Source organism: Thunnus maccoyii, chromosome 6, assembly GCF_910596095.1.
Source record: "Thunnus maccoyii chromosome 6, fThuMac1.1, whole genome shotgun sequence".
Taxonomy (NCBI): domain Eukaryota; kingdom Metazoa; phylum Chordata; class Actinopteri; order Scombriformes; family Scombridae; genus Thunnus; species Thunnus maccoyii.
Window position 1 is genome coordinate 17,042,091 of NC_056538.1, and position 857,780 is coordinate 17,899,870.

An 857,780-nucleotide genomic window follows, 5' to 3' on the forward strand; every position below is an offset into this window, starting at 1 on the left:
TTTATGACTTTTGGAATAAAAGGACGGTTCATTTATACACCAGCACCTGTGATTTTTACTATAGTAGCCGCATGGCACAGTGCCCGCCTGTTGGTGTGCTGGAGGAGAAAACGATGTCACCTTCATCATAAACGTTTCTATGGTTACGTTACACCCGTGTGAGAAGGCGAGATGGTCGCTTGAACTTTATTTTTTATATGAAAATTTAAAGTGATAAGTGTTACACGGACCCACAGTTGTAGTTTCCTCAGGCTGGTTAGCTGTTCCTCCATCTGCTGCTGCTGGGGCAAAGCCACTGACACAGTTAGCTTAGCCTGTTAGCACCTGCTACTGCCGATGTTAGTGAGGAAAATACGCAAAGCAGCTTGTAAACCAATTAAATCTGTATTTACGAAGCAGTGTGAAAGTTAATCAGGGATCCTCTCTAAGAAATTGAACAAAACTAGCTGATGCATCATCGCAGACTGGCTGGAAATAAAGCTGCTAACGTTGATTTGCCCGATTCACTCAACACTCATAAAACTGTCATAAAGACTGATTTTAATCCCACTGGTTTGGTTGTTAAATTGTCACATTCACACTGATATGCATTTGAATTATGGCCACTACTCAGACCAAATCAGAACACCAGTCATCCCGTTCATTTGGATGGGGGTAAAGTTAGTGCGTTTCGGCTGCGGGCGTTTTGGCCGCTGCGGCACTGCACCGGACTACGGCCGGAAAGTTGAGCCAGAGTCAACTTTTGGGGAAATGCAATCCAACGTCACTGCGACGTTCTCTTCATTTGATAAAAGTAAAATTAGACTTCACTGTCGACTTCCAGACTCATTTTAAAAAAGATGAGAGAGAGAACACCAGCAATAGAGAGAGAGAAGCAGTGGTCGAGCGAGAGAGTAAATGGAGAGAGGGAGCGCTGGTAGCGAAAAAGCCAGTGAATCAGATCAATAAAAAGTTATTTTCTTATTATTTCACAGCGGTTACGTTATAGAGCACAAATAACATGCCCACAACCACTCACATCTCCGCTCGACCCTGCGGCTGAAAGCAGCACCGCCTGATTTGGTCTGAATACGCTATTGGCAGTAGCAGGTGCTAACAGGCTAAGCTAACTTTGTCAGTGGCTTTGCACTAGCGGCAGTCCGGATGGAGGAGCTGCTAACCAGCCTGAGAAAACTACAACTGTGGGTCCCAAAAGGAAGTAAAACTACAACTGTGATGGTGTATAAATGAACCGTCCTTTTATTCCAAAAGTCATAAATAAAGCAAGGGAAGTACATTTTATAAAGCCCTGGTGGGCTGGAGTGGATGAGCCCAGTTAAAGAGTACCCGCCCGTATGGGACGCTCTAAGAATTAAAGCGAGCAAGCTCAACAAATTGATATACCACGCTCGTGAATAAAGATAAAGAGGGAAATAGCTCCATAAATGTTGTCTGCCGTCTTGTGCCCTAATAGAAATTTGTGTTTTTGAGGGCTTTCTTTTTTTTTTTGATTTCTTTTAATCAAACTGTTGTCATAGCAACAAATAGGGAATCGTTCCATTTCATACAGTTAACTTCCTCTGTGTTTGTGTGTGTTTGTGTGTGTGTGTGTGTGTGTTTATGTGTGTTTATGTATTTATGTGTTCAGTATCCAGATCAATGAGTGCCCTCGTTGCCCTCACTCTCCCCCTGTTGTTCACCAGACAGCAGTTTGATGTGCCACTCTAATACACATATGTAAAAAATCACACACACACATGCACACACTCATGAAAAGCAAACCAACAACACAAATACACTGCACACTCCTATATAGATGGGCTACATAACTGTCATAATTACACGGCAATCTTCATCCACCTTTTATTCATCACAACCGAGGCAGGTGGCAGAGACTCTGTGTCTAATTGCTTGTTTTGCTGCAGATGGGATTGTCCTCCTCCCACGAGTCCCTCAGTGCTCCCCACCTGCTCTCACTGCTGCTCAGGGACACTAATGAAGTTACGCCACCCCTCATTCAGGCTCTTAAAAGCTCCGGCAGCCAGCCTGATGGCAGGCCAAAGTGCTCCCCACTGCTTTCCCTTTGCCCTCTCTTGTCTCAGTAAACAGCTTGTCATTTCACATCAGCCAGCGGACCCAACTGTGTCCACTGTTCATGGACTAATCACTCTAGTCTCTCTATTCTTTTTCTCATAGATCTGTTATCAGTTCATCTCACTGCCCCTTCTCTTCCTTTAAATGTATTATATTCTATTGTACTCTGCTGGTTTACATGGTTTATCTGCTTAGAGTTGTGTATCTCTCTACCAGTATGGTTGCGACACTATAGCTTAGTTTTCACTGTAGGAGGGATGGGTTTTACCCCTGATGAACGTACTGTATCTTGTAGTATGGGAAAATTAATGTGTTTTCTTATTCATGGTCAGTCCAGGTATATTCATATTTGTCTTCTCTCTGCTGTATGTGTATCAGGTTTTCTTTGAAATCACATAACACACTACGACTGAGGGACTCAAATATATCCCTAAAGTTTAAAATTCTACGTCAACATTGTACATTTTAATGCAAGAGAGTACTTTCACACATGAAAGTCTGAACCCACATCCAACTGGCTTCCATACACACCACAGCCCTGGGATGTTGTTAATGCGCTGCAGGCACCTCAGACACTGTTAGATAATTATTTTACTCTCCCCATGTCCTGGTAGTCCTGAATATATTTAATATGGAAATGAGTTTCTAAAAAAGTGCTTGTCTGAATTATTACAAGGGACTAGATAAAACATTAATTTAAGCAGCAGTAGCTTGCAGCATTTTCTTTGCTGGATATCTATTCTTTGGGGAAAATGACAATATATATTTCTCACATACATGCATGATAGACATACATGATTAACAATTTCATGCAATCTATTTTTTTAACAGTGTTGCTACAGCATTTGGTATGGTGCACTTTTCACACTAACAACACCACCTCACGAAGATTAGTTTTCACAATGAGTCTTACAATAAGTAACTTGTCTCTTACATCTCTCAAAGTGTCCATCTGGTGTAGCAAAGTCTGCCAAATGAACACCTCCAGAAACCTGAGTATACATTTTCTTTTCTGTCAGGTAGACTTAACTGAATTTGCTATTTCAGTACTAATCAGAAATGCAGAATTCAGCCCAGGTGTAATATTAGCATGTTTTATCAGTGCAAAAAACTCCTGGAAAATTTAAAGCATGTTATTCTGGAGTATTAAGTTCTGCCATGCTTTCTTTAAGGTTTGTTTTACTATACATGATAATTATCATAACCAAGCAGAACAAACATCCTTTGCAATATGTGTCTGTTTTAGTAGCTTCCTGGTCATTCTCGGAAGCATGAATGAGAAAAAAGCAAAGTCATCAAGCCCCCTCAGCCTCCAGGCTGTTGGCAGAACCTGCATCAACAACAGGTGTCACAACTGTGATATAGTTTGAAACAGCACTTACAGGTTAAAGGTATCACTGTGTGCTTCCAGTTTGCTCTCTGATAGGTTATCTATCAGCTAATCAGGTACTATTGATGATGAAAACAACATACATAAAGTTATGTGAATATATACAGTATGGCATCAAACTTAATTGTTGGTTTGATAAGCCACCTAGAAAATACTAAATGTTTAAACAATGAGTATAAGGGAGGAGTGAGGGATTGTAATAACATGGTGAACTGTGTTTTAAGGTATACTATGCAGGATTTTCTTAAAAAAACAATGTATAGATTCATACAAAAATAATCCCTCTCAGTCATCACTTATGACCCACTAGAGGTATGTGGTGGTGTATTTTTCTGCAGAGACTCTGCCCTCTGCCTGTATTTTCTTATTCTCTTATTATTTTGCTGGGCGTCAACCTTTGGGCAGTGAGTATGTAGCCCCCAGCCAATAATAGCAACCAGGTTACATCGCTGTCTCCGTCTCTCTCCCCTGCTCTGCTCTGATCTGCTCTCTGTCTCTGTGTCATGGATGTATAAAGAGCTGCAGGTCAGTGTGTCTGTTTGACCAAGGGCATGTCTGAGCTACACACAGGCAGAGCGGAGAGGCCACAGTGGACAGGATGAAACTGCATTCCCACCAAATCCAGCAATGTGGCACCTTCCTGCAGGGTTGTCCGGAGGTGTGGGCGTGTTTATTTGTGCTTTAGAACATAACCGCTGTGAAACAATCAGAAAATAACGTTTTATTTATCTGATTCACTGCTTTGTTCTTGCCTGCGCTGCTCGCTCTCTTCATTCACTCTCTAGCTCGACCACAGCTGCTCTCTCTCTTTCTCTCTCTCTCTCTCTCCCTCTCCAAGCCAGCTTTGAATGCTGTGTGTTTACAAACAGCAACCGACAAATCCTGCATACTATGCCTTTAAATTATATTATTTTGCTGCTAATTTCTTTGGAGTTTGTTCAAGCTAGTACATAACATTGCTTTAAAATTGAATTCCAACCTTTCTCAATTTTGTTACAAAGATAACAAAGTTCATAATGCATCTGGCTCCTCACAATGGTTAGACATAATAACATTATAAGGAGGGAAGTAGGTTTTTCCTATACTGCACCACTGACAGCAGTTAATGGATGTCCATTTAGTGACTCCATTAGTTTTTACAATCTATGCTCCATGCTATACCTATCTATCTTCCTAATTATGGGGCCCTTATCATGCTGTTCAGAGGCGCTGCTGGAGAGAGGATGTCTGGGCCATTGCCCATGGCGAATAGAGCTCTTAGTGAACCATAGCCCCTTTCCAGTTCATTACCTTGACCTCTGTGGCACTAAGTAACCAGAGGTTTGATTGAGCATCAACCAAGACTGAAACAGAACTGCTAGCAGAACTGAGGAAATACCTTGTTTTGTCATATTTCAGTGAATGACACAGAGAATCAATATGATTTTTTTTTTTTTTAAATGTATACAGGAAATTATAAGCCTGTGTCATTCTGCTCTCCATAAATAGATGATGTATAGTCACTGTTAGTCTAATCTTTGCACAATGATTGTACTCATCTCATGTGGCAATTCATTCTCGATTAAATCTAGGTCTGCCCCACTGAACGGGTAACAGAGCATGGAATTGATAATGTTCTGCTATGTATACAGGCTTTCAAGATAACCCAATACAAAAACAATTTACTGAATCTTACAATTTGAGGCATTTTCTTTGCTGCTACAAACAGAAAAACATAGTAGATACAGATATAATACAGCAGAAATGCATTCTGTGTACTGTGCTTATTGTCTTTGTGTGTTTGCATCGATAGATATGTTTTTCTACATTGTGTTCTCATTCCATCAAGTGTGTGAAAGAAATATAATGTATAATTTTTACACATACAAAAGAAGAAGTTCTTTCGCTGAATGATTCGCTGAAAGATACTGGCAATAGCAGTGTGAGTGTGTGTGTCCTTGCGTGTGAATTATATCTAAAAGCTGCTTTCTGGCAGCCATCAGAAACACTTAGCTGTTCCGTCTTTTAGGAATGAAATGTGAGAGTCTCAAATATTTTGGCAAAGTAGTGATTCTTCCATGAAACCTCTTAGAGTGTGAGAGGATTTATGTATTTACAGTATACGTGTCCGTTATACAAACACATTCAGCGTTAAGATCACAAATTGTTGTTAGTTGTTTATACATGATAAACAGTTCAAGTTCAAGTATAGAAAAGGGGTAGGACTATATATGTGTTTACTTTCTCCTACTCCTTTTCAGACATGTATTATTAATTTATGTTGTTTATTGAGAATGCATTAGCAGAGCCTGTAATTTACAACCTGCATTTGTTGGGATCTCAGTTGAGAGTAGGCCAAAGTATATAAATGAACATCTGTCTTCTCTGCATTGCATCGAAGTGTTTTGGAACATAAGCCCATGAATATGAGTTGTTTTATCAGGTGTCATTGTGATGTTAATAGGTATGTTTCGGGTGAGCTGGTGAGGTTTCCAGGGTCCATGACTTTTAATTTGGGTGAGTGAATGTTCTCTCTGTCTCTCAGGGTTTCTCTTCTTCACTTTCTCCATCTCCCTCACACACACACACACACACACACACACACACACGCACACGCACTGCAGCTGACTTCATTTTCTATTTTGGGAAAGTTTATCTTGTCAGCCTGCTCTCACTGGCTCTAAGATATTAGACAGTGCATCAGTCTGATGTAGAGGTCCTTTAATATCCTGGTCCTTTAATTAAGCGAATATGTGTCATTTTAGAAAGAAGAAATAACACATTCTTCATCTTAAAAATGGAAAGCTGAATTCATACGCAATAAAACACTCTCTTGCTCAAATCATTACACCCAGTGGGTTTTCACATGATCTGGCATGACCATTAGAATATGCCGGCTAATGTTTCCTAATGTTAGAAAACTTTAGATTATTTCTGTCACTTACATTACTGAGCCAGTTTGTTGACTTCATGAATCCTCTCTAGTTGTGCTACTGTTACACTTCACAGCTACACTTTTTGCATTTACCATTACTCCGGAATTGCCACTTGTTGTTACAAAGGGTCACTTGTAAAATCAGGAATATTGCCAAAATTAAACCAATGCTCCCCAAAAACATAGATGAACAACTTATCCACACCCTCATTTCCTCTCACCTAGACTAGTGCAATTCATCATTTACTTGCTAAATGAAGCAGCAGCTGCCCGTCTATAGTTGGTGCAGAATACACCAACAAGACAAGTTTAGCGAATAACACAGAAACAGCAACCAGTATTTCTTCTTTTAAGTTAACATTTGCTTGTCTCCTTGCACTGTCTTTATAGAAACAGGGAGCTGTCTAGTCTTGTACTCGTTACTGTTTGTCTTGCTGTGACTACTCTTCCATACTGTACATTTCAAATAGTTCTTTGAGTAGAAACTTACTGTACAAGCTCACTCTGGATGTGGGTGGCAAAGTCTTTACTTTCCCAAAATGATAAGAAAATGACAACAAATACTGGGTTCCCAGTAACACAGACCAGGTGCTTCATTTTGACTGGCTTATCTTTGCCTCAAGCTGTTTTTGTTATAACGTTAAACACTGTGAAGAGTGACATTATTCTCCAAAAATATGGCATAAGGTCAACTAAAGCAAGAGTGTGACTGTGCCTGTTTTGGCTACACTCATGCATTTTGTATCAGATATGTTGAATACATGATTGCATTTGCCATGTTTTAAGGGGAATGTTTTGACAGGTGTTTATAGCCTTGTACACCTTCATTATTCATAACTTTCACTGGCTTCCCTGTATGTAAAAAAGATCAACTGCCATTTCCCTGAGTTGAACAGTGGGTGTTGCAGTTCAAATAAGGCTGCATTGTAATTCTCTTTCTCGCAGTTTCACTCATCAGATCACACCTTCCTCTTGACATCGTAAACGTGAGCAAAGGAATGACATACAGTATCTGACTCGATTTTTCCATGTCAGCATTTCACAAACTGCATCAGAATGGGCAGCAGGGTAAATCTGTGAACACGCACTATGCAGGGATGGTACTTGTTTATATAAGAAATGGAGGCAGAATCATACACACACAAACCTTTGTCTCATATCATGCTCATGTGGCAGAATTATCTTCTCAGTGTATTTAGGCACGACTGTGTTTGTGGTTCTGTTTAGATATGAGGACTGCCGTGCATGGCGCTCATACCGTATCTCTACTTCTGAGAAATCCTACAGTATTTATTGTATCCCTCTGGAGTAAAATAAACCATCTCATTATCACAACAAGCACTTAATTCCTGCTCTGGCTCACACTGTGTGATCTGTGTGCATTTCTGTGCAGCTTACAACAGGCTTAAGTTTTAATGGGTGCTAAAAGATATCAACAACGCATCCACAGACAGGATGTGAATGTGTGTGTTTGTTTGTGTGTGTGTGTGTGTGTAAGAGAAACAGAGGGAGAGACAGAATGTGCATTGTAGAGATCCCAGGAAAAATTGTTTACTAAGGCAAGATGCCATAAAGGGCGATGTCAACCCTCATGACTGTTGCACTGGAGTTAGTGTATGTTTGTACTTGTGTGTCTGTATTCACAAGTACACAATGACTTTTAGACCTTTAGTTGAATGTGAATCCATGTGAGAAAGGCAAATAGACCTTTATGACAGAATTAGCTGGCATGAATATAAAATGCAGCAAACAGAAGGCAAGCTGGTTCTCCTGTAACTGTATTATTTGTTAGAAGTGTTAAGTTGTGAATTGAGGCAAGTCCCTTTGGGAAGTTTGACGTTGGTGTGCTGTTACTTAAACTTATGCTATGCTATATAATGTTACAATGTTGGATGTTCATGTTAAAAGTGGCCAATGTGTCAGATAATGAGGTAAATATATGTAGAAGTAATCTCTGTGAGCAAAAAGCACTGGCTTCAGAGTGCTTTGAACGCTTAGTTTCCATTGTTTTTTTCGACTTTCAGCTTGAGCTGACATTGGCTCATAATGGATTTTCTTATATGGTCATCTGTTCACTGCTCTGCTCCGCTAATATTATGGCATTTTTCCATTGTTTTGGGGGTAGTCATGCCGAGCCATAACTCGAGTTGAGCTGGCATACTGTGAGTGTTTTTCCACTACACAGCAGGGCAAAGTAAAATAAGTTGTTTACCTGTTGGAGGTGTGCTGGTCGTCTGCAGCTCTTTATGAAACATCATCATCACTGGCTGTTTCTGCTTGTCCTGTTCCTCCCCGCATTATTTCTAACTGATCCACTGAACAAAGAGCTCTGTTGTTGTTTTGATTGGTTTTTAGTGCCACCAATGAAGCTCTGCTAATTCGGTGAGGAACATGCTTCATTTCCTGTAAATTCTTCACAATAAAAGTCTCCTGTTATTTAGTAATTTAAGAGCTATTAATTTAAAGCAGTATAGCAGGAAATGTTGGGTTTGCATTAGCGACAACTTAACACGACTCTAATATGGCTGCCCCTTGGCAGGCTTCCTGAAAGCTGGCCAATCAGAATCAGAGTGGGTCCACTGGGAGGAGGGACTTAAAGAGACAGGAGCTAAGACTGCCTGTTAAGAGACAGAGGCTGAACTGAGGGGCTGCATAAGGGGCCAGTATAAGATAAATAAGGAGTTTTTTGAACTGGGAATCATGCAAAGCTACTCTAGTGGAATCCAAAAATAAAAATATAGAGCTGAAAATGAGCATACAAGGTCCCCTTTAACCTTGTCAGTACCCTGGACCCTCTTAAGAGGTCCACTATTATGCAGACTGTTCAAATACAAAATTTGTTATTTTATATCAAAATTTATCTCCAAATTTGCAAATAAGTTGATACTACAGATGCCAAATATCGCATGTATGCACAGAACAAAGAATATAGAATATAGAATATGCAGCAGTGTTGAGCAAGTTACTGATTACACATTACTTAATGTAAAAGTATTTACATCACTTTACTCATTACTCATTACTTGACTTTCGTTACTCAGCCATCAGCTCTGACAAAGTTAACAGCTAGTGTTAGCGTATCCAACAGTATATAAAGTAGTTTAGCTAGCTTTGCCTCAACCAACTACAACTTCAGAATTCTGCTTACACATTAATGCACCAGTAATAATAATCATATGGTACAATAAGACACTCTGAAAAGGGAAATTCTGCTGCCTCATGAGCATATTAGATACTTTAAGTACATTTTTGTGATGATAGTTACTGTAGTTCCACTAAAATTGTGAATACAGGATTTCTAGCAGGGTGTTTGTACTTCCACTACTAAGAGTATGTGATGCAGTGGGAAAGTGTTTTATCTACTATGAAACTGCTGAGACCTTTATTTCCTCATGAAAATACAGTATGTCTGTTGCAAATTGAAGAAAATGACTTCCCATGCCAGTCCTAAAGTAATGGCTAAGGTGTTAGAGGTTTTATTTCATCTTTAAAAAAAATGATGGGGAATATCAGTGACCTCATAGTCAGCTGTTATTTCACTGTTCATATGTTCTCACACTAAAATAGTGCATACAGCATTTATCCATCAGGATTATTAGGTAACATCTCAAAGGATTGTTTTTGTTTGGTATTAATTCAGCACTGCTCCAGTGAGACCTGTCCCTAGAGATAAAGTGAGACCACCAAGTGAACACGAAAGCCCTTTTAGAAGTTTCCTACAACAGAGAAAAGCGATTTGTCCTCGTTTTTCCAAATCTCTGCTGTGAATCAGGTCAGCACTGAAGGTTTTTGTTTGTTCTTCCACTGGCTGCAAAGTAGCTGTGGGCTTTTATTGTTGTTTTTCTCCATCACATCATCATCGGGATGGGATGGGTTCGTGTGGCTCTATTGTTGTCTGAGACTCTGTTAAAGGCCATTTTCTATGCGCATTCATCCCTTCATGCTAGGACTTCCTTCCTGCAATTCACTGTTGATGTCATTGGTGCTATTTCAAGAGTACATCAGAAACTGTCATCATTGTGTAACTGACTGGAAGTCTGTAAATACTGTAAGACTGAAACAAATGTTTGATGTGGGCGGGGTTAAACCTCCAGGAGGGTCTTCAAGTCAGACTCAGTATGATCTGGTCTACCATAGATACAGTAGTCAAGACAATGTAAAATAAAAACATGGCACATCTTTCCAACAGCCTCTGGAACATTTTTAATCATGGATACCTTTCAGTTTGCTGTTTCAGAGCACAAATAACATATCTGACCCTCTTTGTTCACAGCTCGATACTCTGACTAATGGACAAATGTTAGATTAAGTAAAATCCCATGTCAGGTTGCTGGTAAACTACACATGCTCTTATCGTGCCCTTTATCACCTTCAGTTTCTGCCACCATGTTGTTATCTGGGCACTGTGTTTGCACAGGTACAGTAGCACAGTAGTAGTACAAATCTAAAAATAATAGCAAATCAAGTGCTCGGCTTTCATGACAGTCACAGGACACATAGTCCAGTAAAAGTTGGGGATTTTTAAGAGGGTCAGGGATTTCTATAGAAGGTCTCCAAGCCATTGACAAAAACAAGAAGCTGACAGTAAATTACTGTTAAATCTTGAAACTGGAAATACAAAAAGGTAATTCAAGCATGTTGTTGCATCAGCTCTGATTAAATTTCATGGTGGCAGGAACAGACTGAAATACATCTTTCAACAGGGGAGAAACCTAATTTTACACTTTTGGGAGAAAAAATAACGATGCCTGTAAAGCTTTGTCTCCCATGGTGTCATTACTCTTGCAGATTGCTTGAAAATATTCGAGCGGCTTAGAGAGTCATTGATTATTTGAGCATTGTGCAGAGACATATAGTATAATGGCCTAACCATGAGGGAACAGAAGTGCAAATAACCACAAGTGTGACATAATGAGAGATAATGTGAGATAATCTTTAAGCATGATTTCAGATCGCTGCTCTGGAAATGTAATTTCTCCACCATTATGAATAAATCTTAGAAGTTTAGCATGAACAAAACATAACTTATTTTTCCTTTTTTTAAAAACTAGTGGAATATACTAATATAGAAAAGAATAAAGTGGCTTGTTGGAAGATTCAGGAAGAAAATCTTGCAGTTCAAATCATTTCAACTAGTCATCATCTGTCTCTGCTCTGCCTGTTAAGTAAACGGTTCAGTGACTGCAGTCAATGATTATGTGCAATGACTTCCCCTTTACTAGAGTCAAAAGAAGATTCTCCGCCAACCCTGATGACTGACAGATACTTAAAGATCTCGCAGGTTCATACATCTCACTGCAGGAGTAGCTAGGTGAAGGTTTGTAATGATGTCATCTGTATCTCTTGCCTGGTTCCAGATCTTTGAATCCGCCCACCTAACCAAGTCAAGCTGACTGAGAAGTAACGAGCTGATCATTCTGTCTGATACCAGGCAACTGTATCTCATGCATCAACACATTCTCATCTTACGAACCATTTAGTTGAATAACGTCCTAAAACAGTAAACAGCAATGACAGAGGTCAGCTCCCAAATAATAAAACAGCATGGGGAAATCCTGACTTGTTCTAATAAAACATTTCTACTTAAGAAACTGTTGGCATGTTGATGTGTCAGCAACCAAAAAAAGTTCATCTTTAGTTTGTTTTTCTGAGCCAACAGACATGTGGATTGTTGGAATCAATCTCAGTCAAAATTATCAGATTAAGATTGTCAGATTGTTCATAATTCGAATACTCATCACTTTGCACTTTATTAATTAAGTCAAAAGTAATTAATGTGTTGCAGTGTTTTATGGTATTCAGGCGTTACTGATGCTGCTGATCTGTCCTGCTCTGATGCCAGTTATGGAATGACTGAAGATATTATTATTTTGATACTCGGCTCTACTCCCAGAATATTGTCTCCAAATCCTTCATTGCAATGATTTATAAATAAGAATATGTCAGCAGTTTCAGACCTTTAACCAAGTCATTGATCTTTCATGGCCTCAGGCTTCTTTAGCCAGCACACTCAGGCTGAGAGGTCATGTTGTGTTTACTGTACATTCAGTGTCAGCACAAAGGGCGTATATACACACACATGTATGCACAAATACAAACACGTGTAAACATCATGATGCACCCACAAAGGGAACCTTCTCAGCTATGCAGCTCAAAGTGAGACTGACCATCCGTGAAAAAGATCAACAAAGCAGCTTGGATTTACCACAAAGCCTCGGCACTAATTGGATGAGATCCAGCATAAACATATGGTATTGGCTTTCATCTTGTTAATTGCATGTGCTGCGATGACAAAAGCTACGGGACATTTATGCATTGTACTCCCCGTGTTTATTATTGTAAATGTCATCCATAGTCCACCCATAGGGTAAAGATCAGCTTTGATCTTGACCTTGACATTTTTTGAAGTTCTGAAATAAAAATTGACACCAGAGAGGTATACTGTGATGCAAGTGGGCTATGTTTAAGCTGACTTTCCAGTGTCAAGTAAGTGGATCCCTTTAAAGCAAGGCATATCATCATGGTAACTTGCTTGTTGAGTTCAGGAGGTCAGTTCCAAATGTCCCCTCACCAATCAGCTCCCTGGGAAAATGGCATTCCCATGGGCTCGATTAAAATAACTTTTGATGTAAAAACAGGGCAAAAATGTACTCAAAAGAATGTGGAAGAACTGCAGAGGGTAGCTAACAGATGTCTGTAAAAGACAGCACCTGTCAAACAGAAAGTAGGTTTCATTAACTGATGGGAGTTAATATTATATGATATACTTTTACATATCTTATAATCAAGAGAAAACTTTTACATATGCATTGCACTGTTTTCTGCCCTCTGAGGCAAATTTTTGATTTGCTATATTGAGCTATACAAATAAAAATTGACTTTTCAAAGGATTTCCATCAATGATCCTTGCAATAGATTACATCTGCAAACATGACGTGTATTCTGAGAATAAAATAATTTTATACAGTCAGTGACTATGACACTATGAATATCAATAAACAGCCACTCACTGTGCCTTATGTTTGGGCAATCATGACTTTCACTTACACATTATAGTGTTTCCTCCTGCGATCCTTTTTAACCTTAGTAGCAAACTGTCACTTTGACCTGTTACTACTAAGAATAAACTTAAATAATCAAACAGATGTGTCCACTCCATTTATTGTTTAGTTTAGCATTCACCACTTTCACACAAAACCCTTGAGTAATGCTACCAATAACATACAGTAACTGCAACTTTATGTCATGGTTCAACTAATTGATCCTCTATGGAAATGCAGTAGTGTTTATTTTGACTATGGGTGAATTACGCATCATCAGCTGATGAGGCTCTCATCACATAAAGGCTCCCTGATAGAGAAACTAACAGCTGATAGAATGTCTTGATCAAGGCAATTGAAACTCAGGGGAAACTATAAAGTCCAGCCAAACTGTTAATGTTCTCGCTCAAAAACAAGCAAAGGGAGCAGTGATTTTGTGGAGGTAATTCAGTACATAACATCTCAGGCAGATATAGTAATGAAAAGACTTGGAATCAAACACTGGAGAAACTTTACTTCCATTAATCAAGGCATATTTCATATTCAGTTCAAGCTATTTTTTTCCGTACTTAGTATTCTGTACTGATGGCACATGAGATCACTGTTGTGAAAACACAAAACCTGAACTGGCACTTTTCCAATTCTGAACAGAAAACCTACAGAAGTTTAATGCAGTGGGTGACCACATCCAGGGAAATGAGGGTATAGTTATTAAAATGTGATTTGTTATTTCCTAAATGTTACATGTGAGAATTGTAACAATGCAGATACTGAAGAAATTACATAAAGGAATGAGTTATGTTGCTTTTACAGTACATCTGAATAGGAGTTATACAGCTAAAGTTACTTTAACTATTGCCACATTTATTTTTTTCCAATATAAAATCAGTAACTTCCTCTAAGAGGGCAGTGGTGAGAGATGATACCTTACATCCTCATTAGCCTCCTCCCAGTCTTTATCCAAACACCCAATTCTGTTTCCAAGAACGCAAGATATTTTGACTTGTTCTCTTTTTATGAAAATATAGCTGAGCCAAGGACCCTGCATTAGCAGACATTTGATATGTTATGAGATCATGCTGTTCCCTGCAGTGTGTTCCTGCTGCGTTTCCCCATTTGTGTTTTGAACCATAATCTCAACCAGGCAATTAAGATAAAATCTAAAAGAGCTGGAGAGACCTTTTTAGAAAAGACATCAAAATGGATTTTGACTTGATGCTGGAACACAAGAATTTCAAATGTTTTATGGTTATTTGAATGTTTTTGTCCATTTTTCTTGGTTGGAATTTCAAATATCCACACAACCCTTTAAAGCCCCTGAAAACTCAGTTTCAAATCTTCAGAAATTCTCTTGTTATGTCTTGTATTATGTTGGTTTAGTTGGTAAGTGCCTACTCATTCTATTCAGGTTCATATGTAGTGGTTAATTTGTAAAAAATCTTGATTAATTAGATTCTGAACAATACTTTAATTGACAGAAAATTCATAGTTTTCAGTGTGGAATTTGTTTGTAAAACTGCAAAGTAGCATATTAAATTCATTCTGAAAAACTCCATAATGAGGGCATTTTTCATACCAAATTACATAACCCTTAAAAATGTCAGAAGAATTAACAGTTATTGATGTAATGATTTACTACCTCATGGCCCATAATAAGAAGATGATCAAGAAAGTATGTTTTTGGGGCCTTTAAGAAAAGTATGTAAAGCCAAAAAAGATAGTAGCATCAGTTTGTGCATGTACACGTGACACTTTATAACACTGGTATGTTTTGTCACCATCACATGTGGCCTGGCATGCCCTCCTGGTGGCTTACTTGAGAAGAAGAGACTACAGGAATAGCAGGAGAAAGACATCCAAGACTTGCTAATCTCCCTCTAATCTATTTTCCAAAAGGCAACTCACTCTTTTCTACAGAGAGGAAGGTCAAGAAGCAAAAGGGGAAAAAAAAGCAATCAGGTCACATCTGCATAATTCTGCATATTTCTCTGTCCCTTTCATTTGTGCCACCTCAACATCCTGGTAATATTTCTTATTATACATACAAATATCACTTTCTGATTCTCTCTCATCATCCCACGTCCCTGTATCTGTTTCATCCTCCTTTTTTATCTTATTTTCTACTTTGTTCACCCTCTATTCCCACTTGTATGTATTTCTTCTTGACTCTGCCAGAGTCAACACCTCACTCAGCAACCCCCTTTCTCCCATCTCTTCTTTCATTTGTTACGCCACTCTTTAAGAAGGAATATTGAACACTGCCAATATTTTAGATATAGATAGCAACTTATGATAAACATCTTGGCAAAACCTCAGTTGTGAGCAATCAAAAAATAAAGTTCAAGGTTCAAAATCCTTGCAGTTGTTTTTATAAAGGATGGCTTTCACAACATCTGATTAACTGTTTTATCTTTATGTTGCTAGCCACATCGTCTCACACACTGTTAGCCTATAAAAAGAAGTTTCACATGCACTGCAGGCTTTGCACCTCGGCTGAAATGCTAATTCACATGCTAAGCCCTCAAAGGAAGTTTAAATGGGGCAGGAAGGACGCTACTGAGGATGTGGTCATGTATTGACATGTGCAAGAGGGTGGTAATGCAGCATTGTGGCTTTACTGGCTGCTTTTGTCTTGACTTAACTTGACTTTGGTGGAGGATAGTGTTTATGTTCCAAATTCATGTGGAAGTTATAAATGTTATCAAAGCAAATGTATCAAAATCTGTGTGTTCACTATTCCTTGCAGATTGCAGCCCACCGAATATTCACCCAGAGGAGTGGACACATCTGTTTGATTGTGGATTTGACTCACTCAACACTAAACCTACGTCATAGTCAGGGTTCGGGGTAAGGACATGTAATGCAACACCACATAAATATATGTTGGTGTTTGAAAATGTTAATGCCAACTTAAACATGAGTCATGCATATGGTTGCAGTTAAAAAAAGTTGGGAGAGACGTGACTGTAACATTTCTCCTTTTGTAATTGCCTAGTTGGGATGTTGGAGTACTGTTTTAGAATAAATTCCCCCTTAAAGCAATCAAACATCAGTCTTGAGTGAGGCAAAACCACGTCTGAGTCAAGCTCCCCTGCCAGGCAGTTCCCCTGAATTGCAGTAATTTGTGTGAAGCCGTGACACAGTTACTGTTTGTTTTGATGTTGAAAGTTGAGGCTGTGCCATGGGGACAGGGCATGAGGGGTTGAGCCTGGAAAGGAAAGGGGGGGAGAGGCCAAGGACACAACAGAGACCAACAGAGCTGCAGAGCATTTTCCCCTCTCTTACTGACACATTATGGGATCAGACTTCAGGATCTCAATATTAAATCAACTGTCAATCCTCCCAAATGACCACAGCTGGTTTGCATCTCCATTAACGAGGCAACAAGATTTGATCTAAACATGAGTCATGAGGCTGCAGAATGTTCTCTGTCTTCTTTTTCTTGGATTAAATGTCATCCGCCTTTCACTGCTCCTTTTCCTGTTTGTTCCTGTGCACTTTTTAGTAACTTGCTTCATTGCTTTTGTCTCATTGTGTCGCTGTTACAGTCATTTTGAGGATGGACATGTTAAAATGTTATTTACTGATGTTATCCTGTTGAGCTCAGTGGGTTAGAGGTTACCAGGTAAGAGGTTGAATCCCTGCTGTTGCAACCCGTGCTACAAACAAATTGAGCTTCCACAGCTTGAGGGTGAACCCAATACAGAAGTTCCTTAAAGTGCAATGCCACTGGCTGCTTGATGTTGGCTCTAATTGACTCCCATTCAAAAAGCGTCAACTTCTCTCTAGAAATACTAAGTCTATCATTTTTTTCAACAAGTAATTATGGTCTCAATCACTAAATTTCACTCTAATAAGTGTGATGGTCATTTTGGAAATTATTGCTCTGGTAATAAGATTTTAAGATTTATAGTAGCTTTGATGTTTGCTGTGTGGGCGCTGATTGACAGCTGTGATTGACAGTTCGCTCACCTGCTGCTCTCCCCGGCTCCAGGACTCGCACTGAGTCAGAATATTGTCATAATATGTCAGTTTAATGATATCGGCCCTGTTAGCGTATTTTTGCAAAAGTAGCCAACATTAGCTCAAGTGTTACCACAGTAAGCTAGCAGTTGCTTCAGTATGAGGTAGCGGGGCTTGTATCCCCCCGTACTTATTTGGAAGGTCCTGGTTCCAAATGGAAAAGATCAGCAGCAACTCTGGGCTTCAAACGTGATCCAATGCAAACCAATGGGTGACGTCACACCTCGTTACATCCATCTTAATGTACAGTCTATGAAGCAAGTCCATTCATGGTGATTTGGGACATTGTTTTAAAAAGCATACACTTGAATTTGGTGGTTATTTTTATCATGGAAAATGATGCATGCTTAATTTTCAGTGGTTCAATATCAGTGGTTCATCTGTAACACATTTCTATTGTTCTATTTGTGTCTTCATATAGAAACTGTGCCATAGTGAAGATGTATAAATTTCAGCAGCCAGGAGACTTCAGTCATTAAACATCTGAGAAAGTGCAACCTCTAGGCTACGTCTTCATTTTGGCCCAGTACTTTTCCTATTTTGTCAGCACTCCTGGGGAGAGACTCCAGATTCTGCATGTCAGAGCACAATATTTGATTGTGGATTATATGTGTGCATTTGTCATCTGGTGTCAGTGACTGCAAAGTAACCGGGTTAAGTTCTTCCCATCTTTCATGCACCAGGGGAATAGATTTGCATGTGTGTTTGTGCCTCAGCTGTCAATGAACCTAAAGGTGAGAGCCAAGGCCTTCAAACACAAGACAGCAGTGGCTGTTTGTTTTTGAGAAAACCTCTGTGACATTTTCCAGGATCCTTTCATGTTGACGGGGGTCCAGAGATACGTAATGTCCAACCAACCTTTAGTCCACTGCTTATTTCATCAGGCCACTTCTGCAATCTCATCCCAAAGTTCAAGATGAATTGTTGGTCTTTTTTCCTCCATCTGCCCTCGTCAATGCAAAACGTATTATTCTATCCTCGTGTTTCTTTATCTCCTGTGACCTTTTTGGAATCATAGACTGTGTCTGACCAGAGTGCACCTGGATGAAGTATTCTGGCATACACACCTCTTTTACCACTGCTCCCAGATTTTTTTTTTTATTTTCAGGGGAAATGCTGAAATTTGCAAGGAAAAAAACTCTCACCTTGGCTTCAGTACAAATTTTTATACAAAATAGAAATCTTTATTCAAGTGCATGCCAAACAAGTGATGCGTTGACATCTCTTTTTTTTCTATCCATTACAAATTGCATCACTGGAAAAGGATATTGAACTGGGATCGATATTGGTGAGCCACACACTTCACAGTTTATTACAAAAAAAAAGTGCTTCAGAGAGATATACAGCAACCTTGCATCAACATTTACCTGTACAGCACATGATACAGAATGTGATATACAGGTGTCAAAGACAACATTTTGCTCTGAGACTAAGTGATATCCCATTGATGTGTTCATCAGACATTGTCAAAGACATACAATGCATTGTCCATCAGCTTCATTTAGTGCTTAGTCCAAGTCCAGAATCAGAGGAGTGGCCTCCAACAATCACAACATCATTCACATTGTACTTAAAGGTTAATGTGTTATCAGTTCTTTTATGTGATTTTCAGAGAAAAATGATTTGGTTTTCTATGAATCTTCTGTAGTCAGTTTTAAACCAACATATAAAAGTATTTGACCAAATACTTCAAAGACAGTTGCTCCTCTTTCATTCATTTATCTTTAGCCTTGGCTAAAATTTGATCACGTCAAAGCCTATATGACAATTACCAGATAAGAAAATCCAGCTCCACCCGGTTCTTAGAGAACATGTAGCTTCTTTAAACATTTGACTATTACACAAGAATAACAGGAATTATCATTTAACATCCTGAACCCGAGGCTGTTTTTGCTATCTTTCCCTCTCTTTGGGAGAGTTCGTACATGTCTGAGCCAGTCAGGTAATATTTTAAGAACATTTGGCAAGTGAGTGGTACTATACATCTTCTAGGAAATGAAAAAAAAGTATTTTGATGCCATTTTTCCACAGACTTGAAGGGTATTGAAATATTGTCCCTTAAATAACATTTTTAGGAATTAAGTGTACTGATGTCTTATTAAAGTTAATGATCAAACTGTTTTATAGACCACCGCAGAGCCTCTAAGATTACATATTGAGAGATTATCTCTCCCTAGGGCTGCAACAACTGAGATTGTTATTACACACAAATGGGAAGTGTCTCATGATCAGTTTTTGGAACTGCACACTGAGTAAATTAACATAAAACTACTTTCCCCACCTGTCTCTCCAGTGCACCAGCTGTAAGCTGCTCTGCTCTGGCATTTAAAGTGTCTCTGAGGTGAAACGGAGATCCTTCCAGCCTGTAGTTTGTCTTTATTCTCTGCTATTTGGCTTGGCATCTCCCATTTTGCCATTTGTTTTAATTTTCCACCGCCTAATCCACAGGAATGGTGTGGCATCAAATATACAATGATCTACAGTCATGTCACTTTCCGTTTGGGTTTGTTTTCTTTCACTTACGCACACAGCTTGTCCACACCGCCATCAATTTATGTTCAGCAGGCAGCAGCACTTTGTTATTCTGCCATCAGTTAAATGCCCACAACAACATATTCCTCAAAAACAGATGGCAAAGCTACAGCTTTCCATGAAATTAATCAACCTTGCATAAGTAGCAGCAGTAAAGTGTGTTTATGAGTGATAAAGATGTCAGTTGATTGTACCATGGCTCTGTGGAGAGCGGACAATAACAACTGTGAGTTCAGTTTGTAGCAAGTGAGAATGTGAAGCTTTCAGTAATGTGATTAAAAATGAGGGCAAATGTTATTTAATCCTGGTGCTCAAATGCTCTGTCCTCATACAGAATAGAAAAAACTCCTTTGTAGATAATCTATGTTTGTGCCACATCTTCCAACATATTTAATTCACAGTTATAAGTTTTCGCTTTCTTTTTCTTTGCCTTGGTAATTAAAGGGCTATTTTTTATCTATTTGAGTTTCACAGATAATGTAAAATGGAGAGGACCAGAGAGGAGGATATCTGTTATATAAATGTTATCAGCCTGACTAAAACTGTGTCTGCAGCACCCAGTCTGCATAAAAATCTGCATGTCCAAAGAATTTAAGGCTTAACAGCTTACATTAGTTTACCTACAGTCCCCACCAAAAACAACACCTTATTGCGTTTATCAAGATCTTATGTACTTTATTAATTTTTACTCTCTGTCTGTCTCTCTCTCTGAATTGCACATGTTGCTAAATTCATTCAGGATTAATTCACTCAGATCCTGGTGATGACCACGCGCACTAGGTCTCTCTCTCTCTCTCTCTCTCTCTCTCTCTCTCTCTCTCTCTCTCTCTCTCTCTCTCTCTCTCTCTCTCTCTCTCTCTCTCTCTCTCTCCGACGCACGTGTGTGTGTGTGTGGGAGAGAGAGAGAGAGAGAAAGATAGAGAGAGTCACACTGGAAAACAGAGAATCAAAACGCGCTCAAAAAACGTAACGCTTTGTTAGGTGTACTGGAAGGGTGGAAGGCTAACAACAGCTGAGATTATCACGTGCACAGGGTACCTGCTCACTCCGAGGGGGGGTGGGGGGGCTGGGCATGGTGGGAGGCGTCTCTAGCATCAGCGGCGCGTTGCACAGAGACATTTCTTGCGCTCCCAACTGTTGGCTGGAAGCACCGGTCGAGCGCAGTCCTGCACATGGTCGCTTTCTGTACCAGTTGGCACTGGATGCATGAAACACGGATGTAATTTCCCCGCTTATTAAAAGATGCCTACAGACATGGAAACATCCATGAGCTACAATGATAGAAACGCTGCGTAACTGACAGCACGCCTACAACGACAAGGGACTGGTGCGCTCTGGCACCGGAGGAAAGCAGTCACCAAACTTCACACGAACAAAGCACCAATTTAGGACAAAACACCGGGACACTGTGAGACTGAACATGTTTCCTTGGAATAATTGTAATCTGTATTTATAGCCTAATTATCAACTTCAGCACCAGAATAAGGTGTGGAAAGCGTCCGTGTTGTGCTCATTCTGCTCCCCCCGACCGCGCCAATGTTAGGATGGCTTGTGGCTCTGTGCACTGTGATCCTGGTGGTCTTAATTTGGCCAGGCTCTGCTATGCTTCAAGGACTGGGGATTTCACGGCAGGCAGCGAAGGACAAGACCGTGAGGTGTATTTCAGACCGAGAGGGGAGCGACGGTGCGCAGACGGCCTGTGTGACCGATGAGAAAACACGCACCGTGGCACTCATCTGCAAACCGTCCGCGTTGGCCAACTATCTCCTAAAACACTGCAGGACTTTCAGCAATTACTCGCCGTGTGTCGGGTGGACGTGGCGGGCCAGCGCCTTCCTCCTGAGTGTGTATGAGGCGTGCTGGCCGTACGACAGTCCGGTCCAATTTGTGCGGGACAACCTGCAGCTGAGCGACGATGGGCTGTTGGCCTTGGACTGGGCAGTTCCGTCCTACCAGAAACGACGCAGGACTTCCAGTCACTCCACCAGCCCGGTTCTTCTCATCATCCCAAACTCTTTTGGGAAGATCACAAGAAATGTGTTGAAGGTAAACTGTGAGTTCTTTGGTTCTCCCTCAGACTGCACTGTAGGCTATAAAATTCCCCTTATAGTATAGAAATGTCATATTCATGTAGAACAGCAAGTTTTACAAAAGATGAGGGTAATGGGAAAGTTCATGATTACAAGTCATAAAAATAAAATAAAACAGTCCACAAACCTGATACCTATAAAATGTTGGAAATAGTAGTTTCCATATTTTCTGCAGACATTACAATACAGTTTCTGAATCTCTAAATATTTACAGAAACCTATTAGTATTCATTTCACTGAAAACCATCAGGATGCTCTCACTAGATGCACCTTTTGGGAATTTGATAAACTTTGCAGCTTCTCTGTAATTCAGCATCTGTGTTTCAGCATATATCGACATGATGAAAATTACAGCAGCTTGCATCGAAACATACTGTGCATGGCATGTTTTTCAATGTCTACCAACAGTAATTCTGCACTTTAAAATAAAGTGGAAATTAGCACAGCTCAGATACAACATAATACCCTCAAATAATAACAAATAATAACCTCAAATTTAGTAAGAAGAAACCTAAAACCTTCAAGATACATATTGAATACATGCACTGACAGATACTGTTTGCACAAAGCATTTTGAAAGAGAAACTAGTCATACATTCAGTAATTTAAAAGAGATGTGGGAAGAAGCCAGAGCAGATCAATGGCCATTTGGCAAGGCAATCACTTGAGCTTAAGGCATTGCAAGCTCAGTCAGAAGAGAAAAGCCAAGTGATAAAAAAGAGCAGATGCGGAGGCAGCACCAGTCTTTCAACTGCTCTTTCAATACACTGACTGAGGTAATTGAGTGAGGGATTACAAAGCATCGCTTGACTTGAGGGGCCCGGGGAAGTGCTGCGCTGCTCCACATGAATGCCTGTTGGCTCTCGCACCACTCTGGGCACCTGGCACTGTGCTAGCTCATTTCATTTCATACTGTTAGCTCTGTGTGCAAATCCGTCACAGGCTTACTGTCATCTCCATGTCAGAAATAACAACTCTGCAAGAACTCAATACTAAAAACAAATGTGTTTGGCATCTAGTCTAATCTAGAATTAATAACTTCTTGTGTGTGTTGATCTAAAAAAACAAAGGATGGATAATGACAGAATAGAGGAAGAGAAGTGGAAAAAACAATGGTGAGACTAAAATGGAAGGAAAAAAAGGAGATACATGATGAATTTAAGCTTTAGGAAAAAGTAACATGATGGATAAAAAATAATTGTCAGATTTTGACAGATCTGTGTCTTTTTTGAGGAAGACATCACAGTAGAGAGTATTTATGATGCTGTCAGCCAGTTATGCTTGGGAGGCTTGGAAGCTGAGGCGCCACAAGGGATATACACCAATTAATATTGCTCCTGTCACTGGTGAGATTCTCTGTGCATAACCCAGTCAGTGTGTGTGTGTGTGTGTGTGTGTGTGTGTGTGTGTGTGTGTGTGTGTGTGTGTGTGTGTGTGTGTGTGTGTGTGTGTGTGAGAAAGAGATAAAAAGAGCTCATGTGTGCGTGGGCACACACACACAGTTCTATATCTGTGACAGAGAAGAAACAAAGAGAGAAATGTGGATTCTTTTTAGAGTGTGTGAGCTCACGGTCTCTGTCCCCTCCTCTTTTACACAGCATGTTTCAGGAACTCATGAATTTATGAATGAGCCTCATCTTAAATCATTCAGATTTTTACACTCAGTTTGTCTAAGGCTCCTTTGTTTCATCCAGTCTGGCGTGATTCAGGATGGAGAAATGTTGATATAGTATCTAACTGTACTCTTACACAGTATTTTCAAATGGATTTATGCTTGGTTGATAATATGTTAGTCATAAAACACACTAAACATACCACCTCAGTCAATAATTCACATTATTATCAGGATCGCAATGCAAATCATGTTGCTGGGTGCTCCCATGATGAAAATAATCTATTGAGTACTTATTACTGTATTAATATTGAGACTACTTCACTTTTTAGAAAAAAAGAAAAGTGTCACAATTCCCAAAAATACATCTCCTTGGATCTCTCTTTCTTGTTTTATCTCACTGTGTCCATCTCAGTCCCTCGATATTTATAAGTTATTTATATTAATAAGAAGTAGTTTGACATTTTGATATTTTGCACTTATTTGCTCACTTGCAGAGAGTTAGATGACAAGGAGAAGGTCGATACCACTCTCATATATGTATAGTAAATATGAAGCTACTGCCAGCAGCTGGTTAGTTGAGCTTAGCATAAAGACTGGAAACAATCCAGTATGTAACAAAATGTAACAAAATCTGCTTACCAGCACCTCTAAAGCTCATAAATAAACATGTTTTACCTTGTTTGTTTAATTCATACAAAAAATGTAATGAAAGTAAAAATGATTTCTATCTGACTATTTCTTTGGCAGGCGTAGTAACTTCCTGATGTCATGTCGTCACAGTGAGACTACAGGAACTTTCACCGCCTGGCCAATAAGAGAGTTCAGCATATACAGTAAACCAGTGTAAAACAATGTCGGTTTTGTGTTAAGCTAAGTGGCAGCAGACTGTATATTGCACGAACAGATATGAGAGTTGTATTGATCTTCTTATCTAACACTGAGCAAGAAAACAAATACATTTGTTTCCTAAAATGTCAAACTATTACTTTAAACCAGCCCTGCATTTATCTGAGTCTACATAGAAACCACAGAAAAACAAATTAAACCACATTATCTGTCTTAAGCTCCACCATCAACAGTTAACTTTTAACCTATTTTCACTCTAAGAGGTCAGCTTGATATGTTGAAGGTTTGTGGAGACATGTAGGATTGAGCCCCGTTTTTCAGCCTGTTATCAGTGTAAAGAGGCATGTTGAAAGGTGATAAATGCTCCTGGAGGCAGACATCCAGCTGTTTCAGCCGACTCCCCTCATTTGATTTACACGTGTCACACTTTCCTGACAGAGCAGATAGATTTGTGGGTAGTTTCACAATAATTTTGTGACCCAAGTTCAGAGTTTTGTTCAGTATGCTTACAGCACTCATTCATTAAATATATTTCATTCTTTATAGATAAGGAAATGTGATATAATCTGGCAATTATGTGTAATTTACCATTCAAAACTCAAATTGGTTTCCAGACTATTCCTTTTACCTTCAGATTGCTGAGAGAGCAACTTTGGAATTTTCCAAATTCCTTGTGGGATGGGATAATAGCTTCGCACTCATGCAGTGGAAGTGGGAAAGATTTACCATTAATAATCATGATTAGATCAGTGAAAAGAGTACTGTAATAGTAGCAGTAATACATCACCATTACCAGTTGTGGAAATTTCTAGCCAGCTTTCCAGCAGCGTAAGACCCAATGCAGACAGGACATAAATGAATTAATGTCCATATATTGTTGCTCCTAAGCATTCATCAAAAACATATTGTACTCATGTTACAGTTTTCACTGGGAACAAACAGCAGTGAATAGGCCAAAGAAACAAGCAGCACGTCTGTGTTTTCTGTCCCAACATCACTTTGTGAATTTTACAGCTTGGTGTCGACACATTGTGGCCAAACAGCCCACCTATAGGCAGTGTGTAAGTATTACTGTAACACAGTGACCTCTTTTTGGTTTGCTGCCTATGTGTGCTTCAGTAAAATGATGACAATGTGGGTAAATAGTTGACTTACAATTTTGATTTAAGGGTGTTTACATTAATATTTGGCAAAGAGTGTTGACCATAAATGTCCTGATGTGAAGTGGACACAGCATCTTACATCAGTGCCTTGTTTTACCTGCAGTGTGCAATCTGCACATCAAGATTTAGCAGCACCTCTGTGTATGACTCCTGGGAGATGTTGCTCCTTAATGCTAACACATTTCTGTTGTTAGATGGCAAATTTTACCAACCAGTACAGGAGTAGAATAGAAATATGCACATACCTCCAGTGTAATGTTTCAACTTTGCAGTAAGACCAGTAAAACAAACCATTTATTGTAAAAGCTATTTTTTAGAGGCTTGAAGAACACCATCTAGCTTGAAAAAATGGCTCGGTACTTCAGTTGTCAATATTTTTACTTTGTTGTTATCTTCAATAATTCATAGCTACTCTCCCGTTTGAATGTATGTCTGTGATGCCTAACGCTTTGAAATTCAGCCAAACAGATAAATTGTCTTGCACCTGCAAAACATATATTTTAAAGTCCATCATTTTGTCAGCCTGTTGTAGTTTAACGACACTCTTTATCTGAGGTTTCATTACTTTCCAACCCACCGCTGTTGCATCACACATTAGATGGAGGGGACACATTTTTCTATCTATGTCAACTGTAATTAGAAAAGAAAAACAGAAACAGCCTGTGGTTTGTTTATCTTGCTATTTTTAGGTCTCATACAATTAGTTGGTCAGCAAACTGCCAACCAACTAACTTTATAAAAATGGCAGTCATGTAATTAATTACATAACAAGTACAATTTGAATCTTTAAATCGAATTTTATCTTTTTTTTTTTTTGTTGTTGTCGTTTTTCGTTCTTCAGCAAAGCAATGAAATGAAAGCATCCACATGTAATGTCCTGTACAGCAGTATACAGCAGTATCATGTTTCAGGATCCATTTCAAGATCAAATTATTCACGTTAAAATAATAACTCTACCCCTGCATATATTTAACTCAGAGAAGCAAAACTGTTCCCGGGACATGTATCACAAGCTTGTTGAAGAGTATTTCAGCAAACTATTGACCTGAACAGAGGGCAGAGCTTTGCGGTGAGATGCTTTGTTGCCTCTAAAAGGCTTTTAATCGAATAACAGCCTTAATTTAACTTGATTTGTGGCGACATGTCCCGATGAAGCCACTGAAGGTTGTTAGACATTAGAGAACCCTCTTGTATTTATGTTGTTGCCATTGTTTCAGTAGAGTGAGGAGAATAAATGCCACCCTGTTGTGTGTGTTCATAGTTGTGTGTATGTATATGAGGTGTGAGAGCTGGCATGTTGTCTTGTGTCTGGAGTCCCTGCTAAAGGAATTTGTCACTGACCTGACAGTTAATCAGCTCTGGCAGAAAACGACTGGAGTAGCTGCCGATCTGTTTTTACTGTTTCTACAGTGTAGCTGAGATATCTAACAATAACAGCACCTGATGCAGAGTAAACATGACATTTTAGGAAAAGTATTGCCATAAACTCTGATCAAACTAGATTAAACTACATATTTTTTTCGCAATCCATATAAAACCTGATAACATCAAGAAAGCAGTCAGGACCCACGTTCCCTCTAAAATGCATGTACTGTGTGTGTCTTTGCAAAGTTCATGTAGTTTGTAGCATTAATTTGATAATTTATTAGATTATCCTGAAAATAAATACTTCATTTGTTATGTTAGTCGTTGCTCCACTTCTACCCAAAAAAGTAGGTTTTGAGGTTTTGGTGACAAATGATGTAACAGACAAATCGATGGATTTAGTGAATTCTTCCTCACACAGGTAACGCTGTTTACCCCGATAACAAAAAAAAAAAAAAAATCAATTTAATTTGCCTCAAAGTTGAGGAGTTTTCACTGTGTGTCCCTGTTACTGCATCACCCACAGTGCCTGATGATGGTGTACAGCGTGTGGCTGTATTATTACCTGGCCTGGCAGGCATAAGCAGGATGAAATCATTTCACTCTCAGTTCACCTAATTTAATCTCAGTCGCAACTTTCATCATTCAGAACCCAGCTCTTATATGAAAATTAAATTGTAAAACATTTAAAATCATTTATCTTAATGTCTTTGGGAATCAAACTGATCTCAATTGATTTATATTCATTTGAAATTGCCTTTTGAATCAGTTCAAATCGGTATCTATGGAATGAGTTTGAGAGCTGAGTAAGGAACAAATAAATGAATGTTCTTGTGTATTATCTGAGAGTTTTTTTCACTACCTAGTCATGTATCTGGCCTGTAATCCCTCTTTTTATATAGACAACCAGAAAGTGGCATAAATGCTACTGCAGTCCTTCTCTGCTTGTAAATATTTAATGCAGTGATGCTGCAGCTCTTCCTGCATTCAATGGGGATTTGTGCAGGTTTAAAGCAGAATGTAACTCATTTTAAAATCTGACAATTTATTTGCCACAGTCCCACCATTGTCTCTGATCGTACAGTAGGTCTAAGAAGTAGAGATGTGAACTGGGCTCCTCTTGTGTTGAGATGAAGCAGAGTGACACTGCAGATTTATTACTTGTGGTTCCAGACACTGTAGTGGATAATTTATTCTTAAGGTAATATTCAGAGCTTAGACTGGAAGGCTCACTCATCTTCATTCTTTCTCTGCATGGAGAGCTTTTCAATGTAATTTATATGATGTGATTCATTGTCAGTTCTGTCCTACTTAAAATCAAAATGTTCCAGTCTTTCCACAGTTAGGGGTGTTTTTCCTATCTTATGGCTCCCTTAGGTTTCATCATGTGTCCTGATTATTTTTGTTTGACTGGATATAATAGAAAAAAAGGTCCCATTTTTGCATGAGTAAGTATGAGAATATGTGTTGTTCTACTTGAACTATTACTATTATTGTCAACAACAATAGCAACAACAACAGAACCATTGTTTTTAATAGCAAGCTCCTTGAGAGCATTAAAAGCCAAAAATTAATGAAAGATGAAAGATTTTGGGGGAGCAGAAGACAATTTTAAAGATTTGAAAGACACATATTCAGTGATACCTGCTTCATGAAATTGGCTTGTTATTGTTATTGTTTATTTAATTTGGTATTCAAGGAGCCACACGCTAAATTTTGCTGTTTTACAGTGTGGTTAGTTTACTTTAGCATATTCTCCCATATTTGGCACAGAATTTAAACTGACCCACAACATTTGTACATACATTTGCATACATGATTTGCATTTTTTTTTAAAATGTTACACATTTGAATTCATGTTAAAGAAAAATGAAAAAGATTATATCTCACATTCAGTTGTGAAGCAGTTTCTTACATTCAGCAATGATTCCACTGCCCAAATATCCAATATTGTCACATTCATAACAAAATAAGCACAGTAATAGTAATTTATTCTGCAAGAAACAGTGGATTGAGATATTTTTGCAGATTGAAAGGGAAGACTTTCTGCCAGAGACATGAGATCACAGCTTTCCATATTCAAGTCTGTGTTGTTCTCCCCTTTCCAATTTTGCTTCCAGCCCAGTTCAAGGGGAGCTTCAGAGTGCAGGTTGAGGCTGTCTGGGCTGCAGATGGACATCATCTCAGCTAATGAGATTGTGCACAATGTTGGCCTCCACCAAGGCCTCCACAGTACCTGAGAACTGTTGCACATGCCTGAACATTCTCCAGGTGAAGGCCAAGTGGCAACCTGAAGCTGTGGATGGACTTCTCATATCACAGTAGTTTTCCCCGGTTATGGCCTCATCATTTGTTTTTTATGACCAAATATGGACTGTTGGATCAGCTGTTAGAGGTGGTAGAAATGACCTGGAGGAAAGATGAAAACTCATTAAAATTTATTCCAGGGGGAAAGCACTTTCAAATTTTGGTTTCCCACTGGAAATGAATTAGTTGTTTCTGTAAAAATATGAGTCGGTAGACATTTTGAAAACAACAAGATGATGTTAGCATGATGAAATCCAACATTTGAATGAATAGTTACGCAATGCTCTTAGAAGATACACATATCTATAATACATATATACATAATACATATATATAATAGTTTAATATTGTCTGTCTCCAGAACAGTTTGTTTCTTACCTTGTGATTCAGGCATGCTGTATTTTTCTGCAAATGTAAAACATTGTGTTGTACAGAAAACAGAAAACCACACACAGTTAAGTGATAACACTAGATTTTCACCACGGCCTTTCCCAATGTAGTGATGTTGCTTGTTCCTAAGAATAGTTAAACTGGACCTAGTTTTACTGTGTTTTCATTTCCCCTAATAACTGGTCATTTCTTTTTCCATACAATAAAAAGAGGAAGGCTACTGTGCATTTTCAGGTGTTACAACTGCAAAAAACATGTAGTGGAAACTGAGTTCTAAAAGGAGGCATTGTTTAATCCTGTGGTATTGCAACCAAGAGACCAACAGCACCAAAGCCACACTGATTCAACCACATGGCCTATTCAGAGGGTAGAGTTGTATATGAATCATCAACTGTTTCATGTACCTTTTCCGTAATGTTATATTAATGGACACATCCTTTTCTTTCTCTGTTCCTTCTCTCTCTGCAGTTGTGTGAAACAGCTCTTTCCCACGGCTACCTCCCAGTAGTCTTCAACCGCCGCAGCCATAACGGCACACCGCTCACCACCCTCAAACTGCAGCAGTTCGGTGACCCTGCTGACCTGCGAGAAGCTGTGCGCTACATTCGCTATCGGCAGCCTGCAGGAAGACTGTACGCAGTGAGTGAGAGCACCGGGTCAGGTCTTCTCCTGTCTTACCTTGGGGAGTGCGGATCATCGAGCTACGTGACAGCGGCCGTCTGCCTGTCACCCGTGTTCCGCTGCCAGAGCTGGTTCGAAAATGGACTCTGCTGGCCCCTGCAGTGGACTTTGGTGCTCTACCAGAAGATCTGCCTCAGCAGGTATGGAGGGAGAGGGAAGGTCTGAAGTTAGACAAATTAAAAGTGTAAACATAATATCACTGGTGAAAAAGGAAACTGAAAGATTAACTTTGCAGGTTTTTAAAGAATAATTCTAAATATTACTGCTTGGGTCATATTTTCATAGCTTTGCCCATCATTTCTACATTGCTACAATGAAGTCTAACCAAAACTACAAGCTGTCAGGTGATCAGGATGTAAACAAGGTGATAGTTTAGCCAGATTTAGCCATATTGAAGGCAAAACCGAAAGTGATCACACCTAAAATGTTGGTATAATTCCCTCATTGTACAAGAAAACTGCGTGTGCACAACTATGGCAAGTAGGTGAGCTCAATTTTGAACCAGAAAGTTGATCTGCAGACTGCGATTGATGTTTGACTAACTTGGGATATTGTTAAAAACCTTCTGATTGTGAGCACTCAAAGCCCAAAACACAACCACTATAGATGCAAACAAAAAAAAAACACTTGAAACATAAAAATACTACCAGACCTCAGCAATTACAGTAACCTCATGAGTACTTGCAGATTGGAATCATGACCAAAACTGCAAAAATAAGGTTGTATAAAACTGAAATTCTCCTTTAATGAAGGTTAGTAACCTGCAGATAGACGATATTGTGAACTTTATAGATTTCTGGATGCAGATATACAGTACAAAGTACAGCACATATCTCCTAGTTTTAGAAGATGGCACATTAGTTTAAATGAGATTTGCAGGATAGGAAGTAATAGACAGCTTCTCCTTTATTCCAGTTTTCTCTGAGGAGTATATCACACAGTGTCAAGAATATGATAAAACAGTTTCATAAAGCTGCTGCATGAAGGATGTCATATTTTTATATGATCATCTTAGATAAAAATGAAACAAAAAAAGGAAAATTGTGAATTTTCAGTCAGCCAAAAGCGAGATGCTGTTAAAAAAAAAGGATTGTAAGAAAAACAGATGCATGTACTCACTAGCCGTTCATTGCAAAGGCACAGGCAATTAAGAAACAATCAAGTTACTGTAGCAACAGATGGTCTGCTCAGTGTCAAGACATTGATTCTGAGAGACATCGTGACCCAGGTAAAGTTTCTCAAATCAATGCCAATGGGGAAATGAGACCCATGTAGCTCCTCAAAATTGATTTACTGGTTTTCTCTTGTTTTCTGTGGTTATTTGTGTGTGTGTGTGTGTGTGTGTGTGTGTGTGTATGCGTGTGTGTGTGTGTGTGTGTGTGTGTGTGTAGGTACAGGACAGTGCTGGGTGAGACCATACAGACAGACACCCTGTTTTCTAGCTGTTCCTTGCGTGGCATGGAGGAGACGCTGTTCTGTCAGGCTGGCAGCAGCAGTAATACTTCAGGTTCTTGGGATGCTTACTGGGAACGTAACGAACCCTTAAGAGACGTGGACGAAGTGGCTATTCCTGTTCTGAGCGTGTGCGCTCAAGATGACCCTGTCCGTGGTGACACCCAATCCACGGTGCCCCTGGAACTCTTTGAGACCAACCCACATTTTTTTCTCCTCCTAACAAGCTGTGGCGGTCACTGTGGTTTCTCCACCCAGTCCGAGGGGAGTGCCGCTGGTGGCTCTGTGGTTGCACCGAACACTGGGATGGAGAGCTGTGGGACCAATTGGAGCCACAAAGCTCTGCTGGAATTCTTTCGGGCGACCACAGACTTCTTTGCTGCAGAGGAGAGAGCAAAGCAACTCGCTGCAAGGAGGAGGGGGCTCGGGGGAGGCTCAGGGGGGAGGGTTTTCCGCCACCGCAGCGTTAGTACATGTAAACGAATGCCAGCGTGTTCCCATAATATCCATGCCATTTACAATTGGCAGAGGTCCTATACACGATGAGGGAGCTTGATGGAAGTTGATGGACTACACTTATGCTGTTTTAATTTGGGATATGAAGGACTGTCTGTATGTGACTCTCAGCCACAAAGTGCTGTCATAACCACAACTAGAAAAGTGCTCGGGTTTGTGAGGCACTGAGGTCATGGAGAACTTTTAAGCGAGAGAGAGTGAGTGTTGTTATCACATGCTTGATGTGAGCCGTAAAACACTAAGACACACAAAAAAAAAGCTCATGACAGGCCACAAGCTTGCGTGCAGCTGTGTTCAAACTGTTCAAACTGTTGACAGTAAACTCTCAAGATGGGTGGCTTATCTATTTTTCTACAGACTGATAACAAGTCTCTTCACTGCCAGCTGTTGAAACTTAAGGATTCTGTCACAGATTTATTAACACACACACGTATTGATCCATTAATTAATCACATTTTACACAGTTTGCAACATTTGAAACCACAACTGCATCAGCATTTGGGATATTTGAAACATTGACACTTACTGTAGTATTTTATTGAAGTTTGGTATAACTTAAGAATATGTATTGGGGAGAAAATATGTTGAAAGGTTGTATAAAAGAAAGTTTACTGTGTATATTATTGGATGTTCTCTTTTTTTATTAGGGAAATGTCCTGTGATGCGTACAGTGGAAGAACTTGTATGTGACTGCTACCCAGTCAGCCACAGGAAAGTCTGTGTTATGAGGTTATGATACTTTAATGAGCTGGTTGGCTGGAGGCACTTTATGAGTTTTCCTGTCTCATCATTCAAACTCTGTGATCAGATGTTTCCCCCAGCAAGTGGTGAAGCTGTCAGGAGGCTGGTTTACTGAGATGGAGCATTCGAAACTTAGCAGTATAATGTTGTTTGAAACATTTCCTGAGTTTCTGGTTATTTTGTTATCTGGGTTCATTCTCATGTGTAAGGCTAATAAAGTGTAGAATACATACTTTATTAGAAGGTAAGAAATATATTGTGTTCAAAGGGCAGCTCTACAGTTCAATAAGCAGGAAAAAAAGCCAAGATTCAGAACAGTAGAAAGCAGAACTTAGGATACAAACCTACCTACCAAGCATTATTCATCAACTTATTGTTGTATTCTGTTTCATAAAGATGCTATACACACCTCATATATGTATGATATTACATGATGGAACTATGGAAAATAAAAGTATAATAAAGGAACGATGATGACAAACTTGGGATATATGCTTTGTAGAGGCAATATGTTGTGAAAAATAACACTAAAAAGGTTGTTTTTCTGCCAGTATTTTGCATTTTACTGTAACTTGTTCTCAACTTCTAATTATTTTTGGTTATACACTTGTTGATTTTTTTCAAGTAAGTAGATAAAGTTTATTTAATATAGCATCTTTCACAGAGCAGATCACAAAGTGCTTCGCAAGAGTAAAATTGCTAAAGAAAAGCACATCAGATTAAAATTGTAATCTGTGGTCTTGTCAAACCCCTGCTGAGTCAATGCTCACAGACACTCCCTATTATAGCACAGTCCTCACAGCCATTTCATGTTGTGAGTGTGCGTGCGTGTGTGTGTGTGTGTGTGTGTGTGTGTGTGTGTGTGTGTGTGTGTGTGTGTGTGTGTGTGTGTGTCTGTGTATGTGTGTTTGTCACATTCACTGCAGTGTTTGTCTGCCCACTGAGCCTTATCCACTCAGACAGCTGGAACACAGCAGTGTACACACAGAATGTGTGCCGGCAGACACGTTATCAACATGCACCCTCACCATCTCACACACACACATACACACAAACACACACACACAGACACACACAAACACATGAATGAGCATGCAAACAAGATGTCATGCGTGCATACATGCAGGATACTCCTATACATGCTCATAATCTACAGGAAGATTCTCAGTCTCACACAAAATAAAAAGTGGCTGTGACACACACACACACACACACACACACAGAGAAACTATGCCATGACATTTGCACCAGTACAGATCATGTTTCCATGACAGTAATCTGAAATGATACCAAGCTTGGCTCATTATGAACTCAGCAAAAGTATTTGAAAATAACATTTTCCAAAAAAAATGTTGATAGAAACACATTTTTAAACATTGTTTTGTTTCCCATTTAGTACAAGCTGTCACTGTCAAACAGGTGCAACCTGACAAGACATGAGAAGCTGATCTACATTTCTTATAAGAATTAGAGCAGAGAGTGTCTCCAACCATGGTATGTTCTCCCATTTGTGTGATTTTCCAGGCATGGGCTTTTGTCATGGACATAATAAAAATAATTTGAAACAGGATAACAACATTTTAAGTGTTCATAATCATGCAAAAAAAGAGGGAATTTTGTACTTAAAAGGATGTATTTGGAGGATATCAACTTGATTTGATTATTTGGATGGCTTACATCTCTTATTAGTTTCAGATAAACTTTTGAATATCTGTTTACACAAAATAAAGACTGTGGATTTTGTCCCCCATCACTTACTTTGAAATCACTTTAGGAAAGGATCTGTTAACAACCAGTATGAAAAGGAGGATTTGTTAAAGCAAGTAAAAACTGGTTCAATGTATATATGGGCACCTAACTATTGTTTTAAGACAGTCTTGAAAAAATGCAAACCTATCCTTTAAACTCTGAATCAGAAGCCTTCACTTAACTCTATAAATGACGTGCTTTAATGGTGCTGCTACAGGACAAGTCAGGACTGACTGACATACCAATGGTTTAAATTGTAGCACTGATACCATGTATGACAGTAGACAAACACACTGTAAGTATAAACAGAGCTGCAGATGAGTCTTTGCAGAAGCAGTGCAGCACAATGCAAACAGTTTGATAAATAGCAAAAGATGCATAAATGGTCGAGGTACAAAAGATGTATTGATATCCGTCTTATTAGTACATGCACAAATTACTGTTGCATTAGTGTTTTACATCTATTGCATATTGCAGCTGTGTTTTAATGTGCTTTATAAATGATTTGTAAGCGAATGTCAATGCCTGACAAGCTTAAATATTGTCAGCAAATAAAGCCTGTGTATTCACTGCAGATAGGTCTTATCACTGGTACCATAATTTACATGCTTTCTCTTAATAATGGGAGTACAAACATGCATAAATGATGTGTAAAAGAAATGGCAATGGTCATTTATGCATGTCTAACACTAAAATGTTTAGCAGTGAATTCCTTTTTTGGCACTCCTATTTAGGAAATTAGTCTAAGACTTGATGTTGAAACTACCAGACCGAACAGTAAACCTCTGAAAGGCAGTTCTGTGGTCCCTTATTACTGGAATAAATCTGGGCAGCACATGCTGAAAAACAGCATATGTGACAGGAGAAAAAAGGGCTTTATGTAACCTGTCCTGCTTTGTTGTTGACATTAAGCCTCATAATTTATGACCAAAAGTAGATACTGTTTCCTCCCAATAAACGCTGGCTTTCATTGGCCTCTAGCAAATTAAGCCATTAAGATTGAATTGCCCTTTCCCTCTTGACTTCAATTCAGACCCAATACTCTGCCTCAGTGATCAGAGACTGATTTAATTAAAATGATTGATATTTAATTAACAAGGAACCTGACACTCCCTTCCCCTTGATTATATGAAATCATAGGTTCTCCAGCATTAAGCACATGCTGTGTTAAGTGTTTGTTAAGTGACGCAATAAGAAGCAAATCAGTTTTGTTAAAGAAATTAGTATCATTAAATCAGTAAATTTAAGATTGTTACTGCATTATACTCTTTATGGGAATAAAGAGATTAATGTAAAAAGTTTGAAATATACACACTAAAAATCCCTGTGTTTAAAATTTTATTCAATTTGGATAAATATAGCACCAACACAATACTGGGTTAATGTGACCCAGAAAGCCACCCAAGACATGGGGTTGTTTTGACCCAGTTTTAGTGTTATTTTTTATTATATTTTCGAGTTATTTCCTAAAACATAAGCTTTGTAATCTACCCTATTCATTTTAAACTTACACACACACGATTTGTTATTGATTGTTAATAACTTGTGTATCTTTTCAATGTCATATGCACATCATTTTGAACAAGAAACAATATATTTGTAAGAGTTTTTAGCTAAAGCTTCTTGTGTGTAAAGTACAAAATGATTCAATCTGCTTAAGTATGAATTAATTTAAAAAAACATAAAAACATGCACTGTTTTTTTCTAGTGTTGTTTCTTTAATATCCGAGGCAATACTAAATGAAATATTGTATGTATGTTTTACTGCATTTTTTTCTTTGTATTGTAGATAAACTCTGGCCTTTATGTGCATAATTACATGCAGCAGAACAGACTATCTCTGAATACAAATGTCACTCCTGAGTGTTTTTTTCAGTCTGTGATGAGAACGAGCTTCACTGAGGCTCTATCCTGCTTTTAGCACTGAACTACTCACCCCAAAATCAACATAAAGTCAGTTTAGAGTCAAGGAATAACAAAACTCTTAGATCTGGTCAGTGTAGTCAAATAATTGTAAGATACAAGAGCCATCTTCCCAAAATAGTCCCTGAATTCTTTTGAAAATGTGTTTCTTTCACTTCAAAAGAAAATCTAAAAGATGAAGCTGATATGTGGTCAAAGCTTTTACTGCTTTATTCTATATAGAATAGAAAAGATGCCTGAGAGTTTGTCACTTTAAAGACATCCTAGGTAGAAGAATTACGTTATCAGAGTCACCTCAGAGCCAAGACAACTAAATGCGATCAGAGAGAACCTAGCAACCAGCAGGGCCAACAAAATACAAAACAGATGTTAAGTGCTGGGTCACCAACACTCTAATTTCACTTGGTTTGGATGGCAATCAACATGGGAGGTATAAGAGTCTTTTGGTGTTTCTTTGTTGGCCCTGCTTCTCTGTAAGAATCCGGAAGACGTTATATACTGTACACAGACTATGTTTATAGTCGAGGACCTATTCCTGGTGTTTACAACTTAAATAAAACACCAGAGGTAGTGCTGTGGACAGACAAAAGAGAAAGATAAATATTAGTCCGTTCCCACGTTTTGTTATTTTAAGTTTTGCTGAGAGTTTGTTATATGACTGTCAGTCTTGTGTTTATTTTATCTCAGTTTCCGATGTCAGTGTGCCAAGAGGTGATAAAAAAGTTTAATCTACTGCGGTACATACAGTATGCTTGCTGTAAATTCAGTATGACATGCCGGCTCTTGGACTCAGAGTTTAGCACAAAAACGTCAAAGACCTTTGACATTTATGACGTAGTTGGAATGGCTTATTTATACTAAAATACATTTTACTGTTAAACCCTCACTGTATTTTATGATTCAGGGAATATTTACTCTTTGACTAAATAAAAACAGTTTTGCACCATTTTTTAAAATGATATGTATGGCTATAAACATTTTTCAATACACTTGCAGTATTTCAGATGCAGTATTCACCACTACACAGTTCACTGGGGTTATCAGGTGAGCAGGTCCCAACAACTGCTGGCCATTTCAACTCTGAAATGTTTAATTCAGCTATTCAGAACTGTATGAGAAAACACTCAGCTTTATTCATTTTAAAAATGTAACACGTATATCATTGCCATTTAAAGTAATATTCCTCTCTTTTGCGATTCATATTTTGGTTTTTAGTCAGGCAATAATGATGAATGTCCTTGGGATCTATTATCTCTTTGATATATTCCATTTTGTTCTCTTAAAGAAGTACTTTAAAGTGCTGCTATTAAAGAAAATAATGAAAACAATTTTATTATTTTTTTTTTTTTATAAAAAAAGCCATAACAACATAATTGAAGGATCCCACAGAAAATAACATTGATCAGGAGCGCCATCTTGTGGACTTTGAGGGGAAAACAATGGATCAGTCAGGTCCAAACTGCAACTATTTTAAGATTGCTTGAGTCTTCAAATCAATAAAATTGTACGGCTAATATTAAAAACAGATACTGCGAATCAGTTTCTGTAGTCATCCACGTTTATTTAATAGTTATTAATAGTTAATGCATTAGTTTAGTTGAGTGTATGTACAATATTACATTAAATTAAAGATTGTGATATGATAGGTAAACTATCACATTAATAGAACTACAATAAGATACAAAAAGGACATAAAAAAATAATTTGGTTAGTCAATCATACAAAAGCAAATGTTAATAAAAATATTTACTCAGGAAAAAGTTTGTGGAAGAAAAGACATTTTGATTGTAAAGTCATACACACAAAGTAGTTTTCGAGCAGTCTAATAAGCTAAAGCAAACTAAGGTCAGCAGCAGCCTGTTGGTAATGACAGGACAAAGAACCACTGCAGAGTCCTGATCACATCATTATTCAGTGCAGCTTTACATCCATAACCCTTCAAATAGGACTGTCTGCTTCCCTGTGACCTAGTTTTGCAATGATGCCTGTATCAAGATCACTCGACCTACTTGCCCATCCAAATTATCCAACCATGTCACCTGACGTCGCCATGGAGACCTCTTTCTCCTCCTCCTCCTCCTCCTCCTCTGCTGCTGTGGCGCCCAGCAGATGGCAGCATCAGCAAGGTTTCTTCCTGGAATGTTCCACAAGCCAAACTTCTCCAGGGGTTGACTCTGCTCTGACAGACACAATGACGCAGCTATCTCTGCTTTTGGCTTGGAAACTGTCTGTATATTTAGCACCTCGTTTAAAATTAGAGCTCAGCACATGGGGAATAAATTTAGCTGGCAGTTTCAATAGATATCCGCAGAGTCACACAAATTGGACTCAGCACACACATGTCCATAACTACTGTGCACATGTAAAGGAGAAGTGAATCTTTCCAATATAAATGCAATTGTGATCCAGTTTTTTTTAATTTATTGCACATTCAACACTGAGCCTCAGCTGCGCTTCCGAGGAAATGTCGGATCATCTTCAGTAGAATTTCTGCATTCATGAAATGTGTTACAAAGGTTACCTCGTATCACATGACTCCACAGTGAAGTGATGTGAACAAACTGAGCTTCTCATGGCGTTTTTGCTGCTTGCATTTATACAAGCCACAAGCAGTAATCAAATTAAGGGTTAGACAGATCATACATACATGACTCCATTTTAATTCTGTCCACAGTCTGTGAAGGAATGAAGAGCAAACTTACCACAGCCAAAAACAGAACATTTCATTTTTTTCTATGATTTTTATGTTCCTCAATTTTCATTTTCAGAACTGGAGTGCTGGTGAGGTGAATATAAGTCAGTACTGTCTCTGCATACTTATAGGACATGTGTTAGCCATGTGTTAGTTCAACATCAGCTCATGTGAAAAGTGTACCTTTGCTCATTTGCATGTTAGCACGCCATGTGGTTGGACTCTGTCCAAGTGCTCACCTTGGATTGTGGCCCGTTGGATAATGGCATAATATCCTACCTAATGTTTATTTAATAGACCAACTTATTTGCAACTGAATACAATGAAATTACCCTTAAATAGCACTATGCACGTAATGATGTTTGATAATATTCACAGCTATGATCCCCATCAAACCTGAAAGAACATTAAAACAATATGTGATAGACATTACTCTTCTTCTGTCTGCTTTTGGCCCACAAATCAATAGGTAATTGATGGCCTGAATTGACAAAGAGCCACGTGCGACATGTCACTGCATGCAGGAGTTACATTGTGCAGATTTTGAAAATGCAAAACCAAGATTGGATCAATAAACTCCATGATGCAAAAATGAAAAACACGTGTCTTACTGAGTTACCATTGTTATATTGTGCACAAATAAAGCACAATATAAAACAAGTATCAATACAGGGCATAAGAGGAAAGAATGCATGTGTGGTATGCGTTATTTTGTGACGTCAGGCTAACCTACTCTGAAACTGTGGTTAATCAAAGAACAACACTGCACTCTCACTGTGAAATTACTACCATTATTTTAACAAAGATATCAGGTTTTATAACAATAGAATCCATTGTCCATTGTTTTATAACAATAGAATCAATAGAATGTGTTACGTGTTATTTTGTACTGTATGTGTGCCTGTTAAGTTGCAATAGTGTCAGATAATCAATGTCAGGCTAACCTACTCTGAAACTGTAGTTAATCAGAGAACAGTGTTGCACTCTCACTGTGAAATTACTACCATTATTTTAACAAAGATAATGGGTTTTATAACAATTACCTTCAAAAACATCTATTATGTTCCTGTACCAGCTCTCCACAGCCGCAGGTTGGTAAGCTTTCAGCTTTAGTAGATTTAGTAGATTAAATGTTAGTGTAAATCTGAGCTGATCAACTGGTTAATTCCAAGGTCATCAGAAAGTATGAGGAAACATGTTCTGCACTCACACAAAGTAAATGCACCAATTATTTTGGTAACCTGAGGAATCTGAACAAAGTGAAAATGTAATATTCATTTTGTCTGCATTTTTGTTGCTGTTTTCTCTTGACTGGTAGTATAGTGTGTGTGGTTATATTATTACATTTGAGCCTAAAATCACCACGTATTGGAGACCACAAATATTTGTATTTTGTAATGTCCACAAGCTTTTCTGGTCATGTGACTCAGTAGGTGAGGTGTCATACTTTTCTCAAGTAGGCAACTAGTGAGAGTGTCTTCTAAATTACTTTTTTAATTTACATTTTATTCTGGAAAATTGTTTCAACCAGTTGTCAAGTAAACATTTGCTTCCATTTGATGTCCGCTAAAGTTGGCTGCAGAAACTCTGCACTAAAAAAAGCAACAGAAACTGAGCCATATTTCCTGTACATATACAAATGAAAGCATTTATGCTTCAGTAACTTTGGCTCTAAATTTATTCAGATGGAAACCAGTCCTTACCAAGAAATCACTATCAATTTTAAAAAAGCAAACCATGAAGTCTTTAGGAGAGAATCTTAAAGTGTAATTATGCAAATATGAGTAGGAGGGTTTAGCTTTCTAAATGCCAAAGTATTTAAAAAATGCCAAACATTTATTTAAGCACCTGCAAAGGTTTTTTAAAAAGCCAACATGCTGAAAACTGTTTTCAGCAAGCCTGACACCCGCTGCACAATTTTCCTGTCATTTACACCACAAGTGACGTGTAAGTATCTCAGACTCAAGCTGTAAGTATTTGTGGCTAGCCTGCAGCAAATTCCTCAACTGTCACATTACATGGGTTATGCTGGGTGTGGCCATTTTCTGCTGGCGAGGAGCAGTTTAGCTTAGTGTATCAACAAGCTAATGTGTGCTTGTTTCATTCTTGCTGGCCCTGAAAGGGACAAAAGACAAGACAAAAGAGGCACAAGAGAGGGAAGTGAGGGTGAGAAAGGGACGAAGATATTCATATTGGTGATTGATTCATATTGCTTGTCAGCATGTACTGCTATGACTGTGTGTGTGAGAGAGAGAGTGGGAGTACGTGTGTGTACTGTATCTGGATCTGCACATGTTGCATGTGTATGCATGTCTTTTCCGCTGTATGATTTGAGGTTGCTTGTAGGTAACCACCTCTCCTTCAGGCTAATTTGGAGTCAGCTAGGAAGATCTAATGCTTCATGACAGCTAGCCCGCTCTGCCCAACTATCTCTGCACAAACTCCAAATAGCCCTGGCATCTAAAACCAAAGCATATCTGTAGACAAGAGTCACCTGCAAGCTAGGTCAGCCAGGCTTTATTGTATCTCAGACTCAACAATTCAGGGAAATAAAACACAGGCTTTTGTGATCACTTGATCTCTGAAATGACTGTCATGTGCAGTCACTGATACTGTGGTAAATTCTTTCCACTTTTCCTCATACAGTGAGTATATTTACACATAAAAGTAAAAAGTGAGCTCAACTAAACTGCTATGGAAACATAGTTCAAGAACAAAACAGCTCAGTAGTGGAAGGAGGTATGGATGTAGTTGCAGAAAAGCAAAAAAAGACAGATACGAGCTCTCCAGGCAGCAGCTGCAGTTGGACCAGAGTTTAAACAGCTAAGCTCGGAGATCTACGTCAAACTTCTCCAGATTTTCTCTCATTTGTATTCTCACTCTGATTCTCTCTGCTTGTAATGCTATTTTCTTTCCCATCTTCCCCTGTCTCTTGCTCTCTCCTTGTGCAACCCGTGGAGTCTTGTGCAAGGAAGTGTGCTGTATGACAGAGCAGCAGTAGATGAGGGCCAGAGAGCAGCAGGTGGGCTGCCAGGATGCAGCAGGGCTCGTCTTTCCCCTCATCTTGCAGCACACCAGTCTTGTACAGTATGACCCTACAGTCCCTTAATCTCCTGAGGACTCTCTTTCTTTCTCTGTTTCTCTTTTCTCTCTCTCTCTCTTTCATTTTGTGTCTAATAGATGCAGGCAGACAGAAAAACACACGTCTGACAGTGCAGCAGTGAAGGGAGGGCCTTTGTCCCGCGCAGCCAGTTTGCTCTTGTTCTGTGTTTTACAGTACAGGCTTACATAAGCAAACAGGCCATGAGCAGCTGCCAGCTGCTTTCAAAATGGACTCCAAGGATGTATTTTCTTCCACATGTAGTCATACACAAACACATGTACAGTAGTAGATATTGCATCTGTCTTGTGTATGTCTGTATGTGTATCATCTTCAGACATTTTTTGCAGACTAACACTGTCATATCAGTATGTGATAGCAAGGCGTTACCGGAGGATGTTTCCTTGACCTTGGTTCCTGTCTGGACTAGACGGCTCTGACGAGGGCCCCAGCTGCAGACTGAGAGAGAGTTGGGGAAGAGAGACAGAGATGGCGAGGGAGAGAGGGAGAGGGGAATGTAGGAGACGACAAGGGAAATGAATGTGGAAAGATTGAGGAGGAAAAGCAAAGAGGAAAACATTGGAAAGCACAGACAGGAAAGAGAGTAGAGGGAATACGGGGATGGAAGGAGAAAGAGTGGGTAGGACCAAGAGGGAGAAGATGGAGACAGATGGGTTGAGATGAGAGGAGTGCGTGTTAGCAGCGTTAGAATGTGCACAGACATGCAGAGCAAGCCTCCCTGGGAAAATACCAGCCTTTTTTCTCACTTCCTTCACTCGTGTGTCTCATTACAGTACATTTGGCTGTCCTGCTGTACACCCACCCTGATGGTGATGGCACCCTGCCCTTCTCCTCTGTCCCCAGTCTTTCATTCCTCTCATTCCTTTTCTCCCTCCTGGTCTCCTCCTTTCTTTTTCAAGCTGCAGCTGTATGAGTGTAAGACAGAAGCACGGCCTCAAGATGTCACTGTTCTTAAGTTGCATTCATGTGCATCTTGGTTCAGAATGTGATTTAGTAGTGTATTTGAGAGTTGAGCAGTCTGTATCTGAGATTTACACTGAGTTAAATCTGATGACATTAAGCTTTTGAGAACTTTGAATCTATTCATTTTTATATCCAGAAAGAGAAAGCAGTGACACCTTGAACTTCACTGTTTAAACTTGTAAGACAAGGGATGAGAATTAAAAAAAAAAAAAAAAAAAAAAAAAAAACTCTAGGAACAAAGGAAAGAAGTTTGGCTCTAAAAAGACTTAAAAATGAAAACCTACACAGAGATAGTTTGTTTTAGACATAGTTTGTGAATATCTTTGATCAGGCATCAGGCTGCAGTAAATGTCTACATAACCTTTTCAAACTTTACATTCATCCGTAAATATTGGATCAGAGAAGCGCAACTCATCTTTTTCAGTTTGATTAAGGAGAAACCAGCAATACACTGATATTTAGGTTTATAGAAAACAAGAATAAAAGAGATGGCTCTGTAGTCTGATTGGTACCTCGTGTTCAAGCTAGTGAATAATTGGCTATTTATAGAAGCAGGAAGCAAGCTTTTGATGAGTCACTGCTACTTCCTAAAGAACTAACTGCAGGCCCAATGCAGTTCACAATCTTCTAATTACCCACATACCGTACCGAGGCCGGCAACTGAGAGACAAAATAAATATACACTTTCTCGAGAGAATTCGGTTTACAGTATGTCTTCCTACGTCAAGTTACGGAAACCAGTCAAGAACATTTTTCCATTAAGATGAGTCATGATTAGGCAGTGAGAAGCCTTGACTTGGTTGTTTAGTTACGCTCTCTGCTCAGTATGAACAAGCTTACAGGAAAGACATTTCTCAACACTTAGCTCCTGAGAGTAAACTGATTGTCAGAAATATTCACAAGATTCAGAGGCACTTGTGTGGAGGACGTTGTAGTGAAACAAACACTTAAATAGGACACCTGTGGCAACTTAATCAGCTTACTGTAATGCGAAGTCAGACAGGTTAATGTGGCAGGAAGCCAGGATGGGGTTCACCTCACTCAAACTCAATCTCATACTGTAATACTGTCTGATTTTTCGCATTAGGAACATCACAAAGCCTTGCACAGACAATGTTGTGTGCAATCTGCTGCATCTGTATATCTGTGTGTGTATGTGTGTGTGTGTGTGTGTGTGTTTCCCAAACACACACACACAGTATCATCTCCCTTCTCTCGTGAAGGCACAACAAGGTTATGTTGTGTATGGAAACACTATTAATCACCCAAGCACAAACACCTTGAACACAACCTCAGAAAACTGGACAAATACCTGCCTCGGAGAGTATCACATTAATTGATACATTAGCAGTGTTAGGAAAGTTACTTGAAAGATATTATCAGTTACTCATTACATATTACTTACTGAAAAATCATTGCAATAGTGTGCTAATTATCTACTTTAGCTACTCAACCAAGCTCCACACCTACATCACGTCTTCTGTATTTGACACATATAGAGAGGAAAACAAGATATTGTAGTTTAATGAGCAGCCAGCCTACTGTCAGGAGGTATTTACTGACGTTTACTGCCTGGTATCACCAAATGGGGTATGAATAACACATCAATTTCTTAAGTCATTTCTTGTGTTAGGACTACGCCATTTTTTGGTTTTCGCATGTCTTTTAACATCATTTAGTTCGCCAAAATCAATCAATCATCAATATAATGTGACTTTCTTCTCTTTTATAAGATGATGTTGGCTTTTTAGGAAGTGGCAGGTTTGGTGGATGGCTAGTTAGTTAAAAAGTTGCAAAAGCAGCAGGAAGGCGCAGTTCGAGACCACAACCAGACATTTTTACCGTCACATCGGAACATTTTAACCAGACATTTTTACAGTCATGTTGGACATTTTCATGCTGTTAAACCAGACATTTTTACTGTCACGTCGGGACATTTTAACTGCATTTTACGGACTATATTAACCCAAACCACGATCTTTCCCTAACCAAGTGTTTTTTGTGCCTAAACCTAACCAACGGTGTTAAATGACACACAAAAAGCTTAAAATGCATAGACATGAAACACAAAATGTCCTTAAAAGTGCTATTTATACAGCATCCTACGAGATCACGTTAGTTTAGCTCTGGTGACTTTCAGCATGTAGCGCTCCAGAGTCCCATCCTCAAGTGAAGGGTTACCAACCAAATGTAGGCAAAGCTACTGATGGCTAGCTGGCAGCTAAGAAAATGCAACATGTAAGCAAGATAACTTTTCAGTGACAGTTATAGTTATAGTTATAGTTAGAAGCTAACTGCCTCAAGCTAACATGTCCCATAACACTACGTCCACTGAACGCACAGACAAAAAACCTGAATTCCCTCTAATACAGCAAACAAGTCGACCACCAACTGTTAAAATAACGGCGCATTACTGAGATAAGTAACTATAATGTAATTCCTGTCATCATTGTAGCGCATTACAAATTGAGGTTGCTCAGCAATAATTATTTGTTAGCAGTTGGATGAGAAACACACAAAAATATGTCAGCAAAGCATCAAGCCAGAGCACCATATCTATCTGGAATACCATACAAAGTCAAACATTTTCTATGACTACCCCTGTATGCTTATGTCATTTGTCCAAAAGAAAGGTCCTGCTCAGCCACCAGCTATTCCCCATGTGTGTCTTTCGTTCTGTCTGGGTGCATGTCTGGGCACGTTGCAAGAAAGCCTGACCCACCCAAGTCTGAATCTGACTGCCTACAGTATATGACTGCTTTTCTGAAGGGTGTGAAGGGGTAGAGAGGGGTTTGGGCTTATAGAGGATGTGGTAGGAAGAGGAGACGGACGGCATGAGGGGGGGAGGGATAGGAAGGGAAAATGTGGGTCAACACAGTCAAAGCCCTGTCACATGTTCCAGTCAGCTGGAATCTCGCCTCCAGTCCAAACCAGAATGTTATGTAAGAGCTTATTGATCCGTGAGAGTGCATGTCGGAAAACGGAGTGCCAGTTGGGGCTGAGGCAGCATTGCTGGTCTGTCTGCCGCATACTGTCACATGGTGTCACAGCATGGAAAGCAGACATGTCAGAGTATTGCTGCAGGTGCTAACTGACTGGCACAAACTGATCCAATGAGTGTAAGATTTGGAATTAAGATGAAGCAAGAGATTTTGATGATATTAATATTTAAGCTAGTGGTGTGAAAAAGCAGGCCCTGGCACTTTGATACAGAGAAAAAGAAAGTGCCTTAGAGTGGCCTGTCAGCTCTAATATATACCGCTTGTCACCAACATGTCTTCTCTCAAAGTCTCCCTATCGGAGTGATGTCATCACTTTCAGTGGCCACTGTTCTGCCAGCCTGTCTCCATCAATTAGCTTCAACAGCCCTTTGCTTCGTTTTCTTTTTTTCCATCTTAGTAAGAGGGAGGTGCATCAGGCCTGTAGCTCCATTGAGGACACCGAGGTCATGTCCTCAGTATTTTTTGGGGGTCTTTTTACATTTTTTAATATATATATTTCTAAAAATGTTAAATTAAAGTGATGAATTGCTAAAACTACTTAGTTGTATGGTGTGTTGTGAACAAAGGTTGGCATTGCAGAGCTGGGCAGCTCGTTACGTCATGTGACATACATGTAACAAGTTGCGCATATACAGTATGCCAAATATTTTTTCCAGGATGGTGAAGTCATGACCTGCCCTACTCTGACTCTGAAGTGAGATTGGTTAGGATTAGGGTAAGAATATCAGGGTAAGCCAATCAGAGGCAGAGTAGGGTGGGTCATGACTTCACACTCCTGGGGGAAAAAAATATTGCGTACAGTACGGTCCTGTCATTCTATTCACTCAGCTTTTAAAACATAACATGTCCAAACATTTGCGCAAAGAATCAATTAGGAGTTTCTCCTCTAACATTTTCAGTGGCAAAAATATTCACCGTAGGAAATAAGTTAATACATTATAATAAAGTTACACTGAACGGCAGCAGCTTAAAATAAACAATTAGCCTAGCTTGCTGCAGTCATGCTGTCTGTTATTGCCTTAAGTGGCCCTTGCCGGGCCTCACATGAGGTTTGTGATGATGAAGAATCATATCAGGGCATATAGCCTATGTCCAAAATAAATATGTTCACATGTATGAGAGAGAAGTCAGTCTCTTCTGGGTAATTGTGCTGCTAAAGATTTTGGAATGACAAGATTTCCTGATTCCTTTTGCTCTCTAATGCTGCACCTTCGTGTATGCATGTGGACAGGAAATGAGGCACAGATAATTGTGAGTCCAGTGATTATTACCAAAATGTTTCAGTGATACCTCATTCATCACTATAATTCATTGATCAATATTGAGAAATCCCTCCTCTTTTTAATAGGAATTACATTTACAGTATTTTTTTTTTATTTTAAAGGGCATGTGTTATGTATATATTTATGTTAGGTATTAGGTATATATTTAATTTAAAGCCATATTAGGCCTATGTATCTTCTCAACAATTTTATACATCTTCCTTGAATCTGTGGAACATGTTAATATTTTTTTTTTCAAAGAAACAAGTTTGAATCAAATTGTAATTTTCCAAGTCGAAAATTTTCCAGTACATCTTTCTTCTCTTGTATTGAACGCATCATTTTTGGTGGTGTCTAAAATTTATTGTTTCATTACAGTGAAAAATGAGAAGAATCAGCACTTGGGCACATCTGGGACTGGGAGGAGGCCCTTTTAGGGAGGACACTTCCTTCACCTGCAGTCAGCTGCTGCCATAATTATTTTTTTCTTTCTCGTTTGGCAGATGAGTGTTTCCACCATGGATTTTCCCCATGACTTTTTACTGTTTTATTTTTTTTACCTTTTGTAAACACACTCAATCACACTAGCACACACACACACATACACATCCCCACATATGTACGCTGCACTTACACTCATTTTATTACTTAAATAAATTCTATTTTTTTAAGGTATCTTTTTTATTGTTCATTTTTATGTTGTGGTTGGGTTCAGAGGTCCTTCAGGGCTGTAAAAGTCATACACCTTTATTAAGCTAAAGCTTCTCCCTTTGTTCTATATTTCATGCACTCATTTTTCACTTTCATGCCATGTGTAACTTTTAGATTATGGTTCATTGTTTGGATGAACTTAAATAATGAGTGTTAGATTACTTGTCAGGTAATTTAGGGGAAAACCTGAAAGATACTGCAGTTGTGCTCCTCTGTTCAATTTGTTTGACATTGAAAGTGATGTCAATGCAATACGAAACTGAACGGAAAAAGAGTCATTTCAAAGTTGGCCATATTTGTGACTTATCTTGTGTTGAATTTTAGTCCAATTTTCATCAACTGTATGTGTTGGCACTGACATTATTTCCTAAGTGATTATTGTTACTCTCAAAATGGATTAAGATGCATAGATTTTTACTATAGCCTTAAATTTTTTCTCTGGGGGGCATGTCCCCAAACCCCCCTAGAGGGCTAGGACTCATGGCCTCAGTATTTCTAAAATCTTGGCTACGGCCCTGATCGCTGTTACTATTATCATTAGTCATTCCAAGCATCAGACAAATAAGGCTGTTTGGAAAGAATGGAGGTTGGATCAGACTGTCTGAGGATAATGTGTTCCTTTTTCCACCAGCAGCAAGGCTAATCATATCAGTAAGTAGGCCTTGGCCCTGCATGTGGCAACCAAGATAAACCTTGTGGAAATGCTGTTCTCCGGGAATTCGGGCACGACTGCACATTGCCGTGGCCTCCTCGTCTTCACATGCAAAGGGATCAGAGTTCCCTGTCTGCTGTGAGGAATGGTGGGTAATGAGTAGGAGAATGATGTAACAGTTACATCTATGACACACACACACACACACACACACACACAGTAACCATTTACACCTACAAGTATAAAAATCTGCTACACCTGCAGTTCAGATGTTCTAACTCTCTATGTAGTTAATTTTGGCAGCAGTTACATGAATTAGAGTTGCTGACATCACAGCCACAACAAGCTTATAAAACAGCTGGATGTGGATCACATGAATCAATGAGGAAACGGCTGATTCCCTTTACTGGTTTGACCTGCAAAGAAAGTAGGTGATTTCTTAAATGGTTCAGGGTTCAAGTGAGACCATTTCCTGGAACAAACAAACTCAACGTGCAGAGGTGATGCAGACCAAGGGCAGCGGTTATAGTTCACTGACTGCTGAAGAGTTCAACAAGCACCAAAAGGAGAGCACGAGGAGGACAGCACTTTGGACCAATGTCTAATCTACTGTGAGCAAAATTGTTTCTTTATCTGCAATTGTCGTGACTGTTATGCAAACAGACTGCACATTAACCCAGTGGCATGAATAGAAAAGAAATAGGGGCATGTAAATATTAATTTTAACATTCATAACCCTTCCAGCATTCCTTTAATTGCCCAACAAAGCAGCACACCTATAAAACTCAGCTGACGTTTTTCAGCAAAGTGCCAGCTTAAGCTCACCTTTGCCCCAATTGGCAAAAATTCGTGACTGTGCGTAGCTGACTATTATGAACAGAATGTACTCAAGCCATGTACATGTTCCACAAAGTTACAAATTATGTAAGCATATTTTTACAGCATGAGTAAAACAATAACATTACACAACGTCATTGGGTCTGTAACACTGGCATTTGCTTTATATCATTTTGTTTAGAGAAGGCCTATTATCAGGATGTTACAGGCACGCTGACAAATACTCTGGGAATGTGGCAAGATTAAACAAAACTTCAATTTGATAAGGATATCTCATTGCCATCACCCAATGGCATTTCTTTCTAGCATTTATATTTGCGTAATTGACGATTTTAGGAAATTTCAGATCAACATTTCTGAATTTTTTACCTTTTGACATGGCAGAAAGTTAAATAAGAAAGTTGATATCACTCTTAAATCTGTTCTTTTCAACATGACTGAAGGAGACAGTTAGCTTAGCTTAGCAATAAAATCGGAAGCAGGGGGAAACAGCTATCCTGGCTCTTTCCAAAAGGTAAAACCGGCACCTCGAAATCGCTTTGATCAGCACAATATAAACAAGTTTAAACCATAAAGAAACTAAGGAAGATTTCCTAACCTTTGGACAGCTGTTTACCTGTTTCCAGTCTTTAAAGACATGCTATGTGGGATTTGACGCTTGGTGTTTGTAAACATAGCATTCAAAATTGTCCCCCCCCCCCCCCCCGGCTCAAGGAATGAGTGAGAGAGAGAGAGAGAGCAGCAGTGGTCGAGCGAGCAAGAGAGTGAATAAAGAGAGTGAGCAGCGCTGGCAAGAACAAAGCCATGAATCAGATAAATAAAACGTTCTTTCCTGATTGTTTCATGGTGGTTTCGTTCTAGAGCACAAATAAACACGCACACACCTCCTCACAACCCTGTGGGAAGGTGCCGCATTGCCGGATTTTGTGTGAATGCAGTGCTTCATCCTGTCTGCTGTGGCCTCTCTGATCTGCGTGTGTGTTGCTCAGCCCCACCCTCAGTCAAGCAGACACACAGACCTGCAGCTCTTTATGACACCCATGACACAGAGACAGAGAGCACAGCGAAGCAGAGGAAGGAGACGGAGACAGCGATGTAACCCGGTTGCTACGCTACGAGTCCTGACCTCACATCCTGCACACTGTTATTGGCTGGGGGCTACACACCCACTGCCCAAAGGTTGACACCCAGAAATGTCCTGAACACAACAATAATTAGAAAATACAGGCAGAGGGCACGGGCTCTGCAGATAAATACACCACCACACATTTCTAGTGGGTCATAAGTGATGATTGTCGATACATTGTTTTTTAGGAAAATCCTGCATAGTATGCCTTTAAGATAGGATAAGCCAACCATCTACTTCATATTGAACAGACAGCAGCATCGAGCTTTATCAGCAAGACAGTAAATGAGCATATTTCCCAAAATGTTAAACTATTCCTTTAATAACATGAAGTTGTGAACTATGCCTTTAAGAGGCCCCTTCTTTTGTGGGATGCTGGAGATGGCTGCAGTGGCTGAATTACTGCTGGCCACAGTATATATATATAGCCCTGTCTTGTCACAGAGGTGTGCTGTGCTATGCTGACTGTTGCAGGCCTGACCAGAACAATACTCAGGAGTATACTTCTCCTGTGGCCTAATGGAAGTTTCCACTGCTGCTCACAGACTTGACTTCTTCACAATACAACTCAGTGTTTCAGGACAGAGAGGAAGAAGGAACAGTGACCAGTTCTTAATATGGGGCTATTCAACCTATAACAGGGGTGAAAGGGCCAGCTCATTATCCACTGCAAATCTGTGTACCAGTGTGAGGATGACTCGGCTGGATGTATTTGAGGAAACAGATTATGGGAAGTGGAGGAAGAGATTTATTGTGAAAAATGGAAACCATCTTTGGAGTCAGATTCTCAAGAGAGTGACTGAAAATACAAATCAGGTCAAAACTAAATTAACAAATTGCATGACATACAGTACATTCATAGTAATCATTACTGCAAGTATATCAAACTGAAGTTAGCTGAAGACCAAGCCCCTTATTCAATATTCCATAACATAAGAAACACTCAATAATTTACTCATTTGTGAGTAAATTGAGATCTGACAGTTGCACTGTTACATAGTTTTTGCCTATAGCAAATGTGAAGTATTGCATTGCAGGATTTTTAGCATTAATAAGTGGGATCGTCAAGGGTGTCTGCTAATGACGGACCAAAAACACTCAGTTTATGTTTATATTGATAGTTGCCTTATAGTGACCTTTGACTGGAGGTGCAGTTCATTGTTGCTGGTTAGTGGAGGTACAGTTGTTGACTAATGAAAGACAATTGAATATAAGTAACACATTCTCAGAGAACTTCAAGTTTTAGACAATACGGCTTGCTTCCAATCAGATATGAGGCTGTTGTAGATAATGAAAAGTAATGTGACCTCTCAGTCAACAACTCCCTGTTCACCCCAAAACTTGTATAATTGTCTTAATTGTCTTATTTTTATCTTCACTTTTTAGGCAAGATGTTAAGCTAACGCAACTTAAAGAGGTCACAGCAGGGCTCTCCTCAGATGTGTGCCCAAAAGTTATTTGTTGGTAAAATCAAATGTGACAATACCTTCTAAAAAAGCAATATAGTTTAATGCCATCTGATGCTACCCTAGTTTGCAATCTGTAATAATTATACAACAAACTATGTGTTCCAAACACCAATGCAAAGTCAGTGTCCTCTGAGTGAAAAGAGATGGGTGTAGCTCTCTAATGGACTTTGCACGGACTTAACCAGCAACCCTGCAGAACAACCTGGGCCACATACTTTTCGTGATCTGCACAAGAGGGAGGGAGTGAACACTTGGCCTGATTTTGAAAGTGCATTTTTCAGCTTCCTTTGGAAGGCTGCAAGCCAGCACGCTGGCCCTTTAAATCGCTGCAAAGTGTCATCTCACACGCACCCAACTTTGCTGAGTCATTGGGTTCAGGCTGCTTTTGTAACCTCCACCCAGCAGGGCTTCTCATTGGCTTCAGTCTCCACACAGCACTCCACGTGGTTGGCTGCCAGCACTACTAATCAGTTTCTTTTCACCGGAGGCATTCCTTAAAGTGACAGAGGTGCTCCCCTAACTCCCCAGTGACTGATGTCCAACTGACAGTCTGAGAGGAACAGACCCAAGAAGCCCACAGATTAATTGTGGGACTCTAGGAAGACACCAGAAAGAGAAAAGCTGGAGACAACTGTAAAGATCAAGAGAGAGGAATAGGTGGTGGTGGAGACTTAGGGTGGCAAAATCAGAGAAGAATAGGTGTGTGTTAGACCTCTGACGTTATAACAGACTAAGAAGGAGGTCATTGGATATCAGCAATTCACAGTTGTGTAACTGAGTCAGTATATAAACCTGAAAAAAGTACTTATCTTGCTCAAATGTGTATCTGAGAGTCCAATTCTCATTTTAAGCCTTTTATTCCAAGGTCTTTAAGAGTACTATGACCACATAGAAATATGTTACCTTAAACTAAGTATCCACCTAATCAGATGTGTCATTTTCACTAAGACTGTTTAAGTAGCTCTGAAAAGTGAAATATTTTTTTTATTTTAGTGAAATATTTTGAACAACTATTGGATTAATTTGATAAAGGCACTCATGTTCACCTCAGGATTTAATTGTAGTAACTTTGGTGAACCCTTAACTAGCACCATTAGGTCAAAATTTCAATTTGTCCAATAGTTTGGTTCATGACTAAATGCAAAACTAGTGAGATTACAATCATCCTCTGCTGTACTTGTGTTTAATATTAATTAACAAATGTTACATGCTGACATGCTAAACATATAGTGTAAAAATATAATGGACGTAGCTTCTGTGACATCACCTATTGGTTTGTGGACTCCCGTTTTGAAGCCTCGAGTTCAGCATTTTGACCGTCACCATCTTGGAATTTTGGATCCAGAAGTGACCATATTTGGACGAGAGAGTGGAGCTGACCCTAATGCTACATGCTAGCTTGGTTAGCACAGTGCATCCATGATTCACGTTAACTGTGATAATACTAATGCTAATTTTGGCTAGTGAGAAACAGGCTTAAAATGAAATGTACTTACCGGAAAAAACTGAACAGCCGACTACTCAGAGGGTCTTTTAGTGCAACCAAACGCTTTTAAGGCAACCAAAATGTTACAACAAACTTTCATGAACTGAAAACATACTGTAATAGTTTAAAATAGCAACAGCTACATCTGTACACCTATTCTAATCTGGGGTTACGATACCTAATGTACGTAACCAACTTTGTCACCATGGTAGCAACTCGTCAATCACAAGGTAGACACGCCCTAAAGCACACCCTACTTTATTGTCTATTTTACTTTAAATTGGACCATAATTTACTAAATGAACATCATGCTGTATTGAAGAAGACTTGCAACTAGCAGTTAAGACCATAAACACGTTAGGAAAATGTTTACTGATGTAATAAATCAAGTGAGAAATAGGGTCATTGTCTTAGTGACTTCTATACAATCGGATGTCTTTTTTGAGCCACACCCCTGCTGGTCATTAGACAGAATGCAGGTTTAAGGCGCATCCGCATTGGCTTGACTTTTCAGACCTGGAGCTACCTCCTCAGTCTTAAAGTACTGTGGTGAGCATAATAAGCATTATACCTGCTGAACATCAGCATGTTAGCATTGCCATTATGAGCATGTTAGCATGCTGATGTTAACATTTAGCCAAAAGCTCTGCTGGGACTAAGTACAGCCTCTCAGAGCTGCTAGTGTGGCTTCGACTCTTGGTCTTGTTTTAACATGCAGGCCTACTGACTTTTACCTGCACAAGGAATTTTAACATCATTTGCAATAGTTAGACTTGTAAATAATTACAACAGCTCACCAAAATCTATATTTTTTTTTATAAAAACATCACAATAAATCAGCAAAGTAGTGATACTACCATGTTACTTCACACAGCAAAAAGGTAATGGTAAGTCATGCTACCTTACGTCCTTATGTAAAACCTCTTTATGATTGAGCTGCACTTTCATAGACCATAATACCTTGATCCTGTATGGCCAGGATGGTTTAGGTAATATCCTCTGCAATCTGTCAGTGTCACGGCTTCAGACTCTATTTCAGCTGTGAGAGTCAGTCCTGCTCACTGGCAGTAGTCCCCCACCTGTTGTAGTGTGTGACTATGCAACGTGTTCCCTCTGTTCAGCTTTGGAGTGCCATTACCTGGCTTGAATAGTTTCCAGATTGCTCCTTGCCTGGCAGAGGTGCTGATTGATTCTTGGAATCTATTTAAGAGAGGGATTTATGTTCTCTGAGCACAAGATCACAAATGAGGGAGGGGAGGAAAGAAAGAAAGAGGGGGAAGAGACCAGACACAGTGAAGAGGCAGAAAAGAGGAGCACGTATTGAAGAGAGAAATGCGGATGGAAAATGTGCAGCTCAACCTGACTGGTTGTACTGCTGCACAAATCACAGCATTGTTCTTGAGTCTATGCTTTGTGGTTATGAGAGACACAGGAAGTAGCAGCATTATGTTTCCACTGATACACTTAAACACGTCTCTAAAGGCTCACTTACGCTCTGATGCAAGTCTTTTCTAAAGGACGGATGCAGACACATGCTGCTTTCTTCATTATTGCTAATAACGTTGAATCACTCAGGCTATAATTGTAAAATAACAATGGTGTTATGTCCACCTAAACCACCTGAATTATAATTACATTTTATTTTGTATGTATCAGAAGATGTTCATGACTAAGCAGTTCAAACTAACTGTCCTGTCATTCACCTACAGTAAAGTTTAACTGGTTATTTTCATGTAACAGTCATTATTGACTGTAACCCAGTTACTGTTGTAATGCTAATGATACAAACAAGGCAAAAATGTTTCCCCATGCTTGTTAGAGTTTTCCTAATTATTGAACATCTTATATAGTGTCCATAAAGTTTGGCACTTTATGTTTGGGTGACATGAGCTGTTGGGGAATTTGCACCACTATTAACTGGGAAACAATTAGAGAGTTTTGTAGATTTATGCTTTCCTGTTTTGCCACACCTGAAGATATTAAGATTGTATTTTAAATAGAAAATACAATAGTCACCGAAAAGAACAAATCAACTCAATTTGAAATCAAACGGGGAGAAGTATTACAAGCATTGAATAAATAAACAATGTGGCCTTTATACTTCAACCTAGTTTGAGGTTCTTTGGTTTTTGTTTGTTTATTGGTCTTTGTTTGTTTGTTTTTCTTGTGGTATTTATTTTTTAGAGTGTAGGACAGGTGGACAATAATGCCAGTTGAGTGGTCAGAATCCAGAGGGTCATATTGTTGTTGAAGTTTCAGTTGGTGAAGGATAAAATATCAGGGTACTTGATAGAGAGGAATGGTTTTTGAGTTATATATGATGTATGTGTGTGATTATTTATATTTAACATATTTCATTTAAGTTGATCAGATATGAAGATATGGAGGTTGAGCTTGTTTGTTTGATGTGTGGGGTAAATGTGTTTGTTTTTGTTTTGTTTTGTTTTGTTTTGTTTTGTTTTGTTTTGTTTTGTTTTGTTTTGTTTTGTTTTGTTTTGTTTTCCTGTCTCGTTTTGCTTTGTCATTAAGATTGTGGGTCTTGCTTTTGTTGATGTGGGAAGTGTATATTGTAAATATAAACAAATCTAAATAAAATCTTATAAAAAAGATTGCTATTTTAAAATTTGACATGTTTTCATTTTGCAAATAATTTAAAAGTATCTACAACTATGATACATTTCCATCATGATGTTAGTTTGGGCAAATGGACATAGCATAGTTTTGTCCAGTGCTCAGAGTTTAATACTTAAAGGATGAGGCTGGCATGTGCAGATCTAAGCCAACAATTATTGTGCCTAAATCCAAAGCCTGATATACCTTATTCCTCTGTATTGTAGACCACTGTTGTTGTCCAAAAACTATTAAACAGTGAGCCACACCATTGCACTGGGTGACTTGTTCTTTCCCCCCCTGAAGAGTTTGGTCATGTTAGTTTGTTTAGAAACGGCTCCAAAAACTAATAACAGCAATCACATTTTCAGTCTCAGGAGAGTAGTTCCTTGTATGGCAGACGCCATTGAGAATTTCCAGGAACGTGATTCCATTTACAGAGCTTTGCTAACTCATTGTGCTACATATTACAACCTCCTGACTTTACACTACATTGTGTATTGTAAATAACTTTAGTATAAGGTCAAGAGGTTGTGACTCTGAGTAAGAAGTAAAATACCCCAAATACAACTGCTCCTTCAATTTCAAGTGATGGAAGACAAAACAAAAACTATTAAGCCATGCTAAACTCAGATAAACACTCATCATATCATATTACTAGTGATAAGCCTAGTATGTGGACATGAGGGTCATCCACAGCAAACTAGACTAGCTCACAGTTCCCTCGATGTGTGTTTATTCAAGACTCCACGAGGAGTTTATTAGTTCTACAGTAAAGATGTGTTTGTGGGAATACAGCATTCCTGAGGTATGAATCGAATGGTGCGCCCGGCCCTGATGGGTTTAAGTCAACAGACACAAAGGGGAAAAAAAACAATCGTAGTCTGCTTCTGGAGGAAACAGCCATCTCACGGTGTGGGTTAGAACCATGCAATAACGCTGAGGGGAGGAAGGATTGGTTTCCAGAACGATGTGTGCCTGTGGCGCATTCCTGCCCAGCTTTGTGAATGCATCAACATAAATTGAGGCAAGGAATAAAAGCTGTGTCACTGTGCTGAGGCGGCATTGTGTTACTGCCTGCCTGAAATATGTTACAACAAAAAGGTTGACAGGTTGTTGCCTTTGATCTGTGTAACTTCACTGCTCTGTGCCTCAGCTAAGAGATGGGCTGATACGGCACCGTTGAAACTGCATGCTTTTGATCATCCCCTGACATTAACACGTTTACAGTTCACACATGGATGCACGCATGAGCACATATGTGCAGCTCATACACGTAAATATGCACGCAATAGCTGTGTACACATGCAAGTAGAATAATGATCCTCACTCTCAAAATCCATGCTAATATGCGAAAATATGCATTTGCAACATACACACACAGACCCACAATATTAAAAAATTATGAGAAAATTCACCCAAAATTTGCGTCTTCTCATGCATGCACTGCAGTGGCCTGAGAAGACTTCAGGTATCGTCAATTATGCAACACTGGGCACTGCTTGACTGTATCAAAGTCTCTATACGCTCTACTGTATTTCAGGAATAAACCCATGTTCATGTCTTCATGTCACTCTCACTCGTCAAATGCTGTTGCTACTGTATCTGCAGTAGCATGGATAATCTTCTTAAGAAAGATCTTATCATGTAAATTCCATCATTTCATCTAGAGTCCTCAAGAGAGAATTACCTCCACAGTTGGCATACAAATGTTTCATTTTTTTTTCCTCTGGTGGGAAGGGAAAATATAGCACACACTCCATTCTCTTTTCCAAATGTGGAATTGTAGTGACTTCAACAAGCAAGCCTCCAATTGAGGTTTCCGTCCACGAGAAGTGCAATCACTTATTTGGTAGTAGAACCCAATTCCTACTCCACTCCAAACCACAGGAATGCTTTGTTTGCCTAAAAAAGATGCATAACGGAGCGCTGAAAAACAATTTAAAATGCTAAAGAGTTTTGGTTGTTTGGGCATCAGTGTTAAACATTTTGTATTCAAGATGGAGACTTCTTAGGGAAGGCATGAATGAGAAATTTACAGTATATACAGTCATGGAGAAGAGGTGGGAGGTGAAGTGTTTGTCACAAGTGTGGCACAACTTCAAGCCTGCTTTGTGTCTCTGATGAACCAGAAAAGACATCTGACCATATATTTATGTCCAATAGCATTAATAAATGACCATATTGTCAAATAAAATCATAAATCTAATGGTACTCTTTACCGCATGGTATGCCAGATGATAAGCTTTCGCATTTGCTTGGCACAGAGAATCTGTATTTTGCCACTAAAATATGTTTGATTTATTGTAATGAAGACATAATAGTAGCCTACTTATGGAGCTTTTTTTTTTTTTTTAGCAGGAAACACAGTGTTTTCCAAAGACAATGACAGGACATACGCAACATTAAAATGGCTGCATGAGGTAAAAAGTTAGCTATATAACCACCACCAGCCCACAATAAGGACAGAAAATGTACTAATTGTTAACTAAGGTCATTCTTTAGAAGATGGTGAAGCAGAGACAGTGTTAGCCAACCTGATGCTATTTGGAAGGCTGATCCAGATCCAACTCAATCATCCTGGACCCGGGAACAGTTTAAAGACCCAAACTGGCAGGTCTGATGGGCCTCTTAGGATAATAAATAGTCAGAAGTTCAATTATATACTCCAGCACCAGACCATGCAAGGTATTGTGTGTGAATGTGATTCTCAGTTGTTAGAAAGAGCAGAACCAGGCCTTTTTAGAATGGAATGGAATAGAATGGAATGGAATAGAATAGAATAGAATGGCTTTTCTTTATCTGAATTAAGTGGCTAAAGATAGATAGTGATATATATTGTACAGATTTTAAAGCCATCTGAAGCAAATGTGATTTTGAGCTATATAAATGAAACTGATTTGACTTGACTGACTTGACCCAGAATAGAATAAAATAGGGAACATTTGACACTGACATTTGTTTTTTACACACATGCCAAAGTTGACTAGTTGACCATATGAAATGTCATTGCTTTAAGTCGCAATAAGCTCATTACTTCAACTATCTTTAATTTGAATTTCATCTGTAGCCTGGTGGTGTAGAAAAGTTCCCAACACTTCACACATAATACTTCCTAACACCTAATAGGTCAGAGGATGAAACGCCTCCTATGGGCGGGTGTAATCCCATTGGCCGCTATTTCTAGTGCCCGCCTTATTTCTCACAGAGATCTGCACCACCATTGGTCGAGGCACCTGATAGTCATCGTGCGTGTGAGGAGGGCGTCAGCAGTGACTTTTCCGGTTTGCGTCTGATTGGTCGGTTGTGGGCGTTGACGTCACGGCCCTGCCAGCTGATCGGAGTGAGAAGCCGGTTTGAAGAGAGGAGTTGGACCGGAGAGAGAGACCGGGGAGGGAGCCCCGAGGAGCAGCGAGCAGCACGGGGTGGGACCGGCCAACCGGATACTCAGCTTGGACCGTTTTTTACATTTGTCTTTTAATGGTTTAAACGTTAACACCGGGGGACACACAGTCTTGTCAGGGGGAACTTGCGGGCTTCGCGTCTCGTCGAAACCTCTGGAGGTGTCAGAAAAAAAAATTGATTGAGAGTTAAGGTGTGGCTGAGGGTTTCTGTGAGGCTTGTGCACTGAAAAATGTTACAAAACTGACTCTTTTTTACCGGAGAGTAGCCGCTCGGGCCTGAGACTCTTCTATCTTCCATTGGCTTTTAAGAATCTGCAGTCATTTTCATTACATAACAAATGTATTGCCATCTTGATGTGCGCACCTTTTGACTTAAAACGCTTGCAGTAGCCTGCATTAATTAGACTATTACGCAGTAAAGAAGTAAGTCGAGTAATTTTTTTTTTCTTACTGCTCGCTTTGGTTTCATAAGTCTGTGCAATGTAACGGACGTGGCAACTTTACAGTAGCCAGCCCTACTGAATGCCACAGGCAAACTGGGCGTGGGGGAAACAGCCCGAACAGAGCCTAATATTCCTCAAATCTTACCCAAGCACGGCTAAATTGCACATATTTGACATGATATAACCGTACCGGCAAGTGCCTCGGTGGAACCAGTGGATTTACCAGAACCAAAGTAAGTGCGACTGTCAAATACATTTTGCAAACTTTTTTAGCAGTGGTGACATTTAAAGGCCACGAGAGAGGGCGTGCCACGGTCTTATCTTATAAAGGCATTTTAGCATTTTTAACCATTCTGTTAAGACCCAGTATCAGTATAAATACAAGATAACGGGATGGTTTCTCGCTGTGAGCTGGTGTGTCGGTCGGCAGAGGCCTATATAAAGCTGTATTTTTCTATGTTATAGTGCGAGAATATTACTAGAATAGGATGGGACGGGTGTGTCTTTACCTTGGCAAAACGTTTTGGGGCTTTGAATGAATCTGAAGCCAGCAGTAGGGAGACATGAGAGTTGGTCTATATTACAGTAGTCTGCTCGACTTGTCAAAGAAGTGAAAATATCGAGGAGTCATTCTTCAGTCTTGCAATGGGTGTATGCCACAATAACTTAGTCATAATTGAGTGCACAGGCAGAGTGACCCTGTATAGTCTAATTAAGATAAGCTTTAAGTCGAGAGGAAAGCAGATAGAGTGAATTCCTCGAGGCCCCACCCTTTGCAGCGCACTATGGATGTGGAGAGTTGCCCCCACCTCCTCCTCCTCCTCCTCCTCTCTCTCTCTCTCTCTCTCTCTCTCTCTCTCCCTCCCTCTCTCTGTCTCTCTCTCTCTCTCCCTGTCTCTCTCTCTCTCCCTCCGCGTCATTCATTTCCCCTTTCAAGCTTGTCTTATGCTGTTTTTTCCTCCTCAGTATCTCCAGGTGCCTACAGTAGATTCAGAAAGACCGTCTGGTCTTATAACCAACTTTAGATCATGGGACCAGGACGTACTTCCAGGTATCTACGGACGTGTTAATTGATGGAGGTAAGGAGGGTTTATATTTGAGTCAACCTGTGGAATGTTTAGAGCTTTATTATAACAGTATAAAGGTATGTCTGGTTGTCTACTTAACTAATGACATTCAAGAAGTATGTCCATGAGAGAGTTTGGTGCACATTGTAGTTTTTATTCCTCATTAATGTGTTTTTAGCCTTTTTTGGTTACATTTTTGTTTGTCATTGCTTGCTTTTTTTTACTGGCACTCTACAACCAGAGTACACTCAGTTTTCTACCAAAGAATTTGAGCTTTGGAACCTGAGCTTTTGATAAGTTGTCATATTTTAACCCACTGCCTTCCTAAATGTTGAAATCTTTAAACGGAGATTGCATAAGCGAAGGTTCGAGGACCCTGAACACTGCCAATAAGATTACATAATTCCTGCCACTAGAACTCATAGAAAACCGGGGGGCAGAGTGCATAGACTGTCTAAACTTGCAGCAGGTTGATGGACAAAACACAGTAACTAATTCAGTAAGGTCTGGCTCCTGAGGAGCAATTCCCATTTCGTCTTTGCGTTCTGTTTAGCAACCGGTGGCTTTTTCCACCTGCATCCCATCTATATCAGCCAAAAGACAGCTCAGACTTTGTCGTCTCGTAGCTCTGCAAGGCATAAAAGCTCCTGATGGATATCTTGACCTTGTGCAAATCATGGCCATTTCTGTTGGCAGATGACTTGTCCCCCCCCCCCCCTCCCAGATTGTAGTTCTGAGGGGTTCATTAAAGGCTCCTTTTTGCTGCCTATTTTTCAAGGGCCTATGCTGTACTGACAAGCTTACTTGGTTAAATTGCAAAAGTAACCTCTCCTCCTCCTATCCTACATGATGTCAAAAAGTAAATGTGCATTTCTGGCCGGAGATTCTCTGGAAATGCTTGTTAGCCGTACAGGGGCTCACTTCAGCTTTTCCCAGTTGCCTGCCCTTTCCAGAAGAGTGCCTGGCCTGCTGTAATTATCCACTCTTTGGCTATGAATAGTGAATTATACATGATGCTGCAGGCCAGTCAGAGTCCAGGCCACTGGACACATCTGGATTATCAGGATGCCACCATTTGAACTCTCAGACCCGTGGCTTTTTTTAAAAGAATTAGCCTCGGTGTTAATTATATCAGAGTCTCAGCACGTGTCCCACCCACGCTCCATGTAGGAAGTGCTGTGTTAGAACTAGTTTCACATGTAAGAGTGTGATGACGCATTGGCTATACCTCATTAACTTAGGTTATAATGTTGCATTTTGAGTGTTAAAAGGACTGCAAAAACGATGTTAGAGTCTTGTAATTGTTTGAAGAGTCGTAGTGGTCTTTTGGTGGACTTCCACTGCTTGAAATATGATCCATGTTAGAATTGCGCATCAATGTCATGTTTTTTGTGTGAAATAGGAACTGAATCTGCAACCTCAGTAGCTGCATTCTTGTAATTCAAGGGTTATTACTGTCAGTTTGTGAGGAATTAAATTACTTCTGAAACCCTCAGTTGAGTTGCTGTTCAGATGGCGGCCTTATTTGTACAGTACACTGTACCAACCAGTGCTGTTAAGAAGTTGCCACCTTATGCGCTCTTTCTCTCCTTCTCCCCTTTGCCATCTTGTTTGAATGTTTGCTTTGTCTGAGCTTTGATTGTTCAGCCACATTGGATTGACCTATGTATGTGTGTGTTAGTGGTTAGCCGGCACAGTTGTTATCTCTGCATGGCTAGATGTGATTAATACAGCCGTCCAGCAGTGACGTCCATAGCGCCACTCCCCAGACAGACACACACAGAAAGGGCATGTAAGAGGGGAGCAAGATTGGAATCTGATGTTTGCGCCGGTAATTTTATGTCCTTGTGCTCTAGAGTGAAATGTTAAATTATCCCAGTAGTCAGGATTTTGTGTGTACATGTGAATACATTTATCCATGTGTGTGTGTGTGCATGTGTTAGTGTGTGTTTTGAGTGTTTGTCTCATTTTACGAAAATATATGTGTATTTGTGGCTCAGCAAATTGGGAAGGATTTAGCCTGCAAGACCAGCAGGCTTTCAACTTAACTTTCCAAAATACCCGCAGAAAGATCTGGAACCGTTTTGCCCCATTATTGTTGCTGACATTGATCAAAACCAAAGAATATAAAAAATATGTCATTTGATGAGTCACTCCTCCTCCGCAAAGTTGAGCTTGTGAATGACCGGCTCATCAAGTGACCTGGTGTAACTGAGCAGGACTGAACATTGACTGTTATTGATGGCCAATCAAAGAGGGGAGGATCTGCGGTGGAAATGCGGTAGCTGCAGTGAGGTTGCACATTTTTATGGCCACACCCAGGCAGCCCATCAGAGGCTCTGAGCTGCTAGCTTTGACTAGCTTAGGCTGATTTTTAACACGCTTCAAGATGAGTACTGCATTTTTTTTAGTTGAATATTTAAATGTAAGTTGTAAGAGGTTAACAAGTCTAAGAATTGTAAGTGGTTTGAAAGGGTGTGTGTCTGCACTTGGTTAAGACAAGCAAAGCTCCTTGGCATGTTTCATTATGCTGTACATAGGTGTGTGTGTGTGTGTGTGTCATCTGATGGAGAGACAGATGTACTCTCTGTCTGTGCTTGTATGTGCACACAGTCACAGAACAATGATGTGTGGGTGTGTGCAGCACGGCTAAGTCTGAGATATAGTAGTTGGTGATGCAGCGCTAACTGTACTCCAACTGTGTCCCAGACTATATTTTAACTGCCTCATATGGAGAGAGACTGTCACCACCTCTCAGCAGGGCTGTGTGTGGTTTACCAAACCAGCCCCATGCTCATATGTACAACACATGTTGCACTGTGTGTGCTTGCCCACTGGGAAAGTTCTCTCTCTAGCAACAAAAATGCTAAAGTAACAACAAATGAATTGTTTTACCTACCTTGTTTAACCTAGAATCGAGAGGTTGGTAGCCACTCTTATGGCAGGCTTAGGCTCAGAGACATGCAGGAAACCAGGAAGTTTCTACCCTGAGTTGCCGGCATTGACAGTAAAGGGTTGAGCCCTGTGATGATTACCGAGGATGTTCACCTCTGATATGTGTGTGTGTGCACATAGTGATCTCCTGAATAGATGGCATCCAGGTTTCGTTTTTCACACTTTTCTGTAGGTGACCCAGTTAAAGAACCGGGACTATTGTGCATTGTAGATTTTGTGCTCACGCTCATACATAGATATAGCTAGAGCTAGTAGCCAGAGGGAACAGATACTTCTTTCAAGAAAGTAACCACAGCAGGTGGTGTTCAAGGAAAGAGACCGAAATGAAACATCATGGTAGGCTCTGGGTCTTAATTTATGGTTCTTCATTTGTGAGGCGTAGTAAGGTCTAGTCTGACGCTGGCATCAGTTGAGCTTAGCTATGACTGTATTAAGATTATTTTAGGCAGAAGCAATGCTGCAGCACACTCAGCTCTGGGCTGGTCTCTGCAGGGCCAGCGGCGAGGAGCTGTGGGCCTCTCGGCAGACCGGCTGGAATGTGGACCATATGTAGCAGGCATCCCAGGAATGTAACTTGGCCTTGCTGAACTGACCAACCTAAAGACACAGAGAGACTGGAGCAGGATAAGGAGGAGAGGAAGGGATAAAATAAAGGTAGAGCAAGGAAGATGATATTAAAGGACAAAATAGATCACGTAAGGGAAAAAAGCTATGAAGAAGAAGAGAGCTAAACGGAGCGCATGAGAGATCAGTGTAGGAAAGATTGGAGAGTGGAGAGAAGCGAAAGAAAGGGGCAATGGACAGGCCAAAGAGACACAGTACTAAAGACAGGTATATGCATACTCCAAAAATTCTGGTACAAATGATTTAGTCAAATTTTTTTCGACCAGCGGTCTTCATCAGGGTACTGCAGACGGAAGGATTTGTGAGTGTGAGATGGCTTTGTTAGTGTGGACCACACTGGTGTTATCAATGTACCAATAATCAGAAATTGGTGACAATAAATGGACGTAAAAGTATTATTACTTGTTAATTAATACCACTTGTGTAATCCATTATATCTTTTTCTGTATGCAGCATCTTGATAAAGAATGAGCTCCAACTATGTCATCTGAAACAATTAATCAATTAGCCAATTGACTAACTGCTGGTTTCCAGCTTCTTAAATGTGTTGATTTGCAGCTTTCTCTGTTTCAAATAATTTTAAAATTTAATACCTTTTGAGTTTTGGACATTTTACTATCTTTTTCTCCATTTCATAGAGAATAATAAATTAATCTATTCATCAAAAATTAATTAATTAACAGATTAATCAATAATGAAAATAACTGTTGCAGTCCTACCTTATTTTTAAGTACTTGCGTGCTTCTCTGTCCCACACCTCATTAACTGAAAATGTAAGAAAAACAGTTTTTTTTAATAATTTAAAATGTCTTGTAAATGTCATATTCAATGTATTAAATAAACACATGTACAATGTAATAGAGGATATGTTATAGGCTGTGGATGAGTGTCGGGTCATAAGGAAAATGGCGCAGAGATGGGGTCGTTCTTCGTGGGGCATCAGACCACAGTGTCCTTCCAGCTCGCTAACTCAGGGTGAATGTCTCTTTCTCGTCTCTGTTAGCTTAGCACGCGCTGCTCTCTGGCCATCTGGGTACAGCTGGGGCAAGAACGGCAGGAAACACACTCGCACACAGATACACACACTTATACAAACATTCCTTTTTTTTTTTTTTTTCTAATGTAACATACCTCGGCCATGCCTCCTCCACACACATACACACCCTGTTCGACTGAATGGGATGAGTCTGTGGTTGAATGGCAGTTGCCCTCCACTTGCCAAGAAAACTGTCATCAGCTTATCATTTCATCTTCTGTCAGTGTGATAGATCTTAATCCTTTTCCATCTAATGAGAAATTTAGTTCATAAACCTGTGAACCACTTAACCAAATTATGATCTCTACATCGTGCGGGGACCCATCCATATTAACACTGTAACCTTCTATGGGTCCTTATCTGCAACTGGAGACGACAGACTAAAGACAACTTGGTTTGGACTAATGTTTGAATTAATCCAAATGTCCAGCCTTTGGACTTGTAGATGTACTGTGACATGCTCACCATTATCGTCATGTTTGTGAATCCATAACACCACAAGGCTACGTAAGCCACTGATGCAACGGGCCTTGCACTTCATAACTTTTAGCATTTTTTAATGCTTAGTCTAGTGACATCTGCACTCCAACTGGACTCTAGAACTCCTCTAAAAGGCATCATGGACCCCTTTTCAGACTTGTAGATTAGAACAGCCCTTTACTTACAGACTTCCCAGGAATGCACGTGAATGAAAGTCCGGCTACTACTTAAAGGTGCCCTGTGGTGTTTTCTTTTAAACAAACAAAATTTGATATTTACGCTCAGTGTTTCTCACCGTGTTTTGGTCATGTTTGTTTATCCTTAAGGACAATTTTAAAAATATATTTTAAATTGTTCATTGTATACATAAATGTTTGTTTGCTAGCAGTGTCTTTGTTGGTGCGTTGCTACCAACTGTGCATGAGAGGAATAGTGTGAAACTGGCGGCAGGATTGTGTATCTTGGCGGCCGCATACTCATGCGCATGCATGTACATGCTCAAAAAAACATTGCCTGACAGTGCTACTAGTGGTCTAAAATCCACTGGGTATTTTTAAACCAGGGTGAAAGTTTGGCTTGTTGCATGTCCCTTAGTTTGGAGTGGACCAGTGAGGTGTAGAAGCAGGACAGAAACCAAGGTTTCCCCCAGGTTTTTATAATGGAGGGTGGCCACCTAGCCTGAAACAAAGACCAGCTCCGTAAACATGCTTAAAAAATTAATGTCTTTGATGAAATAAAACACTGTCTCTGGGAAAAAATGCAGATGTGCTATTTCATACAGATTAGGCCGTCACACCTAGCTAAACTGATCCTTATACGAATGGGTCAGGATTTTGGTGACATTCAGCCACTAAATGTTGCCTGGAAATAAAGACAGATGGGGGTTCAGAGAGCCAAATTTGTTTTCCTTCTTTTTGTTCTTTGTGTTTAACAGTAGATCGCATCTTGTTGATTGCTGCATTACGTGCCTTTGACTGTTTTGTACCAGATAGCTTTTGATGCCAATTGCAGTAGTGAGACTTTTCCTTTTTTTACTCCAGAGAGTAAAGGGTGAAACAGTCACCTCAAAGAGCAAACTTGGCACTATTGGCAGGTAGACAACCCGTGGTTTGTATTTTATTTCATGAGGAAGTGGCATTGGGCAGTGGAGCGATGTTCATGGTCTAAAGCATGTTTCAATCCTCTGTATCTTTTTCTCTTTCTCTGGAGGGAGGATGGGCGGGGCAAAGGGATGACACTGAGGAGATTCTCGGGATTCGTACCACGCATGGGCAGCTGCCACTTCTTATTCATTTGCCCCGCAGGCATTTCCTGTCTTTCAGCAAGCTAACTAAACTGCTGGTTAGAGGGGGAGGGCGACAAAGGATATATATACAGAAAGAAAGGGAGAGAGAATGAATTCATGGGGACTATAGGGGCATTTAGCCAAAGCAAGGGATGGACACAAACAGATACATAGAGAGAAACAATGTACTCTTTGACACACTTCTTCCCAGTGGTAGGAAGGGAGATGACAGCCGGAGGAAGCACACAAATCTTTTCTTTATGTTGGGCCCCTTTAGCCAGCGTTCACACCCCTACCTCCACCCCTCTGTTTCTGTATCTCCCTATCTCAGGAGCTCTCTCATTCTCTCTCTCTCTGTTCAGTTATATTTTCCAGAGGAGGGGTTGATGCTCTGTGTGTGTGTGTGTATGTGTGTGTAGATAATCTGACACGCGGTGTCCTTCACAGGAGCTTGCATCAGACACACACACACACACGTACGCAGATACGCAGTCATGCTGCGTCATTGTCTCATCTCTGCGTGGTAGGTACCAGGTTGTCTGCTTCTCACTTCATGACATCACTGGGGCAGAAACCACCCAGCCTCTCTCTTCCTATATATACACACGCACACACACACACACACACACACACACACACGTATGCTCACTCCATACTGTTCCCATGCATTCCTGTTTCCAGATGCTCAGTATAAAATCCTGTTAGACGCTCTGTGAGACTTAACTGAAAGGGTCATTTCCTCTTCCTCTCTCCCACCTGCTGAATTCCTGCCAATTGACATCACCTCTTCCTTGAGCAAATGCCATCATGCAACAAGCTGTGCTCAGTGGATCAAAGGGAGTTGCAAAATTTCACACGTGTGGATAATGACTGTAGCATAAATGCTGTCAGGTTGTTGTGTTTGGATGTGTATTTTTGGAGCAAAAATGCCTTGTTGAGAGATGCAACAATGTGGCTGAATCACTTGTTTATGCCATGTTTCATGGGCCCCACCCTTAGTGATGTCTTTCTCTGCATATTCCCCCTTCTCTCACCCCCAACCCTCCAACTTCAGCCCCCAAATTAGAAGAAAACCTTTTATTACCGCACTTTAGGAGATGACTGGATGTTTCCTACCAGGGGAACAGCTGTACTAGACAAAACTCTTATGAGGAGCACATTAGCTTTTTACAGGGCTTCAGTCCACGCTTGAAGAACGTCTGACGCACGTTCCTGTTTTCTACTACTGAAACTTGTTGTTCCACATCCAGCTGTAACTGGTTTCATTCTGAATCATTAATTCATTTCCAGATAAACAGCAGCCATGGGCAAAATAGAGATTATACAGTATAAATGCATGGGTTTCATGCACATGCGCGCACTCTCCTCCCCTCCCCTGTCAAGTGGCATTTCATAATTCACATGGCGTGCTGTGAGAGAACGAGCTGGTCGTACAGGGCGTGGACTCCCCCCCCACCCCCCCAGTGCTCATTCATATACCTCATACACACGCATTATCCCTCTTTCATACACTCACAATGATCAAGAAGTCAGCAGTACGTATGATGAACATATTCTGACAGAGTGCTAGTGTTAGCATGCCTCTCCACCAGAATTACCCTTCAGCAATGTTTAATTTGTGTGTGTGTGTGTGTGTGTGTTTGTTTGTATGTTTGTATGTAAATGTGTCTTGAAATTCATTCCCTTTCTTCTCACTAATCCCATTCAAAACTGTAGGAGGAAAGCAAATATATTGATCTATTGTTGACTTGAAAGCAATTTGTTGTGGCCTTGGGAGAAAGATTATGGGGGTTGGGTGTGCACATATGATTGAGTGCAGACCTGTCCAAATTGGGACTATGGCACACTACGTTTTCAGTGTGTGCGCTTTATCCACCTGAACCATGTGCACATATACTGACATGCACACCAAGGATTGGATTTTAATAATCATCTTTGCTCCAAGTAGTTTTTACTAGTCGTCCGTAATTTAAACATTTAATGCAGCTGTAAATAGAGTTTATAAAATCTTAGAGCACCGCAATCACAGACATGGATCCTTGATTATATGTGGAGGAGTGCATGCAAATGGACAAGGTTAACAGTATCAAAATACCTACACTGATAGTCATGCCTTTGTGCAGCAGATGTGCCAAGGTTTTCCCTAAGGAAAACTGATTTCACAAGAACTCAAGACCGATGGAAGCATTTTTATTGGTCGAGCTGGATTTGTGCTTTCAGTGGCATGATTGAGCACTGGCTGTTTTTTACAGCATCTATTGTTAAAGATCCCCTCCAGACTTGTTTTAAGATGTATATGAAAGACTCTACTTTGAATAATAATTTGTGTCTGGTTTTTCCACAAAAAAGACAAATTACCTTGTTCAAATCCTTAAAAGTACATCTAGTCCTTCTCCCTCATTAAAAATTCCAGAAACTATAAATATATAAATATTGTTAATTTCAGAAGTTTAACTGTCGGGCACAAAATGTCTCCTACGTCACTATCAAGTCCATTCTCAGTGTTTGTGCACTGGAGGTTTCAAGTTTCAACATCACACTTGTGTAAGTTGAATATTGGACCATGACTGGCTTCCAATATTTGTGATGTCACAAATCACACTTGTAGGCCCACTCCTTTAAATCAGATTTTCAATGAGCAGAGAGAAACTTTCCACTTTCAGTAGATGAATGTGAAAACAGCCTCCCAGTGTCAAACTGTGCACACACATCATTCTACACAGTGAAGCTCAAACATCCAACTGTAGGAACAAGAAGAAAAACACATTTTTGAGTGGAGGAGGATTTTACATATTATAGATTATAGGCAGAGTTTAAAAGAAATGCTAGTTAAAATATGTTTTGGATTACTTTTGTGGCTTTGATTGACATTTATCATGTTTCCTAGGCCTTAAATAGCAACTTTATCTCTCCAAGCAAAAATTAAAGTGGTTTTGGACTCGTAATAATATGATCATTACTCCTATAAATATTTTGGATTGAGACCATAACTTTAAAGTACTGGATCACGCAAATTTAATGTTTATATTTTATGTGTTGACAGATTTTTTTTTTTATTATTATAGAGGTTAGTTCAAGATGGGGAAAACTGAACTTGGATATGTTTGATTGTTATGGTGGTATTGAACTAATTAATCTGGGGCGTGCCGTAAGCATGCTATTTTAAAGCTAACATTATGGCTGTTCTGCCAAGCTTGCGGCTTTCAAGGGAAAAATATTTTAGATATCAAAAGAGACGAAGGCTGGGTGATGTTGCTTGTGAATTGGATATTGTTGATGCCTTCGGAGGGCAGATAAGAGGCTTGTCAGAATCTGTTGCAAAGCTGCTCTCATCCTCATAACACAGAAAGCACAAACGTAAGATTATCCAGCCCTTATAGAAAACAATAATGGTATACTCAATTGAAGTATTAGCTGCACATTTGGCTTTCATCTTAGAGAGCTAGTCGCTAGTATCTCCATGTTAGCTTTTTGCTGTTTCATGTTGCAGGAGAGACATTCAGCTTATATTACTACTTATGATTATCACACTTAAACGGTGCAAATGTAACAATTCAGACTGGATGCATTTTTTTGCAATAGATTTTGGACTTGAAACGGCATTCTTGAAATGATTCATGGGGCTTCCCATTCTTTCATGTTGGCCAAGTCATTCCCTGCACAGCCCTTTGGGATATATTGTCGTTGGCAACTGTCCATTCTCCATCCTCTAAATATTTGTTTAGTCATACTTCAGCAATTAGATATCAGTCAAATTTACAGAGAAAGGCCATTACTGCTCAAAGCATGCCCACAGCCGCCTCCATACAAGTTCAGTTGCGCTGGAAACAAACAAGGGTGTTTTCCATCTTTTGGATGGAAAAAGTTAAAGTGTTACTTTTAGCCAAACTCACTTCAGTTTCAACTTTTGCCCGCAAACTAACCCTTGCGTCCACTAAACACCTTTTGGCTCAGTCTTTATCCAAGTGTGAAGTGTGTGCAAGAGCTTAACAGATATTTAGTCCATCTGTCTCCAAAGCCGTCACTGTTCTGACACGTTGCTGCTTGCCTGTGAGTTTTTCTTTTGTGTGGACTGGTTAGGCTGTAGAACTGAATTGCACCTCTGGGATAAATAAAGTCGTCTGAATCGGAGTCTGAATCTGTACTGCCTTCGGAAAAGCTTAAAACACCTGAAACACAAACATAGATGCGATGTTTCTCTTAGCACGTTAACCTACCAGTATGACTTAATTTGAGAACGGTCGGCCTTGTTCTCCATGGTTTAAGTTATCGGCTGCACACAGCCAACTGTGCTTGAATCACTCATACACACGCACCGTGTGCTCCTTGTGTGTTTGCGTGTTTGTGCGTACACACTCTGAAGAGCCATTTTCAGCCTGTTGCTTAGGCTGACTGTAATTGTCCTGGGAATCGTCAGCTCTGTGTAATAAATCACTCCTCTGGTACACTGTGTTCTCCTTTCTGGAATGGCCTCTGTGTGTGTGTAGAGAGCATGCTTTACATATCGTGAGCAGAGAAAAAACATAGCTAAGGAATAATAGGGGCTGAAATTACATTTACAAGAAAAAAAAAACTTTCTGTCACAACAGGTTTTTTTTATTTGCCAGAGGCATAACTTCATTTTTTTTGCTATGGGAAAAAACAACCAATACATGTAATTATTGTGTAATGAGGATGTAAATTAATTCCATGTAGTCCTTTTTTTGTTTTGTACCTTTTGATGCTCATTCTTTTATTGCTGTCAATTTTCCCTTTAGCCTTGCATGTCCAGACAGGTAACTAGTCCTATAGTCTGGATTTTTTATTCAAATGTCCACACAAATGCATTTTAAGTCAATGCTGTGTGAAAATGATTGCAGATTGCATCAAGGTAAAATAATTGTAGTATGATCATGTCCAAAGAAGGGATAGTTTATCTTAAATGAAAAAAGGTGTCATAATGTTCTTTTTTTTACCCTGCCTACTGCAGGTGAAAATGGTGTGTATGGGTGAGTCAAGTTCTCAGTCCTCTAGAGTGTCACATTTCCAGCCAATGCTACAACTTCACTCAAATTCTTCAGCGTACAGAAGATATTTGTGCTAGCTGGGGTTAGTGAGCAATTTGACTCTAAATATGAAGTGCTCCTTTCATTGTACAAGGCCAGAGGGAGGCTTGTTGTTTCACCTTGTGTCATATCAGGGATATTACATGGTCACCAGCCTGTTTTATGTAGCCGTGGCGATCTCTGACCTTGCTAGTGTTTGCTGCTCCCTTTTCATCATCCTTTTCTGTCTGTTCTTATTCCTTTTATCTGTTTACCACTCTCGCCAGCCTTTCGTGAAACTGTAATCTTCTTTCAGTGTAAATATAAAAAGAAACTTATCATCTCACTCATCCTCACTAGTAACAAAGGCCAATAGAGCTATCAGGTGCCTCTTTACAAATTTGCCCAATGAGTTCCAAGGAGGTGCCTTTTTCCCTGGATCCCATCTTCAATATTACATGCCCACAATGGATTCCTCCAGATTCAGTACAAGATCTAGGCCCACAGCCCATTCAGAAAATCTTACTAGTCTCAGTGGAAGAGGATCGTACGGTCACATTGAGAGGGTGTGTGTGTGTGTGTCTGCCGTCCAGAGCTTTCCGCTGTTGCTCAGAGCAGCGTGGGGTTCATTGAGTTTCCAGGGGTTGCTGGGTTCGCGGTGCTGCTGAGAGCTAGTTTGCCCAAAGTCCTGTCCTTGAACTGTGAAAGAATATGCTGCTAGGGAAAGGCTTTTCAGACTGACTGACTGCAATAGTTGAAGTCAGGCCAGCTGAATGGAATCCAGGCAAGACAAATCCAGGGCTACTCGTAAGTATTACACAGTGGCCAGCTGAAAGGGGATGTTAAAGTGGTACATCACGTAAAGGGTTTTCTTGTCACTTTCAATCTCTTACACTTGATCTAGCCATTGTTAAACTTTCAAAACTATTTTGTAGCAAAGACGATGATGGCTCAAATTGGCCCCTCTTAAGGGCTTCATCCTTCTACCAACATTTCTTAAACTGACATTTACTGGGATGGAAATTTAGGGGGTTTTCTCAAGGTGAAATAACAAAATACTTGACATGTTGGTGAAGCAGTCCCGCACACCCAAGGGAGTGGAAGTGTCTCAACTGCAAGGAAAATTCCTTCATTCAGCCCTGTATGGCTGCTGTAAACTGAACTGCCCCACAGGACAAGAGCTGTTTTCTATCAGGAGTTCTAGGCTGTAACCAGAGGCCGAGCTATCTAGCTAGCAAAAACTTCTGTATTCAATTATAGCGAAAGCAGAGAGAATGCTAAAACAGTAGGCTGGCATGTGTGATACTGGTACGCACGCGCGGCTTGTTTGTTTATGCGTGCACGCACTTTTTTTTTTTTAAAAACGCCGTAAACCGCAGTATTCACAAATAAGGACAAAAGAATGTTATAAAGTTTTTTCTCTCTGGTATCTTTTTCTCTGCCTTTCCCCAAAACCTCCTCACCTCTCTCCCACAACAAGTTCCCCTAAATGCCAGCACAGAAAGAATCAGAATCTGATTTAGAAAGAAGGAGTGTGTGTGTGTTATTGTGCCAAGCGGCAACCAGCATGGCCAAAAGCTGAAGCCAATGTGGAAGCACCTTAAGACAGAGCACCAGTCACGGTTGCTAGATGTTGGCTCCAAAAAAATCTCTAACTGCATAAAATTCCATTGAAAAGGTCCCAAATTTTCATCTGAAATGCAAAATTATTATTTTTTTGTCATCAGAAGTTAACGCCTTGCTAATGTGTGAGAATCATTGTTTTATTAAGGAGGTATTTAGATGTAAACAGCAATATGTTTCAGGGTGTGTTTGCTTGATTGACAGGTGTCTCATCTTATTAGCCTCACTGTAAATTTGGATCTTCTAGCTTCACTGACACAGATGGTAGCAAGCAACAAACTGAAATGAAAGCTTGAAATACATCCATCTTTTTCTTCAGGTTATGGAGTATATATGGTGCCTGTTGGCTGACCTACAGCAGTTCTTCACTGGCAAGCTTTATGTCCTCATGTACCAACTAAAGCTGCCAGCTGAAGAACTGTTGTGGTCGGCTCTTTCCTGCACTGAAGACCCGTCCGTCCCCAGGAGCGACATGAAGATAATGATGATAAAAATTAAATCATAGTCCATCCCTGCGTGAAAAATGGTTACTTATGCAGCATGTTCATGTGTTCAGATTTGTACCATGACACCTGCTGTATCATGTAACAAAAGCATTGCATCATGGAACTGCAGGCTCATTTCAGTCATTCTGCATTAGTTTTTATGATAGCTATGCAGTTTAGTGTTTGTTTTTAATGATGTAATTATAATGTTGTTGTACAGTGTTTGCACAATTTCAGGTTTCACCTTGCTTGCATCACCCCAAAAACACATTTTACTCAACCATCAGCAATCACATTTAAGATTTTTTATTTTTTTTTATTTCAGGTTGGAAATACGGCTCCTGGTTAAATTTTAAAAGGAAAAACAAACAAAAGTGAAATTTCACTTGAAAATAATCCTTTTGGTGTTGAAACGCAAACACCAAAAGTTGAAGCCTTGGCTGAAAATCAATTTAAAGAACAAATATGGCCAAGTAGTTCCACTTACTGTCTTTTTACATTTAAATCAGAAATAGTCAGAACATTTTTAATTGCTGGCTGACTGCTAGGGGTGTTTAGTGAACACTGAAACAAACCCAAAAGAAATATAACTTGGATAAGAAATAAATAAACAGGTGGACAGCTGAAGTCTGCTGTCATCAGCATACTTCTGCTTTTACTCCTCTGTGTCACGAGAGATGCATAACATTTCTCTTCTGTAACAACCCTGAGTGCCATGCAGAAGAGCACACACAGAAATACAGACATACATCTTGCCTGTGACCCTCAGCAGTCATAAATCGAACTTCAAGAGAGAGGGCAATGCCCAGAGCAGGATATGAGAGCGAATGTGTCCCTTTAAAAGCTGCCAGCCAGAGTCGAACAGAGGGAAGGAATGTTCTGGGGCCTTAACAAAACCAGATGCCCCAGCTTACGCTCCCTCGCACACATGCTCTCTGTTGCCTTCTCTCGCTCCTCTAGCTCTTTCTTTACACCACAGATGGAACCGCGAACTGGGTAGACTCCTTCCTCGGGCTGTCTGCAGTACATCATCCTCTTTGTGGACTACCTTTAGCGTGGTCTGGCTCCCAGGTCACTGTCTTTGTCCCAATCTCCTTATCGTCTTGTCTGGTCCTCTTTGCCTCTCTGTCTTCATGCTTGGAAGACCTTTTCCTCATCCCCCTCCACCCCCACAATCCTCCCTCGCTCCAGTGACACACACACACGCACAGGGAATGCCCAAAATGGGATTATTCCACTCTCTTTCCTGTACATCCTCTTCAGGTAGCACTGCCAGTACTCTGCATTAATGCGCCATAACAGCACATATAAAGGTCATGCCTTGACCTTGTGTGTTGTGTAGGTTTGTTTCAGGTCAGTGACTTGTCTGCCTGATCCGCTCCCAGGGAAGCAGCCTGTGCATGCATTAAGAGATTGCGGACAGAGAAATGCATGAGGCTCAGAGGAGAAGCACCTGCAGTAAGAGAGGTCCACCTGATGCAACAGGAAAGAAGCCTTTTTCTTTTTCTACTCATATGTTTGGATGCATGTATCTTCCAAATCCAGATGTGCCACACCCGTGCCACTCGATCCCCAGTGGCCCCTACCTGTGCCTGTGCCTGTGCCTGTGCCAGCTGCTCTGCCAGCTGTGGGTGAGCAAGGGGAGCAGCGTCACAGAAAGAGACGAACAGACAGCTGCTGCAAACAGAAAGACGGAGGAGCATCGTCAAAAGAGGAGGACTGAGTCAACCTACACGCCATCAGTCATGTTATATTTATTATTAGCGCACAGTCATTTTACAGCATAGAACCTATTATTAAATCTAAACCATTTGGAATTTGATTCAAGGCTGTATAATTATCCAGCCTTAAATCAAATTCCAAATGCTGCTGTACACTGCTGTAAGAAATGTCAGGCAATGAATAAAAAAAATGTTTTCTGTTTAACAATTTCACTGCAAAGTAAGCTGCAAATATTTTGTCTCTTGACATTCATCAGTCATTTTGCATCCAGCTGGGAGTTCAGCCTCACATGTTGGGAGCTGGACTACAGCACTTTAGTGTTCCAGGCTCCAGGCTTATGGACTTAGCTAACACACTTCCTGTTGGAGACATACATTATACTGCCAGGGGGAACATAAACAATAATCTTCTTACGGTGTGAGCTGCTCTGTCAGCTGTAAGCAAGCCCTTACTCCTTACTAGCAATATACAGTATCTGAAGATACATAGTGATTAGTAATATAATGTGGTAATGTGGTGCAGTCTTCTTCAGTCACCTGGCACTAGGCATTTAGTCAAACATTTAAATGTTGCTTTAGTTTGGACTTAAATGATTAGTATCATATAGTCCAGTATTTGTCTATGACGACTCGTGAAACTTAAGCTGAGTTTTTGTTGATTTTTCTTTAGATTAATAATTAATTTCTGGCTAAACCTGCACTGATATTGAGTATTTAAATTTACTTTTAATAGCAGAAAACACTTTTTTACACACATTTTGACTTGTTGAAGGAAAAGAAGAGGTGTAATCAATACCATTAAAGATAGCTTTTTTAGAAGTCCCAGCAAACCATGTCAGTGAGCAAGCATTCATAGTACCAGGGCCACTGAAAACTGAAAACACCTGAATGGTATGCAGTCATAATTAACACTATTAATTACACCTGTGCCTTTCCTGCTATGATATGTCAAAACATCTGCTGTGAAAAGGCAAACTTTTAAATCTTGCAGTCGTTTCATCAACATCAGGCAGGCATCTGCTGAGGGTTAGTTAGCTCACAAACAGCTCAGCAGGCTATAATCTCTCTGAGCTATTGAAGGGCTGCTTGAACTCAGTGAGAGATAAAGTCAGAACGAGGCAGAGGAGGAAGATTATTTTCTTCATATCTGTAAAGACGAACATAAATCATTAAAAAACATACAGTCAAGTGAAGTCCCATCAGTCTATAGTTAAGTAGTTTTATATTTAAAAGTCTTGTGGTTTCCGTGTCATGTCATCTTGACTTAGTTTTATAGTTTATCAGTTTGAATTATTGTGTCATTAAAAGCCAAAGGTTGGAGTAGCGCATGGACACAGAGGACTCACTGAGAGAGTTTTTCCTCCAAGGATAGGGTTGCCAGCGCCCTTTGGAGTATGTAATACCAGTCACATCTTTGCACAGCATGTATAGACATCAGGCTGTTGACTTTGACCCGAACCTGTTCTTAGACAAACTTCATCTGTTCAAATTAATCTGGCCCTCACAGAGAAGGTCAGAGAAACTTCCCCACAGTCTTTTCAAGTAGATAAATCTAACTCAGCTCTCTCTCTGCTGAGATTCCTCCGCAGCATATCTTTATAAGATCTGATCTATGTACTTTATCACTTGAGTCTCAGTGGTGATTTCAGTGTAATGCTAATGGAACGATGGGGAATGTGTTTTAGTATACTTTCAAATACAAAGTCAGAATAAAGGACTAATGGATAAGATGCATATATTGTATATTTTTGTAAAATTTGTGCATGTCAACATTTTCTGTAGGAATGAATAAACTGCAAATGAGCAGAATGTTTTTTCAACACTGAAGTATTCTCTGGTGTAGTGTCTGCTGCACAGTCCTTGTTCACCTCTTAAGTCAAAGCAGGAAGAAGCTCCAAGGCCAGGTCTGAAGAGGTTTACAAACGTCTCCTTAACTCTTCCCTGTGGGTGAAATCATGTGAAAGCTGCTTAGGCAGATGATCCCTGCCTCGACGGCAGCTGGCAGTGAGATCCTTGGGAGTGCACCTGACTCAATACTGGTGGTGACGAAACCGCAGCCTGTGGCGCAGCGTGCTCCCACAATCCTCCATGACCTTTAGCCCCGCAGGGAAAAGTGTATCTTATGGCTCAAATCAAGCAGGAACTAGATCTCACACACGTACTCACACTCGGTGCATTAATCACCATTAAAATTATCTAATTACACATAATGTATAAGCTTTTAATCTGTTATAAATGTAGCATTATAGTCAGTTAATTGGATTGTTCAAGAATGTGCTTTACACAGTTTTACACAGTGATAATGAGTGGTGTCTTACACATGTTTAACCTTCAATTCTATTAAACACAATGTTATGTTGAAAAAAAGAGTTAATTCTCTGAATTATTAAAGCCAATAATTAAACACAATTGGTCTGAATGACCAATTAAATTACAAGTGAATAAACACTTTCTGATTTTTCTTTTTTCAATTAAGTTTTCATCACTTTTACAGCAATATATATATACAGTATATATAAGTGCTGTCCATCAAAACAACAAAGCACTCAAGTCCAAGATCAAACACAAGAAGCAAATGCACACTTACATAAGAAAAAAAATCAACAATAAATAAAGATTTTAAAAAAAAAATAAAAAAAATAAAAATAAAGACAATTACATCATATAATCACTTTTTACATTTTATATAAATATAAATAAACACTAAATAAATAAAATAACATAAATCAAGAGTCAGCTATATGATATATAGTAAGTGATACATGAAGCCATGTAGATGTGTTAAATTAATCATGCATGGCTCTCCAGACAAGTCCAGACAGACCTTCAGCTGTTGACTGATTGGATAATTCATTGGAAAATGATTCCATATTTTTGGAAACTTAAAAGGTTTAAGTTGTACAAAAAGCTTCATTAGAGATCAGACATTACATTTTGAATCCATCCAGTCAAGTCAATTTTATTCATATAGCCCAGTATTACACACCACAAAGATACCTCAGGGACCTTTATAATCTGTACAGCAATAAAACATCCTCTATCCTTAGACACTCGATCCAAATAAGGAAAAACTCCCTTTAAAAATACCTTCAAATAGAAGGCCTTTTATCAGTTATCCACATTTGCAAAATACATTTTTCTTGATTCACTGTTTTCTAATCTGGGAGAAGATGGAAAACTATGTGCTCTCTGCTGAATGTCTGCATTGTTTGATCAGTAGCCCATTCGGTGATATCAACAGGTTTCCCCTGGTTTCACCAAAGCAATCTTATAGATTTGTGGTGTTGCAGGGTGATAAAGTTAATAGATGCCCACTGATACTATAAACACAATGTATTCTCTGCACTCACTTACGGCAACTCATCTTTTTATAGGTCAAACGAAATCAAATGCGAAGTGGAATGTAATAGTCTGCCGGCTGCTGTCACTTATATTATCATATGATGAGTTAACTGTATTTTGTCTTCTATTTGAAGAAATTAAAAGTCTTGATTCATCTGCGGCAGCTGCTTAAGGACATTCAAAATGTGGGGAAGGGAAGTTTGTCTGTGTAAGCTCAAATTTTTCAGGGACCGTGAATGTGTATGTGGATGGAAAGTGTCATTTTTCTAAATTAGGTATAGCCACTAGTAGAAAAATGGTCTCTTTTGCAAGTATATTTTATGTAATGAGGTCCCAGGTGCACTGTCACCTCATGAAAACACAGTACTCCAATAAAATCCATGTCCTATCACACTCAGGCAAGTTTTATTAAAAATGAAGGGACTTCCGTTTCAGTGCTTCAGACAGCAGCTTTTGCCAGGTGCAACCCGAGGAAGAAAAAAAAAATCAGTGGCAGAGCGATGGTTTGCTGAAGTGAGAAATACTTTTTCTTTTTCAGCTGATGCAGAGGTAAACTATGATGGTGCTCTTGGGATACATTTCATTTTTGAAAAACTACAATTTCAGGGGCCATTACACAACCCACAGAGCTAAATATACCACCATCTATATGACGGCTGGAGTCTTTGATTTGAAAACTAAGAAAATATTTTAAGTCAGAACGGAGAAATGCAAATCCACTGTCTTATTCCTGGGAAGCAAGTAAGCAGTAGATGAGATGTAACTGTGTGTTTACTGACCAAAACTGTTGGTGAAAACGGTCTGTGAAAATCATGCGAATTCCATAAACACTTTTGAATTATAAGCACGTGAATCAAATACGACACAGGGGCGAGTATTCAGTAAAATTTATGAAATGTACAAAAATGTCAGCTACTTGCTCCTGAGAATTGAAGAGTAATTGTAGAAATGTCAGCAGATGAAATGTGGTGAGATCTGGTTTTTGTCACACCGTCTTTCTTCGGGGTTGTGCAGTCTAATTTTAAATGTAGGAAATCTATCACCACAGTCATCTGTTTTGTCTCATGCAGCTGTACTATAAGGGGGCTGCTTTGATAAATGAACAATTTATTGGAACAGTCAAAAACTGTCCTCAGAGCTTTTTGTTATATATCACAGTGACCGTAAATCATATAATAGACATTGTTGGACCTTCAGTATAAGGAACACATCACTTACTGCAACTCATTACTCATTACGATATTGCGATATTGCTCACGTTTGGCATAACTCTAAGGCAAAGTAATATTTTCATAATTGTTTTGATTTTGGAAACACACACAGGTGTAAATCCAATCAGAAATTAGTTTAAAAAAAAGGAGTTATTGCTGAATCAAAAATAAAAACTTCATTAAATGAGACACAAAAAGGTTAAAATTCTGATACCAAAGTACAGTCAGGGATTGAGAGATTATACAAAAGTAGCCTACACCCACTTGCCACGGTACTTAAGCCAGAACGCATCCTGTCTCAAAGGGGCTCCTACTCGTGATGTGTTTTACACATTGCAGCCGATACTTGGCTGGCACTGAGCTCCCGAAATAGACGGCAGTTCCAGATAGGTGGGCTGTGAGGTGAAAGAGAGTGAGAGAAAGTGGGAAAGGAAGTGAGAGTGGGACGCAGGAGAGTGTAACAAAAGGAGAGAAGACCGGTATTGTGTGTCTGCAATGTGCTGCCTGCACCCTGCACACTTTAAATCACTATGTGTGTGTCTGTGTGTGTGTGTGTGTGTGTGTGTGTGTGTGGTGACACCAGGAGAAGTCCTCTTCGTCAGTCTTGGTGCTCTTCAGCAAAGGCTCATTATGTAATTTTTCGGAAAGTCTGACTAGTAGTGGCCAGACAATCTTGTTAAATGGCTGTGATTGGCGCGCGCGCACACACACACACACACACACACACACACTGAACCAGTTTTAGGATTTAGGTTGGATGGACACACACTAACAAACTCAACCACTGTGATGTATTCCCCTTGAGTCCACATAATAAAGCCGAACAGAGAAGCCCATACATGTCTATGGGCTGAAGTGGGCTGTAGAGAGAGGAGGCTTACCCAACAGAGTTATAAATAACTGGACCTGCACCTTAAGACGGTTTTGTCTGGGGTGGAGGGCGCTCAGAGTTCAATGTAACCTGACAACTTAATCCCTTGTAAGAGAGAGAGGCAGAGGGAGACTGGTGAACGCTGGGCCGTCTAGGATTTCCAAGCTACTGTTGCTTATTAGCACGTAGAGAGGAACAGCAAACATTGGCTCTTTTTTGGATACAGTTCAGCTCGTAATAAACGGATACATACCACGAGCACAGTCATTTATAAACAGACACACATTCTGCTGTACTTTTATACTCTCATGAGCTTTGAAAGGTTACTGTTTCTTGAGATTAATAACAAGAGAGTTTCCATATTGGTTTGACTGCAGAAGTTAATAAAGAGTCTAGCACACACTATATATGTAAGCTCTTCCTCATGAACTCATTCACTACTCACTTTTTACTATGTTTACTATGTGGTGAACAGCAAATCAAGATTTCCGACACTTATATCATCACCATTTTGCATCCAACACTGATTTGCATTGTGGGATTGTTAGCAGAAAGTAGTGTATGCACCATTGAGACTATTGATATAAACCTTAAAGGGAACGCACAGAATCGTGCACATTTCCAGGTCTATACTTATATTCTGGGGCTCTGTTGGAATATCTTCGCATGATTTACAATTTAAAAAAGTCTTTATTTATCTTTTACTGGCTCTTTAGGCAGCCCATCAGTTCAGCCTCTGTCTGAAACAGGCCATTTTAGCTCCTGTCTCTTTAAGCCCCACCCCTCCTGATGAGCCCACTTTGCTCTGATTGGTTAGTTCTCAGAAGTAGTAGGAAGTAGTAGTAGGATTTCACTTCTTTTTCTTGTTTTTTATTCGTATTTGAAACTTCTCAAATATATGCGCACATGTTCACCTCAACTTTTGGAACTCTGACCATGTTTAACATGGACATCCAACATCAAAATTCGGACACTCAGGTAAAATGGTGGAGGGTAAATACAGTATACTACAGTATATAGTAGTAGAAAAAATAGCGAGCCATTTTGCAAGAAATAACGCACAACAAGCCAGTATGTTTCTAATTTACAAACATTATTCTATCAGAATTAATATTCAAATCTTTTTATGTTTTTGCCTTCTTACTGTAAGGATTAGACCACCTTACAAGCTTCCTCTAATTTTATTCAAGTGAAAAAGTGGAAGCTGAATCCATCCTCTTGTGTCATCCTTTGGATGCATGCCCATGACCAGAGGCAGCTTTTGGGTGTTTTAAACAGAAAGATTCAGCAACCAAGACCACATCTACAAAATAGTATTTTTTCTTTTCTTACAAGATAGATAGATAGATAGATGAGTACCTGCTTTCCACATTCAGGACCTATGTGAGAGCAGGCTGACCATTGATTCTAGCTGCATGCAACAACCTCGTTGGGATGGAAAAAGTGTGTGTGTGTGTGTGTGTGTGTGTGTGTGTGTGTGTGTGTGTGTGTGTGTGTGTGTGTGTGTGTGTGTGTGTGTGTGTATGTGTGTGTGCATGCGTGTATGCGTGTGTGTGTGTGTTTGTGTGTGTGTGTATTTCTGTGAGTGTCCTCCTCTGTGTGCATCTCACGCATACTTGAGGAAATTGTCAATAGTCGCTCATGAGGAGCAGGACCAGCTCAGCTCCGTCCTGCCCTCTGACAGCACATGGTCTACATTAAGGCCCGTCAGACGCTGCAGTCTCCCACAAGGGCATGGTCGCCATCGGGTTCTACAGTCAAACGTCTGGCTATTTCAGCGGTCTTCCTTGGTCAGGAAATGACATTGCGTTTGAAATAGTAGATAATCTCTCCCGGGAGTGTTAGCAGAGACTTCCAAGTTCACTGGGTTTGTGTTCAGTCATGCAGAGTGTACCAGCAGACTGTGATACAGTAAGGCTGAGATCGATGCATTATTCACATAGCCTGGTTTGCTTCAGAGGTGCTAGCAGTATAGCTTTGTTTCCTTTTAAAGATATGTAGCAGTGTGCCTCAAGGTGGTTAAGTTAAATCAAACTAAAAAGTCAATCTACTGGATGCACATTTTGGAAAGTACAAGCTAATGATTTCGAATTTTCCTAACAGATGGTTTTATGATCCATGTAGTGTCTATGTGAGTAAAACAATGGATTAGAGATTAAAATGAGCCCAAAGAAACAATATTATGGAAACAATGACAGTATTAAGGATGAAGATATAAATATTAAGATAAAAATATTTTACTGAACCTCAAACTAGGCCTTTTGTAAGTTTAATACCACACGCTCACAGAGCTCCTGCACCTTTTTGTGGCTTCATCCACGTGCTTCTAAACAGGTAGACGATTTGTCTTAAAGACTGGGCCAGGTTAAGTGTATTGAGGTCAGACAGGATGGCCTCAGAACAACACCCATTTAATCCCTTGACCTGGTCCAACCAGCAGATTAGACCAGCTTGTTGGGGGGAAATACTCACGTCGATCCTGTCGCTCTCTGTTGGCTGCACTTCAATCACATTCAATACCGTCCCCGTCCCCCCCTCTCTCGCATATCCCCACTGGCCTTGCAGAAAAGGTCAATACGGCACCATCACATTGCGTGATCACAGCGCAGGACTGCTCTAAACAATGAGTCGTGACAGAAGCGTAGGCAGGATTTTGTAATAAGATGGCTTCATGGCATTTAGTACTGAAACAGAGAGATAAGACCATAAACTAGGTCTATTGTATTAAGACAATCTAAATGGCGAACAATAAAACTATGTATATATAATAATATAACTACTCCAGCACATAGTAACAATTTAAAATATATTAATTTCAGTAAATACTTTTCTCTCTTTCATTTAATAATTTGTACAGGGACATTAAGGAAGTGATGCTACAGCTAGTTAGAGTAGAGCACATAAGACAACCTTTTTTGTTTGTTTGTTTGTTTTTTTGTGCAAAATTAATTGTTTGGGGGTTTGTTTCTGCAATTATCTGATCAAAAATGGGCATCAAAATTTATGTTTTGTTCCAAATGTGAAAAAATAGCAACTTGGTGTCATGCATCTGGTATTTAGTGTGTGAGTTAAATAAATTTTATTGCCTTTTATGTTTCTGCCTTTGCATGCTACCACATGAAAAAACAGTCAAAGATGCACTACAAATACGTCATAAGACAAACGTTCAGTATTTACAGTAAAGTGTGCTCAGATTAACTTTAGTTTGCAGTAGTACAAACTACCTCATGAGAATCTTCTGTAGTTAATGACAGTTTGTTTGTTTGTTTGTTTTCTCTGGGTATAGAGAGAGATCTGGATGTCTTACAAGATGTTTAATAGTGGCATGAGCTCTTGTTGAAAGTAAACAGTAGGATTAGGTCTGGAAATGGCTGGTAGGTCTATTAGGTCAATTAGCTCCATTAGCTCACAGTGTGGGCACAGGAGGATTTGCCTTGTCTATGTCAGTGTCTCATCAAAACAATACTGTCAATTACTGAGGACACCGCAGACAGCTTTCAGCCACCTGGATATGAGAAGTTACACCTATAGATGTGTCTTCTCTAAATGAACCTCTTGAACTGGAACTGGGCTCATAAAATCAAAAGGTTAAGGAGGTTAAAAGTTGAGAGGGTAAAGAGGGTTGTTTTAGGTTTCAGAGATGGAAAGTTTTTGAGTTTTCTGTTTTCTCAAGTATATGTTCATTTTATAGCACTCAATCAACTCATTTCTACTTGACTCTTAGTTCTTAAAGGGGCACTCCAACAAATTGTGAAAACAGTTGTGGCTCTGGAAGTGACATGCTACCTGGAGATGAGTTGCATCATGGGAAGTGTAGGACTTGGTGTCTTTGAAGCTTGATCTGCGATAGGGGCCTTGAGTCTGGATATCTTCGCTGCCTTTGCACTGATTGTAAGAATTTATTATTAATCTGTCTCTCACAAGTCTCCCAATCTTGTGCAATATTAACTCGCTGGAGTATTTCTTTTAAGGTTTCACCTGAGAAATGTGTCATATTCATTAAGCATCACCTCTTTTGTGATCTGTGGAGGTTGGTGTGTCAAGTACACCAAACAATTTAAGAAGGAGATGATGAAATCCGATATATACTGTTACTCTTAAGGATAATTTTAGCAGGGTTTTTTTCTACTTTAACTTGATTTAAAGCAAGTATTTACAAAGGTGTATGATTGATGTAATTTCTTCATCTGCTCCCAGTTCTGTCCCTCAATATTCTCCTACAGTCAACTGGTCTCCCTGGGTAACCCAACTCATGTGATTGTGTGAAGCTGGCTGTGTCAGCAACTGTGTATATATGTGTATGTGTCTGTGTGATTTGTAAAAAAAATATATATATATGTATAATCACTGCACGTTATTCTATCTGCTGTAGGCTTTCCTTGTTGCACATCACATGCATAGATCCAGTCTTTCCTGTGTCATAAAGGACACCTTTACGTGTGTGTGTGCATAAGAAACAGATTCAGTACCTACTGTATGAGTGTGTTTATGTGTCGTGTGCATTTGCCCTTTGTCCTGGCTGCTATGTGTTCTGGTATGTAGCTAAAGGTCGGGGCCAGGCGGAGAGCAGGACGGCAGGGGCCCGGTCAGGGGGAGCTGGGGCTGGGAAGATCCGCAGAGCCAAAGGCCAGCCGCTCTGACGAGAGCGGGGATTAGGACAGAGCCATTAATATCAGAGCAAAACAATACACATCCTTGTGCACCGGTAAAAAGATTACTAGCTATGGACCGCATGAGGAAATAATCAGTTTGTGAGTTATGTATATTTAATTTTCTCTACAGACACTGCATTAACTGAAGCGTGTGTGTAATTTAAGAGCAGCAAGTGGGAATCTGAGCGAATTTGTCATTCCAGAAACCTCTTGCCTGTCGTTACCCACTGCATGACTTCACAAGACACTAGTGCAGGCTGTTCCTGAGAATTTTGCAAGTCAGGACAGCTACAGCTAACACACACGCAGATACACACACACACACACAGTATAGTGAGCAATACTGCAGCCCTCCTATTGGCCAGAATAGGTATTGCAGGGTCAAAAGTCTTTCTTCTCAGTGGCTTTGAGAGCAGTGACTCCGACCTCTGACCTTTTCTGCTTGGGCAAGAAGCCAGCACTCTGCTTTGCACATGTCAGGGCCGTCTTTTACTGTCTGATTAGACTGGATTTACACAAGGAAAAGATAATTAAGCAGTTATCACCACATGACACTGCAGGTTGGATCTTTTCCCTGCTGGTTAAATATGGAAACACAAATAGATCTGTGTTATGTAGGGTTAAATATCTGTTTTGTTGTTTTTTTTCTTTTATCAATTCAGCCACTTTGAAAAAAATCATCACTGTCTTGTTGACTCACAGCAGAATTTTGTAAGAAATGGTTAGGAGGCTGCCATTTATTATTGAATCTTGTCAGATCTGTGACCTTGTTCTACAAGGTTCACAAGCAAATTTGTGTTAGTAGGACACTTTAAGGGTTGGAAACAATATCATGAACACCTGTATGATCTAATAATAAATGCTATAGCTGTAACAACTCAGATAAATGGAAATATGGACCAGAAGACTCTCATTCAACCATAAGCAGATATGTTGTTAAGAGTTGAGGCGAGCTGGTGATTGTTCAAATTCCACAGACATCTGTGATCTATGAAGGCAAGTTGTGTGCACAGCTTTCCTCCATTTTGGTCACTTTGAAAAATAAGGCATACACACAGTTTGAAAAATTGAAGAGAACATCCAAATGTGAAATCCACCACGGTTGGAGGATTTGACTGGCTTGATTGAACTGCTGCAATCTCGCTTATCCTTTTCAAATCTTTGGGGGAAATATGAGGGATGGACTTCCTAATCTCAGGGACACGAACAGTAAAAAAAAAAAAAGAGGAGTAACATCAATTAATCCTATTTATCAGCTTTACTGTCAGTTGCCACTAGGAATGACATGTTGTGCAGATATATGCATATAGGCAGCACTTAACTGGTCAGATGGAAGCTCACACACTCCGAGTTCAACACATTTGAAAGTGTCTCTCAATTGTAGACTCATTGCCTCATATGATAAAATAATCAATAAGCTGAAGGTTTGAAATAAATTTGATTAAAATTGCCAAATTGCATAATACAGATCAATGATTTTTTGACAAAGTGATGTTTGCATGCCAGTGTATTTTTTTAAATCTTCAACTCAGAGATTGTTTGCAAAAATATGGTTTTATAGTTTTTTTGATTCAAAATGAATTTTGTGCTTCACTGTTTAAATAAAGAACCAGCAACATAAAACAATCTGTCATTAACTTAAAGACATAATACTAAATTGTATTAAAGGTTTCAACCATGACATTATATCAACATGACAATATTGCGGGATGGCTTCCAGTAACATACACATTTTTGAGCATATACACATGCACAAATTGTAAATTTGACCTTGGCTGTCAGTTTCTTTCAGTCAGTTTTTGTTGTACATCACAAACCTAAACAACCAGCACAGAACGGTAACAGGGCAGTGCCAACCGTTAATAATAACATTCGTTTGCTCATGAGGACAATAGCAGCTGGTGTGAAAGAATTCCTACGCCTGTTTGTTCCACACTTCAAGACTGCGCCCAGCATCTGCAGTCTCATGGGTGCAGCTGAAATTCATTTCCTGCTCACACAATCTTGTAAAAATACAGCCATTTTGTAGAATCACCATCATTTGACTTTTTTTTTTTTGTCACTTTTGTGGCATTAAAGGTGCAGTGTGCAGAATTTGGTGGCATCTAGTGGAACGGACTTGGCAGAAATGGAATATAATATTCATAAGTATGTTTTAATTAGTGTATAATCCCATGAAAATACGAATCGTTGTTTTTTTGTTACCTTAGAATGAGCCCTTTATACCAACAGGGGGAGTGGGTCCTCTTCCACAGAGCCCACCATGGTTCACCACCATGTTTCTACAATAGCCCATAACGGACAAACCAAACACTGGCTCTAGAGAGAGCCTTTTGTGTTTTTGCAAGTTTCGTGGTCACTATAGGTTCTCCTACACACTTGAAAAGAGAGGGGAAGTGAGGGGTATTCAGTTGGTTGCAATCTGCAACCTCACTGCTTAGATGCCACAAAATCCTGCAAACTGGTCCTTTAAAGGATGTACACATAGTATTCAGTTTTCAAAGTACTTTTACTAACACAACCTTGTAAAAATACATTCATTGTCAATGGTTATTAGCATCAGCCCTATTTACAACAGAAACCCTTGCTATTTCCTGTCAATGCTGTAGAATAATATGAATAGAATAATATGTGTTGACCTCAACAATATTCTTCAAAAATGTGAAATGTGTGTAAAATGTGTGTAGAGTGGAAAGGCAGAGTTGAATTGGAATAACTGGGCCTTGCAAATTTTCTATCTGCAAATTTTTGGAAGATAATGTGACTCACCACCTCTCCAAACTCCTCAATGTCATTAACTACATTATAAATAAACCTTGTAGATATAAAATGATTTTGCAACTTGTTCCTCTAAATGTATTCAGAAACTGATTTTGTTCTGAAGGGGTTTGACTTTTCCAGAGCAGCTACCATGTTTTTCCAGACTGAAAATTAGAGGCAAAAGCCCAGTGTGTTGTGTGTGTAGTGTGTCCATTCACTCAGGTTTAGGAAAGGTTCATGTTAATGTCTAACTGAAGAGAGCTGACAATCATCTATTGTACAGACTACCTGAAATTACATCCATCACAAACAAAATCATCCTTCCCAGACCACAGTGAGCAAAGCAATCAAATCCCAAACCAGTAAACAGAAGTGGGGGACTCGAGTCACATGAGTCAGACTGGAGTCACAAAATTGAGGACTTGAGACTTGCTTGACTACCATTGATGAAAGACTCAACTTGACTTTGACTTGTTATTCATGACTTGAGACTTGACTTAGACTTGAGACAGATGACTCGAAAGGACTTGACATTTTTTTAATAATATATTTGCATTTTTCTAGATATTGAGAAGTTACGTTTTGTTTTTCAAACACGATGGGGTGATTTCTAGCGCAACGTACGCAAACCCTGCAATCTACTAGCAGACCAGCAGAGGCCAACGCACGAGGCAGCTATCATGGAGCGGGCTAGTCCAGAAATAATAAAATTTGGATTCAAGGATTATGTTGTCAATGATGGTAGTAAGAAGAGAACAGCTGCATGCAAGGTCTGCAACTCAAAATTCAGTGACACGACCACCACAACATTAAACTTCATCTGTCACTACAAAACCCACAAAGAAAGGTACGTGAATGTGTCTTTCTAGCTAACTTATTGGCTGGTCAAATGTTAACTAGAAAGCTAACATTAAATTGAAACTATGTTAGACTTGGCTTCATAGCGATTATGCATTTTATTGACATATCGTTAAAGTCTGTGTAAAGCAATAATAAATATGTGTTCTGAGTTTGTCACACCACAGAAAAAATGTATAATTGACAGCCTGTGCTGAAGCCAAAGCTTGTGCCAGTGTTGGCTGCTGCCAGTTCCGCATCCCTTGAATATACCCATCTCCCCAGCCACACAGCTGGTCCTGAAGTCGAAGCTGCTGGCACCTCCACCCATCAACGGATCTCTCAGCTGGATGCTAACTCCTTGAGCACTAACATTGACCAAAAACGGCCTCATTCACCAGTAACATTGTATTATCCAAAGTGAATCCCAATTGCCTCTGATGAGAGTTTGTAAAACTACCTGGTGTAAAAAATAGTAACTATGAGTACGAGTACTCTAGTATTTATATAGTGTTGGGGAGAGGGGGGTCATGCTAGTCACCCCTCTACATCATGGATCCACCATTTCAGGCCCGCCCAAAAAATCCTGAACACAAAGATGGTGAAAAACAGTTGAACACTAACTCGTAAAACGGTAGAGTAAAAGACAATTGGGGGACTGATTGAGGGCCATATAACCAATTAAACTATGCAGGCACGTTACTAGCTAACTTGACTTGTGACCCTCTTGACCTGAGCAATGACTTGACTTGCTTGACTTACAGCAGGGACTCGACCTACCAACTTGATTGATTCTCACCACAGTAACTAGAGACTTGAATGTTAAGACTTGAGACTTGCTTGTGACTTGCACATGTGTGATTTACTCCAACTTCTGCCAGTAAATCATCGAAAAAGCCAAAACTGATTCAATGAAACAGAGAATGAAAGATTTTTCAGGCGGCACATGTCATCGTCAGTGTTGGGAGTGTTGGAAAGCATCTGTAGGTTGGAAGTCTCTGATGTTTTCCTTCCAAAGTCAGAACAGATGAAACTTCTGGCATAAAGTCTCCACTGAAGATGTTAGGTTAGGATTTCAGCTCCACCATTACTGATCTGTGTGTGTGTATATGCATGTGTGTGTGTGTGTGTGTGTGTGCGTGTGTGTGTGTGTGCAATCCATATTTCCAGCTGAGGGTACAGCCTCTGGGCAGAACACTGTGCACATGTCTCTGCTTCTCAGAGAGCAATCCTTCTCCGCCAATGTGTTGCTGGTGTGTGTGCAGGAACAGGGTGGGGCTGAGAGTGCACTAAATATCTTTGCATTTGTCTTTAGCACAAGATGGAGGTGAGTTAGCAGGTAGATTAGCCATGAATGTGTGTGAGTGTGTGTGAGTGTCTCCACGGAAGCGGCAAGGAAGGCTGTCACTGTGTAACCCTCCACCTTGTCACTTCTCCTCAACCTGAAGAGAGCACACACACAAAAAGAGATAGATACTTAGTGACACGGTGCTTTGGCCTTGATCTCTGCGTATGTGTGTGTGTGTGTGTGTGTCTGTGTGGTGGAGGAAGTATTCACATCTTTTACTTTAAGTATTAATCGATTATTTGGCCACTGTGGAGCAGCTGAGCCAAGCTGTAAACACAACATTGACATGTTATCTGTTCATAAAGTTGTTATAAGGTAGAAAGTTGCCTAATTACACATCAACAGACACTGAGCAACATTTATATTCATTTGGGGTTGTGTTTCTTGCCACCTGACAAATGTAAGTCCAATTAACTCTCCTTGTAACTCTGTTTTATTCTCCACCAGTTACTATTAAAAAACCTGGCCCTGTAGCTGCTAAATGGCCTACTATGTTCACCAGCTAGTCGCTAACTTTGTCTGTCTTCCTGCTGCTGGAAACTAGGTTAAAGAGAGCAATGAGAGTGAACCAAAACAGTAAAGTTGCAGGATGAAAATACAAAACAATGACCTGAAAGACGCTTCTTTCACACTACACATACTGTAGTAAATGGTATAAAAGGCTGTATTTACTTATCATTTTTATCCAAAGTGCTTTAAATCAGCCTCTCATTCATCCCATTCATACACACACACACACACACACACACACACACACCGATGGCAGCAAGCTACTTTACAAGGTGCTGGCCTAACCATCGAGAGCAATATGAGGCTTAGTGTCTCGCCCAAGAACACTTCAACATGTGGACAGGAGGAGCCGGGATCAACCCGCTCTACCCCCAGAGCCACAGCCAAATCCATTGTTAATAAAAAGATATTGAATAGTACATATTTAAAGGTTATATATGTAAGAATCAGATTGTTGATGTTAAGTGAGTTGCAGTCCGCATCCTGTTGCTTGCGCATGTGCTCGCACTCCGTCAATGTGAGCAAGCAGCTGCGCAAGACCATTGCAGGTGATTTCTTTTTCCTCACTTCTCATAATAACATAAAAGATCTCTAACGTTGGGTTTTGCACCATGGTTCAGCAAAGCATCTCTTAGTCTCACTCAAACTCCCAACTGTGTTTACCAACTGTGTTTGCTAAACACCAGTAGGCTCAACGGGTTTTGGCCGGGGAGCAAATCGCTGCAGTTTTGTTGAGAAATGCATGGTGGTCAACGGAGGCAGTGAGCCTTCTCAACCCCCCCAAAAAACAAAGGTATGCCATGGTTAGGTAGCTAGCCACCAGCTAACCTGGTGGGTAACAGAGCTGGAGAGATAATATCTGTACGGTGTTTCTGGTCAGATAAGTTAACATAGTGTCCGATGAGGTGGGTGCCGGTCATTTGTTGACGTTAGCAGGAGAGAGGCAAGGCACCCGGGAGTGCACCAAAACGTCACATCCTTTGGATTTTTGCAGAAAAACCAGCCCCAGTTTTTCACATAGAAATCAGTCCACAGGCTGTTACAGACAACTGAGAAAGTCAGTTGAAAGTTTCTAAGTTTCGTTACAACCTGATCACTCATTGGCAATAAAAAACAATTAATACAAGTAAATTGCTTCACAATTCTTACATATAGGACCTTTAAGTAAAAGTAGAAATATCACAAAGTTAAAATTACATTACAAGTAAAAGTCCTGCAAAAAATGCATTTTTAGCTAAACATACTATAAAGTCCCGCTGCACTCAAAAATGTGTTTTTCTTGTTTTTTCCAATTACTTCAGTTGAATGTTTGACAACTACTTTGGAACCAATCGTCTTCCAGTATTCAATTTACAGAAGAGTGATATGGAAACTTGAAGTCTCCTGTGCACATACACTAAGAATGGACTTTTAAGTGAAGTAGGAGACATCTCCTATGCAGCAGACTTTAAAGCAAACTTTAGAAATTAAAAATATTTGCATATTCATCGATTCTGAAATTTTTAATGAGAGAGAAGGAGTAATGTCATTTAAAGGATTATTACAAGACAATGTACATTTTTTTGTGGAAAATTGTACATTTTTTGAAAAGCAGAACCAAGCAGAATATTTTCATATGTCTTAAAACATGTTTGGAGGGGATCTTTAAATTAACAAAAGTAAAACTACTCTTTATGCAGCAGAATGGCCCCTGTCAGTGTTATATCATTATAAATTATATTATTGGATTATTATGATGCTTTAATATGTAAGCAGCATTTTAATGTTGAACCTAGTCAAGGAGGAGCTAATTCTAACTATTTTACACACTGTTGAGTAGTTTGATTTACTATATAACAACACATTATGTTTGATATGTTCATTATAGGTTTTTAAAATCAGTAACAAGTAGAGATGTCAGACAAATATAGTGGAATAAAAATGAAATGTAGTATTAAGTAGCATAAACTCGTATTACTCAAGTGCAAGGACTTCAGATTTTCTAAAGTAAATTTACTTATTCTTCACCAATGGTGTGTGTGTCTGTGTGTGTGATGTCTCCCAGCTGATACTGATACCCACACTGGTCTTATTAGCTGTTCCTTTTTCTTTACCATCTGCTAAGTCAGCTCTATATGTCAGTCTGACAGGAAGAGAAATAAAGATTCTCTCTTTCTTTCTCTGTCTGCTTCATTCCCACAGCAGGACCACAAAAGGTTTTACACATCCATAAACATTATGCTATGTGCGTGTATGTTGTGCGTCATGGAAGGAGCCTTCCCCTTGGGTGTTATGTATATGAATGAATGGCCTTTACACAGGGAATGGCTCCTCCCCGGGAAATCCATGACTATACTTTCCAGAAATAGAGTATGACTTGCTTAAAGTGGAACTAATGCATCAGTGACGGGTTTCAAGCAGGGCTAAATATGATGGAGACCGGGGTGTACCTCCTGCTCGCAGGACTGCTCGCAGCTTAACTTGTTCTCAAAGACGTGTGTGCATGCGCTTCAGCACACTGGCACATTTGATTTCCCACACTACAATGTACATGCAACAAATTCAGATGTGCATGCACGTATAAACACACACACACACGCACAAATGCACCTAGACAAACATAGGCAGAGCAGTAGAGAAAGGTGTAGGCGGTGTGACGCAAGCAATATGAGTCACTGACACAAAGCCCGAGTTACAGCACACACCATTGTCATAGCATCACCTCTCCGACAGGTTGGATGGATTGCTGCTCTCTCTCCTCTCACTGGCAGGAAGTAAATGATCAAAGGCGAGGACACAGACACAACTTGAAATCGCCAGATCATCTACAGTAAAAGTTTTCTTTTAAGGATGGAGCTGATGATTATTCACATAATCTGTGTCTATGAACAAAAAAGTGGTAAAATAATGTCTTCTCGCTTTTAAACTCAGAAATATGATTATGATGATGATGTAAAAGGCTGTAACTATAGCAACACGAACCTGTCATCCAAGAGAAGCACCACACCATATGCCCCTGTTGCATTTTCTGTTTCCAACACTACAGAGAAATTCTGCTCCAGTCCCTACGTGCAAAGGATGGAGGATGGAGGAGCAAAACCCACACAGAAGAGAAACAATTTATTTTAGTTTTTTAAGTATACCGTCATCATAAATGTGTGTTTGTGTAGTCCAGTATCACATATAAATGTCTCAAAGGGCTTTACAGGTCCACATCAGCTACACTTTGAAACCCAGGCCCAAATTGGCCAAGAACACCACTCCTACTGCGCTTCCACTTTTGTCCACAAGAGGGCATAAAAATCTGTTCATCGCCTGTGCTGGGAAAGCTGCCAAGTACATACCGAACTGTTGCCCAATCCTGTTTGTCACATCAGTGGAAAAAAGGCAAACTTGATAGTATGTTGCAGCACTATCCACGGGTATAGAGGTCTTATTTGAATAGAGATAAGGTAGCAACCTTGCCTGATAATTCATGGTGAAATACCTATACTGCCATCTTGCTCCACAGGGGGAAACACAAAGCTGTAAAGTTATACAACTGTGAGCACTGCCAGGGTACAGTTATGGGGTTTTCTATTTGTGCAATTAGTACGGAATAAGGCATTAACACTGGGTAATGTTTGAGAATAATTGCCTCCTCAAACTGCTTGCAGACTTTGTTAGCAAACACGACAGGAGCCTTGGATTACTCACACACTCACTCACACACACACACACACACACACACACACACACACACATACACACACACTGCCCAGATGGGAGACAGATGTTTAATAGACAAGGTCAAGGAGTCCATACTGTAATTGTCTGCCCCGCCATTTCTCAGTATTCACTGCATTGTTCAGATCACCACATCCACATAAATCCAGGAAATTTCCTCTGGAATGGAAACCATGTCCTACTCTCACAGACCTATTTGTGTTCTTTTACTTTTGCTCTTTCTCTTGCTTTCTCTCTCACTCACTCACGCACGCACACACACACACACACACACACATGGTCTTCTGATACATTCAACAGATCTGGATTCTTCACCCACACAAACATACTTGCACTCCTAAGAAAACAAAACACCTTCATGTGAGGCATTTGTTGCTGATAGTAGCCATCCAAAGGCTTGTTCCACTCCACATTTCTCTCACTCTGAGGCTCTGTTTCTCCTCCTTTCTGGATGTTTCTGGAGGCTGACAACATTCAAAGAAAGTGCTGATGAAGACGGGTACGTGAAGCAACACAAAGACGATGAAACATAAGGAGAGGTGGAGAAGTTTCTAATCTCATTATCCCTACCTAAGCTAATCCAATACCTCCAAGACATCCATACCCTTTACACATGTTGTGCGCCACACATCACATGCTCAGACTTACTCATGAGATATATATGCATGACAATATAAGGTGATCAATATCTGTAAACAGAAAAAAGTCAGATATGCAGGATACGCTGCTGCTGAACACAGAGGGCATCAAAAAAACCATCCTGCATGGAGGGACTGGAGAAATCCCAAAATTCATCACTGGTGCAAAGGTACTGTAGGCCTTTATTTACTCTTTCTAATAAATCTACAACATCACTTTTTTATCATCTATACAGACAAAGTTGTGTGGGCCCACAGCTATTTAACTGTACAGCCTGTTTTCTACACATAAAATCAATCTAACTGGACAATATCACAAATAAATTGTATTGTATTCTATTTTTGGTCCTGTTTTGGACAACTTATACATCACAAAGCTAGTGTCAATATTCTAAATCTAATTAAAGGCACTATTGCAACTAAGTGCAATTAACATATGAACTTAATTATCATATTGTGCACAGCGCACAGCACACAGAGACTAAACAGGGCAGTTTTACAAATTATATTATATAGACTTTTAAACATGGCAGATGTGCTCTTATTTAATACTAATACTAATAAAGAATCAATTCAGCTGCACATTAAACTTGGAGTCTGTGTGTTGTGTCTGCTTATGTGTAGTCTATGTGCTGGACTTAAAGGAGCAATAAGTAAGTAAAACTGTTATTGGCCTGTTGAACTGTATGACCGTAGTCTGTGAAAGGGTTGTTGTTCAATATGGACAACTTCATTAATTGAGATTCATGGTTTTTCATTTTCTGGGCTTGCAACAATTTCTGCTTAAACAGGAAGAGTGACGTGAGGCAAATTAATGTTGTTGCAATTCTCACTGGCAGCCAGTTGAGGTTGATAAAGGACACAAATCACTCAATCCCCCTTTTAATGGGCACGATATTTCAGAGGTAAATCAATACACTTTGAGTTACTGAATGCACAAGGCGTGACAAACTTAGTCTAACCTGAAGAACACTGTTTTAAAATGTGTGTTGATTTGTTTTTTATTATTTATGAGGGAAAGCCTCCACTTCTGTGAGAGATAAACCTGTTTGACAATGAAACTATTCTATAATTTGAACAATAGCATGTCTGTGATGTTTTAGGAATTTCTAGCTTTGCCATTTCCCTGTTTACACCAGCTGGGTGAGGCTCATGACTTACGTGGCTTATTGAGTCTGTGTTTTTTTTTCTGAATATGGAAATCTACTTGGCACTCTTAACTGCTCCTGAAGTTTTAGTGTTTACAACTGATGACTGATGAGTCACTAAAGGTATTTGACATCATCCTAGGTTCATACCATCTTGACTTGTAGGGGTACCCTATATGAGGGCATAAAATATGGGCGAAGTAGGGAAAAGAGCCATTTTTGCACCACAGTGAACACTTGATTTCACTTTCCTTGGACGTTATACAAGCATGCAGCTTGGCATGTCTATCTTTCCTCCTGTCTGTCTGCCCTCTTAAATAACTGAGCGAAGTTGGTGACATAACAGCTTTGTTGAGACTGATGTTCATTTGTGTTCTGCAGACCCCTGTTTCAACAAAACACGTTACCGTCGTTAGTCAGTGAGTTTGGACTTGCAGCAACTCTTCCTTTTGCCATTTGATTTCATGGTATTTGAGATCATACAAGCACCAGATATTTGACTTCTTAAATGATAATGTCACCTGGAAATCTCTCATTAAAAAACAGTCATTGTCCATTTTTTTAAAAGTTGACACACACTCATAAGTATCTGCATTACTGATGAAGACATTTCCCCCACTATTTTTGTCCATACTGTATAGTTTAACAAACAAGCTTTAATTTTCCTCTCAGCATGGTTCTTCTCTCTTGTGGTTGTTTTTACTCCAGGTGACGTTTCACTTCCGCACCCAGTTGTGTGATGACGATCGTACGGTGATAGATGACAGCAAGGTGGTCGGGACGCCCATGGAGATGGTGATCGGCAACATGTTTAAACTGGACATCTGGGAGACCCTGCTGTCCTCTATGAGGATCGGTGAGGTGGCCGAGTTCTGGTGTGACACCATTGTGAGTGTTAAATGTTAAAAAGTGCTTGCTGCCTTGTGTGTTTCCCTGCTTACTTGCATGTTTGAGTTTAAGCACAGTAGATTATAGTCTGAATAGGACAAATCTGCTCTAAGTAGTGTGATTGTGCACTTCAGACAGCATGATGTCATACTGCAGATGTGGAAGTTATAGACGCTGCCTTCAATAATAAACAACAGAACAACACAACAACATGTTGCATGTTCTCAAGTTAGGGTAAACTTGAGAACAAGCCTAAACATAAAGCACAAGCAGATACCGCACACTTAGTTATGAAATAGAAAATGAACACAAGTAGCCAAATAAGACTCACTTATCTGAATCGAACTAAATTTTCTGCAAATTTTTTTTTTGTGTCTAATGTTGTGTCTTTGCGTGTTGTTTCTGTGTGACCTCTTCCAGTTATGAAAGCTGTTGCCCTATGCAGACACCTAATATATTGACATATAAAGTATGTCGCTATACCCAAGAGAAGACACAAACATATCTCCTTTAAGTATTTTGATATATGTGTATGTTATATAATCTATCATTCATTATGTCTGGTCTGTGCATGATTCTGTGTGTGTGTGAAACACTGTCAGAGACAGATGGGTTGAGGCATACTGTCATTAATCTGCAGCAGCCTCACTTTTCCCTAATCGGCTCTGATTCCTGCTGAATCAGCACTACTGACTCCCCTCCACTCTGATTAGATTTGATGGGGCTTAGAGCATTTATTCACTCCTCTGAACAACATGGCAGCTCCACATACTACCACTACTGGATATTTTGTGCAGTATCAGTGCGTACTCCCATCCAGTGGAGGGAAAACTTGCCATGTTAAACTGAGGAAACAGACTGGAGACTCAAAAAGACACTTAAAATACAATTAATTTCTAATCAGTTCAATGTAAAATGTGTTAGACTTCCTGTGTGTGGTCTATACAACCATGCTACCCTTGACAAGTTGGTAACAACAAAATTAAGTCTGTGTATAAAAGAAATATAGGTTTTGTTTTTGTTTCTACTGATTAAAACTATTAAATTGTAAAGATGTATTATTGTCTGTTATGTTTGGAATGATAGTGCTGCAACAAAATGTAAAAAATATTTTATAAATACTTAAATGAAATTTATAAGATCAGTAAAGATGAGGTTAGAGGTCACTGTGTAACTGTGCATTCAGTTTAAAGAAATCTTAAGTCCAAAAACATCCAAAAGATGTGCAATTTTTCACATTTTCATTTGGCATTTTCAGTTTCACAGTTACTTACAGTAGCAAACTTCACATAAAATAAAGAGGCATGCTCAGATTACAAGGTAGAAATGTTGCTCTTTGAGGGGCACAGTGACACCTTCAGGGGACAGACTGTAACAAGGGTGCAAGGTCAGGCTTAAAAAGGAAATCCCACCATAAAGTAGAATTTACATATTATTACATAAATCCCAGAGCTGAGAGAAATCACAAAACTGTGGGCCTCCTAAGATTGTGCAACAATCCTTTGGTGTTGAGTCTGGACTTTAGGCCATTCACAGAGACAAAACATTATAATGAAGCGATTCTGTTTTAATTTTGACCCTGATGATCCTCCTTCCTCTCCAGCACACCGGTATTTATCCAATAGTGGCCAAGAGCATGAGACGCATTGCAGAGGGAAAAGACCCAGTCGACTGGCATATCCATACATGCGGTATGGCCAACATGTTTGCCTACCATAGCCTTGGCTACGACGACCTGGATGAGCTGATGAAAGAACCAAAGCCCCTCTACTTTGTCCTGGAGCTGATCAGGGTGAGAAAGAGCAGAGACGAACACACGAGAGGAAGACATTTTTGTCAAATAGAAACTGCACTGGCAAAGAAAAAGTTAAAAAACGAGGAATAAAATCTACTTTGTGTAACACATGGATGAGGTTTAATATATCAGGACAAAATAAAATACTGTAACTTATGGAAACAAACTCCCATGTATGCACGTGTTTGACAGGTGCACCAACCCAGTGAGTACAACAGGGAGTCGTGGGCTCTGAGTGATGAGGAGAGGCTGAAGGTCGTGCCCGTGCTGCACGGTCAGGGAAACAAGCTGTATAAGTCGGGACGCTATCAAGAGGCCACGCAAAAATACAAGGAGGCCATCATCTGCATCAAGAACGTTCAGACCAAGGTGACTCAGTCAAATAAGTTGTCCAAAACAGATTATTATTTGCTTCTACAGAGCAGCATGTGCGGCATTTTACAAGATATGGATGTGAACTATAATAAACCTGACAAGAGTGTTTCCCTTGCAGGAGAAAGCATGGGACGTCCCATGGCTGAAGCTGGAGAAGATGGCCAACACCTTAACACTCAACTACTGCCAGTGTCTCCTGTGCATGGAGGAGTACTACGAGGTCATCGAGCACACCAGTGATATAATCAATCAGCACCCAGGTTGGGCACTGATAAAGTCTATAGGATGATGACGATGAATAGAAACTTATCGAAGCAGAAAAAGTTGCTAAATATACCACAACATTCCAGTCAGTCGATATGAGAATGTGAAATACAGTTATGCAGTGTAAGCATTACACCTCACAGTTTATTCAGCATTTAACAAGCAGGGTGTGTTTTCACAGTGTGTGCAAGTCTTTATGGTGGCTTTAAATGTGCCGTATGTTTCATGTGTCTATAAAAGTCCAACCCTATAAAGATCTGGTGCCTCTATTTCAGCTAACATGTGCAGTCTGTACTTGTATGTATTCATAGATGCACATGTGCATGTAACCGAGCAAATACTTCACTATAATCATTCAAATGTGTACTTTTGAAATCCCCAGAAATGCAGAACAGACATACTTTGTACTGTAGAGCAGCAGATGTCCTTCACATTAATATGTCCTGACAAACGTGTTTATATTTGTCCTCCAGGGGTAGTAAAGGCCTTCTACCTGCGTGGGAAGGCCCACATGGAGGTTTGGAATGAGGCGGAGGCTCGGCAGGACTTCAGCAGGGTGCTGGACCTCAACCCGGGCATGAAAAAAGCCGTCAAGAAGGACCTGGCTGTGCTTAACATGCGTATGGAAGAGAAGAACCAGGAGGATAAGAACAAGTACAAGGGCATGTTTTGAAGAAGCTGCTGCAAGATCGATTGCAGCTAAGGCTGGAGAATCAGTGTGGTGATGGGCTAAAGAAGAATCAAGTCGTTAAATATCACCATGCTTAGTTTTACCTTTAACCACCACACCTGACTCCCTGCATAGACTTCCACAAGGGCTGTGAGACACTCAGGAGTGTGAAAGACGTATGAACTTGTCTTTCTTTTCCCTCCAAACCATGGCCGAGTGCTGAACAAAGACAGAACCAGTGGTTTAGTAGTTTAGTAAGGCCCAAAGAGGTACCTAAATGCTAGGATTATGGATGCATCATATGTGTTTGTTTATGTGTGTGTGCTTTGTTTATGTAATATTTCATTGTCATGTAAATCATGTATCCATCGCTGATTTATTGCCACTAATAAAGTGCTGGAACAGCTTTGTTGGATTTTTGTGCTTAAATCCTCATTCACCCACCATCATTGTAGCTTTTTCCTAATGTCAAAGAGCTTAAGTAGTGGCTATCTTGAAGTCGCACTCCACTACAACATGTGTTTTTCTTCTTGTTCCTTCAGTTGGATGTTTGAGCTTCACTGTGCAGAATGATGTATGTGCAGAGTTTGACACTAGAAGGCTGTTTTCACTGCTGAAAGTGGAAAGTGAAAGAGCTCATTAAAAATCTGATTTTAAGGGGCAGGCCTACGAGCATGATTTGTGACATCACAACTAGTGGGCCAGTATGTAATTTACACAAGTATAATGTGGAAACTTAAAACCTCCAGTGCATATACACTGAGAATGGATTTTACAGTGAGGTAGGAGACATCTTGTGTCCAGCACCTAAACTTTTGAAATGAAAATATTTGCATATTCATAGATTCTGTATTTTTAATGAGGTAGAAGGAGAAGATGCCATTTTAAGGATTTTTAACGAGATAACTGAACATTTTTGTGGAAAAACATGTCAGACATAATTTATCATTCCAAGCAGAGGATTTTTATATGTCCTAAAACATGTCTAAAGGGGATCTTTACAACAGGAAGTCAGTTGTTTTTGTCTTGTAAGCTAACCATCCTTCCACAAGATGGGGCTCTGTTCACAATTATTCTTCTGTTTCAGCCTGAGCTCAACATGGATCCTGTTAAAAACCCTGTCAGAGAAATTATCCTGAGCCTAAGCAGCATTCCCATCTTCATGAGGAGTCTAGGGGCTCGTAAAAATAAATGATCTGGGCTGTTGTAGCTACTGCGTGTCTCTTTCCCATCTTTCCTTTCTTTAAAGTGCTTACTGTAGACTGTTTGTTACGAAGTGGTAAGAGATGAGAGAGAGAGATGGAAGGAAATGGAGGGAGTTTAATGAGAAGGGTGATTTATGACTAATACCTCTGGTTTTCAGGACAAAGAAATGCACTGAAGAACAAATTTGAATGCGCTTAGGTTTGCGCATTGGGAACAAATATTAGATCAATAGTGTTACATCACACTAAGAGCTCAGTTTCATTCAGGGAATCCCCACTCATTACTATCTGCACTGTTCACTAGTGCAGGTCACAGAGCAGTGTAGCAGTCACTCTGGGAAATAAGGCTGACGCTAATGCAATGGTCTAATGATGGGGGAAATCAATAGGAGCAGATCAAAGGCACAGAGGATGGCGATGAAACATTCAAGCTACCATCCAGCCCATTACAACGACCTTTACTAATGCAGCTCTTGCTTGCTGCTGAGTCTTGCCTGATCGGAGGCAAGTAAACAACTAAAAATGTGGTTGAATACTAGAACACTAATTAGAAACCATATGCAATTTATCTCAATGGAATTATATTTTCAGATCCAGTAAAACATTTTGTAAATCTACACACTTGGATTTCTTAAGTGTTTTCTAGAAAATTGACTCAGAGAGCTGATTTATGATGAGAATCAAGGCTACAGTAAATTCTGCATAGCAGCACAATCCGCTGCTGGCTTTCCTCCATAAACCACTGGTGCTGATGTTGAGAAGAGGAGAAGAAAGGGAGGAGGAGGAGGAGGAGGAGGAGGAGGAGAAGGAGGAGGAGGGGGAGTGATGGGGAGAGGGCTCCGCGCCAGACTGCCCTGCTCCAACATGAGATGCGTCAAGTTAGCCAGAGAAGGCTAAATTAGTACCGGAAGTAAGAAAATCTCGCCTTCAGAATGAATAATGTTTGATTTTGGAAGGAAGGAAGTGAATAAAGGAGAAGAAAAGACTGTTTCTTGCTTTCTTCTTTTTTTTTTACCTTTTCCTGTTCAATTTATTATTTGAATTATCTCATACTGTATATGTTGTTGTTTTTTTTAAAGAAAAACAATAAAACTGATTCATTTATCTTTTCACTAACATTACATTCACACTGATGTCCAAAGCAGTTTACTTTTTTGTATACTCGGATACAAGGAGCTATTTGGGGACACTTTGGCATGTGGACAGGAGGAGCCGGAGATTGAACCACCAAACCCAATTAAAGCCAAAGTGCTCCACTACAGGTAGGTAAAAGTGATGCAGCCAAATACAGGCTACGATGTCATTTTGAACACAGCAAAGGCCTGTTTTGTCACAGATGTCCTGAAAATGAGCACAAATGTGTGCTGTCACAAAAATAACCAAATATACAGTATGTAGTTTTAAAAGACACCCGTTCTAAGTGTTTATTTATTCATCTATATTAGTTAATCAATGGAAAATATAATTTGCACCTATGTCCATATTCAATTAATTGTGATTTTTTTCAGTAAAAACGCTTTATTTGTCTTGTGTGACAGTAGAGTGAATATCTCTTGGTTTTGAACTGCAGATGAAATAAAACTATTCTGAGCAATGAAACAATTAGTTGCAGCCCTAATTATGCAACTACATCCGCACTACTGAGCACATAATGCATCCAATCAGATAGACATCAGTAGGAACACAAGATCGACACTTTGATTTAATAAAAAAAATGGGCAAATGAGGCTTATATTTTATGTTTCCCCGCCGGAAGTGTGCTGTGCTCCCTCGGGTAACTTTACACTGGTCCCAAGTTGAGAACAGTCACTGTGATGCTGCAGACAGTGGAGGAGAGGAGGAGAAAGTGGCTCATTTCAAGGCATGCTTTAAGAGAGACGCTTCACCTTCATCCGTCTTCACTCCCAAAAGGAGAGAGGGAAAAAACGTTTAGGTTACTTTTCAATATTCAAACAGACTTAAAGGAAAGTGGTCTGGATCGAGCCGGGCGACAGGAGGTCCTCTGACTAATTTGCTGGTCCTCCTTGGATGTATCAGAGAGGAGGGGAGCTTTTCTTTGGAAATGATTCAAACGGCGGATGTGAAGGAAGGTGAAGGAAAGTGATTCAAGAATGTTTAGAGGAATCACGCTGCTTTCTTTTTCTCTCTGATTTTTTCTTTTCTTTTAATGCTTTATACAGTCACCTGTTAAATAATCACATTTTTCTCCATCAGCTGGTGATTACACTCCTGGTTGTTCAGTCAAAGTTGACAGATTAGTTGTAAAAACTTGCATTCAGCTGATAATGGATTTATCAGTGTCTTCTGACCTGTAATCAGTTCTAAACCAGTTTTTAAAAGAGTATTCCTTTTCTGATATAATTTGATATAACTGAGAGCTGAACATGGCCATCAACACGGACGCCGACTTCCAGAAGTCCAACTTGGGTGAGGGTGGAGGAGGCGCGCCGCCTTTGGACTCCCAGGAGACGGAGAAGCTGCTGGCGGTGACCACCGAGCCTGGAGTGAATGGGATGAAGATGTCCACCTCCTTCACGGTCAACATGGGCGGCGACAAGGACCTGGAGGCCGACCAGAATGGCCACAGCGTCGCCGTGAGATCGGGCTCCGCTGGGCAGCTGGCCGCCGCCGCCCCCCTCTCCCCGTCTAAGGCCAGTCTGAGTCGCTCCTCCACCGGGAACGCCACCGTGCAGGAGACCCCGAAGCCCAGGGATTACCTCATCCTGGTCATCATGTCCTGCTTCTTCCCCGTGTGGCCCGTCAGCATCGTCGCACTGGTGTACTCCATCATGGTGAGTATCAGTTTACTAAACTGTGTCTGCAGCTCAACAAAACTACAAATTAATCGATTATATAGGCTATAAATCTGGATCAAAAAGAGGAGCAGCAGTAATGAATGGAGCAGAAAATATGTTTTACCAAAGTGATAAATTAAGACAGATCACATGTTCACCTTTGAATGGCACCATCTGAGTGCTGACACAATTCCTGAGGGAAGTAAAAGCCCCGTAAATCTCAATCTGACATTAAAAATGTGACTCAATTGATGCAGAAATCAAACAGAAATTGATCCCAAAATGTCATTTAAAACCTCCAGACTTTGTTGAGCATTGAGCAAGTGTCAGAATTTGAAATGATGTATGATATTACCCTATTCTGCTTCATAAATGTCAAGTTTTTATAACTCACATGGACAAATGAGCAAAATGTCTTCCAGGCACTAAGCACGTCTTTCTCCAAGTTATATTTGGTTAATGTTTAGTCTCTCAGCACGCCATTTGTTTACATATCAATTTGAGAGAAGAATATCAAACTGCTTGGTAGGGGAATATTCATCCTGAATATATTAATTTATTTTTTTAGATTGATCAGTTACTGTCAATAAACTGAACAAATGGCGACTGCACATTGCAAGTAACCAGAACCAAAAATGACATCTCAAAATTAGTTATTTTGTCTAACCAGCAGTCCAATAATTCAAAGTTATTTGATTTACAATAATAATGAAAAACAGATAAAAGAAGCAAATCTTCATATTTGAGAAGCTGAAACAGCAAATGTGTTGTTTCTGGATTAATCACTTAATGATTTATCCATTATCAAAATAGATGTTGAACTGTGCCATGATATTTTAATGTTCAATCCCACTGATGCCTGAAATTGCGTTCTTTGAAGGTTAGATTTATTTAACATTCAGAAAAAAAGGTTTTAAAAAAAGCATTTACACCAATACCATCAAAACAAGAAAAGGTCTCAGATGCAATCAACTTCAGCACGCTGCTTCATCTGAATATGAATACCCCTCCATTCTTTTCTAGCGTTCTGTAGCAAATCTCTGTAGCAAGTGTGGTGCATTTGCCACTGTGATCCCTGATAAACTCATGAATACAATCGTGAATTCACTGGTACACTCACGCACGCACACACATAGAGCCCAGTGCCTCATCAGCTTTCCCTGTGCTGAGGCTTTAAATGATCTCAGGTCTGCTGCTGCCCATCACCTGCTGGTTATCCTGGTTTAGAGGCGCTGACACTTGATTAATCCTCTCACAGAGAGTTCAGGGATGCTGGAAACATTGATACAAGATACAACTCAACACTCAAGCCACCACATATGCGACTGTTGTATGCCAGCGTCAATAAGTGTTTTCTGAGAGTACAATACTTCCAATATTTCATTCCACCCCAACTGTCCACATTCATACAGCGCATGTAATTGTGTGTATAATCCATGTTGAGGATTCTTTATGGATCTAAACTGAAATCTGAAGCTTTCATGTTGTCACCTAGTGAGAGGTCTGCAGCAAGTAGCTGTGTAAGGCTGTGAGAGATTGTACTTTATCCGAACCAGCCAGTGCACAATTTGTAGAAAGTCACAGATATCAAAGTGAGACACTGCTGGGCTTATGCTTGATTTTGATTTGTAAAAATATAAACACGATGTGAAGCTCATCACTGGTTAGGCTGTGACCTGTCAAGACAATCAACAAATCACTGTAGCAGAGAAATATGTTTTGTCTTTGACAATATTTCATTACATAGATTAATATAGTGATGATATATTAAAGTAGGCGGCATATCATTGATTGTGACCCTTGCATCGCTTTGATACAAGTATCCTATTATTAAAAACCTTTATTATTTTTTTCTTAAGACATACAGCATGCAGTATGCCACTGACACTGCAGCAAAACTGACAACATATTCATAAAGAGTGACTGCCAGCCTGTACATTTTTATCTTAACAGCTCCACATTTTGTCTTCACGTCATGCTGAACTCTTAAATTCTGCTCGAAGCTTCTACAGAAACTCCTAAAAAAAAAAAAAAAGCTGTAGGAGGAATGTGATTATTTCACTGTCACAGCCAATTAGCATTGTACATGTCAGTATGACCATCCACCCATCCTGCTGATTCTGACTCTCCTACATCAAGGTAGACTGATGTAGGAGCAAACGTGAACAGTTGAGCATCGAAATTCACGTCAATATCTGAAATTTAAAAAAAAAATTAAAAAAAAGAGCGAGGTTTGATGGATTATAAATTGCGAATGCAAGTGGCTCAATATTTATTTCGGTTTGGTAATTACAGACATAACTTTGGGCCCAGTGATCAATAACTGTATTTGTCAACTTGCTCCTCACACACAAACTTACAGTAATGTGGGACAGCAGGACTTTATTTCTTAAACCTCCGACTTTCAATTTGTAATTGTCTTAATCTTCAGTGCACAACAGGACCAGTGACATTAATCCGGGCGCTGTGGCATGCTTGTGGCCTAAGATATTGAAACTGTGCATCAAGGTCAAATCCCCTGCTGAAACATACTAAAGCATGCAATGATTTCATGTCAGTGAGTACACATGAACTACAAACTCCATCAAGGGGAGTGTGCTTCAGTCCAGGTCAGAGCTGTGTATAATGGACAGCATAAGAGTGTGGTAAACACTTCAGAAGCAGCAATAGCAATACAGAATTGAATTTTGATGCACCTTTTTAAGCACTTGTATTCAAGACATCTTCAGTCAGGAATTAACTGAGCCATTAACACAAAGGCTGAGCGCTGGTGGACAGCTAGAGTACATGAGTGATGAATAAAATATGACATCCCTGGAGCAATCACTCTTTTCTTCTTGGAAACAATGGTAGTATTTGAAAAACCTATAAGCTAGTCTTACCTTTTTTAAAAATGATTTAAAGTTGATTTATGTATCTGACAAAATATAAGAACAAAGCTAAGAAAAAGCTGCAGCTAAGAATGAGGCAGATAATAGGTGAGTATTCAAATTTTGGATGTTGTTGTCATGATATATGTAGTTACAGTCATAGCCGAAGAAACTCGCAAACAATGCTGGCAGAAGAGCTGGAAACCACGTGATATTATTTAGGTTTTAGAATTTACTTCAAATCCCAAAAGCATTCACTACACTATAATAACTGCAAACTGCAAAGTGAAGGCTGCAAGCTGCATATTATAGAGAAAAATCACTTTTTGCATCTGGCAAGATAAAACCAAGCTAAGTATCATGTTATGTGTGTGAGCCGGAAACAACAGCAGAGAAGGCGATCTACTGTAACTGAGCAGCACAGATAAATTTGTCTTTTGACAGTCCTTTAGTTTGTCTTTAACGCCACCAGTAGTAACTCTGTTGTATCAGGACTTTAACTCTTAAGGTAGTTGGCCGATGGCAGCTTTGTTGCTCTTGGCACGAGCATTTTCAGCGCACTTTACTTCTGACATTGTGCAGCAGCCAACACTCAAAAGAAACAAGGCAAAGGCAATGCAGTAAACCCATTAGTTCTGTAATATCACTCTTGTGGGCACTACACACCTAAGGGAATATCAGGCAGTATCCGCGAGACAGCCTGTACTTCCCTGAGCCATCATCATGAACCCACTGACATTCACAAGTCAGCCGCTTGCTAATGGCACGGAGAGCGTGTGTATGTGTGTATGCGGGTGTGTCTGTGTGTAGGAATGAGAGAGAGAGAGGCTTTGACAGAGGGCAGAAGAAAGGAAGGTGAAGGAGGGAGAAACTAGAGCTGGCCACTAACTCAATAGAAGGCAAGAGAAGTCAATTTAGTTTCTGTGCAGAGGGCAGATTGGAGCATTTAGCCAGCTCTGTGGCAGTGATCAACATCCTCTCTCTTTCCTAAGGGTATGGACCTTTCCCTACTGGATACGGGCCTGGCAGAGAAGATCAAAACATCATACACTACAAGGGCAGATGGGTGTGAGAGAGACAGCAAATGGCTATAAAGTAGTTCCTATCACTGGATTAAAAAGAAATTGAATCAGATACCACAGTGATGTTAGATAAGTGCAAGTGAGTCAGAGCAGGAAAAACAGAGGTTTACGACGCTCGCTGTGAACAAATGAATCAAAAGTAATGTGGTTGATACCACACAAAACCCCAGAGTTCAAACTCACTGCTGAGTGCTAATAGTCTCCCTGCTCATGTGAAATGGATACTTCTGGAAAGTTGGATTAGGAAAAAAAAAAGATAGTGGCTCAACTGCTGTTCAGATGTTATAATGAGAAGGAGTCAGAGGAAACAGCCCAGACACTTGAAACCTGAAAACAAGATAAAAGAAAAAGAAAGTAAAAGGAAACATAATCAGTAGTTTGATATATCACAGTAGGAGCAGGGTTCAGTTCCCAATACATACCAAGAGGTTTTCTACCACTTACGAATGTTGATCTGTGTCTGCTGGACAGACAACTGATGATTACACTTTTGTAATAACACAAAAAAGGTTATTGTGTGTCAACGTGGCCAAAAAAATCAATTAATGCAGCTTTTACTCTAAACAAACGTCTTTAAAATGCCTATGTCTACCTACAAAATGACCTGAACAGTTCATACGAACATATGATCCTTTTATGGTGGTGACATAATCTTCATGAAGTCATTTATGTCCACAGTTCACAAGCATCACAGTATGAAAAATACAGCAAGCAAAGACCAATGTAACAATACTGTCTCCTCATGTAACAGTGAGGAGACAGTATCCATGTTTCAATCTTGTAAACGATCAAAATGAACTATAATTAAGTACAATCTGTGGAGGCCTTATTTAGCCTTGTAAAAGAGTCAGCATCTTTCTGCACTAGCAGATGGTGCATTGCTAACAAAAGGACTGCCAAAAGTTACATCCATCATCATCCACCACCACTTCCAGCAGCAGGACCACCTAAAAGCCATCTTCCAGCTGGCTGCCGCCACAGATCTCTGACAGATGCTTTGGTGGTGAAGGCTTGCGGCTGGCAAACGCAGAAGATGTGCAGCCAATTATGGGGATTGGAGAGGCAGGGGTAATAGGTTTTTACTGCCCGGACCGGCCTAGCCCAGTAATGGGACGGCCCAAACTGCAGGAGCGTTATTGCACACTCTGCAGATTTGCCTGTGAAATATGGACTCGCAATGCTGCACTTGATGAATGTATGTGTGCGTGTGTGCGTGTGTGTGTGTGTGTGTGTGTGTGTGTGTGTGTGTGTGTAGGTAAATGACTTGTTATTAGCAATCTAGTACTGCAGACATGCATGGAGGGAGAGCACTTAATACTGTTGTTTCCAATTATATGAAGCCTATCAGAATCCTTCAGAGAAAACACCAGACTGCTCATATTAGAACAGAAAACAGACCTTATTTATCATTTGCAATGTTAAACCTGTGCAAGTAATGATATTATCATGCTACAGTGCAGGGGGGGGGGGCATTCGTCAGCCATTTTGATTTTTCTAATACTAGCACCGAGAACTAAAGAAGTCAGAAATCTTCAAATCCTACAAGTAGAGGCTTTAACATTAATGGTGAATGACTATTGAATAGTATCTGAACATGTTCAATAATGTTCAATATACAAATAACATTGTTACTCCAGTGATTTAACAGTGATTAAAGGATAGGTTGACAAATTTTTTAAGTCTGTCTTCAAACAACCGTCAGGGACCCAAATGAACATTGAAACAGGTTTTGCTCGCTGTAATCATTCCTCCTTTTCATACTGACTATTACAAGATCCTTTGCCAAGGCGCTTTCAATGTAAGTGATGGGGGACAAAATCCACTGTCCTCATTTTGAGCAAAAATGGATTAGTCTGAAAGTAATATGCGGCTTCAGCGGTCTGAGTTAGTCAGATAAAGTGGATATCTTCCACATTTACAGTCTTTAGCGAAAAAAAAATCCCTCTTTGTATCTCGACAAAATGTTTTCCTGGAAGGATCATAATAAAAAGAGGAAATTTGGCACCAAAATGACTTTGAAAGATATTGCCTTGATTTGACACAGTTGGATGGCTCATATTAGCTTCAAATAAACCTTTAAATACGTTTTTGCACAGAAGGAGAACTGTGGATTTTGTCCCCCATCACTTACATTGGAAGTGCATTAGGAAAGGATCTCTTCAGTATTAACAGGAATGATTACAGCAAGCAAAATGTGTGTCAGTGTTCGTTTGGGCACCTGAGTATTGTTTTAGGACAGACTTAAAAAATTGTGAAAGAAATATGAATCTCATTGTCTCTGCTGACTGTCTGAGTTTTCCTGTACTGCCACCATGAGGTTCACATTTGTGAATTTGAGTGAATGTCTTTACAACTATTAGATTAGATATTACTATAGATTGCCACATAACATTTGATACAGACATTCATGTCCCCATCAGGATGAAATGAAATAATTTTGGTTATCTGACATTTCATGTAGTGCCAAAAAAATGATTAATTTGTCCAACACTTTGGTTTATTACTAAATACCTGCAAAACATTGACATTCACATTAGCTGTACTTTGTGTTTAACGCTAGTTAGAAAATGATTCAGATGGTGAACATAGTAAACATTTTACCTGCTAGACGTAATGTTAGCATAATGACGTTTGCTTTTAGCAAGTACAGCCACACAGAGCTGCTAGTGTTCAAACTTTTAGTGTTAAAAGTTCACAAGTCTGACTCAGATTTATAATTTCATTGTTTGTATCATTACATTTATCCACACTTAGCTTCACATCACATTGAAGTAGTAAAGAGCTATACATTAATTTAATATTGTACCTAGACTTTTGTTGTCTGCTCAACTCCTCTGATGGATCTGACCAAACTTTCTCCTAATTGCTAATTAGTGCTTTGTTTTCATGTATCAGTCAGATACCTGTTTAGTTACAGATGTGTTTGCCACATTCTGGACAGGATAGCCAGCATGTTATAGAAGTACTGTGTAATGATAATCTAATTTTGTTTTGACATTACTATTAGCAGCATGTTCTGTTAAGCTTAATAACAGTGAAACTATGAAATGTATTTAAATAAGCCTGTCTGACAGTGGTTCACTTATTACTGATGTGCTAAATTGGAATAAGGTGTACACCATTATGGCGTCGTGTTTTTGTGGTGGCTTATTTCAACTGTGTTTCCAGTTCACAAGCTAACCAAGATATAAAGACAATTAAAATTCATGAGCTGTAGCAGCAGCTAGAATGCATTTTATAGCTCCGAGAATGAGAGCGGTGCCATCATAGGTCTGACAGATTTGATCATCTGACTGCGTTGAGTGGTTTGCAATTTTAATGGAGATTGTAGTGTAACAAGACAGAGTCTAAAAGCCCTGCTAGCGGCCCCTCGAGGCTGTGATACACCTTACATCCAACTAGACCAAAGTGTTTAGAACAAACCAACTGAGGGACTCTCTCTTTTGCTGCATAACAATGACTACAATTACTGAAGTATAAATTGTCCTTGAATTTTGAAAAATGTATTTAAAGGTATTCTCAGCTAAAAAGTAAAATCAGTAGAAAAAGGTTAACATACTTTAAAGAGGGCCGAAAAGCTTGAGCAAAAAATGAATGTTTTATAGGAAATAACGGGTGTAAATGTGAACAAAATGGCCAGTCTCACAGACATACAGTAACTACACACCACCTTCTTGTTGTGTCCCTCTCCACCAGGCTGCTGCCGGCTCTTCATTATTAATGACAAGAGAGAAAGGGAGCACTTACTAACATCCTAGCCTCCACCTTCCTCTGCTGAACAGCCACATGAACTGGAGAGTGAGAGAGTATGTGTGCATGTTTGTGTGTGTATGTGTGCCTGTGTGTGAGGCTGGTGTGTGTACACTCATAGCACAATGAACAGTGGACAAGACACTTTGAGGGTAGAATTTCCCATTCAGAAAACAAATATGACCAGGCTTACTCTCGCTGTGAATCAATATAGACATTCACCAGCCAAGTGAAGGGTGCCTCCCACTAACCAAACACACACACACACACACACACACACACAGTTAATCTCCTGCAGCCCCTGAGGCTACTGTCAAACAAGGTGGGTGTTTTTATTTATTTTTTTTTTTTTTCTTATGATGGATTTTTTTTTAATCTGCCCTATTTTCATTAATCTTTTTTTTCATTCTCTAAACAAGCACAAGCTAAATAGGCTGTGTTTTTTTCAAAGGGGCTTCCATTGATTTAAGGTGCTGATGTTGCTTTTCGCTGTGATGTGAGTCCAGATCAATAAAGGCTCCTCTGGGACTGTGTTTGTACCACAGCTTCACATTGCACTACTGGAAGTGAGTGTGTCGCCATGTGTGAGGTAGAGAAATCTCTTATTTTACTGTCAAGAGCCCAGATTGACACCTGCATTGATTTAACTTTTGTGAAAGTCACACTGAAATTGTACTAAAACCTATTTGATACCTTTTAACTGATTTTTTTTATTCTTCAAATTGGCCCTACAGTTAAAATTATTTCAATCAAATTTCTTATCTTTGTCTTTCAAAAACATTGTGATTTTAACAAGTATAAAGCCTAAGATCATATTTAAGATATGTGTCAAAAATAAATAGATAATAATAGAAGTTACAAAAACATAAAACCAGATTGCAAAAATGATCAGTATACTTATTGTTCATTTAAAAATTGTTGTCTGCTCAGCAGCACCTAGTTCAGTGTATCATCTTGGAGTTTTACTGTCACCACCCACATGCCCCAAGTGCATTGTGGGTCCTGACTATTCCAGAGACAGCCTGGAGACAGAGAGGCTCATGGGAATGAGAGGTTGAGGTAACTTGTGGGAGAGCAGAGAAGATAGAGGGAGGGCACTTTCTCTCTGCAGTGTAATCTTATCTTATACTAAGGCAACCCCAGCTCTGTGCTGTATCCTCAGCCAGGACTGACTGAGTGGGGCAAGAAGAAATATTTCCTAGTTATTATGGTAAATGTATGTGAAAGTAATATTTGAAGCATGAAAGGCATTGTTTTGGATTAGTTGTCAGTTATCAATACACATATGAATGAAATGTGTCAAAAGTTGGGTGAGAATACTGCTGGAAGCCCAGTACTGCTGTTAAATGTTAAACTCCTACAGTGGGTATCAGGCTGTGTTGTCATAAATCTACTGGGCCCTCTTGAAAGGTGACTTAATGTATCTTTAAATTGCCTTTGAATCCCACTCTAACTGAAACAGTGAACAGATACTCGTCAGCTTTACCTGGCCTTCTATGTACATCATATCTGCTTAAGCTGACCTACATTGGCTGCTCCCACTGGCTTGAAAGGCAGTTTCATCTGTTTGCCATGTCCTGCTCAGTAGTGCAGCCAGCATACCTGATTATCGAGTCTAGTCTCCCAAATAGTCACTAGTTATATTAGAATGTTTTCTACACAGTTCTCTGACCCGATACGTGTTTACACTGTCTTTCAATCAGCTGCTTAATTGAGTCTTATGTCTTCTATCTTCTTTGGCTAAGCTACAGTGGCTGACCCAACTAGCTCGATAGGCAATTTCATCTCAATGCCATATCGTCACTGTTTACTCAGCGACCCCTCTGGCACGAGAGACTTTTCATGACCTCAGCCACATTGTTTTGGAAATGAAAACAAAGTTTTTGCCCACTGATACCCAAATACTCATCTCTTCCTCTCTCTCCATCTTGCTCTGTTAGCTACTACGGCCCACAAACGGTGAAGTGTGGTTTTATATGACCGATGTGGCTAGCTACTCACCCAAAGTCACATTTGATTGGACGAACTTTTGTAAATGCCATTTGAAACTGTTTACAGAAAGAGAAAAGACAAATAAATGAACAATTAACACAGGGACACAGGATTAAAACTGGGAAAATGTATCTTTCATTTCATGGGGCCTTCTTTAAGGAGAAAAGTGACCTACAAAAACATAGCTGAATAATTCAATATAGGTGAGGGGAGGGAGAGGCCCATTTCCTGCTTTACTGCACATGCTGTGGCTTCTGATTTGAAAAGACATGTTCAGCACCGCGGACAGCTCCTGAACTTTTCATCAGGTTGAAAAAGTAAAGGGCAGTGCCAACACAGGCACACATTCATGACCTTATTGCATGTGTGGTTTGGAACTAGGTTCGTTAGCGCTGGTACATGTAACCCTTCACCTTTCTCTTTACTGTAACACTCTATTTTACAAAGTACAAGTGACATTTTTCTAATACTGCGTTCCCTCTGTGTTTGACCTCTGAACAGTATCAGTTCACTGGGGCACAGACGTAAAAAGTAGTTACAGTGAAAGCACCCCACAGGGATGCTGACCTACTCTGCTTAGTGTGTATTGACCCCCAAGCAGCTCTGGATTAGTGATTGGACACTGCATTGAGATGATCTCACTGCTGCATTTACGAAAACTTCCCTGTCGTTATGCATTACCCCGCTACACTACAGATACACTGCTGATGTGAAAGGGTGTTAAGCTATCATGTGGTGCTTAAATGTTCATCATCAGAGGCTCAATGAATGCCATGCTGATGTCATCAACACCATCCTGCAGTGCTTTCACGCTGCCTGATGGATGCATGGAGTCACACAACCAGAGTGAGACAGCTGTTGTTGTTCCTTCTCTCACTAAATCCTGTCATTCGTGTGAAGTACTGAAAGAAACACAACTCTGTTTTGGTAGAAGTTGTGGAGTCTTTTATCATTGTCTTTTAGCACCAATGATACACTCAGTTAACTAACTATAGACTTTCTGATGCTGTGCATGTTTCCTGTTGGCCAATTTTAAACTGTTTTGTTTAGAGATGAATTGATTAGTCAATTAAACCGAATAAAAACAAATCTACAGAAAAATCGTCAACTATTTTGATGATCTGTTTAAGTAATTCATCAAGTAAAAATGCCAAACATAAACATTCTCTGGTTCTAGCCTCTCAATTGTGAGGATTTGCTGCTTTCCGTGTTTTAAATCACTGTATATTGACTAAATAAGTTATATGAACACATAAGCTTGGACTCTGGGAATTTGTGACGTGATTTTTCACAATTTTCTGACATTTTATAGACTAAATTATTAATTGAGTAATCATAAAAATAACAGATAGATTAATCAATAATGAAAATAGACCAGGCATCCTTTGTATGTATGTATGTTTTCTATACTTTCATACAGTACACTCACTTATATACTATTTAATAAAGTACTTACATAAGGACAATACTGAAAAAGAAAACATGACAATTATGGATCAAACCTTTGTTTACGACAGAATATTGATATTTATATAAATGATATATTTATTTGATGATCTTTAACATAGTCAGATGTCAGTGTGTGTGTGTGTGTGTGTGTGTGTGTAAATGTATCAGCCAGCATGTAAGATGCCTTGTGCTTTCAAATAATGCCTAAATGTTCCCTTACTATTGATTCTTGTGCGGTTCTGTGAGTGTCAGTGCACACATGTACATCATGTGGCATCTTTATAGAAGCATCACAAATTAAAATCAGCCCAAATTAAAGGCAAACCAAAGCTGATGAGAGGATAGCGACATCAGCCGCATGTGATTTGTTGTTTGGGGACTCTCACACAAGAAAGCAATGCACGGGGATTGAGGATTCCCATCCGTCATGCCTCACACACATACACATAAATCATCCTGTCACCATATCTGCAGCATACACAAAGCAATATGCATACAACATTAAGTTGATCTACAACCCCTTCACAGTGCTGCCTGCACCCACTCCATCCAATTGGCTCTGCAAGTCACATCCTTTAACCAATCCCACCCTGCCAATCTGAAATAGACAATTTCACTGTTTACAGCTGGCAATCAAATATTGTTCAAATTTTACTTTATGGGACTCTACGGCACCCAGTTGACAAGTCAACATTCATGTACTGCATGTGAGTCACCACTTTAAAACAACTCGGCTGTCGATTAACAGAAAACCACCCGATAAATATTTTAGAGCAGAGTGCTGCTGGAGAGGGAACTTTCTCAGGGTTATATATATAGAGCCCACTGTATTCACTCTTACTGTAGTTTCTGTGCTGTATCTGCACAGCAGGTATCCTCAACATGAGTTTAAACTGTAAATCATCCCTGCAGTTTGTGCCATTACCCTTATCTTCAAAGGCAACCTCAACTCTTCAGCTGAAGTTGCCTTTTCTGAATGCTCTTCTCTTACATTTTTATTGTCTGTCTTGGAAATATAAAGGTTTTCTTTGTTGCTAGATGCTTGTATTGATGAATTGAAGCTCACTCTGGAGTTGCACTCTTTGAAAGTCACTGTGGAGAGGCACAGTGATGTAAAATGTAAATATGAATGTCGCAACAGACTCAACTGGATAAGATGGAGATGGTGAGCCAGACATGATGCAGGTTTACTTTTATTAACTGTCAAAAACTGGAGCTCATGTGGATGTAAAAATACAAAAATGAATGGCTTGAATAAAGATAATTATTGTATTAATAGTATTCATTTACCTTTTAGTCGAGTATCTCTTTAATGTTTTTTATTCAGTGATCTTTCTTTGTTGTTCTTATAGATGTGGTGCCATATTTTATGATCATATATAAAAGAAGGCTGATATTTAGCAGTTAATTCTAACATTTGCTAATTTCAGTAGCTCCACAGACTGTATACAGTCTATGCTTACTAGTAGTCTATTCAGTCATAAACAGCAGTATGAAGAAATTAAACTTTTGTTCTGTTGGTGGCACTAGAGTAAAAGTCAAAGGATCACCAAATTTATTAGAATTTATCCTTTAGGGAGCTTGAATATCTGTAGCTGATTTCACAACAATCTATCCAACAACTGAGATATTTTAAAAAATAAAGCTATTTCACTCAAAACCAAAAATGTCAGCCTCTTAGTGGGATCACAAAAGTCAGTAGGATTCATCCTTTGAGGAACATAAATATCTGTATGAGACTTTAAGGTAAATCCAGAGATATTTCATCTGGACCAAAGCGGTGGACCAACCAACCGATATTGCCAGTCACTTGCATGCACTTGTGTGGCTTGTAATGAAAGCATTTCTATATGTTAACAGTTAAAGTCATAAAGTCACAACATTAATTCAATAAAATCCAATGAATCTGAGAATGTTTGTGTTTTTCCTGTCTGTCTTTCCGACCGACACTGGAGAACAGCTGCTGAACTCTTAGAAACAGTCATCTCTCAATTCAGTCAGTTTAACTAATTTTAATTTTTGTTTTTAATGATCAACACTTTATTTGGTTTTTAAACAGACATAACAACCTTTAAACAGAAACAGAGAGAAGAACTTAAATATTATTTAAAAAAGGGTAAATCAATTGCAAATAAAAAGGCTGTTACCATATTGTGAAAGGTTTCAAGGGCTTTTTATGTGACTGAGGTATCGGTTCCATTTCAGACTAGATCTATCAACCTGATTATTAATCCTAAACAACATTTCTCATAAGCTGAGAGAACCATACATGTGCTGAAGGTAAATCAACAGATTCCCACTCTTTAACAATGATCTTCCTACCCAACATAATTGCTGTGTGAATCCAGAATCCATTGCGTAGAATCATTTTCCTTTCCGTATCAGTAAAAGTCTGATTTAGGTCGACCTCTCAGGTCTTTTTTAGACTTGAGGCCTGTAGAACATGAACATGAGGGTTAAGATGCCCGACCTAATGGTGTCGTTGTGGCTGGAGGATCGGAACAGGAATTTCATTTCTTCAGATCTTTTCTTTGACTATTCCTACAAATTCTACTGTAGTTGTATTTTTCATTTACATTTTTAATACATCTGTAATTCTCAAGCCCCAAACTCTCTGGGAAAATGTAACCACCGTCATTTAAGAGTAAATTCCAAGGAAAGATTTTGTGTTAGCAGGGAAATGAGGATGTTTACATCATACATTAACACCTCATCTGTGTCTTGTGCTATAGCTTGAAAAGATCATCAAAATGTTTTTCTTGGTAATACCATGTACTTTCATGTGTCTCCAGTCCAGAAACAGTCTCCAGGCGGGGGATATGGACGGGGCCAGGAGGCTGGGTCGACTGGCTCGTCTGCTCAGTATCGTCTCCATCGTCCTAGGTGTGGTCATCATCACAGTCTACATCTCATTTGCAGGTAAAGAAACAAGACAAGCAGGATCAAATACAACATACAGTTATGTAAATTTTGAAAAATTATACATGATGTTTGTGATCATTTCTTATATTTACTTTTTCTAGTACTATAGCTGTAAAATATCTTTCCTGTTTACAGTAAAGCTTATGAATATGGAGCCTAAATATGATGTACGATATATGTACACACACACACATAGTGCTTTAACAACAAGTGTTCAACAACAAAGAATGCCTACTGCATTACGATTACAGGGTGATAAATGACACCATCCACACAAGCACGAGATGTGTGTTTTTCTATGTCCAAACTCAGCACATTTCCAAGCCGTGTGTGTGTGCGTAGATTGATTTAACACTGCAGCGATTGTAGTGGGCTGACTGTGCAGCACGGGCGGTTGCCCTAGAGCTACACCAGTCAAAATAAAGAATTTGATGGTGAGTTTAACCTGTCTTTGTGCCTGATCTGTCTTTCTCTGACGATGCCACCCCTCTCTCCTCTTTATTCCTTTCTAGCATCAAAGTGACACAGAGGACCTGGGGGAGAAAAATGAACCGTGAAAGCCAAACCACGGATGCAACAAAAAAAAAAAAAGCCCGTTCCAAAACAAAAGATGAAATGCAATTCCTAACTTTATGCCATATTGTAATTACATCATGACCACCTTCCGAAAGCAAAAAATGGGCATCCAATGAGAGTGGGTGCTGCAGCAAATAAACTAATAAAAACTCAGAGAAAAAAATCATTCAGAGATGCATGCATTAGAATCCAGTAACATTTGCTTGACAAAAATAATGAAAAACCTGATGTAAAATTGTTCAGGTTAAAACAGAGGGAAAAGAAAATGCAGATTTGTATGTATTCAGGAGAACTCTTTTTGGAATAAAGGACTTCTTGAGATGAAGAGGATGATCCCTGCGTGAGGACAGAATGAGACTTTTTCTATGTCTGGGATGGGGCTTGTTTCAAAAACGGATTTTGGATTTGGACTTCAAACTTTGGACAGCTGCATATAATCCTCATATATTCCTTACCAAGCCTCCTGCATTCAAAGCATATACAGCTACAAATATATTTGAAATATGGATATATTAATATATATATATATATATACATATATATATATATATAGATGTACATTTTATAAAATGTTTGTATGCCAAGTGGTGCTGGGTTTGTTAAGGCTGTCACAACGGCTGTTTTGTCGGCACTTGGATTATCGGTGGATATTCAAGGGTTTGTGAAAGGGGGCAGGGAACACATTTTCAATTTTTGTTATTTATTATGATTTTTATGAACTAAAAAAAAAAAGAGACCACTGCATGCCTGAATGTAGAACCAAATTCCTGCCTTTGTTTCGACTGTTATTAGTTGTCTCTTTTCTTATCATGGAGTCAGAGAGGCAAACAGGTTTGCACATGGAAGAGCGATTTGTGTACATTACGTGTGAAGTCCAGCCACTGAAGAATGTGTGAGGACTGAGATTTAACCCTCTAACACCCCCAATGTCTCCAAGACCTCTTTTACCTTGTTTTGTGTTGGTAGAGACTGACACGCATGCAAAACCTGCCACCAATGACTTATTTTCCAATCAGTTCCTCTGATCCTTTTCCACCAAACCTTAGTGGCTGCCACTTCTCAGTTTTGTCTTTGATCCTTCATCTTGTACCCTTAAACTCCATTTTACATTTCACCTTTTACTACCTTTCTACACCTGTTTTCCATTACCATTCCTAAATTGTGATACATTGACTGTTAAATGCCATTGTTTCACTGAATGTTTTTTTCCGCTCCTTGTATCGGTATGAAATGTATTTATATGGGAAAATATATATGCAATATGTACGCATGCTATGGGCTTCAGGCTTATACACATTTATTTTTTTGTAAATGAACAGGCCTATGAGTTTGACTGAGTAGCAAACAGCATTTAAAGACTGTTTCTTGGAGATCTAAGCACAGCAGATTGTCTGTGTTCATCACTTTATCAGAGAAGTCACTGTATTATGTCCACTGTGGCTACACTGTTGTATTGACACATTACAGGCTTATGCTACAAGCACATGCAGAATCACTGTAAGACCATGTCACATTCGTTTAAATCCATAACTTTTCTTTCATCTTTAATGCTTACATTTTCAATTTTTGCAATTTAAATCAGGAATCATTTGGACCAAGTCCTTTTAAGATAAAAATAAAAAGTGATACCCACAGAATTTTCTTAAATTTTACTTATTTAAGGGCTGATATGTTAGTGAAACAAGGAAAACAATAGCTATGAAATATCTAAATAAAGATTAAATTAATCAGACTATGCAGCTAATTCCTGAGATTACCAGGCTTGACTGACTCTGCCAAGTCCTAAAATGAAAATGAAGTTTAAGGCTGACCAACTGTGATCTGTTTTATCAATTACATTCCATCGGTAAAGATCGGTAAAGATTTCCCGTTAACTACCATGAGGAGATGTTACATTATGCCTGAAATTAGAGTGTGTCATTTCTGATGGTCACAACAAAGCCCTGGTAATGTGTGCTACTGTTCTACTGTTATTCTCTAATATTCCATTTTTTCATCTCTGATATGATGGTCGGGAGCTAAATGTTTAGTCTAAGCACTGTTCTGTCAGTAAAACAGTTAAAAACCTTCATTTCATTCTTATATGCGACTGTGTTTCTTTTCCAGTATACTGTATGCGCCAGTTTTCATCTCTGTGGTGTACATTTTGCATGTCTGGAATAAACGTTACCATGCATGGTCTGAGTTTTGCCTTTGATGATGACAGCAGGTAACGATATGAAATTAGTTTAGAGGACAGAACAAGGCTAAGAGTCTACAGCCATGCTCGCAGATACTTGAAGCTAAATGCTAAAGTCAAATGACCACAATGACAATACTACATTAACATGCTGATGTTTAGCAAGTATGATTTTACCATGTTTTCTTATTGTGTTAGCATGCTAACATTAGCTAATTAGCACTAAACAGCTGAGGCTGATGGGAATATCTTATCAGTAATAAACCAACATACCAGACAAAGTACAAGTCTGAGTTTAAGGCGTGTACTTGTGAGCATGATTTGTGACATCACAACCGTTTTGGAGCCAAACGTGGTCCGGTATGCAACTTATACTTAGTGTGATATGGACACTTGAAGCCTCCAGTACACAAACACTGAGAATGGACTTTACAGTGAAGTAGGAGCCATCTTGCATTCAGCAGTTAAACTTCTGAAATGAATAATATTTGCATATTCATATATTCTGGATTTTTCAATGAAGGAGAAGAGAAGATGTCGTTTTTAAGGAACTAATTGAACATTTTAGTGGATAAACCACATCAGACACAAATTATTAGTCAAAGCAGAGCATTTTTATCTGTCTTGAAACCTGTCTGCAGTAGGTCTTCAAAAATCTGCTGAGATTGTTTCTGAGAGATGTTCATTCAACACTATGACCATAAAACATAGCTGCAGTATTATTATACCGGGCTATGCTACACTGTACAGCTGTTGCTTTTATTATATCTAAACTGTGTACATAAAGCAGGTTCTTATATATGATTGTGTCTCAGAGCACACAAACACCATTTATCATGGCCGTCACAACTACGGACTATAGATGGAAAGATTTTGCACTTTTAAAGCCAGCTCGCCACACCGACACACTGCAGACACCTAAATTCTGAACCACACAGCAAAGGCAACACAGAAAGACCTGCAGCATTTCTTCCATTGAAGGTAAGGGCTTTTCCTGGGTTTCAGATACAGTCTATTCTTTAATTTCCTTTATTTTCCCCATTCTCGAAAACTGCAAGAAAAAAATGGCAATTGTTTCGCTGAAACTTTTTAACTCAGACTCATCATTAGATATTTGAAGAGGGAAGTGATAGAGGCCATTATGTCAACAGACGAGTGAAGTATCCCTGCTGTTTATTTTCACAAAATGCTGCTTAAAATAGCCATTGGATTCCTGCACAGGCACAGAGCACACATTTCAGCTGCTTTGAATTAACAGAGTTTGTGCTTGTCAGAAGTCACTGTAAGTGCAACCCTCAAGAGTGAGAGGATCTGGTGATTAGTGCTGCTTGGCTGATGTTCAGTCAAAGTGGCTGAAATATCGACAGCATCTGCACCTCTGCCATCTACTGATAGTGTGTACACAATGGTACCAAATTTTGACCTCAGCACAGGATTTCCCTCCAAAAGAACGTAAGACAGGAAGGGACAGATGGCAGTGCTTCTCTGACTGCTGTGAAACAGACAAAAGGCTACAGTAAATATGTAAAACAGCTGTACCTAATTCTATTTAAAATAACAATCTGAAGCTTTCTGCATCTTCAAACTAAAGCACAGATGATGGTGCAGCTACAGTAGCTTTGGATTTGGGAAGTTGTTTGACCTCATTGTTGGTACGTGGTGAGAAAGGTCATCTACTAAACAAGCTAAATGAAAAAATAAATGAAATATTATTTACTTAAGTGATTAAATTAGGCAAGCAAGGACACTGTCGACCAGACAGGTGCTGAAATATAACCTGTCAATTGAGTATTTTACTTTTTCATCACACACCATAAACATGTAATGATATTTTATTTAAAAATAGATTTAAAAACAGATTTAAATCAAGAATGACCTAAATATGTAATGTCAGGGTGAGTTAGTTTATAGTGATAAAATATGAGGACGTACAGTATAGAAGGCCTGTGCTTAGCACTCCTCAATGATGGTAGTAGCAGTGATAAAATTAGGAAAACCGACATTTTACCAGGGCCTCCATTCAAAATGCCACTAACTGCAATTTTGTAAGTCCTTTGATGAATGTAAAGACATTTTACAAAAACCTAAAAAGTCTTCAAAGTTTTCTAGACTTTTACTTCATCTTTGTGAGCAAGGCTTCAAACAGAGCGAATGAGGACAAGAAACCAAATTTATCCTCTTCGGTCCACTGAAGTGATCCTATTTTATTTTGATTCCAGTCGTGTAACAGCATCAAGCTGTGAGACAAAAACACATTGATGTTTCTCACACAGCTGCCTTGCTTTGACATTCCTACACCCCCACCAACAAACTAAGACTTTAATCTAAAGAGTCCAACCCTGACTGAAATCATCCCCTTCTCCCGTGAAATGTTTTCAGTTCCCATCTTCAAATTCACACACCACCGTCCCCAGTATAGTAGTGAATGTGTAGCTCGGTCATTAAATAGCCCATCATAAAAGTGATGTCATGTTTACACGTTTCTTCTGAAGGGGGAACTACAGTACATGCAGCTCCTGATTTTCTATTGTGCATTCAACTTGCCTGGTTGCTCTGACAGATTAGAGAGAAAATAAGTTATTTCAAAATGAAGATATGAATGAAGTATAAATATATTTTATGAGATATGAAAATATGATAAAAGATTTTCAATAGCCTTAGCCTTCAATTCACCATTGAACACTACTGTCCTTGATTTGAATAGATCTGTGAGTGTCTCTATTGAGAATGATCAAATAAAGGCAAAAACCAGATAACAGACTATAAGTTCATCTTGGCGGTTATGATTGTGTCTGAAATGACAAAGCCAAATACACTTTTCGATAGAGTTCAAGTCATATACTGTATTTTGAAAAATAAAATGCTTTAAGTAATGATTATCTAGTTTGACACACTTCTTTTGCACATACTGATATGAATAATTTATTAATTCACATTTTACAGCCCACAATGAACTAGCCATCCCACTCCATCAATTAAAAAAGGACCATTCAACTAAAAATCCTTCCACCTGTGAAAAAGAATAATGCATCACGTGTTCTCTCAGTCTCGTCACACTTTCCTCGGCACAGTTTCTCTCCAAGTGAGTTATCAATATAATCTTTTTAAAATCTAGTCTCATATGTACTTTTGGTCTCCATTTCCTTGTTGGCAGCAGAGCATCCAACCACCAGGCTTCCATCTGTCCCATCGCTAAATACAAGTTAAGAGGCTCTTGTTGGCTGAGTTTGTCCCTGCTGTAGAATTGGACCAACTGAACGTCCCCTTCTGCTCACGAGCCTCCAGGGTCCTCCAATCACTGAGCTCGGTTTCCTGGGGTTCCCACGCTACACAGAGCAGAACGATCCTGCCCCTTTAAAGACTTCAACAGGCCTGGTTTTCAGTGAAAAGCGTAGAGCAGGAGGAGAATGGTACAGACGCCGATCACTGTTCCGAGGATGAGAGAGTCTCGTCTCTTCCGCAGGTTGATTCGCTGGATGAGATTGTTGATGGTTGGGAAACGGTCTTGGAGAGCAGGGAGTTAAAGAAGATCACAAAGTTTGGGATTTTCAACCAGATTAGAAATTAAATAAGAAATAAAAGCTACTTGTTTGTGTGCTGTGATGAGTTTTAACAAAGGTGGATATCTATTCAACACACAAGCATCCACACACGCAGTATAAAGGATACTGGCCAGCGTGTTGACCCTGCTCTGTATGGATTTCAGCATGCCCCTTTGGGAGGTCATGTTCTCCTTGGTCGCCATGGCAATGCTGAAAAGACAGAGAGAGAAATGAGTTGATAAGTGACAATACTCCATGTTGTTGTTCTCATTAGCACGGTAAAGTGCTTTTCACTGTTGGTGAGTCAACATATGTTTAGAAATTCAATTCCATCGGGGAATATTTTGGAGAAATGAGCATCTGCTGTAAAAGAACAAGTGGTGATGTCTTTTAAAGCTACAGCAGAACCTCTCACAGTATATCCTTGAAGAAATGTATTTTAAAGAATGATTTAAAAGTAGACATTTTTTGCTATGGTGGTCCTACATTTCTTTCTCCTTTACTGCACAAAGAATAAAGCTAGACTACAATCCAGACTGTTTCAGTCTAGATTTTGTTATGTTTATGAAAGACAGAATTTTGGTATGCCTCAACATATGAGTGACACAAGAAAAGGTAGTTTCTAAACATACGTATTAGACAAAAGATTAGACCAAAAAGAAAAAGTGCAAGGTATCTGCTGATATTTGCATTAGCAACTTAGTCATGTATTTAACCACAATAATAGTGACATCCCAAGCAAACGTCAAAAAGTCAACTTAAATACAGAAGATACTCCAACAGATATTTAGTAGAGCTGCAACAAGCAGTTAGTTGAGTAGTTAGTTACAGTAGATTAGTCAAAAGGAAATTTATTGCCAGCTATTTTGATAATCGATTAATCATTTTGAGTCATTTTTTAAGAAAAGTAATGTCCAAATTCTCTGATGCCAGCTTCTGAAATGTGAATATTTTCTGGTTTTCTTCTATGACAGTAAACTGAATATCTTTGGGTTGTGGACTGTTGGTCGGGACAAAACAAGACATTTGAGGACGTCATCTTGAGCTTTAGGGATCAGCAATCAAAATTTTTCACGACATTTTGTGAGACATTCATAGACAAAACAACTAATCGATTAATCAAGAAAATAATCAACAGTTTACTCAATAATGAAAGTAGTCGTCAGTTTCAGCCCAAATACTTAGCCTTTTAATATAAGAGGTAACAAGTTACATGTGCACCTGTCACCTGTTTGATAAGTATCTAATAAACTGCTGTTTTTTCCCCTTCGTGCACACTTCACATAATAAGATGCAGACTGCAAAACATATTTTCATATTTTTCGTGCAATGCTATCAGCAATAGGAATTAAAAAAGGTAGGATTAAAAGACTTTGTGTCAGTCAAGGAAGGTAATCATTCCAGGGTGAAACCATTAAGTCATCCTATCACGTTCTTCAGCTTTGTGTGGGTGCCTGCAGCACGTGTGCGAGCCGCCTGGGCTTGTAGAAGGAAGGTATAGAATTGCTGTAATATTGTACGTCTCTTGCTCTCAAACTTGGGTCTCAGCAATTTTCAGATGAGGAAAGTGCAGCTGCTGGGCAGTTCAGGGAAAGTTTCAGCCTCTACGTTTGCCTTCTGTGGCATCTGTTACACACAATAATCGATACTACTGAGCCCACTTTTGAGAGTCTCACTTCAACTGTGGGATCAGAGCGTTTGAGTGGTAGGAAATCAGCTCCCACAGCCTCTCTTGGAAACTGCTTATTATGCAGGACGGAACTTTAAGATTTCCACAAATATTTTCAGGTTGCTTTTTTTCCCCCATGTGCCTCATCACTATCTGTAGCAAGTACTGATCTGCTAATGCAAACAAAAAATGGGATCACCTCATTTCTTACTCTTCAGTATTTTGACATCATAATGAAATAATTTCCTATCACCAAGAACTAAACAAGAAGATGCATCAAGGCAACTGAAAAGATACAAATACAGACTTATGTATTTAAACTGAATACTCTCTACAAACAGTTGGCACGCAATGTTTTCTTCAGAGCAAGTATTGCATAAGTCTTGAACACTCAGGTGACAAGCAGTAAGCCCCGCCCACAGGGGACAAACTCCCATCCCAGTGTGGCGCAGCCTCATAGGAGGCTGATCAAAACAAAGTAGATGAAATCACCGCTGTTGTTTACTCTTTTGGTTGGAGATAATCATGAGCTGCAGGGCCAAGAACAGTAACAACAGCCAACTGGTTACAGAGTGTGTTTGTATGCAGCTTTTGGGTGAGTTAAGCTGCAAGACAGAATGTTGAGAGACATGCGGTTTTTAAATGTGAGGTGTGAGTGTTTGTGTGTGAGGTCATGGCATCTCCCTGTGGGGTGGAGGTTGCTGAGGGGACAGTCCGCAGTCTTGGCCTGGAGCAGTGTGTTGGGGATCGTGTTCTCCTCAGTCAGGAAGAAACACTTTGCTGACTCCAGCAACTTCGACCAGCCTTTCTCTTAATGTTTACCAGCTCATGAAAATCAGAGCTGGAGGATAAAGATTCCTTTCACACTTAATATGTGATCAGTCACAGATTGCTGTTTAAATTAAATTATCTGGGGGAGTAGTAATTTGTCAAAAAAAATTAAACATATGGTAATATGTGTGGAAGCACACCTCAGTATGTGTAGTAGTAATTTTATAAATATCACCGTAGAGAAATGTGACTTTGACAGTTATGACAGTATTTTGACAATTAATTAATTGTTTCAGTCATTTTTCAAGCAAAATTGACAAACATTCTTTGGTTTCGGTTTACTTAAATGTGAAGATTTGCTGTTTTTCTTTATCATATAAGATAGTAATACAAAAATTGTTGGATTTTGTCAGAACAATCAGAATTTGAAGGCATCACCTCGGACCCTGGTAAATTATAAACACTATTTCTTTATATTTTTGACATTTTATAGACTAAATGGTTAATTGAGAATATAATCTGCAGATTAATTGATAATGAAAATAATTGTTAATTTCAGCCCTAATAGGATAAAGAAATACATTGGTGAATTCTGGTTCAAAAAATGTGGGCAGAAATAACACAAGGGTAGGAAAAAATAAGCAATTCAAGAAAACAAAGGGTGGTGACAGAATCCACCAATCAGACCACTGTTGAAGCTAGTCCCAGAGGAACCATAGTTTACGAGACACAACGTACAGTACTTGTAATATGTGCAGGCCTGAGAGGAGAGAAAGGAGAAGGGACGGACTGGCGGGAAATGGATGATACATATGGATTAGTAAAGTAATGGGTTGTTTTGGGTATTCAGGGTTGCAGAAGTAAATGACAATGTTAGGTGACCTCCAAGCATGTATGTGGATGAAACTTTCCCAGTTGATTCTTAAGTATGAACAATGAGCAACTGTGCTGAAAATGTTCAGGGTCACTGATTAAAAAAAAAAAAGAAAAGGTACAATTTTTTGCAGTTCTAGTATATTGGGGCAGCAAAATCATTTTTTGGTGAGTTGTCATTTTTTGGACAAAGTAGGATTTTTTAAATTATCATTTTTCTTCAGCTCAGTCTGGGCACAATGGGACCCATCAGGCATGACATAGTCAGACCAGGATTGGGCCCATTTTCACACATACTGAGGGTTTGGACTGAGTTCAGGAGGTAAATCAAACAATGGAGAAAAAGGAGGGCTGTCACAAGCAAATCTATATCTCTTCATGAGTGCAAGACAATAACAAGGGGTCTTACCTTATTGTGTCATCCATCAGTCGGTCAGAACTATAGACAGTGAGAGGGAGAGGGGGAGGGAGTGAGAAAGAGAAAGACTGGTGAGTTATTGACATGAGGCAGTGTAGCAAAAACATGAAATGGTAATGAGTAAATTGCTCAGGGGAAGTTATCAGTTTCAGATTGACATTGATCAATACTATGCGAACTAGCTCATGATTTTGATCACATCACTTAGTGACACTGAGCTGAGCAAAGAACTGGATTTAATTTGATGCTGTTTGGTCCTAGATTTCCCTTCTCTCCATATCAATTTTATATCTTATCAAGAACTACATAGTGATTTACCAGCCAGTCCAGCAGAACATAATTTGAATCTTCCCACTAACAGTGTGCTCATGTCTGCTACCTGGTCCTATGGTGTTCATGTGTCAATTAACACAAAAAACAGTATTTTCTGTTTTTTAGATGTTGTCTAAAATGCCATTTTAGAAACATAATTTTAGTTTCACCAGCCTCCTTTTAGATTTTTTTTTTTTAATTAGTCATCTAAATCAATCAGAATTGATGCCATTTCTCACACAAAACACTCAAATACACATACAGTACTCCCCTAATCAGAAGTAAATTTAGTACTTGGACAAATGGTTTGGAAAGTTTCAATACTGATTCAAATTTCTAACAAATAATTGCAAGCTATTTTTAATTTCTGTTAAACTTCTGCATGGCAGAGCAGAAGAAGAAGTAATTTGTATAGTTTATCCTCTTGTTAAGGATGATTCCCACACGTACAGGGATTCTGGACTAAGTAGACCCAGAGGGAATTTCACCTCAGATATCCTGAAGCCCAAGCTTCTGCACAGAGACTTCAAAGAGGGAGTGTCAAATGGTTGCTTTTGTCCTACAGAGAATATGGTAAGGTACATATACACACACAAACACATGCACGCACACACAAATACAAACACAAACCTTTTATGTTGTAACGCCAGTTTCGTGTCTCGGGTTGCTCATAAATAACAATGCTCTCAGCGGTTTATTCCCTAATTGGAATCAATTTGGATAATGTTCCAGAGAACTAAAGTAAACCAAACAAATAAAACTGCACGGATTGTATTTCATAGTTCATCATACAACATCCATTCAAGAGCTACACATCTTCATTGTCATGCTTAATGTGTGGTTCTTTTGTATCCAACCAAAGTCACAGGCCTCTCCCAGATTTCTACCCTCACCTTATCCACACCAATACCCCAACCTTTACCTAAACCTTACCTCTAAACATTAACTTGATTGTCTCAAGGCTAATGCATAGATATTTTTAATATTTTTCCTAAACCTAACCTTGTGGTTTGGTGGTTAGTGAGAGTGCTTGCAGAGTGATCATAATCCATAATTTCATGTCAGCTTTTGATGTGTAAAATTCTGGAGTGGCATCTAATTTCAAAGTGGAGTTATTTTAGTACTACCCCTTGTAGCTCACTTCATGGACAACTTGGTGGCTGAATCAAACCAACGACAACTTTCAAACGATGGGTAATGTTAAGGGAGTGAATATGGACAAAGCCAAGCTCTTGGCATATGTACCACCTTAGCAGGTGCTCACACCAAAGACAGCATTGGTGTGGGTGTGTTGCTTTGGGTACCAGTAATCAGCCTTTATCTACCAAGAGTGTGTGCTTGCATGAATTTGACTGGCCAATACAGCACCTTGCCGGACAACATTGAGCTGCAGAATGGCAGAATGACAGTTCCAAACATTTAATGTTACCTGCTCCACATCTATGAGACGCTATCGTGATCCACTTGTTTTTCATTTTGGCCTGGAGAGTGTGCCATGCCTTTTATAATCACATCATTAAATGTGAAAGAAGTAAACACGAGTATTTTCATTTTCATTAATTTGATGATGTGGTAAACTTACACAGACAGATGAATGAGTAGGAAGGTCTCCTTATGTTTAATGGACTGGCCCCCCTGTGCCCTTGAAGTATGTTTTAAATGAGATGAAAACATACCGTGAGGCTCTGCTTATCTTCATGCATAGTTGGCAAGTATGTGTGCTGAGCTAACAGTTTTTTTTTCATCTAACAGATGCTGGGCAGCCCTCAAAGGAGTTTTAAAGATCCAAAAATGATGATAAACTGCAAAACTCAAAAAGCAGACAGCTGAAAAACAGCTAAAGCTTTGATTCAGGTAGACCAAAATGATGGTATAACAAATATACCACCAGATAATACAACCAAGAGGTTCTGACTAAATTTGATTGTGGACCAAACAACTGACCTTATCCAGGTCACTTATGTGGTCAAGTATTGACCAACTGATTTCTTACAGGACAATCCAGTTTCTGGGTTATATATTGATGTAATCGCGTTAACATTTGTCCTGCTGGTGACCTGTAATGTCAGGTTCCTTCTCACTGCTGGTGGACCACATGGGACTGATCTCAACCTGTGAACATAGATGAGTTTAATTGCTGTAATCCTAATCTTTACCTAATCTCAACCTTTTTTGTTTAGTTTAGATGGATTTACATTTATGATTGCCCCATACATATTTATTAGTTATGTGATTTCTTCTTGCAGTTGAATTTCATTTTGGTCTACATTTATCATACTAAATGAAGGGTTATGGGGAAAGGTAGGAACGATTACCATGGACAAGGAACGCTAACAGATATCAGTGGAATCATTAGAGTGTTGCCCATGAAGCTGGATGCTGCAAAAGGGACTTTCCACAGGAGGTCTGCTTGGGGAGGGATGACCCACAGGTCCCCAAAGACCTGTAGCAGACTTGGTAGTGTGGATTCTTATACACAGGCTGCGGATGGGCATGGCTAGCCAAATTGTAATGTACAGTCACAGTGCTCTGACGTCCTTCTGTTCTTGGTTCATAGCTCCCAACACAAGCACCAAACTGCAATTTGGGAGTAGATTGTAAATCATTTCTGTTGTCTATGTCACACTGAAATAAAATAATTTACAGGGATAAAATCATTCGATGAAATTGGATGGTAACTGGCACAAAATTCGGAATGAAGGCTGGTGGGCAAACTTGCACAAATGGATTATGGGAGCAGGTGGGTGAAGCAGAGAAAGTATCATTAGTTGTGATGCAAAAGGAGGGGTGAGGAGGACAATACAGCCAGAGAGAAACAATTATGCTTATTAGATTATTAGGCACATACAATCTAACAGTGCCCTAACAAAGGCTGCATGTCTGAAACAGACAAAAAGACACCTTAAGTGGTTGTGTTTAGGGCAAAGGTCAAACAGCCATGTGACAGTGGTCTTAAATGATGGAAGAAAAATCATCATGGAGGACAGACAAACGACTGACAGAAAACGTAAATCTTTAACTGTCTTTCTTCCAACAGTGCCTAACTTATAAGTCATGGACTGAAGAATAAATGACAGAATGGCTGCAAGCTGAGGTGAGGCTTGATTCATGGAGTTTCTATTTGCACAGATGAGATGGGGCAAAAGATTTATGAATTGTTCCCTCCATCATCAGAGCTTCAGCTGTAGTGGAGAGATTGATTGTGCCATCATGTTCATGTATATGTGGCCCTCTGTGTTTCATCTTTGAGTGGGTTCCTTCCATTTCCCCTGGTCAGTGGTGTTTTGCTGCAGTCATTAAATCGCTCATTAGCTCCAAGCTAATTGCCTTTCCCAGTGTGATGAATCAACCCTCCTTGCCCACATGCTTTCTTGTTCTCTTGCTATTCACACACACAAACATAGAAATGGACAAATGTGCCAACTCTTCACATGCATCATATGTCCATTTTCTGTTTGCATTCAGAAATACTACAACCTGTGGTAAAAGATGATGTCTGCAAAAGCAGTGTGATGCAGGTATTACACAAAGCCAAAATGTCTACAAAGATGAATAGTACTTATTTGTTTTTGATGACTCATCAGTTAGTTGACTAGTACTTTACCGCAACCTTCTGAAGGTAGCGCCCTGTCAGGTTGGCTTTTAGAGCAATATGAGGCAACATATACAGTCAATCAGGCAGCTAAACTGAAACATTCATTACTTTGTCTGCAAACATTGGCAGCAGTTGCAGTACACAAACTGCATCAGCAAAAATGAAAGGTGATCACAAATCTTAGATCAGATTCAAAGCAGATTCAGAATCATCTGCTACCTATTCATCACACTTTCCACACTGTAATATTCACAGAATAGATTTTTATGGCAACACTGCCATTCGCTCACTTTAATGTCGAATTAGGCTAATATACATAAAACCTAGCTTAACAAACAAGACCTCAACAAAACAGAAGCAAATGGTGGTATATTACAAAGAGGTCCTGGAACTGTGTTTAACACTGGGAATCAGTAATAAATAAATTGGGAAGACAATGTGAAAAAATGGGATTTTTTTCCCCCCAATTCAGGCATGTAACATTTTGAAAGAGGACAGACACCATTGTGCTAACAATCAAACTCTGCATTTTTGAAAGAAGGCCACATTAAAATGGTTTTATCACCTGTCACTTTAATCTCAATCACAAGCATCACAATTGTGTGCCGGTGTTAGCAAACAACAAATGGCAGCTATGAACGGGCAATCAAAAACCATGAAGCAACAGGGAAAGCAAATATAAAAACTTACATAAAATTGTTCTTGATGTCATGTTAAAATCTAGACAAGAATCTAGAAAGCTTTGTGACGTGAGTAACAAGGGCTTCTAACGACTATGTTGCCCCATTTTGTTGACAGTTTAGCTGGAAGGACTGGTCCCAACAACCCGGCAACTGGACAGCAGAGGTGTTGTGGTGGTGTAGAACATTTTGCTGCTCAGAGATCAACACTGTTCAATTGGGAGGTGCTTGGGCAAATAAAACCTAAAGCACCCTGAGCGTACTCAGCACATTACAGTAAGCAGAAAAACAACAACTCAAATCCACTGGAATCAATTAGAAAAAGGCATCTTCTCTCACAACAGCAGTAATAGCAATGAATGGACACAATCTTAATCTTGATAATGTATTGAAAGGAAGATGTGCTTTGATAGATCATAATGGCCTGTTAAGCATTAGCTAGTGAGTGAATAAGGGTAATGCACTCAACAAAAGCTGTGCCATGTAAGTGCTGCTGTTTTTGACAACAGACTGATCTTGACAACCAGCTAGGAGCAAATCACAGAAATAAAATTAGCCCAAATCTTCCAGACACTAGAACATGCTTATTGGGTAAAACCCTGACTGAACCTATAACACTTGTGAACTGACTGGGTCCCATATGCTTTGGTGAAAACTGAATAGAACAGTCTTTACCCTGAATCCTCAAAGCTCTCCTTTACTGATTACATTAGCATGTCAGGAAACTGGCAGCTCAGACCAAACATCTTAAGTTGGGCAGCAGGCCAGGCAGACTAAAAGCAGGGATCTCAAACTGGGGAAAGAGAAAAAGAAAAGTAAGAAAGTGAAAGACATAGGATGATGAAGCACCTACAGTGATGGGATCACAGTGATCACTTTATGAATGTGCAGCGCCAACAGGAAAAAGAAGAACATCTGGGGGAACAATACTAACATAACTGAACTTCCTGGACAGTTCTGATATAGGTATTCAACATCAACAGACAGCAAAATACTCATGCAAATATGAGTCAATGTAAGGTGTAAATTAACATTGTCTCACACTGACACCACTGATGTGCAAAAAAAAAGCAAGGCAAAGAGTCTACAGCCATGCTAGCAGTTCTATGAGACTGCACAGTACTTTGGCACAGCTGTGCTTTAGCTAAATGCTAATGTCAACATGCTAACATGCTCACAATGACAAGGTTAACATGGTGATGCTAAGCAGGTATCATGTTTACCATGATCACCATCTTAATTTAGTGTGTTACTGTAGCATATTAACATTTGTAATAAGTATTTGTTATAAACCAAAATATTGGACAAATTAAAATTTTGACTCGATGGTGCTAAATGAAAATTAAGGGATCAGCAAAGTTATTTCATTTTACAAATTTATCCTGAGGTTGACATGAATGTCTGTATCAAATCTGATAGCAATACATCCAGTAGTTATGGGAACATTTCTGTCAAAACATCATGGTGGTCTAATGCAAAAAGTCAGGGAAACATCAAAGTCAGTAGGATCCATCCTCTGGGGACTATGAATAACTGTACAGAATACCACGACTATCCATTTAACAGGGATATTTCAGATATTTCAGTCTGGACCAAAGTGGTGGACTGACAAACCAACTGACAACGCCATCCCTAGAGCCACACTGCTTGCATGGCTAAAAACCCTCTTTTTGACAGGAAGTCCTTATCAGTGTGACCACTACCATTAGAGCTGTTTTAACATGAACTTTTAATGGATCTGCCCCTCCTACCCTCTGGTATATTCATGAACACTGGCAAAGAGAGATGGAAAAACATATATACAAGGAAGGAGAGACAAGAGTTAGGGAGAACTAACGGATAGATCAACAGCACTTACTGTAAAGTACATCTAATAATTAAACAAACTTGCTAAAGTATTAAGTATTACTCTTATGGGAGTGCCCTGGTACCCAAACGCTTACTGGCAGATGCCACATCCCCTCAGAAAAATCTTTGGCTGCAGAGATTCTATGGAAATCTTTAGGCTAGGGGACATGAGTCAGCCTGTTTGTCAGACTGTATGTCAGGTTGGGAGGGGTGGTGAGCAAAAGGTGTTCATGAAGGCTGCTGTTTGGAGTGAAAGATGTATTCAATGACTCTGTATTGCTATCGTCGAAAGCACACATTACAGGCGGTGAAATTGAAAACAGACGGAGTAACTTCAGCCTTTAGTCTGTTGGTCTGGTGAACCACTAGTTTGCCCAACTCAAAGGTCTTCTCCTCTATGTAATCTTCCTCCAAAATATGTCAACTACAAACCCTGGAGTCAGTGTCCATCAGAAGGCTCTCTCTCTTTTGGGCTGCCAGCCAGCGCAGCAGTCATCTACTATTCTCAATTTCAGTGGCAGTTTATGAAAACGGACTGTTATGTCCTTTGCTTTAACCCAATAAAACTCATTTGTACATCCAGGAGCAATACAAATAGTGATGTCTTTTTTGTCGTCTTCTGTCCTGCGGCTTCCCAGTCTCTAAATTTCATGGTCTTTACCGTTGTATCTGTGGAACTCAGCCAGTCCAACCAACCCTGTGACATTAGAGGTTATAGCACCGCAAGACGGTGGCGCCATTCTCACGAAAGGTATAACGCAGTTTCTCTTTTCTTTTATTTATTTTATATATTTGTCATGTTTGTTATATAATTATTGATTAGAGTGGAAATCATTTTAGTAAACCACATTAACTTCATTGACTGTTTCATATCCATTTTAGGGAGCAGGCAGGTCTGACTGATGTAGAACCACATAAAGTTTATCTCTACCAGCAAAACTAGAGAGGGGGCTTTCTTAAAAAATGAATCTGTCTTGTTATCTTCTGTTGGGAATGACTACAGGCTGGCAGCCACTCCACCCATCGCAATCATTTGTAGATTAACTTGGGGAGATTTAGGTTTTTTTTTGTTTGGAAAGTGATTAATCTTGGCTGATCAGTTTGGCAATGCCGGTACTATCACTTGCCAATATATCTCAAACACAAAGTCACTATATAAAGTGTCATACACCATTTACGCAAATATGTACTGATCATACATTACATTATCTCCCCTAAAACTATTATAGGGACAGAACATTTTAATCCTCATGTAGGCTCACTTACCTGATATAAAAAGCCAAGGACACAAAAAGGGCACAAGCTGAGCTGCTAAACGACAACTCCACGACCAGCTCTCCATAACGTGGTGTGAATATCAAATTAAAAAACATCTCAAAAATCTCTGGGTCGAAGCTGATCAAGTAATTTCACATACGAGACACCTCATTATTCATAATACATGTGTTTAAAACTACCTTTTGCAAAGAGAGCATTACAGACTGTGTCAAGAATCATGAAAATGTAGAAGCATTTCAACTCGAATTTCTCATCTTTATAGAGTGCACATGCTCTGCCTTAAGTGAGACTTCAGACCATTGGTCTGGCTACTAACACATTTTAGCTCTTTTCTCTTGAAGCCCTCTTTCCTGTTTTATGGCTCTAATAGGATCAATCAAGCGTAACTCGATCCTCATCTTCAATCTCCTCTTTCCCCTCCCATGTTTGTCAATGGTCTGGGGAAACCCTATAATATGGGTTGTGGTTTAATAAGATTATTTCATTATCGGTCTTCTGATAAGTTGGGCTGGATTGGCATGAGAGTCTGACTGCTGGGAATGCAGGTGGCTGCAGCAAGCTAGAGGAGGTTCAGCACATTGTGTCTTCAGCTGCTCCTGTTTTCATCTCACATTTTTAAGAATATTTTCTCATCAGAATTCATTTAGGCTCTTTGGTGCCCAGTTTAAATCTCAAGAATTCACAAAAAACACATTATCTGGAAAACATTCTTCCTTTCCCCACTCAAGCCAAGTGTACACAAGTAACTGTGTGACAGATCTTAACAGGGCCGCACCCTTTCGGTGACAGAATAGGAGGAATGACTATCTCTGTGCTTCAGCACATGAATCCATTAAAGTGCTCACTTGGGTCTTTTGTGGTATTGTCACAGTGACTATTACAATGCAACCTGACTCTTATAACCTTTGTGGAGCAAGAGTGACAGAATGCTACTGCAAGAGAAATGTTGAGGTGGTAGCATTCTGCAGCTAAATCACTTTCTTTATACGCCTTCTTCCTTGGGAGTCATGTCTTATGTCCATGGTAAACCATCAAGGATACTTGAACTGAACTGTTGTCTGGTGAATCCAAGTTAAAACTGCACCAACACAATAATAGACTTATGGTGCTTGGCATTGTTAAATTGTTAAACCAACATTTAGGTGAAATGAATCCAGAAATTTAACATCTTTGAGATGAACTAAAACATACATAGTATCTACCCACCAGCCATGAACGACTTCATGAAGCACGGATATTTGCATGGTCAGATATAACATCAGACCCTACAGTTTCCTTGTTGTGAGACTGCCACAATGCATGACAAGAGTGGAATAGTCTGTAGTACTCTGTACATGGTACAGGGTTTTTCTGTTAAGCAGAGTTTAAGTCTCGCTGCATTCAGTTGAAAATGTTGATACAATGGGAATCATTTTAGAAAAAAAATATAAGCTGTCAATTTTACAAGCACATGACAAAAGCTTAGAACACTTTTACACACAGGTAAACCCCGAAACTCAAACTCTATAGAAGCCATTTCACATGTGTTTGCAGAGACACAGCTAGGGCTGGGCAATATCTCAAATTAATTATTTGAATTTTTATTTTTGCACAATGTGTAAAATGTCGAGAACTGAGTTATTACAATATGCACATGGTGGTAGCTGCTAAATTAGCTGTTTTGAGTCACAACAGTTCCGCAAACTGTGATGTGATTAGTTGCACTACATGCACACCTGTTGCAGTTAAGGGACTGTCATGACTCCAGGTGCCTTGCTGTCTCCGGCTATCTTGTAGTGAACTGAACTGAACACTGATCTGTGCTCTCAGTTTGTGTTAGTTTATGAGGTATCAGCTCTGGTTATAACAGTTGAAATGCTGGGAATTAATGGAATAGTTTCCAGGTTCTACTTTGTTCAGTTTGTCTCCACCTGCCAGGTAGCTAACACTAGCGAGCAACAATCTGCAGATATCAAGCTGATGTTGTGTAAAGAAACAGAAACAACAGTAGATTGATTTGTGAGTGGACTTTTCTGCTCTGCCTGTGTGCTAAAACTGATTATTAAACTGGATGTGCTCTACTTAGTTGAAGCATCTGGTACTGACAGTCAGTAGCTGCATGGATAAGCTATAATGTATGCATAATGATGACAGCCTTGCAGGTGGTGTAGGTCTTTACTACTCTTGCTCAACTGTCTTTAAAAAATATGATATTTCAAGCCTGCATCTTGCAGGCAAACAAAAATCGATGAATCAACCCCAAGCTTGAAAAAAAATTGAGATTAGATTTTTTTGGGCCATATTGCCCAGCCCTAGACACAACTAATGGCAAAAGCACATAATCTCCCATAAAAACACACCCATACATGCACAAACTGTAAATGCACATAGCCTATTAGGAAAGTGGTATTTACTGTACTAACAATCCACTCCTTGTCAAGCTACTTTATGTTACTCATCTTGTTTTTTGGTACAAATTTTGATGATTTGCTTGCTGGGCTACCCTGCTGTATCTGCTGAGCCCATCAAATTACCTGAAGAAGAATTCTGCACATGTTGACACTTAGATAGTCAGCTAAAGCCCACCCACTGTACAGTACATGATCTCCACCTTTTCATTTTATAAACTGAGACATTACAATGAGTTATTTCATGTTAGAGCAGGTGAAGCCACTTTTGAAGTGAATGGAGAGATCTTTTATGGGGAGTAATTGAGTCATTGTTCCTTTGAGAAGCTGAAACAGGAAGCAAACATTCAGCCACAGAGAGAATCAATCAGATCCTCAAGCCTGGGCAATGTTAAAAGCTGTTCGGTGGTTCATTTGTGTTTGGTTCGAGTGTCCTGCTGACATCTAATTTTACTTTCCACAAAGGTCGCCTCTCACACCTCTCTCACACAGGTACACACATGCAGATTTCACAAAGTTTACCACCTCACGCTGTTCTGTAGTGCTTTAGAGTCGGCCAAATGATAGTAGGACACTAATGAGGATGCTGGCAGTTCACAGTTTGACCTACTGTGTCAAAAAATATTGAGTATGACTAACTTTTTGCTGCTCTAAGGTGGAAAGTTCTGTACCAGAGTGGAAAATGTGATTTATAAAACGGCTTAATTAGTAGTCACAAACTAAATCTGTCCCCAATGATATTTTCTTCAAAAAGTATCAACTGGAGAACGAATTGTTTTTGCTTCAACTAGCCAGAAAAGCACTCAAATACAAAAAAACTCTAGATTAATGAATGCAACATAAGGAAAAAGTGGCTTTCCATCTGTTCAGAGAGTAAAAGCATGAAGAGATAAAGTGCCAAGAGGTGTCAGAGTTTAAGGGGGACCTATTATGCTCATTTCCAGTTCTATATTTTTATTCTGAAACTGCACTAGAGTAGCTTTGCATGATTTACAGTTGAAAAACTCCTTATTTATCTTATACTGGTCCTTTATACTTCCCTTGCAAAGCAGCTGGATTCGCAAGATCACAACATCATGAGATCACGCAAGAATCCATCCTGTCATGCTTCAAGTTATGCGCTTATGTCTGTCCCAACGGTAGTTCACACTAATCAGTGTCCTATGAAGATTCTCGCGTGATCTCGCAAATCCAGCCACCTCACAAGGTAAGAAGGTGATAAACAGATGGTTCATCCAATCACCTGTTAAGTATTTTTTGAAAGTGCCTGTCCTTTTCCAAACAGTTTCCAAGGACGAATTCACAGATGGTTCTGTTTAACAAACCATCTGGCATGTCAGGTTACCTTTATGCAGCTCAACCTCTGTCTGAAAAAGGCGGTTTTAGCTCCTGTCTCTTTAAGACCCCCCTCCCAATGAGCCCACTCTATTCTGATTGGCCAACTTCAGGAAGCCTAGCGAGGGGCAGTACATATCAGAGTTGTGTTAAGTTACTGCTGATGAAAACCCATCATTTCCTGCTTTTGCTGCTTCATATTAAATTACTAAATAATGAAAGACTTTTGTCATGAAGAATTTATAGGGAATGAAAAGTATTCACCACCAAATTAGTGGACCTTCACTAGCGGCGCTATTCTTCAATAAAACAGGTTGAGACAGCAAGAGAAATTATCTGGAGATATTTGGAGCTCTTTTTCAGCAGATCAGTTAGAAATAATGCAGGGAGGAGTAGTACAAGCACAAACAGCCACAGTGAGATGTTTGATGAAGAGCTGCAGAAGACTAGCACACCTCCAACAGATAAACAACTTATTTTACTTTGCCCTGCTGTGTAATGGAAAAACACAGTGTGGCAGCTGGGGGCCAATCTAGCGATTTATGCTGGTCTTAACAGTCAACAACAGAGCATTTCACATGTTTAGCTCTTAGTTTAGACATATTGTGTTTGCTACCAGTCCAGTTGCTTGTGAAAATAACAGTGGCTACCCTTGTCTGAAAATTGTGGTTGGAGAAACAAAGATGCGGGGGGTTGCAATTTCAATGAAGCCCCACCTGACATAAGAGGAGGCATCAAATCTGAAAGGCTTGTTAAATCACATAAGTTCAGAGCAAGCCAGCCCACACTAAACTGACTGGGTGGTCTTATTCCACAGTTTGTGTGTTAGCAGGCACATCAGAGACCCAAATATTTACGCACAAGCACTGAAAAAGTGAGTTTTTCATAATATGGCCCCTTTTACAAGCAAGCACCAGCAACATCAGTGATTTCCAGTGTTATTCCAAATGGCTGAGCAGTGCCATCACAATGAATTATCCCAGCTTTGATTTCTAGGAAGCAGTAGCTGCTACCTTGCCAGGAAAGGCTGTACAGCTCTGGGAAAAATGGCTGATAAATTCTACGTGGAACTGCTGGGGTTGACAAAACAACACCAATTGTTTGATATCCTTAAAGGCTTTCTTGATTACGTCAAATTCCTCAAATATGGCAAAGAAAGGTGCTGGGAACTTACTTTCTGAGGTGCTCATGTTCCTTCAGAAACAGCTCTGTTCTTCTGTTGTTGACCCCGGAGCCACTCTTGTATGTCCTAAGAAAGGCACACAGATACACTGATAAAAACATGACTGTCATTTTGAACAAAGACACAAATCAAGGAAAATTATGTAACAATATTTGCTGTTTGTGTAATGTGTCGCAACAATCGAAAACACTGAATGGAAATTTTCTGTGTTTAGGCAATGACAGTGTCCTTATATGTCCCCTAAGACTAGTGGTGTAAAAGATCGTAGTTGATCTGTGATCCGTATGTACAAGTATCTCAACTGCAGATTAAGTGTAAAATTTAATGTCTCATTTAAGACAAAGTAAACAAATTGCCGTAAGTACAAGTCATGGACAGACAGCGCGTCGCTAACAGGGATTTTGAAGAGCAACAACCAAACCAGCATTTAATGGGTCCTAAGTGACATCTACAGGTATGTTTACATGATGTTTAATGTGCTGCAGCTGAGCAGCTAATTAGCTATCTAGCTACTAACTGACGTTAGCGGTGAATGTTTGCTTGGTGGATCGTTCAACAAGCTGCAGGACAAGACGTGTGTTCATGTTTGTAAGTTATCATCAAGTTTTGATGATGTGGACACAAACTATTGTTTCATTCACTACCATGTTTAAAAGCGGAAGGTATCAGGCCTCATATTGCACTTTAATTTAACAATTTAGCATTGAATATTTTATATATTTTGCACCCCTAAACATAAAACTAATATTCTCTTGGCCTCATAACCATCCCAGCATGACAACCTGTCTTTGGACATACCAAGCTAACACTCTTGACCCACTCTTTACAATATTGGCTCTCGTCTGCCCTTATCAGCGGGTGTTGAAGGCAGTCATTGAGAAAAAGAGCAATCCAAATCACTGTTCAGCTGAGTGAATTATTTAGTGCAATTTATGGTGACCACCATCGCATTTTCTCTTTTACTCTTCCACAGTAAAAAGTGTTTAATACAACAAAACATTACAGACCTGGTAGCATTTTTCAAATTCACCTTGGTGTGAAAACAGTTTGCTAGTTTATTTTATGAAGTGAGGTCTTTTGAAATCACTTGTCTACCACACATTTGCATATACATCTGATGTAAAGATGTAAAACCCTTGCATGTCCATTCCACCGAGCATGTACTATTCCTTCACCTAATTGGAAAAGTTAGTTAGCTTAGAATGTTGCACACCCGTATGTGATAAAGGGCTAACAGAGTGCCTCTGTCTTGCTTTGTTGCTCATTTTTATTTGTCTGTATATAAATTAGAGCTATAAATCATCCTGGAAAATAAGAAATGACAGAGACAGCCAGACCAACTCAGGCAACAAAAGCCCCAATCTTTGACTGGCAGAGTTTATGAAATAACATTTTTCTTATGGATAGCATACCTGCACATACGATGCCTGCAGCATAACAGTACAATTGGTTTTTCCATCAGGACGACATGATAATAGGTGTTGCTGTTGAGGTTTGTTGGTTCACACAAACCAAAGAAAACACCTGTCACCTATAGCTCTATCTAACTACCTCACTGTGACTGCGTCTTCTTCTACTTGTAATATCCACTGATAACAAAAGCACTGGCATAACTGCTGTGTAGACCTGTTTCTATCAAATGGCAGTCGGCGCCAGTACCACGGCATTCCTTGTATTTCCTACAGTAAAAGCCTTCCTGTGGTTCACCGGTGGAAAGCTTTTAATGTGAAGCAGCAGCAAGAGGAAATATTCAGTTTTCATTAGCAGTAACCTAACACAGTGAATACAGAAGATCAGAAAACAGTGAGAAAGCTAGAACCAACACATAGGAGTGGATCAACATATTACACAAGAGCTTCTACAGGACTCAAAGTTGAATAGCAAGCCTTTTAAACATGGTGCTCTTTCTCTAGTCACCTGCATGATCACATATCTTGAGCCAATCAGTTTACTGCAACATGACTTGAAAGAGAAGAGATGGTCACGCTGCTCCCAAGCAGGGCTATAATATTTCAGCTTTGTACAGTTGTCCTCTGTTGTGAATGTGTAAACGCTAATGCTCACAGTTCAGAAATTCATAGCACAGCTTCACTTTGTTGTCAACAAGCTGGGAAATGGGCTTTACTTCCACCCTCTCACCCAATCTGTCTCTCATGCCTCTTTACTCCTCCAGCCCACCATCTACCTCCTACTGAAGAATTTAAAAAACCGTAAATAATAAATCTCAAGGACAGGGAAGCGGCGCCATTGAATCATGTAGAGGGTCATTGATTCATCCATATTTAAATGTGAAAATTGACAATTTCAAGTTTGCATCTCTATTTTACGACTGAATTTTTTGTGAATGGGCACCTCAAAAAGATGGCTTCAGAAAAGGTATGTTGGAGTTAATTAATGATCAATTTTGATCACTACCCCTTCTATCCAAATATTGATAGCACCATAAAGCATCAGAAATGAAGCTGTACCATCTGGTAGCAGTCAAAGTTAATGACTATCAGCATCCCTGAACAGCTGACTCCCCCAGTGCTCTCCTTGGTTTCTGGTCATTAAACACAGCCCCACCCTCCTGCTGGGCAAGAACAAGACAAAGAGCGGGGCAGTGAAACATAAGACTATGCACACACACATACTGTACACCATAAACATCCTACTCCACCCAGCTTACTGTAAGCAGTCCAAGAACAAATGTGCCTACTTCATCCTCAGTGCGCCATCCGGAGCCGTTGAATGGAAACATTATATTCAGTGCACACACAGCACACTCCACAGTGGCTGCCTTGAGCCCAAGCTAGCCGCCCCACCAGAAGGGCTGATGCCTTTGTTGGGCTAAGTATTGCCTGTACTGACAGCCAGCTTCATCACTCCAGCAAGGCTTTTTAAAAGGGCAACAATGTAAATCACAGACTAGCTGTCATTTGTGTTGCTGACATTTAGAGTCAAAGCAGGAGAAGAGAGAGCATTAGGTCTGAGCTCAGCTCTGCTCCATGCTGCTGTTATGAATGACACAGCTGAACACAAGAAGTGTGTGTGTGTGCGTGCATCCATGCATGAGAATATGTTTTGCTGACAGAATCTGCCAGCACACTGCAAGAGATATTGATACAGCATTTGATAAAATGTCATATTGCTCATTTAAGTGCAAGTGTGCACTATTTCTTTTGATCAATATGGATTTTCTGTGTGTGCAGTGTAAACAACCTTAATAGATCATAAAAATCTACAACGGACTCCTTCCTGACCAGGTTTCCTCCATGCCCATGATCTCTACTGCCCTCTACCTGACAAAAGGCTTAACTGCAACAGAAACGTCCCATGCCAGCATCAACGGCATCTTTTAAAACATGATGCAGGCCGACAACATTTTAGAACAACATGACCTTCACATATTTCACAAAATACAACTTAATCTGCAGTATATTATATTAAAGGTGTGATTATTGTTACTTATCATTATGCTGAAGCTAGGCTGCTATAGCCAAGAAAAAAGACTTGGATTCAGACTTTAGTTTAGAGATAGAAGCATTAAGATAAAAGCACAAAGTCGAAACATTGAGGCCCTGCTTCTGTGATTTGGGGAAAATAGTTCTGTACTCAATTTTTCTTACTCTTGAGGGCAACTCTGAGTAAACACAGATTAAAATGTAATCAATAATTTTCTCTGTATGTCCCTCTGACAAGATCAAATCGAAATATGATACTAAGTTAGTTAGTCAGCTTTGTTATTTCTCACAAGCCACATTACAGTAAAGGCAGCTCATCAGATCAAGTCTGCTTTCATATTTTCTCAGTACTTTGCCTTGCCCCGCTGGCAAAGGTCAATGAGGGAGGTTAGGAGGAAAGTTTCTTTACAAAAGAAACTGTCACATGTTAAGCATGACTCGACATCTCATTGCACTTGTGCCATAACAGCAGCAGCGGTAATTCCTCTACCTGTAAGCTCAAATGGTTCCCTCATTAGTGGCCCCCAGCACATTAGTCATCGTTAGCCTGAGCACTAGGTCAACAACACTGGCTCATTTCTATGCATTAGATTCATCAGCACTGAGCCTATTAGCAGAGTCAGTGGTACTACTTAGCAATGTGATTTAATGAGAAGATGGAGTGAGCTGCTGCATGTAGTGCTGACCTCATAAGATGTTACTAACTGAATAGATATACTGTTTAAAATCTCATTGCTTATGCGCAGTGACTGTCAATTCTGATTATATAATGGCATGGTGATGCATTGATATATAATCGATTTCTAATAAGTTTAATTATATGTGGTATTACCAATAATTCATTAACGACTAAAAGTTATTGTGCGTTTTTTTTCTTGTTTGTTTCTTATGTTAAGTGTTTCTTATAACTGCGGTGTCAATCATGCATGTTATAATAAAGAGCAGTTCATTCATGTTCACCTTGCATAAATGTATAAAGTTGCTGAGGTAAAAAGTGGTGAAAAAGTCCCCTGCAACTCAGTGTCCTAGAAATGAATACTGATACAATACATTGACAGGAGCCAAAGAAGGAGAAAGCGCAGCGCCTAGAGCCACTTCAGCCACTATGAGTGTGTGCATGTCCCTGTATGTGTATGTAGATTAATCAAGTCAGGAGAGCATTATTTCTAAATTTAGCAACACTGTTTCATAGACTGTTTCAATAAAATGGTGACATGAAAAGCTACAGTATGAGCTGTAATCATATATAGTCTGATATTTCAAACTGAAATCACACTGCTGTAAAGCTTTCAGTTTCTGTGTGATGAGCTCCAGCACATTTTCTAATAGGCAATCTCTTGAATTAACTAGCAAGCCATGCACTTGTACGTTTTCTATGGAAAACATGAACACAGTCTGTACAGCGGTTATATATATCTACCCAATGCAGTGCAGGGAAGTTGATTACAAATTTATATCATTAATAAGATTTTACCAGTAAAACAATTGAAGGAATCAATTGACTGAATCTAATAAAGTAGGTAAAATATTGGGAAAATTACTTTAAGATTCCCTCTCCAGAGGCTTTGCTCTACATTTCATGTTGAATTATGAGAAGTGAAGAAGAAAAGAGTTATTATTTAAAGTGACTGTGAGACCTATGGAAGGTATATTACTGTATGAAGCAGCCGCAGGATATCTGCATACTAGATGGCTGGAGAGGATCAATAGGAATCCTGCAGTGCTCACCGTACAGTCACTACTGCGTCTTACAGATCAATAAGCTATTACCAAAAAAAAAAAAAAAAAAAAAACGACAAGAGTCATGGTCTGAGGGAGCACCCACCATTTCATTTCAATACACTCACTCACAACTGAGCCAATCTGAGGAGAGGACACACTTTCTCAATACAAGGTCAAAGAGTCCATCAATCTTCTTTGGTTTTAATGGCCAACATTTTTCAAGAGCATGCCAAGTGGAAGTCAAAGTTCAACTATCCCTCTAAGGAATAACGTCTACAACATAAAAGCACCGTGAATAATGCTCTGCAGTTTTTATTCCTGCACAGCCACTATGATCAAACACAGGCAATGCATCACATGACAATGTTATTTGTGTTGTATTTGGTATCTTTTGTATAAGACACCACATACTCTTTTTTTCTGCTCTGCAAGGAATCACTGAGTCATCTGTCCGGGCCATCTGTGCTGGCCGGTAATGCCACCTATCAGCTATTTAGGTTACTAATCTGACACTTTCTGACTGTAAAAAAAAACAAAGATGTGTTTCTTTACTGTTTATAGCGAGTGAGAAACACACCTGTCAATACATTTAATGAGTTATCAATAGTTTTGTGCATTGGAATTGAATTCACATCATAAATATTCAAGTACAGAGACCATATTCCCACATTTCTGAGACATGCTGTTATATTACCTGTGTGAACGGTTACTTACTCTATGTCTTTTCTGACGGATCCTAGTAGGTCTTCTCTTTCCCGGATGGCCAAGAAGTTTCCTTTAGTTTTGTGGAATTCATGTGTGTAATCCTGGGTAAAAAAAAAAAAAAAAAAAAAAGGGGGAAAATGAAGAGCAAGTGGATAAAGAACAAAGAATAACATCAAGAGAACAAAATGGAAGCATTGAAGCATGTGTGCTTTTAGCAAATTCAGTGAAGAATATTATTATTTTTACCAAACTGGTCTGTTACAAAAAACAAAAACAGTTACAGAAACCAAAAATGTAAAGTAAAATAACCAGAGTATAGAAAAGAGATGAGCAAGAGAAATCGAGGAATAAAAGGGATGAATAAGACGGCAAACCTGTAGGATGTCTCTGTGTCTCTGGAGTGTGTGCATAAGTGCAGCATTGAGAGAAGCCGTACCCGGGGCGTTGGTGTACTCTGCCATCTTATCATTTATGGCAGTCAGCTGACAAAGAGGTAGAAAATGAATGGATGCACAGATAGATGAAAAAGACACCGGAGAAAACAGGACATTAGCAGATAAGGTAGACCGACACAGAAACTCAACACAACATGACACGCACACAAAAAACAACAACCAGCAACACACACAAAGCAGTCGACTCAGGGATGCACAGATTATATTGCAAATAGTCATTTCATAAGGTGCAATACTGTAGAGGGAAAAATGTATTTGCACCCACTGGTGTTCAGAACAACAAAGAACCACAGATGCAATGTAGCTGCTTTTTACTGACTTGTATTTATTGTATTTGTTTTTACATTTATGAGTGATATTTAACAGCTGTATTTACAGGTAGAGTGGTCTCTTCTTGTTTTTTTGAGTTATCTGCTTTCAACTGCTTCTGGCCAAATGTTTAGTTTTTGACATAAATTCAGTCATTAAGCTCATTAGCTCATTGTTTACTATGGCTCAACAGATTGGTTATTATGAGTCACTGAGTCCAGTGTAAACCATGAGAAGAGGAGACTGCAGTCTGTTCATTCCTTGATGGAAGACAAGAGCCTTGGCATAAATTCAATGCTGTTCTTATAACAGTCTTCTTGCTGGCCTTTCACGGGCCACTGGTCCATGTGAATTTACTTACTTTCCCCAGCAGCTGTTCAATCTCCACTGACATGGTGTCAAACATCCTGTCCTGGGTAGAGTTGTTTAGCAGCGGGGTAGTGTCTGACCTTGAGGAGGAAAAACAAAGAATGAGGAAGAACTAGAGGCTGGTGGCACGACTAAAAGCTGCCACAGAATGTCACATTATTTATTTTCATTTTTCAATTAAAAGTAATGTGTTGCACCCTAATGTGATGCATCAAGTCCACGTGTAAATAAATGTTAAATTAGAAAATTCTCACACTTTATTTGGTTTAATACAGCACTGTCCAGAATCTACAGACTGTGTGAAGAAACCAAAGCAGGCATCAAGCTGCTCCTTCTATACACAACTTGACTGACTAGCTGCATTCAATTATAAGTGCAACTGATGGGTTTAATTTTATATTGAAGAATCTAAAATTTAAGGATGTGCTTGATCGCCAAGTCTCGTCCATACAGCATGAAAGTGGCTTAATTACTATAACAATCAATGATGTACTAATAGTATTAATATTGTAGCATTCTCTCTTACAAGTGTTCTCCACAGATATCACAGCTAGTGAACAACACCCCTTAAGTTTCTATAGACTCACTGTATTGTTCATAGACATTTCCTTCCTGCTGCCTACACATTCCAGTCTCCCAGCAGACTAATACATTTCCTCCATGACTCCTGAAATTATTAGACAAATGTTGGGATAATTGACCACATGTGACTGTGATCAGTTTTGACAAGTGACCTTTTTTATGTTCTAGGTAGAGCAGCAATGAGTCAAATAATCGCGAATTCTTGTGATATACAATTAATCGGTTTGAGTAACTTTTTAGCTTCCAGCTTCTCAAATGTGAATATATTCTGGTTTCTCTAGTCCTCTATGACAGTAAGCTGAATATCTTCGGTTGTGGACTGTTGTTCAGAACAAAACAAGACGTTTGAGGTCATCACCTTGGGCTTTGGGAAACAGTGATCAGCATTTTTCACAATTTTCAGACATTTTATTGACCAAACAACTAATCGAGAAAATAACTTGTAGTGGAAAATAATCGTTAGTTGTAGCCCTAGCTCTAGGACAAGCTTTCTCTAAGGTTATTCATCTCATACTGGTTCAATGTTAGCTATACATCCCTAGAGGAACAAGATTGTCTAATTTACAATCTTACTTTACTACACAAATGAGAGGGACTTCCTCTCAAATGACAATTTTAGCCCTCACATCCAAGGGAACTAAACCTATTGATCTCTATCAGGTCAAATGGGTTTCACTACTATAGGATTAAATTTGTGTCAAGAAAAATCTCCCAAAAAACAAACAAAAAAATTAAATTGAAAGTGAAAAATAAACTGAAAGCAAAACTTCCAATAAAACCATTTAAGAGTGAAACATTTGTTACAATATTCTCCATTTTTCTTTCATTGATCAGGATTTCCCTTTTGTCACTTTTTTTTTGCCTAATTTTCAGTTTTGTTGTTGAACTTTTCAGTTTCAGTTCAGAATTGTTTCATTTCAATGGTCTGGAGGTGCAAAAAGTAGTACAACTTACCAGTGACCTGCCCCTCCAAAAGTAATTGGCTAATGGGGGATGCAGCCCTGTAACACCCGCCTACATGAGAGCTTTGTGTCAGAACTGAAAAATTCAGCAGCAAAACTGAAAAAAGTGACCACAAAAGTTTTATTGTAAATTTTGCCTTTTTTGTTTTCATGCATTTTTATTCACTTTCATTTTTTATTTTTTTGATGCTTGGGAGATTTTGCTCAATTACTGTGACAGAAATTTAATCCCACACACTACTAAAACCCATGACCTATATGAGTAGTTGATCAACTCCACCCCTCTCTATCCCTGTCAGATGCAGAGAAACTTGTTGATGCCTTTATCGCCTCAAGACTGGACTACTGCAATGTGTTCTTCACAGGGATCCCTGGCAGGAGCATCCAGAAGCGCCAGTACATTCAGAACAGCGCTGCCAGGATCCTGATGAGGATGTGAAAACACAAACCTATAACACCAATTCTGTTTTCATTGCACTGGATCCCTGTCTCTTTCAGGATTGACGACAAAGTCCTGCTACTCTCATACAAATCCATCAACGGACATGTGCCTCCCTACCTGCAGGAACTGATCATACCACAATCCTCCACCCGCACCCTGAGATCTGCCAGCAGCCCCTCAGTACTAAGCTCCACACCATGGGGGGTCGAGTCTTCTGCTCTGCTGCACTGCACTTGTAGAACAGCCTTCCTAACCATCTGAGGGCAGCACAGACCTTACACTCTTTAAAAAAAAAACTTTTATGTTGCAGCCTAAAACCTTTCTATTCAGGAAGGCTTTTTCATCTTATTACTATAATTTTCTTTGTGTGGTGTTCTCTATGTTATTAATACTGTAGCACTTTGAGTTTCACTATGAATGAAAAGTGCGGTACAAATTAAAAGTATTATTATTTGTTGTTATTGATTACTCTGCAGGTGTGACAAGTGGAAGAATTGATCTTACGTGTCTCCTCGACGTACATCCCTGGAGCTGCTGTAGCTGGTGCACAATTTACTGAACGAGACCAACTTCAGGTCAAGTTCATTCTCCAATTGTCTGGCCTGCTTTCGCAGATCTGAAACACAGACACACACACACAGACAGACAAAACATTTTAACACTTACCAAAGCCTCGTTTTAGCTTATTGTCAAAGACAGAATTATCTTAAATAAGTGGAGTAAAGAGTTCTAGCTATATTTCTCCGTTGCTAAATTAACCAAAATAAAATGTATTAGAAAAACGCCACTCGTTACCATGTAATTAGTGTAACCCAAACTAGTACAACAGGCTCTCGATGTGAATGTGATAAACGGGTTAGAGTGGCGACACAGATTTAAAAGCTTCATGTTCAACTTAAATGGCGATATGTTAGCTAGCTTGTTAGGAGCTAGTCGTGATAGAGACACGGACTGTGTTTAGACAAACATGCCGACGCTGACTCTGGCAAATGAACTGCTGACAATATTTTGTTACTGAACCGGATGAGGCTGTGAATAGTGTTGACGATACAGTTAAAAAAAAATTCTCCCGTACCTTCCCAATAGTTGCTGCTTCCTATCCCTGCCATCTTTGTTGTTCTGCGACGTCACCGAGTTCCGGGGGGTGTGACGTGTCAGTAGGAGAACGTCAACGTCCCGGTGCGTCACCAAAAAAAAAAGGTGCATGGAGTTTTTATCTCCCTCAGTTCAGCCTCTCAGGTAACACGCTTCCTAAGGTGCCGATTTTTTTTCCTAGGATGGTGAAGTCATGACCGACCCTACTCTGACTCTGATTGGCTAGTACTCATTGCCTTCGTTGGTTGGATTGGTTAGGTTTAGGCATGAGGAGTGAGATTGGTTAGAGTTAGGGTCAGACTATCAAGGTAAGCCAATCAGAGGCAGAGTAGGGCGGGTCATGACTTCGCTATCCTAGGAAAAATATATCGCCCCCGGGGTGGGTAGGTACCAGTACCAGCCAGCACCAAAACATATTTTTTCAGTTTTTTTCTGTTCTGTCTTTTCTGTCCTTAAAAAGGGGCTGTTTATTAGCTGTTATTCTATAAGCTGTTTATTGTCCTTATGGTTTATATGCCTTGATGTTTGTAAATGAATCGTTTTCCATAAAAAAAATAAAAATAAAGTAAAATTTAAAAAAAAAAAAACAACAGCCTGCACCAATAATATAAACAGCACCACCTAGATGCCATTTGCGGCTGCCACAACACGTTTCAACCATAGACTGTATACACAGTATAGGTTGACATCATAATACATCCATGGTTGACATACACTATGGTTTCAGCAGTTCATGTTTATTTCAAGTTAGCAGTAGAAACATGATCATACTGCTTCAGACAAGTATAGTCAATATGCACATACACAAAATTGTATATATTGTATACTGTAAGACATTGTGTTTTTTCTCTCTCTTTTTTATGTTTTTTGTATTTTGGAGATAATAAAATCCATTTTCAATATGGCAGTATTGTAGGATCAACGCTTATATAATTAAACTTTTTTATTTAAATATGAACAACTTTGTGTTTATTTATGTGTAAGTGTAATGTAGCTCAATGGGCACTATGCCCATCCTTTTAAATATTCAAAAGGATGTGCTTCTTTTTTGTGCAAAACATGATCCAATATAAATTCTCTACACTGTCCAAGCTCAGTTGTAATTTTAATTACTTTGGCATAAGGCTGGGCGATATGGACAAAATCAAATATAACAATATTTTTGACCAAATATCTCAATATTAATATTGTGATAGTATTGAAGGGATGACTATTGGTGGAGATTTTTGATGAATAACGATCTTTAATCTGGATATAATGACTAAGTGGGTAAAGGTAACCAGGAAAAGACAACACCTATGCCATATCACAATATTACAATATCCAAAATCTAAGACGATATCTAGTCTCATATTGTGATATCAATACAATATTAATATATTGCCCAGCCCTACTTTGGTAATACTTTACCTGAACTTTACTGCCAATGAAGCAGCAGCAATCAATACCAGTGTTCCCTTGGTGCAGAAACTTTCACTACACCCCTGAGAGTCCAGTTTTAGGTCACTATATATTTGGCTGTCGTCTAACTAGTATGTGCAGCAGCCTCGCAGTCTCAAACATAGCAAACAGCTCTTTTAATCACATTACACACACTGCCCGTGGACAAGAGACAGCAGAAAAAGGGGACACAAGCACCATTTTCTCCAGCTGTGTTATAAAGTCAGTTCTTTGATTATCATGTTACTGTTAATTTTGAATAAATTCTGCTTCAGTGATTAAAATTTGGTCTCTTCACACTCTCCTGCTTCACTGCTGGATGGTCTGTTTAAATGAAGTGTAACAAAGATAATAGCAGTTCCCTATAATGCATCACAAAAGCAAGAGTCATTGTGAGATGTTTTATTTCATTGTGTTTCATGAGTTTGTTGTGCATGTTAGCATGTCACACAGAGCGTCTTATGAAACATTTTGTTGTGTGTAAATTCATGGTGAACATAAATTGCACTTATTTTCTCCATTCACAATTGGCAAACATTATTTACAGTTGATTCCAGTATATATAAAATCTTCACACCAACACTGCGTGACCCTGACGCGCGCTTAACTTTCAAAATTCACTCACACACACACACGCATTCACAGACACAGTTTAAGAAAGACAAATAATATACAAAACTGTGTCTCTACACAGACATCAGGTTTAATGTTACTGGTGACAGCTGCATTCGTTAAAAGGGAGAAGAAAGGAATCTCTCCTCAAAGTAACTGGAAATCAAGGCAGTTTCTTAGTGACCATGTATTTAAGTGAACAGGTGCGTAATCTTTCAAACTACTGTGATGAAAAACATGCATAGCATTACCAATTTATGAGCCACCTGATGTTTTAAATGATCCAGTGTAATGATTACAATTCAGTTAGGAATACTTGAGATTTAAGGAAAAATCTTTTTTTTTTTTTTGGTTTTTGGCGGTTCACCTGATTTTGCTAGAAGTAAAATTCTGAACCAAAGTGGACGTTTCAGCCAAGGAATACCAACAGAGAGGTCTCAGTTTTTCCTTCTTCCCATCAGTTTCCAGTTTACTTTCATGTCTGTACACAAACCTGTCCCCCTGATGTGCCCGTTTACCCACTCAAATTGAGTTGTTTAAAGAAATTACCGCATTACACACCAACCATATGTTGCTCTTCAAAGCCATTAAGGCAATCTGTCAGTGTCCCCAACAACTGTCTGAAGCACTTATTAACAGTGCATACTAATGATAATGATGATTTGAAACTAACTAATTTTCAATTTAAATGCCCTTTGTGCGCCAAAATAGTCTAAGGTCCATTTATCATTAGTAAAATTACATATTATAAGTTGTGTGTGAATTCTATGCCCTTTGTCTTACACTGCATTTAGAAAATGTGAATTTCTTTGCACTGGACCTTTAAACGGTGTGGAATGGGTGGCTCTGACTTTCATTGTAGACACTGATGATTAATGGACGGACAAACTTAGTGTGACTTTTGCAGTCCAAAGTATTGTTTAGAGGGGACAATGCTCACACATTCAGATGAAAACAAAACAAAAAAATGATATTCCTTACAGTGACAGATTATAAAAATGGTGAGAGTGCACATTCTCGATCAAAAACGGGGCGAACACACTCGATGTGACATGCATGAAAGTCAGCAGTAACTTTCCATGTACAGACAGTTTGAAATTTTCCCACAAAATTATATTTAAAAACAAAAAAAAAAAGGAAAGAAAAAATAAACATACATTCTTCTTTTCATGATTACATATTTAGAGATTCATAGTTTTTCCTTGGCCAATGATATGGGACGATCCTTGCTTTCCATTTAGTGCAAGTGACCTCCATGCATACAGCAGCGCCCTCTGCACTAACTGATAAAGGTTGCATTTAAGCTTGGTGACGGATTCTCCCTGATGCTTTAAAGCTCTTGAGAAGCTCGCTCCCATTATGATTTTGGCCACAGCGTTAAACACACTGGAAAAATACAAAACTACTTAACCCAGGCAGGCCAGCACAGTGCAACATGGGAATTCAGCAGTCCTTTAAGCAATTTCTTACTTTTCCTACCACCTGAGTATAGGATGGATCAAATTCCAGCATGGACCAACTTATCTATTCACTATGTTGCTGCTTTCTGTCGCATACTACAGCCCAAATGGACTGTAACTTTACAGAAGCCAAGGCACAGTATTGGATTCAGTCTCCCAAAAGGCTCTGACACTTCGATGTTGCAATGCTGTCTTTGATAAAATAGACAGATTCCATTTCTCATTACCAAGCTGAAAGCAGTATTCAAAGAAATGCATGGTGATGACATCAGTGGGTGGGGGTGGGGGGGGGGGCAGGAATTGTGTGAGATTAAGCACTTCCATCCAGAGTTCATTACACATCCACTGAACAAGAGGTTTATTTGGACTTATTGGCTTGACCCCTTAGCCAGGCAGGACAGGTACTGAGTGGTCTACAAGAGGATTCTTGTGTGGCTCGGAAATGAAGCAGCTGTGGGACTCAAAACCTGCTATAAGGACGGATGAGTGGACTGAACCTTACTTTCTTTCTCCCTCTCTTTGTCCCCCGTCTCTCCCGCTCTCCTGATCCAGTCAGGCAGAGATGGAGCACAAAAAAGCCAGCCCTCCAGTCCAGACAGCAGCAGGATGTTTTCAAAACTATCAATTTAGTAGCACTAATATAACTTGAGTGAGTGCTCAGAATTTGTTTGTGTAGCAGAACAAAGTGTCTTCATCACTCTTATCATATAATCAGTCATAAAGACAGAAACGCTGTCAAGAGTTCAACCTGTTCCTCGTTGGCCGGGGGTTAAATTTAAGGGGGAAATCAAAATAAAATACTGAGCCAACAGCCAAATTGGTGCGATGGTTCTCAGATTTTGTTGGCGTAAAGTGTCTCCTCATCGCTTTCACTCTCGTCCTGAAACTCGTGAGCAAGCAGAGACTTCTTGGAGCCCATAGAAGTGAGCCGGATCTCGTCGTCATAATCATCTCGGTGCTGCCGCAAGCGATGGAAGCCATCTTTCTGATGATTAGACTTGGCTGCGCACACACACCAGATGATGCACGCCGTCACCACCAGTGCCGTCATGGAGGCTGCTGCAGAGCGGAAGAGAAATACAAATCTGAGCATGTCTGCATGTGTACACAGTATACACAGCTTCTAGCTGGCAAGAGTTCCAACTGTTTTTTTTTAATTGTTTGATCTCACACCTCATAAAGAAGTCATTTTATTTTTTATTTTGATGATTAAGATACAAAGAGACACATTTTGCCATTCTTTAAGTCAAATACTATTTTAAGGCTTCAAACCACTCTTAAAAGCCCTGAATAAGACCTCTATAGTGTACTTCAACCGTACAGCACTTTGTATAGGGGAGTGTGCCATGTGCCTGCTGTCTGTGTTAAAGATTACCAGCATACTAGATTTGGTCACAATTCAAGTGGAGAAGTGTTTGATTCTTTAACTTTTATCAGTAGCATGAGATGCATTGCAGGAGCAATTAATCATAGTCACTGTCAACAGGTTTTTCACAACATTAAAACACAGCATGACATCAACATAAAACTATATGTTGAAGTCTTAGCCCATTACAGTATCCAAAATACAAAATTATAGTGGTTTAGTTTTACATGGATGAGCCACATAATACACATATAGTCAATACTGGTAAGAAAAGGCCATTTCATAGGAGCACTAACCTGCACTGGCCACCACAAATTCCCTGGGCAGGCCAAAGATGTTGTTGTCCATGTCAAACTCAATGACGATGGAGCTAGCAGCTTCATAGGAAGATACCACCACCTGAAACACAGCAAAAATACTTCAGTCAACCTCAGAGTCTTCCTAAAACAGTGTCGGATTTGATTCATGTGGGGATGATGATTTACAATTTCTGCAAACAGTAGGAGGGCTCTCTCATCTGAATGAAACTCTTTTTTCTGTATTTAATTGAGGTGTGATAGCCTTTGAATATAAGCTGCAAACTGCTGCAGTCAACGTAAAGCTTGGCACGGCATGAGAAATCCAAATAATTGAGTTGTTTTGTAGTTTTACAAACTTTACTTCTTTACCAACTTAAAAAAATTATCAAAATGTCACAACAAAAAGAAAACATCAAACTCTACCGTTTCCTCTTATCCATCCTGACTGTCTTTCCAAGTGGAGCCAACAGGCATTTAGCTGTCTGCTGAAGCTCCCTACACAAGTGAGGTTGTTAATTACCTAATTAGCAAGCCTCATTTGCAGGTGTGATTGCATAGTATAACCTGCTGCAGGTTGTCTTGCATGTCTAAAATAGGATTTGAGCGCTGGCTTATAAAAATTTAAAATTACTCAGCTTTCTTTTGAGAGGTAAATTGCAAGGATCTCAGTTTTCAGTCTCTATTTACTTCTTGTAACTCGTTTGTTATTTCTCCATAGCAAGTGAAGTGGCTTGTGTCTCTTATTTATTCACTGTCATTATTTAAATGTGGTTTAAAAATAACTGGGAAAGCTGGACTCAATGGAGCTTGGGAAACCAGGATTTCAGACCATATGGTTTCAAACATAATTCAATGATGTAATGTTGTCTGAACACACACCCAAAGAGTTGTTGTCAAAGAGTAAGTGCACCTCTTGATCTTAAATTCATTATCAATATGGTTTGTTGGTTGTTTTCTTTACAGTAAACCCAATCCAAGTGATATTGCTTTAACTTCCAGAGCTACTGTATGAGATGCGTCCCTATGGCCTAAGGAGACATATTCGATGTCCTAAGAAATATGGGGAGACTACAAAGGTGAGGAAATACATGTTGGCTCCGAGTCATGATTTGGACTTCCAGTGTGAGCAGAGTGAAGCAGACTCCCAAAAGCCACTGGATGACAGATATATAAGGAATGCTGCTGTTCTTCCAGACCTCCATCTGTCCCACAGTGACAAAGTCCTTACATTTGAGGAAAACAGCTCTGGCAGTGTGCCAACTAGTCAGCCAGGACCTCTGATGATCCACGGTTTCACGGTACCAGAGTACCAACATACATATCATTTGGTGGTGGATCCGCTCTTTAGTCCTTGCGGGCAGCATGCAGTCTACAGTCTGGAGCTGGGACGTACCATTAAGGAACATCTGTTTAAAGAGCTGGCGTACCCAACGCTTCAATTTTCAGAGCAGCCAAACAGAAAGGTGGAGGTGATGGAGAGATTCTGTGTGCTCCGTCCCACACCCTTCATAGACATAGACAGTAACGGGGAGCCCAAATAATATTCTTCTACAGACTTTCTATGAAAAAAAATTTTCATTTGTCTCTTGATACTTTAGACATATTTTGTTTGCCTTGTAGTAGACAGATTTATATTGAAATGTTTAATGAACAAAGTAATGTCAAATGTTTGAAATTTTGCTGTCAGGCTCCTCAAGTTAAATTACGCAAGACCTACAGAAAGAAGTCAATATCAATGCATGCTGCATTTTTAATCATTGTTTGTATCTAAATTGAGTCCAAAGTGCTCAGTCTGTTTGTTTCTTTGTTTGCAAGCTTGTAAAGTACTGAAATAATGTATCCTACTGTGTGTGTGGATGTATGATCGCCACCTGTAGAGCATATCGCATGTGATAACAACCAGGCCAGGGCTGGTTTCTGCTTTCCAAAACATTGTCATAAAAAATACTTACTCAAAACCAGACAGCCTCTTGTTTTACTAAGCATAAACAAACATGCCTTTATATCACTTTTTGTGAGCAAATACTTTGTCATAAAATAAATTCAAAAGCCCCCCCTGTTTTAATATAAATCTGAGGTAGATATAGACATTTGAAAATTCTCCATTTGTATGTTTAACTTTTCATGAGGGAAAATCTGACTCAGAAATTCTAAATTAAATTAACTTGTCATCACCTGCAAATGCCAATTAATTAAAGTAATGGTTAAGTGTTACTGCACCATTAACCTCTTTATTACATTCCCAGCTTGCATAATACATGATATGTGCATAACTGTGTACCTCTTGCCGTTGCTGTTGGTAGCCATCAGCAACAGCTTCAATGTTGTGGTTGCCTGGTGCCAGCAGTGCACGGAAGTAGCCTTCCTCTCCAGAGAAGACTCTCACTCCCCCATTCAGTACAATGATGGCACCAATGATAGGCTTCCCGCTCTTGTCCCTCACCACGCCACGCACCCCTTTATGGACCTGGATGGGGTAGAAATGGAGAGAAAAGCAATGTTATACAAATCATAAAATTGTTTAAAATCTACATACAGCTAGATTAAGCCATGTGCTAAAAGCTCCCTGATAAAATATTGCAGCATACCTCCACCAACATGCTTAGAAGAGGCTTCTTGTTTTCTGCCCAGAGCGTGGGCAGCTGCTCGGCCGGGGGAAACAGACAGCAGCCACTGTACACTGTGATTTCTGGACAGTGACCAAAGTCCATACTGAAGTCCTGGGAGACACACAATGATTTTCACATTTGATTTGACAGACCTTTCAAACTGAAAATACAGGATCTCAAAATAGTTTAACAAGCTATCAAAACAGAAACATCCCTGAAAAAACACAAGTGCTGCCTTCCGTACTGTATGTATCATATGCCACAATTATGACAGGATGGAGACCCCCCTAACTGTGATAACTGTCACCACAGAAACTGGGGTGGAGAGACTTACCTTCATGCTCCCCATGTGACTTTGTCTCTCTGCGGCCCTCATAATTCCATCTGGGATGTTGCCCACTGAATGACAGAAAAGTTCCATAAGGTCTTAACCACTATCATCTTATCAATGACGACTGATATATTCAATACCAATATGACAACCAGAATTATTTGTAATATTTAAATTGCATACTCTGCCCATTATTTGAACATCCAGTGTCCCCGAGGTGCATCTTGGGGTGGTTTTTGGCATAAACACTCGCTAAGTACTTCAGAGTGCCCTCATTTTCAACTGGAAATGATGAATAAATAAATGTGAGTCAGTTAAATCCAAGTTAAGTGCTATTAAGTGATGTTAAGAGACAATCAGTGTTCAGATGGTTTGTTTTTCTTTCTCACTGTGACTTGCAGTTACTTGACTTTATTACGTTTATAGCCAAAAAAGGAAAGCTTGTCAAATCAGACTGTAGCCTGTGAGGACAAGCACATTAGTGTGTTGACTGCATTTTTAAAATTTTATATAACAAAAAAAAAAAAAAACAAAAGTCTACAGCCCCACTAGTTTGATCAAGACATTGTGTGAAATGTAGGACACAAGAACAAAAGTTACTATGTACTGTAACTAATGGAAATATGTCATCTATAGTGTCATTCAAATAAAAAGGAGGAATCACTTTTCAGCAATTTTAATCAAAATCAACCAATTACATTCTAGATACAATATGTATGCTGTGTGCCAAGTTGATATTCTGACTCGAAGGTGGAGCAACAGGAAGGTTTGTGGAGTGTTCAACTGGAGGAAGTTCATCTTAGTGGGAGCGTGAATGTGCTCAGTAAATACGGAAATCAGCCGATTAGATTTTGATGTTTCTTGAAAATATGTGGACCTTTTGGCCTGACAGTGGACTTTCTGAATATCTATTCCAGAGTTTACGGCAATTTGGCCGCAACTTGTCAAGATATTTTGCTCCAAGATTTAAATGTTAGGTGGACAAATGCAAATTCTTTAGCAATCTTGTGTGTGATTCCATCCCTCACACCCCAGATTAAAGGATTTTAAAATCTTATGTAAATATACTATAAATTAGATAACCTGATAAAACAAATTCCTTACAAACTTAAATATGAATAAGCAGTAAAATAATAGAAATTTTGTATGGTAGTGTTACCAGACTGGACAGGCTTGTCATAAGGGTAGGTAGCAACGAGGGAGCCTCCATCGAGGGCCACAGACAGTGTGTAGCCCTTATCTAGGATCAAGTCCATCATCGCCCTGGTCTCCGGTTGGGCCTCCACCACACGCTGTGATGCATTGCCTGAAAAAGAAAAAACATATAAAGACAGCAGACAGGAAAAGGATTTGTTACAAGTGGAAAATATATACAAGCAATCTTTGACAATAGTAGATTAAATGACAAGTTATCTTTTGTCTGTCTGTCGGTCTCCCTGCTTCTCAAATTAATTGCACAGAAACAAACCTATACAACTAACCAAAGAAGTCTGTGTCCAGATCCTTTCCATGAGAATTGGTCAAGCCCTGGGTGGAGGTGCACTGTTTCTCAATCGCTTGTTCCCTTCCATCTGGGTTGATGGATGGCACGATGACAATCCGTGTCTCATTGATCAGCTAGGGAAGGAAAATGGAGAATGAACATTTAAAGACAAGGCTGAACCATATATTTACTAGAGCAGATTTTATTGCTGTCAAAACAAAATTATAATTAATAGATTAACCCCAATCCCAGATATAAAAAGGGTATGGACTTCTCAGGTTGCATTGACAAAGAGTATTGTGTACTGCTTTAAAAAAATAAATATTTAAAAAAAAAAGTCACATTTTGTGTTTTTTTTTTGTTTTGTTTTTTTTAAAAGGTAGAAGCTAACACAGTAGATACATACATGTACAGTAGCAGTCGGGGCTATCAAATACTATATTTCCAGAAGGGCCCCAAAACTCACCCTAGTAATGACTGGGTTCTTTCCATAGTTCATACACAGAAAGGTAGCAAACTCCAGCAGCAGCTCTGTGCCCACTGGGGCATTACCATGGATCCCTGCTACAAAGCGGACTTTGGGTTCAGATGGTTCAGCCTCCCCTGGTTTGTTGGAGATTTCCAGAGCCCAAATGGTTCGAAACTCCACACTTTGGCCAAAGCTAGACAAAAGAGAGGAACCAGTTTATAGGTGAGTATTATAAAAATCTATTAATAAAAAGCATAAAAACCACAGAGCAGGGAGGTGGTGTTGGTTGGCAGATATGCACGGTTGGACAAGATAAAACCTGCTCACCTTCGTAATGATGTAATTTTGGGAAAGTTGAGGGTGAGGCCTCTCAGGGAGGCAGACAGCTCTTTATAGCGTTTGTAGCGGAAGTTGTTCTCTGTGGCTGTGCTCCTCACCAACTGCTCTAAACCCTGGCCTAGAGAGAGGTCCTTGATTAAGCTGTCGAACTCCCTCTCAGATGGGTCTGAGTGTATCCGTGTCAGTCTGAAGTCCACTACCTCCGCTCTATGCTTTGAAACTGTGGCGTACGTCGTCACAGGTGTATATCTGAAAAACAGAGGGAGTAACAGTAATATTAGTTTGTTTAGGAAATTCTCAGTTTGTTTTTTAGACCCCACTTCTTCCTCTTGATATTCTAATCTTACCCATGGGCAGAGGCAGTGACAGAATAGGTCCCAGGGACCAGAAGTCTCCAGTAGTCTCCAGTGTGGGCTGTAATGATGCTGTGATCTATGTCCTTCACACTAATGGTGGCATTGGGAATGCCTGTACCATCCCTTAAGTCAGACACTGTGCCTTTTATTCCGCTGTGGACCTACAAACACACACACACAACCACATACATGTAAGTAGATGCAAAACATGCAAAAAGTGAGGAGAAAGCTTAGGGTAATGTTAATGTTGTACCAGGGATTACCTGGTGTATAAACTGGAGTAAGGCCCGTCGATTTTGTTCCCAGTATTTTGGCAGTTCCTTGGCCATGGGGTACTTTACACAACCCAGCTCAATGGTGACCTCAAAACAGTTAGTGTTAAGGTAGTTCCAGTCCTGCATGCCACCTGGAGAAAAAGAACGTTTTTCCTTTTTAACTCCCTTCTCAAACTTTAAAGCTTTCATTACAGCGCCTATGTGTAGAAGTCTTTATGTGATTATAGCATCTATGATAGGTACAGGTTTCATGATTGACTACACACAGACATATAGAGACAAAATGTGTCAGATTTATTCCACCATGTAATTGCAATATTGTGTCCATTAGTGAAGAACCAGTAACACTGAACTTTATAACTACAGCTTTTCTTTTGTATTAATTTGACTGAATACAGCTTTTGCAAACAAACCAACTGTCTAAACTTGTATATAAAAACAGAAATATCCTCTGTGTGCTTTTTTTTTTATACACAGACACAACTCTTCCATATCATGTGAATTATCTTAAAATCTAAAATAAAGTCTAAATGGGTGTTTTGGATGATTTCTTGTGGAAAAACAAAGGAGACAAAATGTAGGCATACCAGGAACATTGTACCAGTTGGCACCATTGACGATGCCATCCTGAAAATACTCCTTAGGGTACAGGTCCTCACAAGGGTGTCCATTGTGCATCAGAGGATTCTCCTGCACGCACATGAGCACAAAAAACACACACAAGAGAGCTCAACAATGAGTACCGTTGTAATCAAGTTTTCAAACCTTGTCGCACCACAGATTTCACAAAAAGCCAGGGTCTTTTATCTGTCCTCCAACTCAACTCCACATTTTGTTTTTCCATTATAACATGAAACCATAAGTAGACGTTATCTCAGCATGAAACAGATCCAGTAGCAACCATGTCCAATTACCTGTGAGTAGGCTCTAGCCACCTGCTGAAAGACCTTGTCATCGGGACACTGGCTGTACTGTGTTACCCCTTCTTTGTCATCATCATAGGGATAGTTGACCACCAAGGAACCTAAATTCCACAAAGATAAGACAAAGCAAACAAGGAAAAACAAATTTGATATAAATAAACGAACTTAAATACACATATCGTGTATATAAATACACATATTTAATCTAAATTTAAACTGAGGATATACAACAAAATATCAAATCATAGCAGTAATCTTTAACAGTTACTGAAGTAACTTTAAAATTCTATTTTGTTTGTGGTTTTCAAAAAAAAAAACGCAAAATATATAAAACATTAAACTAATAAAGAACAGAAGATGGTCGTGACAATGAAAGACTACAATCTGTGCTACTAAAAGCTCAAAAAAGGACCCTGCCTCCATGGAGGTTGGCTGACAGGACGAAGGGGTGGCTCTTCAGCCAGTTCATCACAGCTATAGTCTCTGGCTGTCTGGGCGCTTTGATGATGGTAAACTGGTCTGGGAAGTTACGGTTCAGGTCAAAATTGTTGCTGTTGTTGCGTCCTTTGTATCCCGTTACATCACCTGTGAGGAAACAAGTACTAGTGTTGAGTGATCGACATGCATCTGAAACCACAACCTGTTCCTTCTTACGGATGTACAGTGTTCTCAGCTCCACCACCTCTATATTTCCTGTTTACCATTTGTTAAAACATATTTTCAGGCAGAGGAAATGCTTTGTGAAATTTTCCCATACTTTTAAAATATTCACAGAGGCAAAAAAGCTGCAGCTGTTGTGCAGGTATGACTCAGGCATCTGCACAACAACTGACGCCAGCATTTCAACCATTTTTCCTTATCTGAATAGAGGGTCTAACGACAGAGGCTGTTGTATGTTGAACAGACTGTAAAGCCCCTTCAGGAAAATTTGTTATTTGTGCTTTTACAGCTTATATGCACAGAAATAACACCAAATTGTGAAAAATACTGATGGTCTGTCTCCTAAACCTAAAAGACAATATGAATACTATATGATATTTTGTGATCACTAAAGATTTGCACTGTATATGAATGTGATCTGGTCACTTTGAAAGTCCTGTTTCATTTACATTTTCTGTACATTTCATGGCACCCAGCCACTTACACACAATGAATGATAGTCAAGTGATCAAATTGCAGTTCAGTTCCTGTAATGTTACACCTTTGTTCACATCTAAAGCAAAACATCCAACACCTGCATACTAAAATATTTAACATGTTACATGTCTTAAAAATGTATACTTGGTAGGTGTTGCAGAAAGTGTTTCTTGACTGTTGCCTGACATGTGTAGAGTTTGCCCACAATGTGTGTATGTGTGTCTCTTTCTCTTACCTTCAGTAGCTACCTCATAGCCATCCGGGTTCATAGAAGGCATGATGTGAATGCGAGTGTTGTTGACCAAATTAGTGACCTCTGTGTCAGTGCCATAGTTACGGCACAGGTACTCAATGAGGTTGAGCAATAACTCCCGGCCCACCACTTCATTACCATGCATGTTGCCCACATACTTAAACTCTGGCTCACCTGATGGAAACAGAGAGTGGGAGGCAAAGTGAAAATATCATACTGCCAAAGAATGCACAGAGCAGTTAAAGGCATAAACTTCATGACATATAAACACAATGAACCATCACTCAATGACTCTATTAAACAACCCTCTAGAACATACCATGCTCATGAACAGTGGGGTTGTCCGAGATGACCATCACATAGAGCTCCCGGCCTTCCACTGACTGGCCGATAGAGTCAAGATGGGTAATGGATGGGAACTTGCTGCTGTACATGCGTAAGAAAAGCTCCATGTCTGCGTAGTTGTGGTGGCGAAACACCTGCGGCTGAGTGGGCTGCTCTTCAGGTGGAAACACAGGAAGGCTGCTCTTGTTTCCCTCAGAAGGTACCACCCAGGTGGAGTTGATAGTAGTGGTGGAGATATTTGGATCACTGGTCAATGGTGTGGAAGTTGTGGGCACAGTGATGCTACCTGCAGTATCACTGACCACAGGTGCCAGGGTAAAGTTAAGTTCTGTGGGTTTGCCATCTACAACCTGGACATTGTGGACAGTCATTGATGCGTACCTGTGTAAAGATAACATGCTTGAGGACTTCAATTCCACCTTAAAAGCAACATGATGTACCAAAATTAAATGACACAGTTGCCACAACAAAGACAGTGCAGTTTCCACTAAGTGTCTCTACCAGGAAGTCCTTGAACAAAGAATGTGGTTTTCTTCACTTCACTAACAAAGAGCTACTACTTCGAGGAAGTAACTGATGTTATTCGCTTTTTTTGTGCAGCACATAAGGGAAAGTCTAGCCAAGACATGGAGACTAAGCCTCTTTGTTTGAAAAACTAGACTGCAAATTTTGCTTTTCTCATTGTGATTTGGCAAGAATCATGAGACAACAGGAAGTAATGAATGCACCATTTGCTGGGCTGTCTTTGGTCTTTGCAATGAATTCAAACAACACTTTGTCAAATCTTTCCTTTTCCCATATTGCATCTACATTACCTAGTTTTAATAGTGGATCAAACGGTTTCTTGCGAGTTGAAAAAACATGTTTACTGACAATTATTAACCACCATTTCTCATGTACTGTCCTTGAATGCCTTTCATAATGCTTTGCACACCCTGTATGTGAAAAGCTGCTATGAGAAGGAAGTTCATTAGTATTACTCACCCTTGGGCTACAGCTGTGATGTTGTATGTTCCTGGGAGCAGAAGGCGGTAGTAGTCTCCATACTGTCCTGTGGTCAGGTTGTGGCGGATGCCTGCCACCAAAATACTGACGTTGGTGAGAGCAGCACCACTGATGGCGTCTTTCACGTAGCCACGGACACCAATATGGACCTGGAAAACGACAACATTGTAAAAACTAAGGACATCTAGCTGAACTTTAGCATCATAAGATTAAAATGAATAAAAGCAGTATCTGTAAACCAAAGTTAAAAGATATGTTTCAATTGGGGAATCATTATCCTTTTAAATAAACAAAAAACAGAAAGTGCATTATAATAATGAATGCTGTTGTATCATAGCTCCTTTTGTGAGATATAAGCTCCACCTTCTCTATGTAGGCCAGTAATGACTCCCTGTTCAGATCCCATTCCTTGTGGAGCTCGGTAGAAAGAGGATATTTGCAGCAGCTCAGCTCCATGGTAATTTCCAAACAATTTCCATAGAGATAATTGTAGTCCTGCATCCCTCCTGGATAACAAAACAGAAATACAACAAATCAAGCATGTTAGAAATGGCACATTTTAATCAATGTTACATTCAAAAACATGAAAAATACATTAAAGAGAAGGATATATGTATATTTAACTGGTGTGTACACAACACATGTACTCATAAAGTAAATCCTTTAACATGCAGTTTCACTAAATTTAGGCCCCTACTGGTGCTAGGCCAGCAATTGAGTCAAGAAACTATCTGGAAAGGCTTTAGCCTGTCTATGTCTCCTCTATGCCACAATTTAAAGATAGTGTTTAATGTGGCAACAAGCCAGGACATCCGTAGTGCAGCAGCCAATCCAGCCTTCCAGTAAGGCAAACAGAAGAGACAGACAGGAGGGCAGGCCGTTCGGCCGGCCATCCTACTGGAACGACAGCAGGCAGCCAGAGCCTCCGTCACTACAGGGTTGCCATGACTGCCTGCTGGGTGGCCAGTGGGAACCCAATAAAAACAGCCACCATTTGCCATTTTGCAAGGGAAAGGGCTCACACACCAAACATGGACAAAAAACTTCAGCAAAGGAACCAGCCACCTAACAGACTAAATGAGGAAGACATCAACCAAACCACAACAGAAAACGTTGGTCTATTTCTTAACACACAAACTTAGATTAAAACACAGTCATCAACTTAAATGCTGAACAGGCTAAAATAACAACAAGACTTTAACATTCTCTAATACTGTATCACATTTCGATATGGGAAGTTTAAAACATTGCATACCACTTATTCTGAGCCTTTTGCAAACTATATCATTAACTTCGTTTCATTTTCATTTCATTTGCTTGTCTGGTGATGACATCCTCCTGAAAGCCACATTACTTACTGACTTTGGTAACTGCAGGAAATGCAGTAAAGAAAATTACAATGCATCGCTTACAACCTAAGGAGAAAAGCTGCAGGCTGCGATGTGGTACACGCCGTGGCTCTGAGAGCAGATGTACCAAAATATACACCACAATCGCAAGTTTTTCAGAGTCATCCTGGGTCAAGCAACAGCTGTTCAGCAGGCTGAAACTTGGGAAGGGTGACCGGCTGCCAGGTCATTTACTGGAAACTGGAACAGGCAACTTCAGAAGACGTGATAAACTCTTAACAACTCATCGGATATGTTTCACAGAACAGATATGCCTGTTGTATGCCCCTGGCTAATTTATCAGTAGTAGTTACAAACATTTACACAGGACAATAGGGACCATGCCCTCTGAGCTTATTGTGAATATGAGTTGTGTGTGGAGATGTGTCAGAGTGATTCACTTGAGGTTTTACCTCCTGTGGTGGCAGCAGAGACAGCAGGGTGCTATGTCAACCAAAACACACCAAGCACTTAACAAAATGTCTCCTGCTAATGACAGCAAATAACCCTCCACCAACATTCAGCTGCGACAGTGTGTGGAAACCAAACTGACAAACAACATTAACCTAAATTTAACCTTTTCACAAAGCACAAGATGTTTGGCTTCGTCTTGAGCTAAGTAATTTAAGTAGAATCAGGCTACCATTGTCTTTTACGCAAATCACTTAAAACAAACATCTCCTTTATGCTCATAGAGTTTGACAAACACACAGACAGACTATGGCAGCCCTAACCTTAAATATCCTGTCTATGTACCGGACCCTGTGACACACCCTCAACTTAGCAGGAAACCAGCCACCAGACAATGGAGCCAAAGTCAGTGCTAGCAGCTGAGCGCTCTGTGTAGGCACAGGGAGGCTGCTAATATGGGAGGACTTCAGGGGTTAAGCAGTACATTGCGATAAAGCATCTCTTTTGTTGGTTGAACGTTTGAACTGTTAATTCAAGAAGTAATGCTTTTTAAGGAAGTATTAATGTTATATGACTGTTAGCAGTTAAGCTGCTAAGAGTGTCTTTGTCAGGCACTTGCACGGCACTCAGATTATCGCAGCAATACAGCTGCATTTTCATACAGTAAAATTATGTTCCGGACCTTGTTCTTTTGCATTTCTAAAAGGCAGTGATGTGCATCTTTCAACACACGCTGTATTAAAATAGGCCTACCGCTTTGAACAAATGAACAATAAACATTACTGTTTCAATTCTAACTTGATGAAAAATAGGAAACAGTCTCAACAAAGCATACAGCATGCATGTAAACACACGCAGAAGAGGCTTAAGAAAAAAAACACCACATTTTCAACAACAGTGCCATTCGTTGAGGGTTAGTAATTAAAATAAAGGACATCCACCGAGACTAGACTGTGTCAAAAGATTTAGAGTCAAGATAACATGTTATTATTTCAAGCTCTGACTGCCACACAAAAAATCTCCTGCTCCTGACTCCGGGTCCTGGTCCTGGCGCTCTGCCTGGGCCACTCATGTCACACATTTTGTGACCGTTTCCATCATCTGACATTAACCCAGTTTTAGCTGTGACATTTCATCCATCGAGACAGATACAAGCATTGTCACTGAAGCAGACATTGATGCAACTGAGAGTTTAAATAACTAGTTTGTATTACAGCCTGAAACAGCAACAACAAACTAGCTCATCTTCATTCTCTATTCACGGTGCTTCTAGTTCCTGATGACAATTAAAGCCAAGATTTACAAAGATAAGTAATAGCAAACTCTGGCTGGTGTTTACAAGTGTGCTTTGTAATGTGTGTGTGGCTTTGGTAATGATTGACTGCTCCAGTTCATTCCTAGTGATAAACTGATCCTGTGACTTGTCATGACACAATCGAGCTTCAAGTGCTTAAAGTGACCTGCAACAAGAGCAAATACTTGTTTTTTTTAATCCTGAAATTGTCTATTTACTTCCTAATATTACAAAATCTGACAGGACAAGGCCAGTAAATTAAATTGGCAACCTTAAAGCTGATCTTAAGGAAACTATTTTTATTAACAGGCTTTAGATTTCTCACCAACAGCCTCTAACACCATCACACATACACTCTTCACTTTAGTGTCACTTAATAAACACCACAAACTCTGAATTGAGCTATTGTAAGCCTAAGAACCAGAAACTCATAAGCTGATGGAAATATTGTCCTGATGAATCAGTCGAGTTTGGAAGTGAATTGTAGTGACTTAATTGGGCAGCAAAAAACACTACATGCACCTGCAGTAGATGGCTTTGCTAATGGAAATCAGTAAGTATAGTATGCACACAAAATATCTGACACACTTCAAACAGAAGCAAGGAAAAGCAGTGCGGTAACATGAACTGGTGACACCTTACATCACCACCTCCCAACCCCCCCCGACAAACCAACAAAACAAAAAGTAGAGACTATGCCGATCAAGTTTCTGCCCGCGTGATGGAGAGAAGAGCCATTTCTCAACCTGAAGACACTTATTCAGAGAACAGAAACACATACAAAAATCAGTCAGAAGAGTCGATGTAATCCTGAATAAGGTGTACTAAGACTAGTAATTACAGGCTTCGGCAGATAAACATGATGAGTAGTGCACTCTGAGCTTCAGTGCTTTTCATTTTTCAGCATTTTGACACCTGGTAAAGCCAAAACCACGCCACACCTGGCTGCTGTGACAGAAAAGTGAGTCTGACATGATTTTTGGCTCAGTCGCATCTCTACTGTGTGGCTTTATTAAAAAAAACTTTTATACCATCTATAAGAGGTTATACAGTGCAGCGATATGAACTGTAACAGCTCTCATGATTACTTCTTTTTAACTGAGCTTATTAAATGAGGGAATCGGGCTACTAGAGTCCACCTCTAAGCAGCTTTGGTGAACAAAATAGTTCAAGTTGTTTTCCGGAATGTAGCTGAAGCTGTTCTGCTAAGAAAAGACAGGCAAATGATTGTTTTACTTGTGATCCGTAGCCAGAGAAAAGCTCGGCGTGACAATAGCTTAAGCTGCACAACACCAAGTTTAAAGGAAATCGTTTGTCCCTGCGTGTCTTCAAACAGGTCGTAGCTTGCACAAACCCACAAAAGATGTAAACAGTCTAACAATAAAAAGACACATTCTTGGCTTTGAGATGGGGAGACGTCACGCAGCAACACAGGTTAGACTTCCAATACAAATATTTTAACAGGATTTTTACTTTGCCTGCTGCCCACAACAAATATATAAAAGAACCATGAGTGGAGATACTACAATAGGCCTTCGTTCAAAGACCTCCAACTATTCCCATTGATCGTTTCTATGACGACACACAGCCTAGGTATCTCACATCAGACTTTTAGCTCAATAACAAAAAGTGAGAAGGTAGAATAAAGTTGTTAGGAGACAATGGTGTAACACAACACAAAAATATCATTGCAGTATGTGAAATAATGAGATTAATCTACATTGATTATTTCCAAAATAAATAAACAAGGTATTGAACTCAAGGAAAAAGGGGTTTTCTTACCAGGTACGTCATACCACTGCGCCCCATTGGTGATGCCATCTTCAAAAGTTTCATCTTGGGCATCGGGACAGTTGGGCTCGCCAGTCTTCATCTCAGGGTGGTTCTTGGAATACACCAGGGCCAAGTAACGAAACAGGCCATCGTCCTCCGATTGGCTGTAGTGGCCCTGCCGCTGATGGAAGGCCGAGTCATCAAAGGGGTAACTGGCAACCACAGTACCACCGTGCAGGTTCCCTGACAGCACGAACCTTGAGAGAAAAATACAAATTTTAGCAGCAGTCTTTAAAGATAGGTTCAAGTTCATCTTAAAACAATATGCACTGCATCACATCAAGATAAATTGAAAAAATGCAAACCTATCCATTGTTAGTTATGAGGAAACAACTTCGCTGTACCTCAAACAAACATTGTAATGTAGTGTGAAGCTGTTTAGAGGTAATTTCCCTTTTTGCTGAGCAGCCCTGGAGCTGGCAAGGCCACTTTAGCAGGAAAAATATTTGTCAACATGCAGGCCTCAAATCCAGTTTTCCGAGTGAGCCTCAGACCAACACACAATTATCATTACTGTGTCCCGGGGAATCAGTTCCTGCTGATTTTACTATGAGTCACATCTGTTTTCCCCTGAGGTCATAACAAAGAAGAAGACTGAGTTGCCCGTTGACAAAAATGTTTATCGCTCTCCAAATCAGGGCTGCAACTAGTGATTAATTTCATTATCAAAAATCTGTGGATAGGTTTTTAGATTAGTCATTTGGTCTAAAATACGTCAGCTAATAGTGGAAAAAGGCCATCATAGTATTGCAGAACCCAAGTCTTGAAATTTCTTGTTTTGTCCCGACCAGTCTAAAAACCAAAAATATTCAGTTTACATTGATTTAAAAGAAAAAACAACAACACATCAAACAAATCTCACATTTGAGAAGCTAAAACTTTGGATCAACCGATTGATGAACTACCAAAACGGCTAAGGCGAAGGGCTACCCCCAGATGAACTTCATGCCATTATGGTTTCCCCAGTTGTTGCTGAGATTATTACTATTAATCACATCTGCTACCCCCTCGGGGCTGAATAAATAAAAGGAGACTCAGAATTGAGTTACTCATTGATATGACATATTTGTCACACTCCAAATCCTCTACTGTGAGAGACACACTGACCAAAAAGGGTCAGTGAAGTTTACAGAAGCTACTCCAACTGTGTTCCAGACAACAAGACCTCAAACAACTGGAGACTGTGGATTATGTGGCAGTAAGGGTCAGACGAGTGTGTTTCAGAGTCTGCTTTTTAGCCAAGTATGCAAGCATACAAAGAATGTGTCTTGGTGTTTGCTCCCACAAGCAACATAGAGGAATAAAAACAGAATAAGAGTAGGGTAATAATAATAATGAAAAGTAGTACTAGAAGTACTAACATTAAATGAAAACTTAGACATTTAAAATGTTTCAAGTTTTCTATCCTATTTCAAAAATAGGATATAAAACTTGAAATGAAACATTGACTGTACAAAGTAAATATGGACAAAGAAATCAAGTGTATGAAGATGATAAGTGTTAAAATTTAATGTGACACGTGCAATAAATAATTAAATTATGCAACAGTGGAGGCTGAATGCAATGTACAATGTTAAATCCAGTTTGATGAAATAATATGAAAAAGTGACCAGTGCAGGGATTAAAGGAGGGATGTGAAATGTAAAATCCAGGTTAATAACAGTCCGGTTCAGGTGTTTAGTAGGACAACAGCTTCTGGAAAGAAGGTTTTTCTGGAGCAGAGAGACTCACTTTTTCTCCTGGATCCATCTGATCACAGCCATGACCTCGGGGATGTTATCTGGGTCGACAGTTATCCCATCAAACTGGTCAGGAAAGCTCCTGTTGAGGTCAACATCTTTGGCGTTATTTCGACCCCCCTTGTCGCCATTGCAGTCCCCCTCTTGGGACCTCTCAAAACCGTCGGGGTTCATGCTGGGCATGATGTAAATATCCGTGGTGTTCACCAGCTCAGTAATGCGCGGGTCTTCCCCATATTTCGTAAGCAGGTACTCTACAAGGTACATCAGCACCTGCCTGGACACGGTTTCATCGCCGTGCATGTTTCCTACGTATTTAAATCTTGGTTTCCCCGGTGTGTCTATGTTGGGCTCCTTGGTGATCCGCATCACCCAGAGCTCCCTGCCCTCCACAGACTGACCTATGCTCGACAGGTTAGCTATGTGAGGGTGTTTCTGAGCCAAGGACTGTAATCGCCCGGTTAGGTCGACATAATTGTAGTATTTGTCGTAAGTTTCTACCGTTTCCTCCGTCGGGGGGTTGGCGCTTCTTATCCGGTGCAATCTGGCGTCACCAGGGGAGACAACAAGAAAGAGAAGAAAGGCGAAAAGTGACACCCGTAGTTTCGGCGTCGCCAACAGCGGCTCCCAAACGTCTGCCATGATGATGCGTCTTCTTCTTCTACACCATTCGGACATTTACGACTAAAAAACACACCAGAAAATAAAATTTTACGAGTGTTTGGCTCCCTGGTGACAGACGTATTTTCCCTGTCAGAGGCAGTCTGGCCTGTTGTTTGACTCAACTTCCCTTTCACCTCACAGGGGCGGGACTTCACGCCGATGACGTGTTTTTAAAGGTACACCAGAGGGCCAAAACATTTTTTCCTAGGATGGCGACGATATCACCCTCCTTACTCTGCCTCTGATTGGCTAGTATTCGTCGCCTTCGTTGGTTGGGTTGGTTAGATTGAGGCATGAGGGCTGAGTGATTGGTTAGAGGTAGGGAAATAACATCACGGTAAGCCAATCAGAAGTAGAGTAGAGTAGGTCATGACTTCACCATCCTAGGAAAACAACGAGAGCGCTCGTTTCCGCCTTAAAACGTGTACTTTTTTGTATGTGGACCCTGTTGTACATGTTTACATGTAACATGTTTTTTTAATAATATAAAAAAAAGATTGTGTGTGTGTGTGTGTATGTGTGTGTGTGTGTGTATTTTTTATGTGTTTTTTTTCTTACCGTTTTTGTTTTTACCATATCTTTCCAAATAAACAAAATCCAGCCAACCTGAGTCTTATATCATAGATAGAAAATAAGATGGGTAATAAGTCCATAATGTACAGAGAGAGAGCAAGATTTTTATTTGTCACATATGCATACAAGTATGAATAGTGAAATGTTGCGCCAAACCCCCAGACGGTGCACAATACAAGTACAAGAAATTCTAAAAGCTGAGCTAATATTTACAAAATCTATGTCTATATCTATTAATGGAAGAGCCAACAATTAAAATAAAACGATTGATAAATAGTAAAAGTGTAAACATGGTTGTAAAGTGAACAGAAGATAAGCTGACAACGGTATTTGAATAGCAGTCGTGCAAAATATACAAAACATAGAACTATTGATAAGAGCAAAATGGTAGAGGAGTAAACATGGTTATAAAGTGAACAGTGTGAGGTGATAACTGTATTTAAATTGCAGTAGTGCAAAATATAAATGTGCATGTCAGTGCAGTTTCTGGTTTTACATGAGAGACCTTAGTGAATGTCTTTCGGTATATGGTCCTTCAAGAATTTGTTGATGGCTCTGATAGCCTGTAGGGAGAAACACGTCCTCAGTCTCTCAGTGTGTGATTTGTGGCTGTGCAGGCGTTTGCCTGATTGCAGCCACACACAAGAGACTGATAGACAAATAAACACACAATCAAACAAACAGAAAAACAAACAAAATCATCAAAGCACAACAACTATTCCCTACCCGACCCTAAGCCCAGACCATTGAGTTTAACTTGTGCATTTTTCTTCCTAAATGAGATAAATCAATTGATTACCTAATTAATCATATTAATAGTTATACTATGTCTGACATAATATTTTGTAATGTCTCGGTAATCTGTTTGCCAGCATATTAAGTAAGTAACTTTAAACTTTACCCCACTTTGCATTAAACACATCTGGCTCACCACTGATACTATGAGCAATTTTTTTTCAAATTTGGTTGTTAAAGCTGCTTCACTGAATGTATTTATTTCAGCTTGATTTGAATAATTTCTTGCATGTTAGGATGTAACATCTTAGTAGTGAAACTTTAAGCATAACAACTATTTGTTAACCTCTAAACATACGTGTAATTTCAGTAAGGTGGGGGTCCCAGTCAACCCTCTTCTGTGTCATCAAGAGACCTGAGAAGCATTTTTCCTTTCTTTGTAGTACATGAGGAAACTAATGGCTTTATGTCAAGAATTCAACATAAATGACCAATAAACTCGACAAATCTCACCCCTTTCTTTCATAATTTCCTCTTTTTATCTATTATCTTTCTTTACCTGCTAACTCTGTCTTCAGCTCTTTATTCCCAATAGATTATACGTGCCTTGTTTGAACTGTCTTATCTGAGCATGTACAATTGTTTGTGTTAATTAACATGTTATGGGGCTATTTATTACTTGGAAAATATGTTTTATATTTTTTTTATTTTCTGCTGTGGGTGTGAGAGTTGCTGTATGTATGTTTTATCTCTCTGTGCCTAAAAAATCCTGAAAATCTTCCCTGAATCTCTACTGTTTATATTATCCCTTCCCTAAAGCTGCAGGGCACACCTTTTCATGTCTTTTTCTGTTGCAGACTATGAAAAAAGTCAGAAAAGCAGACGCTCAGCAGTATCCATAAGTGTTTGAATCATATTGAACCCCTTTTCCTCAAGAGTAGACACTAATATCATCCGCACTTGCATTAGAAAAAGTGTTTAACCATGCTTTAGAGACTTGGCACCCATTATATTTACTTGGTAGTAATATGCCTCTAATTCTGTAAGTGAACTCCAGAGATGAACCGGATTGACATGCAGCATGCAAAAAAAAAAAAATCCATAAGCAAACAAAATTCTTTGTTTTATGAGGATCAAAGTTATGCTGACTGGCTGCTCTTTGTTTACTGAAGTTAAACAGAGAAAACAGCAGGGATCTAAGTGAAAATGAATTTCACTGTGTGGTTCTCTTATCAATGCTGTTATCAGTAACCTTTATATTGTATATCCGGGTGAAGCAACCAAAATACATCTAATTTGTTTGAATTTAAGCGTATATTCTCTCTGATATAATGTTATTGGTCTTCTCACAATCCTGGTTGTTGCCCATGATTTCCAATAATGAACCATTAGCATTGACTAAAAGCTGGTGATGCTTGTGTGGTGTTCATCAAAGGGTAGCTTCATACGGCCCAAGATCTGTTAGGTCCATTCTTCTAGGATGTCCTAACTCTTTGGGCAATAACCTCCATGGAGGGTCTTACATTATCTCTAAATGCATATTTTATGTGACACTTCAGTGCAAGAACAATTCTAGTTTACAATGCTCTGCTTTGAAGCCAGCTTAATGTGGAACATGTTTAAGGTATTAAGGAGGAGTAATGTCTACATGTTATAATAGCATTTCTTAACTGTAAATGGTTGTAGTTTAATGTAGAAGTCTTAGTGAAATGTATTGCAACATATAACCGGTGAATACAAATAAATCACAACCAAGCACAATGAAGGTTATCAGCAGACTCTTGTATTGTTTTTTATTTTAAGTTGCCCATTTATTCTTGCACCTGCTGGCACCATGTTTACCCAACAGGAAATGAGGGGCAATGAGTCTGAGTGACATCATCAGGCCCTTTAACTCCTTCCTCTTCTCTTCTCAGTGGGTTGTCAGTCAGCGGCCTTTCTTCAGAGGTTGTTTTTTTTTTCTTTTTTCTTTTTTCTTTTTTCTTTTTTCTTTCCTTAATTCTTTCAATCACTCTTTTTTTTATTTTCATTTGGCAACAGAACAAAACAAAAGTGCTGTAAACATTTTGATGGTGAAGCACCTGGGAGTGCTGGAATGACTGGGTGATGGGAGGAATAGGAGGAGGAGGAGGAGGAGGAGGAGGAGGAGCTGGAGGAGGTAAAGAGTGAGAGGTCGGGGAGAGGAGGCTGCAGGTCTTCATTGCTGGATTCGACGCAGCGACTGCACCTGGAAGGACTGAGCATGGGAGCCCCACTCTCTATAATGTTTGTACTCGCCGCCATGACGATCGCACTCCATGATGTACTGGTAACCACGGTAACCAGGGAACTGGTAGCACACCCAGCTGGAGGAGGAGTGAGGGAGGGGTAGAGGAGGAGAGGAAAGCGGTTATTAATGATAAATATGTGGTTACATGTTAAGTGAAATGTCGCCCACTAGCTAGCTTTGTTTGTGTTGATTTAAACCAGAAAATAGCTCTCTATGATTTCCTTAATGTAGCAAATAAGCTTTTAATAAAAGCAAAGGGTGACTTTTTTGTATTTCTTTTGTTTTAGTCAAGTGAATAAGACACTGTCAACCCTTAGCTTTCTTCTTTTCTTTTACTTATGCTGTGTTTTATTTATTTCCTTTTGATTTTTAAATAATATTGCACCATTTGGGTAAAATAGGCCACATATTTTATCCTGTTGGTTTATGCCAGCATTATCATGTCAGTGGCCTGCAAAGAGTGATTCATGCGAGTTCAAACAGAGGTTGAGACTTACGCGCCACTCTGAACTTGCATAGATCCAATCTCATTGTTGCCCCAGCCCATGGCCTGCAGAGAGGGGTAGTCATCGTTTATCTCCCACTGGCGTCCCATGAAGTTCTCCTTCTCAAACAGCACCATCTTGGACTCCTTGTGGTTCTGTGTGCATGCGATGCAAAAAAAGTGCGATGCAAAAGTTCAGTCTAAATCATTAAACACCAGTTATACTGTGATAGCAATGATGATGCTCATATACTGTAAACTGCAAAGTGATCTGTATGCTGAAACCAAACTTTTTTGTAGCAAAGTACTTTGTATTGTCCATTTCCAGAGGTATTCAGTAACAGACATGTAACTGTTTCACTTTCTGTCTATGTTGGACACTCATAGATACTGTTATATACCAGAGGAGGATCAAATGTTTGTTCAGTGGATGCTATAAACATTTCTCAAGCTATTCTCTACAAGTTAAACACTCTCTACTGGCTTTTCCTTTCAGTGTGCAATATTATTGAAAGAAAAACATTTCAACAGAGGGTTCAGAGAGAGCCTCCCATTCAGAAAAAAGCTGAATTTTGACCATAATGATCTAGTTTTTTGTACATGAGTCCAGATTGCACAACATTATATTTTTAGCTACAGCAGCTGGAATAAGTCAGTCTGTAGGCTTGTCACACAAGAAACTGGGGTGCAATCCAAAATGAGTCAATCTGATGAGTCAAACTTTGTGGTTTTTCGGATAGAGGGAAACAGAATCTGTTGGTTTGGAGGACAGACTCACAGCAGAGCAGATGGGGCGGAAGGACATCATCCTCTCAATGTGGTAGGCATTGCTGCCACTCCATGACTCCCAGTGAGGATACTCTCCTCTCTCCAACACAAACTGCTGTCCACAGAAGCTGGAGTGCTCATATCCTGTCCAGCTGTCCACACAAGCAGACAGACATAAACATGTAACATCCATCACTGGATCATTAGGACACTGGTAAAACAGACTGATCATCAGATTTCAGAGGGATGATTTCTGTAGTATGGTTTTGGAAACGAGAAAGACCTACAGTATCTGTAAAGACTTTATAGTCGTTTTAAGGTGCAACTTTTTGAATTTAACCATTAAAATATCCTTCACTGGATTCCATTTGGGCAAAAGTGGACCAATATCTTGTTAAATATGTCAATTTCTGCTGAATTTTAAGAAAATAAACATATAATATAGGTATATTTGTGCTGCAGGTACAGCAGTTTCTCTCGTGTTTTTCCTCTTTGCTTGACTTACGCTCCACACTCCACCTTCAGGGAGCGGATGTTGTCCATGCCGCACTCCATGATGTTCTGGCAGGCTGAGGTAAACTCCAGACGCTTCCCCTGGAAGTTCTCCTGGTCATAAACTGTGATCTGGAGAGGACACAAATGCATACATGTAGTATGCACATGCCACACGCACACACTGATGTGTGTACAGACACACACATTATTGACATCATCGGGCCAGGCATGAAATTAAAAAGAAATGTAATCTGCTTTTGTTGATCACGCGTGGCAGGACATCAAACTCACCTTCCATGGTCCCAGTGGGGTAGGATTATTCAGAGCCATGCTACTGTGTTTTTCAGTGCGGATTAACCTTCAGTGCAGAGAGCAGGGAGAACCATATTTATATTGATAGTCAAAGGCAAATTAAGGGAAACATCGACCATAACGCCTCCATGCCACACATGTGTACCTCTGTTGATGTTGACATGTTAGTTTCTTAGTTAGTAAGAAACTTAAACAAACTGCTGTCATTTCTATTGTCATGTTTGACAGATGTGATAGTCAAACCTATAAGATTATGTTGCAGATTGCCACTTTCATATATTTTGTGTTTGCTTGTTTTTGTTTGTGTTTGTGTGTGACTTAACTAACTTCACCGTTTACCACATCAGAATCACAGTAAAGTGTGTGATGACTGGCAGCTGCATTTGAAATAATTACCTGATATTACAGTAATAGTGTACAAATGTATGACGTTGAAATAAATTGTGACCTAGTATATGTCATGTGTGTGGATTCTTTGAACCTTCCCTGAAACTGCCCACTTGCTCACACTTAACCAGCAGCTGTTAACGTACACACAAAGTTGTTGCACACTCAGTATGTCTATGCATCTGCATGTCTGACCTCACTCTATACGTTTATGTGGCTCAGCAGAAACAGCGAAGACAAAAGAAACAAAAATGTAAAGTGACAATGGTCTGCACAAGGCTATAGGTTGAATGGATTGAGATGGAGGGCTTACCTGATCGGCCCCAAAGAATAGCAGTGCAGTGCTCACAGGGGGCTCCACAAAAACGATGTTCTGACCCCGGAGTAAACGGACCTATTTATACATGCTGGTGCTGAAAAGCAGCTGGGCCTGTCGGTCGGGGCAGGAGTCAGCACATTGCTGCTAGAGCCATTGTTCAGCACTGAGCTGCTGGGCTTTATTTCTCCACAGTGGAACTGGATAAAGGGCACCATGCCCAGTGCCGATAAGCACAAGTTCCAAATGATCCATGACCAGCGGGCCGGACCACAGTCCTGGCACAGCCGGGTCCAGGAAGCAGATCATCACAGATGTGGATACTTTTGTCAGTTATGTGTGCAAATGGGAAAACGACTGTAGTGCAAAAAACAAAAGAGTGGGGGTGCAAACAGAACATTTAGACTCTTCAATTTCATACTGGTTCCTAAAAACTAGATCCTAGAAGATATTCTGCTTTTTCAAAAGGAGTCTAATAAACAAGGTTGGTTTGCATTTTAATTATTTACTTACTGAGTTCTTTCCACACTCTGCTGTGCTCTGTCTCCAATCTCATGTCCACCTCTACTGACCCTCACATCTCTGGTCCTTTCACCTTTTCACTCACTCCTATGTACACACATGCTCAGTCATGCACACACGCAGTCATGGGCAGAGACAGACGGGCCATGCACACACGTATACATTCAGCGCACACAAAGAAACACGAACCTTTACACAACCATTTAGACAGGGACAACTGACATTCAGAGGTTCGCTCTATGCCTCTCTACTTAATGTAACCTAATATCATTCATTTAATGTTTTTCATTTCTCACATTTACATCAAAGCACTTCATCTTGCTATCCAAGCTTTAAAATTTTAAACAACCATTGTTCATTTTTAACAAAACATTCACACATAAATACATGTTGTTGTCTGTACACATATTACTAAGCTACATACACTCTCAGACATTTATTCTACATCTGAGTTGATGAAGAATAAATGTCTGAAACATTAAACTTGTTTGAGGTTCATTCTGAGGCAAATTTCATCTCCTTACATACAGATGGGTGACGAATTACAGGAAAAACCTGAATAAATGAGTCGAGAAACATAATGAATGCAGATGCTTCCACGCAGGTGCACTGCATAGTACAATTAAGTAATTAACATCCAATCATGCTCTATGATGTGTATAAAATGCTGAGCAGGACCAGTTGATTCTGGTTTTGTGTATCAAGACGGCAAGAGGAAAAGACCTAAGTGACTTTGAAGGAGGGTTCAGTCACAAAGACTGCTCAACTGGCTGGTGTTTCAATAGGAACAGTCACTAAAGTTACATCTGCATTTAGATCTATGGCAAACACATCAGTAAATAGGGTCAAAAATTGTGGTCGACATACATTTAATGTATGTGATGCTTGTGCATTAGTGTGATATGTAAGGAAAAACAGAAGAGCAACTCTTCCTCAGGTGACTGAGACGTCAGTGCAGGACGTGATCGGACTGTCAGCAAGAACAGTCAGTCGACAATTACATAGAGAGAGATATTATAGTAGGGTTGCAGTGCATAAACCCCTCATTACAAAGATGAATGCACATTTGAGAGTTCATTGGTGCAAAAGTCATAGGCACTGGTCTACAGAGATGTGGACAAAAGTGATATATCAGATGAGTCATCCTTCACCATATTTTCAATAAGTGGGCGAGTGCATGTGTGACATACACCGAGAGAACAGTACAGGTCTGAATGCTTGACCCCTACAGTGAGGGGATCTGGTGGCTCTGTTATGCTTTAGGGGGCATTTTGCTTGCATGATTTGGGTCCCCTTAGAGGGAAGGGTCATTAAAAATCAATACAAAGTTGTTCTGAGTGATCACCTTTATCCTATGATGAAACATTTCTATCCTGATGGGAGTGGTCTGTTCTAGGATGACAATACCCCAATTCACAGGGCACGTGGGGTCACTGAATGGTTTCATGAATATGAAATTGATGTGAATCATATGCTATGGCCTTCACATTCACCAGATCTCAACCTAATTGAACACCAAATGAGGGAATATCTTTTGGAAGAATGGTGTTCATCCCTCCAGAAGAGTTCAGAGACTTGTAGAATCAATGCCAAGGTGCACTGAAGCTGTTCTGGCAGCACGTGGTGGCCCAACACCTTACAGAGACACTTTATGTTGGTTTTTCCTTTAATTTGTCACCCGTCTGTATATAGATACAGTAAATGTAAAAACTTCTGTTATGTAGGTTTTACTATCCTTGTATGTTATCAATTTAAAATTCCCATTTTAGTATAATATTTTATGTAAAAGTATTATTTCCTGTGTGTGACATGAAGCTGATTTCTATGCTCAAGAACATACACATGTATGAGAACATCCGTATAGCTCTATTTTTATAGGTGTCTGAGCAAACTGATGATTCAGTCACACACAGAAAGATGAGTAGAGGTATGATGTTGACATTTTACATCAGGCTCCTTTGTATTTGCTTTAAGCTAGCTTATGTCAATATAAAGACTGATGTTGTTGTGACTGTAAAATGTTGTATGACTTGTAAAGGTGAAGCGCAAACCATAATACCAAGATACAAAAAGCTCAGAAGCATATCTAAATCCCAGGAAAATTTTAGCTTTCAACACAAATGCCTTAGGGTTTCACATCCTGCTGTGTACAAGCTGAAAAAGGGGACATTGTGGAAGTCACACGGGTAACCAAAGAATCAGTCCTGTGGAAGGCCTTTAAAAATGTTGTTTTGCTGTAAGATAAAACTGAGCAGTAAGACACTGCATTTTAGAAAATGTCCCACCTTTTCTCAGTAGGAAAATTATACAAATAACGATGAAATTGATCTAGTTGTCTCTCTGTTCTTCTTCTCTTGTCTACTCCATAAATGTCTAAAATAGCTCAGATGTCAGATGTGTCGTCTTCTTTGTATGGCATTTCCTGTGGGTTCTTTTTCTATGCTCTAATAATTCATTTTATAAGTTCATACTGTGACATACATACATAATATTTGCCCAAAGCAGTGATGGAAGAAGTATTCAGTATTCCTTTAATGAAGTAAAACTAGAAATACCACAGTCTAAAAATACTCAATAACAAGAAAAAGTGCCAGATTCAAAATGTTACTTAAGTAAAACTACAGAAGTATTATGCACTTAAGTGTCAAAAGTAAAAGTGCTCATCATGAAGACATGCTTCTTTTAGAGTGTTACATTATTATAGTAATATTATGTTATTTGTTTTTCTCACTGACAAATATATGTAAGAGCATTTTAACATTAACATTTAAGTAATGGTACTGCATCATATTATAAGTGTATAATTGGATATAACATGTTTATAAAAAGAAAAGAGCAGACAATTTAAACAAAAGTTAGAATATCGATATCGATAATCTGATAGACTAGTAATTATAAATAGAAAATAAATGTAGCTGAGTACAAATGTTCCCTCAGAAATGTAGCAGAGTAGTACAAAGTAGAATAAAATGGAAATACTCAAGTAAAGTACAAATACCACAGATTTACTTAAGTACAGTACTTGAGTAAATCTACTTAGTTACATTCCACCACTGGCCCACAGATCTTTCACCACTGTCAAGCAGCTGCATTACTACAAAATCATTAAAATCACATCAGTGGAAATCACAATACTCTAATAAGACTTGTCTGCTTGCATTGAGTTTACAGGCATTTAAAAGATCATAGAGCAACAGGTGTGAAAGATCCATCTTCACATCATATAGCCTCCATGTAAAATCAATTATTCTACTAATATTGTTTTGCTCATAGAAACCGAAAAGGCATTCAATATATTTGTGTCCTTTTGGTAAATGGAAACTTTTTTTAAAATCTATCTTTACATGTCACAAAAAGAAAATATTTGTTTAGTGTTCTGCATCCCACCTTGCATGAACAAAAGCATGTGTGCATATGACATGATTGTGTGTGTTTGGCTGTATGAGGTGTGTAAGTGTGCAGATAGCACAGCGTGTCCATAATACGCAAAACAGTGTCCAACACTCTGCCTGTCTAAACAATAGGGAGATGGATGCCGCTCATGCAGTCAGCACATTACACACACAGGGCTCAAAGGCTTAGACTGGCTGCACTGAGGGAGAGAAAAAAAAGAGAGAGAATTTGAAGATGAAAGACAAAATAAATCAGAAAGAAATTGGTGGAGGGGAAAGAGAGAAAAAATAGAAAATTAATCAAGAAAGAAAGTGAAGTATAGAATTTGAGAATTGTGATTGCAAAAATAACTCTGTGTGTGTGTTTGTGTGCGTGTGTGTGTGTGTGTGCAGAAAGGCAGGCAAACTTTCTGCTGATGGCAGTGACTGTCCCCCACAATGGCGCTGCACAACAAAACAGGCAGCCGAGTCAGCATGACTTGTCCGCAGATAAGCAGCGTGACCTCTGACCCCGCGGTATGCTCCAAACAGCTCACAGCCAATGAGAAGTCAGAATTGTGGCTCTATAGACTCGAGCTGGTTGTGAATGTATATATATATCCACACTCACAACACCGGTGTCCATCACTTCCTCCAAAGGTCGGTCTGTTTCAACCTGCAATTGTAACTGTAAGTTTTCACTCAAAGGTCTTCTTACTTACTGCAAAAATGTTTGGAATGATAAGGGGAAGATTGCGGTTTTCCTGTCTGCTCACAGCAAGATTAACTCCTCTCTTAAACCTTAACTTTAGACTGAGTAAAATGCAGCAGGGTGCGGTGTGATGTTCAGTGGTTCATTCTGAGGTAAAACAAATGAGAAAAATGGGTGTCTAATCCTTTAATTTCTCAACAATGGAATGTGGTAGGTTTGGACAGACTTGGGTTAGGACACACATTTAGGGGACATAGTAGGAACTTCACTGAGAATATAGTACTTTGAGGACAAAATGAGACAAAAAATATGCCATGAAAAAAAAGGCTGTTGGGGTCTTCTAAGACATTGGTGATTAGTTATACTCTACAAGAAAAGACAGTTTATGAGGTTCATGGTAAGCACAATATAGAAGAAAAGATGAAGGAAATGTGTACTGGAATGTTTTAAGCTTAAAGCCTTGCATCAGGATCTACATTCAAACTATCCTTGAGGGCACAAAGTAGGTTTACACTACAAAAATAAAACTACATCTGAAAATATATCTCCATATGTCACTCAGAAGCTAGACGTTTCCTTTTAACCCTCAGGCAAAAAAAGTGATATTTCTGTCTTCACCTGCACTCACTTTTAAATCATATTTTAATCTCAAGGTTGCTGATGTGATAGTAACAAGGTTATGAGTGTTGGACTGAATTGTTGTCCCTTCCTGGGCAGTTGAAGTATCCTTAGATTGGAGAGGAATCCTGCTAAAGTAACACATGCTAACTAACACACCTGCTAAGAAACAAGAAACAGGAATTACATTCTTCATAAGTGCACAGTGATGTCTGAAAATGGCTGACTGTCTTTGTGCTTCTTCCTGTCTCTCTCCAGATCTGATCATGTCTCACTCAGGTGCTCAAGGCAGCATTGGCAGCCACTCAGCCATTGGGCTGCGCAATCAGAAGGTGCTTTCACTGTTTTTTAATGGACTACTACTTAAGACTGCAAAAACTAAAGTAATCGTGCATTTCAAAAATTAATACATTCGTCTGCTTTTCTATTCAGATTTATCTCTATGAACACGAGAACTTCCAGGGCCGTAGGTTGGACCTGTTCGGAGAGAACCGTAACCTGGCTGAGAAGGGTTTCGAGAAAATTGGCTCCGTCAGGGTCGAGTCTGGACCGTAAGTCACCAAAACCTGCCATTAAAATATGTGTTACAATATTGTCTAACTTTTCCCAGTGTGATTAGCAAAATAATTAAAAACTATCTATCTTTCTTTGCAGCTGGGTGGGTTATGAGCAGCAGAACATGACTGGTGAGATGTTCATTCTGGAGAAGGGAGAGTACCCCCGCTGGGACACCTGGTCCAACAGCTACAGGTGTGACCGTATGATGTCAGTCAGGCCCGTCAAGATGGTGAGTTAGGATCAGCCTGCAGGGTTTTTTGTGTTGCCTTTCTTGTTTATTATGGCTACAAGTGCTGATTTTTATTTCTATTGATCAGTTCTATTTGCACCTCACATCTAACAAACCTTTCATCCATCTTTTAGTGCCACAGAGGGAAATGCTTTTTATTCCACTGCCAGCATTTTTGGATTAAAGCTTTTATTCGCTGACATGTTTAGTGTAAACAAATCCAAAACACTACCAGTATTCAATGTTTCCCCCCAGTGTTATTCTTGTTTTTTAAAGCAAAATTTTGACCACATGATCTTAACTTAATCTCACAATCTGTATTAAAAACTGTAACTGACAAAAATCTGGGAACAGAAGCTGCACCGACTACATCCATCTGTATCAAAACTGTTTAACATTAACTAACTTGAAAATGTTGTATGTATCTTATAGGACCCCCAAGACCACAAGATCTGCCTGTTTGAGTGTCCAAACTTCGAGGGTCGTAAAATGGAAGTGTGCGATGAGGATATTCCTAGCCTGTGGTCTTATGGCTTCCAGGATCGTGTTGCTAGTCTTCAGGTCACCGGTGGAACGTAAGTCATTTTTAGTCCTTTCTCTGGAGTTGTTTTTATATACTGAATTGTAGATTGGCAGCAGTAGTGTCCAATCCAAAAAAACAAAGTAAGAGTAACGCACTAATAACAAGAGTAGAAGTGTATATATGGGAGGTTTTAAGTCCACAATAAAGTGAGAAAAACTGGTAAGAACAGAATGAGATTGGTGGTTCACATGTGTTTCTCTTCTCCTCACAGCTGGGTGGGCTACCAGTACCCTGGCTACCGTGGTTTCCAGTATGTGTTTGAGATGGGCCCTTACAAACACTGGAACGACTGGGGCGCCCACCACCCCCAGATCCAGTCCATCCGCAGGGTGAGAGACATGCAGACACACCGCAGAGGCTGCTTCGAGATGACCGCATAAAGAGGAGTCCAGCAGACTGTGGGCTAACAGGAGGGAATAGCAAGGGGTCGGGCTTGCCGCAGTGCCAACCATCCCTTGGAAATTCTTCAACGGCCACTTAGCCACACAAGCTAATGGCTTTTGAATATTGTTATTGCTTTTGCTAGCAGGATTTGGAAGTATGTGTCATCATGAATGATCCTGTATGGGGTGAGAAGTTCTGATTGTCACAGACCTCCAGAGTAACTGTATTATTGGTAAAAATGGTAGCAATGCTCTCTGTCTACAGACCTCATACAAAGATAATATGATTTATAATATTTATTAAAGGAGGGTTATAATTGGATTGGTAGATTAAAGTTAATAGTTTGTGTTTATTAGTTTGTTTCACTGCCATTATAACCCTTTTATTTTATTTTATCTTATTTTATTTTTATCTACTCGCCTACGTGTTTCAGCTGAAATGATGCCAAAAAGCCTGTTCACCAAAGCGCGCTCCCTCTACTGGGATCCCTAGATTTTAGAGAGTAAAGAAATAGATAGATATCATATCACTCCTCACACAGCTACTACCATGGACAGCTCTCAGCTCTGCACATTGCCCTGCAGTAAGTTTGCCAAGCAGAAGGAGGCACTATCTCCTCATCGCAAAGCAAAAGGCTTCTGGTCAAGGCTCTGATCGGGTTCAGTGACTGGAGAAAGCTTGTGGCCAGCCTGTGATTAACAAGAGACAGGTGGCTGTGCAGGGTTGTGTTTTACAGATGTGACTATCTTTTCGGATGGCCCGTTTCAGCTCATTGATGGGGCTGTCCAGAAGATTTGCATTTTACACTTTCTCAGGGAAGCTGGCATCTGGAAAGCAACTTTCCAATGGAAACAAATGAAATAAAAAAAATATATTATGAACATGAAAGATACTCTCATCTACTTCTTTGTTTCCTTACTTTTTTCCTTGAGGGTCATGATGGTCTTTTTACTAGGCATTTAACAAAAAACAGAACATTGTTAGAGCTTAATTGTTGCCAGCTCAAACCTTGAGTATAAGACATTTCTGTCTTTTTCAGCTCAACTTTAGGTTTAAAGGATAGGTTCACAATTCGTAAAACAACAGTAAGGTGCTCATAGGAACACGGAAAGAGGTTTTCCTCGCTATAATCATTCCTCCTGTTCATACCGGCTATTAAAAGATCCCCTTCAAATGTGCTTTTAGTGTAAGTGATGGGGGCCAAAATCCAAGTGATTTTGATCCACTGTCATTTTGTGTAAAAATGCATTTAAAAGTTTATCTGAAGCTTATATGAGGCTTCAACAGTCTGAGTTAGTCATATCAAGTGGATATCTGTGTTTCCTCTGACAGTGTTTCCCTGTTGAGCTGCAGTGGAAGTATAGTAACAAAAAGAGCAACTTTGGCACTAAAATACTGTAACAATGAAAGCATAGACTGTTAAAAATAATGGATATATCCACCGTAAAGTCACTATTGGTTTGTGGACTCCAATTTTGAAGCCTTAGGTTTGCATTTTGACTGTCGCCATCTTGGATTTTTGGAGCCAGCGGTGACCATATTTGGACGAGAGGGTGGAGCTGACCCTATCGCTGGCTGCTAGCTTGGTTAGCAGTTGTGCAGTTACAGTCTATGATTAACTGCTTTAATGCTAATTTTCACTACCAAAAAATGGCTTAAACCATTTAAACAAAATGTACTTAACGGAAAAAAAGAACATCAAACTCCTCAGAGGGTCTTTCAGTACAACCAAATGCTGAACAAGACTTTTTTAGGCAACCAAAATGTTACAATTAACTTTCATGAACTGAAAACACACTGAAGAAGCAACGGGTACAGCTACACCTATACTCCGTGAATCTGGGGTTAGGCCATGGTTATGTTCCCCAACCAATGTTGGCGCCGTGGTAGTGACTTGCCTGTGACAGCACCCACCTGTCACTCAAAGCAGCCACACCCTTAATTATGTATAACTTTGAGCCTTAATAAAATTTAAATGTACAGTACAGTTGTCATGAACGAAAAAATTAGCTATAGAGACCAAAACCGTTTTTTATACCAGGCTGTAAACATGTTAATTTCTTCTGTAAAGTTGAACATTTTAACACGTGGGTCTATGAAGATTGATTCACTTTAAGAGCCAGCCTCAAGTGGCCATTTGAGAAACTGCATTTTTTGGCACTTCCTTGTTGGCTTCATTTTTCAGCCCTGGAGGTTGCCTCTTGGTTCAAATCATCCTTGATTCACTTGATTTGACTAATTTGGACAGCTGAAGCTTCATATTACCTTCAGATAAACTTTTAAATACATTTTTGCAAAGAAGGAGGCTTCTGGTTTTCGTCCCCATCACTTACATTGTTAGTGCATTAGGAAGGGATCTTGTAATGGTCAGTATGAACAGAAGGAACGATTACAGCAAGATAAACCTATTTCAATGTTCATTTGTGCACCTCACTGTTGTTTTAAGACAAACTTGAAAAACTGTGAACGTATCCTTTAAGGTAACTATAACTATAATAATAGCTTCCTATGTGCGGAATTAGTGCCAAACAGGGGTAAAACCATAACCTACACAAAATATACAGTATATTTTTAAGAGATTATTTCTGACACAAACTACCCTGGAGGCAGCAGCTCATCTCTGAATGGAGAAACGAGCATTGAGTAGCCTACTCAGATACTCTTCCTGAGTAAAGCCCGGCCATGCACGCACCGGTGTATGAGCAGATGACGAGGAGCGCAGACTGTCAGCCACGCACCAGTGGTCGGTTTAAAGCCACAGGATTTGGATTAAATAGCTTGTGAGAGAGCCGATGAGCCTTGAGCGAGGGAGGGAGGGAGGGAGCTAAGGGCTGATTTTTATCTTTTACCGGATCGAGAAGGGGAGGAGGCACGGAGAATGAGTTATTCTTGTAGCAGCACTGAGCCTGTTTGCTGTACGGTGTATTAGTCAGCGCGCAACTAAAGGCTCCGACGCAAGTCAATCGGCTCCTGTGGCGACGACAGCCGAGAGCATCAGAAAGCCTCAGTCCCTGCCAGGTTGCTCGCCACATAAGCCCTTCTCGTTGGACATGAAAGTGCAGCAAGGCTGCAACTCATCAGACATGGGGATCCCGGTTACAACCGAAGAAGAATTGCGCAGAAATACCGTAATATCGCCCGAGGATGTGCTTGGGTTACAGAAGATCACCAAGAGTAAGTAACCTGCTTTTGTAATTGGCATGATGGAGAAGAGTAGTTAAAGCCTTACAGTTAGAGGAGATTAGTGCAACCCATCTGCTGTTGCATTTGTGTATATACTGCACTTCAACATAGCCTATTCCGTGTGTTAATTTGTTGTTTTGGTCTGTGTCGAGCAATCACACATAGATACCATGGACAGCGACTGTCTGAGAGCACCTGAAAGACTCTCCATGGCTTTAACTACCACTTTTAGCCAATATGTGTTACAGCCAGTGAGCAGTTATACGTTTAATATGTTGCCCAAGAGCCCTTCAGAAGGACAGTGCTGCTTCTCTGTTCTCAATGAGTCAAACAGCATGTTGTGTATGAGTGTGCATCCCTCTGTATCCTTAGCGTGTAGGTAGAGAGTAAGCAGAGACTAAAACAGAGAGAGAGAGAGAGAGAGAGAGAGAGAGAGAGAGAGAGAGAGAGAGAGAGAAAGTGAGTGCCTCCCATATCCTGCTGATAAAAAAAAAAAGTCTGGCTCTTACTACATCCTCACCTCAAGACACCTGTGGCTCTGAGGTAACAGGTGGCCGGAGATGTGATCCACTGATTATAGCTCATCACAGACAGTAGACAGTTGGAAGGAATACAAATAAGTAATACTATCAGCCTGTTGTTTAACATATTCAGTTTATGTAATGAAAGCAGGAGAGTGTTGGATGTTTTAGTCAACCAGTGGTTTCTTTTGAGTTGCTATCGACAGAAGAGAGGCAGAGAGGAAGAATTTCAAACTTTGAACTTGGTGAATCAATCTCATCAGTACCACATAATGTCATACACTGTCAGACCTGACTTACTTATTTGATACAAATAAAAATCATGTCCTCACAAGCTGACCAAGATGCTCCAGCCTGATGGTTCAGCCCATTCAGTTACAGTACTGCTGCTGTGTTTGAGAGTGAGATTAGACTGAATGTGTGAAATGTGTGTGTGAAACAAGCATATGTCCAAGCACAGTCAAGATAGTATACTTTTTATGGAGGTGGCAGGTTACTGCTGAGCCACTACAAATACCTGAAGCCTTTAGTTAGTTAAATCTAATGATAAGCATGAAAATTTATGACCTTAGAAATTTTAAGTTTGACACATTTAAAAGAAATTTTAAATCATGGTCTACATACTAGTTTTTTTCTTTCGAGTTTTCATCGGTGAATGTGAACAAATTATCATTAGAGACCATTAGATGTGACTGAAAGCTCTGGAAAAAGATGGTAAGTGGACATTTTTTGTGTGCAGTATTTTTTTTTCTGTTTTTTTGTCAAAGACTAATATGATTCTGACACTTGACCTGACTCCTAATTTAAAACAAAATGAATTAGTACAAACGTGAAGGAAACCCACATTACATGCCAAGAAAATGTGAATATTTTTAAGCTACAATTAATAAACCAAATGTTAACAGTGAGGTTACGCCACCAAAAACCGTCAAAACACTGGATTGGAACCTGTTTTCACTCTCAAAATGATTAATGGGTCTTTTAATAAATTGGCTAATACAAGACAACAATCTAATGAAGTTGTCTATATTTTATGATACTGTAAAAAGGTTTATTTACACCAGAAACTGATGTGTGAAACTGAATTCCCCTAAAATACAAAACCTCCCAAATTTTAACACCAACTCTCTGCTCTGAGACCATCACATCTGCTTTCATTTGGTACTTCCTCAGCGGAAAAGCAATGCCAGGGCTGCGTCAGTGCGATAATACCTAAATCACTCATGATGGTGCAGTAATCTCCGCTCTCCACTGACATGTAATCTGGATTATGTCAGGAGGGCTGTAACGCAGCATTCTGCAATGGCGTGATACACCTCAGGTAATTAATGACCCTGGAGTCAAAGTGTAAGTGAGTGAGTTTACATTGAGGATATCAGATTAAAAATGTAGTTGCTGTGTTCCATCGTCATTCATTTACTGAGTTTACACAGCTGCAAATAGTTAAAAAAAGATAAAAATCTGTGTAATGTCCTCTAAAATTTGATATTTGATGGTTAAATATGTTTTTATAACCTGTCAGAAATGAAATTTCTTTTAATATGATGATATTGGGGTTTATCTGATGTTAAATCTGTCACCTCCTGTGTTACCTGTTTAATGATGGGAGCATAAAAACGCCTAAGATTTCTGCCCAAACCCAAATCCTTTTAAAACGACAGACCATACAAAAGATCTATACCACAGAGATAAGCATAGGCATTCAGGCGTTTTCTGCTGCAAGAAAAAGAAAATCACAGCTAGAAAAGAGGGAAGCAGAAAATGCCTCACCCTGTGGTGTAAATGACTTTTCCAGTTGTGCTTTTGGGAAGTAAATGCCACCATTTTGGGGCAGCCCAGCTCCAGTCTGTCACGGTGGTTCAGCGCCGATAAGCGAGACACGGCACCACATTGTCACACAGGCAGAGAGGAGGAGAAATATAATCCTGGCAGCAGAGAAGCACCGCTGTGATATGAAAAATGGCACACTATCAGTTTGCTGTTTACATGACGGATGATTTATGATACGCAGGCAGACAGAACATAAACAGGAATACTGCTGTTGCCAAATAAATAGATAATAACAAGAATTACAGCAATTACTGATGGACAAAAGTGTGAAATAGGATGATTCATGGTAACATTGAACACACAACTTTCCCTGTTTAATATATATAATTGGTTTATCAGTGTATTTCTGGCATCCTTTTGTAGTGAAAATGTTATTTTCTTCTCTCTTGTACAGACTTTCTTTCAATCCACCATGTCTAATTGTGCCTCTGTGTGCTGGAGAGAGTAGTCAAAGCAAGAGAGGGAGAATTTCCTGTTGGAAAAAAAAGTGAAAATTGTGCCTCTAAGTGAAAATGCTCTTTAGCAGAGGTAGGAGTAAGTCACACATGTGCAAGTCACAAGCAAGTCTCATGTCTTAAAGCTATAATATGTAACTATTCCACATTAAAATGTCTAAAAACAACTAGACCTATGTTATATTATTTTCAGTTGTGTACTAACATTATCCCAAATGTTTCCAACAATTTTCAAAACCCAGAGTAATCTGTAATTTTAATCAAGGTAACGGTCCGTTTCATTTGTTCGTCTGTCAATGGCATCATATCCCCTTTACCAAAGAGTATACGCATACAAGATAATACATCAGCGTAGTGGTTATCCGCCAGAAACTGTCATAAATTGACTTAAATTCAGTTTTAAGCCACATTTTTAAGATAAACCTTTTAGATCTTGGTTGTTTTTAACTAATCTTTTAATGGGATGAAGGATTTTAGTCATCGGACGTCTGGAGTTAGCAACAGCTCGGCTAGCAGCTCCTCCCAGACGTCCTGTGCCCACCGAACAGCGACAGAGAAACACTGATTTTTAACGTGAAACTACTTTATTCAGTGTTTTTACCGGTTTTAATTCCCTTGTACATTTGTTTTTGGAGAGGAGGAGACCTCTGCAGATAATTCGGCTCCCGGTAAAAACCTGCTGAATGTCTAGATCTTAAGTTATCAGAGAAACAAGCTGAACAAATGTTAGCAGCAGCTCGGCTCACAGCCCTTCCTTACGTCCTGTGTCTGCCGAACAGCATCGGAGAAACACTGATTTTTTACGTGAAACTGCTTTATTCAGTGTTTTTACCTGTTTTAATCACTGGGTCTGTTTGTTTTGGAGAGGAGGAGACCTCTGCGGATAATTTGGCTCCCGGTAAAAACATGCTGAATGATGAAAACTGAAGTAATCCTATCCCAGAGAAGCTGGTTGTTTAATAATGAAGACAATAACTCTCATGATCCCACGCTACTTCAGAACCTCATCAAACCTTGTCTTTTGTTATTGTTTTGATTGAGAGACCCCTAGCGGCAGAAATTACATACTGCGCATTTAACCTTCAAGTCTCAAGCAAGTTCCAAGTTACTGTGGTGAGAATCAAGCAAGTCAAGTCAAGTTCCTGCTATAATTTAAGCAAGTCACAAGTCAAGTTAGCTAGTTAGCTATGCATCCTGCAAACAGCTGTGTTTAAAAAAGAAAAATAGTAATAATAAGTAGCGTCTTTCTTTCACTCACTTCCAAAACAAATGCATGCTAACTGAGCTAGCGATCTTTACGACACGAGGTGGTGGTGCTCCTGGGAAATGCAGTCTTCATTCTGGGAAAACACTACCACTTTTGTCCACAGGGGCCGCTAAAATCCACAGAAAACGAAAGTTCCTTGCAGTAACTTTAACGCTAGTTTTCTAGCTAACATTTGACCAGCCAGTAGGTTAGCTAAAGAGACACATTCATGTACCTCTCTTTGTGGGTTTTGCAGTGATGGATGAAGTTGGATGTTGTGGTAGTCATGTCACTGATTTTTGAGTTGCAGACCTTGTAAACCGCTGTTCTCTTCTCACTGCCATCATCGACAACAGAATCCTTGAATCCAAATTTTATTATTTTTGGACTAGCCCCCTCCATGATAGCGGCCTTGTGCGTTGGCCTCTGTCCTAGTAGGTTGCATGCATTGCACTAGAAATCACCCAATCATGTTTAAAAGACAAAATGTAACTTCTCAGTATATAGAAAAATGCACCTGTTTAATTAAATAGCTCAGCTGGATCATAGAACCCCAAGAGCCCCATATTACCAGCCCAGCTCATCATAAATGTAGATGAAGGGAGAGAGAAGGGGATGAGATCGAGCTAACATGAACCTCATAAATTGATAACCAGTTCAACAGACATATTGGCTTACCTTCACCTCTGAAAAAGTTGTAGCCAAGGCTGTCTGGTCCTGTTATTCTGTTTTTGATATAGTCACTAGGGCTTACCGTACAAGGATGAATGGTGTGTTCAGCTTCTAAACAAGATAAGACAAGTGTCAAGGTCGGAGTTTGCTTGAAACAAACTAGTTCATACAATTTGTTGTCTGACCACGTCTAAAGGTAGAAGTGCTTATAGCTGTTCCAAATTCCCTCAAGGTATGGTATCAAGTCTGTCAAATTTGGATAACCGTGCACTTTGTTCATCAAAGGCATCCATGGTCAGCTCGGCACATGAAAAATGACCGAGGTGGTTGTGTGAAGAATATAAAAAAGACACCTCACAACCTGGTCGGCTGCAGCCCCCCTGTGTAGTGTTTGTGGGGGGAAGGGGTTTCAGATGCAGCTTGATGATCTGACAAGCTAACACTAAAGTAAATTTCCATCAATATCAAATGAACTGTGATGACAACAATTTATGTTTTGTTCTATACCTGACCTTAAGCTGCTATCTGATGTTAACAAATCTCGTAGTAAGAATCCTAAAATATTTTCTCTCTCAATCAATCAGAAATTCCAATAATTTTAACCTCTTGTGGTCTCACCAGATCTCCATTACATTTACTTACTAAATAAGTGAGCACATTTCAACAGCAGTACCAAGATAATTCACATGAATACATCATGTCCAGGTGAAAAACGCAGAAAGATACCTTCACAAAGTAAAAACAAAACTGGAATTATTATGTAATGAGATGTAGGAGCTCTACCGCACCAGATCCACTGTTGCACTGCAGGTATTTTTGACTCAAAGGATCTACATCTGTGTGTCATTTTACCTCGTCCAGATGATTTACTTGGAACAGTCCGGTTCCTTTTACACTAATGGGCGATCAATTATTTGGCATTAATGAGTCTGGGACACAGAGCAGTGCTTTATCTACGTCAGGCGGGATCTCCACTCTGTGATGTCTGCCAACACAATGGATACAGCTTTAATTAAAATTGATTGGTGCAGCCGGTTCTTAATCTCCCATGTGCAGCTGTCACAAGGTTACTCTTTCATAGTGATCTGACATGAAGAGAGGCGGCTCGTTGCGTCCACATCGGTAATCAACACAATCTGATGAACTTCACTCACTCTTTGAATTAGGAGGTTATTGTCAGACTCAGGATCACATTAACTCAATATTTTATTATGTTAAGGGGTTAGGGGTTAGGTAAGAGAGTACTGTCCTATAGTGTAAAATCAGCGTATCAGAATTTGATAGTGACTAGTGACGACTGGCTCATGCTGATATTTCTGGCTGGTTGAAGCTCAGTTTTGAGGTCCCACTCTTTAATCCTAACTCTCCATTTTTATTCAGCTGCCTCTATCAGGTCAGACCAGCATGCAAAGCAACCCTGAAGGCACTCTTACTAGCGGTAAGAGGTGAATAATCCTGAATACCTCAATTTGGAGATGCATGTCAGTGTTTAAATATAATAAAATAACTTTCTTAAATCTTAGCATTGCCTTTACTGACTTTGGGGCTCCTGGTTGTGACATGAGAGCAGCTGTAATGCTGTAGTTGCTTCTGGTAACTTGACAGCTTGAATCACACATTTGCTTCCATTGTAACTTTTGCATATAAATCCTATATGAGGTTTAATTCCCAAACATTATCACATGTAATGTATTTTACTGTAGATGCAGCATTTTTTTCTTCTTCGGCAATTTCATTCATAATTAATTCATAACTCAAATGCAAAAACAACAATCCTTTAAAAGAATCAGTGTTACATTTCCTGCTGCTCGATGCCTGAAAGCCTTTTAGCTTCTTTCTCAGAACGTCGGCTACAAACTGTCACTGTCCACAAGGCTTTTGGTCTTCTTAGTTCATGCCCTTAGAGAGGAAGAGGAGGGGGGAAAAGTGGAGGCAGGAAGACAGACAAATCATTAGCGTCCATCCAGGTTCCTCTCAAAGCCTGAGCCTAAATGTGACAGAGTGGTCAGGATGTGCGTTTGTATGTGTGTTCCTGGGGAGAGAGAGGTTAGATCACACTCAGTAATGAAGTGGTATCATGTGGTTTACCTGAAGAACAGACACTGCCTATTGAGCTACTGATTCATGCTGCACATTTCCAGCTTTTAACTGCAGTCTGACCATCACATAACCCATTGAGCTTGATTCTTTTTACATGTATTTGAGCACAAATGTGTCCTTTTATTTGTAATTTTGCAATCGTGACTTTCCAGTTTGGGAAATACAGTACATTTATTTGCAAAACTTTGCTTAGACTGGAGACAGGAGGAAACAGCTAGCTCACTAATTAACATGCATGTCGTTTGTTTAATAATTGGGAAAGTGGTGAAAGGTGCTGGTCAGCAGATTTTGTTACCTTCGGACAGTCAGGCTAGCCGTTTCCCTCTGTTTCAAGTCTTTAAGCTAAGCTAAGCTAACCAGCTGCTGGCTGTAGCCTTATATTTAACCAATAGACACAAGAGTGGTGTCAATCTCTCAGCAAGAAAGCAAATAAGTGTATTTTCCAAAATGTAGTTTGCTATAACTGTTTTGTTTTTGTTTTTTTAAATTTTTTATGTTGTTGTTTTTCCAGCTTCATGGTTCATTGTCATTCTCACCCAGAGAGCTTAGATCACAATATGTGTCCTGATAAAACCGTCTCACAGAAGATTTTTTTTTTTTTCACTCTGTGATTCGGGCAGGAGAAAGATAAGAGAAAAGAATCTCATCTGCATTCAGCTGCTCAGAATGCAACCTCTCCATGAACCTCACCGTTTGCAAGTTTGCCTACAGGTGCTGCTAACTGAGAGACATGAAACAGCCTGCTGCAGCCTGCCTGCCATACTCAGGTGCACTGTACATAATGATGTGAACATCAAGGTGCCGTGCTAATGTCACTAGTTGGCTGCGGGTACAGATTATCTTAACGTGAAGACAGGTAAACATGTCTCCATTGTTCTTCCTCGTGTTCTGGGATGAATTCAACACAGTGTCTCAGCACTGATCGGAAACCACAGAGTCAAATGGAATGAATAAGGCATGTGAAGTCAATCCCTGTGGCTGAAAGTCTGTAACTCCAGGCTAATCTTGGGGATTAAAGAGCTATAAGTGGCAGCTCGCTCACTCTTGTTTGAATGCCACTTCGGTGTCAGACGGGCCCTGTGTATCTGAACACAGGAACACAGCATGACTCAAGACTTGGTGCTAATTTTACTCTGTTTTGAGAGGCTGCTGCCAAATCTTTTCGGTCCAGAGTCCAAATTATTATGTTTAACAAGAATATGCTGTTGGTCCGTGACTAATGTTAGCATAGATGAGATTGATGAATAGAGACCACACAGAAAAATACTTTGCAAGGCTAAAAACAGAAAAAAAGGTGTATGAAAATTACCTTTGAAAAGTAAAACATTGTAAATTCCTCCTCCAAGCAAGTTTAGAAAGACTGGGGTGTAATTATGGCAGATCACCTGCGCTGAGAGTTAATGACATGTCTCCCCAAAGGGACAATAAATCATAACATATCGCACTTCATATTGTAATTGAAGTCAATGTTGACACACATCTTAATATTCTGCATTAAATTCAGTCTGTTTCAATTCCTGATTCTTGCTGTGCTTCAGGGTTATGAAATCAGGCAAGAGAAAGCCCTCCATAGGATGGGGTCTCAGGTAAACCTTCATCAGATCCCAGACGTGGAACATTTCATTTGCATACCACTGATGCCTAAACGGAGATACTCTCCTTTGATTTGCTGCTGCACCTTGTTGTTGCGGAGCAGCCAGGTGGATGAGGGGAAGGAAAAAGACAGGCTAATCGAGCTGGCACACTATCAGAAGGAGGGTTGCTAGGTGACAGTGTTGAAGGAAGTGAAGTGGAGCACTTCATATGTTTGTGTGTGTGTGTGTGTGTGTGTGTGTGTGTGTGTGTGTGTGTGTGTGTGTGTGTGTGTGTGTGAAAAATGAAGAAAAAGGAAAGAACTGAGGTATGAAACATGTATATCATGGTGCTTTTTGGAATATTGGACTGGAACAGTAGTTTTTCCGTCATAATTTCAATACAAGATGATTCATGCAGTAGGAAAATGTAATGTTTTAATATGAATCTACATTACAGCCAGCAGTCAGTTAGCTTAGCTTAGCCTGGAAACACTGGCAAACCGCTAGTCTGACTCCATCTGAAAGTAACAAAATCTAAAAAAAGTAAAAAAAGTAACTGCACCTCCAAAGCTCACAAGTGTACACATTATATCTCATTTGTCTAATATGTACAAAAACTTAAGTGTAAAAATTAGTAAAAAAAAATGTTGTGGTGTAAGGGAGGGTTATGTGCAGATTATTTTCAGTGGAAAAGCCAGCTCGAAAAGTCACTGGTTGTTGCTAGATGAAGTCATGTGCTAATTTACATATCTGTGTCGTAACAACACAACCATATATAGGCCTATACAAATGAAAGTAGAGAAAATGAAGTCAAACTGGGAAAAAACACACTGGAATAAACTCACTATTGTAAACTCTGTGTAAATTTTTTTTTAAAACAACTTAAATAGTCGAGACAAGTTGAATTGTTTAGAATAAAGACAAAGGAGAAGTGGTTCCCTGGTCAAACAGTGCAGATCAGTGATTGGTCAACTGAAGGTGTCGCCCACTGAGTGCAGTCAGTCCAGAGAGCTCCAGCAACATATTTACCGTACAGACATGACAGTGTTATTGATTTTCTCTAAGTCATGACAAGACAGCGAATACACATAATTCCCAAAATTATTAAAATTACTCCTTTAATATTCATATTTGCAGACATGTTTCCTTATGTTTTGGTCCTGCCTCTGTAGTGCTTTCTTTCTTCATTCCTTCACCCACTTTCCTCCAGCATGCAACTGTTTACGCTCATTGTGTACCAATTTTCCAGTGGGCTACATTCATTATAGATTGCCAAGTACTGAAAATTATCATTCATTTCGAATCATATTATTTAATTACTCTCACAAAAAGTTTGAGAGTAATTTTGAGAGAGCTGGATTGTTTTTGGGCCATTCATAAATAATCAACAATTATCAACCTGTTTGGTGGATTTTCTCTCAACTCTGTGTTTTCAGAAACCAATTTAACACCTACCCACTCTTTGATAAATGAGACTGTTTTGCCTAAATTAAGAAAAGTAACATTTTATTCTTCTAAATATCCTCAAGTGCACGCCTAGGCATCTGTTATTACTGTGAAACAGGGCCCTGCTTAGTCATAAAAAGGACTGTAACAAACTGCATTCATTCAGATATTCAAGACGTCTTTGCCATTTTTTCTCCTCAAAAGCACATTATCCTCAGTCTCTCTGTGTCCTCTGTCGGTATCATTTTCTCCTTGTTTCTCTCTGGCCCTCTCTATCTTATTGAAACTGAAAATGACTCTCATCATTCAGTTTGTGTATTATGTTCCTTTTCTCTCCCGGCAGCTCACATCTCATTTTATTGTCACTAAACAGTGAGCATCTGAAAAAAGAGGCTGATTTTTTTATTACTACTCCTCCAAATCTCTGAAAGGCAGCAGAGTCGGCCATCATCAGTCAAGCTGTTCTGTGTGTAGAGGCTGTGAAGTCTGAAATCAAAGTGTGTTGCGGACTTGGTGACGAGCTCTGAGTTTCACATGACATCGTCACGTGTGAATTCTCACACTCACAGGGTGGCTTCATTGATCAGATGAAATGCCGCATCTGTCTTATTCAGCAGGTTTGGCAGGCAGCCATCTCTGATTCACAAAATGCATTGATCGGTCATCTGCCCACGAAGAGAACAGCTTGATAACAGCTACAGTCAGAGATGCAGTCAGAGTATTCAGTCCCGTTTTTATCAGAAATGATCAGTTCAGTAGGAACACTCATTTTGGCAATCTTACTGAAATTAAGACTAGTAGACAAATATATATTTTACCAGTTATTGTTATAGTGATATAGTAGATGATTAGGGGGTGAAAAATTATGGTTTCAGAAGATATTTACACAATTTTTTGAGAAATAAAATAATTACTAACGTGGAGATGATGCATAATTAATTAATTTCATTCTATTAAAACATTTTGGAAAATTGTATCAAATACAGTGTATTGTGTTTTTTAATGTGAGGACAATATGTGAGGATGAATTTAATCTGTATAAGCATTTTACAATTAACAAAAATCTCACACAATATTATATTTCCCAGCTCTACTCTGAATATCATGCTGAGGCTGCATTTATAGCATTTATAGCTTGAACACACCTCATTATGTGATACTTTATTGAAGCTTTATTTCCATTTCGTGTCCAGTTTCTAACACAGTGACAAAGACCTCTGGCTAATTCTAAAAACAGCACTACTCTAAATGTCATTGACTCGGCCTAAGAGCCTCATGTACATTAATTTACTGGTTTTTAAAAAGGAGCCTTGAAAATATTATTGGGTATAAGTTATGTTGCAAACACTGTCATAGCATTGTGACTGCATATATTTTTAGCAGAGACAGATTAACACTCTTGGGGGCAAAAATAAACCACCTAGTGATTCCCTGTTTTCTCTGATTGTCTCTGATTGTTTACTGTGTATAAATTGTTTAATAATTAGTTTGTGGTAACTTCATTAAACACAAATTTACTCAGGATTATGTACCATGTAAGCACAATATTAACAACGTAGTAAAACTAGATTTTAACTCAGGGCCCCTCTACAAGACAGATTGTTAAGAAATACATAATAATCAGGTGTCACTTCTATTGTTTCTTATTATATTGTGCTTTCACAGTATTATCAAACAATCTGCAATGAATCAATTGACGGGTCCCTGGGACAGTTACCCAAACTGCCCAGTTGGTAATCCAGCCTTGATTTTAATAGTATGAGCAGAAGTGCTAAACATCAAAGCTGTATGCTGAAGAAGGTATTAGAGTAGAGATGGTATTACAGTATTTGATACACTTTATGATTAATGGTAGCTTATGTTCTAGTCAAGATGATTTGACTTATTTCTCAAACTCTCTATGATTACTTTCCATCAGGCCAGTGATGGAAGTTTTGCTTCACTGAAGTAACACAGTCCCAGACTAACAGTAGGCTTACAGTAATATTCTCAGAGCAGATAAGCCCCTCACATCAAATGAACTGGCACTAGAGGGCACTGCATCAAACAGCCTCTCGCTAACCCTCTTATAGTATTTTGGAAAGCAATATAAAGGGACTTTTTTGAGCAAGAGCAGCTTTACATGGAAATATCCAGATCAGTCTTCTAGTGAGCATGTGATGTTTGCCATGGCAACGCTCCACTCACATCTACAGTTTGTTGACATGAAGTCGTCACCAGAGATGAGCCGAGATCAGTCTGCCATGTGCACAAGAAGCCATTTAAATGCAAGATATACATACAGTATCATACTCTGCATACATGTACTGTACATGCACACATGTTGATTCATGAAAACATGTCTCCTCCTGGCATTTACACACTTGTATTTATGAATGGTCCATTAGTCCCTGACATGTTTCTAAACACATAATCAGTCAACACGTGGTTGTTTATTGTTAATAACCGGAGCTACTGAATTATTCATTATTATTTTGAGGGGGAGGATGCATGTCATTAAATGTGGTTTCATGTGAGTAATAGTGAGGCTGCATAATTGTGGAAAAAATGTGGAAATTAACAAAGTATTTCAGCATCAGTGACGATCAAAAGACATGAAAACAATGATTACACAAGTCAAAAAGTGGACATAACCAGATGAAAGAGTTGACTGTTTTACATAAGTTCCATTTTTAAACCATTTTTTTATACTCTGAAGGCCACTTAAAGTAGTTTGTTGAAGGCTGTAATGTAGAACTCATAAAGAAAGTATCTTTGAACTGAGTTGTATACCTGCAGACATGATTTATACATATACCAGCATGAACCAGCATGAATATTGTTGAGGATTTATTTCTTTGTTTTTCTTTGTCTTTGACAGTGACAATGCACATTAAACAACATCACCGTAAATGTGTCAGCGTTAGCCAAAAGGATAATTGATAATAATAATCGCGGGGATGAGGGTGATGATATGTACGACTGTTGATGTGAATAGTAGCATTATAGAGTTTTAATCTAGACTATTAGTCACAAGTTGCACATGAAGTTGGCTTAAAGGATGAGGCAGGCAATCTTCTATATTTTTCTTATTGTCAACAAATCTCATGTGCAGAGTCAAACCAATAATGAATTGATCCGAATTGAGCTGAAATCTGTATATTTCATAATTAACATGTCACAAGATCAACTAAAACAGTATATGCACAGCACACTCTCACATGCTCTGCTTTATTAGGTTTGTCATGTGATGCCTGTTGTTTGACAATGGTGCAGTCTGACTCACCACTTCTGTAAAAAAAAAAAAAACATTTTTGCATCGACTTTATCAAATTAGTCAATGACTTTCTCTGCATGGGATCAACCGATAACTGAGAGATGTCACAACAAGCTCTCTGTCTTCTTTTCTGTAGTTTCACTGTCAGCTTTTATTAAAGAGGACATCTGAATGGAGTCACATGAAGTGTTACTTATCGTCACATGAAATCTGTGATATTCACCTGGCTTAACATCAGCAAAATATGCAGTCTACTGTATTTCTGTGAATAGAAAGCTCTAAATAGTCCTGTTTCACAAGAAGAACATTTTTAGCCAAGGTGTCAGGTATACTGTGCTGTTCTTTATGAAAAGGTCTATAAATATCCGCAAGCAGGTGGCTAAAGCCTGTGTGGCCCATCTGCTCACTAACCCTCGGAAGTGCAACTGTGTGAGTTTGTGTGTGTGGATGCTTTCTGGTGTGTTTATCTTGGTAATAAATTGAGTGTAACTTATGACCTCTGCTGCTACCCCTTCGCTGTCTTTTCTGTATGAAATCATGAATGAGAAGGACTTGTCAACCTTATGCAATATAGACTGCCAGTAATAACTGCCTCTACCATAACCCTAATGAGATAGTAGGTGTGTGCATGTGTGTGTGTGTGTCTAAGTGTGTGTGTGTGTGTATTTCCCAACCGGTCAGTCCATGTGATGGTAAAACACAATAAGCCTCTTAGGTCTAATCCTGCCCTGTTGGGAGGAGAGTGTCTCTCTCACACACACACACACACACACACACACACACACACACACACACACACACACACACACACACACACACACACACACACACATAGTGCAAGCACGGCCAAATCTGTCACCCTGCTCAGGGTAGTTGGCTTGCTTTCTTCCAGCAGCCTCTGGACAAAACATGGAGGTAATTTAAAAGTTTGTGGTTATTGTTGCTGTCATATTTCAGGACAGAATAAGATGTATTAAAAAACATCTTCTTTGCCTTCTTGTTGCCACACTGATGAGCATCAGTAGAAAGACAGACATGCACCTGACAACAGATATTACTCTATCTTTGCAGAGAAAGACTGACATAAAAGGTTTACTTTATTCACAGTGATATCATGAAAAGTACAAAAAATACAGTGTTTTGCAGTATTTATGTTGATATTGTCTAAAAGGCTTTTTTTTTCTTTCACCGTTTTTAGATTACCTTTGTTCTCCAGAAGAAAATGTCCACATGATCGACTTCACTAGGTTTAAGATCCGTGACATGGAAACAGGGACAGTCCTGTTTGAGATCACCAAACCTCCAACACCAGGTCAGCTCATCACCTCAGAAACTAGATACCGGGTTATGACATACATGTACACATCCTGGAATATATTATTCAGATTGAGTCATGTTTCCTAACCCTCTTTCTATAGTGGTCTTTAAAGGGGTATTTGATGGTATTCTTAAATTTCATTTTTGATGTATGATATTTTCTTTCTCCCCATGACTCTGCGAGAATAGAAAATGTTGTAATTTGTATTTTCTGTAGTCTGGTACTTAACATTGTAGCATTTGTATCACTGTTGGAGAAGTTTGAATTCATCATCTTGGCAAATTTTTTCACTTCTTTTCTTTCGAATGTCATTGCTTTAGCGGGAGGCAAAAAGCAGTGCGACCCCAACGCCGGACGATTTGTCCGATACCAGTTCACCCCAGCCTTCCTGCAGTTGCGGCAGGTTGGAGCCACGTAAGTCACTGTTCAGTGTGTGTTTTATGTGTCTATTTGGAATGAAGAAATGGAGATTCGGGGGAAATAAAGAAAGACTGTGTGTGTGAGAGAGAGAGAGAAAGAGAGACAGACAGAGAGAGAGAGACATGTGTCCTGTCCTTGGAAAAGCCTAATGATGCAATAACGTCCGTTCCAACCCTGCTGCTCTGACAGAGGACTCACACCGGATGTAGGAGGTGTGTGGGCTTTAGTGTGGGCAACAGGCTGAGGATGATTAGTGTGAACATACAGAACAACCCACCTGCTGAGTCAGGCACCAAATAGCTGTCAATGCTCCTGAGTGGTGTCCATCAGACTCCTGCTCTGTGACTGACTGCAGATTTCAGTCCAATCCAACAGCTAATTCATCTAGATAATCTTGGTTTAATTAAAAACATCAATGTCTATTTAACATGTGTTTTGTGCACCATATAACGGTGGAGGGTTGATGTTTTATGGAAGAAAAGAGTGCTGATGTGTGTTGATATTAAAGGATAATTCCATTTTTTTTTCAACTTGGGTCCTATTATCGTCATTTTGACCATTATTTCTATCAGATACGATTACTTTGTGCTCATCAAGTTAATTTCTGAGATCTGATAATGTGGCAACATCGTTAAAAAGAGGGCTGACAGGGCAAGAAAGTCAAGTAGTCAGACAATCAGACAGGTTTTAAACAAAATCCCATATAAACCAAACTTATTTGGAGACAAAGCAGAGCAGTAAAAAATGGTCGTTGTAAACATTAATCAGAGTTTACAGACTGACCTCCAGGTTTATCTTTGACTTACAATACTTGATATAGTTGTGTGTGCACGCAGTTTTCTTGTACAATGAGGGATTTGTAGCAAAATTGCGGTGCACTAAGACTTTACCTGCAAATAAAGTGCAAGCAACTTTATGTATACAGCACTTTTTATAACAGAAGATGGAAGAAGAAAGAGTTATAGAAGAGACAGAGAAGACAATGTATAAAACACTGAGAAATAAGAACAGAAAGTAAGAGTTACACAATCAAGAGCCAAAGAAAAGAAATGGCTTTTAAGGTGCCAGAGTCTAGACCAAAGGTGGTTTTAGATAATCTGGCTAATCTGTCGGCTGGTTTAAAACCTGTATGATTGACTGAGTGCTTGTGTTTCTTGCCACATTGGACCCAAGTTGTAAGAAGCCAGAATCACAGAAATGTTTTGTATTTTCATTCGCTTCCAGGTTGGTACATTTATTTTCTGTCTGTGTCTCTGCAGAGTGGAGTTTACAGTCGGTGACACACCCATCAACAACTTTCGTATGATTGAGAGACACTACTTCCGCGACCAGCTGCTCAAGAGCTTTGATTTCGAGTTTGGCTTCTGCATGCCCAGCAGCAAGAACACATGCGAGCACATCTACGAGTTCCCCGCACTGTCCGAGGAAATCAGTAAGTGGATAAACACACGATACACAGACACGCACAAGCAATCAGAACAGACAAATACACCCACATCAGGAGACCCAAATCCTGAACTATGTGTCTTTTTTTCTCTCTAGTGCGTGAGATGATCCTGCACCCTTATGAGACGCAGTCTGACAGCTTCTACTTTGTGGACAACAAGCTGGTGATGCACAACAAGGCAGACTATTCCTACAGTGGGGGGCCATAAAAGACCAGCACCCTCCACCTTGTACTTCCCCCCGCTGTTCTAGACATTTTCCATGTTACCACTTCAGGAGAAACAGATGAACTGATGGACAAATCACTGGCAGTAAATACACACACACACACACACACACACACACACACACACACACACACACACACACACACACACACTTGTCTCATTTCTGTTAGCTCCATGTATTTCCATTCACTTATTCAGCTCTTTGCCTCACCGTCTTTGCAGGAACATCACATTCTGCCAGTGGTATCATCGGTTTGCATGTGAGTGAGTGTGTGGGCAGTGTCTGTACATACTGTTGATTTCAGTCTGTATATGTGGGTTCCACTTGTTTGTCAGGCGGGTGTTGATTCAGTTACATTTTGTGTGTTTTGATAGCCATTAATAGTCATAAGAGTAAAAAGGGACCAGTGAGTTTTGTTTGTCTTTACTGAATCTCTGAGGAAGCAGACGAGGCGGAAACCAGCCATGAGACAAAGAGAAAAATGACGTTATGCTAAAGAGTTAAATAATAAATAATCAATTCAGATATATATTTATATAGTTTGTATAGGAATATCATTACATTTCTTACTCCTGAAGTTTCTTATCGATTACATTTCAAGTAGCACACATCTGAATGATTCAGTCCTCCTTCTGTGGTCATCGTTGAGGTGAATGACAAACAGAGATGTGTACTTTGTCATTGTGAACGTGTCATTTGTTTAATGTTTTCATGTTCATAGAACTACTACGTCAGGAGTATTTTTTAAAGAAATAGCCATTTTGAGAAGTGTCAGAAAACATACATAGCCAGAAGTCACAAGTCAGATACCAATTTTGATATCCAGTACGTACTCCGTAGTACTGAACACTGTGTATACTTTAATTACGATAAATGTTGTAAGTATAAAATTTTAAAAAGTATGTAAAGTTTTGACAGCTGAAATTCCATCACTGCAATAAATATGGGATTGTTTTTCGAAATCTTGATGTACATTGTTTGTTTTTTCACAAAAGAATGAAAGAGTACACTGAAGAGAGAAAGTTAACAGTATGGTAAACAAATTTATATATGATGAGCAGACAAAAGATTTTTGAAACAGTGAAAATTATTCAAAAACAAAACCAGTACAAAGAGAATTTCATAGACAATATGAAATGAATATAAAACAAGTAAATATATTCTATAAATAAGGTATCCTGATGGCATTATGTTGCTTTTTTTATCTGTATATTATTATTTTACTGATCAAATGAAAATCATTTATTCTAAAATGGTGGTTTTACTTGATGTTGACTCAATAGTTAAGTTCAATACTTTAAATTAATACTGTGTCTTCTCAAATATTATTATTTCCCAGACACAATGTTTGGTAATTTACCACAGTCAAACAAAAGTACATTACAAACATTACAAAATTACGTACAAAAGTATTATATAAAAAGAATAAAGAATTTCTTTGAGATAAACAGCAGTTGTTGAAACTCAGCATGCTAAAATAATTCCTGCTATATAAAGTCTGCAGGTGGTTTATATGATCGTTCATCTCTTTTATCAGGATAATTAATGTAGAACAAGAAAACATAAAGACTGAAGAACAAACAAAAATTCAAACTTTTTACACCAGAAGATGATTCTTCATGTGGAGCAAGCTAGAGGACCACAGTGTCTCTGCTGCCATCTACTGTGGCGACCATCTTACTACACTGTTGCCATGGCACCACCGATCATCCTCATTATCATCATCCTCAGCCTAATTTTTAGTATTAGAAACCAGCGTGAACAATATGAGAACTTTTTTTATGCTGCATCCACATCACAGTAGAGCCAATAACTGAAGATACAGTGTATTTATTAAGCCAGATCAAATACACAATAATACACTCGCTCACAGATAAAAGCAAAGTTATCAAAACCATAGAAGGTTGAATTTAATCCGTTCACATACAATGACATGAAAAGCCAAAAGTAGGTTAGTCATAGTAAGGTACTTAAGCAGAAAATATCCTGTAATATTTTGGGTTTTTGTGTTTTTCTACACTCTAAAGCTCTTGGAAATAGTTACAAAGCTATCCTTTATATATTACTATTATATTACATATTTACTGTAATTGAAATGTTGTTCAGGCAGAATTTGCAATTATTTTGATGGTGATTCAGTAAAGGAAGCGACTAAATAAACCTGTTAACTGATTCATATTTAATTTGGTAGAGAGGAATACAGATTTGCTACTGAGTACATCAACCATTCAATTAATGCTGTAGATCAAATTTAAAAAATATGGTTCCTTAAAGGTTAAGTCGCCAACCATGACTTGCAACATCTGCAGTTAAAGTCTGGATGGGGACCTTTATTGCTGTCATCTCTGTACTGTCGCTTTCTATTAAAGGCATAAAAATGCCAAGAAATATTAAAATAAGGATTCACAAATAACAAAATAACTAGTAAAAAATTTAAAATTACTTAGAAATACATTCATTAATACCAAAATGATGAGAAATTTGTTAATCAATTTCACAATATAGTTTTTAAAAAGAAAACAAATTAATGTCGTAACAAAAGATACAACAAGCTCTATTCATTGGCTAACAGTGGTTGGTGCAACTTGTGAATTGCTTTATAAGCAGCTGCAAGGCTCTCTAGTTCCTCCAGTCTGTCACTCAATGGTAAACTCAAGTTTGGGGGTTAAATATCCACCAAGCTAATACTGTAGCATTAAGCTGCTTGCTACAGCATCACCCATTCAGGCGACAAAATTATTATTATTAAAGATCGGGGGAAGATGAAGGTGAAGCTCTTTATATTAAGGAGATAGATGTACAGGAGGTCACATACCCTGCCAGACTCTCCACCCCTGAATAAACCACAGGATGCAGCCCATTCAAACAGCCATGCTGCTCAAAGATGTGTCCCGTGTCCTCATACTCGTACTCAGCTTTACATCGACCAATAGTAGCCACCTCTGAGGTCAGACTGACAGGCGGCATGACCTGTAGACAGCTGGTATGGACGTTGGGGTCCTGCAGGGAAGAGGTCGTGGACGGGATTGTGGTGCTAACAACTTGTGAATCTGACACCAGGCTGTCTTGCTGTAATTCCTCCCACAAATTACCTGGGAAAAAAGAGGGAAAACATCAGATGTAATGTGGAGGGCATCTGCTTCCTTTTCTAAATTGATCCCCCTTTTACAGGAATTTAAATCTGAACTTGAAATGTTCCTGAATGAAATGATTGTACAGGTTTAATTGGGAGGGAATGAGAGTGAAAGTAAATGTTTGGCTTTCTCCAGCACTGTCCTACCTTGCAGCGGTAGGTCAGTCAGGCTGGGGTTGAGCATGTCGATGTCATAACGGGCGTCCCCCTCCAACAGCAAGTCCTGCATGCTCCTTGGGCCAATGCAGTACTCGCCCTGCAGGGCAGCATCGTATACTGGTGGCATCCTCCCAGCCATGGGTGAGTTCAGGCTTCCAGTGGCTGATGGGATGCCTGCTGCAGGCTGCTGTCCGCAGGGTGAGTACAGGGCAAATGAATTGCTGGGGTGGGCGGCGGCGGCAGGGGGAAGATAGCATGGCTGCTGTGAGGGAGGAGGAATATGGGAATACTGTGGACGCCGGATGGATCCAAGCTGTGTTGAGGTGCAAGATGATGAGGTGGTGCCGTAAATAGGTGCAGGTCTGGAGCACAGAGCTGGGTTGATGTAAGGTGGCAAAGACCTGAGCTTGTTCGGTCTTGCCCCCAATAGACGATCCAGGTCCTCTGCATAAAAAGTGAAACATTTTTCAAAAATAAATTACAATTATGTGCTTTCAAGGTCTGAATCAGTACAATGTTACACTCCAGGCTCCTTTGCTAATCTCCCTTTCTTTCAGTGGCAATGTCTTTCAAGATGGTTAGAGGACCCACCTGGTCTCGCCATGCTCCTGCGAACAGTGACTGGGTCCTTGCGGCGCCATTTGTGCAGCTCCTCCTGCATCTTCTCCACCTTGGCTGGATTGAGAGCCCACAGACAGCCTTTGCGGGACGAGTTTCCATTTTTGTTCTCCACCTTCTCAAAGCACTTGTTCAGGGAGAGGTTGTGCCGCACAGAGTTCTTCCATCCGTCAGGAGCTGTCTAAAAAAACAGAGATGCAGAAGATGAAGAAGAGATGGTTTAAAGCACATAAGGCCATGTCATGTTACGGTACAAGAGGAAAAGTAAGGAGCACACATGACTAGGGCTGCAACTAATCATTATGTTTGTTACAATTAATTTGCCGATTATTTCTCTATTAATGAATTTCTTTATTGCCTTTATTGGTAGAGAAAAAATCAGGAAACATGAAAGAGCAAAGGAGGGGTGATGCAGCAATGACAGCCGATTGGAATTTAACCAAGAATGATGCAAATAAAAATGTCAGAAAATAGTGAAAAATGTCAATCAAAATCTCCCAGTGACCCCCCTTAAAACAGTCTGTTTTGTCCAAACAAGAGTTCAAAACCCAAAGACATTCAACGATTTCAGTCAGGATAATCTCGTCAAGGCTCTAACTGTTTATTGCAACAATAGACAACTTAGTTTGGTGGTGTGTTGCTCCTCATGTACAGTAATGAACATAAACACGTATTAAAAGAAACAATCAGAAGTTATGTACAACAGAAAAGCAGCAAATTGTTATATTTGTGAAGCTGGAGCCAGTGAATGTCTGGCATTTTACCTGTCTTGAAAAATGATTACTTCATATTTATTATCAAAAGTTAGTCATTGCCAATTTATTTTCTGTCGATCGACTAATTGATTAATTATTTTGGCTCTACATGTGATGTTTAGCTCCTTTTGATAAGTGAAAAGTAGCCAAGAATAATTGAAAAGTTAACCATTATTATTTGTGACTCCCATCATAAAAGAATACTGAACTTCTTAGTTTTAACTAATTATGCTCCAATGTTTTATTCTGGCTTGGCATTGACTCACTCCAAGACATCCAGATTAACTGGAGCTCTCACCTACTACCTGACCATGTTTCAGTGTATATGTATATGTTTCAAATTGAACATTCTTGCCCAAATATTACATGAGCGTTGTTACAAATTCACTGCAATCTGTAGGGATCAAAGCAGGAGCCCATCCCTAAAGATCTTGTCAATATTGAGAAAGTATTTTGATTTATCAAAAAAAAAAAATCCCAGCTTTTTGCAAATACACCTGACTCTCTATTACTTCTGTCTCATGTATTTTCTGGCCCTGCAGCATGTGTTAAATGTGACAGGCAGCTGTTTGGAAAGCAGCCATCTATAAGGGGCCTTCTTGAAAATGAAAAGTCAAAAAGTCTTTGAGCTCTTTCCAAAGTCTGAACTTCTATGATTTGTGACAGTCCAGGGTTCAAACAGAGGTCCAAACCTGCAGCTGCTTCATTTAAGCAAGATTTAAGCACAGGGGCATGAATTTATAAATGTGAATTTCTCACCAAAATCAAAAATTTACATATTATCTTCCTTCTTAATTTCACTTATCAGATTTTATTCTCTGAGTGGTGAAACATTTGTACAATCGTCCTACCTACGCTCAAACACACTGCCTGTATTAAACAGATCCAAAACATCATCTCATTTTACTTCCATGCCAGCTTCATGCCTTAACAGATTACCACACAGCTGGTCCAGAGCCAACATGCTGCAGGTGGAACTCACTGCTCCTTGCAGTGTTTCATTAATCATTACAGGGATGCTGTAGTGAGTGATTCATGTCAGCTACAACACAGATGTGGTGGATGATCTTTTGCTTTCAACAAAACACATGCCAAACTTGATCAAACATCTGATCAACCTGATCAACATTAAAACAAAATGTTCAAATCTTACAATATGCAAAACATTTGCTATATATCTGCTTAAGTTGCCCCAGTGCCTCCACTGGTGCTCTGAGATAGCAGGTTAAGAAAAGGAGAAAGGAGACAAACTAAACATCTTCAAGGAGGCAATTCCCTGAATGAATCAGCCAAAACATTTCCTGCACTCTCCTCAGTGAGTGTAGGAAAGACTGTCAAAAATACTAAAGGTTCAAAACTAAATTAGAGCCAACACCTTAATCTCCATAAAAGAGTCAGTCAGCCAATTCTAATAAAAGTAACAGCTGAAATAATAATCAGTTTCATCACGATCGGTCTGCAAAAACATGGCTCCAAGCCTAATGCCATCAACCTGCAACCAAGAAGACTCAAAAAGATGAGCAGTAAAAGCAGCATCTACAGACTAACACACAGATTTTACAGTGACCAGTTATACTTGTTCAGGAGTTTTGGAAGAGGTGCAACTACAGGAGAAAAAGGTTTGCAAAAATCTCTGTAAAAACTATGCCAAGAAACACAAAATCTATGGACTAATTGTGGTACAACAAGTGTTAGGGTTCAGGTTTTTTCAGCTCTGCTTGTGCTACTGAGGAGCATAAGATTTGTCTCTTTGGTTAAATTCAGTATGTGAAGAAGAAAACGTGAACTGTTGTACCTTGAAATAGGGAAAATGTTCAGTCATGAAGCTGTAGATCTCGCTGACGGGCAGACTTCCTGATTTGCTGTTTTTCAGAGCCATGAAGATCAGAATGCTGCAGTCACAAAAGAGACATTAATATTATAATGTATAAAACAACTAATATTTAATGTTAGTTGTTTTATACATTATATGTGGCACAAACAAGATACATAAATTTGAGAAATTAGTTTTATCCAGAGATAACAAAGAACACAGAGTATAGTTCCCACATACATTTTGATTGTTTGCACTTCTTGTTATTGCCATGTCAGACTATTAGTATACTATTTTGAGTATTTCTCATTAAAATAATATTAGGATGGAACAAGGTTTTCAGTGAGGCAATAAAAAAGTGAATGAACGGCAGACAACAGATGTAATGTTACCTGTATGAGTAAATGGGCTTCGGGAAAAGGGAATTTGTGGGACTCTCCTTTTGTGTTTGAGTGGAAAGACTTTGCAGAGAATATTTTGAGCTGTTGGACTGGTTATTATTAGGGTACAATCTAGATGAGACCTGTACAGAACACACACACACAAAAATAATGACCTGAAAGGCGATGAAACAAAACCATACAATATTTTCCTTCATTTCCATAGCTTGTTTCAATTACCTTCATATCCATATACTGCATGACTCAACCAACACACTCACTCACCTGTTGGAGAGGGCTCGATGAGCTGTAGGATGGATAACTTTGAGACTGGAAGCAGGAAGGCTCCACAGGCACAGCTGGCAGGTCTGGGTACAAACACTGAAAAATAGTATGATAGTCAATCTTAAGGATTTGATAAACCAACCTACTGATATCCAGCTGTTGTATTTTTGACACACAAGCCTGGAATACTTAAATGAGGATTAAATGAGAGCACCATAAGTCTAGAGACCTGAATGTTGCCATTGTTTTGGTCCCAGGATGTTGGCACCTCACTGCTGGAGCTGTGTGTAAGAGTGTCAGGGCTGCAGACCTCCTGCAGGCAGCTGAAGGGAGACGAGCACTGTTGGAGGCAACCTGCAGTCATCACTGCGCTGTCACTGAAATGTCGCCGGTACAGATGGAAATGACTGTCAGAGTCAACAGGGCCTTGTCCTGATTCTGACCCTGAACTGACGGTCCCATCAATGCTGTGCCTCCTGTTCATAGCCGCAGTCCTCAAGATGAAGGCGTTGCTCTCTTGCTGGGTGAAGCAGACATCGTATCCATCCTTAATCTGTGGTGTGATCATCAACAGGGTAGATACAGATCATTAAAAACTGTGACAGTGAAATTAAATTACTGTTCACAAACCCAGTAGGGCTGAGTTCCATGTGTAAATCTCCACACTCAGTTTTTAGACAAGGAAGAAAAGATGGTGCCAACATGCTGCATGGGAATCCCCTTAGGTCATTAGTGGAAAACCTGCCCTCTCAGTAAATAAAGCACAGAGAATGTATCCACTTTTCAAATTGATTCTTATTCACAATGCATTCATTTATTTATGCATTTAATTTGACTGTGGTGTGCAGAACCTCTGATGGGTTAAAAAAAAAAAAAAAAAAAAAGTGCAGATTGAAGCACCCAGATTGATGCTTTTTCATTTTATTTGCTGAGCGTTAGATGGTACATAAAGACCGGACAAAGTGGGAAAAAGCTAGCCTGGCTCTGATCAAAGGTGCTGAAATCTGCCCACTAGTGCAAGTCACTGCACCTGGCCAAGAAATACTCATATAATGGGCACATAATCCCTGTAAAATCAAAAACTCATTTTTACACTTCGTATTTTGTGTGGATTAAACAAAAGAGGTATAATGTGCTGATTAGTGAGCTTTAGAGGTGCCATTAGGTGGATTTTGTTACCTTTGAATGGAGCCAGGCTAGCTGTTTCCCCGTTTTCAGTCTTTGTGCTATGCTAAGCTAACCAACTGCTGGCAGTAGCTTCATTTTTATCCTACAGACATGAGAGTGGGATCAATCTTCTCATTTAAGTGTCAGCAAAAAAGCGAATAAGCATATTTCTTAAAATACCCAACTATTCCTTTAAAAGTTTATTAAACACTGCATGTTCCCAATGTGTAATCAATTTGCCTTAAAAAGAAATACTGATCAATAGCAGGATAAAACATTTGTCTTTGGGACATACTGGCACTGTAAAAGTTTTCTGTCCTTGTTTTAATCCACAAACACTCAATAAGCAGTAAGAGAAGTCAGAACAGTTTTTTCTATTTCCAGTGTCACACAGAAGAGCAAGTATATCCAGCTGCAGCCGCAGCACAAACGTGCAGTATCTAAACAACACACTCACTTTACTACATGACACACCCACTTGGTTAGGTTTAGGCATGAGGAGGGAGATGGTTAGGGTTAGGGTTAGGGGTCGGGGGGACATGCCCTTAGGGTGAAAACATCTGGGGGGGTGTCTTATAGTAAAGTGTGTGTGTCATGTAGGGTTAAGGTGAGTCTGCGAGGCTGCAGCTAGACCCGTCTTCAGAAGAGGCTGTTTCAAGTGAAAACAGCCTGAGGCTGATCAGTACCTGTGATTCTGCCATCTGCTGGCAGGAGGGCCCACGGGGCTCACAGGTGTGTAGGTTGGCCTGAGGGGTTGATGTTTGAGACTTGCCACTGCGTGGGGAAAATCTCGTGGAGTCTGACATTCTGCACCAAGATCTGCTCCTGTGAAGAGATTTTTTAAAAAGCAGGCTAAATTTGAGATATCCTTTATCTTCTGGTCCAATTTGATCAAACAAACTGAGGTGTGTCGACATAATTTGCAGCAGATGACATGTTCTACTTATCTGAATCATGAGCAGCATAAATGTAAAGTGAATGTCGCATGAAGCTGGTAAGGTATAACATCAGATAAGGGAGGAAACTGGCAAAACATATTTTTCTATTCTACTTCAGATTTATACAGCTGTTTACATGACAGGAAGCAATTCTGATTTGTTTTGAGGAAGCACTTCTTGTCACTGATCCTTTGAGATCATATCTACTGAGTCATTATTCTACTGTGAATCTGTGAGATACAGTATACTGTGTCCTCTGACAGCATGAGCCAGCATATTAAAACACCAAAGTTTGACACCAGTGACAGGGGTTTATCTGGCCAAGTGTAAAGAAGGGTTATCTGATCCCAGCGGAGGTGAGAGACACGTGGCCCAGGTTCCAGTAAAGGTAACCTCAACCCCGACATAAACCAAGCTCATTAAAACTGCCAACAAACCATGGCTGTTAGGTCATGTAAAGCCAAATAATGCTGAGGCAGACAATCAGCCTCTCTTGACGTGTGTGTGTGTGTGTGTGTGTGTGTGTGTGTGTGTGTGTGTGTGTGTGTGTGTGTGTGTGTGTGTGTGTGTGAGTGAGAGACAGAGAGAAGTAGCAATCATAGCTCTTTCTGTTAAGATGAGAGGAGGCTTTAAGGTGAAAGCTGAGAGATTGCCTTTTCACCACTGTGGCAACAAATCCTCTCATCTGCTTGACAGACACACTGACACCAGCCAGAACGGATGCACTTAGAGTGAAGTGAAGTAGAAACTTCAGCAGCGGTGATAGTCCGTGTGAAGCTTTCTCATCATTAAGACCAAAAAGAAACTGTATTCACCAAAGGTTCAAATAAGCTTTGTGTTAGTATTTTGCATCCTTGTATTACTTTTCATTCGTTTTTTATTTGCAGCCTTATAAAAACGAGGATTTCTGAAAACGATTAGTGCCTTTGGTGCTGTATAAACAATGTACGATGTTCCATTTTACATTCCTTTACGCACAGTAAAATATACACTTGTGGCACCTTTGATACATCACTGTGTGAAAAAAAAGTTTCATAATGATCTTATTATCTCTGTTGGATCTTGGCTGGTTTCTGCTCTCAGCAGTTACACTGTTTGATTGATACGACTAATAGACAGTTATACACAATATACACTTTCATCAATCATGTAATTAGCAAGATTGTTTTCCGTATTTGTTCTTGTCTGCATCGGGACCTTTAAATTGGTCATATTAAAATAATCTCAAACAATCTCAGAGAATGTAATTACAAATTACACTTACAAATTACTTTTCTCATTTTGGCAAATATGCAATATTTCATTGAAAAGAGAATGACTCTGCTAATGTATTCTTGTCATTTCAAAATACTGATTATCAGCAACTTCAGTTCAATTTCAGAATTTGTCTCTGCCTTTAACATGCGTGTAGATTGAATCCATGCATAATCATTGTTTGCACATCAGAGAAGATAATTGTATTACCGTTTGATTTAATGGTTGCTAAGCAGCAGAAGAGCTATGGCATGATTGACACTCTATTATATAACTCTTTTCAGATGTGTCAACAGTATTCTCAGGTCCTCCTACAGCTACACAATAACATCCCATATGCAGATCTTAGTTTTCCGTTTGTTTTTCTGAGTCAGAGTTACTGCCAAAGGCTTGGATAAAAGTCAAAAAGTGAAACTCAACAGGTTGTAGACAAGACAGTGCAGCTGTTTAGTACTGAGAGAAGTGATCAATGTTAAACCGATTTTACAGTCAGCAGGTCTATGAAGGTGCAGCCTCAGTGAAACTACACTAAGCTTCACAATATCAGAGTAATTGATAGTTTGGGATGGCATTTTACAATCATTGCTGATGTTCAAACTGGAAGTAATCACAACACTGTGAAACTTCTATTAGTGAAACAGATGAGAAACTGTGTATATTAGACCAATGTGCCATTGTTCTAATCTTTTCTCCAATGTGCAGGTTAAATAAATACCCAGAACTCTGCATTGTAACATGTTGATTCTCAGTAGGCTTTTTATTTTTGACACTTTCACATTACTTATAGTAATTTGGTTCTGTTTTTATATCACAAATACGGTTAATGGAGCTCTAAATATTGGAGCGTTGACGTATAGAATAAGTATTGACTTAGTAGATTTACTCAAGGACTCTGTTTACTACTACTTTCCATTTTATACTATTTTACACTTTTACTTCACTACATTTCAGAAGGAAATATTCTACTTTTTATTCCACTATATTTATTTGACAGTAACTAGTTACTTTACAGATTAGTACGATGCATTTTTATACGTTCATACCCATATATAATACATATAAATATATAACGTAGTTAAAATTAATCAAATAATATAATATACTATAATATAACTCTGCTGCATAATGAGTACTTTTACTTTTACTTGAGTACATTTTAATGATAAAACTTATGTATTCTGTGGCTGTGGCTCAGGAGGTAGAGCGGGTCATCCACTAATCAAAAGATTGAACCCAGAATCGCTGCCGATGGTTGCGCCAGCACCCTGCGTGCCACCATCGGTGTGTGAGTGTGAATGGGTGAGTGAGCAGCAAGAAAAACATTGTAAAGTGCTTTGGATAAAAGTGCTATATAAATGCAGCCATTTACCCTTTTTTACCATTTAATTTGAGTCCAGGACCTTTAGTTGTGACATTTTATTATTATTAACATTGTGGTTAATTAAAGCATTCCCAGGGCATCTGTAATTAGCATGTTTCTAACATTAAACATTTTTTGACTCTATAATCTAGTCTTGTTTTTTATGTATTGTAAAAAACTCAAAGGTATCAGTTAGCGGCAGCTTCAGTAAAAGAATATCAGAGCTTGTCTCTGTCTTTTTGTCAACCCCTATGTAATTACTTTTTGCACATAAAGAAGATAATGTATTACCAGATGCTGTATTACAAACTCTGCCTGGGTGCTTCATTCTGTAAAATGCACCTAAAAGAGAACAGTGCCCCCCAAACCACCCCTTCAACTCCCAACGCCCTAACTGTAAAATGTCACATGTACCAACAATATTCCGTCTTGCTGCCCTCATTCAGGCAACGTGATGAATTCCTAATATGCAAATCATTTTGATATGCCAGCGGCGGTGCCAATTACCATTGGCGAAACAACACAAGAAAGCATGTTGTTTACAACTGCAAATCTTATCTTTTTGGTTTGGATCAAATCACAAAAGCATGTCGGTTTGACTTACAGGCAAAAGCTGGAAGTTGGAAAGACAACATTATCGATTTTCATTAAAAGCTGACAAATGATGTTTTGTGTTCTGCTTATTTTATGATCAAATCTGAGATATGATTGAAAATGACTAATTAAAAGATGACAAGTAAACATTGTTAATTTTAGTGGGAAAAACTTTTGCTGTGTGTTCAATAAATCCTCCTTTAAATCATATATTACTTATCCTGTGAACCAGGTACAACGCATCTCATAACATTATTTGGATCAGACTATCTATCAGGTTAAATTTGATGAAAATTTGAATTTATCACCCTGTTTTGGAGGTGATGTTGCAGCTCCATTGCTCCATTATTTAACCATCATGGATTCAAGACATGCGCAATTTTGACAAAAATTAAGCACATGTGTACACACTCAAAAGATCTTTACATATATATATGAATGAATGAATATATGAAATCCACAAAAGAAAAAGGAGTAAATGCTTCCAAAACAAAACATTATGTGATACTGACAATAAAATGCTACAGAAAAAGGGGTTATTGATATATTCTTGTTGGTTGTTTTTTTTTAAATTTTTAAATTTTTATTTGTTCAATTAACTTCCAAACTAATTCAAAAGTTTTCTTACTAAACCAACACTAGTGCACTTCCCCCAAGGAGCATGTCTCATCAGTGTCTGTCTGTCAGCTCTACAATGCAGTTCTCCCCATGGGCTAAGATTAACACTGCTGGGCTGATTATTTTTGATGCCAATGGTTGTCAGAAGACAAGCTTTAATATATTTGTTCATTTCAAGCCTAATTACCTAGATTATATATTGGCAGACATGTTTTGCCCATAGTGTTGACATAAGAAAGGTGTCGCTCAGAGATCAGAAAGATTCAACAGCACTCCACATCTACAGCACTGCCATAACTACAGCACTGCAACACTTCTCTCAATTACTGCTTAGTTACTATATACAGTAAACCTGGGGGAAAAGACTGTAAATCAAATACTGCTATACATGATTGCTGTATAAATTGGTGCAGCAGCCCATTTAAACACAAGCATTCAAACATTTGAAAACTGTCAAACAAACTCACCCAACCTTTGAACTCCGTTACAGTTCCCCCGTCTGTCTCCTCTTTGTGGGTTTAAAGTTTCAGTCAGATTTTACCTTTCAGACCTGTCCACATCTTAAGCCCATTTCCCACTTGTAGCTGTGCAGCTCGAACCCAATTCACCCCGTCAGAGTGGCACGTCGATTAGATTGACTGTCTAAATTTGTATTGAAGTGGTTGATGGGCTGGTTTCAGATTTTGGCAGCTCAGAATATCATCCTCATTCTGTGAATGCGTGTGTGTGTGTGTGTGTGTGTGTGTGTATGTGTGTGTGTGTGTGTGTGTGTTTGGCACTCGTCCAGGCTAACCCAGCAATAAGATACACAGTAATAAAAACCTGCTGCAACAGGTTCCAAAAGATCTATTGGTGCAGTCATTGGCAGCTGGCAGCACTCTCTTCCTCCTTCCATCAGTGTTTCTTTGCCTGACTGAATGGTTATTTGTCTGAATGGGACATGAGATACACTCCAGATCACAACCAGGGGCAAAAAGCAGGCACCGTGCCCTGGTTTCTGAGCTCCCTCACAGTAAAGGCTATCTTAATGTGATTTCATTCCATTTACCTGTGGGCGCGTTGAACAAACAAGCACAATTAAACACAGGCAGGATCAGAACACACACATCGTTACAAATGCACCAAAAATCCCCGACTACTCTGGTAAACAGAAGCAATCAATCTGGAAGTTTCAGTTTCTGATGCAACCAATAGGAGTTCAATGTCAGACATACCCATCAATCAGGCTGTTGTGGTCCACAGGGTGTGAAGTCAGATTCATCAGACTAGTCAGACTAATCTCAGAACCATCCTCTCTGAAACTTTTACAGTGACAGTGTGAGGCGCAAAGAGAGCAAGAGAAATCAAGGAGAAAGTGAGAGAGGGAGAGGGAGTAGAGGTATGTCAATACAGGTAGATTCCTATCCTATCCTCCCAATGAACCAGGAAAACAGCAGCGGCCTTAACTCATATACCTTGAACGAACCCTGTCCTCAGTGAGAGAATGACAGAGAGACAGAGGATTAATTACAGGTTGAATATACTCTTGTGTTACAGTGCAAGGCCTCTGCAGAGTGAAGCTACTGCCTAAGGCTCTTTCTGCCAAAGATGGAGTTCTTGAGGAGGGTATAATGTGGGAACAGATTCCAGGGGGCACATCAGTGAAAGTCTCATTGTCTTCCTAGAAATAATTGCTCCAGTGCTCAGGTGTTCTCAGTTGCAATATCATGTTTTGCAGAACATGTTATTGATTTTTTTAAATTTCAAAAGCAACAAAGCTGTGTCTCTCTACCACCTTGATCACCACCAGTTAGTCTTTTTAAGTCCTGAATTCGAGGAACCAGGACTCTAATGAACCAGACTGATATTTCTTGATGTCACTGTCCACTCACAGTGGATATGCCCGTTTTCAGTGTGATTCAAGAATGATAAATTGCCTAAAACCTTAGTCGAAAACAAAGAAATATATCACAACTTGCCTCTGTCAAGTCATAATACCACTTAATTTACTACTTTATAATTTCCTATATGCAAATCAGCATCTTGTTATTCAGGCCGAATCTAGACTTGCTCACTCAATATCAGTTTGGTTGTCTTGACACATTTATTGTCATCCTGGATCCTCTTCAAACCAGGTAAACTTCCAGAGAAACTGTTATTGTTGAAGATGAATCTATGCCAAGAAGTCATACACCTACAACTTCTCTGGTTACGCCCTTTTCAGTGATGTCAAAGCAGGGCTTTGACAGCTGTTGGAAAACACATGCTGGTTCTAGATCCAGGCTAAAACCTTGGTGATCCCCTGATTTCTCCTCTAGTACCATCATCAGGTCTCAATTTCAACTCATCCAATACTTTGGATTTGTTACCTTAAAAACCAATGTACTTTGTGTTAAGTGCTAATTAACAAATGTCGGGGCGCCCTGGTGGCCTAGAGTTGGGGCTCTGAACATCTTCGGTTCACGTCCCGAAGTGTCCTTGGGCAAGACACAAAAGAAACCCAAATTTCTCCCAATGGTCAGGCCAGCACCTTGAATGGTAGCTCAGTGCCATCAGTGTGTGAGTGTGTGAATAGGTAAAGGAGAGTCAAATTTTAAACAGCTTTGGATAAAAGCGCTTTATAAATGTAGTTATTTATGATGCTGATAAGCAGCTGAAAATGGATGGAAGAATTGTCACTGATGTGTTTTTTTGAGACACTAAAAGTGCATTTACAGTCGCCTATATCAATGAGAGTAGAAACAGTATAACGCAATACAATTCAACACCAACACAAACTACAACCTAAGCCTCAACGCCTGTTGAATCAGCACCTCTCTAAAACCGTCCACCAAAACTTAACATTATCACCTTCTTGGAGGTTAATTGTCGTAGCAGGTTGCTTTTGTTTTAGATAAGTATGACTAATGAACGGGTAACTAAGTGTATGCAAATGTAGTGATGGTCAAAAACAAAGACATAAATCAGAACTTGTTGACAGGTTTCTGTCAATTAAAAAGTGACTCAAGCTGGTGACTCATATGACCCGGTGGAATCTAGACACTTACTCAACAACAGTTCGGTTGTCTTGACACATTAATTGTCATCCTGGATCCTTTTCAAAGCCAGAAAACTTCAAGGGAAACTATTTTGGTTGAAGAGGAATCTATGCCAAGAACTCATATAACTACCACTTCTCTGGTCATGCCAATTCAACACCAACACAAACTGCAACCTAAGCCTCATCACCTGTTGAATCAACACCTCAGTCCACAAAGACTTAACCATTATCACCTTCTTGGAGGCACAGAATTGTTGTATCAGGTTGCATTTGTTTTAGATAAGTGTACCTAATGAACTGGCAACTAACTAACTGTATAAAATATTCAACATTACATGTCATGATGCGACAGAATGTGCCCTACCCGGGATCTGGCAGGCAGTTTTTTAGGAGTGTGATTGATTGTTTTGTTCTCTTACAAACCAGACATTTCCTTTGACATAACCCTCACACGAACTGACTTCAATAATTGTCTTCCCTGTAATTTAAAAGTATGAAGCAACATGTTGTGTGTGTTTCATAACAATTTTCATGATTTTCTCCAATAAAAATATTTGCAAATGAGAAGATGAATGTTAGATAATGTTACAATATGAATCCATTTTTAATGTCATCAGAAACAAGAATTTATGAGTGTCTTTTGAAAATATTCAAAGTCCCTGAGGCAGCCAGATTTATCACTGAATACTTCTACTTTTTGGCTCAGGATGAGGTTATATAAATTCAGGGATTACTTGCCTTTACCAGTTATATTTCTCAATAAAATGTGCAGCTGTCTCCCAAAATGACTGCTCTCGGTTTGTTGTATTAACAATTACCATTTCATTACCGATTCAGGTCCCTTATTAAGAACCTGTTCTAGAAATGGTAAATACAGTTAGGTGGTAAAGCTTTACAGGAAGCATGATAATTACAGAACATTATCTATAATTTACATCTCTCTGAGAGCAGGTCTTGCATATGGTGTGTACATGACATATGGTATGCTAATAAACCACCTGAGCAAACAGCAAGTCACAAAGCATAAACTGGGCCTGGACTTGTTATAAAACCTACTTACATTATGATTGGAAAAAGACCAAAAGTAATCAAAATAAGACAAGTAAGACAGAAGATATTATGACATAAACATGTTGTCTTACCTCTGATAACAGACATCCATCGCGCCTTCATTTACTTTTATCACTGTGCGAACCAATTCAACAGTAAAGAGGAATAGTTTTAACTTTGAATGTCGCTGTCTTTTAGTGTTTACTAGGGGAATGGATTCCAGATTAAACAAAAACATTTTCATAACTGCTTACTCTTTGACCTCATTGTAGTTTCACCATTTTAAAATCCCACCTGTTCCTCCTGCTGCAGATATACGGCCCCCTGCCAAGGAGTTCAATGAAATGTTTTCAAACAGTTTCCTATAATTTCCTCCAATCATTTCTCCCACATTGGCCCTTTTGAAGGGATTTGCCTTCTGTCCCTTTGGCTCTCTTTAAATCAATTGGGGACCCAGTGGTCCTAATCCTGTGGATGGCAATGGGGTTTGAGCTCATCCTTAAATTAATAGTCTGAGTGGAAGTGGGTATCAGAAACCACAGTGAACCCTTGATCTTAGAGCATTTCAACTACAAATATTTATTTTCTTGGAAACTGAATATTACAGACACACACAAAAAGTTACAAGTGACTTTGAATAACTGCCATATTTTTAAAATTGCATGCAGGACAGTGTGTATAATTGCACATGTACAATGTCAGTCCCCATTCACATGAAATATGTGAGAGATCTAACAATATAGTTTATAATATAGTTTTGCCACAGTGTACTTCTCACTGCAGTTCAGACTGGCATCTGCTAGAATAAACACTTGTTTTTAAATATCACGTCTTGTAGATGAAGGAAAACAGTTGATCATACCACTAAAATGATATCAGTGATCCTAACAGCATTCAGTTCTGACCTGTGTAGCTGACTGTCCAGAGGGCGATTTATCTAAATTAACTGAACCCAATTCAGTCAAAACATTAGCAAAATGTATTCCAGTGTTTCCAGTCAGCTTGTCCAGCTGGTTGCTGGAGAACATCACAATGTTAGGCAGGATATTAAGATTGAAAGCTGCATAGAAGGTATTGACTGGACTGTAAAGGTGAGCTTTGAATAAAAATACTACGACACCCACCAGTCCAGTCCTCCAGTGTAGGATACCTGATAAATGAGCAATTATTGTTCATATTCAAGGAGTTTTGGTGACATTAGCCCAACTGGGAAAGGTATTCAGCTGGAACATGGCAACTCCCCACGTGTTAATGGCAATGTTGATGGTTATGACTCCAACAAAGTTCAAAATGAATCCAGTCTTGGCCTGTAAACAAAGGAAAAATAATGCAATATAAACAAACTTATATCCGAAGCCTGGTACAAGGCAACACAGTGTTTCATCAACAGAATAGGTTTCATACCAATCTAATGATATTAATACCAATTTGTCGAGCTACTGAGGCATGTATACATTGCAGCTGCTTTTAGATTTCACAGTGTGCCTGAGCTCAGTTTCCATGGTAATATTCAGGATATTGTTTGTATGCAAATAGATAATATGATATGGATCAGGATTAATATAAGCTGCTTATCTCAAAATTGGATTCACAATCTTTATCCAAACCACTGTGTGCAGGTCAACACACTCACTTAGAGGGTCTTTTTCTTTCTGAAAGGTCTTACCATGTCCATGACTTTAAGGTTGCCATAGGAGAAGGCAATGGCATTGGGCGGAGTGGCCACAGGCAGCATGAAAGCCAGCGAGGCAGAGATGGTGCAGGGAAACATGATGTACAGTGGGTGTATCTTGATGGCGGTGGCCTGGAAAAATGGACATTCACACAGATGTAAACTGGGCTGTTATAAATATCAAAGGTCCCAGAAGGATTAAAGTGCTACTGATGTTTTTCAAACAACATAACTCTTTGACATCAAAGACAGCAGCAGATTTGTCAAACATGAGCCCCCAGGGTGATGCTCAACCAACCGCTACAGCAAGATAATAAAAAGTTCAGAATTCATCTTACTGTACAATTTTTACACAAACACATAAATGCTTTCCTAGCTAACATAAGATCAAATATTATTTGAGTTGTTTGAAAAGTTTTTGCTCACAAAGTTTATAGCTCCTTAAACAAATGATAGATTATTAGTTGTTGGCTAATGTTTTCATTCCTGTTTTTACAGAAATTTTTTCAAGTTTTGTTCAAGCATAAGGCAGGAGTTACTCTACATTTTTCTTATTGTCAACAAAAAAAATGAAGACAGCAAAACCAACAATATGTTGATCTGTCTCTCAGTTCTTTCTGGCTTTTCTACCCGGTCTATGGCTCACAGCCCCAAACCCATTAAACAGGATTTAACAGGATTAAATTGTGAATTTGTTAGGAACTATTTTCAGCTGCAGATTAATACACATTTCATGCTCTAGTGAGTATTTACAGCAGCAGTACAGTGTATGCAAGACTGCCTAAAAAAAAGTCTCTGTTTTTAATTGTTTTTGGGCAACAGAAGTCTGGCATGGGATTTGTCAACAATAAGAAAAACATCACCAACCTTATCCTTTAACATTGTTCAGCTTAATGCACTGGATGTACATGAGAGTGAGCATTATAGATTGAGAAAGTATCATATTCGGTCTCACCATGGAGGCCAATATTGGCAGAAAGAGAGTGGTGGTGGCGGTGTTGCTGGAACATTCGGTGAACATGGCCACCAGCAGACACAGCAGGATGGAGATGGCAAACGGAGGGATGCTCTGCAGTGGTATGAGAGTTTCTCCCAGCCACATAGAAAGTCCAGATTTCTTTATCCAGTTTAGAAAAAAAACACATCAGTATCCAAACATTGGAAGAATTATCTTCAGACAAATGTGGACATAATGATCAGCTGCATTACCTCACTTCCGTGGGCCAATGCAAAGCCTCCTCCCAGGAGCAAAAGGATGTTCCAAGGCATCTTTTCATGGACAATATCCCAACTAAGCAGGGGGGAAGGGGCTTCAGCAGGGGCCCCTATTAGAAGACAAAAGAAAAAAGCCGACAGTTTATTTTCAGTTATTGGTTAAGATGGTCATAAATAATGATATATCTACTCCTAAGTGTAGAAAAACACAGCTTATATTGTCTACAGATAAGATACTGTGACCATAAAGGCACCCCTTAAAGATAAAAGGAAATGTGGTAAACAGGTAAGCCATGAAAATCACTATTAAAAGTGGTGTTGTAACAGGATTCATATTTTTAAACTCTGCTTAACCCAACTTTTTTTTTTCTCTTTTCCAAGATGAGAAATGGACTTTGACGCCTCAAAGTCTGCCTTAAACCTTTTAAACTAAGAGTGTGTTTATCATTGTATCACCCTTCTGTGTACAAAACACAGAAGCTTTTCCTCTTTCTGAGGAGCAGCAAAGCAGCAGGACACGCTCAACTTAAGTTACCAAGGGGGAAAAAAAAATTTCATTGATACAGTAAGTAATTTGTCTAAAAAGCAGCACAGCATGTGCTGTTGTACAGGCTTGACCTTGGGGCTATCAGGCTACAAGTGAGGAAGGAGTGGGGATAATGTTTATTAGAAAGCACTGAATCAGCAAAATGAGTTGTCACAGGCAGTTAAAGTTATTGACGTGGTTATAAAACTGCACACTTATCTTCATGTGACAGACATGTGATGAGACAGTGAATGAACACTTCCAATCGCTCAAAAAAATACATCGAGTTAATGCCTTCTTGATTTAACATATATAATTTTATCCCTCTTAAAATGTGCTGATTTTTCTGTGATAACATAAGTATCAAAATAGAGATAAATACTTTAAACAGGCACCCCCATCTTGGGACATGAGGGAGGCATTTTATGTTTTTATGTTTTCAGACCCTCAACATGCGATCTTCTTCTTTCTTTTCACCTTTCCAAAGCACTTGTAGCACACATTAAATAACGATGAGCATGCCAGTTTTCTTACCATCCTCAGACTTCCTGCAGCATCTGGGAAAATTGGAAGGGATGCAGAAGAAGAGCGTTGACATTAATATGGCCACAGTGCCATCTGTGACGTACCTGATGAGAAAATACTTTTGAGATATCTGTTTACGTATAAACACTATAAAATAATGCAAATGATAATGTGAAAAACCTGATCTGACACTGGACCAGCACTCAAAGAAGCAACCCAATATACCCTTGATAAGGGACCCTCCCTTGTTTACTGCTCCTAGACATAGCCAAAGTGCCTAATTAACTGTAATTATCATACTCACGGTTTGTCTTTGTTGAAGAGCACAGTGGCCCAGCCGGGTATGAACCCAGGCTCCCTGGTAAACCACAGAAGAACCAGCAACGTGAAGATAACCAGCACACAGCTCTCAGCGAAGCTCATCCTGCCCAACTTTTTGTACTCATCTTTGATTACCTGGTATGCCTCCTTGTCATCAGCTTTGTTTGTGCCACATCCGAAGGACTTTCTCAAGCTGGAATAACACAATAAGTGGAAATAAATGACTCTTTCTTCATAACGTTGTAATGCTGTGCGGTCTTAATAACATATCAGAAGGAGGGTATCACTTACTTGAAGCCCAAAAACACAAACTGCAGCCACAACCAAGACAGAGCCAGCATTAGCACCATGTTGGGGAATGCAAAGCCAAAAAAGCTTGCAAAGTTGATTACGCCACCATTATCTGGAAAGAGTCTGTTGATTAAAACAAAAAGCATTGAGAACAGAAAATAATAAGAACAAAACTCCCAACAAAAACTTTTCACAAGGAATGATAATTCAGACAACTGATAATCTTGGTGATACTGCACAACCTGCATTTTATCATAAGCTGACTGTTCAGACCAAAAGAAAGAAGCCATAATTGTAATTATGTCAAGTTTACCAAAGTTTGCTCAGAATGAGGACTGAACAAATTTGTGTTCAAGGACAAAACTTTTACTTAATTTATTTTATTCATTATAATTTGAGATGTATATAGTGTTCAAATATTTAAAGGTTACAGGACAGAAGGCTCTCAAGGGTTGAAGTTTACAACATAAAGCACATTACATGAAAATTTTGTTGCTTTTTTTCCACCTGGGACTTAATTATGACCATCATTTTTATCAATAATAACATTTTTCTCACTCATTTCATTACTGTGGTAATTTTGGAAACACTCAAACTCTCATTCAAGTGAATGGGAATGACTCCAGGTAATCCAGCATGTGAACGTGAGAATGAATGCATTAATAATACCCAAGAGTATTTTAACCCACTGTATTTAGCGTAGTTGTGTGTAAATTAAGTTTTGCAAAGCAAAGAGTGTTCATATTGTTTTTTACTTAGAAATATTAAATGGTAAAGACTGGGGAATTTTAAACATTTAATAAAGATGTTTAAAATGTGTCTAATCATGCCCCTTTCCCTAATGGACTCTAATCCTAATGGAAGTTGTGGTTTCTGGTATCACCACAGCCAAACATCTCAGCACTGCAATCTGTGAGTAAAATGTTATAAAAATCGATGATGGCCAAAACAATGAAAGAAAGACCTCAGTTGTGAGGAAACTGAATTTTAGACGAAAATAGCTAATATAACTATTTGGATGCGCAGCTTTATAAGATGGGGAGCATCTAAGAAACTGTAGTGTGAGTGTGTGTGTGTGTGTGTGTGTGTGTGTGTGTGTGTGTGTGTGTGTGTGTGTGTGTGTGTGTGTGTATTTTGTGTATTTTGTGTGTTTTTATTTCCATGTGCGTAGGTCATACTCATCAATCTGGCCCTTCAGGATGACATTGGGTGTGGTTCCAGTAAGGGTGGCTGTTCCTCCGATACTGGCAGCGTAACAAACGCTCAGGCTCATGCCTTTCGACAGCTTCACATACTTCTGCTCCCTCTTAAGTCTGCGCTGCTCCACCTCCAGGCTCCTGTTGCAAACCTCTGGAGGGAAAGAGCTGAGACTCAAACTGACGTTTTTTCAGCATTGAAAACACATGAAATGCTTTACCAACTTTTGTAATTGTTTAATTCACAAAAAGTTCTGTGAAAGGATTTGACATAAACTAAAAAAAAGACAGCACGTTTTGTAAGATATGAAGATTTGTAATTTTTTGTAAGATCTCATAAGCCCCTTTCACACATGCTCTGCAACCCTGAAGTGATCCGGACATCACATGAAGGACCTGTATGTGAGCTCCCTGGTACAAAGTCTGTGTAATGTCCGATTACACGATACAGATCACAGCAAGAATACATTTTGTGGTACTTTTATTCTTTAATTTCTATGTTCTGTTGAAGAATGTATTATTAGTTATCTCCTTTTATTTCAGGCTTTCACTTAACCTTACTTAACCTACTTGAAATAACATCATTTTGCTTGACTTCCTTCATGTCTTTGCCGTCATCATCTTTATCTGCATCTGTAAAACACCAGCAGAAAAATAGCGACCAAAGTCAACAAATCTTCTCTTTAACAAGTGGAGTAGAAACAAGACTGTCACACACCCATGTTGATGCTGCTGTCCTTTGTTTTGAGCTCCATGTTTTCTTTGGTGTCACCCATCTCAAAGCCCTGGTTTTCCAGGCCATCCTTTGCAGCAGCCAGGTCGCGATCCCTCTCTTCAGCATTGGCCTCGTTGTCACACAGCTGCTGCAGCACAGCGTTGGCGATGGGCAGCATCATGGCTGTGGAGGCCGTGTTACTGATCCACATGGACAGAAAGGCTGTGGTGCTCATGAAACCTATCATCAGGCTGGAGGGGAAGTAAAAGAAATGATTAGATAGAAAGGTATAAATGGAAGAAAGCAAGTAAGGAAATTTGAGTGATAAACAATCACTACTGAGAGAACAAGGCGTCTTACAGAGATGGCTTCACACCGACAATAAGCAGAACTTGAAGGGCGATTCTCCTGTGCAGGTTCCACTGCTCCACAGCGATGGCCACCAGCAGCCCACCAATAAAAAGCATGTTGGAGTCTTTCAAGTACTGGATACAAACCTGGATAAGAAAAGAAGAACAGAGTGTAAAACATATTCAACTGGTTTCTAAATCTTTTGAAATAGTAAAAAAGATCCTTCAACTAATAAATCATATTCAGACACATCATATTTCCCACTCAATCTAAGTCAAAGAAATGACTAATGGTATATAATATACAGTCAGACATACCTCGCCTGATTCCATGATGCCCATCATGGGGAAAAGAATTACAGGCAGCAGGGCAGTCACAGCCAGAGGGATGCACTCTGTACACCAGTACAGCGCCATCAGGATTATCACAAAGCCACATTTTGCCTCCTGTAATGACAGACAAGGACTGTGATGCTTAACATGCTTCATACACAGCATACAGTATATGTGTCTATAATGGTATAAAAGTTACATTTTTACACATAGTTCTGCTTTTTCTTGTGTAGCTGCTAGGCACTTTTGAGCAGTTTAGGGCTAATTATTGTCTAATTTAGTACTAATCCTGTAAAATTGTCCACAACTGGCTTGTAAATAAGGGTGAACACCAAAATAACTGCTGCTTGATTTGCCTTCTTAATGTATTTTTCTCATTTTTTAATTTTTCACTTTCTTGTGTTTAATTGCTTTTTTGTTCTATTTATATCCATGTTAAGTGAGGTGCCATATAAAGAACCGTATTATTATTTATTATTGTTTTTTGTGTGCACATATACAGTATATTATTATTCTGTATAAAAGACAGCTAGACAAGAACAATCAAAGAACCATAAAGTACCACCTCTATTTAAATTTACATGTATCGTGACAAGCTGAAGAGGACAAACATTGTGGGTTTTGAATTGATGACACTGATTGAGCCCCTGAACATGAGCCCACTTTTCAATTTATCCTGTTCAAAGATTACATGGTACAAAGGGTCACTGACAGAATCCTTTCCAGGATATGTTGCTGCTGAGAGGACGACGTAAAAGCCATGAATTCACTTCCAGACTGATGTCCTTGATCCTTTTTGATTGTCAAAGTTTACTTCTTTCATTTTGTTGCCAACATTTGGCTGCAGATTTGGACACAAATGACCTACTGGAAAGCTATCTCTCCTTCTCAAATATACTTTGTGGATTTAAGCAATAAATTCAGAAAACACAAGTCAAGGCAGAAATAGATTCTTCATTTGAACCAAAACAACAAGTATAACCATTCTCCGAGTGTGCCTCTATTAATACAATACTCCCAGTGAATTGCATGTCAGTATGTATTAGAAAAAATGTATAATTTATAGTGCAACTTGTGTCTCCAACCTCCCCAAAATCTCCTATTTGGTGGCTGTCTAGGACTCGAACTTTAAAATGTTGCTGGGGCCTGTTTCGCAAGAATTTGCAATATGCAAGCTGTGATTTCTCAACATGATATAATTTCTTCTCCTGTCAATTTTGACATATGTTTTACTAAACAAAACAAATACAATATGTGCAACCCATGCATGAGCATTTGAGGGCCCTGGTGGACTAATTTGCAATTTGTGAGCGACAAACATTAGTGAAACGAGACGCTTTCACCATTTGCGATCTGCATCTGAGTAGCGCTTTAGTGAAACGGGCACCTGGAGTGTTACAAGGAAGCTGAACCGCCTGGCCATAGTCAAGTCACAAGTTTCTGAGTTTCTAGTCTTCTCTCTACTGGCTGTTTAGCAGTAGAATGACATCGGCTGAATCAGCTCATATTTGCCTCTTTGACCTCAAAATACATTTTTACAAAAAAACATTTCTACACATATGAAGTGTAATATGTCTCCCATTAACACCTTTTTTATTTTCATCCTCTACCATTGAGACAATCTATCACACCTCTTCCCTCGTGTATCTTGCATAATAATATTAGTGCATAGCAACAGTGTTTTATTACATCTACTCTTAAAGCACTGCTGCTCTGACCTTTGCACTGCTTACTCCTCATAATCACATTGGTCTTGGAATTTAAACTTAAAAACCTTTGTTGCAGCCTTGTATAAGATGCTTAAAAGCAGAGAGAACACAATATATGGCTTATATGATTATCAAAATACACATTAATATAACAAAGTTACTAATAAATAGGCTGAAATTCATTTAAGTCACATGTGAGGCTGCCTTGACTCACCGCCTACACGGGGGGGAAAAGTAACCCGTTGTGACGCTTACAGGCAGAGGCCATGGTGAACTGGACCTTATGATATTGAACGTTTACGTTTAGCAACACCTGCAAGACTGGAGGTTGACCATAATGAACCAGTTTCTTCACACAGGGCTCCTTGAGTTTACATAAGCGCTACATTGTCGGGCATCCATGTTATTCATGTGACAGCCTCAACGAGCGTCATGTTTAAGAAAAGTTAAAAGTGTATTAAGTATCAAAACACCCTTGAGAGAAGGTCAAAGGTCAGATAAACCTGGAAAAGACTTATAATCAAGTCTGTTCTTTTGATGTTTGACCTGTGATGGTGGTATGTTCTGGTGAAGAGTGGGACAGAGCTGTCATCTAATTTAACCCTTACACACGGTTCATATTTTGACCCTGCACAGTATTTCCCCAGCATTCGTCTCTACACCAAACTTCTGCACCACAAATCTATTTTTAATTCATAAATACTTAATTAGTCATTGGAGAACATCACAGACATAATGATTTCAATTAATCTTATTGAATGTGAAGACTGCAACAGTTTTGAATAAATACAGGTCAAATTTAACAGTATGTACAAAAAATGCATCAGCTTCACACAAAAAAGTTTGGGTCATAAAACTTTCAGGCCATAAGAAGAGTGTTTAGGGTGTTTTTACTCCTCTCAAATGTGAAAATGAAAAACTTTGATCTGAACAGTATGACAGGGTTAAGTAAGTCGGATAAAATGGAAGAGGAAGCTACCGGATAGAGCTGTTAAACCTCCCATAAATGTGTGAAAGACATTTTTAGCAGTTTGGCTGCAGCTTTTCATGCATCTAACTGAAGAGGTTATCAGGCCTTGAAAGAAATCTTTACTTCACTGTTTATAGTGGAAAAGGACGTGTCAAGTATCCCATTACAAGCTAATTCAACTCAAATAAGGACTGACACTAAAGCACAAGTGATCTTGTTCCTCTTAACATGTCTCCAACAAAGCTTCCAGTCACCAGCACTACACTAAACTAATGACTATGCTGCACCATGTGAGTAAAAAGCTGCATTCTGCCTTTAATTGCCACATATCTTACATTTTGTAGCTAAACTGAAGTTTTAGAAGAAATGTGGGTAATTTTCATGACTTCTTAAATAACAAATCCTTTGTTTAGCTGCTGCTGACATATATTCAAACCATCAAACACATGTATTTTCAGCAACATTTGAGTTTTTACCATAACACACAGCTTTTCCCCATCATATGTACGTCATGCAACAGCAGTAAAATCACACTGGGAACCCCAGTTTTCCCTCGTTAGACAAGTCATCAGTACACAGCAAGTATGAAGTCTAAAATCATGGCCAATGTTCTTACCGAGGTCGGGATGATCAGGGGCAGTGGCAGAAGTAAAAGAGGTGTCAGAACTATCACAATGTAATTCCTATACCTCCACAGCCATGTAAGAAATCCAGCCATGATCCACAAGATGTGAGGAACATTCAAAGTATTGAAGTCAGAAGAAAAGAAATGATTAGTGACACCACCGTTCTATCTAAAAGACAGTATGAAGCCACAGTTTATATACTGGTATATATGGTATGTCCCCCTGAAAAAAGATAAAAAATTAACTTTAGTGTGAGGGGCCTGTATGTAGAGGGTGTGTTTCCATGTGTTTAGAGGGGGGTAGATAAGGCAAGAAACCAGATGCAATAATCTAGGTGTAAGACTTGACTGTAAGATGTGTCCGCTGCTTTGTCTGTCAGGTGTGATTATCACAACGCCTATCAGACGTTTACAGTTTTTTACGATTGCTTACATGCATGGTTTCATACTGAGTACGCATCTTCAAAACTCATCACAGTCAACACAACAGCAACAATTATGGACCAAACTGTGATGACATTTGCATTGCACATAAAGCATTAAATGACTAGATCCTTCAAATATCCTCTCTGTGGATCCGCAGCCCATTTTGCAAATGCTCTCATATTCACTTCAAAACTTTTCAGTTTATGTTAAAAAACAAATATGCTGTCATATGGACAGCAATTTGCGAAATTATAACTACACTGAAATACATCTATATTCAACCAACATCCCACCACAAAACAAGAAGAATTCTCAAAAATAAACCTTTCCTGCTGCATTTCCATGACTCATTCCTGTAGAATAGACATTCTACAGGGAATCCAATTTAACATTTCATTAAAAAACAGCATATTACACGATAAAAAACAGAGATCACAAAGTGATTTACTACTTCAAAGACTGCCATAAAAAGATAATCATGTGTTGTCTGTTTTTTTTGGTGTTTTTAATTTTAGTGTGTTCTGATTGACAAATCAGTTGTTGTGTTTGTGTCTGCTGAAAGGATTTGCTTTGATGTGTAAAATGAATTACTGTTCCCAGCAGCGTCGTGGTACAGTCGACTGTGTGAAGAGTTTTGAAGATGTGGACTGAGTTTGAACCGTGCATGTGACCAATCATAGAAAAAACAGTAATAGAGTCACGGCATTTCTCACGTACGGGCAACTTAGTGTAGAGAGAAGAACAAGGCTTAGTTATTAGTTTATCAAATGTCACTGATATCTTAAGATGTTCAACTAAAACATAACCCCCCATAGTGAAGATGCTGTCGTACATGTCTTGTAGAAAGAGACGGAGAGGGCGATCTGTGAAAAAACAATGTTCCATTAGATAACAGGGTTAAATTCTCATCAATAACTGCCTGTGGGTGTAACCTGTGAGAAACAATGTTATGATTCCAGAGAAAATTCTACAGAAACAGAAATGTAGACAAACCAGATTGTGCGGCATTTGTGTGTGTGTGTGTGTGTGTGTGTGTGTGTGTGTCTCTGTGTGTGCGTATGTTTGAAGTGAAAAGGTGAAAACATATGAGAGTGATGATTGGTGTTTTATCACTTGAGGCAACCCTGAGTTTGCGTTTAACTACTCTCAAGCTCAAAGTCCCTCACGTTTACTGCACGGGGAAAAACACATTGTATACCAATAAATTTGGAATTTAAGTTTTGAGTTATGTTACATTTGTACTTAATCTTCATAAAAAATCAAGAGATAGATTCAATTTTAGAAAGAAACTGTAGCTTAATAGAGGGAATGTCTGACTAAATTTGTACTGGAATCTGGTATATTGAACTGGTAGATTCAGATGTAACTGGTATACTCTTTTCTTTTTCTTTTGTCTTTACTGAAGTGTTTGTTTTGTGTTGTCCACAGTTGTGTGTCATGTTGAAGATGTATCGAATGAGCAGCCTGGGTTAATTTAAGGGGAGAAATGTCTGTGTTTGTGGACTTAGTTCTGTGTTTTCAGTTTTTTTTTATGTTAAAAAGAGGGGGCAGTGAACATGTCTTTTGAATGTTATGAGATATTATAACAAGTGTTCTGTTCTGTTGTCCTGTTAAAAAAAAAATCAATAAAAAAAGAAAGAAACTGTACATGGTTTACCACAACAGTGTTACAAAATTAGTTCAAAGATAATGTCATGAGAATTTTTAAAAAAATAATGAATGTGACCAAAACCAAACCCTGTTCAGGTAAGCGCTGAAAAAAGATGTGGTACGGTGTGAACACTGCTTAGGGATGGGACAAAGTGAGTGTGAGTATAGTTCAGGGGATCAGAGAATTTTATATAAATAAAAATAAATAATAATATAATTGTGAATGAGAATATACACAGTAACACACTTACTGCCCTGTCATTCAAAATAATTATCTTCTTTTTCATCAGATAAACCTTTATTTGCATCCATCAAAACTGTTTTTGTCAATTTGAGACCTCAGAAATCAAATTATGGCTCAAGAAGGTTTACATCATAAAGTTACTGAATGTACAGCATCAAAATTGCACACAAGTTCTCAAATGACAGACATTAATTATAGAAATAAGGAGAAAGTGTCCCACAAAGGCCAGGGAGGTACCGTACCTCTGTGTTTTCCACTTCTGCCTGAAAGTGTCCCCGCATCAGCTGTCACATTAGATCTCAGCCACCAACACTCATGAATGAAAGCCAATCGCTCATCTTGTTAACTCTGTTAACTCTCACCTAGGGAGCAAGCATAAAAAACTTTAAAAGTAGTCTTAATTGCCATCAAAATTGCATGAAACTCTGCCAATATTCTACACAAATGTAAATATTCTTGACACTTTGAATAAACTACCACACTAAAAAAAAAAAAGTGGTTTGCTCTCTTTTTAAAAAAAATGTATCTAAATCATTTGAATGGGTTTTTAATTTTTATTTTAAAATGGTAAATTTCATATTACACTGCTCTGTCGCAAAGATACCTGGACGGACGTCTTAGCAGTTTGGGCTTATATCAGACATCAATATTACCTTTTTGCATTTGTATGAAGTTTGCTATATTAATTATTTAATTGCACTCCCATGCAAATGAAGGATATTCACCCACAGCCAAAGATCAGGAGAGAATTTTATGTTACTGCTTTTCTGACTAGGCGACTGGATTATAAAAAACAAATTAGGCAGCTAACTTTAGAGGGTTAGAACATCCAAAATAAAATTATCCATCTACATGCAGTGAGTAACTCCATCCAAAACAAAACTCCTGCCAAGCATCACAAACGCTGCTCTCATTTTCAGCACAATTAGTTCTGTCAAACCAACCTGAACAGTAGTAGAGTGTGAAAGTCATGTCATCTGGATTCCAACAAGCAGAGACAAGTTCTTTAAATTAATTTATATCAACTCCTTATTAAAACCAGTTAAGGGTTGCCAAAAGAGGACATACTAAGTGTGCATCACAACATTAAGGGTTATAACAGGTCCATTTTTGCGTTCAAATCAGTCCTGTTATTCATGTCCTTGCATGTTTGGTTCCTATTTGCATATTGTTCGTAGATAAGTACCTCATGTTATATTGTGGCATTATAGTGAATTACAACATTAAGGGTTATAACAGGTCCATTTTTGCTTTCAAATCAGTCCTGTTATCCATGTCCTTGCATGTTTGGTTCCTATTTGCATATTGTTCGTAGATAAGTACCTCATGTTATATTGTGGCATTATAGTGAAGGCTGCTGTACTGTCTTACATCATGTTTATTAAATTATATAAAATATGGTATCTTATTCTATTTTATGGTGCTTTTTAAATATCTGGCCACAGACTACAAGTGTAAAAGGCTAATTTTGGCTCATTTATTGTCACTACCAAATAAACCAACAAAAACAAACGTCATTAAATTGAGCACCACAAAGGCAATCAGTCAGCAATCATTCAATGGACAGTGCAGGAATTTAATATGGGTCTTTTCACCTTTATTCGTAAATCTTGTGTACCAAAGGCCTAAAACTCCCTTAAGACCCTCCCTTTTCTCCATAAATCAACTCATAAATAAAACCAGAAAAAAAATAATATTTTAGGCTGTGGAATTTTTAATGACAGTTTGTTTTGGGGGCAGATTCCAGTTTTTTAAAGTCTCTATATACTTAATTTAACCACTTTTAGGCATTTAAATTAATAAGTAACGAATTCATTAGGGGACAACATGAGTTGGTTGTCACATTCATTAGATGTTGCTCCCTAGAGGGCACTGTTAAAAAATGTTCCTACTGAAATTTTCAGAATTGGGGTCAGAGGTCACCTACAAGGTCTTTTGAGGGAATAAGACACTTGACATTGAGGTGAGAGGACTTTTAGTGTTTTTCATGTCAAAATGTAAATATCCAGCTCCTCAGTGTTTCTCCTCTAGGCTTTTACACTATGGGTTTATAATAAAATAATTATTGCTATTAAAAAGTATGAGAGGAGAGCTATAGTTTAGAGTTTCCTTCTTAGCTACACTAAAACATGGTTGTTAGTTTTGCCAGTAGCAAAAAATCCCAGTTGGGCATGCTTGTCACATTCTCTTCAGGGTTGGTTGTCACATTCATGAACATTCAGCATGAAATTAAACTTTTTAAATTCATTTTTAAGATTGCCTCCATTTTTTATTTTTCGCCATTAAAATAACAAGGATAACCAACCCCATAGTGTGTGACAACAAACCTCATGATGGGGATGGTTGTCACAAGTGCTCAAGACCTATTTGTCAATCCACATCTTTTGAACAGGAATAAGCTTAAGAAGAGTAAGATCACTCCATTCCTACCTGACACTTGAGGCTTCCACTACACATTGAAAGGGAATCTACAGTATTAAGGATACAATTTTTGAGGGATCCAAATGAAAGTAAAAAGTGTGACTACCAACCCTGTTCTCCCCTACCCCACCAGCCTTTTATACAAGAAAGCCTTGAAACAGCATTCAGAAATTTTTCAGCAATAACTGAATACATACAAATCTAAATAACTGAATAGACTAAATTATTAATATTGACTTAATATTGGAGTGTCGTTAAATATTTTGAGGTGGGTCAGTATTTATGAAAGACTGGCTGCGACTCTGCTTGTAGCGATTAGTGGTTTCCACAAACGTTACTGTATCTATGGTAACGGAAGTTAAATTAAACGGTCAAAATGGCCAGTTAATGTAAAAGCTGTTAAGGCAAAAAATATATACATTTAAATTAACTGTAGTTCACCTCTTCGTCCAGCTGGAGGTGCTGAAATCCTGCTTTAAACTGAAATAGTATCACTTCCTTTATTTAGTTGAGCTGTTGGATACGTTACCCCCAAGCTTTTTGTACTGAACCCAACAGAAACACCAACGGCTAAAATAAACTAACGTCAGCATTATCAGCTGACTACGCAGCTAAGGTATCACAGAAAAGGAGTAGCGTTAGCAAGGAAGTGATTGTTGTTTATATCCAGATACTCTGTAAGTACCGACACAGTTCATGTTTACAGTTACAGTTCGACATGGACGAGTCGGACACCGCAGCCATCCTTCCCGGCGATGTTCTCAACGCCGCCGCATCGACGGACGACGAAGTGTTGCCGAGTGAGGAGGTCCATGTACGGACCACCCGCTCCCTGCGACCGCCGTTTTCATGTCCGCTGCCACTTTCTGTGGAGCCGGTGTTGTTCCTGTCCATGTTTTCTCTTGCCCTACAGGCACCTCTGTCCACACAGTACCTGTGGGACCGCATCAGTGAAGACCTCGGCTACAACGGCTCCAAGAGGTCTGAGTGCAGCAACAGCTCCGTCCCCCCCGACCCTCTGCAGAAGGTAACTGTTAGGTGATGACCTCCAACAGGGACAGATGTTACACAGTCACCCCAAAAAACAATAACTGTTATATGATTAAAATTAAAGCAGTTGTTGAAATGTTTGCATGTAAACAATCATAAAAAGACAATATTATTGTTAGTATAGTTGTCATACATTATTTATCATTCATTTTTTTACATCCAGGTACACTGACGCACAATACACAACATGCAAAGTAACGGAATGGGGAATATTAATAGAAATAGTCACTAAACAAGACAACAGTTTTAGGTACTGAATGAAACATGCAACACAGAACCACACAGACATAAAAAAACAAACAACATATGTCATTATAACAGGAGAAACGTGCATGCAGGTTGATTTAGAAGTATAAGGCAGCCATGAAAGAAGCCTAACAATCAGCACTTTTGTATGTGAAAAATGAGACATTTAATGAGCATTTGAGGAACTGCAATTCCTTTTGAGAAATGAAGGGAACAGACTTTAAGATCATCAGTATTTTACACAAGATCAGCATTGACAAAATGAAACAAAAATAGTTGACAGACGGAACAGGAATATGATGGGTACGCATAATTTGTACAAGTGCACTGATACTTCTTAAATTTAGAATCATTATTAATAGTCATAAAAGAGACCAGCAGTTTTAATCCCTGTTTGTCAGAACCCAGAGCCATGACACTTTGTATTACATATGTAATTAGGGACTTATTTAAACAGAGGATGCAAGGTTAGTGGGATTAATATAGGGACAGATCAGTAACAACTTGTATCTCTTCATTATATGCACTCACAGTGTCCCTGAGCATGATGCTGAACTCTCCCCCTTGTTCATTCAGAAGTGCAGTTGACCAGGTTACACATATTATTTCTTTCCCAGGAGGTGGAAACGTTGACAGCTCACTGGAACCTGTACATCAGTTTGGGTGGCTTTTCTGTAGGCCTGTTAGTGGTTCCTCTCCTGGGCTCATGGAGTGACCTTGCAGGTCGTAGGCTAGTCCTCATCTTCCCCAACCTAGGCCTGGCCCTGCAGGCGGTGGTTTATCTAGTGGTGATGTATCTGAAGCTGCCTGTGGCCTACTTCCTGTTGGGCAGACTGCTTAGTGGCCTCTCGGGTGATTTCAACGCCATCCTGGCAGGCTGCTTTGCATACGTGGCTGATACCAGCGACAGGCAGTCCCGCACCTTCAGAGTGGCAATCCTGGAGGCTTGTTTGGGCCTTTCTGGGATGCTGGCTAGCATCATTGGAGGACAGTGGCGTCGGGCACAAGGGTAAGAAATATTTCATGTTGCACATTTCATTCAATTAGTGCACTTAACTCAAAATCAAAAACTTTTACATTAATATTTTACAATCATTACATTTATAACTGCATTTAGGTACATCAACCCATTCTGGCTGGTCCTGGCCACCAACCTGGCTTCAGCTCTGTACGCCTACCTGTTTGTTAGTGAGTCTGTCCTGCCAGACCCAAGCACCAAGCTCCTCACCACTCGCCACTACAAAGCCATCTGGCACCTCTTCTCAACAGGAGGCAGCACCAACGAGGCTGGTGGAGGATTCCACCGATGCAAGTTGTGGCTTTACACGCTGTGCTTCTTTCTGGTGGTGACCGTACACTCCGGCAGCCGGGAGCTGTACGTGTTGTATGAGCTGAGCTCACCGCTGTGCTGGGGACCGACCCTCATTGGCTATGGGTCAGCAGCTCAGCACCTGGCCTACCTGAGCAGTCTGCTGGGGCTGAAGATCATGCAGCGCTGCCTGGAGGACTCCTGGGTGGCTATTGTGGGTCTGGTCTCTAATATCACTGGGCTGGTGGTCTTCTCTGTAGCTGACACCACTCAGCTCATGTTCACAGGTGAGGGGCTCTGGACTGAGATGAGTTTTGTAAACAACTTATGCAGATGTCTTAATGGAATCATTTTGGCTATTGTTTTCGGTCGGTCAAGTGAGATGATTTCAAAGTCTGATTACTGCACTCTCAAGCACAGAATTCAGTTTTATCGAAGCACAATTAAGGGAGTTCACAAAGTATCCATTAACTGTCATTACTTCGGAATTTAATATCCTTCTCTCTCTAATTATCCTCCTTTATTCATGCTTTCATCACTCTATCAAAAGCTTTTGAGAACACACGCTTTTGTTTTGGCTGCATGTGAAAATAATCTCACGATATCAGGCAAACGCTGTCACAGACTGAACAGGCCTTTTGTATGTTGGCAACCTTGAGTACCAGGTTATAAAAAAACTAATTTCTCTCCTTTTGTAATGTGCTTTCTCAGCTTGCAGCCAGAGGTAATAATTAACATTATCCTCAGAAGTTTAACTGTGCAACGTTGTGTAAGAATCTGTAAACTGGTTGCACATTAATGCACATTAATTAGAACAAATACTTGATTTAAAACTTAGCAATGTGAGAGATTTACTGCAAAAATACTGAATATTAGTTAAATTAGACAGATTTTGTGACATTTACTATGACGGAATGATTAAAATTAAAAAAGTAAAATAATTCAGAGTACTTTAAATTGGTGTCATACAGGTTGGTTGACAAAACTGAAGATTATACTGTGTCTCTGAGTGCCCCGTTTACAAACTGTCTGTTTGTCTAACACCAGGTTATGGTATGTGTTTCCTCTTCATGGCTGCGACACCTGTGCTCAGATCAAAGCTGTCCAAGTTGGTGGGCCTGTCAGAACAAGGTCAGCCACTGATTGTGTAATAATATATAACACACGTTTAATACATTTGTTTTTAGCACAGAAAACTGGGTAAAAATGTAAGGATGATGTCTTCATTGAGAAAAAGTTTTTTATTTAATTGCACCAAATGATCAGGAGATGAAAGCTGTCTCTGTGTGTTGGCTGGACGAGTCTGTGAATTATAATTAGATTGGTATTATAATGCGTCAGTGCAGTTTCATTTGAAGCACATGTTCTTTATCTCATGAGGGACACCTCGTGTCCTGTGGGTTTGTGTACATATTGTAGTTGTGTGTTTGGGCTTTCTCCCAGGTGCCCTGTTTGCCTGTGTTGCCTGTGTGGAGAGCTTGTGTTTCCTGGTGGGTAGCAGCGTCTTCAACTCCCTTTACCCAGCCACACTGCACTTTATGAAGGGCTTCCCCTTCCTTTTTGCTGCCATCATCCTCTTCATCCCTGCCGGAATAATTGGGTGAGTTTTTGTTCATTCTACTTTTTTTCAACAAGTGCTAAATGAAATACCCATGAAAACAGAAAATTTATATCCACACCTTTTATAATGAACAGTTTAATATTCATAATTTTTCATGATGTCTTTTTAGGACCTTGCAATGTTTGGACCAGAGGAGAGAGCACAGAGACTCCACAGCTTCCTGACCTGAATGAAGGCAGAGAGTTAAGGTTCCTCCTGTTGTCAGTCTGTGAGGCGAGCAGCTCTGACACAGAGACATCAATAATGTCTGTCTGTGACACCGGGAGAGAAAATGACTGACATGACTAAACAAGACTAGGTCAAAACCTAGTCAGTTGCTGGACCATGCATGAAATGCTAGAGGGCTTTTAATTTGAAATGATGGATACAGGAAGTAGCGACACTTGGCCGAGAGGACTGATGACATCACTCAGTCAGTCACGGACTTTTGCGTTTATAGGGCTCGCCCCTGGAGTCCAGCCAAAAACCTCTTAATAATCAAATAGTGGAGGTTAGGGCTTTTGTCAAACCTTATGAACAAGACAACATCATAATGGTTTGTTGCATCAGTACAACATAATGAGTGCCAAAGAAAGTACATCACATTTCTATTTTTAGTTTTTTCTTTCAACAGCTTTAATAACTCATCGCTGTTTAAGCCGTCCAACAACATATCAAGCATGGGTGCAACATTTAAGCAATATTACTTCAGAGGATTATTTATTCATAGCAACATTTCAATCACCCGCTGCAGGTGTGATTCCTAATTAATTTGTCAACAACAGACACATGCTTGGCTCACTTACAGTTTCCCAGACCTCTTCCATCTTCAGTCAACATACAAAGGTGAGGTCAAAGGTTTTGTTACTTGTAATTCTTCTAATGTAATTTATTTAATTAAACTTGATTTATGAAGGGAAGACAGTAAAAAAAATAATAAAAACTCATGAGAGCTGTCAGGTGTATGAACTCACCTGTAGCCAACACTAACTGTACAGTTGCTATATTGAGATTTATGGCAACTCCTAGACGTAACTTGTGTCTTATTTTTTTAGTTTAATTTATTGAGAGCGCATAGAATAAATAAAGATTATGATTTCAGTTGCTGTTTTGAAACAATAGGGGACGTAGCCACCTTGCGTATTTGCTTCTGTCTTCACATTTTAAAGGAGGATTTCCATTGTTAAGGGTTATCCCAAACCAGCTGACCAGTGGAAACGGACTAAAATCCTCCAACAGTGAAGATAATACCGAAGATTTGTTCATATTATCATGTTATAAGAATATAGATCAGTCTGTGCCAGTTGTGTCCTTACACAGCCATCAGTAATCCACAGCAGAGATAGCGAAGCTGTAGCAGCAGCAAGGGATTACTGAGTTACACCTTGACCCTCTTCCCTCCCCTTTCCATAAAACAGATACGACAGTCCAAACTCCCTCAAGAGCCTCCCCCTCCCCACAAACAACACTGGATAGTCCCTGAGCACAAAGCCAGAGTCAGCATGCCCGCAGGTCAGGTCCTAGTTGCACAATGAGGGAACAAGAGCTGCCAAATCAGTTTTAAAAAGCACAAAGGGAAGTTTAGAGGTTAAGTGAAGTATTAACTCAGCTACTGTTAACACTGAGCTGCAGTTTGGTTGCTTCATGTGGTCAAAGCCATTCTTCACATGCATTGTCTAACAACACAAGGCATTGTCATAATTAGTTGTGTATTATTTATAAATTGTATTTGATTTCATTTCGTATAGGTTGTGATAACAGGACACACACAAGTGAATCAAACTCTCATCAAAGATTTCGTTGTTAAATTGTTGTTCAACATATGTTTCAAATAAAAGGGACCAAATATGGTTTGTCTCACACTTTCAGAAAACATCATGGTAACAAATGAAATCCTGTGTTACTATAAGAAAAAAAAGGTAATGTCAGTTAATAAATGGAGCACATTTGATGAATTCATTTCCATAAGGTGAACAGTATAGGAAACCAATATTAAGGCAAGATTAGACAACTTCTGTGAATGTGTTTTTGAGCCTTCCAGTGCTTTATAGATACAATATAATGCTGCGTAAAAACATGTCTTTCAGGCTACAGTAATTGTACTGAATAATAAAATATGACTTATACACCCAGATGACTGCTTTGGTTAATTTGCAAGAGTTAAATGTTTAATCTTATAAATATCAGCATCATCAAAGCAGGATTATACTGTAGATTTTCACAGGTGCACCACTGTGTTGTGTTTATGTGTACAGGTGATTTGCCACAGGCCCTTTTGTAGTTTCACAAGCCTCAGTGTATTATATTGCTGGATTTCTTGTCGTCTGTACTAGACTGTTTTCATTTAATACACTGAGGGAATAAGGATAAATTTTCAATTGCCAAGCAGACAAATATTTACTCACCAGCGCTGTGGGGAATAAAACCACAAGTCAGAAAATTAAACGGTAGTTTAATGTATTACACTATGTTGTAACGGCTGTCCACAAGACATTCTGTGAAATCATCATCCTCGTTTTCAAGTCAGCAGTAAATTACTACGTAGGTATTTCTCTGTACACTTCCTTAATCTGTACTTGTATTTGGGGGTTATATAGTTCATTAATTCTTGTACAATATATAAGCCTCCAGCTCAGATTATGTCCACTGTGGATACTTAAATCATGAACAGCTCGATGCATCTGCGAGGAAAGGTTTCCTTTCTATTTCAACCTACACAAAAACAAAACAGACATGTAATTAAGATCAGAGACCTGCTTTGGTCCTATGAATGTACAGTGTACACACTAGTTAAAAAAATTAATGAAAAGACAATTGCATAAAGCTGTTGTTAGTGGATGCTTCAGAAATTGCGATTGATGATTTTGCTGGCCGCCAGTGATGGCTGATAAATCACAGTTATTTTCCTGAGAAACAGAAGGCATATACTGCACCTGATTACACATATGAGGGTCCTAACATTAAAGGCTTGGAGTTTTTATATACAATCTGAAATCCCTTTTTTAAATTTCTCTTACTGTTCGCGCTATATTAGGTGTTTCTGTAAGCATGTCATCTAAACATAATCAAATCGCTTCACGTGCGTTTGGGCAGAGCAGGGAAAGCTGCCAGCCAGGTCACCAATAGGCTGTGTGGAATTTGGCATCGTTTGAGAGTTATTACAGCTGAGGTCAAACTCCATTTATGTCTGTTTATTTACTTTCTGCCCTTTGGAGCCGTCCGGGCCGTCGATTAGGTCTTGGTTTCCTTTCAGAAAGCGTAAGATCTTCTCGATCGTGGCCTCCTGATATTCATGGGACCATCTGTGTCAAGGGAAGAAAACACATTTGATGATGTGCATTATGAGCAAAACAGTTGTCTCTAATGGATATTTTACAGGTTTGCTGAACACCTATCACAAACAATAAAAAGTTAACCATGAAATATTAATGCGAGAAATATGAGGCTTTAAGAGATGAATGTTGGCGTGAAAAGGGACTGTGTAAGGGACTGTTGTGAAAAGGATTTCCGCTCTCATTAAAATGTACACCACATGCACCAAAATGTCCTGTCCCAGTTACGCAGAGATGTGTTGACCTATAACAACATCTGGCTTCTCACACAGAGCTTTTAGAGTTTATCAGTGACTCACTTGATACCGTTGAAATTGAGAATTGATCTCATGTCCTCCGGCAGAGACATGGGGTCAGGCCATGTGAAATTATCTGTGACAGGAACTATGTTCTTCTTACCAGCCAAGGCTGTGACGATCTCCTGCAAGACAAATGAAAATATGTTTGAGTCTATGATGTCTAGAAACATCTGCAAATGATGAATGTTATCTGATCTCTTGTTTTAGTTATTTTACTGTAAATTCAACTAATAGCTCATATAGGGAATGTTGTTATGTTGCAAGGAATTATGACATTAACATGTATTTTGCACATCTAAAAGTAGCTAATAGTTGACAGGATTACATGAAATTATGTAACAGAGTGATCCGATAGAGACATGTGACCAACATAACACCATGCATTATAATATTGCTACAGCATTTACTATAATGAATGTCTTTTAAGCTCAAGAACAAAATGTCACAGGATTATTCATCACACTGTGTAGAGAGGTTGTTCCACCAGCCAGTAAAAACATCTCCACACACCTGTTGAATTAATTTGTCATTTTAATTAACTGAGTAATACGAGTTTACGAGCTTTAATTCAGTTATCTGGAAGTGATACTTTGAAGCTAATATGTAAGTGGTGGTTACGTGGTGTGTGTACTGTTTACAGACAAATTAGGATCAATCAGGATGAATCAAGGTATTGGAATGTTTGAAATCAAATCACTATCAAATCACAAATCAATATATAGTATTAAAAGCTTAACGTATGCACACTTCAGGAATCAGCTGGTACTGTCAGTATTAATTTCCTTTATCAGCGTAAATGCGTAATACTGCATCTTGATACAGGATTATAGTGAAAGTTTAAGACAAAAAATGAAGATATAACGAAACCTCCTATTTCAACATGGAGTTCTGACCTTGTGCACCCAGTCTTTCATTGCAGTGTCACCCATGCACTTGTCGAGCGCATTCGCAGACAGGACCAGGATGAAGTTGCGTGCCCGCTGGACGCTCTGAATCAGTTTGTCCTCGAATTTGCCCGCTTCCAGCTTCTCCACATCGATGAAGACACTGAATCCCCGAACCTGTAGGTGCACCTTCAGAAGACTTCATGCGGGGGGAGAGATTGCAGATGAAAAATGTAAAAAAAAACACAGGACCAGAGTAAATTTACAGACTTGTTTTTTATCTTACACTTTAATATATACAACCTCAGCTATAATAATGACCTTCCCCACTAATCCTGCTTGAGTTCTGACCTGGCCAGCTGCGAGCCGGTAGTCCGACGGTAGCTGATGAACACGTCCGGCCCTGCAGGCCGTGCATCCGTGTGGCAGGGTCTTAGGGGCTTACGACTAGCATCCAGGATCTTGGCCCTGTGGACTCCGTTGCCTATGAGGCAATCCTGCCCGAGCTGCTGATCGGTCAGGTGCTGGACGTTGTTGCGATCCACTCCTGACTGGACCAGGCCATAGGTGTACTGGCGGAAACGAGGGTCCACCTCGACTAACCAGTCAGCCATATTGTTTGGGTCACATGTGGAGTAGTTAGCGTAAGTCTTCAACACACGTAGGTCTCTCAGGAACCTGGATGATCAAAGAAAACAAAGGTCATTGTAAGACTGGTTTTACTTTTGCACAGATCCTTGTGTGGAAAAGGTTTTTACCACTTGCCTCTTGCGGGTGAGACCAGCATGCATGCCCAGGTCAGTCTTCAGATCTTCATCTGTGATGTTCAGCAGGAGGTCTCCATCCACCTGCAGCTCCTGTATAATAAGAGTTAGAGTTAGAGTTAAATATGTCAGACACACCAATGAATTTCCTGACAGTAAGAAGAGAAAGGAGGCAGCGATAAGTCTGCATAAACTGTTTAACATACCTGGAAACGATCACAATAGGCACTGAAGCCAACCTGCTGCAGCCAGGTCTGCACTTCACAGGTTTTCCAGTTGGGCACACATGACAGGATGCGTCTCGGCACTTCCTCTCCCATTATTCTCAGTGCCCGCTTGGCGAGGGAGCAGGCTGTGCCATTACTGGAGTACATGACAATTCTTTTTAGGCTCTGCACTGCTCCAATCTCCTGAAAAATCTTGAAAGGAGGACAGATTAAAACTCAAGTCACAATAAAGCCACAGTTGTTACCCAAAGGTTTGAGTTATATGAGAAGTAGACAGTGATTGTACCTTGGTGTTACGCTGACGGGACTTGATGCTGGTCTCAACACAAAGGTAAAAGGCTGCAATGCATTTCCCCTCCAGTCTTGTGCCATCCAGCAAAGGCAAGAGATGCTGCAGATCAGATGCCGTCTTCCCCTGCATGCAGTCTGCACTGTCCAACAAACTGCGGGCAAAGTCGTCTGGGTCCAAAGATGCAATGAACGGCTCCACCAGCTCCAAGGTTCCAGATTTTACCACCTCTTTCTCGATCTCTTTGTTTGCAGCTAACACAGTCACAGCCAGGCATGCATGGAAGCGAATGAGTTCATCCTCTTTGGAGAAAGCCAGCGGAAAAAGCCATTCAGCTGCCTGTTTCTCGATCATCCATCGCTGGCAGCGGTGACCTCCGTACATGGCACAGTTAGCGAGGGCCACAGCACAGTGGCGCAGCACAGTGGGGTCTGTGCCCCGACACCAGAAGAGGAGGGCGTCCAGGGCACCGTTAGTAATGAGGTGGACGGACGTCTCCTCAGTGTGTTTGAACATGTGCTCCAGGATCCCTGAAACACTGCGAGCCAGCTGAGCGTCTTCCTGCTGTCGGGTCAGGTTGAGGACGACCCCCAACCCCAGACGTGCTACATAATCCCTGTCAAGAGAAGTTTGGCAATATGGGAACAAAACTCGACCCAAACTATCTGGTACAGTAGCTTGACTGACCACAATTCATAATTATCATCATTGAAGGCATAAACAGTGTGTTTGGTGACACAAAAGTTATACATCAATTACTGTAGTGCTGAAATAATTTGTCAATTAATTGATTAACCAATCAACAGGGAATTAATTGACAAATATTCTGATAATCATTTATCAAATGGATAATTTACTGGTTCCAGCTTCTAAATTGTGAGGCTGATTTTTGAATATCTTTTTATTTTAGACTGATTGCTGGAGAAACAACATGTTCTTTGATTGGCATTTTTTCACTATTTTTTGACATTTTATAGACCCATCAATTAATAGATTAATTGAAAAAAATGATACATAATGAAAATAAGTCCTAAAAACAAATAGGGGGTTACATTGATGTAACATGAACACTGCTTGCAATAACCTTTGTAAAGCTTGTTCAACTTTTGTCATGACTGTGTCATAGGTGTTGATTCAACTAGATCATGGTTATTTTGTCCTGGGTCAATCATACAGCAGAAACACTATTACTACTTACTATTTATTGTATTGCATTATATTGTAGGATGTGTGTGTGTCTTGTTTTATCTATCCCTGTACAAAAACCAGAAACCCCTTACAATGTAATGCAGTTAAGTACAGACAAAACACAATTTTAAGACAAATGAACCCTTCCGTGACAGCAAAAACTGATCATGAAAAGCTTTAAAGGGGTTACTTTTTATATGTGGACTGCTATGTTGTTCAAGCTGCACTTATTATATAAGTGTTGATGTTGTGTTTACCCCTGTACATACTGTACCTGTTCTCTGAGACCAGTATCTGCTCCAGCAGTTTTGCAGACTCATAGGTGATATCTACAGCAGGTGTCTGCTGGAGCTGTAGCAGCAGCTCCAGGCCTCCATCCAGCCGGATCCTGTTGCAGATCTCTTCGGCCACCTGACGCCCTACAGTGGGTAAAACCCAGGCCTCCTCCACCAGCTGGAAAATCTCCGCTATGGCTCTGCGGGTCTCATCTGAATCAGAGGTTTCCTTGCCTGTCTTCAGCCTCCTGATGGCGCAGCGGAGGGCGGGGAGTGCGGTATCCAAAACCGCCTGGACGTCGGCGTTGATCCCCGGAGAGACCGCTTTCGGGTCGGAAGCGGAGCCGCTCTTCCCTCTCTGGAGCCGGCTAACATAATCTGGCACCGTGAGTCTGTCTGAGCTGAACATGATGGAGAAATGTCGGAAGAGCCTCCACAGGAAGAGCGTCAGAGAGAAGAGCATCCACCAGCGCAAACAAGTGTTATCAGTGTCAGTGGATCCTTCAATGCTGAGATGTTTACAAAGGCCTCAAACCCCTTTTAAGTGTGTGTCCGTCTTGTAAACTACTCCTTGAGATGCGTCAAGCGAGGCCTGTTTAGTAAATCAAAAGAGACAGATTTCACCAAATTGCATCATCTTTCTCTCGATATCATCACTGACAGTAATCCCATAAAAACTCATAAGCAGATCCAGACCAGCTCCGTGTATGTTTAAGCATAGTCCTGCCTTTACAGCTGCTGCTTTTGTGTCTTTTATCCCAAGCGACGCCCGATGCAAGAATGAATCTGTTTGCAAAGTGTCCTCAGGCAAAATCTCAACACATTAAAAGGCTAAACATGCAAATTATTCCGGAGGAATAAACAGATTGTTGTTGTCTGTGTTTTCTCTTGTATTCAGTGAGCTTTTGCAAACAAAGAAGGCCTGTTGTTCTCATGCAGTTTTTCTCTCACCACCGCATCCGTGGGTCGTTTCTTGCAAAAAATATAAAATATGACACCGCTCCCCAAGAGGTGCAAATGACCTATCGCATCCTTCGGTCAGCATCCGCAAGCTGCATGTGTCTTCAAGGGTCTGCACCGCCCACACCAGCTGATGTAGCCCACAGGAAGATGAGCCCCCTTCATCCTCCCCCCTTTCCTCCCTGCATCACAGCTGGTCAGAGCATGCTCGTCATGCTGAGATATGCCTGTAAACGCTGCTGGCCCTCTGCTGGAGGAACCGGAGAAAAACCTCAGAGCCACAACATCTGTAGTTCCTTAATATGGATATTCTGAGAGCAGAAGTTAAATTCTGTGAATAATGATTCATTTGATAAAGCAGTTTAATTATGTGGTCACTAGAAAATCACTTTTTTAGTCTAAGTGTCGGAGAGAATGTGGAGAAATATATGCAGACTTCACACAGACAGTAGAAATGTTAAAATTATATTGAATTTAAAGAGTGTTGAAAGGGAAAATGAATGTTTTCTAAAAATTCCCATAGATCCAGATTACAGTGAATTGTTCTTATTAGGTGGAATCCATCCTGAAATAAGAAATATTTACTTAGAATATTATATAAAATAAGGTCATTTACAGGTTTTAGAAACTTTGAGGGATTTTCATTCTACCATTTTATAAAACTAACATGGCAGGTATTTTAAATGCTCATTTCAGTATGTTTAAACTCAATACATTTAAATGTGACTGTTTTTTGGCTAACAAACAAACAAATAAAGAATGAAATCATTATTTCCTCACTACAGTTTCATCCATGGCAGTCAAGAGAGGGCTTTGAAACACTGTTTAGACCTTCATGTGGGAAATAAAATTTGCTGAAAATATAATTAAAGGGTCAGCTGAATGAATAAAAGGAAAAATCCTGATAAATAAAACTTTTTAGATGCTTTGTTTTGTGGTCAAACTTGGTCACAGACTCGTGACCTCAGTACTTCATGGCTACAGTCACAAGGAAAGTATATGAATACAGTATCTCATTAAAAATTGTATTGATTTAAAATAAGACTACATGTTTTAAAAAGGATGCAAGTGTAATCCATGAAATATCTACTCTGTTACAAGAAGGTTAACTGTAATTAAGTCAATATCAAGAGAGAGATGGACACAGCAGGTTTTCCTTTCAAGACAATACAACTGTGTCTAAAATGACACAAAAACTTCAAAATATCTTCAAAAAAATAAGTACCCCAAGTGAAAAAAAATCCATCCATGGTTTTGTTACTGCTGATCTACCAGAGGTGGTATTCACCATCAAGTTTCAGTTTCTTTGTGGCATTGAAGGGGTTTTAAATGTCATTGTCAGTCAAGAATATTTGCTGCTTCTTTGCCCAAAGCTTGTTTCTTAATTTCTTTGTTTGTGAACATGAATCATTTAGCGAAGCAATGACATTAAATCTTCTCTAAACTGAAATCAAAATTGTCCACAAAGTCATCACATGATGGATCTGTGTACTTATGAAAAAACAACGGCAGCTTCAAATACCACACACACACACACACACACTCATAAAGACATATTTGCATCCCTGACATTTTGACATCTATAAAACACTAGTAGCTAATTACGCTGTTTGAAACCATTTTACCAGAAGGCACAACATGAAAGTACTTTGCTCTCCTGTCTTCACACACTGTGACACCAGTTTAAGAGCTTAATTCATGTCTCACCTTGTTCGGAAAGCGAGCAATAAAATAACACAAGGGGATGTTGCTGACTGAGTTGTATTATTGCCACAGCAGAGAGAAAAATCACTGCTCTGTGATCACAGAATGACCCATAAAAGTGCAAAAAAAAACACAGTGGCTTAAACTTTTTGTTTTGTATCGATCTCTTCTCTCTCTGTGTCTCTGTTTGTTTGCTCAAGTAGAAAAGATTCACAAATGAGGTTAAAGCAAACAAGGAAGTGGGGTGACTGACACATGTTTCCAATGATTGGGAGCGCATGGTCCACCATTACTGTCTCATTCTGTCCTCTCACACAGTAGAGGAAACATGAGGCTGTGGGCCGCCCTGCTGCTCGCTCTGATCGCTGAGACTTTGGCTGCAGATGGTAAGTACACAAATAAAAACATTTTTAAAGGTCAGAAAGGATTTGTAGCTGGAACATGTTGGATGGTTGCTGGTCGTTAAGGTTTCATGTGTAAGTATAGTATTATAATGTTACATTAAGGGATGATCATCACCAAAACAGCGTCAACAGTTGAAGTCAGAAGTTTACATACACTTAGGTCGAAATCATTAAAACTCATTTTTTAACCACTCCACAGATTTCATGTTAACAAACTATAGTTTTAGGACGTCGGTCAGGACATCTACTTTGTGCATGACACAAGTAATTTTTCCAACAATTGTTTACAGACAGATTATTTCACTTATAATTCACTATATCATAACACCGGTGGGTCAGAAGTTTACATACAGTAAGTTTACTGCCTTTAAACAGCTTGGAAAATTACAGAAAATTATGTCATGGCTTTAGAAGCTTCTGAAGCTAATTAACATCATGTGAGTCAATTGACGGTGTGCCTGTGGATGTATTTTAAGGCTTACCTTCAAACTCAGTGCCTCTTTGCTTGACATTATGGGAAAATCAAAAGTAAGCTGCCAAAATCTTCATAAAAAAGCCAGACTACAGTTTGCAACTGCACATGGGGACAAAGATCTTACTTTTTGGAGAAATATCCTCTGGTCTGTTTGACTATAATGACCATTGTTATGTTTGAAAGAAAAAGGAGACTTGCAAGTTGAAGAACACCATCCCAACTGTGAAGCACGGGGGTAGCAGCATCATGTTGTGGGGGTGCTTTGCTGCAGGAGGGACTGGTGCACTTCACAAAATAGAAGGCATCATGAGGAAGGACAATTATGTGGCTATATTGAAGCAACATCTCAAGACATCAGCCAGGAAGTTAAAGCTTGGTCACAAATGGGTCTTCCAAATGGACAATGATCCAAAGCTTACTTCCAAAGTTGTGGAAAAAATGGCTTAATAAGGACAACAAAGTCATGGCAGTGGAGTGTCCATCACAAAGCCCCGACCTCAATCCAATAGTGGGAAGAACTGAAAAAGTGTGAGTGAGCAAGGAGGCCTACGAACCTGACTCAGTTACACCCATTCCGTCAGGAGGAGAAGGCCAAAATCCAGCAATTTATTGTGAGAAGCTTGTGGAAAGCTACCTGAAGCACAGAGCACTTTTCTGTATGTGACCTCCACAAAGACCCAGCAGTGCTTCTACTCCATTGTCTTCACGTTCAGCATCTATGTTGTGTTTCCACTGATCATTTTCTCTTTAACGTTGTCATTTCTATCTAAAGAGTCCTGTATGGGTCGCTGTGAGAATGGCTTTGACTCCAAGAAGACGTGCCAGTGTGACTCAATGTGCAAGTATTACAAGAGCTGCTGCTCCGACTTTGACGTCACCTGTGGCATGATGAGTAAGAAACCTCTCTGCTAGTTTATTTAAATCTATTCAGTAATATTGTGGGCTAGTGAAAATCATAAATTGATATTACTTTTTTTTTTCTCCCTTCAGCTCGCGGAGATACATTTGTGTTTGCAGAGGATGACGATGACAGTAAGCAGTTGGACAGTATCACTGCAACCCCTGGACATTCGGCACATGACCAGTCTTTTCCTGTTACCAGTCGTCAGGTCAAGCCCTCTGTTCTGAGTCGTCTGGTCAAGCCCACACCGCCACCCATCTCAGTCTTTGCTCACAGAGCAACACAACATCCAGAGAGCACACTAGAAATGACCAAACCTCCGCAACTGTTAGATACAACAATTCAAAGAGTCCCCCACACAGTCCCACCCACACCGCAGGTGGTCCCCATCACAACCAAAGCCCCTGAGATTGACACGGCAGCTGAGACGACCACTGCTTCGCTCACAGAGGCCACCACTGAAGCCCCTGACCCGGACGCTGAGACTTGCAGTAACAGGCCTTTTGACTCCTTCATGCAGCTAAAAAATGGCTCCATCTATGCCTTTAGAGGTGGGAAATTTTTACATTTGACAAACTTTCTTGTTGTAGAGGAATTGCATTGATGGTAACGTGGGTGTTTTCTCTTTGGTGTTTTTTAGGGGACTACTTTTTTGAACTGGACCAGAAGACAGTGCTCCCTGGTTATCCGAAGCTCATAAAAGATGTGTGGGGCATCAGAGGGCCTATTGATGCCGCCTTCACACGTGTCAACTGCCAGGGGAAGACCTATATCTTCAAGGTGGGGACAGAAATTAAATCTCTGACTTCTGTTGTGATGATAATGTAAATGCTTAAATGAGTCAAAATCTTTCAACAGGGAAACAAGTACTGGAGGTTTGACAACGGCGTGCTGGATGATGACTATCCTCGAGATATCAGTGTGGGTTTTGACAAGATTCCTGATCATGTGGATGCAGCGTTTGCCCTCCCTGCTTCCAATCACCATGGAAAAGAGAAGGTGTATTTTTTCAAAGGTGCAACCAGATTTTAAGCTATTTATGTATACATTCAGTCATTACTTTCATCATACACCTTACATGAAGTTACTTCAGTGTTGAGATATTTTAATTTCTCCATTTTTACCAGGTGATCAGTATTATCTGTATGAGTTTTTGCACCAGCCATCCCATGAGGAGTGTATCAGACTGTCCGAGAGTTCTCCATCCATACTGTTCAGACGCTACACTGACCTATACTACAACAACTATGAGCGTTTTTTCAGTGAGCTCTTCTCTGACTGTGAGTTCTGCTGTTATGGATCATTTGTGCTTCTTTTGGGTAAGGGGCAGGTGTTAAAATGTTTGCATCTTAATTTGTTTTTAACCTTCTTTAGTGCCTCAGCATCACGACAAACACCACTTCATTAACAAGGACTGGAAGGGCCTCAAATCTCCAGTAGACGCTGCCATGGCCGGCAGAATCTACGTCTCACCCTGGAGCTCAGTGCCAGACCGCAACGACCAGCCTGACCAGCAGTGGGGTCAACAACAAGGCCAACAGTGGAACCAGCGGTACGGACAGCAGTGGAACCAGCAGTACGGACAACAGTGGAACCAGCAGTGGGGTCGCAGGAGACAAAGCCGTTCACCCTTCTGGGGCTCCATGGCTGGGCAGGGGATGAACATGGGCCGGGACTTTGCTGAAAGGGGGATGGAAATGGGTCTGAGAATGGCAGAGAGGAGGATGGAATTGGAGGAGAGGCTTGGACGAGACTGGAGCAGACGGTGGGATCAAGACTGGGATCAGGACAGACGGAGAGACGGTTACCGCCAGAACAACAGAGGCAACTATGACTCCAGAGACAACCGCAGAGATGACAGGTCATTCTTCGATCTGACCCCAAGGAATCTGCCCATGCAGAGTGTCTACTTCTTTAAAGGAGGTAACAGCAGAGAAAAACATTATATACAATATGAGCTGCTGCTAGCAATTATACCCTTTATCAATTTATCTATTGATTAGTTGTACAATCAATTAATTGCGTAGTCTATAAAATGTCCGAAATTAGTGGAAAATCCTCATTTCAAGATCTCCAAATTGCTTGTTTTATCTGATCAACACTCCAAATGCCACAGTTATTTATTTAACAGTGATATACAACTGAGAAGAGAAGCAAATCCTCACCTTTGTTAAAGTCAAACCACTGAATATTTGGTGGTTTAAATGACAAACAATTAACAAATTCTCAAACTTGTTGTTGTTATCTATTGATTGACTAACATATCCCAACAGTCTTACCCATTGGCACGCTGCCAGAGCTTCATGAGATTGATGAATGCCAACATACTAATCATTCATTTCACCAAAACATCAAGTGTATTTCCCTGGTCTTCATGGTCCTCCTCAGCATGGATGGAAACTACATTTGCTGAATGAAATGTGAAGAATGAAATCCAATCATCAAAATATTCTGTGTTATAATATAACAATATTCTATTGTTCAAATTAATATGGACAGAAAACAGCGACAGACAGGGTGATGAAAGAAAACCTCTGTGAGTTGAGTTACAGACGCAGAGAGGAGGAGGAGGCTTTTTTATAACTAGTTTCACATGCTGTGTGTTTGTCCACATGACAAAGAAACACAAAATCACTGCATTTCCCCTTCACACTCACTTCTTCTTCTTGTGTACCTTTTAAGTATTTCTGCTTGACACATTTTTAGTGATACACAGTACTGTTATCTGCTTTATGTGTTTTGATGAACCACAGTGATGAAATTTATAAACTATTATGTGTTATAAAGCAGCATTGAAGCACATTGAGTCTATGCCTGTCATATGAAATGTGCTATATAAATAAACTGTTTTATGTGTTTTCCAGCTAAGTACTACAGAGTGGACCTCAGCACCAAGAGAGTTGACCACGCCGTGCCACCATATCCCAGATCCATCGCCCAGTACTGGCTCGGCTGCTCCGACACCACTGGAGCAGAGAAGAAGTAGTTTCAAATATTTTAGGTATTTAAATATAATCATTTGGACAAAATTTGTACATAACAGATCATTCTTTTTGGCTCAAACAGGCTGCTGTTGGCTGTTTAAAGTGTGTCTCACTGGCTCAGTGTAAGACATAACCAGCTACTGGTCAACATTAGCAAATATTGAAGATCAATAAAAGTCCGCACACTGCTGCTCAGCAATGTGGTCGGCCTTATCGTGGCCAAAGTTCAGATGGTTGATATTCTGCAGAGTTTTCTCCTTTGTACTCAACATCAGCTGACCTACTTTAGTAAATGCAACTAGATCAAGATGTGCAAAAGCTTCAGGGAAAATAAAACTGTTTTAAATCACATTTTCTAAACTTGCAAGTAGCAGGTCAGTTTTAGGCTACATTATGTTAGAGACGTCATGTCTGTGTTGTGTCTTCACAGTTCTGTGGTGCCATATAATTGTATCTAGAGAGTTCTTTACTGGAATGAAGAGAAAATGTTTATTTTCTCACCATTGATCATGAACATCACATTATGTACAGTGTATAAGAAAAATAAAGACAAGGTTGTTATTGGTTTCTTGCCAGATGGTCATACACATTTTTAAATGAGTAAGGAAAGTAAATAAATTTCCTAAATTGCAGTAATGTGGATTTTACCTAATAGCAGCAATATGTAACTTTCACAGCAGAGGTCTTGTTTGACAGTAGGCTGAGGACACATTGTTTTGCTCTCTGATCGTCTACACAGACTTAGTCACTATTCGTTTTATATTCACAATCTGTCTGTTCTCACTTGTGTTTTCACCTGTGACAAATAAAAACATCAGTACAGCAGCAAATTTTATTCTCATGCTTAAATTAGACCTGTTTTTGCTTGAATCAAGAACACAGTTCATCATCATTCTTCATAGCTGTTGTGATATTTGTGCCACTTGCTCTTCTCTTCCTAGAATAAAACACCACTCTGCACTCTTCTGACACAGGAAGTAGACCGAGTGCAAAGACCAAGCCCTGATTTTACTGTTCTTGTTTGTATGCAGTTAATACAACACGCCACACCTGAGCAAATAAAAACAACTCTCATTTACTTGTCCAAATATTCAATGTTCAGCTGCCAACACTGAATGCTACAAGGGGAAATTACCCAAATATCACACCTGATATTCTGTAGTTTTTTGCCCCATTTACCATGTGTTTCTTGTACTTTCCTTAGAATTTAGGCTAAATGTGAAGGTCATTTTGTGATCACAAATACTGCATAAATGTCACATACATATATACTACAGTATATTACATTTTTTCCCTTTGTGGCTGTTATGGTGATGCCTACAGAATAATAAAAAGTACAGTACAGGTGTACTTGGATCAGACCTGCTGATGACGTGGTTTGTCCGAGGTTATGAGTGTTTGATCATGATGTTTTCTTTGTTCATCAAGGTCTTTTTATTTTTTGATCATGACATTTTCATAGCAGGGTTCATCATTCACACTGACCACTGCGCCTTCATTGGCGATAACTTCAGTGAGACTCACAGCGTCCCCTGCTGGTCCGACAGTCAGGTAACCACTTTCACTTATATTGGGGTCGTCACCCTGCCCTCTGTCTCCCTCAGTCCTCGGCTCTGACCCCGAGTCAGCTGAAGCCACCTCTGGCACGCTCTTCAAAATGGATGACAAAGGCCTTTTAGGAGGGCCACTCTCTGTTGATGCAGCGCCGTTAGCACCCGCTGTGTCAGGGGAGTTGAGAGAAGCATGTTTCCTCCTGATGGGTTTACATATGCCAACTTCTCCTCCAGAAGGCCCTTCCTGCTCCCACACACTCGCCCGAGCTCCAAGCTTCCTCCTGGGTGGTTTGGTGATCCCTTCAGCACCCTTGGGTTTGGGCCTGCCAGGATCCTGCTCCCTTTGTCTCTGGAGGCTTCCAAGTCGCCGTAGCATGGCCTGGACGGGGCCCTCTGAGCTCGACTCTACCTTCGATACGGGCCGACCCGCCTTACCCACCGTCACATACACTGTGGTGACCTTATTTGCATCAGAGGTAGTTGACACCTGGTTCCCTTTGTGAGCAGCAGTGTTGGACATAGTCCGTCTTCGTCCTGATGCCCCAGGGACCTGCAGGGTGGAGCGGGACGGGGTGTTTGAGTTTCTGTCTACTTCCTGTTCCCCTGCCTCACAGCCTGATTCCTGGTTGTCTGTCGCCTGCACATCCACCCCATCCTCCCTCTCCTCACCCTCAGCCCCATCTCCCTCCCCAGGTCTAGCTGCACCTCCCTGACTTTGTAGGGCAGAGAGCATCAAAACCCCCCAGGTAGACTTGGATTTGTTGCGAGGGTGTCCAGAAAGAGCGCTGGGGTCCTGAGTCGAGCCACGCCTCTCCTTGGGGCTGAAGCGGGTGCCCTCGGCAAAAGAGACAGACGGCCGTTTGGATTTGGCAATGCTGGAAGTGCGGGGGATGTTGAATGGTGAGGTTATGTCCTCACTGCTGAAGCCTGATGGGTCCAGGAACATGTTACACTTGGAGCTCATCTCCTGGAACTCGCCGCCCGCCACTGCCGGGATGTCTGTTAAACAGAGAGAAAAAGTAAAACATACGAAGACACAGATGAAAGTGCAAAACTGAATCAACAGAATATCAAAGGCAATGAACCATAGCAGTTCTGCTCATCACCAAAAGAGGGCAACGTAGAGTTACATGAATCTCTGTTGCTACCTTCTCTCGGAGGGACACAGTAGAGTGCCTCTTCCTCCTCCTCATCAGTGTCGAAGGACGACCCTTCAGTCACCCAGCCAGTGGAGGGAGGCTCAATGAAGCTGTGGTTGAAGGTCAGCTCCGGGTCATGGTGAGATACTGTGTGTGACATGAAAACACAGATCACATGACATAAATGATAAATGTCAGTCAAATCTGTGTAAGAGAGGGTTTACGGTTTTAAGGGGCATTTCTCAGAAGCTAAGAGCCCTTTCATTCATTTCTTTTCATTTGTAATTAGACATGATAAAGATTTCTTTGCAGTTTGATGGAATAATTATAAATTAAAGGTGCAGTGTGTAAGATTTAGTGGCATCTAGCAGAACTGACTTGACAGAAATGGAATATAATATTCATAAGTATGTTTTCATTAGTGTATAATCACCTGAAAATAAGAATTGTTGTGTTTTCATAACCCTAGACTGAGCTCTTTTTATCTACATAGGTAGCGGAGCCCGCCGTGTTGCACCACCATGTTTCTACAGTAGCCCAGAATGGACAAACCAAACAGTTCTTCTAGAGAGAGCCTTTTTTTCTGTTTTTTGCGAGTTTCACAGCCACCATACATTCTCCTAATCACATGTAAGGGGAGGGGTATTCAGTTGGTTGCAATCTGCAACCTCACCACTAGATGCCACTAAATCCTTCACACTGCACCTTTAAGTTGGTTGTCAAATATTGAAAGGTCAGTCCATGTAATCCAATATGTAGTGAAGAAGTTTGAAAACGGAAAAGAAAGTTCAGCAGTTTGTAGTTTTAGTTTCATTGTCTTGGAGATATCCCTCCTTCAAATAACAGTATTTTACCAATCCAAGCATAGAGGAGGGACCTTTCTGGATTAACAAAGGAGTCATTATGTGATCAATCATGTAGGCTTTTCAAAAACTTGAAATGTAAAAGAAATGAAGATTTAAAAGCAAAATATCACTGAGAAACAACTGATTAAGTGCACTATGTCCACCTGCGTTGGGTGAATAAAGAGTTTAAATAAACCTCATGAAATTCATGATGAAGTCTGTCCAGCCTTGTCCATTCATATATCCACAATGTCTGTAGTTGTGGTGTTTGTACACAATCCTTAAATTACAACACTGTTAATTATTGTGCTGTCAAACTGACCGGTCACACGAGGCAGGCCCGAGGACCAATCAGAGATACAGGGGAGGGCAGCACCGATGTTTGCCAGGACGCTGTAGACGTGATATTTCATCCGAACAGACCAACCTCCATCAGCCACAGCCGCCCTGGAAAAAAGGAGGTTGAGAATGGTTGATTTTGTGTGCAGTTGAATCTCACTAAATCATATTGTAGGAAACTGAATGTATTTCTGCCACCTGAAGTGTCCTAATAATTGAAATACATTGAAATTCACACCATTTAGCTTTTTTTAGAGATATTTGACATGAAGCCATAGAAAAGAATTAGACACAGGGACACAAGGTAACAACATTTCACGGGACCTTGTTTTGCTTTGTTTTCTCATTTAGAAAAGCTTATTGTGCCATGCAAAAATGATAAAAAGTAAAAAGTATAAAAAGGAAAAAACGTTCAACTATCAAACTACCAGAATAAGCAGAACAGCATGATGCATGGTGGAGGTTCGGCATTTTCTGATTTAATCTAACTTGTTCCAAAAATAAAATTAAAACCCATGTAATTTTAAAAACATATGTAAAAGAGGATGCTTGTGATGACATTCCCAGCTTGTTCAGGATTTTGACACTTATATAAATGTTGTGAACAACGTGCAGAAACATCTAAATAAATGGATTCACTTCCAAATTAAAGCAAGTATTTTCACTCTTCACACCTGGTTTTTCGCTGGCTTGGCAAACATCATGAAACTCCCCAGAATGAGACAAATCTCATAAAAACTAACTTAACACAGGAATAACATGAAGGAATTATGGTTTCACCTACAGACCGTCCTGTGATGTCTCCTCTAGACCATCAGCCCACATTCAACACAAACACGCCTCACGTCACAACCTATGATATATAAGAGTCTGTGCTTTTAGTCATGTTTAGTTAAAATATGACATTTGACTCAAGCAAAGAAGATGTACTTTCGATAGCGATGAGTAATCCAAGCAAAAACTAGAGAGTTAATTCTTCCAGATTCTGGGTTCTGTTTGCTACATCAATAAGTTTTTGCTCCGTTCTGGAGCTCAAGCAGAAATGTTATCAACATAACTAACAGTTTAATATGGAAGTGAGTAATGTAGCAAAGGCCAAACTATATCCAGTTCAGTTCGAGGCAGTCCAGTAGTGTTTGGACATATACACAATGCTAAAAGGAGATCATGTCCAGAGAGGGAAGTGAGGTACAGACCTGTCTTTCTCATCGATGGGGCGTCCTCCACAACACAGACAGCAGCAGAGTACAGCTACCAGCAGCAGGAGCAAGGGAACCAGTATACCTGCTAGCAGAGCGCCTCGGCCACCTGACACACACATACAGACACACACACACACACACACACACACATATATAGTATGTACTGTGTATGCACATCAAAAAACAGACATTTCAAGTGCATGTACCACAGGTATAAAGAGATGCGTTTGGATGGATGGTCAGACATACTGTTGGGGCAGGCACCAGTGACTGGTTGGCAGCTGACCCCCTCACCACAGTCGCAGGCAGAGGAACAGTTGAGGCCGAACTGCAGCGCAGGGCAGCTGTTGTTACAACTGGAGAAGGACAGAGAATCACGTAATTACATCTCTGCAGCAAAGAAAACAGCCTGCGTGTGAAGGCTGAATCATGATCTATTTTAGTACTCAGTGAAAATACAATCATGACACAGTAACAGAGAGAAGTTTAAAGGGAACATACTGGAGGTTTTGCACAGGTATTTTTGCTTTTATTTGACAGTTTAAAAGTGAAGAGCAACTAATATATGGGTTTTTTTCTCCATCTTTATTCAAGAGTGTGGTCTTTCATTTTGAGAGCAGGATTTATCAATTTCACGTTCAGATTTTTCCCCCAAAGCCCGGCTCTCGCAATCAAATAGTCCCTGATTGTCCTTAAAATTTGCTCTGCTTCTGCTCAAACTGTATGCTTGCACTCAGGTATATTGTTGAATCCTCCAGTCAATAGAAGGCCAGGTGTAGTGTTGACCCTGCGTCTTGGCCTTCTATTGGTTGGGGAATTTTTGACAGGGTTGTTGCACAAAAAATCTGCGAGCAGAGCAGAAATCTGAGAGCAGAAGTTTCACGAGTGCACAGAAGCAGCCTGAGTGTGAGGAGAAGGGCTGAAGCTGAAGCTGGAGCAGGAAATCTGTGCAAGCAACAATAAATCTGAGTGCAAGCATAGAGTTTGAGCAGAAGCAGAGCGAATCTAAGCAAAGCAGGCACTATTTAAGTACAAGGGCAGGGTTTCAAGGGAAAGAATTACAAAATCTGAACGTGAAATCAATAAATCATGCTCTCAAATTGAAAGACTACACTCTTGAATAAAGATAGGAAAAAAGAACCATACTAATACTAATTTCATATGCTCTACATTGCTGCAAGCAACTTTAAAAAGCAAACTGTGAGTTGCTGTTGTCGTATTTCAAAATAACCTCTTATTCAAGTTCAGAGAAGCTCCAGCATGTTATTTAAGAGTCAGCTGATGAGCAACAAGAAACCAAAAAACTGGGTTTGATTTTTTTTTTTTTTAAGTCGACTGTCAAATCTCAGGCGCAGAGCTACCATGAACGCATCATGAATAGCAACTGCACAACAATATGGCGGTAAAAAATAAATAAAGATGACAATGACCAGTTTCAAGCTATTCAAGTCTCTGTTAGGTGGTTTTTATATGAAGACTGATTTTGGTAAATGATCAACAGTAATGTAAAGTCCATTATAGTGGTTAAAATATGCAAAACTGTTAAAAACAAAAGTATATTGTATGCATCAGTAGGGGGTAAACAGTCTAGGATTCATGTGTATTACATTTTTAAAGCAGTATTTCACTTCAATCATGATACACATAATACACATTTATCATGCTTTTGCCATTTTCAGCACATGATAAAACAATATTGCTTTGATTTCTCTTGCTTGTGTAACTATCAAAAGAATAATTCTCTCAACAAAGTGTATAATGATGTGATAAATGTGACTACAGGTGGCCTGAGTGTGTGTGTGTTTTCAGTGAAACTATATCCCTGTCCAAAGAGAAACATTAAGTTTGTGGCTCACCTCTCTCCCTGAAAGCCTGGCTGACAGACACATCTTCCTGTCACATGATGACAGTCACCATGGAAACATGGGCCACACGGGAAGCGGCAGGCGTCTCCGTATGTCCTGTCAGAGCAGGCCTCCTCACACCTGGCAAGTGATGACCGGGAACACAAATGTGTTTTTGTTACTGATGAGGACATCTCATTGATCTACATTCATTTTCTAACCATCTGTCTTCATTGCATCTATATCAGTTATTCATTCTGTGCATATTGTCCCAAACACTGGATATCGCAGGCATAAACAAAGGATTGTCGGTCCTCAACGCCCTCATTTACACAGTCCATAATAAGCATGCTCGCTCTTGAGGCTGGCTATTTTAGGAATTGGACAAGCAAAGACGTCATCAAGGATAATTTTCATGCTCCTTTTCAACTTATGACCCTCACCAAAGGCTACAAGGACCGTACAATTGATTTCACATGTACCAGCACATTCACTGCAAATCACATAATCATGTCACTATGTTTTCCACTTTGTCTAAAGCATAGTGTAAGCTTTGTGGAGATGGAGATGTTATCATCACATGACAATGCAGTTGTGAGCAGCTACTGATTTGATAATTCTTCCTTGGTAGCAGGCTCAGCTTCTTGTAGGAAAACTCTGCCACATCATCCTTTCTTTTCTGGGTTTGATGTTTTGACTACAAGGCTGCTCAGTGAAAGTGACTTTGCCAGCTAATTCTCAGATGTTGGGACTTCCCATGAACAGCTGTATGCACTTAACCGTGTTAAAGTGCCACAGACTGTCCGCACTGAAATACGTTTCAAGTCTCTGCAAGTTCATTTTCATATCATGGTGAAATAAATAGAAACCAATAGCTGATTGAGAAGTATATAAGCATGCTAATATCTCATGGCAGAAGTTGTCAAACTTGGGGTTGGGGCCCCTTACAGGTTCACTTGGTATGCAGACACGTCACAAGACACTTTCAAGTTTTATAAAGGGTTGTGATATTTCTTTGATGTCTTTTAATAACTATATGGATAGAAAGAATGTGCTCATTTCCTCCACTCCCTTTTGTCCTTGTTATTTCTAGCTGGCTGCTAATAAAAGTATCAAAACTATGTTTTAATAAAACAAATTATGTAGGTTGTAATTATTTGAACATCATTTTTAAAATACTCGATTCAGAAATTCCTTCATGCTTTTCAAAAATAGAGACTAAAAGCAACTCTTACTCAGACTAAAATGATAGCTCACTGGAATTAAAATAGACAGAAAAGTTGAGAAACTGTTTTTTGTGTACTTCGAAAATGGTTAACAGTGATGTTAAGTAACTTAAAAGTGATTTATGTTATTATAAGTTTAGAGCTGTAACTAATGATTATTTTCATGATCGATTAATCATTTAGTCAATAGAATGCTACAAAATTGTCTCAGAGCCTGCCATGACATTTTCAATTTTGCTTGTTTCACCAGACTAACATCCCAAAACTAAGACATTGAGTTTACATTGTCATATATGTCAAAGAAAATCATCACAGTTGATAAGCTGGAATTATAAACATTTGGCATTTTTGCTTGAAAAATGACAGAAACAATTATCAGAATAGTTTCTGATTCATTTTCTTTTGATCAACTAATCGACTAATCGTTGCAGTTATATATAACAAACATGCTCATGTATACATCAGACACACCTGGGTCCCGTCCATCCAGGATCACACCTCCAACATTTCCCGGTTTTTGGGTCACAGGGCTCATTGTTCCTGCATCGTGGACACCTTTCCTTGCAGCCATCACCAAAGTAACCAGACGGACACGGGTGGTCGCATCGTGTACCGTTCCAGCCGGGCTCACAGGCAGCACACACACCATCAGTAGCGGAGCAGTGCTGGTTGTCTTTACAGTAACCACAACTAGGTTCAAGAGACAAGAGAGTTCATCATGGACAGAAACTCACAGGTGAGTCTACAAACAGATGTGTCAACGTTTACACCTGCGCACAGACACTCACCTCATTTTACATCCGCTGCCGTACTTCCCCGCTTCACAGGGCTGGTTGCAGAAGGCTCCTTTGTAGCCCAGGTGGCACAGACACTGGCCAGTGGCCGTGTCACAGCTGCTGTGTTTGAGGTCACAGTTACAACGCCGGTCACAGCTGGGCCCCCACCAGCCTGTCACACACTCACACACACCGGTCCGCTGGTTGCATGGCGACAGGTAGCAGTTGCAAGTGCCGGAGCATTTCAGCGCCCAGTGCCCCTTTTTGCACTGGCACCGGCCTGTCAGCTGGTCACAGTCGGAGCTCGAGGAGCCCCCGGTGACGCACTGGCACGGCTTGGAACAGGTTGGCGTCCACCAGCCCTTGTCGCAGGTGCAGTCTCCGCTGATGGGGTTGCATTGACCGTGGCGGGCACATTTGCAGGCGTTTTGGCACAGCTGACCCCAGCGATTGGAGTTGCAGGTGCACTCGCCAGTGACGGCGTGACAGCGACCATGTGGGTGGCACTGGCACACCTGGCGACAGTCTGATGCCCAAAACTCAGGAGGACAACCTGGTTAATAAAATAAAAAAACACACAGGGAGTACATATAATACATAAAACTGTACAAAAACAAGAAATCACCTTTAATGCAATTTGTTATTAGTGACTCAGGTCTTTGTGGTTAAGTATTCAAATTCTGTACATTTTGCTGCCTATCCTGACTATAAAACCATGCAGATCAAATCAACATTGCAAACTAGAATAACCTGAATGGTAACTTAAAGTCCCCCTCTATTTAAAAAAATGTATTTTGCTTGTTGTTAATTTACTTACATGTTATTGTTACTACAAATGTTTGAGCTTCACTGTGAGGGTGATGTATGTGCAGGGATTGTTTTCACATTCATCTGCTGGAGGGGGAAAGTTTCTCTGTGCTCACCTTTAGTTTAAGACTTGCACATGTGAGCAAGATTTGTGACATCACAACTAAACTTAGCACAAAAAGTAAGGAAATTTGTGTTTGGTAGATTATTTCTTTGTTGTAACAATGCTTCTTGGCAATAAATCTTATACTACTGGAAAGCCTGTTCATTTCCCTTTTAAATGGTGCCACATTTGTAAGGAACATGCATTTGTGGGATGAACAGCAGAGCTGAGTATGTGGATTGCACCCATGAAAAATTTGCCAAATTTTCTCTGCCAATGCCAAACAGCTTATTCTGCCATTGACTCTTGTTTGGTGTTTGGTGGATTGGATGATTGAAGTTTGAAGAAACAAGACATATTGGCAATTAAACAATTTATTCATTTAACAAACAGGAGCCTCAGTAGCGTGTGGAAGAACCATACACAGCCACAACAGCCTGGCACCTTCTCCTCATGCTGGTCACCAGCCTGGTCACACACTGCTGTGGGATGGCATCCCATTCTTCAACCAGCATTTGTCGCAAGTCAGCCAACGTGGTTTTGTTGATCACTCTGGCACGAACAGCACGCCCAAGCTGATCCCACAAGTGCTCAATGGGGTTGAGGTCAGGACTGCTGGCAGGCCATTCCATCCTCTCCACTCCCAAATTCTGGAGGTAGTCTCTGATAAACCCTGCTCTGTGGGGGCGAGCGTTGTCATTTTGGAGGATAGAGTTCGGTCCCAGACTGTGGAGATATGGGATTGCCACTGATTGCAGAATCTCATCTCGATATCTCTCTGCATTGAGATTGCCTCCAATGATGACAAACCTTGTTTTTTACAGTGAGGGAGATGCTGCCCTACACCATCACACTGCCTCCACCAAAAGATGTTACTCTATCGGTGCAATCAGCATAGCGTTCTCCACGTCCTCTCCACACTTTGACCCTAAGATCCAACTGCCGTAGGCAGAATCTGGACTCATCGCTGAACATAATGTTCCTCCAAATGTTCAGGTTCCAGTGCACGTGTTGCCGACACCAGCGCAAACGGGCCTGTTGGTGAAGGGCAGTCATGGCAGGCCTCCTGACAGCCCTATGAGACCGGAGATTGGCTGCGTGCAGTCTGTTCTGGATTGTCTGGGCAGAGAGCCATCGGCCAAATCGTCCCGCAAACCTTGACTGCAAATCTGTAGAAGACAGCCTACGGTGCTGACAGGGTGAGAAACTGTCTTCTTGGGGTGTCGTCTTCTTGGGATGCCCACTTTGCGGCCTGTCTCTGACATCTCCCATTATATGGAACTTGGCCTTCACTTTGGAGGGCCCTAGTACTTTTGGTACTAGGGCTCACTCCAAATAATGCCGCAACTTGGTTTTGCAGAACACCAGCTTGAAGTTGCCCTATCGCACGGGCCCGATTCTTGGAGAAGACACCTACTGACCACTGTAGCAGGGCCCATGCTCACGGGTGCTTCTGGCACCTGGGGGTACTAGAAGCTCAAAACAAGAGTCAATGGCAAAATAAGCTGTTTGGCATTGGCAGAGAAGATTTGGAAAATTTTTCAATCCACATACTCAGCTCTGCTGTTCATCCCACAAATGCATGTTCCTTACAAATGTGGCACCATTTAAAAGGGAAATAAACAGGCTTTCCAATGGTATAAGATTTATTGCCAAGAAGCATTGTTACAACAAAGAAATAATCTACCAGACACAAATTTCCTTACTTTTTGTGCTAAGTTTAGTTTGGAGCCAATATGCTGCTTACACAAGTGTGATGTGGAAACTTGAAGCCTCCAGTGCAAATACACTGAGAAGTTACTTAACAGTTAAACTTTTGAAATGAACAATATTTGCATATTCATAGATTCTGGATTTTTCAGTGAGGGAGAAAGAGCAGAAGTCATTTTAAGAATCTTTAACTTGATAATTGAACTTTTTTGTGGAAAAAACATCAGATACATATTAGCATTCAATGTCTTGAAACATATCTGGAGAGTATCTTTAAAAATGACCCAAGAGCTGTCTAAAATCATATATAATAAGAAATATCATTTGTAAGAAACACACAAGTTTACAGTGTAATTTTGCAAAAATCTACTGACTATACTATCAATGGTATAGTCAGTTTTACACAATACAACCTGTGCAGTGTTCATCAGACTAGCTAGAATACTTTTTTTTTTTAAAAGGTTACATGAATCCACAGATGACCAAACAGCTCAAGTTGTTTATTGTCACTTACGTGTTTTACACTGAGCTCCATAGTAGCCAGGTGGGCAGCGACACACTCCAGGATACACACAGAGCTCATCCTTCTGGCAGGCCTGCTCACCCTCACACACAGCTACACACACACACACACACACACACACACACACACACACAAAGTCACTTTTGGGGTATTTACATACACTTACATTCATTTCCTTACCCTAACCATATCCATAGGCACCTGGTTATGTATTAAAACGGGGGAGCAAACTTCGAAAGATACATAATTGGTAGGGGGGGTCTTGTAATTTAAAACACATTTCCTGCATTTCTACACAACCTAACCTCTTGGATTAAGTCAAGAAACAGCCACCTGCACTAGTCTAGACTAGTTAGATTGAGGGTGCTATGAAAACCAGGAATGGATCAAGAACAGTATATAATTGGATGGATCAGGACAGGAAATGATTATTAGAAGAATGAAATAGAACTATTTCATATTTGAAATTATATTCATAAAAACATTATGTAGCCTAAAATGTTAGTAGGTTGCAGGCTACTGGGCCATCTTTGAGGTCAAATGAGGACAAATAATTTATATAAATGAAATAGTCTTACAACACATCACTGTATGATTTGTATAATTAAACCTGGTTAAACAATGTTAAACCTGAGCTATTCTCAAAACTCACAAGGCCTTATTCAAAGTCTAACAACTGCAACAAAGTACAAACAATTTGGATGAATGAAATGGCCTCACTACAACTATCTAATGCCAATCCCTCACACAGGTTCTAGTGGTAGCTGTTGTAGTTGTAATGTCATACTGGAATGAATAATCATAACTTCACTTCAACCTACATTATCTCAAATCAAGGACTATTTTAATGCGTAACTCAGAAGGTGATTTTTGCTCCTCAAGACTTAAAAAGGCCATTTTAGTTGAGGACGAGACCTTACTGCCCCTTATAATAAACTTGTATGAGAAAATGAGAGAATAATCATGATGATGAAAGCACAGCGCAGAGTACGGAGTGATGTGTCATAATATTTCAAAATAATTATGTCCAAAATCTGACGAAAACTGCAACTTAAGCAGAGTATTTTGCAGAAGTCTGAACAAGTTACTTTCCACTCCAGAATATTTGATTGTTTGTTAATTCAGACACTTTGGCACTGTGAGGAACGCTGTCTGCCTGTCTCACAACTTGTTGGACTGAACCAACTCAAAGGGTGGTCTGAAAACGTAATAGAAAGATGATCATAGACATAGGCTGCTTAAATATAATCACCTGATTGTGGAGACTGTATGATGGTAAGTTTATTTTTAAAAAGACAAAAAGAGGGATAGAAAAACCATAACTTTGCTCCCCCTAATTGAATAATGGGGATGCATTTGCTCCACTTACTCCATTGCTCAGGCACCTTTGACCATAACTACTACTTGCCTAAACTTAACCCTTCCGCTAACCCCTACCACTGACTCAAAAATCAGCTTTTACCAATTGGGGACACGGCTTTTGTCCCCAATTGCACAAACCACCACCAATCAACTGGTCTTAAGTCTGGTGTGTGTCCCTGAAAGTGACTTAAGTCATATCACACATACACACACACATTCACACACACACACAGCATACCAGTGGATAAGAAACCAGGAAAAACATGGAGGCAGTAAAACCATAATTCCTACAGATTGCTGTTTATTTGAATAGTGAAACTCACGTATGGTGCACTCTTTTCCTTCTTGATGCCATCCAGTGCAACAGACCAGGGTGGAGGGATCCCTGGATGTATATTAAAAAGTAAATTAGCCTGACAAATCTGAAACTTATCGGGAGGAATGAGGACTTACTGAACATCTTTTATCTACCCAGAGAAATAAGCCAGGAAAAGATTTAAACATCCACAGAGCTGTCAAGCACACATTATACTTCTGTATGAAATGCAGAAGTATAATGTGAGAAACACATTGCTCAAAGGCACGACACTTTATCATAGGAATTGTTTTTATATCCTGATTTTCTTAATGGGTCCAGAGATGTAAAAATTTTTCTTTCACTAGCTTCTGTAACTGCTCTCATTACTTGACCAAACACTAAAAAGACAACAGGTGTGGGTGAAGGTTGAACATTGAAGTGTACCTGGGATTCTGGCAGACGTTCTTCCCAGCAGGGTCCAGTGTGTGTGAGGAGGACAGCGAGCAGCAGAGCAGAGCACTCAGAGCTCTGAGGAGAGGCTTCATCTCCACACCAGTGACCAAAGACCCAAAACCTGGGACCAAAGCTCTTCAATTCAATCAAGTTTATGTCCAACCAGTTCCTGACTCCTCTCGCTTCTTTCTTTCCTCTTAACTTCCACTCAGAGGGAGCACAATGAGAGCCAGTATCTCTCTTTCTGTCTACCCTCCACCCTTCCCTCCTTCCCCTTTTCTCTCTCTCTCTCTCTCTCTCTCTCTCACTCTCCTGTGAGTCGTCTTGTGGCTCCAGTGCAGTCAGAGAGGTCGAAGCCCCCGGGTTTCCTCTTCCCATTTCCTGGGGAAGTCAGAGCCACTTCCTTCTATTCAGCCAGACACAGAGCTTTTTAAAGATGGTCGAACACTAACACACAAAACTCGCCGCACACACACATGTACAAACACTCAACACATACCCCTGATGTTCGCCCTTTTCCCAGAATCTATTGTTGAAAGTCCTCCAGGAGATGATGAAGAAAACCTCCTTATAAGTCGAGAAAGTTAGAACAAAGATGATCACTTTGAGCTTCGGTTAAAAAAAAAAAAAGTTTTCATTCAACAGCAGCAACATATAGTGTTGCATCTTTTTTCTCAAATAAGAAAAAAAATCACAAAGATGATTTAATTTTTCGATACAAGTCTGTGTTTAATGGATTTTATTGAATCTCATTATTACAGAAAATCAGTGTTTTTATCACAGTTTCATTAAAATCCACTCACATGGCATCTCTGTTTTTGTCAGCAAAAATGTTCATAAAACTTTCCATCAAAAACATGCTTACAAAAATAAATTGCAAACACTGTATCGTAGGAAAACATGTTCTGATTGGAGGGTCCTACATTGTCTCTCTTAACAAATACAATACCACCAGTCTGAGTAGTGCTATCGTCAGACATTCAGAGGGAACAGAGCAGTCAGACAGAAAATGTGGAGACTTAATGATCTGTCAGATAAACGTGGTGGGGATTTAAAAAAAAAAAAAAAAACCACACACACACACACTTTCTCATTTCCACAAGGAAGCACATATCTTCCTTGTCACGTAACCAACAGAACATGTGTGCATACACACACACGCACACACGTATGGCACCACCATGACGTACACACCAGCTACCGATGACTGAAAATTAAGAAAATATATTTTTAACAATACAAGCAGCAAGTTAAGGCTTATGGGGTTAAAATACACTCACTGCTCAAATGGAAGAGACTGGCAATCATATGACTAAAAGTTTGTTTTTCCTTGAGTATAAAAGTGCTTTAAATCATGAACAATACATGAGCAAACACACAGCTTAGAAATACCCAGACTGAGGTAAAAGTTTCATGATAACTTTGTGGTAAAATGTTGATTGTTTTGTGGAACAAATATGTGCTTATTAAACACAGTTCCCACTTTACTAGAATATATACTGTATCTCAGTAATATCTTTGGTTTCTTATAACATTTGAGGATTTATATAAATACCTATAAGTAATAACATATTTTTCAAGAATTACATGGCCAACAATAAAACCTTCTCTATAATGGAGAGTAACATGATTGTTGTGTGAATACTTGAGTCTAGTATTACTAAGTATTACTAAGTATTACTCTTAATACTGCTGCATATGCTGTAGTTGGAGACTGTTCTTCTAAGGAGACTAAGCCAGGACAAGAGTAACATTTGGAGAAGGGGAAATGAAAGGATTTAAGACAGAAACAGGTCAGTTTGCTTATAAAAATATTCACACTTTCTCTTTCCTTATAGTGCTTATGTGTGGTAACGTTGGGGCATTCAATTGTCCATCTAACTTTTTCCTGAGCCGCAACAGATTTTCTGTTACAAGCTGAAGGAGAAGCTGTGACATAAGGAAGGAGAGTGTTTGTTTCAGATCACAACAGGCAGAAATCTCACAGCCGGTGCTCTCAGGTCGATCCCGGGCTCAGGAAGACGGCCGCTGATCCCGCTCCTCATTGGCCTCCGAGTCTCCGATGATCTCCCAGCTGGAGGCGGAGTTGCTCATGTGGGTGGGGCTCCGCCCGCTGCCCGACCGCGTCAAGAAGCCGAAGCTGCAGCACACAGAGTAGAAAAGATGAGGTCAGATCTGCTGTGAGGGATTACAGCTAAATATATCCCAGGATTGACGAGGATCTCAGGGCAGTGACGGTGTCAGCAGCGAGAGATGAAACCATGCTCTGGTTCACAGATCTGCTTTTTTAATAGCAGCGATGGTTCTGGCCATTTCATTTTCTATTTTTCTTGCTTTGCATTTAATGAGTGTTGAAATCTATGTTTCTCTTTGGAGATTCTGGGCAAAGAAAATTTTATTTCTTACTTTATTTCAGATAATCCGATGTCTGTCTGAATTACATCATTTGTAGAGAGATAAAAAAGACACAGGCAGCAGAAACACTAGTTTGCTACAGCATGTATTATGCAAACATGATATCCACAGTTTGTTTCCAACCTTTATCCCAACTTGCCACCCTCAAAGTCTAATATAGCACCCATAACACATCTTAACATGACTGCATTCTTGGTCCTAACCAGGCACAAGGTATGCAACCACAATATTACTTAATTAAATGCATGAATTCTCAATGACAAAGACTCCTTTGCCCAAAAGTTATTTGGTAAATTAGATGTTTGTCTCTGCAGATCTTATCTCCTGGGAATTTCCGTCCTCTATACCAAATTAAAAGTGGGTTAACCTCCTCTTCTCATTTCAAGGAGACAAACCCACTTTAAAGGTGTAAACAACATCAGGTGACCAGACAGTTAAAATTTGCACATAATGAGTCTAAGTGTATTTTACAAATGTAATAACAGATCACAGGCTTGCGCAGGACTCAAGTAACTTCACTTATTTCTCATTAATTCACTGCAAAGCAAGGAAAGCAAGCAGGGAAACATATACAGTATGTTCTTTAAGATTGTCTCAAATCAGGTCATGAGCAGGGACTGCTGAAGCTAAATTACAAAACCACCACCAGCAAAAACCTCAGATCAGATCGGAGAGAGCACATCACCTATGGCTTTTTGATGTTTCATCCTGCTGAAGTCTGAGCAGTGCAGTGTAGGTGGAAGTTGTACTCACAGGTTTCGAATGCGTGATTCTGCTGGTTTGTCAGAGCTGTCTACTTCCGTGCCGTCTACTTCTGTTTGCCCAAACAGAGGACTCTTGTCTTCCTCATCACTGGAGATAGAAAGTAAAACCATCAAAGGGTGAAACAAAATGGGTCTGTGTGTAACAACGACTGCCTTCTGAACATTTTTTTGGAAATGATCAATGTGTTGTGTGTGTGTGTGTGTGTGTGTGTGTGTGTGTGTAAGAGAGACCTGCTGCAGTCATTCACAGGAATTCCGAGCATCTTTGCCTTGATGAGCTTTCTCCTTTTTTTGATGGCTGAGCGCACGGCTTCTAAGAGGAAGCCTGGACACCTCTCCTCATTCAGGATCTCCCTGCAATAACAACACAAACAATTTAATTTCAAACAGATTGGCAAGGATGCCTTACTGGTATCAATGATGCAACAGCACCTTAAAGGCCACCTGTCAGCTCTTCTTTTTCTTAACCTAACTCCAAAGTAGCCCTGTGAGCATGTGGGGAGCGTTTACACCAATCTCAATTTACTAGAATTATTACTGAAAACTTGACACACCTCTGATAGTAGCTGAGCTCCTCCTGCACCAGGAAGAGGTTGGTTTTGAGCTCGTTCCTCTCAAAAATGATGTCGCGCACCTCCTTCTTGGTGAAGCACGGCTGATCGGGGTCCTTCTGGTCAACCGATGACTTTTTCTTTGACTCCCGAGCTGTTTGACTTAGACAGGACTGATGGGAGAACAGAGAGTCATCAGGTAACAAACAAACAGCAAGCTGTCATGTCATGAGCTCATTAGAGGAAGAAAAAGCTTCACATTTGCATTTTAGTTAGTGGAACTTGAGTTAAGATTCAGCTCTTGTCCAGAACATCTTAGAATGAGTGAAGCGGCAGAGTTCTCATGAAACCTAATTTCATGAGATGGTATAAAAAAAATCCCTCTGTAGACATGGCTTCTTACCTCCACTCATTTCATATACAGACACTAACTATGACTCAACAACCCATAAAGAAAGCAAACTTAACAAAAGTCCCAGATTTTTATTTTGACCTGCAGCTGAGTGAGATTTCTTTGCTAATGTAAATAAAAGTATTTAAAATTTCTTTGAATTCAAAAAACCTTATTTAGCAAACTTTTATACATGTGCAGACTGTGACGTACTTCTTTGTACATAATATAAAAGCAACCTAAATAGTAATAATAGTAAGTAGCAGTAATAATCTGTAAGAAGCATGCATACTGGGTTGTTGCTGTTGGTTCTGTCCAGCTGTGCTTGGAGGTTTTCTATCTCTTTGGTTTTCTCTTTCAGGTCAGCCTCCATGTCGGCCTTCCTCTCCACGGTGCTCTTCAGCTGGGCCTGCAGCACATTCTGCTTGTGTCGCAGCTCCGCGTTCATCTTCATGAAGCGGTCCAACTGCTCCTGGAGCTACACACACAAAGATGCCTAATTTTTAATCATGAATAGTGAGTAGACTTACTAAACAGGTTTGAAGTTTAAGTAGCAATACACAACATTCAGGCACTACATATTGCACTATAGCACCAACATCTTAGACCAAAACAAACGTGTTTGTCATTTACTCAATTAAGATGGAAAAAAAGAGAGAAAACCGACAGCTCACGAAACTCAGATCAAACTATCAAACTAGGCAGTGCTGATCAAATATGGATCAAGATTCTGTTACTACATTGCCTATTTCTCACCTCGAATGTTTTCAGAAACATATTTCAGTGTACTGTTTAGCTGTAATTTGAGAAAGTTTGTGACACAACCACCAAAACAAAGAACAAAGAAGAGGGAGTGTGACTTCATTCACTGCTCAGGTCACCATTACTCCACTATATCTTTACATAGCAAATAGTTGTTTGCTTACATCCAATGAGGCTAAATACCATTTATTGGACCTTTAAATAGACAGTTCCCATATTTCCCATCAGTGATAAATACAGTTAAACCCAAAAGTAACAAGCCAGGGCAGAACTAGTTCCTGTCAATAAAACAATATATCTGTATCTGTATTTGTTTTATGGCTGATAGTAACAGTGGTAGAGGAGAGGGGTGAAATCCATGAACTGCATGCATAGGATTCACACCAAAAATCTGTGGGAGGGAGACAATAATGAAACCACACAATGACAAAACAAGTGTAGCATTCATTTTAAGGATGAAAACAATTCCAGGCTTCCATTTGAGCAAACAGAGAAACTAGTTTAGTTGACCATGAGCTGTTTTTTTTCTGTCTTTCAGTCAAGTCGACTGACTGGGAGCAAAGAGCACAGCATTACCAAATACACACCCAGTTATGGCTGCTATTTAAATCATGTGGTATATGCACACACACACACACACACAGTCACGTGCGAACACACACAAACACAAAGTAGCTGCTCAGACTTGTCTCAAGTGCAGCTTAATCCTCAACCAGTAACTTGTGTGGATAATCTCTTCTCTCTTTCCCTGATAGCTAACACACTTCCTGTTTTCCAGTGTGTTTATCGGCATAGTTTACATGATGTAACTTCTCTTTTGATGCTGCATGTGATGCCTGTAATTATGTGTGTATGTTACAAGTCTCAATATGTTCAAATATTATAAAACTTGCAAACTGTAAAATAATAAACACCATTGTGAGGAAAGTCAGGAAACTGACCTTTGTAGCTACGGCCATAAATATTAGTGTGTGTGTGTCCACATGATGATAGGCGTCATGCACAACGGCAAAGATGACAGCATCTGCTCTTAAGTCCAGAAACCGTCACCCAGGTTCCCACCAGCTCAGTTCAATTGTAACACCCGACTATTTCACATAAATGCATGTGAGTGCTGCTGTGTGCCTTTTAAGGAATGTATTATTGTGCTTGAGCAGAAGCATTGTCATTCACGCTGTATGGCTGTGTGTCTCCTTACCGCCTCCACTTCTTTGGAAATGGTGGATATCTCCTGGACTTTGGCCCTCAGCTCGTCTCTCTGCTTGTCCACCACTTCCTTCAGCTTCAGCATCACTTCTCGCTCCTGCCGCTGCACTCGGTCTGCATGCACACACACACACACACACACAAAGGGAAAGATAAAGAAAACAGAAGTCCGGCTGGCTAAGATGATTTATGTTATGTTTTTAGAGTAAAGGTCTTTTATTTATGAATAAATTGAGGTATGGGATAAGCAGTATTGTATTACATTTATATCATTATTATTACGGCTGCAACTAACAATTATTTTCATTATCAATTAATCTGCTGATTATTTTCTCAATTAATCATTTGGTCTATAAAATGTGAAAAATGTCTTTTACAAAGGTGACGTCTTCAGCTGTCTTGTTTAGTTCGAACAACAGCTTTAAACCCAAAGATATTCAGTTTACTATCACGTATAACAAAGAAAAGCATCAAATCATCACATTTGAGAAGTTTAAAACAGCCAATTTTGGCATTTTTGCTTAAGAAATTTCCAAAACTATTATTATTATTATTGATTAATCGACAAATCCTTGCAGCTCTACTTATTATGTTACATTATATAGTTCAATGATGGCTGATAAAGGCACTTTACTGATCTGTAGCATTGCATAATCTATCATGCAGTAAAACAACCAAGACAAATGCAGAACAAATGCAGAAAACGGAATAATGACTGTAAACGATATAAATAATCAACAGAGCTAAATATTTTCATTCCTACTACGTACATGGCAAAAAATAAGACTGAAACTTCTGAGAAAATGAAACTATGTAGACAGACGTCAGAGTGTGATTACTTCAAACTTGATCAAGACCATGTCTCCTTCAAGAAACTGAGGAAATCTACACAGAACAGTAGACAGCACAGTAATGAAGGGTCAATTCACCCTCATCACAAAAACAAATATTATCTATGCATGCAGATAGTTTCAGTTTTATGTACCAAGATTTTTTTTTATTTTTTTGGATCTCATCTTTTATTTCAGCTTTTTGGCACAGATAATAGAAATAATGTCCCATAATCTTTGTATGCATAAGTACTGAGGTTTTGAGATATGAATCTCTTGAACATGCCACCATCCCAGCATGTGGAGGTAAGCAGAATTTTGTTTGTGGCGTTCACAGCATTGAATAGTTACATTTGCAGAATTCAACGCCAACATTTTATGCGACTTGCCTGTTAATTTGAACAATCCACAGACCTTAAATAGGAGGTAGAAAGTAGTAGCAGTTCACAGTGAGGTCTGTGGATTATTTAGAATATCTAGAATAGGACATTGTTAAGTTTGGACATTTTTCTTGAGTTTTTCACATGTATTTTTTAAAGTGCAAACATATCACAACTTCTATTGTACTGAGTTGGAGGCAAAAATCTCTGACGTGGATATCTCAGACCTTGAACAAATAAAACCAAAGCTATCACATCTATTGCATATTTAGATACGATTCATGGTCGCTGAGCATAAACTGACCCTTTAGACTTAAAATAAAAGTGTGTCTTCACACCTTTAGTTAAAACATGTGAACTATTTCTGATCATTACATTGTTGGATTGCTTTATACATTCTGAGATACCATATGCTTAAGTAAGACTGGAGTAAAGTATTGCTATACCCAAAGTGAAGAACTCGTCAGGAGACCGGTTCTGGGAGTCTTACGCAACATTTATTGAAGCTCAATCGAGGAGAACAGAAAACAGTGTGACTGTGAAACACGGTGCAATGCCACTCAATTCTACCGTCTACTTCCAGACAACAGTATTTAAACCCTTCACCAAATCCTTGCACTTATTACCTCCAAATAAGGTTATTCTTCACACATCTATGCCCCTATTTGTTATTGAACTATAAACAAGACACTATACTGACTGGCGTTAACTGAAGTCACGTAGTCTGTACACAGGTTACTTACTATCCATTCCAAAAGGAGACCGTCTGCACAAAGCACAACATATCTCAACCTGACCTTGGTTGCCACAGGAGACAGCCAGCCTTATCAAGACGAGTGTATATCCAAGCCAACCTCAGTGGACAGAGATGAACTGCTCTGAAATAGACGGGTCATGACCTTCTGCTCCCAGGATAGAAAATGACCAGAGAATGACCCGTGGAACACAAACATTTCCCCCACAGGCGATATGACCAAAATCTCATTTCCCAATAATGATACCCATCCTCACATAGCACATTTTAATTTAATTAATAAATAGTTGGTTTGACCCTAATGACCAAAAAGATTAGTTTAATCTGTCAATACATATATTACATTTTCACATTCATTTAACGTTTCCTGGTATTAGCAGACTGTTTAAGGTTATTCATAATCCTAGCATGTTACAGGCAGAACAGTGGGTGGTAAAAGGTTAAACCACATACTGTAGTCTCTTAAAACTTCACTGCAGCCAAAGGAAGCATGGGAGCCTGTTGTAGCAGTCATATCCATTACATAAAATGAATGGTTACATTCACCTGCCACATGACCTCTTGTCAGATAAATCACAAAATGATCAAGGCAGCATGTTTTCCTGTCAGTACAAGAAAACACGAGACAGCAAAGCGACTCCACCCTCTGGTGCACATTACTAGGGGATGATGTCTACATGTTGGGAATCATCAATAAATACATAAAATATTATCTACCAAGTGGAAATACAACCATTTTTGAGTCCTCTCCTAACAGTGAGAACTTGTACTGCTTAATCTCTCAAAATGATTGCACTGTAAACACTGAAACGACCAGTTTGACTGCTTTCTGCCTTATGTTTAAAAAAAAACCAAAACATTAACACGGCAGATACAACTGCAACCCAGCTGCTTTGAATCTATGCTGTAACTGGTGGAGATGCTTTTTCACAGTTAATGCGTTTTACATACATTTGCATTCATGGAGAGGAGTGGTACGGTGATGAAACTAAATCCAAGTCTGCTTGGGAGATCCCTGCTGTTTACAGTGCCTCTGAAAACCATTTATATTAAGCATGCTCAACTATTTTTGTGATCTTTGCACTTATTCATTTTACATTATCTAAAAACTATTACAACCAACGCTGGGGATTAAGAGCCATCTTAAAATCTTCTAAGGCCCGGACATTTTCAGGGTTTTGGCATTTTGCCTTTATTGGATAGAGGATAGTGAAATGGCCGACAGGAAACAAGGGGAGAGAGAGATGGGTACAACACACACCAAAGGCTGGAATCGAACCAGTGATGTTGCAGTTATGTGTCATGTGCAGTAACTATTCAGCTACCAGGTTGCGCAAATATTTTCAGTTTTGAATGTCTACTCAACTCTCACAGATGGAAAAGATTACCCAGGATTCCCTCAGGCTTTATGAAAGGTTCATGTGGTAACATCTCCACTAGAGGTGGGATTTACACTGTCATGTGAGGGCTATAAACAATATATAGTGTCAAACAGTGAACGCCTCCTTTTGGAACTGATTTGAGCAGCATTTTAGTGAACACAATCCAGATTTTAAAAACTGGCAACATGTTTAACATTTGTCTTGAACAGAAAATCCTGGAACATACCTTCCTGTGCATGACTGCCCTTCAGTCTGCTCTGCAGCTCCTCTCTGTCCACCTGGAGCTGCTGTACCTGGACCTGAAGCTCCTCACACCTCCTCTTCCACTGCTGCTCCTTCTGCTGCAGCTCCTGCTAGACAGGACAGAAGCCAGAACCTCAGAGACATGAGGGATACTAAAACTTTCAGAATAAACATGATGTGATGTAACTGTGCTGTTAAATTCTCTTCTAGGAATGTGCATTCAGCAGAACAGGTTGGGTCTGTCGTTCTGTTGTTAAGTCACCACAGATGTTTTGTTGAAAAGGTTCCAGTAGATCTCAACAGCAAATTCTGATCCCAGAACCACTCCTCTCAATATACTCTCTTAGCAATGATTATAACACTGGCTTGTCTACTGCAGTGATTCCCAAAGTGGGACGGGCGAGGAGTCCAGCGAGATTAATCATATTATTGTTCATCTATTGTGTGTTTTAATAACATTTCACCACATCACAAAAAAATCTGCAACATTTACATTAACTAGACTTTATGTTACATTTTCAAACATATTAAAACAGAATAAATAAGCACTACATATAAAAATCACTGTTTTAAAAACTATGTAGGTAGTCACAGCTGACATCACAAGTCACTGCTGCCAGTTGTCATAGTAACACAACAAGCTTTCCAGCTTTGAAGTTTTGCAGGAGCTCAGCAGTGAGCGTCAGAGCAATGATGGAAAAAATTTGACACAAAAAACCAGCTCAAATAAAAGCTGAAACATCTCAAAACAGACAACTGAATCTGAGCTGGACAATAAAACTCACATCAGACTGAACACGACTTGGCTAACATGGTTTACCAACAGATTTTGTCTGCTTGTGGATGATGAATATCAATCATTGTCTGTGTGCATTCATTGTGGTGTCACACATTCCCAAAGTCATACTTGTGTTATGTGGCTGTTAAATATGGAAACAAAACAAGAGACGTCCCATCAGTGGACACCTGCAGGTTGTTCTCTCTCTCAGTCAACAACAGCTCACATGTCCCATTGAAATTCCTGCAGCCTTTTGGGGTTTTGTTTGTTTGTTTTTCCTTGTAGGCTAGATATTAAATATAAGCTCATTTAAATTGAAGAAAATGAAAGACATACATTTAATATATTTAATTGTAGTCATTGTTTATTTTCAGCTAAATGTTTTATCAGTAAATCTGCCCAGCAGCTGTTGGTTTTTGCAGAGAATGACTGAGAATGAACCTATATTATTTAGCTTAATATTAATATAATATAGCATAATATTATATTATATTAATTTATAGAAATATTGTTAATAATCATAATGATAATATTTCAGACTTCATAACACTGAGCCATGAACTGTAAAATGCAATATTACCAGAGATGGAGAGTAAAAAAGCATACTTATTCAAATACAGCTGTTATGTGAAATTAACAGTTTTGGAGCACTGGCACTTTAACATGGCTTATGTTTATTTTATGACACTTTATACTTTACTCCATTTCATTTCAGAGAGAATATGAAACTTTCTCTCTGTTTATTTACTGTGTAGATTCAGCTTTTGCACATTAACTGCTAATAGGAGCATAAAATAACACCCTCAAACAGTTATAACACGCTTCTGACATTTTTCACCATTGTCTTTGATGAATCGAGAAAAATAATCGATAATGAAAATAACAGTTAGCTTAGTTGCAGCCCCACATAAGTTTAATAATAAGTGAACTTTCACTTGGTGATTCAGTACTTTTACATGATGGCATTCCTTATTTTACTTCAGTTGAATAATATTCCCACAAGTGCTTTAACTTGAGTACTTTTTCCACAACTATTTTATAACATCACGCTGCGCCAAAGCTAAAACATTTTTTTCCCCCACAGGCATTCGGCAAAGACCTGCCCTATTCTGCCTCTGACTGGCTCTGACCCTGATATTCTTACCCTAAACCTACATGACACACCCACTTTACTACATGACATGCCCACTTTGCTACATGACACACACCCCTGACCACTAAAGGCCCAAAAGCGTCTGACGGGCATGTTTGGAAGTACACCCATTGTCTTAGAAGGCCGAACACGTACCAAAAGCATTATGAGGCGCGTTAAACTGCCTTGACAACCCCGATCTTGTCTCGATTTTGGAGCGTCAAATGAGTACCCAGCGACCAAAGCTGTTCTCTCTGCAGCCAAAAAAGAGAGATAGCATTGGCCAGCTGAGCACCTAGCCAGACAGCGCAGCGGTGGTCGAGCGAGGAGAGTTAGCAGTAATGAGAACAAAGCCAGTAAATGAGAGAGATAAAACTTTATATTCTAATTAATTCACGACAGTTACGTTCTACAGCACAAATAATTAGTTATTTAGTTTATTTTTCCTCCTCTGAATTTCTCCTCTACATTCATTCATTGCGTCCAACTAAAGCAGCAGTTAATACAAAGAACAAAAGGACAAATCAGTGTTGGTGCTGTGATGCTGGCATTTCAAATCTGATGCCTGCAGTGCGCCATAGGAGCATCAAACGACGCGCGTAAATTGTCGCTTTTAGTGCGTTTGGGCGTGCCCAAGTGGGCGTGTTATGTAGTAAAGTGGGTGTGTCGCGTGGATGCTGCGAGTCTGCAGATAGACTTACTTCAAAGCTGTTCCTGTATCCAGTTCTCTTTATACATCCATGGCCTAAACCTAACCAGCCTAACCAACGAAGGCAACGAGTACCAGCCAATCAGAGGTGGCGGAGGGCGGATTTCGCGAAATCTGGAGAAAAAAAAGCTAAATTAACTGCGTCGCTTTAGACGCTGCTTTACTAAAACGTTGGTAACATAAACACTGTTACAAAATAGTAAACGTTAAATAATCTTACATATCCCCACTGACAGTCTATAAAATATATATTTTTTTAAAAATAAGAAAACAGCGTTTGCTAAATAACAGTAGCGGTTAAACAGACTGTGTCACGGTTGCCTTGACGACACTGAATGAGCGGCATGGCTGTTGTTTCGGGTTAGCCAGTATGGCTGTACAGTATGATAGCAGATAACGTCAACGTGTGACCTCGAAAGGTGAATCAGGTAATCAAATCCGAGAACAGTGAGTAATTTCACTTCCAGGTTGTCTGAATACATCCACACAGACGCCTGTTTCTTCAACGTTTTCGCCACATTTGGAAGGTCTGCCTATCAACATGCTACATGTCTGTCACGACGACACAGAGCAACTGTATTGTATCCGTTGTTACAACTGAAGCACTGTTACAACGTTATAACACAGTGTTTATACGGTGTTTACAACATGCTGGGGAGGATTAAAAGCTGCCATGTTTCTCACCTGTATTTCATTTTTATCTTTGCCTTCGTCGCTTTCCTTCCCCGCACGTTTCTTCTGCTGTTGCAGCTGAATCGTCTCGAAGGTCTTGAGCAGCTCTTCTTCCCGCAGTTTGTGTGCGTGGTTCCTCGACGCGAAACTCTCCAACAGCTCCAGCACTTTCACAATTTTCGGCACCAGACCCTCGACGCTGTCTTTGCCATAGCCGTCGATGAGTTTCTCCACCTCGGTACCGATCAGCTTGGCTATCTCGTACACATTGTCCACAGTTAAAGCCGAGAAGGTCCTGTCAAAACAGCTCTCTGCGGGTTTGGTTTCTGGGTGCGATGCAGGTCCCTCCATTTCTGAAACCGGTCACCAGCAGCTCACTTCACATGCTCTTTATCAGCTATATCGAAACCGACAGTGGCTCGTCAACGCGACACATCAGTCAACCGTAAAACAAGATGGTTATGAAAGTGAAAACAGCAATAAAAAAAACTGCTGTAAAGTTCAATTTGCGCCCACACTACCGACACGCCTGAACTTGCTGCTGTTGCTCCTCTTCCGACAACACCACGTCATATAAAAGTATCATTGGTCGCGTTAACCTAGCGAACAAATACAAATGCAAGTACATCGAGTACTCTGCAATGCACTGTATTACAAGGCTGGACAGTTCTCCTGCAGTCTCTACTCGCTGCAGGATCCTCCTACTTTTCTGACCAATGTAATTCGAGTACAAACACAGCAGCTACATGCAGAAACTCGCCTGCCAGGTCGAGCATACTGATGCATGCAGCAGAGCGTGAAAATTTAATTTCCACTGTGAATCTGCAGTCAGAAATGCTGAACTGTTACTGTCTAATAAATGTCAATCACATAAGTAAACTAATCTTCAAAACTACTTATGTTACTTGAGGCAGAAAGCTGTATAAACAGTTTAACTTCAGTATGTCAGAGTAAAAAAAGGCTGTGTGTGTGTCACTGAAACCTAACCAAGTCTCACTGGAGGTGGTGTTGACCCCTGGCTTATCTGAAAAGGGAAGCAAAAGAAAAAGAAAAAAATCCCCTCTGCAGTAAAAATTCACTTCAATACGTCACTTTTTTCTGGCTACTTTAAAAATGACAGCAGAAAACACCAATCACCTCACAAATGTTTATAAAAATTGTGATCTTTATTTAAACCCAGGCTACAATATCACAGCATGTAAAGTACAAGGTACAGTACATCAGGTTATTACTGGCATGGAAATACAACTTTCAATTTCATTTCTCAAAAGGGGAATTTAAGTCTTAACCCTTTTGAAACAATGTTACTTATCAAATATTACACCAAAGTATTGTGTACTGAAAACTACACACAAATGCACATATGCTTAGATGAACCAGAAGTCACAAAAGAAAAAAAAAAATGAAAGACTTCCTGTTCATACAGAAGCTTTACTGAAACAAAGGAGGAGATGACATTAATGGGGAACAAAACAACATTTGTAGAAAACATGAAAAAATTCCTAAAAACATCCTGTAGCCTTTACATAAAAATTTCCAAACAACAGTTCAATAGATGTGTTCAATAGAAATATTACACGGGCTGTTCTGGACTTGGCTCCACATGATTCTGACAGAGTTATCTACAAAACGTGTGAAGGTCCACCGCGCTCAGCCAAACATGTCCTCACGGTCGGCGTTGTAGATCTCACCCTCCTGCAGCGAGGCAAAGTTTAAGAAGTGCGAGGGCCGGTGGACTTCATGGTAGAACTCCTTGGGGTTGGCCAGCTGCAGGTCGTACTTCATGTTGGGGTCGTGGCGCACACCTGTTGCATGGAAAGTTAAATGGTGAGTTTAAAATGTTTATTCTGCCAAGCCTGCGTGAATGGTCTGAGCACTGTGACAACTTAAAGGATAGGTTCCAATTTTTCACAGGTCAGGTGCCCAAATGAACACTGAAAGAGGTTTTCCTCGCTGTAATCATTCCTCCTGTTCATACTGGCTGTTAAAAGATCCTCTTCAAAGGCGCTTTCAATGTAAGTGATAGGGGCCAAATCCAGTCATTTTGTGCAAAAATGCATTTAAAAGTAGATCTAAAGCTTATAGGAGGCTTCAGCAGTCTGAGTTAGTCACATCCCACCACATTTACAGTCTTTTTAGCATAAAATACCCTCTTTGTGTTTCCCTGTTGAGCTGCAGTGGAAGTATAGTAACAAAAAGAGGAACTCTGACACTAGAGACACTAACATTGAAAGATATCTACTTGATTGAATTTAAAGGTTTATCTGAAGCTTCATATTAGCTTCAGATAACCTTTTAAATACATTTTGCACAGGAGGAGGACTGTGGACATTGTAAGTGCATTATGAAGGGATCTTCTAATAGCCAGTATGCACAGGAGGAATTATTACGGCAAGAAATAGCGGTTTCCTTGTTCATTTGGGCACCTGACTGTTGTTTAAAACAGACTTGAGAAACTGTGAACCTGTCCTTGACATTTATGTTTTGCATGATAAACTACTGTGTATTTGCCTGTTGAGGAATGAAAAACAAAATCAATGTTGATTTTGAGCTGTGAAGCAGAACTGTACAGTAAAAAAAATCATTAACATTGACACAGGCACTGAGCAGAAATATCAATGTATGGTACCGATTTCTGTCACAAACGAACAGCATTACTGAATGTGTATCAGGGATGTGAAAGATGTGAACGTTATCTTTCACATCCCTGATACACATTCAGACTTTGAAGCTGAATCATTTTCACAAGTAAAATCATGGCTACTGACCCATGAAGTTGTAGTTCCAGGAGACTTGACCGGGAACCATGAAGAAGCCCAGGAAGCGGTCAGAGAGCAGCATCTGCACTCTCTCATAGTGGGATGGCAGGTAACCTTTAGGGTTGTTGCCCTTGTCTGTGTTCTGTCGACCCCACTCGTAGCCGCTGGGTGTCAGCTTGTAGGCTGTGAGCGTGCAAGAGCCTGGTGTGAAGCTGAAAATCAAAAGGTAAAATGCTTTTAACCATCAACCATCATTTACTCTGCCGTTATAACCGTGACACATATTTAAAAACAAACTTCAAAAAGGAAAACTAAGCCATAATTTTTTCCTGCAACAAAAAGACTTAACAGTGTTGATTTTTACTATAGTGTGCATGAATTATCAGCACACTATGGATAAACTATATCAATTTATCAAGTTAAATATATTTAACATGTAAAAGTGTTCTTTAAAAAAATGTTTACTGTATATTTTCCAGGATATTCTCATCCAGCCACTTTAAGATCATCACCTGCTCTCTTCAGACAGCCTGACAGTTAACATTGATAAACTGCTGCTATGCATGAACGTGCACTTCATGAAGTATCAGTGGCTTTTTAATGTGATAATACAAACCTGAAATAAAAGTCTATTCAAGCTTACCTGCAAGTGATGATGATGGTCTTCTCTCCATCCCAAGAGGGGTTGTCAGCCATAATCTTGGCATGGGTGGTGACATCCTGAGGGGACAGCTGCGGTGACTCATTAGGCTGGGTGTGGATCCAGCCGAGGGGCTCCATCTCCTGTTTGGGCGAAGTTGAGAAGTTAAACAATTGCTGGCATTTCCATCACAAACTGCTAAAAATGATATGGAAGTTACATTGTCTCGATCAGCATGTGTGTCTTACTTTGAGGTATTCATGTCCAGGCAGCTGGTTGGGCAGGTGGACGGTCTGGTGCGTCCCCCACTGTGGCACCATGACGATACATCGGATCTCCTTCACCTGGGGGTTGTCTGGTGGACTGGTGCCGTACAGGTATCCTGCAATCTGGAACGACGCAGATCATGTTTACTTTCTACAGAAGCAGTGAGTTTATTTACTTTGCGCAGATGTGATGAAGGAACATCAAGCACAAATTTAAAACGTTTAGAGACAGTCTGTCTATGAACTACAGTAACATGGATCCCCAAATGTACCTGTGCTCGCAGATCTGAGATGCAGATGAACTTCTTGAGGACGTTCTTGGGCAGGATGTAGGTGTAGCCTGTCTCCTTGATGTCATCAGATGACACGTAGATGTGGTTGGTACGGAGATGGAGGTTGGCAGCAGATATGGCCCTGACGGTGTTAAGTACAAGGACACATTTAAGCTAACAGATAGAAACCAAAAACACTTAAAAAATTATTATTTACTACAATAAACTAGGAAGGTCTCTTCTTATGGATCATAAACTCAATCTGCATACCTGACCCTCCACTCAGTCTTGGAGGAGAAGGTCTGAGTCTCGTAGTTTGAGGTGGTGGAGGTGATGATCTCGTCACCGTGCTTGTTCACAGTGCGGGTCTGTGTGGCGGTGAGCTGCGACTGCTCCTTGGTCTGCTTCTCAATTTCAGCAATTTGCTGGCGCTGCTGTGACGGAGCTGAGATCTCCATACCCAGGATGATGTCACGGATCTCCGACTGGGTCAGCGAGGCCACGTTCACACTGGAGGGAGAGGAGGGAAGAGCTGAGTGCTAGATTCAATGTCAATGTTATTTTGTTCTATAAGTTACAGGGGAAAAAAAAAAAGTCAGCCCAGGGATATTACTTACTTGTTCTTTTTGCCATAGTCAGCAAGGATGAGATCTTTGAGTTGCACTTCCACCTTGATCCACTCCTCGTCAGTGAGAGTGGGCCAAATGTGATGGGGCTCAGTGATAGTTGTCTTGTCAGGTTTCAGGATCACCTTGGCACGGTCATTGTTGACATGGAGCGCTCTGAGGATCAGGATGAGTCGGGAGAAGGCCTAGAGATGGAGCAGACAACCAAACACTCGCTATTTACACAGGGGAATGAGTTAAAATGTCTCTAAAAATAAATAAATGCATTCAGTTGCTAAAAGTTGGGCATACTGTTAAAATCTCCTTGTAACAACCTGCAGAAGAATTTCCATAGAGATTCAATATAGTGATATAAAAATAAGAGTCTTATGGGATGAAGTAGAACTCACTGTGTAAGACGAGATGGTCTTAAGCCAGTCATCATACAGGTTGAACAGCACCATCTGAGGCTCTGTAGCTTTCAGGATGAGGTCTCCAAACTTCTCCACCTTCAGACAGGCCTGGAAGGGCAGCTGCAACTCTGAGCCCTTGATCACAATGTTGGGGAAGTCGAGCAAGTGGACCTGCATAGAGAGAAGAATGGTATTAGAACTGGAAAGCATTGAAATGCCTATCAAACCAACACAAAATCACATAGATGATTCATCATTACTGCAGCAGTATTTAGCATGTCAGCCTCACCTCCAGAGGGTCCAGCATGCCCTTTCTGGTTACAATGATCTGTTTCGGTTGCTCTTCAACAGGCAGGGAGCGGATCAGGGCAGCTACTTCTTCAGCTGTTTTCCATTTGGCCAGCTACAAGAGGAAGAGTGAGGGGTGAAGTTAAGACACTAGGAAGAGACAACATTAGTGCGAGTGTCAGTCTTAAGACTATGGACTTATTGACTACAGAAAATAAATGGGCTGTTGAAATTTCAGCAACATCTGACACAGTCACTGACACAACCTTATGATGGTAATTAAAAGTTATTCTAAACTAATTTAGGTAACAGTATGACAGTCAACCAGCACTGATTAGTTGGCATACCATCCATTTTGACTATGATATTTCTGATTTAGGTGCATTTAAATGAGAGAAGGGGTGGAAAGGGCACAAAAATACACACCACGTACAAAAATATAGTAATGATAGCTTATTTCACATATACAACACATACTTCATTTCTCTAGAAAATAGCCATAGTAGGAGTAAGAATATGTACTAACGAAGGAATGAGGAATCAAATAAAACACAATAGGAATCAGAATAAATCAATATCAAAAACACAACTGGTAATTGTAAAGTGAGTAGTGGTGGAGCAGGGTTGTACCTGTCCCAGACGTTTCTGTCCAGCCCACACAGAGGTGTGAATGATCTTTAGGAAGAGCTGGCCGGTCCTGGGGTTGAAGATGAAAATGGCTCCATTGATGGGCTTCGTGGTCAAGTTACCCTCAAAGGTCTGATGAGAGAGATGAAGAATACATGTGATTAAAGTCATGGGATTACTGTTGTTATATCCTTGTGCAAAAAAATACAAAGACTACAAAACAAATGATTGGCTCTCACCTTGTGGATGGTGACTCTGTAGACGTTGGTGTCATCTACGAACCAGATGATCTGGTTGGAGAAGAGTTCACCATAGTTCTGTGAGGACAGGTACGGCTCAGTGGGCTCTGAAGAGTACAGCTGCAGACCCTTGCGGATGCGCTCCCTGAGCACATACAGGGCAGGGTTGGCCTTCATGATCTTGGCCATGGCCTGCTGGATCAGAGGTTTGCTTCCAGGGAACCAGTTACCATAAGCACTACAAGGAGAGGAAATGAGAGTTAAAGACTGTGTTGAGATTGTTCTCTTAGTTAACAAGGATGTCAGAGTACATTTACTAAACACAGCACCCTTTGAGATGATTTGAATAACTACTGCAGAATGTGATGTTCATGTAAAACAAGTTAGGAAGCTCGTGTGAGGACTTCAAAGGCTACTGCAAATCATACTTGTTGACACGACAAGTGGATGCCAACACCTGTCTGACAATTTTCTAGTTTATTTTTAGACACCTGTAATGCACTTACGCTCACTTTAAAACAAAATAAGAACACTGGTTTGCCTCCTTCAATAACCAAACATGCCAGTTTGAATATTATAAAATAACAAATTTATCTTCAGTAAGAAACTGAAATGAATTAATTATATAACTTGAAGGAGGGAAAAATTTAGTTAGCTTCACACTGACCCAAAAGGATTAATTATTCACATTATGCAAAATATGAGGTATCATCATTTCATTTATATGTTCTTGTCCTTTTCTTGAGCTTCCCCCTTTTGAACAGGTTACTACACAAGAATTGACCAATCAAGCAAAAGTTTATGTATAATAGCAGCTTTGATGTTTAAGCCAGTTAACTAAATATCTGCAATCATAGCTGATCATGTATTCATGCTTTTAACAATCCTAACCTGTGGAGGTTGTAAGCCAGGTCGATGGCAATGAGCACCCCTGTGGGGGAGGGGTAGATACTCATGTTGTCGGTGGTGTAGTCCAGGAACTTGGCCCTGGCGTAGCGCTCGATATCATGTGAGTCATAGTCACCCCAGCGCAGCTGAATGTCAATCCAGTACTTCTGTGTGGTGGTGCTGTCCATCACATCCCTGTAGGAGGAGGTGCAACACTTCAATTTATACAAGACTAGACAATAGACCTTTAGAAAACTTTCATGATGACAGAGTTTACAAAGCCCAAACAGCATTTTCATAGCACTTAACAGTTTTAATGTATTTAGAGACAAATTTGGTGGAATTGAGTCATGTAAATATAGTTTCAGAAGTCATACTTGGAGTCGGCGAGCAGAGATGGTCTAGAGACGTTCCACTTGTATGATGCAAAGAGGAGGATGTCAGCACAGGATGAGTTCATCTTGTATGACTTCCTGGGGTGGATGGTCTCCTTCTGCACAGTCTCAATCTCCAGAGCATCCAGCTCCTGGTCAAACACCTGAAAACAAAAACACAAAACTTATTCACACTGTGGGAAGAATGAGTTGGCAAAAAGCTGTTTATGAGTAAATTTTGTTAGCTACTGTGTTATCACTAAATACATTTGGCACTGAAATTCCCCTTCTTTCATTCCCCAGTATGCTGTGGGAAGAACCAGTCCAAACCAGGGTAAAACCTACCTGACAGAGATCCATGACAATGCTCTCATGAATCTTCTGCCACAAGTGAGCCCTGAAGATCTGAATGAGGGAGATCTTCAGTGTGGGGATCTTTCCGTGCATGAAGATTCCAGTCAGGTCAAGTTGCACCTGGAAACCCACGTACACCTAAAGACAGGAAGAGGAGAAACTCTATAAGCTAGTGCACACGTTTAAAACCCTAAAGACATTCATTACTTTTCCCACTTTCATCTGGGAAGATATTTTTCAACTGCTGTTTGGACTAACGTTGGCTCTGTTGATGGTGGGTGACCACCAAAGTGTGAAGCGACGGTTGGGGATTTGGTTGAGACCGGACCTCTGGGCATTGGTCAGCTTCTTCCACTTCATGGACTCCTCAAAGCCACTGGCCTTCTCCCTAAAGCACAGAAAGACAATTGATGCTATTTTAATGGAATGCTTTCGATATAAAACAAATCCACAACTTAAAAAAAGCAGTCCCAAAACTGGGAGAAACTGGGAGAGGGAAAAATAGACTTTTCGGTGTCTAGTGTGTTCTCACCAGAAGAGACCCTCCCAGGTAGGGAAATAAGTGCCTTTGAAGAGTGTGTGCTCCAGGATGCCCTCCACACCACCCAGAGCCTGGATCATGTCTGTGCGGTAGTTGTTCAGGTTCCACAGTTTGCCATCGTGCCTCTGGTGGGTCCACCAGAATGGATTCTGCTTCAGTACCTGCATTCACAATCAATAGAGAGACATTAATATATGGTGTCATGTTCATGTTGGTGTTTACTGCTGAATGTTAGATCATCAGGATGTTAACGACATATTTGTAAGCAGTTTGGTGTGCGGATGTTAACCTTAAGCTCAAATAACCAATTCCAAGTCCAGCTGACAAGAATAGTTCATTTGATTTAGTTATCTTGGCTTTTCCCAGTTAGAGGCGAGGATCAAAAATAGTGAAGGTTTCTCTAATATGTTAACTGATGTGTAATGAGCTTTACAGCCTCAAATAGTCATGTGTAACTTTAAATCTTGGGGTTATGCTGAAGTATATCTCAATTATTAAGAGAAAACCTAATTTATTTAAATGGTATATACAAGATCATTTTGGCCATCAACTCAGTCTTCGTCGTACCTGGTACTGTTTGAAATCTGTCCTGACTCTCCAGCCTTTGTCATAGGCCAGTGTGTGTCTGTCCTTCTGGAAAAGTGTGTTGATACGCGGGATTCCTCTGTCCCACGAGTCCTCCAAATCCTCCAAAGTCAGACGTCTGAAACGCAGAAAACATACTGTTGTTTGCCTCGTCTAGTTCCCGTTTCACACTTGTTGAAATAATTGGTAAGTAATTAGTAGATGTTAGTAGATGATCTGTAACAGGCCATACCTGTTCTGAGCAATGGCCTCCTGTCTCTTGAGGGCATACTCAGCCCAGACTCTCTGGGAGTCGATGAACTCACTCTCCCATGGCTGAATGTAACGATACAGGTTAGGAATCAGCTGGTCCTCTTCATGGCTCATTCCAGACCTGAAGTGGGTGATGCCCACATCTGTCTGCTTGGACCACCTGGTGGAGAGGGAGGAGAATTAAACTCCAATTTACAAGATAATGTTGATACTGACTATTAATTACTGACAAGAGATCACATTAATAACAATCTGCATGCTGACTTACCGCAGGTCTGACTGTGGAATCAGCACGTGGCCCATAGACAACATGCCAAGGCCGCCCAACTCTTTGGGAGTGTAGAAGACTACAGGAGGGAAGCGACTGGGCATTTTGGAGTTAAGGCCGATCTTGATACGTGTCTGGATCTTGTTCTCACACTTGACCAGCAGATCCAGGAGCTCTTGAGTGTTGACCACTGCTTCACGGAAGTACGTCATCAGGCCGATGAGAGCCGTGTTCCATTTGTTCACAATCTAGAGGTTAAGAGGGGAAATAATGAGTATTATAACTTGGTAATTAATCAAATGTTTTTTGCTTTTTTTATCCATTCCAGATATCTAGATTATATTAGATAAAACTGTCTGCCGACCTTGGTGAATGTGGTGGATCCGGAGGCCATCAGGATCTGACGCACTCGGTTGTGGAAGCGCTGCATTGATTCATCGTCCACACGCAGGAAACACTGCGCTGTCCTCTCTTTGGTTACCTACACATGCAAAAACAATGAGAGACTTCAGACGCAAGTATCAGTTATGTACATGGGTATTTATCACATTTTAGCTGTCTGAAACTGTCATGGCAAAGTTGACAGCACAACTGTTTCTTATTTTGGGTCTTCTTTCGGTTCCTCACCTCATTCTGCAGGTTCCAGACACCGTCCTTGTGAGTGAACTCCTCATAGCTGGTGCGACATTTGGGCAGGATGCGGCACTCAAAGCCACACATGTTGAAGAGTAGGTTGGGGTTGTCTTTGCTGTAGACCGACACAAAGCTGTTCTCCCACTGGACTGTGGTCACTGATCTCGGCAGGCGGTTCTTGATGTCCCAGAAGACTGCACGTCCACTGTGGAAGAACAAGATCAGAGAAGTTAAGGCTATTTGTCGCCAACCTGGTTAAACAAGTATTATGTTCGTCATGTTTAACATTAGTCATTTTAAGTCTTGAGATGGAACTCACAGGTTGACATCGTGCTTCATCAGTCTCATGCGGGCATCGCGAGGCCAGCACTTCTTGTTGTTGTAACCAACAATGTTCTCATTGTTGGGGTCTGGGTGCTCCGTTAGATACCTCTGAATGAGGTCCCTGGCCTCGTCAGCAGAGAACCTGGTGAACACATGAAAGAGTCATATAACTTACAATTTCAATAATTGAATAATTTAAAAAGGCAAGGCACTTTGTAAAACTTGTTGTGTTATATTTACAAAAGCTACATGTTTGGAAGCGCTTTCATTTATCATTTTGGTGATTCAATCCCACCTGAAGAAGATGTGGATGCGGTCGATGTAGCGGCAGTACAGCCGGATCGGGTGGGCACTCTCTGTGGCTGTGTCTTGGAAGCTGAGGAAGTCGTTTGGCATCTGGGGTGGCCCGGCCATCTCACTGGCACGGTGCAGGCCCAGCACCAGCAGGTCCATCACCAGGCCATAGTACTGTACAATGAACGAGGCAAACTGCAGCCCCCTGATGATGCCGTACGAGTTTGTGTGGTTCATGTCCTAAAAACAAAAGAGACAAAAAGGACACAATTTTAGAATAAATAGCAATAAAAATTCAAAGATGTATAAATACTGAACTAGAAATTAGATATTTTAGAGTTCTATAGGTTACAGAAATCAGTCTGAATGTAAAATAATTTAGTATTTACCTTGTAGTTGATGACAACGTTGTTCTTAGCCGTCATGTAATCAGCAATGTTGTGGTCGACAATAAGACGCAGCAGCCTGTTGAGCAACGTCAGATCAATCTTCTCATACATCTTCTCGTAGCGGGACTCCAGCATCACGTTACACTCTCCCTCCGCAGTCTCCCACACGTCCTGCAAGTTGTTGATACCTGCAGAGAATAAACAGACACGCATCAGATAAAGTTAAGCTTTTGGTCCTACAAACATGGTGGAGTTATTGTATTTGAAGACTATGTTATTATCAAAAGTTTTGTTCCACTTCAGAGCATACTGGGCTGTTACACAATATGATCAGACTTTCTCACACACACACACACCACAAATATTGCTATTATTGTCGGTTTCCATAATGAAAAGCCTAATCAGAGCCCTGACCTTGGCACCACTTGTAGACCAGCAGTGGTGGTGGTTCAGTGTCAGCTGGTTTGATCCAGGGCGGGAACAGTCGCCTCTTGTCTGCCTCATACCACAGGTACTGGTCAAGGTAGGCATCAGTGATCTTCTCCAGGGGCTCTACGTCGTACACCGGCACCAGATGGCTGTACAAGTCCATGAACTCAATACCCACCTGCAAAAGAAGGAAGAATTGATGAGACTGGCAGAGGTGGCATCGAACATAATGAGTGAGAAACAGTGCAGACATATAAAAGAAATTCAAGGCTACAACAGTCTGCTTGAAGCACACAATCAATACTCATTTGTAAAGCAATGTTGTGGAACTTTTACATCTGTACTGTTTAACTAAATCTGTTGAATGTCAAAAAAAGAGAAGGAGAAATGTATTTTCAACCAATGTTTTGTCATTAAAAATCTATCTGAAGTCTGTATGCCTCTTGAGAATAAAACAGTTATCTTGGTCAAATCTTGGTCCTGACCTCTTTGAAAGCTCTCTGAGTGAGCAGGTGACGTTTGATCCTGGACAGAGCCTCGTGAGGATTGTCGTAAGCCTGCTCTATCAGCCCAAGCTCTTCCCTCTGAGACTGGTTCAGACGGGATTTCACACTGGAATAAACAGACAAAAAGTCAGTGAAGCAGAAACATTTCGGGCAGATATTTTGCCCAGTTTGATTTAATGTTTACTGATGAAGTCGGATGAGGTTTAAAGTGTGTTTACCTGTACGCCTCCTTGAGTCTCTCCAGGGCCAGGATGAGCAGCTTGGTGTCATGTTTGTAGGACAGTGGAGGGAAGGGGATGGGGGAGAACCGCCGACTCTCCAGCCAGTGAACAGTGGTGGTGTAAATGGCTACTGCCTCTTCAGCTGTGATGTACGGGCCGTCCTGTAGGCAGAACATTAACACTTCAATGAAAACATGGCAAAATGTGAAGAAACTGGGCAACAGTAGTTTGGGTGTAGAGATGCAATGGTATTATTTTTCATAATTTAGAGAGTTTAACTTCGGGTATTAGTTTGTTATTAGTAAATACAGATGTGGGCAGTTATAACAGTTAAATGTAAAGAAAGACATTCCTTAGCCCAAATTAACTTGAAACTAATCACTATAAATTATTAGAAGTAATATCTGAATGGTGTACAGCGAACTGCAGCTGCAGCCAGTGATAAATGAAAAGCCACCACTCATTTTAATATTCCTCCAGTTCTTACGCACAGGCAAGCAGACCAATGCAAGTGCGCCTTTGTAAGAGGATTCAAAACTTCACTTGTGATTTGTGAATTTAGGATTACTGAAATGTAACTGTAATTAATGCAACAGTTCATGTTGTATGTCTATTTAGTCTTAGCATTTTTCTTATTTCCTGTATCTCCTTTCTTCTCTGTTTACCTTCAGGTAGTTGTGCTGTCTCTCCTGCTCAGCTTTCAGGTACAGACGGGTCAATCTTCCCAGGTTCTTCTTGCAGACAGTCTTGTCCACAGTGGCTCCACGACGGATTCGCTCACGGTTGTAGTGGGCCGTGTTGGTCCACCAGTCAGCTTTGGCCTTCACGTAACGCAGGATCATGTTCTCAATGGGAGTGGGCAGGCCTGGCACCTAAAAATAAAAATTAGGCACTTTAACATTTTACATCAAACATCCTAAATTCAAATCAAACATCAGTTTAATGATTCTGTGATTAATTCCTGTCTTTCAACAACAGACTATCTCTCTCCTACAGGTGGACGTGATCTCTGTGACACACTAACCTTCCAGGGGATGTTGGCCTTCCAGCACCTCCAGGACTCACTAAGGTGCTGCAGGATGGTTCTGGCTTTGTTCTGTTTGATGCCTTCAGGCATCATGTCCAAAATGTCATGCATCACAGCTGCACGCAGCTCCAGGTCAAAGTGAGACTCCACACGCTGTTTGGTCACCGTCTTGGCCACTCCCTTGGAGTGACGTCCTGTTGGTGTAATTGAAAAGTTTTGTTCAAAATTCCTGCCAACACAAACGTCTAACTGTGCCCCATTACACTACTTTGTTGCTCAAAAATAAACACATAGTGGCCAACAGAAAAACACAGGATGCACACCTTCAAACTGCCTGGCCAGCAGATTTCCCAGCCACCTCTCCAACAGTGGAGTGATGCCCCTCATGAAGAACAGCCACACTCTCCAGCCAGGTGCCCAGAAACCACATCCTGGACCCTTGCCCACAGGACCCTGATCAAACAAACGCATAAAACCCAAACATGAAGACAAACTTCAGGTGCAACAGCAGTGTGACATGCTAATACCTTTTCTGTAGTTTGTGGGAAAATAAATCCTTTCTGAGGACATCCAACTGTTGGCAGAGCAACTACACAATATTTGTAAAATGCACAGTAAAATAGTACTTACAGTGTTGAACCGGTAGTAGATGAGATGCTTCAGATCTTTGCACATCCGGATTTGTCTCATCAACTTGTACTTGTAGCGGTACATGCCTGTCAGCTGCCCCACATGAGCGAAGATGTACTGCAGCCCGTCAGCCAGCTACAATAGAAAGATAAAGTTCTGTGATTAGCCAAGTATGAAATCTGTGTGATAATCGCAAAACAGCACCACAATCACTGATGCCAACACACAGGACTAATCACACTTTGATTCTCAAGCAGAGAAATTTTACAGAGGAGAAACATTCTTTACAGCCATTCAATGCTTAAAAGTGCCTCTTTGTGTTTTACACTGCAAGTGTGACTTCTATGGATCTGCCAAGCTTGGTTAGGCATTTACAGTGCTGCCTGTCTTTATAGCACAGTCTGGTGGTAACACTGTAATCTTTTGAAGTTTTGAGTTATCCAAACAGAAGACAGTGAAAAGGCTCAATGAACAATGACAGAGATGCAATGATACTATTTTTCTTAATTTAGAGAGTTTAACTTCAAGTATTAGGTTGTTATTAGTAAATACAGATCTGGACAATTAAAACAGCTAAATGATGAGAAAGACATCTCATTCATTAGCCAAAATTAACTTGAAACTGATTACTATAAATTATTAGAAGCAATATCTGAATGGTGAACAGCAAACTGCAGCTGCAGCCAGTGATAAATGAAAAGCCACCACTCATTTTAATATTCCTCCAGTTCTTACGCACAGGCAAGCAGACCAATGCAAGTGCGCCTTTGTAAGAGGATTCAAAACTTCACTTGTAATTTGTGAATTTGGGATTGCTGAAATGTAACTGTAATTAATGCAACAGTCCATGTTGTATGCAGTCAAGGGGTCAAATAAAAAAAAAAGCCACCATTCAGTTATCCAATCAACAGAAGACAGTGTAAAGGCTCAATGAACAACGATCTTGTGGAGGGAGATGGTACAGTTATTTTTCAAATTAGCCAGTGGTGCCATATCCCAGAAATTCGTTTAATGGTATTCAAAAAAAACTATCTGCTAACCTCATGACTGTAACTTAGTTTTAAACTAAAACTAAATAAAAAAAGGCTTAAACTATTTTAGCTTCAAGTTTTCGAGATTAAAGGTGAGGTGACCTGGTGTAGCCTAGTGAAAGAAAAAGCTTCTTGTGAATAACGATGGAACAAACAAACACTCAGATGTTCTCTGTGCTTCTGTCTGTCCAGTCAATAAAGTTGCTGAAATCAAACACTCAGGACGAAAATGAATAATGCATGTCAGTGAAGTTGGGTTACAGATGGACTGTGCTGTGCAAAATTTGTTGAACTAACCTGGAAGGCATCAACATTTCCCAGTCTGTACTGCACGTGGCTGTCCACCACCAGCTTGCTGAGACGCAGCACCTCTCTGCACAAGTGGAAGGCATTGCCGAAACGGGACTTTTTACGCTCCTGGGGGGATGGAAACAAGAACAAAGTGGTAGGTCAACACTGGTTATGACACAACAGATGGCTCTTGGCATGAGAATAGAGTTAAAAATCATTTAACAATAACAAGAAAAGAGAGTGTAAACCACATTTTTAGCTTTTCAGAAATCACAGAATTACAAAATATTTTTCATGAATAAAACCCCCAAAGACAGAAAAATGTATTTAAATTCTTGTAGCTCCATATTAAAGCATTTGCTACATGTCAAATGAATTAACCAACAGGAGGATTTGGCCTGTACCTTGGTGGTCAGTGTCTTGACGGGCTTCAGGTTGAAGTTGTAGTCGAGATGCAGGTAGTTCAGGTTCTTACGGTGGATAAGCAGATTGAGCATGTTGTAGCCCTGTCTGCAAACCTGCAGGCCCACCTCCACCCAGTCCAGCTTGGTGGACTGAAAGAACTTGGTGGCCTTGAAGGAGCGGAACAGATACCTGGAAGTGAACACAGGAAAAATCTTTTCAGAAAAACCTAGTTGATGAGCAAAACACATTTAAAAAAAAAGCTTAAATTAGGAAGATGAGATGGGAAATCCAACTCTAGAGTCTAATGATGCTCACCTCTTCTTCTGGGCCTTGGGTGGTCTGTGTTTGAGAGCGTTGAGCACATAGTACTTGAGCAGTTTCTGGTACGACACACGCACCTTCACTGGCTGTCCGGCAGGGCAGTGCTCACGGTACCTGTAACATAATTTAACACATCCAACTTAGAAGAGCCTAAAAATAACAACTTTGACATGACGCTGAGAACCAAATTAAAAGTTATCCACACATATGTTTTCAAATTACAACAATATTTCTTCCAACATGTTCATAGTTTGCTCACCAGTTCTTGATCAGGGGGATATCAATGGCTCTCCTCGTGCGGCCGGAGCGGAGGTTGAAGGGTCTCGGCGCCCACAGCAGAGCAATGCCGTTGGCGGTGTTGTCTGAGTAGAGTGGCGTCTCCTTGAGGAAGGGTTCCACGTACTCAGGAAGCTCAAACTCTTCATCGTCATCAGGCAGGGGCTCTTGACTCTGAGTGGATGCAAGAAACAGCAATAACAATATAAGAGTGACGTATGAGTGCTGACTTGCAGCTCATTAATTTTGTTGCTTGGAGTTTTACCCAAAAATCAATTTGAACTGTTCTCAGTAAATTATAATATCTGAATGGTGAAGGGTTAACTGCAGCTGCAGCCAATGATAAATAAAAAGTCACCACTCATTTTAATATTCCTCCAGTTCTTACGCACAGGCAAGCAGACCAATGCAAGTGCGCCTTTGTAAGAGGACTTCATTTAAAACATCATTATGGATTTGTTTTGACGACATTACATTCGACTTTCCTCAGCTGCCAGAGGAAGATGGTGGAAAATCAACCACACTCACCTTGACAGAGTGTCTATGTGAAATGGGGTTGATCAGCGGGTCAAAGTAGAACGCTGGAAGATCTGGATCCTCTGTCTTGATGAACACCACATTTGGTGTGTGATACCTGCAGAGGCAAAGTCACAAGTGTCAATTACTTTCTTACAGCCAAAAAAAAATTAAAGCAAGTTTAGTAACTGAATAAACAAAACAGTTCAGCTGCATTTCACACAAATTGAATCTTAACTGTTTTGTTTCACTCTGATGTGAATTCTCCAACAGCGAATTTCACTTCATTTTGGTTACATTTAATTTCCTTTTAATACAATGAACTGCCACTTCAAGGAGTCAGTTATTCATCGCTTACCAGGTGAGGTGGACGTGGTGCGGCAAGTTGTTGTACAGGTAGGGGAATGCGATTTTGTACTCCGTCCTGATAGGCTGTCTGATGATGATCTTGTTGATATCATTGAACTCGTTCCAGTCTTCATCCCTAAAGGAGAATCAGAGGGATTAGCTCCGACACACAGCATCTAGCATCAGTTTGTGCTTATTGTTTTTATAAAAGGGGTAAAACAGGATCACTATTCTAACAAATACAAGACATAGAGTATCTATTTCCTAACATCTAAATGCTGGAAAAAGTCTCCACCACATTTTCACATTTATGAGCGTGCAAGTGGTGGTCGTGCCGAGTGACCTCCACAATCCAGGAGAGTTATAAGTTTATAATCTCCGAATTTATCATTTATTAAAAGGCAGGAGGTCCTTACTGGAGGTTAATGTCCCGGACCAGGGGCTCAAACTTTGGTCCTCCGGGGATGGCCATATTTAAGGCCTTGGAAGTGAAGAAAGCCTTGAGGTCAAACAGATAAAAGTAGTTGAAATCCACCAGGTCCGTCAACAGCTGGTTGGCCAGGCGGTACAGTGTGGACATCATGGGCAATGTGAACTGCCAGCGACGGTAGGTGGTGCCATTCACAAACCTGAAGGGGACAAAAAAAAGGTCATTAATTTTGCCAGATTCAGAGCAGCTACATATGTTTAAAAAAAGTAAATGTGTCTCATAAAGAGACTTGATGGTTTACTTGGCAGTGTCTTTGAGGGGCTGGTGTTCATAGAACCACTCTACAACTGAGCCGTCCTCCTCGGGGTCCAGCTCCATCTGAATGGCCTCCAGTGGTTCCACATCAAGGATGTTGTCAGCGTAGTCCAGTGGCGGCTCCTCATCATCAAACGGTGGAAAGCGCATCCTTTTGAAGTGTCGACGGTCACGTTTCTCACGACGCATCATGATCCACATGGTGCTAAGAGGAGAAGAAGGATACCAGTGATTACGTATGTTAGAAATACAAACGAGCAAAATACGCTTGCTGTGCATTTCACAGATGTACAAAGGTACTAAAAACACAACAGTGACATTCTTACCCCCACTGGGCGATGTAGACCGGCTCAATAACCCATGGGATTTCATTGACGAAGGAAATGGCTCCTGTGATGTGGTACAGGACGGGCACATCTCGGATCTGTTCCCAGGGCATAGGCATGTTCTCCAGCAGTTTCAACACTGCATGGGGCATGTATTTGAGGGCACTGGTCAAAAAAAAAAGAAAGACACAAGATGAGCTTGGGCAGTGGTGATGAATCTCTTCAAACACTGAGCAAACTTATGAAAATATGAGAGCCAAAGCAGTCAGTATTGAACTTACATGCACCTAAGTTTATAACCTGAATACATCAAAAAAAGTGTGTCCATACTTTAGACCAGTTCTGTATATTTTGAGTTTCCCATAGACATGTTTATTATTGTATTAATCTTTTTTTCTCTTTTATTTACCCGAGATAGACCCTCTTGTCATGACGAAACTTTCTATTGGTCATGTCTCCATGGTCCCTGATGATCTTGCGGACATGCTCAGGTGGCATGTCTTCCTTCTGAGCATCCACAAAGCCAAACTTCCTCTTTTCTGAGTAGCGCTTTGCCTGCAACTGCTGCCATTTCCTTGCTGTAGAGTTGAAAGACAATTTGATAGACAATGACAAAAATGACCACATCCATTTGTCATAACATTGCATTTTAACAAACACCATGAATATAAATGCACTGAGTGAAACCCAACATACCTTTCTCTTGCAGTTTTTCCTCAGACATGAAGTCTGGGACCGGTGCAGGAGGGGGTACACCTGGTGGGATCCCTGCAGGGACTCCTCTGTAGGGGAAGGTAGCCGCCATGGCGCCTCACAACTACAAACATCACCACCAAACAAAGAATTACAATAAATTACTGACCCCACTTGTGCCAAAACTTTGTTAGAATTTTCTTTTTTACATTTATACATATTAAATTTGTGTGACACTACAATAAATTGTCAATTCCAGAAATAGTCTGCATCCAGCACTCTTAAAAATTCAACATTATAGGAGGGGTTCATAATTTTTTAAGTCTGTCTTAGGGTCGGGTCAGTCGGGTGCCCACATGAACACTGAAAGAAGTTTTCCTTGCTGTATAGATCCCCTTCAAATGAGCTTTCTATAATGTTAGTGATGGGGTCCAAAATCCACAGAGTCGTTTTGTGCAAAAATACACTTGAAAGTTAATCGGAAGCTCATACGAGGCTTCAGCAGTCATATCGAGTGGATATATGCCACATTTACAGTCTTTTTAGCACCGAATTCCCTCTTTGTGTTTCTTCAGACTGTTTCCCTGATGAGCTGCGGTAGAAGTATAGTAACAAAAAGAGGGACTTTGGCACTAAAATACTGTAACGTTGAAGGATATCTACTTACTTTGACTAATTTGTAGCTTCATATCCAAATAAACTTTTAGATGCATTTTAGCACAGAAGGAGGCTTGCGGATTTTGGACCCGTTCACTTAACTTACATTTTAAATGCATTATAAAGGGATCTTCAAAAGGTCAGTACAACAAGAGGAATGATTAGTGCAAGAAAAACCCATTTAAATGTTAATTTGGGCGCCTGACTGTTGTTTTGAAACAGACTTTAAAAACGGTGAACCCGTCTTTCAACATTAAGTAACGTTAGCTAACGTTAGCTTGACAACATGGCTTCCAGTCTGAAACAAACTGCCCGCTAACATTAACAATCACCGGCTGAGCGGATTACTAGCTCGGCAAACATTTAACGCTGCATAAAAGTTGCTTTTTGCAAATTTTACCACAAGCCACACTGCACGTTTGCATAACCTTAGTAAATGTTGGCTCTGTAGTTGTTGATTAGGTCAAGCGTGGATGAAGCGGTAAGCTAGCCGAGAGCTATAAAAAAAAACTAGCATAGCAGCTAACGGCTGAAAGTTAAGTAAGCTAACAAAAACGAAAATGCTCGCAACAACTCATACCTTGCTACCTTCACTCCAGAGGCGATTTCTTTGCGTAGACTGCAGCCTTTTTTCAAACACGACCAGCTACCAAAACATTTCTCATTCAACGCTGTTTAGCCCCCTTTTTTAGGCTCTCCGTTGTGTTGATTTCTTCCTAAAACTGCATCACGCACGATGATCGACGGCGGCCACACGATGGACGCAGTTCAGTGGAAATCACAGACAGCAGGTACGACGCACGGAAGGGTTTCCTACCACGTAATGGACGGAGCCTTACGTAGAAACATGCGCTAACGTAGGACAAGCGCCATTTTGCGAATACCCGGATGATGCGGTTTCCGCCGTCCCACTGCCCCCTACAGTGTTGGAGTGTATCCTACCGGGCGTAAAGGACGAGTTCACAGTTTTTCATTCATTCTGCATCTTTAATGGAGAGTTTGGAGATTTCTACTCACCCCTGGTTGGAAAGGTAATCTCACAGTTGTGTATTTAAAAAAAACATACATGGAATAATGGTCAATTTTCTTTATTCTTGATTGACCTACAGATGAGACATCACTATTGTAATGACGTAAAATGTTGCATGAGGGTATTTCAAACATCAGTTCCTTGTGCTGCCACACTCTGGTGGGCTTGCTGCATGGCTTCAAGGAGAGGTGGGCAGCACCATTAATGTCTCAATATTTCACCATGTGTCTCACACAAATTGTGCAGAGTACAACAGGTAATAGTCATTCATGTCACAAAGTCTAATAGGCAGTCATTTCTTTTAATCAAACAATGCAAGCTCCCTTTCAACCTCCAAAAGGTGTTCTCTACCACACACCTTGCCTTGCTGACTTTGTGGTTGAAGGTTTGTTGCTCTGCTGTCAGATGTCCAGTGTCTGCAAATGGTTTGAGGAGCCATGGCTGTAAAGCATATGCACCATCTCCAAGTGGGTAGTATCCCATTTTTTGTCCACCAACGGTCCTTTCAGGATGTGATGTGAAGTGTCCATTAGTGCCACACAGGCTGGATCCAGCTGACATATTACAGTCCCTGGCCACCCACCACAGCTTGCAGGACACCGGAGTGCCAACCCTTGCGGTTAAAGTAGTCAGCAGGAAATTCTTGTGGTCCATAATTCTTATGTGTGACCCATTAATAGCGCCAGTGCAATGTGGTACCCCCCCACCTCTGCTGAAATACATGCACCACTGTCTCGCCTGTTCGGAAAGTGCACAAAATCGCACAGGTCCTGCCACATCAACACTCTGGCGAAGAAAGTCTACCACTTCAGACACCTGAGAGACTTTAAGTTTCCCCTCAGGGCGCTCAGGAACTTTTAAACCTGCACCATAGAGAGCATCCTGTCTGGGAGTCTCACCACCTGAAGTTCTCTCTGCTGCCCTCAGGGAGGCACTACTGCTGCCTGAGGGCTAACACAGAGAGGATGAGGAAGAGCTTCTTCCCTCAGGCCATCCTGCTGCAAAACAAGAACTGTGCCAAGCAAACTCCCCCCCCCCCCCCCCCCCCCCCCTCCAAGTTAGTTTGCACTATTCGCACAATCCTGTGTATAGCATATGTATATAGTCTATATTTTATTTTACTGTAACTCTACAACTTAGATTTAGTGTATGTACTGTTATCAAATTTTAATTTTTAATTCCTCCTTTAATTTTTGTTTTTACTCACTTTATTGTAATTTGAGCCAGAACAGGTAACTAAGGCATTTCACTACACACTGTAAAGTGTATAGTTGTGTATGCGACCAGTAAAATGTGAAATTTGAAAGAAGGTCTGGGTTTTACAGTATGGGTCATATTTTGACAAGTCTGTTGTGTTTTTTCTTAAACTGCTTTGGCCAACATTTTAGTGTGCTATTAAAGTAGTAGAAATGTTATGAAATGAGAAGCTTTTGTTGTATCAATAACAAAGTGAAATGGACAACGTCCAGTTTATTTGAAAAGTAATTGGTGTGATTTTTTTTTTTTTTTTTTTTGCTTGTTTGTTTTTGCTACATACCACCATAGGTAAACTGTATGCCAACTATATAGTTGCATTTTACAGTATTTTCATGATGTTTACAACATTAGTTGTATTGTACGTGTTTGTTTGTTTTGTTTTGTGGTCATTTAGAGTTGTATGAAATTACACTTTATTCTGAAAAAAACCGAACGGAAAATGGGAGGCAGGTCTCGGGTCGTGTCCAGATGGTAACCCTAGATTTGGTAAACTCTCGCGAGCCGCCTTAAAATATTCTCCTTGTCTCTCTGGTTTATAATATGTTAGCGCTGTGGTTAACATCTGGTTAGGCTTTGCTTAAAACGATAATTTGGTAATGTGGATGAAAGTTACTACTTTCCTTCCAAATCTCGCGAGAGTTTTGCAATTTTTTGCAAATCTACGGTTACCATATCTAAACATGACCCTTGTCTCGTCTGAGGTCCACCCTGGTGTGACCCAAAATACTTCTCATTGATAGTTTTTGCTTTTTAAACAGTTCGGATCCACTTTTTTGCAACTTTTTTGTAACTCCTTTGTTTTTGTAACTGTTTGTTGCGGAATGGATACTTGCGAAGACGTGCGGGAAAATGTTAAGGTACAGTTAACTGAGTTTGGATTAATGAGCAATGAGCTTGCTTTATTTTCATACATTTGTTTGGTTTTTAAGTTAATGTCACAAAAAAAACATGTTTAGGCTATTACAAGAAAATTTTCGACACTTTGCAGAGATTAACTGCAGAAAGAAAGATTTTCTCTTTCCCCCCCAAAAGCAGATCAGATATTACACAACAGTGGCTCAGTCTATTAATTAATAACCCACTGAATGAGTCCTGGAGTTTAAGATACTGACGATTCTTTAGGCAAACCAAATTATTATAGAGTGTGACTGTAAAACATTTATTTAAAAGCTTTAAGGAACTTAATTGCCAGTGATGTCCTGCAAAGAGATTTCATCCTTATTTGGTGATTAACAGTCAGTTTTAGTAAGTAGCTCATAGCCTACATACTGTGTTACTTAATAATATAGTGAGATAATGAAGTTTAAAAAATATTCTTCAAGATTTAAACACTTTTCTTAGTTTCAGCTAAAAGAAGCGTGTGGAAAGAGCAGCCTGTGTAGAAACTGTTGTTGACTCACATGTGTCATCATGTTTGCAGAAATACTACGGCAGTCGGCTGGAGTCCTCTTGTGATTTGCAAACAAGTGCTGCTTCCTGCAGTTTGTCTTGCCGCCCAGTGCCAAGAAGTGTCACTGATGCTCTGAGCCTGGTTCACCCCGAGGTGATCAAAAGGTACCGTTTACATTTTTCCTCATCTTTACCTCTGCGTCATATACATCTTGAGCAATAACTGGAAGGCACAGTGGAAATTATTCTTCCTGCACAACAGGCAGATTTCTGCGAAATCTGCAAAAGTCAATTTCCTGTCTCACTTTTGGGATCACAGGAATGAACTGTTTCATAGCAGCTGTCTTTGATTATTTAGACTAAAACAAGAGTAAGAGAATTCATACACTGCAACCATCCTTGTCAATACATCAGGCAAAAGTGATCCATTACAAACATGCAACAGTTTGATTGACAAATGACTGAACCAAGACACTGAAGCTCAGACATTTCTATCACAGCTTTCCTATCACAGAGTATCTTACATTTAGTGATTTCAATTTCCATCCAGTTTAACCAGCTTTCTTTCTCCTTGGTTATGCACTGTGGTCACTGACAGTACTTTTCTCCAGATTCTACGGCTGCGGCCTCCCATTTCCAGCGAAGCTTGAAGGCTGCAGAGTCCTGGACCTCGGCAGCGGCTCTGGCAGAGACTGTTATGCCTTCAGTAAACTCATTGGACCAAGTGGGCATGTCACCGGGATCGATATGACAGAGGAGCTGGTAATGACATATGCACGTATACACACGTTGGCACTTGATTCCTGTACTCTCTACTGACTTAACTTGTATTTCTTTAGATCACAGCATCTCGTCAGTACATTGAGTACCATCAAAAGAAATTTGGCTATGAGGAGCCCAACGTCACTTTCGTCCAGGGGTATATGGAGAAGCTCGGTGAAGCTGGCATACAGAGTGGCTCAATGGATGTTGTTCTGTAGGTTTTAAAAATGGTTATCATTCTACATCTGTGATTCCCAACCTGGGTTGTGAGATAAAGCTAAGGGGTCCTAAAATGATTACTTGGATAGGAAATAAGAAATTCTGCTACATAAAATGATGTTTTCTCTAATCTTCACTTTTTTCATTGTGAAATACTGTCTTTAGGCCTCAAAAAACATTCAAATCTAACAGTCTAATAAGAGAAAATCACACACATCAGTACAATTGACAAGTGGTTACAAGTAGACATATTTAGCATCATAACCAAAAAAAGGTTAGGAACCACTGTACATTATCTAACTCTGTGGTCTGTTACTATAGCAACATGGATAGATCAAAAAACAAAACTGATTTCTATTCTCTTTTCAGGTCCAACTGTGTAATCTGTTTGTGTCATGATAAAAGAACAGTGCTACAGCAAGCCTATAATGTCCTAAAGGTTAGTGTCTTCACACTAATTTCTACCAACAACATTAATGTAAAAATGTTCCTGGAAAGATGAACGAGAACAGACTCTGACTCTCATCACTCTCATTTTACACAGGAAGGAGGTGAACTGTACTACAGCGACATGTATGCCAGTAAAGTCGTGCCTGATCACATGAAGCAAGATGCAGTTCTGTGGGGTAAAACGCTGATGATAACATAATAGAATTGTTATCAAATTTCAATGTGAAAGGCAAGACACACAACGTACATATCCTTTGGCTGCGATCTCTTTCCTCTGGATTTAGGTGAAGGAATGGGAGGCTCTCTTTTTTGGAAAGACCTAATTTCTTTGGCCCACAGTGTGGGTTTCAGCACTCCACACCTTGTTTCAGCAAGCCAGATTGTTGTTTACAACTGTGAGCTCAAAGCAAAAGCAGGTAAAAAAAAGGTAACATTTATTTTTAATGACAGGTGAATCATTTCCATTCTACGATTGAGCGAGCTCTTTATTTTGCAGGTGACATCAGCTACGCGTCGGGCACTTACAGGCTCTTTAAACTGCCCAAACATCCAGTCATGACTAAAGCAACTGTGACCTATAAGGGAACTGTGGCAGATTGTCCAGATCAGTTGGACTTTGATTCATCACACTGTTTCAAGGTATAAAACAAGCTGCATCAGACAAGGCTAATATACAGAACTGTTGATGAATATTTTCACAAGTAATGAGTCTGTTTCTCATTTCAGACAAAAAAAACATTAAAAAATCACCTTTTATGTCTTTGGACAGACTAGGTTAATGTTTACTTTTGTGCTTTGCAGAAAGATGTTGCAGTGGAGGTAAATGGAGAGATGGCCGCAATCCTCCAGAGTTCCCGTTTTGCTCCGGATTTCAAAATCCAGACTTTGGATAAACCAGAGTCCAGCTCTGAGTCAACCCCACAGGTAGCTGGTCTTCTGAAATGATTTAATTCTGAATGGTTACCTACCGACTGTATCCAGAAAGGAAGTAAAGTCGACCCATTTTTTGCATGCAAGAATCAAATTAAACATTTTTTCAATCATTAAACTTACTCAATTTGAAATCTGCAGCTTCAGAAATACAAACATGTGTAATAATTTTACAGAAAAATAACTTTTTTGCAGTGTAAGCTTGTTGGCAACAGAAGTTTTGTTTGAGTCTCATCTAAAGGCTTAAGGTGCTACATAAAGAGTGTGATTTTGGATTTTCTTATTTTTTTCTCAGTACTGCCATCTCAACCCATTTCTGTTGGCTGACAAACTGGGATCCTCGGTGAAACAATGCTCCAAAACGAGCAAATAAAGAAGAAGCAGGAAATTGTCCTGAAGACAGAGGACAACTACGGAAATTAAACTGTCAGACATTAAGATTTGTTGATTTTATCAAGTCCATAAAGATTTGTAAGAAGCAAATCATTTTATAGTCATTGTGTACCTCCTGTGATGTAGTTAAAGACAGTTTAGTCAGGTGTCAAATAAACTTTGAATTTCATGATTTATGTCTGTGCTCGTAGCCAATGCTGTTATAACAAATAAACTTGTGCAGACACTAAATTTATTTTTGTAGTTAAATGACTAAATTCACAAAGTAATAAAATTGTTTGAACTTTGTCTGCAACATTATTGGCCTGACTTTGAAGTAATCAAAGTAGAAATGTCAATTGGATGTAAAATCTGAACAGGTAATGTTTTGATACATAAAATAAGCTGTAAAAGCAGCTTGCCAGTGTTTTTATAGTTCAAACCTGTTCTCTGCTGTGATTGTGTAATATAAAAGAGTAACTTGTACTGACAAATGATAATTATCTAAGTACTTCCAGTCAGTATGACTACAGAGTGAGCTGCTGCCCTGCTGATGATTAATAAACTCTCACAATAGCACACGAGGGTCTGTTTGATAGAAAATGGGACAAATAGATTCAGGATTCATGGATTCAGATTAGCAGTGAACAACAGTTTTAGAATGAAAGAAATATACATGTTTAATAAGAAATGTTTAAGTACACATACATATGATTACATTGTGTTTTGCCTGAGCAACTGTCAGACCACCAAAACTGAAACAAATGAAGCAGCAAAGGTGATCTAGAGATGAGCAATGATGTAGTCTGTAACAGAAACAAGAAGAAAAAACATCTTCCATACTGCACACATAACAGTAAAGTGGATGATATGTAAAGTCAGTTGTGAATAAACTCCCTAACAGGTTCATTTAATACCTGAACATTAGTTATGAGCCACCAAGCATCCAGGTTTTATTTTCAAGTAAATGAAACGTGGTTAAATTACCTCAAAGTGCCTCTCTTTATCTGGGTTTGAATTTAAAGAACATAAAATGAGCTCATTCATCACTAAATATATGAATCCAAGTTATCAATAAGCTAACTCACGATTCATTTAAATAGTAAACATGAAACAGACGTCTCAAAAACAACAAAATATTTTTTATTTTAATTAAGTGACTCAGATATACTGGCTAATAGACTGGTTGGTTGGACTGTGTGTTTTAAATAGATAAAATACAATGAACTCTATATGTCTTTAATATGAAGTCCACTTAGTCTCATCCAGTCTACGCCTTTAAGACTGAGATTAGATTATTCACTGGGTGCAGTAAAGCTTTGTGTTGCTGCCATGGTAACAGTGCTCTGAGTGAGAGCAGGGCAGAGGTCTGACGGTCTTTCAGAGGGCTTGAGGCAGTAAACTGAGTGATCCAGTTTGGCACCGGATGAGGGAGAGAGGAACAACAAAGAGAGAGGCGACGTCCTTGGTCACCGATGGGTGTTACTCCTGGATACAGCAGACATCTGGTTACACCTGCAGCCAGCTCAGGTCATCAGCCCTGAACAAACACAGATATTCAAATATTCAACACAGACAGTATGTTTACATGCACACTAGTAATCCATTTACAGGTTTTATCTGGTCTTTGATTATATTTAGGATTTGAGTTCTGTACGAGTGGATAACACAAACAGTCAGTGGAAAAACTGCAGCAACAAAACAATCTGACATCATCATGAGGAGGAAGTAGAGCATTCAGAGCAGGCTGAAGCCCTGACTTTAGACTTAAAGGTGATATTTTTACATATGTTCACCTCAAATTTTGGAATTTTGACCATGTTAAACATAGACATCCAACATCATAACAGTATATAAATGACAATCACAAAAAGCATGTTATGTCCCCTTTAAATTACATGTGAAAAGAACTAAACCTGAACCAGACCCAAGCCTGAAATTTAACACAACAAAATGACCCAAAATCAACCCAATACTTTATGGGGTAGCAGAGCTCTATTTCTCAATTGCCAGCCCTGCATTGTGTATACATGACTATTATGTCATCCAGGTTTCCAATTACTGTCTGCTGTTGATGCAGGTCTACCATTGACATCCCACAAGGTATTTAATTTGCATATAGTATATAAATGTGTAATCTAATGTGTGTGGATGCAGGACGACACTCACTGAGCCTGCGCTTTTGTTATGCGCTGTCCTGTAGCCATCAGTTCTGCCAGGTGAGTCACAGCAGGGTCAAACATCAGGCTAGCTGCAGCAACCACCACTTCATCTCTGTCGACAAAGGGAGGTGCAGGAAATTTAATAGCATGATGTAGCAATTCATGTTCAGCTGCATCAGGAGTTACTCAACAGCTGCTTACTTAATATAAAAAGCGAGGAATTTCCTCTCTTCCACTTTGCCTTTGAATATGATTTCTGTGTAGCCTTCCCCATAGCCTGTAAAAAGAAGAAATAAAAGAGGGAAATGAGATTCAGTGCAGTGTGGGCTTAAATATTCTAATATAAGAGTGACAGTTTCTCAGTAAAAACTCCCACCTGTGTATCTGATACTCTTCCCAAGCAGCACAGTCCAGAAGAAAGGAGCAGAGTCAATTTTGGTTCGTTTCTTTAGCATATTTAGAGCAGCTATTCTTCCTGAGGAAAGAAAGAGAAAATGAGCATGATACACATTAAATCTTTTTTCAGCCAGACAGAAATCCCCATAAAGCTGTGTCTCTTTGATCCCTCAGTCTCTTACCGTGGGCTTGTGACATTTGCCAGTGACCAATGTTGACCCTTTGGTCTCCACAAATGCTCAGAGGGAAGGAGGTAACGTCTCCAGCGCTAAAAACATCTGGTATGTTGGTCCTCATGAACTGAAAAAAGAGCAATGTGTTTACAGCAGAGCTTCAATATCAGGCCTAGAAGCAAAGTGCTTCACTGGACTTCATCGAATTTTAACGTGCACATTTCTCAGAAATGTGTCATGCACACATCAAGATATATCATATAAATACACATCCAGTCATCCCAGTCACCTGGACACAATTAGCTCAGAGATTAGCCATATCAACACCACAGTGATTACAGTTTGTTTACCTTGTCTACAATTACAGCTTTCTTAGAATCCACTTCCACCTCACTTCCTGCCAAGAAGTCTGAATTGGGGATCACACCTGGGCAGAGTAGTGTTTGCAATGTTAACAGAACGATAAAGGTCTGTATATTATAAGGTGTAAACGTTGCATGCGAGTTCATAATCTGCAAAAAATAAATGATTTATTTTCTGTCATATATATTAATCAAAATACACATCATAACACCTGGAAACAACACAGTTAGTTACCAATTCCTGCAATCACCACATCAGCTTCCAGGGCCACACCGTTCTTCAGCACCACCTCTTTTACCTGCAGAAAGACAACATTTATGGATCCACAACAGAATATCGAGGTTTGAAGCAGCAGAATCTCAGGTTCAGCGACAGCGAGGATTGAGTAGAAGTAGTGTTACCTTGCCATTCTCCCCTCTGATCTCAGTGACTTTGTCGTTCATGTAGAACTTAACATTATGTTCCTCCAACATCTTTAAAAGGTAAAAAAAACTTAATTAAAATTGTGTTATGTTTAGTAAAAACAGATAAAATGACATACAGCTGTGACAAAGACAGAATGTCATCATTGTTTCTTACTTGCATTGTCATCTTGCCGATCTGTGGGCCCAGAGAGCGCTCATACGGGTATGAGCCGGTGCCAACGACAGCCACACTTGAAGCTTTGTCTGATAAGTAGGACGCCACCTCCATACCTATTGTGTTAAAAGAAAAAACGCTAGTATCATTGTCTTGTGTTGTCAGTTATTTAATTAGTATATTTAATAATAAGACATTTTGTCAACATGTCAGAGTAGGAAAAGCACAGGTGTAAATAATAAATTAAAGACAGCTGAATTCCTTTTAGCAGCTTCAGTTTCAGCTTCCTGCTACTGTGCATGATGGCTCACTGTCACACTGTCACGGCGTACTGGGACACTTGAATAGAGCAGAGCCATTGTTAATGTTATGAGTAACACCTGTGCTTGTCTTGATGCGTCTAAATGTCTGCTGTGAAAAAGCTTATTGGAGCGTCTTGAGATAATAAAAAACACCAAAAAAACAAAAATGAGCTAAGATTTATACTGCAATGTAAAGAAAACTCAAATCTGATTACCTATGAAGGAGGCTCCAATGATGACGGCCTTACGACCAAGGCAGGAACTGTGAATCTCTTGGGAGTCTTCATAACTCTGCAGTAACTTCACTCCCATCAGGTCCTTACCAGGACAGTCTAGCTGCCTCGCTCTGTGAACAGAAGAGGGACTATTATATTGCTAATGCTTCATGGAAGTCTTACAACTCAACAATTACAGATGTTTTTCACAGTCTTCTATGTGTTTGTGATACTTAAGTGTAAGAAAACAATCTAAAAACTATTTGAGGAAGAGGAGAATGAGTCTAACCTGCAGCCCGTTGAGATGAGCAGCTGGTCGTAATGCTGCAGGGTGCCATCACTCATCTTCACTGTCTTCTCAGGTGGGTTTACAGACACCACCTGACACACAAAATATATTTCAGTTTTTGCAAGATGGTGAGACCACATCACAAATATCATTTTTTTTTGCTTATCACCTCTTTCTGTGTCCACACTTCTATCCCATATTGTTGCAAAAAGTCACTTGTTCGGAGGAGGATGCTGCTTCTGTCCACATTCATAGCCTGAAAAGAGAAAATGCCATTTATGTGTTTAACCATTTCTTAAAAATGTCTCTTGTTGAAGAGACATTTCTTCTAAACAAAGGTTAACCACACACTTCAAAAAGACAAGCAATGCAGGATGGTGTTTACTGTAATTCAGGAATATGAAGTGTTTATTTGATTGCATGAATACAGGTCACAGTTCTTACCTTACTCAGTTTGGGTTTGTCAAATGGAGGCAGGGTTTCTTTGGTTACTATGATGATTCGACCTTGGTAACAGTTCTGCCGCAGCGTCTCAGCACAAACCAGGGAAGCAGGGCCTGAACTCACAAAGATTACAGTCAGTCTGTTCTTACTTAGCCGGTATATTCAGAGACAGAGCTTAAGGACACACAGCAGCACTACACCACCAAGTGTAGTTGAGCACCATCTCTAACCCTTTTCTAATTATCTGGGACGATTTCACATTTTTGTGAGACTGATGGCCTGAAGCTTGAACTGTCATGTGAAATTTCCCATGATTATTACATCCAGTCCTTACCTCCTCCTATGAGCAACACTGTGTGTTTGATGTCTGGTTCCACGCTGCACATCTCCTTCACCCGTCTGGTCATCTTCAGAGTCTGAACATAAACAACGGATTGCTTAAAATGGAGCATTTTTACACAAAATGGAGGGAAACACTGTGATCATTTCATCTATTTAACTTGCAGTCACTCACTTTTTTGTTGATGGAAACGTACACGTTGCCATCCTGAACTTTGACCTGTGAAATGAATTTTTTAAAAAGAGAAGTTTAGCCACAAAATATGAATTTTTTCCCCCAAAACAGATCATAGCACAGTGGAGGTAAGTTGTGTGCACCGCCAAAATCATGTTTCCAGACTGCGAACGGCAGCAGCTGAAATGTTGACAATAGCATCCATTTTATAAGAAAGAAGAAGTACCCAGAACAATAATAATATCCTGAACTGGAACTACAAATGTTGTGAACGAGGGATACGTCATATGTGCAGTTCTTGCCTTAAGTTTGCACAAATTAAATTCAACACCATGTACTCAACATATACTGTTTAGAAAGCAATCCTAATGACAGCTAAATACTAACTATACTGACTAAATATTCCTTTGTTTGATCACCTTTCAAGCCAGTCTGCAATACATGGATGTGGGGCCACCTGCTGTTGTGACATCTAATCCCAATTTTGGTAAAAAGTCAAAATTCATGTCCACGAAAGATACTGTATATAAAAAAGTTGTATTTGGAAATAAAAGTTGTCTTTTTACACCACATGAAAAGAGTGAAATTGCAACTTTTCTGATAAACCAATGTATGCTTTTGTTAGAAAGGTATATAAGCTTAATCTTGCAACAATTAAAACGAAAGAACATGCATTTTTGTTTCCATTTAAAGGGCATAAAAATCATGACATCAACAGAATATCTACAGAACGGGCAAATTGTTGACCTAAGTGTTTGTGTAAGTAAATCATAACACATTTTAAGATTGAAAGAATATCTGGATTCCTTCCTGTTGAAAAAGCAGTAAATTGTTATTAAATGTTGACCTCTAATGACAAGTTTTACCTTATAGTTGGGCAGACAGTCCAGACCTGGATACTCTTCAATATCTCCAGTTCTGACATTGAAGCAAGCGCCATGAAAGGGACATCTCACTTTATCACCAATCAGTGCTCCTGGATTATCAGAGAACATGCAGTTAACACTACTCAATGCAAAAAGGTCGTTAATTCAGAGTAAGATGTGTAGAAAGTGAGAATCTGGATGTAGCTGAAGGCTTTACCTTTAACCAGAGGAGCGTTATAATGAGAGCACTGGCTTCCGACCGCACTGTACTGACCCTGCGTACGGACAAGCAACACCTTCTGATTCTCCACAGATACTTCTTTCATCCTTAATAAGCACATAGAGGAGAAATAGTGAAGGAAACGTAGCTATAGACAACTGAAACCACAGAGGGTGTAACATTTTTAATCTGTTATCTTTGATTGTTGTGACTTACTGTCCATCTTTCAGGTCAGCCTCCTGACAAACCAGTCCGGTCACCTCCTCCAGCTCCTCACCATGAACTGGTTCTTGGCATTGATTCATTCTTAAAAGACATTAAGAAAACCTGCCTGTTGTTAGGCTGACTGGGTTAATTGTGTTTTTGTTCTATTTTAATCATAAATTATATCTCATGGTTGATGATTACAGTATTTCCAATCTGTTTCACCTGTTTGCTGTATAATCTGTATATCTTTGTGCATTAAACAGATTATATGCCCAACACAAATAATATTACTGTTCATTTAAAACCAGCTGTATTGCAACTTTCTCGTAATTCTTATATAGTCAAAATAAAAAGCACGAGCACTGCATATTTACTATTATTAGCATTATGTTTGGCTCCAGTGAAGAGAAATTCAAACCTACACTGGAAATTGAGATTATTTTGAAACCAGAGGGTATAACGTAACTGTGAAGTTGACAGAATACAGTAACTAAAGCATCGCAGATCCGGTTCTGCAGCAACTATTCATCCTATACATCGTTTTCCCGATACGCTTCATACATTTAGCTCGTGGATGTATTATGATTCATAAAACATCATAAATAACTGCGCTATCCTCACCTTGGTCTTTTTTCTTCCTTGATGCTCGCACAACTGTGATCCTCGCCAGTGTTTTCAGCAGGGGAACAAACGTGATGCGTACGCGAGCGCAGGCGAACCGCGTGACAGCCAACCGGAGTCCCCGCGAGCTCCTCCCACAACCAACAGCGATTAGATAAAGACAGACTAATGTATGGATAGATAGATAGATGAATGTGAAGTCCCTAAAATTGATTTGGTTGTTAATGTGATCATTATAATGAGTTTATTCAAGGTACTTATAAGTTTTTTATTCACAAATATAGTTTTCTTAAAGAAATCAACATTATTTTCTCTGTTCCTTAATGATTTCACATTTTTTGAACTCTCTAAAATCTCTTCAAAACAAAAAGAGTGTATCGATTATTATAATTACATTTTGAAAACGTTTAGAATTGCCGTATTTAAAAAATATATTTTATACTGTACTATTATAATTACTATTTTATTTTATTGTCATTGTCTTTGTCCATCTAATTTATATTTCCTGTTACAAGACTTGATTATAATTTCAATTCACAATAGATTGTGAATTGAAATTCACATTTGGACTGTGATTAAATAGGGAGTGTTATAATAAATATATAGTTTCAATAAAAAAAGATGCATTAAACAAGCCAACGTTAGCCTATCTCAGTGATGTTCACACACTGAATTTTGAACCAAAAAAAGCAAAAAACAAAAAACTTAACCAAAGTTACGAAGGTTAGTTCATGTAACTGTAATGCAGCAAAGATGACATTTTATCATTATAACAAGAAAGTAAAAGTAAAAGGTAAAGAAAGTAAAAAGTATTATCAGAGAAAATAACAAGAAGGTATCTCATTATAACTGCAAAACCACATTTTAACAAGAAACTATACAAACTGTAATTGATATTTATTGTTATTTCATTAGTTTATTTAACAAGGACCATACAAATAAACATTATTACACATAAGCAATACAACAGTAATGTGTATATAGGACGTTTAGTTGATGCTAATTTGCACCAGATTCAAACAAATTACAAAAAATATGCAAACCAAAATGTATATAAATATGATTCCTGACATACTGGTTGTTTTATTCCTCTGTCTGACCTTTAGGTATCAATTGAAGGGATCAAAACGCTCATATATTTGTTACTACCTCCTCATCATAATAAGTTATTAGTATGTTACAATGTGAGCTGGTCTTTAACCAGTTGGTGGCGCTGTGTCATTAAATATTAAAGCTTCATGTCCTCGTCAGGCTGTGGGTTGAATGAACAGCGTTGTTTTGGTCTCTTACAGTGACTGAAAACAGTAAAAAAGTGAAAATATCAACTATGTTTCTGGTCAAAGTTAGAAAACAACAATACATAATTTAAAATAATACTATATAATGTACAATCAAATCAAAATAACAATGTAACCTCTATTGATATGTAAAATAAACTACGATTCCCATAAATCCACAGTGGTTTGTGACGTGAGGTGGGTTGGGAGCTATGTTGCCTTCATGAGCTCTTCGTAATTTACAACATCCATGGGTAGATATATTTATACCTTCAAAGACATTCAAAAGCTTCAGAGATAGACTCTCTACCAAAACCTGCGCTGTTGTTCTGAGAAATAACAATCATAGCACAGAAGAACTGGAAGTATTATAACAATAATAATAATCATAATTATAATCATCACCTGTAGGAAATGTGTCAATAGTCGGTGGCTTCAAAAACCCCTCAGGTCCACTGTGGAGTGTCTTGAGATGGTGGATCCATGAAGATGATCAGGTATATCTGGTGACATGGTTGCATGAGTCATGGTGGCTGCCACTTGTTCGCTCCACCTCAGCTCCACTCAGGATGGAAAGAAGTCAGCCAGTGTCAAACTCCGCCTGTTTGTATCGTGGATTTGCTCTGAAAGATATTTTTTTATCATGTGAGAACAAGATGATACTTTTGTGTGCGCAAGATAAAAAAATATAACATTTTAGGACTGTAAGGGCTCCATAGATTTCAGTTCTCTGAGAAATACTTGGTGAAAGCACCAAGAACCTTTATGGTATGATTTCAATGCACCAAATCTATCAAAACTATAGATTTGGTGGAGCTGAAACATACTGTGATTGAAAGAAGTGATTAAAAAAAAAAGATTATTCTATGATATCAGTTCCATATTAGTAAGTGTGGTGTTGATGCAGAGCACAAAAGACATGAAGAAGCTAATCAATCAATGGAAAAACATTTAGCTTTGAGTTTAATTGGCAGTGGCTTTTTCAGATTTATTTGGCTGATGTCTATCAGCATGTGTATTGTATAATTTCCTGTTAGTACATTAATTTCAGTGCATAGTGTGAATATACACTCACCTCTTTAGGCTTTTGATTAAAAATGATTTATTTACTTTATTTTATTCACTTATTTTATTGTATTCATCTTGTAAAATGTTATTTTATCTTTTATTTTATTATTATTATCATTATTATTATTATATATTTTTATCCCTCTTATTTATTTATTTTTTTATTTTGTTTTTGTTTTTTAATCAATTGTATCTATTTTCTTAAATCTAGTTTTTATTTCACTCAATTTTATTGTCATTAGAGCTTTTAAATCTTTTATTTTCTTACATTTTCATATTTTTTATTTCTCGTGCATTAGTCTCAAATTGTTTTTACTGTTTACTGTCTACACTTGTTCTGTCTTATTATCGGCTCATCAGTGATCTGTGAAGCACTTTGAATCGCACTAATCTAAAGTTTGTTTTTATTGATTTATTGATTGATTTGTCCTCCCCATTAATATACATGAGAGGCACATAACAGGCTATTAGGAGCACTTTACAATATAATGCACACCAGTACATCACCACCACCCACTATGACCTCGATAATAAACATAAAGTAGAATTATCATTTTTCTGATAACGTCAACAAAAGTTGAACATGTAGAACCTTCATAACAGTAGAATTTATGTTAAAGTTGTTGTGTTGGATTTCATTAGATTGCACAGGTGTTCCTAATAAAGTGCTCAGTGGGTGTAATTACACTGTATAGTACATATATGTATGTATGTGTATTTTTTCCCCTCCTTCAAGCACAATTAATGTAATTTGCATTACAAAATACTGCTGACACAGTTGTTGTTTTCAAACTACAAGGTTAACATCATGTTTTATTGTTTGTATGTTAAAACCTGTTCTTTTCCCTGTTTGTACAACTTGTACAATGTGCTTTGACAATGCTGCTCCTCAGTATGGTGATGCCATAAAGCCTCTTTTGTGAAGTGAATTGAATAGAATGTGTTATGGATGGAACAAGGACAGTTCATGTGTATGAAAAGTCTGTAATTTTGTGATTTTCTAACAGCACTTGAACGCGCCTCAACACATGGAGTGTGCTCGTAGCCGCGCCTCTTTATAGTAGGGCGGGGAGACGCTGTTGTTTGGTTTCTGTTGATGTCAAAAGTTACACAAGCAAGGGGATGAGGTTGTACAACAGGCGGGTTTCACAACTGCACACGAGGCTTCACGCGCACATTCATCACCCACCTGTACGGGTCACACCTGCGGCCACTGAGGTTTTCCCCGAGAGGGTAATTAAGGAAAAACCACAAATCCGTGTCAGTGAGAAATAATTTGTCCACGCCTTCTCTATCCCTGGACAATAACCGTGAAAGAAACACTCTTTAGTAATATTTACGCGCCTCTGTGAATGAACATCAGGAATATTTGGGAATACAGCGGTATGTTAACCTGATTGTCGTCGCAAACAAGTATCCACAGTCGGAGGCTCCGCTGCATCTACTGCTCACATCTGGGGGGGAGCCCGTGAAGTCTTCTCGTACTGGACAAAACATTTCCAGCTATGGAGTTGAGTTCAGTTATTTTGACGACTGGAGGCTCTTACGGATTCTTCAGGCTTGTCAACGCTGGAGTGAGTAAACTCCCGATGCCCGAAACTGCCTGCAGGAACGCGTGGAAATGGAGAAACATCTCTACATCCTTCGTTCACAGTCTCGTCACCGCGATATGGGCAGTCCTCTGGTAAGTTAACAAACACATTAAGACTGTTTCATTCACTTAAAATCAAATTCAGTGTCTGCTGGCATCACAGGAAGCTTCTGGATGTGTTTTTTTAGATACCTGAAGCAGCCACGAGTCTGCATGGTCTCATTAAGGATGCTGGATTTTGGCGCGCTTATACATAACATTTGCTTTGGATATATTTAGATCGTATATTAACGTTCACTGCCTTGTCTTTAATATTACTATAATTTGTCTGATTGTTTTGTGTTTTGTTTTGTTTTGTTTTGTTTTGTTTTGTTTGTTTGTCATGCTACTTGTCCAGATTTCCTACGAGGATGTATAAATCCCATTGGGAATACCCTTTAAAGATCCCCTCCATGCATGTTTTTAAGATCTGTATATAAAATACTCTCCTTTGAATAATAGGTTGGCTGATGTGATTTTAACACACAAAAAAGTTCACTTATCTTGTTAAAATCCTTAAAATTACACATCCTCCTTCTCCCTCATTAAAAATTCCAGAAACTATGAATATGCAAATGTACTTTATTTCAGAAGTTTAACAAGATGTCTCCTACTTTACTGTAAAGTCTATTCTCAGTGTTTATGCACTGGAGGCTTCAGGTTTCCACATATCACACTTGATATGTACACACTTGATGTAAGTTGAATATTGGACCAGAACTGACTCCAAACTAGTTGTGATGTCACAAATCATGCTTGTAAGCCTGCGCCTTAAAATCAGATTTTCAGTGAGCACAGAGAAAGTTTCCATTTTCAGCAGATTAATGTAAAAAACAAACTGCACAGTGAAGCTCAAACAACCAACTATAGAAACAAGAAGAAAAACACATTTTTGAGCAGAGTTTAAAGATGTGGATGGAAAAGTTTACTGTGTGAAATAATATGAGTGGTTCTGAGGACATTCAAATTAATTAATTGTAGAGAAATCTCTGTCAAATAAAGTTCCAAAAACTTCATCTGATTGTCTGTTTTTATCTTTCCAGCTTTTTCCTTCACCCGCGGATGGCCGAAGACTTGATAGAGACTCACTCTGTGTTTTCTCACGCGTTGGTGTCATTTTCGATCGGTGAGTAGATCGTGATAGCGTTCAGTGCTGAATTACAAACTGTGTCCTTATAGGAATGGGCTGGTGGTGTTTTTACTGGAGGTAGATAGAGGCTTGATAGAGGTGCTGTCATCATAAGGGAAAGTGAGGAAGTGACATTATCCAAATCAGTTAATCTCATTTTCCTACATGGTGTCATAACAATTGAGTGACCTGAAGAGTGTATGTAGTCCATATAAAGCATTTATCTTAACCAGCTAACATAAGTCTTATCTTGACAAGTATTATAAGGCATGGAGATGTTTTTTTTCCATAATTTCATGTCAAACACTTTTTGCTTTACCTGAAGCCGATATGGAAAGCATATTGTCTGCAACAGTGGGCGCAGACATAGTAAACAAGCCTTTTTACACACGTGCCACCGTTAATCTCCTGAATGCTCAGCAAATTAGGAGTTGACATGTTGATATTCTCCCATCATTGCTCAAACCCTGTGGCCTTTTAATTGTTTCTACAATTCACTAACACAGTTCATATTTACCATATTATAAAGGTAAATAAAAGGGTTTACGAGGGTCAAGCTGACTCAAATTTAAACAATCTCACTATCCTGCATAGCTCTGCATCGTTCTATTTATGAGAGATGTATTACCAGTCAACCCAGTCAAAAGTTTGGACACACTTTCTTATTCAAGTGAATGGGAAGGTGTGTCCAAACTTTTGACTGGTTCTGTATATTGCAGCTACTGGAGTGTGTGAACTGTCCTGCAGATGAGTTTTTGTCACTGTATTGCTTCCTGAAATCCACAATGTAGGCTACAATAAATATAACCATCTGCTCCCCGAAACTTACAGAAATTATTTTTTGTTTGGTTTCGTTGTAATCTCTCAAATCTGAGTGCGCATGCTATCCGACATTCTTAAAATAGCAGCTCGCCTTGTTTTTTACTTTTTCCTCATTAATCCTGTTAAGTATTCTAGAGGAACTAGCGGCACGTGTCTCCTCTTAAACCACAAATATATTGGATCTGCGCCGGAAAACAAGGGCTCCCCTAGGATTCCCGGGATGTTTGACATTCTTTCATGAAGCCCAGCGCTGGAAGATGGCAAAGGGAGGAACAGGGTTGGTATGTGAAGATCAATGGAGGGCATTATGATCGGTCCCAGGCACCGGGCGTAACCCCACACAGTCACGTGACATCACCAAGACAGCAACTGCGCAAAAAAGTCAGTAGATTTATGCGGCATCCACATTAAATCCCAGTGGTAACAGAAATGGGAGGCGTTAACGCAACAACAAGTCGGATCCTTCTCCCGAGTCCTCCTACAAGCAATGTGGTGTGATTCTGAGGCCTCATTGAGTTTTTTGCACCAGATGTGTGGATTCACCCCAGCTCGCTATGATACCATGCTGCAAACCTCGCAGTGACATGCCATCAATTATTCTCAACTTGTTGAATGAGGACCTCGTCCAAGTGCCTAGACTAGCCTCTCACAGAGGAACCCAATTATGGTTATTGTGTGTTAAGCTGCTTTCATGTGCCTTTGATACTCAGTAGTTTAGAGTTCATCGTTGCCATAAATAACTGCGTTAAATCATATTTCTCTCTACCTGTTTTACCCAAACATATGAACAACAAGATGAAGTCATAGTTACCTCTAACACAGAAAGTGATAGCCATAGTAAGTATTGCTCAATGGGCATGTTTTGTTGATATAAAGAAGTACCCATAATGCTGTGCAAGTTGAGTTTACTCAGGTTGCAAAAACAAAAAGCCACAAAGTAGGATGTTTACATGCCGCTATGCCAGGTGTCTTAATCAAGTTTCACATATTTTGAATATTATCTTACCAAGGTTATTCCCAAAGAGTCATTGTTTTGGCATGTGGCAGCCTGAAAACAGATTGACTAACTGGTTTAAGAAATGAATTAACTGTTCATGTAAACATGTCAATGAATTACTGATGATCATTCCCTCGAAACTTGAATGGAAAAAACCTAACATTACTTTCTCTAGAAACCTTTTTTTTCCTTCCACTGACTGTCCCATTCAGACTTCAGATGGAAGCCAATGGGAAGTCAAACAGTCCCCAGTATAGACGTTAGCTGGGCCTCACGTTGGCATTGTGCACTTGTTGCAGAATACAAGGAGTAAAAAACAAGAACGGTATTTCTTTCTGTTTGTCACTCAGTTCTTCAGTCCTCCTGTGTGTTTCGATACGGATATGACAGAAAACGCACTGGATGAATCACTATGAAAACACAGACGGCAAGATAAGATATCTCAGTTAAATGGCACTATAAAACAAGTCTCCATACTCCCAATTGGCTGTTCATGGCAAAACCAACCTGACCTAAACTCAACCTCATGTGGGGGAAAAAAAAGGTATTGTTGAAAAGACCACATTGGCTAGGAGTTTCCCCACGCACTGTCAATGCTCTCATGAAACAATATGAACTAATATGGAGACCAGATGATGTAATAATTGTTTGTCTTGTGGCTATTAACAAGTACATCGTTAATGGTGAGACAAACCCAAACATGCCACCACATCCGACAGGAGAGTCCTGGTGGTGTACTGGGGTTAAATCCAGCCTAAACCAAAGCCCCAAGCTCCCTCACCGCCCACCGTCCCCGTCCTCAACACTTCATTATTTTTCCAGCATTCTGAAAGGCTGTCACCATGGATACGGCTGATGGCAGGGGTGGGGGTGGTGGATATGAATAGCCCCTCTCCAAGACGCATCTTGGTTGCCATCGCAGTCGTCATGGAAGCAGGGTCTCCCCTGACGCACTTGATATGCTCAAGGCTGCCGTTGTCAGAAGAATCTGTTGTGTTTTGGTTGATTAATGAATTGCCATAAAGACGACATTAACCTTGGCTCATGCTGTCTGTTCCCACAGGTTACTTCATCTATGACTTCTTTGACATGGTGCTGAACCAGAAGTTGAGTCAGTCCTGGGAGCTTCTCTTTCATCACATTGTGGTAGGTCTTTCAAACATTTCCATAACAGCTAAAAAAAAAACCCAACAAAGTCTAGTCCAAGATTGATATTTTGGCTAAAGATGTTTCACCTTGACCATTAATGAAAGGTGATTATCTCACCTTTACCTCAGTATATCTATCAACTTTATGGATACAATATACAGTAGTTACTGCTTAGACGAATCACGTGCCAAAACCCCAACACACCCGTCGGAAACCCAGACATGGGAAAGACAAAATACCCGTCTTTCTAGTTACAAAAAACACACGAGAGAGGAACAAAGAGACAATCATTCCAGTGTGACAGCCGCCCCCCCGCCAAGCTTTCAACCTTCCTTTATGCCTTGAGAAAGTTGAACTCCACCCAACTCCTTTGCTCTCTTGCTATCACAACCGTTTCTAGCCTTCCCATCAGAGCAAGTCATCTTCATGACACGGTGACCCAATGGAAGGTGTTTTCCTGAGGGAAGATCAGGTCAGATCAGTTAACCCTTCCCCCACTCATGCTTTAAAACACCGTGGAAAATAAATGTTCTGAAGTGGCAATAAAGAAGTACATCCTGATTTAGAATATTTTCTCTCTCCACATAAGGCTGCCTGACCAAGATCCACAACCATGCTGATGTTGTGTATTCCTTTCTGTTGCCAGGTTCTCATCTTATTGTAGTTTATTACTAACTGTTTGTTTCTAAAATTTTATTGGAATTGACTCTGACAGTTTTGTAGTGGATTTATATTAAACAGCAGCCATGATTTATGTGTGTTGGGTTGTTAATTTAAGCACATTTGGTGAAAAAGTGTGCAGAAATATGGTTTGTGAAATCCAATCACGGAGGACATGGCTCCTGCTACATAAAGAATAAAGCATATTTCATGCTGGTGTTCCAGTTACAGATTTAAAAAAGAAAATCATGCTTGAAATCAACATACGTACATATGAACATGCTTTGCATAAACTAGCACATACAGTATATAAATATGAACATACAGTCACATGGACTCAGATCCTGGTTTACATTCTCCTGATAAATATCACTGTAAGAGTTTTTTATGTCGTAGTTTTTCAAGTGGGTGCTCTGATTTTTTTCATTCAGTTGCATACAAACCTACTCTTAAATGTTGATTGGAAGTCATTTTCAGTATCTCTCTCACACACAAACACATTTCACTTTTACACCAACGCAAAGGCTGACACTGTGCCAGGAAACTGGCAAAAGTTTTTATCAACCTGCCCACATTTCTACTGGTTTTGGTATTTCAATGGTTGTGTGATAAGAGAGGGGAATTCTCTTGCAACAAACGCATACAACCATGGGGAATCACATACAATGTTTGCTTTTAAGCAAACCATTCAAAGAGTATTGTCAACATTGGCATTGTTCCTTTGGTGATCACTGAGGACTCAACATTTCCATCAAGCACAGTCGTGCTGGCAGCAGATTTGCCTTTTGGTTTCCTTTCATTGAATGCACCAAGTAGAAATTTAGTACATCTTTTAGCCTATTTCTACTGATCAACTTTTTAGAGTGCCTTTTTGTAGTCTTTAAGTTTGTTATGATGGTTTTTCAACAAGTTCTCTCCTCCATTTTCCCAGAAAACCTGGTTTCGTCCATCTTTTTTCATTGTTGGGTATGTCATCAGTCCCTCTTTCCAGACTTTCCAGTTCATCATTCATTAACTTTTAGAACCTTATTGACAATAAAACAATAGTCTGCTTGTCGGATTGCCAATTATGGCATTGCTATAAATTTTGGTCAGTTTTGCTAAAGCAAACGTTGGCATTTCACTGAGTGAGATGATGATGATGAATCTGGTTGCTAGGGTTGTGTGGTGATGACAGCACCTGCCTGTGACATCATGAAGTCATTGTTCCTAAACCAATACAGTTAAGGGCACACCTTTTAGTTGATATTTTTTCCCAGGTAAAAACCAGTTCTTTAGTGGTGGAAACACTCAGTCACTCAGACTCAAACTTGTTGTGGGAACCAGTTTCAGCACCACCCCGTTTTGGTGGTAAAAGCCTAGCCCCTTTTTTCTGAAAGTCTTGTTTTTTTTTCTCCTTTCACTTCCTGGAAGCCCAGTGAATGGGTGCTTTTGCCGGGCCAGCTGGCTGCAGATTGTCACTGGAGTGTGGGACGGATGAAGACCTCTCTCATTCACATGGCTCTCTGTGCTTCTCAGCTAGCTAACTCTCTTTCTCATTACTGCCTTCATTTCCCTATTGTCCCATCATCAAGACTTTCATTCATTCTTTTCTATGACATTCACTCCTTGTATTCAATGTGCCTCTCTGAAAGGTCTTCCTTAAACTTTTTCGCCATTTTGTTCTCATCTGGCTTTTGCCTTTTTATATTTTGTTGGCTTTTTTTCCTTGTCACCTGCAGGGCTCACGTAATTATTATAAAGCAGGTAATTGTGTTAGATGTTCATATATGGTTTTAAAACAAGAGCACCAAGTCGACGTTTGACTACAAACATGAGCTGACTGGTCCAAGGAGATGTCTCAGTGGGCTAGCATTGAACCAGGCAGGACCAGCTGGCCATTCAGTCAAGACCAGGAGGTTAATCTTCTCCTCATTGGCAGCCCACTGATTCATCTTTCTCCTCTGCCCATCATCCCATTTTCTTACAGTAATAATGTACAAATGTATACCAAAAACTGTACATAAAGGGCAATGAGGTTGAAGGAACAAACTAATTTCAAGGCAGATGGAACACCAACACAAAATTAGTTAATTTAGTAGCAGTTTATCTAAGTACAGTTCATCTATATGCTAATATGCACTAACCCAGCAAACATCAAAATGTATATATACCAAGCTGCAAATAAAATTGCATATATGTGCGAGTGCCCATGACTGAGCAAACAAGGTGGTTAGAATAAAAATGAAAGGGGGTTTGTCTTGACAGGAAAATTACAGGTGCTGTGTCAACAATTGATGTGATTCATTATTTTATGTTGACTCATGTATGCTGACAGATGTGAGCCATAAAAAAGGCAAATCATGACTTTGTGGACCATTTGATCTGGTGCTGTTGTCATTGTGAGGGTGGAAGTTGGTTTGTCTCTAAAAACGTGCAAAAATACATTTTGAATATCACAGTTGTGGGCAAACTCACCTTGTAAATTTTCCAAATTTGATATGGATATTATTCAGATTTTAGGAGCATTCTTGAACATGTATACAGCGCATTTGGAATATGCGTCTCAACTGGGGTTTTTACCGCAGTTTGAGACACACGACCCACTTGCCTGTTGACCCCTGCTCAGGCAAAATGACATATGCTGCAGCAAGAAGGCAGACAGAGGAGAGGAATGAGAGGAGAGTGGAGAGCTGTTCAGGGCGGGCTGGAAAAACAGAGCGCGCTCTCTCCACGATGGGGACAGAGGGGATTGGTTATTATCCTGACATGCAGCCATGAACTGATGGTCACGACTCAGTGTGATGCAGCAGTGTTGTAAACATCATGGGACAACCTCGGTACTTGATGTGCCTGTAACTATAAATTTATGATATCAGTTATATCAATATCACTTGTAAATATCAGGCAGCAGCTCACTAATGTTTTCCTCCTCACTGGTTTACTTCACTGCTGGCGGAGATCTTGTGAGTCCCACTGGAGCAGAGGGAAACCCTGAAAACCTTCTGCATGTAAACAGGAATATTACTGGAATATTCATTTTCATTAGCCATGTAAACAGCTTAGTAGGAATATTGGGGGTTTTTTTGGAATAAGGACAAAAACTGGAATATTTTGTGCATGTAAATGTAGTCAGTGTGACCGTGCAAAACTACTTCAACAGGACCGGTTTCTAAGAGAGGATTCAAGTTGGGTTTTAATGAAACTTGTTAACCCTGTTAAGTGATATGTTTGGACTTTGTGTCTCACATCTGCCTTCTCCTGCCTTTATTTTCTGTTTTGACCCTCCCTCCTTTAATGTTCTCTAATGCACATATGATGTGTTTTTTTTAATACTGTCTTCATTTCCGTGATCTAGTGTAGAGGGTTCCTACTGTTATACAAGCATATAGCAAGACGCCATGTGGTGTAGCACGAGTTTTGTTGGTCCCCGTTGTCGCAGGCCAGGAGAAATAATAAGTCAAACATTCCATGGAAAGTTTTTTTTCCTCCTTATTGACTGAAGTGGAGATTACAGCTTCTTATTTCTGTCTGAGAAGTATGTGGGGCCCTGCCGTAGTCACTCACACCTGATGAGATCCTGTCAGCCACAACCTTGTGCTTCCTTTGGAAAACAGGAAGTCCTGGTAATTCTGCCAGAAATAGCGTGTCTTCTTCTGTGGAGATGTAGGCACCTACTATATATCTTAGAAACATAACACGCAGGATTTTTAATAAAGTAGCCATGAATCTGTAGCTTGTTAAGCTCTTAGTCTGTAAGGGAGAGTAGAGTGAAGTGAAATTTGTCATTTTTACCATTGTCTGAGCTGGACTAACTGCAGTAGGTATGGTAAATGTAAAACCAAGGATTTGTTTGCCTTTGCCCGTCCTCATAAAAAGCCCAAGTCCCCATGTTGAATCTACGTCAGTTACTCGTGACTCTTGGAAATAGTGAGCTTGCAATTACAAATAGGAGCCAGAAGAGGTAGATGCCAAGCAGAGGCAGAATTGTAGATTATTTTTTTTCCATGGAGACTGAAAGCATGTGAATATTAGTATGTCCAATGTTCTGTATTGATATGTTAACTGATAATACACGGTGGAAACAACAACAAGTGAGTCAGTTCTGCTCCTCTGCTCTCTCTCTTTGCACTCACGTGGGTTTGAAGTATTGCAGCATATTTGCTGTTTCCTTCCATAAATGTCTGCCATCCCTCTCTTATTAGGCAGATTTTTTTTTCATAGAGAGGGACCAAAGCTGAACCTCCTCTAAAGCAGATCAGGGCGTCACAGGTTTATTGGCTATTTGAGTATCCGTGCTGTTTCCAATCACATCTGCTCTGTGCTATCCGGCTTATCCTCTGCAAACGCAAAAGCAACATACAATAGGATCTTAAATATTCTCTGCAACAGGCTACTTATTATGCAAAAGTTTCCCTTATTTACCAATCATAGGGTTTTGCAGCACCCTGGGGAAGTAATTAATTTCTCAACCACTTTCTGCTATTTCCAAATTGTAGTAATCATCCCAAGTGGTGTGTCACAAATACAGTGAAATGGAGAATCATCAGTCACATTTCTTCATGTCTGAATGACGTGTAAAGTTGTTACATATTTCACAGCTTTTGCTGCATTAATTTGTCAAGGACTAATCATGTACATTAGATTGGGTTTTCAATTATTTTGAATAACTTGAAAAAAGAATTAAATAAATATTTATATTTTAATGAATTCCTACTGAAATCAACTAGTAGTAGACTCAGATGGCCCTAAAATGGTAGCTTACATAAGGTCACAGAGCACCTCAAGTTTTTAAGCATTAAAACTTATTGTAGTATAGAATAGTTGTGATTAGTCTGTAACAGCTTTAGGTGTCTGGATTTTGCATTTGGGAATTTTCTCTTTAATCATCCTTAAAATATTTGAGGTGCTTCTATGAACATTTTCCTGTCATTTAACAGATTTTCAGTCATATTCCAGTCCAGGTTTGGTTGGACATCTCCAAGAGCTTTCATATTTTTTCTCTTAAGCCGTTTAGCTGTATGATTAATGTCAATGTGTCAAGTTTTTTAGCACTTTAACAGGTTCTCAGCAAGGATATCTCCATATGTGATTGATGTAATTTCTCTTTCTCTCTGTACAAGTTTCTTTGTTCCAGCCGCTTAAAAGCTGAGCCACATCACGGAGCTGCCACAATGGAGATTATGTTAAATGAGCGATGAAGGGTGCCTGGTTACTATTAAACAAAGGACTTTGAATGATTGTTGAGTAGGGGGTTTCATCTTCACTCATCTCTCTCCGCTGGTGGATGGGATACTGTATATTCTCGAGCAGCGTATATAAGGCTCAAACTCATCTTTCCCGTGTGTCCAAATTTAACCTCTGACATATTTCCTCTGTAAAGTTCATCTTTAGCAACCTCAGATATGAATGGAACTTGTCTCAGTTTACCAGGCATGAAAATAGGTGTTTGTAAAAGGAGACTGTAGCCGTGTCACAGAGCCAACAGGGAATGTTTGTTTTGGAAGCATGTTGACGAGGTATTTTCAGCAATTGAAATGAGGAACATAAAGTGTTTAGTTGTTGACTATGTTGTGACACCGCATGCTGCTGGAATGCCATGTCTGCCATGGATCTCTACATCTTCAGCATTGTAAAACCTGATTATCCAGTACACCCATATTTGTCTTTCTCCCTACAGTATCACTTCCCCACTAGCTGCTTGTTGTCTTAGGAACCAATGACCAGAAGACCAATATGACACCAGTACAGGCAAACATAAAAAGTAGCCTGATATGTCATCTTTAAATTCTCATTTAGTTTGAAGTCTCTATCGTTGCTGAGGCGGTTCTGTTTATACAACCATATGCGAAGCTCAGCTGGTCTATTTCCTGATGGATGTACTTCCCCCAGTGTTCAATCCTGCATTGAACATTAACAAGCATCTTTTTGAGAGTTTCAACAGCAAATAGAGGTGTAAATCATAGTATGTAATTTTCCTTGTGTTGTCTTATTCATGCTTAAAAACAGCTCAGGCCTCTTGATATCTTATAGCAGCAGCTAATTTAGTATGTAAGGTATGTTTTTGTTTTTGCTAACCAGCCCACAGATGTATTTCCAGCCATCCACGAGCTGTGGACCACCACTTCTCCTTTTTGACCCACACTTAGGTGTGACAAACCACACAGAACCAGGCTTACTTTTTAAAATCTCTAGTGTCAGCATCATGTTTGCAAACTGTGAGCTGCTTTTCCAAGCCCCCCCCCCCTTTTTTTTTTAAATTAAAACTTGAGTAGGACATACAGTTTGCTGAGCGAATGCTACGACAACCACATCAGTCCACATACTGAGAAAAATGATGCAAAATATGGCAGGAGAAACATACTGCAAAATAGAGGAGAGGGAAAAGGGAGCAGGGGCGAAAGGGAATGTGCACATAAGTTTTTTTTGGCAAGTAAAGATTGTGATGCATGTCTGTGTGTCTCAGCAGTCTCATCTATTTGGCGAGGAACCCCATGGGTCCCCCATTCTGTGTGTATATCCAGACAGGAGGACAGACATCTGGTCTCCACATGAACCTCAGGCTCCAAAGGGAGACACACACACACACACACACACCAAACCTCCAGCTTCTTGAGAGGGGTTCTGCAAATGTGTGCACCCCCTCAAAACATTTCTGTGCTGCAGTCCTGTTCCATATATCACACACGCGGCCTTGTTCTCCGCCCCCATATCCTTGTATCGCCTCCAAACATCTTCCCCATCCCCCCTCGTCCACCCACTCTCCGCAGCTTGGGCCGCCCCCTCACATGGCTACAAACCAATGAGAGCCTCTGTGCTCTAGTAGTATTGTATCTTGTTTTCATGGATTTTTTTCCCCCTCATGGTCTCACTGTCATTGAGGAATTTCTTCGCCCATTGTGTTCATCAAATGCAAACAACAAAATCCACACGCTGATGGATGCAGCTTCTTGTCTTCTTCTTTGTTTATCAAACACATAAATGCTGCTTTGAGGCACTAAAAATAGTCACTTAGGATAGTAGATGGTTAAAAAAATGCCGTGAGGATGTGTGTGATCTGTGTTTATATTTGAGGTAAAATGTTTGTTGCGTCACATAATGTGGTTTCACAGCAGCAATGCAGAAAGGATAAATTGTCATCAAGAGTCGCTGCACTTGTGGAACAAGTCTGCATTGTCCATTATCATCTGAATTGAGTGAGTGCAAGCGTGCTTTAAAGCATGCCAACTCAAACTGAACACTATTGAGAAATATCTTGTAGAATAATGAACGCCTGTTGTGACCGTTTAAAAAAAAAAAAAAAAAAAAAAAAACTGTTGGCATTGGTTGGGAATTTGAAATTAAGGAATAGGAGGTTTATCATGTGAATAGTGGATAATTTAACAAAACATACTGATTTTTGGGGGGTAATAAAACATTCAAAAAAAAAGGTTGAGAGTATGTGTAGAAAAACAGTCTTACAGTAAATTTGCAGTTAATCCCAACACATTGCTTATCTGGGTTAAGGAATGTGAAATTCAAGTTATCAGTGTGAAGTAAGAAATAAGCCGTACAGATGCAGATCTAATCCATCCAGAGCAGGCAAGTGTATAAAAGCCTTTTATAATATATACTGTCTTGAGCCTACAGGTAGACAGAAGCAAAGAGCAGTTGTGCAACACACTCATACACACTCGTGCCATGCCTCCCAAACAGGCTGGAGGCATGAAAAGAGTGCCTTAAAGAAAAAAAAAAAAGAGGTTGCATTTATTGGCAGTTGGCATAACAATGCTGTTTGTAGAGGAGGCATCTATACATCAGCAGGTTTAGAAATCTTCTTGAAGCTACTTCTCAACACTGACGAGCAAGGTGGGGCCTTAAACCAAAGCATGAAAAGTAAATAGGGAATACTCTTGGCTCGGATCCAGCTCCTGTGGAAATACCAGAGTACGTGCGTATGATTCCAAAAGCAGTGTGGGTGGGTGAGCAAGTGAGTACAGCGTAGGAACAGCTCCACACTGAACATGTGTAGTAAATGGAGTTAACCATTACAGTGTCTTTTTTGTTGTGATTTATGTTTCAAAGCAAATCTGAGATATCTCCAGTAGTAGTTGTTTTTTTTTTCTCACCAGAATTTGCTGGTTGTTATGGTGCTATGACATTAAAAACAAGCTAACAAAGCCATATATTGTGTACAGTACGCTATAATTGCTTTAAAGAATAGTTTTTGGGAAATAGATTTTCCTGATTTTCTTGAGTGAGATGAAATGATTGATTTCCCAAAATGTCAAACTATTACTTAAAGAATACACATTTAACAGTCCATTTTGAAGGTGAAAGGTGAAATGATTAGTTGATAAGTTGTGTAGATCTATTCTTTGGGGAAAGTGGTCTTTGCAGGATCAGGTCATTATGCTGGAAGTGTTGCAGCTCATGAGCAACGGGGAATATCATCAGATCTCAAGAGCCTTTTGATGCTTCTTGGTCTTAATGAGCATCAAGATGCATTTGGAAAGCCATCGTTGGCTTTTATCTTTCCTAGTCCACTCTGAGAAGTGAAGTAATGGCAGATACACACATTCAAGTCAATGCTGCTCCTCCTCTCACACCCAGCATCTGAATACCTCCAGCGACCACGATTCATCATAGCACACCTATTAACAGTTGTTGAGCCTCACCCTGATGTTTCATGTGAAGACTCATTCTCTCAGTCTACAACTTTAAATACCACACAAAGAAGACTTACAAATGAATACACACGCAATGCTAATTGATCGTATTTACCCTAAATAATCCTGTTAGGACACATCCGGTGAATTTCTGACCACATGTCTGTGACAGCGAGGAGCTGAAGTGACCTGCTGTGCTGCTGTCAGCTGAAGGGAGTTAGTTAACTAAGGTCGCATGATCATAGTCATGACCACCATCCCCCAGTCCTCCAGATAAATGTGTATGTCTTTTTAAACTTTGAACTCTATGCTTGCTTATGTGTGTGTGTCTAATCATTACTGTCTCATGTTTCCAAGCTCCAATACCATCCCTCCATTTCCTCTCAGACGGTGCAAGGCCCTCCCACCTGTGCATCACACCACCGCTGGTCTGCCTATGACCAGATGGCTAACATCTCTCTGTGGAGCTTCCTATTAGTTTCCTCTCCGTCAGCTTCACAAGGTCATTTCCTATTCCTTTATGACTTGTGTTAAGGAAACACTGACTGTCTGATCATTTATTTTTATGAAACGTAGCAGTGTTGGGATGTGTTTATCAGTGTGGACATTCAAAACCATAAATAATCTCACATACAACTATGACTATTGTATGTAAACCGAAACATTAAGATTCAGCCACTGAGTGTTTATCTGAGTCACGGGTGCGTCACCGTTTTAGTTTCACCGATTGTTGGGATTTGTGTGTATTTTTCAGTCACTTGTTGAGTGCAAGAGAGCATCAAAACACTCAACATAACTCTAAGTACTCTAGGAAATAGCTTCCTTTGTTGAAGCCAATGCTTTAAGTGGGTTCACCAGTACTCACAGATAACAAGTACAAGCACTTGATATTGTCCACCTGTGCACCATTAAATATTTTGAGTGTGTACTGCCACTCCTCTTATGAATAAACCTATACTTAAGGTTCGCTGTAGTTGGTTATTAGACTAGATTGCCTCTTTTCCTGCCCAAACAAGCCCTTGTGAGCATGTGAGTGATTTAAACCAGATAAAGCTTCAGAGTTTTGGTTTCACCTCCAGTTTCTTCTGTTGGTAAATAATATGCTGTCTCACTACAGTCCTGATGTGCTGACATGTCTGGGCAGAGGGGATGTGGGTCCCCTCTGCCCGGATTACCCCATTCATTGATGGATTAAAAGGTGAAATCAGTTTACGTATCTTTTGAACTGATCCTATAAATCTTTGTGACATCAATTCATTGTGTGTCGAAGGGCATACTTTAGGACAGGGGAGTTTTTCTCCAACAGAACTATATTTCTGGTGTGATGGAAAAGGCTCTGAAGTAGTAACAACCCTCATCAAACCTCCCACAGGCATTAGAGTAGGTGTTAAAATAGCCTGTATGTACGGAAGAACGGCCGTGCTTGCAATTATTTTTTTAATGTTGTTATCTTGAGATCACGAGTTAATTTATCTCATTATCTCGAGGAAACAAAAGGCCGATTTCTGGAGATAACGAGATAATTTATCACAAGATTTACCACGGGTGGAGCTCATTCTCATTTGTTCATTCCTGTCTTCTCCTGTCTCTCCATGTCTCCCTCGCGTGGATAGTTCAACTATTTAGATCAAGCACAAGAAGCCTTCAGGTGGCTCTTATGTAAGGACATGGGTTCAAATCTGTCATATGTTGGCTCTTATTCCTCCACCTCTCCACCCCACTTTCCTTTCTCTCATTAAGTCTAATAAAATGAAAATGCTTGAAAGGTATTGTTTGGTACGTCTCCTTCATGAAACGTCCCATCAAATTATAACTAGGAGTTTATCAACCTGCCATTTGGCCGTAACACATTATTAATAATAATGTGCACTCCTTGATCTGACATTTTCAGCTTAGATCAGTTGCTGCAGTTGTCAAGACGCCTCATATTCATGCTGATATGACACTCCTGAGTAATAAGAGGAAACAACCTTTTGTTGTCTCATGATAACGGGTTGATTATCTTGTTATCTGGAGATAACAAAGCTCGTGTTGTTGAGATAACGGCATTAAAAAAAAAAATTGCAAGCACAGCCATTGTCCGCTTCTGTATGTATGAATACATTATTGAATTTAAATTTTGAAATATTGGACAAAACACTTATATTTGGGACAAGTAGAACAAATAACGTTCAATACAGCTCACTTTTGTAGTGTGCCTGTCCTCTTTGTTTAAATAATTGTATTTTAACAAAACTTCAAGGAAAAAAAATCCAAAAAACTCTCTCAGCCCTTTTTATTACTTAGAACAGTTCTCACAGAAAAAAATCACTACAGCGATTAATTAATAGTGATGAGTGTAACTTTCAATTAAATATATGCTTTTTTTCTTTTTACTGAAGTTTTGTTTCTGTGAGTTATCAGTGACTGGACATCATTTATCTAATCGAACCAGACAAAACACTTTCCCCATAAAGCAGCGGGCTGCAAGTTCGCCGTACTCACCCCTTTTTATTCCAGTTCAAGCACTGGTTAAATCTATACTAACTTTACTGGAATGTGATGACAGACCCTCCTTTCCATGTGTGAAAGTGCTGATTGTGACATATTTTGAGTGCCTGTGGTCTGCTTTTTATTTGATACTTAAATTTATTTTGAAAAGCGCACACATGCACATGATGAGGAGGGAGGTGGCATCTGTCGACATCCTCCTGTTTATGGAGTGACGGGTGTAGCCACCACACCTGTTGATACTGAACACAACTCACCTGCTTAGAGTTCCTCTGCCATCACCCACCACTACGGCTGGGTTTAAAAGAATCAGTTTTCTGATTCAAATTGATCTTAATTTGAATGGTACTGATTCATAAAATCCTGAGATTGATCTTTTGATATATGCCTTTTCCCAAGCTTCAACCCTGTTTGCGTGGTCTCGCATGGCCAGCCTTTGGTTCTTTGTTCTCTCTCTCTCTCTCTCTCTCTCTCTCTCTCTCTCTCTCTCTCTCTCTCTCTCTCTCTCTCTCTCTCTCTCTCTCTCTCTCTCTCTCTCTCGTACTATTTTTATCTGGTCACTCAATACTCATTGACTATAGAGTCGCACTATATTGTGTTGACTGCAGTAGCGTGTTGGTCATGTTAAATAAAAAGAGAAGAAAAAAATTAATGTAACTTTGGGGTCAATTCTTAATGTAAATGTAATGTTTTTAATAATGCACCATGTTAAAAGGTTCCTTGGTTCTCTAAGAATCTCTTTCATATCCAAGCAAAATTGGTATTGTTACTGAAATATCCCTAACTGAAACAATATTGGATCGGAAATTGGGTCGAATTTGAAACTTGTGAATCAGAATAAAATCAATTCGGGAAATCAGTGGCAATACCCGATGCAAACCCATCACTTATGACCTTTCACCTTTGCTGCTACGACCCCAGCGTAGCTGCATTTTAATATGTAAAAAGGGTTTGAATCTGTGTTGTCTGGAAACAAAATCACATGGTCTCCTAAACCCTGTTTTCTCCTCAAAAACACAACTGGGGGTCACTGTATGTGAGTTTTAACTTAAACCTGCTGCATGGTAGAGCTCAAGTTTAAGGTCATAGAGGTCAGTCTATGGGCAGATTTCTACAGCTCTAACAATTTTGTTCATTTTTAATAGCTAAAATCTTTCACCATGGTTGATATGAATGGTGTAGTTACGCTGAAAAGATGTCACATCTGCTTCAGTTCATTTTTTGCTTTGGATTACTGATTATCTGACAAACTGATAAGATCAATATCATCAAATGCACCAACGCATGTACCTGCAAGGAGAACATGTGCTAAATTTGTCAGTAACGTAGACCAGTGAGATACGTGAACTGTTCAGTCACTTGACACTATAAGTCACATAACTGCAGTTATGTACGTACATAAATGATGTATTTTACAGATTGCTGATACTGCAGTAGATTGTAAGGAGACATAGTGTGTTGTAGAGACAAAACGTTGTATGATTTATATTCATATTATACTGATAAGAATTTATTTTTGCGATAAAGTGCAAGCAGAGTAGAAACAATAAAAACATTTTCTGACTGAATGTACATCGCAAGTATGCAGTGTTCAGCTATGTGGGGCATACCTTAACAGGGTCATCATGAATCCGGTTTAGCAACGTACGTAGTTTTAAACCTCAGCAAGTTTTATTGTAGCTGAACCTGTTCTTAGCTAGGTGCTCGTTGCTGTACGTGAAGTGATACAGCCTTGTTCTAGAGAGGCAGCGTGTCTTTTAGAGCGGAGGTTGCTTTTGTGTGTGTGTGTGTGTGTGTGTGTGTGCGTGTATTCTGTGAACATTTCATCAACACACACGCACACACAGCGGTATAGACTCAGTGTCAAACTCCTCCATGGTTAATGACCTCTCTCGTCTTTTTGCACCACCCTTTTGTCTTTCTTTCAAATGGTCTCATAGTTCAACACTTAATCTGTCGTTTGTAACTAACGGGCTGCGCTGGTTCTGAACTTTGAATTCTCCTCAGAGCCAGCGAGCTAGTTATCGGATGAGGGCAGGGAAACTAGTTTGACATGGAAATGTTTTATAGCCTTTGCATCCTTTCTGATTATTGTCACAAACCAGCTCAGTGAGTGACAAGTGAGCCAAGTTTTATCTTAAACAAATGAGCCCATTTGTAAAAGAACGAGTATGAAATTTGAAGGTGAGATGCATCAGTAGTTTAAGACATATATGGAGTGAGGGTGAGGGTGATGAAGGCAGCATACTCACTCCACCCCTGTATTATTACAGAATATGACAGAACAAGCCGTGGCCAGTACTCGATCACATATTGTGGTTTGTGGATGCAGCATGTCAACCTACACGTTACTAAGAGGTCAACTGAAGAGAGAAATGTGCAGCAGACTGCATTTCTTTACTAAAGAGCCACGCTCTCTTAGGTTGCACTGTTTACTGATTAGATCTCAGGATCTCATGACCAATCACCATATGACTCTGACCGACTTCCCTCATGTTATACAAGTTTTTTATTTATATGTGCCGATGGAAACTTTCCTAAAATGTTTATAAAATACTTAAACAAGCAAATAACAGCAAACACCATAATTGGAAAGTTAAATACAAGGCCCCAAAGAGGCAAGCTTGTATGAACATTTGAAAGCAGAAAAAGATGCAGTTGTTTACCTTTGACTGTTAGCTAGCTATCTTTCTTTGAAATCATATTTGAGGCTAAACTTATCTTTTTTATCAGCTGTGTCCAGCCCTTGTTTACCTGACGGCTTTCCTTCTGAATACTGAAGCTGAGCCACTGTGGCAGTTAGTGACTCAGTTTAAAAGCACAAACCTTCACACAAACTTTGTGATAAATCTAAGCAGTAAAGTCATTTCAAAAGAATCTGATTTTACCATGTTCATACCACCATTTTCTATACAAATCTACCATCTTTGCATCCAGCCCCCCCCCCCCCCCCCCCCACCCTTTAAAGTAGGAAGAGGTGTAGAGAACGTCTAATTGAGCCCACAGGGAGAAAATGCAGGTAACAAACACCCACACAGTCTTGTTTTTCAACCCTTATCCTGGATTTTATACCGGCGGGCTCTAACAGTAGGTTAATGTATATGAGTGCAGTCCAAAGGTTAGATAACCTTTGTGTGACTTGGAAAAACAAAATAAATAAATAAATAAATAGGTCTCATTTAAATTTCTATCTGCCTCAGTCCCCGTACCAGAAATGTTTACTGTGTGTAATAATGTAAGTTGTTGATACATATTTCCAAATATAATTTAAGAGCTGTACATCACATTTCCAGACTTCAAAACTACTCCCACACTACAAAATTCACTCTTTCATTCATTTTCCCACTTCAGTGGTAAAAAAATAATCATAATATTGTAATTCTGTATTTTTAATTAATTGGGTATCAGAATAAATATATTTAAAATAACATCACCACTGCTGTATTTATAACCTGTCATTGTGGTCAAATCCAGTTGGCACCTATGTGCGATGTGACACCTGTCATACATGTGTGTCTGTATGTGTCCTCTAGAGTTTCTAGTTTGGCAGTAGTGGCCGGGCTGCTGTGTGTGAAAGCCGAGCCTCAGCAGAGCTTAGCGGGGCAAATCCAGCTAATGCTGAATCATTCTAATTGTCCGACAGATCCAGGGGCTGGTGGGGGGATTACTGTGATGCCCCCTCAGCTAGGGGTGCTGACAGCAGTACAGGGTGTGGGATTTGGTCCCTTTCCTTTATGGATGAGTATCAGAGGCTTCATCCAGGCTCACAGAGAAAGCCACCAGGATGAGTTTGGGCAGCCGCTGTTATCTGATTGGCTCATGATGACCTGATTTGACCTGAACTGGTGGTCACAGTCACCTCTGGGAGAATGAGGACATAGTGACTCTTTTCTCCATTTTGTCTTCCTAGCTTTTTATGGTTGACCACTTGTAAATTTACTGTTGGCAGCCTTGAAAAGGTAAAATATTACTGAGGTTTTAGGTGTTTGTAACATAAAGGCTCGAAGTTTATTGTGTTTTGTGGCCCTGACAGCTGCTCCGCTATCAGTGTTTGTTTTCAGATTGGTGAAGAAAAGCTGTGATTGGCTGTTGCAAACATGTACAAACACCATAAAGAAGAGATCACCACCATAAAACTATTTTTAAATATATATATGTGTGCAAGAGGAACAAAACAATATCATGTTTTTCATAAAGAAACGTGCAACAAAAGCTCAGGAAGTATCACTTTATAGTCCAGATGCAACTGTGTTTTGATACAGTTCCACTTCAACATGTTATCCCCATTCATAACCTGCACTATGTAACTTTAATCAGAGCTGTCTTATCTTGTGGTCGTACAGGGGATTGTTTTGACCATCTCAGCCCCCTGCTCTGTCATGTCTTATCTTCCCAGATCAGATTAGACTTCAGATGGCTAAAGACCACTAGGTTGACGCTGAGGGTGTGTTTGTGTGTCTATTTGTGTGTGTGGGTACAAGTCGATGGCTTTGTTTTCGGCTGCACAGGATGAGAGTTGTTGGTGTCTTTCCTTTTGCTTTGGGTTAGTACCAACATGGGCAGGTGTTTTTACCACATATACCACCTCTTCAAATGTTGTTTACTTCAGGTTTTGCCACTGTAAAGTGAAAAAACAGCAAATGCAGGAGACGGAGGAATGTTAGATCCATATTCAGTATCTAAAATAATGAGATTGTGTGTGTCTGTTTTTAGTGTGTCTGTGTGTGTACATATCTCTAGTCTATATAGTGTATTTCACATTCATGGTTACTTAGTTTTACTGGTGAGTTGGTAAATTAAACATGATGTATGATGTATCCCGTGTGACTAAATTACAGGAAATCTGTATCCCTCATCCTCGGTCTTCTGTTATGATTTGGCTGTCTTGATATCACATCTGTCATGAAGTGGAGGCTTTGAAAACTCACAACAGAACAAATTGTCCTTCAGCGTGACAGTGTTTTGTTTTTGTCCCAACCTGGGTCTTCTGAATCTCACCACCTTTCAGCCTTACTCAAAAACACAGATACGTATTGATTAATTTCTTTGTTTGTAGAGGTAAATTAAGGTGGTATTCAAGGTGGCTGTATAAATAAATCTCAGTTTTCTAGACATATCTAGAGTAGAATTCAGCATTTGGTGGATAATGCAAGGGGATTCAAGATGGTGGTGTAGCAGACGGTCCATATTGCTGAACTCTGCACCACAGCATTGATAGTTTCAATTAGTATCTGTCTGGTGTTTTTGCAATAGATATAATAATATGAGCATCGATGAGTACTTTTTGAGTCACTCTGACACCATGCTGTTGAAAAATGCCAAGAAACCAAGTAGGAGCTAATGCACCGTGAGCTTGTTTAGCCTCCCACCAGGTGCAGAAGAGCTAGCAGTCGCTAGCAAGACCAGTGCACTTGACCCTGCCCTTCATCAAGCCATTCAAGAAATTACAGATAATATTTCAAAAGCCGTTGACCAAAAGCTGAGCCCTCTATCCCAGACACTTCAGGCTCATGCATTGGAGCTGCAAAACTTTGGAAAGTTACAATTTTTTTTTTTTACAATTACAATTTTTTTCAATATTAGTTCTGTTAAGTGATGCAGCTTCAACTCATACGAAGAAAGAAACACAAGAACTTTTCTATGTTGAAAGAGAAGAAGTGCCTCTCCCTTTAATTTTATCTGTTTTTTAAATTGTTAAAGTAACAGAGAGGCAAACGACAGAGTATTTAGAGACACCACCAGTCCCCTGGTTGGTAAATGGGGAAGCCCCTTTGAGAAGCGCTGTTGTTGCTCTTATTATTTGTATTATAGTTCATTTGTTCTGTCGCTCAGCTACAATATCTTCAGGCTCACTATCAACAACAAGGCTGCATCTTTTGGGAGATTTCGTGACTATAGTAAGAGACTATGGTTGGTAACATACTGAGACTGTGTACATGGAATATTAAGGGAAATCACTCACCAATCAAGAGGAAAAAGGTTCTGTCAGTCTTGAAAAAGGAAAATGTTGATATAGCACTTTTACGCCTAAAATTTCAACTAGTATGGTTTTGAACGTATATTAGTCAGGAAGACCCTATCTTTTAAACTGATAGATTGTATTAAGGACAATTATGGGTGACTTCCGCTTATTAAAGCTGTCATTCATGGAGAGGAATTTGGTATCCTAAATGTATATCTCCCTCCAAGTCACCTCCTTCACTTGTCCAAATTGGCTGATTTGCCGACAGAGAATATTATTATGGGAGGTGATTTCAATTGCCCTATGAAGCCATTGATTGATAGATTTCCCAGTGATCCCTTGTCTGCCTCTCCACAGACAAAACATATTGCTGGTCTTTGCGAAGAACTGGGTTATATGGATGTGTGGAGAAAACCTCACCCTGCAGATAAAGAATACACTTTTTTCTCTAACCCACATAGGCGCTATTTGAGAATCGGCTACTTTTTCACCCCGAAACCATGCTGAAAATTGGAGATATTGTCATATCTGACCATGCATACTTAGATATTGAACCTGAAAATGCTGGAGGACAGTCTTGGCACTGGAGGTTGAACCTTTTCATTTTAAAAGATCACAAATGTGTATATTATTTTACATCTGATTCAAAGCCTTTCTTTCTCTCAACTCTCCTTCAGCCGGTAGCCCATCCTTGCTCTGGGAAACCTCTAAGGCCTATGTTAGGGGGGTAATAATTTCTTACATAGCCAGCAAGAGATGTAAATCTGCAGAGCAACAAAAGGTGTTAGAAGCAAGACTTACTATAGCAGTGAAGGAATATATTAGGAAACCCACAGGGTCCAGACTGAAGGAAATCACAGCCATTAACTGCACATTAAAGTCACTATACCACTCTGAGCAAAGCAAAGATGCGCAAACAATAATGGAAAAAATGTTTTCCAGGCTCTTCCTGATTTAGCCACTGATGAGAAGTCCCGCCTTAATGCTCCAATTTCTAAACATGAGGTACAAGAAGCCGTCAGGTTACTTCAGAGTGGAAAAGCGCCAGTCCCTGATGGGCTCACTAGTGATTTTTACAAGGAATTCAGAGACTTGTTAACATCCCTTTTTAGACATGCTAAACCATTCATTCGATACTGGCCTCCTACCCGCATCACTAAGAGAGACCAACATTTCTTTAATTCTCAAAAAAGGGAAGTGTCCAGAAAATTGCGCCTCCTCAAACCTCAAAGTCATATCCAAAGTCCTGGCAACTGGTCTGGAAAGCCTTCTGTCTCGCATAATTAAAGAAGATCAAACAGGCTTTAGTAAAGGCTGTAATTCTGGTAATGACATCAGAACATCAGCAGGACCTGGAGTGAATGAATCTGCCTCCTCATATCCTGGATGGACAGAGTTTAACTTCTAAAAATGATTGTTCTCCCTCGTTTGCTTCATCCAATGAGAATGATTCCCATTTTATTTACACATAAAATAATTCATAAGATAAATGGATGGTTTAGCTCTTTCATTTGGCATAACTAAAGATGTCCTGCTTACAGTTCCCAAGTGAGAATAGTAGTCTGGATCTTCCAGACCTCAAAAAATATCAATAAACGCCCTCTTACAATATGCAACAGACTGGGTTTATAATAATACTTTTACGTTGCGTTGTCTAAATGTCCTCTCCCAAATTTACTCTAAGAAATCTGAAATCTCTTTGAGGATGGAGTCCTTTAATCAGATATCAAATATGATGTACCCAGAAATGACCTCTTTCGTTTCTTTCAGATAAGAGATTATATTAAGAAAAAAAACTTCATTAACTGATTTTAATGTCTCTGATATTGAAAAACAGATGTTTTGTACTGCATGAGATACATCAATCAGTGTCTCATATAACATTCAGAGGAAGTAAAAAACAATCTGTAACCAAACCAGGGCATTAGAACTCAAAATATTACACAGATTGCATTTATCACCTGATCGCCTCTCCAAATTTAAGCCCACCGACTCACTGTTGTGCCTCAAATGCAGAACTAATATTGGCAGCCTTACACATTGTCTTTGGTCCTGCCCCAAATTACAAAAATACTGTATGAAACGTACAACATGTTAGGAACTGAGCTTCTCCTTGGTCTTCCTCGTATGCACATTACTAATGAACATCATAGAAAACTGTTCAACGTCTTGACATTTCATGAAAGGAAAAACATATTACTTCAGCATATTCCACTGGACCTCCTGACTTGTCTAATACACTCCAAGACAGCTAACTTCACCAAAATGTGGAAACTTTTTTTTTCTTGAATATGTAAATGTGTCTAGAGCTTTTATACGAAACATATGAGATGCTGAGGTCCAACTATGATGGTTGTTGTTGTGAAATTGTGATAGCTGACTCAAAATGATGAGCAATGTTTGACAGATGTGCCTTTTTGTTTTCTTTTTTTCTTTCTATCTCTCTCTCTTTTGTCAGTGCTGAGCTGTACAGTGTTACATTTTAAATTTTAAATTGTTGTTATCCTTTTCTATCTTTTGTTTGTTAAGTGGATAATGAAAAACTCCATAAAAGGCCATTAAGGGACAGAACAAACAGAGATGATTATTGCATTATTAAAGCATAATTCAGCTCTGGTTACCAACTGATTTATTTGTTTGTTTGTTGCCTGCTTCAATGTCCTCGGTCATAACAGGGTGTCAGTGATCACTTTGCTTATCCAGCCGTTTTGACACTCAGCATGTGTAGCACCTCCCATACAGTCACCTGCCCAGCCAGGGAGGAATGTCACAGCAGAGTGACCGACCTACACCACAGTGTGATCTCACAAATCTGTGTGTGTGTGTGTGTGTGTGTGTGTGTGTGTGTGTGTGTGTGTGTGTGTGTGTGTGTGTGTGTGTGTGTGTGGCTTTGTTTTGTACTGAAAAGCCTCGCGTCCTGTTGACATAACTGTTTTCCCTCCCGTCGTGCTGACTTTGATGAAGCAGGCTGTTTGCGTTGCTAAATACAGTGCATTGACTGTCATCAGTGAAATTACTCACCATCATTGTTGGCCATCGCTGTCATAATGACCTGACTACAGGTGAAGGGTTGATTTTTACTGTGATTACTCAGGGTGTGTATTTGAGTCACAGATAATCCTACAATCACTGCTTTTATTGCTCAGCTACAGATTTTAGAGGAATATCGTTTCCACCCTGATACCTACAAGGCCATAAAGATGTCTGTCCAACACTTTAATCCAAAGCAAAATATTTCAGTAACTACTGGCCATGTTACCATTAAATTTAGTCTGGAGACTTTTCAGCCAGCAACACAAACAGTTTGGGATGGTGTGTTGCTGACTTTCCTCACATGCCATGTTGCCTAACCTACTACAGCGTGTCGCATGACTGTTTGAGAGAAGACATCCTGTGACCTTACACAAAAACACACATCCACAAACACAAGATCCTTCTCCAACTGAGCCATGACTGATGGTAAAAGGTCTGATGGTAAAGGTTCATTTACACCACAGCATGTCCCATGACATGTAAAAACTTCACACTCAGAGTTAGACTTTTGACTGTTTTCTACTTGTAGTGCACTTCTTTCACTTTCTGTCCTACACTGCACCCATCTGCACTCAGTTTACAGCAGTTCAAAACTAAAGTACAATGTATCTGAACACAGTTTGTTGTCCAGCTTCACTGTGAGTGTGAGCTGAGTGTGAATGAGGCTGGTGAATGTGTCTCCCATGGAGAGTTGGCTGAACAGCCTGTTTTGGTGTGAAACACATCTGTCATCCAGATTTTTACACCTGTAACACAGCAGCTGTGTGTGTTAGACAACAGCTTTCACTTTTGTCAGATATTGTATGTAATCCTTTTATTCGTCTGTCTCTTCAGTGTAGCGTCAGGAGACAGATTTATTGAGTGGCCTGAGTTCGCCATTTACAGACGGGTTTCGAATGTTGTTGCTGCCACCTTGTGGAGTATTTCTGTTATGTTATCTAACAGACTTTCATAAGTACTGCTCAGCAGAAATGAGCCATGTGAGCGGTGACCTACCACATGGTCCTTCACTGAAATACTTTCAAAAATGAAAGAAGGTGTTCAAAACATAAACACTGAAAGGGAACATGGTGGGAAAACTAAAATGTACATATATGTTATTAACTCTCAAGAGTTTCTTTGGCCACTGGAGTCTCCTCAATTTAAAGAAATGAAATTGATGCATTGGTAAACGATTGTCAGCTAATATCAGCTTTAATAGCAAATAGATATGTTGGTAATATAAGTTTTCATCCAGTATTTGTCCATTTGTGGAATCTGCATTTTTATTATCTTTTTTTCTAGGTATGTGTCACATAATCCAGGTGTCAAATCAGCAAGTGCATTAAACTACTTAAAGATTGGCACATCTGAAAAACTTCACCTCTTTTGCATTTCAGCTGTTAACAAAAGCACATCTCTGTATTTATTACTGAAGAGGAGACTAAACTAAAACTAACAAAGATCAAATATTGTAGCCATTGTTACTTAATCATCAATAATTTATTATGTACTGGCACATCCATTGTAACGTTTATTTCCTGCTGTCTTCCCCTGCAGGTGATCACCTGTTTCGGCCTCTCCGTGCTGTCGTGCCGCTACGTGGGCTTTGCCGTGGTGGCTCTGTTGGTGGAGATTAACTCAGTGTTCCTCCACCTCAGGCAGATGCTGCGCATGGCCAGCCTCGCCACAGGCACTCTGTACCGGGTCAACAGCATGATCAACCTGGGCACGTACGTGGTGTTCCGCATCAACACGCTGGCCTGGATGACCCGCTGGCTGGTGCTAAACAGAGACAAGGTGCCCCTCCTGGCCTACACGCTGGGCAGCGTCGGTATGGCCATCATGACGGCCATGAATATTGTCCTGTTCTATCGGCTGCTCAGGAGCGACTTTCTGAAGAGCAGCACCCGGGAGGCCAAGAAAGAGAAAGAGATGTAGGGAGGAGAGGAGGAGGAGGAGGAGGGGACACACGAAGGATTAGATTCATCAACACACTCGTTACTGTATGTTAACACCCTGTGGCCTGGATTTGTTTTTGCTTTTTGTTTCTTTGTGTGTAATATACTCATAGCTGAGAGATGCAGGGATCGCTCTGTTTTTCTCATACTGTATAGGCGCACACACACTGACACACACAAGGTGTAATAAGTTGGACTCGCTCAGAGCACAGAATCACAAAGCCGTTACGCTGAAAGCTACATGGTCCCCATCAGTTGTAGTTTTAACTTTTGGCTTCTGTGTATGTGTGGTCCAGTTATCCTTGAGTGTCATTAGTGGCACATTAATGCTATGAGGAGGATTATTTATATGAACAGTGCAAGACCTTGTAAATAACACCAAACGCATCATAGTCCCACAGGGTGTGTCAGATAAACCTGTTTAAAATGTAGCTTATGGTAACTGAAGACTGTTCATAAAACACCATATATATATATAATATATATATATATTGCCATAGGAAACAGCAACAAATACAAAAGTATACAGTTATATCATAAAAAATATATTTTATTCATATATATTCTACACAGTTGTGGGTTATTTAAAATCTATTATGTAATAACAATATTATCAGCATCTATCCATTACCACTGAATAAAGGATCAGTGAAATCTAAACCCTCTAGTTTAAAACTAGCACTGCAGAGGTGAAGATGTCTTTATTTTTTCCCACCAAATCTCCTCAACTAGAAACCACCTGCTACCTCAGAAAGCTTCTTTGCCTCTTTCAAGCACGAGCTTTGCTGTCAGTGTTTGGCAGGTTCTTCTTTATTGTAGAAGAAAAATATAAGAAAAAAGCAATCGAGCAAAACAAAACTGTACTATAATGAATTAATAGCAATCTTCGCTTAATGAGAAAATATGTTAATGGGGTGATAAATAACTAAAATTAATTTCATAAGGATACATTTTTTGAAGTGGCATTTGAATAAAATCAGATTACATTTTACTTTTGAGTGTGTGGCCAATATAATGCAAAAAGAATTCTTCACCAAGTTGTATTAGGGCGCTCATCAAGTGATTTGATGTGATAAAGCATGAAAAAAATCAGTGATACATCAGTCACTGCAGGCCTTACATTCACCGTAACGACACAGTATAACCATGATCCTTAAAATAACTTGTGCACCTCAGATCTTACTGGCAAACGGTACTGTCAACCAAACCATTGCATCAGTAGATCTCGGAGGAACAAAACCAAATTGAGTAGATTCTGGCTCGATCGGCTCGTTGATCAATTACAACGGCAAAAGGGAGAAAGGGTCCCGCCCGACCTCCCAGCAGCCAATGACCACGGTGTCCAACAGCAGTCAGTGACAAAGGTCGTCTGACAGCTCGCAACACACTTGAAACCTGTGAAATGACAGGAAAACAGAACAAGCTATATTTCATGGTTTGTGTTCCTTTTAGTAAACCATGATGTGATACAATTTGCAGTAGGAGCTTTCAGACAGGCGGGAGTTGTTATTCTTCATTTGGCCTTTGGAGGACAGCACACTCCTTCACATCACCTCAATGACCTCAACACCGCCAAGAACACCAGAGATGTCTTTATTTTGTAACGTCTTTGTAGGTCTTTGCCATCCTGCCTTCAATTTTAAGTCGCCAAGCAGTATGGATAGATGCAGAGCATTTCTGAGGTTGGTGTCGGAATAAAAACGTCTGAGATCTGTGAATACAGCAAACTTTTATACACATGGCGGCTACGAGGCGGCCTGCTCTACCAACTGACATTAGAGTCCTTATATGGCGTTGATGCCATTTATGGTTTGTGTTGACTTTTTGTGTATATTCATTGTTTTTTGGGGGGGTTCAATTGTGTATATTTGTAATTTATTTGTACTAATATGTTGTGGATTAAAATGCAATTGTGAAAAACAGTTGATTACAGTGAAACTGATATGATTGTGTAAGTCATGTTGTTGTGGGGCATTGTGCCACTTTGGGTCTTTTTTTTTCCTTTGTTTCCCCAGCGAATATTTTCAGTACCCAATGTCTCTTAAGGCACACTCATAGTCATCTCAACTATATCACAAACACAGCAGCATGTTAAGTATGTAAATAGACACCAACATACTTGAGATTGCAGTTCAAAGGAAACATCAGACCCACATACTGAACTCACTAATCTGCTTTAAGCACTTCAGCGCAGCTGACGAAGTTGCACGAACACTCCACAAATTTTAACTCCTTGTCGACATTAAAATCGAGACACCACTGTACTAAAGACACAACGCTATTCAGGAGGAAGACAGTGGTGCTTGTTTATTGTCATCACGGCTGATTCTCAGTTGCCTTTTTGAGATTAAGAGAAACTCCCTTTTTGAAATTTTTTGTATTGTGAATATAGATTTGCATACATTTTTTTTCCCAATTCTTTCTGCAAATGTTTAGAGCAGCTTAAACTTTGTTGTTGTAGTGAAGACAACTGGTGACAATTGAAGTTATTTCTAGCAAGCAAGCTTATATTTGTGAATGTGGTGTATAAGGCTGTAATGTCATTGAAATTATACTTGTGTGATACCAGATTTGTTATTATGTCACTGTGTGCTTGTTGGAATTGTGATGAAGCTCGGCAGCCAAGTGGAAATGCCTCTTCATATCAATGTCGTAACCACACAGAAGGACTTATGGCCAAAAACAAGCCGGAGCACTGCTCTCTGCACTCCAGTTCCTGCTCTCTTTGTTTTTTTTCTATTATGTGCATTTATTTTCCGCCTACATGGCTTGGATTTAAAACCATGACTGTCCCAAGGCCACAGGATGATGACATGGTTTTATATTTGTGTGCATTGCACACAAGAAAAAATGATTTCAGGATGTAATTGCAGAAACAGTCACAGCGGCTACGGACTTATGTTGCTACACTGCCTCATATTCTTCACCCTACACAATAAATACGATGGTCAACTGTGATTTGGTCCTCATATTTTTTAAGAGTTTCTTTATTAGAGAATAGAAAAGACCATTTTTGGAGATAAACAACATACAGTTAAGACCTTTTCCCGTGTTTGCTCATTTATAGACTTAATTTTCAGTCTGGTGATTGGTGTAATATTGTCCATTGTTAACAATTTGAAAAATGAAATTGATCACAACAGAGAAGACTTTTGACACTGTGCAGCTTGTCCAGGACTTCATTAAGGGGACAGAAACCTGGTTTACTGAAGCAAATGAGACCAACTGAGGGTCTGAGAGTAAAATCATCTGCTTTCTCTGAGCCTCAAACTGTCACGTTTCACAGACGTTTCTCTTGCGTGTAAATAAACTTTATTTTTTCATGTTTTGTCAGAGATTGTTTTGTAATTAAAATTCCAATTTATATGTTTATAAAATAACATTATTGGTTTAACGTGAAAATAAAGATCACTGAACTAAATCTTGTTTTTCTTTTTTTTTTTTTACAACACACATTTGCCTGAGCTGCAGTAACTGGATTAGAAAAGGTCTTGCATTTTAATTTTGACTTATTTTAACATACAGAGGTGTTGTCAGCAAAATGTACTGAAGTGCCCGAGCACCGAACGGTGCGAAGGCCCTATCGGATCTGAAGGAATTATTTTTCTCCATTATTATTCCGAAACAAACTCATTATGGCTCGACAGCGCCCCCTAGGAAATTAAGAAAGTTAAGCCCCTCGATACAGATTGTCATAGAAGAGCGAAATTCGGTATACTTATGTATCATGACCAGACGCACCAAAAAGTGTCTTGGACATATACTCTAAGACCAACAGGAAGTCGGCCATTTTGGATCAAATTTGCGATTTTGACATTTCTAGGTTGCATACATTAACGAACTCCTCCTAGAGATTTGACTTTAGCGACTTCAAATTCAGTCAGTATCATCTACAGACCTTGGAGAGGTTGGTGACTTTTTGTTGAAAGGTGTTGCCATGACGACGCGGCGAATTTCGATGTCTCGCCATGAAATTTCAAAGCCCTATAACTTGACTCCACATGGTCTGATCTTTTCCAAGTTTCGTATGCTTGTTAAGAGTCCCGGTCTGAACACATGTAAAGGCCCATATTTAGTGACAGTCATAGCGCCACCTACTGGCAACAGGAAGTTTTAAGCGCCACTCTTTTGCAAACTACTCCTAGCAGGTTAGTTAGAAACACATAAAACTTGGTAAGCCAAGGTGTAAGACCTTGATGATGATAACTCCTGAAGCCTTTGAGTTTTCACCAAAAGCTGTTGCCATGGCAACACATTGTTCGCCACAAAATACGAAGCTGTTTAAAGGGCCAAGACATGCTTGAAAACTCACAAAACTTTGCACACACATGGCAGGTCTTACAGTCTATAATAACGTATCGGTGGCTTGCATAAGTGTGGCAGAATGGCTCTACAGCGCCCCCTACAATATTTCAACGAAGCAGCCCCCGCGCCACATTAAACCTACATGTATGAAAATCAGTACATACATGTATCATGGCAGGGCACACAAAAAAGTCTCTTGGACCTATAGCTGAAACCCAACACAAAGTCGGCCATTTTGAATTTAGTTGTCAATTTTGGCAATTCCGCATGTTAACGGACTCCTCCTACAGAATTCATCATAAGGACTTCAAAATCAGTGTGTGTCATCTAGACTAGTTTGTGATCAAAAGTTATTAAAAGATTTAGTTATCGTTGAAGCTTGTGGCTGTGGCGTGGCGTTGAGTTTTGATGTTTCGCCATTCCAGAGGAAATTGCTATAACTTTAGTGTAAATGCTCCAATCTGCCCCAAACTTTCCATGTTTGATAAGAGTCCCGGCCTGAACACGTGTACATGACAATATTTAATCAGTAATGTAAACTGGCTCCATAGCGCCCCCTATGAAATTTCAAGTAAGCAGCCCAAGCAGCAGGCAAAATAGTGGACAAAGGAAGTGATGTTTATCTCCTTCACAAACCTGCTTCATATGTCACTGTTAAACATCCATTACTTAAGGCTATCAAACCTACTTTTCATGTTGAATTACATCTTACTTCTACCAGATTTTTTTAAAGGAGGATTCTAACATTAATGTTAATTCCAGTTTTTATGCTATTGTTTGAATGGCTCATTTACCCCCCTTTATTAAAGTTTTTTTATGGTGGAATATAGTTTTATGTGTTTTGTTTTTATCTGTAGTTTTATGGTTATTTATGACTTATGTTCTGTAATCAGTGTTTGATAAAAACTGGAGCATTGTGACTGTTATGATTTTTATTGATGATACATAGAATTTACCACTACTTTAAATACATTTACTTCTTCACTTGAGTAGCCTACAATTTAAGTTTTCAGTGTGGTATCCTTAGTTTTACATCTGCAAAGGACTTTTTTCCATAATCTTTCTTGTGAATTAACAGCAGAAGTCCTAAAGAAGCCCCCCCTGAGGTCCGCGGCCCGCAGGTTAAGAACCACTACAGCAACCTGTCTCTGTCCATGGTGCTGAAATCACACCCGTCAAATCACGGTAGAGTAAAGAGTCCCCAAAATAGACAGCTGGACTTGTTTAAAGCCGTTGAAACTCATATCCTCACATCTGCATTTGAATTGAGTCATTACACTATTGTGTTTTCCTTTGTACTCCCACGAGCTGTGTATCGATCCTGTCAGAGAGGACGTATAGCCGATACGGGCTGCTCCCTCCAATCAGCTGTCCTGCTGACTCCGTCGTACGATGTTCTCGCGTGTTCTGATCACGAGGCCTTGTTTTCATCACTTCCAGCTCGGCCGTCTGCAGCCGCCTGATGCCTCAGACTGTGGGCGAGGAAGAAAGATGCGCACTGAGAAAATGGACTGCGCACTTTGGTCTAGGGCTTTATTCCTATCGACCGTAGTGAAAACATCCTCCTGATCATGCTCGACGCGGATGCTGCAGCAACGAGCGGTTTTGCCAGAGGAGCGCGGCGCCATGCATCGTGCTGGTTTCGCATTTTTACGCAGCTATCCAGCCTCTTCCTCCTCTAATCAAACGGCGTCACATGCAGCAGATGAGCTCTTCAGCGCTTCAGATAAAATGTCTTTGGGTGAACGCCGCAGCCTACAGCATTTGGACCAGCACCGGAGGCCAGCATGCTCGGAGGAGAGCACGTTTTTATAACGCTTGTGAATCATATTTCTTAAATTTCGGGAGTTAACATCAATTTAAAGGTAAGCAGAGGATTTTTTGTATCAGCTTAATCTCTAATTCAAAGGCTTCATTTTAATGGTATTGTCGCGTCCCACAGCAGCTGCATGATTTCACCCATTTCTGTTTATTTCTCTGGTCATCAATACCTTATTTATAGCTCCCACGTGACCTCAGTAGAGAACTTGGCTGACATAAGCAATGTTCACAATGTGAGAAAGTGACATTTAGCAGCTGATGTTCAAGCTGTACAAGTTATAAAAGGTTGTATGTTGAAGGCAGACCTCCTTTCTGACGCACATATGGATGATGCTGGCACAGTAAACTGAAAAAAAAAGTGGAAAGAAAGACATTATCTGTCCCATCCTTCTGATTTCCTCTCTCTGTCTCTCGTCTCTCCAGACGTGGCCATGGCTGATGAGAGCAGCTTGTCTCGGCAGGTGGAGAGTGTGGAGAGGAGCATGGTGTTCCTCAGGCAGGAGCACCTCACTTTGCTCCATGGCCTCCACCTGGAGATCCTCTCCCTGCAGAAACGATGCTCAGGTGAGGGAAATGCTGCTGCTGCTGCTGCTGCTGCTGCTGTTACTGTGTGTGTGTGTGTGTGTGTGTGTGTGTGTGTGTGTGTGTGTGTGTGTGAGTGTGTGTGTGAGGGAGCCAAGAAACTTTTATGTGACCCCAAAATGTTCAGTGATCCTCCAAAAGTCCTCGATTCTAGTTCTGTTGATGACTTATTTAAACCACCATGTTTCTTCATAATACTAAAGGTTTTATACTTTATATTATCACTAACATGAAAGACTTTAATAGTTTAATAATTTCTTAAAGCTGTATATGTAGATAAGCTGTAAGGTTACTAATTTGTTACCAATTAAGAGCTCTAAGGCTGCAACTAATGAATATGTCCTTGATTAATTGCTTATTGTTTAGTCTATGAAACATCAAAAAGCAGCCAACAGTCTAAAACGCATTAATATTTATTTAATTAATTATTATATATGACAAAGAAAAACTGCAAATCCTCACATTTGAGAAGCTGGAACCAGATTGCAACGATATTATCACAGTAGTTGGAGATAAATGTTCTGCTGATCAGCTAGATAAAGCTCAAGAGTGAAGGATCCTCTTCCTGTGCTGCTTTCTTTTTCTTTTAAGCTGCTCTAGTTTTTTATTAATCAGCATGAAGCCCCACACTGACCTCCTGCCTTTGAAGAGAAGATTTAGTGAGATTTTTAACCACAGTCTTACTGGGAGGAAGACATTTTCATGACCCTTTTCAAAGAGGTTTTTCTTTCACTCTGTAATAATTCCTCAAGCCTGCACCCAGCTGGTTTTATGACTCCATCCAGGTAAAGCTTTACATAATTTGACGCTAATCTTAAATGATTTAACTGCATTTTTTTCCGAGGGAGCACATGAGCAATATTTGATATGTTGGTGAACAGAAGCCGCTCTGTGTTTCGTCAAAATGTGTCTCTGCAGTCCAGTGCAGTTACTGTCATTTTCATTTCAAATTACTACGCTAAATCTCTTAGGACCCCCATGTTCATACAGGCCTCATTGTTCATGTGATGTGTGTCTGCACCATCAATCAATCCCGGACAATGACTACATGGTGATGTCATGCTACGGTTCCTGTAGATTGCATCATTTCCTGTTTGGAGCCTTAATGGACATGTGGTCCATTTTATCAAGCAATCAAGTGCACACATGTCGGTATTGAGGACGTTTTATTTAATTTCATTAATTCCCTGGAGGCTCTCCCATCTTTAACCCAATATTCACCCAAACCTCAACATGTTCATAACCCAAAACCCTAAAACCAAGTCTTAACCCTAAAATAAATAGTTAACCTTGAAGGGACCAGCTTTGTGTCTCCAGGATTGGAGGTGAATCCCGTTATGTGGGTACATGAACAGATTTTTGTCTCTCCTTAAGTTACACACATACACACACGCACACACATATAACCTCACATGCACACATATTGTCTCACACACAATACATCCTCAGAAAGATACATACAAACACATCCATCACGGATAATCCATAGATCGCATAGCTTTAGTAATCCATATGAAGGAGATTGTAGTCCACAAATACAGGAATACAGGGGGAGGACTGAGAGGGAAGGGGGGGGGGTGTTTGTGTGTGTGCGTGTGTGAGAGAGAGAGATGGCTGAGAGCCAATGTCACCAGTTGTTTAGAAAACGACCCCCTCCATCACTTTGTAGCTCCGCTGCACAATCACATCTGGTCAATAAAGCTGTTCGTGGTGGCTACAGTGTGTGTGTGTGTGTGTGTGTGGAGTATTTCCAGCTGCATACTTACCCTCTCCGTCTCTCCCTCTGTCTCCACGGGGTCTCCCACTGTGAACTCAACCAGCTCACAGGCTGCTGTTACTGATTGTTTATAATTTATATAATTTTAAGAGAGAAGAAGACATGTGGTCAAACCAGACAGACAACACAGGATCTTGTTTGCATTATAAAAATGATTTCATCAACAAATAATTGTCCAGCAGCGACAAACACAAACATAATACTTCATCAGAACTCAGCAACACAAATATAAATCCTCTTTTTAAAGCAGCAGGAATCATAAATCTGCTCTCCGGTTTTATATCCACCTAAATCGCAGCCTTTAACTTCCACATTCTTCTGAGATTTCTGTGGGGATATATGGTATTATGCCACACTCACTAAAACATGATCATCTCCTTTTTCTGCTCAGCATCCTTAAAGCCCCTTACAGCACTTTAATGCCAGACTGAGAATCCGTTTAAATGTTTTTCAGGCACAGCAATGGTTCATAAAATCAAAGTAAATAGCTGTTACACACCATTGTGGATCCCTGCTGCACACATGAACCTTATTACTGTATGTCTTGGAATAATGTTCCTGTCGAAAGAAAAACACAGCATCTGATTTCCTCAGCTTGAAAGTATTCACATTTTTTACTTGATGAAAGAGCCACAACAAAAAAATATTTTCAGTTATACAATTTAAGTTCATTATAAAATAAACTACAGTTGAGGGTATTCCTGTGATTATCACTGATGACTCTGTTATCTTGTTCTGCCATCATCAGTGTATTTTCAGTGTTTACACCTCAGACACCCCGAATCCTTCTTGTTAATTAACTCTTGGCTGATATGAGTTTAGTTTATTGACCTGTCAGCATTATTACAGGTTCAAAATATCTCATATCACAAATCTGAGATATAAAATCTAAAATCTGCTGTCATTTAGGAGTCTGCACATATAGGAGATTGGTGATCTTCTTTATCTCTCAGTTCAGCATCTTGGGATGGTCATTTTGTTTGAGTTCCTTGTCTGACGACCTGTGAGCTCATCCCCGAGGGGGGGGTAGCCAGTCACTGAGGTTGGACTTAAGTAGCTTTCTGGTAAATTCAAGACACAGTTGAGTGCGTCTCTCTGCTAGAGTGCACAATCTGAGAGTGCAGAGAGTCTCTGGGTACCCTGAGTACCTCTGGCAAAGTACGATTTTACAAGCTTGTTTCTGCGTACTCCCCAGCCTTTTAGCCTGGTCAGCAGTCAAAGAACTGTGCCAGACAGGGACTGCATACTCCAGTGCCAGACGTATGAAGCTTGTGTAGATGGAAACCAGTTCTGGGTCTCAGACACCAAATTTCTTCAGGCAATACAGAGCAAAAAGCTTCCTGATGACTGAGGTTAACATGTGGTCCACCTGACTGTCCCATCGTAAGTTATCCTGGATGGTGACCTCCAGGACTTTGTGTCACAGACATCCAGGACGTTCTGGTCAACAAAGAGGGTCGGCAGGGCTGGTGTATGTCTCATGCTGGTGGTGACATGTAAGACTTTACATTTCCTCGGGTTAAGTTTCATTTTGTGCTTCTCTACCTAGATGTCAAGACCATTCAGGTCTGTTGGAGAGTTCAGGGTAGTTGGGACATTCACATCTGGGCCAGAGTCATATCATCCACATATTTCTGGTGGTCTGGTCCATCCTCGAGGGCACTGTTAATCAATGCTAGCAAGACTACAGGCTCTAGTACGGTTCCCTGCACAACTCCACATGAGGGATAGTCCCAGTCAGAGAGATGTCTCTGTTAGAGCACTTTCTGATGACGGTTGGTCATGAAGCTGTGGATCCATGGAATCAGGCTCAGTCTCACTCCTAGATCGAGTAGACACTGTACTGCCACTGTGTGATCTACAGCGTCAAAGGCCTTGGCAAAATCAGTTGTAGTTTTGCCGCATATATTTCCTTTTGGACCTTATTTCTGTAAATCTTTGCTAGGATACATGATTTTCCAGTCTTGAAGGCTTTTGTCTCTGGTGGATTAGGTGCTTGATCTTGGGGGTGATCCATTGTTTGTCTGAAGGATAGATTTTCACTGTCTTCATAGGGAAATGTCTATCAATTTCAGGCAGAATAGTATTGTAGAAGGCGTTGGCTTTTTCATTAGTGCTGGTTGCTTCATTCACCTCCTGCTAGGGATGATCCACCTGCCAAACTCACTCAAGCCAGGCTCCCTTATAGGTTGTACTACCCATTTAGTACACTGGGGTGGTCTTGTTTTGCTTTAGGGCTCCAGAGGAGACAATTGTGGTCACTTGAGCTAATGGGAGGGAGAATCTCAAGTTTCAAGTGCATTGATTTCATGTTAGTGATAATCATGTCAATGATGGTTTCACCTCTGGTGTTGTTCTGAACCACCTGGCAGCGTTTATCTAGGCAGATGTTATGGACTCTGAGATGGTTGAAGGCTCCAAGAATTGTAAGTCCAATGTCTGGGTCTTTGTACGAAGCAGGTCAGTGGAGGCTATTAGATGTTCAGTGAGTTCACCCTGCTGTGGTGATTGAGGTGGTGAATGCACCACATATACAGCAATAGCAGATATGTGCTTTGGGAGTCTCAGGGGTCTCATTTTCCCCCCTCAGACATTCTAGATGGTCTGAACACTGATGCAGGTTTCAGGATATGATGGACACAGTCTCCGATGTACAGTGCAACACAGTGTACAATTAATGTCTTTGTTCTCCTCACAGTTTCCAGCATCATGACAGTATGTGATATGGAGTGATTCTGTCAGTTTTTGGATAGTTTTTAGAGAAGTGTAGAAACATAAACGGGACGATTAGGATTCTGGAGGCGAGCGCAGGTTTGCAGGTGTAATATGTGCTTGCTGCCAGCTTGCTAATGTAAAGCCTAGAAGGGTACTGCAAGGTTGAGCTGATGATGTTTTGCATAATAGCTCTGCCTCTGTAATGTTTTTGTTGCTTTTTTCATTGTTCTGGACTCATAATCAGTTTTCTCATCAGCATAAAGGTGCTTATGCTTCTGTCTCCTTGAACAACAAACAAAAATAGTTTTTGTCTTGAAATGGGGACTTTATTATGTGACATAGAATTCAATTAAGTTTGTGTGTGTGTGTGTGTCCTTCGAGATATCTTTGTGACATTCACAGTAGAGCCATGAAACAAAAGACCTTGAATTCTCAGCGAGGCTTTGAGAGATAAGTAAGCCTGACCTACAAAGTGTTACACACACTGGATGTTGCCATGTGCTGACTGCTTCTTTTTCATTGTTGTTTCAAGAAATAGTCCTTAGAGCTGAGTTCCTGCAGTTAAATTAACTCCGTAAATGCTTCTGGCAGTTATGAATGAGGATAAAAACTGAAAAACAGGAGTTCTCTCAATGAAAAGAGAGAAAATTCTCCCACATTTTGCGGTTATATTTTAATATATAATGGGCAATCAGCGAGTCTGTTTTTCTGGAGCTACCTGCCGGAGGTTCTCCAATACCCCTGGCTTTCCCGCTTTCCCCAATATCTTCTGACCTCCCTTTATCAACCCATTTGTCTTTCTCTTTCTTCATGCCAGCTGCAATGGTGGGCGTGTGGTGCTGACTGCAGAGGGAAGGAGAAAGGGTGTGACAGTGAGAGCAGGCAAGGCTAGAAATGACACGTCTGCTTTTCTAGATGGATCTAGATTTTCATTTTTTTTCATTACAAATTATAAACATACACTGCTCAAAATTTATGAAACATAAGTGGTTATATAGCATATAATGTTCACAGTTTTGTAACCAAAAGAACTTAAATAAATTCAAATGATGGTTTTCTCATTTTCAAGTAAAACTCTTTATTTAAAGGCTCCGTCATGAACAGGCCTGTGTTTCTGGCTCCGGGAAATTGAAATAGGTCACATTCATCATAAAATGACTGGAGCCAGACACACACACACACTGTGTTTGAGTGTGTGCTGAAAGCTGAATGTGGAGATTTCCCTGCTGTAGTCAGGCCTCTCTGAATGACCATCGAGATGACTGACAGGCCAGACACGACCAGCAGTCTGCTCCCACACTCCCCTCAGATGCTGTGCTGTCTTTATTAGGGACAATCCAACAGCACTAATGACTGAGTGCCATCCAGTCTGATCCTTTATCTTCTCAAAAGCACAGACCATTAGCTGCTGTGTTGCACGAATATGAGATATAATCCATCCAATATCCAAAAATGCTGGTGCGGCAGATATCATATCATGTAATATGTGGATAATCCCTATCATGTCGATGAAATGTCCCACAGTAACAGCATTTAACACTATTATTTCTTCCCTCACTGCTAAAAATGTTACAATCATGGCTTTGATATAAAGAGGTTCTGTGTCTGAGTGTTTCTGTTTTCTGTGGCATAACACAAATGTATGCTTTCATGTACGGCCATCCAATAAATTTACTAGACATAAAGGTCATCTACAGAGTCACATAGAATATCAGTAATCAGAAGACACATAAAATTATACAATTAAAAAACACAGTAGAAAATTTATCATCTTTCCAAGAATTTTATAAGCATAAACTTGAGAACAGGAGTATGGACCAGCTTCACATAAAAACAAAATCTCATATCATCTTTACATATAATGCATCCATCTGCAGAGTGTTTCAGTGTGAAACTGTAGCTTTGCGTTAAAATTATTCTCAAATGTTTAAGAACAGGGATAATGTTTGAAATCTGCCACAACACAAAGTGTGTAGGGTTTTTAAACAACAAAGAACTTCAATTAAATTAGCTCGTTTCAGTAAACGAGGCCACTTACATTGCTTAGTAGCAAGCACTGACTTCTTCAGGTGCTTAATTTGTTTTTGGTTTTTTTGTATTCCCCTTCGAATGAAATTGCATAGCCAGTAGTTTTTGTTTTAGGACATATTGATTTCAGTGAGGAGTGCTAACAATGCTACTATGTCTTATATTGCAGTTACAGCAAAGGAAGGTTTTTTCTCCAGTCATTGACAAGTAATGTAACAGTACATCATTGGCCAAGTCTCTGACACACATTCTTTGATGTAAAGTTTCAGATTTAGCTTCATTAATTATGTATGAGCTCACTGAAAATGAGCATCGAGCATCTGTTATGTTACCCACTAAGAGCAAATAGAGTTTAAAGCAGTTTGAAATGTCAGCATACCGCTCCAATAAGACATTTCAGCACAGTTGAGCGTCTATATTTAAGCTCTAACAAATGTGATTTTATGTGGTTTTTTTGTATTTCTTTCTCTTCAACTTCTCTTTCTTGTATTTTTCAGAGTTGACGAGTGAGCTGAAGGTGAAGCCTCCAGGCAGAAGCCAAATAGGTAAAAAGAAAACATCTCTCACTGTTCATATCCTCCTCCGTACATCTCTTTTTGTTCCACCCTGCATCCAATCTCCGTCTAGATTTGTGTTGTCTTCCTCGGCTTTTGAGACAGAAAGACACATGTTTACATCTCTCAGTGCTAGTTCGTCTTTGCCACATCCAATCTCAACCCCCAATCCTCCATCAGTGTCCGCCTGCATCCCTCTCTGTCCTTCCCACCCTCCCATCCCCCAGGAGACAGATCACTGTCAGCCACCCTCCTCCTCCTCCTCCTCCTCACCCATGCCTCTCTTTCCTCATCTCCTCACCCACAAGCAAAGAGGAAGTTTCTGTGAAAAACCACACACATATGTGCATTTTTTCCTATGTGCTCCTTGTAATCTGAAATGAATTGAATTGAATTGGTCGTGGCTAAATTGGGGCAGCACACGCTCGGCTGTGAAGATACAAACACAGCTGCAAAAGAGACAGCACGCCTCGACATATTTGGCTGATGGCTGACGTTTGCAGGACTGTTTGTGGTATCTACACGCAGGGATGCAGAGATAGGCACCATTTTGTCACGGCGAATTAGAGAAAGAGCAAAGTAAAGAGGAGTAAAAAAAAAAAAGGTGTGCGTGTGAGTAGAGGGAGTGTGGCTGCATTACTCAGCCATTAGACCCCCATCTCCTTTTCCAGGACAGGTTATCCCCTGATCCATCAATACAGCACGGCCCACTGTTCTCCTCCCACCCTGACAAATTGATCTATCCTCTTTTTTTCCTGCTCTCGTTTTTCCTCGAAGTCCCAGCGGGGGTGTTCGTTTACAGACTTTGCTGAGAACAAGAGAGATGTAGAGTCAGGAAAAGAGAGAGGAAGGAGAGAGGTAAATGAGAGGTAGCAAGAAGAGGAGGAGGAAAGGTAGAAAGGAGAGCTACTAAGGGAAAAGGATGCGGTCGCTTGCAGACGTGGAGGAGGGGAGAGGGGTTTGGAAGGATATGAAGATCATATTAGATTGTCTATAGTTAGCGTATGAGCTCAACTTGGGTGTGGCGAGGGGCGACGGAAAACCTGAGAGTGATCGGTTGTCCGGGATCCATTCCTGGAAAGCAAAAAGAGAAAGAGAGAGGACATAGAGGAAAGAAATGGGATGATAGAAAAGGAATATCACTGATAGAGAGAAGTTTGATGAAAGCAAAGTCATTAAATTTAGACAAACAATGTGAAAAATGCTGGTGAGAGAAAGTGAAAAGTGGAAAAAGGAGATTTGAAAGCCTCATACCCAAAGCTTTTGTAAATGTGTGAAGCTCCCTATTACATTTAAGCCTAATATGGATTTCAGGCTTTATAGTTTCACTCATGCTCACCAAACCTCCCACCACCTTTTAGATTCTCATACCCAGCAAACCTGACCTATTTCGGGTCCCTGAGGCATCAGCACCGGCCTGTGTGAATGTAATCTCCTTCTCCTCTTGCAAGCTTCAGCTCAGTCAGCCCGGGGGGGCCGCTGCACTTACTCAGGGCTTTACATCTGTGCATCCCTCCACTCTGGGAAGTTTTACAGGAATAAAAGAGCACAAATGTTGTCTACAGAAGCAAAAAACAAACAAAACAGAACAATAAGCAGTATACTGCGTTCAGACCGACCTTGGCTCAAACGTTGAAGTTCATGTGGAGTGGATGCTTCAAGTAATTGTCTGTTTTATCTTTTGAGAATGATGCCTAAATCAGCACTTGTTTATATAATATGACTATTTCAATGTGAGAATGTATAAAATTGCAAGGACTATCTTTGTGTACAGTACGTCATACAGATGGCTGTGGTGCAGCATAACTGTGCTGTCTGAATAGTAAAAGAGAGTTTAACTCATAGATTTTTAACTGACTAATTTAATATCCCTCGCTCCACTCCACTCACCCAACGTACTTAAATACTGGTGATTGATTTAACCATTGAAGTCATTCATCAAGGAAACATGCCAAAGACCTGCCGGTTTCAATTTCTCTAATATGAGGAGTTGCTGCTTTTTCTGTGTAACATAATTGTAAATTGAGTATCTTTGGATTTTGGACTTTTGCCCAGACGAATGCAGTGATTTTAAATCATCACATATGGTTTTGGGAAATTCTGATGGTCATTTTTCACTGTTTTTGTAGACAAAAAAAGACTAATTTATAGACTGATTAATTGATAAATCAAAAAATGACTGACATATTCATTTATATTAAAAATAATAGTTAGTTGTAGTTCTAAACTAGAGTTTAGTTGAATCGTTCTCCGAGACAGTGAACAGAATAATTAAATATTATGACCTTCACAGACAAAATGTTTTATGCTATTTTATTTCTATTGTTATCTATCAGATTATTTTACTTGAATGTCAAACAGTTACATACACATAACACTTCATTTTATAAAATTCTTATGTTTATGTTCAACACTTTTTTGGTATGTCTCTGTGTCAGAGTTACAGGAGGAAGAGGAGCTCCTGGAGGCCCGCTGTCAGGATGTGGAAGACCGTCTGGCTGAGCAGGAGTGCACCTTAGGAGAGCTTCGTAAGGAGCTGAGTCACAAGGGGGCCTTGGTGGGAGCCCTCAGAGGCAATCTCAAGGAAAAAGAGCGCCACTTCCTGGAGGAGCTCAAACGCCGCAGCCACTGCTCCACCATCCTGAACACGGAGCTGCAGAAACAAACAGAGGCAGCAGCATACCTCTCCTTCCAGCTGCATGCCGCCAGGCAGAAACTGCACCACCAGCGGATGCAGCAGAGGCAGGGACTCCTCGCCAGAGCCAACAGTCAGGGCACCCAGTACAGCGGCGAGCAGAACTCAGTCTCTCCACAGATGCCACCAGGAGCCTCCCCTTCCTCTCCGGTGGTCAAACCCAAGCGTAAGAGCGCTAGGGCATCCTCGAGAGTGGACCGTGCCCGGGAATGTGTGCCGATAGAGAAAGTGATGGGTCCTGCGGAGCCCACGGCCATGCCGGACCCCGCACTCTTCCTCCACCCCCGGAGGCACAGAGCCCGCTCCAGGCACACTCTGGCACAAAGACCGCCTCCAATGGGCCTGGAAAAGGAGGATGAGGAGGAAGGAGCTGAGGAAAGGCCAGTGGAGCCCCAGGAGGAAGCTGCCAGACTGGTGTCTTCAGCTGCAGCACCCCCTGCTGCCGAGACCAAGGCAGATTAGCAACTACTGTGACCTGTGCTTTAAACTACAGTTTGATCACTGTATAATTATCTTCTGTCAGACTGTTAATACTGTTAACTGTTGTTCTGCACCTTGACTGAATTGATACTGGGACTGGTTTTAGCTATTGAATTATATTACACTTAGCATAGACACTTTTTTAATATGGTATTTGATATAACCTTAAAGAAGCAAAACTCAGTAAGTGTCACTTTAAGTCAGTCTTAAATGAAATTAGAATTATCTGTTTACACTGGTGTCACATGCTCTATATACTGTGGGGCCTTATTTGAAAGCAATCCCTTTTTGATTTATGGTGATGGTGAGTTTGATGGTGGCCCCGCCAACTGTGACCTTTCAAGGTGACCCACAAACCACCGCATGTGGCTAAATGTTTGTGTGGCCACTGACTGCGTCACAGCTGAAAATATCTGAGGTGGGGGTGGCCACGACTGTGTCAGTGCTTCATGTTAAAAAAATATATTTGAAGGAAGCATGTTCACCTCATTTTGAAAAACTATATTTTACCTTTTTCTTTGACAGAATTTTACAATCCATGACCAAGCTGCATACTACTCTGTTAGATCCATTGTATTTGTTATACATTTTATACCTTAACCACAGAAAATACTAATATTTGATTGGCTTGGAGGTGTCCGTTAAATTCATTTATCAGGACACTTCAAACATAGTTCCAGTGTTGTGTTAAAGTCTGTTTCCATGTGTTTCCCTTTACTTTAACTAGAACCCAACCTTAGCAGTAACACCCTTTACCCTTAGCCCTTAATGCCAAACGGATGACAAAAAGTACTATTTATACTTACTATTGGAAACACTTTTCGAGGAGAAAAACTACTTCAATACCAATCTGGTCAGTGGTTGAAAATCAGTTAAGTTAGTGTACAAGGTATTAACTGTAGACAACGATAATTACACTTCATTTAACTTAAGCTAGGCTAAACTTCAACTGCTAACAAAAATGTATCACAAAACAAAGCCTGACTTTATTTCTTTGGTAATAAAATATATACGATATACTCCAAGGTCAAATTATTCTGCTGTCATTACCAACCAGTATATTCCTTATTTAAGACCACAGCTGTAAAAATACAAAATAATACATTTTAAACATCATCAACAAATGAGAACGCACATTATCATATATATATATCAGACGAAATACACACACACAGAACATGAAAAATATCAACGCATATCACCAGAGAACATTATTAAAACTTTTCAGGATCACTCTCAGAATGCACAATGTCACCACATCTCATTAGCGCTTACATAACATACAGTTTTGTAATTATCTTATAATTGTTTTGCAACTAAATACTGGATAAACATATCAGTCGTTAATAGAAATAACTTTTTCTTCAACTATGAAAACCGGTTTTTCATCTGTTTTTTCGCTCTATTTGCAATGTTTGTTCTCGTATCAAAGCCTGTGTCAGGTGAAAGACGGCAGCAGTGTTGGCCACATACACACGCTGCCTCTTTGGCTGAACTACAGTATATAAACTGTATGTTTAACTCATAGACACACACACACACACACACACGAGCGCTGCTATTCCTCTGTACTGACTGCTTTGTATAAACAAACCACATTCAGGTGATAATCAGTTCTGACTCGTTGGACCATGTGTTTCCTTTAGGTGTGGTTTGTGTGTTAAACACACACACACACACACACACACACACACACACACACACACACACACACACATACACAGACAGAAAACTACTACTTCAACTTATAGGTGCTTGAAGTTGTTGTGTCGGGGTTTCTTTTCACCTCAGGAAACAATGGGCGAACAAGAATATGACTGTAGGTTTAGTCAGGGCTTTTTTTAAGAGATGGTCTGTTTGTAATGTTTTCCTTTTCCATTTTACAAGAATTCCCCAAGTAGATGTGTCAAAATGTGCACAGTACAGAGACAATGACCGTGTATTGTGTGCTGTGTGTGTGTGTGTGTGTGTGTCCTCTGTCCCGTGTTATCAAAACAAATGCACATGGTGGCCCCTAGCGGAATAATGAGCAAATAGCATCCTTATTGGAATGATATCACATGCTCACAACACAAACTAGAAACATATTTGGCCCTAAACAGACAGTTCACTAACTACAGTAACTTATAAGAACCTGAGAAAATCATTGACGGTGTACAGACTGACTCTCTCTGGCTGCCCAGAGATGACGGGCTGTGCTGTCATTGTGATGGATGGAGGGAGCTGTAGAGACACAATCACACTTTCTAACAGAATGTCAAAACTACAGAAATATTACAGAGGAATTCTTTCCAAAATTTTGAAAAAAGCTGCCCCGAATTCCCCGAAGTCTGACAGAAAGGGAGAAATGAGCCCTCGTTCATTCTGGGGGAAAAGAAAGAATGTGCAGTGTTGCTGCTAAATATGTCACTTCCTGCCTCTACAAAAGAGACAACCAGTAGGACACAGACATATAAACAGACATTTATAATTATACTTGTATTTACCATATTCTACTTAACGCCACCATCTCCTTTTTTTAATGTTATTTATAGACAAATGGCTGTCTTGTATTAAACCTACTATTAACATTTCTTTATTTTAACATTTATTTTATTATCAGTAGATTAATTAATTGCATTGTTTTTGTTTGTCTCGCATTGTTAAAATCACATTGATATTGTACCAATACTAACTTGATCACTTATATTACCAATATATATATTATTACTTTATTTCATTTATTTATTTCATTATATAATCTATTAACTAATATTGTTTTTCAATTTATTTTTGTTGATTTCTTTCTGTAACATTGTCTTTCATATTTCGTAATTGTGCTTTGGCAACACGTCATGCCAGTAAAGCCTATTGAAATGATTTGAAGTGAAAAGAAAGATCAAATTAACACTTTAATCGACTATATTTGAATCTCTGTAATTGTTTTTTTTTTTATTTTATGGTTTACATGTATCAATGCAGACTATTAATTCATTGTTGTCCATTCAGTACAATACACTGTATTTACTGCCTTATAATAGAAGAATAAGAGAGGTGGATTTAAGAAATGCAACATCTACACAAAGAAGGACTCAGTATAAAGTGTGGAAACTTCCTCCTTTTGTTTCAGAGACACTTTTGTAAGAATACTTGGGATTTGCATATACAAGTTTACTGTAATGTAATGTGGCACCTCAGTAATTTTTGATTCAAAGTTGTGTCAGAGTCTGTCTACACTTGACTTATCTGAGCATCGTTAACTGCAGTCGTCGTCTTTGAAACGAGCCTTCCTGTAAAACTGAATTTAATTGTGATTAGTCGCTGTGAGGCTTCTCTCTCGCCTTCAACAGCTACTAGTTAGAAGTTTAGCGTTATGTTTTAGCAGTATATCTCCAATAAAGCAATATATTACTATATTTATATATTACTAGTAGGTCATGACAGCTGGTTTAAGGACACTTGAGGTGTTAAAAAATAGATTTTATGATTGTTTAACTTTGTATTTTGTAATTGTTGAGCTCTGTATGTTTTGCTTAATATTTTTATGATGGATTGTTTCATTTTCAAGGTTCTGTTGATTGTCACTGAATCTTTACACGATTAATTGTTGTGTTACAGTTTATAGGAGGCATATTCAAGCATGGAGGGATTGATGATATGCTGCATGTGTCGCTGTGTTAAGCGTATGGGCATATTGTTGTGCCACATGAGACGGTCCGGATGAAAACGATCCAAACCGGTAGTCTTTTTTTAGCGAAATGCAAAATGTGAGGAGGGTTTTCATTCACCTCTCAGCTGGTAAGCCATTATTAGCATGACTGTGTGCACTATTCTTCCTCAAGTTTTATAGGACAGTAGGGGATAAAAGTACAAAGCTGTCTTTGCTGAAAACAGTTTTACTCTCCAACAGGAATCCTGAATTTAGACTGTTAGACTTCATGACTTCATCCAACTGAAACGGCAGGTAGATTAAACTCTCCATCCACCTCTCATCGTCCATTTAACAAGATAAATGTTAGATTGGATCGTCTCTCCAACTGATCCAATCTAGCACCAACCATTTAACAACCTGCATACCACATTGTAACATTATGTCATATTTTAGATCTATACTTTGGTATAATCTTGTACAAACAATCAAAATACTGGTTGCTGTATGCATCTCTGCTACAGTATGAATGACTCAGAGACTGACGGCGTGTTTGTCTGCTTTGAGGGAATTAAGCGCTAATGAGCCAAAGAGGCCCACCACTAAAATTAACATGAAGAAGAACGGTGTGATGCCTTACTGACTGATGTCTTTTCATTCATATTTCAGCTAAAGGGAGTAAATCTTTTTATATACATTTCAGAGCATACCGCAGTATATCTCACATCACTCAAACATAGCAAGAAAGTAGATCATTTACCCACAGAGAACGTCTTCCATCTTTCTAAACGCCTATATAATAACCCAAAGTTAAAAATAATAACAAACGTCAACAGCAACATTATCTCTCTCATTTTTACTCGTCCAGATCTCGTCCTTGTGGTCAGTCCTGGTTGAGGTCACATAAGTTCATTTTCCATCTTCGAGAAACATTTCAGCGGACTGTATGTGGCACCATAAAGCATCTTGTTTGACATGTTATTTGGTCTCTAGCAATAATGCTGTATGGTACCCACCAGAGAGGTGTTGCTCGGGGTTCTTGTATGGTTTTGGCCCTTGGGTGAGCATAAACTGCTGACTGATTACCGCATATACTGTGTTAGCTTCCTATAGTGATCTACTGTACACATAATTGGAATAAAAATCAATGATTGTCTAGTCTGCTGCCTGCTCGTTATTGTTGTTTGAAAGTTTGCCAGAGAAAACTTGTTTTGTGAGGAAGAGAGACTCAAATCTGTATTAAAACAACTGCCAGGTGCCCAAATGAACGATGAAACAGGTTTCGCTTGCTGTAATAATTCCTCCTGTTCATACTGGCCATCAAAAATGTCTTTCTTCTTCTATTAATCATCTCATGACCCCTCTGATTTATCTGGTGACCCTTTGGAGGGGTCCGACCCCTAGGTTGGGAACCACTGGACAAGACTAACTGTATATAAAGTAGTTCAAACTATGATGACATATATAATAATGTATCAGTCAGAGAGATGAAATGAGTACTTTTACTTTAATACTTTAAGTACATTTTGCTACTAATACTTATGTACTTTTACTTAAGTGGGATTTTCATGTAGGACTTTTAGCAGCAATTAAGTATTTTTACATTGCTGTATTGGTACTTTTACTTAAGTAAAGGGTCTGAATACTTCTTCCACCATTTCCTCTGTTCATGTTAGTGACCTACAGGAGCTGATGACATCTGGGTGAAACTGTCAAAGGTCTGGGTCTGGGTCAAAGGTCAGTAGTGAATGAAATCTGTATTTGTGGTGTTGATAGCAGTAACATTATTGTGGTAGTTTGTCTTTCCACTCAGCCCATATTGTCTCTCATGCACTGCAGAAGAGACATAGAGTGCAGGTGCAGTCACACACGCGCGCACGCACACGCACACACGCACAAAACTTCACTCAAAAGTGCCCAATTTGATGCATGTGGCTTTCCGTAGCGCCACATTCAGTGGGTGGGGAAGTGCAACGCAAAGGCAAAGAGGTCAAGAGGAGGAGGAGGAGGAAACCACGTGTGTTCACCACCACGTACAGCACTGTCCTTCCTCGGCTGACTTGTTTTTGTAAGCCTGTACCCTTCGCATGTAGCCAGCCAGCTAGCGTTTTGTTGTTTTTTTGTAGTATTTCTCTCACAGACTCATACATTTAAACCACGCTGCTGCTGGTGGGATTTCTGCCGCCACACTGACTGCCGACCATGGTGAGCAAGACAGATGACATCCCGGCGTCAGTGCCGAGCTGTAATCCGGCTGATCTTGCAGATGAAGCCGGGGATGGAGCCCAGGACGGCAAGGATACCAGCAAGACACGTCTGAAGGATTCCTGCGGCTGTGGTGAGAGCCTGTCTGCTTCACACCTGCACTGAACACACCTTAAACACTATAACCTACATCTTCATATAGGCAGCATCACTGTGCATCCACTGTTTGAGCTGGCACAGAGTGGTTTATTGTATGTTTTCACGGCTTTGTCCCCACATAGCATTCACCAAAGCTGGTGACATTCACCCCCATGCTTTGTTATGCGACTTAAAAACTCCTCAGACCCCCAAAGGTGGTGGTCTTCTCTTCCTCCTTGGGAGTCTTTCTCTCCAAGTTGAAGTTAAAGGGTCCACCTTGCACTTAGCAGCATCTGCTAATCAGCTGTCTTGTGTCACAATGAGACGTCTTCTTCGCCCTGACTGTGCTTGTGTTTTGTTAGCAACCATGACATGATCAGATCCGTCCCTTCATGCATGTGTCACAGTCATTAGCTTGTGACACTGGAAGCAAACAAGGCAGCCAGCATGCCAACATTAGCCTCCTAATTCAGTATGCAGTTAGCTAGCTTGCTAACTAACTTAGCAAGCAGCGGCGGCAGCAGCAGTTGTCGCTGCCTGCGTGTTGTTTCGTGCCCTGGAAAAAAACACAGACGAGCATAGACACTGACAACTGTTTTTTCAGATAATACTTATACAAATTATATGGCACATTGTATGTTAATTTAGCACAATGCCGCAAATTGTGTTGTGTAAACTCGTCCTGACGCACATGTTCGGTAACAGCGTGTAAGAATGAACTGAAGGTCACCTTCAGTGGCGCTGCTCACTGCCTGCATGAACACTGGGGGGGTTACATGTTTTCATTTTATCTAAGTAGACGTGTCACGATAGTTTATAAGAAAAAGAGAAGATTACTTGTTTTGTTGTTATTTAAAATGCACGTTAAGTGATGTCAGGTCGATGAGGCGACCGCCAGTCGGTGGTAACGCACTTCTCGGCGCCCCCTTCCTCCCCCGCCGGGGAAGATCAGATCGAGTGTCCCTCCTCGACCGGGAAGCGGAAGCTGGTAGTTGTAGGGGAAAAAAATAAAAAAAGTCATGATGGTGCATGCACAGTGAGTGGGAAGGTTACGCGAATAATACTTGAACAGCCGTGCAAAGCAGGTGAGTGTCCTATGAGGTAAAAGTTGGCGGCGGCGGCGGCTCGCAGTGTGCGTCTGTCGGTGGATTCAGATTAAACTGTGAGGAGGGCTGTCAGCCGGTCAAGTTCACGTTACACAACTTATACAGCTACTAAAGTCACTGCAGCCGCTCTGTGTGTCTGTGTGTGACACATGTGGGACCTTGAATTGTCTCCTGTCTGTCGTTGCATTGGAAAACGCAGACAAGCGTGTGTTTGTGCTGCTTTGTGGATGAACATTTGTAATTATTGCATTTTCATTCATTCATGTTCTTTGGCTGGATGTTTACCTGCACATGTGCTGTCATATCTGTAGTCCTATGACAAGTCCACATGGAGCAGCGGATGCTCTGTTTTTGATCTGCAACAACTTGTTTATTTGATATTATCTTTGTCTTATGTTTATAATAAACTTAATATGATTTAGCCTTGAAATGTCGTCGGACACAACAAGCAGCTTTAGGGCATCATCTTGCACTTCAGGAACCTGCATGGGCAGCTTTCACTATTTCCTGACATTTTATGGCCTTTAAAGGATGGGTTTGCAATGTTTCAAGTCTGTTTTACAATAACCAGGTGCCCAAATGAACATTGAAATAGGTTTTTCTTGCCATAGTTATTCTTCCTGTTCATACTGGCCTTTAGAAGATCCCTTCATAATGCACTTACAATGTAAGTGATGGGGGCCAAAATCCACAAGCTCCCTTCTGTCTAACAAAACTAGGTCAAAACCAAGTATATGGTTGGACTGTGTGTGGTCAGTGTGTGAAACTGTGGCCAGTTTGTTACAGGGATAGTCAGTGGTAGTGTCTATTATGTGAATTCATGGATATTAAATGTTCATCTACAGTTTTCTGTAGTGGTCCCAGTAATATTTGCTGGTTGAGTGTACTGAAATAGCATCACATGACATGATTAAGCTACGTTTGATTTTAAAAAAAAAAAAAAAAAAGGTTATAATAACAATACTTTCCTCTCATATCGTAGGGATGTTTGATTTGAAAGAGAACTTATTTTGATTCTAATTATTCTAATTATCTGTGAACTCCCGCTGCTCTTTCATCTGTTTCACTCTGCAGATTTCTCTCATTTTTCACTCTGCATTGAGTGTTTTGTCAGAATGATTGTTATTTGATGTGCTTTAACTGTGCACTCTCCCTCTTGCCTCTATGCGCCTTTTTTCTGCCTCTTTCCCGGTCGATGATTATGGAAGCTGCTGTGGAAATTTATAAATTAAAGTTTTGACAGCATTTTGGGTGCAAATTCAGGAGGCTTATCACTGCCCGATTACCGCAGTTACAGTCAAATCAAGCACACCAGAGCAGCCACCCCACATTAAACCAACAGAACAGCCTACATGAGTCTCATGTGAGTCTCAAGCAGAGCGTCTCTCCTGCCGGCTGCTGACAGCGCTGTCAGCCGGAGAGTAGATCACACCGGACAGTGAAGAAGGAGACGCAGAGACGCTGGTACGCGCCTGTTAAAACAGGAGTTTAACAGGACTTCACTGCATTTAACTCTGGAGCTGAGAACGTCACAGCTCAGAGCAGGTAACAAAGTTGCTCTGCATCGTGCTGCTGTCCTCCGCTTCCATCATCTTGCGCCGATTCATTTTGAAAGAGCAATGGCCAATGAGGAAACTCCAACACTTGACTGGCCAACCAATGGTGTAACTTTATCACTCAGTCACGGACAACCACGGTTATATGGCTGGTCTGTGACTGGTCCACCCAAAAATATATTTAAAAGTTTATCTGAAGATATTATGTAGCTTCAGTCAATCAAGTAGATATCTTTCAATGTTACAGTCTTTTTAGTGCCAAAGTCCCTCTTTGGGTTTTTGAGCTTCAGTGGAAGTGTAATAACAAAAAGAGGGAATTTGACACTAAAAAGACTGTAAATGTGGCAGATATCCACTTGATATAACTAACTCAGACTGCTGAAGCTTCACATAAACTTTTAAATGTACTTTTTGCACAAGAGGAATGATTACAGCGACATTATTGACACCTGACTGTTGTTTTTACTAGACTTGAAAAATTGTGAACTTATCCTTTAATTAGTCAAGAAAACTGATTGATTGAGCAGACTCCATCTGTGACCATCTTAAAGCCAGAAAACTGTCTTTCACCAATGAGAGACTGACAGGATTGATGACCTAAACATGTCTGATACTTCCAGTGCGGAGTTGTGACAGAACGTCGCAGCACATGGCAGAGCAGACAAATCGAGTTTGAGGGTCAACGTTAGTGGTTTTAAGGGCCTTAATGCTCCTGCGGGGTGAAGAGCGACTTGGTTAATGGTTAACACACTGACACCCTGGTACTATTCCTCACCAGTCAGTGGTCCCGTATTCACTATGTGTAACAGTGGTTCCCAACCTTTTTTTTACTTGTGACACCTTAATACGAAATAACGTCTACTTGCAGCGTCAGTAGTTTAATCTTAAGAGTTCTTTTTCCTCATTAGACTGTTTCATTTGAATACTTTTATGAGTCCTGAGGAGAGATTTCTTGTGAAATATGCAGTACTCAGAGTATAAAAAGCAAAGGTTAGAGAAAATTCTGAAAAATAAACATGATTTTATTGGTAAGATTTTTCTTTTTTTCTTATTTTCTATCCCAGTATTCATCTCATGACCTCTTAGATTTATCTCATGACCCCTTGTGGGCATGACGACCCACAAGTTGGGAAAGCAATGATCTTATTAGTCATGTAAAACGTTCCTTTTAGCTGCTATGCAGGGATGCATCTATTTGTTGTCTTTGTTGATTAATTTGCCAATTATTTTTCGATTACTCAGTTAGTCCATGAAATGTCAAAAAATGGAGAAAAATTCCCATCACAAGCTCCTTGAGTTTAAGGCGATTGTTGTCTAATTGCTTATTTCCTTCGACCAAAGCTCAAGGAGTTTAAAATATTTTTAAATTTATGATACAAAACAGTAAAAAGCTGTAAATCCTCAAATTTGAGAAGCTAACACCAGCATGTTTGACATTTTTTCTTAAACGTCCCAAACAATTAACCAATTATCAAAAATTTCATTTATTTTCTGTCAGTTAATCAATTGAAGCTTAAAGTGTGTCAAATACAATGCAGCTGAATGTGATAAAGCTCTTGATTGCTCTGCGTATGTATTACATCTTATTTTATAGTTGAGGAATTGATTATTGGCAAGGATTTGGTAATAGATTTAAAAGTAAACCTCAGACCTTGTAGCCAGTTTTTTTTTTTTTTTGCTCACCCACTGCAGATGGATGACTCAGGGTCTGTCTGTCCACCAGGACGATGCCACCTTGTGGCGCAATGAACATGATTACAGAGAGACCTTGTGCGTTGTTTTCAGGGTTGTCTGGCTGCCTGGTTAATGTTGCCATGGCAGCAGCCACGGTCCCATGTCAAGGGCCACAGAGTGGATAGATAGCTGGCTGCTGGATTTATTCTGTTTTCAACAAGAGAAATGGTTTTGGGTGACGAGCAAAGACTCACTGAGGAGGTAACACCTCTTTAAATGCTTTAAATTATCACAGTATCTTACAGAAGATGTGAGAATTATCACTCTGAGCTGAAAGATTTAATCAGAGAGAAAATGGGTCACGTGTGACAGCGGAGCCTTCATTGTGTTTCATTGCGTCTGGTCTTTGCTGCTCCTGTGTCTTTATCTGATTGGTGTTTTTATTGATTTCTCACTTTGACCTCGTGCCCTTTAGGGCCTCTGTCTGGTAACTGTCCAATCCCAGGGGAGCCAAACCGCCAGTGTTTGGAGTCACCATATTTTTGTGTTCACTATAACTGTGCAGTTGAATCACGGATATTTTGTTGTGTTTTTAACTGCTGTTTGTTTCTATTTGCTCACATTTACAACCATCTGCAAACCAGTGACGCAGCTTTTAGTATGATTCTGGTCCCAGTACAAGCTGATCAATAATGCTGAGTATGTGGAAGCAAAATGAATGATACATAAATCTAAAGGATGAGGAAATGACATTGCAGTAGGAATGGGTGGTATAAAAAAAATGTCTTTTATATTGCAATATCAATAGATATGATTATATAGTGCATTTTTTAAAAAAAAGTCAATTGAGATAAAAGGGTTTGTCTGTTTTCAGCTCATGCAGTAAATACCTGAGATAAACGAGTGCTTTATCACATTGATTAAAAATATCCTGTAAACCCCAAATTTGGCATAAAAACAGTCAAACTTAGTGCTTTGCAACATTTGCAACATTGCATACCATACAACCAGAGATATTAGAGGCATAGCTGCCTCATTAGAAATTGTATCTAAACTCTCTGATGGTTGACAAATATCTCTTGTCTCAAGATATATTGTATATATCATCATGTTGCTCAGTCTTTTATGGCTATGATGTTGAATATAGACATGTATGTTTTCTTCCGTTGCCCTTAATTTATACTGTAGACTTCACATATTTACACAGGCGATTTAATCCATCACATTTGCTTTTATTCTACCTGAAGTGGATTTTCACGCTTCACTAATGTGCTTAAATAAACCTTTCAGCATCTACCCCTCCAGTCAAAATATATCTGTTTCTGCGTCCTTCCCCTTTTAAAACAATAGCATACATGAGATTTGTCCTGTTTATTTTGTGACCTTACTCCCCACTTCTTACTGAGCTTTTTTTCTGTTTCAGTCTGGAAATGGGTCGGTTTTGCAATGCTTAGGCTGCTGGATTGCCTCATCAATCACAGCGCTTCTGGCACTTTGGACTCTTGCTTTTTCAATGTGCTTAATGCTTTCAGCCACATAAAATGTATTTTTTTAATCATCAAACAGCACCTTCACACTTTGTTCTTAGTTTCTGAACCACAATTTGTTGGAATCATTTAGGAGTTTAACTACAAAGGCTGTCCCTAAAGAAAGCTGAAATATTTAATTTATTTATTTGACAAGGACAATGCTCGTTAATCAGAAGAAAATAGAACTGTAAATGAGCCAGAGTTTGCTTAAAAGGCAAAACTAATTATACAGACTGAAATTGACTTTAGTGAGAGGGATTTAGCTGAAATATGGCCGTTGTGTGTTTGCTTGTTCAGAAGAAATGACTTAAAGGAGCCGGAAATTTCATTATAGCTGCAACTATCAGTTATTTTCATGGGCAATTTAATCAATTTATTATGTGTAGTTCATATGATGTCAGAAAATAGTGAAAAATTCCCATCACAAGTTGTCAAAGGTCAAGCTGACATCTTCTAATTACTGGTTTCATCTGACCAAAAGTCAAAAATAAAAAAATATTCAATTTACAGCAATATGAAAAAGAGGAAAGCTGCCACTGTCGAGTCTTGTGTCTCCAGGAAATGTCGGCAGCTCTCGTGTCTAGCTTGCAAAATACCTTCTTAGTCAGTCACCTACATGAGCAGCTCACCTTTTGAAACAATGTCTTAGCCTCTCAGACAAAGAGCTCAGGTCTGATAAGAAATGGATCGTTTCTGTTCTGACACTGAAAACAACACAGTGTAACAGTGTGATGAGACAGCGAACCTTCATTGTCTCCTGGCTTGTAACATTATTAACTTGCACGTCTGCTCTGGAGGCGTTGTTGTGTTTGGTATTCAGAGCGTGGCTGCTCGCTCCTCTCTCTCTCTTCCTCCCCCTCCCCACACTCCACCTCCATTTTCAGTGCGTTCGTTCCCACCCGGGGTCGTGGTCCACTTATGAAGCCCCACCCCTCTCTCTCTCTGGCCTCCTCTCTTCAGTAACCCTGACGCTGTGTTAACCTTGACAGTGAGCAAGGGCACACAGAGTGGTTGGCAGAGTCCAAGTGAGAGAAAACAGTTGTCAGACATCTACATACTCCAACCTGCTCCTTTTGAATCAATGCACCAGCCTGGTTCCTCGTCATTTCCTACTCACCTTAACTTAACTGTTAACTACTCTAGAAGATATAATGCATAAACCGTTTGTGTAATGAGAGGACGTGTCTGGTATTTTTGGCTCAGATTTTCACATTGAGCAACTCTCATTTTTAGGGATTGAAATCCCAAATAGAAGAACAGCAGCAAGTGATTACTAGCTGAGTTGCTGTTATTGCATCGGCCACAATCAGGCAAGCAAGTGACCAGTAATGCCCTCTTGTGAATGCTGAAATCTCTCAAGGCCTCGTGGCTAAACTTGCTCTGGTGTTGCAACAGTGTCAGATTCAGCCGGTCGGTGTTGGAAATTATTCTTTCTAGATGAGCTGGAACACCTGGTTACTTATTGCCAAATGTTTTAGATACAGTTATTAATGATCTGTGTGTTGTAGTTTCATCTTTTTAGACAAGTTTGCACTTTGTACAGTCGTTGATTGATGAGATCGCTGCGTTTATACTGCCGTAAGTTGTAGATCTAATCAGCTTTTTTTTGTGTTTGAATTAACAGGAGCAACACTGTGGCTCCAGCATACTGTAGCTGAGCTTTGGCGGCTCTGTTCACCCATTCATAAATATTTCATAAGGTTACTGGTAAGGTCATCCAGCCTCTGGGTTAGTGTGCTTTGTTTATGACCCGGCAGCGTGTCTGTGTTTTCGTGTGGTAGAAAAAGTCTGGTGTGGTGTTTTTGTTCTTAGGATGACTGTCAGAAGGCGGTTTTGACTCTTGATGACATTATCTTGATGATATTTCTTCATGTAACGTCATTGTAACAGAGGATTTTAGCTTGCATTACTCTGCTTTGTATTATATTTTCAGACTTAAACAAGTGGTTTGAGTAGTTCACCTCCTGTAATCTGCGTTTACGGATCTGAACAGCCCTGAAGTTCGCTTATGTTCTTCTTTGTTTCTCCCGTTGCAGGGCACAGTGCAGATAAAGCCATGGTGAACGGTGACGGGGCACACGAGCACACAGAGGAGGCGGAATTGAAGCAGGATGGGACCGGCGAGGTGGACGGAGGCGAGGAGTCTAACGAACAGGAGGTGATAGTGATCCAGGACACAGGGTTCACCGTTAAGATCCAGGCACCTGGAACAGAGCCGTTTGACCTCCAGGTAGGGATTAGCTTTCCACAAGAGCTCATGAATTACACCGCAGTGGCAGTCAGCCAAATTAAAGCAGGAGATATGTCATACTACCATTTATTTCTCAACTCCTTCCCCTCCTTCAGGTGTCTCCCCAGGAAATGGTTCAGGAGATCCATCAGGTGTTGATGGACCGTGAGGACACCTGCCACCGCACCTGCTTCTCACTGCAGCTGGATGGAAACGTGCTGGACAACTTCGCCGAGCTCAAGTCCATCGAAGGCCTGCAGGAGGGCTCGCTGCTCAAAGTGGTGGAAGGTCAGAGTCAGACGCCTCTCAGCAGTTTTTGGTGGTGTTGTGGTGCAAAGAGAAAAGTGAAAATAATATGTTGGAGCTTACGTCATGGTTAACAGCTCAGGAAGGTCAAGCGGTTATCATGTTACTCACTTTAGCCAAATAGAAAGTGAAATGATTATTATACTAGTGACTAATATATAGCTGCTCATAAAGTACATGACGCTGCAAACACAGTTACCTTCTGCATGTTGAAGCTACACCAAAGATGACAGAACATCTAGTGTCACCTTTCACCTCGTCCTTGTTGGTATGCAGTGAAAATGTCAGTGACCAACCAGGACGTGTGACTCAAATATACCGAACAAACCTGAACAACGCTTTTCAACATCAGCTGCAGTAAATGTGGTTTAATTTGTAATTTCTCGAACTGTTCAGTGCTGACATTACCTGCTTTTTGGGTTTCCGTTGTTTCTCTTCCCTCCAGAGCCCTACACAGTCCGCGAAGCCCGCATCCATGTGCGTCACATCAGAGACCTGCTGAAAAGTCTGGACCCGTCAGACGCCTACAATGGAGTGGACTGCAACTCCCTCTCCTTCCTCAGCATCTTCACTGACGGAGACCTCGGAGGTATGTGCGTTCACAGTAGTCTCCCGTGTGGCTGCGAGTGACATAGCAGGGGTCAATGTGTCCCACGCAGCCATCTGGAGCATGCATTTTAATGTGCATGAATGCAGCGACATGCAGGCACTTTTTCACCTTGTACCTTGTTATTTGATTGCAGATAGCGGTAAGAGGAAGAAGAAGGGCAGCGAGCTGGAGCAGATTGACTGCACCCCCCCAGAGCACATCCTCCCTGGCAGCAAAGAGCGCCCCCTGGTGCCTCTCCAGCCACAGAACAAGGACTGGAAGGTGAGGAGAAACCTGCAGTAGTCTTGGCTCTTCATGTGGCTCTGTATGGGGAAAAACGACATTTTGAAAAATAAACATAATTTAGAATATACCAGAATTGTGATTGATGACGTATCACTTAAATTTCTCCCCTTTTTTTTAACTAATACTTTTAACACCTCAACAGCCCATGCAGTGCCTGAAGGTCCTGACCATGAGCGGCTGGAACCCTCCACCTGGGAACCGGAAGATGCACGGTGACCTAATGTACCTGTACATCGTGACTGTGGAGGAGCGCCACGTCAGCGTCACTGCCTCTACACGCGGCTTCTACCTCAACCAGTCAGTCAACATTTCAACTTTGTGTCTTCTCACAGCTCCATGTGGTCGCTTCCATTAAACTTCATAATCTCTTGATACATAATGTATACACATCACTTGGCAGTCACTGTTAAGCAGCACTCCTCAGTATTTATTATTTAAGATGCTTATTTAACAGCTCTAGTGAACGTATTTAACTGCAGCAGTCAGGTGTGACTATAAGTGCGAGATGCTACTGTGAGTAAACATGAACACACGTACATGTAGATGCGTTTTCTCTAAATAGAGGACAGTGTGTAGAGGTTCAAGCGCCGTGGTCTATTAGCAGTTTCAGAGTTCTAATTTTGGATTAGTTTTGGATGTCAGCAAGGACTTAGCAGTGCAATTAATGAGATCTAATTGGATTACATCGGGATGTACAATTGGGGAGATGCTGTGGTGTGAGGAGCAGGGTGACCTGTCTGTTTCTAACACTGTGATCACAGCCCTTATGAACTCTTGAGGGCGCTTTGTAGTCAAGTCTCTTTCCCATCCAGGCTAGTTTAGCTGTTGATGTTTTCCCCATATTAATGTTATTGATATAATGGTAATATGTGTGTGTATGTGTTGTCCAGATCTACTACCTACACCTTCAACCCTAAGCCAGCCAACCCCAGCTTTCTGAGCCATTCTCTGGTGGAGCTGCTGAGCCAGATCAGCCCTGCCTTCAAGAAGAACTTCACTGCCCTGCAGAAGAAAAGGTATAGACATCTCTGTGCCTTCACCTCCACTGAACCTGCTCCTCCTGCCAATCTCAATACTCCACTCTGTGCTGTACAAACGCTTCCCTTCTTTGCCTGTGTTACATTTCTTGTGCTTGTGCTTCTTTTCTATGATCATTTCAAAATTAATTAATTCATGAACTTTATTTAACCAAGTGAGCACACATTGTCTTCTACAGTCAAGACCTGGTCAGAAAGCAGGATGTCAAAGTCTTCAGGCACAAGAATGACAAAAAGAAAATAAACTAAACAAGACTAAATAATTACAAATATTGTTTAGACTCATGTGGTTTCACCTTTGCACATCTCATTATTTGTGGCTTGTAATTTCGGTGATCTAGAAACTGTTCATAACAAGTTCATAACTGCCTGAGACGTATGAAGAGAGATGAAATCGGCACGGAGCTAGTGATGTCTTTTTTTTGGGTGTTGCTGCAGGGTCCAGAGGCACCCGTTTGAGAGGATAGCCACGCCTTTCCAGGTGTATAGCTGGACCGCTCCGCAGGTAGACCATGCCATGGACTGCGTTAGAGCTGAGGATGCCTACACCTCCCGCCTGGGTTATGAGGAGCACATACCTGGACAGGTGCGTTAACACGGCAGTACATCAGGCGGACAGTTAAATAATGAAAAATGTGGGGAAAAAAAACCTTTTTTTCAATATGGTTAAGCTGTTTTTTTCTCTGTACAGACCAGAGATTGGAATGAGGAGCTTCAGACCACTAGAGAGCTTCCCCGGAAAAACCTGCCTGAGCGCCTGCTGAGGGAGCGAGCCATATTCAAGGTACTGCAGAGCCTCCCAGTTTTTGTGTCACAATGTGGGAATTTAGCTTATTAAAGCATCTTTTACTGAATCTTTCTTTACAATATCAGCAGTGGAGACCAGCAGATGCTGAATCACTCAAACTGCTGACTCACTCTGCTAATAAGCGATGTGATGCCAATGTCATGAGTAAATTGGCAACAGCCTCTCATTCCTCTAAATCTCTCTTCTTTTTTTTCCTTTTTTTCACCTCCTGCAGGTTCACAGTGACTTTGCAGCAGCTGCTACTCGTGGCGCCATGGCAGTCATTGATGGCAATGTAATGGCCATCAACCCCGGTGAGGAAACACGCATGCAGATGTTTATCTGGAACAACATCTTCTTCAGCCTGGGCTTTGATGTGCGGGACCACTATCGTGAGCTAGGTGGCGATGCCGCCGCCCACGCTGCACCCACCAATGACTTGAACGGAGTACGAGCTTACGGGGCAGTGGATGTGGAGGGTCTGTACACTCTGGGGACAGTGGTGGTGGACTACAGAGGCTACCGTGTCACCGCCCAGTCCATCATCCCAGGTATCCTGGAGCGTGAACAGGAGCAGAGCGTCATCTATGGCTCCATTGACTTTGGAAAGACTGTTGTGTCTCACAGCAAATACATGGAGCTGCTGGAGAAGACCAGCAGGCCACTCAAGGTCAGTAACACGGCTATTGTCTCTATTTTAGTAATCCAGTTTAACGTTGGTGTTAAGTCCTGTGTTTCTGATCATATTGAGACCGACCAACAGAGATAAAGTTTAATCAGACTCTTGTACTGGATGTAAATCTTAGGTCCAGAGACACAATGTGCTGAATGAGAAGAACGACACAGTGGAGCTGTGCTCCTCAGTCGAGTGTAAGGGCATCATCGGGAATGATGGCCGTCACTATATTCTGGACCTTCTTCGTACCTTCCCTCCTGACCTTAACTTCCTGCCTGTGGACGGAGAGGAGCTGCCTCCAGAGAGTCAGCGCCAAGGCTTCCCCCGCCAGCACCGCCACCGCCTGGCTTGTCTACGCCAGGAGCTCATCGAGGCCTTTGTCGAGCACAGGTGAACGTTTGTGTGCATCGTAATCAGCTTCACTGTGTTGTTCAATAAAACCATGACTTTATAGATGTGTTTAACCGTCGATTCTGTCCCAACCCAGATATCTTCTCTTCATGAAGATGGCAGCGTTACAGCTCATGCAACAGAAAGCAAACAAGGACACTAACAAGAGTGAAACACCTGCTATCACAGAGACCTCAGAAACAACCACAGAGAGCAACACTGATACAACCCAGACACAGACCACAGCTTCAGATTCTCCTAGTGCACCTACTGCAGAGGTCTCTACAGACAACAGCACCTCCGCTGCCCCACAGGCAGCGACTGACGGGGAAGAAAACTCCTTGAAACCCGCCACTAACGGGCCTCTAGACCCCGCAGCTACCCAGAACGGGGAATGCAAGAGCCCACTGGAGGGTAAGGAGCTTGAGGAAAGTATTCCAGGATTAGCTCAGGCCAAAGAGCTGGCGGAGACCTTAGTAGCCGAAGATGGATCTGGTATTGGTACGTCCAAAAATAAGCCAAAAAGTGAGGGCAGGACAACGCAGGGAGAGCTACTCTGGTGGATGAATAATTGCATAGAGAAAAGTAGCGTTTAAAGATAAAAGTAGTATTGATCCATGGATTAGCTGTCTTGACACAGCTAATTTTGAGAGTGAGTGTGTGTGTGTGTGTGTCCATAGCTTTAGAGTAGTAGAGCATTAGGTAGGACATTAGAGTATTATAGTGGCTTCCCTCCACCTGGCTAGCTGTCCCTGCTCAGTCCTCAGCCTGTGTTGAGTGTTGGCCCTCAAATCAACCCATCTCTCCCTTTTCCAGCCTGTGGTGCCTTTGCTGAATAATCAGTTGCTGTGACCATTAAAACAAATGTGCTTTGGAATGCAAAAATAATATATTGTCTATTGATTTATGTGCGAGTCAACTGATCATAAATCACAGTAATCTGCTTGTCAAACAGACTGACCTAATCTTCAGTGTTTGTTTTGTTGTTAATGATCAACAGCTTTGAAATGGTGGTGGGTACTCGAGTAAAACTATACTCGGGCAGATAACTGTTGTTTAAATGTGACAATGGCCTGGTGTCCACACTAGTGTTTACAGATGTATTTAATCCTGTCCACACTGAAATGTCAAAATAATAATGATTTGATTGGCATTAATGTTACACATCATCCATCCAAGATCAAACAGGCAAACCTCATTTTTGTTTTTCCTTTCCCACTCTCTAAACTAAAGCTCAGCGTTCTCAGATTGATCCTCTTTCGGGAGGGTTTTTGTAAAGCTAAGTGTGGACATGGCCAAAGCTGTCACTTTTCTTACATGTTGACAATGATGTATATGTAAACTGTTGTCTGCCACCATTCATTTTAATCTTTTTAAACCTTTTCCATGTATTTGATCCCATTCACATACAGATCCCAAGAGCCGTGAGGTAGTCCTCAATGCCTGCAAGGCAGTAGGCTCCATCAGCAACACATCTTTCGACATTCGCTTCAACCCTGACATCTTCTCCCCGGGTAAGCATGATAAAGATGGGTAATAATTATACTTGATTATTTATTTTAATATATTTATGCCGTGTATTTCTCAGGGACAGCGCATATCAATAAACATCACTGTGAATATGCCAGAATTAGCCAGAAGGCTGGTTTTCATCTGTAGTCACTGACTGGGTGTGATGTTGGCAGCCTTGTCAGTCTAAAATCAAGAAACAAGCCTAAAACAATAATCATGATGTAAGACATGTCAATTACAGTAAAAGCAGAACACAGACATGGCAGCAATAAACAGTTCAACAAAGCAAAAACGAACAATTACAGAACATCTTCATAAAAACAGCAATGAGCAAAGATAAATATGAGCAACAGGACAACAGTAGCACTAAAGTAAACAAAGACAAACATAAACAAAGACAGACATTGCTTACATAGCTTTGTGGTTAATAAACAAGTGCTTAGCCACAATATAGAAATTTCTAAATATGATTTATATAAATCTGAACTATGTAGCAATACGTAGGCAATAGATAATTCATGTTCTTAAATGATGATATGTGAGGAAGGTTTTAGTGCAGCATAAGAGAAACACTTGCCAGCAACTTTTGGTGGAAATATATTGTCATATTAAAAAAAAAAAAAAAAAATTGTCAAAAAATTTAACTGAGAAAGGTTTCAATGTAGCTTTGACAATTTAAGTTCAGGAGCAGCCAAGAGGATTGTGGGATGTATTTTGTCCATTTTTACCCTGCCAATTTCTTGCAAATTTTACCTCAAATCATTCTTGGAGTGTTAATAGAGAATAAATGACACAAGAAGATGAGCACAGAAGTGATGCTGTGTGTGTGTTTTTGTCGAACCAGGAGTGCGTTTCCCAGAAGACAGCGTAGATGATGTCCAGAAGCAGAAGCAGCTACTCAAAGATGCTGCTGCCTTCCTGGTTTCCTGCCAGATCCCGTCACTGGTCAGTAATGCAGCTACAGCCTCGTATTCAATTCCTGTAGGAGGTGAAATTGCAGGATGTGTGTCTGAGTTTATGTGTGTATGTTTATGTGTGTGTGTGTGTTTTATGTCCAGGTTAAAGACTGTTTGGACCACAGCGCTCTGCCCATGGATGGAGCCACACTGACAGAGGCTTTGCACCAGAGAGGCATCAATATTCGCTATTTGGGCACCGTTCTGGAGTTTGTGGACAAGACTCCCGCCAAATCCCAACTGGAGCACTTCTATGTGAGTCTGAACCCTCCAAATCAGACCATAACACACACAACATGCATGTCTGTATGTGTACAGTTTGGATTGCCCACAGCTTCGAACATATTAAAGTATTTTTTAGTTTGGGGTTTGTCTGCTGGGCGTTTTGTCTGGTGGCTGAAGTTTTAGCACTTTAGTACAATCCTCAGCTGTAAGCAAGTTTAAAGGTCTGGAAAAACTATTTACACACCAACATCTTCCTGAATTTAAGCCTCCATGCTTTGTCATTCTAACATTTCTTTGTTTTTCTGTAATTTAGAGAATAGGAATCAGTGAGCTGATTACCAGATGTGCAAAACATATCTTCAAGACATATCTCCAGGTTGGTAACATTCAACAGACACTGGGCAGCTTCTTCAAAAGACACACCTGCTTTTGCTCTAATAAAATTAATTTAAAATCTTTTCCTCGTCACGTAGGGCGTGGAGTTGTCTGCTCTCTCTGCCGCTGTAAGCCATTTCCTGAACTGCTTCTTGAGCTCCTTCCCCGACGCCGTCGCCCACCTGCCTCCTGATGAGCTGGTGTCTCGCCGCAAAAACCGCAAACGTCGCAACCGGGTTCCCGGCGGCGGAGACAACACGGCGTGGGCCAGCCTGACGCCCAGCGAGCTGTGGAAGAACATTGCCTCTGAGGCTCAGAGCTACTATCACTTCACCATACAGTGGTGAGGACTCGTCTGTTGATGTGAAGAAAATAATAATGCTAGAATGACGACCCAATGTTGGCAGGTTGATTTTTACATATTTACAACTTTTGTGTGATTGCTGCTGACTAATATGAAATTTCTACCTCCACAGTGACAGTGTGGATCAGGTGGTGGAGAAATACAGCCTTCAGAAAACCACTCTGCTCAGAGAAATTTCTATCAAAACGGGCATCCAGGTAACATAGTGGCTGCTGATGCTTTTTTACCAAATGTCCATTATTATCTCCTCTCTGATTTTTCCACAAATATCTGTTTGATACGCCCTCTAGATTCTGATAAAGGAGTACAACTTTGACAGCCGCCACAAACCCGCCTTCACAGAGGAGGACATCCTGAATATTTTCCCCGTTGTGAAGCACGTAAACCCCAAAGCCTCAGACGCCTTCCACTTCTTCCAGAGTGGCCAGGCCAAGGTGCAGCAAGGTGAGACTTGCACACCAGAATTTATAAATGTTTTGTAGTCATTTTATTAACTTGGTATTGATTGGGCTAAACGGAGACTCGTCTCACTACTCTTCTATTTCATTTCTAGGTTTCCTGAAGGAGGGCTGTGAGCTGATCAACGAGGCTCTAAATCTCTTCAACAACGTGTACGGAGCCATGCATGTAGAGATCTGTGCCTGCCTGCGCCTGCTGGCTCGCCTTAATTACATCATGGGTGACCACCCTGAGGTATACACCGGCAAATAAAAAGAAACTTACGTCAGGACTTTTACACAAGTGTCCTATTGATTTGGTGTCATGTATGATATTCGCATATTTACCTGCAGGCCCTCAGCAACCAGCAAAAGGCTGTTCTGATGAGCGAAAGAGTCCTCGGCATCGAACACCCCAACACAATTCAAGAATATGTAAGTTATCGCGCCCATTGTAGGAAATCTTTAGTTCATGCTAAAGATTTATAATATCCTTCTAACCTTTGTGTTTATTTCCATTTTGCTTTCTAGATGCACTTGGCTCTGTACTGCTTTGCCAACGGCCAGCTGTCCACCGCTCTGAAGCTGCTTTACCGTGCCCGTTACCTCATGCTGTTGGTTTGCGGGGAGGACCACCCAGAGATGGCACTGCTAGATGTGAGTTAATTTGTATGAACTGCTGCCTCGGTAATTAAACTGTCTAACCTACTGATTCAGTCTCGTTTTAAATCCAACCTGACATTTCACGACATTTTGGTGAACAGTGCTGTGCTCTCCTGAAATAATTAAGACTGATGACTGTTGTCCATGATTTTGTCTCTCACTCCACAGAGTAACATTGGGCTGGTGCTGCATGGAGTGATGGAATACGATTTATCTCTGAGATTCCTGGAGAACGCCTTGACCATCAACACAAAGTACCATGGACCCCGGTCCCTCAAAGTGGCCCTCAGGTGGGCAGAGATACATCATCCATATGCATGTTGTGGTTAAAATACTCAACTGTCATGATGATTTACATGACGTGTTTCTTCTTCCAGCCATCATTTGGTCGCAAGGGTTTACGAGAGCAAGGCTGAGTTCCGCTCGGCACTGCAGCATGAAAAGGAGGGCTACACCATCTACAAGAATCAGGTAGATGCTGCAGGACTCACACTTTGCCTTATCAGCTGCGATGAAGTTATATATTTAAATATATTTTTTTTTGCTCATTTCAGATGGGTGAGGCACACGAGAAAACCAAGGAGAGCTCCGAGTACCTGAAGTACCTCACCCAACAGGCTGTGGCTCTGCAGAGAACCATGAACGAGATCTACAAGAACGGCTCCAACGCCAGCATCATGCCCCTCAAGGTAGCTGCTCGTAGTCAGACATGTTCTTATGCTTCCATCTGATCCACCCCAAATATTTAGCACTAATGCTTATGTTTTTATATCCTCCTGTTTTTGTTTTTTTTCAGTTCACTGCTCCCAGCATGGCCAGTGTCCTTGAACAGCTCAACATCATCAATGGCATCATCTTCATCCCTCTCAGGTAAAGTGGGAAAAGGAGTATTTTGTTACACAGTATGCATATAAGATTAAATATTTGAGACAGCTTCAACTGGAATTTTATATTTTGTACAACGGGAAGTACTGCATCTATTGGATTTCATTAGATTATAAATCTTTTATAATTATAAATTATTAATCTATATATGTTACCCCTTGGTGATGTTATAAGAAGACACGGCATCTTTTTCCATAGTTATGCTGATGACACAGGACCAATTGATTCTCTTTTTAGATGTATTTTAGATATTGATGTCTGGATGTCACAAAACGTTTTACAGCTCAACCAGGATGAAACTGAATTTGTAGTCATAGGTTTTAAGGCTCAGAGAGAGAATCTGGTCACAAAATTAAATTCCTTTGGACTTACCCCGAGCCAACCAGCAAGAAACCTTAGTGTGGTCTTTGACTCAGAACTGAACTTAAAGGCTCATGTGGGGTTTGTCACCAAATCTGCTTTTTATCATCTCAAAAATATTGCCAAAGTGCAACCATTTCTCTCTCTGAGTGACAGAGAGATTAGTGCACGTTTTTATATCAAGCAGGCTGGACTGTTGTAATGCTCTCCTATCTGGTCTACTCAATAAAGTTTTATAAATCGGTTACAGCTGATTGAAAACTCTGCTGTCTGAGTGTTGATCAGGACCAGAAAGAGAAAACACTTTACGTCTGTTTTAAAGTCCTTACACTGATTGCCATAAAAATTGAACTTGAAACATAATGTCAGTGTTCTGTTGCCAAATAAATGCACTAAGAATCCAGATCTTTATCATTTATCATATTATCTTCTGCATTTATCTCACTGACATTGATCTGTTTAAGAACATACAGCATGCATACAACCATGACATAAACTTTTGTTTATGAATCATGCTGCACAAGCTGTTTGTAGCTGTCTGATAGGCATGTAAGCTTTAAGAGTGATTCGACATTTGGGGAAGTACACTTGATCGCTTTCATGCCGAGAAGTAGATGAGAAGATAGATACCACTCTAATGTCCGACAGTCTGTCCGGTAAATATGAAGCTGTAGTCAGCACCTGATTAGTTTAGCTTAGCTTAGTTTAGCATAAAGACTGAAAACAGGGGAATAAGCTAGCCTTGCTCTGTTCAAAGGGTAAAAAAAATCCTCTTTCCAGCACATCTTCTGGAGTCTTGTCATCACTATGATGCTGCCAGGTGACTAACCAAGACCAAAAACTCCCAACCAAGAAGTAGTTTGACATTTGACCATGTAAAAATCACAATGTGTTGTTTTTTACACTTTGGTTTTTAAAGGGATTAAACAAATTAAATATAATTGTTAATTTGTTAAGCTTTAGAGGTGCTGATAAATGGATTTTGTTACCTTTTGGATAGAGCAAGGTTAGCTGTTTCCCTAGTTTCTGTCTTTACGCTAAGCTAATGGCTTATGTAGCTTCTTATTAACAGACAGATATGACAGTGGTATCAATCTTATCATATATCTCTCAGCAAGAAAACAAATAATTATAAAAGTTGGCCCCATATGTGAGTGTGTGTTTGTTGATCCCATAAACCTTTATGGAATTTCAGCAGATAAAAACTGCATTTCCAACTCAACTCTTTCATTGAAACTGTTACTGTTGTCACGTCATACCCATTGAGTTTTATGAGGAGCTACGGTTTAATTAACTCAAAGTAGGGCTGCAGGACCCCTTTCTGGGAAGGGGGGAAAATAAGTTTTTATATAGTCAAGCCCTACTAGAAATTGATTTTATGGGACATGTACAAGAGTCCAGCACTGATCCCTTTTCTGTTTCTTTCTTTCAGCCAAAAGGATTTGGAGAACCTGAAGGCAGAGGTGCAGAGGCGGCAGCAGCTGCAGGAGCTAGGGAAGAGTGAGGATCCCATTGAGGACAGCCCACTGGAACTAGAGGACAAAATTCCCATTGATTAATGTCTAGACGCCCTCAAACACAGCTACTTTCTGCTATGGGGAGGGGGGAGGCCGTGACGCAACAGCCATGTCACTAAGCCTGTGGACCCGAGAACAGAGCAGTCTAAATCAGCATTGAAATAAACAGGGGGAGGGATGGGTCAGGGCAGTCCAGAGAACAAACTGTATGAACTGTAGGACAAGGAATACAGAGCAGAAATTTCCTACAAGGTAGGAAGGGAGGGAGGAGAAAGTACAAATAACATAGAATCAATGTGTAACGTGCAATCTGAAAAATCCCCGGCGCTAAGAACTCGGTGATGATGTCACTCGAGGTGTTGGCTGCTTACAAATATGGTTGCACATGAAAAGAGTGGTTGCAGCCGGGGGAGGGAGACCAAGGATGACCATGACATTGTATACCAGAGCCTTATCCACTGTATCATAATCCCCAATTACTGCTTCTATTGAGCTCAAACATCCCACAGCACAGGACCACATTTTGCCCCGCCACTCCCCAAAGAGCCTCGAAGACCCCAGGGCATAGCCACTCCCCCCTAATGGTGCTCTAAATTGTATAAAGCACCTACCCTGTCCTAGAACTCAGGGGTACTTTCTACTGTGCACTAAAACCAGATTGCAGTCACAAAATTTGAGATTTTTCAAGTGGGGCTTCAGAATGTAGATTTCCTTTCTTTGTGGTTTCTTTGAGCCGCTCCGCCACAGTCGCCCATCATTCTTACACGTCCCCCCCCGATTGCTAATTAATTTAACCCATCTATCATTTGTACTTAGGACATCCCAAGTGGGTGCCTGCTGTGTCCTATGGTTCTGGTTTCTCCAAGCAAACAACAGATTGACACATTAGTGAGCTTTCAACCGGTTGTTTAGTTTGATTTCTTTTGCTGGATTTTTTTTTTCTTTCTTTTTTTTTTTTTTTTATTAGTAAATAAAATGGATTTTGTAAAAGTGCACAGGAGAATTAAGAAGGTATTTTAGGCCTGTTAATCATCATTTAATTTAAGCCATGTCTGTTTTATAGAAAATGTATAGAAGTGGAAAAAGATGTATAAATCGCTATCAGATTTAGACAGGTACTTGATTGATGTTAATGGGAAACGCAGATTTGAAAACGTCCACCTTTAAGCAGTAGATTTATCTATCTATATACTAACTGTGTTCAATCTTCTATTTTTACACATTGAAATAATATGTGCATGTATGTTTGTATGTGTGGCGGTGTGTGTGTGTGTGTGTGTGTGTGTGTCTTTGTGTAGTCCAACAGAAAATCTACTGGCCAGGGCTGTTGCTGCTTTTGCTGCTGCATAGTTTGAATAGAGGCTAAAAGCGAACGTTGGCTTTCCGAATGTTTTATTTTTCTACACATGGTAAAGCTGTTGGATGGCTGACGCCTCTTTTCTTAAAACAGTCATGGCCACCAATGTTGTAAATCTGTGTTATGTATGAATTGAGACTGAAATGAACCTCTTCTCACCATTAGACAGGTGCTCAACATTGGTTGTAGTGACTGATTTATTGTTTCTGGGTGTTTTTGTTCTTTTTTTTCTTTTTCCATTATTGGATCCTGTCATCTTTTCATATGTAACAGAGACAAAACCAGCCAGGAGTGTCTGTTCATTGAGCAGTATTTAGTGCACTTTCTCATGCTGTTCGGATGTGTGAACATATTCACAGCACCACCAAAAGTGGACAAAAGAAGGGCTGCTTCAATGAGATGTACCAAAAAAAAAAGACTGATAAAGGTTTGTGTGCGCTTGTATACATGCAATGTATCCCTCCCATGGCAATTTGTTACTTAATTGTTGCCGTGTCTAAAAGTATGTGATTAAAGCAATAGAGAGATGGTGCTGGAAATGATTGTTTTTAGAAAAATGCAGTTTTTACTTGGCAAAAGACATGCAAGATGGACTACTTACTGTACCGGCTGAACTAACTGCAAATAAGCGAGCCTTATAAAAAAACAAAACAAAACAAAAGGTGAGCTTCTCAGACTGGGCAATGAAGTATCTCCAGTGATTTTTTTTTTTTTTTTTTTTTCCCCTGCTTGTGCTCCTAAAATAAGATGTCATAACATCTACAGCAGAGCGTGGTGTGTATTGTGCCTATTATTTATGCTTCAGAATGGAACCAGGGTGATAACAGGTAAAAACTTGACAGTTTATAAAGGTGAAATATGCTTCTTGATTGTGTTTTTCTGGGCTCCTTGTATCATAATTTTTCAGTTTCTTTATTGACTTTGTCCCTGCTCCCCATTTCTTTTGACAAAAAAAAAAATCAATCTTGTCCTATTATACCAACAATGTCCATAGGGTGGCACACTAACATTTTTCTTATTATGACAGATATATCTTGACCTAAATGACAGGCGATGATGCTGTGCAAGTGCACACAATTACACACATGCATCAGGTGTTCAGACAAATTAAAGGAGGGAGATTTAATATTTACTGTTGTTCACAGATAATTACAAAGACCGTTGAACATGTTCTGAACTTGTAGAAATCCCAACAGCAGTGACTCTGTTGTTTGGGGAATTTCATAGTTTATGTCATAGAATAAACTCGGTGAGATTGATGAAACTATTTGTCTGCAGAGAGACTCTATGTTGCTCTTTTATGGACCATTGCAGCACAGTGCTTCTGTTTAGTTGGATGCACTAATCTGACTCCGCTCTAGAGTTCAGTGTAACATTTCTGTTTTTAATAGTTTAGCTGTTAAAGTGCATGACGTCATTTACTGTTATTAGATGTATAAACTTCAAATGTGAAAAAAAAAACAAGAAGGCATTATGGTTTATTAATGCAAAAGATGAAAGTGTATTCTTTAACACATTTCATTTGCAGATATTGTTAACCAACTGCAGCTTATTTGCTAATCTAAATGACTCAAACCAAAAGTAAGTGTTAATCTTGACTGAAATTACATATAAATACAGACAATGAATACAAGTTATTCAAGCAATTTTCAGGTATGGATCTTGTGCAAAGTAGCAGGAGAAGAAATAACCATTGATGTGGAGGAAAAAAAGTATCTAATATCTGTCCCATTGTGCACTTTGCTGCCCACAATTCATCTTGCAGTTATTGTCTGTGTGATGATCAAAATGTCTGAAGGTTTTGTGTTTACCCACTTGATGAAATTTCTTCTGCAGAAGGGCCTCTTAGGCTGAGTGTTTGAGTTTGCTTCTCCTGATGATTGTGTGTTATTTGTGTGTTGCTATTTACAAATTCATAATCTAATTATTTTTTGGTCTGAGTATGCTTTTCTATTAAAATGAATAAAGTAAAACTAGTAAAAGTTTGTTTGGAGGTTTGGATAACTCCTACAAATGGTCAGTGATGGAAGAAGTATTGAGATCTTTCACTATGAACAAACTGAGTGAAATTCCTTCATTCAAAACTTCACTGAAGTCGAAGAAATTAGCAGCAAAGTGTACTTACAGTATCAAAAGTAAAATTACTTATTAGGGGGTAGAATGGTCCCTGACAATGTGTTTCAGAATATTATTATTATTATTACTGAACACTATAAGCATTTTCATGTTTTAGCTGGTTTAAGCAGAGCTAGTTTTAGTTAATGAACTATTGGATAGTTTAACCACATTTTATGAGGTTTTCACATTATATTTGACATGTTAATCTACTAGTAAGTATAGTTGTCAGATAAATGTATTATGGTAAAAACTACACCCTCTGAAATGAAGTGGAGTAAGAGTATGTAGTTGTTTAATACAGACAAAATACTCAATACCTCAGTACAGGAGCACAATACTTCAGTTAATGCGTCTAGTTATTTTCACCACTGCAAATTACATTCAGTTTAGTGTAGAGTTTCAGTGTAAACATCAACAAAACCTACCCAAACCCCTCTTCCAAATGCATGTCCAAACTCAGAAGTGATGAATCATTCATACAACATTTCAATTGATTTTATTTAAAGTAATAAGATAAAATAAGACTTTATTGATCCCCAGAGGGAAACAAAGAAAACATAAGAACTAGGAATAATAAATGCTAACAAAAAAAGAAGTCAAGTCATCAATCGATTTATATACATTATACAATACTCAGAGTATATACATGACCTGACCTGTGGATTGTAAAAATACAAAAGTTGTGCAAAATATGTGCAGAAATAAAGGTTCTGGTATATGCAGCTTAAGTTGTATGTTATATAGGTGAAGTAGGGAATACTAAATATTATATTAAAATGAATAAGGTGAAACCAGTAAAAGTTTGTTTGGAGGTTTGGATAACTCTTATAAATAGCCAGTGGTGGAAGAAGTATTGACATCTTTTATTATGAATATACTAAGTGAAACTCATGCATTCAAAACTTCATTAAGTAGTGGTAGTTAGCAGCAAATTGTAGCTATAGTTATATATGTATATGTTATAAAAGTGAAGTAATGAATACAAAATATAAATAAAACATACAGTAGTGTTATCTACACAGGGCAGCTACATTTCTATGCATTGTAGTCCCTGTGCAAAAGTATCTGCAAGTTCAAAGTTCATGGATACTGAGATTGAATAAATTAATAAATGAAAGAATTAACTTTACATATCACATTTCATGCACAAAATGCAGCTCAAACTGCTTTACAATTCAGCAGCAAAAACAAAAAAACCCCAATACACAAGAAGAAAACCATACACATACGCAAGGAGGAATGTAGAAAATATGAACAATGAGTGTTACTATTTATAAAATAGCATTTACACAGTTTATTTGGAAAGAAAGAGAAGACAGTGCATATAAAAAAATAAAAATGAGAGAAAATCATAAAAGATTAAAAGTGCTAGTTATAAGCTAGATTAAAAAGAAGAAGGCATGTAAGGGTTACTAGTCAAAAACAACCATAGTGTGTGTTTTTTTTTGCCTCTGCTGTCAAGGGCGTGCGCGCTCCTGTCAGTCCGTGAACGCGAGCTTCGTGCGCGCGCCCGGCTGAAGGCGAATGCGGTAGGCAACGAAAAAAAAAAACAAGCGAGCGGCGCCGGAGCGACAAGACTGCCACAGTTTACCTCCACAGCACAAGATCATAGTTTAGGAGCGGAGATTTCACGCCCTGCCGGGTCGTGTTACCGTCAGAGGCTGCTGAGGATACTCCCGGGCTGAAACAATAGAAGTGAGTTCAAATTGTTTTTCAATTATGAAGCCGGTGAGGGTCGAAGGAATCTGAAAAATGACGATGTGGCTGTAATTTGTGCACCTCCTTTTTATATGTCTCAAAATGGCGGATAGGCCGCTTGGACTGGACTGGAGCAGCAGGTACCTTGTCAGTTGAGTTTATCCAGATAAACAATAATGTGCACGTACAGATATCCAAGTCGGTTTAACGTTAGCTGAAGTTAATTGTCGCTGAGTGAAGTTGAAATGCACACAGTGGGCCTCTAGTTTGGATTAGAGTGACGAGTTAACGTACTAGCTAACTTTCTGACTGCTAACTTGGGCTAACGTTAACTTTAGCCAAATTAGCTGACGATAGCTGGGCATAAATAACGTTAAACTAACGTCAGGTCGAGAAAATAAAAATCTGTCTCGACCACAGACATGAAAACACTGTCACTGTGTTATCGCAAGGCCAACCTTAACGTTACATTACAGTTGCGTTTGGCGTCCATCCCAAATTAGCGTTGGTAATAACAAGTAATTAGCATAGTTTGGAGCAGCGTTAGTGCTGAAATTCTGCTTGTATAAAATCAAATGCACGTCGCAAGACGACACCGCTGTTATCTAACGTTATATCTGGATATTGTGGATGTTCAGCTGTAACGCTAAATCGACACAGCTTCACATCACTGCTGTGTCTAGCATTGCAAAAAGGGCGTGCGGGGATTTTCGTCATCTGGTTTGCGTTGTATGTTTTTGTTCACGCAGATTATGATAGCAAATTGAACTCGAAACAGCCGTGTTTGAGTCCTTTTTTTTAAAACATGACATGCTCCTGGGTGTGTTTTCTCCTGCGTTGTGTCCCTGCCATGCTCAGCTGAAGCTTCTCCCTCATCAATCATCTCTGCAACTTGCTCTGCTTCATGCGGTTTGTTGGCTCGGTGTGAGAAAATCAGGGTGGAGCACATCGGAGGCGACCAGTTTGTATGAATTGCGTCTTCTCCAGTATTCAAGTCCGTATGCCTTGTTGTCCGTTTACACGTTTCTCTCCCTCTCTCTCTCTGGTTTTGTATGGATCTATGATTGAGCGATAGGAATTTGTGGACCGAGGGCTTCACACCGGGATGAATGCTGTTCATCGTTGTGCATTGAATCCCTCAAATGATTCTCTCTTGTAGTTGCAGTTTTTGGGAAACAGTATCGTGATTTCGGATATATAGCCCTGATAAAAGCCAGGATCATTGACTGGTTTATGCTCTCCCAGCCACGCCTGTAAGGACTGTGCTGCAGCTGATCAACTGGAATTATGGGATATTGATTAAATGGTTTATTTTTGAAATCAGTGTTCAACAACAGGCTGTTGTTAGTGTCTGGCTGCCTGCTCTCTTATCAGGTAAGAGTGTGTATTTTAGACTACAACTGAAGATTAATGCAGTTAATATTTCAACATGTAGTTAGTTTGACAACTATAATCTCAACACTGTTTTATTTTTTGTGAATCTAGGAATTTAAATGAACACAGCTGTGCCTTATACAAATTACTAAATTGAGTGTACTCAAGTAGCACTAATGCCTTTTGATTGTTTAACTAGCAGATGATTAACATCTTGCCACCTGTGGTGGATCCAAGTGGAGTAACTCTGGTTTTCCTTTCAGTTTAGGATGGTTTACTAAACGGCTCACTCTGTTGTTTCAAGGTTAGCGTATGTATGTCAACCCACTAATCCAATATTATTTATTGAGTGACACTCCATCCTCACAGTTGTTCTTCAAAGTCAGCCTGATTAATTTTGTATTTATGAATTGTATGTATTTATGTAAATGTCTTGGTGTTTCTCAATTGAAAGACTACACAATGTGTAATGTAGTGAAGGCGTGTTGCACCATTTGAGAGCATTTCATATGTCAGAAAAGCCAGACTTACAGGCTGAGCATGATGTTGAAATGGCTCAAAGTTCAAGCTACAATGTAAATTACATGAAATCAACTGAGACTGTACATTGCTTTCTGTGTTGGACTACTTGGGAAACTAAGCTAATACAAGAAGAGCAGCTCTGTTTTTTGAAATACAGACATGTTTCTTTAACAGTGACTGCAGGAAACAGTGGCTGTGGTCAGCTGGTTATATTTGAAAGCTTTCTTAGTCAGTCCAGAGTTTTATCTGAGGTTGATTTGAATAAGTACGTTCCCGCAGCCAAGCTCTATTCAGTGGCGTCAGCAATAGAAACACAGCAACACTATTTGTACCGTCATCCTAGCAATAGAGAGCTTCGGCCATTGCAAGTGCTGCTGTGCTGTCACTTGTTGCCAGTTCAACAACAACAGGAGACCACAGTGATGTGTAGTGTGCTCTTCTATAATGTTGTTGGTATAAACTGGTAAAACATATGTTAAAGTATAGACTGACAGGATTGAGAGAGGTGTTGCTTAAAAGGAGCTGAATGTACAGTTTTGCCGAAGGGGCTTCTTCTTTATTTTGTGTCAACAGACGATGAAGAGAGTGAGAGGCTGTTTGTCTTTGTGATGGTGGCAGGCTGAAGGGCAGATGTCCATATTACTCCTCTTCCATGAGCTGACTGTGGCACAGAGGTTGACCTAACAGACAGCCTGCCCGTCAGCTAGCTGACTGGTCATTTATGACCTGTTGCCAACAGCGACTGCCTGTCAACCTAAAATTTGACTGTTTTAACACTGTGTTTGAATTAATACTTTATGTAAATTTTGAGGAAACATTCAACAAAGTTGGCATGAACCTACCACTTCCGATGAGCCCTAGAAGCTGTTGAATATGATTTTAGCAACCAGTTATAATGGTTGCCAAACAAAAGTGGAGAATTTAAAGACTTTATTTGAACATGCTTCATACTCGACACTATGTCAACAACAACTGGAAGAGTCAGCACACACATCAAGTCTAAATTTAGAGCTAATATTAATTTCAACCACTAACTTGCTGGCATGAAGTGAATGCCTCGGAGAAATTCAAATATGCCAGAGCTGAACAAGCAGCTTATGGCTGCCAAGTGGAACTGTGCTCGCACTGGACAGCTTATTTAAACATGTGTGAATGAAGGAGGCTAACTAGTCCTGATTGTGTTGTTTCTACCTGTCTGTGCGGGATGGTATTTCATCGATCTGTTGTTCCTGTGAGCTCCTGCCTGCTCTGTGTGTGTGTGTGTGTGTGTGTGTGTGTGTGTGTGTGTGTGTGTGTGGTTCCTCAGTGGATCTCCTATCAGACCCCTCCATCAGAGGCCTGAACTGGTAGGATAATGGCCTGGCAATTTGATTTGCAAAACACACTTTCCAGTGAGAGAGACGAGGATTTTTTCCATCAGGTGACTACAATATTTGATCATGTAGTGTTGGTGTTATACTGCTGCTTTGGTGTACTAATATACTCTCCTTTTATTATCCACTGAAGAAACATGTTACTTGCTTAGTAATTTAATGAAGTTAGCTGATTGTTACCACTGATTGGCACCTTGCGGGTCGTAACAGCTGCAGATTGAAAGCTGAGCCAGATGTACACTGAGTTTCATCATCAGTTATTGATAAAGCTCTTGAGGTCATCTCTGTCGGAGAGCTTTACCAAGAACAAAGATTTACAGAAGCTGCAGATGATTTACAGAATATTCAGCCTTTCAGTCCCGTTGGTCAGAGGCAGTCTCTGTTGTTCTCACAGTTCAGATTCCTTTTTAAATGATCTGTTTCTTAAGAATCTAGACAATTTGCGATGAATAGGTTTCTAAACAGATAAATGAGAGCTGCCTCATTTTACCCACTTCATAGCTTGACATAGTAAATTATTCATGTTTATCCATCTGATCCAGGACAATGATGCACTGTAGGTGTGTATGTTGCTGTATCCTTATGGGGAAAAATTGATGCTTGAAATGTGTCTCAATCATGATATGAGCGGGCTGCTGTGGCCCAGGCCGTCCACTAATCAGACGGTCAGTGGTTTGATCCCCGGCTCCTCCTAACGGCATGTTGGAAGTGTCCTTGGCAAGGCACAAAATTAGCACCAGCCACCAGTCAAGTGCTGGTAAAATGTGCAAGTGGCTGGTTGATTTGCTACACTCACCAGCCAAAAAAAACCAATTGTAATCTATTGAGTGGCTGTAAAAATTTGGACATTCACCAGCCATTTGGCTAGTGGACAAGACAGTTAATTTTGCACTCTGGTCCATGGGCAAGCTACTGAACCCTTAATTGCTCCCGATGGTTGTACCAGCTCCTTGCATGGTAGCTTGCCACCATCAGTGTGTGAATGTGTGTGTGTGAATGGGTGAGAGAGCAGCAGAAAAACATTGTAAAGCGCTTTGGATAAAAGTGCTATGTAAATGCAGTCATTTATATGAATAGGAGTGGTGGGTGAATAGTGTCACAGTTAAAGCCAAAGTTAAGCTACTGTTTACAAAAAATCTCAATTCTGAAGGGGTCCATGCACATTTCAGCACATTAAACAATGTTCACTCATCTCCTTGAATCAAGTTGGATAGAAAATATCTCAGCTACACAGTGTTTATCATTGTTGATCATGTGACAACTTGGCAAGTTTTTCTGACATATCAAACTGATAACCAAATAAAACCATCTAAAAAAGTGAACTTCACCAGTCAGTTTGGGGCTGAGGACCACCCCAGTGATGATTATGAAGCAGATATTCTTTTTATTCTGAACCAAAGTTTAAAATCTCTACTGCTGAAAACTCCTGAGAAGTGGAATAGTCTTACATCCTCTTTAATAATGTCAAGAAGATGCAGTCTTTTATTTCAAAAACCTACATTACAAACATAAAATATGAATCAGAAGAATAAATCTGAAACAACTTCTGCACAACAATAGTAATTTTCTTTCCATAATTCAAAACAGTGTGTCAATCACTGAACAGAAGACTTTTGTCTCCCCCGCTGTATTGACCTGGACTGTTTGTGTCCCTTTTGTGTTCAGATTAAGTTGAGTTTTGTCAACTTGAAAACAACACATTTATGTTACCAAACAGTGACTCTGCATGTCATAAACGGTGTCCTGAAATGCATATGCAGTCGCTCTTTACCATTATTTTTATGCATCTTTTAGCAAGTTTGGCATTTAATATGTTGGTTCAGATTGTCATTGTTTCTCAATGTTGTGTGTTAAAAGATGATTATAATGTAAGTTTCTGAGGCGTTCGGAGACTTTGAGGTGAAGTCAGTGACAGAAAATGAAGGCGCGCCAGATTCCAGCTGTCTGAGATGCTGATGACATCATGAGGCCAGCGGAAAAGTCTGAGCTGTCTTGATCTTGAATCAGAGGTGACAGTGAGGTGGTAACTGTCCGCATTGTCAACATGGCTGTGATTGAACGCATTTTGTTGAGCCTCTTGGACACAGTTTCACACTAGCAGTTGGATTTAACTTGACTCCAGTGTATTTATTTTCCTCCTCTAGCTCTTCATACCACTGGGACATGTTATGTTGTTTGCAGACAAGTGTTGATTATCAACAATGTTGTACACATACCTCGTCTGCCATATTTGGCTGAGGAGTTAAGTGTTGTGCATTTGTCTGATATGTTCTTTGGCTAGTTGCCATGATATATGAGATCCTCTAAATGTTACCAGCTTCAATGATGTTACATGTTTGTTGACTGCAAACTGAGTTTTTATCTCAAGCTGAGGTAGTAGTAAACAACTTGTAACATACTCTGTAGAAGATTTGCTGACACATTACTCAGATGTTTGCTAACACGGTTTTCTGGTTGTAGTTGCATGGTTTGATTGTAGTGTTTACACTCAAACCCCGTGTTTGGTTGTCCTACGTATTTTTTTTTTTTAAACATGTAGGACCAATTCACATGCTTGGCTACATAAAAACAGCAAATGTGTGCACAGTGGGTGATACAGTGGGTGTGGTTCAGTACAGTTTTGACTTGGCATCTGGTTGTTACTCTTTAAGCGACTGAGATAATTTCTATTACTCGTAAAAATGACATCTTAACAACAAATAACCTATTGGGACTCATCAGGAAATGAAATGACATCTCTCAAAGCAGCGGGCACCATTTCTGTAATGGGCCCTTTTATTGTACAGTTCCTGCTGCTACACAAAGACAAGAGAATCAATGGGAGGAAGAACCGTCAGCATGCAGATTTATGGACGCACCACGGCTGCAGCCTATTCCCCTTTCCATCAAGACACGACCACATTTTGTGCTGAGCCAATTAGCCTGATTATATGTATGTGCAAACATTTTGCTCAATACTGCTGCCACAAATGACATTTGCAGAGAGGGGAGACTTGCACATTAATGGATACGCACAGCAATGACCGTTGCCAACAGCACAGAGAGAAGTGTCAATATAGTTAGATGCCCTCATTTCACACATGATAGCGGTTGTTCAGGTTGATGTAGAGGGCGCATGCCTTTATTGGATCTATTGTTTGTGCCGTTAAAGAATGAGCCATTTTTAGCTCGTGTGTGCCATCGCCTTATTGTGCTGTTACACTGCTGTGACCCTGAACCATGGCAGTGTTGTTGGGCAACAGCCAGAAAACCCTGAGCATGCCGTAATCCACACACGGCCAGGGACATTTGGACTACTGTCAGGTGGTGACATCAGGGTCCAGTAGTTCGCCGTTGGATATGTCAGGTTGCTTTCTGTCGGTCAGTGTCAAAGTGTCAAGTATGCAAATAGGCAAACACCACAGTTAATTTTACTAGAATTCAGTAGTAGACAGCCTGCTAGGTTGAGATAATATCTATTATATCTGCCGCCTTCATGTTTTGAATATATGTACCAGGTCTCTAAACTGCATTATAAGCTACTTGTTTATAATGCAGGACTTGAACTTTCCACCATTGCAGCTTCCTGGAGTGTTTTTAGTCCTCCTGTTTACTCCAGTTATATCACTGTTTCCTTCACCACCCCTTTTCCTCACAGCAAATCTCAAGTCAGCACATTAAGGTGTGACCAAAACCACTCCCTATTTAGTATATAGTGCATTATATTTATCCTTTGCCATTTTTTTGAGTGTCCAAATTCAGAGAAGGTCATGCACAGCACTGTGGCCTTAAAGATTCCCACAATGGAACAACTAATGTAGTGTCCATGGCATTTATACTACTTTCTGATAACAATCCCACAGTGCATTATGTCATATTGTACAGATTACTGTTCAGTAAGTGATGATGCAAAATGCCAGTGACTCATAAGTGTTGAAATCTCAATTGAATGCTCACTACAGAGTAAACTACTGTCTGTTATCTAGTGATTAGTGAATGAGGGAGTGATTTTTGGACATACGTTTTGTTTCCCGTACTTGTATCTAGTAGTCTTGTCAGTTTGTTGCAGGTCTCTAGAACAAGGTAAATTGGCTTCGTTTGTATTTTTGTTTACTGGTCTGGCAGAGATTTAGTTGGCCTACTCCCAGTAGACTAAGAGGCTTACTGTGGCTCTCAGTTGGTATTCTAGTGTGTACCTGCTTTGGTAAAGACTACAATATGGTTTAAAAATAGGCTTTATCACATCATTGTTAGCTGCGTTGCATTTTGTTGACATTTATTGTTCCTCACATCAATACTCCTGATTATAAATTAATTTTCACACCAATACGACAACATTTTCTGCAGACACAAGCAGTCATTTCATTGTGCCAACACCAGGCCAGCCAGCTCCTGAAGTGTCATGATGAGATGATGGGGTGAGGGAGTTTTTTTTTTCTTTTTTCCCAATTTTAAAAATACTTTATTCATCCTTCAAGGGGCAATTGGAAGTTTACAAACAAGTACACATATACAGTTCACTCGTTCACGTTTTTTTTAAAAATCGAAAAAATACGACATTGTCAGAAAGAGTTTAAATTCGAGCAGAGCCGTTATTTGAGGCCCGCTCGGCTGTGTCCTGTTTTTCTTTTCTGTTGGCAACCTGGGAGGAGAAGTACGTTGCTCGGAGAATGTGGGTCAGCTCTTGTATGTACACGGAGAAAGGAATTTGCTGCAAGAGCAGACCAGAGCTTTCAGACCAGACTGGTGACATGACAGACAGATTATGAAGGTAGATAGTAGGAGTGGAGCTGAGAAGCAAATGAAGGACTGCTTTATGGAAAGGAGGTGGTTTTTTTAATGAAATGTCTGATGGATGGGCTTATGCTGTCTTCATTTGCTGGACATTGAGCTTTGCTATAGGAGTCGTTCTCTCTCTGGTAGGAAATACAGCTGTATTGTTTCTTGCTTCTGTTATTTTGTTCCATTGACAGATTCTTCAGCCATTTTATCTGCGTATAAACTGGTGCAGGCATTGATGCAGTACTCCTCTGGCCTATAAACATTTTCATCCCCACCCACTCTTAATGTTATCTGTCATGCATACCTAATGCTGACTTTTCCCTCTCTCTCCTCTCCAGATGCAGTGTGGACTTGGCTGGTGACTGGTCTGCAGGCTCTCCACTTCTCTTGTCCCTGGAGTCAGCCAGTTGGGGGGCAGATTCCTGCGTTCCCCTCTCAGTCGGAGTCTTTGTCTGTACAAAACCGCCCCGCCATTGGAGTACACAGTTCGTCCTCGCCCGTGTTGCTCGGATCAGCACAGCTCATCTCCTGACTGAGGAGAGCGCAGCAGCTGCACAAGATTCACCTTTTACCAACTGATCCCTCCCGGCCCCGCCCACACTGCCCCATCACCATGGTGCTGTCACAACGGCAACGAGATGAACTGTAAGTTGCCAATAAACCTTTCATAACATGTTAGTGGTAAAGATGTCAAAGATTCAACATGTATGGATTTATACACAGCGGTTGCACCTAGCCAGACATTCAAAACATCCTCTGCTGCTGCATCATGTGATTTATCGCTTTAAATTTCAGATTCACCTTCTTATACTCACATAGACTGTTTTCACAGCTGCCCAGCACAAGCACATTCTTCTGATGTTACTGTGCAGCCCTAAACGAATAAACTGAGTTCAGGTGCTTTTCTCCAAATCCCCTTGATGGTGTTTTTCCAGGAAGGAAAGATTCATTCAGATTTGTTGTATAGATATTCTAACCCGAATTTGAATTTATGCTAATATTCCACTTTTGAAGGACAAAATAAAAATGTGGGTTGTAGCAAGTAATGGTATACCAGTGGCAAGAGGCTGATGTTTGGTTAATGCACATAGTTGTGTCTTGTAGGTCAGTAATTTCCATTTCCTCTTAATTATAGAGGTAATAGCTCAGCTACTGTCAAGAATAACATTTTCTTATTGGTATATATTGGACATTTTTTGCCTTTTTATTAGAGAGTTGATTGTAGAAAGATGACAGGAAATGATAGGAGAGGGAGATAAGGAGCAATATGCAATAAAGGTCCACGTTTGATGGTCGGCACCTTAAACCAGGGCACCCCATCTTGTGTGAGCGCCATCTCAATATGTCGAAGCCATGAGATCTCAACTCTTGTTTTCAGCTTGTGTTTGCTGACTTCTTTTGCTGGCAAAGTTTGGCAGCCCATGTTGTTCTGACTCATCTAATCAAATACGAGGGCCAAAGGAGCTGAGCTGCTATCGCGCTGATCTGAATCAGATGTTTCTTAAAGCTGCCCAGTGACATGAGTGCCAATTACAGTATCAGAGAGCTTGACGGATGATCTTTATGTGGGCCTGGTGGCTCCAGTGAGCTGCATTTGTGTACTTGTGCCCAAGCGAAAAGAGACTACTCCCAAACCACTAATACTTTGTTTGGAAAGCCTAAAAAGCAGCACCACCTGGTTTCAATTGTTTTCAGTGACAGTAGACAATCTGTTTGCTTGCAGGCAAGGATGTGTATTGATTACTAGAATCAGTTTAAATTAGGAAATTTTGTTATTTTTCTCCTTGGTACCCCTCAGGAAGAATCAATGATTGGTTGAAGGTTTCTGAGGTCCCTTGAGGTCTGCAGCATAAATGTATTGATCCTCCACCTACACTGCCTACCCTGAAAATATTTATTATTCAACATTTGCCTTTTTGTGACCTTAAGAGAGGCTTAGAGTGCTACCATTGCCACAGCACAGAGGCAAGAGAACAAATGGCCGTCTCCTGTGTCCCTGAACCATGAGGATCCTAACTGCCTCTAGTCACAGTGCACACCGTCAGTACGCAAACCATGTGCCCAAGATGTCTGAAATCTGCCCACAGATCGTCTCTGAAGTGGCATACAGATAAAGAAATCTCTGCTCTGCAGCGTATACTGAACAAGTGGGAGAAGTGAGAGATAATTGGGGGAGTGTAATTTGGCCTTGCTGAGTCTGTGGGCTTGGTAATTAACCCCTGAGGTGGTGGATTAAAAAAAAAAAGTTAAGGCAGCTCGATTGTGAGATACAAGGTCATGAGAAGGAGATAAGATGATTTCGTTGAGCTTCAGTCTTTAAGAATTTCCCTCCACTCAGGAAGCACATTAACATCACATATTTTTTTAAGAAACCACTGTATTGTGATAAGACAACACTGTTGAGCTCACTTAGATTTTTGTGTCTGTCTTGCACTGTCACTGAGAAATGCATACTTTTCCCATGAAAAGGCTCTCAACATTCCCAACAATGTTTCTGTGTTTTTTAGATTAGCACCGTAGGCGGGGTCTGTTGGTATGGGGAGCTCTATTGGAATGCTAATCTTTCATTAGCTATTTGCTATTCAGAGGAAACTACCAGGACCCCCCCCCCCCCCCCACTCCCCCCCACTCCTCTTTTCTCCTCTGTTGCACAAGTCTGGCCCCGCAGCTCACAGGAAACTGCTGTGGCACCATCACACCACTTGAGCCGTGTTCAAGCATCTGTAGCATTCCAATCGTTGGAGATGTCGCTCAGCTCAGCTGGGTGTAAGGACTATAAGAGATCTTAGAGATTTCCTTACTGGCGGTCTTCTTTTCAGAAGGCCAGTTGGAAACTCAGCAGCAACCCATTTTGAGTCGGACAATATAGCCGAGGGGGTAATGGGAACAGTGACCGGTTGACTGTCTGCTATTCACGCTAATTTTTGATAGGGCCCCCTACTTTCTTTGTCAGAGGCTTGTTTACCATCAGGCAGCAAACAAATAGATTTTGTTCCCATTGCATTGAGGCTTCCTGTGCTCAAGTCTCACGTTTTAAAGCTGATACTGTCAAACACGATCAGTTGACTGCACAGAGTCCGTCAGAGCTGCAATAACTTTTTTTTCACTAGAATGTATAAACATAAAGCATCAAAATGGCAAAATAGACCAGCAAAGGCTGTTTATTTTCCATTTTTCTCTTGTTGTTTCTAGTAGATGTTGACCTGTACTTTGACATCGGCCAGATAGACAGCAAAACATTTGTATTAGCCCGGTGTGGAACAACATTTTCTAAAAAGAGAAATATTCTTTGTCCTTTAAACTGATGCTATTTTGTCAGCAACACAGTCAGATGCTATGATTGCGCAGCATCTTCACAACAACTCTATTTTTATGAGCATGGCCAATGAAAAGCGCGTTTGTGTTTCTTTGCAGGGTCAGGGGACTCATCCCTGCTGGCATGTAGTAAAAATAGATACAGAACACAAACTATCTGCTCCCCTGAAAGACCTGGAGGCACCCGTGTGCAGATGGGCCTTTTGCTTTTTTGAACTCTCTCTTTGCTTTACAAAGAAATTCCCCTCAGCTGTCTCCATGTCTTAGGCTACAAGACGATTCATGTGATTTTTTTTTTTTTTTTTTTTTTCCATCGTCCCCTGGCTGTGAATGTGATGACATAAGAGATTAAATGCCAAGACCTCTGCCAGTCAAAAGACATGGAGGTGACTCCAACAAGGTTCAATTGAAGACTGCAGTATAGACAAAGCACTCTCGTCTTCAGTTGGATATGCTGTTTACATTAACATTTACTAGTCCCCTAATTTTCCTTTGCAAATTAGTAGTATTCCCTTTGTCCCTTTGGCTTCTCTTCATCAACTTGTGCCCTTGAGCAAATATGTGGTACAGCAGCTGAGATCTAGTGTTTACATGTCCCAATGTCCTGGCTAATATCAGCAAATCAGCGATCCAAAGTGGGGCTCCATTGCAAATATTTTAATTGCCAAGTACTTTGTGACAAATAACTGAATGAGTGAATTATGTTGCAGTTAGCTGTTAGCCACATTAATTTGTGCTGTTAGCTGTGCTACAGTTAACTAGTGAAGTCTTAAGTCATCCTTCAAGAATACAGCAGGGTTAACAACTCCCCACGTGGTGAGCTGCTGCTGCTAACTTACTGTCAACACACACACACAGGTTAACATGCTAATGGGCTCAGAAAGCTGTCTGGAGTTGGAAATACTTTAAAGCACACTGCATTGTGTAAGGCTTGTGTAGAAATCTTATACTTTTGCGGTTACATGAAAAACAAGACCAACACAGGTCAAGGACAAACTGGTCTTCATCAGGATGAGGGTAATCCAGTTTTCTGTCCACATTTTAAATTAGCCAACAAAAAGGATATTCTCATAAGTGAAATATTGCTGTGCATACAAAAGCACACATTGATATTGATTTGGGCCTTTTTAAATCAGCTGACATTTGAATATACCTCTTTGAAGTTGCACTGTCAGTTTTAAGTATCAGTGACTAGATTTGTGGGTTAAAGGTATAATGTGTAAGATTTGATCAGGATTTTAGTTTAAAACATTCCCAAATTAACTAAAATTATCAACAGAATGTGAAGAAATAACAGTTTTGACATTATGTCAAAGACTAATGTACATATTATGCTGCAGAGATGTCCACTGAAGTTAGCATGCTAACCAGCTAGCTCCGGCCCCGTCTGGCCTGTACTGTCTCACGCTATCACTTTGTACCTCAGGGTGGTAGTGAGTCGAGAAGGTAACCATGTATACTCCTAATATGTGGTCAGTTTATCCAAATAACGCCTATTTAGAAAGTTGCACTGATGTTGTCGGAGCAGCCGGCTGCTGCTCAGATGCTGGCTAGGTGAGATATCAGCTAGTCATGTCAGCTGATCCGACAATCTGCACTGGGTTGCACCAGCTATGTGAAAGCTGGCATGAGCCATTTGGCATCATAGTAAGCTGGATTGATATTGAAATATCATATCAATAAATTAGGTCTCTACTGGATTACTGTGTTGTAAAATGAAGCTGTGTGGCAGAAAAAGTGCTGTCTTACCATTAGTGAGTTGTGTGACATTTTATGATTTACCCTAGGGGCATGTGTGTAAATATTTAGCTGTTACTTAGAGTCATGTTGTAACTTATTTCCGTGGTCCAACCGCTTTCTGATCTGTGCAGCTTGTTTGTAATTTGCCGCTGGCTCTAGTGTCTCCATAGCGTTTTGATATCTTTACAACGCCATAGCGCAGATTCACTGTAAACAGTAAGCTTTACACTATATTCAGTGAGTGATAATGGTGGTGTGGTGATGCCATTGGGGGTAAGGGTGAAGGGCGAGGTGTGATATGCTGCCCCCTATTTGTTTGGATCAGACGGCCAATTCTTATACGTTGAACCTTTTTAAAGACCGAGGCTTTGACTTTTGATATTAATCTCGCTGATTGCATTGATTCAGCCCTAGTTGGGTTGCAGTAGAGATGCAGTATGTCAAACGCTTGTCATGTGTCTGCGGTGTGTTTGGGTGGGACAGATGCCTCCTTAGGGGGGAGTGTTTAGACATTTGTTGCTGGCGCACAGAGACACTTTGTCTTGCATGTTGTGTTCCCGAGCCTCTCTTTTGGTGCTCAGTGTACCGAGCATGGCTGGCTGCGTCTGCAGGGGGTCTATCAGCAGCATGGATGAGATTTTTGCCTGGGGACTGATACACAGATGGATTGGCATGTTAACAGTCTCTGTGTGTTGGATCCATCATCTCATATCAATCATTCCCCGTCCCCGTAATAAAAGGACTTGGTTTTAGGCAGAGGATCAACGTAGAAAGCAAAAAACAACCAAAAATCCTCTGGTTCCAGCTTTTCAAATGTGAGGATTTTCAGCTTTTCTGTTTTCAATCATTATAAACTAAATATGTTTGGGTTTTCAAGACGTTATTGTTGGTTCTGGGAAATAAATGGACAGTTTTTACATGACTTTTTGACATTTTATAGACTAAACAATTAACCAATAATCTAAAAGATAATCCATACATCAATAATCTTTAGTTGCAGCCCTATTTGACTTTGAGCCTTGTTCACTTTTATCCTTATTTACTGTCATGATTCAGTAAGTTATTTCTTTGCATGATGGTTTCATGTTATTCACTACGTTCCTCCTGTTCATGTTAATGTTTCGCTACATTCATAAAAAGTCCTTCTCATTTGCAGCACTGCTCACAGTGGCAGAATACAACCAAAGAAGGGATAGTTGTAGAAATTATATAGTTAAGAAATCAACCTTGTTACTCCTTTTTTTTATAAACGCGTCATGTGAAGCCTAGTCTCACATCTGTGCCCGGTCTATCCTTGTTATCCTTTGTTTATCCAAGCTTGAATTATACACAGCCTCGTGAGATCTAAGAAAGTACTCTTAACTCGTTAAAGCTTTGGCCTCAGCTCGGTCAAAAAGTTATGTCATCACCGTGTGTCAGAAAATGTGTGCATGCTATACACCATTATTAAAAAAAAAAAAAAAAGGGTCTTCTTTGTGTGTTTTGGTGTGTACCAGACAGCTGGGCTTTCAGTCCAATTATGCTTTTTGATCTGAAAGTCTCCTGTGTGCACATGCACGCACATTTTTCATAATAAAGGATATGTCAATGTTTTATTAAGTCTGGATTTAGTAAAAAGACAGTCCTGGAATGGACCTTTCCTCGTCTGTGGATCCCACTTGGAGGGAGTTTCCCCTTTTGAAGTTATCTTCTGGTTTAAGGGTTAATCCCCACTGCAGTACTCTTAACTTATATGAAAGCAGGAAAGTTTTTTTTTCTCTCTCTACAACTTACCTGTTTCTCATAGAAATTAACTGTATTATGATAATCGCCTTTCTAAGAGGCTTTATGATGAATGAAGATGGGAATCAAGGACAGGAATGAAACTTTTATGGATGATTTTTTGCCTTAATTTTCTTTTCTCTTAAATGATGTGGTTGATGAATTGTCTGGTTAATCTGGGTAGTGATTGCGTTCAGGTGATATGCCTCATGTCTTCATTCAACGAGGCCTCGGGCTCCTCTTCATCAGTCAAGCGATAGAAATAGTAGATTGGTTACAGTTTGCATGGAGATCCAAGTGAAACTGGACAATTATGTAATCCTGTCATATGATTCTTGTGGAATGTATCTGGTAACAAGGTTTCTCTGAGAAGTTATCAGCTGTTCAGTACTCAGCTGTTAAGACGAAGGAATAAGCTTAACTTTCTTAGCTCTCTACCTGCCTGCAGCTTCTCTTGACACCCTCTGCTCTACTGAGTTTGTCTCTTGTTACTTTCTTTTATCAAACCTTTCAGCAGAAGTGCTGGTTTACTTTCTGTGAAATGTCAGTATTTGAATTTGTTTACCCATGACATGGCCGTCCTGCCCTTCATTTGATGGACTAGTAGCACTGGCATGTTGTGGTCCTTTTTAGTTGTCAAACTTGAAAAAGTCTCACCTCACCAGTTCTCCAAGCGAATGGTTGACCTGGGTAAATTGCAGAGCTTTTGTTCATACCAAAGCTACAAACAGGTCCCAGGAGTTTCATTAGGTCTTGAAAGGGGGAATTCGGAGATTGCCATATAATTGTGGCTCCTGTTCACGCATGACCTGACACCTGACATGGAGAGAGAAAAAAAAAAAAATCAGCAACATTTCTCAGTAAAGCTGCATGTGTAGCAGGATTTTAGCTGTGCTTTAGTCCAGACAGGAACTCAGTCCCACACTAACTACTAGTAAACACTGTCTTAAGCAAGAGATATCGGTTAGTAGTCATTAAAAGTCAGTTTTATTTTTTTTCTTCATATTACGTATAAGACATTATTTTTCTTTAGCAATATTGTCACTTATTGTCAGGTAGCCAGTGACCCTGCTGCTTGAATACATGTACTTAGCAGTGTTACATCACCACTCTGCTCTAGCCTGTCGTGTTACTGTGTTAATCATCTCACAGAACACTGGTGCAACCTTTGTCAGCTACTGAAGCACAATCAGAGCCACCAGAAAACCCTCAGCCTCACCAAGAGTTGGTCTTACAGTTCTTGTCCAATAGAAAAAACATAGACTGTGATATATGCCTCTATAATAATCCATATGAAGGTGAATTCTATATCTCCCGAGGGACCTTTCAGAGTGATTTCAGTTTCTTCCTATTAAACATTTATCAGCAGTTTTGAAAGATTGAACAGGTCCATACATTGTCTAGAGCTACTCTTTTTGCACGGTTTGTGCTTGTAGACAGATATGACTCAGACCAACGACCCGGCCAGGCAGACAAAATTAAATGTTATGACTATAACTTCTATTCCCTGAAGGAGAGGAACGAGGTACCTGACTGATGACATCTCAATTCACGCCCTTAAGGCAGATGATCTGTGGTGAAGTCTGTGAGGCCCCGCCTACACATGCCTATACATCCATCACCACAGTCATCCTTCAGTTCAGTAGCCGCTCTTCACTGAGCCCAGCTGTGCAGCGGGGCAACTTAGTGTTGTACCTCATTCCTCTCCTTTAGGGAGCAGGAGTTATAGTCATAACATTTCGTTCCCTTTCAGTTGATTGAGTGGGTACAACACATACAGTACGGGACATGTATTCACGCCCTGCATAGCAGCCACTGAACTTGAGTCAAACCTCCAGCACTCTAGTGCATCATAGACGCTCAAGAGCTCAAAAGCCATAGAGACACAGGCTGTAGGGATAAACTTAGGCAAATATGCCACATTCGGGCACAATGTAACCTTGGAGCCATCCAAAGTGAACCGGGTACAAGAGAGATGCACAGATAAAGCGTGGAGGTCACCCACCGGCTTTGCAGAGGTCAAAGAAAGAAGCAGTGCAGATTTGTATGAAAGACATTTCATATCCGCAGACTCAATGGGCTCAAATGGAGGCCCACAAAGAGCCTCAAGCACCAAAGCCAAATCCCATGAGGGGACGCTGGATTTAACCACAGGCCTCAGCCGGCGGACTCCCTTTAAGAAACGCATGGCAAGAGGATTAGCGCCTGTCGTCACTCCATCAAAGCCAACATGACAGGCAGATATACTGTAGCTGCCAAATAGACCTTAATTTTTGGAAAAGGGAGACCCTTATCTATCAGCTCCTGAAGGGACAAAACATGCACAATAGAGCACTGAAATGGGAGTACATTTCAGTCCTCACACCACTGCTTCAGGAATTTCATTATCACTGCTCTGGGTCGTACCGCTGACTGTGCTTCAGCTTCGTTAACTTTGCCAATTCTGTGCGCTCTCCATCAGCAGAGGCCCAGGAAAGTTATCTGCGCCAAGCTCATCAGGTAACCACTTCTCCAAAAATGAACACACATCAGTCCCTTCCTTCTTTTGTGGGAGGCCCACCGGACGAAGGTTAGAATGGCAGCTACGGTTTTCCAAGTTGTCCACTCTAAACACTGACTGCTCAATAGTTGCTTTCATGGCAGTATTTTGAACTAGCAGTGATATGATGTCATCTTGATTGGTGCTAATTCTGTCTTCAGCTTCTGTGATACGCACCGTGACTGCTTTTCAGTTCACCTTGTACTCCTTAAATTGTGTTTAGCAGCCCGTTGAATCTCAATACGAAATCTTCTTTCATTGCTTGGATAGCAGTCAGGATTTGGTCTGGGCTCGTCACAATACTAGCACCGCTTGCTTCTTCGTTAGCATTAGCATTGCTGTTAGCTTCCTGCATAGGGGACCAGCGTGGAGTCTATTTTCGCAGGTTTTTGCGCCTACTTTGCTGGTTTCGGTGCCATCTGGATCGTCACTTTACTTTCAAGAAAACTGTGGCTGTATGGATTGATAAATGTTGTTTAACTGTCAAACTATCAAAACTTCATGGAAGGGCTCCTACACACGTCTGCGCCATAACCAGAAGTCGTATTTTTCATTTTTACAAGAAATACTTTCTTAGTAGAGTTTGTTAATTTGTTGTTTCTACAGAGAAGTTATTCATTGAACTTGCAGAATTTATTTGGTTTGTCGTCCAAACTAAAGAAAAATCACAAAACACTGGTGAGAAATGTTGGATCATAATCCAGTGACCGTTGAAACAGAATGATCCAGCCAATACTAGGTAGAGCTTATCCTACTTGAGATGTGCCTGATGTATCGTACAGAACATCTCAGACGGCTTTGCAGTCAGTAAAACATTTTTATTATTTGGACAGAATGTACTGACGTCCGAGAAGAGGCGGAGGCTCTGCTAATAAAAATTGTTCAGCTCTACAGTGATGTGAAAGTGTGTATGATCATGGAGCAGAAATTAGGAGGAAGTGATGTCACTGGCAGACATGGTGGATGGCTGACTCACCTCTCTTCTCAGAAAGGATGAGGTCATGCATTGCTTCTCTATATCATCCCCGTCCCTCTGTTTGTGTCAAAGGCTGCTTTCCCTCTCACTCTATGAAGTGTTTACAGTACATGAGATGGCAGCACTGTGTACTGGAGGTCTGACCGACCGCAACGTTGATTTGCTTGGTTGAATTACATGATTGTGTTGTGGCTTTTGAACAGCCGGAAAGTGTTGAGGATGTTTTGTCTTCAGTTCTTTTTATTAAAGAAGCTTTTTGATGACATTGATGGATCACATGTACTGCTGCAGTACAGGCTTTCTATTGTGTTTTTTTTTTTTCCGCCTCTTCTGTCTGTCCTTTTCGTCCACTCACTCGCCCTGCCCTCTTTTCTCACTATCTCCCCATCACGTCATCTAGCTGTGGGCTGCTAGTAACCATGGAAACCTGCTGGTTTGCTCTCCTTCTGTCTACATTAGTACACATCTTTTCCTTCTCCTTCTTCGTAGTCTTTGGGGGCTCTACAGAGCTTTCCATAAGGGCCAGGTGCCAGCCAAATAGCCAACTTCTCATTTAAGTCCAGCCGGCTACTTGATTTATATTAATTTTTGATTCTAATAAAATAGTTGTGATTAACAAGTTGCAATTCACTATGTGTGTACATTTACGACCACTGGCCTCCACTTCAAAACAATGCAAGCATGATGATGGAGAAACATGTATATCTGTCTGCATCAGTCCCGCCCCCCACATGCTCTATATGAATGTTTGTGCACTCAGCCTAGAGGTTTTGTTCTGCTGAGTAGAGAGCGGAGAGTCATCTTAAGTGTTTGACAAATATTAGCAAAATAATTGATGATAAAACACATTAAGAATTGCATTGATTGCACAAACAGGGGACATCCACATTGGACGGGCTACTTCAGAAAACACCGGTGGCAGCAACTTGACGATTGCACAGTAATTAAAAAGTCCACTGAAAGTGCTGAATTTTCCATATATACCACACAGACATTTATGGGCTTAATGAATGAACAAATTAATTAATTATCTTTATTTACATGACGCTTTTTACAGCAGAGCCATCTCTAAGATGCATTGCAAACATACACAAAAACAGGCAGTGTTGGCAAAGTAACAGGCCTGTGTCATATGAGGATAATGTAGGCTGTGCCTCAGCCTCACATGGCTAGTTTTACAGTTCAAAATGTCCTAGAATGCTTTTGTATTTTTTTGCCATTGACCAATTATGCAAATTAATGTCAGATGCCCCAAATCATGTTTTAAAAATGAGGTTGAGGGAGAGGGTGTTGCAAGCACCAAGGAGCAGCTCAGCAGGGCACTTTTTGAACTGGGCATGGACTCAGATAATAGTGAAGATGAAAGACGAAGATGACTAGAAGCTGAGTTTATTCGGTAAAGTCACATGATTTGAGTCAAGTGATTTACATGTTTTGTTATTAGTTATTTCTGGCACAGATTGATTTTATAAATAATTTAAAACCAATACATGAACAGCAATACATGAACCATCGTTTTGGCATGTCTTGACAAACCTTACAGTGAAGGTGTCAATAAATAAATAAATAATAAGGTCTTATTATTGTTATTGTTGTTATTATTATTATTATTATTATTATTATTTACAAAGGTTCTGATCAGTCAGGAATAGGCTGGTTTTAAATATTAACAGCTATTTACAGACTGTGTGGGCTAAAACGCACAAGAAGCCTAATTTTCCTTTTCAATAATTCGCTACATGTTTACAATCAGGTAGGCAAACTCATTTAAATATGCAATAATTAAGATCAGTGTATATGATGGAGTAGTAGCATTAGATTGTGCCATAGGCCACCAAATTTGGGCTTTTACGGCCAAAATTTCTCTCCGTGGGGGCATTGCCCCCTGACCCCTCTAGCTGGCTACTTTTTCCCACTGGCTGGAATCTCTTTACATATTGCAAACTGCACATTGGTCTATGTTTTGTTTTCTCAGGCCACATCCTTGGTGAAGTAGGGTTCAGGGGAGTGGTGAGTCCTCTGTGTTGATGTTTGCTTCCAGCAGTGGACTTTGGACATTTGAAATCTTAACAAGCAAGAAGTGTTTTAACAAGATACTAGATTTTGTTTACTTGTTTTGCTCTGTGGCCATGCTGCTCTGTGCAACTTATGTGGTTGTGCATACATCACACAAAAACACTTAAAATATATTTAATAAGACTCACAATTATCATCTCATCCTCTGGAGCTACATAAAAATCAGCTCCACCATGCAGTTTGCCTGCAACACAATACGCCCAACATAGAAAGCTGTTTATAAACGTTACACCCAGATAACTTGTGTCTACTTCCTTGTGCTGTATGTTGCATCATTACTGTAAAATCACTGTGTCCAGTTACTGTAGTGCTGCTGTTGATGCACAGCAAGCTGAAGTGTGCTTTCTCTGTTGCTCTCTTTGTTTTCTCTCTCTCTCGCCTTTGTGGCTGCAGGCTGTTCACATGTTTACTGTAGTGTATGCATTTGACATTCTTAGAGGGCGTTCAGACCTACATCAGCGCTGTGTGAAAAAAGGCAGCCCTCCAATTCATTTGAATGGGGGTAGTGCAAGTGCAAAAGTTGAACCGACCTCAACATTTGCTGCAACGCAACCCAACGTCATCTGTCAAAGCGCCAATCACATACATGCAAGCGCACATTTCCGGTGAATTACTTTGTAACGTGAATGCCGTATTTGACTGTTTTGCCGTGACAAAAGTTAAAACAGTTGCTGATAACTTCTATCTCTATCCAGAGTTGTAAAATCCAGTCTGTGAGTATTAAAAACTGCTTTGCTGTGTTCTGGCTTCTGATAAGCCTTTAAATGCATCCATTTGTAGCTCCAACCCAACTTCCTGGATCGTACCTCATTGTCTCACTGGTACCTCAGACAACACTCCCCCACCACCGCAGCCTGTTTTTAACGCAGGTCAGTTATCGGTCTGAACGCAGCCTTAGCGTAGAGAATGCATCCTTTCTAAATGACAAATATATTTAGACCAACGGCTGTAAGTGAACTTGATTTAAAGTCTAATAAACCTTGTTGGTGAGGCTACATGTTTCTTACAGTTGAACAACAATTCCCCATTTTCTTGTGTTCTACACAGAGCTACATGTCAAATCCCTGATGAGTGATTAAATCCCCTGCATAGACAGATTTGACTAACGCAGAATGATTGATTGCATCTCCATATGCTCAGACAATCATTTTAGTGGTGTCAGCTCTGAGACTGGTCCACAGTTGACATTGGCAGCCAGGTGGTCTTCTTGATACTGCATCCTCAAAATTGGACTGTAAATAGTTTGTATGACATGTTGTCATCAGGTTTGGTGGCAGCACGGCAGCGTACGCACACAATATACTGACACGCCCACACCACATCAAAGCTTCCTCTATGCTTTAACTTGCCTCACCTGCTTTTACACTTTCACAGACATGCTAGCGCACCTCGACACTCCCCTAGTTTTCTAGACTTGCGGCAGGCAGGCTGTCAGAGGAGTAGATAACCTCCTGCTAACCTTGAGCTGTAATAAGGTCTGCTCCTGTTGTCATGGGGATTCAGGTGGGCAGAGGGTGAAGGGGGTTTCAGTGCTCGACGCTGACCAAGAGGGCGCAGGGGGCACAGACTGGGCTGACAGATTGTACCCCCCACCCCTTCCGTATTGGCACCTCAAAGCATTGCCCGCCTGACAGCTTGTCTGGCTTCTCCTGGCATTAGTGGTGGGCTTCGCTGTGCACAAACACAGGAGGGCTGGAATCAAGGAAATATTGTATTACTTAAAGAGGAAAGTAGCATTTTTATCAGACATTCATGAATTCAGTGTCTTTGTTTGTGCTCTTTAGGTCATTTTTCTGTCTCTTTATTTTCTGTTTTGTTCTTTTGTTTACCAAGTCTCTTGTGTAATAGAAAAACTGAATGCACGAGTAAAAAAAGAAAAACAAATCCAAAACTGTCCCTGAAGAGATAATCAGAATTCAAACGAATTGTTTGTCATGAAACTGTAGTGTTTTTGTCTCTTTTGTATAAAAAGGGAAGGAGGAATATCCCAGTGATTTGTCATTGTACATCTATAAAGCTGAGGGAGATTTTTAAACAGTCAAAATCAAAGCGGCAGAGACCAAAATATCCTGACTTTTAGTAATAATAATCAGGGTAGGATTGTGCATTATGGCTGTGATCAATATCTTTTTTAATACAATTATTTATTTGATATTGATATAGATCATTCATGACATGGCAAAGACATGCTAAATTACATCAATTATTTACTAGAATTCAAAGAACTGTGTTCCAGTGTTTTGCATCTGATAATAACTCTTGTTTTTGTTTGCTGTTTGCCAGGAATCATAATTTGATCAACAGAATTTTTCAAAATGATAATACAACATAATCATATTGTCTTGATCTACAATATTGAATTACTGCCAGCCCTAAATCAAAGTATCGCCTTACTTTACTTACAATAGTGCATGTAAAGCTGCAAGTCCATTAAGTCACTAAGTTGATTAGTTGATTAAAACCTATATAGGTAATCAATTTAATAGGTTTGAGTAATTTTTTTTAAAGAAAAAAAGGCAAAAACCTCTGTTTCTAGTTTCTTAAATGTGAACATTTCCTGGTGTCTTTAGTCCTCTGATAGTAACTTGAATATCTTTATCTTATGGACTGTTGGTCGGGACAGAACAAGACATTTTAGATTGAATCTCAGGCTTTGTGAAATAGTGATTGATATTTTTCACCATTTTCTGACATTTTATAGAACAAACAACTAATCGATTTAGTAGTCACAGCCCTAAGTGCACATGTACTCTACACGCTCTTTAGTATCTTTGTTAAAAATGTTAAATGAATAATTCATCATTCTGCACCCTCATGAGAATGTAATTAGAAGAAGAATAAAAGTCTGAACTATTGAGTCTAACTAACTTTAACTTCATTAATAAATCTTAAAAATGGATTTGCGGCTGAGTCATAAATCAGACCTGTGTGTGTGTGTGTGTGTGTGTGTGTGTGTGTGTGTGTGTGTTGGGGTGTTTTGTGTGTGGGTTTCCCTTACTGCAGCCCAGGAGACAAAAACAGGAAGCGTGTAGGGAGCCTCTTTTCTCGTCGCTTTCAGCTCTGCCTGTCTCGTCTTATTGTCCATCTTATCTGGACATCTCTCATGACATATTTGAAATAGCGGGACAGTTACACACCTTTTGTGACGGCTTTCTGAAAGGTCTGGTGTCACTGAATATCTTCTTGTGTGTGTCTGCAAACTTGTGATGAGGAAGAGATGAGCTTGAGTAAAAAAAAAAAAAAACCTCAGTAGCCAGAAGCTTATTCAGTTCACAGGGATGATCCTGCAGTTGTCTGTCTTTTTTCTTTGTGTGTGTGTGTGTGTGTGTGTGCGTGTGTGTGTGCGTGTATATAGGTGATGATGGGATGTACATTGGCTCTCATTTTCCCCATATCTACACCATGGGGAGTCTTCCCTTCCTATTATTTGCCCACAGCAACAAGAGCTCATTATAGAACCCAGACAGATGTGCTCTGGATTTGTGTCAAATGGGCGGAGAGGGGTGTGTGTGTCTGTGTGTGTGAGAGAGAGAGAGAGCAGGAGAGTCTGTATGTATTGTTATAGATGGTACTATGTGTAAGACTGACTTTATGCATGCAAAGCATTTTTGTTATATGTGCAAAAGTGAGATAACACAATCTGAATGTGTGAAAAACATGTAAAATTTACATCTCTGTCTGACACATTTCCCGAACATGCTCATTTCTGTCTTTGTTTTACAGTGATGAATACAACTCCATTATTGTCCTTTCTCGTGGCACTCTAACCACTATCTTGTCTGCTAATCAGGAGAACTAATTACGGGTCCTCTTTGTCTGTTTCAGAAATCGAGCGATAGCCGATTATCTACGTTCCAATGGATATGAAGAAGCATATTCCACTTTTAAGAAGGAGGCGGAATTAGACATGGTGAGTAGATTAAGGGTGGACACATACATCCGCACAGTCAATCAGACCAATTTATCCAAACAATATGTCTTGATTTCCACTTCATTTCTCATTTTAGTCAACATGTTCACGAGTGTGACTTGGAGCACCTGCACCCAATTATGGTGGTTTGTCTGATTAGAGCGTCTGTGCCACATATTACTACTAAATGATCTCAGGGAAACCTTTTTTCCACTTATATATTGCAATTACATTACAGTCTCTGGTACATACTCATTTTTCTACATTATTTTCCTTGCTTGCTTGTAAAATGAGAATTTGTTGAATTTGAATATGATTAACATGTTTCCTTTCTCTTTAAATTTTCTGCCTACAGCCCTAGTTCACGGTGCATCTCAGTCGTATTTATATTTATTCTCTGTGTTGCTCAGAATTTTTCACTGGGACTATTTTAAGAGTATACAATCCATAAAATAATGCAGTCTATAACAAGCGGACCAGGAACACATTTTTGTTGCTCTTGGATTTGAAATGAAACTATAACTCTGAGATTAAAGTGGCAACATTTGGGTTAAAGATGATTCTGTTTACATCCACATTAGTTTGACAGTGTAGAAATTGTAACCCTTTGCATACACGCATGCAAATTTGGTGTCAAATCCTTTGCTGTGTGAAGTTTATGATCCACTGATATAAACAGACACTTCTGATGCTGTTCTGCTCGGCCTGCACTGCAGCCATCTTCACTTGTTAGTTGTTTCTTGGGCTTCTTGCTTCTTCTTCCTTTGTCTTCAGCAAGTGATGGAAACAAACATCCTCAAACACTCATAAATCTAAACGTCATCACTTCAACTTCATGATCATTGTTTCAGTTCACTGCGCTGGAGCAGAAAGCCAAAACAATGTAAATCTTTCACATACAGACTGCACTTAGGTGCCCCAAGAAATTTAAAAAAGTAGAGGTTAAAGGCATACTATGCAGGAAAGATGTATAGCCCAAATAATCCCTCTCAATCATCACTTATGACCCACTAAAAGTGTGTAGTGGTGTATTTATCTGCAGAGACTCTGCCCTCTGCCTGTATTTTCTTATTTTCTTATTATTTTGCTTTGTTTGGGACATTTCTGGGCGTCAAACTTTGGGCAGTGGGTATTTGGCCCCCAGCCAATAACAGCGCGCAGTGTGTGAGGTCAGGACTCGTGGCGTAGTGACCAGGTTACATCACTGTCTCTGTCTCTATCCTCTGCTCCGCTCCGCTCTCTGTCTCTGTCATGGGTGTCATAAAGAGCTGCAGGTCTGTGTGTCTGCTTGACCGAGGGCGGGGCTGAGCTACACACACACACAGAGCAGAGAGGCCACAGCAGACAGGATGAAGCTCTGCATTCACACCAAATCTGGCAATGCGGCACCTTCCTGCAGGGTTTTGCGGAGGTGTGGTTGTGTTTATTTGTGCTTAAGAACGTAACCACTGTGAAAAAATCAGGAAATAGTGGTTTATCTCTCTGATTGACAGCTTTGTTCTGGCCAGTGCCGCTCGCGCTCTTCATTCACTCTCTAGCTTGATCGACCACTGCTGCTCTCTCTCTCTCCCTCTGGTTTAGCTGGGGAGGAAGTCTGTGTTTACAAACACCAACCGACAAATCCTGCATAGTATGCCTTAAACAAACCATCCTCCTCAAATTTGATTCTTGCGCTCCGAATGTTTTGTTGAGCTTCGGCGCTCATTGGTAAACTGTTAATTTATAACCCTGTTTATCATATTTCTGCTGATTCTTCTGAGCCCCTTTTTCATCTCAGCTGCCCCCCCGTCTTTCTGTTGCACCTCTTCTTTCACCTTGCCTTCACATGACACCCACCCCCTTCTCCTCTGTGTCTTTATTCGTTCTTCCCTCAGACATTTTCTCTGTGGCAGCCTTATGGAAGCAGGCTGAATAATGGATGAATGGCACAGGGTAGGGAAAGGGATAGGTGCACTCTGTAGGGTATTAGCGCTCAGCCAAGCACACGCCTTGGCAACGCCATGCTAACCAACCAAGTGACTTTTAGCATCATCTCTCTTAGCACACGTTGTTAGACTTTCATTACCAGTTTTTTTTGTCTGTTAAATGTGGTTAGGTGTAGTGTAGAGTGCATTAAATGTTCTTCACTTTGGTCCTTTGTGGCTGTTTGAGTAGCGGTTTAAGTTTAATGCTATGCGAGGCTCTGTGCACCAGCAGGTTTTCATAGCAGGAATAATTAATAGGGGTCATGCTCCAGTTTTTTCTTACCCTTGTGAAAGAAAATGTACATACCTGCATGCACACACATCCACAGAGATGCTTTCATGTTTACAACCCACTGCCAATAGACTGGCAGGCTGCAGTGAAGTCTGGCACTTCTTTGTGTGTGTGTGTGTGTGTGTGTGTGTGTGTGTGTGTGTGTGTGTGTGTGTGTGTGTGTGTGTGTGTGTGTGTGTGTGTGTGTGTGTGTGTGTTGGTGACATAGGCACAGTGTTCAGGCAGATGGCAGATTAGATGATGGCAGACTTGTCCAAACTAGGCTCCCTGCTCTCCCTCTATGTTTGCTTTCTCCTCCATTTCTCCGCAGTGCCTCAGTTCACATCTTTGTGTTTTTTATACACCTCATATTCATCTGTGGGAATCACCTCTCGTCATCGACAAGTGTTAGAAATAGGCCTCGGTGACGCCTGCAGCTCTCCACACCTCCAGGATGTCTGCTTTTGTTTCCAGACGAGGCTGAGGAGCTAGCTGTGAAATTGGAGCGCAGTGCTAATTTTCTCCCTCACTGACACCCGTGGCTGTCTGTCAATGTGGGTTTTTGATGCTTTGATAGTTAGTAACCCCCTCAAGGCACGACTATACACAGTGGTACCAGAACTGTTGTATTGGGTGTGTAGAATAAGGTTACACAAAGCAAGGCTTCACTTTCTTTTGTTATCTTTTGTGTTTATATTTCTGTTTAGAGCTGCGACAATAAGTCGACTAGTTGATCGTCAGAAAAGAAATCGGCAACTATTGTCAAAGGATTCATCATTTTAAGTAATTTATTATTTTATTAAAGTAGAATATGCCAAACATTTCCCAGTTCCAGCTTGTAATGTGTCATATTATTGATCATGTTTGATAGTAAATGTAATATGTTTGCATTTTTAGGGATTTGATTGAATAAAACAGCTTTGATTGAATAAAACAGCTCTCAGAAGCTTTCGTTTCTGAGAGCTGTTCAGCAGTCGGCGGTCAGAGCTAGCTTGTCTGCTCTGGTTAGCTTGACTTTCAGCTCATCGTTCTTCACCTGAAAGTATTTTCAAAGTGTTTAGTCAGAGTAGCTCTCGATGACATAACATACACGGGCTTGAGGTACCAAACTAGCTCTTTCAATCCCTCACCCTCTACCACACTGATAGGCAGCATATTGGTCTCAATCATTGAGCACACCAACTGGGTGATGGCCTAATAACAAAGTAACACCTACGTTATCATTATAGATAGACGGTAGGATAAGCATGCTAGGCTAACAGTCTGTCAGCTGTGTTACTTTAATTATTATGATTAACGGCTGTAATGGGAAATTGCTGATCACTCAATAAACACACAAAGAGAGCATTGTCAGGTTATGAAATAATGTAATCAAATAATACAATCAGAAGTATAATGCATCATAGTTCTGGAGACAAAGATACATACCACCTAGCTATCTTTTCTTTGTCTGAAAGGTTGGCACTTAACCAGTCCCTTAAATACTAGTCGTACAGAATTTAAAACATCTGTTTACTAACCTTACAGGTCAGCAAACAACCCTCAGATAGAAACATAAGTCAAAAGTTCAGCTAACCTAGGAACAGTCTTTCTTCACGACCATATATGACAGTACATAAGCATGCACCAGGTAGCATCACAAAATAACATTAGTTCCATATTAGATTAAGGACAAACCACACTATCCTCTAAAAGCTTATCAGTTTTACACATAAACATCTACATAACTACAGTTTATCTTATCACTGGCTCAGGTAAGGGTATAACAGAATAAACTAACTGTTAAACACACAACTGCCTCATCTTACACAGCAAAGAACTAAGTTTAGAACAGACACAGCACAGAGGAATTTAGAACATGTGTGAAACACAAACTAACACTAAACTGAAGTTAAACACTATCTGAAACATGTATGATATATTTAAGGAATACATCAAATGATAACCTATTAATCAGTTTTCTTTTACACAGCTAACTGTTGACATCCCTTTTTTTTGATTTATCAATTATAGAAATTAGTTGGTGATTAATTGACTAATCGTTGCAGCTCTAGTTATTTGCAGCCCTGTTTCCATTTAAGTAAAAGATGAATGTTCTTGTCAGCCTCATGAATGTTCTAGTTTAATCATTATAGTATTTATGAACATAAACAACGCAGTCAGACCTTGAGACCTTCATAAATACTAGCTAATTTCAGTTTTTGGTTTTATTTAGAGCTGAAACAAACACTAAACTGTGATGGTTTTGATAATAGTTTCATTGTTAAAATACATTTGCAGACACAATTTCCTTATTCCAGCTTTTCAAATGAGAAGATTTGCTGCTTTTTTGTCTTACATGGTAGCAAATTAAATATCATTGTATTTTAGATTGTTGGTTGGGTGAAGGAAGCAATTGGAAGACGTCACCAATTCCTGTCCTAGACCAAACAATTAATTGAGAAAAAGTTTGTTTGTATTTAGCTACAGAGAGAACATGCCATGTTTGTTTTGTTTTCTTTCCTCTACATGTAATCTGTTGGCAGTATGAAACAGAGACTGTATGTACCATGAGGTTCCTCAGCAGGTCATTATGTAAAAGGTAGCGGCCGCCTCCTGGTATTAGCCTGCAGGTGGAATCAGGCTTCTGTCTGCCGCAAGTTAACTTCCACCGCTGCCTCTAGTACCGGGTGTGTGGCTGTAAGCTGCCTAAGCCTTTCTTGTCTGCAGGAGATTAGCTTGTGTGAGAAGGATTAGGACTAGGGTGTGTGTTTATGTGTGTGTGGTATGTATGTATTTGTGCGTATGTGTCGTACAGTAGGTTGGCAGTGTCTGGCAGTCAGTGTTGGCCTGTGAGGGGTGTGTAAATAATTCCCTGTTCTTTCTTACTATAGCCAAAGACCTCAACATGCCACCCCAGCTGGTCCCCTCCCACAGGCCGCACCGATTATGCTGAGCCCACGTCTTTGATTGGCTTTCTTCATCTGTTTTCCTGATATCCTGTTTTGTTTTGTTTTTTTCTTTCTCTACAGAATGAAGAATTGGATAAGAAGTACGCCGGCCTTTTGGAAAAAAAATGGACCTCAGTCATCAGATTACAAAAGAAGGTTTGTGGGTTTTTTCCTCCTCAAAGAATGCTTGTGGGGATTGTAGTCTTGTGAACGGTTCGTGACATTACTGTTGGATCCGCTGTGAACACCAAATGAAAGTCTTCCAAGCAAAACATTAACCCCACTGTTGATGTATGATAATTTGTCTAAAACGCAGACTCGCACAAACCTAAAAGCCAATATCTTAAGAATCTTTATATTCCCTCCTTCTAGACATGTTTCTATATATTTCACCATCTGCCTCTACACTGCTAACCTGTACCTGTGTGCTCTCCGCAGGTGATGGAACTTGAATCCAAACTGAATGAAGCAAAGGAGGAGATCACCCTGGGTGGGCCCGTCACACAGAAGCGCGACCCCAAAGAGTGGATCCCACGCCCGCCAGAACGGTACGCGCTGAGTGGCCACCGCAGTCCGGTCACCCGCGTCATCTTCCACCCAGTCTTCAGTGTCATGGTGTCGGCTTCTGAGGACGCAACAATAAAGGTCAGTGCTGCCGGATGGTGGAAATTGTGGTTTCTTTAATCTTTTTTTATGGTTTTTCAACAGTTTTTCAGGGGTTTCAAAAGCTGCAGCAGGTGATTTCACTGATAAGTTTATAAGTTGATAAGTCTATCAGTGAAATCACTGCTGGCTTGTTCTCCTCCTTCACACATTATTTGATAACCCTGATCTGTTTTCTGCATCTATTGATGTTTCTTTACAGACAAGCATCTATCTCTCAGTACACCGCAAAGAGAATAAATACCCTTAGAAGTCTCACAATAAGCTTGAAAAATCGGTTTTCCTGGAATAAACAGTGACTGCTACGCTTTTCTAATATCTTTCATTTTAATATATTATTTACTGAAGACATGTGATTGAAACATGAATCAATGAAGCATCATAATAAATAGAAAAAATATGTTTGGCAGTGATTCAGTTACCTTGCGAAGCAGCTGAATTCATCGTGTCAGGCTTCAAGTTATGCGCTTGTGTCCAAACCACCAGTGGTTCTGACCAGTCAGCGCCACGAATCCAGCTGCCTCACAAGGTAAGACGGTGATAGACGGTGATGGACAGATGGTTCATCCAATCACCTGCCAAGTATTTCTTTGAAAGTACAGTTTCTATGGACGACTTTTCAGATGGTTCTGTGTAACAAACCATCTGGCGAGTCAGGTTAGAGATTCAGGAATAAGAGTAAAATTAGATTTATTTTTTGCCTCAGGCTCTGAATATAAATCAAATTGTTTGCAGGATTAATGTTGACACAATCTACCTTGAGGACCTTCTCTTAATGAGAATTCATTCAATTCAATTCAGTCGACCAGTTATTGAATGCATTTCTTTGCGGTTTCCCTCATCTGCCTGATAAACTGATACATTCTCCTTGGATCTGGATTAGAGATCCGGCAGACCACCCCTCTTTCCTCTTGTTCCACTCACTAAAGTCAAACATGAACTGTTCACCATTGTCCAGTATGTTCAGCATGTGCTGCCATTTCTGTCTGTCTGGAATGTAAACAAAACTCAGCTGTGCTGGACTTTTGGTTGTTATAGTAACATCTGAACTATAATTACAAAATGTCATGTGATAAAGCGTCAGCCCACACGCTGTCACACGACACTTTTCACTTAAGTATAAATTCAGCATTAGTGTAAAACATCAAGTCACACAAGTCAAGGTGTTTCTCGGTATATCATGAGTGTAAATAACCACAACTGATGTTCAGTTCAGGCTGTTTTCTGCAAATCCTGTTATTTAGTGCACGATGTCTCCAGCTACAGATCCTCAGGTTGACCAGGTAGCACAGCTGTGACTCTGCTTGGGTGATATTTGGGGAGGATAATGTTTCCATGAAGATGTGTAGATTACAGCAAATATTTCTACTCATGAGAAATGTTTGAAGATAATTTTGTATGTCGGTTTCAGAGACAAAAACACATTGTAAAGATTTATCAGTTGCCTGATTGTTGGAGCTTCCTCTGTTTGTCTTCAGAGATCAGGCCAACTTGAAATTTGGAAATGAACCCCATCACAGCATCTTGTTGGACAGCAGAGAGGCGGCTGCTTGTGAGACAGACTGCAGTCTTCTGTTGCTGTTTTGTCAGATTGTCACATGTCCTCCCCACATTAGAACAATAGGATTCAGGTTTAAAATCAACGCAGCGGTGTTTTAGTTTAGTATCAGCTTGGAGGCAGCTTTTGCTCCCTCTGTTGACTTCTCTCTAATGCCTCGCTCCTCAGCTTTTCCTCCACTGCTCTAACTCTCCTCTGTAGACACGCCCTGGATTACACATGTATTTCTCTCTCTCTGTCATCTATGTATCCCTAGATTCCATATATAAACTCCATGATCTGTCTCTAGGCTATTTCTGCAGCAGCGTCTCATCCTTGCCTCACTGCACAATACCAATATTCTGTTGAGCTGTTTGTTCTGTGTATTTTATTCATGAGACAATAAGAGACACATGTACATTTCCTCCTCGGCTACACCCACACAGCAGGGATTCCTCTCCTCGTTTTGGCATCTTCTTCCTTTTCCAACACCGCCTCTCCCTCCCTCTGCCACCCTCCATTTATCCTCCACTTTAAGCATCAGCTGCCCCACCATGACTACCCACCATCATAGCCCTCCATGCCTCAGGAGGAGCCAGACTTGGGCTGACATCTAAAATTCTGCTCCGCCTTCTTGCACCTCTGCCTTTTTCTCTCTCTGTGGCCTGACCTGCACTCCCTTTGTGTCCTACTTTCCTCCCTTTGAACAGATCTGTTGAATTTTTAATTGAGGAGTAGACCTTTTGAGCTCTTACACTCTGTCACTGACTGAGGAGCTCATCTGCTTTCCACCTCACGCCAGTAAAGGCCGCCCAGCCTGATAATCAGCCTGAACGCTACAGAGTTTCACATTATGCTTATGATGGCTGATTTTATTTCTGGGAGGAGAGCTGTTTTGTCTTGTTTTGCCCTCATCAATGAGTAGTGAGACGTCTATCAGCCAACTAATTTTTCAGACAACGCAGAAACTGCAGTTAATTGAGAAATCAACTATTTTAAAATATAAAATGTCAGAAAATAGGGAAAAGTGTGTGACGTCTTCAAATGTCTTGTTTTATCTGATCAACAGTGAAAAATCCAAAGAAATTCAGTTTACTCATGTACGACACAGAAAAGCCTCAAATTCTCAAATTTGAGAAGCTGCAACCAGGAAATGTTTGGCATTTCTGCTTGAAACAATTGTTCAATTATCAAAAAAAAAATCCCTATTTCCAGCTTCTCACTTTGCTTCCTGTCTTGGTGTTATGTGAAAGTAAATTGAATATTTTGAGGTTTTGTGCTGTTAGTTTGATTAAAACAAGCTATTTGAAGATGGCACTTTTGGTTTCAGGGAACTTTGGCAGGAATTTTAAATGTTAAATGTGTAGTAGATAAACTGGTACATTAATTAATCGGATCGATTTTCAGGACAGTCAATGAAATGTTGTGTTTTAGGAGTTGTTATTTCTGTACAGCTGCGTGAATCTAATCTACGCTTTGGAAATATTTGGTTATTTTATGTAGTTCATGCATGTGTTTAACTAGCTACTTGGTTAGCACGCTATGTAGGAAGGTGATGTCAACAGTCAGTTATTTCTCCAACCTATGGGCACAACTCCAGACCTATAACCTAGACCTATAAATCGCTGAGCAAGTCAGATGTGGGCAGCGAGTCAGGGGTCTGGAACCAGGATAGAGACCGTCTTCCTGCTATTTCTCTTCCCATCAGCGTGCACGGTGTTAAGTGTCACAGGGTTTTGCTTTCTAAGCCAAATTGTACCCTGTTTTTGCCCTTTCTCTTCTTACTCACTCCTGTGTTTGTATTGTCCCTCACTCTGTTAGTTTTGCATCATCCTCCCCTTCATTTTCCTCGTCCTCTCTCCTCCTCTGCTGCTAACGAGGCAGATCTTTGCATGGCGAGATGTTACCTCGAGTTCACGTCTAACCTTTCACAGTATGTAAATCAGCAGGTTTTGAGTGCAGAGCTGTGCTCGCTCAAACATGTCAACCAGAGGCAGGTCTAATTTAGACAAGGGCCAAAGAGCTTGTGTGTCAGTTTACCCGTCGTTTACTTCATGAATGGCACATACAAAGAAAGTCTTTGTGTTATTGTTGGCCTTTGAATGACTAAGATCCAAGGCATTTTCTCTGAAAGAATGTAAACTATTAATCATTGTGAAATAGGGCAAGTTGTTTGGCAGCCAGCTGCGTTAATGATGCTCTAAAGAAGTGCCAGTGAGAATGATCAGTTTCTTAGAGTTGAGTTACAGGCAGCCAATGGATTATGTGCCTAAGATGCTGCTGCTGAATACAGTTATGAGTAGACCTGGTGTACCTCCAAACACATTAACTACATTGATCTTCTCTAGGATAAACCCCCCCTGTGCACTTTGTACCTCGCAGCCATCTGCACTGTCTGTAGCTTCCTTTAGAGGGGGGAGGCAGAAGGGCTGGGGGAGTAGTGGAGGAGGAGGAGGAGAGGGTGGGGGTCTCCTGTAACCGTCTGCCCAAAATCCCCCACCCCAAGAGAGGAACCAAGGAGGGTTTATCCCTCTGACAAACCGTCTGTCTGCTTGAAAGCCAGAGAGGACATAACAGCTTTCTCAGGCTAGAAAATCAGGCTTTACTACTATTCACTCCATATTCTGTCTGTACTCCAACTGGCAGTGGCGTACTCGGCACAATAAACTCTCTCTTGGCTTTTATCAGTCCTAACTGTAACCCTAATCAGCATCCTGGCACATGTGTCTGGGCCATTAGCAACAGTAATGCGTCACAGATCCTGTAATTCAATATATAAAGGGGGTGTGGTGTGGCTTGTATGAGCTCTTGGGACAAAAGTCATGGCAGTACAGTCATTTTTAATAATTCTGCCATCAGCATGTCTTATTGTGGAGGCTGTAATGTGACTTCCCTGCTCAGCTTGGTTCTCTCTGTTTGTCCTCTCAGCATATTTTGGCTGCTGGACTGTTTAGCTGAGAAACAGAGTGACATGGGGCCACAGATGATGTGACATTTGGGGGCTTTGCTGGTGTTTGGAAAGGGATTCAGCTCAGAAATGAACAGAAGAGCGTTTCTCAGCGGTATACAGGCTGTGATGTTTATTTTTTATGTTCTGTAATATGTCGGTCTCTCTAAAGTTGATATATGTGCTCATCTTCAGGTGTGGGACTACGAGACAGGAGACTTTGAACGCACACTGAAGGGCCACACAGATTCGGTGCAGGACATCTCTTTTGACCAGACCGGAAAACTGCTAGCTTCCTGCTCTGCAGACATGACTATCAAGCTGTGGGACTTCCAAGGCTTCGAGTGCATCAGGACCATGCATGGTAAGAAGATAAAAACACAATTTCTTTAACAGGGTTTCTGCAGATCCTAAAAAGCATTTAATTGAGTTTCCTCAAAAAAAAAAGGTTCCTTAAATTGAATTTATAAAAGTCTTAATATTTTCTCTTGCAGGAAGTAATATTAGTTGAAATGTTTTTGTATCCGATCGCAGGCTGTCAGGAGATGTTATACATCTCTAACCTGAGAGTGTGATTGCTTTGACAGTGGACTGTACGTGCAGGAGGCTGTTGAATCCTTTGTTTTGGAGTTTCAGTCAGCGCCATCAGAACTGGAGCAAACCGTGTCGCTACTGTCTGCTACCGTAGATAGGCAGCTCATCAACGCATAATGGACAAGTGTTTGTTTTTGGTACAAACCTAAAAGAGTTTCACTCATTTTTCATTTTGGTTTCATTTTGGTTAATTCATCCATTTTCTGCTGCTTGTCTGAGTCCAGATTATGTTTATTTTAAGTTATCATATCATATCAAGAGTATTAATGGCTTTCTAAATACAAAAAAGATCTTTTAAAATGTCTTGAATTTAACTTGGTGAACCCTGCAGACACCCACTTTTTTTGACAAGATAAAGCAGAAAGACGAGCATTGTCCAAAATCAGCAGACAAGTATCACAGCTGCTACCATCCGTGTTACCCGTGTTGAACGCGCTTCGTTATGGTTTCCGCATCATTGCTGTATAAACGTCGCTTGTGAAAACCAGCTTGTGACTGTGCGCGGGGCTCAGGTGATGCAGATGCTGTTCGTTATCACATTTGATGCCGTGGATGAGGCTCAGTCTGCTCCAATTCACAGCCTCACCCTCTGCTGAGATTCACGAGCAGCTCTTGACAAATGGACAGTTTTAGTCGTCTCTCTTAGTAGCCTCTCCCCGCCACGGGATACTCCTACAGGCTCTTGACAACATTTAATAGTAAAGAATCGTTTCAGGTTTTTTAATAAGCCCATCTACATTCATTTTCCTATCAGTGAATCTACAACGCCATTGGTCATGTCATCACTGAAGCAGCCCTCAGGCGTACTCCCCCCCTGTTTAACACCCTAATTGCCAAGTAAATGATGGCAGCATAGCGTACATGTACCTTCAGGCTCTTCTGATTTTAGGGACCACCATAGGAATCACCCCGCCACCGCCCCCACTCCCACCAGCCAGCAGCAGTTTAAACAATACGAAGCCTCAGCATTTCACAATTTATTTAGCTCTCGTCTTCAAACCTCCACTAGAAGTGCCCATTAATGTCTGACTGTGAAGCTGCCATGAATGAATATCAATTAAATAAATAAACCTTCTTGGCAAACAGACAAGAAGCTCGCCGGAGTTGTAAATCCGGCATTTTGTGCAAGTGAGCAACAGATTTCACTGGCTGCCAATCTTTCTTTCTTTTTTTTCTTTTTTTTTTTTTCTTTAATGGTGGGTGTGAGCTGCTGGCACGCTTCTTCAAACAGATGAGCTGCGTTCACGCTGCGCAGAAAAAAAAACAACTTATAGTGCAGAGATCAAGGTCTCCTCCTTCTATTAAACCGATGCTTTGTTCTCCATCTTCATTCACTTTTAACTCGTCGTACTCAACCTTTCCTCCTCTTTTTTTTTTTTTTTTTTTTTCCCATCCACTCCACCTTTTTTCACATCTTAAAAAAAACATGAGGCCAACTGGTGAAGTAGATTAGAGCTGATTTGGACAGCAGCTTAATTATCCTCTTCAGCACTAGATAGCACTTTTCTGTGTGGCTGCCACCCATTATTATAGCCTGATGGCATGTGCGCGTGCACAGACGCACACTCACACGCACTCAGTTAAGCTGGCCTTTCAGAGTATACTTACTGTTGTCTTCGTCTGTTTAGCAGCTTAAATATGGCCCAGCACCTAGGTAATTAGGCATCTCTTATTCTCCGTGGAACAAAGTAAGCCCCAGCAAATTGGCCGCCTCGCTTGTCATTTAATTGGCTAAATGCGCCCAAACCCGGAGGTTTTTGGCGCTGTTGGTGGCTGAAGACGTAAAAAAATAAATAAATAGAATATTGTGGCTGATAAGTGAATTTTCTGTATGAGTCCTCTGTTTAAAGGAAATAAGTGAAGATTAAAGGGATCATATGTTGAGGTCTGAAATTATTAAATTATGTTTTAATTTATAATAGTCTGTGGCTCTTAACTGACTTCTTGCTCGCGTCTTTTGTTTTCCAGGACATGACCACAATGTTTCGTCTGTAGCCATCATGCCCAATGGAGACCACATCATTTCTGCCTCAAGGGACAAAACCATGAAAATGTGGGAGGTTGCAACTGGGTACGCTTTTTTTCTGAAGACATCCTTAAACCATCCTTAAAACCTCAGTTTTAGCATGATGTTCAGCTTCATTAGTCACATCCAGTCTGACAACGTGATAACTTTTTCTCTCTTTTTTTTTGCCCATTAGTTACTGTGTGAAGACCTTCACAGGCCACAGGGAGTGGGTCCGTATGGTGCGGCCCAACCAGGACGGCACTTTGGTTGCCAGCTGCTCCAACGACCAGACGGTGCGCGTGTGGGTCGTGGCCTCCAAAGAGTGCAAGGCTGAACTGAGGGAGCATGAGCACGTGGTGGAGTGCATCTCCTGGGCGCCAGAGAGCGCCTACCCCACCATCCTCGACGCCACAGGCTCTGAGGTAAGAGACTGCTCAGACCTCCTGTTTATCAGAAACATCTTCAGGTCTGGAGGGTATGAGTCTTTTTTTTTTTTTTTTTTAAGGTGTCTTTTTGTTGTGCAGTTTCTAAGTCAGTTATACAGTTGGAGCACACAGGTACACTATTAGTTAGAGTAGATTGACATAATGTAGATGTACAATTACTGAAATTAAGGCACAGAACTAAAATAACCCATTAAACTCATGATGTTCAATGTGATTGATCATGAAAGAACAGCAGAGAGGACAGTCAATCAGTAGCAGAGCAGTCAGAATGTGATAACTGGTGAGAAATTGTGGAACTGGAAACACATTTTCCACATTTTGGCCCAAATGAGACAATGAATGACAAGAAAAACCAGCAGCACAGTCACGCATTTGTTATATACACACAACCATTTGCTGCCAATCTCACACAAAGCATCGTGATGGAGCTTGTGTATTTCCTTGAGTGAAAGCAGATGTAACAGGTAAACTCATGGTTAAGTACTGAGGCAAACAAAGTTTTATTCGATCCGATCTCTCCGTGATAACATGGTCTTTCTCGCGCTATAAGATGACGGAGAGTATGTTCCCCTTCTACATCCGTAGCCATGTCAGCGAGTCTTATCCGTCACTGCTCAGACTGACAGCCATGTTAACAGACCAGCTTGAAATGAAGAGTGTGTGTGTGTATGTGTGTGTGTGCAGCATGACCGAGAGTCAGCCCACACTCCCTCCTCATGCCTTGTGATCAACTGTGTCCAATTCTGGCCTTGTCAGATTAAAACAATATTTTCCCTCGCAGCAGTTGTGAGAAGTGAAAAACAGGATTCACTTGCACAGAAGCAGATTTTTGGTGTTGTTTTTGTAACTTAACTAAACTCAAAGGGGAGTGTTTTTTCTTGCTGTTGTCGCCAAGTGCTCGCTCACAGGGGAGTTTTGGGTCTCTGTAAAATAAAGAGTACAGTCTAGACCTGATCTATGTGGAAAGAGCCCTGAGATAACTTCTGATGTCATTTGATGCTTTATAAATAAAACTGACTCGACTAAAATTAAACCTGTACAGAATTTGCATATTAATGCCTGTTAATTGGACTGATGGAGTTGTTGACTCTGGGCAGACCTGAAGCCAGAGAGACAGATGTTGTCACACAGATGTTTGCACATGTGCTCTCGTGCTAGTTACCAGCAACGTGAAACACTCACAATCGCCCGCAAGTGTTTTTTATTCGGGGATGTTCTGCTACTCTGTGTCTTCTGATGCAGTTTCCGCTGAGATGTTTTACACTAAAACACGACTCCTTTCCCAAATTTCTAGTTATTGTTTACATGTACCTGCAAGGCTGTTTGAACACAATCTCCGCTGATGCAGTCAAAGCCATCTGGCATGTAATGACTGTTAGTGCCTGACGCAGCTTTCAAACATCTTGTATTTTGTAGTAAATTAAGTGAACCTCTCTCTACTCTAATGGTGACTCATGACGAGGGGATTTAAATTACACTTCACTTCCTTTTTATTGTTGTTGTAGTGAAACGGGAATCAATGTAAGACCACAATGCAGTTCCTTTTAAAAAAAGAGACTGCCTTAAAAAATAATTTGTATTACTTTAGATTAGTCGTTAAGTCTATTGGGAGAACATTAATTGGCAACTATTTTGATAATATACTCATCATTTCAGTCACTTCTCAATCAAAAAAGCCAAAGATTTTTGGTTTTAGTGCTATAAATGTGAGGAGTTGCTGCAACATCAGATTTGAGGACGTCACCTTGGACTCTGGTAAATTATAAAGGGCATTTTTCTTTCTTTTCTGACATTTTAGAGACTGAACGATTAATCAAGACAGTAATCGGCAGATTGATCGGTAGTAAAGCTAATGAATAGTTGCAGCTCTGTATTATCAGACTTTGACTTTTACTTTACAATATTTGAAGGTGACTGTTTTGTGACAAAAATGCATCTATTTGAATCATAATGTTTAATATGATCTGTTTTCTTTGCATTAATTATGAAATGTTTTCTTCCGAGTTGCAATAATGAATTACAAACATGCTGTATTTGTTTTGCACCATTGTTGATATTTCACTTTGGGTTTTTTTTCTGTCCTTTTTTGTGCCTTACCAGTCCAAGAAGAGCGGTAAGCCAGGCCCCTTCCTGCTGTCTGGCTCCAGAGACAAAACCATCAAGATGTGGGATGTTAGCATTGGCATGTGCCTTATGACACTGGTGAGGAACCATCTTAGGCTACTAACCTAAACCATTAGATTTAATGTTTTTGGTCTAGAGCGCTTCACATTCACATTTGTGCTTCATCAGTGAGATGATTTGGTCGTCAGCAGCGTCTGTCTGTCTGTCTCGCAGGTTGGCCATGACAACTGGGTGCGTGGTATCCTCTTCCACCCAGGAGGCAAGTTTATTGTGACTTGTGCGGATGACAAGACCTTAAGGATCTGGGACTACAAGAACAAACGCTGCATGAAAACCCTGTGTGCCCACGAACACTTTGTTACCTCTCTGGGTAAGCAGCCACCTCCCCCACCCCCCCACTCCCCCCCAAAAAAAGCTTGTTGTTTTCTCAGTTGGTCTCTTGAGGTGAGTGAAGATCCTCCGTATTTCACGCTCAGTGTTTAGTGGTAGAGGAAGGTTGAGTATTTGTAAAGAAGCTCAGCTTCTCCACGGCCGGTGTGTGGAGCGTCCTGAGGGTTACTGGCAGCTGGGGTTTAAGAGGTAGACAAGCGCTCCAGGATTTTCCCGCCTCCCCCTCCTCGAATCTGCGGCTTTTCAGCAGATCAAGGCTCAGGAATTCTCTTGAGGAGCTCTTCAGCCAACTTTTCCTTGGCAAGCTGTTTGAAACCCAGGCCTCTTAAGTCCTGCTTCAACTAAAGAGGATATCGCTGTGAGCTATTGATGTGATGAATTCTGGAGCGGTGTGAAAAAGACAAAGCACCTTTGTTCATTGAAAAAAAAAAAAAAATTGTTATTCTCTAAAACCATTGTCCTGTCTGTACACACAATACAACACCAATTACTTTTCCTTAAATGTGTCGGCATTCAGCTTTTCTAATAACCTGATAATCCAAATATATTTGCATGTCGTTCCTGTGAGCGAATTCTGTTTGGGACGATCATTTTGTTTTTCACCGACCAATCAATCAGTAGCGAGTCACGTATCAATGTTGTTTGTCATTTTCAGTGGACACAAAAGCTGTGGTAGCGGTTGCTCGGAGCAGTTTACGTTTTTCATGATGATTGAAGAAATAAACAAATTCAGTAGTTGAGTAGTGGTAGTTGTTTTATTTTTTTGAAATGGCAGGAAAAGAGAAAAGGGATGATATGCAACAAAGAAGAACTAGTCGATTGACAAAATTAATTGCCAATTATTTTGATATTGCTTTGAATTGTTCTCTAAGAAAAAACAGAAAATTATCTCATTCCAGCTTTAATGAATATTTTTTGTTTTTTGTTTTTTTTTAGTCGTCTATGACAGTAAACTGAATATCTTTGGGTTGTGGACTGTTGGTCGGGACTAAACAAGACATCTGAGGTTGCATTTTGGGCTTTTGGAAACAGTGATCGATATTTACTGACATTTTATAGACCAAATTACTGATCAATTCATCGAGAAAATAATCTACAGATGAATTAATGATGAAAATAATCATTAGTAGCAGACCAACCAGGAACGTTGTGAGGACATGGTCGGTTTGTCACTAGGTCGACCTCTTCAAGTCGACCTGCAGTGACCTGTACAGCTGCGTCGATGATGTTATCAACACTTTCCACTGTTATTTTTCATGAATGTAATGTTTTTTCACTCTGGAAAAGGAAGATGGTGTCCTTTATTAATTCTACCTGCAAAGCTCTGATAGTCTCGTTGTTTTTCCAGCTGGGGGAACAAGCCGTCAAAAAGCTCCATTGTTCAACCTTGTTGAAAAAATCTCAATACGGGCGATGATCCAGAGGTCTGGAACCTGTTTCCAATGGCTTGATATCATCACTTGATGATGAATGACGTGTTTCCCACACTTAGGTGGCCCATTCATATTTAATGTTATCTGCTCAGCTTCATTTTGACCCATTTTAACAATATCTGGATTAAGTGAAATTAAATTCATGACCGTCAGTTTGCCCCTGGTCCCCAGACCGGTCACAAAGGAACAGCGCGTGTATACGTCCACATCTACTTTTGTTGAATCAAACAGAATGAAAGTGAGTGTTGATAGTCAAGTAAACAATACATCACGATGTGTTGTGGCAGCCCAAACAGCTCATAGTCGTGTAACTGGAAAGGTGTCGACAGGTTGAGACCGTCGGTGTTAAACTGGAGCTTGTCAGGGTGACTGTTAGTCACTTAGTTGACGTTAAATTCATCTTTATATTAGTATTATTGTGATAGAAAGAGGTTGAAGAGGGGATAATATGTGCAGTAGTCTCATTCTTTAGTATTTCTCATCATAATCAAGGTTGATTTCCTCTTTTTTTTTTTTTTGCTTTGTTCTGATGATCTTTGTTTCCTCCGCAGATTTCCACAAGGCTGCTCCCTACGTGGTCACTGGGAGCGTAGATCAAACAGTAAAAGTGTGGGAGTGCCGCTGATTTGGACCTCGGAGGATTGGACCAACACCCCAATTACCCAGGCGCTCCTCTGGATCCCCACCACCCACCTCCTCCTCCTCCTCCTCTCCCAGCCATTCCACCACCCCTTTCATTCCACCTCCCCCCTCCTCCTCCTCCTCCTCATCATCCTCCACCTAACCTAAACCTCGCCCGCACATCTTCATCTCCTTTGGCTGCACTTACCACCATGGTTATTTACCCATCGCGCTCTCTGGTCCAATAACTTTTGTCCTTCTATGTAAATTATTCCTGGATGTAGATCAAGCTATTAAATGTTACACAAAAAAGTATTCTTGCATGGTAATCCAAAATTGTATACTGTAAATTTACATAACGTTGTCTAGAAGTACCATAGGTTTAACACAGGGCTGGCCGTCTGTCACGCAGCCTTACCGACCAACCGAAGGCAGATGTTTTTGACTGGGTGTAAAATGTAGGGCACTAAAAAAAAAAAAAAAAACGATAATTTAAGAAATGACAGTGTCTTTATGTGTAAGATTTATTTTTGTCTATTTTTTTATTTAGGATTTTTTTTTTTCTTTGTTATTTCTCTCCTTCACTGTCGTAGTATGTCGGTGCCTAGCTTGGTGAAACTCTCGAGAGATAAGGCAGGAAAAAGCATATACGATGCGATAAGATTGTCTGTGGGGCTTTGTTATTGAAATAATCTGTAGCTTTATAACATCACTTCTCAAGTGTGCATACCATTTCTCTTCATGTGGAACTAGGTAATATTTTAATGGCTGTATATACGAATGTTTCAAACTGTTGTCCTTGGACCTCGGGGGCTTAAAAAAAAACACAGCTTTGTACTCTTGTCATGGTGGCACATGAACTACTGCTAGGCTTTAGATGAATTATCCCGTTTAATAAATTATCTGCAGTCAACAATTAAATGTTTTAAACTTAGCTTTGTGAATAGCAGCTCTGAGCTATTCACCAGAAGCCCGATTTAGCCTGTTTGGCTTTTTTTTTTTCTTTTTTTTTTTTGCTGACAGTGAGCGCCCTGGGTCATAGCAGCAACCTGAGCAGAGTTCAGGGATTAAAACCATTTCTAATCTCTAGCACTTGATAAAGACCCTGGGTGTGTCTCCCCCTCTGTAGGAGATCATTTCCCGTGACCTTGCATGTCAGACGTTTGTCGAACTGAATCCTCTGTCCCACCTCTAGGACCCTGACCGGTCGGTCCTGGCGGGGGTTTTGTGTAATATAGGAATTATATAGAAGATGCTCAGTTGTCCCATGGCGCCTCTGAAGGCTACAAACAAGAGCCTGAGGAGGAAGCAAAAAGGCATGACGAGGAGTCAAAGTGAGCCCCCCAGGTTTGATATCTGGGATGTGCAAAGATATCACATTTCTGAGGGGTGAAATATGTTCTGCATAATAAAAATGGTTTTGAGTAAAAAAAAGAAAAAAAAGGAAAAAAAAGAAAAAAAAAAAAGATCAGCTTTCTGTGAAAATATGAAATGTAAATTTAGCTTGTTATTAAGAGATTTGGCAGTTTTGTAATATCGCACTAAAGGATGAACTGGATGGGAATTTAGGATTAGTGAGGAAACGCTAGCAGCGGACATGCTAAGTGATCTGTGTATGCTGTTTTTGTCTGTAGAGCGGTCTGACGCTGACGTACTGAAGGATCTCTACAGGCGAACTTCCACAGACCGCCTCACACACACGTATGCACACGTCTCCTGAGTGGCTCTCCTCAAACGTTCGGCGTTTGATCTTTTGTGGAACAGTAACAGTTAAAACAGGACGGCTATTTTTTTTTTTCTTTTGGGAAAGACTGGAAAATAACTGTAATCCAGTCCACGCTGTAGAAAACAACCATTCCACTCCCCTTGGAGGAAAACAATGAAACATCTTGCCTCTAACTAAAGCTGGCAAGGTGATTCATTAATCTTGCACATCCCTGTTTTCACTAAATCTTTGGTCCTTTTAACGACGATCAAAGACAACATTAAGATTTAATGATGTTGATAAATGCATAAACCTATAATTTTTTTTTTTGATTAGCCTTTTCATTCCAATGCAGTTCTTGGCTAATAAAGACTTCCACTGCTTAACTGAACTTCTTATCTTAGCTTCTTTGCCAAGTTTTCCTCTTCCTGTGTGTACTGGATGTGGTGATCTGCTGCTCAAGCTCCTGCTAGTGGCTACTGTGAGCCTAATGTGACCTGTTGATGTAGCACTGCTGCATGTTAACCTGCGCCAGAGGCAAAGCTGTCAGAACAATATTCCTTTTTAAAAAAACAAAAAAAATACCAGAGCCGCCTTATCAGAGACTAATTGGTTTGAATGATGAGGAGAGAAACTTTTCGTCTCTGTGTGCTCAAAGGAAAAAGGCTGGCTCGGCAGGTTCAGACAGCTCTGTTTCTCGGTTGTGGAAGGGCTGGTTTTGATGTTTGTGATGCTATTTGAAAGAGGTTTACAGCCTCCTTCGTCTGTAAATGCAATGGGATTGTGGCAGACTAGGATTTTCCAAAGGAGAAACCCTCTCTCTTTCAGGGAATATTACTGATGTCTCCCTTTGGTGTGCGCCCTCAACTAAGGTTTTTTTTTTCTCCTTTCCTACAAGCTGTTCTCTGTCCAGGAGAGAATCAGCTAATCTTCTAGTGCAATTTGGCATGGTTGATAAAAATGCCAAGTTGTTAAATGTTCTAGCTGAAGCCAAAAATGGAGACATTTGTCAGTACAATCTGGTTTATCTCGAGAAATCAGCCTCCTTGTTGGTCCGATACAATGTGACCAACTTGTGAAAATGATCCTTGTTCCCTCAGGATCACGTTATGACACTCCAGACTGTAAAATAGAAATTAAAAACCACCTCCTTTCCTTGGTTTCAAGGCAAGGAAGGCGGTAAATCAAAGGTCAGGACGATGTGTGTTCTGTTTCTTTTGTAAGAATCGGAGGAACACAGCTGCTGGTGTCGTATGCAAGTGTGTGTCCTGTTGAAGAAAACCCCCCCTTTGACATTCGCAGGTCCCAAGCAATCCCTGTGCTCTCTGGTCTGGTCTGGTCTGGTGTGGTGTGGTGTGGTGTGTGTGAAGGGACCCACAGACAGGTTTTTCACTGTCTGTGGGTCGTTTCCTCCGGCCTCAAGTCCACCTGTCCTCTGTAACCTGCCTGTGAACCACATCTGAGGGCTTCAGACTGCACAACAAGCTCCTACAGGAGAGCTCATGATGTTTTCGCCACTATGGTCTCACTCTTCACTCAGCAAACTGTTAACAATATACCTGGATGTCATTATTGTTTGCGATATAATAAAAGAAGAAATCTGCATCTGTGTCGTCCTCGTAATTTGCTCTGGAGAAAGTGTATTTCACCAATCTTGAGCTACATTTTCATTTAGCACCGGTGACTCTGAATTAATCAGAAGTTGCTTGTAATAAATGATGATTAAGGGAAGATTAATTTGATTTTTTTTTTTTTTTTTTTTGATCAAAATGTATTTCCATTTTCTTTAGGGAAAGTGTTAAACATGGTAAAAGAAAAGCACAAAGTTTAGCAGCGGACATACAATTTTTTGAAAAGGAGAACATTATGGTGAAAAAAGCAAAGTAAACCAACAAAAAGTAGCAAATTTACTTTAAACCATTCCTGAAAATGCAATTATATAATTGCATTGTGTCAATACTGTTGTTTAAAAATTATAACTTAAAATAATAATATAGTCTATCTTAAAAAAAAAACAGCTTTTACAGTTTAAAATTATGCTTAAATATTGAAAAATTCAACTTTTGACCAAGTTTTGCAAACAAATTACAAAAGAAATTCAGTGCTTCATTTTTAAAAAGTATAATGCTTTTTTCTGTATTAAAATTGCACATTGTATGCATTGTAAAAATAAAAAAAAATGTTATTAAAAGCTCGTTTTAGAGATAGTCCAGTGAAATATATATTTTAATCTCGTTTTAAAATACAAGACTTATCTAAAGTCACCTTATGTTTGTATAATTTAGCTTACAAGTTGTTTTTGGTTGTCATATCTCTTTAATATGGCCAGCGCAGATTTAGCTTGACATGAAATGGTGACCATATTTCTAATTGTTTTAGCATTTTTTGAATTATTATTTTATAAAGAGCTTCATTGAAGCAAGTAAACAAGTTTACAGCACCTTGTGTCTACAACTTGTGTCTAGAAACATGACAGGGGGACTAAAGGTTGTAATAAATAAATAAAGTTAAATAAACATCGTGTAAAGCTTACAGTGGTTATACATCTTAACAGTTTTTTTGTTTGCATATTCAGATATTGAAGAAATGTTTGATGTGGACAGTCAGCTCTGCTTTTTTGAAGAATTTGGATTTGTGAATATAAAATTTGGTCAACATAGTAAAAGCAAATTAAATAATTGAACTTTCCTGTCATATTCAGTGAATCCGAACAATACATTTTTCCTAAGTACTGTAAAATGAGGGTAAATACGATCAGCAATAAATCCTGACAATTGCTACAACCAAGTTGATCACATGACAACCGACCTTTTTCTTTTTCGTGACATCATCACGCATTGACGCAGAGTCGTGACGTTTCAGGCACACAGGAAGATAGTTGCCCGAAAGTAAAAACGTTTGGACAACGTGAGTCGTGTGTGTAACTTTTTTTCTTACACAGTGGTTGAGTCCAATAAAGTCTTAACGCCACTCTGAAAACATAAACAATAAGCTTCACCACTGCAAGAAAAGCTTCAGAAAAGGTAGGAAGAGAAATACTGGCTGTACGTCAACGGTTAGCTAACTGCTCCAAAGCAGCTCCGAGAATCCGTTACTTTTTACTCCGGTTGACGAATGCAATATATTTGTTCCCCATATTAACGTAAAACTGACTGATTAAGAGGGCAGTCTAAAATGTGTAGTTACTGCAAAAGAGCAGCTGCCCATGTTTACGGACAGAGTTTTCTGCCGATATCATGTCCATATTTTCACCCCTTAGCTTCAAACAGTTTCATTAGTCTCGGCGTGGTGTGGCGATGTTTTCATTTGAATAAACTGGTGTTTTGTGTTGTTGTTTGTGTTTGTTGTTGCCAGGGAAGGCTCGGATCATGGCTCTGAACAAGTCCATGCACCCCCGGAACCGCTACAAAGACAAACCCCCAGACTTTGCTCACCTGGCGGCCAAATATCCAGACTTCCAGCAGCACGTACACACCAGCCTCACCGGGCGACCAGTGTGAGTACCTGACACTGTACAAAACACACACCAGTCTCACTGTGAGTACCTGACACTGTACAAAACACACACCAGGCTCACTGTGAGTACCCGACACTGTACAAAAACACATAAGCTTCACTGTGAGTACCTGACACTGTACAAAACACACACCAGTGTCGCTGTGAGTACCTGACACTGCAATCAGTGTGCCACTGTACAAAAACATTTTAATTATACTGCAGACTAAAATGCTGGATTTTGCAGCAGCTTTTCTCAAAAACTGCAATGTTTTATATGCTCTTTTGCAGTAAAATTGCAGGAATTGGGAAAAATTGCAAGCAAAGGAAAATAATGCAGTTTTTTTAAACTACTACCAATGAAGAGCCATATGTAATCACTTCACTCAATAAAAAGCATACTGCATATCATAGAAACAACTATATTTTCTGAACATGAGAACTATGGGCTCAAAGTTATTTAAAAAAGAAAAAACTGTACTTTAGTTCTATTTATAAGCTTTTATTAAATAAGCACCAAATAAAATAAGTCAGTAATTCCATTAAAATAAATCCATTAACATAAAAATATGATGTAGCACATTTCCAAAGTGCCTGTTCTTATGTTTGAGCTAGATTATGTGCATCTTTGCTGTTTGAACAGCACATCAACTTGTATTCTTCTGACTAACTGGATGCAAACCAAAGGTGTAGAGCAGGTTAAATGATAAACAAAGTGAAACAAAACCTTTGGGAATTGTTTTGCACAGTCTATGGCAGTGATTTTTGTTGGCAGGGGACATTTGTCCATCTTCCACCTGAATCTTTGCTGCAATGACGTAATGCGAAAATTGGTCCAAATCACAAGTGGTCTGTTGATTGGTCATTTCATGTGAAAAAGTTGCTGTACTTTGGCAAAGTAGAGGAATATTTTTCGTTTTGTTTGTTAACGTTAAAAGTAAAGTTAGGCGTGGTTTTAATTCCTCATGAGCCTGATTTGCTTGATCTACCTTGTTCTTCAGATGCGATGCAAACAGGACTGTACAACAGGGACTTAAAGTTCCAAGTTTAATTCCTGAGATCAATTCCTCTGGTTCCAAAGTACCAGGAACTTTTGGTTGAAACAGGGCTTTCATTTGTAGAGGCGTTTGTCAAAGGCCTCTGTGGCCTAGGCTCATTGAACAGCCTGACAGCAGTTCAGAGATATTCCCTTGTCAAGTTTTTAAGCGAGCCTCGCCTCTCTAACAGATCAGAGGAGTCAGGGGTGGAAGCTCATGGCTGTCAATCAATATGTGAACGCACTTCTGGCCTACTCCTCATCTCGTACCAAGGCTCCAAGCTAGCATTAGCTACTGGAAAATGTCACTATGACTGACTCACAGGCTAGCAAGCTCCTGATACCTGAATGGAAGAGCTTCATTACTTCCAGGCCTCAGACAGAAATCAATACATCATATGTGCATCATCACATCGTTGCAGGTGAAGAGTGGAGCGCAACGGAGCAGGGAGCTATCGAGTCTCACTCAAGCACCAGCTTGATTTCTAGAACTTGCATATTGTAGCTTTGTAGCTCTGTGTTAACATGATAAAGTGAGGTTCATAAAGAGCTTGTTTTCTGACTGTGATAAACCAAAACGCTGACTTCCAGCTCGGCCTTGCACTGCATTTATATTTTAGTAAAGTTACTGTAATTGTCAGTAAACATCGTTCACATTGACACCCTAGTCGTAATTACGACTCTAAATCTCTGATACTTGAGTGGCATTTAATAATATACAAGTGTCTGAAACATGTCAGCCAAACTCCATCATTCAAGGATAATTATACCCAAATTTAAAGGATAAAGTGCTACATATGAGCTCATACACCTGTCTCGAGTTGTTCGATGATGTAAGCACTCGAGTGCAGTAAACATGTGAGTCTTTCCTGTCTCTACCGTCCATCCAACGTGATGTGAACACTAAATTATCACTGAACATGAGCATCACTAAGGTTGAATGGGAGCAGCATGAGGTGTTAATCACATATGGCTGTAACACACTGGTCTCCTGTCCACGTACTTTTGTTCATACAGTCGATTTATTAAAGCAGTGTACACAAACATCTCACCGATATGTCAGCATAACTCACATTCAGCACTGCCGGTGTCCCAGCTGACTCCATCTTTACTGCTCATTCAGCTTCTGGCAACAGCAGGAGGAAGCAGCCTGGACAAATGATTAATGGATCAAACATCAAAAGATTTTTTTTTTTTTCTTTTCCGCTCCGTTTGCTGCCTTCTTTCTTTATTAGTGAGACGTGCAAAGTATGTAGCAGTGACTGTTTAAATCCAACTCCCAATTTTAAAAATGGGTTAGTGTGTCAATCAAAAACTGCCCAGTAAGCTTCCTGTGTTTCACTGCGCACTCAAAGTGGACATCAAATTTAATATGAGTGCAACACCGCTGATATGTGTGTGTGTGTGTGTGTGTGTGTGTGTGTGTGTGTGTGTGTCTGTGTGTGTCTGTGTGTGTACGCCCTTCCCAGTAAGATGCTGCTGAGAAGTCATGTTGTGAAAAAGTCCAGGCAGGGGAACAAAGGAAGAATAGGTCTGGTGGGATTAGCGGTGTTGACGTCAAACAGTGTGAGCTCATGGTTGCTGCTGTGGGAAAGAAACATGAACAGCACTCCATCTCTCAATTTACAGTCTTTTCTTTTGTCTCCGCACGGACAGATGTGGCACCGAGAGCTGTGGTTCGTTTGCAGGATTTAATAGAAGTCCTTCAATCCAGTTTGACACGTGCATCGGCACCAGAAAACATGATTTGTATTTTCATTCGATTTTCATTCATTAATATTATTCATCATTCAAATTTTATCACTTTGTCATCAGATATTTTGAATTTTAAATGATCAGAAGAGCTGTAATCATCATGAAAACAGGCCAAACAAATTCTCTACTTTCTGCAACATCTAATGAAATTTACTGCACAGTTTTCCTTTGTTTGAAGTACCATTTGTCTCAGTTTAGTTGGTTCCATAGTAGCCTGACAGGTCCATGTGTTATTTTTATTTTTTTAATTATTTTCACTTGTTGCAAATGTTCCACAAAACAAAGCAAACAATCCTACAGTGAATGTAGGAACTGACAGTCATTGTTTACGCTTTGCATCTGTCAGGACGGAGACGCTCTCCTCCTCCTCCTCTTCTGTTTGCGTTTTATGAAACAGGTAGCACGTCTGCTCAGTGAGGAAATCACTTGTTATTGTCTGTGTTATGCAGATGAATGCGGACGCGGTGTCACTGCAGCGAGTCTGAGCATCTGTGTGCGACTGCGAACATATTGGTGTGGGCTGATCTTTTGTGGTTGCGAGGTGGCCAGTCAATCATCTTTATGGTGGTCCGGGCGTGCGTGTGTGTGTGTAGGCACGCTGTGAAACACGACTTGATGTCCGTCTGTGACAGGTTTTAATTATCAGTCTGTAGCGTCTCTCTGTCTGTCTGTGGCTCCCCAGCAGACAGACAGACAGACAGATGATGAACAATGGGGTTGGCAGTGTGTTTGGGGCAGACGCCAGGCAGGGTCCAAAATTAACTTTTTGACTCACCTGCCAAGGAAGCTGGTAGAAGATTTAATGGACAGACAGATTTTTTTAACAGCCAAAAATAATAAAATGCTTTTTACTGTTGCAATTTGCTATTATTACTATTTAGCATCTTGGCCTCACATGCGATAGTAACACTACCTGTTGGTGGGATAACGGAACATAGTCGATCCATGATCCACACAAATCGCCTCCCACGGTTCAGCACACATGTGAACCGTGGATTATATTTTCTGCCGCCTTGTAACAATAACAGTCAGTAACTTGTAACATTCAGTAACAGTTCCACGTCATCGTCATCGGTCCAAGCAAAGAAATCTCTAGTCTTACTTTTTGCCATAAACTGTTCTTCCCCCGTAATATTTTCTGCAACTAAGCAACCAACCGCAGAGTTGACAATCAGCTTCCTGTCTACACCAGCACTTGCACGCCCAGTGTACGTAATCGATCATGTGATATGCGTTGTCAGGAGTGTTAGTATGGACGGAGATTATTTCTGAAATGGTGCTAAAACGCCTGTGTGGATGGAGATTATTTTGGTTTTAAAATGAAAACCGGAGGCGTGTACAGTTACATAATGACTTGGCTCTGTAGCCTGTGGAAAAGCAAACTGGTTCTTAGAAGGTTTGCTAGTTGAACCAACTGTGAACCAGCACCAGCAGCACCACGTTCCACTTGGTGGAAAGCAAGTATGTGTGCATCTACACTGTTGCTCGAGGCAAAATAATAAAAACTTTTTTTTTGTTACACTAATTGAAAAGCTAATATAACCAGAATGTTTTTTTACTTGATAAACACTGAATTGACCAAAATTTGAAATGTATTAATTTTCTGTTAACCAAATTAAATTGACAATAAAAAGTGGAGGATAAAAAAGTTCACAACAAGAGGCTCCTTCAACGTTAACGGATGTCCAGGATGTGTGTGTCACTTCGTGTGTGGCAGCTGCTCCGATTAACTGTCTGCAGAAATTTCTCTCTCGTCTTCTTCTTCAGTCTGTCGTTCCATCAGTGGAGGGATTAACGTGGTTTTGTATTTCCCAATGAATTCATCTGCTGGGTTTTTAAGTATTTAAGCAGCGAGTTAGGGGATGAGAGTAATCTCGGGGAGACACTCACTCAATCCTCAGGGGAGATACTACATCTCCCCTCATTTTTGGATTGTCAGTGGAGCGGACTGATAGCGATGGGCGAAGAGGGGAGCTCAGACCAGAAGCAGGAGGAGGAGAAATATGGTGGATGTGACTGGAATTGAAGTGCGGAGCAGATAAAGCCTTAAATAGTCTGAATGTTGGTTTGTTTCAGTCTCACTTTTTGGGGAAGGACGAGGGGGGCTCAGATCAGGCTGATAGAGGGGGGGGGGGGGATTAGGAGGCATGAATGGGTATTAAAAATGCAACAGCCTGGCTGACATTTAATTTGGTAGTCATATTTTTCATGCGCTGGGAGAAGATCATGTGTGGAAGGATTTTCTCTTCCGTAATTAATGAAATGTTCAATTTTCACACTCGTTTTGTTCAGAGATATATTATTAAACGTGTTCTCGGCAATAGAGCAGAAGGAAATGAATAGCTATGACCTCTGATACGACGATGCCACGTTTTAAATTGATGATCGTAATGATCAGCTGAAGCACTTTCCTCCCTGGAAAACCCAGCCGGCATATTGCCAAACTGATTTTTTTTTTTTTACTACCTGATGGGAGAAATAAGAAGGAAACTGACTACTAAACCAGTTATGACGTCATTTTGACATATTTCACTTAAAAAAAAATCTGCAAGAACCATCATCATACACCAAATCATTTATCAGTTAATTATGAATTATAATTTGTGTTTAGTCTGGCCACAGGGTTTCTGGTTAGCAGCTCCAATTAGCTTTCTTCAGCTGACATTGACAGATCTCATTATTTAAGGTGATGTGATTGGTTACTTACTTAATTGGTTGTTGTCTGATGAGTAAACTTCACCCCAAAATCCAAATGAAAATACTCATCTGTGTCGCAATATTCATTCATACAGAGATTGCACGATTAATACATCCAGTTGTGTTAGAGCTGAAACAGTTAATTGAAATGAATTTATTAGTCGGTTGACAGAAAATTAGCTTTTTTTTAATAATCAATTCATTGTTTAAAGTATTTTTTTAAAGCAAAAACACAAATCTTTGTGTTTGCAGATTTTTAAATATGAATATTTGATGGTTTGGTCGGATAAAATAAAACATTTGAAGACGTCACTGTATGTGTTCACAAATTTCTGTCATTTTATAGTACAAGTGATTAATCAGTTAATCAAGAACATAATAGGCAGATCAATCTTTACTGAAAACAGTCATTAGTTGCATCACAATTTCCAATCTAATGATTAACTTCCTTATTGATTCATCTGTTGATCATTTTCTCAATTGATTGTTGTGTCTGAAGATATTCAGTTCACTATCACAGATCTTCATAATTTAGAAGCTGGAACCAGACTTTTTTTGCATTTATGCTAAAATAATGACTTAAACAATTAATCAGTCAGTCAGTCAAAGTAGTTGCCATTAATTTTCTGTCAATCGATTAATCGATTCATCGTTTCAGCTTCATTAGTCTCCACAATTAATAATCAGATGCTGTTGGCACGTTTGCAGTATTGAAATATTGCATTCAGATCATCTGCTGCTGCTGTCTTGTATTCAAGTTGTTGACAAAAAGTGCAATAAAAATTTTATTAATTAAACAAAAAAAAATCCTGAAAATACCTTCTTTTTTTAATATTCGTACAGCTCTGCAGGTTTTTGTTATGAGGATCCTAATTGGTCGTCTTTACAGCGTCAGCATATTTGCTAAATTGCAAAACAGCTCAAAATTTGCAATTTGCATGAGCTCATTCAAAACCAGTTTAGCTTTAACGTCACGGTGAGTTTTAAGTGATTCACACATTGCTGCTGTTGTGAGGACTCAAAATGTGTTTAAAAAAAAAACCTGACATGAGAGAGGAAGTTGCTGCTAATCAGCACAAAATTTTTCCCTGCACACTCAGAGTGAAGTAGATGTACCTTGAAGGTCACCTCTCTGTGGACAGAGATTGAAAAAGCCTGAGCGAGAGAGAGAGCGAGAGAGAGAGAGAGTGTGTGTGTGCGTTCATGCTGTTCCTGTAGCGTGGAGGTGAGAGCGAGCTGTTGGTCTCAGCAGTAAACTCCCCTCCAGTTTAATAATGTCGCCCTCTTCATTCATCTGAACCTCGATCGGGGATTTTTCTGCTTCTCAGCACTTAGACGTCTTTTCCTCTTCACCTGCAGAGTCTCTCGTCTACATCACTCTGTGCTCCTGTTGGTATTTTCACATGAACACAAGTCGGAGTTTCGAGCTGAAACCGACTCCTGATTCCTCCCTTCATTCCTCTAGTCTTTCCAACGACTGTGCGCTTCATCTCGTCTCATCACAACTTTTTCACTCAGGTTTGTCCCACTTTGTGCCCCGTCTGCCTCGATGAGGGGCGTAAGCACGCAGCGGCAGAGAGACGTAAATCGCGGGCACGCTCACGCTGCTCCGTCTGGCATCAGCCATTGCTCCAGCGTGGCCGGATTTGCGTGCTCTCTCCTCATCTGTTCAGTAGGTGGGGTTGCCATGGAGACGTGGCATTCGCAGTGCTGCTGATGGGAGCGATTGGTCTGCATTGTACACACACACACACACACACACACACGCTCATCATGGGGCTAAAAATAGAGGGCTGGCCTGAGCAGCCTCTCTCTCTGAATATTGATCCTTATCTAATGATGCCTCAGAGGAGAAATGAACGAGGGCAGAACATCTGAGAGCCGGACAGATGAGAGAGGCCGGCTCTTGTTTTGAAAATTTCCGAGCATTATGCTGATATATCACTCCCTCCTCTGAGCTCAAGACATTTTTTAAAAGTGCAAATTCTTCAAGTGGATTCATCGTTTGAAAATGTGTGGTACCTCCCTGAAGGAGCCAGGTGTTAGTCTTTCTCCAGGAGGTCACTCTCCTCCAGCAGCTGATTTAACTGGACCATTAACCTAATCTGTTCATTAGGTGTAGAGACACTTGGTAAGATTAATGTCAGACTCTACAGGTAAATCGCTTCTCATTTGTATCCATCGCACACCTGGCTGCTTGGAGGGTCATTTGTCTTTGTTATCACTCCTGAATGAAGACGCACACTTAAGTGACCGGAATCACCTCAACAGTGAGACAGTGTTGTCCGTGTGCTGCACTCAGTCTTTCTTATGAATTTCAAATGAGATCAGTTGTGTTCAGTTGTGTTTTTGGGTTCGTTTCATACCTGTTGGACAAAAATAATATCTTGCCAAAATACACAAATGGGACACAAGCACAACACACGTCTATTTTATCTTCTTGATCAGGTAAAATTCTTGCATACATTTGTTATTGTGGTTAAAATCACACCTAAAGCCATGACTAAAATCACATATTTACAATCACAGAGGCTGTGGTTGGTCTGCTTTGTGTTCTCACCATAAATAAACCCCATTAGAGTCCCAGGACTGGATTAAGCTGCTAGGAGGCCCGGGGGCAAAGATGAGCTGTAGGCCTCTAAACCCCCCTCTAGAGTCCCAGAAACCAACCTGTATTTCTACGCTGCAATACCTCGTGTATGCTGAATGTCAGTTTGTGGTCATCTGCTTGAATTTGTGTAAGGATATACAACTAACAATTATTCTCATTATCAGTTAATCTGAGGATTATTTTCTTAATTAATTGTTAAGTCAAATCCTCATAATTCAGAGTCTAGAACCAGCAAAGTTTTGGCATTTTTTTTCTTGAAAAATGACTGAAACGGTGAATCGATTATCAAAATTGTTGCTGATTAATTTAATTTCAATCGACTAATCTTTGCAGCTCTAGAGATGCACCATGTAAGCAAAAAATTAACTGAAAGATTAAAGATAGTAAATCCAGATCCAATATTAATGGTATATCTATGAGTTTAAAGGCTCCATAACATTACACAGTGGTTTATAATACTCTGACACAGGATTTTATGTCTGGAAAGTTACTATTTTTTTAAAGTTGCACTACTTTCAAAAAAGTAGTGGCCACTCAGAGCCATGCATCCTGGTAGATTACATGAAAGATGTCTTTCTGCAGATGTCACGTCACAATAAGGCCGCATTCCTCAGTAAACAGCTGCATGACGTCGGGTTTCATTCCAGCAAAAGTTGATTCCAGCTCAACTTTCTGCCGGACAACTGCTGCATTTTTTTACTGGGCCCTATACGGTCTCCACTACCGCAGCGTAAACGCACTGCCCCCATTCAAATGAGGGCTGCTGTTTTTGACACATTGCTAGATTTGGTGTGAACGCGGACTAAAAGATAAAATGATTGTTGCTGTGAAAACTTTCCAGGAGTGCAGGAGTGTTTTTGGTCTGAACGCCCACTTAAACTTAATTGTCAGAGGTATTCTGGTCATCACACAAGCCTGGACGAAAGAAAAATAACTGGAAATTGGGCAACACTTTTATTTGTTTGGTTCCTGAAGAGAAGCCAAATCCTACAAGAGGAAAACTTCACTGATTTGTGAAAAGACACAAAAAAATCCACTAACAATAAAAATGAAAACCAAATCAGTTGTTTGATGGTTCCTGAATGTCTTGGATCTCCTGTATCTCCATCTTTATTCCACTTAAAATACGCTCGCATTAAACTTGTGAGGTGGCAGACGCTCCCATCACCAGGATGTGTCTAATTACATCTGCCGAGGTGCAAACGCACTCAGCAAAGCTTTAATTATACCTATCTCGCCCACTCGTTTTGTCTGCCGCGCTCGCTGCTGCTTGTGTGACAGCTGAAATCGTTAAACATGTCGAGAGGAAACGACGGGAGAGCCCAACGTTTGGGACCGAGTGTTGGGAATAAAAGTGGGAGGTCTCAGTAATGTTGAAAACGTGAATTTCATTGTCATTAGCAGGGGATTGTGAATTGATGGGCTGCTTATCTCCCTATTGTCCTCTGTGTGTGTGTGTATGTGTGTGTGTGTGTGTGTGTGTGTGGAGAAGTAATTGGGGGACAGTGCAGAGAGCTGCCGAGGGTTAATGAAGTGCTGCATTAAGAGCAGTCTGGTAAATTGCTGTCAGGTCGTCTCGCTGTTCAAAAACAAAAGGATCAGCAAGTCACTACATTGAAATCACTCTTAAAGGGATATTTCAGTTTTTCATGTTGATAGTTTTGCCCTTTTTTCCTAATAGTATTAATATCATATTAACCAGTTACTTGTTAAGATCTCTGGAAGGGGCGACATTGTAAAAAAACAAAGTCATACAAGGCAAGAAACAGGTTGTAAACTAACTAGAGTAGCGTGGGCAGATAATAAAGATATATATACCGTAAACATCTGTTGACTGTCATAGATTTAGCAGCACCGTTTATACAGTGCTAGCTTCAATATTACGAGCAACGTTGAACAATTTAAAGGATTCTTGTCTCAGTGTTATACTGATTTGTACTTTGATTTTTAGGTGATTAGCCAGAAACATATTCCTGTCTGCTTATTTTATCTATAACAGGACTGAGTGTCCAGAAAATATACTACATCATTATTTATATAGATACCGTGATATAACATTACATAACCCACGACTGTCACAGTATATGTACTTTAATTTTTATATACACACAAACTTTTATATTACAGCATCACACACGACTAATGAGAAAACAAAGATTAACAGACTGACTTTGTGGTTTAACTTTGACCTGCTGAACTTGCCCTATTTGTGCAATGAGGAATTATTTTAGGTGCTCTCACTTAATTTTACCCCCACCTGGTTTACTTCCTGTGTGATCATCTGATCACAATAATATCATAACCGATAGAAATGATGGTCCTAACTTTGAAATTAAGACTCATGTTATAATAAATCCTTTAACTATGAGATAAATATTAGGCTAGAAGTAATATATTTTCTATTTTCAGCACAATTATCCCTGCTTTTCTCATCCAAAATATTTTATAAATTATATATTAAAACGCTGACATGAACTCATCGAGTCATATTTGTTTCTCCTCAAGTGTGAACTTCAAAGAGCCGGAGGCGGTGCGAGCGCTGACCTGCACCCTGCTGAAGGAGGACTTTGGTTTGACCATCGAGATCCCTCTGGAGCGCCTCATACCCACCGTCCCTCTGCGCCTCAACTACATCCACTGGGTGGAAGACCTCATCGACGGCCAGAAACAACCACGCAGAGGCATCGACATCGGTACAGTCACATCATCCTCTGTTCTCTTCTCAGCGTGGGTCGAGGGTGCCACTAATGAATCAAGCTGAAATTACTATTCATGTAGCTGAAGGATTTCCTGAAGAGTTCAGACTTGGCCAATTTGTTGTTAAATCTGGTCTTCAAATTGATTTTTTTTTTTTTTTAATTGAATCCCATTTCAAACCTCTGTTCTTACTTATTCCTGATCAGATTTCATGTTTTGTCTCCAGAGAAAGACGCTACCAGCAGCACAGAGCTGTTACACATGAACCCAGTCATTCCCAGTGTTCCCAGCACTTATTAGCCAAATTCCCATCCACATGTCACAGCTTGTTTGCTGCCGTGTCCATCAGTCTGTCTTTGTGTGTGTGTGTGTGTGTGTGTGTGAGTCACTGATTGGTGACCCCTAAACCAATCTGTAAGCAGATTGAAGCTGTCTGATGAACGTCTGGTCTCCCTGATGGATCACCACAAGGCATTTCCTTCACCATCGGGTCCCACCTCTTCTGTTGGAAGTGACATTTATTGTCCGTTACGGCCACTAAGTTAAAGATAATGCATTTGAAACGCACCGTCTCACAATCATTCACTTAAAACAGCATCACAGCGTATTTCCATATTGTTCAGTGAAGGTAACAACCATTCATCATCATGAATGTTTGTGTGTTGTTGTTGTTGTTTACTTCAGGCACAGGGGCATCTTGTATCTACCCCCTGCTGGGCGCCACAATGAATGGCTGGTACTTTCTCGCCACAGAGGTGGATGACATCTGCTTTGACTATGCTACGAAAAACGTGGAGCAGAACAACCTGTCTGACCTCATTAAAGGTGAGTTTGGTCCAGTCATGAACCTCATGAAACTAGTAGCGCTACGTTGAAACTGCCGTCTGCGAGTCTTTTGTTTGTTTGTCATCTCACCTCCTGCGCATTAATGGCCCGACACACTGTGAGATAACAACAATCCTGCAGGTTTATTTCATGTCACACTGTGTGAGACTGCTCTCAATCTGTGTCTTTGTGACTTAACTAGATCTGAAACAATTAGTTGATTAATTGACAAGCTGACTGAAAAACAATAAGCAACTATTTAAACAATGGTTTAATTGTTTTTTAAGCAAAAATACACTGGTTCACAGCTTCTAAATAGTGAGAATTTGCTGCTTTTCTTGGTCTCATATGATAGTTAACTGAATATTTTGGTGTTTTAGACAAAACAGGCAATTCAATATCAAATTGTGACGGGCATTTTTTAGAGTTTTCTGATGTTTTTATAGACCAAACGATAAGCAATTTCTAGAGAAAATAATTTGCACGTTAATCAATAATGAAAATAACCTTTAGTTGCAGCTTGACTGAACACTGTCAGTTTTGAAGGATGTCCGACTGGTTTTAAATTGTGGTGCGAAAATGTAAATGTAAAAAAATACTCAACCAGTGAAATGTCACCCACTCCATCATCCATCTGTGCTGCTGTCATGTTTTAAAAGGCAGAAAAACAAAAAAACAAAACATGGTCGCTTACAGTGTCGCATTGGTTCAGTGCTCTCTGCATAATTTCATGCCATATTCTGATTGGTTAGTTTGTAGATGTAGGTCGTAGTTGTGGTCACATTGTGAGAATGTGGTCCTGGATATTTGGTTCAGTAAAGCGCTGAGTAGTCTGTATGTGGACGTGTCTCACTGTGTGATCCAGTACAATCGTTTTTGACTGACAACCAAAGATTTCCCCACATTTCTCTCACAATTGTCAACTTTCATCTGGGACAACCTAAAGTCGCCCAGTCTATAGAGGCGCTTTAGCTTTTGTTTTGTTTTTTCCCCCAAAAGCTGCCAATGTTTACCTAAAACACAAACTTAAAATCCTCGTCTCTTGTCTCATTCCAGTTGTCAAAGTTCCCCAGAAGACTTTACTGATGGACGCCTTGAAAGAAGAGACAGAGATCGTGTACGACTTCTGCATGTGCAACCCTCCTTTTTTTGCCAACCAGCTAGAGGCTAAGGTCAGTATTCTCCTGCCTTTTTAATATTTTAAACGTTTCACCGGTGTCCTAGTTGAATGTTGAACATTTAAAATCAAACGCACAGAATTCTGTGACTCATTGAGACTGAACACAACAATATGAAACAGTATTTGTTTACGCGATAGTAACAGGCCTCTAATAGGATTTTGTCTTAATCTCTGTCTGCCTTGTTGCTCTCTGCAGGGAGTAAACTCCAGGAACTCACGGAGACCTCCTCCCAGTTCAGTGAACACAGGCGGGGTGACGGAGATCATGGCGGAGGGTGGTGAACTGGAGTTTGTCAAGAGGATCATTCATGACAGCCTGCAGCTCAAGAAGCGCTTGCGGTGAGGAATAAAACTTGACCTGCACCTGCAAAATTAGGTTGTTTTTTTTTGAGTGTGTAAAACCAAACCCACCTAAAGCATTTGAGGAATTTATCAAATTACTTGGCTACATATTTATACGCAAGAGCGGGCGGTTTTGTTCTTTTTGAGAGGCTTGGATGAGAGCACCCTTGAAGCGGTGACACCAAGGGGTGAAACGGGCAGATGGGTTGCTGCACATTGATGGAGCTGTCACCCACAGTCGGTTTAATGATTTTGGCACACAATCACCCTGTGCTGTATGTGGAAGCACCACAGGGAGCAGCTGTGTTTGGGTGGGCGGGGGGTATCTCCAGCGGACGTCACTTCACCCTCCCCTGTTACCAGGGCTGTCACCGGGGCAGCAGAGTGAGACTCGGATAGAGGGAGCTGCAGAGTGGTGCTATTAAAACTAATTAGACATGCCACACCTGCTTGGCCTCCTACAGGGAGTTCAGTGTGTGTGTGTGTGTGTGTGTGTTTGCATAATGCTTCAGTGGAAAGACGAGCAGCCCTGAGAGGGTCTGATGTTAACACTGGCCTGCTCTCCTGTACAGAGGAGAGAAAGCAAGAACGAACCCGGTCTTCGTTTACAGGTTTGGCGTTCAGGCCGAGCCAACCGGAGCCGACTGTCACTCCCAAAAGCATGCTGGGACACCAGAGCCACCAGGTGTCCATGGAAACACTGCCAGCTTGGTCCTTTGAGACACGCCCCCGCCCACCCTGCTCCTCTTTCCCTTTTTTTTCCCCACTGAAGTGTAATTACTGTCGGATAAGGGCGAGCCACCTTGGCTCTGAATAAAGCGCACACCCAAATACCCAAAACCAGTTAGACTGAGGTAATGCTCCCTATTTATCACGCCATTGATATGAAAATTGCCACCTCTGGTAATAAGATTGTAATGATGTGAAAAAAGGAGCATGAATATGATCCTGATCTTAATGCAGCTGCACACTTTAATATGTTTGAAGAAGCTGCTGGTGGAGGAGGGAAGCCGAGCCATTTTGGGTTTTCCTCCCCACTGTGTCGAAAAGTGGGAAACATCTGTGAATATTAGAGCTGCTCAATATTTCATTGTGTCGACTGAAGCTGACATGTTGCCCCCCCACAACCCTTCACCCCTCTGGGCATTTTTCCAAGTCGCCATCTTCGTACCTCGCTAACTTGATTACATTTCAGTGCCCTTCCTTACCGTCTACAGTTTTGAAGATTGTATTTTGGGGTAGTCGGGTGTGACTGTAGCTTTATACCTGGCTACATTTATGGATATGGCTGCTGTATGTACAGAGATGTAGGTTTGGTTTCAGAAGTGGAGGAATGCTGTTTCCTGCATTTATATACATTTTAATCCATCTAGCAAAACTTGGTTATTGTGCTTTCTCTTAAAGTATAATAAAAAAACAGAAATGCTATGTTAATTGTTGTGTTATTGAAGTTTAAATCAAATCCCGTTTTTGTTACTACTGTATTTATGGTTGGCATATTTAATTTAATATATTTACATTCAGTAATTATCTATTTATTTAAAAGTTTTTAGTAGTGGCATAGTTAACCGTTCCTGCGCTGGAGATTCACAGGAAACGATCCAGCGTTTCTGTTTTTCTATTTTTATCTCATTGATATCAGCCTCACTGTTTACCGTTCACTCTCCTAGCATTATACCATTATATCAGAGCTGTATTAAGTTTCTGTGAATGCAAACCAAACATTTCCTATTGCTGCTCACATTAAAAGCATTCAACTACAGAGAGAAGACTCACTGGGAAAAAAAGAACAAAACATGCTCAATTTTTAGAATTTTTCATCAGTGGATCATTTTCATTTTTGAAAGGCAGTAATGAAACAAGCAGCCGCAGTGAGCTGTGAGATGAAGAGCTGCAGCAAAGTAACCAACCTTTCTGTGTCCTGCTGTTGTGTGGAAATCAAATTATTGACTGACTTCTTATTTAGAACAATGTGAGTTTGTTTTGAAAGCACCTTTTTCAGCCCTGAGTAAGATGCAGCCTCTATGTTGCCTGCTAGGCAAAACTTTGGGCAAAAAAGCTTGTTGCTGTGGTCACACAGCTGAAGGTGACTCAGATGAGCAAATTCACATTTTAACCAACTCAGAGCTTCTCTCATCTCAATTTTGGCAGCTGGACGGTCAGAAGACTGTTAAGAGAGATTTAAGTGAGTAAATCAAACTGACCTGTGATCAGAAAAAAGTACACCTGATGATTAATTTAACATATAATCTAATGAACTCTGAACAGACAACTTATATAAAAATGAGAGTTTTCCCTCCAGACTGAGTCCCTGATGTGTTTATCTTTCCTCCGTTTTCCCGACTGGACGCTTCCTGCTTATTGATCAGGGCCAACCTCATCTCTTTATTGCACAGCAGAGATTATTGATCAAGCCTCCACCACAGGACAACTTCAAACCAGCTTTTTCTCTGCTGTGGACTGTACACACCCAGATATTTTTTTGAATTTTTTTGGTTTTATTTAGTATTGGTGTTGCTCCCGCAAGCCCGCCTCAGGCTCATTTGATCTCCGCTTGCTAGTTCACGCCCGGGCCGCCAGCCACTCACACAGTCACACACAGCTGGTTAATGTGCATCCTTCTTTCTGCAGGTGGTACAGCTGCATGTTGGGGAAGAAATGCAGCCTGACACCTTTAAAAGAGGAGCTGAGGAAGCAAGGGGTGAGTAGACCATCAAGACTCTGAACAAAGGCGAACACACAAATACGTCCGCTGTGATCAAGAAGTATCACAAAGCAGCCCCCAGTTTTTGATCTCAGCTTGCTCATGCAGGAACACGCCCCTTTCTGCAGGGTTTGGTAATGGCTTGTTAAAACAATCTGAGCCTCCCATCTCAAACCAGCTCTTGATATTAGAAGAGGGCGTCGCTGTCAGCGGAGCCATAACGGATCAGCTCTTTCTAATATGCCAGCCAAGCAGTGTCACGAACGAGCCATGAATGAGCTGATTTCTGTCAGCGGTGCATGACTGAATCACACGGCACTGTGTAGCTAACATCCATTAGCGTCATTAGCTTAACTAATAGCCCAGCACATGACTCCTGACTGCTGCAGGCCTCTGGTCCTGTGCCTGTCACCTCCCTCACATGCTTAAAAAAATATAAATAAATAAATGAAGAGACTCTGCTCCCCTGATTCCCCCTCCTGCACCTGGTGCCCCTCAAAGCTCCTCCAGAGGTTTTAGGATGCTGTCGCTGCTCATCAGCATGAGTGCAGCCTTGGCTAACATCCAGGGAGAAAGTGTGTAAAAAGAAACCTGGCCTAGTTAATATGCTAATGCTTTTTTTTTTCTCCAGTGTCTCCTCATCTCTCTGTTTTTTTTTAATTTAGCAAATGTGAATGTTTGTTACTCCTAACAAGCCATTTGACCTCTGACCCTTTATCTTAGTTCCTATTTACTGAAGCAGTCCTGAGAGACCGTTAAAGTGCTCTGTTTGCACGAGGGGTTTTCACACCATACGTGTGTATTTTTCACATCGTAGATCCCTTCTCTTCTTTTCTCACCCACGATAAGAGATGCAGAGCTCACTGAGGGTCACAGAGGGAGTCATTTTTATATCAGATATGTCACCAAATCTGCAGACTGAGCACATCTAGTTTGCGTTGCATCACATAGTCAAACTGAGCGCTACCAGGATGAAGCTTCAGAGTAAATTCTTGGTCTGATGAAAACAATTTGGTTATGTAGAGCTGTTTTACATATTATCACACATGCTGTTCATATTATATCTTGAAACTCTGCCTCACTCACACCAGCTGTTTAGTTCAGTGGCTGCAGCTGCTAAACTTAACTCATGGAGAATAGTTCTATGTTGTTTTTATCAACATGTTGTTTTATTTTATGGGAATTTATTTCCTAGATTTTATAACCAGCATTGGCAGGTTAGGACAGGAGCACCGAAATTCGAATTTTTTTTAAAATAGATGAACAAATTGAACCTTGAGATGCAGTTAAGCCTGTTTCTTCCAGCAGATATTATTAAATTACAAGCTAAACTGAAGCAAATTTGCCTCAGGGAGCTTAACAATCTATACAGAAATACAACATCCTCTATCCTTAGACTCTCGATTTGAATAAGAAAGAAACTCCCTAAAACAAACTTTAATGGGGGGGAAATGGAAGAAACCTCAGGAGGAGCAACAGAGGAAGGGATTTGTCTTCCAGGACAGACAGACATGCTTCAGATGTACAGAGTAAACCAAGATATATACAACATGAATAAACAGGATGACATAATTATAGATAAATCGACTGTTTTTTTCTTCTCAGGTGCCCAAAGTGACCCACACAGAGTTCTACCAGGGACGCACCATGCGGTGGGCACTGGCCTGGAGTTTCTATGATGATGTTATCGTTCCGGTAAGTCCTTCAGTCCTATGACCACCTTTAGTCTCAGTGGATCGTTTTGTGGTCATCTGCCATCATCTGTTTCATCACCACCTGCTGGTGGATGTTTCCAAAACCCCAAATCCCCCCTCCTCAATAATGCACCGCCTCAGTCCTGCTCCACCCCCCCCCTCCCTACAGCCCCATTCCATTAGATGCACTTATTCCTCCCTCTGGGGAAACATCTATGTGATTTTTAACATGTTGTAGCCAGGCAACAGTTGCCAGGGCAGGAATGTGCACATACACAGCACCATTGTTTTGTCTGGACAGTGAGAGTGTTGGAGATATACAAAGCAGAGAGAGTGAAAAAGCCAAAACAATAGATAGATGGATGGATAGAGTAGTTCATTAATCCAGAAAGGGAAGTGAAAGGGTATTAAAGGGTAAATTAAAGGCATCACAGAGAGAACGAGGAGTGATGTTGCAGCGAAACAGAAAACAAACAAAGGAAGGTGGGAGGCGGTCAGCAGATGTAAGAGCGGCTCTGTGACGAAGACTGTGATGTTTGTGTTTTTGTTGAACGCTGTTTTGGCATTTTCAGCATAAAAGCAGTTGAGCAGAAAGATTGGCCTACATTTTTTCCTGCAACCCTCTTCCTCCTCCTACTCCACTATCACGCAGATCCACCATCATATACACTCGGGAGCTGCTCGGCATTACCAGGCAGACCCCTTGAAGACTTGTGTTTGCTGTGTGTGTGGTTACATGACAGAAGTATCTTTGCATGGTTGACTTGCTAATTCTGCCCGCGTGCGAGTGTTCCTATAGACGTCTGGTATGTATGTATGTGAATGGGGGAGCTCATTAATGTTACATATAGACTTTAACATATGTGGCATGCATGCATCTGTGACCTACTTCACCCCCTTATAACCAGGTCAGCCTCCATACTGCTGTGACTACAACCACATAGTCTTTCTCTTCTCTTTCTCCATCTGCTTCTGTTCTTCTTGCGGTTTGTTTAACCAGACAGGTGACAAATATTTCTCTTTGGAGACATTTTTGGGTGTTTTCAGACCTCCATTTTTAGTCTGGTTCAATCAGTTTCTGGTTTGTTTTCCACCTTGGTGTGATTTGTTTGGGCAGGTCTGAACACAGTAATTGTACTCAGGTGTGGACCAGAACAACTGTACCGAGAACCTTCAGAGGATGTGGTTTGAGAATGTGAGTCGGGTCCCATACAAACTCTGGAGCAGTTTGTTTGCAGTGGGACCTTTGACCCAGGTGTACTCTTGAGTTTGAGCAATACGGCTCCTGTAGCCAGGTGTGCTTTAAATACTGGGATGTGAAAGTTAGTAGCAACTATCCAGAGAGTTAGTTAATCCGAGGTCCGACCTGGACTAGCACAATGAAGAATGTTGTATTTTCCCAGAGGACCTTCTTCAGCATCTTCTTCCTGTGTTTATGTTCTTGCTTCCACCCATCTGACCAATAAGTGTAGTGAACCTTCTCACGTGGCTTGTTGTGATGCATTTTTTCACTTGAATTTCTTTCTGTGTGAAAAGAAACCAAACCAAGTGGAAAACTCATCTGCGGATTCAGACAAAAGCAAACGAACTATAGGTTTGAAAAGTGAAATGCTACTCAAGCTACAACAATTACATCAAAATGTCTGGAGTCATATGGTCGACTTAAATCTCACCCAGGAAGTAGAACAGACAAATAGTTGCCCCTGGGTGCTCAGACATGCCTATACGTTCAAATATACGCTATTCTTTATTTAAACAACTAAGGTACTTTTTGTGCATCCACCTTTCACTAAAAAGAGTTTAAGGAAAAATCAATAAATTTCCTGAAAACTTGTTTGGTACGGCATATCCGATTATGTATTTTACACTTGCAGTAAGAAGTCACACACAGACTTAAGTTCAGTGCAACTCTAGAAAGAAAACATGAGCGTGATTGGCCTCCACGTCCTCTCAGAGCCTCCAACGTGGTTGTTGAGTGGTTCGCTGTCTACTTTTGATCGGAGGTGTTAGTATGAGGAACATCAACAGTGTGTTTTACTTTTTGAAGGGGTAATATAAGCTTTTAGGGTCTTTTTTTTTTTTTACAATGGCTCAACCTTACCAGGAAAGAAGAATGCAGAGGATGTAGTGGAGTTGAGAAACACAAGATGCAGATAAAGAAAACTTACAAATACAGACAAAAGGATGAAGACTTTCCAGGCTTTATCCGAGCCTCGAGGTATGTTGCTGTGGATCATACAGGCCGCTGGCAGGAGGGGGTTCAGGAAGGTCAAGAGTTCAGGGTCCATGTAGAGGAGGTTTGGGACTTCGCAAAAAGGAAAATGGGGGCTGGGAGGAGGGAGATGATCAGAGTACGATTTACAATGTTTGCCTGAAGGTGAAATCAACATTTTGTTTCTCTATTTTGTGTGCGTGTGTGTATCTGTGTGTGCACTCAGGAGGTCAAGATGGATGATTGAATGACATTATATCTGGAGAGAACGGCTCTTGTTGGACTCAAAGGCTTTTACCATGCCTCGTTTTCAAAATTGGGCCAGGCTCTTATTGTGAGGTTGTCATTCACCCATGACTCGTGTGTGTGTGTGTGTGTGTGTGTGTGTGTGTGTGAGAGTGTGTGAGAGAGAGAGAGAGAGAGAGAGAGAGAGAGAGAGAGAGAGAGAGAGAGAGAGAGAGAGAGAGAGAGAGAGAGAGAGAGAGAGAGAGAGAGAGAGAGAGAGAGAGAGAGAGAGAGAGAGAGAGAGAGAGAGAGAGAGAGAGAGAGAGAGAGAAAGCGAGAGAGAGCATGAGGTGAGAGTGGGTAAGTGGGATTAATAATGGAGTGAAAGAGCAGCAGAGTCAGAAGAGGATGTGATTCAGTGAAGAGGTGTGTATGCAACTGTACACATGTAGGTTTCATGCCCTTTGTGAATCAATGTGTGTGTGTGTGTGTGTGTGTGTGTGTGTGTGTGTGTGTGTGTGTGAATGTGTCAGCGCAAGAATCTATGTCAAGGATGCTTCATGAACAGGTTCTGTTTGATGGATTTCTATTGATTTCCTTCCTCAGTACAATGAGCTGGGGGGCTTTCAGAGCGTGTAGACAGAGGGGGGAGAAACGTCTGTGAGAAACAATGAGAAATAAAAAAAGAAGCTCTAACAAGCAGCCAAACAAGGCAGCGTCCATCATCAACCCATTAATTAAATATGTCCATCTCTTGTAAACATGCATCTACAAGGACGATCATTTCAACTAAAAATCAATACATGATCAAAAAAGCTTTTAGTGAGAGTGAACATGACGAAGCAAACACAGGAAAGATGTGTTCATTTATTTATTAAACTTTTATTTCAGGTTGGTCTTTTACTTCTCTGGTGTATTAAAAAAGGAGATAGCAAATATATATATTAGAAATTGCTGAATTACAGGCTATAATAAAAGTCTTCATTTGCACTAAAGTTAAAGAGTAATCAAAACTTGAGTCTCAGATCAGTAGCGGAGTGTGAAGGTCACAGTCTGCTCCTTCGCTCTGCTGTTTGTAGGTCAGTCGGCCATGCTGTCTGCTCCTCACAGTACTGCTGCAGACCCCCGCTGTCCCCCCCCCCCCCACTCTCACTCAGCCTGCAGTGACTTGCGGAGTGCAGCTTGACATATTGGCTGCAGCGGACGCGTAGGGGACGATCACTGCACAGCGTCTGTCGTATGGAGACACGGTTGGGTAATGACCTCCACCGCCATTACAGCAAGGCATTAGAGGGGATTAGAAATAAGGAACGGTCGTTGTTGTAATTCACTGCAGGTTCAGGTGGAGCTTGTGTGGTTTGAGCTCCCTCTTGTGGTTTGTAACGACCCTTCATCCTCTGTTGGTTTGTCCTCTCTCTAACCAGGTACTGATCTGATGCCACTAATGCTTTTAATTTTTCTCTGAGCAACAGACAGTTAACTTTCATTATCACAGAAAAAGTAGTGACATTCATCACATTTTCACTTCAAGAAATTAAGAGAAAAAATTGTTTTCTTTTATTTGTGTCACACTGAAACCCTCTTGCTGTCACATGTAAGATTCAGGAATATTCCCTCATTCATCTGATCTATTTTATTACATGCTTAAGTTTGTTTTATTATTATTACAAAATATTAAGTGACAGGGGAATTATATATTGTTGACAGTAAATGTTAAAGGATTCAAAAGGAGAAAAAACACTTAAACACAGAATTTGAAAGAGGAAATAATTTTTAGCAGTAAAGTTATAAACAGCTGACAATTCACAGAAAGAGTTTTAGTTTACACATTATGACTGATTTATAAATAGTTGATGCATATGATACTGGCAGACATGATCTCAGTGTGGTTGACTAAATTTAAAAAGGAGGTATTCTGGCCTCCAGGCGTTTATATTCTGTAACGTGGTGTCTGGTGCCCTCTGCAGCAGTTTAATAGTACAGCCTTTTGGGACAACTTCCTTTGTAGACAGGAAGTAGTAAAAGAAAGCACATATAGTCTACAGGAAGTTGGATTTCAGCCCAAGCAGAGCACAGAGTCAATCTGCTGCCATCCTGTTGTTGGGCCATAGAAAGCTTTGCCTGTAAGTTGGAATCTATCAATAAGCAGCTCAACAACATGAATTAATGACACTTTTGTTGAAAGTTGTACTGTAAAAGTAACATTTGAAGGTATTGTTTCTATGCTAGCATTTAACTCAGCTATGTTGGTTCCTGCAGTGATTAGCTATTGATTTTTTTTTTAGCATTTAGCCTTCATCCTTGCTAGTGCTGTGCTGATGTAGCTGTTTCAATTAGCATTCATTCGGTTTTGAGCCTTTTATTGATTATCATTACATAAGATTTAGAGAGCTGACATGCTTGTGCACTTACTTACCTCTGTTTAGCAAACATTACAGTAATTTTACTGTATTCTGTCCTTTCAGTTTCGCTCCATTTTAACATCATCATGCACTTTGAGTCTGCATTAAATATTTGGAGCTTGAAGGCTACGTCCTGACTCTTATGTCTTTTGTGAATGGAGTTTGGGTAGCAGTCTAATTGTGGGTGCTGCACCTTGAGGAGGACAGTATAGTGAAAAGGCAATAGACCCGAGGGTGCTGCAACTGCTACAGCAACAGATCAAGTACTGAGACGGCATGATGGAAGGGTGCAAGGATGACAACGTATCAGTATCCAGCCTGAAGACTGGCTGTTCATCTGCATCATTGGCAGGTGCTGCGGCAAGAGCCCGGGCCCGGGCAGAAGCAGCACGGGCACGTGCATCATTTGCTGAGAAGGAGACAAGACTAAGAATTGAAAAAGCAGAGATTGAAGCAAAGTTGCTGTTGGAGAAGGCCAAATTGGATGCAGAGTTGGCTGCACTGAATCTGCAGAGAGAAGCAGTTGCTGCGGTCGTGCAGGCTGAGGCCTTAGAAGCAGCGTTAGACGTGGATAGTGGAGCGCCCAGTGCCAGTGTAAGCAAATTGCTGTTGGAAAAGGACATTACTGAGCATACCAGTAACTACATCGAAGCGCAGTCGAAACTGCACAACCACACAGTGGATACACCACATCAGACAGTATGTACACCCCCATCACTGTATGCTTTTACTACTATCAATATGAAACCCAAGTTTAGGTTCCGATACCAAAACAATAGGCATAGGTGATAATAATAAAAAAAACTTTATTTATATAGCACATTTCATACGGGGGTGTAGCTCAAAGTGCTTTACAATAAAGTGAAGAAACAAGAGAATAAATAAAAAGGCAAATTAAAACAAGTGCAAATACTGCGTTATAAAACCAAGCAATCAAATGAATAACAAACAGGCAGCAAATAGCAAGAACAGGTGTGCGAAGAAGAAAATAATGTGTGAAAGATAGAAATAAAACTATGGAAGGCATAAGAACAATAAAATGTGTAAAAGATAAGAATAGAACAGAATAGAGAATAACTAGGATGCAGCTTTTTGCTTTAACCATCGCTCTTCTCTGCCCCCTGCTGGCTCTGCCGTCTGGACTCAGTATTTTTGGACTCAAGTCATTTCCAGCCTCTGAGGCAGACGTCTAAAAATGTAGACCTCCAACAAAATACTGACTATGGTGTCTGAGTTTCTCAGCCTGCTGAGTTGACTCAAGTCACCGTGTCCCAACACGAAACATAAAAACACAGAGGACAGTAGACACAACACAGCAGACAGATAAAAGAAAGCTGTGGACTTAACGTTGTGGTGCCATATTTTACCTGAAGTACAAGATTAGTGAAGTGGGAAAAGTACACAAAATATAAACCTTCAGTCAGTTAAGAACAATGAAAAACGAGTGGAAATATTTTCAAGTTATGGGTGCAGGATTCCACTGATATCTAATCTTCAGAATGTAATACTGTGGGTGCTTTTTATCGACTGAAAGTCCCCTCTATTGTAATGTTTATACTATCTAACTTATCTGGAATGTAAATGTTAATGCATATTTCAAATTGTCATATTCTTATTGAAAAAAACATGTTGACTTGTGCACCACAGGTATCTGCGGCATTGATGATTTCACCCACACACCTGTTTAGTCCGTCTGGCCCTCTCCTACTCCGTTTCTCTTAAAATATCTTTTGAAATAGTTTAACTTTTTATCATTTTGTGTTTAGATTTACATGTTCAGACTAATCTGTTGCACAGATTTTAGTTAATTCTCTCCTTAATTTGGTTTCTCTCTCTTTTGTCTCAGTCTCCTCCCAGTAAGAAGCGTAAACTGGAGAAAGCACGGAAACCTCTGTCGTTCACACTTCCACAAGCTGGGCTGAAGGAGCTCCAGGCTAAGGCCTCTGCTATCGGCAGCTCTGCCCGAGCCCCTGTGGACAGCATCGCTGCTCTGCTGGAGAAGACTCTCACTGACCTGCGGGTAAGCTTTAGAGCTTCACAACTATAGTTAAAAAAAACCTATAACCTAAATGGGGTTAACACCAGTGTGTAAGATTTAGTGGCATCTAGCAGAACAGACTAAGCAGAAATTGAATATAATATTCATAAGTATGTTTTAATTGTGTATAATCACCTGAAAATAAGAATCATGTTTTCATTACGTTAGAATGAGCCCTTTATATCTACAAAGGGAGTGGGTCCTCTTCCATGGAGGCCGCCATGTTGCAGTACAGTAGCCCTGAACGGACAAACCACACACTGGCTCTAGAGAGGGCCTTTTGCATTTTTCGCAGCCACCATAGGTTCTCCTACAGGCTTAGAAGGGGAGGTGCATTCATTCTCACCGCTCGATGCCACTAAATCCTACACACTGGTCCTGTAATGCTGCTAAAGTGGTTGATTTGTGAATGTACTGATGCTTGAATATTCTCTCTGCAAGGCAGTCTAACTTTTGAAAGACTAAGTTAATTACTTCTCTTACGGATGAAAAGTTAAATTCATAAACATTAAAACAAACACATCCTTGCTTCATTCAGTACACTCGGGGGTTTTGCTGCTACACCCTTACTTGGTCTGGTATGACCAGTAGCTTATGGAGGCTAATGTTAGCAAACTTTGAATAGATATTGTTGTATAACAGATATCACTGAGTCAGTTTGCATACTTCATAACCCTTCTCAAACTTATGCTACTGTTATGCTACACTTCTGCATTTTTCATTACTCTGTATTTGCTACTTATAGTCAAAAGTTGCTGCTGTTCAGTGGAAGTTACATAAAGTAGATTTTAAGGAATAGTTTGGGAAATATGCTTGTTGGTTTTCTTCAACGCAGTTACATGAGAAGATTTTCTCTCATATATGTCCAGTAAATAGATGGTTGGCTTAGATTGGTACGAAAACAGTGGGAAACAGCTAGTATAACTTTGTCCAAAGATCCTCTAAACTCACTAATTAATGTTATATCTCGTTTGTTTAATCCATACAAGGAAACAGAGGAAAAACTACAAGATGTGGTATTAGGTGGTTGGCTGTGTGCCAGACTATTTCTTGGGCTGCAGTGACTTCCTCAAGGCTCTGCTGGTTGCCTGGCAACCTCCAAATGACAACAAGAATCCAATTAAGTCAGTTCCTGGAGTCTTGTCGTAACTTGGGTCACTTCAGTGTTCACATTTGGTGCTAAAATGCGTCCTGGATTAACCAGTCACCAGCAGACGACTCTAATCTGGGGTGCAAGTGAACCAAAAAAGCGATGAGGGTGCATTTTGTTTTCCACACATGGGGAAAACCTTTCTGTGTTTCATTTTGTATGAATGCCAATGAACCTCGGTCACACTTTAATTCAGTAAGAGTGAGCGATTGGTTTGGTGCGTCACACACCTCCAGTCACCCAAGTAACGAACTGTTTCTCTTTTGTGTGGCTCTGCAGGTGCTGCACAAACATGTCCCCTGCAGAAAGCAGGAGCAGAGCCTCTTTCTGACGGCTGTGGAGAACACATGGATCCATGGGCGGCAGAAACGACGCGAACAAAAGCGTCAATTACGAGAGCTGCCCAGAGCACCTCACTGTGCTGCGACCAGCTCTCAAACCACTGAGGCCACAGCTGTTCCCACTACAAACCCATCCTCTCAAAACCAGCCGTCCCCCACAGAAAACACCCAGGACGATAACACTCAGGACAAAACTGCAGAGGAGAGCAATGGGGCCTCTTCAAATGAGACAAGTGTAGAACTAATGCACAACGCAAGTGGAGAACAAAAAGAGGAAATTGTAACAGGTAAAGACACAGAGTCTTCTGCCTGCACAGAAGCACCAGCCGCAGCAAGTGAACCACCCTTAAAGCGACCCCTGAGCCCGAGTGCAGTTGAACACTTCCTGTTTAAGTGTCTGGTGAACGTGATGCTGGAGCAGAGTGATGTGGTGGTTGAGATGCACTGGGTAGAGGGTCAGAACAAAGACCTGATGAACCAACTGTGCACTTACCTGAAGAACACACTTTTAAAGTCTGTTGCAAAGTCCTAAATGGTTTAAAAAAAAAAAAAAAAAAAGACTCTTGGAAATAAAATTTTTAGAGATTATTTTCGAGTGCCTGTCTATTTGGAAGTTTCCTTTTGGGTAGTTTAAATGATTATACTTTACACAACTATAAACAACTTTTGAGAAGATAAACGGTTGAATCCACTGTGACTCCTGGCGGTTTATACCGTTAGGTAATCACAACTATGTGTTAACTGAGGTCATGTCTAATTTTCTTGTACTTGTCAGTGTACCTGTACATTTTTGTGCTCAAAAGTTGTCAACATTCGGAATAAATGTATGTTTTGTGTAACATGTTTATGCTTTATGGTGCATCTTTTATTCATAATCAAACATTTCATGTCTTAGAGGGTTTTTGAGGATGCAGTACCTTGAAATGGCCACAAGATGATGAAGATATGTGTTTTTATTAATGGGACTATTCCTGTCATGATCTGCTATAAATAAAATAATTTAATTTGTGCCTTATTAGATGTTGTGAATAGCTTTTACATGAGTTGATCCCAATGTGGTTTGAATTACACACCCTGTGTAATTCAGGATGTTCCTGGAGCCCCTCAGTCTTTCCTGTGCCTGGAGAACAGTCAGCATCGTGGCCGACTATTATTACTCTGTTGTAGCTGACATACTTCCTGACTTGAACTGAGTGAATAGCAGGAAGGGAGCCCTGAATATCCAGGGTCATGTGTATGCACATGCACGTCCATTGTGAGCGTGTGTTTGCACTCGTGCTACACGTCCCTTGGTTATGTGCGGACTTTGACTTCAGCCTCTGTGTGGGGGAAGTGGAGCAAAAGCAATGTTAAAACATGCCCTTTGTGTCCTATTATTAGGTCAGACTACTGATAATAATATGAACTTTATATCCTGTTTTATTTAAAAAAAAAAAAAAAAAAAAGCTTGTAACATATGATTACTAATTTCTGCTTTGAGACATTGCCTTGTTGCTACACATGAAGAGGAAGTTTCATCTGAGAGTAGACTCTGACCCTATAAATCAGTCTGGCTTTTCTCGGCCACTGCTGCAGTTGTGTGCTGATGTAATAAATCTAATTAACCCAACCAGAACTTAAGTAATGCAGCAATGAATCAATAAAATTGATTGCCAGAAAAGCTAATGAGCAACAATTCTGATGATTAATTGGTTAATCATTTGTCATTTTTGCTAGATAAATGACACAAATTTCTTGCCTTGTGAAGAATTGCTGCTTTTTCTGTTTTATATCATTGTAAATTAAACCATTTTTAAAACTAACATTCGCTCTGTGATGGCATTTGTTATAATCTTTTAACATTTTATAGAAGAAATGATAAATCCATTAATTTCTGGAGTTTTGCTGTCAGGTTACGTACTGCAGCATATGTCTACTTATCTATTCCCCCTTCAAATAAATCTGCTTGGTTGTGAACATCATATATTTCATAACAAATGAGTAGTAAAATAGCATTTACTGCCTTCATCTGCTGCCTTGTATGCTTGTAATTTTGGTTGTTCAGCCCTCTGGCACCATTTTTGGTCGTTGCCAGGGGTCATGAAAATGTAATGCAAACAGTGGAGAACACATTAGGTATGATATCCTCTTTTAGATTACATGCTTTCACACTACAGCCACTCCCACATCTCGTACTGCTTTAATTTGGTTTCTTTTTGAGCCTGTTTCCCTGTTTATGTATGCCATAAACTGTAGTCTGAGTGCTTGTCATTGCTGGTTTCCATGTGTGACAGCCGGCGCCATACCATGTTCTTGACGCTGATTGGTGGATGAACAATAACAGTTACATGAATGAGATGTAAATTTACCGCAGTCGCGACTACTTGAAAATTGCGGAAACAGAAGTCATGTGTCTCATAAAACGTCCCCACCTTCGTCAAGCATTGGGCAACGAGTGGGAGCATAATTTATAACACTTAATGCTTAATTTGTTTCACAGAAAACAGCCGTTAAAACACGAGATTTTAAAACAGGAGCGTGACATTTCATGAACAAGCCACAGTGACATAGCAGAAATTGAATAACTATCACACATTGTCAAATACTATGCTCGTTTCAAATATTTGTCGTACCAAATAAATAAATAAATTAAAAAACAATATAAAACCTATTCATTGTTGAAAGTTTTAACGTTGTTTCCTGGTTGAACTGGAGCGGTTGCTAAGCGACACGCGGTTAGCTACTAACGGTTGCTGGCAACATTACCCTAAAAAGTGAACCGCGGCGACGTAAATGTAGATGTTTTAACTCAGAGCTCCTGAGTGAAGGTTTATGACACAGTCGTTAACCCCATCCTGAGTATTTTTCCGTGTTTTGTAAACGTCTCCGTAATGGGAGGGAGTGTATCTGTCTGTGGGCGGTTACAAACGGTGCGTGATTCACAAACCGTATTTGTTCCTACTACTTTGAGCGCCATCTTGTTTGTAACTCTTCTACGTAAGTGGTAGAGTTTACTGAGGGGGTATCCGATTACCCTTTTTTCCCCCCCCAGCTTCCAGTCTGGGAACCTCTCCCTGTAACAGGCGCGTATCGCGTTTGCTTTTATCGCTTTTCTCTTAAAAAATAAGCCTCAGTCTTTCCAACTGGACAGAAATGAGCATCGAAACGCTCCTGGAAGCAGCCAAGTTTTTGGAATTGCAAGCCCAGCAACAACAGAAAGCACGTGGTAAGTTGGGCTTTTATTAGAAATATAGTTTGTTTTTTTTCCACTTGTAACTAGTTAATTATAATCGCATGGTAGTGTGCAGTTTTCACTAAATGTGTCTCTGGAAGATGTATTTTCTGAGTCACAGACAAACCCTGTTAGTCGTTGATTTATAAGCGCCATTCATGAACTAATTCCAGTATGCATACTGACGGTTTACTGCTTTTTGAATTACAATGATTACTAAACACTGAGAGGAATATGTTTCAATCGGTCAGTGACATTTTCTTGTTTTACTTTCATATTCGGTTTTGGTGTGTAGACGCGTTGCGCAATTGCGTCTTACGGTTGAATCGTAGCTATTAAACATAGATGGGAGGCTGCTGCAGTATCAGGAGTTTACTGCATTGAAAGCTGCTGCATAGACAAGAGCTGCTAATGTGCAGCCACAGCAGCACCACTGTACATTTATCAGATCCTTTCTGTTGCTCGCTATATTTATGTGTGACTGCACGCACTGATGCTTCACATTTAAAACAAAACCAAAACATGAGGGGGGGGGGGGGGGATAAAGGGCGGTGGCGCAGGGAATGCCAAGCTCGTTTTACATAATGACCTGACATCGTCCGCCGGGGATCAAGTGACTTCCCTCTGCACGCATCTGTGCTCCTCCATCATCCCTGCGGCCTAAAATATTTAGGCAGGTAGTAGTATTATAGTGTTTCACTAGTTGTTTGTCTACGCTGTTGTGAAAATAACAAACTCGCTGGCCTTTCAGACGCTCGTGGAGAGCTTTCAGTGTCTGTCGATGACGTGTAGCAGCCAGCCACGCCCCCCGTATGTTAGCAGGGGGAGAAGAGGGGGAGAGGAGGAGGATGAGGAGGAGGAGAGGAGGGTTCCGCCCCTTTCACCACGTGCGTGCTGGGCAACCCCTCCCCATAGATTGTTTATGAAGAAGATGAGTCACTACAGTGTGTAGTCTGCAGTAAACCGGCCCACACCTCACTTTGACAAACGTGATAGTTTAATTAATCAGAATGAGAATCATCTTTATATGTTTTTTTTATATGTTACAGTATACTTATACAAAAATAACATCAGAAATATACACAAGGAATGACTTAATACAGGCGAAACCATTCCTGTGGACTGTAAACAGGATACAAATAGTGCAAAGAGGTGAAGAGTGCTGAGATAAATATTAAATGGTAAAAAAGACGTTACTTTATATACATAAAGTAGGTGTTTATGTACTGTGTATACAGCCTGTTCAGATATATAGTAATGAGTGAAATGTATTGCATGTTTTATATTTTAAACTAATTATGTATTATAGTGTCACAGGGTTATTGCACAGTGCCTAAGTTAACTATTCATAAGTTCATAATTAAGACATGGTTTCTTTATTACTTTTCTGAAAACAACATTTGTAGTTCTTTGTATTAAGAAGACAAACAGATGCTGGAGCTTAGTGACTAAAAGGCAAAGCATTGTGTCCCAGTTCCTTACTATATACTTGTACACAGTATGTACTGCACTAATTGTCACGGTACAATGTTTTTGTAGTTAGCAAAACAAAAAAATCAACAGGAAGTAATATATGTGCCATTAGATGTCAATGAACCCTAACCCTGTGAACAAAAAAAAAGTTTTTCCAAAAACTTAAAAACATAACTAAGCATCTTTTTGTTTTCCCAGTTTTCTGCAGCTGTCTCACCACCATTCACAGTTAATGTTAATTTTTCACAGCTGAGAGTAGGTCCTATATGTTCCTATTTGAATAAAAGTCACCACGTGTCCAGTAAAGGAAAGCACAAGAGTACAATGTGCTTAAATATACCATGTTAACCAATTACAAGGGAGTGAAGCTGTAAATGCTGCATTTAGATCATTATATAGCTAAAAAAAAACCTAAACATTTTCAACCATCTTCAACATGTTTCAGTAAAGTATAATGTACAATCTCACCTTGTATATTATACTTAATTCTCTTTGTTGTGCTTTCCAAATAACAAATATATCATGAACACTGTGTCTCCACAGTTCTGTTTAAACAGTCAACTGGAAAATTTTCCATAATGTTTGTGTGAAAGCCAAAAAGCTGTTATTTTAGCAAACAGATGAACTCAGCACTGTTATATTGTAAATCTAAAAGGGGGATTTTCTTCCCCACCCGTCATCATGGTGGAGACGTTTACTGTATCGAGAACAGCCTCAGAGTGAGAGCTCCTACTCCTTCCTTCTCTCAGCTCCTCCCTCCTTGCTGCATAGGGAGAGCAGGGTCCTCCTCCCTCCTCCTTGCTACTGTAGAGCAGGTCACTGTGTGGAGGAAAGTAGGCCAGTGCTTTTTTATGTGCTGCTGCAGTTATATAATGTCTATAGAAAACCCTCTTGTTTTTTAAAAGTGTTTCATAGGTTTTTCTCTCAGCAAACACTCTCCTCAGTTAAATGTTTGTCGGCACCATAACACTAAATGATCAGTCTCATAACAGGCACTCACCCTCTTATGGAAGCTGGCTAGCAGAGTAACCAGGACTTCTTGTACTTTTTTTTTTTTTTTTTTTAACTTTGAACACAATATTGTTTTATGTAACATTACATATATACAGAGCAAACAGTGACATACTAGACTATTAAATCAGATACCATTAAAATGTTCTCTGGAGCTATTAAGAGCCGGAAATGTCTCATTCCTCTTTCACATGATTACTATACTGGTACAACATGTTCAGAAAGTTGCAACACTGTCCATACAAATATAAGAATATATTACTCTGCTTCACATAATACCTTATTTGAAGCTTTATATTGTTTTGCTTTAATAGTTGGAAAGAGCCTCAGTGAAAGGTTTGCTTGTGTGTCTGTTTGGAAAAACTAGGCTATAATGTTCTTGAACTTTGAACTCTTAAATGTTGCACAAATATCCCAAATACGCAGCCTACTTTCCATCTAAAATATTTAGTGGGTTATAGAAGCAGATGTGTGTCATAGTAGTGTTCCTCCCAGGCCACAATAATCAGACACTAACCAGACATTTATTTTTATTTTTTACTAACTCATAACATGCTTTAGGATACATTTGACAAAGGTAGTTTCCTGTACATGTCTTGGTGGTAAGAGTGTCCTCAGTGAGGTTTTGTTAGAAGAAGTGTTGAGCAGACTCGACTCCTACAACACAACGTGGTCAGTGGACTGTGACAGGGATTACATTACAGCAAAGATATACCTGAATTACAGCAACAACCCTCTTTTGTTGGAGCGTGCCTGAAGCTAGACAAGGCTTTTAAATGTAAAAATACACACACCTCCTCACCAGGAAATCAGGAAACCTGCTGTGTGATACCGATTTTATGTTACATGAGTTTTTGGCAGTGAAGTACGATGTTTTCTGTAGCTGCCATGTGTGGAGACACCTGTAGCTTTAAATCTCAAACACCTTGGCTTGTTACTGTGCTTTACTATAATAAGGACAATCAGGACTAATGTCACTGGGCAGGCAGTAGGAACTGGTTCGTGTGTGTGTTTTCTGAGACAGTTTGTCAACTATTTTTGTCAAGTGGTTGGTGTTTATGTTTTATGCTGGTGCAAAGTTTCATTGGGACAGTCACAACTGGAAATAGGCCTGTTTGTTTTCCTCTTGTGTACTCTCCTGAATATCTTAATAAAGATCACAGTTCTCTTATTGTTTCTATAGTTCCGTTATTTATACTAACTGAAGTGTGTATATGAGGAGACTTTTGCTGAGCTGCTGTTTTAATCTGCCTTGTTTCTTCCACAGAGGATGAACTAAAGGAAAAGCTGCGTCTGGAGCAGTTGGCAGAGCAAAGACGCTCTGATGTGAACTATAACTCCACAATCCACGTCAACAATGTTTCTAAAGCAGAGGAGCTCCGCACTGAGTGCCGCCCAGCCCCCATACCCCCCTCTCTGCCTCCCCCCTCCATGCCCATTACTGTCATTCCTATCCCTGTGGTCACCCCCAATCCTACAGGCTCCCCCGCTCTGCCTGTTGCTACGCTCTCTCCTCCAGCTGCTCCACCACTGGCCTCCCCAAGGAGGGACCCTCATTCTCCTCAGGAGCAAAGTGCGGCTGCTCTGCCACGTTCTCCACAACCCAAACCCGACCACCCAACCTCTGTACTGACCGTCAACCACAAGCAGCCGATACAGAACCACCACCATCATCCACAGTTCATCCCCCAAACTGGCAACACTAAACTACAGCCGCAGACACACCAGCAGCTCCTTCAGCGCTATCCTGGTTCCATCGTCTCGCCCCCCCAGCAACACGCCTTACTCCCCCAGTCAGGCCCTCTCCTCCAGCAGGCTCCCCTACAGAATGGCCCCATCAGCCGGGGGAGTCCTCCTGATGATGGACGCCAGCTAGACAAGAAACGACCAGGAGGGTAAGACTATCAACTGGTTTGGTTTATAGGTACATAATTGAAACAGGGCTGTGATTGAGTATAAATGTGATAATTGATTAATATGCTTTGTCAATCAATAAATAAGTCTATGAAAGGCTCATCAGAAGTCAAAAGCTGAAACATATTCTCAGAAGATTTTTCTAATATTGTTTAAAACGGGGAAGTAAGCAAATTTTAGCATTTTGAAGCTTTAACATTCGCCATTTCACCACTAAAACACTGATGATACACTCATTTTCAACTGTATATTGAGACCTACTTACTTTTAGGTAACTTTGCATGTTTGTTAATTAGTCGTTATGACTTGACAGCTGAGATAATCAATTCTACTTTGAATCAGGCATCAATGACAGAATAGTGTCAAAAGTTTATCTGCCAGCAGCAGAACAAGAGTACTCTTCTGTTTTTTGATGATTATTCTTGTCACACTGCCCTTTTGGACACCAAATTCTTAATGTGCTCTTGTCTGTGCTCCTACAGGGCAGGCACAAGAGAAGTGCATAACAAGCTTGAGAAAAACAGGTGGGTTCAACCTGTCTATCATAGGACCTTGAGCTTTTTGTCACTTGAGAATAATATTAGGTGTACCTTTCTTTTTTTGGAAATTGTTTTTGAAATTGGTTCTGTTTCATAAAGTAATGTTTAGTCTGACTGATGCCTTTGATTGTTTGTAGCAGTTGGTTAGTTTTAATGTTAAGCTTTATCTCTTTTCTTTTTTTTTTCTTTTTTTGGTCAGAAAGATCAATCAAAACCTGTGTTGTGTAATCATCTGTTCAGTCACAAATAGAAGTCAACATTTCCGAAAACAACTAAAGTGAAGCCAGGTCTGTCTGACCGTAGCGTTCCTGCTGCCTCAAGTCCCTTTTTTCTGTATCTTGTGTCTGTCAGACGAGCACACCTGAAGGAGTGCTTTGAAACGCTGAAAAAGAACATCCCTAACATTGACGAGAAGAAGACCTCCAATCTGAGCGTGCTGAGAAGTGCTCTGAGATACATTCAGGTAAGCTTTTGGTTTCTGCGGTTTGACCAGGTCTGACTGCTTTTAATGACCCTACAATATTCTACTTTAAGGCTTTTTTTTAGCTGGAGAACTGGTGGGTCAGTCCAGTATATCACTTTTTTTTACAGATCTTTTTAGCCATGATTTGGCTTAATGTCTGTATAAATTCAGACTCTATATGTTTCTAGTAATAAATTGTTTCCACGTGTGAACAACAGCAGTAATTACCAGCCTATAATCTGCAGCTTTTGTACTGCATTTGTCAGATATTTGTGAATATAAGGAGGCCTTTGTGTGTGTGTGTGTGTGTGTGTGTGTGTGTGTGTGTGTGTGTGTGTGTGTGTGTGTGTGTGTGTGTGTGTGTGTACCATATTTCCTCTAATAGTGGCCAGTAGTCATTTAAAAGCCGGGTCTCCGATGATATCTGGGGGTGTGGTCGACATAAACAAATTAAGGTGGACCCCAAAAACAGGCCGGGGAAAAATCAAGGGTGGATAAACTCCCGGTGCAAGTTATATAATGTGCATGCCAGTTAAATAGTAGTTTACCTGGATATAACTCCAGTTTTTTGAGTATGTGCGGAGCCCTCAAATGCAGTCTTCGTTTCCACCGCTTTAATTTAATAAATTCAACAATATACATGCTGTTTTCACTCAAAGCTCACGTCACAGAGAGGAGAGGAGGAGGAAGGAGATGCAATGTTGTTTAAATACGGGGATCTTGTCAATCTTCGAGAGTCCACTTGATTTTAGTCTTTTTCTTGCATTTGCTGCCCTCTTTATTTTTGTGTTTATATCCTTCTATACTGAGGAATCTCCAGCGCTTCTTCAGGTGTACAACATGTTTTGCGTTTAACGTGTGGAATGCGTGCCGTGCCCACAGATGACTCACCATGTGTTTGACCCCGGCACTGTGACGGCATCCTGGTTGTAAACAGCTGGTGCAAAGGTCCACAAGTGGCCTAGTTTAACTCTTTCAGACTATGACTGCGCTGTTGAATGTGTCATAATGTTTACTGTTAGTCTTTTTTTCCCCTTCTTTTCCTATACTGAGATCATTTAGGGTGGTGGTTTACATCTGAATTCACACTCGGACCCAAGTTGGCATCAAGTGTTAAAATTTAAGAAATAAGATTACTTAGATGTCCATATTCAAATGTTTCTGCTGTAATTATAGTCACATGATGCAGGAGCATATTATAAGTGTGCAAGTTAATAAAGCAGTTTTTATTTTATTTACATTTTACTAGCTGTGACTCAGATTTGATGTAAGCCACGTAATAATTAGATACTTGGTTAGTACACTATTTTTCAGAAAGAAGAAATGTCACTGATTGTATGCAATACTAAACAGTCTTGGTTTGCATGGTTATGAGCTTTTAAGGCCTTTATAAGAGAACCAACTCTGTAGCTGTTTGTATTCCTTTCTATTATATAAATGTGTTGCAAGTTTACTCATGTAAATTTTGAGGAGGACGGCGTGCTGCTGATTTGATGCTCTGAGTAGCAGCAGTCTGGTTATTCCTACTTGTGCGTGGATACTGAAGGAAACTAGGACAGCGTGGGTGCAGAGCTCGTCACCCAATCTCCCTCCCTCTGCTCCCTCCCTGTGTGATTAAGCAACATGGTATTCAGTGTGTTGTGTTCGACTGGCAGACTAACCTGCCTTTCTTTTCCTCCTATCAACAGCTGAGCTGCACTCAGGATATATTTAAAAGCAAATAGAGTGAAGGGAAAAAATTCACAACTGATACTGCTTTCTGCAAAAATGTCAACATCTTCACCATGTCTAGCTGGAAACAGTTAACTTATCTCATAAATTAAAACATATTTTAGTTAATTTGTGAGCTAAAAACATAACTTTCCATCAATTTCAGTGTAGTCTTTGCAGTAGCGGGTCATTTAGACTTCTGTATATGTATCAGGGAGCTATAATACAGTTCACCTATTGTAGGTCAGAATAGTTCAGCTGCTTTTTTTAAGCTTACTCGTGTGTCTCTTCGTCACAAGGTGGCTTCAGTGATTGGCCGGTCTGCTGTTGTTGTGTTTCAGAGGGGTGGGCTATAGGAAGTGAACTTTGGGTGATGGGAAGCCAAAAAGAAAAAAAAAAGATGGGGGGAAAAAAAGCACGTGTACACACTGTCATCTTGACATGGGTGGTACGGACGCGTGCTCTGCCTGCATACAGCTCTCTCCCTGAGCGCTGCCTCCTCCTCCTCCCTGCCCCTGTCCTTGTCTTCCTCTGGGCTGGCAGCAGAGAAGCACACAAAAACACTGAGCTCAAAAAAGGTTCGAATAAGAGGCTTTAGGCTCAGCATCACATTTCATCTGATTTATCTTTCCCGTTATCGCCATTGTTCCTTTAGAAATGAGTAAGAAATGAGTACAACAGTGCCTGGTTTTGATCTGTTTTCCATTGAAAGTCACTGACTTGGCAAGCAGCTGCATAGTTTTAAGTTCCACTTCCTCATTTCATCTCAAGTGCAAATGACTCAGCAACTATGAGCAATATCTTTCCATGCCTTATAAGCGAGGATATTCATTTGCTTTCCAGTTGCACCAGTGTTTTTACTTTGATACATGGGTTTATATTTTAAACTTATGACTGACAAATTTATGCCTTGCTCTTGTTCCTAAAGGCTTTCTTCTTGATCCTGTAGTGGCGCTGCGAAAGCCGAAGCTGTAAAATGAGCCCTGATGCACTAGAGCTCCTCCTCTCTACTCCCCCCCTCCCTCCCTCCCTCCCTCCATCCTGCCTCTCTGAGCTTTTAAGGCCACATGAGCAGCAAGCACATGGCTAGCCTGAGCATGTGACGTCACCCCCACCCCCCTCACCCCCCCCTTCCTGGGCCCCCGCCCAGCACTGCAACAGGCAGGACTCGCCGTACCACCAGGCTTAGCTGCCAGCAGCAGGGAGGGAACATGGAGCGGTAAACACAAGGCTTGATTTCCTCTCAAAGCTGACTGAACTTGTTAGTGCCTGTCCCCAAATGCCAGTCTGAAATATGTTGTGCCATCTGGTGGGGAAACTCAGGGTGGATATATGTTTTAATGTTTTAATATTTTAATATGGCCAGTTAATGGGATTCATTGTGCACATAACAGCTATTTTGTTTGAAGCCCTGTCTTAAAGGTGCAGTGTGTAGAATTTAGTGGCATCTAGTGGGATGGACTTGGCAGAAATGGACTATAATATTCATAACTATGTTTTAATTAGTGTATAATCACCTGAAATAAAGAATCGTGTTTTCATTACACTAGAATGAGCCCTTTATATCTACAGAAGAAGCAGGTCCTCTTCCATGGAGACTGCCATGTTGCACTGCCATGTTTCTACAGTAGCCCAGAAAGAACAAACCAAACACTGGCTCTAGAGAGGGCCTTTCACGTTTTCCACGAGTTTTGTGGCCACCGTAGGTTCTCCTACACGCTTGGGTGAGGGGAGGGGTATTCAGTTGGTTGCAATCTGCAACCTCACGACTAGATGCCACTAAATCTTATGCACTGGTTCTTTGAATATGAAAATGCAGCTGCGTTTTAGTCAGCTTTGAACATTAAAATAATCAAGTCTTCCTTGACGATATATTAGTGCAAGGTTATTTGGTTGTTGGCTTTGTCTTTGTGAAAGTCTCAGTGACACTGTGTGTTTGTTTATATGGTTCTGAGTTACATCAAATGTAAATGAATGTTACATTTGCTGTGATATATACATTGTACAGTATCTTACTCTGGGGAAATTATGATTTTCTGGGGATTTTTTATCAGCAGGGTTTTTCCTGCAGAGTTGTTTCATACAATAAGATCAACTGTGTGTCAGAGTACGACAACACAGCTAAATTAGGGACTTGATTTATTGTTTTTGTCAGTTATCTCAGAGCAGTCTCACAATATTCTTTGACTGTACAGCAGCCTGGTCTGGACCATCAGTCAGTCCTCAGCCAAGCTAAGGTAATTAGGCCAGCTTGCACATAAGCAATGGTTTGCAAAAGTAGGTATTTTTTCCACAGACAAGGCTTTAATTGTTGGAAGTCAGACACCACGTGAAGTTCTCTGTTCCAGCTTGAAGGCACAGTAAGACAAGGGTTTATGGTTACCACACTGTCACAAGACCTCTGTGCAGAAGCCTGATCAGTCAGCCAGGCTGAGCAGCATGTCTGCAACGTGGCCTCCTGTGCTCCTGGCCCTTTAAGAAAGCCCAGCCTTGTGCAGTCTGTCCCCGGCTGCTGCAAAAGTGAGTCAGTGAGTACAGATTGTATTGCTCTCTTTCAATCCCCCGCTATCTACCGCCCTCCCTCTCTCGTTCTCTGTGGGGCCATGTGCTCGGCACTCGCATTGCTTGTGACAGCGCTTGAGCAGTGTTTACCTTACACACACACACACGCACACACTCACACATAATGCAGCCTATCCCTGTACTGATCTAGATTTTCACACTCAAACGAGGCCCGAGGTGGGGCCTTATCTCTCTGGAAGGAGGAGGTTCGGAGGCTCAGGGGGGTGCGGTCATGTGCAAAGAAACAAAAGGTCCTACCAACCTGGTGACATGATTAAGAGGGAGATGAAGTCATGTGGGATCCATCTGCCACAGACTTGGTCACTAGGTTTATATGGTTAATCTCAGCAGACTAGCCGTTTCTAAAAAAGACGAGCACAGTGTTCGTTCTGTCCACCATCAGCATTGAAACAGGGAGAGTTCAGTGGGTCTCCGTGTTTGTGGAGCACTTCTCCTCTCTCTCGTTCTCTCTCCATGAGTCATAGTTTGTGGCATGCACAGTCGAGGCGCCACTCATGTAAAGCTGCCTGCTAATGCATGAGGGTAAAAGGGAGGCAGCCAGTCCTTTTGGACGTTTTGCACGCTCTTATACCATCTCGTTCTGTCCTACTGATGTCTCCTGTTCAGATAGGTGCTTATTATGGCTCTGTTTTTAGCGTGTTTACTTTGATTATTTTAGTGGCCGGATGCATTTATGTTTTCGGGTTGTCCGTCCGTCCGTCCGTCCCATTCTCATGAACACGGTATCTCAGGAACGCCTGGGGGGAATTTCTCCAAATTTGGCACAAATGTCCACTTGGACTAAAGGATGAATTGATTAGATTTTGGTGGTCAAAGGTCAAGGTCACTGTGACCTCACAAGAATTATGAAAAAGTTTCTCACAAATGCCTAATAGGATAAAATGATGAAGTGATGATATTTCAAATCCAAAAGGTTGAAGGTAAACTTCACAATGTTCTGCAAAAACACTTTTCTGGCCATTATTCAACGCCATAACTCAGGAACAGAAGGGGTGATTGTGACCATATTTCACATTTGGTTGGGTACTGAATTGGTGACACTTATCTTGGGTGCCCACCTTGAAACTGTGGTGATTGTTTAGATCTTCTGTGCTGTCAGGTTGAAGATGTGTGTGAAGAATCCACTTTTTAGTATTTGTAGCTTCTTTGCAGCAACATCCATATCTGAAGCTTCATCTACTGTCATGACTACAACTTTGTGTTATATCAGAATCAGCTCAATTGGCCAACACATACAAGGAAAATAAACTTAATAACTTTTATTAAAGTCCTTCCAAGTCTTCACTACAAATATTATATGAGACAGGACAGACATGGATGTAAACTGGAACTTGACTGGGAGGCGTACAACCACGAGGCAGTACTTCTAGTTGAAGATTTTTTTTAGATGAAGACACACTGTCAAACTTAATAGCACGTTTTGCACATGAAGGTGTGCATGTCTTGGGTTACCGAGGAAACCTTAAGAGGTTTTCGGCTGTTTCCGTGACAACCACAGATGGGGGGGCATTTCAGTACATCATGTGCTGCTAGACTGAGGATGCTGTTAACGTGTTCAGACTTAAGTACGGATATCCCCAGCTCTTCTGAGGCTGTCAATGGCTGGATACGAGTTACACATCTGTGTCCAGATGTTTGTGTGTGCATGGCAAGGAACACATGTTAGTGATTAATCAGTGGAGTAAATGATCTGCCCTGCATTGAGTGCATGTTCACAATATTGGATATCCATGTTTGAAAAGACAAAAACATTATTGTTTGCAAGGATAGTGCAATGCTTGAACACTTGTGGGTTTCCAGAAGCTCTCGACTGCTGTTGATGAGGCAGCAGTGTCTCATATCCTAATGAAGACAAGTTTGGCTCTAATTGGGTGCTATGCCTCACCTTAAAAACTACATTAACAGTGTATTTATATGGATTTAATTGTGATTAAATGTGTAATATTGTGGTGTAGCCTTGGTGCTAAAATTTTCTTTACAGCCATATTATTAGGTGCACAGTAGAGTTTGTGTTTGTGTGTGTGAGTAACAATTTCCCCGGTGAGAAGCAATCGAAGCACAGAGCAGTCGGCCTGTGCAGTTCTAATCCTGGATAAGGAGTAGAGACAGGTGCTGAATTACACAAGGCCCGCCTTTTGTCCCCCTTTTGCTATTTATGTACTTGTATATTGTGCTGTAGATGCACATGTACAGACCACCGCGACAGAACATGCAGTAACCCAAACGCATGTCTTACATACAGATGGCTTTTTATTAAATTGCACGCTCTCACACACACATGATGACTTGCACATGTACTGCAGGCACACACACACACACACACACACACACAGATTCCCCTCACACACAGAAATACACGGTGGTGTGAACATTAACAGGAAGTCCACCCTTTGGGGAAATGGCTTTTATGATCCTGAGTCATCAGGTTGCAGGTACCAGATTTCTCACAGTGTTGTTTCCACATCAAGACCGTGTCAGATAGTTTGACCGCGTTGAACTTATTAATAATTTATATCTGCATACTGTTTAATTTCAGAACATCAATCCCTAATTTCCACAACCAAATCAGACATTAAACTCTTCTTCTTTGCATAAAGTGAGTTTTTTTTAGAACATAACATTTCTTTATGATTTATTTACATAATTATTATTATTGTTATTATTATAGAGTCCTTTGAAGTTTCTTATAGTTTTCATAAAGTTTTAACTTTTCTTCCTACAGGGAAGTCCACCTCAGTCTGTTTAGTTTTGTCCTGTGTCAGCTGACGGGTTAAGGGAAATTGGGTCACTGCCTGGAAGCACCTCCTACTTTCCATACTCGTGTCCTCCCTCCCTCCTTCACCTCCTCCTTCCCGCGTGCTTCTGTAGCTCTGTTATTTTGCTCCCAGCACACGGGCACTGGTCCTAGGTTTATTTTTATATCATTAGTTGTTGGACATATTCCTGATTAATCGGCTTTAAAGACAGCATGGGCGTTATGCTGGCTTACTGTTGAGGTTTACTGGTTTATTGCTTTTGGGCCGTATACACACCAGTTTTTCTTGTGAGCATTCTCCAGGAATCCACTAGTTGTTGTTGCAGGCTGAATTAATTAAATTTATTAATGAATTAATGAGACAAAATCACTCCAACTTTTAGTAGTGAATGAAGCTAAATGCTGAATCGTCCAATAAATATGACATTTTTGACATTTTTGAAACGATTGTACTGAATGATGTACAGCACAATGTAATGGACATATTGCATATAGTATCAGTATGAGTCCTGAAAAAAATCCTCTCTTTTACAGCGTACAAAGTTCAGTTTTTTGTTGACACAGTCAGAGCCACTGATGTAACTATATGGTTATTATTGAGGCTTTGGGTTAGTGATGATTTCTAATGATTTGTCTACTCCAGTTTACATATACTGCATAAGAGGAACACATCTCAGTATATTGCAGTCTAATACAAAAGCTCCAAAGACCCAAAACTTTACAACAGAGCAGAATCAACACCGCTGATACAGTGTCAACAAAGACAGGATTTATTGTGTGGCTGTCGTATTGGATTATTGCATTACACTGTACATGTGAACCTAATAAACTGGTAACAAGGTGTATCGTCTACTGGTGGCAGCTCAAAGTATCATGGAGTCACTCATGCAAGGACTAAAAAAGATAGTTTACCATAGTCTGCTTTCTCCTTTCAGACGTTAAAGCGTAAAGAGAAAGAGTACGAGCATGACATGGAGCGACTGGCCAGAGAGAAGATAGCCACGCAGCAGCGATTAGCAGAGCTGAAGAACGAGCTGAGCCAGTGGATGGATGTGATTGAGATCGACCGCGTCCTCCGACAGACAGTACAGCCTGAAGAGGACCAGGCCTCCACCTCCACTGCTTCGGGTAGGCTGTCAGGCAGGGTAGGGTTACTGCTGGAGGCCTTCAGGGCTCATCCAGCCTCTGCAGTCGACCCCCTTTTGTAAATGCTAAAACTATATATTTAAAGTAACAAATTGTTGACTGCAGTGGCAGGTGTTTACAGATGCAGTCTGATGTTGCAGCATTCAAATGATATTATTGAGATTATTTTCATGTTTTGGTGTTGCAGAAGGTGAAGACATCATGGACGATGACCTAGATGAAGAGACGACACCGAGAGCACCGACTGCCTTACCCACCGTGCCTCAAACCATGAAACCTGAGCTGCACAAGACTGTAACACCCACTCAGACCCCGACCCTGACACCCACCACCACTACCTCCTTCATCACCCAACACATCTCCATCCAGCACAAAGCCCCTCTGCTCCAGCCTCAGCCGCAGCCTCAGCCACAGCCAGTGACTCCTCCACAGCCAGCGTCCAAGCCTGCAGTCCCACCCGCACTCACAACATCCAGCACTCCCACCACCCCCAGTCAGGCCTTGATCCCCACCCACACACAGATGGTGACCTCACCTAGCCTACACCCCACAGTTATTGCCCACGCTTCAGTGTCCCATCCATCAGTCATCCAAGCTGTCAACCACGTCATCCAGGGTGGGGGTCCCAAACATATTGCCCACCTGGCTCCCTCCACTCCCACCAGCTCTGTTCAGTTAGCCCCCGGCCACCAGCCCATCGGCCACATCACCGTACACCCAGTGGCTCACCTGGGCCCACATCTACCTGCCCTCTATCCCCAACCGGTGGCTGTCACACAGTCAGCCGTCGTCGGTCACATCACTCACACTCTCAACCACAGCCACGCCCAGGTGAACGGCACTGTGGCGAGCCAGCCAAACGCCGCCATTGTTGGCAAACAGACAACAATGGTAGCTCACCACCCGCAGCTGGTGGGTCAGACTGTGCTCAACCCTGTGACAATGGTGGCCATGCCCTCCTTCCCCATCAGCACTCTGAAACTGGCCTGAATTCTGCCACCAGGACCACCGGGCTGCAGACGGAGACGCCCCTCGTCGGGGGGGGGAGGGGGGAGAGCCACAGGCCTCACACCAGGCCATCAACAAGCACACAGTGAGGGCTGCTGGACACCTCAGTGATCCACATGTGAGTTTCTTTTTCAGAAGCATCACAGCTGTTGAAAGGCAACTGGGACCATTCCCACAACAATCTGCAAACCTCTTTTCAATGCTAGTCTACCAGAGTGTCCCGAGATCTTGATCCTGAGACTAGGATATGACGGGCTGCACACAGTTTGTGATCATGTTGAGTGTGTGTGTGTGGAAGAACACAGTGAGCAGATGTGCAGTTTAGACCCTCACTTGCCATCCATTATTACATAGTGGAGTCATTTTTGTGTAAACAGCTTCATACAGGAAAATGTTAACGACAGCATCCTGTGCCAGCGTTGATGTTGGTACTGGTTGGTGGCTAGACACCCCTCCATCACTGTGACTGCTGCGGATTAACCAGTAGTTTATCTTGTGCTGCAGAGGCTGCATTGGGTTTAGAGAGGTGTGACAGAGAAGCATCAGAGCGCTCGACCCGCCATAACCATCACATTGAGAATGTGATTTTCAGGCAGCTCCTCCTCTCCAGCAGAGGCACATGCTGCAGGGTCGGAGCAAAATCATGGACTGAACTCAAACTCCTGCACAGTTTTCAGTAACGTGTGTACAACAATAGCTCCCCCTGCTGTCAGTTTGTGTCCATTGTAATATTACTATCCCAATGAAAATGGAAAAATCCACCAGTGAAGTAATGATGATGACATTTAAACAAAGGCCACTCAAAGAAGTAAAAGAATACGCAGTTTTGTGAGGGTTTGACATTTAGGTTTAGCATTACAGGACAATCAAATTGTTACTTATCTGTAGTATTTGTCCTTCAAATAAACTGGCGACTGTACACTGAACACAAGTACAAGTTAGTGTTTTTACAATAAAGTTATGTTTTTGTCACAGCTGCTAATATATTCTAATATATTTTTTTGCCAAACAGAATCAGTTTCAGCTTCTACCAACTAAATGTAAATCCCACAAGTATCTCCACAGACAGACAGACAGCGGCATGTCGAAATACTAAACATATGAGATAAAAGCATCGGTCTGATTCTATAAGGTGAAGGAGTGTTTAGAGATTGTGAATGTGAATACATAATAGGTCCATAAAATATAGTGAAGTGTGTTTATATGCTGTCATGTAGGGCAAATGGTTGTAGGATGTGTGTTTGCATGCTGTGGATGCATGCCATGACTGTTCATTTACTGATTATGTTGAAAGCGAGGACTTGCGGCGGCGCTGTGTGTCGTGTTACGCTGTAGGCCGACAGACTTCGACATGTTGCAGTAGGAATGTGAGGTTGTTTGGCGCCAAGTTGAAGCTCTACCATCTGTAACTTTGGGGTAAGATTGGTATAAAGCGTTTCAACAGCTGGAACAAAACCAATCAACAAACTTTTTTTTTTCTTTTTTTTCCAAGACTCTCCTTTTCCAACGCTAGCACTGTGAAAATTAATTTCTATTAGTGTCTAAGAGCGGCAGACCTGCAGTTTAGCATAGCACTTGGTAGAACAACAACATGCTGTGCTCTCCTGATATAATTTGAATGTACCGATCTGTGAAAGGATGCGGAGTAGCACGCTCATCAGAACTTAAGCCCTGTTTTTTTATTTTAAAGAAAGATGCGATTACTTTATTAAAGTATCATGTGCATGTAAAGTGTAACATTTAAAACTGATTTTGTATTTTAAGATTTGCTGTTGCTTGTTTCATCTGGAGAATAACTTCTTCTGTTCAGTGTAAATTTTTATAATATAGCTTTTTTTTTTTCTGGGACCATGTACATTGCTGTATATCAGGGGGTGACAACTACACAGACTCTTCCCACATTGATATCACATTCGGCCACTTTGGAAAGTATTCACCCCTTGGTTCTTTTGTATTTTTGTTCTGATGCAATATGATTACAGCGAAGACTTAAATTAAACTGTTCTGTCACCTTTTTTCATTTTCAGATTATACACAAATGATCGTGAATGAATTTGAAATCATATATGAGTTTGAAATCATATTGTAGCAAAACAAAATGTCTAAAAGTTGACAAGGATTCAGATACTTGACGAAGCAACAGTATACTTGTGTGTTTTCCCTATGGAGAAAGTTTAAGTTGTATATAGCCTGTAAATGTTGGGCTGCATTTAGATCTAACTGTATTATGTAAAAAGCCGGGGGGAAATATGTAAAATAAAAAAAAATATTGAAAAAAAGATACTTAATAAATTGTATTATGTTTACAAATGTCTGGAGCCACAGTTTGTATTTTTTTATATTATACTGTAGCAATACAAACATCGTTTCCTATTGATTCTTGATCTGTGATTTTTAACATATTTGATATTTTGTGTAACTTTGATGCCTTGCACAAAACATGACATGACCACTCGGTGTCCAGTTTATTATTAGGTACAGCTAACTAAAACTACTACTGATACTGAGAAATGTTTATAACATTTTGTCCACGCTATAAATATCAATGATAGCAGACTAACTATTAGAAACACCTCTCATTACAGCGCAATACAACTCAAAAGCAGCACAAACTACAGCCACCAAAATGACCATATGGTAGTCAACAGCTCTTAAATTGTTTAAACAAAAAGAAGGTATAGCTTTAAAAAAAAAAAAAAAAAGGCCTTTTAATTCATTCAAGAATAAAATTGGTTTATAAAAGAGTTTTAGGGTTGTACCTGAAGGCAGATGTTTAGTAAATGAGGGCTAACAGAGTTGCAGCAGCTTATGTTAACACTCATTTGGCGAAAAAAAAATATTTATACACATGAACACACATGAGACTAGAAATGTAATTGATATCTTATCCACATGTAATACACCTGCTTTATTTATGGCTGAAACAAAAGATGTGTGTCATGTTCTGGTCAGATAGGCCAAATTATGTTATGTACCTGTGCTATGCAGTTTTTAAGATGTTACAAAGATATAATCATTGGGATTTACATGAGCCTTGTGTTAACATTGTTATCAAGAGTGATGTAAAAGATTTGATGTAATCTATAAAAAGGGAAAACTTTGCCTTTGTTAGGCAGCCAAATATTTTTGTTGGAGGACCAGATTTGACCCGCAGGCCACTATTTGCCTACTTGCCTATTTGAATTCATCACGTCTCGTGAATACATTTGCAGAAGTAAAGACTCGCAACCAAAAAAGGAAAAAGTAATACAGCAGTAATATGTCAGCTACTAGCGTCTCTTATGGCAGATATTTTGATTTACCAAACCCTTTTTACAGTGGTGAAAACAGTGCACAGTTTGACAGCACAGGTAATATCTTTATCACGCGTACTAAGATAGCTACTTTACTTTTTATAGCCACTATAAGATATATACTTGATGAGAAGTGGTGGAAGATGTATTCAGATCCTTTACTTAAGTAAAAGTACCAATACAGCAATGTAAAGATATTCCACTACAAGTAAAAGTCTTTCATGAAAAATACTACTTAAGTAAAAGTACTTAAGTATTAGCAGCAAAATGTAGTTAAAGTATTGCAGTAAAAGTAGTGGTTTGGTCCCTCTGATATGACATCATTAGATTATTAATATTGAAGCATCATTGAGTAAGCAGCATGTTACTGTTGTAGCTGCTGCAGCTGGGGGGGTCGTGAGATGATTAATGGGAGAGGAAAGAAGAAAAAACAAAGTTCTGATTCACAAATCTGTTTTCAGTTTTTGGACTTTTTCCCTAATCTTTGATTTTTGGTGAAGTATTCAATCATTTGAACATTTATTGAAATGAAACCATGTGAGACGTTTAGAGGGAAAAATCACTATTTGGTGGAGCTGTTAACTCACAGACATCTGAAATGTGACCCGACTACAAACAGCTTTTTGTAAGACGTCAAAAGCCAAAAAGGTTGGAAACCACTGGTTTCATCTTTAACAATCTGTTGTATTTTAAAAGCTCGTTATATTACCAGTGTCAAATCCTCATCTGAAAAGTAACTAAAGCTGTCAAATAAATGTAGTGGAGTAAAAAGTACAATATTTCCCTCGGAAATGTAGTACAGTGCAAGTATAAAGAAGCATTAAATGAAAATACTCAAGTAAAGTACAAGAACCTCAGCATTTCATGAAAAAGCATGACTTAACATTAACATTTAAGTATTGACTCACAGTTTGTGTAGCTTCACCGTTTCCTCCACCAGGACGAGTTGGCGTTAGCTAACGTTACCAAGCTAATTGTCTCCAACAGGTTGTCAAGTTGCAGTTAAACTTGCAGCTAGCTGCTATAAAGTCTCATGACTCTGCCGCTGCCATGTTGATACTCAAAACAACGTAGGTTAACTAACAAAACCGACTTGTTTTGGTAAATCTTACATTTTAAAACGTCTATTTATCAAAGCACTTAACTGGCCACAGAAGCTAATCAGCTAACTACTCATTTCAGCCGTTAGTTGGCGCCACCACAGTTGGCGGGCTTCACTGCTCCGCTGCCTTCAAGTCACAACTCTGTTAACTAAAGTCCCGGTTTAACGCAAAATATGTATCTTATAATGCAGTTTGCAATGGTGTAAATCTTATGTAGAGTGAATTGGTTGAAATTAGTTACAAGTTCAATTCTTTTATTAAAAATCAAGCCATAGCATTCTGTTCACAACATGAAGCAAAACCCAATGTCTGATGGAGACGTGATGAAATATTCATATTTTTATTACAATATTAGAATTTGTACATATTGTCCCCTCCGTCCACATTTCATTTATAAATTTATTACATAAATATACTCCAAAAAGTAGAATAACAAAAGACAAATTTAATATAAAACAAACAAATTAAGAAACAAAGGCAATACCTGACTCTGGGACAAACACTTGAGGAATGTAATTTTAACAAAAGATCACACAACATGGCAGAGTTGTACAGAAACTATTAGCAAGAGAAAGTTTATCCAATAATTTTGATCATTACTCTTGGCTTAGATCATTTATTCCTCTCCATCTTCCACAAGGAAAATCCAACATTTAGGACAAATTAAGTTTGTCATTGTTGGCTTTGGTTATAAGAAAACAAAATGTTAAAGTTAGCACACATCCAACATATGAGTTCCCTTGAATTGAGGACAAAATTATGACCGACCAACATAAAAATAAAAATAAAAATCCACCTTTTCTCCATATATATATATTCCCCAACAGTTAAGTAGCTACATATTTTCATTGCCCATAAATAACTTTATGATCAATAAAATGATCAGCAATCTGAGTAACCTTCACAACACATGCAAACATAAAAACACAGCATGGCCTCTGATGCAACCCTTCACTATGACACTGACCTCATGCTAAATAAGGGTCTTGTCTTAACAAAATCATAATCATCTCGAACAACTATCATCAGCTCTTACATGTGACATGTGTTGATGGTTCGGTCATGAGATGATCTCACTCAGACTTTAAAACAACTCTGCTTTGGGGAAATAATAATGGATTTTTCTATCATGACAAAAACAAAAAATAAAAAAAATTAGGTGGTATTAAATCTTGATATGGCGATCAATAAGCAGTGGTTTCTTTTGTGAGTTCAGACTGGCCAAGCAGCACCACTAACATCCATGCTGTGAGGCATCGGAGGGTGCACGACAAGGTGGCAGTTATGATAAACATGCAGACACATAAAACTTCAAATTTAAATCAACCTAAACGATCATTGCATAAAGATTAAACCACACCAGCTGAACACTAAAGAAAATATACAGTCATTCATACATGATGTCAAGCAGTGAACTACATGTAGAGTGTAGTTAAATAAAACCAGGAACACATAAAAGGATGATAAATCTGTAGAAAAAATGTTTGAGTGTAATATAGAAAATTAAATTATTACAGTATATATATATATATATATGTATATATATGCATGTTGACCTATAGAGAAAAAAATAAACACTTGCACCAGAAAAATGTGCTTCAAAAAATCTGAGCAGGTCACCAGTACTTAGATGTAAACCTCATACAGTATCAGACCTTAAAACATAAACAACAACACTGTGATCATGTGGCTAAATAAAGTTGAAAAATGCTGCTATTCCACTAGTTTACTACACAGACCCTCAAACTAGAGGCCGATTCATTCAAACAAACAAACAAGTCTGCTTTTTTTTTAATTTTTTTTTTTTTTTCTCTTTTATACTTTTGACAAAACAGAAAACAGCAGAGTGGAGGGTCGAGTGTGTTGCAGCAGTGATTCTGGAGAGGATATAAGCTGCTAATGTCAGAACGTCTTACCACCTCCTCGCCAGGTCCCTGGTCCATGTGTGATGTGCTGTTGATGAGGCTGAGTGGCGGCTGTTTGGACATGTAGGGATGTCAATGTTCAAGAGAGGAATAAAAGTTTTCCTGGGTGTTTTTTTTTGTTGTTGTTTTTTTTTTCACCCCAGTGAGTAAGAGAGAGACATGTACACAGCGTGACCGGTGTCCTTGTGTTAATAGGCGTCTTTTTGAGTGTGCATTTGATCCTGGATCCTCTGCAGCATCTCCTGCATCCGCCGCAGCTGTGGGGTGAGATGAGACAAATGTTAGCGTAACGCCATAGTTCGCTTGTGACTCAAGTTTTTATACATCCACGATTAACATTTTATGGCAGTGTGAAGTCTGAGTGTGTCAACGGGCTGTGCAGCCTTTTGTACAAGCAAATTATTCACACGTGACTGCACACGTCGATACCACTCGGCAGATCAGTCTGTTCTTTATAGATTAGATCATGTGACCTGCGCTGAAAGCGTGCAGAGCTCCTCCACCTGCCTTTTCACTTACACTAAATCGTATTTAATATTAAAAAAGCAGCATTTCAAGATACCAAAATATACTCATGACAGTTAGTTGGTTAACCAGTTGATCATGTTTTAGTTTTAACAATTGTTCTTTCAGGTTTAACATTACACAACATTTGTTGAGGAGCATTTGCTGCGTGCTATTTTTAGAGTCTACAGTTGTGTTGTGTGTCTGCACTGTGATGCGATTGTGCTTTGTGTATTACAGCTTATGGGTCACATTCCTGACACAGTGTGATAGCACAGTTTTACAGTAACATTGTCATGTTTGTCACCAAATCTTAATGTTGTTTACACAGAAAATAAAAAAGAACAATTGAGGAAAAAAATAGTCTCTTTATTTGATTAAATATACTTCTCGGGATTAAACGGGGAAAGGGAAGGTCCTGATAATGCATCATGAACACAGACGAACCATCAGCTGTATCTGGTTGTAGTAAACACTTTAACCATATATAATTATGTATTTCTGCTTAATCCAACTCCAGTTACCTTTAAGGATGAGTTCAAGTCTCTATTAATACAATACTCACATGCTTATATGTACATTAAAAGTGAAATTGTTCCTGCTGACCATACAGGCTGCTAAGAAGTGATTTCAATGTAAGCGCGGCTAAAATCCACAGTCCTGTCAACAGTTCAGTTGAAGCTGATATGAGGCATCAACGGTCAGAGTTCAACACATTGAGATCTTCAGAATCTTTTTAGTATGCAATTACCTCTTTGTGTTTCCATGGACATACTTAATTCGTAAGATATCTACTTGGTTTGTCTAACTCAGACTGCTGAAGCCTCATTTTATCTTCAATTGAACTTGAGAAATAATTTATGCATGAAAAAAGGCCTGTGGACTTTGTCCCTCATCATAATATATTTTAAAACTTTAATGAAGAAAGGCACATTCTTACATGTGATGGCATTTTTGATCCATTTCACTTTACTCAACATGACTTGCTCTTTATTATCTTTTTACTTACTACTGTTTTTACTGTCAGTTCATATTGTTTACACTGTAGCACTGAAGGAACACAGTTTTATTCCCCCGTACTTTGAGTGTTGTGTAAAAAGTAAATAACAATAAATTCTACTTTGACCATGATGTTACCTTGTAGTCTCTTTTAGTGGAGATTTCTTCACAGCCAGTATGGCCAGGATGACAATTACAGTGACCAATAACTCTTTCAATGCACATAGAGTATTGTTTTAGGGTAGACCTGAAAAAATGTGAACGTGTCCTTAAACAGGGACTCTAAAATAATCACTTTGACTGGGCATTAGGCTAATATAGTATGTACATAATCCAAATAATAGGAAACTGCAAGGAGGGTTTGTTCTCTTCTAATAATATTTCCTCTAATAATATATCTTTGGACCGCTGCCCACTGTTGATGAAGATAAAAACAATCTATATCACATTTCATACTAATTTTATTTAGCCCTTTGACCTCAGGAATTCAGGATTTAAACGGTACCAGATGACCACATGTTAACATGATCATTCAATAACAATTATTGTGGAGTTCTAAGATTACAATGTCTCACCCTGTTGTCCTTCGTTACTCGTCTTAGCAGTTAAACTACATTGGCAGTATTGAAATAGTCATGGGACGGGGTTAAAAGCAGTGCTGACTCGTTCTTTTGTCCAAGGTAAAATCTGGGTTTTGTTTAAAGTAGCCTAACAAACCTGACTAATTTCATGTGTGACGAGGTCCAAGGATTTTCTACACTTGCTCGCCTGAGAGGGGAGTAAACAGCTGATTCCTGCTTTCTGGCTGAAGCTTTAACTCTAGGCGACGCCATGAGTACAGGCAACATATATAGTGTTCCTAAATCATGCCTTAATTGCATGATTTGAAGCAGAAAGCTCTTTTTTCTACCCACAGTTCAAAGCTTCAGAAGACTTGTGAGGGTAGGGGAGTAGGGCTTTAAATGTATAATTACTCGTGTTTTTTGAGGCTACTCATTGTCAACCCCAGAAAACACGACCTGAACGTGTTTCAAAGAAAGCTTCTGGGTAAACAAAATCCGTGAGCTAAATACATTCAGAGCGCTTCATCAGCCTTCAGATCTGAGTGTGTCTCTGGGTCGGGCTGAGGGTCTGAGTGCTCATGGTGGTCAGATTTGTGTTCGGGCTCGTGCTCGTGGTCACGATCGTGGTGTTGATGTGACTCCATTTCGGCGTGCCGTACCTCCTCGTCTTTCTCTCGGATGAGTTTTTCTGTCTCGCTGTCCGTCACGTCAGGCACCATGGGGATGGGGAAGTCTGTGCCGCTCTCCCTGGTCAGTTTACTGCAGAGAGATACAGGTTGCAGACATACATTCAACATTTATAATGTCCGGCTGGTTTTTGGAAGAGACTCAGAGTGTTTTAGTGAGAGGTCGCCATTTCATTGTTCATATTTTTTTCAAGGCAGGCTCCCAGTATTTGTTACATCTAAGACTCTTTATGCAGATATTACTGTTTTGTATCACAAAGGGTGAGGTTGAAATGCGTGTTTGAATGTCTTAAACTTGGCTACGTGCAGCAAGACAAACTTTCACCAAGCTGCCATAACCTTCAGGTAGCAGAAAATCACACTGCAGTGCAACTTTGTTAAGTGTGGTGTGTTTCAGATCAACATTACAGCTCAGAAACCACCTATGCAGATGAATAATGGTACAAAGTCTCATGGCAATCAGTTATTTCAGTCTGGACCAAAGTGGTGGATCAACCAACATCCACAAATCCATGACGCTAGTGTGGCTAAAAATATTAATTAGGAGAATCAAGAAATAGATGTGCCTGTGAGGATAAATGTAGGAAAACTCCTAACCTATTTAATACATTAAAATAACACTTAAATTCAAAGGATATAAATCTATATTATCTATATTTTCTATACTTTTTTTCTTGATATCTGAATATCTAATATTTTTATATAATATCAACGTGTGAAGGCCACGATAATATGTACTGTCAAGGTTTGTGTGTGTCGTACTTGCGGTTGCGTTCCTTCACAACCATGCGGGTCATGCTCTGGATGCACTGGGCTCTGTAGTTCTCATAGTGGGTCTCCCGGGTCACGTCCTTCAGATCTTGCATGTGCGTGCGAACAAGCATGTTCCTCAGTTTCACAAAGTCACAGTGTGCCGAGTTCTCCACTGCAAACCACAGTGTGAAGATGAAATTCAACAATCTATTTAGGATTTAACCCACCCTACTGCATGCAGGCAAATATGGGGATCAAACACTATCACAACATTTTTTTCTGTATGTACCTGAATATAAAATTTGTGAAGCCTCGTCCAAACTCTAAAGGCTTTTCTACAAATCAAACTTAAGCTCAGGATGGACTTGAAGAAGGGACCTACCTTCTACGATGCCCCAGGGGTACAGACGGCCTCGCACCCTCTTCCCTTTGGCCTCCACCACTGTGTTGCTGCCAATTACTGCAAAAGGAATGCTTTCCTTATGGGGGGAACAGAAAGGGTCACAAAATTAACAAATCATTACAACGTTTCAAAGAGCTGTGGCAGGAGAGGGTGTGGATGAGTCGGTTGTTGAGGATGGATCAATGCAGCACAGAATGGTGCAGTGCAGATGTGTCTTTGTGTGGGTCTAATAGTCTTTCTTTTTCTTCCTCATGTCTGCTCACTCACATTTGAAGATTTAACATATATTTTTAAACATAAATAATAAAACTTTCCCCTTCATCTATTTCCGTTTTTCTATTTGTCTGCTTCAGTTGATGCTTTTATGCTTTTAAGAGGCTACTCAAGGAAAGAGGCAAAGAGATATACACTGGCACACTGACAGTGTCCTCAGCGCCAGTTCATGCTGTGAGAAGAGCAGAGACAGGCTGACTCATTAAGACTGTGTAGTCAGTAGTAGACGGTCAAGGTCATACGGTCTATATATTCATTCATCAACATCATTACAATATTATCTTAACTGATGTGATCTAGACTACGAGGAAGAAGAGTGATGTGTTTCCTATGAGCATCCTGGTACAAAAGAATTACAAATGAAACCTTATGTAATTATCAGGAAATGTCCAATAATCCAATAACAACTCTTGAAGTGTCTTGATCTTGCTGCAATGACTTTCTTCGCACTGAAAAAGCTTAGATGCAAAAACACAAACTAACCATAACTGATGTTCATTTAAACAAAGAGCCGTACTGACTTCAACAGCTTGAGAACCCCAAATTGTAGAAAAGACAATTGGAAGAAAGGAGAGGGAAAGACATCTGTCCGTTTCTGCTCTCACCTTCAGCTCGTGGTCCTGCTGCTTAAAGTCTTCGTCCTCGTCAGAGTCACAGTCAGGGAACTGGTATATCTTGATACCATACTGATCAATCTCCTCTCTGATCTGCAGGGAGCCACACAGAGGAGAAAGTACAGAGTGAAAACATGTATTTTGAATGTAAAAGTGTGACTGACGCTATCAATGACAACACAAGTGGAGACTGACTGTTATTACCAAGAAACTGATAAAAGAGATCCGTGAATCTCTTTGCTATGTGGTGTAACTTATGTTTAAATCAACAATTCATGAACAATAATAAGCCTTACCTTGATTTTCTTTTTCTTGACCTCACTTGGGGTGAGTGTGTCTGCTTTGGCCAAGATGGGGACGATGTTGACCTTCTCATGCAAAGCTTTCATAAATTCAACATCCAGAGGCCGAAGGCTAGAAAAAATACAACACACACATACATATACAGTACAGTGAGACACAGTAATGTCTGTGTATGTGTTACAGATGAAGACTATAACTAGGAGGTGATATTTTTAACTGTTAGATATTACAGCTGCATCAGACAGGCGTGAGTTTTTCCTGCCCATCTTTAGTCTAAGTGTGAACCAACTGTGTAACAACGGAGACACAGACCTGATTTGAAAATGCATGTTGGCAGCGTGAAGACACTGATTTCACATAAAATTTTAGCTGTAAGATGATGTCTCTGAGACAAGTAAGAGTAAATTGTATGGTAGATCAGAGGTTTGCTCTGGTATGTGATGAGCAATGACTGTTGCTCATCAACAGAGGGAGCAGTTTCTCCATCACTGTGATTCTGAGGTTGCACTGAAGCATTAACTTGAGGTTTATGGTAGATTTCTCCTTTAATGAGCACACTGATGTGGAACAGTGCATGTGCACAAATGCGCTGAAAAGTACCACATCAGCACTCCGCAGAAACAATTGATTCGAGCGAAAGCACTGCACTAGATGTAAATTCACCTGAAGGCAGCTGAGAACTGCTTCAACTCTGAGCAAGAGCCTGCTGCATTAACAATTTATGGGGCTGAATGCAACTCAAGTAAATACTGGTGCACTAGATATTTACAGTAAATCTAGATTACTCAGGCGGCTGTGTGTGCAGGACAAAAGCTGTGAATAAGCATGTAAGCTGATGTGATATATGGATGTTTTTTTAGGAAAAGTGAAGGTGAAACTGATGCAAGCACAGACATTACACACTGCAGTAAATGGATTAATCTGCCCCATTATTTGGAGCACTGTAGTGTAGAGGGAGGAGGTTAGTAAATCCCTATATGAGCACTGCAGCTTTGTCATACCCGTGACCGAAGGGTGAGATGAAATAGAGGCAGCAGTGCACACGGTTGTCCTGGATGTTCTTGCGGTTGAGGCCGCTCTCGTCCCTGAAATACTGCTCAAACTGCTGGTCGATGTAGTCGGCCACTGACTTCCAGCTAGAGCAGAAACACACAGGGACATTCAGTCTCTGAGGCCATGCTGACTATGTAACAGCTGAACTGCTGCACATTACTTTTAGACCACAGTACAGCTCAAATGAGGTTATCCAGCTTGGTTTTTTTTTATTCATGAAGGACTTTTACCATTCAGTGTTGTTTACAGCATCCCCGAAGCCAGGGGTGTCCACAATAGTGAGCTTCAGTTTGACACCTTTCTCTTCTATATCCACTGTGTGCTTGGTGATTTCTACTGTTTGCGTGATTCGCTCTAAGGATGAGACACAAACAGACCATATTTTAAAAAAAATATCAGCTATGTTATACTGTGGGACAAATATCTGCCAAACAAAAGAGAACAAAAATATGTATCAAAAGCTGTGACTTCCTCACCTTCAGCATTGAGCAGCTTCCTATCTTTGTAAAGATCTGTGAGAAAGAGACTGTTGACCAGGGTGGACTTTCCCAGGCCAGACTCCCCTTCAAACAAAGAACAACAAAGAGAGAAAGAGTGAGGTTAAACTTTGTGATTAGCGGTCTCTTCAGTAAAAGGTGGGCTTAAGATCAAATGTCTGCTAATGTGCAGACTAGGATTTACCTGCCACCATGAGGGTGAAGTCAAATCCCTTCTTGACTGACTTGCGGTGCACTTGGTTTGGCAGCGTTGCAAAACCTACATACTCCTTGTCCTGGTCCTAAAAATAAGCCAAAAGGAAAAAAAAATAATTCAGGTATGCAAAAATTTCCATGTACGTACATAAAGCTACATAAAAACAATTGTTCAATTTCGTAATCGACCAAAAGATTAGGTTTCTTGTTTACAGTATAACATTATCACAACTTTCCCACAAGAAGTTTGGCACCTGAAGCCAACAACACAAAAGCAAAATGCAGTGCTGCCATCACAGAGCACCAATCACAACCTTTTCCTCCAGAGGACAATGACATCATCAACATCAATCATCCTCTTTTAAAATCACATAAAGCAACAACTAGACAATCTTGTACTGTATCAGTCAGTCTGAAGAAGAACAACATCGCCTTGAAAAGCAGAACTGAACCACAAAGATCTTGTTTATCGTCTCTGGATTTCCCGGCTGGGCCTCTCTGCGTTACCTCACTATTGTCGTAAGGGTCAAATCGACCCCAGGGGCTTCTGGGCCTGGAGGGACTGACGGGGAACGACAAGTCAAACTCCACACTTCTGCTCTGCGGCAAACTGGGGTCTGAACCTGAATCCGACTGCGCCCTGCCCGCCACAGGGGGGCGCAGATAAGAAGGGGTGTGGGGGCGGTCTTCGCCCTCAGCTTCCCTGTCTGCATCATGAGGCTCATGGCTATGATGGTGCGGCGTGTGGTCATGGTGGTGGTCATGCCCTCCATGGTGGTGAGGGTCTTGCATAATGTTCTCCACCTCTGAGTCGTCTGATTGGCTTGAATGCTAAAGAGACACCGAGGTTGAAGGGGATGGATAAGGCGGTGCAGAGGAGCAGGTGGCAAAAAACAGAGTGCGGAGGAAAAGATTGGTAGAGGAACGTAAAAGCAAGAGAAAGATCCAGAGAGCAGAAAATGTGCACTTTTAGAAACGGTCACAGTATTTGGCTATAAATTCTACAGAAGAGACACAGACAGTTTAATGAAGAGATGTGACCGTCTTACTGAGGCAGAGTCACAATTTACAGTATTGAATATTGATTGCAGATGGGCAGCGTAAAGGAAATTTAAAAGTCAAACAAGGAGAAAGCTGTGGAAGCTTGTAAAGGGTTCACTTACTTTGCGACAGAATATGCTTTTTTCTGACATAAACTTAAAATATGATCTCAGCTAGTTGCACTGTAGCAGGTGTACTCTCATCTTTGTTCAACCTTTCTGAATGTGGAATCTCCTTGTTGGTAGAAACATTTAAACTAAACACGGGTGACATATTATGAAAGGAAACTGCTTTAACAGGTTATAGTACAAAGTGATGAGCCATTAAACTGGAGTTGTCATTAACCAGTGACATGAGGATGAGTCATGATGGAGTTTAACAGTTATACCAGGCATCTATCTTAGTGGATTTGTGTTATTTTATTACTATGAATCTAATCTAAAGCTGCAGTACTTGGGCGTAAGTTTAATTGTACATTCCTTGCAGCAGAGAGTTAACTGCCATCAGTTTTTCCACCATCATGGTTATAAATCTCCTGCCACTTTGTACATTTCGCAGAGCTAATTTGTCGTTCTTTATGGTTGAGTTATTAAAAACCTTCTTGAAGCACAATTTCAGACATTAGGGTACATGATCTATTCTTCATTTCTGGATTTCCATTGGTCATAATTACTGAGCTGTAACAGAGCTACAATAAAAACCAGTGTAGCTTTTCCTGAAAGAGGATATTCAGCTCCTAGTTTAGGCTGCTGTGCTCATTGTGGAGACTGAAGTCTCCCTGCTAGTCACGAACAAAGATAAATAATGCAGTGGCACTAAAAAAGCAATGAGGCCATTTAAATTCAGCCGAAGGCCCGTAATGTGACTCTGCACTCGTGCTATGTTTATGCACTATACATTAGCTGAGGAGTAAAAGCAGAGTCGGTTGCTGTAGCAGGAAAAGAAAAGGAAATAGAAAAGGTCCTCCATTTCTGGTTTTGTTGTGAGAAGAAAGAGACGAAGCTCAACAGGTAAAGTTAAAGTAGTATGTTTGCAGTAGCCAAATCAACTGATGACTGTGACTAGAAAGGGAGAGTAATAACAGGGATTTCTGGGGGTGTCATCGGTACCTGTTCAGCATCATGGACCGTGCTGTTATTAGTGGGGGGAGGGCAGGAGTCCTGCTCATCTGATGAAGAGTGAACCTCATGGTCACTGTCCTCCATTGCAACTGGGGCTACAGTGCACTCTGCAATCTCCAACCGGAAGGGAGCAGGCATGTGGAGAGGTTTTAGTGGGGCAAAGAACAGAAGGAGGGGGGGGTAGGGGGGTCACGTCAGGAAGAGAAAGGAGCAGGACACCCGAAGAGTCCGCCATGAGGAAATAAAGTACATGGGGTTGAAAGATTGAGGCGGACGGAGTGAGTTTTGATCAGGCAGGACAAGTGGGAAAATGGAAAAAAAAAAAAAAAACGTTAAATGATTAAATATGGCCAAAGTAACAACATATGACGCAGGAAATGGTTTGACTGCAACACAGATAAGTCGACTGTTTGGTTGAGTAACCAGCGAGGTGATTGAGTGATACATAATGGCATTTTGAGGGCAGTTGTATCCAGTGTTACAGTGTAATGTTGGTCCAATCTGGCCTCCTGCCATTACAGCACTGCCTAATGTTATTAGTTACTCTGATACCGTCCTATTTAGTGTTTCATGCACCAACAAAAATGCACCACTCCAGCCAATGTCAGTTCCAGTTGATAAGATTATCTGCTCCAGCTGCAGTTACATAATGCAGAGAGTCATTGAAACTTTGACGAAAACATCAAACATCAACATAATACACACTGAGACACACTTTTGACCAGACAGACTTTGCTCCAGGGTCAGTCTGGATTCAAAAATGACTATTCTGCTGCAAAGGTTTGACATTTATTTTTCCGTTTTAAGTGTGTTGTCCTTCCATCATTGTTCAACCACAGTTAAAAAAAAAAGCTTATCCTGTAATCCTAAAAAAAATCCTGTCATCCCTACATGGTTTTCTGTGTCATCCATCCATGGCCTACAGTTTTAATTATGCTGGGATTTAGAGCTTAAGGGCAGAGGAGACATTGATAGTTTCACAGTTTAGGAAATCAGTGACCTGTTTTCCTGCACTACAACCACAGCAGATCAATGTCCAACATGGTTGCTGCTGTGACCTAAATAGAAGAGATGGTCGATCTAAAACCTTTGACAAGTTTGGAGCAGAAATGCACACAAAGCTTAGCGTTCAATTTAGTACTTTTTGTTGATTTTGGTGCAGAAATACTTGAGGTACCGAGATGATTGACAGAAACTAGCCTTCAACAATCAGATGTAGCTAAATCTCATCCGCAGCAAATACAGGAATGATATTAAAACACAAACCTATTATTCCTCAGAAAAGTGTTGCATCACTACAAAGATTAACCAGTCATGCTCACCCTCCAATCGGAGCCTCACCTTTTCTCTCTCAGTGCCTCACCTGTGGTTCCTTTTATCAGAGTGTAAAGCCTCTTTTTCTTGCCTCTGCGTAAACTCCTCTTCATGCCCACTCCAGCAGGCAGCAGGGAGCGGAGACCACGAGTCCCAGCATTTATACACCTCCATCACAGGACACAGCGTCCTTCAGCCCCATCGAGCCACTCTGCGCCCCCGGGGTACTGATCATCAGCATTGACGAGCTACGCGTCACTGTTCACAGGCCACACACCAACACACACACGAAATACACGCTCCACTGGTGAATCTACTCTGCTGCTGCTGTATAGCTCTTTATGAGACATGACAAAACATACATTTACATTTAACACCATTAACACCTCTATGACTAATATTAGCTTGATGGCTCAGTCTAGCAAAGCAATCAGATAACCTGCGTATCCACCATATTGTGAGATTAGAGCGACTTGGACTGCTCACAAATGATATATTAAATATAACCTTCTATGCTAATGAGTTCTCTTATAAAGCTAATGAATGAATTCATTACAAACTATTTATACGCCAACATACTAGTCTACCACATTAAGCATTAAGGAGCTTTACTCATTCATATGTAAATTTATGCAGCAAGTTGCTCCAAAATGTAATCTGAGTATTGACTCTGGAGGGTGTATTGTCTTTGAAAGCCAGACTGAAAGACTGAGAGACACCATAACGGACAAAATGTCAGGATAAAAGCTAAAACAGCTAAATCAAAAGACATAAAACTTATTCAGCCCTGCATTTCTCCTCCTTCCTTTCTTGTGTTGATGTTATAAACTTACATTTTCATTTGTGTTTCCTTCTTAAGGTATTTTTTTATTCATCAAATTTCCCTCTTTCCCTCTGCTGCATTCCTAAACGTGATCCTACCTTTAGAGGTTTCTTCTTTAAGCCAAACATACTGTAGTGTCTGGTTACACTGTCTTTCAGTCTAAGTGATGAGGCTTTACTGTGTGCAGGTGGCAGATTCACTTTCCCACTGAACCAAACTGGCCATCAGTGCAAGATGTGATTATTCTTTATTATAATAATAATAATAATAATAATAATAAATATAAAAAAACAGCCAAAAACAGCTGAAAAAGCATACAATAAGGGAAGGAATTTGATTGTAAATGGGATCTTTAGTTTTACGTCTGCCTGCCCAGGTGGCCATAAACACATCATTTCTCCCTCGACCTTTTTATTTGACATTATGACAGTCAGCTGGAAGGAAAAACGCAAGAATCAACAGAGCTCACGACAGCTCAAGAACAAAAGTGTTTGTTATGGAGAGCAGTTTTATTGATGACGTCATCCCTTCCAGCGAGACAAACTGTCCAATCGGAGCTACTCGGTATTCCTGGCACACAGCTGCGCAAAGTAGGAAAAGCTTAAAGTTTGACGTCTCTCTTCCCACCTTCAGGAAAATGGATACGGGAGAATTATTACACTTAAGTAAACTTAGAAGTTCAACAGAGAAGAGACATTTAATCAGATTTTACTGTGTGTACTTTTTCCACATGCAAATATTTCCACTAGCTGAGATCCAAACTTTATTAAACCATTAAAGTTTCACAGAAGCAGTAGCATTCGATCCTTTGCTTGGATTGAATCCCACTGAAAAGCTCTTACATCACTCACTCAGCACCAGAAGATTGTTGCACTATAACTCGTCAACTCTTCCAAAAATGACCAAAAAAACTAGGATTACATAATAGAGGCAGGCATGATGGAAACAGTTGGCTTAGTAAAGTGCTCAATGCAGAAAGCTCTACTATCAGCAAAATAACATTCACCTTCTGACAGCGCGTCCTGTGTGTTTCAGATCAGCTAAAACATCCTTGTTTAGGAATTTCCTAAAAGTCAGCCGGTTCAAACTTAAAAAGCATGACCACTTCCACATCACATCACCGCAAATAGAAAACCAAGTTAGGTCATTGTATGTGAAGCAGATAAATCAATATAATTATGGAATGTATGATTGATGGCAACACAAACATCAATCCACCTCTGGTCAACAATACAAATGCAGCAAATCTGTACCACAGTTCTCATAAAGACTATAATAATGTGACTGTCAGTAATATAATATCAGTATTTCTTTATTGCTTAACCAATCCCAACATTTTTCCTTAACAAAGCCAAACAAATCTTTAAAAGTTATTTAAACATTTGAAAGGAGATCCAACAAACAAGATACTCAAAATCTGACCATCAACAAAATGTGGCTTAACTTCATATAATATTTACAAACTGTCCCCTCAGTCTTATTCTTCAGTATCAATTACTGAATGTGAAAACAATCTTCTATAACTAGGATATAACCTAATGGGCTCTGACATCAATTACACACATTTTCATTAGGCTACCACACAGAGTCTCCCACTGGAACCGGTCTCAGCTGAGACCTGAACCAATTACAGTTTCCATAACTGGTTGAACTGACATTTCAGTTCCTCTTGAGAGTAATTTCTTTACGACTGACGACTGGCAACCTTTAACATCAGTGCTGCCACGCAGAGTTTGTTGGTGATGAAACATACTGAATAAGCTTCAGACCAGGTGAAACAAGAGTTTGGCTAATTCAGGTGCAAAGTGGGATGACACAGCTGAGGCCCCACAAGCGAGACATGTGACTGGAAATGTCTCAGACAAGCTAAAAACACAAAGGCTCAAAAACTACTACAGTATGTGACAGAATAAGTCTTCTTATAGCACAATATATAAATCCTAAAAATGGACACACTCATTCACAATTTACACACAGCCAAATAAATGAGATGAAGAAAACTAAACAGTAGTTCATGAACAGGATCAGTAAAACTTATGACTGATAATGACAACAGCTGCTCCTTGAGAATTTCCTGCAAAACTGATAAACACATGCTGGTTGTGTGTTGATGCCTCTTAACGGACACCCATGCTGAAGTTCAGCCTGTGCCCAATCTAAGTTATTCACTCTGGAGGACATGTTGTCCTGGAATGTGCTGTTTGTCATATGAAATGATTAAGTGGGGCCAAAGCAACAATTTGACCACAGAGCTGTTTATTAAATACAGTCCAGACCAACCGATTCAGTCATTTTAATCAAATTTAATAAGCAGTCTCAGGTTAATGGTAGGTTGCTGCACAACCACTAAGACAACGACTAACCTCTGTAATCATTGGATCAAAGCTTATCAAAGAGACCATTGTGAATTAATAGAGAAAGATAAGGAAGAGATGTGGTACACGCAGTATTTTACGGTGGCCCTAAAACCTTCATGGTCAGTCCATGCAGCCCCTGAGAAACAATTGAAGGACATGAAACCCAATTCAACATAAACAAGTTGTGTGGCTGACTCCACTGCTTTGTTACTGTTGGATCATGGTTGTAGGTTTGGCTGCCATGGTGCTGATGGATGATGATTTGCTACATGAAACACTTCTCTCAGGGGAGAGCCCACTTCAAATGTTCCCTGTATGACATGGGAAATGCAATCAGAAACTGCCAAAAGTCATAAAGAAACTATACAACATGTTGTTATTGACCCTCTATGATGAAAGCAGATTTCAGCTTGAGAGGAAATGCGGCCGACAGAATCGTTTATAATCCAGCTACGATAATTACTACGCTATTATTCAATGAATGCTAAATCATTTTTGCTTGGCAAGCGTCACCCCTTCTGGCAGGAATGCTTACTTAACAAAACTGCTGGTGAAGTGTGAGAGATTCTTCATATCACTTTATACACACTGGATTTTACTGTTTTTAATAGAGAAGCGTTAATGTGAAGGTGGTTATTCAAAGGCATCCAACGCCAGAGACGACAATCTATGTTTATTCCTCTTTAAAACGTGAATGTTGTGGAATGCACAGGCTGAATACCAGTGAGGTTTCCCCTTGTGGCGAGGCCAGTAACAGGTGGTGAAATGAGCCATGTGCGCTCTGTGTGAATGCTGTGGTTGTTTGGATAGTTATAGCAGGGCTCTGTGTGAAGCTGGCTCAGGTCTGAGAGAGAGAAAGAGAGAGAGAGAGATAGACAGACAGAGAGAGAGAGAGAAAAAGACAGAAATAGTCCCCCCCTCACCACAGCTATAGAGCTCCTGTAAATTTCCATGTGACCAAAACTCCACATATTCAGACTTTCAGTTCATCTCTGCTTGGCCAGTCAAAGGAAGATAAGACAATGTCCTTTCACAGCATCTCTGCTCCCAAACTACTCCCATGAGTATCAACTACTAAACAATGACTGCTTACACCACCAGAGGCTGAGACATTCACCGCACTCTCAATGCATTAAGCTGTTACACCTGATCAATACATGTTGGCTGTAACATCTTACACATGGACAGCATGAGAAAAAGATTAGCAGTCACATGAAAATCAGATATTTTAAATATTCATATATTCCTCTCAGTAACTTAGCAGAAAATTGCAATTACTTGTGCAAAATCACATCTGAGCACAAATCCTGGTCACATGCATTCATGTGAAAGGTCCAGCCTGTGTGTGTGGCTTCATGAGGATTATCTAATCTCATGTATATTATACATGTGCAAGACAGACAACTTCTGTATGCTGTAAACTTAGGAGGGAAAAACAAAGAGCAAGTCACACACATACACACAAGCACGCACACACACACACTTAATTGCAGGGTCAGCAAGAGGGAAAGCAACAAGCACATACCTCTGAATCACTGTTTGCTTCAGAATTTGCTGCCATGTTATTCCTTCAGATCCAGTAGTATCCCTTTAGTTTCACCAGAGAAGAACCACTGAAAAGGCCTCAGAAAGCTCCTCAGACTGAGTGTCACTTCTTTAGTTTCAGGGCACCCGGCGTTACATAAGAACATCTATTTTCCCTGCCTCACCAATCAAATAGTATCCAGTTTCCTTCCATGCACCACTCCCACCCCCCCACCCCCACCCCCTAACTTGGACTGGAAATGTCTTTTTTAAAACAGGTACACTTTCAATCTCTGCCACTGTGCGTGTCAGTAGCTCCACCCTGCTGTATAGTTCTGGCCAATCTGTGGCTGATACGCAGACGAGCGGCAGCGGAAAACGTCCCGACTTCAGAAGAGGAGTAGCTCTGTGGGGAGCTTGACAACATCTGCCCCCGTCGCCTTGCAACAAGCCTCTCGTGTCCTCGTTCTTAAAGCCACACGTGTGAGATGTCCCGCACACAAACACACACACACACTCAGACAAACGCAGTCTTGGTCACTAAACCTCAGATGAATGAAGAGATGCAGATACTGTACGTCTCAAACTATTCAGAAATTATTGTTGATGACTGAAAAAAAAAAAAGGTGGAAACGTATCGATCGAATCAGCTCAAAATTCAAAGCTGTGTGGGGTCTGAGTATGAGAGGGAGGGAGGCAAACGGCGCACAACTTCTTACAATGGCCGTCACATCCAACACAGACCTCCCAGCTGGTGGTGCCAGGGCCAGAGTGGCACAACAAGAGAGTTTGTGTCCGTGGAGGGGAGGTGACTTGTGGCCTACATGCTACAAATAATCTTTTTATTTGATACACACTTTCTCTCTGTCTCTCTCTCTCTCTCACTCTCTCTCTCACACACACACACACACACACACACACACACACACACACACACACACACACACACACACACACACTTGAATGGGCCACGACACAAAGCTTTTCCATTAATCTCAATGGATCTCTGTGCTTTGCAAGTCTTATAATACTCACTCACTCTTAAGGAATTAGGATTTTGTGATTATGTTATTGCTTTGGGTTTTTGTACAGAAGTCAACCGCCTCAATGAGTCTCAGCTATGTACGAAGCAATGCAGGAGTGAAATAAAATGCTATATGAGTGTGTGTTCCCGCCTTCAATAGACCGTGACAGTCGCAGCAACTTACATAGCCTGACACTGTCTATTCTGCAAAGACAAAGACTTGGTTGGGATCTAATCTTCAGCATCTAGTTTAACATGAGACAGTGAGGGGGAGCAAAAACAGAGGCTCAATTCACTCTCTGAAGAAGAACTTAATGTAACTCGATCTCAATCTTAATAGCTCTCACTGCAAGTGTGCCAACTTATACAACAGTAATAACTACCATAAGATGTAGACAGAGAGTAACACAAACAGTATCAGGTCAACAGACATGCCAGTCCAATAAACCGCACAGTAGGCACTAAATCCCCTATTACTGTGACAAATGTACAGAATTGGCGTTGATGACAGAAAAAAAAACAGACAGGAGATATTACTTCCTGTAAGGAAAGATCCTGGTGTCTGGGGAGATGACTTCAGATCTGCTTTACTCCTCACTGGCTGGCTCTCATCATGAGGATGATTATCATGGACTGTCCGAAAAGGCTGACAGTGCACAAGGGATGGATAGCTTTATACACACGCACACACACACACACACACACACACACACACACACACACACACACACACGTGTACATGCACTAACCTATATTTTGGCCTGCACACGCACACAGGTCAGACACTCTAGACATGACAGTAAAGTTCTGTGTGTGGGCGTCTGAGGATCATGTTGCTGCTTGCTAATTAAAATGTCTCTTTGTCCTTGTTTACATTATAAGATTGTCTGGCTCGGGGCCACTGTGCAGACCAGCAGCCAGCAAATGCTTGTATTAAAAAATGTCTGAGATCCCAGCCAACAAACCAGAGAGGAGTCTGATTGACTTATTGCATCTGCACAAAACATGTCTGTCTGTGTTAAATGTATAAATTTATAAGTGCAGAGTTTCATTTAGTTATTTCAAAGGATGCAGCGCTGTCACGGTCTCCCATGGGAGCAGAGGGTGGACAGAGGGCAGTGCCACCTGCTGCTCATAACACGAAACAGCTGGACATGGTGCAGACGTGCAGAAAAGTCTGTTCATGTCATGCATAGTACTATATATCCATGTGTGACAGTCCACAGCAGACATTTTGACTTTCAGTAGCAGGAAAAGCACGGGTGTTACTAATAACATTAACGATGGCTTTGTTCTATTTAAGTGTGTCAGTAAACCATGACAGTGATACAGCATGCGAAATACAGTACCAGGGAAGTGAAGCAGCTAAAAGGAATTCAGCTAGTGTTATTAATCACACCTGTGTGTTTCCTACTGAGACTTGTCTGAAAGTCCAGTGTGAAAAATGATCAACCTTAACGTTCAATCACCAAAGATCTAAAGGTCTGCCTCACAGACATGTAATGTTAGAAAACAAAATAGGGCTGAGTGACACAGCTGAAATTAAAATTATGTTATGAATGTTTGTCTAATATCAATATGTATATTACAATTTGAAAAAAAAGTGGTAAAATCACATTTAAAATGAATCGTCTGACACTGTTAAGCATCACAACTGTGTAAACAACTCTCACAACTCATTTTTTAAAGTTTTGATAACGATTTGCTTTGAATCACTCATTTAAACTACAGTAACAGACATTGATCATATTGTCACAATTTGATTTGCAGACAAAAACACTGAATTATTGACGAGCTCTTTAACAAAAACCAGGACTTATGCTTTGTTTCCAGCACATTTAGCAAGTTCTCTTCTCTGGCATCATTGCATAACACTTACAATTATTGTAATTCATGTAACGGTTTTGTGCTGCACGCAGATGTATAATGTACACACCAGCTCTGACTGCAGGGACAACTTTCACCCCGAGCATGAACAGTCCTGTGACTTTGTCTGCAGCAGGGTTTCCTCTGCACACGAACACTCGAGAGGAAAATCCAGGAAAGAATGAAAACCTGTGTTGTTGGAGGCAGACAGAAAATATGCAGAAACCGTGAATTGGACATACATTTTTGTCTGAGCTGTCTGAGAAAGTGGACGGCATGTCTACACAGTATAGTAACGCGCAGTGGACGCTGACGCCCTCTGAAGCAGATATCCACCACCTCTGCAGGAACATAAATATAGTTCCACAATAGCAAGGAGCGAGGAGACGCTGGATCTGCTGAACTTACACTTCCTACACTTCCTCCTCCATTCAATTAAGGCTCTTTATCTGACACAGAGAGATTCCTGTTGGAAAGGAGGTAAAGCCTTTTCTCACTTTGTTTTTTCCCTCTCAAAAGGTGGTATAGTGCAACAATGGCTCATATGGCTGTGGGGGGGTGGGGGGGGGGGGGGTTTTCCTCTGTACAGCTTTAAGAAATGGAGATGCTTTTCCAGATTAAAAGCGAGGAATTCCATTGTTCATTTTAATTCATGCAAGTCATTCAGTCATCTAATAGGTTTTAAGAGTCTGGGAGGGGCGTAGCTGACATGTTTATGGGTTGTGTATGTTCAGACGTTGGCTTGTCCGGCCTTTAAGTCCACGGTCCCATAAGGACTCCCACAAGTTCTGCCCGCAGAGAGTGTGATTTCCAGTCAGCCCAAAATCTGTCTCAAGCTTAATTTAGCTACATTTTTTTTATTTTGCTGATTCCTCTTGAGGAAAAATCAGACGCAAAATGGCAGAAAATAATAGCAATTATCCCAAATGAACAGTATTTTGAATTTTCAAGTGTTTGCACTCTTCTGTTCGTAATCTTTTCTAACAACTTGAGAAGTCTGAACTGCATCATTAGCAGAAGTATGGATGTAACAATGAAACCTGACTAAATTAAGAAAGCATGGTTAAAAATATCAAGCAGATTTAGAGCTTATCAGAATCAACCAGACACGTATAAAACACAACACTGAAATTACGCTTGAGAAGCCACAACAAAGGATCTGGTCTCCACTGAACTCAGTAAATGCGCTCTATTTGGCATAGTCACCACCTTTGGCAGAAATCTGGACATTTTAATGACTTAATGTTTATTCTATGCCATTGTTCCACATGAGAACCAGTTATGGTGTCTATTGATTCCACTGCAAACCGGTGCTGAATCATGAAGGAACGACACAAACTGCTTGGCTGTAATCCAGCTTGGAAATGTGATATTAATATTTATTAAGGCTGGTTTGTTGCACCCAAACAGTATGGAGAAAAACCACCACCTGTGAGACAAAAGGTGACAGCTAACAAAAACAAGCCCCACATCTGCTGGGTGGTGAACTCTGTTTGCCCCAGTGAAAGGAAGCCAGTGGGTTGCTGTGCGACCTCGTTTTTCTGCCACTCTGAATTCCAGCCAGTTTTATTCCCACATTACATGAACACAAAACCACCTTTTGTGATGTTTGGCTCCTGCTGGTCCTTATCACAACGCTACTGAAGGGGGTGAAGTCAAAAATCGGAGATCCAGATCTGCTGAAACAGTGTTGGCATTGTGTCTTGAGCAGATTCAATAAGAGAAATTACATCAGCGTCTCGACTGCGTTTCCTGTCTTGCCAAAGGTACCAATCAAGTGGAAACAAACATAAAGTAGTTAAACTACTCACAGATTCATTACTTTTGCAACAGTAGATTAAGAAACCGCAGTCAGCAACCCCCCAGGGCAGGCAATGTTGGAGGTTGACTGTTCATTACATCATGTGATATATGCATAAAAAACTCAAGCAAAACAAATGCCTGCGAGAAAATCTGTGGAGTTTAACAACTTGCAGCTTTATTACCAGCAGACGGGTGACAAATTAAAGGAAAAAACAACATAAAGTATCTTGGTAAGGTGTTGGGGCCACCAGAACAGCTTCAATGAACCTTTGCATTGATTCTACAAGTCTCTGAACTCTACTGGAGAGATGAACACCATTCTTCATAAAGATATTCTCTCATTTGTTGTTTTGATGATGGTGGTGGAGAGCGCTGTCTAACACGTCAGTCCAGAATCTCCCATAGGTGTGCAACTGGGTTGAGATCTGGTGACTGTGAAGGCCATAGCATATGATTCACATCATTTAATAATCATCAAACCATTCAGTGACCTTTTGTGCCCTATGGAAGGGGGCACTTTCCTCCTGGAAGACACCACTCCCATCAGGATAGAAATGTTTCATCATAGGATAAAGGCGATCACTCAGAACAACTTTGTTTTGATTTACAGTGACCCTCTCTCTAAGGGGACAAGTGTACCCAAACCATGCCAGCAAAATGCCCCCAACAGCATAACAGAGCCACCAGATTCCCTCATTGTAGGGGTCAAACATTCAGGCCTGTACTGTTCTCTTGGTGTATGTCACACATGCACTCGTCCACTTGTGGAGAATATGATGAAGGATGACTCATCTGATATATCACTTTTGTCCACATCTCTGTACAGCATTGTCTATGGTTTGCACCACTGAACTCCCAAATGTGCATTCATCTTTGTAATGAGGGGTTTATGCACTGCAACCCTACTATAATATCTCTCTCTATGTAATTGTCAACTGACTGTTCTTGCTGACAGTCCGATCACGTCCTGCATTGACATCTCAGTCACCTGAGGAAGAGTTGCTCTTCTGTTTTTCCTTACTTATCACACTAATGCACAAGCATCACAGTCATCAAATGTGTGTCGATCACAATTTCTGACCCTATTTACTGATGTGTTTGCCATAGATCTAAATGCAGATGTAACTTTAGTCACTGTTCCTATTGAAACACCAGCAAGTTCAGCAGTCTTTGTGACTGAAGCTTGCCATCCGTGCCACAATCATGAATTCCCCTTCAGAGTCACTTACATCTTTTCCTCTTGCCGTCTTGATACAAAATCAGAATCAACTGGGCCTGCTCAGCATTTTATACATGCCACAGAGCATGATTGGATGTTAACTGCTTGATTGTATCATGCAGTGCAGCTGTGTGAAAGCATCTGCATTCGTTAGGTTTCTCCACTCATTTAAGGGTTGTGTATGTTCAGATGTTGTCATCTGGGTTGTCCAGCCTTTAAGTGAATATTAACACACACACACACACACACACACACACACACACATCTCCATATCTGTAACTCTGCAAGCAACACCTTTAACATTTAAATTCCTCTAGCTAAGTAAAAAGAGCCACCTCATGAAAACAATGTTTTAGGATTTCCTTCCCAGAATGTCTACAGATAAGTCCATTCTTTTTTTTTTCATTTCTTGATACTGTGTTTTCCCACAACACAGGTTTACTGAGGGCATTTCTATCAACACATCATATTGTTACATAATTCCAAAGAGCACAGTTAAGATCAGAGGGACGTGATGTATTATTTACAAGTGTTAATTGAGTGGATAGTTTTAAATGCAAAAGACTGTGAGACAGAACTGAACTGAAGATCTTATTTTTACTGAAATTATGTTTTTCCTTTTCAAGTCTAGTTGGATTTTGCTCAATATTCAAACAGGACTCTTGTCAATCTCAGTGGGAAAGAAAATAATTTTTTTTAAAAATCAAAAGCTCTAAGGATCGCAGTGCCCCTGATTATCAGCAGGCAAGTTGCACAATGAAATCAGTACAATTCTACGTTACAGAAGTTGAGAGAAGATGTGCTTGATAAAACAACTGTTCAGATCAATATTTTATATGTTCTGCCATCGGGGGATGGGATTTACTGTGCTGAGCTGATACTGGGAAAATTTGCTGGTCAGCAAATATACAGTCACACAGCACAGAACTCATTTTCATTTCTTAGCTTCCTTTCACAGGAAAACCCCCAACATCTGTAATAACGCCGACTGTCTCTTGGGACACGATTTCAAAGATGGGAGGAGGAAAGATTTACGATGTACAGTATTTCAGATTATAGGGGCAGCGACATATGGGGACATGTTGCTGCACAAAGAGCCTTCAGACAACTGTGCCAATGTTGTAAAGTCTGTTATGCGTTAAAAAGTAATGTATATTTGAGCTCAGAGCAAAATGTAACACAATCACACTCAAATACACACAAGTCTCTGAGCAGCAGATGGTCAGTGTACATGTACTGTACATCCCTGGCACAGTGTGATGCATGTTGGTCCCTCAGCCGTTACACAACAGTTTTCACCAACACTTTACAGCAAAAAAGTGTGATTTCAAGTGAGAACAAATCAGATATTTTATTCTTATGATGCAGAACTAAACTTGAGTGTGTGAAGATGTAATTCTCTGAGTCAACTCCTAAATATAAATGAAGTTTAGTGTGGCTAAGTAAGATTAATATACCATAGGTTAACATTTCTTACCCAAATAAACATGATTATGATGTTTTATCAAGATCCAGTATTTGTCAAGTGCAAAGCCCCCCTTGGTTTCCTTGCCACCCCTCCTAGGTCGCCTGGGGTCATCTCTCTAGTGACTAAACTGTTTATCTTGTAAATCTGAGATTGTTATTCTCCTAACAGCATCATTGATTGACAAGTAACAGCCTCCAAAATGAGCCTACAAGCCTGTGATTGACACTCCAGACACTGCGTGAGGAATCCCTATGTGCTCAGGATTATGAAGCTGTTAGCATAATAAGCAGGAGGGCTTGGTCTTGTCTCAGACTGACCTTTCAAGGTTCAAAAAAACTCTCCACACAGTGGGGCTAAAAGCTGGAAAGACTTCAGGCTGTATTACTGCAAAGCCCTGCTCAAAGAACATTGTTGTTACATCTGGGCTTCACCTGTGCAGGAGCCAACTAGAGCTGATTTCCCACCATGATGCCTCAACAGATCAGTCTGCAGTCCACAAGTACTTTTAACATTTCTATATAGATGATGCTTTTACATTGCAACCCAGAATTATGGCCAAAGTCAATGATTTCTGCTCATTCTTAACAAGGATTCAGAAATATGTGCCAATACGTGACTTGTACCCTCGACAGATGGCGTTGGTGACTTCTGCGGTGCTGCCTGACTGGTCCGAGCTCCAACATGAACTACACATAATTGTTCCCTTCCTCCTTCTCTTCCCATCTGTTCTCCACCTCCCGGTTGTAATCGGCTTCTCTAATCTTGATGCCCAAACACACCAAGAGCCATAAAAAACACACACACACAAAAAAGCATGAGAAACCTCAACACACGTTCTCACACACACACACACACACACACACAGGACGGCTGCCATCTGACTCATCTGCCAGTGACTTTAGCACATGCAGCTTGAACATACGGTATGTTGCACTAACAAATGTACAATCAGCATGCACCCCTTCATATGGGATTCACACATTCCTTTACCACATATTTGATTAACCTACAGCTGCCTTTTATACTGCACAGCTGGAATGGTAACTATAGAACATCTGCCAGCCAGAAGCAGTCCAATACAGACATCCAGCTCCCTTTGAATAAGTCCTGACATTTATTAGCACATTATTAAAGGTGCAGTTTTCCTATTAAAGACTCCTGACTGGTTTGAAGGACACCAGGCTGAGAGAAACAACAAAAAACAACTGGTCAGAGAATCAACGTCAAAAGCAAAAAGACACCCTTCACATTGTAAACCAGGACAGGTTTGTCTGTGACGTGAGGCTTGTGCTGCGTAGCTGAGCTTCTCATCACAAATGCAGATGACACGCCACACTTACCATTCTGCGGATGGCCAAGACACAAAACACACACGACCCAGTAGAGGACAGCGACCACGAGCTGCTCCGGGTCTGTACAGACAAACCTTTTGCGCCTCCAGCTCCAGCAGAGCTGCACAGTCTTACAGCCAGACATTAATAACATAATGCTGCACACAGACACATGCTGCATTCAGGGCTTGACGGCTGGTGCTGCTGCAAAAAGGAGCAGCAACAATGGAAAAGGAGAAAAGAGTATTGCTTGACAGTCAGACCGAGGTGGGAAAGAAAAGCTGTGCGTAGATCAGGCTTACACAGATATCAGGAAAAAACAGGTGGGAGCTGGGATAAAAACAACAACAACAGGCACAGCAGTACTGACGATGTGGATACATGGTGGGAAAGTTCAATTTTCAGAGAACGACCATTAATGAACTCTAATAATCTTAATAATAAATTGACATAAAACAGCAACCAAATACATGTCACTGTATGGGATTTGTCATATGTAAAGACATCTGACTTGTGTAATAAAATGTCCTTCAAAATTATGATGAATTCATTATTTTGGCTTAATAAAGCTTCACTCAGGACAACCAAAGTGAACTTCAGGTTTTGTGAAAATTGCACCAATTACATCAAACATTATTTAAATTCTGACAGATGTTGATCTTTATTTAAAATGCCTTCACGACAACACTGGGACACCTTAGGAAATGCAACTTCATTGAAGAGATGATAATGTATGATATTAAATGCTTTTAAGTTTTCTGTATCATTATAGATGTATGACAAGATGCACACGCACAGCTCCAAAAGGAAACAGGCAGAAATGCTGGCATCAGGCACTTGTTTCATATGTTCAGAAGGTCTTTTGACAGATTCCACACAAATGTATAGATTACAAATCTTTATGATGAAAGATTTTCTCCCAGTGTATTCATCTCAGAATCGTTAACATCCAAACAGCCAAAATGAAAACCTTTGCAACAACCTGTGGCTCTAACCACTATGGTTTAAAAGCTGTGTAGAGGTCTGTTGCCTCTGCTGTGTTTAGGTTACTTCTACTCCTCACTACAGTATGTTTGGGTACATTCAGTGAGGCGTGCTCAATATTTATTCAGGCTGGGCATAGTCTGCTCCCTCACTTACACATGAACCCGCACATGGGTGGGTTTGACAGCCTTTGATGGTGCAGTGTCAAAGTTAACACTTCTGTCCCTTGAAGCTCAAACTTGTCACTGAGCAAACACAGTGTTGAAAGGACTTGAACTTCTTTTATTTTGCTGATTATATTCATTTTTGTAACTTAAGTTGTGCGAAAATATTCACAAACACTATTTTCATCCTGGACCTTTTAATATCTACCACTGAAAAAGCAGAACAAGTGTACACCTAGTTGAGAAAAGTGAACTGCTACAGATTTCTGGAGAGTGCTGCACGATTCTTTAGTCCAAATCAAAGCGCGTGGAATCATGTATAGCACATGGTGTGCATCACCAGCACTCGCACCTCAAATAAATGAGGTGTCAAAAGAGCGTCAAAAGGAAATGGCACAGAGTCAGTGAGACACCAGGCATCCTGCAGGGTCTCACACAGCGTGATGTTTAAAGCAGAACTCAGGGCCAACAAATGAACTTGAATTATAAGCAGTGCTGTACATTTGTGACAATTATAACATTACTACAAAGTTAAATTTATGTTGGTATTTTACCTTTTTTTTATTATTAATTCTGATATTAACAAGTATCCGCTGCAGCACTCATGTGCAAAGATTTAAGTGGAAAAACAAATATTCAAGTTTAAGTGTTTGTTCAACTGTGGCAACCCGTTAAAGCTGCCAACTCTTCACTAGGAAATGCTGTGTGTCAGCATCAACGGAGGTACAATCACTGAGAGACAGAATTTTATACTGGGTTTCTGCAGATGTGAAAACACTTGAGCAATAAATTTCAGACAGTAGCGAGCCGTATATTTCAAGCTGGCAGATGTGCCTGCCAACGGTAAGTCAATAAACGCCAGCCATGTTTCTGTGGAAAAACAGTAAAAAGCAGAAAACAATCCAAACTCGTCCTCATTCTTAAACTGGGTCACTGCACCATCTGACAGGTCCTGTGTGCATTAAGAAGAATGGTTGAGTAGATTTAGGATTTAGAGTACTAAATGTATGAAATAACTAAGTAAGCATGGATAACTGGTGAATGTGTAGTGGTATACTGGGTTAAATCCATCTGTTATTTTCTTTTTCTCTGTGTAGTTTTCTCTGATGTCCCTAGTTGGCAGTAAACTTTTCCTTTCAATCGTTGGATGCTTTTATTTAGCAGCCAAGACTCAACACACAAACTTGGCACGGAGGCCGAGTTTGGAGATAAAGTGAGTTTAACCTGGCCGATGAGTAACCTTCCAAATGGCATAGAGACAACACTAAATGGCGGAGCCTCTCCAGGGGGAGGAATTCAGCTCATCTAGGACTGAGAAACATCTCTTCAAGGGAGTCAGAAACACTCGTTCTGTGAGCTGAGCTGAGTGGAGTGATGAGCTCCTTGTTATGCAGCCGTGGGTCTTCACAGCTTCTGGGAACAGCAGGGTTTGCGCCACCATGGCACAACGTGACAGTGATGTGGAGAGAAGGATGTGGGTGAAGGGCAAGTTAGGAGGAATTAACAACAGTCTCAGTGACAGAAAGATAATAAGAGGGGAAGAGAAAAAAGCTTTGAGCAATGCAGAGACTAGTGCACAGATAGAGCGAAACTCAGAAGGCCCAGAACTCAAATAACATCTCATAACTATCCGCAAGGGTTGTGTTTTTTTTTTTCTTTGGCACTGTACACTCTATCCTCCACAGGCATGACCCCAAAAGGACAAAAATGATCAGCTTGCCTATGAAGTGCAGTCATAAAGTTCACATTCCTGCCTTCCATTCAACTCTGCTCAATTACAAAAAGTTAAATATGGCTATAATGGTCACAAAAATAGGTTAACTGTACATAGCAAAAGGCACTTTAGAAAGTATTCTGTTACTGCATCTGTTGCAGAAGCACTCACTGTGGCACTCATACGGTCCATCCACCATATGTTCATGATATAATCTCCATAAACATATTCCAAAAATAGCAGATTTATGTTACATAAAGTGACTGAGAGACACATTAAAGAATGAACAGAACAGTTCACTGTCCCTAACCCCGACCCACAGAACACACAGATAATGAAGTCAAACATGGTAAACTATTGTCACACTGACTCTCATGTTGTATTTAACCCTTGAACAGTGTTGATTTTGAGTAGTTTGTGTATGTGTGAGCAGACTGTGTGGACAGTCAGTGATGTTAATCTGGTAGAAGCTATTCTGGCTCCATGCAGGCCATCTGTGACTAAGGAATAAACGTCCTGTGTTGATATTTGTTTAAATTAGTGTGTGATAGCCGGGTCTGTGTGGTTCTGAGTTAAGCTCCAGATGTGTGTGACCGTGTGTTTATGTTCGCTGATGCTCGTGTGTCTATTTATTTATCTATGTGAGTGGACAGATTGCTGACAAAGCTGCCATCGTCTAGCCTGCAGCTGTGCTGTGTTAATAACAATAATCCAGTCAACCTCATCTGTAATGTACAGAAAACCACAACTATTTTAGAGAGGAAATAAATGAAATACCATCTTACCACTAATTTCACAACTGGGAGCGTCTGCAAGCGTTTTTATTTTCATCTAGGGATGGGGTCCCCTTATTGAATCTTATTAACTTCAACATTTGCAAGTAACTAAAGGGTAAAATAACTACAACTAAAAGATGTTTAATCATCTCTTGTGGGCTGAGAAGGCAGAAAAACTACAGTGGAAGCCTAATTAATGTTCACAACCTGTACTTACAACCTAAATCTGAGATGAGCAGGATAATATATGACATGTTCATCAAATGTATGACACATTCAATTAACAGCCAGATACTTACTCCAAATACTGAGGATCCTGACTCAGAACTATTAGGCTGATCACATTAAAATGTTGATATGACCTGAATCAAAGTTTAACTGGAAGACTCTTAAAATGATGTGAAGTGATCAGCTGGATCATTTCTCTAGAAAAGAGTTTCTGTTGGTCTCTGTTGAACAACAAAAACACAGTCCGCTCAGTGTTACAGAGTGATGTCTCTTCACTCACAAACAATCTTTGTCTGAATTCAGACACCAGCTGCAGAGCGCACATTAACCAGAGAACAACCAAACTTTTTATTCAAGCTGTTGAAAAATTAATATTAATTAGCTAGAGCGGCAGCAACACTGACAGGCAGCTAAAAATGAGAAGCCTGCTACCTGTATGTTTTCCATTGGTCTTTACTAATAAATAAGAGTGTGTCAAGACAAAAGGTTTGATAAGAGATACGTTAGTATACAAGCTTAATGAATCAGGGTATTTTGCAGACTGGGAACTGGATCCAAAATGTAACCAGCTATCTGAACCGATCCTAGTTTTTATTAATGAAAGAAACTTTTAATAATTGCACATAATGTAGCCTAATGGAAGAAAAGTTGACCACATAGTCTAATAACTTTTTGCAAAAAACACAACAATTTTGCACCAACTACTACATCATGGTTTCGATTGCTTTTTTAATTAAATATATTTTGACATATATTGAGATAGCAAACTAAGATCAAATGTGTGGGTGTATTATGAAGTGAGTGTTTCATGGATCAGATGTTGATATGAACTTCAAATGCATGAGCTAAAGAAAAGAAACACACAAACATGTGGTTTACAAACCTAAAGCTGTGATGGAGACCTGGGTGCAGCTCCATCTGTGAACACCGCTGGTAGTGTTCATGGACTGGAAACCAGCCAGAAGGATGATATCCCTGTCACTGCACTGGACTACACACTACTGCTAGTTTAAGAAGAGTGATTTGGGTAAGATGGCATGAACCTCTGCATCAGCTTACAAAATTTCCCAGAAGAGCTGACATGCACACCTCCGAAATGTGCAGTTCTAAACATCAGGCCGAATGCTGACTTGCAGAGCAGGGAAGGCTACCTGATAGCACTGATGTAGAGCTTAAATAACTGTATTCAAGAATATTCCAATTTTGTCTAGTAGAGGTGTTTGTCACTCAAATTAATATACTATAAACACAGATGCACCCACTTAAGTGACTTGTTTTCATCCATTATGTTCACTAATGAGGGTGGCAGAGGTAAAGGAGTGCACCTGCACACATATCCATGATATAGCTGTCTGTCACTTGTTGACATCTTTCATTTTCTTACTTTTGGATATAAAGTCATACTAAAGCAACTGAGAGGGGCTTTCAAGAAGGACGTCTCTCCCATTCTGAAATATCCACTCATTTTGAAGCCTCTATATCAGCCACAGTTATAAAGAAAATTGTTTCTCATCATAAAACAAAAAATGGCATGATTATGTTGAGTTGATGCGTCCCCTGGGTAAAGTACTTTCCACTGTGTGAATCACATAAATAGCTTAAAGCAGTGAGCTCATGCAAGCAGCAGGACACTACAGTGAGCACTTTCTGGAGGGAAATCTGCAGCAGCAGCAGGAGTGAATACCCCTACCTCTCAGTACAGACATCCTGCCTGACTCCAAGTTTACATGCATCAATAGAAATGTGAAAAATGCATAATTTCTGGGAGGGACTTTTCCTTCTTGTTCCCTTCCACTAGTTGGGAGCAGGAATCTGATTGCTGACCTTAGTCTGAATTCTCAGGCTAGCTCTATTAATAGCCCAGACACCAGCGAACGCAAGACTCCTAAGTCAGCAGCCAGAGCTCGCTCGGCCAGGCCCCGCTTTAATTTGGCTCTAGACGGACTAGGCTGTTGATTAGAAAGAAAAACAAGGCTCCCGAATCTTCTCATTCAACTCATTCATTCTTCAGTGCTTAGAAAACGAAGCAGACTGCAGCTAAAACATACAGCATGAAAAAGACCTTTAATGTCAGTCGATGCCAGGGATACAGATATCTATCTATCTGTAACTGCACTGAGATAAAACCTGGGTCTTTTTAAGCAGAATGGTTTACAACATGACAATATCCAAGCCTTCACCATTTCCCTCTAATGGTAATAATGCAGAGAGAGGGGCACCATTTGGCACAGCTCCCAGGGAAACTGGGCAGCAATGCAAGAGAGACACTGCTATGCCACAACCCGACTGCTCATTCAGAGTAGTGAAATGGGGCTTTTGTCTAAACAAACTCTGGAAAACAGTAAGGTATTTAGAGAATATTGGTGTATTGCAGCTCCAACACTAACAAGAGCTGGCTGTAAATCAGTTACAAAATTGCCTAAATCCAGCAAAAGATTAACAACTTCTGACAGGCTTGTGAGATGTGACTCTGGAAACGCCAAACTTCTGTCCTGCTATAAACTACGACTCTCTGTGTTTATGGTGACAGAAATTCAGTGTTCGAGCTTCTTTGTGTCACGGGAACTCCTACTGATGTTGCTTTCTTTAAAACACTGAGGGATTGGCGTACATTGTCTTGTGATGTTATGCAATGCCGAGATGTCTCTTTTCCCGGCCCACTCATGCTGTAGTTTTCCCAGTGAAAACAATGTCAAAACCAAAGTGGCTCAATGGAAAAGGCCACAACTGTCATTTTGGATAAACACTGGATAAACGTCTCAGAGCTACATCGTGCTGTCCGCCTACAATCTTTCCCTCTATTGTCTTTTCTTTTAAGAAATGACCAGTACAACTTAACTTTGTCGTACTGTAAACACAATGTCATGAGAGCCTGAGACCCATTTTAATGCTTAAATAAGTAAGTCACATTGTGCCCTTCGCTGGTTACAAGGTCAGATATTCAAAACATACACTTTAAATGTCCTCAGTGTGTGTTTTGTAATGTGATCCAATGGATGATCACAGGTAAACACATTCCACCTCCTTCAGGCTGCTCCTAAAATATGTAACATTCCTCACAAACATAAATATCACTGACAAGCAGCACAAGAGGGCGGCTGGCAGTCTGCTGTGGCAGCGGTTAACAGGTGGAGTGGATGGGCAAGGACACAGAGGGCGTTTATTTACTGCCCATTAGTCTGCTCTGTGGTGGGAAACTACAAGAGCCCAAGGGGGGCTTTCATACTTTTAAATTCTGGGCATTCTTGAGACATGAGAGTATGCACTTGACTTTAACTATGGATGTAAGGGAAACAACACGGCAGGGAGCATGTGGGATCACAAACATGACATCCCGTCAGTCTGTATCCCAAAATGTATGTTAAACTGTTTAGTTGCAAAAAGCACTGCAAGACATGGGCATTAATATCTTGACCACATAATAAAAATTACAACTAGATATCTTTTAGATTAAGAGCCCCTGCAGGAGAGCAGAAAAGTTGACACTGCTTCAGTGAACTTTGGAATAAATATCAAATATTATTCAATGTCTCTTCAATAACTAATCAAAACATGAACTACATGTCAGTTTCTCCCTCAGCCAGCAAGAACTAAGTTTGGTTTCTTTTTTTTTCTTCTGGCTTCTCAAGGAAATAGACAGTTCCAGGTCAACTCATCTTCTGGTTGAACAAATTCTTCTGAAGTGGTGCTTGTGCGCACTTGTGTTTACACATATACACAGTACTGACCCAGAGGAAAACACTGGAGTTTACTCATATTACTCACATGTTGCACAGTTACTCAAATGTGGCTCAGCTAAATAAATATAACTGATGGAGGAAAAGAGACTTTCACCTTATTAGACTCTTTAAATGCCCTTGTTTCATCCACACAGGTGTTTCACTTATAGTGCCTGATTAAACCTCTTTCAGTCTGATTTCGTTCGATTACTATGAGGAATGGGGTGACTGAACTTGCCTCTTTTGTTTTGCTCAATCAGATTAAACTTAAAGAAATCACAAGGCTCTCCAATGTCCAGCAAGTTTGAGAGAGGCAGGGGGATTGACCCCTCATTCAGGAAATATTGATTATATATCTGCACATTCAGGGCTGTGTGGGTGTTCACAGACTGTACCCTCCTGCGTAGGTGTGCATCACCTTCAAATACAGATACAAGTTAATGTTTTTAGTTTAAGTAATAGTGACTGTTGAAGAGAAATATTGCTGAAATTCTCTTGGAAACTGAAGACGATTGTAGAAACAACAGGGGGATTTGAAAATGATCAAGCACTTTCTCACTGACAGAAACACACACATGCTGTACATTAAAATGCAATTTAGTGCTGAGTTTCAAAGGTAGCCCTGCAGACAGGAACCAGTGATAGTGAGACTTAGATCACAGCAATAACTCAACAGCCTTTCTATATATGAGTCTGGCCATCCTTAGACTCAGTGCTCAGTAAGACACTGACATTGAGGTAAGATTATAAGGTAAGATATTCATATATAATAGTTATTCTAAAAGAAATAATATTTTTGCTTCTCTTTTAGATAAATGATCCTTCTTTTGTACAGACGTTTGATGGAAAGCTGTAAGAACAGTGGTCCACCTGCTGTTAAAGCCCTCTTTCCTGTGTCTTTGTCAAAATGTTTCATTAAAACACACTTAAAAAATACTTTGGATACTTAGAAAAAGGTCTGAATAAGCACTGCCAGTGTATATCACCCCATAAAGAGTTGCCCGTGGCAACCTGTTAATCTGCTGAAACTACCGGATGTTTTTTCTTGTTTCCTTTCAGTGACCAGGAGTCTAAAAAGAGGCTGGAAGAGGTTTTCCAACAGTAAAAATAAGGAAGTCATTAGCTGCTTATGGTGCTTAAATACTAACGCCAGCTCCATAAAGCCGTCAGTAATGGGCATCTATGCTCTATGTCCTCTTAACCTTTGAAGATTACACTACATAAACACACGGACACACACACGATAAGATAGACACCTGTAATTAAAACTACCTCACACAGAGCAACAGTAAATGAGTATGTGGTTTCCTGCCAGTCAGAGGTTTTTAAACACAGCAATTTTGGTTAAATCTCAAGCAGTATCATTGTAAATTCATTGTGAGTACCCCGAAATTAGGAAATATAAATAGAAGTAAGTATATGTATAAGGGATGTACAACAATATTTGTGACTTTTTTTATCTCATTGAAAGTAAACTAGATTTACTTGGAAACTGTTGATCCCTCAATCAATCTTTGTAGGCAACTGAAGTAAAAAACAATAAAACATGTGCATTTGTCTTATAAAGGGAAAGTGTGCAGATTTAAGTCTGTTTACAGACTTGGAGAGCACAACTGTATGTCGTATAAAGTTGTATAAAGGCACCAGAAGAAGCTGCACAAAGTCTGATAAATTGCCTCAAGTGACATAACTTGAGTCAGCATAAGTTGGGCTTGATGACTAGTTTGAAAATCAAAAAAATTGTTGGGATTGTGGGGACAGAAAGAAATTAGGTTACAGATCTCCGTCTCACTCCAAATCTCTGCTTGACACCAGCGTCTCAAGGCTACATTAACCACTACTAGCATACTAGCATAACCCACCTGAACCTCTGAGCTAACTGTTGGCAGTCAAGTTGCATTATGGTTAATGTAGACGCCAAGTTTAAACAAGGGAGAAGAATGCATCGAATCAAAGATACAATATCTTTGGCTCTACATCAATTTTGATACGTTTTTAAAAAAAAAATGCCTATCACAAGATTGTCTTTGAGATAAACTGCCAAAAATGATCATTATAAACACTATATACACTATCTGGAAGAATTCTGATTAAGCCTACTGGATGTTACTGTAATTTCACATAAATCACATTTATTCTGACTGAGTGATCAAGATCTACAGCAGACTCTTTCAAAAGAGAATCAAAAATGTATACCTGTTTCTTATGGTTTTGTTAGGTTCAGAAATTTGGTCCTTGGCATTGAGGCTGGACATGGGTATAAATAGAGGTCCTGGTGTGGTTTGAGCTCCTGGATAACAGGGAGGTCAACATGCCACAGGTATGTGAGAGTGTTTATGTGGATGTTATAGAATGAAGCCAGAGGGAGCGAGTCAGACTGTTTTAGACAGACTGGCGAGCTCCTTCATACACCGGAAGACAAAGAGGAGAAAAAAACAAGTCTGGAAAGAAGGGAGAACATAAAAGGGGAGAGAGGTGAGGGGAAAAGGGGGAGCAGGCTCAAGGGATCGAGGGAGGCTGGAGCTACGTTTCTCCTCTTTGATCCTTCAATGAGACGCACATGTTGTGGTGTTCACCCAGTTCGTATGATCCCAATTCTCACAGAAGCACATTTCTTCCTTCCCAAATCACTACCGTTGCTCATTCCCTAAACACTTCACATTTCAAAGCATTTACTACACGACAGAAGAGTCAAACTTCCTCAAAGTCCCTTGACTCGAAACAAACCACCATGATCCCGGTTGTAGTGTCACAGAACGACATGAAACTAATCAATATCCAGGCAAGTAAACAGGTCATGAGATGATGCACAAGGACCTCATCAACACTGTAGCTGTAGTAGTAGCTGAGACTTTATTTTAAGACGCCAAGAAAGATCAAAGATCAGATGCTGATTAGCTGTATCATGTGTATACAATCTGCCACAGACCTCTGTATACAATTCACAGGCAAATCACCTACACTGCTGACTCATCTGCAGCTCAACACTACTGAATACTAAATATACTAAATTGTTGTCCAGAGAGAGAAAAAGAGAAGAAAATATCAGTAAATTTTGATTCATGGGACTCATGAAACTATTCGCAAAATACCTCTCAAAGAGCAGTATTTACTGAATGGTTCCTGTGCTTGTGGTTACGGCTTCAGTGTCTGGTTTCAAAAGAGGCCGGCTGTGTGAGTGATGTGGATTAAGTGACACACACATGTGCTCTCAGACCTCAGACAGACACGCACACATAAGTGTCTGATGTGATGCATGGAGGAAAGAAAATTCACACACAGAGGTGATGGTCGATAAAGGAGCACCTGGTCTGTGTCTTACATTTGAGATTCATTTCTGACACTGTTGGGACCTCCTGCTTATGTTGAGAAAAAAAGGGGGTCTTGTGAGAGTGTTTGATGTTAAAAGAATAGCAGATTCAAAATGACAATATAAATATGACTGATTTATTCCCTCACACAGAGAGAAATAAAAAGGACATATGTCTCTCTCAATTAACCACTTCTTTAAATGCCAAGTACAGTAACATTCCCCAAATATTGTGGTTGTGTCTTAAACTCTGAACCTCCTCTCGCCTCCATCTATCATCATGTCACAGCACGCTAACACATTCTGCTTTACTTACACCCAAATGCTTAAATCTGATACCACCATCTGGGTAAGTATCTGTTTTGTCTGTGTGCCTGCTGGTTGTGGTGGTGCTTAATGGTGTGAATGGAAAAAGATGTTAGGTTAAAGCAATCAAACTGGTTTCTTTCTTCTGGTATTTCATATTTTAGATATATATGCTGGATGCCAGTGGTTTTGTGGAGCTGCTTCTTAAGGAAAATGAAACCTGGCAAGGAGCTTTCTGTGACTGCACGTCTGTGAGCTCTCTTATCTTTTGTCATCTGCATTCTTTTTGAAAGTCTGTCAAACTTTGTGCATTTCCTCATGCTTTCCACATTTCTACTCAGTTGTTTCGCCTCGTCTTCAAGCTGTTCTCAACACCATCTTTCCTTTTCCTTTAAACTCCACATTATATCAAATTATTTAACATCCATTCCTCGACACATCCTTGACACCCAGATCTTGAAGATATAAGGCCAATTTGCCCTCCGTTTTACCCAGTAACAGAGAAAAGTAAGGGGTCTTATGTTCTCCGGGGACATCCTTTACTACATCCCATGTCGTCAAGAAGATCTCCACCATCTCATCTGCTCTTCCTTTTGGCTTGCCTGGCATTTCCTCTCACTGTCCTGCAGCACGGTGGGAGCATCTGGAAGTGTTTTCTTAAAGGGAGTGGAGGGTGCTGCAGCTGAGGACCATGCTGGTTCTGGACACACAGAACTGTCATCTCATCTCTATGTATTAGCACGAACACTTAGACCCATGGCTACATCAAAAGACGTCAAACTTATGTAAAATTTAATCTTAAGTAACAGAAAGGCTGAAGGCAAGTGGCAGTGATTGGCTGCAGTTGGCTGAGACGTTGAATAATTTCTATCTAAATGATGGTTGTTCAAAATGTGACATGCAGAACATTTTGTACAGCTTGCACACATGTTTCAGGTGAAAAATGTTACATTATAAATCACTCACAGTCACTTCATATGATTTACTGTCTGCACATATGATGACATGACATATTTCTGACACATCTGATACCAAAATGTTAGTAACTGTCTTAATATGCTATGTGCGTGTTGTGTAGCTGTGTCTTCGCAGTGCCTGCAGTTACAGTAAAATCAAAGACTTTGCTCCCAGAAGAATACAGATTAGATCAAGACATCCTGACTGTCGGCCCAAGCCATCCTAACTGTCCATCCTAACAAACATCAGTCTGGCTGATCCACAGCCTGTATGGTACTTCCGGAGTCAATTTGTTACATGTTAAATGTGAGATCTGTGAGAGCAACAGATGAGAGCTCCACAGGTTATAGCTCAGAGTTAGAGATTACCAACATTTCCCAAAAATACTTTTCAGCAACACAGAGCCTGTATCTATCTTTTATTCAACACCAACTGACTCACTATCTGACATTTACTGCTGACAGTTTTGGAAAAATGTCCATTAAACTCCATAGAAGCTGTAACAAAAATAAGATGACGTAACTTAAACATTTCACACGTTATCAGCATGAATAGAAAGAATCTATGAAATGTATCCAGAAAAGCAAGAAGCTAACAGGGTGATTTTTTCTCCATAATGGTATGCTTTATGTTTAGTCACCAAATACTGCATACTGGCTTTAAGACAGCATGAACTGGACACACAAGGGCGTAACTTTGGGTTGAACATTCGGGGGTTGAGATCTCCACCCATATAGGGGGGTCTGGGGATGTGCCCCCCCCCCGGAGATGTTTATTGCAAATAGGCTGTTAAACGGCTGTTTCACATTAATTTTAAGGGGAAGAGACAAACCAAAACAACATGCTCTACATATCCCAACTAGTGTAGTTGAATACCATAAAATCATTCACTTTGTCTAAAAGCACCAAATTTGCATTGTATCAATTTGTTGTTCCAGTATTAGTAAAATGGATATTTATCACTTCCTGAACATATCTTCAGCCATTTGATAGTTATGCCACAATTTAACTGTGCTTAATCCTTATTACTCTGTGATAATTATTGCAGCATTGTTGGCTGTCAAGACCCTGGCAGCTGTCACAGCCACCAATCCTCTGCACCATTTTGTATCCATGTAAAAAAAAAAAAAAAAGTCTCAAAGCTTTAAAAGTGTTGTCTATGCTCAGCTGGTCCCTGGCACGTGGCTAAGTCAGCTGCTACAGACATGAAAAGAAACATGCAAATGCATTTCTAACTTCAAAGCATATATGACTTATAAATAACTAAAAAGAAAATCACAATTATTCGTTAGTGTATTCATAATTGTGTCCTTGCCAGAGCGTTTATGTTCTCACCTGCTCACCTGAAACTCCCCTGCCTGTCGGACCACTGCCCTCACCCTGTCTCTCACTGTGAGGAAACCACATGGTCCAGATAAAAAAAAAAAAGTCAGACACTTCTAACTCTTGCATGTCTTTTAACCTGCTCAACAGTGTTTGCTTGCCACAACATTTTAACTCTTTGACCTCATTACCTGGTCACCTGTGCCTCCTCTCTCTCTCTGATCACCCTGCCTGACCTGCTGCTAAATTCACCTTCTTGGATCTGATGAAATATAAGATACAACTTAGAAATAAAAACTAGTTATCCCTAATATTAGCAAGATAATCGTAACTAGCTAGTAGCTCCAGTAAAAGTAGTCTGATTATATTATGGCTAAAGTTAGCCTAACTAGCTTACAGCAGAAAATAAGACTTTCATTCAATTATTTGACTCATGAGTGGTAGGTAGGAAGAGATTTTTCTCTTTTTGTTGAACAACCAACAACTTAAAATTGTTGGTTGGTCTTTTGTCGCTCCTCTTTTCATTTTGTATGCTAGCTTGCTATTGCTCACAACCAAGTCTAACAGTACAGGGGCAGGGAGGGGTTGGAAAAATGTTATTCTTTGCTTGTTAATTACATTGAATTGAGAAAACCAACCACTTTATCATGTTTTATAACAGTTAATATTTTTCATTCATCAGTATGATATGATATTCGGGGGGGTTTGTACTGGCTGGTTTTGATTACTGGGGGGGTTACAACCCCCACATCCCCCCTGTAATTTACGCCTATGTGGACACACATAAGCTAAACTATAAGAAAACTCCAGCATGCTCTCCAAGCCACAGATTGAAATACTAGAGGAATTTGAAAGTTGTCCAACATGGGCTAGAGGTTAGGAATGGATGCTGCAAATACCATACTTGTGCAATGTGAACATGGATTCTGAGTTTGCCAGAAAAACTACCACACTAGAGATGTAATTTGAAGTGTGATGACAAACCATGCCGTCAGCTCCATGGCTACATCACTGATTGTCAGCGTGGTGGAAAAACTGTGAAAGACAGTTTCTTAGTCCTTAGATGGGCAATTTCAAGTCTCTGGAACAAGGAACAGCTGGAGAACAGCACAGATGATCTTTATACAGAAAGAATCCTTCCCTCCCCCAAAACATGGTGGTCAGACTGATTTGATAACTGCTGTCGTGACCTCGTCACCTGCCTCACTTCCTACCAGAAAGCAAATCGTCTTTATAATAACTGGATGACACTGTCTCTGGTGTAGCTGTAGCATTTCTTGCACTGCTATCAGAGCGCTGGGACCTCGTTGGGGGCCATGGGAACTGGGCTGAGGTTATTTATAGCGGGTGGGGGGCTTGGCAGGGGCCATTTCTATGAGGCTTTAGAGGAATGTCTAAGGTCGCCCTCTGACCAAAACTTCTGCAGAGTGCCGAGGCTGGAGGTTGGAAGGCTAGCTCGGGCTGACGTGGGACATCTGCAGAGATGAAGACACGAGCCAGTTAGCTTGAGGGTCTGGTGAGCAGGCCCAGCGGGGAAAGGAAGGAAGCGGTGAGCTTAGGAAGTTAGAATGTCAGAGGAGGACCAAATAGGGCAATTCAGCAAACCCATCTAAAGCTAGCCGTTAGTAAAATGAGCCAAAGACGATTACGTGAAGCAGCAATCTTCAATCAGATATTCCAGAGAGGTTTGTAGGGGAATGCACATCTGTAGCAACACGACAATTGTAGTCCATATATGAAAAGATAAAAAATGTGCGTTTATTAACTGGTCGTATTGAGACAAATCTGTTTTATAAATCAAACCAGCTGGATTAACAGCACTGGGTAAAAGTATTTTGGTATTGAGTATTTATTGTACACAAATTGTCAGCAGACAATTTGACATGTTATTGTAGGAAAATCACAGGTGTTTCTAATAACATTAATGATGGCTCCATTTTATTCAAGTGTCCCAGTAAGTCATGACAGTGTGACACGGTGACCAGTGTGCAAAACATCAGCAGCCTGAAACTGAAGCAGCTAAATGGATTTCAGCCAACATTCATTTTGTTATTTACACTTTGCTTTGCATATAGTGTTTCTAACATTTCTGCACTTTCATGTATGTAAATGAGTTCAACAAAATATTATAAACTAGAGACTGCAGCCATGCCGTCGTCCAAATAAACCCAAATCAAAACATGTAGTTGAATAAAAAAGTATAAACAACATTTCTCTTCTCTGGTGGTCGATGATTATATCGCACATTAACCTGCATTATTCATACAAACTGAAAGTATGTTTGCAGTGCAGCTTCTCTTCCTGTGGAAAAAACTGTCTCTCATAAAAGAATACCCAACACATGAAGTCTAATGTTCACAACAAATCCCTTTTTAAGCACTCATCTTTCATCATCTCTTTATTGTTGTCATACAGCGGCCTCATATTCAGTGAAGTGTTGCGTGCCTGCTCCCTAACCCGATTGTTTGCCCTCGCATCAAACTCAAAAAGCCCAGAGGGCCGCCTGTCAAAGCCAAACCCACAAGCTAAAACCCTTGCACTACATCCTCAGTGTCTGCATCACAACAATACCATCACACAGTGCATCTCACTATACATGCTCTGAGAATTAAGCCCACACACTTTACCCAGTGGAGAGTAATACAAAATGATGTATCAGGTTTCAGTGATGAGTGATACGCCACCGTCTCTCACTGAAAGGGCTCACAGAGTAGAGAGCATTGTTGTTGGTGCATTAATTCAGTCAGATAATGTCATGGATGATAGAATTACTGTACAGGCATAAGTATAATGTTAACACTTGATACTCTACAGTGGTTATGATTCACATGACAACAAATATGACTGGATATATGTGAAGGAAAAGAAAGAACTGTGTCAGGGCTTTATCCTCATGTAACAAACACAGTATGTGTTGAACCATGAAGTGAATGTACTGTAAGTAAAGGTCAGATCACAGCTCACACCCTTCATTTGGCACTCCCTCAGCCTAATTACTGCTGATGTTTTGTTTACAATAATATGTACTGTATGTGTTTCTTCAATGATGAGATGTCAATCAGTGGGCGACAGAAGGGTGTGGCAGTGCGTATCTGCAGATTCTGCCATTCCAGTTTGCAAATGAATGCAATGAACATGCACACGCTGGCGGTGACGGCAAATGAGAAAAACAGACAAGGCTACAGGGGAAATGGAGGAGAGGAAAAGGGGAAAACCGGCATCTACTGCAGAGGCTAGCTAGCTAATGGGCTAATAAAGTCCAAGTATAGACAGCCTACACTTTAGCTGCAGAGGCAAGCAGCAACTGAAACACAGGAAGCTAATGGCTAGTTGAGCAAAAGCCACAGAGGAATGCACCACTGTGAATGTTTGTGCGGAGAGGTTTACTCAAGAGAGACGTCCATCCCCTCCTCGATGCCTCTCTGTCCATAGCTGGCACTGCCCAGACGAAGTGATATCATTCTGAGTCTGTCCATGTGTGTGTGTGTGTGTGTGTGTGTGTGTGTGTGTGTGTGTGTGTGCATGTGTTGCATTTTTAGGCTAACAAAGAGAAGCCACAGCCACCCTTTTGCTGTACCACACCCCGGAGTCCTGCGTGGCTTTGCAGCCGTGGGGTGTGGGCACAGGAGAAGGGCACTTAAGTTATGTCAGCCTGGGCTGGATGATTGCTCTCAGAGGGGAGATATAGTGTGTTTATTGACAATCACACAATGGGTGTGGTTTGAAAAGCATGAACTAAATTTATGTAGACTCGGACATCTGCTTATTTAATCACATACCCAGAAAGGGATATGCCAAACCATCACATGAGAGTAACCAGTGAATGTCGTCACCAAACTGAGAAGCAGCGGGAGCAGCTTCAACAGATGTTGTCCCATCGAAAAAACATCCTCACAAGGTGTTCCTCCTGCATACGCTGCAGCTTTGTCACATAGGCTTGGAATGTGGCTGAGGAAGGAACCAGGGTTTGTCACACCCATACAGATCCACTTCTCTCCACTCGTCTGTGAACTGCTCAGGCTTGAAAACAAACACGCCCCCCCGCGCCCCTTTCATCCCCACTCAGCCGGGCCAAACACAGCTGCCGGGCTTTGGGATGTAGACAAGTAGAGGAGGAGAGTGAGGAGAGTGAGGAGAAGGAGGTGAGGGGGTCAGTTTTGACACTAAGGTGACAGGCAGCTGCTGCTGGCTACCGGAAAGACAATGACAGATGAGCACTGTCACTGTGAGACTACAATACGCTTCAAGAGAGCTGCTGACTCTGCTGAAGGCTAGTTGGCTTAGACTTAAGGCAACTATAACCACTAAAAATGTAGGAGTGAAACACAAACAAAGGCAGTAGGTATTCAAACAAAGTTGACTGTCTCACTTGTCACTTTGCAAGACAAGGAACAAGAAAATCTGGGCTTTGAGAACACACCTATTCTCACGCAGCTCTGTGGTATCATGTAAAACCCCGAAGCACATATGTACAGAGAAGTCATTAATGCACATTATTCGCAACAAAAATCAGAAGCTCAGTTTGAACATTTTGTGGATAGGAAACTTGTCTCATGTGTGTAAATGATAAAACATTTCACATTCAGACTGAAAATGTGGTTTCAGCAGTTTGAAATATTAAAATTTCAAGGTCCAATCACTTTGTCGCTTGTTCAAACTAATGGATAAACACTGCACAGAGGCCTGAATAGCAGTGGCTATCAGGGCTGACATCAACTAACCACATTGTCCTCATTTTGGTGAGATAATCGAGGCCAAATAGCCCCTCACCAATGACCTACTTCAGAATCATTAAGGAAAACTCTGGTTTCTTACCTCATAGTCTGGTCAGAGGAAGATGGTTGATCAGCAGGAAAAAATATTCCAAAATCCACATCCAGTAGAGTTCAGACACATAAGAGAGGAGCAGAAAGAATTATTGTCAACATGTTGAACAGATATTATCTGACAACCTTTCAAAATAGACCTGTACATTTATTGTGCAATAAATGCTGATAGTAATCTGAGAAACATCTCAGAAGTCACATGGCATCTCGTCTGGTTGTAGTAACCACGTACTATTTGACACCTGGATCATCCAGTTTCAGGATCTGTCTGACATGATTTATTTTTTTCAAAGGAGGGAGACCCTGCTTTGTCAGGGGGCCTACCACTTGTTAGAACAAGTTGCATTATGGACTGAATTCAGGGCTTTATTGAAGTTACTTTAACACAAATATGCTCAAAAACAGATCATGTATGGTTTAGACAGTCAAGACACTTATATTTACACTTATTGGTGTTGCAGACTAACTAAATAACTGTAAATAAGTCTTTCTTGAGACCAGAGACTTGTTATCTTATCTTTCAGACAACCCACCAAATAGTCTTTCATTAAAAATTCAACTTCTGCACATCTCTAAGCCTATTAAACAGTGAAGATCAGGCTGAAGACAAATACCACACTGATACTTTTATAGCACTGGTGTAATTTTTACAAAGTCGCCTAAACAAAAATGTTTCAATTAAATGTGCCAATTATCATCGACACTTCACATGCACGATGCATGATGAACACATTTTTGATTGGAAAATGTTGAGATTTTGGGCACATGTGTATGTGATAAAGCTTGAGTGATGAAAAGTATCCAAGAATGCTTCAAAGATTGCATGAACTTAAGTCTAAGGTTGAGTGTGCTTGTGTCCTAAATAAATTGGTGCAGGGGCTCCTGTAGGTTTTCAGATTTACAGTAGGCTATTACAGGATCAGTCCCTTCCCTTCCTAAGGTATCTGGTTTTACAATAGGGGACATTAATTATTACAGGACAATACATTCGGAAAACTACCATTTCAACACATACAAACGCCCTGCTGCTGAAGGTCATGGGCCTTTCTTTAGGAACAAGGCAGGAGTGTGGCACACCCAGTAAGAAGAAACTGGCACTTATATCAGAGTCTGGCACTTTTAGATCAGTTGGCCTCTCCAGTAATTAGTCAGGACCAGACGCCTATCCAAATTATTCATGATGTTTGCCATTTACTGATTCTTTCTGTTCTTAAGAGGCAAAACAAATTTCTTTACTGCAAGCTGCTGGGAAACTTACTGGCGGTGTTACAAATATTGATTCACTACTTTAGACTCACGACTATCAGTGCCTATGAGCTCACAGAGCAGACTGTGCAGAGACGCAGGTGAGGAACCGGAAATATCATTATAGTCTCTGCAACCATTTACAACCACTTCAGGAGAGCAGAAATGTTACAGCTGACAGGCAGTGCTTTAGTAATCCCTGCATATGGACGATATATAATGTATGAGCTGCTCTTTAAAACAGAACTGGCATCAGTGTGCATCACTCCAGATGCACGGTGAGTGAAATTACTGTGGCAGGACGACATGCAAATAAGACTCCTGTGCACTGTTGACGGAGCAAACATATCAACAAATAAATGAAACATCTACAACCATCTCTCCCAAAAAATGTCTGCCAGTTTAGAGCCGAAAACGTCGACGCAGGACATGTGATTGACATTAAATTCCTGGACTGTATTATAACAGCTACTCGCTTGACTTGTTCATATTTCTTGTGGTTCCTCTCTTGACCTACATGCTGTGGTCGTCCAGCAGTGATGCTGTCAGCGCAGCCACAGACTGCAGCGAGGATGGTAGCATCTCTCCACAAGGCTTTCCCTGAGGAATGTTAGCCACTGCTGACTGTGCCATCCATCCACACCACCCACTTCCCCACAGCTACACTTCGTCAGGGTTGCTTTTGTGTTTTTGCTTCATTTGTTAAATGGGTTATGGGCTCTTAATAAAGCAGGCCTAGATTCCTTCAGCTCACAGGACAGTTCGGCTAAAAATGGAGGGTACATGAGAAGTTTAATATTTAATTTTACAACCACTGTCTTTTAGAGTTCCCTGGCTGATATGTGCCAACATTTCATCACTAAGCCATGTCTAAAATATTTAAGTAAAGCAAAGTAAATTTAAAGTAGTTTTTTTTCCAGTGATCTGGGACAATCCCAACATTAATAACACACTCAAAAGCCAGACATGTAAAAACTAACATTTGAACATATCACTGAGATGTTAAATCTAGAGTGGCTCCACAAAAAATGAACAAGCAGAGCTGGCAAAGGTGAGAGCTCGGGCACAGGACAGATAACACTAAAGAACTCAGAAACATTCAAAGAGCATTTAAAACAGAGCAGCATTTGGACCTAATCATGTGAGCACTTTTATTATATCTATGAATTCATCTCTAGCGAGCAAAGCAGAGCAAATAGAAGTTTTAAAGCCTTTGGGTTTATATTTGTGATCACTATAGTAAAAGACATGGAGTGTAACTGATCTTCAGATGCAAATATAACCATATGGTGGAAACTCAGCACTATCTCTGCCCACTCTCTGCATGAGAGCTCTCTTCATCTCCCACTTTCTCATCTTCATCCTCGCCACCATCCTACATTCCCCTTTCTCTCGCTATCATGGGACAACAATCTGAACCAGGCAGCTGTTTCAGTGTGACTGTAGCCTCCAGCACTCCATATCATGAGACCGGTGTGCCCGAAAAGAAACCCAAATGGGGAGCTCATGAGATGTGAACAGGCTGAGAGCTAACACAGTTTTCAGACGTGATAAGACGCAGGTAATCAGCGCTTGATACAGTTTGAGTAAGGAATCGAAAACTGGTTAGACCTGCAAGCGTAATAAACCACAAATGTAACACGAATCTGCAGCTTTTAATGTAATAATCCCACTAACATAATGAGTTCCCCACTAACGTAATAGCAGTCGCCTACATTTATTAATGATTTATTCCATTTGTGGGATGTTGTTATATTTGTGGGACCAACAGACCGATAAATCAGCTGGGCTAACATATCGGCAGATATTAGCTTATTGCAAAGCAGATACTTTATATCGTAGTGGAGTATGGGTCGGTGAGTGCAGAAATGTCAAAATATGCTTGAGGTAATTTACTGTCAGTCGACCAGAAAGAACTGTTTGTTTTTTCAGCAGTAAAATGTCCTTATCAGTGCTTGTTTGGACAAGCAACATAAAAAGATTGATGCTGTTTCTGGAGTATTTTTCAGTTTTACAAGAGAGAAGACTTCAAGGATCAAGACTAACTGGGTGGTTTGGCAAATGTATTTCTTTAAACACTCAAATATTGATATCAATCCTCTAAAATCCAATATCCGCCAGGCTATACGGAAGTAGTAGCTACAACCTTCATACCCAAGTTTAAGTGTAACGTGGAAATTATGCAGGGCCTCAACAAATGACTGTCGATGTTTAGACGATGAAATAGAGAAAAAATGGCATTCACTATTTCTCAGTGACCATTGTGATCTTCAGTTTGCTTGTTTTTTCTGACTAACAGTCTAAAACCTTAAGACATTCAATTGACTCAGTCACATATGACTAAGAAATACAGAAAACCGTCACATTTGAGAAGCTGGGAGCTATGAAATGTTTGGCAATTTTGGCTTGAAAAATGACTGAAACGATTAAGCAATTATCAAAATACTTGTCGATTAATTTCCTGTCGATTGACTACACGATTAATTTTGCAGCTGTAAAATGATGTTAACCAATCAAGATATCAGCTGAAGATTTCATCCACCTACATCTAATGTTAGAGATAGAGCTGGAACAATTAGTCGATTAATCGATTAGTTGCCAAAATGAATTACCAACTATTTTGATAATCTATGAATCGTTTTGAGTCATTTTTTAAGAAAAAATATCCAAATGCTCTGAATCCAGTGTCTCAAATATGAATATTTTCTGGTTTCTTTAGTCTTCTCTGACAGTAAACTGAATATCTTTGGTTTGTGGACTGCTGTAGTCAAAAGAAGATATCTAAACGCCTCCCCTTAGGCTCTAGGAAACCATAATCAACATTTTTCACCATTTTCCAAACAACTAATCAATTAATCGAGAAAATAATTGACAGATTAATCGATAATGAAAATAATCGATAGTTGCTGCATTATTCAAAGCAGTAATAACTGGCTCAAGTTTAACAGCCACAGTTAAAGCTTCTTGACACAACAAACTGAGCCAGATCTGCTTGTTTTACGACTGCTGCAGAGTAAATAAGCAGACGGTGTGATGAGGCGAGACTTTGAGGGATTTCATGCAGACTTTTTTTTGCGATTCTCCATCCGACTGCAGCCCTTCCGTTTATTGGTGCACCCAGCTGTATCTTCGGGGTCCAGAAATAGTTGAGTGTGGCGAGTCTTGGTACCATTCTTGCATAACTGCAGAATTACAGTGTGTCTGCCTGCGTGCTGTCGTGTCCCGTGTGGAGCTCAAACTGACAGGCTTTTTAGGGATTTTCGTTTAGCAGAACGAAGTGTACCCTCTGATAAACTGTGATTTTTTTTCCTGAAACGCTTTATCCTCGGCTATTAACAGCTTACAACCCTGATTAAAATGTGTCCCGTAGTCAAGCAAGCCCGATATCAGCACAGAGACGGGTGATGTGTTTTAACGGTGCATGCTACAGCCCAAATAAATGACTACAACACGGTTTAAAGGGAAGGTAACGTTACGAGACTCAAATGTGGGACAGTCCAGGCAGGAGTCAACTCAAGACAGCAGATTAGCATCACCTGAGTCATACAACATCCTGTAGGCAGTGTCAGATTGAGATGATAACGTTGTACTCACCGTGGTTGAACATCGTGGACCGAAACCGGTTGTTGCTGGACGAATTTTCCATCTCTCAAAGTTTCAGTTAGCGCCAACGGTCGCGACCTTCTTCTTCTCCTTCTTCTCCTCCTTCTTCTTCTTCTTCGGTATTTCCTTAATTTCCTCTCTCAATCTGAGTACAACTGTGGAGAAATGACAGTCTGTCTGTGTGTGTGTGTGTGTGTGTTTGACCGGACAAACCCGTCCCCCGTGTCTGTGTCACACACACACACACTCACACTTACACACACACTCTCTCTCGTTGCAGCCGTTCAACAAACTGCCAGGCGGGTGACGTCACGAGGCACCAGCCGTTGCTGCAGCAGCGTCAGAACGAAAACAATCGCACGTGGATGTGATGGGGGAGGGGTCACGCGCACCTGCAAGAGAAAAAAATGCACCATTTCGCGCGAAAATTCTACATAATTTTATAATAATTGTAAATAATTATAATTAGCGATAATTATTAACAGTATAGGAACAGTACACTAATAGAGGAAAATAACTCTTAACTGCAGTTGAATGTTGCAGAAATATTATCACCAAAAAACAAATACTTAAAGCTTTTCTCTGAACTGGACAGTGTTGAATTGTTGAATATGATTGAATATGATTGAATATTATATGAATATGATTATATGATTATATTATTATATTAATATCATTAAGCATACAGCTGTAAACCTCATGGACTGATCTGAAAGACTAGCTGATATGCTAATTTTGTCCCAGTTAATTATTCTTAATTGACCTGTTATTAGTAGCCTAGTGGATGCACTAGAAGTATTATCCAGTATGTTCATGAAAATTTTATTATTATTTTATTAGTATTGTACCTACAATAGTATAATCTGGAGCACAAGACTGTACACATCTTGAGGTACTTGTGCTTTGAGTATCTCAAATTAAATTCTTTACACTTGTAATATTTTAGTGACTTTGAAGATCAATATTTTAGATACAAAACATATGATCAGTGTGCAAAATGATGTATTTTATTAATGTATTTATTTTTACTCAGTTTTATTGTATTTTATTGCTTGTTTGCAACCCTGGTTTGTTAAATGCCTTGAATGTTTTTAAGCAATTTATGTAAAGTTGAGCTGCATCTCATGTATGAAAGGTGCTTATTTATTTAAAAAAAAAAACAACTCCTGACTCACCTGACAAACTGCAACATTATTATATAGCAATATAATTTTTCTGCATGAGTACTTTTACTTTTGATACTTTAAGTTAATTTTGCTGATAATATTTTCAAAAATTTTGAATGTAGTTCTTTTACTTGTAATTGAGTATTTTTACAGTGGTATTGCATCTTTTAATTAGGTTAAGGATCGGAATACTTCTTCCACCACAAGCATTATACAGTATATAATAATAGAAGTAGTAACACCAGCATATATACATACTGTCCCTTAGGTTGGGAAATGACCAGCTGTATTTATTTCTTTGATTATACTTAATGAGATTCTTACCCTTCTTATTTCACCATTGAAATGGACAGCAGAGACAGATAGTGACATCTGGTGGTTGATTTGTAAACACATTTCTAATTAATTCAGCTTTGCTTTCTCAAGCAGAAGCGAGTACTACTTTTACCACTTTAATGTAGCTAACACATTTTCTATGTTCTCCTCTAGTATGAACTCTCTGTGTGAAGTAGATGTTGCACATACTGTTGAAACTGTCTTACTTTTCTATCTATGTTTGTTTCAGTAGTACAAATATGGAAAAAGGTTAATAATGAGGTGAATGTGGGAATAACATCTCTGTGGTTATTTTTTCACTGAGACACAAGAGACTCACAGTGACTTCGTGAGACATCCTCATAAATAAACCAACACCTTGAGTCCCAGGTTTGTTTAAGGAGCAACAGTTTTATTTTTAGCTGTGACAAAAGGGGAAAAAAACAATCAAAACAGTCGCCTCCTCAGAGTCTAAATGTTCACGTTCAGGATTAAAGTGCAGAATTGTTTTCACAGCTTGTGTAAAAAAAATTAAATAAGACAAAAAAAAGAAATATAATATTAAAATATCAAAACTGACAATGAAGATCTGGAAAATATAAATATGATACAGAACAAGATGAAATCTCATACAACATAGGCTAGTGTCAGCAATGATATTCAATCCATTTTAAATCAGGCTTGCACTTATGATACATAAAAAAGGAAATCAGTTTCCTCAGACACGTTTTCGAGTCGTTGGCAAGGCTAGCTTACAACAAAGGCACAGCATTGATCAGAGGTAACGATCCTTTGCAAAGAAGTGCTGCGGCAACATTCTCATTGATCATCAACATGTCCTCACAGACACATCTAACATGCTCGACATGGCTCAGACAGGAATGGAGACAGAAACACGGCAAAGCCACTCGTGTACAGTACATGCCCACAGTCAAATGCGTCAACCAGGAGGGGCTCACTTTAGAGAAGCGTGTTTCGTGTTATCAGCCTATAAATTGACAGAAGGTCACATGCTCTTTGAGTCTCACTGTTACTGTGGAGTAATGTTTTCCTATTAAGCTGCTGAATTAACTGAATTGTGAAGTAGCTCCAGAAAATTACGGCCCTGAGCCAAAAAGATGAAGGAGTGAGAGGTGAGACAAGCCAGTTTAAGTGCTGTATTATAAGACAGACCATCAGTGGTTGCAGCCTCTGTGGGCATCACATATGGAACCAAGCAGTCAGAAACAACACACAACATCATTCACAAAGGACCAGTCTGTAGGCAGCAAGCAGAGCTGGGACATCACATCCTCTTGGAAGCAAACACCAGAAAACTTGATTTCTTTATCTCATTTAAACTCTAATATCTAAGAATTTTGAAGACTTTTGTTAAAGTCTTGAAAATGAAACCACAGTAAATATCACCATAGATGTATAACCAAACAAGCTCCTGCAAAAACTGTATTTAAAACCTTGAAATCACAGATGCACGGAATATTAATCTAAATAATAACTTCACTAATCATCTGCTGTCAAGAGGATGTATTTCCCAGAACTTATTTTTTACAGTTGAAAGGCTCTATCAGTGTCTTGCATTCATTTATCAACCTGAACCGACATAATAATTTCCTTATCACAAGTAGCCCAAGAGAGGAAATTAAAAAAACATGGCTTCAACCAGCCATTTTGGTAATATAGTGCAAATTAAAGTACTCAAATCTATACAAAAAGATTTCAGTGGTTATATATAAAAAAACAGATGCTGTGTTTTTTTTTTTCTCATTTCCTTTTTAGGCTTTCTCTGTTGACTTTTTCTGTCTTCCATTCTTTGTTTTCATATTTAAAATCACAATATTTAGAGACAAAAATAGCTGGGTTTAGAAGCTGAGCAGACCTAGCTAGTACATCATGCAGCTCGTGAAACAGCAGAAAATTTAAAAAAAAACCCAACAACTTTAGATTAGAGTCAAGAAATTTGTGTTAGAAGGTGCAAGAGAGAAATCTGACAGTGGAATTGATTATTTCTGAGGAGTGTGGTAGCGCATATTTATGCAATGCACGCAGACAGATGTAAGGACAGACATATACATATATATATATATATACACAATGATATTTACAGCTAGCATTTACATGTAAACAAACAAAGGGTCATCCACAGGAGGAGACACAGATATGTAGACAGACAGCTGACACGATGGGACAGTACCTGAACTACTGTACAGTACATGAGATGAGAGTGAATAACAGTAGACTGATTGCTCTCAAGACTCTTATATCACTTATAGTATATTAGAGTTGAGATTTAAAATGGGGCAACTAACCCCTTTCCAACAATTTGATGTGATTAGATGATCCAGTATTACGATTACTCCAGCTACATGAAAACTCTTGAGAGGATCAATCAAATGTTGAGAGACAGACTTGTTTGGATGGAGGAAAACAACGGGATGTAACACTTATTGAGCTTGAACTGAGGGTAGGAGATGTTTTGTGGAGTCAAGATTCCTCTTTTCTCAAATGCTAAAAGCCCCTAACCTGCCACAATAGTGACAAAGTAAAAAAACAAAACAAAAAAAAAAAAACAATAAAACTTTCAGCTGTCCTCTATTAACTGCAGTCAAACCTTTACTCTCCTTAATTTCAACTGGTCAGCCAATAAAAATATGGCAATGTAGCATACGTATATAAAATATGTCTGTATATTTACAATATTTAAAACATTTACAACGTTGCCAGCTATGTACACTGGTATGCTTTCGAAATGCATATGATGCCAAGTCAATATGGGTGAGATATGTTGACAGCTCTTAAAATTGGGAGACAACGTACCAAAATGTATGTGTGTATAATGTATGTGTACCTCAAAGTTAAGTCAGTGCTACACAATAAATGAGGGAGAGGGGCAGCGCCAGAGACACAAGCAGGTCAAGTAGTAGATGACCAAATGAGGTCAGAGGGACATGATGAACCAGGATATAACCTGACAGCATTATTTACAGTCATGCACTCTTAAGTGAGCTATTTAAAGCTTTTAAAATTCTGCTTGACTTGTATAAGTGGGCAGCAAATTGAGCTCAACCTTTGCGTCTTCAGCAACAGACGGGCCCCTCTCCTTAGCATGTTTCATAAGTTCAGTTTTGATATCCAAACCAAAAAAGCAAAATCAAATCAAACCAAAGTCACCTATAAACACACACTGCACAATGTACTCTGTAGAGGCCCAAAGTGAGGAGGCTGAAGATTTGCTTTATGCCTTTGTTTTTTTGGACTACTTTATCCACATGAATATACACATTACAGTAAGTATTCTTGGATGCTATGACTGGTGGAAAACCGCAAATGTAAATCTACATGATTCAAGAGTTGAGTCATGATTTGAAAGTCTGGTCTGATTGCATATGTTCCGCTTCAGCTTCGGCTGCAGCAGAATCAAGCTATCATAGTTAATGTCTCTTGATTTGACTTTGAATGTGCGTGCGTCTCGCACAGGTGGCTTTTCAGATCCACACTTTCCCCGAGTCTACTTGTTAAGCCTGAGCCAGCCTACGCCCACTGCATCTGCCTGGGACATGGAGGGGTATTTACATGACTCCTCCTCTTATGAAAAGCAACACCAGCCACTGCACCGCACGAGGCAGGCCGTTGCTCACCCTGCGCAGACCTTACCGACGACACCCGTTAACGCTTTCCAGTACCCTTGTGGGGTTAACTCTAACTTCCCGCTCCTCCTGTCCTGTCCAGCCCTACTCCGGCTGTTCGGGGTGGACGTGCAGGCCGTTCTCAGAGCGCGTGATGCTGTGGTTTTCCCAGAAGGTCTTGTGCAGCTGGCTCACTTCAGACACCAGGGGCAGACCGATGTCCAAGTGCATCTTCAGGTTCTCCAGCCACTCCTCCAGTTTGGAGAAAGCAGGGCTGTGAATTAAATAAGCAAAAATTTCAGTTTTCACCCAATCACCCAAAAACAAAATGACATCCACTAAGATGTAATTAAATTTGGAAATAACAGTTGGCAAAATCAATGGACAGCATCTCATTTATGCTGCTCAAAGCACCAAAACATTACGTTTGAAACACTTGGTAACTCAAACTGACTTTTGAAAAATTCACAATTGTGTTTATTCATGGACATACTTGAGTAAAACGGTGTTCAAAACAAGATCAGTGGATTACTGTGCAAAAGTGTCATCATATATAGTGAGAAACATCACTTCAGAGTTTTTAAAATGTACATTGTTGGCACCTCGAGCACTAAACTGGTGCCATTGAATATACTATACTGGGATGAACTACAGCTGACAGCTTCAAAACTCAGCAAATCTGTTTTGTCCCTTTAGGTAACATTTCAATGTGATCTATTGTTGATGTCTGACCGTTTGTCTGCGTCAAGGTCACAGCACACAGCAGCTATGGGGAAGAAGGCAGGGGGACAATCAGGGGGACAGTAATGCTCCAGGAAGCCAGACACGTTCAGTCCAAAGTCCATCGCCCTGGGGAGGTAGTCTGGGTCTGCATTCACCCTGCCAATGATCTGGGGAGGGCAAGAAAAAAAAAAGAGAAAGAGAGAGAAGAGGTAAGGATTAAAGTGTCAGAATCGCCTGTCAGAACAAAAACAGCAGAGCCAATCTGCTGAAAACCAGTAAAACCTTTTGAACTGAAGCTGATCATTCCCGGCAGACCACAACTACCGTTTGCCTGCCTGTCAGCAGCCACATGAAGACAACTTTGCTTTTCTCCTCTCTGTAATCCCTGCGCTATTCTCCAGCTAATGGTGTCCATCTGGGGAAGTCATTTTCTGAGGCTTCTCAGCGACCGAACCAAACTGTTGAGCCCAAATTATGTGGCCCAAAGCTCACCACACTTTGGGACTGGATGTTCAGTTGGAAAGTAAATACCTTTTACTTCTCTCGGCTTTGGAAAGCTTATCCACAAAAATGTCGAACTTCGGAAAGGCGAGATTTTTCCTCGTAAATTAAATAGGTATTTAATAGCTGTTAGGAGGAGCTGAAATGAGCCTTTTTCCTGGAAGACATTTTGAAATGTCACAGCAAGAAAAGCGCAGGTGTAAACAATAAAATTAATGATGGCTAAACTCTGTTGAGTTGCTTGAGTTTAAGGGTCCTGGTATTGTGCACACTGGCTCACTGTCACACTGTGTTTCACTGGAAAATTTGAGCCATTAATGTTTTCAGTAACACCTGTGACTTTCCCGCTGTGACAGATCTATTCTGACAGAGCTCCGCATTTTGCAGAAAAACTGTCAAAAATGTGGACTTTACGTTGAAGTCTGCAGACAAAGGAGAAGTGGGGTTGTGCATAAAATGTTGTTGGTTGTAAACGAGCCAAATTCAACATGTAGTATGAATTAAACTCCAGAGAAATTTGAAGGGATTTAAGGGATTGTTAAGTGACAGGAAAACAACTTTTACAAGTGACAGTCAATCATACTAATGAGGAAAAACTGATCTGTGTTTTATAGTTTTGGCAGATTTATCCCAACAGTGACTGTGAAAGCGTTTTTTTGATGGACTAGAGAAAACATGTCTGAGAGTGGACGACGGTCACTCACCTCGCAGAGCATGATGCCGAAGGAAAAGATGTCTACTCTCTCATCGTAGCTCTTGCCTGGGAAGAGGAAAGAACAAAATTAGACTGTTGTTTATTTTGGCATGTAGTTTCAAAAGTGTGGAGGAGTTTAACTGAATAAATCAGTATCTAGATATTATTTAAAAAAGATCATATAAATTCATACCGTGGATCATCTCAGGAGCCATCCAGTAAGGGTTTCCCACCACGGTGTACCTCTTCCTGCGGTCGGGCCTCTTCAGGCCTGACAGTTTGCCCTGCGACAACTTCTCCTCGTGTTTGTCGTCAATCATGAGCCGAGCCAGCCCGAAGTCTGCCACCACCACTGTGTTGTCCTACACGCAGACAAATAAAACACGTCATAAAATGTTACTGTTGTGCTGCAAATATACAGACTACCAATTACAGCTAGAGAGTAATAAAAGAGAAAAAAACATCAAGGATATAGCTCCTTAAGGCTGTTTGAAATTCAACTTTAAGCTCCACATTTCTCTTTAGATGTGAGCTCTACAATAATAACTTTTTGTTTTCATGACACAAGTACAATGTTCTCTCTGTTTCATGAGGTTAAGCTGGAGGTTTACATTGCACGTTATTCAAGGAGTGTGTTTTAAGAAGGCTTAAACAAAGCTCTTCTTTGTTTTAGTGTCTGAACTGGCAGAAGCACTGTGTCGAATCATCAAAGAAAACAAACTATATATGTGTACGACCACAGAGATGCATGAACACACAAGTTCTTACCTCCCGGACTAGACAGTTGTGTGAGTTCAGGTCGCGGTGGATTATGTTCATGGAATGCAGATATGACTGAATGACAGACAGATAAGACAGAGAGGAAAAATAAAAACAAACATTAAAAATAGAAGGTTTCAGTGGTAATCTAAAATGAAAGATCCTGTATTGTTTCATCTCTAGTGTTGTAAAGGCAGTAATCCTGTCATGCATGACATTCATCATCATGCTCATATCGAGGGAAAACACTGAGGAAGCCACAGTCTAACCCTGAGGGAATTCATGTTGTAATGTCCATAGAGGGGGATGGAAAAGATTGTAAGGAGAAGTGTTGTAGCTCACTAGCATGGCCACTAGAGGGAGGCAGCTGTAAACATAATAGGAAGCAATTCAACCTTCCTTCACTGCTGCACTGATCAGGTCATTTCACTGCCCCTTCACAGATGTAACTGCTTTTCATAACTAACTACTACAATCACATGCATCATTTCTGTCTTTGAACTCACCATCCCAGCAGCTATGTCATGTGCAAAACTGACCCGCTGGTTCCAGGGATAACTGCTGTCCTGTGAGCAAAAACGAACAATTAAATGTCAGTGTTTTCAGTGGCAGTTGATGCAGATTAATCTTTAACAAAAACTTAAAGCTGGAAAACTACAAAGACCAAACTATTTCCTCAATTACCAACAGAGTTACCCCCTAGAGTTACACACTCTCCTTCTCACCATTTTCTTGATGATGTCCCTCAAGGTGCCTCCCTTTATGTACTCTGCGATGAAGTTGAGTCTTTTGTCCTTGTAGAGGACTCCAATGAACTTGAGCACATTGGGGTGATCCAGGCAACGCATGACCTTCACCTGAGGAAACAACATCAGATATTTTTACACATCAGCCCAAAAATAAATGATCTACAACGAGCTGACAGAGATACCAAAGAATGTCATCTCATAAATACTGATCTGGGATCAGTTGTATGATGGGAAATTATTCATCATCATGGTGCTGTGAGACTTTTCTCCCTTCTTATTAGGTTAACACTTTATTTGGACTGATGCTCACATTACAATTGGCTTATTATCAGTTGAATTTAGTGTTAATATTCTACTTACTACCAACTTGTCCACTGTTTACAGTCTAAGTGTTGACATTCTCCTAACTGACAGTCTGAGTTAACTCTGTTGTGTGATAATCAATTTACACCAGGTGGAATATTAACATTGGACAGCCCAAATGAAGTTACAACATTTTTCTGATGGAATTATTTGTACAAATGCATTTCAGGGCATCTGTTTAGATCCATCTTTTGTGTCAGAAGGTTTACAGTCAGTCCATCAAATTTGTAAACTGAATTTTTTCAGGCGAACTTGCTAAATCACCTGTTCTTAACTTGGTTTCTTTTGCTTTTTGAACCATATACAAATAACACTAGTAAAACTGAAGTTTTGTCTCAGCTTGAGTCCCAATGTAACTGAACTCTGAATTTTAAAGATCTCCTCGAGGCATTTTAAGAAATACTGGGCATGGAATAATAATTTGTGTCTGAAATATTTAAAGAAAAAAACTACTTCTTCTCCTTCATTTAAATATTCAGAATCTATGAATATGCAAATATTTTTTCGTTTCAAAAGTTTAACTGCTGGACAAAAGATGTCTCCTGCTTCACTGTGAGGTCCACTCTCAGTGTTTGTGCACTGGAGGCTTCAAGTTTCCACATCACATTTGTGTAAGTTGCATACTGGACCATGATTGGCTTCCAAACTGGTTATGGTGTTACAAATCCTGCTCGTAGGTCTGCTCCTTAAGCTGAGATTCAGCATGAGCACAGAGAAACCTCCAGTGTCAAGCTCTGCATATACAACACTCTGCACAGTAGAGTTCATCCAAGTGAATAACAAGCAAAACACATTTTTGACTAGAGGAGGACTTTACAAGGAAGTTTCCTGCATAGCTACTGCTTAGAGCGCTGCACTGACACCTCATAAAACACTTCCTTCTGTGAAGATTGGACAGTGGAGGAAGACGAGGAGACAGGTCAGCATCACACACACAAAAACCTGAAATATTAACCAACGAAAGTCTGATGATGTCTTAGTCTGAAATTGTCTTTCCTCATCTTCACTAGAGAGGCTGTGAAGTTAACAAGAGACGTCTTTAAATGTGTAAACGTGAGACCACCTACACACAAACAGCCAGCAGGGGTAATAATCATTCTCATTATGGTTCGGGGTTGTTTTATAGCCTCTTTTTTCACTCTGTCTATGCCAATTACAAGTACAGACTCAGTATTCTCGTAACCTAATAACAAAACTAAACCCCACGCATTCACACAGAAACAATTTTCCTGAGCTTCAAAAATCTCAATTAGAGGGCTGTTAACTGGATGAGTGAGTCTACGATACTTACATCAAACAGCTGGTGTTGATGTCCACCGCAAAACCAACAAAGAGCTCAGGAGTAATTCAGACCACATATACTTAACAAGTCCTCTTAAACTTACAGAAATCTACAACATCAAGATATGAGTCACTCTTTGTTATCTCTTCAAATTAATGGAACGACAGGAAAGAAAAGCTTTGTGTGGGAGGTAAAGTAAATTCTTCTCATTCATCATTTTTGAAAGAAAGGCCTGTATTAATACTCGCTTTTGTCCTACTTCAGTGCTTACTTTATGTTTTTTTAACTTTAATTTATTCAGGCGAGAGAACTCTTCCTTTTATCCAGCTGTGCTCTACATTCACACAGGGGAGCTGCTAATTTTAACCACAATTACAGCTTCTGATCATGCACAAAAAACTTTTTTTTTTTTTTTTTTTTTTACCTCCACAGCCCAGATTTTCTCAGCTGGTCCTGGAAGTCAAACCTCAAACTTTCTAATAATATGACCTGCTTCACTGACTTGAAGGATGCCCTCATTTAAAAGACTCAAACTGGCTTTGAATTATAATATCTGAATAAAATTATGTTTGTATGCAAGGAAATGATTTCTGAACATATTGATTATTTTATGATCTGAGGTAAGGACTTATTGATTTCAAATGTGTGTTTAGGACAAGTGAACAGTTGACTCGGCTGTGAGTAAATCTTACACTCCTAAATGGAAGAAGTGGGATTGTCCACATCCACTCACCTCTTTCAGGAATGTTCTCTGTGTCTCGTCATCAAAGCGAATCAACTCCTTCATCACCATCACCTCTCCTGTCTCCCTATGGGTCACCTGTAACAAGACGCAACGAGTCAAGTTGAGCAACAAGCTGGGACATAATTTGTGATGCAATCTTAATCAAGAAGTGTTAAACTTACTGTATGTTCTTACTCAGCAGGGGTCAAAGATGGGTTAAAACCATTCCTGCCTCTCCCCATCTCTCTTACTTATCTCAATGCTGCCATCTTGTGGACATTGTAAGTATGACTACGAAGCTTGCTGGACTCAAACGTACCTTGATGGCTTGTCCGAAGCAGCCCTTCCCCAGCACCTCTCCGTGGATGAGGTCAGACGGGCGGAAGATGCGGTGCGTCCGATTTGAGACGACGCGGAGCGACTCAGAGCGATTGATGTCCTTCCTCTGTGAGATGGGGGACGCTGCGTTGCTGGAGCCTGGTGACTTATCAATGCTGTAGCTCCGCCTGGAGGGTGAGAGGGGAGACGGGCAGCGTGAGGAGAGGAGAGGGACGGCCAAAAATGGAAGGAATGAAGAAAAGGAGAAGAGTATTACTATGTGCTGCTGCGATGATCTTGAAATTAAACCTTATCTTTATCAAGGGATGATACAGTATATGCTAAGAGGACAACAGGAAGAGTCTCATACACTCTAAAACCTTTCTATCATGTTGCTCACCTGACTTACAACTGAACCTAAGAAATCTGATGCTTTTCAACAATTTAATACTATACATTTCTGAGCAATGAAAAGACTTGCAGCAGCACTTTATAGCTATCTAGCTAGAATAACTTCTACTCTCCATGAATTAGAAACAGTATGATAAGATGTCAACACAAGCACCAGCTCTGTAAATGTCTTACGTGATGATGCGGGACCTTAGGCTGTTGATGTCGGGGTTGGGGGGCTGGGTGATGGGCAGGACGGGGCTGGGGCCCTCAGACAGGGGAGGGGAGGACAGGGGGCCGTCCACCTGCTCTTCAGCCTCTGAGGAGCCTCCTTCCTGCCCCTGACTGTGAGGGTCGTGTTCGATGGTGAGCTGGAGCAGCCGGCTCGTCTCCTGGATCAGCAGGTCGATCTAAAGAGACAGAGGGGGGGTTAAGTCCAAATTTAGAACAGCAGAGATCGCTGTGGGATACAGTGCTGCAGTAAGATTTTCAACTTTCACATCCCATGGCCTAAAAGCTGACTAAAGACTTCATCAGGCGGGATGAATATTTAGCAGTCATCCTCTGTGGACACGTAACCCATAAATCATTAAGGTAGATGAAGTAGCCCACAGAGAATAAAACTGGTCTGTTACATTGTCCATTTAAAACAAGTGAAAGCAAAACATTACATATTTTTTGAAGTATTTTTTAGGAAAGAAAAGAAAGAAATAAATAGTGTCACTTTTCCTTCCTTGGCTAGAGGAAAATTTAATAAATCAAGGTTTTTATTTACTGATTTCAAGTGTAATATTTCAGTAACAATGCATTTGGGACTGATACCTCGTCCAGGGGGACGTTGTGAATTGGTGTCCCGTTGATTTCCAGGATCCTGTCTCCAACGTGAATGGAATTTTTCACATCCGGACTGATGCAGTCTTCGTCCACTCTGCATAAGGAAAAATAATAAATCAGTTGCGGAAAAATGAAAGGACTCTTTTTTTGTTACACGTGCTCATTTGGACCTGGTATCTGATACAGTCTCAGTTCATTTGAATAACAGTGGCTTCCCTTTCCTTTTCCTTCTTTTGTATCCTACATTTTAAATGAATCTCATCCATCACCCTTCACTGTGTGTCCTCCATCATTTACTGATCTCTTTTAGTGCTGCAGCTGTCTCACATTCTTTTTCCACACAGATACCGACAAATTGACTCACTGGGAGACTCTGACGGTGTGTCCATGTTCAGGGCTGTAGCCGTTGATCGGGCTGAGTGGCTGGTCAATGGCCACAGAGAAACCCCGCCCTCTGTGTCCGTTGTTGCCCTCGGCTGAGGCAGGGATCGACACCAGTGTGACCGTGTGAGGGATCCTCGAGCATGGCGAATCCGGCAATGACACCGGGGTGACGATGGTCTGGTAGTAACAGTGACCACTGGATCCAGAGAGGAAGAAGAGAAACAGGAAGGAGACGATGAGGGAAGGAAGGGTGGAAGGAAAAGGAGAAAATGGGAAACCTTGTTACTGGCTGTCAAACAGTCCATGCAATCATAAAGAGCACAAGTTCTCATTAAAACAGTTTTTACAACATCACATGTTGTTGACGAGATGTTGCTTCAGCTCATTTTGGGAAAACACTGTGAAGTCATTGTTTAAAGGCCAGCATGACCTCTGATTGATCTGTATCATAAATTTGTCATACAAACAAGACCTGAAGAATGCTGGGAATCTAAAGAGGACTCATAAAATAACTATGAAGTGATTCAAAGCTAACACACTGGTGCTGACACTTAATTTGAATGACCCTCTTTTTACAGACCACACAGCTCACATTACTCTCTTATTTAAGCTTCACCTCTTTGACACCAGCTATTTCTGTAATTGGTGATTTTTGTTCCGTTTGTCACTTGAAACAACCCGGCCTTGCATCATCTAAATCTCTCAATAACTGTAATGATCTGACTCAATCACACAGTCATCACCCAACTTGCACTCAGAGGGACAGGACAAAGCCTGTTCTGTCTGTATGGATCTCTATGTAGTGCAAAGCCTCTGTTTTTTAAAGCCTGAGGCTTATGACAGTCACAATAACACCAGTAACACAAGTCAAGATCATCCTGAAACTGAAACAGATACATAACATGACCTGTAGGCAACCGACAATCTGATGTTCATACTGTTCCTGATTTGAATCTGGAGGTTTAAAAACTTTATCTCTTAAGTGGTTTACTGAAATTTACTAAACTTCTACTTTGTGTAGGGCTCAAAGCATTCTGAGCATGTTTGTGTGTCATCTTTCCGTCCATCTACAATAGACAAATGCACCAAATTTCACACTGTAAGGTCAGATATTTGTGGTAAAACTGCAGTTCAGATGGATTTACAATGCGCATTGTGCAGTCATCATAATGTAGACAACAGGTTGTTTAAAGCTTCAAATAAGCTGCATCAATTTAAGATTTTGTCAATCAACGGCACATGTTTTTTGTTGGATTTGGATGCACTTTGACTTGGTTTAGCTTGCAGAAGAAGAGGGAATTAAAAAAGAAAACTAACTAAAACAAGTAATAGTTAGGTACGTTGGGGTGAAACACAGCAACCACACCACATACTGCATAATATACAGGCTGCCAGCAAGAAAACTGGATCAAACACTGTCTGACTGTGCTTTTTTTAATTATATAGTGCTTGAGGCTCACCAGTAGAGTTTGGATCTCTCCACCAGAGCGTATGTGTCTCCATCACCGATGAACGCCCTGCAGTTCAGACAGGTGAAGCATTCTGGGTGATATTTCTGTTCCCCTGCGACCTGCGAGAAAAAAAAACGACAGTTAAATCAACGTTCTGCCTTTTGCTCCATAAAATTTACATGTAAACAACATGAATAAAAAAAACTGGTGCACTACAATGTCAAATGGATCGTGTTCTGATCTACAAAGAAAACACTCGAGGGTATTGTGAATTCATAACAGTTTTTGCAACGTTACTGGAGCAACAAGCAACATGAGGCTTTATTAACTGGACTGAGAAGTAGGGCGAGGTCTGGTCACTGACAGTACAAGCTGGGAGATTGGGTTTGCTGCTTGCCAGATCTCCTCCAGAGCTTAGGGCAGTTTTGCAAACAAGAGAGGGAATTGAGTTACGGCCAAAAAAACAGAACAGGCAATGACCAGATTAATCAAACCGCCTGGCAGATCCGGGGATGGTGATCCCACTGGAGGCTCAGTGCTCCTCAGACCAAGACTGTTAAAATGATCTAATAAATCCAGAGGAATGAAAGACTGACTTTGCATCATGAACGCTGTAAACCTCCCACTTTTACTGTTGCTCTGTGTGTCCTTGTTTGATGTGAAATCGATTAACACCTCCACGTATCAATATCGACCCCTTTTAACTCCTTCAGGTAATCTTGCACCCGTTGATGCAAATGACCCACCCACTCGAATACCTAACGACCGCTACAGTATGATTAAACATGAGCTACGATGCTAATCACTAAAGGTCGAGTTGACCAGAGCTGTTCGATCCCTAGAGGCTGTGCTAGTGGTTTCATTTTGTGCTTTGAGTGGCAGAAAATTTTGGAGGGAGTGGGCCTCCTGACAGCACTTTTCAACTGCAACGATTTGCAATTCTAATTCAGTATACCAAGACTAAGGAGGGGCACTGCATGGAGGACTGCTGAACAAAGAATAGTTAATTAAATACAAAGTAAAAAACAAAGAAATTGAGAATTTTGTATTGTGTAGTCCCATTATTTAAAGAGAAAAAGCAAATATTTGCATAGCATTTTTTTTAAAAAGGCTCAGTCAGAGGATATTATAGGGTTGCTAATATCAAACCAGTGTCACTAAAGAGCATGATTTGAACCCATGGATGCAGACTTAGCCTCAGATGTGAATTGCAGCCTTTAAAAACCTCATGGAAAGCTAAATCAGAAATACAATCTCCCTGAAAGTGAAACACTACTTCTAAATGGTCAATAAAACTAAAACAAAACAGGGGAAACTGAGACAAAAAGGAAGAAAATGTGCAGATCAAAGAATCAATAAAATCATTGTCTATAGCCATATGTCTGCCATCCCGACCTCCTGGGAGAGCAGCACTGAAACCACGAGCGCACACAAACAGATAAACACATGCCGTGAGCCCTCAGGCTGCAGGGAGGAAGACACTGTACAAGCAGTGTAATTAATTAACAGCTTTTTTAAGTAATTCATCTGAGCAGCTCCTTCCAGCTAAATACCACCACTCGGCTTTGATGCGGGGATTAAGGTCCTGACTTATTTGTATCTTTTGAGAAAAATGTTTTTTTTCTCGCTCTGTTTTTCCGTTTTTTGGAGAGACAACAAATAAAAAATAAAAGACACAGAAAAGTCAACTTTGGCTGCACATGTTGTTTGGTGGTTGTTGCAGAGAGACAGAGAAAGAACCAGAAGAGGAAACAGAGACACAGGCCTACAGTAATGGCTGTGTAATGGATGAGGGATCAAGGCAGCCGTAGGCCTTATTGACCGACCTAATTTCTTTATTTGTCCTCCATGCTGCCTCATAAAAAGGAGACAAACAATTACTGTCAGACATCTACAGGAGAGTTAGTGAATGTAAACATATCACATCACACAAGTATGAAAGAGAGATGAGTAAAGACAATATAAAGTCTTAACCGAAGAAGGATTTAACGTTATTGTGGGACTGAAATATGTTTTTAAGGTCAAATACAACAATTTTATGATGGCTTTAGTACATTTGTTTGTTATTTCTGGCTTACATGTCACCCTACAAATGGGAAAGACAGGAAGCGGGGACAGCTGGACGGAGATGAAAAGGGTGTGTGGCTCTGCACATTCAACCTGAGACTATGGCTGCCATTTGCTTGCCATGCAGGCATGACACACACACACACACACACCCTCTGTAAAACCACATGTGACAGGCGGCAGCTGCTGTGCTCACATCCAGGACATGCATCCACCCCAAAGTGTAGATACAAAGGCAGATAGTAGCAGTTGAGAGAAATACAGGGAGAAAGAGGGAAGTGCTGTGCAATTTCTACATAAGTCGTCACTCAGTATGGTATTAAACCATCTGACTGCCTGAGCAACAGCTTTAAAAAGACGGATTCAAGAAACATCACATGTATTAACACACCACTGGTTCCACTTTTTATCCTCTCTTGACACAACGGCTATGTGTATGTGTGTGTGTATGAGTGTATTAGCTCATCATGTTCTTAGAGTTTATAACCGCGTGTTAGCCGGTCATGTAGCCTCGTGGCTCCTTCTAGTGAAAACAAACCAAACTGTGTGTCTCTCTGAGTGGAAGGGTGAGCGGGTCGACGGGGGTCCAGGAGTAACCTGGTCAAGTTGCTGCACAATGCTCTGTTGCCACTGGAGACGGGGCTCTGGGGTCACATATTTACCTTGACTTATATGAGAGAGTAATGTGCCGCCTGGTTATAGAGTAACTGATAGAAAGGCAGTTCAAGAAGAGACTTCTTAGTCCAGAAGTTCCCAACCTTTTGTGCTTGTGACCCCTTAATGTAAAGCTTACTATTCTGCTACTTGCGAGCCCTCGTAGGTAGTATGTGTATGAGTTTGTGATCATTTTTTTAGAGTTACACAAGCTATTTGTAAATCACTAAATTTGTGTGTATATTTCGTCTTAAGTTCTTAGTTGCTATGGATGACTAGTTTTAAACTAGTAATTTACTAAATCGAGTTACACCATTAAAACCTAATAAATGTGTTCTCTAGTAAAAACTTTAGTATTGTGTAAATCAGTTGATAAATGTAACGAAATGTAACATATCTGCCAAAAATAACAGATTTACGGGCCAAATTATATGTAAAACTTAACCTTTGTATCCAAATGTAGGTATTACTTAAGTTTAATATGCATACATGGAGAAATATGTGTGCTTCAGAGTATGTAATGTTCATTTTTGGTTGGTTGGTTCCGTTATCTTGACAACAGTTACAGCTGGCAGTATGTGGTTGGATGTAAATATCTCGTAACAACTAACCTCTATGTAAGAACTAGTTTTTTTTGGTGCAACCTGTTTTAATTCAGTGATGAGTTAATCTGAAGTAAGTCTGAACTTAAGATGAGCTGATAAAAACGACTCCTGAGGAATTAAGACTATACATTATAAGAAAATGATGACAAAGTAATGACAAAGGCTAAAAATAAACATTATTTTAGTATTTCTTCTCTGTTTCCTTACTCTCGACCACCAGGTAGAGAACCCCATGTCTTAATCTTTGATCTGGAATGTGACGACAGTGATGGTGGTCAATCTATAAGCACTGTAGTACAAAGACTGTAGACTTTGGACCGCCGTTGTCTCTGAGGCTCTGAACAGTTGGTGTGAAAATTAATGAGAAACTGCACTAAATGATTTAAATCACTGATTCTACAGGCTGAACAGTCAGGCGCAGAGCTCGCTCTCACTTACTGACTCTGACATTTAACATGTTCAATCCAACAAGGACCAAATGAAGCTAATGGTGCTGGACACACATCAGCCACAGACACTGCTGGACCCTCGAACTTTATTTGTTTTTAAATGATTTATATGTTTGACTGTTTGACTATGTTGGCTGTGGAATGTGAACAGACACTTTTAAGCTATTTGGAGGAATTTATGACGGTCTAATGCTCTTGGCGACACTAAACAGCTAAGAAACATGTTGGTAGTAAGTCTGGGATTCTTCGACATCTCCTTCAGGTTATCAGTCACCCATGTTGACGTTTCCTGGGCGGTCTGGGTGATCATTTATCTGGACGTAGTAATTAGTTTGCAACTTAAGTTAAATGTTTATGATTTGAGTTGAAAACTGTGGAGGACCAGAAGTGACAAACACTCATGGGCTATGGCTCTAAAGGAAAATTAAAGACGTAACCATTAATATATAATAATGTAAATGGATTATGAAAATATTCTAAAAAAAAAAATCCATTGCTTGTAAACAGTTGATAAAATATATTGCACTTCTACTTTTGATTTGCTCTTTTTATTTTTTATGTTTTATGTTTAGTTCCTATTTTGCCTGCACAACATTCATTTTCTACACATTTCCCATTTTCCCATGACATTTTCCATTTTCCTCACATTATTTCCCATTTTTGCTGTTGATTATATTTGGTAATAATACGAGTGTATGTGTATGTGCACGCCAAGTATCAGTAATAAATACAGCAAGAGCAGTAAATACCAACTGTATAGTAATAAAAGAGAGATTTCAGAGATTTAATTTGTTTGCATTTCCACATAAAATATTTAAATTATTCATATGATTTCAGTTATACTTTTGACTTATCAGCTTATTAGTGACATCTGTCGCCTCTGTAACAGATTAGAGGAGGCAATTTGTTTTAAGCATTATCCTTTTATCTTTATTTATAATATCTTTCATTTCAAACTAGGAAGGCTAACAGGTTATCAGCTCTTGTAGGTCTGCTGTGATATGTTGCAATTTGCATCAAGTATGAATGAGGATGTAGATATCTGTGTGTATTTATACACAGGAGGACCTCATCATGAACCTCTACATGCTTCCTGGTCTCTTTATCTCTTCAAGTCTCACATTAACACCAGTCAGAACCTCTGACTTCAATCAGCTCGGGCTAAATGTGGAATGATGACCTCATATCAACAATGCTACAGTGCTTCTGAATGGCCTCAGCAAATTACAGGAGATCTGGCTCTGCTTAACCTCATGTTTGATGTAATGGACTTTACTACGAGCCTCCTGCGTTGGCTAAACTCAAAAACAGAGTCCATATGTGACTGAGAAGTGTGTTTAGAAAAATGACCTCATGCTGGATGTTTTGAAGCGATAGTAAAAACAACACGTGCATTAGGTACCTGATACTCAACCCAAAGCGAGACCTACAACTGGGTCAAATTCCAAAAATGTGTCAAAAGGATTTCATGAAGCTTAAATAAATGTGACCAAGACGTGTTACAACACAGCAATCAAGGCTGTTTGAGAAATAAAGTCAGAGGAAGGCGTGATCACCCTCATAGACCTTCAAGCTACAGTAGACATGATTACAGCAAATACAATTACACTGAAAGCCTGAGAGAGAAGACAGAAGACCACATTGATGCTCTCTGAATGGAAACCCCCTTCTGTCACAAACAGTACAGAACCACAGTATACACAGGCCTCGGCTTTAGAAACGCGGTTAATATATTCAGCCTCCCTTCTATCTGTAGATAAATGAGGAAACTGTTTAAAGTGAGGCCTGCGTGTACAGAGGGTGGTAAATAAAAATAACACTGTGCAGTGACACAGGTATCAGACATGACAACTGCAAAGCATGCACTCGGACGCTGAATCCTACTTTTATCTGAGGAAGAATGCTCTCTAAAAATAGCATGCGTGCCATGGCTCATCAGTTTTTCATGACATGAAAAAAAAAAAAAAGAAAAGAAAAAACTGGAGCGCCTCATTAAAAAAAAAGAAGAGGAGGAACAGATCAGTAATTAGAAAGCAATACGCTGACCCAGTTTAAAATGACACACAAAACACAGCAGCGTACAGTAACATGCTTCAGCTTCAAATTTAAAGAGATGAAAGATGGAAAGAGCCCATGCAGAAGCAACCACTTGAGACAGTGCTTCCCTGCCTCCTCGCCGGCTCATGGATGACCGTATATCACCCATGAGACACCCAGTAACCGGCAGCAACAGTGGCAATGAACAGCCTCACCTTCTTATCCCTTTTCCACAGCCTGAGACAGCAGAAGCTCCAGAAAAACAAGTCTCCCACCATGTCAGCGAGAGCCGGCGTCTCTCTGCGCTGTTCTAGTTCATTCTACTGAGGCAGGCGATCCCCCTGCTGTCACAACAAAACACTGGCAGCGGCCAAACCGGGCAGAGAGACAGAGCTGCCAGAGGAGGGAGGGAGGGAGGAGAGAGAGAGAGGGGGAGAGAGGGCGGCCCACGCCTTTGCAGCTGAGCTCATCTCTGAATCAATGTCAGCCCTCCTCGCTCTCCCCCCCTCCCACCCTGCTTTCCTCTTCTCTCTCACTTTTCTATGACCTCATCGTTTCCTGTTTGGACCCGCCCACTCTTGCACACGCGCCGGCTGGCTTTTTCAGCCCATCCCACCCTCCCCACCCCCACCCCCTCTAACCCCCCGGTGTCTTCAGCAAATTCCTCGCCCTCCTCCTTCTTCTTCCATCCTGCAACCACATTGTGAAACCGGAGAGTGACAGTTATACGCGTAATTTGTGAGATGTCATGTGGAGGAATAATGTGATACTATTTTTCATTTGTTATTTTGTTGATGTTATATAGTCAGATGCATTTATTTTTTTTATACTAAAGCTATAACAGCATTGTTTCAATGCTTTAAGGAGAGGTAAAAACAGAGTGCAGTACACTGGAGTAAATAACTTAACTTACAGTGTATATATGTTTGTCCCTTTGATCACAATAACATGCTCTGATTAGAGCTGCAACTAATGATTATTTTCATTATCTATTAATCTGTTGATTACTAAATGTCAGAAAATAGTGAAAAATTGCCATCACCACTTCTAAGAGGTCAAGGTGGTGACGTCAGATTGCTTGTTTTGTCCAACCGATGCACCAAAAATATGTGAGTTACAGTGATATAATAAAAATATTTTTAAAAAACATGGAAAAGCCGCAAATCTTTACAATTGAGGGAGTGGAAGCAGCCAATGTTTGACATTTTTGATGAATGACTTGATAAATAACTTGGTTATCAAAATTATCATTACTTTTGCTGTTAATTGACTAAATTATATGAACTACATAAAGCTGAGGGTCTTTGTTATTGTAACTTCTTTTAAAACACATTTTTTGATTTTATAGGACAGGACACATATGTCACTTATCTTTTTCTTTATACTGTTCGCTGACCAAGACTGACCAAGTCAATGTTTAACATCTTGTAGACTGATAAGTTAAATAATCAAATATTGTAAGTAGTCAGTAGATAAACAGATAACATATTTATCTTGTTGCTACACTAATCTAGATATCAGATGACAAACTGTAGGACTTCACATGAAAATGAAAGTAAGGAAACAACCTAAATGTCCACTTCCAACAGCAACACAGTCCTGAGTCACATGTAGGACAGGTGTAATATTATTACATTGTGATTATGTCGAGTAAAGGTTGCAGTCACACAGCATAGAAGGTAAATCAGGACATGTGATGTGCTTGTGCAGCTCCGTCCTTCCTCTCTTCTCAGGCCTCGTACAATCTCTCTTCCCAGGTTTGTCTCTGCTGCTGCGTCACTCCCACGTCAACTATGTGTCTCTGTCCTTGTCCTCTCACTTTTAGCTAATGCCATCAACATGTCCTGCATGTCAATGTCGATCCCTCCCCTCATTTACAAGCTTCTGAGTGGGCAGATATTAATAGTCAGTCAGATGCACTCTCTGCACTGCCTGTTGGTTATTATGTTGACACACAGGAGACAGACTGCAGGGAGAGATGGCTGGTAGGGAAAACATGATTAAGTTACTGTGGGAGTTATGGGAGCAGCATTAGAGACAGTTCCAGAGAAAAGTACAGGAAATATCTGTGTAACAGGTCAGCATACAGATGATACCACAAAGTTAGTTTGAATGATCAGATTGCTTAAAAAGCTTCCTGCAGAGTTCAGCTGTTGGTTATAATTTAGTTCTGTCTTGTTTTAATACACAATTACACAATAAATTTGTACATCAGTCTTAAAACAGGCTAGGTATCAATTTCTCCACTTCTACAGTCTAATATCAAGATACTGGGCCGTAAAACAAAAGTCACCACATTTTTTGACTTGATATATATTCTTTTTTTGTTACTCATAATTGTCCGACACTTCAAGAACAAGTCCACCCTCACATACGTTAACTTTTAAACATCATCAGTCTGTGATGTTCAGTAACTTCCTGCATGTTTTTAATGTGCAGAAAACATAGTTCATGTACAGGATAAGTAGGGCTGCAACTAACTTTTATTTTCTCTTTCAATTAATCTGGTAATTATTTTCTCAATTAATCGTTTGGTCTATGAAATGTTAAAAAAAAATAGTAAAAAAAATTGTAATTGCATGTGTAATTTCTTGCGTTTCTTCTTACAGTCTAAAATGTAAGAATATTAAATTTACTGTCATTCTGTATATGACCATGAGAAACAGAAAATTGTCACATTTCAGAAGCTGGAACACAACATTATTTGGCGTTTTTTGCTTGAAAAATGATCAGAATAGTTGAAGATTAATTTTATGTTGATCAACTAATTGATTCATTGATTAATTGTTGCAGCTCTAAAGAATAGAGCAAGTTTCTCACCTCACAAGAAATACTAATAAGCTTGTAACTTTTTACAAGACCATAACTTTTTTTGAGTAACTTTTACTCAAAACCAACTAATGGTATCTTGTCAATTTATTCGATAATGGAATTTTTCTGCGTATGATTTTTTTGCGTTGATGAGTCTGCAACTAAGTTCTCCCTCTTTGATTTTGATTCTATTTGAGTATTTGTCTCAATATAAATACAAATATCTTGCAATTATTTGCATTTGGTCAATTATCTGAAGGAACAAGATGAAACAAAAAACAAAAAAGATCCAGGAATGCAATGATCACAAATATGCTATATTTGTGCCAAATATGCCATTTACAAAAATTTTAGGGAAATTTTTATGTCTGTCTTAAAGCAATAATGTCCATAGGTGTCCATATGAACACTGAAACAGGTTTTTCTTGTTCATCCTGGCCAATAACACACCTATCCTGATGAAGTGATGGGGGTCAAAATCCAAATCCTCCTAAAAATATGTAGTCAAGTTTAAAATGAGTTAATATGAAGCTTCAGCCATCTGAGTTACTCAAATCAGTCTTTTCAGAAGAAAAATCCCCTCTTTTATATTCTGTGTTATAATACAGTACCAGTCAAAAGTTTGGACACTTTACTGTCCTCTTGAATGAGAAAGTGTGAAACATTTGACTGTACCATCCTCCCACTGCAGCTCAACACGTGAACACTGTTCCAGGAAACACAAAGAGGAAATTTTATGCTAAAAACAACTGTGACTTTGAAATATATCCACTTAATTTGACTAACTCAGTCTGCTGGAGCCTCATATCAGCTCCAGCCCCCATCACATTGAAAGCACATAAGGAGGGGACCTTTTAATGTCTGGTATGACTCTCCAGGAATGATGACAGCAAGCAAAACCTGTTCAATGTACATTTGGGCACCTGACTGTTGTTTTAAGACAAACTTGAAAAATTGTGGGACAAATTTTGGAAGAAGAAATCTTCCAAACTAACTAACTTTGAGAGTTTGAAGCTTTGATTTGGTAAAGTGGTTGTTGTAGTGACTTCATGTTAAATACCTGAACATTAACAACACATCCGTAGATAAAAATATAAATTTAAACAAAAAGTTGTATTTACTCAGACATGCAGGCAGTCAAATGAGAAGTGAAACCCACAGGCCACAGCGGTGCCCCCACAGGGGGATTTCAGTCTACACATGGCGTTGCTTTCGTCAGTGTTGCCACACTGGAAAGAGGAAATGCTAAACACGTCTCTAAAATAAGAATATGCTAAAGATCACTGGTCAGGTTATGATTTCTTTAATTTGAAAGTGTCGATGCTGCTTGAAACATTTAAATTAAAAAAACAAAACAAAAAAACCACACAGTGAATAAAAGATCAACCATCTACATAAATGTAGAAGTTCACAGCACACAACCATCCAGCTGAAATATCTTTATCAGCAGCTACGTTAGGGCACTGCTCTGTATGTGAGCCTGACCTCAGACCTTCATGAGGAGTCAAAATGAAAGAAAAACTTTCCCTTTTCATAAATGTTATGCAAAACAAATTTGTACATTGTGACAGGGTGCTGTGCTCAGCATCACTGATGAGATCATCAACAGCCAATCCTGTTCCTAATATCACAATCTGAACATCTTGACAAATACCATTTCCCAACATTTATATAACACATTTGTCTTTACTTAGAGACAGAACGATCACCAGGCGTTAACAGAAACAACTGGCAGATCCCCCTGAAACACAAAACTACATCACACCCGTGGGAGTTGATAAAGTTCACTACAGATCTGGGACTTTCCATTGATTTGATTTCCAACCCAGAACAATGTAAGAATTTCTCAATACTAACCACATGTGTAGGACAATTTTAGTATACTGTACCAGTCATGATGGTGGGACGAAACTAAAGCAAGAAGGCGCTGAAGTCAAACTGCTGTCTCTCATTACTTTTTGGTGATTCATTGAGTTTAATAATGAAACTGTCTGAAGTTATTTAATAAAACTAGAACATGACATAAAACATGCTAACTCTGTATCTTACACTGGAAACACCATGTCATAAATAAACTTTTCTTATTTGTTTGACATAGTGCTCCAATAACAGAAATGTATAAAGATTGAAATGAAACTAGCGGATTGAAACAGAAATTAATAACTGATACAGAGAGGGGGTGACAGGGAAGCTACGGCACATTACATAACTTCTAAAACATGTGATTTGGGTTTTCAGAGTTGGAAAAGGGCAACATGAAGCCAAAAAAAAAACCCCCAAAGAATCATAAGCTTTTGTGATATCAGGGGAAACTCTTAGATTTCAAGTGTTGAGACTTCTTGAATTTTTTAGAAACTAACAATGAAAACCAGAAGCAAAGAAAGTCCCAAAGATTTAACAAAAGGCCAGGCGGGCCAAACCCTCAATGAATGAAAAAAGCTTTTGTGAATCCAGTAGAACAAAGAACATAAAGAAAATAGCAAATTCATTATTTTCTTGGTCGTATAAACAGGACTTGATGGACTGCCAGATAAAGGTTCAGTTCGGTGCTGCCAAGGTTAATCAGCTTAATCAGCTTGACTCTAAAACCACTAAAAATGGCGCAAACAGTTTGGGACTCATTCATCATTTTCAATCTATTGCAAGAAACAACTTTTTACTTGTCATTAAGTCGTGACCTTCATGTTCAGCCAAAAAAGCCAGATCTCCTCACACACACCAAATTATGTTTCTGTAGCCTTTCATCCAGTCAGTTTAAACCTCATTCTTCCTAAAATTATTCCTAAACCAGCTCATAAATTTCTCACATTCAATTTATCTTTATTTCCTTTTCCACTCCAGAATTAACCGACCTGTTCCTGCGTCGGGGATCAATTTAACTCCATCTTCACCTACATAAACTCAGCTACATCATCACTCAGTCATTAAATGTGAAAAGTTGAAGCCATCCTTAAAGTCTTGTTGGTCTCTTCAGGTTGAATTCACTGATCATCTATGAGCTTAATATGGAAGAGCAGGCTGATGACAGAGTGTAACAGTGAAGGTGAGAAACCAGAACCACCAACAGGCCCAGGTCGATGTCTGGCCGCGCTCCCATCTGACCTGAGCTGGTAGAAGAAAGACTGACTGACTCTAAACTGAATAATGTGGAGATCACTGGGATGAGATTTATCTGACAGAGCAGGGAGGGAATTTAATTACAGAAGTTAACTCAGTGTTGAGAACATAAATCAATCTCAGTGAAGGCAGTAAATAACGTCCTCTGGCTGAGTTACTACTAGTTTAACTCGAGGCTGAAAAGTGCTGACAGGAGCAGATGCTGCACATCTGCATACACCTGTTTGCAAGCGCACGCACACACACACACACACACACACACACACACACACACACCAGCATGTTCATACTGTACAAACACAATCAATCACAGCTGCTCTTGATTCTCTTTACAATAATATCCTAAGACCATATTCAGTTAGGACAATGGCCCCATCAACAGGGCAGCTGTGGTTACTGAACAGTTTAACTATGAAAACAATAAAAATGATTTACAATCACTTTTCCAAAAGAGAGAAAATCTTTTATGTTCACCGACATGAAACAAGTTATTTTGAGCTTCATTCTTGACCACTCGAGGTCTAATTACTGGCTTGTTCTTGAACCAACATGGAGTTTGTTTTTGTCTTAAAAGTGCTCATGACCATGGAGAGTTTGAACATCTACATTTCCATGACAACGGAGCAAACCTTACTTGCTGATGAAGACTCTCATATGGTCCAAATCTCCAGAACAAGTGAGTAAGTGGCCCTTGAGTGGAAATTGTTTTATCAATCTCTGTTTCCGTGGATGAATTCAAGAACTAAAGCTCAACATTTAGGCCAACGTGGACGAGATGTTCTGACAGTGCTCAGAATAACAAAAAGTTTGAACATCTACAATCTAATGACCTCTGAAACAGCCAAAAGCTCCAGAGCAAGCGACCTTGAAAGCCTGAAGCAAGCAAGAGACTACAAAGTGCATATCCTGTATTTTGGTCATTGTCTGTTACTTTGGTGACTTTGCTATTGTCAGATATTGTGTTTGATAATGTAATAATGATATGTAAAAAACCAAGGGCATTCAGAGAGTGCAGACCTCCAACAAGGCTGCAAAAGGTGGTGAGGAGCTTTTTTTTTTTTTAACCTTTATTGAATATTACACAATAGAAAGCCAGACAGGAAACATGGAGATGTAGTAGTTACCTAAAGAAGTAGTAGTTTGAGAAAATAATGACTTGCTTGCAATTATCCTCTATACTGATCACAAATCCAATTCAAATGTTTAAAATGTTTAATGCAATGTTAAAAAATCATTTGTTCCTTGACCTGTTTGCTCTCTGGACTACCACACTGGTCTTTGTGTTTGCAGGAAACGCCCTGCTGATGATCATCTGCTCGTACGCTTTCATGAACATCACAAACAGGCTTTTAGAGTGTCTCTCAACCTGAGCTGAGCTATTATATTTATGAAAAGATTCAGAGGTCAGGATTAAAAAAGGAATAAAGAGACAATCAGTAGTAGTATTAATCACCACATCTCCTTTCTTTGCTCATATATTGTTCCTCTCTGGCTGACCATCTAATTCAACATTTCTGTCTGCAGACTCTGAGTCATCGCTGCATCATGAAATGTTTTCATTGACTGTGACAGCCGAGTGCGTAGCTCATTCAGGTGCAGTGGCATCAGTGAATTTTGTAAATAGGATTGTGTTTCCCTGCTAATCTGGGCAGATGTCAGACCAGACTTCTCTCTGGGTGTGGCACAGAGACAAGGAGCCGACCTTGGTCTGTCTGTCTATGTGGTAATACAACTGCTCTGGCCACACAGGCAATAACGCCTGATTAGCTGACCGATCTCAAATGCGCTAAGGTGTAACTGCGGAGATGGTCAATCAGCGTCTTTGCACTGTAAGAAGAGCAATAAACCAAAGAAGGAGAAAAGAGAGGAGAGGTAATGCAGCAATCTCTCCACTTAATTCACTTTATACTCTCCTATATGTTTCATTACTGAGATTGCACTGCAGTCTGGAGGCAGTGGAAATGATAAAATGTACACACACACACACACACACACACACAATGACACATGACCTGCCAGAAGCTGCTGGCTGCAGTATCTGACCGATAGGCAAATGTGTCAGAGCGGGTAGTTTATGTGCGACGGATGCACTCAGCTTTATATTTTATCAGTATCAGAGGACCTCCAACAGTCAGAAGTTTATTGATTTAGCAAAAAGTCACTCAAGAAACAATTCATTACCTTTACACTGGAATTTTTCATTCTACTAAATATACTGAATCTACCTAATTATTCTTCAATAAACGGATAATTTACATAATTTAACAGTACAGATATTTTCCTAAATCCTAAATCTTCCTCACTGCGTACGACTGAAACACAAATTGAGATCATTTAAAATAAATCCCACTTCAAAAAGCACTTGGACATTTCATGCTGTCAGCTGCGAATGACACCTTCTAAAATGCAAATGATCAGTAAGTGTTCTCTGTGGATAATTTCGCTCTCATATAAGCTTCATGCAAAGATGACAGGCTGTAGTTTTCCAGAATATGAGCCTCACATATTTCCACACACACAGCTGAGGTGGTTTTCATATCATCTGCTCTGCTGCCATGCAGATAATTCTAAATTTACTGGGTGCTGTGAAAACAACAAGGATTAGTTTTCAAAGGCTACGAGTGATGAAGGAGCAGGGAGGAAAATGCATTTCATAAACCATTCTGTTGTTGTACAATACAGCTTCCTCTATCCGGTATTGGAAGCAGGGTGACATAAATGACTCTGAACATCAAAGCACATTACAGGCTCTGGATCTCTGGATTACACTGAGTGACATGTGGATCACATTATTGCTGCAGTAAGACCTGCTTTAATCACTTTAAAAGTTGTATTTTGAAGAAAAGCAGATAGGAAGATGTGACCAAATCCACATTAAATACATTTTCTTTGTCAACGTCATTACAGAATTCTGTGTTTCCACTTGCACAACTGCAATCTCCGACCTCATGTTACCTTATGATCCTCATAAGCTACTGTACATGTAGTGATGTATAATGATTTTAAATTTTAAAAAAAGAAAAAGAAATGTCATCGGCTGAATTGAGGTATCAGAGGTATCGGAGGAGGAAGAAGTCGGTTTTGTGTGTTATTTTAGTTTGTGTGTGTACAGAAACAGAAGTACAGCTTCAGGGTTAAAACACCGACCATGAACCACAACGTCCCCAGAAACCGGGTACATTAAAGCCAGAAATGATCAAACAGGAGCAGAAAACTCATCAGGAAAATAAGACATAATAAGACAACATATTTATTACACCAACATATTATTAATCAGTTTCTTTAAGCCTTGAGTGTGTGTGATTCCATCACTAATCAACAAATATTCACGACTCTCCTTTGATGCTCGTTTCTTGTCTTTTCTATAAAGCAGCTTATCATTCTGTTGTTTATCTGTTTTCCGGTGCAAGTGACCACATCAATGCACCTGAAAGTCTCTGATTTCCTGTGTCACAACAGCCCCGGTGGTCTGTAAGACAATCTGACAAAGCTGACAAAGGCGTCAGGGTCAGTTACAGGTCTGGCACGGATCCTATGTGCATATATTAATGTTTGCGCACACCTAGTAGCGAGGCGGTAAATGTATGGACTCAGGTGTGTGTGTGTGTCCTGCATGTATGTCAGTGACACAGCTCAAAACTGTAACTTGATGTTTTTCTGCAAATAAAGGACCGGGGAGGTGAGGAGAGATGACAGTCAGCAGATGGATCCTCTTACCATGATAAGGCCGGTGGTGATCGGGTCGTTGCAGCCATGGCACAGCTCCCCAAATTTGGCCCAGTAGTCCTTCTTGCAGAAGAGCCGTCCATCTTTTTCATAATACCAGTGGGACAGCGAGGCGCTGCACTCACAACACCTGAAAGAAGAAGAGATGGAGAGAAATCATGAGAGCTTTAATCAGTGCTTAATTATCTGCATTTAAGGATAAAATCCCATCATTAATCCTTTAGATCAACATGAGTGCAACACTTTAATGCAGACAAGCCATCAGAAACAAGAAGGTGAGTTAAGTATATGGAAATGATGAATGACAACCTCCAAATGTCTGTAAATAGAGTAAGTTTATAACTAATAATTGTATTCTGATTTATCCATTACTCATTTACTCTATTAATGGTCACAAATAATGAAAGATATCCATCTAAGGTCCCAAAATCCAAAGTGATGTAAAAAATCTGCTGAAAAAACAGAAAATCGTCACATTTGAGGAGCTAAAACAGCAAATATTTGGCATTTTTTCTTAATAAACAACCGTAAAATGATTGATTAATCAATGTGTCTTTTCAGTATAAATAGTAGCATTTTTCTACATTTGAGTGAAACACAAGTAAAACCTTTAGTGAAAGCAAAAAGCATCCGTATGTGACTGATTCAGCAATTCAGGACCTTTCAAAGTGAACACCAAGTGAGGTTGTTATTGTGTTGACAGAACATAATGTTGTACTGCACTAAATTGCACTTTAAACCTCATAATGACACCCTGCAGGGCCCCAAATTATAGTTTTCATGCTGATAATGAGTCACTTTGTGGCTCGGTCACACTCCGCCCTACCTGAGGTGGAACAGGCAAATGAGATCACATGAAAACACGCAACTATGACTAAGTCCTAGAAACACAGTGGGAGGAACACAAAGACAAAACAACGTCACTGCAGTCTGCTGCAAAAACATGCTTTTCAGTGAAATGTTTCTTCAGTATTTGTTTTGACTCCATCAGTTAGACTTGAGCTGATTTGAATCACAACGTAACGTACAGAGCGGTGAAGTTAAAGGACAACCTGTTGCTGTGAGTCATTCTCCATCACCACAACTGAAACCATGAATAGAAAAAGCTAACGCTAGCTAGCCCGTCTCCTTTCAATATTATGACAGCGCTGAGAGAGCTACAGATTAAGTTCAAAATAACATGAACGAAAGTAACATCTAGTGCTTATGTTAGAAAACTGGCTTTTTAAAAGCCGTTTTTTAAGATGTTTCAGACTAACGTTCACATCAACAAGCTCTGATATATCTAACTTGACACTTCATAATATGAAAGTGCCTGAAAACCAAACAAATATGGACGCCTGTCATCAGCCTAAAACCAACAGTCAGTGTAATAAAACCCAAGCTGAATGGATACGTGATATATTTTAATCTTCACACAACCAACTTTGTAATAATTCAACTGTCTTGAAGAACACTTCACGTCGCTAACATGCGTATCATCTCAATCATCCATCTCACATGACGTTAACGGGACATTAGAAAGTTTCCACAAATATGTCCAAAAACAGTCTTGAAAAACAAAAAATAGCTGCATCATCATCATAGATTATACATTTTAACTCCCCATATTTAGCATTTATAAACAGTTTATAAACATTTAATAAATGGTTTATACTGTAAATATTTGTCAACAATTATAACTTCTCCTATGAAGACATATTTTATATTACAACTGTGTTTTACTATATTGTCGTTCATCATCTGTTTATATACCAGCCTCCAGTTATGAGCGTACTTTAATAAACACTTACAGCATAACTACATTATAGTGTGTTATAAACCATTTATTACATGTTTATATACTACTTATAAATGCTAAATAGGGGACTCAGTTTGACTTAAAATTAAAGAAGAAATGAAAATGTAAGCAGCATGATGTGTTTTGCTTTTCCAGAAATGAACCTGTGTTGTTGAGATAGTGTTTGTACAGGTTTTATTGATCAATAAATACTGATTTTTCTGATCAGCCTCATCATTGTAACTTCTCCTGAGCAGACAGCCTGATACGGAGCATCATCAAACAACTTCATCTATACAGATCTACAGACCGCCTGTCACCGAAGTTCAATAGTGAGCTGCTCTAAAAGTCCAGAGTGACATCAGTCTGATAGACATCAGCTGCTGACAGAGTGAAGGGCGAATGACAACAAGATGGAGACAGTCGGAGGGTGTTGATTCGGTAATAGTAATAGTGTGCAGGGAGGATACACTCCGAGCTCACTTACAATGCAAATAACTAAAACACAGACCGCCGCACATGCTGGTGTGATATTCAAAATAATGACACAAACCAGTGAGCAAAGGTTATTTCCCGGTAGGTGATGACAGACGATAAGAAGGATTTCATAGGAAAGAGGATGTTAACAATCCCACATGACTCAGGAGCCTCTGGTGAAACACACGAGGTGGAGAAATTCTCTGGGAATAAAAACAGTAGCGCTTAACTGATTATCGTATAGATTAGAAAATGTGTCTGTAAACGTTGTGTCTTCATGCATGTGTTGATGTGGACACACTTACTCTGCGTGTGTGTGTGTCCATAAATGAAAAGTGTGTTAATCTCTCTGTGTACGTTACGTTTGTGCCTGTGACTTTGTGCACTTCTGCATCTGCGTGCTTGCAGGCTTGTGTGTGCTTGTTTGTAATCTGTCTAAATCTCTGCGTCTAAAGGCCATGACTAAGAGAGTGTTTCCACTGCTTCCCTGTGGAGCTTCCCTCCCGTCAGCCGGCCGTCTGGCCCCGTCCCTGCTCGGGGGCCGCTTAAAGCAAGGTCTGTTTGCTCTGACAATAACAAGAGTGTGCACGGCTTCAATGTGTGGAGCAGAATAATTCACTTTGTCCCTCATCACATCCCAATGTCCTGCCGTTTACATGTGATTTAAGTTTCTTCATTTTACTGTTATTGCTGAGGTTAATTAATTAATGATTAATTTGCAATGATATCTAATGTACTGCTGTTTGTTTGTTCACCTTAATGTTTTCAGCCACACATCAAGACTGTAATTACCGTATTTAGAGCTGCAGGAATTAGTCATTTAATCGAATTTGAGACATTTTTTAAGAAAAAATGTCTCAAATTCCAACTTCTCAGATGTGAATATTTTCTGGTTTCTTTACTCTTCTATGATAATAAACTGAAAATCTTTGGGTTGTAAAATAGCAAGATTCAATACTTTATTGCCATTTTAATATAATTGATAGGAAATCACTTTGTTGAGCTCACATTAAACTAAATAAGAAACCTCAGGAGCATGGTCAAACTGAAAAGATGGAAGAAAGGGACAAAAACATGACCATGGGTGTAGAATAGAAACTTTGTGCATAAAAAATGTAAAATAAATAAATGAAACCTCAAACCTGGTATTTTTAGTTGATCATTTACAAAAGGCTACAGTTTAATTCAGTCAACCATTGATAGTGTGTCTCATCGTGTCTCTGGCATGCTGCATGTTGCTGAAATAATCTGAATAAAGGGGCAATATTAAAATGCAATTTGAATATTTTGAGTCTGCAACTCATGACCATGACCAGAGAGAGTACTGATATATTAAGGCCCATTCTTTGCTTGCATACTGAAGGTGTTGGTCCGGTTTAAGCCTGAAATATTACGATTAAACATTAAATGTTACTCTAAGTTGTTACTTTAAACATTAAAGTTTCAATAATACATTTATAGTTTGTGTTTGTCTCATTACAATTTACACCAACATCACAAGGGTTGGGCAATGTGATGATATACTGTGAGATATTTGTCAGAGATTTTTCTGTGAAGATAAACATAAAATGTCTCTGCAGAGAAGGGGGTCACAAATCTCCCAAATCTCAAGATCACATCGTGCAGAAGTGCACATCAAGCAAGCTGAGTGGTTGATCCAACTCCCTGTGGGAAGTGGGTTTGAAGTGGAGAAAAATTACTTCCACAGTTCAAACGTTGTACATACAAGTATAAAAGAAACACCCCTGTGCACATGTCCATGCCAATGTGCAGCCTAGAGAAGCATGTTTCAGCCTTAAGACTATTGTCGACAACATTACACATCAATGACTGTTTTAAGGGAATATTAACATCTCCTAAGCACCACATATTTTTTCTATTTCATTTCCTGGATTTGGCAAAAATTTACCTGCTTATTCTGGATGTATCAGTGCCTCAATTGAATTTCCAGAGAATTGACTATATATATATCCATATCTCAAAAATAATACAGATTCATTAAATGATAGATTAGATAGATAGAAGATTTTGTGCATATCGCAGAACAAAAATCTGACCCAACTTGTGCAGTTACATCCATTTAATATCAATATCTATCTATACTGTGACATCCTGCGTGCTTTGCTGTTCAATGTTTCGTAGCTGGTTGGTAAAACAACAACTCATTAATATATTTAGCAGAAGCAGCAACTTTCTGTGACTTTGCCCCAAGTCTTTCGCCTACTGTAAGCCTGCACATACTGTACACACAACTTCACACATGCACACACACACATAACCTTGCAGCACATACAGACACTCACACAATTTATTTATTAGACAGACACACCCACTCTCCCCAGCGTCCGCATGCAGAGCTTCACTGCAGCGAGATCAGCAGATTGTTGCAGAGCTGCTTCAGTATGCAGCGTGTTTGGGTGAGTGGGGGAGGGTGGTGGGGGTGAGGTTGGGGGTTGGGGGTGGGTGGGTGGGGGGGACTTGGAAGTGGGTCAAAGCTTTCAGAAGACGTCCGCAACACCGAGCCAGGAGCTACTCAGCTGTCTTGGCTCTCTGCCGCTCAATAACCGGCTTTCACTGCAGATACACACACACACATCCTGCAGACCCCTGCTGAGGCAAAGTCATACCTGGGGAGGAAACACAGATGTGCTTGCCTGCACTTTGCACACACACACACATGCACAGAGGCAGGAGTGATCTTAATGCTCTGAGGTTCACTTCCTTCGTAGTAAAACCGCTCCAAGCGAGGCTGGGAGTGGTGGTAGAGTATTAAAGATACAGTATGAGTGAATACGTTAGCGACTCCAGGATAGAGACTCCAAAAATTTCTGCCTCGAGGACAATAATCTTATCTCAGAGGTAGAAGAGACAGGCAGCGTTGCTCAGTTACAACCAAGACTCCCACCACAATAAAAACCAATCCTTATTCCAGGAACGACGGTTAGTGTGTTAACGCGTGTTTTTGTGCTCACGTTTGGGTATTTTCTGTGTGACCGTGCTTGCATGTGCATCTACATGGACGTGTAAGAGGATTATCAGTGTGAAAGACTCAGAGAAAGTCTTTGCCCGCTCCGCTATGATACTCCAAAAAAATCTGGCTGGGTGAAGAGCTTAGCAGTCTCTCGTACACACAGAAAATCTGTAAGAGTATTTAAAAAAAGTAATATCAGAGGGGCAAATGACACGATAATAAAGACTAAATAACATGGTGGTTTGATTGATTTGAGACATAATAACCTGCGAGACAAGACAAATGTCAAAGACAAAGAAAAGGCTGAGCTGGGACATAAATAACTACCATGAACAAATGAGAGGGAGCAGAGCAGCTTTCAGACCGTGAAGCCCAGCTGGATTCCCCGAAGGCCAGGAAACAACCAATGACGGAGAGGATCAGAACGAGGGAGTAGAGTTAGTAAATCTAAAACTGTCGCCCCCTCCTGCTCAAATCCTTGATGGAATTAGCAAAAAGTGTCTGAGGGACTAATAAATTCTGTTTTCCAGGTCAAAGGGAGGAAGCCTGGTCCCGGCCTCTCACCTTCTTCTGTCCACAAAAACCAGACTGCAGCTGGAGGCTGTCACATTTACTTACTCAGTGTCAGTCATCTGCAAAGGCTCCTTTTCATACATTTGTGATTTTTAGGTCAGTGGTTTCCAGCCATAGGAAATACAGAAGGAAATAAGTCTGTAGTCATGCTAGTGGCTCTGTGAGGTTATACAGCAGCTCTTTAAGCTAAATGCTAATGTGTGAGCATATTAGCACGCCGATGTTTAGCAGGTAGAATGATTATCTTCTTCACCATTTTAATTTTGGTCTATCAGCACGTACTCACAACTTTCACTAAGAGGAAACAGGTGCGCTTCTTTTGCACTGAAATTCGGCCGGTTGCTTTGCCTTTAAAAAAATTCACTGTCTTTATTCTTCAGAACAAAGTCAGAAAAAGGCGGGACTCCATAGTTAAAGAACATCACAAGGAATCATCTCATGTATTGATCTTTCAGATTTATTTACAATCAATGAGCTGAACATTCACTAAACATGTCAGCAAATGTTAGAGAATACTCACATAAACCAAAGTATCACATCAAACTTTGACCTGATGATACATGAAAAGGTAACGACCCTGAACGTCTGTACAAAATTTCATGGCATCCATTCAACAGTTGTAGAGATATTTCAGTCTGGACCGAAGTGTTGGATAAACCGACACCGCAATCTTCAGAGCCACATTGTTAACATGGCAAAAAACATTTAAACCATTTTTTTCCTGACTTATCTCTAATCCCAGCTCTTTTTTTTAGCAAAATAGGACTGGATATTTTACTTTTTTGGACCTTTAAAGCCAATTCAAAAGAAATAAAATTCTGAGAAGGAAAAATGACATTGAGGTTAAACTGCTCTCAGTTCAGTGACATACACATCATGTGACGAGGGGTTGCAAGCAGGTCACAGGACAACATTTTAGATTCTACAAACAAGAAATTGTTAAAAAAAAAAAGGTGAAAAAGAGAAAAAAATTAAATTTAAATCATGATTATGATTATACATTTAAACTCAGTGTTTAATTACAGCTTCCAGTAATGCGTATTTGTGTATATGAGTAATTACGTGATGGCAGATGAATTATCTGTACGCTGCTCTTTATCAGTCTACTGTTATTCATATTTATTATTCCCAGTGAAATTATCTCAATGGACGGTTTCATGATGTAATATGTTTTTGAACGACTGTGCATCCTATTTATCAAGTGGACGGCCTGACCCGGGTCAATACCTAACATGATTAATTTGTCCCGGCTGAGATGAATGAGTCGATGTTGAATGAAAAAACATCAGGTCTGAATGAATGAATGGAATTGAATTCCCAAAGCGGCTCAACCGCTGACGAGGATGAAAATGCAAATGTATAGAATGAACCATGATGACATACAGGTGTGTTAATAAATCAGAAAAATGCACTGAAATACATCACATAAAACACAAAGACATAACACTACTGTATATTTCTACGTTACTTTTTGCTTGTGTTGGTTTAGATTCTTGCTGAAACAATGAATCAAGTAGTCCTTTAACAAAATTATTCAGCACCCCTTTCATAACTGGTTGATAATTTTTAAAGCAGAACAGTCAGATATTATCTGGTTCCAGCTTCTAAAATTTGAAGATTTGCTGCTTTTCTTTGTCTTATAAGACAGTAAATTTAATATCTTTGAGTTTTGGACAAGACAAGTTATTTGAAGAGAAATTATTCAGAGCAATTGTGGGAATTATTTTACTATTTTTTGATATTTCATAGCTGATAGATCAACAAATCAATTAATCAATTAGCCAGGAAAATAATTGGCAGATTAATCACTAATGAAAATAACTGTCAGTAGTTGCAGACGTAGGTTAAACTGGAAAAGAAAAACTAGAAAACAAACACAATTAAGATTTTCTTAGAATAAGTAAAGAAAAAATATCAAATAGCTAAATGGTTCTGCTAATTAACATTAGCTTATTAACACTTAATAGCAGGTTACCATGAATTAGGGTCACCTACACAAAAGCAAAAAGGCAGACATGCAGACGGATCAGTAATTATTGATTAGGGCTAAATGTTTCCATTATTTCAGCAGTCACTGGGCAAAGTTGAACTGACATGCAGATCTTTGTGGTCTCAATCTGCTCTGCAGCTGCTCAGCTAAAATGGTCCTCAGATGACCTTTAGCTTCTGCAACATGTATCTAAAGTATAAATATTCTTGTCTGAACAAAGCTGTAGACATTCAGCAACACTGTAACTGACAATTCCCCTTTTCAAATGAGTCCTTGAATGCCTCGCAGCGAAATAAAACCTGATCTGACTCCCACACAAACCTCGCTGACCACCCAGCTCCTGTCAGCATTTTATGGTGTGTGTGTGTGCGTAGGTGGGTGTGTGTAGGTGTGTAGGTGGGTATGTGTATAAGTGTGTATGAGTGTGTGTGTCTGTGTGTGTGTGTAGCCACAGGTCATTAAAACACTACAGGAAGCAGAAGGAGTCAAAAGGAAACACTGGTAGAGGTGTGAGCAGGATCACTACCAGCAGACAGATGCCAAGCTGAAAGATTCACGAGGAGCCACACCTCTAAAACACACACACACACACACACACACACACACACACACACACACACACACTCACGCACACACATACACACACGTAGCTGCTTCTCATTAATTATTAAATCTTCCATCATCTTTCATCAAGCTCAGAAGGACATTCATCTCCTTTCTATCTGCAAAGACAGCAGAAATGCTTGAGTACTGCAGATCAATAAGCCGATAGACTGACTGGTCTGTCCAGTAAACGAAGGAAAATTAGACAATAAACGTCAAACGAATGAAGTCTGACGGTGACGAAAACAAACGTGTTTGCTATAGAAAATGTGACAGTGCGTGACTGTTAAAGCTTCTTGCAGGCTAAGCTGAAATCCTCACTGACAAAGAGCGAACTCAACCTCTGGGAAGGACAGAAGGGGGTTGTGGGTTAGAGGGACACACACACATACACACACACACACACACACACACACACACACACACACCGGTGAAAGACAAGCAGAGGAAATGGCAGACTGTCTGGGGGAGACCCCTCTCTTCCCCCTTAGAGGAAGACATAAATAGACGAGGATTCCTGGTCGAGTGCCAGGATTTCCACTCCTGATATTTTCCAGGAGGATTCCCAAAACGCAAACAACAACAAATGTACCTGCAGTGTGTGACGAGACTTTATCCGACCAAACAAACGTAGATTAATTTGTGTGAGTTCAATTGATTTAAATTCATTCAGCTCTCACACATTCACACCTTCAACAACAAGGACATATCCATCCCATTCCCACGCGCCCCTTTTTGTGCCCCCTGTTTTATCATTCCCTCCCCTCCTCAATCCCTCCTCCTTCTCCATGGCAACGGAGAATGCCACGGCGATGATGTCAGCCCTTTCACAGAAAAAAAAAGAAAGAGGCATTACCTCATCATGCTAACCCCCCCCCCAGTCGCTCTTTATTGGGTGGTTTCAAACAGGAAATCCCTCAGCCAATCAGGCTTCGGTGTGTTCCCCCTGACCTTGGCTAACACAAGCTCAGCAGCACGAACACCTGCATTAACCCTCCTGTATTTGGTACTTTTAAAGGAATAAAATAGAGCAGAGGACAGCAGGTTGTGAATTTTAAACAGTGAGGCCCTCAATGGCCTAAACAAATGCTTCAGACTGAGGCTCTTTATTCGGAGCTCGTTGGTCTATTCAGCCGGTAAACAGGAGCTCGGGCAGACTGTGAGCGAATGATGTGCACGGCAGCAAATTCCTTTGTGAGTGTTAAGCCGTCAGCACAGTCAGTCTGGGGCCTTCTCGCTTGTTCCACTGCCGGGAAATGATAAAAGGTTTCAGCGAGCTATGGGAACCAGGATGATGATAAAGGTTCAGTAGGATTCAAGAGACACAGCAGAGCTTCTATTCATCAGCAGGTCTCTTTTACAAAACAGTTTACAGAATAGTTTGTGTCCCCAACTCTGAGCTTAAAGGGGCCATTACGTGCCTTTTGTGATTGTCTGTTATTTTTATGCTGTTATGATGTTATGATGCCCCTTTTATAGTCTGTTCAAAGTGGGAATGTTGTGCTGTTTTTCCGCCTTGCCTTTCTATATAAAAGGTACGAATACAGAATGGGGGGGGGGGGGGGGGGGTTATTGTTGTTCCGCCATTAAGCCGGCAATGGAGGTAGTCACATTGCCAGATCGATGTCTGTGTTACAAGAAAGCATTATGGGGCAGCATTATGCCAGCTTTGTTTGGTTCAGTGTAAAAAAAGCAAAGCCGGCATAATGACAGGTCTTCTTTATAATACTGTTCTCTGTTTAAGACTGGCTAATGTTAAACATGATCAAAATTGCAAAACTTGAGGTGAACGTATGTAAAAATGCTCTCTGACAGTCAAAGGCCAGGCTTCGACCTGCTTTGCAAGCTCCGTTTGCAAAGTTTCCTCTACTTCCCCATGAAACTAATGTCATTCGCACATACCCACAAAAAGCCGAAGCTCCATTTGCAAAGTTTCCTCTACTTCCCTATGAAACTAATGTCATTCGCACATGCCCACAAAACACCGTCTGTTCTATAGCCTTTATTGCTAAGATCGTTCCACGGGTTGTTCGTGTTGTCCACTCGCATGTTTCAGATCTGATGTTGGCTCGAACATGTGCGGATGTTTCTGAGAAGTTAACACTTCGAGTAAAGAACAGGAAAAAGAAGTGAAATCCAACCAATCACCAACCAATCAGAGTAGATTGGACTCCTTGGGAAGGGGGCTTTAAAGGGCCAGTATAAGATACATAAGATGTTTTTTGAACTGTAAATCCTGTAAAGATATTCAAGCAGAGCCCCAGAATATAAATATAGACCTATAAATATGCTTGATACGTCCCCTTTAAATACAAACAGGAGGTATTACATGACAAACATCTGGTGATGAGTGAAAAAGTTGCACAGTGAGTGAGTTCAGGAAGCAGAATCTCAGTCACATGTAGAGCTGAGAATTCAGTAACAAACATTAAAAGTATCATACTTCAACACACCTTGACTCTCCCTTGAATGAGAAATATTGTGTGTTAAAATCATAGACTGTATAAAAATATGGACGTAGTTACCATGAAGTCACCCGTTGGTTTCTGAAGAGCGGTTTTGAAGCTCAAAGAGAGCCGCTCTGGCTGTCGCCATCTTGGCAGTGTGTGATGCTGCCTAACTCCCAGCCAATCAAAAATGGCAAAGAGGCGGGCCGAATTGCTGAAACAAGCCACCTAGCGGCTGGCGGACCTGTCACTCAAAGCAGCCAAGTCCTTCATTATGCATAACTTTACGGCTTAATAAAATTTAAACGGGTGAGTTATAAAAAAAATTCACCCCCCGTACAGTTGTCATGAAAGGGGAAATTAATTATAGAGACCAAAACCATTTTTTGTACCAGGCTGTAAACATGTTTATCTCTGCTGCAAAGTTGGGCGTTTTAACATGGGGGTCTATGGGGAATGACTCGCTTTTGAAGCCAGCCTCAAGTGGCCATTCAAGGAACTGCAACCCTGAAGGTTGCCGCTTGGTTAAAATGTTCACCAAATGGCTTTTTTCCCAAAGCTTTTTGCCCTTGAGTTTAAAATCTGTGTGGTGTTTATAAAAACTGTGTAGTGCAGCTAAACTTCACAGTTGTGATGAAGCTAAATGAACCGTGTGACTCCACTTGTCATGCATTATTGCTCTCTTATGACCCAACCCTAATTTCATGACTGAATTTAGACCAACTTTTAGTAAAAGCGTCAGAGGTTCACACACACACTAAGAATATATCTAATAGATCATTCATTTTGGTCTTTAAAATGAAAAATGTCGATCGATGTTTCCCAAAACCCAAGATGCTAAAATGTCTTGTTTTGTCCCAAATAACAGTTGACAACCCAAAGATGTTTAGTTTATTATCACTGAAGACTAAAGAAAGCAGAAAATATTCACATTAAAGAAGCTGAAACCACAGAATTTTAGCATTTTCTATTAAAAAATGACTCCAAATGATTAAAATGGTTGGTAATTTATTTTCTGTTGATCAACTATTCAATTAATCAACCTACTGTCATATGAAGGTAATGTGAAATGAATCCAAATTAAAGCAGGTTAGTGCTGAGGATCAGCATCCATACTATAGTTATTCAATAATAGAGTTGAATATTTTGACAAATGCTGACAAAGACTGAACACTTTTTCTCAGGTGATCAAAGTCAAACATGAAAGCAGCAGGACGAAATATTAAGTGTTAATCTTCCTCTTATTTATCACAAGCAGGGTTTAAGTCTGGAGTCAATGTGAAAAAAAATTTAATTTTCAAAGCATGATTAAAGCATTGTAGTGAGAGCCAAAGGTTAGAGCTCAGGAACAGACGATTAATCAAAATGTGGCAGCACACAGTGTGACTCCTTTCTGCCCTCTACAAATGTTATCAGCAGGTATGAACCCGGGGATGTTAGAGTGAGGAGGAGTCCGAGCTCTTTGAGCAGACAGTACAAAATATGAAAACTGAAGATTAACCATCATCTAAACGACAGACTTTATTTAGAACTCTGACAGCTTTAAAAAAAAAAAAAAAAAAGGTATTTCAGTGCAAAATTGACTGTAAAAGAGATTAAATAGTGCACACACTTGTTTGTTCCTACTGCATTCCTCCTACGATACAAAAAAAATATGTAAAAACCAGAAACAGCAGCCACCATAAAGAGAAACATTCAATAATATCACCAGAATTCACCACACAGACGACATCAGTCACATGTACGACAGCAGGGTTTGATTCACTGTGTGGCACTGTTGAGAAAAGGGGAAGTCAACAACAAACCAGGGAGTTTTTTTTATTTTTTATCCAAAGGGACAGAAGTTACTGACACAGATGACTGATGTGCTGCGTATTTAAGATGAGTAAATAATCTGAGCCCGCAGAGTGACATGTTTCAGTATCTAGATCCCTCTGAGAGATCCTGTGCGGTACATGACCAGACAGACTTAAATGAAGAGTGAAAAATATTATTTTAAACTCTGAATCAAGAAGTTTTTGTCTGTTACGTTCATGTCGGTTTAAGAGCTTCTGTGTGTAAACATAAAGGGAAGTCAAACACAGCTGAATCAACTGACTGATCATCCAAAAACAAATCATCAGGGATTAAAGCAAGAACACATTTATGAGCCTGAAAAGTTGTTGAGGAAGAAACGTGTACAATGTATTGAATTTAAATATTGTATGAATTTAAAACTGCTCTACGCCTGAATTCAGTCATGGTGCCTGAGGACTTTAACCCCTGAGAGCAGATTCATGTTCAGAGTTTGGTTTTGGACTCAAACTCTTAGTCGGCAGTTATTTTTAGAAGTAAAAATGCCAAATATAACCCTCAGTTGTGAGAATCTCTGCTTTTCTTTGTCTCATGTGGCAGTAAATTGAATGAGTTGGTTTTACACTGAAAATATTCTATTCTGTCACAAGTTTCTGACATTTTATAGACCAGAAATTAGCCAATTTATAAAGAAAATAATTGCCAGATTAATTAAAAATGAAAGTCATTGTTTCCTCAATATTAGGAAGCAAGAAAATACCGACGTTAGTTTGCTTTATGCTTCATTTATCTGACAGAGGTGGTCCACGTTAAAATAAAATGTGCCAAAATTAGCCATAAGCGAGTTAAAACAATATGTACACAAAGTCTTAAATGTTCTCAGAATAAAGTTTGTACATCTACATGACAACTAAGCAAACTCCATCTACAGAGAAAGACTTCGTTAGACTATGGAAAGCCCTGAAATTAGACAAGTAAGTGGCCCTTGAGTGGCAATAGTTTTGTCAAAAGTTAAACTTGAGGCTGGAGCAACATCATTAGTTAACCCAGTCACATCCTCCCACATGACTCCATCTTTCCACTTACTTTAAGCGTCTCTGCTGCGTCTTCCTGCGTTGGTTCTTGGCTGACATGTCGCCCACGGGAGCGAGGCTCTTGTTTTGACAGTCAGACGACACGCTCATGTCAGCAGCTCTGATGTTTCAGTCTGATGCACAGCTCGACCAGACTCACAGCCTCACTGTCACGACCATCAGTGACACTCTCGCTCTGTACTCTGTCTCTCCCTTCCTCTATTTCCTCTCTCAGTGCAGCTGCACCCAGAGGTTGCGCTTCTTTATCAACTATTTCCTGTCCTCTGCCCGTCTACTGGGAGCAGAAGTGACCCTGTGACATCACAGGCTTGGCCCACAGCGCCTCGTCCCACCTTTTGCCAACTTATTTTCTTCTTTTTAATTATATTTTTGTGCACTTTCTTGTTTTTAACATCGTGCAAACTCTTGCTCAAGTTTAATCTAATCTAAGTAATTTAAGCTGCCCATTTCCTCTGCTATGCAATACAATGAAATATTCTGGCTGCACAAATGAATTTTTTCTATTATCCATCATCTGTTAAACCCTTCCTCCTCTTCCTCTCAATTAATTTAACAAACACTGGAGCTCTGTGCTGCTTTGTTTTCTGAGGATGAACTCAGACATAGCTATTTTTCACCAATCAGGCGACTAGTTCAAGTGAGACAGTATCCCGTCTTTTATCACACAAGGTGAGATCACAGACGCACAAAGAAATATAATTTACGACGTCAGCTAACTGCTGAGTCTTATCCAAACATCCTCAGACATCTTTGACCTGAACACTGTTTGAGTAACGCCTGTTCAAGGTCGCTACTGAAAATATTTTAATTTAGATTACGTAAGAGTAAAGACCAACGATTAAATACACAAAACATTATCATTAAATCCCTCATTTATCATTATATATATGTACACACATTATCTGCTTATTATTCTCCCTAATCCTTAAATCTGTTGAATTCTCCAGTGCCTACAATGCCATGCTGTATGCTAGAGTTTATCTCACTTATTAAAACGTTTTTGGTCATTTTTATACTGTAATGATGTCAGATGTCTATGTTAAACTTAGTCAAAGATCCAAAATTTGAGGTGAACATATGTAGAAATGCTCTCTAAAAGTCAAAAGTCAGGGCTTCAGTCTGCTCTGAACACTTCGTTTGGAAAGTTAGCTCAACTTCCTCCATGACGTGACATCAGATTGTTCGCACATGCCCACTATGCTAAGGTTGTTAATATTGTCTACTCACACATTTTGGATTGTATTCGGACTCCAAAACGTAGTGATGTATTTGAGAAGTTTCCATATCGAGTAAAGAACAAAAAAAAAGTGAAATCCTGCTACTAGACAGGAGCTAAAACTGCCTAGTTCATACAGAGGCTGAACTGAGGGGTTACATAAAGAGCAAGTATAAGATAAATAAGGAGTTTTTCGAACTATAAATCATGCAAAGATATTCCAGTAGAGCTTAAGGAATATAAATATATACTGTATATATAGAAATAGATTCAAAATTAATAATTTGACTGGTTATAACAGCTTATATATGAATTATGATGTCTGGGGACAAACATCAGGAAACGATGGAGGTGGAATCCACACGGATCTCTCAGCCACACGTCACTATAGCAACAATCTCTATAGATTAATATAGATCACTATATACACAGCACCAACCTGCACAAGCTGTAACACACTTAGCTGAACATGAAGACTGAACATCATATAGCTTGTGTAACATCTACGCTCTCAGGACCTGCACTTTGTTCTTAGTTAAAATGAGCAACTGCAGGCAAAAACATACATTTCTGTCACATTAAACAGGGATTTATTTTTGTTTTATGCTTGTTTTCTTTATGTATCTAAGGTGCAAACAATCAGTTTACATCATATTTGATACATAAAACAAAACATCACACCAACTACTCAGCGTTATTTGTTTATCAAAGCTCCTTGGTTGTAATTATTCATAATTTCTCACAGCTAATTAGCTTCCATAATAGCTTCCCTTCACTGTTTTCACCTCATTAATGTCACAAAAACATCAACAGTGTTGGATTTCAGAGTTCAGGTTATGCATTCAGATTTGTTTCCTAAGGAGCTCAATACACAATCTGACACATAGGCACCATGAATCATCTTCGTCTGCCCCCATCGTGTCCTGCAGCTTCTGTTACCAGGCAGACTTCATCTGTAGGTAGAAACAGCTGAGTCACTGCAGCGCTTTATGCAGTCGCAGCCAAACGTCACTGTACCACCAAGCCAGGAGGTGATTTCTGACGCAAACCTACAGCATGATGACCGTTAAATATTTCATCATCTTTTGTTTCTTTTAACTCTTCTGACATACGTAACTCTAACTAGTTATCAGTCTTCAAACCATAAATTGGCCATTTTTGTCAACACAGTGGCACTAATGTTCATCCTGCAGACGTGAGTCAGGGTGCAGCAGTGACAGATGGAGACAGAAACGTGTCCAACAGTGCAGGACGTCAGCAGACGAGCTGCAGGCTTTGTGTCAGTTTGTCCTTGAGAAAAGGGGAGTCTTACTGTTGTCACTCTCACGCAGCTTTCCACCAACAGCTGCAAGTACGTCAACGTGAAAATGTGCAGATGCATCAGAAAACACACTTTTCACTCTACACGTCATCAGTAGACACACACCCGATTACAAAGAAAAAGAGATTTTTAGCTGAAGTACTAACAAAGCACAAGCCTTCGCAGTCCTTTGGGACGGCTGTCGGGTCGATGACTGTCAAGCAGAAATAGTTTTACTGGGAGCAGGACGGTGCTGCACTGTGCTGCAGTTCCTCTGCAGCGTGGCTCCAGTTTTTAGAGCTTGTGTAAAAAGAAAAGACAAGATGATGATCTTCAGTGTCACTTGATCCAGTTTCACGCACGTTTCAAAAATAAAATAAGCAGTTTTATTGTTAATGTAGCTACAGAAAATGAACATGAAGAAATTAATTTGCAATAATCTGGTAATTCAGACTATGTTATATAAATTAAACAATGACTTAAGATACCAGAGCAAAACTATAAAGCAAAAAAAATCCTTACAGTGAATAAAATGCATGAAACCAGCAGGATTATACAGGATGCTAATGAGCATAAGACTAGAAATCCCCTTATTCCTCACTTCCAGGAGGTAATATGAGGTTGAGACTGATTCCAGAGTCCCATCCTAACGACGCTGCACACCTTCCTCCTGCATCTGGTGTTGTGTCTTTTCTCAAGTGTCAAAAGCTACTTTAACTTAAAGGGTAATTCTGGTATTTTTCAACATGGACCCTATTTTCCCATCATCTGGGGTCTAAGCGACTAATGGGGACAAAAAGTTTTGGAATTGGTCCAGTATTGAGAGAGATCACTTCAGCCAGCAGCTGCGAAACGAGCTGCAATGTAATCTTTGGGGGCAAGTGCCTCGATCAGAGTACATCCAGTACAAGTGCTTGTTTTTCCGCTGACAAGCTCAGATTGTTATTATAAGTGTCTGACAATGAAAGTAAACACAGGAACTAGCTGCCTGTAGCAGCATTATGGCTAACTGCATCTGGGGCAGTTTGCCAGGTAATCGAACCATCCACATATTCATCCACGCGCACGGGTTTGCTTACATGTATGAGGCTGACTTTCACCGCACTTGGACTGTAAGGAAACTAAAAAAACATGCAATGACAGTTTTTCCCGTGGACTATTATGAGGATGATTGCGAGTGATTTCCTTTTGACTGGTAAACCGTATTTATTTGAGCAGGAGTTCACAGAAAGGAGATAAAACTAATGAAAGAGGACAAAACGAAGAATGGTGGCAGAAAGGCAACCGGACTGTCAGGAACGACAACGTTGACTGCTGGTGTTCCTGCAGTCACTGCTTTCCTGATGATTGAAGAGACTCTTTCTACAGTCGGACCTGTTGCTGTCAGACTCAGAAACTCTAGAAATGTCCAAAGATGTGAGTAATTCCAGCTGTGTGACTACTACAGCTGCAGTGTTTCCCCCGTTCATTCTGCAACAGTGGTAATAAACTAAAAGTCCCCACAATCATTTACATCAATGGACTACTAATGACTAATGATTACTAATGAACACCCTACGTTACTGTGGAATTGTTTTGAGTCATCCTCCCTCTCCTCATTCTTCAAAAGACAGCTACATGACAGGTACTGTTATAAGAGTAGCATAGCTCCGTTAAGGACTAGAGCAGTGCGTAATATGTGTGTGTGTGTGTGTGTGTGTGTGTGTGTGTGTGGTTGAGCGAGAGAGGAAGTGGCAGAAAAGTGTTGGTGAATGCAAGCATCAGAGGAAAAGGTTGGCAGTAAGTTGTCAATCTGGCAGTAAATGTACAGTACAGGCTACAGTGTGTCAGTTAATAAATGCTGCAGCTTCTCAAGACCAAGAAAATGTCTGTTGTTCCCCCAACTGCTGCAAAAGTGAAGGGGTTTAGCCCCGAAGTTAGCAACAATGGGTTAGCCTAACCTGATCAGGCTCACTTGAGGTGGACCAGCAATTATCATTTTAGTTTCAATCTCAGCTGCTCCTAAACAGAGAAATGCGGAACTGCTGAGTCTCTCCTGAGTTTTCTCAGCTTTCCAGGGGGTCTAAGACTACTCACATATTTCTTAAACCTTTCCTGTTGTGCACAATATGTCAATACAATCATTTAAATTATCTTTAAAGCCTCTCCTTTAATTCAGTCTCCCCTGATTGAAATCATTTTGGTAAACCAGGAGGGTTTGTTTAACACTCGTCAGATCATCTGCCTGCTCGTGTTTCTTGCAACAGAGTGAGCACAATGTTATCATAACTGATAAAGATGATAAAGATAATCTTTATCAGTTACAGACACATAACTGATTAATCATTCATCAGTTATGTGACTGAGTTTTTTTCTTACTGCTGTGTAACTTTGTCACCATCTGTGGTGCTGCTGTCATCTATGAAATGTTTCTGCTCTACACTTCCCACCGGCCGGTTCAGAAACACAATGTCTGGCCGACACTTTCACAGCTGTATTGTTGGAGTTTTTATTGGTAAAGTATATTTTTCTATACCATGTTCCTCTTCTGTTTATTATAAACAAACTACAGTTGCAGTGCTGCAGTCAGTTTTATTGCCATAGTCTAGCCATAAAGTGATGCAACAGATCAATAAAAACCAAGTTGGTAATTCAGTTCTGGCGATAAATAAGCCATATGGCTACATTCCTAATAAAGACAACACAGTGCAAGTTTCCCTTGAGCTTTGCATTCTGTACAGTTTAGCTCATGGACAAACAGAAGTCAGGAAAAACAGTTAATGTGAAAACAGTTTGCAGCCCTGCTGCATTTTCCCATGAAACCTGCAGAAGCTGCTGCTATTTTCTGAGATGTTTTTTTTCCTCCACCCAAGGGACTCCCTACAGTCTCCAAATAACTCTGTACACTTTCACTTTGTATTCTCATCCTCTCCTCTCATCTCCACTTCCTTTTCACTCCAGTAACGCACCATTGTGCTGGGCCCTGTAGTTGGACCGTCTCATCCATCCACATTTTTTGCTTGGGTTTAAGCTCCATTTCCCAGTCGCACCAGTAAATTTTCCACAGGAGTCTTGTCTGACTAGCGAAGCCATCTTAAATCCTCCTTTTCCATGACAATCCTGCTCCTCCTGAGGATTTGGATCTGGGTCGGAAAAAGATTTCCTCTAAATTCCAGAAACACAGTTTGCTTCGCAGAATGAGGATTTCTAGGAGATGAAAACTCTCTTTTAACAGACTTAGTAACTCACATGGCTTTACCATTAATTCAACAGTTTGATATGTGTGTCACTACGCGGTGGGTAGAAGCTGCGGGCTGATATCTGACACCTCAAAGGAGCAGCACAACATTCAGGTTTGAATCCGCTGCACAGACATCACACCTACTAATGGTGCAGCCACAGAGAAATGCAAAGCAGCACCTTTGTTTTCAGTCAAAGTACAAAGTGCATAAATATGCAAACACACAGAAAGTGTGAAACGAGTTGACACATATGAACACACTCAGAAGAGAAAACTGCAAAAATGCACAAAGTTAAAAAAAAAAAAAAAGACACCCTGCTGAGACCAACTACAACCCTTTATCCACGGTGAGGCAGCCAGATGCAGCTCCCTATCTGTGCTCTCATCACACACACACACACAAAAACCATTGTGGGCTCTGCTTGTGCCCAGATAAACTTCTCAGGTTTCCCATTCAGACATCCTGCTGGAGGAAATCATTAATGACACACTGAGCGGTGAGTTTTCCACACAGCGACGGCCAACCTGCCAACCAGCTCGATGGAAACACAGTGAAAGGAAGAGTGACGTGGACACTCTCTACCTGAATGCAGTGAGTCAAGAGGAAACTCAGCTGGTCAAAATGATATAAAAGACCTGATTATATCTGACCTGACATCACTTCAGGATCTGCTGCTGTACAGAGATATTTAAAAGAGACAAATTATTGTAAAGGTACAATCAGGAACAGCAGCTTTTTAAAAATCTAATTTCAAGCTTGTTAGCTAACTAATTATTGCTTTCAGAGACTTTAAGAGATAAGACGTGATGCTAAATGTAGCAATGTTTAGCATCTAGCCAAAGCTACTCAATTCTACAAACCTTCAGCAACTAAAAACAACTCAGGTGAGGTGAAGCGACACTCGTCGTTCTGTGACTACACACTGAAGTCAACCTTTCAGACTCATCCTCTATAAACTGACAAACAAGACGAGGCACAATGAACAAACTGTGAAACGCAGGCTATTGTTGCTAGAGTATGAAGCTCCTAAATGTCACTCATTTGTGATGTAAAAAAAATAAATACAAAATCTAGACCTTTTTCCAAATAATCAATTTGTTTAGTCTATAAAATGTCAGAAATGTTGGAAACCACATTTTCCTTCATCTGTCTGGGTGATGTTATTAAATGTCTCTTTGTCCAACCAACAGTCCAAACACAAAGTGAAAGAACTGTGATATAAAACAAAGACAGGCAGCAAATACTCACATGAAAAACCACTGAAACGATTAATCATTTATCTAAATAATCAATTAATCGTTTCAGCTCTAATAAACTCGAAAGGCAAAGCACACCAAGATGAATTAAGCCTATATATTTAGCCTGAAACCTCAACAGCCAATGAGGTAACAGACAAAGTTTAGCACCAACTAACAACACATTGCATTTCACTGATAAACTATGGTCTATTTGTGCAAAGACACATTAAAAATGATTGACTGCATATTTAAATTGTAGCGTTTTTTCAATAAGACAACACACACAGTCAGTGAGGATACAGAGCAAAATGCAGGCTGATTTCTGTCTGAATGCTTTGAGTGTTGAAATGACAAACTAAACATGAGGTTGTTTGATCTCCTGCTTGTCAGAAACAAGGTTTGCTCGACTGAAGGATGTGAGTGACACAGAGGAGAGGAAGAGGAGAGGAGAGGAAGAGGATGAGGAGGAGATATTACATAAGATCTTTGGTAACAAAAGACGCCACAACATCAACAACTCTGTTCTATTAATAATAAACAGAGCAGGTCTTGTAAAAACTGTCCCACTTTCAAAGTAAATAGCTTCCCACAGCTCAGTTTAATGAGATAATAAACACTACTGGGGATTATCAGACATACAGTTTGTTTTTCTGCTGTGTCATGGCATCATCTAAAAACAACAACAACACAAACAGAGAAGAACAAACATGATGCTGAACAAATCTAAGAGAGAAAACGCTCCCACTAAACAACAAGGAAAGCTTCACACATACAATAATATATTTGTTTTCATTTAATACATGAAATTCCACCAAAAAAGTCTTTTTTTTTGTCTTCGTACTTTTAAATTCTATCTGACAATCTGAAAATTCATAAAGGAAGTGCATGATGCAGCACTCACAGCTTCACAGAAGCTGCTGGCGGAAATATCAAATTGCAGATTGGCGAGCTGAAAGGATCGATGGCCATTAGTGTGTCTCGACCATCTGAGTCCCTTTTTTTATTCATGTGCATGAAGTGACTGTATAAGTGATGCTTGAACTTTTAAAAATCCGTCAGGCTGTGAGCGGCATACATAAACAGCCACAGATGAGCTTAAATACATGAGAGGAACTGGAGTCTTCATGGTTAAATGTCAAAATATGTGTGAAAATGTTTAAATATATCAGACTACACATTACCATTATCCAGCATATAACTGGTTTAGTGTAATTTGCTTTCTGCATCACAGTCAAGCTAGTGTGAAGAAAAAATAGTTGGTTGGTTGGTTTTAGAGTTTCACAATTATTTCTAAACAATGCAGATCCCTACATACCAAAATCTTAAAAACTCCCATGTCTTAGTCGACCAAGATCAGATGAGCTAAGCAGATGATTATATTTATTATGAAAAAAAAATCTAATTACTGGTTCACATTAAAAAAATGTGAATAGATTTCTTTCACACAAAGCGACACGTTCAACCTCACTGCCCGCACGCAACGTGCTGCAGCACAATTCATCAGAATGTATCTGAGAAGAAATAAAAGACATTTTGTTCACCATCTCCACATTCACACAATCTCTCTGCAAATATGATTTGTGATCACATCAATCTACAGCTCTGATTCAGTTTTAACGTGTCAGAAAAGAGCTGCTCTCGATCTTATGAATGTGCAGCTCATGTAGAGAACAACCTGTCTAAAAGGCCTTTTCACACCTACCTCATTGGGTCCAGACTTTCAGACTTTTTAATTTGATCCAAACCAAAATTACAGGTGTGAAACCTCCATTAGACCACGGTCCAGATAGAACAGCCAAACATTGGTCCAACGAAAAGAGGTGGTCTGGGTGCGGATCTAACTGAACTATGGTTCGGTTTGTTTCTGGGGTGAAAACATTTTTTTGCTGGTTCGAACTTTTGGACCAATAACAGGAAGTTCCAGCAGGCTATCGTCAGAGCTGGAAAAAGGATAAATGAGCCGCAGTAGCTCATGAGGAGAGAAGGAGACCAAGTTTTTAACTGAAATATGGTCCAATGACATTAAAAGTCAGCTTGAAAAATGCCGACACTTTCCAGGTATTTTCGGAGAGGATGAGAGAGAGGATATGAGAGGATGGAGAGCGACACAACCTGAAGATAAATAAACTGCAGCAGCAGTATACAAAGGTGCTGCTGGTAGTAATGCCAGAATAATAATATTATTATAGTGGCAACAAAATTAATCTGTTCATTCATTTTTCTCCATTTAAAAACAGTGATAGAAGTTTACCCGCCAAAAAAACAACACGCCAGACAGTGTCAGACACACGCCTGTCTACAAATCAGTCAATGTCGATTATGGGGAGACGCACCCACGTAGGTGATGATGACAGCATGTAGGTATGTCATGTAAAGTTCTTTCGTGTACTCACATAATTGTGATGTGAAACCACTGCAATGGTTTCACATGTAGCACTTGTAGCAGACTTTCAAGTGTGAAAAGCCCATAAGATTGAAACATAAACCTGCTTATTCTCTTCAAACGAAATCATTGGAAAGTAAAACCATTGTATGTGTGTGTGTCTTTTTAACGCATCAAAACAGAAATTTTTCAGGCCTGAAAGAAGCACAGAAACGACATCCTGCTGTCTCTGTTGCTATCAAGGAAGCATCGAAAACATCAGAAAGCTGCAGCACAAAATAAATCACAAACTCTATCTGATGTTCAAGCTCTTCCTCTCTCAAGGCCGCCAACGAACGGAACGAATACCAAAGACTCAAAGACGTAAGCAAGCACACAAACTATTAAAGCATATTTTCTCACAAGATGGAAAAGAAGGTGGCAGAACGTTTTCTCATGTTTCTTGTGCTCGCTGAATAGAAGAGAACTTAAAGACTGAGGTGCAAACATGTGCACTAATATGCTCACACTTACTACGTCTTTCTCGTCGCTCAGTATTTCAGGGACATTTTGACAGAAGCACAGGGAGACACTAAGGAAAAAAGGGTTGAATACAGCAGCAGTAAACTGAACTATTTACTAACTACTAACTATTTACTGTAACATCAAAACCAAACTCATCTAAGGCTGCAATTAATGATTATTTTCATTTTCTGTTTAAATTTTTCTTAATCAATAATCATTCTAGCTATAAAATGTCAGAAAACAGTGAAAAATTGCCTGTTATTACTCACCAGAGTCTGTTTGAATCTGCACAGTGCTTGTTTTATCCAACCTTATGATATCCATAAGATATTCAGTTTACTATCTTATGACAAAGAAAAACATCAAATGCTCACATTTGAGACAATGGAGCCGACAAATGTTTCTTATTTTTGTTGGAAAAATGACAACAACAACGAATTCATTACCAAAATTGCTGCTGATAACATTCAAATTTAAATACGAGCATACAAATTGATGTGTAAGAGTATACAGGATATGTTTTTTTTGGTTTGTTTTCTTGTTTTTTTTCTTAATTCTTTTGGTTTTATATGTCAAAAACTTGCATGTGATGGTAACAACCGGTTGTGCTATTTTATATATCATGCAAACAAGTACTTCTAATCCAAAATCAAATTAAAATAGAAAAAACAAATTTAAATTGTTTTCATTCATCCACTTCAACAAGGAGGTTCGCTCCGTCATAACGTTTGCAGGTTGTAAGGATGAGTCACAAGAGTTGAGTAATGCAACATGTTTACAAATTACACTGAATCAATCTCCTGTTTGGCCTCAACATGTCCACCCTGCTCCACTCACACATCTCAAATCTGAACTGGATCCAAAGTACGAAATCTGTTGTGGGTTCGGGCCTAACTGTGTTCTACTTCTCGCTCCATCGTCATCGTCCTACTCATGAGGTTCATGTCTACGTGTTGAGGCTGGTCTGTTTGTGATGAAAGAGTACCTGAAGCAAACGGTGTGCCAGTCAGTGTTGAGGGCCTGAAGGTACTGCTCATCGTAGATCCTCTGTTTGCATCCCGCACAGACGGGCAAGCTTCCTCCAGCTGTGACGAAACAACAGCAACACATTAAAGACAGACGTCAAAGAACAGGTTTTACACTTCATCATGCATGAACATCAATTACAGTCCTTTGGATGAGATGTAATTGCTGACGTGTTTGCATGCGCCTGCAATGCAAATCACCTCCGCTGGTTAATAATCCTGAAGCTCAAGAGAACATCAGATATGTAACACACAACCTGCAGAGTCTCTGAAATCCTTCATCATCAACATTCAAACTGAACACAAGCAACTGTGAACTGTTCCTCACTTGTTAGTGTCCACAGATGGCCGACAGACAATTTTAATGAGTATTACTCAGCAGGGATGTTACCAATTGATCTGTCGTATCACAGTATTTAATGGAAGCAGTCTGACGTTTTCAGAGTTCGGTAACATAATATTTACTTGAATAATGGAAACATAACTTATTTAGTCTTATTTACACATAATTAGGGCCGGCCAGGCTCGCCTTGGACCGGCCTTTAGTTATGCTGATATAGACTGCCAGGGGACTTCCCATGATGCACTGAGCTCCTATCTCCTCCTCCTCCTCCTCTCCATCTGTAAGCATTCATGTACCACTAATGCATGTTACTAACTTGGCTTCTTCCCCGGAGTTTTTGTGCTTTCTCATCTCAAAGGATGAGAGACTCTGAACCCCTGTTATGGACGGCGAGGACCATGTCTGCAGGGACGCCGTGGTGCCATGGTCCTGTTATTATTATTATTAGACATATTTCTATTATTATTATTATCGTTGTTATTGTTATTATTGTTGTTGTGCTTCTCTGTGTCTCTCTCCCCCTCCCTCGTTCTTTCTCTCTCAACTCAACCGGTCAAGGCAGATGGCCGCCCACCTAGAGTCCAGTTCTGCTTGAGGTTTCTTCCCATTAAAGGGGAGTTTGTCCTTGCTGCTGTCACCAAGTGCTGCTCATGGGGGAATTGTTGGGTAAATTAAAGAGTGCAGTCTAGACCTGCTCGATGTGAAAAGTGCCCTGAGATAAGTTTTGTTATGATTTGGTGCTACATAAATAAAACTGATTATTTGTCATTGGATGAGGTAAGAATCATACTGTTAACATAGTTTTAGCTCATTGAGTCAAACTGTTTCTCTATTCATCATTACAAAAACTTCTACTCAAAATAAGGGTTAGAAGGTTTTAATAGTCCATCATTTTTGGCAATAGGTTGAATTGAATTTAAAACTGTTTTTGGGCAAAGCAAACCACACTCGGTACCACAAACTACAAAAAAATATCAGATGCCTCTTCTGGATTCTGAATTGGAGAAGAAGGTTGCGCTTCAACAATGGGATTCTCAGTAGGCATGTTCCAAAAATATTAAAAATTTAAATTTCCTAGTCAAGGAGGACAGAATACTAACATTTCACTTGTTTATTTGGCTCACATCACATTAGTAAAAGGCTTACACACTTCAGCACAGAGCCTTCTTCAGAGCATTTTTGAAAAACGCTTCTTCTGGATTCACTGGAAAATCCAAATTTTTTTAAACAGGAGGAAGCCTGCGTGAATAGTGACACATCTATCAGTCAAACAAACACATTCTTCTCTTTAATTCCTTTTACAATGATGCTCAGAAGTGCCGTACACAGTACAGTACACACATTAAAATAGATTCTTACCAGGAAAAAATACATTTTGTTTTTCAAAAGTTTCTCTGTTGACTTGATAACCATCATTTCCATGAGATAACCGTCATTAGCCATAAACCACAATCCCCCCCCCACCAATTATCTTATGACAAAAATGTTAGTCATGATTAGAATTTCAGGAAAAAAGCAATTTGGCAGAGTTGGGACAGTTTATTCTGCCGTGCATTAAAGAGCGAGCAGCAGTGTGTGTTTGTGTGTTTGCTGCTGATGTAAATCTGCTCTCTGGAAATGATGAGGTGGCAGCAGCAACAAACATATTATGGTACATTATGATACAGTTAATTTGCCTAAGAACCCATCACACGCCCTTTCACATCCTGAGCAGGAGGCAGGAAGGCATCAGAGCACCGAGATGCAAAGTAACAAATGTAAACATGGTGGCCAGTGAAATGCATTTCATCCCTGGTGATCCTGTTTCTGTATGCAAATGATCACACAGCTGCAGTCTGACATTAGCAGGACTGTAATCTGTAAGAGGAACGAGAGGCTGCGGATGATTTCTGCTGCTTCCTCATGTCCTCGAAATGTCGGCAAGTTGTCTGAGATCCTGAACGTGCAGCACACTCAAAAATATCACCAGGAACAACATCTGAAAGCCAACAATATATCCATGATGTCACCTTTTCAACATAAAGCAGTTATTAAGGGTCTTAGGTAAAGATTATTTTAATTATCAATTAATCTGCTAATTATTTGTCCACCCCAGCTTCCAATATCAAGTTTTGTCCAACAAACAGTCTAAAACTGAAAAATATTTAATTTATTACAATATAAGACAAGTAAAAGCTGTAAAACTTCACATTTGAGGGACTGGAAGCATCAAATCTTTGGCACATTTGCTTGAAAAATCAGAGAAAATGTCAATCAACTGATCGCCTAAATCGCCTAATAATAGCCTCATGGCAGCTCTACAGCTGTTACTTAAACATGTAAATAGTGTTAAGACTGAAGCTATTAACATGAGACTTGGTTTAATATTGGTGCAGTATTTAAGGCTGCAACTTACTATTAATTTTATTATCAATTAACCTGCCATTTATTTTTCTGATTAATCGATTAATGGTTCGGTCTACGAAGTGTCAGAAAATAGTGAAAAATGTCAAAGATGATGATGATGTTTTGTTTTGTCCAACTGTTCAAAACCTAAAGATGTTCAGTTTACTGTAATGAAACACATTCAATCATCACATTTTATAACATTTTTTGTATTTTTGCTTAAAACATGACTAATTATTTGTTTATCAAAATAGCTGCTGATTAATTTTCTGTCAATCGACTAATTGATTAAAAACTAATCATTTCACCTCTAGAGGAGAACTTATCATTGTAGCTTCAATTATTCATCGGTCTCTATATTTGAAGTGTCATGGCGGAGGTTTTCTGTGGTCGGCTCATTTCTGTAAAGCCTGAGCGAGCAGCTCTGCTGTAGTAGTTTTATTGATCGTCTTGGCTCGGAGGGCAGGATTGGTGTGTGCTAATGTCTTCCATGTCTTCTCCTTTCACCTCACCTCCTTATTAATGAATATTTTTCACCTCATCTCTTTATCATGGAGCCTTTGTCCTTTTGATCTCTGCAGTCTGCAAATGTCTCAGAAGGGACACAAGTGCCTCAGTAAAGGCAAACAAACAGACCTGCATTCATGCACATACATCACTGTAAGACCTGTGCAATCACAGGAGAACATGACCCCTCCAACCCCCCCCACTCATTCCTCACACAGTGACTTGCAGCCGATCTTCCTCCAGATGAATTAAACGCACTGTAATGCAAAGTGAGTCATCACATAAAAGCTCTATTGTTAAGTTCACTGAACCTGACTGACAGCTCCGGTACGAAGTAGGATAATCAAACAGTTTCTCATAGAAACGACCATGACGTCACATCTTAATACAAACATTAACCAACACACTCACAGTGAGGTAGAGTGTGTTAGACAAACCATTACCATTAAAACAAAACTATGTCTCGCTGCATCTTTCATCATCAGTTACATGTTGTCACCAGTTATTTCCTTGTTTTATTAGAATAATTTCTTATAGTGTTGAGTCATTTTTTAGAAAAAAAAATGTCCAAATTCTCTGATACAAGCTTCTCAAATGTGAGTATTTTCTGGTTTCTTTAGTCTCTATGACATTAAACTGAATATCTTTGGGTTGTGGACAAAATAAGACATTTGAGGACGTCATCTTGGGCTCTGGGAAATTTGCATTTTCTAACATTTTATAGACCAAACAACTAATAATAATCAATAGATTAATAAACAGTGAAAATAATGGTTAGCTACAGCCCTTCTGTTCATCATTATTCAACACACTGTGTGGGTCCTAGGTTGGCGACCAATAATCTAGAGTGATTTTTCCATTTAATATCACTTTTAGCAAATGAAAATGAGTTAAAAATCTGCTATAATGTATTGATTTCAATTATTAAATCTAGAACAGTCACACACAAGGAGACTGATGAAGAGAGATAAGGATGCATTTTAATCTTTGATCTACTGGATGTGGATTTTGTCAATTAAATGTCTCAAATATGTTGTTTATCTAAGTTCAGCTTTATGTTAGTCTTTGACTTCCAGCTGCTCCTTATAAGTGGTGCAATCCTTCATTATCTTCATTATAATTATATGTTTATAAGCAAAAACATGTTTGAATATCCTGCAAATGAACAGTGTGCATGACCTGGGGGTGACTACATGCCAACATGATGGGTGCATCAACCCGGAGAGAAAACATGGCTTCAGATGCAGCACAATATGTAGCCTGACGCTCCCTGCAGATAAACCAATGTTACACCGTTATTTGTTATTAACTAGCTAGAAATCACACCCACGGCAGAGAAAACAATGTAAAGCATCTTGTTTTTCGGTGGAGCATCTTTAGAGCACCAGAGGATGCGCTGCCGTCTCTGCATCTCCCGCCCCGCCGCCGCATGCAGCCCGGCGGCTGTAAACAACCCGCAGCCCCGCAGCTCCTTTACCTTCCTCCTCTCCCATGCGTTCGTCCTTCCAGGTGCAGCAGAGCAGCATCAACCTCATTCACTCTCCGACACCGAGCTCCGGGGAGAGAGCCAGCCGCCTTCGGTCGACAGATAACCGGTGTCCGACCACCCACCGTAGCCCGCCCGGCGGTCGTGTTGCTGTGCGTCGGTCGCTCCCTGCGGCGGCCCACACAACTTCCTCCTGCCTGCTGCCTGCACGTTTCTGCGGCGCTTCATTCAAGAGAGCTGCCGGCCAATGAAGCTGCTCAGCCGGGAAGAGGAAGACTCGGGTTGGCCAACCAGGAACACTCCCTGGTTAATTGATGCAGGAGGGGCGGGGAGGAGGGGTCAGGAGGAAGGCAGTGCAATGCAGTAAAGATCACTGTGGGTTTAAAAATGACAAAAATAACAATTTATTTATTTTTATTTAGTTAGTGATTCATTTTTTTGTTACTTTCTTATCTTTTGTGAAAACATAACAATTAACATACTACTCTAACATCCCTGTAAGGTAGCTGTACTATCTCGGTCCTTCCTATAACTGCAATTTCCCTAATTGTTTCCCTAAAATAGTTGTGTAATTTGGCATCGGTATTTAGAGACAGTGCTCTACTGGCCTAAAATTAAATAAATAATCAGAAGAGGCTACATGTTCTGAAGAAGAGTGATGCAGAAAATGTTTTAAAATGTTGATTCTTTGCTTATGAACAGTTGAAGCACTGAACGGGTTTAAAAAGTCTGTTAAAGTGAAAGGAGTTGAAGTGAAAATGCTGAAGTCTGCTGAATTTTCATTAGAGAATACTTGATGAAAGAAGTTGAAATGTCACTTGAAGTGGAAGCTGTGAAAAAAGTTGATGTGTAAAGCAGCACAACTCACATTGGGGGGACAAAATGTTAGTTGGAGATTAAGCAATGAAAGCAGTTGAGATGTTACTTGAAGAGTAAGAGGTGAAAGTAGTTGAAATGTTTCTTGAAGAGTAAGAGATTAAAGCAGTTGAAATGTTACTTGAAGACTAAGAGATGAAAGTAGTTGAAATGTTTCTTGAAGAGATGAAAGCAGTTGAAATGTAACTTGAAGACTAGGAGGTGAAAGCAGTTGAAATGTCAGTTGAAGAGTAAAAGATGAAAGCGGTTGAAATGTTACTTGAAGACTAAGAGGTGAAAGCAGTTGAAATGTCAGTTGAAGAGATGAAAGAAGTTGAAATGTTACTTGAAGAGTAAGAAATGAAAGCAGTTGAAATGTCAGTTGAAGAGATGAAAGCAGTTGAAATGTCAGTTGAAGAGATGAAAGCAGTTGAAATGTCAGTTGAAGAGTAAAAGATGAAAGCAGTTGAAATGTTACTTGAAGAGTAAGAGATGAAAGCAGTTGAAATGTTACTTGAAGACTAAGAGGTGAAAGCAGTTGAAATGTCAGTTGAAGAGATGAAAGAAGTTGAAATGTTACTTGAAGAGTAAAAGATGAAAGCAGTTGAAATGTCAGTTGAAGAGTAAAAGATGAAAGCAGATGTCAGTTGACCAGTAAGTAGTTAAAACAGTTGAAATTGCAGTTGAAGTGTTTGTGCTGGAGACAGTTCACTGTGTGCACTGAAAGCAGTTGAAGTGTCACTTGGTACAGTACAGGTATGTATGTACTTACAGCAGATAAGATGTCAGCTTAAGTGTAAAATCTGAAAATAGTTGAGTCCACAACAGGCCAGCTTTACATATATGGAGACTTCTGTTTCCAGTAATAAATCAGTAATCAATATATATATTTACTTGGGTTTAAATGAAACATTTCTTCCTCTGGAGCCCAGCAGATACTTTAAAATTCAAAACAACTAAGTAAATTCTGACTAAAGTCTCAAAACTTTGTCTCTATTTTCTCTATAATTAGTACCAAATGACTGTATTGTTCTTTTCAGGAAACTTTAAATAAATGATATCAAACAACAAACATCTCATCAGGTGTGACTGAGTTCAAATATTCTTGTGGTAAAGCTAAAGCGGTTTCTTATTTTCACTGAGATATACTGTCTGTATACCAGCTCTGAAACATATTAGACTGACTCCACAGTGACTCTAGTTCTTCTGAAGTGGGACACTGCAGGACTACGGCTCCTGCTGAAGGAACAACAGTGTAATCTAACGTCTACAGGATGTGGATCATGGGTCAGTGGCTCTCCCAGGAGATCTCCAGAGAACGGCAGCATGACTTCATTATTTCCAGCTGGCACAACACGAGCAGAGTTTAGACAGTCACCATACTGAGGAAAACTGTCCACCCTTATCTGTCGGGATGTTTTCAGTAAGTTAGGAGAATTTAACCAAATATTTCACAAAATCTGTTGGTCTCTGATTTATATTTTTTTGTCCTGGGACATCATGACTACGTGGTATGTGCCTTAAAACAAACTGATCCACCAGGACACCTCAGACCAGGTGGTTTTGATCAACCTTCAGGACCAGCTGCTGCTGCTGCAGTGGAATGCACTTATAAAGACAATAAAACAAAAAGAGAGACAAGTTCTTTAACACTTTTTATTTTGTTATTTAATGAAGCAAATAAAATGCCAGGATGTCACATGTTTGTCGTGGAAATTATAAAAAGTGCAAAACCACACTGTTCCTCCTTATAAAAACAGTTTTAAATAAAGATGAAGAGTATCCCACGGCACATAAGACAAGGTCTGATCCGGCGGGGCTCAAACACAGTTCTCACACAGCACAGAGTGGTGGAACTGAAGCCAGCTAACACCAAATTAGTACAAAATACAGTACACAATTACAGAAAGAGATGGGGTCACTTGGCGACAGCGCTCATGAACCTTCGGTCGGTAAAGCCTTATTTTTTAAAAGCAGCTCAAGTAAATGAAGAACAACGGGGGAGTTTATGTCTCACACAGAACTAAACACATCACCCATCAAACCTATTCTGTATTACAATTGTATTACTGTATTACAGTGAATAAATGCAAAAGCAAAGGATTGTTCTTGTTGTATGTTCACACATTCCTGATAACAATAAAGCTATGAGTCAAAGCAGGGTGCAAAAAAAATAGCTTGAATAATCATGTAATGACAAGTTACATAAAAGTTAATAACTGCTGAAATAAGACTAAACATTTGACTTAAAGCATTTTAAGACAGTGACACATAATTAGACATTCACACATACATAATGTATATGAATGATATCTAATCTACTTGGAGCTAAAAGCAAAAAATGGCAACATTGTTTTGAAACCTCCTATACTGATTCACTTTTTGATTGTCTTCAGCTACCATACCTCCGAACAGAGGTTGCTCTTCATAAATCGCACGTTTGGCACCATAAAAAAAAAAATGCTGAGAAAACTGAACTGCATAGCAACTAGAATCAGCAAAGTTACTGAAAGCAGATGGGTTGGCCGCAGCCTCGAATCCCGCTGCTTTATACCCAGCAGGCCTAAAAATAGCAGCAGAGAAGACGGAGAGCCAGAGACGATGCTGAGATTGGCCAGATTTCATCCGTTTTCGGACGGGCCTTGACCAACCCAAAACCCATCTTATGGGTCAGAGAGGTGACAAAGCTCTGCACAGTGAGGCGAGACAGTGTGAGGACAAGTCACCTTGCTTTAGGATTAAAGAAAGAGGGAAATCATTCAAAGGTCACATTGGCAGCTGATGGTTCAGACAGTCTTTTGCACAACAGTACAACCACATGCGCAAACCACACACACACACACACACACACACACACACACACACACACATAACACACAACACACATTTATGCACAACAACAAGCAACACATGGTGACACACACTTTGAATTTTAAGTAGGCTGGTGCAGTAAGGGGGAGTTAAAGCCGATTAACAGTAATGACTAAAGGCACTATCAATAATAAACGTCACGTGAGAACGTGTACAAAATTCTGGGTCGGTGGGTTTGTATAAAAACAGACGTTGAAGTCAAGCAAGTAATAAAAAAAAGTCTTTACATGTTGTCTAATGGGGATTTGTTTGCATATAAAATGTACATTCTAGATCATGCAGTAGCACCATGGTTTCTTGAGGTCACACTAGATCTCAAGTGATCCTCTACTTCCTCCTCCCACAGTATTTTCCCTGGCATCCTGCGACTCCACCTGCAGCAAAAACCACAAGAAGAAGAGTTTAGTCTTTCTTCAGCATTAAGTATTTCTCACAAGATACTGTTTGTATCTTACACAAGAACTGCCTGGATTCATAAATAAATAGCCAGTATTTCAACTATGTTTTGCTGTAGCAGGCTTTTATATATATATTATAAGCTTGAACTCAGTTTGTATGTGTGTTTGTAAGTGTTTTACCTCTGGGGACCCCTCCTGCACCTCCAAGGAAGCCCTGCAATGGACCGTACTTGGCTGCTTTGGCTGCAAAACAACAACAACAACCAATATGAGCTATTTACTTTAACCGAAAATGATCTTCTGCTGTTCCACAAGATGTCTCCTTCCTCTCCCTGCATGGCTGAGTGAAGTTTACAACTAGTGGACGTGTGGTGTTTGACCACAGCATCCAATTCAGCGACTACACAGTACCACCAGCCTCTCAGAGATGCTCTTGTACGCTGATGACTGGAGACTTATTGATATTCACAGCTGTTGTGAATGAAATAACAGATGGATTTATCGACAAAGGTAGCAGGTACAGAGCAGCGGATGTGCAAGACTGTTAACAAGGTCAATGATGTATGATAAAGAGATGGCTACTGATGGATTGAGCTGAAGTTTGTCCCGTCAAAATCTTCCTAACACACACACACTGAATTCCATGTGTGTATATTACTGCGTAATGACATTTACCTGTTGATTATGTGCTATCAAATTAACACCTGAAGGTCAGAACAAGGTCAAACAACATGCTGGCAAAACTCACTGTGTATATATGTGGATGTAAAGGAGAACATCATCAATTTGAGCATTCATTCTTGATGTTGGAAATCATAACTTAAGGTCAATTTACTATTTCTTTCGGTAGTATTTGGTCTCATTCAGCAGATGGAGTTTGAAAACTTGAGAGAAAGCTAGTAAACATTGTAACCCTTTGGTTAAAATATGTTGTCATATATTTGGGAACTTCACAGCTGTCAACTAGATTGAAATAAGAGAGAAGAAAAAACTTGACGTCAAGTCGAGGGCCGTCAGGGATGTAAAGTTGAATTGCCACACCATGGTGGTTGCGCTCTGACAGTTATAGAAAAGGCTGTAAATCTCACAGCCTCACACAAAAATCTTACGAGCCAATAACGTCAAGTCTAAATCACAGTTACTGGAGCAGAACCAGATTAGTTCACCAGTTTCCAACTTAAAAGGGTAAGGCTGGCGGCTTTCTATATTTTTCTAATTGTCAACAAATCTCATATGCAGAGCCAAACCAACAACAATGAGTCACACTGCTGCACAGGGTGACATGTTTCATCACCACAAAGAGTTTTAGGTACGTTAATTTGTTTAGCAACGGCTCCAAACAGTAATAACAGTGATAAAATTTACATACTAGAGTTATTTACAATGTACAATGTAGCACAAAGTCAAGAGGTTGTGATATGTAGCACAACAAGCTAGCAAAGCTCTGTAAACGGAACCACAATCCCGCACATGCTCAGTGGCGTCTGCAGTACAAGGAACTACTCTCCTGAGACTGAAAACATGATCACTGTTATTAGTCTATGGAGTCATTTTTAAATAAACTACTTTAATCTTTAAGGTGAAGGAACATGTTCACCCAGTACAACGGTGTGGCTTTTTGACATATGTTGCCTTATCCTTTAAGGGAATCATTGGTTCAACTTCACAAATACTAACTGAACTATTTTGAGGCTTTGTGTGACCTCTCTCATTCATTTGGCAAAGGGATTTTGCAAACTCCCATCTGTGTAACAATCTATTATCTTTAGATTTACAGGTGCCCTTGAAGGCTGCCGATGTCTCAAACACTACAGAAGAAACCAGTAACTGTAGAAGAAACCAGACGAGTTTCCTTGAAATAATCCCACCAGCAGTAATCTCTGACATTCAAGGAAAATACAGATTATCATGTGTTCACATACTAGTTGTGCCGTGCCATCTGCACTGACGAGCACACACAGTACAGACGCCGCACTGCACCCTCTCCCAATCTCATCCAGATAATCTGACATGTTGCCATCCTCTGCCAACGAGCAGAGAGGGAAATTGGAAAATGAACTGAGGTGTAGGGAGACATTTTCATCACTGAAACCACTTATCCCTTCTTTATGTGGTGTGTGTGTGTGTGTGTGTGTGTGTGTGTGTGTGTGTGTGTGTGTGTGGAGAGATGTGAGGATGGTGGATGTCTGGTACCTTGTTGAGGAGTCAGTGGGGCTGGTACATATCCACCTAGACAACAGACACAGGGAAAGACAAACGAGATGGTGCACTTAGACGACTGCTAAGATGAAACCACTTTTGATCTGTCACAGTGTTTGATATATTTTTCCTGGCCAGGATATAGTGAGGAAAAACTGTTGACATTAGAGTAAATCGCATGGGAGGCTCTTAACTCTGGTGTTGAGCTGTTTGATCCAGAAATGTCTTTTGTGTATTTAGGTGGTCAGATTTAGACAGAAAGTGTTCTCCTGTCTGCGTTTTGTATTTAAAACATATAAACACACATTCTTAGTTTACATTTCAGAAAGTACTTGTGAATTTTGCCTAATAAAGCAGTTAAAATAAGCCTAACGTTCTCAAGATTTATTTTGTAAATGGGAGAAAAGATTACATCAATTTGATGCACTGTCTAAAGTAATCCAATTAATCTCTCTGTAATGAGGTGCTAAGAGGAGAAAAAATCATCCAAAAGTCAACCTCCCATGTGAATTCACAAGTTGAGTGTGAAAAATTAGAAATAAAATGAGATTATGTTAAAAATGAAAAGCCCTGTTTGCTTGCTTCATCTTTAGAAATCAAGCAAAGCATTTCTCTAATAATTTTATGTGCATTCATGATAAAATTTAGATATATTATCACAAAACATCAGGACTTTTCAAATTTAATCTGAGATGATTTGCAGTTGAAATCTTCCCAGTGTATATAAGCAACACAAGTGATATATACAGTATCTTGACAGGGAGATCACATGGAAAACCCACAACGTTTGCAGAAGCTGGAGTTGTGTTGTGTTTAGATGAAAGTGTTTGGCATAAAGGGAAGGAGAGTGAGAAGGCATCAACATAACTTAACTCAAAAACACGGGCTAATGAGCCGCAAACTTTTTTTGGATGTGAAGAATCGTAATAAATTGGGGAAAATGAAACTTGCTCTCTCTTTTCTTTATGCTCTCATCTCTAAAAAGGAAGCAGCGGGTCAGTTTGCCTGTCATTTTCATCTGTGCAGCTGTGTTACCTTGCTGCTGGCAGGTGAGAATTAATCCGCGTCCTGATCCAGAAACAAGGATGAAAAGTTAAAGAATCATCTGTGGTCTAAATACGTGGCTATGTGGAGGCAGACTTGGATCTGCTTGGAGCTAATGTTTGGCTTCCAGTAACAGAAAAAAAAAAATGTTTGAAGAACTCATTAATATTTATACTGAGATAAACACTGTGATGATTAAATCATTAAGTATTTCCCATGCAACACAAATCAAAACTTTGTCATATTTATAGTGTTCAAACCACAGCTAGCTTGTGTTTTTGTATTTTTGTCTGTTTTTTCTTGCGAGAAACAGATCTCTAACTCGTCTACTAAGCAGCCACACACACACACACCATCCTGTTACAGCCTCCACCTCCCTGAGATAAATGGCTCTATTCTGTTGTCTGTTTTATTCTGGTCCTGATTTATGACACAACCAACGGTCCTCAAAGGTCTCAACACTGTTCACCACCTAACACAAATATACAGTATGCTGTCTACTGGATCTATCTGTCAGAAAGCCACCAGCTGACAAAATGTGACTAAATGCTGGTTAAGTGAAAGTCTATACATATTCTTTGTGCAGACAGAAATACACAGGAAGCAGTGCTAGTACCTGGGTAGTACTGTTGGGGGTAACCTCCTCCATAACCGGGAACCACAGGAGCCGCACCTTTAAAATTAAAATCCAAAGAGTGAAAATATCAGTGTATAAACTGACAATATATATATCTTTCAACAGAATCAGTGTTGTCCAAAAACCAGCTTAAATGAGGAAAACTGTAAATGTGAATGAACGACCCGGAAATAACTTGCAGTGAATACAGTGAATATGTCAACTTGACCTACATTTCAAGAAGCTAATAATCACTCATTTGGCAAAAGTCTCTCTACTGCCCTTGCAAATGAGGAAAAGTCATTAAATCATCTGTGGAAGCATTTCACACGGACAAATATCTCTCTGGCCATTGGGAGGAGGATTAGGGCCACGGGTTTCAAGGACTAGCCTGTCCAGTATCTGTGGAGCTGTGATGGGAGGCTGCTGCTGTGCGATTACACTCATCCCTCACTGACAGGGAGAGGAAGAGGAAGAGGAGGGGCAGGAGCAGAAGCTGCACTGCACAAAGTGTAAATGTGATATGGTGTGCCATATTTACCCACCATTATGTCTTTGTTTTTTGTTTTTTTGAGGCGTCTTTGATAAAGTGGAAAATATTGAACAATGGTCCTCACCTGGCTGAAATCCACCGCCAACTCCAAGACTGCCGTAGCCTGTTCACATGAAAAACAGATAAACCAATCTGTCAGAGTGTCTGTTTTAATAATTTATTGTACAGTAAGCACGACTTACAACCAGCTTTATGTGTCTATAGCTGTGACATGCGGCCAGTGGCTCAGCTGAAGTCACTGTAAAAATCTCATCCACACTTCCTCTGGCAGAGTTCTGCTGTTTCAGGGCAGGACTCTCCAGAGATTTGTGTTATCTTGAAACAGTCACACTTTGATGTTGTACACAGTATTACTAACGGTAATCAGTCTCCATCGGGAATCATTGTTGTTGTTGACTTGCTCCATTTCCAAACTCCTAACGGTACTGTAATACCGGAGGGATCTTTAGAGGCACTGGATTATGTAAAATCATCAGTTTTTTGTAGAGCCAATGTTAAACTACAGTATCTCCACCAATATACACAGTGAACCCAATGACATCTCAGTCTCTGGGACAAAATACTGTACTGTTACATTAATACTGAAAAGGATCCATTGATAATAACACATTTCAGTTATTTCTTCAGCAGGTTCTCTGTCACAGTTAAAGGAAAATGTTCCCAAAAAAGCGCTTGACTGATACATAATTAAGACTATAAAGCCAAAAACTGTTTATAAAATACAGTACTGAAAATCCAGCTGTGGTGATATTAAAGCGGGGAAGGCAGGGTGGAATTAACCTGACACGCCAGATGGTTTGTTACACAAAACCAGCTGAGAAGTCGTCCTTGGAAACTGTTTGGTAAAGGGCAGGCACAAAGAAATACTTGGTAGGTGATTGGATGAACCATCTGTCTATCATCGTTTATTACCGTCTTACCTTGCGAGGCAGCTGGACTCACGAGATCACGTGAGAATCATCACAGGACACTGATTGGTTTGAACAAAAGCGCATAACTTGAAGCCTGACAAGACGGATTCTGACGTGATCTTGTGACTCCAGCTGCCTCGCATGTCAAGGGTGAAATATTGAGAAAATCTGGGTTTTCACATACAGCGTTTGCCATCATTTACCCCACTCAAGCTCTACAAGCTTTAAGAGTGCTGTTCTGTTTGTGACCTTGACTTCTAACCTCACTGTGGATGAAGGGGAAACATCAGGGGAACTTCATATTATCACATTATTGAAGGGGGTAATCAGCGAAACAAGACTCAGGTTCACAACACAGCACACAAGTTTAGTGCGCTTTCATGTGCTCTGACAGCAGCAGGTCTACCTGGTTTGGGTGGTTTAGCTCCGGCACCAGCACCTCCCAGTCCAGCCGCACCAGGATATGTCAATCCACCTGTCACAACAGGAAGAAAATTGTCTTAGATGTGGCAACAAAGACTCTTAAATGGTATACCTACAGTTGTCCTGTGTGGGATTGGATGGAATGAGTGTTCGTGTAAAAATTGCTTCCTCTAAAACACCAGCTACTTTCCTTGGACAAAGTATCCAGCCGGCTTCTCCTCCCTGATACTACACTCCATACAGACTTATCAGCATGTTGGCCAGTTTCCTGCACAGGAAGCGCATTGCGATGGCATCTCCTGACCAACTGTCACTTTGTGCACTGGGCAGGATGTTTTTTTTGTTTGTTTTTTTGTTTTTTTAAGTTGGGGGAAACATTGTGTATTAGTGCTGTTAGCTTCCTCTCTTCTCATACATACCCTGTCCATATCCATGATGATATGGACTGTATCCCCCTGAATCATAATGACAGAAAAAGGTAGCATTATTGTCTGGCAGGTTACCTACTGTAACCTCCCACAGTGTGTATGTGTATGTTTATGTTTATGTATGTTTATTGTTTTATTTGTAATAAAACAATAAAACGAATCTTGTCATGACAAAAATAATTTAATCTTTTTTTTTTTCTTAAGAAAGGTATTTGATTATATTTCATACTTTGTATGTCTTTGTCGACTGATACCTGAGTTAAGTGTTTCTGGGGTTCACAAAAAATGTGTAATGTTACTTGTTAAATACAATCACGGTAATAGGTAATAGAAATGTAGTTTAGTTCTGACCTCCTGCTGCCAGTGGGATTCCTGCTCCACCCACACCTACGAAAGGACACAAAATAACGATGTGTGAGCTTACAGACACAAATGAGCAAAAAAAAAAAAAAATCCTCCCCAAATTAGCCATGCAATAAGAAATCATTCTTTGGACGAACTGTGGAGTGGTTTGTTTAAAACACAAATACAAATGATAAAAAATATACTTTTTTTCCTTTTTTCCAAGTGTTCTCTGTATGTCTGTCACAGTATGTGTATAACAATCACTTTTACAAGTAAGTATATTTAAAGATAACACTTCAAACTTTGTCCAATAAATGACTAGTTGGGTTTGGCTTTTGCTTGCATGTACACACACCTGGAGGTTTCAAAGGTTTTGCTCCAGGCAGCGTTCCGGGTCCAGTTCCAGGGACGACACCAGCACCATAAGGAACTAAAGCACAGAAACAATAGAAGCAGAACAGAACAGTCACTCTGATTAACAAGTCTATAATGTTTAAGTGAGTATAAAGGGAACATGCCTCCATAGGGTCCACTGTAGGGATTATCCACCTCTGCCTAGAACAAAACCTGTTCCAGCAGCTGTGGAGTCAAAGCGTTAGAGGGAGGTGTTAAGAAGATTCCTCTTTATCATGAGGAATAAAAGTGTGTTTATTCTGGTCTGTACTGGTTGTATCCTCTACAGACCACATCTTCCTGTTGTTTCTTGAAACCACATAGACAGTTAGACATTATATTCATTAAAAATGGGGGGAGAAAAGGCCAATTCAATGGCTTTATCTTCAGGTTCTGCTTAAAGGTGCAGTTGCAATCTGCAACCTCACCACTAGATACCACTAAATCTTACACACTGCACCTTTAATGTGATACAGATTTTAGGTACTTATTAGTTTGTTGTTTTCATTCAGAATATTATAAAGGCCACATATACTGTAGTAAATCTGTCCCCCTCTGTTACACTCTGCCTTGATTTTGATGAAAATGAAAAATGTATTATCATTTCATGATATGTGTTTAATGTTTTAACATTTATTTTCCTCATATTGTATATTTTTTATAATTCAATGTGTCTTATATGGAAGGTTCCATAGCAAGCAGCCGTGTGATATGACGATATATATTGTTTGACAATAGAAAAACATCTATTGTTTTTTCTCCTGTGTGTTTTATTTGTTGTTTATCTTTGATTTATTTATTTATTGTTTTTTTGTGTGCCTGTGAAGTACTTTGTTACTGGTGTCTGTGAAAGGTGCTATATAAATAAACTTTACTTACTTACTATTATGCTCTATCGTTTATCTTTAGGGCAATATCTTTCATCATTTGGAGTCTGTCCATCTTTTGCACAGATTACATTAATAAATTACTCTTCTTGGCTCTTTACTCACAAAGCTTTAATTGTACTTTCAGTAACTTAACGAGTGTAGCCGTCTTGAACTTGAGTGCTGCACCTGGTTCACTGTCTCTCCTCTGTTCCGCTGTGTGCAGCCCCGCCCACGCTGAACCACAGAGAGCAGAGGAGAGTAGTGCAACCATAAATGACAGCAAAACACAGTAGATACTGTGTTATTTACCTAATTTATATGCACTTGTTTCATTTCAGCTTAGTGTGAGAGTCTCTACTACAGTTTGCTGTCATTTATGGTTGCGCTACTAAGGATAATAAAAAAAAAAAGTCCCTCTCGGGCATTATTAGATTTGCCTAAACATTTGACTGACTGAATTCGACTAAATGAAATCCAACAAAAACACCTTGGACTTGGTCTCATGTCCATCACAGGTAAATACATATATATTGACTGCTGGTTTAATCGATTCAGGCATGAACCGTCTAGTAACAATGTGCATGGTAAGATAAATACAGTCCGGTGTCTGAAGGCGTAACTTTGAATAGGACAATTAAAAGGGTATTGATGACATAATTCGGATGTTTTGAATCTAAAATGATGACAATTGATGTATATTAGTGTGTTAGTGTGTCTTCCTGTACTGTGATGTTTCAGAAAGAACTACTGAGGTGATCCACACAGGTGAAATCAATAAAACACCAGTACAGAAATTAGCTGGCAGCCATTCAGTCTCTACAGTATACTATAATGTACTTTCATTAATTAATTATTCATTTTGCTTGATAGCACATGGAGGTTGCAATTTCAGGAGATCAGGAGCTTTTGGGAAACATAAAGTTAACATTACGCACTCCCAAACAATACATTGACCCTGTATATGGTCAATGTATTTAAAGTTGATTTAGTGGCGACAAAATGTGTGAGATCAACTCAATAAATAGTCCATTCATTCTGAGAATTAGAGATGAGGATTAACAAGATTTTAAAGGTAGACATTGGTCATTGTTACCTGGTAGGATAGGTTTAGGTGGTTTGCCTGCTGTGCCAACACCAACACCTGAAAGCGGCAGTGTTTAGTGTCATTAGAGAGTCAAAGACTGCAGCAGAGACAGAGCTGCTGTGTTAGTCTTTGTCTCCACCATGTGGCCACCTGAATGTATTAAATCCATGAAGGTTCACCAACAAAACACAGCTTGAAGGTTACAACAAACAACATGGAGTTCTTAAATCAATAGCAGTATAAATATTGGCCTACCTCCAGGTTGTTGGACTCCGGTTGCAACTAAAAGAGAGAAGAGACTCACACATGAACTATCTAACATTCCCTATTTCAAAATGTGTTACTAATGCAAATGAGCCCGAAGACAAAAACAAACACAAAGAAACAGCTCAGAACAGCTACAAAGCTTGTCAAAAGAAAAAACCTTGTGGTGTTAAAAGCCACAAGGAAAACAACAACATCAACATACTGTAATACATCCAAATACAAAGGCAAATACATACTGCAAATACAGAATTAACACTCAAGGATGATTTGACTGGTGACTGTGTTAGAGACTCAACTGCAATTAAATGACTATTAGGAAACAGGTTTTATTAAAATGTTTAAGATATTATTATTTGTTGTTTTTTTTCCAAGTATTTGTTTGGATTTGCTTATTTAATTGAACTATAAAAGTCACATGACCAGTTAAACAATGAAATGGTCAATAAGGTGTGATATCATGGGATAACTATGTTTTTATGTGTTAGTTATAAAGTGTAGTATCTCTGCTGAGAGCAATTTTAATGACCACAGATACAAACAGAGAAAGTTTTCACTCACCAGGTTGACCTTGGCCAGTTGGACCAACTAGAAACACAACCAGAGATTAACTCAGTTAAACTCCAGTATAAAATCCCACTGAGAATACATGATGGTTAAACAGTGCAAAACAATACATTTGGTCCAAATCCAACATAATATTGTATAACACACATGCAAAAGAAACTGAAAACTGCTCTTACCACCAGAGGGCAAAACAACACCTGCTCCACCTGTGACATAAACATACACAAGGCACTTAAAAGTTTTGTAACATATCAAATACTAAGATTTCTGAGTATTTCTTGGTGTATTTCAATATGAGAGAATTTTTTATATATTTACCAACACCTGTGCCGGCTGCGAAATAAAATAAAAATCTCTCATTAAGTTTAGTTTGCTACAGTACATATTTATTCAGACAGTTTATTATAGACTAATTAAAAAACAATTTCATGTCCTACTCACCACTTGGCTGAATAATGCCACCAGCAACTATCAAAAGTTAATAGATAACAGTATGTAAGAACAGGTTGAAACATATGGCCGAATTAAATGAAATAACAGAAAAAATATAGCCTTTTTTAACCTACCGCCTGTTATAAGACATCCGCCACAAGAGTACAAAGTGCAAAAAAGAGGGAAAAAAAATAAAATTAGTCAACCTATCTTTTATAATGTTAAATGTAAGTAATTGTATTTGTTTTGTTTGGTTACATAAATAATAATTAAATATGCAATGGCTGTTGATGAAAACAGAAATAAACAAACAAGTGAAAACAGAACTTAATTTTACATGTTGGAAAAGGCAGGTTTGGGAATAGGGAACAAAATACAAGACAACCCTTTACAGAAACATTTAACATAACAAGAACATCTCGTCAAGACAGCAGACACACAACACAACAACTCACTGAAAGGTGCTATTCTACAGCAGGGGCTTCACAGTTCATACAGTACACACGTGACTATATAAAACTGCAAATTAAATGTCACATTATACACTTTCATGGCAATGATTTTATGAAATTTGAATCCTAGAAATATCACAAAACTCCCCTGCTGTAGAACGTGAACTGTAACACTGATCAGGAAAAACTGACCCAGTTCAGGCATTCATATTGTCAAAACAAACCTCTTGAAACATCTAAGAGAGATCAAGAATGTGAAGATTACATTACAGGGTTAATCAACAGTATCACTATGTTTTGAATGTTTACCCCATAAATAAATCAAATTTGACAGATCACATTATCCAAATATTACAGGTATGATATGCATGAAAAATAATCCATCAAGCACAGTGAGCTGTTAGTAAAAAGGAAAGGCATGCGCAAGACAAGTGCTGTTGAGAAAAAGAGAAAAAAAAGAGACCCGTGACCACAACTGACAGTAATAATTGTGGAGCGGCAGGGTTCAGGCAGGCTAAATCCAATTCTCTTTCAGCACTACATAAGGCCCGACATTTAAGGAATTTGTCTCAAGCACAGCTGTCGTATGTAAAATGTTCTTATATCTGACAATGCCAAATTCACTTATCAGATGGTGTGTAATGCTGAAAGAAGTAGGTGAGTAACACTTGTCTTTACAGTCTCTAAATGAAACCGAATATCACTCAGTAAAAGAAGAAATATTTGTTAAAGACAGTTTTCTACAGTCCAAACAGTATTTGAGAAGATAAACAACTCTTATCTGAAAATGTAAGTCTCATGCTGTAATTTCTGTCCATATCAATTATGAGTACAAGTATAATAGAATACATATAGATTTAGACAAACACTCACATTCAAAACTACTGAGAGGACCGACCTACAGTGTACTACAGTAGCAAATACATAACAATTCTTAATTGGATTGATATTAAATACCACAGGTTGCACTTTACGGCGAAACATTTCATGCAAACAGTAAGTCTTACTGGGCTCTGGGACCTCTGGGGCCATGCCAGTTGTGGCAATAGGCGTGGGCCCTGCCAAAAGACAACAGGTTCCAGTTTCATACATTGTGCATTAAAACGGAGCAGAGTGGGAGAGACTAGAAAAGGCAGAAGCCGTGAGGTGGATCTTGACGTTGCCACAGCTGGGAGGCTGTAAGCTAGAGGAGGTCAATAGCTGGTAGCACTAGCAATAAAAATGTGGGCAGGAAATGGGTGAAGAAAAATGTAGAGGGCATAAATGATGGTGATGGAAGTGCTGGTGCAGTGTGCAATTGCCGGATAGCAGTGGAAATGGTGTGGTGGGTTCAGCTGTCTTTGTGTTTGCTGAAGGAGCTGAATGAGCTTCTGATGCTTGACAATATCCTTTATTGTGTAATATTTACTATGAGTGTAGTTAAGTACTATACTGTAGGTTTTGGCAGCAAAACCTTCCTCCCATATGCTGTATATTTATTAGATAATATTGGCTTTTCAGTGTACCTGGACGAGGGGTTCCAGCAAGACCAACATCCTTTCCTGTAAAAGCAATAAAAAGATAATTCATACTGCAAAATATATAAAGGGGCTCATAAATAAAGAAAATAAGAAACTATTCAAAGGTTTACCTGGTTTTAGATCTACAGGACCACCTGTACCACCTGGCACCACAATAGCAGAACCATCTGGAACAACACTGACAACCTGACCTGGTGTAGCTCCTGGGACACCAAGTCCTATTCCAGTAACACCTCCAATGAGAGGCACATATGAGGTCAGCAAATCAATGCCACTGTTATCTGCTACATTACAATACAAACAGCTAAAAGTGACAATACCGACTCTGTTATATCTGACAGTTCCCTTTTCTATGCGCTCAGATGTGGATTTCTTGTACTTGTTGTTTTGATGAAGAGACATCAATAACAGCAGCAAGTGTTAAAGCCACATCTTAAAATCCATTTCTACTCCTGTTGGTGGAGAAATTGGTTTCTGCTTCTTTTACAGTGCATTTCTCTCTGTATGACAGTTACATATCAGTAAAATGACAAGTCTAGATTAGTGCCCTTCTGTTTGTTTGACAGAAACATTGCATGTTTAAACCTGCAATAACAGATTTTTTGGGGACTCGGAGGCAGCGAAAAGAAGTTGTTAACACAACATTGATCTATCATCACCTTTTAAGTTGATATAGCAAACTTGTTAGCAAACAGTTGCTTATTTACACTTCCAGCAGTTACAGAGCAACATTATCTGAATATCTAGGGAATGTAAGTACCATATTCACTCTCATATAGCTCTACGTTTTGTCTGTACCAACTCCTGAGGGAAATAGCTGTATTATTAGCTGCTAAATGCTTGACCATGTTCATAGCTAGTGTGTGTGTTTGCCATTTGGTGCTGAGCAGTTAGCATACAGAGGATTTTTCGTGCTTTTTTGCTGAAAAAAGCTGCCTGCTGCCACCAAAAACAACGCTACGAGAGCAGTGAGAGTAAAGCAGCCGAAACATGCTACAAAGCTCCATAAAGCTGCGGGGAGCTGCAGAGTCCGGTGATAATTCTCTGTAGATTCATTATTACACGCAACAAAAATTACACATTGTAACTTGATACATTGTTATAACAAAAATATCAATTATAGCTGCTTTAAGGTATGATATCATTTACTGTTTGTGAATAAGAAAAGAAACTAAATTACAAACATTGCCAGAAACTGCTTTAACAGATTTTATGTGAAGACATTGTCTGTTGAGTTTACAGAATGATACTAAATAACTAAACTGTAACAGTTTTACAGCTTCTCCTCACCATATTTTGGTGGTTTCACACCGCCTGGATATCCTGTATAAAAACATAGAATCGTCAATACTCTTACCTCTCATCATACACTTTGCATGATGTCACATCAGTCCTGTTAAATAATAATGTAGTAATAATGATGAAATAATACTAATTCTACTGGTTTTTCATACACATGCACATGTAGTACCTCCAAACCCTCCTGGTACAGCACCAGGTACTACTCCAGCTCCACCAGTTCCTGCTGTTCCTCCCAGTCCAGCACCAACTCCTAATTAAGGAAAATGGAGCAGGTTGCATCAACTTCACACTAGAACCACAGTTTATACACAAAAAAAATCACTATAGATATTGTGTATTTTATACATACAGTACCAGTCAAACGTTTGGACACACCTTCCCTTGAATGAGAAAATGTTGACTGGAAGTGTAAATGAATTTCTCTGAATGTGTAATATCTGTGTGCTTGTATATTGTACAGTACCATATTTAGCAGCTTTTGCAGCAGCAGCAGCAGCAGCAGGGTATTGTCCAGCTCCAACTCCTCCTGGTACAAAACCAGGTCCTACTCCTGCACCTCCTGTTCCTAACCCTGCTCCAGCTCCTCCTGCAACCCCTAATTGAGGGAAACAGGTTGCATTATTAATTTACCTTTAATGAAATATAACAATAGGTAAGATAAGGTAAGTAAGAAAATAGCTTTGGAATTATTTAAAAACTAGTCCCCACTCTTTCCCTTCCCCTGATATTTAGTCTATATGCAGACCTATGTGTTGGGATGTTTAGTATTTCAGAGTTTGTATGCTTGTTTATTGTACCGTATTTAGCAGCTTTTGCAGCAGCAGCAGCAGCAGGGTATTGTCCAGCTCCAACTCCTCCTGGTACAAAACCAGGTCCTACTCCTGCTCCTAACCCTGCTCCAATTCCTCCTGGAACTCCTAATTAAGAGAATAAAGTTAATTGTATAATTAGTTTACAGTTATAATAAAAACATAACAATGAATAAGATAAGGTAGGTGAAACATAGATTTATTATCAGAATCAGTTTATACACAAGGAAAAGTCTCAGAATGTGCAGTATTTGTGTGTTTGTATGCTTGTTTATTGTACCATATTTAGCAGCTTTTGCAGCAGCAGCAGCAGCAGCAGCAGCGGGGTATTGTCCAGCTCCAACTCCTCCTGGTACCAAACCAGGTCCTACTCCTGCTCCTCCTGCTCCTAACCCTGCTCCAATTCCTCCTGGAACTCCTAATTAAGGGAATAAAGTGAGTTGCATCATTAGTTTACAGTTATAATAAAAACATAATAATGAATAAGATAAGGTAGGTAAAAATAGATTTATTTTCAGAATCAGTGTATGCACAAGGAAATGTCTCTGAATTAGTATTTGTGCGCTTGTGTGTTTGTTTATTGTACCATATTTAGCAGCTTTTGCAGCAGCAGCAGCAGCGGGGTATTGTCCAGCTCCAACTCCTCCTGGTACCAACCCAGGTCCTACTCCTGCTCCTCCAACTCCTCCTGGAACTCCTAATTAAGTGAATAAAGTGAGTTGCATAATGAGTTTACAGTTATAACAAAAACAAAAACATTGAGTAGGATAAAGTGGGTGAAATTTATTATCAGAATCATATTTAGTTATATTTATCTCATGAGCATTATGGCCTAAAGTCCAGAAAGCATAAAGAAAACAATCACAAAAAAAGAACATCTTAAAGAAAATATCTTACCATATTTTGGGGGTTTGACTCCAGCACCAGCTCCATAAGCTATCAGAAAGCACCAAAATGTTTGTGACCGAGAATCCATTAGATCATATTGAATCATCATATAGGAAACAGTAGGAACACATCCATTGTACAAAATCTTTTGTCAACACTGATTTTTACAATTTACCTCCATAGCCGACACCAGCAGGAACCTGTCCTGCTCCCCCTGGGACTCCTGCTCCTCCTAGGCCTGCTCCTGGGACACCTGTTGGAGAGTGAGTGAAGAATCAACCTCACTTACACAGTTTAAGAATGAAATATTACAATTCTTTGATTTTATTTGTCAGCTATTGTCATTACAATTTTAACAAGAAAATTAACCTATTGATGCATTTAAGGAAAGATTTTGTTGCACATACAGTACCAGTCAAAAGTTTCACTTGAATGAGAAAGTGTGACCAAACTTTTGACTAGTACTGTATATATCAGTCTAGTCACACTGTATGACATGAACTGTAAAAGATAAGATCACAGTCTTACCATATTTAGGAGGTTTCGCTCCCGCTGCCAAAGCTGCAACACAACATGCCCAGCAGAGGTTAGATGAAAAATGATCTTATAATTTTGCCAAAGTAGTAAAATATCTGTCTCAGGGGCTTACATCCATATCCTGGTCTAAATGGGACTCCTCCAGGAACTCCTCCTGCAGCACCACCTGGATATACCCCTGCACCACCTGGACCTTTTATTAAAAAATAATCATGTAATAATGCACATTCACATAAAATTCTACTTGAGAGACTATTCATTTGGTCAGCAATATTTTTTTCTATTAAGAGTGTTAATTGTAGTTACCATATTTAGCAGCTTTAGCTGCAGCAGCAGCAGCAGCAGCAGCAGCAGCAGGGTATCCTCCAGCTCCCAGTCCTCCTGCCACTTGCTGTCCTGCCGCTCCTGTGGAAGACACATTTATGTCCATGTAAAGCTGGTGGTATGGTTTAGTTTAGTGAATTTGGGGAGAGTTTGCTGGCCATTAAATTTAGAGTAGTGGCAACAATTAAGAACAATTTATGGTCTTGTTCACCTGACCAGACTTTTTGAGACTTCCATGTGCACATTACATAAACACATGTAAGATTACAGCAACAGTATTTTATTTCACTTGCTTTGCATCTGAAAGTGTTATCAAGCAGACTCTATTAAACTTGCAGTAGTGGGTACCAGGGGGCCAGGTTTGAGTCCTGTCAAGACTGTTGAGTTGCTGGGCATTTCAAAGGTACTATAGTCTTGTCAAAGCTTAAAATAGACCATACAACAATCAGACTACTGCATTGGACCACAACTCCTCTGTGTCCAGTCTCTGCCCCTCTCAGGCTTCTTTACTGGCCTTACACTTCACTGGGTACTGCCGCTAAGAAGAATCAAAATCCAACCAGAGAAACATTGCAAGTTATGAATAGTAATCTACCATATTTAGCAGCTTTAGCAGCAGCCGAGTATGCTCCTGCTCCTCCCAATCCTCCTGCTCCTCCCAGTCCTCCTGCTCCTCCCAGTCCTCCTACGCCTCCCAGTCCTCCTACTCCTGTAAAAGACACATTTATTTAACAAGTCTTTTCAGGTAAAGCTGGTGTTGTGGTTAAAAATAGTAAATTTGGAGTGCATTTGCTGGCATTAACATCAAGTAAATACAGTAAGAACAAGAGGCTTTTGTTGTGTTATTGGGTGTCTATAGGTGCACTGTACTGTCCAAAAACAGACATATATATATATATATATATATATATATATATATATATGACACACCTGAGTAAAGCAGAAAAAAAGGTTTTAACAGAATTTTCTCTTTAGTTGACAAAAAAATGACCATACCATATTTAGCAGCTTTGGCAGCAGCAGCTCCTGCTAATCCTGCATGTCCTCCTGTCCCTCCTAGTCCTGCTTGTCCTCCTACTCCTCCTGCTCCTAGTCCTTCAGCACACATGACCAAGTGAGGGCAAGAAAAACAAAGCTTATAACCAAACAATTTTAAGTTAAAAAAAAGTGCTTTATGGTGTCAATGCCATTTATACACCATACCATATTTAGCCGCTTTGGCTGCTGGTGAATATCCACCAAGTGGTAATCCTGGACCTCCTCCTGGAACACCTCCTGGAACTCCTCCTGGTACTCCAAGTGGTGCTCCTCCTGGTACACCCCCTGGTACACCTCCTGGTACACCCCCTGGTACTCCTCCTGGTACTCCTCCTGGTACTAGTCCTGCCCAGGGGACAGCAGTGGAACAAACAGTTAAAATGTGTCAACATAAATTGAGAAGTTCTTCAAAACAAAAGGTAATGTGAAGTACTGGCAATATGTTTTTCAGCTACTTATAGGATGAAAGTAACTACGATGTTTGAGAATGTGGTTGTAAAAATGCTTCCATGATATGCAAAAATGTGAGAGTTCTCACCATATTTAGCAGCCTTGGCACCAGCCCCATAGCCTGCTGGAAAATATGAAAAGATGTGGAAGCATATGATAACATCAGTAGAAATTGAAATTTATGCATTTCTAGAGGTGAGGATCTAAGATTAACAAAGTTGTCTCAATATTTTCCACCACTGAACTGTTCTATGGGTTTTTTAGTCATGAGACCACTAGCATGGCTTTTGATTTTTAGTCTTGTTTTGTATGTCTTTTGCTAGATGTTATACCTCCTGGATACAGTCCACCAGCGCCAGGAACACCACCAACACCGCCAACACCTCCGACACCTCCCACACCACCAACTCCTCCAGCAACACCCAAACCTGAGCATAGAGCACATACTTCAGTCAGATACAAATGTGAACTAATGTTACACAACTTGCAAAATATTTTAATGATAGGAAAGTGTTGTCTTGGTTAGTGAATGTTGTAGATTACCATATTTGGCAGCTTTAGCTTGAGCAGGAGAGATGCCACTGGGCCCCACTCCTGAAGAAAAGAAAAACAACATGAGAGAGATTTTGGTCTTTTCTACCTTTCTACTCTGCATCAATTAACAGTATATTCATAAAAAAACACACACCAGTTCCAACAGGATATCCTTTCCCTCCTGGAAGTCCAGCTCCACCGGCTCCAAAGCCACCATAACCTGAAACATTGTAATGTGACACATCATTAACTCTTGGATTTCCATGATTATACCAAGTCTTTTCCAAAATGTGAAAAAGTATTTGTACCATAGGGAAGTTTGCCTCCTCCAGGTTTTGCTCCATAAGCACCTGAAGAGAAAAAGATGATGAGGCAGAATGCGTGTGCACACATGATCAGATCGACCATCATTTTAAAATCCAGTGTAACTGTTTTGAATGTCATTAATTTGACAATTACTCTAAGAATGTCCATATTCCTTTAAAATATATAAAAGCAACTGTTCACAATTACATTTAACCAATAAAGAGGTTAGTGAGTCCCAGTAAATGTTAAGATTTCAGCCAAGTAGGTCATTGCCACAGCACAATTATGCTTTTCAGCGAGTTTGCAAACAGTGAAGTTTGGTGTATTTTATGTGTTTTTTGATTCATAGCACCGCCTGGATCCAGAGAGACGCACGCATATTCAATGATTGATTCTTTGACTTGCTCATCGTTCATTTGTATCCTCTCTGCAGTAGTGCTCTATCTATCTATCTATCTATCTATCTATCTATCTATCTATCTATCTATCTATCTATCTATCTGTCTATCTATCTATCTATCTATCTATCTATCTATCTATCTATCTATCTATCTATCTATCTATCTAAGCAAATATGTGAGAAAATAACTTAAGACAGTACATTAAAGGCCTAACTGCCAATTCAGTGATTATATAACTGTACTATAACAATACAATCTTCTTTCTACAGGGGAATACTCGTACATGAACCTCTGAATATTCAGTTTCGTAAAACCTGTCATCTTTTCATTTATGGAATTTTGCAGCAACTTGGTGAGTTGGCAAGCTAGCTACATTGTGGCAAAGTTTAGTAGCAGCATTTTTCTCCTCTACTGTAGGGCTAGCAGCAGAGCAGCATTGCTGTGGGAATCTCTACAAAGCAGCCATGTTCTGTTTTTGGGGCCATCAGAAAATTGACAAATGGAACAAAATGAAAATAATCTTTCTGGGGCCCCAAAGACAGATCTCCCTCTGCAGAAACAATCAGTGATAAACCCACCATAGAAAACCTTAGGGTGGTACCCATAGAAGTGCCCATTGGTTATCAGGCCATAAGGCGAGTAAGACTGTCTTTATTCTGGAGAAAAAAGAACTGTAAGGTTCAAATACTCGCTATGAACAAATCAGTGAACGGACAAATGCAACCACCTGTAAACCACAGTTACTGTCTAGATTCAGATCACACCTTGAACTTTGGGTGTTTTGAGGGGGTATCCATGGAACACTCCTGGCTGTAACTGTCCACCATACCCGCGACCTGCTGTTAAGGGACAAAAAGTTTAAATCCTTACCAGCTAATACCAGTAATACAGACAAAAACACAAATAGGTTTTTTTTAAATACAGTAATAATCATAAAAAAGGCCTACCTGCTCCTGGACCTGTCTGTCCAACTGCATAAGAGAAATGACAACATCCAATCAGATGCACAGATGAAGGAAAATCAATGTTTGAACGCAAATACTAGAATTCTGACACTGAGAAAAACACAAGAAATGCTAAACAGAGCATAGCAGTGGACAAAGCTGCTTGAATACAACATGATAAAAATCCCCAGCGATAACTGACAGCTCATACAACACTTGGCTGAAAACACAATATACTCTGTTCAAATGTTTTATGATTCAGGTGAAAAGCAGATACTGGATCTCTTCCTGATTTAGTTTCATCTCATATACAAGGAAACTCAGGTTGAGAATACATGTAGGTGGTGACCTTTATTAAGCAAACTAACTTCTGTGGAACTGATGTTTCTAGCAAACAATAAAACTGTTTTATAGGATAATAAACTGTGCAGCATCGAGACAGGTCAGGCAGGAGGACTTGGGCAAGGAGATCTAAGAGGAGTGCACTAGGAAGGAGTCCTACACATTGACTCTTACAGTTCAAGGTGTTAGATTGATTAAATTGGTCTAAATATAAGTTTAATGAAATATTCCTAAATATAGATCCTTCATGTGAGTGCTGTGGGCTTTTTCCAGCACCGCTGGCTCAGATGTTCTGGACATGGTCTAATCAAGTTACAGGAGAAACACTTTTCAAATATAATTATGAGTTTTGAATAGGCCTATTTGTTTCCTCTCGACATTTTGGCTGCAAAATTTGGTGTTACAGACTAAAGTCTAATATTGTGAACCAGTTGTGTATATTGTATTTTTGTATTTTATATTATTTCGCTTTGAGCTGCTGTGCTCCCCATATTCATATTACTTTAACAGGCAATAAAAATTGTGTTAAAAAATAAAATGCAAGTGTTATTCAATTCCAATGAGATAAATTCAAAATCAGCCAACACTCATGACTAAAATGCTACACCTTACCTGATTTGGGAGTCAGGCCAGTGCCAGTGGCTACTCCTGGCAGAACTCCACGTCCACCAAACCCTGAGGGAGCCATAACCAATCACAGAACAGCCACATTAAATACTTGTAAAGTGCTTGTTTGCAAAACCAGTGACAATCCACATAATAAAAGACAATAGCAAGTGTCAGTATAGTGTCTGAGATGAATCAATGAAAGTGACACACCTTTTCCTGGTACCAATCCACCTTGGTAAAGTCCTGGCACACCAACACCTGCCACAACCAATGAGAGGACAGAACTGCACTTTTCATTCCATATTCAAATATGTGCAAATGATCTGGCATGCAAACGAAGGCGTAGCTTTGTTTTCTGTGTGGATTCATGACAACAGGTGCTGCTGACATGTTACAGAATTATTTTTCTTTTCTTTCAGAACTGTTTTGTTTAAAATTATTTCGAAACTGAGTTGAGTAATCTAGGTCTTGTAAAGAAATGCTTCGAGTATAGTGTTACGGATGAAGCTGATTTAAACAAAAGGCATATTATCTCATTCTCACATAAACATGGCCAACATAACACTGCAGACCCTTAATTTGTAAAACATCATTAGTATATTTAAAAAACAAACTACAAAACCTGGCAGTTTCGCGGCTTTCTTTCCCGCTCCAACACCAGCACCTCCTGGGAGGCCTGTCTGAGGAAGGACAGGGGCTGGAAAAAAAAAGATGAAATGTTATGTTACTCCAAGGGAGTAAGACAAACAATTTAACACAAGCTGGAGCAAACATCACATTCGCTTTTCAAAGAAAACAGAGCAAAATAAAATTATAAGATGAGAAAACGGGAAGGGTTATGTGATGTGCTTGTGTGTCTTGCCTCCAGCAGGCAGTGCGGCTCCAGTTCCTGTTCCTCCTGGCACTACTCCTGTTCCTGTTCCAAGGCAAAGTGTTCAGATATAAATATAAACTCTATGAAAACAATTTAAGGTTTAAATGTTATACATCTGTGAACATTACTTAAGAAAATCTTGTATTGTGAGTTACGTTGTTATACATCCCATGGCCACTAGAGGGCCCTGTGAAAAAGCCATAATGAACAGGTTTATGCATCGTGCCAGTTTGACCTCTTCAGCAGGGAGCCAGATACCTACACTGACCATTGGTATTAAGAGCAGCTAATTGGACCCTTCTAGTCTGTCATCACTCCATGATCAAAAGCAACATGGCTGACTTTTAATCTAATCAAGAGAGGCAGCCAGTATGCATGGCATTTGCCTTGCCTCATCAAATGCCTCATTTCTTTGGCTATCCCCTCATGCAGGAAATGAGCTGTCAGCTTCACTTGTAAGGGAGCTTGGCAGCAGGATAAAACACAACCGTTTATTTGTTTAAACCTTTTTATTTTCATTTTTTAATCTTAAATTCCCCATACTTTGCCGGACAGACGTTGCGCACTGCCTCTAAGTATGTGGCCTGGGAGATTAGGTGAGGAAAAGTTTGGCAAGGGAAGGTTTTGTTTTATCTGTGCTCTTTCAGAGGAATGACATGTTATTTTGAGCATCATGAAAAGAGCACTGACTGATTCTAGAGACTAAAGTTTTGTTACTGCCAACCAATACTTAAGAGAAGGCTCTTTGCCATAGTGAAGTCCTGGTAATGATTGGACCCTCCGGAGTCCATGTTTAATCAGCCCGCCTAATTAAAAGCAAATCACGCGCACATACAAGCACAGACTTTGAGGTCACGCTGGCTCCACTGAAGTACAAACTGTCTAAAGTTTACAGGTACATGATAAAAATGTACATTTCTGTGCCAAACTCTGTTTTTCGTGAGTTAGCATTAATGTGAAACATTCGTTTTGGCTTTCTCCTAGCATGCATGCATGCAGATGTATCAGTATTGAGCACACTTTAAGTTTGTGCAATGGTCTGTCATCAGGCCAAGAATGAGCTTACCTGCTCCTGGTAGCAGAGGGCCTCCAGCACCTGTGTTTAGGACAACAAGAACAGTATTCATTTGTAACAGTATTCATCAGAAAAACTGTTCTCAGCCTGGGACAATGCTTGAACAGAAGTTGAATATTTGACTAGTTGAGACTCATAATCCCTTCCTGAGCAAAGCAGGAGGTCATCCCTGGGCAGGTGACCACAAAAGCCTGCGTGATATGTAAGTAAACATAGTTAATGTATATGATTTCTATATTGATAACTGATGCTTCATGTATGAATTTTCAAGCACTGGAGTTTGCAATAAAGCACACAAAAGCTCTTTTAATGTCCAGAAGAAGTGATCTTTCTGGTTCTAAAGCTAAATTCTTCATCTCAAGCTCCACTCCACTTCTGCAAAAATGCTCACAATCCCAAATGGAAATTTTAGAGCTAAAGTTAGGGACCTGGGATTTTAGACATATTTACTGTGACTTAGAAGGGAAAGTTTGCCACATGATATCACTGCAACCAAACAACTCAAAACAAGCAAGTGGAACATGTTCAGCGTCTGGTGCACAGACAATATTCCATACTGTCATTGTGTTTGATGATCCCCAGCTTCTAGTAAAATTACTTGGCCTTAAGCAACAAACAGTTTTTGAGGAAATGCTTGGTTTGAATTCAAGGAAAAAGCGCTCCACTGTGTGTGATATGTTCACCTGTTGTTGCGTCCAATGGAAGCATCCATTAACAAAAGATGCCAGGATTCGAATCTACAGTAAACAGCTGAAGCACGTGTCTGTCTCCGCAAAATGCACTGAACTAACATCAGTTGTCTGGGTTCTGCTGTGTGCTGGTGTAATTGACTTATCAAAAAATAATAGCTTTTTTTTCATTAGCCATCTGCTTTACCTCTTTTAGCAGCCTTCTGTCCAGCCCCTGGGAAGAAGCCCCCAGTGCCACCATATCCTCCATAACCACCTAAATGAAACAAAGGGGCAAAGGTGAGTGAACATGCTGGCTTTTAGTGTAATGTAAACTTTCAAAAACATTTGACATTGTTGGCGCGAAACCTCAGTGTGTGCTCTTTGGTTCTTCAGATATTACGCTGAAAACCAAATGTCAACTTAGTGTTACACTCACACAAACCACGAACTCCAGTTTCAGTTTCAGGCTTCAAGTACTCACCTACTCCAAGGCCCCCAGCTCCAAGACCACCAACTCCTAGACTGCCATAACCTGAATAGGAAAGAAATCAACCACTCAGTCTTACATCAGAACATTTTCAAGGACCTGCAAGGACTACACACTGTACATCTCAAAAAACAAAGCACACAAAATATGACACAATATCATATGTGCCTAATTAAGTTTGATTGAGAACACTCACATTTATGTTTCTAGAGCCAAGGTCTGAACCTTGGGCGAAGGGGAAAGAGCTGAACCCACTGACTAAGAAACATGATAGACATAAGATCAAAAAGGGTTGTCCATCTGGTTATGTTGTATTCTAAACACTGGAGGGAGCAGTCTGATCTTTCTGTGACCAAGAGCTGCAAACTAATCTATGGGTGTCAAAAGCCTTTGGCTTGACTTGACGCATGAATAAAGTCATATCCCAGCTTGGATATCCGCTTGCTGACAACAAAAAATGCGAGAAGAAGATAAGGAAATGGAAAAAGTGTGTAAAGAGGGGAATGACATGGAGTAAACTGTTCACCACCTGCTCATAGATTAAAAGAGTATTATAGATCCTTAAAATTAGTATCTAATGGGCCAAGGGAGCCCATTGAACAGGCAAAGTTCAGGATAACATTCAGAGAATATTAAACTTACCTTATGATTTATCTTAGCAATGAATCTTGAAATGTGCATATTTACATGTGCCATTGGGTGACTCAAAATTGGACACTACTTTAATCGTAAGGCTGAAGGAAACCGAGTATCAATTAAAAAGTAAAGAAGACATCTGTCAATAGGAGTTGTAGAATTAGTTTTCCTTACATTCTTTACCTTTGGCAGAAAACTGAAAACATAAAAATTGCTATAATTCAAGTAAAATAGAGTATATACAGTATATGAAAAAAGTAAGTGAGGGATGGCTATTACTGACAGCAAGATTCATTGAGTGGAACTAAAGTATCTCCAGATACAGTCAAAGTGATGTTTTTGGGCTAACATACAGGATCCCGTGATTAAGAACATGGATCTCAGTGCTGTATTAAAAGAAGCTGTGTGTCGAACAAGCTCTCCGATCAGAGACAAATATGTTGGAGTACTTTTTGAAACAAGAAGAAATTCAAACGCTGCCAACAAATTAGTCCACCAAGGAACTTGTTTTCATCAATACTTGTAAGCCAAAAAATCTGGGGTGAGAACAACGAAGCATGGGAAACAAGCTGGACAAGAGAAAGAGAGAGAGACAGATCAGACAGGAGGGTGAGAGCTCGGAGTCTGTCCAGCAATTTGCTGGGTGCAGGTAATGATACTGACGAGGAGCAGGAATGTGCTGGGAGAGAGACAGAGAGAAAGATGGAAGTGTGGAGTTTCTTGACCTAGTCAAAACAAATGTGGGCACTGGCCTCGCCAAGGGCTTGGAAAACACACTTGAGTATGCAATGTGAGCCCAGACGCTAACCTAAGCATCCTTGCGATAATCCATCTCCTTCAAAGCTTTCAGTGTGAGTCTCCTCCATTACTCAACTATCCCCAGACACGCCACACAAGTAATAACAACCGTAATCAATTCTTATATAAATCAGACTGACCCAGGGCTTTCCCTTTTCCATTGTTTCTCAGGCTGACACGAGAAATCTGTCTCATTTGTCTCCTTTTTATCAGTGTGCTCCACATACCACAGAAGGAGCTGACAGGAAATTGACACAAAAGTAGTTACAAGATATTTGGAGCATTGCGGATGCCTTAAGTCCATCAGTCTAACGTAAAATGTTTCTTTAATTCAAACTGTAGAGGTCTAGTCTTCCCATCAGATCATTAGTTTCCCTGGGTAGTCTGAGGTGTATGTGTATCAGTGAGTGTTGGAAATATAGAGCACAGTGTGCGCAACAGAGAGATTATGCATTTCAATGGGAGAGAAACATGAAAAGAGAGTGAAGACAGGCAGTACTGTGGAGACTCTTAGCTTGTGCATCCATCATCTGGCCCACCTGTGCTCACATGTGCATGACCCAGCCTGGCTCTTGCAGTCGAGCTCAGGGTCGACCAGCACCTGCCACGTTGAGCTCAGCTTTTTGATTTGAGATCAGGAGACAAAATGCAGACATGCAGAAGTCAGCCTGTAAGCTCATGCGTCTGTGTGTGTGACCATGAGTGCAGGCCTTGGGCAGACACGAGGTTTAGATAAGAAAGAAAAGAAAAGAAAATGTCTGTGGTTCTGACATCACTAGACATTGGGAAAATAAAACGCTCTCAAGTAAAAAATATTACCCTGGAGGTTGTGTATTTTCAGTTTCACAGTGAGAGGACACGCTAACAAAATCTGGACTTTTGTCGGTTTGGCATCTGTTCACTGATTGTATACAGTATTTGGAAGATGGAAGGTTGAATTTTCGTACAAAAGCTCTCTGTTTAGTCATATTTACATCATCTTGTCAGCCCAAACAAGCATGCTTTTGTTGGACTACTATTACTAGAGCACGTCAGCTCACACAAATAGACCTGTCTTAGCTCACACATTATTGGAAGCCTACACCAATGTTGTTTGTTGTCATGAACCACACACATGGAAAGTCTGCGCCATGACCCTGATATCAAATCATAGCTTTTCTTTGGTGCTGCTCCCAGTATTTTGCTGATTGCTGACAAGTTGAAGGATTTCTGTACACCAATGTAGTGGCTAATTTTCTCGGTGACCCTCAAGGCATAATGGGAAGCCCGAGAGACCACTTGAAACCCTGACTGCCTTTGGACCACAGACAGAGGAACCCAACGAAAAGGTCAATGCTCTGAACACAAGATGGAAGGGACAGAAATCCAATACTACACAGGAGAGAGAACTGGGGGCCAAGGAAGTTGGAAGGTAAGTGATGCAGGACCGCAATGCATCATAGTTTCCCTCAATTTAGATTTCCAAAAAAAAGTTGACAGAAACATTGTTTAATAGCCAGTTTCCATTCAGAAAAGACCACTAGCTTTCACAGCTGCGCAGTGACAAGTGCATCAGCAGGTTGTTGAGGTGAAATTTGGGATGGTGTGGTGGTGAATAATTGAGCGCCGCCCAACAGTGGTGATTCATTTGTGGTGACTGGTTTAAGAATGATCTCAGTTAGGGTACGCATGTAATCGAATGTCTAGACCTCCTCTGACAAAGAGGGAGTCTTGTTTTCAGAGAGATGAAAATGTGATGAGGGACAGGTTGCCATATTCATTACCTCCTGCTGTATAATGTCGTGAGCTTTGGTATTAAAACTGAAGACTGACATTAGAGTAAAACTGGCCAGACAGCGTGGCTAGTTCTTTCAGTCACCAGTCATGTTCTCAAACTCAGGTCCAGCACAAGTGATGGATATGAGCCAGAGCGAACAGAAATATCTGGTTTCAATCTCACAATTGAAACGTCTTGCTCATTCTCCACTGGGGTTAGGTAAGGTAATCATCTATTTCAGAACCCGAGGAATACAAGACATTAATCAAAACACTGTCCTCGGCCCTCAGTCTCTTTCTCTTACTCTTGTTCTCCCTGTTTCTCCATCATTTTCTCTTTTCTTTTGCTCTTTCCTCTCCAGTCGGTGTCAAAGGGGTTGCGCCGACCAGACATGAGGTGTTAATAGCAGCAGCCAGAGGAAGCCAAACGTGAGAAGTGAAAGATGGATTTGCTTGCCTCTCTCCATCTCCTCCCTTTTCCTCCCCCTTTCCCATTTTCTCTGCTTCGTGAACCAGCTGGGCCTGGTGAAGGGTTTAATTTAAGAGAGCTAAGAATTCCATGGCAGGGATCCACTGTAACTGACGGCAGACGCGCCGAGAGCAGACTTCGGAGCTGCAGCTCTGGAATGTCCAGGAAATTTTGGGGATCTGTTTTTCACTGTATTCTTTGTTTTAGCTTATATTTAACCAGGGAAGTAGTCTAAGAACAAATGTTTGTGTAAAGAAAGACAGTGTAAAAGAATTACAACTCAGACATCCCTTTACAACTGTCATCAGAGTTGTAAAACTGACAGGCATGTCACAGAAGAATGACACATCTTGAGTCTTGTGTTCAGCTTGCTGTATAAACATTACAAACCATTCAACCACAAACATACAAAAGGTAAAGGGTAGTTGCAAGAAGCACAGAGGTGTGCTATGGCAAAGAAAATGATGCAATTTCTGTAATGTGATGGAAAATCTTTATGATAACTTCATCTTCAAAGACTGTGGGAGGTCTCCAGAGAATCGACCTTTTACCGTGATTGACAGGCAGATTCTGTTCTTCGGCTGTGGTCCCATATAAATTTTCACTTTGAAAACAAAGCCCATCATTATGTCCTTCACAGCCATGACACCAGATTTTTATCAGTATCACATTATCACACTGTTCCACTTCCAAGTTGGTGGATAGATTGCATTCTTACGAGGTGACGCAGGATAAGCTGGATGATAGCAGAGTGATGCGAGATGTTATAGTGATTCCAGATCGCGTGAGACAAGAGGAGACACTGAAGCTCCCCCTGCTGCCTCTCCCCTCCCTCTCCTGTGACCTCCCCTGCTCCTTGTCACTTACAGGTTCTCTGTGCTGTCAGTCACGGCCACCGAGCTTTGAGAAGCAGAACTAGTCACATGTTGGACTAATTAAGTATTCACACTGTCACACCACTACACACAAAATCTCTCCCCCGCTGGCTGGTGTGAGCCAGCCGACTTTGGCGGCAAGCCTTTTATTGTTTTCGCTTTCCTTTTCCATGCAGTCATTGACACTATCAATGAGAGGTCTCAGAGCCTCAGCCTCCCTCCTTGCCAGATAACCCCAAGTGCACAACTGTCAGAGCTCCTACAGACAAACAGGGGAAGGGTCTCAGATTGCCTCATTCTTTTTACATTTCTGCTTTTGGGAAAACATCCAGGTAAAAATCTATGTAATAAAACTGGACTTACAAACTGTTAAGTTGGTGTACTTAGTCATTGCTGTAATGGGTGGCCAGTTTTACTTTTATAAGGGGCACTTGCATCATACTAAAAAGGATAGTTCGGTTTTGTTATGTGGTAAGCACTTACACTGATGAATCAACTTTGGAGGGTCTCACCAACCCACACACTTGGGCATCAGAACACACACACTTCATCTCTGAGGCGGGGAGCAATTCTTGCAAATGGCTCAAAATTAACAGTAAATGTAAGAGTAACCATTCGTATGTGGATTACAAGCACTGCCACCACGCCAAATCTGGCTGCCTTGCCCAGTGACGTCTGCTGCTGACTGACCTCACCAGCCTGAGTCCTTGAGAGTCTCTCACCTCAGCACAAATCTGAAAAGACATGCCTTATTTCAAATACATCTGTGTAAAGACATCACTGCTGTTCTTTAATTCAAACTGTGCTAATTTGGACACCATATCCACTGAGTTTGTGATATCATTATTTATGCTACAACTCATACAGAACAGAGCATGCTATAAGCTTTCAATCCAACCAAACAACTCTCGCTTTTGCTTGTTTCTGTGAGAGTTGAGAGGCTGTGCTATTCTACTTTTTATCCTCCTCTAAAGGAATGTCACAGTTGCTCCGCCAACACTGAGCCCCTGGATATGTCTGAAGAGTATCCCTAACCCCAGTGCTCATACCATCACATTTTGGCTTGGCGCACACACTCACAGCATGTACTGTAAAGGCACGCAGATAAGGCAGAAGCACACTGCAAGCATTAGAGTATAGTACACAGAGTACACGTGCACTTAGGGAATCCAGTTTTGAAAAACTGCAAATTTCTGGCCAGTATGTACAATGTCTAGAGAAGATCAATTGTGCAAATGATACATAGGGCAAGAAAACCAGTTAACAAATGCAGCCTTTGGCCATGGTATGTAGAATTGGCCAAGTGTGTTTCCTCTCCCAGATGGTCCACATATGCAACTAACTGCCCTTCCACTGAATACTTTTCTGACAACTCAGGGTTGGGAAAAAAGACCATTGTTCAACAGGTCGGCTCAACTCAGAACATGCACATTAAAACATTGACGTTAGATTCATCGAGTCAGCCTTAAAAGCACTTTCCAAGTTCTTCCGTCATTATAATGGCTATGATCATAGTGCAGCCATCTGACACATTTCACTATGGCAAACATGTGGGATACAATAGGATGGAAAACAAGAAGATAAATTGTGTCATTGACCGCTGAAAAGCTGTTGTAAAAGGTAATTGCAGGGTAGAAGGAAGGAAGAAGGCCTATAGGTCTAAAGTCATTTAAACACCATTCATCTTCATAAGGCATTTAGTCCAGCACTGGGACCTGACAAGTATTGAGAAATAGAGGAAAAACAAAACATTTTACTGGGGTTAGATACTTTGGGTGACACACATTATTTCAAAATATACTTTAAAAATGAGGAAAACCCCGCTGGGAACATAAGATTTAATAGATACTAATATGAGAATGAATGACATTCGAGGACACCTTTTGCAGTGACTTTCTAAATGATGATGGATGAGTCATGCGAGCGCTCTGATGCTAGAAAGGCTGGAAAGATTCAAGTTAACAAAATTTATTCAGGCAATAAAACATGTACTGTTGCCTAGATGGACACATTTTTGACAGGGAAGAAAATAAAAACAGGTGAGGTTGTTCGAGCCAACATGAAAATATGTAGATATCTATCTCGCTCTCAAGTTCATTGCCTTTATACTGTAGCGGGAGTCTCTTGTGTCTTTTATGTCTAAAAACATGCTTCAATTTACATGTTGGGTTGCATGAATTTTTTGCAGCTTCTGAGGTGCGGCATGACACAAAATTTGAGAACACTGATCTTCTGTAAATGGACTTATTAACTCTTCGACTCAGTCAACCAATCAATTTTATTTAAATAGCGCCAAATCACAGTAGAAGTTATCTCAGGGCCCTTTTCACATAGAGTAGGTCTAAACGGGACCTCGGATCTAACAGACTACAGTCCATTTCTATCACTGATTACAACCAGGTCGTTCAACCGGCCATCTGTCTTCATGGAGTGAAATTTCTCCATGACTATATAAACAACACTTAGGCTGTACTGCCAGATGGACAAGGATAATGGTCCATGCTCCAGACCTACAGTACTGGCAAACAGAGCAGGGGAGAGGTTGTCAGAGCATGCCAAAGGATGGCTCATTAACTCATACAGTGAACATGGGAAAAATATACATTGGTGGTAACATTCTCACTATAGAAAAACTACACAATCATGACACAGAGCAGGTTGGTGAAAGGCCGGGGGGCTGCTATTGAGTCATAGTCAAAGTATTGGTTCAATTTGGGGAGAATAATAATAATAATAATAATGATATTATAAACTGTAATGTGTGGCATGCATGACTCATTGGACAACAATAAAAACTAATAAAGGCTTTATCTTATCTTGCTTGACTCTGATATCATTTATATTCTTGAGATGAATTAGTGAGATTATGGAAGACACTAACGACAACATCTGGTGACATCATCCAAGAAAGATTGTTTGGAAAACAACATTTCCAATATGAACAAACAAGCTGTGTTGGCTGTTCGTGTATATTGGGTGGGCTGAGTTGAGTGTGGGGGTGGTGTGGCTCTGATACAAAAAAAAAAAAAAATCATTTCCTCTGCAGACAGTTTAGATTCCAAGATACCGAAAGTTTGATACTAAGACTCGGTGTAAAACAGATTGAGGAGACTAGGAGGAAAGATATGTAGGTGGGTATAAATCGAGGAAAATGCCATCTTTCATATAGTGTCTAAATAAGCAGCACTTAATTTAAGGTGTGTGTCTGTGTATGTGGCCAGAAGGGATACAGTATCTCCCCAAAACAGTATCAGGATACAGGATAGTATTTATGTGTCTATGTGTGTGTGCACATGTGCTCACACTTGTAATAACACGCATATGAAGATCACAAATATATTTACATACACTCTGGGTCAGCCACATTCGCAGGCAGATGCTTCCACTCTCTGACAGCTCAGAGGACAGGTCTGAGCTGCGGTAATAAAAAACATGTGTGCTCCAGAAGACGAGACCTCTTCCAAGCTCATCTTCTTTTGGCTAAACACTTTCATCCTCACCTCAATCTATCAGTCTCCTCTTTTTCAGCAAGCTGTCTAAGCATGTGTGTCGCATATAATGCTACGTGTGTTTGTGTGTGTTAGTGGTTTATGAGTATGACATATATTCAGTATGTATGCAAGAGTTATTGGTCTTTTCTGTCCTCTTTGCTTTCACCCTGTCTCTTCTCTGTCCTCCCTTTTGCATTTTACCTTTCCATTTCCCCACCTATCCTCAAATCTTCCTGTTGTGAAGCAGGCAAGTACACTTTGTGCCTCTTCAAACAATATGAACCAGAAGGTTAGAAGGTGAACCAGAAGAATCAGATGCATCGATGGGCTGTGCATTTCAAATCACAGAAAGGTGCTCATAATATTCAACACCTTGTAAAATGGTGCTTCAGTGGTGAAAATAACCATTTTCCCAGTAGCTGCACATGAGCAATATTCCTAGCAAAAGCTGTAAAGTGAACACCAGCTTCAAAATAGACTCAAGAGTTGCCAACAGGCTGTGAAAACTCCAGACCTGCCCACGTATTTTCTGCAATGAGAGGCTACACCTGTCTGAGCTACTGCAGACTGGCCTGACCTTGCAGAAAGCGTAGGATCCAAGATTTCAGAACAAAACAACTCGCAGACATGTAGTTGCATTAACCAATGTAATCCATCATCTTAAATTACATGTGTATTGCAGTCCAAGCATCTTTCCAAACATGATTTAATCTTGCACCTAATAGATGGGACTACTTTCACAATTTTTCCATTACTTCGTATTGTTATGTTTATTTAATGGTAATGGGGAGGCAATATGAAACTAAAAGCATTAGAGAAAAGCTTTCCTGTCCAAAGATGAGCAATACCCTCTTCACATACAGCGAGTAAGGACTATATACACTCAGTTGCCACAACTGGTCTGCAATAAATCCTTCCCTCATAAGGGTTTTCTTTAAAAAAAAAAAAAAAAACAGTTTAAGAGAGTTTTTGTGATGCTGTTTAGTTATATTGGATCATACTGAAAAACATTTCTTACATTTAGTCTAACCTTATTGATTTAAATGGGATGGACAAAATATTAATAACCCAGTTGTGACTACTGTATTTCATCCAGCTACTGTATGATACGTACAGTATAATCTCAGCAGTGGGAAACTAAAAGAGACTGTAATTATATAATTTTTCATTACTCTTGGATTGATTGATGTCAGTTTCCGACAGTGAGAGAAAGTTGGACACACAGTATGTTGTGTTTCTATCGTCTTTGGGAGGCAATTTGGGAGGCAAGCTCAGCTTGGACACAAACTGTAGATATCCCACCCAGACACATCCTTCTTCAACTTAAAACAGACTGTTGTAATGTTAAAACAAGACTACAACAACAGCAAAAACAGTAACCTTTATGTTTCTTGTTAGCTGCCTTCACACTGCCTGAAAGTGATGAGGCTAGTCTGCGAAAGCCAAGTTTTGGCAATCACAGCATGAATTGAATCCACCTTTGCTTGAGGGAACAGGAAAGAAGACAGTGTTCAACAGCTGTTCACAAAGACAAAGTTCCCCTTTCCAGCTTTCAGTGTATTGTCAAAGCTGGATGCTGACAGGCTTCACAATTAGTGTAACATTTACAAGGTCTTGCATGAGCTACGCTGCAATTCAGTGCAGTCACGCTACTCACATCGCCAGCTGCTGTTCTCCATTACTGGCCAGGCAAGGTGCGTATCAGTGGAATGCAATGTCACTGCTTGGCTTCCACATAAGAATGAATGGCAGCTCCTTCGACGTGTGCAAGTTCGTGTACAAGTTCTAAGACTGGTTCATCAGTGTTTGCGTGTGTCTCTTTAGCAACCGAATCACTGTCACAATACTTAATATATTAAAGATTAGTAAAAAAGGTCAACAATTTTTCATTTGCTGGCAGGACATAATTTCTTTTGGCATGTTTTCTGTGACACAAGCCAAACACTGAGTAACTGATGCAAATGGATTCAACCTGCCATTGTGTGAGGCTTACATGCTGGTGAACTTTTAGATGTACGTTTGCATAGTAATGGAAGCTTTATACTTGTAAGGTATGTAGAAAGGTTTCATATCCAAATTTGGATGGATGCTGTCACTGATATAAAAAGTCACCACTGATGGAAACCAACATTCAGAGATCACTGAACAAATAAATTGTAATTGTAAATTTAAGCCTCTCTCATTTCAAAAATGTTTAAAATAAGGTGACTGTAACTGTTGCCTCTGTGTTAGTACTGAGTATGGAAGGGAGCACCCCTACCCAAATTGCTCTAATTTTGAAAGTTAGTTTTTCTTTTTCTTTTTTTTTACGTAATATGCTTGCATTTTTCTTACTAATGTAAATTCTGTCATGTACGCTGTGAGAGAGAGGCAGAACTTGAATGCATACAAAAGCTAAGGCAATACTTCCCAAGTAATACACTGCTGATCCCAGCCAAAATCAACTTCCTCCAAATACTGGATATTAGGTCATTTTCACAAAATCTCTCCTGCACCTCTTGACAGAGGGTGGGGGTGGGCACTCCAGAGGGACCCTTCTGTAACCCGCTCCATGTGTTATCAGGACTATAAGACGTCTGCTGTGTTCCTTATCTTTCTAAGCACATAGAGGTAGGCTGAGATTGTATCAGCGGTGCTTACGGAAATTAAACGACAGCTAAACATTGCTAAAGCACCAATGTACTTCAAACTGAAATACAGCAAAGGAAAATACTGTACGGTATCGGAGAGGAGGGCTGTGGTAAATTTCAACAAGGAGGTTTCCAGATATTGTAAGGGTCTAACATTACAATAACATTAATCAGTGCTCTGGCACCATTGTTTGGCAGGCGTTGATGGCTGTTTATACTCTGCCAATCATCACTCTCTAATACAGCAAAGGTGTAGGAGTGGTGGAATCTCTGTAAAGTTCCACCCAATTAGCACGGCTGAAACAGCTGCGAAGCCAGTGTAAACCAACCCTGGCGATAACATGGAGTGATAAGAAAAACTGTTTCTGAAAGACTGTTTCTCTTTAGGCATTGCCCTGCGTCTGTGCAGCTCTCCCTGTGCTGCTAGTGTGTGAACTTAGTGCTTTCTATACATTAACCTACTTTATCCACCCAATAACAATACATTCCGTTTCCTTCCTTTCAGGGCACTTCGTCATTTTTTGCTCCAAGTAATGCAGAGGAATTTTCCATGTTGTAAAAAAAAAGAAATCTTGTTGACTTCTATTACAGTATTACTTTAAAGCTATTACTGTACACTGTGAGAGAACACATGGCAGCGACTACATCTTCAAAATATAAATGATAAAAAAAATCCAATGCACCTGCTAATTATTGTCACATATACTATAAAACATGCCCATACTTAACATCACTTTCCACAAAACATAATAATATAAATGCTACAACTTACCTGGTTTAGGGGGCTTTCCGCCTGGTCCTGTTAGGTGAAAAACAAGTTTAAAAAATGTAAGTTGTGTCATGTTTTCGCCCTGCAATAATAAAGCATTTTTCATGCCTTACATACATAGATGGTCTTGATTTACTGGGTAATCCTGTTTCATTTTGTGTTAATATGAATTTGTATTGTATTGAGTCAAGACATATGTACATGGGTTACAGGCACTGTTTTACATAGTTTTCATTGCGAAATAGACCGCTGCAATTTGTATGTTTGTCTTTCTTTTCAAAAGGCATTCGTGCCTGTTTTCAATTAAAGATATTGAGATGTTGGTGAGAGGCCTGAATATGGGTAATGACAGCAGTTCTTCAAGGCAGCTGTATGCTGACAGACACTGCTAAAACAAAAAAACATCTGCTAGGTTTTTTTATTTTCATACCTGCTCCTAATCCTCCAACGCCATAGCCACCAGGTCCAACGCCTCCTGGAACCAAACCACCTGTGCCCACACCACGTGCTCCAGCTCCATAACCTCCTATTGTCAGGGTCCAACAGAGACAGGTGTTAGGTCTTGTCAACATCGACACCGTTATCATCATCACCCACTATGTTCATGTCATGTCATCATTTCATAATCATCTTTATTTAGGATTGTTGAGAGAAATCTCTCATTTTCAAACCTCAAACTTCATAACATCTTCTGTTAAAGTGGCTTAATGACAGTGACTGGCCCCAAAAACATGATTTACTGCCATAGCAGTATTCCTAGGATTTATTTATTCTAAGGTTATAGCGGTGCGACAAGGAAGTCTCACCATGTGTTTCCCCCAGATCTGACCAAAGTAGTGTTGACAGTCAATCTGTTTTTTTCTTGTTTTTGTTAGCATAAATGTTACACTTTTTGGTGCTCCAACTTCAGTTTGTGCATAGCACTCAGATACAACTTAAAAACATCCAACTAACTGTCTGTCTGACTGCTCTTACTAAAATAATCAAAGACCTCAGACTAAACTCTGATGAAAATAAGGTCTCAAATCTTATCCTCTTAGACCTAAGCGCATCGTTTGATACGATTGACCCTGATATATTAATCAATCGTCTGGAAAAGTGGGTTGGTCCTTCTAACTGTTTGTTAAAGTGATTCAAAACATACATCAAAGGGAGAAAGTTTTATGTCAGTCTTGGAGATCATGTGTCTGAGGAACATGACAACTGCTTTGGGGTTCCACAAGGGAGCTGCCTTGGCCCGTTATTATTCTCACTATACATGCTGCCACTTGGTGACATCATCAGACAGCACAATGTATGTTTCCATAGTTATGCGGATGACACATAACTGTACATCTCTGCTGAACCAAATGATGCTGCAGCTATAAACTCTACTACTAACTGCCTTCTGGCAATAAATAAATGGACGAGCAATAATTTCTTAAAGTTAAATGAGGACAAGACTGAAATCCTACTAGTCAACCCGAAAACTAAATACTGTTAAATAATCTGGGTAAATTAACTCCTTGGATTAAATCTGAGGTTACAAGTCTTGGCGTTATCTTAGATTCAGGTCTAAGCTTCATATTTCATGTATTTTTAGTTTCACGTTATCTATTTTATCTTATTTTTTTATTATCAAGTGTGCTTTTATTTTCTATCTTATGTTACACAGGTGCTGAGGTCAGTATTTGGTAGATTTGAGAAAAAAAAACTGCGGTGTGTGTTTTTTAAACCCTGGAGCACGTCTAAATGCGTGGGAAGATGTTCAGCAGCAAGCTGAAAGAGGCTTATTTCGTTTAATCAAGGCCGGTGATGAGTCTGTGTCCGCTGGGGAAAAGGAGTTTCTGTTTGCTTATTGCTTCAGACACCTAGGCGCCGATTAACAGATTGTGTACACATGGCAAAATACTTTCTGAGTTTTCGCCTAATAAGTCTCAAATTACCACCGCTGAAGTACACATTCTATGTATTTTATTTTCACTTTATTTTATCTTAATTTTTTAATGTTATAAAGTGGGTTTTATATTCCATCTTACGTTATATTAATGTTTTTTTTTTTTTACATGCTTTTATGTTCTTTTATGTCTTTTTCATGTGAGGTCCCCCTGAAGTCATGGGTTTCATACTTCAAGCTAAAAAAAATGGTGCATCCAGAGGACAAAGGTTCAAACTTGCTCAGCAAATGGGAGCTGGGGCCATGCCAGGACACTGCCTATGGTTGGTGAACTGTTGCCAAAGTAGACTGTGCATGCAGAGCTGAGGGTATCTGCTATGAATGTGTGAATGACAAACACCAGATAGAATATCTGTGGCTGTGAAGTAAGAACAATGGAGGCCATGACCATTTGGAAAAAGATAATCGGGGCTCAGAGAAAGCAACACTGCTTTCATGACTGAAAGATTACAATAAGGAAAATAACTATTTACATACGTATATTTTAAAAAAATGTATAATGAGTAAAAGCAAACATTACAGTTATGAAACTTTTCTAGTAAAGTAAATTATTTGAAAGAATGAATGACTTGATTCATCACGAAAACACTTTGGTAACCCTAAACCTAATCCCCCTACCCTAACACCAAACCCTTTTCAACTGCCTCTGAAACTGATTTCTAAATGTTTTACAATATACTTTACTACATAGAAATCTTCATAACAGAAGTTTAGAAGATTCTTGTATCTAAATCACTGAAACAGTAGTGCATGCAACAGCTCATGATGAACCACATGCGATTCTTAAAAGCACATTTTATATATGGGGGGAAAAAAATCATAAATCTAATGTCTTTTCTACTCACCTGCAGCTTTAGCTGGTTTATAGCCCGCAGGGACTCCTCCAGTAGATCCTTGTAAAACAACAATCGTACAGAGAATTGACTTATGGTATGCCTACATGTAGTGATGTAATGGACAGTTTCTTGGCCCAGCAATTCATCGTTACACCAGCTGACTTTCCTCTTACTTTCTCTTGGGACATCAGGCAACCGTGGCATCCTGTGCACTTTGCTGAAATGTGCTTTTGTTCTATTTTTCAAATGTGACCATAAATAAAAGTACTGTATGTATCTATAGCACATACAGTATGTACACATGTATTTGTGTTTGTGCTTGTTTATGTGATAATAGTTGTTAAGATAGTGGCTCACACTTCTATGCTGCTAGTTGTTGTTGAGAAAATACAAAGTGGACAAAGAGACTGCAGCACGATTTCACAGCAGAACTAGAAAAAATCAAACAGCTGATTGTACATGGACATTTGTGCACAATCAGAAAGTTAAAACATTTCTGTGAACAATTATTTATTCAAATTTGTTAGCAGGGAAGGTCTGATAGCTCCACAATGCGGTCGGAAATTACTTAATACTGCTTTTTAACTGAAAACAGATAGACTGGACATAGCGGTTATCAATTCTAGAAAGTTTCATTGCTGTTTGTTTACTGTACTGTGAACACAGTATCACAAGAGGGAAAAAGAAGGGTTCTGCAGAAAACCAAAGAAGCACACTAACTGTGAGTTATTTCGGAGCATTTGAGGCAGTTCAATCATTAATGAAACTGTCAGATGTTTGTATTGATAAAAAAAACCCACTTAACATTGTTTTTACAACTACAAATTTTACATTTCTACACATTTTAGAAGTATTTTTAGTTTTTGTTTAATTTCAGACTCAAATCCGGGTATTTTGAATACTTTTGTTTAGTTTTAGTAAAATTTCTGGTCTACATTAGTATAATTTAACTGAAATATGTCTGCCAAAGACAAACAGACTTTGTTTGTTGTGGCTGTGCTCTGGATTATTTTTGTTTAAACTGTCCAGACAGACATTGGAGGCTTTGTTACCTGGAAAGAATCCAGTTCCCGGTCCAGTGCCTCCTGGTCCTATCCCAGCACCAGGTGGTAAACCTAGAACACACAACAGACAAAGAGGTCATTCTCTTTCACCACACTTGTGACACAACCTATGAATGTGTTCAAACAGTTCTCAGCCATCATTGTTTTTATTTAATTGCAGTGCTTGTAATGACATTTCTAAACAGTGACCCCATTTATCAGACAAACATTCCCAAACACATTCATCATCTGTGACCCAGACAGCAAGTCTGTCCTTAGCATACACATCAGCCTCAGGTCATGGCAGTGATGGGGTGCATGATCAAATGTGAACACAACAGCCAGAGCCAAAGTAAAACCAAAAGAAAAACTTCACAGGCTTAATTAAGAGAAAATTCCAATTGTTTTCCTTTTGATGAGGTATTGCAGTTGGAAACCTTCTTTCAGAAAGCTGCTGCAGCACTGTGGCCCCCCTTAACCCCCAACTACATTCTCTAGCCTCTTTTCTTGCTTGATTTCTGGCTGCAGTCTGGAGTAACTCCTGAGATGGTCGTTCTGGATCCCAGACATGGTGGCCTCATGTGTGCAAAGAACAACAACAGAAACAAAAGAAAAGGAGGAAAAAAATGTCTCCAGTTGTTCTGGGATGACTAACAGCTAAATCCAACTGGATCGGTGAGCTAACGCCAAAATTATAAAGTTATGTTTTTTGAAGAGAAAACTTGGTTTATATAACAAAAAACACAACAAAATGGAGAGAATAGGGCTGCAGGACCACAATGATTGTGTTGAATGTTTTTTACACGTGTTGGGAGGCCAATTCATTTAAACCACATGTCAAAGGCGTTCATGTGTTTATTAGCGTGTGAACACTGCATTTTGTGTTCTCTCCACTGAGTGTGGCCATTACGGGAAGAACATTACAAGATATTACTGTCCGATCTAGTTGAATGAAATTTCATGACACACGCCCTGAAAAAAAGCCAAAAACTAAAACTCTAAGCAGTCTATTACGTATGCCTGTATATTACTCCATGGCACTGAAGAAGGCTTTGACCTTTTCACTAACAAGCTGTGACATATTTAATGGGTTATTGCCACAATAACATCAGTATTCTTTCTATTGTACAGCTGAGGTTAAGAAAATGAGCGCCAATCAATGGAAACCAGTGAGGGGTGAAATACAGAAACATAATGTAAGAATCAACTATTGGATGGGTTGTTAAGATATTATAGGATATATAGGATACTCACTATGTTTAGAATAGAAAGTGTGGTACGACTGGCTCATAAAGAAAATGAACAAATAATTTCTCTCATTCCTTAATTTAAGATGGAAAGTTAAGAAACTCTAAAAGTCTACACTGCAGAATCTGAAAGTATTTGGTTGTTTATCATGAAGTTAGCAAGGACAACATTGTCATATTCAATTAGATACTCAAAAACTTCACTGAAATTGGATTAGACTGAGCTAAAAACTTTTGCCTGTTTTTGTTTAAGAGAGAATTTTTTTTCTCAAGCATAAAGCACTTTGCCAACTAGAGTTCACAGAGGATGGTCATTTACAATGTCGGAGTAATAGCCATATTTTTCTCTCAGCGGGAATGTAAATGGAAACAGTTATGTTGGTGGCCATGTTTTCGGTCAAAAAATGACTCCTTTAATGAACCTAAGGGCAGATGAGATGCAGGATGCCTTTAACCTCATGTTGACTGCGATGATCATGGAGCTGCATGATGGTAGAGACAGATCAGATTTTCTAAGGTTTGTCCTTGTGATACAGAGGACTGATTGAAAAGTTCTTGAAATTCTGCAGGTTCAAATAAAAATTAGAACTAAGTAATAATGTACTGAGGTCTGTATTTGATTATCACACACCTAATTCAAGTCTGAATGTGTGTGTGCTTGCATCTGTGTTCAATCTATGTCTGTCAGTGCTATTGCCTCCATTGCAGAGATCTCAGGTGCAGGCACCACACGAAGAGGGTGGAGGGATTGTTCTCAATTCTGCTCCTTCATTTCACAATCAAAAGGAGGATTTCCTGTCTCGGCATTGCAAGTGAGGAAAGGGGGAGTGTGTGTCTGCTCCAGTTTTCCTATGCTCGGGATCCCATCCTGCTACTGTACCACTTTTACAGAGTGCATTAGGTTCACTGAAACCGCACACCCAAATAAGGCACGCACTGACCTCTGCCAAGTGACCTGACCCACCTCAATAAATATGAAGATTTCTTCATGATTGTCCTAATTATCGTCATCATCATCATCATGCGTTTGCATTCCTAGTGATCTCAGCCAGGTCATGGGAATGTGCTGGAATGTATGTGAAGGACAAGATTGACTTGTAGAGCACAAGGGATTAGATGAAGCAGAATTTATTTGACTTGACATGAGTGTTTGGGATATGATTAATGTTGGTGAATATAAAACCCTGGGAAAGAAGATTTGAACGTTTATTACCATGTAGTGATTTTTAATATTGATCTTAAGTTGCTGAAACAATTATTCAGGGAGAAGAAGAAAAAGGTAAGACTGACAAATACAGCCTTAGATGTACAAATCTAACAAACTAGAGGATGACAAGTTAGAGGTCATTACTTAAACCTATATTATTCTACTGAACAAAGCAAGAATTTTACAACTTGCTATGATGGATAATGTGACAAAGGGAAGACAGAGAAGAAACATGGCTCCAGTAAGTAAATGTAATTACTGTAGAGGATGATGGACTAAGCATTTTCTGTTGTGGTTTGCTTTTGTGCTCGCATAGATAAACCTTCAATTGTCTCGTGTCCTTGTGTCTAGGAGGACTTGTCAACAACTCCTCCAAGTTAAACCGCAAAATACATTGTTGGTCCAGGCACAGCAGAACAGCGCATAGAGGCATTTTCTGAGCTGACGCCTCTATTGGCAGGACATCATCATTTGTCTGTGCCAAAATTCTTACAAATCCCAGTTGATAAATTAATAAATTTTATGATATAACAATGTTGTGGTAAAGGTTTAGTTAAGTTTAGGCACAAAAACAACTTAGTTAGGTTTATGGAAATATCATGATTTGGGTTAAAAAAAGTACCTCATTAAGATTAGGCAAACATCACAGTTTAGGTGAAATAAGGTTAAGGTTAAAGGCCTTCGTTGTCATGGTTACAATAATAATGACATTAAGGTTAGGGGATGATTGTAGTGATGTTTAAAATAAACAATGTTGACTCGTGGTTGGGAACAGGAAATGAACAGCGGTCCAGTGTTTTGTTGATTCATCTGTCCACCCCGACCTCGTCCCAACATGGACTTTGTCACCCTACAATGACGTAACCTGATTTCCTCCTTTGCTCCTGTCATAATAACAACCGCTAGAGGACTGTCGTTTTTCTCTTGGGGGGGACAATCTCCTTGTGCTAACTCTTTAGGCTAGAGAGTTCAGAGTTGTTCTGAGTGGATTAAGAGGGTGATAGTGTAGACGCACTTGCAAGATTCCTGACAATGATTTAAATTTATCTTCACTCCACTTTGGATTTGAATGAGGTCCAACCATGAGACTCATATTATATGGTGTGTCAGCTATGAATGCAGCCAGTCATTAGCTGTGGGGAAATAAGTCAAACAGATATGTAAGATACTGCGCATGGTCCAGGAGTGTGATGCTGGCACTTCTGTGAAGTTTCCATGTCAATCACGAGGTGAGGAACAAGTGCTGGGACTTGAATATATGATTTTCCAGACATATTTAAATTCTAAATCATTTTTTTTCATTCTTCCCTGTTTTTTTCCCAATCCCATCCCAACCACACACATATCCAAACCAACCAGGAGGAGTTGCTACTGCATCGACAATGACATGATGATTCACCTCCTTCACCTAGACTGCTCACCATGAGGCCAGAGGATGGACCCCATCCTTAGCTCATCTCTTACAGGCAGTATGATAAAGTAAAAAACCTGACTTCTAACATCACCTCAGCGGTTGACTTTGCACAAATAAAGTAAGAAAAATCTACTTGTATTCAGTCTGAAGTGACTTTGAGGATGATTGCTGACATGCATGTAGGCATCCTCTGTCTAAAGGGTCCACATGTATGGAGCTGGTAGACAAATTTTATCGTTTCCACTTGGGTTGACCAAATTCCAGCCCAAAAGGGACACATGTGGAGCCAACAGGGACATAGTGGCTGGGTAACACACATTTTAATTTGTATTTTGGACTGTATGATACTCAGCCAAACATGAGCCCTGAAATTCTTCGTATGGTTACCAACAATAGGGTTTTAAAATACCATAGAAGTATTTTAGAGTGAACTTTTCCTTTAGTAGGAAAACTAATATCATCACTTGACACTTTCACATTGTTATTAATTGACAAGGCAGCACAATAACTTTTCATAATTTGAAATTCTGACTCCAGAGGGTTGCACATTTGTATTCATACAACACAAAGAGAACAATTTGTGAAAAACTGAAAGGCTTAGATTAAATCATTTTCATACACAACATATGTGTATGAGTGTTTTGGTTTCTCAGATTCTTGTTTTGAATTTCGATAAAATGACGTAGTCCACCAGACACAAGCAAACAGGTGGAAAGGACTGTATCCAGCGCCCTGTATGTTTAGTTTTGCATCATGTCATGTTTTGAGAGTCGGCCTGGAAAATAGGAAGTGACATGTTTATCAGCTGTTTAGCTGGCAAGATATTTTATTTGATATTTTTGCCTAAGCATCAACAGTGGTGATAAAAAAATGTGGTGATGAAAAAATATGTGTGATTCATGAATTTATCTAAAGTCAGTCTATGTGGAAAAGCTAGCCTGGCTTAAAACATTTAATTTTATGGGGGATACGGGTTATTGGGTCCACAAATCATGACTGAATAGCAGAAAAGTTAGGAAATTGTAAGTCAGATCCCTTTTTGTTATTGAATCAAACCAAAGCCGATGACGGGTTTTTCCGTTGTACCTCCCATGTTAATGACAGTTTTTACAGCTCTTTGTAACTTAAAAGAGTTTCGTTTTACTTCACTTACAACAAGCTAGTGAGTAATGTGACATTTCCATGACCCTGTGCTGTGGTCGTTTAATAATTGGTTTTTCAATAAATAATTAAATGACTGTGAGTTGATGTAACTATTTGCTTGTACTTAGGCACACAAAACAAACTGATGTGAGTACATCCACATCACTCACACATTCAACCTCAGAAAAGATGATTACGGCATTCCCCGTCCATTATTAAACTTCCAGGACCATTAACATTCTTGATCACAATGATGCGCTCAACAAGGCTCGGGAAGTTCTGAGGAAAAGCATTCTGTAATGTGTTTACACCACTTCAACCACCTGACATTTACAGTCTTCTACACCACTATTTCCATCATTCTTGATAAAGTAAAAAAAGTTTGGAAAACTAACAACTGTTTGCTGTGTTCAGACATATCCAAAACCACTGTCCCACAAGAAGAGGTTTGGTTCTCTCTTTAAGGAAAGCTCTCATACTGCAACCCAGAGCAACAGTGCAGTGAAGCAAACACTGTGGTTCCTGGCACCCTTACATCATTATCAGACATGTGACAGCTGGCCTATCGGTCACCCCTTGCACTGTCTATTTTCCACAGCATGTTGAAAGGGGACAGGGGAAAGTGTGTGGCGCATCAAACAAAGTAAGAATCAAAATGAGTACATCCATCTTATCACTACACTGTAACCTGACTCTACATTCCCTTTTTACTCTTGCCCAACCTTGTTTCAGTGACACTTCTCTGAAAGAGAGCATCTGTGAAATGTATGCACTGGCAGACAAACACACAGCCCACATATGGCAATATTTTAATGACTTAGAAGACCTGATTCTAATCTTGTCATTGTTCAATTGCTTGCCTTTGGGTGACTTGGATGAAACCTTCCTACTGGAAACTGACAGGGGATCGTTACAGGATTTGAAACTGAAAAGTGTGTCTGTAACAGCAGTGGAGTTGAACATGACGAAAGAATAAACCATGGTTGAAGATTACCATCAACCATGTGGAATCACTACAAAGAAGTGGAACAAACAGTTCCCATTATGACTCCATTCCAGACACTGATTTATGAGATTGTATCACAGTAAAACTGACACTGTTACGGGTGCAACGTTAAAAAGGACCATATATTTACTATTTACTGTTTATATCGTTTACACTTTTTCCATGTGCCTTGTGTTTCTTGCGCTTCCTGATCGAACATTTATCATATGTGGAATGTCAGACTAAATACAATGCGCTGCCTCTTTTTTTCTCTATGTTCAGCAGCTATGTTCAACCAAAATATATATGAAATGTATTGATGCAACATGACTAAATTGCCTAGACTTCTGAAATATTTAGTGTAGACATAAAGCATGTTTTTGCTTGCAAAACTATTCAATTGCACAACTGAAATGAACTCCCTGAAATATAGTGGATTGGTATCTGAGTTGTGAGAAAGAGTATGACTGAGTGAGGAATCATCTGTTCATATTTATGAAGAAGGTATTGACATTTCCAATTTACTTTTATCCTGGCAAGGCCAAGAGCTGTTTACATAGTTGAAAGGGAAAAGCATGAAATCTGTAATTTATGTGAATGAGAACAAAATCCCAACAATCAGTCCAGTTTAGTCCAGTGTGCAGACATTTTGTCAAGTGTTTGCAGGAACCTGACATGTTGTCCAGTAGTTGTGCTTTTACAACCCAATGTTTGGTTTAGACCAACTCATTGATGCCAAAGGCCTAAAGGTGCCATGTTTACCCCCCTCCCGTAATAAAGTAAACTGAAACTAATACAACACAGAATACAATGTTTTCATGCCAAAGGATTTTGATTAAATTGGCGCAATGTGTTTAATCAGAACTTCATTTTTATTACCATCTTTTCTCATCAGTTTATCGTCAGTTATGGTTTTTACTATAAAAATATTTTTATACTAATGTTGCACTCATGTTGTCATGTTGTGTGTAAACCAAGAAGAGCTTCAGACATCAGCATCATCGTCAGATGAAAACATTCCTGACAGGAGCCATTCAGATCGCAAGCATGCAATCAGACTGCTCCAAAAGCTCGCAGCCTGGTGAGAGCTGCTTGCAGAGTGGCTGGGATGAATCATCGGCGTTAATGTGCTTCTTTGTTGAAGACTTGGCAATGGTTGATCGCAGACCAAACATCTGACTGGGAGATGCTAAGACTGATATTTATCCACAACCAAGAATTAGGGGCTTAACAAATTATTAAGTACTATGTTTTTAGCAATGGTGAGAACTTGCTACTATGTGAATACCCTCACAATAACATGCAGTACATATGTAAAACTCATGGCTTCATGAGCAACCTGTAGGTATTTGTATCATAAGCAAGTTGGATTGTTAATCATGTTAGCTTTCCATTTATAAAGAAATCGCATTCTATTAAACAGTCCATCAATTTTAAAAAGGTAAGACTACCAATTTTAAAAAATAATGTGTGTTATAACCTAGACAGTTCAGTCCTTTCAAATTATGTGTCAATTAAAACAACTCATCCATCCCTAACCTCTGGTCCTACAACAGTCTTAACAGTAGTTTCAGTGAAATGGTGATAGGAAAACCTGTTGGCCAAAATGTTAGTAATCCCTTCTGGCTCGGGGTTTTGATGCAGCAAGTGACTTCCCAGCCAGGCAACATGCTTTGATGTAAAACTGCAAACCGTGGATAGAATTGTCCAATCTCCCAACACTTTCCTAGGATGTGTTCCAGAGTAAGACATGAATACAGTAGAATAACAGGTCTTTCACAATAGCGAACCCTGCTCGCTCAGTGCTTGTAACTAAGGCTCAGACCCAAATGAGTACTGAATGAGGTCACCTCACTGCAAATCACACCAAACCACTCAACATCAACAAATTAAAATGCCTTTGTGGGTCCAGCATGAAAGAAGCTGAAAAAAATAAGAAAAACCTCACTGAAGAAAAACCTCTGTCTTCCTCAGACGGTATTTCATATGGTCTATTTCTTTAATTGCAGTGTAGAGTTGTTAAGCACTGGGACGCCAATGTGTCACATTAATCCAATATGCTGTGGCTGGCATTCAACCTTGTCAAAAGAGAGATAAGTGCCAGAGAGGTGTTCACAACACACGCTACCAATAAAGCCTCAAGCACCACTTGTTTAAGGAATCAAGACAATCACTTTGGTTATCTACCAGCAATGCCTGGGGTAATTCTGCAATTCATCACTAGTGTTTTGTGACAGCCAATGCATGCCATCCAATCTACACTGATTTCATTTAAGTTCACCTACAGCCAGGGGATTGTCACTGATTAATGTATTAAATTCCTCTTAGTCTCAAGGCTGAATGTGGCCAATGCCAAATGAGGCAAACTGGCTTCCAGCAGTACTAAAGAAAACATCACACAAATTCTTTCGAGACTGTGAAGGAACAGAGCAACTATTTTCCCCTTTTCATCTCCCACTCAGCCTCTGCTCATCAGAATTGTGTTATTAACTGCGTCCATCACAAAAACAAACTAATGTCCACTAGTTGGTTGTTTAAGTTGTCTGGATTAATACAACATACATCAAGGTAAGAAGAAGAAGGTTGGGACTCTTGATACAGTCTCTGCGATTAAAATTTTAAATTAATTTTACAAAACGCTTCGTGTCATTTCATTACAAATTTGCAAGCACACTGTAAGCGGTTCACTTCCATTTATTAGGGCAGTGAAGCTTGATTAAATTCCTTAGTTGAGGTTTTATTCAAATAATTTTATCAACAGTCTCGGCCTGGATTTAATTCATGTAGTTATCTCATATAGCAATAAAAAAAACAGAGGTTACTGAGCCAAAGCTGCATCAACATATTTATTTTGTTAGAATAACATCCACTGTATCCACAAGACAGATGGTGTTTGTTTGTAGAATCTAAAGAAAGTCTGCCTCCTTCATCGTACTAAGGGAAACCAACAAACATACTACAGTATTTGCACATGGTTAAATAAGATGACAGGGGGTATATTTATTAACAAACTCCTTCCCAGATGTTTCCTCTAGAACCATAACTCATTTACACTTATTGATGGAAAACATTCAGCCAGGCCTTGCACTCCATCATAATTCAAGTGTTTAATTTCGCATGCATAAGAGGCATTTTCTCTGCAGAGGCATTAAATGAGCGGTCTGGGTGTTAATGAGGTTTATGTTACGCACAGATAATTGACCCGTGGACCAAGTGGCGTCTTTTATTTTTCAAGTTTGCGTGCACAGACACATGGAGCTGATTTAAGCACCACAGAAATGTTATGGATGGATTCAACACTCACTTGAGATCAAAGTTGTGCTCCAAAGCCAATATTGATATTTGTTGGCTCCTTTACCTGCTATATATTTTGCCCGAATGCACCTTGAAATCACTCAACTGAAATGTGCCTGGCACAGAGAAGAAAGGATAAATGTGCTATGAGACAGAGACAGAAGAAGAGCAAATACATTTTTTGAGGATACCTGACAAAGACATCCTTTGTAGACTTTGTAGACATCACCAAATTAGAGACGGCCAACGAACAGCTAGGAAAAGTGAGACTTAATATGGACAAAATATTTCTAATCTAATAATCTAACCATAATGCACCTGAAAGACCACGTGGACACTGGAAGATAAGGAACATAAACAGCTGTGACTTTTAAGAAAATAAATACAACAGAAAATGGACTCTAGCATACCCAGACCCAGATGCTAAACATGTTTTCCAGTTGGGGGCTGAATATCTCAGAGAATCTCAGCCAAACTCAAACTGCACTTGAAACGAACCCCTTAAATCTGCATGTTGCTGCTTCGTGGATTTTGGGTAGCCTGGTTAACTTCAAGAAAAGACCAAAAGCTGTCAATGTGACACTCACCATCTGGTAGTTGATCAGGGGTACATTTAAACTATGTGGTTTTGCTGAGTGTAAAGAGGGACCCGCTGGAACCTTCTTTTCCTGACATGATATAGGATGGATCCTAAGCTTTACACACAACCTATATACACTGTCTTGAGCCATTTAAACATACACAATGTATGCATAAGTGTGAGTAGGATGCAGCTTAATTGTCTAATGCTGAAAAATACATGAATATATACATGAAAAGATATTATAGAGGACTACATATAATGAATGGTTAGTTTATCATTTAAAATTAGATTTAAATTTTGCACACACTAAAATTATGGCAGAATATGGCAGAACTAATATAAAGTTATGATGCAGAGTTGTCTCTTACTGTTAAATCCAACAATTTAAAGCCTGTGGACACAAATACCTAGTTAAGCCCCAGATAATGCTGAACATAATCTCCAATTTATTAGCAATACACATGTAAATATGGTGCTAAGAATAACTCCCTCTCTATTTATGATAGTGTCCTTCAACAGTGGTGTGTTGGAACATAACTGTGGTGTGTAGTAGATAAGCCAGACTAAACACTCTTTCACTTTCATGACTGCAGCATGTGAGCTTTATATTACCAGTATATTTAAATCAGCAACCAAAGCAAAAATACATAGCAATGTAATTGCATCTTTTTTAAGTTATAGTTGGGTAAAGAAACAAAACTATCAAAGTTAACACAAAACATGTTACTTTTATTTCATAAAAAAAATGACAGTAAGCTATACTGAAACCAATAAATCATATGCTTACAATGTTATATAAAAAGTTTTTGCTTAAGAATAAGTTAAGGTACTACTTGATATCTTATATCTGCATCAGCAAAACTTTAATCACTTAAGATGTTATGATGTTTTATATCTCAGAAGGACAAAGAGGCACAAACAAAAAAATTGCACCTGTTCTTAGTCTGTGATTGATGCAGCGAAGATCATGGCTCAGTTCACCTGTGGTACACACTTACCTCCTTGAAGAGAGGGCTGAATCAGTGCTATGAGGAAGAGTCCACAGAAGAGCAACAGAATGTTTCTGTTAGCCATCTCGCTCCAAAATGCACCACCCCTCTCCCGATCAGCTGGTTTTATTCTCTTCTAGCTAATTACCACTAACTCGAAGTCTTAGAGAGTGAGGAAAAAAGGTGAAAAAAGGGAAAAGATATGGGACTTGACGTAATTAAGAGAGGGCAAAGACTCTGGTTCAATGGATAACTTTGCTTTTTTTCCTCCTCTATGTCTGGTGTTGCTGTTTTTATTCTGGTCACTCCTGCCAACAGCACAGACGCTGCTGCCAGCAAGGAAAGGGGGAGAGAGGGAAAGAGACACACTCAGAGGGAGAGAGAGAGAGAGACAACCCCCCCCCCCCCCTCAGCCAGAAAGAATTGAACTGTCTGCCAAGCATTTGCATGGATACGGAGCATACTTATCTGTAAGAGTAAGGAAAGAGACTGAGGAAGAGCAAACTACATACCCAGATAATTACTACAGCTCTAATTTTCAGCTGGTTGGTTTTAACACTATTTCTTGTTGTTTTACTGCAGTAATTGATCATGAAAACTTTGAGATAGAGGGAATGAAACACAGGGAATGTCCACAAAATATCAGCGCAAGACATTACAAAGTTATTGGCTGCATGAATATGCTGGAAATAGCAGTGCATTGTGCCTGGCAGTCCAAGACTGAAAACCAGTCAAATAGGTTCTAGCGAAGAAATGAGAAAACTGTCGACATCACACAGAGATGACAGAAAGCAAAGAAGCCAAGAAACACCAGCCTGCTAGTCTAGGCAGTCTCTCAAAGCCAGTTCATCAAGATCATTGTCATTGTGAGTCTCATAACAGGGATCAGAAGGAAGCAAAGACCAACATCTGTCAATTCTAAACTTTAGAGGATGTAGGTGACTGACTTTTCTGAGCAGGAGCCAACAGACCTGATCCCTGAACAATCAATCTTTGAACTATATGAGTTTTTCACAACCTAGTGCATGTGCTTTTAAGACTGGCTGCAGAACAGAGATAAATAAACCCTGCTTATGGCTTAAATATTTCTTTTATGGTTCTCCAAAGTCAGAGAAAATATTGTGGCAAGATTCTGCTCTTTCCTGATAATACGTCTGTATCAGTGTTCACTTATATCACAACCACAGGCTATTAGACCTTTATTTCTTTATGAGTAAACATTTTTGGCAAAGCATTCAAATTTTGACAGCTGCCCTTTGATACATTGATGAAAAAATGGATTGGGGAGAAGAAGCTACTGTCTCCTCTTCATTTACCAAATATAATATCAACAAATCATTTTAAAACAACTTTGTAAACTCCTGACTGATTAACTGTTTCACAGATCTTGTGTCGAAAGGAGATTAGCACCAGAGCTTTATCACTAACAGGACACATCCTCTCCAGACAGATTCAGCTTGGCTCAAAATGTCCAGCCATTACTTAAGAAACACCTTATTGCTGACAAGGCTGTCATTGTCCATCTTTTTATTCTGTCCTGGGATACATTTTTGAGATTTTAAGTAGAAGAGATTGAGCAGAGGTACTTTTTATTGGCAAAAGCTGCAGCCAAAGTCATTACTCTCTCAGATACAAACCTGACAGACCCGGCGGTTGTATGCATGCTAATGGGTTCTGCTTTCCAAGACACACAGTATTCTTCATAGTAGTGACGTCCACCATTAATGTTCATATTCCCTCATGCTGATTTCTTTCAAGTTAGATCAAGCATACTAACAATATCAGCTGTTCAGACTGAATGCAAAGCACATTCTTACTTGAATTATGAAGTAGACTCATTCATCTCCACATAAGCTTGAATTTTTCACTCCAGTAGAAACAATTTCCATTTGAGCTGATTCATCTTCACCTCAACTAATGTGTTTTACATTGACTTATATTTGCCATGCATCCAATTTTCTCTTTATGTTCCGTGTAAATACACCTTTAGAGACCAATGATGTACACTTACGCTTTGTTTCTGCCATAGACTGAACCCTGCAAGAAGCCAAATATCATTAATATTCCACTGAAACAAAATGGTGGGAAATACAGCTATGTGTGAAACTGACTATGTGACCTAAACGCCATAAGTTTGATTTTCATTCTCATTCTCAAATACAAATTTTCTTGCAGTGAGGCACACATAGGTGATGCAGCATTCTTAAACATACTATTCATGACATAAATGCATGAAAACAGATGAAGTGGGCCAGCAAGTAAATAAAATGAGTTGCCAGAACTGGTTATTAACTTAGCGGAACAGGGCTGTTTATAAATTCACTGTATTGTTTAAATTTGATTAAACAATTTAATTTAGTTTTGCTGTTCTCAGGGCACACCTGAGGTCCCATTGCACCAGTGGACCCCATCACACAAAGGCCAAACATAGCCAACGGTAAATTTTAACTGCTACAAAATAAATATCACACATGATGGAATGATTTCAACGATGACTGAAACATCAGTTTTTCCCAGTGAACTCATCACATAAATGAAAAAAACAACACACTGACTAAGTACAAATTATCTACTATAGTCAGGTCTCATGATTACAGTAAATCATTAGTTACAAGCCAAACATCAGGAGGACACTGACCTAATGCTGTATTCTGCATGGTACTATTCTATCCATGTTTGATTTAAGACAAGCCGCCCCAGCTGACTAATCAGTTTGGGAAGCAGAAGTGTATTCTGGATGAGAGTAGTGTTTTTCTCCTTTTATTTGCAAGTTTAAATGCCTTTTTTAGCTCATGTCTGGTACTCCTTTGGGCTTAGTTGAATGGTGTTTTTGCCAAAAAGGCTGAAATTGAACATAGATTTTGGTGAAGGATGATGGGAGGTCACACAAAATTTACTATCACTAATTATAGCATAAACTGTGAGTTCTTTATGACAATTATGTTGCTGTGATGGCTTCTTTACTTTTTCAAGAGGAGAAATTGACTTGGAATTTATAGTTTGCAGTATAGTTAATAGTAGCATATTTTCAGTTAATTAGTATGGCTGTGGTCACCATTGAAAAATGTGGTGAGTCATTTGTTTCACCTTAGTTTGATATATTGTACATATCTTAGCTGTATACATCAAGATAATTTATTTAATGGCAACTATTCTTTTTAAAATTAAGATAAATGGTATTTCATGACAGTGGTGAGTCACAGTTTGTAGAAGTATCTGGAAAAATCTACAGATGATGTGTAGGTAGAAGCCAGTAGACGAGCAGTAATAGAATCAAGATTGTTCTCTCACCAGTCCCAGGTCACTGGCCGATATCCACTGATTATGAGCCTGATAACTGAGGCTAAAGAGGATGATTTGCTTCATGCTCCTAAACCTTTTTGATAGTTTGGACTTTCTTTGTGTCTCTGTCACATTACATGGACTGGAACCAACTCTCTTGGAGACAACCAAGGATTACAAAAGACCCTTGCTTTAATGGCTCTTCATCTGCAGGCACAGTTGGCAGAGCATCACTATATAATGCACTTCAACCTTCCAAGTACACTTGGCTTTGGTAAAAGGGAAATTAAGTCTGTAAAGACAAGTCTTAAGGTCACTGCCAGAAACCGTATCAACACAGTGAAGCAGAAGTATATTAAATTCCAAGCCACTGGGGGGTTTATTTACTAACTGACACACTAATTACTTCTCTGCTCTAAATCTTAATGACCGCAGTTTCCCCAGTTCAGCAACTACTTTAAGACGAGCCATGCAACTCAAGCCTGTTGCAATACACCAAGTAGAAAAAACAGTCTGACAGACAGCAGCGTTGCTCACAAAAATGTCAGAAAACGTGGTCAGTCTGCAGGAATGAGATAGACTCTAGGAAAGTTGTCAATGCAGTCATGGCAAAACCCCTCTTTGTATAAAGTACTGGTGGGGTTTTAAATGTAAGAAGTACTGAAAATATGTCTAATTACTTGTTAATTGTAATTTTCTTACAGTACAGTCAAACAAGACATTCTCTTTGTGTGTTCCTATATTACACATCGGTCATGGTCACACCAGAAATACAACAGGATGTACTTCAATATTAAAGGATCACTTCACAGTTTTTGAAGTCTGTCTTAAAACAATAGTCAAGTGCCCATATGAAAATGTAAACATGTTTTGTTCACTGAAATCATTTCTCCTGTTCATACTGACCATTTTAAGATCCCCTTAAAAATCCACAGTCCTCATTTTAAGCAAAAATGTATTTACAAGTTTTTCTGAAGATAATATGAAGCTTCAACTGTTTGAGTTAGCGAAAATAAAGTGGATATCTTCTACAGTTTGTCTTTTTAGTAAAAAAAATTCCCTCTTTGTGTCTCGACGGACAATGTTTTCCTGTTCAGCTGCAGTAGGATTCTAACAAAAAGGGGGAATTTGGCACTAAAATGACTAACTTTGAAAAATATTGATATGATTGTGACTCATTTGGACATTTTGCATTGAAAGTGCATTATGAAAGGATCTCTTAATGGCCAGTATAAACATTATAACTTAATAACATTTATAACACACTGTTGTTTTAGGACAGACTTGAAAATTGGCGAACTATCCTTTAAGCCCAGGGGGAGATACTACCTGTCAATATAAATAATGTTTACAATTACAAGAGAAAACCTAAGTGTTTTGGTGAAGTAAACAAGTCTGAAGGTTTAAAATGATTTTGAATGAGAGAGATATAAATGCTGGGTTGGCACAACCAATCCATTTATGTACGGGATTTACATGCAACATAGTTGTAAATCAGTTCAGAAGTCAGGTGGTAATTTTACTAACTAATGCCAGAGTATAAAAAACAGATTAGGACTAGCAAAAAGATGTGCACTTACATTCATTAGATGCTGCATTAATGGACAAATTATTGTTTTGAGTTGCTGTTACTACTGCATAGCGGTTATTTCAACTTTCAACATGCTTACACCATGCCATGTCCCACTCACTCTACCTTTCTAATCCACTCATATGGACATGGTGTCAAATATGATAAATCAAATATCGGTTCCCTGAACAGAAACATATTATCAATATTGGAGGCATCCACATTGAACTGATTTAGCTGCCTGTGATCTTCTCAGGTTCAAACAAGTATGCTGATACAGATGGTGAGCTGTTTTTTTGTGTATTTCTTGTAGCATGAGGGGAAATTACTGTGTAACAGTCTACACATGGACTGCTATTGGTACAAAAACCCTTCTTCACTGGGAAAGTGTTTATATCTTGCTGTGGGGTGCTGCACTGGATCACTTCTGAGATTGTTATCATGCGATGATCACAGAGTAAAGTTGGCCAGCCCTGTTGGGTGGTTCTAGCATGATATGCATTGTGATATGCCAACGATTCTTGGATCTCCTTTCTACAAGTGACACTGTTCAGATTGGTTTGAGGCCCATTTAAGCTTCATTTGTTATAAGCTTCCTAAAACATACAAAAACTCAACAACAATGGTCTGACGACAGATGAAGGCATTCTTTAAGCTTATTTCCACCATCCTCATCTTTGCCCAGTGGGACACTGTATAGTGGAAACCATCACAGATGACAAGTGCCCTTGTGCCTTGGTGCATGGTGCAAACATCATTCATTTAATAGCCTGTGGTGTCACCAACAAACACAGACAAGCAGACTGGCCTACCTCCAAAGTGTGATACACACATCCAGACCACACTCCAGATGTGGTTTCTCCACAGTGAACATTACTCTGTATATGAGGCAGGTTCCAGTGGACATCACATCCAAGCCCAGGCACCCAGGGAAAACTGATGAGTTCTGGAAAGGGCCAGACCAGGCAGGAGAGTGACTCATGTTTGGCATTGAAGTCTCTAAGACCCAACTTTAAAAGTGTTTTGCATGCACTCAAGTAAAACATTCAAGTTTCTATGTATTCATTCTCCTTCAGCCTTTGCAGTGATCATATACATAAGCAGTAAAGACAGGCTAAGATTTTGGTTACATACTGTATACTTTAAAATGAAGCACACATTAGGAATGTAGGTTTTATTATGATGACTATTATTACTCAATTTGTTTGTGTATCTTCTCTGTGTCATGGTAGGGTTTACAAGATAAATGGGTTTATCTGCTTAAAAATTAAATATTATGATTAAAAATAAACAACTTTTTTACATTAGTGCTGAGACAGTTGTTTCCATTATTATCACAGTGTTTCTTAGGCTTTCTTTAGGACACAAGAAGTAGAAATGTCCAGCAATGTGTCAGTAAAAAGTGAGAGAGTGTAGGAAATAGAATTCACACAAAATCTTGATGAAACAACTTTTCATCGTGTCAGATGGTGTCCAGCAACAGACATGCTTAGGATACCACAATCATCAAGTGAGATGTTAACAACATGCTGATGTGATTGTACCTAAGACATGGGAAAACTGGCTGAGTGAAGCCAAAATGTCAGCATTCCCATGCATTTCACCAAGTTAAGATCATCAAAGAATGACAAAACTGAAATTTCCTGTTGCCTAAGATCAAAGGTATGTTATACATAAAATACCTCCAAGTGAAATTCAGTTGCAGTTAGTTTAACCCACTACTCAGGGCTCAATTAAGTGCAGTGACACTCATTTCCGACATGCACACTAACGCACTTCCTTGACATTGTTATAACTTCCTTATGTCCCATATAACAGAACTCTTGAGGCCAACAGGAGGGACTTTACCATATGTGATAAGTACTAAGTACCTTAGTTTACTTAGTGTGTGCTCTTAGTGTGTGAACGTGAATAAATGGCATTTTCATGAATACCCACTAAGGAAAGAATGCGACAAGCTGGCCCAATCTGTAGATAAACCAGCGAGTTCTCACACTAGGTCAGAGTGGATCACCATCACAGGAGACGCTTTCCAAAAATGTGTTTGTTCTGAGCAATCAAAAGGAACCTTGACTTTGGGAACAAGTTGAGGCACTAATCAACCGAGACACTGACTTTTTCTAATGTACGGCCGTTCTCTGTCTCACTCCTTGCCTACTACTCATCTGACACTATGTTGAGTGCTTAGAGAAACATGGAGTGCAAATGGCTTTCAAATTTTACAGAATCATAATATTCACAGTAGTTGTGCCAATAGGGAGTAGTTTCAAGTGTGGTTATGACAAAAGAAACAAAATCTCAGTATATTCTGGAGAGAGGTCTGACAAAAATTCCCAACAAAAGGACATTACAACATTGCCAAGTTAAAACAGCACTATTTGACTATCAGAGGCAGAAAGACCCAAAACAAAGCCTAAGAAACCCTGTTGTGGATAATGTGTTGCTAACACCATTCTACTTGGAGATCCTGGTATGATTTGCCAATTCCTGACAAAAATATCTAGGTCCCTTTGGCTTGCTAAATGTTAATAAACTTTTTTTAAATAAGCCAGTCATTTATTTCAGCTTACAATCATTTCACTCTGGACAAGTGCAGTAAGGTTCAACCAGCTCGTGTTTCATGTGAGTTCATGTTCTGTTAGTGGCTGCCCAATGCATTGTCTGAGGTTTATTGGACCATTAAACCAAAACCTCGAGCTAAAAGAGCTGCACACTGGGATCCTCACTCTCAGTTGGATCCTCAGTTCATTTCAAATTGCATTGAGTAATTTAATGTAACAATAATATCTTAAATATTGCTTAATTAAGCTTTAAGTATTGTAAGGAGGACAATTTCATGGCACTCTATTTATGAAAAGAGAATTCTAGGATTTTGACCCGAATGGATAATACAGCGTTAGTGTACATTTAAGGTATTGTTTTGTGTAATGTTCTGCCACCATAAATCATTATCATAGTAAAAGAACACTTCAATCCCAGAAAAAATAACTCTAACTTAATGGCACTTAATGAGAGATAACAGCATACTGAATCATATCAGCCAGATTCCAGTATCAACACAGTAAATTAGGGCCATCAACCTTGTGTTATAGACATGGAGGATAGATAAATAATATTTTGAGAAGAGGAAAAAAAATCTACTAAAATACTGCCTCCTTGTAAGGTATATGACATTGTGAAAAAGGCAAAGACCTGTTGTCAATATTTTAAAAATTTGAGGGGGGGGGGGTTCTGTTTTTCATATTGTAGTCCATTCGGATTTGGATATTGCTCAATGAATGGCTTTTGCTTGACCAGATTTCACTTATTTTGCATTGAGGAATTCAAATTGATTTGATTGATTGATTTGGTTGTGACTGATTGATTTGAAAGTCAGAACAAGCAGGGAAATTACAAGTTCCATATACAGTATCAGTATCACTACAGTACAGTGACAGTACAGTACAGTACAGAATCACTCTTACCCACTTTGTTAAAAGTGCAGGATGCCAATAATAATAATTAGTTTGTACAACTGTGCACTCACCCTGAAAACTTTTCCTTTGTCTTTTATGTACATTACATGGATAAAACACCCTTCCTCAAATATAATGAATGAATTAAAAAAAGGCTACTAAAGTTATAGTACATTTTGGACTCATGCAGCAACAAAATCAAGAGAATAATCTTTGATGTTAAGATAATGCCTGATAAACAGTAAGAAACAATTACACATTGATACCATGGAGACAGACAGTTCGGACAGCAGTCAGCTGTGCCTTTGTAAAACAAACTGGCCAACATTGAAATGTGATGGTAGAGGACCATTTCTCTGGATTTTATCTTGGCTTGAAACATCCATTGCACAAAACAACATAAATACCAGCTCTGCTTGATGATGGCTCTTTAAACTGTCAGAAAGCCCCATGTGGAATGAAATAACTGCTGCTATAACAAGTGTTTTTCAATAATTATTTAATTGATAAATCTCTGTCTCACATATTTTGTGCCAGCAATTGAATTCTACATTTGTGAGTAGGGAAGTGAGTAAGCCCATAAACATGAAAACCAAAGCGGGAAAAGTTAGCTTGCTGATGCGGAACAACAAAAGAACTGTAGGCAGCAAACAAGTGTACAAACTTGCATAAAGGGCAGAGCACTTTCACAGTTATACAACACAGACTTTATCCCATAAGCTGATATTTCAGGACAAATGTGCCTTCTTCAGAGCTACACAAGAGTCATGTCCAGCTCACAGTGATTAAGGTGGGACCTGCATCCTTTGTTGGCCGTTGGCAACTATTGGCACTCGGTATATATTGTGGCCTGTGAGTTACTGGTATAGTCACAAGGCTTAGTAGTAAGTAATTCCCCTAGACATAACAACAAATCATTTCTCCAGCACTACCTGTGCAACACCCACACTTTGATAGTAAAGAACATTTCTTTCACAGACAGGTTAGTAATCTACTTTATACTACATGAAGCAAAATGGAAAAATACAAAACTGTAAGATGCTGCTGTAAGACGTCAGAGCATGACCCCTCACATGCTTTTGTTTGAACCAAAAGCCACTGTATGTTTGTACAACAAAGAGTGGGTAAGAGAGATAGAATCATATGAAAGAGCACCGAAGAGGTTCAGTGCAGACTGCTAAAAAAAAAAAAAAACAGCAAAATGAATTACAGAAGCAGCTGTTCCTCTAGCATATTCTGACCACACAGGTAGACAAACTGTGCTACAATTTCCTATGGTACTCTGAGGTATAGCAAAGAGCAAAAGTACATTAAAGCCTTTATGTATAATGGCCTATGACTCATACTTCAGAGTTTTTAAACATTATGTCCTGCATATGCTGTGATTATATTGTAAGTCATGATAATACACTAATACAAATTTACCATCAATTAACAGTAGAGTGGTTGCAGTGCAAAGCAGATTTTTGGTTGACTGCAGTCAACAAATGATCCCCCTCGAAAATGCTTCAGATTTTTGGGCATCAGTACTTATGATTGGCTGACTAATTCATGCATTTTTCAACATTTCATTTTAAAACTTTCCCTCACCCCATTATGCATTTTTGACAATATAAAACTGTTGATCTAAGACAGGTCATAAAAGCACAGAGGCCCTCTCTATACACAGTGTATATTCTGTTGAAAAGTCATTACATTCTCTGAGCAGCTGCTAAAAATCACATGCCAGGTCGGATGTTTACCTAGAGTGAGATCACATCAGATAAAACCCCCCAAAGCAACACTGTAGAGTAGCACATGCATTCGATGTACAAGTGCATTTACATTCAGACTTTGACATTGAGCTTCAATGCCAATTCCACAAGCCTCAGATTGATCACCCTTCAAATTCTTGGCAGCCTTGTCTTTCTTTGTCTTCTAAAGTTACTTCACCAGCAAGGACCACATCATCAACAAGACGCCTTTAAATGATTTATTAAAGAAAAGATTGATGAGTGTAGTTCTTCTGCTTGCTGAATGCCTCGTGGGGAGACTTTGTAGGGAATCCGCTGCAGAACCCGGGCAATGACGGATGCCCTCAGGACCCTACAAAGGGCAGGAAGGACAGGAGAAAAAGGAAGAAGCATAGGGTAGGGGGAAGGGCGCATAATACAAGAGTGAAAGAGGAGGAGAGGGTTAGGTTGGTAATTATAGGAATGCCAGAAGTGGTGCGGTTGAGGTGTCGTCCTGCTCCTGAAACTTTGCTAAATAAGTTTCAATTCATTAGCAAGGGACACACCATCAACAAGAAGGATTGATTGGTTTCAGTTTGCTTTAGGTAGAGTTCCATGGTATCATCTGAGAAATAAGACAAGTCTGAGATGTAAGCATGGTGGCATGGGTCAAAGTAAATGGTTGAGGCGATGAATTCAGAGCATCTGAGGAAACCAAAAAAAAGCAAGTAAGAACATGGCTTCTAGAGTTTGAGCAACATGAGGAGTGCTGTATCCAGAGCAGATGATGTGGATGTAGACTGACAGCAAGTCAGCAGTAAGAGGAAGGCAGCAAGGATTTTTAGCTGCCTCTTGACATAGGAGTCCTTTGAGGAGTGAAATTATCTGAGGATGGCTGGAGGCCAGGCCTGGACTGCCGGTTATGAGTTTGGAGAAGAAGCTGATGCTGCTTAGATAAACATTGATGGTATGTGATTTAATAGCCATCATGGAATGGACATAGGTAATGAAACAAGTCAAGGTGATGAGATCGAACGCCAGGAAGGTTATGTTATGCTGGTCGTGAAAGTAATGGAAACTTTTCCAAGGTGTCCAGTAGGATGAGAGAGTTTGATTGATAGACAATTGATGATGAAGTTCTGGGAATCGCCAGTCAAGAGTATTAGGGCAGGATTTATAAGTTGAATGTTAGTGCTGAATATGGAGGAACCAATGTAGGGAGGGTATCTGCATGAGGGGCCAAGCTTCTGAACTTCTGAAACAAGAAACGGGAAAGAGAGTCAGCAGTGGCGTTGGAATGACCAGGAACGTGAGCTGTGTGGAGAACATATTCTTGTGAGTGCTAGATTACACAGGACATGAACAGCATGATGGATGGGGAGTTGGAGCGTTCTTTGTTGATTATGTCTACAACTGCAAGGTTGTCTGAGTATATGAGGATGGACTTACAGGACCATTAGTGGCCCCGCAGAATAGCAGTGGCTATTATGGGGTAGATTTTGAAGAGAGTGGAGGAAGTGACCTGGCACTTATTTGCAAGCTATGGGGGCCATTCTGCTACAAACCATCTTCCATTGTAGAAACCCCCAAAACTTGCAGAAGGAGTGGCATCGGTGTACAGATGGATGTCATGTGGGTGAGTCAGTTGGTTATTGTAAAAGAAGGCGATCCCGTTCCAGTCGGCAGGAAGGGTGAGCCACATACAGGGTTCAGCATGGCTTGAACTGTCCAGGGAGATGGAAGTCAAAAGTGATGGGACAGAATAAGTGATAAATAGCAAGTGGAAGGCTCGCCCTTGGGGAAGAATTGCCAGAAGTCAGGGTGGATAGGGAGAACTTTGAAAGCGCTGGTGATGTCCGCTTTTGAGGGCCATGACCCTTTGCTGGTGAGTTTGATGAGGGCAATGGTATGGTTGATGGTGGTGTAGTGAAGTGAGAATTATTAATGATGTGGATGGTACTGCTGTCAGGTGCTGAAAGATCGTTAAGAATGCGTTTCTTTCTGGAATATTTCTTGGTTGCGATACCAAGGAGGCTGATGTGGAAGTTAGGAAATGAGCAAATGGACTGATCATGAAGCCTTCATTAACTTCCTTAATGGTCGACTGACTCTGGCTCATTTATGGCTCACTGAAGATTTTTGCATTCAAAAGAGATGGATGGTTGTGCAGAAATTCCAGGGTGGAAACCTTCTTTAAATCTGTTTGCAGGCAACTTATCAAAAACTGGAGCAGGGTGGTTACATAGTGCTGCTGCTAAAGCAGGGATGTTAATAGGTGTTGATAGGTAGCTAGACTTACCTGGCTTCTACGGAGTGGGGTTGTGTGGGCACACAGGGCGGGCGTGGCCACTGCGACAATAAATTCCAGTGTTGAGTGTGCTCCAGTATGTGGCTTCATTAAATTGCTGAAGGCGGGCTGTGGCTATGGAGGTGAAGTGGATGTGTTATTCATAGAAACCATCACCTCCAAAACAGAGGGCCAGATTAAGGATGGTAGATATGTAATAGTCCAGTTCTTGGCGGCAGGTGGGAATTTGCAAATGGTTCTCTGGAACGGGTGGGTGGACGGGAGATGAAAGTATTAGGATGGCAAACGGGAGGGTTAGCTGTAGACAAGGTGAAGTTAATAGTTGCATCCTGCGCCGGAATGGGTTGAGAGGGAAGACTGGAGTTAACTCTGGAAGGAATTTGCTGCTGCAAAGGCTGTGGAGGAAAGCTGGGTGCTGGGCATCAGGCTGATGTGAACTTCAAGGACTGGTGGAAGTGGGAGATGGAGGATCCTGGCATCCCGGTGCCAGGCACCCTGGCTAAAGCAAGCTGCTGCGATTGCTTATAGTGGGCAGCAAGAGGTGCTGGCATCCCAGTGTGGATAGTGAGATGAAATCCATATTTAAGACGAGATGAGTGGATGGATGATGTTGCTCATATGATGAGTAGTAGCTCAGTTGTTTGAGTGCGCTCGAGGCGATGTTGTGTGATCTTGGTTCTGGCACAGAATAGGAGAGCAAATGAGGAGGAGAGGGTTAGGTTAGTATTTATAGGAATGCCAGTGCAGTGGTGCAGTTTAGGTGTGGTCCTACTCCTGAAATTTTGCTAGATAAGCTTCAAAAATGGATGGAACTGTCCTCCAAAAGCTGCCCATTATAATGTTAATGTCTTGTTTGGGAGAGAGAGCCATGAACATTTCATCTATATAGGCATATACAATAACTAGCTTGAGTACGTATTGCAATAATCATTCTAGCTTTGGCACAGCCTAAAACCATATGCAGAGATATACTGTATATTTCAAACAGAAGTAAGTCTAAGGGCATTTTGAGATAAAGATTATTTTCATTCAGGTGTGTTATGAAATCTATGAAAGTTAGTGATTGTCTCATGTGCTATATAAGGTGATAAAGCTTATCTGATAAAAATGAAAATGACAGAAAAGTACACCTTTTTCAAGTTTTACTGAGTAGAACTGTCAGTACACAAACTATGCAGTAACTGAAGTAAAAAGTGTTTGACTTATGATTCGAAGCAATTACATTGAAAACTTCAATGAAGGAAAAATGAAGAAGAAAAAATGGTCACATTGAGGTTGTGACAAGAACTCTATTATGACAGATCTGCAGAGTAGGCTTATAAATTGTAGTTTGATTTTGAAAATAATGTTGAACTTTATAGAAGCTTGGTATGTAAAATGATTGTTTTAGCAGTACTACTACTGAACAAAACAGATGCAGTAACTGACTTAAAAGAAAAAACAACTAACAACCTCCTTTTATATACTTGAACAAAAAGAACACAAACTTCATGTTATACACCGTTATATCATGTTATATCACTTTACTGATGACTCTTCTAGATCATATCATTGCTGTTTGCAAGGTCCAACAGCTACCAGGAAACACCAAACAAAATAAAAAACCCTGAAGCTCAGGCACATAAATGTTAAAGAATTTGGCTTTTGATGGGAAGGATGACAGTTCAATTTCCAAACAGGCTTTGTTCATTTTAATTTTGTCCATATCAACTGACAAAATTTTAACAAGACTATCAATGAGGAACAGTTTAGAGTAACTTAGTAATATCTGCAATTCATCTGTCTTTTCTTGTCTAAGATAAAAGGCAGGCATACAATCATCTGTTTTCAATACAATGATTATGTTTTTTATCCAATAAACACCTTTAACTAACTGATACATTAAAGGAAATGTAAGGACTTTTTCATATGTTGAGTTACGTTGAGTTTAAAAAACTTTTTCAGAGAAGACATTTTGAAATGTCACAGCAGGAAAAGCACAGGTGAAAATGATTAAATTAGTGATAGCTGAATTGCATTTGGCTGCTTGGGTTTCAGGGTCCTCATATTGTGCATGCTGACTCACTGTCCAGGCTTACTGAGACACTTAAACAGAGTGGAGCCATCATTAATATTATTAATAGCACCTGTGCTTTTCCTACTATGAGTCAAATTTCTGCTGTAAAAAAGGTCTATTGTTAGCCCTTCCTTCCTTTCATATAGGCCATGAAGTGATTCCTTCCTAAAGGCCAAATCAAATCAGTGTCTTCATCCTGGCAGTTGCCAGTAGGTTAAATGCTGGTGTTTTGCTCAGCAATGCAACTAACTGGGAGTATCCCTTAGCTGTGGTTCAGCAAGAAAACACTATCCAGGGAAGAAGGAATTTGTACTAAAATGAAGGATTTGAAGGTTTAAATTTGGCTAATTCAGACTGCTGAAACTCTCATATTAGCTGCAGCTGAACATCAAAATGCATTTTGCAAAGAAAAAGTGTGCAGTTGCAGCACAAGGGGATCTCTTCACAGCCAATATGGAGAGGAGGGATGATTACAGCACCCAGTAACTCTTTCAGTGTATATATGGCATGTAAGTAATTTGCTAATCTAGACATGAAGAAGTCTAAACCTCTAAATCTTTTAATACAGTGCAGCAGAAGAAATCAAACCTTTGGTACAGATATCACATATCCAAACAAGTCTAATTTCTAAGGATGCCACTACTGTTATAATCACATTCTGTAGACTGGTTTACCCCAACATACAAATGACCATGAACTTGCTCTTCAGATTTGGAAATTCATAGAGAATGGTCAAGTCAGGAAAGATCTTATGTTTGATCATCTGCCATAATCCTCAAAGGCGCCGCAAATTTCACTCCAGTCTTCCACTCTTGTAATATTGCCAACAGCTTAGTATTGCGAAATATGTAGCTTAAAACTCATTTTGGAGTCCTGTTGTTAATTATAACCCCTGTTCCCAAATTTCCCCTAGAGATGCTGTGCATAATTTACACCATGTTCAAGAGGAAGAGTGTGCTATGCATCATCTAGCGTGCCGAGAGTCTAAATTAGTATGTACTCCAACTACAACCAGCTGAATTGTACAGAAAGGTTTCCAATAGAACATGTATTATCCAGTGATTTCCATTTAACACTAAGACTTTTTTCTCACTACCTGTGGCATACAGTTTAATTCAGAAGGTACTCATTTCACTTCCATAAAATCACTTTTTACAAAAGAAATAAGCTAAATAAATAGAGAGTAGAACAACAGAACCAATGTATAATACTGTTATACTGCTACCAGAGCCCTGCGCTTTAGTAAACATAACCTGTACATCTAATCCCTGAACTCTATTCTTTAAGTATTAACAACCCTGCTTCTTTCATTAAAGAAGGAGCTTTGTTGAGCTTATTTTTTTTGTACCCTGGCAATAGAATTACATCACTCATTGAATCACTTTTTTATTGGTTTGACAAAAAAAACAACTATTAACTAGCACTAGGAAGATTTGGGAGAAGGGAATTTTTTGTGCCATTAAACTATAGCCAAATAGTGTTACCCTTACTTACATTCACATTTTTCCTCTGAATGACCAAAGTGGTGCATGCTGCTCACCTGACCTAGATCAACTTGCCTATTTATCCTCTATGTTGGGCCCTCCAAAGCCTTGGGGCCCTGTTCCGGAGCCTCTACAAGCACTAGTGGCATCTGACTGTGTAACTATGAGTGCAATAAACAGAGGAATCAGAGGATGAGAGTCAAGATTTGGGGTAAAATTACACCAGTGTAAGTGTGCATATGTGTGAGTGTGTTTGTGCATATATGTGTGTGGGAGGCAGAAGGAAAAACAACACAATATGAAGGCACAAATTACTATTTAAGGTAAATAGAATGTGATAAAATAGAAGAAAGATAAACATGGTTGGAGAGCAAGAGTGGCAGGCCAAGCCACAAGGAACAGTGGGGTGTATAAGGGAAGAACAGGGCAAACAGATCAGCAGACTTAAGCAAGCTGGATAAACTTGATCTATTTCCTTTTTCATTACAGTATTTAAGATATAATAACCTCACTTTGGGTTGCCCCAAACCCTTAGACAGGTGGAGACCTATATTGATCTTGCTGTCCATACAGAGCCACCTCTTAGGAGGGAGCCTGCGCATTAGGGATTGGCAGGACTTCCAAGTTGTAAAGGGAGCTTTTATGGGAGCTCAGGCCACCTTAGGCTTCCCTATACTGGTCTGGTCCACCAGAACAGCTGCTTGATCATTCCATATGAAGGAGATGACCAGAAATTATGTTTAATAAAATAAAAAAAACTTGGCAGTTAGAGTTAGCTTTAGGTAACTAAATCTATTAAGGTCAAGACAAGCAAATTGATTTGTTTAAGGTTAAGGAAATACTTAAGTCATGGTTATATAAGGGAAAACTAGCTTAAAATGGAACAATTTCACAGTATTTTCATAGTAGAAATCTTCTTGACATTATGGGATTTGAGCGCATTATGAGACATGAAAGCCATTGTCACACCAATCCATCACAGCATTTACTTTTAACTGGGTTGTTTCTATGATTTACTGCTACTTTTATGGTAGCAAGTACAGTTTTTCTCACCTTTTGAGCTCAAGTCACATTTTCCATTCTTTTCACAAACACCAGACTTCTTTTTATTTTATTTTTAACACAAAAACAAGTTTGCATGAGGAAATCTGACCTTTGTACCTCACATTCAAAATGGTAGTATAACTAAAGCACAGTGCTTTTGGGCCAGGCTTGCAGATTTTTCTAATGAATTTCTTTTCCAAGTATGCAATTCAGCCAATAGTTACAGGCACTGCTGTTTCAACAGACATTAGTCCTGTTCACTAGCGGTGGCAGTGAAAGAAAAGGCTTAAGAGTGAACATTTCCTCAAGAAACAGATGCACTATTCAACAGTAGAGGCCTTTTCCTGACATTGGCACATTGTTGCAGTTGTCCCACATTCATATAGCTATAAGCTGGCCTGTTAATTTCTGGATGTGGTTCTTGGCATGAAGATATGGATGCTTAATGGGGCAAAACCACTGCGTCATGTCTGTGATATGTTCACTGAACATGCTCAGGAAGGGTTTGGCATTATTGTTCTGTATGAGAGCTAATTAAGTAAGCACTGCCAGCTTGGTCAGAATGTAGGCACCAGGGAAACAAAAACATTCCTCCACATATTCTCTGTTACTCCAGTTCTCCTGAAGTGCCTCTTGTTATGCAGCAGCTGTGGTCGCCTGGGAGGGAATGACGAAAGGAAAATGTGAACTAAGATGTGCCCAGGATGTGCCAGTTCTTTTTTTTTTGGTTTTCATTTTGTAGTAGCTGATGTCTGTTGTTGCAGTTTTCTCCATACTCTTAAATGTTTATTGTCATGGTTTTTGAGCACCACCATTGACTGATGTAACAGGTGGCATCCATTACATTGTTAACTGTTTTATTGGTGCATTTGTGTGGCAGTGTGGCCAAGTGACTGAAAACTTACCGTAACCATCTTCAGTTACCAACAAACAATCTGTTTATGGTCTAAAATAAAGCAGCACAATATTGCTACAGAAAACATGAATGTATTAGGGTCCATGTAAAATGTCACAGTGACATTATTATAGCTGATCTTTCCACAATTAGAATAAGGAGCAACTGAATGCTGAGAGAAACAAGCTCTATACATCTTACAATTATGCAAAATTTGTGAATGAAATGTGCATTTAATTGCAGGATTCTAAATATTTTTAACTTCATTTTAACAATATAGAATAAATGTATCTTTAACAATCAAGAATCTGTTGACATGTTATGTGTAAAAAATGTCTTGAGGTTTACCAGGTTTATTATCAGATTTAGCCTGCATTAATATCTGTATTTTGCCCTCTTTTTCCATTTGTGGTTTTCTATGATCACTTTTCATTACGGACACAGGTGACATGCTAAAATAACTTGAAACACAAAAATTATCCGTTATGTTTCAAGAATTAAGTTTTACCAACTGTGCATTTTGACAAAGGAAAAAGCATAATTTGTCCCAATATTTCATTAAATTTTAATTAAATACAGCAGGGTCAGACTCTCTCAGGCGTCTCAGTGAGTCCAGGAATGTCAGCATAAGCTTCCTTTTTAAAAAGCATCACAGAGGCTTATCTTTTGGCCCCTTCTAGGTATTTTATTGGGAATGTGTTCATAGTTGCAGCAAGTCATGTTTTAGAAAACAGTCCACAACTTCATAGCACTCAAGAGGATGTTTTAAGTTCTAAAATCTGAATAAATCCACAAAAGAGCTTGGCTAGGTCTCCATCAGGATCACATTTCTTGATTTTGTTTTCAGCTGTAAACAACAGATAAAAACATCACGCTAACCTAGACGGGTGTGATTCAAGATGTGGCAGGCTCCATAAATTTAGATTACCCCATCAGTTGAGAAATGTGGTATTCTTTCAAAAGTAAAAAATATATATGGATTATTCTTTTGCTTTTCCTCTATTTTTCTGGTGGAGAGGAAAAAATGAGCACAAAACGTCCAACTAGAACAGCTAAAAATGAATGAATACTGACAGATAACTTATCTGAAAGCACATCAATGTAAAGAAGAAAAAAAGACAATGACTCTAAAAGCAAAGTTTTGTAAAACTATGGCAGTGAGTTAGATGAAGCAAAAGATGTGTCATTAAACAGTACCATTGCTAAATATGTTCTAGTAGCATCACGCTAACTTAAGTCATTTCCAAAATCATATCCAGGAATGCACATGGAGGGTTTTCAGTGAAGATGTGATTATTCTTGTCATCACTGTCTTTTTCCAGCTGGATGCTATTTCGGTCTGTGATTTTTGACAACTGGCAATAGTCCTGTTTGACATCACCCTGAGCCAATCAGAAGCCAGCTGAGAAGGCAACAAGAATGCAATATTAATGGACACCAGCTTTCGAATCTTCTATCAGTAGCTACATGGCTTGAACACAATTATCTGTACTTTTTGGTACAGCTTTAGTCTGTCCAGCACAGAACCTCTGCAGTGGTTGCTGCTGCTGTTCTTTTTATCTTATCAAAGTGGTGCTGGGTGGCCTGGAGCACTGCTGGACCTGAGCTTGTGTCTGGCTATTTTCATAGGTTGTGAGTATGCAAAGGGTCAGTGGGAAAGTAGTAGCATCCACTAAAGTATAGAATAATTATGATTTACTATGATTTCATAGTTTACAACAGAAGCAGCAACTGGCTCAATGTAAGCTAATGATCAAGCAAAGAAAGCTCTTTAGTCACTTTATCAATAACTACTGCTCAAACTGCAAACTGAAATTATGTACCTCAGTTAAAGAGGAAAGTGAAATCTTAAAAACAATCTGTGGCAATGTGGTATTCGGAAAGAGGAAGCCACTTTAGTTAATCGTCATGCATACTATTCATACTACTTCTCCTGTGGTTTATAGCAATCAAAACAATCTGAAATAATATTTTCTCTCCACTCTTTTGCTTTTCAAGTTGCATATAAATGAGGAGGCATAGTCTAAAGGGAGTGGGGTGAAACCTCAAATGGGGTACAAAGATGCCTCTTAGGGGGAGTTTAATAATAGATGTAAAATCAATCTATGAGAAATATGTCTCTCTCAGGGCTGCTCCTACAGTTACCCAACAGTCTGCACATGCCTTCCTACCTGAGCAGGTGCCAAACCGACAGGGCAGAGTGGCAGCTTCTTGCTGGAAGACTGCACCAACTTTATAGGTTCCAGTAATTACTGAGAAGAAATGACCACATGACCATAATGAGCACGAGAGACCGCATAAGGTCCTGTCACATTTACAGAGGATCGTAAAGGATTGTGATATTGTATACAACACAGAAAATCTTGGAGGGCAGCTTTATGTGCTGATGGATCACTGTGAAAAAATCATGGACCACTGCAGCATGTCCAGTGATACAATGGAACAACTTAATCACAAGGGAGTAACCCCACTAACATATTTATTTGCAGGAGTATGACACACTGTTTATATTACCACTCCATCACAGCTTGTATGATCAGGTGTAAAAGATGTATTGGTTCATCTACTAATTTGCCATAAAACATATGTGTAATTGCTGTTGGTGTGAGTCATCCATTGGAGGCATTAAAGGAGGCATTCTCAGAAAACATCATGCAGTGTTTCCCCTATATTCATTCACCGCCACTGCAATATTATGAGCGCCGCTGCTAAAATTTCAGACGATCATTAATGATTTTCTCTCGCACACTGTGCAACACCCTACGTTATTGTGGATTTTTTAGTCATCCTCACTCTCTTCGTTCTTCAAAGGATATCTACGTGTTTTTGCAAGAGTAGCGTTGCTCTGTTAAGGAATAAAGCAGTGCGTGTGTAGTTGCGCGAGTGCAGAGGGCGAGCGGCAGAAACATGACGTGAACGCGAGCGGAGCAGAGGAAAAGTTTAGCAGTAAGTTATCAATCTGGCAGTAAATGTACAGTACAGGCTGTGTGTCAGTTAATAAATGCTGCAATTCCTCAAGAAAATACTCATCTATGGAAGGGGGTTAGCCCCGAAGTTAGCAACAACGCGTTAGCTTAACTTGACCAGGCTCAGTTAAGGTGGACCAGCAATTCTCATTTTAGTGTCAATCTCAGCCGTTCTTTAACAGAGAATGGAGAAGTGTGTAGCTGATGAGTCTCTGTCATATGCCCCCACATATGACAACCCCCCCCCCCCCCCCCCGCTCCAAAGCAGTCAACCTAGGGGAAACACTGTCATGGCAAATGATAACCAGGCAATTTTCAATAAAATGATGATCTTCTTGACCTATATTACTTAGAGATTAGGATAGACAAAAAAACCCCCTCACGTTGAACATCTTGCTCAAAAACTAAATATCATCACTCATCACTGTGAGTTGTATGAAAAGGTCAGATGGTTATCGCTAACATCTGTGCCTTTATTTATAAAGCCTTGCTATCTAAGTTGCCAAGATATTTAACATCCTTAGTTGAGAGCAGAGCTGATAACCATGACACCAGATCACAGAGGTGGTTGGCTTTACAAGTTCCCCATACAAACTCTGAACTGTGGAGGACTGGTTTCTATGTACCTTACTACTGGAATGATATGCAATACAGTTTGAAGTTAAGAGAGTCATTCCTCTGAGAAACTTTAGTTTTACTAGCTCTTGATCTTGATATAAATGAGATTTCCTGAGTAAACTATTAACTATAACTATCTTTCAATTAACTTAAAAAAAAGCTTATAAGCCTATTTTTCATGTTAACCCACATCTGTAAACCACAACATGGTCATTATAATGTATAATGTGAATAATTTGTATAATATAATAATAATGTATATACTTTACTCAGGGCTCCAGAATAACTTTTTTCTCCACTATCCCAAAATACAATTTCAACCGTCCCAAAGTGAATGTCAACTGTCCCAAAATCAAAGTGTTGTTTCTTTACTTGCATGACAGAGTTTGCCTGGGGCTCCCAAATCACCAAATCCGCCCCTGTTGATGTATGAGTGTTTTTTACAACGATTTACTTTAAAGATTAGAGATGCTGCCTTCAGTAATTGTAAACGTTTCCATGGTGAACTGTGGCTTTCCAATACAGTTTCATTTATGTAGCCTATGTATGCGGCCTGCTGCGGTCCTGTTTCTGCTCCTGATAACCCAAGCAGTCTGGAAAGATTGCAGCATACTGAGTGCACCAGTTTCTCTTCAATCTCTCTATAATTGTAGAAATAAGTCTGTATACTTCTTAGTATTCCCTGTTGTTAGTTTGCTGTCTGCTACAGAGCAGCAGTGGACCACAGCTCCGCAGCTCTGCTCTCTGCTATCTTCACATTTTAGAGAATGTAATTAATATTTTCCTCATTAATGATGTATTGTTTCACCACCCGCGACCCATCCGCTATTAATCAGAATGTAATTTTTTATGACCCAACCTGCCTGATCCACGGATTAACTGCAATCAGCGCAATGGCGCGCATCACTACTGTTCACATACAAGCTATGTTTGACAAGTGTTTAAGGCTTAGATTATAAAAAAACACAATAATATATTGAAATTGTCTAAATATATGCTTAGCTAATACACTCACACACAACCAGGGTTGCGCTGTGTTTTGCGTAACCAGCACAACATATTTGCAAGGTCCTGTCAGCAAGCCGTTTATGACTGAGGGGATAGATGGACCAGTACTGTGGGAACATCTCAGGTCTCCTGCTGAGTAGCCAGCTACACTCTGATGTAGTCAGCTCTCAGTTCAGTTTGTCATTTGTAAGTGATACTTTAAAATAAATAAATAAATAAAGCCCTGACTTTACTTTACTTTAAGTTTTTATCTTTAAAGTTGTTAAGTTAACAGATATATGTAGACCAATACTCTGTTCAAACTAAGAGGTGTTGCCTCTTTTTGTTTCTACATGTTGCCCCTGGTGATCATAAAACTTTTCACCTTTATTAATAATGTGGATCCTTAGGTGACAGTTTCCTGGGAACCTTGTGTGATATTCATGTTGCCTTGAACAGTGCCATATTTTGAAATAAGAACGTAGGTATTTTGTGTCGACTTAATATCTACCAGAGGGTCAGTAAATCACTTAATAGCTTGTCTCAGAGTCACTGGTGGAACGCAACTGACTCATTTCCTGGCAAGGTCTCTCTCAACAAATACTGTCTGACAGGCATATTATGGATAAAATAAAATCTTGTCTGGCATGTTGTGAAATAAAACTTAAAGAAAATTAATGACTCTCTCACCTTATGTAGTAAAAGAATGCAACTGACTATTCGGGAAAACATTTAACTATCAAGGTATCAACAATCTAAAACCAAAAGAGAATGTGTATTTTGTACAGTGAAGCATGATTACAGGCAATATAAAGATGAGCTTGGTACAGACTACAAATTAAACACACTCCTCTCAAATTTAATTCAATATACTGTATAATCAATGAACATTGACTTTTGTGGAAATCTTTTTCTCTGCCCACTTATTTCTTCTCAGGGCCACAGGAGACATATATCACGAGTCCACCATAGCGGTAACATATAGATAGACACACAACAATACCCCTGGGTAATTACAAATCTCTAGTCCACCTGATATGATTTATATCTTTAGACTATGGCAGGAAACCAGAACACCTGGAACTTAACTACTTTACAAGCTATGTTGAAACTTTACGTCTATGTTTCAAGAACAACCTAGCTAAGAAACCAAAGACAAAATGGCAAATGACCAAAAAACTCATAAATGGACTAAATATGCAACGATGAATGAGCCATGTAAGTTAATGAGTAAATATCCTTGTGTATATATCCCAGAAACTTTCGCAGGCTTTTGTAATTCCTGGTCAAAATCAAAAACACAGTATACTATGATGGTATTATCCTTTAATATTATGTAGTGCACAGAAAACCCTCCAGAAGGCTACAGTATGTGTCTGAGGCAAGAGCAAGTAATTCAACAGCACCTCAAAGCTTTCAGTGAACGGGTTCACAAAAGACTCTAATCATGGGTCACTGTCTTTTGTTATAGCCCACTTTGTCAGACTCATTGACATAATTCTTTTGGCGTGCACTGCTGCTCCTGCCATGCTTTCTCCCATACTCACGATGTTATCACTAGTGCAGTTCAACTGCTTTTCGTCTGTTCTAATCAGTGCCCTCAGCCTCTGCGGTTTGATCTGTCAAGACCGCTCAGCACTGAGAGGCAGTAGAAGCTGGAGTTTGAGTGAAGGATTGTTGGCAGACAGATGATTGCACATGGTGCATGATCAGTGCAAACCCTTACAATACAGCGTGTTGGCTCCACTGCTAGAATTTACAGCAAAGGAAAAATACAAGCTGTCAACATAAGCTGCCTAGTTTTGTTGCTAATATGATTATAAGAAATCCATTAAAATGCTATAGATGTTAATCAAAAATGCACAGTTCCTTGAGTTTCATGATATGCTATGTGCATGTGGTGTAAAATGCAATAAATACTAATTACTCATGTGGTGGGATACTAAAGTGGCCTGAAAATATAAAACACAAATGGAAATTCCAAGTCACTCTACATCATGTCTGCCCAAGGGTGACTACTTTGAACTCATTAACCACAAAGTGAGGCACGCTTAAGCTGGCTATTATTACATCAAAGATAGGATATCAAATATAAATGTAATATGAAATCAAAGCTCAATAACACCTTCTTTCAAAATCAAAACATCCATCTGTCAAGATTTTGTGTCATTGCCTCATAAATCGTCAAATTAGAATGACTGGTCTTGTCAAGAGTTTTGACAGGGAGGACAAACTGCGTAAGTGAAAGAAAGGAGTCAGGGCCAAGCATAGACTTTTTCCACAAATATTGCCAGGAAAGTAACACAAAAATGCCTGTGGTTCAAATGTAGCATGGTACATACCTAGGGACCTTTTGTTAGATCAAACTGCTGGCATGGAGGTGAAAGATTTGATGATACTTGGCAACCCTGAGAGCTCCTGATTCATCATGTATCTAGTTACATCTGTAAGAATACTACAGTGTTTCTTGTATGTGTGTGTGGTTTTGAGGGAGGATGCATCCATTACTTAAGGTGAGGAAAATTGATTTTTCAATGCATGTATAGTTACTGAATAGAACTAAAAATGTGTTCTTTGGATGTCACAAAGCTAACCATCCAAACACATGGTTAGCAAGATAGCATGTAAAAAGGTGTAAATACAATCAATGGCTTATTCAGCTTTGGTGATTCAGTGTGTGACACTGGACGGAAAAGGAGGCAATCTTATCTTATCTTGGAGGTTGTAGCTGTGGTGCTGTTAAACTGTGTTCGATAATTCTGAGAGGTGTTTCTAATATTTAGTCTATGCTAATTCATATAAATAAGACTGACAATTTAAACGTGACTGGTGAATTGATTAAAAAGCCTGGTCTGAATCTGAACAACCTGCAATCAGTGACAAAGGGAACGATGAGAACTAAAGTAAACTGTAAACCCGGTGTAGCAGAGACACTTTTTGCACCAGTTTCATGACACAAAATGGTGCCAGCATCTCCCAAACATGTGAATGCTGAAACATGTTGCCTGTAGGTCTAACGTGAGTGTTCATTTAGCATATCAAGTATCTATTATCTAACAGACTGCACTACTCACCTATGTACCTTTACTGCAGGATTTGTTCCTTGAAACATTCCCGTGCTTAAAGGCTTCTCCATCTATGTCTAAATCAGTCACATGCAGAGTATAGCGGTGACTGTATGCCACTGGCCCTAACTGGACAATGCAAAGTCCCTATGGTCATTTTTCATTGTCATTGAAAAGCTTTGCAACTTCACCAACAACTCCTTAAATGGCCATGCAGCATTTGTGCAAACACAGCAAGCCATGAGGTCAGCGGATTCTTAAGCTACAGAGACTTTTAGACACCTGGTGGAGCTGCAGGGAAAGAGCCATAAAAACTCATTAAGGTCTACCCTTGTAATGTGCAACTCCTGGAGAATCTGACCAAGCATGAGCTACCTGAACTGGCTGCAGCCCAAGCAAAAATGTAGCGCCTCAACTTTTGATTCATTCTTTGTTTTGAAATCACAACACCTGTGATCATAGAAACTGCAGTTGCTTAGAATATCCTCCAACAGCAAGATCTGGATTTGGGAGCTGCTTAAGCTGATGTTCATGGCACCCTGAACAGATTGAATTAGGGATCAAAATTACATTTAAAAAGATATACCACCATGCCAACATTCAAGCAGAGACAGTGGACTGATATGTCTGAAGTCATTTCTGGCAGACAAGACATGAATTCAGGGACTGAATGATTTCAGGAGATGATGTTAAGGAAAAAAGGAACACAGAACAATTCAGTCTTGTTTTACTATACTGCCTGAATGAGCTGTCAAACTGGAAGGAATTCCCAAGCGAAATTTAAATTTTAACTGTGAAAGCAGTCTATGCAAACTGTTAGATTATAAGTAGATACAGAGACTACTTGTGCACTCAAGGAAAGATTCTTACCACTTTAAAGTTGATGTCTCATAGAATGAACTGTGACAGAAAAAAAACAGTGAACAAGTGATGTAGCCTTGGTTGAATAAAAAGCCCAGTCAACCATAATGCAGTAACATGCAATAACACTGGCTCCTTCATATGTTCTATCAGGGCATTAAATAGAGTCCAGAACTCAAGAGAAAACATAATAGGAAACAGCTTATATTATTAAAATACTAAGATGGCTGTCTCGTCTGCAACAGTTGAGTGGCTGGCCACATTAAAATGTAAGTTGGGTATAAGGCCTCAGCAGGGAGTTGTTTGGCCCAGTGCTTGGACCGAAAATCTTTAATTTACAATCAGACTGTTTTATATGTTTAAATATCATTGTGACATCAACAGTTACATGCTGAACAGGGACAAAGTGTAACTAGAGAACCGATAAATGTGATGACTTTTGAGTACTTCCAACTTTTCACATTAACTACTGTGTGGCAGTAAATGTAAATACTGTTAGAAAAAGGTACATAAATGTAATGCAGTAACTCAACATGAGTTGCAGCCAGAAGACATGAAGACCAGAAATAGTGGATGACCCATATTTGCCAAAACTTTGTCAAGGACAAACACAAGCTCACTAAGAATTGAAGGCAGTGCTGACATACTGCTAACTTGGAACATGAAACGGCCATGAAGGTGATGTATTTTGTTTTCATTGTGATGCTTTCTTAGCAACGACTAGACTTTTGACTTAAAAGGAAACCTAGTTTTGGCAAATCAAATCATTTGGACTGCAGCATGTTTTTTTGAATTGAGATTAGTTATCTGCATGCAGATGTCTGTGTGTGTTAACAGCTCATTTGCAATGGACTGATGTGGTATGGTACTTAAAAGAGTTTTTTGATCTTTGTTCCAAGATGAATCTCCAGCAGCTCAGACAACTGTAACAAAACAAATCAAGGAAGTCACTTAAATAATGATAATGACTCAGGCCATAATTATTCAAATACTATGAGGAGAGTAACTTCCTGCCACAGTCATATAGTAACTCGCTAAGTATTTATTGAGGTTGTGAGGTGCACTAGTGAACAGGGGACGAGGGACAAAGTTGCCATCATTTCTTTAAGTAGAATTTTACAACACAAATGAAAAGATTATATACATTTAATAACTTACAGTGAGGACAGTGTTTAAGTTACACTTGTCTGTGGCTCTATGTCAAAGCAATTAACTTGTATACAACTTATCTACTTTCAAAGTTCCAAAAGATAAAAGCATCCTATAAGTATAAATCCTCATCCTAGCTACTGCCTGAGTAGAATCAGTGGTCAAAAAACTGTTCACAGAGAAATTAACTACTTAGATGCATTTTAGGATTGTTTGGGTATAAATTCTAACAAGCTTTATTGTCGCTGAATGAATGGCTAAAAATGAAAAGCAGCTGCCACCTGAGTTCTCCAATTCAATTTACTTTCTGGAATTTCCAAAGAGTTAGCAGTGACAGACCACCGCTCAGTTGGTAAAAAGAGATGCCTGATATTTTTACTGAAGAAAAAAAGTAAATTCCCGCAGACACTTATCACCTCTGCATTGATTTATTAAAAAGTGTCAACGTTTCGGACACAGGGGCCTTTCTCTAAACATCTTGAGAAAGGACCATGTGACTGAAACGTTAACACGTTTTAATAAATCAATGCAGAGGTGACAAGTGTTTGCGGGAATTGACTTTTTTTCTTTGGAATCGGATCTTTGGGGAAATTGATTCCCTGCACCACAGGAGAGACTAATTAAGTGGTGTACGTGTTGCCTTCTACTCTGATATTTTTACTGCCCTAATACACTGCTGGAGTCATAGTCATAATATACGTATACAAGTGTTGATTTTGTGTTCTATATCAATCTATTTTAATTCTAAAGGACTATCACATGAAACCAATTTGCTTCACTATATGAATGAGAATGGAAGCGCTAAGTGGCAGGCTTCAAGTAATTTCACATGACCTCTGGTTTAGGACTTAATTAATCACTCTCAACAGAATTAAGCAGTCCTGGGAAAGCTACACACAGTTTAAAAAAAAAAAAACGTGATAAGCATTTAGCTGTGCTGTAGTGTATCCTGTCTGTCACCACGCTGGCAAAGTAGCTTACCTTTGGAATTTATAAAATCACACTAACAAAGACACATGGTGACTGTAGGCTCAAAGAGATCAATCTTCAATAGAAAAGTTGCCAAACATCTCAAACAGCATTCAAAGAAGAGGTGCAATATTTTACTATTTGAGGGTGTTCATATCGATAAAGGCGATATACATCAGCATCACTTTTTCATATGATTTCAACTCCCTCCCCAGCACTGAGTGAACAGACAAACCAACAGGAATTAAACTTTCTTAAGACCAGATATGAGAACGCTTCCAAAACAAGCAAGACGTGAGGATGGCTGCTGTACAGCCCTGGAAAGCATCTCTAAAGTAAGCAGGTGTCTACTGATATCTATGAGTCATAGACTTCAGCCGGTCATTAATTTCTGAAGATTTGCAGCCAAATATTAAATATTAGGATAAAAGGGGTAGTTTCTACATGGATGATCTGATGTGGATGAAAACACTGACAGTAAGCACCTTAATCTCATTATCACTTTAATTTGAGGCCATTTCAAAACAACAGAAAAAGCGTCACTGAATACTTTGTGACTGACTGTAAGTGTATAGTCTTAGAGCATTCAAGCCATTGAGTTAATTTATTCATTTTGGCATTGATAGTGGGTTTACTGTACTGCATTTCTGATAAACACATTTTTGATGTATTCGATCATCATTTCAGTTCAGAGGTCTTCAAATTTGCTGTTAGTCATCGCTACAGAGTAAATGTGTGTTGTGTTAACATCGACAGTCTGATGCCTGACTCTGGAGGTCCCTGGCTAGTGCAGCTATAATCTGTCAAAGTCCTGTCACCACAATGAACAAGGTGGGAAACAACAGTACAAGTGGAAAGCCTAAGGTCTAATTTTTGCCACCTGTTTTCTGTCTTTACATGATCACATGGAAACCTCTTAGCGTCTGTTCATGCCTCAGTTCTTAGGTCACCATTAACATCAGACACCAGGTACAGTACTGGCAAAGGCAAGTGGCCCAAAACACATAAACTACTGTTATTTTTGAAATGTCTAAGACGATGTAAAGGAAATTACTCTACTAAAATACATTTATGGATTAAATATGCTTTTGGCATAAACAGTTCAGTTCAGTTATATCTCATTGGTAATTATATGGATCAGACAACTGAAAACTGTGTGTGCTTAATACTGTATGTTATGTTCATGTACCATATTTGAATACCAACACTGCAGAAAAAATCTGAACCTGAAGTTAATTATTTAATATCTCTACAATGTTACCTCCTCTATATATTCTCAACCTTGTCTAGCACATTGTCTTTGTGAATCCTTTGCATAGCACTGTGCATTTGCATATTTGCACTCAAGCATGTACAAAATTTCATTGTATGGTTTACTTTACAACTATGACATGCAATATGTACATTTTACTTGTTTATATCCTGTAAAATTGCACAGCTCTTTTATTGGCCTGGTGTGTAGTAATACTTATATTGCATTCATATTTTTTTTAAAAAATGTATCTGAATTTCTTTTTCTAATTGATATTTTTACTCTTATTCTAATCATAATACTTCATTGTATACTAGTCTTTTTAGCACTTTATGCCACCCTGCATTTCACCACACATATTATATGAGGATGTAATAACCTTTGAATCTCTGAATCACACAGTTCCATGTAATGCTAAAACAGTCCAGACTACTCTCAAGTCTACGCATGTGAAATGGTTGATAGTTGAATATGTAGGAAATGTGCACTTTAGATTCAGTACTTAGTACTACTCCAAATAGTATTTTAATGATCTTTCAAGTTTAATGGATTTGACTCAACCACTGGCTAAGTAGATTGTAATGAACTCCTTTGTACTATTCTTTTTATAACTACACAGTCACCACAGTGCTAAATTTAATCAAGATGAAACACTTCTGAACATCTGACTGAATAAAATTTATCATCATATCATACTACAGATTATCACCTGAGTATATGTTGTGTGCTCAAGGTATCACACTGAGGGTAATAGCAATTTTGAAGTACAACTGCCCATATACTTTGCCTCACAGGTTTAGATGATAATACTCCAGCACTAGATTATATTGTTGTATATTTCAGTGCATGCATATAACATGTTACTCGCTATGTAATATTTTAGGTGCCAATAATAACTCATGTTAAATTTCATGGCAACCAGGCAACCTGCATCTTCCAGGAATAACATTAAGGCAGCTGATGAACTAGAATAGAGAGCCAGAAAAATGAGATCACATTCAAATCATATTCCCATGTTGTCACAAATGCACAATGGGACTCTACTAAATCTGGTCTTGTTTCTTTTTCTTGCCATAAACAACCACTGGTGTCACATTTTTCTAAGGTTGCTATCTCCTTGTTTTTATGTTTCCCTGACTAAAAGGCCTGAGAAAAATATAATTATACATAAGAGGTCACACAGTCCATACACATAAGGGGTCATACAGTCCATCAGCTACTAGTCTGCTTTTTCTGCTAAATAAATTCATGATCCTCCTGACAGTCTGTCGAGGATACCGGATGTTGGTTCAGCTGTGCAAGTGTTGTGGAGAGACTTGAGGATATTTTGCTATATGGTAAATGACCGGTGTACATTTCAATTACACAGATCAGCAGCAGCTTTCAATCAATTCAGAACTCCCAATGCATGACAAAGGTATTTGAACTCTTGTGCCTTGGGTTATTGATTCAAGAAACAATTAACCAGTCTGAACAAGTCAAAATTGTGTTTGTGTACTGCAAATGGGGACTGCCTCTTTCAATATTCGATAGACAAACCAGAATCCAAACACAAACTATAAACAAGGTGTCAGGTGAAGTGCCTACAGATTGATGCTGTCTGAGTTGGCAGAAAATAATGTACTACATGTAATCTAGAAAACATTAAACAGAAATCAATCTACAGTACGACACGCCATTCACTGACTATATTTCAACTACACTTTGACCACAACTCAACCGTGGAGAGGAGCTAATGTGGATTAAATACATGTAAAGCCATAAATAAAACAAATTACAAAGAAATCTAAATGTTTACAATGAATTCATCAGCTGAATAAAGCTTGGTTTGGTCGCTGGACAAAAGACAATGTGATGAAAATAAATACGAATAACAATACTTGATCTAACCTTAATGACACCCCATACACGCAAAAGAACATTAATCATGTTTATGACAAAACAGACAAACACGCTCATTTCAGAATGGATTTTCTAGTGCGCGCTATGGCACTGTTAACAATAAAATGATTCCCATCTGGGTAGCATCATAATTCAAAAGACTGAATCAATCATCTTTAATTTCAAGGTCATGTTGGCACAAAGTGTACCAAACCATTACATCTGTTTGAGTGTTTGGCCTTTCAGATGTTGAAATTGCACTGGAGACATTAAAGCTGGGTTGGAAGAGTCTAATGCCCAATACATGGTCAAAGAACATCCAGCAACGGTATCGCTAAAGAATGTTATGTGTTGACAAACCGGACAGCAACACTGTGCTCATGAGTTCTGTTGTGGAAAGACTTAATCTTACTTGGTAAGATTACAGATAGATAGTATTACAGCCCAACATGAATATACAGCCAAACCGCACATACCATATTAGCTGTTTTGATGACTGCTAAAGTGATAACAGAACGGTTTGACATACATTCCTTGCCTCGTGTAAGTTGTTGGACATGCAGGAGGAGTGAAGGATCAAATGGCTTTTTGCCTGACACAAAAAGTCTTCACAGTAACAGTTTTGTATATACATAAGTGTCTAGCCACAACATTTTGGAGGCACAGGTAAAGATATCAGTAAGTTAAAGATAACAGTGACTTAAGCAGATTACTTTAAATGAAGACATAGCTTGGCAGGTGCCACAATTCATTATGCTTTGGGAATATAAACAATCGACACAGACAAAACAGTGCTGCTAACTTTTTGGTACAGCACCCCAAATCTCTATTTTGGAAACAAAGTAAAAATTGAATAGGTGCAGCTTCCAGGACTTAGAGCTGAACTCATCATTTCCCCAGTGTTAGCCATAAAGAGCTTAAATCCCACATCACCGACCGTCTCCAAGTATTAGCTTTGCTGATTTATGGTGCAGGTCAAATGTGGAGCAATTTCACACATGCTGCAACTCATCATCAATATTTTAGCTTTCTCAGAATAGAGTTATTGTTAAAAATTACTAGAAAATAAAGGAAAATCCTTCCATCAATTTGAATTGAAAACTCAGTTAACTCAAAATATTACGAATATTAATAGAAGAGGTTAAAATCAGCTGGAAAAAAGATAAGAACAATGATAATGTCTTAGCATTGCTGTCGATGCACGCAAGGCATAATCTCTGGCTTTACAGCGACGATGTCTGTTCAAGACTTTGGCTTTTGGACATGTCATACACATCACATTTTATCGATTAGACTGTGGTAACAATGAGGTAAAATGTAAGCACAGACTAGAACTGTTCCAAACAATGTAGTCATTGGACATTGTTTTCCATTTCTCACAAACTCAATTCCAAGTTAATCAATGCATTTTATAAAGAAAGCCATATTATGTCATAAGGTTTGTCTTACCTGCTTAAAATCAGAGGCCATAATTTGACATATATCTATCAATGTAGACTGTTCTAAAAGAAAAGGAAAACACGCCTCATTGACTTTTCAGGGCATTTTTCCTTTCTGACGTTGTTGACTTTGAACATAAGCAGGAAATTACTCTCATATGGAGGCAATGTTTGCCACATTCTGTCAGAATATCTTTCCATGATATTGACAGAATCATCTCTTTTGGAGAAACTTCTCATAATCTTACTGGAACACCCTGTTAGTTTGGAGATGCGTGTATCTGCATAATAAACACTAACCACCATGAGAATATTATCGAACAAGCAAGAGTCAAAGAAAAATAAACCCTACAGGATTTCCCCTTAAAGTAAAACCATCTGTTGTTATCTTCTACAACGAGTAGACCCTCTGACAACATCATTATATCAATGCATTAGTGACATGTTTTGCACTCTTGTATCTTTGCCAAATATACTTAAATCGAGACAGATCTTCAACATCTTTTAAAAACAGCATTGTGTTAGGTATCAGAATGACCAAAAGTTGAAATAACAAAATATATTTGTGATACCCCTGTATTGTGTGAATCAAGTTTTGCTCTACCTCTGATGCAGCCAGGATACACATCTACCTTGTTTTTGTTAAGAATTCAACTTAACATACCAATATCCATATATTATATCCCATTATCCCTATACATCTCAATTTCATTCATGGAAACAGTGTTTCAAGATAATAAAATTCAGATGTGCAGTTTGGCTCCATGCTTTTGAACAGCCTGTGTGTGACCTAATAGAGCAAACCTTTGGCTGAGTGAAAGGTAACATGGTGTCTCATAAAATGGATAAATGTCGGTAGTACAATAAGGTCCTTAACTAATGTCAGTGCTTGAACTAACGCTGACATCAGGCATTTCATTAGTTACACATATGCTCATGAAAACTCATTAATGTATTAAACAATAAAAAAAATCCATAACCTTACCAACACTGTGCCATTTCTTATAAATGTAATTTATTTCAAAACTTTCCTTTCACTTTCCTTTCAACTGTGGTCAGGGACAGAGGAAGGTAAGAGCTTATGTACAGTGCATGAAATATTTTGATCATCTCGCAGTTGACATTTAACCCCCAGGTATATAACAATCAGTTAATGAGGACTAGTAATTTCCTTTTTTCCCTCAAATACCAATAGTATTCTTTGACTCTGGTGGGACAGTGGTAAAAGGCTGTACCAAATAACCGTGATTGATTAATTGAGCTCTCCTTGCTCCCTCTCTCAACATGTTTTCTGAACCACTACTGTAAACTATGCAATAAAAATTAAAATTCAAGAAATTCCACAAAAGTGTCAATAGCTCAAAAACAATATGCAGTATGTGTATATTGACACACATACAAGACATGTTCAGTTTATTACAGCTGTAACTCTAAAGGGCACATATCTATCTGATCCTGAGAAATGTGTATTCATAATACATGTATGTTTGGCCACTACAAAGAAACTAGCTTTACAATATCTAATGTAAAGTAGTAATTCTCCCTGCATTTACTGGCAGTCTTGTGCTAATTTCACACATTAAGATAATGCATAGCTGCATTTTCTGTGACATAGACCCAGTTTTAGACGGTATTGACTGGGGAATCAGTCACAGATACAGAGTGGGTTCTTTCTATACTAATCACTCAATGAGCTACCTGTTATTGTCATTTGTGGCCACATGTGGTACAAAACTGTGACCCTCTCTAGAGATGTTTACACAGCGCTATTACACAAATGGAATTCACCGCAGATCTCTCAAATATTTTGCAGCTGGAATATTACTCAAACATTAACCTCATTTGCAGTCCTTTGCTTACTTGTCTTGGGAGAAAATTGTAACAGTATTTAGAGCCTGGTCCAGTACTACCGTGATTTTTAAATATAATAATAAGACAATGTAATATTACCTTTGCTGTCAGCAAAAGTTTTTGAACAGTCTCTATTAACCACATGACACAGACATATTTTTCTTACGGTTGTTGGTGGCACAGTCTACATGCTTACATACCGTAATAGGCTGGTTGACCTTTACATTGCACCTGCCTTTAATAAAGTGTCTTTAAATGTTGCTTCACAAGATATGTGGACAAAAGCAACAACTGAAAGCTCAAAATAACAACAGAGACTGTTCTTCCAAGAAAAACGACACGATAGGTCTAAATGTCAGTTGCCCAAAAATGACCTATTGTTACGTTTGAGTGACAGATGCCATCTAGCGGCTGTAGTAAATATGACCTGGAGATGTGGCGCAGTTCAGATGACGCATACATATGTTGACAATTTTCCACATTTGGAGGAGGATGGATGGAAGGAGGCATTAATCCAGCAGTGTGGACACAGGAGATGGCTGCGCTGTTTGTTTAGAAACTGTAACTATGATCATCCCCTACCTATTGTGGCCATGATGACAAAGGTCGCCAAACGTGGTGTTGTCGCCCAACACGTTTTTTTAACGTGGTGTGGTTAACGTGGTCTAACTTTAACAAAGTGATAATTTTAACCCAAACGGTGATCTTTCCCTGAACCTAACCAAGTCATTTTTGTGCCTAAACTGAACCAGACCTTAACCATAGTGTTGTCACATCATTATTTTTAACAGTGATTTGTAACGGTTTTGGAAAGCACAGGCAAATTATGTTGTCCTGTCGATTACTGGCGATAGGTGCCCCAGATTGAAAAATACTCCAGTGTGTTCTTCTGTAGTGCACACGGTTAAACAACGTATTTGGTTGGACTGGACTTTGGTATCTGAAGGACTTGTTGATTGACATTGCCTTTTAGCTCTTCTTACAAGCTGTCATTTACAGCTAATAATACATTAGCATCTTTTATTAACCATTAAAACCTCACATTATGGTTGGCTGACATTACATTGAGTGTTAATATCTCCTGATGTAGTGCTCCTACTGTACCTATTTAAGTATCACTCTGCCTTTTTACCTTTTCATATCTGCAACCTAGCACCTATTAATACCTTGCAGCGAGGCTATACAAACTGACCAGCATGAGGATTTTATTTTCTACATAACAGTTCCATTTATGAGTTATTGCCAACTACACAAACATGAGGACTTTACAAGAGATGCAGCAGTGTCTGTTTTAGTGAACCTCTGTTCTTTGGAGAGTCCAAATAAATTTTCTCACAAGCCTCTCTGTATCAGAGTTGTCCCAAAAGCACGTCATAAACGTCAGTAGCATAGCAATAATACCCTTAGGAACAGCTCATCATTTAAAGAAAACTTATGTCACGGTTGTGAATGAACAGATCACAATAACACAGATGATGACATCACATTATGGTAGGTCCAGCAAAAAAAAACAGGAAACTTCAGTGTGTTCATTATTTAATGAAAAGATCATTTATTCTGCAAAAATAATTTTTACAAATGCAGCTGCTATACCTGTCTTGTGGAAACTCCTCATGTATGGTATGTCTCAGGGATCCAAACACATGTTTTGGAGGATGTATGCTGCCATTATAACAATAGCAATAGTGTCAATGTCTGTGTTCTACATAACTCTCAAACATCTCAAATTGCTACCATCATGCCATTCTGTGGTCCAATGTAGGCAACTACAGACAGGTGACAAATTTAAGGAAAAACCGGTACAGGTCTGAATGTTTGACCCCTACAGTGAGGGGATCTGGTGGCTCTGTCATGTTGTGGGGGGTATCTTGCTGGTATGGTTTGGGTCCACTTGTCCCCTTAGAGGGAAGGGTCACTGACATTGTCATCCTGGAAGAGACCACTCCCATCAGGATAGAAATGTTTCATCGTATGATAAAGGTGATCACTCAGGACAACTTTGTATTGATTTGCAGTGACCCTTCCCTCTAAGGGGACAAGTGGACCCAAACCATGCCAGCTAAATGCCCCCCAAAGCATAACAGAGCCACCAGATCCCCTCACTGTAGGGGTCAAGCATTCAGGCCTGTACCAGTTTTTCCTTTAATTTGTCACCCTTCTTTATGAATCTTCCAGTTATGTCAAAAATCATTTAGTGGAAAACTGTTTGGAAGACTTTTTATCCATGTACTCCCCCACACTGCCCTATTTTGTGGCATTAAAGTGCAGGGTGTGTGATGCTTCTGATGCTACACATTTTGTATAAAACACCAAAGGTCTATTCACAGGTATTCAGCCAGTAAGCGCCAAAGACTTCAAAAGATGCTGAGTAAGTTGAGGAAAGACTTCTGTGCAACTGACTATGACTCATAGTTTGGGAGAGATCTTTCTTCTTTGGTTCACCATGTACCACAGGAACATAAATATGTTTTTTTTCTTTTAAGGTAACTTTTGGAAGACCTCTAGGTGGATGTTCCTGATTTGTATCTGAAATACCAGGTTCAACAATGTCAGGTTGAGTACATGTCACTCCAAAATGTTAGTAAAATGTGCTGTAATCCTTGTTACCTTCATCTCTCACTTAGTCCCACTTCTCAGGATCACTGTGCTCATTGCTGGAAGCAGGCAGTTGGCATTTTGTAATGGAAAACAAATAAGGCCAGTTACAATTATCTAAACTATTTTCCAAATTTCATTATGCAGTGCATCTGCTTTTTATTGCAAAAATAATAACTCAAGCTTCTACTTGAATTGTTTTTTTTACATTTGATAAACTGTCTTTACTGTCTGTTCTTACAGACTGTGTATAAAAGGTACAATCCAAATTAAGTATTTACTAAAAACAACAATAATTAAACGATATGCATTACTTTACTGAAACACTATTGATAACCCTCCTAATAGGAAAGTTTATTGCTATTTTGCTTCTAGAAATCAATTACTTAATCAGCTAAGAAAAGCTTTGAGGTCAAATCTTTCCTTGTTGAAAATAAACAAGATAGCTATTTTCAAAATAGGATAACACTAAATCTTACCTTTTGCACCTTTTCTTCTCCTCAGTGTACTCTTCCATGAGCCAAATTTGCTCTGCTTTGGTTTCTGGTGCTTGTTAGCAGCCAAAAGAAAGGCACGTTGCCATTTTTTTCCTCTGTTTTCCATGTTTTTTCACTTCTGACTTTGATTGTTAACAAATGCAATGTCAGATCTATTTGGTGTAGGATGTATCATGGGATCTCTTACCTCCAATGTAACTGGCAAAGTCATTCATACAGTGAGCTCCCACCTCTGGCCATTACTGCTGCAGATCAACGCTGTACTGCTGTGAATTTTGGTGAGATAAAACAGACCATTATAGTCCCTCTGAATACAGATTTTTGACCTCTACCTTGACTTAACCTCATCTGCATCAGTGACTATAAATACCAAAGCCTGCCCAATAATGATAGAGCCTGAAATTTTTCCATTAATATTACTGTAAACTTTAAAATACTGTTGACTTTCACCTCTGCAATATCTGTTACAACCTTTTAGAAATACAAATAGGGTTGCAACGATTATTTTCATCATCGATTAATCTGACAATTATTTTATCGATTAACCGATTAGTTGTTTGGCCTATAAAATTTCACAGAATGGTGAAAGATGTCGATCGCTGTTTCCCAAAGCGAAAAACAATGGCCTCAAATGTCTTGTTTGTCCCGCACAACAGTCCTCAACCCAAAGATGTTCAGAAACCACAAAATATTCACTTTGAGAAGCTGAAATCAGAGAATTTAGACTTTCTTTTTCTTAGCAAATGACTCCAAACAATTAATCAATTATCAAAATAGTTGGCAGTTAATTTAACAGTTGACAACTAATCGATTGATCGACTAATCATTGCAGCTCTAAATACAATATCAAATAGAGTTCAAAAACATTATATACATTAATTGTTACCATAATTACTTACAATTTACAGAGCAGTACTCTCAACACTGTAGTTTACAGTATGGTGAATCGTTTCCAGTTAAGAAAGTGCTTAACATTTCTAATTATGGGTGGCAGTGAAAAAATTGTCAATTGTAATACCATTACCTTTGAAAATAATAATCCATGTTCCTCCTCAGTCCTTCCTTTCTTCTGTCAAATCTGTAAAAACCATTAAGATTACTGTAAAACACAGGCACCCATCCCACTGTGAATGCATTTTTTTTTTTTTTAGCTTACTTGACTAGTTTACACAGTTAGCTTAGCTTAACTAACTGTTTGGGGAACTGCGTTTTGCAGTACTTAGCTTACATCGACTGTTTTCCTAGAATGGCGAAGTTATGGCCCGCCCTACTCTGCCTCTGATTGGCTTACCCTGATATCCCTACCATAGCCTTAACCAATCTCACTCCGCATGCCTAAATCTAACTAATCCCACCAACGAAGGCAACAAGTACTAACCAATCAGAGGCAGAGTAGGGCGGGTCATGACTTCGCCATCCTAGGAAAAAAAATTGGCCTACCCTTAACAATGACAAGTAGGGATCACCGTCGTTTAACGTTACTGTTGTTGCACTAACAGTTGCAATCCTCATTGTGTGCTTCTCATTAGGCAGCTAAACATATTTTTTACAACTGCAAGTTTTGCTTTGATTTATTGAGTCACTGAGCAAAACATCTGTTTGTCTAAGAGATAAATACGAGCCAGACTTACCAACGTTTTGAGGACAGAAGCCTTCAGCCATTATGCCAAAAATGGAAGCCATTATCTGATAAACCAATTACCAGAATTTAGAGCTGTATTATCAGGTGCATTTATCTATATCAAATTTCTTTTCCTCTGTTTTATATTTTCATATTTAATAACACGTTCATATTTTTCTTGAATTGCAAAAAACGAGCAAGGAGATTTCAACTCACCTCCTTGTTAGGTTTGATTAAGAGTCTCAAAATTCATGCCAACTAGACAAGTCTTTGAAGAATCTGGGAATATAGTCAAAAAAGTGTATTGTCAGAGTTTTGTTTTTCAAAGTTTGGTTCGTATTTACCCTTGATGCTGAACTCTGGAATAGATTAAAGAGTTAGTTTATATTAGTTTTTATATTAGACTTCAGCTAATATGACAGCCCCCTATCAAATGTATTTATCTATTTATTTGGCCCAAGTATAATCCCTGTGGAGGGGAGCGAAATACCCATCAGAATAAAATTGACCATCAAATTAAACTGAAACAGGATCAGTATCACATAATGACCCATCCATATGTATTACCAGTTTTTTCCAAAAAGCAGATAGATAGAACTTCACTCATCCACATGGGGATATTAGATCATTGCAGTAATAAAAGTAATGGGCTTTAGCCCCCTGTGACTCTGAAGAGGAACAAAAAGATATGGAAAATGAATGAATGACTCTGCAGATATAGCGGTATGTCAGTGGCACATTTTTCTGTGAGGAATTACTGACACATGTAGCTCTGTGCAGGACCGGACAGTCCCCTGGTTTCTAATCACAAATCCAGGATGCTCAGCAGTAGGCCTCCAGAGGTCAGATATTCTCTTATTTACCACGTGAATATTTGCCGTGTATATCTTCTAATTCATATCTACTATACCATCTGTAATAATAAAAAAAAATAAAAATATTCCAGGTTTTTCATGTCATTGTTTTGATGCATTAAAATATTAAAATATGCCTGCATAGATAGTTTAGTTGTTCCAATTGTAATGGGGTGGATTATATAATGATTCATTTAATTATAGCGGACTGTCTCCTTTTCCTCCTGAGAAAACATGTAGTCTGAAATACCACCAAAAATTTGATCCACACAAAGAAGGAGAGAAAATTTTTTAAGCCCACCATTAATCCATCAAATCTCAAAAGCATGCTCTCAAACATACCTATGCTCTTTTTTTGGCATTTCATTAAAAATTTAAAATCATTGGACAAACCTCTGTTCCTGTTATGTGATGTATGATCTGTGGATACCCTTCTGTGTGTATTTAAACATGATGTAAAGCATAAATTGCTTCCAGACAAACATCTCATAAGTGAATGGAGACCTGGCTCAAGAAGGCTGTTCCCGCCTTCACGTAATCTTATTTTTGGCCTTGAACACTGCCCACTTAATTTGTCATTCACACCTCTGACCTTATGTCTGAATATTACTGTAGCCTATAGAGAAGAAGTGCAACAGTGCGGCAGCTGAGACAGAAAGGATAAACTGCATTCGACGTCATGAAATACCACAGTAAGCACACAGGATTTCCCAGGACCCCATTCTGTCCATTCTCAAAGGTTGAGAGAAAAATAATTTAAGATAAAAATGATCCAATAGTTCAGAGACTATGCTCAAGCCTAGACCATGCAGTTTTGGAGGCTTTTTTCTGTTGAAAATGAAGGCTTAACCCCAGAGCTACCTTTTTATGATGGTTTTGTATTGATAATAAATCGTATGGTTGGTGTGTTTCCACCATTTTCTTAATAAATGAAACAGCAGGACTTTTAATATTTGGCAAAGAATGGGAGCTTTTTAATCAACTCAAGCAATTGATCTCGCCTTTCACTTTGTTTGCACATTAGACTTTCCCCTTGTGTGCTTAAACAAAGTTTTCATTTGTGACACCCACTCAGCCTCAATAAATAATGGCTCTTTTTCTCAGTTGTTAGGCTGTGTAAATAGTATCATCAATCTTTTGGTAAGCTGTACAGCTGAGAAACATGTTCAATTTAAATATGATTTCATATAAAAAAGGTTTTGTATAGCTGTCCTACACTAGGGCAGTAGCACAGCAGCAGCTGTAATATACTGTATCGTTCATGATCACTGGAAATGAATTCGACAATGTTTTAAAAATTCTGACCCAAACATAGATGCAAACAGGGATGAGACACAGAAAAGAGAGTCCAGATGTGTCGGTAAATGATGCATACGTAAAGGGACAGTGGCAGTGGCAAGTGTAAGGTAATTTCATACAGTATATGACCTTTTTAATTTACTCTAGTACTAATACAAACAGCACATCATATTCAGGAACACCTAAAATATCCCCTTCAAACATATGCCTCTTTATTTGTCCTCAGTAAATCACAGGAATTTTATCATATACATATGTGTGAACCATTGTGTCAATTTGCACAATAGCAATAAATTAAGGATTCATATGTGCATATTAGGTGCGAGATTTTATCATTAAAAAAGGTGGAGGAACCAGGTCCGTGAGATTCTGATGGACATAGAGAATCACAGTCCCTACATATGTCAGGGTTTGGCTTGGTCAGATGAACAATGAACAGACACCGATATATCTACAACTTTGTAAGACCCCAGAGAGATTTCTTGTCCATTTCAGAGTATATCAAAATCTGCGACAACAATCAATGTATCACTCTAGAACACTGCAGATGTCTGAGCATACTATGGTAATTCTTGGCAACAGTCATTTCCTTATCTATATTAAATTATTTAAATATAAACGCAGACCAGTATATTAATCTATTAACATCAGACGTTATAAATGTTTTAGTGCCACTGTGCGCAGTAGTACTGCATTTACTCATTGCAGTACCCAGACACGATAAGGAGTGAAGACTATAAACAATACGTCTAAAGCATTTTCTCACAAGTCCAACAGCGTTTCTTGGAGAGCTTTTGACAGCAAGCATGTCCATAATAAAGCCAAAGATAATAAGAGAAGGGAGAGGGAGCTGCAAAGACAGCCGGTTAGATAATTTGGCTTGGAGATATTCAATTTGCTAAAGATCCACCCAGGACATACTGTATACGAGACGCTGGGGTTGGGGATTTAGCCATGTGGGTTCAAGAGAGTTGAGCAAAGACCAACCAGTTTTTTTTATACATTTCTAAACTCTGATGAATGGCATCCATGGTTTTCTGGTGCATTAGTGGAGGATTCATATCAGCTGTTTTCACAGCTGTTCTTCTCTGAGCCTTGGTATAGAGAAAATCATTGTAAAGTGAAGTCTGAGTATATTGTAAGTGACTTTGGAGCTGCAGGGAAACAAATCACCAGCACCAGCATGGCCTTGTACGATAGAGAAGAAGACGAAGAATGAGCAAAATATATACAGCTGCTATCCTATGGTAAAGTGCTATGTAAAAGGCTTAGAGCACACAACTAGTTACAAAAATGAAACTCTATGAAACATCGTGTGCAAAGGTCAGCAGGACCAAGAAAAGCACCAAGATAGACTATTTCAGATTTGAAACATGAAAGTCATCCCTTGACCTTGGAAATATTTGTTTTAATCCCAAATAAAGGTCCATTTATTGGCATTTGTCCTGACTTTCAACCGTATCATATGGCCTGACATTTGCTTGGTTGTTGTGGAGATGGGATCGGTTTTATGTGATGTTGAAAGCTTATTAAAAAGCTGAGTTGGGAAAGTTTTGGCAAACAAATATCTCCAAGTTCAAGAATGAACTTTCATGCTTCACTTTCAAGCCAACACGGACAAGAGGTCCTAAAAGTGCGCCAATGCTTGTGATACAGTTGAAAGCCTTTTAAAAGCAAGTTAAAAAGCTAGTAAGTAAACCTTGAGTTGGGGATGTTTTGTAAAACTATTCAGATTTGCTTTCATTGAGCTGTATACAATCATAAAAATAGATCTTTTTTTAAACATAACCTTTATTTATCTAGGGAAGCTATAGAAATGCTCAGCTCCACTAGAGCAGAGTAGGTTTAAGGGCCTGGCTCAGGGGCACCTAAAGCATGGTAATGAGGAGGGGAGGGGGGGGGGAGCCCTGCTCTATAACAGAGGGATATTTTTACGCTGTTCATGCTGTTGGGACACTGAGTATTAATGCCATTATCAGGCATTAATGGAAATATGATATTACACAATGATGCTGCCAGGTGGAGCTATAAGAGAAGAAAAGCATGGACTCAAGTAATGAGCCCTGTGGGACCACATGCAGGTTGTCCACTGTTGAAGGTGACGGCAAGGTAATTGGCAAATTATGACACTGTAGTTGCCATTGGATGAGGATTTGAGCCAATTCACTGCTAAAAATACATGATCTACTCTGTTAAACACTACTCCTTTGTGCATGAATTAAAAAGGTTCCCTGGGTGGGATGTAAATAGCAGGTACAAAATGTTCCAAAAGGTTACCCAACACTGTGATAAGCCCCCACAACGTACATTTAACTGTACCAGTAATGAGGTACAGTATATGTACAGTACATCTGGAGCAGTAAAGCTGGGCCTCTTTGTTACAAGTTGATCTCACTTCTTCCATTAATAAAATGTGCCCTTTGTGAAACTATTCCACATCCAACTACATTCATTAGAAAACACTGATCTGATCACTCAGATTAATACTGACATTATAGGAATTGCACTGTTCCGATTTCCAAAAGGTGCTTTCTCTTTTGATTTGCTCACTTTAACAGAACAGCACCATTTAACATCTCATCTCATACCTTGTGGCTGTTGAAGTGTCATTTTCTAGGAAATATGTGCAATATACCATTATCTTGGATGTTGATAACTACTGAGGTGAACGTTAAGTGAATGTTTCCTATCCAACATCAACCACCTTGATAAATTTACTAACTAAAAGTGAAAAACTGTGGATACAATCATACTTTGGATTCCCAGACATATCCACACTTTGCCTTTTGTTATTCAAAAATGCTTCACTGAGAAAACACTCCCTTATGATTCATGTCTTTGAACTTAAAACAAATCCCACCATAGTTTCTGAATTCCACTGGTGGTAAGTAGTCTTTCTCTTAAAGCCAAGTGGGCTTTAGCAATATGGTCCCCATTAGTTTCATAGTCACTCTGTCAAATAATAAATCAATCACAACTGTACTGAATTCCTCCATGGTTGCAACCCCATCGCCCTGTCCATCATCCATGTGGAACTGGATACTAAGTTCTCATGTGCTCTTCCCGAAGGTCTTATAACACACACAAGCAGTTTTTAGGAATAAAGGCCTTAACTTGCCCACAGGAATCAGCATCTTATCTTATCTCATCATCTTTCTGTACAAACTGGATGCCAGTATGAAGGCAATGCCAATACCACCTTCCAAAACTAGTATGGTCTTCCAGGAGGTGCCTTGTGTGAGATGTTAGTTAGTTAGTTAGTTCATTTATTCAGGAAACCTCATTTAGATCAACAGAGACCTGAAAACCGATTACATGTACACAAGATCACAATAAGACAGTTTGTTCACTCAAAACAATCATCATGTAGACACACTAATTAAAACAATCACAAATATCAGCTAGTAAAGCTGTAAAGTCCATCAGAAGACTCAGTATCTCTAACTTCAAGCTGTGTAGCTGTTCATTGGTGCAAGACACCCCAGTTCAAAGAGTGTATGAGGAACTTTTAAAGCCAACCTATTCTGTGATCTGGTGTCATGGTTATTAACTTTGAACTCAACAATGTTAAAAGATGTTCATGTCTGTTAAATATGTTACATTTTATACTATAAAACGTCAATGTCAATTCTTCTGCAATCTGTTCATGGCTAGTGTGTGGTCCTAGACTTGAGCATGGGGTTGTATATTTCATTTAGTGTGGATTAAGTGATGCACTGGTTTCTTGGAGATGCCATTTCAGGTTTCTGGTTACCACTTTGAACACTTTTATTTGCTGTTGAATCCAGAAATTATCATTGAGTTGAAGTCAGTTTTGTTTTACACCATGCCCACTGGTGAGTTTAGCCCGTAGTGTTTATCCAGATGGACTGTAGTCTCTAAAATTGCTGTTGCTAGGTTATGCATTGAGTTATAGCACCCCCATCTGTCCAACTAGTGTAGTATATTGGAAGGTATTTGATGATCATGCACATTCATTTTCATGTAAGTAAAATAAGTTGGAACTTTTTATCTTGTTGTCACTTTTATTACTGATATTAAAGGCCTTTTTCACAGCAGACATTTTGACTTGTCATAGAAGCACAGCCGTAACTAATAACATTAACAATGGCTCTGTTTTTATTCCAGTGTCCCAGTAAGTCATGACAGTGTGACAGTGAGCCAGTATGCACGACACCAGCACCCTGAAACTGAAGCAGCTTAATGGAATTCAGCTGTCTTTGATTATATTATTTATCAGTTTGTATTGCTGTTTGGTTGAACATGTCTAATATGACTTAAGTTACATTATTTCTGTTATAAATGTTATCTCTAATGTTCAATGTCTTCATGTTGCACTGTTACATACTGTTGAGCTGTCGTGAAGGACAAATTTCAACAAAGGTGGACAATGAAGTTATATTGTATTGAATTGTGTAGCATTAACACTTTAAAATCCAGTTTTCCTTCATATTGCTTTAAAGGATCATATGCACGTATATTTAGTATCACTTTGTCACAACTTTTCATTACTAGAAACATAATGTTTACACTGAGTGAAATGTTCCGATTTTTGTACCATTTAAGCCGTATTTTCCAAAACTTAAGCCTGACATATTTGGTATCTTTGGAAACTTTAAAATCTTCACTTGAATTCAAGATAAACATATGTATGTTTGAACAAAGTTTGGTTGCACAGCATAAGTTTGCACTGACTTACTTAAAAAATTTACTGTGTGTGGGAGCTATGCTCACAAGAATGTCTCTGACTTGGCTCATCAACTACAAGAGACAATAGGCCTTTTCACAGAAAGCATTGTAACATGACATAGCAGGAAAAGCACAGGTTTAATTAATAATGTAAATAAAGGCTGCACTCTTAGGTGTTCCAGCACCAGGAAATCATTGGCATGGCTTTACGAATCACCTACATAAAACAAAGCCATCATTATTTTGATTAATTATTTTTATTAATTTCCTCACTGACAAGTTGAAGGCCCTGTACATGAGGTGAACATGAGGTCACTGGATTTCTTGAACTAATTAGAATGACAAAGGTGCATCAAGGCTGTACAATAGTGTGCAGGGCATTTAAAATGTCTGCTGTGAAAAAAGTCTTAATCTTAGTATAATGTAAGTTGTTTTCTTAATCAGCAATGAAATGAGAGAGGTATCTTTCACTATTACGCATAGATGCTACCTCTGTAGATATTACATTAGCTGTTCAAATATGGCAAAATTCTTGAAAGATTTGGAAAACTACAGAATTGTTCACAAGTTTTTGGCACTAAAAGTAAAGCAGTAAACAGAGGAAACCTAAATCAAATCAATATTTGGTGTGAGCAAACTTTGCCTTTATAACAGCATTCATTTTGTGATCCATGATATTGGGCTATACAAATACTACTTACTTGACTTAACAAATAAAAAACATAAAATACAAGATATTTATCTGAATGTGGAGTTTTTATTTTGTGTCATTCTACGATAGTTTAAATCCTCTTCTGGATTGTATTGGGTTTTTTTTCTCCACTGAAGACATTTTGACAGATGAATCCTCCACTAATGCACCAGAAAAACATGGATGCCATTTATCAGGGTTTAGAAAAGCACATGTGTAAATAACTAAGATTAATGATAGCTCGATTTCATTTAGCTATCACACTGTCTCTGTTTACTTGGACACTTATTGGTATGTTATTAGTAACACCTGTGCTTTTCCTACTATGAAAAGTTAAATGTCTGCTGTGTGAGCCTATTAGAAGAAGTCTACATATATCTGGCCAGCCTTTATTTTCCTTACATGCTTCCTTGTTCCTTTCTATAATCGTGCTTTTTATGTACTTATTTAGTTTATTCATTAATTTATTTTGTCATTATGCAGGCTAGTATACCCTATTATCATACTTGTATGTTATTTACTGTATGAAGTGAGAACGCTACAGGAAGTCATTCCTGCCAGCTGCCATCAGTCTGTACAGTGACTCTCCTCTGTGTCATGAGAGGCGACTGACAGTGAAGACAGACTGCTCACCTGGACTATTATTTATTTATTACATTATCCATCACATCTGTCATAGTTCAGATTCATCTGTATATAATCTTTCAATCTATACTCTTTGTCTTTATATACTGTTACATATGTATAAACTTTGTGTAAATTATTCATCTTTCAATGTACACTTAATTCTAACATCCACGGACAAGCATGCACTTTACAACCACATCTATATTCACCTGACTTGCACTAATGTACAGTGTACTATACCATAGCATTTTAACATCATTGAACATACTCAGTAAATAGTATAGTATAAACATTACAACACTAAGGCTATATATATGATCTGACTTGTGGATTGCAAAAACAAAAAAAGTTGTGTAAAATACTGTGTGTGCAGAAGTAAATGTTCTAATAGGTGTAGCTGTCGTTTGTATATGTGTATGTTAGATAGGTGCAGTAGTGCATCTATCTATCTATCTATCTATCTATCTATCTATCTATCTATCTATCTATCTATCTATCTATCTATCTATCATATCATCATAATAAAGATCCTGTGTGAAATCTTGCACTAATAATAAGGCTGTAAAACTGTTAATAAGTGTATTTTTTAAATGTCTTTTTTTAAACTAGTCTGTTGTTTTATTTATACATTCATTCATTGTTTTATTATTTATCCTTTTTTCCTTTTTTTTCTCTTCTATATGTGTTGTTTGTTAACACTAGCATTTTGTTCAAAGAATGTACCTTGTTCTTTATGGTACTCAGTAAAAGTTAAACAAAAATAAATAAATAAAAATATTTTTAAAAAAGGCTCTCAACCTGACATACATACATATATACATACATACAAACATACATACATACTTAAATAAAGTAAATAAATAAATGATGCTGTGATGATGCCTCCCCCTGCTGGTCAGAGGACGTTACAGCTCTGCTCTGTGTGCAGCAGCCCAGTTGAAGATGGCGACTGGAGTCCTTCAGAGAGTGAGCGGAGGTTTGGGTCGGGCTAAGAGCAGGGCCCACACGGCCGGACAGCTCGTCGTTTGGAGCAGGTCTGCTAGTTATCAGTGTGCATGTTCAGTTTTGGTCTCTGGGGGGTCCGGTGTAGGCTGTGTTGGTTATGTTTTAAAGATGTTTTTCATTTCAGCAGTGGCTACGGTGAGCCCGGGCAAGCTAGCCCGTGTGACTGCTAGCCAGTCCTCAGTGGCCTTCAGCAGTAACTTACATGAAAACTGCACCTTTAATATGATTTATCCCGGGATTTGTGGCATTAACTGTGCTTGTGTTTACTGGTGAAAGTGGAAAAGTACAAGTTTCTTTTATATTTTGCTGCGGAGCATCTCAAATCTCAAGGTCAATCTGGTAACAGTTACTTTATTGAACATATTGATACCTGCCTATGTCTCAGGTGCTACAAGCCTTACACTATTAGATACCGAGAGATGGTTGATACTGATGTATTTCATATGCATCAGTATCACTGTGTATGTCCCATATACAGCAGAGGTGCTGACATTTCAAGTTCAGTCTGTATTATGAATGGAGCACTGCAAACTTAGTGCGTTGTCCTTCAATTTCTGTGCAGATTTCATCAGATACAGTATCAGGTTGAGAGATTAGACAGTCAGTCTTGCAATGAGCTTCATGCTGGTCATTAAAACGAGACTTTCATCCAGCTGTTGTTCATCATCACAACAACTCATCTTTGTTTGCAGGGGGTTTGCAACATCAGGCAGCAGAGACAGACAGGACAGCTGGTTCAAGTCACTGTTTGTGAGGAAAGTTGATCCCAGGAAAGATGCACACTCAAACCTGCTGACCAAAAATGAGGAGAGTAATCTCTACAAAATTCAGTGTAAGTTGACCTTACAAGATTTATACTTAAAAAATAAATTAGGGCTGAACAATTGTGATTAATTTAACTGATATTGCAATTGCGATATGATTTGCAATATTAGAGGGAATGATCATTTTCATTGAAAAACATTAATTATGGTGTGATTTGAGGGGGGGTCTGTAGAATATGAGGATGTCTCTGCAGCATGACAATATTTAATTTAAAATGGTGTTTTGGCACAGAGTTCACCCTTATCAAATATTGCGCCTTCTGCAGTAGGCCATATTGCAGTTTTGATAGAAATTTTGATTAATTGTTCAGCCCTTAAATAAACTATCTATCTTGAAATGACGATGAGATTTATTTTAAATACAACTTTCTTTTCAGTCCATAATGTGAAGCCGGAGTGCCTGGACTCATACAACAAACTCTGGTGAGTGTTGCTGTACAATACGGTCTAATCTAGTGTGTGTAAAGTCGTTAACTTACATAGATAGATAAGATAAGATAAGGGAAATTAAAATATTATGCAGTCAACAATGAGGTAAAAAAGGTAAAAGAAACAAATTCTATTATATTCTAAATTATATACAACAACTCAATAAACTAACTCAAATATCTAGGTCAGCAGCAGTAGTGATAGCAGTAGTAGAAGTGTGAGACCAGGTCGACTGAGTACAGCAGTCTATTCCTGTGAGGTGATTGACAGGCTGGCGTGACTTCAGTCCTTCAAAGACCAACCTTGCTCATACCTAAGATGACTGGAGGCCATCTATTTGTATATGGGGACTAATATGGGGCCTGCAACATTAGACAGAAGACATGTGACTGGAAGACACGTGATTGTGATTAAGATTTTGTTGTTTCAAAGTAAATTTCTACTCATCTATAGATTTAAATTCAATGTCCTACACCCCAGTTATCTGTGGATATGCTGTGCTGTATTTCAGTTTTGGTTTAAATGTCGTTCAGTGAAGATATTTATCATTCGTCACAGTGAGGATGTTTTGCCCTCCATCCATGCCGATAAGTACTACCCCTGTGAGCTGGTGGGCACCTGGAATACCTGGTATGGAGAACAAGACCAGGCTGGTAGGATTACTAATATCTGCAGTATAACAGGTCTTTTATATAATCAGTGTTATAAGAAGGTGTCCCAGTTGTACAGCGAAATGCTGAATTATTGGCTTGACAGTTTGTTTAAAAAAGCAGACTTATCCATTAAGTTAGACATCCATGACAAATTATTATTGTTAATAATTAGTCTAACATAAGCTGAATATAAATAATAGTGATTCTGATGGATGTTTTGAATTTCAGATGCTAATTTTTAAACCTACTGGAAAAAAGAAAAGAGGCGTATGTTTCAGTAAATGTCTGTCCTGTATTTATCCAAACTTCTCACAAAGGGATATTTATGTCAAAGGCTATAAGATTGACATCTTGATGTTTTTACAGTATTAAAACTTAACTATCCTGTGTCCTGTAAAAGTTCTTATATTTCTTCCTCAGTTCATCTGTGGCGTTACAGAGGTGGATACCCAGCTCTGACAGAGGTGATGAACAAGCTCAGGCAGAACAAGGTAAAGACCCCTTCACGTACATCTTGTTAATACTTCAGTGATGCGCTAACAAAGCTGTCAGTCGAAGTAAAGCTTATTGATTATTGTCTGTTCACCGGCAGGAGTTCACAGATTACAGGAAGGAGCGAGGTAAGATGCTGTTGTCTCGCAGGAACCAGCTTCTGCTGGAGTTCAGCTTCTGGAACGAGCCAGTGCCCAGAGAGGGACCCAACATCTATGAACTCAGGTCCTACCAGCTCAGGGTGAGTGCGAGAGCAGCAGGTTATCTCATCTTTAGTGGCACTATAGATCTTTGTGTGTGCAATCCAAACTTTTTTTTATTGATACCGATTCTGATACCTCAACTATCTGCTGATACCCAGTACTGATCTCTTTCCCCACATCTAAAACCTGGATGCCTCACTGTGTCATTAGAATCATTTTTATGTAAAGTAACATGAGGCCAGGGATTGTAAAGTTGCTAAAATAGTCCACTGTGACTGCATGAATTTAAATAATAGTGGAAACACTGAATTTTATAATAACATTGATAAATTTAATATGGATCAGTCACGTCATGGCAGATGCGATACAATTAAAAAGGTCCATATTTGTCCTAATACTGATCCAGTGTGACAGATCAGACCATTCCTAGTTTTAGACGGTAAGCTCCAGTGTGTAGCAGCGTATATTAAGTTAATCACTCTTCATTTATACACTGCAAAACTGCTTTTTCGCAAAAGAGCTTAGAGAATTTGGGGAATCATTAAACAGTTAACAGCATAACCAGGTCTACTCGAAACCTGCAGGGCAATGTTTCATGTAAAATCAACTTTTTAAGTATGATATTAGAGACAAATGTTTTGTAAACGTTCATCCAGGGAAAGCTGGTCACTCTGTTTTTGTATCATCATAACTTGACACGTTTGTATATATTCACCAGATGCTAACCGGTGCAAACACCATCAGTCATCTGAGGCTTCAGGGCTGCTGGTCAGAAAGGAAGAACGTTACTCTTTCACTTTTCCAGCTCACGTTATCTCTATTTAAACTAATAATCTTTCAGTCACATGCTTACCTTCCATGACCTCTAAATTACCTCTGCGCTCGCAAAACTACTGTCAGACATGTAATGATCTCGTGTCTTCAGCTTTCAACAGTCATCATTTGTACTATTTTTTTCGACTGCGGCCCTCCGTACACAGTTTTTATCTACTTATGGCCTCATGGGTGAAATATGCAATCCAATGGCACATGATTGTAGCCTGAATAAATGGTTAAACTGAAAGCAGTCTTAGTTCTGCTACATAATGCTTGACACACACCCTGCCAGCTCCTGCAGATTAAGTCGTTCTTTCTAATCTGAAAAGCAAAACTGTCTCTAGGTCAGGGCTCCCTTTGACACGTGATGAATGCAAGCTATTATCCCTCATCACACACTGAGATTACATTGCAGAAACAGCGGGGCGTTTGTTGTCTCAAGCACCAGAGAATGATTGAAGAAGCCTTCGGGTGTTGTTATTATTACAGTTTATCTCCACGATGACAAAATACCTGCGTTACGTCTTTACCATTTATTTGTGTTAATTCGTTTTCTCTGGAAAGAAAGTGTGATATCCATCTCAAGTTTGGAACGCTCTGAATTATATATGTTTTATTGTAATAAAGTCTATTGTGTTTTCTTTCTTCCAGCCAGGAACCATGATCGAGTGGGGTAATTACTGGTAAGGCAGCCTGAACTCATTTGATTCACTGAACTGTGATTACAGAACAGTTGCACTACATGAAACCTCTCTCCTCATGCTGTCATTAATAAGAGTTATTCCACAGAGAGGGATTATTCTGAAGCTGCACTGTCATGCTCTCGAGCCAAGACTCAAATTTGAGGGGAGATTTAAGTACACTACAAATGTGTGTGCATAATAGTTCAGTATAATGAGCCTGGAAAAGATCCATGACTCGGGCTGACAGAGTCAACGGGTCAACACTTATCAGTTTGTGCAATGCAGCTGATTGCAATTGATTAAAATGAAGACATGAGCTTTCTGCACACACCTTAGTTTTCTGCATACTTTTTTTTTCAATCTGATAGCACTGCGATAGATTTCTTTGTTGGTTTTTGTACTTGTCTGACCAGTTTTGCAACGAGTGCCACGTTTGACTTGCAAGTGATTTCCAGTGTTTCTAAAATGTCTCCTGGCTTTGTAGTCGTCAAACTGTCAAGTCTTGTGTGTCTTTTTCCAGTCAACAGATCATCATGATCACCATCATGTGCATTATTTTATATGTAAAACCTTTAATAATATCCAGTTGCTTTTCTCCTTTGAGACTTCATGGTTCCTTCCTTCCTATATGTGATATAAATAATCATCTTTGACAAAAAAGACCAATGCTTAGGTCATTCTTTTCCCAAAAACAGTTCTCTTATGTTTGTGTTTATGCTTACTTCAACCAACCTTTGTTTGAACAAACCTCTATAGTTGTGCACATTATGCCAGAAAAGCAATTTAAGGTAATTTCAATATAATTTATTTAGTTGAAGGCTTAAACTCCTACTTCAAGTTACAACAACATGAAACTTTATAGTTTTGTATCCAGACAGTGATTATAATTTGAATAAGTAAATGTTTACTTTGAGGAGAGCATAATGGATTCAGAACACCAGTCCGCTCATTTCACATGGACTTGGCAAGTGTTGAGGTTCATAAACATGCATACAGTAAGCCATGGCGTCACATCTTTTGGTTGGATGTGATGTTGCAATGCATAATCATTTCTGTGGAAGACAAATGTCGTCCAGCTTATGTTAACAAAACAGACAAAATCCTATTGTGTAAAGTCAAAACAGTTCAAATTCAAAAGGATGTTGAAATTCCTTCTTTGAACACAGGTCAGATGTTTTAAGCGTGGTCTTGTGCCAGATGAAGTCTCAGTGTTTTTGGCCTGTGTTGTGACTGAAGTTGTTCGTGTCTGCAGGGCCAGGGCCATTGGATATCGCCAGCACAACAGAGAAGCTGTGGGAGGGTTTTTCTCACAGATCGGCAATCTCTACATGGTTCATCACCTCTGGGGTAATTTCAGCTTCATACAAAAGTACAGAAAAATAAAGTTGAACTTGATCTTCATTTATCAAGTAAAAATGCCAAACATTTCAAAGTTCCAGCTTCTCAAATTTAAGAATTTGCTTTTTTTCTTTGTTTTATATTATTGTAAATTATTGTAAAAATCTAACAATTTAGATTTTAAGTTGCACTAAATGATATTTTTGTACAAACAACAGATCAAATGGCTACTAATGTGAACAGGGTCGTTCCTAGTGACAAACCCACAGATAATCACCTGACTGCAGTTCCTCTCAGCTTTACTGAGTGTTTTAGTTTCTCTTAGTTCCTTGTTGTGGTTTTAAGGCACGCAACTTTACTGTTTCGTTCACTTTCACCTGCATAGTCTTTATGATCAAGAAAGCTCTGATAAACCCAGTGTGCGTGACCTGCCCAGCACCAAACAAGCAGACAGAACAAGTTAGACTAGCTGGTGAACTTAATGGAGCATTCAGCAGTTGAAAAGCCAGGGTTCCTTAAGGAGGTGGTGGAGAGCAAAACAGAGCTAAAAGGAGTGAATATTGGTCTTCTGTTCAGCAGGTGGACACAAATGCAACTCAAAATGAATACTAATGTTGCTCCATGTCTGCTCGATATGTAAATAGGCAACTGTTTGCTAAAACTTTCACTATAGTGCCTTTATTTAGGGTCCTAATATGTATTCACAACTGAATTCTGCTGCATCCAAGTGTCTAAAGCTTCAACAATTTATCACTGAAGTGATAAATAGTTACCAGATTAACTGATAATAAAATCATGCAAAACAACATCTGGCTTGTAGAGAAGTGACTCCATTCACTCTGAGCAGTGCTGTAATAAGTGTGATTTGATGATTTCAGCTTACAAAGACCTTCAGTCCAGAGAAGACACACGGAACGGCGCCTGGCAGCAGGAGGGCTGGGACGAGGTGGTGTATTATACAGGTGAGCAAAAAAAAACAACCCTGTTCCACAAACAAAGTTGTTATGCAGTCTCATAATAGGTGTTTTTATTGACCTTCACCTCGTTTGTCTTGAGTAACAGGATATTGAGCCGTTCAGATCAATTTCTAAAAGACCTTTAAACTGTGCGGACAGAGAAACATATTGAGCTGCTTGCCTTTTGTTTTTTCTCCAGTTCCTCTTATTCAGCATATGGATTCCAGGATCATGATCCCAACAAAGGCTTCCCCGCTGCAGTGAAACAAGAAAACCACCCAGAAGCTGAAAACCTTTCGAATGTTACATCCATCCAGAGCATCACTATCATGGTTTCAACCTCCTGTCAGTGCTGCCAAACCACATCCTATCTCTGTTACTGTCTTTGTATTATTATTATTATCATTTCAAAATGTCACTAGAACACTCCATTTTCTTTTTTTTCTGGAGCAGGATGAGTAAATTTGGCTAATTGAAACCTCCTGATGCTTCATTATGTCCAACGTCCCGTGCCACATTAAAACTGGTCCATGAAGAGAGCTCGTCTCCAGGTTTAGAACCAAAGTTACTTGAAAAGAAGCAGCTGTATGATGTGTACGTGTGAGGACAGACAGGACAACAATACTGCTGAAGCTCATTGCACAATGCAGGGGCTATTTATTTATTTTAATGTAAATTTGGAGTACGTGTTATCTGTTTTAGGTGTGCTGAGAAATGTAAGCCTCACCATTGCTGAGTGAAGGGAGAAAGCCTCTGTTTATTCATGGGAACACAGCGCTAACTCTTGATGAAAACCTCACAATTTTATAATTGAGCTCTGTTATAAACCTTATATCATTTTTTTCTGCAAACTCCTCCTTTCAGTTGCTTTTTGTGGATGTTTAGGTTTCCCTGTCATGGTAATGTTGATGTTTCATGGTGCTGTGTTTGTAACTTTGGCTTCTACTTTTTCTCTTGTGAAGACAGCATGCCTGGTTTTAAAAACAGTTTTTATCGATCATGTTTTAATGGGGCATAATGATCCTGTACGAAAACGTGTTATCTTATCAGTGAATGAGTGAATCTGGCACTCAGAGGGCAGTCATGCTGCTACATATTGTAATATCAGATTTTATCGTTAAAGGAAGCATGTTTATCTTGTCTTTTTGTTCATCAGTTCATAGAGAACAGCATAGAGGGAAGGACAAGAACACCAACACAGATTAAAGTAGTTGAAACAGCTTTCTTGACAGCATGTTGTTGTGTTTAATGCTGATCTTTACAGGACTGAAGTCACCACACTCAATGACATGTCCGGTTACAGTTTTTAACACCCATACAGAATTAAAAACATTTCTATCGCTCATTGCACATACCATAATATGCAGGAGTTGTATTAGCTTACCTAAAGTCTTTGATGCAAAAAGTGCAAAAACACTAAAATCGTCTTTCTAACCTCCACATAAGACGGTGTTTGGTTATTTTTTTTAGTATCTTCTAGTATAAAAATCAAGAGGGCAACAGCTTCATGAAGGTAAAATTGGTCTCTCTAGTGTAAACATTTTCATTCATTATAAAAATCTATTGACAGAGTCTAAAGGGAGAAAACGTGCACTGGATAAAACCATCAGAGGCACACCTTTAGGTGCAAATATAAAATGTTAAAATTAGTAACAGTACTCTTTTAGCATCTTAGATCTTCTCCAGTTCCTTCAGGAGCTCTCCAAAGCTTGTGACGTACCACGAACTCCTGTCCTTAACCTGCGGCCTGACGACATTGCCGCCAAATCCAATGAAGGCACTCTGCAGGGGGAAAGAAATACACTGTTACCACACTGTATTTCCAATATTTAAATTTTGTCATTTGCCAAAATGCAGATATATGCTATACTTATTTTTCAAGGACACAGTATTAACCATCCATCAAACATGCATGTGTGAACTTAAAATGCACAATATGCAATTTTCTGCCGCTATGGGGTCTCTCGCTCAAAACAATAACGAAAGAGTTTGATGACATTGTGAAGTGTGGGATCATGGGAGTTGTTGTCTTCAGTCAACATTGCCATCATTGCAGTCAACTTCTGCCACTTAGGATTACTTCAGTGTTAATTGTTCAGGATGATTTTACTGGGAGCCGAATTATCCGCAGAGGTCTCTTCATCTCCAAAACAAACAGACCCGATGATTAAAACCAGTAAAAACACTGAATAAAAATCAGTGTTTCTCCCACGCTGTTTGGTGGACACAGGACGTCCAGAGGGGGTATGAGCTGAGCTGAGCTGCCGCTAACGTTTGCTCAGCTTGTTTCTCTGATAACTTACAATCCAAACATCCAATGACTAAAATCCTTCATCCGGTTAAAAGATCTAAAAAGTGTATCGTAAAAATGTGGCTTAAAATTGCATAAAAAGTAAATTTATGACAGCTTCTGGTGGACAACCACAACACTGATGTATGCGCGAAGGGGATATGATGCCTGACGACCAAATGAAACGGACAGTAAACTTTATTAAAATTACAGATTTCTCTGGGTTTGAACATTGTTGGAAATATTTGGGATAACATAAGTACCCAACTCAACAAAATATATAAACATAGGTCTAGTTGTTTTAAGTTTTAATGTTTTAATGCAGAAAAGTTACATATTGGGCCTTTAAATGTGGAGACAATTACATAAGATGCGATATAAACACTTACAGCAGGAGGGCAGGCCTCTAGATCAGTGGCTCCATCTCCAATCATCACCACAGTCTTGAAGCCGAACTGTTCCTTCAGCATGCTGATGACCTTTCCTTTTCCACCACTCTCAGCTGTCGGCTGACTCTCATCAAAACCAGCATACTCTCCTAAACAAAGACACGTTTAATTTAGCTCTGTAGTATGGCAGCTTCTCACAACAACATGACGTAAGTATTGGGAAAAATGTTGTGATGATGAAGGAGAAGATTTGATTTCAGATTAATACATTTTGACATCGGGTAGACAAATCAAGTCTTGTTAATCCACACAGACACAGATTGTGATGCTCCGGTCTAGAAATTCACAAAAACAGACTCCACTTCTTACCATTGAAGTAGAACTTGAGCCGGTTGGCATAAACATGGTGCAGAGGAATGTTTAGCTGAGTGGCCACATGTTCAACAATGCAGCGGAAGCCGCCTGAAATGAGGAACACCTTGATGTTGCGCTGGTGAAGATGGTCCACAAGCTCCCTGCATAAAGACAAATGGCCAGTTACCATCACTTAATTTAGAGGGATGCGGTTTTTGTTTACTTTTTTGTCTAGTAGGCAGTGGTAAAATCTCATTTCAGATATATTAGGATAATAAAGCGCATTAACTCCCAGTACACTGTCTGCTATGTCAGCAGCTATGATAGTTTCATGGATATTCCAGCAATTTAGTATTGAATTTCCCTAAAAGGGACTCACCGAGAGACATATTAAAAACAAAAGTGATGCAGCAGAGATGCAGCGATAATCTATCTTTTAGTCCCTGGTACGTGCCAAGCTACATAAACACTGGGTCCTACAATTCCCATAATGCAACTAAAAAGCAACTTTCATCCATCCTCCCTTCCAATATCTTTTCCTTAGTGTATTCAAGTCTAAAACGAATATCACCATCACAACTCTACTGTCCACATTTGAATAACAGCAAACATTGCTAAAAAAAAATCTGAAAAAAAATCTCCCTCCAGAGCCACACATCATACTACGGTTTTCACAGACTGAATAGTAGTCCTCACAATAAATAAACTGAGTGTTCCTGTACAGAAAATGGGGTAAAATAAAGCTGCAACTAACAATTACCTTCATTAGCGATTAATTAGCCAACATTTTCTCAATTAATCATTTTAGTTTGATGTGTATTAAATATCGAAAAATAGTGAAAAATGCTCAAAAAGCTCACAGCCATGTTCCTCAAATGTCTTGTTTTATCTAATCAACAGTACAAAATCTTAAGATATTCAGTTTACTATCATATGACACAGAAAAGCTTCAAATCCTCACATCTAAGCAGCTACAATGAGCACATTTTTAGCCTTTTTGCTTAAAATTGACTACAGCAATTATTTTATTATCAACTGAGTTGCTGATTCATTTTCTGCCAGTTGATTAATCGTAAATACAAAACAAATTTTGGGCTCATAGTGAAACTGAATCTCCACAATAATTAACATGCAGACTGGCATTCACATTGATAAATGTTTTTATAAATATAGTGAATCTAGTCTTACGAGGCTCCACCTTTTGCTTCCCAGTGTTAATGTATTGTGTGGAATATGACGTAACTTGTCTCAAACTGGATTCTTCACATTTACCTGATACCTGGAGTCAGCTGGGGTGGATGGTCTGTAATCAGCTTGTTCACTTGTTCTCTGGAACATCGGATGATGGAGAGACGCTCAGTCAGGGCTGTTTTAAATGTCATTGAGCCACCCATGGCTTTGCGAGTCCTGAAATGTGAAAATAGTGAGAAATGGCATAATATTTAAAACAAGTCCAGTGATATAAGAATATTTAATAAAACTGTATTTTTCTGTGCATACTTTTTCCCCCCTTATTTAATGTGATGTTGACAGCATGTGCACACATACATTTCAGTGACTGCATCCCCCACACCGCAGAATTTGGCAAGTTCATCAATGCCTTCTTCTTTGATGACCGTGCTGTCCACATCGAAACAGACAGCTTCTGCTCTCCGGAAGAGTTCTTTTGTCTGCGACAGTGTTGTCATTGTGCTAAGAAAATAAGAGTACAGTTAGTATGAGATGCTCAGAAACAACTGCAGCATTTCAGCTGTCTTAAAACAACAGTCAGGTGCCCATATGAACATTGAAAGAGGTTTTCCTCGCTGAAAACATTCTTCCTGTTCATACTGGCTATTAAAGGATCCCCTTCAAATGTACTTTCATTGTAAGGGGATGGGGGCCAAAATCCAGTGTGTCCACACAGTCATTTCATGCAAAAAGGCATTTAAAAGTTTATCTGAAGTTTATCTGAAACTCAGCAGTTTGAGTTATTAAGTCTTAGGTCTTTTTAAGTCTCTCTAGCATCAAATTCCCACTTTGTGTTTCCTCGGACAGTGTTTCCCTGTTGTGCTGCGGTGGAAGTATAGTTAATACAAAAAAAGAGGGACTTTGCACAGGAGAACTGTGGATTTTGTCCCCCATTGCTTACATTATGAGTGCATTAGGGATCTTTTAATGGTCAGTATGAACAGGAGGAATGCTTGCAGTAAGAAAACCCTGTTTCAATGTTCATTAGAGCACCTGACTCTTGTTTTTTAAGACAGACTGGTTGCACAGATTTCAAGCTAAAACACATCAGACATGTCATGGCAACATTAGGAAGTCATCTGCAGGGAAATCTAATTATCATTGGGAGAGTGCCGAGCTGAGCTTGTCGGTTAAACATGATGTCTGTGATTTTGCCCCGCAGCAACCAGATTTCATTGTGTAACTAAGCCCTGTATGCAGTGGATGTCTTATGCCCAGTGAAGCAGCAAACACATCTATTGGCTGAAATACCTATGTGTTAACGTTTCTGCATCGACAGAGCTCATCTCAAATAAACACTGGACATGTGTGCCAAAAAATGCGTTATATAAAGACGAAACAAAGCTAAAAAAGACCATAAGAGAAGCCGTTATTGACATCATCTGCCCGTGTTGCGTCACCCAGGCACACTACTCAGGACCGTCCGGGTCTGGCAAACCCCCAAAACGGACGTGAAGACGATAAAACTTGGTGAAACGCCCAGCCTCTGCATGTTTGCTGTCCCTCGGTAAACGGTTAATCACTGCTGCAAACGACTGGCATTGAATATATCACGACTTTACGTTAAGAATAACCGCTAGCAGGGGACGTTACCTGTCCGGTGCAAACAATTTTGCTTGATTTTAGCGATATTCACACACACTGCTCAACTGTAGAACATGTGAAACTACTCATCCAGCAACGCCAGGCTAAATTTATTCGAAAGCAGGTTAAAAATGTTGAAGTTATCCTGTGGTACTTACCGGTAAAGACAGCTCTGATAAGGCACTAACAGCTTCAGCTTTAGCCGACCTCTCAATGGGTTCATCGAAGAGGAAGAGGAGCGCTGGATGCTCCACCAATCAGAGGAAAGCCGGTGAGAGCCCGCCCACCGCCTGCTGGCTCTGCTCCATGGCAACAGCAACGGTTAACTAACGGCTAATTTGTACATACTATAGTGAAGTGGTGCTAAATTTTATCGGTTGTCCCCACAATAGTTGTATTAAAGTGGGTTTACTGTTATTAAAGCGGAAATCCCGGCTCCAACTGGACGATAAACCCCCCCTAGAGTTGAGTCAGGCCTGATTTATAAAGGCTTACTGACTCCAAAATTGGGTCAGTTCCCAGCAGCATTCAGCGCAATCTCAATTATTCTCTCTCACATTTTTTGTCTCTACACCTCAAGGATGGGTTCACAATTTTTCAAGTCTGTCTTTAAAAAAATAGTCAGGTGCCCAAATGAACACTGACAGGTTTTTCTTGCCATAGTCATTCCTGCTGTTCATACTGGCCATAGAAGATTCCTTCATAAAGCACTTACAATGAAAGGGATGGGAGCCTCCACAAGCCTCCCTTTGTGCAAAAATATATTTAAAGTTTATCTGAAGCTACATGAAGCTTCAGTCGTCCAAATGAGTCAAAAATCCAGTAGATATCTTTAAACGTTACAGTCTTTTTGGTGCCAAAGTTCCTCTTTTTGTTCCTTCCACTGCAGCTCAACAGGGAAACACAAAGGGGGAATTTGATGCTAAACACCGTAAATGTGGCAGATATCCAGATATTGACATGACTAACTCAGACTGCTAAAGCTTCATATAAGCTTCAGATAAACTTTTAAATGCATTTTTGCACAAGATGACTGTGTGGACACACTGTGGATTTTGGCCCCCGTCACTTACAATGAAAGCACATTTGGGATCTTTTAATAGCCAGTATGAACAAGAAGAATGATTACTGTTAGGAAAACCTCTTTCAGTGTTTATATGGGCAGCTGACTGTTGTCTTAAGACAGACTAGAAAAATTGAGAACCTATCCTTTAATTGTTGAAAAGACATTTTTTCAATTTATTTCTTTAAAAATAAACTAGTCTGGTGCTCATCATCCTCATGCATAGAGGTGGATGAGGCTAAAAATTCAGTTGTTCATTTATCTCTTTGTACTTATGGGGTCAATTAAACACAAATTATTTTTTTTCTAACATTGTAATCAGTAGGTGATTTGTTAACTTTTAAAAGGGGAGGTGGCCCAATAGGACTGCAGGATTATCATATACACGTAGCCTAATTTTTGATATCATAATTGTGATTTTAATTTCTTTTTAATAGAACTGCTATTACGCTAAATACATGTTTTGTGTAGGCCTATTCTTTTCTGGATGTGGACATTTTAATAATGCTTATTTTTCAAAACACACCATAGTTTTGACGGTATAAAATTTCAGGGGTTGTCAACCTTCCGATTATTTAAAAATCTCCAAGGGCCAACTTCCCAAATAAATAAGAAAAAAAAAACATGACAAAAAAGTAGAAAAAATAAACTGGGCTATACATATGTTATACCCATAATGACAAAAATAAACATTGTGCTTATTCTGCAGTGAGACACTAGGGCTTTCTTCTGGGAAATAATGAGATCAGGTCATGGTGGAATGGGTGAGGGGCTGACATGCAGAGAAGCATTTAAAGTTGCTTTCAGTTTGATCCTTGCCTTTGATTTTGTGACAGTAACAATGGAAAACCCTGACTCATAGAAATAGGCTGTGGTGAAAGGTAACAGAAATTTGATTGCCTGTTTTGACAGAGAGGGATATTGACTGGCAGCCAGTCTCCATAATGAAGCAAGGTCAACTTGTGTGAGCTGAAGCTTCAGGCTGCCGTCTGCTGATAGTTCCATCAGTTCATTTTCCAACACAGTGGACAGAGCCATGTCTTTTGAAGCAGGAGCCACAGAGAAAGGGTCCAAAGTCCAAAGATTTCCATGTTGTGGGTCTTCTGGGAAGTAGTCTGGAAACTTTCCTGACAACTGAGTCAAATGATGGGTTACAGCACTTGGACATGTTGACATGAGGAGAGGCTTCCAAAGTTTTACTTAGGAGTGAAAACATGTCAAATCATCCCTCCTTGACTCTTCTGTTACAAAGAATATGTTTTTTCTTGAAGCCTTCAATTCTGTCTGAAAACCAAAAACCTTGTGCCTTGCATTGATGTATTGAGCTGATCTGACTGGCCAAATATATCTGATCAGTAGGCTAGTTTTGCACAAAAGTTACCATCGGTGTAATGCTCTGCAAGAGGGGAGTGCTGCTCTTCCAGAAATGTGTGCACTTCTTTTCTCGGTTCAAAAAGGCGATTAAGCACACATCCTGTTGAAAACCACCTTACTTCAATCTGGCACCAGAGCTGAAAATGATTTGCATCAAGTCTTTCACACAGAGCAGCAAAACAACTTGAGTTGAGTGCATTTTTCTTGTTAGCGTTAACAGTTTTCACAGTCACATTCATGAATTCATGCAGTTCTTGTGACCTCTGTTTAGACCCCCCCATGTAAAAAAAAAACAAAAAAAAAAACGGTGCGTCCTCTTGACGTCTGGCGCCCTCTCTTGAATCTGTTTGACAACACTACAATGTATTCCTGTCATTGATGCAGCCCCGTCTACACGGTATTTCAAGGCCTTTTTCGGTGAAGTAATCATCAAAGCAGCAGTACATTCCGTTATCTGCTGTTATTCTGATGGGAAGCTCTTTGCAAAACAGTAGATCCTAGCGATGGTTACTGTTCCTGCAGTATCTTACAAAAACTAACAATAAAGCGGCACTGCTAACGTCAGTCAACTCGACTAGCTGTATCACAAAATATGGGACTGCCTTTATTACTTCCACAAGTTGGTGACTCTCGGCGCATATGCACAGCGTTGGGCAAAATAAGCTCCTCTGAGGTCGTAAAGGGTTGCTAGCTACGAGGAGCGACCACATAGCTAGCTGTCAAAGTGGCTTTTGACTGAGTTGTTAATGTTGGTAATGTTGTGATGACTTTCTGTTGTGTCTGAAGCCCGTCCCTTTTCCTTGGGAAAGATTCTTTCGTTTTCCCAACGCATCCCGGGTGTTTTGTGCTTAAGTGTCATGCTGGAGCTTCAATGGTTTTAGCGCCTCATTTGACAGGATTCATTCAACATACTCTGCTTTCGGCTCAGCATCACCGCCTGCCATTATGAATCCAAATGTAATGTATTCAGACTTATATTTGCTCACCACACGCTTTGGAGCTTTTACTGGCGCAGGGTTATCTCCCACATCACTTTTTCCTTTCAAACACTGATCCATTTTGTGTCGCTGAATCCAACGTTAGCTAGCTAACAGGGCCTCTAACGTTACCTGTCCTGATTAGTGGTGATATTCAAACGTAACTGCTTATTAAAATTATGCATTTTAACTTGACGTTTTTTTTTTTAATTTATGTGCATTCTTGGGTACATTTAGATTTAAAAATAACTAGCTTTTTTAATTACAAAAAATAATAATTCTTAATTTCAATCTAACCATTTGGTAGTGCTATAGTACCACTGCCTCTGCGGCCCACTAGATGGCGCTCTCTGTGAATGGCTGCCTTAAAGAACCAGTGTGTAAGATTTAGTGGCATCCAGCGGTGAGATTGCAGATTGCAACCAACTGAATACTCCTCCCCTCTCCCTCCCCTTCCAAGCTTATGTATTTTCAGCAGCACAGACACTACTGAATAATCATAGAAACATTATAGAAATATTATAATACTGCAGGCAGCAGCATGTCTCTATGATCCTCTCACTCTTCCGCGACTACATGTTGCTACTTGTCACTTTGATCCTGAGGGTGACACTACTCTATAGAGTATATAGGCTACAATATAGTATAGAATTAAGTATTTATAATATGTAGCTTAGAGAATATTATAGATCTAAGACAAACTGACAAAAGGGCAGGACTGAGAGAAAAAGGTGTAACTACAAATCCGTCTGTTCCTTCAGCACCACAGACAGTGCCATGGATTTATCAATACACAGCACAGTTAGGCTACTGATATTTCAGAGCCATGATTGGGGCCATAGATTCTAACTTGCAGAAACCCCAAAGGATCAATGAATCAGGCAGACTAGACTGATATATTCAACTATACAACCCCTCTGCCCCTGCACTCTCTCTTCTACCTGGGGATGGAGAGGGGGAATGGCAGGTTAAAAAGGGGGAAGCATTTTGGTCATTTTGCTAACAAGTGGGATGACATCCCCCCCCCCCCCCCCCCTCAAATCGCCTACTGCTAATGCCTTAAATATTTGTACTTGGGATCTTTGATATTAAAAAGATTAACAAAAACTGTCCCACTTACAGGAGCCAAATCAGTAGTCAGTCATGAGGAGAGGCACTGAAGTAAAGATACAAGAGATCAAGGAAAGATAATGTAATTCTAAAATAAATAAATATGTAAATACACTCAAATACAGATGCATCCAAAAATAATAACAGTGTAAGCATTTTTCATTTTGGACTTCAACCAAGAGGATTCATGTTTTTTTTTTTGTTGAATATTGCAGTATTTAGTCTATGTTCATCTTGGAATAATTAAATACTTTTAAAATCACACACCAAAAAAAATGTATGACAAACTAGAAATATAACCAACCTACAACAAATGGGTATTCATACAACAGTTCATATTGGAGCTAGTCAACTTGCAGGACTATAACAACAACAACAATAATAATAATGATGATGATAATAATAATAATAATAATAAGAAGAAGAGTTAACATGAAAAGCCTTCCTGAATAGAGAGATTTTTAGGCCTTTTTCAAAGGCTACATACACGTAGAGCAGAAATACTAGATATTCTATACTAGAAAAGAATTCTAGATAATGAGATTATATGGGAAAGTTGAAATGCATAATCAAATCTGAAATTATGATGAGATGGCAGAATCAGTGAGATAATAAAAAGACTGGACTGATTTTTTTTAAGTATTCAAATGAAAGATGGAATACGAAAGTTTACTTTATATTTTAAGATTGGGTACACATGTTTAAACAGTACTCTCTTTTTAAATTAAGCCAAAAAAGGCAGATGTGATTACTGTGACCAACAACAAGCTCTTGAGATGGTTTGCCAAAGTTTGATTTTAAAAAAAATTCTTCAAACCAATCTAAAAGCTTATCACATTCTCCAGTCCAGAAGGTGGCGGTAATGCGCTTGAAGCTGTTTCCAATGCCATCAAGAGGAAGAGGGATCGCGTGTAGATGGTAATCCTAGATTTGCGCAACTCTCGCGTGATTTGTACGCGTTTGTCATTGTACAAAATGATTATGTTTTGTGATGATGATAAAACTTTGGCTAGTGTCTGGTTAGGTTTCGGCACAAAAACACTTGGTAATGGTCAGGGAAAGATCATGGTTTGGGGTTAAAATGGTCACTCTCGCGAGATCCTTTGCAAATTTAGGGTTACCATCTGGACACGAACGGGAAGTGGAAGAGGAGGAGGAGGAAGAAGGAGGCAACGAAGCGAACACTCGAAGCCGGTGCTGAGGAGCAAGTTGACCCTCAGTGAACATAAGATGTCGTCGACGTTTGTTTTAAAACCTTATCTGAGTCCAAAGGGAGCGAGCAAGGGGATAATGTGAGTTTTCATACATGCATGTCAGTATAATTACCTTTTTCTAGCATGCGTTAGCTTGCTTTAGCTTTAGCATGCTTTGAAACGCATGTGGTGCAACACGTGTAGAAGTGTTGGTTATAGTTTTTTAATCAGATAGTATTGAACTGAGCTTTGTCTATTTAACACTACGATGCTTATGCTGGTTATTAACCAGCTCGTACAGACCTGAGAGCAGGAACATGTGATTAGGATGGATTGTTTCAATACTACCTTAAGTTATGATAGTCTTAAAACTTACCTGGAAAAATTACAGAACCATTTTAGTGGAATTATGCTCTCAATGATTAATTACTTGTGTACCTTTTTTTTTTGTTTGTTTTTGTGACCATACCTCCAGATGACACTAGAGGCCTGAACTCCAACCTGCTCATAATGGAGGATATCCCGTCCAGAAACACAGACCTTCATGTTGCAGAGGTGAGAAGGAGCAGATATCCAATGTATCTTTATCACATAGGTTTCTCATTATACGGGAAGGTACACATTAAACAATTCCTTGTCAAGTCAGCAAAATAACGAGCAGAGGCACATGTGTTCAGAGTTTAATTGCTGTGAATATGTTTCTCTCTGAAGGTCTCATGCCTTCTCTGAAGATGAGATGGTTGACCTTTACAGGGCCAAGAGAAGAAAAATGGAGAGGTAACTAATTTAATAACATGTATTTAAATGCATGGCCGAATTCTGTTTTACTCTTGAAATAGTAAATGCAGTCAGACACCATGCTAAATTATAGTTTTCACACACTGACTCAACAACAGGATGAGAGCACTTGTTATGTGGCTCATCCTTATGTCAGAGTGAATACAGCAACATGTGATTAGCATGAATATGTGACACTTTTAGGGCTGCAACTAATGATTATTTTCATTATCAATTAATCTGGCGGTTATTTTCTTGATTTTAATCGATTAGTTGTTTGGTACATAAAATGGTGAAAAACGTCAACCATGTTTTCCCAAAGCCCAAGGTGATGTACTTAAATGTTTTGTTTTGTCCTGACCAACAGTCCACAACCCAAAGATATTCAGTTTACTGTCATAGAAGACTAAAGAAACAAGAAAATGTTCACATTTAAAAAGCTGAAATTAAAGAATTTCCTCTTAAAAAATGACTCAAAATAGTTGACAACCAATCTATTAATCGATTAATCGGTGCAGCTCTAGACACTTTGCACGTGATTCTGTCTTGCAAGGCTGCAACTGATTAAAATTTTCATTGATAAGTAAGGCAACCAAATACTACTAGATATTTTGGTCAATTAATAGTTTAGTCGGCAACAAATGCCCATCACAAGTCCACTTAATTAACTGTTGAAGCAGAAAATCTTTGCATTTGTGAAGATATATTCTTTACTTGATGATAAATAACTAAAAATGACAGAAATTCAGCACCGTTTTACTTCTTGAGAGGTGAACTCTGGTGTGTGTCTCTCTCTGTTATATTTCTTGCGTATGTTTAAACAACCTATAACAATATGTTATCAGGCAAATTCAGCTTATAGACTCTTTTATTCCTGTTTCGTTCCAGGACATAAAGACATATATTTATGGACCCAGAGAAAAGAGGCTGCCAGGACTGATCTCCAGGCTGTGAAGAATGGCCTGAGGATGGTATGTTTGTACAAACACTGTCATACAAAGACATGCAACATAATTATTGTTCATAAAAATATAAAAGTTGCCACTCAGGCATGGCAGAATTCTGTACCAGCTCTTTGTGGTGGATACAGTCAGACACCATGCAAAAGTCTCGCCTCATTCCTACTAAATGACTGGATGAGTGCTTGCCTCAGCCTCACCCAACTGTACGGGAACGAGTACAATTATACACTCTGAAATTGAAGACACTGCTCTGCCAGCATTCCTGTTAGTCTCGTATTAATTACTCTCGCCTGTTAAATGCTTCAGCAGATCCAACAGCCATTCTGAAGCGGGACTGTGGAAAAACTATCACAGGGGGAAAAAACTCCTTCACTCTCGGTAAGAACATTAAAATGAACGATCATTTAAACTAATGGCACGCTTTGTGATGTGTTTAACAGATTTTTCTCTTTTCTTTTTCACCCACAGCACTGTGATGGAAATGAAAGCAGAATGTTGTTCTAACAGAGCTGCTGTCTGCCTTCTGATGATTGTTTATACTTGAAGATGTGAATGTATCTCATTCCTTTTTTTGGTAATAAACTTGTAACTCTGTTCATAATGGGTCACGTGTATTTGATTTCTAAGTTAAGCTTAAAGATGTTGGAGAAACACAGAAATACACTTAAAATTAAAAAGCACCTTACACAAATAACAAAGCTTGGGTGTTACATGAAATGCAAATTTTTAATAAATAAAGCCATTGCATACAATTCCTTCAAAGTGCTATCATCTTAAAAACTTCTAATGAAGTTGTCAGTCTAGTACAGTACATCATGCATATTGACCAAATAGCCACACAGTACACAGATATCTACGTCTAACGCCATTTCAAGTATGCAGATTCTCGTTCATTTTCCTGTCAGGCAAATTAAAGTTTTGTTTATTTTGCTTTGGCTCCTGTAAAGAGCCAAGTCTTCAGTTCTGAAAAGAGTAACCTGTTTACACAAATGAAATTATAATTAGTATCTGCTTATCCTCTAGAGGGTTGCAGGGGGAGCTGGAGCCAATCTCAGCTGACATTGGGTGACAGGCGGGGTACACTTTGGACAGGTCGCTGTCAATCACAGGGCTAACAGGTAGACAGACATTCACACCTACAGGCAATTTAGAGTCACCAATTAACCTAACCGGCATGTTTCTGGTCTGTTGGAGGAAACCGCAGTACCCAGAGAGAACCCATGCAGGTACTGGGAGAACATGCAAACTCCACACAGAAAGGCCCCAACTGGCTGGTGGTTTCCAACCCACCAGCCAGTTAATATAATAAAATTTAAATCTACATATATTTGCATTTTGAACACATTTGAAATTAAAATTTCACACTTAGACAAATGCTTGTGAATAAAGCCGCAGATCACTAAAAGATAAAAGTGGATCTTATGAAATATGAACAGTGCTACATAGTGTAAAACAGTTTGTCTCTTTGATAATATCAAGGAGTGGCTGCTTCCATCAATGAAAGAATAATATAGTTTTAAGAGAAGAGTTTCTCTCAAAATTTTTACCATTATCTGTTATTTTATCAGTAATTTTTTGTCTACCATTAGGACAAGTCCAGGTAAAATGTTAAATAGTGAAATATCTTCTCAGTGGTGTTCCTGTAGATGTCACTCTGCAGTTCTTGGGTAAAACATTTACACTGTAGTAACAATACTCATTTTTTATATGAGAAAATAAGCCCCCTGGTAGAGGTCAGTTATATTTTGCCATTTCATTTCTTTTTTTCATAATGGGGAAGGGTACAAAAGTCACACTGAGCAGAAGTGTCTCCATATTAAAGGTATAGTAAGCAGGATTTTCCTAAAAAAAAACCCCAATGTATAGACTCATACAAAGATACTCCCTCTCGTGGTGGTGTTATTATTATTTTGCTGTGCTCGAGATGTCTCTGATCTCTGTCTCTGTGTCATGGATGTATAAAGAGCTGCAGGTCTTTGTGTCTGACCGAGGCGGGGCTGAGCTACACACACACAGAGCAGAGAGGCCACAGCGGACAGGATGAAGCCCTGCATTCACACAAAATCCAGCAATGCCGCACCTTCCCGCAGGGTTGTACGGGTTTACTTGTACTTTAGAACGTAATGGCCATGAATCAATCAGAAAATAAAATTTTATCTATCTGATCCATGCCTTTGTTCTCGCCAGCGCCACTCTCTCTCTCTCTCTATCTCTCTCTCTCTCACTTGCTCATTGAGCCAGGGAGGAGGGCCTAACTAATGTTGTGTATTTACAAACACCAACCAACAAATCCTGCGTAGTATACCTTTAAGCTCCAACAGACCCGCCCTGAGGAACGACTGTTTATTACCAGATCTGTTTGACTGGGTCGTCTCCCTCGGCGGTTATCGACAGCAGGATGGCTTTGGGAGTGTTCTCGAAAAGTGCTGCTCTGTTCTGAGTTTGGCCCTTCTTGACCCAGTGGCCGTAGAGCTTGAACGCACACGCATCAATGAGCTTGCGGATGGGCTTGACGGCATATGGGTCACTCTTGATCACCTCCTTGGTAACAGGCTTGGCTCGGCGGTAGTTGCAGTAGATTTTCATTGTGGCGAGCACAGTCATGCAAATGACCTGATGGAGAAGTTTAGTAAAGGGTCACTGATGTCTCCGAGTATGAGATGAGTAAGTGTGGAAAAACTGTACAGTGGAAGTCAATTTTTATCATCTCACCATATGACCACACAGATGGTTTATAATGTTAACGTTAATAAACTACATTTTGTTGTAAATTACTGGCAACAATTTTAAGTATACCATACATTTTGGGGATTGATATCCCACCTTTCAGGCAGCCACACATAGATTTTGTTTTATATGAAACTCCAAAGTGGACATTATGAAATATGCAATATAATCAATAAAAAATGCAGAAAAATATAAACAAGTCAATAAAATGTAAAATATCTTTAAGAAATTTAAACATGGCTCACTAAAGTTTTTTTTTGTCATTCTGGGATTGGTGACAAAAAAACATTTTGTTCAATAGTTCAGTAGTTTAAGATAAATAATCTGTCACTGTGAACATTTCAAAACAGGAGGAGGAAGCGCTGCATGGCTCTGATGGCTCATGTGACAGGTGCTCTTTAGTAGGGCAGGTGAAAACACAAAAAAGCAGAATCCAGGAAGTCTTGCTGAATATTAGTCCTAAAGTGGCGTAGACAACCATGGAGAAAAATACTAAGGCACTCCGTCTTCAAGTGAAATAATACATTTATTCTTTGAGGTCGATTGCCTGTGCTCAAAGAATAAATGTATTATTTCACTTGAAGACCGAGTGCCTTAGTTTTTTTCTCCATGGTTGTCCACGCCACTTAAGGACTAATATTCAGCAAGACTTCCTGGATTCTGCTTTACTGTGAACATTTCTTTGTGGGTATTTTAATCAAGATTTCCAGGCGTTCGGTAGTATTTGTGGCATTTGTGGTCTTTTTGAGAACTCCCTTTGCTGGTGTGTTCAAGGACGCTCTGACGTCTGATATTTGAGAGCCATTTCTCAAAGAGCATTAAATTCATAAACTTCATAAAATTGTTCATAAACAATTCAAAAACTGCAGTTAAGCCAGAAACCCAAACTAATGTCCATGTTTGCCGATAATTTGTCTTTCGGTTATGAACATTTTCAAGTGGACGTTTGACACATTGGAAGGTAAATAAAAATCTATAATATCTCACCTTGAACCGTCTGTACGGGCTGAATTGTCGTACTTCATTCACCACATACTGTGAGAAGAATGGATGGTTGAGAACATCTGTAGTTGTGTAACGCTTCTGCGGGTCCACCACCAGCATCCGAGAGATCTGAGAAAACCACATGGAGTGTATGTTATGTTTTGATGTGTGATTAAACCTTTACTGCAGCTTTGAAATACATGAAAAATGTATTAAGTTGTATTGTCCAAAGTGATGATATTGCTGTGTGTGACTTTAAAACAAAACCAGTTATAATGCAAATGGAGATAAAATTATCCTACCAAATCTTTAACAGTGTCTGAGCGATCCTCCCACTCTGGAGATGAGAAGTCATATTTCCCTGCCAAGATCATACGCAGCATCAGCATCTGCTTCCTGTGCCAGAAGGGCGGGGAGCCTGCGAGCAGCGTGTACATGATCACACCTGAACTCCATCTACAAGCAAGAGCCAGAGGACAATCAGACTTACAAAATCTGTTAACTTTGTGTGCAGATCATAAATAAGATAACATGAGCTTTCATATTATTCAGTCAGTATCCGTAACAGCTTTCGTTATTGTTTATATAGTACAGTTTATATATCTAATGTCCAGACGCCTTTCTACTATGTAGTGTCTTACTCACATGTCCACAGCAGTATCATATCCTTTATGTCCGGGGTCCATGGAGCACTCAATGATCTCAGGAGCGAGATAACCAGGAGTCCCACACACCTCTACATTAAAGACAAATCCAAAAAGAAACAGACTTTTACTATTTTAAAAAAATAGAGCATATTTCTTGTGAAGATTCTGGCCTTTTTTTGTAAAGTGTCAAACTCACATTTACAAAGCTTTAAAATATAAATATATATAATAATATAGTTTTTACCACTTCTGCTCTGGCTGTAAGATCTATATAGAGATATTACATGTGTGTGTTGTGTTAACATGTAAAAGTGGACTCAAGCACATTGAATGACGGCTATTTCTCAGAGTGCAATTTAATCTGATGAGCATTGGTGGAAGAAGAGAATAGAATATCTAAATCAGGCGACAATATTACTCATAAGAATGAAGACTGCTATACACAACCTTTACACAAACTTGTGTCCTATAAAATCCTAAAAATTCGTATGAAATTAGGGCTGCATGGTCAGGCTAATGATTATTTTCATTATCGATTCATCTGCAGATGATGATTTCTCCTCTATAAAATGTAAGAAAAGAGTTAAAAATGCCTGTTATAGTTTCCCAGATTCAAAGGTGACGTCTTCATATATCTTTTTTTGTTCGTCCAATAGTCCCAGTGATGAAAACAGGTACACAGTTTACTATCATGTATGACAAAGAAAAGCATTAAATCATCACATATGAGAAGCTGAGAAATTTCATAGAAAATTTTCACCTCCCCATGCATGTAAACATTAATTTTAATAGCAACTTAGAGATCATGTCTGCTTTGTTGACAGTCGTTTGTGGTTTACTGTGAATGTGTGCATGCCATAACACGCTGAAATACAATTACAGTCTAATGGACGTCATCTAACCATGTTTAATCTTTACACACTAAGAAAAATTAAATGATGATGCAGACTACTATTAGACATTTGACTTGCCAGTTCCCGCTGCTTGTGATCTGATGCTCTCTGAGAAGTCAAAGTGTCTATTTGAAAGGTCAGCGCACTCTGAGTAACTGGAAGTACAGCAAATAGATCTGAGTCTCCTGTTGCATCTTAACCTTTGTAAGAGTGGCTGAGAGAGATGGCAGAATGTTGTGCAACCAGACCCAGACTCTCCGCTGACCACCAGCAGCTGCTATAATCGCACTTAAGGTTGTAAACATAGAAACTTTATTAGGGCAAGTCCTCAGCTGAATATGCTGAAGTCTGCTGTGCCCACGTTGAGTTGCCAATCAATATTGTTTTGATATATGAGTTTAGATTTTTAAACTCATATATCTGGATTTTATTCATATCAGTGTTTTTCAGACAGAGAAGGAGAGATTTGGGTCACCTTTGGACTTTTTCCAAATTTGTCTTTCTTGGATGAACATTGATTTATAACATCTATTTAAAAAAAATGTAATACTGTTTATTGGTTGGTTTACATGCAAGTTGTCACTGACCTTTGAGCTTCTCTCCCTCCTGGATTTGCACAGAGAAGCCAAAGTCAGTGAGTTTGATGTTCATCTCATCATCCAGAAGGATGTTCTCAGGCTTCAGGTCCCGGTGGACGATGTTCTGGGAGTGGAGGAAGTGGACCACCTCCAGCAGAGCGCGCATGATCTTCCTAAAACCAACACACACCACAAACTCTTGAGGTCTTTAAAAGAGTAGAATAATTCCTTGCTTTCACATTTGTCAAGAAGTAAATAGTCCAAAAGTGATATAAGATGCTCACTGACCTGGTTTCCTTCTCACTCAGGGTGACCTTCTCTGTGAGGTAGTCAAACAGTTCACCTCTCCTCATCCTGGGGGGAAAGAGAATCAAACTTTCCAGCGAATTTCCGTTTGCTGACAAGTTTAAAAACCTGTGTAAATGTAAAACTTGAGATTTGACACTTACAGGTCAAAAACGAGGAAGAAGAAGGCTTTGGACTCGTAGCAGTCTTTCAGCTGTACTGGAGAGGAGAGGAGACATTTGAGGAGCTTTTTCAGTATTGAATCAAGATGAGAACAACAAAGGATTACATTCTGTAGATAATGTATGAAGATCAGTAGAGGGCAAAGGTCAACACTCTTTGAGCAGGTTATTGGGACGATGGCCAAACAAACTCTTTTTGCTTTTTGCTGCTCTAACAGTCTTTCCAATACATTCAAGGTTGTTTTAACTCAAAACTGTGCTTACTGATGTTGTCCTGTCCGTAGACTTTCTTGAGGATATCAATCTCCTTCACCGTCGCCTCTCGGATCTCCTCGATCTCTTCTGAGCTCATCTTGTCCGAGGGGGTGATGTCGATGATCTTCACCGCATAATCCTGAGAGGTGTGCTTGTCGACGCAGCGACGCACCACGCTGCTCACTCCCCTGAGGAAGAGAAAACACCTCAGTCGACTTATCAAAGAGCTGTCCGGTTACTTATTTATTCAGAGGTTCATGTTTGCACAGCTGGAAGCAGAAAGGAAAACATGTCTGTGTGCTTCACTCAGGGGTTTCTGTGAATACTGTTGGATGTAATGTTTCATACTCAAAGTGTTTTTTTGCATGATACATGATTTTTCTACTGCATACTGCTCAATTCTTTAAAAAAGGAGCTTGATTTTCTTTATAGTCTCTTCATGTTTCGTTTTATTTCTCTCGTTAACTTAAGAACAAAGTCTGAACATAAAGTTAAAGATTGTAAACTTATCATTATATATATTTATGCATTAGCTCCATTTCAAAGGATGATTTGGAAGCTACTGAACTGAATTTCCTCCCTCTGTTTGTGTGAGCCATGTGAGGAATACTAGCAGGGGAACACACTGTCCATCCACACATCCGGTGACCTCATGACCTGCATGTGAGAAAGGGAGTGAAATTACGCAATCCCACAGCACTCCGGCCAATCGCGAGCGGCTCTCAACACTGAACCTTTGTCCAAAACACGTTCAAGTTAATGAATAAAGCCTCCCTGAACACTGTGGCTTACGTAACCCCACCACCATCTGACAGATGGTGGGGAATGACAATGAGCGAGCTCTGGCACTGTCGACATCTCTCATGGACTTCTGGAAAACTACTCAGGTATTTCTGTAAAGTCATAGCTGCTCAATAAATTACAGAATTTGAGCTGTAATCTGTTGTCTTTGATGAGGATTTTTGTGTTAAATGTGTTTTTGTAGCACCCTGAGCAAAGATAATATTATCAGTTTCCAACCTTAATGGGACTTGCTTGGTTAAATAAATCAATAAGTTAAATGTTTGCAGGATATATTACGCTGTGTGCTTCTTCAACATACCTTCCCAGAATCTCCTTGGGATCATATTTGTCGTAGAAATCCTGGGCTCCCACGGAGTCAGGGATTTCCTCCTCTTTGGTCATGATGGAGTGATGCTGAATCACCACCAAGGCAACACAACTGCTTACGGCTCACAACAGGCTGATGACAGACAAAGACAGTTTGTTCAGTAGAGCGATCTAGCTTTTCACTGACGCAACCATGGCAACTTACGGTCTGACAATCTCATCAGAGCTGGAAATTGAAGTATCTGAAGAAGAAATTTTGTACAGATAGTTATGTTGATTTGTAGGTCCAGACTGAAATATCTCAACAGCTATTGGAAGCATTGCCATGATATTTTGTGTAGACATTCTTGGTCCTCTGAGGATGAATCCCACTGACTTTAGTGATCACTTGACTTAAAGTCACCCTTGTCTCAAAAGTATGTTTTACTTATTGTTACTTGACATGAATGTTTGAGCTTCAGTGTGCAGGATAATGTATGTACAGAGTTTGAGACTAGAAGGGTGTTTTCACATTGATCTGCTGAAGGAAGAAAGTTTCTCTGCGCTCACTTTAAATCTCAGTTTAAGGCGTGTCCCTACGAGAATGATTTGTGACATCGCAACTGGTCTGGAGCCAATCATGTGCAAGTGTGCAACTTACTCCAGTGTGATGTGGAAACTTGAAGCCTCCCGTGCACAAATACTGAGAACGGACTTTCCTGTGAAGTAGGACACATCTTGTGTCCAGCAGTTAAAACATTTGGAAAAGTTCTGGTTTTCTCATTAAGGTAGAAGGAGGAGATGTTATTTTAAGAATTTCTAGCTAGCTAACTGAACTTTTTTTTAATGGAAAAACAATATCAGACACAGCATTATTCAAAGCCCCTGAATTTCATCTTGGGCCACATTGCTATATTGGTACTTTAACTTAAGTAAAGGATCTGAGTACTTCTTCCACCACTGGTGAACTGAACTGAACTGAACTAGGCAATTGTATCTCCTTAGCAACCACACAAACATGCTGATGTTAGGGCTGTACAGTCCCTTGTTTTGTTAAATTGTGTAACCACCCCAAAAGTTGGTAGCAGTACAGATAGTACTTTGAATGCTCAGGAAACAGCAACAGTCTACACTTAATGAAAACTGCTATTCAGACAAGATAAACTGTTTTCTGTTTTTTTTATCCCCAGATTTTCTTAATTCCAATGCAATTCATTAAAATCATTGCAGATGTAAAGATTTCTGATTTGTTTGAATATCTACAGTCCAGCTAAAGAGCCTCATATAATGGTGAAAACAATGAACAAACTTTCCAACTTGATAGATATATATATATATAGTACATAGACTAAGGAACACAAGCAACAGACTTTCCTGTGGTTTAAATATTAAATTAATTCATCCCCTTAAAATGACTTATTTAATGCACATTTGACCTAATAACCTGTCAATTTAAAGCTTTAGGAGGTTTTAAGAGGTATATTTTAGTTCTGTTCCCTAACTTGCCTTCAATTGCACTAAAATTACATTAAAGTGACACTAACTGAAATGTTTGAATAATATAAACTCTGTAGCGAAATAGCAAATCTGGATGACATTATTTTGATGGTTAATAAAAAGTAATACAATTAAAACATATTTTTAACAACTAAAAGTTATTTTAGCTTATATCAAGATATTATTCAAGGGGCAAAACAGACTCAACTATCTTTGAGTATCTAAAAGTTATCGTCCCAAATTTAATATCATACCCAACATATCCTGAGGAGCAGACTAATAAAGCAATATGCCACAGTGTGAACTGGAGCTCCTTCTAAACCTCTGTCACTATTTGACCTTTTGCAGGCTCCAGTAAAGCAAAACAAATGAAGTAAAAACGCCTGGTCACTCACCGTGTCCAGTCCCGGTCAGTCCCTGTTGTGAAGGTTATCCATCATTAAACTCAAGTCTGTTCACAACGCGTAAAGAAGACGAACAAAAAGGATCCAGTCAAACTCTGCTACTGCAGTGGCTTCATGGGGCTGCTGCCATTGCAAAGGGTGAGCTCTAATGTCAGATGCCAAAAATAAATTGTTGCTTCTCAGGAAGCAGCAGCAGCAGCAGCACTCTCTGTCCGCGTGTCCACACAAAAAACCAGAACCATGAAATAACACCCTGTAGCTCCTGCTCTCACCATGAGACACTAAGAGAGACAAGGCTGCCCTTCATTACTCCATATACAACATTCAATTTGTGGATTTGTACTGAGACTGGAGTGACATGACAGGTGTTGGACCTCTGTGGTATCTCTGCTCTGTAGCTCTTAAATTCTAATGAAAGAAACACATGTAAAAATAGAAATGATTCTTCAAGAGTGTAATAATAGTATATAATCATATAATGTAGTCTATCTGAGGAAGCAGTGCATAAATCATCACACATCACAGTTGGTTTTTTTGGTCTTTATGACCCAAGTACTTTAATAGTTTTACTCCTTAACTTGTTACAAGCAAACTGTGGAGGTCTTGAAACTGGTGGCTCATCATGTTCAAACAATGCAGTTCATCTTGTGATATAATGTGTGTTTAAATTAAAGCACAGAAATTAATTAAAAACAACTCAACTCAAAACACACAACACCAAATAAACATTATTTATAAGACTATGATTACAAGCTCTGCAGTACTCTCCTAAGAAATGAATATGTTGATGCCGTCTGATGATAAATCAACTGTCAAACTAAAGCATGTTTATTGATCTCTTAGTATCCAGTATGGCTCCTAAATGCAGCCTGTGTGCGCTCTTCAGCCTCCAGTTTTCTGTCTCCGTCTCATGACAGACCTGTGGAGAGAACAAAAAGTTAATTTCCATCATTTATAGTAATTAATTTGGCATTTTTAAAATCCTACAGTGCAAGAAAAAAAGCTGGTAGTATGAAGCATTCAGAAAGTGTTAAAACTGCTCAGCCTCATGGCCACACTGGGTACTGCAACACTTGACATGAGAACCACGTGCACACTGCAGAGTCATTCAGCTGTGACGTGTGGATGATTAAATGCTCATGCAAGTCTTCCTTAAGAGGCAGCATGAAATCAAGTGGGGCTGCAACTAATGATTATTATCATTATAGATCTGTCGGTTATTTTTTCTCAATTAATAAATTAGATAGGTCTATAAAATGTCAGAAAATTGTGAAAAATGTTGATCACTGTCCCCCAAAAGCCCAAGGTGACGTCCTCAAATGTCTCATTTTATCTACAACAGTCCACAACCAAAGACTTTGTCACAGAAGACTTAAGAAACCAAAAAAAAGACAATTAATCGATTATCAAAATAGTTATTAGTATTAGTTATATGAATAAATTAATAGCTTGCAACTAATCAATTGATTGTTGCAGCTCTAAAATTGAGTGTAAAAAGTTCAACAAACAACAAGCCAAGACTGCAAAATACTTCTAAATGAATATATAAAAATAATAATTATACAATTATTTAAGTGGTCAAAGATTTCACTGATGAACTACCAGACACACCCTTATAAAGAAGCTATTAATCCTTATGTAATCTAACTTTAAGCAAATGGCCAAACATTACTTACCATTAGCGAACTTGCACTGTTTGAGCACCTCGCTGAAGCCCTCGCAGAGTTTCAAGTCGCTCTGGTTCTGGGCACACTCAACAAACTGTTTGAGCTCGTAGGAGCAGGCCTGCTGCGGCTGAGGAGCCTCCTGCTGGTACATGTACTGTGGTTGCTGCTGGTATGTGGGCTGGGCCTGGTACGGCTCCTGAATGGCACAAGGCAGATGATGGGATCATTCACACATCTACATATGGCAAATTTATGAGCTCACTAATTTTTATGATGAGGACTAACTGTGGGTCTTCCTAAACCTGATAAACCTGATTTAATTTCCTTAATGGATGATAAAGTGCTGGAATCTTACTGTATATTACACTTTTTTATATATGTTTATTCAGCTTTAACCTGATGGAGACACAGAACACAGAGGGAAGCGACATATCTTAATATAGCCATCTTGAGTTTGTCAGGACTGACCAAGAGTTTAAGTGATCTCACTTTCTGGAACTTAAAACTTAACAAACTCATAGTTCTCACGAAACACTACTATGCCACCTCTGACAACACTGCTTACTGATGACCTATCTACCATCAGACAGACTAATCTGCTCTGTTGCTATTCCAATCTCATCACCGGCTAGACTGCTGTTTATTTACCTGGTATGTGACGTCGGGCCTGGCAGGCTCTGAACTCCCTCCGCTGAAGCCTCCAGTCATTGCGTGGCCGAGAGTGTGTCCTACCGCAGAGCCCACTGCCACTCCAGCTGCTGTAGTCGCCATCTGAGCGAACATACCTGGCTGCCTGGGTGCTGCCGCTGGAGCACCCATAGCAGTCGGAGGGGCCTGCATCGGAACCGGGGCATGATGGGAAGGAGGGGGTGGAGGCCGGGCCATAGGTGGTGGTGATGGTGGTGCCCGGCTGTGAAGAGAAAATCATTTTAAAAGTTTAATCTCAACACAGTCAACAACTGACACTAACTTTATGTGATGATCTCAGTTTTTCCATACAAGTCAATCAGACTCTAAAAATCTGCAAATATCAAGTTCAAGTTATTTGTAGACTTCACTCACAACATAATACTAAGATCCAAGAGGACATTAAATCTTAAGAAAACAAAGGTTCTGCATATTTAGGTCTAATGCAAATATTCAATTCAATTTTATTTATATAGCGCCAAATCACAAAAAAAGTCATCTCAGTGTACTTTTCACATAGAGCAGGTCTAGACCGTACCCTTTAATTTACAGAGACCCAACAATTCCCCCATGAGCAAGCACTTGGCGACAGCGGGAAGGTGTGTAAATCTGTAATCAAAAGACAACCTCTCTGTCTTTAAATCTTCTTTAGACAAATGTTTGAAAAAAAAGCGACTCTCAGAGCTTGTAATGCACATAATGAACCTCATAAAAACTATTTAAAGTGCGATAAAACTGTGGAAAATATCAGCGCTATAGCAATGAAGTCTGGAAGCTGCGTGTGGCACTGGCGCATGGGGTCACGTAAGGTCATTGTTGTGTTTGCTCTGGACTGTTTGGCATTTAAGCAAGTGATACAAAATCAAATTACAGCATGTTGGACTCGGTATCTTTCATGCAATATCTAATTTAAACTAAACGTAACACAGTCTAAAGCCAGACAAATACATTCAAAACTGAGCTTTGTGGATATGATGAGAAAGAAGCGAAGACGTAACTTAACATTTAAAGTCAGTCACACTTTAAGGCAGCTGGTAAGACAAGTTAACATTTACACTTTATCAAAAACTTAACTCCTAAATGATATTAGTCTTTATAACTATCTCCCCACTGTGTTCAGTTAACTAACGCTACAGATTCAAGGAAAACTAATCTGTATTTTTATGTAACTCCACTGTTTATTTTATATTCTATGTCTGTGACGCAACAATACGGGTGACATTAAATGCACCAGATTTAACGCTGTGACCTTCATTACTGTAATCAAAGACTTGTAAGTTAACATTAAATTTCAAGTGACAGAAAAAGACGTTTAGGTTTAGAAAATATATGTTAATAAAGGTAGTCTATCTGTGGTAACTTCACTGGCAGGCAGCGGCTAACAGACGGTAATTTACTACAACGTTAACGTTAGCTGAAGCTGCTAACACATTATCCTCACTACGTTTTAACATCTTTTTCACAACTGGTCTGAAATTAAATGTTACCTGGATGGAGGAGCCATCCTGGAGGTCCGGCTTCTGCTTCCTCTTGGCATTTTTTAAATTATTAGTAGCCTATATTTCTTGTGACTTTGGTGGCTGATAGACACAGATAACAGTCACACTGGTTTATATATTGACCTTTGGCTAATCCGGAACTTTCCATGTGTTGCATCATTTAGTTCCTGGGTAACTTCCGGTATGCGATATATTTTTTTTCCTAGGATGGCGAAGTCATGACCCGCCTTACTCTGCCCCTGATTGGCTTACTCTGATATTCTTAGCCTAATCCTAACCAATCACACTCCTCATACCTAAATCTAACCAACCCAAACAAAAAAGGCAACGAGTACTAGCCAATCAGACGCAGAGTAGGGCGGCTGATGACTTTGCTGTCCTAGGAAAACATATGGCTTCCGGTATCACTGCAACAACATTGACAGCCGCTTTCATGGTAACAGACGAATGAATCAAAGTTCAAAGGCTCATTCATGACATTAACTTACATGTGCGGCATCAAATATTGATAATGACAGACAGAAGACAACAAAAGTGAATGAATGAAGTAGGAGAGATGAAACAGACTTGCAGGATTTAATGGTGCTGAAGAAAAAACAAGGAGAAAGTAAAGAAAATGCAACTGATTCAACATTGAAAAAAAACGTTTAAGGAGGAAATAGAAACACATAGCAGCAGCCCAGGAGTCAGGTGATGAACAAAAACAAGTCCACTGCAGCACTGAGAAGTCTTCCTCCACAGCCCGAGCACCGCTTCTCTCCATCCTCCCCGTAATCATCCACCTGCGAGGCCGGTGAGTCAGTGGGACATGTCGACCCTGCGCTTCGGGCAGCATCTCATCAAGGCCTCGGCTGTGTTCCTGCAGACGGAGCTGTCCTTCGCTCTGGTCAACAGGAAGCCTGTGGTGCCCGGACATGTGCTGGTGTGTCCTCTGAGACCGGTGCAGCGCTTTCGGGATCTTCAGCCAGATGAAGTGGCAGATTTATTCATCACCGCTCAGAGAGTTGCCAACATGGTGGAGACGTACTTCAACGCCACCTCGCTCACAATCGCCATCCAGGACGGCCCTGAAGCAGGACAGACCGTGAAGCACGTCCACGTCCATGTGCTGCCCAGGAAGGCAGGAGACTTTGAGCGGAATGACAGCGTGTATGATGAGCTGCAGAAACATGATCGAGAAGATGACAACAATCCCTCTAAGTGGAGATCAGAGGAGGAGATGGCAGCAGAAGCTTCAGATCTGAGGAAACAGCTTGAGAAGTCCTGAAGGGATGATGTTCAACATGAGATGGCAGGTTCAGCAGTGACTGGACCTGCCATTAGTTTAATATTCATTTATATCTGATATATATTCATTTTCCTAAATAAATGCAAATAAGCAATAAATAAATACATAAATGATTGGACTCCTGTGTTTTTTAGTTGAACTTTACTTTTTTTTTTTTTTTTAATACCATATGTATAACAACGCATTTTAACAGTTGAAACCATTCACGTTTGCCCCAAATCATTTTTTTGTTTTGTTCAATTATTATGACACATAGCTGGCTTATAACTGCAAATTCCAGTACTGGAAGAAGTATTCAGATCCTTTACTTAAGTAAAATTACCAATACAGCCATGTAAAAATACTCCATTACAAGTAAAAGTCCTGCATGAAAAATACTAAAGTCAAAGTGCATAAGTATTAGCAGCAAAATGTAGTTAAAGTATTAAAGTAAAAGTACACATTTTGTCCCTCTGACTGATATATTATTATATATGACGTCATTAGATTATTAATACTGAAGCATCAGTGTGTAAACAGCATGTTACTGTTGTAGCTGCTGCAGGTGGAGCTAGTTTCAACTACTTTATATACAGTTAGCCAGTTTAGTCCAGTGTTTCCCAACCTAGGGGTCGGGCCCCTCCAAAGGGTCAACAGATAAATCTGAGGGGTTGTGTGATGATTAATGGGAGAGGAAAGAAGAAAAAACAAAGTTCTGATACACAAATCTGTTTTCAGTTTTTGGACTTTTTCTTTAATCTTTGATTTTTGGTGAAATATTGAATCATTTGAACATTTATTGAAATGAAACCATGTGAGAAGTTTAGAGGAAAAAAATCACTATTTGGTGGAGCTGTTAACAACTCATAGACATCTGAAATGTGACCCGACTACACACTGCTTTATGTAAGACGTCAAAAGCCAAAAGGTTGGAAACCACTGGTTTCATCTTTAACAATGAGTTGTATTTTAAAAGCTTGTTATATTATCCATTGTGTCAAATCTTCATCTGAAAAGTAACTAAAGCTGTCAAATAAATGTAGTTGAGTAAAAAGTACAATATTTCCCTCTGAAATGTAGTGGAGTGGAAGTATAAAGTAACATCAAATAGAAAATCTCAAGTAAAGTACAAGTACCTCAAAAAATGCTGACGCAGTATTTTGTACATTAGTGATAAAGGACGCAGCATGTAAGCTCATTACATTGTGTTTCAGATGTGTGTCAGGTGCAGTTATGAGCGTAAAAGCTTTGCCAAAGTTGTTGATAATCAATTATAAAAATAACAATGAGTTATTATGTTTAACAGGTTTATTATTGGGTAAATAAACCTATGTAGGAGTGTGTAAAGCCAATAACAACAAAAACAAAAAAATTCTTTCTGTGATTGTTTTTCATATCAGCAAAAATCTTAAAAAAACATATCTGGCAACATACCCGTACATTATAGAAATGAAAAGCCATTTTTGAAATGTACACAGTCAGGTATGTATATGCACCATAACTAAGAATTATACACCCAATTTTAACTATAAAATTATATAATATGTAGCATTCAGCCATACTTTTTTAATCGTAATAAAGATTTAAATAAAGAAAAATTATGATTTATTTCTCTACTTCAATAATAAAGCCAAAGAGAAGGACATGTTACTCTTTTTTCCCTTTCTTCTTCTTATCTGAAAATCTACGCCGTTGATGGTGTCCGCCCCCTCGTCCTGATCTGTTCGCTCTTCGTTCTCCCCAAGCCGGCATAGGCGGCTCAATTTCACCCGGTCGTCCTCCTCTGTCCGGTACGTCGCCCATCCTCGTCTAGAGAGACCAAAGAGGAATTAGAAACCATCTTCATTCAGAATCACAGACATGGTTTATGACAGTTTACGGTTTTACCTTGTAGACATCGGTGCTTTTTCCTGCCTTGATTGGCTCGATGCAGGACTGATCTTCTCTGGCGGCAAGCAGATGAGGGAAGGACACTCGGGAGGAGCCGACAATGGATGCAAGAGGAGGCACTGAGGCCAACGCTTCACTGCGTTCCTGGAAGTAAAAGACTGATTCAACAAGAAGGTTTGATTTTATCATGAGGTGCAGTGATGCTTCTGTTGTGACTCCAAATAAATTGCTGCAGCAAGAGATTTATTTTGCTGTAGCAGCTGGCAGCGGGGCGAGCGTTGTGCGCTTTGTTGTTGTGGCATCTTCAGGTCCTTATAAATTTTATATGTTATGTTATTATTATTTATTATTATTATTATTATTTCTGATACCGTTAGCTGCTTCGTTTCTCTTCACAGCTTAACTTGACTGTAATTTATACTCTATGCCTCTTATTATTATTATAGTTTTTCTTTGCTTTTATGTTTTTATGTTGTCAATTGACAGAAAAGTAATCAAAAATTTTCAATGATCTATTAATTTTAATTAAATTAAAAAGTATTTTTTTTTAAAGAAAAAAAATCCCAAATTGTTATATTTACTCACGGGTTTCCTTGTTGTTCAATAATATTAAACTGCATACCTTTCACTTTGGATGTTAGTTGGGCAACACAAGCAATTTAAACTAATAAACTGATGAATCACAAAAGTAATCTGCCATAGTAATTTTGACTAGACTGCATGTTTGATTCCTGTACCAAAATCGTTTAAGAACACTTCATATAGAGTTCAAATCAAATTATCCACTTTGACTGTTTTTAAAAAGGGAATAATGTCTGAATGTGCAGCGATTAAACATTCCTACCTTTTGTTTTTCTCCCCATGCAAACGACTCAAGTGTAACCTGAAAGCGTTTGACCATCATTTGCTGCCGACACTTATAGTCCGTTGACAGAGCTTGATTTATCTTTACAAGTTGCATCTGAGGAGCAGAAAGGGAAAAAAAAAGTTGAAACACCTACAGTATGTTAGAGTTGCATATAACGTGTGATAAACTGGTTGCAGTTGTAGCTACGTACCCACTGCTCTGAGCTGAGGCTGGTGTTAAGAAGAGGCTCCATCATGTGTCCACATGATAGACCAGCAAGCCTCGACTCCACCTGCATTAAAACAACATTAAAATAATCCTGACTGTGCTTCTCATGATTTACACACAGATTTGTCTCTCTTATATCAGCCTCACCTCATGCATCACATCTGTAAATTGAGAGGAAGCATCCATGTTAAGGGCGCGAAGCAGTAATATACATTCTGCCTGCATCTCCGCCTTCTTTCTGTTATTGTCAGCAACATCATCATCTTCATGTTCCTGGCAAAACTCAGTGAGTTCACGGCTGTGATCTTCAACTCTCTGCTCTTTTTCAGACTCCTCTCCTGTCGTTTTATCCTCAGGATGCAAGTCCTTATGCTTGATTATGTGAGCTGCTTGCAATTCTGATACAAGGAACTCTAGAGAATTGGACAATGATTTTTAGGGAAAATTTCGCCCTTCATATAACAATGTTGGGCAGGAAACAGCACCCAGTGGACTCCTATTATTTCTCACCAGTGACTTTGTTGAGGCTGGATGGCTCCAGCACCTCTGACGTCAGCACAGTGAGGGGAGAGGATAAATCTGACAGTAAATGTCTCAGCTCCTCCACCAGCAATACATCCCCTCTCCCACCAGAATCTTGAAAACATGGAAAGAAATTCTTATTAATTGAGCACATTTTTGAGTTTAAATAACTAATTAATTAGTCGATTGAACAGAAATTTAATCTGCAATTAGTTTGATGGTTATTTAAGTCATTTTTTAAAGAGAAATGTAAAACAGTTTCTGATTCCAGCTTGTAAGATGTGAGGATATGCTGCTTTCTTTGTTTACTGTGATGGTAGACTGAATATCTGTGGGTTTTGGACCTTCAGTCTGACAAAAAAGAGCAATTTGATTATGTCACCGTGGGCTCTGGGATCTGTGATGAGCATTTTTACAGGCAAAATAGTTAATTAATTACATGTACAAGAGGAATACAATCATTCAAATACAAGAAAATGCAACTATAACAAAAGAAGAGAAAAGGCTAAAGCTACAACTAATTATTTTCATCATCGATTAATCTACCAATTATTTTCTCAGTTGATTCTCATCTATAAACTAGCAGGGAATAGTGAAAATGTCCATGACCATTTCCCAAACAGACGACTAAGAAAGCCATCAAATAGTTACATTTGAGAAGCTTGAACCAGTGACATTTTGGTATTTTTGCTTAAAAACTGATAGAAACGAATCAGTTAGCATTGTTGGAGATACATTTTCTGTTTCAGCTCTAAAAACCACAATAAAAAAACACACCCTCACAAAGACAGTAAAGAAGCCCACATCCAACCCACATTCACAGAGTAACTAATCAGAAGAAAACAGATGTTTTCAATTTGCTTTAAAATGTTGTCAAAGTTGTGATACAATGCAGCTCATCAATAAGTGTGTCTCAAAGAAAAGGACCAAAGTATAAAGCACCAGATCTCGACTTTATACTCTGTACAGTCATGAAAAAACCACCACCTGATGACTTTTAATATCTCACTGGGTTGTAGTTTACTGTATTAAACACCAGAAAAGAACAACTCTGCACAACAGATAATGATTTATAATAAAAATCACCTTGTAACTGTGGGCAGACAGTCCTTAGCTGTGCAGCCAGCCAGGTGAGCAGTGGACAGGGAAGTTCATCACATTTACACTTTGAGAGGCAGGACACACCCGGATACCTGAGCAGGAAATACACACGACAGGTGAAATCAATCGGTTAATGTCCTGATATACCGGAGAATATTATATCGTTTCTAAATTACGAAATTAAATACAAGTAAAGTAAGTAAATGTTAGAGCTAACGAGCATTATTAGACGTTAGCTGTAGGCGAGTTGCTATAACAACAAAACGTACGCCGCAGTTAAACGTTACTCACCCTAAAGCTTTGATAGCTGCAACTGTCCCTACACTCCTCTCCATTGTCACAAAACGGTAAACAACTACTTTAAATCTGTTGTTGCAAGTCAGAACTCAAGTCGTGGAAGTTCAAACATGTTTACAAATTGCTCTTCCTCTTTCTGACGTGTTTAATAGCGGGTTGTACATCGCCACCTGCTGGCCGGAGTTAAACAGCTTAAAGCTGCATTTCCGCCACCTGCTGGCCGGAGTGTGTACAGCAATACAACATTACAGTGTTTTCTGAATGATTAAACATTAACAGTGATTCTTGAAGCACTGTCTCTGAAATCATTAACACTTGTAGCCCATGCATTTACCAATTGTGCCAAACTGAATGCACAAATTGTGTTTTTGTTTTCTTCTACTGCACTTTTGTTGTTTGAGGAGTGTTAAAAAGAAAGAAAATAAATAACTTTTTCACCTTATTTGTATTGATAGTGTGTTATGTTCGGAATACACATCCACACTTATCACATTTGGATACACTTGTGTGTATGTTTGTTTACTACATGTATGACAAACTGCTATGCCCTGCACACAGAAAAAGCAAAAGTCACAAGTGGGTTTTTTTATTTATACTATCAGTGTGTAGTTGGTGCTTCATGTGCTTATTCAAATGATGGTTTGTGTGTACTGTACTTGATGCAAAAAAAATACTTTTTAAAAAGAGTTTGAGCAAGAGATGTATAATGTTTTGCTGGTTTGGTGTAAGGTTTTGTGGTTGGTATATAGATTTTTGAAAAAAATTGCCTATAGTTTCAAAGATCGTGCACTAAGCAATCAGAAAAAACTGTAACTGTAAACTGTAAATAATCCATGCGGTAGTAAGCTTTAAAATAAATACAAGAAAAAAGTAAAACTAACAATGTGTGCACAATAACAAAATAACATTACAAAAAAACAAACATATATAAATATAAAAGGAAAAGAAAAGTGGCATTAAGCAATATGCAATACTATATGTTTAAAATTTTAAAACAAATAATTTAAATGAGATAATACAATGAAGACACACACACACACACACACACACACACACACACACACGCACACATATAGTACCATTCAAATGGTTGGATGCACCTTCTCATTCACTTGTCCAAACTTCTGACTGGCACTGTATATATAGAGATAAAAAATATATATAAAAATATTTGGATTTAGATTGGTATGTGGATTTTATAGCCTTGTATATGTTCAGAAAAGTCTCAAATTATTTCCAAACAACTGTCATCTTCTTCCCACTCCTTCTTCTCTTCTCTACTATAATTTTCTCTGACTCTCTTTCTCTTTCTGCATTTTCAGTCAAAAACTTCCCCTTTTTGATGCTTTTATGTTCACCAAATTTTAAAATTCTTTTAAAACTCTATTATAAGGGAACAATTTTATTCCTGTAAAAATGAAGCGAAGTATTTAGCATTTTTGTCCACTAGATGCCACTACAGGTCTGAGATGTAGTGGTGGACTAGCGTGTTATGTTAACTAATGATAAAAACAACATCAAAAATGTAAAGTAAGTAATTATATATATTGAGGTACTGTACTTAAGTACAATATTTATATTTATGCTGCTTTATACTTCTACTCCACTACATTTGAGAGGGAAATATTGTAGTTTTAGCCAAAAACAAACCCAACTTCATTTATTTCTTACTCAGCGAGTATATTTACATCAGCTGGTCAAGGATGAACATCATAATTTTGGGGGCCAATGCAAACAAAAGCATCAGCACACTCTGAATCCCAACAGCCTTTCAATCTATTTTATAGTTACGGCTCAGCAAGGTATCTGTATCCACTGGCTGAACATGATATATAGTGTTACGCAGCAGAGTTTGGCTCTGCTGCAGTACTCTCCTCATCTTTATTGTGATCAGTATTTCCAATATTTACAAGCCCGTCACTCTGAGCATCATTTGGCACACTCAGTACACTCATTACCATCTCGGGTCCTGCTGATGCAGGCAGTGGAGTTAATGTTTGCATCTCCAGAGCTGGTTGAGCACACAGATGGTGGTATATATAATATTGTTGTCAGCAAGCACAAGCACCAGATTCTTTCATTTAAAAACATCAACCGGGCTTTTATGGGTGTGACTTCTGCTTGGGTAGCTTTTTTCGCACATGCTGCAGCAGCTCTCACAGCAGAAAACCTTGAACTTAAGTGGCAGCATCACTCTTGGCCCAAAGTGTAGTCACTTGTTGGCTCTTTGACAGTCGCCTACCTTTGTTTAATGCCTAATAAGACTCTGTCTCTGACATCTGAGAGTATGAACACACACTCAGGCAGACAAACACACGTGCTTCTTTAGCTTTTAAATGTGTTACTGTGTCTCCTCTCCTCGCCACATGAGGCCCAGCTGGACCTCACTACAGGGAAATGTGAGACACTTCGTCACACTTACGGCACAAGCCCCTCCATCGGCAGCCTGTAAACTGAGCGGGAACAATGGAGACAATGGCAGCGGGGCGTACCGAGCCTTCATGTACAGTGTTTCTACGTTTGCTTGGTCCCTGCTGCCATATGTACAGAAGCTGTGGCCTCGCTGCTAACAAAAGCCTTGCCATGCGTCAGGATGCTTGGTCTTTTATTCCCCTGACACTCCCCCCCTGCTTCATGAAACCTTCTGGGGGCCGACCTTTGACCTTGGGAGGTGGCCAGACAAAGCAGGCAGACCCCCCCCCCCCCCCCCCCTTCTCGGCAGCCCTGATCTTGCACAGTGCACTTGTTGAGCATTGGCTGAGTGGATGGATGACTGAGACGGTGATGTCCTGTAAGGAAATGAGTCATATTTATCGTCAGACTTCAAAAGAAACACGTGTGACATTTCTATCATTGGGTACACGTGCAGATCATGTCCAAAATATATTATGAAAGAACACTATCTACATGCAAAAACACATTTTCTTGCTCTCTTTGCTTGCTTGTTAGTGTAGTTAAGTTTTATTGAAGTGTTTGGTACAATGTGCAAGGGTTTAGTAGGAGTGGGTAATCATGGTATTTATATATATCATATAATACATTTTATGTGTTTTGTTATTATGTCATGAGGTGAAAAATACAAATTAAACTGCATTATAATGAGACAAAATGTAGAAAAAAGTAAGATAATTCATGCTTGTATGGAGTGGGACTGATAAAAATGGACATATGCAGACGATGATATGCTATTATATGTACAAGGAGCATGAGGAATCTTTATTTTGCAGCGTTAGGCAATCAAAGAAGGGAGAGAGATACAGTATGTACTAATATTTAAAGTCTCCCTCCACTCAAAAATGTGTGTTGCTTGTCGTTACTTCATTGTATTATTAGCATCACTGTTTTGTAAGCTAGAAATAGAAATGGCTAACATGTGTCGAACTAGCAGTCAAGCTAGTTCACATGAAGTGAAAACATGGCTGGTGATACAGGAACGGTTGTAACAGTGCAGTATCTGTATTTAAATCAATTTTGCAACCTGTACATATTTCATAAAACCACTTAAATACATTGTTTCAGTAATTGACACATTGAAGTTTATGATATAGCAAATGGACTATTTCAGTGTAAATGGTTTTTGATTTATCTGGAAAATCGCAAAAAGTGTCACAACTGTCCCTGGTCTCCCCTACGCTATGTTGAACTGTAGCTTATATTCTATCAATGAGGTGTTGATTGAACTCAGAAGTATTTAAAAGGTATATATACTGTATGTTTATTATTTTTTTGGGAAAGTAGAGGGGAAAAAACACAAATACAGCATATCCATAATAATACAAATTAAATTAAATTAAATACAAAGCAGTTCTTTTCCTTTAAAAAGTACAAAATGTGAGAGTATATGTACACATTTGCCATTTCTCATATGTAGGTAAAGAATCCATTTTCCACACTTGTAAGATGGACCTTTTTTTTGCAATAACTTTTCCTAACAAAACAGCCATTTTTTCATAGTTACTGGCCAAAGATAAAGAGCTTGTTACTCCAAGGTTCTCAATGCTTCCCAGAAGCCTTGCAGAAGTAATGAAAGATGCTTTTCCATGTGTGAGGTTTACTGTAAGAAATGACACATCAGGAAAACAGCTAGATAACTTTCCCTTTGAATAAGAGAGTCTGTGTAACGTTTAAAACTGTGTAAGACTGTATCTGACATTTCAAAAGTAATTTTTAGTCCTCAGGTGTTATATAACAATTTAGTCTACACGCAGCTCAACATTTTAAGAAGGTACATCTAATCACATTATACACGTGTCTCTCTATTTTGTGGTGACGCATTGTGATTTGCCATTATGAAACAGTGATACTTTGGGCCTGGCATCAGTACAGGTGTCTGTACTGTTATCAGTGGGTTGGTAACAGTTGCTCAGGTGACTGAAGCCAACTCCCCCTAGAGACACCCAGTCATCTGCTGGTGACAGAGAGACCAGCCTACTTTCACTGTGGAGCTCAAACCTTCAGCTTCATTCACACTGACAGAGCAGTAGAAAGCAGCTGTAATGGATGGACATCTTATTGACACATATGTGGGATTATTTCAGCGTGTTTTGGCGTCTTTTCTTTAAAAAAAACAACATTGATTTTACATATACAAAAAGGTGTTTGAATTGACAAATATGAATCGACTGGATGAATGGGGGTTCCAGTCCAAGAAAATGGACTTGGAGGAGGATTTCTACATCGACTACGGAGCGGAGGAAATAACAGATTATCAAGACCCCAATGAACTTTTGGCTGCTTTGAAACAAAAGGAGGAAGAGGTTATTTTGGCAGCCCAGCTGGGAAACGCATTGCTCCTGGAAAATCGTCAGTTGAAAGAGCAGAGCGACAAACTTCATGAACAGTACGCAGACAAGCTGGAGGTAAGACCAATCTGTGTGTTTGTGCCGTGAAACCAGTACTAGTGATTATATTAGTCGTGTGTAATGAAAGCTGTCGGGAGAAATTTGTAGGTTTTTTTTTTTTTTTTTTTTTTTTACTTTTTCACTTTTTCGACGTGTTTGCTGCTAGTGATTGAAGTAGGCGGGTAATGAAAATAAGTTTCCTGATTAAAAAAAAAAAAAGACAAAAAACTCGATAATTAAGTATCTGACGTTAGAGCAACTTTGGGAACACTGTAGAGACTGAACATGATTGGTATATTGAAAGTGAAAAAAAACTGAAAAATTGAATTCAGATACTCCACATACCGTATATGATACGGAGTAAATGCCAGTATGTATTTTTTCTTACATAATTTATTACAAAATTTGCTGACCAGTTGATAATGATAAGATAAACACAAGAAAAACACTCGGTTACAAGGTTATTTATTGCTCTATGTACTAATGACGATTTTAAATACGCTGCTACGATAAAAGAGCGATATAAGACTTACATTTTGGCAAAATAATATAAAAAAACACATTCATACTGTGAGGAACAACAGTACTGATCATACTGTGTACTGTAAGCTATGACAACACTTTTTGTAAATATGAAATACAGCACTCACTTGTATTATCTGCAGTAGGCTATGTATAATTGAAAATGTGTATTAGATATGCATAGGAAATACTGTCTATTCCAATTGCACATTGAAGGCTTTATCCCTAAATCTAAAATTACCAAAGTCGTTTAGGTTATATGGGGTAAACAGCTTGAACTCTGTCATTACTTAAGTGTCTTAAGTGTGCTCAGGTTCAAGCTTCCTTGCACTCATTGTTCACATTCTTTGCTATCTTTAAAAGGCACATCTATACTTAACTCTAATCTAATACTTTCATGGATTATAAAAAAAAGGGGCATCCTGTTGCTTTATAATCAAACTGTGAGACTCAAACTTCACCCTGAGGTCAGCAGTTCATTTCAACAGTAATACAAAGAGATAACTGTAGTTACAGCGTCAGCAGCGAGGTTCACAGATTTACTTAGGTCCCCGATATGCTCACACACTTTAAAAAATGACTCAGTGGTGATGCTCCAAAATTTAATAACTGTTTACTGAGACTGCAGGAGAAATAAAGTTGTCTGCAAACTTTTAAGCATGTGTTTGTGTTCGTATATACAGTACAGTAGGGAAGGTGTAGCTTACTGCACCACATCACACAGCTTAGTGGTTCAGACAGATTAAATGATGGCCTCATTGCTTTTCTCAGGGCGAATGCTGACGTCTCCTTCACTGATAAATCTTATCAGGTGAGACAACGACCTAAATCAGAGTCGGGTCAAACTGGGCTGTCTCGCTATGTTATAAAGTATTTTACAACATGATATAAAGATGTCTGATTTCATGTCTATTATCTGCAGGACAGATTCATTCATGAAATATTATAATTATGTGAAATACATGAAGACTGATTTGACTGATGTTTCTCTGTAGTCAGACATGAATTACATACTGTAAATTCTTAGTGAAACAAAGATACTATTTTCATTCATTCAGATTCAAGCTGCCACACATTACCCACGATCCTTTGCAGAACTGAATGAGTCCTGCTGCTGCTTTTTGTGACTCAAATTCCTTTGAAAACAATATGTCATTGTTGTAACATCCGGCTGCGACAAGCATCATAGTCTCAGACCAACACACACTTTAAACAGCTTGAATTATCTTTAACTATGACTTGACATATTTGCAATCTGTGTTGTGTTGTCACCTGTTAATGTTTTTCACCGCTGTGTAGGAGCTGGAGCAGGGCAGGCATGAGCTGCGGCTGAAGCTGGAGGGCTGCCAGTCCCAGTGGGAGAGCCAGGTGGTGGAACTGGAGAGGGATGTGAGGGAGCTGAGCGCCCAGGTGGAGCGGCTCACTCAGGCCCTCAGCGAGGCGGAGAGGGACAAGAGTCGAGCTCAGCTGGAGCACAGCGAGCACACTCAGCGACTCCGGGAGCAGCTCAACACTGTGAGTCTCACACGTGGTTAGCGGGCAAATTTAATGTCATTCTGTCTGCATCAAAACATCTGAAGGTGATCTATACACGTGAGCAGGTAACTGAACCGCGGTGAAACAAATACCCGAGCTGTGGATCCAGAGCTGCAGGCCTGAGTTAAACTAGATAAGAAGTGCTGTCACCCAATCCACACACTGAAAACTTGATGTTCTTTGTAAACACTCAGGTTTCAGTCTGACTCAGTCCAGAGCAAGGCCAGACTCTCAGGCTGTTTGTATGCTCCGAGCAAAGCTGCGGCAAAATGCTTACCGTACAAAAACAGAGAGTTTTCATCTGAGCAGGAGAGACAGACTCAGTAGCTATGAAACAAAGTCTGAGGTTTTGGCTTCAGGCAAATGATCCGTGCCAGTGTGTAGCAGGATGGAAACAATATGTAAACAAGAAGAGGAGGGAAAGTTAATGCCGTGGCCTGATTGTAGATCTAGAACAGAGCGAGTAAAACGTAGAAAAGTACAAGTTAATAGTACTGGTTTTACTACTTGTCAGCATGCTATTATCTATTAAACCAGATCCAGATTATTAAGTAACACAAAGTTATCTTTTAACACAGTGCTGCTTAGATAATTGTATTACATAATGGATATAATCACTGGAAACAAAGCTGACTTGACATGTATTTGTTCTAGTCACATATTTATGATCTGCACCGTTTGATCAGAAGAAAATGATGAACACTGGGAGGACAATCAAACCTATTTTGTAACAAATTTAATGCCCTCTTATCAGTTAAGAAGAAAGGAGCTGATTGGATCACACAGCTGGACAACCTTGAGTCGCCCACAAGTACTTTTCCAGCCTGAGAGAGACGGGATTGAGTTTCTAATCACTACAGTTGTGGCGTGTTTTGAGTTTCACATGAGCAACCCCCTTCATAGTGCAGTTCCTTGTGCTGTCGTAAGCTTAAAAAATGAACAGCAAACCTGAGCCTTGCAAAGTTAAAGATGAATCCAAATAACACTGCAAACCCTCCCATGAGTCAAGGTCCACAGAATAAAAACTTGTGAATGTCTTTTTACCTCTGAGGGCAGACTGAAGGACTTTCTGCGGAAAATAGACTCCTTAGAAGTTCAGGAAAAAGTCAATTTAGATAAAAAGGTGCTATCTCTGTTTGGGCTGTTCAAGGAGAAGGAAATGGAGAGAAAATGTTTTATTTGGCTGGCTGGCAGCAGACGTGGTCGTAAAAATCAGAGAAAAGAGTTGAAGAAACAGAGAGTTTGAGTGTGAAGAAGGTCCTCCATGTCTGACATCTCTTTACCAGACGTGGTGAAGGACTCTGCTGCTGCACCACTGCCTGGTGTGGTGAGTTGTGTCTGTATTTCTCTGATTATGTGTGTTTGTACTGAAAGAGGAGATTTTGTTCTGCGTGTTCTGATCGGGCTTCAGAAGAGTTTTTCGGGCAAATTTGAGGAGTGAATTTGTGTCCTAATGTTGTTTGTGTAGAGTTTCTGTTGAATGAAGAAGAAATATTCAGATATCTTACATTTCAGATCATTTATGTGTACACTAAGTCCTTTTTGGAGTGTGAGTTTGCATATAAAGAGGCTCTAGCAGGTTTCAAAGAGCTTGAAACGCAAATATCCTAATTGTGAAAGTGTAACCAGAGCATGAGAAGAATCTGGAGGGGGAAACCTGGGAGAAAGGATTCATCATGTACCAGCAACATAGCGAATCAAAGCAGTCGCTTTGATGTGAGGGGAAAGATTTGCTGCATCCTGGTGCAGTTGAGGAAGCGGCTGCATAAAAACAATGTTGATGTGTGCCAGATTGTCACATGGTTCCACTGTTTTAAACAGCAGCTTAAGTGCAGGAGAGTAGGTATAACATATCAGGGAGTGTCGAGTGATGTCAGTGTCTTTTTCTTGTGATTAATTTACAACTGTCAGAGCACTCAAGTTCGTCTTCAGTCTGATGCATCACTTTATTACTTGATTCAGTTTAATGAGGGAGTTTCCAGGCGTTTTCTTAATGTTTAACAAGGAGGAGTAACATGAATCCTGATCCTAAGGTTATGACATTATTTCCACCGAAGGAAAGAAAAATGAGATTTTGCTGGTTTCACTCTTGTGCAAGAAAACTGAGAATTAGGATATAAACACATACTGGGGAAGAAATGCCAGACTGGAAAGGGCGTATGATTATAGGCAGATAAGCTGGAAATGCTGATAATATTTGGTCAACAGTTACAAAAAGTAAGTTGAGGACATTTAGTTGGACCTGTGTCAAGTTAAATTAAGCATAAACTGATAGCTGAGCTTTAGTTTTTCATAGTATTCGTCTTTACACCAGTCACAATAAGCTGCGCCACAGTCAATATTGGATCAGAGTTATCACACTCTTCCACTTAAAGATAATTTGTGGTTAGACTTTGAATAGGTCTGGCTTAGTTGCCAGTTAATTAGGTACACTGAGCTAAAAATAGCTCACTGTTGAATTGATGTATTGTTCATTTTTATGGTGAAACTCTTTTAGAGAGGTGATGATTCACTTTTATTTCTATTTATGACTTTATGACTTTATTTTATTTATGTCACTTTTCAGGCTGTTTCTGCTGTTGAATTGTATGTTATACTGAAAGGATGTTGCTTTGTATTGGTTCTGATACTTTTTTAATTGTTTTGTATAAAATGGAATATTTCCTTTTTGGTCTGCTATACATGCACAGTCTGAAATATTCAGTGATTTTGGACTTTTCTATGTCAGGTTAACAGCTGAAAAAGACATTAACATTTCAACTCCTGCTCTCCACCCAGTGTTACACAATCACTGTCCCTGGCCGTGGATCACAGGTTGTTATTGGACGACTGTGACAAATCCCTCACTGTGAATTTCCGTTATTGTAAAAGTAGACGCCCGCATTGAAACAGACCCCCCGTGACCTCTGCTCTCTCTGCCAGCGTTACAGACAAAAAGGGAAAGACAATATACATTGCAGTGAGATATAAATCTTTCATTTGCTCCTTTTGATGTTGCCCCTCATACCCAAACATCCCATCATCCCGAGGGAAAGCCATCTTTTCTGTGCGCTCCCTGAGGGCCTTGGCTGTAGCTTGGGTAGTCAGCTGCTGGATACCTCCGCGTGTGGACTTGGAGACAGCCTGAAGCTTGGGGGGGGGGGGGGGGGGGCTTGTGAGGGGATATCATCTCAGGCTTTGTGTCTCTACCAAATGGAGCGTCCTCCTTCCACTGCTGTTTCTGGTGATTCTCAGTGGGTCGCTGGCTCTATTGTGGATTGGGGCCCTTGTTGACGAGACGAGGCAGTGATAATGACGACTCATGGTTGCAAGCTCCCCTCCTCATAGTGCGTCTGCATGCTATGTTTTGTTTTTGTCCATCAGTGCCTGCTTTAGTCTCGTCACAGACACAGACACACACACACTTCCTACTAATATTAGCCCTCACGCCTGCCTCACATCCTCTGTACGAGCACATACACACAAGCTGTCCCCTCCTGATTTCCAAGTTTTTACTCTCTGACACATTGTTGCCTAATGTGGCATGATGATGTCACAGACAAGACCAAGATGCCCTCTGTTCCATCTGCCGCAGGGCCAGGCCTTTCATCTTGTATTATGTGGCTGTGATGGGACCTGACAGGGGCCCACCGAACTGCTGAGTAAGGGGAACTAAGGGTCCCAGGCCAGGAGGGGGGAGAAGGGGATTGGGAGGGTGGCGGGTTGGTGCGTTCACTGGGGCTTCAGAACTGGCACAGCAACATCCCAAAGATCCCAGAGTTGAAGTTTTTTAATGGTTCAACATCATTTTGTGTTTGAGAGAGCCTATAAAAGTGATTGAGAGAAACAAATAGGACAAAATAGATGAGAAATCATTATCTATGAGAAATCATAATATGACATGTGGTTTGTCAGTTATTAGCTATGTTTTTTCCTGTTCTTTTGCTGGACCAGTGTCCACAGGAGCCATGTTGCTTTTTGTTTAGTCAGTGGTTCCCAGCCTTTTTGGCTTGTGACCCCTTAAAGATGCCTTGTGGAGTTTTCTTGTAAACAAACTTAAAAGGATTTCTTTGGCGTTTTCTATCTTTTTCTCATTGTCAACAAATCTCATGTGCAGAGCCAAACCAACGATGAATTCATCCTACTTACAAGTATTTTGAGTGTATCCAAAGTCAGATATATCGTATTCCTCTGAGCTGTAGAACTCTGTTGTTGTCCAAAAACTATTAAAGTTTAGTTTGTTTAGAAATGACTCCAGAGACTTCAGTGATCACGTTTTTAGTCTCTGGAGAGTAGTTCTGTGTATGGCAGACGCCACTGTGCATGGTTCTGTTTACAGAACTTTGCCAGCTTATTGTGCTGCATATCACAACCTTTTGACTTTGTACTATATTTCTGGGTAAATTTACAATGTAGCACAAAGTCAAGAGGTTGTGATATGTCACAACAAGATAGCGAAGCTCTGTAAACAGAACCGTGTTCCTGTGTCTGTACAGTGGCATCTGCCTTTGTAGGAAGTACTCTGTGCTACGTGCTCGTGTACATGCATGTAATACAAGCAAAACAGCATCCCACTCATAAAAACATCACCCCATAGTGCTATTAGTGGTTCAGAACTTCACAGGGTACCTTTTAAAATGAGTTAGTAGCTCCTTGAGACCCCTCACAGGTGAATGACTTCAGTGTGTGGACATGAGCTCTGAGCATGTTCAACAAAAAATGATTCATCTGAAGGATTTTTAGAGGCCTGAAGAGGTGAAAATAATCAGTATTTCACAAGGATAAAGTGGTGAAAAATATAGAAAGGTTGGAAAAATAAACATGGTTTTGTGTAAAATATATAATTTATTTTCTGTTGTATTTCTTTCATCATCTTGTTACTCCTCAGATTTGTCTTTGGGGCCCCATTAGGTATCCTGACCTCTAGTTTGGGAACCAGAGTTACAAAAACACACAGTAGCCACTCAAAGCAAAGAAAAACCATCTCTGAGTTTCCTTTTGCTGCAGGGCCCACAGCAAAACAGTACCAGACCTAATTTTAGACACCTAATCCCACCTTTGAGCTAGATATCATATTATGTTTCTTCTCATCTGTGTCTACTTTACCGGACTTTATCTCAACAGCGCAATCTCCTGCAATATATCAAGTTATTTTTAGATTCAGGATCGTGGTCTCAATTCTCTTAAACCTCGTGCCTCAAGCAAACTTTGTTTTCGAGTTTCAAGTTCACTAGTACACATGTATGATTCCACCTGTCTTAGCTGTGGTTTGATTTCTGACTGTGTGTGTGGTTTTTTTTTTCTTATAGCTCTCTGTGAACCCCCTCCTTTTACTCTCTCCTGTCACTCATTCATTTTTCCACCTGTGAATCTCATGTGTCCGCATGTTGCGTCTGTTGTTTTGTAGGCGATGGAGGTGGAGAGGGCCATGTCCAGTGAGCTGCAGGCTTTAAAACAGGAGCTCCAACAGAAAGGAAGCCACAACAGGCCGCAGGATGAGGAGCTGATCAGTGCCATGAGGGAGCAGGTAAAAACCATGAACAAACACAATATATGTGCCACAAAATCTAACTGTCAACACACTAAAATGATGGTTTAATGAAGTGTTTACAGTCTGGAGAGCACCATGTACTCACACGGACCGAATGATCAGAACAGTCTGTTTTCCTGTCAAACGTGTTGATTGTGTTGCCAGCGACTCTTTCATCTTATTGTATTTTATCAGTTACAGAGGAACAAGTTTTTTACCAATACATAAAGAATATAATGCAACTCGAGATTAAATCTTACAGTAAATCATGGAAGAACAAGTAACAGGACAAATGGCAGTGGTTTATGCAACCATTCTCTCATATCAAATGAAGGAAAGTTCCTTTTTACACTTTCAACAGTATTTTTTTTTCAGGGAGAATAAAGTCAGAGAAAAACATTTCTCCTAACACTTACAGATATAAACACTGCTGGGTAGATGGGGCGTGATGGAAGACATGTTGCGTATTTAGGAAGAGATAAGTCAGTGAGAGTTTAGCTTTCAGTGAAAAAAATTTGTGATCTATGTGTGTGTGTGTTTGTTCAGGTGTTGCGTCTCACCCAGAAGGAACAGGTGCTGGAGGAGCGTTTGGAGAGTGTGTGTCAGGAGAACGCTGAACTGAGGGCGAGCTTGGCCTCTTTACACACACGTCTGGCTCTGCACGACCAACTCAGCCAGCAGCAGAGCCAGCAGGTACACACACACACACACACACATTATATACAGTACATGTTTCGAAGCAAGCAAATGAACACACTACACATTTACACAAAAAAAACATGAGCCTCCCTCTTTCTTCAAAGTAAGTACACACTGATTAGTGTTCATTGTAGCAGCAGGCAACACAAAAACAGCACAGTGTGGTTTAAGTATGAATGAACGAGCCTCAATAACAAAGGGATTTTCTGCTCCCTGCCCGGCGAACTGGGTTTCGGCGGGATTGTGGAAAGCATTGCTAAACAATCACCTCATCCCCGTCATTGTAACTTTCACCCGCAATTCTAGATTCCACTCGTGTTCGTTTGGTTTCATGTTGGGCTGGAGGCTGGAATCTGGCACGTCAGGATTTCTGTCGCACTGAACATTAGTAGAGTGTTTTTAAACAAGTGTCTCATGGCAGCTTTTAAAAAAAAAACAAAAACATTGCCTTGGGTAAAAGCACTTATCACATCCATCTGTCTTTTGATTATCAATATAATCTACGAGGATACATGATCTTATGTTCTCTTAATCTCTTTCATTTTTTGAACCTTAGCGTCATGTTTGTGTCTGGTGGATGTCTATGTTAGTATGTTAATACTTGTATGTGTGTGTGTGTGTTTGTGTTCGTTCCTCCTCATGTCTTCAGCTCGCCGAGGCGTGGCAGGAGGTGGAGGCAGCACGCGGTCGCTCACAGCAGCTACAAGCCCAGGTGGAGGAGCTTCAGGAGGAGGTGTCCCTGCAGGAAGCCAGGAGCCAAGGAGACGCCTCCCTGCTGTCTGAGCTGGAGAGCAGCCTGGACACGACGGGACTGGGAGTCAGCAAGGAAGAGGTACCAAAGCAGTGATTAGATTACCATGTAACACAATCAGACCACAATTTGTTAAACCATTATATGCCAGAACAGGAAGAAGAATCTCATCAGTGAGATTAAAGAGAAAAAAAAAGTGTATTTATACAGTAGATATGTATGATATGTATTTCCAGAAGAAAGAGTGTGATTGGCATTTTACTGTGTTGGATGTGGGGAAATGAAAGGATGAGAAATAATGACACATTACATTGTGAAAATTGAAAATATCCATCAAATCAGATGCATGCTTCTAAGAAGTCAATATAAATACCAGATAAACAAATGAAATGAGCAAAGGAAAGACTGGATAGGAAATAAAAGAAAACAAAAGAGAGAAATTTGCAGTTATTGTTAATTAATGTAGCTTTTGTCATCTTGGCTTCCACAGATGACACAATACACATGCAAAGGATAATTAAATTAAAATATACTTAAAAGTATATTCATATAATGGAAAATTCACACTATGTATATAACTTTCAAGCATCAATATTCATAAAAAATGTTCAAAGTGAAACAGGAGTTATGAGTAACACGATGAGTAATTTGGGAATTACTATACAATATATATCTTCTATCACCATATACATATAAAAGTATGTATATGGAGGATTTAATTTGTATCACCCGCTCCTAGCACTGGGTGACAGAGCATGAGAAAAATATTTCACATTATTCTGTTGGGTAATTGTGTAAAATGAAAGTAAGTTTATGCCTAGACGTAGGAAATACTCAGAACAATACAATGAACACAACAAGGCATGGTTAAGAGGTGGTGTGGCTATAAATTCAACCAAGTACGGAAAGAAACACTGGAGGTCTTTTTTGACTTTATCTCCATACTGTGGTTGGCAAATGCTAGTTTTGGGCTTTTTCTATTCTAGTCCTGCCCCCAATGATTCATGTGTGTTTAAAGGGGAAATTGTGTTCCTGTGATGACTGGAAACAAGAGTATTACACTAAGTCTTTCCTAAAGGACGTATATACTAAGATCTCACAATTATGGCGCCACCGAGAAACATCATATATAAGTATAATTTAGAGAAACTTGTATAAAATATCATAGTGCAGCACAGTAGCCGTCTCTGCAGAGAACGTGATGACAGAACATTTTGTTCAGGATCTCCCTGACAGTGTGACTTGCGTTTGAGGCAAGGACACGCTGCAACGAGAAGGTGCAAAGTTCCTGATTCTCAAAGTGAAACACCACAAAAGACCATCAGATAAGCAGCGCTGCAGCAGAAAACAGATGTTTAAATTGTGTCTGTGAAAGAACAGAGGAGTCCTCTAATTCTCACTCTCTGGATGTCTACTATTATTGTTTTGTTACAGCAGGAAAATGTGATGTATAACTGCACCCGTGAGTCATTCATGATATTTCCTGTTTGTCATACCAACATTGTAGGAGAGTTTCCTTAATGTAGAGTGTTCAGCGCATGTGTACATCTCTGTCTGTAACCTTATCATAAAATATGATATGATTATCTCTTGCACCATATTTAAATGAACCTGTTATCATCAGATAGGTATCCTCATGTCATATATTTGACTCAAGGAAGTTACACAGAGTAATGAGGTAATGCTATCACCTCCCACTGTGTAAATACGTTATGTTACCTAAGATATGATGTGTGTTGAGAGACAATGGTGCGTGGTGAAAGGAAAAGGGGAAAAGAGAGACCTTGTTTCTTTGTCAAGGATGGCTCACTTTCTATTAAAACATCTGAGACATGAGCTCTTTTAATGTAGGCGAAATATACAGTGACAGCCTCCGAGGTATACCAGTTGTGTCGTGAAAGTCTCACTTCATAGCTGCTTTAAAAGTAACGATAAACATAAATCAACATGCCTTCTCTCCTGTTCAACTTAGATTACGCAAGAAATGGGGTCCATCCTTCAGTTACTGCTGCCACTGACCCAGGAACTGAACGGCGCAAGGGCGTCAGAGGACACGGATCAACAGGGAGACCTGCAGGCCATGTTGTATCGACTGAAGGGAGTGGCTCAAACCCTGGCACAGACATCCAGCCCTCAGGTAAGCAACAGACATACAAAATGAACAAATGGGACAGGACAGGATATGCCTACAAAAGGCCGACCTTGTTTTCTCACACCATTGATTGATTGACACCAAATGACGCCTGAGTGAATAAGAATTGAGGATGAATATGCCTGGTAGGTAAATAAAGGCTAGAAGCACAGATGTACATCAACTATATCCTCTGTCATTTTTATACACATTTGGTGGAAAGGTTGACTTGCAAAGATTAAAATTAATATAACATATTTTTTATATATTATTTTTGTTGGTAGACAGCCTTGCACCTCGAAAATGTAGGTTTCATCGTCCAGAAAAGAGCAGCTGTACTCAAAATCATTGATCCATAAAGAAGCGTCCTCAAAGCTCCCTCATCTGATAGCACTTTATGCTTTAGATGCTGAAAAGGCCTTTGATCAAACTGAATGACCCTTTATGTTCACTACCCTGCAGAAATATGGGTTTGGTAACAGTTTTATGCAGTGGATTAGGATGATCTACTCAGAACTAACAACGTCATTTCAAAACCTCTCGTTTTACATCAAGGAACAAAACAAGGATGTCCAGCTTTAGGATTTTAAATTTAATCTAATCATTGAACCATTAGCTGAGAAGATAAGATCTGAAAAGAAAATCAAAGGCATAAAAATTGGAAGTCAAATATATAAAATGTCACTGTATTGTGATGACATCATCCTCTACCTAACAGATGTGGACTCCTCACTTTGTTATATCAATCAGATTATCACTCAGTATGGTTCATTCTCAGGATACAAAGTAAACTGGAGAAAATGTGAGTCACTGCCTCTAAACAAACACTGCAGTATCACATGTGTGCAAAATACAAACATTAAATGGAAACCAACAGAAATAACATATTTAGGATTAACAATTACACCAAATAGGTGTCAAACACATCTCACACAAATATTTAATAAAATCAAATCAAAGATAGATCGATGGTCAAATCTTCCCATTTCTCTGTGGGGTCAAGTGAACAAAGTAAAGATGAACATTCTTCCTACTGTCAAATACCTGTCACAATACAGAAAACCTGGTTTGAACATTTGCATAAAACAATCTCAACCTTTATTTGGCAAAATGTTCATACTTAAGGATGTCTAGTTCATACAAAAAAGGTGGAATACAGCGACCCAATTTCTTTCACTATTATCTGTCCTTTGGTTGCCAGTAAGTTATTTGATCCCTTTGTAAGCAAAGATTGGAAATGCATAGAAGAAAATATGTTACAAAGCTTAAACCTTGATTTAAAATGTCTATGTGAAAATGTTTCCAAAGCAAATCATGCAAAGCCCAATCGAAGCGTCATTTAACATTGTGAAATCATGTACAAAGATAATTGGAATAAACACAACTACCTCAATAAATCAACTGCGGCAGAACTCAAATATAACAGTAAACAAAAAGGTCATAAAATGGAATAAATGGAACGATATTGGGATCAGTAAGCTTTATCACATATTTTCTAATGACTGTTTTAAAACCTTTAATGAATTATTAATTGAACATAGTATCCCAAAAAGTGAATACTTAAATTACATCACTTTACGGCATACTATTAAAAAGAATATTCCCACAGACAAATTGAACACTGACACACACAAATTTGAAAATGTACTTTTTAACCACAGCTTGTTCAATAAAAATATAGTTAAATGTTTTACACAATATTAAGTGAAAGCACCATAAAGAAGAGGATAATATTTCCTGGAATGATGTATGGAAAAACACAAGGCAGCTGTTCCATTGTACGAAAAACAAACAATTTAAAATACTTAACAGATTATATTACACCCCAACACAGCTATATTAAATGGACATAAGTGATGGCAGTACATGTATAAAATATGGTGCTGCTGTTCCATCTATTGTGAGACTGCAATAAAATTAAAGATCTTTGGTTTGGTGTAACAAAGCAAGTGATGAACCACACTAATATAGTCATTCTCGCACCACAATCATGTATACTGGGAGATTTGCATAACTTCAGCGGATTGTCTTCAAAGAATAAAAATATTTCTTCTTCTCTCATTATGTATGGTCACAAAAAAGTAATCGTGAATAAATGGATTGCTTTAAATACACCAACTCACAATGTGCACAATTCACACTCACAATTAAAACATATAACATCACAATAACAAACAGTACAAAGCAAAAAACACACAAGACACATGATACAAAATGCAAAGATGACTGATATTGTTTGAAGGGTACATTGGTAAAGGGTTGGTTTAGATTGGTAAATTGATTCGGAGGGGTTTAGAAATGGTAGGACTCACTCGTATGTTTATTCATCGTCAGAAATGTATATCTTTTGTCTTTGTTTGTTTTTTGTTCTGTCTGTTTGTTTTGTGAGTCAAAAAAAAAAAGAAATGATGTGAGAAATCTTACCAAAAAAAAGTAGCGTCCTCACATACCATGTTCATCAGTTTATTTACAGTTAGCCTATCTGCCCCCTGGTGGCTGCTAGTAGGCACAACACTGTCTTCAGACAACACACTGACCTATACTGACTGACCAATTGATAGCCTGTATGCTTTGCTAAGCCTTCATTTGCTATGAGTGAACATATACAAGTGTCCAGTTGTGGCTCATGGTGTTTGTAGGCCATTCAGACCAGTAACATGCATTTATCACTGTAACTAAATATCCCCCCCCCCCCCCGCCCTTGCCACTTCCTCCCTCGGAGCACCATGCATATAGGCCAACACAACAGAAACTCTTTTTGGTGCAAATCTCTGTGAAACACATGGCTGACACCTGATCTCTTTGTTAATGTCTGTGTCCCAGGAGCTGAATCGGGCTTTTGTTGACCGGACGGGTGATCAGTGTGGGAATCCGAGCGCAGCGCAGGAGCTGAAAGATCAGGTAACCCACAGATGAACGAACACGTCTGTCGGGGAGGGAGGTACCTGTGGCAAGCCATTATGAGAGGATTTGGCTGTGTCAGTACTGACCTTGCTGCTGTCACTGTAATCCATCTTAGTGTCATCCTTTGAGGGCATTTTTCCTTGGAATTACACTTCTATTTTATGAAAAACTTGGAGGTTTAGTAGAGGTTTCTCTAGTCTCTAGTCTGTGGCAGAACATCCAAATTAGTTTATTTGCATTCACAAATTACACCGAAATGTCTTTTTCTTAAATCACATTTTTAATTCTTGTGTTATGTATATATATACATACATACATACATACATACATACACACACACACACACACACACACACATATATATATATATATATATATATATATATATATATATGTATCGCAACATGCAGTAACTCACTGCTACTTTGGTGCAACACCAGTGTCTGTAAAGTGTTTTAAGCAGATAAATAAACCGTAGTGTAAACAAAGTTGATGTCTTCCTCCTCCAGAACATCCAGCTACAGCAGGAGAACGCTGAAATGAAGCAGAAGCTGCAGAGCGTACAGGAGCAGGCTGAAGTTGCCCAGCAGGCCATCAGAGACCGAGATGAAGCCATAGCCAAGTGAGTCGTCCTTGTTGCTCAATAGTCTCAATGCAAATCAGTATCAGTATATTCAGATGCCTTTGATAGCATTTTTGTTTATGTGTTAGTTTTACAAGAACTCACTTTTAGCTGGAATAATTCTGCAAATGTTGTTGAATATTCAGAAAAAATAAATTAATTATTGCCAGACGAACAAAATGCATCAAGAAAAATAATTTATAGTTCTTGTGGAAATCTGTTCTTGTAACCATGGCAATGAGTGTATACATTTCTTGTGCGTAAATGTGACGTTAATGACGTTTAATCATTTCTTGATAGGAAAAATCTGATGGAGGTCGAGTTGGTCCGAAGTAAAAATGACATGATGTCACTGAACAACCAATTATTAGAAGCCATCCAACGTAAACTGGAGCTGTCACAGGAACTGGAGGCCTGGCAGGTGCGGCCCCTTTATCTCTGTAAAGCTTTGTTGTCCATCCCTTCCAGTCTGCTCTATCTATTAAACCATAGAGTCTCTGATGCTGTCATCTCGTCACACTGTCTTTAAATCTGTCTCCTGCTTTATGAAATCCTCAATCCATACATTATCTGCACCATCACTCATGACAAATCACTTTTTGATGCACATTGTCTTCAGTTTTAGTTATAATTTGACAAGACAGGAGAAGGATGTGTCTCAGTTAGTGTCCTCAGTGGGAGGTCAGGGACAGACGCAGCCATATCTCTCTCATTCCTGTCAGTTTGGAGGAATATGAACGGCAGGTGTCTCTGTCTATGAGCCCTTCTGTTGCTGAGTCATTATGCCAAGCCGAGCCATCTGCCAGAGGGTTTGATCTCCTGTGCTTTGATGAAGATAATGCAGATAATATTTAGACCAAAACACTGATTAATACTCTGGAGAAATTATGTTTGTTATCTGAAAGCAGATTCTTTCTCCATCCTGATGGGCTAAAATTTGGTTTTTGAAAGAGTTTGAATGCTATAATCAGTTTAAATATTCCAGTGGATTTCTACCACAGAATAAACAAATTGTGTATTATGTACAGGGATATGTGCAAGTCATATGGTTGTAGAAATGTCCTGTATGTGCAGATACAGACTGGTATTACCAGCAATATATAGATGACCTATGATACACAGACATCAGTCTAGAAATTCTGCATTCACAGACAGAAGAAACACACACGTAGAGATATTGTATATCCAGAAATAAAACCTGTTTAATACACAGAAATGTGCAGGAATATCTACAAGTTAAATACAGATGAGATAGCCTGAGCAGGACAGTGCACAGGACTAGAGAAAAGAGTCCAGAACTGGTTGAATTAAAATTGATGCAGCAGAACCAGAGATATTGTCGTTTTAATCTTCAGCTCCAACAGATGTGTAAGTGCAAACAAAACAAGCTCTAAGCGCAACTTTAAAATGACAGTTGCCTATTTACACATCCAGCAGATACAGAACAACATTAGCACTAATTTTGAGTCATGTTTCTGGTCACCTGATGAACATAAGACCAGTTTTCACTCTGCTTTTAGCTCCATTTGGTCTCAAACATAATGCCCAACTTAAGACACTATACTGAGTCCCTGTTTGTTAAACTTCCTGCTCATTGCTTGTTCCTCCTTGTCTTTCCTCAGGATGACATCCAAATCATCATCAACCAGCAGCTCAGGTCCCAGCAGCAGTCGGAGCAGCCTCAGAAGAAGCCCACGTCCAACGGCATGTCCTTCTTCCGTAGGCCCAGCAAGACGGCTTCCACCTGGACACACCAGCCGTCGTCCTCTTCCACCTGGAATTCAGACGTTAATCAGGAAAAAGCCCAATCCCCCTGGAGGGACTGGTTAAGGCGAGGAAAAGGGGCGCAGTACGGAAAATAACGGACATGGATGTGAGAAGATGTAGAACCAGGAGGAAAGGACAGGGGGAAGTCACAAGTGGAGCTTCCCGTTCATCATTATGGTGAAAAGGATCCATAAAGACACTTGTAAATCAGTGATGAACAACAGAGCCACTACGGACAAAGACTTGTCAAACAGGCACTTACATAGACACATTTCACTGAGAGGCTGAGCCTTCTTAAAATCTAAACTGTGACAACCTGGAACACTACTAGCATTTTCATACAATAACATGAAGTTTGCTTGAGACTGTAAATATTGTGCCATATTTTGTAATATCCGTAATATTTGTGAATGTCTTTATGTTTGAGACTTTATATGGTATATATGATAGATGTAGATCAACGGAGAGTATTTGTTCAGATTATTTAACAGAGATGAAAGCAGAAAGAGATCAAACAGTTAATTTGTGATTGTACTGTCTTTACATACCAAGTTGGATGTGAGAAGTTACATTTTTTACTGTGTGTCCCAGAAACTAAATATGTAAAAAATGTTGATTGTATAAGAAACACTGCAGACATATTAGATTCAACAAAGAAGCTGTTATTTTTATAATTTCTTTTTTATTTGGTTTTTTAGTAAAAACCAAATATTTTCTGAATAATCACCTGGTGGGATGTGTTTGTACAGCGAGGCTATGACCTGTAAATCATTGTTCAGTATTGAGGCTGCTTAGTTTAAACTGTGTTGTTTTCTGAGCTGTCTGACTGACTACATCTGGAGTGATTGCCGGATAATTTCATAAAATATTAAATAATCATTTCCAGTCTTTGTGCGTTTTTACATGTCTGGTCAAAATGTTTAATGTGAGCAACTGGAAAAGGGAGAATCAGGTTCTTGTTTTTCATTAGACAGCATGTTAAAGTATACATTCAAAGCTGCAGTGGTAACAGCATATCTGAACAGGATACATTAAGTGCTCGACTGGTAACAAGGAACATCAATAAAGTTCCCAGTTTCAGGGCAACAATTAAGCACTCTTGGACACTTTCGTCTATAAAAGGAAAGTTTTGTAATGTGTCTTTTCTCATATTTGTCTTATTAATAGATTTTGATCACAGCATAACAGAAAAATGTCTTCAATATAGAAATTTAAAAAACTATTTGAACTTGTACAATCATGAAATCCAGCATTGATCCCAGGATGAACAGATTTGTCAGGAGTAGTCAGTGCACATATTGAAGATACACTGATTGTACGGAGCCTTTAGAAAATATCCAAGCTTCTTGACTTTTTGTGTTGTAGACATTTAAAATTGACTTCAACCACAAGATACACATCACATCTAATGTTAACAAAATTTAGATGTTTTTACAAATTTTGATGAAATGATTTAATGGCAGACATCTCATTTATGGAGTTAAAGTAAACTTTTGAATACGTTGTAGCATAAAATGGTCAAAACATGTCTGCAGGGAGTTGATGATGGTTAGCAGCGATACAAATATTACTTCACCATGTGCTCTGTTTGTACTCCTGTACGTGTAACTACGAATTCCAAGACACTTCCCACACACACTCCAGTCTCCTCTTAGTGATTTTTACTCACTCAATGCTCAAAGATTATCTTATCACGCTGTTAGATTTCTGCTTGAATGTATTGAGTAAACTTTTTCATTCCTAAATTAATGACTTTTGTATCTGTGGGAAATGTTGGTACTTTCTGAGTCCTGAAAACAACATTAACTGGCAGTAGGATAGAAACTGTAAAAAAAAAAAAGAAAAAAAAAGTGGAAACTGTGCTTGGTAGCAGCATGTAAAAAGTTAACACATACCCAGAGACAGGACAGGAAGAAAGATTTTAAATGGGTCACATCTACAGTATATAAAGTACATGAGAGATCATTGAACATTTTTTCCTCTATATCTTTGAGACAATATATAGGAGTTATTTGCACCATCAAACATTTTTTGGTATCAAGCATCAGGCAAAATTATCCAAGGGGACATAGTGTATGAGTCCTTTTATCTAATTAGAAAAGACAGTTACTGTAAGACACAAAAAACAGCCTTCATTGATTCATACAGACAACTATAAAAACTGAACTAACTACAGTATAAACCAGGAGAAGGAATGTTGTCAGATAAACTTACAGATTAGTCTGTTTGTATTTCAGTATGTATTTAACCTGCTATAGTTATGAAAACAGTATATCAGCTATCTTCTATCATGCACATAAACAATATCTCCAAATATTCATGTCATGTTTGTGTCCAACTGAAAACTCTGTAACTCTGTAACTTAACTTAAAAGCTACACCTACAGGATGGACATTAAAAGAAATGTATTTGTTTTTAATTTCATAAACACGCTGTTAAAGAACAATGGAGGGGGCCACATCCACAAAACTGAAACAGACCCTCCTGGAGCGACCAGGACAGACACAGTGAGAGGTGCAGTCTGCTGCTGCCCTCTGCTGATAGTCAGAAAACACTGCAAACTTAAAACCACATATCAAGCAGATATTATGCAACAACTGACTTTTCCACTCACACCATGTTCCAGATTTGAGATTAAAAAAAGGAAACAAAGAAAGGTTGTTCTCAACGAGTGACACCTATCGCGCTCTGACTGTAAGTGCTGGCAAGTCAGTTAATTTTTAATAAATGTAACCGTTTATTGCAACCAGGTGCAGAAATGACTGACTGAAGATCTTTGTCTTTGATAGTCAGAATCAGCTTTATTGGCCAAGTATGTTTACGCATACAAGGACTTTGACTCTGGATTCTAGTGGCTCTCAATGTGTTTAGACACAGCAATGTTCAGGAAGGACAACAAGCTGAACAAAGATAATTAAACATAAACATATTACTATTATGTACAAGCAAAATAAATACATAAATTTAGAAACAACAAGTGGGCAACAACATACAATGTCTATAACCATTTTTGTAAACTGTAAACAGGATAAAATAGTGCAAAGTTGTGTAAGAGTGCTGAGAATAAATATTGAATGGGTAAAAAAGTGACAAGTTACTTTATATACATGCAGTACGTGGTTATATACAGTATATACAACCTGATCAAATATACAGTAATGAATTACATGTAAACATGTTATTGCACATTTTGTATTTTAAACTAAAATATATATAATTTGTCAGTACAGTGGATATTACAGTGTTACAGGGTTATTGCACAGTGACACAGTGAGTTAATTGTCTATATTGCTCAGACTTGAACTAAGTCAAATTTGTATCTCCTTAAAGGATATTGTTCAAACATTTTTAGTGTTTTGTTGTTTTTCTTATACAATATTATTCAAACATTAATATTTTTGTGTACTTAAATAAAGCACTTATGTCACAACTTTTTCTATTTTCTATTTATATTTATTTCGGTCTTTAGATGCTTAAGAGGACTCTTTGACTCTCCCTTCCCATATTCAAACAGCTTTATTGATGGGCATGGTACTAGCAAAAAAAAAAAAACACAAACAAAACAAAACTTATTCTCAAAGACTGGAAGACACCAGCTCCACCGTACTTTAGAAACTGGTGCATGAATTTGCTTTGGTTATCCACATGTAAAAACTGCGATTTAAAAATTGAAAAGGTCTACATAAATGGGAAGAATCTTGGGGTCCCTTTTTGCAATATCTGGACTCAATTTGACTGTATTTTATGTATTTATAGATTGGGCATTTTTTCTTTTTTAATATTCCTATTTTTGTTGGGCTGTAATTAATAGTCGCTTATGGATGATTTTAAAAAAGTCAAAAAGGTTGGAAACCACTGGTTTAATCTTCAACAATGTGTTGTATTTTAAAAGCCCTTTATATTATCCATTGTGTCAAATCTTCATCTGAAAAGTAACTAAAGCTGTCAGATAAATGTAGTGGAGTAGAAAGTACGATATTTCCCTCTGAAAATGAAGTGGAGTGGAAGTATAAAGTAGCATAAAATAGAAATACTCAAGTAAAGTATAAATACGGTCAGGGTACTAAAGTATAATACCTCAAAATTGTCCTTAAGTATAGTACTTGAGTAAATGTACTTCTTTACTTTCTGCCTGCCGTGAAGTTTGAGTTGAGCCACTCAGCGCTCCGTCTCATTTTGATGACGTTTACATTTCTATTTACTGAGGAACTGCTGGTTTCCTAGAAGCGATTTCTTAATCTAAAACATACATTGACCCCCCTCGTCAAACAGGTACGACAGCACTCTTTATGATTTGTATTCATGACTTAGACAGATGAGACAGGAGATTCTGGTAAGAGTTTCTGAAATGAGTGTGGAAATGGAGCCGTGGTGACAGCTTAGCTAACTTGCTAACTAGCCCAGTGCTGCTAGATAACCCTGCTAGCTGACTAGCGTCGACAAGAAACCCCGGCCTTACCTGCTGAATTGCTTAACAGGTGACATGACACTGTCGAAATAAGACAGCTCCATGAAGTATCACGAGTTGCTGAACTGATAAACAACATCGTAACGGTGAGATCTTAGCAGCAGTTTAAAAGAAAGGTTCACAAATTTCTCAAGTGTGTCTTAAAACAACAGTCAGGTGCTCACATGAACACTGAGAGGGGTTTTCCTCGCTGTAATCATTCCTCATGTTTATACTGGCCATTAAAAGTGCTTTCCATGTAAGTGATGTGGGCCAAATCCAGTCATTTTGTGCAAAAAATGCATTTAAAAGTTTATCTTAGGCTTATATGAGGCTTAAGCAGTCTGAGTTAGTCACATCAACTGGATATCTGCCACTTTTACAGTCTTTTAGCATCAAATTTCCTCTTTTTGTTTCCCTGTTGAGCTGCAGTGGAGGTATAGTAACAATAAGAGGGACTTTGGCACTAAAAAGACACTTGATTTGACTATCTGAAGATTTATATTAGCTTCGGATAAACTTTTAAATACATTTTTTCACAGAAGGAGGCTTGTGGATTATGAAGGGATCTTCTAATAGCCAGTATGAACAGGGGGAATGATTACAACAAGAAAAACCTATTTCAATGTTCATTTGGGCACCTGACTGTTGTTTTAAGACAGACTTGAAAAATTGTGAACCCGTCCTTTAAATGAAGTACAATCGCTCTATTAAAGCATTACTAAAGAATAGTAGACCTGGGACTAAAAGGTCACATTCATGTGCGTTCTGGGAAACAAGAGAGTAGACAAGCTGGCTAAACAAAAAGGGAAACATCAAAGTCAGAATTGAAGAGTTGAAACCGTATTTCCATCCAATTAAGGTGAGAAGTAGGTGAAGAGATAGTAACGAGGATGTAATAAAGAGCAGATTGAAAATTGGACACCGTAATCTAAATAGCACACTTAACATTATTTGGACAACAGTAGAGCATGCCTTTATAACATGCAGAAAATATGAGGTAAAAAGAAGAGAAATGTTTTCAGGATTGCAGAGATAAGGAATAAAATGCACTCTACAGTGGTGAGGGGACAATTTTTAAGGACAGCTGGACTGATTAAATGACTGAAGGACCTGAGCAATGAGGGGAATTAAACTCAGAGGGAGGCAGTAATGCAACATCAAGGTCGACATCTGCTGGAAAACTCCAAAGGAGAAGAGGAAGATTGCCAACTGACCCTAAAGTACCTTCTCCATAAAATACTGACTTTAAACAACTCCCCATACAGAAAAAAGATAATTACATGTGTTAACTGTAGGGCACATTTTGATGTAAAGTAGGGATTTAATTTGGTTTGTGGTGGCCTAGAGACATGTTTAATTTGAATGAAGTGATGATACTACGTGCGATCAGGGAGCTCTGCATTGTATTGTATTATAAGAGTTAGGTCATGATAATATTGGGACAATGATTTCATGTGTACTGTATGTGGAAATATACTGTATATACTCACTAATCCCTTACTTGGTTACTCTTCTGTTTCGTTTCATTTCTGTTTATTTGTTGTGTCCTCATGGCTCTTTAAGGCTGGGATCTTGGATGGAGTGAGTGTTGAGCCCCAGTGAGATGACTGACCAGGGCAACAACAACCAGAACATCTCCTGCAACCCCTTTGCTGCCCTCTTCGGCTCACTGGCTGATGCCAAACAGTTTGCATCAGGCCAGAAACCAGCACAAGTGTCTGCTGAACCACCATGTGAGTAGAGAAGTCAGAGCTGCTGCAGTCCTCAAATAACAACTATAGCCAGTACTTGTATGGATTAACTGCAGTTCACACTAAATACATACACAACATAATCTCATCTTTTGTTTTTAGTCATTATAAGTCATACTAAAATCTGGATGAAATTTATCCGCATGGTTCCATACTTACTTTCTGCGTCTCATATTGCAGTGGAGGACTCAGGAGAGAGCCAGTCAGAGTCAGAAAACTCTGTGTCAGACAGTGTTGATGACAATGACGACTCTGTGGCAGAGATCAGCCGCTCCTTCCGATCCCGGCAGGAGCTGTGTGAACAGCTCAATGTCAATCACATGATCCAGCGTATATTTCTCATCACCCTGGACAACAGTAAGTAAAAGGAGACTTTGATAACGTATACCCCCTTTCATGTAGCAGAGGTGCGTAGGATGCAGGTCTATTGAATATGTGTTGGATCCACCTGATAAGACAGCTGCCATTGATCGCTGTTATCAGAGATTCCAGTCTGTAGTATAATTTTAACCACTTTACTTATAAACCAGAGAATTACACATTACACCCCATTCAGATACAGTCTGAATGGGGTGTAATGTGTAATTGGACGGCACAGATGCAATATCTAAAATTCTGCAACATCTAGTATAGTTATTGTAGCCATAGGTTCACAGTAAAACACTAGCAATCCTTTCTTCAGTGACCTGTGTTCACCCTCATATCAAAGATGATCAGTATGTAAAAGCCTGGGTGTGAGAGGTGGGTGTAGATCCAGGTCAGATAATCCACGTTGCCTTTTAAAACTCCAGCAAACCGTCTCCCCAGGTCCTTGCACCGATGTGAATGAGACGTTAAACGGACAGCTAAGTGCTTGATGATGTAACTGTGTGTATCCTAAATAGCTGCAGAGTGTGTTCTGTTGCTCTCAGTGGTATCGTTGGATGATGATAGCCATCTTGAATGTCAAATTTAAAGTTTCCAGTTAGTAACAGATGACTCATCATCCCCCTCACACATACTTCACACACTGTGAAATCTCTACTGGTTCTCTCCACCACTGAGACTGCTTAGGATGAGTCATCATTTTCAGGAAATGCAGTCAAAAAGACCCCCCTCCCCCCTCCCCTATTTACACATAGAGCCCCTAAACAAATCCCTCAGCCACCTCATTCTGAAATAAACCAGAGCAAATTCTTGCTGTGCATTTAATCCTCCTGTGTCTTATTTATTCAGATGTTGAGCTGTTGATTTATTCCTTAAATACAATTAATCCAGTGTTCATGGTTTGGTTTAAGCTTGTGCGTTGTTATATGTAACATTATTTTAACTCTTTTTGTTTAATACATCCTGGTTTTGTTCTCTTACCTAGGTGACCCCAGTCTGAGAGGAGGTAATGGGATCCCTCCTCGCTGTGTGTACTTGGAGGAGATGGCTGCAGATCTAGATGGACAGGACTGGCTGGACATGGACAACATAGAGCAGGTCTGATGTCATCACTATTTATGTCAGCGCTCCTTTCTTCTGTCTTGTTTCATTCCTCTCAACAAAGCACTAAACGTTTTGTACAATCAGTGAAGAAAATGCAACCTGTAAGCAATGCCAAGGGCATTCTTTAGGCACAAAATAAGGCTGAGATTAAGTTGTAATCTGTGATGTTTTTACTCTTTCATCCAGGCGCTTTTTAACCGTCTGCTGCTGTTAGAGCCAGGAAACCACCTCATCTACATGACGTCATGCAGCGCTGTGAACCTGTCTGCTGACCGTGACGCTGGAGAGAAATGTGCCATCCCTTACCTTTTCGCCTGCTACCAAAGGGCAAAGGAAGAGGTGAAAGTTTTTTCTACATGACTGTAATTGAAGAATTTGAGCGTAACTATTTTCTAAAAGGTTTTTCAGAGATTGCCCTCAGTTATAGTCTATTCTTAGTCATTGGACTGTAAAAATGACCCATGCTCTTCTATAATTCAGTGGCCTCTTGACTGTCTGTGCACCAGGTGACGAAAGTACCAGAGAAGTTACTGTCGTTTGCTGTTCGCTGTAAGAACCTGACAGTTTCAAACACACAGACGGTACTGCTCACCCCAGAGATCTACATCAGCCAGAATGTCTACGAACAGCTTCTGGACCTGCTGCTGGAAGCTTTCAGTGGAGCACGTAGGTTTTTGATTGAGCCAAAAGTGTCCAAATGTGTTCTCTTTTTTTTTTTCCTCTCATTCTATGTTTGTCTGCACTTGTTTTGTCTGTTGTCTTTCGTGAAGCTTTGCCTCTAATTTTTTTCCAATTCTCTGCATTTCAGAGCCAGAAGAGGTGATTGAGTTTGTGGAGGAGGTCATTGCTGGCCTGTTCACTGATCAGGAGGTCCGTACTTTTGAGGAGGTGATAGTACCGGTGTTTGATATCTTCCAGGGGCGCATCAAGGATTTGGATCTGTGCCAACCTCTCCTCTACTCCTACCTAGATGTTCTCCTCTATTTCAGCCACAATAAAGACATTGCGAAGGTCAGGAGACACACAGAGACATTTTGTTTGCTGATTGTAACATAAAGTATCTGCTGTGACAACAACAGTTTTGGTTTTTCTAGGTGTTGGTGGAACACATTCAACCCAAAGATCCAGCTAATGGTTTGCAGTACCAGAAAAGCCTTTTAGGGGCAGTTTTAAGTATCTCTTGCTTATTGAAAACCCCTGGTGTGGTGGAGGGTCATGGCTACTTCCTGAACCCCTCCCGCTCCAGCGCTCAGGAGACAAAGGTCCAGGAGGCCAACATCCACCAGGTGAGCAGATTCTGTTAAGTTTGAGGTTGTGAGTGAAGTCACCTTGATTGTCAAAGCAAAGTAAGAGGGCTAATGATCTTTACCCTCCTTGTGTTGCAGTTTATGGGCCAGTTTCATGAGAAGCTGCACCAGATCTTGAAAAACTTGCTCCAGCGGTCTGGTGAGACACGCCACCTGCTCCTCTCATGGTTGGGCAGCTGTCTGCAGGCTAACGCCGGCCGAGCCAAAATATGGGCCAATCAGATGCCTGAGATCTTCTTCCAGATGTACGCCTCAGATGCGTTCTTCTTAAATTTGGGTGCAGCACTTCTGAAGCTGTGCCAGCCCTTCTGCAGGCCACGTTCGCCCAAACTGCTCACCTTCAACCCCTCCTACTGCGCACTCAAAGAGCTGAGCGAAGAAGAGAGGCGCAATCGCAATGTGCATGCAAGAGGTTAATATATACAGTATTAATGTGGCAGCTGTGGGATTTGTTTTGTTTTTAAAAGTGGGTTTATAGTGTTTTTCTACAGCTGTTTTATTAAATAAATTTTTCCAAAAATGTACATTAAATGTCACAACTGAATGATCACCTATATCATGCACCAGGTCTCGACAAGGAAACCTGCCTGATCCCTGTGCCCCCTCAGCAGCCGGTGGAGTCTGCACAGTCTTACAGCCTGCTGACTGAAAACCTCATACTCACACAACTCACCCTGCATCTCGGCTTCCACAGGTGCACATAACCAGTCAAACAATGTATCTTCCATATAGAGGTTTAAGAGAATACCAAGAGTTTCCTCAAATAAAGCCTTCACAGTTCCATAGATCCCACAACAACGTATGTTCCTCATGTTTGCGCCATATGTCGGCATTAACCTATGCTGTCTTGTTCTGTTTGTGTCCACGCACCTGTGTGCATGCATAATGTGCATGTGCAGACTCCACGAGCAGATGGTGAAGATGAACCAGTCTCTCCATCGGCTCCAGGTGACATGGCAGGAGGCCCAGCGAACAGGCAACCCAATGTCGGAGCAGCTCCTGGAGCAGTTTGAGCGTCTGATGATTGTTTATCTGTCAACCAAAGCTGCCACCACGCAGCCTGCCATGCTGCAATGCTGCCTTAACCTCCAAGCTTCCACTGCTGCTCTGCTGGTTCAGCTTGGTGTGGGAAACCAGGGGCCTGAACATGTAGCACTCAGTTTCCCCCTGCCCTCTCTACAGAGTACTATGCTCTGCTATGTACCAGGTACGTCGCATTTTCCACTTCTCTACAAATACAGTGGAATAGAAAACTTAAATTTGAGCCTCTGCACAGTGGATACTGCAAAATGTTGTGAAATTACTACATGTGATGTAAGGTAGTGATTTTCAATTATTTTTCATATTTCTCAACGTCATAGTTATGAGTTAAGTGTGTTTTTTTCAGAATTCTTTGCAGAGAATTTGGGAGATTTTTTCATCTTCCTGCGTCGATTTGCTGACGACATTTTGGAGACTTCTTCTGAAAGTCTGGAGCAGATTCTTAACTTCATCACTGTCTTCATGGGTAACGTAGAGAGGTACGTGATTTAATCTGTCATGTCATTTAAGCTGTCATGATTATAGTCTGGTGTCAGGTGACCTGAAAGGAAGAATTGTGATCCCAATAGGGTTTGAATAGTGCATTGCTCCAAACCCTCCTTTCCTGCGTCCCCCAACAGGATGAAGAACCCACATTTAAGAGCAAAGCTGGCAGAGGTTTTAGAAGCAGTGATGCCCCACATGGAGCCCGTGGCTCCGGGTGCTGCTCAGCCAATCGTGTTCCAGCGAGAGAGAGTCTTCTGCTCCTACAGACACGCACCTCAGCTGGCCGAGGCCCTCATCACTGTGTTTGTAGACATTGAATTCACAGGTGAAGCACATATTTGTTTTCCTTGTAAGTTTTGAATTGGAATGTGAAGGATTTTATCTTTTATCTTTGTATTAAAGGTACAAGTCTTTTTTTCGAATCAGGTGAAACTGTTAAGATGCTGGATTGTGTGTGCGCACCTGTGTGTATTCTGGAGATGAAGATAAGGGGAGAAGCTCGAAGAAGTGAAAACAAAAGCATAGTAGCAGTGATAATCATTTGACTTTGTTTAGTTTTGCTCTTGTTTTTTCTTCAGGTGATCCTCATCAGTTTGAACAGAAGTTCAACTACAGAAGACCCATGTATCCCATCCTCAAGTACATGTGGGGCAAAGAGAACTATAGAGAGAGTATCAAGGTATTAAGAACTGAGTATCTTTGACATTCTTCATCCTATTAAACTGTTTTCTCAGTAGCTAGAAACAAACTCCTTCAGCCCCTTTCACGAAAAATGCTCTTACGTAAAAAATCATTCACCGCTGTAGGCATAATAAGAAATTGATAAATGTGTGTTCAGACTTCATACTGTTGATTTACTGTATAATGATGTTGGTATTAGACGAGCACTGGCAAGATGGCAACATAGGAAGAATATAGATATGATGTCAATATTTTCTTTAGGTTGTACATAAAAATCTTGCTGGGCTCTGAAGTGTATTTTGGAGTTTATGATTAGGCAACTTCATCAATAACTGACGTTGATTTTTAGTGACGGAGCAGAAAATAAGCTTTTCCAGAAGGCCTTCATTTTTCCTCACTCTCTCACTCGTCTCATCTGTTATTTTCTGGTTAGAGTTGAGTAGTAGTGAGGAAAGGTGAAGGAGTAAATAATCTGTTGCCTTTGATTTACTGATAAAGTGTTCAGGATGTTTCCTCATATACAGTAGCTTTCTAAAAGACAATAAAGGAATGAGTGGGAGCAAGGTGTACATGGTTTACTTCTAAGTGATTTTATGTATACGTAATGTATTACCAGTCAAAGGTTTGGACACACCTTCCCATTCCCTTGAATGAGAAAGTATGTCCAACCTTTTGACTGGTACCGTATATATATATAGGCGAACTGTATTTTATTAAGTTGATTGATCTTAATATGTTTTTCATTTTGTTGAACTTCTGTGTTTCAGCATTTGGCAGACTATGCATCTGACAATCTGGAGGCCATGAACCCCCCTCTGTTCCTCAGGTTCCTCAACTTACTGATGAACGATGCCATCTACTTACTGGATGAGGCTATTCAGGTGAGACTGTGATGCATTTTGTTCACAACCTTCTATACATGCAAAATGTATATACCATCATAACATATACCATGTTTCCACATCTGTTAAATACATAGTAAAATTATTAATTTCATTTAATTTATTATCTTAGCAGTTTTTGTGTAAGATTCACCATTTTTCATGAGCTCAGTTTAGAAAAATGAAATTCATATGTGTGTCGACTTTTTTTTGTAGTACCTGAGTAAAATCAAGGTTCTGCAGCTGGAGCGGGATCGAGGGGAGTGGGACGGTCTGGCCCCTGATGCCCGGAGAGAGAAGGAGTCAAGCCTGCAGATGTTTGGACAGCTGGGCCGCTTCCACAATATCATGTCCAACGAGACCATTGGCACACTGGCCTTCCTCACCTCAGGTCAGGCAGATTTGATTCTTCATATTGATGAATCCATTCAAAGTTTGTCTTCATCTGCCTCATGTTTTTTTTTTCTTAAACCATTTTCCTCGTTTCCAGAGATCAAGGGGATCTTTGTGCACCCCTTCCTGGCTGAGAGGATCATCTCCATGCTTAACTACTTCCTGCAGCACCTGGTGGGTCCTAAGATGGGTGCCCTTAAAGTCAAGGACTTCAGTGAATTTGACTTCAAGCCCCAGCAGCTTGTTTCTGATATCTGCACCATCTACCTGAACCTGGGGTATGTTGTGAACACACTTCTTTTACATCCTAAATAGATGATATAATTGGAAACAAAGGACAATAAACTTCAAAATAAACATTTAGCAGTATGTGTTGATATTTTCTTCTTTTAATTTTGTTCTTTTATTGAGGCCATATTCTCTGGAGAAGAAATACAGTGGCACACTGCTGAGTACAAACACTATTTTTGGTTTCCAAATTTAAAAAAGTGTTTTTGTCTTTGGCAGAGATGAGGAGAATTTCTGTGCCACAGTCCCAAAGGATGGACGATCGTATTCTCCTACCCTCTTCTCCCAGACAGTTAGGGTACTAAAGAAGATCAACAAACCTGGGGACATGATTGTGGGTTTTGGACTCCTTGCTGATAAAATAAAGGTATCATTTGACATATGTTTGTCAGAGATAATCCTGGAATTCATGTTGAGTTTTTACAAACCTTATGAATCTATGCAGTGGTCACTGTGGTGTATGCGGCAGGAAATTCTTCAAACGTTGGACGTCATTCTGTCTCTGCTTTAGTCCCATGCAGACAGACAGCAGCAAGAAGAGGAGACTTATTCAGATGCCCCAGATGAGTTCTTAGACCCCATCATGTCAACCTTGATGCTTGATCCTGTTCTTCTCCCATCCTCCAATGTCACAGTTGACCGCTCAACTATAGCCAGGCATCTCCTCAGGTTTGTTACTTCCGACAAAGCACTGAAATTCTCTCAAGGTGATATCTACAAGGCATTGTTACCCATTTGATTTTTATTGTCTTTTCTTTGTTCTATCATCTGATTAGTTGCTAAGGGCTTTATGTATATGTATAAAGCTGGTGTGCAGGAGTCAAATAAGGAACCACTTATTGATTTCTGTCCTCCTTTCAGCGACCAGACAGACCCATTCAACCGCAGTCCCCTAACCATGGATCAGATCAGGCCAAATGAGGAACTCAAACAGCAGATCTTGCAGTGGCTGGATAAGCATAAGCAGGAGAGCCTGCAGATGGGACCTAGTGGCTAGCCTCGATCCCTCGCTGTGATAAACAATGACTGCACCCCCGTTTTCTCTCCCGGCCCACGTCTAGTGTGCTCCTCTCTGCTTCTCAGCTAATCCATGGTGTGCTTGCCTCTGTGGATTTCTTCTGACTCCTCCGGTCCGACTAACATTGCATTAGCCTTTCATGCAGCCTTCATGCTCAGTGGATTATCTCTGTGACAACAGTCCAGGCAAACTGTAGCCCACCGGCTGGTGACAAGTTCAATATACACACACACACAGTAGCTGTTTGACTCCCATAATGCCCTATGGTAAACATTAGTAGGGCAACACAACCTCTGGTTCCTCTCTCTCTCTCTCTCTCTCTGAATACTGTGTATTAATTAGTTATCATCACATTCAGAACTGTGGCCAGGAGTATCTGTTCAACAGGACTTGTTGAATGTACTATATGAACTTGTGACTTACCTGCTGGCGCTAACAAGATTTTATACTGCGAGGTAAGTATTTTTGGGAACTCAGATGGCAGAACAAAGATGAAACTGTTAATGATTTGACCATAATTTCACCTACAGTAAGAATACGTGATACACTGCCTTTTTATGTTTTTGAACACCCTATATTTTAGCACTTTTGGCTGAAACTCAAGCAGCATGCTCATTGTAAATAAAATTAGAAATTAAATGTGAGGCATAGATAAAACTGGATTAAAATGTGTGTGGCTCTTATTTTATTGGCAAAGATATAGATTTGCTCTCCTGTGGCACAACTCTGCACATTTGTCTTGGAACTGTCTGTATATTTTATAGGCTTAATAAGGGTGATTTCTTTTAAGTGCAACTGTCTTTAATTAAGCACCAATTAAAGATCTTGTTAGGATATGAGAGCTCACTAATTAATAGATCATTAAATGAAAGGTTGAAAGGACACTGTTGCTTATACTGAAATGCAGAGTGGAAGTGCAAGAGCTGCTCACAGCTGTTAGAAATTTAAATTAATTGCTCCAATGACATCTTGGACAACAAACAAGCAAAATAAATCTTTGGAAAAACTTTTTTTCCTCACATATTGTTTTTAAATTGGCAGTAGTACTCCAACGTGGCAGTCGTCAGTTGCCTTATTATCACTTCTTAGTAGTGCAAGGCAGTAAAGGTAAATATATATATATATATATATGTATATATATATATATATACATATATATGTATGTCTATACTGAGTAACCAAAATGTCTTCCTGTGAACACTAGAACATGGTTTGTAAGTATAAATTTAGGTATTACTCTTGAGAAATAAAAGTGTCTTACAAAGAAACTACCACTTAATGTATTTTAGCACTGCAGCTTTCAGTATCAGAAGGCATGATGTCATTCATGACATGTTGAACACCACTGGCTGTTACTGGTCTTTGCTTCTGATTTTTAAACTGGAAAATCATTACATCTATTCCATGTATGGTCTTAATTTTAAGGTTAAATTTCTTGATTGAACCACAAAATGCCAAAATATGGAGTGTTCAATGATCTTTGGCAGTGTGTATAATAGTCATCATTCCCCTTTACGTCATTAACATTTATGTGATTAACTGATGTAACCCCGATATAGCGTTTTGAAAGGATTTTTTGTTGTGTGCAAGCGTAGTGTTTCAACATGGGCAAACAGCTGATCAATAGAATCGGTGCCTAAAACCACGAGCCTTGCAGTAATGTCAGCCAATGAGGGTCTGACTTGTTTCATACAGTTGAGACGTTACTATTAGTTTGTTGCTTTGAGGCATATAGAGAGCTGCGGGTAGAATATTAAAGAAAGATGGTGAGAAAAAGATCACTTGTTTTTGAGAAGCTTTTTTCAATTAAAGAGTTTTAATTCAAAATCAAATGTATAAAATGGCAAAATGTGAGAGAAAGATTATGTGTTTGTTGGCATGCCCTCATACTGTATGTTGAATATCTACCACCTGGATGATTACATGGGTTAAATTATAATGCAATATTTTTGTTTTAATTATCATTATAAAATGTTTATTTTGGATGTACAGTATGATTAAGAAATAAAACAAATGTGCGTTATATAAGACACTGTTATATTCTTATTCAGGAATATGATAGCAGAGTGTTTTCTTTACCAGTATACGATATCAGTCATTTGAAATAGATCATTAAATTTAGATACTTTACCAATACACTAACTGATATTTGTGAATGATGTATATTGAATCATGAGGCTATGGTAAATATTAAATCTTACACTATGAATATTTTACTTTTAAGTAATATAAACAGTCTCAGATGTCTTTGGGTAGCATGTATCTGTCTCCGTTTGGAAGGTTTTTTAACTCTTAAGTCTCTTCCAAACAACTTGTACAGGAGCTAGGGATGTGCCCGAATACATATACATTATTTGGCAAAGCACAAATAGTGGGTTTTTTATGAATAGTTGTTTCATACAAATATTTTAAGAATTACTTGTTTTCGGGAAGAAAAAAAAACATATTAAATACCAGCGCGCAGGTCAGTTACATCGCTATCTCAGTTTCTCTCCTCTGCTGCTCTGTTACGTCTATCAGCAGGTCTCAACGAGGGGAGTCACATCCACCTGCTACATGATGCACATTTCCTAATTTGGACATCACTCCTGGAGTTGGGGATGTCCCCCAGAGATAAAGCTGAGCTACTGACACACGCAAAGTGCTCCCAACAGACTCTCCATAACCTGTTGTTTCCCTTCTCCTTTCCACAAAGTAAAAATAAAGCAGTAAATGAAAAGTGCAAAGCAAGAACTGCCTTTGAAGTTCTTCCCTACATGTGACACGTTTTGCTGTCTCCGTGTTATTGGTGTATAAATAGGCAGAGGTCTGTCTGTAATGAGGTGATGAGTAAAGTTCTAACTCAGTAGTCAGCGCAGTTGTCTGTGATCTGGGAGACTCCAGTTCGAGACCTGATGTGGGGACCTCCTTTGTAAGGTAGTTTATTCATGAACACTTATTGTAACACTTTAATTTTCTAAAATTAAAAGTGTAATAAAAACAAAAACTGGATATTTAAGCCTCTTTCCTCTTTTATTCAAATACAAATACAAATACTTTTGCTGCCTCAACAAATACAGATACAAATAAAAATACTGGGCTCTCTGCACATCCCTAACAGGAGCAATGTCTTTATGTAAAACTATGACCCCATGACTTGGGGATTAGCATAATGTCCTCTTCATTGTGCATAAGATGCTCCTGGTTGTAACTTTTACATCCAGTTGACATCATAAACTTAAACATTTATTATAAAAAATAGCTGTTTTTGTTCATGAGTATTGATAGACTGCCCCAAGATATAGGAACTTCCAAGTTTGTTACTGGATTGTGTAGTTTTCATCTTTATATATACTACCACCAAAGTATATGCAATATACTTTGGTGGTAGTTCAAGTTCAAATTGTTCACTTGCCCACATTGAGTTATTTGGTTTGGGTTTAAGCACACACAGTAGTTTCTAGGTAAAAATATAAACATGTTAAGTTGACAAAACTACATTGTTCTCAAAGGCAACTTGCTATAGTTTGTCTTTCACTGTAAAGGTATTTATCAAACTGTTCTTTCAAATAAGCTTCTCTATTCTGTAATAGAGGCTCAATTTTCTCTCTGAGATTTAGTGGTGTTTATTTTGAAAAAATACGTATTATCTATAACTATATCTATATTAGGTTGTAAGTTGTATTTTGGCTGATACTATATTTGTAATGAAACTTAAAGATTCTGAAAGCATATTAGGGCTGCCAATCTAAATGAAGGACATCTTTGTAAATTAATAATGCGTATTATTAAATCCATATGTTTTACAGGTGATGAAGATCCCTGATGATAGTGTCCAGGAGCAAAGATTTCAAGGTGGAAAAAACATTTCTTATGCTATAGTATAATAAATTAGTAAGGGACCTTTGCAATATCAATCCACCTGCAACATTTCCACCCACCAGATTTATCTACTTTAACTTAATTAATTGCCAAACATAAGTTGTATTTATAATTCTCTGTTAATTAATCAATTACATGCATGTGAAATAACTCCATATGGTGCTTCTCTTCCAATGAGCCATCAGTCCAATGATGCATCTTCCCAAAACAGAGATGGGTGTGCACAAGCACACAAGAGCAATAAGAAGTGTCTTTAGATAGACAGAATATGGTCAAAAATCTTGAAGAAAGATTTTTTTTGCAGAGACAGTTCTTTTTTTCCAATCTCTTTTATACTCAAAACAAGACTTAATATTGGGTGTTTGGGTATTCAGGCATGGTGGTAATTCATGGGTCTAGTATGCTAATGGAGCTGCTCTTATCTGTTTGATATGCATGTGTGGAGCTGAAAAAAATCACCACAACTCTATTTGTGCAGCAGGTGTTATTGAAATAATAATTTCACTTGTTAAATGTCATAGCAAGTGGAGGTGGTGGAGCAGAGTAATATCCTTCATTGGGTGGAGAATGCATTGCTATTCCCTCCTGCCATAACACATATTCTAATACAGATAACTATCGCAGCCTCCTGTTAGTAGATTGTCTGTTGTCTCGGTTTGGCTGCAGTTAATAAAAGGCTTCTTATCTTCCTGTTTCAATAAACCACAGTGAAAGCTAACGGTCTTGCTCTTCCTTGCGATTCAAGTGCGACGCTTCTTTCCCGGGCAAAGCCCCTGAACCTGATTTGGATTAAGCCATGCAGAGTCTGAATAGGGCCGCTGAGAAAATGCATTGTCGGGGTTTCTTCAGTTCCGCCCCGCAACATGCATAACGACGTGTCGGCCAGTGAGAGTGCAGGCTGCGCTGGAGGTTGTTTATGTGAAGTGCTGGGTTAGGGTTCCGCCCACCGAGGTATCTCTGATCGCAGGGCAGACAGGCAGAGTGTAAAATGGCGCACAGCTGTCGGTGGCGGTTCCCCGCTCGGCCCGGAGGGAGCAGCAACTCCGGTACCGGGAGGAGAGCGGGCCGAATCAGGGTTACTGCCTCTCTGCGGAATGTTTCGGGAGCCCACCCCAACGCAGCCGGGCTCGGACCCGGGTTTGATGCTGCACTACAGGTCTCTTCGGCTATCGGGAGCAACCTGCAGAAATTTCGGGATGTTTTGGGGGAATCGAGTGACTCGAGCAGCGGGGAGGTAAGCACAGGACAGGGGCAGGAGCAGCCCCGGCGGTCACCCGGGAGCATCGGTCAGACAGCTGCGGGGACACGGTGCATCTGGGGGAGCCCGTTTCTTCCGAGCTAACGGTTACTCTCTCTCTGCCCAAACGTTGACCATCTTTTCCCTCTTCCTAACGTTAAGTGAGGCTGTGAGAAAACTTGTCATTGCCAGGATGCTCTGTTAACTTTGAGTTGGGCTGCTGTGGCCTTAAACTCCACACTTTTAATGCTCTTACAACATTTAACTTTAGCTAGAAAAACAAAACAAACGGTTATCAGATGTATGGTCTCAACGGCTCTTACTGGAAAGTTTTCCTCACCTTTTACTGGAGTGTGACTGAGGACAGGCTACATCCACACAGTTGGGATGAACTGGTGCTAACGTCTGTGTGCTAGCCCCGACCAAAACACTGCAGGGATCTCCTTGGTTTCATCCTTTAAATTAAATATACATATCAGTTAACACATTGAACATTTGCTGGCACATTTGGTGACTAACTCACAGTGTAACTAAGCCGTTACAACTGGTTTACTAGTTAGCTACTTGACATTAGCTTTGATGGGAAGCGTTCACGGCTGGACATGTCGCCTTCAAATGCATGTACATTAACACACAGTAAAAGTTATCGTCCTGTATTAGCGTTATTACGCGTATTTCCGGCAGTAAAACTGCATTTAAATATCTTGTGTCTGTTATAAACATATATATAAAACGATGTTTCCTCAGGGTGCAATAGCTTGGGGGGCTTCAACATAGCGTGTAAATGTGTTTGAAAACAAGACATGTCAACTTGAAGGAGGCGAGAGCACACAATTGTGGTTTGTAAGTAGCTAACGTGAACTCAGCTAGTTTATTATTTACTTTACTTGCTTCCACATTTCTATCAATAGTATATGAGCTCAGGGGCTGGCTGTTTGCAGTGAGGTGTCAACCCCTTGCAGCCAAAGCTTGGCTAACATAGCTGGTTGGTTAGCTCGCAGGCTAGCTGTCTACATCTCAGAGCTAAAACTACACCATTATTATCCTCTCGTAAGCGATGTTAAAGTTGCAGGTTTGCTCGGGAGCTTGCCGTGTTTACCCCTGGCTAGCATATAGCTATGCAGCGGGGTTAAGCATATTAGCTAAAGTTGGCGGAGCTCACACATACAACTAAATAATTTTGCTGTTTGGTGTTAAAGCTAGGACAGCTACCATGCTACGCACTACGCCACGCTAGCCATCGGGGCTATTGCTGATGCATAGGAAAATGGGAGGTGGACATGTTTTCCCCTTCTCTGCACAGCCAGTGCGTAGCTAGTACCAAAAAATAATACGGGGGGTTTTTTAATGCTTGAGCTCGAACGCAGAGCCACACACTCAAAATGTCTCTCTTCGGTGTTTAAATGCTATTGCGAGTATGTCGACGTGTTTTTTATGATCAGAAAGGAGACATGCTAGTGACAGTGCGCATGCAGGGCTGGCTACAATAACAACGAGCCCCTTCTTGACGGGCCGTGTGATGTGGGGGTGTGTTCGCCTTAGCGAACTACCATCTTCCTTCTCCATGATGAGCAGCATGCGTTCATTGCAGTGGGAGTACACTGTGTGGTGATGTTTACCAGCAGCCCCAGTGCTTCTAGTCTGACGCTTATTTAGTTGACGCACAGCAGTATTTACATACATACTGGTTAGACATGTAACTATGTTTTTATCTTGAATTTGATTTTTTTTTTCATGTTATTGAATCATGTTTTGGAGATTATAATAGCTGTTTTCATAGTGTAGCAGTCAGACTTTGTACAGTATTGGAAGATATTTCAGTCACTACTTTAGCAATATCCACCTGACTGAGCTTTAATTGAATACCTTTTTGATAATGTCTTTGCATTTTCTGAATATATATCTAAAGCATGGGATGGAAGGAGAAGAATAAAATGATAGATAAATCCCTCATACTCTGTTCTATATGGATTGCAGACTGTTGGTTTATGACCTGGTTCAACAGTGTTTGGCACTAAGGGATGCATGGATGCATATGTAGATTTTGTTATGTATGGATGTGTGTAATGTGTCTTGTGCTTATGGGGCTGTGACTGTGTATTTGTTGTTTTCATGTGTGGGTTATTTCCTAGAGCGTGATTTGTAGGAGGGTTATGTTTATGTTTGGTTTGTTGTTGGTCAATGTGTCTGAATGATTCCATGAGGGATGGGTCAATAACCAGACATGAAAATAAAACTATTCATTCAATCCACTAATATACAGTGTACTATGCTCTTGCATAATAACATAATTGAACAGTCTATACTCAGCGAATAGTATATTATAGTAGTGGTTGTATCTCTAGTTTCTATTCTATTTTGATTTATTCTGTTTATTTTTTATATTTGAGTTAGTTTATTTAGTTATTGTATATAATTAAGCCTTTAATTGCATTTGTTTCTTTTACCTACCTCACTTTAATTTCTTCATGATATTATGGAGAAACATAGATTTTAATTTATATAACATCTTTGTGCGCTTTTTAAATTACTACAGTAGGAATCCCTCCAACCATTTACTCACACAGACTGACAATAATTGAGAGTATAGTACTATTTTGGATCTGTGTAGAAAGACCATTAAACCATTAACTAGGGACCATTAAATCCCTGTGGAAGATGCGGATACAGCAGGGTGATGTCATTGATTTTAAGTACATTTGTATTGTCAGTTGATGCTTTATGATGTTCTGGGGAAACAAACATGGTACTTGAAATATTTTTGTAATAAATAGTTTTGCGTTTCAATTGCTTTTTTAAGCTTTTTGAGTTCTTTCCACCCCTACTTTGAAACATGATGATGAGTGAACGTGTAGCAGTATTGGGGATGTGTAGAGACAGACCGGACTCCTGGTGGAGCTTGAAGCCTATGCAAGATGCAGACACAGTGTGTTGATTTCATTGGTTTTAAGTACATATATACTCCAATGTTTCTCCTAGGTTGACAGCTTTGGCCTGGTGGCCTGGTGGGGGTGGGGGTCCTTAGCAGCCACACATTTCTCCATTCTCTATTTCTCTGTTTAGCACATACTGTCAATGGTTTAGCATCGTCAGGTTAGGCTAACCCATTGGTGCTAACTTCAGGGCTAACCCCCTTCACTTTTCCAGCAGTTTGGGAAAGAACAGACAAGACTTTTCTTGGTCTTGAGAAGCCGCAGCATTTATTAACTGACAAACTGTAGCTTGTACTGTACATTTACTGCCAGATTTAAAATTTACCGCAACCCTTTTTCTCTGCTCCGATCGCATTTACCATCACTTTTCTGCAGCTCGCTCTCTCATTCCATGTTAACCACTCACTCACTTACCTATTGCCCTGTTCCTTAAAAGGAGATGCGCTACCAGGAGTTTCCCAGACAACGACACAGACATTGACTCATGTTTTGAAACAGCGCCGCTCAGAGGCTCCCAAACGTTATTGATTTCCAAATGAATGGGTATTTGGCTTTATTTTTGGCATTTAAAAAAAAAAAATCGTCTGGAGGGATCTCATTGTACAATTATAGGGGAAACCCTGTACTGAATCAAAGCTTTATGATATTCTGGACAAATATTAACTGTAGTTGAAATATCAACTTTGTGAGCAAATGGTTTTTTAAGTAACAAGAAGCTGCTCCTTCCCCTACTTCAGTGAAGGGTATAGCAGTATTTGGGATGTGTGGATCATTAAATCCCCATGGAACCTGGAGCCTATGGACGTTTGCGGACACAGCATGGTGATTTCATTGAGAAGCAGTGTAGAGCCTGTCTGGCCAGACTGGGGCAGGATTGTTCAGGCTCACCGCAGCCTGCTGAGCTCACAGGGCGACCCTGAACAGAGCGCCAGCCGGACACTTGGCCACCCCTCCTTCCTCCATCCAGGCAGAAAGACCCAAATCCACTTCAGACACACACAACCCCGTCTGAGAGGCAGAGCAACTTTTCTTCTGACAGCTGCCACTTTGGAATGGATTACTAAGCCTATTGGGGTGGCTCAAAAGGGTGCTTGTCGGCTGTTGCTGTCCAAATGAAGGCATTTGTTAGCTTTTGTGTGTGTGTGTAGGGAATTCATTTTCTTGATCCGGCCAAATTGCCGTTGCTTGTTTTGGTGCCGAGACTTTTTTGTGAATGTGTGACTCCCACCACCCCTCACCTCCACAACCTCAACCCCAACCTCACTGTCCATCTAATCAGACTTTGCATCATTTTCCCTTTTTATTCTCGGCCCATTATGTCTGCTGCATCCATTCCAATCACATATTATAACCAATGTTTAATCATTCATACAAAAGTGCAGCTGAATAGATGTATCAACCCAAATGTCTCTTTGCCTCACTGGTTAGAGAGAAATGGTGTGTTTGAGCGGAAGGGGCGTCAGTCCAGCAGGTGTTTGGCCTATTTAAATGGAAGACCCCCCCATCGCCACCCCCATCCCCCCCACCCGCTTACCCATCCCCGAGACAGCGTGTGGATTGGAGCAGGAAGCTTTGTGTCTGCTTTTATTCTTGCTCTCACAAAGTGCGGGCGGCTGAAAGAGCGCAGGCAGGGATATCAAAGGGTGCAGGGCGACCCCCCTCCTCCCCACGGGACAACGCTGGGAGGAGAATTAGTCACAGACCCTCCCATCCATGGCTTTATTCTGCTACAGCAGGCGGGCAAGGAGCTTTCACCTCTGCTTTAGGAGTTGCCTGACTGAGAGAAAGGCGGCAATTGTGTCGTCTTTCTTACTCTTTGTGTGTGTGTGTGTGTTGGGGTGGGGGGGTTTCAGGGTGTCCCTCAGACTTAATGTCCCTCATTGCACTCAGGAGTAGGCGTGTCTTCTTTGTCTTTATTTTGATTAGAACTTCAATTCATGCTGCCTGGTTGGGTGAAGAGTAGAGGATGTGTGTGTGTGTGTGTGTGTGTGTGTGTGTGTGTGTGTGTGTGTGTGTGTGTGTGTGTGTGTGTGTGGGTGCCTGCCAGCCTCTGTGTGTGTGTGTGTGTGTGTGTGTGTGTGTGTGTGTGTGTGTGTGTGTGTGTGAGAAAGAGAGAGAGACACACCATGCACACGTGCCAATCACTCTGTTTGTCTTTGTCCATTGACTGTCTTCGTCTCCTTACGTGCGAGGTGTAGGAAGAGGAGTCATCTTGCCCTGGAAAGTGTTTGTTTTGGTCTGTGTGCTGTCAATGAGCAAATGTGAAACAGTAGCACTCAGTGTTGGAACACTTGAAAAACAAATGTCCACCTTTTGCCCAAGGCTGACAGGGGTCACAAGGCAGTACCAGTGTATAATTCACTCTGGTGGAGTAAACAAGATGCTGTAATCAGTGACTAAGGTCTGAAACTTCAATAAACCTCATAGTTGCTGCTTTGTAAACTTAATAGTATTTGTTGGTTTCCTGTGTGGCCTTTATGAAGGGATGTGTCATCAGAGCATATAGGGGAGTATGAGCTCACTGCCAATTTACATTCCAGGAAGAGATGAGGCATAGTCTGTTCAGTAAATCCAAGAGGAAATCTTCCTGGAATGTGTCAAAAAAAATGTTTTTTTTCATACCAAGGAGGAATGGCCGCTTAAGAAGTATGAGTATTCTCCAGCATCAAAGTGACTGACAAGGTCCTAACCTGAAAACTTACTCATCCATTTAACATCTCTCCTTCCTGTCTGACTCACATCCATGTCCTCCTTTTCTACTTCACTGCTTGAAGTTTTCCTGTGTTGAATGTCTGACTTAAATCTTAGTTCATGTCTTTTTGTAATACTTGAATGTCCAACATGATCATATGTGTTGCACCTTTTGCCAGGTCACTGTGACTACAATACTTTCATATGTCATCAGGGGTTGCTAAATAGGGGTGTTGGCCAATTTGGCGGCTCCTTTGGGTGAGGCATTTGCCACACAACTGTAGTGTCTGGGGTTTCAATCCAGCAAGACATTTGTCACACTACCCCCTGCCTTTCCCAGACTTTTACATCTGTTCTGAGAAAGACCTGAATGTGAATACTTGGGGGTGGATTGAACTGTATTTCTTTAAAAAAATAATATTTATTAACCACGGAAGTAGTCACCTACATGGTTGTCCAATCAATACAAGGAAAATATTGGTTGGTTAATGTGGAACCACTTGCAGTATTCAGTTGGTGATATTGTTGTGACTTAATCTTAACATGTAATCTGTGAGAATTAAACCTTTTAGTTGTTATTAAAGTTAAAGTTGAACATAATAAAGACAATATGAGTGATAAACTAGCACTGAACAGCAACTGTTTGCCGCTAATGATTGCACAAGTAGTGGTTAGTCTTTCCAATAAGATCTTGAGATCAACAGTTGTGGTCATTTTGCTGGTTGCAAAATATAGTAACCAATTTATCAGCGCTGTATATTGTTGAAAGGACTATACAATGTTTGCATGTTTTAATCCATTTAACACCAATCACATATATCTGACAGTACTGCAAATCACTTTCTTAAACATACCATCGTGTGTTTTAAAGGGAAGGAGTTGGAAAATGTCAGCAAAGCCAACAAGATTAGCTAATCACAAGTTATCTCTATAAAGTTTATCTAAAAATAAATAAGAACATTTTGGTACATCTTGTCTGTCAGGAAGCTGGTTTGAAACATTGCAAGGATGAAATAGATTGTATTACATCTGAGAAAGAAAAATAAATGGAGAGAAGATAAGAGAACAAATGATGATTGATGATACATTTCATGAACAACAATGAAAAATGTAGCTGTGCCAAATCTATATGGGTTGAGTTATTATACCTAGTTTAAAACTTGGACTGTGTTTACAAACTGTAATATACTGGAATATTACTTAAATACATTCCCTAAAGAAAGTTTTACATCTCTGCAATGTTTTTGTTTTGTTTTTTTCATTTCTACAGTATCGGCTTGTGGCAACTAAATCAGGATTAACGTTTGCTTAAGTTAAAGCAACTAATATCACTTAGGTAAGTTTAGGGGCAGGTTGTGGTTATGTTTGGATTTTAAGAACATTAGCACTAGCTTCTAGTTTGAGACAGAATGTGAATCCAGGTCCAACCTTTGTACAGCTGTCCACTTCCTAGCCTACACGCCCTTACTTTTTGTTGTGCTATATGAACAGCCTGCTACTTCTGTAATGTTGTCTATATGTAAATCACTGATGCAAATTAATTGCATATGGAGATAATTAGTAGGGGATATGGTTGATTGATCACAATAAGGTTTTTTTTTTGTTTCTGAACTTGTTCTTTTTTTTTCACTTCCATTATTTTGTCTGTTGTTACTCCTCTGACACCGCTGAGTTATGAGGCGTTTGTGATGCGTTACAGCTTTTATTTGCACCTGCAGGCCATACCTATGTACACATACTCTCACTAATGAGGACTAATATAGGTGGTTAAAATGAATCTGGTTTAACTTAGTCTTGGATTCCATAATTATCTAAAATTAAGATGTTTTTCAGAATGCCATGTTAAGCGTGAATTAACTTTTTTAGATTTAGGCCTACTTGTTCATACCCTGCCTGGGAAAGTGGTCCCCACTCCTGCAAGCCAAGGACAGTGAAAGTCCCATTGGCTTTCTCAGCTTGCAAAAGCACCATCAAAATGATACAGAGATGAATACCTCAAACCAAATTCACATCCGTCTCATAGCTTTCCGGGACAGCCCCTTTCACCTCCTGCTTCAACAATGAATCACACTGATCTCCTTTTCTCTAGCATACAGTGACTTTATATCAAGTCATTTATTCACTGATCAGCTAGATGAGACATGACAGACCAGCAGGAAGTAAAACTGCTCAGTCTTGTATGGTGAGAGTGACAGCAAAAGCCAGCGGAGATGAAGAAGAACTTGAACAGTCATGTTCAAAAACATTCTTGTTCTCTCCTCAGTTGAAGAGATGAGATAGAAAGGAGAAAAGGGAAACTCAGGTCTTTCTAGTAACCTTTTTATCCTTTGCATGTTATAAGGCAAAACAGTACATGAACCTTACCTCGCTAGTCTACTACAGTGTTTGTTTACTTCTTGAAGTTACCTCCCTGTGCCTGGCCTACTATTGAGCTCATGGTGAGCCTTGTGTTTCACACGCTGCTGCTCTCTGCTCAGCAGCCAGTGGGCGGGAAGCGAGCGAGCGAGCAATAAGTGAGTGACTGAATATGTGTTTGGGAGCATGGCAGAGGGGGAGGAAAGAGAGTCTTGTTGTGTGGGAGGCCTGTTTAGATTTGGATTTGGCAAGCTTCTGCATGAGCATGTTGAAAACCCCAAACCCCTTTCATCCTCTGTGCTCCCATGAGACGACTTCGCTCCCTCTGTTGCTGATGGTGCGTGTGGTCAAGATGCTGCTTCCTCGTCTCTTTTCTCTCTCCCCCTCTGCCTCCTCCTACAGCCCTCCTCCTTTCCTTACTCTTGTTTGCTCGCCTTGCCCGTGCACCCCTCCCCCGCGTCCTCACCCCTATGTTATGCTTGTTTACATCTCGCTGCGCAGTTCATGTGCAGGGCGTGTGGTTTTTTTTTTTTCTTCTTTTTTTTCAGTCTACATGTATGTGTGCATGTGTGAGGCGTTTGTGTGTCTGATGGATTGAGGAGGTACATGTACGCATGTATGTGTGTTTACATGAACTCGTGCGGTGCGCTCTGTGCACTTGCCTCTAGAAAAGCGTGTTGTGATGTCATTGAGTGCCACTCGCACTATCACAGCGAGTCAGAGCTGTCCGTTGGTACTCCGCCCCCCTCAGCTCTGCAACAACACCTACCAAGAGCAGCAGCTTGCTCAGAGAGGAAAGGATGCTGGAAGGATGCTGTGAGGATAGAGGAAGAGGAGAGAATGCTTAGAGACTGAAGAAGCATAAGAAGAAAAAGATGCTCAAATGCACTAGGAAGAGTGGAGGATGCTCAGATTTAGAGTGGCTGCCAGGATAAACAGCAGTATTGACTGTCTGTTATTGTTGTTTGTTTCTATGTAGAACAGATGAAACAGCTTTGTTGCACACAAGAATGTTTCTTTCATATTTTTTAATCTAGATTCCACAGTGTGGATGTGTCAGACACATTCATTTATCAATCATTAACATTGTGATGTGTGTAGCTGGTGGTAGTTAGTTTGCATATAGTCATGTGCACACACTTGTGTGGACTACACTTGGATAGCAGCTGCTCTACAAACTGGGCCAGTGAGACCTCAACTGCATCCCCACACGCTGCTATAAATAAACATGATGAAATGACACACTCACCTCCACTCTTAAACACACACACACTGATTGCTAGAAGTGGTGGCTCAAAGAAGATGCTGAAGATGTTAATCATCCTTGGACGAGTTCTCCATTGCACATCTCAAGGCTTTACTGAGGCATGAGAGGGAGGATAGATGGACAGTCTGTGCATTCAGTATATTACATTTACACATGATTTCTTGAATTTGTATAACAGGATTTATCATCAGAAATGTCACACATCCACCGTCAAGTCACAGAGAAGATAAACACATGTTTAAGTTAGTAATTCAGTACGTGAAATATTAAGTGCAACTTGTGATACATTTGCTTATATGTGTCTCTGAAACATAATCTTTTTGTTTTGCAAGACCGTAGTACTTCATTTATTACAGCCTGTTTAATCTGCCAGGTCGGGTTCTCAGATACCGTATGATGACATTGTCATTATGGTGGTGATTCTTCATGGTTGGTGTTTCTTCCACTGGTTTTATTGTACTTGCTCAAAGTAATAACAGTTAAGTGTCTGTTCACACAGAGACATGTTCAGGAGGAAAACTTTTGCTTCCCATGTGTTTCATTGGAAGAACGCAACTTTCACCTGTGTGTGTTTTCATTGTAATGATACTGGTCATGTCAGTCATTTAAATGTTGTTTCTTTGGTTTGACAGTCTAACACTTTGGTCCAAACTGAATTACCTTGAAATTTGGTAGACCTTTATGATCCCCACAAGGTCAACCATCATGCTTTTGGTGATTCCCTGATTTTTAATTCAGCGTAACTAACAGGTCAAAATCTTCTTCAGTTCATGACAGGATGCCCCTAAAACTTATGACCAAATTCCTGTCTTTGAGATTAATAGTAACGTTAGCTTGCTAACATGTCATTAAATTAATTTCCATCCATAACAGACACCTTATAACCAAAGCTGGGAAGTGCTATCTGAAGCTGAATTTATACTTTCCGTGTGTGCGGGTACGCAAGGGTCAACATGACATATATTTTGTCATAAATGGGTGCACATGACATCTGCGTACCCCCAGTTTGTCTCGACCTCACGGCCACTACACTGTCTACCTGTAGATGCCGAACTACTGTGCATGCGTGGAGAGCGGACTCCAGAAAGTAGTATAAACAGAACTACTACGCATCTGTGGTGTCCGCAGCTGTCCGTGTATGTGTCCACTCGGGAGTATATCTGTGGCTTAACCCGCATTTAACCCAGGTTGGCTGACATGCATTGATCCATTCAGATAGATGGCACTATGTAAGTTTGACTCGCGTCGCCGTGTATAACTTGCTTCATGTACATTGTACACACATTGTAACTTAATCAACTGAAATATGCAACATTATATTTAAGTAGCTAATATTAGCATACTTGCGTACTAACTACATGTTAAGTATCAACATGTCAACATCCAAAAGGCGTGACAACAATTAAAATTGTATACAGGTAGGTGATGTTAGAATTTAGCTTAAAGTGAAGCTGAGTGTAAGTACACCTGCTGTCAATGTAAAGCTCAGTCTGATGAAAATTGAGCCATAGCTGAAAATGTAGGTCTGAGTCTGATAAGCTTTGCCCTGGCTGTCTGTGTAGCTATATATGTATGACCAACCACCTTAGCATTTTACTGTTCCCTCTGGGAGCCGGAAAGCATTGCTATGTGTTAGTCACCGAGGAGAATTTGGATGTTTGCAATTCAAACTGTCTGTTGTGGTTTGAGCCTTTTCCAACTGCAAGCATGCCATCCCAAAAGCCAGAGAAAAATGAGAGCACCAAAGTAAGCCAGCAGGCGAAAGTGAGATTGAGCACATCATTATAGCCCTGAAACCTTGGTCTTCATTTGAGTCTGACTTCAAGAATGACTCAAGTGTTGCACATCTAGGCCAAATGACAATTATGTACCATGATGGATGCTGAATATTTGACCTGTTAACCAACCATAACCTCAGCTGTAAGGTCACAAAAGATTGATCTGTTTTCTCTTCTTTTTTGCAGGAAGAAGTGTTTGGAGGATTTGGAACAGTCACTGAGCAGAAAAGAATACAGAGCCCTTCAACAACCTCTTCAGGTACTTGACCTAAAAATGATATTGAAATTCATTTTGAAAAATTTCAGGAAATCATCAGCAGGAACTGGCTTAGTGTTTGAGGATTTGTCTCTAAATGTCTATCATGGACTTTACTGTTGTCTTGAGATGTCTGTGCCTATGAAAGCTGTCAATATCTGATGGCTCCTTGCTAACCGAATATCCTTTGTTTTGTTCCCTGGTTTTATCAGCGGGCACACCCATACAGGAGAAGAAGCCCAGAGGCCGTCCACCCCGGGCCCTGACTGCCCAGAAAGCTGCTGCAAGTCTATCTTCCCCCTCCTCCCCTCACTCCTGTGCACAGGCGAAACCTGAGGGACCAAAAAGGCTGCCTGGGAGGCCACTTGGCACTGGAGAAAAGAGAAGAGGCCGCCCCCCATCCTCAAGTAGCAAGAAAGCTTGGAGTGCAGGTAACCATGCAGCAGCAGAGGACGGTAGGCAAGCTGGGTCTGAGTTGGGCATGGACACAGAGGAGGACAAGGACAGAAAGGGCGCCAAGAGAACGCCACTGGGCTCTGCTCATCCTCATGATGCTGATGCCAAGCTTCCCAAAGGTGGGCGGGGTGAATCCAAAGTTACCAACCTGAAGAGGCTGAGAGCGACTAAACTCGCCCCTCTCAAGTCACGGCTCAAGACTTTGCCTGGTGTACCCCGACGCAGACGTGGGCGACCGCCCTCAGCTGAGCGGCTCAAAGCTGAGGCGGCTGCTGCTGCTGCTGCTGCTGCTGCACAGCTGTCTACCTCCATTGATGATTGTGGGGAAGGGAAACACAAGGCCTTTAAGGTGAGAGGCGGGGACAGAGGCACAGAACCACACACTCTCCAGCAGCCCATGCTAAGGAATGTGGATGGTGCTGAGGACCAGGACTCTTCCAATTCACCTGCCTCCCCGTCTCCCTCCAAGCCAGGCAGGACAGTGGGCCTCAGAAAAAGCCCTCGCCATAGAAAGCCTGTCAGAATTGTCCCTTCTTCTAAACGCACTGATGCAACCATCGCTAAGCAGCTGCTGCAGCGTGCTAAGAAAGGAGCGCAGAAGCGATTGGAGAAAGAAGCTGTAGCCATTGGGGGTAGCGGGGCAGGAGCCATTGAGGCTGGCATCAGGAAGACCACCCAACTGAAGAACATCAGGCAGTTCATCATGCCTGTGGTCAGCACAGTCTCTCTTCGCATCATCAAAACCCCCAAGCGCTTCATTGAAGACGAGGGCAGCTTTGGAACCCCGCCACCCCATATGAAGATGGCACGGTTAGAAACAACGCCCTCATCTCTCTCCGCATCTGCCCAACCCACCTCCACTACCTCCTCTTCCCCTTCCCCTGTGCTGGTCTCTCCACCGGCCGTTACGACCACTGCTCCCATTGACTCCCTCCCCCCTCCTCCACCACCCGCCCCTATCTCCAGTATTTCATCAACAGCTGCCAGTCTGCTCAACAGCAACACCAACAATGCCACCAACGGGCGATTTAGCAGTAGCGCAGCTTCTTGCGGCTCAAGTGCTGTGTCGCAGCATTCCTCCCAGCTCTCTTCTGCAGAGTCTTCCAGGTCCAGCAGCCCCAGCTTGGATGACTCGTCGTGCGACTCCCAGGCTTCTGAGGCCACACAAGCTTTGTCGGAGCCAGAGGAGGATCACTCTCCGTCCTCACAGGGAGAGAGGGAGGCCAACCTGTTACACAGCTCACGGCCTCCCTCCCCTCCCTCTGAGCCAGAGCCAGAGCACATGCTGTCTGAAAGGAGTCGACGAGGCCGGAGAGGACAAGGGGTGGGTCGAGGAAGTCAGAGCCAGAGGGTGAGAGAGACGCTCACCACAGGGGCCAAAAAGCCTATCATCAGTCCACCAACAGGAGTGCTGATGTCCTCCACCACACTTGTCAATTCCCAGCCGGCTTCATCCACTGCCTCTTCTTCACCTCCACCTCCCCCTCTCCTCACCCCTCCTCAGCCTCCTCAGTCAGCTTCCTCCAATTCAGCTGCTATCAGTGAACACCACCCCCAGTCACCCTGGATGTCTCAACCCATCCCTCCATTCCTGTCTGGACCGTCAGTGCTGTCCAGCTTGTCAGACAAACGAAGCCGCTCAATTCTGAGAGAGCCCACCTTCCGCTGGACGTCCCTGTCCCACCCTGAACAGCAGTACTTCTCCTCTGCTAAATATGCCAAGGAGGGCCTCATCCGCAAACCCATATTTGACAACTTCCGTCCTCCCCCTCTCACAGCTCAAGACGTGGGGCTGTTGCCCCAAGGTGTCAGTGGAGCAGGGGGAGCTGCTCCTGTTTCATTCCCTGCACAAGGCAGTGGAGCGGGATCAGGGACTCGTCTATTTGCCCCTCATCACCCCCACACCCACCACCAACATCCCTCTTCATCCCGCTTTGACACACCACTCCAGAAGCGCAGCCCATTGCTTCGTGCTCCACGCTTTACACCCAGTGAGGCTCACTCTCGGATATTTGAGTCCGTTACCCTGCATTCATCCTCTGGGAGCAGCCCTGGGTCTCTCTCCCCGCACCAAACATCCTCTAGCTCCAACAGAAGCTCGCGGCGCAGGAGACGACTGGTCTCGGGAACAATACGTGGCCAACCACGGTCTCCTTCCCACTCAATGACCAGACGCAGCAGCCAAATAGGAGGCCAGATATCTGTGGGGAAAGGCTCCTCTGAGATGTCTGTGCTGACAGGCTCTGTCTGCAGTAGTAACCCCAGCTCTTTGCCAGGGGTCTCTACAAGTCCACTAGCCACCAGTGCCTTAACTCCTGCTTCTTTCAGCACCTTCTCCTCCGTATCCCTGGCCTCACAAGGGACACCTGATAGCAGGAGAGGGGCTGCTGGAAACCCACCTCCTTTGTCAACTACATCATCCTCCTCTTCCCCACTTTTCCCTCTCTTTCCTTCCAGTGCCCAGGACACAGGGCGAGGAGCTGGGAAAGGAGGTAAAGAAAAAAGCATGTCAGCTCCCCAGGAACCTGCTCCAAAGGAAAAAGAAAGGGATTCTGAGAAAAACCGAGAGAAAGAGAAGGAGAATAAGAGGGAAGGGAGGAAGGATTTGGAGAAAAGAACCAAGGTTTCTACTCCAGATGGCTCCCCCAATGCACCTTCCAGCCTCTTTACTGTGGATGGGAGGGACTCAGAAGATGCTCTAATATCTCTTGCTCCAAAAAAGGCTCCGGGCAGAAAAAAATTAACATCAGTTGAGATGATTTCTGACACTGCTTCCTCGGAGGTGCGTGGGCTCCATTCCACTGTTCCATCCCATCCCGTTTCCATTGCTAAAGTGCGTCTACCTAAGAAAGGTAGACCCTCTGAAAAGGGAGCAGAGATGGAAGATGGGGAGAAGGAGAAGGAGAAAGAGAAACAAAGTGCTCCTAGCCAGCAGGCAGCAAGCCTTCCAGGGCAGCCAGGCAGACAACAGCTCCCTGTCTCCTCTCTCGGATCAATGTTGGCACAAGCAGAGAAACAGCCTGTGACCGACAAGCGGGTAGTTGGACTACTGAAGAAGGCCAAAGCCCAGCTCTTTGAGATAAAGAAGAGTAAGCTGAAGCCTGCAGACCAGACCAAGGTCCAGGTGAGTTTTCCTTTTAATGTCTTCACAGTTATTTTGTACCCTGAACAAAAAGCTTCTGTTTCTCTCATTCTCATCATACAGCCACAAGCAAGTGACTTTGACAAGATGCTACGAATATTTTCTATAAATAGAAATCTGCATTTGTACTCAAACTGAAACTCGATAATAGGAAAGTCCCACAGAGGGTGTTACTTAAGGGGAATTCTGTTAGCTTCATACATTATGCAGAAAGCAGCACTGGCTGTGCTCTTGAAAGTATTCCTTTGAAGAGAATAAACTCTTCTGTTCTTCTAGTGTTAATCTAACAATTAGATGGTTATAGGCAGTCATTGCCCATTTTCCAGCTGAACTTGTCCTACCCTCAGTTCAAACTAGTACCAACTCAAGCTCTCTGTCATAAATATTATTGTTTGTAGAAATGGACACAATCCACAGCAACCAGTACCTATCCCTTCCCCTCTGCCACTTCATCATCATCATCCTCATCATTATTGCACATTGTCCAGAGATAAAAGATTTATTTAGTTCAGTGAAACATTTACAACAAATTAAATTTACCTTTTGAAGAACATCCTAAAATATCAGCTTTATGTGTTTTATTTTTGTGTAGTTTTTATTATTATGAAGCATGCTTTTAAAAGATGTCTTACTTTTTGTGGCAATTTGTGTTTGTGAGCAGGGTCAAGAGAGTGACTCGTCAGAGACCTCAGTCCGCGGTCCACGCATCAAGCATGTATGTCGTCGTGCAGCTGTGGCTCTTGGCCGTAATCGGGCAGTGTTCCCTGACGACATGCCCACCCTTAGTGCCTTGCCCTGGGAGGAGAGAGAGAAGATCCTATCTTCCATGGGGAATGATGGTGAGGCACACTCGACTTGCATCTTATTACTGGGTTACTATCTCTGGCCTTGCTGCTCAAGTTTACTGACTCGCCTGGGGGACTCAAGTGGGGAGATTACAATAATTAATAATAATACATTGCCTGAGTTTAAAGGGGATCTATTATGCTTTTCCTTATTTTCAGTTATATATATATATGAATAATGTTACAACAAACAAATATCTCCATATGTTGTTATATCGACTGGTTTTTAGTTCCACTAATGAAGCTCTGCTAATTCAGTTAGGAACAAGTTTCACTTCCTGTAAATTCTTCACAATAAAAGTCTCCTGTTATTTAGTCATTTATTAGCTTTTAATTTGAAGCAGTAAAGCAGGAAATATTGGGTTTGCATCGGCGGTAACTTTACACAACTATGATACATGCTGCCTCTCAGCAGCTTCTGCAAAGCTGGTCAAACAGAACAGAGACTGAGCTGAGGGGCTGCATAAAGGGCTAGTGTAAAATAAATATGGAGTTTTCAAATGTGAATCATGCAAAGCTACTCTAGTGGAGTCTAAAATTAAAAATATAGAGCTGAAAATGAGCATAATGGGTGCCCTTTAACATATTTGTCAGATGTTAATAGAGTTCAAGGGGTCAGTAGGTCACAGGCTATATTTGTTTTTTTAACAGCACAAACCAAACATAGAGCAGCAAGCTAAACACTAATTCATTGTGAATTAATTTAATATAGGATTTTTATAATTCTTTAAGATGGCAAAGCAGAATTATCAGGCAAATTTACAAAAAACTTGCCTGTTCTGAGTGGAGGCTTGGTTGAGTTGAGCATTTGTTATTTATGACACAACATCTGTGCTAGTCTTAAAAAAGTCCTGCAGTGTGCAGTGATGACAGATTAATCTCAAGAGCAGAGGAATGAGAGCACAATGAAGTGGTGATGGAACGAGCACTTTGGCTGCCCTGTTCCTGTTGTTTTCACTGGTGTTATGTCATGTTGGCACATATGTGTTTTTGAGATCAGAGGACCTGACGTAAGTGACATATCAAGAGTTCGCAGCATAATCTCAATTTTATCAGTTTTTTTTGCCTGGTTATTTACTGTAAGGATATTAGTGTTTTAGACAACACCCTGGACAAGTGTTTCTTGCCATTGAAACACTACCTACTGCTTTCACAGCTGGGAAATACCATAAAAGACCTGGTACAATATGAGCTGTCCATTCAGCAAAGAAAAGAGTGTATTCAAGAAGACATTGTGGAAAATATTAAATAGACACTGAAGCGCTGTCATTTAAAGCTAAAGTTTAGACATGACAATATATGGCATTCTGTTAAAAGGAGGCTTAGTTGGAGGTTCCATTTGTTAAATTATTGATTGAATTCATTCAGTTTTTAACAATATTGTAAATTTGTAATGCTTTATGTTGCTGAGCTAGTGAGCTTGCTAGGCTCTGTCATGGTGTACATTAGCAATGATATGCAAAGGAATTTTGCTTTGGTGTAGAGTCTTTGTGTATCTCAGACTCTGGTGAGTGAAATAAATACTGTACTACTTTGTGTCATTTATGATAACATCTATCTTATGATGTTTCTCTCCCTATAGACAAGTCATCAGTAGCAGGTTCAGAGGAGGCAGAGCCCCAATCCCCTCCCATAAAGCCACGGGAGACACGGCAAAAGGCTGTTCAAGAAGCTCCTCCCAAGAAGGGGCGTCGGTCACGACGCTGTGGCCAATGCTCAGGCTGCCAGGTTCCAGAAGATTGTGGTGTCTGTACCAACTGTCTCGACAAGCCCAAATTTGGTGGACGGAACATTAAAAAGCAGTGCTGCAAGTAAGTCTGATGAGCTGTTTGTCACAATAGATCACTGATATTATTATGTATGTCTTGAATAACATTTTTATAACTTTTAATGGAATATTTAAGAAATTAAAGATTAAATTTTGTGTCACTGTCTACAGGATGAGGAAGTGTCAGAATTTGCAGTGGATGCCTTCAAAGATGTTTCTTCAGAAACAAGGCAAAGGCAAGAAAGACAAGAAGAAGAACAAGTTGTCTGAGAAGAAGGAGGGTCTCAATCCGGTAAAGGGACCGAGCTCAGAGTCTGGCCCCAAACCCACTCCCGCACCACCGAAGGAAGAACCTTCCCGCAAAAAGAGTGAAACTCCTCCTCTAAAACTGGGAGAGGAGAAGTCGCGACAGCAGCCGTCATCAAAGCAATCATCTCCAGCTCTGGCATCTTCCCCTGCCCCAAACGAACCCCCTCAGGCTGCCAGCACAGTCACAGCCCAGGCTCAGTCTCCAGCCCTGACACCAGACCCAAAACAGCTCTCTGTCTCGAGCAGTGTCTCCAGTAAGAAGGGACACAAATTACAGCAGCCTGTAACAACATCCTCCTCCTCGTCATCATCCTCTTCCACATCATCATCTTCCTCATCCTCCTCATCTTCCTCCTCGTCATCTTCAGCCCAGAATTCCCCCTCCCAGTCTATGCAATCTCATCAGCCATCCCAACAGCAGCAACGACCATCTGTGAGTCAGGCGCCATCAAAAAAAGACGCCTCACCCAAGATTCCACTGAGCGAGCCCAAGAAGAAGCCCCAACAGCACTCGTCACAGCAGCAGAGCTCGACTACAGCAACATCGGATACAGGTAAGAAACTGGTCCCATCTTGTTATAATAAATGTAAAGCTTAACAAAACTCCACTCTTATTTGTCATTTACTTTCTCTTTTTCAAAGTTGAATTAAAACAGATGAAGAAGCCAACTTCTCGCTCTGTTCCTCCATCTCCTAAACAGAGACCAAAAGACAAGGTAGGAATTAGCGTCAGTTGGTTTATTCAGACCTTTAACTCATTGTTGTCTATTGTATCTTGTATGCATTGTTTGTTACCATGTGAACTTGCTTCAGCCATAGATTTAGAGAAACCCATAACTTTGTCAATGTACTGTATAAACCACATATTATTTCCAATATTCACTATTCTCTTTCATATCTCCACTCTTGTCTGACAAACTCGAGAAGCCGCTGAGCACTAAATCACCCAGCAGCTGTACTTTAAACTGGCTGAGCACTCCCTCGACTAGGGGCCAGGCGAAGTCCAGATCACCCTGCGACGGAGTGCATCGTATCAGAGTGGATTTCAAGAGGGACCATGATGTGGAGAAGGTGTGGGAGGCTGGCGGCCTCAGCCTGCTCACCTCTGTGCCTGTCACGCCCAGGGTGCTCTGCTTCTTATGTGCAAGCAGTGGAAATGTTGAGGTAAAAGAAAAACATGCCCACTTTTGATCATTTTCTTAAAAACATTCTCTTTTAAATTTCAATTTCTTTTCCTTTACTACTGTTTCTATTTAGCACTTTGTTCTCTACCACTCCTTTGTCTTTCTCTCTTAATAGAAAATAATAGAATACTATTTGAGCAGTCGGTTAAAAATGGTCTGTCTAAACTGCCTCACATATGCCACTGCTCATAAGAGTCTCCAAGTTATTCATCAGCCATATTGGAGTCGGGAGTCTCAAACAGTTGTTTCCCTCTCTGTCTCTTTTCTATCTCTGTAGTTCGTCTTCTGCCAGGTATGCTGTGAACCGTTCCATCTCTTTTGCCTGGGCGAGTCTGAGCGCCCTCTCCAGGAGCAATTTGAGAACTGGTGTTGTCGACGATGCCGATTCTGCCAGGCCTGTGGGCGCCAGCACCAGAAAACTAAAGTAAGCCATTCAGTACACTTTCTGTTCATTTGAGGCTGGATACAAAAGAAGCTTAGTTTAGAGTGACAGTTTGTAAAGGCTGGAGAATCCTCCCTAGAAAGAAGCTTCCTGGCCTTGCCAGCTGACAGCACTTAATCAGCTTCTTGGATTCCTGCCATGATTTTATTATTTAACTCAAGTCCTGTGTATGATGTGCATGGTGTGAGCTTCGTATGGTTGTCATTTTAAGATTATCTATACAGATATTTGGTCAATGCAACGCAATCAGATGCCTGTTGGATTGCTTTTATGTGTTGGTACATGTTAATGAAGTATATGAATTTGTTGGTTATTGGTCATCAGAGAGCTAAAAGCTACACAAATAGTTGAGTTTGAAACAAATCTCTGCCTAAACAGTATCATCTTCTGTGCAATCTGTGCTACATGATCATAAACTTCATGCAGCTTTAACATTTATCAGTGTTTCATAGCCAGACAAACAGTGAGTGTAAGAAACAGTTGTTAACTTGTCTGTGACATTTTATTTTCAGTATTTATGAATGGCAGAGTGGCTCTTGATTTGCAATGGGGAAAAAGTGCTGTGGCATAATATGTTGTAAAGCTTTTACCTGGGCTAGTGTTGACCCTCAGCTACATAAAAAAAACTTGACTGCAGTTGTTTTCACTTAAGTGGCTGCCTACAAACTGCTGCCAGGCACAGCTCACACTATAGCTGTATCGTAATACCTTTTGATAATGTTGTTTATTCATCCATGAATCCCACTATAAATGTGCTTCTCAATAAGCCGTGGAGAGCACTGTTGTTGAATCTGCACAAAATCATAGAACCACTGTAGTGTTGCAACAAATATAATGTTTCCTTGTTTGATATTTAAATGATCTCATGTCACTTTTGTCCTCTTTCACTGTAGCAGCAGCTGCTAGAGTGCGATAAGTGCCGTAACAGCTATCACCCGGAGTGCCTGGGTCCCAACCACCCTACCAGACCCACCAAAAAGAAGAGAGTCTGGGTACGAATACACACGATGCTTCCTTTAGACATCCTCTTCACCTTCGCACCTTAATACATATACTGTCACCGTTGCACTGCTACCTGACCAAACGTTAGTATTATACACATACATTTTCCTCTAGCCTGTCCTTTTGTTCACACATTCTTCGAAGCCTCTCACAGTGGTGTCATTTCCATTCATGGGACCCTCTCGCAGGCAACGCCTATGAAAACATTTTACCACTCTCACAGCGTCACTTTCACACCACAACTGCTTGCAAGTTTCTGCCATATAGTCACCAACTTTTTTGTTGTTTTCAGGTTTGCACCAAGTGTGTGCGCTGTAAGAGTTGTGGAGCCACTAAACCTGGGAAGTCCTGGGATGCCCAGTGGTCACATGACTTCTCCATGTGTCATGACTGTGCCAAACTCTTTGCTAAAGGTGAGTGACAAGCATGTGGGGCCCAAAATAATGCTCACTGTTAAGGAGTGATTGTATATATACATCACCAGTGTAGAACTGCAACAATTTAGATGATTGAATAATCCTTTTAGTCATTTTTAAAATGAAAAAAATTGCTAGTTTCAACTTCTCAAATGTGTGATATACATGATAGGAAACTGAATATCTTTGGGTTTTGGATTGTTGGTCAAAGCAAGACATTTGAAGACATCATCTTTGGCTCTAAGAAAGTATAATGGGCATTTTTCCCTAGTTTCTGAGATTAAATAGACAAAATGATTCTTCAATTAATTGATCAAATAATCATCAGATGAATCAATAATGGAAATAATAATTGCAGCCCTATACCGGTATTTTCTCTGAGATTAAAGCAGAAGGATTTCCTCAGTGACCTGTATTTTGTAGACTTATACTTAAAAATTTTCATCAGCAACTTGAGCCGTGAAGTTGACAACCATTTGAAGGGCAACATTTGAATCAAAGCGATCTTGTGCTAAGTGGTATAAATGTTTCTCACCTTACATGTTATCCTCTCTCTCTCAGGGAACTTCTGCCCACTGTGTGATAAGTGCTATGATGATGATGACTATGACAGCAAGATGATGCAATGTGGCCGTTGCAACCATTGGGTTCATGCCAAGTGTGAAAATCTGACAGGTCAGTAGGCCTCAAAAGAAAATTGTATTGAAATACAAATTTAATGAAAGATCCTCACAAGTAGATTTGAGTATTTAGCAGCACTTGTTGCACTTCATTTGTCTCGTCAGTCGTCAGTGTCTGTGCAGCTGACTGACAGGCTGTCATTTTGAAGAGCCGTTGAATGACGATAAACCTAATAATGACCTGTCATCTGTCTCTGTCCCTCAGATGAAATGTACGAGCTGCTGTCAAAGCTGCCAGAGAGCGTTGCCTACACATGCACCAAATGTACGGAACGCCATCCAGCCGAGTGGCGAACAGCGCTGGAGAGGGAGCTTCAGGGCTGCATTCGTCACATCCTTACTGCACTGCTCAACTCACGCACATCCACACACCTGTTACGCTACAGACAGGTTAGATAACACACATCCTTCTGTAACTCTGATGCAGCTGCTTTTGAGGAGTTTCCAAAACCAAACAAACACTTCTACATGGCATTTGCTATTTTAGTTGCTGTCATTCTACGCCAGTGTTTGTATAGTCAAAACATACATTATGATGCTGCTCCACAGATTAATGCAAATACTGAGTAAACACTGATGGATGCAATCAGATTAAGTTAGAGTTTAATGAACATAATAGTAAGAACTCTACTGAGGGTGTAACTCTCTTTGGGGCAGGCGGTGAAACCTCCAGAGCTGAACCCAGAGACAGAGGAGAGTCTTCCATCCCGTCGCTCCCCTGAGGGCCCGGATCCTCCAGTCTTGACTGAAGTCACCCCCACACCTCCCAGTGACTCTCCTCCAGACCTGGAGTCTGTCGAGAAAAAGATGGATCAAGGTCGCTACAAATCAGTGGTAAGTATGTGTTTTCTTTTGAGCTGCATCTCTTCTGTTCATTATATCACAGGCAAAGCAATTAGTGTTGTACAACAACAGCTGTGAAGCATTTGTTGTAGAAGATTATCATATTGTATGTGTTCTCATGTTTTGAAGCCATGTTTAGGCCTGTGTGGTGTCTCTTATATCAATCTATATAAAGCAAGTAATCTCTGTCTGTCTGTCTGTATGTTTGTCCTTCGCATATCTTGAGAGTCATTCATCTGATCTACTTCACGGTTGGCGGGTGCATTGCTGGAAACACAAGGGAGTGCAGTGTCGAATTTGGTGCAATTTGGACACGCGACACGTTAAATATTAATAAACTTGAAATAAACAAGCGGTCAGGGGACTGCTCCGCTCTGCAGCAGCAGGGCGGGGCTTCTGGGCTCTGTGCCTGGATGTTATGATCAGAGCTGTACAATCCCTGCCATGAGAGAGAGGAGGGGATGTCATCTCTCTTCATTTGATAACGTTAAACTTAGGCTTTGATGTGGGTTTCCCGACTCATTTCAAAAAAGACAAGAAAAAGAGAAAGGGCGAGCAAGCTGAGAGCACAAGCGGGCAACAGAGAGACAGTGGTGGAAAGCTTTCTCTGAGAGAGAGAAAGCCCGTGAATGACAGAAATACATTATTTTCTGATTGTTTCATGGCGGTTACGTTCTAAAGCACAACTAAACTACCAAACACTCAACAGGTGATTTACTGAGGAGACAGATGCTCTTTTGGTGCAATTTGGACACATTTAATATTAATAAGCTTTGAATAAACAAGCAAACAGCGAGCCGCTCAGCTCCGTGTCTAAGTGCAGCAGAGGATTTCTGATATAAACACCGTCACATCACAGCAGGGTGGGGCTTCTGGGCTCTGACTCGACTTCACACTTGGTGGATGTACTGCTGAGGACCCAAGGAAGTGCAGTGCTGAGTGTGAAGTTGCTTGGACACGCAACACGTTTAATATTAATTAACTTTAAATAAACAAGCGAACAGCGAGCCACTCAGCTCTGTGTCTGAGTGCAGCGGGGGCTGTTTGATATAAACATCGTCACATCACAGTGGCGCGGGGCTTCTGGGCTCTAACTTGCTGAGTGGGACAAAGGCATGCGAGGGAAGAACGAGCATACACAGGAGAAAAAAAGAGGCGGAGGCAGTAAAACTAGCCAATAGGAGTAAACTGCTTCTATGGTTCAACCTCGCTGGTGAAGTTTCTGTCTGGATTAAAACCATTTAATTTATTAAGTCCGTATCATTTTAATTTATTCGATTGTCATTTGATACATATATATGCAGTTGCTTCTACGGTTCAACGTTTTGAACGAGCACTGCTCTAGTAATGGTAAATTAACAGACATTAACAGTCATTTAATAATGACATTTCCACCAGTGTCCCTCAATAGTTCACTGTTTTCATGAGTGTCAGATGCTTTTAGGAAGAGAAGACATTGGCAGTTATAGGAAACACTGAGGAAGACGGTGAGGAGCAAAAAAAGGGCAGAGTGACACTTTATTTCCATAGTTTGCTGCCAGCAGACAGGGGGAAAGAAAGTATGAGAAGGCGGGCACTGTGTCATACTCTGTGTTCATCATTTTTCTGTCAGCTGGAGTTCAGTGACGACATCGCGCGAATCATTCAGACGGCCATCAACGGTGATGGCGGCCAGCCCGAGAGCAGGAAAGCCAACAGCATGGTCAAGTCTTTCTTCATCCGGGTAAGAACTGCACATCAACTCTGGATATATATTATATTCTCACAGCACCAGTGAATACTTGTGCATACTTGCAGATTCCACTATGACAGGAATGCAGGTTTTGGGTCATTTCAGACAACTTGACCATTGTGTTTTCTTACACGTGTCATGTTTCTAAAAATTCTTGATGTTCTATTTGGAGCAGGTATGGGATAAATAGCTACATCAAAGTATAGCACCATCAAGCTAGCCCCATTCTGCTGAGCACTAACCATAATCTCGCTCCAAATGAAAGTCTGTGCAGGCACTTTCTGTATCAGTAAGTTAATATGTGACCTTGATCGAGTGTTTTCTGTTTCAGCAAATGGACCGAATCTTCCCATGGTTCAAAGTGAAAGAGTCCAGGTTTTGGGAAAGACAAAAAGTCGCTGCCAAGTGAGTCTCTAACACATCGTAGTCTTTGTACTGAATACAAAGAGTTCAGTGTACAGTTTCCATCTGTACTGAGTAACTCATTGCAATTATTTAAGCCATCCTTTATCTTTAAGAGTTGATTCTAGATTATTTTTACAATCTTAGGATGTAATTATTTGAAAGATTTTTTAAAAATTAATTTGATTTATTTACTTGCTGTAGCAGGTTTGTTTTGTGCGGTAAAAAATCAGGCAGAAGTACAATCTCAGAAACAATCTCAAATTAGTTTGAACAAAGTCTTTGAAAGTTTTTTTTTTCTAAGCAAGTAGGCTTTTATTAATGAACACAATATCTGATTAGTGTAACACAAACAGCAGATGGAAATTTTTGGTTTGTTCATCAAACTTGAATTTGAAACTGTAAAATCCCTACAGGCTGCAACTTAACTTTGCTTTCTTTTGTTTTTTACAATATATTTTTATTATTATTTTCCATTTCATCAAACTTTAGATACTATAAGCAATGCAGTCCACATTAAACAATATACACATTTTTAAGCAACACCCTCCAGTAGGCGGTGATCTCAGTCTTAAAAGCATTGTTAAGTGTGTGATGCAGCATTATTTTCTAAACTTGTAGTTGGAGTTATGTTTGCAATTACAGAGTGAAAAGTTTGGATTTAATACTCTTGTAATGTGAGCCCGGCCTAAAACCTTGGGAGAAGAACTGCAGTTTTCAAGAACTGTAGGTCTGTAATTATTGAAATGACGAGCAAGATGTGGTTTCTCTGGGAGAAACTGTACCATCATCTGTATAAAAGGAAAGCAGAGAACTAATATTTATAAAAATTTGTGGGCTGACTGTACCAACAACCTCTGAGATGTTTAGTGGAAATAACAGCCAAGGGGCAAGATCAGGACTTCACATGATAGTCAGTATCTTTTTGAGTAAACGAAATGGGATCAAAGCTGCTTTGAGGAGTAAAGTCAAACTAGTGAGACGAGTAGATCACCCCTCTCAGCTTTCTGATACAGTAGCAAAAGTTCTGAACTGTTGTTGAACTTGCTATGACTCAAAGGATTCTCAGATGAGTAAAATCTACAAAGCTGTGTGATGTTTAGTTTTGGGAATCAGAGCTAAAACATTTGCCCCTGACATCAGAGACAAAAAGGGACTCTTTAAACGACTTAACAGAAATGACTGACCTAGTAGAAGAGATCAATGAAATGGATTCCTCTCAACATACCTTATCTCAGGACAGTGACTGCGATTAAATGTCCCAGTCAAGACTTAAAGCTGCAGTAATGAAATTGATTCCACAGTTTCTCTGAATTAATGAGCCCATTAGACAGCTCAGCGGTGAATGTAGTGGGAAATAGATGGTTAGAGGCGAAGCGAAGATAAGATAGAATTCAAAATAACACTGATTAATATGATTATAAATATTTCTACTGAAAAGATTGTTAGTATCTGTATATTTGTGTGCATTCTTTATTGACTACAGAATATAGGATCAATAAAAATCAACCCCCATTAGCTGTAGTTGGTTCTCTTTGTCTAAGGCTGTGGGCAGTTTAATCAGTCACCTGAAAGTTATTTATGGAGGGCAGCAGATATTGATCAGTACATATTCTCACTCTCACAATGATTAATAATGAAATGATCATATTGAATAATTGATGCTCTTTACAGAGATGAGCTGCTTATTATTTGTCATTGTTAGTAGCTCAAAGCTCATAACCTCTTTTTTTGGGGCATGCGACTTGAATCTATATTTTGCAAATGAGTGGTATAGTTGTGCCACTTCGTTTGCTGGAATCCTTCATACATTCACACTTTCTCTCTCACTCATTCACTAACTCTCACAGTCATTTGCTCACATTCGCCAGCTATCAGCTTTCCCAAAGCATTTACTGTGCCTTGCCTCCAGGCATTGTGGGAGGCAAACCGTCACAGTGTCACATTTCACTTGTAGGCTCTTTGATACATATTTGTGGTCTAATTGTGGTTTGCTTGTCATTTCGGTCTTTTGCGTTATGTATCAGCACTCCTATCCAAGAAACAAATGATCCATCCAGTGGATCCTGTGGCCATCACTGGATGGATGCCTCTTAAACATATGCTTCAACTGTTTTTTTTAATATGAAACGTAATGTCACAACATGTCACACCAATTATCCAGCCTCGCTTGACTTGGCAAGACTTAAAGCTATGATGCAGGACTTTTACATATAAATGAAGGTCCATTACATTCAAGCCCTTGCCAAATGAGTTCACACAATGCTTAACAATGATTAAGCCTATAACTGCCGGATAAATCTCTCTGTATGTCACATTATACAGAGTTTTTAATCCTTCTGTCGGGTTTGACATTCCTGCGCTGGCTGCATGAATGCATGCAGACTTCTGCCAGCCGAGCAGCTAACTTCCGGTTAGCCCTCTGCTAACTTTAATGGGAATAAAATATGTGGCTCTTCTAGACTTTCCAAATGTTATTAGACTGAATGGATCAAATTCTGATAGTGAAATGAGTCATTTCATAGGGGTTGTGTGATGCTCAAAACAATTTTTCCACTTACAGCTGCAAGAGTAGCGACAGAGTAGGCTACGGCGGTGCCTATGACATAAGCATGTCGACAGTGTTTTTGTCATTACTCTCACTGCCAGAAGGGGGAGACAAATGTTCAGCACTGCAGGTTTAACTTGGCAAAGCCATTTCGATGTGACTATTTATTACTGCTGTCACTGCTCACTTGCTAATTTTCATACCTTCCAGGGGGAAAATCCTTAGATCCTTATAGCACTGCAGATCTCCTGTAAGATAGTGCTGATGGATTTAACACCCTTTTAAGTGGTTGCCAACATATGTAATTTATCTTCTATAAAAAGCAACACCTGTCACACAATCTTTTTTTTATTTTTTTTTTTATTGGTGCCTGCTTGTAGGGACATATGCTCACAGTTTGTTTATGGGTGATATTTCAGAATACATGACCTTACATAAAGATAGTGGCCTGTGGCATTTTCGAGATTTTATTTTTCAAATTGCATATCTTCTCATTAGAGGCTTTTAAATTTATTATAATAGAGTAGATGGTTCAGTGGCCTTTTTACTACACAATAAATAATGTCACAAAGGTGGAATATATCAAAATTTTACTTGCATTCATTTCACTCAACTTAAATATATAACTTATAAAAAATGTAACATAACTTTGGTTTAAAATCCCAAAGTCCCCCTTGTTGAGAGCAATGATCACTAAAGCAAGAATTGCATTTAACTGCCTCAGAAGCTGCCTTAGAAATCATAATACCATCAATTAATCTGAAGTTTTAAAGAGTGATGAATGTTGTTTTGATGTAACAACAATAACCACCACACAGAAATAACCCTGGATTGTGTTCTTAGAGTCTTTTTCATGTCCTTAGGCTTGTGGTTATTTTGAAGTTCTTTTGGATTGTCTTGATTGATGGCCTTTGGCAATAAAATAATCAATCCTTTTTGGATTTAGAAATTCATATGTAAGTTAGTCCTAGCAGTGACTGTCTGTTTGTGCTGTTGTTTCACAGCAGTGGTCTCCTTCCCAATGCTGTGCTGCCACCATCCCTGGACCATAACTATGCCCAATGGCAAGAGAGACAGGAGCTTTCCCGCGCTGAGCACCCCCACCTCATGAAAAAGATTATCCCAGCTCCCCGGCCCAAGACCCCCGGTGAACCGGATTCTCCAGCCTCCTCTCCTCCACTCCCTCCATCTCTACCCCCACCACCTCCACTTCTACCTGGTAAGGCAATCTGCAAAAATGTGTATACACACATTTGCACATCTTATCACTTAGTGGTTTTCTTCTTAATTCCACCATTGTTTGTTGTTTTCAGATCGTGAAGACAGCCCAGAGCTCCCTCCTCCACCAGGAGTTAGTGATTGCAGGCAATGTGTTCTGTGTCTGAAATATGGAGATGAGAACACTAATGTGAGTAACAAATCTGCTTGGACTCGCTTCAACACATAAAAGGTTGAGGCTGTCATTTGAAATGAGTCTGTATGTTTCAGGAGAGTGGCAGGTTGCTGTACATCGGTCAGAACGAGTGGACCCATGTGAACTGTGCCCTGTGGTCTGCTGAGGTGTTCGAGGACGACGATGGCTCTCTGAAAAATGTTCACATGGCTGTTCTCAGGGGAAAACAGCTGGTAAGAGAGCACACTTTGTCCCTCACAAGTTCCCACTCTATATTCAATTTATATTGATCGGACAGACACATGAAACCTGTGTCTATGTACTCCTCAGCGCTGCGAGAAGTGTCAAAAGCCAGGGGCCACAGTTGGCTGCTGCCTCACCTCTTGCACCAGTAACTACCACTTCATGTGCGCCCGTCAGTGCCACTGCGTCTTCCTGGAGGACAAGAAAGTCTATTGTCCAAAGCACAGGGATCTCATCAAGGGAGAGGTGAGGAAATCCTTTTTTACAATACATCAATCACATATTATACAGATCAAGCTACAATTCAGGAAGGAGACTCTTTCTTTTCAACTTACACATGTTTGTGTAATTTTTTTCCCCCAGGTCGTGTCTGAGTTTGAGGTGACTCGCAGGATCCTGGTGGACCTGGAGGGAATTAGTCTCAGGAGGAAGTGGTTGGCAGGACTGGAGCCTGAAAATGTCCACATGATGATAGGTAAGGTGACTGGTGGTAGATGAATGCCAGTCTATCTTGCTTTTTACTTGACTTGTTGTTGCAACGTCTCTTGAACGCTGATTTAAACATCTTCACCATCGTTGCAGGCTCCATGACCATTGATTGTTTGGGGATATTGACTGAACTCTCAGACTGCAAACGCAAACTCTTCCCTGTAGGATACCAGTAAGTATTTTTTTATATTTTCATTTATGTGAAAGTCTTTTACGATTTTAATTGCTACCATTACAACCTTGAATCTCTGCAATTAAAGGTACCCTGTTGAGTTTTTGATCTCTAGTAGCACTATGGAGCAGTTTTTTTATGAGGGGGTCCCCATTTTGTTTGTCTTATGCACAAAGGCACACATGCAGGTGACACAGTAAACATAGATTTAAATGATACAGGATTTAGAATAATTTAAAAATCAACTTTTCAAATGTTTTATGAGGAAGTGAGATGTTGGATACACACAATGCATTTTGATGAGTAAACATGACTTTTCTGTTTATAAGAAAACACTTCAGGGTATCTTTAAAATACATCTAACTGTCAGAGAAACTTGAAATGTCCAAGTCAGTTATGTTGAACTAAATAAATTCTCTCTCTCCAGGTGTTCCAGGGTGTACTGGAGTACTTTAGATGCTCGAAAGCGCTGTGTGTATACCTGTAGGATCCTAGTTTGTCACCCTCCAGTGGTAGAGTCTGACCTGAAGAGCATGATGGCTCCTGAGGAGAATCGAACGATAGCACACAGCCCACCTCCCATAGCAGGTAACCGAAGGGACTTTATATCATTTAGGTTTGCATCTGTTGCAGTACATTTATGCATCATGTTTGGTAATACAACATGTTTAACTAAAGTGAATGTTCTGTGTCACTTTCTCTTTCTTTATATAAAGACTTTCCTGATCCGTTTGAGTCTCCACGGCGCTCAGACACCCTTTCCCCTGCCAACACCCCCAAGCTCAGGGTTTACACCAGGAATCGGCACCCCAGCTACCCCCCTTGCCAGCGCTCACAAGGCCCCAGGCCCATGCCCTCCCCAGGTACAAACTTAAAGTCTTTAAAAGTTTATAATTTCTAAGATTCATATTTACATACATTCAATTTCCATTTTTTGCTTCTTTGTAGGAGGTTCCTCTCAGCCCCAAAGCCATGAGATTGTGACAGTAGGAGACTCCCTGCTGAACACTGGCATGCGGAATATTGACTCACGACGCCACAGCTCCCCTTCTCTCTCCCCTCCTACTCACCAGCTGCACAGACAGAGAGGGATGACGTCCCCACCTCAGATTTTGTCACGACCCCTTACCTCACCCCCGCCCCTCATCCCCTCGCCTGCCAGAGACCCTGAAAAAGCCAAACACCCCAGCAAAGACTCTGTCCAGAGGGACGATGAAAGAGGTAGACAGTTCTCTACAGACAGGAATAGATCACAACCATCCAGAGACCAAGGGTTGAGAGATGCAGACAAGGGGAGAGTGTCAAGTCGAGAGCAAGCCTCTAAGGATTCTGAGAGGAATAGATCATCCAGAGACCTTGGGCAAAAAGACTCAGACAAAGGCGAACTAGCAGCCAAAGAGCCAGAAAAGCGGAGACCGTTGAGTAAAGACTCAGGTCTGAAAGAATCTGAGAGGGGGAGACCTCTCAGTAGAGACCCCTTAAGAGATTCAGAAAAGGGGAGACAAGTGAACAGAGACTCTGAGAAGGGGAGACAGGCAAGCAGAGACTCAAGCAACAGAGAAACAGATAAGAGCAAATCATCCTCTAGAGATTCCAGCTATAAGGATATTGAAAAAGCTAGGCCACTCAGTAGAGATACGGGGCTAAGGGACTCTGAGAAGCATAGACAATATAGCAGGGAAGCAGGAAAAGACAGACCATCTAGCAGAGACTCTGACAAGGGGAGACCCTCGAGAGATTCCAGTTATAGAAGTACAGAGAGAAACAAAGACTCTGGCTCAGGGAAAGACAGCAACCCTGGCAGTCAGTCCAAACAGGCTTCAGGTGAGAGCAAGAACCCCAGACTGGCACCTGCAGGCTCAGGCCAGTCCTCCCCTCCTGTGGGCACTGCTGTCCTTACAAGTCAGCAGAGAGGTAGCAGCACCAAGCAGACTGACAAGCAAGGGAAACATGGAAGCAAAGACCAGGACGTTTCTGCAACCCTCAGTTCGTTGCCTCGTCACCGGTCCACCCCCACCTCTAACATTATCCAGTCTAAGGACAAGCCCAACTCAGGGAAGGAGAGCAGTAGTGGCACTGGAAACTTAATGCCATCTTCACTCCATAAGGACTCAGTTGTTGGGAAATCCGGCTCCCCGCAGCCTTCGTTTCAGAAGACCAATGCACGGAAATCAAATGATTACTCATCAGGTCCGGCCACAGCAGCAGCCATGAAGCCTATTTGGCCGTCAAGGACACCAGCAGAAGATGACGTTGTCAAACGAGGCTCCATGCACCTTGCGTCCCCAGCTGCAGCCTCAGCTGCCAAAGACAAACACCCCAAAGTTAAGACAGCAGGCAGCAGAGAGGTGTCCAAAGACCGAGAAAGGGAGAAAGGTCTCCAAAATAGCAACAGCAGCAACAAAATTCCACTCCTCAACAATAATACTAAAGCTACCGGCAGCTCCAACACACATGCTACGAATCCCACCTCTCACAACAACAGCAATAGCAAAGCTCAGATGCTTGGAAACAGCACCAAAGCCCATGGGAAGGCTCAGGGGGAGAAGCTTGAGAACCAGGGAGGAGACAGGTCATCTTCAAAGAGCAGAGAAAATTTCTCCTGTCCCGAGAGAAAGAACAGCTCCAGTGTGGACAACTTGCAGCATCTGCAGCAGGCGGGTTTACCACCAGAGAAAGGAGTGAAGACGTCTTCTCAGTCTCACACCAAACCAACAACTAACCAGCTGCAGCTGTCCTCAAGAGAGAAAAAGAGATCTGTTAAGCCCCCCACTGTAACTCCACTGAAGACCGATATTAAGACTGACCCTAATGGGACCAGCACTGTTGGTGGTATTTCTTCTTCCTGTCCCACAACCACTACTTCCACTGTCTCTCCTGCCGGCCAGGGGACCCGTCGTTCAGCCCGCTCCGCTCTCTTTTCCTCACCCTCTGCCAGTAGCAGTGACAGCTCTGAATCTGACACCCAGACGCAGACGGAGGAGGACGATTTGCACAAAGACCACCCGCGCAGCGAACTCCGCGACCACCGCAGCCTCCTCACTCGAGGCACTGAAGATGAGGCTGATGGCCCAGAAGATGACCATGACAGAGGTATGGATGACAAACATCACGAGGATGACAGCGATGGGTCAGGGTCAGCCAAGCGGCGCTATCCCCGACGCAGTGCCCGTGCACGCTCAAACATGTTTTTTGGACTCACACCCTTCTATGGTGTCCGCTCATACGGCGAGGAGGACCTCCCCTTCTATGGCAGTGGGGATGGAGCTGGAGCCGTGGTTAAGAGGAGGACTGGTGGTCGCAAGAAGTCAGCTGAGGGGCAGGTGGATGGAGCAGATGATATGAGCACCTCCTCTTCTTCCGGGGACAGCGGAGAGGATGAGGATAGCGGAATGAAACAGAGGGGTAAAGACCCTTACTACTACAACTTCTCACGAACAATAATTAACCCAGGTGAGGGCCTGCCATCCATAGAAGGGATAGACCAGTGTCTGGGACGGGGCTCCCAGCTCCAACGCTTTCTTAAAGATGAGGAGCAGCAACAACAGAGGGCACAAGGAAAAGCTGAAGAAGACATGCTGAGCGCTTTGTAAGTACACACAATAGTTTTTAATTGATTATTTTTCCATGCTCTCTAATAACAACCTAATGTATTGTCTTTGCTGTGTTTAATAGGACCTTGGGCAAGCAGCGTATTGGCCAGCTCGATGGCGTTGATGATGGGTCAGAGAGCGACACAAGCATCTGCACCACCAGCACCACAACCACTACAGCCACCTCCTCTTCCACCCCACATAAGAGCACTCCTAAGAGAAGGGGCAGAGAAAGGCACACAGAGAAACTGGAGTCCCATGACTCGAGCAAGGAGGCTGACAACAGTGGCGGAGCAGCAGGAGCAGTAAGCAGTAACACAAGAGAAGGCAGAAAGAACCAGAAAGAAAACTGTCTTCCTTTAGGAGGCGGGGTCAAGTCCCAGCCACAAAGTCAGGGTCAGGATCCCCTCGAAGCTCAGCTGTCCCTCAGCACAGACCTGCTTAAATCAGACTCCGACAACAACAACAGTGATGATTGCGGTAACATTTTGCCATCAGACATCATGGAGTTTGTCCTGAACACACCTTCCATGTCAATGCAGGCTCTTGGTCAACAGCCTGAGCCTTCTTCTTCTGAGCTGCTGCTGGATGAGGGTTATGTCGGGGTGGATGTCAACCGGCGCAAAGACATTCTGTTTGATGACTTTTCCCAGCAACTGCCCAGTGCAGAGAGTGGAGGGGTTGTGGAGAGTAGTGTGAATAGCTCCATATCTGTAGAAGAGCCATATCTTCCTCTGGAGCTGCCCTCTGACCTCTCTGTGCTGACCACACGCAGCCCTACTGTCAGTACCAGTCAGAACCATAGTGCTGGGAGCCTCATCTCGGATACCTCAGACCGCACCATGCTGGGCTTGACCTCTGACCCAGAGACAATCAGTGCTGAAAAGAGTGGGGACAAGAAAAGAGCAGGGCCAGGTGTGTCACCATCAGAGAATCAACATGATGTTACAAATCTGGGAAACAGGGATACACAAGTCACTGAAGGTCACATGACTCCTGAGCAGTTTATTCCCAGCCCTGCTATTGGCCAGGTGGTAGAACCGCCAGGTAACCAGGATGTTCCCAGGAATTCTGGTACTCCTGGTTTGCCAAGTTCTCCCTCTCTGCCTCTTCAGGGTCAGAAGTACCTTCCAGCACCAACTGCAGCTACAGGCAGCCCTAGTCCAGTCCCTGGTCCAGGACCATCCCAGGCTCAGGTTTCCAGCCCAGCAGTCATCAAACCAGGCCCTGACAAACTCATCCTGGTCAACCAGCAGTTCCAGCCCCTCTATGTCCTTCAGACTGTCCCTAATGGAGTCACCCAAAAAATTAGCGCTGCAGGAGTGATGGACACCAGCTCCCAAGCAGTGCTCAGCTCCATGACACTCACCACAGGGTTAAATCCTGGTCTCACCTCGGCCCAGCCAATATTTCCCGCTGGCGGCAAAGTCCTTGGCACGATGCCCCACTCCTCCCAGATTCACACATTTAGAGGAGCCACACAGACCGGCTTCCAGGCAGGAATCCCAAGCACCACCTCAGGGCTTCTCATTGGGTTGCCACACGACCAGCCCCAGATTCTGGTGTCAGAGGCCGGTCGACCGCACGAGTTGGGTCCCAGTGTTGCCATAGTGTCCAGTCCCTCCTCTCTCACTTCTTCCCCGACTGTACTCGCCTCTGCTCACGGCAAGAAAAGGCCTATATCTCGTCTTCTGCCCAGAAAAAACAAAAAGTTGGCCCGCTCACGCAGCCAGCCCACTCTGGCCCCGTCGGATGTTGCCCCTCCTAACATGACCCTAATCAACCTGTCTTCCCCTCAGATTACTGCTAGCATCCCTGGCCAGCCTGGTGGCTTGGTTGAGTTAAGCACCCTCTCCTCTTCCCAGCGTAAGGTCCCCAATATTATCAAGAGACCCAAACCAAGTGGGGTTATGTATTTGGATCCCACTACTCTCCTTCAGCCGAGGATCCCTGCTACAGCACAGTCTGGTATCCTGGGTCACGATACTTCTACTCACCTCCTACCTTGTACAGTCTCTGGTCTCAACCCCAGTCAGTCAGTGTTAAATGTTGTGTCTGTGCCCCCTAGTGGTGCTGCTGGCCTTCTTGCACCAGGATCAGTCTCCCTCTCTACCCCTGTCCTCAACTCTACTGAGATCACAGGGCCAATTAGCAACCTCCTGTTTAAGGCAAGCCCGCATGGGTTGGGCCTATCCGATCAGCCGATGGTCCTTCAGTCAGCAGGGGCAGCTCCTCTGATGTCACAACTTAGCTCCTCTGTTCAGACATCCATAGCCAGCAGCATCTGTGTCCTGCCCACCCAACAGACCATCAGCATGGCTGTCAACCAGCAGGGAGACACAGAAGGCAGTAATATCCACTTACAACACCAGTCACAGCCTTTTAACAGAGCCCAGACTGTGGACTGTACAAGCACCACTGTTACTTTAGCCCCAGCCACACCTTTAAGCCCTGCCAAGGGGCGTGTTGTTGGCGTTTTCACCCAAACACAGACCTCTGCACACTCCCAGAGCAGCAGAACAACTCCCATTTCCAGATCCTCAGAACAAAGGCCACTTAACTCGTCCTCATCAGTTGCACATTCAGGAGCAGAAAAAGGCAAACAGAAAGCCAAGAGGAGTAGGCAAAGTACGGACATGATCAGCGGGAAGAAGCTCAAGGCCTCTCAGGCAGAGGAGCATCACAATAACCCTGCAGGACGACTCTCCTCTAACCCAAGGTGAGACAGTTATTATTTTGGCAGCTTGAGATGCATTTATATTATGCTGGATTTATTTTTATTGACATGAATAAATGGGAAAACTGCACTGACTTTGTCAAGTGAAATAGCTCACCTTGACTGAATCTATACCTACCAATTGTTCACTAAAATGTAAGTAGCATACAATATATAGTCATTTTGATCTTCTTTGTAAGCAGTTCTAAAGAGCTGAGTTCCCCTGAACCCATGGACACAGGCAAGCCCACGGACAAGGCAACCAACAAAAGGTGTGGCGTCATTTCATCCTTGTTACCCATTTTCATACTGACTATACTGAATTGAGTTCTAATGCTTGCTTCAAATCTTTTCAAGTGTGCTTGGTAAAAAGAAGACTTCTGAAGGTCCTGTTTTACCGGGGAAAGTCTTGGGGAAAGACAAAGCATCCGCAGCTGGGGGAGCAGGTTCTCTTCCAGTGGCTTCGCCACCCGAGCAGGACGGCAACAGCAGGGACACGGGGATGGATAGCAAACCCAAGAAAGGCATCATCTTTGAAATCCGCAGCGAGGATGGCTTCCACATCCGCTGTGAGAGTATTGAAGGTGCGAGAAACAACCTACATAACTACCTACACCCTGAAATTTTAACACCAAATACTGTAAATGTCAGACTTCCTGGCTGAATTAAATGTGAAACTGAGTATTCACTTTGGCAGAACTAGTAAATTAATGTAATGGGGTGCTCTGGTGGCCTAACGGTTAAGGCACTCACATGCCTCTCTCTCTTCCCACGTCTCCTGTCTCACTATACAGACTCTCACATAAAGGCAAAATGCCAAAAAATAATCTATATATAATATGAATTCAATGTAATTAAAACATGTAACATGGTGTAACCAAAATGTTACATGCATGCAAAATACTTTACTTTTTTGTAAAGGTTGTAATATATATATATATATAATTATTATTATTATTAGAACCAATTGATGCTGTGAAACATTGAACCATACACTTCATGAGCCTTCCTGTCCTGACTGCCTGTCTTTCTACAGAGGCTTGGAAATCCCTGACTGATAAGGTGCAAGAAGCTCGTTCCAACGCCCGACTCAAAGAGCTCTCTTTTGAAGGTGAGGCACTACTCTGACTACATGGGGAAAAAAGTTTTAAAAAGGAAAAAATGTTGTTGTTGTAAAAATATATATTTGGACGACTCTTTTGACTCATTGTTGATGTGTTTCTTCACTTCTTTCAGGCGTGAACGGACTGAGGATGCTGGGAGTTGTCCACGAGGCGGTGGTCTTCCTGTTGGAGCAGCTGTACGGCTCCAGACACTGTCGGAGCTACCGCTTCCGCTTCCACAAACCAGAGGAGACCGATGAACCTCCCATCAACCCCCACGGCTCGGCTCGTGCAGAGATCCACCACAGGTTAGGATGGGACCCACATACACATACGCAGATATTGGTTTGAGTTGTAATTGTAGCTTTAATATTCCTTATTTGAATATTGGTTTTAATTGCAATCATCACCATGAGTATTCTGAATCATTATGTTCATAGGTATATAAAGTAATCATCTTGTGTTTGTTTCTGACTGCTATCTTTTCCACTTGTCTGTCCTCCAGGAGGTCTGTATTTGACATGTTCAATTTCTTGGCATCAAAACACCGCCAGCCTCCTGAGTACAGGCCACAGGAAGATGATGATGAAGAAGGACAGCTCAGGACTGCCAGGTAAAATACATTCTTTTATATCTTAACACTCATTTTTGATAATCATCATTAACAGTTCTGAAATCCATCAAGATGGTTTCATTTGAGGTTACAGAGAAATTATTCATATCGTCAATATAAAATGTCTTTTTCATGTTGTGGTTGCAGGCGTGCCTCCATGGAGCTCCCACTCGCTGTTAGATTCAAACAGCTCAAGGCCACCTCAAAGGAAACCGTCGGAGTCTACAGGTTAGATCTGTGGCGCTTTATCTGTTAATCAGTTATAAATCATCAGGCTGCACATGAAGCAGATGATTGTAGCATGCAGGTAGCAATTACCTTGCTCGTTTTAATGTTGAGAAGAACAATTAACAATTTAAATTAATTTCATTCCTATTCATCACAACAATGTATTGTTTCTCAAAATTAACTGTAAAGTGTAAGCTTGACAACTTAAAGGCAACCGTTTTCATTTATTGTTATAGCAAAGTTTTGATGAACTAGAAGGTATAAAAAAAAGGTTTAAAATTATACATATGTCTATAAACAGAGACTTAAATGACATTACTGTGATTTACAGATCTCCCATTCATGGTCGAGGACTATTCTGCAAGAAAACCATTGATGCAGGGGAGATGGTCATTGAATATTCTGGAAATGTTATCCGCTCTGTGCTCACTGACAAACGGGAGAAATATTATGATGGAAAGGTGAGAATGAGAAAGACCTCTGAGTCTGGAGAATTGACTGTTAATTAATTTGACTAAAAAGCTTTGGAAGGATCAATCATGTAACTTGTGTCTTTATTTTCCTCAAAGGGGATTGGCTGTTACATGTTTCGCATTGACGACTACGAGGTGGTGGATGCCACGGTGCACGGCAACGCTGCCCGCTTCATCAACCACTCCTGTGAGCCCAACTGCTACTCGCGGGTCATCACCGTGGATGGCCAGAAGCACATCGTCATCTTCGCCTCTCGCCGCATCTACTGTGGAGAGGAGCTCACGTACGACTACAAGTTCCCCATCGAGGACGCCAGCAACAAGCTGCCCTGCAACTGTGGTGCGAAGAAGTGTCGCAAGTTCCTCAACTGATACCAGTATCTAAACGATTTAAAGAGGACTGCCTCCCCTGCAGGGGGTTTCCGTGGCACCGGCTTTATGCCACTTTTCCGTGTGTCCGGTCCACGTAGGGCCACAGCTGCCACCAGTGCACGAGCTCTGTGAGCGTTTCTGCTGCCGGTGTCGGCAGAGCGCAGCAGAGACAACAGTTGTGTGTCGTACTGTGTGTGCAGGAAAGGCCATATTGGAGGAGGGGCCATTTGTAGAAATTGAAACATATTGTGCCTCCTTTTGTCTCATTTACATTTCGGTATGGCAAGTTTCACCTTCAGTGGGTGAAGATATGAAATGATAAGAGCCTTTGCAGCATTGCAATCTTTACATTTGGATTATAAACAGTTACCCCTTCATCATTTTTGACATTGGCCCGTCCTCCTTAATTTTCTAAAAAGATGTGTCATTTCTTTGAAGATGTTATGGTCCACTAATGCTGAGATGTAAACATAGAAGGAAAAAAAAATCAAAGAACTTGGTTCCATTTTACACCAAAGTGCAATTTGTTAAAGGGACTTGGAACAGTAATTTTAATTAGAAACTTGTTAGATTTTTTTTTTTTTTTTTAAATCTCAGTGTCAGCTGTTATTGATGCACATCTCCCTGTCTGAATGTGCCCTGATGCCTTCAGAGCCGTGGCGATTTACTGGAACCTTCCCCTAACCGGGCTTTTTTTTCTATAAGCCCGGAGGTGTGTACATTCGACACTGTAAATAGGAGCTGTTTGTATGTGTATAGCAGCCTGATGAGAGCTGTACAGGTGGAAACAGTCGGCGGAGCAGTAGCCACAGAAAGGAAGAGAAATGATGGACGTAAAAAAAGAGACAAGGGGTGTAGAAATGTAGATTTGTTTAAAAGACAAAAAGGTTATTTTTGGTGGTTCATGATAAGGGTGATATCTGACGGTTGATACCATCCATTGTACTTAAACTGACTTCTGTAGTCTGACAGCTTGGTAGCTATGTAGACATGTTATTGATGGGATTAAGCCTCTGGCCTTGAGAGAGCGAGGCAGCTAGAGATTCTGGTGGACTGACAGCCAAGGGACTGGAGTACTCTACTGATGTGCTTTAAGTAGACATATTTATAATTGATTTTTGGAGCCTTGATCCAGAGCACGCCATGGATCTCACAGAAAGTCGTGTTGCAGGTTTGTGCATGCTGTTCTTATTATCAAACTTGTTTTTGGTAATTATTAGCTCGGACTTTTGAGTCACGTTCCAAATTACAGCAGCAAAGACAACCAAACATCACGCCCTTGAATTGAATTTTCCACACAGCTTGTTTCCTTCTTGGCCTGTTGTGATAACCATTACTATGAAAATGTTTTTATTTGTATTAAGTCTTTTCAAGTCTTGTCTGTTATCTGTCTTTTTAATATGGACAGGGAAATATCATGCTTGCTTTTAAAAAACAAATGTAAATAATGTATATTTTTCTACAAAAAGACTTAAAAAGCACTCACTAGTGAATAGCACTTAATGATGGTATTTATATTTTTAAAAAAAATCGTATTTATTTTATTGCCATTTTTGTAGGAAATAGAGGTTTACAAAAACTAATGCTTGGTCTCTATGTTTTGTATTCCGCTGCCTTTTCAAAGTTGTTTTTGTCGTAATTTTTTTTTTCTTTTTTGATTTTTGTAGCCTGAATGTTTTCTTTGATTCCAAAGACTGACGCTGGTCTGTGGCTTGGTCCTGTTGGGTTCAGTCCACCAGTAGCTCTTTATCCCGGGACCGTTCGGTCAGAGCTGATGGGGTTTTTTTTGTTTTTTTGTTTTTTTTTTTGTCGCTCCAGTTCTAGCTGGCAGTGTGGCAGTCATGTGAACTATTATTATGCACTTGGGAGAGTTTAGATTGTTGATCCATAGCAGATATCTGCTCTCTCCAGCCTTATTGTCTCCACACCACATCACACAGAGAATCAAGTCCCGTAAAGACTGCTGCTACCAGACAGTCATATCAAAATAATTACTTTTTGTCACTAATCAACCGTGGGTCGACTGACTCGCAGCCAATTTGGCATCTACAAATCAGACAAAAGTCCCGTCAGTTCAAAGTATTGTTCCTCTTCAGACTTGGTCTATATAATAAAGAGGTGCCTTTATTTTAATGCTACCAACAGCATTTGTCATATCTCTGTTGAGCCAATCCGTTCATTTAACAAAACCACTTCGTCATGGTGACCACTGATCGGTGCGCGCCAGCATTTGGGAAATCACCTTCCCTTGTTTTATCCAGTCTCCTTGTGGTTTGCCTTAGTTGTAAAAGAGAACGCCTCTTCTCTCTCTCAAGCCTTCATGTCCTGGACCGAATATTTAATTAAACTCTTCAGACCGACTGGTTCCACAAAGTGACTGGAAACATTGTTTGTCCCTTTTTTAATTCACTGTTGTCCATCATTCATGCCGACTTCGTTATCACCTAAAGGCCGTTAGCGGTTACCCCCACTCTGCCCCTTTGTTGTTGTGAGCTGAAACAAAAACGTGATCCCACACATGGTTTGCACTTTAGCTGTGACACAGGCACTGAATAGACATAGGAAAACTCAGCTCTTTCTTCAGACAGACAATGCAAACTCCTATGCTGAAACCACAAGCACAGATAGTCACTGAGAGTTTGTGCGTTAGGCCCTGATAATAAAAACCGAGGTCAGTCAACCTGCGATCGGTCTTTATGACCCCTGAAAGTGGCGTTTGAGGCTCTAGCAAAGTGCACTTGACTCTTTTCTGCTACAAAGTGAAGGCAGGGACCATGCCAGCAGCCCTCTCCTTCCTTGTTGGTGCAGTGTGTATAACCTGGGCTTTCCTTTGAGTTCAGGTCTTAAAAGTCCAGCTACCTGACCCCGACTGACAGGCCAGCCTCGTGGTTGTGCTGCTGCACCTACATCGGGCTCGCTGGGTTCTGCTGCTAAGGTCAACAATGAATGTATATTCCTCCTCCACATCACCAGATTTGTGATGTTGATGCTTTGTCAGCTACGTTTGTTTTCAGTTCTCGTGTCAACAACCCGGGTAGATACGGACGATGCGTAGATGTGACCTCAAAGGCGGCAGCAGCAGTTTCATTTCAGCACTGGGATTAACACTGAAGAATGAACAGCAGTGGCATTTCTGTCTGTAGGACAACAGGTTCTTACTGGTTTAGCTCAACAGTTCACGCTAGCATCGGTGATGACATGTCTACCAATGCAAAGGGCTCTGTCTATGACTCTCGTTTCTCGAGATCCACTTCTGCATTTTCAGGGTCAGAGGGTTCAGTGAACAATAAGTCGTTTATTTCACTGTTTTTAACAGCATATATACAATAAGGAAATGGTCTCCGTTGTTTCTTTGGACTTCATTTTACCGCGCCACACCAGTGGCCCTTCTCCGTCATTATCTGTAATTATAGTATAAATACATAACAATATTATACGAAAACATGCATAGTAATTTCTTGTACTTTAGTATCTATACAATATATGGAATGGACAGACAAACTTAGTTACAGTAGCAAAACAGCAGATTTATAATGGTTAATAGCAATGTTTCAATGTACTCTATAATGGTTTTGTGTTACAGTACTATCAGATGAAACTAACGTGCATCATTCTTTTGTATATTGATATCCAGTACCAATTTTGCTGTGCCTGTGAATGTTCCTTCGCCAGCAAGGAACATTGCAGTTTTACTTTTTTTGTTTTTTCTGTTTTCTTTCTGGACAGGAACGGTTTTTATGTGATGAGAAATGTAACTGTGTTAATGTGGTTGTGAACTTCTTGAGGTCAGCCATTTTAATTTCTTTCCCTGGTTGTTGTAGTGAATGTTTTTATGTTTTTTCTTTGTACGTTTTAACAGGGACTTCTAGACGGCTTACTTGATGTGGTATAAATTAAGAGCTTGGTTTGTGGAGACTGACCAGGAGTTTTTAAAGATCCCGCCAAAATGTTGTTGTTCGTTTTGGAAACCTCTCATGTCTCCCTGACCACCTCTTCTCCTCTGAAGCTTTGGTTGTACTTATCATGTACTGTTTTTATAGAAAGTCATAATGCTGAGATAATGATGATGTTGAAAACATTTAATTTATTTATTTTGTGCAACATCCACCCTGAATTGTTATTTTACAAGTCACGGTTTCGGAGAGGTCGGGCGAGTACTTAACATGTATTTGTAATTTTCTAATTGTTTCTTGTGTATAGAAGTTTTCAGCCTAGGATGGGATGTGGTGTCACAGAGGGAGCGGGCGGTAGGACATGCAAAAAAAAAAGAGGGATCATGAACAGGCTTGTTTCTTATGCCTTGAATATACCTTTGTCTTATCAATATTCCTCCTGCTCTCTGTAATAACAAGTTCATGAGTTCAAACAGTCACATTTTCTCCCGTTTTAACAGTGTTCTCTCAATACACATCATCGAAATGAAGGAAAACCACCACAGTGAAAATAAACCACAAACTACTTGGTTGAATGTATAATTAGGAAACAAAGTTGTACATAAGTGTAAAAAGAAAAGTTTCTAATCATGTTTATTTTCTATGCACTTTTTTATTTAAGTGATAGTTTAAATAATAAACATGTCTCCTTTACTCTTTCTTGTCTCTTGACTGGTTCACTGCTCTCGAAGTCTAGCGGGCTACATTAGTGGTTGAAGAAAGGTCCATTTAGTAGCTGCTGTGGAGCTTTTATTCATATCACACGATCTTCATCAGCAGATGGAGTAGAAGTCCGTAAAGTGCTCAGAAAAAAACAAATACGAACATCTTCATTTTCATTGCAACTGGGAAAACTCACCGCCAGTGAAGATCATTTCATATCACTGAAAGCTCCACAACAGCTACTAAATAGACCTTGTGGTAAGATGGTGTTGCTAATTTCAAGGTCAATAATTTCTCCAAGTTTTCTGTTTTACTACAGATCACATATGCATGACACCACAGCTTGTTTCAAGGCATCCATTGATTCCTGCTGATTTTTTATACATTATGACAATCTGTTGGCATTTTGCATGAGTTGTTTTCCATCACATAAAGTTTGTAAGTTACATTATCACATAGTGGTAACACAGTGCAGACTCTTAAACCAACAATGAAACAAAATAAACACAGACCTGAAGTTTTCTGTGATGGTATAAATATGATGTTACAAGACTGCCTGTTTAGTTTAGTTTAGTTTGTCCTGCTGCTTCTTTATTGATTCTTACTCAGTTGGTGGATTGTCATATTATACAGAAATAAGTGGAAATTGTTGATTGCCTGTTAACAAACAAAAAAAATTATCACCTTCAAACTATCACCTTCATGCTATGAATATGTTTAGAAATAATGTGAAGTACATGTGCTTTAGGGCTGCAATTTATGATTATTTTCAATATTGAGCTCTCTTTAATTAATTGATTAATCATTTGGTCCAGAAAATTATGAAAAATGGCATCACAAGTTCCCAAAAACCTTCTTCAAATTACCTATTTTGGTTGACCAACAGTCAAAAGACAATTCAGTACTATACTACTAGACAAGCAAAAGCACAAAATCCCCTAATTTGAGAACCTGAAATCATTAAATTATTATTTGCCTGGAAAATGGCTTAAAATAATTAATAGATTAACAAGAGTTGCTCTTTATAGAGATATTTTGACACATCACAGGTGTAAATAAAATGACTGATGGCTTTTAGCTGCTTCAGTTTCAGGGTCCTGATATTGTCCACACTGTCACACTGTCATGACTTACTGAGACACTTTAACAGAACGGAGCCATCGTTAATGTTATTAGCAGCACCCTTGTTTTTCTTTCTATGACAAGTCAAACTGTCTGCTGTGAAAACGGCTTGTTAGAGGCTGTAATGTACTGCATGATGTCATGACATTCGTTCCGAAGCTTCTCCGCCAGTTTATTACTGCAAGTTTTTGTGTAACAATGGTATGACCTCAGATGAGAAGAACTTCATAATTACAGCCGTGCTGCTAGTCACCTCATTCACGTTAGCTTGATTCCCTTAATTATACTTTTTGTGGCGTTTTAAATTAGATGCCATTCAGTGAGTGTAATGAATGCAAATTCAAACTAACTACATTGCTCTGGTCAGAGCTTTTTTTTTCCCACCACAGAACATCTGTTCCATGCTGGAAGGTCAAAGGAAATAAGACACATCATCATGTAGCTTTTTTGTAAGCAGAACATCTGTCGCCACAGCGCTTCCAGCCCAAGGCGGACCTCACAAGTCTTTGTTTTACATTGAAATGTTTTCCTGTTTCAGTTCAACTCCAAACTGAACTGCTTTATTTACTCTAGCTTATCCAGTCACACTGATTCACCAGAACCCATGAGAAACGTACTCAAACTGCTGGTTTGCCAAGTGGTCCAAATTAACAGTGAATGCTGCAAGCAGCCTTTTATGGGTTTTAACAGGAAATTGGTGTAGCAGACCCAGAAAGTGCTGATTCTGGTGTTGCTAATCAGAAACACGTCTCACTTTCGGTTATAGGTCGCTGCCTCCACAGGAGCCTGAAGACATCCCTCCTCACAACAGCCCCATGACTCAAATTTACAGGAAAATTTCAAAGAGCTGCTATAACCCCCGTGCCCCCCTCCCCCCCTCATCAACCCATAAAACCAGTGTTGTAGTCTAAACACACCCATGTGTACAATCACGCTTTGTTACAGCAAAACACTTCACTTTCACAATCAATTCTGTAATTTTAAATGCCTCAATATGTGGCAAAAACACATAAAAGCGGGATTAATTTCGGCTGATTACTAAAATTGGTCTAAAAATGGCTTATTTTCTGATTCCTTTCCCACACAGATGAGTCTAGATGAACCATGATCAGTTTTGGCACAGGCCTTCTCCTTTGGGTCCAATTGCTGCATGATAACAGCGGTAACATGTTTTCACTGGCTCAAACTGAAGGGATCTGCGAAAATCAGTCGCCTCAAGTTTATAGTTTTCTTGCCAGAAAGATATTAAGACCTCTTTCTTTATCAACTTCACACCGCCACTGAAGCATTACCGAGAAAAGGAGATTACCATCAGAGAGTCTTGCTTGAGTGCAACACCGATATTAAGTATTAGGTAATATTTTGGAGGTAGATCATAAAGATCACGGAGTTTATGTCTATATTAACCTCTCCTCACCTCGCTGTTGAGGGTCTGTCTTTAAAGCGATGTTGTTTTTTGTGTGTGATAAAGAGAAGAAGACATTTTCAGCTGCACTGTATCACGTTGACATTTGCAATTTTCCTGACCGCAGCTCTCTGAACTCTCTGTGGTTATGTTTCCGAGAGTTTCCCAAACACTATTATGCAACCTCCCAAACATTCTTCCATTTATCATCCTCTTATTCCCCTCTTAAATCCCTCCCTTCGTATTGATTTTGTTTCAATGTTTTTGTTTTACACATATTTCTCCTTTATTTGTGCTGGATGAACATCAAATATTTCCTTCAGTATCCTCCCTGTTCTCTCTCCTCCACCCACAGTTCCTCCTCTCCCACCCACCCCAGTTTCTAATTGGATTTCATTACCATTTCCCTTCAGTTTTTCCCAGCCAGACTCTCGCTGGTTGGGAGGAAGAACTTTCACTGGATTCTCTTTAACACACACAGATATCATCATCATCAGTAGCAGCAGTAGCAGCAGCAGCAGCTCTCAGAGACTTCACTACATCATCTGGTAAGTTAGGCTTTGATTATTTTCTTGAATCAGCTGCTCTTTTAGAGCCGCAATGTGTCCGATACTTTCAGCGTTGAAAACAGAAAGACATGACCACCTTTTTCCTCCAGACCATCCAGTAGGAACTGAGTTACCATAAACTGCATCACTGATATGACTGCCGAGCTCGATTACAAAGTAAACTTTGTTCAGATCATCAGTAATATCTGAAATTAATACAGTACTTAAAGTATCAAAAGTGAAAGTACTCATTATGCAACAGACTGTCAGTGTTATATTGTTATACTGGATTTAATTAATGATGCATTAAAGTTTAAGCAGTATTTTAATGTTTTAAGTGGCAGAGGTGGAGCTTATTTTAACTACTTTGTGTTGATAGTTATCATAATCTTATTTTTTTAATATGAAATCTTAATCTGTAAAACTGTCAGATTATTGTAGTGGAGTAAAAAGTACAATAATTCTCTCTAAATACAAATATTCAAGTAATGTAGGTATGTCAAGTACTTAGTTACAGACTTTCCACCTCTAGGTAAAAGCATTATTCAGCAGTACAGGATTAAAACAGATAAGTTTGCCTTTAACATGACTCAGCCTCATACAGAAACGTGTAATATTACTGCACTCCAGCTGGTCTTAAGGCAAAATGCCAGTTTGTTTCCAAACTGGCCAGTGGGACTTTTTTTCTGTGTTGCAGTGAATTCAGTTCTTTGAACTGCCTGTAAAAGTTCATACAAATCTTCCAGGTTTTTCAAAGTCTGGAGGAAGTTGAATCCAAATCACCAGACTCTAATAAGAGTGTTTTGGATTTAGCTTTATCCAAAGTTCTTTCAACTGCTTTTCAACATCTGGACATTACCTCATAACAAATTTTACAGCAGGCCACAAAAAGAAAATTAAAAATGAGATATAAGTCAGCTGATTATTGCATGATAAAGTGAGTATGACAATCTGTTCTGACAGTACAAACTAAATCAGAAGTGTGTAGTTGTGTAGAAACTATATTTCACATATTAATAGTTTTTAGTGTCTTCTCTCGTGCTCTCAATGAAAACATTCATGTTTCTAATCATCTGAGCTACTGAGTAGTGGTGGCAGACAGCTGCTCAGACTCTCCAGTATTTGTCCTTTCGTCTGCTCTCCTCTTCTGCAGGAATGCTGACATGCATCTGTCTCTTCTCTCCCTCCTCCCTTTTTTTTGCTCCTTTCTTTCTGTTTCTCTCTCACTCTGCAGCTGTGGTGGATGTACATGTAAGCACTCAAATCCATTCAGGAAGACCTGCAGATAGACGATAAAACTCTTAACTTTCCTCATCATTGTCACGCAGCATTAACAGCGAGTTTTGTTTTTATTACTTAACCACACTATAAGACAGCTGTCAGTGTTCCTGTTTAGATCATCAGCTCAGTTTACGGTCGAGTGACGCCTGTCTTGCTCTCAGACAGGCAGCCAAACAGGGCTAGAGGTGAGACGAGCCGGTGTCTCTTCTTTACTGGATTCTGACTGGACTAAAAAACCCAGCAGGAAAGATAAAATAGGAAGAATGTGGGGTTGTTGAACTCTCATACTGAAGCAGGGTCATCTGAGGTTTGAGGTTCGTGATTCCTGTTCACAGAAAACAAAGACAGGGGGAGAATTTGAGAATTAACTTTTTAACTTTTAGGTGTGCCTGCGAGTAGTTTCTGAGTAGACTGTCTGGTATTCGACATTTCATCAAACCTTTATAAGAAACATCTGTTTAGAATCTAAGGATTAGTCATGTTTTGTTTTGCAGATATGATTAGTCATTAGATGAGGAATTATGTAATTTTCATTCTCCAGAACTGAAAAACAGATTTTATAATGGCCCAAGTCAAGGTTTCACTTAGAGAAAATGCTTGCCATCACGTAAATGATAAGTGTTAGACACAACATGTTTGGATACAGTGCAATTATACCAGTATATAATGAAAAATTATGTTGTTTAGTTTAAATTTTGAGTCATTTAACAGAAAAAGGGGTATTTAGGTCGAAGATTATATACCTAGTGTATATCTAAGTGGGTTGGGGTGAATCTTCTTTCATGTTGATCATTTTTTTCTTCTTTCCATCACTTCCACTTCACACCACGTGCCTTCCTTGAAACTAAGCATGCTGTTTTTTTTCTCTCAAATTGTTCTCTTAGGAAACACTGGTTGGAACCAAAAACGGCACCTGTGTTAATAAACACAAGCACTCCACATAAGTGTTGTTATAGTCTGAGCTGCAGTGAAAGCTGTAGGAATGTTTTAGTATCATAATAAGCTATTAGATTATGTAAGAACAGCTACCTGAGTGGAGGAGGACACTTTGAAAATGTCATCTGCTCTAAATTACTGGTTACTTCCTTACAGCTTTGGCAGCACTAAAATATGTTGGATTAAGCCAACTCAATAATATAATTTGTTATTTCAGTTTTACAGGAATATGTTTCAAAACAGAAAGGAGGAAAGGGGCAGTGCCTCTATTGTTACAAAGTAAATGATTAGAAGAGAGTTTAATATGGACCCTAGTAAATGTTGGTTTAGTTTAAGTGCTTAAAATTACAGATTGTTTTTATAAATCAGCCCACATTTACAGGCAGTTTGGGACTAACTGAAGTCATTTTCAGCCAATCAGGATCCAGTTTTGTCATCCTGTACCAGTATATTTGACAAGAGGATGGAAACTGAACGCAGGGCCTTAATTTTTGCTGTAAAACTCTCATTTCAGTGTGTTTATTTATGCTGCAATTTCAACATTTATACGTGCTCCCATTTTCTTCTGTCATGTGATTCTGTGTGATTGGACTTGATCTTTATAGTGGCTTTTGTGGTGCACTTTTGTATATTCAGATCACTGTTTTTCCATTGTATGAAGTTAAGTCTAAACTCTGGTGTTAACCCTCCTACAGTTTATAAACTGTAAACATTTATGCAAACTGCTGAACTCTTGTCTCTCTCTCAACAGTGACTCTGCAATGACATCTCTCAGGCTGTTGCCCTTGTTGCACTCCCTCCTTGTCCTACAAGTCCAACTTTCCAGTCCATTAGAAGACAACAAGATCCCTCCCAGTCTGTGCACTGGTCAACCTGGTATCCCGGGCTCTCCCGGAGCTCATGGCGGTCCTGGTCAGCCGGGGAGAGACGGGAGGGACGGGAGAGATGCTGCTCCAGGGGAGAAAGGACAGAAGGGGGACAGGGGAGATACAGGTGCTCTGCTTTATTTAAATGTGTGTCTGTATGTGTGAGGGTTAAGATCAGCACTGAAAGTTCCTCTTTGTCCGCAGGTGAGACAGGAGTGCGAGGTCTGACCGGGGACAGAGGTGACACAGGAGAGAAAGGGGAGAGGGGGCAGCCAGGAGAGTGTGCCGTGGCCCCCAAATCAGCCTTCAGTGCCAAACTATCAGAGGGCCACAGTTCACCCCTAACTGTGGGAGACGCAGTCCGCTTCGACAAGATCATGATCAATGAACAGGGTGACTACAGCCCAGAGACGGGACGCTTCACCTGCAGAGTCCCTGGAGTCTACTACTTTGCCGTCCACGCCACAGTCTATCGTGCCAGCCTGCAGTTTGACCTCATGAAAAACGGGCACACGGTAGCATCTTATTTTCAGTTCTATGGCAACTGGCCCAAACCTGCGTCTCTGTCAGGCGGCTCCCTGCTGCATCTCATCCCTGGTGACCAGGTGTGGGTCCAGATGGCTCTGGGAGAGTACCATGGATTTTACTCCAGCACCAAGACAGACAGCATCTTCACCGGCTTCCTGGTGTACTCAGACTGGAAAAACTCTGCTGTGTTTGCATGAAAGACACGTACTCATGAACAAAACAAAGTCATATCCCACTTTGGGAAATGAACCGCACACATATTTCCACACATATTTCTTGCCTATTTTAGTTTTATAATTGAGATGTTCTGGATAAATACACGTGAATAGGCTGTGATGTGGAACATCTGTGTTTGTGTAATAAGTAAAATCACACACCAGACAATGTTGGTCGAATGGCACATACTGTACCGTGCAGTGTGAGGTTCACACACCGAGCAGTAATGTTTATCCAGTGTCTGTTCTTCAGTTGCTGCCTTTAAACTGTTGTGACAGTCAATTCTTGTAACAGATGTTGTGTCAGTGGCCTCCAGCCAACTCCAGGCCACAAATTCAAACAGCTTTCATGCTATTATTGCACTTTGTTTCCAAACGATTTCTGCACAGCAAACATCAAACATGAATAAAACTTTGTAGTTTTTAAAAAACACATGACTGAGATATTTGTGGCCATAATACAGACACACGTGATAAGATCAATTGTACTAATAGGTGCAATAAGCCAGCCGCTTTTAACTTCTATCTACAAACAGGACTGTTGAGTCGCTATCATAACATACCTGCCTGTGCAAACACACCTGTCTATATCTGTTTAATGCTCGATTACCTGATGGCAGCTGTGGAAGAAGTACTCACATCCTTTACTTCAGTTAAAGTACGAATGCAACAGTGTAGAAAGACTCAATTACCACTAACAGTCCTGTATGCAAACTCCTCCTTAAGTAAAACTACAGAAGTATTATCAGCAAAATATACTCTAAGTATTTAAAGAAAAAGTACTCATTCTGCAGACAAATTGTACCTTTGAGTGTTGTATTATTATATATCACATTATTAGATTGATAATGTGCATAAGTAGCATATTACTGTTTAAGCTAGTCAAGCTGGAGCTATAATTATAACTATTTTACATACATTTAGGTAGTTTAGTCCAGGTGTTCTCCAAAGGGTCACAAGATAAATCTGCATTGTTGTGAGAGTACTATTTTATTTTTTTATCCTACTTTTCCTTAATCTTCTTTTGCTTTTTTGTTGTTTTGGGTTTATCTTAATGAGCTTTAAACAACCCTCGGAAAAGTTAAGAGGGGAAATCTCTCTGTTGAAGCTGCAAACACTTCAGATATCTGAAAAGGGCCCCAATTTGATACTGCTTTGTTGTGTAGGGTCACAAGCCATAAATATTTGAAGCTTATCATATGTTTTTTTTAATGTAAAATCATTATTTTAGCAAGTAACTACAGCAGTCAAATAAATGTAGTGGGGTAAAAAGTACAATGTGGTGAAGTCAAGGCAGATGCCGCCCACTTAGAGCCCAGTTCTGCTTGAGGTTTCTTCCCGTTAAAGGGGGAGTTTTTCCTTGCTGCTGTCACCAAGTGTTTGCTCATGGGGGAATGGTTGGGTAAATTAAAGAGTATGGTCTAGACAAGCTCCCTGAGATACCTTTTGTTAAATTGAATTGAAAAAACTGAATTTAAAGTGCAAATATTCCAGTAAAATACAAGTACATCAAAAGTACAGTACTTGAGTAAATAGACTTAGTTATTACTGCCTTATTGATCAACTTTCACATGGCACTTTAATAATTAAAATCTGACACCCAACGCTTTGTTTTTCACTCCCAAAGGCAGAGCTCTACCAAGGTATATACTGAAATGAAAAATGCTGGAAAATATTCATTTTCCACTGGATTCACTCTGTTTACCTCGGTCTAATGATTTCACCAAACGCCTTAAGTACCTTGACAGACTCACAAGCTGCATTTCAACACTGTGAGCTGCTTGATGTAAGTCTTCTCCTTATTGCTGGCACTGATGAGAGGTTAAATCAATAAGAACAAGCATTATTTTCTCACTTTACTGAGCTGAGACTCTGTCTTTGTCTCTGACATCTTTCTTGAGGCAGGATTGTTTATTTAGCAGACTTAAACACTGACAAGACCATAAGACCAAAAATGCTTTCATTGCCTGTCAAACACACTACCTCAGACATGAGGAAATGTTATTTTCCCTTTACTTGCTGAGACTCCTACACATAATTAAGCTCTAAATATATCCTCATAACTTTTCCCTCGAGGGAAGAATGAAAAGCAGGGAATTAATCAATCTTCCCCTGGCATCAATCATTTATTTCCATTAGTTCACGGCTTGTGAATCGTTCTCTAACTGCTTGAAGCCGATGGCCAGACAGACAGTGACATCACTCCCTGAAACACAGACCTCTCACTGGTGGGCGGCTGTCTGTTTGGTTGAGGGAGAATGAGGCAAGAGTTTGACATCTTGGCATTTAGTTAAGATTGTGAGACGATATGAGAGACAATGTGCATATGCTGTGTGATAGGCAGATTTAGAAATTTAGCCAAGATTTAGAAATAATTTCACATTGCTCCAGCACAACACCACCCCTGTAAAAAATGTTTGAGTAGCCACAAAAATGCCTGTGAATTTTTATGTTTCTCTCAGGTTGTTAATTCGTTTACAGTGCTGTGCAAAAGTTTTAGGCACTAAAAGTAAAGTGAGGACGCTTTCAAAAATAATGGAATGAATAGTTTTAATTTATCATTTAACTTCATACAGTCATACACATTCAGCAAACAGAAGAAACCTAAATCAAATCAATATTTGGTGTGAGCACAGTTTGCCTTTTAAACAACACCAGTTCTCCTCGGTACATCTGCACACAGGTTTTCAAGGTATTTTGGCAGGTCGGTTGTTCCTGCATCTTGGAGAAGTTGCCACAGTTGTTCTGTGGATTTAGGCATGTCAGCTTCTTCTGTCTCTTCAGCTAATCCCTGACTGACTCCATGATGCTGAAATCAGCATCTGTGGGGGCCAAACCATCTGTTGCAGGACTCCTTGTTCTTGTGGCTGAAGACAGTTCTTCATGATTCTGGCTGGGTGTTTGGGGTCGTCATAACGCTGCAGAATAAATTTGGGACCGACCAGAAACCCTCCTGATGGTATTGCATTATGGATAATAATCTAAACATCTAAAGCGCCCAAACTAAAACTTCTGCACAGTCGTGTAGGTCACCATGAGGTTGCCAGGCAACCAGCAGGCAACCAGATTCCAGGAAGTCACTGTTTCTGGCCAAGAAGCAGGAATACCACAAATTGTCCTCTTTATACTTTGGTTTTTGTGTGGATTAAACAAACGAAATATAACATTTTAATTTTGTTACCTTTGGACAAAGGCTAGCTGTTTCCTCTTTTTTTCCAGTCTTTATGCCAAGCTAAGAAAACCAGCTGCTTTTTGTAGCTTTATATTTAATGGACAAATAAAAGAGTGATATCAATCTTTCTCATCTAACTCTGCAAGAAAGCAAACAACCACATTTCCCAAAATGTCAAACTATCACTTTAAAGCCTTATCCAAACTGCCTGAGTAGAATTTGTCATGAGAAATACTAAATCCCTGTACTATATTTTGATTGATTTTTAATGTCAAATTTGAATAATTTTGATTAAAAAAAAGAAAAAAGCAAAAACAAAACAGATTCAAGCTGTTATGTGGAGCGGAGCAGGTGGACCCAAACACAGGAGACTGTAAGCAAAACAAGGCTCGATCATGCAGGCAAAAACAACAGAAACAAAAAAAAAAAACAGAATACAGAACAAACAGAGCGGACTGAACAAAGGATCCAACAAAACTGAACTGAAAACCAGGACAAAAATACAAACTGAACTAATGAAACAACAAGGAACAGGTGGCAAGACACAAGCACATGCTGGGAGCTGATAGGCTGGGGAAGACACGGGGGGCAGGGCAGGGCTAACAAGACTGATGCAGGGCAGGTGTGAAGGGGAGACAGAAAACCCAGAAACACAATGAATACAAGTCTAACTAATAAAGGCAACTTAAATGATATCATGCCAGAAGTCTTTAAAGATACAACTCTAAACAGCTTTCTCCCACTCAACCCAGTTCAAACAAAAAGGGAGGAAAGTCTGAGGGCCTCTGGAGGACCAGTAGAGAATGGCAGCTAGGGACACAGACTGCCAACAGAACCATAACATTAACACTTAATGCAATTTGTGTGTAACTGTGGAAAGCAGGTCATCAAATCCCCAAATTTCCCAAAACAATACAGACACATGATTTCATTGTCCTCAGTGGTAGCCCATGGGAGAGAGTATCTCCAAGTAAAAATAGAGATACAGTATGTGCAGGTGTTGTCCAAACAAAAATATGATATTAAGACAAAACTAAAATATTCCCAATGAAGATAGTGAGTCATAATACAGCTGAAAGCTAGAGGATATATCCTTATTTCCTTATTAAGTAGATTTTTCTGTGTAATTTGGCATTATTAAGTTTTCATACTCTACCATCTTCATCATAGCTGGTTTGTTTAGAGTTGGAGGTACTACTTTGTCCAGCAGGGGGCAGTGTTGTATCATTCCTCCCACTGCAGTCAGCGACAGGAACATCTGCACAGGAGAGAGTCCAGTATCATCAGTATGTGGTTCAGATTTTCTGGGCAGGATTGATCCTTTCAGCCAGCTGCATCAACATGCTCCCAGTCCTGAGGTGCCTTTATGATGGGTTTGGGACTGGCTTAAGTAGTTAGAATGAATGCAGACAAGAATGTACGAGAGGAAGAGATCAAAAAATGAATTGTAATTATGTATTTTTAGAAAATAACAAAATAGTCGCCTATGTGGACAAGATTCTCTTATTTTTAGCAATGGTGAAAGTTAAACTGGAAGGATTCTTTCTGTAAAAGCAGATAGATCAATAATCAAACCTCTCTGTGCTCTTCTCTGTTCATTATAAATGTATGAAAGCTGGCGCAACATTAAGACATGTATTCTGAATGTCTGTGAATACTAAATGGAGTTTTGAGCTGTCTGTAGATCAGCATGTAATATAGATAACTTGATACAGCCACTGGGGAGTGAGAGGTTTTATTTTCCACAGATAAAAGTTTATGTCTTAAGTTTAGTCACATCCAGACACATTGAGGACTGTTCGAAATGCATTTCAACTTAAATACATCCTCCTTTATTTGCTCCTTTATGGGTCTCTCTATCAGCAGTCTCTCACAATACAGACGTTATGGTTAAGAGTAAAAAACTTACTAATCACAAGTAGTCTCATCACATTCTGAGGAGCTTTCCTAAATACATTTAGACTACAACTTGATCAACAAATCAACTCTCAGTTAAGAAGATTTTTGATGGAAAAAGGCAAAAAATAAACAAAAGCCTGCAGTTATGCTGTTATAGCACAATCAGAGGAAAGTTTACTTGTTTCCATTGGAAAGTAATATTTGAGAAAATGTCTTATAAAGAGAAAACGAACTGTCTTGTCATTGGAAAGTATTACTGTATCAAATATTCAGGGTGTTCTCATATTGAAATGGTGATGCTCAGGATGTTTTTTAGCTTCCTTTCTTGGTCTACTTAAGTGATACAGTGACCATAAGAAACACAGGTGATCTCCATTTAACTAATTACGTGATCATGTGTGTGCTATCAAAGGGAGTAAGTACTTGCAAATCTGTTTTGACTTTTTATATTTATGATTGATTTAGATTTACACTTTAAAGAGATGTTTTCACTTTTACATCAAACGGGTCTTTTTCTGTTATCTGGGTAAAAAAGAAAAACACATTAAATCTCCTTTGATTCAATGCTGTTGAACATGAAATCTTCCAAAGGGCATCAACATCAGCAGTAAATCTATCTGAGTAGGATTATAAAGTCCCCTGGTTCTACTTCTTTTTGAACAGTGGCACATTTCACCGCGTCACATCGCTCTCTCAGTCCAAAGGTGAAAGTTCAAGTACCGAGAGGCTCCTAACGAGCCCTCTGACCAGATGGCTATCACCCAGCTTCCTTCTTCAGGAGTCACCAGCTTTAATCTGTGTGCCGCTCGTACATCACACACTGCATTTATTCAAGGCCATCAGGATTATCTGGATTAATTACAACAAACCTCTTAATTACAGTTGAGTCAGGGTTGGGCAGAGGCCAAGACTAATGAGCTGCTCGTCTCTTCTTTATCTCCTCACATTACTGTCACACTGTTGTTTACCGTTTTCATTCACAGACACATTTTTCTCTGACAATTTTCTCTATTTTTGTCTCCTCAAAATCTCCAGATTTGATCTTCTTTATACTCAGTTTTGGTCCATTTTGAATTGTTGTATTTCCTTTTCATAGCTTGTCTATTCAGGGACATTCTGCTGTTGTTCATCAGCCCACATAGGGAGGTCAGAGGTCAGGGTCAACTCTTGAACAGTACTGTTCATAGTAGGTACAGATCATTTTTTAAAGAGAGATCTTTCCACTCATTAAGGCATCAAAATTAAAGCAAACAATATGGAGAAGACTGAGAAATCAAGAGTCAGAGTAAGAGATGGAGACAAGGATCATAAACAAAAAAATTCAGCCCGAGTGAGGCAGAGAAGAGCGCTGTATAGACTTTGACATTTTCCCACACTGCTCCAGGCCAGGACCACTGAGGTCAAGAGGAAGAGGTCAAATCCCCAGAGTATAAAGCTCTCCTTCGTTTACTCCTCTCTGATCTTCCCCTGACATTAAACTTCCTTTCCTCTGTTAACACCATCCTCATTTACAAGTGCCACATAAACACTGCTGAGGCTGATCTCACAGGTCAGAAGACAATAAACAACAACGACGTTTACTTTCTGATCTCTCAACAGAGTGTTTAACTTGTGGTTATTAAGAATAAACCTGCGCACGCCTCTCATTCAAGATAATATTTCTCCTGCTGAGTCATTGATGAGTTCAGTTGTAGCACTGATCTGGTATTGCAAAAAAAAAACAACCTCTAAAATTAAGATATGTTGTAGAATGATGTGATTAAGCGCATTCACAGATGTTTAGTGTGGAGCTGCTTATATTTTTAGAAACTACATTGGGAATGGGAATGAAACCTCTCAAGTTGCAAACCACAATGCTCTGGTGAATTGTCATATGCTGGTGGAAGTGGTCCCATATGACCATTAGGGGCCCTCTCCTCTAACCCTGCAGCCCCCCAAACACACACTCACATAGAGTACTGTATATACACATAGAGCTCCCTTCAGCGTCACAGATGTGAAGCATGCAAGTTGCAGTATCTCCGGTTTTGGATGCTGCGCTGACAACTAAAAGGAATTTGTAATCTCATGTGTCCAGCCCCCGTGGAAAATACTTCCCACTGCATTCCAGTTTTAGAAATCTGCAGCACTCTCTACACATGAAGGCCCTGGGTTAACATGGGGTGTGTGGAAGTTGTCAGAGAGGGTGAAATAAGTAAAGACAGAGAAGCCAAAGAGAAAAATATGTGATTTTTTGAAGTACTATTAATAGGAATGTAAATATAAATGTAGTTTTGTGCTAGATAGGCCTGCACAGGTGTTACTAATAACATTAACGATGGTTCTGTAAACTGAAGCCAAAGCAGCTAAACGAATTTCAGCAATCATTAATGTCATTATTTACACCTGTGCTTCTCCTACTGTGACATATCAAAATGTCTCCTGTGACGAAGGCGTATTGTGACGCTTTTTCATGTCTGCAGGGAATGAAGACAGACAAGACACAAGACACACCTGGGCCAGATGTCCCCCTTACATAAACTTTACGTCATACAGGATGGATGGTAGAGATGGGAAAGATTCTTATGTTTACAACTTATCAGCACAAAGACAACTCAAGATGGTTGTATGATAACAGAGTTGGTGGAGTGATGGTTAAAAATACTGCACATTAATAATACAACACAAATCCAGTAAATGTTTTGCTTGACTTTCAGGAACTTCCATATTATGAAGCTCCAAGACAGATAAATCAGAGCCTTCAAAATACTCTGAGTTTCTCAGTTGTAATTACAACTTGGATGTTCACGCTATTTACAAGTCAGAAACATATAATTGCCAGTGCCACCAGGCCTATAATTGTACAGGCCTGGTAGGCCACCGGGCCAAAAAAATCTTTTTTTGAATGCCAAGAATAATGCCAAATATCCATTCATTTGGAAATCAATAATCAATAGCGTTTGGGAGCCTCTTGATGTGATGCAAGTGTCACTGCTATCAAAGTCCCTTTAAATTACTGCAGAGTGAGAGCATATGGATGCAGGTTAACTAATGTGAGCATGGCATTGCCTAAAAACAGAAAAAGAAAAGAAGAAAAAGCTCTAACACGGGTGACGGTCAAACAAATATATCAACGTTTTTCTCCAAAACTCTTGAGTCAAGCAAAAATACAGATGGGGAAGAAGGGAGAGGGACAGCTTATTTTTATGCAATGAATGAAGCTTATTAAGTCATCCTCTCCTTGTGAGCACTTTGTTTTAAGTTCTTGAGTACACCAAGCAAACAAAAACTTGAATGCAAATATAAATTGCAGACCGCCTGCTGCGCCACCTGACCAAAGTCGACTGCGCGAATATGCCGTCTCCACATAAATGTACTTGAGTATTCAATATACCGTACCAGTGTGTCTCATGTTTTTGTAGCAGTCTAATAGTCCAGGTGTGACAACATTTACAAGGATTATGATGTGTTGGGCTTGTGAAGATTACAAGAGACAGTTTCAATGACTGTTGTTTTATTATGAAATGAAGATTTGCCAGTTATGTGGCAGCCATCCCACTTAAAAAACACGTTACATTCATGTCCGCTAAATCACACTGTCCAACTTCGTTCACACAGGTCATACAAAGTGCAGGTAGCAACATTTGATGGTCATGTGAGCTGTTACAGTCCACTGCAATCTTTAGTTAGTAATACATACATCCATGTTTTAGGAATACCTGAGAGGAGTTGTCGTTTGTGTAGATTATATAATAATGTCAGTAATTGGTATTCCATAGCTCCCGTCACAAAAATAACCCAGAAATCAAATTCCTTTAAAGCATACAAACTGTTTAAAGTAAAACACTTTTCAAAAAACAAATGAAGGCATATAACAGATTGTACTTTCTTTCGCCATATCAGCCACCATCGATAATGATTACACATAAAGTGGTGTCACAATAATGCCATGTAAACTTTAAACACTGATATCAACATATAAGGAAAAACAAATACAAATGGAATTAAAAAGCCTTATTGGTTTATGGTCCTTTTATACAGACAGAAATCTGTTTTATTGCAATGACAAAAGAAAGGGAAAACCTTTTATGGATTTTGTGTTGGTGGTGACTGTAACACTGATGGAAGACTGGAATAAGGCCTATCAATAGAACAAATGGAATAAAAGCTGCATTTTATCAGGACTGACTGGAAAATTATAGACCACTTTCCTTAAATACAGAAAACCTTTTTTTTTTACTCTCTTAACATGGCTCTGTGTGAAAAGCTCTATGCAACACAGTTAAACTGAAGTGGTCATTATTCACAAGAGTATATTTAAATGGTAAAATCTTCCACTGCAACAAAAGCTTGTGGCGTTAAGTGTATGCTGTTATACACACACACGCGTGTGGAGTCATGTGTGTACTCATGCAGAAAAGCACAGTGTTAGTTTTCTTCACAGCTTGGTCCACTGAAAGCGGCCTACATTTAAGACATGAGCAGTGGTAAACATTTCAGCATCAGGGAGGGGTACCTACAGGTTACCATGGCGACAAGACCTGAGACATATCATGGCAACACTTGGATATTTACACAGGTGCATCTTGGCACCAAAAAAAAAAATTCTTTCCTTTATTGCTCTCAGAGAATACACATTCCTGAAACCAAATCTTACCAGATAGATCTGGTAATCCAACAAATCCCAGAAATCCTAATAAATTGATCATGCTAACAAGAATGGTCTGTGTGGCTAAAGCTTCATAAAGCACATAGAGCTCAGCTGTTGTAAAAACACATCAATGACATGTGTCTTCATTACAATGAACACTGTAGTTTATTTTGAGTCAACCCTACATATATGAATACTCACTACTGCAACACATGTGTATTAATCTGTGGCTGAAAATAGTCCCAAACACTATTTATGCCTGTTTGAGCAACATGTTAACAACTACAGAGCCCCGCTGTTTTAGAAAAGTGGGACTTAATACACAGACAACAGACTAGAGAAGTAGGAAACTATTTTGGGATTTGTTGACAATAAGAAAAACATAAAATAAAGCCAGATATATCCTTTAACACAACCCAGTAAACCCAGTAACATAAAACATCATTTCACTTTAAGTATAGAAGCGAGCAGGTTTAGATCAACTTCTGTTATTCCCTCATAGATACACATCCATAGTGTTGAGGATCATGTGCCGACAGAGCGGGCAGTTCTGTTGGTAGATCGGCTGCCTCAGCAGGATGTTTGTACAGTCTCGACACAAGCAGAGGTGTCTGCACGGCAGCAGCACCACCGTCTTGGCACAATCCTGGCAGATCACACACTTCTTCCTTTCCTCCTGCTCCTTCAGCAGAGTCAGCAGGTTCTCAGCAGGCAGAGGTTCACTGTCTTTACCCGAAGACGACTGCTTCTTAAGAGGTCTGTTTGTACTGGAGGAGGGCACAACTAAATCCAGCAGCTCCCGGTGGACTCCATCCCCGGCTCTTCCGTCAGGTGGGTCCCGCCTCTCCTCTCCGGGGTCGCCATCGCCACGTGCTCTGTTGTTGTTGTCCCTGTGGAGATGTGTCCTCAGCACCAGGCCTAACTGGCTGCTGTGTCGGGACAGCTGCTGCCAAAGTCGTCTCTCTAGCAGGCGGAGGTGATGGAGTATCCTCTGTAGGCGTTGCATGGCACCACGTACAGAGTCTGGGGTGTTCTGCAGGGCCAAAGCCAGGCGGCGTAGAGCCAGATAAAGTCTGCGCAGGGCAGGAAAAGAGTTAATGTAATCCACAATTCGCATAGCAGCTTGTCTGGTCAGTTCTGGGTTTAGGTAGGCAGTGGTTGTTAGAGCGATAGTGACAGTTAGCAGGAGGCCATAGATGTTCAGAATAAAGATGCTGATGAACATATGAACCAGCGAGACCAGAAAGTCTAATACCAGTTTACAGGGTGACCACAGGAAAGCTGACGTCCCAACAACACTGCTGTAGAGAAAGGTGAAAGAGGTCAACGTGAGCTCCAGCACCTTCTGCAGCGGGCTGGAGACCGTCTGCCACACGCTGACCACCGCCAGGTACAGGTTCTGGGTGGCGATGAGTGCAAAGTTGACCACCGTGTTGGTGAAATAGACCACCAGGCTGACAGCGATGCCGCAGCCCTCCACCACCGACAGCAGACCTCGATACAGGTGGTCCTTCCCTCGAAGCAGGACGTGCATGGACAGGTAACCCACCATCTTCAGGCTCTCCAGCAGTCCCTCCAGTGCCAGCACCAAGCTGCCCAGCGTGGTGACTGCATCTTGGGCTATGTTTGATGTCGCCTCTGCCATGGACATCAAGCAAAACAGGAGAAAGTTGCCCAACTGCAGCACTAAGTTGAGGAGGAGTGTGGGCAGGTTGGTGATGAAGGCGACCACGGCCAGGATAGTCCGGACGACCGTGTGGACGATGACAAAATTCAGGTCCAGCAGCAAGCAAGCAGCGTCGAGGCATTTTCCTACAGTGGAGATGACAAAGTTCACCAAACCCATGGTATCTTATCGATGTTTACCTCTCGATTGTCTCCACGGTAAAGTCCATGTTTCGTTTATTTGTTCACGGTGAGACACTCGTTGATTGATCCTCTGTGCCAGGCGAAACAGTACGCCATTCCTCGCACCGCTAAACGGACGATAAATGATTTACTTTTCATGGTTTCCTCATCTTTGTTTCTTCATCTGAAGCGACAAGCTAACATTGTAAACACAGGCGTTACACAGGCGGATGTTTGGTTTCAAATGAGCGACGGACACTTCCGTTTGTTTTCCGGGTTAGGCCTCGTTCAGAACACGGTCCGGAAACATTTAATTAGTTAGACGGTCACTTTATAAAAGCTGAGATTTGTAAAACCAACAGTCAAAAGTAGGAGAGACGAAGAAAGACTCACTATAAGCTTAAACGTGTTTAACCGTCGCTAATGTTGCCGCCATATTTGTTTTGGTCGTGTCAGCTGACTTCTCCACTTCCTTCCTGTGAGTTTTTTTTTTTTTTTTTTTTTAAACTTTAATAACAATACAATAATATTACAATACAAATAACAGTACTGGGAGAATTGGAGGGAAAATAATCACAAAAACACAAGCAGGAAAAAAATGTACAATGTAAAAAGATACATGATACAGAAATTAAGAGAGCAAATAAATAAATTAAAAAGTGAATAAGCAATATTGCAAACCAACTGAAAACATCTGGCAATGTCACCCACAGTGTTTCTCAAGACATGAGATGTCTTTAAAGCTTTTTTGTTTTTAGATACCCTGCAGACAGAATCATAGACTGTCTGAAGTTCAACAGAAAACAAGTTTTTGTTTGGAAGAAACTGAAGAAATCTGACTTTGTGAATATGATGTTTTGCCCAAAAGACACAGCAGTTTTATCAAGTAATCAACTTCATTGTTGTTAGACTCTACATTCAAAAATAAGACCATACTTTCTGTAATAGGGACCAAGACCTTATGAGTCTCCCAAATTAATAAGGAAATTTGAGTCCAAAAGTTACTTCAACACAAAAGACATAAAAAAATAAAATTAGAATTAAATGAGAAAAGGACTCAATCTCCTTTTTGCAGAAGAAACATGAAGGGGAAACATCAGGTCTAAAGTTGTGAATGAATTCATTGCATGGATAGTATCTGTGTGAAATTTTAATATGTCCTTGCTGAGAGTTTGCACAACATCACAGAGCTGTTAATGATTCACTTTGTTTTATAAAATTCCACATAAAATATAAATAATATGATATAAAATATATAATAAATAGTTATAAATGTATTACATTACCATTAAAAAATAAGTAAGTTACAAAATTCAGATTTTTTTTAAGGCCGGGTTGTGCTTAGAAAACAAGTTTCAGTTGCACGATATTGGTAGGCTAAAAAAAATACATGTATTTAATCATTTTAGTAATTTAATTGGCAAAATTACTGTATCCACAAATCTCAAAACGAATTGAATTATAACTCCTTAATGAAACCAAACAGTGACACCATCTCCTCTTCAAACAATAAAAAGCTGTTATAACAATTGAAACATGCTCATTCTACCTGTGTTGTTAAACTAATCAAGTTTTATAAAAGATAAGGTTACTACAAGGGGCAGCTGCCTATTTTTCATTGTTGTTGCAATGACCCCCCCCCCACCCCTCCACCGTGACCCACCTACCCCCTGAAAAAAGTTGAACTCTCTGTCATGCAGTTCATTTTTATTCTACGACTACACATAAACGACACAAAATCAATGACAGTGAATACTGTAGTATTCCTCCTACTGTTACTATTACTACAACTACTGCTACTATTGCTAATAATAATAATTTTATTTATAGAGCAATAAGAGCAAAGTGCTCCAAGGGTAGGAAATTCAAGACATAAACAACATTAGGGACAATTGCAAAAGGTATATGAAGAAATGCTGTACATACATCTATAAAGCTAGGTCACAAATTAAAGGAAAAACTGGTACATATTTGAATGCTTGACACCTACAGTGAGGGGATCTGGTGGATCTGTTATGCTAGGGGGCATTTTGCTGTCATGATTTGGGTCCCCTTGTCCCCTTAGAGAGAAGGGTCACTGCAAATCAATACAAAGTTGTCCTGAGTGATCACCTTTATCATATGATGAAACATTTCTATCTTGATGGGAGTGGTCTCTTCCAGGATGACAATGCCCCAGTTCACAGGGCACGAGGGGTTGCTGAATGGTTTGATGAGTGTGAAAATGATGTGAATCATATGCTATGGCCTTCACAGTCACCAGATCTCAACCCAGTTGAACACCTATGGGAGACTCTGGACTGACGTGTTAGACAGTGCTCTCCACCACCACCATCAAAACACCAAATGAGGGAATATCTTTATGAAAAATGGTGTTCATCCCTCCAGAAGAGTCCAGAGACTTGTAGAATCATAGCCAAGATTCACTGAAGCTGTTCTGGCAGCACGGTATATATATATATGTATATATATATATATATACATATATATATATAAATAAATTGTAATATATAATGACTACTAATGTAATAATAGTTACATTAACAACAGCATTAATATGAGCAGTGAAGCATTGAAAAACACTGCAGGGCTCATGGAAATGTCTATTAAACAGTGCTAGCAGAGAATAACACAGGTGTTCATGAGGTGATGCCAATGTTTTTTTTCCCAGAATTTAAAAAAAAAAAAAAAATTAAAAAAATAAAAGGAAATGCTCTTCATTTTTCTGTGTTTTCAGGAACTATGTGTGTGTGTGTGTGTGTGAGCAAGAGAGAAAGAGAGACAGAGAGTGAAAAAAGTGAAATGATTGCGATCATAATTTTCTCTGTTTTGACCTTTCATGCCATCACCAGGGTTTTCCAGTTTCCCTATCCCATTCCATTCACATGAATGTAATCTCACTTGTTGAGGTATAGTCTCCCATTACCTCAGCTACGTCAGAGACAATGAAACACAAAAGCTTTGCAATCCTGAACAATATCAACAGTATTTCCTTCCTTACGTTGTGCCTCATCCTCCCCATCTGAGCTGCTCAGCATTGAGCTTCTTTTTTTTTTTCTTTGGGGGGAAACTCTGTCTGATACGATCATGGGAAATCCTGTTCCGAACATTTGGACACTTGACAAAAGAGCATTTGTTTAAGCATTTAATGATACAACGGGGATACGTAGCAGCCGTACAAGAAGCTATAAAAAGTCTTGTGCATTACTTTTGTCTCTGGCAGATGAGCTTCTAGACCTGCTCCTTTTATGGTAGCTAACCTTCCCTCTGGTCCATTAGTCCAGGCCAGCAGTCAGCTTCCTTAGTTTGTTTTCTGGATGACCAAATCCTTCCTTTCTCAATGATGAGAGATCACAAAAGGCTTGTTTTCATCTGCCATCTTCTGTAGGCTTTCTTTATGGATATAGAGCTCAAAGGGTTTCTACACAGCAGCTCAGAGGCATCCAAATTAATCGACATACATTTTTTATGAATGTGGCCTTTAGCAAAGATGATAGAGGATATTTAGTAGAACCAAGATAAAGGTTTCACTTTAGTGTGCAGCTTTAAGAGTTATCAGCTGTCTTGATAGTACTTGCTTTGTATCTTCATATTCACTCAACAGTCAGCAGAAGTACCCACCCTAGCGACCTGAAAGCTGCTTTCTAGCTCAGATAAAGACCGGTTTAAACATTGCCCATTTATCAGCGATGACAAGTCCTGCAATCCATCATAAAGTCTGGAACTGGAAACTGTGTTTTCAGAGCTGCTTACTTAAAATAAGGCCAGAAAAAAGCAAATAAGGGCACCGTCATGGGAAACAAGAAAAGCTCACACAGGATGAATCTGTGACATCAGGACAGACCAAACCCTTAACGTGTTTCCTACAAACAGCCGAGGGCCCCACGGATGACTACTTTGAAGGAATTGGGCTTGTCACCTGCTGTGTCATTTCCATCCTTTGAAGAAAACTTGGGCATCTGACCTACCCACCCTTCCACTTCCTTGTCTGCTCTTCCACTCTGTCTCAGCTTTCTAGGTGACTAAAAATAATAAATAAAGAAATGTTCGCTCACAACGTATTTTTTACCCCCAAAATCTGCTCTTGCAATACCACTATATCCAGTAATATCCACTTATAATAAATAAACCTTGAATAACATTTTTATGGTAACGTTTAGGCATCACAAGACACTTGACACAAAAAAACAAAAGATTGTGGTCTTGGTTAACTATTTATCATGTCAAAAGTGACTTGAGGCACGAGACATTTATGTTATACAATTATTACCAATACTGTAATGGAAAACCTTGTCAGTCTTTCCTTAAACTTAACCAAAGTGCTTTTGTTGCCTAAATCTAATCACATTTGGGACTCACACTTAGACCTTTTTTCATTCAAAAACACATAGTCCAGGCAGCATTTAGGTTTCCTTCATAACATATTTGGCACAACAAATTAGTAGCATATACTAGAAATGTAATATCTAGGAGACATAGTTGCATTAAAAGGTGCTATCTACATGCCTAAAGACTAACTTTAGAAATGACAGCATGTACATTACTTTCATATGTCTGTATTTAACTAGCTCTAAACTAAAATGTCCAGATTCCAGGCATAAATTATAAAAGTATTTCAGCTGCTCTGGATTCAGTTAGCACCTTATATTACATGTTAAAGTGTGTTGACCAGCCAATATTTGCACTGACCAGAGCAGATGCTCCACAATCTTGAAAATCTTTCATCATGGCCAAATGAGGGGACTTTAAGTTTTGTGTAGTGTTCCCGGGTTTTGTGATTTATTTTGGTATATTTGGAGTTCAGATTGATTCAATGATGATTTTGGCTGGCAACCAGAGTATGTGTGTGTGTGTGTGTGTATGTGCACACGTGTTTGTGTTTTAGAGGGAGGACAGGGGGGTAGGCGGCAGACCAGAAGCTTCTCTGGGAAAACACAAACTCCAAACAGTAGAAATCACTGGAGTGCAGACTGGTCAAGACCCTGAGCAGGACCCTGCATTCCACAGTAACCCTCCGACTCAAGCCCGCTGTCTCGGCTACGCAATGAGCAGGCGAGATGGAGTGATGGCAAACTGAGAAAAAATGTGAGAAAATGAAGAAAACAGTAATTGATTGGTGAAAAAAGGAGATTGACTGATGATTTTACTGGTGTGACACAGAGAGATATGAATATAATGACTAATACTGTAGAAGTCCCACAGCATGACATTCCTGTTTTTTGAGTTGCCTTCTCAGGACCTTGACGACGTCTGTGCATCTGCAGGATGTCCATGAGTTTGTACGCAGTAGTAGCTGCATCCTGCTTTATGACTCATCATTCGGCATCTGTCCCAAAAGAACTCAGTAAGATCCTTTTTAAAATCACAAGTTTGGCCACAACTAACAATCAGTATTTTTACTGATGAATCTCTTGATTATATTTTCAGTTAGTAGATTAGTCATTTTGTCACTAGAGTTTAAAAAATAATAGCAAATGTCTGTCACAAGTTACCAGAGCCCACAGTGATGTCGAAAAGTACATACTTAATCCATCAGCCAACTCATCCAAAAGACTGGAACTCCCAATTATTTTCATTATCAATTAATCGATTAAAATATCAGAAAATTGTGAAAAGTGTCATCCCCATTTCCTAGAGCTCAATTTCCTTTCTGTGCTACTGTCAAAACCCAAAAATAAAAGTAGGAAATCCCTAGATTTTAGCCAGTGGAACCAGTAAACATTTGGTATTTTTGCTTAAAAAAATGACTGAAACGATTAATTGATTATCAAAATAGTTGTTCGAATAGTTGATTAAATGACTTATTGTTTCAGCCCTAATAAGAAACTATGAATAGCAAACACCTCTTACTTCTTTTTAGTACCTTAAAATTCATTATCAGAAGTGGAGTCAATTGATTTCCTGTCAGAAACTACTTCATAAATTGTATAATTGATAATCACAAGCACCCTTGTGATGTGATCTTCTCCATGAAAGGAAACCATATGATGATATATATATAACATTACATCATTATTTTATTGCATGATGCATTTCACAAAGCAAAACAGAAGATCTCAAAGCCTTTATATAAAGAAAAAAACCCCCACTTTTCTTAATTTCTTTATAAGAAAAGTTACGTTTTTCACCTTGAGTAGAATGTATTGGTATGTTTTTTTAAGCCTTCTGCATATAAAAACTCAATTTAAGCACTAATTTGAGGAAGAACCTGGCTGTGTGTCACTGCAATAGTCAACAGTGGGGTTCATTGTAACATGTAAATTTGCTGTTTCATTTCCTGTAAGTTATATTTGCTCCAGGCGAGATAACAAGTTGCAGTACTAAGCAGAAATCATTAAGCTTTATTCATCATCATCATCATCATCCTTTTTCTTTTTAATACCAAAATCTTCCGAGGCTTAACCACTGAAGAAACATGTCAGTGGGAGGATTTATCATGATTAATGCCCCCTATTACATACAATCACCATGGAGAAGCGCTGTTCAATTCTCAGCCCATGTGGTTATCAAAGTGTCTCTTTGTCACAATCCCTGCTGTTGTGACGGAGTTTAGCAGAAATTCAAATTTCTCTCCCACTCTTCCCCTGGAGCCCCCTCACCATACCAGTGCACGCTCAAAAGCCCCCCGTCCTCTGGAGCGACTCGGACAATAGCCGTCTCTCATGCTGGGCAGACTACCCCCCAAAACAACTTGCTCTTGGGTCTTGCCTCAGTGGCTCGGAAAGAATGACTTCTTTTCCTCTCTTTCCTTCCTTCATGCTTTCCTTAGCCCTTACCCAGCACTGCGCTGAGCCCTGGTGAGATAAACAGAAGTCGTGTGTAATCATCAATCACAGAGGAGTGGCAGACACTGGGGTGTATGGTGAGGACACTCAAGTTAGTGGATCAGGAGTGGAAATCTTAAAGGAAACAAGTTCAAGGGTAAAATTGAGTGTGGATTGTCCTGCAGATAAAGGTTTTCTTATACACAGTGTGTGTGCAACTGCTAATTTTATGTAAAGAAATAGTTTTACATTTTGGGAAATATGCTTATTCACTTTCTTGTCCGTAGGATAAGTACAATATAAAGCCACAGTCAGGAGTCTGTTGGCTTAGCTTAGTAAAAGAGGAAGACATCTAGCCTGTCTCTGCGCAAAATAACAAAATCTGCATACCAGCACCTCTAAATTTCACTAACATGTTATATCTCGATTGTTAATCTGTACAAAAATCGAGTGTAAAAACTACAACTTGTGTTTTACAGGGGTTTGTGTGTGTTTGGATTATTTCTCTTGACCTGACGAAGATCCGATTTAGATCGAAAAAATGTCTATTTGAACTGAAATTTGAATTGTGGCTTTGGAGTAAGTGTGGAGTAAATTTCCATTGTTGCTGTCCTGTAATAGCCCTGCACTTACATGATGTGTGTATAATTACACTCCTTCCTTACAGAGTATTTCTTGGCCAGTTGACAAGTAACCAACACAAACTCCGTTGTTGTGTCCAAAATCCCTTCCTGTTTACTATATTGGCCTTTAATTACCCTCCACAGTTTTACACTTTGGTTTTAGTTGGGATTAAATGAAGAGATATAATGTGTTAATTAGTGAGCTTCAGAGGTGCTGATAGGCAGATTTTGTTATCGTTGGACAGTCAGGCTAGCTGTTTCCAGCCTTCATGCTAAGCTACACTAATGTAGCCTTACATTTAACAAACTTGAGTGCGGATCAATTTTCTCTTTTTCTTTTCTTTTCTTTTCTATTTTTTTTTTTTTTTTTACATCTGTTTATTGGTATTTTAGTTAACAAACAAACAAACAGTAAGCACTGCATACAAATTTATAAAATATTACAAAAACAGTACAGAATTAACATACAGAGACACACATAAAAACAACGGGATGAGTACAGTGCACATACAGTATAAATATTAACCAAAGTACAAAGCTGCTTTACATGGTGATTATTGACATCTTACATTAGGTATAACCTAAGATATTTATTCCTTAGCCTCCACATAATCAGTAAAGGGTTCTCATTAACTCTTGGCAAGTACGTGATTAACCATATTTCCCAAAACATCAAATTATTCCTTTAAAGGAGCCAAGTTCAAGGTTAAAAACAAGTGTAAATACTCTCATTAGAGACAAAGGTAATTAATAATCTGATGCCTGAGGCCAGATGCCTAAATTAAAATATTTGTTTATAATTTACACCGTATATGTACAACTGATAATTTTATTTAACCATTAACCAAAAAATAGGTTAGAGATTTTGTTAGGGATTCACTGGGATTGTCCAGCAGTTGATAGCTGGAGGGATTCCCCTGTCAGCAGTTTGTGAAACATGCTCCTATAAAATGTTTAAGGTCTTTGCAGTCCCTGGGAACTCTGTGGGGGAGGAGACAGTGCTTTTCCTGCTGCTATTTTCCTCATTCCGTCTCATTCCCAAACCCATTGCCCTGATATTCCCAAATGCCCTGTCCAGGATGTATCATATTAAATAAAGGGTGAAAAGGGCACATTTTTGCAATTTGTCTTCAAGGAATTTTAAAAGGCTTCTTGACAAAAAAAACAAAAACAAAACTATTTCCCCTCATGCAATATGTTTATTTATGTACTGTGGCCATACTCTGTGTGCCACACCCAAGTCACATGGCAGGCTTTAAGATTCAGTCATGATTTACTGACCTTGAGTGGCTGAACAATATAGTTGTTTTGAGAACATGTAGTTCTCTGCTATCGCTGGAAACCATAAGTATTGTGCTTCATCCTGAAGGAAATGAAAGCATGAACACAGTGGTTTATACCTTGCTTTACATTCATATGTAATGTCTTTTGAGAAGTATGAAGCCCAACACTGGTTTGCCCATTTTTTGTTCTCTGTAGGTTACTGAGCAGTTTTTTAGATACATTTTGTCATCTAGATATAAACTTCTAATCAAAGGAACTTCATTCAACAACATGAAACTACTTGTGTGTAAAAAGCACATTGTGAGGGCTCAAATAATTGCAATTATTAGCCTCTTTGTGGTAGCAACACAGGAATCCAGAGAGGATGTTGTGTTGAACACAAGATCCAATAAACACGACATCACAGCAGGCTCAGAGAGAGACACAGAGAGATAGAGGACATGTCATCGGTATTGTCCTCATATTTCCTTTAAAACACAACAACGGTGCTCGTATCTCCATGAACAGATCCCCTCTGAAAGCTTTTAGAATGGAAAGAAAAACAGAGCATCTGTGATATCTGGTGAACACGAGAGGAGCTGTCAACTAAAAAGCAATGTCAGACACATTATACTTCCTCACTCTTTATGTCTACTGTTTATCTACTTTGAACTTTTAGAAACGACACACCAGACATATGTGCAAAAATGTCTGTTGTTGAATGTCGAATTCACAAAACAATTATTTCTTGAAACAGTAGCAGTTACCTGGATGTAACCCCAGTTCTATAAGTGGATGTCTAGCCCTCTAATGGTCTTTGCTATTGGTTTACCCTAACAGGGCTCTGCGTGGGCACCCTGAGACAGATCATTGCACTCACCGCCCAATAAAGAGGTGACAGCCACCCATGATAAAACACCAGTACACCTGCTGTTCTCCTTTTTGAGTTCAGTAACTGGAGATAGGGGGCTAGCTGGGCCTTTAGTTTGAAGGCTACACACATACTCATAGAACTGGAGTTACATTCAGGTAACTATTATTTCTATTTTGTACATGCTCCGCCCTCTAATGAGCTTCCATAGAGGCCATGAGGGATGTGATGAACACCCAGTTGGGGCCAAATGTGTACACATAGCAATGCTGACTGAGTGAAAGAGGTCAAGTGGGGTCCCACAGCCCAACCACATGACCCAATCTCAAAGCTGAAATTGACCAATGAGCATCAATCTGACCCAGATGGCACCCCCCCAAAGACGCTGTACCAAGCATCAAATGAGACACAGAGTCAGGTAGGGCTGCAACGATTAATCAATTAGTCGATCAACAGAAAATTAATTGACAGCTAATTTGATGATCGAATAATTGTTTTAGTAATTTTTCAAGTACAAATGTCAAACATTTGCTGGTTGCAGCATGTAAGCTATGCAAATGTGAGAATTTGCAGGTTTTCTGTGTCACACATGATAGTAAACCAAATGTCTTTGGATTTTGGACTGTTGGGTGGACAAAACAAGACATTTGAAGAAGTCAATTAATTAAGAAAATAATCATTATTTGCGGCCTTAGAGTCAGACTGCACAAAATTAAAGGTGGAAGACCAAGACACATCCAGGCAAATGTCTTCCAGTTAGCCGCAGACAGTGTTTTCAACCAACTCACAAAGTTTGCCCTTGGAGCAGGCGAGATTGGATATTGTTTCTGTGAAGTTGACGCCCCTCTTATTCCTTTTCTTTCCAAATAGGACTTTATCTGTATCCTGCATGTCTATCACCAAGGATAGGGATGTGGTGGAGCTTTGTCATGCTGGCAGATGAGATCCACCAAAGGGGCACAACCCATTACCTCATCACTTTTGTCAATGGAATTGCACTACCACAGCCGTCCACTGAGCTGTCAAAGGAGTGCCCTGGGTTTGTGGTCCATGGCAGACAAGGAGTCAGTCAGACTTGCTGTGTGGTCCACATTACAGCAAAGCGCATGAACAGGACACAAGAAGTGAAAGCACCTCACCCCCTCATTCTTATGTGGAGGGGGGAAAAGTCTCTCAGGCATATAACCCTGTATTTGAAGGTGGATGTGATGACCTTGAGTTGAAATGACAATTTTAGACAAAGCTCCACCTCATCCCTATCCTTGGTGAGAGACATGCAGGATACAGATAAAGTCCTATTTGGAAAGAAAAGGAATAAGAGGGGCGTCAACTTCACAGAAACAATATCCAATCTCGCCTGCTCCAAGGGCAAACTTTGTGAGTTGGTTGAAAACACTGTCTGCGGCTAACTGGTGAAACAAGACACTGAGCAAGGACTCTTGAACATGCACTTGATGACCACATACAGTACAAGATAACATTACTATAAACTCTAAAATAGTAGCAACCAAGATCTGCTCCCAGGTGGTAAAAAAAGAAACCACCACCCAAACTTTTTATATACAAATTATCCAAGAGATCCAAAGCTTGACAGGCCTGCTGTACCTAGTTACGGTTGCTATGGCTATGACTGGATAATCTTTGTTCAGGGATTGGTTTAACGAATGGTTAATTGCACCTGTATGTCTGAGTATGTTGTAATCTCAAGAAGGACAAGCTATTTCACAATTACAAGAAAACGGAACAAACCAACCATCTCTACTCATGTCCTCCAAGGCTTTTGTTAGGACAACAACAGTCATAATGTAATGTGATTCTTTATTATTTGATAATGGAGCTGCCACTGTGTTTTCTATAGTTTGTGTATAATCTTGCCTGATGCACCCGAGCCTTGTATCTCAAACTTTGAGTTTTTATGTTCACTACATAAGGTTTTGGCAAAGACATACGCAGAAAAAGTTCCCTGAAGCTCTCTCACGACCTCAATATTTGGCTGCCATCAAATAAGAATAAATAAAAAAATATATCTAAACAACACATTTTAAAATAGTAAGAATAAGAATGACAGCAAAACAAATAACAATTTTGTAATAAACTGAAAGAAAATATTCTTTTAACATGATAATAACTTTGACAAAATGTCCTGATCCATCCTTTATAAAAATAAAGCCTATACAGTAAATGAGTCATTCTGTGCAGGGCAGTGTCCTCATTTCAACTTTTCCAGGCATATCGAACTACAATAATGTGGAAAAGGCCCGAACAATACCGTCCACCACTGCTTCATCCTTCTGGAAAACAGTCTTCAGAGAACTTTTAGTGTCCAGCTGTGCTGTCATAAGTCTTTCACAGTAGTAAGTTTGGTATCATCGCCTGCTCCTTCCTATGCAACTCTGACCTGCACTCTCAGGCAAGCCACTTGGCAGGCACATGGCAGACACAGCAGTGTTTTCCAGCAGTGAAGGTTAGAGATCAGTGTACATGACACGTCCCACCATTCTTTGATCTGTTTCCAACTGCACAGACTGTGGCACTTCACACAGTATCAAATAATGTTCAGATTATACGACTGTAGTCTACTGACAGTGTGAGGTTTTATCGCTGTCTGTGCAGTTTGGGCAAGCCTTGTATTGTTTGCAACACCAACTGGTCCCTTCAGTCTTCTTATCAGGTGCTAATGACTGTGCCTTACTCCATGTTTAAACTGAGAGTATTTTATCACTGCAGACAGTGGAAAAACACTCTGAAATGTGTTTGATTAGCACAGTTCATTTTGTATTTCACAGGCTTTTTTGCAATATCTTTGGTTTTTCTGTTTCTCTTATCATTTTTAAATATACTGTAATATCAAAGCTGATCTTTACAGTAGTGGCTTTTGATTTTAAATCATGAATGACCCGATATCCAGCCAGAGTGTCAACTGTACAGTGTCTTATTTTGTGTCATTTTCCTGTTGCCCTCTGTGATGTGTTTTCATTGCATACCTCCCAGTAATATGTGGGTGCCCTGTTACAGTTTGGCAAACACTTCAGGTATTCAAATCCTGAAAGTATACAGTTAAACGGTTTTACCTATCAGAGCCTGAAGACCAGCAACAAGAAGTGCAGGAGGTCAGCATGATGTAAATGATATGATGTTCGCTGGCAGGCATTGTGTTTTTACATGGTTTGTTTAGGGAGTCAGTCTGATCCAACTCCCTTATTATGTCCATATTAAGCTTGGCATCCAGCACTGAGAGGGAGTCAAACTCATGAATAGCTGGATGTAGATAAAGATTAGAGTTAATATATTTCTAACAGTGATTAATGGAAAACAAAATTCTGCTGAATAATGTGAACTGACATGTATGTGGAAATATAGATTTGATCTTCTTAAATCATCTTCAGGAAGTACTTTATCTTTATATATTCCTGCACAAGAAAACTATCCATTATCCAAATATTTATTCAACTTTTGTGCCATGCAGATGCGTGGAGGTAATATAGTCATATGTATATTCATGTTGCACCACAGGATAAATATACTCTTAAATATTTTGTAAGGAAAATACTCTGTAAGGGACTGTTTGTTTTTATCTTGACCCTCAATGG

General features: G+C 40.0%; 39 protein-coding genes, 4 long non-coding RNA genes and 1 other non-coding gene across 101 annotated transcripts; 23 read left to right on the forward strand and 21 right to left on the reverse strand.

Moving 5' to 3' along the window:
* Positions 1–21,075: 21,075 nt before the first annotated feature.
* Positions 21,076–33,778, forward strand: abhd15a (abhydrolase domain containing 15a). Its single transcript, XM_042415018.1, has 3 exons — positions 21,076–22,018; positions 30,217–30,569; positions 31,821–33,778. Exons 1-3 carry the CDS (start codon positions 21,509–21,511, stop codon positions 32,425–32,427), a joined length of 1,470 nt encoding a protein of 489 aa, XP_042270952.1. The 5' UTR covers positions 21,076–21,508; the 3' UTR covers positions 32,428–33,778.
* An 8,224-nt stretch (positions 33,779–42,002) lies between these two features.
* Positions 42,003–57,029, reverse strand: LOC121898208. Of its 2 annotated transcripts, XM_042413123.1 has the most exons (4): positions 52,997–53,970; positions 43,426–43,528; positions 42,993–43,061; positions 42,003–42,766 (listed from the first exon to the last, which is right to left on the reverse strand). In XM_042413123.1, exons 1-4 carry the CDS (start codon positions 53,012–53,014, stop codon positions 42,345–42,347), a joined length of 612 nt encoding a protein of 203 aa, XP_042269057.1. In that variant the 5' UTR covers positions 53,015–53,970; the 3' UTR covers positions 42,003–42,344. The 2 variants fall into 2 exon arrangements, 1 of the variants encoding a protein (XP_042269057.1); XR_006096377.1 differs by lacking the exons at positions 43,426–43,528; positions 52,997–53,970 and adding an exon at positions 54,142–57,029 and having other exon boundaries at positions 42,003–43,061.
* Positions 57,030–60,128: 3,099 nt separating this feature from the next.
* LOC121898296 lies at positions 60,129–78,715 on the forward strand. Its single transcript, XR_006096411.1, has 3 exons — positions 60,129–60,821; positions 61,555–61,667; positions 76,713–78,715. It is a non-coding gene; the product is annotated as an uncharacterized LOC121898296 (long non-coding RNA).
* An 18,057-nt stretch (positions 78,716–96,772) lies between these two features.
* On the forward strand, positions 96,773–102,187 carry aipl1 (aryl hydrocarbon receptor interacting protein-like 1). 3 transcript variants are annotated; one of them, XM_042414823.1, is made up of 6 exons: positions 96,773–96,932; positions 98,619–98,798; positions 100,402–100,590; positions 100,786–100,962; positions 101,087–101,228; positions 101,706–102,187. In XM_042414823.1, the coding sequence occupies exons 1-6, from the start codon at positions 96,837–96,839 to the stop codon at positions 101,903–101,905; spliced, it is 984 nt and encodes a 327-aa protein (XP_042270757.1). In that variant the 5' UTR covers positions 96,773–96,836; the 3' UTR covers positions 101,906–102,187. The 3 variants fall into 3 exon arrangements, with proteins under 3 accessions (XP_042270757.1, XP_042270758.1, XP_042270759.1); XM_042414824.1 differs by having other exon boundaries at positions 98,643–98,798; XM_042414825.1 differs by having other exon boundaries at positions 98,682–98,798.
* A 2,724-nt stretch (positions 102,188–104,911) lies between these two features.
* Positions 104,912–122,795, forward strand: trarg1a (trafficking regulator of GLUT4 (SLC2A4) 1a). Of its 3 annotated transcripts, none has more exons than XR_006096433.1 (4): positions 104,912–105,197; positions 105,484–105,899; positions 113,551–113,926; positions 119,838–119,913. XR_006096433.1 is itself a non-coding variant. In XM_042413313.1 (4 exons), exons 1-4 carry the CDS (start codon positions 105,170–105,172, stop codon positions 120,488–120,490), a joined length of 582 nt encoding a protein of 193 aa, XP_042269247.1. In that variant the 5' UTR covers positions 104,912–105,169; the 3' UTR covers positions 120,491–122,795. The 3 variants fall into 3 exon arrangements, 1 of the variants encoding a protein (XP_042269247.1); XR_006096432.1 differs by lacking the exon at positions 119,838–119,913 and adding an exon at positions 114,056–114,325; XM_042413313.1 differs by lacking the exon at positions 113,551–113,926 and adding an exon at positions 120,480–122,795 and having other exon boundaries at positions 119,838–119,964.
* A 2,750-nt stretch (positions 122,796–125,545) lies between these two features.
* Positions 125,546–152,785, reverse strand: gosr1 (golgi SNAP receptor complex member 1). Of its 3 annotated transcripts, none has more exons than XM_042414002.1 (9): positions 152,678–152,785; positions 152,107–152,218; positions 149,609–149,696; positions 148,858–148,965; positions 148,493–148,584; positions 142,605–142,679; positions 129,987–130,016; positions 126,392–126,474; positions 125,546–126,226 (listed from the first exon to the last, which is right to left on the reverse strand). In XM_042414002.1, exons 1-9 carry the CDS (start codon positions 152,709–152,711, stop codon positions 126,102–126,104), a joined length of 747 nt encoding a protein of 248 aa, XP_042269936.1. In that variant the 5' UTR covers positions 152,712–152,785; the 3' UTR covers positions 125,546–126,101. The 3 variants fall into 3 exon arrangements, with proteins under 3 accessions (XP_042269936.1, XP_042269937.1, XP_042269938.1); XM_042414003.1 differs by lacking the exon at positions 152,678–152,785 and adding an exon at positions 151,720–151,859 and having other exon boundaries at positions 152,107–152,208; XM_042414004.1 differs by lacking the exons at positions 152,107–152,218; positions 152,678–152,785 and adding an exon at positions 150,204–150,503.
* Positions 152,786–154,820: 2,035 nt separating this feature from the next.
* On the reverse strand, positions 154,821–174,855 carry cpda (carboxypeptidase D, a). Its single transcript, XM_042413774.1, has 21 exons — positions 174,057–174,855; positions 172,275–172,522; positions 167,763–167,905; positions 167,379–167,548; positions 166,369–166,775; positions 166,032–166,223; positions 165,077–165,244; positions 164,651–164,760; positions 164,324–164,426; positions 163,725–163,867; positions 163,453–163,622; positions 163,094–163,354; positions 162,764–162,959; positions 162,296–162,431; positions 161,974–162,120; positions 160,998–161,096; positions 160,818–160,882; positions 160,463–160,594; positions 160,156–160,341; positions 157,872–157,974; positions 154,821–157,268 (listed from the first exon to the last, which is right to left on the reverse strand). The coding sequence occupies exons 1-21, from the start codon at positions 174,740–174,742 to the stop codon at positions 157,042–157,044; spliced, it is 4,092 nt and encodes a 1,363-aa protein (XP_042269708.1). The 5' UTR covers positions 174,743–174,855; the 3' UTR covers positions 154,821–157,041.
* A 3,200-nt stretch (positions 174,856–178,055) lies between these two features.
* cryba1a (crystallin, beta A1a) lies at positions 178,056–196,028 on the reverse strand. The gene is made up of 9 exons (XM_042415316.1): positions 195,957–196,028; positions 193,518–193,692; positions 181,580–181,675; positions 181,064–181,423; positions 180,343–180,409; positions 180,062–180,180; positions 179,567–179,708; positions 178,802–178,944; positions 178,056–178,380 (listed from the first exon to the last, which is right to left on the reverse strand). Exons 5-9 carry the CDS (start codon positions 180,379–180,381, stop codon positions 178,233–178,235), a joined length of 591 nt encoding a protein of 196 aa, XP_042271250.1. The 5' UTR covers positions 180,382–180,409; positions 181,064–181,423; positions 181,580–181,675; positions 193,518–193,692; positions 195,957–196,028; the 3' UTR covers positions 178,056–178,232.
* On the forward strand, positions 186,548–188,446 carry crybb1l3 (crystallin, beta B1, like 3). Its single transcript, XM_042415317.1, has 5 exons — positions 186,548–186,621; positions 186,722–186,840; positions 186,944–187,076; positions 187,509–187,651; positions 187,871–188,446. The coding sequence occupies exons 1-5, from the start codon at positions 186,556–186,558 to the stop codon at positions 188,037–188,039; spliced, it is 630 nt and encodes a 209-aa protein (XP_042271251.1). The 5' UTR covers positions 186,548–186,555; the 3' UTR covers positions 188,040–188,446.
* unc119a (unc-119 homolog a (C. elegans)) lies at positions 190,930–208,668 on the forward strand. 2 transcript variants are annotated; one of them, XR_006096712.1, is made up of 6 exons: positions 191,014–191,217; positions 205,525–205,638; positions 205,965–206,058; positions 207,324–207,496; positions 207,607–207,821; positions 207,960–208,668. XR_006096712.1 is itself a non-coding variant. In XM_042415315.1 (5 exons), exons 1-5 carry the CDS (start codon positions 191,094–191,096, stop codon positions 207,717–207,719), a joined length of 618 nt encoding a protein of 205 aa, XP_042271249.1. In that variant the 5' UTR covers positions 190,930–191,093; the 3' UTR covers positions 207,720–208,668. The 2 variants fall into 2 exon arrangements, 1 of the variants encoding a protein (XP_042271249.1); XM_042415315.1 differs by having other exon boundaries at positions 190,930–191,217; positions 207,607–208,668.
* Positions 208,669–210,451: 1,783 nt separating this feature from the next.
* foxn1 (forkhead box N1) lies at positions 210,452–216,854 on the reverse strand. The gene is made up of 8 exons (XM_042415414.1): positions 216,735–216,854; positions 215,111–215,434; positions 214,882–214,977; positions 214,609–214,739; positions 214,199–214,295; positions 211,622–211,829; positions 211,019–211,474; positions 210,452–210,830 (listed from the first exon to the last, which is right to left on the reverse strand). Exons 1-8 carry the CDS (start codon positions 216,852–216,854, stop codon positions 210,517–210,519), a joined length of 1,746 nt encoding a protein of 581 aa, XP_042271348.1. The 3' UTR covers positions 210,452–210,516.
* An 8,618-nt stretch (positions 216,855–225,472) lies between these two features.
* On the reverse strand, positions 225,473–240,595 carry LOC121898561 (solute carrier family 13 member 2-like). The gene is made up of 14 exons (XM_042413754.1): positions 240,512–240,595; positions 237,892–238,011; positions 232,011–232,139; positions 231,703–231,839; positions 231,346–231,593; positions 231,198–231,260; positions 230,610–230,781; positions 229,432–229,554; positions 229,124–229,333; positions 228,829–228,923; positions 227,763–227,878; positions 227,509–227,670; positions 226,548–226,685; positions 225,473–226,188 (listed from the first exon to the last, which is right to left on the reverse strand). Exons 2-14 carry the CDS (start codon positions 237,928–237,930, stop codon positions 226,060–226,062), a joined length of 1,761 nt encoding a protein of 586 aa, XP_042269688.1. The 5' UTR covers positions 237,931–238,011; positions 240,512–240,595; the 3' UTR covers positions 225,473–226,059.
* On the forward strand, positions 240,530–246,616 carry slc46a1 (solute carrier family 46 member 1). Of its 3 annotated transcripts, XR_006096505.1 has the most exons (8): positions 240,533–240,686; positions 240,777–241,097; positions 241,984–242,375; positions 242,484–242,962; positions 243,723–243,806; positions 244,119–244,275; positions 244,406–245,121; positions 245,445–246,616. XR_006096505.1 is itself a non-coding variant. In XM_042413755.1 (7 exons), exons 2-7 carry the CDS (start codon positions 240,789–240,791, stop codon positions 244,458–244,460), a joined length of 1,476 nt encoding a protein of 491 aa, XP_042269689.1. In that variant the 5' UTR covers positions 240,533–240,686; positions 240,777–240,788; the 3' UTR covers positions 244,461–246,616. The 3 variants fall into 3 exon arrangements, 1 of the variants encoding a protein (XP_042269689.1); XR_006096506.1 differs by having other exon boundaries at positions 240,530–240,686; positions 243,769–243,806; positions 244,406–246,616; XM_042413755.1 differs by having other exon boundaries at positions 244,406–246,616.
* Positions 244,173–252,764, reverse strand: sarm1 (sterile alpha and TIR motif containing 1). Of its 3 annotated transcripts, XM_042413751.1 has the most exons (10): positions 252,485–252,764; positions 251,533–252,125; positions 250,068–250,686; positions 249,761–249,973; positions 249,556–249,647; positions 249,142–249,468; positions 248,800–248,989; positions 247,907–248,028; positions 247,475–247,577; positions 246,711–246,987 (listed from the first exon to the last, which is right to left on the reverse strand). In XM_042413751.1, the coding sequence occupies exons 2-10, from the start codon at positions 251,994–251,996 to the stop codon at positions 246,937–246,939; spliced, it is 2,181 nt and encodes a 726-aa protein (XP_042269685.1). In that variant the 5' UTR covers positions 251,997–252,125; positions 252,485–252,764; the 3' UTR covers positions 246,711–246,936. The 3 variants fall into 3 exon arrangements, with proteins under 3 accessions (XP_042269686.1, XP_042269685.1, XP_042269684.1); XM_042413752.1 differs by lacking the exon at positions 246,711–246,987 and adding an exon at positions 244,173–244,259 and having other exon boundaries at positions 251,533–252,764; XM_042413750.1 differs by having other exon boundaries at positions 251,533–252,764.
* A 1,761-nt stretch (positions 252,765–254,525) lies between these two features.
* Positions 254,526–259,190, forward strand: vtna (vitronectin a). The gene is made up of 8 exons (XM_042414487.1): positions 254,526–254,583; positions 255,849–255,968; positions 256,067–256,528; positions 256,618–256,757; positions 256,836–256,992; positions 257,105–257,257; positions 257,352–257,900; positions 258,842–259,190. The coding sequence occupies exons 1-8, from the start codon at positions 254,526–254,528 to the stop codon at positions 258,961–258,963; spliced, it is 1,761 nt and encodes a 586-aa protein (XP_042270421.1). The 3' UTR covers positions 258,964–259,190.
* A 91-nt stretch (positions 259,191–259,281) lies between these two features.
* Positions 259,282–273,331, reverse strand: scarf1 (scavenger receptor class F, member 1). Its single transcript, XM_042415424.1, has 11 exons — positions 273,133–273,331; positions 272,714–272,775; positions 271,020–271,121; positions 267,898–268,438; positions 267,581–267,799; positions 265,896–266,024; positions 264,289–264,395; positions 264,034–264,145; positions 262,821–262,945; positions 261,663–261,800; positions 259,282–261,513 (listed from the first exon to the last, which is right to left on the reverse strand). Exons 1-11 carry the CDS (start codon positions 273,231–273,233, stop codon positions 260,396–260,398), a joined length of 2,754 nt encoding a protein of 917 aa, XP_042271358.1. The 5' UTR covers positions 273,234–273,331; the 3' UTR covers positions 259,282–260,395.
* Positions 273,332–273,865: 534 nt separating this feature from the next.
* Positions 273,866–287,178, reverse strand: LOC121898404 (Rab interacting lysosomal protein). 2 transcript variants are annotated; one of them, XM_042413438.1, is made up of 8 exons: positions 286,123–287,178; positions 282,803–282,926; positions 279,223–279,344; positions 277,555–277,740; positions 276,875–277,044; positions 276,552–276,674; positions 276,310–276,408; positions 273,866–275,281 (listed from the first exon to the last, which is right to left on the reverse strand). In XM_042413438.1, exons 1-8 carry the CDS (start codon positions 286,459–286,461, stop codon positions 275,155–275,157), a joined length of 1,290 nt encoding a protein of 429 aa, XP_042269372.1. In that variant the 5' UTR covers positions 286,462–287,178; the 3' UTR covers positions 273,866–275,154. The 2 variants fall into 2 exon arrangements, with proteins under 2 accessions (XP_042269372.1, XP_042269371.1); XM_042413437.1 differs by having other exon boundaries at positions 282,803–282,929.
* Positions 287,179–287,255: 77 nt separating this feature from the next.
* On the reverse strand, positions 287,256–306,364 carry prpf8 (pre-mRNA processing factor 8). The gene is made up of 43 exons (XM_042413436.1): positions 306,124–306,364; positions 304,890–305,010; positions 304,603–304,771; positions 304,194–304,358; positions 303,854–304,072; positions 303,539–303,751; positions 303,133–303,258; positions 302,787–302,892; positions 302,242–302,432; positions 301,977–302,096; positions 301,661–301,850; positions 301,263–301,382; positions 299,935–300,069; positions 299,628–299,757; positions 299,302–299,498; positions 298,943–299,149; positions 298,275–298,438; positions 298,036–298,162; positions 297,536–297,728; positions 297,122–297,309; positions 296,734–296,972; positions 296,434–296,580; positions 296,109–296,319; positions 295,846–295,962; positions 295,482–295,729; positions 295,194–295,373; positions 294,944–295,079; positions 294,368–294,537; positions 294,094–294,223; positions 293,827–293,973; positions 293,485–293,645; positions 293,111–293,302; positions 292,220–292,457; positions 291,984–292,112; positions 291,355–291,468; positions 291,063–291,236; positions 290,665–290,858; positions 290,318–290,557; positions 290,048–290,189; positions 289,758–289,898; positions 289,513–289,652; positions 288,879–289,081; positions 287,256–287,915 (listed from the first exon to the last, which is right to left on the reverse strand). Exons 2-43 carry the CDS (start codon positions 304,996–304,998, stop codon positions 287,761–287,763), a joined length of 7,017 nt encoding a protein of 2,338 aa, XP_042269370.1. The 5' UTR covers positions 304,999–305,010; positions 306,124–306,364; the 3' UTR covers positions 287,256–287,760.
* A 1,902-nt stretch (positions 306,365–308,266) lies between these two features.
* Positions 308,267–312,268, forward strand: zgc:153372 (uncharacterized protein LOC767695 homolog). Its single transcript, XM_042415133.1, has 10 exons — positions 308,267–308,687; positions 309,251–309,384; positions 309,831–309,981; positions 310,059–310,195; positions 310,570–310,639; positions 310,745–310,826; positions 310,935–311,066; positions 311,147–311,289; positions 311,452–311,574; positions 311,876–312,268. The coding sequence occupies exons 1-10, from the start codon at positions 308,652–308,654 to the stop codon at positions 311,951–311,953; spliced, it is 1,086 nt and encodes a 361-aa protein (XP_042271067.1). The 5' UTR covers positions 308,267–308,651; the 3' UTR covers positions 311,954–312,268.
* Positions 312,269–313,074: 806 nt separating this feature from the next.
* Positions 313,075–319,425, reverse strand: aifm4 (apoptosis inducing factor mitochondria associated 4). The gene is made up of 19 exons (XM_042415132.1): positions 319,304–319,425; positions 318,692–318,781; positions 318,473–318,582; positions 318,256–318,365; positions 317,390–317,434; positions 317,210–317,291; positions 316,876–316,988; positions 316,601–316,687; positions 316,432–316,523; positions 316,143–316,273; positions 315,626–315,741; positions 315,448–315,519; positions 315,281–315,344; positions 315,034–315,110; positions 314,693–314,810; positions 314,491–314,589; positions 314,316–314,391; positions 314,122–314,226; positions 313,075–313,492 (listed from the first exon to the last, which is right to left on the reverse strand). Exons 2-19 carry the CDS (start codon positions 318,778–318,780, stop codon positions 313,462–313,464), a joined length of 1,617 nt encoding a protein of 538 aa, XP_042271066.1. The 5' UTR covers position 318,781; positions 319,304–319,425; the 3' UTR covers positions 313,075–313,461.
* A 747-nt stretch (positions 319,426–320,172) lies between these two features.
* On the reverse strand, positions 320,173–322,926 carry LOC121899459. The gene is made up of 3 exons (XR_006096708.1): positions 322,838–322,926; positions 320,986–321,203; positions 320,173–320,850 (listed from the first exon to the last, which is right to left on the reverse strand). It is a non-coding gene; the product is annotated as an uncharacterized LOC121899459 (long non-coding RNA).
* tlcd2 (TLC domain containing 2) lies at positions 322,412–353,508 on the forward strand. The gene is made up of 4 exons (XM_042415300.1): positions 322,412–323,332; positions 324,322–324,404; positions 327,290–327,372; positions 349,687–353,508. Exons 1-4 carry the CDS (start codon positions 323,154–323,156, stop codon positions 350,065–350,067), a joined length of 726 nt encoding a protein of 241 aa, XP_042271234.1. The 5' UTR covers positions 322,412–323,153; the 3' UTR covers positions 350,068–353,508.
* A 441-nt stretch (positions 353,509–353,949) lies between these two features.
* si:dkey-54n8.4 (coiled-coil domain-containing protein 92) lies at positions 353,950–371,830 on the forward strand. 4 transcript variants are annotated; one of them, XR_006096707.1, is made up of 6 exons: positions 354,905–355,577; positions 356,637–356,777; positions 363,813–363,860; positions 366,308–370,821; positions 370,934–370,987; positions 371,541–371,830. XR_006096707.1 is itself a non-coding variant. In XM_042415299.1 (5 exons), exons 2-5 carry the CDS (start codon positions 355,547–355,549, stop codon positions 367,024–367,026), a joined length of 939 nt encoding a protein of 312 aa, XP_042271233.1. In that variant the 5' UTR covers positions 353,950–353,994; positions 355,474–355,546; the 3' UTR covers positions 367,027–371,830. The 4 variants fall into 4 exon arrangements, 1 of the variants encoding a protein (XP_042271233.1); XM_042415299.1 differs by adding an exon at positions 353,950–353,994 and having other exon boundaries at positions 355,474–355,577; positions 366,308–371,830; XR_006096706.1 differs by having other exon boundaries at positions 366,308–370,987.
* Positions 371,831–372,588: 758 nt separating this feature from the next.
* Positions 372,589–395,116, forward strand: cluha (clustered mitochondria (cluA/CLU1) homolog a). 2 transcript variants are annotated; one of them, XM_042415297.1, is made up of 27 exons: positions 372,589–373,010; positions 380,917–381,110; positions 381,227–381,398; positions 381,862–382,005; positions 382,160–382,287; positions 382,454–382,608; positions 383,202–383,327; positions 383,787–383,934; positions 384,040–384,132; positions 384,371–384,805; positions 384,942–385,201; positions 385,299–385,702; positions 386,614–386,715; positions 387,558–387,658; positions 387,772–387,924; positions 388,208–388,270; positions 388,368–388,612; positions 388,746–388,830; positions 388,924–389,077; positions 389,187–389,326; positions 389,425–389,505; positions 389,602–389,727; positions 389,902–390,023; positions 390,111–390,204; positions 390,288–390,422; positions 390,530–390,603; positions 392,411–395,116. In XM_042415297.1, the coding sequence occupies exons 1-27, from the start codon at positions 372,875–372,877 to the stop codon at positions 392,535–392,537; spliced, it is 4,197 nt and encodes a 1,398-aa protein (XP_042271231.1). In that variant the 5' UTR covers positions 372,589–372,874; the 3' UTR covers positions 392,538–395,116. The 2 variants fall into 2 exon arrangements, with proteins under 2 accessions (XP_042271231.1, XP_042271232.1); XM_042415298.1 differs by having other exon boundaries at positions 372,594–373,010; positions 385,299–385,615.
* A 2,369-nt stretch (positions 395,117–397,485) lies between these two features.
* On the forward strand, positions 397,486–443,253 carry LOC121898715 (lissencephaly-1 homolog). 4 transcript variants are annotated; one of them, XM_042414077.1, is made up of 11 exons: positions 397,486–397,665; positions 406,037–406,343; positions 421,931–422,015; positions 427,262–427,336; positions 427,619–427,825; positions 432,523–432,691; positions 434,890–434,992; positions 435,123–435,351; positions 437,476–437,577; positions 437,713–437,869; positions 439,874–443,253. In XM_042414077.1, the coding sequence occupies exons 2-11, from the start codon at positions 406,312–406,314 to the stop codon at positions 439,945–439,947; spliced, it is 1,233 nt and encodes a 410-aa protein (XP_042270011.1). In that variant the 5' UTR covers positions 397,486–397,665; positions 406,037–406,311; the 3' UTR covers positions 439,948–443,253. The 4 variants fall into 4 exon arrangements, with proteins under 4 accessions (XP_042270011.1, XP_042270012.1, XP_042270014.1 ...); XM_042414078.1 differs by lacking the exon at positions 397,486–397,665 and adding an exon at positions 397,732–397,808; XM_042414080.1 differs by lacking the exon at positions 397,486–397,665 and adding an exon at positions 398,518–398,633.
* Positions 443,254–444,474: 1,221 nt separating this feature from the next.
* Positions 444,475–471,895, forward strand: mettl16 (methyltransferase 16, N6-methyladenosin). Of its 2 annotated transcripts, none has more exons than XM_042414131.1 (10): positions 444,475–444,555; positions 445,003–445,144; positions 455,748–455,935; positions 456,624–456,764; positions 457,821–457,936; positions 458,141–458,283; positions 460,918–460,987; positions 462,596–462,685; positions 469,370–469,543; positions 470,991–471,895. In XM_042414131.1, the coding sequence occupies exons 2-10, from the start codon at positions 445,017–445,019 to the stop codon at positions 471,582–471,584; spliced, it is 1,644 nt and encodes a 547-aa protein (XP_042270065.1). In that variant the 5' UTR covers positions 444,475–444,555; positions 445,003–445,016; the 3' UTR covers positions 471,585–471,895. The 2 variants fall into 2 exon arrangements, with proteins under 2 accessions (XP_042270065.1, XP_042270064.1); XM_042414130.1 differs by having other exon boundaries at positions 444,485–444,671.
* Positions 471,896–473,438: 1,543 nt separating this feature from the next.
* mnta (MAX network transcriptional repressor a) lies at positions 473,439–489,839 on the forward strand. Of its 2 annotated transcripts, XM_042413140.1 has the most exons (6): positions 473,441–474,257; positions 478,015–478,642; positions 479,144–479,185; positions 479,552–479,663; positions 487,647–487,839; positions 488,045–489,839. In XM_042413140.1, the coding sequence occupies exons 1-6, from the start codon at positions 474,185–474,187 to the stop codon at positions 488,845–488,847; spliced, it is 1,851 nt and encodes a 616-aa protein (XP_042269074.1). In that variant the 5' UTR covers positions 473,441–474,184; the 3' UTR covers positions 488,848–489,839. The 2 variants fall into 2 exon arrangements, with proteins under 2 accessions (XP_042269075.1, XP_042269074.1); XM_042413141.1 differs by lacking the exon at positions 479,144–479,185 and having other exon boundaries at positions 473,439–474,257.
* A 3,746-nt stretch (positions 489,840–493,585) lies between these two features.
* sept4b (septin 4b) lies at positions 493,586–542,375 on the reverse strand. Of its 5 annotated transcripts, XM_042413142.1 has the most exons (15): positions 542,067–542,375; positions 537,217–537,224; positions 505,555–505,763; positions 504,180–504,298; positions 502,537–502,860; positions 502,019–502,115; positions 501,814–501,900; positions 501,568–501,691; positions 501,286–501,420; positions 500,278–500,395; positions 499,973–500,074; positions 499,074–499,170; positions 498,701–498,863; positions 497,912–498,011; positions 493,586–495,443 (listed from the first exon to the last, which is right to left on the reverse strand). In XM_042413142.1, the coding sequence occupies exons 3-15, from the start codon at positions 505,616–505,618 to the stop codon at positions 495,375–495,377; spliced, it is 1,599 nt and encodes a 532-aa protein (XP_042269076.1). In that variant the 5' UTR covers positions 505,619–505,763; positions 537,217–537,224; positions 542,067–542,375; the 3' UTR covers positions 493,586–495,374. The 5 variants fall into 5 exon arrangements, with proteins under 5 accessions (XP_042269076.1, XP_042269077.1, XP_042269080.1 ...); XM_042413143.1 differs by lacking the exon at positions 502,537–502,860 and having other exon boundaries at positions 542,067–542,373; XM_042413146.1 differs by lacking the exons at positions 502,537–502,860; positions 504,180–504,298 and having other exon boundaries at positions 542,067–542,372.
* Positions 529,939–532,581, reverse strand: LOC121898217. The gene is made up of 2 exons (XR_006096381.1): positions 532,414–532,581; positions 529,939–530,821 (listed from the first exon to the last, which is right to left on the reverse strand). It is a non-coding gene; the product is annotated as an uncharacterized LOC121898217 (long non-coding RNA).
* A 1,572-nt stretch (positions 542,376–543,947) lies between the features above and the next one.
* Positions 543,948–601,462, reverse strand: limk1a (LIM domain kinase 1a). Of its 3 annotated transcripts, XM_042414709.1 has the most exons (16): positions 601,146–601,462; positions 596,394–596,493; positions 571,809–571,947; positions 556,361–556,470; positions 554,881–555,096; positions 554,505–554,610; positions 553,878–554,092; positions 553,294–553,480; positions 552,984–553,070; positions 550,582–550,713; positions 550,363–550,422; positions 549,866–549,931; positions 549,291–549,459; positions 549,108–549,163; positions 547,912–548,069; positions 543,948–547,453 (listed from the first exon to the last, which is right to left on the reverse strand). In XM_042414709.1, exons 1-16 carry the CDS (start codon positions 601,201–601,203, stop codon positions 547,285–547,287), a joined length of 2,028 nt encoding a protein of 675 aa, XP_042270643.1. In that variant the 5' UTR covers positions 601,204–601,462; the 3' UTR covers positions 543,948–547,284. The 3 variants fall into 3 exon arrangements, with proteins under 3 accessions (XP_042270643.1, XP_042270644.1, XP_042270645.1); XM_042414710.1 differs by lacking the exons at positions 596,394–596,493; positions 601,146–601,462 and adding an exon at positions 585,539–585,718; XM_042414711.1 differs by lacking the exons at positions 571,809–571,947; positions 596,394–596,493; positions 601,146–601,462 and adding an exon at positions 562,379–562,535.
* Positions 601,463–603,651: 2,189 nt separating this feature from the next.
* elna (elastin a) lies at positions 603,652–694,702 on the reverse strand. 25 transcript variants are annotated; one of them, XM_042413587.1, is made up of 55 exons: positions 694,637–694,702; positions 694,030–694,083; positions 693,193–693,271; positions 644,217–644,279; positions 643,174–643,221; positions 640,823–640,918; positions 640,396–640,422; positions 628,964–629,014; positions 628,688–628,756; positions 627,803–627,832; positions 626,725–626,778; positions 626,485–626,559; positions 626,073–626,120; positions 625,866–625,928; positions 624,915–624,938; positions 624,732–624,806; positions 623,569–623,610; positions 623,415–623,480; positions 623,270–623,320; positions 623,059–623,154; positions 622,815–622,850; positions 622,442–622,621; positions 622,235–622,333; positions 621,834–621,947; positions 621,221–621,319; positions 621,027–621,107; positions 620,906–620,938; positions 620,553–620,630; positions 620,387–620,425; positions 620,076–620,186; positions 619,770–619,907; positions 619,478–619,597; positions 619,144–619,275; positions 618,850–618,930; positions 618,669–618,701; positions 617,489–617,611; positions 617,364–617,399; positions 616,866–616,916; positions 615,541–615,543; positions 615,416–615,442; positions 615,293–615,307; positions 615,151–615,180; positions 614,969–614,995; positions 614,399–614,425; positions 614,153–614,200; positions 612,153–612,227; positions 611,804–611,839; positions 611,444–611,479; positions 611,008–611,076; positions 609,755–609,793; positions 609,138–609,194; positions 608,513–608,545; positions 607,472–607,507; positions 605,459–605,521; positions 603,652–605,254 (listed from the first exon to the last, which is right to left on the reverse strand). In XM_042413587.1, the coding sequence occupies exons 3-55, from the start codon at positions 693,218–693,220 to the stop codon at positions 605,208–605,210; spliced, it is 3,258 nt and encodes a 1,085-aa protein (XP_042269521.1). In that variant the 5' UTR covers positions 693,221–693,271; positions 694,030–694,083; positions 694,637–694,702; the 3' UTR covers positions 603,652–605,207. The 25 variants fall into 25 exon arrangements, 24 of the variants coding, with proteins under 24 accessions (XP_042269521.1, XP_042269520.1, XP_042269522.1 ...); XM_042413586.1 differs by lacking the exon at positions 694,637–694,702 and adding an exon at positions 694,234–694,280; XM_042413588.1 differs by lacking the exon at positions 694,637–694,702 and adding an exon at positions 694,162–694,239 and having other exon boundaries at positions 693,193–693,268.
* An 8,973-nt stretch (positions 694,703–703,675) lies between these two features.
* LOC121898494 (protein NipSnap homolog 2-like) lies at positions 703,676–711,406 on the forward strand. The gene is made up of 10 exons (XM_042413622.1): positions 703,676–703,820; positions 704,484–704,623; positions 704,993–705,038; positions 705,603–705,697; positions 706,118–706,188; positions 706,290–706,430; positions 707,860–707,891; positions 709,144–709,238; positions 710,108–710,191; positions 710,385–711,406. The coding sequence occupies exons 1-10, from the start codon at positions 703,729–703,731 to the stop codon at positions 710,447–710,449; spliced, it is 861 nt and encodes a 286-aa protein (XP_042269556.1). The 5' UTR covers positions 703,676–703,728; the 3' UTR covers positions 710,450–711,406.
* psph (phosphoserine phosphatase) lies at positions 711,388–716,581 on the reverse strand. The gene is made up of 6 exons (XM_042413623.1): positions 716,191–716,581; positions 714,767–714,910; positions 714,491–714,625; positions 713,234–713,379; positions 712,865–713,013; positions 711,388–711,967 (listed from the first exon to the last, which is right to left on the reverse strand). Exons 1-6 carry the CDS (start codon positions 716,253–716,255, stop codon positions 711,857–711,859), a joined length of 750 nt encoding a protein of 249 aa, XP_042269557.1. The 5' UTR covers positions 716,256–716,581; the 3' UTR covers positions 711,388–711,856.
* A 2,293-nt stretch (positions 716,582–718,874) lies between these two features.
* On the forward strand, positions 718,875–724,084 carry LOC121898496. 5 transcript variants are annotated; one of them, XR_006096476.1, is made up of 8 exons: positions 718,875–719,426; positions 721,402–721,474; positions 721,672–721,848; positions 722,225–722,304; positions 722,461–722,526; positions 723,415–723,497; positions 723,798–723,866; positions 723,957–724,084. It is a non-coding gene; the product is annotated as an uncharacterized LOC121898496 (long non-coding RNA). The 5 variants fall into 5 exon arrangements; XR_006096477.1 differs by having other exon boundaries at positions 721,407–721,474; XR_006096478.1 differs by lacking the exon at positions 721,402–721,474 and having other exon boundaries at positions 718,878–719,426.
* On the forward strand, positions 722,556–722,696 carry LOC121899594. The gene has a single exon (XR_006096777.1). It is a non-coding gene; the product is annotated as a small nucleolar RNA SNORA15 (small nucleolar RNA).
* Positions 724,085–725,506: 1,422 nt separating the features above from the next.
* Positions 725,507–733,304, reverse strand: LOC121898947 (phosphorylase b kinase gamma catalytic chain, skeletal muscle/heart isoform-like). The gene is made up of 10 exons (XM_042414486.1): positions 733,021–733,304; positions 731,142–731,282; positions 730,049–730,227; positions 729,767–729,821; positions 729,606–729,671; positions 729,327–729,490; positions 727,845–727,935; positions 727,502–727,655; positions 727,203–727,328; positions 725,507–726,101 (listed from the first exon to the last, which is right to left on the reverse strand). The coding sequence occupies exons 2-10, from the start codon at positions 731,222–731,224 to the stop codon at positions 725,835–725,837; spliced, it is 1,185 nt and encodes a 394-aa protein (XP_042270420.1). The 5' UTR covers positions 731,225–731,282; positions 733,021–733,304; the 3' UTR covers positions 725,507–725,834.
* A 250-nt stretch (positions 733,305–733,554) lies between these two features.
* On the reverse strand, positions 733,555–737,028 carry chchd2 (coiled-coil-helix-coiled-coil-helix domain containing 2). The gene is made up of 4 exons (XM_042414056.1): positions 736,871–737,028; positions 735,345–735,606; positions 734,706–734,892; positions 733,555–733,948 (listed from the first exon to the last, which is right to left on the reverse strand). Exons 1-4 carry the CDS (start codon positions 736,918–736,920, stop codon positions 733,938–733,940), a joined length of 510 nt encoding a protein of 169 aa, XP_042269990.1. The 5' UTR covers positions 736,921–737,028; the 3' UTR covers positions 733,555–733,937.
* Positions 737,029–737,260: 232 nt separating this feature from the next.
* fhit (fragile histidine triad diadenosine triphosphatase) lies at positions 737,261–738,269 on the forward strand. The gene has a single exon (XM_042414057.1). The coding sequence runs from the start codon at positions 737,691–737,693 to the stop codon at positions 738,147–738,149; it is 459 nt and encodes a 152-aa protein (XP_042269991.1). The 5' UTR covers positions 737,261–737,690; the 3' UTR covers positions 738,150–738,269.
* A 1,468-nt stretch (positions 738,270–739,737) lies between these two features.
* On the reverse strand, positions 739,738–743,193 carry im:7138535 (uncharacterized protein LOC797998 homolog). The gene is made up of 8 exons (XM_042414312.1): positions 743,029–743,193; positions 742,723–742,829; positions 741,625–741,750; positions 741,262–741,527; positions 741,098–741,178; positions 740,884–741,000; positions 740,037–740,183; positions 739,738–739,958 (listed from the first exon to the last, which is right to left on the reverse strand). Exons 1-8 carry the CDS (start codon positions 743,070–743,072, stop codon positions 739,797–739,799), a joined length of 1,050 nt encoding a protein of 349 aa, XP_042270246.1. The 5' UTR covers positions 743,073–743,193; the 3' UTR covers positions 739,738–739,796.
* Positions 743,194–747,442: 4,249 nt separating this feature from the next.
* On the forward strand, positions 747,443–765,195 carry si:ch211-235m3.5 (BICD family-like cargo adapter 1). Its single transcript, XM_042413887.1, has 10 exons — positions 747,443–747,893; positions 749,697–749,912; positions 755,320–755,439; positions 755,989–756,135; positions 756,791–756,973; positions 758,865–759,029; positions 761,847–761,924; positions 762,437–762,549; positions 762,850–762,970; positions 764,172–765,195. The coding sequence occupies exons 1-10, from the start codon at positions 747,648–747,650 to the stop codon at positions 764,409–764,411; spliced, it is 1,629 nt and encodes a 542-aa protein (XP_042269821.1). The 5' UTR covers positions 747,443–747,647; the 3' UTR covers positions 764,412–765,195.
* A 3,275-nt stretch (positions 765,196–768,470) lies between these two features.
* Positions 768,471–780,120, forward strand: ube4a (ubiquitination factor E4A (UFD2 homolog, yeast)). The gene is made up of 20 exons (XM_042413886.1): positions 768,471–768,588; positions 770,330–770,499; positions 770,698–770,874; positions 771,869–771,981; positions 772,174–772,326; positions 772,494–772,653; positions 772,796–772,998; positions 773,082–773,273; positions 773,373–773,706; positions 773,862–773,988; positions 774,194–774,501; positions 774,682–774,814; positions 774,956–775,146; positions 775,400–775,500; positions 776,270–776,383; positions 776,600–776,774; positions 776,874–777,054; positions 777,284–777,431; positions 777,576–777,733; positions 777,926–780,120. Exons 2-20 carry the CDS (start codon positions 770,370–770,372, stop codon positions 778,059–778,061), a joined length of 3,234 nt encoding a protein of 1,077 aa, XP_042269820.1. The 5' UTR covers positions 768,471–768,588; positions 770,330–770,369; the 3' UTR covers positions 778,062–780,120.
* A 2,136-nt stretch (positions 780,121–782,256) lies between these two features.
* On the forward strand, positions 782,257–826,172 carry kmt2a (lysine (K)-specific methyltransferase 2A). Of its 2 annotated transcripts, none has more exons than XM_042413315.1 (34): positions 782,257–783,177; positions 794,391–794,463; positions 794,673–798,040; positions 798,720–798,897; positions 800,486–800,714; positions 800,843–801,534; positions 801,623–801,696; positions 801,905–802,144; positions 802,442–802,588; positions 803,500–803,598; positions 803,901–804,021; positions 804,586–804,699; positions 804,910–805,094; positions 805,362–805,538; positions 807,160–807,270; positions 807,611–807,684; positions 811,234–811,448; positions 811,543–811,637; positions 811,718–811,855; positions 811,953–812,111; positions 812,229–812,340; positions 812,448–812,526; positions 812,954–813,114; positions 813,243–813,389; positions 813,475–816,115; positions 816,202–818,838; positions 819,036–819,107; positions 819,193–819,419; positions 819,872–819,946; positions 820,072–820,246; positions 820,444–820,551; positions 820,699–820,779; positions 821,111–821,240; positions 821,349–826,172. In XM_042413315.1, the coding sequence occupies exons 1-34, from the start codon at positions 782,932–782,934 to the stop codon at positions 821,622–821,624; spliced, it is 13,656 nt and encodes a 4,551-aa protein (XP_042269249.1). In that variant the 5' UTR covers positions 782,257–782,931; the 3' UTR covers positions 821,625–826,172. The 2 variants fall into 2 exon arrangements, with proteins under 2 accessions (XP_042269249.1, XP_042269250.1); XM_042413316.1 differs by having other exon boundaries at positions 803,503–803,598.
* Positions 826,173–829,136: 2,964 nt separating this feature from the next.
* Positions 829,137–833,553, forward strand: c1qtnf5 (C1q and TNF related 5). The gene is made up of 3 exons (XM_042414311.1): positions 829,137–829,294; positions 832,263–832,504; positions 832,582–833,553. The coding sequence occupies exons 2-3, from the start codon at positions 832,273–832,275 to the stop codon at positions 833,100–833,102; spliced, it is 753 nt and encodes a 250-aa protein (XP_042270245.1). The 5' UTR covers positions 829,137–829,294; positions 832,263–832,272; the 3' UTR covers positions 833,103–833,553.
* Positions 833,554–841,667: 8,114 nt separating this feature from the next.
* On the reverse strand, positions 841,668–845,141 carry rnf26 (ring finger protein 26). Its single transcript, XM_042414265.1, has one exon. It carries the CDS (start codon positions 844,665–844,667, stop codon positions 843,318–843,320), a length of 1,350 nt encoding a protein of 449 aa, XP_042270199.1. The 5' UTR covers positions 844,668–845,141; the 3' UTR covers positions 841,668–843,317.
* Between the last annotated feature and the right edge of the window lie 12,639 nt (positions 845,142–857,780).

What these genes read in the sequence shown, in the direction of transcription:
- abhd15a (XM_042415018.1), top strand. Translation starts at nt 21,509, where the DNA reads ATGTTAGGATGGCTTGTGGCTCTGTGCACTGTGATCCTGGTGGTCTTA. An exon ending in TCACAAGAAATGTGTTGAAG is followed by an intron (nt 22,019 to 30,216) that starts GTAAACTGTGAG and finishes CTCTCTCTGCAG; the next exon opens with TTGTGTGAAACAGCTCTTTC. An exon ending in CAGAAGATCTGCCTCAGCAG is followed by an intron (nt 30,570 to 31,820) that starts GTATGGAGGGAG and finishes GTGTGTGTGTAG; the next exon opens with GTACAGGACAGTGCTGGGTG.
- LOC121898208 (XM_042413123.1), bottom strand. An exon ending in AGGGTGCCATCACCATCAGG is followed by an intron (nt 43,062 to 43,425) that starts GTGGGTGTACAG and finishes ACTCTCTCTCAG; the next exon opens with TCTGCAGCTGGGGCCCTCGT. An exon ending in GGTCAAGGAAACATCCTCCG is followed by an intron (nt 42,767 to 42,992) that starts GTAACGCCTTGC and finishes TGTAAAACACAG; the next exon opens with AACAAGAGCAAACTGGCTGC.
- aipl1 (XM_042414823.1), top strand. Translation starts at nt 96,837, where the DNA reads ATGCAGGATACGCTGCTGCTGAACACAGAGGGCATCAAAAAAACCATC. An exon ending in AGTTCTGGTGTGACACCATT is followed by an intron (nt 98,799 to 100,401) that starts GTGAGTGTTAAA and finishes CTTCCTCTCCAG; the next exon opens with CACACCGGTATTTATCCAAT. An exon ending in TCAAGAACGTTCAGACCAAG is followed by an intron (nt 100,963 to 101,086) that starts GTGACTCAGTCA and finishes TTTCCCTTGCAG; the next exon opens with GAGAAAGCATGGGACGTCCC.
- trarg1a (XM_042413313.1), top strand. Translation starts at nt 105,170, where the DNA reads ATGATTCAAACGGCGGATGTGAAGGAAG. An exon ending in AACGGCGGATGTGAAGGAAG is followed by an intron (nt 105,198 to 105,483) that starts GTGAAGGAAAGT and finishes GATATAACTGAG; the next exon opens with AGCTGAACATGGCCATCAAC. An exon ending in CACTGGTGTACTCCATCATG is followed by an intron (nt 105,900 to 119,837) that starts GTGAGTATCAGT and finishes ATGTGTCTCCAG; the next exon opens with TCCAGAAACAGTCTCCAGGC.
- gosr1 (XM_042414002.1), bottom strand. Translation starts at nt 152,711, where the DNA reads ATGGCAGGGATAGGAAGCAGCAACTATTGGGAAG. An exon ending in AAGCAGCAACTATTGGGAAG is followed by an intron (nt 152,219 to 152,677) that starts GTACGGGAGAAT and finishes TCTGTGTTTCAG; the next exon opens with ATCTGCGAAAGCAGGCCAGA. An exon ending in TCCGTCAGAAAAGACATAGA is followed by an intron (nt 142,680 to 148,492) that starts GTAAGTAACCGT and finishes TGCCTTTCTTAG; the next exon opens with GACATACAAGAGTGGCTCCG.
- cpda (XM_042413774.1), bottom strand. Translation starts at nt 174,742, where the DNA reads ATGTCCGAATGGTGTAGAAGAAGAAGACGCATCATCATGGCAGACGTT. An exon ending in AAAATTACATCATTACGAAG is followed by an intron (nt 162,960 to 163,093) that starts GTGAGCAGGTTT and finishes TCTTTTGTCTAG; the next exon opens with CTTTGGCCAAAGTGTGGAGT. An exon ending in TTCTAAGCATGTTGGTGGAG is followed by an intron (nt 160,342 to 160,462) that starts GTATGCTGCAAT and finishes TACCCCATCCAG; the next exon opens with GTCCATAAAGGGGTGCGTGG.
- cryba1a (XM_042415316.1), bottom strand. Translation starts at nt 180,381, where the DNA reads ATGGCTCTGAATAATCCTACCCCACTGGGACCATGGAAG. An exon ending in TCCGCCCCATCTGCTCTGCT is followed by an intron (nt 178,945 to 179,566) that starts GTGAGTCTGTCC and finishes GCATGCACACAG; the next exon opens with AACCACAAGGAGTCCAAGAT. An exon ending in ATGCAAGTTCAGAGTGGCGC is followed by an intron (nt 178,381 to 178,801) that starts GTAAGTCTCAAC and finishes CTCCTCCTCCAG; the next exon opens with CTGGGTGTGCTACCAGTTCC.
- crybb1l3 (XM_042415317.1), top strand. Translation starts at nt 186,556, where the DNA reads ATGTCTCACTCAGGTGCTCAAGGCAGCATTGGCAGCCACTCAGCCATT. An exon ending in CAGTCAGGCCCGTCAAGATG is followed by an intron (nt 187,077 to 187,508) that starts GTGAGTTAGGAT and finishes TGTATCTTATAG; the next exon opens with GACCCCCAAGACCACAAGAT. An exon ending in CTTCAGGTCACCGGTGGAAC is followed by an intron (nt 187,652 to 187,870) that starts GTAAGTCATTTT and finishes TTCTCCTCACAG; the next exon opens with CTGGGTGGGCTACCAGTACC.
- unc119a (XM_042415315.1), top strand. Translation starts at nt 191,094, where the DNA reads ATGAAAGTGCAGCAAGGCTGCAACTCATCAGACATGGGGATCCCGGTT. An exon ending in GTTACAGAAGATCACCAAGA is followed by an intron (nt 191,218 to 205,524) that starts GTAAGTAACCTG and finishes CACCGTTTTTAG; the next exon opens with ATTACCTTTGTTCTCCAGAA. An exon ending in CACCAAACCTCCAACACCAG is followed by an intron (nt 205,639 to 205,964) that starts GTCAGCTCATCA and finishes TCATTGCTTTAG; the next exon opens with CGGGAGGCAAAAAGCAGTGC.
- foxn1 (XM_042415414.1), bottom strand. Translation starts at nt 216,854, where the DNA reads ATGTCAGACTCCACGAGATTTTCCCCACGCAGTGGCAAGTCTCAAACA. An exon ending in AACATTTTCCCTATTTCAAG is followed by an intron (nt 211,830 to 214,198) that starts GTACAACAGTTC and finishes CTGTTTTTTTAG; the next exon opens with ACAGCTCCTGACGGATGGAA. An exon ending in GACTGACCTACCGCTGCAAG is followed by an intron (nt 210,831 to 211,018) that starts GTAGGACAGTGC and finishes CTTTTTTCCCAG; the next exon opens with GTAATTTGTGGGAGGAATTA.
- LOC121898561 (XM_042413754.1), bottom strand. Translation starts at nt 237,930, where the DNA reads ATGCGGGGACACTTTCAGGCAGAAGTGGAAAACACAGAG. An exon ending in GCATCATGGAATCAGGCGAG is followed by an intron (nt 231,840 to 232,010) that starts GTATGTCTGACT and finishes TTTCTTATCCAG; the next exon opens with GTTTGTATCCAGTACTTGAA. An exon ending in CTCTTCAACAAAGACAAACC is followed by an intron (nt 228,924 to 229,123) that starts GTGAGTATGATA and finishes TTTTCTCATCAG; the next exon opens with GTACGTCACAGATGGCACTG.
- slc46a1 (XM_042413755.1), top strand. Translation starts at nt 240,789, where the DNA reads ATGGACGAGTCGGACACCGCAGCCATCCTTCCCGGCGATGTTCTCAAC. An exon ending in CACTCAGCTCATGTTCACAG is followed by an intron (nt 242,963 to 243,722) that starts GTGAGGGGCTCT and finishes GTCTAACACCAG; the next exon opens with GTTATGGTATGTGTTTCCTC. An exon ending in GGTGGGCCTGTCAGAACAAG is followed by an intron (nt 243,807 to 244,118) that starts GTCAGCCACTGA and finishes GCTTTCTCCCAG; the next exon opens with GTGCCCTGTTTGCCTGTGTT.
- sarm1 (XM_042413751.1), bottom strand. Translation starts at nt 251,996, where the DNA reads ATGCTCTTCTCTCTGACGCTCTTCCTGTGGAGGCTCTTCCGACATTTC. An exon ending in CCCGTCAGCGTAACACCAAG is followed by an intron (nt 249,974 to 250,067) that starts GTACAATCACTG and finishes CCTCCTTTCAAG; the next exon opens with ATTTTTCAGGAGATTGGAGC. An exon ending in ACGGCTCCAAAGGGCAGAAA is followed by an intron (nt 246,988 to 247,474) that starts GTAAATAAACAG and finishes GTTTTTGTGTAG; the next exon opens with GTTGAAATAGAAAGGAAACC.
- vtna (XM_042414487.1), top strand. Translation starts at nt 254,526, where the DNA reads ATGAGGCTGTGGGCCGCCCTGCTGCTCGCTCTGATCGCTGAGACTTTG. An exon ending in CTCCATCTATGCCTTTAGAG is followed by an intron (nt 256,529 to 256,617) that starts GTGGGAAATTTT and finishes GGTGTTTTTTAG; the next exon opens with GGGACTACTTTTTTGAACTG. An exon ending in GGAAGACCTATATCTTCAAG is followed by an intron (nt 256,758 to 256,835) that starts GTGGGGACAGAA and finishes ATCTTTCAACAG; the next exon opens with GGAAACAAGTACTGGAGGTT.
- scarf1 (XM_042415424.1), bottom strand. Translation starts at nt 273,233, where the DNA reads ATGAAGCCTCTCCTCAGAGCTCTGAGTGCTCTGCTCTGCTGCTCGCTG. An exon ending in TGGAGCTCAGTGTAAAACAC is followed by an intron (nt 268,439 to 271,019) that starts GTAAGTGACAAT and finishes TTTATTAACCAG; the next exon opens with GTTGTCCTCCTGAGTTTTGG. An exon ending in CCTGGATGGACGGGACCCAG is followed by an intron (nt 266,025 to 267,580) that starts GTGTGTCTGATG and finishes ATCACTTGCCAG; the next exon opens with GTGTGAGGAGGCCTGCTCTG.
- LOC121898404 (XM_042413437.1), bottom strand. Translation starts at nt 286,461, where the DNA reads ATGGAGGGACCTGCATCGCACCCAGAAACCAAACCCGCAGAGAGCTGT. An exon ending in GGGCAGTCATGCACAGGAAG is followed by an intron (nt 279,345 to 282,802) that starts GTATGTTCCAGG and finishes GTGTGCATGCAG; the next exon opens with ACCGAGTGCAGCGGCAGGAG. An exon ending in CCTGTGAATGACTGCAGCAG is followed by an intron (nt 276,409 to 276,551) that starts GTCTCTCTTACA and finishes TTCTATCTCCAG; the next exon opens with TGATGAGGAAGACAAGAGTC.
- prpf8 (XM_042413436.1), bottom strand. Translation starts at nt 304,998, where the DNA reads ATGGCGGCTACCTTCCCCTACAGAGGAGTCCCTGCAGGGATCCCACCA. An exon ending in CACCACGTCCACCTCACCTG is followed by an intron (nt 302,893 to 303,132) that starts GTAAGCGATGAA and finishes TTGCCTCTGCAG; the next exon opens with GTATCACACACCAAATGTGG. An exon ending in CTGGCTTACAACCTCCACAG is followed by an intron (nt 292,458 to 293,110) that starts GTTAGGATTGTT and finishes CTCTCCTTGTAG; the next exon opens with TGCTTATGGTAACTGGTTCC.
- zgc:153372 (XM_042415133.1), top strand. Translation starts at nt 308,652, where the DNA reads ATGGATACTTGCGAAGACGTGCGGGAAAATGTTAAG. An exon ending in GGCTCAATGGATGTTGTTCT is followed by an intron (nt 310,196 to 310,569) that starts GTAGGTTTTAAA and finishes TTCTCTTTTCAG; the next exon opens with GTCCAACTGTGTAATCTGTT. An exon ending in TGAGCTCAAAGCAAAAGCAG is followed by an intron (nt 311,067 to 311,146) that starts GTAAAAAAAAGG and finishes TTTATTTTGCAG; the next exon opens with GTGACATCAGCTACGCGTCG.
- aifm4 (XM_042415132.1), bottom strand. Translation starts at nt 318,780, where the DNA reads ATGAATCAATGCCAAGAACCAGTTCATGGTGAGGAGCTGGAGGAGGTG. An exon ending in ACAAACCCAAACTGAGTAAG is followed by an intron (nt 316,688 to 316,875) that starts GTAAGAACTGTG and finishes TTCTCTTTTCAG; the next exon opens with GCTATGAATGTGGACAGAAG. An exon ending in TCGGCAAGATGACAATGCAA is followed by an intron (nt 315,520 to 315,625) that starts GTAAGAAACAAT and finishes TACCTTTTAAAG; the next exon opens with ATGTTGGAGGAACATAATGT.
- tlcd2 (XM_042415300.1), top strand. Translation starts at nt 323,154, where the DNA reads ATGGAGTTGAGTTCAGTTATTTTGACGACTGGAGGCTCTTACGGATTC. An exon ending in GTTGGTGTCATTTTCGATCG is followed by an intron (nt 324,405 to 327,289) that starts GTGAGTAGATCG and finishes CTGTTCCCACAG; the next exon opens with GTTACTTCATCTATGACTTC. An exon ending in TTCTCTTTCATCACATTGTG is followed by an intron (nt 327,373 to 349,686) that starts GTAGGTCTTTCA and finishes CTTCCCCTGCAG; the next exon opens with GTGATCACCTGTTTCGGCCT.
- si:dkey-54n8.4 (XM_042415299.1), top strand. Translation starts at nt 355,547, where the DNA reads ATGGTGCTGAAATCACACCCGTCAAATCACG. An exon ending in CCTGCAGAAACGATGCTCAG is followed by an intron (nt 356,778 to 363,812) that starts GTGAGGGAAATG and finishes TGTATTTTTCAG; the next exon opens with AGTTGACGAGTGAGCTGAAG. An exon ending in TCCAGGCAGAAGCCAAATAG is followed by an intron (nt 363,861 to 366,307) that starts GTAAAAAGAAAA and finishes TCTCTGTGTCAG; the next exon opens with AGTTACAGGAGGAAGAGGAG.
- cluha (XM_042415297.1), top strand. Translation starts at nt 372,875, where the DNA reads ATGGTGAGCAAGACAGATGACATCCCGGCGTCAGTGCCGAGCTGTAAT. An exon ending in CCAGGCCAAGGTGCAGCAAG is followed by an intron (nt 389,078 to 389,186) that starts GTGAGACTTGCA and finishes TTTCATTTCTAG; the next exon opens with GTTTCCTGAAGGAGGGCTGT. An exon ending in TCATGGGTGACCACCCTGAG is followed by an intron (nt 389,327 to 389,424) that starts GTATACACCGGC and finishes ATTTACCTGCAG; the next exon opens with GCCCTCAGCAACCAGCAAAA.
- LOC121898715 (XM_042414077.1), top strand. Translation starts at nt 406,312, where the DNA reads ATGGTGCTGTCACAACGGCAACGAGATGAACT. An exon ending in CAACGGCAACGAGATGAACT is followed by an intron (nt 406,344 to 421,930) that starts GTAAGTTGCCAA and finishes TGTCTGTTTCAG; the next exon opens with AAATCGAGCGATAGCCGATT. An exon ending in GCATGTGCCTTATGACACTG is followed by an intron (nt 437,578 to 437,712) that starts GTGAGGAACCAT and finishes TCTGTCTCGCAG; the next exon opens with GTTGGCCATGACAACTGGGT.
- mettl16 (XM_042414131.1), top strand. Translation starts at nt 445,017, where the DNA reads ATGGCTCTGAACAAGTCCATGCACCCCCGGAACCGCTACAAAGACAAA. An exon ending in CCAACCAGCTAGAGGCTAAG is followed by an intron (nt 457,937 to 458,140) that starts GTCAGTATTCTC and finishes TGCTCTCTGCAG; the next exon opens with GGAGTAAACTCCAGGAACTC. An exon ending in ATGATGATGTTATCGTTCCG is followed by an intron (nt 462,686 to 469,369) that starts GTAAGTCCTTCA and finishes CTTTTGTCTCAG; the next exon opens with TCTCCTCCCAGTAAGAAGCG.
- mnta (XM_042413140.1), top strand. Translation starts at nt 474,185, where the DNA reads ATGAGCATCGAAACGCTCCTGGAAGCAGCCAAGTTTTTGGAATTGCAA. An exon ending in GCAACAACAGAAAGCACGTG is followed by an intron (nt 474,258 to 478,014) that starts GTAAGTTGGGCT and finishes TTTCTTCCACAG; the next exon opens with AGGATGAACTAAAGGAAAAG. An exon ending in GTGCTCTGAGATACATTCAG is followed by an intron (nt 479,664 to 487,646) that starts GTAAGCTTTTGG and finishes TTCTCCTTTCAG; the next exon opens with ACGTTAAAGCGTAAAGAGAA.
- sept4b (XM_042413142.1), bottom strand. Translation starts at nt 505,618, where the DNA reads ATGAAGAGGAGTTTACGCAGAGGCAAGAAAAAGAGGCTTTACACTCTG. An exon ending in CTTCACCCTCATGGTGGCAG is followed by an intron (nt 501,901 to 502,018) that starts GTAAATCCTAGT and finishes CTTTGTTTGAAG; the next exon opens with GGGAGTCTGGCCTGGGAAAG. An exon ending in CCCCTGGGGCATCGTAGAAG is followed by an intron (nt 498,864 to 499,073) that starts GTAGGTCCCTTC and finishes TGTGGTTTGCAG; the next exon opens with TGGAGAACTCGGCACACTGT.
- limk1a (XM_042414709.1), bottom strand. Translation starts at nt 601,203, where the DNA reads ATGAGGTTGATGCTGCTCTGCTGCACCTGGAAGGACGAACGCATGGGA. An exon ending in TCACCACCGGCCTTATCATG is followed by an intron (nt 556,471 to 571,808) that starts GTAAGAGGATCC and finishes TTTTTCTCGCAG; the next exon opens with GTCGCAGGGGAACAGAAATA. An exon ending in CACACCGTCAGAGTCTCCCA is followed by an intron (nt 554,611 to 554,880) that starts GTGAGTCAATTT and finishes TTCCTTATGCAG; the next exon opens with AGTGGACGAAGACTGCATCA.
- elna (XM_042413579.1), bottom strand. Translation starts at nt 655,154, where the DNA reads ATGGCTAACAGAAACATTCTGTTGCTCTTCTGTGGACTCTTCCTCATA. An exon ending in AGCTAAAGCTGCTAAATATG is followed by an intron (nt 621,108 to 621,220) that starts GTAACTACAATT and finishes TTTTAATAAAAG; the next exon opens with GTCCAGGTGGTGCAGGGGTA. An exon ending in ATTTAGACCAGGATATGGAT is followed by an intron (nt 620,939 to 621,026) that starts GTAAGCCCCTGA and finishes GTTGTGTTGCAG; the next exon opens with CTTTGGCAGCGGGAGCGAAA.
- LOC121898494 (XM_042413622.1), top strand. Translation starts at nt 703,729, where the DNA reads ATGGCGACTGGAGTCCTTCAGAGAGTGAGCGGAGGTTTGGGTCGGGCT. An exon ending in TCAGGTCCTACCAGCTCAGG is followed by an intron (nt 706,431 to 707,859) that starts GTGAGTGCGAGA and finishes TCTTTCTTCCAG; the next exon opens with CCAGGAACCATGATCGAGTG. An exon ending in CGAGGTGGTGTATTATACAG is followed by an intron (nt 710,192 to 710,384) that starts GTGAGCAAAAAA and finishes TTTTTTCTCCAG; the next exon opens with TTCCTCTTATTCAGCATATG.
- psph (XM_042413623.1), bottom strand. Translation starts at nt 716,255, where the DNA reads ATGAACCCATTGAGAGGTCGGCTAAAGCTGAAGCTGTTAGTGCCTTAT. An exon ending in TATCAGAGCTGTCTTTACCG is followed by an intron (nt 714,911 to 716,190) that starts GTAAGTACCACA and finishes TTATTTTCTTAG; the next exon opens with CACAATGACAACACTGTCGC. An exon ending in GGGGATGCAGTCACTGAAAT is followed by an intron (nt 714,626 to 714,766) that starts GTATGTGTGCAC and finishes TTCACATTTCAG; the next exon opens with GACTCGCAAAGCCATGGGTG.
- LOC121898947 (XM_042414486.1), bottom strand. Translation starts at nt 731,224, where the DNA reads ATGACCAAAGAGGAGGAAATCCCTGACTCCGTGGGAGCCCAGGATTTC. An exon ending in CTACGGACAGGACAACATCA is followed by an intron (nt 729,822 to 730,048) that starts GTAAGCACAGTT and finishes TCTCCTCTCCAG; the next exon opens with TACAGCTGAAAGACTGCTAC. An exon ending in TATGATACTGCTGTGGACAT is followed by an intron (nt 727,656 to 727,844) that starts GTGAGTAAGACA and finishes TCTTGCTTGTAG; the next exon opens with ATGGAGTTCAGGTGTGATCA.
- chchd2 (XM_042414056.1), bottom strand. Translation starts at nt 736,920, where the DNA reads ATGCCAAGAGGAAGCAGAAGCCGGACCTCCAGGATGGCTCCTCCATCC. An exon ending in AGGATGGCTCCTCCATCCAG is followed by an intron (nt 735,607 to 736,870) that starts GTAACATTTAAT and finishes TTCTCTTCACAG; the next exon opens with CCGGGCACCACCATCACCAC. An exon ending in GGCCCGACGTCACATACCAG is followed by an intron (nt 734,893 to 735,344) that starts GTAAATAAACAG and finishes TGTGCCATTCAG; the next exon opens with GAGCCGTACCAGGCCCAGCC.
- fhit (XM_042414057.1), top strand. Translation starts at nt 737,691, where the DNA reads ATGTCGACCCTGCGCTTCGGGCAGCATCTCATCAAGGCCTCGGCTGTG.
- im:7138535 (XM_042414312.1), bottom strand. Translation starts at nt 743,072, where the DNA reads ATGGAGAGGAGTGTAGGGACAGTTGCAGCTATCAAAGCTTTAGG. An exon ending in GCAGCTATCAAAGCTTTAGG is followed by an intron (nt 742,830 to 743,028) that starts GTGAGTAACGTT and finishes TTTCCTGCTCAG; the next exon opens with GTATCCGGGTGTGTCCTGCC. An exon ending in TTACAGATGTGATGCATGAG is followed by an intron (nt 741,179 to 741,261) that starts GTGAGGCTGATA and finishes GTTTTAATGCAG; the next exon opens with GTGGAGTCGAGGCTTGCTGG.
- si:ch211-235m3.5 (XM_042413887.1), top strand. Translation starts at nt 747,648, where the DNA reads ATGAATCGACTGGATGAATGGGGGTTCCAGTCCAAGAAAATGGACTTG. An exon ending in TCAGTGCCATGAGGGAGCAG is followed by an intron (nt 755,440 to 755,988) that starts GTAAAAACCATG and finishes GTGTTTGTTCAG; the next exon opens with GTGTTGCGTCTCACCCAGAA. An exon ending in CACAGACATCCAGCCCTCAG is followed by an intron (nt 759,030 to 761,846) that starts GTAAGCAACAGA and finishes TCTGTGTCCCAG; the next exon opens with GAGCTGAATCGGGCTTTTGT.
- ube4a (XM_042413886.1), top strand. Translation starts at nt 770,370, where the DNA reads ATGACTGACCAGGGCAACAACAACCAGAACATCTCCTGCAACCCCTTT. An exon ending in ACCAAAGGGCAAAGGAAGAG is followed by an intron (nt 772,327 to 772,493) that starts GTGAAAGTTTTT and finishes TCTGTGCACCAG; the next exon opens with GTGACGAAAGTACCAGAGAA. An exon ending in ACTATAGAGAGAGTATCAAG is followed by an intron (nt 775,501 to 776,269) that starts GTATTAAGAACT and finishes TCTGTGTTTCAG; the next exon opens with CATTTGGCAGACTATGCATC.
- kmt2a (XM_042413315.1), top strand. Translation starts at nt 782,932, where the DNA reads ATGGCGCACAGCTGTCGGTGGCGGTTCCCCGCTCGGCCCGGAGGGAGC. An exon ending in CAAGTGTGAAAATCTGACAG is followed by an intron (nt 804,700 to 804,909) that starts GTCAGTAGGCCT and finishes TCTGTCCCTCAG; the next exon opens with ATGAAATGTACGAGCTGCTG. An exon ending in TTCTCAGGGGAAAACAGCTG is followed by an intron (nt 811,856 to 811,952) that starts GTAAGAGAGCAC and finishes TGTACTCCTCAG; the next exon opens with CGCTGCGAGAAGTGTCAAAA.
- c1qtnf5 (XM_042414311.1), top strand. Translation starts at nt 832,273, where the DNA reads ATGACATCTCTCAGGCTGTTGCCCTTGTTGCACTCCCTCCTTGTCCTA. An exon ending in GGGGGACAGGGGAGATACAG is followed by an intron (nt 832,505 to 832,581) that starts GTGCTCTGCTTT and finishes CTTTGTCCGCAG; the next exon opens with GTGAGACAGGAGTGCGAGGT.
- rnf26 (XM_042414265.1), bottom strand. Translation starts at nt 844,667, where the DNA reads ATGGGTTTGGTGAACTTTGTCATCTCCACTGTAGGAAAATGCCTCGAC.